The 913,874-nt window shown below is 38.5% G+C and overlaps 2 protein-coding genes, 2 long non-coding RNA genes and 1 pseudogene across 17 annotated transcripts; 2 read left to right on the top strand and 3 right to left on the bottom strand.

The window, feature by feature from the left end:
* Window positions 1-83,896: 83,896 nt before the first annotated feature.
* LOC123600293 lies at window positions 83,897-84,099 on the bottom strand (annotated as a pseudogene).
* A 15,577-nt stretch (window positions 84,100-99,676) lies between these two features.
* On the top strand, window positions 99,677-101,336 carry LOC123599996. Its single transcript, XR_006713408.1, has 2 exons — window positions 99,677-99,934; window positions 100,272-101,336. It is a non-coding gene; the product is annotated as an uncharacterized LOC123599996 (long non-coding RNA).
* Window positions 101,337-133,880: 32,544 nt separating this feature from the next.
* PDE4B (phosphodiesterase 4B) lies at window positions 133,881-674,498 on the bottom strand. Of its 5 annotated transcripts, none has more exons than XM_045477724.1 (17): window positions 674,365-674,498; window positions 574,966-575,078; window positions 568,051-568,289; window positions 260,106-260,300; window positions 251,263-251,299; window positions 251,070-251,140; window positions 240,696-240,748; window positions 175,414-175,526; window positions 152,140-152,233; window positions 146,152-146,330; window positions 144,791-144,889; window positions 144,490-144,654; window positions 142,554-142,653; window positions 140,302-140,456; window positions 140,068-140,190; window positions 139,180-139,362; window positions 133,881-136,198 (listed from the first exon to the last, which is right to left on the bottom strand). In XM_045477724.1, the coding sequence occupies exons 2-17, from the start codon at window positions 575,005-575,007 to the stop codon at window positions 135,833-135,835; spliced, it is 2,214 nt and encodes a 737-aa protein (XP_045333680.1). In that variant the 5' UTR covers window positions 575,008-575,078; window positions 674,365-674,498; the 3' UTR covers window positions 133,881-135,832. The 5 variants fall into 5 exon arrangements, with proteins under 5 accessions (XP_045333680.1, XP_045333679.1, XP_045333681.1 ...); XM_045477723.1 differs by lacking the exon at window positions 674,365-674,498 and adding an exon at window positions 673,784-673,881; XM_045477725.1 differs by lacking the exons at window positions 568,051-568,289; window positions 574,966-575,078; window positions 674,365-674,498 and adding an exon at window positions 499,563-500,020.
* LOC123598021 lies at window positions 267,491-275,630 on the top strand. The gene is made up of 2 exons (XR_006712351.1): window positions 267,491-267,892; window positions 275,388-275,630. It is a non-coding gene; the product is annotated as an uncharacterized LOC123598021 (long non-coding RNA).
* Window positions 674,499-770,546: 96,048 nt separating the features above from the next.
* LEPR (leptin receptor) lies at window positions 770,547-909,583 on the bottom strand. Of its 10 annotated transcripts, none has more exons than XM_045477713.1 (22): window positions 909,487-909,583; window positions 864,574-864,759; window positions 863,432-863,480; window positions 862,293-862,337; window positions 845,855-845,913; window positions 841,079-841,408; window positions 837,947-838,070; window positions 820,935-821,143; window positions 816,261-816,406; window positions 814,114-814,258; window positions 806,910-807,200; window positions 806,635-806,752; window positions 803,736-803,935; window positions 801,772-801,920; window positions 800,362-800,521; window positions 800,160-800,242; window positions 798,775-798,991; window positions 796,464-796,646; window positions 794,958-795,053; window positions 792,959-793,064; window positions 791,697-791,772; window positions 770,547-777,102 (listed from the first exon to the last, which is right to left on the bottom strand). In XM_045477713.1, exons 5-22 carry the CDS (start codon window positions 845,892-845,894, stop codon window positions 776,275-776,277), a joined length of 3,501 nt encoding a protein of 1,166 aa, XP_045333669.1. In that variant the 5' UTR covers window positions 845,895-845,913; window positions 862,293-862,337; window positions 863,432-863,480; window positions 864,574-864,759; window positions 909,487-909,583; the 3' UTR covers window positions 770,547-776,274. The 10 variants fall into 10 exon arrangements, 9 of the variants coding, with proteins under 9 accessions (XP_045333669.1, XP_045333670.1, XP_045333665.1 ...); XM_045477714.1 differs by lacking the exon at window positions 909,487-909,583 and adding an exon at window positions 876,161-876,188; XR_006712350.1 differs by lacking the exons at window positions 770,547-777,102; window positions 863,432-863,480; window positions 864,574-864,759; window positions 909,487-909,583 and adding exons at window positions 778,966-780,602; window positions 786,734-786,839; window positions 862,689-863,389.
* Between the last annotated feature and the right edge of the window lie 4,291 nt (window positions 909,584-913,874).

The following is a 913,874-nucleotide window of genomic DNA, read 5'->3' as shown; positions in this document are numbered from 1 at the left end:
CCAAGAGAACCAGAGAAACCCAGGCTGCCTGCTTCCTCTCACCCAGTGTACATTTTGCCGTGTATTAGAGCAAACTTCTCAGCTACACTTGGTATGGACACATATCAGTTTTGTTTTAGGCATAGAACGCAGCTAGGTAGAGACAGAAAGACAGTTCAAAGGTTTTTTTTAGTCAGTGGGGTGTTTACAGGAAAAAGAAGTGTCCAGATAGGATTGTCAGAGAAGGACCAAGAAGGGGATGTGTAGTTAAAGGTGGTAAGACTAGTCACAATCTTGGTTAAACTTTGTGTGAGTTTATTACCAACTGTAAGTACCAATTGCTAATTACCAACTATAAGAACACCTGATGAACAAAGTTCTGCTTCAAATAAAAAATTGCTCAAGTATGTTATATTATATTAAACGCACATCTTCACAGCCTGACGATTCAAGACCTACTTCAAAAAACTTCTGGAGAAGGGCTCTAATTGACCTGGTTTGGCTCATTGTTTACCCTGTGGTAAATGGGACCAGGTTGGTGACTTATGCTGGACCCATTCAAACCAAAATGGGTTTACATCGAAATTCATCACATGTCCACCACACCGTGACTAAACATGGGGAGGAGGTAGACAAATTTCTATGACAAACAACCCTTAATAGTATGAACCCTCTATATAATTGGAGGGGTAGAAAATACATTGTCAGAGAAAGAAGGAGCACCATTACCAGAATCACTGTGAGGAGAGCAACTGAAACAAAAGCCGTCCACAATAGGCTTACTCAGTTCACCTAAGATAAAACTTACAAAAGGATTCATGATCCAGAGGGACTCAGAATGCCACACTAATCCCATCCAGCATACTTGAGAGGTTCTTCGTATATCCTCACTCACTGCATCCTGAGAAAACCTGCAGACCCCATAGTCATTCTCCTCTCTGTGGGAGAGACGGGGAAGGGGGAAGCGGACCTTACTTCTTGGCCCTCCAAATAGGAGACATGCCCTGGTATGCTTGCCACTCACCTGTCTATCCCTGCCCAGACTTCCTGGAGTACGGAAGGAATGTGCATCAGCTAGGAGTGCTGCTTAATTTGGACCTACATGGATAAAGACAAGCAATAAAGGCTGAGTGCATGAGAAGTCAGCGGCTTCAAAAGAGAAAGAAAGTAAACAATTACAACACACTAAAGCAGCGGAAGCACCCCGAGGAAATGTAGAAAATGGGAAAAAGCATTTAAAAACCCTATTTTTTTTTGCTTTTGCTATAATTTTCACGATGTAGTAACAATAAATAAGATCAGAGTGCTATGGTAAAAGAGCAGACTGAGGGCCAGAAAAAGTGCATGAAAGTAGTAAAAACATTCTCATTAAAAATGTTTGGATGCTACAACTATAATCGGTGATATAATGGATACTGCCCAGCAACAATATGCTTGAAGCACAGACCCACGGCAACAATAACTGGCCCAGGCACAGAGGAATTCTTTTCCTCTTTGAAGAATCAGTTAACCCACAGGCAACTTGAACAGCACAAGAAACTAGAGAAAGAGAAAACGCTCCAAAATTCACTTTATGAATTATAAAACCTGGTAAGACTATAGTCCAATCTGATTCCTGAATATCATGCAAAGATTTTAAATAAAATAGCAGCACACAACATCCAGCTTGTCAAAAAAAATTATATATATACATATATATACACACACACACACACACACACACACACACGTATATGTATATCAAAAGTTAGACTATTCTAGGAGTAAAAAAAATAGTTCAACATTTAAAAAATCTATAAATAACATTCACAATATTAAGTTACTAAAAAGAAAATTATATCATCTCCACAGTTGCTGAAGAGATAGGTGATAAATTTTAATTTATACCATTCATTAAATAAATAAAAACCTTGGGACACCTGGGTGACTAAGTTGGTTAAGCATCTGGCTCTTGATTTCAGCTCAGGTCATGATCTCATGGTTTGTGGGTTTGAGCCCCCTGTCTAGCTCTGCACTGCCAGTGCAGAAACTGCTTAGATGCCTGTCTCCCTCTCTCTCTGCCTCTCCCCTGCTCATTCTCTCTCTCTCTCTCTCTCTCTCTCTCTCTCTCTCTCCCCTTCTTTCTCTCTCTCTCCTTCTCTCTCAAAATAATAAACATTTTAAAAATAAATAAAATAAAACAAAATAAAACCTTATTAACAATAAAAGAAATAAAAACTTCTTTAGGATGATAAAATACACAAATCTCTTCCCCAGATCTTTCCTCTTGTTAAATGGAGACACAATGAAAAAAAACTATTAAAACTAGGAATAAGACTTAGGTGTTTTTTATCATCGTTATGTAATACTGAGTCCTGTTATTTGGATGCTGGCTAAAAAAATTAGGAAGAAAAACATATAAAATTGTGTCAGAAACAGTGATATGCATTTATCATACCATTTTCTCTATCTGGATACACAGGAAGACCGTATCTGTTGGCTTTTCTTGCACCTGGGTGAAGGTATATGACTAAATTAAGGCAATGGAATTTTCCAGCCCTAGTCTTTGCAAATATCCTACACATACTTCTTACCTCTTTATGCCTCCCAAATGATAGACAGCTACTTGATCTATATTGGACTTTGAATGTGCAAGAGATAAACCTTCATTTTGTCAATCTTTATAAAATTTATATACAATGTGTACATTAATATTTGCATATGTTTACATGTTGCGTCTATAGCCTTAATGAACGATATAATAAAAATGTATATTGTTTAGAAGAGCTAGAGGAAGAGTAATCTAAACAGAGGAAAGTGTAGAGGCCATCCAAAGGGAAAGCACTATGTATGTTCTAGAATCTAGAATTGCATTATCTAGTCACTAGCCACATGTGGTTATTTAGCACTTAAAATCTGCCTAGTCTGAATTGAGATGTGATGTAAGTGTCAAAATGCACACCAGACTTCAAAGAGAGTACAAAACAAAGAGAATATAAAATATCTCATTAATAATTTTTATATTGATTTTATGTTGAAATAATATTTTATATGTATATTTGATTAAATAAAATGTGCTCTTGAAAAGTTTAAATTATATATGTGGTTCACATTTATAGCTCACATATTTCCATTGGACAGTGCTGTTCTAGAGACTGACAGGAAACCAACCAAATAAACACCGTGGGCAAGGGGCATGGGTTACCATTGAGGGTTATGTGCTAATGGTATTTATCACCACCACATTCACATTCATTCATTTCTTCATCCAACAAACATAGGTTAAGAATTGTCTCTGCTCAGGGACTTTCAGGCTTTGGGACATAAAGATGAAAAAGTCACAATCCTTTCAAGAAGCTTATTGCACAGGGGAGGAAGCAGATGAGAAAACCAAGAATTAAACACAGATTTATAAATGTTCTGAGGTAAGATAACACAAAAGAGGAACAGCTAGGGTAGAGAGGAGGCAAAGCTTGTGAGAAGAGATATTGCTTGAGTTGCTCTTTCAAGGGAAAGTAAGATGCTCTGACAGACCCATCCTTATCCAGCCCTACCTCCATCCTTATCTCTCCCCAACCTCAATTCCCCCTCCAGTAGCCCTTTCAGCATTCTGGATTTCCTCTTGTATGGTCAATAAAAATGCCTATAGTCAAATTTTACCATCTGCTTGCCTAACCCCAATCCTGGTTTTCCTTTAATGGCTTATTTTGTCTTTCCTCTGTATCTACTCTACAGGAGGCCATCTCCCTCTCCCATATCCTACCCTTCATCCCCAACTCACTAGGTGAAGAGCATTTTCTTAGTTCCCCATTTCAGCCTCTGTGTCAATCATTTGCTGCCATTACCACAATATCTTTTAGAATCCATCCTGCTTACTTTTTTCCATTTTAGTTGTTTCTCTTTTGACCAACCCTAAACCAACTCCAGGTTAAACTTTTCTCTATGACTTCAGCAACTGTATCATAGTCCTCTTTACCTCACCACCTGTCCTCATTATCCATGACTTCAGCATCCCTGCCATGATCCAACATACCTACTTCACAGTTACTTGACTTTCTTAATGCCAATGACCTTCATTTCCATTAAGTCTTAGCCACTAAAAGTATAGCCACATTTTGGACTTCATCTTTGTTTATCTCGAATGTTTCACACTGTATATTTCTTTGGCTTCTGAACTATTTATCCGCCCTTCACCACCCTCCCCATATCATACATATGCCTTATCACATCCCGAATCTACATTTGCTTCTTGTTGTGATTCCTAGGGCTGAGACCTTCCTTATTCATTTCTCATAGCCTTGGGAGTAAAATCTGTGTTTATGTGTGGTAAAGTGGGTAGGGGGATCCTTGAAAGCAATCCCTCCTTCACAACATAATACTGCTCCATTTTGCTCTAGCCATTCTCTTCTTGCACTTACCTAATCTGAAATGCCTACTTTTATTTCTATAAATGCCATGCTTTTTTCAAGGTCAAACTCAAATCCTCTCCAGGAAATCAAGCACATGGATCTTTCATTCTCTTAACTCCTACTGCATGTGGCATATCAGCTTCTGACTATATAGCTTACCATCTCCTAATTATTTTGTGTCTATTAATTATTACCCAAAGAAAGTCTATGAGAAAGAAAGTATACCTTCTATTTCTTTGATTTTTCCTGCAATGGATAACACAATGCTGGATGCATATTTGGTGTTCAAAAATTATTTGATAAACAAATATATCATTTTTTATGAGAGAGGTCTGAGAATATCCCAGTAGGACCATAAGCTCAGAAAATTACCTCCCAGATGGGGTCCAAAAGCCAAACATGGTTAGTGGGGTTGTTATTAGAGCAACCAGAAACAAAAACCACAGGGCACTGTGATAATAGCTGAGTTTATTAGGCATTTCATAGTATTCTATATTTGATTGAGCATTCTATAAGTAGTCCATTAGGTAATTTGTGGCCATTATTTCAAGTAATTCCCCCAAACCTGATTTAGGTATTCTAGTCCTAATTTACAGATGAGAAAATAGAGCTCAGAAGTAGTCAATAACTTGTCCAAGAAACCAGGAAGTATCAGAACTGGGATTTGAACTCACCTCTGTCTGACTCTAAAGCTCATGACTTAACCTTGGAATTACAGGGGATATTGGGGATTCAATATTCCTCCTTTGTTCTGGTAACACCACTCCCCTTTTTGGGGGAGAAAGTCCCTTCCTCTCCCTACTACACTCTGTCATAAAGAAGAAATGGTTTCTGTCATCTCCTGACTTGGCTCTACCTCCTCATACACAATGTTTGGTCAAGGGAGACATACCTGGCCAAAGCTGAGCCAATAATGCCTTAGAATTAGGCATTATTATCCAATTAGAATTCTTTCCTTAGGGTCAAGAGACCCAACGTGTCAGTGAGGAGCCTTTTCCTGTTAGGTACACAAGCTGTAAGAATGTAAACCTGGAGCCATGGTAGCCATGTCCTTCACCTGGACAAAGCATGTGGGTAGGAGGGAATACAACTGACAAGGAGAGAGAGGGAGAAAGAGCCAGCCCTCTGGGCTTGGGAGCACCTCCACCTTTTTTTTTTTCTGTCTGCTGTTGCTTCTGACCTTCCTACAGTTGGATAACTTCCCCATTTTGTTCAAGCAAAGTCAGGTTGGCTATTTGTCACTTGCAAAGAAGTCTAAATGAAGCTTTTTTCTTTTTAAAGATCATTGGCCAAAATAAGAATCAGTATGTCAACTTTGTTCAAAGACATGGATGGAATAAAACCAATGAACCTTTTAAGAATCAAGCCCAAATGAAGCCTCTGCATCTTATGGAGTTTTTCACTGGTATTCATCACCTCCTACAAACTAAATAAATCATGTGCTAGACCAAAGGAAGGAATCAAAAGGAAATAAAGACATTTGAATATGTAATATGTCATATTAGCCAAGGACCTAAAGTCATATAGAATCTATTCACAGGACACCCAAAACCATAAAATATCTATGAATAAATCTAACCAAAGAGGTGAAAAATCTATACACTGAAAACTACAGAAAGTTTATGAAAGAAATTGAAGAAGACACAAGAAAATGGAAAAAGATTCCACGCTCCTGGATAGGAAGAACAAATATTGTTAAAATGTTGATACTACCCAAAGCAATCTATATATTCAATGCAATCCCTATCAAAATAATACCAGCATTCTTCACACAGTTAGAACAAATAATCCTAAAATTGGTATGGAACCAGAAAAGACCCCAAATACCCAAAGCAATCTTGAAAAAGAAAACCAAAGCAGGAGGCATCACAATCCCAAACTTCAAGCTATACTACAAAGCAGTAATCATCAAGGCAATATGGTTGCACAAAAACAGACACGCAGATCAATGGAACAGAATAGAGAGCCCAGAAATGGACCACAACCATATGGCCAACTAATCTTTGACAAAGCAGGAAAGAATATCAATGGAATAAAGACAGTCTCTTCAGCAAGTGGTGCTGGGAAAACTGGACAGCGACATGCAGAATGAACCTGGACCACTTTCTTACACCAAACACAAAAATAAACTCAAAATGGATAAAAGACCTAAACATAAGACAGGAAGCCACCAAAATCCTAGAGGAGAAAACAGGCAACAACCTCTTTGACCTCAGCCACAGCAACTTCTTACGTGACATGTCTCTGGAGGCAAGGGAAACAAAAGCAAAAATGAACTACTGGGACCTCATCAAAATAAAAAGCTTCTGCACAGCGAAGGAAACAATCAACAAAACTAAAAGGCAACCGGCAGAATGGGAGAAGATATTTGCAAACGACATATCAGATAAAGGGTTAGTATCCAAAATCTATAAAGAACTTATCATACTCAACACCCAAAAACCAAATAATCCAGTGAAGAATTGGGCAAAAGACATGAATAGACACTTTTCCAAAGAAGATATCCAGATGGCCAACTGACACATGAAAGAAATGCTCAACATCACTCATCAGGGAAATACAAATCAAAACCACAATGAGATACCACCTTACACCTGTCAGAATGGCTAACATTAACAACTCAGGCAACAAAAGATGTTGGCAAGGATGCGGAAAAAGAGGATCTCTTTTGCATTGCTGGTGGGAACGCAAGCTGGTGCAGCTGCTCTGGAAAACAGTATGGAGTTTCCTCAAAAAACTAAAAATAGAACTACCCTACGACCCAGCAATTGCACTACTCGGTATTTATCCATGGGATACAGGTATGCTTTTTCGAAGGGACACATGCACCCCCATGTTTATAGCAGCACTATCGGCAATAGCCAAAGTATGGAGAGAGCCCAAATGTCCATCGATGGATGAATGGATAAAGAAGATGTGATATACATATACAATGGAGTATTACTTGGCAATCAAAAAGAATGAAATCTTGCCATTTGCAACTACATGGATGGAACTAGAGGGTATTATGCTAAGCAAAATTAGTCAGTCAGAGGAAGACAAATATCATATGAATTCACTCATATGAAGACTTTAAGACAGAGAACAGATGAATATAAGGGAAGGGAAGCAAAAATAATATAAAAACAGGGAGGGGGACGAAACGTAAGAGACTCTTAAATATGGAGAACAAACAAAGGGTTACTGGAGGGGTGGTGGGAGGGGGGATGGACTAAATGGGTAAGGGGCATTAGAGAATCTACTCCTGAAAAAAAAAAAAGGAATCTATTCACAGAAGAAGAGCCTTGACTCTTGGTAGACTTAATTTCACCAGGATGATGTGTTGAGGTTTAGATTAGGCCAGAATTGGTCTTTAACAGTAAATCAGAGAGGTACACCCACCACTAATTATTTGACTATAAAAAAAAAAGAAGCTTTCTCACTCTGCATTTTCCTTTCGAAAATATAATTGCATGAGCTTAATTTCCTAACTGGGTTTAACTGGGGATCAGTGTCAAGCAGCAAGCTCTAAAATGTAAATAATTCATTGGTTCACCTTGTGATTTCCGTAGCTACCAAGGACTTTAGCACCCTGACCTCTAGGAGAGAGGGGTGAAGGCTTCGACTGAAGCTTTATTTAGCAAATCCTTTTCACTTAAAACCCATAAGCTACTTGTCCCTGTCAGCAAGTGTCCAGAAGGTGTCTTGTCAACAGAACCCATCCGAGGGGAGCACAGCTAGGAGCCAGCAGAAGTGGGAGGATCCTGGGGAGCTTTTGCTGCAATTAAGCCTATCCCGTGAAGTGAATTGAAAACTGCTCTTATTTTCCAGCGGGAAGTAAATAACATGTGTATGACTCACCTTCTGTTTTATGATGTGCATGTACGAGTGTGTGGTATGCATCATATATATATATATATACACACGTGCATGCATACATGCATGTGTGTTTATCAGTTGAAATTGGGCAGTACATAATCCAATAAAAAGTGTTGCATTTCCGATTGCTTCCTGTGGGTTCTGTGATTATTGTCCAATCCAATTCATCGCAGAACCTACCATCAGTATACTCAAGTAGTACGACCAAATATTTTTGAAGGCTGCTAATTTAAATGGATCAATGTGTGCCCAAGCTGTAATATTAACCATTCATATTTAAAGTTTGGGAGTTGCTTATGCAATTTTTTTTAAATCATTGTTCCCCTATTCAGTCACTTCACTGGAAATAGGTCATGGTGTAATGTTTCTACAATTAAAAAGGACAAATTACAAAGTTCTCTAAATCTTTTTTTTTTTTTTAATTTTTTTTTTTCAACGTTTATTTATTTTTTTGGGGACAGAGAGAGACAGAGAGAGACAGAGCATGAATGGGGGAGGGGCAGAGAGAGAGGGAGACACAGAATCGGAAACAGGCTCCAGGCTCTGAGCCATCAGCCCAGAGCCTGATGCGGGGCTCGAACTCACGGACCGCGAGATCGTGACCTGGCTGAAGTCGGACGCTCAACCGACTGCGCCACCCAGGCGCCCCCTTTTTTTTTTTTTAATTTTTTTTTTTCAAAGTTCTCTAAATCTTAATTGCTTTTATAGTTGACAGTTTAGCCAAATTATTATACCCATCAAATGGAATAAGAAAAGGGTCTTGCAAAACAAATCATTTCAGTTTCAGTGTTGCTTGATAAATAGTAATAGGAATATAAATTCTATTAAATGAGAAACTCTGCACTATAAATTAGATACACAGGGTGGACCTGACCAATGGATTTGAGATGGGGAATATATTTGCTTTGTGAAAGACAAGTAATATAGTGGTTATTAATTTCATTATGGTATTAGCTGGTTATAATCTAGCACATTAATTAAATATTGGGGATTATACGCTTTGCCCTATTTTTAGTTCTGATCTATAACAACCTAGGTTCATTTATATCCCTATTTTAGGCCACGCCTTTTTCAATTCCTCTGAAACAGCATAATTGATACCTTTTGTCTGTACCTGCAACCTCACTTCTTGTGAATCTTCTCTGACAAAAGCTCGAGAGAATGTTAGTAATTGCACTCATTCCTACCAGCAGGGGAAGCCTACAATTATTTATGTTTTCAGCATGGTATCAGTGTGCTTTGGGTGAGTTCCGGATGCCTGAATGCTCTCTACCATTTTATTGTGGTCCATATCCCTGATCTTCCTTTACTTTTCCTGCTTATTCTTCACAAGACCTGCTTGTCAGGGATTCTGATGCTTTTTCTAGTTTTACCAAACAGAATTGGTATCCAATTTCCACTTGCCATTTTACATCACTGAACATCACTGTTACAGAGGCCACAAGCTGAATATAAAACAACAATAGATGATCACTCCCTGCATGTCTGAGTTTGTTCAAGACAGTTGTGATACTTCGAATATTAATGGGTATAATTGGGTTTAATAATGAAGACAGGGTTCACACAAATGTAGAAAGAGCTGGGGAAGCATCAGTCTTGATGATCAAGGCTGGAGAATCAAGAAATAGGCATAAATGTCAGACTGAAGCAAAGGAGCAGGGAAGGGAAGTTTTCACACTTCTGCGATTGCTGGCTGAGGAAGACACTGGAAGCACACCACAAGGGATTGCAAGGAGTCATTTGCTTTGCATCTACCTTCTAAATCGCAAGAAAGTTGTTCTCACTGGAAAGTTATAATACAGAACCATATAGGAAAGGAGATTGTAGGAAACATATTTTCCAGGCTCAAAAGGGGGGATGTCAAGATGCTACTACATTGACAACAATCTAGCAGTGTCAACTCCTTTGGAAATTCGACATCTAGGCCCATGTCTTTTTATCACATTTAACCCCCAATTATAGAATAAAATAACATCATGCTTATAATTAGAACTATGCAAACATCGGGGCACTTGGGTGGCTCAGTCAGTTGAGCGTCCGACTTCGGCTCATGTCATGATCTCGGGTCTGTGGGTTCAAACCCCACATCAAGCTGTGTGCGGAGAGCTCAGAGCCTGGAGCCTGCTTCCAATTCTGTGTCTCCCTCTCTGCCCCTCCCCGCTCATGCTCTGTCTCTCTCTCTGTCTCTGAAAAATGAATAAACCTTAAAAAAATTAAAAAAACAAACTATGCAACCATCTTTTAACAACCAAAGACCAACTAGCAATCTTCCCAAAAAGGAGACTTAAGTCCCATATGTCATTTTGACTATCCCGAGATTATGTCTAATCATCTTAAACCGAGTTATATTTATCTCTTTGAAATCCTATAATTTAATATTGAAATAGACAGGTAACTATGATTAAAATAACTAATATTAGATAATATGACAACGAAGAAAGGAAAAAGAAACAAATCATTCATTCACTTATGTAAATATAAATAAGTCAAGGCAATAAAGAAAATGAGTATAATCACTACAATTATTATTTCTACAAGTAGTAATTTGGCCATAATTGCTATTTATATGTTTCTTATCCTACTAAACTTCCCTTAGTCTGTTTGTCTACAGTAAGTGGCTCAGTTCGTTGTGGTTCTTTGCCCAGTGGAGCAAATCCTCTTGGAGGATCTCTGTCATTAGCACTCCTATCTGTATTGGCTTTCTATAGATCCCCGTTATCTTTTGCTGCAGAACATAGGAGGACTAAGAGACACCCTGTAGGATACTCTGGGTTCTAGTCATACCAGCTTTACTCCCATTTTGTAGTGGCAGCCCAATTTCCCCTTTATAACTGGAATGAATTACACCAAAAATTATAGTAACACCCTACTTTGTTGTTGGCTCAGCGGTATAAGGTGCTTATAATGGCCAGATGGCAGTTACAGCTTCTAATTAATAATAATTATTGTGTGTCCCCTGATTCTAAGAATTAAGATCTTAAAAGCAGCAAGCCCGAGTGGTAATAATGGAAATGGAAACCTGCTAGCGGATCATTAAAAGTAGTGATGAGAGGAGCCAGTTCCTTCTTGTGGTTCTTAAATCCATGCATTCTGGCTATGGGTGAAATAACATTATATACTGGTTGCTGATTCAGAGCATATACAGTATCCCGAGGACATTTCCCCAGCCTTGCAAAGTTTGTCAAGCAGCTACAGGCCTATATCTTAAAATGGCACTGCCACGGTTACATTAGATCAGCTTCTTCAGGGTAACGGGAGACATAACGAGACAAGTGGATTCTGAATTCTGAGGGCATGAGCCTATAGCCATATTGCATTGACTGCAAAATTGTTTCCTTGGCTAAGAGCAATGCCTGTGTGGAATTACCTGATGGTGAATGAAGCATTCTATAAGTCCACAGGTAGTGGGGCTAGTAGAAGCATTGCAGACAGGGAAGGCGAATCTACATCCAGAATAAATGTTTGTTTTGGTAAGAACAAATCACTGCCACTAGGCAGCTCCCAGGAAATGGCTCTATAGGGAGGGAATCAGTACTGATCTTTGCTTTGGCAGATTGGTCACTCAGTAGAAGCAATAGCCAACAGCCTTGAAGAGTGCACAAGGTCTTCATCCCTGTTGCTATAGACATTTTGATCATAAGCACATTGGGCAAGAAAAGATGCGGCTGGAGAGAGACTGATTGACATTCACACGTGGAGTTATATTGTCCATCTGATTATTGAAAGTCCCCTCTACTATGGTAGCCCTCCAGTGGCCATTTACTTAAGGGTACAAATATCCTTATATTCAATGTCAATTTGGAGAATTCAAACCACTTACCTCTTCTCCAGACCTCCTTGTAAATAATTTTGCAATTTTATGTTTTTCAATTCTATCACCATCTAACGAAACCGTTAGCCACTGCCCATAAAACAGTAAAGATCTATATCTCTGCCTATAGTTCTAAGAAAAAATGGGTAGTAAAGCACAGTGCTCAACATTCTTTGTACTGGGAAGATTTCTCTTCACTATCATTCTTTAGGGTCACTCCTGAGTGATGAGCAATCCAATGCAGCTACCCACTTAATATCCACCAGGCTCTAATGTAGATCATCTGTGAACAAGCTTTGTTTTTGTCAATGAACTGGTCATAGGGGACTCACCATGAAGCTAAAGGTGCTGACTGAGGATAAGAAGTCTGGCAATAGGAATAAGACTGGTAGAAGTCTCAGTAATTACTATGCAAATTGCTTCTGATTCAAGACCTGCTTGAGCTCTATCTTGTTTATGCCACTTCTGCTTGATGATGAAGCACTGTTGGACTTACCCAGATTTATAACTTGGTGAGCCAGGCGACACACATTTTATGAGAAAAGCTTCTCTCTTTATGAGAGGGTGTATTTTGTTTGGTGGCCCGTATCAAACAATCACTCTCAAAGATTTCTCTCAATATATCTGTGTCTTTCACTTACATCTCTTCCCCTTCTCTGTTAACTGGATGAAATTTACAAATATCTGAATAAAGCTATAGGATATATCTTATTAGGAAAGAACTTGCAATTGTCCAATACATGGATGCTGTTGATCATTTTTTTTGTGTGAGTTCCCTGTCTGGCTTGCCCCTGCTTGCTGGGCACAGGTCCTTCTGGAGAAGGCAGGTGTGGATGCCAGACACACATCCCTCACTCAGGAATAGCCTGAGGGCCTGGTCTTATCATCAGACTTCTCAGCTGCTTCTGAAAGGTGGGACTCAATGGGGCTGGGACTCTGTGGATTCTGTGAATCCAGAGCCAGTGGGTCCAGTCTAATTCCCTAGGAAAAAAAAACAAAAAGTCTCTTCCAGGACCCAGGAGCAAGCCAAAAGGAAAGCTATTTCTCAAAAGGAAAATAGTGATCTTCAGAAGACAACATAACTTTACTCCAAAATTCAAAAGGCCTGTACTGTTATTTATCTCTAGGGAACTGCCAATGACTCTATATAGCATTCATATCTGTTACAGACACCTCCGCACCATTGAACTTGCAGGGTTATGTGGCCCAAGCGGAAGAGCAGCTTTAACAGCAAGCAGCGTGGACCTGTCGCATAGCTTTCGCTTGCTCTGTTTCCTACTCAAAACTGTCATTATTAAGAGATTACTCAGTAAATGCACGGATCAGAGCAGAATTCCTAAATGAAGTACCGATTGCCTCAAAATCCAAAGAGGCACCCTAGGTGTTGTATCTTGTTCTTAGTGATTGGAGCCACTTACTTTTCACTTTATAGGTACTATCTCAATATATCCCAGACAACAGAATTCCTAGAAATTTCACTGAGGTTTCAGGCTCTGAATTTTGTGGACCCACCTTCTGACACGTATAGATTTTATTAAGGTATTCAAGGATATTAGCTACTTCCTGCTTAGCAGTTCCAGTGAGCCTTATATCATCAGAGCAGTAGACCAGAATAGTGTTCTACAGAATAGCTAGACAATCAAGGTCCTTGAGGCCTGAAGTATTACAGAGGTGTGAGGTAAGGCAACTTAGTGAAAGTGTATTGCTACTCGCTCTATAGGAAAGAAAACTTCTGGTTGTGTTTACCAACAAGTGTAGAAAAAAAAGCATCTATCAGATCAATGGCAGTATACCAGGTATCAGGAGCTGTGTCGATTTGTTCCAGTAAAAACCCACATGTGGTCAATAGCTTCAACTAAAGTCACACTCTAAGTTTTTTCGTCTGCACCAGCCAAGTAGTAAGTAGAATGGGTAGATTGGTAGGAACCAAAATGCTTCCATGCTTCAAGTCTTGAATGCAACATTACTTTGGATTTATTATTTTTGTAGAGAGAGGCCTTTCCTACCATAATAGCCGTCAGTCCACAGATCAAGGAACTAATATGAGAAGTCTGTATGTGCCTAGTTGAGCTATGCATTCAGAATTAGGTAAACAGTGAGAGGCTTGGAGACCTAATGGCCTTATAAAAACACATGAGCTGAAACTCCATTAAGCAACCACCCAGCCTCCATAAGTCTGTACTTAGACCATTGGAGCACAGTGACATATGAGTCTACAGGAATGAACGTCAGTTCAAAGTAATTTCTATTAATTCCTGGAAAGTGTGTCTATTTCCATTTCTTTCAGTATGTAGTCACTCTGATAAATGGACACAAGTTCCTTTGGGAAACGTTGGGAGGCAGATTTATAGACAATATTCATAAGCATAGCAGATCCTTTACTTAAAGTGACCTAATGTATTACTAGTTTCCTATGGCTGCTGTAATAAATTACCACAAATGTAGTGGTTTAAAACAACAGAAATACAAATTTATTACCTTAACAGTTTTGGAGATTAGAAGTCCAAATGTGGGTCTCACTGGACTAACATTAAGGTTTTTGTAGGGTTGTATTCCTTTTGAGAGGCTCTAGGGGACAATATATTTTCTTATCTTTTCCAGATTCGACTTGCTTTTTCCAGAGGCTACCGGCACTGCTCATTATCCCCTCATATCTTCAAAATCAGCAGTGACCAGTAGACTCTTTCTCACAATGCCATCTCTTCAGTTCTGACTCTTCTGCTTCAAGTCTGGGAATTTTCTGAAGACACATGACCATCTATTGTATTGATTCACGTCAGGTCTCTGTCACCAATGAAGTTTGGTTTTTTTCACTTCGCTTATATGAATGAAGAAGGTGGTTCATTGTGGTGCAAGGGACCCCATGATAAATTAGCCACCACCGAAGATTTCTACAGGCCAAATCGTTCTGGTTACTTCTTGGATCCCATAACTCAGGGATTTCAATACCCATTGAATTCAGATCCTATTTCCATGGCAGCCTTTCATACTTCATTTGCAGACAATTGCCACTACAGAGCCTTTTAAGGATGCTGATAGTGCCTTAATCAATGTATTTCTCAAAGCCTTGTTGAAGATGTGTACTCTAAACCCTCCAGGTGATATAGCTAGCAGGTTGGTAAGCAGGCCATTCATAATAAATCTACTCCAGCATTCTTCTCTCTATAAACCTTTGGATACCTTCCTCTGTAGCAATGGCTCTCAACTGGAGCCAATTTTGCTCCCTCAGGGTACATTTGACAGTATCTAGAGATGTTTTTAATTGACATAAATTGGGAGAGGTACTAACAAGCATCTAGTAGGTAATGTCTAGAGATACTGCTAAGCATTCTATAATCTGCAGGCTCCTTCAACCCCCAACAAAGAATTACCTGACTCCAAATGTCAACAGGGCCAAAATTGAAAAACCCTACTCTAGAGTATACCAAGGGAGTTCTGATATCTTAGCTTCATTATAATTATAGACCACTAATGGGTCTAGATTTCAGACAACCCATCTAGAAACTGTTAGTCATTCTCAGCTGGTTGAGCTAGTACATTGAATTCAAAATCTCTAGTTGATGCAACCATATTAATAAATTCAGTCCAATTCAATATTATATTCTTTCCCACCCTGGTCTAATGACCTTGAAATTCCTTCTTTAAAAAATCATTATTTGTATCCTTTTACCAACCTCTCCCTATTCCCCCCACCTCCTAGTCCTTGAAACCACTTTACTACTCTGTGTTTCCATGAGTTTGACTTAAAAAAAAATTAGATTCTACATATAAATGATACAAGTTGGTATTTGTCTTTGTCTGGCTTATTTCACTTGGCATAATGCTCTCAAGATCCAGCCATTTTGTAGCAAATGGCAAGATTTTTTATTTTCTCATGGCTTAATAATATTCCAGTGTACACACACATCTTCTTTATCTGTTCATCTGTTGATGGACACTTAGATTGTACTCACGTCTTGGCTATCGTTAACGATGTTGTAATGACATGGGCATACAGATAACCTATGATATCTCTGTTTTCATTTCCTTTGGATATATACCCAGAAGTGAGAATATTGGATCATACGGTAGTTCTATTTTTAATTTTTTGAGGAAACTCCATATTGTTTTCCATAGGTGCCGCACAATTTACATTCTCACCAACAGGGCACAAGGGTTTCCTTCTTCCACATCCTCAATAACGCTTGCTATTTTTTGTATTTTTGATAATAGCTATTCTAAGGTGTGAAGTGATAGCTCACTGTGACTTTGCATTTTCCTGACGATTAGTGACATTGAGCATCTTTTTATGTGCCTGTTGGCCGTAATTTGTATGGCTTTTTAGGAAAAACATATTTTTATTTATTTAAAAAAATTTTTTTTAATGTTTATTTATTTTTGAGACAGAGAGAGACAGAGCATGAATGGGGGAGGGTCAGAGAGAGAGGGATACAGAATCTGAAACAGGCTCCAGGCTCTAAGCAGTCAGCACAGAGCCCGACATGGGGCTCGAATTCACGGACCGCGAGATCGTGACCTGAGCCGAAGTCGGACGCTTAACCGACTGAGCCACCCAGGTGCCCTGGAAAAGTGTATTTTTAAATTGGATTTGTTTTTGTTTTTGTTTGTTTGTTTGTTTGTTTGTTTGTTTTGTCCTTGAGCTGTATGAGTTCTTTATATTTTTTGGATATTAACCCTTTATCAGATATATAATTTGAAAATATTTTCTCCCATTCCATAGGTTATATTTTCTTTTTGTTGATGCCTTCCTTTGCTGTGTAGAAACTTTTTAGTTTGATGTGGTCCCACTTATTTTTACTTTTGTTGCCTCTCTTAAGATCTCACCCATATTTTTCAAGTTTCTGCTGATATAATTGGTAGGAGTTTTTACTCAATGCCTGTCCATCTGGATTATACTGTGTATTGAGTCATGTAACAGGTCTAGTATCAATAAAGGTGATGGGGGTTGCTCTTAAGGATCAGCATTTACCTACAAGAAATCTGTCTCTGGGGTGGTCCTTACAGGTTCCATGGGCAAGAAGAGTCTAACCCTCTTACACAGGGAAGGAAGGGCTGCTTTTATTGGCAAGAGAGGCTCAGGGGGAATTTGGAAGTTCTAGATCCTTAGCTTGATTAAAATCTACCAGATATTCTCAGCCCAATTTTTAGGGTCCTGTTCTTTCCCAATCAATGCCTTAAATTTAACATGAGAAAGAAAAAAGAAAAAACTTTTGGATTTTGTTGTCAGAAACTTCAACTGTGAGGCTACAGGAGATGAGTTCCCTTCGGGGTAGTCATAGAAGTTTTCTTATTATTTATCTAGCCTTAAGCAGTAATTTTAGAGGCCTAAATATATCTCTCCCATCCTAAATTCTCCATTACATTTAGAAGCAACCAGCCCATCTAACAGTTACAATGCACTTATTTCCATTATAATGTTCTACTGCAGAAGCTCACAGCCTTGACTTCTATCAGTATTTGACTCTAGGTAACTACAGTGATAATTTAAGTAACTTGTTTTGCTACTGCTTGCCATTAACTGCCATTGACTCACTACCACTAAAAATGAAGGTTATTAATATTTTTTAATCTAATCAGGTCAGAGAATCAATGCAACACTCCCATTCACAAGTTTCTGTGACCCTAAGACTACATTTAATAACAAAAGTTGCATTCGTTTTGGCTTGGTCAGGAAAACAGAGCTTTAACAAGTATAATGAAAAGAATTACTTGAATATAGAAATTAGAGCTTACAAATAAAAAGGATCTGGGGGAGCTGGGATATCTGCTAGTCTGAGGCTGGATGATGGGAGAAAGTTTCACTGTGACATCAACAAAAGCCGTAGACAAGAGAACAGAAGCTGCCATTTTGGAGAAGTCTGCAACCACCGCAACTTAAAAGTAAGAGCTTTGGAAGATGGTTTGGAAGGCTGCCACTTATGACTGCCATGATATTGCAATTATAATAGCTTATCCTTCACTTCTGCTTTTCAAATCTCATGGAAGTTCTTCCATTGGCAAATCCTAACCCAGAAATTTACAGATGAGGGAATTCTGGGTAATGTAGTTCTTAGTCTTAAAAGGGACTAGAGGTGATGCTAACTAGTGGACAACAAACACAACATACTCGCCAGTTTTACAACTACTCGTGAATCTCCATTGTCCCATTTTGCCACCTATAATAAGCCCAGTGTTTCAATTCTTGTTTGTTTTACCTCAATCTGCTTTTGAATACCCTCCCTAGCATTGATGAATCAACTTCCAAAAGTAACAGCTCAGCATTCGATTCAAAGATCCGTTTTAACTTTGCTTTTCAGAACATTACACTGGGTTGGGGGAACCATGTTTCTGGACTGAACCAGGTGGTTTATGTGTTCGAACTTGAGTTTGGCTTTGTTAATCTTTTGGGATTTTGGAAACCAAGTCTCTATGGCAGCTGTAGGTAGAAGCCATTCTAAGCCTCCTGAGGTCTGTGATACCATCACCTTAATTTTAGTTCAAACATCATATCCTTAGCAAAATTTAGCCTGACTTCCCATCCACCTAAACCACCCTGTCAGATCAGATCGACTTCATTCGCATAGCAGCACTTTGTACTTCTCTATAGCACTTACCATAGAATGTACTTACACATTTGTGCAATTATTTAATAATTCTAACTCCCCCTAAACTGTAAGTCTCAGGAGGACAGAGACTATGGTTTGTTTACCACTACACCCTTTCGCTTACCATTATATCACAGTGCCTGACACATAATAGGTGCTCAGTAAATATTTGATGAATGTATCAACTGATAGCACCATGCCATCCTTTGCAAAGGTGACAAGAAGATGTAAAGAAAAGAGTGCTAATAGACCATCAAGAGAGCTCCATTCTAGCTCTTCCTCACTTGCTGCCTTGTCAGATGACCTTGGGCAGGTGAATTAAACTTGCTGAATTTCAGTTTACTCATCTGAGGAGTGAAGCACTTGATCTGGAGGGGAAGTCCACTTCAGTTCTGAGTCTATAACTTACCTGTATGAAAAAACTTCATACACAGAATTTTCTTAAAATAGAAACTGCTGTCACCCACCTACAATGAATATGGGGGGTGTGGAAGATGGGGGATACTGAAATGACTCCCAAATTTTTAGCTTGGGTGACCAGTATTATTTCTATGAACAATAACAATCAAAGTCTATAACATGAGACAGGGATCTTTCTTTGGAGTCAGGATTCACAATATCTTCTTATTTTTATGCATTTTCATTAATTTTGGTCATTCTTATTGGACTGTACTCAAACTACCATTTTTCTTGGAAGGTAGAAGCATGTCTTAGTGGCAAATGCATGGGCTTCATAATGCATCATATAGATCTAATTTTTAATCCTCATTTATTTGCTTGTCATTTGATCTTGATGAAATAACTTCACCTCTGTGAGCCACAGATTTCTCTTCTATAAAATGAACCTAAGAACCACCCTACAAAATTCTTTTAAGGATGAAATCAGATAATCTTTGTGAACATCCAAGCCCAGTTACTAGAATAAAGGAGGCATTCAAGAAACTGAATTGAGATTAAAAATGAAGAAATTGAGGCACCAGGGAAATTTTGTGTGCATGTATGTTGCCTAAGCTCCCACAACTGAATCACCTATTTCTCATATCTGCCTGGACTTCGTATATGTCACCATCCTGTGAAATAGTAAGATAATAAATGATGAAGGAGGCTAATTCAGAAATGAATCCATGTGAATAAAAAGAGTAGGCACAGGCTTGGCATAAACAGTTCTCAGTATCTGAAAGGACATTGAGCTCTTTGATTTTTATTCCTTTAATCTTTAATGTTAATTTTGGAATTGCACTGAGCACAATAAACACAGGTTTCCACTATCAGACTTCCAAAAGTTAATTCAAAATACAATACAATTTTTAATTAACCGAAATGCTCAGAGAAGAGAAGAATTTTAGTTAACTGAGAAAGAACTTCAAAACAATTTTTCTACCCACCCTTGTACTTGAACACTTTTCAAGGAGAAAGTTTTAAAATTTTCTAGCCATAGTCTATAAAATATGTACATTCTTGGGAATTTTTTTTTTGTTGTCTTAGAATCTAATGATACCTGTGTTATCATTGATTATCAATGATTCATTTAACCTACATACGTTTTTCTAAGTGCTCACTTTAACAGAAATTGCTAGATGCTAGGAATACAAACACAAAAGATATAATTTCTTTCCTCAACATTCTTAGTCTAGTGTCATAAAAAGACTTGTAACTAAACATAACTCAAAAAGTGAATGTTTCTGTCATTATTATAGTTATTTAATTGTAAAATCTTTCCTTTTAAAAGTATAAAGCAAGTTAGGTTTCAAGGGTTATTTCTGAATCTGTTTGTTCATAATTATAAAATGTTGAAAGAGGTTTTCACCTGTATTTCCTTGATGCAGTTCTAACCAAATTGAAGTGTGATTTGTTCATTCACAGATGAAAACCAAGTTCAAATTTTTCCAGGTTTGAATTGGTGGATGTTGTTTCACAGAACTTTTTCCAAAAAAGGTCAGTTTCATTAACATTAAAAATTAGCACAGGTTGTTGAGCACCACCCCACCCCAAAGCCCACGTGCACATGCGGAGGTGCACACACACACACACACACACACACACACACACACTGATGGTCTTCAGGGCAGCCATAGAACATCCCAGTGCTTGCTTGTTTCCTCATCACTGCTTTGATGGTTATAGAGTCCAATAAGCATTGAACCATTGCATGTTCAAGAGCTGCGCTAAGACTTTCAACAGCATTTTCACCTTGCTTAGTCTTTAGTCATTTAACCAATCTTGAACCTCTTCCTGAATAAATAGTAGACTAGTGGGTTTCCAGCATGAATGCTAATTCCCTAGCCATGCCCTCAGAAGGTTATCCATTTTCCTCATAACCTTTCATTGTATCTTATCACATACTGCCTGTGACAACGATAGGACAATGATTTGGTAGCATTAAGGACATATTTGAGGTTCCTGGTCAGCATTTTAAGATGACCTCTGTCAACATGGTTGAATGTTTTCCCTTAGGCACCTCCAGCTGAGATGCAGATGTGAAATAGTGGAGAAATACTGGATTGCCAGCACTGTGGTTTTGCCTGCAGGTAAGATGAAGTGAGCAATGGGCAAGGGACTTGACAGATGCAAGCGACTATAAATATTCACCCTGGAACTTTAAGCCACAAAGAAAGAAAAGAAGAGAATGAAGTATAAGGTATAGTGGAAAGGTAGAATGATCAATTGATTAGAGAAGTGAAGCAATTGATCTGGGGGGGAAGTCCACTTCAGTTCTGAGTCTATAACTTATTTGTATGAACAAACCTTGTACGTTAGAGGTACCTTGAAGAGCCAAAAGATCGTTGGAACCAGTAGTCAGGTAAAGAGAATAAGCTGGAAAGAAGAGAGGTGATGATCAGAGTAGATTAAGGTTTGGTTGCAGATAACAATCTTGATAAGGTCTACAGTTTGACTTGGGGAGTGTGGAGGCAGAGGTAGGGTGGATGTAAGATCACTGAGAGAAAGACATTAAGCATATGATCAGCCCTGCTGTGAAAGCATCATACATGCATAATATGGAAATTACTAAGAGTTAAGATTTAAGTGTATGGACAGCATGAGAGTGAGCCAGGAACTGAAATCACCAAAAAATGTAAAGGTGGGCGATAACGTGGGAGCCAATAGATAACAGCCCCAATTCCACTTGCTCGAGTAGTATTACAAAAAAACCTCAAAACTGAGCACAGAGACCAATAAACACACTTCAGTTCTGAAGTCTTAGGCCAGTGAAGCATTAGAACCATGTATTAAATCAAGTCCTTTGATATTTTTTACCTGATATACAACTCACTTTTTTATTATTTTATTTTATTATTATTTTTTGATGTTTTTATTTATTTTTGAGACAGAGGGAAACAGAGCATGAGCAGGGGAGGGGCAGAGAGAGAGGGAGACACAGAATCTGAAACAGACTCCAGGCTCTGAGCTGTCAGCACAGAGCCCAACGTGGGGCTCGAACTCACAGACTATGAGATCATGACCTGAGCCGATGTCGGACACTTAACTGACTGAGCCACCCAGGCGCCCTAACAATTCACTTTTTTAAAAAAGATTTGGATTAGCTATAAAAACCAGAATTCATCTTATAAAAGTCCAGGTTTCCATTTTCTCCTGATGAATGGAAAGTTTTATCAATATTGGGCTCACTGACACACAGTAATAATAAACTGGAGCTGACCGATGACTGCCTAGTTAGGACACACCTTCTCCAATTTGCCATGGTCCCCACCACTCCCTTGTGCCACACCTGACATCTTTTATCTATCTGTCTATCTATCTATCTATCTATCTATCTATCCAGCATCTATCTAGAGAGAAAGAGTGCTTGTGAATGGGGGAGGGGCGGAGAGAGGGGGAGAGAATCCCAAGCAGTCTTTGTGCTGTCAGTGCAGAGCATGACGCAGGGCTCTATCCCACAAACTGCAAGATCATAACCTGAACTGAAATCAAGAGTCAGATGCTCAACCTACTGAGCCACTCAGGCACCCGTCCTGTTATTTATATGTCTCACCTACTGGCATTTGAGTTTTCAGTTCTGTGTTAAATTACTAGACAATATTTTGACCAAATGACTGCACAAGATTGCTAAAGCTACTTTGAAAAGTGAAGATCAGAGAAGGAAATATATGTATTTCCTTCCAAGATCTGAGAGATCTTGACATTAAGTCAGTTTGACATTAAGATATTTTTTTATCATGTTGCCCCATCAGTTAATACTCAATCAATTATACTCATTGAACATAAAATAGAATTCATTTCCTAAAGCATAAGTCATTTCAAATTATATTCTAAATACATATTTTGTTTCATAGAAATAAAAATTAATAGCTAAAAAATTGCATTGAGGCTTATACATTCAACCTTCTTGATTCATCAGAAGGGAAAGGAAGCACAAGGTGTTAACACATTCAAGGTTAAGCAACCATACTGAGTGACATAACTGGAATTTAAATTGTTGTCTTTACTCCCCAAAATTAAATTTAAAGATTATAATTTCTTTGGTTTGGGTTTTTTGGAAATACTTTTATTGTAAAATATGGCAAACACAGAAGCTTACAGAATTTAATATATTAGTATATATGTACTTATTACCCACCTATATTGAAATGCAAATGTCTTTATATCTGGCAATGAAACATAGAGTTGAAGGTCTTCCCTCACATTCTCCAAAATTTTCATCACTTCCCTCCTTCCTCAGAGATAACCATTATAACAAATTTGGTATTTTTAATTTAGGATCGTCTTCAAAAGTAGTTACATTAAGGGTGCCTGGGTGGCTCAGTCAGTTAAGTGTCCAACTTCAGCTCAGGTCATGATCTCACGGTTCATGAGTTTGAGCCCCGCGTCAGGCTCTGTGCTGATAGCTCGGAGCCTGGAGCCTGCTTCGGATTCTGTGTCTCCTTCTCTCTGCCCATCTCCCACTTGTGCTCTGTCTCTCTCTGTCTCTCAAAAATAAACAAATAAATGTAAGAAAATGTTTTTTAAGTAATTACATTTATGGAGAGTTTTATTCTTATTAAAATGTGTGAGGGGCGCCTGGGTGGCGCAGTCGGTTAAGCGTCCTACTTCAGCCAGGTCACGATCTCCCGGTCCGGGAGTTTGAGCCCCGTGTCAGGCTCTGGGCTGATGGCTCAGAGCCTGGAGCCTGTTTCCAATTCTGTGTCTCCCTCTCTCTCTGCCCCTCCCCCGTTCATGCTCTGTCTCTCTCTGTCCCAAAAATAAATAAACGTTGAAAAAAAAATTAAAAAAAAATAAAATAAAATGTGTGAACCTACAATGGCTAAACGGAGAGTGCAAATAGATTGATTTACACACCAAAATCACCTTAGGAAAGGAAACAGAGCTATCTTACATCCTCTCAGGGAATTCTGAATTGAAACTCAAGGTCATCCATAAGAGACTCAATGGTTTCATATTAAGAACTAAATCCTGTTTTTCCAAGAGTAAATCTAGTTTTCCAAGAGTAAAACTAGAGAGAGCTGTTTCTAGGCAGAGCCAGCTTCACGGACAGGCAACATGTGCAATCACACAGAGCCTCCATAGCTCAAAGGGTCCCATGCTTGGTTTACTGTTCTACTATTGCTGTCTTGAAATTCTGGTTAATTTTAAACTAGAGGTCCCACATTTTCATTCTGCACTAGGTTCTGCCAATTATGTAGCTGGAGTTAGTTCCAAGACCAAGTGGCAGCTGAACTGAACCTTCCATCCCAGCAAATGCAGTGATCTTGGAGAGACTGGAGGTGACAACGACTGCCAAATTCACTTTGACCTCAGGGGGGCGCTGTTCCACTTTTAATATTCAGTCTTAGTCTTGGATGTAGACTACTTACCTTCATTCCCTAATGGGCAGCAAAATATAAAACCAGGGATGTTTAAGTAGGATTTAAAGGATGAGTTACTTCGAAAGGGAAATGGACATGGAAATACAAAGATAAGAATTACAACCATTTGTTGAGCTTACCTTGAGCCAAATGCTATGCTAAGCACAGGAAATGCCGTATTTCTTTTATCCGTACGCTATGATATAGATGTTATTATCTCCACTTTACAGGTGAAAAAATGAAGACCAGACAGTTTACGTACCTTCTCGAGGGCAAATAGCTAGTAAGAAGAAGAATTCGAGTCGGAACCCCGTTCTGTCTGCCTCTAGAGAGCTCTTGTTTGTTTGTTACAATCTAGGAGTAAAAATTCCAGGAAAAAAAAAAATAAGTAACACAGTTGTTTTTAAAGGATTTTTTAAAGGACTCCCCATGCTTTAAATCATGTCATTCTAATAACTCAAGAAGGATTTGCCATAGTGCATTATGTACTTTCTGAGTTCATTCCACTAATCAGATGCAAAACTCTGTATTATTGTCCAATTCCAATAATTACACATTTCAAAATTTGTAGAATGCAGTCCTCTGAATACTTGTGCCCCCCATTCATATGTTAAAATATAACCCCCAAATTGATGGTATTAGGAGGTGGGATCTTCGAGGGGCTCCACTTCATGAATGGGATTTGTGCCCCTCATAGAGCTGTGCAGGAAACTTCTCTTGAACCTTCTGTTATGGGAGGACACTGTGAGAAGATAGCTGTCAGTGAGGAAGCACTCTCCCCAGACATGGAAACACCTAGTGCTGTTTGATCTTGGGCATTTGTCCCAGACTCCAGAACTGTGAGAAAGAAGTTTGCTGTTTATAAGCTACCCAATTTCAGGTATTTTTGTTATAGCAGCCTGAACGGACTAAGCCACAGAAGAGTCCAGATTTCAAATATACTGTTCCATTTTCTTCTGAAGTTTTCTTATGCTTCCCAGGCAATGAGTTTTGATTTGGGGCTCTGAAAACACTGTCACTGAAATTGAGACACAGCTATAAACTAGTACCTTTTAACCCAAATCACCACCAACTCACTTTTATAAACAGAACTTTGGGGTACTACAAGCCATATATTCCTCTCGGCTACCTATAAATACCTAACTGTAGGGTGGGGAAATTACTTATGGTAATTAAAAAATGCAACTCAATAAAACTAACACCTGTACAGAAGACACATACACATTTCCTAGCAGCGGGTTATATTTTTATAGTATAAGCTGGCCCTTGCTATAAAATGAAGGAATTATAGGTGCCATATTAAAATGATATTTTCTCTTAAAGTTTAAAGATATAATGTATGCCAGATGAAGGAAATTTCCCTTGTTTCCTAGTTTACAAAGAATTATTATGAACGGGTGCTGAATTTTATCGAATGTACTTCCTATGTCTCTTGAGATTTTCATACCATTTTTACTTCTTTTATAAAGAACATAATGTGTCCAGTTATATTAACTGGTTTTATTTTTTTTTTAAAGGAAGGTTTTCTTTAATGTTTATTTATTTTTGAGAGACAGAGAGACAGAATGCAAATGGGAGAAGGGCAGAGAGAGGGGACACAGAATTCGAAGCAGGCTCCCGGCTCTGAGCTATCCGTACAGAGCCTAACCTGGGACTCAAACTCACAAACTGCGAGATCATGACCTGAGACAAGATTGGACGCTTAATCAACTGAGCCACCCAGATGCCCCTATTAATTGGTTTTCTAACATTTTAAACTCTGAATAGCTGGGATAAATGTAATACAGATATTACATATTCATTTTGTTATATATTACTGGATGTGGTTTGTTGAATCTGTCTATTGTATCCTCGTTGTTTATTTAATCTGTTGCTCTCTTGCTTTAGAATCTCTTTGATTCTACTTTCTCAGGGCTTATTCTCTTCTAGTAATTCTAATTTCTTCAGTACAATGCTTGGCTTAGGGAATGTTAAGCCTTCCCTCTTTTTCTTTTCTTTTTTTTTAAATTTTCTTTTAAAGTTTATTTTTGAGAGAGACCGAGCAGGAATGGTGGTGGTGGTTGGAGAGCAGAGAGAGAGGGAGACACAGAATCCAAAGCAGGCTCCACGCTCTGAGCTGTCAGCACAGAGCCTGATTCAGGGCTTGAACTCACCAACCACAAGATCATGACCTAAGCTGTAGTCAGACGCTTAGCCAACTGAGCCACCCAGGGGCCCCTGTCTTTTTATTTTCTAATATTACCATTTATGGTATAAAATTCCTTCAAATACTGCTTTAGCTGGACATCCCAAGTTTCATTATCTTTTATTTTTTTACATGCAGTTTTATATATTTTCTATTTTCCATAATAAACTCTCTTTTGATCCATGAGTTATTTACAAATGTTCAAAATCAATAGCAAAAAGATGACTAAAAATGAACTCATCTTCTGTGATGCAATCTATGAAATTTCTTCGAAATCTTCTAAATTTCTTCTAAAATCTCTAAATATCTTTAGCTCTGTCTTAATCTTCTATTCAGCCGATGTATTGAGTTCTCATTTCAATTATTATATTTTTCACTTCTAAAAGTTTTGTTTTCTTTTCCACATCTTTCTGGTCTAACTTTGATACTCTTATTGGTTCTTTAAGCATATTAAGCCTGCTTTTAAGATATCTATTTGTTAATTTTTATATGTAAATCTTACTGGGTCTAGGACGCCTAAGTGGTTCAGGTAGTTAAGTGTCCCACTCTTGGTCTCAGCTCAGGTCTTGATCTCAGAGTTGTGACTTCAAGCCCTGCATTGGGCTCCACACTGGGCATTTTTTTTTTTTTAAAGAATCATTTAATTTTCTATTTTTTTTTAAATCTCAGGGGACTCAGTCGGTTAAGCTTCCAACTTCGGCTCAGGTCAAGATCTCAGTCTGTGAGTTTGAGTCCTGTGTCGAGTTCTGTGCTGACAGCTTGGAGCCTGGAGCCTGCTTCAGATTCTGTGTCTCCCTCTCTCTGCTCCTCCCCTGTTGCCCTCTCTCTCTCTCTCTCTCAAAAATAAATAAACATTAAAAAGAATTTAAAAAAAAATCTTACTGATTCTAATTCTACCGGTTGTTTCTGTTGCATTTTGCTTCACACGTTTTTGGTTTCTGACTGTGAACTCATGTGACTGAAAATATAATATATATATGTATATGTATTATTTATATATATATATATTTTATTTTTTTTATGTTTATTTATTTCTGAGACAGAGAGAGACAGAGCATGAGAGGGGGAGGGGCAGAGAGAGAGGGAGACACAGAATCGGAAGCAGGCTCCAGGCTCTGAGCTGTCAGCACAGAGCCCGACGCGGGGCTAGAACTCACAAACCGTGAGATGATGACCTGAGCCAAAATCTGTCACTCAACCGACTGAGCCATCCAGGTGCCCCTATTTTTTTTTTTAAGACTGAATTTAATGTGATCTCCCCTAAAAGAAGATCCACTTATGCTCTGTCAGGTAGCTGTCAGACATTACCAACATAGGATTACTTTCAACTAAATTTTAAATCGAGTTTAAATTTTATTTCAAGTTGTCAGGCTTTGTCAAGTTGTCACCTCACAAAGAAGTGTGAGTTTCGTGCCCAAAGTTACGGCGACTGTGGGCCTGTGTTGAGAATTCTCTGGGGAGATTTATTTTCTTTTTACCTTTTCACTCACAGTCAATGCTGAGAAGGCAAGTATTTTCACTGTCTCCCTTTACAGGGTATTTCACCCTCCTCACCTAATCATCCCGGAAGGATATCAGTTTCTAGGCCCCTGCTTGAAAACATGATTCTGGACCACTTTCCCATTTACTCAGCTCCCGGGAATGGTCTTTGTGGCCCAGTTGAAGCATTAATGCCCAAACTCTTGGCCACCAGAATCAAATACTTTCAAGACACTGCTACTCCAGAGGTACCTGACCTTGCTGATTTCCCTCTTCCTTATCATTTCTGGGCTGCAGTTTCTAGACCTTATTTTGCTCTAGCGCAACGACACCTATAAAATACTTACCTCAAGTGCTTTTTTGATGTGATATACCAGAAACTTTTCTCCAGACTGCTTAACAATTTGTCAGAAGTGGAAATCTGGGAATCAGCTTTAATAGGGAGGAAACTCTGGCAAGGACACAAACTACTTCATTTATGCAGGTACCTTTGTGGTGTTAATAAAGAAACCTCAGTGTAATAATTGGGGAAGGAAACAAAGAGTGTTGGTCAGTGAAGTCAACAACTGAGGATAGATTGTCCAGGACAGTCCCTCTTTATACTTCATGGTCCAGGTTTATTATTTCTCCATTTACTTTAATTGAATACGTCTCCATTTCACTGTCAAAAGAGTTCCTGTTTGGATGACAAGCTGTGGTCATCCCTACTAAGGAAAAGTTTTTTTGTGGCCTCTCATGTGAGAGATTTATCTGTTGCATTTTCTTGTCATTCAGTGTAAAGAGAGACAAACAGTCTTTTAGTCAAATTTTTCTACAACATAGTCAACCTTTACCGTTTGAAATGTAAGCGTCTATATTTTTATGGAAGTTGTCCCTCTGAGAAAAAAATAAAAGTAATTATGGGAAATGATACATTATAGCTAGAGAAGAAGATAATTATTGCTAATAAAGTGACTTGTTTTTTTAATAATTTGGATGTAACAGAAATTACAGTGAAATTGCTGTTTTATTTACTGTATTATAAAGTATTTAAGATATATAGAAAGTATAAATTTAAGATATATAAAAGATACAAATCTAGTACAAAAAGCTTAATTTTATTTATTTATTATTACTCAAAGCGTTGGGATTTCTGTGTTACCTATCCGCCAAGCCATACTCAGAAATACTGTTCCAAATTTCATCTTGATAATTCTGATTTCTTTAAAAAAAATGTTTTTTTAACCTCACATGTGTGTTACCATTAGCAATCGTTTTCATTTTAATTTGATATCAGGGGCATCTCATTACATTTTTTTTTTTTTGCAACTTAATTTTTTAATCTAATTTTTGTGGTTGTAAGAAGAATGATGTTTACTTGTAATGCTTTAATTCATTTATTGTCACTAGTAAATAGAATCCACTGTGGTTAAATCATGTAATCATTTTCCTGGAGGTGGATATTTGGGCTTTTTTCAATTATTTATTATTACAAAAAAGTGCTTCTCTGAACATTCTTCTACATGTTTCTGTGTGCCCATTAAAATGCATTCAAGGTATATACAACAAAGAGTTGAAATACTGGATTATGGGGTATGCTTCTTTTCTTCTTCTTTTTTTTAACTTTTAAGTTTATGTATGTATTTTGAGAGAGAGAGGGAGAATCCCAGCACAGAGCCTGACGCGGGTTCGATCTCACGAACTGTGAGATCATGACCTGAGGCAAATCAAAAGTCAAATGCCTAACAGATGGAGCCACCCAGGCACCCCAGGGTATGTTTACTTTCAACTTTACCCTAATAACCTCAATTTTAACTTAATTACCCTTTAAAAGCCCTGTCTTCACATACAGTCACAATCTGAGGTACTGGGGGTTAAGACTTCACTACATGAATTCTGAGGAGACATGAGCCTGTAACATCAAATTCCGTGGAAAACCTTTTAGGATTTTATGTTTTATTTCTTCATAGAACAATTTGTATATGTGCTGCCAAAGCGAGCACTTCATAGAACAATTTGGAGGAGAATTGACATCTTAAAAGTTTTCCAATTCAGGAGCATTTATTTCTGTCTTTAGAGTCTTTCAATAAAATTTTATAATTTTCTGCATAAAAATCTTACATGTATTTGTTAAATTCATGTAGTGTTCTCATATTTTTACTGGCTATTATGAAATATGCCTTTTAAAAATGTTTATTTCCTGGTTTTTTTCTGGTCTTCAAATTGTGTGTGTGCATGTGTGTGTGTGTGTGTGTGTGTGTTTATATTCTTTCCCCACCTAGATCTAAGCTCCTTCTGAAAGGACGGGCCTATGCCGGCCAACTCCATCTTGTTCTGTGTCCTTCACCTAGACCATGCCTCCTCCCCTTGAGTAACCTCCCGCTCACCCGCTCACCCGTTCAAACTTCCTGATCAAAACACGCCCAGCAACCTGCTTAACAGGACTCCAGCCCTTCCCCAGCCAATCAGCTGAGGCCACAGTCATTACCTCACCAACTGCCCCTAGACCCCTATAAAACCTTTGTGCTTTTGAAGCTCGCTCTCTCTCCCTGGTATCTCACCGCTGCATCGGTGCAGGTAGGGGATTGAGCTCGAGCTAGCTCGAATAAAGGCTCTTTTGCTTTTGCATCGGACTCGGCTCCCTGGTGGTCTTTGGGGATCACGAATTCTGGGCATAACATTTGGGGGCTTGGCCCGGGATCCCCAAGACCCCCAAGGGACCCCCGACCCGGAGAGCCTGACTGGCCATGGTTAGTGTCTGTCTGTTTGTTCTCTCTTTTCTGTGTGAGCTCATTTCTGGAATTCTGGTAGTGCCCGACGCGGTCTAAGTGGACGCACTGGAGGACCACGGGCCGGGAGTTTTGGAAGACGTTCCGATTCTCCCTTCTGGAGGGACGTGGCATCCCCTCATCTGTTTTGGAGGGACGTGGAATCCCCTCATTGGTTTTGGAGGGACGTGGAATCCCCTCAAAGGTCTAAGCTAGCTTTCAGTTTTGCTTCCATGGAGTTGGAAGACTTTCTAGGGGCCCTCTGTTTGTCTGTTTTTGTGTTTCTCTGTTTTGTTCTGTGGACTTATTGGACAGATGTTATGGGACAGACTCAGACTACTCCTCTAAGTATTATGATTGATCACCTTAAGGATGTGAGGGGAAGAGCTAACAACCTCAGTGTGGAAGTCCGAAAGGGTCGGTCCAGTTTTTTTGTTCTAGCGAGTGGCCAACTTTCAATGTCGGATGGCCACCAGAGGGGACCTTCGACCTCCCTACCATCCACCGAGTCAGGAGTATCATCTCTCGGCCTAAGACGGGCCATCTCGATCAGCTCCCTTACATCATCACTTGGCAGGACCTTGTAGAAGACCCACCCTCTTGGCTTAAGCCCTTCCTAGCCCCGCTCCCTCCAGAGCCAAAACCCATTCTTGCTTTGCAGGGGACAAAGAAGAAGAAAAGTCTTACCCAGCCTTCAGCACCCCTCTACCCTGTCTTACAGGAGGGTACTGAAGAAGAATTAATTTTTCCTCCCCTGTATAACCCCTCTAGGATGCCGGAAGAACACCATCCTCCCAATCCGTGGGAGGCAGACGCTGTTCTGAGAGCGGGAGGTGGAAATGCTCCAGTGGGAAGCCCGCCCTTTACCAGACAAAGTGCTCAGAGGGAGCAATCCGCCTCCGCCGCCGACTCCACTATTCTGCCCCTGCGAGCCACCGGACCCCCAGACACGGAGGGGAATCAGCCCCATCACTATTGGCCTTTCGCCACTAGTGACCTCTACAATTGGAAAGCTCAGAATCCTAAGTTTTCCGAGAAACCGGCAGGGCTTATTGATTTATTAGACTCTGTTCTTTTTATCCATCAGCCCACGTGGGACGATTGCCAGCAGCTTTTGCAGGTCCTGTTCACGACTGAAGAAAGAGAAAGAATCCTCAATGGGACCCAAAAACTAGTTCCGGGCGCAGACAGGAATCCCACCACCAACCAGGCTCAGATAGATGCCTTCAACACGGCAGAAGGTAAGGAGAGGCTCCAGGTCTACCGCCAGACTCTAATGGGGGGTCTCCGAATGGCTGCTAGAAAGCCAACCAATTTGGCCAAGGTAGGAAATGTACAACAGGGAAAAGATGAATCTCCGGCTGCCTTTTTAGAACGGATCATGGAGGCATTCCGTACCTATACCCCCATGGATCCAGAGGCTCCGGAAAGCAAGGCAGCTGTTATCATGGCCTTTGTAAACCAATCAGCCGTAGACATTAGGAGAAAATTACAGAAAATAGATAGACTAGGAGAAAAAAGTCTGCAGGACTTACTGGTGGTAGCCGAAAAGGTATATAATAAGCGGGAGCCTCCTGAGAACAAGCAGGCTCGCGCCATGGCGGCTGCCAGCAGTAAGCAGACTCGAGACCTGGCCAGAATACTGCTAGCTATCACTGCTGACTTCCCCGAGGAACGAGACTGCCGTCTCCGGCAGCTGGCAGACGACGCAAGAAAAGGTAAAGGAACCACCAAGGGGGGGAAGCAGAGGATGCAGAAGGATCAGTGCGCATACTGCAAGGAGATAGGGCATTGGGCCCGAGATTGTCCAAAAAAGGCTGGCGGGAAGGGAAGCAAGACTGATCGAGTAAAAGTCCTAGAGCTAGATGAACTAAGTGATTAGGGGAGTCGGGGTTCGGACCCTCTCCCTGAACCCAGGGTAACTCTTAAAGTGGAGGGGACCCCTGTTGACCTCCTTGTCGACACCGGAGCACAACATTCGGTCCTCCGCACCCCACAAGGAACGCTAGCCAGGAAGAAGTCCTGGATACAAGGGGCAACTGGTATGAGCCAGTATTCATGGACTACCCGAAGAACAGTAGATTTGGGAACCGGCCGGGTATCCCACTCCTTTATGGTAATACCAGAATGCCCCTACCTGCTGTTAGGACGGGACTTACTGACCAAGACTGGAGCTCAGATAATTTTCAGACAAGGGGGGCCTCAGGTCACCGATGGCAAGGGCCACCCCATCCAGGTCCTGACCATGAAACTGGAGGATGAATACCGCCTCCACCAGGAGGCGCTCCCGAGAGAGGATAATATAGACAGATGGCTACAAGAATTCCCCTCAGTTTGGGCAGAGACGGGGGGCGGGGGGGGGGGGGGTTGGGACTAGCCGCTCACAGCACGCCAGTCCTGGTAGAGCTTGAGCCAGGAGAGAGTCCGGTAAGGATCAAACAATACCCCATGTCTCAGGAGGCCCGGAAGGGGATCCAGCCACACATCCGGAGACTACAAAGCCTAGGGGTACTAGTTCCTTACCAGTCTGCCTGGAACACCCCCCTACTGCCGGTCAAAAAGCCTCACACAAATGACTACCAACCGGTACAAGACCTCCGGGAAGTAAATAAGAGGGTCGCGGACATAACACCCAACTGTCCCCAACCCATATACTCTCTTGAGCTCCTTGGCGCCCTCCAGGGTCTGGTATACTGTACTAGATTTAAAGGGGGATGCCTTCTTCAGTCTGCCGCTGGCACCCCAGAGCCAACCCTTGTTCGCCTTCGAGTGGCATGATCCGGAGGAGGGCTACAGTGGGCAACTCACCTGGACACGGCTACCTCGGGGATTCAAAAATTCACCCACCATCTTCGACGAGGCAGTACACGAGGGCCTGGGTGAGTACAGAAGGGAGCACCCTGGCCCCCCCCCTTCTACAGTACGTAGATGACATCCTGATTGCAGCCGACACGGCCGAAGACTGTAAGCAAGGGACCCAGGACCTGCTGGCTACCCTGGGGGCCTTAGGGTACCGGGCGTCCACGAAGAAGGCTCAGATATGCAGGGAGAGGGTAAGTTACCTGGGATATATCCTGGAGGGCGGACAGCGGCGGTTATCAGATGCCAGAAAAGAAACTGTCCTAAAGATCCCTACTCCCACCTCCCCGAAGAGAAGTGAGGGAATTCCTAGGATCAGCCGGCTACTGCCGCTTCTGGGTTCCAGGTTTTGCTGAGATCGCCAGGCCCCTATATGAAGCTACCAAAGAGGGGAAAACATTTAAATGGACTGAAAAAGAAGAAACTGCCTTTAATCAGTTAAAAAAGGCCTTCTTAAGTGCCCCAGCCCTGGGCCTACCAGACATTACGATATTACCTTCCACCTCTTTGTAGACGAACATAAGGGAATAGCAAAAGGGGTTCTAACTCAAGCCTGAGGCCCCTGGAACCGCCCAGTGGCTTACCTGTCTAAGAAACTAGACCCAGTGGCTGCCGGCTGGCCGCCATGCCTAAGAATTATTGCGGCGACAGCACTCCTAGTCAGGATGCAGACAAACTGACCCTAGGACAGGAGATCTGGATCACGACCCCACACGCCATTGAAGGGGTCCTGAAACAGCCTTCTGATAGATGGATGAGCAACACACGTGTGACTCATTACCAGAGCCTCCTACTCAACCCTCCACGAGTGCGGTTCCACCCCAGTGCAGCCCTCAATCCTGCAACCCTGCTGCCCGACCCTGACCTGGGTGCTCCACTACACGACTGTGCAGGAATCCTGGAACAAGTACATGGATTCCAGATGGACCTGACCGACCGGCCCCTCCCCGATGCCGAGGCTACTTGGTTCACTGATGGCAGCAGCTTTGTGCGAGACGGACACAGGTATGCGGGTGCAGCGGTGGTCACTGAAATGGACACCATATGGGCGGAGGCTCTACCCTCCGGAATGTCGGCCCAGCGAGCAGAGCTCATAGTCCTCACCAAGGCGCTGATGCTGGGAGCTGGAAAACGGCTTAATATCTACACAGACAGCCGTTATGCGTTTGCCACAGCTCATATTCATGGGGCAATTTATCAGGAGAGGGGGTTACTGACGGCAGAAGGACGGACTATAAAAAATAAGCAGGAGATACTTAACCTGCTTACGGCCTTATGGCTTCCTGCCAAGCTAACCATTATCCACTGCCAAGGGCACCAAAAAGCTGATAACCCAGTAGCTAGAGGTAATCGAAAGGCTGACCAGGCAGCCAAGGCAGTAGCCCTTACTCCAGTCCCCACCATGACCATACAACTACCAGACCAGGGAGACCCAGTTTTACCAGACCAGCCCAAGTACTCCCAGGAGGAGTTACAGCGGATCAAGAAACTCCCCATGGCCCAGGAGATAAAGGGATGGTGGTATACACCTAACAAGGAGCTCGTGCTGCCAGACCGGCTCGGAGTCTCAATATTAGAGCACATGCATTGGTCTACTCACATGGGGGCCCGAAAATTAAAAGACTTAATCCGACATGCCAGAATCAAGATTCACCAACAGGACACCAAAATAGAGCAAGTTGTATCTGCCTGCAAGACCTGCCAACTCACCAACGCGAGAGCCACATCAAATAAAAAAGGAACCAGGCTCAGAGGCACCAGACTGGGAGCCCAGTGGGAAGTCGACTTCACTGAAGTCAAACCAGGAAAGTATGGTTATAAATATCTTTTAGTATTTACAGACACCTTCTCTGGCTGGGGGAGGCATACCCAACCAAGCATGAAACGGCTCAGACAGTGGCTAAGAAGCTACTAGAAGACATCTTACCCAGGTATGGTTTTCCTGCCATGGTAGGATCAGACAATGGACCAGCTTTTATCTCGCAGGTAACACAGGCAGTAGCCAAGGCGGTGGGGGCAAACTGCAAATTACATTGTGCTTATACGCCCCAGAGCTCAGGACAGGTAGAAAGAAGGAATAGAACCCTAAAAGAGACCCTTACCAAATTAACCATGGAGACTGGCGGGGACTGGGTGACTCTCCTACCATACGCCCTTTACCGGGTTAGAAACACTCCTTACACTCTGGGTTTTACTCCCTATGAGATCATGTTTGGCAGGCCACCCCCTGTTATTCCCAGCCTTCGAGCTGAACTTATTGCTGAGTTTAAAGATCAAGAACTTTTTCTTTCCTTGAGAGGGCTCCAGAGGGCGCATGAGGACATTTGGCCGCGCCTCCGTGCCATCTACGAGGCTGGCCCGACCCCGACACCTCATCACTACAGGCCTGGAGACTGGGTCTACGTCAAGAGGCACCACCGAGAGACCCTCGAGCCGCGCTGGAAGGGACCCTACATCGTGGTGTTGACAGCCCCCACCGCTCTCAAAGTAGAGGACATCGCGACCTGGGTCCATCACACCCATGTTCGGCCAGCGGACCCCTCCTCGATCTGGAAGGACTTCTTCACACGATGGGCCATCAGTCAGGACCAACACAACCCGCTCAAGCTCAAGCTACAGTGCATTTGACCCACCTAATATTGGTAACTCTGTTAACTCTGCTTGTCATTGCTCATGCTGCCGGGAGTCCCCACGTCCCCCAAAACATCACCTGGCAGATCATAGACACCAGCTCGGGGACAATACTTAATCAGACCTCCCAGAGCCACCCCAGGGACACTTGCTTCCCAGAACTTTGCGAAACCTCCAAACTCTGTTCCCCTTGTCACTATAAATGCAGCCGGTCCCATGATTGGGTCCCTAAGCTACATGACAAGGGGGGAATGAAAGGGCGGGCCTACGCCGGCCAACTCCATCTTGTTCTGTGTCCTTCACCTAGACCATGCCTCCTCCCCTTGAGTAACCTCCCGCTCACCTGTTCAAACTTCCTGATCAAAACACGCCCAGCGACCTGCATAACAGGACTCCAACCCTTCCCCAGCCAATCAGCTGAGGCCACAGCCATTACCTCACCAACTGCCCCTAGACCCCTATAAAACCTTTGTGCTTTTGAAACTCGCTCTCTCTCCCCGGTGTCTCACCGCTGCGTCGGTGCAGGTAGGGGATTGAGCTTGAGCTAGCTCGAATAAAGGCTCTTTGTTTTGCATCGGACTCAGCTCCCTGGTGGTCTTTGGGGATCACGAATTCTGGGCATAACACTTCTTCTGTGAAATTATAAAAACCTCACAGTGATTTCTGGTAGTTGATCCAATGATCAAATGATCTAAGTCATGAATAATCTGTGAGTGCTATGGCACTATTTTGATAGTAAATGTTGACATTTAGTGAGTGTTTAATATAGTCTAGATATTGTTTTAAGTATTTGCACACATTATTTCTAATACCCGCAAACAGTCCTATGAAAGAGGTACAATTACTATTTATCCCCATTTTGCAGATGAAGAAACTGAGGCCTACAAAGATTTTTTTTTTATATATAAGATATATATATGTATATCTTAGGAAAAAGGTGAAGGTTGTATTAATAAGTTAATTTGTCCTGAATTGCCTAATATTTCCTCTACTCTCACTTTACCCCATTATATAATGGGTGTGATTTTATAAGAAGGAACTGAAATGTGAAGACTGTGTTATTCTGTGCTGTGAACAGGATGTTCGGTAAAATCTGATTAAAAGAATATTTTTCTTGACTAGGCTTGGGATGCTGTATTGCTCTTTCTTTGGTGATCAACCAGATTAGTCTTTTGCATATATATATATTTTTTTTTTTTAAATCGATTTTCAACGTTTATTTATTTTTGGGACAGAGAGAGACAGAGCATGAACGGGGGAGGGGCAGAGAGAGAGGGAGACACAGAATCGGAAACAGGCTCCAGGCTCTGAGCCATCAGCCCAGAGCCCGACGCGGGGCTCGAACTCACGGAGTGTGAGATCGTGACCTGGCTGAAGTCGGACGCTTAACCGACTGCGCCACCCAGGCGCCCCTCTTTTGCATATTTTTAATTATTCCAGCATCTTAAAAGATTATAAACTCTACAAGAGCAAAGGGCTGTTAATAAAGTACCACACAAAGAGCAATGTTTGCTTGCTACAAAGTAGCTACCCCTATAGCTCATAGGCACAGACCCGAATCCAGGCTCTCTTTTCAGGTTTCCTCCTGGGTCCAGGCCTGCTTCCTCTGGCAGGAGGCACTTTCCTCTGCAAACTTCACTGCTACTGGGAAAACCCTAATTATCCTCAACATTTACATGTCTCAGAGTACACACAGTTACCAACCAGAGATAAGATCTCCACCAGAAAGAGAAAGATGTTTTTCAAACAATTTAAAAGGTGACCATTTGAACTCTACTGAAATTGACATCTTTCTAAGATAGTTAACCAGGGGAATAATTGTTCCATTTGTGTGAAACTCTACTCTTCTACATAAATGTGGTTCTGTTCAGAATTCCATCTTAATTACTTTTATTCATGAAAACAGTTCATTGATCACTTCATGTTTCCCTAAAAGAAAAATATTTTAACTTCAAAAATTTTCTGTAACCATAGATCTTTATTATATTTTTTCTTGATCGAGTTATCATTATAATTGTTAGCATAAGAACAATTTCTTAACCCCTTACCTCAAATCCTGAAATTCAAAAAATAATTTGAAACTTGGAAAAGTGAAAACAGTTTTCTAAATTAGTAACAAACTGGGGCGCCTGGGTGGCTCCGTCCGTTAAGCGTCCAACTCCGGCTCAGGTCATGATCTCGCGGTTTGTGAGTTCAAGCCCCGCGTCAGGCTCTGTGCTGACAGCTCAGAGCCTAGAGCCTGTCTCAGATTCTGTGTCTCCCTCTCTCTGACCCTCCCCCGTTCATGCTGTCTCTCTCTGTCTCAAAAATAAATAAACGTTAAAAAAATTAAAAATAAATAAATAAATAAATAAATAAATAAATAAATAAATAAATTAGTAACAAACATATTTGGCTAGTAAAACTGTCTAAAATTGATATAGTACAGGTATAGTCTGACAAACATCCAAAAATGTATTACACGTTTTGATAAGTATGAAACATTAGAATTCCATTGGCACTGAATTTCTTAGTAAGAAGGATAGTGACTTTTTAAAAAGTTAGCTTTAAAAATCCATGAGTAAAAAACTGAGAACAAACTGAGGGTTGATGGGGGGTGGGAGGGAGGGGAGGGTGGGTGATGGGTATTGAGGAGGGCACCTCTTGGGATGAGCACTGGGTGTTGTATGGAAACCAATTTGACAATAAATTTCATATTTAAAAAAAAATAAATAAAATAAAAATCCATGAGTAAATATTAATTTTTGCTAGAATGAGTCAAGGGTAAGCATCAACTCTATTGCTTTTGCGGTTGTTTTTAAACACTCAGGTTCTAAGTCTTTCATATAAATTTAAGTAGATGGAAGTGGAAGATGTTTTGTTACAGAAATGTTACCAAGTTCATGGAATTTTTTATGATGTTAGTGGTCAGCTTACAATTTAAGTTCTCTTTCAATGTCTTTTACTAGCTGTGCAAACAAGGAATATGGGACCCATCGAACTTGCAATAGAGTTTTTCTACCCACTCATGAGAGATATTCACATTCTGCATATCAACACTAATATTTCAAATTGTTCCCTTTTGTGGTACCTTGAAGTTGTTTACAACCTAAGGAATTTCCCATAGCAATTTAGAATGAGTGTGATGTTTGGCTATTTTCTGGAAAGTAGAGAAAGGGATTTTCTAGCCAAAGGTGCTTTTTCAGGGACATCAACTTTAGGAGAGAGTATGAATGGAAGTTAGGTATCTGGAAATGGATTCTCTAAAAACTATGCTCGGCATGTTTTGATTATCCACAGGAGTACATAAACCCTGCAGAACATTGCTACAAGCAACAAGGAACCACCAATTACACTGATCAGAGTAGTATTATGTTCAGGTTTGAGTTTTCGAAAGATCACTCTGGCTTTGGAGAAGAGAGATCAATAGGCAGGTGGTGAAATGCAGTGGCTAAAGGAGTAAAGCTGAGGCCACTCAGACCATGCCAGCCACAGAAGGAAGTGGGAGTTAGGGAACGTGCTGTCAAATTCTACAAGGGGTGGCTCAGAACTACAGACTGGTATTATTGACTCATGATTTCCTTGATGTGTTATATTTACCCACACCCTGGGAACTGTGTAAGAACTCCAGGGAACAATGGAACAAATTTCATATATATTTGAAATTACCTTGAGAGTTTGGTTTTTTTTAGAGTAGAGTTTTCAGTAATCTCAATTTAAAAACAAAATACCAAGAATGATGAATCATTTCCTGGAGTTGTGTATGTTTTAGAAACTAGTAAACCAGATCAACTACTACTCCTGTAAACAAATTATTTTGGATAAACTGGCCTGGGCAATATGCTTTGAACTTATTCTACTGAAATACTTTGCATTCTTTAAAGATGATCTCATATCTGATCTGATTTCTGAAAATTTCTCAAATGGAGCCAACTTAAAGCAATTTCCATTTTGTACTGAATTGTTTACAATTAATTTCTAATACCCTATGTTTGCCCATTTTTTCCCCATATTGTCTTGAGACCTCTGTTCGGAGGTTATAATAAATTATTGTTAATTATAGACACCAAGTAGTCAGTTCTACCAAGTTTATATCTTGTACAACCCATGAGATTTTAAGTTAGGAGTAATATGAGCTTCTGGAGATGGGACCTGAGTCTAAAGCTTCTCTGAGCCTTCCAGAGGATCCAATGCAATGTTATACAGAGCAGGCTCAGTAAATATTTGTCACCTGATGAAATTATTCCTCTTGGGTAGTAGCATCCTTGTCTTCGTGACCATTTAGAGAGGCTATCTTCTTACTCCAAGTTTTTTTTTTAAATCATTAGTTTCCGTGTTTCAGTAAAATAGTTGAGTGATCAAGTAAACAAGAAGAGAAATGAAGGTGACAGCAAGGTCATCTTTACTTAATAAGGCTCATTTTTTAGGCACTTCCCTTCAATCCCATTATCACAGGGTTTCTGTACCACGTCAACTTTACTCTTTGGTTTAAGATTGATCTGAGACTTAAATGTCCAGGGATGAAAAGAGATATAGGAAGAGAGTATGTATTTAACTCCTATTATGCAAGAGATGACTTATATGTGCTGTCCTATCACACCAGTAATCTCTTGGGCAAGGTTGGAGGGACAAAAAGCTAAGAATAAGGTGTCCACTCTCAGCAATCCTTGAAGGTCCTTCCTACTCCTCAGGAATTTTCAAATCCCAGATACCTTCAAGAAACCCAGGCCATGGACACTCATCTAAGCTTCCATATGGAGATGTTTTACAAAAACATCCAGAATCAGATCGAGGGAGTGAACAACTTGCCCTGCTTTCCTGTAGATCACTCAAACTATCAAATTCTTTCCAGTATCAGAGAGAAGGATACAGCAATAACAGGATCACTGAAAACATCCAGCTCATGTCTTCGGTTAGTTGAGATCTCAGGCCTGCTTCACAGAAAAAAAACTACAGTAACATCCCAGTCTCTGGGGCCAGGGGGAATGGCTTCCCGTATAGGTAGACTCCAATAATGAATCGCAAAATAAGTGTGGGCCTGTATCTAGAGAAAGATTGTGTAAGGCCGAGGCACTCTAGCATTGGGAACTGATGATCTCTGTGTGTCCACTTGAGTCATGGCTTCTTGAAATCTAGGTGAGCATAGTTTTAGACCAAGATCTATACTGGTAGAGAAGCATGAGGAAGGGGGAAGAATACTACTAGACATTTTTGAAAGGTCAAATTCGAATCTTGATTTTGTGATATTGACTTTGAGCTAGGCACTTAAGCTCTCTGGAGCTAAACATCCTTTTCTGCAAAAAAAAAAAAAAAAAAAAAAAAAAGGAATAATGATACCCACCCTGATTACACCACAGAACCATCATGAGGATCAAATTTATTCCATCAATTTTAAGCAAATATTTACCACATACTTTCTATGTGTCAGGCACTCTGCTACATGCTGGGATAAACTGGTGAGCACAGATGTGTTTCGTGGCCTTGTGTAGCTTCACTCTAACACAAGGTTCTTCAACCTCAACACCATTGATCTTTTGTACTGAATAATGTTTTGTTTTGGGAGGCTATCCTGCACATATCCTGTAGCAGCATCTCTACCCTGTAGATGCTGGTAATGTCGCTGCTCCCTCTCATGACAACCAAAAAATGTTTCCAGACATGGCCAAATCTCCCTGGGGAGGCATAATTATCCTCAGTTGAGGACCACTGATCTGATGGAAAACAGGTGGCTTCTGAGAAAGGGAAAACAGTTTTATTTTCCTTCTCCTACTGGATGTTAATTGGGAAGCATCTCCTGGTGGCAGCCATCTTATGACCAAAAGGAGAACAGACTGATGCTTTAAGCGGCAGAATGGAAGGATGGGAATAGCTTGGCACCCTGGAAACATAGTATAGACTTAATCCCTGGAGTTGGCCCTAGCTCTGATCCTCTGGACTTGCTGTTCAGTGAGACAGCGCATTTCCAAATCATTTAAGCAACGGTTTCTGTTGCTTATAGCTAAAAGAATCCTAGCTCGTATGACCTTACTTCATCTCTTCTCATGTATCATATATAAAATCAGTATCCTTATTCATTCTTTGTTTTGTAATAAGGATAAAAATTCATATAATATCTTGCCCATTGTTGGACATACTGAGTGTATTTAATCAAGTCGCCAGTATCATTACAATGCTTATCACTTATCACTTAGCCGCCTAACACACTCAGCGTCATTTATGTATGTTTCTGTTTCATGCTGCTCCTTAATATGTGCTTCAAATGCTAATTTTTATCAGAGATTTCCTTGGAGAATGTTCCTTTAAACATACTTTGCAACTTGCCAGTCACTATTATATGTTAACCCAATAACCATTTAAACCTATAGCATTTTTGGTAACCTTGCTATTCTCACCTCTCTCCATGTCTCACTTCTCTTCAGATTGCATGCCTCGCCTATAGCGGAAGGGAGGATTATTGTGCTCCTCTCCCTTTGGTGCAAAGAGTTACATGCTAGGAGAGACATGAGATTAAAACTGGATCTCCAGTTAGGAAGGAACATGAACGTTATGACCCTCCCAGTGATGCAGTGTTAAATGTCCTTCTTACCTACACTGTAGTAGCCAGTCAGGAGGTTTGTGGTCCCTACACAAACGAACGGGCGCCCACCTCATCCAGCTTTCCTTTCCTTCCTGATCACAAAGGAACACACTCTGTGCCCTTCCAGTCAGGGGGAGCTGTGTGACTAATCTGGACAGTTGTCTGAACAAAAGTGACATGGGTTATTCCTGCACAGCGACATCTGAGAGTGGGCATGAGCTCTGCAAGTTCTCTCTTTTGTAACTTTGGAAGCTATTTTTTCCAGATGGTGTAGCCACAAAATGGAAGGAGTCTGGACCCTGTTCAGAAGGGAACAGCCACAGAGAGCTGTCTGATCTGAAGGAGACTTTGTGAGTGACAATAAACTAGTATGTGTAAGACCACTAGGGTCTGGGCTTATTTGTTACCAAAACATAGCCAATCCTATTCAAATACGAGGTATTCCTAATTGTCTGTTTCTTGTCACATGTCCTGTGGTTATACTAAATCACTTTTTATTTCAGATAAAAATCTCTTTTATCTCGAATCATCTGGGAAGGAGGTGTTCCACATTAGTAAATTTTCCGAATACCCAAGTGGAACCAGTATGTTGAACAAACTACTTGTGATCATCTTCCCCCCTTGCCTGAATGAAAATTGGGAAGGTCTCACACATATTTTTTGTTCAATCTTAGAAAACACACAGTGTTACAGTTATTTTAAGTTTCAAGCACATTTTCAATTCAGTATTTGGGATACTTTGTGTATGATTTTAATCAAAACTTTAAACCCACATTTTGTTCTCTCCCCCAGTTGGGTCTGCTTTGAACTGGAGCTCGCAGCAGGAATGGGACATTTGGATTTCTCCTTCTCCTGTCCCTTCCCATCTGGTCTTCACATGCTACCTTCCCATATGGCAAAGGGTGGTGAGGCGAGATAAAGTGATGGGAAAGTTTTTACTTGGCTATAGAGCTTTATGTGCTAATGACCCTGGAAGACGATTAAATTGGTAGCTCTGGATGGGCCTAAAAGGTAATTAAGGGTGACTTTCTCTTAAAGTGCTTTTGTGAACTCTATGAAGGTGCTATGCTAATTCTACTCTTTTCCATTACTTTTGACCTAGGCAGATGCATCATTATTCTCAAAGGCAAGACTTGCGATTACTTTCTCAGTTCCCAGGTATCTTCTTGCTCATCTGGGTCACTCTATTGAATAGGACCCAAGAAGCCTCCACACTGATATGGTCTGTGTGACTCACACATGGTCCACAGGAAACATGCCTATATTGTTTGCCCTGTCAGACTCTGGAATAAAGGCTGATCTCCCTGTGACCGCGACCCTGGCTCTGGGTCCCTAAACTAATCAGTCAACCTCTTCTTCGCTTTCTACATAGCCTACAGTCTGCTTCTGCTATCTTAGACACCAGTCTTCTCCCTGGTACCTCCCAACTGCAGACGACACACAGAATCTCTCCAAGTGGTCCTCTTGAAGCTCACTTCACTAGGACAGGAGTTGAGAAGATTTTAACTTCACTTCTCCAAAGCGGGTCAAGTAGACACAGCAAAGCAAATGCACTCCTCAAAGACATCTCCTTTCCCTTTTTTTTTTTTTTTTTTTCTTAATCCAGCCCCACTTTTATTTTTGATCTGACTGAGGAGTTTAAGAGACATGGACTATTTTCTCAGGGTTATTTTCTTTATAAATCTGATTTGTGAGAATATGAACAAGGGGAGGAGTTATGTCTCCGGCTCATTTTGATATCCCGACAGGTACAGTATGAGCGCCTCAACTGATACGAAGACAACACCTTGTCACATGAAACTTAACTTTTTAAAACAATGGATTCCTTTTTATTCTAATGATTTCTCAGTGACATATATTTTAAATGTGCTACATACTTTGCCTGTAGGCTTAATTATTTGTAGATAACTGAAGAGTTGTATTATGTATATTAGTTATTATATTCATGCCTAAAAATCCATGCTTTTGGGGTGTACTGTCGTATATAAATGTGCTTATTTCTATATCAAATGGTCCCAAATGACTATGCTTTAATAGTAATGTCATGGGGCGCCTGGGTGGCGCAGTCGGTTAAGCGTCCGACTTCAGCCAGGTCACGATCTCGCGGTCCGTGAGTTCGAGCCCCGCATCAGGCTCTGGGCTGATGGCTTGGAGCCTGGAGCCTGTTTCCGATTCTGTGTCTCCCTCTCTCTCTGCCCCTCCCCGGTTCATGCTCTGTCTCTCTCTGTCCCAAAAATAAATAAACGTTGAAAAAAAAAAATTAAAAAAAAAATAGTAATGTCACATGAAGAAGTTAAAGAAATTGGAGTATTTAGATTGAAGAAAATAAGGCATATGAGATATATGAAATTATTCTTTAAACATGTGAAGGGCTATCTTGTGAATGAGGGATTTTAAATATTTTATATTGTCGGGGGAAGAACTAGAAACAATCTATGTGGAATTTTGGCTCAAGAAGAGAATGAACTTTCTTTTTTTTTTTTAATTTTTTTTTTCAACGTTTATTTATTTTTGGGACAGAGAGAGACAGAGCACGAACGGGGGAGGGGCAGAGAGAGAGGGAGACACAGAATCGGAAACAGGCTCCAGGCTCTGAGCCATCAGCCCAGAGCCTGACGCGGGGCTCGAACTCACGGACCGCGAGATCGTGACCTGGCTGAAGTCGGACGCTTAACCGACTGCGCCACCCAGGCGCCCGGAGAATGAACTTTCTGATGAATAAAACTGTGGCTTCCAAGGGCTAGTCATTTACAAAACCCTATTTCTCCTTGTCCTGGGCACAAAGTTAGATGCATTTCCCAAGCTTGTTTGCAGTTAGTATGTCCATGTGATTGAATTCTGACCAATGGAATGTGACATTTGCTGCTTTCAGGCCTGCTCCATAAATAACTTCCTTGCACTACCCTCCATGCTCTTTCTCCTTCCACTGGTTTTATGTGGATGCTACTGGAAGCCTCAGAAGCTACATGCCAGAGATGAAAGGAGATGGTGCCCTGAATCAGTGCCTGGAGGGAGCCTGCTGCCAATCAGGTAACCTGTTTTGGACTTGACTTGGCTAGATTTATTTGACTTGATTATCTGTTACAGATACTAGCCCTGCCCTAACTAGTATAAGAACCATTCTGGAAATGGAAAGGACTCCATTGGGAAGCACCTCATTCTTTGTAACTAAGGTATTTCCTTCTGCAAAGATGCCTTAGAAGGAATTAACATTTGCACAACAGTTGAATTACATATTCTCCGAGTTTCTCTCTAATCCTGAGCTTTTCATTATTTTATTCGCTCAAAGATTTTTCTAACTTACTACACTCTCAGACATTCATTTGAGAGTTGAAAGCATATTTTCCTTTAACAGTCCCTGAATGTCTCTTCTAATTTGCTGTTTTGAAAATGCTCTGAATATTTTAGACAACCAAACTTGGTAGCTCTGGGCTTAAAATAATGATCACTATGAAAAAAGCAGAAGTATGAATTGTATAGAGAGAATGATTTTCATTTTTCAATATATTCCTATTCATATGCAAGGAAAAAAAGATTAGAATGAAATACACAAAATAGCAAAAGTGGTTATTTTGTGTGTTGGCATTGCTGTTGGTGTTTAATTTTCTTCTTTAAATTTTTCTGTATTCTATTTTATTTAAGCCAGAGAGAGAGAGAGAGAGAAGAAAAAAGAGAAAGAAAGACAAAGAGAACAATTTTCCCTTGAGTAATGTAAAAAAAACCAAATAACTATTAAGGTTACTTTAAAAATTAAAAATAAGCACATCTTAAACTAGGACCTGTGAGGTTGATGTATGCCATAGGAATGGGACTTTGATTTGCACACTTTGTCATACCCATGGTCTCCAGACAATCAGACTCTGTCATTAGCAGTTCAGGTGACTGACCACATGCCCTCCAGCTAAGTGATGCTGCTTTACTGTGCACACATTTCAATTTTATTTATACCCATCATCCAGCCTCCATTTCTCATTGCTCTATAAAAAGGAAAAGCAAGAAAGAAACTGCATTTATAGTTAATATTAGAGATGTTTACCTCATTCTTTATGGCTCATTTCATTAACTGATTGTTTATACAGTTTATATACCACTATTGTGACTCCGTGGAAATCTTTGACTGGAGAAATTATTCACAATTGCAGGCCTTAAATGAATGCCTTTTGTGATAAAGAACTGGATAGGGTATTATTTCATATTCCCCATAGAATTATAATTGGATAATTCTCATTATAGCTGTCCTGCGTTTTATTACTCTCTGAGTCCCAGTTTACCTTTCAATTACTCTTCAATTTGTTTTCCCCCTGAAATCTTCAACTATCATTTCGCAAAGTTATAAGAGAAGGATGTTTCTCTGATGTATTTTATTTCTTGCCTTAAGAAATTTTTTCTTGCCTTAAGAAATTTCTTGCCTCACAAACTACCTTGTTTTCTCGTAATTGGAGTTGACCACTATGAGATAATAGAAAATATATATATATATATTGGTCTCTGCCCCCAGTTCCTGCACAGGGCTCCCAAAACCCTTATAAATTCCTAAGTGATAAGAGCACAAGGAACAACTTTTGTTCTAATGAGGCGGCTCTGGGTGGGCTCCTGGATGGCCCCCAGGTGGGGACTGGTCACCAGAAAGACCAAGCCAGGATTGGAAGCTTAGAACTTTCAGTCCCACATCTTCTCCTCCAGAGAAGGGAGAGGGGTTGGGGATGGAATTAATAATTGATCCTGCCTTCGTAATTGAGCCTCCATAAAATCCCCATAGTATGGGGTTTGGAGAGCTTCCAGGCTGGTGAAAATATCCACACTGGGAGGGTGATGGTCCCCAGTTCCACGGGACAAACATTCCTGTGCTCAGGACACTCCCAGACTTCATGCCATGTATCTCTTCATCTGGCTGTTCATCTGTGTCCTTTATCATGCCCTTTGACAACCGGTTAAAGGTAAGTAAGTGTTGCCCTGAGTTCTGTGAGCCACTCTGGCAAATTAATCAAAAATGAGGACGGGGTTGAAGGAACCTCTGATTCATAGCTAGTGGGTGATAATGTGGGCTTGGGACTGGCATCTGAAGTGTATGTGGAGAGAGGGGCAATCTTAGTCTTATGAGACAGAACCCTTAACTTGTGTGATTTGACATTCTCCCCAGAAGATAGTGTCAGAATTAGGTTACATTGTAAGATACCCAGCTGGTGTCACAGAGAATTGCTTGGTGTGGGGGAAAAGCCTCTACCCATTTCGTGTCAGAAGGGAAGTGTCCTGGGTGAGAAGTAAAGGAGACACAGGGATACAGACCCACAGGAGGATGGGACTGGGTTTTTCCCTCTACAGAAGGTAGAAAAGTGAGGTTTTTCCTTTTCAACCTCTGATCTAGGTGGAGATGATAAGTGACTTGATTGTATGACTCAGATCTTCCAAGCTGCTTTGAGAAATAGTTTTTAAAAATGGCTTTTATGTGAGAGGAAGGCAGAACTGTACAGCCAGAATCAAGAGGCTAGAAGGGGAACAGAGTAAAACCTAGAAACTGGTTTTGAAGGGTTGATGTAAGAATAAAGCAATAGAGAAGCATAGCAGAAGGAAAAGGGTTTAAACATGTATTCTGCTCTTGAAGTATAAACTTGAATTTTTTGTCCTTTAATAGAAATTATTTTATTGACATTTGGGTTTTAATGTCAATATTAAAACAGTAATGTGAATTTTACATTCTACCACAGGAAACTATTGATAATCTCTGGAAAAATCTTTAACCTTTCACATCAGATATTAATTTTGGTCACTTCTATTTACCTCTTATCAGAAGCCATTTATGAAATGCTCTAATTATCTCTGTCCCCTTTCATTTCTTTATTGTTTCCTGTCTGGTTGAATTTTACTTTCTACTCTAACCCTCTGAGTAAGTAACTTAAAAAACCCACATAGTTGTTTCCACTTTAAAATATTTAATTTTTACATAGCATTTCTCTTATATTTTTAAAAATTGTAAGTATTTTCTTATTTGGTCCTCGTATTTTCTACAAAATGGAATTGCTATTACCATTCTCATTACAAAAAGAAAAGAACTGAGTTCAGAGAAGTTAAGTTAACTTGACCATGGTCACATAGGTAGTAGGTGGTATACTAGGGCTATGACAAGGTCTGTGGGACCCTAGCTCTCATTGAGAAAGGAATCCCAGAAAAGATTGTGTTCAGGGATAGATACTCATGCAAGACAGATATTGTTTTTTCTCATTCTTTCTAAAGACTTTATAAATGTCAGATTGAAGTGGAGAGAACCAGGGAAGTGGAATGTAATGAATCAGCCCTAGCTTCTGCCTTCAAAGGACTACCCATAGTTTAGTTGAAAGACAATCTACTTTAATAGTTGGGTTTTAGGCTGGATGTGTTATGAGGAGGGAGAAGGTAAGAATGCCCATCTTCTTGGAGGAAGTGATGTCTGATCTCTGTCATGAAAAATGAGCAGAAGTGGTAATGGGACAGCTGGGGAGAGGAAGCCACCAGCCCCAAAGGCACAGAGTCATGGGAAGGCTGGATCTAATAGAAGAAGAGCTGTCCAGGGAGAGAAACTGGGATTGTGAAGGCAATAATTTGGAGCCAGTTCAGGAAGGGTCCTGGAGATAAGGGACGGGGAGTTTGGGTTTTGCCCTGGGGACAATTAGAAGTCCTCAGAAGCTTTAAAGCTGCTGCCTTCAAGTGACTAACTGAGCTACTGCATATCTAGGAAAGACACAGCTTTATCATAATGGACACACTTTGTTAAGAAACAGTTATGATTGTTGTGTCTTTATTCATGTATTTTTTTTTTTTGGATTATTCTCTTCTGGTTAGTCTACCAGGAGATAGTTATCAATCCTGGCAGGTGCTTTCAAGTTGATTCATCCATCTGACAGCCAAAGTTGCCCCCAGAGTACCTCCAACTTATCTGAGTTCTGGGTCCTTTTCAGATTTTGGCCCACTTAGAAATTTGGGCATCCTTATCTCTGATCTTGAGCTCTTCTGAGACTGTTGGTCTCTAAACGTGGCAGGGGAATTGGAGAGAAAAGCTGAGCAGCAAGGTCCATAAATGCCACCTGAACCAAAGTCACCAAGTGAGTGAATCCTGGCCTCAGCTCCATTCACGTGGCCATTAGAGTGTCTATGTTTAGAAATCAGAAAAGACTTGAGACGTGATGTTTTTTATTGCAATTGTTACCTCATTTTGTCTTCATATTATCTGCGAAATATAATTGTTACTATTCTCACAATAAAAATGAAAAAACTGAGATTCAGAGAAAGCCCCTGGTGACCGGCTCAGCTCATATATGGCCAAGTTGGCTCTGTAGCTTGTTTCCTTGTTGTGCCTGCTCCAGATTCCTGAGAATCCTGAAGAACAAACATAGTCTGAATGACATTTCACTGCTCTGATCTTTCTCTTCCTCTTCTCACTGTGGTGCAGTAGTTAATGGGATTCAGGCCAAAAGGAAGTGGGAGGAAAGGAAGGAGTCACAATGGGATCCACGCCTAAGCGTTAACTGTGGTATTCTGAGAGCAAAACAGAGGGTATGTTGAAAACCTTAGACTACGAGCCTGATTCTTATGGGAATTTTGATGTCTCCAAATATATTAGTGATTCATCACTGAAATATTACAAAAGAGAACAGAAATGTCCCTTGTGACTACGAAGTTTGAGATGCCCTCATCTCTGCTTCCCTAAAGGCAAGTATTTCATAAGCATGATCTAAGTCAATCAGCACAATTTTATTCATTCTACCTTGAAGAGGAAAAAAAAGTCAAAAACTCAAAAAGGCTGCAAATTCAGGTCAAGTTCATATTAGAGCAAGACTAAGGTGGAGGCAGACATAATTTAGTTAAGTTTCAATTCACCTGGGCATAAACTCTTGTACAATAGTATTCCCTGTGTTCTGTTTCCCGCTCCCACCCATCCTTCCTAACTCCCTGCAGCATAAACTTCTATGTCTAGAGAATTTTTAAAAATGCATTTTAGCCAGGTATTCCATGTTTTGCTCCTAATTTAGCTTTTCAACTCTTATTAAATACTCACTTTTATTCCACACTGCACCAGTCAAATTGATTACTTTCTGAGCCCTGGACATCATGGACATCATCTCCACACCTTTCCAAGCAATGTTCCTTCCCCCCTTGAAGCCCTTTCCAGGCTCCTCCAGTTTCCAAAGGCCCTTTGATTCAACAACTCACCTCTATGCCCAGCCATTTGAGAAGCATTCCCCCATCTCTGCTTCTCCCACTCCATAACATTTTTTTTTTCTGTTTTAGGTCCTTTGCTACCATTGTGGAGGCTATCTTTTGTTTTGTCCGTCCAGGATGTCTATCCTGAGACTGGCTGCACCCACTTCTTGGTTCCTTCTCCAACACCTACTCTGTTTCTTTTTCTGTGGCAATTCCTATGTTCCTGGTCATAGTTGGCTGGTTCTAGATGGAGCTCCTATTTCCAGCTGGAAGTTTAAAATTAGAGTCTTGCTTAAGAATTTTTCAACTATAATTGAGAAAAAAAGAAAACTAAGCTTTCTCTTTCAGTGGCCAAAATTATAAGGTATCACTGTTGGTGGGCTATGGCTTATGTCCATAGAGAACAGGACTACCTAAGTTGATGAGTGAGAAACACAGGTTTGAGAAGAGAGAGTAGGTCCAGACAGCATCCATGTCCTGGTTCCTGTGGTTTCTGAGTTAAACATTCCTTGCATTCCATGACCAATTTGCCAGTTATTTACCTGTTGTCTCTCAGCTCCATCCTGCCTTTCTCTATTCCGCAAACTGCATTTCCCATAACCCTTTCCCAGCTGGCTTCTTTTTCACTTACAGACAACAATAGAGGGAGAGAAGGACACCCAAAGAGAAGGGCAGGGGGTTCCTTTCTGTTTTCTGGCTGTTATTATCAGTGTCTTCCCAGCAGTGGCAGTTGGCTATCAGTTGCTGACTCATCACCACCACTCAGAGGAACCAATAGTAGCTGGGGTGCAAACAGCTCCTTCCTCAAAAGTCTGAGTATTAGGTTCACAGAGCCACTTCTCTGAGATCCACGGTTCTGGAAGCTTACCCCTTTTGTTTTGTGCCCCAGCCAAGGGAGGTCTCCTTCCTGCAGTTACCATCTATGTGTTAGCTCAGGGTTCTTTTTTTGTCCTTTCAGCCTTCCAGCATCCATGAAACTATTTCCTATAGATGATTCTCTCTGATAACTCATTGGGATTTCTGTTTTTTTCTGGCTGATACATTAAAAAACTCCTTTTTTGTCTAAGGTAGTTTAACTGTTTATTTATTTTGAGATAGAGAGAGAGAAAGCAGGGGGATGGCAATAAGAGAGGGGTATGGAGGATCTGAAGCAAAAGATCATGACCTGAGCCAAAGTCACACGCTTGACTGACTGAGCCACCTAGGCGCCCCTGTCTAAGGTAGTTCAACCTGGGGTTCTATTTCTTGCTATCAGGTTACTCCTGACCAATGCAAGCATGCTTCATGGTTATTAATTAGAAGAGCAGCCACCATGTACTGAATGTTTACTGTATGCAAGGTGCTGTGTCACTACTTTATATGGATACTTTTATTTAATACATTCATCATTATCAAATAAGCATATTGACAAGAAGCATGTTTCAGTGTTCATCTCTTACCCCTAACTACTCCCTGCACACACACACACACACACACACACACATGCCTACATGCTGTGTCCCCAAGGCCCCCACAGGCGTATAAGCCCTTTTTTCTCTTCCTGTATCAGCACCAGATAGGCAGACTTCATGCCGGTTGTCAAGGAGCTAGTTTATTCCTGATACCGAAGGGAAAAGGGCCTCTGCATGCCTGCCAGAATGAAGTCCATCTGATACATGAGTGATGTTGCCAAAAGTGCAGGACCAGCCATGCAAGTACTCTCTGTGGTCCCTCCAATAGCCTGGGAACTGTGGAAGGCAAATTTGGCACAAGGGGCATTGGACTTTGAATATATTGAGTTCATTGTTTTCCAGAAACTTATTTTTAAAGCCAAGCCTTACAAAGAAACTTAAGTCAGGGACAGCAGCTTTGACCTCATCTAACATGTTAAAGGCCCAACTGTTTCATCTGGAGAACTTCTTAGAGACAGGAGACAACTAGAGTCCAGGAATGACAACAGAATAGGTCCAGTATGGGATCATCCTCTGGGCACCAGAACATTCTGCCTTCATTCCTGATTCTAATAAAGTGAACTCACTGTGTTATTTCCTTATTATTCAATTAAGTGAAGCTTAGCTAGGGGAAGGATGTGATTTAACGATAAGTTTGGAGATAATCTGGCAGGGACCAATAATAATATGATGAAGGGCCACGTCAATAGGTTTCGTTGCACATCTGGGGAAACTGTAGCAGAGTTAAGGTTGGTTAATTTATTTAAGACTACACAGTTAAGAACTGAGCTTTGAAATTATTTCACTCAAACCTCATACTTTTAACCATAATATCTTACTGTCTTGTCTCTTTCAGAATATGAACAATACAGAGAGAGAGGGAGAGAGATAGAATCCCAAGCAGCCTCCACACTGTCGGTGTAGAGCCTGATGCAGGGTTCAAACCCATGAACCATGATATGACATGAGCTGAAACCACAAGTTGGGCACTTAACTGATTGAGCCACCCAAGTGCCCCTCTATACTCCATTTTTGGCAAGAAACTTTAAAAGAAATTAACTAAATAGATGCATTCAAAGATGGTCCCATTGGAGCACCTGGGTAGCTCAGTAAGTTGAGCATCTGACTCTTGATTTTGGCTTGGGTCATGATCCCAAAGTCATGGGATCAAGCCCTGTGTTGGGGTGCATGCTAAGTGTGGAGCCTGCTTAAGATTCTCTCTCTCTCTCTCTCTCTCTCTCTCTCTCTGTCTCTCTGTCTCTCTGTCTCTCTGTCTCTCTCTGTCTGCCTCTCACCCTTGCTCACATGTTTTCTCTCTCTAAAAAATAAAAATAAAATAAAGAAACAAAGATAGACCCCTTGACAGTTGAGATGCAGTTTGCACCTCTGAATTCCTCAGTTTCCTTGACTTGCTCAACTAGATCTCATGCCACCACTGTTAGGCAAGTTTGCCTAGTTCTTGTCAGTCCTGGTTAGGGCCACAGGCATGTTAACAATTTTTGCTCCCATCCATAAAAATTAATTAAAATAATATATTGACCATTTGTTGACTACATGCCACATATTGAACTATGAACTAAAATAGTATTTCCTGTAATCTTCTTGATAAGGTCCACGAGTTAGGCATTATCTCATTATACAAATGGGGAAACTGAGGTTCAAATAGGTGAATTAATTTATGTCCCAAAGCCCCATAGCTGGGCAGCTGCAAAGCCAGGATGTAGAGATAATGCTTTTAATCTCCAAATCACTGTCCTTATCTAGTGCACCAAAGGTAGATGGACTTTGGTGCCACAGACTCAGCCTTGGTGCACTGAATAAACCCTGAGTGCCTGATATATTCCAAGTATTTCCCTTCAACACTCCCGTGTTGGACGAACTGTCCAAGGTTCGTTGCCTTGCTTCTCTGCGTAGCCCTCTCGTTATATCCAGGGACAGCTTACTAGCTAGGTCCAATATGCAACTCCGATTTCGCATGTTCCCCTATAGCAACTCCCAGGGACATACTCAATCCCTCTGATGAGAATTCTGATTCTCGTACTTGTCAAAATCACATCCAAACTTGCTCAGTCTGTTAACATTGCGCATGATAACCTTCTCCAGGCTCCATAGATGACCTGGTTTTCCCTCGTCCTGTCCTAATGACCATGCCTGCCATCTTTTCCAGAAAGGTTTTATCATGTGGTGTGGTCTAATTCCCTTGAAAATTGATAACATTTTTCCAGAGTTTAGCTCAAAAGCTGCTTTGGTAGAAGTTGCTTACATCATTATTTTCATTTCTCTCTTCCAGTGTTATGATTGAACTTTTTTGTTAAAAATTGTTCATGTAAGAACTTAGCAAAGTAGCCATTTATGACTGCAGTGCACTTGGAGATATAGCTTTGTGTGATGGTGCAATATCTGATTCCAGGTGGATAATCTAATAGAGGTCAGTTGGCTACCTGAAAGAATTGGAAAGCTTCTAGGCAGACATTCTAGGTAAATAAACTACCTCACTTCCCTTATCTCCATTTCTTCTGCACATTCTCATGCTCCACTCAGGCAAATGTACTCAACATTCCCTTTGTATCATCATCTTAATCAGCCTTGAAGACTTCTTCCATCACACTCTTGGCCCAGAACAATTCAATTCATTCATTTCTTATGTGATAATCTCCTGAATGTGATTGTCTCCTGAATTATCCACAAAACTCCATCAGACAAATTGAAAGCGAAGTTACAATTATCTCTGAACTCTATCATTTTCTAAACCAGCAACTACCTTTTCTCTCTCCTGTCTTACTACCTTACAAACACTTTTATCAGCAAACAGCAGCTATCAAGATTTCTTTAATGCATCGGGTTACATCTTCAGTTACAAACTAATAAGAAGTTAAAAAAGATAATGTGCATTTTAATAAAAATATCACAAGCAGAATTAATTTGATTTATAATCTATTTTAGATTTCAGTGATTATGGCCCACAGGGACCTTAAGAATTAAGCAGTTGGTAATTAACATTAAGCCGAGTGACCAAAGAACTGGATTGGATATCAAAAGGACTGAGTTTCAGTTCTGTCTCTTCCACTAGTCCTCTATAATGGCTGACAATTCTTTTCATATTTTTGGATTCCCTGAAAATACAGAAATTTGGACCACATGGTATTCTAGGTTCTGAAATCTTTCATGGTTACAGCATTTACAAACCCACTTTAATATTTTATTAAGAAACAAATGTTAACTTATTTAGGTTAGATGAATCACTGGGACAGATTTGGGCTGATTTACCAGCCACCCTTCACCACTGAAAGATTCTCCTTCTGGTTCCAACCTGGAAGACTATGGGTTTTATTTTTACTAAGAAAGGAAACTTTTCATTTATGTATTTGACCTTCATTCATTTAAACAGAGTACTACATGCTAGGCATCAGGGTAGGAACCAGAGATGCAAGAGGGAGTAGTACAGAGGAGCTCAGAATATAGAAACAAGCATTAGCCAAATAGCCAAACAATAAATACAATTACACAATGCAGTAAGTGCTATTGTAGCTCTGGTGTAACAGGTTCCCTCACCCACCTACTTTATCTGCTGTGATGCTCCTTACTCTACTATGTGGTAGAGGACAAATGTGTCTGTGCGTGCGTGTGTGTGTGTGTGTGTGTGTGTGTGTGTGTGAAGGGGCCCCAGTCTTTATCTTAGCTAATATCTTTGCCTGGACATGAAAGGGTTTTCGTAGCCCGGGTTTTGATATCTTACATAAAATGGCAAGGTACAAGTTGTCACTCTGTGAGTGAGATGGATTGTATTTTCTGCTTTCAAATTACTCTCTATATCAATACATTACAAATTACCTAAGAGCAAGCGCTCCTCATCAAAGTAAATATTTTCTTTTAAGATAACTGATATCCTTATGAGTTATGAGAATAACACATTTATCCCATTAACATAACTTTTTACCTTACTCCTTACAAAATAATAATTCTGTCAGGATACTGTCAAAACATCTGACCTCTTCCTAAACCAATTTATACGATAAGGCCGATTTTATTAGCTTGGAAAGTCTGTGTCTGGACCAGATGGGCCTGATATAAAATATTCTTTTTGATCATATCATCTCTCCCAAGCTAGAAGAATAAAACCAGATGTGTGGAGAAGTTCAGTTCAGTCATTCATTCAATTAAACTATGAAAGAACATAAAACTGAGGCATCCAACTTTATCCAGAGGCCCTGATTATGGGCATTACTAATAAGGAATGACATCAAAAATCTAAAGGCCATCTCACTGAAAGAGGATCTAAAGGCCCCACCAGGAAACACTCAAACCTAGTGATTCAAGTCAATGTAGACCATTAGTTGATTTGATTCTATTGGTTCATTCAGTTATTCGTGCAAATGTACACAGCTTTATTTACCATGTATACAATACGATGCCAAAGACAGAAATGCTCTTTATCTAATTTATAATCTAGGTGAGCCTTTTATCTACCACAAGCATACAAACAATATTTATTAGCTATGATAGCCAAAAGGTATATTTTTCTTCTTATAACCTAATACTTCTGCACTAACAGTGTAAAAGATTTGTGTTATTCGGTGTTGGTTGAACATTTCTTTGACTACCCCTTTTCTTTCTTGATTATTGAGAACATAGAGAAAAATGATTTTCTAGGTTGTTGCTGTCTCTCTCTTGTGTGGGAGAAAAGGATTCAACAGGTACCCTGGGAGCCCATTAAAGTAAAAAGCATTCTTGAAAAGTGCAGTCAGAGGAATAAACTAAATATCTTAGCATGTGATGACCCATTCTGGAATTTGTGGTTCTATTATTCTTATGGCCTGGTTTCAATAACTGGGGTGTTCATGGAAATGGCATCAGATGAAGGCCACTGTACATCTCAGCACAGATGCTGGCAAAATTTCTACCAAACATAACTCAGCTCTATAATTGAACAAAAGTAACACAGGGTTGAGTAGCTTGTAATTTCCTGTAGAAGTCTGTAATGTTGGGACTTGAGATCTAACTCAGTGGCATTTGACTTCGTGTTAATAGTGTTTCCTTTTAATGGGATAAATCTTAAGTGTTGTTGGCTTAGTTTTTGAGGGTTTCTTGAGTGTTCTCAAGCCTTGCAGAGTGGTGCTCAGAAAATCTGTCCTTAGTGCCCTGGGATCCTGATGAAAAGCTAATAAACTTCGACTACATTCATTGAAACTTAATACCTTCTGTATCAAGTTGAAAACAGACTACAAGTGGAGTATTGTGTCCTGTTCTGAGTGCTGCGCTACAACAGTGACACTGGCAACTATAAAATATAAGGCGCAAGAAGTGCCACCTGGGAAGTAGCCCAGGAGGAAAGTTTTACAAGAACTAGTTAAAAAGAATACTGGATGTTTTCTCTGAAGAAATGAAGACTCACAGTTGGGGAAGATAGGGAAAAGTTAAGGAATTAGCTTGTTTAGCTTTGTTCCAAAAGACTCCATAGAGACTCGGTGGAAATTTCTGGTAGGCAAACTGGCAGGTCAAAAATTAGGAAGAAAATACAGAGCTATTCACATATAGAAAGAGCTATGTCTCAAAACAGAATCCACCCCAGACGATGGTATTCCAGATGACTATAGGGACCTGACTCCCTGGAGTGTGTAAGGGAGAATCCTGTGATTGAAGGAAGTAAATCTGATTTAGGTACAAAAGGCTAAGGTCTTGGAGTTGGGCACACCTGTGTTTGTAGATCAGCTCCATAATTTCTTGGCTATAAATTTGAGTAAAGAATTACCTTATCTGAACCCAAATCCTGCCATCTTAAAAACAGAGGTTAACACCTTCCTCAACATTATTTGTTTTGTTTTGAATAAATAAGACTCTGTTTGTCAATGGCCTATTGAAATGCTTGACACATAGGAGGCAGTTCTCTGAGTAACTTGTAGGGGTTCCTTCTAGTTTTCAGAATCCCAAATTCTAAGAATGATTCTGGCAGTGTATCACATTTTTTGCTAGTTACCTTGTCCTGTGCTAACTCTATCTTTTCTGACACATATTGTGATCCTGCCTAAATATGTTATTTATTGGTTTGGGGTAAGTAACCTGTGGTCAAACCTGTGACCAGTGGTTCTGAAATGAATGTGAGATTACTCAGGTGATATTTAGTATTTTTATCATAAAATCATGAGTTAGGTGAATTTGAGATGGTATGTTTTACACTGCCTTTAGAACTTGGGGAAAAAATTCACCACACTTTACTGTGTATTGGGATATCAATCAGGGTTTGTGCTTTGGCTTTAGTATACAGTAGCTCTATAAACTCTGTTGACCTCAGACTCCTGCTCATTGAAACAAGGATATTGATTAGATAATCTTTAAAGAACCTCCTTATCTATAGAAATCACAGGATTTTACTATCTAGGCAGCTCTGTCAATATTTTTCTAGAATGGAAAGTGAGGAAAACACCTTAGAGAATGCAATTTGAATTCCAAACAACTCTATTATGACAAAGAAGTAGGAAGAAAGCAGTGGGAAAATGTTCACTGCAAACTAATATGGAGGAAAGTAAACGGTACTAATTCGAGGTAAGAAAAATACCAAATTTAGATTATACAAGAGGCCTCAAGTATACATGAGTCAGGAAGTTAATAAAGATTAATGAAAAGAGATACACAAAGTATCATGGAAGATCCAAATCTTGTAAGAGACAGTCAAGAAAGCTTTTCAAGATCTCTTCTTAATAGAGGAGGAGTTTGTCAGGCTGGGAGAGAAGGAGTTAGGGCTCAGGCCCAAGTGAGTGTGGGGGGACACTTGGTACTTGGGGAGCAGCAAGTGGGTCCAGTATACCAAGAGTTCCAGGTGTGTATTAAAGAGTAGCAAGCTGGGGCGCCTTGGGTGGCTCAGTCCGTTGAGCGTCTTGACTTCGGGTCAGGTCATGATCTCGCGGTCCATGAGTTCAAGCCCCACATGGGGCTCTGTGCTGACAGCTCAGAGCCTGGAGCCTGTTTCGGATTCTGTGTCTCCCTCTCTCTGCCCCTCCCCCACTCATGCTCTGTCTTTCTCTCTCTCTGTCAAAAATAAATAAACTTAAAAAAAAAAGAGTAGTAAGATATGAAGACATGAAGTCAAAGAAAGTGAGCATTTCTGAGCTAGTGTTGTGAATAGGAGCTTGGGCATATCACCTTTATCACCCTCATTTTTCTCAAAAAAAAAAATGTTCATGGGTGTGTAATTATGTAGGCGGCATACTACAGCACAAGAAGAACTAACCAGCTCCCATATTTCTTTCCTACCATACTTCCACGAACATTTATTGTGCATTCACACCAGGGTAGCCCTTGCAGGACATGCAGCAGATGTTCAGGTCCTCGCTCTAGACAGCAGAACATCTCTTGTCTATGCAACTCCATGATTTGAGAAACCCAAACTTTGTTCCATTTCCCCATTCTCCCAGGCCTCCCCCTGCTCGGGCTCCCTGATTCAGCAGGCAGCCCAGGTTACGTCCAAAAACCTTTGTTGGTGCCATCCACAGGGATCTCGGGTATCTGCAGGGCAGGCTGCTTCACTCTGGTACCTTTCTCAGCCCTGCTATGTTCCAGTTCTCCATTCCTCTGTGTTCATGGTGATAAAGGGACAGATTAATAAACTGCCAGCCAAGCAGAATTCTAAATGGGGATTAAATTCAGGTCTCCCCTCATTGCAGGCACCCCTAATCTTTAGGAAGTAGTTTACCAGGGTCTCCTGAGCTCTGAAGCAACTGGCCACTCCTCCTCCACAGGCAACAGTGAGGAAGGAAACAGGCACTCTTTGCAAACTGTACTTTCCAAAAGGTTCACTCCCTCCTCCCCTTCTTGGTTCTTCTTGTAACAACTAGAGTTTGGGCAGTTTTGGTGTTTCCCACTGAGTCCCTCACATAAACTTCTGAAGGTTCATTGTTTTTAAAATGTGTCATACTTTATAGTGTCTTGTCCTAAAGTTTGGACCTTAAGTGCCCACTTCTTACATTGTTTAAAAAATGACCTGGTGCCCAGAACTGTGGTTTACCTTTTAGGCACTGAAGTTTAGAAAATTAGGTCACAGGTCAGAGGATTCCTATCTAAAACCTTAATTGTTTAATGGAAGAGCTAAGTACCAAAGACATGAAGGGGTTGGTCCAACATCACATATTTGCTACTAGATACTAAAACTGTATGAGTTAAGATGCTTCTGGTTACCAGAGGGGCGCCTGGTTGAGCGTCCAGCTTTGGCTCAGGTCATGATCTTGCAGTTTGTGGGTTGGAGCCCTGCGTCGGGCTCTGTGCTGACAGCTCAGAGCCTGGAGCCTGCTTTGGATTCTGTGTCTCCTTCTCTCTTTTCCTCTCCTGCTCATGCTCTGTCTGTCTCTCTCTCTCAAAAATAAATAAAGATTTTAAAAAATAATAAAAAAAGAGATGCTTCTGGTTACAAGAAACTCTGACTCTGAGTTGTGTTAAACAATAACAGGATGTGTTATATTATATATTACATAACAAAAAGTCCAGAAGTGGAACAGCCTGAAAGCAGAGCAGAGTCAAGAGCTCTTGACTCTTACTCTGCTCCTCTCTCTGCTTTGCCCTTGTCCCAGGTGTCAGCCTTGGGTTGGGCTTGCATCCCATGTGCTCCCAACATGTAACTGTGGCAAAAAGAATTCTTTGTTCTTGTCTAACCAGCAAAAGAGATTCTTTCCTCCAAATGTAAAATGGACATTCTTCTCTGTAATCTGACTGAGCCAAATTGATCATATGCTCAATCCTGTACCAATATAGTCACAAAGAAATGCCTGTGCACTGATTTGCTTAAACCTGGGTCCCTGAATAAACCACTGGTTCGGGGTAGAATTACTATGCTTGGTTTAGTTATTAGGATCCATTTATGGAGTGCGGGTAAGTTAAGCTATTTCTCTCTCTTTCTCTCTCTCTTTCTCTCGGGGCTAGATCCCACAACCTTGGAATCATGACCTGAACTGAAATCAAGAGTTGGATGCTCAACCCACTGAGCCACCCAGGTGCCCCAAGTTAAACTATTTTAAAGTCACAAATATGACTGTCAGGGAGTGGTGAGGGGTGGTTATCTAAACAAAATTAGGAAGGAGGAAGGAAGGAATGGATACTGCCTAAGCAGCAAACAGTATAAACTGTAGGAACCTAGGGACCCCCTTATGTTCCAGTCCTGCTTTGATTGACTGACATAGAGGAAGAAAGATAAAGAACTCTAGAACAATCTAGAATAGACATTGTGTGATCCTTCCTATGAATAATGATGCTGAGATAGTCCAAACAGAAAAAATAGCTAAGGAGAGGGCAACAATTTTATTCTGCCAAGACAAGGCCATCTGCTATGACATCACAGGTAGACACAGCAGCACATTTTATCTTGTGAGGTTGCCAAGGCAACATAGTCTGACTGTGACAGCAGGTTAAGGTGGCAGCACAGAAATTGACATTTTCTAAGATTTATTTTTTATCGTGAAAAACAATTTAGACTAAAACACAACTTACTGTTGGAGAATATTTTAGATTCTCGGGGGTAGGTTAGCCAGAGAAAAGGTAATTAATTGCTGTTGATCAATATATTTTGGATATTCTTTGATGACTTAAAATGATCAATAAATCCCAATGGTTGGAGTCTGAGAAGGCTCATAGATGATGGGTCTCATTCTTTGTTTAACTGCTTCTTTTTCTAATTCTTTTTTCCCCTCTTAATTTATTTCTCAACCAACTTTTGTTCTATTGCAGCTATTTGATGAGACTCTTTTCAATACTTTTTTGTACCTGCATTCCACAGTGTCTATCACAAAGCTAAACAAATAGATGGCATTGAATCATACCTATTGGTGAATTACTCTTTCTTCATGCTTAGTTTTCTTAAAATTTGTATTCCACCACCAATTTTCTAAGTTAATTTCCCTTATTTGCTTCTTTTTGGTTGAGATTTGTCCAAAATGAATAATGCGTTGAAAATGAAGTTTATAGTGGCGCCTGGGTGGCTCAGTCAGTTAAGCATCCGACTTCGGCTCAGGTTATGATCTCACGGTTCACAGGTTCGAACCCTGCACCGAGCTCTGTGCTGACCGCTCAGAGCCTGGAACCTGCTCTGGATTCTGTGTTGCCCTCTCTCTCTGCCCCTCCTCAGCTCGTACTCTGTCTCTCTCTCTCTCAAAAATAAATAAGACATTAAAAAAATAAAATGAAGTTTACAAAACAGCATGAATCTCATTAAAGAAACACAACTACATTATCTGTTTACCAGTCTGAGATATAATTTGTATACCTCTTTTATCTTTTCAATTAATGACTGAAACTCTCAAATACTCTTACAAGTGGCAGAGTCCAGTGTCTCCTTGAGGCTTCAAAATTGATGGTGCAAGAAACACGGGACTTTCTCATTCATTCATTAATTAATGAATTAATTAATTAATTCATAGAAAAAAATGTTATGGAGTGACCATTATATGCCAAGTACAGGTGCTAGAGACACAACAGTGGATGAATTCTATTTTCAGATACTCTTAGAGAGAACTAGGAAATTTACGTCCACAAGAATTGATGCTCTGATCATTTCCATATGGTTTACTGCTGAACATTCATTCCATACCATTGGATTGAAACTTGTCCACCATGAAGTGATACTTTCTCATGTCCAGATTCTTACTCAGTGTTGAATTAGCACCTTACCCTGAAGTTCAGAGTTATTATACCTTAGGTCAAATTTATAGCCATTTTCTCCAAAGCTTATAATTGAGGCAGGAGAAAATAAGTCTTGAATGAGTTGTTTTTGTGTGAAATGATTTCTTTATTTTTTTTAAATGGCCAAACTTTTTATACGTTGCTCTTACACCACACAACAGAAGATTCTAGGAAACCCAACAAAATACTAACTTTTCTTGCCTTTTCTTTTTTTTTTTTAAGTTTATTTTTTATTTTGAGAAGAGAGCACAAGTGGGGTAGGGATGGAGAGAGAGAATCCCAAATGGGCTCTGTGCTGTCACCGCAGAGCCTGATGTGGGGCTAGAACCCACAAACCATGAGCTCATGACCGAAGCTGAGATCAAGAGTTGGACGTTTAACCAACTGAGCCACCCAGGTGCCCCAATCCTAACTTGCCTTGAGAGCCTGAACAGGGGAGAAGGCGCTACTATGGAAAAAAGCACAAAATTCCTTCCTGACCCTTCTCCTTTATCCTTAAAGTATTTAAGCTGTCAGCGGAAGTGCAGCAAACCCTCTTGCCCCTCCCCACCCCAGGGCATAGGTTACGTTTCATTTCAGCTGGGAAAAAGGAAAAAGAAAAAAGAAAAAGCCATATGACTAGACGAGGGTCAGAAAACTGTATGAGACCATTTGAGGTCTCCTACTTTGGTGGAAGGGCAAGATCACCAAGCAAGCTCCAACTGAGACCCTTGGATGTAGGGCCTGCCTAAGAATGAAGCAAAAGAAGGGTAAAAAAAGAGTATCCCTATTACCCCACTACCACTAGCATGCCAGCAACCAACAAGGAACAAGCAATGGCAGTCTACTGCTGAGTGAAAGGCACGAGTATTAGAGAGACAACTTCTCTGATATGTAGGTACACAGCGAAGGCCTAAAGCTGAGGGTAGAGCAGCAGTGTTGATAAACCTATCTGGTAAGCCAACTCTTACCATAAGCACAAGGTAATATCAGAAGGATTAAACTGGTGAGGCCCTGAAGCAAGAACAAAACGGAAACCAGCTGGATTTCTGACCTTATTTACTTAAACACCAGCAGAAGATGCAGTATTCCTGTTTGCAGGCATAAAAAATATTGACCTCACTCTCTACTATTCTACCTACCACATCGAGCATGCAAAAAAAATACAACTACTGTCAGGAGAGAAAGCGATTAATAGAACCAGACCCAGAGACTGCCCAGTTATTGAAATTATTAGACATCAATTTAACAATTAATCTATGAAAAAAGAAAAGATGGACAACATACACAAACAGTTGAGGAATATCACCAACCCAGAGAATTGAAACTGGAAAGGGATGCCAAATAGAAATGCTTGAAAAAAAAAATGGGTAACAGAGATGAAAAACAGCTTTAGTGGACCCATCAAGAGAATCAGGACAGCTGAGGAAAGAATCAGTAAACAAAAGCCAAGAGAATTCTTTTTAGCAGACTTGTACCATAAGAAATGCTAAAGACAACTCTTCAGGCAAAAGGAAGATGCTATCCAGGAGAAAGTTTGATGCACACAGGAATGAAGATCTTTGGGAATGGTGAAAATAAACACAAATATAAAAGTTTTCTTTTTATTTCTAATCACTCTAAAAAATAATTGGCTGCCCAAAGTAAAATTAATAGTGATGCCTCACGGCACATGTAAAAGGAAAATGTATGGCAGCAACAATATCAAATATGGGAGGGAAGAATAGAGCATGTGCCATGAGGTTCTTAAATAATATTGAAGTAGTATAATATTCTTTTAGGGAAACATGCCTTATTAATGATACATATTGTAAATCTTGGAACAACCACCAAAAATAAAATTGTTTAAAAAGATTTGTGAATAATGGGCCACATGTGGAGATAATAGTTAGTATTGAAATATACTCAATCCAAAACAAGTGGGAAAAATAGGAGCAAAGAATGCATGGAACAAGTCGAAATCAGTAAATAAAATCGTAGGTTTTAACCAAACACATATCAATAGTCTAAACATATCAGCTAAAAGAGATGATCAGATTGGATAAGAGAGCAACTCGACTGTATGCTATCTATAAAAAACTAATTTTAAATACAGGTTAAAAGTAAAAAAATGAAAAATAGATTTACTATAAAAACACTAATCAAAAGAAAGCTAGAGAAGATAAATAGCAGATAAAGTGAACTTTAGAACAAGAAATATTACCAGGGATGATGACAGACATTATTACATAATGATAAAGAGGTCAATTTATCAAGAAGACATAGCAATCCTAAATGCATACGGACGTAACAATGGGGCTTTCAAAATGCCTGAAGCAAAAACTCATATAACAAATGAAGAAATTGACAAATCCACAATTGCAGTTGGTGACTTCAATATTTCTATTCCAGTAATTGATGAAACAAATAGACTTTAAATATCAGTGAGGATATAGAAGATACAAACAACACTATCAACAAGCCTGACCTGACATTAACAGAACTCTCCTTCCAACAAGAGTAGAATGCACATAATTTTCAAGTGCATTTGGAAGTGTACCACAATAGAGCACTTTCTATAAAATTGTGTATCCTTAAAACAAACTTGAATTTTAATGAATTTAAAATCATTGAAATCATGCAAAACATGTTATCATTGGGGCACCTGGGTGGCGCAGTCGGTTAAGCGTCCGACTTCAGCCAGGTCACGATCTTGCGGTCTGTGAGTTCGAGCCCCGCGTCGGGCTCTGGGCTGATGGCTCAGAGCCTGGAGCCTGTTTCTGATTCTGTGTCTCCCTCTCTCTCTGCCCCTCCCCCGTTCATACTCTGTCTCTCTCTGTCCCAAAAATAAATAAATGTTGAAAAAAAAATTAAAAAAAAACAACAACATGTTATTCAGAAATTGAACTAGTAATGAACAGAAAAATACCTAGAAAATCTTGAAAAATTTGGAAATTAAACAACACAGTTCTAAGTAACCCATGGCTCAAAGATCAAGACCCAGTGGAAATTAGAAAATATTTTTAGGGGCGCCTGGGTGGCTCAGGTGGTTAAGCATCTGACACATGAGTTGGCTCAGGTCATGATCTCAAGGTTCATGAGTTCGAGCCCCACATCAGGCTCTGCGCTGACAGTGTGGAGCCTGCTTGGGATGCTCTCTCTCTTTGCCCCTCCCCTGCTCTTTCTCTCTCTCTCTCAAGATAAATAAGTAAGCTTTAAAAAATGTTTTTAAAAAAGAAAATATTTTTAAACAAATGAAAATAAAACACAATGTATAAAATGTGTTCAATGTAGCTAAGCAGTACTTGAAAGGAAACTGCTAGAAATAAATGTTTAGTAGACAAGAATTATCTCTAATCAACAAGCTAAGTTCTATCTTAAGAAACTAGAAAAAGAGCATATTAAACCAAAAAGGAAAGAAGGAATTAATCATGATCTGTATAAATGGAATATAAAATAGAATAACAGCAGAGAAAAATTAATAAAATCAAAAGCTGTTTGTCTAAAAATCAGTAAAACTGATGCATATCCAGTAAATCTGATCAGAAAGGGAAGTCATAAGTTACCAGTATTGGAAATGAGAACAATGATGTCACTACACATCCTACAGATTGTGTAGACATTGAAAATTATCAATTTTAGATACAGATACTGAAAATTATTAAGGGAATGTGTGAGTAACTTTATGTCAATAAAGTAGTTGCCATGGGCTGAGTATTTTAGGGGAGAGTTTGGCTGGGTGTTTTCAGGGCCTGACTATGAAATGGTGGGATAAAGAAATTCTTGTGATTGATGGAGCCCTTCTATACCTTGGTTGCTGTGGTTGAGCAACTGGATGTGTTTGTCAAAACTCACAGGGCTGTACATTACAAGAGTTCGATTTTATTCAGTGTAAGGTCATTAGTTTCTCCAGTTTAAATTACTTCATCATCATGAGGCGCCTGGGTGACTCAACTGATTAAGCATCCAACTCTTGATCCCAGTTCAGGTCCCGCACTGGACTCTATACTGAGCTCTGTGCTGGACATGAAGTCTACTTAAAAAAAAAAAAAAAGACAGCTACTTCATCATCATTTTTTCTCAATCATTCTCTACATGTGTAATAGCCGTGTCTAACTGTTGGGCTTCTTATCCTCTTGTTTTTAATTTGCGTAGATTAGAAAACTTATTAGATGTCAAAACTTTTAGTTATTAAAAATTCTTGCCATGGAAATTGGAGAGGACTACATAGAAATGACAACTATGTGCAGTGTATAACCTTGAATTGGATCTGGAACAGAAAAGGACATTATTGGGAACTGGTAAAAATTACAAAATGGAAAAATAGTCTCAAACATAGGATTTTTCATTTAAATATGTTTCTTAAACTAACAAATGTATGTAATCCAAATGAGAACAAGATGAAAAATAAAAAAATAAAAAGACTGCGTCAATGCAGCTGAAGAAAATCCCAGCAACACCCACCATTGGCCATCTCCCAAGTGGACTTGTTTATTGAAGCAAAGGACATCAGACAGGAGCGATGTGCTGCTCGTGAATGTTTGCAGCTGCCCTTGTCTCTCCCAGCTTTTGACTCTGGGGTGTGTGAAATTTACTGTTCAATAAGAGGGGAAGCTCGGATCTACTCCATGCAATGATAGAAGATGACAGGCCCATGCCTCATCTAAACCTTGTCACAGACATCTTTTTTTTAAATGTTTATTGGTTTTGAGAGAGAGAGAGAGTAAGCATGAGCTGGGCAGAGAGGGAGAGAGAGTATTCTAAGCAGGCTCCACGCTGTCATCACAGAGCCCAACAGGGGACTCAATCCCTGAAATATGACCTGAGCTGAAATCGAGAGTCAGACACCTAACCGACAGAGCCACCCAGGCACCCCCAACTTTGTCACAGACATCTTAATGAAGCCTTTTGTGCACCAATGGCAAAGAATCCATAATTAAGAAATCCGTGATTTATAACATTTTACTTTTAAGTTTTGTTTATGATAACTCTTTATTGTGAATGAAATGTTTTCTCTCTTTTTTTTTATTAATTTATTTATTGTTTAATTTACATCCAAGTTAGTTAGCATATGGTGCAACAATGATTTCAGGTGAAATGTTTTCTCGTGACATAACTGTTGGTGACTTCCTGGGCATGTCCAGACTTGCTCATGAATTTCTAGGATTAACTCCCACATTCCATTTGCAATCCTCTTGTGTTCATCACACAATTTGGCATTCACCTCCTTTTTTACATACAACATTTGAGACTTCTTTTTGGAGATTATCCCACAAAATTTTCTCGAATCTCTTTGTCTCTGTGTTCTTGGTGTCCCTCAGTCTTCTGCTGGAATTTCTATATAGTTAGGAGGAGTTCATACTTTTTTTTTTGTTGTTGTTGTTTTTAAGGAAAACAAGCTTCCCTGAGTATTTCTTTAGTATGTCAATTAATCCACGGTGGAAAGAAGTAGCTGGCATCCCCTCCCCTCCTAATGAATACAATAAAAATTACGTGTATCACTGAATTGCAAAAATTTAATCTAGAATTCTTCATTTGGAAACAAAGTGAACGTTCAAAAGAACCTAATATTGTTCTTTTATGATTTTGATAAATTCTTTGTCTATATTCCTGTAAGAAAGTGACTACAAAATAAGGGAAACTCCTTGGTAGTTGAAGAAATTTTTCTTCACATTGTGGGTTTAGAGGACACTACTCCCCACTCATAATTTGTCCAAATTAATGGCTTTTCTAAGGCTATGTGCATATATCAGGTAAGAATTTTCAAGTCATATCCTTAGAACTGTCCTTTTTCCCCTTAGAACTAAACATGGTTTCTTTCTTCGGAACAACTACTCCATCAGTAATGAAATACAATGTTGCCAATTCAGAGTAAAATTTGACATTTTAGATGTTCTTAGGGGAAATGCTATCCCTTTAAAATTTTTCCTCAATCTTTTTTACTCTAACATGGCATCTAGGTTTCCAGGGGCCCTCAGAGTCTGTTGACCGTACATAATAGGGGAATTGTCCTGGTCCCCAGGTACTCTGAGCTTGTCTATCTTCCAGTGTCACAGCCACAATCCTCTTGGCTATACCAGAAACATCTTTTGATCTCAGTGCTCCATTGGTGAGTGAAGGAGCTGAGTTCACCTCTGGCCCATCAGCCTGGGTGCCTCACACACCATGACCATGGTGTTGTGACAACTCCACATGTGCTCCCTATCTCCCAGGGCAGAGGGGAAACAGAGCATACACTTCCCCTCGTCAAAAACCTTCTGATTTCTCTGAGTGCACTATCATCCCCTACATCCGTCATCTTGAAGTTAAAGGGAGAAGGACTATCAGTGCTACTTTTCAAATATCCTCACCGGTTTGTCTCTTGAATTCCTTAGAACACTCTCTTCTCAACTTGGAGGTATTTGGTATCTCCTCAGGCTCTGTGCTTACTTATTTTGTGTATGTGACAGGAGATGGGGAACACAATAAGACCGAGAAAAATGACTAGAAAAATATTTGCAGAAATCTGTAGTTTCTTCCAGGACCTCAGCTTTTCTTAAAAAAAAAAAAAAAATCTTAATTTTTAGAAGAGTTTTAGGTTCACAGCTGAATTAAGCAAAAGGTATGCAGGTTACCCATAGACAGCATGGGTATGCCTCCCCATTATCATCACCCAACAGAGGGCACATTTTTTATGATTGATGAACCTCCATTGACTATAAGTATTTAAATAAATTGAACTGAAGTCCATACCTCACATTAGGGCTCATTCTTGGTGTACTTTCTATGGGTTGACCTAATGCACATGTATCCAGCATTATAGTACCACACAGAGTGGTTTCACTGTCCTAAAGGTCCTTTGTGCTCCTCCTTTTTTATCTCTTTTTTTTTCCCAACCCCTGGCAACCCCTGATCTTTTTACCACCTCCATAGTCTCACCTTGTAGTTGGAATCATACAGCATATAACCTTTTATGACTTTTTTACTTAGTAACAAACACTATTCTAAAAGATTCACCTACGTTTCACTGATGCTAAGATGCTTTGTTTATAAAACACATTATTATTTTATGAGCCACTATGAAAAAGTATGCTAATTAAATATGAACATGGCTTTCTTTCACTTTGCGTTTTCATTTTATACTTAGCAAAGATGGCATTTATGTTAATGCATTTAAAAAATCGGGGGCGCCTGGGTGGCGCAGTCGGTTAAGCGTCCGACTTCAGCCAGGTCACGATCTCGCGGTCCATGAGTTCGAGCCCCGCGTCGGGCTCTGGGCTGATGGCTCGGAGCCTGGAGCCTGTTTCCGATTCTGTGTCTCCCTCTCTCTCTGCCCCTCCCCCGTTCATGCTCTGTCTCTCTCTGTCCCAAAAATAAATAAAAACATTGAAAAAAAAAATAAAAAATCAGAGATCACAAACATTCACATATAAAAAGGAAACTATAACAAAAAGAAGTTATTTAACATATTTCTAAAACTTATTTACATTTGGAGACTGTCTATTCTCAGTAAGTTTTGAGAGTGCTTCACTTTGGGATTCTAGTTCCAAGCTTTTCTTTCAAGCCACTGACACCCATTCTCCAGTTTTGATACTGGAGTTTCTTGGAATCTGACTATAAAGTGCCACCTGGAACGTTTTCCAATAGGTAGGATTCAGGTTGCATCCTAAAATGGTCCTTAATGGGGGTGCCTGGGTGGCTCGGTCGGTTAGGCATCCGACTTCAGCTCTGGTCATGATCCCATCATGGTACTTGTGTTCAAGACCCATGTCAGGCTCTGTGCTGACAGCTCAGAGCCTGGAGCCTGCTTTGGATTCTGTGTATCCCTCTCTTTCTGCCTTCCCCTGCTCACACTTTGTCTCTCTCTCTCAAAAATTAACATTAAAAAAATTTTTTTTAAATTGTCTTTAATGACTTGTGTCCTGAAACATGGAGCAATTGCAAGTATCCTGTTGTGTCACCTGGAGCAGTGATAGTCCTAACTGGGGAGCAATTACTTTATCAGGACTGCTGCGTGGACATCGGCAGGGGGAAGCCCCATTCTTCATAAGAACATCCTGATTCTGAGATGCTAAACTGCGAAAAAGAAGGTCTTAGAATCAGTGACATACAGGTAAACCACTTAATCCTCTCGACACTCTGAGGCAACTACTGTTAGTATCTCTGTTTCACGGATAAAGGAACCTATCTCAGTCAGCTCAGGATGCTATGACAGATTACTAAAGACTGGGTGGCCAATGAACAAGTTGACTCCTTATAGTTCGGGAGGCTGAAAATCTGAGTTTGGGGGTCAGCAGGGTAAGGTTCTTATGAGAACTCTCCTCCAAGTTGCAGACTGCCAACATCTCCTTGTGTCATCACATGGTGGTAAAACAGCTAGAAAGCTGCCTGTGATCTCCTTTTTTTTTTTTCTAATGTTTATTTATTTTTGAGAGAGGGAGAGACAGTATGTGAGCGGAAGAGGGGCAGAGAGAGAGGGAGACACAGAATCCATAGCAGGCTCCAGACTCTGAGCTGTCAGCACAGAGCCCAATGCGGGTGGAACTCACAAACCCTGAGATCACAACCTGAGCTGAAGTCAAAGCTCAACTGACTGAGCCACCCAGGCACCTCCCTGTGGTCTCCTTTATAGGAACACCAATCCCATGTAGGAGACCTTCACCCTTATGACCTAATTACCTCTCAAAGCTTTTATCTCCTAATACCATCATACTGATGGTAAGGATTCCACCGTAGGAATTTTGGATGGACACAAACATTCAGTCCATATGAAAATCCAAGATACAAAAATTTCCAGAAATGTTTTCAAGGTCACACAGTACCAAGCAGTCTGGCTCTGTTGTGCCTCACTACATGGTTCCCCTCCTTACTTCCTCATGTCTGTGATCCAGGGTCTCCTCCCCAGAGAGGTCTTTCCTGACCACCTGAACTAAAGTCAAGTAGCCTTCCTCATCATCTTGTGTGTTCTCAGTCTACTTTCTCCACAGCACATACCGTGACCAGACGTTATAGTAGATGGTCCTCAGCTTGTTTATCGTCAACCTTCCTGTCGAGATTGTAAATTCCATCTGAGCAGGAAACCTGATTGTTGTATCCCAAGTATCTATAACAGTGCCTGGCACATAGTAGACATTTAGTAATTATGTGTTGAATAAATTGAAAATTTAGATGCAAAGATGTCAAGCATGCATCTTTCTTTTCTACGAGACACAGTGGGACCTTTTCAACGTTGGAATATGTTGGAATATGTGTCTAACAGGACTTCGTTTCATGATCGGTGGTGTCCCCTCTGATGACTCATCATGTAGAGGTAGTGTAAATGAAGTGGCAAAGACTAGAGATTGTAACAGCCTCCTGCCTGGACTTGAATCCTGGCTCTAGTCCTTACTAGCTATGTGATCTTGAGCAAGTTCCTGAATGCCTTTATACTTCAATTTCATAGCCTTTAACTTGGCAATAAAAACAGTAAGGATTAAGTGAGTTAACACATTTAAAATACTTTTAACAAAAAAATAAATAAAAATTAAAACACAAATAAAACGCTTTTAACAGTGTCTAGCACATGTTACATGTGATGTAGATGTTACCTATTATTACTATTACCACTTAGCCACGCAGTGCTCTTATAAGAGAACATTAGACTAGGTTTTTAAATTTCTTTTAAAATATTTTAGTGTCGGTGATTATTTATTCATATATTTATTTTGGGAGTGATTTGTCCTCTAAGAGCCAGAGTATCCCATTGTCTATTTCTACATATTTTAGAGGAAGGACACGACTGGTAACAGTGACCAGGGCAGATATAGACTCAGATGACCCTCACATGGGGATTTACATTATTTGTTGTTATCATTATGCTAATGATTCACTTTGTAAAAACAAAAAGAAAAACAATAGCCTAGCCCTTCTAGGGAAAATCAGGCCATTCAAAATGCACTTAATTTTACAATGGATTTGAGACAGAGTTCTTGGATATGACTCCAAAAGCACAGGCCATAAAAAAGAATAGATAAATTGCTCTCTGTTAAAATTCAAAACTATTGTGTGTCAAAAGATACCATTAACAGTGAAGGCAACATACAGAATTGTGAGAAAACACTTGTAAGTCATATATTTGATAAAGGGTTACTGTCCAGAATATAGAAGGAACTCCTACAGCTCGGTGACAACAAAAACAAACAGCCCAATTAAAAAATGGGCAAAAGACTTGAACAGACATCTCTCCAAAGAAGATAGGCAAATAGCCAATAGACACATAAAAAAGATGCCTAGCATCGTTAATCACTAGGGAAATGCAAATTATAACTGCAATGAAACACCACTTCACACCCCTTAGGATGGCTATTCTGAAAACAAAACAATAATAAACAAAAACAGAACATAACCAAGGTTGGAAAGAATGTGGAGAAATTGAATTGAAACCTTCCGCGCATCGGCATTGGCGGTGGGAATGTAAAGTGGTGCAGCTGCTACAGAAGATGGTATGGTGGTTCCTCAGAAAAATCAAACCTAGAATCGTGGTATGATCCAGCAATGCCACTTGTAGGTTTACGCTCAAAAGGACTGAAAGCAGGGCCTCAAGCCGATATTTGCACAGTAATATTCAGAGCAACATGATTCACAGTAGCCAAAACATAGAAAGAACCTTTAGAGGAAAACTATTTTTCTTCTCTACTTTAAAAACCTCTGACACCAGATGGATGGGAGGATGGACAGATTTTCCCACATCAAAGATTTCTCCAATACTCAGAAGACACTGACTGGGTGTCCTACAAATGTGATGAGGGAGCATAAGGCAAGCTTAGGGCAAAGCACCAGCTAACAACAGTCCCCCACCCACAGGTGGGGTATGTGTGACCTTCCTTAGACACTCCTGGCTGCCCAAGAACAAAGGAAAGGGAAAAACAAATGGTTAACTGATAGAGATCACAGCCATGCAGGACCTGAGTCTCCATCAGTTTATAAATGGCTAAGTAAATTACAAGAAAAAGGCAATCTTATCAACAGCTTAATCTCCAGAAACCTATAGACTCAGTTTCCTGGAGCCCCAACATTACCCTCCCCTCCATAGTGATGTGGGAAACAAAGACAAGAAGGAAATGGTAGGTATAGTTAAATTTCTTTATAATCTGCAGCCCATTTATGATAGGAAACGATAGGATTCAGTAGGCAGAGAGGGAAGTATTAGGACCTGAGTTCCCTGGGTGGGGAAAAACACATATTTTGGAACAATGCTGGGAGTGTCTGACCACAGCAAACCCCCTCAGGCGTAAGGTCCCTCTTAAGCATGTAATAGACACCACCTACTCCCCCTCAGGTTTCCCTCAGGAATTTGACAAAAGATCTAACTAAAAATAAGTAGTAGACCATAAAACGTATAACCCACAAGGATGATATGGCCATAAATCACCCCTCATATGATGGAATCTAGGCAATCAGGAATGGACAACTCAGCACCTAGAGTATCCAGCCAGAAAGGGTAGAGTCTGAGAAGGAAGGAGGAGGGCTGACCAGAACCTTATAAAACAAGGACGCTTGCCTATTGTTGCGGTCATTCACTTTTGAATGCTCCCACTCTGTAAAGAGAGCTTTCCTACTATTCTTCCTTTCTAATCTTTTAAAAAAATTTTTTTAAACATTTATTTATTTTTGAGAGACAGAGAGAGATAGAGCACAAGCAGGGGAGGAGCAGAGAGAGAGGGAGACACAGAAGCCAAAGCAGGCTCCAGACTGCGCTGTGAGCACAGAGCTCGACGCGGGGCCCAAACTCACGGACCACGAGAGCATGACCTGAGCCAAAGTCAGCCGCTTAAACAACTGTGCCAGCCAGGCACCCCCCCTTCTAATCTTATACTCTAATAAACTTCTGCCTGCTGCTCATTGTGTGCCCACCTCTTCATTCTTTGAAGCGGTGAGATAATGAATCCCGGTTATTGAGGTTAAAAAAAAATCCTGCAACACGTTGACAAATACTTGTGGCAAATACAAAGTATAACAGTTCTCCAGGAACTCCTTCCCTAGAGGGAAGACAACCTTAGCTTGACTCCAGCAAGGCCTCCAGAGTCTGATGAGTCCTTTTTAGCATATGAAAGTCCTTCTGGAGGACTCCCTTTTGCCTTTACCTTCCCCAACTCCAACTCTGTGGCATAGAATCAGTCAGTGCAGCTCTTTCTGCCCACAGGTCCTATCCCCCTGCTTTAATAAAATAACCTTTTTGCACCAAAGACGTCTCAAGGATTCTTTCTTGTCTGTCAGTTCCGTCCCCTACCCCCCCGCCCCCCACGCCCAAACCCCAACAAATGCAACTTAGCTCTGACACTATCTACCTGAAGACAGCATCAGATCCCACAGTTTAAGGGCTCAGTCCCATAAGACAACCCTTACTTCAGACATCAGTCACAAGCCTAGGCTGTCATCTGCATATATGACCTACCAGCTCTAAATTGGGGTTCCCATCACGCCCTCCTTGGGTTCAGTAATTTGGCAGAATGGCTCACGGAACTTAGGGGAACATTTACTTACGTTTGCTGACCTACTAAAAAGGCGTACAACCCAGAAACGGCCAGATGGAGGAGATGCATAGGACAAGTATAGAGCGAGGGGTGCAGGGCTTCTATGCCCTCTCTGGGCTCACCCCTCAACCCAGCACCTTGATGTACTCACTAACCTAGCAGCTCTTCAAATCTCAATGTTCAAGAGTTACTATAGGGTTTTAACCTCCACGCCGCTTTACCTGTGGTGGACAGGTGGGGCTGAAAGTTTCAATCTTCTAATCACCTGTTTTTCTGGTCACTGGGCCCATCCTGATGCTCTCTAGGGTCTCCACCTGAAATCATCTTATTAGCATCAACTTGCTGGGACTTTGGAGTGGTGGTGGTTTGGAGCTGACAGCTTGAGACATCTTTGGTGCAAAAAGCTGATTTTATTAAAGCACGGATGGGGGGCAGGGACCTGTGGGCTGAAAGAGCTGTAGTGGGGTTGGGAAGACTGATTATATACTATGGAGTTGGGGGAGGTAAAGGAAAAAAGGAGGCCTCCAAAAGGACTTTGAGTCTCTGCTAAAGAGAACTCATAAGATGCCTGGGGCCTTGCTATTGTCAAGCTAAGGTTGTTTTCCTCTAGTAAGGTATTAACATTAAGACAGTGGGGAGTTCCCTGAGAAATGTTATACTTTGTATTTGCCTCAAGTATTTGTCAATGGTCTGCAGGGTATAAAGAAATTTAACTATACCTAACATTTCCTTTTTGTCTTTGTTCCCCACATCACTATGGATGGACGGTGATGTTGGAGCTCCAGGTAACTGAATCTGTAGGTTTCTGGAGATTAAGCTGTTGAGAAGATAGCCTTTTTCTTGTAATTTACTAAGACATTTGTAACCTGATGGAGACTCAGGTCCTGCATGGCTGTGATCTCTATCAGTTAACCATTTGTTTTCTTTCCTTTCCTTTGTTCTTGGGCAGCCAGGAGTGCCTGAGGAATATCACACATACCCCACCTGGAGGGGTGGGGGTTGTTAGCTGGTTGGTGCTTTGCCCTAAACTTGCCTTATGCTCCCTCATCAGTATCTTCAGTTCTGTTCCACTTAGCCACTGAGATGTGTGTGTGTACTTGAAATCTACAAATTTTATTTAGTTCTTTCTAAAACTTGCCTTATTATTTTTTTATATCCTTATTTTCTTTTCCTATTTTTATTTCCTCTGTTATTTCCTTTAACCTTTACATGTGACTATCGTACATTTCAATCAGCTCATGCCAATATATGAAGTCTTTGGGGAGGGAGTCTAAGTCTTTCATTATTGTTTCTGCTGTCTGTTGCTTTTTCCTTGTGCGTTTTGTGGACTTTTTAAACTTGTGGACTATATTTCCTTCAATGACATCTGGGAGAATCCCAGACACCTATGATGGGCACGTTGATTGCAACAACGTGAATATTGACTTCCAGGCAACCTCATTTATAGCTCCTTCCTCTGCTCATTTACTTCCTACTCCTTGTTCGGGCTTTAGTTGTTACTATTACTATTTAATTCTTAGACCCTCAGAAAATTCCTCACTCTAGTAAGTGCAATAATGCGTTAAAACTGTGTCTACTGTGTTGGTCTGACTCACCATCTAATTATATTTTATACGGAGGGCCCTCTAGAGTAACTAGTGGGCCCTATTGGCAGAAATTAAAACCCAAGTCTTTCCTTGGTTAGTGAACTTTTCAGGTTTTTAAGAGTTTGGGTTGTCTGAAGCTCTAAAATATTTTTCATACATCCTCCAGCAGGATAACACACCTGATTACCCACGTCCAATCATTCCAGACTTTATTTTTCTACTGAAAGAAATGGAGGTCAGAGGAAGCAAATGCCTTGTCCAAGCTACTTCTGCAACTGAGAAACAAACAAAAAGGTTTACTACTGATCACTGGAACCAAAAAACTTTTCAGCTTTACCCAATGGTCTGTGGATGAGACTCAGAAAAAAACGAAACTGGCAAAGTAAGAGCTCAGCTAGCAACAGACTGCTTGGCCTGTATACAAGTAATCCAGGATGTCCAGCAAAGACGCCTTCACTCATTGGAAGTATAAACCATAGTTATTTCCAACTGGGGTCTGATCAGCACTCACAAGGTGGAGTCATGAGAAAGCGGAAGGAAGAAAATTTTGCCGATTGATCAGATCCTTTTTGAGTCCTAGTCATGTTATAGTCTGTGGGGAGGAAGTCATGGAGATTTTTCAAGATTTCATGGGAAAGACCCAAATCTAAATGCCTTACTCAAGACTCAAGAAAGTATATACATTTGCATTCTCGGATTAACAACAACTGGGTAGTAGTATTCTAGGGGAGACTTTGCAAAAGTCTTGCTTCCCCCAAAATGCCCACATCAGGAGCTTGGGGTTCAAAAGATCTGTGTTTTCTAGGCTCTGAGCCAGCTGACATCGCTTTGGCCCCTAGACTAAGAAGTAAGGTAGATCTATCCTAAACTCCTGTCCTAGAGGCCTGACTCACCTTTTTGGTGGTGAAGACAGCAAATTAGGGATACCTATAAGAGCAACATGTACAAATCTTTCTGAAATCAGTGTATAGATTTTTGTAAATAACAGTTGCTATGTTCCCAGTGTCTAGTATAAAGCTTGACATATCAGAGGCTCTCAAATTAAAACTTGTTGACTTTTTTTTTTTTTAAATGATTGGACCCTGTTTTTGAGTTTTAGTGGCAATATTGCTTTGTGCCACTGGATGGTGCTATTAAACCACTCTCACATGCACACTCTCAAACCGATTTTGATGTTTTCCAGCCTTCACGCAGAAAGTATCTTTCATTTCTCCGCTTTCAAACCATCTCAGTTTGGACATCACGTGGCCTTTTTCCCCCTTGAAAAGAGCTGGAAACATTTCTGACTCTTCCTTTTTTTTAAAGACTTTATTTTTTAGAGCAGCTTTGGCTTCACAGCAAAATTAAGAGGAAGATACAGATTTCCCATATACTGCCTGCTGTCATACATGCACATCCTCCCACCCCATTATCAACATCACCCACCAGAATGGCATGTTTGTTATAATAGATGAATCCGCACATCCTTATCATGCAAAGTCCACAGTTTACACGAGGATTCATTCTTGGTATTGTGCATTCTATGGGTTTGGTCAAAGGTACAGTGACATGTATCCATTCTTAGAGTATCATACACAGTATTTTCACTGCCCCCAAATCCTCTGCATTCTGCCTATTCATCTCTCCCTCTGATTCTTTCTTGAAAACAGTGATTGTTCCAGTAGCACTTCTACTAAAATTGGATCCCACAGCTCAGACATCTAGGAGACAGACACATCTGTGGAACATTTTGTTGTTTTTGTCAGGAGTGCCATTGTCGACTAGTTAATAGAAAGAAAGGAAACCAGGAATTCCAGTACCCACTGTCCTCTTGTTGATCAATGACCTAAGGATTCTTCAGAGATGCCTCCAGTTGCAAAGAAGGTGTGTGTGTGTGTGTGTGTGTGTGTGCGCGCACGCCTATGCGCTTGTGCACACATTTGGTGGTTGGAGGATGTGCAAAAGAGGTATGAGAGCAGGACTATCTCTTCCCACATTATTGACCAGACTAGCTCCATGTCGGGGATAGAGGTAGGAAATATATGCTTTTGTTTTGTTTTGTTTGTTTGCTTGTTTCTAAGAATATTACCCTCTGTTAAAAGAAGGCTCAATTATCTCAATGGCCCTTCTAGTCCTAACATGCTATGTTCTAAGTTCTTCAGTTTTCTTGGTTGAATATTTCACCTTGGTCTATCCAAGAAGACCAAGAGGATGTGGAGGATTAGCTTGAAGCAGTGCCATGCAGATCTGAATTTATCCTTAGATACCTCCTTTCATTGCTACCTCCTTACTGTCACCTGAGCTCTGGCTGCCTGGCTCAAACAAGCCACCACTCAGGACGTGTTTGGAAAAGGTGTGGAGAGGCACAGAGCTTTTCCCAACTTCTTATAGTGAGCTTGAGCAAGTACATAGGTAGAAACTGAAGGCCAACGCTCTCAAACAAGAACACATCAACCCATGGCAGACTGAGCAAGAGGTGGGAACAAAGTGTGCAGAAAGAAGAGGGTCACAGAGGTGGGCAGGTGAGATGGCAATGTGAACCAGTTCCACAAGTGAGTTTTGAGTGTCTACTCTGTGCTGGGCTCTAAGGATACAGAAATGAATGCAAGGAGATGTCAGGAGATTGGAGGCAGATACATAAATGTAGAGCTATCAGGCCATATTTAAGTGCTTTGAGAGTGGATGGAACAGGGGACTAGGGCAATTCAGAGAAAGAGCAAATCTAGAGGAGTTGATGCCCAAACTGAATCTCCATTGCCCCAGGCATCATTGCTACAATTATTCTTGATTAAAAGGTTTTCATTGGAGGTTGTTTTTTTTTTTAATCAGACTTCTTTATATCTTTGATGGTTGACTTCATACAAGTATATAGTATTAATAGCTACTCTTCATTAAGTTCTAAGCATAGTTCTAAAGCCCTTTACGTATAATTCCACATTTAATCTTCACAGAAATCCTGTAAGATAGGCAGGTATTAAGACCCTTATGGTGAAAAGTTTTTGTGGAAAATTTCAAGCCCACAGAAAAGTTTTCTGACATCAGGAATATACTGAAGGAAATTTCAGACATCATGTCATTTCTGAACATAGCTCAGTATGTTAATCTAGAAGATAAGGATACTTCAAAAAACGTAACCACAAGTCTGCTTCTAGTTAAGATGGAGAAATAGGAACTCGATTTACCCTCCTGCCTGACATAACATGAAGGAAGGAAGGAAGGAAGGAAGGAAGGGAGAGAGGAAGAGAGAAAAAGACAAAATACACGAAATGATATTTTTCAAGACATGGACATCAGGCAGTGAAGGACAATCAGATGATTTGCCCCTTCCTCTCCCCTCCTCTCCCCTTCCCTCAGCATATTGTCTCCAGAGAGAGTTCAGGTGAAGCGCAGAGAAGGAGGAACAAAAAAACACTGAGCAGGTTTTTTTCAGAAGTAATTTGACTGTAAAGTTCAAATGGAAATGCAAATGACTTAGAACAGTCAAAACAACTTTGAAAAAGAAGAGCTAGTTTGAAGGAGCAGTACCATGTGATTTCAACACTTATGACAAAGTAACAGTAATGAAAAAAGTATCATGTTGGCATCAGGATATGCAAATAGATCATTGGATCAGAATGGAGGGTCCAGAAACAGACCACGTGTTTATGACAACTGTTTTCTGATGAAGGTACAAATGAAATCAATAGAGACAGGACAATCTTTTCAACACATAGCACTGGAACAATTAAATATCTATATGCAAAAAAATGAAGTTGTACAATATACAAAAAATAACTCAAAATGGATCACAGATCTAAATTTAAAATCTAAAACTACACTACTCCTAAACCTCTAAAATGTAGGAAACTTATAAGACCTCGAATTAGCCAAAAATTTCATAGACGTGACATCAAAAACACAATCCACAAAATTAAAAATGGACAATTTGGACTTCACCAAATTTTAAAACATGCACTCTTTTAAAATTTCTGTTAAGAAAGTGAAAAGACAAACTGCAGCCTAACAGAAAATGCTTGCAGATCATATATCTGATAGATGTGAGTTTATTTATACATAATGATTGATTATATATACACACACTTATATGTATTTGAGACACTTGACTGTATGTATGTATGTATGTATGGAAGATAATAACCATTAGGTAATGAAAATTAAAACCACAGTGTGTTTGGGCGGCTGGGTGGCTCAGTTGGCTGAGTGGCCGACTCTTGGTCTTGACTCAGGTTATGGTCTCCTGCTTTGTGAGTTTGAATCTTGCATGGGACTTTGCACTGATGGTGTGGAGCCTGCTTGGTATTCTCTCCCTCTCTGCCCCTCCTGCATGTATTATCTCTCTCTCTTTCAAAGTAAATAAATAAACTTAAGAAAGAAATAAAACCACAGTGTGATATCACTTCCAATATTTATGTATTTATTTAGAGAGTGAGAGAGAGAATCTTAAGCAGGCTCCACACCCAGCACAGGGCCTGACATGGGGCTCCATCACTCGACCTGACTATGAGATCATGACCTGAGCTGAAATCAAGAGTTGGAGGCTTATGCTTAACCGACTGAGCCACCCAGGTGCCCCTACCGCTTCCAATCCGTTATACTGGCTAAAAGTAGAAAAATTAGACAACACTAAATGTTGGTGATGATATATAGCTTTAACTAGTGTGAAACCAGGAGGCAGTTCTCTAAACACATTTCCAATTGCCTTGCTTTGCCAATACTACCCAAGCATTTTGGCTAAAGACACATACTTAATTAAGGAAACAAAGTCTGAGGCAAATGCAATAAAATGAGGCCTAAGAATGTAGTCATTTGCCTTCTGAGTTGAGGACATTGAACACTTAGGGACCTTAAAAGATTTGAGAGCCTTGAGGGTCATAATGCACACTGAGGTCCAGTGGTCTCCAAAATACGGACAACGAATTAGGGGTTTACTAATTAAGTCACCCTGAGATGCCTCATGAAAGAACGTAGAAAGGGAGGTCTCTAAACTGGAATATGCATCAGTAGGACACATTTTCTTTGCTGGACTGACAGTCTCCCATCATGAGTTGAAGTATGTTGTTGCAACTCAACTATCTACTGAGAATAGGAGGGAAATTACAGTAGGAGTGATAGTTGTTGCATTGTGGTGAAATATGTTGTCCATCTAGTGAGCATGACCTAGCAGTGTGAGAAAAAAAACTCAAGCAGTTTTTCTAAACAAGCAGGACAATAAGTGAAGTATTAAAAAAAATAACAACCAAAAAACACATTAAATTATGCTCCTGCTTTTGATCGATAACATAACACTACAAAATGGGGTGGTAAACAATGAGTATTTTAAGTTGCAATTTTAAGTCAGAGAAACAAATATTTGAGATTCAAATTATGGAACAGAGAATGGGAAATTTTTAATCATTTTGGACCTAGCCCCTGTGCCCTGGTGCCCTTCCGCTTCCTCCTTGGTCAAAACTGTGGGGTTGTCTTTAACAGTCTCTTTAGCCATCTGGTGCCTTAATTTTCTCATCTGCAAAATAAAGACAACTATTATTGTACTCAAAGAGCATAATAGGGGCCTAATATATGTTCCTTAAGTGAATGAAAGGATTGGTTTCTCCAACTCTTTTTTTTTTTTTTTTTAATTTTTTTTTTTTTTCAACGTTTATTCATTTTTGGGACAGAGAGAGACAGAGCGTGAACGGGGGAGGGGCAGAGAGAGAGGGAGACACAGAATCGGAAACAGGCTCCAGGCTCTGAGCCATCAGCCCAGAGCCTGACGCGGGGCTCGAACTCACGGACTGCGAGATCGTGACCTGGCTGAAGTCGGACGCTCAACCGACTGCGCCACCGAGGCGCCCCTGGTTTCTCCAACTCTTAAGTGCTATCATGGGTCACACCAGTGACCTTAATCTTCCAGGGACTCTAAACCCTAGAGAAGGATGTAAACTATTTCCTGACTCCAACTGTAAAAACTAACTTCCTCATTTCAGTAGAAATGACACCCTTAGCAACAAGCCAATACCATAAAGTGTTCATGTCCTAATACCAATATATTTTTCAAAATTTCAATGCTTTTTCTTTTGTTTTAAGTCGGAAAGAATCTCAGCAGCCTTTGGGCTGCTGCCGCTCTTTTACATATAAGCTCAGGGAAGCCCCAGAGAACGGAATGACTTACTTACATTTACCTAGTGGGCCTGTTGAGCTTTCTTCCAGCCAAGAGCAAGAATTAATACAATTGCCCACATTCAATTAAATCCCAGTATAAATAAAAGAATCTAATGCTACACTAAATCTACCCTTGGTACCAGGTGGCAGATGTGAATGTGTTGTAAAAATTGACTGAACGGGTGGTAGGGGCCGTATCGATCAAGAAGTAGGACTGTCCCGACAGTTTTAATCCTTCATCTCTTGAATCACCCTAAAGTGCTACAAATTCAACAGGGAGGGTGCATCAAAGAGGGAAGATGTGGCAGGTTTTAGTCCTGGAGGTAGGGCATTCGTAATAAAACACAGGATGACTTCAACTTCCAAAGAAATTACAAGTGGGGGCAATGAGGATTGGGGTGGCTTAAAAAACTGCTCAGCGCAAACCTCTGCCTGTCAGATGACCCATCCCAACAGAGCCAGTCCCAGGGAAGCCTAGAGTAGGGAGGGGAGAGTTGCTGACAAATAAGATAGGTCATAGTCCAGTGGAACAAACAAATTGATTTCAGAATATGGAACTTGAAAACAAGTAAAGAGGGAAAGAAAGGAAGATACTCACCTAGGGGTGCTGATGTTGTCATAGAAGTAATACACCTACTGCTTGGAAATATATACCATCTCAAGCAACTATCCGGAGCTTGATTTCCTGTAAGCATACAGGAAGTCTTGCCCCACGTTTTACCTGCCTACTGGGTCTACCATTAAATTAAACGGATAAGAATAGATACTACACTTGATCTTAGCCAAAAGGCCGAGAAGCGATGGGTCTACTACTATAAATGTGCTTAGGAGGTTGGAGCTGGCCATTCCTAGCCATACCCAATATTGCCACATACTATCCTCAAGAACAGTCATAATTCAGACTCACAGAACTTTAGAGTGAGAGGGACCCTAGAATAGGACTTCTATCCTTGGCACTATTGACATGTTGGGTCCAATAACGCTATGGGGGACTATCCTGTGCGCTAGAGGATGCTTCCTCAGCCGCTATTCACTAGTTGCCGGTAAGCAGCTCCCCAGTGGCGAGAAACAAATATGTTCGCCAGACATTGTCAGATGTTCCCTGGGTGGCAGAATCACCTCAGCTGAGAACTACTACCCTAGACAACTGTATCCAGCTTTCTCACATCTCACACCCATAGAAAATGAAAATATTTGAGTAGGACAATGAGTAAATGAGATGGGATCTGGAAATAGCTAAATAAACCTTGGTGAAAAAAAATGTATTATGCTTTATAAATTTACAGGAAACATAAAATAGAAAATATTTAGGGAATGTTAAATATTAAATGTATAGAAGATTCTGAATAAAATTCAAAAATTTAAATGAGAAATTTGAACATACTTTTACTGACATAGCTTTTTACCAACAAATTATGCTCAATGTGGCTATATGCAGCTCTGTTCAAGCCATTTTAATGATGACCACTTCAAATCCTTGACAACCTCTATCGGTAAGAAACTTCATTTGTGCAAGTAGATGATAAAAATGTTAAAACCATTGTTTATCGTCACTTGAAGATTTGTAGTTTCTGGAATTAAAGAAACCTACTAGCCTTTTTTCTTTTCTTATGCTGACAAATCAGCGTTTAAATCTCTTTATGAGAAAACAGAAATATTTCAGATTCACACTTCTACATATCTTGTGTTGCAAAATAGTAATGAGAGGCTAATTAAAGGCATTGCACATGTACTGGAAGAGTGGTTGTCCTGCAACTAACACGGAAACCCCTAAATGGGCTTCTTGTCTGTCAGCAACAGAAGGACAAGAGAATATGATGAATGTAAAGACAGAGATTCTGGGCTATCATTTATTGCTGGACAGGCCAGAAAGCCCCACCGTATACTCCCCACCAATCCGTCCCCAACTGGCTGCATCTTGGGCTGGGCGGGCTCCAATCCCTGGGCACTCGGCAATAAACTCCTTAGTGGTCCTCAGATTCTATCTAGGATGGTTAGTGGCTTGCTCTGAAGCTGGCTGCTGAGATGCCCAGGCCATCCAACACTTTTTTGGCTGCACACAGGGCATCATAGAACAACACATGGTACATTTGGCTCACTGTGTCTCCTCTAGGAACCATTGGGGTGGCCTTTGAAATCTTGCTCAGATGACTCCCCCAAGGAACCTGTGATAGACTTCTCTGGGTTAGAGGCACCTGGTCCCAGAACCTCAGTAACTCCAAATCCCACAGAGCATTCCGAGTGTTGAGAGACTCCATAATTTAGAGCATACTTAGAACCCATTGGTGGCGCACTGTTGTAATATGGCACATAGGTTGGAAAACTCTGCCTTAGAGAATTCTTCCTTGTCCTAGTTTGAGGACGTGGTGGCCCAGAGAGCGGTATGACTCGTCACACATCCCACACTAAGTTAATGACAGAGCTAGAACCGGAACTTAATTCTACTGGCTCCTGGCACCACAACCACGCAGATCCTTCATTTCTTTTCCTTATTTTTTCTCCCCCTCTCTTCCTTCCTCCCACTGACTCATTCACCACAAATTCTTCATGTGCCTAGCCTACCAGTCATAAACATTGGCTTGTACCATAGGGAAGGCAGCATTTCTTAAACTTTGGTCTAAGGATTTAAGAGTTTCTTAAACTTTGCTGTGCATAAGAATAAAATTGTAACAATAAGTGTATTTTACTACTGTATCTTTGTGAAGAAAGTTGAAGCCAGGAGAGGAAAGGGTGAAGATTTGCAGTAGGAAGCATGAGGCAGTATTTCCACTATACTTCATCTAATTTCTTTGGCTGAGTCTAATGCTGAACACTAGAGCTTGGTGACTTCTAAGAAGACATAGTGACCCAAAGGCTACAAATATTTATGAGTTAAAAATAACAGATTAGCTTATCTGATGCAAGTCCAAATATCTGCTGAGGCTTCCCTTGTTTTGGGCAACCTGATGAGACATACTTGTGTTAGATCCCCTACCCTCTGTCCCCAGAAAAAATGAGGTGGGGGTGGGTAGTGGACGAACAAGACAGAGAGAATGTGGTAATGGCCGCCTTTCTGAATGTAGGGTGTGGAGGGGTTGGAGCACCTCTTAACAGTTATGGCCCTAGGAAGCCAATGAGAGAGTAGGCCTCATAAACATATTTTCACCCTGAATTAATCCTTTTCTTCTCAAAATCCTTTTACATAATTCTTATGCGTGTATGTGTGTGTCATTTTACATTGTTATACACCTGTTGTATGTATGGTGGATGGGAATGATGGCTACCATTTTACTACATGAAAAGAGTAGATGAGGAATCCCTGGCACCCACAACAAATACTGTGATATAAATATAAATATAAATACTTAATTATTTAATAAATATTTAATTAATTATTTAATTATTTATAATTTATATAAATATAAATACATATATACACACATATATATTTGAGCTTCATAAAAGCATTAATAGAAAGGTACAGTTGATTTTTTTTAATATTTATTTATTTCTTTGATTTGAGTATAGCTGATACACAATGTTACATTAATTTTAGGTGTGCAATGTAGTGATGTAACAAGTTTATGCTGTCTGCTATTTTTGCCACAAATGTAGCTGCCGTCTGTCTTGAAACATCATTATTACAATATCATTGACCATATTTCCTATGCTATGCGTTTTATTCTGTGACTTATTCAATCCATAACTGGAAACCTGTATCTCCCACTCCTGTTCATCCGTTTTGCCCATCCCTGCAAGCACCCCTCTCCTCTTTGGAAACCATTAGTTTGTTCTCTGTTGTTATAGGTCTAATTCTGCTTTTTGTTTGTTCTTTTTTTTTATATTCCACTTCGGAGTGGAATAATACAGTATTTGTCTTTCTCAGTCTTACTTATTTCACTTAGCATAATATTCTCTAAACCCATCCATGTTGTCTCAAATGGTGGGAGCCCATCCTTTTTTATGGCTGCATAATATTCCTGTGTGTGTGTGTGTGTGTGTGTGTGTGTGCGCGCGCGCACGCATGCATACATACCACATCTTCCTTATCCATTCATCTTTTGATGGACATTTTGAGGAAATGAATATGCTGTGTAGCTTTGAACAGATTATTTTTCTCTCTGAGTTTCTGGGTTTAACAATTTTTTTTTAATGTTTATTTATTTACTTTTGAGAGAGAACCAGTTGGGGAGAGACACAGAGAGAGAGGGAGACACAGAATCTGAAGTAGGCTCCAGGCTCTGGGCTGTCAGCACCAAGCCTGGCACAGGGATTGAACTCATCAACCGTGAGATCTAACCTGAGCCAAAGACACATGCCTAACCGACTGAGCCACCCAGGTGACCCTCTGGGTTTTTTTTTTTAACCTATAAAATAGGGGGATTGGCATAGTCAATCTCATGATAACAATATATCATAATTGGCCCAAATTCTACAGCTAGAAAAGGACTTTAACCCAGATCTTCTTTCTCCAAATTCAGTGTAAGTCTTCCAAATCACATCTCTTATCAAAGAAGCTGACACTCAGAACAGCTAAGTAAAGTCCTCCCAGTCTTGCTCTATCTAGGGTAATAAGTCAAGAAACACTCACTGCACTGCTGTCCCTCCGAGAGCCAGGATCAGCTGTGTGGATGAACATCCCCCATCTGTGTGTTAGGGCTGCTCTGAGGAGGTCATCTGGCCCTGGCTATTCTCATGAACCTGCATGCTCAGAGTCTGAGAGTCAGGCCCTGGTGAGAGCACGGACAGCAGCAGTAGCCTGCCTGCAGGATGGCCCTCTGGGCCACAGCAGGCAGACATCAGCTTGCTGGAACTTTAAGCCAATCACATCTGCATCCATTAGATTTTAGTTCCAGTTTTTTCTGCCTCACTGCTTTGAAAGTGAGGAAGCAGTGCCTTCCTTGCAACACCCAGCCGTCAGATATCAATCTTGGGTGGCATGGCGGGACAAGTCAAGCCTGTGAGTTAGGAGCCCTCATCCTAGTTCCAGATAGCTATGTAGCCTTAGGGAAGTTATGTGACCTCTTTGAACCCCAGTTTCCCCCTCTTGAAAGAAAATACAGTTGGTCAAATAATCTCTAAGGCAGGTATTCTCAAACTTGCAACAGGCATGAAGAATCACTTGAGAAGCTTATTGAAATGCATAATGGTAGGGCTCCTGATCCCAGTGATTCTGATTCAGCAAGTTGAAATAGGACCCAGGGATCTGAATTATGTCTTAGAGAGAGAGAGAGAGAGAGAGAGAGAGAGCGCTTGAGTGGGGGAGAGAGGCAGAGGAAGAGAGAAAGAGAGAGAGAGAGAGAGAGAGAGAGAGAATCTCAAGCAGGCTCCGTGCTCAGGGCAGAGCCCAGTGTAGGGCTCCATCCCACAACCTTGGCATCATGACCTGAGCTGAAATCAAGAGTGGGACACTCAACCAACTGAGCCACCCAAGTGCTCCAGGAATCCAAATTTTTAATAACCTAAGTGATTCTGCTAGAGGTAGTCTGTCAGCACTTTCAGAAATAATGCAGGGCTGAGGGAACTTCCAACTCATGCTGTGTGGATTATCCGTCTCCCACCATAGTCAGCGAAGGGCTGGTAATTACTCAGGCAAAACGTCTGCTTCATTCACCTCTTCCTTTCAATCCCACCACAATGGCAATTTTATGTCAGGATGATGGCAATGACTTCTGATTTGAATTCTTGCCTCCATTATTCTACCCTTTATGCTCTCCCATTACAGTCTGCTTATATGCCTAAAATCTTCTCTTCAGAGCCCTGCAGTAGCTGCTAGTTGTCTATAGAATGAAAAATCCAAACTCCTTGATCTAGCAATGATCTCCAAATTCTTATCTTCTATGCATCCTTCATAAGAACTTCCTGCAGGCAGAGTTTGGCTGTTTGAGGTCTCCGGAATGAGCATGTGTCTTTACCACCATGCCCTTTGTTCATATCTGGTCTGCTTTATGACACCCTCCCTGTGACATGTCTGTACCCACTGCCTAAATTCTATTCATATTTTGAAGCTGAGCTTTAATTATTTTTTAACGTTTATTTATTATTGAGAGACAGAGAGAGACAGCATGAGCATGGGAGGGGCAGAGAGAGGGGGAGACACAGAATTCGAAGCAGGCTCCAAGCTCTGAGCTGTCAGCACAGGGCTTGACACAAGGCTTGAACCCACAAACCGCAAGATCATGACCTGCGCGGAAATCAGGCACTCAACTGACTGAGCCACCCAGGCGCCCTGAAGCCGAGCTTTAAAGTTTACCTTCTTTATGATGTCTTTTCTGACCAGCCCTCTTTGACTGTGGGCTCTTCTTTATTCTTGTAACTCTAGCCCAATACCACAAAATGACCACTCTAACTTTTCTGTCTACACTGTGTGTTTATCTCCGTATCTTCACCTCGAGCACAGTGGCGTCTGTTAGTGGTTATGCACTTCTGTGTTTTCCGAAAGCTTTGCACAGAGAAGTATCAGATTTACTGCACAATCTTTTCTCACAGAAAGCCTTAACTAGTTAAGCAACAAAACTAGTATGTACTTGAATGAGGTAATCAGCTTCTGACATTTTTCTCTGTTTGCAAAATAGAAGAACCAAAACAGGATACTCCTCATCCCAGGATGTTACAAGAAACCGTTTTTAAAAATGAAAAATTGTTGACTAAAAAGCTGAATGAATAGGTGCACCTGCCTGCTTAGATTAAGAATACTTCCTCTAAGTAATAAGCCTTTTTCCCTCTGTGAAGGATTTCCTGACATCCCCAGACATGCTTGCTGTTGTTCATAATAATGGCACGTATTGAAGGTTGCAAGGAATCAGGCACTCTTAAATACTTCTTATGTGATTTTATGTGAACTTCACAACCACTCTATTAGTGAATATTGACTATTTTATAGGCGAGGCAATTGAAGCATAAGAGATTAAATAATTTAGCAAAATTCACCAGCTAATGTCAGAACTGGAACTTGCACCTAGGTCAGTCTCGTCCCCAAGCTTAGGCATGTAGTCATTACATTATCCTGCTAACCTAACATCCTGCTGACCTAACATCACAAAGCCTGTCAGTTGTTGCTTACAGGCTAGTCATCTGGGGAGACTGTAAATTCCTTGAAGGGAGCTGCGTCCTTAATATCTGACACATAATAGGTGCTCAGTGAAAGCTGAATGAATGCAGACTTGAAGAGAATTTAAGAATGAGACAGAGCCTACAATATGTCCCAGACAAGGTGATCATGGCAAGTGTCAATAAGCAGCATCGACAGTGTGAGAGGCAGAAGAGACCCTCTAGCTGCTGTCGGGAAAGGCTGTGTGGAGAGGGTTACCTTTGAGATAATAATGGTCTTACCTGAGGGCCCCTTCCTTGATACCTTTGACCCGGACAAGACCTTGATCAATAATCAATATGGTATACACAACATAGGGTCCTAAGCCACTTAATAATTCAGATGATCTGTGTGTCACTTGGGTTCTTCGTTGCAAACACAGAGCTTACCTTAACCAGTTTAAGCAGAAAAGAAATTTACTAAGGACATTAAGGAACTCAGAGAATCTCCAGGAGAGCCAGAGACTCAGGGTTAGGGGCTATTCAACTAGAAACAGCACCTCAAACCTCTTGTGGACAAAGTGTTCACACCACTGCCACTAATGGAAGCAACTACCTTGGCTTACAGTACCCCAGACTGAGAATGTCTGAATCTCAGCCAGTGCTGTAGCCCAGAGCTGGAGACTCCAGCCACTCTTTTTGTTAATAAGATGGTGTTCATCGGATGCCTGAATCAGCCCATTGGTCTCTTCCCAAAGAGAATGAAGTTGCTGGGGAAGCACAGTTCTAAGGACTGACGTCTGGGCTTCGCGAAAGGCTGGGAAAGAAGGCTTCGGGCTTCTAACTTGGCACAGCGGAATTCAAAATGTAAGCCATTCTAAATGTAGTAAGCTAGTTCAAAAGATGCTGAGGGGTTCCATGAAGTAGAACAGGTGTTAATATATTATAACAGCAATGGTAGCGGAAACTTACTGAGCATTTACTAGGTGCCAGACATTTTACGTACATCCTGTTTCTTCCCTGCAAAAGTTGCACAACTGATGATACTCAGACTGAGGATACTTTTGCACGCAGGTGGCTACTTGGCCCAGGAGAGGTTACCTTTTAAGGCCATACATGAAAGGTGTTGAATTCTATACCAGATTAGATTAGTGGCACCTGCTACTCCTCTGAACTTCCTCTATCATAAAGCTCTTTTTGTTTTATTGTTCTTAAATATTCAATGCCTGCCTTTCTGGCTAAGTGCCATGAGCGTAACAGGCCTGGCTGTCTTGTTCACTGTTGTATCCCCAGCACCTGTTATATTTATTCATTCAGTTAGCAGGCATTTTTTTTTTTTTCAACGTTTATTTATTTTTGGGACAGAGAGAGACAGAGCATGAATGGGGGAGGGGCAGAGAGAGAGGGAGACACAGAATCGGAAACAGGCTCCAGGCTCTGAGCCATCAGCCCAGAGCCTGACGCGGGGCTCGAACTCACGGACCGCGAGATTGTGACCTGGCTGAAGTCGGACGCTTAACCGACTGCGCCACCCAGGCGCCCCAGTTAGCAGGCATTCAAGGTCCACTGTGTGTCGGGTACATTCAAATGTTCATTCAACAAAAATGTTTTGAAAAAAAGAATTAATGTTTATTGTTTTTTTGAGAGACAGAGAGACAGAATGAGAGCAGGGGAGGAGAAGAGACAGAGGGAGATGCAGAATCTGAAGCAGGCTCCAGGCTCTGAGCTGTGAGCACAAAGCCTGAGATGGGGCTTGAACCCATGAACCGTGAGATCATGACCTCAGCCAAAGTTGGACGCTTAACCGACTGAACTACCTAGGCAACCCTCAACAACAATGTTTTGAATTTGTCTAATGTGCCAAGCACTGTTCACTAGGTGCTGGGAGTGTTGTGAGAACAAGACAGGCAAGACCCTGTCTCAGGGAATTTATATTCTGTCCGAGGGAGACAGACAATCAAAAAATAAACAAGTATATAAAACAATTCAACATAATAAATGCTATGAGGGAAAATAAAGCAAAAGAGGGGATAAAGAGTAATGGGACGGGATGATGAGAAAGGCCTCTTTGAGGAAAAGGCATTTGATACTCCAGAATGAAGGAGAGAATGGCCCTCGTGAAGATCTGGAGAACCATGCTCAGGAGGTGGGAATAGAGAGTGCAGAGGCCGTAGGTGGTAATGAACTTGGCCTGTTCTGGGAACAAGGTTCTATATAGTAAGGCTCTACAGAGCACAATGAATAAAGGGGAGAGTCAATGGTGAGTTCGGATAGTCAGGGCCAGGTCGCATACAGCCTTGCAGGCACTCCCTCATAGGAAATTTTGGTTTTATTCAATACAAGAGCAGCATTGGAGGGTTACGAGCAAGAAAGTACCATGATCTGACTTGGTTTTAACTAGATTACTGCAGAGAATGTGTGGGAATCAGCCTGGGAGTGGGGCTAGATTCAAAACAGGGAGATTGGGAGAAAAACCCAGACTTCATGGTACTTTGGATTTGGACACTGAAAGGCTTATCAGACATCTGAGTGGGAATGGATATTCAGAGGCATTGGATATATAAGTTGGGATTCCGGGGGAGAGGTCAGAAAAAGACGCACAAGCTTGGAAGATGTGAGTCTACAGGCGATGTTTCTTTTCTTTCTTTTTTCTTTAAATTTTTTTTAATGTTTATTTATTTTTGAGAGAGAGGGAGAGAGAGAGAGAGAGAGAGAGAGAGAGAGAGAGAGGGAGAGAGAGAGAATGAGTGGGGCAGGGGCAGAGAGAGAGGGAGACACAGAATCCAAAGCAGGCTCCAGGCTCTGAGCTGTCAGCACACAGCCCCACGCGGGGCTCAAACCCGCAAACTCAAAACCCTCATGACCTGAGCCTAAGTTGGAAGCTTAACCCACTGAGTCACCCAGGAGCCCCACAGATGATGTTTCAAGTCTTGAGACTAGATAGGATTACCTAAATTAAAGCTCAAGAAACACTTGCTAAGTATTAAATCGATATTTAGGGATAGAGATCAGGCAGAAACATAGGTCTAACTCAAAGCCCTTGGGCAATGCTTTTTCTGAAATTCAGGACAGGGGAGGGGAAACAACTTTACTGAAGGAGAGAAAGAGAGAGAGAGAGAAGGAGAGGGAGGGAGACGGATAGAGGGATAGAGAGACTGAGGGAAAAGGAGTAGAAAGAGCAGTGCCAGATGGAGCAAAACACGTAGAAGGGAGAGGCCGGCAGGGAGTGGGGAAAAGAGGGCAAGAGCCTACAGTTCTGCCTGGGACTCCTTTAATCTTCCATTTCTGCACTTACAATCACCCTCTCTGCTCATTGAATGCTTTCTTTAGTCTTGTTGACTACATTTTCTAAAATTATTCATGGCACTCACTTTATAAATACTCTTGGGAGCAATTTATTTTTATTTGGTATCAAAAATAGCTATCTTTTCTTGAGAAATTTAAAACAAATCCTGAGAAATCTAGGAACCCCATAACTAACTGGGCTTCTTTTCATGTGTTGATACTGGGAAGCTCAGAGCCTCGTGAGTGGTATTTTTGTATGACCCTCATTCCAGCTCTATTTTGTGCCCCAATCATGTCTGTCTTTTTTATTTATATGTTCTTCTTGTCTAAATTTCTTTGCTGTCTTTAAATATCCCTGACAGCTATACGAACTGCTATATGGAGCAAGGCAAGAAATAACGGACACATTCGGCATCTTAAAGAACCTTCGTTTCAAATCGTCTGTTCCATTGCCATGATAGTGAGTTCACCTGTCAGACATGTGTCTCAACTTCTCATAGAGAAATTATGTCGCTCAGATCCATCAAGAGACTGTGCCCCAAGTTTCTGCTTTTTTTTCCTTCTTCCAGAGGAGGGAGAAAATGAACTCATTTTTCCCTCCAAGCACCCTATGAATGAGGAGTAGTAACTATTTATACCTGAAACAAAAGAAACCCAGATGTTGCCAACACACTTATCACCTCCTCAGCCAGATCTAGGCTAATTCAACTTTATCTGGAAAAAAGCCAATGCAGTTGCTTGCTTTTAGCTTTGCAACAGGGATCCCAGCTTGATAGTTTAAGCTGTACTTGTCCTAGGACACAGTTCCAAACACACATGGAGGGCAGGTGTTTGGGGCCTCCAGTGGTCTGTTCACATGAAGGAATACTGCCTGAGCCAGAGTCGGCTCCAATCTGGAATGGAGAGGTCACCATGCTCCAGAAGCAAAGTGATACCATGGAGTCTTTGGCACCGGTCATGACAGAAGACATCACTGCTACAAGGATGGAAAACAGGACAAAGGGGACGCCTGAGAGGCACAGTCGGTTAAGCATCGGACTCTTCATTTCGGCTCAGGTCATGATCTCATGGTTTGTGAGATTGAGCCCTGCTTTGGGCCCTGTGCTGAGTGTGGAGCCTGCTTGGGATTCTCTCTCCCTCTCTCTCTCTCTCTCTCTCCCCAACTCACTCTCTTTCTCTCACTCTCAAAATAAATGTAAAAACATTTTAAAAAATCTTTTTTTTTTTAAGGAGGACAATGGTAGCCAAGAGTGCTACATAAGATCGCCACTTCCTGGGGTCTCCCAGAATGAGCAGAGAGGAGTATGAGATGGCCAGAATTACTGCAACAGCAGGTAGGAGAAGAGCCCAAGAAATACTGTTTTGATACAGGATTACTGAGACGCAAGCTGATTTGGCCCAGAGAAATTCTAGTTAAAGGCTATTTTTAGAAAGGGTTGAACTATTAATGGCTTAGAGAATGTTTATCTAAATCTACTTGTGTTAGCTTCCATAAACACTAAAGTAAATGTCCTTATAATGCAAAGGAAGACTTTATGAACTCATTGTTGGGAACGATTAAGTGTATATGGGAGAAGGGAGATGTATTTCCAGTCATTGGTCAATCATCTGTGAACACTTATTAAGAACTGATTACCAACTTCCTCTGTGCTTGGGGTAGATTTACTTACAGAGAAAAAGGCCGTTGTCACAGAAACTGCAGGCAGCTACAATCCCCTTTGAACACAAATGAAGAGTGAAAGCCCTGTGGCCAAACTGTTGTCCCTAGACAAGAAGCCTAGAGGCTTCAAGACTATTCTAATACTAGGATTTGGTTTTGTGCATGACTCTCCCACTCTAGTTCTGAAATGTGCTGTGAAATCAGGGCCCTTCTGATAAAGGAGAAGATAATGGCTCAGGCAGGTGACACACCCTTCAAGGTCTACTGCCTTTTTGGAGCATACAAATCTGCTCTTGTCTTACATTTGCCTTGGCCTGATGTCTATAATAGAGAGAGCAAAGGCATAAGGGGAGAGGACATCTGATACATCAGAGGGACCAGGGTGAGTTGATTGCATAATACTTCTCTGTTTGGTTTGCACTCATAATATAAACAGGTCCAGAATCTTAAAGATGGGTGGCAGAGACTAAGGACAACAGGCTTGCCTTTCCCTTAAAGTACCTGCCCTCTCAAATTCCAGGGCCACTATTTACTGATTCTTTGACATTAGACAAATCCCTCAAGACTTCAGAGCCTCAGACGCCTCCTGTGTTAAATGGGGATATCAGTTATTAGATCACACAGTTATTTGAAGAACAAATGAGAAACTACATGTGAAAAGTTTTTGTTTTTGTTTTTTTTTCTTTCAAATATTAGGAATTCATTGTACCTTTATGTAGTTTCATGGCAAGAGGTTAGTGTCCAATTCAGGGCTATACTGCATTTATTGAGCTCTGTGGGCTCAGATTCTGGCACAGCGCCTGGTTTACTGTAGGGTTTAGTAAATGTTTGTTGTTGAAGAAATGAGACAAGGTTGCGATTTCTTTGCCTGGAATCTCTTTAATATTTGATTCCAAGAAATGGAAAGGACGTCTTGAGGTCACCTGGTCTACGCCTCTATCTCTGGTCACACAAGAGAGGCAGTTTGGTATAGAATGAAAGCTGTTCCAAGGACATGAGTGTCCGTGCACCATACAGATGTTTAATGGGGTTTGTGGTAGAAGCTCCAATAGGATACAAATTTGGCCCACCTATAGATAAAGCAGGCTTTAAAATTTTTTTTTTAATGTTTATTTAGTTTTGAGAGAGAGAGACAGAGCATGAGTGGGGGAGGGGCAGGGAGCGAGGGAGACACAGAATCCGAAGCAACTTCCAGGCTCTGAGCGGTCAGCCCACGAACCACGAGATCATGACCTCAATGAAACTGGACGCTTAACCGACTGAGCCACCCAGGCACCCCCAAAGCAGGCTTTTTAAAATTGCGCAAACACCGTAATGTCCATCTTGATGGAGTTTGAAGTCGGGTTTGTGAGCAAACAGTTAAGAAATAATTCTTGGCTGTGGTGCAAAAAAAGGTGATTTTATGAAAGCACGGGGACAGGACCCCGGGGGCAGAAAGAGCTACACTGGGGTTGTGTGGAGCAACTGATTATATACTTTTAAGTTTGTGGAGGTATAGATGGTGTAGGTCTCCAAGGAATTTCTGGATGCTGAAAGCAGGGTCTCACAGGACCCTGAAGATTTAGCTATTGTCAAGATAAGGTTGCTTTTAGTTTTTAAGGAAGTGTAAACATTAAGGCATTAAGGGAGCCATAAACGTCTTGGGGAGTGTTATACGCTGCAGGTCCCTGACATCTGTCATTGGGCTACAGGCTGTAAGGGAATTGAATTTAAATTACATTTTTCTTGCCTTTGTTTCCCTCACCACATGTCCTCTAAAGTAATTCCACTCTCCTTATCTTACTGTTGGTTTATGGGACAATGTCTCTAGAAGACTTCTACTGAAAATACAAATATACTTTCAAAGAATGGTAGCTTACAAAATTATGCATAAATTCTTAAACAGCAGACAGCAGAGACTTTCAGGACAGGAGTCTTTCGGGTGGGAGGGAGTGGGATTGAGGGTGGAGTAGATTTGGGGTTATTTCTCTTGGAGCATGACTCAGCTGGCGTGCTTTGGTGAGTCCCAGACAAACTGAGGGCAGTGCAAAAGCACTGGGGAGAGGAGGACTCAGAAAGTGAAGGGTGGGGAAAGGGCAAAACAGATAAAGGGAATAAGAGATCCAAGTTTCCAGTTATAAAATGAATAAAGTCATGGAGATGAAAAGTACAGCATAAAGAATATGGTCAATGATATTGTAATAACATTGTATGGTGACAGATGGTGACTATACTTATCATAGTGAGCACTGAATAATGCATAGAATTGTCAAAACTAAACGTTGTAAACCGAAAACTAATATAATATCGTATGTTAACTGTACTTCAGTTTAAAAAAAAGATCAAAAGGAGGTGTAGGATGGGCACCTGTGGCAAATACCTCCATTCTGACTGATTTTTAAGGTAATTAAAAATTTCAAAGCACGGTTACCCTAAATTTCTTATGTAGCTCTCATGACAACTGAAGTGGTCAGAGAGCATCATCACCATCATTTCACAGTTTCAGGTGAGGACAGTGAGGCCCAGGGAGGTCAGCTGGTCCCTTTGACATCACTCAGATACTACGTACAAAGAGCGGCGCTGGAGTTTATTTCCTTTCACTCCTGATTGGGTATTCTTTATTAAATTCTGCTGCCTCTGAAATGAAGATAAGACTAGCAGTCCTCTCGCATGACGGTGTCACTGTGTAGTAACAGAATTGTTACTAAATAACGCTGTGGCATCGTGCTAAATAACAGAAATATTTCGTCCTTTATTATTGCTGGTACCTTACAGATGTGGGACCGGGGAGGTGGCGGTGCAGGGCGCAAGTAATGTGCCGGCCCTCCTGCAGCCTCATGGGAGGTGGAACAGGGACTCCATCGGTCTGGGTGCGCTCAGAACTCTTGCGCTAAAGACTCTCTGGGTTGGAAGGGTCTTAAAGGTAGTTTGGCGTAACCATCCATTTAATCCTTCTCCACTGTCCCCCTAAATGGTTCTCTACGGGTTTGCCTTACAGAAGAATCAGTCTCCGTATCTCTATGGGCAGTCTCCTCCATATTAGGGCAGTTCTCATGGTTGTGGTTCCAAAGGGAGAGATTTTATTCTTTCAGCAGCCGCAGATATAAGAACATTTCATAGGAAAACACCTTGCTAGCCTCAACTGAGGCCACTCTAAGCCTCTCAAGTTGTGGGAGTTGGCTGGTGCCACTTTAGTGAAAAGGACCGGGGGATTGCATAAGAGAGGATGAGTTGTTACTCTCTGCTTGGAGAATGAGTGATAATGGGGGGGAAAGGAGGGAGGAAAATTGAGTAAAATGGTGGCATACTGTGTGCTTCTTTGAGTATCTCCTCCTTATCCCCCACCCCCCCCCCCCACACACACACAAATTCTGCAAAGTCGATAAAACCCTAAAATATGTGTTTGGATTTTTATGGAAATCTTTAAAAAAGGTTGCCCTGGGGACACTCCCAAAGGAATAGAGACAGTTCTCCTATTCAGGGGAGCTGCCCATATGACCCCAATGCCCAGAGAACTGGTAAATGACTCTGGGAGTAAGGTTCTCCTAGATGACCAATGGGAGGTTGTGCAAGCTCTCGTTAGCTCTCAAAATCCAGGAAGGCCTCAGCTGATGCTTGTGTCACAGTTAGAAGGGGACTTTCTCCAAATCCTTGCACCCATGATTTTCCTTTCAGCTGGATTGTTCCAAGTAGAGAAGAGGCAAATTAGTTCAGTTGACTCCTGACATACAAAGGAGATACTTGTTGAGACTTTCTCAAGTCCTCACTTTCACGAATATTACCACAGCTCATGATCTCCTATACAATGATCTGTAAAATGAGCATAATAATATCTCAATAGGGCTCTTTATGAGGATTATGTGAAATCATGTATTAAATGGAGATGAAACTCCATAGAGAATCTGATGTCTTGCTTTTCACAATGTTATCCAAATTTGTGACCAGTGAAATTTAAATATGGTGGCATAACATGGTCTTTGGAGGGTAGCTTCAAAATAACTGAACCGTCACGTATAAACATCTCCAGTGCCAAGATTCATGTATGTCAAGCAACGTATTCAAAGTATCTTCCATATTCCCTGGGTTTTAAACCCTCAGGTCTTGGCATGTCAGCCATCAGTTTCACACTTAAAAAGATGAATGATCCAGGGGCATCTGCGTGGCTCAGTTGGTTCAGCATCCAACTTCAGCTCAGGTTATGATCTCACGGTTCATGAGTTCGAGCCCCACATCGGGCTATGTGCTGACAGTGTGGAGACTGGAGCCTGCTTCAGATTCTGTGTCTACCTCTCTCTCTGCCCCTCCCCAGTCGTGTTCTGTCTCTGTCTCTGTCTCTGTCTCTTCTCTCTCTCTTTCAAATAAATAAACATTAAAAAAATTTAAAAACAACAGGATGAATGATTCAGAATAATGGTGCCACTTTTTTTTTTCTGCCAGCTTTTTCTTCCAGCTAATAATGACCTCATCTCTGAAGTCTAATTCCCCCTTCCTACTAATTACTATTCAGGAGCAGGTGGTAACCACAATTACATCCCCACACCTTGCATCTGATGTCATCTGCAGAGCTAAAATGGAATGTCTAACGGTAGCTGCAGTCATGTTGAGGAGCAAGGGAAGGGCTGGGATAAGAGATCAGAGCTTGGCTGGATGCCAGGTGTGTGAGCAAAGATCATCTTGTTTTTGTCTTCTGGGAGATTTGTGAGAGGTAAGAACTTCTTTGAATAGAGAACATGAATTTTAACAGTAGAGAGAATGAGTGAGATTGGGATCACAAATAATTTGGGGACTGACAGGATGGTCACGATCACATTATAAGCATCCATGGGTGAGCCAGAACTTTGTGTCTGCACGTTTATACCATCTACGTGAGCCCCTGACCTCCCAGCAAGGGATGATTGACTCTCCCTGGAAAGTGACCAGCTTGGGACCCCCAGCCTGTGAAGATAAGACAGGGGAAGTGGTGACAAGAGGGGAGAGGCTGACAAATTGCATTCCCAGGATGATCAGAAAGGATTATGGCTCAGGAATGTTATTTCTTGCAGGAAAGACGTGGCATTATCTCAGAACCATCTGGTGGCAGCGGGAACAAGAAGGGGGAAGGAGGCTATGAGCAGTCGTCACGTAGCCATGTCTTACTGTTTGCAGACGCCCACGATCGAGCTACTTCCTGACAGAAGTGGGTCAACTAACAGCCTTGGCTCAGGAAAGAATAGAGCTTCAAGGAATAAGAGAGCGGCCCTGCAGAGGCTGTGGGATTCCTCCAGCAGGACAACTTAGAGACACTACCCAAAGCTTCCTGTAGTGTGGGCAAAGTCTCCAGGCCCAGGGAGAGAGGGCAGGGTGCCCTTGGTCTTCCAGGGTGAGACTGATCTGAACTCAGGTGGGCTGATCCTCTAGGAACCTCAGTGTAAGGTGACATTTGTGGTCACCCAGGTGACCCAGGTTGTGGTCAACCAGGTTTCAGTCCAGCCTGCATATGCCTTTTGTTTGCCCCACATTCGTGATTACAAAATGGTTGGATTAGTTCCCAACTCTAAAGTAACAAGGTATTTCATATAAAATGCAGGTTTCTGGCTGCTCTTGGGGAATGAGAAATCTGGCAGCCCAGGCCCCAACTTTTCCCATAGCAACATTTGGCTGGAGTTGAGTAGCCGCTGGCCACAGAAGCCAGGGAGTAACTCTCCACTCCGGCACGTTCCCCACCCATTCACTTCATTCCAAACCCCTGTAGGCATTTGTATTTGTGTCTCCTGCTCTAAAATGCAACATCAGTGAAGGCAAGGGATGGGAGCATTCGTCCCTAATGGAGCTTTGTCCCCAGCACGCGTCTGCACAGTGCTGGGCAATGCACAGGTATTTGATGTGTATTTATGTAATAACAGATAGTGAATTAAGACATCCCTGTTAAAATAAGCAGATCTGCATTTAAATCCAGGCTATGTGGTCTTGGGTGAGAAACTGAACTTTCTAAGCCTCTGTTTTCCTCATTTATAAATTAGGGACATAAATACCGACCTCCTTGGCCAGTCCAAGAAAAAAATGTGAAATGCTTAGCGTGAGGCTATCACATGGTCAGCACCCAATAAATATTTGCTAAATGGCTGAAACAATGTTTAGTCACATGACTTGACCCATGGGCCTCCTTCGTTGGATAACGTAGAAATTCGTTTCATTAAGAATGCATGGGAATTTCAATGGGCAAGAATCTCAAATGACCAAAATAGCAGTTCCTGTGAGGGTGAGGGATTGCTGGGCAGGAAAGATAACTTGTCCCTCAATTCCATTGTTGATGATTACAGCAGCAACACGATTTGCAGCAAAGGGGGGGAAGCTGCTGGGTGAATTATAGGGGTGGGGTGGGGGTTGCGAACACAGGCTTCGAATGTCGACAGGTCTGTCATACGCGCCAGGAGCTTTGCTAGGCAACTGTATACGTGCAAGACCTTGGTTTCCTCCGTTAGAAAACGAAGGCAATAATACCCGTTATATAGGGTTTCACCTGATTAGTTCACGTAAGAATCCATGTAACATGCTAAACACATCGGCTGGCACATGGGAGATGCTCAGCAAATGATTTATTTATTGGTATGAAAGAGAGACACTGTGACATTTACAGTCCTGAGCGCTGTATTTATTCCACCACCTTGCTGTGTGACCCAGGGTCATCTACCTCCCTTCCCTTGGACTCTGTTTCCTGTAGTGTGAGAGAGTTAGCTTGTGTGGTGGATGCTGTGGAGTGCCACCCAAACCCCCCTCCAGAACAAAGGCCCTCAGTAACCCCAGTGGCTGGGAGTATTGGCCACAGACAGCTCATGGCTGACTTCCTTTTGGAGAATTACTCTCAGCCAAAGGTAACTGCCTTATCCAAGGTTACACACTCTTTCCCGGGGGCGGGCAGGGTTGCTCAAAGGTACAAAATACAGAGAGGCTAATTTAGGACATCTCTGAAAGGCTTTCCAGCTTCAGAGTGCCCACGTGGGATCAGCTGAAGCCTCTGTTCCACTGTGAATCCACCTCTCCCTCTGTCCAGTCCTGTTTCTCTCATTCCCTTAAAGAGGCTGTTCCCAGAACACTCTCCAAGAAACATCTGGGTACAAATCTGCCTCACAGAGCCTGTTTCCAGGTAACCCGACCAATGGCCGTTTGAGTGATTTCACTTAGTTTCTCTGAGCTCAACATTTTTTGGCTTGCTCTGTCTGAATTAGGTTACAAGAGACTGGGATATGTTGCAGAAGAAGATCAAGGTTATATCTGCCTATGAAACCCTCAACATAGAGTCTAGAGAATTCCTTATGAGGTTCTTAAGAATAATGTGGGAGTAAGGCAAATATTTCCCGGAAGGGCATGCGGTTTCAAGTAAGTGGCTGACCTCATCTTGTGCAGCCCATGTGGGGTTTTGGAGCTGAAGGCACACCTAGTGCATCTCTGTCAGAGAGATCAGATAGACCTCTCAAGGGTCTGCAGAGAAACATGAAAGGAAATTCCTGCTTCAAGCCTAGAGGATTGATCATGGTTTCTTCCACAAAATGCCACGTGTAGGTTCTTCTAGGACTGCACCAGACGGGTCTTGCTGGCAGGAGGTACAGATTTTGGTAGATGCCGCCTCCGTTCCAGAGAGTGGAGGTTGTGAAAATCAGCTGGGATGGGAGAGCCAGGACAGTCCAGCAGGACTACCAGTCGCTGTCAGTTGTCTCCCTAACGGCAGGCATTTCTATGCCAGGAGTGGTGAAGGGAGCCTGTTATTTTTTCTGCAGAAGAGCAGGCACCTTGGCCAATGCAGGATGACCCCAGCTGTCCTTTCAGTACCCAAAACAGGAGAGTGTGCTCAGCCCCTCCAAGAAAAGTGTATGCAAAAAGAGCCCCAGCTGCATCTGGTGTTTGCACATAGTGTCCCTAGAGACCCAGTGCTCAGCGTCACATGAGTCCTCTGTGTGCTTCGGAAGCAAAGGTGCGGAGCCAGGATGCTAAATTTGTCCTTTGCAAAGTCTCCCACAAGAAGGAAAACTCCCTGAGTCAAGTCCTGGGAGGCCAGGGGATGGGGATGGTTTTAGGGTCAGAGCAAATGAGCGGAGGAGAAGGAGGCCGTTCCTGTAAGGCCGGATACAGAATATCTGCCAGAGATTCCTGGGGTGTCGAAAGGAGTTAAGGACATGTCATTGCATCAGAAAATGGACTCTTCCTTGGGCATGCTCTGTAACTCCTTGGAACGTTTATTTCCCCTTCTGTAAAACAGGGAAGATAGTAAGAGTTTTGGCTTCACGGGTTGCTGTGTAGTCTCAGCAAGATCACATATCTAGAGGACTTAGCTCGGGCCCTGACCCTCAGCATGCACTCACTCCCTAAGCAACTGCAGTCTTTAACCCCTATTCTCCAAGGTGCTAGAGCTCAGAGGGGCAGGTAGAGGAGTCTGGGCTCTGAGTACTTATATGTCAAGTGTCCACCAGGAGTCAGCTAAGGAGACCCTGTAACTCAGACGTGGGATTGCTTTGGCATCCTGACTGGGTCATCCTCTTGCATTTAAAATCTGAATTACTATCATCAATAGAAATGTGTTATCTTTCCCTTTCAATATTCCAATTTCTACTGGCTCCTCTTGATTCCTGTGGGCATCTAGTTTAAGTGGGCAGAAGGAACCAGAAGCATTGTTTTTCTCCATTGTTGATACTATTATTACAACTAACTTGATTTGTTGAGTGCCTACTACGTATCATCTCATTTTTTGTGTCTTTTTTTAAAAAAATGTTTTTAGCATTTATCTTTGAGAGAGAGAGACAGAGTGTGAGTGGAGGAGGGGAAGGGAGAGAGGGAGACACACAGTCCAAAGCAGATTCCAGGCTCTGAGCTGTCAGCACAGAGCTCAACGTGGGGCTCGAATCCACACACTGTGAGATCATGACCTGAGCCCAAGTCAGATGCTTAACTGACTGAGCCACCCAGGTGCCCCTGTGTGTCTTTTTTAAAAAGTGAGCTCTATGCCCAATGTGGGGCTTGACTCATGACCCTGAGATCAAGAGTCATGCTCTACTGACCAAGCCAGCCAGATGCTCCTCATCTCACTTTTTAATTACAATCTTGACATATTCCTAAAATGCTGTAACATATACTTCTTATCATAATACACTCATTTTATGGGTAAGAAGTGAAGGGGGAAAAAAGAAACAACACCACAAACTCTTAGGTCATTACTGTGTGAGGTGGTGTTCCATCTCATTTGATCCCCAGGCTCACTAGTGAGTGAGGCAACTTCCTCACACGGATTGAAATTCCCATGGAAAGGGGATGCTGGAACAGAAAAAGAAAAATGGGGTAGAAACAATGGGGGAGCAAATAAAACTTGTTCATGAGTACACGTGGGACCCTATCTGGGGATTCCCAATCACTGGAGCACACTCTCCAGGACCTAGAGGTACTTTATTGACAAGTGGAGGCAAGAGCTAGTCATGACATATATTAGAGAGTCCTTCTGAATTGTCTTCTTGTCAAAGGTTTTGTGTTTTGTTATAAAACACCTTCAATGTCCTTCTCCATACCTCTGGGCCAGGATTTTCCTATGCCAATCCAAACAAACTTCCATTCCTATCACTTAACGATCTCCTTGACGTAGGAGCTCACCTCTTTAATTAAATCTTTCAGTCCACGTACAGGGCTGTGAAAGGAAATCTGATCCTTAGTGTGATCTCAGGGATGACAGCAGGTAATCCAGCATTGCCTGTGAGAATCCAGAAGGGCCTCTTTGTGAACATTTCTCAGTTGCATCCTTGGGGCTTTCCAGAGCCAGAACTCCCTACTAATGAGTTCCATTTCTGTGGGATAAGCCAGGACCTTCTCAGATTTCTCTTGCTCTGGAGAGGGCTCTACATACAGGAATTACCTGCCTGACTGTCATTTCCTTTTTTCCTTTCTCCCTCCCTCTCCTCCCCTTCCTCTTCCTCCCCCTCCCCTTCTCCTTCTTATTCCCCTCCTTCTCCCCCTCCCCCTTCCTCCTCCTCTCCTCCTCCTCCTTCTCCTCTTCCTTCTTCTCCTTCTCCTTCTTCTAACAAACTTATCTCCAAGTCCTGCCTTTACCACTTTCTAAGTGCCCTTGGGCAAATTAACCTCTCTTAACCTCAGTTTCTAAAATGCGTGGAGTGATTTCTAGCACCACTTTAAATGTAACACTAATACCTAGGGTAGTAACTAAGAGCTTGAGCACTGGAATTAGTAAGACTGGGTTTGAATCTCCTTTGCCACTTACTTCATGGCCTTGAGCTAGAAAGGTGCACTTTCCTTGGGGCTCAGTTTTTCCAACATGGAGATAGTATTGAACTCATAGGGGAAGAGGATTGCATGTGCTAACTGCACTGAGCACACATACCTTGTGCTGATTCTGCTCCAAGCTCTTCATGTTTGTGAACTCACTGAACTCACATAATATCTCCGTAACAAGACTTTTTTTTTGTCTGCTCATTTTTCTGACTTACTGAAGGTTTTGATTTGCTTATTTTAGCAAGTGTTTATTTTTTTTTTTTTTCAACGTTTATTTATTTTTGGGACAGAGAGAGACAGAGCATGAACGGGGGAGGGGCAGAGAGAGAGGGAGACACAGAATCGGAAACAGGCTCCAGGCTCTGAGCCATCAGCCCAGAGCCTGACGCGGGGCTCGAACTCCTGGACCGCGAGATCGTGACCTGGCTGAAGTCGGACGCTTAACCGACTGCGCCACCCAGGCGCCCCATTGATTTGCTTATTTTAAACTTAATTCTGTCACTTCCTATTTTTGATTTATCAACAACTGCAATGCAGGCAGTTTCTCTATGTTCATTCAATATATGCCTCAAAAATATATTGTAAAGGCTATGATAAAAAACAGAACAGTAAGAAAATAGTGCTAAATCTTTGTACATTAGAACACGAGGAGGCCTCTGAAATATACAAATGACTGATGTCCACACCAGACAAATGAAATCTGAATCTCTGAGGGTAGGGCCAGATACTCATGTGTTTTAAAAGTTCCCCTGTTTCTTCTAACAGTTGGCCAACACTGAGAACCACAGCCCTACGTCATGAGTTTAAGGATACTTGTATAGACTGATAAGCCCTGAATGACTGTGGGTAAGGAGGTTATCAACCACGACTCTGTCTTATCATTGTACCCACCCTTCTGCAATTAACCTAGATGTCAAATTTCCCTCTGAATTTGGAAAACATTTTTAGCATGTTCCTGATCAGGCTGCTCCAATAACCCTATCAGACAAGTGCTGGTTGCCATTGAGAACTATTTTCATGCCTGAATGTTTAGAAAAAAGTGCTCTGGGGCTTTCCCCAAATTATCAGCATGGGTTTATCTTTTCTGAAATTCAGCTTTTTGAAAATGAGGAAGTTTTGCCTGCTGTCAGTTTCCTCGAACTTTACTCCATCCTTGTCAGAGATTATTTTTAAAAAAGCAGCTCCCTCGTCATACCTGTGAGCTTTCTTGACCCTATGGATTATAGTTAATAATGTATTTGGAGACTCGAGGTTCATTAAAAAATCTTTATGCTCCTTTTCTAGTCCTCATCTATTTTAGGTTCTATTCATGTGTCAGAAGTTATTCATCCCATAGATGCTTGTTGAATATCAATTCTGTGCCTGGCACTGTGCCAGAAGCACTATCACATGTACGAACCCCGAGAGGTTCGTGAAGCTGGCACCCGAGAGGTGCTAGAAGCTCGCTCAGACCCTCTCTTCACGTTCAACATCCCAACCCTCTGACCCTCTCAGTGTATTTGAGTCACCCCATGAGTTCCATCCTGCCTTTTTGCAGGCCTCCTGGGGGGACAGTCTCAAAATTCACTGCAGTGTCTAATGTCTCGTCCATCTTGGTGCCTCAGCTTACGTCCTCTTACACTATTGAGGTGAACGGGTTGGCAGCCCATGTATCAAACCTGGTGAATGAATGCTGAACATAAACCAGCCCGCTTGGCCATTTCCATAAACGTCTACTGCACAGTTTTCATTCCGGAAGCCATTGTGTCTTCTCCAGAACCTTGTTCTGTGCCCTGGAAGCATGATTCAACATAGCCTGCATCTGGGCCACCACGTAGGGCCCACGTGGGGGCCTCCCTGGGCTAAGTTTTAACAGTATACAAAAAACAGGTCACAAATCTGTTGTGAAAAGGTGAAGGAAATTGGCCTATCTTTTCCTTTGTATTCACTCTAAGGTCATTGCAGTTTTTATTCTTCCACGATTATACTTCCAAATTCCCTTTACATACAAAGACAGTTTATTATCATGGAGTCCATACCGTGCTGGATTCTTTACCATTTTAATTCCTAGAATGCTCACAAACCCCTTGAAGGCAGATACTGTTAGGTCTGTTGTACAACCTAGGAAGCTGAGATTCTGAGTTATTAAATAAACTGCCTAAGTTCCAACAGAAAGCAAGTTGTGATCCAAACCCGGGTGAATCTGGTGCCTGAGCCAGTGTGTTTCATGCGGTCTCAGTGAGAACAGCCAGCTCCAGCCCATCCCAGGCCTACATCACTAATGGATAATGGTACTTATTCCCACTGGATCTAGATACACCCACAAAGTCCTCAGCACATTATTCCCATGGCCACTAATTACCCTTCAGAATTGGCAGGCAAGTCGCAGACTATTTGTCATCCCCTCATGATATGATGGATACTGTTGTATTAAGCCATATCTTAATTTTTACAGCATTTATCAAAAATCTTACTTTTTCAACTAAATCCCTTTCCGTTCTCTTAGAACAAAGACAGATTCTCTATACTCACCAGTGTTCTATAGACTCTGGTTCCTTCCTATTTTAAAACTTCAATTTGAATCTCGTTCTCCCCTCTTTTTCTGTCCCCTAGACACAGTGGGAACCTTTTTGTTCCTTAGATAGTTGATGCTCTCTTCTTCCTGAGGGCCTTTGCACCTGATGTTTCTTCTCTCTGTAATATTTATCCTCTCCTTCCTTACCTGGGTAACTTCTCTTCTTCCTTTATACCTTTGCATGTTGTGTCTTGAGCTCCAGTTAGATCACATCAGACGCCCATCATTACCTTTTGACATTATAGAACATTCTTTCATGGAACTTATCATGGTTTGTGAATGTGCATTCTTGGGTCAACATTGAATCAATTCTATCAGTTCTCCCTTTATCTTCATAGCCCTAGTGACTGGCACAAAGTGGACAGACAAAAACCAACCAAATAAATACAGACCAAAGTCTTGAAATTTCAAACCAGTACAGAAGTCCCCTGAATTGCCAGTTTCCTTTGTGCTTTGTGTATTTAAAATAAACAATCCTAATAAATGTGCAGAGGACCTATCAGGAAATACTGCATTTGTAAAATGAGGCAACACCAGTCTGGTGGCAACTCCCGTTCCCTGACTGGCCCCAGGTCTCATGCATGCACCCACATGCTCCTCAATGGTTGCTCTGTCTCCACCCTGAGGCAGTGGGCAGAGTGATCAAGGAGAAAGTGGAAGTGTTGGAGTCAGGCCGGGATTGAGTCCCAGCTCCAATAGTCTGTAGCTGTGCAACATCTGTCATGTGGCTTAACTTCTCTGTTCCTCAATGTTCACATCTGTAAAATCCCTCACTCACAGGATTGCTGTGTAGTTATAAATGGATAAATGAATCAGAAGCACCTACCTAGCAAGGAGACTGGCTTATTGTAGAGGAATTCTTCTTTCCCCCAGGGTACAGTACATACCTGGTAAAAAACAACAGTGCATTTCTTCGATTAAATTATGTGATTAGTGTAGCTGACATTATGTCATGGCACATGGTTCTAAACATCCTGCCCCCTGACTTAACCCATTTAAACTCACAAGAGCCCTTAAAAGCAAGTACTGGTGTTATTAACCTCATTTTTTATATGAGGAAACTGAGGTTCCAAGAGATCAAGTAACTTTCCAAGGTCACACAGCTAATCATTATTAGGCCGGGATTTAAACCCAAACAGTTGTTTCAGGATACCAACTCTTGGCTGGAGAATTAATGAGAAATCATAGGCAGTGGAAAGATCTTTGGCTTTGGAAAGAAAAAATCGCCCAGTTTCACTATTTGCTGGACAAGTCAGTTCTTTCTTTTCTGAAATGGGGATAACTCCCCCCGCCTCCAGGGTGAGAGCCAAAACAGATAACAAATGTAAAACCCCTGTACATTCTGAGCATAAGACAAATGTTGGCTCTTTCCTCTCATGACAGTCAGGCTGGGCAATTTCTCTTTCTTTTATAAAAGTGAAACCTTTGAGTTATCTTGCCAATAACCTGGGCACAGTCAAGAGAACTTTGGCACTGGAGTTCTAGAGTTTCTCGGATAAAACTTGTTGACAATGAACCCACACAAAGCTGGAAACTCCCAGAGGGATAACTGCACAGGTTCTGACCAGGCACAGATTTTCCCTGAATTCTACAGCGTTTCAACACAGCTGAGGCTCTTCGAGAGCAAAGCTCAAGGTTCCGGAAAAGCAGAGCCCAGCATGGGGGAGGAGAACTCTTCCTTTGAATGGGAAGGAGTCTTGGTGATTGAGTTAGCAAATTGGGCTCCAGCCACGCTACCCCTGCCCTTCCAAAGAACATCATGAATGTCTCTCTAGGAACCTCCTCCATACAGCATCAGCCAGAATGGTGGTTTTCAAAAGAAAAAAAAATTTCTGACATTGGTCCTTTGATTGTCAGAGATGCCTTGCTCTGTAAAGGCGAGGCCAAGGTGGCCTCAGGACAGACGCTGAGCACTCTGAGCCCTACTGAAGGGGTTTGAGTCTGCAGAGTGCCTCAGTCTCATCCATGAAAGAAAGAAAATAATGGCTTGATCTCCCGTGGAATGTTGCAGTGGAATAATAAATGTTCAGAGCTTAGGAAGGGGCCCAGTCCTTTGTAAGCACTTAGTAAATGTGAGTTGTAGTTGTGATATTACAGCAGTTAAAGCATTTCCCCTAGATCATTCAGCAAAATAAGTAAATAAACTGGAATTGGAACTAAAATCTCAGAGAATCAATCGCAAGCCCAGCCCTTTCTATCATATCTGGCTTGTCTGAGCCTCAGTTTCCTACTTTGTATAGGAAAAAGTTTGAGGGGAGCCTGGGTGGCTCAGTCGGTTAAGCATCTGACTTCGGCTCAGGTCATATCTCACGGTTCTGGAGTTCGAGCCCTGCCTCAGGCTCTGTGCTGACAGTTCCGAGCCTGGAGCCTCCTTCAGATTCTGTGTCTCCTTCTTGTTCTGCCCCTCCCCTTCTCATGCTCTCTCTCTCTCTCTCTCTCTCTCTCTCTCGCAGAAATAAATAAACATCAAAACAATTTTAATAATAATAAAAAAAGGTTGAGCCATTTCAGAGTGTTGTAGGATTGTAGTCTGAAAAAGACTCCCCCAACTCCACCCCACCACCCACTCCACTGCATGTGATCTGACCTCATTAAAATTGTTCCCAGCCCTTCATCCCCTTGGGCTCTTTGTACCCTGACAAGCTTCCTCCAGCCCCAGAAAATCCCCATGGGATAGACACACACACACACACACACACACACACACACACACGCGCGCGCGCGCGCGCTTTTTTAAAAATCAGTGTTTTACCCTGAGTTCCCATGTTTTTCCGGGCAGCGGGCAGTGGACTCTGGGAGAGGTGTCTGTCTAAAGGGTGCCCGTGACCCGCAGCAGCCCTGATTCCAGGGATGGCACATCTGGCTGTGTGTGTCCTGGCCTGGGTCAGCACGGCCAGTCAAATGAGGGCCGTGTTCCGGGTCTGCGTGACTGAGGGGAGAAGAGCCCCGTTTCCATGGCAGCAGGTGTGTAGGGGCGGGCCGCATGAGGCTTGCGCCGATTTGGGTTGGGGAAGACAGCACAGACTGGTGGGACAGACAGGAATTCTGGAGGTAAACAGAATTCTTTTTCTGCCTCAAGTCAGTTTAGCATCTTACACAAGCGACATAACTTCTCTGAGTTACAGCTTATCTGCCGGTGAGAGATCTTAATGCCCTCCTGGGGGCCCTGGGGAAGACTAAGAGGGTGATTAGAGTAAAGCATGAAGCAGAGACTCAATAAGTAGCTGTTTACTTACCCTTTTCCTCACTCTTTTAATATAAATGCAAATAATGGATTTGGGTTCCAGGTAGATGAAAAGAGGAAGAAAAGTTAACAGTGATACTTCAGTGGTATTTATGCTGTATGCAATGTATCAGTTTTTCTTCTTATAATCCTGTGAGGTAGGGACTGCTATTATCCCCATTTTACAGGTGAGAAAACAGAGTCTTGGCAAGGCTAAGGACCTTGCCCATCACCACTAGGAAGTGGTGGAGTGGGATGTGGATGAGTGGGCTCATCTCCTAAACTCAGCTACCGCCACCCACGAACTGAGCTGGTGGTTCTCCGTCCAGCAGCTGGGGACCAGGCCTCCTTTCATCGTTTCTGGGAGCTTTTTGGTCACAACCGAAGTCTCATCTCAGCAACGTTCTGCCACTTCCTTTCTGGGGTTAGCTTCAGTTCAGCCTCAGCCTCACCCTTTCTTCTGAAACCGTAGATCTCCTGTCAGCAGTCCACTCTCAGTCACATGAGAGGAAATGTGCAGTGAGGGCAGGAAGTGTGGTCCCGGCGATCCAGATGCTTCTACTGAGGTCTGGGCCTGGGCCTGGGGACATCTGAGGAATCTGTCTATCGTTCCATTGAGGGCACGCTTCCAATTCTCTGCTGGGCCGGTTTGCCCCCATCTTGTCAGTCATTGCTCATCCTCTGTCAGGGTCTGAGCCTTGCTTTGCTCATTTCCTACTCCTTCTTTTCCATGGCCCACCCTGCTCTTGATTTCCCACAACCCTCCTCCACACAGCCTTCAAGGCTTTTCGCAGTCCAGCCACATTGGATGCCATCGCTTCCGGCCCCCAGGCATCCCATGCTGCTGAACTTCTCGTCATGCACGTCAAAGCTTTAGGCCTTCCTCCATGCACTTCTCTGTTTGTCAAGCCTTCACATTTCTGCCCTCTGTAGGCAAACTCCACGTCCATCAAGACCACAGCCACCACACGGTATGACACCATGCACATTATAGTTTACGGAAATGACACCACCACCTCTGCTCACAACATAAACTTTTGTATGAAAGGCACCTATATTAGGGCAGGAGTGGAGGGCCGTAGTATATTTGGATGTGAGATGGGTAGAATTCCCAGGTTCCCTTAGTCCCTTCAATCCTTAAATATGTATGGAGCCTTCCAGGTTCTGGGCAGAGGAATTCAGAATCTGCTCAAGGACCTGGGCAGCTGAGGGTTGCTGACTTGGGCAGCATATCCTCCATTCTCTGGTCTTAAGCAGAAATGGCCAGAGCTTAAGACGAGTGGGAGAGTTGCCACTGGCTCTCCATGTCCCCAAGAGTACCGCGGGCTGGTAGCTCCTTTTGCATGACAGCAGAGGGATCCTCTGAAATAGTCCGGGGTTTGGAGACACATCTATTGTGTGTCTAATTTACTACTTACAAATTAACACTTGGCCTTTCTAATCAGCTAGCTTTCCGGGTCCTTGGTTTCTTTTTCTGAAACACAAAGGAATTGGCTCAGTTTCTTGCTAGTGCTCTTTCAAAGGTTGACATCCTATGAGCTGGGGATCACATCTCTTAAGCATATTCTTTTTTTTTTCTTTTTACTGATTAAAAAATCATGTATTCTAATGGTGGAATACATGGGAAAGTGTAATACAGAAGCCAGTCAAAAGTGTTTATGCCTCAGAAAAACTTCATATTAATGTTTTGGTGTTACTTTTTTTTTTTATAGTGTGCGTTTGTGTGTTTATGTGTTTGTTTTTAGATATTTATTACATAGTTTTCAATAAATATAAATATACAAAATATAGTAGCATACATAATTAAATATTATTCAAAAACATTATTTTAATGGCATCATAAAATCCCACCATTTGTTTTTATGTTATTGGACGTTGAGACTGTTTTAAGCTTTTTTGCCAATCTAAATAGTATTATAATGAATATCCTATCTATAAATCTATGCAAATAGTTAAATCATTTCCTTCCTCAATTTCACTTAACTATAAGGTTACTAAATTAAAGAATTATGGGCACCTGGGTGGCTCAGTTGGTTGAGCGTCTGACTCTTGATTTCCGCTCAGGTCATGATCTCACAGTCTTGGGATGGAGGGTTGCATCAGGCTCTGCACTGAGTGTAGAGCCTGCTTGGGATTCTCTCTTCCTCTCTCTCTCTCTCTGCCCCTCCCCTGATCATGCTCTCTCTTTTTCTCAAAATAAAAAAAATAAAATGAAAAGAATTGGAATTATGGTTAGGCTGTAGCTACATAGTACCCAAATCCCTTTCAGAAGCACTGTATTCACTGGTGCTTCTCCCAGAAGGGAGTACGAGACAATGCGACTATGAATTTCACTGGAGACTCGGTATTAGGTCGGATCATTTATTTATTTATTATTTTTTTTTAAGTTTATGTATTTTGAGGGAGAGAGACAGAGAGAGTGAGCAGGGAGGGCAGAGAAAGAGAGGGAGAGAATCTCAAGGAGGCTCCCCACTGCTAGTGGGAACTCAATCCCATGAACCATGAGACCATGACCTGAGCCAAAATCGAGAGTCAGATGCTTAACCAACTGAGCTACCCAGGCATCCCTAGGTTTGACCTTTGAAAATAATTGTGTCAACTTAAGAAATGGTGTCTCTATGTTAATTTTATCTGCACATGTTTCATTACTTGTAAGGCTAATATTCTTCACATAATGATTGGCCATTTTGATTTCTTTTCAGAATAAGCTCTCTATTACGAGCTTCACTCATTGTTTGTTTTGGAGTATCTGTCTCCTCTTTTTCATACTGATTTTTGAGGATGCTTTATTTATTTGTAGAATCAAAATCAACCCTTATTGATCTTTGGGAAGCCTATCATTATATTCTTTGCTTTTCATATATGTGGCATATATTTTCTACATTTATTGTTTCCTTTACCTTGGTTTATGGTGAGCTTTAACACGTGTTTTAATATTTACAAAGAAAAACGGATCAATCTTTTCTTTGAAGTTTTTCTTTGTTTTATGCTTAGAAAACTTATCTCCACCTAGAGATAAGATAGTCTCCCATAATTTTTTATAATTCATTTCTACCTTTAACTCTATAACCAAGTTACATTTAATTCATATATAATAAAAATGGGAATCTATTTTTGTCTAATAACAAATACCTCTAGGTTTGAACAATATTAGTTAAGACTGCTTTTTAATAACAATTTGATATGATATATATGATACATGCATTAAAGATCTTTATATAGGGAGTTCAGTTTCTAGGCTTTCTGTTATATCTGTCCATCTTCCTAACCTGTAACACTGTCCTGTGTCTTATAGTTTTACAATAATTTTAATTACCTGGAAGTTCACATTATCCATAATTTGTTCTTTAGCTTTGACTGTTTTTAGATGAATTTTATAATCAGTTTGTTAAATTCCCCCACAAAACTACCATTAATTCATTTTTGAAATTACATTAAGTTCATATGTGAATTCAAGGTTAATTTATATTATTATGATACTGAGTCTTTCCACCCAGGAATACAGCATGTATTGCCACCTCATAAAGTCTACCTCTATGCCCTTGACTCCTTTTTTCTTACAGTTCTTGCCTATTTTTGCTTGTTTGTTTCTATGTAATTAAAATATTTTTGCTACGTATTTTAAATTATTTTGTGATGTGATCATATTTCTCATTACACTTTCTCACCAGTTATTATTTCATGCTATTTAGCATTAAATAATCAGTTAATACTATTGATTTAGTGTTTGGTGATAGCATACAAATCAAATGTATGTAGCATTTCTTTCTTTAGTGGTGCTAGCAGGAAGGAAATACACTTTCATTCTTGTTCCGAAGCTCCCTCCACCCACCATGCAGGACATCTTCATTCCTACACTTACTGGGTACCTCCACTCACTCCGTGCTGTGCTTGGCAGTGGGGCCCAGCAACTTTCACCTCATACTCACCTTCCAGAGTTTGTCCTTCCCAGTCCTCTGCCCCCCTTCAGCCACAGTGAGAGGTTGGTGCGTGTATTAATAACACTTTCTGGCAGCCTCATGATGCTTACTTGGAGGCTTCCCAGAACTGGCAGCATGGGCTTCCATTTTAATTAGCTTCTCAGGAGGTGTTTGCACAATTCATAAGACAAATAAACCTGCTTTGGAAGCGGGAAGCCCAGTGCATAGAGGGCCTGGTCTCCTGAGTAAAGCTCCCTGGAGCAATGTTTCTGGGAAGGGTGTTTGAAGTTGTGACAGGGAATATGGTGGATTTGGCTCAATTCATCCTTACTATGGATCAGAGGCTAGGGCTATTGCTGGAAATGAGTGGCATGCTAAGTCATATTGGAGACCTAAAAGGAAACAAAATTAAGAGTACTGATCTTGCTTTTATTGAAAAAGTATTTTTAAAGTATTCGCTTTAAAGTATTTTTAAAGTATTTGCTTCCTGCATTAATTTTGACCCTTTGAAATATTTCATTAAAATATTACTTACTTTTATTATTTATTTAGTATCATTAATTCATTATTTATTTACATGACTGGGTTTTTTTTGTTTTTTTTTTTTTGACATCCCCTTAAACTTTGCACCTGAGCCGATTGCCTAATTCTCCTCACCCTAGTCCTGACCCTGTTGCAAATGCCTCTGTCATGAGTTGAATTGTGGCCCCAAAAAGATAGGCCTACCTTCTAGCACTCAGAATCTGTGAGTGTGACCTTACATGAATAAAGCATTCTTGTAGATATAATTAAGGATCTCGAGATGAGAGTTTATCAGGGTGGGCTCAAAATCAACTGACAGATGTCCTTGGAAAAGGAGACAACACAGACACACAGAAGAGACGGCCCTGTGAAAACGGAGGCAGAGACACAACCAGCAGCCAAGTAATGACCAGAAGCTGGAGGAACCACCAGAAAGCAAGGAGGAGTCTTCCTTAGAACCTTTGGGAGGAGCACAGCCTTGCCCAACACTTGACTTCAGAACTGACATCCAGAAGGTGAAAGAATCAGTTTCTGTTGTTACAAGCCACCTCATTTGTGATCCTTGCTCTGGCAGCCCTTGGACACTGGTAAGCCTCAAAGGCACGTGTGTTGGTAAGAAGTTTGTAAGCCAGACTGAAGACAGACCTCAACCCCCAGGTCCCAGCTGGAGAAGCTGCAGGTGTTCCAAAGTGTGTAGAGAGAAATACAGGCACAACATAAAAAGCTAAAGACAGTTGCTGGTGAGTTAAATGTATACTTGTGTGTGTGTGTGTGTGTGTGTGTGTAAATTTTTATTGATTTATCAAATATTTGAGTACTTTCTATTTGCCAACGCCAGTGTGTGGTTTGCAAACACACGGGCCCATGCTTGCCAAGCACAGATGTGATGATTTAAATTAAATCTTAAAAGACAGAACTACATTGTGAAGCAACTGTAGAATTCGAATCAGCTTTTCCCAGAATACTTGCCATGTTTCTCCCATCTCTCAAGGAAACCTAGCAAGAGCTCTCTGTGATTTCATAACACCCTCTGTTTTCTGCTGGTGTGGGACTTTCTGCACTGTGTAGTAATGGTGCATTCTTACCTGCCTCCCCGCCCCCCCCCCCCCAATTAACTGTGGGCTCCATAAAGTCAAAGACTGTCTCTTCAAATCTCTATTTCTCTCTCTCTCTCTTTCTATATACCTGCTTTTTAGAATAGACCATGAATGAGATTTTGAGGAAAACAATCAAGGCACCCATTATTGGATATGTCCAGTAAGACCACAAAAATTTTAACTTAGAAGATTTTTTAAAAAGTTGATACAATATCAACTTAATTTTTTTTTTTTTTATTTTGGCGAGAAGGGACAGAGAGAGAGAGAGAGAGAGAGAATTTCAAGCAGGTTTGCACGCTCAGCACAGAGCCTGACATGGGGCTAGATCCCACGACCCTGGGATCACGACCTGAGGAGAAATCAAGAGTCAGATGTTCAACCAACTGAGCCACCCAGGCACCCCACTTAGAAGACTGTAACAATCAGAAGTACCCAGAAAACAACAACAACAACAAAACCAAATAAACAAAAAAGGGAGGGTCGTGCGTGTAGTGGCTAAGTTTGCAGACACTAGGTTGAACTCCTGGGTGTGTTTCCCATCTCTATTCTGTATTAGCTTGTCCACTAGTTCTTCTAGAATATCAGACTCATAAAAGTATCTGCCTCAATGGGCTATAGTATGGCTTCATGGATTGTTTTATGTAAAGCTTCAATACATTTTAGTTATTATTATTATTATTACTATTAATTGAATATAAAACTTTAAGCAGGGTAGTATCTTTATGCATTCTCCGAAATACATTGGTAACAAAATGTACTTCTGAAGAAAGGAAGGAGTTGTTGATATAAAAGGAATTGTTACTTTTAAGCTGAATAAGTGTTAAAGGTTTGCTGCCCAAAATGATGACATTGGGTTTATACTGATTCATCTGAAGATGTTCTTTTTTATACACATGTATGACAAAAGGTCTTCTAATAACATGCTTCTATTTCTTCACTTTCAATATTCAACAATTTCTATAGTTGTCATTCATTTTACTTTCTCATGTCCTATAAGCTCCATGCTATATTATTTTCATTTTTGCTTAAAGAGTCAGTTATCTTTTAAAGAGATTTTTTAATAAGAAAAAAGTATACATTTAATGGTATAGTTACCATTTCTTGGGTTCTTTATTTCTTGGAATAGATCCAAGTTTCCTTTTGGTTTCCTTTCTCTTTTGCTGGAGGGTTTCCTTTTACATTTCTTGTAATGGGAGGCCATTGGCCATGCATTCTGTCACTTTTTGTATGTTCAGAAAAACCCTTGTTTCTCCATTTTTGAAAGGTATTTTCATTTGGTATACAATTCTTGGTTAACAGTTTTTTCTTTTAGTATTTTAAAGATGTTGTTCCATTGCCTTCTTGCTTCCATTATTTCTGACAAGAAATCTGTTGCCATATTTAATCTTTATTCTTCTGTACATTACCTGATTCCCTGCTTCACCCTCACCACTCCCTTGGCTGCTTTTAAGATTATTTATTTATTTATTTATTTTATTTGAGAGAGAGTGAGGAGGGAGAGGGGCAGAGGGAGAGAGAGAGAATCTCAAGCAGGCTCCATGCTCAGCACGGAGCCCAACATGGGGCTCAATACCACAACCCTGGTATCATGACCCGAGCTAAAATCAAGAGTCAGCCACTCAACTGGCTGAACCACCCAGGAGCCTCTTAAGATTTTTTTTTTTTATCACTGGCTTTAAGCAATTTGATTATGATGTCCTTTGTGTAGTTTTCTTCAAGTTTCTTGTTCTTGGACTTCATTGAGCTTCTTAAAATTTAGAAGGTTTTTTGGAGAGTTTACAGCTATCATCAAATTTGAAAATTTCTCAGCATTTATCTTTAAACATATTTTAATAAACCCCTCTCCCTCCCTCAAGGGCTCTAATTACACATTATTAGCTCCCTTGAGTTTGCTCCAAAAGACAACGATGACTGGTTCATTTTTTCTTGTTTTTTTAAGTTGTTCGTTTTTTCCTGTTTTTTTTTTATTCTTCTTTATGTTTCATTTTGAATACTTTCCATCACTATATCTTTAAGTTCACTAATATTTTCTTTTGTAATGTCTAATCTGTTATTAATCCCACTTACTGTATTTTTATATCTTTCTTATTTTTATTTAACAGTTCAAACATTTAGGATACAGCTCCAACTGTATTCCTACCTCCTAATTCCAACATTTCTATCAGTTTGGAGTCAGTTTTATTTGACTGATTTTTCTCTTAATTATGGGTCATATTCTCTTATTTCCATGCCTGGTAAATTAGATGTCATACATTTTGAATCTTGCCTTGTTTGGTGCTAAATGAAATGTACTCCTAGAAATATTCCCAAGATTTATTCTGTGATGTACTTGAGTTACTTGGAAACAGTTCAATCCTTTTGGTCTTGCTTTTAAGATTTATTAGGTGAGGATATAGCAGTGCTTAGTCTGGGATAATGATTCCTTACCTAAGGCAGTGTTTCCTGAGTTCTCTAATACCCCATGAATCATAAGGGTGGTAGATACAGGCACTTTTTCTAGATCTATAAGAGCACAAGACACTGTTATCTCATCTGTTCTAGTAATTATTACCCTTGTCTTGGGTTGTTTTCTCATAGGTATGGGCTGATCAGTACTCTGCTCTGCCACATCCTTGAGGGGTGCTTTCTGCACCCTCTGGAGTTTTCTCTCTGTGCTGCTCTCTGTTTTCTGGAGCTCCATCCTGAGGACTTTGGCCACCTTGTTCCCCTCTGACACTCAGGTCTTTCTCTTCAACTCAGGGAGTCAGTCGAGCTCTGCTTGGGTTACTGTTCTCTATGCCATAGCTTGGAAATTCTCTCAAGAAAGTATGTTGGGCTCACCTTATTTGTTTCCTGTTTCTCAGAGATCACTTTCCTTTGTTGACTAATGTTTAGTGTCTTGAAAACCATCATATCCTATTTTGTCAGGTTTTATTTTTTCTTTTGGTTATTTTAGACAGGATGGTAAACCCAGTTCCTATTACTTCTTATTAACTGGAAGTCTGAGACTGTCTTTTCAATTTTCATATGTCCCAGCCCCTGCTAAAATCTGATTCAGAATCTGTATTTTAGAAAAGCAAGGTATTCTGATGGATACTCCCAGTTATAAATCAGAGGACTACATCTTTGTTACTCAAAGTATAGTCCATATACTAGCAGCATCAACACCAACTGCTTGCTAAAACTGCAGAATTTCAGGTTTCACTTAAGACCTACTAATTCAGAAGCTACATTTTAATAAACTCACCTATTGATTTGCGTGTACATTAAAATTTGAGAAGTGCCCAACTGGCTAATTTTATTATTTATTATTTATTTATTTTCATGTTTATTTATTTTTGAGAGAGAGAGAGAGAGAGGCAGAGAGAGAGGGAGGTAGAGGATCCCAAGTGAATAGAGGATCTTGCTGTGCTGACAGCAGTGAGCCCAATGCAGGGCTTGAACTCATGAACCATGAGATCTGATTATTTATGATCTCTCTATATGGTTTATATATATATATATATATATTTTTTTTTTTTTTTTTTTTACCAATCTATACTAAGAGCCTAGACAGTGCTTGGCATATGTCAAGCACTCAGTAAATAGCTTTTGATTGACTAACAGACTGAAAAGTTAGATGCACTGTCAAAGCGGGTATTTATATGTCTCCAAGAAGGACAATTTAGACACAGAGAGCTCAAAAGGGGAAGAATAATTTGACTCAGATGAGATGGCTCAGACTACCTAAGAAACATTAGTATTCACAAGAATTTGATAAAGGTGGGGGGGGGGTCTCAGAGAATTGTCTCAAGTGAACATTGTTTATAATTGAGGAAGCCACTAAGGGAACTGCAATTCCATGTAATTACAACCAAAGAGGAAGAACATGTTGAGGAAACAACAGGTGATTTTGGAGAAAGTGATCATGCCAAACCCAAATTTAAAACTGCTGAGGAAACAAGTCTTAGGGCAGAGGCTTTACATATAAAAAGCATTTAACGGGGGTGTGCAGACCTCAGTTTGAGTCTCTGGTTCTCTGCTGTGGAATGACTCGAGGCAATTTTCTAGTCTTCTCCGGACCTCTATATTCAATTTTTTAATGTTTATTTATTTATTTTGAGGCAGAGAGAGAAAGAGAGGAGAGGGAAGAGAGAGAGGGAGAGAGAGAGAGAGAGAGAGAAGCCTCTCATGGAGCCTGACATGGGGCTCAATCTCACGACCACGAGATCATGACCTAAGCTGAAATCAAGAGCTGGATGCTTAACCCACTGAGCCACCCAGGCGCCCCTAGAACTCTATCTTTAACATAGAATTGGTGGAGATGATTATGATGGTGATTATGGGCAGTGGTGTTGCTGTTGGAGCTGGTGGCACCTAATTTGCATCCCGAGGAGTCTTTGTGGTAATCAAATGCAGTGATGCCTTTGAATGGATACGTAACTTCTATAAAGTCCTACACAAATGTTAGTCCTGGATCTTAGGGAGGAAATGAGAAAAACTTGTGTGGCTGCACAAAGATATGCTCTGAAGAGCTCAGGTTGTAAAATAATAGGTGTAAAAACAGTAGGAAGAGGAATGACTTTCCCAGAAAGAATACAAAAGTTTGTGACCATAAGAAAAGAGTCAGGAAGGCCACTTGATGAATGTGAGTATATGCTTAGTAAAAAAAACAATAAAAATAAGCTAGGTGAAAAATTGCTGAGGACAATAGAGGGAGTATTCAAAGCTCTGATGAAAATCAAGCCAAACAACACACACACACACACACACACACACACACTTACACACACGAAGAAAAAAAGAAAAAAGAAAAAAAAAATCAAGGAAGTACAGGAAAGTCTTCTGGCCGATAGTGTAGAGCCAATAGTGTAGAAGTAACAATTTACAGGGAAAGTGTAGCCTGATAATTGTCACTTCCTATAATCTCTTTCTTTCCTATCTTCCCATCTTTCTATCTTCTCAGGGAGAATAAATTTCAGGCCAAGGAGAAGAGAGGGAGGACAAATAGCTTTCACATTATAAAAGGGAGAAAAACGGTCAAATAGAAACTCCCAACAGCCAGCCTCCCATCTCATGCTTGAATTTCGCCCTTGGCATCAAGCCCCAACAAGTAAAAGTTTTAAGCAACCAACTCTACTATCTGAGGATTTACTGTATCTTTAATCAGATTATTTAATCTTTGCACAAGAACAGTTAGGAAATCTAGTTTGTCTAAATGCTGAATCCAAGCAAATCTTCCCATACCTTCCATTTCCTTGGGCCCCACCCTTAGTTTAATCAAGAACAAACTAATTTTCTTTTCACATAAAAATTATTTACACATTCAAAGATTGCTACCATTTCCCTTCTCCAAGTTGAGTTCTCACTTCTTCAGGCTTAGCACTCTTATTTTCCTATAACAGTTGAATGGTTGAATTTCTTTAGTATCATCTGAAAGTGTTTTAACTTTATTTTAACCAAATGTTCTTTTTGGTTAAAAGAAATGGTGAGCGAGAAAGGGCCAGTGTTGTTTTGTTAAAAGAAAATCAGAGAAATCAGGAGAAATTCTTTGAACTTCCCTTTACTGAACTCACAAATCCACTTAGACCTGTTCCTCCCCTTTCCTGGTATATTGGAGAATGTGACCTTCCTTAACACTAATTCCCCCTGTCGGTTCTGTGGACCACACCACTTCTGCCTTCCCAGGAAGACATTATCAGTGATCCCCCAATCTTGCTTCCCTCAGTTTCTCTCAACTTTCCTCTTCATAACTGAGCTTATTTTCTGCTCTTACTGCCTCCATTTTTCACCTCCCCTTTACTCTATTCACTGAGAATAGGCTATTGGGCCATCACTTCACTGGAAATGATCTCAGTTCACCAGTAATATCCATATTTCTAACTAAAATAAATATTTTTCACTTTTCATTTTACTTCTCTCAGCAGGATTTAATGTCATGGAACACTTCTTTCTTAAAACATTTTCCTCCTTTAGCCCTCTTAGACACCAGATTCTCTTGGTACACTCCTAGTTCTTCAGTTGTCTTTCTCAATCTCCTTTGTAGGCCTATCCTTTCTATATTCTTTCATTAGATAACAGAGACCCTCAAGGGTTAATCCTACCCCCAACCCTCTTTTCTCACTACATAGTGTCTGCTTAGGACATCCCTTGGCTTTAAGTACCATGCATATGATCTATGGGTACCTCCCAGTCCAGGTTTCTTTGCATTCGAGACTGTCATATTCAACCATCTCCTTCACGTCTGCTTGAATGTCACAAAGACATCTAAAAATCAATGTACTCCAGATTGGAATCGTGTTCCCTCCCCCCCTCCCTGACCAGATAGTACTTCCCTGGTGTCCCTTTTTTTTTTTTCTCCAAAAATTGACTTCACTACTTTCCACTTATATAAGCCAAACACTTGGGATTTATTCTTTAGTCTTTTTTCCTTCTCTAAATCATCCATCACCAAGATCTATAAATGTAACACCTAAATAACTCCACGTTCCATGCATTTCTCTCCATCTTCACAGTCCCATCTTAGTTCTTATCATTTTGGCCGGACTACTGCAACCACCTGCTAACCTGTCTTCCACATTTTTATCATTCTCTCGAGATCTGCCCTCCACACCATAATTAGAATCATCTTTCCAAATTCCAAGTCTGAACATACCACTTTCCTGCTTAAAATGTTTTGTGGATTCTCATTGTGTAAGAGCAAAATCCTTAAAATTCCCGGTGAGATATGGCCTGTGCCTGCGTCAGCAGCTTTGTTTCTTATTACTTCACTATATCCAGCCAAACCGGCCTCCTTTCAGAAGCCCCCTAGACTCTCTGCCCCCTCCTGCTGCAGGACTTGGGCATAAGTTGTTTTTGTAGTCATAAAATGCTTCCCTCTTTCTATCCTCATAAATTGTCGGAAGCAATTTATTCTAATTATTCTCATGTAACTCTATTTACATCCTTTGGAAAACTTCTATCAGTTCCTAAGAAAACATTCGCTTTTTAAAAGTTGAATTAACATCTGTCTCTAGCTGCAATTTTATTTAAAGAGTAGGGCTTTTCTCTGTTTGCCTATCTCTGTATCCCCAATGTCTAGTAGAGTACCTGGACCACAGTATGTACTCAGTAAATGCTTGTGGAATACATGAATAAATGGATGGGCTTCAACAATGCCCTTTCATAGCTCTATGTGTTCTTTTTGCGTGTTCTTCCTTCCTCCTGGAATATAGCCATCCCTACTTTTCCTCCCCTGATCCTTTCGGTTGCCCTGATCCTGTTGACTGCTCTTATATCCTTGAAGACTCAACCTTGAATACTCATCCTTGTCTCTCTAAGAGAAATGGCCCCTATTATTCTCCTCCAAAAAGGGGTTGGCTGCTCCCATTTTTGTGTTCTTCATGCATATCTCTACTTTAGCACTTCTTACAATGTTTGAATATTTTATTGCACATCTGTTTTCCTATATCCTCCAGTACATAAGGAGCAAGAACAGTGTCTGAAAAATATTAGGGAATCAATGCATGTTTGCCGAATTAATCAGTGGTAGGTGCTGATGAACCATTATTTGAAATAGTAGATAATTTCCCCTGTCCTCCTTAACTGTTCTCTTGACTTCCTTTCTGAAACTGTAAATTTGGTAGAAGAGGACAGTTTTCTTCAGCTAGAATGAGATGAGCCCTTACCCAAGAGTACACAAGTACCATGTTCTTCTGCCAGACTTGCCAAACAAAGCAAAGAGGTGTTAGGAGAGCATCTCTGTTCTTTAAGTGGCTTCATGTTTCCAGGTGCATTGTATTGAAAGGACATACCAGTGTGTTTTTGACTCATAATTGGTGATCTTTGGGAAATCAGAGAGAACATAAAATATGTTATAAATCTGGGGGTGTGTGATAGACAAATATTATCCCAATCATTAGAAATAATGATAGAATCCAGTAGTACAGATGGTCAAGCATGACATCAATTGCACAAGAAATTCTAGAACAGATTATTAAGGTATGGTTTATAGGTCATTTGAAAGAGAAATTCTCCAAGATCTAGTCATGCTATATAGTTTCTGTCAGTTAGGGTTAGTAGATCCTACCAAAGAAGCAAGTGCTGTATACATGAAATGTCTCAATTTCAGAAAAGCTTTTGATCACATTTTCTTAATATGTTTGCGATGTAGGTGAATTTATAGTTTGTGAGCAAAGGTGAATTTTTACTTGACTCACTGCCATTGCCCATGGAAAACTGACAATTGGATTAATGCTGATCTGGAAGGCTGCTGGTGACTGAATGCATTTCTATTTCTTGTCCTGTCCTATTTAATATTTTGCTGACAATGTAAGTGAAAATATAGAATACATGATAAAGATTTTGATCACAAATCCTGAGTGTCAAAGCCAATGAATTATCAGAATCGTAATTTAAAATTGTTTTTCGGCTAAAAACAATGTTAGTTTTAGAATTGAAATGAACAGTATAAAGATTTTTTCCCACACATATATTATCTCATTTTATCATTATATATAGTAGGATGTTAATATTACTCTCTTATTGCATGCCTGAATGTACCAGACTCTTTGCATAAGTTATGTCACTTAGTCTTTCTAAATAATCAGTTGATATGGGTATCATTCCTCCATTTTACAGAAGAGAAAACTAAAAAGCCAACAAGTATCTTCTCTAAGGTCTTAAAGGTAGTGTTGCAGCTGAGATTTACACACAGATCAGTCTGACACCCAAACTAAAAATGTTCTTCCCTATACTCCACTGTTTTTTCAGATGAAATGTATTAGTAAAGTGTAAATGCTGCACTTAGTTGAAGAAACTCAATTCTATAAGCACAGAATGGGGGAGAAGTGGTTTCACAGTGGCTTGTGTGAAAAGGTGTGAAGGGTTTGTTTGCCTGTAAGCACCTTATGAATCATCAGGGTGAGTCACTGACTTCTCCCCAAATGAACACAATCTTGGGCTATGGAACAGTGCTCAGAACAAAGAAAGGCCAGAGTCATACTGTGCTCTACCATGACTGAAATATGGTTCTTGCTTCTGGAACACTCATCCTAAGAAAACACTGTCAATGTGAGTGAGCTCAGAATAATTTGACAAGAATGATAAATTTAAGTCATATGAAATATGGTTGAAGGAACTACAATGTAGAAAGCATGCTACCTCTAGCTGTATAGAGTTAATATCTGTTCATAAGTACTGCAGGCCAGGCACTAATCTGAAAGTTTTCAGCCACAATTCATTTAATCCTCACAAGAAGTGTTGACATAGGTATTGTTATTATCACTTCTGTTTTACAGATAAGGAAATGGAGGCACAGAGGTTATATTATCTTTCCCAGGGTGATGTAGTCACAAACTCTGAGTGTTTGGCTCTTACTTTCAATTGAAACAAGAAATTAGAAGAGGAATTATATACAAAAGTACACCAGAGAGACTGCTCTAGAAGACACAATTGGATACCGTTTCACAAACCTAACAGTTTACAACATCTCAAAAGAACATGCTGAGCTCTCTATCAGTAGAAGCTTTCAGTCACACATATTTTTGAAGAATCTGCTGCATTGAAGGAGGATGGGCTATTATGACTTAACATGTTTCCTTCCATTTCCATGAGCACATCAGTGTCAGCATGACCCCATATTGGTGGGGTGGAGTGAGAGCCTTTATCCCCTGAAATCTTGAGGTGTATGTAAAAAATCTAGATTAATTGGAACTTAATTTACAGAACCCTAAATTAATCAAAAGGCATTGCTGCATTATGCTTTTCAAAGACAGAAGGTGACTTTTAAAATATATTTATTTATTTATTTATTTTGAGAGAGAGAAAGCTAGGGAGAAAGAGTGTGCATGTGAGCTGGGGAGGGAGAGAGAGAGAGAAAAGAATCCCAAGCAGGCTTTGTGCTCTCAGCACAGAGCCCAGTGTGGGACTGGATCTCAAGAACCATGAGATCATGACCTGAACCAACATCAAGATCCAGGGGCTTAACTGACTGAGCCACCCAGGCACCCAGAAGGGACTTTATAAAAGTATTTTAACTTTCAATTATTCTTCTGTCCATAAGAACATACATGCTGACAATAAAGATTTACAGAGTAGCTACTATATGTAATGCTATATCTGATTCCAACTTTAGCTGTCTATTGCTCATTCCATCTAATTATGACAAAATTTAGACTCAAAAAATTTAGGCGACTTGCCCAAATTCCCACAATTAGGCAGGGGCAGAACAAGGTCTATAACACAAAATTATCAAATCTTGCTTCCCCCAGCATACTCTATTCCTTTCCCAAGAGAATAAAGTAGACAGATACAGTTCACAAGTAATTTCAATAACAAGGTTTTCTTTCTTGTTTCTTAGGTCATTTCATCACTGGACACTCCTTTCACATAGGGCAAGCACAGTGCTGTTGGTGTTGAGGAACACGAAGACTAAAAAAGAAACAAAATGGGGTGTCTGGGTGCCTCAGTCAGTTAAGCTTCTGACTTAGGCTCGGGTCACGACCTCACAGCTTGTGAGTTTGAGCCCCGGGTTGGGCTCTGTGCTGACAGCTCAGAGCCTGGAGCCTCCTTCAGATTCTGTGTCTCCCTCTCTCTCTGCTCCTTCCCCACTTACACTCTGTGTCTCTCTTGAAATAAATAAGCATTAAAAAAAAAAGAAGAAGAAAAGAAAAGAAACAAAATGAAAAACATTGTCCTAGCTTGGAGGGGCTCAGTGTTGAGTAGGGAGACAGATCTGGAAACAGTGAGAATGGATCTGGAATCCAGTGAGAGAAACTAAGAGTCAGCTTTCCTGGAATGTACATGTTTCTCATCTTCTTCTTATTAACTGGGGTCTTGGTGTAATCAATATCTAGATTTATTCAACAGATCTTTGAGCGTCAACTCTGTGCCAGGCCTGGTGCTAGGCACTGTGGAAACAGAGAACAAAGCACTGACATGGCCTCTGCCTTCACATCGGTTACAGTTGCTTAGTCTTGGGCACTCTGGCCTGGTTCTTCTTGAGATCTACATGTAAGAAGCTAGAGACATGTGGAACCACATCTTACTTGGGAGTTAGGTTAAAAGTCAATGGAAAAGATAAAAATGGAATATAAACAAAATTACTATTGAAAATAGCTATACCGGACATGACATACTGTATCTCAAAGCATCCAGAAAGGACACTTGTTCTTCCCCCTGTGTTGTAATAGACCACTTTTTATTTGCTTTTATTTGTGGTTTCCACTCATACTCATTCCAGAGCCTGCATTCAGGACACTGAACTACAAAGACGTGTGAGAGCTGCTTAGGGTAAAGCAGGAGATGCAAAGAGCGTTCTGAGGCAACAAAAGGGCCTGGTAGAATTGTCCTACCAAAGACATGAGAGGAGTTCATAAAGAGATGGGGTAAAATTTGAGGGAAGGAAAGAAAACAGGACTTAAGATCACTACCCAAGAACCCAAGTCCTAGCCACTCACTTGAGCCAGAGGGCAATGCTCAAGCATCAGTGCAAATCAGGCACAAGGACAAGGTTGGGGCCATAAGGAAACACCTGAGCTTTGCCTTATCCTCACTCTCAGAAAGTTTGTGAGACCTACCATTTTGGGGGGTGAAGAGATATGAGATGGAGAAAGATTCTTACATCTGAATTTCTCTTGGGAGAGCAATGTATATAATGCACAAAGAACATATTGAGAAGCTCTTTGGTTTTGAAGGGAGATTCCTCCAAATCATGCCCCATCAACAAAAGATGAATGCTAACAGTGGTGCAACATCCAGGAAAAATAACTGCTTTTGCTCCTGAGAGGGAGTTTCAGTGGGTTAAAGCACAGAGTGGAAGGAGAAGAGGGAATGAGGCAGCTGGACAGTCCAGAAAGCAGTGTGTTGTTGAGCGTGCCCTCCCCAGACCCAACTGCTGTTTCTATAAAATTCTGTAAAATCACAAAATTCTTGGTATGGGCATACTTCTCGAGGAAACTTGTGAAGTGGCCATACTTTGGGTCAGGATTGATTTGGGGTGAAACAGTCCACATGGATAAGTTAAATAGGGAGCCTATTCACTGATAACTTTAGGACTTTAATGACCTCTTCCCTGAACTTCAGACTCATACACCTAATTGCCTCCACAGCATCTCCACGTGGATAACCAAAAAGCACCTCCAACCCACCAAAATCTGTTCCCCTTCTAATGTTCCTCATTGCAGGAAATGTTCCCACCATTCACTGGATTGCCCAGGCTACACCTTTGGGATCTTTCTCACTCCTTTTCCTGGACTTCCATTTTCAAATCCATCAGCAAGTCCTATTGGCTCTGCCTTGAAAATATATCTGGTCTTCCAACTCTCAACCAGTTCTACCACGGCTAATCTTATCAAGTTCCTGACACTTCAGAGGATGATAGCAGTAGCCCTCTAATGGGTCTCAGTAAGTTTTTAGAAATACAGATCTGATCCTATCAATCCCATGCTCAAAACCTTCCGAGGACTTTGAGAGGTCCTTATAAGAGCCTAACGCTTCTCTGTGACCTGGCTGCCAATTTTATTTCCTACTCTTCTCCCTTTCCTGGCCTTCTTGCTGTTCTTTGAAGTTGACAGGCACACTTTGTATTTGCTGTACCCTGGTCTGTGCCATTAACAAGGCGTGAGGCTGGGATTCCAACCTGGGCTGTGGAACTCCAGAGCCATTGTTCTCAAACCACTGTCACTTACCCACCCTGCAGCAACATATCACACAACCTGATACTGTAGTATTTCTCTTCTTGTTTCTTTGGGTTTTCCTGCCTCACTAAAAAATACAAACTTTCTAAGGGCAGGGATTTTGTGTATTTTGCTCATCACACAGTATCTGGCACATAATTTGCAATTTATCAATATTTGTGGAAAGAATGAAGCCTTAGCTGATATCTGAGCATAATGGCTGACACTGCTTTATGCATCCTTCACTAGTCTTTACAGAAACCTCACAAAAGGGTTACTATTATTTTCCTCATTTTAATGAGGAAGGAACTATGGCTTAAAGAGTGTTTGTCCCAGGTTACACAGCTAGGAAGGGGAAGAGCAGGGATTTGAACTGGGATCTGCTCACCTTCAGAGCCTAAGCTTTTAACTCCTGGGCTACGTTTTTCCTACTACCCCAAGGTCCTGCTTTCTCTTCTCCATGTGGCATCTAGCTACACCAAGGAAATAATTAATAATTAAGTAATTAATACGTTTGAAGCACTCAAAAAGACCTTAAGAAAACAAAAATGCCTTGGCATAAAGCATTAAACAGTTTTTTTTAGCATTAAACTTTTTATAGCTAGGTAGTACCTGTTCAGACATGTAGTCTCTTCCTCTGATTTTAGAGAGAAGTTTGAGTTGCAGAGAAGTTGAATGGGTGTCTAAGGCTCCCAAACCCCATGATGTTGCCAAAAGACAACTAAGAAATTAGGAAAACTTCTGGTGAGTGACTGTGTGTTATGGGTTGAATTATATCCCCCCCTCAGATTTACATGCTGGAGTCCTAACCCCCAGTACCTCAGAATGTGACTTTATTTGGAAACAGGGTCGTTCTAGATATAATTAGTTAAAATGAAGTCATATCAGAGTAGGGTGGGCCCTTAACCCATTATGACTGGTGTCCTTATAAAAAGGGGGAATTTGGGTGCAGGCACATAAACACAGAGAACGCCATGTAAACATGAAGGCCGAGATTAGGGTGCAGCATCTACAAGCCAAGAATGTCAGATTCCCCCAGTTACTAGAAGTGAGGGGAGAGGCATACACAGATTGTTTTTCATAGCTCTCAGAATGAATTGACCCTGACACCACCATAACCTTGGACTTCTAGCCTGCAGAACTGTGAGACAACAAATTTCCATTGTTTAAGACCCCTGGTTTGCAGTACTTGTTTACTGAGGCTCTACAACATTAATACACTGATCTCAGGTGGGTCACTGGCCATCTCTAAGCCTCAGTTTCTTTATTTATAAAAGTAAAGGGGTAGACCAGATGATCTCTGAGGAAATTATATGGCTTTATCATTCCAGGACTCAGAGACCAACACCTTATTTTTTGGTTTGAAAAGCATGAGGTTGCATTTTACCCTTGCATAAAACCATTTGATTCAGTACAGTTTGACAAAAGCATATTTGTTTCAGATATTGGATTGGATGCCGGAAATTTAAACAGGGAATAAGCTCCAGCTTTTGACTTCATTGAGTTACAGTCTTTTGGAAAAGAGAAAAACTTGACTTTAGTAGCATTAGGTTTTCATAATTATAATATTTCAGATTTTTATGTATATCAACTCATGTAATTCTTGCATAACCCACTATAATCTAGGTATTATTCTTATCTTTATTTTATAGATGATAAAGCTAAGGCACGGGAAGGTTAAGTGACTTGCTCAAGGTTACACAGCTAATTACACAGGTAAAGCACAGGATGTTCTAGGAGCTTCTGCATTCCAAGAGTCCTTATTCCAACCTTAGGGATCAAAGAAGCTTCCTGTAGGAGGGCACCTGATGTGAATCTTGAAGAATGTGGGAGATAACCAGCTTGATGAATCCTTTTTAAGGGGTACAGGATGCATTAATGTTGGGTTTATAAAGGGAATTTGCTAGCCTTCCTGCCTTACCTTGATTTCATGGGTTTTAAGGCTCATGATCATTGATTTGATCAATAACTAAGACATGCACTCAGAGAAGTAGCAATGGAATGGTGGGGAAGTCCTGGAATTATTACCCCCCACCTGACAAATGAATAATCCCCATTTTACTGAAACCCAGAGAGTAGGTGACTTGTCTAAGATTGTGTGGCTAGTAAATGGAGGAGTTAGGATTTAAACCCAGGCCACTTGGCTCCAGAATCCATGAAATAAACCACCCTTTTTCACTTGAACTCCATTAGGCTTCCTTCAGTGGACTGAGAATTTCCATGACTTCCAACACATGTCACAATAAGCCTGTGGGAAAATACCAAGGGAAGGCCACGCTGACAGTTCCTGACTCTATAAATTGGCCTACACATTTTGGTAAGTACTAAGGTATCATCCTCAGCCTTGGCAAAGATGCCATAGTAATTTCTGTTTCGCAGTTGCTCCCTGCAATCAGGAACACTGATATGCCATCATAGATAAGAGAATGGTTACATTTATTATCTATGTTCTAGAACCAGATGATTAACTTTCTTTTAGATTTATCTTCATTGTGGTTTTCCTGAGAACATAATTATGATTTTGTGTTCCGCACGGCAGATGGTGAGCAACAAAGCCGACTGCAAGCTCCTGGAATGTAGAGCTCTGTGTTACTCATCTCTGATGCCTGGTCTCATCTATGTACCTGACCTGGCATCTGGCCATGGTGGATGCACAGTATCTGAAGATAGTTGCAGTCAAAGAAAGTTGCTATGGCCTGGATGTTTGTGTCTGCCCCTCCCCCCAAATTTATCTGTTGAAATCCTAACTCCCAAAGATGATGGTATTAGGAGGTGAGGACTTTGGGAGGTGCTTAAGTCATGAGGGTGGGGCCCATGGATGGGATTAGTGCCCTTATAATAAAAGGGTCCAGAGAGATCTGTAGCCCTCTCTACCAAGTGAGGACATAGCAAGAAGGTAGCGGCTATGATGCAGGAAGGGGGCCCTTACCAGAACCTAACTATGCTGGCATCTTAATCTTGGACCAGCCTCCAGACTGTGAGAAATAAACTTCTGTTGTTCATTCACCCAGTCTGTGGTGCTTTATTATAGCACCTTGAACAGACTGACAAAAAGCTTTAGCCACAAGCATGGCCCTCTCTTCAGGAGCAGTGGCTCTCTACTTAGATTGCATATTATGATTACCTGGGAGAATCAGAAAAATCTGGTGCCCAGGCTGTACTCAAGACCAGTTCAAACAGACTCTGGGAGTGTGGGTGAGGCCCAAACATTAATAGTAAAAAAAAAAAAAAGTATTCCCCAAGTGATTCTCATTTACAGCAAGGATTAAAACCCATTTCTCTGTAGAAAACATGCCTGTGCATATTTATAAATATTTATAGCTATAAACATTATAAAAGTCACACCTGTGACTATGCTAACCGATTCACTTTGTCACTTAATCTGTAAGAGCTCAGAGATGATGGCGATGGAATCAGAAATCAGGGATGGTAGCTAAATGCTATGCACATTAGCTCTGCAACCTGGCAGACTGGTTCTGCAATGTTGGCGTGTCTTGTCTTTGTAAAGAAATTCACTAATTTCAGGTTATTGAGTGGAATGCTTCTAGACAGATCCATTTACTTGTTCACAAGCCAGTTCCCTGTGGTTAAAATATTATGCGTTATCCACTGATTCCTATTTGTGGCCTTCCTTACCATACACACACACACACACACACACACACACACTTCTTAGGATAAATTTTTTTAATGTTTATTTATTTTTGAAAGACGGGGGAGGGGGGGCATGACCAGGGGAGGGGCAGAGAGAGAAGGAGACACAGAATCCGAAGCAGGCTCCAGGCTCTGAGCTGTTAGCACAGAGCTGGACACAGGGCTTAACCCACAAGCCATGAGATCATGACCTAAGCCGAAGTCAGACGCTTAACCAACTGAGCCACCCAGGCATCCCAGGGTAAAATTTTTTTAAAGCTGATTTTAAAATTTCAACAAAGTGTTTACGTATTTTTGCCTATGCTATTTATATAGCTCTTTCCATAAAGAAAAACATAACCATATGATCAATAGGAGACTCCATGAATGGTCGAAAAGACCACTGAGAGTCAACCAGGACTCTGTCAATGGTGCTTGAAGATGACTCTTTGGACCTCAAGATTCTTCGTCAAATGAATCAGTGGGACCATCTGATGACATGAAGCTAATGTTCTCTGGTTCCATGATTCATTTTTCTGGAGGACCCAGCCAAGCTGGAGAGTCCCTTTATTCATCTAGTGGATTAAACTCTTCAGATTCTTAAAGTGGTTTTGTTTTCTTTACCACCTCCCTTCCCGCATCATTGAGCTGCATGGATATTTGCTAAGAAAACGTGAAACGTTCCAAGCTAGGGGACTTTTTGGACACAGATTCTGAAACTTCAGTTGCGGGGTTGGCCAGGCAAAGTAGTTGGTTTTCTTCGTGGGGTATGGTAGGAAAGAAGAGAAAAAAAGATCTGCTTTTAATAGGTCAGAACTAACCACAAAATAATTGGGCCTATAGTCTAATCTAATCATGCTTTTGTTTATTCACTTTCATATAAAAGTCTCTTACGAATGCATTTGAGCACAATATATAATAATAATAATAATACTATTATAACATACATTGTGAGAAACTTTTGAAAACAATAAAATGTCCACCTGAAATAATGCAGTGTTCATAGACATACAAACCCATCGGTCATGCACGTTTGTGCCATTTCTTTAACTAGTGAGTTACAATGCTGAACTGAAAGCATGAAATATATTTTACACACGGAGACTGAAGTCAGTATGAGGCCTAACAAGTGTTATTGGAAGCTTCACATTTGCATAATTTACTACATCAGTTCACATTTTATTATAAAATTCACATTGTTTTATTGTGTTTTTTTGTAATTAATGGGAACATGACATTCCTGCTTAATGGCAGGCAAGAGGCTTTCAAAGTCAGTAGTTTGGGAACACTCAGAAGAACCACCTGCGAGCAAATGTAGTGTTACTGTTTAAACCAAAGCCACAATTATAGTAGAACCCAGTTATAACCCAATTCATGCATACACAGATTTGGATAGAACATGGGTGAAAACTACATCCCATTGCCCCCTACCCCTATCAAACTATACAAAAGTAAAAGCTCAGTATAAACCATTTAGTATCTAATGTGAGAATCCTGTTTCCAAAACTGGTTCACAAAGGGGTTGTGCAGTATTAGCAACTCAGATGGGGAAGAGGGCAGACCTTCTGAATAAAAGCCCACGAATGTCCTCACTGGGGAAGGGGTCGTATGTCTCTCTTAAGCGATGTCCAGGTTATATAATACACAATACAAAAACGTGACAAGAAAAGTCGCAACTCTTAGGCAGAGTTTTCTACACAAATGTAACACCACCATTGGCAGGCAATGTTAGATATATAAATTAATAACTTACAAAACATTACATTATATACATTAAGTAATAAATATACTGTTATAAACAGAAATGGAGGTGTTAGCGCAGAAGGCAGTGCAAGAGAAAGACGGCAGCATCCAATTGAAAACAGGGTAAGTGGGTGGAGACTGATGGGGGGAGGGGATAGGATGGGGACCGTGCAGCACCCAGCGGCCCAGGGGTTCAGGACACAACATGGTGCGCTGCCTAATGGAGCTGAATTTTACACAGACTGTTACTGTGAACAACACAATTACCCTTTCCTACCTCTTAGTTTGCTCACTTTACTCGGCAGCACAAGAAGTGAAGTTCTAAGAGGAGAAAAAATACTGCTGTAAGCAGGCAAACAGAGATAAGTTATACGGGCAACCGTCAAGCTGAATGGGACAATAAGGGAAGGAAGTAGAATGTGGTTAGAAGCGTGTCCTTTCTATTTGCAAAAGTAACTGTAGGAAAGTGAAAGATATTGCCCAAGAAAGAAGGAAGACCATTTGCTTTCCTTTTTTTTTTTTTTTTTCCCAGAAAGAGTCAAAAAAGTTTATGTCCACTTTGAACACTTATCTGTGTAGAAGTTGATACTAAACCCTAGGTATTCAACAGGCATTTAAAGACGTGAAAATGTTTTACAAAAAAGGCACACAGGTTGGCAGACAAGGGGACAGGTGAGCAGATTTATAAATGAAGTTATTAATCAGTCAGTTCAGTCACTAGAGGGGACAGATTCCCAAAACTTAGTGCAGAAAAATCTCTCAGTTTTGTGTCTTCTATTTTCAAGCCATTTACTCAGGATCTGATCTTGGCCTCCAGTACCAGATAAAGCTTCAGCTCTCCACTAAGCTTGCAGGCAAGGCAAGTCAGCCGTGGAATTTTCTGAACTGCTATCTGCTTCATGGTCTCTCATTCTGGCTCCAAACTCAAGTAACTGGAAAGGCCACATGGCCCTTGTCCCGTGCAGGCTTAGGCCCCCGTGATGGGCTGGCCCTACCATACAGCTGGCATGCTTGTCAAAGGTGGAATGTTCATCTCCACACGGAGAAGGCAATTATGTGTCGATAGGGGACTTGTCTTCTGTCACAATGTCTACATCAGTCCCTCCTAGTGAATCCCTATGTTCAGGATCAATCACGCAAAGTGTCTTTGTGCTGCTGAAATAGTCGTGACCCTCTCCCTCTTTTTCGGGGCCTTCGGAATCCTCCTCTTCAAGGGTCAGTTCAAATTGAAACTTCTCCATCAGACCCTGACAGTCTCTGTTCTGCTCGTCCAGTGGTGGGGAGGGACTCTGCGGTATCATGCTCTGATACCAGTTTCTATTATCTTCTAACGTGTCCAGAATGTCCTGGGCATCAGGCTGCACCAGATCTGCCCAGGTCTCCCAGAGTGGATGGACAATGTAGTCAATGAAACCAACCTGGAAGAAAATAAAGTTACACCCCAGTTATTGTGATGGACTCTTGAAAACCTAACAAACTATCCTGGTTTCTAGGCAAAGAAAGAGCCCCAACAACCCAAGGGGGATCAATAATAAGAGGAGATTCTGTATTTCAGTATATACTACATGATACACCCTCCCCTGGATCTAATATCCAAGTTATCGCTCTTAAGTCCACAGAGGAAGTACTGTTACCCGCAGTTTACAAAGGAGGAAACTAACACTCATTGAGATGAAATATCTTGTCAGAGATCACAGAGCCTGGAGGAGCTGGAACTTAGCTTAAGCAGTGGAGCTGGAACTTAGGCCCAGTTTTGTCTGATCCCAGAGCCTGTGTTTGTCTCACTATAACTGACTACTTTTCCTTTCACGTGTGCCAGATAAGAAGTCTGGATGTAAGTAACCCTGACTGGGAATGACTTTGTCACTACTTGGATTCTGTGAGTCATTCCACAAAGAAGGAAGCTCCAGGTCTAATGAGTTCTGACTCGACATTCTTTTCCTGATAAATTTAAAATATGCCGCTATTCTAAAAGGAAGGGGAGACAGCCCCTGACTATGAAATTTCTCAGAGTGGAAGGCTCTTGTTTGTAGACGAGTATGGTAAAACATCTGAAGATACTTCAAGACCCTAAACAAACAAAGATCCCCTCTGTGGACATGTCTGCAATTGTCTTAGATCCCACAGGGTATAGTCACTTCCATCAGGAGAAAGGAGGGAAAATAAAAACAATTAAGCAGTTCCTTTGCTAGTGTTCCTGTGAATAAATATGAGGCTATGGCTCTGTTATGGTTTACACAGGGGCTATGCATCCTGCATGAGCTGGCTCAGTGGCCTTATGCTGACCTCTCCATTGTCGGACAAACAGGAAACACTGGGGGTGGGGGCAGGTTGTGAGAAAGAATAGGCATAAGTTGAATGAGGGAATGGAATTCCCCTGTCCTCGTCTGGGGAACTGGAGAGATGCTGGGTCCAGATTCCGAGGTAAATGAGCAAGAGCGACTTCTACCTGCCCATGGGACATGATATAGCTATCTTTCCACACTACTGGAAATCTTTCCTTTAACAGCATTCTGTTTTTTGGCAAATCATCTCATAGATCACAGTTCCTATGTGACTCTTTTGTATCTATATGTACCTATTATTTATATCTATCAACTTTTATCTATCTATCTATCTATCTATCTATCTACCTATCTATCATTATCTATCATCTATCTATCGACCTATCTATCTCCTCCTCCTCCCTGGTGCTTCCCTAATCTTAACATAACTCACACCAAAGTTGGGACATCTCTGATCTGCATTAGTTATGTGAACTTGTGTGCAGATGATTCAGTTATTTCTCTTGCTTCCACTCACTCCCTTTTCCTCCCTTTTACTTCATTATTTGTATTTAATGAATTTTAGAGACTATTTTCAAGGTGTTTTCCAGGGACCTGAAAAAATAAGCTCAAGGCAATGGAGAAAATGGAATCAGCTAAATGCAGTGCAGTCATTTCCTTTCTTCATTTGTTTTGCTTCTGCTAAATGATTGGCACTTTTTTTGAAAGCTAGCTTCTAGCCACTTATTTCCTAGGCCCTGGGTCAGAGAGAGCTCTACAAATCCTAAGAGCACCTAGTCAAGGGCTTTATTGCCAGACTACTCAGACAATGCTTGCTAGAGCTCATCTGCGGGAAACACCAGAGTGGGCCTTGATGTCATGGCAACAGGGAGACTTGTCTACAGTGATGGAGAGTAAAGAGCTCTGGGTGGAGGGTAGCTGGGTCACTAAAGAGCTGGTGAAATGAGCCAGGGGACAGCTTCTCCACCTGATACACTGGGAAAATAGCTGCTCTATCTCACAAAGCTGTTTGGAGGTTCAAATAGGACCACGTAGGGGGAAATGTGTAGAAAATCACATGGAACACCATAAAAATATAAAACACCACCTATCGATAATAAACAGGCATTATTCTAGTTAATTAATTCATTATTCTAATTAAGGCTTTAGGGGATTTGAATTGGCCCTGATAAGTTAATATTACCGTGCATTTTTAGAGTATATTAGCCTTTTAGAGCACGTTCACAGATATTAAACTCATTTGACTGGGTTTCTTTAAGAAACAGCAAAATAATAATTACAAGGGAACTCTGCATCGATATTACAAGTATGTGTAAATTGGGGGGTGGCAGATAGTGGAGAAAGAGGATACACACTAACAAAAAGCCCTCCTAATGTTTTTGTGATAAAGACCTTGAATAGCCTATAGACCTATTCTCAATCATGACTACCTTGCTCAGGTCATTTGTTGCTCTGAAAAACACAACATTTCAGCAGGTCCTGAAGCCTTTGTGGGGATATCGATACTTCTAGTGCTATATACTCTGCAGCTAGAGGTATCTGAGGCATTTCTGCATCCTCTAGACTCCAGCATATTGTCCCTAGTCCTCAGCACATAGGGAATCTGTAGCTCTAGACATGATCAGAAGATGTCAACATGTTCTCAGATGTGGAGAAGCAACCTTGGAAGGGGACACAGGACAGGGCATCGACCGTGAGGTGGAAGAGGTGTGTGGAATGAAATCCACACTTGGCAGTGCACTTGATTATGGAGGGGCAGCAGACCCAGGGTGGGGGAAGCAAGGATGAAGGGTAGAGCTCTTGGATAAGGATAGGGGTAAGAGAAATCTGGAGAGATGGGTGTGGGGAGGTAGTAGCTCTGAGTAGCTCTGAGTTCAGGTCATAGACAACTCCCTAAACTGCTTGAGGATACACAGACCACACTTTGACAGGTTTCTGAGGACTGCTTTGCTTCCACCCTGTGAAACTGAGTATAATGGAGAAGGCAAATGAGTCACGAGTAAAATGGAACTAAATGGGTAGTTGCTTCCTTATAGCTTCAGGAATTTGATAGAACCTTCCAGTTCTACAATCTGCAGAGCTCACAGAAACTTCGAAAATTGCATATTAGATACCTGGGATTTTTCCACAGAAGCTGTGTGCTTATCACACATTGGGCTAATCTCCATTCCCCTCTCCCGCTCTTTGTCTCCCTGCTGGAAGAACTCCTCCATGATGCGGTCTGTCCACTGCCGATATAATTCCAAGGACTTGGTGGGGTTGCTTAGGTCTGCACAGTGTACCATGTTGCGAAGGACCTGAAATCATCAAGTTTTAGAAATCCCGGAAAATCAGGTGTAAATACTACCAGAACATCTCGTTCCTCTTGTACTAGTACACTTGGTACCCAACCCAAGAACACTGTAGTTGCCTTATAATTGTGGTGAGTACAACAAAAAAGCAGTCCTACAATGGTGCTGGCCAGACTTGGTTATTTACTATCACAGGAGTCCCAAAAGGGAAAATGTGTGTCTTCTCAGACTGATAGTCATTGAATGTAAAAACTGGAAGGGACATTAGAGGTCAAATGCTGCCATCATTTCCCTTCCCCAGTTTGGAAAAAATGCGAAGAATTACTCAAAAGTAGATGTCTTCATATTTTCCACTTGTGGAAAGAGACCAGCTGATGGCAGTTTGTATAATCAAAACAGACCTAACAATCTTCAAGTCAATGGGATTTATATCCAAACACGAGCTTTTGGGCCCAGCAGTCACGTATCCCCTATTACAAATGAATTTTGCCATTTATTTTTAGAACTAAGAAATTCAATAAATAGCGTTATGTTTTTCTTCATAAATTAGAGGATACGCTTGAATGTCCATTTTCCTTGTTCTTAAAGTAAGTCCAAGTTGCAATAATAACCAGATATGCAACTAACTGAACTGACGTTTGGTTTCATTTTTTAATTGTTTAATTTAGTTTGGTTTGGCTTTGTGTTAAATCAAAGGCTTTCATCAAATACCTGTATACGATCCGTGTAGTTGTCCAGGAGAAGAACACCTGAACTTGTAACTTTCTTTGTTTCCACCATTGTTTTCAGGTCTGCCAGCAGGCTCATATGTTTGGACATATCAGTTGCTAACACCTAGGGTAGAAATACAACGAAACTCTCAATAAACTCAGTTCATTGAAGAGAATGGAGTTTCTTGTCCTTGGCAGGGAAAAGTAAGTGAGGGATGTAGAAAGGAAGTCTTACCATGTCGATAACCATTTTCCTGAGTGTCTGGCGTTGCTTCTTGGTGAGATTCTGGAAGATATCACAGTGTTCTTCTTGCAGCAGTTTGAAACCCACGGCAAGGTGATGGTTTTCCAACACAGATTCATCATTATACATCAAAGCAAGTTCTGAATCTAATAAACAAGGAAAAAGGATGACTTAAGAACAAACGGGTATAATTCCAATGTTGGCATTACTTCAGTGTGAAATCAGATTTAGTTCTCTCCAAATGTTAGGAACCAAGATTCACATGTCAAAAATCAGAGACACAGTTTCCTCGTCCAAAAGGTAGTAGCCCGTTCCCAAGCAAATCATGCTTGTCATAGATATTGGTGCGTAAGCTTTCTCTTTGACTAAAATTCATGGTATTTTAAAAGTCTTTTTCTCCTTCTTCACTCCAGATGAAGGATTCAACATTAGGTAAGGGCATATTTTTATCTCAGTTGTAGTTTCCTTTATGTCTTCACACACTTTTTTGCTTTGGAAAAGAATAAACAGAAAATGCTACTAAACTTTATCAAATGCATTAGGATTTTCAAACTATCTCACTTTCTTGTAGGTTCCCCAGTTCTGTCAATTGTGAGTTTTTGGTTTTCAAAGACATTAATAATGTGAGTGTGGAATTTTGTTTTATCCAAATAATTTAGCTTTTTTTGGAACTTTCTACAAACATGGTAACAAAACATTAATAATTTTTAAGAACAATTTTGATGTCAGATTTTCTGTCCTCTGGCCCTATATCTCAGAAATGGCTTCCAGCCTGCCTTTCACGCAGAAGAGTCATAGACATCTTTCATTAGGCAGAGACATGGTCTGCACTGGAGAATATGGTCAACAAATTCTGAAAGGAACATTTTCTCTTAATAAAGAATAATAGCCAAGTGATGGCAATAGGTTCCTAATTGCAGATGTGGTCACTCATATACCATTGCTTTAACTGTGTGCTTTGCCTTACAGTCTCAGAATGGACGGTAGGATATATGAGGTCATTTTAACATTTCTGCCCTGTTCACCCTGTGATCAATCCCAGATCTGCAAACTGGCTTTGTGAGCTCTAGTGTTGTAGGTGGCTGTAACAGAAAGACCACTTTTCTGTGTGAAGCTAACTGGCCCATATACGGTTTGATTTGTGACACCACATTATGCCAGCTGATACAATCCAGCAGCCAAGTAGTTGCCCAAAGTTTATATTCTTTCAGTAGAAGAACAAGGTTAAATAAGGAATCTACCCTACACCTAGATCATCCAGATATTCTGATAAAGTAGGACAGAGACTCTTACATAGTAAGTAGCTCAAACATTCCTATAAAACCATCAACACTTGATGTTAATTATGACCACAACTAGATAACCAATATTCTCAGAAGAAAAAGTACTTGCATTTTTAGCATTTAGAAACAGTGCGCTAGCTGAGAAAATTCATGGATTTTATTTTATTTTTTAGGATTTATTTATTTTGAGAGAGCGTTCAAGCATGAGCAGGGGAGGGGCAGAGAGAGAGGGAGAGAGAATCCCAAGCAGGCACTGCACTGTCAGCACAGAGCCCTACGTGGGGCTCGATCTCATGAACCGTGAGATAATGATCTGAGCTGAAATCAAGAGTTGGACACTTAACTGACCAATCCACCCATGTGCCCCAAATTCATGGATTTTCACTGCCATGGATACTAAGTATTTTCAGCATGACAAAAGCACTGAGTACAGCTTGAGGTCCTAAGGCTGGACCAGCCTTAAATGTCACTGGGGTCATCTTCACTACTACAAACCAAGCATTCCAGTGCTTCCTTTTAGTTTTATTTCTGTTTAGAGGTTCCCATGCTCAGACACAATATTTGGGCCTGCTTCCTCAGTAGAGAGGGACACTAGTGGGTCACCATATTCTATGTGAGAGCCCTGCATAACACTGAAAATCATTATCACATTATCCCCAAGCCTTTCCTTGTCCTTACTGAATAATTCCACATCTGTTACTCTTTCCTCACGTATTGTATTTTCCAAATGTTGAGTACTTTTTATGGCTCCCCTCTGACCCTTTCCAAGTTCTCCACGCAGCTCAAAAATTGTGTTGCCGGACTGGACACAGTACCCAGGAAAGGTCTGACTGGTTTGAGTGGAATGGAGGATTACCTCATTATTACCCTTATTGTCATCCATAATGAAAACATTAGGGGGAAAAATGAAGCAATGAATCATACAATCATCTCAAGTGACTGTTCTAGTAGTGAACTCACTTGTGTTGATGAGAAACTGGTTGGAGACTCCAGGGTGATCAACATCATGGATAGCAGCTGCAAAAATGGCGGCCAGAATTTCCAAATCTGTGAAGACAGCCTGCAGAGCGAAACGAGCACATTTAACTCCGTATCCCATTGGCCTGTATCCTGCTTATTCAGCTTCATATTAAAGTATGCATTTCACTCTTGCTGGGAGAAGGACTGTCTGCTGATTTATGTAATGTCTCAATACATTAAATAAATGTAGATTCTATCCATCATCATGTGAAAGGAAAAATGGCTGAAGCCCATACCCACATCAAGCCTGTAGGAAGGCCTTAGCACCATGCTTCCGATGGGGTCTGATGTTTGTTTCTTGGACAAGTGGTAGGGCAGAATGGTGCTTATGTAACACAAGCACACAGAAGTCAAAGAAGCAAGTCAGACTGGCTCTGCTCTGACATATAACAACCTTCATGTTTTCAGGCTCAGTAACTTACAGAAGAAAGGCTAAATTCTAAACTCATAAGACTGGCAATAAGTTATTTCCCAAAGCTAAATTTGTAGTGAGATCAGATGCTTTCATATATTCACTCATTCTTCCATCCGTTCCTTCAATTCTTATCCAGTAATTGTTTACTACGGGCAAGATCTGAGAACATTTTAAGAAGTAAAACTGAATGCCCCACTGCTCTACTCCTTCATGCCATGTTTTGAAGCCTCCTCCGCCCTGACTTGTACACAATAATTTAAACCTACTATTTGTGCAGGTATATATTCCTTCTGACTAAATGGTCTTGCTCTGGCTGAAATATCTTTCCTCATCCTCTGTGATTACTTAAATCTTCTGATCCTGCAAATGCCAGCTCAGCTTCCACCTCTTCATGAAGACTAATTGCTCAAAGACCCACTGAGCTCTTCCTTCTCTAAACATGTGTGGTCCCTGTGGTCAATTTCTGGCTACACAATAGGTATCCTATCAATAACAGTGGGTAGTTGATAAACCGTGTTGGCCCACTCTATAATCCTATAATTTATATAGAACATAAAAATAATACTGGTTCTCTCCTTTAGGGGATAAAACAATCTTAGCTCTATGTCACTTCCCCAAGTTTTCTTGGATTTCTTTTCTCAGGAAATATGGAACCCAAGCAATAGACTTGCAGTCAGTTTAATCTTTCTTCACCTTCCAAACTGAATCTGTCAAGGTAGGTAGGGCTGGACAGGGGTTGGCAAGTCCCCTCCTGCATTGAGCCTGCACAGTTTAAAGGTATCTGACTACCATTGCTGTTTGTCAAGGAAGATCATGGCCTGCTGGGCACATTGCTGCTAATGTTGGGGTATGAAAATGCATTAATCTACGAAGAAAGGAGCACAGCCACTGTCTAGCAAGATGTCTAGCAAAAGGGAACACTGGTACTCTTTGGTTCAGCATTATTAAATCCTTACTTCTAGATATTCAGTTACTTTTTCTTCAAAAAGCTCATAGAATTGCCTTTATGAATTCTTAGGAGGATAAGTCTGTGGATGGTTATACCTAACAGGAACAATGTAGGACATTTTATATTATATTTCTGTGTTATCTCTCACAGTGCTTGGGATGGTGTGGGCAATTCAGATCAGTACATGCATATTGGGGATATACTACATACTAGATAATGAACTGGACACTTATCAGATACTGGAGATACAATAAAAAATAAAGCACCCTGTTAATTGCTTAACAATTAAATAATTTTTCAGTTGTGAGAGATGTAAAGAGAGGGTTACGCTGATATTGGGAAGCAGAGTAGAAACGCCTTTCGTTGTTATTAGTAACCCAATTAATAGATGTTATACATAATAAAGAACCAGTTCAAGCAGGTGCAATTATTTCTGTAAATATATTACATGTTGGATAGCTTGTATTTTAAAGAGGATGGGCAGTTATGCAAAACAGATCACAACTACTCACATCTAATGCTGGCGTAGAAAGAAGAACATGGGTTGACTGGGCTACATCAGCAGCATGTAGGCTGTTATGATACGCCACATCAGAATGGTAATGGTCTTCTAAAGTCATCATGTAGGTTACAAATGTATCAGATGAGATTTTGAATGTCTTTAGGAGGTCTCTTTCCTATGTAGTAAAATGGATTAGAAAATAAATAAGTGGATGTCCAAAAATGAAGAAAAGTCAAAGTAAACTGGGATGGAAAAAAAAATCATTAAGAGCCATCTAATTGAATAAGCAATATTCTCTCCTTTTTACTCACCTGGAATATGGCATACATGATGCATGTGAGGGGCCTATTGTGTGAATATCCAGCCACATTGAAGATGTTAAGGCCCCATTTGTTCAGATCTTCCAGCTCCTATAATGAAAATTAGAGGAATTTAGGAGTAAGTACAGTTTTATCAGCATATGTCATTATTTTTATTTAGTTTTTGGACAATGGTTGGCTAAGTCTTTAGAGTGTCTATTTAGAGTATTCTAGTTGCATGAAGATTTGAAGATGGAATGGCCTAGGAGGTTGGGTGCCCTCTACATTTTAGTTACATGTTTCTGTATATTTTTTCAGAAAAAGGACAGTGTGTGTCTAATTTACAGAGTTAGTTGTTGACCTGTTTTTGCCATATCAGTCCTCAACCAAGCTGTATTCAGAGGTAGCTTCAAGTGGCTAGAAGTCCCTCTGGCTCCATTTCCCTGTCTCTCCTCTTCACTGATCACTGGCCCATTAGTAACAGCTAAAAAACGATCTCAGGGGAACTGCTTTGCCCTTTGGTTATTATCACAAAGGGCCAGGTACGGGAGAGTCAGCTGCTAGAATGTGCAGAAGTTAACCCGGCTTTAATGTAAAAGGTCATGAAAAACGCCAACCGCGGATTATTCCATCTTAGAGCTCTTGGGCTACACATAGACCTGGGAGAAACATTATTCAGTCCTGTGTTGTGGGATTATTCCAAGATTATGATTAAAGGAGTAATTTATTCCATTCTGAATTCTTGCCCGGAATAAGGGATCCAGGCTCTCCCCAGGGGCTTGCCCCAATGTGAGATCAACCTTGCTGTAATGGTATCTCTCAGAAAGTCTCACTGAATGTCTGTTTGCTCACAGCAAGGTCATCGCCTAGTGTCACAAGGCCAAGATGAGCTTGGGGTCACCTTAGGCGCCCCACTGGGGGATGGCTGAATTCTTTCTATGCCTTCCTCCACAGTGGGGTTTGGGCTCTGAGTCAGTGCTATCAATCTTTCTCATTTCTTCTCTGGCTCTACCAATCAGTGCAGATTCTTCAACTAGTCCTTGGCATATAGTCCTGGATCTGTCCTCTGGGACAATTCAATCCTGTCTGCGGCCTCCCTATGGATTCTCCCTGTGTGTCTTAGGTAGGATTCTCATTCATGAGGAACTTCCATTTACAAATCCAGCTCAGAATTAAAAAAATAAAAGGTCCTTTGTTGTAGAAAAAGGGTCTTGAATTAGGTGCCCAGCAATGGACAAAGAGGCCACACCAGCCTTCTTATCATCCAATTTAATAACAAAGCCAACATGATCACTGCTATTTTCTAGTAGATAGTTTTGGGCAGCCGCCGGCTGGAGAGCAGAGAGCTACACACACCCCCAGCTCATGCATACCTTGGCCAGATGATCTTCATTTTCTGTGTTGACTCCAAAGCGTGAGATGCTTGTATTGTTTAAGCTTGAACTGTGCATCAGTTTTTTCACTCCGCTTATCTGCGTCATGAGCTGTTGCTTTTTCTTTTTCTCTCTGTCCTTCTGGGTGGGTGATGGAATCTCCACATCATTCTGCTTGTCTGCAACAAAGGGAAACAGTTTTCAGCCCACGTGTGCCAATGAGAACCGACTGCAATATGCAAAATAACTTCTAATGTCCTGTAATGGATTTTACATCTTATAAAGGACTGCCATATATTATCTCACTTGATCTCCAGGACAATCCGTCAGGTGGATGGGGAAAATAGGAGACTTTTTTGCTCCATTTTATTGCTAAGAAAACTGAGGCCTAGAGGAGCTAAAAAACTGAGCAGTGGTGGAGGCAGGACTCAATCCCATACCTTCTATTTGTAGTGTAATTTAGAATTATACTTCTATATTTTCAAGGGAGGTCATCAATATTTATATGTCAATTTTTTAAGTAAATAACTTACATGTTTATATAATAGAAAAGGTTCATGCAGCCAAACTCAGGTGCATAAAAACTTTATGTTCTGCTCATTTGATCATATTTGTATTAATTTTTTAAATTTAAAAAACCCACACAACTTTAACTGGATATGACATCATTTCAGCGTAGATGAGCAGTATATAAGTGAGGTAAACAAATGGTTTATAATCTTCAAATAAATACGTTAAACATTGGCTTATTACACCACCATTTGAGGTTTAGAGGAAAACTATCAGTGTTACTTCATGCTTTATTTGTATTCGTTCTACTAATTAATAATAAACAATGCCTCTCGTTTATAACAGACATTAGATTTATTAAAATATTTATGCTTGTTAAATATTTATGCTGACCTCATTTAATCATTAAAAAAAAATTCTGCTACAACAAGGTAATAGCAGAGGAAGGATTAGCGACAAAAACATCTACCTTCCTATAGAGGTTCTTTCCTCTATTTCATGCTATTAAAAGTATCAGCAACCGAATATTCCATTTCACTTCACAGGGGCCTTTATCCTGGGTACTCCCAAAAAATGCACAAATTCTTTCAGGCCACAGGGATGCTTGTGTGTGCACTGAGGCAGTAATTTATTAAATTGCTTCAACAGCTACTTCATTGAACTAAATGACACCCTGTGGCTGAAAGAGTTAATGCAGCTTTCCCAAGGTCCTGCATCCATCTCTGCTTGTTACAGTAAAAATGAGGACAAAGACAACTTCTCTATTTGAAAATGACATGGTTCCAGATGGCATGCTGGGACCCAGACTATTTGCTTTCAACTCTTGCAAGATGATGGCATAGTCACATGTTTTCCCCAGAGACCTCTGCCTGCTTCCAGGGCCCCATGGACAACTCATCAAAGCAAAGCAAGCACAGGGAGGCAGAAGCAGTGCCATGGACGCATCAACACCGGGAGCAGAGGTATTCTCTGTCCCTAGTGTCCCCTTATTATCTTCAGGTGCCAGAAGCTCCTAGACTCATCTGTCTATGACTTTTGCCTAGGCAAGAATTTTAGTGGTCATTTCAGTTGGTTTAGGGGTTTCCAACCTGGTTCAGCATCAGAAGCACCCAGGGAACTTTAGAAAAATATGAGCCCCACCCAGTCCTACTGAATTAGTATTTTTAAAAAGGCTTCCTAAGTGACACTGACGATCAGAGCCAGGTTTGGGAACCAATAATAATCCCACACCCTCACTTTTCAGATGAAGTCAGCAATCTGCCCAAGCTCAAAGGGCAATTTATTCAACAGATATTTATTTTGCAATTACTCAGTTCCAGACACAGTGACTTAATAGCATACATGGAACCCAGGCCCTGAGGTTCCTGTTACAAATTTCTTTCTGGTCTCACAATCTCTGGCACTATATATCATATTATTCTTGACATTACTTTTCTCTCCGTCACTTCACTGCTAATAATTACTACTTCTTGCTAGAACGAAAGGCCACAATAGCCCGTGCCTTTCCCGACGACAGTGCTTTGCCATTCCTCATGTCTGATTAAAGAGACTGTTAGATTCCCCTATGCTGCTGCAGATGTAAAAAGCTCTAGTGGGACCGGCAGCTTTCCCCTGTGTTAACTAAAGATTCCTTGCAGCAGCCAGTAATTGAGCTGAACCACTACTGTGTCTGGAACATTACAATAAAGAAGAAAGTCATTATTCACAGATAGCACCAACTTGACACTAATGGGTGTTTCCCTGTACAGGCACTGGGACAACTGACAGGCTTCCCTATTCCTATTCTGAATTCCTCTGTTAAAAGTTTAGCCGGTGTAATGTAGAAATAACCTGAAACACAGACGAAAAGAATTGCCATAAACACAGTGAATTTACACTTACAGAACAGTTAGAATACAGTGGAGAAATAGCGGATAAGCATAAAACAAATAAAAAAAACCAACAGATGCAAAAAATGGTCATGTCAAAACTCTGCTAATGGCATAACTGGAGGTATTTTTCTTATTAGAGCACAGCATTTAATCATGCAAAATTTCTAGATTGTTTTCCTTGCATCGTTGAAATTCCATGTTCTACTCTTTGAGACACAGTAGGGGATTTAAAAGAATGACTTTTCTCTGTTTGTAAAAATATTTACTAAATTATAATATCATATCTAGATATCTTGCTTTACCTATGCTTCCTCCCTGTAGGTCCTGCTTCACTTCCTCTCACTTCTCCAAGCAACCTGGAGCTCATGATCCTATAAGCATCAGTAAGTGCCTGGTTGGTAAATGGACTTTTGCTGCCTTTCAACTCCTCCATCTAGACACCATCCTTTAGATGGAAACAGCACAAGTTTCACAGATCACTGGAGAAGCGATCCCCTCCTTCCCAGATGATGCATTTTAACATTCAATGACTCTTACTGTAATAATGCTCTTTAATTTTAACTTAAAGCACTAAGGTCTTCTCATATTTTGCTAAGATGGTTGCCGTGCTCTGATAAGACCCTCTTATATTACTGGGAACTGTTAATAAACATATTTTATTTTTTAGGTCCAACAATCTTGATTCTTACAGACTTTTCTCCAAAAGAATATACCTATTATGTAAATGCCCTTAAACGTGATGGTCTGAGTTCCTAACAGCCTTCTTTCTTAGTTAAAGAAGTGACAGGATATTTAGGTCTGGGAGTCAAGAGGGCAAAGCCTTAGCTCTGGCTCAGGAACAGAATAGCCAGGTAATCTTGACTAGGTTCCTTTGCCCTTCTGAGCCCACTTTCTCTCTAGTAAAATGGGGGAATTGGACGACAAGGCCATGAGGGTCCTTTGCGGATCTGACAGTTTACAAAGAAAGACGCATTCATGCTTCTTCTCCAGGGACATTCACTCACAAGACACGATTCAGAGTTCCATGTCTTGCATTTGCAGTTTGGAAGCAAGTCTGGTTTGTTTGTTTGCTTTTCAGGATTGTCAAATTGCAAGCCTACAGTCTATTACAGAGAATCCAGACTGCCAGGTATGTCTTAACAAAACTGAAAGACTCAGTCTGTAGCACAGTCCTAGAATGGTAGAGTTGGAAGGGATCTGGATGCCATCTATTCCAGTGCTCCCATTGTAAGATGAGGCAAATAATGTATCTTTGTTTATATGACTGATATTTTTCTCCCTATATTTTCCCAAGAATATTTAAAATTTTAATCTGTCTGGTGTGTTTGATCAGGTCTACTTTGCGTGCACACACACACACACACACACACCTTCCTAAGGCTGAGTCTATAAGAATTGAGATTCTAACACCTTCCCCAACAACTTGTTCTTGATAATTTAATTTTTTGGACTAATGAGAAGCCAAAAATTGGTTTTCCTCAACAGATGTGCCAAATGGCAAATGAAATATTCAAGAGAGAGTTGACCTTTGCCTGTTCTTGAGACACACAATGTTGATCCTGAGAGCTCATCTTTAATATCTTATCAGCTTTCTCACTTAATAGCCTACGATGATAAGAAAGATTAGTATGCTAAACAATTCTTGCCTTCCTTGGCAAGCTGATGGTGAAAGGGACTACAAGTGTAAGACAGCTGCTTCTGCACAGTCTCGGATGACAAAGGGCTCATGCCGCAGTATTCCAGTCCTGAGAGTCTCTTCTGAGAAGACAGATAAGCCCTGGCATTCTATTTTTTTTTTTAAGTTTTTTAATGTTTATTTATTTTTGAGAGAGAGGGAGACAGAGACAGAGCGTGAGCGGGGGAGGGACAGAGAGAGAGGGAGACACAGACACAGAATCCGAAGCAGGCTGCAGCCTCTGAGCTGTCAGCACAGAGACAGACCGACACAGGGCTCGAACTCACAAACCATGAGATCATGAGCCGAAGTCGGATGCTTAACCAACTGAGCCACCCAGGCACCCCAGCTTTGGCATTTTAAAATGCAATGTTTATGAGCACAAAAATGAGTTCTTGCACTAATCAAGATTTTCTTCTTCTCTCCCATAGTCATTAACCTGGAGAATTGGTTTTCCTCAATGTACAGTCCCTGTACGACTGTAATTGGGTGTTGCACAGAGCAGAGTACATTTGAAATGGACAGTGGAGGATGACTGTCTTCAAAGGAATGAAGGGGGTTAATGCATAAGAAAAGGATCAGTATATAGCACTTTGGGTTCAGTTAGATGCTAGGTCTCCTTGGAGCTGGGATATATGAAAATTCTTCTCCTTTGTTCCTTGACCAAAGTGCTGTAACCGCAGCTGGAGAGAACCAGGTGCCGAAGGCACCCACATACTGGAAACAGTTGGAAAAGCACTTGTTAATCGTGCCTCTGCCCGTCCGCTGCAGAGCACTGCCCTGAGCTCTGCATTGGGCTGATCAGAGATTGATTGGCTGACAGCAGAAACTGCTCTGGCATTAGAGAAACAGGACTGGGTTGTTTTTTTTTTTTTTTTTAAATAAAACCAGAAGAGGTGTGTGTTTCCATAAGGCCCCAAAGCAAATGTTCATGGATTTAATGATGTGTAGCTATGCCAAAAAGAAGGGAGGTGTGATGTTCAGCTGTAAGAATGGGTCATTTCCCTGCATAGTGGAGTTCGGTAAAGGAGCATAATTCAGCAGTATTTGAAAGTCAACAGAATCAGAATCTAGATGCTACCCATTTACCTTGAAGGACAGATTCGCCTATCCCACATATCTTTATTAAAGAAAAAAAATAATCCAAATACGGTCACTATATCACTATACAACAGAATGGCTTTAAACATGAGCTCAGAAATCCCTATTATCACACAGGATGCCTGACAGTAGTTGAGGATCTTTGATGCAAATCTTTTCTGTCAGTGTCATGAGTTAAATACCAGCAATGTGACAACAGAGCACAATAGATCAAAACATCAGATTGGGAAGATAAGGATGCAGCTTGCAGAAAGCCAAATCTTTCAGAGATGTGAACATTCTTTTCTTCCCATTTATCTTTATGAAATAACTCAGCAAAGCAATAGTCAAATTATTTCCAAAGCTTATTCCTCTGGGCCAAGTCACCACACAGTTATTCTCCAACCACATCTCTTACAAACCACCTAAGAGGAAATCTTTTGCTCAGAGCCCACTTATAGGCAGAATTTAAAGAATACCATGTCAAAAGAGCCAATAGGGTGGCCCCTCAGATTTAGATGACTGAACACCCGCCCCCACCCCACCTTTCAGGTGTCTTGGCCATGATGGAAGGGGGTGGGTCGATAAGGGGTGACCTGAGGTTCGTAGAAATACAATTAGCCTATAATAACCTTCTGTCTTTGATGGGTATTTTCAATCTTTTCTTCTCTTTGTAACATCTTTCTGCTAGTTTTTTTTTAACCTTAAATGTTGTCCTTCGTTCTTACTGAAAATGGCTTTTTCTGTAACTTCACCCCATTCCAGACTCACACAGGGATGTCACTGATGGGTTGCAGAGATTAATACTGAAAAATCTCAATTACGACACAGGTTTCCCAGTTAATATCTTACCTAAGAAAGTATTTGAAATGTATTCAGAAACCTGGTTCCCTGATCGGCTCATCTCTGAGAGGTGTGTCAGCTCCCGGTTCAGCATTCTCTTGAACTGTGTGTGAGGAAGAAAAATGTGTTAACCACCTAAAAAAATAGCAAATGATCACTTCAGATATTTTCAACTTTACTAAGAACCAAGAGATTGGAGGAGCAGGTACCATTAAATAAATGATACTGTTTCTGCAAAGTACAAAGCCTCCTTAATGTGAAATCATCCCAACGTCACCTTAGGGAAAAGAGGTTTTCTTAAGATTTGTTAGAATTAACATCTGATTTCTTTTGAGGACGCAAACGTAGGAAAAGGGATTTTAATAGAAGTCATGATAATTTCACTTGAAAATGTAACAACTTTTAAAATATATTTATCGGAAATTAACTCAAAAATACCATGTGAGAGGAGATATATGTAAAAAGTTTAGGAGAAAACTGAGGAAAAAAAGATGCATCCTTTACAAATAGAGCTGCATAAAGAGAATAGAATTAAAATACAGCACAGTCTATTTACATACAATGTAATATAACATGCTGTTATTTTACACTAAGCAGCCTCAGTGGGCTCAGTGACAACACAAATGAAATCATTACAGATGTTTGCTACTTCACAGAAAGCGTACAGATGTAAATGTTTCACATTCTATCAAAGACACAGAACAGAATCAAATTAACCCACCTTGATGTAACCCCAAGATACAGATAACAAATAGTTTGCCTCAGGCATTTTGGAAAGCTCTCCTCGCCACAATCCACAAATCCCTCGGAAAGAATTCACTGTTCTGAGAGAGCAGTCCCGAGAAAGGATGGGGAAAGCCTTGCAGGTTCAGTGGTAAAATAATCAAAGCTTATAAAAGACAAAGTCTCCAAAATTTAGGGCATTTCCTAATCCAAACAAAGCCCATCTTCACACTCCATTCTTACAAGAAGCCTACGCTCGCTGCTTCTTTCCTGGCAGAGAGAGTAATGAAATCAGGAATTGCACGAAGGAGCAAGAGCCTGTCTAAATGTATTTAGCTGGCTGGTTTGCAGCCCTTATGAATTATGAATAGTCCTGGTGGCCGAAGGGGTTTCCACTCTAGATTAGTCCTGCTCAGCTGAACTCTGCAAGGAAGGAGCAATTCTTCTTTCCTGTGGGGTTGCCAGACTGGGAAACACAGCCATCTTTTAAAAAGGAGAAGATTAAAATGGAGGAAGCCCCATGAATATTTAAGTAAATCCGAAGTCCCTACCCTCCCCCATTTCAACTAGGTGTTCTTAACCCTCTCTCCACTGCAGAGACCGCCCTCTCTGCACTCAGCCACTCTAACGTTTTCAAAGTGATGGTGCATTGGATTCATTTACTTCCTAAACATTTTTTAAAAACTGAGAACAGGTTAGAACTGTGGCTGTCTTCAGACTAGGCTTTCAGAACACAAGTACTTTTTTAAAAGCTAGCTTTTTGGAGGATTTTTTGCACACCAACAGTGTGTGCCGATGCATTCAGCCTTCTTGCACAAACAAATAGGAATAGAATTAACGCACTTCATTTAAAAAATCATTTGCAGGGGCGCCTGGGTGGCGCAGTCGGTTAAGCGTCCGACTTCAGCCAGGTCACGATCTCGCGGTCTGTGAGTTCGAGCCCCGCATCAGGCTCTGGGCTGATGGCTCAGAGCCTGGAACCTGTTTCCGATTCTGTGTCTCCCTCTCTCTCTGCCCCTCCCCCGTTCATGCTCTGTCTCTCTCTGTCCCAAAAATAAATAAACGTTGAAAAAATCATTTGCAGAATGCCATTTTCTCCACTGCATCAGCTCACTAATATGCATATTAGGTTGCATTCGACAAATGAATTAAACACATTTCACCTTTTCAATCTAGGATCTGGAATGTGTTAGGAAACGTAAGCTATCATTTGCTGCAGGCATGGTGAATTTCTTTGGGTTATGAATGACTATGCTGTTTTGGTATTTTAGTGTTAAACATCTTCTAATTCATGTTAGAAATATCTAGGAGTTAAATTAATCTTCATTTCATTCTAGCAATCTAGGACATGTTGAGAAAGTCATTCCCTTCCTGTAGACTCTCTCAATCTCTCTCTCTCCCTCCCTCCCTCCCTTCCTCCTCTGCCCCCTTTCCCGTGTCAGCATTAGACAGCACAGGCTAGAGGAAAGTCTAAGACCAGAGCCCTAATGCAGTGAGCTTCCCAGGCCCATCCCACCCCCCTTCTTCTCCCTTCTGTCTGTTACCCCACCCTTGGACTCCCAGAAGTTCAAGTACAGCATGTTAAAGCAATAGCAAAGCACCATGGCAACAGCCCCCACACGCAATTGGCTCTCTTTCCTGTGAGGCATTCTCCTTTCAAATGAGCATCCTGCACCAACAATGGCTTCACTTCAAGCATCCAAGCCCCTGTCATGCCACTGCCTGTGCCCAGGAGACCCAGCCTTTCTAGCTGAAGGCAACGCAGCTTAGCATTGTTGCCTCCCGGCCCACCGCACTCCGCTTTGTCCTCAAAGAGGTTCTAGGGAGCCCTGCTTGCATATGTGTGTTTTCCCACGATACAATATGTTAGTAACAATAACCAGGGATCCCTGGGTCAATGGTCTCAGCCAGTGCATTTTAGCTACTGAACCTCTATGCAGTTTTGAACGCCAGGTGAATTGTGTAAGTTCTAAGCTATTTATTTTTTTAAGACATACCTGCTTGGTCATCATGGCCTCTCATTTTTAACTTCTCAAAAGTCAGGCACTTACACTAAAGACTTAGAAGCTGGAAAAGGCAGGATTCTATGCTCTGATTAAGCAGCTAAGTTCTGGCAAAGGAGGAAACTTAACTTGAAGCACTGTAAAAATATCTTGAAAAAAAAGCACATAGACAGATGATTCCTTTAACTATATCTCTGCATAAGACTTAGCCAAATGTAACATTCAAACACCCCATCCTCAGTTTGGTTCCTTTGGCCTGTGAAATACTTAGGAAGATTTTAGAGTCAATCACATTTGTACTAGATCAAACAAAACCATTTTATCATGTATTAGATAAATATTTATTGAACATCTAAAACATACCAGGCAAAGCATTAAAGATAGAGCAGAAAAAAAAAAAAAAAAAAAAAGGGAGGGGGAAACCCCTTTTAATGCTTTTAATGAACTTCTATCCTAGTAGAAATAGTCAGATGAAGTAAGGCATGTGAGTTAACCACAACAGTTAACAGTCTGGACAGAGAGGGGCTGGTTCTTTATTAGTCATATTGGCTCCTTAGCTCAGAATATAGAAGCAGGTAGAAATTCAATAATAAAAGTCTCAGAAGGGAAAAACTTTTCTCCTTCCTCTCTTTCTTTGACCTTCCATTGCCACAAAATCCTGTTGGGATATACTGTCATTCAGGCTCAGTGTGGGGGCAGGGAAGTGCCTCTCAGCTACAGGGCTGAGAATAAGCCAAACTCCTCACCTTTCCTGTATTGCTTAGGGAAGGAGTAAGCTACAGAAGAAGCGAGAGATGAATATCACCTCCCTCCTTCTCATGCTTACAGATGGCCAATGCCACCAAAAACAAAGTCGTCCTGAGGTAACCATAAAACACATTAACTCGATGAAGTACGCAAATGGAGGTCACGCCAGGTCAGAAGCTGACCCAGTCCTAAAATGTTGCTTAGCAACAACCTGTGGTTTTCCTCCTCCATAAGGGAGGGCCCAACCACACTGACTAAGGCGATCATCGCTCTCATCAAAAAGCATTTATGACGAGCCCACTTATGTTGGGCTCTGTATAAACTAAGAAAGGCAGACCTGGCCTTCAAGGAGCAGACAGGGCTATCTTTTACATTCTAATAAGGTAGAGGACAATTAGAATGGTTTGTGCTGGCCTGTGTGATGAAACACACCGAGGAGTGGAGCGGGATATGAACTGTGCTTGAGATACGCAGGCCGAGGAGACAGTTGGAGAATTTGGCTTAGTTGGGTTTTCAGGGTCAGACTCCCATATGAAGGCTATTTCTGTTGAGCCAGAGACAGCTACAATGTAGTACACAAATCCTTTCATTCTTAGCTCTCTTAACAGTCCTGTGAAGTCACTTCACCTCTCATACATAAAATGAAAATGATGCATGGTTTTCGGCCCTCAGCCTTTCAATCTGAACCTGTCATGATTCTACGATAAGTTCTGTGGCAGCCTCCCACAGTCTGGACACGATACTTACCAGCAACTGATATTTCCCAGAAAATAAAACTCTCTCAACACTACTGAGAAAAACAACCCAAATTGGAAATGCTTCAGTCTGTAAGAATAAGTCACCAGCAACAGAAAAGAAGCGTTTCTCATGCCTCCAGAGTTTGATACTCTAAGACTCTTGGAATCTCCCTGTCTACTTAGCAAGTTGTGTGTTCCGCCCAGAGAGGAAGGTAAAACAGCTCTACTGAGTGAAACTGTGTCCCAAGCAGTTACAGGATTGAAAGGGAACGGACATTATTTACTTTGTCAAATGCAGTAGAGAAATCCACAAACAGGAGTGCACTATGTCAAAGATAAATGTGTCTTTACTACCTAATGTACACAGATCCTATTTTTCTGTTAAGAATCTGCCTTCACAAGAAAACCCTGTTAAAGCCTACCTAGAAATAATGTCCCCAGAGGAAATGGCCAGAGCCCCTTTTGAGCACAGACAAGCAGTTTGTGAATGGACCCTTAGTAACACAAATTCCTCCAAGGCCTCCTAAAGCTTACGCCCAACACTAGATTTGCGAACACCGCTAGAAATTGCAATTATTTTTTGAAAATGGAAAAAGATATTATTCTCTGTAAGTGATTTAATCTTGCTTGCCTAGGATATATCTTCTTTATAAAATCATAGGTGAATGTTTTCAAATAGGCTACCTTTCAGAGTGGGAAGTTATTTAAAATACATAATAGCAAAGGCTGAAATTCAATTACACTTGATAGGAACATTTTGTTTTATGAGTTTAATTTTTGATTTCACTTCAATGCTACATACGGAGGTTATTTTCCTCTGAGCCATTTTTTTTTTTTTTTTGTGGAATGATGGAACACTTGATCACTTTTCTATATTTTTCACGAGTGTTCTGGTTTGAGCTTTGTGCAGAGATCCACAGGCAACCTAGGAGCTCTCTTGGTAAAGAGTTTTTAGTTACACTAATTGCACAGGAGGCTTAATGTAGAAGGATCTCAGAGATTCACCCCAGTTCTAAAACTTGGTGGTTTTATGTTTGTAAGACATAAATTCGGAAGAGTAAGAACACCAGGGGCTAGTATCAAGCACACTTTTAAGACTACTCTGGGCTCGCGAGGGGGTGTGGGGGTGACCTGAGTTTCACTGAGGAGTGAATCTTTAGTGATCCAATCTATCTTCAGCCTATCAAAAACTAGGTAAACAGGCACCTTCCTCTTATTGATAACCTCACGCTGAAGTCTGAAGGTGAAAACTGTGTGGATTAAAAAAAAAAAAAAAAAAGAAAAAAAGAAAAAAAAAAAGCGCCAAAGAGAGGAAGACTGCTCCAGCAGTTCCCCTGTGGGTGGCCGTCTACGCAGGAGCCCATCTGTGAGACAGGCGCCTTATTGTGTGGGACCTTCCTGTTTTTGCAGTATGAAACAACTACCAAAGTCATTAAAGTCACAATGACTTTATTAGGGACTAAATTTTGACTCACATTTTACACTCTGTTAGTCACAACTTAATCAGAATTCCCGGGCATCAGGAAAGCAAGGGGGCTGAAAATTCCTCCTCAGAATGCTAGCGGTGGTAGAGGAAGTTGCAACCGCAGCACACAGTTCAGTAAAATGTGCTAGTAAGGAGGGCTCCAGTCTCTGTGCAAGATACACTGAGTCTTGGGGGGGCTCAGGTTGTTTCCAGTGATGGACACAGTTTCTTTAGTTATAAAATGGCTACCTTCTAGGAGCCATTTTATTTCAACATTGCTTTTTTCATACCCCTGATTTTACATGCAGAGAAGACCCAAAGAAGTGAAGAATTCTAATTTCTAAGCACCTATACTTTCCTTTACCAAATCTGATATAAACAAAAGGCAGGGATATAGCGTACTTTCTGTGGAACCCTTTATCAAACTCACAATTTCCACAGTTCTTAACATTTCAGATTATCTGACAGTAAGCATCTCATCGCCTGTCTCCTTTTTTTTATCTTTCCCTCTCTATCATCCGTTTGAAACGTGATGTCACAGTTTCTTTAATGACCTGTCTGTCTTATTTGAGAGGCAAATGGAATTGAACTGAGTGAATAGGTAATAGGGTTCAGGATGGAAGAACATGCCATTCATTGTCCACTAACATCTACTAAAATAGAAACTACAGTTCCATGGTGGGCCATCCCAGAAGACAAGCGCTGCCGTGCCAATATTCTGGAGCAAACCCTCAGTACACCAGGGGATAACGTTAGGTCATTCTAACTGTCCCTGTGCCACATCAGAAAGAAATTCATCTAAACATACTAGAATTGAGTGATTCTCTTCTTCACTGCCCAGGGGTGTAGTAAACCATACAAATATGTAATGAAAAACAAGCATGAACATCTCTAGGATATTCTGCAACAAAACATTGGCATTTATCATGAAGCTAAAATTGAATAAATTCTACTTGCTGGTTAAAGGACAAGTATCTGCTCCAGTGACATTTAAAATTAAAAAAAATTTTTTTTTTAAGTTTCTTTATTTTTGACAGAGACAGAGTGTGAGCATGAGTTGGGGAGGGGCAGAGAGAGAGAGAGAGGGAGACAGAGAATCCGAAGCAGGCTCCAGGCTCCAAGCTGTCAGCACAGAGGCCAACGCGGGGCTCAAACTCACGAACTGTGAGATCATGACCTGGGCCGAAGTTGGACGCTTAACCGACTGAGCCACCCAGGCGCCCCTGCTCCAGTGACATTTTAAAAGAAGGACAAACCATTAGTGCTTTCATACATTGAATTGACAAAAACTCAATGAGAATTTAAATACAACACTTTACAACTTGACAGCAGGTCTTGAACGGCCCTCAAAATTATTAAGTATTTCTTCCTACCTATTTATCCTCTTTGCTGCTGTCTGTTTTTCCTGGAATTTCTGAAAACATTTTAAGAGGAGATATGGTATACACTATTGGGACACTAAAAAATGGACCTCTTCTAACCCAAAGTAATTCCCATAAGAATGTTTAGAGAAATTTCTCATGACTTAACGTTCTTTTAATTCTTAAAGCTGCTGCAGTGACACAATTAAATAGACAAAAGACACTATTAAAGACATATTTAAATTTTAGGAAAACATTTTTTTTTTTTTTAGTATAAGTGTGTTCTAGATATTGCAGGTCCCAAATATCCCATAAAGAGACTGGATTTCAAAATCATATACCCTGTCAGGTGTAGAGGTATTGTATATTTTTAGATAATTTAAAGTGTTCAAACTTGTTCTTTTTGACAGAGGTCTTTCCCTCTGGTAAGAAACACAGCAACACTGCATCTGTTATTGGAGCTTCACAATTGCATTTTATATATTTGACCCTTAGCTTTTAATCTGGCTAATAATGGAAATAGACCAAAAAAAAAGAGGTACTTTGGCAAATTTGGGCGTTGGCCTGACAAAAGATAGCAAAGGCCTTTCTTTAACAGATGACAAAAATCCTTGCAGCAACTAAGAAAAATCAAGGAATCAAAGTACACTATTTAGTTACCCTTTTGTTTTTGCATTTAAGCTGTCTACAATTTTTTTTCTCTGCCTAATGGCTAATATTTAACCTCAAGCTTCTAAAGCAAGTTCTAAGGCCATGGGAGCATTAATGTGATTCCAAAGCAGATGACTAAGGTTTCTGCTGAACCATTTCACAGCAAGAAGTTCTGTAACTTACTATACTTTTAAAATTAGAAAACTTACCATAGGTCACCATCCAGTCTAGTGTCCTCTACTGACTAGCAGAAAACAGGACCTTCATATCTGACTTGAAAGCCAGTGACACAGAACAGGAAAACTGCCCCCCCCAAACATGTGCTTTCTTTTTATAACTCCATAAGTATTGGTCATGATTCTCTTTAAGAATTGATACCCAATTTTACTGGACCATCTCCTGGCTTGTTTAAAATTCTGCACTATGTATAACCTTATTAGAATTCCCAATATTTTTGCAGCCACAAAAATCTACCCTAGCTGGTTTTTGAGATTACTCCTCTAATCCTTTAAATACATCATGTGGCATATATTGTGTTTTAAATTAATTATATTGATTTCAGCTAACTATGGTCACATACCCTTTGAGATAAAAGACAATGTGATGCTTCAAAGCCTGCTGTGGAAATCATTACTTCTGGGTTAACAACTTCCCAGGGCTGGGATAGGCCTTCAGTCTGGAAATTTCCAGGATCACCTCTAGGGACCATCGAATAAATAAAGGAAATCCATGGGCTACACAGACACATCATTTTATTCCCTGAATAAATGATCAGTTTTGGCATTTTGGTAATCCCTACGATAGACTCTGCATTTGCAAACTGAGAAGAATGTGCCACAGGTGGGAGACTTGAACATAGTTTTGAACTATATAAAGGATAAAAACGGTGGTCGTAAACTAATTTTATTCTATAAAAATTTTTATCACACATTTCATTTTCTTATTATTAGCTACCACAATTTAAAAGCGATGGATGAGTGCTTTGCACAACAGTGCACCCCCAAATATATAGTTTGCCACTTCATGGAAGGCTTATAAAAGTAGTCTCAGAGCTGGATGTGTAGGTCATACACACGATGTAGAGGGGGTTCCGATTACAGCTGGCCTTACCAGGGGGGTCTAATAGCATAAACAGGCCTCTAACAGCAAACTCAACATCTTACTAGCATGCCATACAATCAGCTGAGCATCCAGCTGAGTCTGGAAATAAAATCCCAGTCTGAGAAACGTGGCAAGTCACTGAGTCAGAGACTAAGTTTTTCCAACTTAAAAATGGAAGGTTAGAAATTAAACATGTAAAGCGATTGGCAAAGTGTCTGCAGCACTTGTGCTTGATTCCACAGGGTTTATACTTGAAGTTGATGTTTTGTTTCTCAGTTTTGTCTCTGAATTTTAAAAGAATCTGAGCTTATGGGACGTTCTTCGCATGGGTTTGCATTTGGGCGGAGCTTTCAGCCGGCTCTGCGGCAACTCAACCCTTCTCTTGTTGTTGACAGAGGCTGGTGTAATTAACTACACAATTCCCACAACACGCTACTGCAGGTGTGATGCAGTGCTATGTCATATTGATTACATGACACATGAGTTACTCATAGAAGTTCTGGCTCTCTGGGTGACACTTCGATTATTCACCAGTCTAAGGAGTGTAAACCAGAATTGCCAGAAAGATAGATGAAGCCTGTCAAATGAAACTATAACTCAAAATGGCCTTGTGTTAAAACTGTAGCTTTAAAAACTACATATATATTCTGAGATGTCCTGCTGTGGCCAACTCTATCCATTCATGATTCCATGACGTAGCCAATTTCCTCAAATTAAGTTTGGAACTGTTCAAATACTGACAAAAACCATGAATGGCCACAAGTTGCCTCGTGTAATGATAACGGCACCAAATATTCATTTTGCTCAGATTGCCACAGTGGAGGTCAGTCTAGTAACATATCTGAATTAATTGAATATGTGGCTGGGATAGCAGTGAGAGCAGTATCAGCAATATGTCAGAAAACACAACCAGACGATGACAGAATGACTAAGCTGCTATACTCCAGACACAACAGATATGCGGAGAGGTTGAGTTTCAGACACAACACGTGTTCATAGATATGTTCAGAGCTGCACATGCATTGCCTGTCTCCGAAGGGCTTAGATTCTTGGCCACAGGATGTAGCCTTTTCAAGAGAAACGTAGACCAATACCCCAACACCGAGCCAAATAACAGCCAAGGTGTGCGTCATATTTCTGTTCACAAAGAAACAGCATTTGGCCCTGATGACTTTGTTCTCTGTTGTCTGACTTTGAGTTTGGGAGAAGGCTTGGAGGCAAGAGTTTGCTGCATCTGAGGGTACTTTGAAGAGTCACTGTAAACCAGATTGGGTGGGGGGGGTTCTCATTCAGCTGAACAATTAGCAAAATGAATTGGGCATGGCAAGCAACACCGTGTTTGTGCAACAGGAAACAGGATGGCTGGGTTCTAATGGATTTGCCGCTAACAACATACGTGCTTCTGGACAAATTAGATTAAGTTTCTGAGCCTCATGCAAACGATATTTGTTTGAATGCCTACCATGTGCCTAGAGCCATTTTAAATCCTGGAACTACAATAGTGAACAAGGTAGACACAATTCATGTCACCAAAAACCTTATAGTCTAAGGGAGGAGAGGAGTAAAAGCTAAGTTCCACAACAAAAACTAAAAATCATAAACTGTGATAGCAAATTGTAAAACCAACAAGGTACCGAGTTCAGATAATTAGAGAAGTTCTCTCCAAAGAAATTACATCTACATCTATGCTGAGGTCTAAAAAACAAGAAGGGACCTTGACTGAGTTCTAGCTTTCAAAGTCTATGACTACATAGACTTGGTTTTGTTATCAAGCCATATAAGAATATAATAAATTACCCTGTGGATTTCCCTTTAATTTTTATTTTGTAATTTATTTTTTTTAATGTTTATTTTTGAAAGAGAGAGAGACAGAGCGTGAGTATGGGAGGAGCAGAGAGAGAGGGAGACACAGAATCTGAAGCAGGCTCCAGGCTCTGAGCTGTCAGCACAGAGCCTGATGCGGCGCTCTAACCCACGATTCATGAGATCATGACCTGACCCGAAGTTGGACTCTTAACTGACGGAGCCACCCAGGCACCCCTCCTTTAATTTGTATTTTTAAATCATCTGGCTTTGGAGCAAAAAGAAAAAGATTTGATTCTAGGCATCACCGGTTAGTAGCTGAAGGGCTTGGACAAATCAGGGACAAATCAGTCTTGCATCCTGCTTTCACACCGAAGTGGGGATATATGAATGCTTTCCTCCTGGTGAGCATCAGAATACGATAACATGGAGAGCTCTGCGTAAGCGGGAAAGCACTCTTCGGGTATGTCTCCTTACCTTGCTACCTTGGATCTGGCAACACAAAAATAACAAAGAGCTATACACTTGGAGAAAGTGGCCCTTTATTTAATGCTCTATCCTGGTACCATAGGGAACTTTGAGAGCAAATATGCTTTTAAGTGAAGGAATGGACCTAAAAAATCCCCACAAAATGCCCCTTAACTAATGTTTCCTCAGGCAGAATCAGAGTTCTCTGGGCAAGCAGTCCTGGATCTCAGGGCTAGATCTGAAAAGCAGTGATCAAAACAGAAAAATCTTTCCTGACTTCTTCTTCACTAATATCTCCTCTTCCTTTTTTTTTTTTTTCTTTTTTTTATGAGGAAGGTAGTCAGTCTCCTATCCCCATCGGAAAGATGAGGAAAGGAAGGCTGAGGCAGAATGAGCAGTGGCCCAGGTCACGCATCTAGCTGAGGTTGGAATGGAGCTCTAAGAGCGGGAGGTATGCAGGCAGTAGGGAGCAGGATGGAGATCTTCCAGAGAGGGGCAGGGGCCTGTGCTGCCCTTTTTTTTTTCTGGGCACTGGAGATCAAACCATTCTCCCAAACCCTACCTTTCAACAGTCTGCCAGAGTTCAGCATCAGATGACTTTCTTGTTTGCTTGACTTTGGCTAACATTGAAATCAACCTCCATCCTCGTGAGTGGGGTGGGGGGATGGGAGCACTGGGAATATGCCGGGGTGGGGGGCAGGGAGGGAAGAGTTGGCCAGAGAGCCAACAGTGTGCTTGGTACAATCTAGTGCTGTTGAACCTCAAAGGCACCTCCTGCTGTGAGTGTCCCTGAGCAGCCCCTCTTCTCTCCTGCCCTGGTCCTCACCCGCCATCCACAATCTCATCCAGCACCAGGAAGGCTCTGTCCACGTTCTCCAGCATGTATGAGAAAGAGCTCCTATTTTACTTATTTTAACCCAATATATTATCTTACTTTAAAGAAAAAGAACCCATTCCTACCCAGGGGCTCATGTTTTTATTTATTTTTGGCAAGACGCTCTTATTTTAGGATTTACTAAAGGCTCTAAAAGGTCTTTCTTGAAAAGCAATATATGGTTTTCTAAGTTTGAAAATTTTTCTATGCCCCACCGACAATGCAGCATTAGACAATGACCTTATTTTAATACCTTAAACATATAGGAGAGAGAATTAACAAAACAGTGTTTTTAATTATTGTAATCAAAATTAGATAAATTTTTGAAATTAAATCATACTGATTTAGAAATATTTAAAAAGTGTTACAATACAGCAAGGAAAAATTCAATGGCACCTCACCCTGTCGCAAACATAAATAGTGTACTGGACCTGTCCAAGAAAAACATACCCATCAGTAAATGCAGATATATTTAAGTCATTCTGACTCAATTACAGAAGGTAGCCGGCAGTAGCAGTCAAATGATTAGGGGCTGTGGCAGGACAGGCACTATGCCCTTTCACCTGGCTACATGGGTAGGTTCTGGCTGATTCAACTGACCTGTCTGGGCGGTGAGTGGGACATCTAGAGTAGGAGCTGGAGGACAATCATTAGTGATCAATCTGTGTCCCTAGCTTCTCACAATCAAATGGGCCTGTAGGAGTATACTGGAAGTTCATATTACCAGTAGATAGTCTAAGTATGTTCCATGAATTTAAATTTTTTGAAAATATGAAAAAAAAATTTTCATTTTGAATATACTGTGCCCACTAGTGACAACATCATTACCTGTCCTCGTATCTATTAAAGGTCCTCATGTCAACAAATTTCTTAAATGACCAAATCAAGAAGAATTTTGGGGAGAGCTTTTTAAAACAAGATAAACCCTAAATCGACTACCACCAATGAACAAAAGTCTTCATTAGTTTTTCCTCTTTTCTCCTAACCATTAAACAGAAATAGAGCTATGTCTCTTTGATACGTTTTAGTCCTACTACCATAAGCATAGATGGAGTCTCAAAAAATTCAAAACATGATTGTAGGCCTCAAGAGCCTGAAATCTGGAGTAAACATAAATAAAGCCTCAGAGAACTAAAATATTAACTACGATATTAACCAATAAGTTAGGTAAGAGAATGATTTAAAAAAATCTGATCAAACCAATTTGGGCCAGGTTTCAAAAAAGAAAGCCACAAAGTGTGGCATGTCAGTGTAGGCTCTTAGTATAGGCCTGATGATGTATTTGAGCCAAAGGGAAGTCTTCAAAGCAACAGAATACCAAGAGAAGGATAAAGGTGCGTATCTCTTCATTCTCAAGTTCTCATAAAACTCTTATTTGTATTCTTTTTTTTTTCTAATTTTTTTTTTAACGTTTATTTATTTTTGAGACAGAGAGAGACAGAGCATGAACGGGGGATGATCAGAGAGAGAGAAGGAGGCACAGAATCCGAAACAGGCTCCAGGCTCTGAGTGGGCAGCACAGAGCCTGACGTGGGGCTCGAACTCACAGACCGCAAGATCATGGCCTGAGCTGAAGTTGGATGCTTAGCCGACTAAGCCACCCAGGCGCCCCCTTTTTTTTTTTTTTTAATTTTTTTTAACGTTTATTTTTATTTGTATTCTTAAGCCAGGTTTTCAATAGATGTTCTGATATCAAGTGTAGAGAGGAAGTTGGAAGTCCAGTTTCGATCAATAGGACTTACTTAAAACTTGAGTATCATTTCAATTATGTGAGGATAAAAATGGTAATCCTGCCCGCCTTTGTAAAATGAGATAGTTTTCTGATAGTAAATAAATACATACATATACATATACACACACATATATACACACAAACATATATAGGTATATACATTGATAATATATACATACATTTTTTTAAAGTTTAGTTATTTATTTTGAGAGAGAAGGAGAGAGAGAACAAAAGGGGGAGGGGCAGAGAGAAAGGCAGAGAGAGAGAGAAAAAATCCCAAGCAGGTTCTTCATTGTCAGCGCAGAGCCTGATGCGGGGCTCGAACTCACAAACTGAGATCGTGACCAGAGCCGAAGTCGGACACGTAACCTACAGAGCCACCCAGGCACCCCATACATATATATATATATTTTTAATTCAGAAATTAAAACAGCAAAAAGTGAAAAAAAAAATGCCAAGGGCACTTAAAGTAACTCATTTCAAATACTTTCTGCTAGACTTTGAGCACACAATTTTCAGGAATACTAATTTAGTTCTCTTTACTTGAAGTGATTAAGACATGTATAGCTTTTACTCAAGAAAGGTAATGAGAAGGGCAATGAGAAGGTTAAAGATCAGTGGAAATGTTAGAGGGAATGTCCCCCGTCTTAACTGCAATCAGCCTTTTGCTGAAGATGAACAGCAAACTGGATTTGTAATCAGACCTGTATTTTACTACCTTAATCTTCCATTAATTAACCTTACGGCTCTGGAGAAGTCGTGTCATAATGAAATTACCTTTCATTTAGATTGTGTTTTATATTTGCAAAGATCTGGAGTGTATTAGATTATTTAGTCCTCATCTCTAAAATGTAGTCTTCAAAATCAATGATACCTTAGGTTCTCTTTTAGGCTTAAAGTTCTGGGATTTTGTTTAATGCAACCATGTGTGACTATAACTGGAAAGAATATATTTCAATGTTTTTTTGGCTTGATTTATCAACTTTCACCATCCATACTGATCAAAGTCATTAAATAGTTGCCAAATTACCACTTCACCTTGCCCTGTCTAATCAGCTTTGGCACACAGCCTATTTGGTTGAGTTGGAAAGATATTTTTATTCGATGATGACTTCTCTTCTACTGTTTTCTTTCCAAAACAACTCATTAAAATTTACCTCTTCAGATAGCAAATGACAAAACTCTCATCCTAAATCTAAATTTTTTAAATTCATTTAATCACTTTTACGACCTGGTATCTGTACTCAAAGTTCATCTTTACAACTGCTGAAGGTTATAGCATTATGCACTATGCTGCTAGCAAAGAGTGAAGGAAACTTGGCCATTTAAAGTTTTAAAGGTATACTTTCAAGGTTGCCATACATTGAACCACTAAAAAATATAAAACGGTAAAATTGAGCCATGAAGATGAAATTTATTTTCAATACATTCACTAAACTTCAGTCTCTGAAGGCTTTAGGTTTCAGAAGTGGTATATTTTTAAGTTGCAAGTAATTAGCAGAAGGAAACACAGGACTGATGAGCAGAAATGCATGATTTATAGACTTTAAACTCTGCTCCATAAAAAGAAAAAGACTATCGGGTATTTCTTAAAGAGAAAAAGATTATCAGGCACTTCCCAAAACAGAAACAAAAGAAACAGAAGTTTTACTGTCTTCTTCATTTCTAAATAACTTAACAGCCCTTTCTTTGTGGAAACACTTGGCTACTTTAAAGTAAATCAAACAAAGGAAGTTACAGTAAAATATCCAGGAGACTAAACAGTTTGGCACCAGTTGAGGGAAACATCACGTACAAATGGGCAAGTCAGAGAGGGGCTGACAGGTTCCTGAAAAATGCTAAGTGGAGAGATGTGCTGGGATGCACATCCACTATTGGCATAGTGCCTTCAAGAGCGTGAAATCTATTGACTGTGGCACAAGTCTGCCCGAGTATCTTTGGTTTGGCAAGTCCTGGCTTCCAGAATGCTGATGGATCTCCATTTGCTGAGCACACTCTTACTTAGACGTAAAGTGTTTTGGAAAAATAGCACAAGAGTAAGCTCCACCCCTGGCTTTTCTTTCATAGATAATAATGGCACCGATTTTGGAAGTTTTTCAGATTGGAACACATTCTATCTAAAAGAAAAAAAAAAAGACACGGAAGAAGTATAAAAAGTATGAAATAGACATTTATTCCGTTAATATATGTAATTCTATTTTTCAAAACTAGTGTTCTGGATTTATATGTGATACTCTAAATATAGTTATCTGATTTGTTTTTCATATGGAATGAAAGGCTCCCCTAAAATGATGTATTTATCAGATATTGATAATATAGTGCTGTCTTATCAGCTGGCCTGAGGTGCAACAGGCAAAGGTAATGTGCCCTCACTTCATTTCTGCTTTATTTTTAAGGATTTGATCATGTGGGGACCTTCAAATGAATTAGCAGAAAGACTGGGGTACATGGATTGGAACTCAATGAAGGAAATGGTTCTGTAAATATCAGTGCAGAAATATTTAAGTTAAGCAAAATAGATTAAAAATCAAACGTATTTCAAAGCACTACACTTTCAAAATCTTTGATTTGTTAAGTTTTCAAAGAGTAAAACTTAGAACACGCAATACACTCTCAATAATGATATGGTTGATAATGGTGTTGGGAGCTGACAGCCAAGAAAGAATTCTTGAGATGTCTTCAGCGCAGAAAGGTGGTTTTATTAAAGCATGGGGACAGGACCCGTGGACAGAAAGAGCTGCACTGGGGTTGTGAAGAGTGACGGATTGTATACTTTTAGGCTGGGAGGTGGGTAGCGATAGTGTAAGTCTCTTAAGGTATTTTGGAAGCAAGGTTTCCAGGACCTTGAGGGGCTAGCTGCTGTTAGGGAAAGGTCATTTATCACTATTGAGTAAAAACTCAGTCATGAGACCCTTCAGATGTATATCAATGGGCCATAAGCTTGGAGTATGATAGCCAACATATATTCTGGGGGATAGAGATAAAGGAAGTTTCCAAAGAAATTTTTATATGTTTAAGTAGACTTACAGGATATTGGGGATTGGGCTGAGATTGCCTTTGCCCTTAGCAAAGTGTCATCATTGAGGCAGCTGAACTCCTCCTAGAGGATGCCACTCTGCCTGTCTCAAGGACTTGTCAACGGGCTGTAAGTTGTAAGGAAACTTAATTTTTTTTCCTTCTGCCTTAGTTTCACACATCAAATAATACGGCTTAGAAATTTCCCTATATTAATTATTGCTACTGAAGCAATGCTCTTCTGTTTCATGGTCTTAGGGCATATGCTAGAAAAGATGTAATATATGATGAAATTGCCCCAATTAAATTTGAATGATGTTTTTTTTTTAAAAAAGAATAGCCTCTCTCCATTTTCTTTTTATGTTGTGGGGTGAATAAAAAGGGAATTTGGGGGTAGGTTGTCTTTTAAACAAAATTTCACTGTCTTCTCTTAGGCCATGATGGAGAATTTTGGAAACAAATAGATCCTGAATTTAGTAATCTGGCCCACAATAGGCATCAGATTAGTTTAATACGGTTATTCACATTTTTGATGAGTGCTTTACAACCATTTTCTATAACTATGGTTATTCTTCTCCCTCTTCTATGTTAAAAGACACTATTTCCCAGCCAGGAAGATTGAGTTTAAGATTATTAAGGGCTGGTCTGGAGGCCTAGAGGATGGAATCTGCAGACTAGGATTTTGACCTAGACCTAAACAAGCAATGATGTCCAGAGTTAGAAGAATAAGACATCCCAGAAATGACAAAATTTTCTTGCGAGGGTTATTAAATACTTCTATATGTCTATATTTATCTGTCCCATTGGGATCAATGACGGTGAGTCAGATGGCCCTGAGTGTGAATCCTGCTCTCTTCTTTACCCTAGGCAATTTAATTCAACTCTTTAAATCTCACTTTATTGTAAAATCAAGATAATAATATACCTATTCCAAAGGGCTGCTGAGAGTATTAATGACAGAATGTCAGTAAGGAGCTTAGCACATGTCTGCACACATACACTTGTAAAAGGAGTTTGGTTGTCTATTACTGCCCCAACAACAAACACAAGAGCTGCAGGAGACCATGGAAATAGCCTTCTCCAACTGTTTTGTTTTGTAGATAAAGAAAGGCAAGGTTTCAAAATGATTTGACTGTTTAAGATAATGTCCCTCAATGGAGGCATAGCTAGAACTCAAACTCATGGCTTGTACCTGTAGGCTCTTTTCCCTTTGCTGCCTCCAGTTCTATATACATCTGGGAGGAAAGTGAGAAAAGTTGGATGGAAAACATTCGAGTGCCCCACCTGGCCGTCAGAACTGATTTTCATTCTAGTCTGCCCTCTAATCCGGGTCACCTCTGGCATTCATGAGGCCACATACGTAAGTTTAAACAGATAAAGATACAATTCGAGCTACCTCCAATACTCCCACCTCGACAGACACCCCTTCCTAGCAGCTTGGAAGGCCAGCATGAAATGTGCATTCCTGGTCATAGCAGTGCAGGGGGGACCTAGCTCCTGGACCACGCCCTGTCCCATTTCTTCTCCGAGGAACCCATGTGCAAGCTTTTGTGCACCCTCTGCCACAGCCTGCATGTTCAAGTTCCTCCCACACACCTCTTCCAAGCCGGACTGCTGCCTCTTGGCTACTCCTTGGGCCTAAGGGTGTGAATTCCTGCAACATATCCAGGAAAGAGGCCTGTACAGGCCCTGGAAGTGGGTTCAGAGCCACTGTGTAGAGAACGTACGGGGCCCGTTGGATGCAGTGTAGTCTGGGGCAGGAAGCACAGCTGCCCGTTAGCCCGCCTGCCTTCTCACCTCCTGGAGCAGAGCGTAGCGGGAGGAAGACCAGTCTAGGGCCCTCTCAAGGCAAAGGGTCCTGGGAAAGGACCCCTCTTGCCCTAAGCGTGGCAATGCTCTAGTCCTATCATGTAACTTTGGGCAAAAGTGGAATTAATCCCCTTCAGTAATTGGTCACCTGCCTATCACCTTCCTGACCGAGCTCTAAGGTGAACCTGTTGACCAACACAATCTATGTCCTTTATGGTTCTGCTGGATCCAACATGTCTCATATTTATCGATTTTTCAGTTAAATAGAAAAAAGGACTCACCCAATTACAGGGCAACCGGCCCATCATGATCACATTCCAGTATCACGCAGCTTGGATCCCAGGTGGCTCCAAGCTGGTGGAATCAGATGAGTTTATTCTCTCCCACCCAAGAGCACAGGCAATTATTTGCCTTTACAAAGGTTCAGTAGTTCAGTACTCTGGTATGGACACACCTGAAGAACCGGAAAAATAAACCTGCATTGCCAGAAGGACTCACTTCCCCTGTGATGCTATCTGCAGCTGTCTCCATGAGGCCTTCAGAGAAAAAAGACTTTCTATCTCCCATTCCTATCTTACAGATTTCCTTAGCAAACACTGACTGAAGTGCTGGGTCCTGCTCCTTCATTCTAAAGAGACTACTTGTATTAAGGAGGACGGCTCTTTTCAACAATGAAACATCTATTTTCACCTTTGTCCTACACATAAAACAGCCCTGGGGGGCCAAGCTAGCCAAGAAAGAAAAGGATAATGGAGATGTTTGTGGGGAAGTTAGGAGAGCAGTAAGTTGCTTGAACATAGCTCCTTGCTAAATACCACAGCATGTTCATCTTTTGAAAAACATTCAACATGCTGGGTATAAATGACCCCTCTGAAAACTTTCACCCGAAAAGTTTAGGCGAGAGACTCCACTTCTCAGTCAAAGCTCCCTTTCCTTGTCATTCACAACTACGCCTGACTGGGATTGTTTTGTGCAGGTCCTTCCTCAGCTACTGTTGTTGCAACTCTGTACTTTTCTGACTGAGTCTGTCAGGAAGGAGACAGGAAATTCTAGTCACCCGCACAGCAGCTGTGCCATTCCTCCTATCCTCCTCCAATGACGTTGGTTGGCTTTGGTGACACGAGGTCAGGAACTGAGCCACAGTGAAGGTCAGGAAGATAGGTCAGTGTTTATGCCGTTGTTGGGCCGGGGATCCTGCTGAGGCTATTTGCTTTCTTCCTTGCTATACTGTTTCTCTTTCCGTTCCTCTTTTTACACGGCACAGCCAAAGCATCCTGTTTTCAAAACATCTGACTGTTTTGCCACTGAGGAACTCATGCTCTGATGCATTTCGCTGAAGTGTATGACAATTCTTCTAATTCAAGAGGTGATAAGAGTTGAAACAAAAATTAATGAACAAGTCTAAGAAGCCAATCTGTTGTTACAGAAAACAGCTCTAACATGTCTAACTGAACCTGGGCTGCTGGCAGAAGGTTCCCTTGACATTCTTTTCATCTTGAAAAACAATGTCATTGCCTCATAAAACTGCTTCATTTATTTCATCTCGTCATTTTGGGGAAAAATAACCTGCCGTATTATCCCACCTGGCTGCATCTTTCTCTGTAATTCTGGAATTCCATTTGGCCTGGGGCCAGTATTAAGGGATGAGGGAAATTGGGGCCAAGGAGAAGTCTATGTTTCTAGAAGTCACAGAAACAGTTCCTTGTCTAACTCTCAGGCTCTGAAGCACACTTGGGAAAGCCAGTTATAATCTTTGATGTCACAATTTTCTTCAAAATATAAAAGGGTGAAGAAAAAACAATAAACACACAACCCTACCCAGATGGGTAAATATGAAAGACTGCTTCCTTTTTCTCTACTAGACACAGTCAATGCTCAACCATTTGCATGTTCCCAGACACCCCCAACATAAAACACTGGTTTTCCCATCACCACTGTTGAGTCGGTAAAAACTCAGTAATCGCTTAGCTGATCAGAACTAAGGACCCATAATTTTTGCAAAGATGTAGTAAATGCTATCAACAAGTTATGGTTTATTAATTATTACTACACATCAGGTGCCTTGCTGAAGGTTTCAGATGCATTATCTCATTAAATCTTTACAGTAACCCAGTAAGGTAGGGTACCACTTTTACACTTTGTACTTGCTTTACAGATGAGAAAATTCAGTCTTAGAACAGTTAAGTAAGTTAGCCAAGGTCAAGTAGCTAGTCAATGATAGAGACAGGATTTGAACTATGATCTTTTGACTCCAAAGCCTATGCTTTTCACATACTTCCCTGTATAGAACATCTTCAGACTCACTTCCAAGTCTATCAACTCAGAGATTTGCCAAGACTGCCAAAAATGACCAGATACAACTACATAGGCGTGATAATGATAATGATGATGATGACTGTATTTTTAAACAGTGACTTGGATGGAACGTTCAAATAATTTCAACCACATTTAAAAATAAATGTGGAATTTTATTTTTACCACAAATAATTCAATTCCCAGAAAATGGATACAGATCAATTTCTTTTTGGTGGCCACAAAATATTATTATTATATTATATTATATTATATTATATTATATTATATGTGCCACAGATTAAGCCTTACCTGAAACAATTATCTGGCTAATCAAGATTCTGGGGGGAAAAAGGTCACTGAGTGAATAGAAAGAGAAGGAGATCTTTTTACAAATGAAATTGACTTTGGCTGTCAGCTGAGCATTATTCATCTACTGGATAATTGCTTTGCCCTACAACCTCTCCACTGCACATATCAAAAATAGGTGAAACTGCATGCCTTGTCCTTAAGCTAACTGTGTCAGCATTAAAGTTTAGCCCTTTCTTTAGGGTTAGCTCTATTCAGCTTTCATTGCTTCCTGCACAGGATACCATAAAGGAGGAGCGGAAGCCTTAAACGATTGGAATTCTCACCGGGACCTACACAGTCTTTGGTCTTAGAGCCTTATTGACCATTACACTGATTAGGAACAATTTGTAAATACATTTATAAAATAATGTGTCATTTCAGCACTCCAGACACAGACCTGGTTAGAATTTATAAGGCATCAACACTCCAAATGAAAAATAAGGACAGTTTGCAGTTTCTCAGTGTATACTCTTTCTGTTCCCTGGAGTTAGTTGTCTACTTTATCTTAGTAACTCAAGAAGAAAGTTCAGCATGTTTTTTATGGTGAAAGCTGCTAAAAAACTACCCCTAAATATTGGACCTACATCTTGTATGGGCATCAATGCTCACAACATGCAGTGAACAAAGGATCTGTTAATGCTCCGAAGCAGGCTAAAGCATGTGTGAAAATCTTCCTACTTGGAGTCCAGTGTGCTTTAGAGAAGTTACGCAGTTAAGCCCTCCTCGTGGGGAAGCAGTTGGTCAAGTTTACAACAGCCTGGAAAATCCCAGAATTTAGTTTTCAGTTGAGAACTTCCGAAAAAAGTCAGTAAATAGTTAAATCTCAAAAGTTTTCTTTTGTTTTTCCAACTTGAATCTGAACTACAATTTGAGAAAGAGACTTATTTTATTTTTTGCCCTTTCATTAACCAAGAAACAAGAGTTAAGAAGAGTCTATCCCCACACTCCCAGGCCCCTTCAAGACCTCCTAAGGACACAGGGCTCCCGGCACTCAGATCCCTCAAGCAGGAGTCAGTAAGCCTTGATAGGAAGGTGATACTTTTAACGTCAGAAAGAGGAAGGAGGGACACACATTCACCAGGGAACCTCAGGGCTGGAAAGGGCATGTTGGCAGGTGTGGAGCAAAATCTCTTCCCAGCACCAGAACCGTAAGATAGTAAGACAATTCTTCAGGCTAAGATGATTGGGGATTTTTAAGATATACACTTATAAAGGTGTAGTGTTAAAGTTTTCCACAAAAACCAACAACAATAAATATATACATACATACACACACATCATATATATTTATAAAGTTAACATTCTCCAAGGGGGGGGAACAAACAAACAAAAAGCAACAACTCTCACTACATAAATTAGCACTCTAAATCCAGGTGTTAATTAAACAAATGATACAATGACAGATAATTAAAACTCTTCAACACTAAGTTTTGTCTGGGGATTGTAAGTAAAACTATTTCTTTGCAGTATGGGTGGAAGTTAATCTCAAATAAGTCCACTTTGAAAAGCAGCAAACTTTTAAAAAATAACTTTCTTTTTTGGGAGACAGAGTATTTTCTTTCTTTCTTTCTTTCTTTCTTTCTTTCTTTCTTTCTTTCTTTCTTTCTCTCTTCTTTTTAATCTTAGGTCATGCCAGCATCACAAAAGAAATGTTAGAGATCCCAGAATGTCCTTCTGAGAAGAATTTCAGAATTAATAGAACTTCAGGGAGAACCATTCTCTCCATTGATACATGGAGATCACATTATTTCCTTGTTCAAAAAAATATGTCTAACACCTGGTTGCAATGCAGCGTGTTACCATTTTACCCTATGAATTCATTCAGATTTTATCTTCCTGACAGCGGTTTTTCTTTTTTAAAGGATTTTCATTTGTACAGTTAATAAGCACCTCTCCCCTTAAACAAATTCCAAACTACATCACTAACAAAGAAGTTGGTTTCTGGGCATGAAAGCGGATGGAGGATTTTTAACTTTTGCTGCAGCATCAAGACACCAGCAAAGTGTGGCACTTGGGGACAGAACCCTCCGAGGCAGGCTCAGCAAACCCGTTCTCACGCCGCGTCCTCGGATGCACCCCAGGCTGCGGGCAGAGGCCTGGGGGAGCCCAGGGGACGCCGGGGAGCTCGAGTGAATAAACGGTCACCCTTACCTTGTTAGAAGCCATCTCACTGACAGAGCGGTAGGTCTGGATGGTCTCTAGCTGGTCTAAGCACCAGTCCAATTCCTCCAGCGTTTCCATTGCTAATTTTTGATAAGATTCTTCTGCAAACAAACACACAGGCATGTAGTTAGGCTGGAGCGGCTGCAGGCTGTCCATAGCCGAGTCCCCGCCGCCGCCGCTGATTCCGGAGCTACTGAAGGTGGCCCCGTGCTCCTTCATTATTTGCGCGCTGACTCCTTCCTTCCAGCTCTCTCCACCAGGAGAACAAATCACCGCGGTGCTCTGCCTGGGGTGGCTGGTGCCAAGTTTTCACCACCATCCCCCCCCCCCTCACCCCCCGCTTGGATGAGGTGTCCCTGATCTACCAAGAAACTTCCTCCGAGGAAGAAGGCGGGGAAACATCTCTTAGAGGCTCATCTGCATACATGTGTCCTAAAACTAAAGGCAGAAGCAGTGAGTTTTCTCAGGCTCTCTCTGCCTTAGTCATCCCGGGGCTCTTCAGGGTGCGTGATGTCATTTCTGAGGGTTTGCAGTCTGGAGCAGAAATGAGGAAAGCATTTTCTCATTTGCTTTTCTTCTAAATGAAACATTTGGGCGCGGGGCTGGGGGAGGGGGTGCTGCTGACAGTGACTTTGGAAGTCTAGGCAGTCATTCATTCATTCAGGGGGATGTGTACATGTTGGAGACTTGTAATTCAGCACACATTGACCCGCACTAGCAAGAGGTGTAGGCTAGTCTCCCCTCTTCTGAATCTCTCCTTTAAGATGAGGTTTCCCTGATAAGACTTCTGTCTAAGAGAAACTGGAGTTTTACGGGAACACGTTTATTGGCCTGGAGTCTCAGCTCTTGTTATACTAAACGAAGCTAAAACTTCTCTTCTGCCACTGCCAGGGTCACAGGGAAATTCTGAACCGGACTTTCAGGTGGAGCCAGATGTGAACACTGCGGATTTTCACTTTGATTAAAGCCAGGGGCTGTGCTTTGTGGTGGTGGGACTCTAGACTTTCTGGAAATATTTCTCAGTAGTCCATTAAAAAATATTGTCTTCAAGATCATACTTTTGCTGGATAATAAAGATCTTTCTGAATGTTCAAAACGTGTCCTTCCATACCCAAGAGTCTAATATTCAACATTATTGACTTAAGCACTCTATGTTAATAAACACGGAATTGACTTTATAAATGCTAGATGAATTAATGATGCAACAGTTATAAAAGTCAGCCAGACTCTCCTGCATACATGACTGGTTTTGAGGGGAACAGCATTCATTAATTCTATCAAGCCTTCTGGAAAGCGGGCACACAACAGGTGCTAATAAAATTTAAAAATCTTGTGTGGACTTCTATTACAGAAAAGATTACACACATTCCTGTTAAATTTAGAATATATTTTTCATATGTTCATACAGAAATCCAAGGGAGACCACATAGCCTCTTATTGTTACTTGAATAATTCTGTGTGTGAGACATTCATACTAAGTAGGAAGCAGAAAAGAGAATGAGTAAAAGAGTGATTCCAACGGACTAGAATCGCTTGATCACAGACGCACATTTCAAAGAATAGATCTTTCATTTATCCCTCAAATACGCAGACGCTAGGATAACGAGGGGTTAAAATTCAATATCCTGTATGTCATACTTAAAAAGCCACAAAACCATTGGAGGTGACTTCCTCTATTTTTTTCACACTCCGCAAAAATGTGCAGACAAGAACTGAGGCGTTTTTAGTAAAACTCATTTCAAGCCAGACTTACACATCCCTTCCCTCCTTTCCCCTTCAATTTTGTTATGCTGCTTCAACAGGCAGAAGCTCCTCACTTACTGTCTAGGGTGTCAAACACACCCCCTTGTCTCCTCTATTTCCTTCCAGAGGATCACTTCTTCCAACGAAGCTTTCCCTGAAGTGCCAGAACCCCCCCCCATCCTCTTTCCCAGCCTCTTATCAGAGACAAGGTCCAACCATTTCCCAGCTACTTGGGCCTTACTACCTTCATGTCTTCCATATCGCAACTTGTGGTTCTCAGTAACTAAGATGCTCAGAGCCTTTTGAATTGGCCGATATGCAACATGACCATGAGATGATCTATCACATTTCTCCTTCATGAAGAGGGGAAAAAAGGGATCCAATTTCCACTCTGGGCTGACAAAGGAAATACAATAATCGTAACAGCAGAAGGACTAGGAAGAAGGAGGACTCTTCAAAGATCCAGCAGTAAAGGGTTACCTCCACAGCTCATTCACTATTACCCAGAACAAGCACATCTGCGCTCCTAGGCTTAGGACAGTCGTGAGATCCCAGTGACTGGCCAATGGATATGATAGGCCCTTACTCTACTGCCCTTTCTTATTCTGGTCAGCTACAATATTTTTAAGTGAGAACTTTTGTGAAGTTAGTGTTGTAGTTAGTGAGAATTTGCTCCTTTCCAGACTGTTAATCTATAGTTAAAACTCGGTTTGTGTCTCATTCTGGACCCTTCTTATCACAGTAACTAACGCAGGCTGCACAGATGTCAGAGTGGGCTAAGTATATGGGCATCAACCCCCTGCTACTTCTGGGGAAAGCCAAAGGAAAGGACCAGTGATGCTCAGGACTGGCTTCCACACTATAACTTCTGATTCTAGCACTGGATCCAGTGCGTGGTGCCTACTGGATACTCAGTAAGTACTCAGAGGAATGCCCAAGCAGCCTGCAACTGTCTAGAGATTTGGATATCTAGAGACTGAATGGTGCATCTGCAGTCCTGTGGGAAGAGCAACAGCTTTGGAGTGAGACTCACACATTTAGAGTTTCTCTTCTGCTGTTTCCTATGTGATCCTGGACCTCAATTTCCTACATCTTAAAATAAAGATGAGAATATTTATCTCTTAGTTCTTAGCAGATTATCAATGCATCGGAACACAACTATTAATGATAATCAAAATAACCCAAAGGCCTGGCATTTGGGAGTAGGGAAGAATAGGAAGGGAGAGAGAGGAATTGTGAACTCCACAAAGGGTTTTACGGTCAGGATCAGCTACATAATTTTCAGGGTCCAGTGCAAAATGAAATTGCAGAGCCCCTTATTCAAACAGCAGGAAAAGTGCTGTTGAAGGTAATAAAAGCATGAAGTTTTTTTTTTTTTTTTTCTTTCTTCTGGAGTCTCTCTCTCTCTGAGCTATCATGGTAGTACTTTGTTTTTTGTCTTCTGTTTAAAAAAACCTTTTATTTTAAAATAACCCTAGATTTAGGGAAAAGCTGCAAAGCTAATGTAGAGAGTTTCCACATACCACACATTTATATTTCTCTATTGTTAGCATCTTACGTTACTATGGCACATTTATCACAATTAATGAATGGCATGGTGTTTTTTATTTACTCTGTAATATTGTGTTTCCTTGGGCATGAGGATACTATGAGGAGAGTGCAGACCCTCACAGGATTCCAGGCCCTACATCCTGTGACTTAGGGCAAGACAGAGCTCACAAGTCGCTGGGGTACCCCTTTCTGCCAGCTGCCAAACTGATGTGCTGTGCCCCAGACAGGGGCAGGCTCTGGGGAAGTCAGACACTTCCTTTCCCCACAGCACCAATGCCCCACTCCACAGCAGACAGGTGGCCCCTAAGGGCATTACAAGGTCTGCACTGGGGCGACCTAGATACCCAGGGCAGGGGTGGGCAAGAGGCTCACCCCACCAAGACCCCATATAGCCATGCCAGCCCAGGCCAGGGATGGCTGCTACCATGTCCCATCTGAGACTTTGCAAGGCACACGTGCCCAACTCAGACCCTCTCTGCACATGCACCTAGGCCCCCTCTGAGAATGGGTGGCAAGGAGAGGGATGCTGGATGAGTCCTGGGGTGCCAGGGATCAGGGAAATAGTGGGCTGAGAATAAGGCTAGGGGAGGCAAACAAGTGACAGAAAGAAGGTGGGACAGCATATGAGCCAAGGCTCTAAGTCACTGGAGTATACTCCATTTCCCCATCAGACTTCATTTACAAAACACAGATCAAAAATAAAATTATCATGCGTTTCCAGGCAGCAACTATGGGGCCCTGCTGGATGTGGGGCTCTATGCCTCTTGCCCAGGTTGCATGCCCACGAAGTTGGTCATTTCCTGTCTTGCAAAAATGGCTCGGAGAAGGAACAATGCTTAATACCACAGAAGCAAGTCTCAAGGGGATAAGAGCAGGTGATGGGACCATGTATGATCATGGGGTTGACCCTATTTATCAAAAATTTCCAAAGGGAAGAGGAGCAGGGAGAACCAACCTCCTGTTCTTCCCTTCTTTCCCTCTTTCCCTCTAATAAGAGAGGCAAAGGGAGATTCACTTTCTCTCACAGGTCTGGTAGGTATTACATTCGACCCCGAGAAACAGGAAGAGAGAATGAGTAAATAATTATAGCCAATATTAATCTGGTAATAATATGTGGCATTCATAAAGCCCTCTTCTCAAAAGAGTTCCAAGCACACTACTCATTTATCCTTGCAACATGTCCGTGATAGCCACTGGAGAGGTATGATTATCTCTAAATTACCTTAAGGCACAAGCCAAGAAGTCAGAGGTTAAACTACTAGAGCAAGATTCCTGGCAAGACCATTTCTTGGGCTGTGAAATAGATTCAGCTCCATGCCGAAAATGCGTGGATTCCTGGAAATGCTGATTTAAAGTGGAATCTTACCGTTGGATATTTTCTATTTAAAATTGTGTAACTGCCTTCTTAAATGTGGTCACTTCTTGAGTCTCCTCTTCCCTTTTCTGATGTACCTAACGCAGTCATTAGCACACAGAGGCTGTGCAATATTTACTCAGGAGACCTGGTATGGTTCTGGTCCTTTATCTTGCTTCAGTGGCGGACATGAGGCAAGTTACGCAAGATTGCTGAGACTAAATTTCTTTATCCGGAGAATGAGGGTAAAGATACTCACCCTATTCTCACAGGGGAGGTAGAATAGGAGGATACAGACAAACCAGACTGTAAACCTTTAAGTATGATGCATATTTGATAAATATCACATTTATTATTACAGACGGGATACAGGTGCACTAGAGAAAATTAGAAAGTTACGGAGAAACAAAAATTTGAAATGATAAAAATGTCACATTTTTACTAAGCTCACTATTATTAATCCTTTTGTGCATGTATGTTCATGCATGTTTGTGGTGATCACACTATACAAACCGTTAACATTCATTTTTTTCAGTAATGATCTTCCCTTTTCTGTTTTAGTAATTTCCCAATTCAGCTAATATCTAGCCTACATTCTAATTTCCCCAGTTTTTTTTTTTTCACACAAATCTAGTAGAAATGTGTGTGTGTGTGTGTGTGTGTGTGTAGAGAGAGAGAGAGAGAGAGAGAAAGAGAGAGAGATGGGTGTTGGAAAAGACAGACCCAGAAGTCTGAGAAATCTCAGCGTGGCCACAAAGAGCTGGCTCCTCATAGCTGGAAAATATGGAAATAGATTTTAACAGTAACGAAGTAATGAAGTCAGTGGCCCAGCTGGTAACAAACCTCAGGTGCCACTAAAGGTTAGCTCCACTCAGTGCGGTAAAGTGTTATTACCTCACTGGTCTCTGGAAAAAGTAGACGGGGGCCATTTACACAACTATATCATTTAAACTTTGAAACCCTAAGTCCTATCACCCTTAACAGAGATGAGAAGTTGGCAAGTGAAAACATCACATTCCAGCCCAAATATAAATTTTCTATAAACAGCATCTCAATGCAATTTTTTTATTGAGGTACGAATGACATACAAAAGAGCTGTGCATATGTAATGTGTACATCTTGATGAGTTTGAAGATAAGCATACACCTGTGAAACTGTCACCATAAACAACATCATTAATTTAACCACCACCTCTCAAAGTTTCCTCCCTCTGTGTGTGTGTGTGACGAGAATATTTAACAGAAGACCTACCTTCTTAACAAATGTTTAAGTATATGATACATTATTAACTATATGCACCATGCTATCCAGTCGTCTTTAGGACTTACTTACTTTGCATATCTTAAACTATGCACCTTTCTACGAACATCTTCCCAATCCCCTTTTCCTCAGCCCATGGTAACTACCATTCTACTCTCAGCTTTTACGTTTTTTACTATGTTAGATTCCTGATATAAGGGATCATTCTAAATGCAATTTTAAGATAGTTCCGTATGTATCAGAAATATATCCATCAAGGGGCACCTGGGTGGCACAGTGGGTTAAGTGTCCGACTTCGGCTCAGGTCACGATCTCACGGTTCGTGAATTTGAACCCTGCATCAGGCTCTCTGCTGTCAGTATAGAGCCTGCTTTGGATCCTCTAGGCCCCTCTCTCTCTCTCTCTCTGCCCCTCCCCCACTCATTCTCTCTCTCTCTCTCTCTCTCTCTCTCTCTACCTCAAAATAATAAATAAACTTAAAAAAATGCAACATATCCATCAAGTCATTCCACTTTCTACTCAAAGAAAGCACATAGAAAAGAAATGTAAATAATCTTTTATTTAGCAGTGTCACACAATCAAACTCTTCCCAGTAGAGAAGGTGGTAGTTATTCATAAGGCTATGTAGTGGTTAAACCAATTAGAACAACCGCCACATGTAACAACAGGGATGGACCTAATAAACATAAATGTCAAGCAAAAGAAACCAGATATTGCAAAGCACATAAAAATGGGATTCAATCTAAATAATGTTCAAAAGCGGCAAAAGTGAATCTATGATATTAGAAGTCTAGATATTAGTTACTGTGGAGGGCTAGTGACTGGAAGGGACTTAAGGACAGACTCCTATGGGGCTGGTAATGGTCCATTTCTTGCTTTGACTACTCATTACCTGAGTGTGTTCATTTCATGACAATTCACTGACTCCTATTCTTGTTATTTGTACACTGTTCTCCATCTTTCTGATTTTCTTATGCATGCTTTCTAAGATAATCCCCATCTAGGGAAGTCCATTTACAAAAACAAAGAACAGGATTTCTAAAAAAACAAAAACAAAAACAAAAAAACAAAAACCCACCACATTTCCTTTCCTTTTGTTCAACATAACTTGAATATATCTGAAAAACAGCCCCCCAAACAGGTTAGTTTTATATTGCACAGACCAGGATGCTCCTACTACCTCAAAACCCAGTGGAACCCATTGGAGTCTGACTCAGATGTTTATAAATCTTGACTTTGCCACTCATTCACTAGGCGTGTAACCTTAGACAAGGTGAGCAGCCCGTGCCTCTCTGTTTCTTTACCTGTGAAACAGGAAGACAGCATAAACTAGCTGTGAGAATGAATGGAAACGACATATGCCAAGTGTTCGGTATAGTGCTTGGCACATGTCAGGAAATTTCTTTTGCCTCCCCACCCCCTCCCAGAGTGTCGCTCCCACTGTATGACCTCAGACAGGAGCTGCCTCTTGGCTAGGTTAGAGTTTAGTGGTGTTCACTTCTAAATGTAGACCTGGCCTGATATATCATTCTGCTTTCACCAGATCTGACACACCAGGTCAGTGGACTTTCAGAAGTAGAGAATTGTACAAGAAAACTGTTTGTTCCTTTATTCATTCCACGAAATTCCATTGAGAGTCTAGTACATGCCCAGCATGATGCTAGGTGCTGGGGTTTACAACAATGAACAAGACATGGTCCACTGCATTGAATAACTGTATAAGAAACACCTTTCCCATTCTCCAAAATGGTTAGTCTGTGCAACCGGGTGCCTTTGCAGCTTCGTCCCCTCCCCTGCCCCCGCCCCAAATTTACACAGTGCCTTGGTGAAAATTAGAAAAATGTGCCCTCTCTTGGCAGACGTAGCCCTAGGGCAGAAAGCTTGGGAAGTGACGCATGGGATGAATTGATGAGCTCTCCTCATCACCTGGCTGAGTACCTTTGATCAGTACCCAAACTATACAATGACCTTATGCAATGGCAGGGTGGCGCATGGATGTGGGGGCAAGCTAGCATGAAGCTTTCCCCCGTATTACTGGGTGTGCTCTGTAAAAGCAGAGCACAGAACTGAGTCACAGCAAAAATCCACACTCTTAACCTCAAAACAAAGCAAACCCTTGACATTGAAAGGAAAGTATCCTCAGACCTTCCCTAGCTCTTAATTTGTGAATACCATAATAACTTAAATAGCATTAAATAGGCTTCTACAAAATAACTTAAAATTTTAACTTGATAGACTAATTATTACCTTTAAATACAGTTTTTGTTTTTGTAGACAAAACTTCTAGAGCAAGGGCTCCACAGGGAAAAAAATATGAAAGAAGTCGTTCATCAGGAAAACTAAGAGACCACTCTTCTGATCCTTGGAAGTGAGAAGTGTGTATTAATTGGATTCTCTGTATTCAGCTTATGACTCTAGCTTTATCCACAAGCTTCTAGCCCTGTAGATGTCCTCTCTAGGTTCTTTGTGCCTTGATGTTAGCAGGCTTATTTCATTCCTCTGTTGCTCCTCACAGTGTAATAAGTGTTTGTTAAAATGCAAAATAGTTTCATACATATGGAAATCAGCCTCTCTTTATTTCAAGGTAGCAGGCTGGGGCTATTGGCCTGTTTATTTAGTGGCCTTGGTTATGATATTTTCCTCCTTATATTAGCAATACTTTTCATTGTATGTTTTTATGTCCGAAGGTATTTATTTTCTTTTGATGAATACTTGTAAATGAAATGTACCTGTTAGAGTGCAAGATTTCAAGAAGGCATGTTGTTTTAACCTGGAGTAAAGCATTCTTAGAACAAATCAGCAAAACTGGAGGACATTTCTACATTCTGTAACAGAGTGCTTCCAAAGGCAGTTTGTAAGCCCTACGTGGCCTTTCTCTAGGCAGGATTTTGTTAATGTGTCTTTATAAATATGGAACTTTGCAATTGCACATGACAGGGATTTCACTGTGGGTGGATTCATGGAAGAAGAAGTTCACTGCCCTCAAGAGAAATAACAGTGAAAAGTAGGTCATTTTGATGCTGATTTCTTTAGCAAACTCCTCTAAGACTGCAAGTTAAAAAAAAAAAAAAACCTCCAATCACAACTAGATTTTATACATATACCTTGATAGTTTACCAAGTGCTTTCATCCCTTGCAAATCATAGTTTTCCTTGAAAAATAAATCCCATGAGATAGAAATTATTATTCTGTATTATAATTATTAAACTTTTTCCATTATGCATGTGAGGATATAGAGGCTTGGAGGTGTCCAATGATTTGCTTAAAGCCATCCTATGACAGAGAGAGAGAGAGATGAGAGATTGAGAGGAAGGAAGGAGGGAGAGGGAAGGGGGGCAGCCAGCAGGGAAGGAGAAAACCTAAGTTCTCTGATTCTAAATTCCATGGTATTCTTTTGCTAAGCTGTGGGGCCTGTTATAAACAAATGATCCAACTTTTGCTTTCACCCAGGTGGGCTTAGACAAAACTATGTTTCTGAGATGCCAGCCTCAAGCTCCATTCCCTTCTGCCCTACCTCTCACTCTTCCAATGTCCTTCCCCTCACAGAAACCTGTTCTTCAGAAGAACTCTGAGTTTGGCGTTTACTTACTAATGAGAATCTGTACTCGTGTAGACAATAACACCTACCATCAATGTGAGAGTGCTCAAGGAACTCCATTACCCATCTGTGTTAGTGTTAAAGAACAGTGACACAAGGCAGTGATTAGAGATGGAGGTAAGTTGCTATCCTAATAGCAACACTATTTAGTTGCTATTTAGTTGCTACACTAAATATATGCAAGAGATATTTATGAAGGATATACAGTAGTGGTTAAAAGCTTGGTATCTGGAACCAGACCACCTGGGTTCATACAGTAAAGTTAAAGTCTCTTAGCTTCTCCATGCCTTAGTTTCCTCACCATGTAATGAGAATAATATGTATCTGTATAATGGATTATAGTCTTTAATTAGTAAAGTAAGTGTAAAATGCTTAGGATAGTATGTGGTGTATTATAAGTACAGATAAATATTTAATTAGCAGGTTTTTAAAAAATGTCTTATTTGAGTATAGTTGACAAACAGGGTTACATTAGTTTCAGGTGTACAACATAGGTGTACATTAGTTTCAGGTGTACAACATTAGTTTCAGGTGTACTTCTCTGTAGGCTATGTTACATTCATCACAAGGATAGCTACTGGCTATCACCATACCATGCTTTTATAGTATCATTGACAACATTCCCTATGCTGTGCCTTTTATTCTTGTGACTTATTCATTGTATAACTGGAAGCCTGTATCTCTCACTCCCCTTCACCCATTGTGGCCATTCTCCTCCTGCCCCACCCCACCCCCCACCTCCTACAACCATCAGTTTGTTCTCTGTATTGACAGGTCTGATTCTGCTTTTTGTTTGTTTGTGTATTCATTTGGTCTTTTAGATCCCACACATGAGTGACATCATACGGTATTTATCTTTCTCAGTCTGACTTATTTCATTTAGCACAATACCTTCTAGATCCATTTATGTTGTTGCAAATGCATGACTACATCCATTTTTATGGCTACATTTTAAATATATACACACACATATATACACACACACTGATATATATATATATATATATATACACATCATATTAATATGTACACATACACATATACTATATGCATACATTATCATATATGTATACCTATATACATACAAATATATATATATATACACATACATACATACATATACACATATACCTATACACACACCATATTAATGAATAGATTTTCTGCATGCCTATTCTTTCATAGACTCAGCTTGAAACTCTAAGGATATAGTGGTAAATTTTATAGACACTGCTTTCGCTTATTTGAAGACTATATTCTGGCAGAAATAGACAATTATGCAAGAACTTATTTAATTACAATTGGGAGAGAAGCTAGTAAGAAGTGTAGAGTGTCCTAAGAATTTAGTGCAGGGATAACAGGAGACCAGAAAGTCTGAGAAGCAGAGATGTGACAGAGAGAGTTCAGGGAAGGTGTACCTCAAAAAGTTATGAGATTCAAAGGAATAAGAATTAGGTACAAAGGAAAGAGAACATTCTAGGCAGGAGGAACATCAGGTTGTGCTCAAAGAACCAAGAGCAGTACATGTGGCAGGCACACACAGAGAGAAAAAGACTAGTATGTAGTTCAGATTAGGTCAAACAGAACCAAGGAAGGCCACGGAGGGGACTTTGGACTTTGTTCTGGAAGCAGTGGGAAATCTTTCTGAAGCCTTATCAAAGGAGTGGCTTTGCCAAATCTGCATTTTAAAAAGATCACTGTACCTACAATTTGAAGAATAAACCTAAAGGCAGGAAGGAGGCCAGTTAAATTGTATTTAAAAGCCCAGGATCTGGAGGAAGACAAATACAAGTTTGACTTCTGGCTCTGCCATTTATTTCATTAGCAATGTGAACCTGGACAAGCTACTTCACTTCTCTGTAAGACTTAATTTCCTCATCTTTCCCACAGGGATGTATATTTTTCCCACCAGATTGTATGGGGATTAAACAAAATATCCATATCAAAGAACTTACTGCAGTACCCAGCACCTAGTAAAGTATTCATGCCAGTTGCCAGCAGCACTTTTATTGATTTTCTTGCAGTAACCTATGCAGGAGGTGGTGGTGGTTAGAATGACACGGCAGTGGAGATGGGGCCAGGTAAATGGGTTTGAGATGCTCATGAGTTGAAATCAGATAGCCTTTAGGAGGGTGGTATTTGGTTGGTGACCAAAACTCTCGGTCACTTTGGTTTTTCAGGTCCAGAATGTGATTTTTTGTCAGTGTGATTTGACTTCATTCTACTCATACTAGTCCAATGCCCAAGAACACGTTGAGAAGTCAGGGACCAATCAATTTATAGAGAGTAATAACTTATGGGAAGTTTCTCATGTCTTATGGTCATCCCACATTCCTCTACATGGGAGACCAATTTCATAATCATAAGATTCATAATCATAGGAATCATAATCATAAGATTGCTTGGTAAGCATGAAATCAGAGCAGGGGAGTTAGCTGGATGATTAGGCTGCTTCCTCAAGCCTGATATACTCAGCTCCACTACTATGGGAGACTGTAGTTGTTTCTCAAGTATTTCCATTGGTCGGAAGTGCCCTTCTCAACTTTGTTCACCTGGCTAATTTTTACTTATCTTTTAGGATTCAGCCTAGAGTCATCTCCCCTACAAAGCTTTCTAAATATTTTAACATTGGATTAAGTTCCCTTCCTATTATTTCCAACTGACCATATTTCATTTAAACTATTTCTCTTGGTTTATCTCACCCATTGGATAACCTTCTTGAGAGAAGGGAGCCTATCTTCTTGCCTGGTCTCTTATGCAGCACAGCATTTATTATCTAGTAGAAGCCCAAGAAATATTATTTGCACTGCTGACTTGCCCAATATATCAGTAGATGGGATATCAATTAACCAAAAGGAATGGGGCCTTTACTACTAGACAGTATTGGAGAAACTATGTCAGGAATTCTTGTTCTTGGTTCTTTTTTTACTAGTCATCAAACAAATCACCTTCTTTTTGCTGATTTATTCAATGTTACCACAATTAATGGGCTCTCCATTTCTTTTGCATTCATATCTTGATTAGATTTCTAGGCTGGCTAGGTTTTTGTTTGTTTTTGTTGTTTGTTTGTTTGTTTGTTTGTTTTAAGTAGGCCCCGAGCCCAAAATGGTGCTTGAACTCATGACCCTGAGATCAAGAGTCACATGCCGTATGGGCTGAACCAACCAGGTGCCCCTAGATGGCTAGTTTTAATATTGGGGACATTCAGTCTGTCAAGGGGACTTCTGCAAAAAATCACATGTAGAATTTGTTATTCGACTCTCATTCAAGAACTGTATTCAGGCACCTTACTGCAGGCCTCTGTGCACCAAACAATACTAGAATCCCAAATATTTTGACAACTGTCATAAGAAAGATACAAGTAAAGTTCAGAGACAGTACAGATAGATCTTAAAGACATGGGGGAAAGGGAGATCAAGAGAGATTTGGAGGCCAGGTAAAGAAGAATGGATGGAATTTTGGGAGATGAAGAAAACAAACAAGGTAAAGCAATAAACCGCATGAACAAAGGTATAAAATTAGATGCATGCCACACCATTTAGTTCTATTTGAGGATATCCAATCTACCAGTCCTATTTGGTTAGAACACTAGGTTTTAGTAAGGGAGTAGAGTGGAATAAATTTGCAAAAGTAGGGTGGTCAGGGCAATCTTGAAGAAGTTTTTATGCTAGACTAAGGTATCTGATTTTACTCGATAGGCAATGAAGAGTTATTGAAAATTGTTCAACAGAAGAATGGCATACACGAAGTGGTTTTTAAATATCTTAACACTGTTTTACAGTTTTGCAATGCTTTGCAGTTATAAATTTCTTTCATATACATAATAAGTTATGAGAGAGGTATTACTGTCTCTGTCTTATAGAGGAAGAGACTGATGTCCAGGAAGTTTTAGTGTCTCACTCCAGATATAAGTGGTAAATGCAGAACCTATAGACTTGAATCTAGGCTTTCTGACTCCAAGTTCAGTGTTCTTGCCATGAAAATGATGCTTATAAGAAAATTAATTATTGATCTGATAGCAGTAAATCATAAGAATTATAAGATGAGGTAAAGAATAAGTTCTTGATAAATTATTAGTATTGGGATTATTATTTGCAGGAAAAGTTAGGAGTTAAGAAGAAACGGGGCCCCAAATTCGGGTGTTATCGGAGGGAGTGGAAGGGTTATTTATACCTAAACTTTACCTTTACTTGTAGAATGGAAGTTGTCAAAGGAATTTCAAGAGTCAATGGAGAGTAGAAGCAAAGGGTCTTGCCATTAGGAGTAAACATGGTAGGTGGATTAGAAATTTCCCTGCCTTTCAAAACATTATGAGCCCAAATCTCTTTCAACTAACTGTTGGAAAGCCCCGTTCACCTGGTGTTCTCTTGGGTGATGTTTCAGATCACACAGGACCTTCGGAACTTCACCATGGGAGAATGGCACTGCATTTGACAGTCAAGTTTTACAGAGAGCAGAAAGCTTACTCCATATAGCCTTTTCCAGCTGACAAAGTACTTTCAAATGGAAAAATTGAGGCTCATCAAGGTAAGGGGCCTTGCTTTAGGATCTGGAATTTCTGCATTGTCTAATATGGTAGTTACTAGCCATTAAGTTACTGAGCATTAAGATTGTGGCTAGTCTGATGTGATACGTTGTGGCTAGTTAGTGTGTATGTGTAACATACAAACTGGATTTTACAGACTTGTCTGGAAAAAAATGATGTAAATAAATTTTCATATTTGGTTACATGTTGAAATTATAATATTTTAGATATTATGTAAGGTACATTATTAAAACTAATTGCATCTTTCTTTTTATGTGTTTGGTAGAAAATTTAAAACTACCTATGGGGCTTGCATTCTATTTCTATTGGACAGCTCTGTTATAGATCATAACCTATAGACGGCTTGAACACCCCAACATTCATAATTCCACAGATGCTTGTCTTAAAAGAGATAGTAATAATGATAATGATTGTAGTTAATATTCATTGAGTACCAGTCACATTTTCTAAGCACTTTACATTCATGAACTAATTTTATCTTCATCAAAATTTCATGACCTGAGAATTATTTTATATATAATAGATCATTTTATTTTACAGATGAGAAACACAGAAATTCAGTAACTTTTCCAGGGTCACAGATTTAGTAGAGCCAGAATTCAGACTTAGGCAGTTTACCTCTGGTGCCATTAGGAATGCCTCAGTGGCTGCCTTTGTTTGCTAAGTCTCAAGGAGACATTTGGATGGTCTTCATTTTATTTTAATCTACCGTAAATCAGGCAGTGTATGAGAGACTTTGTATATTATCTCACTTAATTTTTGCAACAATCCCATTCAGTAGTTATTATTTCTATTTTACAGGTGGGTAAACTGAGGCTCAAGAGGTTACACAGTTTGCCCAAAGTCACACTAGATATATACTAGAAATCAGTTTCTAATCCAGCCTGAATTTAAAGCTGATACTTGATCACTATGCCAGTTTCCTGAAGGTGATTCCCAGGCTAAACCTTGAAATACTGACATAGTCTGTCTCCAGAGCGGGCTTTGGGAAATTGTGTTCTTTTTAGAATTGGTCCAGATGACTGGCATCCTCAGCCAGGTTTGGTGCTAACCACTCTATCTGAGTCTTCCATTTTCAATATTTTTTTTTTTTCCTATAAGTCGTTCCAGCTCAGACTCTCCTGGGATCTGATGGGAAAAAATTTTTTTTAAAGTTTTTATTGTATTTTTTAAAATGTTTTAAAATATTTATTTTTGAGAGAGAGAGAGCATGCATGAGAGAGAGCACAAATGGGGGAGGGGCAGAGGGAGAGGGAGACACAGAATCTGAAGCAGGATCCAGGCTCTGAGCTGTAAGCACAGAGGCTAACGTGGGGCTCAAACTCACAGTGAGATCATGACCTGAGCTGAAGTTGGACGCTTAAAAAGTTTTAGAGAGAAAGAAAGAGAAAAAAGAAAAGAAAAGGGAAGGGAAGGGAAGGGAAGGGAAGGGAAGGGAAGGGAAGGGAAAAGAAAAGAAAAGAAAAAAGAAAAGAAAAGAAAAGAAAAGAAAAGAAAAGAAAAGAAAAGAAAAGAAAAGAAAAAAAAAGAAAAGAAAAGAAAAGAAAAGAAAAGGAGAGGAAAGGAAAGGGGAGAAAGAAAGGGGAGAGGGGAGGGGAGGACAGGAGAGGGGAGGAGACAAGTGAAAACAGTATTTCCCTAAGGCAACCTTCAGTAGGGCTGACCATTCATTTCAGCAGGTCCCTGCTTCTTTCAAATCTGATTATCATCTACCCCCAAATGCGGGCTGCAATGATTTAATTAAGCGGAGATAATCATAGATTTCAGAGATAAAACAGCTGGTCCTCCTGAAGACATTCTTAGAAATATCTAAGCAGCCCAGGGCTATGTCTGAAATGAGATGAACAGGAATGTGAGGACTGCAAGGCTGGGGGGAGGGGCGGTGGGAGGAAGGACCACAGCCGGAGAGGAGCTCTCCAGGTGATTTATGGAGTTCTGGATGTGAATGAAGGCACACAACGAATAAAGTCAAGCAGCTCTTTTTGGGGTGGATTGTGTGTGTGTGTGTGTGTGTGTGTGTGTGGTAGGAAAGGTTAACAGTATGCTTTTTGCAGGTAGACAAGCTGTTGTTTTATATGACAGATTCAGAACTTCTAACTAGCATGCATCAAAATATAAAATTAGGTCCCAGGTCTCATGGCAACACAAAGTGACACAGTAGTGAACCAGAGTTGGATGAGAATATAGAAGAAAGAAGTCAACACTGTATGTCACAGATAGCTTGGCTTCCTTTGGCCAACTTCTCCTGATTTAGCAGTATTTCCGTTCCTCCCCTAATTTCCTCTGGTTTCTGAACTACGTCACTTCAACTGAACTCAACTCCAGACTTTAGAAAAACAAAATTTTGTATTTCAGCAATGGTTGTCTTGGCATTTCTACCTCCGAAGAATTTCACTTAATTCTAACTTTTCCTTTCTACCTTTGAAAGATGGTAGCTAAATGCTCTGCTTACTCTTTCTCTGCTTCTCCTTTTCTACTGCAGTATAATGCAGTGTCTGTTTAACTGTGATTAAAGATGTCAGTGTTTGGTTTAAACCAATATTTACTAGTGAAATCCCGCCAACATAAATGTGCAGGCGAGGTAGAAAATATTGGCTTGAGCCAATATCCCCCTGAACACACACATACAGACAAGGACTAGAAATGTTTTGTGTGTTGCTTCTGACATTCTGGCCTTTTCTCTAGCTTCACACGTATATCAACCTAACACTGGTTCAGAGCGATCTTAACACTAGAATAATCTAGATGATAGATTCCAATTGTGATTTTGTTTAAAGTTGTTTCTTACTAGCCAAGGTTTGTTGTTTGATTTATTTATTTTTTTGTGTTTGTATGGTAGTTCTTCTGGCACTTATCACACAATGCCATGACATCTAGCTTAAAAAGTTTCCTTGAATTATGAGAATTTGTATTATTTGAAATAGTAGTAGAGCAGAGAATAATGATCTTTTAAAAAGTAGATTACACAACAAAGCTTATTGTGGCATCATACAGTAGGTGCTTTGAGATTAAGTCAGTCTTGTTGAGTGATGGCTTTAATTTAGCAAATATTTACTGAATTGAATTTATTCACTGACTGAATTTATTGAATGAATGAATTACTGCTACACTTTGAATGAATTTCAAATAGTTGTAGTTTGGATTAGAAATTATTTTTCTGAAACTGAATCACCCAGGCAGCCAGCAGACAGAAGGCCCCAGCTGGCACCTGGCAGCCTCAGGAGAACTGGAGAGGGTGGAGAGTGAGTGAGTTTTACATGGCCCAGGCTCAGGACCAAGCCCTCAGTGAAAACTTTGAATTGCAGTTCCCATACCGCATTTCCTCTTACGAAGGGAGGGCTGGGTCTGACATGAGGAAGGCGGAATGACTCATTTACAAAAAAGGCCACTGAAATTTGCTAATGGCAAGCCCTGAACACTGCCTGGCAAACAGTGGGGTCTTAATAAATACTTGCCTTATATACAGGCAAAATAAATACAATAGCCTACATAATATATGGGGTTGAGGGTGGAATGCTCCAATTAGGAGTTGGAAGCAAGAGCAATTCTATGTCTAATAGTGACAAAATCTCTTTTGCTACTTTCTCTAACTCCAAATGCTCAAGAGCCTGTGCACCAAAAACTGAAGGACCATGGGAAGGACAGACAAGAAGGATAATGTTAATTACAGCAACAACGAATTGAGAATTACATGAATAAACTATCTCTAATCTTCAAAACAACCTTATGAGGTAGATTGCATTATTATTAATGTATAGAAGACAGAACAGGTAGGAAAGGAAATGGGAAATGAGGCTAGAAAGGTGGCGTGGACATCTGGACTTCGTGGTGGGCCTGAGTGGGGAGTACAAAGAAGTAAAAGACACAGTCATTGCCATCCTCAAGGAATGTGTCGTCTGGGAGGGGAGCAGGGAGGCACAGATGAAGAATGAAAACAGCAAGGGGACACTGTGGGCTGTGCTTCGGATCATTGGAAAAGAACTAGGAGCCGTAAAGATGTGCTATGCTATGAACAAAACAGGTGCTTTAATAAATGTTTGTGGAAGTGCACTGAACTTAACTGAATTAAGAGCCAGGTAAAGGTAATCATAGAAGGAAAGACATGGAATCCATAACGAAATACAAAGCAGGGGGAGGTAAGTTTTACTGAGCAGACGGTGTTGAAGAAAAACGGTTCGTCAGAGTGAGACCAATGATGAAGCGAAGCGGAGACGTCTGAACTGCTGGAGATGCTTGAACAGGGGAGTGGCATGAGAAAAGATGGGATTTAAGACAATTAGGCAAGCAGGAGTATGTCAGATGGTTCTCGATGGAAAGTAGCTAGAGTTAGGGACCCCAGGAAGACCCTAGGGTAGTGATTTAAGTTGAGAACAAAGCAGGCTAGAATAGATGATGACAACAGAATGGAAGAAAAGAGTTAAATTCCAAGTAATTCCGGGAAGAAAAAAAGATGTATCTTCATAAGAGATGGTTTATAGAGGAGGTTTATAGGGAGAGGAAGGTGTCCAAAATCGTCACCAAGGTTTCTAGCCCTACAGGGGTACATAACATTCAACCACTGACAGATGTGAGGGATTTGGAGGAGGGAAAGGGAGAAACATGTTAATTTGGGCCACATTGAGTTTGGTGTGATTCCCATACGGTTACAAGGATTTGGGGTAAACCTCCAGTAAATGGTCAGAGCTCTAGGCATGGATTGTTGCAAGGATTATAGGCTAGGGATTGTGAGCACATACTACTTGGACATGACTCTTGAGGGCATGTGTCTGCCTTCTAATTGGTTCCTGGAGGAAGGTCAATGACAAATTCATAATCCCCCCAGATTATCTCACCAACTCCTTATTGTCCTCCACTCCCTCCACCCCCACTTCCTTAGTCCTCAGTTGCCATACAGTCAAAGCAACGCTATGAGTGATATATGTCTTGGATGATTTCCAGCTCTGCAGGGCACAAACCTAATGCAGGAGATATCTCTATCTGCAGCATAGCCAAGGAACTAGGCCAAATTCTCTACAGTGGAGAGAACCATTAGGGCTGGAGGGGTCTTAGAGAACCAACTGCTTGGTTCCTAAGCAATGAGACTGAGACCAGAAGAAGAGAAGTGACATCTCCAAGATAATACAGCCTCCATATATAACAGTAGAGGCCAATTCTGAAGTTTTATAGAACCTGTTGTTATTGCCACTGTACCTCATCTCTGGCTGGCATAATTAAAAGTACTATTGAATCAGAGTAATATTTATTGGATACATAATACATGCCAGTCCCTACGCTAGGCACAGGGGATACCAAGAAAGGTAGATATTGCAGTTATTGCCACCAAGGCACTTATAATCCAGAAAGACTGTTTTGAGAATAGGAGTAATTACTTCTCCTTGGGTAGGGGTGTTGGGGAAGGCTTCCTGGAGAAAGTTATGCCTTGGGAGGGTTTTAAAGGATGAATAGGAGCTTGCCTGACAGGAGACATAAAAAGAAGGTAAATGTATTCTAAGCAAAAGGACCAGCACGTTTCAAAGTAAGAAGATAACACACCATAGTGCTTGGAGTTACTACAAGGGTTCAGTAGTTTTATGGCATTGAAGGTAGAGGAGAAGCGGGCAGAGCACTGCTAGGAATTTAAAAAGCATGTGTATGGAGGGTAGGGGAGTAGAAAACATGAAGAAAATATCCAGAAGTTCCCTGAGTGATGTTCTGTAGAGGTATAGGCACAATCAGAGATGGAGTGCTACAGAGAAAGGTCGGTAAACTTTTTTTTTTAATGTTTATTTATTCTGAGAGGGAGAGAGAAAGAGAGCATGGGTGTGTGTGTGTGGGGGGGTGGGAGACGAGAGAGAGAGAGAGAGAGAGAGAGAGAGAGAGAGAGAATACCAACAGGCTCTGAGCTGGCAGCATGTGAGGTTGGGGGCGGGGGGGGGGTGTGGTGCTTGATCCCACAAAATGCAAGAACATGACCTGAGCCAAAATCAGGAGTCAGATTCTTAGCCGATTGAGCCCCCAAGGTGTCCCTCAATAAACTTTCTAAAAAGGCCAGACAGTAACGCTTTTAGGTTTTTCAGCCATATGGTCTCTGTGACAAATAGTCACCTCTGCCATTTAAGCATGAAAGCAGCCACAGTCAACACATAAACAAATGCACGTGGCTGGGTTCCAATAAAACTTTATTTGCCAAAACAAGTGGCTGGCCATGGGCCGTATTTGTCAAACATTGCTATAGAGATGTCCTGACATCTTAAGTCACCCTCAATACTTGTGGTAAACAGAGCGATGGCCTCTCAACGATGTGTCCATGCTAATCCTTGCAACCTATGAATATATTATGTCACATGACAAAGGAGAATTAATGTAGCAGATGAGAATAAGGTTGCTTATGAGCCAACCTTAAAATAAACAGTGTTTTGGATTATTTCCATAGACCCAGTGTATAAAGGTCTTTGTGGAAGACATGTGTCCATGTCAGAGTGATGGAATGTAAAAAAGATTCAACCAGCCATTGCTGGCTTTGAGTATGAAATAGGGCCAAGGGCCAAGGAATCCAGGCAGCCTCTAGAAGCTGGAAAAGGCAAGAAAATGGATTTTCCTCTCGAGACTCCAGAAAGGAACTGGCCTTGCCAAAACCTTGATTTGTGTCGTTTTAAGCCACAAAGTTTGTGTCATTTGTTACAACAGCAATAGAAAACTAATACAATACCCACATGAGCTAAACCTTCTAAACGCTGTGGAGACAGTCGAGCCCCCAGAGTTGAGAATGTAGGTTTAATATCCATGTAAACACCTCATTTAGATGAAAAGGGTAGGTTAAGGAAATCCGGGTTTGGATGCGGGGAAATGAGGCAATGCTTTCAGGGAGTGTCTATCATAAGAAGCTGCTTTTATACTGGTTCCCCGATGGAGTATAAGAGGCGTTGAAACAACATTTCTCCTTATTTGTGTGTCTCTAGGGGCTCCCAGACCTTCACACTCGGGGATTTATACCAAAGGAAAGAGAACTCTGTGCGTGAGGGTGAAGGTGAAAGTCCCGGAGCGGGTCCCCATCTGAGGTGCTCAGAGTGGGGAAGTGGCCTGCCAGACATCAGCCCCTGACTTTCTATTCCGCTGGCATCCAGCCACCCTCTGCCCTGCTGCTGTGCCACTGTACCATTTACGTCATGGGGAATACAGCTTGCTGCTTTAAAATGTGTGTTATGAGGGAAATGAGAACATGACGCTGGTGACATTTCACAAAGGGGGCAGCATTCCACAGGCGAGCTTGGGCAAGCCTGGCATGCATGTGCTGCCAGGGGTCACTTCAGAGACCACAGCCGCTGGGCACTCACTGAGCTAGGTGGATTGAGGTCAAGGGCCCCTGCCCAAAAGCTCTCTCCAAATGCCTGCCATGGTTGGGGGCGGAAGCCACGGGTCTAACCTCCCTTCCATGCTGTAAACATCTTGAAGGCAGAGACCTCCTCACAGCCGCTGACACAGTGCCTGCTACACCACAGACAGGCACCCCTGCACGGTGGCTAACTAATTATTAAGTGACACCAAGAAGACAGAGAAGGCAGATCTGTCATAACAAGGATGGGATTCTTATAACACATTCAGAAAGTCCGTTTTAATTTACAAAATATTCTGACATACATTGTCTCCAATTATCCTCCTAAGGATGCTATGAAGTGAGTATTAGGCAACCCATTTTGCTGATAAAGAGAATGTGTTTTACACTCATTAAGTGACTCGTTTAACAGTCCACAGCTAGCAACCGGGAAAGCTGGGCCTGAACCCAGGTCTTTGGTTTCTTCGGTTGGAGCTCAGCCACATCCCACAAGGGTTCCTCCCTCCTTCCTTCCCTTCTCTTTCTCCCTCCCTTCTGGAAACACTGAGTATCTATCATGTAGCAGACAACACCGTCCAAGATCCCCACAGAAACAAAACTAACCAAGACAAGGTTCTGTACCTGAAGAGGATTGTAGTTTAGCGGGGGGGGGGGGGGGGGGGGGGGGGGGGTACAGAAACGTCAATGTGCAAATTGAGATACAATCTAAGACATTTATTGAGGGCTCTATGTGCTAGACACTATCCAAAGGACCTCACACAGCTAATGTTTAACATCCTATGAGGCAGGTATCACCTTCCCCATTTTATGCAGACGGAGAGTCACTGAGTATCTTGTCGAGTTGCAGCCAGGATCTTCACACTCTGTTGATTCCAGATCTCACTCTTAGCCATTATTCTGTGCTATGCCAACAGAAGCACTGGCACAGAGCTCTGCACTGGGGTACTGAGAGAGCCTAGGAAAGATGGATTGGCTGCCTGGCAGAATTAGAGAAGGAAACTTTCCACAGGAAGTGGGCATTCACATATATTGTAGCATACAGAAATGAACCAGGTCATTTAAAGATGATCTCTAAGCTGATCCCCAGTTCCAAAAACTGAATATGAGAAATAAGTCCCCCAGAAATGTGGTTGTATTTAAAAATATTTTTCAGGGGCGCCTGGGTGGCTCAGTCGGTTAAGTGGCCGTCTTCGGCTCAGGTCATGATCTCGCGGTCCATGAGTTCGAGCCCCACATCGGGCTCTGTGCTGACAGCTCAGAGCCTGGAGCCTGTTTTGGATTCTGTGTCTCCCTCTCTCTGCCCCTCCCCCATTCATGCTCTGTCTCTCTCTGTCTCAAAAATAAATAAACGTTAAAAAAAATTTTTTTTAAAATAAAAATATTTTTCAGGGTGACTCTTAGCTGCAAAGCATTGTCCAGGGGATTCATATGGAATCAGATTCAAGCTCAACTCTTAAAGAGATAATCCTGCATTTGCACTGAAAGGGTGAGGTGAAGCCACCTCCCAAGGGCAGTGTGGGACAGAAGCAAGTGTTCTGAACCGAGAGTGGGAGATCTGAGTTCTTGCTCCAGGTTTATCACCCATTCCACCCCCACCCAAGACAAGCCCCTCAGCCTCTCTGAGCTCCATTTCTTCAACTGTGAAATGCAAGTGTTGGAAGAGGTGATGTCTAGGGGTCTCTTTTAGCTCTGATGTACTATTATTTAAAGACTCATCGGGGCGCCTGGGTGGCGCAGTCGGTTAAGCGTCCGACTTCAACCAGGTCGCGATCTCGCGGTCCGTGAGTTCGAGCCCCGCGTCGGGCTCTGGGCTGATGGCTCAGAGCCTGGAGCCTGTTTCTGATTCTGTGTCTCCCTCTCTCTCTGCCTCTCCCCCGTTCATGCTCTGTCTCTCTCTGTCCCAAAAATAAATAAACGTTGAAAAAAAAATTAAAAAAAAAATAAATAAATAAAGACTCATCAAGGAAGTACAGGGAAAGGGCTTATCTGGGAGAGTGGACTGGGAAGGGAAAGAATAGTTCACCACATTGGAAGCCCTCCTGCCCAAGGTGCCTTTGACACCTGAATCCCACGGGTGCCCAGCAGTCACATGATTCGAGGTGCCAGGATCCCAGGCCTGCTCTTTGCTCTCAGCCTGGCAAGGGTTCTCCTAAACAAAGAAACCATGAAATAGGTACCCAAGAGGTCAATGTTTGTCAGATCTCTTGCACGTCAACAGCACTAAGTGGCTGCTTGAATTTTTGGGATACTATTGTTATTGTTGTTGTTACAGAATTATAGTAACAAACACGCTTTACTGGGAGCATTCCATACAGAAGGGGCCAAGAGGAGTGCTTTCTTGCAATGATCTATTCCTCTTGGCAAATGTAAGGTGTGTTCTTATTGCTACTCTACGAATGAATCTGTGGCTCAAGAAGGTTAAATAATTTGCCTGTACTCTCATCCAGGACTGTCTAACTTCAAAGGCACAGTTCTTCATCCTCCTGCTAAATTTTTACAACCTGTGATGCCTCAAATCTGGGTATTCTACTTCACTTTCACCAGCAACGAGCAACTGAAAAGGATATACACCCACTAAGCATCATATCATACTTACCTTACAATCTGCAAAGTACTTTCTCATATGTCACCTCATCTGATTCTCATAGCAGGTGGAGAGTTAGAGCATTATCTCTATTTTATAGAAGAAGAAACTGAGTCTCAAGGGAGACTGAGTAATTTGGAGCTTTCTTAAACCCACTTGCCATACCAATCACATACTTGTTGAAATTTCTGATGACTCTGGTATGTTATTTTTCAGAACATTATGTCTTGTGTTTTCAAGTGTATCTAGTTATTTATATTTGCCTCACTGAGTGGTTAACATAGGGCCTTCCCAGAGAGATATTATTAAATGGCAGTTAGTATTTCCTTAAATCTTCTTCCAGAACTAGGTGTACATAATTTCCAAATAACTAAGAATAGTTCAGGGAATCCTAAAGTTTCAAACCCTCATAATGATATAATTTCATTCTTTCAAAATACCAGCACATTCATTAAATCTCATCCTCTTCACTGAGTTGACAATGTATACGTAAATTACATAGAACATCTTGAAGTCTCTTTTCTGATTATAAGAATGTATATAGTGGTATAGAGTAGCTCATGGGGAACGTCCTTAACAAATCTTCTATAAACTAGATCTAAATGCAATTTTAACACCGTTTTGTATATATCAGAAACAAATCGATCAAGTCTCCCCCACTTCCTACCCAAGGAAAGCATATTGAAAAGAAATGTAAATAATCTCTTGTTTATGTGCTTCACATAATGAGACCCTCTTCCCACTAGAGAAGGGGGTAGCTATGTATTTGCCAGGTTGCGTGCTGGTTAAATCAATCAAAACAATTGCCATAGACAACAACAGGAATGTATCTCATAAATGTAAATATTGAGCAAAAGATACCAGGTATTAAAAAATATATAATAGGATCCAATTTATGTAAAATGCAAAAGAGGCAAAACCAAATCAATATGAGAAATCAAGATAGTGGTTACCTTGGGGGGTGTGGCTGGAAAAGGACTTGAGGGGACCCTCTACCGGGTTGTCAGCGATCTATTTCTTGGTCTCGGTACTGGTTATATGGGTGTGTTCATTTTATGAAAACTCACTGACTGCTACACTTAGGATTTGTGCACTTTCATCTCTGCATGTTGTCCTTCAATAAAACTTTCTGGAAAAATATCAATGAGCTCTAACTTTTGGGGCCTCGATATGTATAACTAGCATGATGATTCTTCTGTCCCTTCTGTTTCACTTTGTTGCTTATCATTGGGAAGTGTTCCACCTCTAATTCCGAAAATCCTCGACTAACTTCAACTGTCCTATTTTCTTCATGGCTCCTGGAGGCAAGGGCCAGCATGGTTTGAAGAAGAAACTGTTCTGCCATTTACAATTGTGTGTCTTTGAGCAAGTTGCTTGTCCAGTGTGACTTTGAGAATCTCTTCCTGTAAGACTGTGGTAATAATGGGTACTTCATAAGGTTATGATTACCGCCATGAGAATTTAATGAAATAATGTGTGCAAATGCCAGCGGAAAGCCTGGCATAAAGGTACTCTAGGAAACATGACTTTTGCCCTTAATTCCTCCCCACATTGCCCAGTCTGCTTGGCTCTTTATCTAACATGAATTCCATCAACAGCGATATATAAAACAGGGACTCTCACCACTACCTGGGAACTCCTGGGAAATCCCCATTGTCCATATTTCCTCTTCTGCTGCCATAGATGAAAGCATCAGGTTAAGTTAATTACATCCACCCTGTACACAGGACTCTAACCCCAGCAAGGCCCTACGTGCAGTTTTATCATCACAATACTGATACCCCACAGTTGTTACACTGAAAACATTCCCACTTCTGTCCTCTCACTTTTACCCTGCCTCACCGAGAAGATAAAGGCCAATTTGAACTCCATCACCCCTCATGCCTCTGAAGGCCTTTCTGTCTATCTTTCTGTCTACCTGTCTGCCTCTCCTTGTTTTATGCTCCCCCCATTTCCTCTAGTGCTTTTCAGGACGATGCTAACCTCTGTTATACCCGCACTCATTTATACCTTTAACTTCTTGTTCTCCAGGACCTTTACCGCTTCGACCTACATGCATTCATGTTTCACCCGGCCAGCAATGTAAAAGATATTCTGTGGGCCCTGTTTCAGCAATATTCCATTTTTCTCATACTATCACCATGCAGAGAAATAGTTTTAAATTGTTTTCACTTTCACCACTCCTGCACTCCTTCAGGGTTTATAATCTTGATTCTGCTCCCTCCATGGCAACTGCTTTTTCTCTCTCTTTCTCTCAAATTCCAAGGGCCTCCTAAATGTAAAATTTAGTGGACACTTCACAGCATCCATTGCCACCTACCACATTTGACTTAGCAACTCTAATTTGGCAATCTTGTTTGTTTTCACGTCCTTAAAATCTTTAAATATTAATTTTCATTTTGATGGCTCCCATATTGTTGGCCCTCATCTCTTACTGAAGTGCCCCATCTATATTTCCAACTGACCACTGTGTCTTATCACATGATTGTTCTGCTTCTATAAACCCAGACGCATCATAAGATAGATCATCTAATGGAAGAAACACTGTTCAGGGAAAATAAGGCAGCTGATTTCCGAAACTAGCTCTTCTACTAACTTGCTGAGTGATCATGGGCAAGTCATTTATTTACTGTCAGTACATTTTATTCTATGTGAAGTAAAGGGATTGGGCATAGTCACGACTTTTATAGCTATGAAATTCCATAATGCTGTATTTAAAAAGATAAAGCCACTGTCTTCGTCTTTTCACCTACAATCCACCTTTTTCCCTGACCTCCAGATTTTTATTGGTGGTACCACCATTCCCCCAGTCATCTAAACTTCAAATCTCAACTTTATCTTTATGCCTCTATCTTTTCTCCATTTCTACAACCCACCAGTTAGCAGGCTTGGTGGGTTCTTTCTCAGAAATACCTCTAGCATTCAGTCCATTTTTCTGTCACTATACATTATAGTCCAGCCCTCATTTAACTGACCAGGACATGTGCAGTCACTTTCTTATGGATCTCCATGTGTTGTACCACCAAAAGACTGATTTTCTTCACATGTGCCTCTTATTACATTGAGTGTCAACTAAAAAATCTTTAATGATCCCCATGACTTATCAAATACATCTGAATACTTTGATTTAACGTTCAGGGTTCTACATAGCCCAGGTCTAGCATCACATACTCTTCTCCTTTACTTATTCTTTGCTGCAAACACAGAGATGGATTTGCTCCCCAAACAAGTCTTGTTATTATCACCACCTTCTCCTCCTGTGTCTGTTTTCTCTGCCTGGACGATGATCCTTATCCCCTTTGTTGAAGTCTTTACTATCCATCAAAACCCAAGTCAGATGTTAACTTCCACTTGAAGCCTTCCTTGATTCTCCCACTGTAGGCCTTCTCTCCCTACTCAAAATACCAGTGCCACTGCATTCCTCTGCAGTGACCCTTTGTATTCTAAGCTGATTTAAAATGACTTAAATATGCTCATTTTCCCTATTATCTGGATGGCAGAGGCCATGTCCTCTTTGTACCCAGAATACTACTTCTATTACAGGCTTGCAATAGTAACGGAATACAAGAATGAATTAAGTATTAATGGACTTAGTGTATAATTACATAAATAAATAGATAAATAAATTAATTAATAAACAAAATTCACATAGAACATACCTTTAATGAGTTGTCGAGGAGACAAAGTGCTACCCACCAAGACAATTAAAAAGCAATAAATATAAGATTTTCTAAAATATCAACACCAAATTAAATTGCTTCTGCTTTAGATTCAGATTTTATTCTAGTTCAGCTCCAAGTAACTGGATGACATTAGACACAAATCACTCTGGGTCACTTTTTCCTATGAGTAAAATATAGAGTTGTCAGATTTAGCAAAAAATAAAGAATCCAGTTAAATTTAAATTTCAGATAAATTATATATATATATATAGTTAGTTCTTATACTATAATTAGTCCTTATACTATTTGGTTCTTATGCTATATTTAGTTCTTATACTATATTCTTATTGTATAGTCTTATACTATAATTAGTCCTTATATTAAAAAAGTTATTTACCTGAAATTCAAATTTAATTGAGTATCTTATATTTTATCTGGCAATCCTGAATGAGGGAACTGCTGTTAATCATGCCCTAGGTTTTCTACTACAACTTTCTATGTTCAGTGGCATTGTCAGAGAAAAGAAAGATGAATGTGCTGTTCCCTTGGTTCATAATTATTTTCCCCTAGATTTCTACAGATTTTAGATCAACTATAGGTTCCCTAAACCCTTCCTGACTCTCTTAAATAAAGTAGCACCTTTTAATCCTTCCATCTGCCTTCTCCAGTCACTCCTTTTCCCATTAGCTTGTTTCGTTTTCATTATTTGAAAACATCTTCTTCACTCTTGTGGCCATGTGTTCATTGTCTGTCTCTCTTGTCACTAGAACAAAATCTTCAGAGGGAAGGACCTTTACTGTCTTGTTCATTGCTGTATCCCCAGCACCTACAGCAATGCCTGGCACATGAAACACTTAAATAACCAAAAATACTGTAAGTGTTAAAAATGAATTTTTGACCAATAAGGGCTAAGGGAATCCAAAGAAACAGAGCTGGGTATGGGAAGCTTCTTGGAGGAAATGATATGTTAGTAGTGTCATAAAGCAGTGGTTTGGGAGGAGGATGGGAATTGCCTGAATAAGCTTAGGACCATTTTCAGGTTATACATGTCCCTACTTCCACCTCCCAACTCCCACCATCGGAATTTAGGGTGGGAGATGAATACCGTTAATATCAAATTCTTCCCAGATGATTCTGACATGACCCCTGTATCCACATTTCAGAATATCTGCCCTAAAGAATGGGTAGGATTTGGTTAAGCAGAAAGCATTAAGAATGGCGTTATTGGTACAGAAAATGTGAGTTGAGCACAGAGAAGAAAAAGTATCAGGGGGTAGGAAAGCACTGCCCAGATTAGAACAGAATTGAGGAGTCTGTGCTCCAGACTGCAGGCAATAGAGAACAAAGGAGGGATTTTTCAGAAGGAAACGAAATCATAAAAATGAGAATTCGTAGCTATAATGTACACCTGGGTCAGGAAACTATGGTGTGCCAAACATAACTCACTGCCTATTTTTGTAAATAATGTTTTATTGGGACACAGCCATGCCCATCTGTTTACTATTGCCGATGACCACTTTTGCTAAAAGTTCAGTACAGTACCTGTAATCCTCACCCCCTGTCAAGTTCTGCATGCCCTTTAAGATTTTGCCATTGCAGAAATGGTCTCACTGCCAAGATTCGACTAATTCATTTTTTATGCTGATGGCATTCATTACATTCATTAATTCCTAAATACTTCAGAGGGTTTTGTATATATAGGCATTAGGTTAAGCACTGGGTTTCATATTTAGATGACATGTGAGTCCTAAGCCTTGCTCTTCATCTACCATATTTATCATATTCTACCTATATGCTGTTCTGATAACATATATCAGTGGTATTGTAGGGACTTGTAAGCTGGCACAAAATAGGAAGATTGTTATAAGTGACCACATAGCAAGCTCAAGTCTCTTTCCAGAAACTGCTATCTGACAGTTAGAGGGCTGGCACGAAGCTTGGTTCCCAGCAATAGTACGGGACACATACGCAGGCTGGGTGTCATGAGTAAATCTTCCAGTAACTCCAAAAATATCAGCTCTTACCTCTTTGCTCATATAGCTACACAAACACTAATCTCCAACCTTATCACACCGCTTGTCCTCTTTCAACTCTAAGTCTTCTGGGAATGACCTAACATTTTAGGCAAATGGCTAGAGTTTCATTTCCTAAGAGCCTCCTTCTGGGAACAGCACTATATCCTAGATGGTTTTAAAAGAGCTTCCAATCTTCTCCAAATAGTGTTCAGGGTAATGTGGAAGCAAAATTCCCTTTTGGCTACAGTAGATCATGCAACATTTATTCAAGAAATATTCATCCAGACAGTTTATCGCGCTAAGAGTTGGGGAAGAAATAGCCGAAACAGCCACTGAATGACTTGTAAATAACTAGTCTCAGTGCCCAGGCAGAATCATATTTCAATATAGGCAATTTAATTACAGTGGTAAGGACTGAGGGGTCATAATTACTGGGAGCCAAGAAAACCTATTGGATGGTCACCTAACAAAGTCTTGGGGACTTCTTGAAGCATGTAGTAAAGCAGTGATAAAAATGGGGGAGGGGAGGCAGAGGCAGAGAAGTTTTAAAGGCCCTGAAGGAGAATAATATTGGAGTCCTGTGTTACCAGTATGTTATAATCCGTTGCTGATTATCTGAGTATAGCTAAAACGCTTTAAGGTAGATTCTAATCGCTCTCTGGTGTGTTGCAAAAGGAAGCAAGGGCTTGGATTTTATTCTACTTTTTATATTACCATTAACATTTTTTTGTGAATTCTGGCCATCACTTCACCTTTTAGCATATCAATTTTCTGATTTGTCAAATGGGGCTAAAAATACCACCTGCCCTCCTAGGGCTTTGCAGGGATCCAATGACACAATATGTGGGAAACTGCTCTGCAATCTCTAAAATGCAAGGGATTATTATTCTAATTCCTGCCACCACCCAGGCCACTCCCTGTTTCCACCTTCCACTGCCCATCCAGATTTGCTCAGCCAGTGGAAGCTCATTTTAATGCCATCTTCCTGACAATAAATCAAATAAGATGATCAAGAGCCAGAAACTAGTTTTTAGATTCTCCTACACTACACAATATGATAGCCCATGTCGTGGTCACAGATCACAGTAGGATGACCATTAGGGAAACTTTCCAAACTGAGCAACCTGTAATGCTTTTTGTTTTCCTTGCTCATTTGATAAATGTGGAAACTGGTGCAGGGAAATGTCTCATGCATGCCACCTGACTAGGGAGTGGTACTGAGAAGGTCTGATTTGTTTGTTTCACCTCCCATCTGCAAAGCCATTGGGTCCCTTTTTTCCACCTGGGTCAGGCCTTTCTCAAATCCTCCAGAAACCAGTGCAGAAACAATGCAGTACAATCTGCAAACGGTTTAGCTTTCCCCATTTTCATTCAGTGAGGCTGTGTTCTAATCCCTCTCTGCTTCTAGGCTGACCGTAAGTGACTAGTACAATCCTCTGCAGTTTAGGAAGCTAATGGCCACTTTCCAGCAAAGTTAATCAGCTGGATGAGCAAGCTTCAGAAAGAGCTTTCTCTACAGTTGTAAAAGCCCAGTGAACATGTAACTTGTATTTCTACCATCACAAAGTCATTCCTTAGGAGAAGTTCAGCAGTAATCCCTGCAAGAAAAAGGTCCTAGGAACTTACATGGATAGAAAAACCAAACCTGTCATTTGGGAAAGGAACTTACACCAGGGGGAAGAAAGGGTTATAGAATAGATTTGTGACCTAGTTTCAGGTAGTATTTAAAACGAACTTTAATGTTTTTATTTCATGGTTTTATTCTATCAAGAGGTCACACTTCATGAGTTTGCAAAAATTTCTTTCTCTAATCTCTGCTTTGTTTTTATAAACTATGGGCAGACAATCTGTTATAGATAAAAATGAAACAAAACAAAACAAAAACCAAAAGAGCACTGTCCTAATAGCAAGAAGAATGGGATTCAGTCATGGTTTTATCAGTCAGTAGTGTTGAGGGTCTTGGCACGTCACTAAACCTCTCTGGGACTGAGGCTCAGCTTCCTCCTCTGTGACACAGAGATAATATTATGAGTTCTTTTACCTCAGGCTCAACTGAGGCAAAGAATGACAGCCCCAAGAAGAATGTGAAAGTGACTGACTCAGTCCCCCATAGGCCAAAGGTCTTATGGGGCTGGGAATGCAGCAGGCCCTCAGGACATACTTGCCAGTCAATAGCAGAAGCTGTAGGATGGGTTCTCAAAACAATGGCAAAAGAGTGTTCTTAAATCATTAAAAATTACCAATTGACAAAACTCTGCTTATTCACTACTGGTATTCTGGAGTGTGGCAGTCATGTGAGGCCTAGAATATATTTGTACCTTCTACTGTGGTCCATTCATGAGCAAACACACACTTTTCTGTGTTTCAGAGAATCACACCTCAAGCACACCTATGCACACATAGACACACAAGCATATGTGTCCATATGGACTTCCTTTCACTGAGGAGAAAATGGCGCCTATTAGTAGTATTACTAGATTGATCTTCGGAGCTCACCCATTAAATACTATTTATCAATAACACCATATTTGGTTGAGGCACCCCTGTCAGAAAGCTAGAAGACCAAAGAATAGGCTGTTTATGAAGAATATATTTGGATACTAGAAATGGAGCTGTACATGACCAATTGTGATTGTCCAATCCATCCAGGGTGGAGAGATTGTCCTGGCATAAAGTCACCTTCCAGACAGAACTCAGACCTTCTGGGAAATCAAAAACACAAAGCAGGGTAAAGTGCAGGGTCTGTGTCCTAATTCACCTTTGTAGTCACAGCTACTCACACACTGTAGGCATCCAGTAAATGTTTGATGAATATATTAATAAGTGAGTGAGGAATGGAAGGGGTTCTGGACTCAAGTTGGGGGATGTGGATTCCACTCCAGCCCACACTCTATCATCAGCTCTGTGAGCATAAGGAAGTCATTCCAAATCTGCCCCTCACCTGTGAAATGAGAGAGTGAGATAAATACGGCTCATGATCAGTAAAGAGCAGTGAATTAGCTGATTTATTAACTAAGAGATGGTGCTACATACTATAGGCTCCTGCTGGGCAAGGAGAAGTGAGTCCAACCGGAAGTGATGTTCCAGGCTGCAGCCAGGAACGCAATCTGAGTGCTGACCGGGCCCCAGAATTAAATTCATAATATTCCTTTGTATGGTCGGTATTTCAGGAAGTCTCATGAAGAGAAGGACTAAAATTACCAGAACATAAATTTACCTAAGAAAAATATTGGCTTTAATCAGCCACTTTTCCTTCAATAGAAGGATAAACTTTTCAACTCTGAGAATGAAACAGGACCCTTGAAAGTCTTCTCACGTGGAGATAGAAGCAAGAACACTGGAGAGAAACAATCTTTCTGGATGCCTGAGTTTGTGCAATAGAACAAATGTCTCCAATATGCATTTAGTTTTAATATTCACGCCTTTATGAGTTTATATCATAGCATGTTATTTTTCTTGTAATATTATCATTCTGTAATCAAATTTATTATTATTAAAAATATTATAGGAATGGCTACCATGAACATATTACTTTCTTCTTCACTAAATGTTTTCAGATCCATATAAAAGACATCTCAGGCTTTAGTGATGCCCCCACAGGAACCATTTAGGGTAGAAGATGGAGAAGATGATGTCTCAGATTCCACTGTGTGGAACCTCCCCTCAATTTGTCTGGGGATGCTTGGAAGGTGGAAATCTATATGATGTCAAGTGCAACATTCACCTGAACAGCCACGTACAGGTTTAACTGGGAGTATTCTTGGATTGTATGGTCAGTGGAGACAGCATGAGTTTTAAAGGCATGGGTTCACATCTAAACTCTGCCTCCTAGAGTTGAGTGACATCGGACAGGTGACTAAAAAAAAAAAAAAATTTTTTATGGGCAGGAGTTTACTTATGTTTAAAATGTATTTAATAATCTTCCCCAAGGTTTCAGTGTGAAGATGTAAAAGATTGTGAAGCACCTAGCACATAGTGGGTGTTCTACAAATATTCATCCTTGTTTCTCCAGAAAGCTCTGCTCTTCTGTGGTCTCCTCTGTCCCTCATCGCTGAATCAACTAAGTGAGACATATTAGTCAGTCAGGCAAGTTCTCCTTTTAATTCCACTTACCAAAACATCTTCTCTTTCCCCCAAAGTATATTCCTCCTCTTATTTTCCAAACTGTTAGTGAAGAGCCTCACCAGCCTGATATGACTATAGTGACTCAGGGGTAATCCTCAGTTTGAGAACAATAGTCTTTTAATATGTTGTTCTGTTGAAGAATTTAATAAGAAATTAAATTAGTATAGGATCATAGGATGTACCATTCTTTTTAATATATGCTCTGTTAGTATATATCTGAGGAATTTATGATAGGGACTACACTTTGAAATGATACCGTAATTCATTCACAAATGAGTAAGAGCTTCTGGCAGACTTTTACATATAAGAGAGTAGGTAATAATAGGACAACACTGTTCCTACCATGTGAAATATAAAGTAAGCAACCATAATGGCTAATAATCTTGATCATTTAATACTACTATCTAAAAGATTCTGCAGCAAATATTATAATAAAGTGGATTTTGAATAAATGCATAAGGAAGTGAAGGCTAGGTGAGTACGTTTTCAATAAGAATTCACTTTATTTGGGCGAATTATAATAAGGAAGCAATGCCATCGTTTTATGTGTCCCGGTTTGTGGAAAAGTTTGAGAATTGCTTTTTAAAATTTGTTTCTTTGTTCTGCTTCCTGGTAGAAACGAGAGAAGTCTGTAAGCTGATGAAATTCGGAAAACCTTAAAACAATACCTTTATTATGTGGCACAAGAAGTTGCTTACAAAAGTACTGAAAATGGAAAAGGCCTACGATGAAACCTTGGAATACAAACATCCATTCATGAAATGGGAAGCAGCGAAGGACATTAGGTAATAATGAATTTTCCATCCTTATGGATCTTACACAAGATCTTTGTAGAGGAAGGGAGAGAAACAACTCTAGGAACACTGAGAAATGCAGTCATTTTCCCCAAGCCCTTGAATCAGAATCTGTGTGAGTCTATCTAATGTGTAGTGAGTGATGATATGGCTCACGGATGTATAACAAGAGAACGAGAAAAGGGAAGAAGAGTCAAATACCCATATGTGACAACTCAAAAACAGAACTGAGGAACCTCCACAAAATCAACTTGGAAATGATTAAACTTAATTCTAACCTAACAGCATGAAATACAACATTCTTTAGGAAGAACAATGTTTCAACATGCACTTTGAGTCCTTGAATGTCAGGGTCTGGAAGTATCACCTCACAGTATCACCTAACTTCTGATTAAAGATGTTATAAGAAATTATTATGTAGATCATGCATATTCTAAGAAATCTTATATTAAACTTGATAAGAATTCACATGAAGAAGAGCTGCTATAAGTTATTGAGGGCCTATTAGGACAAAATATTCATTGATACAAGTATGTGTCAGCCACTCTTCTAAATCCATGAAAATGAATCAAAGTGACAAATATTCCTGCCCTCCTGGAGCTTATTCCATTATTTAATATCTACACAATCCTAACAACAGCCATAGATGTCAGTACTCCTATTTTATAGTTGAAGAAATTGAGATTTTAAAAAAATCAAAGAACTTACCTAAAGTCACAGAGCTAGTAACTCATGTGCCAGCATTCAAATCCAGCTCTGTGAAGCTCCAAAGCCTAATTTTTTTAACCTACTTTGCTATATTATCTTCTATAAGCAACAGAAAATGGGTTCTAATGAGGATCAACACATCTACTACAACCCAGATGCGTATTCTCCGTAAAGATATACTTTTTTTTCAATATATGAAATTTATTGTCAAATTGGTTTCCATACAACACCCAGTGGTCATCCCAAAAGGTGCCCTCCTCAATACCCATCACCCACCCTCCCCTCCCTCCACCCCCCATCAACCCTCAGTTTGTTCTCAGTTTTTAACAGTCTCTTATGCTTTGGCTCTCTCCCACTCAAACCTCTTTTTTTTTTTCTTCCCCTCCCCCATGGGTTTCTGTTAAGTTTCTCAGGATCCACATAAGAGTGAAACCATAGGTATCTGTCTTTCTCTGTATGGCTTATTTCACTTAGCATCACACTCTCCAGTTCCATCCACGTTGCTACAAAGGGCCATATTTCATTCTTTCTCATTGCCACGTAGTACTCCATTGTGTATATAAACCACAATTTCTTTATCCATTCATCAGTTGATGGACATTTAGGCTCTTTCCATAATTTGGCTATTGTTGAGAGTGCTGCTATAAACATTGGGGTACAAGTAAAGATATACTTTCTTATTTTCAGTAACCACACTACAACTTACCAAGGAGGCAGCTACTTGGTACCAAGTGCCTACCAATAGGCAGGCTCTCATTCATCCAAAAAGTATTAATCAGATATGTGTCAAACCTTAGAACACTTCCTATGGATATAAATAAGAGAAAACTTTGCTTTCAAAGAGTCCAGAGGGGAAGAAGAATGTATAAATGGATCCTCATAACATAGCATGAAAAGGTAGAGAAAAAGATAAGCCCAGGATGCTCAGGAGAGTACAGAAAAACAGGTCAACGTAGACTGAGGGGAAGGAATGTTGACCTCTTCAGCTGAGTCTTGGGCAGCAGGAGTGAACTTGATGAAGAAAGGGGAGGTGGAGTGAGAAAATGGTAAAGTGCTTGGAGTAGAGAGGGAGAATGACATGTGCAGGGATGTGAAAAACAGCATGGTTTTCGAGAAAATGCAAGCATTTCAGCATAAGGTGAAGTGAAAATTGGCTGTACTGTATTTTAGCAATGTATGTGTTTAGGGATGGTTGCACACAGGAACATACCTAGATTTCCAATAGTGAGTTATAAAATCTATTTTATGGATCTTGGCCAGTATTTACCTAAAACAACAACAGAATAGAGTAGAGTAGAATAGAATAGAATAGAATAGAATAGAATAGAATAGAATAGAAAATATCAGGTATAACATATGTAGTAAGGTGTTGTTTTATAAAACACACACACATGTTGTGGTGTATAATGTATGTCTTACTATGAGTCATGAACCAAAAAGCTTGAAAAGCACTGATCTAGTCTGTACCTTCCAATGGGCAGACTGTCCCCTTTGGACTTTCTCAATAGGGCTCCCTTGGGGGACCTACTATCTATCTATTCCTGTCAGGAGACAAAGAGAGGTCGCTTGGAACAAACCTGTCCCAGTTTCTTAAAGATTTTTCCATATTCCAAAGTCCATGATCTAATTCTAAATCTCAAGTGGCTATACAGATAAACTCCAATGACCAGGGCTATTTCTGAAAAGCAATTAAGATTTCCATTTTGCAGAAGTGAGACAAAATATGCACACAAAATGAAGCTTCAAATGACTCCAGGAAAGTTTGGGACCAGTAAAAAGTTCTCTGACCCAGCTATGTTTTCCACCAAATGAATCATACAGGTACAGAGCCAATGCATGTGAGTCACAAAACACACCCTGTGTCGTATCTCTGCCTTCTTTTCCTTGACACAGGGATTTTCCCTAAAAATTCTTTTTGAATTTTTTTTCTAAGTCAGTCTATTTCTTGCCAATTTCTCTGCTCTTTGATTTTTTCCTTTATGGTGTTTAATCTTGGTTCTCTTCTCTTTTGTCTGATCATTCCAAATTCATAAAAAAGTTTATATACAAAGAAAATCCATATAAAACATGACTTTAAAATAAAAGAACTTAAGTTACTGTGTCTTTTAAATTTATTATTCATCTGATTGCAAAGCACAAGAGTCAAAGAGAAAGTTAACAGAAGTAGTTTAATAAATACCTCTTAACTAAATTATCTGGCTAATTTAGGCTATTAAGATGGTGGAGTTGATACAAACAAGTCAAAAATTCATGTGGGCCTAAGTTAATTAGATTATTGGTCAATATCAGGAGACTTAACCAGAAATTGTGTTTTGTGTGTCAGCATACATATTTGTCTATGAATCAACAATCAGAAGTCAATGTTGGATATGACTGATCAACTCTCAAGCCTAATGATTTATCCTTTTTAAAAAATATATCTCTCTTCTCTCAGCTATAAAAACACTAATTTTTATTGGGAGGAGTGGTTGTAAAATCATAGACTTCTTGAACTTGAAAACAAGCTTAGAGATGATCTGGTCCAGAGTTTCTCAGTTTTGTAAGTTTGAGAACATAAAAATATCACATGCTTGGTCCTCATGCAGATTCAAATGGCCCCTTGGTTTTTATATCTCTACTGGCTAAAAAGAATTTTTCAAGCTTTATTTTCTGGGTTCCTGAAGATACTTTTCTTATACTTTTAAGTGAAAAATATAATGTTGAATATGCCTTATTAAACTATGTATAAGATTTGGGACTTACTGATATAGTCCAACTCTCCATTTTACAGACCAGGAGAATGAACCCCAAAGATGGTAAATAATTTTACTCCAGGCTCAGTCTTCCATAGACCTGGCGCAGTACATACAAAGCACAAAGCAAGGTCCGGTAAATATCCAATTCAACCATCTTTAAAATGACCATGCAGGAAAAGAGTGAGCAAGGAAGTGAATGACAAGAAATAATTCACTGAGTTATAATCTCATGGCTAACATTTCCTGGGGAGTGTGATTTTCCAGGAGACTTCAGATTTTGTCCTTAATTTCTGTCACATTCTAGTCACTCTGCCAACAGCTTCATAGCAAATAGCTGCTGCACGTGAGGGGACACTTGTCTAAGCAAGTGGTGTAAAAACAAATGCTGCTTTGTTTAGAGCAACTCAATGCTCTTCCCTCCCTCCCTGCTTAACCTCAAGGACCTCAAAAAAGGTCATTTTGTGAAGTTCTGGTGTGTATATGAGTAAACTTGAATCATCATATGTCACAATCAGAACCACTAAGCGAAATGCCATGAACCAGTTTACCATGTCATCCCCAAATAGGTTATTATGGCAGGCGTGCTGGGTCACCAGGATACTCTGGCTGGGCTTGTTTTTCATCTTACCCCCAGGGAGCTCTGGACCATTGCAAACATTTATAGCTAAAGCCATTGGAAAAATATCTTCAATTCATTAGAAAGGACAAAATGACAACTGAAGTATTTATTTCACTTTTTAAATTATGTAGAATTAAAGTATCTGTGAGAGTCTCAGGCACAGATCAGCTCTAAGAAAGCAGAATGAAGGGGGATGTAGAGTTGTTAGCTGAGTAATTTAGACACTTAATAAGGAGAGAAAAGAGTATTTTATATAGGGCAGATATTTGAATTATAAATGTTCCCTGATTACAGTGATCAAAATGATGGGATACTTGTTAACTTTCCAGCTCATTCCATTTAGTAACCACAGCTACCATTTAATGAGCATCCAATACCTGGCAGGCATGCACTTGGTGCTTAATGTGCATTTTTCTGTCATTCTTGCAATAACCATACAAAGTCAGGTTTATTAACTTCATCTTTCAAACTGGTAAGGAGGGAGGCTATGATTCGTATCCACTGTTATCTGTCTCCAGATGATGATTTGGCTTTCAAAGCCTCTAGTGTCACTCTAAATCCCCATTTTGCCTTTTGGTAGCTATGTGACCTTGGGCTAGTTACTTAACCTCTTTCCATCTCATTTTCTTTACTCAAAATAGGGTTCATGATAGTCTCGGCCTAAGAATTTATTATATGTGAAATAGGCACATAAAGCACTTAGGTGGCACAGATTAAGCATTCAACCTACTTCTGGCTTTTGTCATTATTGTACCGATAGCTTATTATCAGTAGATCCACAAATAACCTGGACAGTTGAGATGTCCAGATACTGAGACTAAACTTTTCTTACTGACCTCAATGATCTGAGAATTTGTGTGAATTTGTGAATTGAGAAATCTCAATTCATAATTACATGGTGGGAAAAGACCAGGTCATTGCCAGGGCTTAGGTCCAAGAAGCTCAGTTTATGCTGTGTCACATGTGGTTCCACGTTTGACTTCAGGGTAAATTGCTTTAACATAGGTCAATGGGCTTCCAAAAACTAACAGCCCTAAACTCTTCTCTTTAACAGGCTGGTTGCTCTGAAGAGAGGGAAATATGAATAAAATCCATAAATTCTGCGGTTACTGCCAGTGGATTCGTCCTTCATTTTGAGAACGTGGGGGAATAGAAACCAGTCTCAATCTAGTTCAAAATTTGTGTTTTCTGAGTAAAACTTTATAGACTGGTAGCAACATACGATAGCATACTGAGATGCACAACAGTTTGATCTGGCATGGATGCTCACTGATTTGTCACTATAATGTACTTGTAAAAAGAGCCTGGATTCCGTGAGTTAGAAATCTGGAATCAACTTTTGGTTTCTCTACTTGTTAGCTTCCTGATCTTAGAAAAATTATTGAATCTCCTTAAAGTTCAGTTTTCCTATCTGTAATATGTACCTTATAAGGCTATCTACCTCACTGTGTTGTTTTAAAGATTAAGGGAGATATTGCATAAGAAAGGCACTTAGCCCAGAGCCTGATCAAAGAATAAGTACTTAATAAATGTTAGCTATTGCTACTTGTCAATCTAAATAAATGTTAGCTACTGCTACTTGTCAACCTAAAGCTTTCTGTGTCAAGTAAAGATTTTGCACTCCCTCTCTATTCATGAGATCTTGGCAATGGGGAGAGCATTGGTGATCTCTCAGACAGAGGAGAGATCTTGTCTTTGACAGAAACCTGGTAAGCTGTCAGGTATTAGCAAGACAAGAGAATTGAGCTTAGACCTCTTTTAGGTATAAAGCTCAAACTTGGCTAGTCAATTTCTATCATCATCCTTCTTTCATGGAGGCCATGATTTCTCCTTCTGAGCTGGGGCATGAAGGGTAGCAGGGTAGGAGGAGGGCTCCTTGTGGCCACATCTCCAAAGAAGCTTCAAAAACATTTACAAAATGCTAGGATGTTAGTAGGGGATGCTAGTATACTTTATTACTGCTGGCATTGGAAATTACTCCTGCTTCCAAACTAAGTATCAAGTCAGGCTACTAAAGCATGATCACGGAATGCTGTAGAAGACCCATTTGGATTTTGCATTAGATTTACTTTTTATTCATGGTTTCAAATCTCAAATAAACTCTCAATACTGCCTGGAAGTTGCACTGAGAACTTTCTGTGACACTATGTTCTATATTCTCTCTTTTCAAATATCCCATTTGCCTCCCCCTCCACAATTTAAACTATCAGATGAGGAAGAACTCTCAGTTCTTTTAAATATTTATTTTGAGAGAGAGAGAGAGACAGAGAGAGAAAGAGAGAGCAGGGGTAGGGGTGGGGAGGACAAGTGAGGAAGGGGCAGAGAGAGAGGGAGAGAAAGAATCCCAAGCAGGCTCCACAGGCTCAGCACAGAGCCCAATGCAGGGGATGATTTCATGACCATGAGATCATGACCTGAGCCGAAATCAAGAGTCAGATTCATGGGGCATCTGGGTGACTTAGTTGGTTGAGCATCTGATTCTTGATTTTGGCTCCGGTCATGATCTCACAGTTCATGAGTTTGAGCCCCACATCAGGTTCTGTGCTGGTGGATTCTCTCTCTCTTCTCTCTCTCTCTCTCTCTCTCTCTCTCTCTCTCTGTGCCCCTCCCCTGCTCTCCCTCTCTCTATCAAAACAAATTAATTAATTAAAAAATTTTAAAAAGTCAGATGCTTAACCTACTGAGCCACCCAGGTGCCCCAGAACTTTCTCAGTTTTGACTATGTGTACAAACTGATCTCATGAGATTATTATGAGGATGAAATGAGTGAATAAATGAAAATTACTTAGAGCATTACCTCGTACATAGTAAACTCTCAGTAAATATTAGCTGTCTTGATAATTATTATTACCTGTGCCTAAAGTCATCCTCTTGTACCTGAAAAGGTGTCTCTGCTCCTGCCAGAGGCCAAGTCCTCAAACTGATTTCTGAATCCCACTGTCCTTTACTTCCTCTCGGATTATTTCTTTGATTATTTCCCCTCTCCCTCCATCAGTAACTTCTCCTTCTCTCTGGATTTTTTTTCATCAACATAAAAATATGCTTTACTATCCTTCAGTGTTCATCCCACTCTGAATCTGGCTGTTATCCTTAAAAGTCCTATAAATCTGTTCTCAAGATCATGAGTGAATTCTGTTCTCAACTTTTTTTTACCCTCAACTCACTTCCACACAGCTGATGGCCATCCTTCTCAAAACAGTGCCCTCTCCAAGGTTTTGTAAGACCACACTCCAGGGTTTCCTCTTACCTCTCTGATCATCCCACCTCAGTCTTTTTCCCAATTCCATCCTTCTCTACTCAGTATTTAAATGCTGTCTCTTTCCATGGACATGGTCCTGGACTTTCATTCTCCCTCTACTTGCTCACTCATACCCATAGCTTTATTCACAAAGCATATGCTCAAACTCCAAGTTTAGATCCCTAGCCTAACCTGTTTTATGTTCTATATCATATCTTCTCTAGGATTCAGTGCTTAAAACAATGCTAAACATTAATAGCTCAAACCAAATGCTTGATTTCTTTCCCATCCCACCTTCCAAAATTTCCTCTTTTAATCTTATCCATTTTAATCAGTGGCACCAAGATGCATGCAGTGGCTCAAGTCAGAAGCCTGGGTTTCATTCTTGACTCTTTTCTTTCTCTGAATGTTTCTACCTTCACCCCTCCCCATCTAACCCATTAGCAAGTCCTGTCTATTCCATATCCGAAATATATATCCAATGCCCACTTCTCTCCATCCCTGCTTCTCTACCATCTAAACAAAGCAAGGATCACCTCTTACTTGGTCTGCTTCAATGTTCTCCTTGATTCCACTTTCCAATCCAATTTGTCATCCACATTGATGTCTAAGTGAGCCTTAAAATGTTTCATAACATTTTCCCCTCCATTTTCCCATTTTTCAGAGGCTTCCTAATTTGCTTTAATATAGTCCTAACTCTTCACTAGAGCCTACAAGGCCCTGTAGGATCTGGTCTCTGCCCCTTACTAACCCCATTTTGTACTGTTCTCCCCTAGCTCACTTCACTCTATAGCCACACCGCCTTCCTCAACTACATCAAATTCAATACATTCTCCCTTCTTTAAACATTCTGCTTCTCTGTCTGGAATAGCCCCCCTTTTCCTTCTCAGCTTTCTGGCTTCAGGTGAAATGTCACCTCCCTAGAGGGACATTTTCTCATTTTCCCATGTCAACAACTGCCTTTCTCTCCCATTATGCCTTTCCCTCTGTGCCCTCTAAATATCCTTCGAAGCACTTATCAACATTTGATTATTTTGTTTTTGGTTTTTTTCTCCCTCCTGGTCCAAAAGAGAAGAAAGGTCCATTTTTAGTTTATTCACCACTACCTAACAAAATGCCTGATACATAGTGTAATCTATGTAAAACTTCTCAATAAATGGGTGAATAAATAAGAGGTCATTCAAGTATTAATTGAAGCAGTTGAAACCATAGAACTGAAACAGAACTTTGGCCACCTCCGTTAAAGAGCTGGACCATGACAAATTATTCCCTCAGAGAGTGGTGCCAAGTCCTGTTGATAATGGAGCATCTCGTGACTATAACTGGATCTTTCCTTCCCCCAGCTTATGCAAATTATATGCTTCCTCTGTGAACTCCTTACCCCTATTTAATCCCTAACCAAGACCCAACTTTAACTTTCTATCCTTGATGAAACCCCTCCCTATATATCTAGCCCATAGGTCTTCATGATCTTCAGAAGAACCTAGGGGCGCCTGGGTGGCGCAGTCGGTTAAGCGTCCGACTTCAGCCAGGTCACGATCTCGCGGTCCGTGAGTTCGAGCCCCGCGTCGGGCTCTGGGCTGATGGCTCAGAGCCTGGAGCCTGTTTCCGATTCTGTGTCTCCCTCTCTCTCTGCCCCTCCCCCGTTCATGCTCTGTCTCTCTCTGTCCCAAAAATAAATAAACGTTGAAAAAAAAATTAAAAAAAAAAAAAAAGAAGAACCTATAGTTCTCATTAATATTTATATTCCATGTTGTGCATTTTTTATGAGCCAAGCACTGGCTTAGGAAATGAGGATCAAACATAAAGTTCTTTGAACTGACACGGATTCAGCATCTTTTATAGGGTTATGTTAGGCATTTTATAAGATTAGTTAGTACTCATTATAATTATATAATTATTCTTGGCACTCACTAGTTCTCACTACAAACCCATTTTCTATTTATCCTCTATGTATTTTTATTTAACAAATATTTTTAGAGCACACACTGTGTACCAGGCCTCAGTTTAGGGACTATACAAATAAAAATTCATTTAATCCTCATAACAAACCAAACCTAAAGGATAGGTAGTATTATTATCCTTATATGATACTTTGGGAAACTGAGGCAACGACAAGTTATTTGCCTGAAACCACAGAACAAATAAATGGCAGGCCAGAGTTTGGGCCCTGGCAGGAAGCTCCAGGGTCTGCACTCTCCATCATCATTTGAGGCCACCTCTCAACTCCTACCAGTAGGTATGATTATTCCTCTTTCCAGGGAGAACTCTGGACTCTCAGATTAACTTTGCTAGGGTTACATGGGTAATTCATGTATTCAACATGGAATACTTATAGAGATCCTACTAAGAGTTAGGCACTATGCAAAGTCCTGCAATACACCATGTTTAAATAGACTTGTTCCTCAGGGAGTTTACAATTCAGTTGATACGCAGCCAATGCGGGATCTAGAGTTAAGGGTTTCTGCCTCCAAGACCTGTGACCTTTCCATGATCCTATTCTCCTAGTGTTTGATCAAATTGTTTGGGTTCTGAGAGGAACTCTCAAAGAACACGTGTTGGACTTGGGGCAGCTCTGAAAGGCTTACCTGAGGAGGAAACCACCACTCATCACTTACTGCTATTTAAATGGTGAAATGTTTCATGTTTAAATATCATCCCCATCCTCACTCACTGCAATCTCCTTGATGATCGGGACTCTGACTTAACATTGCTCACAGTGTTTGGGACAGTGCTACACACGTAGTACTCAATCAAGGGATCTTGAATGAGTTGTGACTGGTTGAGTTCTTACAACAATGAACAAAGCTGGCAGTCTTACTTTTGCTATGTGTAAGATTTCTTCAAGTTTATTCAAACTTGGACACTTAATTACCATGGCAGACATACACTCGCTTTTCCTGGCTCTCTGGGGACTGTGACTCAAAGAGTGAATGCCATAAAACCAGGAGGTGTTCTGAATATCCTCCTTCCCACATGCCCTAAGTCCTATGCGCTTCCAGATTCAATATTGTCCTCCCCAGGGAACCTCACAGCCCCATCCGCTGCCACCAGGCCCTCTGGAACGGGGAGTCCTGCCTTTGTGACCACAAATTGTCTCATGTTTATGTTGCCAAAATAGGCGAACTGAATTCCCACATTTCTTTCACTACTGCAATGTGAAGTACCAGGGCCCCGGTCCTAGGAAATGATGAAAAACCAACCCAGATGTATACAGAGCAAACACTGCTGTTTGCCACGCTGTCTTGTTTGTTTTGGAGGAAAGTGGATTTATTAATAATAAAATTTCGCCATGTAGCAGGCACATCTGGGTTACAACGTATCAGTCATTGAAAGTAACTCAGGAAAAACCCCATTAAGTCACCTAGTCCTGCCTCTGCCAAGGCTGTAGGCTATGTTTCTGTCTGTTGAGTCTTTCCAGCTTTTCAAAATAAAGGATGAGAGATGTGAAGAGCGATGTCTCACCTGTGATTCTGAATTACCATTAACAATGGCGCTCATGACGGCAAAATGGAAAATAAAACATACAAAAAAATCTCAACTCCTCAAAGTTTCAATTCATAAACCTGAGTAGGCTGTTGCCCCAAATTTACACAGTAAGAAAACGGAGTAGTCAACTTTGATTCGCAGGAGTACGTGGCATCTTCTGTGGAGACTCAGGCGCAGAGGGGGAAAAAATAAAACCCTACACTTATTTATTTAACACTTATTTATTTAACCTTCTGGCTGGGCTGGGTTGTTGGATTTGGTTTTACATCCTGAATTACAAAATTTATGATGGGAACGTGTGTCAGCTGTTTACTGAAGGAAAGAAAGACTTTTGTTCTTTGTCTTCTCTCATAATAGAGCCAAGCGTCCCACTTGGTGGTTTAGAAAAGCTAAGATATGTGAAAAGTAAGAGGACATCCCTAGCTGGGCTTCCTTTTCTACATCATCTGGTCTTTCCTCCTGAGAGTACCCTGCCTGGACAAGATGCTGGAGCCTCCTGCCTGGACCACTGGAATAGCCTTTACTCTGTCTCTCAGACCATCAGACCAACAGCTGCCAAAATCAGAATCAGTTAAGATTTTCTGAGAGCCAATCACATGCATGCTCTGTTAATGATGTGATCAAATATGTGTCCCTTGCTTAATTTATTTGTCACAACCACTTTGTAACATAAGGAAGGGGATGGTGTGGACCATAGCCAATGCATGGGCTCAAAAGCAGGCAGAAAGGGTTTCCAATCCTAGCTCTATTACATCCCCCTACCCACCTTTATTGAGATATAATTGACATATAACATTATGCAAGTTTAAGGTATACAATGTGATGAGTGATACACGTGTATATTGTGAAAGGCTTACCACAGTAAGGTTAGTTAATACATCCATTGCTCTACTACTCTTCCCTGGAGGCTTTGGGAATGTTTTATCTTTGTCTGCAATGTGCTAATAAGAACAGAACCTCCTTTATGGTGTTCTTTCTGTTTTTCAAATAACTTTAGTGAGGCTTATTTTGCCTAAATATACTTCACCTTTTCAAGTGTAAAATTTAGTGATTTTTTGCAGATTTACTAACTCAGGCAACCGTCACCATAAATCAGCTTAAAAACATTTTCATCACTCCAGTATGATCCTTCATGTACCTTTACTATTAAGCCTGTCTCCAGCCTCTACCCCACTTTTTGTCTTTATATCTCTGCTTTTCCTGGATATTTCATGTAAATAAAATACAACTGATGGTATCATACTCTACATGGTATCTCATGTCTGGCTCCTCTCACTGAGAAGAATAGTTTGACATTCATCTGTATCATACATACATACATAGCATGTCTTCTTAGTTTGTTCCTTTTCACTGTTGAATAATATTGCATTGCATGGATATAGCATCTTTTGTCTATCCATTCACCAGGCGATGGACAGCTAGGTTGTTTCCACTTCTTGGCCATTATATGTTGCCAAGAAGACTTCGGTTCAAGACCTGGTGCCAATATATGTCTTCAGTTTTCTTGTGTTGACACCTAAGAGTGGAGGTGGTGGTAGGCCATATGGTAAACTTATGTTTAATGTCTTAAGAACTCACAGAATTGTCTGAGGCTTAAACGTTACACAGAAATGGCCTTGCCCAATGCCCTTGGGAAGGATGATCAATGAAAATTGCTGTTGTGGTTGTTGCTGCTACTCTCCTGGGGAAGCTTCTATGTGCTTACTGTGTGGATGAAGAGGCTAAAATAAAGCTCAGAAAGGGTTACCAACTCACTCAAGACCACACAGCGAATTGATGGGCAAACTGGAGTTCTCTTTCATGTTTTCTGACTGCGAGCCTGGAACGGTCTCCTGCCACTATAGCTGATACTATACCAAGTGTATCTTGAGGAGCACAGCTCTACTGATGCACTCCCCTGTGGAACAAATACCGGTGAGTCCTCACTGCACATGAAATAAAATCTTGATTTGTGTATTAGGTATACACAGCCTCCTATTTTCCCACTGATCTTTCCTGCCTAATTTCTCACTACACACCCACTCTCTCCTCCCTTCACGAATCCCCCAGGATGACGTTCAATCCAAAAACTCAGCCCACACGTGTTGGGCCCCTCTACCTTTGTTGGAGCGTGATGCAAGTTCCTGAATAGTATTTCTCACTTTTGCCTTATGAACTCTTACCTATCCTTCATGACAGAGTTCAAGCCATCCCTCCTATACCTTCCTACTTCCTCATCCTACTGACTCTGGTTAAAATTAACCTGCATTTTCCTAGTGCACTTAGTTATAATAGGTACTCAACGAACACACTGACTTAAGCTGAAATGACTGAAAAAGAGAGGAAAAAACCCCCCAAAACCTCAGCTGTGTAATGAATGACCTAGCTATGAGAAGTACTAATTTTTTAAGAATTCAACAAAAGCTCATTTGTAAAATTCCCATGTATAGCAACACAGTGTTATTTGTTACCTAGGGTGGAATCCTGTTCCTCACCACCTGCCCTCCTCTGTGTATCTAGAGCACTTTATCTGTGCTTTAGCACGAACTTCTTATCACACTGTATTGTATATTCACTTATATCTGTCTACCCCAAGACTGTGAGCTCCTCCAGAGAGGAAACTGTGTCTTATCCATTTCTGTATACCCATTGCCCAGCACAGTGCCTGATTCATGCAATGGTGAGTACGCACTCGGTGCTGAATGAATGAATGAGAGGGTTAGTGAATGAGAGAATCAGCTGCCATCTCTGTCTGACACAGATAACCCATTAAAAGTAGGTAATACTCTTTTGTCTGACATCAGAGTTCTAAAGGAGGCTTCTTCTTTAAAAAAGATTCTAATCGTCCCATTGGCCTACTATTAATTCCACTTCCTCCAGATGGCTCACCTGAATAAGTCAATTAAGTATATATGTAGAACATTTTCTTCCCAGTTCCTTCCTTTAACTCTTTCTAAGCAAAGGCCACCCACAAAAAAAGAGGAATGAAGAGAAATATTTTGCAAATTATCTAAGCTCTAAAACCTGGTGACTTTTCCTAAGTAAGTTGTCAGACTGTAACAAGGATCCAAAAGAGGGCTTTGCACATAGTATAGGTACTGTAACTAGTCGAATAATTGGATCCAATAAACATTTATCACATGTCAGTAAACAAGACCCTGTTGGAACCTTCTAAGACTCCTGGCATAAAGGAGCTAATAAACCTATACAGTTGTAACAATAACAACAACTATGTATTCAGTCGTTCCTCCATGACTGGCACTATTTCAAGTGTTCCATATGAAACAACTCATTTAATTTTCATAATAACTCTAAGAGCAAGGTATTCAAGAGGAGACAATGAGGATGAAGAACCTGAGGTTTAGAGAAGGGTTAAAAAATAATTAGCCTAATAAGTAGTAGAACTGGGACCCAGGCAGTCTGGCCCCAGAAAGTCGCCATGAGAATGCTTCTAAGCTGAGATGAGGGGTTATGTCCCCTTTATTTCTGTTTCCCCAGCACTCATAACCACTCAATGACTGTGTGCTACTGCACTGTGCCAACCACAATGCTGACAGGGATTAGGACAAACATAAAGGTACGCAGTGTTATGCAAGAATAATATGGCCTAATGTCAGGGTAGGGAGAGGTGGAAGAGGCTCAGGTTTGGGTGCCAGACCAGAGAACTGGACTTGAACTCCAGATTCCCCAGTAACTAGCTTAGGGGCTATTTCTTCTCTGACAAAAAATTATCCACCCCAACACCCACACACTACCATTTCTGGGCCAAGGGCCATTTTAGAAATTTGAAGGGTCTGTAAGATTGGACTCTAGACTCAAAGATTCAAAGTAATTCAAAATAAAGATGACTAAGTCTGAGGTTAAAAGATTTACCCCAGGTCACACATCTGGTTGGTACTGGTACTAAAATTTAGTTTCCTGAGTTCCAGCCCAGTGCTCTTTCGTTTAAGTCACAGAGTTTCATTTGAGGTAAGGAAGTTGAACAAAACACCATCAGAAGCAAATTATTCAAAACGGGACTTTCCAGAGCCAGTCTGGAATTGGACAGCTGCCTCCTTGTGTTCAAGAGAGGCACACCCCAGTTTCACCACAGATCTGAAATCTAACTCTCTCTCCTTGTGATGTCAGAGACTAGGGTATCTTTTAAGCAGTGAGTAATGCTCTGGAGATAAGTCTCCCACTGCTCTATGTCCTAAAAATTCTCCCTTGCCTTCTTTCGCTGACCGGATGTCCTACTCAATACCCAAAAGAAATACCTTTCGGTGAAGAGGGCTTATTCCCAGAAGACAAAAATACACTATATCACCTCCCTGTTGGCTCAGTTATTTCCCTGAAGGGAAACAAGGGCTTGAAGCCCCTTTTCTTCTAAATTCTCTATAGTTCTAGGATCTGGAGAAAAAGTAGATTAAATGTAGCACAGGAAAAGGAAGGCGTCATCCAGAGAACACAGAGTATGATTGGAGAAGCAGGTGTAAACATCATCTGCAGGGGGTATGTACCTTGAAGACAGGTACCTGTGTGGGCCTCCGCTATAGCACTAGGACTCACTTGATCCCACAGAGGACTAGTGCCAAGTCTCTTTGGGGCCAAACAAGCCAGGGTTCAAATTCTAGCTCTTTCACTTACCACCTGGTTTCTTTATGTTAGTAGCTACCCTCATTGGGGATGGTTTCATTGGTTTAAAAAGTGAGATAATAATGGCTTCATTAAGGGTTGCTGATGAAGAAAAGATCTCATACTTAGCAGGGGTTTACTATTACATTAACACTTCTCCCCCATGCTTTGGAGATAAAACAAGTGTTTTAGAGTGAATTCTTTGGAAACAAAGAAAAGACTTTGGGGACAGTATAGTGTTGCAACTGATTTGTCAAAGCACTGTTCTATTGTATACACTCATAAAGCAGGGGAAAGCTCAGAATTGGCTGACTCTGCCCTTCTTCTGAATAAGAGACCCCCATGTTAAACTTTCTACACCTATCTAGATGTGCTCTTCCAGAAGGGCACGCAGAATAAACCAATTCCTAGGGAGACACATTCCATTTTCTGCCAATTTTCTATTGGGCTAAATGGTTCGCTGAGGCAAAAACTGTCTCTGCTATAAATTCTACCCACTGTAACCTACCTTCGCCCTTTGCCCTAGCAACACAGAATGGTGAAAAGGGAATGTTTCTCCAACAGTGTTGCCTCTAAAAATTGGAGTGACTCCCCTCCACAGAAACTTGAGGAGTAGGAGGTAATAAGCAATCACACCAACAAAATTAAAAAATGAAATAGGAGAGCACATTCCATTGCTGCAGAGAAAAGAGGAGGGAACGATAAGTGTTTCTACAACTTGAGTAAACCAGTGACTCAAGACCAGGAGAAAGGCAAGATTTGCGGGAAAAGAACCAGCTGAGGTGCCAGTTCCTTAAATGCCAGAAAGTATCCACAGTCAGTTCAGGTTAGTTATTTGCTGAGAGCAATTCTTTATCAAAAGGTAAATGGGAGTGAAGAGGAAACTGCACCCTGAAGGCAGGATCACAGGTCTGAGATGTTCCAGACCAGAGGTGGTTACAGGAGCTACGTGGCTTACGGTTGAAGTACCCGGGGATCCCACCAAGATGCAGAAATACAGAGGTGAGAGCAGAAGCTTGGAACTGTGGCAAACACAGGGCTATGTGGTCTGCACAGGGGCTGGAAGCCTCATGCCTGAAGGTGTGCTTTCTCAGTGACAGGGGCACAAGATGCAGAGACAGCAAGGGCAGAAGGAGGTTTTGGAATTCATGTTTGAGAGAGCAGGAGTCTCAAGGGTGACCTGGAGACTAGGGCTGACAGTCCAATTTCTTAATTGTGGAAGAGGCTATGAATGTTTCAGGCCCCCTTCTGTGGAAACAAGTACTCTACACAAAGAGGATTCCCACTTCACTCTGAGATATTTCCGGCCAAATTAACCTCTTTTTGAGATATTTCTCCCAATTGGGTTTACCATAACAGGTTGTGGTCTCCAGACATGGGGCACAGAATGACTGGCATTCTTGTGGAGCTGAAGTCCAAGATTTTCTTTTCTCTCACAGCTGCTCAGTAGAGCGAATGGCGAGACATTATGTGGAGCCTCTGCAGTGGCACCAACATTTAGTAGGTGTGTCATCACTGCTGAGGGCTGTCGGGGTGTTCAAAATACAAACACTGTGCACTTGCGGTCTTTCAAACTGTCACATGGTTTTCGAAACAGTTCTGTGAACTGGGAGGAATGGTTACCTTACCGTGTTTTGAAGTGAAGTATCAACTAGTCAGAAGGAATATAAAGATTTTTAGTTTCCTGAATCTTATTTTTTTTATTTGCATAGAGTTGGGCATGATTCTGGTCTGACACCCAGGATAGGCTTCTTTATTTGCTGGTTGTTCCTTTTTGAGGATTTATGTGTCAATTTGACTAGCCAATAGTACCTGGCATTGAAACAATACTGATCCAGGTGTTGTGAAGATATTTGGTAGATGTGGGTCTGATCTACAATCAGTGGATTTTAAGTAAAAGTGGTTACCTTTGGGGCACCTGGGTGGCTTGGTTGGTTAAGCGTCCGACTTCGGCTCGGGTCATGATCTCATGGTCCGTGAGTTCGAGCCCTGTGTCGGGCTCTGTGCTGACCGCTCAGAGCCTGGAGCCTGTTTCAGATTCTGTGTCTCCCTCTCTCTCTGCCCCTCCCCTGTTCATGCTCTGCCTCTCTCTGTCTCAAAAATAAATAAACATTTAAAAAATTTAAAAAAAGAGAAAAAAAAAGTGGTTACCTTTGATAATGTTGGTGGGACTCACCCAATCAGTTGAAGTTCTAAGAGCAAAACAGGTTTCTCAGAAAAGAACAGATTCTGCCTCAAGACTGCAGAATTAACTCCTGCTTGGGTTTCCATTCTGCTCTATGGAATTCAAATTAGCCAGCCCCCACAATCACAAGAGCCAAATCCTTGGGGGTGTGTGTGTGTGTGTGTGTGTGTGTGTGTTTGTGTGTGTGTATATTCTCATACCAGTTCTGTTTCTTTGGAGAATCGTGAGTGATATGGTCAATATCTTTAGGTAGCTTTTTCTCTATAATCTTATTTCCATATGGTGCAAACTCAGGATCAGATTCTGAGTTTTAGTCAAGTTAGTACTTCCCTTCCCCTCCTACTTGGTAATAGGCCACAACACAAACGTTTTCACTTAAGGAATACAAAAAAGCCTAAACAAATGGATGAACATATGCCGATGGCATAAAGAACTATGACGCCTTTAAAAATCAATGCAGGACATGCATATTCCAATACAATACATAGAGAGTGGGCAATTACTACAAAAAGGCAAGACTAATTGTAGGAGGCTTTCCATAAGTAAGTTTTTGAGTCAGATTAAGAGGCCTACAGAGAAGGTGGTTTGGAAGTGTGAGGGGCATGGAGCAAACAGCAAATCAGAGGGAAGCCTAGAAATGATCTGCAGGTAAAGAGAGATAGACTGCTTAAATCTGCAATAAGAGATGAAGAAATAATGGAAAACACTACATAATGGAAAATGACATACAGATCTGAAGGATCACTGTTTGTCAGGACAGGTACTCTCCTTGGAGATGTAGAGCGGTTTTCTCCACTGAATGTCCAAGACTTCCCAGCTGTACAAACCCACAAGAAGTCTCTCCCAAGGCTATGCATCACACTGAAGGTGTAGGTTTGCTTCAAGGAACTGAGCCTCTGTTAACAGTGCAGGGATGAAAAGGAAGTCACAGAGTTGTGCTCTTGGTCGGAGGGACTGTCCTCCAAAGCCCACAAATGGAGAACTCTGGAGGTTTCACCTTTGCTTTCCAGAGAGATAGTCATGTAGCCTAAGAGAATGCAACCCAATTTTCTTTGTGTGCAGATGGCAATCCAGATAGGCAGCAGAGATCTTGAAACATAGTTTTGTCCCATGGACGTTGATTCAAGTTCCCCAAAGCTGGACAACCGGGCAGCTGCAGTCATTCAGTTTCTCTAACCCCATAAGCAAATTCCTCCTTATCAGATCTACCCCTGACTCAAGGAAGTCCATTTTTCCATGATTAGGTCAGCAATATTTCTCTTCTTCTTTTTTTTTTTTATCCACACATTGCTAATAAATATTTTTATTCAGCATTTATTTTGTTTAACAAAGTTATTGAAATGAACATCAACCTGTACATTTCATATACCACAGAGGTGTTTCTTTGGGAAATTGCTATAGATATGGTAGTATGATTACTACATTACTGGAGGTTGAATATTATTTTTTTTCTTTTTTTAAGTTTAATTTAATTTAATTTTTTATTTTTTTTAATTTACATCCAAATTAGTTAGCATATAGTGAAACAATGATTTCAGGAGTAGATTCCTTAATGCCCCTTACCCATTTAGCCCATCCCCCCTCCCACAACCCCTCCCATAACCCTCAGTTTGTTCTCCATATTTATGAGTCTCTTCTGTTTTGTCCCCCTCCCTGTCCCCATATTATTTTTGTTTCCCTTCCCTTATGTTCATCTGTTTTGTCTCTTAAACTATTCATATAAGTGAAGTCATATGATTTGTGTCTTTCTCTGACTAATTTCACTTAGCATAATACCCTCCAGTTCCATCCACATAGTTGCAAATGGCAAGATTTCATTCTTTTGGATTGCCGAGTAATACTCTATTGTGTGTGTGTGTGTTATATATATATATATATATATATATATATATATATATATACCACATCTTCTTTATCCATTCATCCATCGATGGACATTTGGGCTTTTTCCATACTTTGGCTATTGTTGATAGTGCTGCTATAAGCATGGGGGTGCCTGTGTCCCTTCGAAACAGCACACCTGTATCCCTTGGATAGATGCCTAGTAGTGCAATTTCTGGGTCGTAGGGTAGTTCTATTTCTAGTTTTTTGAGGAACCTCCATACTGTTTTCCAGAGTGGCTGCACCAGCTTGCATTCCCATCTCTTCTTTTACTTACAGTTCATTGTACTACCTCTCTTTCATTGTTCACTCTTTTCAATGATGTTTTTCAATAAATATTTTTTCAGCACCTGCCCTGTGCCAGGCACTGAGTACACAATCTAAAGGTATAAGTAATCAAGAAAATAGGCAGTTACAATACATTAAAAATATCAATATTTATTTAATACTTTCTGTGTGCTGCATTGTGCTAAATCCTTTACATATGTTAATTTAGCTCCCACAATAATTTTTGCTGAAGGTCCTATTGTTGTCCTCATTGTACATAGGAGGAAATAAAGGCTCAGAGATGTTGAATTACTTGTCTATACTCGTACAGAAAGAAAGGAACAGAACCACAATTAAACTCAGCCAATCTGGATCCGGAGCTTGCCTGCTTAGCCATGAAGGTAGATGGAAGGGGCAGGTGCTGAGGAAGGCACCAGAGAAAGCACACGTACCGGGGGGGCACACAGGGGGTACCAGCAACCCAGATTTGCGTCTCAGGGCAAAGTGCTGTGTTTGAAATTCAAATCAGATCATGTCAATCTTTTCAAAATTCCATAACAGCACCCCATGTAATTTAGTATAAGATCTACAAGTTTCACTGTGGCCTACAAATGCTCTGCTCCACTGGCCTCTCTCAGCTTCTTTGGTCTTGACCCTCACTGCCACCCTGTCGATCCAGATCTCAGTCTGTGGCACCTTTGAGGTATTAGTTACTGTCTCTGCCCACCCAGCTCCTGCTCAATGTGTAGGTCTCAAGTTCAAGATTATTCACAAAGGCCTTCCCTGTTTCCTAATTTACATTAATCCCAATAACTAGTGATAATAATAATTAGAGCAAACATTAACTAATACTGGATACCAGACAGTATTCTAAATGCTTTACACATAATAGCTTATTTAGATACTACAACAATCCTAATGGTAGGTAGTAGTATTATTCCCATTTTTACAGGTGAGACAATATTATAGTATTCTGTACTTTTCTTCACTATAGTGATCAAACATGTAATCATGTGTTTATTTAATTAATATTTCCTGGGCTGTAAGGTCCACAAGGTCAGGCTCTAAATTCATTCTCTTCCCCATTACTATATCTCCAGGGTCTAACACGATGTTTCTTATATGGTAGGCATCTGATAAACATTTACAAAATAAATTAATAAATGAATAATGGACATGTATGAGACATTTCTCTCAAGACTTGCACATTTTTTATTACAATAAAACAGATAGATAGCAAAGGAATTAAAGGAGATTATTTCATAGTAATTATTAAAGCTGTAGATAGTTCAGTATATTTGTTTGCTCTCTTGTTGTGAAATCCTCACCATCCCCCTTTTCGTCAGTTACAACTTCCGAGGTTGACAATGGGGTGGGGGCAGGGACAGCGTGGTCTAGACTAGAGGAAAGAGCATGTGTTTTCAAGAAATACAGATCTAGGTTTCAGTTCCGATTTTGTCACTGACTAACTATGTGGTCTTGAGTAGACCCCATGTATTCCCTGAGCCTCCTTTTCTAAACCTGTAAAATCAGCCAATAATCTGCAGAACACTTCACTTCTGAGAATTAGGTAAGATAATGTACGCAGAGGGCCTAGCCCAGTGCCTGGCACATAAGAGGAGTTGAATAACTGCTAGCTCCTTTCCTCTCCTGCCATCAGAGGCAGGCAGGTAGGATTTGCAAATTATACAGTTTGCTAGGCAGGTAGTATTAACCAGACTACACTCTGGAAATTTGAAGTCAAAGCATAGCTGAGGGCATAGGGGCAACACTGCATTATCTGACCTGGCTGCCTCCATGGATAATCGTGATGGCCCCAACTCACACCATGGACACAGCCAAAGGGGAGGTTGGAAAAGTATACAAAACTCCCAGGGGTGACTTTTGGTACTTGTCAACAGCTCCAGTTGGGAGCAAGTCAAGACAATAAACTAAGAAAAAAGATCCAGTGAGTTCTCTCGCCTGTTCTCTGTTTCAGGGGGACAGTCCCTGCTTTGTTTCTCTTCTCTTGGGTGAAAGACTTCCCTGAAATGCTCCTGGATTCCGAGAATAGCGCTAAAGGCAACTCCATAAAGTGCTGGCCAGCGGATGATCAGAAGCAAGCAAGCAGAATTCACCCTGCCCCCAGGATCATGTGGTCTTGAGGATGCAGGCTGGAGAAAACAGAGAAGTTAGAAGATCCTCTTCCTGCCTCCTTTGTTTCCCAACATCCATGTTCATTCTGCTCTAGGCCAACCCTGACCTCCTTACCTACCTCCTCCCACCGCCGGTAGAGAGAAGAGAAAGGGGTATAGGGGGTAGGAGGGGGTCTTCCCATTCTCAGAAGTAACTGAGACAGGGCAGAAGAGTCTTTCCAAAAATAGTCAAAGCCCTCCCCTAGCTGGACTCTGCCAGGAGGTTTAGTTTTCTCGCCAAAGGGAAGCTCCTGTTGGTGTTCTCTGCTGAACGCCCTGGGCTGAAAAGCCTGTGCCTGTCCAGGTGTGCACCAAGCCCTGAATATTGTATTTAAATACAACTGTAATGAGTGTACAGCTGCAATTAATCGATCTTACAAAGTGAAGTCCTCCCCGGCTTCATTTTAGCAAGAGAAAAGTCTCAGTTAGCTAAGATCCAGTTTATCAGAATCCCAGCTGACCATTCTCTGCAATCTGTTAAGAGAAAGAACCACTCTCGTATAGTGGCTACCTTCGGCTCCAAATCTTATTTCCAGATTAGCAGGTTTTTATGGTTTTAAGGGAAACAAATCTTAAACTTCAAAGAAAGCTTGCTTCTAGACTGTATTCCTATAGGAAGGAAGTAGATCGGAACCTTTGAGACAGATCTGAACAAGGCTTTCTGTTTTGGTTCCCTACTTAGGCCAGCAGGCCTGGCCTCTTAGCTGTGACATGCTGACAGCCTGCTACGTGCTCGGTGCTATGGGAAACATGTTGCCTAACATGTTTAATAAAATGATACTACCATTGACACTTGTCAGGAGCTATTCTAAGTGCTTTTTGTATGTTTACACGTTTAATCCTTACAACCAACGTACAAGGTATGTAAAATTTCCATCCCAATTTTGGAGACGGGGCGATTGGGACATGGAGAGGTTAAGTAATTGGTCCCAAGGTCACACACTAATGCAGCTGAGATTCGCAAGGGGCAGCTTGGTTCTGGAGTCTTCACTTTTAACCACTACACACATACCTTTTGTCATTTAGCCCTCATAGCAATCTTACAAGATAGAATATTAATATACCCACTTTCCAGACAAGAATGCTGAGTCTTAGAGAAATAACTTGTCTAAAGTATTGACCCAGGGATTCCCAGCCCAATTCAATTCAATATACTAATTGAATACCTGCTTTGTGCCAGGCACTGTGCTAGGCACCAAGTGTATACAACACAGAGTCACAGGCCAGTCACATTTAGTTGTTTTTTTAAATTGTATTGAACCCTGCCACTTCTTCCTGAAGTAATGGATAATAAAGAGCTTACTTTAAGGGGAGAAAAGTCACACGTAGTCAAGATTAGTCAGGAATGTCAGCATTGTGTAAATGCCCAAGAGCTAGAAGATATTTAGACAAGCCAAATATGAGATTTCTAGTCCTTTCTGATTCAGGCATGAGCATATACTCATTCGTATTTGTTTATTCCATAAATATTTATTGAGCATTTACTATGTTCTGGGTCACATTTTATAAGTTGGGGATATATAAAAAAAAAAGGTTAGTAGTTGAACTTGGGACAGTCTTAGCTTAAAAGGAAATCAAATCAAATAAATAAATACAGCAGAATATGACATGAACAGCAAATGAGATTTTGAGATAATAATTAAGATAATAACAGAGTAATTTTGGATGAGTTGCAGGGAGCACATACAGAAGATGGTACATATGCTGAATCTTGAAGGAAAGAGGATGTACTTTCCAGATGGAAATGGGTAAGAGAATTAGTATTTACTAAGCATGTACTATATATCAGGGTCTGGTTTGAGACTATGTATTTAGTTTAATTCTGACTCCAGAATCCAAGAATCAGCGAGTGGAAAGAAGTTGTTCACCTGACAATGTAAGAGTATCCCTGAGCTTAATATGTGAGTAATATTTTTGGGAAAAGGCAGCCCAGACAGAAGGAGTGTATGTACAAAGGTAGAAAGGCAAGAAGAGCCTGGCATATTTGAGGGAGAGTATGTTCAGGGCACCTCAGCCATCAGCTGTGCATGAGGGCAGGGGTTAAAGTAAAAGATGAGGACAGAGAAGGAATTAGGAGCAAATTATGGAGGAATTGGTAAGAAGTGGGGATCCACTTGAAGGCAAAGCATAGCCAACTAAGGAAATAATTTAAGACTGGTTTTAGAAGAATAGTTCTAGTACCAGAATGGAGGGTGGGTTGCAGTGAGGGGAAAGAGTGAGGGGAAGGACTGAGGACAATAAACTAAGTGGGAGAACCGCCATCGTGGTTTAGGTATGGGAGGATGAAGCACTGAACTAAGGAAGAGGGGGGTGGGGAAGAAAGGAGGGGGCATGATTACAGAAAAGGCTGCAAGCAGTGGCTGTCCGAGGTGAAGACAGAGATAAAGGATAGATGGTGAAGCCACTCTTCAAAGCCAGGAATAGAGAATAAGGAGCAATGGTGGAGGGGGGATGGAGCTGGGCCTCCCGATTTACCTCCCAAGTTACCAGGAGTGGTCAGATGTCTGGCATTTAGATGCATACTAACTGATAAGCAAGTAGGGCAGTGCTGGAGTAAGGAAGCATGGGGGGAGGGGGGTTGGGTTGTGAGGGACACAGGTGCTAAAGCCAACATGGTGGATTCAGAGGACCAGACCTGAAGAAAGCTGTCTGCTCTATGTGGCTCCCTGACTCTGAGCCTATGAGGCAGAAGAGTCCAGGTGTGAGGTGAATCTTTGGCTCTGACAACCGGGACTGTCCAGGTAAATAGAGCTGTCAAAAATACCCAGAAGGAGACAGATGTTTCCTGAAGGGCTCTCTCCCACACGCCTGGGAGCTGCATGACCAGGCTTGAGGTAGGCAGCAGCTGGGGTTTGGGAGGACACAGGCACGTGGGCAGCCTCCTGTCTCCTGCGGCGGCTCTGCAGATGAGGCAGCTGAGAGAAGTGAATCTTTCTTCCTAGCCTCCTCCTCCACCCTTTGCTTAGGAGCCCCAGCCCGCAGCACAGTGCAGGCTGCATAAAGGTTGATTCATAAATGGACGGCTGTAGCTAGAAGCCGCAAAGAAGTGGCAGAGAGGACAAAACTGAGTGTGCGTGTATATGTGCGTGTGTGTTCAGAAGAAACTGTTTATTCAGGGAACTATATATCAGACCCAGCCTTACTGGCGGACAATAGTGGTTTGCCCGGACAATTTATGCCACCAAATAAACACCAAGATGGGCTGTGTACAGCTAAAGGTGAGACATGTTTGCAAAAGTTGCGTGCCACCCTTTATTTACGGTCTCAATTACAGGAGATGCTTTCGCACACAAAACACGGAGGCCACAATATCTGGGCATCGCCTGAGCCTACTGTAACCAAAGAGAAAGAAAGGCCGGAACTAAAATGGAAAAGAAAAAAATAAACTGTGTTTGGAGATAGGTCTGCTACAGTATAAACTTCTCCCTTTCTCTGGCTTACTGCTATAGCAAAACCTGATCGTTGTCTTTGTAAAAAACGTGTCTGTATCTAGGTCCCTGGCAGTGATTTGCCTCTGGGAGGGCCAGCAATCTATTTAATGACTCCATTGACGTCAATAGCATAACTGAAATACTTACTAACATGCATGATTCCAACTTTCAGGGGTGGGTGGGTGGATGGTGTTTCTCAGCAGTACAAAAACATGAAGTGGAGTCATCCCGGAACGAACTCAAGTCTTTAGGCCGCAAGTGAGAGATTAGATGTTGCAGGTTTCATTGGTTCCATTTAATACGAAGAAATGGTCACACTAAATTTAGAAATTAATTTTGAACTGGTGAAATAGCCATTAATGGGCAGGGCTTTATTTTTGGCAATGTTTGCTCAAGGGTAACATTTTAACTCTTCACACTTTAGTTGACTTGTCAATGTTTTTGCAACTACCCACACTTAATTTTAGACATATATGAAATAATTGCAGATCAATATAAATAGCTCAATGTTGATGCTCTGGGGGGTAAATGTTCAGAAGAGGACTATTTTAGACAAAAGCAGTTCTTATAAAACAACCATCTGGGGAATTATTCCCAGAATTACTGGGGCTTTTCTAGTGCATTTGCCCTATCACTTTGTATGCAGGCTGCTTAAACACTCCAGGTGAGTCATTAAGGCAATTATCCCAATAATTCAGGCCACAGGAGAATCAGAACACTAATGAAAAAATTATCTGACATTTCTATTTTTTTCTCTTTTTCTTTTCCTTTCTTTTTTCTTCTCCTTCTTCTCTCTCTTTCTCTCTCTCTCCCTCTCTCTCTCTCTCTTTTTTTTTTTTTTGTTATCCGCCCTCCTCCCCCAATCTCTCCTTTATCTTGTGTGGCCACAGCCTTTGGTAACACAATTGATTTTATTCGTATTTGTCCCTAAGTGTTGTAATCCTGTTCCAGAGTTCTTGCTTAATGTAGAAACCAAGCAAATGTCCTGCTTATGCCAGGCTTCATTTCCAGTCATCTGACACAGGCCGGCTCTCAGGCCACTGCTGTGGTTCTCAGAGAGAGAGCCCTTTACTCGAGCACACACAGTTGGTCTCTCATCCTAAGCCCTGGCAGCCCTGGCAAAGAATGAGAACTCAATCAATGTCATGACTTTTTGAAATTCTTAGAATCCAAGACAACTCTCTGAGCCCCTTGTCCACTCCTCAAGCAGACCCTGCATCTGGCACACCCCCATGAACCTTCCAGGGGATGTTTACAATCAAGCACAGATATGGGAGGAACTCATACTGAGAAATAGGCTTCTTAGCAGAAATACCCTTCTTCTGTTTTATCAACTAGTAAAGACTCATTTCCTCCCCCAGAATTGCCTGGACACATAATAGAAGAAAGGGATTCCCATGAGCACTGAAAAAAATTAATTAAGTCTGTTTTTCACTTAGGCCAACCTATTTCAGACATACCAGAAAGTCCTGTAATATCACATCTTATTTCTCCACATACAGGCATTTCTTGAAAAACATCTAATTGGCTGGTGTTGAAAACCACCATCAACCAAGGCTATGGAGACCCAGGCTGGGAAAGGCTCTGGGTCTGCAGCAGTCTGGCTTGAAGTCCTCAGGCAATTTTCTAGTCATGCTGTCATTTCCAAAGACCCATGGGTCTGGGGAGGGGAGTTGTTCTTCATATCATCCGATCTATTATATTGGCAATGCTCTTGCTCAACATGTTTATTGCTAAATTTTAGAAGATTAATATAGAATATCCCACCTTACACATCAATTTGACTGCTAAAATGTTGTATATATGATATATATTAAAGGTCCAATCACATTTATATGAATCGGAGGTGCTGGCCATTAAAAGGAATACTTGCCTAATCCTTTTATAAAGCAAAGAGTCATTTGGTAAAGGCAGTGAACACTTGATGATTTATCCTTTCAGGGAATTCTTTCCACGACATATCTGTACTCACTATTGAAATGCATGCAAAGCCAAGGGATAGGATGGTTGGAAAAAGTGAGACAATTATCCTACACACACATGCACACACACAGTCACCCACCCACTCATGCACATGCATACACACACACACACACACACACACACACACACACACACATTGATTTTCCTCAATTATCTGATTTTTTCAGTTGAAATAGTTTTGAGGCCTGAAATCCTGAAAATTACTTCCAGTTTCCATGTTGAATGTGTACAGATGATAGAACCCTGCTTTGTTTTGGAGTGCTCTTTCTTTTAATTTTTCTCCCTTTCTGTTCCAATCCTCATGCATCATGTAGAAAAAGCCTAGAATTCCTGCTTGTGAAAAAGTAAAACATGATAAAAATTAAGATGTTTGCCTGACTTTATAGCATTAGCATTTTCAACACCCCCAGCAGGATTTAGTGCATCTTTCTCCTTAAATCGGGAGTATATCATTTCTATGCTGCTATACTTTCTGGATTTTAAATTCTCAATACTTTACCAAATGCCAACTTTTTGTATTTAACTCTTTTTGTCAAAACCCGTATGACCACACAAATATATATGTACATATATATACTGTTACAAAGTGTGTTTCAAAACCTTTTTAATTCCAGTGGAATAACTGATGTTTTTTAATAGTAAAAAAAAAAACAAAAAAAAAACCACAGTTAAATATTTTTCATACTCATAGAGATAAAAATATTGATTCATAACTAAAATTTAATTTATGAACATTTTTCTTAAAGTAAACCCCACATACTTACGCAATACTGACCACATCAAGATTTACTGTCTTCCTAGTAGGTGAAAATAGCTATGTTAATGAGTTTTGAACAATCAGGGGATGAATAAGGCACAGCACCTGACTTCAAAGTGTTCCATTGCAGGAGATCCATAAGCCATGAATTAGAACACAATCTAGAATGGAATTGTTGCCACAGTGCAAAAAAAAAAAAAAAAAAAAAAAAAAAGGAGCAATTACACTGATTTAAAAAAAAATATTGGGATGTCTTTGCAGAGGAGGGAAATTCGTGTTGCACCATGAGAACTGAAAAGAATGACCTTGTTTCGACAGTGAAAATAAAGGTACAGAAGACTAAGTGATTTGCTTTTATGTCTCCCATGAATAATTTCAGTCAGTGATCAATTTGTAAGACCCAATGCACCAATTTAGCCACGAGTCCTGACAATTATCTTTTTGAAATGAATTGCATTTCCTTCATTTAGATGCATGGGAAAAAAAAAAACCTCTTAAAAGTATTCGGGTTTTTCTCTTTCTCTCTCTGTCTCTCCCTCTCTCTTATACCTTGCTCTTTGTACAAGAATAGTCAGGCTTTCCTAACAAATTAGATTGCTGCTAAATCTGTTTAAATGATCGTGGGTTTCTTGTATCTTTTATCTTACATCTCAATTGAAATACATGAGCCCAACTTGAGTTGATGATAAATGAAAACCTGATCTTATTATCATGAAAAATCATCTTTGAAAGCACCGCTTCAGCCTTCAATTCGGTTTGCTGGGAGCCACTTACTTTTCATTCCCTTTTAAACTTTCTATTTAAACACACCTCTTTGTCACACGCTGATAAATATTAAAATACCAGGAAAAATCTGCCTGACTTATTTAAGCTGATAATAAGAACAAAACACAGGATGTGTGTATCCTCCTTCCTCTTCTGACTGGGCTTAAGCGTTAAGGAGATTTTGAAACCTATAATTACGTAATAATTGGTATCGCTACATTCTCTTCCCGATGAAAAGCCAGAATTTTTGTAGTTTGCCACGAAGACAGACAAAAACAAATTGCCTAAGTGGTATTGTTATTTCTTTGCTCCATTGTTTTAAAGAATTTAGCCAAAGAGTCTCTAGCTGCCGAGCTGTAGTCACTGTGCCAAAAATCACAAAATGATCTTTCCAGCAACATCTCTAGCTAATGAGCTAATTTATAGAGCCATAAATATCACAGGTTCTCTGAATGTGTGTCAGTATTTATTACAAAAAAAAAAAAAGAAAACAGTTTAAATATTCGAATTGCTATCAAAGGCTTTGGAGCGAATTTGGCGAACAGAAATATGAGCAAAGGTGTCTCACTGGTAGGCTAATATGATGAAATGATAAAGGAGTTTCAAAACCACCTCCTTTGATCGCTGACTACGTAACACCAGTTATATGGTAAAACCCTCTATGGAGTTTCCTTTTATCAAACTTCTAAAGGAAACGGTACATCAGCACAGCAGGTTTTTGAAGCCCCTGGACAGAGCACTATTTTCTTCTCTCCATTTCATACCATGGGGCTCTAGAGGCAAATTTACCTTTACTTAATATCTTCCTTTCACTTTTATTCTTGTTCTCAGTCTTTTTCTAATAAAAATAGGTTTAAAGGTGTGTACTATAAATACTTCAGAAGCCAAGGAGTCAATGGAACCTATGTTTTTGTTCCTTTCTTTAGAAGGTGGGCTTCTGTATTATGTCCGTTATTCACGTGGCTGTGATGCCAGCCAGAGAACACTACATGCAAGGAAGGAAGATGGTTAAGTATAAAGCAAAGGGAATACCGAAGCTGGAAACAGAGAAGTGTACCAGGCAGTGCTGTTTGGTGTCAGGAAATCTCAATAGAGCTCAACTTACTCGTTTCTCCTGTGGTTTTACTCAGGCCTACCGCTACGCTAGTGGGGGTAGATTCAAGGGGGAAACTCCATTTTGGACTTGGAAACAATGCCACATAACTGGTTGCATCTTTTGTCACATACAGTTTATGTTCAATCCATCTCCCTGGTGTTCCTTCAGGGTAGCCCCTCCCCTACATAGCTTTCAACTCTGCATGGAAAGCATATGCACAGCACTGAAAGATGAGAGGTTAGGTTTCTTAAACACACACACACACACACACACACACACACACACACACACATCTGAGGAACAAAGTTGGATGACATCCAAGGGAAATGATTTGTGACCTGGAACAGCCTTTGGTTTCACACCTGGAAAGGATGTAGACTCAAGTGGGACCTATAGTTGACGCTAAGAGGAAAACCACTAATATGCTCTGTGGGGCCAACCAGGGGGCCCCTGACGGTCTTTGAAGTTAGCTCTCCTGAGCACACAGGGGCCAGCAAGCTGAGGTCGCTTTGCAGTGTCAATGCAGCTCTGCCTTCTGTCTCTCTCCTGGGGTGCAGCAATACCACACATCCATCGCACCCTGAAAGCCTAGGCCTGCCCATGATGGGACAATTGTTTAATACTGCTTTTCATTTGGTTTTACAGGGAAAGAAGTAAAACTCTACTATGTCTTTGAAAAAAGTCACCGAGAGACTTTGGAGGACCCTGATATGCAAGTAAGTGCCATTATTCTAAAACAGCTGCTGAACAAATGACACGTGTTATGATTCTGAAACACGGACTTAGGCCTCATGATGGTGCTTACCTTGCAGGTTTACTCTGGAGACAGGTGGCTGACTAGCAGCAGCTGGGGACCTCCTGTGGAGACAGAAAAGAAGGCCTGAGTCTTTGTATCACTATCACCCCCATGTTCCCCTCCCCCCCACACCCCCACACCTCACCCCAGCCCATGATCACTGAGGAGTTTCCCAGGTCATAATGAGCTATCAAATGACATCATGCTGTCTCCGGAAGGCAGGCTCCTGTAACACTGGTGGATGACTGCAATCCTCTGACATCCAGATGGCCCGGAATTTCCCCACGCACAGCCTCCTGGATGCTCCAACTCTTCGGGAAGGAAGTCGTTTACTCCAGGTCCCTAACCAGCCCCTCTGTTTTAGGTTTAACAGTTCCAAAAGGCCCTCAGACAATAGGCTTGCTCAGGAATAACACCAAATGTAAGAGTGGATCCCAATTCCTTTGGTAGTGTGGTAGAAAGTTATGCCAGACAAAGGGGTCCTGAGAGACCAATCAGTCTGGGCCTCCCTTTTGCACTTCAGGAAACAGACCCAGAGACGTGAAGTCAGTCAAAGACACAGAACAGGAATCCAGGTTGCTTAACATAAGGAGTGGTCTTTCACAGAGGAACCGGGCATTATTCTACATTGTAACAAGCCTGCTGATGTTAAGAGTCCAATGAAAGGAGGAAACAAACTTGTGCTCCAGGAGTACTGGGGCTCCTCCTTTTCTTTTTTGTTTTTCTTCCTTGTTTATTTCTCAACCCTACCGCCCAATTTTGCTGGTCTTACCAACCTTTTCATGCTTTGCAGAACTTCTACCCAGTGCATTACAGAAGAGCCTGCCCAAATAGTATAGAGCAGTAGCCCTCACACTTCAGGGTCATCAGAAATCACCTAGAGGGCTTACCAAGACCCCCACTGAACCCAACCCCCAGGGTCTTTGAGCAACTGGCCTGGGATGAGCTGGAGAGTGTGCATTTCTAAAAGATCACTCATGGCGCTGATGCTGCCAGTCCAGGGGGCCCATTTTCAGAACTGTTAGAATAGAGGGCTGTCTGGCCCACTAAAGAGCAATAGCATATTAGCAACAAGCAAGGGAGTGGGACTCTAGGCCAGTCAGTGGTTCTCAAGCATAGATGAGCAATGCTCTCACTTGGGGAGCTATTAAAAATATGATACCCTTTTCCATCCCTGGAGAGTCTATTTCAGCATATCTGGGATGAGGCCTGAGAATCTGTATTTTTTACATAAATCTATGAATTCTGATCTACAACCAAGTTTGGGGAGGAAGCCAAATTATAAATGACAGAGAATAGCCTGCAAAGATGTTGTTAAGAAAGGGTCTCCCCACCGGTATGGCCACAAGTTTTCTTTCTAGGTTCTTAAGAGCACCAGATCCATCCGTGATCTATTTGGGGTCATCTAGCTTCCAGGTAGCATACGTGACGTGACAGCTGCAGAGTCTAATGGGAAGGATTCATGTTTACCAAACATTTACTGGCTAGGTCATCCTAGGCAAGGTACTTTTAAACCCTCTGTGTCATTGCCATCCAATGATTACTTTTTTTCTGCTAGACATCATGCTAGGTACTTCTTAGCTTCCACTGAGAATATAATCATCTCATTTTAAGGATAAGAAAACTGAAGCAGAGTAGTTAAGAGGTTAAGAAACACGCTGGAGCATACATGGTTTGTAATTGACATGGTTGAGATTCAATGCTGTCTTTCTGAATCCAAAGTGCATTCTCTTTCCACTATTTCATCTGCTGATAACACCTGCAGTAATACTGAGGGCTGTTTTTCAGGAAAAGTAAGAGATAAAATTCCAAACTCCTTAGCTGAGCATTCAAAGTCCTCTGCTCTTTGGCCTCAACATACTTTCCCCAACTTATCTGTCAGAATTCCTCCCTGACATTTCATCTCAAACCATTGACTGGCTGTTGGATCTCACGTATCTTGTACTTCTCCTTAGCAGCACTTTAAAATTGTAATTAAAACAGGCAGTAATTAGTGTTCAGTATAGAGCTCCTTAGTTTAAATATAAAATTTATGCAGGCAGGGAACAACTTGTTTACTACAGGATCCCTGGAACCCAGGATGGCCCTTCATATGCTAAGCCCTCAGCAAATACTTATTGAAACAAAGAATGACAAAAGGAAGGAAGGAAGGAAGGAAGGAAGGAAGGAAGGAAGGAAGGAAGGAAGAAAAGAAGGAAGGAAGGAAGGAAGGAAGGAAGGAAGGAAGGAAGGAAGGAGGGAAGGAGGGAAGGGAGGAAGGGAGGCAGGGAAGGAGGGAAGGAGGGAAGGGAGGAAGGGAGGCAGGGAAGGAAGAAGGAAGGAAGGGAGGCAGGAGGAGAGGGAGGGAGGGAAGAAGGAAGGAAGGAAAGAATGAAAGAAGGAACTTGTACTTTGACAAGGCCAGACTTGATCACTTATTTTTCCTTGAACAGGTCCTATTCCTTTCTTGATATTGCTCAGGCTATTCCTCTGAAAAGGAAACTCTCCCACACAAATTCACACATGTAAATATCACCTACCTTTCTATGATATTGTAATTTATGATAAGAAATACATATCTATGCTTGCTTGCTTATTTATTTATTTATTTATTTATTTATTTATTTATTTATTTATTTATTTTAGAGAGAGAGTGTGCGTGCAAGTGGGAGAGGAGCAGAGGGAGAATGAGAATCTTAATCAGGCTCCACACTGAGGAGAGAGAATCTTTTTTTTTTTTTTTTTTTTTTTTTTTTTTTTTGAGGAGAGATTATCTTAAGCATCTTAAGCAGGCTCCACACTCAGCATGGAGCGTGCCTCAGGGCTCAATCCCAGAACTGTGAGATCATGCCCTGAGCTGAAATCAAGAGTTGAACACTCAACCAACTGAGCTACCTAGGCGCTGCTGCAAGAAATCTGTATTTGATCTTTGTCTTCATTCCTATTACAAGATCCTAAAACTCTAAGAATTTTGTAAGTGAAGAGAGATATAAAAAGTGTCCTGTGTTATGTTAATGAGGAGACTTATGGAAAGTCTCTAGGTAACCTAAGGATGGGGGCTAATTGCCGGAACCAACCACATGATTAGAGGGTTGACACTTTCAGCCCTCCTCAGACCTCTGGGGAGACAAGAGGAGCTGGAGACTGAGTTCAGTCACCAGCGGCCAGTGATTTAATCAATCGTGGCTATGTAATGAAGCCTCCATAAAAACCCAAAAGGACTAGGTTTGGAGTGTTCCCTTGCATTCCAGGTTGGTGAATGCAAGGAGACTGGGGAAAGGGGCACATTCCAAGAAATGGAAGACTTGTTGCCCTTTCCCACATACCTTGCCCTATGCCTCTCTTCCATTTGGCTCTTACTGAATTATATATCCTTTTATAATAAACCAGTATTCTAGTAAGTAAAATATCTCTCTGAGTTCTGTGAGCCAGTCTAGCAAACTGGCTAGAGGGGTCATGGGAACCTCTGATCCGTAGTTGGTGGGTCAGAGGTACAGGTAGCAAACTGGACTTGCAACCCGTGTCTGAAGTGGCGAGTCGTCTTACAGGACTGAGCCCTCAACCTGTGGGATCTGATGCTATCTCCAAGTAGACAGGTCAGAATTGAATTGAACTGTAAGGCACTCCAGCTGATGTTAAGGAAAAATTGCTTGGATGTGTGGGGGAAAAAATCCACACATTGGAATCGGTGTCAGAATCAAAACTTCGAAGGTCAAATGCCATCTTCTGTGAAGGATGTCATCATGTTAGCTAAAATTGACCCCTCTTCTAATATCCCATGGTGCCTTGTTTGTACCTTTAAGGTTATTTCCTCATGTTACGACTCATATGGGCACATATTATCCCCACCACAAATCTGTGACCCATTGAGGGGAGGATTCAGTGCCGACTCCTTTCCGTATAGCCTCTGTAGGACCCACCAACCTGCCACACAAATAGTGGGAACTCCATAAATATTGGTGAACTGTCAATTGAATGAACCGTTGATGTAAAAATCATCTGAGGAGCCAAATACCATGAGAATGTTTTATCTGGTTTCCTTTTCCTCTACAGTTTTGGTTCTACATACTACCCACAGTTGCACAAACACAGCATACACTTGTGTCACTGGGCCTCTGCATATGTTTTGCTCAGCTTTATATGCTTTTCCTTCTTTTTCAGTGGCAAACTCCTTCCCCTGTACTAGGAATCCCCTCAGGTATCACTTCCTCAGCTAAGCCTTCCCCAGTGGGAGTAGTCACTGTCTATGCTACCTACGGTTTGCTACATTTGCCCCATCATGACGCTGTTCAGACTGTATCTCACTTCCTATTTTCTTGTCTATCTCACCTGCAAGAGATTTAAGCAAAGACTGAATCTCATTCATCTTTGTCACCTTGGAATTGGCAAAATATTTGCTATGATATAGGTATTCAATACGTATTCATTGGATTAATAACATGTCTTTAATGATTTCACTTTGCCTGTCTTCCTGAGTTCCAAGGGTGGCTTTTGTGAAAGAAGACATTGAACTAGGAGACCCTGAATGTTTGGGGATCTCTTTCTTTTTTAGTTTTTCTAATGCTTATTCATTTTTGAGAGACAGAGAGAGATAGAGTGTGAGTGTGGGAGAGGCAGAAAGAGGGGGAGACACAGAATCCGAAGCAGGCTCTAGGCTCTGAGCTGTCAGCACAGAGCCCGACGCGGGGCTCAAACCCACAGACCATGAGATCATGGCCTGAGCTGAAGTCAGATGCTCAACCAACTGAGCCACCCAGTCACCCCAGGAATCTTTGCTTTCTTAACAGTTAGGCTACTCACGGCACCCAATTTTCCCAATGTCTTCTTGAAAATGACATAAATTATATAAATTCCCTTGTCCTAGGAGTTCATTTTGAAAATAAAGCTCTTATTTAGAGTTGTTAATCCAGATAAGCATCTGTGTGTGCATGCTTTGCAAAGGCAAGAACCATGTTTATTTGGTTTACCACTTATTCCCAAGATCCGGTATAATGAAGAGGCTCAACACAAACTAAACGAGTGAATGACTTCTGGAAGCTGCATTATTACTTACAGGGCATGAGAGTGCCAATTAGAAAACTGTCATGAGTGCCAGAAGAAAATGCCATTGGTCGCCCAGTTTCCAGTGGTTCCTAACTTATAGAAGAATCCTAAGTTATGTGCCTGGATTAAAGATGGTGATATTAATAGGGAGGATAATTTGGCCACAGCAGTTAATAATATTTTACAGCCCTGAATATTACAGTGGAGAAAGAACTGGACTATGAATCAGAAGACAGGAATCCTAATCCTGGCTCTGGCACCTTCTAAATATATAGCCCTCGGCAACTCACTGAACCTCTCAGTTTCTTCTTCACTTGGGGAAGGCAGGAGGCAAATAACATTTACTGCTAATTTACAGTGTGCCAGCTCCTGTGTGAGGGTTTTACATATATTTCTTCACTTACTCTGAGGAAATTTGGCTGGGTTCTTTCCCCTCTGAATGCTCAAGACTTTATTATTCTCAGCTAATTTAAATCCCATGCCAAAGGACATAAAGCAATGAAAGATATACAATGAAAACAAAATTAAATGGCTATTAATTCTTTCTCAAAGATTATATACATGTTGATTGAATTATGCCTTGGAAGAATGTTGATACAGAGATGTTACATGATTTCCTGATAGCCACTGGTGATTTCTGTGATGTTAGTGACACAGTTGAATGATGGGGAATACCGTTTTGCTTCTAGCTGCTATATTCCCTGGTTATCAGACTGACGAATGGTGGGCGTTCTCATTCATGTGATTTCTCCATCAGCTGAAGCCAGTAAATGCTTTAGGGATGCTTATCTGAATTAACAGCTCTAAATGAAAGCCATATTTGCAAAATTAACTCCTGGGACTAAAGAAATAATAGCTTTTAATTTGAAGCCAAGAAATACAGGCCCAATCAAGCATCTCTCAATGGAACATTTCACGGAAGTGCAAGGAAATCACCTCAACAGAAACTGAGATTTTCACCCTTTGGGTGGTAAAGCTCAGGCAGACAATAAACTATTTTTCAGTAGAGCAAAGAGCCAAAAGATAAAGGAAATCTTGACTTAAGAGAAGTATAGTTCTATGTGGGAGTTCCTTTTTATATAATAAACCACACTATCCAGATGTCTCAAGAAAACCATTCCAAGGACAGAATTCTTGCTTAAATGTTACATTTAAGCCAAGGAGTGGCACCCTGGAACCCAAGGCAAATGTCCCAGAAAGCCACTTATGAGTTCCATGGATCTTGTAGTTTCAGTTGTTAAGATAAGTGACTATGTGGGGGAAATGCTGTCAGTATGGTGGATCCATTCCTGGCAGGTACTGTTGTCCTCAGTTTTCTTTATTTGAGGGTACTATCTAGGAATACAATTGGTTCATTAAGTGAACCCCCTAAGCGGCTTCATTTGTAGCTAAAACCCATCATTGAGTTCTCAGCCTCCCAGGGAAGCTCTAATAAAACATATGCCCTGCCTTGAACTTCTGTTACGTGGTGTTGGTTTCAAGAAAATGCTTGGGTGGGGGTGCCTGGGTGGCTCAGTCGGTTAAACATCTGACTCTTGATCTCAGCTCAGGTCTTGATCTCAGGGTCGTGAGCTGGAGCCCTGTGTTGGGCTCTGTGCTGGGTGTGGAGCCTACTTAAAAGAGAAAAGGAAAGGAAAGGGAAGGAAAGGGAAGGAAAGGAAAGGAGAGGAGAGGAGAGGAGAGGAGAGGAGAGGAGAGGAGAGGAAGGGAGGGGAGGGGAGGGGAGGGGAGGGGAGAAGAGAGGAGGGGAGGGGAGGGGAGAGGAGAAGAGAAGAGAAGAGAAAACAAAAGAAAATGCTTGGAATCAATGAGGATCAACTCTACAAATGTGGGTGGGGATGGATCTGAGAAAGATCATCAGATACAACTATCCTACTGACGGAGATTTATTCTGTTTGGTGAGTGTGGTTTGGTTTGGACCAAAGGTGATGCAAAGGGCCATGATTTGGAGAGTGGTCCTCAGCCACAGTGTGAGAATGGACTCTGGGTCAGCTCTGTATATAGCAGTTATGGTCTTAGGGTCCTCTAGTTCTTGAAGATTTATGTGGCTCAAAACCCTCAAGGCTGTGGAAAGACCTGATTCCCAAGGAAGTAGCTTCAGCTGACATAGCCTATTAATCAGCACAGTTAGGCTGAATGTTCCCATACTTACAGAAAAAGAATATCCAAGTTTCTTGCTAACAAATGGTAACTGAAAACAACCCCCACTCTCGCCCTGGAGCTATGCAGTGCAGTGACCTTGAGTCCCGCTAAACCACAGAAGCCTTTGAAATGTATCCTTATTAATCTTTCCTCTCCAGTTCCCACCTCCATCATCTCTGTCCAGGGCTTCACTCCTAATATCTTAATTCCTGAAAACACTCCTAGCTCATGTCTCTGCCTTCGGGCTCTCTGACCTTCATCTATTCCCTAAGTTCTGCCTAAATGACTGTTAAAAATATTCAGCGATTTTTTCCCATAACCAAGAAAACATATTTAGTGTAGTGAATGCAAAAATGTGAGGTAACAGAAATAGAATATATTGGTCTCTGCCTCTAATTCCTGGCACAGAGCTGCTAAAACTCTTATAATTTCCTAAGTGATTAGAGCAACAGGAACATCTTGTGTTCCAATGACTCGACTCTAGGTAAGCTCCTGGGAGGGGATGGTCACCAGAAAGACCAAGCTGGGATTAGGGGCTTGAAATTTTCAGCCCTACCTCTCACCCTCCAGAGAGGGGAAAAGGGCTAAAACCAGAGTTATCATTGACCATGTGTATGTGATGAAGACTGCATAAAATGCCAGTAGCACAGGGTTCAGAGAGCTTCCAGGCTGGCAAACCTATTTACCCTGAGAGTGTGATGCCCCCCATTTCCACAGGGACAGAAGCTCCTGTGTTTGGGACCCTCTCAGACCTCATGCTATGTTTTTCTTATCTGGCTGTTCATCTGTGTCCTTTATCATGTCTCTTAATCAACTGGTAAAGGTAAGTATTTCTCTGAGTTCTGTGAGCCACTCTGGCAAATTCTTTGAACCTGAGGAGGGACTCCTTGGAACCTCTGATCTGTAGGAAGTAAGTCAGAAGCACCTGAGCTGTGACTGACATCTGAAGTGGGAAGCAGCCTTGTGGGACTGAGCCTTTAATCTGGGATCTGACGGGATCTCCAGGTAGATAGTGTCAGAATGGAGTTAAATTGTAGGACACCCAGCTGGTGTTGGAGACTTGCTTGTTGTTGGGAGGGGCAGGGGTGGAGCCTCCACATATTTGGTGACCAGAGTATCAGAAATAAAGTGATTTCTCAGTAGTAAAGAAGACTCACAGGGAAGAAAAACACAGGAAGAACTGGGTTTTTCCCTACACAGGAAGACAACAACTGTTTTTCCTTATAAAGAATGCTGCAGTGAGAGTCAGGATGCCAGGTTTCAAGTCTGACTCTGTTCTTCACCAGAACTGGTGTCTTCTTGTGCAAGTCATTTAATCTCCCTAACCTTTGTCTCCTTGTCTACAGAGTCAGAGGCAACAATACCTGTCATAAACAGCATTTATGGTGATTATCACTGAGATAATGGATGTGAAAACTCCGAAGTGTTACACTGCCTGGATTCAGCAAGAGAAATGTAGCTATCAATTATAATAGCTCACATTTATGGAGCACCTATGATGTGCTAGGTGCCATTATAAATGTTCTACCAATTTCAACTCATTTAATTCTCAGAGCAACCTTATTTTATAGATTGGGAAACTGAGATATAGAGAAATTGTGCCCAAGTCACATAGTTGTCAAGTGGTAGGATTGGGTATGAGGCCAATATGTATGGCCCCAGAGGTCATATTCTGCAAAGAAAAAAAAATGTGGGGAAAAGGGAGGGATCCCTTCTGAAAATATAATTTTCCAAATAATCTATGGTCTTTTTCCAACATTTATTTGGAAATTTATACGTGGGATGCATATTTATGGCGCAAATACTATGTGTCAGGCATTTTGCTAAATCTTAGAAATTCAAGGAAAAGTAAGTGTAATTCTGGAAGGACCTCAAGGGACACACAATCTAGTGGTGGGCAGAGACCCATGAACAGTGTGATAAGGTTGGGAGAGTGCTCTGGGACCACTGAGGGGCACTCAGCCAGGCTTGATGGGGTCAGGGGAAGCATACTGGTGACAGTGATAGTAGAGATGAGCTATAAAAGACAAGTAGGATTTAGCTAGGCAATCACTGGCCGGTAGAGAGAGACTTTTGAGGAAGAGAGAACAGTAAATCCACAATTAGGATGGAAAATAGAACATGCGGGGAGCAACCAGACCATAGTCATTGGAATGTGATCCCATGTGGCCAGAGACTTGGTCTGATTGTTCACCACCAGATGCTCTGGCACTTCCTATTTAAATGGCAGCCTTGAAAGGGCAGAAAACTTGTCTGTTTGGGTCACTATTATATCACCAGTTCCTGGTAAAAGGTAGGGCTCAATAAATATTTGTCAAAAACATACATGTATGCATGGAGGCATAGCACGTGCCAATAAATACTTGGGTGAGTTATTTAATAAGTGAACAAACAGGGATACACCTGCAAAAGAGGCTGGGCAAGTCTCTAGCTTTCATGTCTACTGCATCAAATATAAACCCAATCAACTATCAATCAAACTAACTTGAGTTGGATCATGAGGTACCTTGGGTGTCATTCCACAATTGTTGATTCTAGGACCTTCTGAGCCCTGTGATGATCTTTTAAAATGCTGGCTAGTGACCTGCATAATACTTAGATTCATAGATTGAAATGGTTTTGGAGGAGAAAGTTATGCAGGAATATCAAGTTCAAACCCTTCATTATAAAGATGAGGAGACCAAGGTTCAGCAATAAACTGACCAAGGATATATAGCTATTTGGGGGCAGAGAAGAAGACAATCCCACTCTTATTCATCAGTTGCATGAACCTATTTATATATTATCAAAAACAAAAGGCAACTTGGACTTGAATATTTTGGTACCTTAATCTGGAATCTGAATTTCTGAATTCATTAATAGATATTCCAAAAGAAATTTAATAGAATTTACATCTGTTATGGATAAGTATTCATACTTCCCAAAGCAGTAAGTATAAATGTCAAAAAAATCCTCATCTCCACCTTTCATTTGTTGAACTCTTACTGTCTACTAAGTGTGAAGGGCACAAAGATTAAGAAGATCCAGACTAATTCTCACATCTTACCAGTTCTAAAATACTATGATGTTCCATCCTATTTTCAAATTTCATCATGTATCCTAACTTAGTTTGGAGGGCTAATTTCCATGCAATGCTTTTTTTTCCTTTTTTTTTTTTTAGTGCTGTTCAATGTTTTTGCCTTTATGGAAGGCATAACTCCACAAAAAGTCCATGCTTACTTGTTGGATGCTCCATGAAGGTTTGTCAGTACAGTAAAATTGTTTCTCACACTTCGCAAGCTGGCAAGGACCTATAAGGACAATGATCAGGATGGTTAGGAACAAAAGGAGATGAATGGGCAGGTTCAGAGGCCACACATAGAAACTACCCAGAGAGACACGGAGAGCAAGCCAGGGCCAGCATGATACATACCTGGGCAAAAGGTGTTACAATCAAGTCATCGCCATGTCTGGTGAAAAGAGAGAAAAGAAACATTTAAAAGTGCATTTGAATTATAACACGTAAGCTGTAATATTAAACTTGATCAGTGTTAGCAACACAAGTGTTACGCAAGTCCATCTACCTGGGTATAAGGCAGGACTTATCTAGGCATAAATGGGGACCTTAGGGACTTGAAAGAAAAAAAAAATACCTAGGTTCATGGCTCCTGGGCTTACAGGGACACATGAAAGCACTTGCAAATAAGCATATATCCTCAGGGTACATTCCCATTTAATAGCAGACCCACAGTACTATAATTCAAAGGGACTTGGTTGCCAGAGGTAGGAAATTCAAAGGGAAGGCTGCTCACCAGCACACACAGAGTTGGAAAAAATGGCACAACAGTCTGGATAAAGGTTAACTTTGGATTTCCTGGCTTTTGCTGATTTGAGCCACAGCCTTAATGCCATTTAAACACAGATTTCTGTCTGGGAATCCCATTACTTTTTGTTTCTAATATAACTTTTTTTCTTAAAGTACCCAAGGAAAATCTTTTAATGGAAGTGTACAGGACGAACCTACCATTACCATATCATTGTTGCTCACTTTGTCCCACAGATCTGATTAAGCTCTACCTAGTTATGTAAATCTGTACTTAGGAAGAGTCTAAAGCATGTTTTCAGAAATGCACTCTCTCTCTAGCACAAGTTTGATTAATTTGCACATTCAGCAAGTTCTCCATAAAGTCGTTAGAAGACACATTGTCGTTAGTTGTAGACACAAAATCAGGCCAATCTGTTATCACAGTGTGAATCCTAATAGCTGCGCAGAAGTTGGTTGACAATGAGCTTCCTTCAATGTCTGATCTCTGTCCTCATAATCCTCATACAAACATGGCACCTTATTTGTTAATAATGTGAATGCAACCGATGACTATTAAGCACCAGCCATGTATCAGGAATTCTATGAGGCCTAAAGATGCAGAGTTGAACAACACATACATCCACGTGGGCCTCTTCTCCAACACGGGCTTTTACTTTGGGATCTTATTTAACATAATACTTTGCTTTCTACTGTTGTCTTTAGCTAGAAGTCCCCCTTCAAATCATTCTAGTCAAGTTCTTATGCATCTACTTTGTACAGTGACTACAAAAAGAATACTGACAACAGAGAACATTCTTTGGATGGTTACCATATGTTACACCCTGTGCTAAGCACTTTATGTACATAATCTCATTTACTTCTTGTAACAAGGCTTGAGGCAGGTACTCTTTGTTTAATTTAATTTTTTATTTAATTTTTTATTTTAGAGAGAGAGAGCTAGTGCATGAGCAGGGGAGTGGGGTAGGGGAAGAGAGACAGAGAAAGAGATTGAGAATCTTAAGCAGGCTCCATGCTTAGTGCAGAGCTGTCGTGAGACTCAATCCCATGACCCTGGGATCATGATATGAGCCTAAATCAAGGTTCAGATGCTCAACTAACTATGCCACCCAGGTGCCCTGAGGCAGGTACTCTCAATGTTCCCATTTTGAAGATGATATCAAGGCTTGGAGAGGTTAAGCCACTGCTTAACTAACACATAGTAATTGGAGTAGCTAAGAAAGTTTGATTCCAAAAGATCTGTGCTTTTAACTATTATGTTACCTATTTTATGATGATCCTACATACTTGACAGATTGAATTAAACAGAATCCATGGCTTCTTCAAATTAAAACACAGCAGGGGAGACAGAAATAGATAAATACAGAATGAGAACTATAAACATATAAACATTTAATGGGGAAACTTAATGGGGTGCAAAGGAGAGGTAATAATTACAGTTCAGAGGAAGTAGGACAGGCTTGATCAAATGAGTGGTTTTGAGACACACTTTGAAGGGCAGGCTTTAAAAAGCATGGATGGTAGATATCACCAAGGAGGGAAATATCAGGAACAACTGTATTAAAATGGGAAAGTACTGAACACATTTACTGAGATTCTTGGTGACTGTTTGAGCAGAGTTGAGCACATTTAGTACAGACATAAGGTTAGAAGGTCCCCACCCATCTTATGGATGGTATGGACCACAGTTGTGGAGGCGGTGCTTGACTCAGAAGGAAGAAAGGAGCTAGTGAAGGTTTTTAGTGAGATAGGCAAACAGAAAAGTGCTTTAGAAAGTAAAAATGCTGTAGACACCAAGAGATGGATTGGTGAGAGGACCAAGTCAGGAAGAATATCTAGGGGGATATTGCAGTCATTCAAATGAGAAGAAATGGGTGAGGCAGAGGAAGAAACAGGGAAAGACAATCTGAAGAGACCCTAAGTGTCTTGCCAAGGACTCAGCGTTTAATTGGATAAGGGGTCATAAAGAAGTACTATTTTCCATTTAAAAAATGGGTACATGGGAAAATAGTGAAGTCATGAGCAGAAATGGGAAAGTAAGGAGAAGCTGGGGGAAGAGATATGTCACTTTCTCACATGCTGAATTGTAAGATCCTCGTTGATATCCCAAGGGAGACATCAAGCAGGAGGATTAAAATACGGGAATTAGAGCTATACATTTCAGAGTTACCTACAACCGTGGGGAAAGTTACAATGGCAGGGCGGCTTCTGGAGGGGGGAAATATAGAAAGAGGGAGCCCAAGGAAGAACTTCAGGGTTCTTGGAGAGGAGCCAAAGGAAACAGAAGAAAGAGTTAAAAGAGGATCAGTTGTGATAAATGCAGGGTGGTGAACTGTAACAAGAACTGCCCCTTCCCAAGCCATTTTCTTGAGATGAACTTTACGTGGGTGAAATATCTTGCTATTTGTTCAGGTTTCTGCTGTGAAGTTCACATTGTTCATAAGGCATTGGGGTGAGTTGGGCATAAGGTAACGGAGTTAAGAGTTAAGTAGGTCATCCAAAGCTCCTGGATTTCTGGAGTCTAAATACCCAATACAAGCTAAATATATAAACAAATCTCATACATATGAAGCACCTAAAGCTGATGAATTATTGTATGAATGGGAAGTTACTACAATGGTACAAAGTAATGATTAAAGGGAGGTAAGCATTATGAAACTTTTGTAGTTCAGGAAAGCAGAAAATTCGGAAGCAAGAGATGGACTTCCAGATCCATAGCATTGGTTCTCTGAAAGGATTTGAACAGTAAAAGCTAATGATACACGTCAGATAATAGCTGCTAGAGGAAAGGATCAGACAATTTACAGATCATTTATAGCCAGCATAGGAAAGAAACAAAACAAAATTCCTATCTGAGTACAGCCAGATTATTTATGAAATGATTCCAAAATTTTAAATCATAATGTTACATATTAATAATTAGAATAAGATGGCATGGAGAAAATAAAACACTTGATTAATTATGAAAACTGATGTACTTAGTTTTCCAAACTGCTAGAGAGGGCAATGCCAGATATTCAGAACCATGGCATGAGCAACATCTAGTGACAAACCCAGCACATTACAGTTTTGTGGAATAATCAGTGATGAGAGCTCTGTGGGTCTTTGAATGAGGGTAGGTCTGCATTGAACAATGAAATGGTTTTCTAAAAAGCAAAAATGCTACTTTCTTCTGCTATACCCTCTGGACTCTATTAATTTTGTCTTTCTCAGTTTCATACCTACATATAGTATTTTACTTATACTTTTCTTGTAACACTGATTTTAGTCTGTCTTATAGACAGACCTATACTATTGTAGTCAAGAGCACAGATTTGGAAGCGAGACAACATTGGTTTGTTTCTGAGTTTCACAATTACTAACTATGAGGCATTAGGCAACCTCTCTAAGCCCCAGTTTTTTTATCTGTAAAGTGGGGTGTTGTAAGAATTAAGTGAGTTATTATTCATGTACAACTCTTACAACAATGCTTGGCACATAAAAGCATTTACTCATTTATAGTTATTCTTATTAGTAGTAGGTATCGTTATTATTTTAAGTAAAGAATTGCATGTCTATCCTCCCAGCTGGTGAGAACGTTTCTGGAAGACTCATCTCTACCCCTACTGCAGTCAAGAGAAGTAATATCGTGCTTTACAGTTTACAAAGCATTTTCACATACATCATTTCATGTGATAAGAGAATGTTCTTGACCGTAAAAAAAATGGTGCAACCACCTATCTTGGTGGTCAAGCCTGAAACCTCCCTCCACAGTCAACCACCAACCCCTGTTGATGCTAACTTACAAATATTTATTATTGCCCACTGGATCCGCTCTAATGTAGATCCTCACCCTCTATTATGTGGATTACCAAAGCAGTCTTCCATTTGGCTCTTGGACACTAGTCTTTAGGTTTGTCTACTGTCCAAACCACTCTTCACTGTAATCAGAGCTATCTTTCAAAAACATTCGTTGGATTATGTATTTTCTTGCTTAAAAGCCTTTATTAGTAGCTCCCCACTGATTGTCTTCAGCTTTATAAAGACCAACTCCTTAACACAGGCCGTTCATGATGAGGTTCCTGCTTACTTTTCTAGCCTTGCCTTTCACCACTTCCTCATCTACTCACATTTTCTGCTTCAGCTGTGCTGAGCTGTGCTTCTCCACAATGTTCCTGACAACTAGACAGTAGTTAGTGCGTGGACCTTCTTCCTGCATACCCTTCTGCCTGGCTAACTCTTCTAGCTTCTCTGTAACCAAAGTGGGCTACTCGCCTGCCCAGCCAGACCTTTCAAAGTCCTGTGCATACCTTTCTATGATTGCTTTATTCAAAGATATTCAAACTGCTTATATACTTACAAATCTTTCAGTTCCCTTGAAAACATAGAAAATGTCTTATTGGTTAGCAAAGTGCCTAAATTGAAAAGTTTTTGTTAAAAGAAAGATTGAATATGATCCTCGTAACAGCGGGAAAGGTAGGCAGAGTAGAGTCTAATATCATCATTTTAATTTTGCATCCTCATTTTGAGTCTATGTACTAAATATCCATATGGTTTAATCATCTACACTCCCTGTATTTAAACCTTGGTTCCCCATTTATTAGGTAGGTTACTTAACCTCTCTAAGCATCAATGTCTTCATCTTTAAGACAAGAAAATTATAGTTCCCATAAGTTAAGGTTATGGGAATTCAATGAGTTGAAGTATGTAAAGTACTGTAAATAGTGCATAGCACATAGGAAATGCACTTTAATTTCATGTGCACTTTTATTTACAGATAATTTGGACACTGTAAAAGAGATTCAATGCCAAAGCCATGGTACTAGTAGGTGTGATGGCGGTATATCTAACTCAAGTCTCAAAGACCACTTACATTGCAACTTTTTTTGGTAGTTCATCAATAAATTGGTCTTAAATTTAAGAGATCTGTTATTAATGCTTTTCTTCTTCAGTCTTAGGTCTCATTTCCCTTGAGAGCTCTCTCTAGAGAACACTTAGTTCTCGCACAAATGGCAGCTTTAAAAAGCTCTTTGCCAATATAAGGCTTTGCAAATGGGGTAACCAAATGAAGGAAATAAGGATCTTCCTTCCCTGTGAATTTGCAGGTGGATTATCAAAACTCCGGCCTGTCCAGGGTGGTTCCTGCCATAGTTCTGGATAACATAACTGGCCTCACCAGTTTCCAGTACTTTATGTTCCCATTGGGAAATCAGTACCTTGGCGTACAAAGGCATTGCGTAAGAGATGACTACAACACAGGAGCAAAAGAGAAGCCAGTAGATTATTGCCACATCTAGGGAAACATCTGAAATTTCCTCTTGGGACCCAATGATGGTCTTGTTTTCTTTACTAGAGGGGCTTATTTCAATCTCTCTTTTGTTGCTAAAAGTTAAAGCCACTTGTAATTTTCCACTTACATTTTTACTTTTAATCCTTATCTTCTCACTCACTCTCCCTGCCTATATTTCCTCTCACTCTTCCGAAAGCATTCAGAAGAGAAATTAAAAACAAAACAAAAACAAAAACAGTGTTGCCTCTACTATTAGGGTTTAATACAGAGGAATTATGCAAGTTTTCCAACTCTTACATAAATCCATGACTGCTGTGTGCTGAATACGAGGAGCTCCTGAGCAGGGGACATTCCAGAGCCCTCACCTAATGGCCTTCACATTAAGACTCTAGACCTGTCTTTGCCCTTCTTTTCCTTGGCTCTACGGGTAGAAGGCAGGAAAAGCAGTGAGAGGCTTGGGGGTTGCTATTCTCTATTTGTTTCAATTCACTCTGAAGAGTAATAATCAGGTAAAATACCTTTGAAGGCATGACTTCAGTTTATCTCAAGCTACATGTGTGAAACTGGATTTTCCAACATGGTCCCAGTAAACTGAAATCCCAGAAAAACCTGGGCATTATTCAAGCTCCACTTCTTGTAATGAGAAATATAAATTCTTAAACTGACAAATATATAAAAGTGTTATTGTAATGTTGAAATATCTCCAAAAAAAATTGTGCCATTTTATTCACTCAAGACTTTCCTATATTCTATAATCAGTTTCTTCGATAGGGTGATATTATGTTGCCAACAGTGTTTTCTTGGGAAGAGCTGTTCTTTATTATGAAAGTGTGTCCTTCCTCCATTTTTTTCTTTTAATTTTAAGAAGTCCTTTTCTTTAAAAAAATGAGAATGATGGGGAGCCTGGGTGGCTCAGTCAGTTGAGCGATGGACTTCAGCTCAGGTCATGATCTCATGGTTTGTGAGTTTGAGCCCAGCATCCGACTCTGTGCTGACAGCTCAGAGACTGGAGCCTGCTTCAGATTCTGTGTCTCCCTCTCTCCCTGACCCTCCCCACTCATGCTCTGTTTCTCTCCGTCTCAGAAATAAATAAACATTAAAAAAATTTTTAAAAAATGAGAATGATACTAGGTAACTTACACATATAATTCTTATTTTCCTGAATTTAAAGTTGGCAACATTGTGTAGGTTTTGAGTTAGGGGGAAAATTTTGCCGGTTGGTAAAACTGAAAAGAAGGTACACCATGAATATTAGGGACCCTGCATACAGAATCATTCGAAATTAGATCTCTCTTTTTACAGCTGAAGACTGAGTTGGACGGTAATCTTTCAGGTCTCTTCAAGTTCAAAATTTTCATAACCTGTGACTCTTAAAACATCATCAGAGTTTAATCTGAAATTTGGTTGGAACCTTCTGAAAAGCCTCTGAATGACCCTGAGGCTCATCATGCTGTTTGGCAAGAGTTTGGGGAACTGTTAGCTGCCTTCCAAAGCTAGTCTTTCACCTGTGAAACATTATGTGAATGAAGCTCTAGTTAGTTTCAGCTCCCCCCATTTCCTGTGTTCTCCCCCTAGGAAGTCTAGATAGGTGTTTCTCTTGGTAAAAGAGACAATGCCAGGTATATTCACCGTCAAGCTCCCATGCAAATCTTGGTCAGAAACACCCTCGGTTCTACATGACCTGCAACAAAGTGGTTACCTCTCCTCTGGCCTCAGGCACCTTGACTCTGCACTCATCTGTTTTCTACCTGATAGTTGAGATTCTGCTTTGCAGTTTGAAGAACATAGGCAAGTAAGTCTAAGAGGTTTGAATATGGTCGGTCTTAGCTACATTGCAGGATAGAGCATGGCATATGGTTAGTGAAGGGATGGGCACATTTTTCTCAGTCTCTCTGAGTCTCAGTTTCATTATCTATAGAGTGGAGATGATAGTGGTACCTACCTGACAGAATTGTTGTGAAGATTAAAAGGAGTCACACATGCCAATGCAGCTGGTCCCACGCTACGTGCTCATTAAATGTTTCCTTCCACTCTGTAGCACAGTTATGTGGGTGTTCCTCTTACCTTTCTTATTAACTGTAACCTCCCTGGGAGCATGCAACCTTTCTGAGAATATCTGTTTTTAATTCATCTGTGATTATTCCACTGTTTTGTTAACCTTGTATCCCCAGAGCCTGGCACACTGCATGGCACATAGGAAAAATTCAGGAAGTATTTGTCAAATGAATGAAGAAATGAATTTTGGCCCGCCCACTGATTAAGACATTTTAGGGAAGGGGTGCTTATATTAGAATTTACTGGCAGAAATGCCCTGGAGAATCCGTTCTTACTGGTAGCTTTAAGATGTCCCCTGCCCCTTTCATAAGAGAGTGACCCTTTTTAGTTTCTTTTTCAAAAGCAGAAGAGAGCCCAGTGGAAATTTCCAGGCTGGAGACTTTAGGGAGCTACCAATATTTTTATAACATACAATGTTAAAAACAATTGTACGTGTGCCCAGAAACCTTTTAAAGCATGAATACCAGCATCCAACCTTATTTGGTTTCAGAAATTTAATAAACGAGTAATACAACCCAGTCATTGTTCCTTAAAAATTAGAGATCTACAATTAATAGCAGCAAAACAAAAACATCAGCTGTGTCTAATAGGGTGGTGGAGCGTGTCATGTCTCACCGAGGAGCCAGGCAACAAGTGGGCATTGAGTTAAGGTTCCAGAGAAGGGACACAGACATGTGGCTGGATGACAGCTCATTAAATGTCACCAAGCAGAGACTACTGAGAGAGGAGGCATGTCACCAACTACTGTTTTTCTTTTTGCCGTAGCCTCACGCTAACATGTTGCGGGAAGTTCTAGTATGATTTGCAAAAAAAGTGTTAAGGTTCTCAACTCATAAATGATTCAGCGGTTCTGGAAATGACGCTGAATGACAATTAAAAAAAGCATCAATAACAGATGAAATCTGCACACTGTGTCTGAGATTTTTAATACCCTTGGAGACCCCAGATACATATTTCTCATGCTGTAGAGCACTAATGTCTTTGAGGGTCATTACCGTCACCTCGGCTCACACTCATTTTTCTCCTCCCTCCTTCCCACGGGTTAAAGGGGAACAGTTGTTGTTGCTGCTGTGACAGGTTAGAGATGAGGTAAGTGTGAGATTAGAAGCCACATAGAGCTCGTACTTACTGCTCGCTTGGAAGTGAAGAGTTTCTTGACATCGCCTTCGGTGACAAATCATAGTCGCTATCTGATCGGTAGAGAAAGGACTCTCTCCGCTGGCTGTGCCCGGGAAAGGTGGCATGGAGCACCAACCCAGAGGAAGAGCTGGCCTGGGGGTCCAGTGGGCTCCGACCTGGGGAAGGGCCATTTTCCACATCAAAGCTTAAGAGAAAACAAAAAACTCTGGTCACATAACCATGGAGGAGGGCATCTGACATACACAGACATGAAGAACTAGTGTGTGCCAGGCACTTGACATAAAATTCCACACTTTATGCACAATTTTAATCTTCCAAACAGCTCTGAGTTGCAGTCATTATTATTCTCACTTTGTATGAGGGAAACAGTCCCACAGAAGCCCGGTCATCAGTAAATAATAAAGGCAGGATTTGAAGCCTAATGCAAAGCCCCATGCCTTTCAGCGGCAAGAACGACTTTGACAAATTCAGAATAGAAGCCAACCATGAAATAACTTGGTGATAATAAGCAACTCCAGAGACCGCATCTAACACAGCTCTAGGTGTCAGACACGAAACTATCACTTAAATGAGTCTTTGTAGCTGGGAGACTTCTTTGTGCCATAAATAAACATCATGGTCTATTAAGGATACAATATGCATATTTCTCAATGTTTCAGGAACAAAGTGCTATCCTGAAAACATTCACTGGCTGATTAGACGGGAGGCCCAGTCTGAGACTTAATAGTCACATGCAAGTTTAACCACAGAAAATGATTTAATTAATCTGATAATGCCAATTACCCTCCGGGGCTGCAGAGCTTTATGTCTTGAGGAGGATATGGCCAGTGGCTCCAGTATAGGAGAGCCCTTAAGGTTTCTGATCAGTCTGCTCCCCCTAGGAAGGTACCCTGAAGCCCAGAATTAGTTGAACAAGCTCTGATCAATGAACATACAGACGGGAGCAGTAGAGATTACGTCTCTTGTTTTCTCTCCCCCTCTCTTGGTATTACCATAGGTACTGTCTCCTTCCCATGCTCTCCATCATCCCTATTCATTTTCCCTGGAAGCACTACCTCCTTTAGCCTCAAAGTGACAGTAACGCTCTCGCCTACCATTTCTCTAGACCACTCACTGGTCTCCAGGTAAAGCTCTGCAGAGAGGTATTGAAGGAGGTGTGAGGCTGAGAATGTTCTTTCTTCCGAGTTAGACTACAATAGTGGGCTTCCTTTATATTCATCCAGCTGCCATAATTTATTTCTACACTCATGGTCCTTTTTTTTTTTTTTTTTCTTTCTTACTGGTTCTTACAATCTGCTCTCTTGGGGTGAGGTTTATATTTCTTTACTTTATAAGTTGCTTTCTGATCTATTATCCCACTTACCTCTCATAACAACTCTGGGAAGGATATAGTATGACCCCATCCTACATTTGAGGAAAATGAGGCTTAGAGAGATTTTAAATATTTGCTCAAGGTCACATGCTAGTACCTTGTAGAGCAAGTTACTGGAAGACCAAGTCTTCCAACTCTTTGTCTACAACCCCAGACCTCTCTTATCACAGAGTATCAGAATGGCTTGCTGGCTGGCTGAGTGCAATTTTTCTTCTGGATTCAAACAAAATTTGTGTTTGGTATGTAGACAGTCAGATGATGAGCGACCTTAGCTGTTATCTTGAATGGAGACAGGAGAGCAGCAAATTACCCTGAAGCTATAGGTTTCCTTGAAACTGGAAAGAAGAAATAACAGAATGCAGGGTTATAATGCTTCCCTGGAGACCATTCTGAGAAGCTGCTTTTAGCCAACCTACAGACTCCAGGTGTCTGATAAGAAGCAGCAGGTGAGAATCTCTGGTTAAAAGGACAAGAAAGGGCCATAACAACCCAATATGTATTTGGACTTTCAAGGCACCTGTGCGTGGATTTTCACAGCAGGATGATGGTCTTGGATGGGGCTGCCTTTCAAAGACTGCAGGCAAGCAGGCAGGTGGGCAATCACTCACACACGCCAGCTTGTTTCTCTGTCTGCCTAGAAGCAGAGCTATGTTGTAAGCCAACTACATCGCAGTGAGTGAAAATCTAATGAAAGCTGACTTGCAAACTTTCCTTGGGTGAGATCTATACTAGTTGTTGGGCAGAACAACAACAACAACAACAAACCCAAAAAAAACAAAACCAAAACCAAAACCAAACCAAAACACACAAACAAAAAAACACTCCTTTGTGGATAAGGGCTCCTTTGTGCCACCCAGATCCTGTGGAATGGGCAGGTCCTGATGATTGCTCTGAACTGTTCTTAAGGACAAAGAGGGGAGTTATAGATGGGACTACATAAAGCTTAAGAGTGGGCATGAGCTTTGAAGTTTCATGTATATTCACGTTATTCATTTGGGATGTATCTGTTCAGCCTTGATGCATATGAAAACATTAAAATGCTTTTGAAACACTTGGCAGCCAGCCATTGCCCCAGGCCCTCCAGAATTTCCTGGTCTCCCCGGTGATCCAGTAACTAAAAGGTTGGTGTCTGGAACAGCAGAGGTCTCTAGCTTTTAGCACTACGGCCTGCACCCATTTAATTGGTCAGTGTCCATGCAGTACCAGTCATTAAACATTATGACTGTGTGTTCCTGTGCTAAAACATTAGACAGGCACCACGTACATGTGACTACCAAACTCTTAGAACTTTTTCCATTGAGGGTTTCTGCCAGGGCTCACTCTGCCCTATTTTCTGCTGGAGGCATTCCTAGTGGGCAGAAAGTTTAAGTCAAGGCATTACCCTTACAGTGTATGTCACAAGGCATTCTGTCCCCAGTTAGTATCCAAGAAGACTGGTCTTACTAGGTAAGCAGGGACTAGATGCAGATACCCAAACTCTCTCCATGATGCTCTCTTTTGGTTTTGTTTTGTTTCTGTCTTTATTCTTTACCCTGCCCAAACTCTATAAACTCATAGAAGAGTCTGCTGGAATTCAGAAGAAGCCAGGGAAGAATTCTCTGGTGCAAAGAAGCAGTCTCAGGGAGACAAACGGCCTTTCATATTCCCTGAGGCACTGTTTCAAAGCAACCAACACAGATGTACAACTTAGGAACAAACATGAATCACCAACCAGACACCAGTCCCAGTCACAGCAAAATTAGCGGGCAGACATCACAATACATCCCGCAGATCCAGGGTGGGAGGAGGGGTGTGGGCAAGGAGAAGACTGAGGACAGACTTAACAAGCAAAATGAATAGACCACACAAACTGAAACACAATTAGGGAGAAAATGGATTCTAAAATATCAGAAACAAACACATAAATGGAAGAATTAATTTAGGATAAATTATTTAGGATGATTTTTTTTTGTCTTAAGCCTTAAGCAGGACACACATTTCACCTTTAGGCTTCTTAATATTAAAAAATCATTATAACAGTAGTGTAAGCATATTATATAAAATATAGACACTAGAGGGAAAAATACCACTTTTATTAGTAGTTTAGTATGTTTCCTTCTGAATATTATTCCTGTAGGCTTGGATGATTTTTTTTTACAAGTATTTTTCATGTACTGCACAGTTTCTGGAATTCTCATTTTCCATGCCCTGGAACTTGATGGTTCACCCAGAAGCTGTGCCATACTCTCCTATGCATTTTCCCTACTGTTGGCCATCGTACTTAAGATCTCAAATAACATTGTAGTTGATATCTTTGACCTTATAGCTACTTTAGTATTCACATGAGGTCACTCAGAAGTTTCAGACAGATTAAGTGAGTTTCTGAATATTTCACTGAACCTCCCTTGAAGGGGCTGCCCATATCCAGGACACGGACCGGAAGAGTATTGCCTTTTTTCTAGGACCAGAGACAGTCCCAGAACTGCTCTCTCATGTCCAGGATTCTCTGTGTTTCCTCCCTCCTGACCTGCTTGTTTCTCCCTGACTTGGCTGATCACCCTGGACTGAATCAATTGCTTGCTGTCTAAGTCTGAATATTTTAACAACTTTCTCCTCCTTGGTATTTAGACTTCTCGGCTTCTTGAGCCGGACTGATGGTAGCAGATGACACTGCGGGTATAAAGTGGTGCTCCCTGAAACTGGGGGGCCCTTCTCACCACTGTCTCCCATAAGTCGCTATCTCCCAAATTCAGCTCATGGCACCTCCTCCGGCAAGTTTTCTCTGACAGTGAGGCCCCAGTTTGATGTAAACACCTGTTCCTCCTCTGTGCTCTCCTAGACTTGATCACAGCACTTGTAGATCTCTACTTAATTCTTTCATTATTTAGCTGATTCCCAATAGATTCTTATTTCCCAGAAAGAAGGGACCCAATATTACTCACTTTCGTATCCCAGGCTCTGCATCAGAGCCTTGTAAATAATAGATCCTCAAAAGATGTCGGCTGAACCAATTAAAGAACACTGCAATTTACTGTGAAATGTTTCTCCTCTCCCTTCCCGCTTCCTGCCTCCTCACTCTCATCTCCATTCCCACCAACATGGGTTTTTGATGTTTCTTTCCAAAGAGTCTATACAGATGTGTATAGACTTAATTGATAAGTCTTGTAAGGCAATGATCTAAGAATAAAATTAAATAAAAGGAAGTAATAAAATAAAGTAAAATAAAATGAAATAAATAAAATAAAATAAAATAAAATAAAATAAAATAAAATAAAATAAAATAAAATGAAACACACTTCTATGTTCTCCTGGAACAAAACAATCTTATGTAGAAAAATACCTGCCTTAGATATTTGAGATGGTGACATCTTCACACAAACCCTATAATAGGAAAAGCTCTCCCATGCCAGTTTCTGTTTGCCATCTTCTCATCTCCTTCTTTTTAATAAAAGCAAGACTCTTTTCTCTGCCCTGCACTTTCTCTGCTGGCGGTTTCATTCCCTGGGAATGCATGCAAAGCCAGGCCCGAGCTGGTGCAGAAAGGGAGCCAGCAGATGGCAGAAGACAGCTGCAGCTTCCTCGGGCTGCACCTCCCAGCCTCCAACAGCAGCAGGTGGGGCTGCTTGCCAGTCTCCGAGGGAGAATGTGACTGAGGCCTTATTCATAAGCCTGGGAGGAAAAATCAGGGATAAAGAACAGAACCGCAAGGTCTACATGAAACCTTTTATTAAACTAAGAGAAGCTCTACTTCCAAGAATTCAAGCTAAGCCAGGTGATTGCAGAATTGCCTGCAATTGTTCCCAGGGTGGTTGTTTCCTGCCCCCCAATTACTGCGCATACCCCAATTTCTGTTACAGAAATTCACGAAACAACATCCAACAAATAATTCATTTCGGAATCAGAGGAGACTTTTCTCTTTCCGCTCAGTCCTCGAGTTGAGTCTCTGGCTTATTGTGATAAATAGCCCCACTGTAAAGATGGCGAGCTCTCTAAAAAAGGTTTAAATTTACAGGTCAGCACAGTAGCTCACCACCATTTGGGGAGAGTGCCCCACTGTCTCAATTTTGTGTTCCTTCCTTCCTTCTTTCCTTCCTTCCCTCCAACCTTCCTTCCTTTCAAGTTTATTTATTTTGAGAGAGAGAGAGGCAGAGAGAGAGAGAGAGAGAGAGAGAGAGAGAGTATCCCAAGCAGGCTCTGTGCTGTAAGTGAGGAACCCAATGTGGGGCTTGAACTTCCAATACACGAGATCATGACTTGAGCTGAAATCAAGAGCCAGACACTTAACCGACGGAGCCACCTGGGCAACCCTTTGCATTTCTTTCTTAAAAATTTACTCACTGAATATCTCATACATCATTGAATTTTTATAACTCCAGAAGGCGAATTCTCTTCTTCTCATTTCAAAGAGGAGAAAATGGAGGCTCCAAAACGTGAAACTTCATTTGAAAAATTCTAAAATGTGATCTCCTTTAATTACACTGTACAGTTTGTGCCCAGGGGTCTCTCTTCCCATGTCCCCATGACCCTTCTTGATCCCAGAATCTACCACACTGGATTGTATTCCTCTGTTTACTTATTTCTTCCACATCACCAGACTGTGACCTTGAAGCAGGGACTAAGCCTCATTTCTTTTGTATTCCTGTTGCCTATAACTGAGTTTCACACCAAAAGGCATATAACCAGTGAACGAATGGGAGGATCTCACCATTTATGTTTCTCCTCTGACAAAAAGCTTGTTCTATCTGGATTAAAACCTCTGGCAGGTGAAGACTTCTGAGAAATCCCTCAGTGGAGTTAACTGGTTCCTCTTTACCCATACTCACACCCCCCCGCCCCCACCTCCCGACATGATCCCTGGAACTCCATCCCAGGAGTTTTGCCTTTTGAAAACTTTTGTGTCTAGGTTTGTGTATGCATAGATGGTGGTAGTTTATCTTTGAGAAAATGCCATGTTTCTTCAAAGTTCTGTTGGAAAATATTTCCATCAATTGTACTCAGAAATTAGCATCTTCAAATGCTTGCTTATAGTTTCAATAAAAATAAACATACTTAGGTTAGCCATCACCTCAGTGTGATATCTGGTCCCTGTAGATGGGCAAGGTGCATGGGGGCATCCATTCTTACCCACAGTGACAGTGACCCACCTTTATACAATTAATGGTGGCAGGATGCCAGTCCTAGATTTTTTAAAAAAAATTTAAAGTTTATTTATTTATTTTGAAAGAGAGAGGCACATGTAGGGGAGAGACAGAGAGAGAGGGAGAGAGAGAGAATCCCAAACAGGTTTCACACTGTCAGTGCAGAGCCCAATATGGGGCTCAAACTCACGAACCGTGAAATTATGACCTGAGCCAAAATTAAGAGTCAGAGGCATAACCAACTGAGTTACCCAGTTGCCCTTGCCATCCTAATTAAAAAAATTTTTTTGGGGGCGCCTGGGTGGCTCAGTCGGTTAAGCGTCCGACTTCACCCGGGTCATGATCTCACAGTCCGTGAGTTCGAGCCCCACATCAGGCTCTGGGCTGATGGCTCAGAGCCTGGAGCCTCCTTCCGATTCTGTGTCTCCCTCTTTCCCTGCCCTTCCCCCGTTCATGCTCTGTCTCTCTCTGTCTCAAAAATAAATAAACGTTAAAAAAAAATTAAAAAAAAATTTTTTTTAATGTTATTCATTTTTGGAGAGAGAGAGAGAGAGAGAGAGAGAGAACGCGTGCGCAAGTCGGGGAGGGGCAGAGAGAGAAGGAGACACAGAATCTGAAGCAGGTTCTAGGTTCCGAGCTGTCAGCACAGAGCCCGATGTGGGACTCAAACTCACGAACTGTCAGATCATGACCTGAACTGAATTTGGACACTTAACCAACTGAGCCACCCAGGTGCCCCATCCAGTCCTAATTTTTAATGAAGGACTTAACTGTGCAAAATCACAGCCAGCGTGATGCAGAGCCCATGTCCTAGCTGCAGGTAGGCAGACCTCCTCTGGCCATAGTTACAGGAGAATATTGCAGCTCTTCCCTGAGAAGCCAGTGCCAAAGTCTGTGACTTCCCTCCCATAGAGTAGGAAGGAGAACTATGATATTCAGCTCATCTGAATTCTAGAAGCGGCTTCCCACTGCCTTCTTTTCTTCCTAGGGGCTTTGAAAATTACATTCATGGCAATAATCCAAAATTGCTTTCCCCACAGAGAGGTTTAACCAGAGGTAGCAGAGTAATGCTGAAGAGCTCTGGGATTCTGGAGATCTGGCTTCCAGTTCCGGCTCTGTGAGGAAACAACTGGAATTAAATGGAGACTCCCCATATCCTGACCTCCACACCGTAGTCCTTCTCCCCTGAGGTGAACGAAGACAAGAATGAGTAGAAGATCTCTGAGGCACGTCTGAGATTAGACATCTTACAGACATTTTGGAGATGGAAGAAAGACTGGTTGTCAAGTGAGGCTTGATGTGATTTTATATTGTTAATGACCATTCATTCATTCATTCATTCAATGCCCACTATAAAATAAGGTACTGTTCTAGGCCTGAGAATGCTGCAATGTACAGGACAGACAAGGTCCTTGTGGGGAGGTAGGGACAATAAATAAACCAAGTAAGGTAATATCAGATAGTGATAACTGCTATGATGAAAATAAAACATAACAGTGTGGGAGACACAGATATGGAGAAGAGTGTTTCTTTAGTTTGGGTGGTCAGCAGACCCACTCTACAAGCCACAAAGGTGGTCTCCTGCTCTACACCAGGGCACGACCCCATCTTTCCCACATGGTGTCACTTGAGTTGAGATCTTATGGAGGTATTGGGAAAGTCTATCCTTGGATTCTTTCTGATCTCCATTTCTGTCCCCTTTTTAGCCAAAGAATTCAGTCAGATGATACTTGTGTTTGAATTTGGTGCCATTTATTAAGCTAGTGAATTAATTTTCTTCATCCCTGCGCCATTTCTGAGCTGAGTTAGTTGCTCCATTATCTCATATGGCTATACTTGTCTTAATATCTATGTATCTTCACCATAGCACTTGTCTGGCCTAATTGTTAGAGTCTGCCTCCAAACTGCTGTGTTCCTCAAGAACACAGAACATATTTTTCCTACTTTTTCACCTCATTGCTAACAGCCATGTCTGTCAGAGTAGGGGTACTTAATAAATTTCTGATGGATATGCCAATGAAGGAATGAATGATTTGGGACCAAGGAAATTTTACCAGCTCTCCTTGATACCCATCATAGATAGCACAGATATACTTCTCCAACAAGAAGTGATGTGCGTGGTGTGGGGACACCAAACTGTCTTCTGCTCTCTTCTGACCCCTAAAACTAGCTGACCCCTTCAGCCTAACTGACCCCTAAAAGCTAGCTCCATAAAGAAGAAATGGGTTTGCTACCAAATGTCACCTGTAGAGAGGGCTGGAATACCTTACATAGGGTACTGAGCCCAAGAAGAAGGCAAAGGGTCCTATTTGGTAGCAGTCACCCTTATCACTTGGTGTTGACAGTGTCAGAAATAGAAGTGCCAAGAATATTCCTGTTAATGTTTTTTGTTTGTTTGTTTGTTTGCTTTTTGTAGAAAGCTTTAATATTGCTGAGGAAAGTTGCAACTTCTTTCTTTTAGTTGTTGTTTGAGATCCTTTCTTGGGTCATAAATGTTTCGCCAAAGAAATGCATAAACAAAACAAGTAATACCAATGCTTCATTTTTCTAATGAGATTATAAGATGGGGTCACTTTAAAAAAAAGCCTTTCTTTTCAAAAGGTAGGGAGAGTATGGTAATGTGGTCCTTTAATAACTTCACATTGGGTTGTTTCTGTGTTATATGATTCGATGCACAAGGAAAACAAGATCAATCCTATCTCATAATTATAAGAACATGATTTCTAACAAGTTTGCAAAGTGTTCTGTCAATATATTTCCAGGTAAAAAAATGATTTTCAGAAATGTTAATGTTATAAAGCAAGTATGTGTTTCTTTCTGTGTCCTAATCATGGCTGAAATTTCACAAACCTACTCTCAGATTTTCATCCACTTAAATCTCATAAGGGTTAGGACAACTCTTAGCAGTAATGGTCACTTTCTATAGGGCAGTGATTCTGAGGAAAGGTAGGGGTCCCCCAAATGAGAACAATTTTGTGTGGGAATGTATTTTGTACGTGGACTGTATAAAGGGGGTTGAGGGGTACCAGGATTGAGAACTTACTACTCTGTATTGCTGCTGCCCTAAGTTGCATTTGGGGTATACAAATTTCCTAATAGTTCAGTATTTTCCAGCCTCCATTTTCCATCTTTTCTAAAAGATTATCATAAAAAATATTCACAGAGTCTCTTAACTGGATATAAATACTCCCATTTATACATTTGGTAGCCCTACCCCAAATAAAATCTGTTAATTAAATTATTTATTTAAAAATATTATGTCAGCTTCCAGTAGCTTGAAGGCAACTGAAATTCCCTTCAAGAGAAATGATCCTGATCTGGAAAAACCAGTTCTCACCCAACCAATGATGGCTTCCAGAAATTGTTGCTTTCTTTAATAAGTTCTCAGATATCATCTGGAAATCAGTTCTAGAATTCTGCTTGATATCTATAGCTAAGATAGTGTAGATAAATGGTCACTTAGCTCATTGATATACACTCCAGTGATGGGGGACATGTTAATCCCATGAAATAGTGAATTTCACTTTTGGATTGATTTAATCATTTACAGCTTAGGCCAGAAAACTTGAATTAATTTTAATCTTTAGCCCAAACCTCCCCCACCCCCATCCACTTACTCAACCAATCTCCCTCACTGTGCTAAATGGACCTGCCATCTACTCAGATGAATCATCCACAATTCACCTCCTTCTTCAAATCCCCTTCGTCTTTTTCAGTTGGCCAAGGAGGTCTACCCATCCTATATCAAAACTATACACTTTAGTTTTGCTGCTACCATGGTTTAAGTGCATTAAAATATCACTTAAACTAGAATAGCCACCCTATGAATCTCCGTGCTTCCACTTTTGCCCAGTCCTCCAAATTCTGCTCCATATAACAGGAAGGGCAATCTCTTAACATAAAAATCAAATCATGTCATTGCCTTTAGAATAAAATCCAACCTCCTTACGATGGATTCCAAGTCCCTATATAATCTAGTCCCTGCCACCATGCATGTGTGTGTGTTTTGTTCACTGGCATATTTTCTTTGCTTTGAACACTCTCTGGCTCACAGAAAGTACTGAAAAAATATTTGTTAAATTGATAAATAAATGCTGGTCTCTCTGCTTGTTCTCTCCTCTCTTCTTTGCATGGTTGTCTTCTCATTCTTTAAGCCTTGGATTAAGTTAGCTACTAAAAAATTTTCCTTCCCCAGCCCATTATTTGTTAGGGCCCTTTTTCTTCATAGCACCTATCACAACTTTTTGCTCTACCTATTTGTATGCTCATTATTTTTAAATTGTCTTCCTCTCTCATAAAACTTTAAGGTCTAGGAGGGTTGCCTGTTGTATTTACCAATGCATTAACTAGTACCTGGCACTGGGCCTGAGACATACTGCTAGTTCAGAACTAATGTCTGTTTGATAGATTAATGAATGAATAACTGAGTGTATAGTATATTAAACACTAACAATCATCTCAATGATTCATAGCAGACTCATCATTTTGTTATTTAAACATATATATTTCTTTATAAGAAGAAGAGCCCATTTGTTGACTTCCTATCATAGGGACAGCTCCCACACTACTCCTAAGGAAGCTCAAATTTTAAATTTCAATAAAGGTAAAAACTTGTAATGGCATTTCTTGCAATTATTACTCTGGGCTTATTTCAGAAAATTAGACTAGTTTTCAGATCAAGTTTCACAAGTCATTGACCTTTCAGGAAGAACTACAAGGAGGTGTTGAGGTCTGCATGGAGGCTGCATGCCTGGTTCTAGGCATGTGAAATGCCATTACTTAATTCTTCAAGAACTGCATATTTTTAAAAATAATTTATATTCTCTTGAGAACAAGTAGGCTATATATCTCCTTTCTGGTGGAGGTATGGGGGTGGAAGGAATGGCAGATTGGTTTGCTATAAACTCAAATAATAATCACAAAATTGGAAATCACTGCCTCAGCCTCCAGTCTACTGAGCACTTAATAACATTTACATCAGTTAACATCTGGCCTCTAAATGTTATCAGTCTTAAACACTGCATCTGCAGACAGCCTGGCATTTGAATTTTAAAAATGTTCTTTTAGGAAGGAAGGAGGGGTGAGAGAAGGGGGGATAAGAGAAAGGAAAATCAGAAAAATGTGATCCCAGAATGGTTTCTTTTTGACTCAGGCGGTAAAGCTAAGAAAAGTTACACGTTCTTTCCTCATAGGTATTGAGCACTTACAATGTGCCAGGCCACATATTCAGTGTTGGGTATATACTAACTCATTTCATTGCTAGGGTCACTCTGTGGGGAAGTTGTTCCTCTGATTCTACGGATGTGACAACTGAAGTTCAAAGGGTTTAAATAATTTGCTGAGGATCACTGAGCTATTAAATAGTGGATCTTGGATTTAAACTTGGAAACCCGGTTTGATTGTATCCATTAACAGATCAATCGACTCACCCACATCAGTAAACATATGCTCGGTCTTTCCTCTTGTTAACATAGATAAATTTTCATGATTGTATCTGAAGCCAAACCCTCTGTTGTGAGCCCTATTCACAGACTGTGCTACTGCATCATCATTTTCCATTTTGCACATCAGCAAACAATGAAAATGTAAAAAATTTCATATAAAACAAACCAATCCACAAACAAAAAATAACAACCAAAAAGACTTCCACCAGACATATGAAAACAGAAAGAATTCATCACCAGCATACCTGAAGGATAAGAAATGTTAAAGGAAATCCTTCGGGCAGAAGGAAAATGATACCAGATAGAAATCAGTATTTCACAAAGGAATAAAGCGTGTTTTTTTTTTTTTTTGCTTCCTTTAAAAATCTTTTCCAAATACAATTGACTGAAGATAAGAAATAAGAAAGAATAACCATGTATTGTGAGGCTTATAATGTACATAGAAGTAAACCATATGACAATGACAAGAGTACAAAGGCAAAGAAGGAAGAATGAAAGTATATTGTGGGAAGGTTCTTATACTATATGTGAAGTGGTATAATATTGCTTGAAGGTAGACTGGGATAAACTAAAGATTTACACTAGAAACACTAACGTAGCCATTAAAATAAAAAAAAAACATGAAGAACTTTACCTAAGGAAATACAAAAGGAAGCATAAAACACTTACTTATCCAAAACAGCAGAAAAAGAGAAAAAAGCATATAATGAACAGATAGGATAAATAGAAAACAAATAGCAACATGGTAAGTATAAACCTAACCATGTTAATAATCTCTTTAAATGTAAATAGTCTAAACATTGCAATTAAAAGGCAGATGACCTAACGGTATGCCGCCTGTAACAAACCACTGTAAATATAAAAACACAAGTTAAAGAACAGGGAGTGGAAATATACATACCATATAACACTAATCAAAAGAAATCTAGAATGGCTATGTTAATATAAGAACAAGTAGATTTCAGAACAAAGATTATTATTAGGAATAGAGGGTAATTTCATAATGATAAAGGAGAAAATTATAAAGAAGACATAACAATTCTAACAATTTATGAAACAGAATTTCAGAATACACGAACAAAAAAACAAAAAGAAAAGCAAAAGAGGACAAATAGAATAATCAAGAAGTATAGTCTTGTTAACTGATTGAAACAATAGAAACCCAATAAGGATATAGAAAACTTGAACAACACTATCAATTTGACATAACTGACATTGATACAACACCACACAGAACAACAGCTGACTACACATTGTTTTCAAGTGTACATAGAACACTTACCAAAACAGACAATATTCTAGGCCATAAAACAAGTATCAGTAAGTTAAAAAAAAATCCAAGCCGTAAAAAGTATGTTCTCTGATCAGAGTGGAGTTAAATTAGGAATCAATAACAGAGAGATCTCTAGTAAAGCTCTAAGTATTTGAAACTAAACATTCTAAATAAATCATGGGTCAAAGAAAAAAATCAAAGGAGAAATTCGAATTTTGACTAACTGAAAATATTACATATCAGAATCTGTGGGATATAAGCTAAAGCAGTACTTAGAGGTAAATCTGTAGCACTAAATGCCTTTATTAGAAAAGACTAAAATAAATAACCTCACTTTCTAGATTCAATTAGAGAAATAAAAGCAAATAAAACCCAAAGTAAGCATAAGGGGAAAAAGGATAAGAATGGAAATATTATAGAGGAAGAGAGAGAGAATCAATGAAGACAAAACAGGTTCTTTGTGTAAATATGACAAACTTCTAGTCAAATTTACCAGGAAAAAAAAGAGAAGATGCAAGTTAAGAATATCAGGCATGAAAAAGGAGACATCAGTACAGATTCTAAAGGTATAATAAAAATAATAAGGAACTATTATGAGCAACTTTATGCCAATAAATTCTACAACTTAGATGAAATGGATAAATTCCTTGAAAAACAAAAACTACTAAAACTCACTGAAGAAGAAAGAAATAACATGAAGAGGCCTATACCTATTACAGAAGTTGAATGTTTTTAAAATTTAAACCATTTCTCACACACACACACACACACACACACACACACACACACACACACACACATAAACCCTGCAAGCCCAGATGGCTTTTCTGGTGAATACTGCCAAAAATTTAAAGAAGAAATAATACTAATTCTACACACCCCTTCAGAAAGTTGAAAAGGAAGGAATACTTCCCAACTAATTGTTTCAAGTCAGCATATTTCTGATATCAAAATCAAAGACAACTCAAGAAAAGAAAACATACAGATCACTTCCCCCATAAATACACATGAAAAAGCTCTTAACAGAATTATAGTAAATCTAATCCAATAATATATAAAGTGGTTGACACATGATGATCAAGTGGGGGTTATTCGAGGAATATAAGGCTGTTATAACACTCAAAAGACAATCAAGGTAATTTCCCATATTAATAATAATAATAACCAAGATCATCTCAGTGGGTGCAGAGAAAAACATTTGACAAAATCCAATATCCATTCCTGGTAAAAAGTTCTAGAAAACTAGCAATAGTGGGGACATCTCTCAACCAGGTAAAGGGCATCTATGAAAAAGCTAACATCTAACATCACACTTAAGAGTGAAACACTGAGTTATTTCCCCTTAAAAGTAGGAAAAAAGTAAGAATGTCTGTTCTCACCACTTCAAGTGAACATTTTACTGGAAGTTCTTAGTGCAGTAGGCAACACATATATCTATATCTATATCTATATCTATATCTATATCTATATCTACATCTACACTAAAAAGGAAAAAGTAAAATTATCTCTATTCATAGGTGATATGCATGTCTACATAGATTCACTGCAGCTTTGTTATCCTAAAAAATGGAAACAACCCAAATGTAACAGGTGAATAGGAACACAAGTTGTAGCCCATTCATGCAATGGAATACCACTTAGCAATAAAAAAGAACAAACTATCAATACCTGCAACAATCTGGATTAATCTCAAACTAATTATTCTGGGTAAAAGGAGGTAGATCAAGAGTACTTAATGTATGGTTCCATTTATCTAAAATACTAGAAAATAAAACTATAGTGACAGCTCATCAGTGATTTTGCGGGGATGAAGGGTGGTACCAGGAGGGTTGGGAGGAACTGCAAAAAGAAACTTTTGGGTTTGATGGATATGAATTATCTTAGAGGTAGCAATAATTTCATGGGTGTATATGTGTCCAATTTTACACTTTAAAAAGTAAAGTTTTTGCATGCTTTTTGTACCTAAATAAAGATTTTTTAAAAAATGGACTTGTGATTACTCCATGCTGTCCTCCACTTATTGCTTAATTTTTCTTTTTCTTTTTCTTTTTTTTTTCTTTTGCAGTCTTTTAAAAGCAAAATTCTTCAAGAAGTTGTCTTCACTTGCTGTCTCCACTTCCTTAACATCTACGTTCTTCTCAACACGGTATAATTAGGATTTGGTTTACAGTACTTCATAGGAAATCCCTTTTGTTGAGATCATTAGGATCCTACGTCTTGCCCAAACTAACAATCAATTCTTACTCACCATCTTTTTCAAAATGTCATGAGCATTTGACATGTTTATCCTTCTCTTATTCTGACTTTTTAAAAAAATTTTCATTCATTTTATTTTTTGTATCATTTCCAGCACATAATTATAAAATAAAGAGGTTAACACAGGCCCATGTGCAAACAAGTGAGAATGTGGCCCCACCATATTTCAGGCACTGAGCATCGCCACGGTTGTCCACTTTGATCAGTGTTTAATATATGTGGGATGTACAGGCATCCAGAAGTTCAGAGTGTAAACATGGTTTCATGCTAGCAATAGCCATAAGATACTCTGGTCCTAAGTGTTTTCTGTAAGTTGTTTTATCCTGAAGGTTAGCACACATGCAGTGTCATCACTGAAAAGCAGATCCTTGTTTGAGGATTCAAACAACTGGAATATCTTGTATTCAAACCCATTTCTTCCAAAGAGCTCCTGTTGGTTGAAGAGAATTCTGTGAACAAAATCTGCCTTACGTTTCCTTGAGATCACAGCATGATTTACAGGAATGCTGATGCATAGGGGCACATGTACCCCAATGTTTACAGCGGCACTTTCAACAATAGCCAAATTATGGAAAGAGCCTAAATGTCCATCAACTAATGAATGGATAAAGAAGATGTGGTTTATATATACAATAGAATACTACTTGGTAATGAGAAAGATGAAATCTGGCCATTTGCAGCAACATGGATGGAACTGGAGGATATTATGCTATGTGAAATAAGCCAGGCAGAGAAAGACAGACACCATATGTTTTCACTCATATGTGGATCTTGAGAAGCTCAACAGAAGATCATGGGGGAGGGGAAGGGGAAAAAAAAAAGTTACAGAGAGGGAGGGAGGCAAACCATAAGAGACTCTTGAGGACTGAGAACAAACGAAGGATAGATGGGGGCTGGCGGAGAGGGGAAAGTGGGTGATGGGCAGGGAGGAGGGCATTTGTTGGGATGAGCACTGGGTGTTGTATGGAAACCAATTTGACAATAAATTATATTTAAAAAAGAAAGCTGACTAGATCTCTGGATATGAAAAGACTCCTTCAAAATCATATCTTCCATGCTGACTATTTTGACTTTCAGGATATTACCTTCTCCTGGTTTTCTTCCTATTTCATTGGCCCGCCTAGGTCCTTCATCTGTCCCCAAATTCTACATGTTGGAGAATCCTGGGACTCAGCTCTCAACCTTGTTTTCTTTATATTATTCAGGTGATTCTAGGTGATTTTATCATTGCATTGATCATGGTATAAAATACTATCTCTTCACCAATGACTCCCTTGACTCCCTAATGTGTTTAAAATGATGACAACTGGGGCGCCTGGGTGGCGCAGTCGGTTAAGCGTCCGACTTCAGCCAGGTCACGATCTCGCGGTCCGTGAGTTCGAGCCCCGCGTTGGGCTCTGGGCTGATGGCTCAGAGCCTGGAGCCTGTTTCCGATTCTGTGTCTCCCTCTCTCTCTGCCCCTCCCCCGTTCATGCTCTGTCTCTCTCTGTCCCAAAAATAAATAAACGTTGAAAAAAAAATTAAAAAAAAAAATAAAATAAAATGATGACAACTACAGGAAGAATATGATGAATGGTTAAGAGGCTCATCATCTAGACAAAACTGGAAATCTCAAGAACAGCAAAGGCAGTTTAAAGGGCAAAGGCCTGAAAATGTGGGAGAGATGCCAGGTGCTGCCGGAGAGGCTCTCAGACTGTGTTTTCCAGGGCATTCAAAACACTGTCTGCACTGCTTTTGTACATCACTGCCCTCAGCTCTGGTGGTAATTTTATGTAAAATGCATCCAATTTCTATAAAACTACTTAGCATTGATTTTGCATCTGAAGAGTTTCAGAAACGTCACCATTCCAAAAATAAATGGTATCATGATTCTATTAGAGCTCAAGGAAAGTCTCCAGGCTTTACTATTCTTTGCCATTATTTTTAGAAATTAAATCTTCCTGTAATCTAAGCCCAATGTCTCTGAGCAGGTCACAGCTTGCTCTTCATCAGGGTAGACAGCCCTTCTTTGCATTCCCTAAAGGTGGGACCAGTCAATCTTGGGGGATGGACTCACCATTACAGAATCCTTAGGGAACTATGAGGTTCTTTTACCTCACACTTGGCCTTCACATGGAGGATGAAAACCCTAAATCACTATGACAGGCTTTAGCTTTTCTTTCCAGAGCAATCTTTACAGAAGAGGTATATATATATAGCATTGGTGTTTTGAAGTGAACAGAGAAGTCCTTTTTAACCAATGTGAATTCTTTATCTTCTTCAGATATCAATTCTCATTCATGATCTTGTTATTTTGGAAAGAGCATTGTTCCTTTACAAATTCATCTTTTCAATAACAGAAACAATGACTGCCTCAAAATATAAGTAGTTGAGGAAACCCAATTGCAAAGTACTGTCTTCCTTTCAATTGCTTTTCCTACAACCCTGTCTTTTGACTGACTCACTCACAGTGAAACAAGTCACTTGAAGGGCCGATTTATTTGCTAGAGGTGTCCCGTGAAGATTTCATCTCAGTTCTGTCAATAATCCCATTTCCTCATTTTATCTTTTCACAACCAATTCTTTCAACATGGATTTCCTCTTTAATAATCCAATTATCTTAACTTACTGGTAAATTACCCAGTCTAACCAAAACATCAGATTCAGTAATCAAAAGGACAGAGGGCTCTTCAAACGGTGTTTCTGACTCACATATTTCTGACTCACAGATGGATGTACTATGTTCTGTGCCACCTCAATAATATGGCATTACTTGGACAAATAAAAAACACAACCTTATGCAGCCTGTTCTTACATATTTTCCTCTCAATTTTATAAATGAGTCACTTAACTTCAATATTCTTCAAATATTTTTATTTTATTTTATTCTGAAATGTGGCCATTCTACTCTAAACAAGGAAGCCACAAAACTCATTCCATTTTTCATACAGGTTTTACAATTTTACAAATATACAATTTCCATGCCACTTTGACTATTTTAACGGAAATAACAGATGCTTAAGGTCATTTTTTATTGAATATAAATGGGAGCAACTCTTATTCTATTGGGAAAATTGAGTTTGGGGATAGTTGATATTTTGTTTTGTCTATTTATAGGCTAACAGTTCTGATGTACCAACTACAAATCTCATTGCTATTTTGAAAAAATATATATAACAGAAAAGGACACAAAACTCTCAAATCTCCCTGAACAACTCCTGCAGTAGGATTATCGTGTCTTCTTGGAACTCAAGCACTTTTCAAACTTCTCTCTCTCTCTCTCTCTTTTTAATTTGCAGCATAAAACACAAGTGTAATTTTACTCTCGTGTGGCAAAACCTCTAATGCATCACTACTACAGACAGAAAAAAAGTTCATTCTCCTCTGATAGTCAAGGTCCTAATGGTATGATTTGAGCTTGACTTTCTAAGCATATGTGCTAAGATCTCTGATTTATGCTCTAACCAAGCTAAAATATACACTATCCCAGAGCTATACTTCCTTCACTTTTGTTTATGCTCGTCCTATTTCCTATATTATCTTTCCATCTTGAATATCCTTTCTAACATTTCCACCAATCTAAATCCATGTGTGAGCAAGGGATAGGTGGGGGGTGGAAAGCACCAGAAGTAGGGAGAACTTGGCAACTCTACTGGGAGAGCGACTGTCCAGACATTGTTAAGCTGCCCTATGTGGTCAGCTCCATTAAGAAATACTTAGAGTGACTCAGGGGTTCCTATAGAGAGAGGGAAAAGATTGCCCTGGAAAACATCTAGTTAGAAGCAGTTTAATGTAATGGATCAGGCAGAGGCTTTGGAATGAGGCAGACCTGGGTCTGAAGAGAAACTCTGTCATTTGCCAACTAAAGGGCCTTGGATTTAACCTCCCAAAGCCTTAGTTTCCTCGTGTGTAAAATAGTGATAGAGGAGAAAGGTAAAAGCTTGCTATGAGGATGAAATTAAATAATATGTGTAAAGATTTAGTGCAGCCCTACAATTCACTAGTCATGTCAGCACAGGACAAGGGCAATAGAACCGAAATGGCCATATGGTTTATCCAGACAGAGGGCCAGAGATTTTACCTGCCCTCATTCCTTAAATGTAATTCTCCAAGATCTGTAGATCTCATAGCTGACCCACAAGTTCTTGTGTGGCCTGGGAAGCTGCTCAAGTATGGAGTAGGAATTCCCCTAGGTCTGTGTAGGAGTGGTGGCCAACCTGTAAGAGAGGCTCTGGGCCCTCTCCTAGGCCCAAAGCCAGGAGGCTGAATGGAGTCTTGGAAGAAAAGCAAGTCAGGAAGAGCCAAATTGTGTGTGGCAGGCACTGAGCTGGCTGCCCCAGAGGCTCACACAACTTTTGTCTCCTACTCTGTTTTGAAGATAAGAGTGTCCAACTGACACAGTTTGGGCCAATAACATGTACATGGAAGTCTCTAGGGAAGGTGTTCCTTCCCAAATCTTAGGTCAGACACATGAAATTTCCATTTTTGTAGGCTAAAAATAGTTGAAAGTCAGGTATTTCAACCCATAGAAGACAAGCCTTACTCTCTAAGAGAACTCTTTATCCTTTGCTCCTTTACTGTTTCCTCTTTATTTTTCCACCTGGAGCAGGGGACTCAATACACAATGAGTAGCAATCTTATGGCTTTGAGGATAAGGACCACAGTGGCGGAAGAAGAAGATAAAAGGATCCTGAATGTCAGGACACCAGTGAGTGACATGAAGCCCTGGACTACCTGCCCTTGAAATTCTTGTTATACAAGATAAACACAGCCCTAAGGGTTTAGCCACTGTGGTAGGGTATCTCATTTGCAGCTAGAAAACTGCTAAATGATGCCATGTTGCTGAGTTAGCAAGCAGAGGATGGGTGGACCTTTGCTGAGTGAAAGAACTAACTCCAGAGAAATTAGCTTCAGGCTGTATAGCTCCTTTGAGGATGACCAGCACATCTGGAGTAGAAACAAACCTTATGCTGCCTTGGAGGCAACATAGTAGGAAGCCTTTCCAGGAAAAGACAAGAAGGAAAAAGACAGGAAGAGGAGCACAGGGAAGGAAGGGAAAGTTAAAGGGATAAAGGAACATAGTAGTAGGGAAGCTGCAATTTTAAACAGGTGGTCAGGTTAGCAAAGTAACTTCCTGAGGGAATTTCTGGGACATTTGAGTGTCAGGCTAAGGAAACAGGAAGCAAAAAGTTCCTATAGCAATAGGCTAGTATGACTGGACCAAAGTGAGTGAGGGACAGAGGAGGAGAGATGAGGCAGGGGGCCATTTGGTAGGAGGCTTCTGTAAAGCATGTGTGAGAAAGACCTGAACCAATGAGGGCTGTGAGGCTTTCTACCTGTGCAGTTAGGATGCCTAAGATGCAATCATCTGAGGTGAGGAAGCCAGTGGAAAGATCGGGTTCTGGGTCTGGGGGTGAAGATTAAATCATGCTAAGTTTGAGATGATAGACATCAAAGAAGAGATGTAATGTAGCAGGCTGGATATAAGAATCTGGATTTCCGGAGAGAGAGACACATTTCACTTCATATGAACGCTTCCTAGATTGATAAGTCAGAGGTGATCTGTGCAGATGTGCACATTTTTAAAAAAGTGAAAAATAAATTTGTTTTCATCCATCTGTTCTCAGTCTTCTTCCTGTACATTGATACTTAGCCGATAGGGTTGATGTGGGGCATTTGGTGAAGGTTAGGTGAAATAATGTATACAATGGGCATATCTCAGTACAGATACTCAATAAATAATGCCAAATCTATATTGTGTAATTATATTTTTCTAGAGATTTCATCAAGCACTATGCATAAATCAACTTATTTAATTTTTACAATCAATTGATAGAGTACATAATATTGTAACCTCATTTTGTACCCATGATACTATGGTTTAGACAACTTTAGGAATCTTGCTCAAGGTCACAGAGCTGGTAAGCAGAAAAACCTAGCTTCATACAAAGATCTTTTTGCTCTTGAACCACATTCTTAATCTACATACTATAGCAGAGTTGCAAACTCAGAAGGCCTCAGGGGTAATGTAAATTTATGCAGTGACTCCTATATCCAATACCTACTCATAATTTACACATGGAGTCTAATAAACATCTTAGACTCAATGTGACCAAAACAGAATTTTTGTTTTTCTATGTTCCTCCTTTAGCCCTTCAGTTTTCCATATCAATTAATGGCATTGTTCATCTGCCTGGTTGCTTAAGCCAAAAACCCAGAAACTGTCCTTTATTTCTCTCTTCTCCTCATCTGATACATCCAACGTCAGCAAAGCCTGATGGCTCTATTTCCAAAATTTATCCCATATTTGTATATTCTGTTTATATTTACAGTTCCCACCATCATTTCAAACTGCCATTATTTGTTATCTGTATTTTTTCAATAGTCACTGGTCTTCTTGTTTCCAATCTCGGCTCCTACAATATTTTACCCACAGTAACCAGAATAAACTTAAAAAAAAACAAAAACAAAAACAAAAAACAACAGATCATGCTTTAAAATCTTCTATAGCTGGGGGCGCCTGGGTGGCGCAGTCGGTTAAGCGTCCGACTTCAGCCAGGTCACAATCTCGCGGTCCGTGAGTTCGAGCCCCGCGTCAGGCTCTGGGCTGATGGCTCAGAGCCTGGAGCCTGTTTCCGATTCTGTATCTCCCTCTCTCTCTGCCCCTCCCCCGTTCATGCTCTGTCTCTCTCTGTCCCAAAAATAAATAAACGTTGAAAAAAAAAATTTTAAATCTTCTATAGCTGTTCATCACATTTAGATAAAATCCAACATCCTTCCTACAGCCTATAAGATTCTCCCCAATCTGCTCTCTGCTACCTCATTTTCAACCAATCTCCCTCTTGCTCATTATATTTGATTTTTTAATGTTTATTTATTTTGAGGGAGACAGTGCATGCATGCCTGCTGGTGAGGGGCAGAGAGAGAGGGGAACAGAGGATCCAAGGCTTGAACTCACAAACTGTGAGATCATGACCTGAGCCAAAGTCAGATGCTTAACTGACTGCACCACCCAGGTTCCCCTTGCTCATTATATTTTAGTGGCACTGACCTTCTTTTTCCTTGAACGAAGCATTTCTTCCTGCCACAGGGTCTTGCACTTGGTGCTGACTCTGCTTACCATCCTCTGTCCCTGGTCTTCCTGGTCTATTCAACCTATATTATCACCTCCTACCTCAAATACCACATACAACATCATTGTATTCTATTACTTCATTATTTCCTTATCATTATTTGAAATTTCCTTACTAATTTACTTGTTTGCTCATTTTTACGAGTCTCTCTCCACTAGAAGGCAGGCTTCATGAGGTCTGAGCTCTTGCCATATCTTGTTCCCTGCTGTATCTCCACGGCCTACGACAGTGTCTGACACACAGACAAATGTCAACAAAGATTTGTTAAATAAAATTGGTTGAATATAAGGTAATGAGGAGTAATTGTTGAGGTCTTGGTCAACTAGATGCATCCTCAATTTAAAGAAATTTAAATTTAAAATCCTTTAAAATACCTTGATGGCCAAACCAAAAGGTCTGTTAGAACTTACAATCCCTGCTCTCTACCACTTTACCTGCTGACCCACCCCCACTAATTCCATAAGGTTGAAGATCTGAAAACCCACAAAGAGAATGACACTGAATTTCAGTATGCAAATGAGCAACTTCTTCCCAGCAAAATATTTTTTCCCTAGATCTGTAGCGATTTCCCCAACAGAAGAAATCATCCAGCCACATAGTTTTTCTTTAAATACGACAATGAATGAGTTACTTTCCCTTAGTGGGGAATTTATTGATGGGAAATGTTACAAATCTATGAAAAAAAATTTGTTTTCAAACAAAAATAAGGGACTGAAACCTCTAATCACCAGGAAAATGAAATAAAACTGGAGACTCTGAGTATGAATTTATGTAAGCTAAACAGAGGGTGATTTTTTAAGAGATTTCCTAGCTAGGTTAAGCATCAAATAGACCTTTTCTGGTCGCCAGACCCAAATATTCAGGTTTATAGTTTTTAAAACCTGTGTCAAGATGAATCCTGTCTGGAGCTGTACATTTCACTCAGGTCTCCCATTATTAAAAAAAAAATTGTTTTTACACTTATTTATTTTTCAGAGACAGAGAGAGACAGAGCATGAGCAGGGGAGGGTCAGAAAGAGAGGGAGACACAGAATCCGAAGCAGGCTCCAGGCTCTGAGCTGTCAGCACAGAGCCCCACGTGGGGCTCGAACTCACAGACTATGAGATCATGACCTGAGCTGAAGTCAGACACCCAACTGACTGAGCCACCCAGGCGCCCCTTTAAATTTTTGTTGTTGTTTTTTTAAATCCTTATTTATTTTTGAGAGAGAGACAGAGTGGGAGCAGGGAAGGAGCAGAGAGAGAGGGAGACACAGAATCAGAAGCAGGCTCCAGGCTCCGAGGTGTCAGCACAGAGCCCGATGCGGGGCTCGGATCCACAAACCGCGAGATCATGACCTGAGCCAAAGTGGGACGCTTAACCGACTGAGCCACCCAGGTGCCCCAAGGTCTGCCATTATTAAATGTGAGAGTGGAAAAATATTTAAACTAACGTTAAGAATGCAGTAGTTCTTATGCTATGTACTGAGTAGAGTAAGATGAGGATTGATGATGCATCATAGGTTTGGAAAAAGGGAGAATACCAATGATGTGGTTTCTGTCTGAGGGCAATTGACAAAGCTTGATTGAAGTGGGGTGAGGTAAGAATGAGAAGTGAGAAAATAAAGGCAAATTTTAAAGAATTTTGCTGTGAAGGGGAGAGCAGATATGAAACAGTAATTGGAGGGGACATGTGGAGTCCATTTGGCTTCTTTACTATCATTCTTGAGTGCTTGAGAAAGGGAGAAAATGGTGACCAAGGTGAAGAAGGAGTGATACAGGCACAAAGTCCTGGAGGAAGCAAAACAGGATGGGGCTCAGGGTCCAGTGGAGAGGCCAGAGTTTGAGAAGTTAGAGGAATTAGTTCTCTTGTGATTTCTTCCATTTTCTCAGTAAGAGTGAGATACGTGAACATGTGTTTGTAGGTTTCAGGAGAGATGACCTGGCATGAAATAGTTGTTTTAAGAGAACAGGAGAGTGAACCGACCTGAAACATGCAGTAAAAATTGTGGAGTAATACTGACAACTCATATGAGATTTGCAGTCATTAACTTAGAATGAGCTCAAGGAGCATGGTTGAGTATTTTTCTCCGATCATGTCCAGCTGCTCTTGTGCTGAGGCTGAGCAGATGAAGAGTTGGTCTAACTGGTTCCAAAATACTGCCACTGAGTAGGGCGGACACCTAAGTGTATTTATAAGGGAGTGGTTTGAGTGTAAACCCTGAAATCTAAGTTGGGTAAGGAAAGAAATGGGGAACATGTGGGAAAGGGGTCAAGGTAGGGAAAGGACAGTAAAAAGGTGGTAGAATCGGTGAATTGGAAGACATACGGGGTACAAATGTAAGCAGCAAGAAACAGAAAAAAGAGCTCAAAAGATGGGTAGCAAGAGTCTGACAGTAGGATACTTAACATCAAGATTTCAGAAATGATTCCACTATTGGTAACTGAAAGGTCTAGGATAAACATGGGAGAGAAGATGCTTAGCAGTTGGCATGGAACAAAAGATCATTCAAAGTGATAGCAAGTAACCATGAGATGGAGTACTGAATGGATCATCTACATGGATGTGGAAGTGATCCCAAATGATGACACAGTTTTGTAGTGGAGAGAAAGGGTGAGTCAGATGCTGCAGTATTCAGTGAATTAAAGAAAGTGACCCAGAAGTGGGTGGATGACTACACCCAGGGGAGGTAGTGGGTGGTATAGTTTGATTGCACGTACTTCAAAGGAGCCAGGTTTTTGCAAGGAAGGGTAATCAAAATGGTCCCTAAGCAGCAATGAAAAGTAAGGATGACATCTCCTCTATCTCGAGGTCCTACAGTGCGTAGAATATGAGAGGGGGAAAAAAGGTTGTTCTCTCTTGAGGCCAATGCAAGGGTAGCTCAGTGAGCCAGGGGCCAGCTACAGCAATGAAAGGGAACAATCAGTTGAGAGACTGGGAATGCAGGAAATCTTGACGATACCTAGGCCAGGAGTTCCAACAGCATCATGGAAAGGTTAGGGGAGATTACTTTATATTAAGGATATATTGGGCCATTTGGATATAAATGTCAGGGTGATTATAGGAGGCTTGGACTTCTAGGGGTAACTGAGGGAAACAGGAATGTAAGAAAGATGACAGAAATGGGGATGGAGGGTAGAACGGTCAGAGAGAGGAAAGGAGAAAATATTTTGGACCTTAAGTTCCTGAAGGATCTTATCTGTTTGAATATCAAATCACAGAATAGGAGAGACAAGGAGGAAAGAACATAATATATATAATAAGGAGACTTGGTCTTGCATTTGATTCTGTCACTTAATTGCCACATGACTAGAGAGAATTTATATAATACATTTAATCTTAAATTATCTAATCTATAAAATAGTTATATTACTGCATATCTCAGAGTGTTGAGGCAAAGATTAATTGGATAATATGTTTTATATTTTTTAAATCTTTTTTTTTAATGTTTATTTATTTTAGAGACGGAGAGATACAGCACAAGCTGGGGAGGGGCAGAGAGAGCAGGAGACAGAATCTGAAGCAGGCTGCAGGCTCTGAGCTGTCAGCACAGGGCTTGACGTGGGGCTCAAATCCATGAACCATGAGATCATGACCTGGGCCGAAGTTGGACACTTAACTGACTGAGCCACCCAGGCGCCCCTACATTTATACATATATATATATCCACACAATGGATTTATTTTTGTTTGTTTGCCAAATACGTATTTCCCACCTTTAACAATATGTCAGTATGCCCTAACATGATTTTGTCTTCTCCATCAGATAAAGTCAGGCCACATAACAAGCAATAAGAGGTCCTGCATAACCCAAAGAGGAGCCTCATATAAACCTGGCTGAGCATGCCCCATCCTTGGTTGGAATTTAAATTTCCCCTACAGGGACAAAGAAGTTAAGAATGGCTAGAGTTCCTTCCCTTCCTAGTGGAGTGGTCTTAATCAGATGGTTCTGGTTGGGAGGCCTTTCTGGAGGATCTGGCTCCTTCTGCAAGGCTGCCTTGATTCTTGCCTGTTCCTGGGGTGAGGCTTCCAACAATTTAGGGGCTCCTGATATCCTTTTCAATAAATTCCCATTTGCTTACATTGGTCAAAATCAATATCTGTGGTAAGCAACCAAAGACTCTTAATTGATATATAAATGCAGGTTATATAAATGTCGTTATTGCTACTGCTACTACTAATAGTGGTGAAAACGATATATCTGTTTTCCACTTCAGACAGAAATAGCCAAGGCTTAACTGGAAAAATAAATGAAGGTACCGACTTCATGTCATTCCCTGGAGCCCTGGCAACATTTTCAACCTATGCTCCTTCAAGGGACTATCAATTCCAATCGATGTTATTACCCATCTCCAGAAAGCTCACGGCAGAAATTTTAAGACACCTTTCTAAAGCTCTAAATTTGCCAAACCAGTCACAGTAAATCCAAGACTATGCCATTAAATAACTGTAGCACAGAGAAAGGCAGTTTAAGAATGTGAGTGGGGAAAAATAAATCACAGATAAAAAGATAAATTAGCAACCTGAAAGAGCAATGACTCAAAAAAAAGAGCATGCATTCTAATTTATAATGTAAAAGGCTCTGCTGTCATCATCCATCGTAGCCTGCACTCAGCGTACAAGGCTATTTTGCAATTTCAATAATCAGTTTTGATAACTAATATCCACATTAAAAGCCCCTCAACTTCATATTGCATTAAGGGGATGCTAATGTGTCAGGCTCCTGAATGTCTCCCACTTTATCCCTTGGAATTTACGAAGAGACAATTTGGAAACTTTAAATGTTTTTTTCTCTCTAATGGAAGTGAGACGAGGCTAAGAGAAAAGTACCTGAACAAAGATGTACTGAATATTAATCTAGAGCTATAATGCTTTGAAGTAGAAGGGGATCAAAGAACATTCTTATTATCTGCTACTCTGCTCTTTTCTTCCTATGGTAACTAAAACATCCAATCTTGTGAGATTTTTAGCTGCTTAGCCTGAGATCACCTCCAAGTTTCCAGACATTTCCTGATCTACCCACTTTCTTCCTTTTAGTCAAATGGAAATATGACCATTAAGGAGAAGAAACAGCAGTAATCATTGAGTGAGAAGTGTGGCTAGTGAGTTAACTCTGCCTCCTTCCTTTGCGCTTTCCAGACACTTGAGAAAGAGATAAACTTCCACAATGGAAGCCCTGGGACAACTCCCAAATTCCATCCATGGAAGCCAGTAAATTCCTGCCCTAATGGCTATGTGGTTGGACTTCGTGAGGATACTTTCTCTGTCATTGCAGTTGAGATCTCAGCTGACCCTGACTGGGAGTACCCTAGTCTCCTCCTTGTCTTCCATCTGGTAGTTAGGAGCTACTGGTTTAGGTGCACACCTACACTTCCCATGCACTAGATAGAATATCACTATCTATTTGCACCCAATAGCCTTACAAAGTATTTGGCAGGTTGTTACCAAGCTAAGGTACTTCCCTTAGTGTTTTCCCTGCCATTAATTTCTCCCCTATCAATCCATCTGATATAATAATGTTGTCAGCTTAATCTTTCTATAATCTATTTCTAAGTCACTCCCTTCCTCAACATCCTTCCCATTGCCAATGTCTTCCCATTGCCGATGTCTTCCCATTGCCTATCGGAATCCTCATTATCCAATAAAAGTTCTCAGTGATCTAGTCTCAAACAACTTTTCCAACAGTAGGTTTTTTTGTGTGTGTTTTTTCTTTTTGAACCTTAACCAGCAACTACACAGAATTTCTCCAATCCCATGTGTACAATTCAGTTTCCTGCCTCTGCATTTTGCCAGTTATTCCATTGCTTGGAAAGCACTTTTTCTACCATCCCTCAATCCCAGTCATTATGCAAGGTTTTTTTCAGGTGCTGCCTCCAGAAAGTTTTCTCATAACACTCAAATATATTCTGTTATTTATATGCATAATACCCTCTGAATTAGTTTAAGACACATTCAATAAACAACCACTAATGTATACAGTATTATTCATAACACTTAGGGTTTAGATAGTTACCATTAAGAAATCCACTGTATAATTGGAGAAGGGAGTATAAAGAGTTAACAATCTAATTTTACTCAGCAAATATGATTGCTGTTCTTATTTGATTTCAGGCACACACAAAGCTGTATTTTCTAGAAGTTCAAATGCAATTTCTCTCTTAATTTTTTTTTCTTATCTGGGTCACAGTAGAAGCAATACAATCCATTTTCTGTCTAGAGTTGGAAACACACTTTCAATTTTATAGCCTCATCATTGGTTGCATTTTGGGAAAAAATGTTCCACTAAAATTTGAGAATGAGGGTATAATTTAGAAATAGAAGACCAATAAAATAGAATCATACAGAATAGACTCTCATAAAAAATCCAGTGATTTCACAAATTACCTAAAACCCAGTAACTTGAGTAATTATAAACATCCTTTTTTTTGTTATCTTCTAGAAATTATACCTAGTATGCTTCCATTAATTGCTATTGAAAACATGGCCAGAACCCCTCATTCTTTTCTTGTGTTTACATTGTGCAAGGAGATCCAATTGGATTGGATCTTAGAAATCAGGAGTGACCCAGTAGTTGTCCACCTGTACACCTTGGAATCTCTGAGGGTGAACCTAGGTGGGGTTGGGATCCAGAAATATACTTAACAGCACTCCAGGGGTCTTCTCTCGAGGCTTCATCCAGAGAATTGCAATTTTACTAACTTTAAGTTTCTAAGTAGAATCTTACTTTTCTAAGGCTGCTATGGTTAAAAACAATAAGTTTGAAATGACTAAACTAACCCATTTCTTTTATTGTCCAATGAAAAAAACTGAAGCTCAGGTATTTAATGGGTCTTGCTCAAGGTCATGCAAAGAGTGAGTCAGAAATGTACTCAACAACTTAATGTCCATTCCCTCATTTCAAAATACTTTCCAAAGATGTCTACAGAAACAATTAATGGATGGATAGGTGGCTGGATGCATGGATACAGGGATGGATGGATAAATGACTGAGTGAACTGTGTAAATGCATGCATGTTATGACCATTTGGTCCAGTTGCATCCATGCTGAAGCGCATCTATGGTGCATGGTAAGGAAATAGATTGGTCATCAGAGGCCTTAGGTGCAAATCTCAGCTCTGCCATTTATTGGTTATGAGAACGTGGGAACGTGGGAAAATTTAGCCTCTTTCAGCTGTAGTTTTTTAATCTGAAAAATGGAGTTAATAATATATTTCCATTATGGTTATAGTAAGAAGTCAATGATACAGTGTTCAGAAGATCCCAGGTGCAGTTTCAGTACCAGAAATGTTAGTAGATAATAAGTAATAATTGCATGACAAAACCCAGGCCTTGACAGAGAAACAATTTTTTTTAACTAAATAGTATTTTAATAAGAAATGCAAAACTAATAAAAACAATAAATCAAACCATATAAACACCCCAAATAGCAAATAGATTATTCTCCATTTCCTTCCTCTAGTCCGTTTGCTAGCCTGTGATCTCTGAGGCTGACCCCCAGTTTCCTTTTTCTTCTGACTTTGGTTGAATTCAGCCAATAGGAGACACCAAAAGGAGACAAGTAGGCGGGAGGAGAAAGATGTCAGTGCATTTCTTCTCTTGCACCTTCCTGTGTGGTACTGCAGTTCTGCTGGTGGCTGCAGATTACACTGGGCCAATCTTGTTTCTTTCTCTTGCTCCTTCAGGGGTCTTAGGTTACTACCACCAGCAACCACTTCCCCCTGTTGCCTGTCCTTGGGCATCTCAACATCCTGTATGTTGGTTCCGTTAACTCTGCCTACACTTCTGTAAATAAACTTTTATCAAATTTCATTCACAGTCCCAGCTGGATGTGCCTTGTATTCCCTACCAAGACCATGACTGCTACACTGTTGGGGCAAGCATTTAATGATGAAATTAAATAGCCTCACAAGGCTGTCAAAAATGAATAAGGTTGAACTGATACAGTGGATTAAATGTGGGCACCAATGACACTCATGGGCAAGCCCCTGGAGAGGGTAAACTGAGATGTTTGCAAACCATTGCATTCCTCCTGCTCTATGTAATGACCTACCTTATTTTCATGTGGAAAGCATAAATTTGGAGCAAATGAAGCAGGTGGGATGGTATGGAAAAAAAAAAAAAAACAATTTAAGTTCAAGGCCTTATTCAGTCTCAAAAGCAAAGGAATTTGTAGCTGGGGCTGGATCTAAGGCCATGACTTTTCCTCACTTCATCTTTCTGTACAGAGGTAATGAGGCTGAGGTTAAGAACATGCTGTCCAGAGAGTTATACTCAAATCCAGAAAGAACCAGGCAAATTAATGACTTTGCTACCTCTAAGACTTAACTTCTCCTCCACATAGCCTTCTCTTTCCTGTGGCTGAAATGAATTGTTTCAGTATCCCTTTTCCTTTCTTCTCTTGAACACCAAGAACTAACTAGTTGGGAAATGAGCATGTCCCAACTACATAGTTAGTAGTTGACTATGCTTTCAGACAATTTCACAGATATCTTAAGAAAGTAGGTTCATAGCCAAATTGCATTGCTCTCCTTAATAATCCAAATACATGCTCTTGTTAAAATAACATATTGTATTTAAAGACTAATTTGTGAGATGTATGAGAACCGAATCCATGAAATAATGCTGGAGATTCGGCCATTTAGTTGAATATTCACAGACAAATACTGTGGTACCATTTATAGCACTAGTGTAATGAATTTATTGCAAAATGTCAACTTTATTGGGGATAAACTAAGAATTTTTTTTCTAATTAGTTTCTTCAAATATACTTTTTGAATTTACCTTTGCTGTGACACTTTAATAACATCCTAGGTAAACCCGATAGCTTTGCAGTTTTAGAAGTATAATCCATGCCACTTTAAAACTCTACTCTCATATCAAATGTCATGTTTTCTACTTGCTCATCACTGGCTTAGACATTTGCCATTTGCTCTTTCACCCCTCCTCTCAGCCCACACCTTATGAGATGGGGTGCAGAGCCTGGTTCTGTGTCTTCACCTCTCTTTTCAAGGCCTAGCTCCTCTGGGGTTAAGGGAGATGCCAGAAAGAATAGGAGAAGCAGAGAGAGTCTTAGGTAACTGGTCACTTATTGGGTCAGAGGAGCTCTTCCTGGTCTCCCTGTGGCTCATGCTGATAAGCTGGTCCCCATTTGGATGCACTGCCTGGTTTTCCTGGGATATGTTCAGCTGCAATCCAATCCCCTGTCTCTGAAGACTAATGCAGAGAAAAGCCATTATGTTGCTCTTAGGCCTCAAAGGAATCTATGCCGTTGTGCAGCTTTAGGTAGAACATTTTGTCACCAGCAGTAACCTGGCCAGCTTATTGCTCCTACCACTCTTGGAGCTCCCATGTTAGCCTTCTTCATGTACTGTCACAGAGCTACTGGGGCATTCTTTTTCCTCTTTCTAGTAGAGCTGGATAGAAACAAGGCATTCTAACATTCAGCCCAGGGTTCTTTGCAGTGTGTCATTGCTAGCATTCTCATCTCCTTCTTGGCATTTCCCAGTCTCAGAATTTTGTCCCATGTACCATCCTAGAAAAATCATGTTCGTCACTGACTGTCAAAACTGTTGCCTCTAGAGTGAAACTATTTGCTGCTACTTGCTCAAACTATAACCTTTCCATGGACAAGGTTTCTATGACTGAAATCTGTTGAGAGAAATCTCTGAGGCCTTTTGTCTGCATCTTTATATACTGACTGTGCTGAGCCTTCTACCTCCTGGGCTCTGTCTGCCTATCAAAACACCCCATCATCTCTTACTAAACTTCCTTCACCTGCCATAGCAGGTTTCTGTTGCCTGTCACTGGAGTCTAGACTTCCTGCTTTTATCCTTATCCACTACTGTTCACTTTTTAACCTCTACCCCATGACAGTACTGGTTTTATTCTAGTAGGTGTGCCTATTGTCTCCTCCTGACCTTCCCATAGTTGAGATGATTTTGGATCCTGAATTTGTCATAATGAATCATAGGTATTTATCAAAATTTGAAATAATATCTTCTAATTTGTTAATGGGTTTTGGAACTATCCAGACCTGAGCTAGAATCTTGGTTCTACTTGTGACTCGGAGTGAATAACCTCTCTGATTATAGATTCTGGATCTGCAAAACTTAATGAACATGATGCTCAGATTAAGCAAGGCATATTTCTTTGGATCTAAAACACTGTTGGTTTTAAGACACATTTACGAAATATTAAAATTTAAGAGAAATGAACAAATTAGAATTGATCCAATAACGTATGTTAAATGCATCAGCCCAATACCTGCACAAGAATAAGTGCCCAGTAGATAGGTATTCATTTCCCCTCCCTTGTCTCTGTGACCTCCCTTCACTCTACTGTCCCTTTTCTCTTCAAAAATCACTCAGAGTTACAAAACAACACCAGAAGGGAAAGTAGGGAATGAATAAAAAGATCTCAGGATTATTTTGATTTTTCTTTTTGCCAAAACAGAGGCTTTTTTTTCCACTTAAAGTCTAAATATAGTAGTGATCCCAGAAGTACAGTTTTCTGGAGAAAATGGTTATTCTGCTTTTGGAGCTAGGGAACATTTCATAGACCAGGAATAAAAGAAAGTTTTTCACTTAAGACAAAAGGGATGTTGCTTAACTTTCATCATATTATGCCCAAGATCATAGTATGTCTCTTGCCACAGGTATTTTTAGGGTGACATTTCGATTCTTAATACAGAAATACTATTTTTGAATAGTAGGCATCTGTATGACTGGCAGAAAGGCCTGTGAAAATAATAAGCACTAGATGACAGGGAAACCTTTGGTCATGATAATTAGTTCAAACTTTTGTCTTGAAAGTGATGGGGGGGGGGGCATGGAACAATTTTATGTAGATATGAACGAGATAATCATATTTGCATTTCCAAAGAAATCATTCAAGGCAATGTGATGAAGAACTGAATGAATGAATGAATGAATGAAAGTAGAGGTACTCTAAATCTGCACTGGAGCCAAAACTACAAAGGATCTTGGGTTTCCAAGTCACATGGTGGAGGAGAAATGCAGCAGAAGCAAATTAACACAGGGAAGTCCTGCATACATGTTTGCCCCATCAAGCAGGAAGAAGGAAAAAAATTGGTTTTGCTATGTAGTTATTTATTGCTTACAAACTCAAGTTCAAAGAATAGACTCTAAAAGGAAAAAAGCATAATCTATGCTAAGTCAGACTGAGATACTCAGTAAACCATATGATCTTGCAATAATAATGTTTACAGTACTTAGTTAAAATTCCTATTAAAACAGAAATGCCACAGGTATGTAGCAAGGACCTAGGGATTAAGATAGCCCATGGAACACCTGGATTTCAGGCCCAGGTACCAAGAATCTTATTTGCAGACTTAAGAGGCATCTTAGGGTAAATATCAAAAGAGATTTTAGGACTAATGATTTCTCTGGAAGAAAATACCTAGGAAGACATTCCCTGGAAGGGAACTCTCTGAATCACTCTGATTAAGAAAAAAAGTCAGGGAGGGGCGCCTGGGTGGCGCAGTCGGTTAAGCGTCCGACTTCAGCCAGGTCACGATCTCACGGTCCGTGAGTTCGAGCCCCGCGTCAGGCTCTGGGCTGATGGCTCAGAGCCTGGAGCCTGTTTCCGATTCTGTGTCTCCCTCTCTCTCTGCCCCTCCCCCGTTCATGCTCTGTCTCTCTCTGTCCCAAAAATAAATAAACGTTGAAAAAAAAAATTAAAAAAAAAAAAAAAGAAAAAAAGTCAGGGTATCTTCATCTTCTCTTGGGTTACTCATGTTTGGTGGATAAGATTGTGCCACTGAATATCATCTAGTTCAGCCTCCAAGAGCTTTCTACAGCTTCCTCAGAAAGGAGATTTCCTTTAGAAAGTTAGTGATGTACACTGAAAGAGTGTCCATTGAATAGAGGCTAATTAATTATGGAGTCTCTAGGGCTGAAATAAAGGGGAAGAGTCAGTTAAGAACCTTGCTGATTTAATTAAACATCCATGTCTGGAAACCAAAGCTTGACTGATATATCATTGAGAAAGAAGAACAAAGCTTCAGATCCCTCCATAGACTTTGGAGGCAATATACACCATATTATTGTGTTTGCTCTAGACGCACTGACTAGTTAACTTGAAAGCATCTAGCATTAAGTAGGGTCCAGAACAAGAGAAAGCCTTTCTGCTGTGCTGTGCCACATGCATACCGCTCTGCTAGTTGCTCCTTATTGAGCTTACCCAATCATGCTCTAAGTGTTGGTGTAGGTTAGGAAGCTATATGGAACCTATAGCATCTCTCACAAAGCATATCATGATGGAGGTCTCCAGGATTTGGGTCAACTCAACAAACACTGGGAGCCGAATATGGGCCAGGAACTGTTTTAGGTGCTTGCAGTACATCAGTGAACACAAAAGGATTGACATCAAAGGGTTTACATTCCAATGGGGAGAGGAGATAACCAAAATAAAAAATAATAAATAAGTAAATTTTATAGTATGTTACAAAGTGGTAAGTGCTAAATAAAGTACTAGCACTAGGAGTAAATCAAGTACTAGTACTAGGAGTAAATAAAACAGAGCAAGATGATGAGGATTAGGAGGTGGGGTGGGGTTTGCTGAGAATTTGAGATTAATGCAAAGGCTTGAGGGAGGTAAGGTAGTTAGCCATGTGGATATGGAGATGGGGAGATTTCAGACAAAGGCAACAGCCAGAAGAGGTTTTGAGACAGGAGTGCGCATAGATGGTATGTTTGAGAACAGCATGAAAACCTATTGGCTGAGAGAATAGAGTGAGAAGGAAAGTAGAAATTAGAGAAGAAGAATTCAGAGAAGTAATAGAGGGCCAGATCAAATAGGGCTTTTACTTGGGTTATGAGAGAAAGAAGATTCAGTGATGGCTCCGTACAAAGGTTTGGGACCAACTTTAAGCAGATTCTATGACATTAATATTGAGGGAATCCAAGGAATTTTCTGGAATACTTTCTGATACCCATGTCTAGTGGTAGAAGGCAAGAAAATTTCTGTCAGCACTATGCATTCAGTACTTCAAGGATTAGATCAATCAAGAGTAAAGGTTTGAGTCCCCCACTTTGGGTAAAAATACCAACTATCTGAGGTAAAGGCTGAAGGCTTATCAGGTAACTTTGTATGACCTGTGGAACAATACTATCTTTTGCCATGCACTAAGGAACATCATAAAATTGTGATGACATCTTCTGAAGCTGTCTTTTATTTATTTTTTTTAATTTTTAATGTTTATTTATTTTTGAGACAGAGAGAGACAGAGCATGAACCGGAGGGGGGGCGCCGGGGGGCAGGCGGGCGGGCAGAGAGAGAGGGAGACACAGAATCCGAAGCAGGCTCCAGGCCCTGACCTTTAGCAAAGAGCCTAACGCGGGGCTTGAACTCACTAGCTGTGAGATCATCACCTGAGCCGAAGTTGGACGCTCAACCGACTGAGCCACCCAGGTGCCCCTGAAGCTGTCTTTTAAGGATAAACAAACCTGGTCTGCTGCTTTGTACTAGTTGTGAAACCCTGGACAAGTTACTTAGCTCTCCTAAACTGTAGTTTATTTCTTTATAAATCAGGGCTCCTTAAAGTACCTACTTGAAAAGGTTGCTGAAAGTATTAACTGAGATGCTGCATGGCATAGCACTTAGTGGAGTCTTATTTTATTATTAATAAACCAGAATCATTTACTCCAAGGTACAGCATTACTATTTCATTGGCCTCAGATAGAAGCATGGATAATTCACCTATGGTCAGGATGGGAGGAGGAATTGAGTACAGATGCTAGTAACAGGGAGTCTTTGGAAGCCTTTTCCTATTGCTTCAGTTCACTCAGTGAATTGAAAGGATCATCAGCTGAGAGCGGGGATGGCTGAAAATGTAATGAGGGTTTGAGGAGAGGTGAAGGTGTGAAATACTCTCCTGCAATTTTTGGAGAGTGAATGGACTTGGAATGTATAGTATGGTTGCCTGGAGAAAAGTTATGCCTTTTATACAAGTAAGAAGTTGCACCTGGCTAGTGTCTGACTATGAGAGGAAACTAAATCTATTAACCATGTAATATCATGTTTACACCACATGGGATTCAGGTGACTATGTGGCCCAGAATGTCCATTATGAAAGGTGTATCTAATCTTCCTAGTCTTAACATCAGGGATGCCCTGTCCTGTTGTGCTCTGCCACGAGAAGAAAGTGCTCAAGCAAGTCGTGATGTCTCAATTAGAAGGCAAGAGCTTTTGGCCCAACACTTGTAGGATGCCTGCTCCTACTTACTACTTCTCCGCAACCCATATCAAGGGCCTCACTGAACATTTCTTAGGAGCAGCCTTCTGATAGCCACCAGGAAATGGAATAACTAAATATAGTCATATATCAGGAATGGAAACAAAGGGTCTAGGTCAGGAGCTGTGACCTATAGACTGGTTTTGTATGTGACCTTGGTTGTGGTCCTGGCAACTGCCTAGCTTTCCCTGGTCTGCCTATTTGCCGAACTTTGTTCTGTAGGTTCCTGGCGATTGCATGAATTGCCTTATATCCTTTCCATAAATTCATCTACCTTTTAAGGGATCTTTTTAAGGGTTTCAGAAGCTTGGAGTTAAGAAGCCTGATTAATAGATACAGTGATGAATATTGTGTGAAGTGAAATGATCACTGACCCTAAAAGCAACATAATCAATCAGAAAGACGTACTGCAATACAAATGGGAGTTGGTGTAAATGCATCATCAAATACCTCAGAGAAAAATGCTTACACTAAGCATGAGTTTCAGAAATTGGCTGGAGTCCATGTTATGCTCATGAGATCAGGTTTGTATGAAGAACAATTAGAATATCCTTTAGGACAAATGCAAAGTTCAGGAAACGTTTGGGGATAATGTTGCCCCTGAGCCAAAACAAACAAACAAACAAAAAAAAACTGGATGTGAATGTTCTTAGCAGCCTGATTCATAATAGCCTCAAACTAGAAACAACCACATATCCATCAGCAGACAAATGGAAAAACAAACACATATAACAATATAATAGAGTACTATTCAGTAATACAAAAGAATGAACTACTGATATTAGCAACCACGTGTGAATCTCAAAAATCATTATGCCAAGTGAAAAAAGCAGATTCAAAAGAGTATATATACCACACAATTCCTTTTACATGAAGTTTTATTTTTTTATTTTTTTCAATATATGAAATTTATTGTCCAATTGGTTTCCATACAACACCCAGTGCTCATCCCAAAGGGTGCCCTCCTCAATACCCATCACCCACCCTCCCCTCCCTCCCACCCCCCATCAACCCTCAGTTTGTTCTCAGTTTTTAACAGTCTCTTATGCTTTGGCTCTCTTCCACTCTAACCTCTTTTTTTTTTTCTTCCCCTCCCCCATGGGTTTCTGTTAAGTTTCTCAGGATCCACATAAGAGTGAAACCATATGGTATCTGTCTTTCTCTGTATGGCTTATTTCACTTAGCATAACACTCTCCAGTTCCATCCACGTTGCTACAAAGGGCCATATTTCATTCTTTCTCGTTGCCACGTGGTATACATGAGGTTTTAGACTTGGCAAAACTAATCTGTACTGACAGCAATCACATCAATGGTAGCCTAGGCAAAGGTGGTGGGGAAGACTACAAAAGGGCACAAAGCAATTTACTAGATGGAAATGTTGTACAGCTTGAGACTGGTGGTGGTCATTTCAAATACCATCCAAAACGTCACACTTAAGAATGTGCATGTCATTGTATGTAAATTATATCTCAACAAAGTTGATTTTAAAGTTACATGTGGCCAGATACAAATGTATGGTAACATGAGCTCTGACTTAATAATCAGTGTAATTAGGAATCAAACACTTTGGAATCAAACAGCTGAATCTGAATCTAAGACATCCCATTCATCTATTACCTATGTCATCTTGAATAAATGACTACAGATTTTAGAAAATTTGTACCCTCATGTATTTTATAGTGAGGACTAAAGGAGAAACTGCCTAATGTATAGTCAAAACTCAAGAAATAATGGTCTCAATAAGCAACTGATAAGGATTCATGGTGCTTGGAGTAACCTTACACAAAAACTTCTGAGCAGAACAGATGTTAGCAACTCTTTTCATGTAGATTACTATGGGACATCATAGATTGCATTTCCATGCCCATAAAACATACATGAAAAGAGGTCTAAAGCTTATGAGGTGGTCTGACCTAAGACTAAGGATTCATATCTGACATACCTATTGAGTATAATTCTAATAGTAGACTCTGAAGGTATATAGGGTTGGGACATTTCGTTTGGAATCAATACAGTCCTGGTCTGCTGTTATTTACTAGTTAAGGACTTTGGGCATGCAAGTTCCTTTCCAAAGCTTCAGATTTTCATCTGTAAATGGGAGTATATAAAATACCCCAGGGGTCCCTGGGTAGCTCAGTTTGTTAAGCGTCCAACTTCGGCTCGGGTCATGATCTCATGGTCTGTGAGTTTGAGTCCTGCATCAGGCTCTGCGCTCACAGATGAGTCTGGATCCTGCTTCAGATTCTGTGTCTCTCTCTCTCTCTGTTCCTCCCCTAATCATGCTCTGTCTCTCGCTTTCAAAAACAAAATAAACATAAACAATTTAAAAAAATACCTCAAAGCATTGCTATGAGAATTAAATGAAATAATACAAAGAATTTACACAGTATTATTTCTTAATTACTATATCAATATGTTTCCTACATTTATTTAACTGACTCATCCATTATGGTACATTATTTACTTGTAATAGCTTTCCTCTAAACAAAATATAGAGTAAGTCTTGCTTTGTAATGTTTTAAGTGACTTTGGAGGCACCAGAAAGTATGTTGTAGGAAATTAATAGTTTCATTGTATGGCTCCAGTTATAACAATAAGCTTACTATGTTAAAGCATATTGTGGGTTCACCATACCTACAGCCACAAAGAAATGGGAATCCTCTGAAGAGGAAGATTATCAGAGTTTCTCTTTTTAAAAATCTCCTTTAATGTTTATTTATTTTTGAGACACACACACACACATACACACACACACACACACACACACACACACACACACACGACAAGCAGGGGAGGAGCAGAGAGAGAGGGAGACACAGAATCCAAAGCAGGCTCCAGGCTCTGAGCTGTCAGCACAGAGTCCAATGTGGGGCTCAAACTCATGAACTGTGAGATCAGGACATGAGCCAAAATCAGACACTTACTGACTGAGCCACCCAGGTGCCCCTATCAGAGCTCCTCCTTACAATTATCTTAGGAATCATCCTAGAAGAATCTTTAAGAGGTTAAGCACTTATTAACAACTTGCATAGATTCCTCTATCTCTGGAACTGGCAGGTGCTAGCTAGAATAGCTTGCTAGAAGTAGGTGCTACCTAACCATAAATTCTTTCAGGATTAATTCATCTTTCTATCCCTAGCACCTGGCACATGTATACACCCAACAGTTGTTAGTTGGGTGGGATGGGGAGGGGAGAGTAAAAGCAAGCAGTATCAACAACAGCTTATATAAGAGAACGTGTGCTTGTCCTCAAGGCTCCTTTCAGAGAAAATTATGGGAATGATTAGTAACCATTTATGAACAATGGCCCCAAAATGACAGGAAATATTGAAAAAGGCACACCTAGAGAGCAAGGAACCTTAGCAACATAGGCTACTTCATTTATAGAGGAAGCAGTTATAAACAGTGGAAAAACACACCATGAGATTGTGAAAATAAGAGGTTTCCCTTAGGATTTAGTTAAAATTAGTCTAGGTAATTGAACCATACAAAAGGTAAAGAAGTCACATTTTAACACCCAAGAAGCTACACTATTAATTGGTAAAATCAAATATGAAGAGGATAAATAAACTGAGATCAAACTTTATCGTTCTTTATGCAATTCTGAAGACTTAATTTCAGGATACAAAAGTACTCAAAGAGTATTTTGTAATTACAAACCAATAAGAAAATCCATCCAGGAGGAATAATTATATAATTTCTGCATGGCTTCATTGTGCTAGGCCTAGAGAACGGGAATAAATAGATTCCTCTATCATTATGACTGCTGTAGGCAGTGACTCACCATTACAAGTGGGACCGCATCCTAGAATAGTTTTTTGTCCCTTTGTGTATCATATAAGAAATTAAGCAGACTATCTTTCCCAGTAACTTAAAAAAAATTTAGAAACCCCAAAATCTGATTTAGTTTTGGAGACTTTTGCCAGTTAACAAGATCAGCAATAGAGTTAAGCCATTATTAAAAATATAAGAATTTTCTGTTTTGAAATGCTTTTTGTTTGCCTTAAATTGTTTATCTTCACTGGTGGAAAATTAATTTATATCTTCAGTGACCTGTAGTTTCATAAATATTTATAGTATCAAAATGCCATCTGTGTAAATAATTGGGATTCAGTTTCTAAATTCTTGAGACTAACACTATAAATCGCATTAAGAAACATTTCACTTTCTCTAATCCTGCTGAGTTTTAACCAATGAATATTATAACAACCTCATTATCATCTGCATATTATTAGCAATAAGTGATGGCACTCAAAGGCAAAAAATTTAACAGATAACAAGGAAGCAACATGACTATAAACAAGTTACTCTAAAAACAAAAATAAAAATCCTTAATCTTTTAACCCTCCATCTATCTCAATGTGAATTGAGAATTTGTAAATTTTTGCCTGATAAGTTATGTTTATTTATTCAGTTCCATTACATTTTCCACCCAGGTTTGTAGCTGGAAAAAGAAAAATGTAGGATTTCCTTTCAGTACAAACCTTGGTAACCTTTCACCAAAGAACAGGCTCAGTCTTGAATGTCTTGCCTGAGGAAGACAAATTAAAAAAGAGTGAAGGGCAGCGGGAAAGGGGTGAGTGGCGATATAACCAGTCCATCTTAAGATGCAGAATCTTGCTTGTGTTTTTACCCTACAACCCACCTTCAGCTTAACTTACATGTTCTAAACTCATATGTTAGGCATTCAAAGACAAACGTAACCAGACCCTAGGTTGGAGGACCACATTGTCTCTGCAATTCCACACATGATTATATAAGGTCCATACTCTGCCATGTGGGAAAATGGTGACCTGGGTAGACTCTAGCTATACTTGGTTCTACCTGGGTCAGATCTCACTTCTGTCCCTTTACGAGTGTCTTTACCTGCGGCAGACTCCTCACAAGCATATTCCTGAATCAAGATAACTCCTGGCAAAATGAATGAAGGCCGTTATAATAAGTGATCCACATCTCCTAGTATCATTCATTATTATCCCGCCTAAATGACTTCTTTTAATAGAAAGGATTATAGAATGCTTGGTACACCTACAATGCCAATGCCTATCTCCTCCTTCCTGCTGCTTCCTCTGTCTTCCTTTTCAGGGTTACCAGATCACCTCCATTCTTTCGTTACTGGATTCTATCTGGGATGGGATGCTGGAGGGTGGAGCTAGGCTGCATCATCTCCAGAGGTTCTGCCTGTGCTGCAGGCCAAACTGTCTCCTGGCATTGACCACTCAGGGACATGGAAATAGAAGTCCTCTGAGAAATCAATGGAACCTACCCCATACTTGGATTTCACGCCTATAGAGTCTATTACAAGTTTTCTTGAAGGAAACTGGATTGGAAAGAGAAAGAAAAAGAGGCCACTGACAGAACATACCCATGTGTGAGGATGCCTGGTAGTACAGGCCACGGTGAGGAGCAGGAGAGGTTCTAGGGGGAAAATGTGCCTAACCATTTGGAAGCCATACTATTGTCCCCACCCCTGACCCCACTAGTGTCCTGGATGAGTTTACAAACTCCTGATTCCTGCCATGTTGCTTCCACTCTCTTCCTCACCTTCTCCCTTTACCCCTATAATCACTGTAAGTGTCTAGAAGGGCCTGGAGCAGGAGGACAGATATTATTGTATAAGGTACTGCCTTGATGAACAATTGAACAGAATCCGAATGCAGAAAAATACCAGCAAAGGCAGCGGGGTATGGACTCAAAGGAATATGGTAAGCAATCTGACGAGAAAGGACCATTTACTAGTCTTATGACTTTTCTGTTTCTTTTTTTTATATGTAAAATAGGGAAATTCATAATAATACCATGTTTCAAAGCAGCTGTGATGATCAAATGGAATTTCTATCAAAGTATATTGTAACCAGTGGAACTCTGTAAACAGATTACTAAATATTATTCCACAGCAAGAGTGAACAAGATTATATAAAGATCTTAACAATAACATAGCAGGGGCACCTGGGTGGCTTGTCGGCTAAGCATCTGACTCTTGATTTCGGCTGAAGTCACGATCTCAATGGTTCATAAGTTCAAGCCCCACATGGGGATCTGTGCTGATAGCATGGAGCCTGCTTGGGATTCTCCCTCTCTCTACCCTTCTCCCTCTTGCGCCCTCTCTGTCTCTAAGTAAATAAATTAAACACACACACAAAAGCCCACAATAATATAGAAGTTGATACACGCTACCTATTGTATTTGTTATTTTGTGGTTATTATTGATAAAATCAAACCATGAGTGAATGCTAATGATGAAATATTAATTGGAAAAACCAAGATTAAAAATCTAATAAACACAATGATCTTAAAGTTAAAACAGTATATAAGCTTAAGGGGGAAATCACAAGAAAGTATATCAAGATGTTATCAGTAATTACCTCTAAGTGGAGGAATTATAGGTTTAAAAGGGAGATTTATTGGAATGTTTGCTCAGTATCCTTTATTTGAGGGTTCGCCCCTGCTGCCCAGTCCATTTAGGTGCAGTGAAAGCAACTATGTTCTGTCATCAGACTACCTAAACCTCACCTGGGCTGTATGTGATTGGGCCAAGGATGGGCTATGTAAGTTGGGCCCATGAGTCTCCTTCTAAAGAGGCTGAGTATGAAAGGGAGAGGGAGTATGATGAGGAAGCTCTCTATGAACTGAAGCATTAAATTCTAAAACTTGGGAGCTTTGTGCCCATGTTTTCTGTCACATGGGCTGGAAAAGACTGGATTACCAAAGACTGTTAAGAACACAGCAGAAGTTCAGAGAGGAGCAGAGAGGGGACACAGTAAATCCCAATGATCTTTGAAATGTTGGAAACACCTACATTCCTATCACAGTTTTTCTAAGATACCTGCCTCATTATCTCTCCAATACATGCCCCTTTTGGCTTTACCTAGCTTGACTATAGTTTCTGAGTGTTTTACCAAATACAAAGAGATTTTTAAAATGCTTTTATTACCAGAAAAAACATTTAAAAAGTAGCTGTGGGTGTGCCTAGGTGGCTCAGTTGGTTAAGCAACTGACTCTTGATTTTGGCTCAGGTCATGATCTCACCGTTTGTGGGTTTGAGCCCCCTGTCAGGCTCTGTGCTGACGGTGAAGGACCTGCTTGGGATTCTCTCTCTCCTCTCTTTGCCTCTAAATAAATAAATAAATAAATATTAAAAAAAAAAAATAGCTGTGTACAGGGGGCACCTGGGTAGCTCAGTCGGTTGAGTGTCTGACTTAGGCTCAGGTCATGATTTCATGGCTTGTGAGTTCGAGCCCCACGTTGGGCTCTATGTTGACAGCTCAGAGCCTGAAGTCTGCTTCGGATTCTGTGTGTGTGTCTCTCTCTGCCCCTCCCTCGCTCATGCTCGCTCTCTCTCTCTCTCTCTCTCTCTCAAGAATAAATAAAAAAAATTAAAAAAAATAGCTGTGTACATGATGAATAAACATAAAGGTGAGATGTAGAACTATAACACCAGGTATTTTGCAATCACTCAGAAGAATGGATTTTTATTTGAAAAAAAAATTTTTTTAATGTTTATTTATTTTTGACAGAGAGAGAGAGAGAGAGAGAGAGAGAGAGACAGAGCATGAGCAGGGGAGGGGCAGAGAGGGAGGGAAACAGAATCAGAAGTAGGCTCCAGTCTCCAAGCTTCTAGCACAGAGCCTGACGCGGGGCTTGAACTCATAGACTGAGGGATCATGACCTGAGCCGCAGTCGGACGCTCAACTGACTGGGTCACCCAGGGGCCCCAGAAGAATGGATTTTTAAATCAGACTTAATAAATGATCTCCACATCCAGGACTCAATAGGAAGGGGATGTGGAACTCACTGGAGAGTGTTAGTCACTTGGTTTGCTCTTAACTCTCCAGATTCAAATTAACATTAGTAACATTAATAGCGTATTAATACAAAGCCTCAGCCTACTTGGTCTCCACTGGCATTCTTCTTGCAACTGAGTACTTACTTGTAGCAGTCATGAACTCTGTCCAAAAAAGCTCTTTGCAAAGAAAGTACTAAAAGCAGTGTGATTTCTTTGGCCTGATCTCTTTATTCCATTCAGGCATACTAACTTGCCAACTCAACAGAAATCTGTTCCTTCCTATTGCAGTGAAACAGCTGTAAATTTTGAACAGAAATATATAGCAGTAGGGTCTTCCTTTTCTTTCTCAAATTATAACAAATGCACTTTAAATGCTCTCAGAATAAATCCCATGTTGTTAGGGACTCTACATTTTATAATGTATTTCTTGTTCACCTGACCCTTAAGTTTAAAATTAATTTATTTTTTATTTTGATCTTTTGAGAGAAAAAAATGAACTTATACAAAATATAGATTCTGAGTCCAAGATAGGGGATTTTGAAGAAACCACTGCTCTTTGGGTTTTGTATTTGCCCTCATCAGAAGAGGAAAACATCAAAGGTGGTTCTTTGTTGTAGTTTCAATGGCATATCTGTAGACTATCTCATTTCAGTTTTAACTGAGAAATACCATTCCTGAATATTCTGCTTCATAAAATAAAGCAATAACTATGATGTGTGTCTCTGGATGATTTTTTTCTTACTTTCTCTAACAATAGAAAAGACTGCCGCTAGCTATGAGATATTAACATCTATAAGTTATTTTGGTTTTTTTTGGTTGGGAGAGTTACTTGATTTATCATCTGTTATGGCCAAGATTACAGCTCTAGGCCAGGCACACAATCAGACATAGTCCCTTTCCAAGTGCAGAGCATGCAGAAAAAAATAAAAATACAAGCTTCTCTAATATATTTATTCCAAATAAAGAGATCTAATTTAGGCCATAAGTGGGAGAATCACAAATATCTATGCTTTTCCAGCTCCATAATAATTAGATTACTAAGAGTGATATTCCTATTTGGTAAATTCAACAGATGCTGCAGTGCCACAAAGAGGTCCAGATGTCACCCTCTGAAATCTGACTTAGCAAAGTAAATTATGCGTATGATTTCAGATTTCTATGGTTTGTATTCGCTTTTTGTTGTTCTCTTTATCTTGAACTCTTGCTTAGTGTTCTTTTGTTGTTGTTCTTTCTACTTTTCCATTTAGTGACGAACTTTGTCACCAATCAAGACAACATGATTTTCATCTAAAAAAGGAATGCAGATGGGGCATCTGGGTGGCTCCATTGATTAAGCGTCCAACTCTTGATTTTGGCTCAGGTCATGATCTCAGTCTGTGAGTTCAAGCCCTGTGTCAGGCTCTTTGCTGGAAGCATGGAGCCTGCTTGGGATTCTGTCTCCCTCTCTCTCTGCCCCTCCTCTGCTTGCTCTCTACCTGTCTCTCAAAATAAATAAAAATAAACTTTTACAAAATAAAAAAGAAATGTATAGATAAAAACTTAAGAAAAAATTTAAAAATTAAGCACCTGGGTGGCTCAGGTGGTTAAGCGTCCAACTCTTGGGTTTGGCTCAGGTCATGATCTCATGGTTTGTAAGTTCGGGCCCAAAGTCAGGTTCTGTGCTGACAGTGCAGAGCCTGCTTAGGATTCTTTCTCCCTGTCTCTCTCTCTCACACACACACATACATACAAAATAAATAAACATTTAAAGAAAACCATTGCCTGTATTATTTAGAATTAGTCCATGTCATATGTTACAAAATTAATTATTTCTTTAAAGTATTCTACAGAGTCAAGGCACCAGGTGGCTCAGTCGGTTGAGTCTCCAACTCTTGATTTCAGCTCAGGTCATAATCTCACAGTTTATAAATTCAAGCCCCGTGTGGGGCTCTGCACTGACAGCACAAAGCCTGCTTTGGATTCTCTCTCTCCCTCTCTCTCTGCCATTCCTGCTCTCTCTCTTTCACTCTCTCAAAAACAAATAAATAAACTTAAAAAAAAATTAAAAAGGAATGTGAGGGGGCAAAGTGCCTCCAGAATCTTCTTGTGTTCATAATGGGGCAGTGGACATTCTCCTTTCAGAGATATGCTGTCCTAAGGTCCATAGCACCATGCAGAAATCCTTCACATCTGAAGTTCTGAGGGCAAAACAAAACAGGGCCCTCAACTCTTTAAGACTCTAGGCAGTATCTCTTTGAGTAACAATGTAACAATGCTTAAATCTCAATGCTGTAGACTTGTTGATGCAGGAAGGCTTTGGATATCATTCTCTCATTTTAAACATGGAGCAATTAAGGTCCAGAAAAGAAAAGTAACTTACCTGAGGTCACCTAATTTGTAAAAGAGTTGGCTCCAAACCTAGGACTCCTGATTCTTGTTCCAGATTTTTTCCCCATGCTATTTGGCCTTGGCAGGCTGTCATCAGTTTTCACTTTTAAAGATACAATTTTTTTTTAATGTAGTTCCTCAAAGAGAAACACATTCTCAGAGTTTTACAGTTTTGTGTCATTATCAAGTGGTCAATATCACTCTTGGAAAGAAATTCAACAAAATGTTTTATCAAAGAGTTTCGATCACTTCTTGTAAGGGTCTCTTAAGTCCATTGGACATACTAGTTTTGTAAATCATTTTAACTAGCCTATTCTTACTGAAGGTGGAGGAGGTAAGAAGCCAACACTGCCAGGAGTCTTAGGAGCTGGGTAACATATTTTTCATTTTACAGAAAAGAAAATTAAAGTTAGAGGGGCTGAATGACTTGCCCAAGTATCTACTTGTATGGCAGACCTAAGATCTTTGAATCACTTTGATTTCAAAGCTCATGTTCCTTGAGTCAAATATTTGTAAATCAAGTACAAAGCCAGGGAAGGGTGCTCTTTGGAAAGATCAACTATTACTTACAAACACTCCTTTTTACGTCTCTGACATAAAAATTTTCCCTGTATTACTCCTTTGGCTCTTTGACAATGTTCCCCATGGAAGAAGGTCAATTACTTAAAAAGACTCCTTTTAGTCATGTTGTTAATAAATAAAGTAATGTTATCTAAACCTTTGGTTGCTTTTATCAGTCAAGGTATCACTGATTTTCTCTCCCACATGGGGAAATGCACACAAGGTCATGGAAGCTCCGGAAAAATGTAAATTTTTCAGAGTAGATCTGCTCTCCTGGTGCCAGGGTGACTTTTGATGGGCTTTGGGAGGTCACCTTAGTCACATTTGAGTTCATTTCTCTTTCTCAGATTGCTCATCAGAAAAGATTAAGCATTAACTCCAAGCAGTTAAGCTCTGTGTTATTGATTATTCATTTTAGGAACCTCAAACTTCCAGAAAAATTTTTTACGATATATTCAACAAAAGGATAACAAAAATGTTGCTGTAAAGATGACTGCAAATCAAAATTTGGTTTATTTTTTTAATCCAGTATTAATACTGACTCTTTAAAAATTAACAGTAGTGACTCATAGTCACATAGAGTTCAGTAGTTGACCAAATATTTTCATATATATAATATCATTTAATTCTTACAAGTAACCCTTCAGTAAAATTCAAACATTAAGTGACTATTAATCTTTGTTATGAATTGGACTTGACTCTAGAGATACAAAAATAAACAAAAATGGTTCTTTCTTATCCTCAAGGAATCTGTCATTTTTACTATTATCATACGTAACATAGTACGTAAGTAAAGCTCATATATTAGAATATAGTTGTTCATTGAGTCCAGTTATATCCAGGGTTGAAACTGAAATTGTTTTGATACCAAAACTTATTCTTGTCTTACTACACGGAGCTTCTGTTCAGCCTGAAAGTAGAAATTTAAAGGAAAGTGATCACTTTTTAAAAATTATCTCCCCTAATTTATTAGCTTTTAGTTTACGATTTTTGTTCATTTACGATTTTAAAGGCAATGTGCACCCTTATAATCACTCATGCTGTTAATATAATGCTTTCCATTTATACTGTTCAAAAGAAAAATTTTCACCACATGTTTGCTTAAAGAGAAACAGAATCCAAGTTGTCATGTTCATGTAAGACATTCAACTTTGCGATTCACAAGGTACAATAGCTAACTAACTACGTATGCTATATTTATGAACCTGGGACTCATAACTGAGAAGATGAAGACTTGACGAGAGTTCTGACATGCAAAAGCAAGGTGATTAAAGGGTTAAGCAAAAAGAAATTATGAAGAAAGATTCGAAGAATTTGGCTTTAGGATGCGAGCTGAATCACGTCTTGATAACAATCTTCATGTACATGAGGGGTTATTATACCAGCTGTTTTTTACCTCTGAGGATGGAAGAAAAGGAATTGAAACTGCAGCCCTAGGGATTTAGGATAGGTATGAAAAATGATTTGCCGACAGGTGAGATTGTCAGTTACTAGAATAAGATACCAAGGGAAGTTGTGGAATCTCCCTTAAAAAACAAACAAACAAAAGATATTTCTAATCTCTAGAGTTCAAATATGACATGGCTCCAGGCAGAAAGATGGACTAGATAACTTCCTAAGGTTCCCTTCAGCTCAACAATTCTATCACTGTGATGATCTCAGCTACCAAAAGTATCTTGTCATGGTGAAAGCCAGATTGATGCTAAAATTCATAGTTGTCTTTTTACTTTGCTAATAGTTCCACATAAGCTTTTAGAAATCATAACCTCAATTTATGGTTTTCCTCCAAATGTCAGCTAGAATCAACTTAAAGGTGACCTGATCAATATCCCTAAAGGTTAAAAGGCCAAATGTAGGACATTGCTAATATTTCAAAAAAAGTTGCCCTTCTTACTCATTAAGTTTCTTTTTTTTTTTTTTTCAACGTTTATTTATTTTTGGGACAGAGAGAGACAGAGCATGAACGGGGGAGGGGCAGAGAGAGAGGGAGACACAGAATCGGAAACAGGCTGCAGGCTCTGAGCCATCAGCCCAGAGCCCGACGCGGGGCTCGAACTCACAGACCGCGAGATCGTGACCTGGCTGAAGTCGGAGGCTTAACCGACTGCACCACCCAGGCGCCCCATTACTCATTAAGTTTCATTTTAAAAGTTTATTTATTTATTTTGAGAGAAAGAGAGAGAGAGAGAGAGAGAGAGAGAGAGAGAGAGAGAGAGAAGGCAGGGGAGGGGCAGAGAGAGAGAAAGACAGAATCACGAACTGTGAGATCATGACCTGAGCTGAGATTAAGAGTCATACATTTAACTGAGCCACTCAGGCACTCCTCATTAAGTTTCGTTTTAATCCCAAACCAAGAGAACCCAGTAAAGATTGTCAATATAAAGCTCTGAGATGGTAATATCTCCCTACAATTACCCTGACAAGCTTTCTCTCACCAAATTAAGTTGCTTTAGGATTTCAGAGGTTGATCAGAAGCAAATCAAGGTAGTAGAGGGATAGGAAGGTATGTGATACAATGAACTCAAGATATCATTCCATCCAGCTCATTTACTTGACAACCAAGAAATACGTTCATGATACTTAAGGAATTATGCAAGATCATGCAGCTTAGTAAAATACAAAGCTGAGATAAAAATTTGGCTCCCTACATAATAGTGACTATTTTTCATGTCAAAGAACCAAACCAAAGGCAAGTTAAAAAAATGTTTCAAAATATATCCAGATGCTTAAAAGAGTAGACAAACAACCTGAAATTCCTTGCTTGTGGCAATATCTGACTCTTCTGTCCATACTATAATAAAATCAAGTATTTTATTACATGGACAGACATATATAATAGTCATTTCATTAATATTTGGTTACCATATTCTAATGCTGTAAACAAATAAAATGCATATCTTTTCTAATGGGTTTGTTACATACTAATTGCCAATTTCCTATAATAGTTAAAAGTAGGTTTTAGAGGCAAAAAATTTGTTAACTTGATTTTACCCACTTTTAATATCTATGTGACTTTGGGAAAGTTACTTAACCTTTTCATTTCCCCACCTGCAAAATGAAAGTAATATTATTTACCTAGATTGACTGAGATATTATTATATGTTAAATACTTCACACAGGCCTGCCAAACATAAGTGCTCAGTAAACTATAAATGCTGCTATTATTATTATTATTATTATTATTATTTATTATTCCCATAAAGTTACCCTAAAAGATGATGAGAAGTAAAGCCTTTCTATTGGGCCTAAAGAATAAAAAAAGCTCTTTCTTAGGAAAATAAAACTTTCTCTCCAAAGCCATGAAATCCTCATTTCCATTGTCAAAAGAAAGTTCAGTTGAACTGACACTTTCTGCATTTCCTGGGGACCTAATATATGCCAGAAGCTCTACTAAGTGTTGTGGGTACAAAGATGGAAGAAAGATTCATGGCTTCAAGGATTTCAGGGTCCAGAGTTGAAAGAAACATAGAAACAAATAAACATAATGTGATGTGGCACAAAAAGCAGTAAAGACAGTACAATGAGAGGAGGGAGGAGAATGAGAAGGGGTGGTAGGTGAAATTTAGAATCGCCGTCAGGAAATCCGATCAGATAAACGGAAGGGGTTTGAAGACGGCAGTGTAGGAAGAAAATGAGCTCACCTTCTTCCATGAGCACAACAGATTTACAGCTATACACGGGACAATTTTCTTCTGAAAAGGCCCTAGAACTAGATAAATTACACAACAAAAGACAAAAGAGATGCAGTGAGAAGGGATAGGAGAAGCAGAGATGTGGCCTTGCCCAGAACCCCGCCCCAAATGTAGTGACTGTATAATTGGGAGGGATCCCCCCAAATGTGGAATTCCCCTTAAGAAGTAAAGGCATTGTGTCCCACATCAGGCACCCCAACCCTTCAGGCAGGCACTGGAAAGATGAGCCACCTAAATGTCTTGTTTTGGAAATCAGTGGGGATTAAGAGAAGAACAATCATAGAACTACAAGGAAAGGAGGCCCTACTCTTAAAAAACTCATGTGCGAACCCAATTACCCTGAGATCCAGTATAGAAGGAACAGATTGAAAGCATCTAGACCTTAAGTGAGGGAGACACACTAATTTTAAAGCAGCTACCAGAAAGACAGGAACTTGAGGAACTTTATCTGAAAACAGAAGTGCTGGCAGACACCATCTTTGCAATCTCATCAAACTTACTGGTAATGAAATTGATGGATACTGTTTTTGGTACCCTCCCTCTATCTTGCTAGCACCAGAGGTTGCTCTGCCTACTCCCCTTAGTGACCCCCCAAACTGGGCTAGGCAAGTGCCCTACACCCTGCCTACCCCACATAGCACTCACACTGCGAAGGGCCAGATGAGTGCCCTGAGCCTTGCCCAACCTGTGCAATGACTGAACTGCAACTGGCCAGACATGTGCCTTAAATCCCACCCATGGCACTCAGAGACAAAGCTGCAACTGGGAGGGACACACAGCTTGAACTCTGCTCTCCCTGTGCAAGCCAGCCAGAGGAGTGCCCCAAGCTACCCTTCTCCAGTAGTATGCTCAGCCCTATCACACCCTGCAGGCACATGCAGCCCACACAAGGGATGCCTAGAGAGTGCCTGGCCCTGGTACCAGAGGAGATTGTACTTCTGGGCCACACAAAACAGTTCGTACATAAGACTACTCTTTCAAGACTGAGGGGGGTAGTGTTTTGCGTATTACAATAGACAAAATGAGAAGATAGAGGAATATGTTCCAAGCCATGGACAAGGCAAATCCTCAGAAAAAAGACCTTAATGAAATGGAACTAAGCAACCTACCTGATAAAGAGTTATAAGTAATGGTCCTAAAGATGCTCACCAATCTTGGAAAAAAATGGATGAACACAGCAAGAATTTCAACAAAGAGACAGAAAATAAAAAGTACCAAACAGAAGTCATAACTGAAATGAAAAATACAGTAGAGGGGTTCAACAGCAGAATGGATGAAATAGAAGCACAAATCAGTGAGTTGGAAGACAAAGCAATGGAAAACACCCAAACATAAAGCAAAATGAAAAAAAAAAACAATTAAAAGAAGTGAGGATACCTTGAGTGACCTCTGAGACAGTATCAAGTGGAATAACCTTTTCATGATAGGGGTCCCAGAAGGAGGAGAAAGAGAGAAAGGGCCAGAAAAATTATTTGAAGAAATAATAGCTGACAACTTCCCTAATCTGGAAAAGGAAACAGGCATCCAGGCCCAGGAAGCACAGTGACAATAAAGTGAACTCAAAGAGAAACACACCTAGACACATTATAATTTAAAGTATAAATATTAAGGTTAAAGAAATAATCTTAAAAGGTACCATGAGAAGAACCTCATATTATGTATAAGGGAAACCCCAAGAGGCTATAATCAGACTTGTTAGCAGATAGGCCAGAAGGGAGTGGCATGACACACACAAAGGGCTGAAGGGGAAAAAGTGCCAACCAAGAATCCTCTACCCAGCAAGGTTATCATTCAGAATTGAAGGAGAGATTAAGAATTTTTCAGGTAAACAGGAGCTAAAGGAATTTATCACCACAAACCAGCATTTCAAGAAATGTTAAAGGGACTTTTCTAAGCTAAAAAGAAAAGGTACCAATTAATGATAGGAAAATATACATATGTAAATATCTCACCAGAAAAGGTAGATAAATAATAAAGGTAGCAGATAAACCACTTACAAAGTAAGTACAAAGAACAAAAGACCAAAGGAGTAAAATCAATTTAAAATACTATAATTAGTTAAGGGATACATAAAGTAAAAAGATGTAAAATGTGTCATAAAAATACAAAATATGTATGGGGGTTGAATATAAAGCTTTGGAATGTGTTCAAAATTAAGTGGCTATAGGGGCGCCTGGGTGGCGCAGTCGGTTAAGCGTCCGACTTCAGCCAGGTCACGATCTCACGGTCTGTGAGTTCGAGCCCCGCGTCGGGCTCTGGGCTGATGGCTCGGAGCCTGAAGCCTGTTTCCGATTCTGTGTCTCCCTCTCTCTCTGCCCCTCCCCCGTTCATGCTCTGTCTCTCTCTGTCCCAAAAATAAAAAATAAACGTTGAAAAAAAAATTAAAAAAAAAATTAAGTGGCTATCAAATTAGGGAGGCTGTTATATACATAAGATGTTATATGTGAACCTCATAGTAATCACAAACTAAAAAACTTACAGCAAATACACAAAACAAAAAGAGAAAGAAATCTAAATATAACAATAAAGAAAACAATCAAACCACAAGAGAAGAGCAAAACAGAATAAAGGAGCAAAGAGGAACTACAAAAAAGCTAGAAAAGAATAAACAAAATGGCAATAGGTACATACCTATCAAAAATTACTTTAAATGTAAACAGACTACATGCTCCAATCAAAAGATATAGGGTGGCTGAATGGATTAAAAAATAACAAGACCCTTCTATATGCTGCCCACAAACTTCAAACTTAAATACACCCACAGAATGAAAGTGAAAGGATGAAAAAAGACATACCATACAAATGGAAATGAAAAGACAGCTGGGTTGGCAATACTTAGACAAAATAGACTTTAAAACAAAGACTGAAACAAAAAACAAAGAAAGGCATTATATAATAATAAAGGGGTCAATCCAACAGATGTCACAAATAACATTTGTAAACATCAATACATTCAGCATAGAAGCACCTAAATATAAAAGGAAATATTATCACAAATAAAGGGGAAAATAGACAGCAATACAATGATAGTAGGGAACTTCAATACCCCACTAACTTGAATCTATCTATCTATCTATCTATCTATCTATCTATCTATATTTCTATCTATATTTCTATATCTTAATAGAAATATTCTATTTCTATATCTATATTAATAGATATATTCTATCCCAAGACAGCAGAATAAACATTCTTTCCAAGTGCACATAGAACACTCTTCAGGACAGATCACATGTTAGGCCACAAAACAAGTCTCCATAAATTTAAGAAGCCTGAAATCACATGAAACATCCTTTCTGACCACAATGGTATGAAAGTAGAAATTAATTATAAATGGAAAAAAATAAAAAACACAAACATGTGGAGACTAAACAATGTTATTAAATAACCAATGAGTTGATAAAGAAATCAAAGAGGAAATAAAGAAATACCTTTAGACAAATGAAAATGTAAACACAATGAACCAAAATCTCTGAATACAGCAAAAGCAATTTTAAGAGGGTAGTTCACAGCTGTACAGGTTTACTTAAAAAAATAAGAAAAATCTCAAATACAATCTAACTTTACATTTGAAGGACCTAGAAAAGAAGAACAAATTCCAAAGTTAGCAGAAGGAAGGAAACAGAGATCACAGAGGAAATAAATGAAATAAAAACTAAAAAAAAAAAAAAAAAAGAATGTAATCCTCAATGTGGAAAAAGAGCAGGGTAAATCATGGATTTTGTTCACATTTGCAAAGACTATATATAAAATTATATATTATAGATTTATTATACAAATATTATATATGTTATAAGTAATAATTGCCTTGGAACATCTGCTCTAACTGAAGGAGAACTAGAAATAGAAGAATTGTTTCAAGATATTTCAATACATGGATGAAATTACAGTACAAAAGAAAAAAAACCAAAATAAAAGAAAATAATCAATGAAACTAAAAGCTGGCTCCTTGAAAATATAAACAAAATCAACAAAATCTTTAACTAGACTCATCTGAAAGAAGAGAGAGACCAAATAAATAAAATCAGAAATGAAAGAGGAGAAATTCCAATTGATACCACAGAAATACAAAGGATCATACAATACATGAACAATTATATGCCATAAAATTAGACAACCTAGAAAAAAAGGATAAATTCCTTGAAACACAATCTTTCAGGATTGAATAAGGAAGAAAGACGTAGAAGATCTGAATAGACTGACTACTAATAATTAAAATGAATTAAGAAACAAACAAACAAACACTAACAAACAAAAGTCCAGGTCCAGATGGCTTCACAGGTGAATTCTACCTAACATTTAAAAAGAATGGTTATCCTTCTCCAACTATTCTAAAAACTTGAGGAGGAAGAAATATTTCCAAACTCATTTTATGAGGCCAACATTACTCTGATACCAAAACCAGATGACACTACAAACAATAAAATTATATACCAATATCCCAGATGAACACAGATGCAAAAATCCTCAACAAAATATTAGGAAACCAAGTTCCACAATACATTAAAAGTATCAAATGGACTTGATAGATATACAAAACATAACCAAGTGTGATTCATTCCAGGGATGCAAGGATATTTTATCATCCACAAATCAATCAATGCGATATGCCATTAACAAAATGAAAGATAAAAATCATATGATGATCTCAATACATGCAGAAAAAGCATTTGACAAAATTCAACATATACTAATGATAAAAACTGGGGCGCCTGGGTGGCTCGGTTGGTTGGGTGTCCGACTTTGGCTCAGGTCATGATCTACGGCTTGTGAGTTTGAGCCCCATGTCGGGCTCTGTGCTGACAGCTCAGAGCCCGGAGCCTGCTTCAGATTCTGTGTCTCCCTCTCTGTCTCTGACCCTCCCCTGCTCGTGCTCTGTCTCTCTCTGTCTCAAAAATAAATAAACATTTAAAAAGAAAAAAACTTTAAACAAAAGGGTATGGAGGGACTATACCTCAATATAATAAAAGCCACCTATGACAAATCCACACTGACATCATACTCAACGGTAAAAAGCTGAAAAATGTTTCTCTAAGATCAGAAACCAGACAAGGATGCCCAGTCTCACTACTTTACAAATGAAATAGTATCGGAAGTACTAGCCATATAGCAGTTAGGCAAGAAAGAATAAAAGACATCCAGCTTGGAAAGGAAGAAGTAAAACTGTCACTATTGGGGATGACATAATACTATATATAGAAAACTCCACAAAAAAACTGCTAAGTTAATAAAAAAATTCAGGAAAGTTACAGGATACAAAATTACTATACAAAAATCTGTTGCACTTCTGTACACTAATAATGAACTATCAGAAAGAAAAATTAAGAAAACAATCACATAAAAAAGTATGATATAACTAGGAATAAATTTCACGAAGGGGGTGAAAGATGTGTACTCTGTAAACTATACAACATTTATTAAGAAACTGAAGGAGACACAATTGAATGAAAAGATATACAGTGCTCATGGATTGGAAGAATTAATATGTTTTTTTTTTTGAGAGAAAGAGGGAGTGAAAGAAACTAAATGAGCATGAGTGGGGGAGGGGCAGAGAGAGAGGGAGAGAGAGAATCCAAAGCAGGCTCTGCACTGTCAGCACAGAGCCTGATGTGGGACTCAATCTCATCATGAACCATGAGATCATGACATAGGCTGAAACTAAGAGTCAGACACTTAACCAACTGAGCCACCCAGGTGCCGTGGAAGAATTAATATTATTAAAATGCCCATACTACCCAAAGCAATCTACAGATTGAAGGCAACCCCTATCAAAATACCAATGGCATTTTTCACATAAATAAAACAAATAATCCTAAAGTTTGTAAGGAAGACAAAAGACTCTGCCCAGCCAAAGCAATTTTGAGAAAGTAGAATAATGCTGAATATATCACTCTCCCTGATTTCAAACTATACTACAAAGCCACAGTAATTAAAACAGTATGGCATTGGCACAAAAATGGACACATAGATCAATGGAACAGAACAGAGAACCCCAAAATAAACTCACATTTATATGGTCAATTAATCTATGACAAAGAAAGCAAGAACACAAAATGGAGAGAAGATAGTCTCTTCAATAAATGTCTCTGGGACAATTGGACAGCTACATGCAAAAGAATGAAACTGGATCACTTTCTTATACCATACACAAAAATAAGCTCAAAAAAGGACTTAAATTTGACACCTGAAACCATAAAACTCCTAGAAGAAAATAGGCAGTAAGCTCTTTGACATAAGTCTTTGCAATACTGTTTTAGATATGTTTCCTCAGGCAAGGACAACAAAAGTAAAATATACAAATGAAACTGTATAGAACTATAAAACTTTTCTACCATGAAGGAAAGTATCAACAAAACAAAAAGGCAACCCATTGAATGGAAAAAGATACTTGCAAATGACATATCCAATAAGGAGTTGATTTCCAAGATATACAAAAACCTGTACAACTCAATAACGAACAAAATAAAAAACTTTAAACAAATAAACCGGAGTAAAAAACAGGCAGAAAACATGAATAGACATTTTTTCCCAAGAAGACATACAGATGGCCAACAGACACATGAAAAGATGCTCAACATCACTCATCATTAGGGAAATGCAAATCAAAACCACAATAAGATACCATTTCACAAATGTTAGAATGACTTATTAAAAAAGGTAAGAAATGACAAGTGTTAGTGACCACGTGGAGCAAAGGGAATCTTCATGCACTGTTGGTGAGAGGGTAAATTGGTGCAGCCACTATGGAAAAAAGTATGGAGGTTCCTCAAAAAATTAAAAATTTCAACTACTATATGATACAGCAATTCCACTTCTGAATATTTATTCAAAGAAGACAAAAACACTAATTTAAAAAGATGTATGTACCACTATGTTCACTGTAGCATTACTTAAAGTAGCCAAGATGTAGAAGCAGCCTAAGTGTCCATCAATAGATGAATGGATAAAGAAGATGAGGTGTGTGTGTGTGTGTGTGTGTGTGTGTGTGTAATATCACTCAGCCGTAAAAAAAAAATGAAGTCTTGACATTTGTGACAACATAGATGGACCTAGGGGCGATTGGATTAAGTGACATAAGTCAGACAGAGAAAGACAAATAGTGTATGATTTCATTTATATGTAGAATCCAAAAAATAAAACAAATGATCAAACAAAACAAAATAGAAACAGACTCATAGTTCCAGAGAATAAATTGGTTGTTGCCAAAAGGGAGGGGTTTAGAGGGATGGAAAAAATAGGTAAAGGGGATTAAGAGGTACAAACTTCCAGTTATAAAATAAATAAATCACAGGGATGTAATGTACAGCATAGGGAATATAGTCAATAATATTGTAATAACTTCATATGGTGACAGATAGTAATTAGACCTATTGTGGTGAACATTTTTGTAATGTACAAAAATATTGATCACTATGTTGTATACCTGAAACTAAGATAACATTGTGTTCAAATGTAATTCAATAAAAATTTAAAAACATAAAACACTTGATAAACTAAATTAATAAAAAGAAGGAAAGTTTGATTACCTCAGCTGAGTCTAAACTCTAAGGAACTAGATGATGGAGGTTCATGATCACTAAACAGTTTTTTTTAACTGAAATTTATAGGTAAAAAGAGGTTACTGATCAAATTCGTGACTTAACTATCTAACTCTCATTCAGTTACACAGAAAGGATCACAAAAGAAAAGAAATAGTCTTTGATAGAGAGAGAACCATTTTAGCCACCATACCTGGCACACGCACACACACATCGATAACCATTTGCTGAATAAGCCTTTTTCAGTAAATCTGTATTTTGTTGGGGGTAATTATCAAGGTAAGAAGGAAATTTTAGTACCATCTTATTTTTATTAACACAACTCCTCAAAGGTAAATTATCCAGGTGGACGTTCTCAGTTCTCCACTTCAGCTTTCACATGGATTCCCATTCTTAACTTGACAAAAGGCAGACCATTAAAGGGTCGTTATCGTTATCAATATCCTCAGGGTTTCTAATGACTTGATAATAATCTATGTGGCTATGTGTTTGAATGGGTCATAAGATTCTTAACGTCTGCTAATTTTTAAATATACACGGGAACTTATAATGCTCATTAGCATTATAAATAAGTTCTGAGACTTTTGGAGATATAGGAAAACCTACCTATACTCTGTGTAATAAATCACATATAAATAACCTCAGGGAAGATGATTCAATGTTTAAACTGTTAAATACTTAAGAAGACATATGTTCCAAAATGTATTGATACATAAGCCTGCGTTGAATCCTTCCCCAGGAAGAACTGGCACCCTAGACATTAGTTTTAGTAGCTCCTCACACAATACCTAATATCATTTTTCGTAATGTGTACTACATTTGAATATTGGCAGAAATCACAGAAGCAAGAAGATAAAAAGATTACATGGTAAAGTAAGTTCCAAACAACATTCTTTTGAAGTAACTTTCCTGAGATTATTTGAAAACACATAATGAATACAAACATATTTTGACTCTTTGTTTTAAAATAAAATAAGGGGCGCCTGGGTGGCTCAGTCGGTTAAGGCGTCTGACTTCGGCTCGGGTCACCATCTCGCGGTTCCTGGGTTTGGGCCCCATGTCGGGCTCTGTGCTGACAGCTCAGAGCCTGGAGCCTGTTTTGGATTCTGTCTGCCCCTCCCCTGCGCGCGTGCGCGCTCTCTCTCTCTCTCTCTCTCTCTCTCTCAAAAAAAAAAAAAAAACATTAAAAAAATTTTTTTAAATAAAATAAAAATACACTAAAAAAGCCATTCACAACCACAAATGGTAATACATATGTAGCACTTGATGCTTTGCCAAACATATTTCCATACCTCATTGTATCTGAGCTAGATGGTATCCCTGTGAAGTGTTATCATAATGCCTGAAGAAGTCTAACTTTGTACACTAAGTGCACTTTTAGCTGTCAAGCGGAGAAACTTCCAAGTCAGCACCAGCTCTTCTTCCATTCATTCAGCACGACCTGTTCCTAAATGCTGTTCGTTCTGACCCCATAGTACTTGGTGAATTTGTCCCCTCCTTTCCGTTTCCTCCTCTACAGAACGAAAGACCAAGGAAGCAGGGAGTTTATCAATCTGCTATTGGTATATTCGAATACCTAGAATAGTGCCTGACAAGGTAGAGTGTGCTCAGCAAATATTTTGAAAGAAATGAATGAATTCCCATAGTCCCACATTATCCTATTTCCTCAAATCTCCTTCCCCCTCGATTTTTAGGGAACCTCCTACTTGGCATTATGAGCCAGATTTTCTATTCTCTCGTGTACCCTACACGTGGTTGCTTAACTGATTACACACTAAAGCACAGATTTAAAGGTTTTACTCCCTAGATTAAAGCATTTACACTTCTTTTTATTATTACAAACTCCTCACCCTGGCATTTAAAGTCTTCCATGGTGGCCCTCACTGACCTGTCACCAGATCCCAGCCTTCAGTTTCAAAATAAGATTTTTGTATCATTCCTGTCACCCCTCAGACAATTCTTGGCTATTTGGCTCTGTTTGTGCAGGTCCCTTGGCCCACAATGGCCCTAGCCACCATAGTTACCTATTGAAATACCACCCGTCCTTTAGTGTTTATGTGAAATGCTACTTCATTCAAGATGCACTAGTCAGATGCCATCACTTTGTCTGATCCAACTCTCTTACTCTGTTTTGTAATACAGTTACATGGAGACCCACGTCTTCTCAGTACTGCAAGCTCCCTAAGGCCAACAACTATGTTTTACATAGCTTTTACTCTAAAGCACCTACCACATGTAATAAATGGTCAATACAAATCTGCTAAGTTGAAATTATTCCAAAAGGTAAGTCATAGGATCAAAAAGTCCTTGAGCATATGGTGAAGAAAACAGAGGATGGCTGCAGAGTTCCAGAATTGGGGTTCGAATCTGACTGAGCTCTGCTTTTGACAAGATGAGTAACTCAGGCAAGATTTTTATTTTTCCTTTCAGCCTGCCTGAAGCTTGATTTCTTCCTTTATAAAATGATGACACTTGTATTATCTACTGTCCAGGGTTACCGGTCAGTCTTAAATGGAACAATGGAAGAGATGATGTTTGTAAACTTTAAAGTGTTATTCCGTTATTTTCTAATTGTATGCCATGGAACTTGCTGGTTAAATAAGAAATGAAAGCCATCTGGTAATCGTGAGTCCTTTCCTGCCATAACTAGTTGGAGAATGAGGAAGGGATATGATTAAGAAGGGAAAAGGAGAGCATTCTCCTTCTGCCAGCGGTCCAGCCGCCTAGTATGTGGAAAATCAGCATTTGAACATCTTTTAACATTAATACTCAGCCAAGTCACTAAACTTCTCTGACAGCATTTAGAAAAAAAAATTCCTTATGATAAATTATGTTGAGGTTTACAGTTTATCGTATATTTAATGTACTAAGCTGACAAAGCAGCTTTTAAAAAATCGCCAAGGTTTGGTTTTCCTCCTCTGCTTCCTCCTGGGTATTTGCTCTTTGCTAAATTCATTAAAAAACAAAAAACAAAAAACAGAAAACATGAGAAATTACTTCCTTGGAAAAGACTGTAATTCTACTCTGTGATCATATCATTGTCTATGGATGCCTCTCATTTGAAACTCAACACAAAAGGCTGTCTATGAAGAGAGAAGAGGAGGAAATGGTGTCGGGAACTGGCTGGGGTGGTTAGAGTAGTCCTGCCTCCAGAGAAAGCCATTCCCCACGCCACTTTCTGCTTCAGACATCCCTGATCTTAGCGACAAGCTGGATGCAGGTTATGCTATGCGAGAACCCTGGACAAATGTGGTTCATTGTGATATAATCTGATTTTAGAAGGGCTTGCGCAATTCACATTCCTTGTCAGAGGCTTTCCCACATTTCTGGATAGCCGATTCCATTTAAAAAGATTTTTAAGTGCAGGGAAGGAGAAAACATCTGCCCATTATCAGGGAAAATATAACAGCTACCTCTTTGGAGTGAGGGCTGGGTTATGAATCAGTGTTTTTCTGTTTCTTCATTTCATTTATGTGCAGGTTTACTAGACACTCTGGACTGGTTTGAAACCTCCCAATGACGTCAATGGGGCAGAGAAATCCGAGCAGCGGAGACAGCTGCATTGCACCATGTCTACTGAGGTTTTATTCTTTTCTCCCAGGGTGACATCGGAGACAGATATTATCAATCAAGCCCTCCTGGCTCAGCACCAAATCAAAAGCACTTTATCATTCAAAGCAGTAAAAGCTGCAATTAGACGATCTGCTCAGCTTTTTTCCCTAGGAATATCTTGTTCATGGCAATTAATAATGCAATTAAAACTTAACTAAAATACTGCTTACTAAAATATTTAATTTAAATATGGGTGTTATATCCTTTATTGTTGCAATTGCCAAATTATTAAAGTTCACTTTCTATATATATTTTATATAAAAAATTCAAAACAATCAAATTACTGAAACACTAATAAAAACCAAGTGATAAAATTCAACCAGTTTCCAAGAAATGTCCAAATGTCCACGAAAAAATATATAGGTACATATGTAGCAAAGCTGTACTATCATTTGGAAAACAACAATAACAAAACTCCTATGACAACTGACAGGCAGGAAAACAGTTCTCTGTGAATTAACATTTCTTCTAACAACACTGAAAATAAAACCAAAAAGAAGAAAGCAGAGCCAAGTGCTTTTTTTGTTTGTTAAGCACAACATATTATTTACTGACTTTTCAAGCATCTCTTCTTAGGAATAGTCTTACTTGCCTGAGTATATAATAGCATATTGAAATCTGAAAAAAATACAGCACTTAATCTAATTATACAGTTTTAAAGAAAAGGTCTCTGCTCTGTCTCTTCTCTTCTCCCTTTCTCTCTCTCTCTTAAGGGGGAGACTTTAAACTTCTAAAAATTCCCAGGGCTAATCATAACAAATCTAATAAACATCCTTGAAACAGGTTTTGTTTTCAAAGTTACCTAGGAGAGCTAGGCATAGAACAATCTCACCAGAGGAAAGAATATGAAGAATACTATCTTCCCTCTCCTTGCCTTCTAGAGTGTTTGTTGGCAAACAATCCCAGTGATAAAATAAGCATAAAGTGGCATAGAGAGAAACTGGGGGTAAAAATAAAGGAGAAAATACCAACATCAATCGCAAGGTTATGTAGCCAAACTGGACAGGATCCAAAGCCATTTAGTCTAGAAAATCAAACTGGCCAAGAACAAGACATGGAGAAAACACTACTCTTTAGCAATTGTCTATTATACATAAAGCATCACCGTCCACTCTATGTTATTACATCAGGTAATATTATATATGATGCATATTGCTGTAACTTGATAACAGACGCCAAAAATAGGAAAAGCCATGATGCAGGAGACTTACTGTTTCAATGAGGAATAAACAAAAGAACCAGAAGTTTAGGTTAGCTAGAATAACAAACATCTTGCCAATCAGCCATGTTTACCCAAGCTTGGGTATTGAACATGCTCTTTATTATTTGAATTTAAACAATAAGCTTTTCTTTTTCCTACCCTCTTCCATTCATTTAGCTGTGAAACAGACAATAAATCATAGCTAAAGCTACCAAATATCTTATACCATTATATGCAAAGCTGCACTTCCTAACTGATCCAGCCCTAAAGTTTCTCCAACCACTGGATCCTTCTTCCCTTTATCCATTCCCTTTGTTCAGCATAATGGTAATAATATGTTGATTTGTATCCCAGCTCCCAGCAAAAACAGGTACATGTCCTTGCATGACTCCAAATCTGCAAAATGATAATGAAATAAAATGACACATGAACAAACACCTTATAGACTTATAGATACTCTAAATGTGATAGGTATTATTTTAGATGCTTGCTTAAAAATACTTTGGTGCCAAGTACTATGCTAGGCAGTGGGAACACGCATACATATGCACACACACATAAATAATATGAAACCCACAGAGTAAACCAAGCCAGCAACTTGAGAATCATTCCTCCCTCCCACATCTAATCATCACTACCAGTACCAGCAAAGTAAGGCCCTTTCAAAGCTGTGGGAAATCTGTCTTACACTGCCACTCGTCTGCCAAACCTTGCATAAATGTCATAAGCAAGAAAATAACAGCTCAGATAGTTACCCAGCCCAGAGGATGTCTTTTACTTTTCTTGAGTTGTTTTCCTCTTTATCTGATCAGAGATGACCTAATTCATGTCATCATCACTTCTTTCCTAGATTATTCCAAAAACCTAACCAGTTCCCTTGCTTTGAGCTTTACCTGTAAGATCACACTTTTCAATGATAAGTCTGGCCATGCCATTCTCTACTTAGAAGCCTTCATGACTTCTCAAAGCTTTTATGAAAAATGTCTGTTCCTCAGCAATGTCACAACAGATCCTATACGATAGGTGGTTTGACTACCTTTCTAACTTTATCTTCTTGATGTGACCGTAAGTACCCACTCAAATCACTCATTTTCCCAAACTTTCTGTACTGTCTACATTTTCATAGGTTTTCTGCCCTTTTCCCCCACCTTTACCTTACAATTCCCACTAACCCATGCTTTTATTATTGGCAATTGTAGTATATGTATCACACTCATGTCTGTCTGCTTCATCCCTACTTCAGTGTGACCTCCTGAAGAGTAATGGCTACGTGTGGTTCACTTCTATTTCAGAATGGCATGCTGTTTTTGAAAATGACAAAGGGATCAGTGAACTGAGTATCTATGATTTCAGTTGATCTACCAAAGAGATTTTAGAATCCTTTCTGTGGGACAAGGATAGATCTTCAGAGGCCCTCTTAGGCAGTTAGGCCCCATTTTCTTCTCCCCTAGACTTGTTTCAATGAGGAAATAGGCACTGGATTCTGGAGATGTGAGAAAGGATACTACAAGTTCCAGAATCGGGGTTAAATAGAGATATTTAAAATCCACCCATTATGAGGCTTCTCAGTTCTTCTAAGGAGTGTACAGCAGACCATTTCAATCCAAAAACTGTAGTGAAGCGAGAGGTAAGAGCCTACATCAACCCATGCAGGAAGTTAATTAATCATTTATTGACAACTACACTTGTCCAAATGACCTGAGCATCCTGGACTGTTTATTCATTCGTTCAACAAATTCGATTGACAACTGTGTCATCCTAGACATTGCAAATGTAATGGTGAACAAACAGGTTAGCTTGTACTTAGATTTTTTTTTTCTCTTCTAATACATTTTTGGTAGGTGAGCAGCCCTTTTTGTCAAAGGGTAGATCTCATTCTCCATGCCATACCACTGGATCTTCTCCATGGAATTCCTGTTCCTGTGTGTCATCAATTGTATTCTGTGTTCCAACTCATCTCATGCAGTCCCATTATCTGATGTAACACAGAGGATCAAAGAATCACTGTTCTCTAAGCATGCACAGCATCTAGATAGTGTAGCATTGGCCATTCACAATTTGATGGTGCTGTGATGTTAACAAAGAAGTATCTGAGTGAGTTTCCTGGTAACATTGGCAAACACTAATGAATCAGTGACTCTGAATTAATCAAGGCAGTGAAAGGTGAAGGTGGATTTTTTTCTGACAGATGATTGTTATGCAGAGACCAGATATTAAGCATATATGCTTCATTATCCAAATGTGATTTTAAGGTCTTTAGGAGGTCTTTCCCTTATTTACATCAGTTAAAGCACACAGTACACCTTACATGGTGTCCTCTTGTTCACAGTATGAGTGCCATAAAAAATTTGTGGACTATTGCTATTGTAAGCAATCAAAATACTTTTAGTCAAGAGCACCAAATATTTCTAAGTAAGCTAAAAAATTAGTATCATTTTTCCATTTATAAGGCCACAAAAGAATTTCAACATATTCATTAAATAAAATTTAAATATTTTAAAACTTTATTAGTCGTTAGCAGTCAAGAAATCAGTATTTACACAATTGGCTTTGTCATGTGGTATGAAGAGCAAGAGTTTAGAATCCTAAAGACCCCAATTTGTATGCAGAAATCTGCTCTGTATTTGTTCCATAAAAATGGGGAAAATGATACCACTTAAGCCTCAGTTTCTAGTCCATAATATAGGGATTGTAGTACTTATCTGAAAGGTTGTTATGAAGAATAAATTAGTGTGTACAAAGTACTTAAACTGGCACAGAGTAGATATTTAATATTTTTACATGATATATTTTTATCTATTTTGAGTTTTTTTGATGGGAAGAGGAAAATTGTTACATGGTAATTTCAGAAAATGTCACCAGTCATGAGCTTTTTCAAGTAATATATAAGGGAATAAGAGGTACGTATATAATCTCTTCCTTTTCACTGTGTTTTTCTATTATATATATATATATACATGTATATATATATATTTAGCAATAGTAGGCATTGTGATGAGACTTCACAGAATTTTTAAGTGTAAACTATAGTTCCAATTCCAGGACTTGTCCTTTTTATCTTAGAAAGTGATTTTTCACTATGTGACTGAATGTTTTGTATTTTGCAGCAACCTATTACCTTACCAAAGCCTGTGATAAATCTTCCAAATCTTTGTTTATTGAGCCATTATGCACTCCACCTTTAAGAACACCCTTAGGGTATTCCTGTTGCTTACTTGAAATCACCCCCCCCCCCCCCGAGGGTCTATACTAAATGTCCTTGAATGGAGTTTCTTAAAACATCATAACCTAAATATTTATTATCTTGTTTCAACATGCAATGGAACACAAGCCTAACTTTGATTTATTCCTGCCTGCAGCTTATGACATTTATGCCATTTCTCGATGGCAAAAGACCTTTCAAGGCTTTGAAACTTTGCTGCTGTCAGTATAAAAGCTACAGATAGACTCTTAGTTTTAAAATAAAATTTCTCCTTTAGGTCAGGTATTCTCAAGGGGTAAGAGGATCAAAGGCCAATGCTTGTTCAATGTCATTTTTCCAAAATCACTTGAACTAGTGGAGATGCTTAAGTCCCAAGTTACACAACACAAGATTTCAGGCACGCATGTGTGCTTGCACACACATACACACAGACAAACACACATATTCTTTTAATAAATATTTATTGAACTTTTACTATGTGCCAAACACTCTTCTAACCATTTTGAATTTAACCATTAACCAAACAGACAAAATGTCCAGCCCTCATGAAGTTCACATTACAGCTTGGGGTAGGGGATGATATGGAAGGAGTGGGGTCAGCAAATAAACAACACATACAAGCCATAGTATAGAGTTTATCTTTCCCTGGACCAGCGATGGCCATCTCTGTCTCTATTCCGTTGCATTTGCTTTTGTCTCTATCTGGAATGTTTCCTTTGTTATCCTGACAGATCAAAGTCAAATGTCACCTTCCTCTGTGAAGCCTATGCTAGCTCTTCTTGGGGACTTAAGGAGTTTTTTGCATAGCTCTTTCATGGTATTTCTCAAATTGTCTTCCAATTGACATGTGTCTGTCTCTCTCACTGGAGGACAAGTTCCTCTTAGGCAGGAACACAGTAAGGACTAATTCTTAGTAAGTATTGTATCACCAGGGCCATCAAATACAGAGCATACTAGAGTAGTACCCTCAATGAATACTCAGTTAAAAATGAAAACAGTTTTTGTCTGTCTCAGTATGACTTATTTCATTTAATGTAATACCCTCGAGATAGATTCATGTACCTCAAATGGCACAGTCGTATCCTTTTTATGGTTGTATAATATTCTATTATATCTATATCTATATCGATATCTATAGATATCTATATCGATATCTATATCGATATCTATATAGATATAGATATCGATATAGATATAGATATAGATATATATACCACTTCTTGTTTATCCATTCATTTGTTGATAGACACATAGGTTGCTTTTATATCTTGGCTATTATAAACAAATGCTGCAATAAACATAGGAATGTATACATCTTTACAAATTCATGTTTTTGTTTCTTTGGGTAAATAATCAATAGTGGAATTATTGGATCATATAGTATTTTTACTTTTTTTTTTTTGAGAAACTTCCATACTATTTTCCACAATGGCTACACCAATTTACATCCCCATTAACAGTGCATGAGGGTTCTTTATTCTCCATATCCCCACCAAAACTTGTTATTTTTTATCCTTTTGATTTTAACAGGTATAAGGTGATATCTCACTGTGGTTTTGATTTGCATTTCCCTGATAATGAGTGATGTTAAGCATCTTTTCATGTATCTATTTGGCCACCTGTATGTCTTCTTTGGAAAACATGTCTATTTGGGTGTCCACTATAATCAAAAAGAAGAATGAATGCAGTTTATTTTATCAGAAAGAAAAGAAAGATTAATTGTGAGGTTAGCTATGATTAGGATTTTTTTTGCATACCATCCATACCAAAGTTTGGAGAATATATAAATTTAAGAAAAATATTCCTAGAAATAGAACTATTTTATGTGAAATACAATAATAGCATTGTTTTAGTAAAAGCTAATTTAGTAGGCCTGGTAACTCAAAAGCTAACTTTTAATTAATTGATGCAAATATTCTCAGTAAAAATATTAATTTATGACTTGATTATCTTTTAAAATGCTTAAATTAATCTGTGCTATAATCATTTCGATAATTTGACGAGTATAGATAAGATGTTTATTTTCTTCAATCTTCTAATTAATAGAAGAAAATTAAATTGCTGTGTTACTCTAAGAAGGAAGCCTTAGCCATCAGACTAACTTACTGTGATTGGTACAATAAAGCTTATTTACTACAGGGAGCTGACATTTAAAGGAGGTAATATTCCAAGAATGGAAGTTCCTGCAGCTTTTAGACAGTGTCTACACCCCATTGCAGGATGACACCCGTGGTTCTGTGTCTGGGGCACTGTCAGGTCATTATCCATCAGATTAGCTGTCTGCTTCTTTGCCAGTGACCTCCAATCTTCAAATTTTTCTTCCATCTTCAGATTGGTAAACCTTGCCTTTGTTCATTCAACTATGCAAGGAAAGATAAAGCTGCCTTTTTACAGAGAGCAAAGTCTTAGGCGCAACCTAACATCCCTCCCTGTGATCAACTCTCGGTAATTTTAGGTCTTCTACTGATCTGATAACTGCACCTGCGTTTAAGAAACTTATACTACTAAGTACTACGTAGCTTTTAATATTGAATAAGAATATGTGTTCCTTCTTGGTCTTTTCTTTCCTGGAAACAAAAAACACAAACAAACAAACTGCCTGATTTTTCAAGAAAATAATTTCATGAGAAAAGTTTTATTTTTCTGCTCTAAATTTGGGGCAAGTGCAATCAGACTTTTTTTGCACACCCAAGACACCTAGCTTCATGCTGAGCACCGCAAATACATGATGATTGATAGATTACTCTGACTTAGAAGTGTGTGTTGTGCTTGAACAGGCTGTATGCAGTTTCTTCAAATAGCATAGGAAGGAAGAAGTAATACAATTTTTCAAGTATTACATACAATTTTCTTCATCAAAGTAGGCTCACAGGCATTCACTCATACTGCTTGTTCCACAGCTAAAGTCTCAAGGGAAGGATAATGTTTACAGCACAGAAAAAACACAAATGCATTTTTGAAAGTTTGAGAGTTTATATTCCAGCTAAATAAAATAGTCATTAAACGAAATGAGGGTGTTTTTTGGGTTTTTTTGTTTTGTTTTGTTTTCTGTACCTATCAGTGACTATCAACAAAAGATGATGTATTTGAATTTTTGTGATATTCAAATTTTACTGGTTTTTATCTTCATCACAGGGACCTGATCTGGGGCATACTTTTTTCTCATGTTGGCTTTGGTAATTAATACAAAAGACCTTCTTTGAGCTAAAAAAGTATCCTTTACAACATAATTACACACAGGATTGGAACTTAATGGTTGTCAAAATTAGCTCTTGAACAGTTTGAACATTAGCTTCTATGCAGTGTTTAACAGTGACAAATACTCTCTACAAGTCTCTATAGATTGTAAATTATTATTTCGAAGAACAAGCAAGTATTTGCTGATTTCTGGAAATATTTACAAATCTGTAACTTAGCTTCTCATATGATTGCCATGGAGGCCAACATGGTTTTAGGTTAAGCCCATAATCCCACCTACTAAACACACTAACTATAGGTATGTCCTGCTTTAGGGAATCGTGTTACATAAATATATATAAAACAAATACACTGGGAAGTAATTTTAAAAATAATTCTTCTCGGGATGTCTGGGTGGCTCAGTCAGTTAAGCGTCAGACTTCAGCTCAGGCCATGATCTTGCGGTTCATGAGTTTGAGCCCTGCATCAGGATCTGTGCTGACAGCTCAGAGCCTAGAGCCTGCTTCAGATTCTGTCTCCCTCTCTCTCTGCCCCTTCGCTACTCTTGCTCTGTGTATCTCTCTTTCTCTCAAAAATAAATAATCATTAAAAAAAATTTTTAAGTAAAAATAACAATTCTTCTTATGGCTAAAGATTTCTCCCAGGGTTCCTTAAAAGTTAGTTTCCCTAGTGCACTTAAGGGATTGTTTACATATAATTAATTGACATTGATGTAATTGAAAATGTAGAGCACAATTTTATTTTCTCACCTGATTTACTGTTAGCTGTAGTTCAATAAGAAAAAAAGATATAGATAAGGTAATTTAAAAAAATGTGTAACTCAGGGGTGCCTCTGTGGCTCAGTTGGTTAAACATTGGACTGCTGATATTGGCTCAGGTCATTATCTCGAAGTTGTGGGATTGAACCCCATGTCTAGCTTGGAGCTCAGTGTGGAGCCTGCTTGGGGTTTCTCTCTCTCTCTCTCTCTCTCTGCCCCTTCCCCACTCATTCTCTCTCTCGCTCTCTCTCTCTCTCTCTCTCTCTCTCTCAAAATAAATAAATAAACTTAAAGTATGTAAGTCAAGAGGTCAATTGGAAAAAAGATAAGTTTGCACTTAACTCTTAAGAAGTTATATAAAAAGAGATAAATCTTTATCATGTAGAGGGCTTATAAGGATACTCTAGGCATGTTTCTAAGATTTTAACCTGTTGAACCTTGAAAACATTTTACCACTTAAAATTCAACAGTCTAGTTATGAAGTTCCATCTTAATCATTGCAAATTCCCATTGAAGAGTTGACTGAGCCACAGGAACACCTCAAAGATTAGAGATAAACACAAATAGACTCTTCTAGGTTTAGTAGCACTTGCCTGAATTTTTCCCTCTAAAAATAGTATACAACTCTACCTCTTGGGAAGCCCCCAGTTTCTGCCTCCAGACTGGCCCAACCACACAATGGCTTTTATCTTCCCTATTTTTCAGACTCTTAATGGTCTCTCAATAGTTTTCAGGCTATGAGGCCTTATCCAGCCCTGTCTGTCTTCACTGCTGGTCTCAAGCAATCACTTCCCTTATGATTTGAAACAGCCACAGTTTTCCCCAAAGTGAGTCATGTTAAGCTATGTCATGCCTGGAAGGTCTTTCTTCTGATTCTCTATCTAGTTATAGCCTACTAATCCATCAGAATTATAGCTATGGGTCTCCTCATTTATGCCCCAGTCTGGTAAAGATGTATCCAAAGCAGGATGTATACACATACATTATTGTTTTAACACAGTAATTTTTATAATCCTTGATTTATTTGTGGGTTTACTCTGATGGTTACACAACTTCGGATCCCAGAAGTCTAGCACAGTACCTAGTACTAGTAAGTGCTGAATAAATGTATGTTGAATTTCAACTGTTCAGTGGGATTTTTTTTTAAAGAGTTGATTTGAACAGCATATAATTATTTTTTTAAAATATCTGGATTTTCAACAAAATAGTAACTGATGTATAAATAACCTAAAGGTGATGAGATGAGGAGTTAAAGAGGCTAATTTTGTTAATTCTTTGGACCAGGCATTGTGCTAAGTACTTTTACATCTCATTTAAATATCACCATCAGACACCTCACATCTATTACTTTTCATATTTCATACTTAATATGAACTTAGTATTTATGGAGTGATTCATATGGGCTAGAAACTATGTAGGGTGATTCACATCGCATTAATTTTCATAGTATTTCAAGGGAGGCATTATAACTCCATTTACAAACAAGAAAATTAGCACTCAGACCTGATAAGGTCAGCAGTTGGTAAACAATGAAGCTGGGGTTTTCACCCACACTGATCTGGTCCTCTAGGCAGTGTCTGCTTCATTGAAGCATCACATCGCCCAAACTGTTTTCTAGAGGTCCATGAAGATATTAATAGGTATTTCACTCCCCCAAAGGTTTAATGGTTAGATAAGTTTAAATTACTTTTTCCCTTTTAAAATATATCCTCTTTGTAGAAATTCACCATGACATCAGTTGTACATCACAGCTCTGAAACAATCAGGAAATCTGCTAAATTAACCAAGTGTTTTCCAGCTTTAAGAAACCGTCTCCTTTTTATTTCTTCACGAGCCACTAAAGTTCCACCCCATGACTGCCTTCAATTAAAGTTACATTAAAATGTGATAAAAAGGGGTTCTTTTTTTGACCCAATTCTCTCTTGAATTTCATTTTTGACGGAAGAATAAAAATTGTAAGTTCCTTTTCCTTTCATGTCCTTCATATTGTCAACTAATCCTAGAAAAAATGTAATCAGGAAAAACTGTAGTCTGATTATTGAGAACTGATTATGCTCAAAATTAAGAGTAAGAGTACTTTGCTTTTCTGATTTTACTCATCAACACTAGAAGTGTTTGTTGAATGAACTGTCAGAAGCTTGTGTTAGGCAAAAACAATTATGCCAGCCATAAATTCTGCCTTCTAAAAGCGCTGGCATTCAGAGCAATTATAAAGTTAATTAATCCTCAAACAAGCAATGCCTATGTTTAAAATGTATGCTCATATTCCTGTTTTGATGCATATATAAATCTGGGACTATGAGGTGACACAAGGGAAATCAGTGTAAAATCATACAAATCATTGTTTGGTTTTAGTTTATGTCACCCACTGTCTCTCGCCTACCCATAATTCCATGTTCCTTACTGTCCTAACTCTCAAAATGAAGACACAGTTCATAGACAGTAGAAATATATAAAAAAGTATTTACATGTCTCTCAGAGATCTGAAAAACAAGATTTGAAAAGATACTCAACTATTCACTAAGCACATAAAATATATATTCAAGGGTGGTTAAAAAAATCTTTACAATTTATAGTAACAGCTCATTACCTTATATTCCTTTTTTGTAAGCGTCTAATAATAGAAAAACTTTTCAAAAATAGTCTTATATGAGTTGAAGAAAAACTTCAAATCAAGGAAAATAGATATTATTCATAAATTTTATCCTGGCCTGAGGAAACAATTTATTCTTACAGAAAGCTCCACTCAATTTATTATTTACTCTTATAATTTAAAAAAAGATAATATAAAGAACTTTTAATATATGGATATATTCAAGTATTTTTCCTAAAATCATATAATTTTACAAAGCATAACATTTTCCCCTAGTCTTTTTACATATTTTTAATTTCTCATTCTTCAGTAATTTAAAATACGAAACCATGTCCCAGCCTTATCCCTGAACCATCAGGTAAAGTTTGTTTTTCAAGGTATTAACAAGACCTACCATATCCATGAATGTCGCCGGGGAAGAAGCAAATCACTAACATGCAACATCCTGGAGAGCTGGTGCACTATCAATATCCCACCACTCGGGAACTTAGTTTATTTTCATTAATTTCCCTGTGTTCTTGCTGCCACATAGTTATTGCTTAAGCTCTTTGTCCTTTTATTTTTCTTTCCAAAGGCATGCCACTTCCCATTGCAGAGTAGATATCATTTTCAGTACGAATACAAATCACTTAGCAATCAACATGTAAGCATCCAACTGGAACATCATCAGTAGTTTCCTTTAGCTATCAAATGAGAAAATCGATTTGCAGTCAAATCTGAATGATAACTCCCATGAGGTGTGTAGCATTTCTTCCAATTTACCTCAGAAAAGGAAAGAATTTGAGTTTCCAAAATTATTGAAAAACCTCCCTTTAAACAGTATCCTCTGTTTTCTCTCTCATTTTGCATTTTCTTCTCCATGCCTGGTGATATGACAACATGTTTTCAGGTTTTCTTGTAACTGAAATACTGATAAGATTAATCAAATAAAATTCTCTCTCTTTCTACCTTTTGCATTGCATTTGGAGCTATCAAGCCTCCGGTCTGACTTGTTCTGCATTGTTTAGTCCATTCGGAGCATGATGAAAGAACACCTAACACTCAGGGTCAGATTTCCTGAATGACATATGTTAGACCACAACAAAGGAGAAAACCCTGGAGAGATTATAAGTCCTTTTCATTGCATGAGATTACAGAGTACAGAAAATGTCTATGTTACACAAAGAAATAACAGTGTGACTGGAATAATGAATTCAACTTTGCCCAGGTTTGGGACCAACACCCTTGTCTGCTCTAAGCTTGCTGGTTGTGTATTAAACTTCTACCTCTGGCCCAGGAAGACTGGCCTCTAAGCAGATACAATAGCCCCTGAAGGCCACTGGGATCATCATTAACACAGCACAGCAGTAACAGGTTCAAAGATCCTCAGATCCCTGAAGAACTAAAGGCATCTCCCAGCATGACAAATTATACTCCAAAGACGTTCAACAGCGAGGACAAGGGTCTCAGCATTCTGAATCTCTGAGTAGAATGTGATCATTGCTACAGCTCTCACTTACAAACACTGGTTTGCATCAAATGAGAAGACATGTCTGAATGGCTTCCCTTTATCTCTTGTTTGAGAACTTAGTCTTATTTATCACCCTTTTATAATGATGTATTTTAATTGAATCTGTGCTCCTAGAAGGGATACCTGGTTTCTTTATTTCAGATTTGCCTTCACATTTCAACCTCCAAAACCTCACCATGTTTCAGAGAAGCTGACCTTAGGACAGGACTCATTTTATGCAATGGTAGCAACAGGTATAAACAAATATACAGGTACATAGACAATCAAAACTTAGATATGAAAACCAGTTTTTTAATTGGAATTCCTCGTGTCTTTGTCCTTCTACAGTCTATTTTCAAAACAGCAGTTAGAGTAATTCTTTAAAAACCTAACTCAAGCTACATCATTCATTGGGTGAACATCTAATTGGTCCCCATTTCATTCATAGTAAGAGCCAAAGTCCTTACAATACCCTATGAGGCCTTAGATATAATCTCCATCATCTCCCTGACCCCACTGCTCATTAGGCACCCCTTTCCTCACTATTTAAGTTGTACTGGCCCTTTGCTCTTTCTAGAACATTCCAGGCATGCTTTTGCCTCTGGAATTTCTCAGTGGGTATTCTCGTTGCTTAAAATGCTCTTCCCTAGTTTGCTCCATGGCTTGCTCCCACATGTAAGTCACTACTCACATGTCACCTTGTTATTGAGGCCCGCCCGGTTCACCCAGACCCTACCCTAGCACTCACTTTTCCTTGCTTTATTATTTTTCTGTACAACATTTATCTCCTTTTAGCATATATAATTTATTTATTGTGTGTATGAACTATATCCTCCCACTAGCATGTGACTCCAGGAGAAAAAAGATTCCTGTATTTTTCCCACTGCTTTATTATGGCTGTCTACTCTAATGCCAAGCATGAAGTAGGTGTTCAATAAATCTTTATTGAAAAATTAATTAATTAATTAATAAAAACACATGCCAGTCCATATGCTTATAGCTAACAAGAAAGAAGATAGTTGGCCTGGTTTATAATTCGATAAGAGTACTTTTCATAAGAATAATATTTTGTGCCAGGGGGAATGTTTAAGTAAGTCTCCCGTAGGAAAAGGCTTTATTTCCTCTTGTGGTTTATAGAGCAATATAATTACTGAGAAGGACTAAACTTCTCAGAGAAGAGAGAGGCATTAGTGAATGTGGTTCATTTAATCCAAGCAGGCAACATGATGACTTTTGGGAATGCTAATAAAGAATCTAAAAGATTATGAAGGAAATATAAAATTAGCAAAGACTATCTGGGAAGACTCGATAAGGAGAATTTCTAAAGATGGCATGTGAGTAACTCACTCACTATGCTTTTAGTCTTGGAAACTGAAAAGGAGGCAGGCACCTTATGTTATTTTTCAATTCCATAGGATTATCAAAAAGTTTAAGTTTATTTTTTGTTATATAACTGCTTTATTGAGATCTAATTCATATGTTGTAAAATTCAGCTTTACAAAGTATCTAATTCAATAGTTTTCACTATACTCCCACTTGTGCAAACTTCACCACTACTTAATTTTTTTTAACATTTTCATCACCCCCAAAAGAAACTCCATCTTCATTTACCCCTCCACTAGCCCATGAAAACCACGAATATACCTTTGTTTCTGTGGATTTGCCTATTCTGAACATTTCATAGAAATGGAATCATATGATATGTGCCTTCTTTCATCTGACATTAAGTTTTCAAGGTTCATTCATGTTGCAGCATGTATCAGTACTCCATTCCTTTCTATTGCCAAATTATATTCCATTTCATGGATCTGTCACATTTTGTTTAAGTTGATTGTCATTTGATTTGTTTCCACTTTTTGGCTATTAATATATGAATAATGTTCCTATACAAGTTTTTGTGTGGATGTATGTTTTCAATACACCTAGGAGTGAACTTTCTGGGTTATATGGTAACCCCATGTGTTACCTTTCGAGCATTTGTCAAACTGTTTCCAAAGGGGTTGCACTATTTTACAAAATTATCAACAATGAATGAGCAGGTTCCAATTTGTCTATATCCTATCCAACATTTGTTATTGTCTGCCTTTTACATTATAGTCATCTTAGTGGGTATGAAGTGGTATCTCATTGTGGTTTTGATTTGCATTTCCCAAATGACTAATGATGGGGAGCATATTTTCATGTGGTTATTGGCCATCTGTATGTTTTCTTTGGAGAAATGTCCAGTCAAAATCTTTCCCCATTTTTAATTGGATTCTTTGGCTTTTTATTGTTGTAAGAGTTCTTTACATATACTGAATATAAAGTCCTTTTTCAGATATACGCTTTGCAAATACTTTCTCCCATTCCAATAGCTGCCTTGTCACTTTTTACTGGTGTCTATGGAAGCACAAAATTTTTTGCTCTCAATGAAACCCCAAAATATAGTTAATAAAATATAGTGGTAGTGAAGGGATTCAAATGTAAGTTAAAGAAACTAAGGCTGAGACACAGCTTGCTCAACATCACTAATCTAAAAAATCCCAGAATCAGAGCCCAAACCTATGTCCTCGGACTCTATATTTCATGTGTAGTGTGCCTTACTGCCTATAACAGATACTGTGGGTCTTTTCATGAGAACTGAACTACTGCTAAGAGAAATTTCTCCAGATGGGAAAAAAAGATTATACACACAACATACATTACCTGTAAGATAATGTCTGCAAAATGGTTCTTGTTTGGATTTCTATTAAGGTATGCATGGCTGATGGAGTGAATCCTGGCTTTCAGCTGAGAAGGCTGGGCAACATCAGGAAATAAACGGAAGGAAAACGATGCCAGGGACTTACATACTTATGGACAAATAGATCTCAGGATTTGTGCCTAAAGCTCATGAAGAGGAAAAACAACAGGGAATAAATGATACCTGAGAGCACAAAGACGCATAAGCTGTCTATCAACAGCTAACAGCATGAAAGACACCAAACAACTTCCCGTGAGCAGTCTGTTTCATTTAGTAATAAGTCACGCACCAGTGCCGAGTAGAAACCCTCCACGGGCTGGTGCTGAAAATCTGGTGTGATGGGCAGCTAGACAGCCTTAAGTACTTAAACAATGCAGCCCTTATTTTATTTCACTACATTTTAACCTCGCTAGTCTTAAATGACATTTTAAAAATTATTTTGCTCAAACACTAATTCAAAAAGATATATGTACCTCTATGTTAATTTCAGCATTATTTACAATTGCCAAATTATGAAAACAGCCCAAGTGTCTGTTCATCTATTTATCAACAGATGAATAGATAAAGAAGATGAGGTATATATATGTACACACACACACACACACATACACACACTGCACCGGAATATTATTCAGCTATAAAAAATGAAGTCTTGTCATTTGCAACAACATGGATGGAGCTAGAGAGTCAGTCAGAGAAAGACAAATACTATGGAGAAAAAAATTGATGGTTACCAGAGGGGAAGTGGGTGGGGAGATGGGTGAAACAGGTGAAGGGGATTAAGGAGTGGCATTTATCAGGATGAGCACTGAGTTAATGTATAGAATTGTTGAAGCAATATATTGTATATGTGAAACCAACATAACACTATATGTTAACTATATTGGAATTAAAATTTTAAAAAACAATACAAAAAATAAAGTAAAAATTATTTTGCTCAAGAAAATTTTTACATGCTAAAATGTGAACTAAGTGGCTAAAGTACTTTATAATACATGTACCTCTGAATAAAATCTTATGGGCTTAAGAATTTGAAAAGTTATTTCCAAATCATCTCCCTACATAAATATTTCTTATATATAAAAAAATCAGAATCTGTACTTTCTGGCTTAGAAATAATAGAAGCAGTAATAATGATTAACAGTAGTATAAAGCAATAATTACTATTACTTATTACTGTTATTATTGACAATAATGATAATAATAGTAGTATTATTAAAATAACAGTGATAAGAGATTAATAATAGTACTAATAATTACCTTTATAATACTTTGGAGTTTCCAAAGTGCTTTCACATATATCATTGCATTTAATCCCCATCACAATCTTCTGGGAAAAGTATCCCTATACCCATTTTATAAATAAAGGAACTGAAGTCCAGATATAGTCTCAACAATTGATTATATATCAGATACTATGCCAGATATTTCTACCCATGCATTATTATCCAACATTCCCAACACTATTTGAGGAAGGTATTGTTAATTCCATGCTGCAGATGAGTTTCTAGGAGAATTGCCCAATCCTATAGCTAGTAGGAAGCAGTGAAGGAATTTGAGCATAGTTCTTTGCAGATAATGCTCTTCTAGTAAGAAACCATAGTTCCTCAGATAAAGTTTATAAATAAAACTGTGTTTGACAAAAAGTCTTCATAGTGGTTACACAAGAGGGAAGTTGTATTTTGCTTTTGAGCCTCAGAAGGAGAAACAATAATGACAATAGAAATAGTTCTATTGAATACTATTGAATAGTTCTATTGAATACATTCATTGAATACTCACTGTATCTCAAACATTGAGTTAAGTAAGCACTTTTTTTTTAATGTTTATTTATTTTTGACAGAGAGAGAGAGAGATAGAGAGAGAGAGAGAGAGCATGAGCAGGGGAGGGGCAGAGAGAGAGGGAGATACAGAATCCGAAGCAGGCTACAGGCTCTGAGCTGTCAGCACAGAGCCTGATGCGGGGCTCAAACTCACAGACTGCGAGATCATGACCTGAGCCAAAGTCAGACGCTCAACCAACTGAGCCACCCAGGTGCCCTGAACTAAGTAAGCACTTTGAATGTATTGTCATTTAATCCTATGACAACCCTATATTATTATCTCAATTCAGGATATTGAAAACTAAAACTAAGAGAAGTTCAGTAAACTACCCATGACCATAATATGGCTAATTAAGTTCAAGTCACACTGAATTGGGTCTTCTGTTTTTTCTAGACAGAAACACAATAGACAATCCATTAATCTGTTATCCTAATGACTGATAATCTTTAATTCATTCTTTCAGTTTATCTAAGGTCTGATACCACTTCATCCACATACTTAACCAGAAACCAGCATAGATTGGGCAACAAGCTGAGTCTGCAATCATGGGACAAGAGAAGCTAGCTGGTTTACCCAAGATCTGATGCATACTTTAACAAAGTTTACCAGCTTTTTTAGATACTTGTCCCAGATATTAACAGAGTATAAAACAGCCTCTATCCCTTTCCTGGAAACCATAGACCACTAGATTCTATGGGGGATTAAAGGGTCATGAGAATGGCAGAGCAAAATAGGCAAGCCTGTGAACCTTACTGCCAAAGAACCTTGCAAAACCACAGCTTGTCCTGTGTATTAGTTTTCAATTAGGCGTTAAGTAAGGAGGCAGAAAATCCCTGGAGCCTCAAGGCACCTCAGAACTGACCCACTTTGTACTATAAAAGTTTGGAACTTCTAAAGACCCTCATACATAAATACTGAATAGAGTACTTTTTTTTTTCAATAGTCAAAAGCTTTTGGGTTAAAACTAGAGCCAATTCTGCACCACAGGCACCCCAAGCCAGCTGGGTGAGCACTCTGCCTAACCCCTACCCTATGCTGCAGCAGCAGCCCTGCCACAACTGGCAGCCACACACAGCCCACACAAGGGACACCCCTTACATGCCTGGATCTGGTAGCCAGTGGGAATTAAACTTCTGGGCCCCATGGGTCATCTCCTACACAAGTCCGCTCCTTCAAGACTGAAAGAGGTAGTAGTTTCATCTTCATAAAAACACAGAGAATCAAGAAGAATGAGGAGAAGAGGAATATGTTCTAAACAAAAGAACAAGATAAAACCTCAGGGGGAAATAAAAAACTTAATGAAATAGTCTACCTGATAGAGTTCAAAGTAATGGTCATAGAGATGCTTACCAAACGTGGGAGAAGTATGGATAAATACAGAGAGAACTTCAACAAAGAGACAAGAAAGTATCAAACAGAAGTCACAGAGCTAAAGAATACAATAAGTAAACAAACAAACAAACAAGATACACTAGAGGGCTTCAACAGTAGAACGGATGAAGTAGAAGAATGGATCAGTGAGCTGGAAGACAAAGCATTGGAGCTCAACTACAGAAAGAAGCAAAACAAAATGAGAATTTTAAAAAATAAATACACCTCAAGGGATATATAGGACAGCATCAAATATAATAACATCTGCATTATAGGATTTCCAGAAAGAGAAGAGAGAGAGAAATTTATTTGAAGAAATAATGGTTGATAAATGTAGCATAATCTGGTAAAGAAAATGGACATCCAGGTCCAGTAAGGCCAGAAAGTTCTAAAATAGATGAATTCAAAGAGATCCATACCAATAAACATTATAATTAAAACAACAAAAGTTAAAGATAAAGAGAGAATCTTAAAAGCAGCAAGAGAAAAGCAATGTGTTGTGTACAGAGAAAATGCCATAAAACCATCAAATTTTAAAGAAATTTGGGGCACCTGGCTTAGTCAGTTAAGCATCCAACTCTTAATTTCCGCTCAGGCCATGATCTCTCAGTTCATGAGATTGAGCCCTGCATCCAGCTCTGCACTGATGGCACAGAGCCTGCTTGGGTTTCTCTCTCTTCCTCTCCCTCTGCCCCTCCTCCACTCTCTCTCTGTCTCTCTCATAATAAATAAACCTAAAAAAATCAGAAACTTTGTAGGCCAGAAGAAAGTGGCATAACATATTCAAAGTCACTCTGAAAGGCAAAAATTTCCAATGAATAATGTTGTGCCCAGCCATGTCATCATTCAGAATGGAAGGAGAGAAAAAGAGTTTCCCAGATAAGTAAAAGCTAAAAGAGTTCATCAGTACTAAACCAGCATTATAGCAAATATTAGAGGGAATTCTTTAAGCTGAAAAGAAATGACAAAAATTAAAAACAAACAAAAAAACGTATGACAGTTAAGATCTTACTAGAAAAGATAATATACAGTAAAGGTAGTGGGTTAATCACTTACAAAGCTAACAAAGACTAAAAGACAAAAGCAGTAAAGTTAACTACTTAACTAAAAGTATAATAATTTTTAAAAAATGTAGAATGTGGCATCAAAACATAAAACATAGGAAGGAGATAAAAATTTAGAGTTTGGGAATGGGTTCAAACTAAAGCTGTTACCAACTTATATACATAGGAAAATATATGTGAACATCACAGTAATCACAAAGCAAAAGCTTATAGCAAATACACAGAAGAAAATGAGAAAAAAAATCTAAACATAACATTAAACAAATTATTAAACCAAAAAGAAAGTGAGAAAAAGATGAAAGAAACAGAGAATAACCACAAAACAGCCAGAAAACAGTAAAAAAAGATGGCAATACATACATACCTATCAATAATTACTTTAAATGTAAATGGACTAAATTCCACAATCAACAGACAGAATGGCTAAAAGGATTTAAAAAACAACAACAGTGACAACAACAACAATAACAACAAGACTCATCTGTATGCTGCCTACAAGAGAGTCACTTCAGAAGCAAGGACACACAGACTGAAAGTGAAGAGGCAGAAAAAAATATTCCATGCAAATGGAAACAAAAAGAAAGCTGGTTAGCTATACTCATATCAAACAAAATAGACCTTAAAACAAAAACTGTAATAAAAGACAAAGAAAGGCATTATATATTGATAAAAGAGTCAAGCCAGCAAAAAGACATAACATTTGTAAATATCTATGTACCCAATACAGAAACACCTAAATATACAAAGCAAATATTAACATACCTAAAAGGAGAAATTGACAGCAATACAACAATAGTAGGGGACTGTATTATCTTACTTACTTCAATGGATAGATCATCCAGACAGAAAATCAATAAGGAAATCTTGGCTTTAAATGACACATTATACCAGATGGACTTCACAGATATATACAGCACCTTCCATCCAAAAGCAGAAGAATATACATTTTTCTCAGGTACACATAGAACATTCTCCAGGATAAATTACACAGTTGGCCATAAAACAAGTCTCAATAAATTCAAGAAAAATGGAATTATATTAAGTATCTTTTCCAACCACAATGGTATGAAACTAGAAATCAATAACAAGAAAACTGGAAAAAACTAAAAAATGTGAAATTAAACAACATGCTACTGAACAACCAATGGTGATCAATTAAATGAGAAATCACAAAAAAATCAAATGATAAATTAAAAAGTACCTAGAGACAAATAAAAACAAAAATATGACATACCAAAATCTATGGAATTACAGCAAAAGCAGTTTTAAGAGTGAAGTTTATAGCAATACAGGCCTACCCCAAGAAATAAGAAAAATCCCAAATAAATAATCTAACTTTATACCTAGAGGAACTAGAAAAAGAAAGCTAATGTTAGTAGAAGGAAGAGAATAATAAATATCAGAGCATAAATACATTAAATACAGACTAAAAAGACAATAGAAAAGATCAATGAAACTAAAAGCTGGTTCCTTGAAGATAAAAATTAGAAATGCTTAGCAAGAAAAAAAGAGAGGGCTCAAGTAAATAAAATCAGGAACAAAAGAGAGGTTACAACTGAATACAAAATACAGAAATACAAAGGATTAGAAGAGACTGCTATGAACAATATACACCAAAAAATCAGACAACCTAAAGTAAATGGATAAATTCCAAAAAACATACAATCTTTCAAGACAGAATTGTGAAGAAATAGAAAATTTGAATAAATCAATTACTAGTAAAGAGATTGACTCAGTAATCAAATACCACCCAACATACAAAATTCCAGGACCAGACAGATTCACTGGTAAATTCTATCAAAATTCAAAGATTTAATATCTATCCTTTTCAAATTCTACCAAAAATTTAAAGAGGAGGGAATGCTTTCAAACCCCTTTTACAAGGCCAGTATCACACTGATATCAAAACCAGATAAGGATACCATACACACAGAGAAAATTAAAACTAGAGTCATTTGATGAATACCTGCTTGACACTGGTAAGTACCCACACTGGAAGTGATGAGTGTCAAGGGATTTATATAGCTTCTTATTTAATACTCATACGAAGCTTGTAATTTTGAAACCCTTAACTCTATTGTAAAGATAATGGAACCAAAGATCCAAGAGACTAAGTTACCTGCTCAAGGTCACAAAACTAGTGGGTGAACTTGGATTCTAGCCCAGATATGTTTGGCTCTGAAGCCCTTGCTCTTTGCACTATCCAAAGCCTGAGTAGAATATCAGTCCCACCACTTATTAGTATTTTCATCTTTACATGCAAACTATAATAGAGCTGCTATAATCATGAAAGATAAATAGGTAAAATATAAACAACAAAACTACTGATTTCATGTGTTGGTTTGGTAGATAACTTACATAGGTCATTTGCATAAAAACACCAGGCAAACAATAAAACACGATTTAATTTTTTTTTTTAAATAATTGAAGCTTCTGGGGAAAGGAGATTCTAAAAATACGAATTGGAAAAAAATAAAAAGATGAATTGATTATCTTGTTCAAATAATTGAGTGTTAAAACAGAAATGCATTCAAAGTAAGATTATCTTGGTACTTTACACTTGGGCAAGTACCAAAAGGCTTCCACAAGGGACAATTTCCCAGCACTCAGTCTAAGAACACATTCCAAAGGAAACAAAGGCCAGTCTGTGTGTATGTGTGTGTGTGTTTCTGTTCAGGTTTGCATGCCTGTGCCTGTTTGTACATGTCAGTGTTGAAATGAGCTTCATTGTACTGAGTTTATCTCTCATTGTGATCATCTGTAGAGCTCCAGATGTTCTGTAGGAGTTGTTGAGCACCTAATTTGAATGCCAAAGGAAAGGTGCTTATAGCATATTTCCAAAATAATGTGTTTCCAAAATTTGGAAGTGTACACTATAATTTTCAAGGAGAAAAATAAGATTTTTTTTCATCTCTCAGGAGATTGCTTGTTTCTGGATATTTTTTAATTCCTTCCTGACAGTGCACACATGTCCTTCAGGGTAGAACCCTGATTTGTAAATAATAACATATTGATGTTCTGACAGAGCCACTCTGGAGTTATTTTTGTGGGGCTGGAAGCCAACTTGGCTCTTGATCATGAAATCTGATGGAGGTGCCTCCTCTTGATAGCTCTTTGTTTTTGTATTTAAATAAATCTTAGAGGCACAGACATATAATTAGATCTTCAGAGGCACTAAGAATCAATTTGACTTCAGAAAAATTTCAATGAAAAAAATATATCTTGGAGGTCATTGAGTTCAACTTGGTCATTTTACAAAGAAACTTAAGCAGATGCTTGTGTAGAGTCACTTGAGTAGCTAGAATTTTTTTTTTTCTATAACTACGTTAGATACTTGTCTCCATTAAAACACAAACAAATACAACAAGAATAACAACAAAAAGCCTGAGCAGGCTGTGTCACATGTTTAACTACTTGCTGAGTGCTAAGTCCTTTAGAGGGGTGGAAGGAAGTGGTAGACAGAGCAGGGGGTGGTAGAAACCCACAGACCTGAATTCAAGTTTCATTTAGCCACCTAACAGGTAACAAGTAATTTAATTTCTCCATACTTTGCAGTTTATATCTATAAAATAGAGATAATAAATATACTGTGCTATTTAAGGTTCCTGTAATTGCAAGGCCCAAATATGCAATTAAAATAGACATAAGTAAAAAAGAGTAAAATACTGGCTCATACAATGAAGCCTTTGAAATGACTGAAAAAGTAGAGATAGTGCCAACTTCAAGGAAGCCTAAACAGACTCAAATGCCTCTGTTTCTGGTGTCACTCTATTCTTCTTTGTATGTCAAGTAACTTCTCTAAATTCAGCTCCTCCTAGTGGAATATGGTCATAGGCCACAACATGCAGGCTTACGATTAGAAGGAAGAACACTTTCCTCTTTAGCATTCACTGTAAAAATCCTGGGTACTGTAAAAATCCTGTGTAAGAACTTTAATGGAGTCTTTTTGGGCCACATCGTAACACCTCTGGCCAGCAGGTGGGGAACTATATGCAAGGATCTTATTAAAATATCCAGTGTTTGATGAGAAGAGGTATTTTCCAGAAGAAGGAGGCCACTCTAGATAGACAAAACTACAAATGTCTACTAAAAATGCCTACCTCAGGAATGTAAAAATCACATAACAAAACAGACTTAAAATGTTGCGTGCATAGCGAGTACACAACAAATGGCAGCTGCCCTATCCTATTGTAAATCTTCTTGAACTAATTTTAAAAGTCTGCCTGGCAAGTGTGGGTGAAACAATGAACTCCTGGGTGACAAAGACAGGGAAAGTGAATGTTTTTAAAGTAATCTCTCCAGGAGAAAAGAGAACATAATCCCAGTGTGCCAAGGCCTGAGACAACCAGGAAGGACCTTTAAGACAATTCAAATCTGTTTCCAAGATTATTTTTTATGTTTATTTATTTATTTTTGAGAAAGACAGAGAGGGAGAAAGCAGGGGAGGGCATAGAGAGAGAGAGACAGGGAACTGAAGCAGGCTCCAGGCTCCTACCTGTCAGTGCAGAGCCCGACGCGGGGCTCTAACTCACAAACTGTGAGATCATGACCTGAGCTGAAGTTGAACACCTAATGGATTGAGCCACCCAGGTGCCCCTGAGTCCAAGATTCTATTATCCATGACACTTTATATGGGGAATAACTGTTTTTCCTCTGCTGCTTTTTTAGTTTCAATGGGTTGAAATGTAAAAACCTATTAGTTCTGATTCTTTAGAGTGGTGTTCCTTTGCCAATCTTGGCTCTGTGCCTAAATCTACACAATGGAGTATTAGTGTGAGATGAGTCTGAGCCAATGGAATGGTGTTCATGTCTGTAGCACAAGCCCATACCCCACCAACCCAAACTGCAATTACCCAATGGCTCTAATATGATGTATCTCCATTTATCTAGAAGAATCTGAAATCAAGATTCTCAAAATGTTTCTTCAGCATATTATGGAGATATCAAAAATATGGAAAGATGATCACTTTTACTTTGCCTTTGGATCATGGAAAAGACCATTCACCCTCTGGTCAAAAGACATATTACATCTCATTCTTTCATTCAACAAACATTTGTTGGGCAATAATAATACAACACTCCTGAACTTATATTCTAGTGAGGAAAAGAGGGACCAAAAAGAAAGAGGCAAATATAATATATGGACAGGTGAAGTGAGTAAAGAAAAAAAAAAGTGGGTTAAGGTACAAAAAGATATAGGATGGGTGGGAGAAGTTTTGCCTTTGAGTAGAATAAGAAGGAATTGAGGGAGTGAATCATGGGAAAATGTGGTACAAGAATAACTGAGACAGGACCAGTAAATGCAAATATCCCAAGGTAGAAATAAACTTGGACACATGATCTAGGTCATGTAGACCTTATAGGTTCCAGAAGAGACTTTAAGTTTTAATTAGAATGAGAAAGGAATCCCACTGGACAGTTTTACACTTAAGAGAACTACTTCTGTTGCTCCATGGAGGACAACTACAAAAGGGGAAAGAAAGAAGAGCCCAGATAAAAAGGTATTCCAGAAGTTGAGGCTGGTGATAATGGTGGCTTTGCCTAGATTGGTAAAGGTAAAGGTAGTAATAAGTAGTCATAGTCCAGGTATATTTGGAAGATAGAACTTCCAGATAGAACAGGACTTAATGATAATGAAATGCTGAGCCTGAGGAAAGAGAGGCACTAAGGATGACATTTAGGTTTCTGGTGAGGGCACCTCATTGAGTCTAGCACAATTTCCCAGAAAGGGGAATGCTGGCAATAGAGCAGGATTTCCCAGTATTCTGCTTTAGGAATGTAAGCCTGAGATGCCTATCTGAAGAGAGTTAAGAAGATTCTTGGATATCCTAGTTTGGAGCTGAAGGGTGAGAATTGGATTGAAGATACAAATGTGGGAGTCATCGATTTGCAGATAATATTGAAAAAAGCAGGGTCTGGTTGGGAATGAGTACAGAGAAAGATGAGAGGCAAAAACTGAGCAGTGGGACTAGAAGTCTGGAGGAGGAGGAGCCAGACTGGAGTGAAGTAGTTGAAAAACTAGTGGAAAGAACTGTGTCTGAACCCAAATGAAGAAAAATGTTTCAAGGAGAAGGGACTGAATAGAAAAGGTTCCTAATTACATTGGTAAAAGCAATTTTCAGTGGAGCTGTTGAGATGAAAACCAGATCTGAGTTAAGTGAGGGAAGAATGTCATATGAAAAAGTAGAGACAGTGAACATAGTTTTTGGGCTTTGTTGTAAAAGAAAAAAACAAAGTTTGTTTCTGATGGGGAACATGATGTCTAGCGAGAGAATTTTAAGGATGGAGAATTATAGAATGTTTGCACACTGAAGACAATGGTCCAATGGGGATTGATAATTAAAGTTTAAATAGTATAATGAATGTGTGTTTTGTAAATTAGAAAATGCTACACAAGTTTCAGGTGTTTAATAATTTGATCTAAATGAACATTTACAGTCTAACCTTTCATAACCCATATCTCATGAAACATTGCACTATGTCCCTTTTATAAATATTTATGATGACATCATAAACACTCTCCTGACTACTTCTTGTTTGTGTTCAACTCATAAGAGTTGCTTTGTTTGTAACAATAATAGCTATTGAGTTTGAAAAAGGATGAAATTGTTCATGTACCAATGAACTCACCCTTTTAGTTTCCTTTCACTCACTCATTCCTATTGGATCTGAAGCCAGATTAAAACACAAACGCCATGTTTTAATCTACTCTAACAAGAACATATCAAATGCTTACTACAAAGAGGGCCATCATAGGTTTTGTGAGATTCACATTTTAGTAGATTAGTATCATTTAGATATTAAATCTTATCAACTTGTCTCTTAAGTTCATCTTCACTTCATCCCATACTTTGCATTTCTACTGATTCTGCCATGTACAAAGACAAGGACGCGAAATAGTATAACGTATTTCATGAATGATATTGGCTTTATCAAAGCTTAAAGTATAAGAAATTGAGCAGGGGCAGGAAATAAAGCTAAAGTAGGCAATAAATATCCTCATAATAATTTTGAAGATAAATATTATTAATGATTTTAAGCAGGAAATATCATGGTTTGATTTGTGTCTCAAAAAGATTATTTTTTTGAATTGGATTAAGATTATTTGTAATTGGTGGATTAAGAGTGAGTAAGAAGTCGGGTGCCTGGGTGGCTCAGTGGGTTAAGTGACCTGACTTTGGCTCAGGTCATGATCTCACAGTTCATGGGTTCGAGCCCTGCATTGGGCTCTGTGCAGGGAGCCTGGAGCCTGTCTCAGATTCTGTGTCTCCCTCTCTCTGCCCTCCCCCATTCATGTTTGCACGCTCTCTTTCTCTCTCTCAAAAATAAAAAAAAAAAAACATTAAAAAGAAAAGAGTGATAAGAAGTAAAGATATCAGGAGCTTTATTTATCCACTTATTCAACATTTTTGAGTCCCTACAGGATGCCAGGAATTGTGCCAGATTCTAGGGATACCATTAGGAGAAGACATAACTTTGCCCTAGTGGTGATAACTATATTACATATGGATTATAATATAAGTGTATAAATATAATATGATATGATATAAATGTATATTATAATATAAATAAATAATAAATAACCTAGTGGTAATAACTGACAGACAGATACCTACAATATATGACCAACTCTTGGTTATATTAGGAAAAATTAATCAATCTGTGGATCAACCCTGCTAAAAATTAATTTGAAAAATACATTTGTAGAAAATTTAAATTACTATGAACCAGAGGCTATATATTTGGAGCCATATATTTTGAATCTGAACAGTTATGAGGTAGTGGGGGTCTGGGGCAGCCATGATGGGTCATGTGAAATTGTGAGAGAGTAGAAATTATAAGTAAGCAGAAAAGAAAAGAGACATGTAGGGCAGGAGAAGCAAGAGGAAAATGGAGCAACTGTACAGAAAGGGACATCATCAGAAAGAGAGAGTTAATGAGAAAGAAACAGGTAGTAGTGGACTCAGAGGGCATCTTGTTTTCAGCTCCATCTGAATAACTGATTTCAGCTCCATCTAGATGCATCTTGAAAACTCCAGCACTAGACGAATCTAGAAAACTTGTCTCAGTCTGTATTCATGCAGCCACCGGGACTTGGGAAAACCAATTTTTTTTCTATCTCTACTAGCTTATTCTTTGAACAAATGCAAAGGAAGAGTGGATGAGCCAGACATGAGAAAATGTTTGTGTTCTCAGTTCATGCAGAAATAAAAGATAGTGTGAAAGCATTTTTGCTTTTATAAATTAAGCATGTGTAGCCACCTCTATATCACAGATGCTTCCAGAAAAACTCCTTCCAGCTAACAGTACTTCAGGTTATGTATTGTAGAACAAAAGAAAAGAGTGTGTTTAATTCACAAGGTATTTTATCCATGATTGAAATCAAAAAGTGGACAAGAACAAAGAGCAGGATCAAGGATGGCTCCAGGGGCGAATTGGTTTCCCAAAGGCCCCTTTTCTTCCACCTCCCCATTCTCTACCCTTCAATTCTCTTTCATCAAGCCTGCCCCCTAGGTGTGTGCCAGGCTCATTCTATCAAAGAACCACCTAGTCATTCCAGGAACCCTATAGGGTATCCCACTATTAGTTTGGCATTGTGCTAGATGTTGGGGCCACAGAAATTTAAAAAAAAATCTTTATTCCCTTAAAAGTTCAGTCTAGTAGGAACTCAGGCAAATAAAATAGACAAGTAAACAATAGAGAACAAAAAATTTTATGCTGTAACAGGAACAGAGTGCAGTGGGGACCCAAAGAAAAAAACTCTAACTCCTCTGTGTGGAGCTAGTCTTATAAGGAGGGCAATTTAGTTGTCTTGAGGAGGAGATGATACAGAAGAAGAAAGGGAAAGGCATTGCATATCTCTTTAGCAATTACTTCTAGGTACATTTGCAGATAAGATAATTCTGGACCCAAATGAATGGATTCCCAATGGTGGCATATCAGACATTATGGCATCTTAGTAACAGAGATAATTTTGGATCAGTTGAACTCTCTGATGCCCCTCAAACCTCACCACATACAGCACTCCTTTACAGGATTTATGAAGACAGAGCTTTCTAGCCCACTACAAGCTGGCTGTCCAATGCCTGTAAGTAGAATTATTAAGGTGAGGACATGCAGAGGGGAAAGTTCTACTTCTATGGCAGAAATTAATTTAGTTTAACAAATACTTATGGACATCAAACGTTTACTTATTTGCCTTCCTCACTAGACTATGAACTCTCAGAGTACAGACACTTGTGTAACTAATCTTTATATGCCTAGGCAGCTAGCATAGGACCTGGCACAGAGTAGGTATAAAGATTGGTGCATGAATGAAAGTTCTACACCCTGTGGAACATAGAAATTAAAACAAAAACAAAACAGAAAACAAAAAAGCATAAAGTTCTTGACTCCCTCAAGCACAGAGAAGGGGAGATGGTCACCATGAATACATTTTAGAATAATGCAAAGCACAGCAAGGTGACTATGCTGCCAGGAAATCTGCTGGGGGTTCAAGTGAGGAAGAGATGATATCTAAATAGGAAGGCAGCCAAGATTTAGGAAGGCAAATGACATTTGCATAGGGTTCAAGGGAGAAGACAAGGAATCTGACAGCTGGGAAAAGGAAGGGCAAAGACTCTAGAGTGGGGATAGGGGAACCAGCAAAAGCACAAAAGGCAAGAACGTGCAGGACACTTCCAGAACAAGATTAGCAGACTATGCGGGGCATGAGTAGGTATGGCAAGTTGAAAAGTGGTAGAGAGGGGCAGGTGCTATGCGACAAAGGACCTCGTGATTATTAGTTTTATGTATCAAATTGATTAGGCTATAGTATTTGATATTTAGTCAAATACCAATCTATGTTTCCCCGGGAAGGCATTCTGTTGACTAAAGTCAACAATAAGTTGACTTTAAGTAAGGATTACCCTCAATAATGTGGGTTGGGCCTCATCCATTCAGTTGAAGGCCTTAAGAAACAGGTTTCCCAGAAAAGATGACACCTGCTTGATTTTCCAGTCTGCTGTTTAAGACTTATGACTGCAACATCAATTCCAGCCTTAGTTTCTAGTCTGTTAGCCTGCCCTACAAATTTTAGACTTGCTAATCCCTAAAGTCATGTGAGCCAATTCCTTAAAATCAATCGTGTGTGTGTGTGTGTGTGTGTGTGTGTGTGTGTGTGTGTGTGTGTGTGTTGTGTCTCTGGAGAACCCTGACTGTTGAAAGTCAACATTAAAAAGCACAGATCTTGCTTGGGTGGTGGGGACATATTGCTGTTACAGACAGTGCTGCCACTCTACCTGCTTACCTTTGTCTTGTGACAGAAGGACAGTATAGAAGAACAATATAGAAAATGTGCTCCTCCCTTTGAGGACCCCACAGTGCTACTGACTTTCCCATATGCCAAGGCATTTAAATAAACAGCTCTGGGGATGGCTTCCAGATACAGAAAACAACGTGTCATTGAAAAGCTTCTAAAATGGATTTCCCCTCCCTAGTATCAAGCAGTGCTGTTATGATCACCAGAATCCCCAAACACAGCTCTGTTACACCAGAAATCTTCAAGTGTAATTATGTTTCAAAACACAACAGAATTGTTTTGTATTTTCAAAAAGAAATGTCATCCAAATAGGTTTTTATCTTTTCTATTTTTTACAGTTACTTTGAGGCTTTTATGGTGCCTTTTACTGAAGGGTTCAAAATGTGCTGCTGATATTATAATATTAATTTGTCATTCAGCTGAGTTAACTTCAATGAGCATTTATCAGTGTCACACCAGATGTTGTGAGAAGCACAGAGAACTATAAAAACATCTCAACAATACAAAATGCTGGGGGGGGGGGACTCATTGAGGATAGCTGGGTTTATCTATTAATTCAACAAATATTTATTGAGTGTCTACTATGTGACAGGCACTATGCTAGACTTGGGATAAAGAGATGAATCAAATATGGTTTCTGCCATGAAAGCATTTATAGCACACAAGAGAAGCAAATCTTTAAAAAAGTATCCATATTTGTTAGATGTTTTTCACTGATATTTTATTTAGGGACATATAAAAGTCTTTATTGTGAAGGTGACATTGAATTGAGTTTTTAACAAATAGATGTTTGTCAGTTACACAAAACTGAGGCAGGGAAGGAACGGGGATGAATCAAGACATAGTTAATTCTTGGGAATGGGAGGAGCCTCATGAACAGTTATGAAGTGAGATGGGCTTTGTTTCTGGGAAACTGAACATAATGGTTAATTGAGATTATGGTATACACTTAACATAGCACTTGGGAGAGAATATTATCATTAGTTCATCATAAATGAGGCTTATAGTGTGACAGAAGTTATGTCAAGAGATGAATGAAGCTGGAGAGGTTAATCAAGTTCCATACTAGGAAGAGTCATGAACTAAGCTAAGATTATTTATTTACTTATTTTTATTTGAGTATCGTTGACACACAATGTTTCATTAATTTCAGATGTACAACATAGCGATTAGAGAAGTTTGTATATTGTGCTATGTTCACCACAGTGTAGCTTACCATCTATCCCTACACATCACTATTAATACAACATCATTGACTGTATTCCCTATGCTGTGTCTTTTGCTGTGACTTATTGTTTTCTTTAAGTTTTTATTTATTTTGAGAGAGAGGGGGAGACACCGTGAGCAAGTATGGGGAAGAGCAGAGAGAGAGGGAGAGAGAGAATTCCATGTAGGCTCTGTGCTGTCAGCACAAAGCCCAATGTAGGTCTCATTCTCACAAACCATGAGATCATGACCCAAGCCAAAACCAAGCATCAGATGCTTAACAAATTGAGCCACCCAGGTGACCCCCCCCACCTTATTCGATTCATTTCATATTCTATTCATTCATTCCATAACTGGAATCCTGTATCTCCCTCTCCCCTTCACCCATTTTTCCTATTCCTCAACCCTCCTCCTCTCTGGTAACCATCAATTTGTACTTTGTATACATAGTTCTGATTCTGCTCTGTTTATTCATTTGTTTTTTGTTTCTTAGATTCTATGTATAAGTATATGGTATTTGTCTTTCTCCATCTGACTTATTTTACTTAGCATAATGCCCTCTAGGTCCACCCATATTGTCTCAAATGGCACAATATGACCCTTTTTATGGCTGTGTAACATTCCATTGTGTGCATGTTTGTGTATATATAACATCTTCCTTATCCATCCATCTACTGAAGGATACTTAGGTTGCTCCCATCTGGGCTATTGTAAATAATGCTGCAATAAGCATAGGGATGCATACATCTTTTTAAATTAATGTTACTGTTTTCTTTGGGTAAATACCCAATAGTGGAATTATTGGATCATACAGTACTTCTATTTTTTATTTTTTGAGGAAACTTAATACTGTTTTCTACAGTGGCTGTTCCAATAACATTCTCACCAACAGTGGGATTTTCTCTCTCTCTCTCTCTCTCTCTCTCTCTCTCTCTTGCTCTCTGCCCCTCCCCTATGCTTGCTCAGTCTCTGTCCCCATCTCTCTCTCAAAATAAATAAAAACTTAAAAAAAGGAATAAGTCACTGGAATAAAAGACAGCATAGGGAATACAGTCAATGATGTTATAATAGTGATGTGTGGGGACAGATAGTAGCTACACTTGTGGTGAACATAGCATAATGTATAAACTTCTCTAATCACTATGTTGATACTAATGCAACATTGTGTGTCAACTATACTAAACTAATGTAACATTGTGTGTCAACTATACTCAAATAAAAATAAGTAAATAAATAATTTTAGCTTAGTTCATGACTCTTCCTAGTGTGCAACTCCACATCCTCATCAACACTTGTTATTTCTTATTATTTTGACTTTAGCCATTCTAACAGGTGTAAGGTAATATCTTACTGTAGTTTTGATTTGCATTTCCCCAATGAGCGATGTTGAGCATGTTTTCAGGTGTCTGTTGGCCATATATATATCTTCTTTGGAAAAAATGTCTATTTAGGTTCTCTGCCCATTTTAAATTAGAGTATTTGTGGCTTTTTGGTGTTGAGTTGTAGAAGTTCTTTATATATTTGGGATATTAACCCTTTATCAGATACATCATTTGTGAATATCTTTTCCAATTCAGTATGTTGCCTTTTTGTTTTATAAATGTTTTCCTTTGCTTTGCAAAAGGTTTTTATTTTGATGTACTTCCAAAAGTTTATTTTTGCTTTAGTTTTCCTTGCCTTAGAAGACATATATAGAAAAATGTTGCTATGGTCGATGTCAGAGAAATTACTGCCTGTGTGTTCTCTTCTAGGATTTTTATGGTTCCAGGTCTCACATTTAGGTCTTTAATCCATTTTGACCTTATTTTTATGTATGATGTTAAAAAGTGGTCCAGTTTCATTCTTATACATGTAGTCATCCAGTTTTTCCAGCACCATTTATTTAAAGAGATTAAATTTTAACATGAAGGCAATGGGGAGTCACTTCAGCTCCAGCTTGCTTGGTTTTCTAACTGCATTTGAAAAACCAGTCAAATCCCATTACATCTTACACTTCTGTCTGCCTATAAATCCCTTGATCCCCAAAGCAAAGTCCAGGGACAGTTGGCTTCATTGGTAAATTCCACCAGACATTTAAAGAATTAACACAAATCTTTATCAAACCCTTCCAGAGGAAGGAGGAGGAGGAGGAAGAGGAAAAGGAGGAAGAGGAAAAGAAAGGAGAAGGAGGAGAAGGAGAAGAACGAGAAGAAGAAACTGTTTCCAACTCATTCTATGAAGCCAGTACTACCCTGATTCTAAAACCACCCAAAGACATCACAAGAAAAAAATAATAATAAATGCCAATGTCTCTTATGGATATAGATGTAAAAATCCTCAACAAAATACTAGAAAATTGAATCCAGCAACATATAAAAAGCATTAGACATCATGACCAAGTGGAATTTAACCCAGGAATCCAAGATAGGCTTAACATCCAAAAATCCACTAATATAATATGTGTTACTCATAAAACGAAGGTTGAAATCCAAGTGATCACCTCCGTAGACACAGTAAAAGCGTATGACAAATTCTAACACCCTTTCATGATATAAATACTCAGTGAATTAGGAAGAGAAGGAAACTTCATCAATCTTTGAAAAACCCACAGCTACCATCATATTTAACAAATGCTTTCCCATTTATGACCAGGAAAACACAAGGATGTCTACTCTTGCCAACTCTGTTCAACATTATACTGGAGGTGCTAGCCAGTATACTTACGAAAGAAAAAGAAATAAAAGGCATTTTGATTGGAAATTAAGAACTATTTCTATTCAGTGATGACATAATCTTGTAAATAGAATATGTTTTTTTAAAGTATGACACTATTTTTTTAATGTTCTTATTATTTGTTTGAGAGAGAGACAGAGAGAGAGAGAATGAGTGGGGGAGGAGCAGAGAGAGAGAGAGACAGAGAAATGAAAGCAGGCTCCATGCTCTGAGCTGTCAACATAGAGCCGGACGTGGGGCTTGAATCCACGAACTGCGAGATCATGACCTGAGCCACAGATGGACACTAAACTGACTGTGCTACCCAGGTGCCCCTGTAAATAGAAGTTCTTAAGGAATCCACTAGAAAACTATTAGAGCTAATAAATGAATTCAGCAAGATTGCATGATACAAGATCAATATATAAAAATCAATTGTAATTCTAGGCCTTAGCAATGAAATTAAGTAAACAATTACATTAACAATAGCATCAAAAAGAATAGAATATTTAGGAATACATTTGATTAAGTGCTATGGTCTGAATGTTTGTGTCCTCCCCAAAGTCATATGTTGATAACTCTAATCCCCAAATGTAATGCCTTTTAGTAAATAAACCTTTGGGAGATACGTGATTCATGAGGGTAGATTCCTCATGAATGAAATTAGTGCCTTATGAAAGAAGCTGCAGAGAGACCTGTAGACTTTCCACCACGGGAGGACACAGTGAGCAGGTACATGCTATGAACCAGAAAGTGGGCCTTCACCAGAAGGTGACCATGCTGATGCCTTGAACTTGGACTTCTAAGTCGCCAGAACTGTGAGCAACAAATTCTGTTGTTTATACACTACCCAGTTGATGGGATTTTGTTATAGCAGCCCAAATTGTCTAAGTTACCAAGGAAGCATAAGATTTCTACACTAAAAATTACAGAATATTGCTGAAATGAAAAATAACTAATTAAATAAATGGAGATACATCTCATGTTTATTGGTTGGAAGAGTTAATATTGTTAAGATAATGATACTCCCTAACGTGCTCTACAGATCCAATGCAATCCCTTTATAAAAACACCAATGTCCTTCCTCCCCCAACCTGCTGAACAGAAATAGAAAAGCTGATCTTAAAATTCATACAGGATTACAAGGGATTCCATGGGGAGGGTGATGTAAATTCTTACATGTGTGTGAATGTATTCATTTAATGATACAGATATGATATTCATCCCCAAAAGAGGAGAAAACATGTTTATTCTCATTTCTATTGTCTTTTTGCAAGACTTGGTAGGGTTATGTTGGTACAATGCAAATAATTATAGCCTCAAATGATAGAATAATACCAAAACATTAGACACCTGTCAGGACTACTACAAGTCAGGCTTTCTCATTCTAGTTTCTCTTCCTGAGTGATTTAAAGCATTTCTACATGGAGCTTAAGAACCAGAATAAAGTAGGTAAGAAATGCCCTCCTGGAAGCACTCTATTACTGCCATCTATAATTTGCTCATTCATCCTGAAGTCTGACTGAATCCAAACTGACAGAAGATTTACCAGATTTAGAAAATAGTTTTTACTCTGAACAAGGCATTTGAACCAGAAAAGATAATGTTATATGTGTGGATTGTTTTTCCTTTTCCTTGAAACTATTTGGTTATCGAGAGGAAAGTGCCAAAATGGGCCTGTGGACAATATCTTGTGTCATGGACGGTGCATAAGTTCCTCTCCAAATTCTGCCATGGGCTAACAGTGTTATCTTAGGCAAGTCAACACTCAACCTCAGTTCCATCTTCCGCAAAATGGCTGGATTTCCCAACTTACAGGACTGTTGGCAGGGCCAAAAATGATAGTTATGGTTGATTAATAACAAATATTTCATGAAGATCTACTTTGGACTGCGACAATGGGAACATGAAGAATATAAAGATGCTCTAACTCAAAGAGGCTCACAGTCTAGTGTGCAAGCAAGCACTTTCTAAAGTATGATATATTGATCAAATATAGATGTTATTTTTATTTCCCTTCTACATGTATTGTTCTTTCCCACACAAATTGGCTCATTTGTGCTTTTTAGGCTGTCCACCTATTTTGAGGCCATTGGCGAGTTCATTAGTGTAGCCATACACAGACCATAAAAAGCATGGACTCACAAATCAAAACAGGTTGAATTTCCAGGTCCTGAAGTTGCACACAGCTCCTCACCAAAGAAGTCACCTTTTGTGTATATCTATCTATTTTAGTGTATACTGGGTGCAAAAAAGTACAGGATTTTAAACACAGTGAATTTTTCAGGAGTATTAATTTTCTGCTATTGCAAGCATTTTATTTATTGTGGGGTGTGTTTTTTTTTTTTTTTTGGTATAAAATCATTCATTTTAAAGTTGCTGGTCCAATAAATAAGCTGAATCAACATGGATGTTGTAAGCAATTGAAAACATGATTTCCATATTAGACTTATGCTAGAATAGAGGCAAAATTTACATGAAATTTTAATACATAACCTTGAGTCTCTAGGGAGAGCAAGCAGATTCCCAAAGTGTATAATCCTAAGGGAGGCACATTTCAGGTATGGATTGTGTGTTGGGGGGGGCAGGGGTGTTGTTTATTGCACAATGTCAGGGCCACCATTCACATAGACTGATTTGAACAGTGTCCTGGGAGTTGCACACAGTGGTAATTCTGTTTAGCTGCTCATCCAAGGAAAAAGTCTTGGTACACTAAGTCCATAAAAATCATGCTGCCCAGGATATGGCCCTTTCCTAAATCTCTTTCAGGCTGAGTAGTTTGGGGGTTTTTGTTTTGTTTTGCTTTTTGTTTTTGCTTTTGTGTGTGTGTGTGGCCTAACATATGACCTATCCTAAAGACTGTCCCAGATGCCCTTGGAAATAATGTGTATTCTGCTATTTTTCGATGGAATGTTCTGTATATATCTCTTAGGTGGATCTGGTCTAAGAAGTCATTCCAAGATATTGTTGATTTTCTGTCTGGATGATCTTTCCACTAATTTAAGTGGAGTCTTACCTTCCCCTATTACTATTGTATTACTGTCAATTTCTTCCTTTATATCTGCTAATATTTGTTTTGTGTATTTAGGTGTGTCTGTGTTAGATTCCTAGATATTTACAACTGTTATAATCTCTTATTTGACTGAGCCTTTTATCATTATGTAACGCCCTTTATCTCTTGCTATGGTCTTTGTCTTAATATCTATTTTGTCTGCGAGAAGTATTGCTACCCTGGCTTTTTTTTTTTTTTTTTTTTTGGTGTCTCTATTTGCATGGAATACCTTTTTGCACTCTTTCACCTTTAGTTTGTATGTGTCTGTAGGTCTGAAGTGAGTCTCTACAGACAGCATACAGATAGGTCTTATTTATTTATTTATCTAGTTAGTCACCCCATGTCTTTTGATTGGAACAGTTGGTCCATTTACATTTTTTTATTCTCATTTTTTTAATTTGAGTATAGTTGACAAACAATGTTATGTTAGTTTCATTTGTACAACATAGTGAATCAACAGTTTATACATTATGCTATGTTCACTACAAGTGTAGTTACCATCTGTCACCATACAACACTATTATAATATCACTGACTATATTCCTTATGCTATACCTTTATTCCCATGATGTATTCATTGTATAATTGGAAGCACTGCCCTTTACTCATTTTGCCTATCCCCCTACCCCCTCTCTGGCAACCATCAATTTGTTCTCTATATTTAAAAGTCTGATTCTGCTTTTTGTTTAATTTTTTGTTTCTATCTTTTTTTTTTTTTGCTATTGTTTTTTAGATTCTGCATATGAGTGAAAGCATATGGTATCTGTCTTTCTCCGTCTGACTTATTTCATTTAGCATAGCACCCTCTAGGTCCATCCATGTTGTCATAAATGGCATAATCTCATTCAGAATGAGTAGTTTTAATATATCTGTGTTATTTTGCTGTGAGCAAAAAAGAAGGATAAGAATATCTGATGGCAGGTGTTAGAAGCTACTTCCAGAATTGGGGGCGGGGTGGGGGGCGCAGACTGGTTGACCTGTCAAATGTTTATCTACCCTTGGTGACTTTTGTGAAACAAAACAAATTTTATAGTCACACTGCAGTCACGATTTTCAAAGTATACACACAAAATCTTAATAATAGCAGGGATCATTACTCAACGTCACAGAACTGATACTATCACTCTGTGGAAATAATTAGGAGAAAAAAAATTTTCTGTATCTGTCTAGAAAAGCACAACAATGGGGCGCCTGGGTGGCGCAGTCGGTTAAGCGTCCGACTTCAGCCAGGTCACGATCTCGCGCTCCGTGAGTTCGAGCCCCGCGTCGGGCTCTGGGTTGATGGCTCAGAGCCTGGAGCCTGTTTCCGATTCTGTGTCTCCCTCTCTCTCTGCCCCTCCCCCGTTCATGCTCTGTCTCTCTCTGCCCCAAAAATAAATAAACGTTGAAAAAAAAAAAAAAGCACAACAATCCACTGTGGGAAGCAAAGTAGCAATGAAACAGCTAGAAAGGCACCATCTACATTTTATCTCAGCCCACATTTATTAAAGGGCAAGCAATAATAAAGCATAAAAGCTTTTGTGGAAATCATTTGCCATCATCGGAAGACCACAGGACTGCTACTTAAATAGAAGACTTAGAAACAATTTCCAAAGTTCCCTGAGACTAAAGACCTCAAAAGACACTGCATTCATCCTACAAAGATGATGATGAGGTGCACTTTTTCCCATGAAAGGCCCAACTTTTAACTTTTGTAGTTTATGAGAGCTAACAGCACCTCAGGGTATAGTTATACACCTGGGCTCTCTTATCCTATTGTACTAGCCTTGCTCATTGTACTCCTCCAGTTATACTCTCTACAAGATTCTCATGGAGTCTGATACTGTCAAAACTATTTGGCTTCCTAGTAATTAACCTTCCATGTACTTTCTACAGCTCTCTTAGGTACTAATTCTGGAAACTGCTACCTGCCTATTTTCCTTTTGTATGCACAGGCTCTGAGGACTTTGAGGGCAAGCAATGTGCTACTCTACTTTGTTTCTTATCACCTGCAGTGTCTGACACATAGTAGGTGATCAAAATGTTTGCTGAATATCTGGAAAGGAATGCATCAATGCTCAAATTAAATGTTTATTTTAGGATCTAGCAGTCAAATTGTAGAGCATTATCAGGGGCTTAAAGAGGTTATATTTCAAATACTGGTCCATTCTACTACCTTAAAAGTTAGATATTTGTTGGAGTGCAGTGGTTTTGAAAAGTAGAGATGGGAGCCTCTGGAACTCCACCAAAGCAGAGTAGCCATCCATAACTATCCTGGAATAACTAGTGGCATTTATATGTTTTCCAAGAAGGTCTATCTTCAGCTTCCTAATTTATTTTCCTTTAGAAAGACACTGTGTGTTACCTTAACTCAAAATCACCAGTGATAAAGCACCATGGCCCCTCTTCTTATATCGCTAATATATCGGTAGCCAATTCAAACTCCAAATTGTTGGTGTAACTGAAAGATAGTAATTTATTCTATATTTGAATTTCAGAAATTTTTAAAACAATCACATTTTCGAATTCAGACTATTTATGACTAACTTTGACACCATCATTTTCATTATAAGGTGCTTCCTGAGAGGCCATATCATATGCTTCTTTTTGTATTCCTGGAACCAACACAATGCCAGACTCATAGCAGATACACAATAAGTATTTATTTGGTTGAAGTATGGATGGATGTTCTAAGAAAGCACAATGGTTCAGCAGAAAAAAAGGGGAGAGACAGAGAGGGAGGGAGGAAGGAGGGGAGAGAAAACCAGAATCCTTTGCAAAGTATTGACTTAAAAAGATCAGAGAAGTTTCCTTGTCTCCATGCTCAGGATTCTTAGGGCTTCTAAGTCCTGTCAGAATCACTCTTGCTTATTTGGTCAACTATTTTCGCTTTTCCCCACAAGCCATCTTTGCCAATTAGGACTGAATTTAGCTGCATTAGTAGAAGCCTGGCCGTAGTGGCTTACACAAATAAGTTTATTTTTCTCCAATAACAAAGACACTGGGGTAGGCAGCCCAGAGCTACTGTTTGAGAACCAGGCTCTTCTTCCTGCTCTATCATCTTCAGTGCAAGACTTCTGTCATCCTGATGATGAGATGGTTTTGCATCAATATGAGTTGAGTAAAAGAAGGGCACAAAGAAATATGAAAAAGACAGATTTCTGGTGTGTCTATCCCTGTCTAAGGAGCCTTCTAGAATACCATCTGAGCTGCTTATGCTTATATCTCAATGGCCCAAACCAAGTTACGTTGATATCCCTGGCTACAAAGGAATTCTAGGAAGGTCATGATTTTATGTAGATATTTTGCCTTCCAAATTAGGATTAGGGCCGTGTTCCTAGGGAGAAAGAGGAGCATGGATACCAGTTGGACACCTAGCAGTGTCTGGTGTACTACCACCCATCCTAAAAGTACCCTGGCTAGCAATGTTGAAGGTCTTCTGATTGCACTCCCCCACTCCATTCTACCAGTCCCATTAGTCTCACCTCCCTTCTTTGCTCCTCAATGCCTTGATCATAGTCAGATTGTTGCCCTGGATTCCAATATAATAATGTCTGATCTTAACCTACTATTCTCATTTCCCCTTTCTCTGCCTGTTGATATCTTTCCTATTTGTTGAAGCTCCCCTCAAAAGTTAGCTACTCGGTGAAACCTCTCTAATTCGCCTGATCAAAATAAATCAGAATTTTGGTGTACTAACAGCTTAAGATATATTAGGATATAGTTAATCATCAATAGATATGCTGCCCTCTTTAGAAGGCAAACTCTTGAGGATAAGGGCTATGTCTTATCTTTTACTGTATCTCAGTGTCTAGCAAAAAGGATAGGACCTCAGTAAATATCTTTTGTACTGATGAGATGTTCTTGATTTTTCAAGCATTCTCTATGCTATTTATTCTAATCCACTATATGATTCCTGTATTCATATTCTCACACTATATCTTCTGCCTTTTATCAATGCCTATTGTAGCACAGACTCAAAGCAGGACGTGAACTGAACTGTTCTCTGCCCAAGCTTATTCTACAACTAATCCACCCATTCCTTGAGGCTGGGAAGAGAGATTACTTTAGAGATCCTTCCCAGTGGCCAGTGTATTAAAGGCAGTCTTCAAATGTTCTTTCCTTCTAGCCCCTCTCTGGACTGAAGGCTATATACGTGTGTGTGTGTGTGTGTGTGTGTGTGTGTGTGTGTGCGCGCGTGTGTATACACACACACACACACACACACACACACACACACACTACCAGATGTGGACAGATGTCAACAGGGGACTGAAACACAGACATTACAATATCATTAAATCAGAATATGATACTAGCACTTCAGATGGAATATAAAGCTTGGCCTACAATGCAAATATTGTGTGTATAAAACTAGCAGTAACTACAGTAACTTCATTATATTTCCTATTTGTTTGTGGAGTTTTCCACTCACACATACAAAAATTAGTCCAGAGATTGTTTTCCTCCTAACAGTAGGGTTATTTTTAAAGCAGGTGTTCTTGTAAATAAACTCTATTGTGCTTGCTTTCTAAGGCTATTTCCTGTTAAAAAAAAAAATCTGCATGCGTGCACACACACACACACACACACACACACACACTGTCAGCGTGTTGGCATACTGCAACAAAATTCTAGTTCTCCTATGGTTTTCTTTATCAGAAAACATTTTCATAGTGAACTCTTGGCAAAGGACTGTAGCTTTTCTAATTTTGGAGAGAGCCCAGTGAAGCACCTGTAAACTGGCTGAGGCACCACCCTTTACAGACTTTCTTAGAGGTTACATAGAATTGTTTCCACTCCCCTGCTGTTTTCATGATGCCTCAGGTACAGAATACATGGTGCTGCTTTCCTAGTTCAAGCAAGAACTGACCAGGGAGGAAAGTCACTGGCCACATGTGGCACTAGTACCTAAGACTGGTTAGGGAAGTGTTGCCCTAAACACAAGTGCTCTAAGAGCTCTCCAAGCCCTGCTCTCAGAGGCCAGAAAGGATTATACACCCTATCGTGACTTCTCTCAGAAGAAGGGAGATGATCCCCACTCCTTGCTCCTAAGAGACCCAGAGCTGGAAAACAGAAACCAGTGGTGAAAAGTTATATATCCCAGGGCAAATCACAGAGACATTCTGAGATGCTTCCTCAATCTCTCTTCTTTTTTTTTTTTTTGTTTGTTTTTTGGGGTTTTTTTTTGCTAACTTACTCTCCTTTCCTTTACAACCTATCCTTCACCAAAGTGGAGGATTCATCTAATCTGAAAAGACACCAAAAATACCAAAACCTGAATAAACAAATTACTTCTAAAGACTCGTTCACTAAAATAAAGTCATCTCCAGGAATCCTTGCTCAATTCTTTCTGCCCTAGTTTAGAGTAGGTTTCTTTCCTATGTATTCCCAAAGTTTCTTCACATGCTGGCTGCTAGCGCAGCATTGACCACAATATGCTGTTCCACGTTTCTCTCAACCAGAAATCTGAGAGCTCTTCAGACCAGATCCTGTGTCTTAAGAACCTTAGCATTCTCAGTGTTCAGGTCACTGCGGGAAACACAGTAGGAGCTCAATAAACATTTAATGAATAAGTGAAGAGTAAATTTCCTAAGCTACAGCTCATACATACACACATATATTTACATAGATACACATAAATGCATATGTATATACCTACTTACATACATACTTACATATATATTTAGCTCTGATTAGACTGACATACTAGACAACCAAACACTAGTAAAATTCTGCATCTGCCAAAGAACAGCATATGTGAAACCACTGTATCCAGACAGAGACCTAAATCGTTAATACGATGTTTTTAAATATATCTCACAAGCTTCAAAACAGAGCTCTGAAATGTAAGTGGGTGGAAGAAGTGGGGAAACCAACTGCCACCAAGCTAATTTTCAAGAGAGCAAAATGTATGTGGAATTATATTTGAAATAGTAGAGCAAGAGCAATCTGTGATCCGCCTACTCCTCCCAAAGAAAATGTATCCTTCATATATAGCAGACTTAACTACAACTTTAACAAGCACACATATCACAGCTAAGCACTGCCATAAATTAAATACCCTCTTGTACTCAAATATATCCACAGTCCCTGAAAGTCATGAGAACTTTTCAAGACGGATATTTTTAAAGTTGGACAAAATAAACATAAGGATTCCTATAAACACAACAAAAACATGACTGATTTCTGCATTTCTGTATGATAAAACAATGCCATTTTTACTTTCTACTTCTTTGTATAGTACAACTTGAGATGTTTGAAAGTTTTTGCAATTTTTTTCTTACATGATTAAAGAATCTTCAGCTCTTTTGACATTTAAATTATATCTGATGCTGCTTATGCAATGATGTGTCATTCTTTGCATTTAATTTGTAGTTGTAAAAGTTGCATTGAGTCCTGTGTTTCTTAGTTCTCTATTTTTAAATCTGAGAATCTCTGCTGACCTTTCCCCCCCATCTCTGGACCTCTTTGAGGCAATTTCATCAAGTGGATGGATGGCCTTTCTGGGTTTGCAAGATAGATACTGCATAGGAGGTGATGCCAGTTGGGGCAAATTACATGTTAACAAACTGCTTTTCACCTTTCACATCATTTTTGTCTGATTGAGGACAGTTTAAAATGAGTATTAAGAACAGATATAAAGAGGAAAAAGAAGTACCTCTTTTCAAGGTGTTTACCACTCCATCTGTTGCATATATTTATCTGTGCACCTATCAATTTTCCTAGGAGAGGCTATGTTTTATTTGCTTTGATCTGCTTCAGTCACTAGCTTGGTGTCTTCTGTCAAATGTAGTAAGATCGCTGCTGTGATCACTATCACGACAGCTATCCTTTACTAAGCACCTTATACCGGCCAAGACTGGTCCTGTGCTTAGTATATATACAATGGGATGCCTGATGAAAAGTTTCTTCCACAGATCATATATACCTCTTCTCTAACTAGAACTGGACAGACAGCAGCTAGCTAGCCCTGTAGCAGATATGTATTCTTGCAGAAAGAGTCACTTCAGTGACTGTTCTGAATAAAGCCCCATTATCCCGGGAGGGAAAGAATAGTAGGCATAAGGACCTCCAAAGATGTCCACATCCTAATCCTCCAAAATCCATAAATATGTTACATTAAAAGGTAAAAGGGACTTTGTAGATATAGTTAAGATTTTAGGACTTAAGATAGGAAGATGATCTTGGATTATCTTAGTGGACCCAATCTAATCATGAGTCATTAAAAGTAGAGAACATTTCTTCTATTGGAGGCAGAAGAGAGATGAAGCAGAAGTCAGGAAGATCTGCAGTGTGAAAAAGATGAGCCTTTTCTTGTTTAAGGATGAAGGGGAACAATGTGACAAGCATTCGGGCAGCCTCAAGTGGCTGACAGGGACTCCTAGCCGGCTTCCAGCAAAAAAACAAGGACCATGGTCCCACAGTCACAAGGAACTGAATTATGTCAAGAATGTGAATGAACTTGGAAGCTATTTGATCCCCAGAGCCCTCGGGAAAGAAGACGGCCATGCTGACACACTGACTTTGACTTGTGAAGTTCTGAGTGGCAGACCCACTAGGGCCATGCTGCCCACAGACTTCTGATTTACAGAACTCAGCAATAACAAATAGTTGTTGTTCTAAGCCACTTGCAGTAATCTGTTATGCTAGCAATAAAAAACTAATACAGATGTTGTACTCAGATATTTGGGATCCAATACAAGCTGTCCCTCCCAATACACCTTTCATATTTGGATAAATTAGGGATACAGCCAGTAAATTTTTAAAGAGCTTCCTTGGAAGTAAAAAGAAGCAAGGCCCTCATCCACTTACTTTTTTGCAGTGCAATGCTATTATAATTTATCACAGTGGGTTGAGAAGGTAAGTTAGAACACCTAAGCTAGGTTTGTTAACAATAAAGTTCCCAAAGGGAAATTCACCTGAAAGAAGAGAGGCTAGCCTGATGATTTGGGTTTAATATAAGAATCTAAGGGTTTATATAAATGCGCATTAAAAATAGTCTACTTGGATTGACTATTCCTCTTTGATCAATTAAATTCAACAAACACCTGTTAATTCCTAAATTTTAGTAAAATGTGTGCCAATGTAGATATAGAGGTGAGTAAGCTATGGTCTGTGATTCAAGAATTCTGGCAACACCAGCATGGAACATAATGAGCAAAGATACAATGAATATTTGCTGGCTGGCTGGCTGGGTGTGAATCCTCTGCTTTGTCTAAAACCCAGCTCTTGCTTTCTTCATTTCTTTTTTTTTTTTTTAATTTTTTTTAATGTTTATTTATTTTTGAGACAGAGAGAGACAGAGCATGAATGGGGGAGGGGCAGAGAGAGAGGGAGACACAGAACCGGAAGCAGGCTCCAGGCTCTGAGCCATCAGCCCAGAGCCTGACGCGGGGCTCGAACTCACGAACCGTGAGATCGCGACCTGAGCTGAAGTCGGACGCTCAACCGACTGAGCCACCCAGGCGCCCCATTTCTTTATGAAATATAGTATGGATATAATTTTGATGGAACCTCAGAGAGTTGCTGCCTGTTCTGAAGCTCTGTCTATTCTTCTCTTTTTTTCAAGATTTTATTTTTTAAGTAATCTCTACACCCAGTGTGGGGCTTGAACTCACAACCCTAAGATCAAGAGTTGCTTGTCCTACCAAACTTACTTCTGTCTGATTTGTGAGTCAAACCATTCTAATCCTACCTGCCAGGTAACTGAGTTCATGCTGAGCTCTTAGATTTCTGATTGCCTAGGCCAGTCATTTTGCAAGTCATCATACCCTGTATTGTTGCTTGTTTTATTACATCTTCCTGTTATTGATTGCTTTATTCGCTAAAGCCAACTTTGTTTTCCTTTTGTTTTCCCAAAAGAAAATAAGTCCCTTAAGAGCAGTATCTATGTACACTGTAATGGATATAAACTGGGTGCTGGATCTAGACTAGTCTGGCTTTGTCACTTAATATCTGTGTGACCCAATGTAAGTTAGTTAACCTCACTGGTTTCATTGGCTATAATATGGAAATAATAAGAGTTCTCCACTTTCACTGGGTTTTTCTGAAGACTATAGTCATTTACACATGTAAAGTACTTAGAATAGTTCCTGGAACATAGTAAGTACTCTTAAATATTAGCTGAATACTTGGTTTCCTAGCATAGCACCTATCACAAGTTATGATAGAAGATATAAGATACTCAGTAAATAATTGTTAAAGTTTAGCCATCAAAAGGAGACAGAAAAGGTGGTAGAAGGTGAAAAAGTTTACCCCTTGTACTTCGGTAAACATAAAATATACAAATCTCTTAAGACTCTCAAGTGCCTAACAACCTGGAGACTCCTGACAGAGTCCGCACTCTGACATTAGCCACCTGGGTGACCTCAAGACAAGTCACTGAAGTGTTCTGAATCACTGTTTCCACTTCTCTATGTTAGGCATAATAATACCCTCCATTCAACTGAATCTTTTTAATTTCTAAATGAGTGGATTAGAATAAGTGACTCAGATCCTGATTCATCACATTCAGCAAAATAGCCTAACCCCCTACCATCAGTGAGAATACTAAAGCCATATATGATCTCCTTCAACTTTCTGCCACCATGAACAAAAAACATCCAAATGTAAGCTTATGTAACTCCCTTCCTTTCTCAGAGAATTAGATACTCCTCCTTCTAATCAGCCTTAACGTCTTAGCTATGATCTTGAGCTCCTTCTTTCCCATACCCCATGAGGTTATGAAAATGCCTACAAGAGGAATAATCAGCTTTAAACATCTGCCATCAGTTATCCTCTCTCTTTCCTGTGTCTTCAAATCATCCCTCACTAATGCCTGCATTCCCTCAGCCTGTAACTGTGTGTATGTTTTTCCATTCCAAAATCTCTACCTTGACCCTGTATCTAACATCCGCACTGTCCTCTTTCATCTGGACTTCTCAAAGCCTTCAATGTTTGCTTTCTTTAACTGGATTTACTTGCTGAGGTAATGATTGATCTTCTAATTACTAAATCTGATATTTTCTTATGCTAGTCCTTATCTAATTGCATGTATCCAATATGGTGATTGTGCCCTCCTTCTTATAACTCCCTACTCTGTAATTTCTCTGACTCCTACTCTTGTAGTTCTTTTTTGACTTTGTACCCTTGCTTTTGTCTCTCTACTTCTCTGACTCTGTTCACTTTCTGAATGATTTTTTCCCTCAGAAATCTGTCCCGATTCCATTTATCTTCTCTTGTGACCATTCTGGCTTGGGGGGAGAGGTCTCATCATTTCCATTAAAACTTCTAATGAAATGATTCATACATTTTTGAAGCAGGATCTAAAAATGGGGTTCATTCTATCTTGGTTTTCATTGAGACCCCAAGATAACAGATATCAAGTAGTCCATGCACCAGAATAAGGTGCTATAGTACCAGAGCAGATCTGGAAGTGCAAAGTGTATGTTAGATTAGAGTTATACTAATGTATTTCCATTAAGAGGTGCTATAGAAGTAAGGGTGGGGAGAGGCCAGAAGCAATCAACCAAAGGAGACACATTATTAACATGGAGGGAGCTGTGGTTAATATAGCTTAGTATATAATTCTTCAATGAGCCCACAAAACTTCCCAAAGGAGAAAGAACCACCTTGAAACATCTGAAACAACCAGAACTCGATACCATATTACATTGGTACCAGAAGAGAGACCTTTCCTGACCCTTACTTTTCTCCCTCATCCCATGTGTTGCATGCCCAAAGTGTGGGAGGGCAGAAGCTTTAACTTAAAATGGCAATTTGAAATTTCAACTGCTATATTTTAATTACTAAAATGAGACTCTTTGGGGAACTAAAAGAGACCAAAAGGCTCTATTATTGCTGTATTTCAAGTTGTATTTATTAAGTATAAGAATACATCTATATTTCTTGCTCAGATTCTTCTTTGAGCTTCATGTTCTTGATCCTAATATCCAACCATACATCTTCACCAGGAAGATGCCTTAAATTATACCTGTTCCAAACTAAACTCATCCTTGCCTAAACTTGCTTCTATCTTTGTATTTTTTCTTAATCATTGGCATCAACTATCATTGATTTCCATATTTAAGTCAATATCCCCCACAGCAAAATCAATCTCCAAGTATTGGTCTTTTATTTACACTCTATTCTTAATGCCATTGAGTTAATTCAGGTCTTTGTAATTTCTCCCCCTGGACTACTGGACTACCTTGTCTCTCTGACTGTTGTCTTTTTTTTTCCTTTGAGAGAGAGAGAGAGAGAGAGAGAGAGAGAGAGAGAAGGAGCAGAGGGAAAGGGAGAGAGAATCTTAAGCAGTCTTCACACCAAGTGCAGAGCCCAATATGGGGCTTGATCTCATGATTGTGAGATCATGACCTGAGCTAAACCAAGAGTCAGACACTTAACTGATTGAGCCACCCAGGTACCATGACTGCGGTCTTGATATCTCAAACCTACTACTGACCCAGTAAAAACCCTTCATTGGGGTTACTTAAAATTAAAATCTGATGGCAAGAGATCCTTCAGTGATTTCCCCCCAACCAAAGAATTAAGCCTGAACCCCTTATCAGAGTAATCTGGACTTTAACTCCATCCCCATTTTCATCTCTAGCTATAAGTCGCTTCAAATTGTATTAATAATTGTAATTGTATTAATACTGTTTCAGCACTATTAATATGTATGGATCCTCTGCTTCCATCACCATACACCAATGTCTGGGTGTTTGCTGCTTCATTGTCAATTATAATTCTATTATTGGTACCTTGGAATGTCTTTCTTACCTCTCTCCTCCTCATACCATCAAATTCTTCTTGATCCTATATGAAGTTCAGTTAAGATATCAACTCATTCATTAGGACAATTCTAGCACTACTCCCCTATGTACACACTATGTAGTTATGCATGAGATGACATAGTTCTATCTCTACAGAGAGTGCTTTCCACTGTGCCTTTATGTCTCTCTTTCTTCTTGATTAGTCTATATTGCTGAATGGAAGTGATTATATTTTACTTATCTATATAGCTCCAAAGCAAAGTTTTTGGCACATGGCAAACATGTAACAAACATTTTTGGAAGAAAGCATGAGCTTGTATAAAGCTGGTATTTTCATCATATTATTTCATTTGAACCTCAGAAGAAAATTATGAAATAGCTTTTTTAATTTCTATCTTGCAAATAGGAAAACTGAGCCTTAGATGGCATAAGCAACCTGCTGACCACCACCGAGTGAATTATGTGTAGCAAGGGATATGCATCTGTTGTCTCCTGGGTCCAGGATCCATGTTTAGCCTACTGAACCACACAATCACCTTTAATTGCTGAAACCTTTGCTGAAACCTAAATGTATATGTGAAATAAGGCATGCGGTTCTGATAATGTTAACAGGAGTTTCCTCTAGCCCTGAAGCACCAAACAGAGAAGAATCAAACTGCAGTAAAAACTAAAAAGGGCCAGCGCTGTTTGAGTGTGGAAAGAAGAGGTAAAGGGCCGTGGTACCTTTAAGAGCTATGCTATTTTATATACCACTTGCATCTTAGTGCATCCTATTATTAAATAGAGAAGTTTTTAAACTACCACATATTTGCATTGGCTTATCCAAACCAACTCCACAGTGCCAACTCTGTAACTCTCTGCATAAAACACAATGTTTCTCAGGCTGAATCAGATTATATTTTCTCAGGAAGCCAGCATGGTTCTGGCAGGACAAGAAAACTGTTCTTTTGGTTTCAACATATTCATTTGGATCTCTATCTCAACTTTGAAAAGATTTCCACTCTCTAGTGGCAGATTTAGATTTAGGAGTCTTTTCTCCCCCCAGTTTTGTTTATATGATATTTGAGATAACCTAAGCTTTTCTCTCCCTGCCTTTTCCCATTCCCTTATCTTCCATTAATGTAAGAGGTAGGCTTTGAGCTCATTGCCCCAATGAAGAAACGGGGAAAAGCAGAAAGCTTTTAGTACAGTAAATAATGGGAACATAGAGAGAGGCCTCAATACCAGCTACCAACTTGCTTCAACACTTCCTCCCCCTGAGCTAGGTTCCGGAGAATAGAGAGGTCCTGGGCTCTGATCACCAATAACACCATCAGGAAGGTGGCAAAGCCCCAGGAGAGATAGGGCTCCTCAGGGCTTCTAGGCAGACAGAATGAGAGGAAGCCTTGGTTAAGATTCCTGAGTCCCAAGTATGGCAAGGAAGCACTAGAATGCTGCCATACCTAAGTAAACTATGAGAATAGGAACAGCAGGCTTCTTCTCATGGTTGTCAGCCTACAGGTCCAATAACCAGCAACAAGGTTGCCCCATAGTCATACTTGGCAGTATGGCCAGGAGTTGTGACTCATCCTTGAGGGTGAGAACCTCAGGAAGACCTGAGCTTGAGCTTTCAACCAGGTAAGTAGAGTAGGTCTCAGAGACAGAAGTTAAGATGTGTAAAAAGTAAAAGTTAAGAGTGAGTAAAAGTGAAGGAAGTAGTATTTATTGCATTTGCAAGCTTATGAACTGAGATTCATAAATAAACAATAATAAGAATATACAGTGGGATTTCTTCAGATACCTGATAGCGAAATCCAAAGCTGCCTCTATTGTATGGGAGGATGGTAGGATCATCCGGGCCTTACACTGTTGTGGGGCATTGCATTGTGAAGAAAATGTGAACAGCACCACAGGAGAACAGAGGAAACCTCCCCACTTCTGTGTCTGAGTCCTTATTGCCAAGTTTCCTCCTGCTCCCACCAAGTTCTTCTTACTCACATTAAACAAAATCACAAGACTGCAATATCAGACGAGATTGTTGGGACCCCTTGCCTTTAATGCCTACACTCTAAGCAAGTAACTTGGAGGCTAGCTGTATCAACTCTGGTATCCAGCGGCCACCTCAGTGGAACAGATTTTCTGAACAAAGTATTTTCCATGATATGCTGCTGTTGCCTCTGAGCTGTATCTGAATCTCACTAGTCCTCAAAAAGCCTGTTAAATGAGTTGGATAACATTGGTCTTCTCCAGTGCTTTGGTCCTGAATCATTGCTAAAGCAAAGAAGAGCATGAAATGCAAATACATACACTCCATAAATATACCATATCATCCAAGGCTGCTCTCTAAAGTTGCCCTATGTGATCTGGAGACAACACAGTCTGCCTGTGGTATGGGATTTCAAGGCAATGGGAAAAATAGGGAAGAAATAAGAACGAAACATTCTAGTCTTACAGACTCAGCAGCTTTTCACTTCCAACTCCCTTTGAAGCTAAATGGACAATAAAACAATTCTTTTTCTTGTTAAGAAAGGTTAGAGTTTATTTCTAGGCCTTTATAGCACCAAAAAAAGCAACATCAGAGAAACGCCAGTATATTTGTGTCCCTTTTTCATTCAGTCCTATACTCTACATCTGTCTCTATCACAAATATGGAGCACCCACCCTGTGTCAGGCACTGCACGTGAGCCAACCAATCCTAAATATAGCTGTTCAAACTAAGTCATATCTCTTTTACAAAAGAGGGTAACTGGGACTCAGAGGATAACCTTTGGATAGAAAGAAACAGCTGGAATTTGAACTGAGACCTGTCTGAAACATGGTACCTTCAGCACATGATACTAACACATGGGTGGCTATCGAACATACTCACATTTTCCAGGGACATGCTGAGTCAGAACAATCTTACAAAAATACAGGTAAGGTCAGGCCATTCCATTGCTTAAGACCTGCTAATGAATTCTCATCATACTCAGAATAAAATGGAAATTCTTTCATGATTTACAAGTGATCTGGCCCTTGGCCAACTTTAAAGCCACCTCTACACTCTCCCCGTCATTTCCTCTACTCCAGCCATCCTGTCCTCTTTTCTTGTTTTTCAAAGTTCTCCTCCTTCCCCCTCATAGGGTTCTGTGTTGGTCTGTTGCCTGAATGTTTTTTTTTCACAGATTCTGAATTGGCTAATGCCTCACTGTTCAGCTGTCAGCTCACAGAGTGGTGTTTACATACCTGTTTATTTACATGTTGACTGTTTGCATACCTCTGGTGTAAGGTAAGGGAATGTGACAGGTACCATATCTTTCATTCATTGTTCTAGCTCCATTGCTTAGAACAATGTCTGGTACACAGTAGGTGCTTAATAGTTATTTATTAACTGAATTAAATTTGTTATTACTAGAAAAATTAGCAATATTAAATCACCATCCTTTCACTGCTTATCTATATATATTTGGCATTCACAAAATATCGAAGGTTAACATTGGCATGAAGTGACTGTCATTTTCATTGGCAACAAAAATATTGTTTAATATGAACGCTAACTTTCTCTCATATCCACAGCTATTCTAGATTCAGACTCTGTTTTCTATTACTAATAGGCATTTTCCTTTTAACATGATTTCCCATAAATATGTTAGGCTGTTTATATATAGTTCTTTATTTTGATTATTTAATCAGTATTACATACTGAAAATAATAAGGTTAAATAAGTATCTGCTAAGTGGAATTGACTTCTTAACAAGATCCCAATAAAACAAATGGTGTAAATGTATGTTTCCAGTCGGCAATACTTGTATCAAGTTTCATCCATCCACTGGCTCCTACTTGTTTGTGCTAATGGTGACATTTTGACATATCTATCCTGCCCTTAGAATTAGCTATGTACAACCCTTTTGATCAATTCTGAGAGCATCGGACCACCAGTCTGGGGCTGAGAAATTAAAGTGACTTGGCAGGGGCTTATTTCCAACCTTAAGTCCCATTTCTAATTGCTGCCTTTTATGACATCATGACATTTGGACATGGCATCCTGACTCCACCACATATTGGCTGTGTGGCCTTCTGTGATGTAATTAAAAACAACAACAACAACAAAAAAGTTTCCATGACCCCAGACTCCTTATTTATAAAATGGATACCCAGGAAATAGACTCTGAGTCTTCAAGACTTGGCTCAGGAGGTTTGTCAGCCAATGTTTTTGCAAACATCACATCTCTGAGGGGTGAGGGAAATGGGAACGGGCAGAGCAGGTGAACTGTGATGCTGTCCTAACAGAGGTCTCAGCCAAACCTACTGATGCTCTGGAGCTATGGTGGCCCTTCAGTGATGTCCCCAATCTCCACTGAGCCTTTATAACCCATGTATATCAGTTACTGGATGCAAGGGGGTGTAGGACCCTAGGCTAGGTGGCTGTCTTTTGTTGAGAGTGATTCTTGATAGGGAGTTGGACAAGAGTCTTCCATTGCTAACATCTGTGGGCAGCTTAAGAATGAATGCTCAGTCCTTAAGAGGCGTCTGGGTGGTGCCCCTCAGCATCCATCACATGGACTTAATCATATTTCTTTGCCAAATGTCACGTGTAATCAAATGAGATCAAGTGTGTTGAAAGCATCTAGCCTAGTCCCTGGCACTTAGCACTCCATAAAAATTTTCTTCACATGAACGAATGAAAGAAAAAAGAACAAATGTTTTATTGATGCCACATTTTGGTGTTGGTATCTGCTATTTCCTGTATGTCACTGTCTGTCACATGAGTCTCTCTTTCACAAAATATATGACTATACTGACTAAACTTTTTAGAGAGACTCTACTGGGTCTACATTTCACAAACTAATCAATTTTCCCATCTTCTTTGATTGACCAGCTATACTTTAGAGTTATGGAAAGGACCAGACTAAATGGGTTGACTTAGAAGTCACATGTTGGACCTGTGAAGACAAATTTTGGGAGATTAGACTGACTGGAATCTGATCTTTCACTGAATTAAAAAAAAAATCACTTCCAATTTTTAGACTCTAGGGTTACCCTAGAAAGGTGATATTTTCTAATTATGTCATATTAGCTGGCCTATGCATGATATTCACTGGAAACAAGGCAAATGTAATACATCTCCCAAATCAAGAGAAAGACATATGATATGGTTACTGCTTTTTACAATGTGAGAATTCATACTCTTTATGGAATAGTTTCATACTTTAAAGAAATTCTTTCAACAAATATACTTTTTACATATATTAATTAACAACCTTATTAGATAAACAGTTCCTTCCCCATTTATAGAGAGGTTTAAGTGACCTGTTTAGTTGCAGGTTTGGTAAGGGATAGAGCTACGCCTTCTCATTTTGATTGTTATGCCATCGGCACCCACTGTATTTCCACAATGATTTTGTTTTCCACTTCAAAATTTTATCTTCTTACTGTACAATTATTTCATTCCATTATCACAAATTTTATGTTTATTATATACCAGGTCCACACAGTGGACCCAAAGGCAAGCACTCACATGGGTAAAGACCAACTATTAAAAGAGAACGCAAGAGATACATCAGAATGAAAAAAGCCTCAGACTTTTGTGAGCTGAGTCTACTTCCTGCGGTTTCCTTATTTGTTAGTTATTCAATCACTAGAATATGCAAAGCCAGGCTATTTATATGGTTTTCAGATTTCTTAAAAAGAAGCAGTCACTTCCAACTTCAAATAAATGCCAATAAAGAGTGAAGTTCTTTTTCAGCCCTCAGGGTGACAAATATCATCCTTAAAACAGGCTGTTTCTTCTCAAGTGAACATCCTGAATACATGCTACTTAGACTCCAATATAAACATAATCTAGTGGCCAGGGGAAAATCACGTTCTCCTGGAATTGTACATTTTATGACCCTAATAAGGTGATGACAATGGTTCTGTTGTTAATTTTTTTTGAAATCCAATCCAATCACAATTAGACTAATGCAGGACAATTTTAGAGGGAACAAAAATAAAATAATGTGCTCCTTTGGAAAAAAATCTCCAATGAGAGCTATCTCATGACACAGTATCTCCCTGGAGACTGGTTATGGAATTTTCTTGCAGAAAACATTTTATATGATGAAAATGGAGTACATTTGTTTCCTTGGAAACAAACCCTTTCACCTTTGTTGCACTGAATTTTGAGCAAAGAAAATTTAGTAATTAGACCCAGAATCTACCCATTTTAAGCTAGTGGAATTTTCAAACACATGATATTATTAGAAATAATGTGCAGTAAAACCCACTTAGCTCAGTTGTGGTCAAACAAATAAACCTTTATATGACTTAGAAGTACAGACATCTGGCATTCTAAACTCTGAAGCAGAATTACCTAAGAACTCTTACACTTGAATGGCTTAGAAAATCCCCCAATTAAAATCACCATCTGACTAAAATAATCTCAGTCACAAAAAAGCAAGAAAGGCATAAACTGAGTAATAAAAATATTAGTTATTAGAAAGTTTCATGATGTGAAAGTCAATACTGTGACTATTGGCCAGTAGTTTCAAATCAGTAACATCTGGGAGAGAAAATATTTTCTTTTCTCTTCTTTTCTTTTCCTTTTTATTAAACGAGCCAATATTTACTTTTAATGATCGTGTTGAGTGTTTATAGGAGTCAGGGGGTCAGGGGGCAAGGTGAAGTTGGCTCTCTCCTGTACTGTTGATGGACATGTTAAGCCGCACAGCCATTCCAAAAAGTAATGTGGGAAATAAGAAAATATTCTCTATAGGAAAACAAATTCTTTCCTAAAGAGGAGTCTTACAGCCCTATGTTTTTTTACATCCCAGAATCAACCTCTAGAATATTCTTGAGAAGTCACATGCCTTCTTCTTTTGTATTATGCATGGTAGCCCCCTTTTATCCCTGCTTTCTCTTTCCACACTCAGCTTCAGTTACCCAAGATCAACTGTCCTCCAGAAATGATGTCAGAAGGTCAATAGAAGCCTTGAATAGCTATGTCACCATGCCTGTGTCATAACCTCATTTAATCTCATCATGTAGGCATTTTATCATCTCACATCATCACAAGAGAAAGGTCAGTACAGTACAAGATAGTTTGACAGGAGAGAGAGACCGCATTTGTATAGTTTTTATTACAGTATATTGTTATAAGTGTCCCATTCTATTATTAGTTATTAATGTTAATTTCTTACTGGGCCTAATCTGTACATTAAACTTCATCATATGTGTGTGGGTAGAGGAAAAAATAGTATATAGGGTTTGGTATTATCTGTGGTTTCACGCATCCACTGGGGTTTTTGGTACTACCTTCAATGGATAAAGCAGGGGCTACTGTGCTCTTTGCAGAGTAACGATCAAAACATTGGTGAAGCAGGTTAAGACAGGTGAGGGCTAATTCTGACATTCTACAGGCTCAAAATTACTTCGGTAAAAACAATCATGTACTTCAATTAAATTCTATATTTTAACTCCTATACTTCCTTTAAATGCTAGAATAAAAATGTTACAGAAATTCATCCATTTTTTTTTTCTGTTTCATATTTTTCCTTAATAAATACTGTGGATAAGCTTTGAACATTTCATTCTGTCTTTGAAGTTCAAATCACTTCTAAGTGTCCCTAATGCATACAGATAATTGCCTTTTTAAGCTTTTATTTTGAAATAAGTTTAAACTTACAGCAAAGTGGAAGAAGTAGTAGTCGAGTATACCCTTCATTCCTCACCTAGTTTCCCTAAAGTTAATGTCTTGCATAGCCATACTACACTTACCTAAACAAGACATGAACATGGGATAATATTATTAATTAAACTGGAGTCTTTACTTATGCTTTACCAGTTTTTCCACCAATGCTCATTTTTCTATTCCACGATGCAACCCAGTATTTCACATTATATTTAGTTTTAAAATGTCTTTACGCATCTTCAACCTATGATGGTTCCTCCTTCTTTATCTTCCACAACCTTGATACATTGAAAGAGTACTAATTAGCTATGTTGTAAAATGTCCCTCAGAAGTGATGTACTCTTTGAGCATATAAGAGGGTTCATGATTTCCATGTAACTTATTACCAATCATATTCAACTTAGTCATTGGTTGACATTGAATTTGCTGGGTTTCTCCACTATAAAATTACTATTTTTGTCTGTGTAATAAGGATCTTGGAGGTAGGTACTTTAGCACTATAGAAATACCTGTTCTTTTTCAAACCCAGTAGTTTTAGCATTCAATGGCGGATCTTGCCTGCAATTCTTACTGCTACATTCTAAAGGTAACTTTCTGTTTCTCTCACTGCTTCTACAATGATTAATTGGAATTCCTCTGTAAGAAGGAGTTGTAAGGACATTTCTGTTTTTGTTTCCTCAGTTTGAAAATAATGATCATTTCACTGTTTTGTCCTAGATCTTCTAAAACATTTGTAACTTTTAGAAAATCAAAGCTGTTATATTAATAAGGCAGGGTAGGGATAGAGAATGTCCTCATAGGCCAAGAAAGTTAAAATTTAACCAGAAAAAAAGAAAGAAGAAAGAAAGAAAGAAAGAAAGAAAGAAAGAAAGAAAGAAAGAAAGAAAAGAAAAGAGAAGAAAATAAAAAAGAAAAGAAAAGAAAAGAAATTCCATAAAGCAAATACTATAGGGAAAACTACCACTGAAACAATTTATTTGTATTTGTTATTAGTAAGAACACAGGCATATTAGAAATGTACCAAGTCTTGATTATTCAATTATGTATTCAATGAATGGCTGACATTTTGCTAGGTGAGGAAGTGACCTTTATTCATGATCCAACTCAAATATTTCATGTCAAAACACTTTTCAGACTTACTCTCTAGAGTTATTATTCACCCCTTTTTATTGTCTGTTAATGGGTACCTCTGATATTCGCTACTTTGTTACTTTTAGACATCCTCTCCCTCTCCCTCTCCCTCTCCTTCTCCCTCTCCTCTTCCCCCTCCCCTCCAAGATTGCAAGCTCCATGAAATCAGCCATCTCATCCCATTTACCCCTGCATCTCCATCACTTAACACAGTGTTAACACACACTTAACATATGTGTTAACACGCATATGAGTCTTTAAATTAATGTTTAATAAATTATTAACAGAGGAATGGATGGATGAATAGAGAGGTGGATAGATGGATGGGTAAGTCAAAGTACCTGCCTTCAGGGAGCACAATCCAGTAAAGATTTGAATTCTTATAGTCAAAATATGGGGGACAAGATATAGAAAGAGTTTGGCTCAGTTATTAAAAAGTCACGCAGCTATAGCAAAATCATTTGCCTTTCTGGGTTTCAGTTTCTCCATCAAATTATTTCTGAAGTCACTTTCAACAATTATATATTCCATCACTTTAACATCTATTTGGATATTGCTAAATATGAGCACTCCTTTCAAAGTGTCCAACTGAATAAAATTTGATAAGCAAGTACATGTATTCTAACACCAGAACTTTTCTATTTTACCCAAATTGCATCAGTGCAAAATGAGATCCTTTTTCATATTACTGTCAATCTGCTAGCTCTTCAGAACTAACCACAGAGAATGATCATTTTCCATTTCAAGCTATGGCAAAAGCAAGCACATTTTTTGGTGCCTTCCCAGCACCCCTGGAATTACATTTATGCATTATGCTAGTCTTGCTTCACACATGCTGATGTTGTTAAGTACATCACCTCTCATGGGACAAATCCATAATCTGAAAAATAAAATTAAATGCTTAATGGCACCACACAGATTTCTTTCTGTGTACAACAGTTTTCTTTAAACTTGCTAATGAAAACAATACCTTGCATTTGCTTTGTATTTTATATTTCAAAGAGCTTTCACATTCCTCACCTTGTATAAGGGAACATTTTTAACCTTTCATGAGCTGAATAGAAGTTATATGTTATCATTATTGTGATATCATTGTCATTATTTGCATGTTTTAATGGATGAATAGTCTCAAGAACCCCATCAGGTGAGGTAAACAAGAAGGGCAAGAATCATTATCCAAGTGTACCAGTTACGTAACAAAGCCACAGACAGGACAAAGGATCTCTCATAATCATAAGCACTGTGACTTCTGGGTATTTTAAAAGGTATTTTGCTCTTGGCCTAAAGGCATTCACAATTTAATAGACTGTACATAAAGACAACTAATTATTTTCATTTGATAAATTAACAGTGAGAGGAGGGAGCAAATGTCTGTGGTGATTACTTAATTGCAACATTTACCAGTTAAAAGAATGAGAATGACATAAAGACTTTGAAAAAAAGAAGAAGGGGTAGGGAGAGAAGAAAGGAGTAAGAGGAAGGGAGGGAGGGTCCCTTCCCATTCATATCTCATCTCTAAAGACACTTGAAAAGTCAAATTGAGAAATTATAATTCTAATATCCTAAAATGCTGATGAATATAAATGTTACATAGCAAGTTACACAGATATACACAGATATACAAAGGTGCTGTGGAGGAAGAGCCTTCAAAATGGTGTCGAGAATATTACATTTGTACACTTTCTGATCAAACGTATTAGGATCTCAGTTATCATACATGTTGAAATCATGGTTATCTGAGGCTTAAATTGTATTATTTTCTCTTGTTAAAGTCACTATCCTAACAAAAATTATCAGAGATCCATTGTTTGACCTATCAAGGAGAATGTGCTTACTTGTATGTGGAAATATATTGACCTTTTCAAATGTCAAGGTATGATAGGCTGGATGTTCCCAGTAAAGGAAAAAAGGAAAAGAAAAATAGATAAATGGTCAAACCATGGAAAAATCTCTTGATTTAAAAAAATCCTCCACCAAAAGAAGACCCCTTCAGCTCTTACATATAAAATAAGTCATATCCCAGATAACTTTCTCTATTTCAATAAAAGAATATAAGAATGTATCTATTATATGCCTACTTTCTTCTAAAAGTGATTTAAGGGCTATGTTTGTAAAATTAACCCACTTATCAGTTCGCTTCCAAGTGTCTTCATTATATGGAACGAGGTTGTAGATTCTACATGTTATTTCATAATAGCATTTGCTTTTAATGAAAAGAAATCTCTTAGGTCTGAAATGAAACAAGAAACAGTAAGATTTATTTCTCTCCATATTTTTTTTTTTGAGAGACAGAGAGAGTAGGGGAGGGATAGAGAGGGACAGAAACAGAGAGAAAGAGAGAGAGAGAGAGAGAGAGAGAATCTTAAGCAGCCTCCATGCCCAGCACAGAGCCCTATACAGGGTTTCATCTCATGATTGCGAGATCATGACCTGAGCCATAGTTAAGAGTTGTATGCTTAATCAACTGAGCCACTCAGGTGTCCCTTCTCCATATTTTTAAAAGAACCCATCTTCAATGAGGACAATAACAGTAGTGATAATAGCTAATATTTACTGAGTACTTAACATGTGCCAGCCACTGTTCTAAGAGTTTTGCATGTATTACCAAAACCCTATCAAGTGAATATTATTATTACTACCTCATTTTGTAGATGAGAACACTGAGGATCAAAGAAGTTAGATAGATATCTCAAGGTTTCACAACCAGTCAGTAGTACTACTAAGATTATAATACAGGTCATGTGACTCCAAAGGCATTGCTCTTCACCTCTACATTACCTTACAAAGGTAGGAAGAAAGCAGGGAGGGAGAAAGGAGGAAGAAGGGAGGGAAAGAGGAAAGGAGAAAAAAAAAAGGTGGGCTGTGAGCACGAAAAGGAAATAGAAAAGGAATGTGAAAGGAAATAATTATCTAACTCACGTTTCAAAATGGCAGATTAGCTCTCTCTGCTAATGGACAGCTGTGACACCCAGCTTATAGGACACTGAGAATACTTTTGTGAAAGTGAAGAATGCTAACTAATATGCTCATGTTAGAAAGTTGGGGGAGGGGATGCGGTAGCAGAAATAAGAATGCTGGATTGCTTCTTTAGAACTGCCTACCAAGAACTGGCTTGGACTACTTTCCCTCAAAACTGCTACTAATTAGGGAATGAAAAACATAAATGGGAATTTTCCACTATGAAACTTAATTAGATGCAAACATCAAGTGGACGGTTTTTCCCTTTTGAGCAACAAAAGTTAAGGCACAGCCTTCTTGTCTAATTCTTAGTTATAGTCAAAGAATCAGTGTGGCTCCTTTAAGAGACTCACTGCTGCCTAATCTCCATAGGCCTGCTGTTGATGTTACATTACATGGTTTCAAATTCTCCTCTCTAGTTTATTCCTTGATGTTACATTACATGGTTTCAAATTCTCCTCTCTAGTTTATTCCTCGTAACTTCCCTTAGTTCCATCAAACTGAACTACTTGGTATTTCTTAAATGACCAGATGTTTACCTACCCAAATGCCCAGTTTTCTTCATGTTTGACCAAATCCTACATTCTTCCAAGTCGCAGCTAAAATGCCTCCCCTCACTACAAAATTTCCCTCCTGTGGTCCCAGTTAGAAGTGCTCTTTCCTTCCTCTGAATTCTTGTCTAACTTTGCATTTGTCTCTACACTTTTCAGTTTATTTTTTAATGTCTCACATGCACGATGCAATATCTTACTTCCTCGGGGTAGATCGTAACTCCCCTGAGGCAGCACCACTATCTGGTCTATCTATTGACCTCATAGTACTTAAAAGACTGATTTTTAGATAATGAACAAAGAGATTATTAAATGAATATTTGTTTAATTGCCACAATACACATAGCACCATCAGGGCATATACAAAATAATTACAGGGCATATACACATGTAGATACATAATGTATAACATATGGGGCATCTACAATGACTTAAACTAAACTCTATACTTCCAGAGAAAATAGAAAGAAAATGGAGTTCTCGTAATAATGTCCACAGAAGCCCCAAACTCAAATACCTGTAGGGGCCATGGAGGCAGCATTTAGGACAGAAGCCAGAACTGGGCCTGGTTTAGGAACAGTAGGAAGGATGGAGAAAGGCAAATGGAAAGTGCATACCCCTTCCCTTGCACTGGAAATGAGATGGAAATACCTTATTACTGTATGGGAATGCTGGCCTACTGTGTCAGAAATTCTGATTTTGATGTGAAATCCGACAGTGTTTATATCCTCGTAACGAGTCATTATGATTATTTTGTGTTTTTAATTTTAATAAAACATTGTGCAGTCAATAAAACCATTTGTGGGCTGAATCCAGGCTGTGATCACCAGCTTAGGATATTAGACCTGAAATCTTCAGGCAGGTGTGATGGAAATAATGGAGGTCAGAGATCTACGACTTCTTTCTGAGACACACTTTTCTCTAATTCTTGTCATCACTACTAGGGTTAAGGGAAGAAGTACTTAAAGTTAACTTCCCCAAGAGATTGAAGAAGGGTGAAATGCCCCCCAGCCATGGCATTCTGGGTGATTTAAACTGAAAAATTTATTGTCTCAGGTCTGGAGACTAGAAATCCAAAATCAAGGTGGGTTCTTTCTGAGGGCTATGTGAGAGCATCTGTTCTATGTCCTTCTCCCAGCTTCTGGTAGCCTCAGATGTTCCTTGGTTTATAGATGGCATCCTCAATGGGTCTTCATGTTGTCTCCCTTCTATGCATCTGTCTCCACGCTCAAATTTCTCTTTTTGCAGAGATACAGTTATACACGATTAGGAGCCACTCGAATGACTGTATCTTAACTTAATCATTTGCAAAGACCCTATTTCCAAATTCATAGGTCCTGGGGATCAGAACGTCAACATCTTCTGGGGGAACACAGTTCAACCCGTAACGGCGATACTGTGCACAACGCAGGGCTTCCTGCAGAGCTTTATCCGCTCCTTGGAAATTCCCGCAGAAAATTATGCCAGGAAGAGAGAAATGAGAATTGTGGCAGTAGCATCAGTTAAAGAGCAGCACCCTGGAACACAGAACAGCTTTTTCTATGCTGGTTGATGGGGAATGCCAGAAACGATATTATTTCTCCTGAGAAATAAGTAAATCTATTTCCTTCCTCTCTATAATCTAAGGACACAGTCAGCTACCTTTACATGCTGCCACATGCACAAGCAGCTGTTCTATGTGTCCTGCTCCAGACTAATGGTTTTAAGGGCAAGATCCTCCCTGCTGTTATAGGACTAAATGCACCAATGCCCTCTGTGTACAGTGGCACACTAGCCAAAACCACACTGAGTTTCCGCAAATACATGAGCTACATGGTGAAAAGATCTTGTACAATCATCTCTTACAATGAACTCCTGATCTTTCCACTCCCCTGTTTTCTTCTCAAACACCTTTAGAATGAGACCAAAATAGAAATTGTCCAGAACCCAGCTAGGCTGCCCAGCTGAGCACACCGAGACAACATGCATCTTAAATGAGACTCCACTGTTTCTCTGAGGCCCTTAAGGATGTGAACCCTTGAAAAGCCCAATTCATCTCTCTGGATGAACCATGCTACTTGTAAAATGATGGAAGTGAAGAAGGCTATGTATATAAAGATGAAGAAGGTGGGGCTTCTGGATGGCTCAATTGGTTAAGCATCTGAATTTTGATTTCAGCTCAGGTTATGATCCGCTCAGGTCATGATCTCACAGTTCTGGGTCTGAGCCTTGCGTTAGCTCTGGGCTATCAGCTTGGGACTCTCTCTCTCTCTCCCTCTCTCTCTCTGCCCTTCCCAGCTCACATCTCTCTCTGACTGTCTAAAAATAAATAAATAAACATTTTAAAAAAGATGAAGAAGGTTATACGCAAAAAGGAAACAGCATTAGCTGTTCTTATGAGAATCCAGGAAGGCTTTACCAAAAAGGTGACATTGGCACAGGTTTTGAAAAAATTGGTGAGGAATTCGCCAAGAAACAAAGAGAGAATGAACATCCCAGGCACACAAAAAAAAGTGTGCAGAAGTAGAAAGAAAAAATATGGCACATTAGAAACAAGTGAGGAATGTATCCACTCAATTCTTAAATGCCACAAACTCTAAGACAATTCATCAATGTAATAGACGTAACAACAGTTTTGTTGCATTTTTGTTAGAGCACTAACACATCATCTGCACATATAAATTTTCATACATATCCTCTTTTCAGTGATGATTGTATATGAAGAAGAAAAATGTCCCAGAATCATGGAAAAACTAGATGATGTGACAATTCCTTCCAGTTCTCACGTTTTATAAACCACTGGGCTGCCGGGGTCCCAGAAACTAACTCAGTTTATCAGATGAAAATGGAACACATACTCACAAATGGATAAAGCTCTATGCTGAGGACTATGGGGGAACAGAGCAATAATTTAGAAGTAGTTGCAGCCTTGGAAACTTTTTAAAAGCTTGGTAAATTTCACATGCATTAATATCACACATCTTCAAATATGTATACTTAATCTGCAAATTTTTCTTCATTCAAGTACAATCTTATATCTGCCAGTATTAAATGCTGCCTTGCCAGATATTCCATAATTATAGTCTGTGCAGATCTTCTGTGCTCTTGAGTTTTCTAATCAAATTGCTTTAAATCAGCATTACAATAGAGTCATTATTCATAAACAGTTGTAAAAAGGGTCAGGAGGAATTTCTCATTAACACTCAAGTACTGGGGTCCATGAATTTGATTTCAGAAGTTAAGAAAATCTCTACACTATCATCAGTTTTTGTTTGTTTTTAATTAATAAGAGCTTTCTTGTGAAGACAAAGAGATTGAATGCAGCTATGTGCATAATTACATCTACTTATCTAAGCTGCAGCTTGCTTTTAAACAATTTTACTGAATGTCTGTTTTACTTTATCCACAAGTGTTTATCTTCATTTCCTCCTTCTACAGTTTTAAAATAAAAATAGAATTTTTAAAATTCTGGTAAGTACACAATGATGAAGGGGGGAGGGGTCTGTCATCAGCACCTGAGAAAGACTAAAGCTGGATTAAAAGGGGTAAATGATGAGGTAGGGCAGAGAAACACAGACTTAGGCTAGTGACATCCTGGAGGCTTCAGCTGAAAAGGGAATCAGAATGAGCCCTCAGTTGGAAAACTGGAAAAATAGTCTAAAGTCTTTATATAGACTTCCAGATATTTACACCCCCATCCCAGTCCTCAGGCAAAAAAAAAAAAAAAAAAAAAAAAAAGGAAGAGGAAGAGCTCCTCTAAAGAACCTACTAAATTGTATGGTAAAACTTCCAAGATATGCATGTAGTGGGGGGGGACTGAAAACAAGTCCAGCACAAAATGCCCGGTTCAGTGTCCTGTCCGCTTACAATGTCTGAATATCCTAAAACTAGACCTACCCTCGCAGACAGAGCTCCAAACCAACTTTTTCGTGGACTCATCGTTGAATCTGAATGGACAATCAGGAATCATTAGACATTTGAGGTAAGCCTAAAATATGAGAAAGATCCAGAAAAAGAAACAAAATAGAGATAATTTGACAAAGCTTTCAATATCTGAGTATGCCCATGTAAGTGAACATAAACCTTAATGAATTCCTTCAGTGGAAAAGGAGGTATAAAGGAACTGCTCTTCTAATGTTTGTTCTCTCTCTCCAAATTTCCTATCTTTTGTACAATTGATGAGCATTCTATAGGCTATGCTTCAGGAGCCCTAGAACTCTTGTCTAATGCAAACAAAGGAAATGTAACAGACACAGAATGTTGCCAATGCTAGCGACTATAAAGTAAGGCATTATATCTAAAGAAAGGAGAGTTTGGCATAAAATCATAGAAACACAGGAGTCAGAGAAGTAGTTTGGCATCCTTAATTTAGGATATCCAGGGGACATTTTCAAGAAGTGCTAAAATACAACCTTGAATCTGTAAGACCCCACAATTTGAGCAAAAGAGTGTTGTCATTAGTTGTCATGCCTGGGACATTTCAGCAGGATTCTCTACACCTTAAGCAAAATATGCCAACATTCAACGCTGCTCAGATCAGCCTTCTAGAGCAATGATTTGATAAATAAGTCTGCCCAGCTAATTAAAAAGGAGGAAGAGATATTCATCTAGTGGATTTGCCCAATGGAAACTCCCCATAGTTCCAGCATGCTATGTTCTATAATCAGAAAATTTTATGTTTGCCTAAGGTGTTATCAATTTCCTAGGGTCTGATTAACTCCTAGGCAGGGTTAGAATCAAATTTTTGACCTCAACGCTTGATGAATTCATAAGAACAATGTCATTCTGCATTAGTCTAGCTGGGTAGCTCCTTGCCTGGCAATGATACTCTATATTTAATATACATTTCTCTAAATCAGTGTTTTCCAATTTTGACTTCACATCATTAGGATTATCTGGGGAGCTATTAAAAAAATTGTGATGTCTGGGCCAATTCCAGATATTCAGATTTGTCTGATCTGTAGTGGGACCTGGGCATTCATATGTTTTAAGCATTTCCCACATGATCCAAAAGTAGGCAAGGGAAGGAAGGGAACTACTGCTCTGAACTAAACTACTGTAGGTCAGGAGTTCAAAACAATACTGGGCACCAACAACTCAGTATGAATCACATCATCTTTTCCGAGTGTCAATACTATCTTACTGATGTTTCTACATACCCATTTTTGCTCCATGATCAGATGATTTCAACAAGGGGAGATAATGGGAGAAAGACTGTTACTTAACAGATAAAATACTTTCTCGATGCCTGAAATATCTCAAGAATAAATGCAACCACAAATTCCCTAACCTTGGAAGGCTTTGAGATTAAACAAGATTCAGTATTTTCTGTGGGCCATTGTATGCAAGGGCATTAAAAAATGAGTTAGACGTAGTCTCTGTTGGCAGGGATTTTTTAATCTAAACTTCTCATTCTCTAATCTAAGAATCTAAGCTTCTCATTCTCATCTATACATCATCTATACATTCCATTTATACATCAATTATTTTATTTTTATTGGACTAATAATAAAATTCAGAACCAGGTATTAGTAGTTCTGCCTTTTCCTGGCTTTCATTTTTATTAACAAATCTATCTTATTATCTTATTTTATATCTACATTTTATCGGCTTTAAAACCTTAGGCAACTTAAATACTATAAACCTTAGTTTTCTCATCTTTCAGAAACGTTTTTGAGAGTAGAAGTGCTTACCCTCGAAAGATTCTTGTAAGCATTAAATAAAGTTGGCATATGATGCACTTAGCACAGCGCCTGACACAAAGTGCCCAATAAATGTTTATTATGTATCGACTCTCAAAACAATGTATTCAATGCATAATTTACTCTTTTCTTCCCACTATTATTAGAGTTTAAAGAAACTAAGGTATTTATAAGAATTGCTCTAATGCACTGACAAGAATTCTATTGATAGTACATGAAGTGAATACATTTTTGTATTTTTAAAAAGAGATATGAAGAAGAAACACTTAACAAATGGAATTTAAACTCACTGTTAATTTAGTTACAAGTGCTGCCTAGATAGACATCCAACATACATTTTACAATCAGCTGTTTCATTTTCTTCTTCACATGTGGGCTCTTCATTCTCTTAGAGCAGCTGTGTAATTCAATGATTAGAATTATCTTATTATGGACTAGCACAGTGAATATAAAACACATATATGAAAATAACAGGATCTTGTATTAGGAAATGATTATAACATAGAGCAGCAATAGCAATTTTGTATTCCCTTGTCCTGATGAAACCCATTTTTGTTTTATAAATCATTAGATATTTTCCAACTCTGCAAAATAATGTAAATTGATGTTTTCCCTCACAAAATGCTAGTTAAAGTAAAATTTTGATGGCAATTATAATTGTAAATTGATCACAAGCTTTGAAATATCATATGCAAATAAAGCAGCTCAAAGCATAGGACATCTGGAACACCACGGCAATGCAACTCCAAGGTTTTTTCTCCAGTGCAAAATGTTCTAGTTGGGTAAACAGATTAACCTTTTTGCATGCTATTCGCACATCTGATTCAAATCCATGGGGGAAAGCACCTTTCAGTGCTTGAGAATTCTAAATGAGAATCCCAATTTTCTCTCAAAAACAAACAAAAAAGAAACCTGACCACTTCAGACGCTAACACCAATCACTGAAGACAAACCCCAATACCGCTTGGGGCAGCACCAGATTTGGAAGACCCAGTTTTCAGCTCTGTTCTGCTATGTACTTGCTGTGTTATGTTGGGAAACTCACCACATTTCTCTGAGTCTCTGTTTGCTCCTTTCTAAAGTGAGGAGGACACCACCTCCCTCATAGGGGTACTAGGGAGGTACTATTCACCGTCATGAAGCTCTTGGTAAGCTAAAAAAAACCACTCCAGAATGATTGAATATGAAAAAGTATGGATGCATTGATGATAGAAGTATGGGAGGAAAACACACACAACAGCAGAGACAAAGGGAAATTGAATCTGTACAATAATCAGGCAGTATACATGGCAGGGGGATGGCCCAGTTAGGGGTTGTTCTCTCCTCTTCATTTACAACTGTCATCTTGGCCATGGTGATCATGAGACACGTATGAGAATGTATGTAAACCATCTGGCTCATGGTAGACATCCAGTAGGTCTTTGCTTATCCACTTGCAAGTACTAACCCATGACTCATTTTTTTTGCTATCTGTACTTATATGGTTATTTAATTAGCTCAATATACATTCACCAAATGCTCCATTTTCAGGAAAAGATATAATTCTGCCCTCCTTAAGGTTTGGGGTGAGAGAGATAAGACACTCAATAAATAATGTCTCCAAATATATCATTATTAATTGTAATAAATGCTCTGAATAAAAAGTACTAAAAGAAAACAACACAAGAACATTCAACTTTGAGAAGTTTGGGATGATTTCTACCTCTTTATTACTACTTTGATTTTCAATTATGTCTCCCTTTTCTCTACAAGTAAACTTAAGGTCCTAAGTATGTATATGTATATGTGAGTCATACACACACACACACACACACACACACACACACACACACACACACAGTAAGTATGGATCTTAATGACCACATGGCTTGTGGATCCACTGCTGGTGAGAAAGCTGAAATCAAGCAGGGGACAGTGCCCTTCGTCTCTAAGCCTCATTCTGCATGCAATCATACCTGCAAACATTTCTGTGACATAAACAAGGCCCCAGACTATAATGAGTGTGACTAATCAACATCTGTCAGACACCAACAATTATACTCACTTGGGACTGAAAAGGCAAAGAAACATGATTTAAGATCATGTTTTGAAAACCCTCCATGGCAATAGAAAAAAAATAGCTATAATTAAAAAGAAAAAAGCAGCTCACTATGATAGATGTTCCAGCAGCTGCTTATATTTGCTGGTTCCAGGGTGCTGGCTCTCCTCTGCTTGCTCCCTCCACAGGCACTCTCCACCTTTCCCCCCGTTCTCCTTCATGCTGCAAAAGGCTGCCCTGATGAATTAAGTCACTTGGCTCTGTTGCCCCAACTTCTCTTTGTGTTCAGCCAATGGCGAGTAGAAGCAGGTCAGGAGAGGCATTTATTCCCTAGGCCTCCATCCTGAGAGGTCACCATGGACCAACTGAGAGGTTCATCTCTTTAGGTGGCTGTCTCTGCTCATCCTCACATGTAACCGGCTCCCTCGCCTCTCTCTCAAGGCTTAGGGACATTAAAAGTACCACTGTCTCTAACATGGGCAACTGAACTATCCTTGGTGGCTTCCTTTATATATGTTTATAAATAAATCTTTTTATAAATCCTCTCAAATTATCTTAATTTGAGAGCACCATCTCTTTCCTACATTCCTATATTCCTATGAATATCTATATCTATCTATCTATATACCGATATAGATAGATATAGATATAGATATAGATATAGATATAGATATAGATCTCCATGGAATTTTACATTAGAGAATAATTCACACATATTAATGTACCACTTCAGTTTTTAGATGAGGACAGGGGAAGTTGTTTGCTGAGAGTGAAAAAACTAGTGGCAAAACCAGTATCTGAGGGTGTTTTTATCAACTTAGACTATGCTCGAAGGCAAGTGGTTCTCAGAGTGTGCTCCCTAGACCAGCTGCTACAGCATCACGAGGCACTCAGGCAATGTATTAGAAAGCAAACCTACAGAATCAGAAACTCTAGGGTAGGACCCAGCAATCTGTATTTAATAATCCCTCTAGGTAGGTGATTCTGATGCATATTAAAGTTTGAAAATCACTGTTTTATGGTGCCACTTTAATATCAAACATATGAGATAAGGGAAATCTCATTCATTTAGACTACTATGGAAGAAATTTCATTTGAATGCAAAGCCTAAGCTAAATAATAGTCTTTTTAAAAAACCAGATACACCAATGTACATAGCAGCATGATTTATAATAGCCAAAAGGGAGAAAGAACTTGAGTGTCCATCAACAGATGGATGGATAAACAATATGTGATATATACATACAACAAAATATTATGCCTTAAAAAAGAGTAAAATTCTAACACATACTACACTGTGGATGAAACCTGAAGACATTATGCTAAGTGAACTAAACCAGGAACAAAAGGATAAATATTGCATTTTTAAAAATTTTTTTAATTTTTTTTAATTTTTTTAAATTTTTTTAATTTTTTTAATTTTTTTTAAATTTTTTACTTATTTATTTTTTAAATATGAAATTTATTGTCAAATTGGTTTCCATACAACACCCAGTGCTCATCCCAAAGGGTGCCCTCCTCAATACCCATCACCCACCCTCCCCTCCCTCCCACCCCCCATCAACCCTCAGTTTGTTCTCAGTTTTTAAGAGTCTCTTATGCTTTGGCTCCCTCCCTCTCTAACCTTTTTTTTTTCCTTCCCCTCCCCCATGGACTTCTGTTAAGTTTCTCAGGATCCACATAAGAGTGAAACCATATGGTATCTGTCTTTCTCTGTATGACTTATTTCACTTAGCATAACACTCTCTATTCCATCCACGTTGCTACAAAAGGCCAGATTTCATTCTTTCTCATTGCCATGTAGTATTCTATTGTGTATATAAACCACAATTTCTTTATCCATTCGTCAGTTGATGGACATTTAGGCTCTTTCCATAATTTGGATATTGTTGAAAGTGCTGCTATAAACATTGGGGTACAACATTGGGAAATGCATGATTCCATTTATAAGACATACCTAGAGTAGTCATATGCATAGAGACAGAAAGAAGGATGGTGGTTGCCAGGAGATGGAGGGAGGGGAGAAGGTGTGCTGAGTTTCAGTTTGTGAAGATGAAAATGTTCTAGAGAATGATGGGGGTGGTTGCACCACAGTGTAAATATACTGAATGCCACTGAATTAACTGTACACTTAAAAATGGTTAAAATGGTAACTTTTATGTTATGTATATTTTGCCATAATAAAAACAGAAACAATTCTTTTAAAACACATAAAATAAGTGCTGGAAAACTATTTCAAACTTTATATCATTACCCTATATGGTTTTTCTTAGTGAATGTTGGTGCTCTGGTTTTCTCATGTTGATGAGAATGTGAAATGCCTTAAATCTGAGCAAAGAAGTATTATTTCATCATTTACTTATAAATACTTTGCTGAAGTTGATAAAAGCGCTTTATCAGATAGGTTAATCCTCATGATAACTTGTTTTTTTTTTTTTTCCTCTTGTTCCATAGGTGTTACAAGTTAAGCTTCAGCCCTGCCCAACTTGGCCATATTAACTAGCTCATAACCTATCTAACTCCGCTTATCGCAAACCTCCAAATTTCCCAGCTAGTTACTAACAAGATAGGATAACAGTAGGTGCAAGTGTTAGTGGTAGTAGTAGTTATCATCACAGTGGTAGTTGTAGTAAAAATAGCTGATATTTAAACTGAGTGCTTCAGACCAGAACGGACGCATTCAGGGTGGTATGGCCGGAGACTAAACTGAGTGCTTACTACATATTAGAACATTGTTTTGATTGCTTTGTGTGTATTCACTTACTTATTTCTCCAACAACTAACTATATGAGGTAGATACTATTATTACCTTATAAGCCACTGAGAGGTTAAGTAATATTCCCACGTTTACCCAACTGGTTATTGTGGAAGCAAGATAAGAATACAGATGGTTTGACTTCAGAGTCTACACTTTTAGCCGTTAGGCATTACTACTCACCCAAGCCCCTTATTAATTTCTGCCATATGTTTGGCACTCACTATAGGCCACGAAGTATGCTGCGTGTTTAATCAAACTTTATATCAGAAAGTCATACTGAAGAGTTGGAGACACAATTTGTGAAATCTGTTCATGCACTGCCCTTGCTCACTTTTTCTCAGGGTGGGTGCTGCAGTCAGGTATACACACTGGAAGTGTGTTTTAGTTTAGTTAAAGCTGCTTAAGTTAGGGGCAGGGAGGCTCCCCAAGGTCCTCCAAACACCTCCCTTCACACTTTTCCATACTTAAAATTTGACAGAAGTTACTCTTTTGACTGTGTCCATTGGTTACTATTATCTCACACTCTCATCCATTTCTGCTCTTTATTGAAAATCTAGGTTTAAACAACGATTTGAAAAATCAGAATCGTCTTCATCAGCATTGATTTGCATTTATGAACACTTTCAAACGTTTTGCTAGAACAGTCAAGTTTTTAAGAGACCCAGACCCAGCAGTAGTCCTGAAAACTTAGAGTAAGGATAACTTTGCAGTTGAAAAGTGTTGACAATGAGTGACTTGATCTTTCTGCCATCAGACAATCAGAAAATCTCTTGTCTAAGAGTACTCCACAGAAATTAACTAAGTCACTTGAGCATCCTTTTAGAAAGAGTCCCACAGATTTGATCCTTGATATACTAATACAAATACCTATTGCAAAGATCTTAGCAATATCAATATAGCCATTTAACTTCACCTACAGAACTATTGTTATGCCTAAGGAATTATCTATCATCACCAATTACCTGTGTATTCTTACATACAATTTGCAAAGAAATTATGAAACAAAAAGAATTTCAAGAAGTTGGTCTATTTTAGATATATCTCCACCAGGATTATCTAAAACAGAGTTTCACTAACTCTATGTCCTAATTACAATGCATTAATTACCTTATCTGTTAATTCCAGGTACAATGAACTAGTGAGGGATATTGAAATAAGTTGATTATTTTAGTCAACACAGATTTCATTTCTCCATCCACCATCTGCACATCGGACAAAACACTGGTGGGAGGGGGGATAACTGATGAGAAGATTAATGGAATGGAACCAATGGTGTGGGAAGAGTCTTTCTATATGACCAATGGTTTGACTTAAATTCAGTCAAATTCAGACAAGCTATGTTCATTGGAAGATGATATGAAACCATTTGTTTGTTTTGTCTATTGAATCAAATAATTTAAAACAACTCCATGAGTAGAACTGAATATTTTGGATACTATGCTCAATAAATACAAACATATATCAACACCATAATATCATTAATAGAAGACATTAAAATGAATGTGTATATTTTTTAAAAAATTCAAATGAAAGGTCTGAACTTTATTTTCACCATAAGGGTTGAGATTTGCTGCTGCTGTTGTTTTATTGACATTTATTTCATAGCAACAAGAGCTGCAAAACAGCTTTTATTGTCTTGGGTTGACGCTTTTACAACTGAGATTGATCATATTCACCTGGAAGCTTAGAATGGATTTTGTATTCTACAGTATCCAATTTGTCTTCAGAAAGACTTGCTTTACCTATCTCATTAAAGGTTTAGAATCATGAAAGCTCCTAAAGGGAAAAACACTAGCAAGTAACTTGGTGTTCTGCCTGGAAATGAATACATGTGCATGATAGTATACCATCTTCGGAGACAAAGACTATAACAAATAAAAAGTCTTTTTGGTATCACTCTGGACTTACCAGGAAAAGTCTCATGGGAAGGCAGGTATTTTTTGCTGTTTTCTAAATGATTGAAACAGCTGAAAACTTTAAGTGCTATATGTGTGTGTGTGTGTGTGTGTGTGTGTGTGTGTGTGTGTGTATGAACTTAAATCCAACTTGGTTAACATATAGTGTAATAATAATTTCAGGAGTAGAATTTAGTGAAACATCACTTACATGTAACACCCAGTGCTCATCCCAACAAGTGTCCTCCTTAATGCCCATCACCCATTTAGCCCATCCCCCTACCCAACAGGCCTCCAGCAACCCTCATTTTGTTCTCTGTATTTAACAGTTTCTTATGGTTTGCCTTTCTCTCTGTTTTTATCTTATTTTTCCTTCCCTTCCCCTATGTTCATCTGTTTTCTTTCTTAAATTCCACATATGAATGAAATTATATTTGTCTTCCTCTGACTTATTTTCCTTAGCATAATACATTCTAGTTCTATCCACGTTGTTGCAAATGGCAATATTTCATTGCTTTTTGATTGCTGTATATATAAATATATAGATATATACCACATCTTTTTTATCCATTTATCAGTTGATGGACAGTATTTCCATAATTTGACTATAAATTTGGCTATAGTTGATAATACTGCTATAAACATTGGGGTGCATGTGCCCCTTCAAATTTTAATATCACTGTAAACCATAATCTCAAATAGAGGGAAATGGGTGTTAAAAACCCAAGTTTATTACTGTGATGTTGTCATTTCAAGTATACATTAAAAGTAATGAATGACAGCTCTTGGTCTTAATTTAATTTAAGATCAATGTTGGTATGTAATGTGTTGGTATGTTTTTATGCATTCAGAGTGAGATAGGACTTCCCATTTCCTGGAAAGTAATGGAACATATGCTTTAGTATACGCAGATTTTATAATGAAAAGTGAATTTCACTCAGAGGCCACATGGAAACCTAAAATGTTCTCATAGATTGCACAGGAGAAAAATATCTATATAGCTGATTCATTGTGTTTAATGGCAACAACACCAACTCAATGTTAGGGAATTATATTGTTTATTTATGTGTATTTATAAGCTTGTTTTTCAACTTTAGTTTTAACGTCATTATGAAAACTACAAGTATAGAGTAGAACCTTAACTAGATTTTACCATGATCTTCACTAGAAAAGCCAAGCCTCCTTCCACAGCTTAATTACCCTAAATTGATGTCTATAGTCTATCACTATCAATATGTATGGAAAAATACTTCATCAACAGAGGAACTTTAAGGACATTTTCCCAGACACATGCTGGCCTCATTTCAGGAGCTTAAGACACAAAATAGGAATCAGGACAAGACCAGGAAATCTAATGAAAGAAGAAAAAAACCAAAATCTTTTATTAAAGCTCCAGCCTTTTGGAGAAATACATCCAGCATCAGCTCTGTCTCGGGTCCTTGAGCTTCCTGAGGGTCTCAAGAAGGAGGAAGTGACACGAAGGAGCCTGCCTAAGGCAGGATCTCTCTTACTCCATGACACTCAGTGGTATCAACAACTCACTTTAACCTTCCTATGAAGAGTCATGGTGATGCTTTAGCGGCAGGTGCCAATTTTTAACAAAATCAACTTGCAAATATGTGTACAATGCACTCCAACAACGAAACTGAATAACCTGAGGGAAGCAAAGTGATTTTATTCTATTGCTAATAACAAACCTACATGTATCAGCTTTAGAAAATATTTTCATAAAGAACCATAAAGATCCTTCCTTTTATATAATTAATTTCCTGAAAGGTAAACTGTGGTGTATTTTCTGGCAAATATACCTCTAAAAGTATTGAAACAATACTTAAGGCATGATCTCTAAAGAATGTGGATCCAGTAAATTTGGTGTGCTGTCAACTGGACAGAGGTTTCTGATTTCCACTCCTGGCCACATTAACTCTGTGACTTGCAGAAAGTCATTTTCTGACTCAGGAAAGTAAAGGGAAGACGTGATCTAAATGATCTTACAGATCCCTTCTGTTTTTGTTTTGTTTTGATTATAAAAGATATCTGTTTGCTTTATTTTATTGAACCATATTAAATAAATATGCAAGCCAAATCAAATTTTAGAAAAGAGATCTACTTTGCAGGAATTCTAGCAGAAGTCCTTTATAAGGATGTGACAATAACCTCAGGTATTTTTCTCGTAAGTTGAAAATGTCTGATTAAAAGGCCTTAATGTAAGCTTCTAAAACATCAAAGACTTAATACAACAGTACTGCTCACTTCACCAGCAATACTCACAGCAAAATTAATCCCATTATTTCCCATGTGCTGCTAGGATGATAATTTCTAATATACAGAATTTAGTCTCTTTGGGAGTAGTTACATTTTCATAAAATTCAAAATAAATAACAGTTAGACCATTTATTCTCCCTGAAAGTATGACATAATTCCATATTCAAAACAGAGTAATAGCACAATGCAGAAAACTTCCTAATAAACAAAAAAACCTTAAAAAATCTTAGTATGTAACACTACTGGGGTCTATCTCAATTAACTGTTAGAATCAAAGTATTAAAAATTCAAAAGCTTAGAGTTTAGCCACAGAAAGGTGACAGCAAAGGTTTCTGGCATCTTGTTTCAGCAATAATGCCTATTTGGGATGTACAATTAAAACCTATACCTATAATACCCTTTATACAAACAACAGGAAGTTTGGAAACTGTATTCTGAATGAGTTCTAATACAGCTGACCAGCAGTGGGAAATTCTAGCTACAAATAGTTCAGGTTAAACTTAAAATAGCCATAATCAGATTAATAGAGAATTCATTTTTTATTCATTTACTGATTGATTAAACAAATATCTATTTAACAAATTGATTAAGCAAATATTTATTAAACTTGTACTAAGCACAGTTTTAGGACCTATAAATACTGCAGTGAATACACCAAAGTTCTCATAGAACTTACTTTGAAGTGAGAAAGAGAGGGAAATAAACGTATAAATACATAACATCAGGTGGTAACAAGAGCAAAGAAGAATCAGAAAGCCAGGTAAGAAAATAAAGAGTAAAGAGGTAGTTCCGTTTTCGAAATACGAGCAGCAAAGACTTCATCTTTGATGAAGTGACATTTAAGCAGGACTTAAATGAAACAAAGAGCAAGACAGGAGATTATCTGGGTGAGGTGTGTTGCAAGCAGAAGGAACACTCCAAGTGCAGAAAGCACTCTGTTCCGATAACATCAACACAGAACAGAGTTCTAGAGTGATTGTTTCATAAAAACAGAGACCACATCCCTTAATTTATTTTCCATAACCCACCACCTTTTGTGCATTGTAGGTACCAATATGTGCTTGGCACTGAGATAAGTTGACTTTAATAAATCCCTGCCTCCTCGCTTACCTATTCAAGAAAGGAAGAAAATATATGTTTCACTAGTTTCTGTCTATCAGCAATGGACTTCTATTTTATCAGGGTTTACTGAATGCTGTGTCCAGCATCATAAAGATAGAAAAATATTTTATTCTTTCATTATTTTAAAATGTATATTATGCTATTAAAATTGTAATAACATAAAGGAACAACAAATTTGAAATGAGTTAAAACTACAAAAGTACATTAAATTACATGCTTTAATTTATTCTTTCATCTTGTTCAAGACTTTCACCAGGCCAAATACAAAAGATCTGAAAATCAGATTTAGTTCAGAGCTTTTGGGCAACCAAGGAGGTAAAAAAGTAATGGAAGGTGTACTACGGTACTTCAAGTTTCACTGTGTGTGTGTGTGTGTGTGTGTGTGTGTGTGTGTGTTTCAAATGAAGGTACAACATGTTTTTATACAACCTTAATGAAAACTATAAGCACAATATCAAAATACAGCCAAGTGAAGCCATTTATGTGAGAGTAAAAGGAAAATACTTTTAATGCTCTAACTTGATATAAAAATGGAGCCTTAAAATTTAGAAACAAGCATGTTCATTATCATTTGTAGACTGCCTTTCTTGACTGTTCATACGTTACTATCCATAATTGTGTTTTTCTTGGAACCTAGAGAGCAAAAATTCAAGTAACGTCTTGAAGAATCACTAGGAGGGCTGACATTTTGAACTGGTGATGGAAAGGAAGAACTCAGGCGACATATGCAACATGTGCAGGTTTAAAAGCTATTTGATTTCAAGGCTAAAGTGTTTGGACTTCTGCTTCTAGCCATGACAGAATAATAAATGAATCCTTCCACCTCAAACCACTAGAAAACTGGACAAAATATGAAACAATGGACTGTGGTTCTTAGAGAAGATAAAATAAATGGAGCAAGTCCAATGAAAGTGAAGCGTACAGCCTGAGAATAGCTGCCAGGCTGCAGTTCAGAGAGGGGAACCCAGATAAAAGCCCAAGACTCCCAATGAGTTGAGAAGAAAGAGAACAGAGTTTAGGGAGGCCAAAGGGGTAAAAAATACAAAATAGAGCACCAGAGATAAGTGAGCTGCACAGAGAGAGTACTCCTGGGCTCTGCTGAGGGATCCCCTTGAGTCTGGCTGAATATAAATACACAATTGTATGAGAAGAAACTACCCAAGCCTGAAAAGAAGTCTCAGTCTGAACCATTTCCAGAGCTTACAAAGAACTAACCACAGTGCATGTTTCCACCAGCCAGTGTGATTATATGGATAATCAGTAAGAGGTATCATACAGTTATCACAATAGCAATGAAGACTGCGAGACTAAGGGCTACTCTGAACTCACTGTAGCAAAGTTTAAAAGCAAGCTTCAAAAAACTCAAACTGATTCCACGAAGCCTGTGCCAGAACAAAGTGCATCACTACTTAAGGTATACGAAAATCCAGCAGTAGAGGAAATTGGGTGGCTCAGTCGGTTGAGCATCTGACTCTTTATTTCAGCTTATATCATGATCCCAAGGTTGTGGGATCAAGCCCCACAGGGCCTTGTGCTAAGCATGGAGGCTGCTTAAGATTCTCTCTCTCTCTCTGTCTCTCTCTCTCTCTCCCCCTCTGCCTCTCTCCCCTGCTCACGCACTCTCTCTCTCTCAAAATAAATAGATAAATGTATAAAATTGAAAATAAATAACAATAAAAATAAATAAATAAATAATCAATCCAGCAGTAAACAACATAAAATCCAAAATGTCCAGCATCAATAAAAAAATAAACAAATAAAAGAAAATAAAATCAATAAATGGGAAAAATCAATCAATAAAAATAGACCCAGCAATGACAGGGATAATGGCATTTGCAGAGAAGGATCCTTTTTTAAAAACTACTACAAAAATGCTCCATTTTTTCAAGAATATAAGGAAAACATGAATATAAAGAAGAAAATATGTCAACTAAATCCAAGAGCCAATTAAAAATTTAAAGATGGAAACTACAGTACCTGAAATGAAAGAAATATAATGCATTATATTGTCAGCAGATTAAACACTGCAAAAGAAAAATATAACTGAACTTGAAGGCATAAAAGTAGAAACTACCATATCCAATATATTTAAATGACTCTTTACTCTTTCAACCCAATTAGAAGACAGAGAACATTCAAAAATGGGCAAAACGGGCCACCTAAGAGGCTCAGTAAGTTAAGGGTCCTACTTCAGCTCAGGTCATGATCTTGTGGTTCATGAATTCAAGCCCCACATGAGACACTCTGCTGTCAGCACAGAACCAGCTTTGGATCCTCTCTCCTCTTCTCTCTCTGTCCCTACCCTTCTCACATGCTTACTCTCTCTCTCTCTCTCTCTCTCTCAAAATAAATAAATAAACTTTTTAAAAATGGTCAAAATATTTAGATGATACATTTCATCAAAGAATACATATGAATGGTCAATAAGCACATGAAAAGATCCTCAACATCATTAGTCATAAGGAAAATACAAATTAAAATCACAATGAGATACCACAGACATTTACTTGAATGGCTAAAATTTCAAGAGTGACAATATCAAGTTGATGAAAATGTGGAATATCTGGTACTATCACAGTGCTAGCAGGAATATAAAGTGTTACCACCACTTTGCCAAACAGCTTAGCAGTTTCTTCTAGAGTCGAATGTATACTTATCATACGCTATGCAGTAATCTCATCCTACGGTATTTACCCAATAGAAAGAAAAACGTGTATATGTAAAGACTTGTACTCATATGTTCATAGCAGCTTTATTACAATAGTAAAACCACAGAAACAACCAAAATGTCCATCAGCTGAGAAGTAGATAAAAACTTGTGGAATACCCACTCATAAATACAATCCTACAATTAAAAAGAAAACCACTGATTCATAACCAACATGGATATATCTCAAAAGCATTATGTTAAATAAAAGAAACCAGATACAAAAGACTATCCACTGCATAATTTCATTTATTTGATGTTCTAGAAAAGGCAAAACTACAGTGACAGAAAGAATATGAGTGATTGCCAATCAATGGGGGAAGGAGATTAACTGTAAGGGGCAGGAGGAAAGATTTTAGGGGTGATGGTAATGTTCTGTGTAAGCAATGTCCAACAGAAGTATGGTGCCAGGTACATGTGCAATTTAAATATTTTACTACCCAAATTCAAAAAGTAAAAGGAAATGAGTAAAATTAATTTTAATAATGTGTTCTCTTTAATACGATAAATCTAAACATTTCACAATATGTAATAAACACATATTGTTTTTGAGATACTTAAGTTTTTTTCATACAAAACCTTTGAAATCCAGTGTGTATTTTACTTAAACCATGACTTAATTAGGACTAGTCACATTTCAAGTGATCAGTCACCACAGGTGGCTTGTGGCTCCATATCATGATTGTGGTGATTACACAACTCTGTTCACTTGTCAGAACTCATTGAATCATACACTTAAATTTGGTACAGCTTATTGTATGTAAAACAAAAGTTGAAGTAGTTGATTTGTGGGTTTGCTCACATCAGAGATCTTTCTTCCCACACTGGAAGGTGAAGCTCCAAAATACAGAATACAGAAACAACCAACAAGAAACAGATCTCTGCATGAGGATTTTATAATCTAATTGGGAGAGCAAGAGTAATATATATTATATTACACAGATTTCCATGACATTATATGTAATGTACAAGTAGCATGGTTCAAACTTCATGTCCAGTAAATTAGTTTGAGGAAGTAATACCACAGATTCTGAAGTGGAATAACAAGAAATATAAAGGTTATTTTTTATGAATCTTGTCACTACTGATCCTTTGTGTGATTCAGTGCCAGAAATACAGTAATCAGGAAACCTAATTTGTATCTTGGATATTCCATTACTAGTGCTGTAATATAATTTCTCTGACCTTAGTCGCCTCTTTGGAATAATAATAATTGCTCCATTTTTAATTACTTCACATATACTCGGTACTGTGTCAGGCACTTTACATCATTCCTTTCTCTGTACAACATAATTTAGCAAGTATGATTAACCACGTTTTATAGATAAGCAAACTAAGACTTAGAGAAGTTAATTAACTTGCTCAAGATTTCAAGCTAGTAAGTACAAAACTGAATTTAAATAAAGGTTCTTCTGCCTAAAAAGGACTATGTGCATTCTACTGGACGGCATTCTCTCCCAAGGTGAAGTTTAAATGGAGATAGTCACGCAATATTCTTCAAGGATTGATAATGCTCTGTAACAGGATAATGATTAAGAACTCAAATGCTAGGGTTATAGGTGATAAGGCTGAAATTCTACCTGTGCTTCCTGAGGGTGTGATCTCAGAAAACTAACTAAAACACCAGTCTCCATTTCTTCATACTGTCTAGTATTCAATGGTTAAATGCAGATTCTGAAGTCAGACTGCCTAGGTTGAAGGCTTAGTAGCTGTGTAATCTTGGCGATATTCCTGAACTCCTATGTTCCCCCGTATTCCCCATCTTAAAACAGAGATGATAATAACTTTGGCAAAAGTTGTGAAGACAAAATATGTTCACATAATTAAAGCATTCAGAACTGTGACTGGTTCTACAAGTATTGTTAGCTATTCTCATTGTGTTTTCAGCAGACTTTAGAGATCACTTTCAATCACAACATTCTGGAGTTTTCACAATTTATAAAATATTGTATGCCAATAGAGAGCCATCTTCCCTCTGAGTCCATTCTTTGCCTTAATAATTCTAAAATGATTCTCAAAGTTTATAATCTAAGAGGGGTTTTAGTTTTTAGAAGATTAAACCCTAATGCTGAAAATAAATTGCTTTCAATACAATTGTCAAAACTAAAAGAAGCCAGATTTGGATTTAGATGGTTTCTGGGTAGAGACTCCATAGTCACTGGGTAAGTGATAAACCTTTGAAAGTCTCTTCTGTTACATAAGGACTATAAACTCAGTTTATTAGCTTAAAAAGTCATTAACCATTAAGTTCTTATAAAATCTTATTTGCAGCCCTTCTTCCAACCTGTCAGCATGCTGTTTCTCTCAGAGTCTTTGTGTTTTCTGTTCTCTTTGCCTTGAATTGTCTTCCTCCATAAAGCACTCCTTAGCTTTCCGTGGGTTTCTATCAGAGGTCACTTCCTCAGAAACTCCTTCCTTGACCACCTTTTACTGCTCTCATACATTTGTTTTACTTCATGTCATTTCCTACTCTCTATGAATTATAATTCATTAGATTATGGGTTTCCCATGATGTCAAGGATGTTATTCAATGGACTATTCACAATACCTGGAACCACACCTAGCATATAGTACAAATTCAATTTAAAAAATCATTGAATGTATGAATGAGGGTCAGGGGTTCAGATGACCTTGGTCCCTTCTAGTTCTGAATGTTTGACTCTATGATACAAAGGGCATAAATGTAAACTGCGTTGTTACTCTTCCTCTTAGTATCAAACTAAATACAACAAATTACAAATACATCCATTTCAAAATGATTGCTCAACATGCAATTTTAAGGATAATTCAGTAAAGTTTCTTGAAAAATAAATATAGAAATAAATGGTTGTATTAAAAAATAGTTAAAGAAGGAATTGAGTTCTGCTAAATTAGGCTTAGTGTTGCCTGTTTTCTAGAGGCCTCAGTTAAGCAAGATTGGGGTATGTCTTTGCTTCCCTAATTGTTGTCAGCCACTATATACAGGGCATCTTGATATCAAGACTCTGACCCAAACGACAGCACAGAAGAGTGGAAAAATGAATTATTATACTGGAAAAAAAAAAGCACAGCTTTTAGAACCCAAGAAAGTTCTCAATTCTAATCCCTGCCTCACTATTATCATGTTGTCCAGGGTATGTTATTTATAGTCCCTACTCCTTGATTTCTTATTAATATAAAAAAGAGGGAAAATAATACCCACTTTGATATGCAGTTATTAGAACTAAACGAAATTATGTACATAAAGCATCTGCTATAAAAATCATCTTCAGTACATGCTGTTTTCTATCCCCTCCTCTATTGCTCTATTCTTTGACTGGCTCTGAGCCTCTGGCCTCCAGTCTTCCTGCATGGATTATTGAAGATGCTGTTTTCAATTTTCTCTAAATTGGACCCCTAGTCCACTAGCACAGTCTGTCCAAATGCCATCACACCACTAGCCATATCTTGTAGCTACTCAACTGTCTTATAACCTCAAAATTCACCTTCAAACCAAGGTCTTAAGTGAGTTTTAAAATACATTTATTGGGGCACCTGAGTAGCTGAGTCAGTTGAGTGTCCAACTTTGGCTCAGGTCATGATCTCGCAGTTCAGGGGTTCGAGGCCCGCATTGGGCTCTGCGCTGACAGCTCAGAGCCTGAAGTCTGCTTCGGATTCTGTGTCTCCCTCTCTCTCTTTGCCAGTCCCCTGCTTGTGCTCTCCATCTCTCTCTCAAAAATAAATAAATAAATAAACATTAAAAAATAAAATAAAATACATTTATTAGTATAAATATTAAAGTGCAACTATGTGCAATGGTTCCAAACTTCTAGATTGCTGCTCCTACCTGCTGAACATGCAAGGGACCCTTCTGAACCCTCTGATACATCTTCTGGTTCTGTGCTCACTTCTGCTTCCTGAAATTCAGTCTCACTGGACTCCCTTGGGCTTCTCTTGTCACAGGTCCTGTGCACATACTCTTTTGTCTATGCTATTCCCCACCCACACTTTTCTTTTCTTTTGTCATGCCTACTCCACCCCTACCTCAAATGTAACTTCCTCTAAGAAACTGTCCCTGATCACCCCATCCCCACATCAGAACAGGTTTCCTTGTTAAACTCATGGCATTATGCACCTTGTCTTTACAACAGTTACAATTATATTACAGTTATAATTCTACTTTTGTTTGGACTATCAGTTAATTTATAATTCCCAATAATTTTATTTGTCTAGTTCTTTGGGGCAGAAATCATGTTTAATTTTATTCACCATTTTACTCTGAGCATTTAGCACATGGCCTGGGATACAGTAGGTCCATAATGAATATTTGAAGATATAAATGAATAGCATGAAAAGAAATATACTCTGACCCAAATTTTAAAATTCTTACGCACAGAATTCATTATATTTTTCTTTTTTTAAATTTTTTTAAATGTTTATTTATTTTTGAGAGAGAGAGAGAGACAGAATGCCAGTGGGGGAGGGTCAGAGAAAAGGAGACACAGAATCTGAAGCAGGCTCCAGGCTCTGAGCTGTCAGCACAGAGCCCAACGCAGGGCTCAAACCCATGAACTGTGAGATCATGACCTGAGCGAAGTTGGGTGCTAACCAACTGAGCCACCCAGGTGCCCATTCTTTTTCAATGTTCATTATTCTAGCCTGGTGATCCACACACAAAATCTTGATTTCCACCAGAAAAATGACTCTCCTCACATATCTGCATTGACTCTGGTCATTCATTAATTCAAGTTTTCCTATTTACTACAAGTTGTGTTCTAGAATAGGCATTGAAGATGCACAGATGAATAATCTATGTGACACAAATTCGAATTGTGCATGCTTCTATTTCCTTCTTCTCTTGACATATTATGGATTTTACTTTTTTTCAATGGTTATTTATTTTTGAGACAGAGAGTGTGAGCAGAGGAGGGGCAGAGGGAGAGGGGCACACAGAATCCAAAGCAGGCTCCAGGCCCTGAACTGTCAGCACAGAGCCCAAGATGGGGCTTGAACTCACAAACCATGAGATCATAACCTGAGCCAAGTCAGATGCTTAACCAACTGAGCCACCCAGGTGCCTCAGCATATTATGGATTTTAGATATATCACCAGAGAATACAGCTACTCAATGGAGTTCTTCTTTGGAAATGAATATAGAAGGGAAAAAACAATTCAATAGGTAGAAGTAGTGAATGCTCATCATGTTGCACTGGAAATTTACTGGTCAGTATAAGTTTCCAGATTTTTAATGGACTCCCACCAGCATCCCTTCATATTGCCATCCATCTAAGCCTCTAAAATACACTGAATTAGTAAAAACAAGATCGTATTTTTGGGTCTTACTCCTGAGCAACCACAACTCTACTGATTCCATAAATGACCCCTCATGCAATTATAAAAACGTGACTAAGTTTAATGTGCTCCATATGTCTACGGACAATAGTCAGAAGAGATACGAAGAGTACCCCAATTTCAAGGAAAAAAATTAGGATCAGGCATATTACAAAAACAATGAAAAAGAATATGTAACCTAACATGTGATTTTACTTTGCAATCTCCACATAATTATCTATTAGAGTTATTAATGCCCACAGAGAGAGAGAGAGTTCTTCATTATAAACAGAGACATTCAGCAAGCAGTAACCTGAATTTTTTGGAAACTCATTCTTTAGAAGGAGGGTTTTCTTCTGCGCTTTTGAAGTTGCCCACAAGAGTTATGTCGTTGCTTATAACCAAGGAAACCACAGGAAACTTGGTTGCTAGGAAACCACTGAATTGTCTCCATGAAGATCACCACAGTAGGCTTGGCTTGAATAGAACAGATGCTAGGAAAATAAAATTAGGAAGTTACAGTTACTTTTTTTTAAACCTAGGATGCCTCTTTAATTGCCAGTTAAATCCTTCCACCTAAGAGAAACTATTTGTCATTTCTGAAAGGCCATTACACAGGTAGAACAGGGGGCCACGACAGGGTGCTGCCTGAGGCGGCAGGAAAGGGGCACTGGAGAGTGTGTGAGTCTGAGCCTCCAATGCACACATTCTTCTTTTTCCCAATTAACTTAGCTACCTAGGGAAGGGGTGTGGTGACAGCTACTGAGAGATAGATTATTTTTAAAAACATATACTTGTAATTATTTTCAGGCCTATGACTTCCAACATTCTCTAATATGCTTTATGCTGAATAGAAGTCTGTGCCTCCTTCCTGAATTTTAACTTTTTTTCAATTATTAATTCATCATATCAGTGTATATAAATTTCATAATGTCAGTCAGATTTTGTCCTCAAAGGCATTGGTAAACTTGTGGCAATATGTTCCTTTGGTAATTGAACTGTGATGATACCGAATACGAGAACAAAGAAATGTCTAAACTTGGTCTAGCTTCTGAATCATCCAACGTAAGTTCCTTCTTTTAAAATAGGATGATCCAAAGTTCTCTTCAAATATCATACTTATTTTCTTATGACCTGTCCTGCTCTCCATAGTACATTACGTATTTATGAATCTATCTAAACCTGTTTAGACACTAAGTGCATTTCCAGCCTCTACCATTCCTGGAAGAAAAAGGCTTTATAGCCTGATCACACCATCATAGGAAATGATAACTTCCTTTTATAGGTCTCAAATCTAATTCTCAGGGTAATTCTTCTCTCTTTTATTCTAGAACTACATTTCCCTTATTTACATTCTTGTCTTTCTCCAGTTCTGCTATGTCTGTTTGTCAAGGTCACTTTGTCTCAAAGTTCCCATCTCTTCCACAATACCTATTTTTGTTTTCCAAAAGGAAGTTATGAGATAATTCCTATCATCCCTTATTCCATTTTCTAACAGCTAAATTTATTAGCCACATAAATCAAGGGTGTATTATATGCTTCTCCAAACAGATTTAGAATTTTCAGTTGATACTCAAATGGATAAAAATCGTCTATAAACTTTATAGTGTGAGGAATAGTCTTGTGGGACCAATGGAGAGTTTTAAATAAATGGTACAGTATAAGCTGATAATCAGATCATGATAGATAACTCTATGATGTCAGAGTGATATAAGTTTTGGTGTATGATTACACAGGAAGTAAACAGCATAGTTAAGAAACTATTTGTGTGTTTCAGAACACACACAAGAATAATCTTGTCAGAGTTGGGGTGGAATCCTAAATTACCAAATAGTTTACAAATATTCAAGAAACCTAAGTGATTATCGCAGATGCAGTCTTAGCCAGGTGACTGGCATAGTGCAACCCCGTTTATAATGGCACTTGTGAGAAGAGCTCTGTATCTTCATGGACAAGATGAAAAATTGGGGGCTACTGCAAGGTGAATCGTTGGTTCAACACTATCTAAAGACAGTCCATTAATAAATAGCGTATCTGTGAGAAGATCTATTTTGGCATGACTACCTAGTTATGTGCTTGGCCTTATCCTATTTCCCTTTTGTAGCAACTGCTCAGATAAACATATAGATAACATGTTCAAGAAACCCGAGTACAACACAAATCTGAAAGGGTATTATAAAATCAATATACTAAAAATGAGTAACTGTCCACAAATATAATCATAGCTGCAAATTTGTGAACGGCTACTACTTATAAGGTACTCTGTACCCTTTGTCTCTAATCCTCACAGAGCTCTAGCAAACCAGTATCATTATTCCCATTCCAAACAAGAAGAAGTTGGTACTCAGAGATGTTGTGCAACTTGCCTAGAATTAGTTAATTTGTGACAGAGCCCAGGCTTGAGCCCATGTCTGGTTAGCTCTTTGCCAGTCAGACTGGCTGGTTTATGCTTTGAGAATAACAAGCTCAGTGGCTTACTGCAGGAAATTTTATTACTCACTCACACTCCATAAGTGGGTCATATGGGGGACTCTACTTATTACAGTCACTCAGGAACCTTGGCTCATGAGGGCTTCTGTCTCCTATCTGCAGAGGCAGAAGAGGGGTGGGGTGTGGTGATCTGCAAACTCACTCTTAAAGCTTCTGCATAGGAATGATATGGTCCATCTATCTACTTACATTTCAACAGCTAGAAACTAGTGACATAGCTAAATCTCCAGGGAGCCAAAGGACACAATTCCACTGCTCCAGGCAGAAGAGGGGACCAGAAGCATCTGTGAAAAGCCCCAAGTGAATACCAGGCCCCCTCAGTCCAAGTTGTTTCCACTTCACCTTGTTGAATACTCAATAGGATGACACTGAAAAATGATAAATGGATGGGCCTCTACTTCATTTGGTAGGAAAGAATGCCAGAATACAAGTACAACATAGAGTAGATCTCGCACAGCAACAGAAAATGTAAAAATACTCAATTAGAGTGGAACCTCTAAAGGATCCATCTATGTAATGAAGCAGCATGAATAGGTTTATTACTAGCATTAAGAGTCATGACTCAGACACACCAATAAGTCCCCACACTTCCAGATCCATGTCTCCTGTGAAAATTTCCTTCTTGGGCTCCAGGCCTCTTCATCTAACTAAACACTAGACATCTCCACTTGGGTATCCAGAGGTACACAGAACTCCTCATGCCAAAACTGAACTTCTTGTCCTTAAAATATAGCTAAGGAACCTTCTCCTCACATATCTGCATTGACACAGCACCAGCCACAGTACCTCAAGTTAGAAACCTTAGACTTACATTCTCTCCCTCTCCTCTGCTTCAAACAGCCATCTACCAAGTTCATCTGATCTCTGGGCAGCAAAGTCTCTCCATCCCAAGGGCCTCAGCCCAAGTCCTAGATCCCTTCAGCTACCTTCAAACTGTTGCCACAACCTCTTAACAGATCTCCCTGCTTCCAGTCTAGCCCACTCCATACCCTTCTGCATCTTTTCCTCAGATGAATCTTTCTAAGATGCTGCTTAAAATACACTCTCCCTACTGAAAAGCCATTGACTGCCCTTCCAGTACTAGAAAGGGAAAGTTCAAGCCCAACTGTGTGGAACATAAGACCCTTTGCAATTTGCATTCTACATCTCTGGCTTCATCTCTTGCCCTCTTACTCCCACTGTCATGGGCACAGACCAACCAGCTCTTCCCTTACCACACCAAACACTGCTCTTCACAGCTCTTTGCCCTTGAACATGCATGTCTCTTTCCCTGGCATGAGCACCTTTCTTCACAGTCTGGTGAATTTCCATTCAAGTTTTTATGATCCAACTCAAATATCACTTTTCCCAATTACACTTCTCTCTTCAAATACCTCTATTATCATCCTTATCACACTGTGTTGAATTTATTTTTTTTTACAAGTCTATCTCCTCTACAGACTACATGCTGTGGTAGGAATTAATTGTCCTAGAACTTATCATGGGCCCTCAAGTTTTGGAAGAATTAGGATGGAGATAAGCTGGAGAATAAAATGCTAATTGGATGGAACTAACGGTACAGTTTGCAAAAAGCAAACTTGGGTTTAAATGTGCAGAAACTAAGTAAATTTGTGAAAATTCACGGACAAAATAAAAAATTAAGATATAAAAACTAAAGTGTGATTATTAGCAGTATTAATAAGTAGAATGTTATTGGCTTGTTCACTCATTAGAATTCTCTAATGATTAATAATATAATAAAATAAACTTGAGAGTTTGGGATTATCAGGAAGGACAAGAATGGTTCTGAAGGCAGATCAGAATGAACTACTAACCTTGGTTAGGTGACTCCAAAACTGTGGACAGTTTGCTATGCTGCACCTACCAAATCCTTTATGAAAATCTCAGCAAAGAGACAAAATATTAACATCACACCTGACTGCATGCTCTTTGAAGAATTTTAAATTAGCACAAAGGAAAGTGTTTCCCTTGAGAGCTATTTTGGCATTTTTTACCTACTCACAGCAACTGGTATATGAGACCAAAGCAACATGCTTTTAATAAAACACTCCATAAATGCGGGAGGGGTGTGTTTCATTACCCTGGTGATAATTCTGCTTCCCCACCCCCATCAGAGAAGAGAGGCATTGAACCCCACTGAGCTGTGAAAATAGGCTCAATGAATCCCTATAGTGAGAATAGCATTAGCTGTGGGATTGCATAGATTCCCTATTGCCAAAGTCTGGGTAGCATTTCATTATGGAAGTTGCCTGATTGCTTTGGTTCAAGTCTTTTCCCGAATTCCTTTCATCCTCTATTTAAAATCACTACAACAAGCAAATGAAACAATAACACAACAAGCAGCAGTGTGGGTTGAGCTCCATTACCAACGACAGCTGCACAAAATTGTAGTCAAAACACCTTTTTTTAGGCTAACACAAACAAAGCTTGTCATGATTCCCCATAACCTATAAAGACTGTGGGGAAAGTGCACGGCATGCCCTGAATCTTTGTGCTCATGCCATCCAGAATCCAGGAGAAGTCTCCAGAATCAGAGTGCCCAGCCATTCCGCTAATTATGGCAACCTATCGTTCTATTTTCATCTGCTGCCAAGTTATTATTTCCCTAGCTGCATTTAGAGCCACTCTAGATTTCCCTTCTCCCAAAATAAAACTTCTTAGATGCTCTTAGAGCTGCTTCATATGAAGGTAAATGGCAGGATATGCTGCTAGCTCATATTAAAATTTCCCCATTCATTAAATCTGTACCTTCTCCTGTTATTAACAGGGCTTCTAAATTTCCCTGTCTGTACTTCTCTCATAAAGATCTTTTTAAATTCAGTGACTTGCTCCAAACCAGTTAATCATTCTATGTTTCATAAAAAATTTAATGGTATCTAATCCTCTAAGTCCTACTCAAATTCTTCCGGCTAATGTCACCTCCAAATCAATAAGTATCAGAGCAGATACTTATACCTGAAACCCACAGGTTCTGACCCACTTTGTCCCTAATTCAGTGGTCCCCAAATTTTAGTCTACATGACAATCACTTGAGTTTATAAAACATGCAGGTGCCCAAGATCTATCCCAAATAAATGACTCAGTAGGTCCTGGATGGATCTGGATGGGTCACAGGAATGTGCATGCTCACAAGCACCTCCAGGTGATTATGTTCCACATACTGAGAATGACTGATGATGCCATGAGAACAAAGCCTCGGCACAGTTATACTGTCAGCCTCATCCTCACATTTGGTGTGTCCTGCCTAAACAAATCAGCACAACCTTAAATCCATCCAGATAATCCCACATCCTCCACCATTCCTGCCCTAACTCTCTGCACATGGTGGTGTTAGCCCTGGTTTCTTGATTTGTACATCTGCTTCCAGCCAAAACAAAAACTGTACCTAGAATCTCAGCCCAATTTGCTGGGACTTTGACACTCCACCAAGGGAGCATCAGGGAGAATCCCCTCCACTCAATTCCCAATCACAACCTGAGTTTCTACCAAAACCCAGACAAAGCCCCCGGAATAACGAAGAGACTGGCACCTATCTAAAAGAAAAAGACTAAAAGCAGATGAAGTCTACCATATCTTATCCCTCTGGATGCATGCTATCCCTCAACTTCTGTATCTGAGCCTCCAGACATCTGGAATACTCATCTGGACCAGTGCCTTCTCTGAGTACTCATCTGGTCCAATAATTCATCTGAGGAATCAAGGTCCTCAGCCCCTCTACTAGATGAGTTTGTGAAGTCAAAACCACAACATTTGCCCTGCTCCCTACCTGAGAAATTGTTCTTACTGTATGTCACTTTGTTGCTATGATGTCATTGGATAGACTCAGGGTCATTATAAAGAAAGATTTCTATGAAACCCTATTGTAACTATCATAATGATGCTGGAAAGGATGTTGTTCACTAATTTACCCAATTTCCTCTTAAGAACCCTTGGGGGGAAATTCCTGTCTGGTCTTGATACCAAAAATAGATTTACTGCTCATGAGCAATTGATTTGTTTCTTAACTCATGGACACTGAATTTTACAAGAGGGAAAGCTTCTATTCTTGCTTTTGACTGCTAATAAGCAGAGTCTACCTCTAGTATTATGTTTCAAGTCACATTCCCAGCAACAACATCCCCCATGTTTATTTTTCTATTTCCTTTAATCCCAATCCTCTCTTGTTATATTTCTCATATCTCTCATAAACTATCTTAACTTTTTTAAAGAGCTGAATCAAGCTTTACTTGTGACTCCATCCTATCTTGCCTATCTGTACCTAAGAAAATAAGATAACTCCAAAGCTGAGGATGGGAAGTGATCCTATCAAATAGCAAGTATTACACACCCACTGGTGCTTAGAAAAACTGAAACTCTTCTTATGAAGTAATACAGAGTGCTTGCCCATGGGGTGCCTACAATATCACTGGGGAAAAAAGACTCATACAAAGAGAAAAATAAATCACACTACAAGGGTAAAGGTTAAAAACAAGGTGGCAGAGATTGTTAATACTGCAAGAGTTCAAAGATGAAGGGAATCAATGAAGGCAAGAAGAATTAGATGTTTTCCAAAAGAGATAGGACTTGAACTAGCACGTAGATCACGGAGAGAATTTAAGGTTTTAGATTGACAAAATGAGGATAAAGATACTCTGGACCAAATCATATATGGAATATGGCATACAGCATGCACAGTGTGTCACACAGTACTGTGTGGTGTAGAGGCCCAGTGAAAAGAGAAGAAAGTTGAGGTGAGAGAGACAGGAGTTCGAATCCTGTCTTGACACAGGCAAATTCTTTAAGTTGATTCCTTAACCTCCCAGAATCCTTTTCCTCATTGGTAAATCAGAAGAATGATGTCTACAGAGTCTCACTTGTATAAACATTAGAGATAAACTGTGTAAAACAGCTATACAAAACCTATTACATCTTCAGCACTCAAAAGTTAGCCATCCTTATGGCAATGGTGACAAGTCTGGAGGCGGGGGGTGGGGGTGGGAAGGAGGGGTTAATACCTCCAGGATGCAGAGTCCATCATTCTACAGCAGCTGCTACATCCTGAGAAGTGGAAGCATGATTACAGAGAGTTGGGGACAAATGGTGGGTGGTCCTGTAAGTTAGCAAATAACTTTGGACTTTATAGAGAACGAATGAGCTATTTAGAGTTACTGAACAGGGCAGTGACATGATGAAAGCAGTGTTTAAAGAAGATTAATGTGGTCATGGAGGAAGAGAATGAACAAGAAAATACTACAGGCGTGGACACTAACTAGAAGGCTGTTGTGGTGATAGGCACAAAGTGACAAAGTACAGGATGCAGAGGACTGCAAAAGGGAGGCTTGGAAACACTTTAAAGAAAATGTTTTGTTGCTTTCTTTGGAGAGGATTTTGTGACTGACTGTACAGGGGAAATGAATGAGTCAAAGGTCAGGTCTAATCACAGTAATTCTTCTACTAATCGCCTGTTGTTCGTCTTTATTTCCCACTAGATTTTGAACTCCATAAGGGAAAACAACATTTCTATCTTGCTCACCCATGCCTAGCATAGTATTTCATACATAGAAGATATTCATAATATTTTTAAATGTTTTTCATTAATGAATAATGAATTCATGAGTGAAATTTATTCATGGAAAATAAATGGAATGAATGAATAAATAAATAACATTACTGACTGCCACCGATAAAAAGTAGTGAAGATTCACTGAGCCCCTTTTTTTTTCCTTTAACTAGGCTCTATGACCAGAGTGGAGCCTAACATGGGGCATTGAGATAAAGACCTGACTGAGTCACCCAGGAGCCCCCATTGAGCACTTTCTACTGAGCATTTTGTAAGGCTTTACATGAATTCTCTTATTTCAATTCTAATAAAATCCCTATACAGCAGGTACTGTTGTTATCTCCATTTAAAATGAGACACAGCAAGTTTAGGCAATTTACCCAAGGTTACTTAACTAGAAAATGACAGAGCCAGGATTCAAAGTTATGTCTTCCAGGGGTGCCTGGGTGGCTCAGTCAGTTAAGCGCACGATTCCTGATTTCAGCTCAGCATCTCATGGTTTGTGGGATCAAGCCCCACATCAGGCTCTCGGGCTCCAGCATGGAGCCAGCAGGGAGCCAGCAGAAAAGACAGTGTAGATCCTGCTTGGGATTCTTTGTCTCCCTCCCCCACCCCAACCCCCCATACATGCGTATGTGCAGTCTCTCAAAATAAGTAAACATAAAAATAAATAACATAAACAAACTTATGCCTTCTGATGCCAAAGCCTGTGCACCTTCTCCAGAAGGTGGGAATGGGCCTTGGAAAAAGAGAAAGTCCTATCAAAAGAAAAACAGAAGTAATGGAAGCCAGTTCACTTTTATCTACATTGCACTTCATTTTTATTTTTATTTTTTTTCAACGTTTATTTATTTTTGGGACAGAGAGAGACAGAGCATGAACGGGGGAGGGGCAGAGAGAGAGGGAGACACAGAATCGGAAACAGGCTCCAGGCTCTGAGCCATCAGCCCAGAGCCCGACGCGGGGCTCGAACTCACGGACCGCGAGATCATGACCTGGCTGAAGTCGGACGCTTAACCGACTGCGCCACCCAGGCGCCCCTACATTGCACTTCATAAACATCTACTCTTCATATCAGTTCCACAAGGAGATATTTACTCGGGTTTAAATTGACCACCTACAGTGCATAAGCAAGGTCCCTAAAAAGAAAAAAGGAGGCTCTTTGTTCTCAAGGACAGGAACATTGAGTAGGGGAGAATAGATGTGAAGTAAAATAAGCCAGAAGATAACAAAGTCAGACTGCAAGACTGCACTGCAGTGTGCAAGGAAGATAAGACACACGTTACTAAGTGGTAGGACTTGGGGAGTGGGAGTGGATGCCATCGTGTTCCTCTGCTCCAATGCTTCTCTAATTTTATTTTCTCACTTCTTTCCACATAGACACTTTCACTCCTACTTCTGTTACAAGTCTGTATCAAATACATTAACCCATTGCAAGATTTTTTGACAAAAATCCCCCTTTCCAGGCATCTGATGACACTTGCGAATAAACGACTAATGAAGTGAGCACATTTTAGCAGGCAACTCGAGAGTATTTGCAGACACACACACACACACACACACACACTGCCTATTTCAATCCCATGTACAATGTTTCTGTAGTAAACAATTTCAACTGAATTAAGAATTTCTCAGTTACTACATTAGAACTAGTTCTATGAAGTATTTTAGGTATCTCTACACTGTAAGAAGAACCATCGTAGACCAAATGTACACAGAGGCAACATTTATAGAGATGAATCTAAGGCAATAAACATTACCCAGTTTCTCAGAAAGATAAAGCAAAGTCCTCAATCCCCCAAATAAAGACATTTACAATGGGAATACTTAAAAATATGTACTATAAGGTTTTCTGTCACCTTAATGACAGTATGCTAAATATGTAATTTATCTTTAGAGTACAGATTTAGTTGCACATTAGAATCAACTGGAGAGCTTTTAAAAATACCAATTCCCTGGGCCCCACCCTACCTGAATTAAATTAGAATCTCTGAAGGTTGGGCCAAGAACATCAGACTCTTTGCTAAATGACTCAGATGATTATAATGTATAACCAGGATTGAGAACCACTACTTTAGATTATGACTCAGAGACACCTTTGTGAATCTCAGTTATTTCTGCATTCACTGCCCAGAGCTGTAGGAAGTGATAGAGAAGAAGAATCAATGGCATTCTAGGGTGATTTAGCTTGCCCAAACTCTTGTTCTCTGACAGTGAACAGGTCGATATCCCAGTATTACAGAGTCCTCACTGTGTGACAGGTGCATTCCCCCTGTGTATACTTCTCCATACACAGTTCTTGGTTTCTGCTGAAAGGAACAGACTTTTTATCCAATGCTAATCACCGAGGGCAAACTTTTGCAATATCGACAGACCAGTGGCAGTATATTTGACCCTCAAGTCTTCTGTTCACCATCTCAGTGCTCATTCTGGTTACTGAGCAGCTGACTCCACATTGTTAAAGTATGAAGGGTCATGGCTCACACTGTTTACAGGGCCTGAGCCAATCTACAAACAGGAAAGTTCCAGAAGCTGGTCCCTAGATAATGCCAGAGACTATTATTTCTTAAACGCGTGCTAAATGCTAGGCTAGAGAAAGGGCTTTTCACAACATTATTGAATAGGATGGTCACCAGAACCCTAGGAGTATTTTCTTCAGGGTCCTGTCATTAAACCAAAACCAAGCTAGATATGTCAAATCAAGGGGGTTTACTTACAGGGAATTTGTTACACAGATATTAGATGATTAAAAGAGAAATAAGGATGCTGAGGTAACCCAGGTCTTAATAACTGCAAGAAGCAGCTAACAGTCCTCAGGCTGGAAGAAAAGGGAAGATACAGGGGTTAACAGAACTTATAAACTCAGAGGAAGAGCCCTCACGCAGTTGGTGCTCAGTGAGCTGAAGGGGGATGACTGGTACCAGTATAATAGGAGCAAAAATCTGGAGACACCCCTGAGATGCGCTGTTGAAAAGATGCTGACAGGATCTGAAAACAGAAAAGTGGTCTTTTCTTCCCACCTCCCACCTTTCAGTCTCCTACTAGCGTCTCCCATTGGCAGAGCTACGTGGGAGCCAGCTAATAAATAAGTTTGAGAAGTGTGGTCCACAGAGTTCTATCTCAGCATTGCAGAATGGTATAAAAGGGGAAAGGCTTTGAGATGAAGGATTTTGAGATTCCCTGATTTATAGAGGCATGGGAAAAGACTAAGTAACTTGCCCAAGGTTACACACCTAGCAAGTAAATATCAGACTCCAACCTGTTACCACATCTATGCTTCTAACTCCTGAGCAACTTCCATTGGGTACAGACTTAAGACTTTCAAACCATAAAATAACCCCATTCCTTAATGAGAGTTAACATTCACTGAGCATTTTCCATACATGGACTAAACCTTTTACATGGATTACTTTATGCAATTATCACAATAGTATTATGAGGTGGGTACTATATTATTATTATCGTCGATGGCATTACAACATGGTGATCGGTATCATGGGCTGTGGGCTCTGGACTTTCAAGTACCTGGATTCAAATCCCATCATTACCCCTATTAGTCTAATATACCCTGGGTAGTGACTTAACTTTTTTTTAATGCTTCCGTTCTCTCACATATAAAATGAGTTTATCAATAATACTTAGCTAAAACAGTTGTAGAAATCATTAAATCACAGAATTATATAAATGAGATATTATATTACATACTGAGCAAGCATTCAGTATATACCAGCTACAGTTGTTATCCCCATTTTGCAGGTGAGAAAGGTTAAGCTTTAAAAGGTAAAATAATTCTCCTAAAAGTGAGACAGCAAGTTTATAAGTGACACAAGCACCATATTTGGACCCCAGATCCCATTTCCTTAGTTGCTATAGTTTAATCTATCCTGTAAAATCCACAGGGATAATTTCTAATCCTCGTACAAGGATGCAGTAATAATTATAAACACTTTCATAACATTTGGTTTGTGTGGGACATTATTTAAGCACTTTACATATCTTAGCTCATTCAATCCTCACAGCTCCACAAGGTAGGTATATTGTTATTGCCAATTTACAGATTAGGAGATGAAGACAGTATGATGTTAAGTAATTTACTGGAGGATGTATTGATAGCAAATGGCAGGACTAAACTTCTAATACTCTACAGAAAGATAGGTGCCATTAACCCCCATCTATCAATGAGGAAACTGATGCTCCAAGAGCTGACCAGTTCAAGATCAAGCAGCCAGTGAACTGAACAGAAATGCAACAAATCCTTGGAAGGCTACCACCATGGCCCCACACTTTCCACTAGTTCATGTTGCTACCAAGTCCTCTACCAAAAAGTGACGTTTCCTTTAGAGTCATCAATGAGATTTAATGAGTCTAATGTTTACCAAACTGAATGTTGTTGCAATTTTATGAGGAAAGTGTAGCTTACACCATATAGTTGGGATATAGAATATTAGCTTTGTATGATTCTCAGGCCAAGGCTGGTGGGACTTAACATCCAAGTGAAGGGCATCTAATCCTAAAGTTTTTCAATGAAATTGAGAATGTTGATAATAAAAAAGATATATTGTATACAAATTAATCTCAATCTATGCCAGTATTGGAAGTTTTCCCCTTTAAAGACTAAACAGTGACTGTCATGAAGAAAAACAAGAAATAACAGATTGAAACTGAGTTTCCTCACATGGAAGGGAAAGACCATGGAGGAAACCCTTCAGGACATTCAAAAGCAGTGAGTCAGAAAGACTCAGATGAAAAAGGGAAGGAAGATTCAGAAGGTCTGCGCTAAGACTAAAGGTAATATAGGAGACCTCTTTCTCCTGATACATTCTGATAAGGAGTAAGAAATCCCAAGAGACGTGCCTGTAACACACACAGTGACTTCCTCAATGCTACCTGTAAGATAGGGCTTCTCTGTTAGCTCCTAGGGATACTTTGGTAAAGACATGCCCCCCCCACCCCCGCCCGTGCACGCACGCGTGTGCGCACACACACACACACACGCACACACACACGCACTTTGTTTTATGTATTTCCCATCATAGGTTAGACTTCCTATAATTTTTATTACAAATTCAGGCTATCTCAACAATTTCTACACACCAAAACTTTTGTCAATGTTTTTAAGGATTACACAGGTTTCTCCACTATCTGAAACAAGAGCATTCCCATGAAACCTTTCATAAGCCGAAATGGCATGAAGTGAAGCAGCAAATTAATTCATATGGAAAAATTTTTTGGCATTCCCAGAACCATAAAATAAGTTCTCTTAGGCTTTCCTGATACCTTCAGACACACCTTGCTAATGGACTCACAAAATAAATTAAGATAAAGCACAGATACAAAGCTGTGGCGGCTTGATGCTGAGATGCTGAGGGTAGTTCCAGGGACGGAAGTTGGTGGGGCCACTTTGGCTGCTCTGAGTACACATTGCCTCTACACCAGCTTGCTGCAAAACATACCCAAAATGCTATGACTCTGAGGATTTGGTTAGTAACACTGACACAATTTTCCTGTGTGAGCTGGAATAACTTTCTCACTTGGGAAAGGAAAACACAATGGCAAAGAAACATGCAAATGTCACAGGCTGGGCAACAGCTCCCATTACTCTCAGAGATGTGCCAATGAAACAAAATCCTAAAGAGCAATTTGTTTAATATTGCCACCTGGGCCTCTCTTACACAGTTGCAGACCTAGGATTTTGCAGGACTACATATAATAGGAGCATCTGGGGACAGAATGGGCCCTTGCTGAAACAAAAAGCATTGCTCAAATTGGAGATTAATAAACAAAAAAAATAGCACATCATTTAAACTGTCCAACAGGTATTAAAATTATTTTCTTTAAAAACTTGTTAGTCCCTTTTTCTATGCTTATTTCTTCGAAAAAGGGCTTCCACCTTATAATTGGAAAGACTTCTTCATAATATAATAAATTTTGTTTTTAATAGTGTTCACACATACTTCACTTACTATTCTCATTCTCAATTCTGTCTCATTGCTCATAACAGCACTTCATTATATTATACAAAATATTGTTTCCTCCTCACCATTTAGCATCTTCAAATAATATCAAAGAACCATTAACTCTCCCTTTAGTTTCTGCTCAGTCAAGCTGTGTGTAATTAGCTCCTTTAATCTTTTCTCTAAATAACTCTAACTTTCTCCACTCTCTTAAACAGTTTGTGGTACATTCTCTGAAGTTTCTTTAATTTGCTGGCTTTTGATGAGCTGCATTACATGTGGCTTTGCAGGTACACCACACAAACTATGTGCAATACACTTGATTACTCACCCTGCAGAAATCCATGGGAATTTAGAGCACCATGGGTCTAGAAGATATATATCACATGTAACCTGCAGGCCACCAGGTATATAAAGCAACAGAGATAAAAGGTCATAATCCCCAAGCTCCCTCAAGTCACCAACAAGGGCAACTGTATAACTGTGACTCAATCAGCAGGAGTTTTTACCCAAAACGGTTATATTTTAACCATGCCCCAGAGTCCTCTAGGAAAGCTTCCTATGGGAATGAGAGTGAGCAAGGGAAAAGGTAAGGAGACAGATACAGAAAGGTACAGACAATTCTGAGACAATGAGAGAGACTGCTCCAAGAACACGTTTTAATTTTTAATTCCGTTTAAAGCAAATCAACATGCACTAAATGAGAAAGATGTATAGGCTATCTAATTGCAAAATTCATCATATTTTTTTAATCACCAGATCTATCTGATCTAAATGTACTCTGAGGTCAAGCTCCTAGGAGACAGAAATGGTAAGTACTTAGTAGAGGCTCTAAAACTGAAACACTTCTGGAATGAACAGGTGAATTCATGGGTGGGTGGGTTGATTCTTTTTCCTTCCCTTACTGCCCACTCCCCTCCCCAAAGCTACAAATGACCTGCACTTTAAGAGAATATAAATGGTTTTTTTTTATCGAAGTTATAAAATGATTCTACGCCTGACAGAACCCCCATTACATGGTTTTCATAAGAGCTCTTATGTGCGGCTGGGGTACAAAAACTAAGGACTAAAATCTAAGACAAAATCTAAAGTACACTTTAATGATGGGGGGATGCCACAATTTTGTACAAAATAAATAACAAAGTAGGTTAGAAAAGGAAGAAAGAACTGATTTTGAGTGGATTCTAGGGAAGAAGTCAATGCTGCCTCGGCGGAGAGGGGTAAGGGGAAGAAACATACAGGGGATGGGAGCACAGGCTGGTGGTTAAGGAAACAAATTGGCAGCAGTCTGAATCCCAATTCTGCAGCTTGCTAGCCAGGTAACCTTACACAATTTACTAATCTACTACTCAGTTTCCTCTTTGCCAAAATGGGCTTAATAATAATAGTCAACTGTGCTGAAAGCTCATTGTGTGTCAAACAAAACATAAATGCTTTAAATGAATTAACTCATTTAGTCCTCATAAAATCCAGGAGCTAGATATCACGAAGAGAGAGAATTCGTATAAATTGCTTAGCACAGTACAGAGCACATGGTGAAATTAGCACAAGTCAGTCATGACTATCATTTCATCAGTATCACCATTTTGAAGGTAATTAAAATAGGGACATGGAGGTATGTTATTTGACTATGATAACACAAATCGTAACAGGCAGAGGCAGGATTTGAATTAGAAAGTCTATCTCTAGAGAGCAAGCAACTAACTTCATAGTGTGGCCCTTATTAATAAACTAATAGCTATGGCATGTGCCTGATACTGTCCCAAGCACATTGAAAGCCTTAAGTATTCGTGATTGTTCTTACTATTACAGAGTATATCCAAGAATTATATCCAAGTATATAATACATCCAAGCATATCCAAGAATTACAGTCTGAGACAGGTACAACTCATTCATTCACTTAACTGAAATTTAGAGAATATCTACATATGCTTGACACTGGACACAGTCCTGGGGTCATAAATGTAAACAAAACACAGTTCCTTCCCATAGGTTGTTTGTCATATGTATAAAAGAGGTCAAATTCATAAATAAATAACTGAAGTACTCTGAGAAAGGCTCTAGGGAAATGAGGATAAGGAAATCGCACCTAACTCATTGAATCATCCAGAGAATTAAGCTGACATATGTTAAGTGTTTCGACTAGTTTCTGGAACACAGTATAAATGCACTAGTTATTGTTGACTTTATTGTTATTATGCTGTAAGGGGTGGCAGACTCATAAAGAGAAAAAAAAAGAGCAGAAGTAGTAAATTGACAGCCTATGAGCCAAATCCAACTGCCAGTTTTGTTTTGCTTGGCCCACACAGTGTGTATTTTTGTTATTTCTGGTTGCTTTTTCTTTAATGTGAATGAATTGGCAACATTTACAAATTAGAAAATCAGATAAAAATCTAGATTTCTGGTGTCTCTTGAAAAATCAAACTCTGGAAGCACATTTCTGCCTGGCAAACATTAGCAAAAGCCAGGGTTTAACCAGTTCAAAATCCGGGATGTCCCCATTCCTTTGTAGAGCGTAGAGACCAACTTGGAAGCAGCAGACACAGGGCCCCCATTGCACAACATTCTTGTAAAAAGGGAATGATATGGGCTGCTGGCCTGAGGACATGTAGAAATTCTCCTCTAGGTCAATACATTTCCTACTAATTTATTTACAGAATTTTGGTCACGATTATGAATGGATATTTTCTCATTTTTGTGTCTAAGTGGATATTGCTAAATCTCTAAAGAGATGAAAATAAAGGCATTAACAACCTTTCCTGATTCCACAAACTCTAGGCAAGCCAGAGAATGTAAAACCTGAAGTTTCACGTAAAAAAGAAAAAGTGGCTCCCAAATCAGTTAAGGAATTGTCAAACGACCCAGAAATTCCACTCCTAGGTAAATACACAAACAATTGTAAACAGCTTTTTAAACAAAAAACTTGTACAAAAATGTTCATAGCATCACTATTCACAATAACCCAAAGGTGGACACAACCCAAATGTCCATCAGCCAATGGATGGACAAAATGTGGTATATCCATGTAATGCAATATTCAGCCATAAAAAGAAATAAAGTACTGATACATACTACAAAATAGATGAACCTTCAAAAATTATGCAGAGTAAAGAAGCCAGACAGAAAAGGCCACTTACTGGGATTCCATTTAAATGAAAAACCCTGAATAGTCACATTCATACAGAAGACAGAAATAGAAAGCAGGTTAGTGCACATAGGGGCTAGAGGAGGTGGGACATAAGGAGTGACTACTTTAATGAATATAGTTTCCTCTTAGGGTGATGAGAAGGTTCTGGAACCAGATGACATGATAGTTGCAAAACACTGGGAATGTACTAAATGCCTGTTGCATTTTACACTTTAAAGTGGTTAAAATGGTAAATATTACATGTATTTTACCACAATTTTTAAGAAGGCATTGTTCACAGGACTTAGGTTCTCAAAGTGCAGGGGATTTGTTCTCTTTTGTCAACATATCTTTGTTTAGTAAGCTTCTTTTAAGTAAGTGGATGGCTTAATCAACACTATATGAATAACTATCAGATGATTATCAAGTGAAAGAAAGCATGCCCTTGATTGCTCCTCACTAAAGACAGGTGCCGTTGACACTAACAATATTTTCTGACAAAGAAAACATGTGGGTATGTTTGCCATTATAAATGTACAAATTAATTCATTAAACCAAGGAACTTTCAACTCCTCTTCAGAGAACATAAAATTGAGCAACCGCACCTCCAGAACCTTTCCTGACACAGGCAGTGAGTCTGAAATAGGCACTTATGTCTGCCTAAAAACCAGGTACTGTTGGTCTAGCCTCACACTTACAGGGCCCACCACATAAAAGCAATGCTGAGAGGCTCTGCTCCCAGCCTTGACTTTTCCCAGAGGCCACTCCACTCAGCATTAAAGCCCTCTCTGTATTTCAGGACAACTCTCCTATACCTTGTGTCTACTTTTTCCCATACTAATGATCTCTATGTCTTTCAATTCTTTCCTTCTATGCTATGGTTTCTATACGATTGAGCAACCTCTACACCCTTCCTGGAATGCTCTCTGGTTTGTTAACGTCCTCACAGACAACATCAAAAACAAGGCTCAATGTTCCAAATGTGGTCCACAAGGGTGCCCAGAGAAGGATTTCCAGAGTTCTGAACCTATATGTCTATTAATAATATTGATTATTAATATTTAATTTGGGGAAATGCATGTTATTCGGTCTCCTATCGGGTTTGTTGCCAACTAAAACATAGAGTTGGCTATAATTTTTTTTTCTCAAACAGCATGAAGGAGACACAGTCACATCATTACATGCCACAGAAAGGACAGGAGGTAAGAATGGGGAGAGTGGGTCTGGAGAGGCTGGAGAAGGAGAGTGTTATGAGCTGGTTATATGGACCAGGTTTCCTAAGTCTCCTACCACTGGGCTTTCCATCTCTTCAATAATCATGCGTGTCAACATAAAGCATTGGATATAGTATTGAGGCTTTACTGTCCAGGCACTGTTCTAAAACCCTAGCCAGCACCACCTCATTGAATTTTCGCCATAATGCCATGAAATAGGTTTCGAGAAATAAAGTCATTGCCCAAGATGGTGTGGACAGTTTGTGGCAAAGCCCTTATTCAAACACCCTGACTCCACAGGCCTTGCTCTAACTATTGTAAATAAAGACACAAAGAGAGGCCATAAATGAGTTCAATGTGCTGGGCATACTAATTCTTCCTGTTGGGGTTGGTCCTGTCATACCTGACACAGACAATCATTAGATGTGGAGGACCCATCCATCAAACCACAGCAGGACTAGCCTCAAATCATTGGATAGCGGCAAATATTTTCTTACAAGGAAATGGCTATGTTGTCTGAAAAAGTCTAAGCAGTAGGAATCATTTATGTCAGAGAAGTAGGATTTTGTTTATTTGTTTGACAATCCATTTTATTTCACCTTCATCTCTATCAGTCCTACCCTGGTTCTACAAATGTACATTAAATGTCCTTGCTCTGTGCTCTCATTTTATGATATCAATTTATTATATTCCATTTGTTTGTCTTTCTTCTCTGCAAAATTGCAGAATTCCAAGTAGAGGGACCATATATGATGTGTCTTGGCTTTCCTAGAACCTATCAGGGTACCTAGACTAGAACAGATACTCAGGAGATACATATTGTGTGTAGTTCATCTATTGAACTTCAGCCTGTTCTTTTCTTTCTAAGTAGAAGAACAAAACATTCTAGTGAGTTGACCGTTTGGGGGCCATTTTGAAAGGTGACATTACATAAGCATAACATCCTCAAAACTGCCATGTTCCCTCTCTAAAAAGGAAAGCTTCAGTATCTAGCCACTTAACAGTCTGGAGAGTTACTTGGTTGTTCTCTCCAAAGAAATGTTAAATCTATAATGAAAATTAGTAAAACCATTTCAGTGGTAATTTTTTTTAAAGAAATCCCAATGAAGTGTCCATGCAATGAAATTAAAAAAGTGTTAGCATTGAGTAGAGATAATAAAAGTCTTTATAAAGTAATTAGAGAAGAAGCCATGTCTGGCCCCTTCACTTGGCAGTGGTGTGGATATATATAATTTTTTGGAGGAAGGTTAATCCTATTTAGATGTATATACACCACTCTCATATTTCATTGTTCTCTCATTGATTCTTAAGCATTCTCCACAATATTCATCAACCTCCAGAATTTTTATTATAGGAGAAGCACCCAGTGACGGATTTGTCTTGAAGCTTCATTTACATGAGCAGTCTATTTGTGTATGTTGTTTTGTGGTGGCTTTGGGGTAGCTTAATAGAGATGAGGGTATAGACTAAAGTCTACACAAGCCATGTCTTGAAGATGTACTGGTGCTAGGGAGGGAACACTAACTGACAAAGAGGAGACACAGCCTTATATACATCAGTGTTCTTTCTTTATCCCTCAGTGTTTTCCCTTTTAAAATGAAAGAGATAGATAAGTTCACCTCTAAGTCCCTCCTAACTATAAAGTTGTATGATCTTAAGAAAAGAATAGGGCTTTTTAAATGCTCATGGTGTCTGAAAAATCAGCATGCCATCTTTTCCTAAGGCTACAGATAACACGTAACCTTATAGTATCTAAAGATGATTTTCTGTAACGTATTTTTTGAGATACAAAAGATCAGTAATGATAGAGGGCCATCCATAAGAGGTCTAACTGCTCTCCTTTTGGCATACTAAACTCTGAATGCCAAAGAAGATGACAAGAGGTGACAGTCAGGAAAAAGCAATTCTCAAAAAGCAAATTTAATCTAAGTGTGACATTTAAGATATATCAGTATCTGTTAGGAAATCATGTATTCTCTGGAAGCTCTTTACGTTTCAGTTTTATAGGACTGAAAAGGTGAGGGATCACCTTAGAATATATTATCTAAAGCGCTCAGCAAAGGGAACATTAAAATTGAATCCTACAACTATACAGGTAACAGTGAAGTTTAATATCCTGCTTTATTAATCCAAATCTCTACAAGTTGCACTTTTACAAACATGCACATTTTTCAATCATCTCATTTCTATCTATTCCTCAACCACAAATATATTGTCCAAAATAGAAACTTCCTCATGTTTTCATAGCAATTTGACAGCTAAAATAACCCAAGTAAACTAAACCTAAAATGGATCTCAAAACTCAGGTTGTAAAAATTTGTTTTGAGAAAAAGTAAGCCTGTTTTAATTGCATCACAATATTTGAAGTAGTCTTCTCTTAATATTCGCAGGGTATTTTATGCTACTATTCAATGCAAATTAAAAGCAACAATTTAAATTTCATTGACTAAATTGTCATTATTAACATCACTTTATACCTTAAAGAAAATAGTAAATTAGGGGCGCCTGGGTGGCTCAGTGGGTTAAGCATCCGACTTCACCTCAGGTTATGATCTTGCCGTGAGTTCAAGCCCCACGTCAGGCTCTGTGCTGACAGCTCAGAGCCTGAAGCTTGTTTCCGATTCTGTGTCTCCCTTTCTCTGACCCTCCCCCGTTCATGCTCTCTCTCTGTCTCAAAAATAAATAAACGTTAAAAATAAATAAATAAATAAATAAATAAATAAATAAATAAAATAGTAAATTAAAAAGACATGTTCATAAAATGCTTCTAAAGCTTTAACATAAAAATATGTCATATTTTTAAGTTCCTTTATTATTTTGAGAGAGAGAGAGAGAGAGAGAGAGAAACAGAAGGGGAGGGGCAGAGGGGGGAGGGGGACAGAGGATCCCAAACAGGCTCTGTACTGACAGCAGAGTCAGATGTGAACTTGAACTCATGAACCGTGGTATCATGACCTGAGCCAAAGTCAGACGCTTAACTGCCTGAGCCACCCAGGCACCCCAATATGTCATATTTTTAAAAGGAATTTATAATCACTAAAGAAATTATGTCTTATAGAATTAAAATGTAAGAATATTCCTTATATTTCTGTGAATATAACTTACTAAGATAGAAAAAAAATGTTGTTAAATCTTAAGGAATATTAAAAATAAATTAGAAATCAAGATGTAGCAATTTTAAATTAATCAAATATTTAGTTAAAAGAAATAAGGAACTCTTCAAGTGCATTTCTCTGAATGTACATGTTTCCATGGCAACTATCTCTTTCCTTCTCTGCTTCCAAATATCCTCATCAATCAATATTTTATGATAATTGTTTCCATGGAAATTCGAACTTGTCTACTTTTTCCCTAGCCTAAATCGCTACCTTCCCAAAAGGTGAGCCAAAAATACCTAATTTTTCAGCAAAGATAAATTTAGAACAGCCAGCACTTTGGGGACAAATTATTTTTAAATGGTTTATTGTCATTTTGTGTTTTTCTTTACCACCTTTCATTGCCCCCAGCCTCCTACTCCATCTACTCTCACTGTCACCTTTCCATATATTGACACATTCTTTTTCTCCAGCTTGTAAATCTGCTCCTTCCACCCTCAAAGCCTTTCTTCCCTGAAGTTATAGACTATTTATAGTAACAAGAATACTCATCTATTCCAACTACAAACTACAACAAACCTCTTCCTCCTAAAAAATGTATATAGACATATTAATAAATCTAGTTAACACATTTATTGAGTGCTTGCCCTGTTATGGTATAGGCATTGAACAGTTCAATTCACCTGTCCCCAAAGAGCTCGCAATCTTGTAAAGGTATATGAACATGAAATGGATACCTTCAGATAACAAGTGTACAGAAACACTGTATACCCTAATCAAGATTTTGCAGTTTGGCTAAATAAACACAGAAATATCACACACACACACACACACACACACACACACACACACACACACACACAAATACAAGCATAAAGAAGGATGGGATAAATATTATAACATAGATTTGAACAAAGAATTAAAGAGAAAGTAACACTAATTTTTAATAATGATAAATATACAGACAGAATTCTACCCAAAATGGTTTAAATGAGAGAATATAATGAAGAGGCTATTTACAAAGTTAATATTTAGCTTTCTCCTGGAAGTTTTTTTCTGGTTTGTCCACTAAAATGAGTATTAACTTAGGTGTTACTCTTTATAACCTATGATACTCTGTTATATATCTATGATGGTATTTATCATACTCAATTTTAGAGATTTTTTTTTTTCTGGGTCCTTACTAAACTTGTGATCAGGGAGACCAGGGAGTATGGCCATCTCATCTCCATATCGCTAGTATCCAAATGTAGTATGTATTCAATAAATGCATGGCCTCTACTAAAATGACAGAATCATAAATTATTAGGGATATAATGTTTAGGAATTAGTATAATGCAAAGCTAACTGTAGCAAATGTTAAAAGTAGAAGTACAAAAATGTGCCATGGGAGAGCTGGGAGTAGGAATTAATCCTATGATAATCAAGAAAATTGTCTTAGTGGATGATGACAATTTGAGTGGTCCTTTGAAGTTTGGTTAGTATTTCATCATACAAAGGATGATATTTCAGATCATCCTGGATACCCAGAAGGATATTTCAGACTGGAGGGAACATAATGAGTAAAGCAGCATGGAAGCAGGAAAGAAATAGAGCATGCTTGGAAAAAGATATGCTTTGACTAGATGTCAAAGACATAATAATAGGAATAAGGTTGGAAAAGTCGATTGGAACTATGGCTCAGAGTTTGTTGATAAACTTCAATACCCAAATTAAAATAGACAAAAGGAAACCTTGTAAGGACAGAGCAGGGAGTTACCACAGCCACCAAACAGAAAGAGCCCTTCTCCTGAAATCATTCTTAGAAAGCCTCCTGTACGATCTACCCACTGTTTGTCAAACAATTCTTACTTCATTTGTCAGTTAGATATCCATTTGGTCCTGGCACCCATCTATACAATCAAAAGCTTTATTCGTTACATATGTCATATAAAATAATGGAATTCTTCCAATCCAAGACTTTATGAAGATAACACAAAATTTAATTCAAAGTGATTTAGTCCCACTGTGAGATGAAATCTATCCACAGTTAACCTGACAGTGCATTGGGTGTATACCTACCTACTACAAACAGTAAGTAATGTACTTGTAATTCTGGTATTAAAAAATTGGTCAAACAATGGGAAATAGTCATGTCATGATGTCATCATTCTGGATTTTCCTTTTCTGTGATCCTGTATTAGTCTTCTTGAGTGTCCCCTCATATTCTACATCCTATTTCAGTCTACATTATAATGGTTTTATATAAAAGTATGGGCTGTATTAAGGATTATGTTTAAATAGGAATTTTTCCATATTTCCATCTGCAATTTTTTACTCTATTAATTAAAGAGCAAAGCACATATTATATTATTACTTCAATCCAGAGATGTAACTTATTATAAGACACAGAATTAATTTAATAACCACCCCCCCCCCCACCACCGGGGGGAATAGGACATTAATCTCAATTGTAAGATCAATTGCAAATTCAGAAATGTTAAAACATAAATTTTGAAAGGGTGAGTTGAATGTGCTTTGAATTTAAAAAATATGTAAGTCATTGCTTTCAAAATCTTCACCAACTCTGCTTTAATAGTTCTAACGTTAGTCAAATCTAATAGCTGGTACACAAATCTTCAAAGAGGTCTCTTCTCTTTAAATGCTTTCTCTGCAAAATGCTTGCTGACTCTTACCCTGTTTCTCTGGGAATAGCTTCACTGGTTTTGAGTTGTATTTCTGCTCTGTGCTATTCTTTCAGCGAGAATTCTCTGAGGTGTTTTGTACTCCTGACTTTTTAGAGGGACAAGAACAATTATAGGACAACCAAAAGGCACTAACTTTTGGTTGTTGACTCTTATATGTTCCCTGGCTTTAGCAATTTAATTTTTTTGTATAAATATTACAAATAAAAACAACAGCTAAAATGTATCAAACTTTATACACTGAAAAAAAACTATATATATATTTGTTTTCCTGATAAATCTCTACAATAATCTTATAAAGTTCTATTATATTCTGTAAGAGTATACTTGATACTTAGATCAAGTAGCATGCCTAAAATCATTCATCCAGTTATGTCTGAACCAGAATTCATGGGGCGCCAGGGTGACTCAGTCAGTTAAGTGTCCATCTCTTGGTTTCAGCTCATGTCATAATCTCAGTTTCATGAGTTCAAGTCCTGCATCAGGCTCAGACCTGGCAGTGTGGTACCTGCTTGGGATTCTATATCTCCCTCTCCCTCTGCCCCTCCCCTACTTGCACTGTCTTCTGTCTCTCTCAAAATAAATAAATGAACTTAAAAAGAAGTCTGAGCCAAAATTCATATTTAAGCCCACAGAACTCCAAAACCAACATTCTTAAATACTGGGCTTCAAGCGCTATGTCCTAAGAAAATTAGTTGGCTAGGGGAGTGAATAAGATGTAAGATATAGGCATTGAAAAGCAGAAATGGAAATGAAGCTATAACTTTGTAGTCAGAATGAAGAAAGGCAAATGGTATTTATGTACATAATTATATTCTGCAGCTTTTAAGGAATGTATATACCCACCTGGAGTTTTCTAATTTTATTTACATTTTTATGAGTGTTGACACATCACATCTACATTAACATTTCAACAAAGTTAGTGCCAAAACCTGTGGTAGTTAAATTTAAAGGCAAAATCAGTTTTGTTTACTGAACAGAAATACTACCTACCAATCATTCCCTACTTAATCTGGAAATAATTTATCTTTGAATACTGAGGAACTTTGTATAAAAATATTACTCACCATTCTACAAGGCTTGAAGGCAAGCTTTTTCTTTTCATGCAATTAATGATGCAAAAGTAAATATAGATGATACATGCTTGAAAACAGTAGATTAAAAGCATGTTACAGCAGAATAGTTCTTATGACAAAAGTTAATTCAATGTGTTCAGTACACATCTCTTTCTAATTTCCGCTATATCTACATGACTCCAAGGTGGATAGTTAACTTAGGAAATGAAAGAGGGGTGATCTCATTACTAAGTTCAACAAAATTAATTAAGAATATGGGAACAACCATCACAGAAATTGAAAATTAAGTTTTTGATAAGGATTATATGAGTAAATAAATGATCAAATTACTTATGCATATTCTATTTTTTATACACGAATTACTTACACATTTTGATTTCTTTCATTCTCATTTTGTTGCTAGAAGGAAGAACAAGGGCACCCAAAAGAAGACAGGATGAGCCATTCAGTATAATAATAACTAGATGAAATGTTCCCAAGGTAAAAGCTATTATTAACATGCATATACACCTGAAGGTGACACAAAAAAATCACTAAAGTTTTTTGTAGTAAGGTTAAATGATAGTAAAACTCTAACACCAAAGTAGAATATTAGTACTGGGGTTAGTTCTCATTAATCCCCCAAACTAATTAATTATCAACCTGATAAACATATATAAGGCACATGTGTTATCATTCACAGAGAATGTACCTCTTAAAAACTATATGGTACAATATACATAACCCTGGGCCAGGACTGTGAGAATTGGATTTTAGTCTCCACTCTGCTTCTGACTAGCTGAGTGACCAGGGACAGTTCATACTTCTGATTCTTTCTTCTGTACAGGAGGAGGTTGGACTAGATCACTCGATGACCTCTAAAGTCTCCTCCATCACTAACATTCTGTATTATATTGTGTAATCACACCACAGAGAAGGTTGAAGAAATATAACACAGCTCCTACATTCAAATCTCAAAATAGACTTCCTGAAAAAGGAAGAGCCACATCAAAAATGACACCCAGTACTCAGATAATGTTTTTTTAATTGTTTTATTTTGCTTTCCTTTGATTACAAATCCTAGATCATAAGCTATTTCCCAACCCAAGTTACTCTAAATTGAAATTACACCCATCATGTAGATTATTCACCAACTCTAAAGCATACATATTTTTTTCACATTTTAATACTTCTGAAATCAGATGTTACTTAAAATTGATGACAGCTTGTATTCAATGTCATATGGTAATAGTCACTCAATAAATATTTTGCTCCATGAATGAATGAATGAATGAATGAAATAATAAGATTCATGTAAACTAAGAAATTGATTTTAGTCTTTAATTTCAAGAAATCATTAAGACATAAGGCAACTATAGATTTCCATATAGGCAGTAGCAAAAACAGACTTCAGAGTCTGAAAAAAATGACCATGAGAACAGAATCAATGAGATCACTATTGGTAAGTGGTCTAGGGAGGAAGCTCTACTTGACTTCCATTTGGATTTAACCAATGGTAACACCAGCAAAAAATTGGAGGTCAGAAGAGACACACATCATGGACATTTCTTTTGTGCTGCTCTCTCTTCTCTTCTCTTCTCTTCTCTTCTCTTCTCTTCTCTTCTCTTCTCTTCTCTTCTCTCTCTTCTTTTTTTTCCCATGACCTTCCATTCACAGCATTAATGAGTGGCTGTTCCCTTCAGCTTCAACTCATAGCCCCATTAACAGTATTTTACATCTCGCCCCTTCAGACCTAGGCTTCTCACTATTGTTAATCTCTTGGTGAGACACCAAGAGCACACTAGTGGGCACCTGGACGACAACCCCTTATCCTCCTTATGTTGTAGGCTTAGCAGCTGATTGGATCTATCACCAAGGGAGTGAATTTTTCTCAGGACTCAAGGTTTTCAGAGTTGGGAAAGCAACCACAAGAATAAGGGGCATGAGGACAGCTTGGTGTCTCAGGGAGTGCAACGTCATAGCCAGTGTATAGGAACCAGGCTCCAGATACTCCTAGATTCATACACCTAAGAAACCAGCCAGATGGTTGTAAGTCAGACGCTCCTGGCTCCCAGACTTTTATAACTCAACGTACATCACTGGGACACCTCAAAAAATAAGATCTTTTTCTCCCAGTCATCAGAATGCAAAACTGCTAGAAAACTGGCTGGCATCACCAGTTCCTGAAGGTCCACCACCTTGCTTTCCTAGGGGCTTTGTTATTAGAACCTAAGATATTAGATGTTGGTACTCCACTCAATGCAAGATTCCTGTGACGTTCTTTGCATACTTAACATTTAAATATTGAAGGCAGAAACCCACGGTCTTAATATTTGTTTAATTTGTTGCAATTTCTGTGTGAGAACAAGACCCTTTTCTTCATTCACACTCATTCAGACAACTACCCAATTGTTTCTTTTATTTTAATAAACATTTCTTGAGTATGTAATACACACTGAAACTATACTAGAAGGTACATCAGTAGATTCGGTGTAGGTTGGGTGCCTAGCTTTAAGGAATTCAGGTTTTTGTGTGAAGGTACACAAACTGTACAACTGAGGATATGTCACATAGGAGAGATGTGAATTGGATATGCAGATGATGGGAGTAGCTAATACCTCCTGGAAGATATTAAGGACAACTTCAAGAAGCTCAGTTAGATTTCAAATATGAATAGGCTCTCTCTGGTGTAAAGTGGAGAAGAGCATGTCATTCTGCTGGCACAGCAGTTGCAAAGGCTTAAAGGCAGAAAAGAATATCTTTTGCTTGTATCTTCAGTCTCTAACTCCTTACTTCAAGACAACACTCATCACCTCTGAGAATCATGTTAGTTCAGAGAGATGGGTGGCAGCACTCTTCAGGGAAGGCTGTCTCCCTTTCTCTACTAAAAAAAACATAACTGAAGATTTCTCTATACAAATGAATACCAGCTGCATGACCCAATTGTTAGAATAAAGAATCTCTCCTCAATATTTCTAAGATGATTGAATTTAATTAAAAAAAATTAGGGGCACCTGGGTGGCTCAGTCGGTTAAGCGGCCGACTTTGGTCATGATCTCGTAGTTTGTGAGTTCGAGCCCCGCATCGGGCTCTGTGCTGACAGCTCAGAGCCTGGAGCCTGCTTCAGATTCTGTGTCTCCCTCTCTCTCTGACCCTCCCCCATTCATGCTCTGTCTCTCTCTGTCTCAAAAATAAATAAACATTAAAAAAATTAAAAAAATAGTTCCTTAATTTTTAAAAATAGAGGATTGAAATGGATAAATGGTGAGCTATGATCAGTTATGAAATGAATCAAACATAAGTACAGAAGTTTGAAACATAGGTGCCTATTTTAATTCAAGCTTCAAGAATACTTCTATAATACTCTTCTCACTTCTATGCATTCTTACACTTTTTTCATGAGTGGAAGAAGCAGAGGTGGACAAAAAACTACTGGAGCAAGAACCTGTACCCAGAGAACTATGCCATCCATTATGTGGTCTCAGTAGAAAAGCCTAAAATTGTTAATTCATCTATTATTCTCAGCCCTTCCTTAAAGTTATTGGAGAGCTTGGCATATTGTCTAAGGACATTTTAGCAGGTCTATATTCTTATAAATAATTTTAAGCACATTGGGAGAAACGGAATTTTTCTATTTGAGATATTAGAAAGGAATAAAAGAACATGCAAGGGACTTGATCTGGGGAAAAGAAAACATGTATTTTTAAAATCATCTTTAGCACCACACTTTGTAACTCCATAGCAAGTCAGGTTAACTTTTTTAACTGCTCCTATCAAAAATTCTAGAAGCCATTTATATAAATAGAGCTATTAATGAATATTATATCATCCCCAATTCCAAGACCATTTATAAAAACACCATCCTTAACCATTTGTGCAGGTTAAAGGGTTTAACAATATCAATAACCAATTTTCACTGACCTGATCATTTCCAAGTTTTGCAAGGGGTTACTTCAACTCATTATATTTGTTAGATTACAAATTTAAATCCTTTGTGCACAAACTGTTATTGTATATTCAGCTGAATTTTGATCACTCTATAAAATTATATTTTGTTACAACAGTGTGGCAAATTTTTATACTAAAATATTTCGTATCTTCCATCAGGAATGATCTTCCCTTTCACTCTTTGCTTGGTTAGGTCTTATTCATCATCCTCATGATCAGGGAAGCCTTGCCCAGATTTCTCTGATTTGGTCTGATCCCCAGTTTACACGTTCTCACAGCACTGCACATCTTCTTGGTACTTGCCATAGATGCAATTTTACATCAGTTTAAAATATGATTTGATTGATGTCTGTCAGCTCCGGTAAGATAAAGACTATTTTTTCTCACTACCACATATCTAGTGATGAATGCATAAATGAAACATCCGTTAGATAAAATGTTAAGCAGGGTAGATCATGCAATTGGGTTTCAAGGAGGATACAGGGTTTTGCTATTAGGAGTTAGTAATAAGCTGGCAACAACAACAAAAATCACAAATTTGGAGAACCTGCCAGAGTTTTGATTGCTCATATATAACAGAACATGGTCAGGACAGTACAGGGTTGTTCACAAGGTTGACCAGGGCACTGTAACTGGGGATATTCTTGCAGACACTGTAAGCTATCATCCTACTGTGATGCTCAGTGGTTTAGAGTGGTTTTTAGTTTTCTAGTGTCCCAATTGTGTTGCCCAAACTTATAGCTCTGGAGAGTATACTAGAAACATTAAAAAAGACTTGACAACTACTTTTCTAAGTCCTAATATCCCCACTAAGAAAAATGAAGAGATTAGAAAAGACTACTGCTTCCCAGTGTTGGCAACATATTGCAATTACCTGGGGAGTTGTCAAACAATAACTAGAGCCTAGGAACCACTTCAGTCTAATTTTAAAAATCCTTGAGTTTGGGGCTTAGATCCTGATTTTTTTTTAAATTTCCAGCAGTTCCAAAGGATACCAGAGTTGAGAACCACCGAGATCAATAATTTTCACCTTCTCTTGTTACTCTAACATTCTCCATCTTTACAGTTTTGTGAGGGTTTTAAGCTTGATGTCTTTCAAATCCTCACTGTGCAAAACCACTAGGACACAAAATAAATGCTGTATACTATGAGGCAGCTGTGTGCAAATACACTTCATGAGGTCTTAGCTGATCAACGTTTTAATAAGGTCAGAGTACAGACTAGCTGTGCATACAAAACTACCATCCACCAGGCTATGCTATACATGGGACGGCTGCAGAAAACACCTACACTCTTCCGTCATCTCTTATCGAAAGGGCTCCTGCCTGGAATATGAAGATCCATACTAATAAACATATTCTTTATTGCACCGAAGTGGGTAATACAAATAGTCAACAGCTTTAAGTGCACAAGTGAATTTCATTTGGATTTGCAATGAATGATGGCAGTCCAGGTACTGAATTTTTTTTTCCCAGAAATCTATTAACATAAACCAATCACTGCTTTTCATAGAATCTTAATATTGAAAGGTCTTTGAGAGTTAGCTTATCTACTACCCTACCTAATTGCTAGCTAAGGTTGAAATTCCATTCTAGCATACCGCACAGTTTTCTATACTCTACTTAAATATGTCACCATGGTGAACCTGACCTCCAAGTGCCACCAATTTGACTGTTACCTCTATTTGTTAGGAGGCTCCTTTGTAAACTTAAAAGAAATCCCCCACATCTTTAACATCATCTGTTTTTCCTAGTGCACCTGAAGTCACACAAAACAAGTCTAATTTCCTACAGTGTCTGAAAACACTTTAAATTCTTGGAGAGCTATACAGAATCTCTAAGTTGTCTCCCCCAGTGAGTCTCCCAAAGCTGCCTTCTGTAAACTCTCCATGATACTGATACATAGGATGCCTTCATTATTTCAGTGCTGTAGTTATCACAGTTCCCATGATTAGCACTCAATAGTTTATCTATAGAGTAGAAAATTGCATTTTGTAAAGAAACCCAGAGCATCTCCTGCTTCTCATTTTTTACCAAGATTTATAGTGTTTGCGTTTGCTTGCTTGGACAAAATTATCCCCTTTGCATGGCTCAGAAACTAGAACAGTAGCATTTTTTAAGTGCTAAGATGGCTAAAGTATTCAACATTTTGCAAACAATATGAATAAGCAACCCCCTACCCACTACCACCATCTCTGCTCCTAAAAAAAGCAAAGACCCATTTGGAGAACTAAGTGTGACCATTTTTAAATTGCTTCTGTATAAACATCACTGTTATGTCCCTCTCCCTGGAGGTAATTAAGAATCTCTAAAACAGATGTTCATAAGCAGTAAGAGGATATTGAAAATCTCTCCCCCTCTTGCAAATACAGAACTCATGGTTTCCTCTTGTGTAATAGCTTAAATAAAATAATAAGATTCAGATTACATGGTAATAATGTTATCTTTTATCAATTCCCCACAATGAGTATAGCTTACAGCACTGCAACAAAACCTTGAAAAAAAAAAAGAAAAATCTTACAGGCTTAGAGGCTTAGAAACTTTATGATTCAACCTCCTCTCACTGCACCCACTTTATAGATGATTCTGCTATCTCCATCCTTTTATTCGTGAAACTAAGTCTTTACACTTAGTGGGAGTAAGTCTGAACTCAATCCAGGAGACATCAGGTTTGTCCTTTAGAAAGCATAAGCCTTGGATAACCACTTTCCAAAGCTCTAATAACAGAATTTCAATGCAATATTGCAAATCAATTTCAGTCACTATCATCTCTAAAATGATGTGAAATCAGAGTATTTACCCCAGCCCACCCAGTTCTCTCCTCTCCACTTAAATACGGTTAAAATCTGTCACTCTCACATTTTCCTAGGTTCACATTTCTGACTATAAATCCCACCTAATTTTTATCTGGTGAATAAATTTGTTCATTCTCATTTTCAAGGTATGGGTTCCAGAATTTCCTGAAAAAAGACAAAGAATCTAGTATAGATGTTAGAATATGCTACCTACTTCTCTATCTCCCACTTTGTTCACCATTTTGATGGCACATCAATTATGTTCTAATCTTTCTCTGATGTCTATTGTATCTATTAATCTCTCCCTTAATAAGAAAGCTACCCCTCTTACAAGCCAAAAGAAGGAAAAGGTCAAGCAGAAGCAGCTTCACAATGCAAAAGACACTGACCTCACACTTGGTATTTAAGAATCCAAACATGGCTTCCTACATTTTCCTACAACTGGAAAAATGGATTTAATCATCTAAAGCAGCATTGTCCAATACAACACATTGTTGTATTGTGAGGCACAAAAGCAAAACACATCTGTACTTGTAAATTTTCTAGCAGCCACATTTAAACAAGTTTTAAAAAAGGTAAAATTAACTTCAATATTTTACTTAGCCGAATATATCCAAAACAATATCATTTCAATATATCAATATAAAATTTATTATGAGATTTTTTACATTCTATTTTCTTTTGAACTAAGTCTTCAAAATCTAATATATATTTTATATTTATATCACATCTCAATTTAGAATAGCCATATTCTGGGGTGCCTGGGTGGCTCAGTCAGTTGAGCATCTGACTTTGGCTCAGGTAATGATCTCATGGTTCATGGATTTGAGCCCGACATCAGGCTCTGTGCTGACAGCTCAGAGCCTAGAGTTTGCTTCACTTTCTGTGTGTGTGTGTCTCTCTCTCTCTGCCCCTCCCCCACTTGCACATGTGTGCTCTCTCTCTCTCTCAAAAATAAATTAACAGTAAAAATTTTTTTTTGTAATTTAGAAAAACCATATCCTAAGTATTCACTAGTCACATAGATGGTTAGTGACTACCATATTGGAAAGCACAGAGAGAGTGCCACATCATTTTGAATGTTCGTTCAGGGGGAAAAGGTTACTATATCATATATTTTAAAAATAGGGAGAATTTTTATAGCCTATGGAAATATTTGGAATATTTTCAGGTCCTATGTATTTTTCTTCTAATATTTTTGCATAACACCTAAAAAGTTAGAAATAGTAGGCAAGAACATTGGAAAAAGTCTTATGTCCAGGAGTCCTACAAAACTTAGTCCTGAAGCTTCAGAACACAGTGATAAATGAAGCTATATTGAGAACCACAAGACATAATTTATTGGATACAGTCTCTCCTGAACTGTTGGCATTCATGAAGCATGCTATGCCATGGTAGTAAAGAGTTAATTTTGGCAGATCTGTCATTCATAATTTAGTTTTCACAGACCAACTTACTTAAAAACTGTTTCTAAAGCCTGAGTTGGATTCCAAATGTGTGTCTAGACTTGGAATTCTCTTTGGGCTTTTTCCTTGCTCATTGCTACTTTGGCAAAAAATATTTCAGGTTCTCAGGGGTTCCACTGTAAGAGGTTATCTTAAAAACAATGTGATAAAGCCAAAGAAAATGAGCTGTCTCCTAATTCCACCTTATACTGAGAAACCTTAAAATACATGAGTATATAGACATTAGCTTCCAAAAGGCTTCTGTCCTGCTTATGTCATCATAGTGCCAAGACAATCCTGAGCAGAAACCAAGGAAAAAAGGGTCCTCATCCTCAAGAAAAGTGCAATCTAAAAGGGCGAACTATCTGGCAGAATCTGTCATGACTAATGTGATAATGCAGGAAGAATAGGGAACGTGGCTATTATTCTTACAGCATCTCCAGCACTTAGCAAAGTTCCCACTATATATCAAGTATCCTGTAAATATTTGTCGCATGGGAGAAATAGCCCCTCTATGTATGTTCATGGTGCAGCAAACTGAAGATTCCTATAATCAAATTTGCCTTGGGTAGGGGATGGTAGTTTAAGCAGATATACTAAAACATCATGGTAGAGGTGAATACATATAAATTTAAAACTACAAAAACATATTTATTTCCCTCCATGTAATATGAAATGTGTACACAGTTGTATTTACCTTTTATTGCTGCCATAACAAATTGACACAAATTTACCAGCTTAAACTAACACAAATTTATGATCTTAAAGTTCTGGAGATCAGAAGTCTGACATAGGTCTCATTGGGTTAAAATCAGAGGTGTTGGCAGGGATGCGTTCCTTTCTGGGGTCTCTAAGTTAGAACCCATTTGCTAATCTTTTCCATCTTCTAGATGCTTCCTGTATTCCTCAATTCAAGATCACCTTCTTCCTGTGGTAGAGCTCCTCCCTAAGGAATGTGGTGGAGGCCTCTTCAGAACAAAGGAAGGCAACTCAGCCCAATCAACTCCTATACATGTATGAGTAGCTCTGACATGACTCTGTAACTTGGACTGTGTCCAATTAGACTATATATCACCATATATGAGAGACGAAGCAGAAATTGCATAAAAGGCCATACCCCGCTATGCTCAGGGCTGTTTTTTTGGGTAGGAACCCACTGAACCCACGCCAGCATGACAAATAAAGTTGCTTCCTAGACAGAAAAGCCTCGGTGTCCCATCTCCCTGTGCGAGAATCCTGCTACACTCCATCTTCAAAGCTAACACTATTGTTTCATTCTGACTATTCTTCTGTAGTCACATCTCTGACCACAACCAGGAAAGGCAGGAAAGGTTCTCTAATTTTAAAGGTCATGTGATTAGATCAGGCCCACTTGGATGGATAATCCAGGATAAGCTCTCCATCTCAAGATCCATATCCTTAATCATTTCTACAAAGTCCCTCTAACCATGTGAAGTAACATAGTCACAGGTTCCACAGAATACAGCATAGACATCCATGGACATCTTTGTAGAGGTCATTACTTCACCTACCACAATGACAAAGGTGAATGGCAAAACTATATATATAGTCAATCCCCTTGCTTTTCCTGTGTCTAGATGTTTCCTGAACTCTTTGGCTTGTAGTCATCTTCCTCTATCTTCAAAGCCATCAACACTGCATCTCTCTGACCTTTGATCTATGGCCACATGCCTTTCTGACCACAGCCACAGAGGCTATATTTACACCTCTCTCACATTCATTCTCTCTCTCTCTAATAGATCAAGGATCTAAAAAGAAAAAAAAGAAAGAAATTGCACTCAAATAGCAATTTAAATTAAAATGGAAAGTTCCACTTAATTCCCCCTTGCTGCTTCTTACTGCCTTCAGAGGTCCCATCACCTGAAACATACAATATTACAGAAGATCCCAGGGGGCTCCTGGGACTTCAACTCAGGTCCTGATCTCCCAGTCCATGAGTTGGAGCCCTGCCTTGGGCTCTGTGCTGACAGCTTCCAGCCCAGAGCCTGCTTCAGATTTTGTGTCTCCCTCTCTCTCTGCCCCTCCCCTGCTCACTCTCTTCCTCTTTCTCTCTCTCTCTGTCTCTCTCTCTCAAAAGTAAATAAACATTTAAAAATAATTTTAAAAAAAGACGTTCCCAGAAAAAATATTCAATAGCAGAGATAAAGTATCATATACACACTTGATTATAAGATACACCTAAATAATCAACTTGTAACCATCCTGTGCAAAATATAGTTAGAATCATTTTTGCCCTTATTATTGTATCCTAGAGGAAGTATAGACAAAAAGATACATATATTTGTTTACAAAAAGCAGTAGCTAGCTCTGTTGAAATATAAATGAGCTATGTTGAACAATTAAACATTTTTGATATTTACCTTTTTGTGAACAAAATATTCAACCACAAATTTCCTGTCAACCTGTCAATAATCTAACATATTTAAATGGAAATTCTTTCAGAGTTTGCTGTAACCATTTATTTTATATCTCAAAATTTCATCTACTGTCCATGTTCAGATTTCTAACACATCATTTTATTTAAAAAGTATGCTTTAAAAAGTAAAAATACCTGTTTTTCTCAAATATTTACTACAGAGGCTTGGGGGAGAGCAATTACTAATGTGGGAAACAAAGGCAGAAGGATATGGCAGATAGAACAAAATTTCCTTCTAACCTGCAGCCCATTGACAAATACTTGAGGCCCGGAGAGTAAAATATTTCTCCAGGAACTTCTTACAGTCTTAATGCTAATGCTTTGCTAGAGGGTAAAACAACCTTAGCTTGACAGTAGCTAGGCCTCCACTCTCCTGGGAGTCTTCTTTAACATATGAAAGCCCCTTTGGAAATTTCACTTGACTTTACCTCCCCCAACTCCCAAGTATATAATCAGTCTCTCTTCAAGGATCCAGGACAGCTCTTTCTGCCAGGGGTCCTGTCCTGTGCTTTAATAAAATCACCTTTTTGTACCAAAGATGTCTTCAAGAATTCTTTCTTGGCCGTCAGTTCCGTATCCCCATCACTCCAAAACCTCATCACCTACATAAACCTCAATCTGGCAAAAAAAAAAAAAAAAAAAGGCATACTTGTAGAGGGAAAGAATGCAATGTGTTTAAAAATAGTTTCTTATCACTAACCTAGAGTACTAACCGCAACCATCCCTTCTATCTACTTGTTTTCTCATCAGGGTATTAAAAGAAGAACAAAATCAGTTGTTTCTAATGCACTTTTATCCATGAACAGAATGATAATTCTTTAAAGCTAATAACAGCTATTATGTGCCAGGTACCAAACCGGCTACATTATTAATAAATACTTCATCTATTTTTATCCTCACAATGACTCTATGAAATAGATACTGAAAGCCCAAAGAGACCTGAAACTCAGAGAAGGTAAGTGCTAGCCCTAAGTTACTCTTTGGTAAGTGTTTACAATGTGTGCTCTTTACAGTACTAAACCAACCTCCAAGATAATTAATCACTGTGAGACTCCAGGCATTTATGAAACCCTACCTTCCAACACAGAGACTATAAAAATCGGTTAATTAAGACAGTTAGTGGTTAAGCTACTCACAGTTAAGGTCATGCAATTAGAAAAACTAATTTAATATTCCTTAGTTTCTAGACAGTAACCTCGCCTCAAAATTAAAATTGTTCTAAGCAAAATCAAAAATCACGTCCATCTAAATTGTCTGCACTACTCAAAACTCAGCTCAATTAATATCTTTCCTACAAAGGTGTCCATGACAACACCAGTCTAAATTGATTTCTCTCTTCTCTCAAATTCTAAGGTAGTTTTATTGGTACTATATTATAGAGAGATGCCACAAAACTGACTAAGGAGGTAGAGGGGTGGAAGAGGAGGAACAGGGAAATAATAACACTTAAAGAAGAAGGAACCTGAGGAGGAAGCATGACCGAAGAGAAAGCTGAGAGGCACCTGTAGCTATTGAACATACACATTACACATTCCAGAACTGTGCGGGAAAGTAGAGTAGAAGTAGGGTACATATGAAAAAAGTGTCATTCAGCAGTGACCCATGAGGGAGGGGCAAATAAGGCATAAATTTATATTACAAGTCCTAGTGATGTATGGGAAATAAGGAATAGGCTTGGGAGAAGCCAAAGTATAAGAAAAATAAATGGCCAGCTGTCACATGACATGAAGCCAATTAGGAATCAGAACATAAGAGCTACTCTCTTGACAACTTTTTTATTGTATAATGCAATACTGTTAACTATAGATACTATGTTGTACAGCAGATATCTGGTACTTCTTATAAAATGAAGATACAAGGAAACTTTAGGAGGTGATGGACTGCCTTGACTGTAGTGATGGTTTCACAAGTGTATGCATATGTCCAGACTCATCAAAATATGTACATTAAATATGTGCTGTTTTTATATATTAATTATATCTCAATAAAGCTGTTAAAATAAAAGAATAATAACAAGTATGAGGCCTTAGCATATAATTACCTTTCCAAACATATTACAAGTTAGCAAATCATGATCACCTTGGTGATTTACCTTGTACCAAAACACAAACCATGGCCATGTGATGGAAACACAAAAGTCAGTCTTCAGAGTCACAAAGAGGAGGGTTCAAAGGCTGAATTCACCACGTTCTACCTGAGGGACCGTAGAGTCAAGTGCTTAAGAGTGCAGGCAATTGAGTAGACAGCCTGGATCTAGTGGGACCAATTGTTCCAGTTTGCCTGGAACTATTGTGCTTTTAACACTGAAAGTCTCCTGTCCTGGGAAACCCCCCAGTCCTGGGGAGCTCACCCTACCTAGGTTGAATCCACTCCCACCCTTCACCCACCAGGGGACACTGGCCATGTTACCTCATCTCTTCTGTGTCTTAACTTTTCTCACACATAAAATGCCAGTGATAATAATGGGGCTTACTTTAAGGGAGTCATTCTAAGAAATAAGTAATTAGTATACATAAAGCTCTTAGAGCATGTCTGAGACATAATAAACAGCAAGTACAAGTAGTCATCATAATTTAAATTTGATGAACCTTAGATTTCTTACCCAAAAATAAAGATGATAATATCTATTTCATAGTGTTACTGTGAGGTTTTAAATGAGATTATTATATAATTCCCTTCTCTAGTGTCTGAATATAATAATATGCATATGCTATTTATTCAACAAACATCTAACTATATAAGTGAAAGTATTCCATAGAATGCTAAATAGTTATGAAAATATTATGAAAGCCTTAGAGGAAAGATAAACTGATCTCGACTAGTTAGATATAAATAGATATAAATACAGAACAAATCCAGGTCATACCTTCTGGAACATATTTAGCAGTAAGTGCAATGTCTTTCCATATTGCAAAGCCTAAAATGGTCTCTGAAATAATACATTTTTCTAGATTGCAATACCCTGAATGGTATTTTGTTGATTCTAATTCCTAAGAAATACTGACTGCAATTCTCATGGGTTCATTGGAGGAAGGTATAAATGTACAGTCCTGGGGGCGCCTGGGTGGCTCAGTCGGTTAAGTGTCTGACTTCGGCTCAGGTCATGATCTCGTGGTTCGTGAGTTTGAGCCCCGCGTCAGGCTCTGTGCTGACAGCTCGGAGGCTGGAGCCTGCTTCGGATTCTGTGTCTCCCTCTCTCTCTGCCCCTCCCCTGCTCATGCTCTGTCTCTCTCTGGCTCAAAAATAAATAAAACATTAAATGTGCAGTCCTGATGTGAAATAAACTAGCTGTCCCTCAGCCTGCCTCCAGCATTCTCAGAGGAAGAAGGACTGGCTAATATCCATTTCATCTTGGAGAACTGCTTAGTGCCATGGGGTTCATAAAGCACCCACCATATTGATCAATTTTAAGCATGATCACAAGTTGACAGAATTACAAGAGCTATATGTGCCCTTTGTATACTTCCCTACACACACCACAGTCCTAATTACTACTCTAAAAGGATTTACAGTTCTGGAAAACAGCTGTGGCTTAGGGATATGAAGAAAGAAACTGGGTTGAAGAAACAAAAGAGAAAAGAAAGATGAAAAAGTTGTCTCTGAACATGAGGAGCTAAGGAATTAGTAAACCTGACTTGCGTTCTAACCTCTAGTATGACAGCATGACCTCAAGTAAGTCCTTTCACCCCTGGACTCCAGCTTTCTCATCTATGTGAGTGGGCTTAATGAGATCTGTAGGTCTCCTTAAACCCTATAAATATAATTAGGCATTTCCTCAAAATTCTTAGATTCTGCATATAAAACCAGAGCAAATTGAAATTTTGCAAGTATTTCTTCTTTGTAAATTGTTAAAGAATATAAAATAGATAACTTGATGGTATTTATGCATTTGAAAACTGACTTTTTAACTTTATGCACATAAATTTATCCATGTGGGAATTTGCATGCAATGGAGAGAAATTTTTGATGCCAGTTGGGTTCTCCAGAAATCAGGCTCTAAAATGGAGTTCGGTATGTACGATGTTGAGTTTGGGGTTCAACACCTGTGGAGGGAGGGGAAAGAAGGAGAAATGGCAGAAGAAGAATCTGAGCTATAATGCAGGGCACCTCCACTGCTTTGGCCAACCCCCCAGGACATCAGAGTTATTCCACATTGGGCCCAAATGGCAGGACCTTTATATCTCCAGCCTCCATCAGCCATGAAAGTGGCTGCTGTGGGAATGGCATGATTTTGGATGAGGAGGAAGGAGCCGAGACAGGTCTTTCTTGGAAGGGTATCTGGATGACATATCACCATGTCCACCGCTGTACATGAATGATATTAATCTATAGGTGAACACATCTAGAAAACATATCAAATTTTATAAAAATATCAACTTTGTATTCTATTCATGACATGAAGAGATAAGTAAAATACTATTGTACTTTGGCAATTTGTCTGAATTAACAAATGAATGAAACTATTAAAGCTAATAAGATCTTTCTGAAGGTCAAAAGTAACATGTTAATAGCATTTTTTCATACTCTTGGCTAATTAACATCCAGTTACATATTTTCTATGTGTATAATAAATGTTTTCTATCTCTACCCACAGACTTCAAACATAAACAAGTCATTTGTCTTTTGTAGAGAGAGGGATGAGGGAAAAAAAGATCTTTTACTCTTCATTCTCAAATGCTCAAATGAATGATTTATATCCCAAGTTGCATTTCCTCATCTTTTCACTAATTAGAAATGTTCAGAACATGGACTGGAATTTGAATTTGGTTCTTTCATGTACTAACCCAGTGTACGTTTTCTTGGCCCTATTAAGTCCATATGCTATATAATTTAAGGATATGGCTTTTCAAGTAGTAAGGCTTTACAATACAAGAACAACACTATTCCCAGGGTCTATAGAATGTTGTGAATCTCACGCATTCACAAGGAAAGAAGGAAAAGTTAAATAAAATATCATTATGTATATATGTATGCACTTACATAAAATTGTTACATATATGTAGAAAAATCAATTTTATTGATTTTATCAATTTATTGATTTTACATTACCCATTACATTCTCTTAGTATTCATTAAATTCTCAGAGTCAAGTAAAGAAGCCACTGCTTTGTTTCCCAAACGTTCCAAATTCTATTTTCACTAAATGATGTCATTAATGTCATGGTTACAACAATACTGCCCAGAGCCTCGTTCCTGCTGGCCACTGACACAATAGATTATTTGAGCAGATGAGTCGTTAGTAACAAACAATACACTTTCTACTGATCTTGAATTAAATGTATATTTCCAATTAAGATTTATGCAAACAAATCTTGAAGTTGCTCGGTGTTCTATTAAGTGACAATGAATATCCTGTGTTTTTTAATTTGTTGAGGACACATCTGTCTCCACAAGGCTGTATGACAAAGCAATGAATACAAATAAAAAATAAAAAATAAAAATAAATTTTAAAAAATCATAGGCAAATGTCTTTTGTTGCCTGTTCTTGAAAACTGCCTCCTTTTCAAGTTCTACTACTAGGAGTATTTTAAATTATAGTTTTATTTGTTTATGCATATTTTTCACATTGCTTTTCTGTAACTCTCAGCATCAGAATGGAAACCTTAAATATGTTTTTCCCTCTGTAAGGCAGAAAGTAACTCAGGGTTCAATTTGTATTTCCGCAAAAGAGACATGAAGGGAATGTCAAGGAGACACACAACAATGAAATAGGAAGAGCTAAGAAACGCTCAAGTTAAACTCTTGACATCATTGGTATCCAGACCCACCCCAATGCCTTCCTTGTTTTATACTTACAAGGAGATCCATACCACACCGCAAATGAGCATGAGTCAAGTCCTGTAACTCTAATTTCCTTCAATATGCCCTTGGAGGATTATTTAGAAACTCCATGCTTATGTGATCCAGTTTTAGAACACAGGCTAACACACTAACGTTAATACAAATCAGCTACATTTTAATTACATGCATTTTTATTTTTTTAAATATGAAATGGAGGACTCCTTGGAAAAACCTCCAAAAATATTTCAGTGTTCTTACTCAGAAATTCTCTTCAGCATCTTCTCATTATTTAGTGAGAAATCCCGAGATGGTCTTTTTGCTACTCAAACATAGTACTCCTATTTTAAAGCCTGTCAGCTGACAATACAAACACAGATGCCAAACTCCCACCCTTGTCCCTCTTCCAACAACCAGGCACTGGAAATGTATAAAACTCATGAGGTTGACTAACATGACAGTTGTAAATTCTGGGACTTGTAGATTTTCCCATTCATATTAACTGCAAGGGATTTCAGACATCCTTTAGAGAAAAGCCCCAATTTTACATTTGAGGAAACTGAGGCAAAGAGTGGTTAAGTGACTTGTTCATGATCAGGCTTCAGGTTCACAGCAAAACTTGGAATAGAACCTAATCTCCTTATCCTAAGTTTATGCTCTTTCCTCTCTCAGAATAACAAGTAACTGATTTTTGAAAAATTAATTTGAACAAGAAATGAATCTAGTAAAAGCTCCACTGTTCAGGAGGCAAATCAATTACTGTGGCAACTATAGTGGACAGATTGAAGAAGGATCTAGAGCTAATTAGGTGGGACATTTTCTCCCTTCCCCCCAAACACAGTAACTTAAAAATTAAGGAGTCTACACTTACTCCATCACTGATTTACTGGTATGTGAAAAGTGGATTTCCTGAGGGTCTTCTCATATATCAAGTGAAGAGGAAGCTACCTCAAACAACCTCAGCCAAAAAATGTTTAGACATTTTCAAACATGTTATCAGGTTTAAAATGTTTGAGAATGAAGAGCCCTGGGCTGTGAATCAGAAAACTACCCCAGTGTCACTGCAGCTCTTTGACTCCTTGTGCTCTTGAGCAAGTTAACTCTACTTGGCTTTACCTTCTGCAACTACAAAATAAAGGAGCCAGACTAGACAATCATACCATTCCTTTTATCACCAAACATTCGTGAATCATGATTTATTTCTCCCTGACTCTTTTATTTGATAAGTCATATTGAACATGATGGTTACACCCTCCAGGTAATTATTAAAAAACATACTGAATACCATATTCATATTGTTCTACTCTCCCAAATTGGATAATGTCTGGTCAAGATTGTTCACCACCATCCCCAAATCATTAAGAGGGTACACTCATGGGAACTTGCATTATTGACTACAGAAAAGATTGTTCTTTGTTATGTGGGAGGATGGAGGTGCTGATTATTCCTGAGCTGTCAGGAAACAGCTCGTCTAAAAAGAAGCCTTGGAGTCTGGGGGTGGCTCAAAAGGAAAAGTTTACTCATAAATACAAATGATGCCTGGGTAAGGAATTTTAGTGATCAAAAGCCAAGGAAAGTGATAATGGAAGTCACCTAAACTTTTTGTCCAGAAAATGGTGCTAGAGGAATAGTAATGAGGGAACCATGAGCTGCCTGGGTTAATGGGCAAGTTGTGGGGATGCAATGAATAAAAGAAGAAACTGGAAGCAAGTCTGAAAATGGCAATGGTCTGCCAAGGACATCTCCAGTCACGATCCAAAGAACAGAACTGATGTGTAGATCTTATGGAAATGATTCATCTGTCACTTAGCCCGTTAGTCCTACTTACACCCAAAGGTGACCATCACCAGTATTAACAAGATCACAAATGCTAAATAAACAAGCAACACTTCCCTTGGCAGGGCAGGGCAACTGATGTTGGGAGTGGAATTTATTTAATTGGCATTTACAATCTGCCTCTTCAAAGGACCTGAACTTATACCACCCAAAGTAAGTGAGGTCAAAGTCTTAGTATAGTAGATTACAGCCCTAGTCAATGAAAGCCCACAGTAATAACAGCATTACCCTGATCTCAAACAGAAAAGTTATTGTTCAATCATCTTCAGAATCCATCCCTATACCACTTGAGGTTATAGGTTTAGGGCATGAAAATCTACTTGGAAATTTCTGCTACCTCTAAAATATTTAATTCAGTACAACATTTATTGGGTACCACAAATTTTCTCAAAACACCCACATGGAACAGTTTAGGAAAATGCTGGGCTGGAGTTCAGCTTACCTGGCACTGTGGCTAGAAATAAAGTTTGGAAATCAAACTACTCAGTTGTACAGGGACTTCTAGGCCATTCTAAGGAAAACTATGGTTCCTTCTCTTTGGAAAACAAAAATAGCAAATACCTATATAATGCCTTTTCATTATGTGCCAGGCATTGCTTCTAAAATCTTTGCATCTATTTACATCTATAATCTACTCAACAGTAAGGTAGGTATTGTTATCCCCATTTAACAGATGATGAAACCAAGACATGGAGAGGTTAAGTACAACCAATAAGCAATGAAGCTAGCGATCCAACGAATTCAGTCTGGCTCCAGGGCCCTTACATTTAATCTGTCTCAAAGTAGAGACAGAAAGCTTCATAAATTCCACATTTCACCAAATCTTGCCACATTTATCATTGGAATGATCAATTGTCTCATAAATATAAACAAGGAGTTAGTGCTGTAAGGTTAAAAAACTGCTATTCGCCAAATAAAGCAACTGACAAAATTCTCTTCTTACTTTTGCCATCTTGTTTCTGCTTATAGATCTCAAGTTGGCTTTAAAAAAAGAACCCTAAAATTCAGATAAATTTATCTGCATTGACTCATTATAGGTTTCAAGCTTTTTAGTTCTTAAAGACCCACCCCAGTCCACTCTACGCGAATACTGTAGGTTGTTTTATTCAGCAAGGTACAAAAAGAATAAAGACTGGAGAGGGATTGTATTCCTTTCTGAAGCAATGTTACAAAATATTTTCTTATTGCCTATCCTTCCTCACCCCTCACTATTAATAATTATAAACATTATTATATTCTTAAGACCCAAAACATAATTCCTCAGAATTCAGAATCTTGATTTAGAAATTGAAAATATTTTGTGCAGATAAGAAAAAAAAAGAATGGTTTATATCTATGCTGATTATTCACCAGTCATGATTTCTCTGCCACCAAGAACAAAAGGTTCTGGGATATATCCTACCACTATTGATTCTCTTAACACGCTGGTTTCACCTGTCATCTCTTTGTGTAGGGAGATATTTAAAATGGGTACAGACAGTTTGGGGACATGGCTAAAGGGAAGTTTAGGTGGTGATACATTTTGTTTGTGCTTCATGAGATATATTTCTCTGTGAATTTGGTGAGGTTTTTGCCATTTTCTTAAAATGTGTTACTATGGGCTTTCTTTTCTAATTTTAAGTAAATATTTACTTTCATACCTCATTTTGCATTCATAATATTGCATATTAATTTCAAAAATTATGTAAGTTTCAGACCCCACAAAACTTGGATTTGTCCTGGCTTCTCCATGTAAACATTTAGAATTTATCAGACTTGATCAGGTATTTCTCTAAGTTGTCCCCTTCCCCACTGCTATCATCATAGACTTAGTCCCAGTCTTCATTATATCTAGGTTTGATTATATGTTATCACTTCATAATCATTTTTCTCGCCTCCAGTTTTGCCCATTTCAAGTGTCTCTTCACACTGCTGCTAGTGAATAATTTAGCTAAAATTAAAACATGCCAGAAGCACCCCTATCGTGTATAAAATCAAGTCTGGTTCTGCAACATGGCTCTCAGCAGTAGTGATCTGTTCTCACTCTAACCCTGCCCTCCTTCTACTCACCATTTCTCTCACCTCTATGCTCACCTCAATGCTCTCTCACTTCTATGTTCAATTTCATGGCATGGACTTCCTTCAGCACAGTATCTATCTCCATGTCTCTTGTCCCACTGTCTGTCATGCCCATTCCTGTTTTCTTAGACTCCCATCCATTCACTTTTCAAGACTCATTTCACAAGAACATCTTTTCTTTGAGTCTTGTATCTCCCTACAATAGTCCACACATATTACATCTTTCTGCCTCTGGCCTTACCTTAACATGAGCATCTTGGGTGTTGAGCCTGTGTCTTAGCTCCTTTGTGTGTGCAGCACCTAAAAGAGTACCTCCCACGTGGTAGGACCTTTATCCATGCTTACTGGAATTCTGGCTACATACTTGAATACAATTAGGAGGCATGTGTTAGGAAAATATTTTGGTGGGAAAAATATGTGATAGGAATCATTTCAGTAAAACATGCTAGGAGGAGTTATTTGAGGGATCTTAGGAATTTGATCACACCTCTATCTTTGAGTTAACAGTGCCTTCTTTTTGGGAAACAGTGTCATCTCTGGGAAACTGGAAGAGTTAGATTAGGCTTCAAAACAGAAGAAACAAAAATTTAGCAACCAAGTACTATTTTGAAATTCTGAATTGAAGGGAGCAAATTAAAGGAGACAAAATATTGGTCTGGAAAGAGTCTTAAGTCCTTCGTTAAAAGTCTACCTTCTGACATACATCATACACTGGGCAGGATGCTTCACTCATACCATGTGGTTGGAATCAGAATGCAAATACACATATGCAAATACACAATATGTCAAATACACATATTGGTTGATTATTCCAGGTGTAGGGCACTTAAAAATACATCCTTATTACAAGGAAATGGGTAACTTAGTGTTTTTGTGTTTGTTTGTTTGTTTGTTTTATGGATTTAGAGTGCGAGTAGGGGAGAGAGGCAGAGGGAAAGAGAATTTTAAGCAGGATCCACCCTCAGCGAGGAGCCATATACGGGGCTCAATCCCATGACCCTAAAATCATGACCTGAGCCGAAATCAAAAGTCAAACATTTAACCAACCAAGCTACCCAAGCACCCCCCATGTTTTTATTTTCTAAAGTGAAGAAAGTTGCCCAAGTTTATATTTCGTAAAAGTTACATGAGTGGCAGTTAACAGAATAATTCAATAGCTGATATATATAATGATGACTAAGATTCAAAGAAAGGTAAAATTTCACTCAGAACATAATAAGGCAGGGTAATTTGGAATTTTTTAAATAGAGGTCTTTATTCAAAAATCTAAAAATAATGTCTTTCCCTCATAGAGTTAATATTCAATTTCAGTTATATGGTATATTTCATATACATCTCACAACTATAAAAGAAACAATGCAATTTTGCTGAATGTGAGTTTTGACTTCAATAAAATACTATAAATTATAAAATATAGTCAAATATAATTGGTATAACACACCAATTTTCTTCAGATTCCTTTCTTTGCACACTGTGAGTCCACATATTTTTATCTAATTGAAAATACAGCCAACCTTTCAAACGTGTACTGAAAAAATATTGAACTTATAATCTCTCTTAGGCAATCCAAACAATCTATAGGATCCCTAAAGGAGAAGACAGAAACACTGCTGGGTCATCACATAGGTCCTTATTTTTTTATCTTTTAAAACAAGTCTTTTCATTTCACAACAGATATTCATCTTTGTGAAAACTTGCTCAAAGGAGTAATCAAAATTTTTTAGTCGTGCAAGACTTTTACAATATTTTCTTCAAAGTTTTATTGTCAATATTTTAAGAATAGATCAACCCACTTTAACCATTTTAAAATCCATACTAACAAGAGATAAATTATAAACTTCTCAAAATGAAGTATGGTATGTTGGAAAGAGGTTGAAATGCACCTAAGAATCAACCCTGGATCCGCCCCCCTTCTCAGCTGTGTTATGTTTGAAAACACACTACATCTCTGCCAGTTTCTTCGGAAGCTAAAATGGGGTTAAAACGATTCCTAACCCACAGAGTTGGTGAGAAAATTAGATGAGAAAACACAAGTAAGAAGCTTAGCATGATGTTTAGCTGACCCTCAATGATTCTCAATGCCTTCCTAGAACCCAATGAAAGAGAGATTTTTTTCAATTTTGAGACTACATCCTTAGTCCCTGCCAATTATCATCCCTAACTGCCTGTAATTTACAAGGCTCAACCACATTTTCTCATTTGCCTCTAGACTATTGCAAAACTATTGCGTGATCCATGTTTCACTATAGAACACAATTTTGTTCCCTGTTTGGTTTGGGTTCTATTTGGCCTCTTTCCTGATTTTTTGGTGAACCAGTTCCAATTGCTCCTGAACTTTGAAAAGGAGATTAAGCTGGATTTCCTCCTTTTACTGACATTAGAAATCAGTTTTCATAAGTCTGATTGGTCCTGTTGGTCTTTAGGAAAGAAATCTAGTTACTCAGGGGAAAAGAAATCCTCAGGGTCCAAGGCTACTGGAACAGAGACCCCTGAAATAGAAGCTGCTCACAGGTGATACAATAGGACAGTTTAGTTCCTATGTTTCCCTTAAGCTTCCATATGGAAGTTATATAAGTTGAAACCACTAAACGAGTTCAATGAAACCCAAACTGCTGAGTTTTGCACTGTTTGAAAGAGGCCTTCTGTTTCCTAACCAGCATGAGCTTGGGAAATTTTCCATTTACTTGGAGGGCTGTCATGTAAGCCGTTCAACCAGTTTTGCTCAAAGATCAACACAGGCTAACTGAAAAATAGTGGAACAGATCCAATTAGTTGACTTCTCCTTTTCAACTTATTTTACAACTGCTTTCTATGGTCAAATTCAAAGGAATTTTCTTTAGTTTCCTTCCTTTATTCTAAAAGTTCTAAAGAGCTATTGTAAAAGACTGTGGGCTCAGAATTATTTTTATTCTAGAAGCACTAACACATGTAGATACTCCGTAGGCATTAAAACACACAGTAGGCACACAGACCCATCTGCCCCCCTCTTCCTTTGTGAGGCCTCTTCAAGCTCAATGCATAGTCCTAAACTCAAAAGTACATCAGACTTTTTGCAATCCCATGTTCATGAAAAGCACACATGAATTTCTCACACTAAGAAAATAGTTGACATAAAAGACTACACCGTAAAGAACTGTATCACTGGTACAGTACAGTTTCGATTTGATCCACTATTTACTGGGCTCATACTACTGATGCTGCTTGGAAATTTCATTGGCATAGGACAGTCCAATATTAAAAAAATTTTTTTAATGTTTACTTACTTTTTAGGAGAGAGACAGAGTGCTTGGCTATTGTAAATAATGCTGCAATAAACATAGGGGTGCATATACCACTTCAATTTAGTGTTTTCGTATTATTTGGGTAAATACCCAGTAGTGTGATTACTGGATAGTAGGGAAGTTCTATTTTTAATTTTTTGAAGAAACTCTATATTATCTTCCACAGTGGCTCCACCAGTCTGCATTCCCAGCAGCACATGAGAGTTCCTTTTTCTCCATATCCTCTTCAACACTTATTTCTTGGGGTTTTGATTTTAGCCCTTCTGTTAGGTATGAGGTGATATCTCACTGTGGATTTGACTTGCATTTCTCTGATGAGTGAGGTTGAACATTTTTTCATGTGTCTGTTGGCCATCTGTATGTCTTCTTTGGAGAAATGTCTGTCTTTGTCTTCTGTCCATTGTTAATTGGATTATTTTTGTAAGACACTATTAATAACTATAATCACCATCCAAGCTATTTTTATATTAACAATTATATCTACTTTTGATAATACAAATAAGTCTTTTCAATAAAAATAATCTTTCTTTAACAGATCAAAAATTGTTCAATGCCAGTGAAGTATCTTATTAAATATGAATTGACTCAAAAACCCCTGCAACATACTGCCTGAACAACACTGAGGAAATAAAGAAAAGAGAAATGGTACTTTACTGAGCACTTGCTATGTCCTGGGTACTGGGCTGATTGCTTTCCTTTCATTACCTCTTTCAAATCTATTAACAACAATTCAGACTACCTGACATTACCAGCCTGTTCCAGATGAGGAAAAGGGGGCTCAAGAAGATTAAGTGACTTCACAAGCTCTCAGGGATATTAAGTGAAGGATTTAGAATTTGAATTCAAGTTTGTTGTATTATACAATTTTGTTTAGTTTTCTTTTGTTTTTCAGCTCTGGTTGTGCCTTCTACTCCATTCTAACTTATTCTGGTCCTCAAATTCAGTAAGTAAATCTCTCATTCAAAATGTATTTCAGGGGTACCTGGGTGGCTCAGTGGGTTAAGCATCAGACTTGACTCAAGTCATGATCTCACAGTTCGTGGGTTCGAGCCCCACATCTGGCTCTCTGCTCTCAGCATGGAGCCTGCTTTAGATCCTCTGCCCCACCCCATCTCTGCCCCTCCCCTGCTCACACTCTCTCTCTCTCAAAAATAAACATTAAAAAAAATGTATTTGAGACACATGAGAAGAATTACTGCCATTATATATATAGTAATGAACTGGCATACTAAGATATACTCAATATATACTTTCTTCAGATAAACAAACATTTTTATCTATTAATGTTAAAATATATTATGACTTAAGTACCAGTGGTCTTCCTTTCTTTGGAAAATGTGAAGAAAACACACCTTATGTAGTTTTTGGAATTTTAGCTATTTAAATTTAGAGTTAGGGGCACCTGGGTGGTTCAGTCGGCTAAGCATCCAACTTGGGCTCAAGTCATGATCTCACAGTCTGTGAGTTCGAGCCCCGCATCTGGCTCTGTGCTGACAGCTCAGAGCCTGAAGCCTGCTTCAGATTCTGTGTTTCCCTCTCTCTCTGCCCCTCCCCCACTCGTGCTCTGTCTCTCTCTCTGTCTTTCAAAAATAGATAAACGTCAAAAAAAATTTTTTTAATTTAGAGTTATATGACTCACTCTAATATCTACACAAATAATTTTAATATTTATTTGAGTTGCAGGTTATCTGGGGAAAAAATCACCAGAAGTTGGTTGAAAAGGAATTAGTACATGAGTAGTGACTTCCATGTATGACATTTCCTTTGAAAATGGCCAATCACGGGCACCTGGGCAGGTTGGTTGAGCATCTGACTACAGCTCAGGTCATGATCTTGTGGTTTGTGAGTTCAAACCCCAGGTCAGGCTCTGTGCTGACAGCTCAGAGCCTGCATCCTGCTTCAGATTCTGTGTCCCTCTTTCTCTCTGCTGCTCCCCCGCTCACACTGTCTCCGTCTTTCTCTCTCAAAAATAAAAATAAACATTAAAAAAAAAAAGAAAATGGCTAATCAAACTTATACATCTTTCTAAACTTTTGTACTAAAAATAAAATTGATGACTTTGTTTTCTTCAAGGTAAGTAACTCCTTTAAAAACATTTATTTAACATTTACATATTATATATCCATTATGCAAAACTCTTGAAATTCATATATTCATTTATTCTTTCAACCTACTGGTTACCTACTGAGTCAGACACTATGTTGAATCATATGTTAGGTGCTATATATATACAAAAACATGATTTCTCCCCTCAAGTTACTCATGACCCAGGAAGAGGAGGGCAGGAAAAAGACACGTTTTATGTTGTGATAAATGCTATTATAAAGTACAGAAATCTAGCTGAAGTGCATAAGAGAGACAGCTAACTAACTTCACCTTGCAGTTAGCCATGGTTCTTATAGGATACTGAGCCCTGGGTCTTGAGATTTCCATAGGATAAAACAAATGTAGAAGTATCTTAAAATGTTCAAAACATTGGGTACAGCATAGGCGAAGACAATATACTGTAGAAGCTGTAAGTAGTTGTATATAGCTGGGTCTCAAGTTTTGAAAAAAAGAAAGAAGGAAAGAAAGACTGGTAAGGTGTAAAGACAAAAATGCACCTTTATGTTTATTGTAGCATTATTTATAATAGCCAAAACATAGAAGCAAACTAAGTCCATCAGTAGATGAGTGAATAAAGAAAAAATATATATATGTGATGGAATATTACACAGCCATAAAAAAAGATGAGGCCATGCCATTTGAGGCAACACAGAAGGACCTAGTGGGTATTACGCTATCATTAAGTCAGATTGAGAAAGATAAATACCATATAACTATACTCATAAATAGAATCTTTTAAAAAATGTATACACAAACAAAAAGCAAAATCAGAACTATAAATACAGAAAACAAACTGACGGTTGTCAGAAGGGAGTAGAGCGTGGGGTGGGCAAAATGGATGAAGGGGAGACAGAGACACAGGCCTCCAGTTGTGGAATGAGTAAGTCACAGGAATAAAAAGCAGAGTGTAAAGAACATAGTCAATGGTATTGCAATAGGGATGTAATGGAACCAGATGGTAGGTATACTTAATGGTGGGCATAGCATTATGTATAAACTTGTCAAATCACCAAGTTGTACACTTGAAACTAATGTAACATTGTGTGTCAACTACACACAAATAAAAAGAAAAAAGAGAAAAAAAAGAAAGACAAAAAGCTCCAGACGCTACACTAACAATTGTTGGTTTTGCATGATGATGTGCAACAAACCAATATTAAGGGGCAGTGTCAATGCAAAGATAGTGCTCATTTGATTACCAGGGACATGTGGGAACACTTTTGTACATCTGTAAGTACTGGGTGGTAAAAAATTTGAGAAGGCCAACTACTAAAATTGCATCATTTTAAACAATATTCACTAAATCAGAGGTAAGCCAGCTGGTTATCTTTGGGACATCATGCTCTCTACGTTACTTTGCTTAGCACATTTGTCCAAGAAATAAGTAGCTACCACCACCCCCAGTCCTTCTGTTTACAACACAGTGTTAATATGGGTCAGTTTTAGAGAAGGAATTATTCTATTCAACGAAAAATCATTTGAGGATACTCTCAGCTCTCACCCACTTCCAATCTTACCAATTCCAGAAAAGATGGACTGAAAGATTTCAAAGAAGATGGAGCCATTACATCAAGAAGATCAGGCACATAAGATTTTAAGCAAAATTATCCAGTAGATGAGGTATGGTTTTGTCTTCCCTACTTCCTTTTACAGCCTTCTTCTCCTTCCTCTTTCCCAATGCTCTCATCTCAGGGTTGACTCCCAAATGGCTCCTACATGACAACACCCAAGATTCTCCCTAAAAATGGGCCCAAACTGCAAATCCCTTCTTAACCTTTATTCTGTGTCATCAAAAATTTTATTTCCTGAATAAAGGTACTGATTTAAAACTGCATCCATAAGGGGCACCTGGGTGGCTCAGTCAGTTAAGCAACTGACTTTGGCTCAGGCCATGATCTCACGGTTCCTGGGTTTGAGCCCCATGCATCAGGCTCTGTACTGACAGCTCAGAGCCTGGAGCCTGCTTCAGATTCTGTGTCTCCCTCTCTCTCTGTTCCTCCCCTGCTTGTTCTCTGTCTGTCTCTGACTCTCAAAAATAAATAAACATTAAAAAAAATTTTTAAACTGCATCCATAAAAGTCTCAGACATTACAGAATTACATTTCTGTGCTATACTAGAAAGTCCACCTGTTTTTATTCACAGCCGTTCATCAAACCCTTACTTACACGTTCTTTCTTTTCCAACACCCTGTACCTGATCACATTCTTCTTATTAAAAATACAACCCAAAACAAAAAACTTTTTCCCTCTCGGTGCCTGGTTTATCAAGAGAAGTGTCACCTGTCATTTTAATCTCCTAATGCAGCAAAGAATTGTAACATCCAGCCTACTCCCTCTACATAGTCTTTCTCCCTGGGAGTGGGAAGAAACATGCCTTTGTGTCTCCAGCTCCCCTCATCCTGCTGGCTAAGGAAGGGGAGAGAATTAGGCATCACTTCAGAAACTCTGAAGTTCCTCTACAGAGAACAGAGTTTTTGTTTCTCCATTCCATGACAGTGAGGGCCTGGGTGTTCTGGGTAACTTCTGCTAAAAGGTTTGTGTGTTAGGAGTTAGGTATAGACAAAACCAATGCCAAAGAGTAGTCATCCTGACTGAAAATTCAGGCTGAAAGGTAGACAGAGTCCTAGGAACAGCCAGTATTCAAAGGGTGCAACTATCTTTCCTAATAGGAGGACCCACCCCATCCTCCATCCCAAAAGGCTCCTTTGTTTACTGACAAAAGGAGGGGAATGCAGAATCCCAGCTTCATCCTGCTAACCCCCATTCTTAAAGGGGCAGCATCTAAAATCAGTCTTTCCTCTCAAATGCTCACCAAAATTAACTGAAAAGCATGAATTAAATCATTTATGGAAAGCAATAGTTATTTATGCCTATTTAAAACTGTAGAACTATAATATCATTAAAAATATATCAAAACACTAGCCACTATGTATTATGTACCAATTATGAAATGCTTCATAGATATAATTTCTAATCCTGCTATAAACTCCTTAGGACATGAGAAATTATTCACCATTTTCAGATTCAGAGGCTGAGATCCAGTAACTAAATGACTTCTTGGGGTTATACCTAGGTGAAGCCAACAAGATTAAAATCCATATTTATTTGGCTTCAGAGTATATTTTGTGATGATAGATAGAAGAGGGAAAGGGAGAAGGGGAAAAGAAGAGGAAAGGGAGAGAGTGAGAGAAAGAGAGGCAGAGAAACAGAGACAGAGAGAAAAGAGTGAACAATGTCTTTGGGGACCTCTGAAACCAGCCACTAAAAATGGAAAAACAAAACATGTTTTGATGTATGTCACACAGTAAACAAATATACTGTTAGATAATTCAATTACCACTCATCCTCTGTGAGTTGCAAAGTAACAAATCTTTCTGCTTTGGACATGAAACTGATTTCAACAAGAAAAGTATTGGCTCTTTCCAAATTACAAAGTATTCTACTTAAAGACATACTAAGAAGATAGGTAGTAAGACAGGCTCCACGTGGAAAATATAGAAAATGCTTCATTATTTAGTCACTGAGCTAATCAATACCAGTATCCACTGTGTGTCCACCATGCTCCAAACTCGGTCATAGATGCCCATGTAAAATAAGTAACAACACCCCCAGCCCATGGGAAGTTAACAGTCTTATTCAGGGAACAAAACATAACTAATTAATTGTTTCATAGAGTGTATGCTAACAGAGGTAGAAATAGAATTCTGTGGGGTTCTGGGGGAGTAGCTATAACTCTTCCTGAGGGAAGAGGGGGAGATTTCACTGAATATATGATTTTAGAGATACACACACTCAACTTCATTTTTTAAAAACACAGGAGTGAAAAAGTTGTCACAAAACTGAAAACACATACAGGATATTTTTCACATGGACATTAAGCTATCTTGACTCATGACCTTATTACTCCATGCTTGCTTATATAAGCTATCTTCCATGTGGCCTTATATATATTTAGTTTGTTCCTACTCCCATCATTCAACATTCTGTCACCATCAGATTGTTAAAGCAATGCGTTCACCAGTTTACCCCCTGCTCAAGAGTTGCTAAACAATCTCAATTATTTCCTGTCTCCAAAACATCAATAAAATATGAGATTCCACCTAAAATTCCACGACTTCACTTCCTATTTCCAATGCTTATGACCACCTCAGATGTCTTGCAGACATCTTCCTTTCTTCCATATTTTCAACCACTCCTTACGTACTGAGTTGACAATCTTAAAGCAAAATGAAAAGAATTTTCCCTTCACTCTGCTTTTGATTTTAGGGTCAACATCACTTCATTCTGGAAATTTCTGATCCCATACTCTATATTTCAATACCCCCAGCTATACGCTTTTATGACTTCAGGTTAGTTCCCTATAAAAACATATGACATGGCTTCTTACTAAATTCTTGTGTAAGTGTTCAGTTAATGCCTGTATGAGAATATGCTTTATGTTGTATGTTTTTATTTCCCACTGAAATTGTGACGCTTTGTACAATAACTGGCACAGGGAAGAGCAACAAGATGATTTTTTTAAAGATGCAACTGACTGAGTAAATGAATCCTGCCCACTGCACACATCTTGCTCTAGCTGTGTATCATACCAACATGTACCAATTTTACTCCACCACCTAAAGCTCCTTCACTCCTGCAGATCTGAGCTCCTGGAAGAATCTCCCCAATTCTTCTGTAACCAAACTGTGCAAATCCTTCAAAGTTCTGGAAAAGTTGTATAAAGTCCCTTATTTCATTAATCTCTTCTTTCTGATTTACCATATAATTGGCACTTAAGTTGAATAACAATAAAAGAGGAGCTTCTGTATGTTTTATTTCCTTTTCAGCAACATTTTTCTAATTCATAATTGTTTACCCAATGATGAAAATATCCCCTATAAACAATGTTTACTGCAACCCAAAGTTTAAAAGTATTTTTTAACAATCTTTAATTTAACTAAAATTTCTGGGACGCCTGGGTGGCTCAGTCAGTTGAGTGTCCAACTTCACCTCAGGTCATGATCTCATGGTCCGTGAGTTCGAGCTCCACATTGGGCTCTGTCCTGACAGCTCAGAGCCTGGAGCCTGCTTCGGATTCTGTGTCTCTTCTGTCTCTGCCCCTCCCTCATTCACCCTCTGTCTCCCTCTGTCTCTCAAAAATGAATAAAGGTTAAAAAAATTTACAAACTAAAATTTCTATTTTAGTTTAGCACACTTTTCAATTGACACCAGGCATGATCCAAACTACATATATTAAAAGTATAGTGGAAGGAAGTAGGAAGACTAAGAGGCAAAGAGGGCCCCAAAAGACTCTGATAGACTGATAAGCTCCTCTCTACCGGAGATAAGATACCAGAGAGGAAGAGGGAGATAGGATGGTGACCTGAAAGTGGAAAGGTTTAAGTAATCTCCCCTCCTCAATTCTATCAAGTGGAGGGGGAGTGGATGCTGTATAGCAGATGGAAATGACAACACCAGTCCAGATGAGGGGCTTCCTGAGACACAGTGAATGGTAACATGAAAACTTTAGGATGAGATAGGAAAAGCTAGAGTAGACCATGCTGACCAGAGGTAGACATGAAAAGGAAATATGGTCACTTCCAAGACTCAGAACTTGCAACATGAATTCCTAGAAAGACTAAGGATCTGGGCAGAAAAGCAAGGGTCTTCCAAAGCATAGAGGGACAAAGAACAAAGGTTGTGAATTCAATGTGTTTACAGGCTGAGGTTTGTACAGAATTGTTCTGTTGTCCAATTGTCCAGACACAATTCTCCCCTTTGCTACCGTTTTTCATGTTTGGTATATGTTACAGAGAATAGTTTCTGTAGTTAAGCCAATTTATGAAATTTTGTGGCATAAAACCAGAGGAACAGGTAACCCAGGAATAACACCCATGACACCGTGTATAAATTATATTTATTGTCTAATAAATTAAAATAACAGCTTAAATTAGAGTAGATTATTCTTTTTCTACTGAAAAACTTTGACCTAGAATCCAAAGGAGGAGTTGATTACACAGCAAAAAAAAGTCCTTCTCTCTCATTTGACGCACGAAATTTAAAGTTTTCAACCAACTTACTATTTAAGGGAAAACTAGAGGTTATAAGTCTTTATGGAGTAACTACAGTTAATATTTTCAACATATAATTCCACATCCATGGGATGTACAGATCAGAGTTACATGCATGCAAAATACTTTGAGAAAAAAAGGAGAAGAGAGAAAAGGCTCACTCAGAAAGCAGTAGGAAGAAATACAGTAACAGTAAAAGAGATAGAGGGAAAGATCAGGAAAACAGAGGACTCAGTGGGACATGAAAAAGAAAGTCATAAAATGGGATGACAGAGGAGCACAGAAAGATGAAGATTAGGAGAGAATTCTGAGAAGCTGAGGGCAGGGTGGGGATAGTACTGGGACCTGTGTCACTGGATTAGTCAGGCTGACATTCATTGGAGCAGGTGATATACAAAATCATCACCCATTGTTTCTATCTCTTTGAAATGTTAATTAGGCAAAAGTCTAATACAAATAGCTAGTTCAAAAAGCACAAGATGATTTGAATGGAAAGCTTAAGGCAAAATTAAAAAAAAAAAACTACCTTCAGCCTCTTTCTTGTTCCTCTTACTTTTTCAGCTTTGGTGCTTTTGTCTTCTCTTGTTTGGCGCAACCACCTGCTCTCTGGCATCTTTCCTGAGCTACCCTTGCTTTCAGCTGGCTGGTAACATATCCCAGCTAAGGTTCTAACTAAAAGTATACTCTCCAAAATACTACTTTCCAGAGGTGTGTATATTTTTATGAAGAGACCTCTAGGGCACCTGGGTGGCTCAGTCAGTTAAGCGTCCAACTCAGGTTCAGGTCATGATTTCACGGTTCGTGGGTTCGAGCCCCACATCAGGCTCTGTGCTGACAGCTCAGAGCCTAGAGCCTGCTTTGGATTCCATCTTCCTCTTTCTCTGCCCCTCTCCTGCTCATGCTCTGTCTCTCTCTCTCTCTCTCTCAAAAATAAATAAACATTAAAAAATCTCATCAAAAAAAAAAAGAAAAGACCTCTAATACATTCAACAAATTGAAGAATAGTGTGTAGTATGCCTGGGAGTTAGTGGTGAATAGGCACTACCCTTCTGAAGCTCAGTGCAGCTCTCAAAGAAGCCAGTTAGTAGCATGGCAGGATGAACAAGAAGAGCCTGAGTCAGGTACCAGGTGTGAGGGACCATGAGAAGCAAGATGTTTTGGAGCATGCAAAAAGAGTGGGGATAAGGTGCTCACTGCTCCACACTATCCATGTTGTCTTATAGGATGCCTTCTCCCAGACAGTTCTCATCCGATGCTTCTGCTGAAAAGTTTAGTTGCATAGTAGTGAGATTAAAGTGACATCTAGGGATAGAATGCACAGTACCTTGCGGATAGCCACCACCTCTTAGGCTGTGGTACCCATTTTATGTTTTACTTTATAGGGAAAACAACAGTGTTTGACAGAGAGCAGAATCAAGGGAAGAAGAGAAGGAAGGGAAGGAGGGAAAGCAGAAAGGAAAATGAAAGTTTTATTAAGAATTAAATAAATGATACTATGGCATATAAACCTCTACTTTAAGGACTCTACCCCAAATGGGATAGTCTATTTGCACATGGAAAAATTAAGTTTGCCATCTTGCCCTCATGAAATTATGTTAACTTTGTATATACCATCCAAGAAAATTAGATAGTATCCTAAGAATTTTCACCAGTTCAGTACCTTAAAGGATACTTTACAATTTATTATTCCAGGTGGGATATATGTCTTTACCCAAATCTTAGAGTTGAAAAAAAAGCATAAACTATAGTGTCTCAGGATTATAATTTGAAACATTCAAGCCTCTCATCAAGAAAGCCGTAATTACTGTGAGTAGCATTATCTCCACCACTTCATTATACTGCCAACACGGTATCACTGTCTTAGAAGAGATTATTAAACATCGACACCAGTAATATGTGCCTAACACTTTATAGGTATTACTTTAATTCTCAGAACACTTTTATGAGGTGGGCACCATTTTATTCCCATTTTTACTGGGAAGGAAATGTCTTTAGAGAAATTGTACTACTTGCTCAGGGTAACAAGGCTGATATGGTCATGGTTTAAATCCAGATCTGGTTTGTCTAAGCCCTGGGGCAGAGCTACATTCTGAGTATTTTAGCATCTATGTCAATATTTTTCAAATTCTGTTCAATGAAAGCCCCAGGTGTTTCAGGAGCTACCTCTGGCGCCAACACAGAGGGATGAATGGTTTAAGGGAACCATGGAGAAAAAGTCCTTCTTAAATGCAAACCAAGCAGCTCTGCTTAAATATATTTTACAAGTGTAAGTCCAGATTATAATGTACCTTGAAGAAGTAGTTCTATGGCTAACAGAAAGAAAAAAAAACTTTAAGAACTACTGATCCAGATTTTCAAAACTTGCCTTTTTTCCATGATACACTTGAATTATTAAAGAGCTGTGAGCACCAGAACCATATGGGGTTCATCAAGAACTAAAGAGGAAGGAAAAACACCATTCCACCTCCACATTAATAGAAAATGAACCTTACAGGCAGCTGATCAATAATTAAAAATGAAAACAAGTGCTCTCTAACTTACTTGCAGGCTACAGCCCAATTCTGAAATAATACATGCACACACATACACACACATAAATATATGGGTCACTGAAGTATTTCATTTTTATTTTATATTATCAATTCCAAAAATTTGTAAATTTAAAAAACATGAATTTGATTTTATATTTTGGATGAACTCCACCAAATTTTCACCAATGGCAAAGAGCTTTACTACTGGCTAAATCATGTTTATTGACTATGTATCAATTTCCATCCTTGACCATGTCTCTCTTTGCCCCCTCTTGCTCTCAGGGAACGTCAGGGAAGAGTAAAGAAGAAGGGATGTTGACTCTTATTTCATTACTCCCTGGGGAAAAAGTGTTACACCATCACCTACAACTAAAGCTGTACAACTAAAGTGTTACACCTACACCTACACCTAATCAACTATGTTAATCTATTTATTTTAAATACCTGGAAATGCAGTATTTGACATCAGAGGCTGAGATTTAAATACCAATTTTGTCACTACACTTGACTATGTTACTTAACCCCTTTGAGTTCCCTGAAATTAGGGTTAATAATTTCTATGGGGCAACAAAAAGGATGTTAGTTGAAAGTACTTTTGTATATCAAGCAAATATCATTTATCCTTGTGATCACAGATGAGAAATTAGAAACTAGCTATTTCAAAGTTAACATCATAAAATCAAAATATCCTAAATTTAACACTTAAAATATTTCATGATTTTATGTCTAGGTGCTGGAGAACTGATTTCATTACGTTGTGATGATTATAATTAAGAAGAAATTTTGTCCATAGTGATGATTATAGTAACATGACTTGTATTCAATGTTATAAAAAGTAAAAGTATCATTCATAAATACTTTTTATGGATCAATACTGGGGTTGTCTTAGGTTAAGAAAGAAGAGTCAATACATTCTTCATCTTTTATCTTCAACTCTAAAATATTTTTAACAATGATAGGTTGAGGAAATGTTTGCTCTAAAATATTTGTAATATGGGGCACTTGGGCCGTTCAGTTGGCTCAGCATCTGACTCGACTTTGGCTCCAGTCATGATCTCATGGTCATGAGATCAAGCCCTGCATTAGGCTCTGCACTGAGCATGAAGCCTGATTAAGATTCTCTCTCTCCCTCTCTCTCTCTGCCCCTCTCCTCTGCTTGCATGTGCATTCTCTCTGTCTCAAAAAAATTTTTTAAGAAATAAAATACTTGTAATATAAATGATATTTATCTCAAAATGTTTCTACTCAAACTCTATTGTATTAAATTACATTCTACCAGCCTAGAGCAATCTTCTTATCTAATCCTGTATTGTTAAACTCTACTGGGTTATAACACTAAAAAGGAAAGTGCATAAAGCTTGCAGGGAAAATAAAGACCACAAATTTGAATGTACATTTTCACAGTAACACTAGTGCACAAACTGATAGTATAACTCAAAGCAAATCTTGGTTTGCAGTTGGGAAAAGGAAAAAGCAATTTACTCACCATATATCGTGTAATAGTCCTTTACAGGCATATGGCATGACATTATAGGGTGAAGTGTACATCCATCTTCAGAAGCCCATTTGCCCAACCCACTTAGCTGTTTTCTTTGTTTAAGCGAAGAACATGGATTTATGTTAAGAGGATATACTCTCATCTGTTTTTCTTTGTGGCCTAAGTCTGAAATGCTGCTTATGGAAATTGGAAGGGAGTTTCTGGCAATAAAAGTAACAGCTAATATTTTATTGAGTACATACTATATGCCCAGGCACTATGCTGAGTGCTTTATGTGCGTATCAATAATAGCAAACAAGGAGTAGTTATTAAGTGCGGGTCAGGGTTCTAAGCACTTGTTTATATATATATATATTAATTGTAAAATTCTACAACAACCTTATGAATTAAGTGCTATTATTAATCCCATTTTACAGATCAGAAAATACTTCTTCCCTGGTATCACAGCTAGCAGAACCAGGATGTGTACCCAAACTGCCTGATTCCAAAGCCTAAGAGCTTAATCTCAAAGGCTATCCTGCCATTCTATGGACCCCTCCTAAGTAGGGGTACATGGGGATAATAGAGGACATGAAACACAATGTTAGCGAGATCTAGAAAGGAACCATCAACAGTATCAAGTCTAAGCTCTATTCTGAGTGAGACTGATATTTATTCAGAGTCCAAAGCCAGATTGGGCCAAAGCAGAAAGTATAGAGGGATGGCCATGAGTCCTAATCATATGCATGGCATGTATATGTTAAACTCTTGAGAAAAAAAATGTCTGATATTTCAAAGGCATTTCCTAGGTTTATTAAAAACCAAACTTGCATTTACAATTTCATCTATCAGGCAATATTTACCAAGTGTCATTGATACTTAAAATTATTTTTCAGAGTTTTAAGCTTAACTAAGAAGGACAGTGAAAACAAACGTTTCATTGACCAGAAAAAAATGTATATTATTAAATGTTTATATTCTGAGACATATATATGCCTCAAAAATGCTTCTTCAAAATTGAAGACAAAAGTAAAATTACTAAAATCCATTTACCATCCTAAGGTTGCCACTTAATACTATAAAATTTTCCAGAATTCATGGTGAAACTAAAAGCATCAAACCTCTGTGGTTGGTAGAAGACCTAAGTGTTTACAGTACCTAAGTAGATAGGACAATTTGTTTGGTGGATATTGCAAACAGAGAATCAATAAGAGTGTGGTAGCCAATTCATTGTAAAATGGGGAAGAGAGGTCAAGTTTAAAGTTTGCAGCCTGGGAGATTTATAGGATACGGAATCAATGAACAGAATTAGGAAACTCATGGGAGCAAGCATCTATCTGGGGAGAAATGAGTACAGTTTCAAGCTTGTTAAATTTGTAGTGTGGTAAACCAAACTGGCATATCAGATATTATTTTCTTTTTTCTTCATTCTACTTAAATTTGTCTCTATACAATTGTGTTCTTCTAAAATATCTATCTTTAATAAAGTCCCAGATTTCTACTATATGTGGTACACCAAATGGGTTATCAGCCCTCTAAGAAATCCAGAATTTAGCTTATTTGGCAATGTCAAATACCTATTCCTCTTTATGTACTGCTATAGTGGTTTTTCACCCCACCTCCCATGGTACTTCTATATGAAAAGTAAAGCTTTCTCATAAATTATTTGTTTTTCAGACATTACTTCTTTCATAATCCTCCTTGAAGTACCCTACCTCCCTTAATATTATCTCAAAGCCTATTTTTTTTTAAATTTAGTGAGCTCTAATATGTTTTTGAGCCAAATTCTAAATGTTGCCATATTGCAATCACTTGAGTCCAATTAAAAAGAATAAAGATGTAATAGACAATTAAAATGCTGGTTTTCTCCGGAGGCTATATATTTGAATAGGTAATAAAGCTATAAATCTTTACCCTCTATCACGTGGTCTTCAAAGTGGGGTGTATATGGCACTTTTTTGAGATATAAGGATAAACATGTATGTTTGCATAAAATATTCTAAAATATGCCTATTTAGTATACATACATGATACTTTAGTTCAGTATTTCATATTTGTGATTTTAATATGTATTTAAAATAAATATGTACCTGTTATATTTGCCTGAATGTTTTATACTGATAGGGTATACAATAAAAAATATTACATCACCACTCTAGAGGATATTAGGATATCAGTATGCTATTCTCTTATAAAGGAATACACCAAATTTACTTATACAGTTAACACTTGAACAACACAGGTTTGAACTGTGCCAGTCAACTTATACGTGGATGTTTTACAGTACAGTACTATAAATGTATTTTCTTTTCCTTACAATTTTCTTAACAATATTTTCTTTTCTCTGGATTACTCTATTGTAAGAATACAGTATATAATGCATATAGCATGCAAAATATGTGTAATACATTGTTTATGTTATCAGTAAGGTTGTTGTTCAACAGTAGGTTATTAGTATTTAAGTTTGGGGGGAGTCAAAGGTTATATGCGGGTTTTCAACCACATGAGGTGTTGGCACCCCTAAACCCCACATTGTTCAAGGGTCAACTATACACCCAAGAGTTTATCCACTATTTAACAGTGAAAGAGAGAAAACATTAGCATTTATTCATCTACCCATCCATCTACTGACACAAGAAGCATTTCTTAAAAATCTGTCTTCTTACTGAGGGTAAACATCATATCCTTATTCGTAACTTTATCATTTGTAAGTCAAAAAAAATTCCTTGCACATATTATGTGCCTAGTTAATTTTGTTGAATAAATGTAGGAACTGATCTCATTGGTATAGCTTCCCTAGCAAGAAATTGGAACAATAGATTTAAAGCCATGTAATCAGATGCTAGCTTAAATGCAAGACCTTTTTAAGTGTTAAAGCTAGTCAACAGTGGAATGAAGAAGTGCCTTGGGTAGGAAGCTTCTCATCTTTTAAACTGTTCACACAGAGCCTGATGACCAGGTGCCAGAGATGTGACACAGTGCAAGTGGCTACCTGATTGGGTAAGGAGTAAATGAGGCAGCCTCTGAAGTATTTCCAAGTCCAATATATTGTGACACTGGATTTATATTTTTTAGAGACATTTTGAAAATGCTGGGGAAAGACCTGGTTGAATACTATTAACAATGATATATTATTTGTACCCATTATTGATTATTTTTATACCTTCTAAAGCTCTGTAACTACAAGCAATTTTACTCCACATTAATGGAGAATGCTTGTATGGAGAGTCTCTCAGAGTAAAGAATCCAAAAGTCAAGAGGCTGGCAAAAGTATGAGCAGTAGTGAGTAGGCAGCACAAGAGCAAAAATAAATAAATAAATAATAAACTCAGGCTGAAATAATCTACAGAAGTAATGATCAAAATATGTATAAGTGAGATCTTTCTGCATACAGAGTTTTTTTTTTTCCTTTACTTTATAGGTATTTCTTCCTGAGGTCAATTTTCCAGTTAAGCAAACGCAAAATATACACTTAGGAAGCACTAATATAAGAAACAGAAAATAGGAACTCAGATCAGGAGACAAATCTCTACAATACTGCCCTCATTAGCCCTACCCAACACTGTTCCTTTATTCCAAAGACTTTATCTCCAAAGCGTCATTATTAAGTTTATACTCTACCTCTTTGTTCTTTCACTACATAACTGGTAATTATTCCAATGTTGGTTCATGCTTGCAGGTTTCTTTTCTCCCTCAGGTGGATTATAGGCTATTTAAAGAAAGACTTTGTCTTCTAATTAACTTCCCCCAAAATCAATGGAATGTTAAAAATCGTTAACATTTTCTCCACTTGAAATTCCGTGTCCCTTCTCCCAAATTGTCTGAACCCTTTCATTACTACAGAGCCAGCTATTGTGTGGAGTCTTTCATAGGTTGTATAGTCCTTAGTAACAACTTCTTTTCTGCACTCTTCTAGTGTTTATTGTGCCTACCACTAATGGGAGCAAAACACATGCCACCATGCTCTTAGCGACACTTCTTCAGTTTGAGCCAAAAAGACGATCCTTCTCCTGGAGAGAAAGCGTGATAACACTTTGAACCCCTGATAAGTTTATTTGTCTTATGCAGTACATAAGTAACTTTGAGGAACCAAAATGTATTGCCCATGATCTAGTGTGAGGGCCAAAAGGTTTTAGCCAGAAAATGATATCCTGACCACTCTGTCTAATCATATCAAATTGGAGTAAAGCTGCATTAGCTATATTTTAGTCTTACCATAATGACAGAACTAATCAGGTAGGCCTTTGGCTAGGAAGACAAAAGGCCTCAGTAAAATCTTACACAAAATCAAAGCTAGAGGTTATTGAGAGCTCTCCAAGGTACCGAAGGAATATAACCACTTGGCATACCCACTCAATGGCAAGAATTCTGTTTCTCAGTGTTCTTCAAGAGATACTTATTTACTTATTTCTATACTTTTTTATTTACTTGTTTATTTATGACTTCCACAATTATCATTTCAGACACCTACTTTAATTTGAATCCTACTGTACCTAACTAACTGCATCTATTATTCTGACCTAATTATGACATGTCCTTGAAACTAGCCTAGCTAGCTACACTGTTGACCAGCAACAAAATTTCTGGGCCAAATTTAAAATAGGAATTTTTTTAGAAGTTGAATTTCTCCAACATTAATGAAAACTCTTGAAAGAGATATTGTGCCACTGTGTATCAATAAATGCTTATTGATAATGACCAATTTTTCTTTGACTTCTATGTACACAGTTTAGTGCAGGCCTTGTCATGAGTGACCACTCAGGGAAGTCTTGTTGGCTGACTGACCTAAACTGAAGAATACAAACCTGGAGCTTGAGTGATGCCTGCAAATGAACCAGAGAAGCGCACTTAGATCCTATATCTCTCTGTGTATATTGTCTATTTAACTAGCCCTCTAAACCGGATCTGGACAGACTTCCAGCTTAGATTTAGGTTAGTGCTATACAGTAGAATAAAATTAAAAAAAAAAGAGTATGACTATATGTGTAAATATCTAATTGTCTGTGTTTCTGGATACAAAAGAACTCCCATAGAAAACTGGTTTGCAAAGGACTGAACAAAGGTTGTGATATATTAAACATAATTTTCTAAAAAGTATTTGCTGGACCATCCCATAAATTTATGAGACATTTAAATAACTCTAGGTGAACTATAAACTTATTCTAAAATTTTCTTTTTAAATAAATTGCTTCAGTTCCTTAATTAATTATTTCTAGGCTAAGAAAAGCACTAATACATTAACTTGTTATTGCAACAATATCAAAATAAAATATTCAGCAGACTACTAGCCCCAGGCAATGCCACTGAAAGCTTGCATCAGTATAACCAGGTCATCAAAACTATATGTCATTGTATCAGAATGCATTTGAATATAAAAAGTCAGAACTCCTACCATTAATTTAAGAATTACTCCAAAAAACAGCAAAAAGATTTTTAAATGGTGTTTTAATTTATAGATATTTTCATTGTTATAAAATATGAAATTATCTAATTGTTACATCCCATAACATTTTATTCTTAGATCATAGTCTATGTCACAAAACCTTTTAATTATTACTATATAAATTTGCATTTTCCTTAGCATATAGTTATATACATATATATGTATATAATTTTCCACCAATTTAAAATTATGTTCCACTGACATTTTTATAAAACAGTATCATTTGAGTCCGATAATGCTACTTATTTCCAAATCCTACCCTTAAGTTGAATTATTTGGAAGACTCTCTAAGATGTTGATTGTTACTGTAAAACAGTTTCTAGGTGCTCAAATATTTTTGATAAGGGGTATTAGAATATTAACCTCATTTTGGAAATGTCTTCTGAGATTTCTGTGTCTGTACAAGCAAAGTAAAGCACAAAACTGACGTATTAAATCTTAAAACCTATTCAGTCAGAGTCTACTGTATTGTAAAAGTCAAAACCACATACTCTTTAGGCAAAAATCTTTGTCTTACTTTCACTAAAACAGCTAAATATATCCTGTTACAAGAGTATCAGTAAAACAAGAAGCAACTTTCACCTTGAAGATTCTATGACCTGTGGAGAGCTATATAAAAAATAGCCAGCTACCCAGATGCCAATCTGAAGTGGTTTTAAAATACAACTGGAATAAATCGGTTAACTCTGATTTCCACATGCAACTTGATATATAACTGGTGAAATATAAATGGCTCTTAGAAAGCACTCTTGGATAGAAATTTTCTTAAATCGCACTAATAGTGGGTTATCTCCATTAAGCATTTCTGAACTTCACAAGCAGTAAGAGGGAATAATCAGTATTTGCTCTCCCCTGAGCTTCTAAACTCAAGAAATGGATAGTATAGACAGAACTTTACCAGGAAAAAATGACTTCTTTTATAATTTCCTAAAGAGTTCTCTGGTTCTTAAAGTCATAAGTGAAACTTTAAATTAAACAACAAAATCTACAGAAATACTGGAGACATTTTGCTATTTCCACAATACTGACTATGCATGAAGAGATTAATTGAATTAGCAAGACCATATGATCCCATATGCAATTTTTGGCCACAGAAAATCAGTTGTCTATTACCAACACTGAATATATGTAGAATAAATTCAAATACTATTAGTTTACAGAAATGCTAAATTACTATCCTGATTATGGTAATCACATATTACATGTTGACCTTTTTTAGGTAGTTTTTATTCTTAGACACATCAATATTGAACAAATTATAGGCTAAGTCTAGTGAATATGATCCTTTTTTCTAGACTTATTTTAATACTTCATTAATTGATATGTAAATTGATAAATTAATTCAGTATATAAAGCCTTTTATATGGCCAGCACAATGAAAGATGTTGATTCTCCAAAGACAATACATTTCCTGCTCTCAAATCTTTGCTCTCATATTCAACAGTCTGAGAGAAGATGCCAAGTCTCTAAACCCCCAAATAGCAAAGCAGTGTTTGTATAGGTACAATCTAAATTCCTGAGAACCACCCTCCAGCCTTCTTACTTGATGCCAATGCTCCCTACTCTAGCTAGTCCTGTTCCCCATCCCATCCTCACCCCATTTGCACTTTTTTCTTGCCAGAACACCCAACAGAGTTTACACTCCTCTCCTTCAATAGCTGTCCTATGTATTTTGCCCCTTGGAATATCTCAACACCTCCTTCTGCTCAAGCTTGGCTTGGCATTGAAAGCAAGCTGCATTACTGTGCTCCTTAGCCATTTATTTCTGACCCAAAAGCAATCACCAAAGTTCTTTTGGTTGTGTTTTACCACTAGAAAATTAGAAGAAATATGAAAATATGAAATATGGGAAGTTTAGAGAATATACAAAATTATTATTTCATTACTTCTTATGATACTCTGTGTCTCCAATTTCTCGTGTATGGCATCTCTTGGCTAAAACATTTCATCATGTTTTTTTTTTTTAGATTCTCTTTGCCTTTTTCCTCTCAGTGACTGGATTATACTTCACAATTGTGCCTAAAAAATTGTTTGTGGCTGATCAAAAAGGATTTAAATAATATAACAGAAAGTGAATTTAGAATAATAGTCATAAAATTAATCGCCGGGCTTGAAAACAGTATACAGGACAGCAGAGAATCCCTTGCTACAGAGATCAAGGGACTAAGGAACAGTCATGAGGAGCTGAAAAACGCTTTAAATGAAATGCAAAACAAAATGGAGACCACCACAGCTCGGATTGAAGAGGCAGAGGAGAGAATAGGTGAACTAGAAGATAAAGTTATGGAAAAAGAGGAAGCTGAGAGAAAGAGAGATAAAAAAATCCAGGAGTATGAGGGGAAAATTAGAGAACTAAGTGATACACTAAAAAGAAATAATATACGCATAATTGGTATCCCAGAGGAGGAAGAGAGAGGGAAAGGTGCTGAAGGGGTACTTGAAGAAATAATAGCTGAGAACTTCCCTGAACTGGGGAAGGAAAAAGGCATTGAAATCCAAGAGGCACAGAGAACTCCCTTCAGACGGAACCTGAATCGATCTTCTGCACGACATATCATAGTGAAACTGGCAAAATACAAGGATAAAGAGAAAATTCTGAAAGCAGCAAGGGGTAAACGTGCCCTCACATATAAAGGGAGACCTATAAGACTCGTGACTGATCTCTCTTTTGAAACTTGGCAGGCCAGAAAGAATTGGCACGAGATTTTCAGTGTGCTAGACAGAAAAAATATGCAGCCGAGAATCCTTTATCCAGCAAGTCTGTCATTTAGAATAGAAGGAGAGATAAAGGTCTTCCCAAACAAACAAAAACTGAAGGAATTTGTCACCACTAAACCAGCCCTACAAGAGATCCTAAGGGGGACCCTGTGAGACAAAATACCAGAGACATCACTACAAGCATAAAACATACAGACATCACAATGACTCTAAACCCATATCTTTCTATAATAACACTGAATGTAAATGGATTAAATGCGCCAACCAAAAGACATAGGGTATCAGAATGGATAAAAAAACAAGACCCATCTATTTGCTGTCTACAAGAGACTCATTTTAGACCAGAGGACACCTTTAGATTGAGAGTGAGGGGATGGAGAACTATTTATCATGCTACTGGAAGCCAAAAGAAAGCTGGAGTAGCCATACTTATATCAGACAAACTAGACTTTAAATTAAAGGCTGTAACAAGAGATGAAGAAGGACATTATATAATAGTTACAGGGTCTATCCATCAGGAAGAGCTAACAATTATAAATGTCTATGTGCCGAATACCGGAGCCCCCAAATATATAAAACAACTACTCATAAACATAAGCAATCTTATTGATAAGAATGTGGTAATTGCAGGGGACTTTAACACCCCACTTACAGAAATGGATAGATCATCTAGACACACGGTCAATAAAGAAACAAGGGCCCTGAATGAGACATTGGATCAGATGGACTTGACAGATATATTTAGAACTCTGCATCCCAAAGCAACAGAATATACTTTCTTCTCGAGTGCACATGGAACATTCTCCAAGATAGATCATATACTGGGTCACAAAACAGCCCTCCATAAGTTTACCAGAATTGAAATTATACCATGCATACTTTCAGACCACAATGCTATGAAGCTTGAAATCAACCACAGAAAAAAGTCTGGAAAACCTCCAAAAACATGGAGGTTAAAGAACACCCTACTAACGAATGAGTGGGTCAACCAGGCAATTAGAGAAGAAATAAAAAAATATATGGAAACAAACGAAAATGAAAATACAACAATCCAAACGCTTTGGGACGCAGCGAAGGCAGTCCTGAGAGGAAAATACATTGCAATCCAGGCCTATCTCAAGAAACAAGAAAAATCCCAAATACAAAATCTAACAGCACACCTAAAGGAAATGGAAGCAGAACAGCAAAGGCAGCCTAAACCCAGCAGAAGAAGAGAAATAATAAAGATCAGAGCAGAAATAAACAATATAGAGTCTAAAAAAACTGTAGAGCAGATCAACGAAACCAAGAGTTGGTTTTTTGAAAAAATAAACAAAATTGACAAACCTCTAGCCAGGCTTCTCAAAAAGAAAAGGGAGATGACCCAAATAGATAAAATCATGAATGAAAATGGAATTATTACAACCAATCCCTCAGAGATACAAACAATTATCAGGGAATACTATGAAAAATTATATGCCAACAAATTGGACAACCTGGAAGAAATGGACAAATTCCTGAACACCCACACTCTTCCAAAACTCAACCAGGAGGAAATAGAAAGCTTGAACAGACCCATAACCAGCGAAGAAATTGAATCGGTTATCAAAAATCTCCCAACAAATAAGAGTCCAGGACCAGATGGCTTCCCAGGGGAGTTCTACCAGACGTTTAAAGCAGAGATAATACCTATCCTTCTCAAGCTATTCCAAGAAATAGAAAGGGAAGGAAAACTTCCAGACTCATTCTATGAAGCCAGTATTACTTTGATTCCTAAACCAGATAGAGACCCAGTAAAAAAAGAGAACTACCGGCCAATATCCCTGATGAATACGGATGCAAAAATTCTCAATAAGATACTAGCAAATCGAATTCAACGGCATATAAAAAGAATTATTCACCATGATCAAGTGGGATTCATTCCTGGGATGCAGGGCTGGTTCAACATTCGCAAATCAATCAACGTGATACATCACATTAACAAAAAAAAAGAGAAGAACCATATGATCCTGTCAATCGATGCAGAAAAGGCCTTTGACAAAATCCAGCACCCTTTCTTAATAAAAACCCTTGAGAAAGTCGGGATAGAAGGAACATACTTAAAGATCATAAAAGCCATTTATGAAAAGCCCACAGCTAACATCATCCTCAACGGGGAAAAACTGAGAGCTTTTTCCCTGAGATCAGGAACACGACAGGGATGCCCACTCTCACCGCTGTTGTTTAACATAGTGCTGGAAGTTCTAGCATCAGCAATCAGACAACAAAAGGAAATCAAAGGCATCAAAATTGGCAAAGATGAAGTCAAGCTTTCGCTCTTTGCAGATGACATGATATTATACATGGAAAATCCGATAGACTCCACCAAAAGTCTGCTAGAATTGATACATGAATTCAGCAAAGTTGCAGGATACAAAATCAATGTACAGAAATCAGTTGCATTCTTATACACTAACAATGAAGCAACAGAAAGACAAATAAAGAAACTGATCCCATTCACAATTGCACCAAGAAGCATAAAATACCTAGGAATAAATCTAACCAAAGATGTAAAGGATCTGTATGCTGAAAACTATAGAAAGCTTACGAAGGAAATTGAAGAAGACTTAAAGAAATGGAAAGACATTCCCTGCTCATGGATTGGAAAAATAAATATTGTCAAAATGTCAATACTACCCAAAGCTATCTACACATTCAATGCAATCCCAATCAAAATTGCACCAGCATTCTTCTCGAAACTAGAACAAGCAATCCTAAAATTCATATGGAACCACAAAAGGCCCCGAATAGCCAAAGGAATTTTGAAGAAGAAGACCAAAGCAGGAGGCATCACAATCCCAGACTTTAGCCTCTACTACAAAGCTGTCATCATCAAGACAGCATGGTATTGGCACAAAAACAGACACATAGACCAATGGAATAGAATAGAAACCCCAGATCTAGACCCACAAACGTATGGTCAACTCATCTTTGACAAAGCAGGAAAGAACATCCAATGGAAAAAAGACAGCCTCTTTAACAAATGGTGCTGGGAGAACTGGACAGCAACATGCAGAAGGTTGAAACTAGACCACTTTCTCACACCATTCACAAAAATAAACTCAAAATGGATAAAGGACCTGAATGTGAGACAGGAAACCATCAAAACCTTAGAGGAGAAAGCAGGAAAAGACCTCTCTGACCTCAGCCGTAGCAATCTCTTACTCGACACATCCCCAAAGGCAAGGGAATTAAAAGCAAAAGTGAATTACTGGGACCTTATGAAGATAAAAAGCTTCTGCGCAGCAAAGGAAACAACCAACAAAACTAAAAGGCAACCAACGGAATGGGAAAAGATATTTGCAAATGACATATCGGACAAAGGGCTAGTATCCAGAATCTATAAAGAGCTCACCAAACTCCACACCTGAAAAACAAATAACCCAGTGAAGAAATGGGCAGAAAACATGAATAGACACTTCTCTAAAGAAGACATCCGGATGGCCAACAGGCACATGAAAAGATGTTCAGCGTCGCTCCTTATCAGGGAAATACAAATCAAAACCACACTCAGGTATCACCTCACGCCAGTCAGAGTGGCCAAAATGAACAAATCAGGAGACTATAGATGCTGGCGAGGATGTGGAGAAACGGGAACCCTCTTGCACTGTTGGTGGGAATGCAAACTGGTGCAGCCGCTCTGGAAAACAGTGTGGAGGTTCCTCAGAAAATTAAAAATAGACCTACCCTATGACCCAGCAATAGCACTGCTGGGAATTTATCCAAGGGATACAGGAGTACTGATGCATAGGGGCACTTGTACCCCAATGTTCATAGCAGCACTCTCAACAATAGCCAAATTATGGAAAGAGCCTAAAAGTCCATCAACTGATGAATGGATAAAGAAATTGTGGTTTATATACACAATGGAATACTACGTGGCAATGAGAAAAAATGAAATATGGCCTTTTGTAGCAACGTGGATGGAACTGGAGAGTGTGATGCTAAGTGAAATAAGCCATACAGAGAAAGACAGATACCATATGGTTTCACTCTTATGTGGATCCTGAGAAACGTAACAGGAACCCATGGGGGAGGGGGAGGAAAAAAGGAAAAAAAAAAAAAAAAAAGAGGTTAGAGTGGGAGAGAGCCAAAGCATAAGAGACTGTTAAAAACTGAGAACAAACTGAGGGTTGATGGGGGGTGGGAGGGAGGAGAGGGTGGGTGATGGGTATTGAGGAGGGCACCTTTTGGGATGAGCACTGGGTGTTTTATGGAAACCAATTTGGACAATAAATTTCATATATTATAAAAAATAAAAAAATAAATAAAAGAGAAAAAAAAATGGAAAAAAAAATTGTTTGTGCAATTTAATCTCTAATATCTGTACTTTTCCCTCCTCTAAAGGAAGTTACATTGGAGAGGCATTACAGTGTGAATGTACTGAACACTATTGAACTGTATACTTAGAAATACTTAACATGGTAAATTTTATGTTATGCGTATCTTACTACAATCAAATGAAAAAAAAAACTGTATCATTACAGAGCAATGAGTGAGATGAAGACAATTCTCTTAGATTTGAAAATCCAAAACCCTGAGCATCATCTTAGGAGGAGCAGGGTCTTCCATATGTGTTATCCTTAAACACTAGGACCTACTGGCATTTCTGAATGAAGAGCACCCTCTCCACTGGCTATCACTGTGATTTGCCTTTGCTTCGACCTATTTCAAGTATTTCATTATTAATTAAACAGTTAGGTAAACAAACACTTATTGACTGTCAACTGTAAGTCAAGCATAGTGCTGGGGAAGTTACAGAGAGTGTGCAATTCAATTTTGGCAAAGCAATAATAGATTTTTGGAAATTGGTAGCTGAACATAACCAATCATAACATAGTTTAGTAGTTGAAGAACATGGACTTGGGCCTGACCACCAAAGTTTCAATTCTGGTTCTGTCACTTGCTAGCTGTGATCCTTTTGCTTTTTTTTTTTTTTTTTTTTTTTTTTTTTTTTGCCTCACTTTCCTCATCCTTAAAGTAGGGATACCAACAGTACTTTATTCATAAAGTTGCTTTGAGGATTAATTGATTTAATATTTATGAAGATGTTAGAGCATTACATGGCATATAGTATCGGCTAAACATGTACTGAGCACCTAACTAAATGGAAAAGACCCTGCTAGAAGTTATGGACATTTGCTTGAATTGTGTCCTAGAACCTACTATTTAACATGGCTTGTTTGGCTATTTCAAGAAAACATTCAAGTCCTTGAAAATATCCCCTCCATCTGTGATGACTGAGAACAGATTGTTTAATGAAGAGGAAATATGATGACTGAGAAGTTTCCTTGTACCGGACTCACAGTGTGGTAACTTCTCCTACCCTAGCAGCTTCAAACTGTGCAGAAGGAAGTGAGGAGCATGCTTGTTGTCATGGTACACACACTACAATTGTTTCCAGAGAGAAATGCACCATTAAAATCAAATGTTATTCTTAGGTTTTAAAAAAAGAAAAAAAAGCTCAAAAAAAATCCAAAGTTAAAAAAGTATCTGCTCTATCAAACTGGAGTCACGGACAGAATTGTAATGATGCTCTCTGAGCAGGAACCTGAGCTGCATTACAAATGTGAAATCTTTTATGAGGACCAGATGGAAACATTAAATGTCTAAAGAATTTGAGAACATGTTAAAAATGAAAATCCCAATCCAAACACAATAACTATGTCTGCTGTGTGCTACTGCAAAACCAGAAAATATTTAGGACATAAACTCCTTAAAAGATTGTCTTTCATTGAAAGCTAAACAACACTTAAGAGATCCCAAATGGTGAAAACTGTGATAAAAAATCTTGCATGGAAGTTCAAAACACAGGACTTGGACCAGAGCAAACAGTGATGATAGAACTGCTGATATTTGTCATTATTACAATATGAAAAAGAAAACAATTATAAATTCTAGATCTCAATCAACAATGAGTTCCTTAACTGAGTCCCTAGAAGGAAGAGGTTGTAATTATTATAACCTAGAAAACCATATATAAATTCTGTGTTTATATCAAAAACCAAGAGTTGGGTTGTCTTTCATTTCACTAATTTCTGTTGTACATCTTTTCACATTTTAGAAATATCCTAATTGTTTGACAAATGGTATGTGTGCAGATTTCCTCATACACTGTAATTTCAGATGCAGTATTATTATATCACCTCCTGACTATATATATCCCAATGGTAAACAGGGACACAAATAAGTTTGTCTCATGTGCAATAAAAATACAGATACCTTAGAGAAAAAAATTAAGAAATTCAGTTCAATAGCCACTTACCAGTTACCATGCAATGTGAGTAAGATTAAACTTACTGTGGTGATTATTTCACAGTATATACACATATAAAATCATTATGTTGTACACCTTAAACTTATACAATGTTACATGTCAATTACATAACAATAAAACTGGAAATAAAATCATTTCCCAAAAAAATAAAAGAAATAGCACTTGGCTTCAAAGAGATTAGTCTAATATAATGACTCCAAATATTTTTCCTTCCACATAATGCCCTATCAGTAACATTAATAATTGTGATACTCTCTCCTGAAAATACTCATGTTGCTGTTGCTAATTGCCTGGTTATAGCAAAGGGGGAAATATAGTCATGGTTTATACTCTTGTAAAATTCCCATTGCACTTACTCTATGAACATCATTCCCACTCCCATTCATGATATATTTGTGACATAGTAAGAACCACTGTTGTAGTGTGAGTCAAATAAACTTACTTCCAATTAAAAAATAAATTTTCACTTATTACTATCCTATAATGCTGAAGATTGATCCAGCTTTCTGCTCTTAGAAATATAGCTAAAGCACTCACCAGTTTATACATATAATTTTATATATGTATATGTATATAATCTTTCATGGAATGGTGAGGCTGATTATAGCATTACATGATGTCAAAGTCTTGTAGGAAGAAAACAGAAGAAACTCAAAGAGATGGAAATTTAGGAAGTCATTGAGATATGATGGAGGGTTAAGGTACATTATAGAGGGTTAACATGAAGATGTAAAATGAAGTATTAAATGTGAAAGGAAAGAAAAATAATATCTACTTAATGCCTATTATGTATCATATTATCTGACAACCTTCAGAAAAATAAAATAAAACTGATGGCATAGTGGGTATAATGGGAAGAACAGACTTGATTTAGTTCTTTCCCTAAGATCACACAACTAGTTAACAATGCAATCAAATTTTATATTAATCTATTGTTAAATTTTAAAAATATTTGGGGGGATTTTGTTATGTTTATGTTTTTATTTGAGAGAGAGAGAGAGAGAGAGAGTGGAAGAGGGGGCAGAGGGAGAAAGAGACAGAATCCCAAGCAGGGTCCATGTTCTCAGCACGGAGTCTGACATAGGACTCGAACCCACAACCCCAGGATGATGACCTGAGCTGAAATCAAGAGTCCAACGCTCAACTGACTGAGAAACTAGGGGCTCCAAATTTTAATAGTATTTTTAAAATTTACTTTTGCAGATAAAATTGCTTCTTTGGTGGGAGATATTGACTTTTACTATTTTATCTATCACCCCATATTTTAAATTATCTGTCCACATTTCTCACATTCAACTTGGAGGCGCAATGCTTAAAACTGAAATATTCAGAGTCTGCTCCATTCGTTCATTCATTCATTCATTTATTCATTCAACAAATACATATTAATTGTTTATCATGTGCTCATTTGGTTTATAGGTTTAGGAGATTTAGCAAGATGGATAGATAGATAGATAGATAGATAGATAGATAGATAGATACGACATGGGCATGAACATAGATATGGATGTGTACATCAGGTGTGGATAAGAACCACACAGATATCAAAGCAGAAAAAAGCCAAAATATGGAGTGTTATTTTATATAAATGGTCAGTGAAGTCCTCTCCAATTAGATGAATTTAAGCAATGACCTGAAAGAAGGAAGAAAGTGGGCCATACAGATATCTTGGGGGAAATTCTATTTTGATAATATAAAAAGGCACAGACCTTGATGGGGATATTGCTTATATTTTTGTTTGAGGCCCAGAAAATAGACAAGTGTGGCTGGAATGGTGTGAGGGGAAGGAACAGAGTTTGAGAAACAATAGTTTGAAAACAATAGGGCCTTACAGATACGGTACAAACAAGTCCTCAACTCTGGAGGACTCTGAATAGATACATGGCACAAATGCTCACTTGTTATAAAGAATCACAATGGCAACTGTGTGGGGAATACACTGCAAAGATGGAAGGGTGAAGATCAGGTAAGAGGTTAATTTAACAACCCAATGAGATCATCAGAACAGTGGCAGTGGTGGTAAAGAGAAGGAGTCAGATTTTGGATACTTGCGAAAGCAGAGCTGATAGAATTTGCTGAAGCAGTGGAATATGAAATGACCAAGAAAAGCAGGAGTCATGGAAGACTTCAAGGTTTCTGACCTGAGCAATTAGACTAATGGAATTGAATTTTACCAAGATAGAGAATAAATTACAACAAAGTGAGAAGGGGGTGATGAAAATCATGTCAGTTTTAGATGTGCCAAGATATAGCAGTCAAGATGGCTGTTGGATAGGTATATAGATCTGGACTTCAGAGAAGTCTGGCTAGATATATAAATTTGGGAATCATCAGAATAGAGATATTATGAATAGAGCTATGGCATGTTCATAGACAGGTAGATATAATCTAATAGGATGGAAAATTGGTGACAGAGCAGGGGCAGGTGCAAGAACAAAGCCATTGATGGTAAGGGAGATACAGTGCACAGTGGAGGGGTTGGCTTCAACCAAGTACACAGAGAATGGATCCATAGAAACAGGAAGAAGGCAGGAAACATGGGCACATAACAGATGGGAGCTAAATTGTGGTGAATAAACGAAAGGTTTGCAAATACAACTACATGGCTGGGACATTCAGCTCATCATCTATGTCTCATGACTTGTGGGGGGGATTAGAAATGCCCTTTCGTCCCCCAAAATACTTTCCTTTGCTTCTGCTCTCTAATGTGTAAAATTCTCCAAGCAGAAATTAATTCTTCTGGTTTAATGTTTATTTCCATAACATGAAATAACACAAAAACCCCGTAAGTCAATCATGCTTAAATGAGAATGGATGTGTCAAGTCCTCACTGTAAGAAAGCTTTTAATGAGGAGACATGAGGGTATGAGAACTCTGAGTGTTCTCCCATAGGTGTTTGCAGTTGGAAGTTGAGAAGGAGGTGGAATGGAGGAATGCCACTGAATCTATGGAACTTGTCCATATAAACACTGTGTAACTCCAAATCAGAACAAAAGGGGTACTTGGCTCACTCCTTTATAGCCAGGTTACCTAGCAGTGGTCAGTTGATCTCTGAGTCTGTTTTCTCATCGGTAAATGGAGATAAGGATTAGATGATATAATATGTATGTTGTATAATTTTTTATGTAAAAAATTTTTTTAAATCCTGCTACCTTATTTCCTTCTCTCTTGGAGCATATTTCCTGCTTGTTCACACTAGCAGACTACTTGCTGGTATACCACTCCCCAAGTATACCTCACTACTGATTAATGGCTGAAAAAAAAATAAGTCATCATAACAGGGGAAAATTCAAGGCTCACAGACATTTGGAAACAAGATAGCACCATTGCTCTGTCAACCTTGAGTTTCAAAATCAGATTGGTAACACTTGGTAGCAGTGAGAGAGCATTATATTTATTCTTATATCCTTTCAACATTTATATCTATCAAATAAAGTTATTGTACATGCCAATTGATTATGTACTCTCCTTGGTTAGATTAAAGCTCCTTAATGGTAAAGTGTTATCATGTTTACTTTATCCAACAATAAACATTTGTTGATAAGAATGGATACAAAAATGAAATGCAAGGCACACATCAGAATTAATTCAGTAAGTGATGTCTATTTGGTTTTAGCCATTGAAAAAGCACTGACCTATATAAATACAACAATGCTTTAAGAAACTCTAAATACAAACATCTAAATTATCAGAGTACCAAGTACTTGGCAAAAACATTTTTAGGGTTCACCTAAAATACACAATTCATTAACGCATCTTAAAGCTGAGTCACATTTTAAAAAAATCTTTTATGCATAGAACTTCTTAGAAGCTTTTTTTTGTTTTTCTTCTGGATGTCTCTGCCAAGTCACTTTGCAGAAAACCAAAGCACTCTATAGCCACTTGTATTCAATATTGATACTGGAATGCATAAGGTAAGGATGGTAGAGCAGGTAATTATTAATTCCATTTGACAAAAAAGCTACCAGCAGCAAATATACAGTGTATATGCTCATAGGTCATCTGGAATACATCTGGCATTAAAACTCAAATCCTCTGAATCCCAAGCAAGTACTGTGTTGATAAAGATAGCTCTTTCATAATATTAGGCTCTGCAAACCTTTATTCAGATGAAGCAGTTGCTTAATTTAGTCTACAATTGCCAGATAGGGTCCCCAAAATCTTATTTTATCAATTTAGACACAACCAGAACCTTGGCATGATTCTTGTGAAGCCCCAAATTATTTTACTTTATTTTGCATTATCACAAAGCTTTGAGTTTATTTGGGTAGCTGATTTTTCAACTACATACGAATTCACTTGAATAGAAACACGTGTCTTAAAGATATAACCTTTTACTGCCTTTCAATTGCTAGGAGACAGAACCAACCCGATCAATGATCATGTGAGAAGGAAGTCTGTGTCAAAGGGAAAACAGTAACCTTTATTCTGTTTTCAGCCCTAAATATTCTTAGAAATGACCAAGATATAATGAGCAATTTGATTTAAATGCTGCATAGTCATCTGGATAAAGACTAAATACAACTTTCACTGAATATTGATTATAAGAGCTTTCTACTCTCTTTCTGCAGGAAGCATGTAGGTGATGTAATGACCCATGGGGGCAGATAAGATCCAAAGTTACCATTTAGTCTGGCCCCTGTCTCCATTACAGTCTTTCACATAAGTGGTCCCACTGAGCAGAAACTCCTCTCCTTTTCATGAAATAAAATGTCTGTGGAACAATGTTTGTGGTATTTAATAATGTTTACTAACAGTATGCTCTTTACATACAACCCAAATGCAACTGCAGCATGTGAGCCACTCACTTTATTTTGTACTCAGAAATAGTTTATCATTACTTTCTGTCCTATAATCTTATCTTTGATCTTCTTCCAGCAAATACGTTCCAGTTTGTTGCATTTTTCAACAATTCTAGTTAATTTTATAAATATCATACATGAATAGGGAAAGAATTGTTTTATTTCTACTTTACTGATGAGGAATTTGAGGTTCCAAAGGTTAAATGGCTACCTCTGCCCCACTCACAAAACAAAACAAAACAAAACAAAACAAAACAAAAAAACAGTTTGTAAGTAGTGGCGCCAGGATGCATGTCTAGATTCTTTGACTCTAGATCCTAAACTCTTTTCCCAATGCTTCTCATGAATAAACTTTCTCATATAAACAAATAACTAGGAGGTTAGATTCTACTGACTGGGGAAAACAACTTCACTGACATTCTGGTCCTTTGAAAAGAACATGTTTTCTATTTAGTAGAAATATATTTAAATTAACTTAGAGAAATAGTATTTCACTGGCAGCCAGTTTCACTAATGGAGACAAGCATGGAATTCAAGAAGGTAACTGAAATCCTAAAGAATACAGATCATTTTATGGACAAAGCCCTTTGCAGTTGTCTTTGTGAAGAATGAAAGCAATTAGACCCCATAACACAAGGTGATTTCTTTTTCATTTTAAATTTTACCTTACTATGGAAAGAATAGTTAATATGAGCTTTAAGATAAGGAACAATCCTAGGAAACAAAGTATCCCATGAAACTAAATGGTGTGAAAAGAATGAATATGCACAGCAATTGCTTAATAAAAACTTATTTAATTAAACAATGTCATATAAAATATGTAAGTAATTTACATTATTATCTATAGGGTACAAGTTTTTATATGGAATCTTAAGCTATGGATGCATTAGTGAATTGATGTCTGCTGATTACCTGTCATTGGCTAGGGATTGTGCTAAGCACTGTGCACACATTAATTTAATTTTCATAGGCCTCATGAGATGCAAGTAGCATTTTTCTGATTTTGCAGATGCAGAAAGAGGAACCAAGCTAAGTTCAATGGTTTGTCCAAAACCTAGTGTCTGGTAGAAGTTGGGGGTTGGGATTCAAATGCTGTGCTCTGCACCAGACCACCCAGATTCCTATAGTCCCTGTGTTGTTTTGGTAAACATTAGCATGTTAGAGACACAACTCTAACTCCTGAGCGAGTGCAGATCTGGCAGAGCAAGCTGATAGGTGAAGAGAAAGGCCATAGTTATCCCCATGAAATTAAAATTTGCATCTGGATTTCAAGGGTAAAATCTCCGGAGGAAGTCATGAGCAGCTGAGATACCAACAAGAGAGATTGGATCCCTTATCTTTTTTTTTTTTTTTTTTTTTTTTTTTTTTTTTTTTGTCAACCTCTCATTGGGAAACAAATAGTCCTGATGGTGAGAGAGAGGTTTCCTGTATAAACTGCAGAGGTAATTGCGGCCCAAATAAGCCACAGAAGCACTCTTAGGCCTTCTGTACCGTAAGAAACAGACTGAGCTTATTAATTTGTAGAGGAATAGAAAGGGTAGCAGGGAGACATTTTGAGATAAGTGAGTTTTTGATGACACTGGAATTTTTCCAAGACATTTGTTCACTGAATCCTATATTGGCTTTTTATATGTGGGATCTTGAAATAAACAAAGCATCTTCTTATGCTTGTTTTTTGTTTTGTTTTGTTTTGCCTTTGCTTTTGAGCTAATTGGTGCAAGTAGATGGAATTACTTCAATATGGTTCTCTTCCTCTCTCCTTCACACAGTGGACGGTAACAAATAGCTTTTCAAAATATACTGGTGATAGCAGCCAAACAAGGCCATAAAGTTTCTTAGAGGGTGTAAGCTGTTCACACTGGGTCTTCTGATATGCATATCGGTATAATTACGCACGGTTCACTAGAATGTGATTATCACATGATAATAAATAAATGATATTTTGTTTCTTCAGTATATGGAATGGTCACACTGTGGATATTGTAAAATTATTTCTTTATAAATTCACATTCATTTTGATTCTCAAATTGGCACAGTCCATACCCAGTGATGCTTTTCAAATAATGAAAAATAATTTCTGCCTTACCAACCAAGGCTGACAATAATGTGAATGTTTGTGTATGCTTAGAGATTTAAAAAGATATTTAATTAAACAGTAGTATCTATTATGTCATTTATAATGCATGAAATACTGTGTTAAGTATTTTAATACATTATCTTAGAAGATAAATAGCTAGTGGACCAGATAGATATGTTTTGTTTTTGTTTTTATTTTGTTTTGAGAGAGAGACAGAGACAGAGAGACAGAGAGAGACAGAGAGAGCTTAAGCAGGAAAGGGGCAGAGAGAGGGGGGGAGAGACAGACAGAGAGAGAGAGACAGAGAGAGAGAGAATCCCAAGCAGGCTCCTCACTGTCAGCACAAAGCCCAACACGGGGCTGAATCCCATGAAACATGAGATCATTACCTAAGCCAAGATCAAGAGTTGGATGCTTAACCAACTGAGCCACCCAGGCACTCCCAGATAGATATTTTTTAAAATTAAATTAACATTTAAAAATATTTAAACATAAGGCTATTTTCTCCATTTTGCAAATGAAGGAACTGGAGTCCAAGACAATTAATGATCTAAAATTTCAATAGCCAGTCAAGAAAAAATACTGAAACCAACTGGCTCTCTCAACTCCAGACAATGTAATATAAAGTGAGGATTATTAGTAAAAAATAAAATTCAAGATAACATCAAGACTATACAATGACAGAACCTCTGGTGCAGTATATAATGACATTATATACCATTCTAATATTACAAGTTTTATAGTTTTAGAAAAGAAATAACATCTCTTCTTAGGGAAAGAAGATTTAAATGTTATAGACATCCATTCTCTTAGAAACTGTTTTAAGCACCTACAACCAACAATTTATCATTAGGAAAAGTCATAACTATTACAGATGCCTCTAACCCTCCACCATAACTGTTTCAATAGTTTAGTTTTAAAAATGCGGACACAAATTTATTTACAACTTGTCAATATGCTAGTACACTATTAAGAATTAAACTCAGGGGCACCTGGGTGGCTCAGTTGGTTGAGTGTCTGACTTCGGCTCAGGTTATGATCTCACAGTTTGTGAGTTCAAGCCCCATGTCCGGCTCTCTGCTGACAGCTCAGGACCTGGAACCTGCTTTGGATTCTGTGTCTCCCTCTCTCTCTGTTCCTCCCCTGCTCACACTCTGTCTCTCTCCCAAAAATAAATAAAGATTAAAAAAAATAAAAAGAATTAAACTCAAATTGTGATATGGGAACATGCTCATGGAATAGAAATATAATCCCATACTTTAAAAATAAATATAAGTCTCTTTTTGATCCCCAAACTACTGTTCTCCATGTAAATGTGCTCTCTTCAAACTAAAGGAAACACACACATTGTGTTAGATGTGAAGAAAGAAACAGAGACAGAGCAAATGTAGACAAACATTACTAATTAGTAAGTCCAGGTAAAGGATGTTCATTGTGCTACTTTTTCAACTTTTTGAAATTTTAAGTCTTCACTCTCACTGAACTCTCCTTGTCCCAGATACTTCCAACCTCTTCATTTGTCCTGCTGCCATTCCTGCACATTTTAGACGAATATAATTTTAATGTTATAAATTGTCTGCAGAGGGGCGACTGAATGGCTCAGTCAGCTGAGCATCCAACTTTGGCTCAGGTCATGATCTCGTGATTTGTGAGTTCAAGCCCCACATCAGTCTTTGTGCTGACAGCTCAGAACCTAGAGCCTGTGTCTCCTTCTCTCTCTGTCCCTCCCCCGTTTGCACTCTGTCTGTCTCTCCCTCAAAAATAAACATTAAAAAAATTTAGGGGTTCCTGGGTGTCTCAGTTGGTTGAGCATCTGACTCTTGATTTCAGCTCAGGTCATGAACTCATGATTCATAAGTTCAAGCCTCACATCGGGCTCTGCACTGACAATGCAGAGCCTGCTTGGGATTCTCTTCTCCCCTCTCTGCCTCTCTGTCTCTCTCTCAAAAGTAAGTAAATAAACATCAAAAAATTTTTTTAATACATAAATAATAAATTGCAGAATTCTACAACTTTATCAAGCACAGATACATAGAAACTTTTTCTCTCTCCACTCGTTTATCTCTTAAACTGGGGGTTTTCAAGTACTTGGATATTATGGAATCTATGCGAGACTCCTCCAAAGTTCTCTAAGCTTACAGTCATCCATATTGTTTTGTTCACCCGGGACTAAGAAAAAGATCATCAGTGCCCTATTTTTCAAGGAATACCCAAAATGGTGCCTAGAACACTGATGTTCCAGAATGTGCAGTTTGAAAACAGTTTTCTTGAAGCCATACTACCCCTCACCCTTTATTTCTAATTTGTGTAACTCCCAGTAAGCCTGAGCTGTGCAGGGTAAAGGTAAGGAAGAGGAGGACAAGTGGGTCTGTCAGGGGTGCACGCCATGTTACAGATGTTCTGTTCCGCGAAAGGTCTAGAGCCGCAGTCATTTTAATTTTTTAACGTTTATTTATTTTTGAGAGAGAGAGAGATACAGAGCAACCGGGGGACAGGCAGAGAGAGAGGGAGACACAGAATCCAAAACAGGCTCCAGGCTCTGAGCTATCAGCACAAAGCCTGACATGTGGCTCGAACTCACAAGCCATGAGATCATGATCTCAGCTGAAGTCAGAAGCTCAACCGACTAAGCCACCCAGGCACCAAGGCAGTCATTCTTCTCCCTCACAGAAAAAATGCGTAAGTTCTAGCAAGAAGCAATCTGAGATGGTCAACAAATTACTTTCTTTTTTTAAGCTTAAAGTACACAATGAGACTGAAACATATCTGTGTCAGACAAATTACTAGGAGAGACAGAGGTCTCAACCTCGAAATACAGAAACATTGAGACAGCACCAAGTGAAAATTTTCACTCCTGCTAATGTCTTTTCTAAAGTACAAGGGTTGTTAATTCACAATTTCCTCACTCTGCAAGTCATGGACTCTTACTTCCAAATTCCCTGTGGGGAAATCCTATAAAGAACTCAAATTGCCGTAGCTCTCGCTGGTGTCAATATTTTAAATGTTGCATCAGTGGAAAGACATAGATAATTAAACATTCTAAGATATAACATGCAAACATTTTAAAGACCAAATAACAAGTAGATTCCTCTGTGTGACACTTCTACCCAGTTAACAAGAGATATGTAGAGCTTTCCTGAGCTGGAGCACCAACTGTGCTAGTTGATGCATGAAGAATAACCAAATAAATAATTGTACAGTGCTGCGGACAAATATTGACTTTACAGCACTACAGGCTAGGTGGTATGATTTGTACAAAGTGGTTTAATTAAATAGGCTACCATGTAAAACACTTAGCCTCTAGTGAGACGTTGTAATTAAACCAGTATCTGCAATATCATAGAGAAAAGAAAGAAAGAAAGAAAGAAAGAAAGAAAGAAAGAAAGAAAAGAAAAGCAAAGAAAAGCAAAGAAAAGCAAAGAAAAGAAAAGAAAAGAAAAGAAAAGAAAAGAAAAAAGAAAAGAAAAAAGCCAGTTAAGGTAGCCGTACTGGCAGAAAAGAAACACAACTATTTAGAGATGGATAGAGTAGGAATAAGGGTGTTTGTAGAATAAGTATGAACTAAGCTTCCTTTTCTCTTCCCTCATATCAGGCCGGAAGGAAAGATCCTCTAAGAATAAAGAGCAAGAAACAGGAACCATAGTCATTCTTTCTTTTATTTTTCCAACAAATATTAAGTGCCGGCCTTTCTTGTAGGTGCCTGGGTTGTAGTAAACAAGACAAAATCCCTGCCCTCATGTAATTTAGAAAGGTTGGCAGATAACAGAAGAAAAAAAAAAACCAATATAACAAACAAGCATGTCTTTTCAGTTGAGTATTTTCAGGTAATGATAACTACCAAGAAGAAAAATAAAGCAGAGTAAGGGACTAGAACGGAAAGGGTGCTGTTTTTTAGACAGAGGGGTCAGAGAAGCCTTCTTTAGCAAGTGATAAGAAGCCTGCATGGAAGTAAGAGAGTGGCTCAAGTCAACATCTAAGGTACTAGTCTTGCAGGCAGAGAGAACACCAAGTGCAAAGGCCCAGGAGTGCAAACATGCGAGGTTTGTTGAAGAACAAACAGGAGACTAGCGTGGTGGGAGAGAATAGGAGATGAGGTCACAGGTAGCCTGGAGCCAGATAAGGCAGGGCCTTGTAAACTATGGTAAGCATGTTGGATTCTTTCCTGAGAATCATTTAAATGCCTCAATCATAATGTTACTGGTGTCTTCACAGTGATGTTAGAGAAGAAAGCATCTATAAACAACAGCCAAGGAGAAAAACTGGGAGACCACAAAGAGGGAAGAACGGGAAAAGAAAGTAAATGGGATTTCACGAAGGGGGATAAGCTTTAGCAGGTGGGCAGCAGACATGCTTGCCAAACCACCTTCCAGCATGTGTCTTAGGGGCCGTCATCATTACTTTACAAAGCCTGTTTACAGGAAGTATTTTAAAAATCCAATATATTGAAGACTGGCAGACACTAAAAGGTCAGGAAAACACCATTTATAGACTTGCATTACCGAGAAAATGCTTGCTCTGATTAAAGCAATAGACTCAGGCTATGAGGCATAGATTTCCACTGGCGTTCAGTTCAGTCTGTAAACTAAGATAATTTCTGTCAAAAAAAAAATCCTCCAGGACTATACACAAAACACAACACAAAGCACCTCTAGCAAATGAGGAACGAGCACTAGGGTTTTCCCCAGAGGCACCCCAAGCACGTTTGCGGTGATTGTTTGATGCATTTGGGGACAGTGCACATCAGCTAATACTATGCATAGCATCATGGTATAGATGATAAATGTAAGGGGAGACCAAATTTACATATGTTAACCCCATGTTCCATAAACAGTAATTTGTTAAGCCATAAAGAATGTCATAAGCACGGTTTTCAATGTTATGGGATATATACAATAATTAGAAGTCATTAGTCTCAAATGTACATTCTCCTTTTTCCCTTTGCTTCTAATCTCCTCATCTGCCAAGCCATTCTCCACAATGCCTGCCAATCTCTTACCAAAGTAAAAAGCTATTTATGGCAATCCCCTCCTCACCACCTTGCAGTGGCTCCCCACTGATGCTGCAATAAAGCCCAAGTCTTGTTCATGATACTGGAATCTCTAAAGTATGCCTCCAATCTACAGGCACAGTCTTACTTCCGATCTTTGCCATCTTGCATCTTATGCTTTGACTTCAGTGAACTTTGCTCACTTTCCCCCATGCTCTGCGTCAAATCCCAGCTCCGCTCCTTATTTGCTGTGTAACCCTTGGAAAATTGCTTATCCTGTGCATCACTTCTTTTCCTATAAAATGGAAACAATAATACTGTATAATTCATAACTAATGGGCTCTTCATGGGACTAAATAAATAAATATATAGAGAGAATAATGTCAGATACAGTGCAGGTGCTTAATAAATGTGAGCTTTTATTACTGTTAAGGGTTAATGGAATTTCCTTATTATTACTATTTCTCTGACCAACAGAATGGCCTTCCTGGCCACTCTTCTGCTGGAAAACCGCTACTCACTTTTCAAGACCCCACGCAAATGTCATCTCTTCTCTAAACCTTTCCTAACACACTGATTCACTTTCTACAGGTCTTTATTTCTTCTGTGCTCTCATGACAAATTGGGGCATCGTTGTTCAATAGCATTATTTACACACCACTGATTAATTAATAATGCGTAAGTTTGTTTTCCAGACAGTATACGAGTTCTTTGAAGGCAAGGGCTATCTTTCTCATTTTGTATCTCCTAAACCCAGAGTAGGGCCTGGAGCACAGTAGTCTCTCAACAAATGTTTTGTTCAATCAGTAAATATATAAAGACATAGATATTTCTCAAAATTTATCCAATATAGTTAGCAAATAGTTCAAGTAAATTGAAGAATAATATAAGACAAAGATATAGTAAGTTTAGCTAAGAAACCAGGCCTAAATTGCATAAATTGTGTCTACAATTTAGAGGAAGGTCAACCATATACTATATTCATTGTTCTATTTTTACTCTTCCCCAGTCATTTCAGCTTTGTCTTATCAGGTATAAGCTCCTTTAGAGCATGAGCTATGCTTTTTAGTACATTTGCACAACTAATAGGCACAAAAGTATATATTTCGTGAACCTTTGTTAAAATAAGGAAAGATTTCCAAGTTATAGGTAGAACTAAATGGGGGAAAGGGAGAAAAACACAAGTCTTTTTTTCTGATACTAACTCTAATGGAAAGAATATTGCTCCCTGGGCAGGTACATTCCACAAGCAAGGATAGATGCACAGAATGCAGTGCTCACCAATACGCTTGTTCTTCAAGAAGGGAGTGTAGGGATAGGTGTGTGGTGAGCACAGGGTGTAGTGAAGGCCATCACCAGTAACCTTATTTAGAGGATCACTCTGCTGATGATGATGGAGGAGAACCAGTGACTGAGGTTAGAACATCAGCAAAGGAATGAAGGTTGAAGAAGCTGGATACTATGGCAAGGGCCAGTCAGGAAAAAGCACTGCAGGAGCCAAACAGAATAAGATTATGCCTCAGAAGCTGTCACTCTTTGTGGTTAGGGATAAATAATACGCTTACCGGGGCGCCTGGGTGGCTCAGTCACTTAAGCGTCTGACTTTGGCTCAGCTCAGGTCATGATCTCACAGCTTGTGACTTCCAGCCTCACATTGGGCTCTGTGCTGACAGCTCAGAGCCCGGAGCCTGCTTCGGATTCTGTGTCTCCCTCTCTCTCTCTCTCTCTCTCTCTCTCTCTGCCCCTCCCCCACTCACATTCTGTCTCTCTCTCTCAAAAAATAAATCAACATTTTAAAAAATTAAAAAAAAATAATATGCTGACCTAAGGACTCTGGCATTAATTTTCCAACTCCATACACATTTTGTTGACACTCTGCAATGTAAGATATGTTTTTTATCCATGTTTTCTCATATCATCTAACAGTGAGTACAGTATCTATTACTGGGTTTGAAAATTCTAAGGGGAATTTGGAAATTTGGGATGGTGATTCAGAGTTAAATTAATGGCTGATGGAGTAAAAATATATGGAATAAGTTAAAGCAATTCAGAACATTTTTAAAAAATATTTGCAACATGTAATCTTGAAAAGAACATGAATTTAGAGTATTCTTATACTCCAAATGGAACTTAAGTGAGATACTATATATGAACATTCTAGTAAAGAATTTAAAATATAGCAGGTGTTGGAATCCACATAGATTGAACCAAAAGTTTTTCTCACTCACAGCAGTACTCAATTCTATATGTTGAGAGTATAAAAAAGAAAGAAAAAGAAAAACTTGGGACCAGTTAATAATGATTTTTGGATTCATGTGGTTTCTCATAAGCCTTTTCTTAGTATTCACTGAGGACCAAAAACCAGATTACAAATATTATATGTTATATACAGATTGATCATCCAGAAGAGTTTTGTAGTACCTGGACTATGAAACAGTGAGATTGTGTACTAAATGAGGTTATAGAACTATCTCTCCAAAGTCATAAAAAATAGGCAGATTTCCAAACGTCAAAGATGGAGTAATTGTGGTCTGCCCAAGGGTAAAAGGAAGCAATGAGATAATCACTCAAATTCCTTCCAGATTTAGGATTGTTTGAATATTCTGATTAGTGACAACACACTGAATATCTACTTTTGTCTTCAGATATTTTAAAAATAATCCCAGAGCCAGTATTTCACAAGTGCTTCTTAAATCTTCTGCCATTAGCCCACACTTCAGAATTTGGGTTTTCAAAACCAGAGCTACATGTTCATCTGAGTGAAATATGAAATCTACAAATAACTAAAGATAAAAAAAATTGTTCAGTGAGTTTAGACATAAACTGTATCTTCTGCATTGTTTAGCTTCATCATGAAAATTACTTTAATTTCAATGCTGGAATCAAAACAATCCAGTCTTCTTAAAAGAAGCCTACTGTCTACTGTAAAGTAATAACATGTTTTTAGAGACTTCTAAGTGCATATCTTGGAATTTCTAACTTAAATGCATGGCTTGGAAAATACCAATTGTTGATCGTGAAAGGATAGTTACATTTCATCATGACAAAGGGGCAAAAATAAAGTACTTGTGCTCTAATTTACTCATGTTCCTATTATATATGATGCTAGAAAAACACATAATTTTTAAGATGAGTGAAAAAGTCATTCAAATACATAAGATATGTGTATATTTTATAAAAAGACATTTTCATGGAATGTTTCATGCAAATAAATTTGAAAAATATTAAACATACACTCAAATAAAACAATAGAAATAAATGCATTTATGGCTTAATCAGGGCCTGAAAACAAACTGATATAACTTTACTAAGAATGGTAAGAAGAGGTGTATGTGAGTTGAGGGAGAAAAAGGGTGAAAATGAATCACGGTCATAACTCAAGTCATTTTATAAGTTTGGTGACTAATGGATTCTTTAAACCTATATTATGGTACATTATAACCAATTCATGTGTTTTGTGGGTTTGTTTTTTTTTTTTTTTGACAATCTGTAGAAATTTTTCCTTTACCTCAGCTAGAAGAAGATCATTCTAATAGCATAAGTTACCTTAGATATCATTTAATTATTCTTTTTGTAGCTCATTGCAAGAAAATTTGTATAATGCATGAGTGAAACTGGCTTTTTAATCACTTTAAAATTTGGATTCTTTTGAAAAGAAAAAAATCCAATATTTATAGCTCATGTTCCTAGCACATCAAAAATCTATTCTAAGTAAAAAGAAAGGTCACATTATTATATTCAGAAACTCTACAGTAAGGGAAATATTACCAAAATCTTATGAAGATTTACCATTATCTGAAAATTAGCTTACTAAAATTAAATGTCCTTCTTCTCAAAATACTGGTTTAACATTAACACAAGCAGTAAAACAGATAAGCCTATTGGTTAATTGTACATTTCCCATCTCTGTTCTTTTTATGAGAACTAATTATACCCACATCCCTTCTCCTATCCAGTTATACTACTTAGCAAACTATATGAAAATACATACACATTAGGAGTGGAGTAAACCACGAGAGAAAGGCGTTCTTCAGTATACACTTATATATAAATCTTCTCTTTATACAAATGCTACCATTGGTAGGTTTTTAAAAACTAATCACGTGCATTCTACGTATGAGACTATAATTAAGATTTAATTCATCAAAAAGATGACCAGGAAAATTCTTCAATAGAGCAATTATATGAACAACAGTCCATTCTCAGAAAACAAAAACAACCATACCATTTTAACTAGGTAAAGTATCTTTTGGCTAACCATGTTGTACCTATCAAAGGCAAGCTACATATTTCTAGGGGTAAGTTGAATTTGCCAATGCACTGTGCAGTAGATGAGACAAACATTTCAGATGAGTGGAAACCAGAATTTAAGTAAATATTAATGTGCAAACCCAGATATCCAGATACCCTCAGTTTATAATGTTGGTTGGCAACCTAATATGCAGTCACACAATCACTGTGTTAGAACTGCCTTTAAGAGGTACCAGTTCCCTTTATTGCTATGGTCCCTATTAAATAAAAACTATCCAGATACCCAATTTTGAAGGGTCTCTCAATCTGAAAGAAAATACATCCTCCAGAGAAATCAGAAATGCCCCAGTTTTCGTGCTTAAAGTTTATTTAATTTCTATTGTGCTTTTTTAACATGTCATTATCATACTGATTTAAGGAAGCTACCCCATTGTATGTAACACATACATTAAAGGTGGCAAACTCAGTGCAATTTTTACAGAAAGTTCTTGAAGGTACTTACTTGGCATTCCTAAGTAAACTGGGGATTTATTTATTATTGCCTATAATTCTGAAGTTACTACTTTTTTTTTACAAGAGGCTCTTCAAGATAATAGCAATTTGAATCTAAATAAGACTAATTAACCATGTAATTTCAGAAGTGGGAATTTAGTTCTCCTTTTCTTTAAGCCAATAAATCAAAATCGCACTAGTTTCTACACAACATACATGGCAATGCAATAATTAAGTTTGACTTTATATTACTCATTGCCGTAAGAAATAAATCAGAACTAAAATTCAACCATTTGTCTCATACCAAAAATACGCAATTAAAACATATCAACAACAGCCACCAAACACACCGAAAGAAGTCAGCTATCACCTCAACAGAGATTAAACAAAACACTGAATGTTAAAAACTCCTTCAGTATTTAATTTACCTAGAATCGGCTAGGTATACTTTGGTGAGCAGTAACTTTAAAGACTCCCTACAGTTAACGGCTTATTTTATCTGGAAGCAGCTTGGCAGCACAATGATAATTTAATATACAGTGCACTATGTATTCTTCAGCAGACCCGCTCTCCATTCGTTTCACACTTGTGGTATGCATTATGAACAAAATTCAAATGTTCGTTTTCTACATTTCTGAATCACTGCCGCTACTGAAAAGCACCACAGACACCTCCAAGTCCCGTCTTACCATGTATGAGCCACAGTAAAACGCCGACGTTGCCGGATGCTTTTATTCACCAGCAACTTTCTGAAAAAGCATGGTGAGTTCCTTGGTGAACTGCGTGGAGAAATTTTAGGAGATGTAGGTCTGTTTCCCGGTAACCTTGGAAGCTCCAGTTCTAAGTGCATTTGCTCCTTGAAAGTCTTTATGCAAACCTCAGATTCGGAAGCAGTAAGTTCTTTTGAAGACTCTCTTGCTGTCATGTCTTATATGGAGTGCTGGCTTTCACCACCCAAAACAAAAACCTCAAACATAGCAGAGACACAGCTGCAGGTTAGGAGGCTGATGAGTCTGCAAACTGTTTTCCAGTTTAATTTCGGAAGCTGCGGCTCCAGTGTTTGAGCTGCTTAGAGCAAGAGCAGCATACTCGAAGAATGGTAACTCAGGCTGTCACAAGGAGCTTTATCAGCCTGGCTTCGCCTCTGAAAATGCGCCAAAGTGCTTCCTATGTCAGTAGCCTCCTTGTGGATGAGGCTTGTCTGCCAGCGACACACTGACACTCACTGAATTCATTCAGCTGAATATATCAACTCATGAAATATTCATAAGGGCTTCTGATAAATCCTTTACATGTATTTTTTAATCTTATCAAAGGAGCTGCACTCACTAATGGATAGTCGGCAAAACCTTGTCCCTTGTTTTGTTTGCACAAAAAGCAGAGCTAGAGCCTGTCCAGCACATGTGATGTTTCAAGTCTTCATTCAGAATTATCTTGCCCTATAATGCACACAACACTAACTCCACCTACCAGATGCTTATTGGCCTAGGATCATTTAAATAATCGCACTCTGTTTCCCCCTCAACAACACCCTCCATCGCTCAGATTTTCATCAGATTTGTACAGCTACTGTTCTCATCACAGTGAAAACATTAAATCAGGGACTGTCAAAAGCCTTGCTAAAACAGCCCCCCAAATTCCATTTCTGAATGAAAAAGCTGATTTGCTGAAGTTTTTTTTTTCCCCTTCCCTTCTCCAGAAGATCCAAAACAGCATCTATATAAAAAATGTCAGCTCACAGGAAAACATTGGATTTGGTTCATTCCCCTGAGGAATTTAAAGGCTAATCTTTATTCCAATAAACATTACCCTCATTCTTCTGTTTAAGCTCTTTGTTCAAGGGCTAGCCACAGCAGCCACTCTGTTAGTTAGATGCAAAGTCACTTCTGAAAGCCAAAACTTCACAGAACAGAAAGGGAGGTAACAACAGGGAAGAATGAAAGCTGCTGGGAAAAGTGCAGAGTCCAAAGTCAAGCATTGCATGTGTGTGTGTGTGTGTGTGTGTGTGTGTGTGTGTGCGCGCGTGCATGCGCACGCACGCACAGGTGGCTACGTAAGACAGTGTATGTCTGTGTGTGTGTGTGTGTGTGTGTGTGTGTGTGTGTGTGCTTTGTTCACAAGGGCATACAAATGAGATATATGGACAGGGGAATCCAAACAAGTGTCTCAAGTACCAAAGCAGATCATTGTAACCTGAAATTTCATTTAGAAATACACTGGAAAGCAGGTTTGATACTTTAAAAGGCACGTGGAAGGGAAAATATGGTGGTGCTTGAAGTGTACAGATGTTATGAAAAGTCTGTACCAGCCATGACTGCCACCAGGGCCAGCCTGAGCTCATAAAAATTTGACAAAGCAAAACTAAGGCTAGTCAGTGAGAGTGACAGTTAAGGAATGATTCACAGAAAGACTTCAGTGAATAAAGGAGAGTAGTTTTCCTCTAAGGTGTGAGGACTTCCACCTTTAAAAAATCATTCACATACGTCATATACTCTGACTGAATACCTAAAGGACTGAAAAAGAGCAGATGATGACCTAGGGAAAAATAAAGCCCATGCCAGCCTTTGGGGGAAGTGGGTCAAACCTAACAGAAAGGACTTAAACTCCTAGTTTACAGGTACTATCTTGGAAAGATATTGATATTGCAGTAACACCCTAAAAATACATCATGAACAAAAGCAAAGTTAGGGAATTTCAGAGTTGGAAAAAATCTCAGTGATCACCTTATTCAGCTTCTCACTTCAAAGACAGAGAAACAGTCCCAGAAAACTTCAGTAACTTGTCCCAAGTCACATTGATAGTTGACATTAGAGCTAAAAATAAAACCCAAGCTTTCTGATTCCCAGTTGACACTCTTTAACTGTATGAAACTAAGAAGTCAAAAGAGTCATTTTGTCCAGCCAGGTCCTCATACATCTTCTTTATATATTTGAGTATGTCTTAATATCATGTGAGGAAATATGGTCACTGGTACCTATTATTTACCACATTATGAAAACAAAGCTAGGACTTTCCTCCAACAATAATATGATTTAAAACTGAAACATGAGAATATGTGATCCTGCCAATATTCAGAGTGTTTCATTTGCAAAAAAAAAAAAAAAAAAAAAAAAAAAACACTTTGAAGTTACCAAGGTCTTTCTCATAATCACTTTTTAAGGTTGCCAAAATATAGTAAGCATTTCAGGGAATTTTTTTCTCCTAAATTATGGTAAATTTCTTAACTTAGATTTAGCTGTAGGTAAACTGGGGTTCAGATAAGGAAATGTTGACATATGCTTACCTAAAGCAACATAATGATGCAACTGTAATTATTTTCCAATTCTTATCGGCAATTTATGTGACATTATGTGACATTTCACATTACTCTTCATTTTGCCTACTATGACAAGCCAATGTCCCAGTTAAAGAAATTTTGAGAATCATCCTAAGAAATAAAATTCTCAAAGATAAAGTCTGTTAACTCTACCTACTCTAGATAACATTTAGTAATACTAAAGACAGTTAATTGAGATACAAAACTTAAAAGATAACGAGACTATTTTAAAGTCTGAATTAGTTACCCTAGAGGAAAGGAAATGTATATCTATAGGTAAATTCATGAAAGTTTGTTTCTAGAGTCAAAATGCCAAAGAAAATCTCAACACCGTGTTAAATATTGAAGTCAAAGATGAATCTAGAAAGTAGGAAACGGGAGGTGTTATCTAAGAAAAAGTACACAAAAGCATAGTAAAAGCAGATAACACCCTGCTATATTTTAGCAAAGAATATACTGTTCTGAGAGAGACAGTCAAAATAACTGAGGAAAAAAACAAGAATAAAGCAAACAGTTATGTGCCCTTCTAAAAGGCTAGGAAGGAGCCAAAATCAAAACCTTCCTATCTACATGCCATGCTTAGCTAACCCTTGGCACCCCAAAAAGAGAGATGAGTAATTCTGAGTCAATTTATTAGTGTACAGATAGTTGCCCTTGGGAATTACTTGAGAATTCCAATTAGAGCTATGTCTCAATTTGAAATAATGAAATTCCTAGTATCCACATACTGTTAAAGTGATATGAATCAAGAATCTATCATAATAAAATACATTAAGGATCTGAATAGAGTTATACGGTCAAAAATAATAATATATTATATGTATTATTTACAAATATTATGGACAAATAAACAATACTTTGAGTTTTTATCAAATTAAAATGGAAAGCAAATTAATTACAACCAAACAAAATTATAAACTTGTAGTACAAGTATTATAACATTGTTAAAATGTATTTTAAAAATTATACTTTGTAATCAAATTATTTTAAATGAAAATAATTACCTTCTTTTTGTATCCAACACCTTTCAGACTTTAAAAGTTTACCTGGAATAAATTTTCTCTGACCTGAGTGACCAATTTTTAACTAACTGCTATTATAAAACTAAAGTATTTTAAAGGCATAAAACCAGATTCTATGCAGTAACATGTATAACAATGTTGAAAACAAAACAAAACAAATATGGCTAAACATTTACCATGAATACAAAGCTGGATATTTGAGAGGACAGAATGTATCTGGAAGTTTCTTTATGAAGAGGAATAAATTTAAGACCATCAATATTAACAGAGTTAAATTGCTGTTGATTATATCTCTAGATTATTACCCAGTGCTCTTTTTCTAAAACAACATACAATCTGAGCACAGCCATGAGGCTCTACTCAATTAAATATGGACAAGCTCTTCTTTCAGCCAGACAAGGTAAGACGTGAATACAGAACACCAAGAAACACCAGGAGCCTCTTTCAACAGAATGCCCTACTCACCACAGATGGCAATTTCTCCCAATTTCTCCATTTCAGAAATTTCTCTATTTGAAGAAATAGAACTAGGCTTATTCCAACATGGCTGAAGAACATATGCCATTCAGTTGAATGGAAATAGTTGTCTGGCCATCTAAAAGAGGAACAGTTAACTGACCATTCTTTAAGAATTAAGGGATGATAGGGAAGTAGCTCACATTTATTGCATACCTGTGATATCAGACATTGTTGTAAGCATTTCAATAAATTATTTCAATGTTTCCTCATTATAAACTTATCAAACAAGTAGTATTGAGATCTCTGTTGGACTTCCTGATGGTATTAACCTCTGAGGTACTTAAGGGCTGAGCTGAGCCTTGTTCATTTCTAGAATATGGAAGAGTCTGGTACAGAATTGATACCCAATAAACATTTCTAGACTGAATGCACATTATTTTGCTCATTTTCAGATGAGATCATCAAGACAGAAAATTGCATACTTTTTAAGGAGTTGACCCTACACCACACTTTTTATAACAGAGGAACCTAATGAGACAGAAGAGGGAATGCAAGCTCCCACGGTAGTCTCGTCTTGTCACTAAAGTACTAAGTGTCCTTGAGTCTGAAATCATCTAGCATGTTATCTTTATAAGATGATATGAATGCTTCACTTTTACCCATATGACACTATTTAATTCCTCAACATTACTAAAATAGTGCTCCCAAAAGATCAGCTTTAACCTGTACCACCTCCAATGTCACCTAAATCCTAGAGAGGGAAGCTTATACCCACGTTACTTGAGCATGGTATCACATGGTTCATATAGATGGTCCCATTCAAGAAAGAAAAGCCCTCCAATGACTCCTCATTACACTCAGTCAAAGTGAAGGTCCACACAATGGCCTAGAAGACCCTAAGTGTCCCCATGCTCATCTCAGTACCTCTCTGATTTCATGTTCTTATGCATTCCCTCTGGCTCTCTCTGCTCCAGCTTCACTGGCCTCATTTCCGTTCACTGAACCTGTTGTGGAAGTTTCCTCTTCCCCAGGATATCTGCATGATTTGCTCCCTTATCTCCTTCTAGGGTTTGCCCAAATAACACTTTCTTGATGAAGTAAGTCTTCCTTCATCATCCTGTTTAAAACTGCAATCTCTCCCATTCTGCATCACTTCCCTTCATGTATCTGTCAGCATATAATATAGTATATATTTCTTATTTACTTGTTCGTCATTATTTGCTCCCCCTAGAATTTATGTTTCACGAAAGCAAGAGCTTTGTTTTGTTCACCAGTGTAACCCTGGAACAGTACTGGCTATGTAGTAGATATTTAAATATATATCTGTTTGATGAATAGATGAATGATCTCCTCGATGCAGAATAAGACAAGGGAGGGGGGTAGCAGGCAAAACTGGGATAAATGACCTCTCTCAAAGGAGAGCAAGAGCTATAGTGGTATTAAGCCATAACCCTTCCACAATTTTGTGTATTATTTTATGTCATTTTCCCAGCCTAAACGTGTTCAATGTCTCTACTTTCTTTGCCAAGAATACTGTCTCATCCATTAAGGGTAAATTCACATGAAAACTCTTCACTGAAATCCTTCTCAGCTTCCACAGACAGAGTCCGCCATTTCATCCCATCTGCCTGCCACCAGCACTGGGTTCATCTTCAGAATGTCTTAGAGGATATCGTAGTACATATTATTGTCTGTCTCCTGGAGTAACCTATGAGCACTCCAAGGACATAAACCATTTTGCTCATTTCTTTATGTCCACAGTCTGACATTGCTCTGATTAATATTTGTTGATCGAAACTATGAATAGAAAATGAATATGGTGCCCCAAATCATGCCCTCCTGTCATGCTCAGATTATTCTTACTGTTTTGACAGCTAGTCCGGGCAATATCCTAACTTCCTGAGCTTACGAAGGTATCCAGAATGAGCTGCTTAAATCATAGCAGTTTGGCTGTGTTTCCCATTTTAAGTAGCATTTCTTCATTCTTTAAAAAAAATTATCACAATTATCATTATTACTATTATTAGCGTTCACATTCTTACTGCAGTGCAAAAGCAGAACAGCCATGTGTTACACTGCCTTTTCATTAGGTGGTATACAGGCAGGACAGACTTGTAGGCCCTCTCCTCATGGTGCTTTCTGGGTTGGGCAGAGTAATTAGGTGCTTCTTTCACAAAGCACATCCAGTGAAGGCAGACTGCATAGGCAAAAATACTAAGGAAGCTCCTTGCTTTGTTTCGTAGGTCATTGTTAACATCAAGATATATTAGCAAAGATGAGTCAGATACCTAAATGCAAGGAGAGAAACTATTCCCATGGTAGGTGTTTTAAAATCTGCATTAAATGAAGGTATTCCAGTTCCCAAAGATAATACTAACCTGTCAGCAAATTACCTAAAAGGGTGACTTCAAATGAATAGGATATTAGGGACATATATGTTTAAAACAAAGGCATGTTTGGGAAAACCTCTTTCTCTAAATGATCTTGTATATTTTTATTATTTCTACTCTGTCAGCAGTCTTCTGTAAAATATGCTTTAAAACGGTATGGTATTATCTACAGCTAAAAATTTTAAATGTAAATAATTATCTGTGTAAGACCAATTAACTATGATACCACAGAGATCATAGAAAGTGTATAGCAGACATGAAAACTAAGTCAAATTCACTCCATTGCTCTTAAAAAGAGACTAATATTCAGGGACCCATTTCATGCTTACATATATATTTGCAAGGATTTAACAGAAACAATATTTTCCTAAATTAGTGATATAACAGGATGAGTCTAAAAAGGGTACTGAGTACATATGAACATGGAAAATTCTTTCAAAATAGTGAATTAGATCATCATGATTGGCTCATTTAATTTCAAGTTTGTTTATTCACAACATATTCTGTTAATTCAAAATCTGTTCATGTTAGAAATTTTTTAAAATTCAGTAACATTAATAATGATAATGATTTTGATTTATAATGAAGAGAATGGAATTTTATCTATCAAGACTGCATGTGAAGTTCTATTATTAAGAGGTAACTCAAATTTAATTTCCTATAAATATTTCATAGCATTGAAGCACTGCAATATTAGCATATGTAAAATCCAAGAGTGGAGACATTTTTTATGCATGCATGCCAAACTCTGTAGCAAAGACTTTTAAATAGAATGTATATTTTTATAAAGCTCCCTTGGTTACTTTTTGTCTCTCTTGTTTTCTTTTTAAATTTATCATACAATAAGATTGACCTTTTTGGAGATGGTGTTCTATGAAATGTAATGCATGTCTGGATTCATGTAACTCTACCATAATCAGGATAGAGAACAGTTCTTTCAACCCAAACACTCTCTTGTGCTGTGCCTTTATAGTCACATCTTCTTTCCACTCCTGATTCCTGGTGATCCCTAATCTATCCTCCATCACCGTAATTTTGTGTTTTCAGTAATGTTATAGATATGGGATCACAAAGTACTTCACATCTTGAGACTAGCTTCTTTCACTCAGTGCAATGTCTTTGACATTTAGACAATGTTACATTTATTAACAGTTCATTCCATTTTACTGCCATATAGTTTTCTGTTGTATGGATGTACAACAGTTTCTTTTTTATCCATTCACCGCTGAAGGAACATTTGGGCCACTTCTAGTTCAAGACAATTATGAATAGAAATGTAATAAACACCATGCACAGGTTTTTCTGTAAATATATATAGGTCATTCCTCTAAGGTAAGTACCAAGGATTGGCATTGCTGGGCCATATGCTAAGTGTATGTTCATCTTTATAACAAAAGGTCAAATTGTTTTCCAGAATGGTCGAAATCATTGTGGATTTCTATCAGCACTATGTGAGAGTTCCCTGTTGCTCCACAGACTTGTCATCACTTTGTCTTTTGCGTATTTCAGCCCTCCTAATAAATGTGTAGTATGTATCTCATACTGCTTGGTTTACAGTTCCCTATTGGCTAATGTTGATCATGTTTCCATGTGCTTATCTGCCATCAGTAGCTTCTTAAGTACAGTGTCTGTTCAGGATTCTCACCCATTTTCAATTTAGATTGTTTCTTTTCTAACAATTGAGACTTCTTCCCCAATGTTCCCACTAATGTTTACTTTTCAGAGTTCTCAAACAGCTGATCTATGCATTCTGTCCAGGACTTAAAGCTATATTTAGAGGTAGAAACAGAATGGAGCATGATGACTCCCATCTTACCTGGAAACAGAACCTTTAACAGAATAGTATCAGTTACAAAATCTGAAAGTTTCAAATTGGTTTCACAGTTTATAACACTTTTACATTATCAACACTCTTCTTGAAGCCTTTAATGTTTCCATTCTTGCCTTAGCCATTCCTTTACATCTGTGGGACTTACATATGGGCCATCAGAGTGACTTCCTAAAACTCACTCTTGTAATTAGTCCTCAATGCCACTACTGAGGGCAGGCGTGCTATCACTGAGGAACAGCAGAAGATTTGATGCATTTTGTGGCAAGTTAAAAAGAAGCCCTTCTAGAAATGGATTCTAGGTGACTTTGAATCTCTCTTATCCTGACCATTTTCCCAAACAAGTTTCCTTTTTCCACTGTGGCATCATGAATACTTCTGAAAGAAATCTCATCTTTTCACTCCTTCTTCCTTATTTCTTTCTATACTAATTCACACATGCCTCAAAGATATACTCACTGGGGTGCCTGGGTGGCTCAATTGGTTAAGCGTCTGACTTTGGTTCAGGTCATGATCTCACGGTTTGTGAGTTTGAGCCTCACACTGGGCTCTGTGCTGTCACCGAGATCCTCTTTCTCCCTCTCTCTGCCCCTCTCCTGTTTATTCTCTCTTTCTCTCAAAATATATAAATAAACTTAAAAAAAATTTTTTAAAGATATGCTTATTGAGTAGGTACTATGTGCCAAAAATTTGATTTCCTATTATCTTTGGTAAGCCTGTATTATTGCTTGAAGTTTTGATATTTGTTATTCAACATAAAATCATAATTCTAAAAGCTTTATGTAATGTTTATTTTATCTGTGACTTGATAAATTTTTCAATCACTTTCAATTAACTTATGTTTATTTTGCATTTAGCAAATCTTTATTCTGCACATACATAGTAAGTCTTCATTGGCATGATGATGTATTATCTGAAAAAGTTTCAGCATCAGTCTTATAACTGCTTTCTTATATGTACACACCTTACAAAAAACTCTATGCTCTTAGAGAGTAAAAATCATAATATATTTTCTTTATTGAGTGGTTAATATTTTTATTTCAAAAAATCAGGATATTGTATATAACACTTTCTGAAAAGTAAGACATTATAATTGAATGAACTACTCTATGGGTGTTTTTTAAATTAAAATGTATTTATTTGACACTAAATTTTGTGTGAAGTCAAAACTAAAAGATTCATAAATATTCAAATTGTTTATGTATTAACTACTTTATCCCAAACTCTTGCACACAATATGCAAAATGCTTTGTGCATGATAAGTGAATGTGTAAAAACCCAAGAATATGAATCAACAGTATGCACTTAATTACTGGTATTAGTTCAGTGTCAACTATGAGTCAGGCACTGTGCTAGTCTAAGGAAAACTGCAATGAGTAAGCGAGATTCCCATCCATCCTCATGGTAATTATATGCTACTTATAGTCTAATGGTACAATTATCACAGGTCAATTCTAATCGTAATTCTAAACTTATCTGCCTCCTTATTCACTTGCTCTCCTTTGAAAGGAGATCAAAACCAGGTTTTCTTCTATTTTCCTCAGTATTTGGGTTCCTCTCCATTTCATAGATTATCCTCATCCAGGCTGTCATACAAGATAAATATGGAGACATTCTTTGTCCAGAGTTTCCATAGTTTTTTTTCCATAGTATATCCTGTTAGTCCCTATTCCTTGCTCATAGCTCAACTTATGATTTTTTTAAACACCAAAGGAATGTAGATGCCCATCCAGTGACACATACCAACCAATGCAAACAAACAAACAACAAACAGAACCTCTTGTTTCATTTCTCTGAATTCTAACTGGGACATAGGGGATTTCTGTCATTTTTTTTTAATTGATTTTTTTAATGCTTTTTATTTTTGAGAGAGAGAGAGAGAGAGCACAAGTAGGGGAGGGGCAGAGAGAGAGGGAGACACAGAATCTGAAGCAGATTCCAGGTTCTGAGCTGTCAGCACAGAGCCCGATGTAGGGCTTGAACTCATGAAACATGAGATCATGACCTGAGCCAAAGTTGGCCACTTAACCAACTGAGCTACCCAGGCACCCTTGTCCAGTTTTTAAAGTAAATGTAAGTGGTTTTTCTTCCTTTGGTTCACCAAAGTCTGACTCCCAATAATGTCCTCCAATTGGTTCTAGTTCTGGGACCTAGGATTATAATGAGTAAGTCACATGATAGACTTTCAAAGATCTATCCTCTAATACTTTTATATCTTAAATAACTACAGCTCTTTCAAGTACCCTTTATCAAACACAGATTAGATAGTTTTTTGTAATAATTAGGCTGAACCACTGACATACATCATAGTAATGGAAGAGAGTGTACTGGTTTGCTGTAACTTCCATAACAAATACCACAGATCAGGGGGATTAAACAACAGATATTTATTATATCACAGTATGGGCAATCAGAAGTCCCAAGCAAGCTGTCAGCAGAGCTGACTCCTTCTGAGGGTTGTGAAAGAAGGATCTGTTCTAGGCCATTCTCCTTGGCTCATAGATGGCCATCTTCTCCCTATATCTCATCACATCATGTTCCCTCTATGCATGACTGTGTCCACTTTTCTTCCCCTTTTATAAGAACACAAATCCTATTGGATTAGGGTCCATTTTAATGACCTCATTTTAACTTGATTACTTCTGTAAAGATCCTATCTCCAAATAAGGTCACATTCTAAAGTTATGGGGGTTAGGACTTCAACATATTAATATAGGAGGGCCCCAATTCAACCATAACATTCTACCTTCTGACTGCTCAAAATTTATGTCCTTCTCACATGCAAAATACATTTTAATTGTACCCAAAATTTCTTATCATTCAAACATCAACTCTGAGTCCAAACCTCATTTAAATCATCCAAGTCAGTTATGGGTGAAACTGAGGGCAAGATTCATCATGGGACAAAGTTCCTCTCCATCTGTGAAACTATGAAACCAGAAAACAACAGAGGTAGAACAGATACAAGAAAGACATTTCCATTCCAAAAGGGATAAATTGAATGGAAGAAAGGGTCATGGGCCTCAAGTAAGTCTGAAACCTACTAGGACAAATTCCATTAGAATTTGAAACTTGAAAATGATCTTCTTTGGCTCAGTGCTTGGTCCTCTGGGCCCTCAGCCCTGAGCAATGGGGGCCCTGCCCTCCAGGACTGAGGAAGTGGTTCACCTTCCGAAACTAAAGAAGAGGCCCCCTTCTGACACCAAGATGGAAATGGTCCCACTTTCCTGGGCTTATGCCTTCTGGGCTTATAGTGCCAGTAGTAGCCACTGGCCTCTGAATTGCCTTTAAGGTTGTTCTTCACTTTTCTTGAAGGATTACACATGTTTGTAACTGGATAGATCTATCAGCCCATTTCCTACCTGTGGAATCTCAGAAGTCTGATAGCCTTCCTTCATCTTATTCACTCCACATTTGTCTCCCTTCAATTCCAACTGGCAGTGTTTCTGTTATTACAGATTTTTTCAAAAAGCTGGGGGGGGGGGGTGGTCTCCCATGCAATTCACAGGGGTCTAAGCCATCAGACAAGAGAGTCCACCACAGTTCTTTCCCAGATAACCACATCTCTATTCCTGACTTTTGCTAAGTGATTCATTGGATCCATGAGTAACATGGTTGGTTGTCCAGCAAACCCTTGATGTTCTCTCTAGAACACATTTTTTTTCCTTTTTTGTTTTTGTTTGGTTGGTTGTTTCAATATGAATAGGCTGAGAATTGTCCAAGTCTTCAAGTCCTGGTTCCTTTTTACTTAACAATTCCTCCTTTAATTTATCTTTCTCCTCTTGTATTTTACTATAAGCAGAAAGGAAAAACCAAGCCGTGCCTTCAACACTTTGTTTAGAAATCTAAGTCCAAGTGTGTCATTTATAATTTCTACTTTCTACCCACAAAAAACTAGAACATAATTCAGCCAAGTTCTTTGTCACTTTATAACAAGGATCACCTTTCCTCCAGGGTCCACTAATGTGTTCTTCATTTCCACCTGAGACCTCAACAGAGGCCCCGTTAACATTCACATTTTTACCAAGTATCCTCAAAGCAATCTAATCCCTACCTACAACTCTTCCAGTCCTCACCCACAACTCAATTCCAAAGCCACTTCCACATTTTTAAGTGTTTGTTACAATAGCACCCCATTTCCTGGTACCAAAACCTGTATTAATCTGATAGGGCTGCTGTAAGGAAGGACCACAGACTGGATGGTTAAACATAAATTCACCGCCTCACAGTTTTGGAGGCTAGAAGTACAAAACCAAGGTGTTGGCAAACTTGGTTCCCTCCTTCTGAGGGTTGTTAAGGAAGGATGTTTTACAGGCATCTTTTGAGGGAGTGAAAGGCAGAAGGAGAAAGAAAGGGCAACTTGGGGGGTAAGATAAAATAACTGATATTTATTGAGAATTTACTACGTACTAAACACCTTTGCACATATTATCATTACTTATAAAACTCATAATAGCCCTTTGAAGTATATTCTACCCTTTACAGATGCACAAACTGAATTACAAAAAGGTGAGATGAATTACCCAACATCATCCAGTTAGTAAGGATTTGAACCCAAAGTCACTGACTTCAGAACTCCTGCTCTTACCTGTTATACTGCATTGCAAAAGGAAAATGAGAAGGAAACACATGGATATTCCCTAAATATAAAAAAATCCACTGTATAAAAACCTATTAACTTTAATTATGTTATATCCTAAAACTAGAACTGCTTCTCTAAAAACGTCGTATTTCAAGACAATAGAAAATCATTTGAATATGCAATAAAAATCATTAGTTTCACCTAGGCTAACTTCACTAATGAGCTATTTTTAAAATAGTTTTGTCGGAATGTGCTCTTATTAGTTTTAAGTAAATTTTGAAAGGAAAAATATTGGCTGGATGGGCCTTGGCTTGTTCATTCATTTGCCACTCAAAATTAGAATTTATTTGACTTTCACATGCTGTTAAAAACTAGAATTTTTCTTATTTACCTCCTTTTGTTTCTGATAAGTATTAAAGACAGAAATATTCTCCTATGATTCTATTTATAACCTGTTTCAGCTTCTAGTAGACAATCCTGAAACTTAACCTTTTGGGACTCTAGGGTTAACAGCTTCATTCTCTTGGATATCATGACTATGAACAATGTTTTACTATGAAACCCATACTGAGTTTCAAGTTCTGGGTTCGGATTTTAAGCTATTTCATTTGTGCTACATTAGCTACAACCAATATTTTAATTTTATTTTGGCAATTTAGAAACTTTAGAAGTGAGAGATCAAATTCTTAATGATACCACTTTTGTTTAATCTCTTTAAATTTTTCTCTTCTTTGGAACGCAGGTCCACTTTTAACAGATACTCTAAGATGCCACTTCACACCAGCCCCCAAAGTAAAATGTAGGGACTCTTTCATTCCATTTTCCAATCTGTGCTAACAGCACTTCTTGGTTCAGTTTTCTGGATTTCCGGACACAGTTTGGGTTACAGTAGCCACTAAAATTCATGGACACTGCTTGCCGTACATAGAAGCCAAAGAAAATTTCATCTTCAGAAAAACATAAATTCAAAGTGAAGCATATTGAGAACATAAATGAGGTTCAAATAAAAAGAAAAGGAACACCCTTCCCCCTTTGTAGCAGGTGACTTATACTCTAAAATCACAGCCTATGGTTATGGCTGTAGATTCCATTGGATTATTTTTTACAGCTAAGGCAATGTGCCTCTTAAGGCAGAGATCCAAATTTCTGAATCGTGACGGCAACAGCTGAAGACTAAAGATAGACGGTCAAAATAGCATTTTCTGTACATTTTCAGTTGTTAAAAAACCAGTTACAGTACATTATGTATGAAGTACATTGTTTTAATCCTGTGATGGCTCCACTGTAGCCATAAATCTGTCAAGATTTATGACAGAAAATATTATTTCCTGCCTTCATTATATATACATCTTTAAAATGGTGATGGCTCCTTTTCTTAATATAATATTTTCAAATGTATTTTATATAGGTGCCTACAATCCTTATGAACAAACCATTCCTGTTTCAAATAAATGGCCCATTACATGGCTAAGCACACTCACCTCAGGAGCTATTTGCTTCTACCTCTGCCTGAAAAGCCTCTGCTCTAGATCTTTCTATGGTTCCCTCCATATCTCCTCAGACATACGCTCATACATCTTCTCCTCAGAGAGGCTTTTCCTACTCAGCCTCCATAACACAGTACCCCCATCCTCCCTCTCCCTGGCTGCTTTGTTCTGACATCTTCCATTGCTCTCTGACGTTGTTGGTTGTCTGTCCCTACCACTAGAACGAAAGTCCCATGAGGACAGAGACCTTCAGTTTTATTTACCACATGACACCAACACCTAAAGCAGTGTCTTGTATGTCGTAGGTGTTTAATACATGTCTGCTTAATAAATAAAGGCCACTTAGTTAAACAGTAAGAGCATTTATTGGTGCTCTCATCAATTTCCATCTGTCCCCTTGTCAGTCACCTCATCCAGGTCCTTAAGCCAATTCAGTCTTACAGCCCTGAAAAGAGATGCTGAAAGACATGTGCAGAATGACCGACCAAAGGCAAGAATGAGACTTGTCTTGAATTCTCCACTATTAACGGCCTTTGAGTCCTACCACTGCTGGGGCACCAATGAAAGTCTAACCTTCCATATTCAGAGAAATATCTCAATTATCTATTGCTTAGCCCAAACACTTCTTGCTAGACAGAAGGCAAAGCAGAAGTGAACTTGCGACCTTCCCAGTGGAGTTACTGCACCACCGCCCAGCAGGATTCGTTCTTTCAGACAGCACAATGGTAACACTGTGTACAGAGGCACCATTCACAGGAGACACAGGAGCTCAGCCAAAGGCAGGAAGGCAATCTGTATTGAATACTATATGCCGAGAGGGCTTTCTTTTCACTTCAAAATGAGAAGCAAGCAATTTGGGGGATGGTAACTGTCCAAGTAGCTTTACGTGTCCGCTAGGTAGAAAGACCCGGGATGTGAATCACTTCTTTTCTGGAGCATGGTTTCAATAAGGAGTTTTATTTTGGTAAAGTAATATAAATGTTCTTTGAACTTGATATTCAAGTTTGTCACAGCTCAATAAACATTGGAGGAAGATGATGATGATGATGATGATGATGATGATAAAAAGTAGCAAAATGTTTCAAATACAACTGAGTTAGATGACCAATATATTTACTAAAGGCATAATGGTTAATGGGACTTTGATGAATACCTATTAAAAATCCAGATGTTGGGCACATGGGTGGCTCAGTCAGTTAAGCATCCAACTCTAGATCTTGGCTCAGGTCACGATCACATCGTTTGTGAGACTGGGATTCACTCTCTCCTTCTCTTTGCCTCTCTCTGTCTCTCAAAATAAACAAACTTTAAAAAAATCCAGAAGTTTATAAAGGAATGAGATGCCAAGGTGAGAGACCCTTAAATCTGTATAAAATTCTAAATAACTCAGTATTCAAAACACTGAGCTTTTTTCCAAGGAGATTTTTGGTAAGCATAGTAATTCTCCTTTCAATTCTAAGCTATCATTTATATTGTCCAGAAATGCTGCATTATAATTAAGAACTATTTTGCCATAGATAACATTACATTTCCTAAATAGTACTCTTGGTGTTTTTTCATTAAGATTACTAAGCACAAAAATACAGCAATCCATAAAAAAATCTGTATATGAAAATACTTATGTGGAAACAAATTAAACTGCTGGTAAGTTGAAGAGCAATCAAGTAGGAGAATGACCTAAGAGAATGAATTATTTATCAGGAGTCTGTGTCTTGAGATCTAACATAAGCCAGCTTCTTCATCATCATAGGGCAATTCATTTAAGCCTTCTGTTTCCTAGTTCCTCGCCTATAAGATGCAAATGTTCATACCTAGTATTTTGCAAGGTAATTCATGTAAATTAGCAAAGTACAATTTAAAATTTAAACAGCATTGCATGTGCAATGCAATCTGGTAGGTACATACATTTGGATAGTATACTCCCTGGTAGGATTTAAAAAGTGTTATAGACATTATCATATTCATCTTTATTCCCTGTAAGGAGGGAAATTCCAACCTCAGTGTGGCTCCTCAGCTTTTGTGCACAGTTCCCTGCTAGGTTACCTTTTGTCCACTTTCCCAAATTTAAATAAAGTAAAACTTCCTCCTGAAGGCCTATGGCAAGATTTTCAAAGCAAAGCGCAAACATAGTAAGAATAACATGAACTTAGTTTCTGTTGATTAGTATATGCAACATTTCTTGGAAGAAAGACCAAGAACAACATATCACTGTCTATTTCCCTCTAGTAACCAGAATAAGGCTAGATCTAATTGGTTGGTTGGGTTTTTTTTTCCATTACAAAGTACAAAAACACACATAAAGGGAATAAACATTTGTTGAGGGATTATTTGTACTAAATGCTTGAGATATTATCTCATGTAATGCTTAAAATAATTCCATGATGTAGGTTTTCATATACAGAAAATTTCATAGAGAAAAATTTGAGTCTTGGATAGCTTAAGAAATTTACTCAGGGGCACCTGGGTGGCTCAGTCGGTTAAGCGCCCAACTTTGGCTCAGGTCATGATCTCGCAGTTCATGAGTTTGAGCCCTGCGTCGGGCTCTGTGCTGACAGCTCAGAGCTTGAAGCCTGCTCCGGATTCTGTGTCTCCCTCTCTCTGCCCCTTTCCAGCTCATGCTGCCTATCCATCTCTCTCTCTCTGTCAAAAATAAATAAACATTTAAAAAACCTTTTAAAAAAAAAAAAAAAGAAATTTACTCAAAGTCAAAGTACTAACAACAATGCCCCTGAGGCTTTTCTGTCAATTATTCTTTGTTCTTTTCATTATACTACTCTTCTCCAAGTGTGTCATTCCATAATTGGCACCACCAGCATCACTTTGGGTTATTTCCCAAAGTGTATTCTGGACCTGTTTTTAAAGACCGCTACCTACTGAATCAGAAATCCTTAGGATGGGACCCAGCAATGTGCCTTCATAAGTTTTCAACTGCTTGTGATGCACACTGAAGTTTGTAAACCATTGCATTCCATCATGCTTTTAGGGTTGATCTCATGGAATTCTAGCATATAATGAAACCAAAAGTAAAAAGGGGCAGAATTATATAGTTAGTAGGTCAAATTTCCTAAATATACATTTACTGAGTTAGGTAAATCTGCCTTCAGCTAAGATAGTGAGTGTGGCATTCTCAAATCCAGAAATGCTTAGGTCAGAATGACAAACAGGTGTCATTATCTCAGGTGTCAAGTCAAATCGATTTGGTTGTAACTGCTTGAAACACCAAGATGAGATAAGGAGGTTTATGAGCCTGCATTCAGTGAGAAAGAAGGCCACAATCAATTAGTAATATCTGCCATGGGTCGGGGAAAAGGGAATGGCAGCATTCAACCAGTGTAGAGTGATCAACTGTGAGCTCCTCTAATTATGCTAATGACTGAATACAGTACTTCCTGTAGAAGGAGCCAGCCTAAAGATAGAATTTTAGAGGTTGGGGACCCACTGGAAATAATAGAGAGAACTTAATATAGAATTGAAGTAATTAATGATAATTACAAGTACAGTCTTGTTTTTTTAATTTTTTTTTCATTTTATTTATTTTTAGAGACAGCACAGCTGGAGAGAGGTGCAGAGAGAGAAAAAGAGAGAATCTCAAGCAGGCTACATGCTTAGCACAGAGCCCAATACAGGGCTCAACCCCACGACACCAGGGTCATGACCTGAGCCAAAATCAAGAGTCAGATGCTTAACCGACTGAGCCACCCAGGTGCCCCAAGCACAGTCTTATTTTTTGTAGTTGGACACACTACTCACTGATAATGGTTCTCAAGAACATCTTTGAGCTTATTAAAAGTATTCTATTGGAACATTAAATGCATATTGCTGAATGAAAGAAGCCAGTCTGAAAAAGCCACATACAATACGATTCCAACTTTAGAAAAGGCAAAACTATGGAGAAAATAAAAAGATCAGTGTGGGGAGAGATGGACAGGCAGAAGATCAAAGATATTTAGGGCAGTGAAAATACTCTAATAGTATAATTATGGATATATGGGACATTACATTTGTCCAAACCCACAGAATGTACCAAGACTACGGACTTTTGGAGGGCAATTAGTATACATCAATGCAAGTCTGTCTTTGGTAAAAATGTACTTCTCTGGTAAGTAATATTAATGATGGGGAAGGCTATGCATGTGTGAGGGCAGGGGCATATGGGAAATCTCTCTACTTCCCTTTCAATTTTATTGTAAACCTAAAATTATTCTTTAAAACTTAAGTCTTTGAATAACATAAAAGTATTCTCTTGCATCTAGATCTCTAAGTAGAGACTGGGAGGGAGGGCAATGATGATATAGACTTTCCATCTTTGTGACATAAAGATTATTCCAGCACTACATTTCTGCCCCATCCAGGTTTTGCATTGTTCTGTGTGTTCTATGGATTGTTTCAGATTTGTCTGATGTGTGAATGTATCTGCCTCCCCATCTAAATGACATCTAAACTGTGACAAGCTACTTCAGAGATCTTATTTTGTTTCTTTGTGTCCCTCCCACAATATCTTCCTGCAATCTTCTGCTCATAATAGAACTTCAATATTCATTACAAAATAAGCCAACAATAAAAAGAAAATAGCTACTAATTTCTAAGTGTCTACTGTATTCTAGTAGCTTTGCAGATATTACAGTAATTTTACAATATATATTTTTATCTCCTGTTGTACGCTAACAGAAACTCATGTTCTAAGAAATAAGACTCAAAACTGGAAAACCAGTAATTCTTGAAGGCTTTATTCAGACCCAGTGCTGTCTCACACCAAAATTTTTTCTCCAACTACAATATCTTCACTAAAATCCAATTATTCTATAAAATAGAGTATGTATTTATTATTTGATAAATAAATATACATATATAAATATAAAAATAGTCACTGCATTTGAAGACCTACTTTAGTAAACATAGATTCATTCATAATTACCTATGAATTAAAGCATTTCTCTGTCACCCATACACTTTCAGCTTACTTCTGTGGAAATGGACTGTATTAAGGAATAATTCTGTGCAGCTTTCCAGTTAATGACAAAAGGGGCTTGGTTCTGGAGATGACATTTTTTCCAATATTGTCATTAGCTAATACTCAATGTTAGCTAGCCCTGGGTTTTCCTGGAAAAATAAGAGGGATAGATTTTTCAGCCAAAGGGACACTTTGCTCCTAGAACTTTACCTAAATGCAATCAAAATAACGTACAAGACAAAATATTCGCTAGAGTAGAAATTCTCTAGGGCAACAATCTGTCACATTCAACTTGATGCATGACACAACGTAGGCATTCAATAAATGTTTGATCCTAAAGAAGTTAAAAAGAAGAGAGTGTGTTATTTTCTCCTCTCTTTACTTAAAAGGTAAGAGGACTAATAAGTTATGATTCATATAAATAAGGGGGAAAAAATGAAAATACTGTCCAGAAATGGCTGTGTAAATAACAGATAGTAAATCAGAGCTTATCAGATAGGATGTGATCCCTTATGCCTTTCCCTTTACTTCTACTACTTTTGGTAAATAAAAGACCTTCAGGTGATTCTGTCTCATCCAATTCCACAGAATACCAGTGGAAGAATATCATCATTCTTTGGCCAGAGCCAGTTTTGATCCCAGACAGACTGATCTCGAAAATGACCATTCGTCCTTTCTTCAGGGAACTATTTAGGCTTGCCACAGCTCTTCTTAAATACATTCTAGATCTATAAAACATTGTAGAAAAAAATAACCCTAAGGCCCAAAAAGCAGAGATACGTGGATTTCGTGAGAACTCAAGATCTGTAATAACCGCATAATCACAATGACAAAAAAAACTCTGTGTGTAACTTAGTGAGATATGGTACTGTGGAGAACAATACAAACGTACCCAGCAGGCCATTTGAAGGAATCATCTCTGGCCTTTGGGGAGACTGACCATCTAAACAGCAAAATGATTTGTAAGACAACTGGAATCTGACTTATAATGTATGTGTCAAAACAGACCTGTATGTGAACATGTAAGTGCATAAGTGCTTGGAAACTTAAAAATCAAACAAATCAGCTTAAAGGCAACAGAAAATCCAACAAATGTGTACTAATAACATTTTTTAAAGTTTTATTGTTTTGTTTTGTTTTGTTTTGTTTTGTTTTGTTTTGTGTACCAGAGTCTCTCCCTAGCCTGCCTAGAAAGAATAGCATGATTTTGTAACAGGAGAAGCAACGGTGGTGGATATTTCTTAGTAACACAGATAATGGCTTTTATATTCACAAGATATGAGACAAGGCATTTAAAAGTCCAGAGGAAGAAGGGATTGTAACCTACTTTGTTTCATTATTGATTGTGATGCTCATTTCCAAAATCTCTCAAATTATGTGTTGTTGTAGCTACAGGAATTTAGCAAAAACACCTGCTCAGGCATTTCTGGAGATGATTATTTAGAGTTAGTCAATTCTGGCACTAATCATTCTCCCTCGTTTTTCTCTTGGTTTGCCAAAAACAGCTGCTAACCGCATCCTCTCTGAACACTGTCAGGGCCTATCATATTCCACTTTTAAAATAATTGGAATAAATGTCATTCCCAACACTTTCATTTCACTTCAACTACATATCATTCTCCCAACTCTGCCAATGGCTACATGTGTGCCATCAACTCTCTCCTTTATTTGCTGATGGGTTCTTCCATGTAAGTCAGTCACATAAGGCTCTGCATGAAATGACTCCCTTAGAAATCTCTCCAGGATACCTACTACTATCTATTAATAGAAATGCCTAAATAAGTACCCAGCACCACATAGATTTTCATAGCTGAGGAAGGCAATAGCTGCTATTAACATGTCCGCTGCTTTCTAACAAATGCATTGGTACTTGAAAGAAAATTTAATGGAGATGTTTTATGTAGAAAAAGCACTCAAATTATTAAAGGACCAGCTGCCATTTCCTATGCACATAGTCATAATATTATAAATTAAAGTACAAGAATTAGTCACCTATCTCAATTGCCAAGAATCTCGTCACTGGAGAATTAAGCAGATGAAGCCAAGATTTAGGTTCTGTGTGCCTATAGGTCTCACTATTTCTAGTTTCTCCCCCTCCATCTCTCACTACAATACCTTATCTTCCTGAACATATCGACCTGGCCATGACATACTCTTGCTTTATCAGTCTCAAGATCCCAGGCACATGAGAGATAAATTCCAATCCCTTTAGCTAATGCTTCCCTTTTCTTATCCTAAAAAAGTAATATATTCTTCTGTGGCAAACCCAAGCCAAGACCCTGTTCTGCCTGGCCCAGGGCTTTCTTTCAGCCTCATTTCCTGCCAACGCTCCTCAAACACTCCTCGTAGCCATGTACTCAGTCCTCCAGCTGCACGTTTTCACACTTCCATGCATTTAATCACTCCTGCTGCTTGTTATGCTTGTAATGTTCTTCTCCCTCCTCTCCCCCAAGAAAATTCCACTTAGAACCCCAGTAATCACTTGATTACCCTACTCTTGTAAGATTTCACTGACACCTCCGGGTTGATTTCCCACAACCTCTGGGTATTTCCATTGTCCTCAATAGGTAACTTTACCATAACATTTATTATGTTATGTACTTGTTAATTATATATTAACATATCTATTTTTCTTAGTTGGCTTTGAATTCCATGAGAATATGGTCAGTGTCTCAACGATCTTTATACTCGAAATCTCTACCAAGGCGTAAGGCCCACATTCGACAGATAGTAACTTTGGGCTGGTTAAATGAATAAAGTATGGATCCCAGAATATTTAACAGCAACATATCATACCAGTATCTCCAGTCAATAATCCTCTAAATTTATATATCGCTCTTCTGCAAAGCCTCACAGGAAAGGGCAGAGTCCAGCCCCTACCACTGAACATATATTCCAAAGTGCATGTCCCATTGTTAAATTTGTATTGCCAGCTTCATATAAAAGAACAGAACCTTTATGACCCTTAGAGCACAGCTAACTTACATAAAAGTTATTTGATACTCCTCACAAATTTTTAGTGATATCCATACAGTTAAATCAGTTTGAATGCCTGCTACAGTGAAGAGTACAATAAAGATTTGTTGAATAAGTAAATAAATAAATAAACAAAATTGTTAATGCATATAAAAATAATGCCTTAGGGGCACCTTGGTGTCTCAGTCAGTTGAGCATCTGACTCTTGATTTCAGCTCAGGTCATGATCCCAGGGTCATGGGATCAAGCCTGCATGCATCAGTCTCCATGCTGACCATGTTTAAGATTCTCTTTCTCACCCTGTCCCCCTCTCCCCTACTGATGCTCTGTGTCTCTTAAAAAAAAAAAAGGATGCTTTAGTTTGAAGATGTAAAGTAAAAGGCATTCATACACTGTTTACTTTACCTAAGAAAGTTAAATAATGAAATGAACCTTCAAGATTAATATTTAGAATTCTTGTGAGTCTAAAATGGTTTCTGACAAAGTCCTATCTGTTCTGGCTCAGACGTGCATTAAGATGAAAAATTAGTATGCACTAGAAGAGTACTATCAAACAATAATACTGAAATAGCAATTCAAAGCAAATTATAAAAGGATCTAATGAAAACAAAGGAGAAAAGGAGAATTAAAGAAAAAAATCTCTACTATAACCTAAACTTATTTCTTTTTTAATGTTTTTGAAAATCACAGTAATAAAGTGATTGATACTTATGGGCAAAAGTGTAGAAATATATCACTGCAAATGTCATAAATCTAAATTTTGAAGATGTTGATAAAATTTCAGTAATGTATAATATAATGCAGTAGATCTTTTCAAGAAAGATGGTGTTTATATATATATATATAATATATATTTACAATATAATATATATACATATATATATATTTTAGAGAGAGAGAGAATAGGGGAGGGGAAGAGAGAGATTCCCAAGCAGGCTCTGCACTGTTGGGGCTCTGATGTGGGGCTCGAACTCACGAACTATAAGATCATGACCTCAGCCAAAGTAGGACACTTAACTGACTGAGCCACCCAGGCACCCCTTGATATACTTTAAAAATGGTTTCTCGGGGCGCCTGGGTGGCGCAGTCGGTTAAGCGTCCGACTTCAGCCAGGTCACGATCTCGCGGTCTGTGAGTTCGAGCCCCGCGTCAGGCTCTGGGCTGGTGGCTCAGAGCCTGGAGCCTGTTTCCGATTCTGTGTCTCCCTCTCTCTGCCCCTCCCCCGTTCATGCTCTGTCTCTCTCTGTCCCAAAAATAAATAAACGCTAAAAAAAAAAAAAATTAAAAATGGTTTCTCAACTAAACAAGTGGCTAGGATAGCCAACAGTTAATTGATTCCCTAGCAAATTAAGAGAGCTAATGCCTGAAAACAGGCCTTTCATGCTGTGTATGGCAGCAATTAGTGTTACTCATCAAGTATCCCAGGTGTCTTCCTCTTAGGCAGATGGTAAGATAGCAATTTCCGGCCCACTTGTGAGACTATGCAGCATGTGATTAATTATGACCAATGGGTTTGTAACTGGATGTAACTAAACTAGTTATTGCCAGGGTGAGACCTTCCAGAGCTCTCTTAGTCCTCCTGCACTTCTCATGAAGGTGTCTGAGATGGTGGCTGCTCTCAGCCTTCTGAGTCCCAGAAGGGTTACAATCTAATTACATCTAGTTCATCAGTTTCCAAGATGAATGTGTAGTGTGAGCAAGAAAAAAAAATCTATAGTGTTTTAGCCTCTGAGAGTTTGGAGCTTCCTGTTATAACAGCATAACCAGCCTATCCTGACTTACTCTGAGAAAGTGAGGTATTTCCTGGGTAAAACCAGGTGGAATATTTTAGTACATCCACAATTAGGTCAAAGTAATAAAGATGTGTATGCTGTGCCCAAATGTGACTATGATTATTTTAGTATACTTGCTCCCATTTTATTCAAGTGTAGAGATGATCTGCATCAAGAAAAATTTTATAGTAAAAGAAAAATGTAGGCTGGGTCATAATTACATGACAATATGCCTTCACTGTAAGTCACTAAAACATTCCTTCTAATCGTTAGTGTACTCTAATACACTGAAAATATGACCACTTATAAAATACAATTTATAAACTGCATTTTAAACATACGTCTGCATTGTAACATGAAGTATATTCTTTATGTCACTAAAAAGCTAAAAACACTAAATTTGTCACTGTGCTGGTCTGTTCAAACAATTAACAAGGCAATCTTTCTGAATTTGTCTCATCAAAGAGAGCCCTCTGATAATAAACAATTTCCCAATAAGAATAACTTATTACTACAAGATCATATTTTAAACAATGAGGAAAAAATTTTTAAATGTACTCCGTCACGTAGGAGGACACACAACTCGCTCACTGGAAGGAAGGACCCCAAGGCCAGGGACTGTGTGTGTGCTGTTTGCAGACCTACCCTGTATGACATAGCACAATGCCTGACACACAGAGAAGACATTCAATAAGCATCTGTGGAAAACATTAATAAATACATGAGCTTTAGCAATGGGGAGAGAAAGGGGGGAAAAAGTGTTAAAATTTTAGGAACTTAAATGTTAAAGAAGCTCCCTTTCAAGTTAATCGAGTCCAATCCCCTTTAATAAACAGGTACATGGAGCCACAAAGAGAAGTCATACATTGACCTAATAAAAGAGCTGGGATTATAAGCCAAGTGACTGGTCTCTGACAAATATGTTGTCCTTCACACCATTCTATTCAACAGTACAGATTGGAGACTTCTAGATAAGCACATTTTCAAGCTTTATCAAGTATGCATACTTTGGGGGAGTGCCTATTATGTGTCAGGCAGTATGCTGACTACTTGAATAAGATATGACGTTTGCTTTATAGAAATGTATGCATGGTTACCTTCATCCAATAATTGGGAACTGTCATGGTTGACAATGTTTATATTCCAACTGAATTTTTCCCCCGTCAGATAAACTGTTAAAGAATGTTGTCTTGGATTTATGGGAAATAAAGATACCATTTCTAAGTAAAAAAAGCTGACAAGATTCCTGGAAATGATCCTCACTGTTTAACATTTAAATCTATAAAAGTATCTAATGTGGTTTGCTCCATATAAAATATATTTAATTTTTATTTCAAGGATGCCATCTTTCTGTACTGGATTTACTTTGACAACAATATGTGCTTTGTAACCCTTTGAGAATAGGATCCTGCACCAATTTCACTGAAGTTTGTAACCACAGACTAGGCAAAGCTGAATTCTAATTAATAGTACAGTAAAAGCTTTGTTCTCCTTGCTCAGTGGGGGAATGAGATGCCTTAACTCTTTAAGTAGGAATCATTTCATGTTACCCAAGGTGTTCTCATTCTTCTAGATTACTTTTGCTCCCTTTTCTAAAACCTAACCCTAAACAAAAGGGCAGGAATTTAGTGAATTATTCAGATGTCTCTGCTCTATAAATTCAGCACATACGGATGCCCCTTTTATAGTTAATTGTGTATTACTATCCCCATCAAAATCCAGAAAACTTACTGAGAATAACTTCTCTTTTAACTAAGATAGTCAAGTATGTTCAAAGGAGTAAAACAGAACACAGTGAACAATGTAAATAGGAAATGAAGCGATATTACTTGAATCATTCAATCCAGGTATAAGCACCTGCTAATAGGTCATGTTGGTATATATATTTTTCTAATCTTACAACACACACACACACACACACACACACACACACGCACACACACACACCACTCACACACACACATATGTAAATGTTACAAAGTTTTGTAGCTGTTTTTCACTACTTACTAATATATTCTGAATATCTTTCCACAGCAGCAAATATTTTCTAAAACATGGTTTTAAACGGTCTGGTAGCAATCAGAAATTAAATCAAGATCATTGATTAGACATGTAGAATTTTTACTCCTTTTTAGAATTTTAAGCAATGCTTTCACAAACACCTTTATATATACTACTCTATGAATATCTATTTAGACTCGTGTCATTTTACGTCAGCAAGGACATTAATGGACACATTGTGGGCACACAGAATTTTGTGGTGAATTGGTTGTCACACTATGATTTATAAGGGTTAATTTCTCTTGTCATAACTAAAAGTACCAAGAGTGGTCAATCTTGATCGTCTTGATTCTAATGCATGTCTACTGAAAGCTGACACTTAGCATCTTTAGTTACAAGTGTGACTTCGTACCTTCATTTTTATAGTACTTTGGAATAATTTCCCTTGGAAAAACTGTTACTATTTAACCATTTTATTGGTCAGCACATAAACTGGGAAGCCTTTTTAAAATAAACAACTATTTAAGCAATTCACTTAAAAAGGACACTGGTCGTACAAGGTATAGGCATTTTGCTTGATTCACTTTAGCTGGGAACTGCTGGAAAAGACTGTGTATGTGTGTGTTTATGAGCACACATGTGTCTGACGTGGAAGAAATTCTGGCCCAGTAAAGGTGCAATATCAATCACTTAACATTAATACATTTAGGATTTTCAGAAGAAATGTCTTCCAGTCTTATCTCTGTTCAAAAACAAGGAAATGTGCTTTTAGAAAACTGGTAGAAACTGAATTCTTCTATTTCACCAATCTCTAAGAATGTATAAAAGACCTTTACATGTAAGTAAAAATAGGGCTAAAAGGAAGGAAAAAAGAAAAGAAAAATCTAGATTCCAGGTGAGAATGTATTTTGCGCAATTCAGGCTTAACTAATAGGTTCAGGTGATCAGTTTATTTCTACGACAGGTTGGAAGATTCCGGTTTGGGGGAAGGTAAAGATTGTGTTATTTGAAGAATAAGAATCAGTATGGCGGCACGTGCCTCAGGGCAATGTGAACAAGCCAAGGAGAAGCATTGATCAGGCAGTACCCATGTGGCCACAGGGTAAGACCATCCCATAACTGAATTCATAAACTTCATTTTCTGCTTATGGCTACAGTTTGACAGGGAATGGTGTGTTCACAACAATCAGATCTCTGTGAGAATGTCAGCGCCCGGGTCTCAAAATCCCCTGAGAGGCTGTGTTTGCTGTCACAAAGGTGCTTTCCCACTGCTGGCAGGCAAACAGTAAACCACAGCTGGGTAACCTTCCTGTGGGGGAGCCAATGAGTGACACCCGAAGCAGTAATTAAGCAGTTGTTTACTGACTATGGTACATCCCTCACTGTGCTGGGCACACGGGAAAGGAACAGGGAAGCTTCAGACAGGGAGCTCGAATGGACGGCAGAGTTCCACTGCCTACAGCTGGGAGTCCAAATGCACTACTGTTCTAATCAGCACTTTGGGTGTTGCAAAGATCACCTATGCTCAAAACCATAAGTACAAATAAAAGGGTGGGGACCTGGGGGCAAGAGTATTTTAGGGAGGGCAGAATGCATTGAGGGTGTGCTGGAGTTGGAGAAAGTGGACTGCTAAATATTCAGGATTTTTTCAAACTGGTTGATAACACATTGGGAGTTTAGAGTCAGCCATGGTGGGAGTATTTACACCACAGATACTGGAAAACTTCACAAATCAAATCTTGGTCTATCGTTGTTGTCACTGTTATCTTCTGGAGAGCAAGTTGTCAAACATGTCCTACCACAACTGCATACATCCTAGTTTATGACTGTAATTTTCCTTTCTATGCCTGCAATTATTTACAGAGCCCACTTTTACTCTCTAAAGTATGCCAGTTTGAATAATAAACTATATGATCCCGGGGCGCCTGGGTGGCTCAGTCGGTTAAGCGTCTGACTTCGGCCCAGGTCATGAATCTCACGGTTCGTGGGTTTGAGCCCCGTGTTGGGCTCTGTGCTGACTGATCGGAGCCTGGAGCCTGCTTCAGATTCTGTGTCTCCCTCTCTCTCTGCCCCTCCCCTGCTCACACTTGCACTCTCTCTGTCAAAAATAAATATAAAAAATAAAACTTAAAAAAACTTATGATCCCCCTAATTTTAGGATACAGAGAGAGATCTCTGGGATTCAGGACAGGAAACAGACCTACCACGGGAGGCCTAAAGAACTGGGGACTGTAAATGCAGCTGAAACGGAGGGGCAATGGTCTCTGGTTCTTTTTCTCAGAGACCACATGATGTTCCATCTTTGCTCATCTCTACACTTCATTTTTCTCCTTCTAAAGACACTCCCTACGCAGTTTTGACATGGCCTCAAATAACTTCCCGAGCCTTTCAGTTTGGATAACCTCCCTATTTCAGGGCCATCTATGGAGTAGCAATAGTCTTGGTATCCTTGCCTCAAAGTCTTAAAGGAGAGAATCAGATTCAGCCAACTCATCTGTTTGGGGCAAGTCACACAACTCGTACGTCCCTAGTAAGAGAGATCCTGCTGCATTGAGTTGGGGCTCCCTCTAATTAATTCTAATTAATAGTACAGTAAACCAGCCATACTAACCAGCCATGGCTAAGAGGTGTCCTATGTCACAGCAGCAGACCCTCTCTAGCACTTGTGGGCACAAGAACATATCTATTACACTTAGTATTACAGACTCTGCAGCCTCATTTAACTGTTTGCCATTTCCTGCAGAGACCATGACTTTCCAACCCTTCATACCTTTGTTTCTGCCAGAAGATTCTCCACTCTCCCCCCAACTCCTGCTCCCTTAAGGAACTCATCCTCATCCTCCACTGCACATGTCACATGGCATCCCCTCTTGTAGCTTTCCACAACCCCTCCTACATCATTATGTATTTTCCTCTCATTCATTTTCCCATTGAATTACCCTGCAGCCTGCACTTTCAAACACAACAAAGTCTCACCAACTTACTAGATATGTTACCTCAGGAATGCTATTTAGATTCTTTGACTAGTAGGAGATGATTATATTTATTCGGTAGGGTTGTAAGGTCTAAGACACAGCATGGAAATAATTAATTGTTACCATTATCCTTAGTATGGACACCTTTAAGAGAGGAGTCATAAGATCCTAATATTATAATAGATATTATCTCCCAAAAAGATAATGAATTATGGAGGAAAACCATTGGTTTGCATGGTTTGCCTGGTCTCCTTGCTGTGTCTCAAACATAATAAGCATACTTCCACCTTTCAAGGCATTTCACTTTCTGTCTTCTCTGCCAAGAACTCACTTTTCCTAGATGGATTTATTGCTCATTCCTTTATTTAATTCCGGTTTTTGCTCAGTTTTTACCCTCTCAAAGAATGCTTTTAAGCCAATTCCACCTAAAATGGCAACCACCATTATCCTCTAAGCCTTTACCAAGCTTTATTTTTCTTCTTTATCCTTCTTCTCTTTATTGTATTATTAGCAAACATTCCGTGTGTGTGAGTTTACTGTTACCCTTACAAATATAAACTCCAGGGGTAAATGAGTTCATTTTGTTCACTGCTGAATATCTAGTGCCTAGAACACAGTGTACATTTTAAAATGAATGAATGTTTTCCTAGTATGTATTAGGTGCTCAATAAATGTTTATTGATCTGAACTAAGATAAGTACAAAAATATAGGCATGCATCAAGTGGAAGCTGAGTTCAGAGAAGGGAGCCATTATGAGCACATATTTTTACAGAGCTTCATGGTTTATACAGCATGATCACACGCATCTTTTTTCTTACTCTTAAACTTCAAGCTTTCTAGAGACACCCAGTGGCCTCAATGGGCACTGCTTAGAATTGCAGATGGCTCTGAGTCAGAGCCTGGTCGCCTTGCCACAAAGCAGTGTGAATTTTAAAAATATGGCCATTATTTATCGAGTGTGTGTGTGTGTGTGTGTATGTGTGTGTGTGTGTGTGTGTGTGTGTGTGTGTGTGTGTGTGTTTGTTTTCAGAAGGAGGAGAAGGGGAAGGAGAGGAAGAAGAAAATATATATTTCCAATTATGTATGTCTCAGTCTGAGTCCAAAGGCACAAAACCAGCAGCACTGATATCCAAGGGCAGGAAGAGATGTCACAGCTCAGAGAAGAAATTCACCCTTCTTCCGCCTTTTGTTCTATTCAGGCCTTTAAAAACTTGAATGATGGACGCTACACTGGGGACGGTGATCTTCTTTCCTCAGTCTACTGGTCCAAATGATAATCTCTCCCAGAAATACCTTACAGACTCACAAAAAATAGTATGTTACCAGCTATCTGAACATCCCTTAGCCCAGTCAAGTTGACACATGAAATTAACCATCACAGTGGATGAGACTAAATCAAACATATGAAGTGGATGGGGAAGGGAATAAAGAAGTTTGAATATCAAGTCAAATTCCTTTTTCTTTTTTTTTTTGGTTGCATCACTGAATTCACTCTCTTTCACTGTTGACAGCAGGGCAATGTGAAGTAGCGGGAAAAGCCTGCGTTCAGCAGTCAGCACTGCCATGTATGACCTTCATGAGCTCAGGGGTGAATCACTTAACTCAATAAAGCTTCTACTTCCCGTTAGAACAATGAGAGTTAAAAAAACTCTACTTTATTTAAGTAGATTAAGTATTAAGAATAATAAGCTAAGCAAATAAAGAATCTAAGCAATAATAGGCAACCAAAAATGGTACTTTTTCTTATTATTATTACTGCTACTACCACTACTATTAATATTGCCCTCCCACTCCCCAACTTCAAGGGCACTCATTTGTATGGACTTGCCTAGAGAACTTGGCATCAATTCTACTTTCTTGCAGACATGTTGTGTCAAATCTGACAGGAAGTTCACCTGCTCTGTGGGTTACTCATTCTTTATGTCAAACAGGCCTATCTCCTGTTATATTCTATCTACCTTCCAGAAAGATGATTGAAAATTCCATTTAAGTGAATTCAGATTTCTAGAAAATTACCACAGGTAAGCACTACAAAACACAATAGTACCTAACCTTCTTTTCAGAAATGGGTGATTGGGGGTTTTTTTGTTGATTTTTTTAAACTTTATTTATTTTGAGAAGGAGAGACAGTGTGTGTGCGAGTGCAAGCAGAGGAGGGGCAGAGAGTGAGGGAGAAACAGAATCCCAAGCAGGCTCCATGCTGTCAGCATGGAGCCCGACATGAGTCTCAATCTAACCAACCAAGAGATCATGACCTGAGCACATATCAAGAGTCAGGTGCTTAACCCTGGCAGCCCCCGAATTGGGTGATTGTTATGGAATCAGAAACAATGAAGCAAATATAAAATGTATAAAATTTACATCAATGCTCATCAAAGGGGATTGATTTCAAAACTAGCATTAAAATGAATGTGATGTGATGATAAATAGCCTGGGTCTACCTTTATGCAATTCTCAAATGATTCTCTGAAAGAGGTGCACTGTGTATTCAGACCTACATAAAGTGTAGCAGTATTAGGCCTACAGGAAATGAACGGTGCAGCAATGCTGCCCCCTTGTGTTAGAAAATAAAACATATGAAAATATTTTACCTCTGCTTGCCTGGGAGGGACAGAATGGACTCAAATTTTAGAGGATTATTTACATATACTCCATAATTCTTTGCTCATACATAGTTATAAAATTAAATATTTCAATAAAAATTTATAGAAGAGCATGGTTGCAACTGAGGGTGAGACTCCATAAATAAAAGGCATTTGGTATATAAATTGCCACTTGAGTCTACCTTCCTCTCCAGTTTATACATCTTCCTCTACACCTGAGACAAACATACCGTGGCCTTTTATCAGTCACACATTTGGCAAGAAAGAGACTGAAACCACCTCCCATACACCATCAAATATACAGGTACATTTTGTTCCTTAGTGGTTGGTTGGGATAACTCAACAAGGGATAGAACGTGTGGGGCCTGGGGCACTAGGTGGCATTGTGGCACGAATTCCAACCCCATCACAACTCTTTTCTCCAGGTGATCTTTTATTCCACAAAACTAAATGCCTAGAATTTAACAAGTTCACGCCTATGTATCTTATTCATTTGCTTTGAAAAAATAATTTTTTTGAGAGAGAGCAAGTGTGCATGCATGTGAACAGAGGAGGGACAGAGGGAGAGGGAGAGAATCTTAACCAGGTTCCACACTCAGCACAGAGCCCAACACAGGGCTCGATCTCACAACCATGAGATCACGACTTGAGCCCAGACTAAGAGTCAGACACTTAACCAACTGAGCCACCCAGGCGCCCTTCATTTGTTTTGAAGGCAATTCTACTGATGACGGTTACGGAGAAGAGGCTAAAAGCAAGAATAAAAAGCTGCTTGAGTGAGAGAAGGCAAGTGTAGTCATTTCCTAGTGATGCCATAACAAAGTACCACAAGCCAGGTAACCCAAATCAGGGATGTATTCTCCACAGTTCTGGAAGCTACAAGTCTGAATCAAGCTATCTTCAGGGCCATCTCCCTCTCAGATTCTGGGTGAATTACTTCTTTGCTTCTTCCTAGCTTCTGACGGTGGCCATAGATCTGCAGCATTCCTTGGCTTGCAGCTCCCTCATTCCCATATCTGTCTGTCATCACAAGGCATTCCTCCCCTTGTTTGTGTCTTCACGTGGCATTTTCCTCTTCTAAAGACCCAAGTCGCCCTACTCCAGTAGGGCAGCATCTTGATTACATCTGCAAAGACCCTATTTCCAAATATAGTCACATTCATGGATACGGGGAGTTGGGATTTCAACATATCTTTTGTGACACACAATTCAACCCACAACATCAAGGAAAACACTCTCTTGATACTCTTATGAGGGAGGATTCATTCCATTTTTTTCCTGACTCTTTCTGGTAATTAATCTTAGTGTTCACAGAGCAGCAATCCAAATGATGATAGGGAAATAAAAACACATGATGGAAAAAACTGTCAAAGGGGACACCCTAGTTAACTCAGGCTGCCATAACAAAATACCACAGACTGTGTGGCTTAAACACATTTTTTTTCTCACGGTACTGGGATTGGAAGCCCAAGATGAGAGTGCCAGCATAGCTGGGTTCTGGTGATGGTTCTCTTCTTGGCTTAGAGAAGGCCACCTTCTTGCTGTGTCCTCACGTAGCCTTACCTCAGTGTGGGCATCTGGACAGAAAAATCTCTCTCTCTTCCTCTTCTTGTAAGGTTACTAATCCCATCATGAAGGCCTCACCCTCATAATCTAATCTAACCCTGATTACCTCCGAGAGGCCCTTTCTCTAAATACAGCCACACTGGGCATTGGGGCTTCAACACATGGATTTTAGGGTGTCAGCTCAGTCCACAGCAAGAAAAGAGTAATCTAGAGGAAGGACAAGTCTGCTTTAAAACAAAACAAACAAAACAAAACAAAGAGTCTTATGTTCCTTCGGTCTGGTTATTCACTACACTATACCTTAGGACAATCCTGAAAATTTTTGCAAGAATTTAGACTTCCTTGTCAGAGCTTATCCTGGACCCTTGCTCACTTTGAGATGACTAATGAGGTAAATTATGACTGAAGGAATCTGGGTCCTCCACCAAGGTGCCAAGAAAATAAAACTGAAGACGAAGAGCATACAAACATCACTGGGAAGCTGAATTCCCGGGTTTTCTATTTCAAAGGCAAAACTATGTAAAACCAGAATTAACTATTCAGAACATATTGACAAGAGATCATCCGATCTCCTCAAGGACACATTGACCAGCCCAGAGATGGATGCTATGTAAAATTGATACTGACAAGACCACACATTCTACTCCATGGTTTAGAGCTCTCATGTCCTTCACTATGCTGTTGTTCACATGTGCTCCTAACCTTTTCTCTGCAAAAGATTTTTTTGATGACTTTCTTCCATAGCGTGCATGTTTTAAGAGAGTTTGGGTATCATTCTTAGAACTAGTAACAGTTAACATCTGAATGAATACTATATACCAAGTATGAAGCTGAGAAATCATAATTCACTCATTTAGCATTCACAGAGCTCCTATGATTTTCACATGGGACACAAAGGATGTTTAAGGAACTTATCCAAGGCATCACCATTCGTAAATCACAGAGCTCAGATATGAACCCAGCAAATCTGATTCCAGAACCCACTGGCTTAACCTCACTAATTCTATTTTTTCACATTGTAGCTACTGTAGTGATATTTATTACTTTTTAAAGCAAATTTCCAGTATACATAATCCCTGTCATCAATATTTTCTCAATGAGGAAAGAAGTCCAGATGGTTTAAGAATCCTGCCTAAGGTCATACAACATAGGAAACAAAGGCTGGATTCCATCCCACATCTTACAGATTTCTAAGGGCCATGTTCATCTTTTTATACCAAACTTTGTACTCAGGGCCAGCTACATTATTTTTTTTTTATTTTTTAAATTTTTTAAATCTTTTTTTATTAACATTTATTTATTTTTTGAGAGTCAGAGAGACAGAGCACGAGCAGGGGAGGTACACAGAGAGGGAGACACAGAATCAGAAGCAGGCTCCAGGCTCTGAGCTGTCAGCACAGAGCCCGATGCAGGGCTCGAACCCACAAACCGTGAGGTTATGACCCAAGCTGAAGTTGGTTGCTTAACCAACTGAGCCACCCAGGTGCCCCCAGCTACATTATTTTTGAGGCCCATTGAAAAATGAAAATATGGGATTCCTTGTTCAAAAATGATTATGGGTTTCAAGGCAGCACAGCATTAAAGCAAGAGTTGGGCCCTTCCAAATGTGGGACTCTATACCAATCCCATGCTCATGAAGCTGGCTCTGAATGTACCTCCATGTCAACTAATAATGAGGGTGTTACAGAAAACAAACAAGCAGAATATACCAAATTTCTTTGTTATAATGCATTTGGCTATCTTCTCCATACTCTTCATTTTATGGGCACAGCTCCCAACTATCTGAAGAAACTTGCTTGGAGTATTCAAAGAAAGAACAACAACAACAAATACAGCAAAGAGGCAAAAAGGGAACAAAGAACTAAAGGCTGGTAAACGCATTAGTCTTGAAGGCACAGGACCATAGATTACTTGAGTAACAGAACTTACAGAAGCATTAAATATCAGAGTTCAATTCCCTTCAGTTGGAGGTAAGAAGAGGCCACAAAGTGAGTTGGTGATGTCTGGTGAGTTATTTCAACCCCAGGGTCTTGATTTTTCATTGTAGAAAGATATAAATTTAGATTATTTCTAAATGGCTCCCAGGACATAAATTCATGACATGTTTAAGTATGTACTCTTTGGAGGGGAAAAAAGCCATCTAAATTCTTTTTTTTTTAAACAAGTCTGTTTTGCATCAATTTTCCCCAAGAAAACATGTAACAAATGATGCTGATACAACTGAACATCTATATACAAAAAAAATGAATCTTAGACTTTACACCCTTCACAAAAATTAACTCAAAATGGATTAAAGACCTAGATGTAAAATGCAAAACTATATAACTCTTAGAAGATAACATAGGAGACTATGTGCATGACTGAGTGGGGTGATGGCTTTTTAGATAGAACACCAAAGACAAAATCCATGAAAAAAAATTGTTGAGCCGAACCTCATTAAAATTAAAATTTCCTGCTCTGAAAAAGACGATGTCAAGAGAACTAGACAAGAAGCCATGGACTGGTAGAAAATATTTGCAACAGATACCTGGTAAAGGACTATTATCCAAAATATACAAAGAATTCTTAATACTCAACAATAAGAAAATAACCCAATTTAAAAATGGGCCTGGACTTCAAGCTGTATTACAAAGCTTATAATCATTATGACAGTATGGTACTTACACAAAACACAGACACTCCAATCAATGGAACAGAATAGAGAACCCAGAAATGGACCCACTAATGTACGGCTGACTAATATTTGACAAAGCAGGAAAAAATATCCAATGGAATAAAGAGAGTCTCTTCAGCAAATGGTGCTAGGAAAACTGGACAGCGACATGCAGAACAATGAACCTGGACCTCGTACACCATACACAAAAACTCAAAATGGATGAAAGACCTAAATGTAAGACAGGAAGCCATCAAAATTCTTGAGGAGAAAGCAGGCAAAAACCTCTTTGATTTTGGCCACAGCAACCTCTTACTCAACACATCTCCAGAGGCAATCGAAACAAAAGAGGCAGAAATTAACTATTGGGACCTCATCAAAATAAAAAGCTTCTGCACAGTGAAGGAAACAATCAGCAAAACTAAAAGGCAACCGACAGATTGGGAGAAGATATTTGCAAATGACATATCAGATAAAGGGTTAGTATCCAAAATTTATAAAGAACTTATCAAACTCAACAACCCCCCCCCAAAAAATAATCCAGTGAGGAAATGCGCAAAAGACAGGAATAAACACTTCTCCAAAGAAGACATCCAGATGGCCAACCGACACATGAAAAAATGCTCAACTTCACTCATCATCAGGGAAATACAATTCAAAACCACAATGAGATTCTGACTCACACCTGTCAGAATGGCTAACATTAACAACTCAGGCAACAACAGATGTTGGTGAGGATGTGGAGAAAGAGGATCTTTTTTGCATTGTTGGTGGGAATGCAAGCTGGTGCAGCCACTCTGGAAAAGTATGGAGGTTCATCAAAAAACTAAAAATAGAACTACCCTACGACCCAGCAATTGCACTACTAAGCATTTATCCACGGGATATAGGTGTGCTGTTTCAAAGGGACACGTGCACCCCCATGTTTACAGCAGCACTATCAACAATAGCCAAAGTATGGAAAGAGCCCAGATGTCCATCGATAGATGAATGGATAAAGAAGATGTGGTATATACATACAATGGAGTATTACTCGGCAATCAAAAAGAATGAAGTCTTGCCATTTGCAACTATGTGGATGGAACTGGAGGGTATTATGCTTAGCGAAATTAGTCAGCCAGAGAAAGACAAATATCATATAATTTCACTCATATGTGGAATTTAAGAAACACAACAGATGAACATAGGGAAGGGAAGGAAAAATAAGATAAAAACAGAGAAGCAAACAGTAAGAGACTCTTAATTCAGAGAACAAACTGAGGGTTGCTAGACGGGAGGTGGTGGGGAGAGGGGGAAAAGGGTGACGGGAAAAGGGTGTTATATGTAAGTGATGAATCACTGGGTTCTACTCCTGAAACCAATACTACACTGCATGTTAATTAACTTGAATTTAAATCAATAAATTTTAAATTTTAAAAAGTTGTCATTCTGATGAGTGACATTGATAATGGGCAGGCTATGCATGTGGGGGGCACAGGGTATATGGGAAATCTCTATACCTCCACCTCAATTCGGTTATAAACCTAAAACTGCCCTGAAAATAGCCCTAAATAGAGGATTCAGGAAGATGGCAGCGTAGGAGGACGCTGGGCTCACCGCACATCCTGCTGATCACTTACATTCCACCTACACCTGCCTAACTAACCCAGAAAACCGGCAGAAGAATAGCAGAACGGAGTCTCCAGAGCCAAGCGCAGATGAGAGGCCCATGGAAGAGGGTAGGAAGGGCGGCGAGGCGGTGCACGCTGCACGGACTGGCAGGAGGGAGCCAGGGCGGAGGGGCGGCCCGCCGGCAGCAGAGCCCCGAGTCTGGCTTGCAAAAGCGGAGGGGCCGGACGGAGTGTGTTCCGACAGCAAGCGCGACTTAGCATCTCGGAGGTCATAAGTTAACAGCTCTGCTCAGAAAGCGGGAAGGCTGGAGGACAAAGGGAGGGAGAGTTGCTGAGACCCCGGATGACAGAGCTCAGTTTGGTGGGGAACAAAGGCACTCGCCAGAACCATCTCCCTCGCCCATCACCCAGCCAAAATCCCAAAGGGAACGAGTTCCTGCCAGGGAACTTGCTTGCTCCTCGCAAACACCCAACGCTGTGCTTCTGCAGAGCCACCCCTCCGGCAGCGGATCTGACTCCCTCCCGCTGCCACAGGGCCCCTCCTGAAGTGGATCACCTAAGGAGAAGCGAGCTAAGCCTGCCCCTCCTGCCCCCGTGCACTTTGCCTACCCACCCCAGCTAATACACCAGATCCCCAGCACCATAAGCCTGGCAGTGTGCAAGTAACCCAGACGGGCCACGCCACCCCACAGTGAATCCTAGGAGAGGATCCCCTAGGAGAGGGGAAAAGAAGGCACACACCAGTCTGACTGTGGCCCCAGCGGTGGGCTGGGGGCAGACATCAGGTCTGACTGCGACTCCGCCCACCAACTCCAGTTATACACCACAGCACAGGGGAAGTGCCCTGCGGGTCCGCACCACTCCAGGGACTATTCAAAATGACCAAACAGAAGAATTCCCCTCAGAAGAATCTCCAGGAAATAACAACAGCCAATGAACTGATCAAAAAGGATTTAAATAATATAACAGAAAGTGAATTTAGAATAATAGTCATAAAATTAATCGCTGGGCTTGAAAACAGTATAGAGGACAGCAGAGAATCTCTTGCTACAGAGATCAAGGGACTAAGGAACAGTCAGGAGGAGCTGAAAAACGCTTTAAACGAAATGCAAAATAAAATGGAAACGACGACGGCTCGGATTGAAGAGGCAGAGGAGAGAATAGGTGAACTAGAAGATAAAGTTATGGAAAAAGAGGAAGCTGAGAAAAAGATAAAAAAATCCGGGAGTATGAGGGAAAAATTAGAGAACTAAGTGATACACTAAAAAGAAATAATATACGCATAATTGGTATCCCAGAGGAGGAAGAGAGAGAGAAAGGTGCTGAAGGGGTACTTGAAGAAATTATAGCTGAGAACTTCCCTGAACTGGGGAAGGAAAAAGGCATTGAAATCCAAGAGGCACAGAGAACTCCCTTCAGACGTAACTTGAATCGATCTTCTGCACGACATATCATAGTGAAACTGGCAAAATACAAGGATAAAGAGAAAATTCTGAAAGCAGCAAGGGGTAAACGTGCCCTCACATATAAAGGGAGACCTATAAGACTCGTGACTGGTCTCTCTTTTGAAACTTGGCAGGCCAGAGAGAATTGGCACGAGATTTTCAGTGTGCTAGACAGAAAAAATATGCAGCCGAGAATCCTTTATCCAGCAAGTCTGTCATTTAGAATAGAAGGAGAGATACAGGTCTTCCCAAACAAACAAAAACTGAAGGAATTTGTCACCACTAAACCAGCCCTACAAGAGATCCTAAGGGGGATCCTGTGAGACAAAGTACCAGAGACATCGCTACAAGCATAAAACATACAGACATCACAATGACTCTAAACCCGTATCTTCCTATAATAACACTGAATGTAAATGGACTAAATGCGCCAACCAAAAGACATAGGGTATCAGAATGGATAAAAAAATAAGACCCATCTATTTGCTGTCTACAAGAGACTCATTTTAGATCTGAGGACACCTTTAGATTGAGAGTGAGGGGATGGAGAACTATTTATCATGCTACTGGAAGCCAAAAGAAAGCTGGAGTAGCCATACTTATATCAGACAAACTAGACTTTAAATTAAAGGCTGTAACAAGAGATGAAGAAGGGCATTATATAATAATTACAGGGTCTATCCATCAGGAAGAGCTAACAATTATAAATGTCTATGCGCCGAATACCGGAGCCCCCAAATATATAAAACAATTACTCACAAACATAAGCAACCTTATTGATAAGAATGTGGTAATTGCAGGGGACTTTAACACTCCACTTACAGAAATGGATAGATCATCTAGACACACGGTCAATAAAGAAACAAGGGCCCTGAACGACACATTGGATCAGATGGACTTGACAGATATATTTAGAACTCTGCATCCCAACGCAACAGAATATACTTTCTTCTCAAGTGCACACGGAACATTCTCCAAGATAGATCACATTCTGGGTCACAAAACAGTCCTTCATAAGTATACAAGAATTGAAATTATACCATGCATACTTTCAGACCACAATGCTATGAAGCTTGAAATCAACCACAGGAAAAAGTCTGGAAAACCTTCAAAAGCATGGAGGTTAAAGAATACCCTACTAAAGAATGAATGGGTCAACCAGGCAATTAGAGAAGAAATTTAAAAATATATGGAAACAAACGAAAATGAAAATACAACAATCCAAACGCTTTGGGACGCAGCGAAGGCAGTCTTGAGAGGAAAATACATTGCAATCCAGGCCTATCTCAAGAAACAAGAAAAATCCCAAATACAAAATCTAACAGCACACCTAAAGGAAATAGAAGCAGAAGAGCAAAAGCAGCCTAAACCCAGCAGAAGAAGAGAAATAATAAAGATCAGAGCAGAAATAAACAATATAGAATCTAAAAAAACGGTAGAGCAGATCAACGAAACCAAGAGTTGGTTTTTTGAAAAAATAAACAGAATTGACAAACCTCTGGCCAGGCTTCTCAAAAAGAAAAGGGAGATGACCCAAATAGATAAAATCATGAATGAAAATGGAATTATTACAACCAATCCCTCAGAGATACAAACAATTGTCAGGGAATACTATGAAAAATTATTTGCCAACAAATTGGACAACCTGGAAGAAATGGACAAATTCCTGAACACCCACACTCTTCCAAAACTCAATCAGGAGGAAATAGAAAGCTTGAACAGACCCATAACCAGCGAAGAAATTGAATCGGTTATCAAAAATCTCCCAACAAATAAGAGTCCAGGACCAGATGGCTTCCCAGGGGAGTTCTACCAGACGTTTAAAGCAGAGATAATACCTATCCTTCTCAAGCTATTCCAAGAAATAGAAAGGGAAGGAAAACTTCCAGACTCATTCTATGAAGCCAGTATTACTTTGATTCCTAAACCAGACAGAGACCCAGTAAAAAAAGAGAACTACACGCCAATATCCCCGATGAATATGGATGCAAAAATTCTCAATAAGATACTAGCAAATCGAATTCAACAGCATATAAAAAGAATTATTCACCATGATCAAGTGGGATTCATTCCTGGGATGCAGGGCTGGTTCAACAAATCAATCAACGTGATACATCACATTAATAAAAGAAAAGAGAAGAACCATATGATCCTGTCAATCGATGCAGAAAAGGCCTTTGACAAAATCCAGCACCCTTTCTTAATAAAAACCCTTGAGAAAGTCGGGATAGAAGGAACATACTTAAACATCATAAAAGCCATTTATGAAAAGCCCACAGCTAACATCATCCTCAACGAGGAAAGACTGAGAGCTTTTTCCCTGAGATCAGGAACACGACAGGGATGCCCACTCTCACCGCTGTTGTTTAACATAGTGTTGGAAGTTCTAGCATCAGCAATCAGACAACAAAAGGAAATCAAAGGCATCCAAATTGGCAAAGATGAAGTCAAGCTTTCGCTTTTTGCAGATGACATGATATTATACATGGAAAATCCGATAGACTCCACCAAAAGTCTGCTAGAACTGATACAGGAATTCAGCAAAGTTGCAGGATACAAAATCAATGTACAGAAATCAGTTGCATTCTTATACACTAACAATGAAGCAACAGAAAGACAAATAAAGAAACTGATCCCATTCACAATTGCACCAAGAAGCATAAAATACCTAGGAATAAATCTAACCAAAGATGTAAAAGATCTGTATGCTGAAAACTATAGAAAGCTTATGAAGGTAATTGAAGAAGATATAAAGAAATGGAAAGACATTCCCTGCTCATGGATTGGAAGAATAAATATTGTCAAAATGTCAATACTACCCAAAGCTATCTACACATTCAATGCAATCCCAATCAAAATTGCACCAGCATTCTTCTCGAAACTAGAACAAGCAATTCTAAAATTCATATGGAAACACAAAGGGCCCCGAAGAGCCAAAGTAATTTTGAAGAAGAAGACCAAAGCAGGAGGCATCACAATCCCAGACTTTAGCCTCTACTACAAAGCTGTCATCATCAAGACAGCATGGTATTGGCACAAAAACAGACACATAGACCAATGGAATAGAATAGAAACCCCAGAACTAGACCCACAAACGTATGGCCAACTAATCTTTGACAAAGCAGGAAAGAACATCCAATGGAAAAAAGACAGTCTCTAAAAAATGGTGCTGGGGCGCCTGGGTGGCTCAGTTGGTTAAGCGGCCGACTTTGGCTCAGGTCATGATCTCACGGTCCGTGAGTTCGAGCCCCGCGTCGGGCTCTGTGCTGACAGCTCAGAGCCTGGAGCCTGTTTCAGATTCTGCATCTCCCTCTCTCTGACCCTCCCCTGTTCATGCTCTGTCTCTCCCTGTGTCAAAAATAAATAAAACGTTAAAAAAAATTAAAAAATGGTGCTGGGAGAACTGGACAGCAACATGCAGAAGGTTGAAACTAGACCACTTTCTCACACCATTCACAAAAATAAACTCAAAATGGATAAAGGACCTGAATGTGAGACAGGAAACCATCAAAACCCTAGAGGAGAAAGCAGGAAAAGACCTCTCTGACCTCAGCCGTAGCAATCTCTTACTCGACACATCCCCAAAGGCAAGGGAATTAAAAGCAAAAATGAATTACTGGGACCTTATGAAGATTAAAAGCTTCTGCACAGCAAAGGAAACAACCAACAAAACTAAAAGGCAACCAACGGAATGGGAAAAGATATTTGCAAATGACATATCGGACAAAGGGCTAGTATCCAAAATCTATAAAGAGCTCACCAAACTCCACACCCAAAAAACAAATAACCCAGTGAAGAAATGGTCAGAAAACATGAATAGACACTTCTCTAAAGAAGACATATGGATGGCCAACAGGCACATGAAAAGATGTTCAGCGTCGCTCCTTATCAGGGAAATACAAATCAAAACCACACTCAGATATCACCTCATGCCAGTCAGAGTGGCCAAAATGAACAAATCAGGAGACTATAGATGCTGGAGAGGATGTGGAGAAACGGGAACCCTCTTGCACTGTTGGTGGGAATGCAAACTGGTGCAGCCACTCTGGAAAACAGTGTAGAGGTTCCTCAGAAAATTAAAAATAGACCTACCCTATGACCCAGCAATAGCACTGCTAGGAATTTACCCAAGGGATACAGGAGTACTGATGCATAGGGGCACTTGTACCCCAATGTTTATAGCAGCACTCTCAACAATAGCCAAATTATGGAAAGAGCCTAAATGTCCATCAACTGATGAATGGATAAAGAAATTGTGGTTTAGGGGCGCCTGGGTGGCGCAGTCGGTTGAGTGTCCGACTTCAGCCAGGTCACGATCTCACGGTCCGTGAGTTCGAGCCCCGCGTCGGGCTCTGGGCTGATGGCTCAGAGCCTGGAGCCTGTTTCTGATTCTGTGTCTCCCTCTCTCTCTGCCCCTCCCCCGTTCATGCTCTGTCTCTCTCTGTCCCAAAAATAAATAAACGTTGAAAAAAAAATTAAAAAAAAAAAAAAAAGAAATTGTGGTTTATATACACAATGGAGTACTACATGGCAATGAGAAAGAACAAAATATGGCCCTTTGCAGCAACGTGGATGGAACTGGAGAGTGTGATGCTAAGTGAAATAAGCCATACAGAGAAAGACAGATACCATATGGTTTCACTCTTATGTGGATCCTGAGAAACTTAACAGAAACCCATGGGGGAGGGGAAGGAAAAAAAAAAAAAGAGGTTAGAGTGGGAGAGAGCCAAAGCATAAGAGACTCTTAAAAACTAAGAAGAAACTGAGGGGTGATGGGGGGTGAGAGGGAGGGGGGGTGGGTGATGGGTATTGAGGAGGGCACCTTTTGGGATGAGCACTGGGTGTTGTATGGAAACCAATTTGACAATAAATTTCATATATTGAAAAAAAAATTAAAAAGAAAAAAAAAGAAAATAGTCCTAAATGGCAAATTTCAAAAATTTTGAAAAATTGCTCAAAATTAGTAGTTATGAAAATTCATTTGTAGTTGTGTAAACGCAAATTAAACCCACAATGTGATACCATTACATACCAACTAGATGGGCAAAGATAAAGAAGTCTGACACTATCAAGGGTCAGATAGTGTACAAATAGGAACTTCTTTACACCGCTGGTAGGTGTGTACCTTTTCAGCCACTTTGAAAAATTATTTGGTGTTTCCTATTCCTAGTAAGTTGGATGTGTGCATACCCTCTAAGCCAGTACTGCCACCAATGCATTTCTCCTAGAGAAAATCTTCCACAAATGCACCAGGAAACATTACCATAGCATTCACAGCAACAGAAACAAAAGTAGCAAGTTTAATTTCAGCTCCATTCATTTTATCTAATTTATTGTTCAGGTAATCACAAACATTTTACTGAAGTCTCTATGTCACTGTTAAGTCACCAGAGAATCACACAGGAGGAAATCTGCAGAAACTCAAAAACTACAATCTATATATCTTTCTACATCTACATCTAAAGGAGCATTTCTATGTGATGTGATACTCTGTGTGTATATGTGTGTCTCTGCAGACATATATGTGTGTGTTTTAAGTAAAATGGCTCTGAGAATATGGAGGAAGGAAGGACGGAGTGAACAGTGAACGATTCTGCTTGAAAAGGAGGAGGGTTGGTGGAAAATCTTGAGAGAGAAAACAAACAGTAAGGTGCTATCGCTGCTAGTTAAACCTACACCTTTTGTTTCCTGAATTAAAACCATTTGCCCAAGAAACTAAATATACTGCTCTTTAAAATGTGCTGAGTTAAATATTCTCAGGACTTAAAATATACCCTGGTAGTCAGAATGAAACTTTGGCAATTACAGCTGCTCTCTCAGACCCGCTACACATCGTTTAGAAGTACTGCTTCAGGTTAAATATCAGGAAGAAATTGCTGACAGTACGGAACAGCCCATATCTGAATCAACTGTTGAAGAAAACTGTGGAATCGTCTCAGGATTCCTCTTAAAATATCCCAGCAGCTAATCAGTCTGGAACCTAAAGACATATGAGTGACTTCTGAATGTCATGCCCATAACTTATGATTCTATATTTGCTGAATTCAAATGGTGGTAGATTACTTTTTTAAAATCAATAACTTTCTTATTGTTCCATTTAATTTAGTTAAAAATTATTTGTTTTTTAACTAAAAAATTATTAACTAAATAATTTAACTAAAATTATTTGTTTTTTAACAGGAGTAAGATACTCCCTGTCCTCAAAGGCCAATAGGAAACTAGCATATAATCCAATAGATGACTAACCCATGTGCTATTTGTAACAGGACAATTACGTTTATAAAGTTCAAAGGATATGGAGAGGCCTCCCCTAAAGCAGCAAAATATGAACTGGTTTTGAGTGACAAAAGGTATGTTAGTTAAGATACTACACAATTAAATAAGAGAAGGAAGTACAAATACTACTCTTAAGGAAACAGCCTGGAGTACCAGAATGAGCTTTGTGAGAAGCCCACCTGGACTTGAATCCTCAGTCTCACTGTTATTAATACAAGCTTGAGCAACTTACTTAATTTCTTCAATACGTGTGTGCGTGTGTGCGTGTGTGTGTGTGTGTGTGTGTGTGTGTGTGTGTGTGTGTTTGCGTCAGCCTGCATAGAAGCACCATGTGGCTCATTATGTCATTCTGCAGGAATGGATTCTGAGTTTGTTGCTATCATCAATTTTTGCAGGCAATAGGAAGAAGGCCCATTTTTGTGGGTAGAGAATAGAATATCCCCTAAAAGGGTGGATGTTCCCCCACCAAGTACCATGCTTCACTTTAAAGGGTATTTCATAAACACTATGGCCCAGAGAAGCACTTCCCTACATTTCTTGTCCTAGTCCTCAAGATAAAAGGTCATCGTGTCTTTGGGCAACTGGGTGGCTCAGTCGGTTAAGCATCCGACTTCAGCTCAGGTCATGTTCTTGCAGTTCGTGAGGTCGAGCCATGCATTGGGCTCTGTGCTGTCAGCTCAGAGCCTGGAACCTGCTTTGGATTCTGTGTCTCCTTCTCTCTCTACCCCTTGTCCACACACACACACACACACACACACACACACACACACACTCTCTCTCTCTCTCTCTCTCTCTCTCTCTGTCTCTCAAAAATAAACATTAAAAAAAAAGTCATTGTGTCTTAATACTTAAAGGTTTACAGGCTGTGATTGACATTGAGATAGACATAGCTTCAGAGTATGGGGAAGGATTTAGGTTAAAAATAAAAAAGACAAATTACTTAAATATATCCTCTCATACAGAATGAATGCATAGAGTCTCTTATAATAGATCATTTTCCAGCCCACCAAACATCCATTTTCTTATATCCCTCTGTGTTGCGGCTCACGATTCTCAGGGTACTCACAACTGGTACAATATTTTCAATAGCTGCACATGGAAACTATGGAATATTTTGCAATATTAAACAATCTGTATTAACAATAAGTGTATATATATGGAAACCTAGATATAAAAGCATTAAGTGTGATACAGATTTTTTTTTCACATGGCAACTAGATAGACACTGAACTCTAAGATTTTTAACTTTTGTTTCATAAAATATTTAATAAAATCCTCACAAATATTAAATATATTTTCACTTTATTTAAATAATTTGAAATATTACTGAAGATAGGTCTATGCTACCAGTACTAAATAATTGACAAGACAAAAGTTTTCAAATCAGAATTTTGGTCAGAATTCCAGAAGCATTCTTTGTGCCCCAGACAGCTAGCACATGGTTTGAATCTGTTACTAGAAGACACAGTCACACTGGGCTGTTAATGACGACTGTCTCTAAACAATTCAAATATTCAAATAACACACAAAACTGTACAGGTTGGCTCAAAATAAAACATCTTAATAAGACATATCAAATTTATCCTGAAAACCACTCTTGGCACATGTTGGGAATTCCAATTAAATGCTATTTTAAAAATAAAACTTTATTTAAACATGATAAAGGATGCATACGAAGAAATCAGCAAAACAACAGAATACCCTCAAATAGGAACACATCATGATATTTGGTGAAATTGTAGTTAACTTTAAGTTTAGAATAATCCATCTTTATTTAGTATGAATTGTTGCTTGTTAGCAACAATCTAGCAAGAGCTTTAACCAGAACACAAACACAGATATAGGTTTGGCCATTTCGTCTTTAAAAGAATAAAAAGCATTTTTAAATTTCTTAAAAAAATTTTTTTCCAAATTAAGATAAACTGTATGTGAAACATGCAACAAAGTAGTATGCCAATAAAATACTAAAATATTAGAAAAAGAAAATAAAAATACAACAAATATATAACACATGTAACATATAACAATGAAGGAGAAGATTTATGTACAAATAAGCCTAAGACTATATTCTGGCCACACTAGGTATTCCTATCATTTTAATTGGAGTGAAAGGTTTGAACAAGTTATGCATCATACTTCTATTTTTTACAATTTCTTTTAATATCCCAGGATTGAAAAGATTAGAAAGAAAAGAATTTAAGTAAAACTCTATGCATCTAGAAATTGCTTTATCAATGTCAGAAACCACATCCATATAAGAAAGCACATCCATTAAATTAAGTATTTGGATTTTTTTTCACAAGATGATAATAGTTTATCATATGTTATCTCCTTAAAAATGTATAAACATAATACATAGTTAATAGTTTTTTTTCTAAATCTAAGTATTCTTTAAGAGTTTTAATGACAATTCAGTTGCTATTGCCCCATAGAGACAAATTCCTCCAAATTGTAAGATAACTTACAAGAACTCAAGAAAGGTGGCCTAAGTTAGCAATCCTGTCTATGAAAAACAAGTTCTCTGAACAATGTTATACATAATTATACTGAAACAAGAAAAATAAATGAAATGGAATAAAAATAATTAAGGAAGGATATCTCCATTTTATCATTTAAATATCACTGGATCATTCACAGAACATTCACTGTGAAAATAATCATTAAATTCAATCATCATTGATATTTTGCCAATCTGCAGTCTTATAAATGCATACGTGCTTATTTTTTTTTTATTTCACAGTTACAAAGGCAGAAGGGTTATTGTTTCCTTAATGCTGTTATAAAAATTATCACAAACTTATGGGCTTAAAATAACACAAATGTATTACCTGAACAATTCAGAAGTTCAGAAGTCCAAAATGGGTCAGCCAGGCTGCATTCTATCTGAAGATTCCAGAAAAGAATCTATGTCCTTGCTTTTTCTCTCATCTACTGGCTGCCTGCATGCCTCGCTCCTGGTACTGAACCACTCCAACTTCTTCTGCTTGTTGTCACATCTCCTCGGACTCTACTGCCTCCCTCTCACAAGGACCCTAGGACCCCTGTGATTACATTTGACCAGATTATCCAGGATAATCTCCCTATCTCAAGGTCTTTAACTTAATCACATCTGCAAAGTCCCTTTACCATGTAAGGTAACATATTCACAGGTTCCAGGGATTGTGGGGGCTGTTATCCTGCCTATACAGAGGATAAAACATTTTTTAGCTTGCTCTGTAAATTATAACTATAAATATATGTTGTGTGGGCCTTTTAATTTGTACTCTTGCTCCAAGCCCTGTAAATGGTGGGGATGGGTCTGATGTTTCCCAAAAGCAATAGCCTGGATAATAGGAGGGTGTTGAGACCGTGAAATCAAATTTGGACTATAGGACTCAGACCAGGAAGATAGAATCTCTGCATTTCTTTTGGCCTAGACTCCAAGGACCCTAGACAGGCTTAGGGGTGCTTCTGAATTCCAAGGGTAAAAACGTTCCATGCCCTGTGGAAGTGGCCTGAGAGCTCATTGCTGAGATCCATTGCAAATGGGGCCGGGGTACTGATGATGAGTAAGCAAAATATAATTTATTACCATTTATTGAATGCCTTGTATGGGTCAGGTGCTTTGCTAACTGCTTTCCCTTCATCATCTCACTTAATTTTTACAACAGCTTTAAAAGGTAGGTATTATTATTATCATTTAACAGATGCAGAGCCTTAATACCAACAGGATTAAGTAACAAGCTGGATTCAAAGTCTAGTTTGACTATAAAACTAGTGCTTTTAACCACTATAACACATTTCCATATTTTATGAATCATTGTATCTCATTATATTTTACTCTAGAAATTCATTTTCCTTTTATTATGGACAAACCGTTCGGAAAGTTAGTTTAAGTGTTCCAAATGTGCCATGGCAATCAAGGATTTATTAGGCTTGAGTGTTAAATGGGGGACCACTCTCTGAGGCCAGAAAAAGGGTATCAAAGGTGATCAGTAAGAGATTCCCTCAGAGAGTGAGACTCTTCAACTTCAGCAGGCCTCAGAATTACCAGAAAGGTTTATTAAAACACAGATTGTGGGCCTCATACCCAGAGTTGCTAATTTAACAGGACTGAGTTGGAGCCAATAATTTTCATTTTAACAAACTCTTTAGGGACGCTAATACCCTAGCTTGGCAACCACACTTTGAGGACACCGTCCTAAGAAAAGGAGTTCCCTTGAGGAAGGAGAATCCCAGTAGACAAGAGGGGAGCCCACAGGTTTCTGTCATAGTTTTCCCCACAGGGAGATGCACCCTCTGTTGCCAAATCTTGGAATATCAGAATTTGTTTCCTACAGAGGGGATTCAAAGAATTAATTATGGGTAAGATTTTGATACCTAAGGAGGAGAAAATAAAAAGGGAATTGCAACAAGTGGGAGGAAGGATCTCAGACTAGAACACGGGATTTATGTATGGGGTGAAATAGGATACAACATGAAGGAAACTTTAGTGCAGACTTTGGAGGGGCTAATTTAAAGCAACCATAATACCTGATTTTTATGTGGATTTTCAGTGTTCAAAGGACTATAGCCTGCATCACCATTTTTCTGGTGTTTATGAAGCACAGGCTACTTATTCCAGTGTTCTCAGAGCTTTGGGGGAATAAAGAAGAACAGGATGGTCCTAATCATATCTTGCTTTTTGTCAACTGGGAAGACAATGACTTATTTCCACACCCTTCAAGAACACTGAAGCCCTAAGCTCAAATTATACTTTTCTTTTCTTTTTTCTTTTCTTTTATATTTTCTTTTCTCTTTTCTTTCTTTTTTCTTTTCCTTCCTTTTCTTTCTTTCTTTCTTTCTTTCTTTCTTTCTTTCTTTCTTTCTTTCTTTCTTTCTTTCTTTCTTTTCCTGGAAAAAAACATAAATTCCCAAACTCATACTAAAAAAATAGGAAATTAAAATCTCATTCTCAGTCATTGGTACCCGACTTTTGGATTATCCTTTTCCTCTTTTCCGTCTTAACTTTTTGTCCCCTTTTCAGAAATAGTGTATACTAGTATAGGCACATTTTCACTTGCACATGGAAAGCAAAAAGGCCATTCCAAATGGGAAAATGTATCTGAAAGAACTTATTCTCATAATCTCTCACTCCAATCATTATATAGTAAAAATAAAGGCAAAAAGGGGAGAGAAAAATTGATGAAATAAACCAAGGTCATAGTGAGAAATAACATTCCCAATTTCAGTTCTGTTTCTAAGAGTTGACAGCAGACCAGGAAGGGAGATCTCATTTGCAAGAGGGTCCCTAGTCAAAGCTGGTGAATTAAAACACTTGGGTTTTATAATCAGTGGCGGTTGAGTATAATTCCACTTAAAAGAAGGGAAAATAAATACAACCTTCCTACCCAAGCCTACAGCAGATTTCCAGACAGTTTAAAGAAATACATTTTTGACCTTGGATGTAGAATAACTCAACGAATTTGCTGATCATTGCAGTTTATAATAGCTCTACATTGTTGTGGTGGATGCTCTTGATGTCTGCCCATATCCCCTCCTTTGGCTGGTATATCCCTGTCCCATTTGTCATGATTGTTGGAGATTACAATACAGAGTATTGCCCTGGATCAAGTGCAAGCACCTTGCTTGAGAGGCTACACCTCTTCCCACCCTCAACTGGGGTTTAGTTGGCTAATGATCTGCTGGCATGGAATACAAAGGGCCACCTGCTTGACCCAATGTGAGACTAGCTTTGTCACATCATTTGTGCCCTAGAGTATCTTGTGGGATCAGACTGCAGCTAGTCTCTACTGAGATCACATTCATGCTTGCCATTTTCTCCCTGTCCTATTCTGTTTCCCTCACTTCCCTTCTCCTGAGAGCACATTCCCAATAAGTCACTTAAACAAGAATCCTTATCTCAGACTTGTTCCAAGGAACCCAATCTAAGACAGTGACACCAGAAGTGTTCCCAGGGACAGGACTTAATTGTTAGCAGAGCCTCAGGAAAGGTTGAATTCCAGCCTAGGCAAGTCTCTTGCACAAACTCAGGGCCTTAAAAGGAAAGGAATGGGACCCTAACACTTGGAAGGAGTTATCTGTATAGACACAGTTAAACTTCTCAAATCTTGAGTCCTCAAATTCTGAGTTCTATGGGTCTGACGAAATGGCTAGCCCCCCTTCCCCTTATCAGAAGATAGAACTAGATACACACACACATGCTTGAAATTCTACAAAGGCCTCAAATGAGGCAAGTGCCCTAGAAGGTATTCCTTGTCCTTTTCATGATTTATCCTACCACCTCTCTTGGCTCATAATTAGAGTCAAATCTCAGCATAACCTGATTCAGAAAGTGCTGAGCCAGCTGAAGCAAAAGAAACAGACTATGCCTAAAAAGATCCCAAGCTGGATATGCTACCATCAGGAAACAGGAATAGTTCCTGGTTGCTAGGTCAAGAGGAAACAGGATATAAAGCTGGATTAGGGAGAGTTGTCAATATGGTGGTGATACAAGATTTCATACCCTAGAAAAGGTCCTGGTGCCAGTTGTAATAGGCTGTTGGAATGGCCCCGAATACTTGAAAAAAGCAAAGGCGTATATTAAACAAAATAGAGAAGCCACAATTGCTGTATCAAGGTATGGAGGAAGGGTTTCAAAGCTCAGAGAAGCATGCATAAGGTCCACTCTAGAAGATAAAGAACCGTGTGGCTGACCATGTTCCTTGGGGAGGAACAGAAGACACTCCCTATATCAAGGCAGAGAGGTTTGAGACACATCACATCATTTAATAGACTGGGAATAGCGACAGGAGATACAAGTTAGTACTGCATTCCCTAATAGCACTGGGGATGACAGAATCCAAGAATAGCAGAGGTCAGGTGGCAGCATATACCCCTTAGAAAGAAGGTGGACACAATTACTAGAAACTGTTACAAGTTCAGAATGAGTCAGCAACACCTGACCCACAGAAATTTATGGAAATGGCTCATAAAACATTTCATCCCTAGCAGCAAGACAGATAGGCAGCCAAAAAAGGTGTATACATATACATGCACGTATACATACATATACACACACATACTGCAATGGGGATCAAGAATACATGAGCAAAAGTTTGAGGTCAGCCACCCCCAATGAAGAGCTATGTTCATATGCCCAGTTCTCTGACCCAGAACATACCAGCTAAAGAAAAAAAAAATCCTGTAACACCACAGATAGCTCTGTGGATTACTCAGGTCTTTCAAAACTATTGAATACAGATCGAACTGAGAGCCAAATACCCCAAATACCATCATGACCTTCCCATTAAGAGTAGAGGTATGTGGAAGTCGGCAAAGAAACTGAGTCCCAAGCATGTCTTACAGTGGGTACTGATGGTCATTTCCCTGGTTTCCAAACATGGAATTGGAATGAATATACTTAGCAATTGGCAGAAATCTAACTTCATTCCCTGAACGTTGTTGTAGGAAGGCCATGAGGAAGATCCTGAAAGTATTCCTACCCTCCCTCCAGGAGGATAATATTTTTAAAAAAATATTTATATCTGTATAATAATCTGTATTAGTTTTCTATGTCTGCTATAATAAAGTACCACAAACTGAGTGGTTTTAAACAGCAGAAATTTATTCTCTCAGATTTCTGAAGGCTAGAAGTCTGAAACCAAGATGTCAGTAGGGCTATTCTCCCTCCAAAGCCTCTAAGGGCTTCCAGGTACCCCAGCTCTGGCAGCCCCCAGGCATTCCTTGGCTTGTGGCAAAATAACTCCAATCTTTGCCTTCTTCCATCTTCCCTCTACGTATCTTCCCTGTGTATCTGTATCTGTGTCTAAATTTCCCTCTTCCTATAAAGATACCTGTCATATTAAATTAAGGGCCCACCCTCCTCAAGTATGACCTCATCTTAACTAATTACATGTGCAATGACCCTATTTCAAAATAAGGTCACATTCACAGGTGCAAGAGATTAGGATTCAATACATCTTTTGGAGGATACAATTTAACCAATAACACCATCTCAAAGGCATGGCAAAAACCAGTGCCACCCTCAAAATCTTAAAGGATATAGGAGTGGTGGTGGTCCCAAATAGGGCCCTATAAAGATACTAGTCTTGTCCCTGTGGAAACTAAATAATCTACAGAAGATTATAATAGACTACCACAAGTTAACCAAGCGTTCACCTCAATTGCAGCTGCTTTACCAGATGTGGTATATTTATCAGAGCAGATTAATAATCTTGACTACTCAATATGCCACTATTGAACTGACAAATGTTTTCTTTTTCATTCTTATTAAGGAAGAAGAATGAGAAGAAGCTCACATTCACATGGACAGACAACAGTGCATTTACAGTCTTGCCCCAGGGCTATGTCAATTCTCTTGCTCTCTGTTATCATATTGTCAGAAGAACCTTCAGTCATTTGAACATTCTACAGATCATCACACTGGCCAACTATATTGATGATGTCATGTCAGTCATACCTAATGAGTAGGAAGTAGCAAGTATGCTGGACATTCATGTTCCAGATGGAGACAAAACCCAGAAAGATTTAGGACCCTGCCACACAGGTAAAGTTTCTAGGGGTCCAGTGTTCTAAGCATCCTAGAATATTCAAAAGTAAGACATAAGTTATTATTTTGCAACTCCTAACACTAAAAAAGAATCAGAACGCTTGACAGTCTTCTTTAGGTCTGAGAGGCAGCATATAACCAACACACTTGAAAATACTGCTATAACCTATTTGTCAGATGATTTAGAAAGCTGTTAGCCTTGAGTGGAGCCCAGAGCAAGGAAAGGTTCTGCATAAGGTCCAGGATTATTGCTTGGTCCACATCATTCATAGTACTAGACTTATTTGTGTTGGCAAAATATATTATGTATAGTACATATTCGTAGGATTCTAGAGAAAGGCTATGACATCTGTGGTGGAAAAGTAAAAACTACTGACAAACAATTCCTAGCAAGACCTTGGGCCTCAGTAAAAACAGGATCAAATGGGGCGCCTGGGTGGCGCAGTCGGTTAAGCATCCGACTTCAGCCAGGTCACGATCTCGCGGTCCGTGAGTTCGAGCCCCGCGTCGGGCTCTGGGCTGATGGCTCAGAGCCTGGAGCCTGTTTCCGATTCTGTGTCTCCCTCTCTCTCTGACCCTCCCCCGTTCATGTTCTGTCTCTCTCTGTCCCAAAAATAAATAAACGTTGAAAAAAAATTAAAAAAAAAAAACAAAACAGGATCAAAACATTGGACCCCAAGTGATATTCAGTGGCCAGAGCCTCTATCACTGGTTGGATATGGTGATGTGCTAGAGATGGTTTATACCAGCACAGCTCTCCCCAAGTCTACATTCTGTGACATCATTTTGGCAGCTTGAAATCAGCCATGGTGGGAATATTTATACCACAAAACAGCAAATGCTACAAACCAGGGTGGTAGTTTTCAGAGATGATTATTTTGAACATTTCCCAGCATACCAGTGATGCTAACAGACCCAACAAATCATAAGGTCAGGTGACCCCAGCAGCAATCCACCATAATATGGATGTGACACAACTGGGATCAAATTTGAGTAGGTCCAGAGAGTATAAGAGAACTGGACAAATATATGTCCCTAGTTCTCATGTCATCTGCCACTGCTGCAGCAATGCTTCTCCCTTATTTCATACCTATGTACTCATGGAGGGTTTTCTGTGACCTGTTGATGAGGAAGGGAAAAGTCTAATATTTATAGATGACTGGGGTCCAGTATGTGGGTGTAAGCGAAAATAAATTGCTTTTGCACTGCAGAGTAGTCCTGAAAAATAGCAATTAGGGAAAAAAAAGAGAAGTGGCCTGGCATTGGGATATATGGTCTAATGACTTGGCTGACTGGTCAGGACCCTGGAACAAGCATGATTTGAAAACTAGGTATAAGAAGGTCTGAGTAAGATGCTTGTGATGGGCTTATGGGAGTGGGCACCAAGCATGGAGACTGTCCTGTGGCATGTTCATGCCAACCAGAGAATCCAATGCAGAATAAACTTTACGAACATCAAGGATGACTTGGCCAGTAAATGTCAGCCAGTCTCTGTACTTGGCCGCCCTGAAGACTCATCAGTGGTACAGAGTAGCTAGAGTGGTAGAGATGGAGAATATGAATGGACCTAACAGCATAATGGACTCCACTTCTTGAAAGCTTATCTAGCAACTACTGCTCCTTAATATTGGGCCTGCCAGCAACAGAGAGCAATGCAGAGGTCATCCCTCAAGGAGACCAATCTGCCACTTGGTAGCAAATTGATTACATAGGAAACTCTTCACTCAGGAAAAAGCTGTATTTAATCTAGTCATGTCAAACATACATCCTTGGTCTGGGCTTACCTTTCTCACCCTCAAGATCTCAGCTAGCCCACTACCCAAGGATTCAAAGTGTATGAGGACCAAACTGGAATCACATATAATATCAACTTGGACTAAGGGATCACTTTACAGCAAAGAAGAAATGGTGGAGGGGAAATAACCGAGAGGTACACTGATCCTACTACCACCATAGCATCTAGGAGTTCCATTATAAAGGAATGTAATGGACTCAAAGTTGCAACTGAAGTGACATTGTGGAGAGACACCACTGTAAGATGAGACATTATCCTTTAGGGAGGTATACACTTTAAACCAATCACAGTTACATGGTTATATAGCCTCAGGTAGGAGAATATATGTGTCAGGGAACCAAGTGTAGAAGTAGAAGTGGCCTTGTTCACCATTACTCTGTGACTTGTTTGGGGTATTTGTGCTTCCTATCTCCATTAGTTAACAATAGCTTTACATTCTCTTGATGATTAGAGTCCATTAACCCTGTCAATATAGCAACTTCTTTTTTTTTTGCTTACTGGTCTACTGGCAAAAGGAAACCAAAGTGACCAGATAGCAGCTATAGCTTTAAGTATAGTGGTACTCTTAATGTGTTTCCTCGTAGGAGTGTCCCCCATTTTGGAACCTTGACCACTATATTCATAGAGCCGAAAGTAGAGTAATGGGAAATCATCAATTCAAAACTCAGTTCACACTCCTTGCCCTTATTTTATTTGACTTATCTGCAGCATGAAAACCTTAACTGCTCCACTTTTCCTAACTCAGGTCTCCTTATTCCTGTATTGTGAGGGCTGCTCATGTTCCATTGTCTTCATTCATTCTTTGTCTTCCCCCTCCTTTCAGATGTGGTCCTTTTCTCATTCTAGAAACTCCTTTGGGGATTCCATTTCCCTATCTATAAAAAATTCAACTATCATTTTATCTCTCAAGACTTACAAATCTATATTTCTACACCTAATCTTGCTCTTGAGCTAGACTAATATTTTCCATTGCTTGACAATGCCCCAAAGGCATCATTTTTAAAAATAAATATATTCCTCCTATACTCTCAATCTTGGAAAATAATATGGAAACAAATATTTCAGAAACGAGTGATCCAATGAGTGACTGGAAGACCATCAATAAAGGTAATAAAAAGTATCCTAGAACCATAATTCTTGACATCTGAAAAATCTTAGAACTTATTGGGCCTTCACCTAAAAATGCACATACTCAAACAAAATATATCTGGAGGTTACTACTACCTAAATGGGGAACTCAAATTCCCCACATATTTTGGTTCCAAAATATATATTCAACCTGTAGTTAAGCAATACACATTCCATGATAATAACATGTTTGTTAAAGGAACTAGTCCTGGCCAAAATGCTCTAAATAAATACTGGGAAAGCTGACACACACCTAGAAGCTACAGGACAAGCCAAATTTGACCCTAATACAAAGAGTCATACTAAGGAAAAAGATGTATTGGCCTGTACTTGCTGCTTAAAAGGAATGTTGTTTCAGGATCAAGGAAAAAAGTGGCAAGTGGCCTGGACAAATAGCACAGCTTTATAAAAATGGATAAAAATTTAATAGATAGTTAACCTACTAGAGTACAAATATGGGAAGCAGGATGCATTCTGACCAAAGAGAGACTGTTAAGTATGTTCCTCCAAATGGAATCAGAAGTATCTAAAGGACTATGGCCTAGGGTATTGGTAGCAAAAGTACAAGGAATACAATTCTTAAATGGAGAACATAGTTTGCTTAGGTGCTTACTAACTGCCAACTCCCTATGCATAACAAAAAGCAAACATATCCAAATAGTACAGTTAGTCAGAATTGGAAATGTATAACAATTAACTAGAATTTTACAGATTAAGGGAAATAGGTATCACTTAAACATAAGGTCTACTGGCAACCTTAATCAGTGCAATCTTATAGTATGAAACAGGCATATGATTATGCTGATAAGAGACTTGAAATCAGAACTTACTGAGATCTGACCCTTAAATTAATACTCCAATCCATGACAATTTGTTATGTAGGCAAGGGATACTTCTGCTGGGAAGTTAATTCTAACTGACATTCTGTAATGATCTTAGCTTAATTCATAATGTAAATACTATTTAGTATAATAATGAAGTCATTAGTAAAAATAATTTGATTTTTTTAAAAGTATCATAACAAAAGATAGTCTCTCTTCAGCAAATGGTGTTGGGAAAACTGGACAGTGACATAGAAAAAAAAAATGTACCTGGACCACTTTCTTACACCATACACAAAAATAAACTCAAAATGGATGAAAGACCTAAACATAAGACAGGAAGACATCAAAATTGTTGAGGAGAAAGCAGGCTAAAACCTCTTTGACCTCAGCTGTAGCAACTTCTTACTCAATATGTTTCTGGAGGCAAGGGAAACAAAACCAAAAATGAACTATTGGGACCTCATCAAGATTAAAAAAAACCTTCTTCACAGTGAAGGAAACAATCAGCAAAACTAAAAGGCAACTGACAGATTGGGAGAAGATATTTGCAAATAATATATCAGATAAAGGGTTAGTATCCAAAATCTATAAAGAACTTATCAAACTCAACACCCCCCAAAAAAATAATCCAGCGAGGAAATGGGCAAAAGACAGAATAGACACTTCTCCAAAGAAGACACCCAGATGGCTAATGAACACATGAAAAAATGCTCAACTTCGCTCATCATCAGGGAAATACAAATTAAAACCACAATGAGATACCACCTCAAACCAGTCAAAATGGTTAAAATTAACAACTCAGGCAACAACAGATGTTGGTGAGGATGCAGAGAAAGAGGATCTCTTTTGCACTTCTGCTGGGAATGCAAACTGGTACAGCTACTCTGGAAAACAGTATGGAGGTTCCTCAAAAAATTAAAAATAGAACTACCCTGCAGCCCAGCAATTACTAGGTATATACCCAAGGGATACAGGTATGCTGTTTTGAAGGGGCACATACACCTTAATGTTTATAGCAGCACTATCAACAATAGTCAAAATATGGAAAGAGCTCAAATGTCCATCGACAGATGAATGGATAAAGATGTGGTATATATATAAATGGAGTATTACTCAGCAACCAAAAAGAATGACATCTTGCCATTTGCAACAACGTGGATGGACCTAGAGGGTATTATGCTAAGCGAAATTAGTCAGAGAAAGACAAATATCATATGACTTCATTCATATGTGGAATTTAAGATACAAAACAGATGAACATAAGGAAAGGGAAACAAAAATAATACAAAAACAGTGAGGGGGACTAAATAGAAGAGACTCTTAAATACAGACAACAAACTGAGGGTTGCTGTAGGGGCTTTTGTGGGGGGATAGGCTAAATGGGTAAGGAGCATTAAGGAAGATGCTTGTTGAGGTGAGCACTGGGTTATATATAGGGGATGAATCACTGGAAACTACTGAAATCATTATTGCACTATATGCTAACTAACTTGGATATAAATTAAAAATAAACAAATAAGTAAATAAATAAATAAAAACTATCATAACATTGATATCAATGATCAAGTATATTGGGAAATTAAATTAAAACTCCCAAATGTCCTTCCAATGGAAACTGATTGGCCAGAGGAGGAACTAGATTTACCTGACAACCAATTAATCTTTATATTAAATTAACCTATTGACACCTTACATGAAATTCATATTTTGGTGATGAAAAAAAGGAAAAGGGTTGATGAACATGCGCATGATTCCAAACATATCTGTGCTGGATATTTGGAAAACTGAACTATTTAAAGCAATATCTAGACCCTGTTGGATGAAACAAATAATTAATATCCTAGTATTTGTATTTTTTAACGTTTATTTATTTTTGAGAGACAGCATGTGAGCAGGGGAGAGGCGGAGGGGGGTGGACAGAGGATCTGAAGCACGCTCAGTCCTATCAGCACAGAGCCTGATGAGGAGCTTGAACTCTGAACTGTGAGATCATGACCTGAGCTGAAGTGGATACTTAACCAACTGAGCCACCCAGGAGCCCCTAGTATTTGTATTTTTGCTTTCGTTGTTGTTCTGTAAATGGTGCAAAAGATTCAGGAAAAGGAATGATGATGAGCAGTGTATAATTAAGAAGGGGTGCGTGTGTAACACAAAGTTATATTACAGCTGAACTGGAAGAGTTCCTTGCTCATCCCAGGGACAACTGGAAGCCAGGTACTGATTCTCGGTCAAAATAACAATGACTAGGTTAATGATATATAATGTACTATTTAGAGTGTAACACTCCCCTGATGGCACCCAGGGCCAGCCTCTTTGATGGCTCACCATTGCTGTAATCAATTAAAGAGCCTGGTTCGGCTATGGGACCAATGGCCCATAAGAGATCCCTTGGAAATTTTTGCCAGAATTCTCCTGAAATAAAACAGGTCGTTTGATTTACCCCCTAAAAATCATTCCCCAGGTGTTTCCAGTTTCAACAAATGGGGCACCACTGTTGACCCAGCTGCTCAAGCAAAAAGGACAGCATTGGGGCTTGACTCCTCCCTTTCCCAGACTTCGACATGCATTCCATAGCAAGCCCTCTCAGTCTCCTAAACAACACAAATTCTTTCACTTCTCTCCATCTACTCTGGCATCACCCTGTTCTGGATCACCTTTCTGCAATAGTTACTGCTTCCACTACAATTCATTATTGTACCCATTACCTATATACCCATTTCCAAAACACCACATTTGGAAAGTCAGTTCATGTCACATTTTTGTTTAAAACATTGTAATAGCTTCCCATTGCTCTCAAAATACGATAAAGTTCCTTACTATTGCCCATAAATGTCCAGGCGATCTAGCTGCTCCCTGTCTCCCAAATCCCAGTCTTACTCTTCTTGCCCCTTGCCTTTTGTGCTCTAGCCACACTGGCCTCCTTTCTCCTATTCAAACACACTGGGCCCTTTCCCACCTCAGGGCATTTATATTTTTAGTCCTTTTGCCTATAAAGCACACACACACACCCACACACACACACCCACATACTTTTCGCAAATCGCCTGGTTTTTATCATTTGGGTATCAATCAAACATTGTCTCTTCTTAGTGGTCTTCCTAACTACCTCATCTAAAGTATCATTCCTTTGCTCAGTAGCTCACAGTTACTCTATCACATCACCCTGTTTGCTTCCTTCATCACGTGTTTTCAGTCTATAGTTTTCTGTTATTACAATCACTACTGTAATCAGCTTGTACTTCGACAGACTCATGTCTTTATCTATTAATTAACAAGTTTATTTGAGATAGGATTAATAAGTACAACAGATAGTAAGATGACATAATGAAGTACATCAGATGAGAAGAAGACACAGTGAAGAGATATTCAGCTGTTAGTCTCCCGTTCATCACACTGGCTGGCACACCCGAGTGTAAATTCCTTGCACAGGTGGGTCTCTCTTGTCTGAGGAGCAAGCGAATGACTAGCTTGGGCATTCTGTAAACCTCTTCCTTACATGCAAAGTATTTTGAATAATACTATTATTCAAATAATAGTATTTGGATAATACTATTACTAGAATAATAGTAGATACTAATAGAATAATAATATTTTGAATAATAATAAAGTATGTTAAGCTTAACAGATTCAGCTATATATAACTTACTTATCTATTTTATTTATATTTTTATCATTTTTTTTTTAATTTTTTTTTAACGTTTATTTTTGAGACAGAGAGAGACAGAGCATGTACAGGGGAGGGTCAGAGAGAGGGAGACACAGAATCCGAAACAGGCTCCAGGCTCCGAGCTGTCAGCACAGAGCCTGACGCGGGGCTCGAACTCACGGACGGCGAGATCATGACCTGAGCCTAAGTCAGCCGCTCAACCGCCTGAGCCACCAAGGCGCCTCTCTATTTTATTTATATTTTTAGATGACTGCTTTGTGGGATTCATGATCTGGGCATCCCCTTTATGCTTAACCTCAACTATAATCATCTGTCTCTCCCAGTATTACTTACAAAACAGGTTCAGCTACTATAGCAGACAGAAACCCAAAACCACAACAGAATTTTATTCTGCTTCACATTAGTCTGGTGTGGAAGCTTCCAGGAAGTTGTCACATGCTCAGGGCCCTTTGTTTTGCTGCTCCATCAGCCCTGTGGTTTTACCTGGGCCACGCAGTACAAGAAATCCCACCACTGCATACCCATTCTGACCTAGTAGCAAAGGGGACAGTGGAAGGAGAAGGATGCCTCTTTATTTTAAGGGCATGTTCTGGCCAGAACCTAGGTTCTACCTAGACTAAGAGAAACCTGCAAGAAAGTCTGAAAGGTACAGTCTATTTCCTGGGTAGCCATGTGCTCGGTTATAACTCTGGACTTTTCTGACAGTTGGAGAGAAGGAAAAATGGATATTAGGGAGTTCTCTCTCACACACCCATTAGAATGCAAACTTCATAAAAATAGAATTTCTCTGCCCTTTTTCACCTTATATCCCACCTCCTAGAACAGTACCTAATACATTTTGTCCTCCTCTTGTGGTAAGGTCCCCTCCCTAAGAAATGAAAACAAAAACAAAAACAAAAAAAAACCCTCAAGGCAACCAGGCTATACGCATACATGACAACATCCCTCATGACCTTGTAACATAAGACCACTTAATCAGACTGCATGTTTGCGTGTTACCATATACGGGACACAAAGAAATAGGAAATGTAAAAAAAACTATGCCATGTGGCATTTGGGGCTCAGTTTGGTATGAACCCAACTGAGCTGTGCCGGCATGAATAAAGTTGCTTCCTGGAAAGAAAAGTCTCGATGTCATGATTCTCTGTGCGAGCATCCTGCTACACTCTGACCATTTTCCTTGCCTTTGTTCTGACTCAGCCATCATCACCATTCACTTGGACATAAGCAGTGTCCTTCTAAATTACTTTTCTGTCTCGATTCCAATCTATCTTCCACACCTCCATTGAAGTTAACTGTTGAAATAGAAACATTCTTCTTTTATTTCATTTCTGAAAGCCATTCAATAGCTTGCCAATATCCTCAGGATAATGGACCAGCAGAGCCTTCAAGGGCCTTGACAACCACATCTCAGCACACTCACCCTGTTCTCCAGCCAAATAAAGCTGAATATAGTTCCTTCAACATTCCATCCTCTTTTGCACTTTTATGTCTCTACACACATACTGTTCAAACCAGAAAAAACAGCCATTCACTCTTCTCCATTCCCACAGTAAGTTGTACATACTACCTCTGACATTACTTTGTGATTTTTAAATTTACATCTTCCTCTATTATGAGGCTATAACCACTAAAGGGAAGGGCAGAGACCATGTCTTGTTTCTCTTTCAGTTCTTGGCCATGAGTTAATCACAATACTTTTTTGTTGCTGTCTGAAATGACAAGTTTGAAGGAATAAAACACCATTACCTTGTATAAAACTAAGAAACCTGTTTTATCTGGGTATCTAGTATCCCCTGCTGGAAGCTGGGCTCCTTCTGCCCAGGAATTTATGGATATCAGGCTGGATAACACATAGGAATAACATCTAAGAAATAAAGTTTACTATTCACATAGTAAACAGTGAAAGAATTCCCCAAGGAGAAGACCTCAGGTTCTATCTAAAGAGAAACAAAGTTTAGAAGGAGGTGGAAAGTGACATAGCGTTTTATTATGGTCAAGGGCGTGGTTCCATATTTTCTTCTCTTTCCTAGATGTGAGGCAAAGGGGAGAGGTAGGGAATTGAAAGCTGTCAGCCATCAAACTTCAAAATCAATTCTTTCTGTATTATGAAACCTTTTATTCCAATGATTATACTTTATTTGAAATCATTTTTGTTTTTGCTTTACCTTAAGAAATAATGCCCACCTCACAGGGTTGTTGTGGAATTAAATTTAAATAAAAGAGGAGACGGAAAGGACATTGTATACTATGGTGTATCATAGTGAGAATACTATCTATTCTGTAAAGCCATACACCAATTATCATAATCCTAGAGACTAGATCCTAAGTACTTTCTACATAAAGCCTGCACTTCTATATTCCAATATAATTTTGACCTGACTGGTAAAATACATATGCAATGAAGTGTGGAGGGATGATGCTTGAGTTTGTATACCATTGTCCATTATCTCACATACCTGCCATGGGGACCCAAGGGAAGGGGGCTTTGTGTATTGCTGACATGTAGATTGCAGTGCTCAATGCACAAGTCACAAACACAGTTTCTGTAGTCAAAGTATTTGAGTGGGTGGTAAAACCTAGTGGGAGCTAAACAGATGTGTGTGTCGTCAATTTCCCATCCTCATACCACCTTTTGTTGAATCTATGGCATTTGCATGCAGCATCTGTGGGCATTTTGATCTCTAAAATGGGGCTTTAGGATCTATACTGGAGAAGCAGCTAAAAAATATAAAATATTTTTATTGAAAACCTCATCAGACTGTAAACTTGTGGCACAGAGTAGGAACAATAAAGCACATCCTGTGTTTCTGAGTCACCACCTCAGCAGACTGACCACTTTCCCCCTCTGTGATAACGAGAACACTTGAAATGGCTTCCAGCCCTCCACACAGCAACAGGGAAATGGCACCACTCTCCCCAGTGGAGGTAAAAGTTGGGACAGTGAACATTAAGGATATTACACCTAAGTTAATAGATTCCCAATAGAATCATCCTGTTCACAACTGAAACATTTAGAGAAGCAAAGCACAGCCCTCAGGCAGACAGAGATGGGAGACAAGCAAACTGATATTTATAATCTTCTTTGAGAGCATGACAAAGGAGAAGCCAGGCCTTCTTAAGAAAAAGTGCGCCATGAGGAAAACCCTCAAACAAGAATCCTTGACTTTTTCATCTCGCAGCTTCTTCCTATCCAACTGAAAATTCACTTGACAATATTTCCATTGCATCATTAAGATATGAGCATTCTTTTTTCTTTTCTTTCTTTTTTTTTTTTTGAGAGAGAGAGAGAGAGAGAGAGAACACCAACAAGCACATGCTAGCAAGGGGAGGGGCAGACGAAGAGAAAGAGAGAGAGAATCTTAACCAGTCTCCATGCCCAAGGTGGGACTCAACGCAGCGCTTGATGTAGGGCTTGATCTCACAACTGTGAGATCATGACCTGAGCCAAAATCAAGAGTCAGACACTTAACTGACTGAGCCACCCAGGCACTCCAAGATGTGAGCATTCTTAAAGCAGTACTATTATCTAATACCTGGGAATTCAATTGCTCCACAGGTCAGTTGGTGTGGCACAGAAAAAAGAAATACCACCAAATAAAAATTCATGCTTGGTGATCTGGAACTATGTACACCTTTGGTTGAAAGGAAAGTGGAAGGACCACTGCCCTTATATTCAGCAAATGACCTAACCTCCTACTTCATTGAGAAAATCTAGGCCAGAATTCTCAAAATGTGGACCCCAGGTCAGTTCCAGAAGTTTCATCTGGGAACTTGTTAGAACTATGTATTCTAAGCCCTATCTCAGACTCTCAGCTCTAGATTGGGGTCCAGCAATCTGTTTTTCAATAAGCCTTCAAGGGGTTTCTGATGCACTCTAATATTTGATAAACATTGATGGTAGAGATCTTTGGAAAAGAAGTTCTCCTAATTCTCTTCTTGTAATTTCCAATATATTCATTCTTTTCTGCCTTGGATTTACACATTTCAAAAGAAGAGATTTCTAATCTTGTCTGAAACTCATCTTTCCCCCTGTACCTTCCTTAGTATATTCAATACCAACTTTGCCCATCTCTCTTATCTTCAATGTCTCCCCATCTACTGGTTCCTTCCATTCAGCATAGGTAAGTCTCCACATTACAGCACTTCTCCTTCATTGAATCTTCTCCAATCAGCTTCCATTCTCTCTTTCCTCACTAATGAAAATATTGAGAGTGATATTTTATTGCTATCCTTTCTTCCTCGGCTCTAATTTATGATTTTTTCAAGTGTAAATCACATGTTATCTTTAATTTTCATCACAACTCTGAAAACTAGGTATTATCTTTCCATTGTGTGTCCATTTGGGTTTCTGTGGGATGAAGAACCTTATCCAAAAGGTAATAGGACGCAAGTTCACTCAGTTGGACACAGGTCATTTATAATTTGTTCTTTCTCTATGGTAAATCAAACCACTGTCTTTATATTCCAGGCCTTTTGCCTGCAATGACGGCCAAGTTCTGTCATCAATGTGCTCTCTCCAAACAACAGCTAAATTTATATCAGGGTTTTTTTTTTTTTTTAACCTTATATACACTTGGCACTACCTTTCATTTGCATCACTCAAATTCCTTCATTGGCTTTAAAAATCTAATCTCTAGCACATGGCCCCTTATCTATGGCACATTTAGCACAACAACCAGGAGCTCAAGAGAAGTTTCACCCAGTTGTAACTGTCAAAGCAATACCAGAGTAGGAGTCATGTCCTAGAGATCTTTTTTAAGTCTAGGTCAGGAGTCATCAAACTGACTGGCAAGCCAAATCTAGCCTGCTACCTGTTTGTATAAATTAAGTGTTACTGGAACACGGCTACATTTATTCATCATGCATTATCTATGGCTACTTTCACACTTTAACAGTAGTGTTGAATAGTCATGAAAAAGACTGCAAGGCCCACAAAGCCAAAAATATTAGCTGACCTTTCACCAAAAGTTTTCTCACCCCTGGTTTAGACATGGAGATTGATTCCATATTCTCAGTGCTCTAAGTGGTAAGTATAATTCTTTCCCACACATGGTCAGAGGCTGCATCCCTGACATCTGTGAACTTGCATCAAGTTGATGACAGTGATAGTTGGAGCTCGACTTCCTCACTTCTAATCAAATGTCTTTCAATCAGATTCCTCAGCCAGCAATTCTACCAGTGTGCAACTATGCATGTTCCAGTGAAAGCATTTTTAAGGAATATATAGCAATGCTTTTATACCCACAGTTAAAAATAAATGTAGAGTCAATGACTGATACTCTCTCATATATTAAAAAGTATCCAGGTAATTGAAATGAAAGACATGTTATGAATGAATTACTTAATATGTAGTGTTACTGATTGCACAACACAAACTCCCTGGATAATGGCTAAATCTTCCACTTCACTTTAAATTACTGGTACCCTGCATGAGGCTGCTGATAACTTAAGACATGGTTTCTAGTTTTCAAAAGGGTTTACTGGATAATATTCAAGGGGACAGAAACTAACATTTGTTGATAACCTAACATGTGCTTTTTACTAAGGTAGGTATCTTACAGAGGTTACTATATTTAATCCTCACAATAGCCTATGAGGTGAGTATTATTACTGTCACTGTACAAACTAATACACTCAACTGACAGAGATAGACAATCATGTCCCAAATGTCAGGCAGGATTTGATACTTCTATGGGAAGGACAATTCCACAACTTTCAAGGTGTCCTTGAGTTAGTTAAACTCAAAATTTACAAGGTACATTTTATCCAGATTGTTATCCTATAAAGTATGTCACCAACACCTGCCAAAACCAGATCCGTGCTGTGCCAGTCATCACCCCCTTAGGTGCTGGATTGTGAGGAATTTACTTCTGGGAAAGAGTCTGGGATGCTAGAAGGGGCAATCAGAGAACTCAGGAAAGCATACATTTACCAACTGGTATGAAAGCATTTCAAAATTGTAACAACTGGTACAACTGTACCAGTGCCAACTTGCTGAAAAATAAATCTGTGGAATTCTTTACAACTCCAAATCTGCAATTCTGCAGAAGCATAACCAAGACTAATTACATGAGCTATGCGATTGAGTAAGCGATCCGGGAGTGATATGCCCATTTTAGTTCTCAATGATTGGCTATGACAATTCTAATGTTAATTCAGCTCAACAGAAGATGGTAAGTCAGTGCTTCACAAATTTTTAACCCGTTCTTCCTATGGTATGTTACCATGCTTCTCTATCTATCACATACAGACTGTCTGACGAACCATTTCATGCCAGTAACTATAATGGCTGGAGTCCCAGTGATCTAATTCTTAGTGTATTTGAGAACCAGCAACTAAAAAATGCCCTGCATTAGTCAATGGGTACATACTGGGCTACACATCAGCACTATGGAAGCTCACCAAGTAGCAAGGGTATATAGCACAGCATAAAAACCAGATTTTAATGATGCAATATTAGTCCTTCTCCTTGATAAATGATTTAAACAAAAAGTACACCATATTTTTAAAATTTAAAATTACATAAAATATAGAGAAAACACTTTTCGTTGTAATGATAAAACCCCATGTTACATAAGCAGGCCATTCTTGGAAAATATTTGAAAATTATGTAGAGGAAAAAATGAAAAAAAAACAAAATGCTAATTATTAAATGTATGATGAAACACACATCTGAAGCAGCATCACCGTGCAATTTTAACCACAATTATAAGATTATATGTACTTGATTAACTTTTCAGCCCTAGATTCAGATAGCCTCATTTACAAATAGAGACTCTGCAAAATAGCCCAAGCATCTATCTCTCAGAGTATAATTTTCATTCCTCTTTTGATTTATAATGAAGTGTTCTATTTCATACATAATCACAAACTGAGGTTAGTAAAACAGTATAAGAATAAAAAGAAACTAGGAATAATTATATGTAGAGCAGAGCATAAAAATATCTCCTGTCATATATACATACATAATTCCCTTAGGTACTCTGATATGATTTTGCTTTTCTAAATGGAAACATACTGATGCACACTGAATAGTTATTTAAAAAAACTGATCATAGGCAGTAATTTTGCTTTCCCTTGACATTAATAAAAATGTTATCTCATTCCTCCCTCGATAGGCTCCTTCCAATCTTAACAGGTTGAAAATCTCTCCACTGTGTAAAGGGCCTCATCTTGCTACCCAAAGGAAAACAAATTCTCAAAACGTCAACAGCCTCAGTTACTTCACAAATACCCAACATTTTAATAGCAGGAGATTATGTTGGAATAATCAGAAAATAAAACTTAGAACTGACATTTAATTTTGAGACTACTCACCCCTCCTGGCTTACGGTTGTAATAGCGATGCTTGGGAGTGTCGTCAAAGGTAGCGTGGTAGGTCTGGAAATGCCATCTCCCTCGGGAGTCCTTGCCCTCTCACTCTGTCTTTGGGACAGGGGCGGTAACTGTAAGTTTCCTGAGCAACACCTTCTCCCTCTCCAGAGGTCGATCCCAAGTGTGTTACTAGAAGAACTGTAGGATTTACTCAAGCTACATTCAAGATAATCTTTCACATTCTGAAGGAACCACAAGGAGAGAAAAAAGAAGAAAAAGAGAATGAAATTCAAATGTCTAAAATGATGCACAGTGGAGTGAAATAAGAACCTAAATGATCCAGCTGTCACTCATAAAGTCCTGATTCGTGATCTCACAATCAGAATCTAACACTCACATTAAAAGCTTAAGAGAAAACAAGAAGTGGGCAGGCTGGCTAACTTTCAACTTTTGGAATAAACTATCAGTTGCACATTCTTGGTGATTTTTAGGACAGTAGGTAATATTTACCAGTTATAGCATGTGGATCAGAGGGCTTTCTATCTTCTTTCTCTCTCTTAAATTTTTATTTCTTTTTTCCTTTCTTTCTCATTTTATTTTAACTTGCTAAAATGAAAACCTATCATTGAATATATATTGGAAATCAATGTTATCATTCTGCAACACAGGAGAAAACCACATTAGCTAAGGCATACCCTTCCTTGCTTAGGGTTTTAAAGTAAAAATATTTTCTATCTCAGGACAGAAAGATCTTGATAATTATGGAGAACTGACTTATTCCTGTTCCCATAAAAGATTTTCTCAGAGTTGAGATTTCTTTTTCTTTCTTTCCTTTTGTCTTTCTTTCCTTTCTTTCTTGCTTTTTTTTTTTTTTTTTTTTGGTAAAATTATGTAAGAGTTCAGAGAAAGAAGAGTATACTTTATCCAGCCCTGAACTGAACTGCATGTGTTCAGTACATGCCCTAATGCTGACATAAATGAAGTATTTGTGAGAAGATAAACACATTGTGCTGTAACCACTGATAAGAGTTATTCGTCCTCCCTACATCTCTTGGTGACTGTAGGTCCTGGCACTGTTGGGAGTAGGAGCCCCAAATGAGCTACTCCCTGATGTATCATTCATACCAGCTCAAATACCCATTGATAGCAACTTGGAGCTCAAAAGCTGCAACCATCACTCTCTTATCTTAACATGGAATAATGGAGTCTTATCACCAGACCAAGGTGTCTCACCTGAACATCATTCTGTGGCCCTAAAAAGACAGGTTCTTCCCTGCTAGCCTTTCAGAATAGAGTTAGGAAAACCCGGGAATATATCTCCAAAGGCTTAAACAAACAAAAGTTCTTTATCTCCCATTCCACTCATCCCTATCCTAGTTCATACAAGAACAACTAAGTTGAGTTTCAAGGTCTATCTTGATTGGTGCAACAAATATTTGTTGCATACCCATTATAGTTTTACACTGAGCTACTTAAGAAGGATACAACAGCAAATGGAAGCATAGTATCTATGCTCACGGAAACCTATATTCTAGTGATTTATGCTTATCTGATCCACACAAAACCACCTTTTGATGAAGGAAATTTGGGTATGAATAGGTCTGACAGTTTTCAGGGGCCCCACCCTCTACTTGAAATGGGATACCACCCCCATTTTCTTGTGCTTGACAGGAATACCATGTATTTAAAATTTAGTAGGACCCCAATTCAACAAGAAGACAAAATATAATTTTCCAGAGTTTAAAATATTCTGGGATGTGGTCAGCGTTTCACTATTTACTAACCAGTTATGTTAAATTCATTGTAAGCCTAGCACTTAGTGTAGTTACTGTGTGTGTATGTGTGTGTGTGTGTGTATGTTTTACAAATTAGAGGCTGAGGGGAAAGCTTGGTATATATAAGGTTTTGTTTGGTTGGTTTTTTTTTCCTGAAAAGGCATAAAGAAAAGTTCCTGAAACAGAATACACAAAGTCTTCCTGAAAAGACTCAAGAACAAACTAAAAGCCAGAACTCCTGACTATAAATCAGTCTTATTCCAAATATTCATGTAAAGAAAGTACTGGTTATCTGGAAGCAAGTCATAAGTATATACATTACCTGCTATGCAAGGGCATTTGTACCAGAGAACAGAAATAAGGACATTATTTAGTTAAACCACCAACCACTAGAGTCTCCTAATAAAGTTATTGGATAGTTTTCCCTTTTAGAAAAGGAAAAGTATTTTCAACTAGGTTTAATTGTAGTAAATGAACTAAATGGGTACTTGTTTTGTACTTGTTATTTGAAAGGTAACAAAGTCATACCTACCACAAAATGTATCCCACACTGACTTGCTAACAGGCTCAAATTTATGAATCTGAAGTCATTCCTTGAGTTAAAATAATTTGTTTTAAAAGACCCCAGTTAATGTGAAAATGCATTGACACAAAAGAACATAATGGAGTGGCTTTTTAGAAATAACTTAAAATTGTGGGAACATTAATTAATATTGTTTTATATAAGTGATGAATCATGGGACTGTACCCCCAAAACCAAGAACACACTGTATATACACTGTATATTAACTAACTTGACAATAAATCATATATATATATAAATGTTTAATTAAAAAATTTTAAAAAATTAATATTGTTTTACAAACACTCATTAACCCATGTAGAGTTACTCCAACTCTACATTCACACTCATAATCTATATAGTAATCCCCCCAAATTGCCAACGTCCTCAAGGGAAAAATCTAATTCAGTCAGTTCTCAATTACTGAATTTGAGATCTTAGATTTGTATTCCTATTTTAACTAGCATGATTCTGGTTGACTACACCACTCCTCAGATCAAAGATTTGGGGGAAAGAAACATTAATTTGAATGTTACTTCTGGAAATTACAAATTTTTAAATGCATCATACTACCCCAAATTCACCCTATATCTCTACAACTCCAAGGGGAATAACCCAGTTTGGGATTATCCTCATGCTCCTGGATAATCACAACTTAAGGAGTTCCAGTCCCATGTAGGGCTCTTAGGATTCCCTGTCTCCCTCTCTTTCTCTGCCCCCTCCCCCACTCACGCTCTGTCTCTCTCAAAATAAATAATGCGCAAAAGAAAGAAAAAACTAACCAAGTTAGCAACACTGAAAATGTCCAATTGAGGAATATCAGTTCCTAGGTAGTTACAACTTTGTTGCTGCTGCTGTTGTTTTATTTTGGCTTTGCTAGTCTATCCCAAGACATTTTTGGAGCTTGCTCCAATTTTGGAATTCTTCTGATTAAACTCCTGGTGAGGAAATGGGATTGGGTACCTCCAAGGACTTCTAGTGAGCTTGGGTACAATTCACTTTGGACCATAGGCCAGAGTTTTTCAAACCTTACAAAACGAGAAATGGAAAGTATGGGAAGTAACAAGTGACACTCAGTGACCCTATGAAAACTAAATGTCATGATGCTCCATGACACAATAACAAAAGTAATTTTTCTTTGAAAAATGTATTTTAATCACAGGCAATCACCATCACTTATGAGTAGTTTTCCCAGAGGTAAATAATATATTTTATATGTAAAATCAGCCCCTCTCTCTTTCTGTGTGTGTGTGCGTGTGTGTGTGTGTGCGCGCGCGCGTCACTCACACTCACATTTCCTGGTTCTTCTTTCCTACCTCTTATCCATTTTCCCCTTTTCCCCTCTTCCCTAAACCAGCAACTCCCACCTATCTGAGCTATTCTTAATCCCTTTATTAATAATTAATTGCTCATGTTTAGTACCTGAACAGCATTAATTTATTCCTCACTTCTGATACTTAGTTCCCAAACACAAAGTACTTAATGCATACTGTTCCTGTGTCATTCATCATATAAAGTCTCCTATTAAAGTTATTTGTGTACTGTAATTATACAAACACAATAGTCATGGTTATGCATTTGCTTATTCTGACAGAGACAAACATAGTATTTTACATGCAGTAAAGACCTTTGCACATGTTGTTCCCTTTACCAGAAATGTTCTTCCCTCTGATCTTCAGAGGGCTCACACCTTCACAGCCTACATGGCCTCTCTGTCCGTACATCATCTTCTCCCGTTATTCCTCCATAAACATTCTATTCTCACCATCCAAGCATTCTTTGCCTGCTGACCAACTTCACTTTTCTGTAGAGCTCTTATCAGACCTGAGATTATTTTATAATCTATCCATTGATTTCTCCACGCCTCTCTGGAATATAAGCTTCAAAGGGACATTAACACTATGCTCTTGAACCTAACAAGTGTTTGGCAGATAACAGGTGCTAAATTAAATGACTATTTAAATCACTAAATAAATGTTTGCTGAATTAAAATAAATAAAAATATGATAAAATATTTTTGACTTAAGGGTGAAAACTTATTTCAAGAGTGTGGTATATAAAATGTAAAACTGCGAAGTTGCTCTTGTTGTGAGGGAAGAAATAGTGTGTGTTAACATTCAGGATAAGCTTTGTACTCAAAGAGTCGAGGCGCATAGTGAAAAGTGCCAGGTCATCACTGTCCACTAGAAATAAGGTGCAAGCCACAAATGGGAGCCAAGTGTATAATTTTAAATTTTCTAGTAGCCACATTAAAAAAGTAAAAAAGAAGCAGGTGCAATCACTTTTTTTTAGTATAGTTGACATATAATGTTACATTATTTTCAGATGCAGGTGAAATTACTTTTAATAGAATACTTTACTTAAACTAGTATACCCTGAATATCATCATTTCAAAATGTAATCTATATAAAAAATTATTAATGAATTTTTTTACATTCTTTTATATTTATACTATTATATATTCAAAATCCAAGATCTATTGTTACACTTACAGCACATTGCCATTCAGACTGGTGCTTAAGAGTCATATGTGGCTAGTGCATGTTGGACACTGCAAATTAGGTAATAATTATCCACTCTGGTAGGTTTAATATTCTTTGAATGTGCTTTTCTTTTTTGCACGTTCTTGTATGCAACAATCTCCATCTTTTGTCTTTTGACTGTGGCAACCGACTGCCTCAAGGGAGGATTGGGATTATTACTGTAAGGAAAGAATCATTGTCCATCTTTTATAGACAGAATGCATTGCTTTGTTTTATTCTTCCAAAAAATAGAATCTTGGAGCACACAGTATACAAATAGTATTAAAAGGCAATCCCAAGGTGGGTTTTTTTGTGTGTTTTTATTTGTTTTTAAGAAAAATGATTTCTGAACTCCCAAAGTGTCCCTTTAGATGTCCAGAGTAGAGCATGGAAGTCTGAACATCACTTTTTACCATGGGTACTGAGAACTTAGAATATGAGTTAAGGGAAGTTCCCTTGTAGTCAAGGAGCAGAGAAGGGGGAAATAAAGAAAGGAAATATTATCACAGGTGATGAAACTAGAACACTAACCAAGAGTAGAAATTGCAATGGCGAAAAGGTATGTTTTGGTGGGCAAGAGCCTTACAGCACAGCTAAGTCTCCTTCTGCACCTGTGGGTCCAAGAAGTTCCCACAAGCACCTACAGGGACACAGAAAGAAGCTGAGAATTAGCTTCTGCTTGCCTGCTATGGGATTTGCTTCAACATGTGGCAAAGGGACCAGAAGTCCATGGGGTAAGCAGCCCCAAGGTAAGTGTAGGACAGAAAGCAAAGCTTTTAAACAAACAGAGTCCCCGCTGAGAGGAGTTCACGCAGTGGGGGAGAAGGTCAAACTTACAGTGCACTAAGAAGGTATACTGCTCACGCTGAAAGCAGTCATCACTTCATACACCTGTCACATGCTTAATCAGCAATAGACCAAGGACAGAGACTTGACACCCAAGACCTGGGAAAATGAGCTGTTCCTCAACTGAACAATAGTGGATGTTAGTGGAAAGGGGACCATACAAGACAAGGACAATACCGCACATCTTTTACCATAATGTTAATTAATGCTAAGTCCCTTTGCCCAATGCCATGGGCAAGGGAAGAAGTAAGAACGGGGAAAAATCCTGAAAGATAGGGCATTTAACCAAAAGACGGACTTTTACAGTAATTGGCAGATTCAAGTTCCTTCCAGCCCGTCCCCCATCTGTTGAAATAGGAGCTTAACCACAAGACGAGGTATTACAGAAAGCAAGGAAAAATACTTTTTTTTCCTACCTCCCTCCTTTCCTTCTGCACATCATATTAGTCGGCATATGATTTTTAACTCAATTACAATCAGAAACTGAGTAAAACCTGGACAATTAAAGTCACACTAACAGGAGACTGGGCAATTGAAAGCAAAGGAGATAATTAATCTCAGCCGCCCATGATGCAAAGTTATGAAATGGTAAGTTTACAGACTTCTTCAGATAACCTGGAGCAGGGTTTCTGAAAGAATGAATGTATCTAGTCACCCTGGGATCTTGTTAAAATAGTCTGATTTGTTGGTCTAAGATGTGGCTTAAGACTCTGCATTTCTAATAAACACCCAGGCAATGCTAATGCCACTGCTCTGAGGATCACATTTGAGTAGCCAAGATCTACAGGATGCATACATCACAGGCTTCTTACAAGCAGTTGTCAAAGACCCCACCATAGGAGGTGACTCTCAAAGATTAGCTGTGCCTGAGTAATGATGGGTAAGAAAGTCATCAGGAAACTGATCATGCAAGCAGTGTAGAAAGAGGAGTTTGCAAGAGTTGGAATGTAGGCATCCATCAGAGATTGGGGGTTTTGTGAATTCAACCATGAAGCTGAGCCCATCTCCAAGCTGCAGAGAGGGCAGTGTTCCTGTTGTCTACTTTGCAGAATTCTGGGACCAGGTGCTGGCAATGCCTGGGTCACAGGAATAATTAGTGACAAAGTGGTGCTGTTAAACAGCCTAGCCTGCCCTTTGAATAAAATTATAGACTGACTTCATTGAGCAGACAAAAAGTGGATAGAATCGAGCAACTCTGACTTTTAGAACTTACATCATCAGCCGTCACTGCCATCACACTCCTGCTTTTCTTCATTATAGAGGTGAAAAATATCCCCTCTTAGAATGTCTCTTATCCGGCACAGTTTTGCTGACAATTTTTAAGACCTACAGGGAAAAAAAAAGAGATACACACACACAAAAAGAGCTCAGTACCCTTAGTTGAATACAAATACGTGGCTTATTTGTATTCTCCAAACTAACTTTTAAGTGTATATAATGTATGTGTATAAGTAAATATCATAATTTTCCAAGCCAATTAATCTGAAATGTGGAAAAAGAGGTTCACAAAATACAAAAATCCAAGAAATCAGTGCAAAGCTTCTCAGAAGAAGAGAAAAGAATAGAGGGTAACACTTAGGCTACCAAATAATCCATGATCATTAAGAATATAGAAATAATATGTGTTTGTGAAGGGCTTTATACTTTCTCATACAATGTTTCATTTAACCTCCATAACAATCTGTGGGATTATTTTCATTTTTTTCCTAATGAGGGAACAAATGATCAGAAAAATAATTGAGCCAAGGTAACACAGCTTAAAACATGGCAGATTTAGAATTTAAGGAACATAAGGCTTTGATATTATGGTCAAAAAAAAGAAAAGGAGGGGCGCCTGGGTGGCGCAGTCGGTTAAGCGTCCGACTTCAGCCAGGTCACGATCTCGCGGTCCGTGAGTTCGAGCCCCGCGTCGGGCTCTGGGCTGATGGCTCAGAGCCTGGAGCCTGTTTCCGATTCTGTGTCTCCCTCTCTCTCTGCCCCTCCCCCATTCATGCTCTGTCTCTCTCTGTCCCAAAAATAAATAAACGTTGAAAAAAAAAAATTAAAAAAAAAAAAAAAGAAAAGGAAAGAAAAACAAACCAATACAGAAAATATACATGACAAAAAATATCTTAATTTCAATTTTACCATCAGTTTAAACCTCTCATATGTATAAACACATAAGCAAGTATTTACCACAGAAAATTTTAGCAATGGATAGTTAGAGTTACAATTCCCTGGTTTAAATCACACAAACCTGGCCATTTGGAAGAAGAAACACTGTAGTTTATGATATTTGTTTTGTGTAGATCATTAAGCCACTTCAGAAACAAAGAACCTCAATAACATTATCAAAATTTAAGGGTACACCCTGGTTTTGCAACTCCAAAGAAAAACTAACCTCTCATTTTGAAAACCCAGGCTTTCAAAAAAGGCCCCAATTTAAAGTTCAGGCATTCAATAGTCTATAAGAGAATATAAAGAATTCTGTTTGCAGAATTGAACTGGAAAAGATACACTATAGAAATCATTGAATCCAAGAAGCGTTAGTCCATATGGTGGTCTTTCAAAATCTTGGTAAAAAAAAAATGTCCCGCATCATTGCTGACTTCAAGAAGCTCCTACATTTTTTCACTCTGTACATTTAAACTCTTAATACATGCCTGATTGAAAAGTCTGCTTCTTGAACATGAAGATATATATAGATTAAGAGCGTGATGGAATTGTAGCTATGTGACTAGGAATACTAAGTAGTGGCATTGTACCATCACCCAGGAAACCAGGGTTGAATTTCTAACACATAATTTGACTATATTATGCAGAAGTCGGCAGCAGAAGTGACAGAGTGGATAAGAGAGTGGGGGAAGGAGAAACTTTGCCTTTGTAAGTGTTCTGGGAGAGAATCCCATAGGTTTTTCAGGGGGTTGATTCAATATGCCAAGGAAAAGAATTTCCTCACATACACCAAGAAATTATTGCAGTTATTGAACTTACAGAATGCTGGCCAAACAGGAGTAGCCAGAATTTAGAGCTTTTACTCAAAGGTTCCTTGACACATAACAAAAGTAGACAAATAACAAACATATTTTATCACAGAGTGATCTTTAATCTCAAGTGCTTCTATAAGGTAGAATCCGGAAAAAATAAAAGCTTATACTCCTAAGTTTAAAAAAAAAGCAAGATTCAAGATTTAAGTTTTATATTCAGGATACAGAATTAGATGTACCCAATTATTATAATTCTGTAAAAATAAAAGCATAGAAAAATACTAAAGTAAAGCTGTGTAAAATGGTAACAGTGGACATCATGTAAGGGTTATAAGGTTTTTCTTTCCATATTTCCCAAATTTTTTGTGATGTATTATTTTATGATCCAAAAATTGATTTTATACATATTTTATATATTATATATAGTATATATTATAATATGCACTATATAATAATACATGTCATGTATTAATATATGTATTTTATATATACACATAAAATAAGAACCCACAAAATACATAAGAATATTAACTTATTTTTAAAGTTATTTTATTTCTACAAAACTTACTGTGCCATAATTTGGGGGGACACCTTGTAGGGAGGTAAAGGATATCTACTTATCTGGGATGAAGAAACTAAGAAACAGTGATAGGCTAGGATCTGTTAAGTCTTAGGCTGTAGGTAGTTGATAAATTATGTGGTCTCTTAAATATCTATTTAGAAAGTGTCAACTGAATTTTCACAGTTAACAAAATACATGCAGTATCATGTCATATCATGGTGCAAAATGAAACACACATGACTGTAAGTTTCGCATCTGGACTGTCAAGATGCAAATGTTATTTGCAGTCAATTTCAAAACAAAATCATAATTAGTAGAGTGTGGGTCTGGAAAGAAAATAAGAATACCAAAGTGATCTCTAACAAATTGCTTCACATACTAAATTAGTAGGAAAAATCTATGAAGCAAAATTTACTTTCTATCCTACATCCATTTTGCTTGGTAGGAATTGCACTTAAAAATAGGTACAACCGGAGGAGAAATCTCCAGGCTATCTTCAGCAGGCAGGGACAATGATCAAGTTTCCCCAGCAGAAATGAAGACCTTAACTATACCTTCTCAGACTTGTGCAAAGTATGACAGAATCCAAATGAAGCTAAATGTGTACTTAGGTTGCTTCCATATCTTGGCTATTGTAAATAAAGCTGCAATAAGGGGCACCTGGGTGACTCAGTTGGTTAAGTGTCTAACTCGATTTCATCTCAGCTCAAGATTTTGTGGTTCGTTGAGTTTGAGCCCCGCATTGGGCTCTATGCCTGCTTGGGATTCTCTCTCTCCCGCTCTCTTTGCCCCTTCCCTGCTTGCTCTATCTCTCAAAATAAATAAATAAACATTTTAAAAAATAATAATGCTGTAATAAACACAGGGTCCACTGATAGACAAATGAAGAAGGAAGATGTGGTGTATATAGATGATAGAATATTATGCAGCCATTTAAAAAAGGGTTAGATCTTGCCATTCGCAACAACATGGACGGACCTGGAGGGTATTACGCTAAGTGAGATAAGTCACACTGAGAAAGACAAAGCCATATGATTTCACTCTTGTGTGGAATCTAAAAAACAAAACGGATGAATAAAAAAACAAGTAGAATTAGATCCATAAGTACAGAGAACAAACCAACGGTTGCCCAAGAGAAGGAGGGTGCAGGAATGGGTAAAACGGGTGAAGGGGAGTGGGAGATATAGGATTTCAGGTATGAAATGAATAAGTCATGGGAACAAAGACACAGCATAGAATATATAGTCAATGATATTATAATAGCATTGTATGTGTGACAGCTACACTTATGGTGAGATAGCATAACATATAAAGAAGTTGAATCACTATGTTGTACACATGAAGCTAATGTAACATCGTGTATCAACTATACTCAAATAAAATAATGATTTTTAAAAAATGAAGTTCAGGGATACCTGGGTGGTTCAGTCAGTTGAGCATCCAACTCTTGATTTCGGCTCAGGTCATGATCCCAGCGTCATGGGATCAAACCCACTCTGGGCTCTGCACTGAGGATGGAGCCTGCTTAAGATTCTCTCTCTCTCCCTCTGCTCCTCTCCCCCACTGGCTCTCTCTCTCTAAAATAAATCTAATAAAGAAATGGAAAGGAAGGAAAGAAGGAAGCTCAAAGCAAATATGGCTCTCAAAACTTCTACTTTGAAAGGAAAAATTTACACATATTAAATGTGTACTTAGTACATAGTAGTTGTTCAAAAATATTTGTAAAGCTAATAAATCAAAGAATATAATTGAACGCTAAAGTCATACGTGTAAATAAAACTCTTCTTTGAAATAAAGAAATAGTTGGCGTTGGGTTTCAGGGAAGGCTTTGGGAAGGAAATGAGGATTCTTTTTAGCCTTAAATAACAAGTAGAATTTGTTAATTCTGGGGATAATTAAGAACAACATGGTGTGCAAAAATATGGAAAGGAATTTCGTATACTAAGGGTGTGAAAGATGCCATGCTAAGGAAATTTATGACAGGAAGAAAAACAAAATGTTCCAGGGTAACATCAGTAGATCATCTGGCAAGCAAGAGTACTTTTAAGAGGTCTGAGCCATGGAAATAAATTTATATTTTATGACACCTTGAGTGTGAGAGCTTATTGGATACATTTATGTGCCTCTAACTGAGAGGATGACCTGGTTAGGAAAAAGCAGGATCGCAAGTTACAAGGCAGTTTTCCAAATGTTATATATTAAAAATATTTTACTTTTATATTCAGAAATAAAACACAATATCTGTTATATAAAACAAGAAAAACTAGAAGAGAGATGTTTTCTGGATACTCTTCATTTTCCAAACGAGATTCACCCCTCCACCTTTTCCATCCTGTGCTCTTGGAGGCTGGTGCTCTAGGACTATTGTCCATGGGCTCTCTAGCCCTCCGGCTCCCAGGTGTGTTCAGCCAATGGGAAGCAGAGGCAGTAGATGGGAGGCAAGAAGAAAGAGGGATTTCTCCTGCTGGCTATGGAGTAGCAGTGGCTACAGTCTTCTACCCTACATCACAGCTCTGTAGGCACCTGTCTTCTAAGTTCCCTTGGTTCCATTAACTACTATTTCCACTTGACCTTCAGATGTAGGACTGTGGCTAGCCTTGTGGTGCTTCATCCTTGCCTGCTGCTTATTCTCAGCCCTGACCACATAGTAAATAGTATGTAAATAGTACCTCCATTAAATAGATCTCTCTTTCATCCCATTGAAAGTGCAATCTATTTCCTGCTAGGACCCTGACAACAGATTTGATCCAAAAACTTTACAAAGCTAGAGGGCAATTTTAAAATATGCCTCCTCAGTGCCTAGTACAGTGATGAACACAAAGCAAGTTCTCAATAAATAATTGCTCAAAGAATGAATGAGTAAATGGGAGTTCTAAAATGGCTTTATGGGGGCGCCTGGGTGGCTCAGTCGGTTAAGCGGCCGACTTCAGCTCAGGTCATGATCTCTCAGTCCGTGAGTTCGAGCCCTGCGTCAGGCTCTGTGCTGACAGCTCAGAGCCTGGAGCCTGTTTCAGATTCTGTGTCTCCCTCTCTCTGACCCTCCCCTATTCATGCTCTGTCTCTCCCTGTCTCAAAAATAAATAAAACATTAAAAAAAAATTTAAAAAAATAATAAAATGGCTTTATGGCTTTTAGAAAGGTCAGCAGGCATTATCTCAAGTGGCTTTTGTGGGGCAGAAATACTTTTATGTCATTACTCTTTTTTTTTAAGTTTATGTTTATTTATTTTGAGAGAGAGAGAACAAGCAGGGGAGGGGCAGAGAGAGAGGGAAACAGAATCCAAGCAGGCTCCACACTCTCAGCACAGAGCCCGATGTGGGGCTTGAACACATGAACTGTGACATCATGATCTGAGTCGAAACCAAGAGTCAGATGTTTAATAGACTGAGTCACCCAGGCACTCCTGGCATCACTCTTTGATGGTAATAGTGATTCTATTTGGGAGATCTGAGAAATGTTGTAATATGTTAATATTATATTATTTTATAGTATTATAGTATTATTATATAATAGCACATAATATAATTTAACATATTATATATAATATATATTTTATACCCAGGCGCCTGGGTGGCTCAGGTCATGATCTCACAGCTCCTGTGTTCAAGCCCCATGTCGGGCTCTATGCTGACAGCTCGGAGCCTGGATCCTGCTTCGGATCTGTGCCTCCCTCTCTCTCTGCCCCTAACCCACTTGCATTCTGTCTCTGTCTTTCTCAAATGTAAATAAACATTTTTTATAATTTTAAAAATAATATTTATTTTATACAATTATATGTAATATATAATACATTTTATACATTATATATTATATAATACAAATTACATATTATATATATATATACACACACACACAATACATATACATAGGAGAATAGGGGTTGTACAAACCATTTTATTGCTGATTGTTAGTGTCAGTTGCCTTTCATTTAGGCTCACATAGATTGAGAAGCTATGCCAGTTTAAGTAAATACATGATTTCAAATATGTCTCATAAGAGCAGCCAACCAAATGAGATGGGCACAAGAATAATGACAGGTGAGGAAATCAAGTCTTGGAACAGCAATGAAGTATGCCCAAAGTCACACTCATGTTGGTTCAGACCAGAAAATTTTGCTTCTAAAACCAAGCCTTAACCTATCCCTATGCAGCTGATTGGGTCTTATTCACATCTTTTCAAGGTAGACGTGAATGAAATGATTTTTATTTCATTTCTGATGATGGAAATACAAGTTAAGTTGATCAGTTTTCTGGAACCATGCTCCCTGATCATGTAAGGACAAAAAGAAATACTTTTTAAAAGATACTGAAGTTTTTAACTGCCTCCAATTTAAGGCAAATGTAGATAAGAAGTCAAGTTCTCTTAATTTGAGATTATTCTTCCATTACCCATTATTCTTCCTACCAATGAGTAGGAAAGGTCCTACTCATTGAGTTTGTTCTCAATACATAGAATACCATATGTTTTATTAAAACAAAATATTTCTAAGAATTTCTAAGGTGATGAGTAAGTATGATGACTATAAATTCCACTTCTGGCACATTTTAATAGATTTCCTATGGTTTTTGTATTTTACCACCTAAAAGATGCTTTTAAACATATACTATTCTTTCATAACATTCTCTTATGTTCAAGATTACAGTGTTCATATAATTTCACCTTTCCTTCTTTCTCCTTTCTCCACAGAGATTTGAAAGCTAAAATGAGGAGAAGGACGCTGGCCGCTATAGCACTAGTGTGAATTTCTCTTTTCATAGGTTATAGCTATTGATACTAGTAATCCCTTGCTGATAAAAATTTCAATGAATAATGGTAATCACTCTAAAAGCCTACATCATGGATACATGCTAGGCCAAACCATGAAGAAATGAGAAAAATGAGAGTAATATTTAGAGTTTTTAAGCAAGCTTTTTTTTCCAATTTAAAGATTGCCCTTTATGCTGAGATGTTGTTCAAAAAGTTTGGTTTTGATTTCTGTGTAACTGATTCATTGAACATTCTGAACTCAGTAGAGCCCAGATACGTCATGGTTTTAATTTTTCTCTAACCACTGCTTTCCATCTGCAATGTCACATCCATTTCCTCTTCCTTAACATCAGTTCAGACTGAGTCCATTACTGCAACTCATAACTGCTTTAAATCACATCTCCTTCTCCTTTCCTTGCTCAATGGCCAGGCCCTGTGGAGCCACTTCAGTGGCCAGTGTTTAGGAATTGGAGTGTGAAGATGGAATGGTCTACTCTTTTATTCCTCTTCCCTCCCCGCTCTTTAGGTTCCAATTTCTTTCACATTGCAGCAGAGAAGAATTAATTAAAAGGAGCAAAAGTCTTTTTACTTAGCAGAGCATTTAGTTATAGTCTGTCATTGTACTCAAGTGCTGAATGAAGTACTGACAAGATGGCTAAGGCCACAGTGCACTTGATGCAGAATAAGCTCCAGCATCCTTGTGGCACCAAATGGTGAGGGCATAGGGTGCTCTGCTGCAATCTCTTCCTCCTGCCCAGCTGTCTCTCCCCATTTCTCTTTCTCTCTTGCTCAAGAAGTCACATAGAGCAGATCAGAATGTATTCTGCATAAGTGACCAATGGAGAAATGAGATACTACGTCAGTTATTAATGTCTTTCAGCCCCAAGCCAATCATTCTAAACTCTGTTCTGTAATGCTGGGGCTGAGACTTTGCAAACTACATTTATACATTCTCTTCACAGCTGGCTTCCTTTAAGTGCTGACAATGGGAGTCACTAGTAGGAGGATGGAAGAGAATTGGAGAAAAGAGACTTTCTTCCTCATTCCAAGAGTAGAGACTACTATGGCACTCCCTTCTGGCAGACCCAGAACCACTGGCACAATACCCCCCATCAAATATCTACTCACTCTTCAGAGTGACCCCTTGGTGGTTCTAGCTCCTATGGGAGTGAACCCTCTTTTGCATGCCTAGATCACATAACACCATTTCCCCCCTTGACTAGGAATGGAGGCTGCTTCACTATTCTTTGGGTTACCTGGCTGACCCCTTTTGTTCATCATCCAATACTTGTGTAATCAGTTTCTTGTATTAAATCCCTTTTGTTTTGTTTTCCTAATTAGAATCTAAGGGATACAGAAGCTAAGCTTCCTTTTATGGAAGATATCCCTGATTTCTACAAGTAGTTTTTCATCTTCAGTAGGCCAATAACACTTCTCCAAAACTTCTCCACATCCATCCTTTCCCCACCCAGACTGGTTATATGAGCACTGGGAGGTTGTTGGAGTAATGGTAGGTATCAGAACCCATCTGCTACCTGTCTCAAGGAGTTGACTGACCACTTTTGTATATAGCTCTCCATAGAGAATGTCAAATATTTTGATGGCTCTAGTCCTCTATTTTGGATTATAGTTGCCATTTGTAGATTAACAGTAAAAGCACTACTCATCATTCTTTCAGATGTTAAAATTTCTTTCCATGAAATGATGATAATGTAATAGGGCAAAAGCATTTCTTTCTTTTGTTTCTCAATGGCCTCACCTAAGAAAAATTAAACTTTGGCAACTCTATCAGTCTCCTAATTCTTTGAAATTTTTACTGACTCATAAAGTACAAATATCTAAGATCCTTTGTACTAAACCAATTCGTGTTTGAATTTTTAAAAATAACCAGCATAAAGTCTAGCATCTAATGTAGTATGCATTTGGGGAAGAAATGCTGGACAAAGAGGAGTCTGAATTGTTATCTCCTTCCAGACACCCATAACCACCTCACTATAGTAATCCACTGTGAAAATTAATAAAGGGAAATCTCAGTAAAAAGGAGCTAGGAGGCCAAAGTGGGAACATATCACTCAAATGTCAATTATAGGAAGATTGTCAATTATAGACTCCAACAGAAGAATTATTACCAAGAAAGAATCATTAATTACAAGTTCCCATAGGGAAAGATGTGCATTTCATCTCCTATAAGAAATTGGCTACCCCTGCAACTCATCCAGCGAGAAACAGCCTTAACTCCTGCTTTTCTCCAATGGACTTGCATTTAAAACAACCCCTCCCAACTTCCTCCTTTGTCTCCATAAAATAACATTCCTCTCCCTTGTTTGACTTGCTTATGGTTTTGCCATAGCTTGCATGTCCTGAGTTGCAGTTCTCTGCTGTTCCCAAATTTTTGCAGATAAAATAGCTTTTAATTTTAAGGTTAACACTGCCTAGCTCTGGGCCTTTGATGTCTTCAATCATCAAGAGGTTGCATTATAATTATCCATAAACTTTATGAATCTAATGAAATTCTACGAAACTAGTGGAAGAAAACAAAACCTATAAAAATAAATTCTCTAGAGTCAACAAATAGATTAAAATTTCCAGAATTCATACATAAAGAATTAGTATACATACATACATAAAGTATAAAACTAATCTCTCGAGTCTGCATCTACTGGTCTCATCACACTTTCAGAAACTTAGGACTACTGCACTCAATTACAATTGCTTTTGGATTTGACTATAGGGAAGATAAACAGAGGAGATAATGTGCCTCCTCTTAAAAATTGTTGTAGTGGGATGAAAATAATGGAGAGCAGACAAATTTGAGAAAAAAAATGTGTATGTAATAAGAAAAGATATTTTCCATGTAAAACTTCTTAAGACATAAGCACCCAACAGTTAGACATAAGCATTTCTGGGAGAGAAAATCAGTTTGTTTAAATAGGCAAAAAGCATCAAGGACTTTTGAGATAAAAATTAGAAAGTATTAAGAATTAATATGAACTTAAATCATTAGCTTAACCTGAGAGAATAATAAGTAACAAAGAGATAATGGAATTCTTTTAATAGTCATCAGACTGCAAAGTAGCTAGGCTAAATGCTGCCCTGAGTAAAATGTGTCTCCTGAACAACCATTTAAAATCAACTTCTACTATAAAATGTGTTCTCGGTAAATTACTAATAGGATACAAACTTGAAATCAGTACACATGTTGACAGAAAAGAAAAAATTCTTAGTGTACAATTTGTTTGGATGAATGTTATTAATTTCCCACACTAACAGAACAGAGAGAAAGTGACAAACTATTCCCATGTTTCTACTAATATAAATAATGCCTTAATGGTCTTCCACAAGATGACGGCGTAGGAAGATCCTGAACTCCTCCTCGCCCAGGCACACATAAATCAACAACTACATATGGATCATATGCTTCTGAAAAATACCTAAAATCTAGATGCACCGTTTCTTCACAACAAAGGATAAAAAGACCATCCCCACAGCGTGAGGGTCTAGCTTCCAAACAGCCTGAAACTAGGAGCTAAATGACTTCCTTGACTTTAAAGGGCCCATGGTCTTGTCTTCAGAAGGATGAATAAATGATTCCTCATTCTACAATACCTACGGTGTCCTTGGTATGTGTTAGGTTCACAGCACAGTGGGTTCATTAGGTGAACAAATGAGTGAAGGTCACCTCTACAGGCAAAAATTATAAGGAAAGCTTCACAGAGGAGGTAACAGTTCTTTTATAAGTACTATAACTAAAGAACAAAGAAAGGAGCCTTACTCCTCTCCATCTATTCTCCAAACTGATCTTCTAAAAATCCAGAATTCCTTATATTACTTTCCTGATCTACATTCTTCATGGCTTCTTGATACATTTAGGATAATCCAAAACCCTAATATTACATACAAGTCCCTACAGATCTGGTCTTTTCTTTGCCTTTTCAGCCTCACCTTCTTATGTTGGCTTCCACTGGCTTCCCTACCTAATCCCGTATCACTGTGCCCTTGATCTCATTTTTCTTTAGCCAAATTGCATTTGGGGTTTATCCAACACGCCTCCCTTGCCTCAGGACTTTTTCTGCACTGTAACGCTTCTTCAGTTTTGCCTGGCTAACTCATTCCTCAGACTTCAGCTTAAATATCTTTTTCCCAGAAAAGCTTTTACTGACTTACCCCGCTTGTCACAAGGTCTTGCCATGTCATTACTTTTTTCTTATTCACGGTATTTATTGTAATTATATATTTATTTTTAAGGATGCACAGTTTTGTACCACTCAGAAGCTCACAGTGAATATTGTTAGTCATTACATTCCCTGTGTCGAACAATACTTACTAAAAAAATGTTTGAATAAAATATATATGCCCTATGCTTCTCCCTAAAACACTAGAAGTATGACAATCCAAAAGCAGAAGATAGGAGGCAGCAAGAGATAGAACCAGAATGCCTGGCAAACTACCAATATCACCTAACAAATAACCAATATTGATAGAATATATATTCTTACTCAGAGGTCAGGGATCCAGATCTCGGTGGGCATATGTGTAAGAATACTAATAGCTTTGTGGTAAGCACTATTCTATAGTCCCTGAATATATTACCGCATATAATCCTCACAACTAGTTTTGTCTCCATTGCACAGGTTAAGAATTCTGAAGCATTGAAAGGGTAAATGACTTGTCCAAGCACACTCATGTAGGAAAGGACAGAGACAAGATTCACACGCAGCACTGTGCCTGCAGAGTTCATGCAATTAACCATTATCCTCCACTGTCTCTTGAAAGAGGCAAACAAGCATTGTTTCTCAAAGAACAAGAGCAAATGTAGATGAGTCAGGACCATGATACAGAGGATAAGTGGGAATAAAAGTAGAATTTCAGGACAAGAAAGGAACCAGATAATTTTTTAAATAATGAAGCAAAAAAAAAAAAAAGATTCTATTGTTTTCAGAACATATGGAGCCTATGAAAAGCTACTCTTTTATGTAATCTCATACAGATTTAAAATAAATTGGAAAACTTAGACTATGTGTATAAAACATAACTAAAAAGGCATACTAATTTGCATCTGTTTTCTCTTACACTTGAACAAGAATTCACAAGTATTTTCTTTTTCTGAGTTGTCTTTTCTTCAATATCTAAAATTATTTTAAGTTAATACAGAAGACTCTTGATTTTCATTCACAAGGGCTACATCCCCAGGCTTTTAAAAATTGTCCAGCAGTATAATGCTTTTCAAACATGTCTCATGGGACATGTGGGAGATAGACAGGATTTTGATCAATGGCTTCTTTTTAGACCCAAAGATCCCAGACACCAATCATCAATTTACTTGTTTTCTTTACTTGGGGAGAAGACTGAAATCATAAAGTGCAACAGTTCATTATTATTTTGAGCAAAAAAGCACACAGAACTTCTGTGTGCTCCTTTCTCAGAAATATAAATACTACATCATTATAGACTTCCTATGAGGAAAGTCCAAAAAATGAGGAATCTTACCAGTACCTCAAATGAATTAATGATATTACACTTGCTGATTTTACTGAATTAATTGGGTATTAATTCTGCCAACGATTACTGCCCACTTAGAAGCAGACACCCAATTCAGAGCCAATCTGTCCCGAACCCCCTAAGAGGTCAGGGATCCAGATCTCGGTGGGCATATGAAAAAAAATCTCACAAGCAGAAGGCTGAAACTAATTTGGTGACACCAGAGTGCTGTGTAATATTGTTTTGATATAGCAGAAAAGAACATAAGGAAACATGTGTTATTGGTCTCCAAGTATCTTTATATTCAGAAACTGTAATTTCCTTGTTTATATTTAAATTCTTTTTTTAATTTTTATTTATTTATTTTGGGAGAGAAAGAGAGAGCATGAGCAGGGAAGGGGCAGAGAGAGGGAGAGAGAGAGAATCCCAAGCAGGCTCCGTGCTGTCAGCACAGAGCCTGACATGGGGCTCAATCCCACTAACCCTGAGATCATGACCTAAGCCAAATCAAGAGTTGGACACTCAACCAACTGAGCCACCCAGATGCCCATCTTGTTTATTTTTAAAGATGTAGAATTAGGCCTCACCCTAAGAATGGACTCACTCATGAATTTGAAAAACATTTGGCACATCTGACATATAAGAGGTCAGAGAACAGAAGAAGCAGGAATTAGAGGACAAAGACGCTTTACAGCCACAAAATCTCAATTTTTATCTATTTCACATTCTGAGGCTCTTTGAAGATTTTATTTGACAAGATGTTCTACACCTTAAAAAGAAAAGGTTGAAAACCACTACAGTATTCCCTATGATACTCCCATAAAATGCCTTAGAACAGTGTTTTCCAAATTTTATTCAAGTACCATCTTTGTAACTTTTGCCATGTGTGATTCTCTAAACTTGCAGATGAAATAAAGAGCCCTATAAATACTGACTTGGCATTCACTTAGTGAGTAGCATAACTCATATTAAAATTCCAGTAATCTAGATTTGGTCCACAGTCTGTTCCACTATGATGCCTTCTTGTGTTGCCTCTAAATTGAAGGCTTTTGTTTTGTTTTGTTTTGTTTTGTTTTTGTACTGTTTTTGGCAAAAACTTATTCATACATTAGAGAGCATGCTAACACACACACACACACACACACACACACACACACACACACAATGCTTCAGCACCAAGCAATTTATTTATGAATTCATATATTCATGTACTCAGGCATTCATATATGCATTCATTAATACAACAGTCATTCACTGAGCACTACTAAGCGTACTGAGAATACACAGATGAAAAGGCAAGACCTCTGTCCTCAAAGATTGCAGAGCCTAAGTAGAGTAGAGTGAGAATGGACAGTTCATATAACTAATTACATTACAGAGGTACTTACAATGCACAGCAGGAGCACACAGGAAGGTTACAGAATTCTGTCTAGAAAGACAAGAAAAGACTTCACAGAGAAGGTAAACTTGAACCACACTCTAACACAGTAAGTAAAATTTTACCATAAGGGTAAAGGAAAACATAATTCCAAACAAAACAAGATGTTCTCTCACTGATCTTTAGCCACCAATAAGATTAGCCACCAATAAGAGCCCTACTAGTGGCTATGAGATCTTTAATAAGTCATTTGGTCCTTCCAATCTTATGCTTCTATTGATGAAAAACAATTATTTGCTGTATATATTCCTGATATGGCTGCAATCATATATGATCAATATTTAAATTTTTTTAATGTTTATCTATTTTTGAGAGACAGAGAGAGACAGAGCGTGAGTGGGAGATGGGCAAAGAGAAGGAGACACAGAATTTGAAGCAGATTCCAGGCTCCGAGCTATCAGCACAGAGCCCGACACGGGGCTCAAACTCATGAACCACGAGATCATAACCTGAGCTGAAGCCAAACACTTAACCAAATGAGCCACTCAGGTGCCCCTCAATCTTTTAAAAGGTTAAAATGTTGCATCCTTTTGGATGATGTAAGCAGTATATTTCTGGTATTAGTGACAGGCATTTGCAGATTCTCCAGTATAAACTATATCCAATGCATCCCAGTTGTTATATAAAGGAAAGCTCTCTGAAAGTGAATTAAAAAAACTCTAGGTTGAGATTCCAACTCTGTGGTACATTTATAAAAACAGGCACAATACTTCCCATCTCACAGGGCTATTGTGAGGACTAAATGAAATAGTGAGTGGTGCCTGGAAGGGTCTTGTACATAGCAGGTCTTCATTAAATGATTTGTTGAATCACAATCCCATCAAAATACTTCCATTAAGTCTCTCTCCACCTTACCACAAAGATGCCCACTTTTAACCTCCTTCCTTTAAAAAAAAACATAACTAAAATAACACGACCTTATATAATTCTGCTTTAGAGCTATTTATGTCTGAATTTTCTTATTACCAAGAGAACATAACAACTGCTTCACTGGGCAAAGACAGTCTCCAGGGATCTGAGCATGGGGTCAAGATGATTCTGACAAGGTAAACATAATCATCACAAAACGATAATCTTAACATGAGGAAACAATATAATGTCTGAAATGCCATTAATCCTAAATCCTCTATAATCCATTTATGTATGATTATAATAACAAATTCTGATTAATTATTTTCTAACTGTTAATATAATATAGAACGCTTTCCCTCTATAATTAGTGAAAAAGAAGCAATATTTATTTCTCTCTTTTATCTTAAAGCTAAATAACATCTGGGTCACAAAAAATCTTTTGGCCTTATCTGTACTTTACAGATTGTCACTATAAATGTGTCATTGTCCTAACAGCCAATCCAGATTAAAAAGTTTCATGGTTGTTCTATTAACTGTGTTGTAGAAATTACCCATATACAAGGGGCGCCTGGCTGGCTCAGTCAGTTGGGCGTCTGACTTCGGCTCAGGTCATGATCTCACAGCTTGTGAGTTCAAGCCCCGCATCAGGCTCTGTGCTGACAGCTCAGAGCCTGGAGCCTGCCTTGGATTCTGTGTCTCCCTCTCTCTCTCTCTACCCCTCCTCTGCTGATGCTCTGTCTCTGTCTCAAAAATAAATAAACATTTAAAAAAATTAGAAATGATATGTATATAAAACACACACATATCATGGGAATGTAGATCCAATTTTTATAAAAACGTGAACAGACTTCAAACACAATGCATAGTTTACACAGGTCTTCCCATTTACTTCTTAGTGAAATATTATTGATGATTTGAGGTAGTATTATTATTTTATTTTTTATCCTTGCCTGGATGATAATAAAACAAAAACCATTATCATTGTTAAGCTTATTAAATCTAAGACTATACTAAGTAAGACTGAATAGAGAGAAAAGTAGAGAAAAGTACCTCAGAGTCCATAATTTCTATCTGCAAGTTTTCCTGTTCCATTAGTTTTTAAGTGTCTTATAGGAAATGAGACAATGGTCTCAAGCCTAGATCTTATGAGACAACCATTCATTTATTTAGAGAAAAGAAAATTTTTTAAAGAAAAGAAGAGGTATAAATCTAGTATTTGACAGGCACTGCTAACAACAGAAGGCACCCAATATGGCTGCCAAAGAGCTCACCTTCTAGGGCACTGCACTGCTGAGTGGGCAGTTAATGAGCATTATGCATTATGTACAGAAGAAACTCCTGGAAGGAACTGAATAGCACAAATAAGAGGGCCTTGGTTTTATACCAGTGCATGGTTTGGAAGAATGAATAGACTTCACCAAAGAAAAACAGTTGGAAAATTAATCCAGCTAGAAGAAACATCACAGAGACATTCGGCATTACGGTATATTTGCTGAACTATATCTAGTCGGTATGGCTCCAAAGAATAGGACCTATAGGATGAAGAGTAGTAGAAAATACAACTGGGAAGATATGTAAGATGCAGAACACGTTGGCATTTTAATGTAATGCTAAATGGTATGGACTTTATTCCACATAGAATGAAAGTAGATGTTTTTGAAGAATTATAAGCAGGGGATCAAAATGTTCAACTCTGCACTCTAGAAAATGTCTTCTTGACCCAATAAGAAAGTAATTTGAAGGGAATAGGATCTTGAAAGAAGGAGAGTAACAAGACCAAAGGATTTCTCAAAAATATTAGGAAGAAACTAAGGAGACAACAGGGACAGAAACCAAGGGTGTAAGAAGCTTTAAAGAGGAGGCACAATAGACATGGTCTTATGATACAGAGAGGTCAAGAAAAATAAGGACTGAGCAGTGATTATTAAGCAGAAAAATTAGGTGGTCATTAGCGAGCTTTGAAAAGAAGAGTCTCCAGAAAGTTACAGAGGTACAAGCTTGGTTTGAGGAGGCTACAGGATGAAATTAATATCTTTAGAGACCCTACGTACTAAAAAGATTAGAGTATATTCAATTGAAAATAAAAACAGCAATGCAGAGATTGCTCAGCTAGATTAGCTGAGAAGAAATAAAGTCTAAAAGAAATCATTCAAATACCAAACCCTATGACAAAAGGAAAATTTCTTTTATTCCTAAAACAAAGTCCTGACTCCACCCTCATATAAACCTCCAACAAATAACCAGCCAGGGAGAACTCACTTCACTCAGAGATGAATATGAATCACAAAAGAAAGAACACAAGATCTATGCAAGGAAGGAAGGAAGGAAGGAAGCAAGGAATCAAGGCAGGGAGGGAGGTGAGAGGGAGGATGGAAGAAAGGAAGGTCAAGGAACACCACTAGAGAAATACTATCATGAGACTAGATAAAAATTTTAATCAAGTACATTGCTATTAAATTGTGTGTGTGTCAATGGAATACTACGTGGCAATGAGAAAAAATGAAATATGGCCTTTTGTAGCAACGTGGATGGAACTGGAGAGTGTGATGCTAAGTGAAATAAGCCATACAGAGAAAGACAGATACCATATGGTTTCACTCTTATGTGGATCCTGAGAAACTTAACAGGAACCCATGGGGGAGGGGGAGGAAAAAAGAAAAAAAGAGGTTAGAGTGGGAGAGAGCCAAAGCATAAGAGACTGTTAAAAACTGAGAACAACCTGAGGGTTGATGGGGGGTGGTAGGGAGGAGAGGGTGGGTGATGGGTATTGAGGAGGGCACCTTTTGGGATGAGCACTGGGTGTTGTATGGAAACCAACTTGACAATAAATTTCATATAATAAAAAAAAAAACTTGACGCAATAAGAGTAGGTTGCTTTATAATGTGATGCACTTCATTTAATAATTTCTTCATTAAATTTCTGTAATGTGTAAAAAAAATAAATAAATAAATAAATTGTGTGTGTGTGTGTGTGTGTGTGTGTGTGTGTGTGTGTTTAGAGAGAGAGAAAGATGACTTCTATAAAATAAGATCATCTAGAAAAGACACAATTGAGAGAACAGTACTTAATACATGGCAGTAGAGACTCAATAAATATCTGTCAAATGAATGACTATTATAAAACGACAAAAGAAGATAAAGCATGAATGTGTCAATTGGCCAAGTTTAGTAAAGAAATGGAATCACAAAGTAAAAACATAGAAATAAAAGCCAAACTGCAAGCAGCAAAAGGGAAAACTGATGATGCTAGAAACATATTAGGATACAGACTTACATAAAGCAAGCATTTGGAAATGAACAGTTTAAAGGGATTATAGAAACGATAAATAAGGAAAATGGGCAACACATAATTACTATCTTTGAAAAAGAAAGGAAAAATGGAAAAGCATTAATATAAAGGGCAAATATCTAAAGGTATAATTTAAGACAATTTTCCAGAAATAAAAGAATAATGATGAGGAATGAAAACACATAGTCTGGTCCAGCAAAGAGTAATCCATAATGACCATATCTTAGTGAAGTCAATAGATTCAAAAATTAAAAATTATAGGGCACCTGGGTGGCTCAGTTGGTTGGGTGTCCAACTCTTGATTTTGGCTCAAGTCATGATCCCAGCGTCATGAGATTAAGCCCTGCGTCAGGCTCCACACTGAGCATGGAACCTGCTTAAGATTCTCTCTCTCCCTCCCCCCAGATTCCAGTAAAGAAATTAAGTCACCAATAAAATTTTTAAACAATAATTTCTATCACTAAATGTATTTATGAGTTTCATATATGTGCAATTACATAGTATGTTCTCTTGTGTCTAGCTTCTTTTGTGCAGCTTAATGTCACTGAGTTCCATCTGTTTTGTCACATCTATCAACAGTTTTTTTCTTTTTAGTGTGAGAAATATCCCATTTATAAATATATCAAAACTCATTTATCCTTTCTCCTACTGATAGACAATTGAGTTAACATTTGGGGGCATTATAAATATCATTGCTAGAAATATTTTGTACAAGTTTTTGTGACTTCAAATGTGTTTACTTCTTGGGGCACCTGGGTGGCTCAGTCAGTTAAGCATCCAATTTCAGCTCAGGTCATGATCTCACAGTTAATGAGTTCAAACCCCAAGTAAGGCTAATAAGCACACAGCCTGCTTCGGATCCTCTGTCTCCTTCTCTCTCTCTCTCTGCCCCTCCCCTGCTTTCTCTCTCTCTCTCTCTCTCTCTCTCTCTCTCTCCCTCTCTCAAAAGTAAACTTAATATATATATATTTGTTTATTTATATATAAATTTATAAATATATATATTTATAATGACTATTTATATATATATAAATTTACATTTTTATATATATATATATATGTGTGTGTGTGTGTGTGTGTGTGTGTGTTTATTTCTCTGAGGAATTACTTAAGAGTGAAATTTCTGAATATAATCACAGTACATTTAAATTTAAAAGAAACCGCCAAGCAGTTTTCCATAGTGATTTTACTAGGTTATATGCCAACTAGCAATATATGAGAATTCCAGTAGCAAATTCTCACCAGCATTTGGTATTGTCAGGTTTTTTTTTAACTTTTGACATTTTATAAAGTATAAAATGGTATCAAATTGTGGTTTCAGTTTACATTTCCCTGACAATAGTAATGTTGAGAACCTTGTCATGTATTATTTTTTCTTTGATGTTTTATGAACTGTCTCATCAAGCATATTAAACATTTTTAATCAAGTTGTTTGTATTTTCATTACTAATTTTTGTAAGCATTTCCTAATATTGATACAAGTTCTTTGATAGATACAGTTCCTCCAGTTTGTGACTTGCCTATTCAGTTTATTCAAAGTGTTTTTGTGAGAAGTTTTTAATACTGATAAAGTCAAATTATCAATTTTCCCCATTTACACTCAATCTTGACCTACCTAAAAAGCACAAAGGGCTTTCTCTATTCTATTGTACTATTTTCCTGTTCTTCTAGAAGTTTTATAATCTTATCCTTTTGTTGAGTACTATGGTCTATATGAAATTAATGCTTGTGTTCTAGCGCCATTGTAAAAATCAGGATACCTGAAGTAAAAAAGAGCATATTAAAAGTCACAAACTTTAAGCTGACTAGTGTAAAGTTCTATAACATCACCACAATCAAGATATAAGATATTTCCATCACCCCAAAGAGTTCTATCTTGTCTTTCTGCAATAAATCCTTTCTCCCTCAACTAGTTCCTGGCCACCACTGACCTGCTTCTTGTCATTATAATTTTGTCTTTTCTAAAACTTACTATGAATAAAATAATATAGCATGCAATCTTTCACGTATGGAGTATTTTACTCAGCATAATGCTTTTGAGAATAATGCCATGTTACCATGTGTATGAACAGTTTTATTGTTATCTCCGAGTGGTGTTCCATAGAATGAATCCACCATAATTTATCCATTAACTAGCTGATAAACATTTGGGTTGTTTGGGGGTTTGGTGACTGAATGAAACTAAAACAAACATCCAAGTATAAAACAGTATTTGTAAGAATACTTTGCCTTGGGGTTAATACCTAGGACTGGGATAACTGAGTCACTTGGTAAGTATATAACTACATAAGAAATTCCCAAGTTGTTTACCAAAATGGCTGACATATTTTGTATTCTCCATAGCAGTGTATAAGAGTTCCAGATGCTCTGTATTCTTGCCAAAACTTCTATTGTCAGGATTTTGTTTTTGGTTTTCTTATTCTAGCCATTTTAGTGGGAGTGTCATGTATCTTATTATAGTTTTGATTTACATTTCCCTAATAACTGATAAAGTGGAGCATCTTTTCATGTGTTTATTTTCCATTCATATAACTTTTTTTGTGATTTGGTCAAATCTTATAACTTTATCTGGTTGTTTTCCCCCTTACTGGTGTGTAGGAGTTATTTATATATTCTAAAAACAAATTCTACACATGATATATGCTTTGCAAATATTTCCTCCAAGGCTGAGGCATGTAGTTTTATTTTCTGAATAGTGTCTTTTAAAGAGCAAAGCTTTTTAAGTTTGATGCTCTCCAATTTATTTATTTTATGTTGTGGGTTTTTGTGTGTGCTCTAAGAAATCTTTGCTTAGCCTCTGGTCACACAGATTATTCTCTTATCATTTCTCCTAAAAACTGTATATATTTAAATTTTATATGTAGCTCCAAGTTCCAATATGAGGTTTTTTAAATATATGGCAGGAGTTAGGGTCCAGATTATTTTTCCCACATGTATGTTAAAATATTCAGCATTAATTGTTAAAAATATTATACTTTCCCTCACTGAGTTAATAAGGCACTGTAATCTAAAAATTGCTTGAGCATATATATATTGCATGGAGTATTTCTGGACTATTACATTCCATTGGTCTTTAGTATTTATCCCTATACCACGCTGTCTTAAAATCACTTAGTTTAAATTCTCTATTTTTCTTTATCAAAATTGTTTAGCTCTTCAAAGAACTTTCTCAATATAAATTTCCATATATATCAGGAAATACCTATAGCTCTATTTTTAAGTGAAAATTTTGAATGAAAGATAGCCATGAATTTCTAAAAGTTCCAAAGACTGATGAAAAGAACGGTGCAGAAAGGAGATTCCTTCCAAAGAATGATTCCCACACACCTTCCTTCCACAACCATTGTCCACCATTAATTCATCCCTTCCTCCTTGAGGAATTATAGTAAACCTTCATTACATTGCATTGTACATACAAACTATTTTTATCATGTTATTATTGTGAGCTTGTTTTCAATGGATACTTTCTTAATTTAGGAAAATTGTTGAATACCATGGGATAGGATGAAACTAATCATATTCTCTCCATGAAAATTAATGAAAATATTTTCTCACTAAGGCCTTTTCACTAATCAGGAGGACTTTAAAGAGCAAATTAATTAAGCAAGGGAGTAGTGTATTATTCTGTATCTTGCCATAATGATATTGAGTAGCTTATTCACAACATGGTTCCCCTGTAAGAGTCTATTTTAAATACAATATTTAATTATTGTATGATACTTAACTCCTAGTCTATGCTACTAACTTTATTCATATATTTATTATAGGGAGTTGTTTTTAATTCATTGTTTTTTATTAGAGTAAATAGTTTACTTTTCAACACTATATTATTCACTCCACTAACTACAATTTTACCCCTCAGTACTGTCTGAGGGATGCATTTGAACTACTGAAATGGAGGTAGCATATGGAGGCAATGTCTTCGTGAAATTTAGTTCTACAGAAAAAGAGGCAAGAGAATAAAATCTATAGAGAGAAAAAGCAACAGATGATGAATAAAGATATCTGTTGTTGTTCCAAATAGGAATAGACTTGAATAAGTCTGTGAAAAGGGGAGAGCAGGTACAAAGGAAGAGATTGAAGGCAAAAGGATAGTGATGAAGTAGAAAGGCACTGAGATCTATGGCACAGGTAGACGATTAGCCATAGACAGAGGCGTGGGCCAGGGTTAGGATGGGTGCAGGTGCAGACGCTTTTCTAACTGGTGACAAGGTTAAGCAAAGAGGGTTTATATATAATATTGGCAATTTTCTTTTAAAAATTCCTGTCGGAGGGTACCTGGGTGGCTCAGTCAGTTAAGTGTCCAACTTCGGCTCAGATCATGATCTCATGGCTTGTGAGTTTGAGCCCCGTGTAGGGCTCTGTGCTGAAAGCTCAGAGTCTGGAGCATGCTTCAGATTCTGTGTCTCCCTCTCTCTCTGCCCCTCCCCTGCTTGGGTGCGTGCTCTCTCTCTCTCTCTCTTGAAAATAAAAAATAAACATTAAAAAAATATTTTTAACTACTGTCTGATATTACGGAGCTGGAGGCATCATGACTTGCCAGAGTCAAGTAAATATTGAGTGAAAGGCATAAATAGGCTTTGAGGCATGTTTTATTTGGTGTTTCCCTTTAATAGTAAAACAAGATCCTAGCCTATTTAAATAAGGTCACTCAACCTAAAATAGTTACTTATCTATTGTGGTCTCTGTCAAGATGTTTAAGTCACATGCTCTTAATTTATATACTATCACTATTACAAGCATCTCTAATTTGTAGAAAGTTGTGAAACAGAAAACCTCAGTTCCAGTCTGTTTTAATTATGATGGTCTTAAGCAAGTAAGATATTTCCACAGGCTTCAGTTTCTTCACAAACAAAATGAAGGGATTATGGAAGATAATTGCTGCCCTTCCAGCTCTAGAATTCTATGATTTTATGGCTTTGTTAGGTTTTAAAAGGGAATTGCTGTTATAAGAGTTTCCCTTATATCAAAGCACAAGTAGATAAATGGATATTAAATATAAAGCACCTGCAGACAAGATTTAACAATGGGCTTTTACTTCTGAAAAGGGCAGTTATAAGGAAGATTATCAGACCACAGATGATATCATGGGCCATCTGAAACTGTATCCAATCCATTAATAACTCCTAGAACAACAGTTTGACCTCTAAAATACACTTATTTCATTTTCTACAGTGAGAAGTAAAAATAATATGTTCTTCTTTTTTTAAGTTTATTTATTTATTTTGGGGGAGAGGAGTGGACAAAGATGGGGACAGAGAGAATCCCAAGCAGGTTCCACAATGTCAGTGCAGAGTTCAACGCAGGGCTAGAACTCACAAACTGTGAGATCATGACCTGAGCCAAAATCAAAAGTCAGAGGCTTAACCAACTGAGCCACCCAGGTGCCCCCCAAAATAATATGTTCTTTTTTAATATTTATCATGCAATCCACCAAAACAATTTAAACAGATGCCAACTATTTGTACATGCCACTCTGGAAATTCTGCCATGACCTTCACTAAATGAAAAAGTATTTCAAAAAGAAAAAACATTTCAGCCTTAAATCCACTAAAATACCAAAATATTAAACAAATGAAATAACTAAGATTAATTGCATTGATGCACACCCACTCAACATTGCTTATGTAATTCAGACTTTTGTTACTGAACCAAGAAAGGGGTGTTTTCTAAAATGAGCTCAACCAGATAGGATTGGCCAGTTCCTCTACTGGGACACACAGAAGATGATACACCAAAGAAGCATAATTATACTATATCCTTATGACAGCTGTAATAACTACTAAGGAAGGAAAAGTGACTAACCGTTACTGTATTTCAATCAGCTGATAATTATTTACTTTAATATAATAAATAAATAAACAAATAAATGACATAGGTTCTCTTCTCAGGGAACATTTAGCAATACTCAACAGTAACAAACTTAAGAACATCTTTCACACAAAGCACTTACTGATGTCTTATTATATGCCAGATACCATTCTAAGTACTTGATCTCCTTTAATTTACTTGAAAAAGATGCATATACTCCATGCTATGTTCCTTCAAGATGTTTGCATACACTTCTTTCTTTTGCTTGTCCATTCTCCTCTATAAATCCAAAGTCTTTAAAATCAGTTTAAATTCTTTCTCTCTCTTTGCCTCTCTCATCTCTGATTATAGCCTATTCCAATTATTCTTTAACTGGTCAACATTACTTTGTCTCCAAAACTAGAGTACACTGAGACTGAAAATATTTTATTTCAATCTGTCGTAATGTCTAGTTTGTTAACTGATTAAGTTGGCTTGGATGCTCAAGTGACCCCAGTAAAAAAAGTAGTACTAAGTATATTTGCATCTGCCATGGTGTCTAATTTACCAACTGATTTAATTTGAGAATTCTCAAGTTTCCAGGGTAAGAAAAGTTTAGGTTTTAACTATATCAAAATAAACATACAACTTGATGTACTCAAACACATATATTCACACATTCAATCATATATGAATAGACATAGAAATAGTCTTTCCATGCATATGCAAAGCAAGATGAGGTAAATGAATTGTCTTTACATTTTTGGGTTTCATTTAAGTAGAGAAGTTGAACCTAAATTTGAAAAATAAGCAAAAATGATGTTGGATTTTGCCAGTCAGGAGGAAAATAAATTCATGAAGATTTAAATTACAGAATTCCCCAAGTCATTATAAGACTTACAGTTCCAGCAATTCGAAATTCCTCATATTCTTAATGGCACAAGTGGGATTTTTTAAGTTTATAGATTAGTTGTTTAAGTTGGAGAAAGCTGAACTTTAAAACTGTTGGGTTTGCCAAATGAATAACTATTCAACTTTGGCATGATTCAGTTTAGGGATATGTTTGCACTTTGGTAGGATTATAAATCCACTGGAGGCTCTGCAATAGGAAGGAATATGCTCATAGCAGTAGTCATGTACTCTACTCTGTAGCACAGAATTGTAGGTTTTTCATGAAGATGTCTGCTAAACACAATGACTCCAAATGAAATGGAACTTCTGAGTAAAGGCACATTGTAGCCCATATGCTAATGCAACGTGTCTGTTCTCAAGTGCCCCCACTAAATCAGCAACCACACAATAGGAAGCTGCTGGAGTGTTCTAGGAAGACTGTCCCCATCTCTCCCCCCAGCCAACTCTCAGTCAGATGCTGAGTTATCTGGCACCCCATTAAAAGGACAAATATTTTCCAGCAGCAGCATGTGCCTTCCTTGGCTTCAATTCCAAACATGCTTGGTATTATGGAGCATTTTATTTTTCAAAAAAGATTTATGATTTTATTCATATTTTTTCATAGCACTTGGCTTTGAGTTACCCACAGTATAGATACTGAAGCGTGAAAAGCAGAGAATTAATAATATAGTTTGCATAACATTTTACAGTTTACAAAGCACATTCACACAGGAGTCTCAGCTAACTCTCTTAACCCCGAAAAGTACATAATTTCTAGTTCCATTTTACCCATGAGCAAATGAGGCTCAGAAAGGACAAATGGTTTGTCCAAGGTCAGAAAATTAACAATGTGATGTAAAACAAGGTTTCAAGTTAAGACCTTAATTACAAGTTCAGTGCTCTTTCCACTCTTATGGTCTAAATTAGTCCATTTGTATCTTAGAGGAATTTTGATCTTCAATGTTCTCTTTTAAAATTCAAACACTCCTATAATCTGTTGCATTATTGGATTACTTTTCTTGTACAACTTTTTTGAAAAACATTGAATGTATGTATGTATATACCATAGAGCATATAGGAACATTAAAAATGTCATCATTCATCCATGAGGTGATCCTTTCATATATTCATTTTTTCAAATAATTATCAATCAACAAGAAAATATAATTTAATATCCCTTGTTTAACCTACCTTATGTTATAAACCCTTCACTATGTGGCTATTCAATTTTAATAGTGGTTATTGACAGCATAACACCCCATTATATCTTCATCATAATTTATTTAATATTTACATATTATTAAACATTGAGATTATATCCAAGTTTCTGTTAGAGACTATGCTATTGACAAAAAAATCCTACCCTTCTAGGGAAAGACTGATCATTCAGTAGCCATGGTAATAAGTAGTTACCCAGATAAATTTAAACTTATTTAATTGGTCAATGACAACTCACCTCAATAACCAAATTTCTGAAAGTCAGCCAATTAAAGACACCTCGGGATTCTGAAATTCACCCAAGTGGAAACAGCTTCACTTCAGTGATCACACTTTTGAAAGTCAGCCCATCAGCTGACTGACTGGTAACCATGCTTCTATAACAAAGGGTCAACCAATCATTAAACAGTGTTTTAGGCACCCAAATCCTTAAACTCCATGCTTCCCCAAATCTTACAAAATCAGACTCATGCTTTGCTCAGGAAGGTCTGTGCCTAAAAAGCAAAACTCTCCCTTGCTTAAAAAAGTAAGAAATTCACAGCACCTGGGAGGCTCAGTCGGTTCAACATTGGACTCTTGGTTTCAGCTCAGGGTTCATGGGGTCGACCCCTACATCTGGCTCTGCCCTGGTGGTGTGGAGCCTGCTCGGGATTCTCTCTCTCTCTGCCCCTCCCACTCTCCCTCCCTCTCTCTCTCAAAAATAAATAAACTTTTAAAAAAAGTAAGAAGTTCAATATTTTGTTTCAGATATTGAGTGATAGTCTCTTCTGTCAACAAAGATGATAATTTGTGCATATGGCTTTGTTCTTCTTTTTAATTGTGTAAGAATCTGTTCTCGGGAAAGTGATTGTTAGGCCAAGTAGCATAATGCTGTATAATGTCATGCTATTTTTCTCAAGAGTTATTTTTATTAACAATGCCGTCAGCAGTGTATAAATATATCTGTGCCACAACTTCAACAATGCTGGATGATATTATATTTTTAAATGTTTGCTGACTTAGGTAGGCATAAATTGGTAGTTTAGGTAGCTTTAATTAGTATTTTTAGATCATTTTTCTTCAAGAGCTCACACTGACATAAGAGTATGAGAAGACCATAACGGATCCCAAGAAGATGAACTGGGAAGGTGCAAAAACAAAGCTATGTCCACTGTGGGTCCTGTTGGTAACTACAGGCCAGAGAAGTCAATCTTTAACAAGGATTGGCAGCACACATGCTTTTTTAAGAATGAGTGTGGTAGGGGCGCCTGGGTGGCGCAGTCGGTTAAGCGTCCGACTTCAGCCGGGTCACGATCTCGCGGTCCGGGAGTTCGAGCCCCGCGTCGGGCTCTGGGCTGATGGCTCGGAGCCTGGAGCCTGTTTCCGATTCTGTGTCTCCCTCTCTCTCTGCCCCTCCCCCGTTCATGCTCTGTCTCTCTCTGTCCCAAAAATAAATAAACGTTGAAAAAAAAAAAAGTTTAAAAAAAAAAAAAAAAGAATGAGTGTGGTAAATTGGACTCTGTGAAGCAAATGCTGAGGCTGACATCAGCATCCCAGATAATTATTAGGGAGCACTCTCAGCATCCATATATGTGCAAGTGAGGACAAAGAAACAGGTGTGTCAGGGGAAGAGCTGAGCTTCAGTGCAGTCCCAAAAGAGGTCTCAAATAATCCTATGGCTAACTCACGCTGGGTCCCAAGGACCAAACTCTTCATTCCCTGCACATTGATCTGTCGCTGGGCACACACTGCTCCAAGAAGGAGACAGGACCTTCGTGAGGGCAACTGACTGAGGGCAATTCCTGAGAACATAGAAAGCCATTCATCAGTCCTGAAGGAGGGGTCTGCAGGGTATAGCCCAGCATCCACAACACAGAGAATGTACCCAAAGGGTTTAATTTAAGAGCATTTAACGAAGGGACATTTTACAGAGCTATAGACAGGGTTAATAAAACTGGTAAGGAATGGTGAAGCATCCAAGGACTAGCAACAGTGGGCGTTGCTATCCCCCTAGGCTCAGTGAGGCACAGGAAGGGTACAGTGCTACCGAAACCTGAAAGAGCTGCAGTCAAGATTGAGGCAAAGGGACACAACCTCTGCCAAAACTGTGGCCTGGGAGGAAGGAAGAGGGGTGATAAATACATCAACCGCAACCACTCTCTTCACCTTCCCTCTCCTCTTCTACTACTACCTCCAATAGACCAAAATCAATGGGAATCCAAAGGGCAAGAGAGCACCAATAATGGGTGCTCAGCCTCTCTAGGAGGTCAGCCTCCTGGAGCACAGAGAAGAGCAGAGAATAGATCTGGAGGAGCGGAGCATAACCTGAATAGGCAAAGAAATATTTTTTGCTACTCAAAAGATTTACATTGTATCAATGGCCACCTAGTCAGGCCTGGCCTGACTTACTTTGGCACTAATCTTGAATGGTCACTAGTCAAAAGTCAGCAGAGGTATTCACAGTAGCTGACATCGCTGGAGGGAGACTCCTGTCCAGGAATTAAAGGGAAACTCAAGCAGCATAGCTCAAGCAATTGTCCAGATTATTTTTTCCCCAGCCAGGCCTAAAATCTAGTCAGCAAAGGTACGGAAGAGTAAAGAGCCAGACATATCTGCATCACATTCTTCTGTCTTGTAGCAATCATGATGCATATGAATATTCAGGAAAGCAGCAATACTAATGCTTTGGGAAAGCAAGTGAACTGCATTTTTTCCTTCTGTAATTCCATTTCAGAGTGCTTATATCAGACCAGGAATAGCATTAACCCTATGCTGATGTGTGCAAGCAATGAGAAGAAGATGGATGCTACTCGCTTTCAATAATCCAGGGAGTAAACAGTCCTTAATCCTGGTTAGGCATCGATCATCTTCAAATATGTAAGTGACATTGGGCTAAAGGGCAATTGATCATTCTCTTTGCATTTTCTTTCATATCCCTTATACTCCAGCTAGAAGGGCCCAGTCACTGTACCTGATAAACAAGTCCCTTTAAATCTTTCAGTACTTCTATTCACACTTTCCCTGTGCCTGAATGCCTAACTAACTGGGTTCCAGACAATCTCCTTTCAACACCCAGCTCAAATCACATTTTTCTCTATAACTTTTCACCTTCCTGCTTCCTCTAGTCCCAATTAAATCTTTTCTCATCTGCTTTTCTATAACACTCTTTTTTTTAAAGTTTTTTAATCTTTATTTATTTTTGAGAGAGAGACAGAGCATGAGCAGTAGAGGGGCAGAGAGAGAGGGAGACAGAGAATCTGAAGCAGGCTCCAGGCTCTGAGCTGTCAGCACAGAGCCTAACGTGGCGCTTGAACTCACAAACCGTGAGATCATGACCCGAGCCCAAGTCTGACACTTAACCAACTGAACCACCGAGGCACCCCCTATGACACTCTTTATACATACTTTATATTATTTATGTTTTGTATATGTTATTTATTTGTGAATTTGTCTCTTCCCCTACTAAGTTGTTGTTTTTATTTATCTTTGAATCACATTCATCTAGCAGTTACTTAACGTTTGCAAACAAATGAATGACCAAGTACAATTTCATGATACTTTGGAAATAGCGGGGGGGGGGGGGGGTGGGGGGGAAGCAGTATATACTTGTGCCTGCTACACAGTAGGTATGTGTTAGTTCTGGACCTGTTTGTCCTGAGATCTACTCCTCACCATTCTTCTGGTGGGCTATTTCTGGGGTATTGAACTTTGAATATTGCATTCCCAGGAACCCCTGACAGATGGCTTCTGGCTGGGTTCAGCCTATGGCAACACTCATGGGAGACTGCTGGGCAAGAGGAAGGGAAAAACAATGGTATCACCTATGTGAGCCTCAGTTTCTCTTCACTTCTAAAATGAGAATACATGAAGATAAGTATATAAAGAGTTCACATAATACCCAGCACATAATAACCCATCAATAAATTATTCTCATTATTTATTTTCTAAATATTTTTCATATTGACTTCATAATTTTTGAAAACTCTGCTAATTGCATTAATTTGAAAATGTCACACAGGAACAGACTTTCAGGCTATCATTCATTCCCAACCATCAAAATATTTACAATTGTATGAATACAGATAACAATGATTAATAATTCTATATATGTACACTGTTATAAACTATAAAAATTTATTAATGAACTGCTTTAAGATCATATATGTTGTGAATCCTGATCACCCATAATTGAAATAATTTACTGTGGAGAACCCTGAAGAATTTGGCCTATGCACTGACACTAATATAAAAAGATTTAAAGAAAAGAATATATCCATTTTATTTTTCTAGTTTACTTTTTTAAGCTTTTGTATTTATTTTGAGAGAGAGGGAGAGAACAGGGAAGGGGGAGAGCGAGAGAATCCCAAACAGGCTCTGCACTGTCAACACAGAGCTTGACGTGGGGCTCAAATTCACGAACCCTAGATCCTGACCTGAGCTGAGACCAAGAGTCAGACGCTTAACCGACTGAGCCACCGAGGCACCCCTTATTTTTCTAATTTAATAAATCTCAATCTAAGAAAAAATTTTTGTGTACATGTAATATATATGTGTATGTATATGCAATATATATGTAATTATTAATATTTGTCTTAATCATTTGGCAAAACACTAAGTATTTTTCCATTGTGTGCTGTGATATTCATAAGAAATTTACTAACCTAAACAACAAACACTAACAACTTCTTAGAGACTATGTTTTAGTTAACCAGATTTTGTAAGGATTGATGGCATTAATTAAAGAAATGTTTATGATTAAAAAAACTTATACTGTGTATGTACTGGTTAATGGAGGAGAGATCTAGGGGAAAAAACAATAATGAAATAATTATTAAATGATTTAAGTTAAAGATGGAGGTTTAGGATATATAACAAAACTTTTCATCTATATTATTCTCTAAATCCTAAGACATTCATCCTGCACCTCCACTGTATATAATTTTTGAACTACTTTGACTATATATGAAAATAAATAAACTGCAGTAGAATGAAGGTCAAAATGTAGAAGCGCCTGAGTAGCTCAGTCGGTTAAGTGTCCTACTCTTGATTTTGGCTCAGGTCATGATCTCGTGGTTGTGAAATCAAGCCCCACATCAGACTCCACGCTGAGCATGGAACCTGCTTGGGATTCTCTCCCTCCCTCTTTCTGCCCCTCCTCTGCTCATACTCTCTCTTTCTCTCTTTCTCTCAAAAATTAAAAATAAAAATAAAATATAAAGAAAAAAATTAATTTACATAGAATATTCTTAAATAAAATATGGAGAAGAAAAATAATCAGAATTTGGCAAAAATCCCTAGCTCTGTAATGAAGTATCACGTCAAGCCCCAGCACATATATATAGAACTCAATACTTCTACAAAATACAGGTCTTGGATATTAATCTGAAAAGAAATCCCAATAACAAAAGAGAATTATTCATTTTCATATATTCACTTAAAAGAGTTCTTTTATATTAAATTCATAATTAATTCCCAAAATATTTTCAATGTCTTTTACATTTTTCAGAAGAACAATTAAGGAAAGTTTTGTGATGACCTTCATGCTAATTGCTTCATACAACATAATTCATTTTAGAAGAGAAATGCTTTAAACTGATCGTTAAAAAACTGGTTTCTCATCTCTCATCTCACTCCTTATAATATACACATCACACTCTACCCTATTAATCTTCATTTTCTTTTTTAGATCATTCTAACGCTTAAAAACCCTCAATGACCCCTTACCTCATAAAGCTCAAACTTTGTGCCTGGCTTTCTGGGATGTAATTTCCAACCTTTCTTTCCAGTCATCTTTGCTGCCTCCAGCCAACTGATCTACCTATCTTATAGTCCTAGTTTCTATCTTAATGCCCCTGCCATCCCCCTTCCTTTGAAGGGGAGCACCCAGTGCCCCCCTGCCCACCCACCCACATACACATTCACATGCAATTTCAAAAACCCAGCAGAACCTCCTCTCTTCCCTGCCAGCATGAAAAGGACTTCCCTCTCAGAACTTTCGGTGTATTTTCACCTGCATCTTATACCACCTACCCAGAGCCCCGCATTTTCTACTTGGAATTTTTATTTTCCCATCTCCCCTTTTTAAATGTGAGCTCCAGGAAAGCAGAGGATTTTTACCAGCACCAGTACTTGGCACATAGTAGGCCCTCAATAAAGATTTTTGAATGAATGCATATTTGTACATGAAGATATGAATCCAGATGCCAGGTTTGCAGATGTTTGAGCAAATCATTTAATTTCAAAAAAAAAAAAAACCAAAACTTTCAAGATATCTTATCTAAAAAGTGGGGAAAACAGTAACATCTGTATTCCTTCCTCACGGGATGGTGTCAAGATCACATGAGATGCTATATGTGAAAAGAATTTTCTTTACTTGACATGCAATACAAATACTTATATTGTACTTTCTTATATCCTTCCACAATGCTTAATATACAGTGCCTTGCCCACAGTACTTTGCATACAGTAAGTATTCAATGAAGCATGTTGATTGAAGGTGGAGAAAAGTTCCACATCCATTAACACTGCCATTCTGTCTTCCTTTGAAAACGTTAATAGCTAAATAGCTGCTTTTTTCTCTTCTCTAGATACACAGCGAACTGAGATTTACTTCCTCAATCTATTGAGTGCAAAGGATTACAAAGCTGCTGTGGTTCAGAATTGTTAATAACTCTTTGATCTAAGTACTAAGTAAGTACAGTTAAACACCACTGTTCTTTGTTTATTTCCCATTGCTGCAGTGAACCGAGCATCAGCTAAAGCACGGACCTTACTGAGAGGTATCATCTGCTCAAGATTACATTTTAAGACCATACATTATTTGAGGCCAGAATCTCTTTACTGTGTTTCATTACTTGTCATTAATTATTAACAATTATTCAATAAACTGTACATTCAATCTCATTACTCAGACACATAACCATTTTTCTGAAAATAATTTCAAAGTCCTAAATAATTTGGTGCGTAAGCAGCAATTACTTTTTAAATTTACATTTTCTGAAATAAGGCTAAATTTGGCACATATAAATTTGAAAAAAATGATTTTGATAAGCAATAAGGAAGTGACTGGATAATAACTTATAAATTACCTATGTAGGTTTTTCTCATAAAATTACCCATGAAGCCAAAACAGTAACCATTAAGAGAACATTTTTTAACTTCATCTATTCTTTTTTAAAAAGCATATTTGTATCCTATTCTTAGCACAATACTCAGGTTTGCGCGCGCACACACACACACACACACACACACACACGCACACAAACCTCTCCATCTTAAATTGTATTCAAGAATGGAAAGTCATATTCAGAGCTCAGGCAAAATTGATTAATAGATTAAACAGACCTCTAGAGATAGGATTTCAGATGTTATATTTCTTGGTAAGGTTTATTACAGGGTTTTTATTGGTACTTATTATGGAACTGTCACACAATTCAGCCAGGCTGACTGTCACAAGGAAGGAGGCAAAAGAGTAGCCCACAGAATGTCTGGTCAGATGATGAAAGACTGTTAACTGGTGCCTTAGTATCAACCCTTCAGCCAAACTTAAAGTCCTCCCTTTATATGTGGTACCTAGTTAGAATTAATAATAAAGTCCAAATACTAATGAGCTATGTGCCAGGAATTATGCCTACTATTCTACATCAATTCTAATAAGGCTGTGAAATAATTTTATTTCTATTTTACAGATTAGAAAACAGAGACTTTGAGAAGTTAAAAAACCTGACCTGGGTCCCCAAGCTAGTAAAGGGATCTAATACTAGAACTTCTATGTTTAACCACCATGCTGTGAATTAGTTAGCAGTTAAACTAACAGACCAGTTCATATTAGAACAAAGAGGAACTGTGTTTCACCAGAGGATGAATCATCAATGCGAAAACTTTATATTCTAATTTTCACCAGCAGGCTGTGGTCCAGCACCCCCAGACTAGGACCAAGTCTGACCTTAGTTATGGGGAGATTTAAAGTATACTCAAAAGAGATCAAATTAGCCTGCCATGTGAAGAGTACTCACTCTAGGTCTACCCTTTTTGCCAAGCTTCTGTCTTCTCCTTTGCAGCAAATTTCGACCTTGAACCCAATGCTGGCAGCTAGGTCCCTGCCATTGCCCCCTGTTCCTAGGTCTAAATATTCTGCCCAGGATCTCAATGTTGAGCACATCCTAGGGCTGCAGGGCTGTCATTGCACGTCAGGCTCATAGCATGCTTATTCCTCTAATTTGGGATCTCCTGACCCACATATTCTCTTTCTTACCCACCTGACTATACCTGGACCTACCCAGGTCACAATACATTGCCATCTATCACCATGCTCTCTGATAGTCTTTCATGGGTCTAAATTAAGCAAGGATTGGCTTAGCCACACTCATATGGTAACAATAAGATACTCACCTTACTGCTGATAATTTACTTAGTCTGATCTACATGGGAAAATGAAAATGTAGTCCCTCTCCTCTCACTAAGGACTTTAGCTATTGATGATTTGATAAATGAACTAGTGTATTATAACTTTTTTGGTGATTTTCTTTTTAGTCTCAGAGTTTTACAGAGGGATGCCATCCATGAACCCAGATGAAAATTTATTAATTTTTTTCAAATTAACTGAGTTAATGAGTTTGCTGTGTTCTAAGTAGACAGTAATTTTTTCACCCCTCTATTCTTTAAAATTTTAGTCTTTTCTTTTCTTTCTTTCTTTCTTTCTTTCTTTTTTTTTTTTTTATTTATTTATTTTTTTTTTTTGACTAGTGGTCAGGGAAGTGAAGGGCTTAGAAAAGGACTATTGAGAAATGATATCCTTTGATAAAATAACTTTGTGCTCAATAAACAGTAGAATGTGCTATTATGAGCATTCCAGAACATAATTTGAAGACAAAATAATATCTAAGAGCATGAATATTTTGGTTCTGGAGACATGACTAGGATATGTAAACCTTTTATATATTTCTGGGCCTACCTCTGAAATTTATTCAGCTTGGAGAAGAATATTAATGCATAAGGAATCAATCCTCTTGGGAAATAGTTCTATTTCAGTGGTCAAAAACTTCTTGGATATTTTAAATCTTAGCATAATACTGCATAAATGGAGAAAGTGAGCATTGAATGAAAAAAACATCTAGTCTAAAATTAATCTTATGACATATGTGAGCTGTCTTAGTTCTCAAATCCTTCCCACAACCATACTCACATTTCACCATCTCTAATGAAAGCAGTCAAAGCTATGGAGATAATGCCTAACGCTCTAATTGCCTTTATGGGAGCATTTCCCTGAGATGATGAAAAAAATCACTAGGTATAAGTACGTTAAAATAAGCTAGAACTTTGTCTTTCAGATTAAGAGACACAGAAATCCACATTTTTTTTTAAATATGTGATAAAGGCAGGTAATTGGTGGTGCTCTATTCCAGCACTCTTGTGACTAAAACTTAAAACAAATAAATTAATAGACATATCATCTCAGAAATTATAAGAAGTAAATTTCAGTCAGCTATTGGCAAATGTACAGAAACCATGCAGCTTCCCTCTCAGAAATAAAGTTCCAACATTTTTTAATGTACTTCCTATTGTTGGAAACGGACAACTGATACTTCAGGATAACATTTTGTTTGTTACTCTCAGTGGTTCACAAATTAATTCTATGACATTCTGTAAGCGCCTGAACGCTTTGTACTTAGAATGTTCATGCACACTCAATGGTTCACAAATTAATTCTATGACATTCTGTAAACTCCTGAACTCTTTGTACTTACAACGCGCATGCGTGCTCTGTGGTTCACAAATTAATTCTATGACATTCTGTAAGATCCCGAACTCTTTGCCCTCACAACGCACATGCGCGCGCAAACACCCGCTCCCCGCCGGCCGACACACACCCTTGCTGTTTCATTCTCAGAAATGCTGCAACTAACATTAGTTCAAAATCCCAAACTTTAAACAGTACATTTATTGAGCCCCTTCCCTGTGACAAAAGTTCTTGTGTTACATAAGTTATATTTAATACTCCCAAGCATGTGTAGAGTGGCTACCATTATCTTCATTTTACAAATATGAAAACAAGGGCACAGAAAGGTTAGCTTTGCACAAGATAACACTTTTGGGATTTGAATCCATGTAAATGGCACATAGTGTACCAAAGTATGAAGAGATTTAACTGTATTATCTACCTATACTTCCAAAGCTATCTCATTATACTCTTATCTAAAATTTATGAGGGCAGGACATCTGCCAAGATTCAGACTGAATTTCCCATTTGGACTTGATCTGTGAATGTCTGATCCTATTCCACTCCTCATCCCTGACACAGATTATCTGTATTCACCATGTTTCTTCTTTGTTGGACTAGTGCCTGTTCACCTGCTGAATCCCTATCACATAGTATGTGCTTAATATTTGTTCAATGAATGAATAAGTAAATTAGAATTCTATTGCTGACCCCAGCTACCTGCAAAAGGAAGGATCATTGGAAAGAAAATGTTAACCCAACTTTGTATGTCATCCTTCAAAACTCAGCCTAATTTTCACATTCTGTGAAGTCTTCTCTTGCAGTGTTGTCCAAAACTCCCTCTGTTCCTTGTGCATTCTTATACTAACATAGTGTTTAACTGGAGGGGCGCCTGGGTGGCGCAGTCGGTTAGGCGTCCGACTTCAGCCAGGTCACGATCTCGCGGTCCTTGAGTTCCAGCCCCACGTCAGGCTCTGGGCTGATGGCTCAGAGCCTGGAGCCTGTTTCCGATTCTGTGTATCCCTCTCTCTCTGCCCCTCCCCCGTTCATGCTCTGTCTCTCTCTGTCCCAAAAATAAATAAACGTTGAAAAAAAAAAAAAAAACAATCTCCTACTGGAAAGCAGGATTCCCAGAACCTGGAACACAGTAGGATACTCAACTATGGATAAATTAATGGGAGGTAATAATGATAAAAATGCCTATATTTCATCACAGGCCACAGCAGTTGGTGAATTATATGAGAGACAGAATAAGGTTGGGCCAGGGGGAGTCCAAGAAGCCATCTGGAACCTTAAAAATTAGAAAGTTTCCATAAAGCAGAGGTCATAGATGTCAAATTTAGCACTGAGGACAAACAGACTGAAAATTAAGAAAAGAATAGGGGAATAAGAACCATGTTTCACATATTTGCCCCTTTACCTCCAGGACCTAGCCCTGAGTCAGACATTTGTTAGCCACTCATTAAATGTTTATTAAATGACCACTGAGTGAGTTCACTGGTGACTTCTGTAATATCAGTGTCAGTGGAATTTGCAAGATAAGATTCAGTGGAGAAATAAAGGGATTTTTTATAAAGAACAGATGGTGAGGCAAAGTAAGTATTTCCCCACTAGGAAATCAAGTATGTGCTGGTTGACAGACTGGCACCTGCTCCTTTCTGAAGTGTGGGTCTCAGAAAAAAAGACACTGACCACTCCGAACAGTGGTACAGGCCACAGAAAAGAGTTTCTGAGAAGAGAAGAGAAGAGAAGAGAAGAGAAGAGAAGAGAAGAGAAGAGAACAGAAGAGAAGAGAAGAGAAGAGAAAGAAGAGAAGAGAAGAGAAGAGAAGAGAAGAGAAGAGAAGAGAAGAGAAGAGAAGAGAAGAGAAGAAGTCAGAGCTATGGCTTTCCAAGAATCTTTAGGGCATGACACATATAACAAAGTATAATACCTGCCTAATATATTTCAGCTAATGCTGGGAGTCCTAGTCCAGGAGGTTAGATGGTCTAGCCACTCCAAGAGCTAAAGCAAACCTATAATCCATTCTCGTCTCGCATGGTGGGAAGCTCTGGTTTGGTAAAACATCAAGAGAGTGGCCAATCTGTCAGACAGAGCTTTTTAAGTGCAAGACACAAATATATTACAAAGTTAAAAAGAAAAGACTTCGAAATTATCTGCTATAGTATATTGCTAAGGAGCCACAATATTTGAACAGAACTGCAATGATTTATACTAGATGTCTAAGATTTTAAAATCTCTTTTGGCCTTCCTTCATCTTGTACTAGGAAAAACACTTTCTCTCGAGTTTATAGCCCATCCTCTGGCCCTTATAGTCTCATTTAAACATCTTTCTGCTCTCTCAGTGGATTTAAAAAAAATTATTAGAAATTCCAATATTTCACAGTAGAGAAAGAATACTATAATGAACCTCGGTCATCCAGCTTCAAAAATTATTAACTCATGACCAATCTATGCTTCCATCTATACTTCATTTTATTTCCTCACCCCAGACGTCATATTATTTTACCTGTAAATATCCCATTATGCATCATCAAAATTCAGATTCTTTTTTTAATGACCACAATACAATTATCACATCTAACAATTTGTCGTAAATAACAATTGCTTAATATAATCACTGTTATGTTCATATTTTCTAAATTTCTTATAATTTTTATAGCTTGACTGAAGATCCTAATATAACCCATGTATTGTAATCAGCTAAAGGGTTAATATGTCTCTGAAAATCTTTAATCTATTCTTTTTATTCTGTTATTTGTTAAAGGCATTTCTTCAGTAGGATTTCTTCCCATGGACTAGAATACGCTGATTGTATTCCTGTAGTGGCATTTAACATGTTCCTGTGCTGTACTGAAAGGAAGTAGGTAGTCACACCTGGAGGTTGTTATGATGGAGGTCTTATTGTTATTGGTGGTTTTTACCTGATTTGACCATATGTGGAGATTCATTCCTTGTCAGCCAGTTTTGTTACAGAATGTCTATAGGTTTGAAACCTTGCTATCCAGTTGCTTTTTTGGTATTTTTAATGGTGAATTCAGGAAAAAAAATTTTAACGTTTATTTATTTTTGACAGAGAGACAGAGCACAAGTGGGGGAGGGGCAGAGAGAGAAGGACCCGTAGCAGGCTCCAGGCTCTGAGCTGTCAGCACAGAACGCAACGCATGGCTCGGACTCACAGACTGTGAGATCATGACCTGAGCTCAAGTAGGATGCTTAACCAATTGAGCCACCCAGGTGCCCCAGGAAAATTTTAAAACTACCCATCATCACTATCATGTTCTAAAAATACTTCTTCATATTGACTTTTTTTTATTTAAAATTTCAAGAGAAATTACTTTAGTCCTTTTTTTTTTTTGAGTTTGAGTATGCTGACGATTCTCTTATCTCAGATTTGCTCTAACTTACATGATATATGAAATATGAATGCACCGCATAGGAAGAGCATGCTCAGGGATTCTTGGTGTTGGCTTAACTTATTTTCATTGTAATTTTACTTATATTTGTGTAACATTAAAAAGGAATGAAATCCTTTGCATATTGCTCCCATATAACCATAAAAAATAAAGCAAATTTACAAAATAAATGAATGAAAAAAACTGTTGGGGTTTGAGAAGCTCAATAATGATTAATTCCTCTCCCTCTCAAGATGAGAACTAATCAAGAAAAAAGACAGACAGCTGGAGACCAAAATATTATCTTTCATACTGATAAGGCTATTCCCTGCCCTAACCCTTCAAGTTCAACACTTGTCCAAACTTTCCAACTGATTCATAGAAAATCTGGGTCTCCAGAACAGCCACAATCTATGGTGGATCACTGGTTATCATCCGCCAACCAGGTAACTCACTTCTCTTCCGTGGACAAGCATGATGTTTGGAGCAAGATGTCAGGAGTGTTTCTCTAATGGGTATCTATCTACACAGAACAGAAATAAGAAGAGTGGAGAAATTTCCTCTAACCAAAATTACAAAACTATTACCAATTTAACTACATAAATTTAATGTGACATGTAATGTTTTCCCAAAACTGAGCTGCCAACAGTGAGCAAACTAGTGGAAAGCTGTATTTATCTACAGTATGTATGAGTTTTATGTCAGTTACTACTGGTTTGAGTACTATTGTTTTGAGCATATTTTGACAACTGATTTTTATTATTTTCCCTTTTTATTTTTTTAAAGTTTATTTATTTGAGAGTGACAGGGAGAATGCAAGCAGGAGAGGAGCAGAGAGACAGAGAGAGAGAATCCCAAGCAGGCTCCACTCTGTCAGCACAGAGCCCACAGGGCTCCATCACAGGAACCATGAGATCATGACCTGCACTGAAGTCAAGAGTTGGATGTTTTTCTGACTGAGCCATCCAAGTGCCCCTATTTTCTCTTTTTAATAAAAAACTCATTTTGACAACCAATTGGTCATTTTTTGTGACAACATATTAGTACACCAAAATGCAATACCAATGTTGTTAAAATACTGCTTGTGAATATATCTTAATTGAAATGCAAAACAAAAATAAATAAATAAATACTGCAATTTGGACAAAGATAGAAACTACTCAATCACCCAGTATATTCACAAGCAAGATAAACATGGTTTGGTACATATTCTTTGTATTTAAGATCCCTGTACCAGCAATCTGTGATGATTAAATCTCCCCAACTCTTCTCAATTCAAACTAAAGCAAAAATTTTGCATTAATCATTGCGATGTCAATTGACTCAGTGTGTTCCAATGTAAATGTAAACTCAACAGCAATTGGGCATCCAGATGATCTAGAACTTTTTATGTCAATTACTTCATATCATCAAATAGAAATCTAAACATTCTCCCTTATACTTATGGAGAGCCAAAAATAAATTCTCAAAGATTTAGGTATCTATAGATGAGAAATATTGTACAGAGAAGGGCAATACACAAAAATCTGAGGTAGAATACATGCATGCCAAAATATGACAGTATAGTAAATAATCAAATCCTGAAACAGCTCCAGAAAAAACTAAGAATTCACATACCACCAAACATATATCTCTGAAACAGGAGCAAAAGCTTCCTTCTTCCTGTTTCTCTTGATAATGGTCTACTACAGAATGGGGATTAAGTTATAGGAAGGAGGCTGAAGAAAACAAAGATAGGGACATTTACAAAATCCTTTGTAAAGTCACTGAATCCCTCCAGGGACATCACAGAGTCTAATGGCATACTGTTCATGGGCTATCATGATATCTAGAAGTTTGTTCCCTTTTCTAGAGGATGAACTGGTCTCTTTTTCCTAGAGGGCACTCTGTGACTCTAAAGGACCACAGTTACAACACCGTGATGGTAAGAATATAAATTATCTTCATAAATGTTCCAGACCAGAAATCAGAGCTTAACTGCAAATCCTGTCTTTCACTTACCCTGTTAAGAGGCTGCTTAGCAAACAAAATCAGGGCCACAAGAATAGCCCTTTACCATTCTGTGATAAATTCTCTTTCCTTCTCTTAACAAATTGCTAAGTTTTTAAATGTTAAAATGACCAACCCTAGTATGTGATTTGCTAACCAGGTGATGCAGGCACCAAAAAAAAGAGAATGCTATATGCATACTGGGGGAAAAAGAAGAATGAAAAAACTATGAAATGAAGCTTAAATGTTACACCTTAATGCTATTAAACTTTTAATTTCTGTATACAACATTTAATCAACATTGTCACATTTCATCCAATATAATGAAATGTTTTTAAGTAAATGTAATCCCCAACATGTCATCAAGCTATATTTCAAAAATGTTTGCAAATCAATTACTTGGAACTTGCAGCCAGATAGCCTCACAGCTGCTTTGAACTTGGATACACTTTCTCATACAAAAAAGATTATAAATCATGTAGTTACAATGATATTATTAGAATTACCGTTCAGCTACATACGAATAAAATAGGTTTTTGTGGGTTAGCCTGTACACCTAACCACCATTTATTACAAGAAGGTGGCAAGGAATAAACACTGATTATATGAATTCAAACATTCACAGCTGAACTGAACTCATTTTTAACACTTTCAAAGAGGTTATCGGTGGCTACAATGAGCTACCCTGGAACTTAAATTAATGTTGCCAGCTGAGAATGAAATCTTTGGAAAGAAATCACAAACAACAAAATTAGTTCTCAGTAGGAGTAACCAGTGCAAAAGATATACACCTGAGTCTATTTGGGAACCTCTCAGTCCAAGCAAAATAACTGGTTTGCAAAACCAGGAAAATACATCTAAATACAAAAGAAAGCTCTATGTTAGTCATACGTATTATGTAACCTGCCTGCAAAAAGAAGATATGGCAACAGGGGGGTCTGTGTGACGTCTAAAAAATGGAGTGGGGGATCATAGATCAAGAACCTTCAAGTTTTTATACAACATTTTCATGGGCAAAGAAATACCGAGTCTGGAAGGCACAAGTATCTGGTCACTAAAATAACTGACTTCAAATATTTATTTATTTCACAAATATCTCTGAGTGTGTACAATGTTCCCAATGATCTTTAGGCAACAGAGATAGTCTAGCGATTAAAACAGACAAAAGCTATATTCTAGGTGGACAGGAAGAAAATAAACAAAAAATTGATAAAATATTTGGCTATGTTGTATGATAACCAATCACACTGAAAAAAAATAGTAAAAATGGGAAGAATAATGAAGAGGGAAAGGAGTATAATTTTCAATAGTTTGATCGGGGAAGACATAACAAGAAGGTGACTGCTCAAGGTGAGCAAAGCAATGGAAATAGTTGATGCAAAAAACAAAAACAAAAAACAAAGAGAACAGAAATGCTAAGGCCCTGAGGTGGAAACATTCCTGGTGCATTTGAGACACAGCATTCTGTGTTTGGAACGCATTGCAGGATGAGAAAAGATAAGCAAGTGAGGCTAGTCTATGTAGGGCCTTGCAGGCTATTCTAAGGAAATTGTTTTTACCTTAGGTGAGATGGGAAATCATTACAGAGGATTACTATGATCTGACTTACATTTTAACAGCATTACTTTAGGTACTATGTCAACATTAAACTGGGGGCAGTGGTGTGTGCAGGCTGTAACAGACAAAGCATAGAAAACAGGTAGGAAGCTACAATATTCCAGGCACAAAATAATGGTGCCACACATCCTTTGGTGACAAGCATGGTGGCAATGAAAATGGTGACAAGATGTTGGACTATTCTGATGGTAGAACTGACAGAAGTTCCTGAAAGACTGAGTGGTACGGAAGAAAAGATGACAAACGCAGAATGACCCCAAGATGTGTGGCATGACCCACTGGCAAGGCAGGGGTGCATTTAACTGAGGTGGGGCAACTTGGGAGGAGTATATCTGTGGTACTGACAGTGTTATTGAGACTCTTCTGTGGCTGAGGTGAACCCCTTAAGAAATCTCCATCTCCCTGTACATTGATTCTCTGCTCACCAGGTCAGCTCTCAATGAATACTGCAATCTACCCAATGGTTTTAGGGAAAGAGTACCCAGGATAACAAATAGGAGCATTTGAGTCATGGGAAGGTTTCTCTTCTGTCACCTTAAAGAGGTTGTTCCATTTACTGCTGGCTTAAGAAGACTAATTATACCACCTTTGTTTCTCTATAATGTAATGTAAAGTCTTGTTTTCTCTGGCTGCTTTTAAGTAATTATCCTCATCACTAGTTTTTGGTAATTTAATTATTATATAAGTGATTGTTCTTGGGTCTATCCTTGTATATATCTTTTAACTAAGCTGAATTCATTATTAAAATCATAACAACAAAAATTCCAAACCCAGATGGCTTCTCTGAGGAATTCTGTCAAATATTTAAGTAAAATACTGTACCAATGCTACCTAAACTTCTTTAGACATTTGAAGATGAAGGAACTCTTCCCAATGTATTTTATGAGGTCAACATAACCCTCATACCTTAGCCAGACAAAGTAAAGATAAGAAAACTACAAATCAATATCCTTCATGAATATAGATACCAAAAACTCAAGAAATTTTTGGAAATAGAATCCAGCACTGTATAAAAAGGGGTACTACACCAAAACCAAGAAGATTTATCTCAAGAAGAAGAATAAGTTGGTTTCACATTCAAAAATCAATGTAATTTACCACATTAATATAATAAAATACACATTATGTTTTTAATAGATGCCAAAAAAGATTTCCTAATTTAAAAAGTTCTAAAACTCTCATAAAACTAGCAATAGAAGACATGTCTATCAAAAACTCCTTCTAACATCATACTTAATGATGAAAAAATGAATGTTTTTCTCCTAGTATTGGGTAAAAAGGATAAGGATTCCAATCTCACCAGTTATATTCAACAATATAGTATTAATCCTAGCCATTGAAGGCAAGAAAAGGAGATGAAGGCAAACAGACAAGAAAGAAAGAAGAAAATTCCTAAATAATTTAGAAAAGCAGCTTCTAGAGCAAATAAGTCTCTTTAATAAGGTTTCAAGACTTAATGCCAATATGAAAAATTCAAGTTTATTTCTACACACTAGCAACAAATAGTTCCTGGAAAATAAATTTTTCAATACTACTTAAAATTACATCTAAAACCATGAATTATGTATAAATAAACTGAACAATTTATGTGTAGATGTGTACTATGAAAACTACAAAGCATTGTGGACAGAAATTAAAGACCTAACTATATGGAAAAATATACCATTTTAATGGATCCTAAGATCAAAATTGTTCAGATATAAGTTCTTCCCAAATTTTTCTACAGAATCAACACAATCCCAATTAAAATCTCAGCAAACTCCTTTGTAGACTCTGACAATATAATTCTAAAACATATACGGGAATACAAAAAAAAAAAAACACACATTAGAATAGCAAAAACAATTTTGAAAAAAAATACAAGTAGAGAACTTACACTGTTGGGCTGCAAATTTTAACATAAAGCTACTGTACTCAAGACACAAAGAGGGGCACCTGAGTGGCTGAGTTAGTTAAGCATCCTATTCTTGATTTCAGTTAAGGTCATGATCTCACCAACTGTGAGATCGAGCCTACATAGGACTCTGCACTGAGAGCATGGAGGCTGCTTGGGATTCTCTCTCTCCCTCTCTCTCTCTCTCTGTCCCTCCCTCATGCTCATTCTCTCTCTCTCTCTCAAAATAAATAAACAAACTTAAAAAAAAGACACAAGGATAAAATGTGTATTAATGGAACAGATCAGACAAGCTAGAAACAGACCAGGCATATGTGATCTATTGATTTTTGACAAAGTGCTCAAGGTAATTCAATGGAAGAAAGAAAGTCCTTTCAACTAATGGTGCCAAAACAACTGAGTGTTCATACAGATTCAGATTCATATGCATATAAGCCTCAATCCTTATCTTACCCTATACAGAAAAATTAATGTGAAATGGATCATATACTTAAATGTAAAAACTATCTAAAGCTTATAGAATCAAACAGAGGAAAAAATATTTGCTACCTAGGCAATGATTTAGTAGATTGGACAGAAAATTACTAACTGCAAAGAAAAACTGTTGATTTAGACTTCATCAAATTTTAAAAGTTCTGCTCTTTGAAACATATCATTAATAATATGCCAAACAAGACACATACTGGGATAAAATGTTCATAACATATATATCTGACAATGGATAATCCAGAATATATTTATTTACATATATCTATGTATATGCCATGTGTGTATGTGTGTGCATATATATACAAGGATACCTACACACACTCTTTTAACTTGGTTATAAAAAGACAATCTAATTTTTTTAATGAACAAAATATTTCAACAGACACTTATCAACAAAAGATATTCAAATGGCCAAAAAGAAAACAAAAAGGCTATCACATCATTCACCATCAGAGAAATGTTAATTAAAACCAAAAATATATACCATATCAAATTCACTACAATAGCTAAAAGTGAAAAGACCAAGTGTTAGTGATGGTGTGGAACATCTGAAAAACTCATACATTGCTGACCGTGGGAATGTAAATGGCACAACCACGCTGGAAAAGTTAGCAGTTTCTTATACAGTTAAACATACAGTAGTAACATGTGATTCAATAAGTCCACATATATGTATTTACCAAGTGTACCCGTTATCAGCTTATTGACTCTCAGTTCCATATCTACATTTCATTGCCTGCTATATTATAATGGAACTAAATCCTATAAATATTTGTCTTTTGCCAGATGGTACAATGGTAAGCTTCAGAAAGAAAGAAAGGCTTTCTCTTTCTGGTTCTGGTGTCCATCTCCCATCAGGCTCTTCAGCGCACACAGTTTTTTCTTGCAGTACCCAGTGGTCAAAGCATATGGCACCTTCCCGTGGGCAGCTTCACTTAGATTCCATCTGGTGGCTTTGTAATAGAATGTCCCTGTCAGGGCACCTCACTTGAATAGCTTCTCTCCCAGACTCACAGAGTAATGTCCCCACCAGTGCCACCTGCTAAGCACCTTCCCTTAAACAGCTTTCCCTGGAACCCAGGAAGAAGTATCACTGATAAGGCAACTCCACTTGACTAGCTTCTCTCGGCACTCCCCATGGAGAGCCACTGTGTGCCTCTTCTCCTCTGGGTAAATAATTTCTTCCCTCGGTACCCTGGACAGTAATTTCCCAGTGAGTATGGCCAGCTAGGCACCAGCCCTTGGACAGCTTCCCTGCCCCACTCCAGGTATCTTTGTAGTGAGTTCCAGAGTATAGCATCCCATCTGTGGACACTTCTCTCCCTCTCCAGCACTTGTGAAGGCAGATATCCAGTGAATCCTGTTGGTTAGGCACCTCATGGAAATTCTCCACTATCCACTGAGGCATGGCCATACCCTTTCAACTGAGTCCTGAAACTCAGCTCAGGAAAGGGAATGGCCTCCTCCTTGGGTATTCTATCACAGTTCTAGGGGCAGTGGCTCTTCCATATTGTGCCAATCTTGTATTATTTAGAATTCTCTCTACCTCTTAATAGCCAGTTCCCCATTACCCTATTAATCCTCTAACAATAATCTCCTATTAATAATTACCTTCTATTTAATTGTATTATTAAACTTTTCAGCTAAACTTACTCTGTTCAAATTATTGTGTGGTTTCTCTCTCTTGACTGAGCCCTGACTAATATGCCAAGAGAAATAAAACCTTACATCCCTAAATATTCAGAATAATTTCACTCATAATACCTAAAAGATGGCACCAACTCAAATATTTATCAACAGGTAAGTGGTTGAATGATTGGTAGTATGTCAGTAAAATAAAATCTTGTCAACAACAAAAATGAATGAACTACTGATAGGTGAAACAACATAAATGAATCTCGGAAACATTTTGTTGAACAACAGAAGCCACCTATACAAGAGTATATACTATAATTCCATTTATATGAAGCTTTGAAAGAAAATTTAATCTCTAGTGAGAGAAAGCATATCAGTGGTTGCCTGAGGCTGACAGTAAGGCATAAGAAGTGACTACAACTTTGTACAAGGGACTCTTAGGGAGAATGGAAAGCTCTACATGGTAATTGTGGCTGACGGCTGACAGTTGTACACATTTTTCAAAATTCACCACTCTGTACATTTCAAATGAGTCCATTTTCTTGTTTAAAAGCTAGATCTCAGTTGATTTAAAACTTAATGAATTCACAAAATTGATTAATACATTAGTCCTGGTTCATTAAATTCAGTGAAGTTGTTCCCCTGAACTTACTCAACTCTCATTATATTGACAAAACTGTGTTTCCAGGTATTCAAAGCCAATGACTTGACACTGAATGATGATGTCATACCGAAGAGGTTCCACCTTTTAAACTTTCCTTTGATACTACCTCTTTCTGAATTCTCAATATGCTACAACCACATGAAGATGGGAATGACTATAAAGAAGGGACAGTGAATGTAGTTATGTCACACACCAGCTATTGAGAAGTGCAGAAAAGCATGGCAACTCACTACATCCCCACACTTTCGAGATGCCCATTCTGCTCTAGTCAGACAGCAATCGAGAGACATCCAGGAAGGAGGGAGGCTAAGAGAAGAACCCATGGTTGACAAAATACAAGTTTTTTTTTTTAACAAAATCATAAGTTTCTTCCTCTCCTAGTTAAAAACATTCAATAGCATCATAACCCTTCCTAAATTAAAATAATTTGAAGCTCTTCAACCTAGCATTCAAGGCCGTCCACAAATGTGCCAACTTTTTCTCCTTTCTGCAACTTGGTCATTATCTCCCTATGTTACAACCAAACTAGACTATTTCTTTGTGTCAAACATGTCCTACAATTTTTCACCATCATGCTCAGTTTAGCCCTACAAAATCCCAGTCTTTCCCTATATCCATGTGTTGAAATATGGAATATTTCATATTGCAATGTGAAACCAGTTACTCTAAAAGATACCTTTTTCCTTATTCCTTCATTTTGCCCACCTTTCCCCAAACCCAAAGAGCTTAACCTCAAAAGAATAAAGTGGAAATGGTATCTCCGAGGCAGCCCATGCCTTGCCCCTATAATAAAGACAGGGATATGCCTCTAGCCCATTCTGTAGGGGGAAGAAGCTTTGATTCACATATGACAGTGAAGTTTTAAAGTAGACTAAACTAAGTTTTAATAACTGAAAATGGCAAGAAAGCTATAGCATCTATCCAAGGTGTTGCTAAAGGATACTAACAGGGGATTCACACAGCAGGGTTAAAATTTTGGACTTGAAAAAACAAAAGCATTTCATATTTATGCTGCAATGAATGTATATCCCTCAACAAACCATTCTGGCAAGCTGTCTTTACAATGTGGAAATAAAGCGTGTCATGTTAGTTCACTTCTGAAAACTGCCAAAGCTGTTTTGCTGGATGTTATGTTGGATGCTGGTATATTATCCAGAGGAGAAATTGTCTGAAATAGCAATTAAAAGCAATTTGTCATGACATAGAAACCCAGAGCACACAAATGCTAGGTAGAGAGTCCGTCCCCTTAGACAGCTGGGGGTGAGTGACTCCACTGTGGTTACAACTCAACAGCTGGGGACTGTCCAGTATTATGGTTATCACTTCATATGTCAAACTACACCCCACTGAAGTGATACAAACTTCAATAAAATTACTCCTACACAGAACTGCTTTACAAATCACTTTCACCTAAGAATTCCTTAATAATTTTTTAATGAAAACAACTGGACCATTCATCTGCTTATGATTTCTGGAAAGCTGCCCAACGGGTCACAACATCTTACTCATGAGCCAAAAAGCAAAATAAAATTCCTGTGTTTTCCCCCTGCTACTTTTTATCTCCCTCTTGTAGTTGCATCTCTTTCAACTACTCATTAAAGAAAGCAGCCTGGGGGGCACCTGGATGGCTCAATCAGTTAAGCATCTGACTTTGCCTCAGGTCATGATCTCCTGGTTGGTGAGTTTGAGCCCTGCCTCCAGCTCTGCTGACAGTTCAGAGCCTGGTGCCCACTTCCAATTCTGTCTCCCACTCTCTCTGCCCCACCCCTGCTCATGCTTTGTCTCTCTCTCTCTCTCTCACTCAAACGTAAACATTAAAAAAAATTTTTTTTTATTTAAGTAGTCTTGGGACAACACTCTTGTAGTAAAAGAGATTACAAGAAACCCAATTTACTTTTTCTTTTGTTTTGTTTCAATTTTTTTTTGAATTTCAAATCCAACACAAAATAAGCTCATCAACCATTTCAGGCTGCCAAGTTAATAGTAATGAGTAAACTAGTTTAACTGGAAAGCTTCCACTTGTCTAAGAGGATGCAATGGTCTTAAAGATTCCAGCTCTGAGAACATTTCTTCTACGTTTAGACCTCTCATCAAGGCAATGCCATACATACTCCCGTGTGTGCTACCTTTATTTCTCTTCAAAAAAGAAAAAAAAAGTATTTATATTTGGATCACTTGGCTAAATTGTAGACTACCTGAAAGCAGAGAAAATATTTTCTTTCTCAATTTTGTTATTCCCAACAGCATGCCTACAGCACCAACACAATCATTAGTATCCAATAAACGCTCTCATACTATTGACTGCTTTTGCTGTCTTGCCCACAGGGCTAAGTCCACATGTATAAAGCAATTTATGAATGCCAGATGTCAGGTACTGCAGATGAACTAAGTATTATGATTATATAGTGAAGCCATGTGGATAAGAAATGTTTGAGATAAAAGCAATCAGAAGGCACTTTTTTTCCCCTCAAGATCAAACAGAAGGTAAAAAGCAGGAAAAAATAACCTCAACTACCTGAAACTTAAAAAGAGAATCTAACTAACCATCTACTCCTATAAGCCTTGTATGGCAACTTGGTTACCAGAATTGTCTATAATTGTCTTATTCCCACTTATGTCACAGTCTAGAAACCAGCAAGTCATATTCAATTTCACCAAGCAAGCATATGTAGAGATATGCTATTTTTAGAATAATTATATTTAACTGAAAGAAAATTTTAAGTTACATCTTCAAAAAATATGTATCTTTATCCTTTAAAAAATTGGAAGAATAATGTGTTTGGGTACAAAAGTTCTTATTTGCAAATATAAGGGAAAAAGCAGACTTTGAAAAAATATACCCTGTCTTTCAATATCTATGGATTTAAAAATAATCCAATAAAGTGATTAAATGCATGGATTTTCTTATAAACTTTTACTCTTATTTTTCAGGTGAAGAAACTCAGGTTTAGACATACTACCAAACATGCCCCAAGTCAGAGTGTTAGGAAGTGGAAAAGCTGAGAGCCTAAAACATATCTCATGCTTAGCAGTTAACATGGGTGCCTCTCTTGGTCACAAATGGCTTTAGTTGTGGGAAATTTTTACAGGCCCTCTTAATAGCTATACCTTGGGAAGGTAAGGCAAAATTTCCCGTATAGGGATTAGAGTATCTAGCCTCCAAAGAGTAAAACCAAATGATAGAGGAGAAATCAGCAAATGAATCTTGAAATCTTCCCTTGAAAATCCCCTCAAGGGATTTTCTTGAGACATTCCTAAGGGGTCTGAGTATGTTTCTAGTGTGTAGGAAGCTGGGATTTCTCATTCTTGCTGGTGACTGTACCTGGTGTCTAAGTCTCATATCGCCTCTTCTCTTCATAGTCAATCAGTGTATCTCAGGGACTTCAGAATAAATTCACAGCTCCATAGCATGACAGATAAGGTCCTTTAACAAATGGCCCGATCTAAATCTCCAGTCTCATCTTTCCCTTCTCCCTTAACCACATGCATACTAGAGACCTAATAATTTCCCCAACAATCATGCACTTTCAAATATCCATGCCTATACACATATAATGCTCTCTGTCTGGAACCCCTACTCCATTTCCTTATCTGTCTGGCATAAGTTGCCAAGAAAATTTTGACTGTGAGCTCTTTGAGGGCACATATTTATTCTTCTCTGCTTCTATTCTCAGTATTTTTCACAATGCTTGGCATGGAGTATTCATTATTTATTCAGCAGATATTTACTGAGCACATACCAAGTGCTAGGCACCACACTAAGCTTAGAATAACATGTCACATAAACTTGACTCCTGACTTTAAGGAATTTACAATCCAGTAAAACTCAATATTTGCTAGATTAAATCATATTCTTTATTATAGTTTGCTTAAAGAGTCCCACTTATAAGCCTCCATGCATGGTGGTCCCTATGCCTGGAATGTCCAACCCCTTCCTTCACATTTACTCAAATTCAATTTGTCCTTCAAAGTCCAGCCCATATTCCATGCTCCAAGCTTTACAAGGCTGGTCCCATCCACGCTGACCTCAATAAGAATTAAACTCACTACCATCTTTCCTTCCTCAAACAATTTATCCTTCTAAGTTTCTTATCTCTGCCAACGGCAACAGCCTCCTCCCAATGACCCAGGAGCAAAAACGCTGACTCATTTCTGCCTTCACTCATTCCCACATCTCATCAGCTGTCAAAGTCTGACCCTTCTGCATTTGCAATGCCACAGAAATTTGTTCCCTCCTTTTTGTTCCCAATGCGTTTACCTCTGTCTAGCCTCTCATTAATTCTTGCCAGTTTATTGCTACAGCAGGTGCCTTTCTTTGGCCTTCTCCACACTTCAATTCATTCCAGGTTAAGCTTCAGAGAGTATAGTTCCACATATTTTCCCCCTATTCACAAATCCATAATACTTCCCTCACTCCTTCAAGGATAAGGTTCAGACTCTTCCCTTGACCCTGATTTACATTTCCAACCTTTGTTCTTGCTGCTCCTTTATATATACACTGTGCTTCGGTAAACTCAAAGATGTGCTATGCTGCAAATATGCCCTTAGCCAACGTCTTTACTTCTGCCACTGCCTCTCTGCTCACCTCCTCTATATTAATTCCACGACAATCAGATTTCTACAAAGCCTTTTTTCTACTGTTCCCCATACTCCCCTCCTTTTACATAACAGAGAACTATCCTTCAGAAGCTGCATGGCACTTCATAACAAATTATGATGCAATACGTTTCATCCTATGTTTTAGCTATTTGTACAGTAATTGTACCACTCAATTAGACTTGAAATCACTGACAGTGACCTTATGAGTCAGCTTAGCATGACTGTTCTGTTTTCCCATGCACCATTTTCATATCTGAATGAAAAAAACTGGATCACAACACTATAATTATTTGTTTCTGTATCTATTTCCTACACTACAATAATCCTTAATGTTGAATGACCATACATTATTTATTAGTGTGTTTTTTTGCTGGCACATGGTCAGTGCTCAATAAATGTGTCTTGCATAAATGAATTAACACAACACGTTGAGAATGTGTCCTTAACATATCAGTTAGAATTAGTAATCTATTTTACTTATAGCCAGGGTCATCTTAGCTTCCCTCTAATTTTCCATGGTGTAAGATTCATCTCCATGACTACACTGAAATGAAAGATTAGGTTGATTTAGTTTTCCTAATTAGATAATGGGTTCTTTGGAGAAAGATATTGCTATACCCTTCATTATTCCCCTTTGTTACAACAGTTCACAATATATAATGGTTCTCTATAAATGTTCATTAGCTGCTTGATGGATTAATGATTTGGTAAGGGTACGAACATAAGAGGGTTTCTCTTATGTAGCAACGAGCTGAAAGGTTTATTTCCTAACTTCGATCTACTGAATAAAAATTTTTACATGATACACTAGACACTATTGTTAAAAGTAAAGCGAACTCTAGAGATAATTTAGACCAGAAATTAAACTCAGTGGGTGAGGGAATATAGATTCCTGAGAATCTATTGAAGTTTGGATCCTCTGCGAGTAAATGTATATTCTCAACATCTACATATCATTTTGCATACCATAGAAAGTTATTCCAGGCTTCCCTTAAGGTCATCTGTGACTTCAAGTTAAAAATCTTTCTTTGGCATTCCTGTTAAAAGACGAAAAATCTCAGGTTCAAAGATGGTAGGCTACATGCCCAACGTCACACAGTTACCCTACCTGCAGACTCCTATTCTCTCCACTATACTAAGTGTTAAAATAAATACAAAATGTCTAGCACCATAAACTCTAAGTGCAATGTTATTATTTAAATACTGTTAAATAATTTACATCCTAGCAAATCCAAGAGACCCTACACCTGTGTTTTCTTCCAGTGACAAAATTTTGAGAAGCCCAAACATAAGTCAACAATGATTCCAAGATTTTTAGTTTTTCACTCTTGCCACAAATATTCAGTTCAGATATTGACTACTTTTTATGTGTTGAGCTCTGTGCTAGGTGCTAAAAGTACACAGATAAATAATATGCATACAAGGAACAAAGCTAGCCACTTCAACTGTCCTTGGAAACAAGAAGTTTGTCTCATTCATCCAGTGCCCAGCACTGGAACTGATAACTAATAAGTACTCCTAAGGTATTTGTTTAAAACAATATAGGAGGTAATGCATGCCCTTAAAATGTTCATGTTCTCTGGAAATTATTTTTTACTATTTCTATTTTCCCAGACTGAATCATCAATCTTTTGCTTTGTTTAGTTTTTTTCTAACATTGCTAATGCTTACAATATCAAAATATTCTGAACACAAAACAACTGAACTTTTAAGAGGTTATAATAAAAGTGTAACTATTCATTAAAAAATCAGGGCAATGTTTTAATGTCCTAAGAAAATCAGTCTTTTTAAATCGAATTAATTGGTATTTTTTGCATCAAGTTTAAAAAGTATAACTATGTGTTTTTCTTTCTAAACATATATTCTTTAAAATCAATTATTTTAAAGTGTGCTACATTGAATATAGATTCTTGGTCTAATCTACATTTATTTTGAGGAATTTACATTTACTTAGTTATACTACAAATTTTCCATCATTCCCATAGTTTTAAATACATATAAATACATATTTATATGTATTTAAATATATACTTACCTGCAAATATACAAATATATTTATAGGGGTGCCTGGGTGGCGCAGTCGGTTAAGCGTCCGACTTCAGCCAGGTCACGATCTCGCGGTCCGTGAGTTCAAGCCCCGCGTCAGGCTCTGGGCTAATGGCTCAGAGCCTGGAGCCTGTTTCCGATTCTGTGTCTCCCTCTCTCTCTGCCCCTCCCCCGTTCATGCTCTGTCTCTCTCTGTCCCAAAAATAAATAAACGTTGAAAAAAAATTAAAAAATAAATATATTTATATATATTAAATATATATTAAGTATATATTTATATATTAAATATATATTTATATATATTTAAACCAAAACCTGACCATATTTGCTGGGGATAATATAACTAATAATTCTTTTTTATTGAAAATAGGGTTGTTTTTCAGATAATTCATTGTTAGTATATAGAAACTCTACTGTTAGGGGTGCCTGGGAGGCTCAGTCAGTTGAGCATCAGACTTCGGCCAGGGTCATGATTTCACAGTTTGTGAGTTTGAGCCCCTATGGGGCTCTGTGCTGACAGCTCAGAACGTGGAGCCTGCTTTGGGTTCTGTGTCTCCCTCTCTCTCTGCTCCTCCCCCACTCACACTCTCTCTCTCTCTCTCTCTCTCAAAAATAAATAAACATTTAAAAAAAATTATTAGAAACTCTGCTGCTAATTTTGTATCCTGAAACTTCACTGAATTTGTCAGTTAGATCTAACAATTTTCTGGTAGAATATTTAGGACTTTCTATGTATGAAGTCACATCATCTGCAAACAGAGACAATGTTACTTCTTTCTTTTTCAATTCTGACATGTTTTATTTCTTTTTCTTTCCTGATTGTTAGACTTTATTCACGGAGTTGTAAGGACATGGATGGATTTCATAGTTTAGCTTTCTATTAACTTCAATAATCATCTCTTTTTTCATTTATTATAATATACACATACATTACCTTCATTTTGCTTAACTGGTTTATTTTTTAGATATAAATCACAGGAAAAAATGCATCCAACAAAAGAACTCGGACCTAATCTTGGAGAAATTGAAGGCTAAAAGTATAGAGATTTTAGTGTAGGGACTTTAACTTCAGCTGTTATTTCCAAATCCTAGAGAATAGAGCACAATTCCATATTCTACATATGCAGACTACACAAGCTTCCAGTTACAACTAGTGTTCAGAAATAAATCATTGCCCCTCATGCAACCTTTTTAAGTTCTTCATCCAATACAATGAAATTATACAAAGCATCTGTTAGCTTCAAGGTCTTTTTTGGGTTCCACAAAAACAGTTCTTGTCCTTGTCATTTTTAAGCAACAGAAAACCAAAAGCTTATCAATCAGTACAGATGATTAACATTAGAAAAGCTTTTCCAAACTTGCAAGAAAAATGGTAATTTTTTTCCTGCCTTTCTTATTCAAGGAAAAACAAGGAAAAGAAATACAATCAGAGTAAACTCTTTGCTAGATCAATCACTAGCACACTCTGTTCCTGCAAACAAAGAAATGGAAAAGAAAATAATTTGCAATAATCTAGAGGAAGAAGAAAAGAATCTGTGGGACCAAAATGTAAAATGTACGAGAAAATTATTTCTAAGTGGGACACCTTATTAAATCTTGGAAGTGTATGTTTCTGCTATAGCTTTTATTTCTATATGATCTCGAATGTGATCCTCCACAGCCAGAAGTCAGTAACATCTCTTGTCATTATGCACACTTTTTATGATCTAGAACACAAAATGCAAAAATGTCAGTGAAATATCTTGCCTCTTTTGAAATAACAATGTCAATTTGTAGGCACTTTAAATACAAATTACGTACAGAGGCTTTACTGGCTAGAGATGCATTTCTATTTTGAACAGAAAAATCAAGAGGAAAAATACTCAACTGACTATGCATATCTCATGTAGCAATGAAAAAAAAGGTATTTTATTTTTATGATGATATTTTATTTCCAAAGGGGAGAAAAGACAGCACAAAAACAAAGTACATTAGATGCTTCAAACAAAATCATATCTCAGCAAGGTTGCCCATCAGCTTTCCCTTATGGTCTGGGCCCAAGGCTGCTGCAACAGCTGGCACATCAGAGATAGCATCTTTATCCCTAGGAACCACATTTGAGAAACACTTGTTCAGAAGCTGCCCATTTGGATGTGATAAGCACTTTGTCCTTTACGTGAATGAGTCTTTTATGCAGTCTACAAAGAAAAATGCTAATTGTTTTATTCTTTATGTATTTATATCTAGGATACCTATCATCGGGGCAGCTTAATGACAAAGATCTGGTGCTGGCTGATATATTCATCTTACAAAAGTATACAATGAACATTTTCAGCAACTGACCTCTAATATTATGATCAAATTATACTAAGAAAATATGGTGGGAAAATAAGAGGAAGTATTTTCCCTGAGTTCTGGAATCCTCTAGTAGTATCAGCAGGTTTTTTTTGTTTGTTTGTTTTTGTTTTTTTTTACTGCTTTGGGCCCCACAAAGATTGTAAACAAAGCAAACGGTCTTTTTTATAAAAAGGGAGAACAGAGAAAGGATGGTCAAGCATGCTCCTTTACTTCCAGCAAGGCCCACAATCTTTCTCTCTACCACAGACAACCCTTTAGGCATCATGGTCTAAAATATACAGTAAAAGAAAAATAATCTTTTGGATAACCATGGAGATGGAAATGGAGAAAGAGAGCAATAGAGACAGAATATAAGAGATGAAAACAAAAATTTGAAGAGAACAGTGGAAGTATTTAGATTATCCAGTGTAAGCATAGAATGGAGAGCAATAAGAAGCTTTAGTGATCATCTGGCCCAACCACTTCCCTTACACCTAAGGAAAATGAGACCCGAGAAGGTTAACTGTCTAGTGGAAGGATTATTGGCTACTAAACAACAGAACGTAGCCCCTGTTAGTGACCCAACCATCAAGTGTTACATATCTTACATGGGGAAAATGTTCAGCAATATCAAAGGAATATAAGAATGAGGCAAATAACCTGACAGATTCGAGCTGAGCATAAGACATCAGGACGTGATGGGGATGGTGGGGAGCTGGAGAGCATATGACCCACCTAAAGAGGTTAGGACTACTTAACTCAAGAAGATTTCTGCCTTATGGCAATACAGGTCTGGTGTTACTGGATATACTGAAATTTTCAAAAGAAGTCAGAAATCCAGATTTTTAGTGGAAATCCCTTGATATTGTTGGAAACTACTTCAAGTTCTGTAACTCCCACACGAACCTAATATATCTGCAGCCCAGGCACTGCCTACAATTGTTAGCTCATGAACCCTAGTCAATAGCAGTCCAAATATGACTTCATTAAAATAACCAATAGATTTCGGTCTGGGGAACTTCTCACTGACACCTCTTTAAGATGGCAGGTGTGATTTGCCTTCATTTTCTCTTGCTCAGCCTTCCCTGAGGGCCACCTAACTGGGCAGCCTTCTCTGGACTGACAGACAATTCACTGCACAGTCTTATCTTCTTTGGGTTTGCTGAAATTGAGTTTTGGGGATTAATGTTCTTCTGAGTTACGATCTTATATCTTATCTCTTTGCCCCATAACTCAGCACTCTTGCTTGCAAAAGCACTTGCATCAAACATATCAAGGGAAGAAAACATGTCAGATTTTCTTCAGGAGCTTGTGAATGGCGCAGGGATTGCTTTGGGAAGCTCTCTTTGGAGAACAGGGAGAAATAATTCCTGTTTGCAAACTGAATGCTATTAAATGCTTTCTCCTATGTACTGCCCATATAAAATAGCCAATGCAGGTACAGCAAAAAAAAAAAAAAAAAAAAAAAACAAAAACAAAAACAAAAACAAAAACAAAAACAGAAAGCAATTTCACTCGTGGTTCCCAGTTTCTCTCATCTTGCTTAATTCCTGCTGGCCCTGACATTAGTCAGTCATTAATTAATTCAATAAAGAAATATTTATTGAGCACTGACTGACAACACTGAACATAACAATGTGTGTATCCTGATGGAGCTTAAATTCTAGAGACAGAGAGAGATACAGGTGCACACAGTGGCATGCTGGTAAATGTAATAAGCAGCTCTCCAGAGAAAAGAGTCTGACTTGTAATGTTTAATGATTTCTGTGGTATAAATACTCCCACCAAGGATAATTTCAAGCTTCCAACATGACATCACTGAATAGAAAGCTAGGAAAGATGTTCATTAGCACATCATTGCATGTTTCCACCATACAGATATGATAGATGTAAATAACCTAAAGAGCATAGATAGCAGAAAAATGTAGCAAAGTAATTAGGAAGAGACGAATTTGTAATATTATTTCCTTGTCTTTTAATATTTTTAATATTATTTCATTGTAAGTTTATATAATTTAACTTTTAATAATGTCTATTTAACAAGTGTCTCCAAAACTTCCGGAAAATTTAACATTTGGTTCTCTTCACCTAGTAGAAGCTGATTCCAGCACACTACTGGGTATAGATAGATTGATAGGGAGACACATTTTTAATATAATGCCAACAAGTGATGAACTAAAGAAAAATAAGAGGGAGAAAGAGATAAAGAATAATAGAAGAGGTTATCCACTGGAAAAAGCCTAAGAATCAAAAACCCGGAGGCTAGAAATGGCCAGCCAATGACAGAACACCTTCTACCACACACCTGTCTCGTATCATAATCAATCAGTGCTTTAACACTTCCTATGAAGGGAGTGCTCTACTTTGGTATCCCATTCCATCTTTAGATATGTCTGACTGAGAGAAAATACTTCCTTTAATCAAGTTAAAATCTATCTTCCTGTAGTTGTGGTTTTTAAATTGAGCTTTGTCAAAAGTTAGGAGTTCTACAAATGGGCCCCAAGGATCTCAAAAGCCTCACAGTCTAGTGAGAAGAGGGATGGGAAACTGGCTAAAGGGGGCCATTCCAGCTTCTGCTTCTAACAAAGTGGCTGCATAATTTATCTCTTCATACAGTGGGACTCACTGTATGTTTGTATCTGAGAAAATATTTTTTATAGTTAAAACCTGGTTGAAACCCGCTTCTATATGTACAGATACTTATTACTTACATATTACTTATTATATATACTTATATATTATATACTTCCACCAAGGTATACATTTTCACGATAATGTATATCTTGGTATCAGTTAACAGCAGGCTAGATCATGTAGTAGAAACAAGTGATCCCCAAAGTCTAAGTCATTTGATATGACAAAAGTTTCTCACTTATGCAAATGTACTCCAAGTCTAGCTGACAGTGCACATTTTTGCTTGCTTTCATTCATCATAGAAAATCACAAGGCTACATGTAGCTTCAAGGAAGAATCAGAAAGGAACATACTTCCTGTGCTAGGAAGGAGTGGAATTGAAAATATTATTGAGTAGCACTAATGTCTACCCTAATCTTCTACTCATCTGGCTATGTACTATTTATACCCACTTAGTAACTTCAACCAGGAATATACACAACTAGCTCTTTAAAAGCACCACATACAATGGGAAAGAATGAAATCTGGCCTTTTGTAGCAACGTGGATGGAACTGGAGAGTGTTATGCTAAGTGAAATAAGTCATAAAGAGAAAGACAGATACCATATGTTTTCACTCTTATGTGGATCCTGAGAAACTTAACAGAAGACCATGGGGGAGGGGAAGAAAAAAAAAAGAGGTTAGAGAGGGAGGGAGCCAAAACATAAGAGACTCTTAAATACTGAGAACAAACTGAGGGCTGATGAGGGGGTGGGGGAGAGGGGAAAGTGGGTGATGGGCATTGAGGAGGGCACCTGTTGGGATGAGCACTGGGTGTTGTATGGAAACCAATTTGATAATAAATTTCATATTTAAAAATAAATAAATAAATAAATGGAAAAAATAAATAAATAAAAGCGCCACATAAAATTCTGATATTTATCACTACCTTCACTTTTATTCCCTATTGAAAACCACTAATTGAAGAAGAAGAAGAAGAAGAAGAAGAAGAAGAAGAAGAAGAAGAAGAAGAAATACCTTTCCACCACTTCTAATTTTGACTTTTAACATTTCCAAAGAGGTTGTCAGTGACTACAGTGAGTGGAAGTTAATGTTGCCATCTAAGAATGAAACTTTCAGAAAGGAAACCACAAATGGCAAAATTAGTTCTCAGTGGAAATAGCCCACTCCAAAATATGTATACCTGAGTCTATTTGTGAACTTCCAACTCCAAGCAAAATAACTAGTGTGCAAAGCCAGGAAAATATGTCTGAATACAAAAGAAAGAAAAAAGCAGTAATGTATACTTCTTCAGCTTTATTCTTGTTGTAAGGGTGAGAATGATGCTCTTTCTAGGTCTCTGCATTTCCAACCTGAAACCAAAAGTCACCCTCACACTTACTACACAGAGAAAATGCTAGAATGCTAGAATATTTTCATCTTCTTTCTCTCTCTCCCTCTTGATATTTATGGTAAGTACTCTCAGCTGTTTACCTCTATTTTGGGGGTAGCAGAAGCTTCTTAACCTTATGTTCCAGAATAACGCTATAGAAAAAGGGTTAGTAAACTATAGTCCATGGACAGAATCCAACCTACAACTTGTTTTTGTATGACCCATGAGCTAAGAATGGCTTTTACACTTTATTTAAAGGGGTTATAAAAACAAAGAAAAATATGCGACAGTGACCATGTGTGGCCTGCAAAACCTAAATTATTTACTATCTTGACCTGAATTTTCAGAAACAGTCTGCCTATGCCTGCTCTAGAATTAAAAGCCCCATATTTTCTGGATATCTATGGCTGAAGTTCAATGATTCCATTAAACTTCATCAGGAAGTTAGAAAACATGAACAAAAAAATAACAACTTATACTACCAAGGTTATTTTTCAAGGAAGTATCACAAAAATTTACGGGTAAACCTAACTCATATAAGGAAATTTTCCAAAGTAAGAATTCTCATGAATTTCTAGGATTTGTAGACTTGGAAGAAAAGTTGTCCTGAAAGTGAAGAATTTGTTAAAACTCCCTAAAGGGGCAAAATTAGCAATTCCTCTGTAACTCAGGCATTCATCCACATAGATGAGAACGGAATATTTTATGGCAGCCCAGATGTAAAATATGATGAAATTTTCATATGAGTCATATTTCCATGAAGATAATAATATCATCACCATAAAAGTATTCACAATCAGAGCCAGAAAGATGTAATGTATAAAAAGAATGAGTAAGAAGTTGTTATCTCAGGGAAAGAAAAGTAAGGGAGAGTCTCTTGAAACTCATTTCAGGACAGACACCAGAAAAGTCACCAACAGGTTGTTGAAATTATAGACAGAAAGATGGATGGATGGATAGATGATGGATGGATGGATGGATGATAGATAGATAGATAGATAGATAGATGCTTTCAAGAAGATCATACAGAGAATTACACAGGGATGACTCTTTCAATGTGTGATTCTATCAGTTAGGATACATTCAGCTTCAAATTATAGAAAATCCAATCAATAAATGCAACAAATTATTTACTTATGCCTATGTGTGGAGGTGGTGTTTCCAGAGTTCATTTTATTGCTCAACAGGATCATGGACCAGCAGCCTCCTTCCATCCTTATGCTCCTCTACTTCAGTGTTGGCTTTTTTTCCTTGTAGCCACAGATGACTACTACAGTTTCATAGATATATAATATCACCTCAGCAATATCCCGAGAGAGAGAGAGAGAGAGAGAGAGAGAGAGAAAGGGAAGGGACAATGCCAATAACCTGTCTTCATATGCACATCCTTTTCATTGGTAAACAAATTATCTTTCTCAGAAGGTCCTCAACAGTCTTTCTCTTAAGTCTCTTTGGCCAGAACAGAGTCACATGCAGGTATCTGGCTTTTCAACTTCTAACATAAGCAGACGGGAGATAAAAAGAGAAAGGGGTAAGAAATCTTTTGCAGTCACCAGCCAATCACATCTGCTACAGGTTTAAATAATATTGGGGGATTCCATTAAAGAAAACAGCCACATTCTTCCATTGTCGCTATAAAAGATAGGCTGGGTTTAATGGACCCGTGGTAACAAAGTACCTATCTTGATGATATGAGGTATAACTAAGGAATCTTATTCAACTGGGCTTCCAAAAACTGATCCTTCTTATTGCTTGCATACCAGCCCAACCCAGAGACCTGAGGAAACAGCAACAAAGTCAACATTCAAGATCACTAGAAGGACAATCTACCAAGAAGTATTTACTGTAAAGTAAGACTATAAAAATGACAAACGACAAGAATGGGTTTACACAAGAGGATCTATTGGTGTGTGAAATAAATACATATGCAATATTCTTGTTTTATATATACATAGAGATGGAGATGGAGATGGAGAGAGAGAGAGACAGAGAGAGAGAGAGAGAGAGATTTCAGTGATGACATCATCTCTAAAAATATTTTTGGAATATTCAGGTGGAAATGACTTTAGGGACAATTTATAAATCACCTAAGACATTTAGTCTTATTCTTTATATTTCTACACCATAATCTTTCAATCATTTTTGCATACAGAGCCCTGTCAGTATCTTTTGTAAGTAACACTGACCATTTATTTAAAAAGTTTAATCACCAGATTTAATTCCTAGTAAACTTTAACTGCTCTCTTAAGGTAAACTCTCATTAAAGTATTCACTGTTTCCCATCACTAAGAATTTTTTTCAAAGTATCTTTGGTCTTAGAGCTACAGTTTATTGTGTAATCTTAAATATGTCTGCTTAAACAATATCAACAATTAAGCCCATGGTCTTCTTTTATCTCCACATGAAACACGTGAAAGATACTCTCATTAGGAAAAAGCACACACATAACTCAGAAGACAGTTCACGGCCATGAGGAGTTGACTGGCTTAACAGAAAGAGAAATTAAATTCTGAGACTTGGATTCTATCTTCACACCATGGTTTCATTTATTCACAAAATATCACTGTCTTCTCGTATATAAAAGACACTGAGATGGAAATGGGAAAGTGAAGGATTGTACCTTCATGGTTCATTGCCTGGTAAAGACAACTATAACACCAGGTAGAAAGTGGTAAGTAGGGGTGCCGGAGTGGCTCAGTCAGTTAAGCATCCAACTTCAGCTGAGGTCATGATCTCACAGTTCATGAGTTTGAGCCCCACATCAGGCTCTGTGCAGACAGCTCAGAGCCTGGAGCATACTTCAGATTCTGTGTCTCCCTCTCTCTCTGCCCTTCCCTGCTCTCTCTCTCTCTCTCTCTCTCTCTCTCTCTCTCTCTCTCCCTCTCAAAAATAAATAATTTTTAAAAATTTTTTTAAGAAAGTGGTAAGTAGAAGGGTGCCTGGGTGGCTCAATTAGTTGAGCATCCAACTCTTGATTTCAGGTCAGGTCATGATTTCACGGTTGTGGGATCAAGCCCCACATGGGGCTCTGCACTGAGGATGGAGCCTGCTTAAGATTCTTTCCCTCCCTCTCTCTCTCTCTGCCCTTCCCCCTACTTACTCTCTCTCTCTCTCTCTCTCTCTCTCTCTCTCTCTTTCAAAGAAAAGAAAAGAAAAGAAAAGAAAAGAAAAGTGGTAAGGAGAATAATGGAAATATAAACAATTACCAAAGGTTACAACAGTAGAGTGCATGGGTCATCGGGCATGGAAGGAAGAAACTGTGGTATTCATATTGAGATTAACAAGATACGAGGATGCACAGAAGTAAAAGGTATGTGATAAAACTAGAAGGACTCAACATTAGAGATGTAGGAAGATATTAATCAAAATGGTGTCAAGAGTTCAGACTTTATTTACAGGAATGAGAAGTCAGCCACATTTTTCCCAAGGGAGTTAGATTCTCAGTCAGAACTGGGTTCCAGGAGAAGAACCTGGTCAGATAAATGGACAGTGGAGAGACTGGAGGCTCAGAGACCAGTGAAAAGAGTACTGCGAACAGACGAGCTGTGCCAAAGTGATGGGAGCCTGAACAAGTACAGACACAGTAGGAACAATGAGGAAGAGTCAGCAGGGTGAGACATAAAGACAGTTACTCTTACCCGTGGCTTCTTTCAGAATTACCTGTGGAATTTTAAAAATTCCAGCAAAAGACAGGAATAAATTATGCGGAAGAGAAAGCAAAAATGGTAAATATACATAAGAAAAGATGCTCACCCTCATTAGTTGTCAGGAAAATGCAAATTAAAATCATTGTGAGATGCCACTTTGCATCCTTCAATGTGAACACAAAACACAAAAACAAAAACTTGGACATTAATAAGTGAAGAGAGAGACACAGAACCACACAAATTCTCAAGCACAACTGGGAGTGAATGGATACAACCACCATGGGGAAAAAAACATGGCATTATTTTGAAAAGCTAGAAATGTAAATGTGAAGATAGAATCCAGCAATTCCATTCCTAGGTATATGCCCTAAAGATGTTTAATGTGGACGAGCCACAGCAGTAGGCTAGTAGGTACCAGCATGGATGAATCTCAAATCCACAAAGGAGAATAAAAAAGGCAAGTCACAGAATACATGCAGTATGACAATATTTTCATAAAGTTTAAACAAAATCTGACCATTTACTGTTTAGGATGACACATATCTGTAAGAAAACTATAATGAAATCTAAGAGAAAGAGAAATATAATATTCATAATAGAAAGGAAGAATAAGGAAACATTACTGACAATTTTTTTTAACTGGTTGTTAACTAAAAGTCATTTTATTATATCTATGCCTTGTTTTTATATCTTATATTGTATTTATTCTTCAAAATCTATGAAACTTACACAGTACAAAATATGGGTACTGATAGCCTAACATATCCAGGAATAGGTTTCAGGAGTGGTATTTTTCAAAGGTTCACAGGCGACTCACATGCATGCCAGGAATGAAAACCATTGTGTTAGGATGGAAAAACTAGCAGAAGATCCACAATTTTACGTTATGAGATAGGATTATAAAATGACATTCAATTTTGAGCTTCTGTTCCCAAAAAGAGGAACAGGTACCATTAACCAATATAGAGACTTTCAGAACCAAAATAGAGACTGGATTAGGGAGAAGAACTATGGACAAGATAAATTTAAGGTTCAAGAAGGACCAAGACCTCTTGTTGAGGGTAACTGGATAAAGCAGTTAATCATTCAGTTAATTTTCATTGCATGGAGAACTTTTATCTGTTTGAAGACCAGGACTGGGGAAAGTAGATTTCTTTAGAAGGTAGCTTCTAGCCCCATGAACTATTATATAGAATTTTTGCTACCTTCCAGGAAAATCTGGCAAAAGAACTTGCTAAATTGCCTTAAAATTAAATAATTTGTTAATAAATTATAACAGGATCAGACCCTCCCAAACCTCCGACCTTTTTACCAAGGGGTATCCTTGTGCTTCTCTGCATTGGAAGGGACAGCTCTTGCTATGGCAATTACTCTCCTGCTTCTTTAAGAATAAAAGAGCTGCTGTTCATTTTTTTAATGTTTATTTATTTTTGAGAGAGAGAAAGAGAGAGAGAGAGACAGAGTGTGAGCCTGGGAAGGGCAGAGAGAGAGAGAGAGGGAGACCCAGAATCCGAAGCAGGCTCCAGGCTCTGAGCTGTCAGCACAGAGCCTGGCTTGAAGCCATAAGCTGTGAGATCATGACCCGAGTCAAAGTCGGAAGCTTAACTGACTGAGCCACCCAGGTGCCCCCAAAGAGCTGCTGTTCATAAATGACACACCACTTTACACTTTCCAGGGGCAGAATAAGCTGTGTTCCCTGTGCCTGAGCAAGCTGTGGTCGCGTTGGAGTCATCATTTAGAGACAGAGTGCTCTGTCTCCAGTTCTACACTCATCTGTCCTTAATAGATTCACACAAGCAGTAGGATTTGCAAAGTATGGCCAGAGTCTTGGAAATTCTCCATTCAGCTTCCAAGTAGCCAAATGGTATATGGGGCTGTGGGGAAAGAAATTTCCCCTACTGGGGGACCTCCATGCATCACTGTTCACCCTGACTTATCTTACAGGGAAATGAGGAAATTTCCAAAAGTAAATCAGTGCTGATTTACAATCAAATTGACTTTCTAACCTCCCTTATCTTGCTCTTTCCTAAGAGCTAAAAGTGGATGAGTGAGTAATTATCACTGTATAACTATTTCAATTAGTGCATCATTGGAGCTACCATTGATTGCCAATATTCCACATGTATTATTATAATAAATGTATTACATTTATTATAATAAAATGTCAAGGTAAATATTTTTATCCCCAGTTTGTAGATGAAGAAAGTAGAAATCAAAGAGATTGATTAATTTTCCCATGGCTTCACTGTTATCAAAGAGCAGAGATTGAATTAAAATCTAAATCCAAGGGGTTAAAAAAATTTTTAAACAACCTAGATTTACCTTACTTAAAACCTGTGCTCTTCCTCTACGTTAAGATCTCCTCTTGAGGGACCTCTCAATGCCCACACTGAATGTCTTGTACTAATACACATTTCTGACCACACACAATCTAATCTCATAAGTGAGAAAGCAATGACTCCATGAATCTTTATGATTTCATATTTTACTGCAACCACAAAATGAGTTTACTAAAATTTCAAAAAGTGCCTAGCTGACAACGTTTAAAATTCCAACACTTTTTTGTGTAGTGGATTATTGAGATTGGTTTTAGTTAGTCAAGGAGATCAACATGGTTATTCAGGATTAGAATCTATTCTTCATTCTTAAAGATGTGTGTATCTGATAAATGGAGAACCAGACCACCTGATCGTCCTGAGGAAAAACTCTCTGTACCTCTAATACAGGATCTTGACATACTCCCACCCGTTGTCTCAATCTCAGAATGCCCTGAAAGATAAATATTGTCACTGCTCTGCCTTTTAAAGTCTAACCAAATCTGAAAATATTCACTTATTTGCTCCTTTGGCTCCACTGAAGTATCTGACATTAAAAACCTTTCTAACCAAATCTTAGTCTTTTTTCCAGTAAGTTCCTTGCTATGTTTGATGCTACCCTTACTCTTTTCCTTCTGAATTTTTTTTAAGAGAGAGAGAGAGTACAAGTAGGGGAGAGGAGCAGAGGGAGGGAGAGAGAGAATCTTAAGCAGGCTCCACACTCAGTGCAGAGCCCAACATGGGGTTCATTCCCACAACCCTGGGATCACGACCTGAGCCAAAATTGAGAGTCAGACATTTAAATGACTGAGCCACCCTGTGAACTTTTTTTCTTAACTTGATTTCTCAGAAACTATTCATTTCTGGCCTTGTTCTACTTCTGGGGTCATTCTTTCTCTAACTTCTTTAATTGTGACTGCAAATATACTATTTACAGAATAGTGAAAAAACAAAGCAAATGCAAGACAAAGTGAGCAGAGAGATATTAGAGAAAGGGATATTAGTAAGCACCTGGGACTGAGTAATAAAAACGGCAGAGTCATTGAGAATGGGCTCTCAAGTTACACTAATCAGATCACAGGTCTGGCATACCTACTGGCTATCTGACATTCATCCATTCAGTCACCACATACTGAACTCTACAATGTACCAGCCACAGCAACAGGTGCTGAATAGACAGTGGTAAACAAAACATTTTTTGGCAGATTATGTTCTCATTTGCCAAATATTTCATTTTTTCTATGTGAGGAGCCATCCTTAGAGGGGGTTTAGGTATACCCATCCTGTTGTACTTAGAGGAGTGGTCACATGATTTGCTTTGGCCAATGAAACATAGATAGAAGTTCAAAACCCATCACTTGTGGTTTCCTGTCCCTGTTCCTCCTGGTGTGACAAATGGCAGTGTTCCAGATAAAGGCTGTTCTGTCAGCAAATAACAACACAATAAATATCCATCTCTAAGCTTCAATTTCTTTACCTGTATAATAACATCCACCTTATACGAGTGCTACAGAGAACTTAAAAAGACAATGTATATAAAGTTCCTAGCTTTATCCATGTAAATATTAAAACATCTGTTATATAACAAGGTCTTAGCTAGCTGAGGAAAACATTGTTCTGGCCTTTGAGTATTTCCCAATATTTACAGGTAAGACACTCAAATAGCCAAAAACCATTACAGTTCTTTACTGTGGTGCTGGGAACACAGAAAAAAAAACAAAACGGATTGCTCTGCCAGGTTAAACTGAGCTCATTAAAGGAAAAACAGACGTTTTCTCCAAAGAAAGGGACAGTAGCAAGAATCAAAGAGGGAAGAGGAAAAAGCATAAGAAACAAAGCAAAAGCATGAAAAAATGATCATAGTACCCCAGGAAAATTATAAGTAATTTAAGAAAGGTAAAGAACAGGATACAAACAAGGAAAGAAGCAAGACACCAGGGAAGGCATTTAGACAGAGTCCTGAAGGGGAACCCCCAAGTGTGCCAGGCCTGGAGCTTGGTTCTATGACACAGGAAGCTACTGAAGAATTTTAAACAGGGAAATAATTACAGCCAGATCTGCATTCTAGAAACATCTCCCAGAGGCAGTATTGAGGGTAGAAGAGGCTAGAGCACAGAATAGTTAGAAGGCTGCTGAGGCATTCTCAAAGGGATATGATGGGAGCAAAATCCATGGCAGTGACAGTTAAGCAATGAATTCAGCTTTAATTTTCAGTAAATAAAGAAGAAGATGCTCTATATTTTTACTTAACAAGAGAAATCTTACAAGCTTACCTGGAGAAATATCTTCCTAAAGTATTAATCTTTAAAAACAATAGTGGATCCGGGGCGCCTGGGTGGCTCAGTCGGTTAAGTGTCTGATTTCAGCTCAGGTCATGATCTCATGGTTTGTGGGCCCAAGCCCCACATCCGGCTCTGTGATGACAGCTCAGAGCCTGGAGCCTGCTTCGGATTCTGTCTCCCTCTCTCTACCCCTCCCCAACTCATGCTGTCTCACTCTATCAAAAATAAATAAGTGTTAAAAGAAATTTTTTTTAAAAAAACAACAGTGGATCCTTATAAACTGTAAATTAAGTAACACAAGGAATATCATTTTCAATTATGATTTTGCAAAACTCACATTTTGGAGCTCCTGGGTGGCTCAACTAGTTAAGTGTCCAACTCTTGGTTTCAGCTCAGGCCATGATCTCACAGTTCATAAGCTCAAGCTCTGCATCAGGCTCTGTGCTGACAGTAGGGAGCCTGCTTGGGATTCTCTCTCTCTCTCTCTCTCTCTCTCTCTCTCTCTCTGTCCCTCCTGCTCTCTCCCTCTCTCTCAAAAAAAAACTTTGCAAAAGCCATATTTTTATAATATATATTATGTGAGATTATAAATTATACTTGCTGAAAATACAAGCAAGACTAAATATGTCACTCTCATACATCACCAATCCCACTACCAAATGATCATTTTTAGTGTATATTAATTTTTAGTGTATATTCTTTTAGCTCTTTTTGCTTGTTCATATATGTATAAAATACAAACACAGTTCTATTTTTTAAGCAAAAGTTTATATAGAATCTGGCCACCATGTCAGTAAGAGTTGCAATAATGAAGTGGGGGGGGGCCTCGGGTTTAACAAATCACAATTGGAAAACAATAAAACCAATTCATATGTACACTCCAGTGAGTTAGTAAATCTCAATAAACCAAACACCCACTGATACACACACATAAACTTTCAATTATTAGAACAGTCTCACTTTGATATTTAAGGCTCAGTCCTTTCATCTTAAAATTTCAACCTTAATCTGAACTCAAATCTCTTCTATTCTTCTACCACCAGTGAAAGCTAGATTCATGTTGACTCTTGAAAACTGTGATAATAAGGTGAGGCTTTCTGACACAACAATCCCCTCCTCTAGAGGCTAATTCCTCTGAAGGAGGGGAGAGAACAGAGATAAACCTCTCCTAATTTAACTGGGAGAGATTGGAATCCTTCTCATGATTGTTTTCCTAGTTATTGTTTCTCTGATTACTAATGACACAGGGCCATAGATGCCTTCCATGTGGCAGGAATCTCAACAATACCCATTTCATTGGGCTTCTCTTCCCAAACACTGCACTCCCCAAAAGACAACCATCTCTGCAGGATATGTAGTAACTTTGGTTCTCAGCTTTGGACCTTAGCTGCACGTCCAGAAAACAAGAATGATCTCACTTGATATCCTGTTTTATGAATATGTTTGTGAATATGCTTGTATTTGTTTTGCTATAACAGTATTTTGCCGATTATAATTTATAATTATATAAATTATATAAATTTATATATATAAATTATATAATTATATAAATTATATAAAACATTTCATAAAAAAAGGCTGCTTACAAAACCAGGATCATACACCCAGTATTATATCTCACTTTTATCTAATTAACACTATATCATATGCATTTTTCTAATTCACTAAATACTCTTCAGAAAATACTTTTTATGGCTTTACTCATAAGTAGTACAATATTCTCATATTAGACAGTTATGTTGCCTCTCATTTATGTCCCTTATAAATATTGTTGTGATTAACATTTTTGCTTATTAATCATTGAGAAAATCTTTATTACTGCTTTAGTTTTTATCCTAACTATGAAATCAAGTATAAACCTTTATGGTTATTGACACAACTTGATGATTTTGGAAAGTTGTACCAATTTATTTTTTTGCCCACTATTTAAAACATCCTTTCACTATAAATTTTTTAATACTACCTATCTTTCCTTCTGAAACCTTTTTGGAATTATCAATTAGTAACAGAAAACAACAGTACCTTCTTGTTTTAAATTGCATTGGTTTGATTACTATGGACAATTGATATATTTCCAAGTGTTTGTTAACTATCAAGATTTTGGATAATTAATTACACCCTCATCCTCCCCATCTACACACACTCACACACTACACACATGGTCTTTGTGTCTCTCTTTCATACACACACACACACATTATATTAAAAATCACTAAAAATTGAAGCAGGAGGCACACTCACAAAAAAAAAAAAACTCTTAATGTTCAGGCTGATCAGATAAGAACACTTAATTTTCAGTAACAATTAGATGTCCCAAGATTCTTCTAAAATTAAAACATAAGCAGCACAGGTGCATCCATAGAAAAGAGAAAATAGAAAAAGAGCTGAGCCATGCGTGTGTGATATTTTTCCCCCAAATTCTTAAAATTAGGTAAGTCAATGCTCCCTCAGAGTGAGAAATGGGGAAATTAGCCAAGGTGATTCTCTAGCTGAAGTCCTCCTAGGTGGAAACATGAGGCAGGAGAACAGAAAGTCTGTTTCTTACATAAGCCATGTATAGAAATTATTTTACTGATTGCCTTTATGTTCTTGACTCATTTCAGGGGATTAGTATCTTTACTAATGCTAATGCATTTTATTGACTGACTTACAATGCATTTTATTTAATAAGGACATGTCTTTGTCATATACACATCATATGTTTTTCTCACTTTAATGTAATTTTTAGCTTATAATATTAGTAAACAGAAACTCTTAATTAAATATTTGGTATCTCAATGAACCAAAACTTATTTTCACATAAATTTAGATTTATGGAAAATCTGCAAAGATTATACGGAGTTCCCACATACACTCCACTCATTTTCCCACTAATATCCTTTTACTGTTCCAGGATCCAATCCAGGATGCCATATTGCATTTAATCTCAGTTTGACTTTTAATTTTGGTTGCACTTATTTTTTATTTAATTTATGGAGCCAAGAATATTCAATTTCTTCTCCCAAACTGACCAATCATTTGAGATATAATCATTGTGTTCTCCAGTGACTTGAAACACCAACTTGATGTTATAAATTACTTTCAAATTGATAGTTTCTTAAATTAAATTCCTACAAAAGCAGAGATGCAATATTTAATTTTGGCTTTCAAAGCATAAAATGTGTTTGCTCAAGAATGTGTGTTGAATGAAGAATGAATGAATACATATATTCTGGGAAATGTGACAATTTCAACATAGCCATGCACTTTCTGATAACATAGAACAGCCAAACTATTCCAAAACTAGGTATTTACCCATAACAAATGAAAACATATGTCCACACAAAGACTTTCTTAAAAATGTTTGTAGCTGGTGTATTTGTAATAGCCCCTAGCAGGAACAACCTAAATGCCAACAGATAAATGGATAAATAAATTGTGGTATATCCATACAACAGTAAAAAAGGAAAGGCATTAGGTTGAGTGGGGGAGGGGGGAGACAAAAAAGTGAATACTGTATGATTTCATTTGTATAAAATTCTAAACATATAAACTAAGCTATAGTGAAAGAAAGGAGATGGGTGGTTACCATGGGTTGAGGTAGAGGGAAGAATGACCTGCAAAGCAGCATGAGGAAAATATCTTGATTGTTGTGGTGGTTTCACAAGTGAATACATTTGTCAAAAATCACCAAATATTAGACTTTAAATGAATGTAACTTACTGTACCTAAGTAATACCTCAATGAAGTTGTTTTAAAAATGCAAAAGGTGCACAAAACAATCCATCTGTTACAGGAATACATATTACAATTAATATTTTTTCAATTGATTGCATCTCTATAAATTTCAGTTTGCACGCATTTTCTATATCATATACACACATACATATATATTTACACACACAAATATACATAAGATATGATAGTGTGCTTTAAATAAATTTAGTTGTAGAGATAAGGGATATTTAAAGACTACCCATCTAGCAAACTAGGAAAAAAGAGTGATTTGTCTCTTGAGCTGTTTCTGTCAACCAGCAGCTGTCTCAAGCAAGGTTTTGGCAAGCAATGTGCTTTAGCCAATTCACAACTGAATTTTCTGTTAAGTGCCCAGAGTGCCCTAGTCCTTCTGTTCACCTGGCTCTCTACTCTGGGTATTGCCCAGAGCTCAAAACTTGGCCTTCTGCATTGTTCTGTCTTTATTCTAAACCTTTGCTTAGAGCTCAAATACACCCAGGCTTCTAATATCATTGGGATGCTGAAAAACAACAAATCCATACTCTGATCTCTCATCTGTTTCCCTTTGCCACACCCCTGCCACTTGTTGGACACAGTTTTCCGAAGTCCTTTTCCAACTCATATTCAATATTTCTAATCACATATTTTCCCAAACTAATTCCCTTTCATGGTCTTGTACTGCCAAGTAATGTGTGTATATACATACATGTGTGTATGTGTATACACACACACGTATGTATATGTATACATATACACATGTGCACATATATACATATACATACATGTATATACAAATATGTGTACATTATACATACATACACATACATAGACACATGCATATATACATATATATGTGTGTGTATATATAAATATATATTTATATATATACACACACACTGTGAAGTTATCTTCAATTCATTTTCCTCTTTTACTTTAAGAATGACCATTCCTGCCAATTTGCCTCTCAAGTCTTAAATTACTGTCTGTGGCAATGATTCCTTGAAACTCCAGAGGACCCTCTCCTTAAAAAAAAAAATTCAGTACACGACATTTTTCATACAGTTTTGCGTATGACTTTCAGGGAGCACCACAACCCCTGCCAACTAAAAACACATAGATCTCTACATTGCTCACTTCTAAAATCTGGTTTCTCTGATGAGGCTCTTTCTTGAGAGTTCTGGGACCACTTTCCAAGTACTCTCCAGATAGCTATTATTTGATGTTGCACAAATATCTCAAACCCTGGATGTTCAAAACCCAATGTGCCATCTCCCCATCCCCAAAGGCAACTTTTTCTTGTTCCTTTTATTAATGACTGGCAATACCATCCCCCAATTAATCAAAACACTCATCTGAATATTATTAACTTCTTTCTCCCCACACCCCACACATCTATATGGTAATCACGGTGGCCCTACATAACTGCTTAAGGGTCTGAACATTGTTTCATTTGCCAAGGTGGTAAGTGTATTTCTAACAGCTGGCCCACATATATACTCAAGTCATTTCTGTATGAATATAAAACAAGTGATTCATTCCTTTTCACTTTGGTAGCCAATACTCCCAATTATCAGTACCTTGTTGTTGGCTTCCTTCAGGAACCTTAAAACTCTCTCCTTGTTCCCAGTCCCTTTCCAGTGCTACCACCTCCCACCATGTCTTAAAATGGATTTAACTCTTCCCTCACCAGCCCCCTACAGAAACTTCAGTGGCCTTATCTTCACTCCTAAGATTTTCTACTCCAGGGGCAGCTTTTCCAGGGTCAGTGGGGTCTTTAGAAAGCATTTGATAGTGACACAGAAAATGAAAAGACTGGAGAATACTGTTAAAGATTTTACACTCTCCCACCCCACCCTCAGTCCTGTTACTTGCTTCTCAACCTGTATGCCGCTGTAAATAATTTTGTAAGGAGGCTGCGTTACTCATCCCCTGAATCTCCCCCATGAGAGCCATGCAGGTCCTGGAACCAAGAATAGCATTATCTATGTATCTCAATGTTCCCTATAAATATTAACATTCCCAAAGTATGCCAAAATATGAAGAAAAAAAACCATTTGAAAGACCCTCAAGAGTCTAAAAACAATGACTTTGCATCATGACAGTCTCCTGCTGATGGAATTCATTGCCACCAATCAATAGTTGAAGCCTAAATGATTATGGCCTATTACATTTGGAAGAGAAAGTTGACTTAGGGCCAGGGGGAGCAGCAGAAGGTGAGAAATGCTACCTCTGAGCAGTCAAAGGGCACAGAGTGTCGTCACCTGAGGAAGAGGTTCAATGGGGAAACTAAATTAAGTCAGTAACTCAGTTGAAAGAAGACCCCGGGGAACCTAGGAAAGGAAACCTCCAAGCAGAAGCTGAAAGCCAGGAGCAGAACCCAAATATGAGTCAGAGGAAATGTGGCAAAAGGTCAGACCTTAGGGAAGGAAACAGAAGATGCCAAACCAGCAGAAGGCCAAGGGCTGAGATCAGGAATGAGTCAATTCAGCTGTTGTTGAGGCCAAAAGAAGGCTCTCCTTTGGGCTACCAAGAGGGTTAATAATTCTTTACTGAAGTGAAACAAGCTAGACTTAATTCTTCATTGAAACCTAAATAATTAGTACATTATTTTAGTCTGTGTAATGGTCCTGTTTTTTGATTAGCCTTATATTTTCCTTCTACTATCCCCATTTCTTTTCTGAATTTTTTTTATTTTATGTAATTTTTTTTATTTAATGTGAATGCAACAGCAGCTTTCAAGTTGTTCCAGGTAGACAAAACATTTTTTCTAACTTGATTGAGATGTAAGTACACGTGATGGTCTCATTATAAAGGGAAAAGTGATACCATTTTATTACCATAAATATGATGATTATTTGTATTACTAACAGCTACCATTTACTAAATTTCTTAACCTTATGTCATGTCCTCTGGTGGGTGACAGTTATTCCTCACAATATCTACAGGAGGAAATGTTAGTTCCAAACAATGAGGAAACCAAACCTAAAAGAGGTCAAAATTTTTCTCAGGCGCCTAGAACTAATAAATGGCAAGGATAAGATTTAAACCTGTGATACATCTGACTCCAAACTCTGTTATTAATTACCACACTAAGCTAAATTTTATTTAAAAGATCCTTATTTAAACATGACTCACATAAAATGGGTCATTTGTTAAATGAACATCTGTCAAAGCACTATGATATTAAGTACTCTTCACAGTGCCCCTGAGCGAAAGAAAATTAACCATCTGACATAGCCCAAGCCTTCCAGAACTTTCAAGTTAAGGTTGAGGACACAGTCCATGAACTAAAACTAAAATTAGTCCAAAGATATATGTAAGCCTTGAATTTGAGTCCTGGAGAGGCCATTGCCCAGAAATGTGACTCTGAGTGAGTTACTCTTCCTGTGTCATAAGGGCATGAGCCTTACACTGGGCTCTGTAACAGACCAGCGTTGTCAACCTTAGGTGATTTCTTCCCTGCCAAAGGATATTTGGCAATGCCTAGAGGCATTTTTAGTTGTCACAACTGGGGAGAGGGGGAAGAGTGCCACTGGAAGAAGGCAAAGATGCTGCTACACATCCTATAATGCATAGGACAAGACCCCTTCCCAACAACAAGGAATTGTCTGGCCTAAAATGTCAATAATATTGAGGTTGAGAAACCCTAATGAAATAACAACATGTCATAGGCCCTTGATATTAGCCCTTATTACATTTACATGGAAAGGTGGTACTGAAACCGAGGGTTGATGGAGGGAGGTGGGTGGGAGATGAGCTAGATGGGTGATGGAGATTAAGGAGGGCGCTTGTGATGAGCACTGGGTGTTGTATGTAAGTGATGAATCACTGGATTCTGCCTCTGAAACCAGTATTGCACTGTATATTGACTAATTTTAAATTAAATTTTAAATTTAAAAAAAGGTGGTACTGTATGTACTTAAGTTGCAAAATGATTAATTAAAAAATAATTGTAAAAAAGTAAGAATTTGAAAACATAACCCTTAAAGACAAAGACTTTCAAGGCCAGGCAGTAGGTAAGAGCATAGGCTTTTAGTGTCAGATGGGCATGGTTTGAATCCCAGCTTTATGTGATGTCAAACAAATTACTCAGACTATGAACCTCTTGGTTTTCTCATCTTGAAAATAAAAATAAATGTACCTACTTCTCATTTATTTTTGATGAAGATTAAATGAGATAATTTATGCACTTGGAGTACAAGAAACCTCTCAATAAGTATTTTTAAATTTCTGGCATATCAAGTCTTATTGCAGGACCCAGAAAAAGTATAGACTTTGGACTGGTGAAAAGAAAAAAAAAATCACCTCTTGTTATACAAACCTAAGGAATTACTTAAATCTGGTTGAGACTTATTGGTTTCATCTTCAAATTAAGTATAATAATGCCTTTATCACAAGTTTATAGTAAGAATTAAATGGGAGAGCATTTTAAAGCATTGAGTAAGGTGCTTGACACATGGGGAGTACTCAATAAATATTAGTTACCGGCCCTCACAAAGAGACAATACAAGGTTTTTACAAAGGTGCCAGGGTTGAAATAAATAGTAAAAATTGCCTTTGTTACAGCAGAAAATCCAGACTGAGGAGGATGGGAATACTCCGTAATTTATAAACACTCCACCTTGGAGCAGCCCTCTAACTGTTTCTGAAAGGGAAGTTATATATGCATCTCTCTCTCACCACCCACCAGCTTTCAACAAGCATCCTTCTTTGGGCCTAGGAATGTCACTATGACTTATCGAGGCTGAAAGAGAGTACAGCTCTTGGCTGCAGTTACTGGAAGAATAAAAATTGAATTCTTCAATGACAAATTTAACTGCGTTTTCTGAGCTCCAAAAAGATCCACAGGGGTAACTATTCATAAATGAGCTAAGCGCAAGGCATGATGTATTAGGAGATATTTGCCATTCTGCCTCTAAAAAATGATCACTAATGGGGTTTATGACCATCCCTGAAAATGTCTGCCAGGCAGTAGTAACACCTGAAATGAAATTACTTATTCAGTTATTGACAACCAAGCCAAGGCAGATTATCTAAAAATATAAGAATGCTATTTCAGAAAACAGTTTAAATTTCAATGAAAATAAGAAAATAACTATAAACCATCCAATTCCAAGGTATTAATGTTAAGGCCTTTTTAAAATATCTTGTAAGGGGCGCCTGGGTGGCGCAGTCGGTTAAGCGTCCGACTTCAGCCAGGTCACAATCTCACGGTCCGTGAGTTCGAGCCCCGCGTCAGGCTCTGGGCTGATGGCTCATGATGGCTCGGAGCCTGGAGCCTGTTTCCGATTCTGTGTCTCCCTCTCTCTCTCTGACCCTCCCCCGTTCATGCTCTGTCTCTCTCTGTCCCCAAAAAAATAAATAAATGTTGAAAAAAAAATTTTAAATATCTTGTACTATGTGCTTAAGATTATTTCACAATCAAATGAAGGCAGTGTTTAGGTATCATTTACTCCAATATTTCAAGCATGAAAGACATGTCCATGTAGAAATTAAATAAAAATATAACACATACAACTTAGCTAGTCTAAAGGGCTTAATGAGTGCATTTTCCATTTGAAATTACACATTTGCTGCCATTTGGCAAAGTTGATTATCTTATGGCAAGTCTACAGAGTGTCTTTGATGCAGTTTCTGAATTCATTTTCCATTTTTATATGCCAAATATCTACCCACATACCACACAACATGTTCGAAAACAATTTTACTTTCTGTTATAACCCATACACTTTCCAATGGCCTGACCTGTCCGGAATTGAGCTACTTCCTCCTTCCCTTTCCAGGAAAAAGCGAGTAACAACAGAATACTGGAAGCATTCACCTGGTTCTGTGTCCCTTTAAATACAAATCAGCCACAACTAAAAAGGTCCTCGCTAATATCAACTACAGGACACGTTATACACACCAGAAATACAAACTTTTATATTGCTTGCATACATTTCCAATGTCATTCAATGCTATTCCCTTTCCTAAAATATGACATTGGTCAGGTCTCCCCATACCGGTACTCCAAAAATGTCAAGAGGTCCTCCACTGCCCTTAAGATAAAGGATATCCTCCTTAAACTCGCATTCCAGACACACTCAAAGTTCACAGCGTGTCCTCAGCCCACTTTGCAAACATGTCCTCCCCTCCTCTACTATGTAGACAATTGTCCAGAATTCAACCATTGCCTCACTTTACCTTATTCTGTTTGCCTTCAAATGTTTGTGTTCTTCCACCTCCTTGATGAACCCTCTCTTTGCCCTCCACAGACTCAAAGCCTCCACTTACACCTGCCCTATTTATTGGCCCAAGGCCACCCAGGACTTGGGATCCCAGATGAGGATCATACAGTCTGGAGGGCTGGATGCGCACAGACACTATGATCAAAGTACCAAAACTGTACTACCTGGAAGGCATCCAGACACTTAGGGAAGGCAATGAAAAGGATCTCTGTGAAGGTCAAAAGAGTTGAAGACAAGAGTTATCTAGACCTTCTGAGAATCCAGAGCAGTAACTACTCATTCCCTGCCAGAAACCTTCTACTGACATCAATCAAAAAACTGCCCCAGCTGCCCTTCTCACACTCACCCTACTTGGGCAGCAAGTACTTTGGTCTCACAGGAAACCACACCACATTAAAATGTTCTTCAGACTCCCTAGTAATCAAAGAAAACGAATCAAAAACAACAAAGAAATCATTTTCCCCTCCTCACATTCACAAAAGACCAACAAAACCCAGAATCAGAGGGATGTGAGGAAATGATCACTCTGATGCATAGTTGTGGAAGTGTAAATTGGGGTATAACCTTTCTGAAAGGCAATTTGATGGCATAAAGCCTTTAAAATGTGTATATTCCCTAACTCAACAAATTACAGACATTTATATTTAGATGTTTATTAAAGCATTGTTTAAATGCAAGAATCAAAATGGAAGCAATTTAATGTTCAACATTGGAGAAAGGATTAAATATAGTACAGTGTTATTTATTATGAATGCAGCCATTCATAAAGATACTAGAAATCTATAGTCTTACTCAATTTTGGCCAAATATATTCAGTTATAGAATAGCACTTACAATATGAATGTGAATCTATACAGAGGGACCGATGGAAAAATATTTCCCACTGCTTTTACGCATGGTTCCCTGATGCACCTGCAAAAGGGTGCCTGAGCATAAACGTGGTACTTCTTATGTTTTGATCACCACCCAGTTCAGGTGAGTCTTCTGGCACATGTGCTACTGTTAGAGGTAAAAGATCTCCAGGGATTCTTACCATTTCCTGTTGAGAAAATTCCAGTCCTTCCTTACTTTACAATTAGGCACACAGGAGAAGAGCCAGACTATATCTCTCTATCTGTACTAAAATAAATTGTATAACAATATGTAAGATGTGAAAACTGGATTTAAAAAGATAAGAAATTTTTACAGGATTGTTTCAGATGGTTCCATACCTAAATACCATGCACATTTCCACACTCTTATAGCTCTGAAGTCAGATACATCTTACAACTGATAATATCCTAGCCTTGTTCTCAGTGAGGCAGTCGCTGTCGTGACCTGAACATTCATGAAAACTTGCAGAATGAGTACTGGTTTGGTTGGAAGAAAACCCAAGAAACAATAATGGAACACTGTTGTAACATCTAGAAATCATATGCTTGTGAGGAAGCGATAAGAACAATGGAGAATCCAGCAATGTTAACCTTCCTCTAGCAGGAATCACAAAGCAGGCTCACTCTACATGATTGCTAAGCATCTTTTCAGGGTCGGCACTATTGCTGGCACACAAAGTGGATGAATACAGACGGTAATGACTTGGAGTTCAAAAGGGATTCAGAAGAGATGAGTAAGTTTTCTGAATAACTTACCCAATTTATTTTAGTGCATATTCTTTTCTTACTTTTTTTTAAATGTTTATTGATTTTTGAGAGACAGAGACAGAGCGTGAATGTGGGAGGGGCAAAGAGAGAGGGAGACACAGAATCGGAAGCAGGCTCCAGGCTCTGAGCTGTCAGCACAGAGCTACACACAGGGCTCGAACTCGTGAACTGCAAAAATCATGATCTGAGCTGAAGTCAGACACTTAACTGCCTGAGCCACCCAGGCGCCCAGTAGGTATTCTTTTTTATGCATTCACAGAATGCCCCATGTCAGGCTCTGTGCTTACAGCTCAGAGTCAGGAGACTGCTTCGGATTCTGTGTCTCCCTCTCTCTCTCTGCCCCTCCCCAGCTCACTTTCTCTCTGTCTCTCTCAAAAATAAATAAACATGAAATTTTTTTTAAAAAATGGATAAAATTAATAATACAAGAATAATTTCTAGAAAGTGCCCAGAAAGAAAAATCCATTGCTTTCCCACACACAATTAATTAGATATAACGTACACCATGGCACATCATCTTGAAATTTTAAAGTTCCCAGGATAATAAGATGATGCTAAAACCTTCAAATTAGAAAAAAAATCACATTTGAAGGATAAAGATCAGAATAGCAGCAGACTTCTCAATGGCTAAAACTATAGCAAAACAACGAAACATGCCATTAAAATGCTGAAGGCTAGGGGCGCCTGGGTGGCGCAGTCGGTTAAGCGTCCGACTTCAGCCAGGTCACGATCTCGCGGTCCGTGAGTTCGAGCCCCGCGTCAGGCTCTGGGCTGATGGCTCAGAGCCTGGAGCCTGTTTCCGATTCTGTGTCTCCCTCTCTCTCTGCCCCTCCCCCGTTCATGCTCTGTCTCTCTCTGTCCTAAAAAGAAATAAACGTTGAAAAAAAAAAAAATTTTAAAATGCTGAAGGCTAATGACTACCAACAAGAATTCTACATCCAGAAAAACTATCTACCAGGTGTAAAACAGAATAAAAACTTTCTCAGATATAAAACATCTCAAAGTTTTTACCTTCAACACACTCTACCTTAGGAAGATATTGGAGGACGTGCTCCACCCATCAAAACAAAAGACTAAATCAAGAAAGAGCAAGAGCTATAGAAATCAGCAAACAAGGGATCCAACATAGGAAAGAGGTAAAAAAAAAAAAAATCTGCAGAATGATGGCACCGCAGATACGATTAACTGCCCACCAAAGCCCACTTCTCTGGACACACAGGAAAAACCTGATTGCAGCTTCTCCTGCCACTAGGTTTGGCCACAAGACTGAGTTCTCAACTAAGATATGTAAGTGGGAGGGATGTAAGCCGTGCCCAGCATTCCCTCTGTGCTCTGACTGAATGTAGTGGACCATGATAACTTTGGAACTCATGTACTGAAAACAGTACTGCGTCTAACCAGGGTCTATGAGTGACTTCAGGAAGCAGAGCAGCATCCTAACCCACTCACCCAAAACAGCAGGTCAAAACTCCCACCAACACCCACCCCAGCTCACCCAGAACAGCTCAGTAATCTGACACGAAGGAGACATATACTTCTGTTGTGTTTGAAAGGTTATAGACTTGGGGGCCACTTGTTACCTCAGCCTACAGTGACCCTAATTTAAATGGGAAAGGAAGATTCCAAAATAACAACAGTGAGCAAATGTATGCACAGCTTGAGGCTGCATGCGGCTAGTAAAAGGATGAGATGTATAGGCTGTCTGATTAAATATATTTAGAAAATATTTACAATTTAGATGCAGTGTTTGAGGGTGAAATAGTGACAGACACTTTAAAAACTCTGAAAAATAAAATAATTGAAACAGTTATGAAACAGGAAGAAAATAAAAACATTCATAAGGAAATATAATCATAGAATGCCAAAGGATTCAGCTGTGAGTGATAGTTACTGTCTCAGCAATTTGAAAATAAACTGAGGAAGCAAAGTAGGTGAGTGTGTATGCGTGTGTGTGTGTGTGCACGTGCGCACATGTGCGTGTGTCTGTCAAAATGCATAGCAGGACACAATTATGCAAAGAACCAAACTAAAAAGCAAGAAATAGCAGCATAGGCATCTTGTTTTCACAAGATGGAGGCAAACATGAAGAAACAGTGAACTATTTCAAAGTAATGCCTCTAGAAATTAGGAACCAGAGATGAGGAAGGGCACAACAGACGACCACTGCTTTTAAATGACATATCAAACTGTAAATTTGCAGTCTGATAAATTTGTCAACATGTGTTGCATTCTTGAATGGACAAAAATATCAAATTTGTTTGCTTTGGGCTAAATTGTAACTTCTCAGAATGGTTAACACTTGTTATCTCACATTTAGTTGGAAGCTCTAATTGGCTGTCTTATATGTTTCTGGTTACTTTAAAAAGACATCATTATAGAAATAGTTCAGTAGACAAAATATTTCAAAACAAAGGAGTCAGAGGGGAGAAAATAAAAATGGCTGTGAAGCTATGACTTAGTCTGATCTCCTCGCTTTCCAGATAAGGAAACTGTAAGTCTTCTAGGAACCTGCCATCTTCTTCAACAAAAGTAAACCCCAAGCTTTTAAGGTGCACAGTGAGGAAGAGCCTCCATCTCAAAAATGGCAGCTGGACCTCTAGCAGTACTTGGAAGCCACATCTCCTCAGTCCCCACCATGATCTGCATCATACCTCTAAGGAATTTCCTACTCTCCAGTAATTGTTCTCATTATTACTACAGCACAGGTTTGGGCTAGAGGGAACTCTTCCCACCTACAGTTCACGCTGAAATTTGACCTTCCTCTTTGTTTTCAGAAGACAGCTAAGACACTAAGACTTTCAAAAGACTTCAAGGGAGAGAAATCTGATAATCAGATTTACAAAGTATGGTATGCTTTCCCTAACTGGTCAACTCAGTTCCATTTTAGCTACTGTCTCAGCATAAACCACCAGTGAGCTCACACCTAAGCCTTATTTTCAACAAATCACCCAAGAGAATAAGGTGCAAAAAGAAACAAAGCTTCCCTCTTTGTACCCACTTCCAGACCAGCTTTCATATGCCAGATTCATGGCTGAACACCCATCACCATAGGACTGATGTGAAGGAAAGGCAGGACTCTTTCCACAGAGATGTGACTTTTCCCCCTAACCTCAACTGGCCAACTTAAGCACCCTAAGTCTAGAATGCCTGAGGAGGAGAAAGAAATAGCTCCAAGGATGTTGTTTTGCACAAAGCAACTGAATAACTCTCCCAGTTATACAGATAAATTAGTGGCAAACCTGAGACACGAACCTTGCCCCCTGGCTCAAAGTTAAGGGTTCTTATCACCATATAATGCGATTCGCTTTTACGGTGACTAGCACATAGAAAGCATGGCAGTGAAGTTAGAAAATAAGGAACAAATTTCTGTCTCATATTATCTTTAAAGGAATAAAAACCTGTGGCCAAAGGGATAACAAAAAACCTTTACTGAAGACATCACAAAATTCTTTTTGGAAGATTTATATGAGTCAAGCAGAACCTCATTATTTTCAAGATACAGCCATTGGAAGCTCAATTCTAGGTTTTAATCAGAGCTCACGTTTTAATCAGAGCTTTCTCATTTCCCTAACACTTAAGAGACCCAAAGGACTTTTTGTATTCATGTAAAATCTATGACTGTATTGCATTACTCAATAAATCACCTCTCTTTGAAACTCTATACATTCTCTCCTCACATTGAAGTTTACCTTTGGGGCGCCTGGGTGGCACAGTCGGTTAAGCGTCCGACTTCAGCCAGGTCACGATCTCGCGGTCCGTGAGTTCGAGCCCCGCGTCAGGCTCTGGGCTGATGGCTCAGAGCCTGGAGCCTGCTTCCGATTCTGTGTCTCCCTCTCTCTCTGCCCCTCCCCCGTTCATGCTCTGTCTCTCTCTGTCCCAAAAATAAAAAATAAAATAAAATAAAATAAAATAAAAACGTTGAAGTTTACCTTTGATATTTTAATGCAAGAACGTAAGAATGTGTTGCTGTATTTCTCTCCTTTGGAAAAAACTGACATTGAGGATCATACTAAAAATGCCTAGTTATGATACTCACTTTTGGAAATGCTCACCCATCATCTTATTTACACGTTAACAATCCTATTTATAGAATTTATATAACACCTTCTTTCAGAGCAAAAAAAAAAAAAAATGCACTTCACATCCATTATTTCATTTATCTTTGTACTATCCCTCTGAAATGTGGTGAGAACAGTTGCCTCGCCTTATTTTAATGGAAAAAATTTAACAGAAAAGATCCATTATCCTTCTTGATGTGGATAAACAGCTTCTAAGTAGAGTGCCTACACCAACTAGAGAATAAACCTTCAATTACAGGATATTTCTGTCAACATCCGAATAAGAACAACAAAGCAGAATTTCTGGAATTCGGCCAATTTTGTCCTTTTTAAAATAAATATCTGCTCTTGGTATTATTCATTTATGTCATTAAAATTTTTAGGACAAAAAAACCCCAAAATATATAAATGCAAATTTAAACAAAAAATAAACCGTAGTATTTCATGAATGACTGCAGTAGTATATAATATTGTCACTAATTTCTTAGAATTTCACACTTATAGATGTCATTATTCATTATAGAAAAAAATTAAAACTTTTTGCCCATGGTTAGCTTAATACCAATGACCATTAAGATATACTTTGAATTTAGGATACCTGGGTGGCTCAGTCGGTTAAGCGTCCAACTTCAGCTCAGGTCATGATCTCCCGGTTTGTGATCTCCACATTGGGCTTTGTGCTGACAGCTCAGCCTGGAGCCTACCTCAGATCCTATGTCTCCCTCTTTCTCTGCCCCTCCCCCACTCATGCTTTGTCTTTCTCTCTCTCAAAAATAAATAAACTTTAAAAAAGAAAAGATATACTTTGAGTTTTACATGTCAGTCAGCTATCTTGACACAAAGTGGCAACTGATACAAAACTTTAAATGACTGTACCTCCGGGGCGCCTGGGTGGCGCAGTCGGTTAAGCGTCCGACTTCAGCCAGGTCACGATCTCGCGGTCTGTGGGTTCGAGCCCCGCGTCAGGCTCTGGGCTGATGGCTCAGAGCCTGGAGCCTGTTTCCGATTCTGTGTCTCCCTCTCTCTCTGCCCCTCCCCCATTCATGCTCTGTCTCTCTCTGTCCCAAAAATAAATAAACGTTGAAAAAAAAAATTGAAAAAAAAAAAATGACTCTACCTCCTAGATATGTGAGGCAAATAATAATTAATAACTGTTTTTAAACTGTTACAATTCAATAGATTTCCAGATTGTACTTATTATGATATTATTATATGATTGTACTTATTATGATATAATACTACAAACAGAACTTTTAAAGCTGAGAAATATTCTTCATGTAATGACAATGTTGGTTGCCTACCCAACATCCATTCTCCCCGTCTTCCTTACTATAATAGAATCCTGATGTTTGGAGAGAGGTACCAAGTTTCTCTTATTTCTTTTCAGCAAGATTTAACGTACATTTATTCTTAACATATGGAACATATAAAGATTTTTATACTGAGTAAATGATATTCACTAAGCCAGAGGAAAAGGAGGAATTCACATCATTTTTAAAACTACATTATTTTGAAATACAAATGTGGATTTTCATCACCGAAAAACCTTTGAAATTGTGTTTCTTCCTTTTAGTTGTATTTTTCTCCTTTTTTTAATCAGTACTGGTAACCATTTTCTAAATCAATCCATACACAACCATTTCCACACCTTGAGTCATGAAGCAAATTGTGATCTCCCAAAATAGAGCATGGCTTTATACATACAGAAACTTGTACATTACCTTCTTTTTTTGTTTATTTTTGTTTTTATTTTTTGTATTTTTTCTTTTTTTATGAAAAAAGCCCACCTCTATTTCTTAGACTTCCCTATAGTTGGCGGGGTGAGGGGGGCGGCATTGACACAGTTCTGGCCAAAAAGATATTAGTAGAAGTCTACCAGATGCATCTTCCTGGGAGCTATCACTTTCCTTATAAAAAAGGACTGATAGCTGGTGTATGCCTTGCCTTTTTTCTAGCCCCTTCTTCCTGCCTACGATCCAGATGCTGTTCCTGGATGTTAACTGGCTTTCCACCAAGAAAAGGAAAGCTATACACTATTGATAGTAGAGCCAAAAGCAAAACGGAGCCGAAACCCTTAATAACCCTCTTGTGCAGTTGCCCCAGTCTTAGACTGTCTCCTTCCAGATATCTTATTTCATGTAAAACAAACAAAAAACAAAAAACAAAAAAAAACAAAAAAAAATCTACACAAAGCAAACAACAACAACAAAAACTCCTTACTTGTAGTATTACATGTCAAATTTTCAGTTGCTCTCAAATGAATGCAATTCTAACTGAAAAAACAACACAAATATATTCTAACTGGATCCTCCTTTTTATCTCATTATATGGCTTATATACAAAAATTAATTCTCTGCACTCAAAGCAGGTAAATCCAAACGGACAGTGTGCAAATGCTATGTCAGACCAAAAAAAAAAAAATCCTCCATTTTCTACTTCCACATACTGCAAATGGCCATTCTTGTTTAATCTTTAAAGTCCTTCTTTTAAGGTATTTTTCAGTCATGTGAAAGTGTGAGGTCAGAAGGAATCTGCTAGAAACAACCTTAGACTAAACAGTAAAGCAGGCAACCCACTCTGCTATACATTTTCGTCTATAAACCAAATGAGGAAAACATTTTTTCAAGACTCATTGGTATTCTTCAGCTGTATCCCCATCTTACCAAAGATTACAGCAAAGTGGGAGGTGTGACTCACAGAAATAGTTTTTCTGATATAAACTTCACCCATTGAATAAAATTTGAAATATTCTCTAAGCATACAAGAGAGTCCTATGCTATTCTTCGTGCTATGAACAATAAAATAAAATTTTACGAATTATCAAAAATTTTCACACCCAAGCTTCCTCGGAATGAGAATATTTGTACAAACTAGCTTAAATGTTGCAGTCTGACATTAGTAATTACAAAGAGCTATAAACACTAATTTTATCCTTCAAAAAATGCAAAATGCAAAGTCATAATAATTACATATTCAGTTGGGAATGTGTTTGGCTTAGAGTAACAGAAAACCTAATAAATATTAGAAGACACGAAGGTTTTATTTTTTCTCATGGAATAATAAGGCTGGAGGTAGGCAGTGCGGACCTGATAGATCTACTCTAACATATCACCAAGGATCCAAGCTACATCTATTTTTCTGCTTCATCATCCTAAGTGTCTGGTTTTATTCCTCATGTTTGTAAGAGGGTGCTCACCTCAGAGCATCCATGCTCTTCCTAGAAAGAAGGGATAAGGGTCAAGGGCAAGACCTTCCCCTTGAGCAGCTTTCCCAAGAAGGGAAGCATTCCCCAGAAATCTCCATCTAATCTTTGTAATATGGGCCACTCCTAGCTTCAAGGGAGGCTGACAAGTTGAATGATTTGCCTTCCAACTTGTATAGCATAGGAAGAGAAAAGAGAAAAGGGGTAAGTGATGCTGAAGGAGCAAACCACAGTATCACTGCACCTCTAGACCAACTAAATCTAACGTCATCCACACTGGCATCATCACTACTGCCATTGTTACTATCAGCATTAAAGTGTTTATTCCCCCAAATTGCACTGCAGTGTACCCATATAGTTAGGTAGCCCTAACCCAACCATGACCTCCCTAATACAAATTTCTGATCATATCAAGGTATTATAATAATTTCAAACTTAAAAATTAGTTCCCTGGAAAGCTTTCTTATGACTAATACTTAATTACATAGGCCTATCAAAAAATTCCCCTAATGTGTCAAATAATAACTACTAAAGTTTCACTAAATCATAATGCTACAAAGACTCTTAGAGATTATTCGATGGCTTATTTTATACCATAAGGCTCACACAGGGGGTGTCATCTACCCACTTAGTGGCACAGCAGAAACGGAACTTAGGACTTGGGGTTCTCAGTCTTCAATTATTCAATTACTAAAGAGCAACCCTGAAAACAAAATTCCTTTCAAATTTTTAAAATATATAAAAGCACAAAAAAATAAAAACTGTCGTATTATTTCTTTTTGTACAATCTCCCCATTTTTATGCACTGAAATTTTTCACTCTAGTTATACAGCATGACACTTCAAATCATTTCAGAATCTTATTTCTTATCTAGGTAGTTGCACTAGTCACAGAGAAGTATATAGGAGCTTCTTTTAAGTATACACATAAACAGTTTCCTTAAAAATAATTTCAGCTTAACAATTTAACAAATGCTGGCCTTACTCGCTCACTGAATGCAGAGACATTTCTCATTCTATGCTCTTAAATTATTTTGATCCATTCTGTAAGAAAAACATGGATGTGGTTTTCTTCTCACCCCCAAAAAGTCCCCCGTAAATACATCAAATGGCACTATAAGCTTTCTTCTTTCAATCCCTAAGATTTGATGTGGGTGAAATTTAGTATACATGACCACTAGAGCAGACTTAGTAGAGAAAAGGAGAAATATCTCCAAAGGGCAATGTTTGTCCATACAGTAAGAGGGTGACAGCAGACAGGAGCAGAGGACAGATCTCTCCCAGAAACCTTGAGGTAAGTGTATGTACATGTAGCAGGGAGGAGAAGGCAAGTATTGTGGGCTGGGTTGACTGTTGGTATTTCCCACTGTCTGTTTTAACACCTGCTGGTCCTGTTATATCCTTCTCACCTACTGGCTCTCTAGAACCTGCAGGAAAACAAATTCCTCAGCACTGTGCCTAGGACAATTGCTAGGATACACAAGCTTTTAAGGGTGAGTCTGACTATAAAATAAAGCATTATCCCTATGTCATTTTCCCCAGCAAAGACCATCCACAGATATCACATGGTACAAACAAGACAAAAAACATGGTATCTAGTGTCTTCCATAGGAGTTCACAAACCTTCAATACTGCATGCAAATTTTTGAGTTTGTGTTCATTTTTCTGGATAGTTGGTCCATATGTTCATCACATTTTCAAACATGCCTATTTTTTAAAGAGAGTATCATCATGCCATCACAACTTATTTGAGACATCTTTCTCCTTATTAGAAAAAAGAATGAGAAATCATGTTTCAATATATAATTTTAATTTTCCTCTTAAGTCTTCTAAAAAGAAAGTGATTCAAATTTCTTAAAGAAAACAAAATTAGGAAAGGCTAAGAATTCAGAATAAATAAGCCCCGCCATTATGGAATTGAAGGAACACAGGTTCCCTTATGGCTTTTAAAGGTATTGGTTTTCTTAAATATAAAACAATATGGTTGGAATAGGTTATCTCTAAGTTCACTTTCAGTTCTGAAAATGACAGTATTCTATGAGTCAGCACTGTGGCATAAAGCAGGACAGCCAAAGACAGAATCCTGGTATCTTGTCCTTAATCCACTCTAAATATCACCAAGTTGCTTGTGCAAATAATGTCATTTATTTTCTCTACGGTTTAAAGCATCCACCTGATAAAGGATCTTTTTAGTATTTCTCAGAGATGGCAAGAGATAAAAGGTGCTAATTTTTTTTCAAATGCGATAAAACAACTTGGAGAAAAATGTTCAATACAGAAAATATCACATATATAGATTTTTGTCTTAGATCCCACTAACAGCATTGAGTTAACATTTAATTATCCTATTACAGTAACATTAATTAACCTAATGTGACTTTAATTTAAGAAAATTTAAGGGGAGGCTTAGACTATGTCTCCCTCACAAATACATATTACAGGAAAACACAGTCAAATGAGTATTTTCAACTATATTAGCAGATAACACGGCTGATGAGTCAGCCCGGTATTTTTAAAAGGCATATACGCCTGATCCACACAAGATGGCAGGTACCTACTTCTCCTGGCCTCTTCCCCCTTAGCACAACTATAAACACTGAAAAATAACACAAAAAGCAATCAAAGAAGGACTCAAAACAGTGAAAAGAGGAGGTGGGCTGATTAGTGACCCCTGAGTCACGGAACAGCAGAGCAGTAGGATGCCTTAGGACTCACGACCCCACAGCAGGTTACTCGGGCCCGAAGTCTCCCAACCCCAACCTGGCAGTGGATGATATAGGTGGGCTCTTTCCTCCCTTGTATGTAACTGGGGTCCAGCCAACAGCACCAGATGGCCTCACAGCACTGGCAGGGGGAATCCCGCGGCAACAAGCTCCAGACACAAGTGTGTTTTTTATCCCTGCAGGCCGAAAAATCCCTTCCTTTACCTAGAGGCACCACCAGCAGGCCTGGCCTGGGAGGTTCCTTCCACCACCCTCCGGTGGTATTAGCAGGATTCAGTAGGAGCCCAGAAGCACCTGACAAATCAAACAGACTAAAACAGCCAACAAAGCCCCTAGAAAGCAAATGGTCATTGAAACCACAGCCCACAAAAGTAATCCAGGACCTGTGTGCTAAATCTAAACAGGGTGACTATTAAAATGTAAAATTTAAATAAGACCCAAGCTTCCTAATATGGTAGCCAAAATGTCCAGGATATAATCATAACTTGAATGAGAAAAGTCAATCAACTGACACTAACACTAAAGTAAATCAGCTGTTTTAAGTATCTGGTAAGAATTTTAAACTATCAATTATAAAAATACTCCAAGACGTAAATTCAGATCCTCTGGAAATAAATGAAAAAGAAAACGGAAAATTTCAGCAAAAGTGTCATGAGTTCTTAAAAGAACTGGCAATTATAGAACAAAAATACAATAACCAAAATAAGACATTCACTGGCTCAATAGTAGAGGTGACAGAGGATAGAATCAGTGAACTTGAGAACAGCTCAATAGAATTTATCCAATCTGAAGAACAGAGGGAAAGGAAAAAGAGAAGCGAAAGGGGAAAGGGGAAGGGGGGGGAGGGGGAGAAGAGGGAGGAGGGGGAGGAAAGGGAGGGAGAGAAGAGGGGGAGGAGAGGGAGGAAAGGGAGAAGAAGGAGAAGGTGGAGAAGGAGGAGAAGAAGGAAGAGGAGGAGGAGGAGAAAGATAGATGAACAGGGTCTCAGAGCCCTATGGGACAATAAGAAAAGCTACAGCATTCCTAGAGGATGAGAAGGAAATGAGAAAGACATTGGGACTGAAAGAATATTGGGGGTGGGGGGGTGCTAGAAAACTTCCCAAATTTGGTGAAAGACAAAAGCAGATCAATTTAAGAGGCTGATCAAATCCTGAACAGAACAAACCCAAAGAAATCCATGCCAAGACACATTACAACTAAACTTCTAAAAACTAAACATAAAGAAAAAATCATAAAACCAGCCAGAGAAAAATAGCTTATTGCCTTTAGTGGGGCATCAATCCAAATGACAATGATTTTCTTATCAGAAACCAGAGAGGCCTAAAGGAGGGGAACATTTTTCAAGGGCTGAAAGAAAAGAACTGTCAACCACAAATTCTTCCCTAGTATGAGTTGTCTAAATTATTCCATATTCAATGATTGAAACAAAACATATAACACTACCTTATATTCAAAACAACAGCATTTAAAAAGAAGAGTGAGTAAAGAGACATAAATATATATATAGGAATAGCCAATGCCACCAGTGGGAAAACTATACAGAGATATATTCAAAAACATTATAAATAAATTAGATTCCTATAAAAAGTTCAAGTAACCACAGGAAGGCAAGAAAAGAGAAATAAAGGAATAAGAAGCAGAAGAAACAAATAAAAAACATAATAAAATGGCATACAAACTCTAACACAATGCTGAAAACTGGATCACTCATACATTGCTGGTAGGAAGGTAAAACAGTACATCCACTCTGGAAAATAGTTTGGCAATTTCTTATCAAAATGAACATGCAATTATCATAAGGCTCAACATTCACACCCTTGGGCATTTATCCCAGAGAAATGAAAACTTACATTCACACAGAACCCATACACAAACATTCATAGCGGCTTTAGTCATAATAGCCCCAAACTGCAAACAGTGCAAATGTCCTTCCATGGATGAACGGATAAACAGCTGTGGTATATCCATACCATAGAATATTGCTCAGCAATAAAAAGAAATGAATTATTCATAACACAACAACTCAGATGAATCTCTGGGGAATTGTAGTGAGAAAAGAAACAATCTTTAAGGCCATATTATCTATGATTCCATTTATGTACCATTTTTGAAATGATAAAATTATATAGATGGAGAACAGATTGGTGGTTGATAGGGGTTAGAAATGGGGCCAGGGAGTGAGAGGGAGGCAGGTGTAATTCTTTTTTTTTAAGTTTTTTTAAGTTTATTTATTTATTTTGTGAGGGAATACAAGCAAGGTCAAGGCAGAGAGAGAGGGGAAAGAGAGAATCCCAAGCAGGCTCTGCACTGTCAGCACAAAGCCCAGGGCAGAGCTCAAACTCACGAACCCTGGGATCATGACTTGAGCCAAAATCAAGAGATCGACACTTAACCAACTGAGCCACCCAGGTGCCCTACAGGCATAGTTCTAAAAAGGGCAGCATAAAAGATTTGGTGGTGATGAGAATGTTCTGTCTTGACTGTGGTGGTGGATTCATGAACCTCCACACATGATAAAACTGCATAGAACTAAACACACACACACACACACACACACACACACAAGTATAACACTGGTGAAATCTGAGTAAGATCTGTAGATTCCATGAATGCCAATTTCTTGGTTGTGTTATTATATCATAGTTTTTCAAAATGCTACTACTGGGAAAAACCTAGTGAAGGACACACAGGATCTCCCTATATTATTTCCTACAACTACATGTAAATCTATAACTACCTCCAAATTTAAAATTAAATTTTAAAAACAGGGTGGAAGTTGCAGAGAAGCAGGTTTTTCATGTAGTCTCAAAGTAAGAAAAACAAAACAGGAGAAATCTAGTAGATATCTCCTTTCAAGTAATCTTAGTAATGGGACAAACGGGTGATGCAACAGGAAGAACACAGCATCCAAGTAGGAATATTCTTAACAAAAACCTTTAACCTGAATCTAATCAAGTGTGTAAACTGGTAGGCAAATCCAGGCTGTGGGACAATCTGCAAGACATCTTTTTTGGACAGGGGGGCGTCTGGCTGGCTCAGTCAGCTAAGTGTCCTACTCTTGATGTTGGCTCAAGTCATGATGTCAACATTCATGGATTAAGTCCTGTATTAGGCTCTGCACTGACAGTGCGGAGCCTGCTTGGGATTCTCTCTCCCTCTCCCTAGGCCCCTCCCCCTGTCTCTTTCAAACTGAATAAAGAAGCATTAAAAAAAGACATCTTCCTTGGGCTCAACACAAATGTTAATGTTGGAAGGAAGGAAGGAAGGAAGGAAGGAAGGAAGGGACTAGTATAATTAAGTTTTTAAAAATAGTGTCAATAGATCGTGGGGAAAAAAGAAAAGAGTTGAAGAGTCAATTCTCAAAGTGGATACAGTCACAAACAGATGTCTTATTCCACTAGCATGGCTGGTTGCGTTAATGGAGACCAAATTCCTTTCTGCTACAAACATAGATACTTAGGTTTTTTAAAAGACCAGGATAACTTAAATAGGTTAAATAGTTAGATTTGAAGAGACAAAAAAAAAAAGGTATTCTTTAGATATCAGAACAGAAACAAATAGCAGAATAGTAAGGTGGCACTACAGCAATCCAAACTGATACAGAACTTAGACATAGGCATTAATGCCAAGAGGCTAGAGAGTTCATATGTGTCTAAGGACAGGTAACTTGGTTTGGGGCCCATGAGAGGAAAGTAACTGGAGCAAGACCTTTGCATAAAGAACTCTAAAGACATTGAGTCCTTAGTTTGAGGACTAGAAGCCTGGCCTGGGAAGTACGAAGAAAATCTGTCTCTTTCTGGGACTCTGGATAGAAGGGAAAAAAGTATTTTTGGATTAAATCCCTAAACCCACACATACACAGTTTGAATTTACATTACCTGCATGGTACAGGAATCTCAAGCCAGGAAATTAACATAAAAGCTGATGCTATGGATGTTAACTAGACTTAACATGATAATCATTTTGCAATACATACAAATATCGAATCATTATGTTGTACACCTGAAAATATAATGTTATATGTCAATTATACTTCAATAATTTTTTTTTAAAGTTAACCCTAGGGATGGGTGAGTGGCTCAGTCAGTTAAGCATCCAACTTTGATTTTCGCTCAGGTCATGATCCCACAGTTTATGAGTTGGAGCCCCTCATCAGCCCCTCTGCTGTCAGTGTAGAGTCCACTTAGGATCCTCTGTCCCCCTCTCTCTCTGCCCCTCCTCCATTCACACACAGGCGCACTCCCCCTCTCTCTCAAAAATAAACACTAAAAAAATTTTCATAAAAAAGTTAAAAAAATTAAAACCTGACCCTAGACCAGGAAAACCCCGGGGCTATTCTCTAGAAACAAACACAATATCATTCTACATGAAAACATTCAAAAACTGGGAAAAATAAAACTACTATGGAAACAACCAAAAGTAAAAACCTGGCTGAAAATGAACTCATAATCCCAATAACAAACCATACAAGGAAAAGATCTATTTATAGTAGATATATAGTTTTGGAAGAACCAGCAGAAGAATTTCAAGAGAACAATTTGAGACTACAAAATAGTACAGCTATGACTATTAAACATATAAAATAAGGACAAAATTCATAATAAAATGATAGAAACCCTAGGGGAAAAATCAGGTGGATATAAAAAAGCATCAATTAGCACTTCTAGAAAAGAAACAATAAATCATAGCTCAATGGAGTTACAACTTAAAAGATAAGGCACTAGTGAAGAATTGGTTGGCTGGAAAACAGTCCTGAACGATTCCCCAAATGCCTCTTAAAAATAGTTCCTAAGTGGAAAAAAAAATACCAAGGTAATAGACATGAGGAATAAACCAAGAAGGTCCAAGATATGTGTAATAAGAATTCCAGAGGAAAGAATAGAGAGAATAGAGGCAAGATACATGATGAGATATGCCACAAATTTATAATAATCTGAGAAATATAAGAATTGTCTGATTAAATAATAAGAAAACCCAAGGAGAAAAAGTAAAACAAACCCACACCTGGGCACATCATGATGAAACTGCAGAACACCAAAGACAAAAAGGAATCTTAAAAGCAACCAAGAAACAATCTCTCATCATTAACAACAGAGGCTGGAAGACGGTATCTTCAAAGTGGTAAGAAAAAGAATTGTCAACTTAGAATTCTGCTCCCAGATAATCTATTATTCAAGTGTTAGGATAAAATACAGTTTCAAACAAACAAAATACAGGAAGCAATATTTATCACTTGCAGATACTTGCCAAAGAACTACTTCCGTAAGAGGACTTTGAATCCAGAAAGAAGGGATGCAAGGAACAACAGTAAGCACAGAAAATGTGGGTAAATTCAAATAAACATGGACTATGAAAACAATCCCACAAAAGAAGAACTAACTACATAAAATGACACAGTGCATGTGAAAAAAATGTGGTGGAAATATGTGCTACAGGGGCGCCTGGGTGGCGCAGTCGGTTAAGCGTCCAACTTCAGCCAGGTCACGATCTCGCGGTCTGTGAGTTCGAGCCCCGCGTCGGGCTCTGGGCTGATGGCTCAGAGCCTGGAGCCTGTTTCCGATTCTGTGTCTCCCTCTCTCTCTGCCCCTCCCCCGTTCATGCTCTGTCTCTCTCTGTCCCAAAAATAAATAAACGTTGAAAAAAAAAATTAAAAAAAAAAAAAAGAAATATGTGCTACAAAATATTATGAAATACAGGGCATGATCAGAATTATAACATTGTAAGGCCCTTTTATTACTCATGAAAAGAGTAGAGATTTTAATTAATTTCATCTGCTAACACAAAATCTGAATGTTAAAAACAAAACATACCTACTAAAGGAATAGAAATGAGATATATAATGTTGAAATCAATAGATGGAAAAGAGAATAAAGAAACTGTAAATCCAATAAAAGGAAAGAATGATAAAACAAGGAGGAACAGAAGGGTGACAGGGTCAGAGAAATGTGCTATAATGAGAAGTGGCAGTACCTTTTAAAAGAGAAAAGATTAAAACTGGCAAAATGAATGTGCACACAGACGTTATTACAGGTTGGCTTCCCCAAGGAAGCCCACTCAGCGATACAGTTGAGCATGAAATCTTATTAAGGACTGCCTTGCTATCCACAACGGAGAATGGGGAAGGAAGCAGAAATGGGAAATGTCAACCTGCAAGGCAAGTCCCGTAGGGAGTTCCAGAGCTGGAATGTTCAGAGTTATCTGGAGTAGGGCTGAGATGGCCAGGCCTTCTCCCACATGGATCAGCCACTGGGTGTGAGCTGCCCTGGAAAGGGGAGGGAGACAGGACAAAGACACTTTCTACACCACAGGCTATCTCCTTCAAGGGCCCTTGAAGGCCATCTACTGACAGGAGTCTCAGAAGCTGGGGCAACAAGCTATTCACTGAAGGAAGATTTGACACATCATATTATCTGCCATATTACCATAAGGTGACTGCAACAACCAGTGCTCAAAGGAACCCATTTGTCACGTCATCAACATCTTCACCCCTTCTACAAACTCTGTTCCTCAGATTTTTATGTCATAATAGTAACGAAAGATAAGCCCAAATTACTAACCCCTAGATCTGTCTAACTCAACACTGCATCCTGTGCCTCTTGCTCCCTAACCAAAGTGAGCCACATAAGATATTAAGAGCGACACGGGACTCTTTATCCCTTCATAATTTTAAATCTTCAGCTTATCAACCAAAATGAAAATATCATTCTGTGTCTAATATTTTTATGAAACATGCATCCTTACTTGTGCCTACCACTATGATTAAATACCTATCCCTAGACAGTCAAAGGACTCCAAGATCAGAAAACCATATATGATTGATTTCTTACTCTTCAAACCAAAACCAACTCTATTCAAAAGAAATTAGCAGGCCCAGGTGGGTACCCTCTAGAGAAATTTAAGATAATTCATCTTTGTCAAATCAGATATTAAAGCAGATCAGCTGAGAAAAAAAACTAAAAGAAGACAAAACGCAAAATTGCTTAGTTCACAATTGCGATAAGGAATATAGAGAGATGATACATATATAGATAGCCTCAATGTGTCAATCGTGCCATCTCAACAATTCCAATCTTTAACAATTTTACTTATTTTTTTTTTGTAATTGACATTCTGTTGTTTAAAAAGAAAAAGAACAGGAACAGCCAGCAAGTACGTCATTAGCCAAGTCCTACAATATTGATTTGAAGACTTGATCAGACCACTGTGACGCCAAAGGCACATGTTGACATTAAGGGGGTTTCTCAGTTGGGATATCAGAGGATAGATGAGGTACCCTCAGAGGGAAGTGTGGCTGAATTTTCTTTTACCTGAAGTGAAATCATTTGCCCTATCTACCTTCTTGTCAATTCATGGCCAGATATATTCCAGACCTCTCCCTATACCTCAGGTCTAGGTAAAAACACTTTGAAGTCCCCCAGTTGTTTTTGTTTTTATAAAAATTATTGGCATAACTACCCGCTTTTAGTGAAAGGAAAGAGGGCTAAGTGGATGATCTACTAAAAAAAAAAATCAGTACTTTTTCTTTTAATTTAATGTGCCTTTTACTCTTGCAGTGTAGCCCAGGGTTTTCAAGTAGCTGGAAATATCTGAATTTAAAAGATGGATGTGATTCAAAGAACAGTTATAGCTCATACAGATCTAAGACACAGAATGCATAGATTTACCATTTCTGTTTAATAGCACCAAATACATGTGATGTAAACATAATGGAAATGTAATGTAATTTTAGGTGAAAGTCTCAAAGTATTTCTTAAAAATTACCCCAGACGTGTGTATATCACATATATGTATATTATACTATATAGCATACATTATATGTTATTTATATACAAATATTTTCATCTTGAAAATGAACCACAATGTAATTAAGAGCTATTCCTCTGTGCTCTCTTCTTTATACTTGCTTCAAAGCTGTTGGCTACAGTGGGTTTGTATTTTGTTTGAAGTATGGCACATGGAAGCGGGGGTGGTTTGTGAAAAGGGGAAGGAAGGAAGCAAAAGAGGAACATGGAAGAGGAGGGATGGCAGGAAGGAAGGGGAGGAGAACCCTACACACACACACACACACACACACACACACACACACACACACACTTGTAGCTCAGAAAGGGCCAGGCCCTGAACACATCCCAGCACCCCTCCCCAGACAAGAGATGGGGCTTCCCAAAAGTTGCTGACAGGGCCTTCGTTATGCTGTGCCTTAGGCGCGCCCCACCTGGCTCCCCAGCCACCAGGACGCACAGGACCATTCTGGGGCCGCAACCCAGCAAACTCTTGGGTACTTCGGTCTCCCTCCCGCGCCCGCCGCCCGCAATCACTGGGCATCGCGCGCCAATCCACCCACTCCCGGGCAAATCCTTCTGCCTTTCTCCTTCCTCCCTTAGCCGCCTCTCCTGCCTAAGGGTTTGCCAAGAGGTTCAAGGGCGGAGGCAGAGGCAGAGAAGGAGGGAGCGAAGAAGAAGGGCCGGTTGGCGGATTTCCTACTAGGGGCACCAAAGACGCCGTCAAGGCGACCACCCTGGTGCGGCCCCATACTCCCTCGCCCCCCATCAACCCACAGCACCCCACACTCTCCATTTCGGCTCCTCTGTGTGAGGAAGTAAGAGAAGGAGGAAAATAAACCCGCAGCCTCCTGGGCAGCCCTTACCTCAGGCTGCCCTCTCGGAAGCCGCCCTCCTGCTGGCTGAGGCGCCGCTGGTGCACCGCCGCGGCTCCGCCCGGCTCGGCTCTTGCGTGCAGTGCGCTCCCCGGGGCACGAGAGGCGGCGGGAGACGCTCGCGCGCGGCTCGCGTGCAACCCGGCCGGCGGTGTGGAGCCCGCAGCTGCCGTGGCGAGTCCGGGAGCCCTGGAAAGGGGCGCACCAGCCGAGGACGGCTGCGGAACGCGCGCGCGGAGCCGCCGGGCATGAAGACCCCGGCCGGGGCGGTGCAGACTGCCGCGACGCGCCCGAGCTCCGGTCTCCTCCGCTGGCCCCCCCAAACCCCCTCTCTGTACCCCCACTACCCCCCACCGGGAGACAGCTCGCCGGTGGCACTTGTTCTGCCGCGCTGCGCTCTTCCGCCCGGTGCGGGGAATAACAATGTGATCTTACTGCACGGACTAGATGCTATGTAGTAGGTTGTAACTGCTGCGGCCACCACCTGTCAATTCCAAGGTGCAAGGCACACTGTCCCCAGAGGGCTGGCCTCTCCCTGATTCCCTACCCGCTTCTTTTCCTCCTCCACCTACCTCGCCGACCTCCCGCAGTACTCTGCCGCACGATACTAAGGGAGTTTTGCAAAATAACCCTCACTCCCAGCCAGGAGCTCACGGGCATCTCTCTTTCCACCAGAGCTGAAGGATTACGCACAGCCCTGCGTGCCTAACCAAAGCCGGATGCCGAAAATCCTGGTTTGAACCCCACACTAGCCACCCCCCCCGCCCCCATTCATAATCCCAGCGGCCGTCTGCCACTACACACCCTCCCCCTGCCGCCCGCGCTCGCTGCGATTCGCCGTCCCTGGAACGTGTCAGTCATTCGCTCTTCATCTGCCATGAATACAGTACTAGAAGCTCCGCAGCCACGGGTTGCACAAAAGGGGATGGGGAGAAGAGCACTCAGCTGGAGGGGCCGGGGGAAGCCAGGGACGAATTACGCGGAAGGAGCCGGTGTGAAGGTGAGAACCCGCTGCTCTCCTGTTGCACAAAGGAGCTCCAGAGTGGATAAGCCCAGTGCCACTGAACCAGTGGGTCAGCTCACCTCCAAGGAGGTGCTCTGCAAAGACCCCTGGGAGTGGGTCCCACAACTTGGCCATTTGTAATGGCTAATCAGCAGGCCCCCACTTGGAAGCCTGACTTCCCCAACTTGAAAGAGTGCAGATGGGTGGAGGCCTGCGAGTTGGGTTGGGGGGGGGGGGAGGGGGGGACAGGGGGTAGGGAGAGCCAGGTGTGAGAAAACATAGATTTGCTTTTCTCCAGTTGTCCAGCTCTTTCAGTCGGAGAAAGAGAGAAGAAAGCTGGTGAGGGAAAGAGAAGGCAGACAGGGATATGGTAACTTTGCACATTGAACTATTATAACTAGCCAGAAACCAGAAAAGACTTTAATGGATAAAATTGGCCTATTTCACAATTTATTCCAAAGAACATTGTGGCACACCCATTTTGCACTAAGCACAATACACTGTGCCAGATGCTGGAGTACAGACATGATCAGGGCCACAGTCCCTGCACCCAGGGTGCTCACCGCCTAGTGGGAGAAGCTACTACGAAAGCCCAAAACGGACAATACAAGTACTACACATGGGAGCACACACCAATTACACCAGTGGAAGGAATTTTCTCTAGTTGGAGGGGAAATGGGTCAGGGAATTTGAGCCCTTCTGAACTGTATAATAAAAGGCAAATAGGAGTTTGCCAAAGAAGTAACAGTAACCTTCTGTTATTCATACATTAACCCAACCAGCTTCACATACCTACACAAGGAAAGTCATACCTGAGAGCTTGTCAATATAGGAACTTAATGGACTCCTGCCCTGCACTGTTATCCCTGGGTGGTTTTTGGAGGAAACATTTTCAAATACTAGCCCTTGGAGTGTAGAACACCCAGTGCTCACAGCTGAAATGCTGCCTTCTTGGACCTGTTGGTTTATGTTCTATACCATCCACTCATCTGTTAGCTTGAAATTAAGCCCAAAGCCAAAATTAATAATAGTGAGGCAATGAGCATCTGGAGGGAAGCCAATAAATCTTGCAATGCAGTCATGGTTCTTGTCACAGTCTTTGTCTCTAAAACGATGACAATATAATCTCTTTTTCCTGAACTACAGTGAGGATTAATTAGTCAGACTTATTAAATAGAAAGAGACCATTGCCCGAATAGAGTGTGGGATGGGAAACTAAATTGTGATTCAATCTGGGAAAAAAAGGAACCAGTTTGAGTGACATGCTCCCCCTGCGAATATTAGAACTTTGAAAGGTATTAATGATTACTAAAGCACCCAATGTTGTTACCTCATCTTCAGAAAAACATGTCCAAAGGGTCCTCATTGCAAATAAGAATTAAATGGACTCCCATATGAAGATGATGTCATCAATTTAAACATCCTTCCCACTTCTCCCTAGAAATCATGTATAAACTAACAAAGAGAATGGAAAAATTGTTAAATGCCATTTTCAGCAGCCCTATACAGATTTTACTCACAAAGTCCAAAGTCCTTGTAGAGGGTGCTAAAAGTAGCTACATTTGAGCAGAAGTAATATGGAAAAGGCCTAGGGAGAGTAAAGGGAACCAAAAGTAAGGACATCAGAAAGTACCAGCAAAAACACGTTTCCTGAAAGTAACGGGCTCACCATAAAATGCAAAAACAGCCACGTCTCTTAAACAAGAAAGCAAGAGCAGAACAGGTAAGGCAGAAGAGGCACAAAGAGATGGGGAGAAGAAGCACAAAGGCACCTCCCTGCTAGAGATTCCAGGGAACTCACCAGCATCAAGTCTCAGGGGCAGCAAAACTATAATCCTTGAGGATGATGTAATCACTGTGAGATACAGAAGACCTATTCGTTGCCTGTAAGGACTGGGGAGCACAGAGCTGTTGGCAGTCTCCTGAACCAAATTTACTTCAGAGACTTAGAACGGGTGAATCTACAGAAAAGCCATAATTACTGGAAGCAGACTGCTTTTGAGTAAGCAATAAAAGTGAATCTGTAATCTATTGTTACATGACAAATCACCCAAAACAATGGTTTAAGAGTTACCAATTATTTGCCTACAATTGAGTAAAGTGACAAATGGGGATGGGTTGAACTGGATTGGCTTATTTCTGCTTTATTTCTGTCTCACTCAACAGGTCTCACTCACATATTTGGGCCTCAGACGGGATAGACTGGGCACCTGGGGCATCTTTCCAGGGGGCTAGCTCAGGCTTTTTCATGTGGAGTTGGAATAGTTCTCAGCAGTAAGAGAGAGGGCACATTCTAATATTCACACTCCTTTTAAGTTTCTGCCTGTGTCATGTTTGCTAATGTCCCATTGGCTAAAGTAAGGCATCTAGCTAAGTCTAGAGTCAACGTAAGGGGGATTGAAAGAGCGGACCTACGCCGGCCGACTCCATCTTGTTCTGTGTCCTCCACCTTGAGTGACTATGTGCCAGACATGCCCCCTTTCTGGGAAAATCGCAGAAACCTCAGACCACGCCTCCTCCCCTTGAGTAACCTCCCACTTACCCATTCAAACTTCCCGATCAAAACACACCCCACGACCTGCCTAAGGGGACCCCGACCCTTCCCCAGCCAATCGGCCAAGGCCACGACCCTTCCCCAGGCAATCGGCTGAGGCCACAGCCATTACTCACCAACTGCCCCTAGACCCCTATAAAACCTTTGTGCTTTTGAAACTCGCTGGCTCTCTCTGGCATCTGGCATCTTACCGCTGCCTCGGTGCAGGTAGGGGATTGAGCTCGAGCTAGCTCAAATAAAGGCTCTTTGCTTTTGCATCGGACTCAGCTCCCTGGTGATCTTTGGGGATCGCGAATTCTGGGCATAACAGGATTTCATAAGGGCATGTGTGTGGGGAGGTGTCAGACCATCATTCATATGACAATCTGCCACAGAAAGTAAGCTTTTTGATTGAGAGAACAGGAAAACTACCTTGAACCCACCATGTCAGGGGCTTTCTACAAAGACTGGCCAGAAAAATATAATTGATTCCGGAGTGAGTAGTGATAAAGAAGAAACTGGCACAAAGAGAATACAAAGATCCTATAAGAAAGATCCTGAAAAGGAGCATCAAAATTACCAAAAAATGTGGGGAAAAGTTGCCACAGAGCCATTGAAAATTGTGACTTTTCAATGTATTTTTCATGTATTTTGCAATGAATAAACAAAACTCCATTAAAAATAGATACTTGCATAGTATTTGCTATTGCCAGGCACTATTCTAACTTCATTGCAGATTTGAATTGAATAGATTCTCAAAACAACTCCATGAATGACTCATCATTATTATTCCCATTATCTATATATGAAAAGAACTAAAGTACATAAAAGTTAAATAATTTGTTTAAGTACCTTGGGTGGTTCAGTTGGTTAAGCACCTTACTCTTGATTTCAGCTCAGGTCATGATCTCATGGTTACTGAGATCAAGCCCCATGTGGGGCTCTGAGCTGCTTGGGATTCTCTCTCTTCCTCTCTCTCTCTGCCCTTCCCCTGCTTGCATGTGCATGCTTTCTCTCTCCAAATAAATAAATAAACTTTATTTTTTTTAATTTTTTAGTGTTTATTTTTGAGAGAGAAAGAGAGACAGAGCATGAGCAGGGAAGGGGCAGAGAGAGAGGGAAACACAGAATCTGAAGGAGGCTCCAGGCTCCACCAAGCTGTCAGCACAGAGCCTGACGCGGGGCTCAAACTCACAAACTGAGATCATGACCTGAGCCGAGTCAGTTGCTTAACCGACTGAGCCACCCAGGTGCCCCTCCAAATAAACAAATAAACTTAAAAAAAAAATCACACAGCTACTCAGAGAGGAGCCAGTATTTAAACCCATTCAGTGTTTCTCCAGTGTCTGTCTCTTATTCATGAAGTTATACTGAATCCCTAAATGAAATATATTTACCATTAGGTTAATGAGGCAATGTATTCTATTAGGCAATGTGACAAAGCACAAATGAAGGAACTCAAGAAAGGGATGGGGATGAAGTGAGCTGATATACATCAGGTATGAAAAAGAGAAACGAACCAAACCATGACAGAAACGAAGACAATATTGGAAGAAACACAGAGGGGAATAAGCACTGTGGATGAGTAAGAGACAGCAAAGACCCATATAAGAATAATGGCCAAAATAAAATGAAAACAAAGAGAAATATACTTTTAAGCATTGTGTGAAAATGATAATGATAGATGAAATACATGGCACAGCCAGCATAGCTATAGTTGGAGTCTCTGAAGAAGAAAACCTTAGCAATGGGACAGAGCAAATACTTGCAAACAAAATTAAGAAAGAACTTCTCCGAAATTAAAACAAAAGTCTTGAATCTCCATACTGAAAGTAAACGCCATGTACTACAGAAAGCTGATTCATAATGTTCAAGCAAAAACTTATGCAAACAAATTATTGAAATTTGAATATAAAGAAAATCTTTGAAGCCAAAAAGCAAAAAGATCAAGATTTGTGTAAAGAAAAATAAGTTCAACTTCACTTCAGTCTTCTCCAAAGCAAAGTCAATGGAAAAAAACATGACATTCTCAAGGAAATAAAATATGATCTAAGTATTTTATATCAACCAAGTCATCCATCAAGTATAAAGACCATTTAAAGACACTTAAAATTTTAAAAATCAAAGACTATTCTTCCTTTCTGAGGAATCTACTAGAATAAATGTGGGGAAACTTTCTCATGATGAACAATGAATATACTTATGTTCTAAAATTAGACCATTAAAATATGCGTGAATGCTATAGACTTTGAAAATGTAGGGATGATGCAAAACACAAGTATTCAGAAGAGAAAGGAAAAAGTTGGTGGTGATTAGAGCAAGTTCACTGACTGACTCATCTATAACTGCTGAGGTTGAAAATGTAATTTAAAGCTGACATAGTAGTACACTAAATGTGTATAACAATGCAAAGATAAACACTAGGAAATTTAATTTTTTAAACAAAATATAATAATGCAGAGTCAAAAGAATAAGATACATGCCATGTTATCATTGCTTGTAACTAATAATGTCTAAAATAATAGAAAATTATGAATATAATATGAAGACTTAATTATAAAGGTAGCCACTAGAAAGTGCTACCTTAATGCACACCTTTGTAAAAAGAGGAAGCATAAACACATGCATACACACACACACACACGTATCTAAGAATCGACATAAATATTTCCAAATCAATACATACTTCAAGTTATTTTTTAAAAGGATCTTCAAATTGGGACACCTGGTGACTCCGCTGGTTAAGCAACCAACTTTTAATTTTGGTTCATGATCTTAGGGTTCAGAGATTGAATCCTGGATTTGGCTCTGCACTGACAGGGTAGAGCCTGCTTGCGATTCTCTCCACTCTCTCTCTGCCCTCCCCCTGCTCACACACGAATGTGTGTGCACACTATCACTCAAAATAAGTAAATAAACATTTAAAAAATAAATAAAATAAATAAAAGGATCTTCAAATTGCATTAAAAGCAAATCTGATACTGTAGACACATATGTCAAAAAGAAAGATTCAGAATGGTTCATAACAAAAAGAAAATCAAAGTTTTACCTGAAATAATGCCCCATCCTCTCACACAAACACATAAAGGAATAATAATAAAAAAGCAAAAGTCTGACCTTAATTTTAGGCAAGTTGGATTCAGGACAAATAAGTATTGTATGAAACAAGAGTGTCACTTTATAACACAAAAAGTAAAATTCACAATGAAGATGTGGAAGTTATGAATATCTATGATCTAAATGCCTCATAGCAACAACTTATATAAGCAGACATTGCAGGAGATAGAAAAACATATAGAAAGGAGATCATAATATAGAAGAGGTTTACTCATCTCTCTTGATCTAAATATGGATATATCAGGTGTTGTGCCTCAAAAGTGGAGATTGTATGTCTTTCAAAGGTTAAGAGCATATTCACGAAATATGAAATATCAAGCCATGAAGAAAACTTCAATAAAATCTAAAAATAAGGAATCACGGACAACATTCTGTAATCACAACATAATAAAACTAGAAATTAATAGACAAATCAGAAAAACAAACATCTCTGAACCTGGAAATAAACATAAAACCTCTCTTAAGTACTCTTATGAACAAAAATTGTAGAATTTCTGGAAAATAATGACAAATGAAAACACTACTTATCAGAATTTTGTAACACAGCATTAGCTGAAATAATTAAATAAGCACCAACTCAAAAATATAGAAAAACACTATTAAATGGAGGGAAAACAAGGGCACCTGAGTGGCTCAGTCAGTTGAGCATCCACCTTTGGCTCAGGTCATGATCTTGTGGTTCGTGAGTTTGAGCCCCACGTCGGGCTCTGCCCTGATAGTGCAGAGCTTGGAGCCTGCTTCACATTCTGTGTCTCTCTCTGCCCCTCCTCTACTTGTGCTCGCTGTCTCTTTCAAAAATAAATAAATAAACATATTTTTAAAAATTTTAAATAGAGGGAAAACAAGAAAAAAACCTGTAGTCTAGAAGAAATAAATAAGCTAAGAAAGGGAAGTGAGGAGAATTAATATATAACTCCAAAAGCAGGTTTTTTTGAAATTATGAAAATAAGATATTTAAAATAATCATTAAATTTATCAAGAAAAAATATATAAATCCAAAAAATAAGAAAGGATAAAGGGTTAAAACATAGAAATAGAGAATTTTGAAATAATCCTAAAAACTACTTTAACATACTATAATATGCCTCCATCATACTTTCATTTTTGTTCCCCTTAAGAATAAAATTAAATTTTTCCCTGGTAAGAGAAATTAAATTTTAAGGAATAAGATCTGTGGAGAGGGTGGAGATTTGGTATTTGTAATATCAAAGATATACTGCTCCATTGTGAATGCATGTTACACATAGAAAAATACATTTGAAAACCTGGGTAAAACGAGTACTTTTAGTGGAAAATATAATTAACCTAAACTGTCCCTAGAGGACATAGAAAATCTAAACAGAAGCAATTGTGAAAATTGTCAGTCCCCCATCTTCCTCTAAGGAATTACCAAGACAATATGATCTTCACAGGGAAATTTTACCAGATATGTGAAGAGTAGATAACCACCATGAAGTATCACCACATACCAGTGAGAATGGCTAGTATCAAAAAGACAGGAAATAACAAGAATTGGTGAGGATGCGGCAAAAAGGCAAGCCTTGTGCACTGTTAGTAGGAATGTAAATTGATATAACCATGATGAAAAGTGGTGTACAAGTTCCTCAGAAAGTTAAAAATAGAAATCACATAAAACTCAGTAATTCCACTTCTGGATATTTCCCAAAAGAAAACAAAAACACTAATTCAAAAAGATAGATGTATGCCTATATTTATTGCAGCATTATTTACAATAGCCAAGACATGGAAGCAACCCCTAAGTATCCATTGATAGAAGAATGGATAAATAAGAAGTGATATATATATATATATATATATATATATATATATATATATATACACACACACACACACACACACACACATATGTGTATATATATATACACACACACACATATATGTATTTATATGTATATACATACATACACACAATAAAATATCACTCAACTATAGGAATAAAATCTTACCATTTATAACAACATAGATGGACCTAGAGGATATTAAGCTAAGTGAAATAAATCAGACAATAAAAACAAATACCATATGGTTTCATTTACACGTAGAATCTAAAAACAAAAAACAAACGAAAAACAACAACAACAACAAAAATATAGAAGTGGACTCATAAATACAGAGAACAAACTGGCGGTTGCCAGAAGGAAGGTAGGTTGGGGAATGGACGAAACAGGGAAGGGGATTGAGAGCTACATTAACTTCCACTTCTAAAATAAACAAGTCACAAGAATAAAAAGTATAGCATAAGGGATATAGTCAAGTTAAAAGGAGATAATCATTATGATATCTAAGTTATAAAAAGCATAAAAAGAATGAATATTTCCCATTAAATTTTATAAAGAAAATGACACAAATTAAAATCTAACAAAGTTTGAATATAAAGGAAACATGAAAGTCCATCTTATAAATTCAGAATCCAAGAATGTAAGAATAATTCAACATTAGTAAAATTATTCAGATAAATAATTATATGGAGCAAAAAACATAGGGTTATTTCTAGAGACGTTGAAAAGGTATTTGAAAAATTCAATAGCCATTCTTGATTTTTTTTTAAATTCTCAGTTATCTAGGAATATATGAATACCTCTTTAATAGGACAATACATCTATGTCAGCCTGAAAGCCATGTTTAAAGATCAGACATTAAAGGAACTCCTACTAAAGTAAGGGAAAAGATCATGATGCATTACAATCATTTTTAAACATTATTCTAGTGTTATAAGTCAGTGAAAAAAGAAAGAAATTAAAGATATAAACATTGGAATTTAAGTAAAACTTTAAAAAAGGTAGAAATAGATTTTTAAAAAATAACCTTGGGATGCAGGACAAAAAAAAAGATATATACATTGGAATTAGGCTGTAAAATTGTCACTATTTGTAGAAAATCTAAGAGTATATCTGGAAATACTATACAAACTTATTTGTTGCAACATTGTCTGAAATAATAAGATTGGAAACAACTCAAATGCTTTTTAACGTACATACAGCTATACAATGGGATCCTACTATGCAGATATAAAAAATAAGAGAAAGTGTACTACTATGAAAATTTTCCAAGATGTGTCATTAGGTTAAAAAAAAAATAGTAGGTTACGTATAAGTAACAAAAGGTTAAAAGTAGGAATATATATTTAAGTAACAAAGGGATAAAAGTGAAAATATATATTTGTCTTAATTGAATATGCATCTTAAAAATCTCTGAAAGAATACTCAACAACAAATAAAAGTGGTTACCTCTGGGAGTGGGATGGGATCTGAGACATGGGTAACCAGCTTTTCACTTTAATACTATTTGATTTGAAAATCATAATTATTAGCTCTTTAAGTATTAAATTAAATTAATTTAAAAGTCATTAGGCATAATGTGAATGATGTGTTTTTATCCGCCATCCTCTCTTTAACGTTGGAAAAAAATGTGCCATGCCACAGAACAAGAATAGTACTGCACGTACTTTCTTTTTATGAAAAGGTCAAACTAATTTCCACGTGCACGGTATAATCATGTTAGCAGGCATGGTTCATGTGGTTATTTCAGGTACATAATCTTCCTTTTTTTTATTAATTAATCATATATTCAAGTGTCAAAAGGAATGGCAACTTCTAAGGAAATGTATTTACCCATAGCCCTGTGTAAATACTCTTTTATATTAGACTTTAGGCCAAGCCTGGCTGACTTCGAAAGCATGAAGTTGAACCTAGCTATTTAATGAACCTGCAGCATCTACAAATTCAACCCTGCTGTTTTGTAACCTCAGTCCTTAGGTGGAAACCGAGAATCATCCACTGATCATGTCAGCCTAAGGAAGACATCCAACTCATCTCACAGAAGGTCATCTGGCAAAAATTTAAAGTCAGGATCCTGGTCAGTACTTGAAGAAAAGGGTCATGTGTGGTCGGGGAAATTGCAGACTTGCCCTGGTTTCACCTCTGTGACCCATTGTTTGGAAGTGTGGGTGTAAACAGACAGTGACCTATTTCGAAGTGAATACACAGCTTGAAGGCAATTCAAATCTTCATGTTTCCCTCTACAACCTACCTCATAAATAAACTTCAGTTCTTGTTAATATTCTAAGGCACTAATGTAGATTATGACCTATAAAGTTTGAAAGTCCACTAATTTCATCTACAAGACCCAGAACAGTAGGTGTGTTACTAAAGTTGACAGTTTTTACTACACTGGGATATACAGTAGTTTCCTGGCAGTAGAAGTTGCCAAGTTTTTATACAGCCTTGAATATGTGGTTATTCATAATATGTACAATAATATGTACTCCAGAGAAATGTTGGAAGATTGAATGGGAAAATACACATAAAGCACTTGGCATAAATTGGAGTCATTCACTTATTTCCAAACTAGTGAACAGAATCAATTTGCTTTGCCATAATGAAACCAACTCAATCCTCCTATCTTTAACATAGCAATTAAGCCATTATTTAAGAATTTGGAGAATTCTGAATATGATTTTAAACCACCAGTCCGACATTGACTTGAAACTTGCATTTTCTTACCATTTTCATGAGAATTATAGTAATGAATGTTTACCGAATGATTTGGGGTAGTAACTTCTAGTCTGGACACAAGCACTATTAATCCTACAAATGACAAACAGTGGTGTGACAAGTATCAATCTGAATGTAGCATAGTTAGCTCCAGTGAACTCATTTATACATCATTGTGTTAACTCTGCAGGCACGAAAGGACAGAAAACATCCTCATTTCTAATGGTAGTATTGAAAAGTAAGCCATAAAAAAAAAGAAAAGCTTATTTAATGATCAATATTATAAAAGAAGACTTTGCTCCATGTTCACTCATTCAATCAACATTCCTCAAGCATAAAATGACTAGTCCCATGTCCCATGAACAATGCTGAGTGCCCAGAATCTAGTGTTGAATAGTATCAGCACCAAGACTGCCAGTGACTATCAAGTGTCACAGTTGGCTTCTGACTAGTTCAAAACAGAATCTACCCAGGGACCTTTAGCTGAGCATCTGGATTTTGCTGACGTTTCTAGAGAAAACAAGCTATAATCTGGCTGTCGTGGCTTAGAGTTAAGATGCCGATGTTCACGTTCAATTGTGAATTAAGACATGGCAAAAAAAGAGTCCATCTTTCCGGTTATTGGGCCCTGGTTTTCTGAAGCTACATGGTGACTTTCTCAGTTTGCTTGAGCTGCCATAACAAAATAGTATAGACTGAGTGATCTCAATAACAGGTGTTTATTTCTCACAGTTCTAGAGACTTGAAAGTCCAAGATCAAGATGCCTGCAGGGTTAGTATGTGGTGAGAGCTCTCTCTTGGGTTGTAGGTGGCTGCTTCTGGGTGTGTCATCACTGGGTCCTGAGTGCGTGGGGAGTGGGGATGGAGAGAGAGAGAGAGAGAGAGGGAGAGAGAGAGAGAGAGAGAGAGAGAGAGAAGAAGGCTCTCTAGCCTCTTCTGATCAGAGTATTAATCCCTTCATGAAGGCCCCACCCTCATGACCTCATCTAACCTAATTAGTTCTCAAAGCCCTCATCTCAAATACCATCACACTGGGGTCCTATGGCTTCAATACATGAATTTGGGGTAGAGGGCATCACAGTTCAGTCCATAGCAGTGACCTAGGACAAGAAGCAGTGGAGTAGCTTCCACAAGGCAGAAAGATTAGGCCCATGATACTCCCCAACATATTAACCCATATGCTCAACACACTAACTGCTGCCTCAGGAATTTGTAACTCATCAATATATAGCTGGTATATAAAGCCATAATTCTAGATAAATTCACCTATGCAATGAATTTAGATAGCAAAAAGAAAAGGTTTAAGTTCTATGTCCCAGAGAACACCAATACCTAAAATTCATGGAGATGACCGGCAATAAAGCCTGAAAATTGGTGTCCAGAGAGCTAGAGAGAGAACCAAGAGAGGAAGTGATAGTCCTAAAGCAAGGGAATAAAGTGTTCAAAGAAAGTGAGCACTCCCAATCGGGTCAAATGCTGGTTTCATTCAAATAATATAAGAACTGAAAACTGAACACAGTTTTTGTCAATGTGGAGATCACTAATGCCTTTTAGAATAGTCAGAGGTGGGGAGAGGAACTTGAATAAGATGGATTCAAGAAAGGATAGAAGAGGGCAGAAGAAGCGATACAATGATTTTAGGCAGGTCTTCCGAGGACATTTCTGTACACAGGAACTAAAGAATGAGGCAGTAGCCAGAGAGGCAATTTTATTACAACATTTTTGTGTGCTCTCTGGTAATAATCCACTAGCCTGTAAAAACTGATGAAGCACCAGGGGGACACTTGTAGGAGCAATATCATGGAGGAGAAAACCAGGAATGAGACACTTTGTATCAGTGGAGGGAGACTTAGTTGGGAGCGAGGACAATCCATCCATTCAACTGGGAGTGAAGTTATAGTCTATGGATAGAGTTACAAGTAGCTAGGAAGATGTAGTGATGGCATCATGTGGAAGTATTATAAATACGCCCATTTTCTCAATAAAAACAGGGGATCCAGAGGCACCTGGGTAGCTCAGTTGGTTAAATGTCTGACATCAGCTCATGGCTTGTGAGTTCGAGCCCCACATCAGGCTCTCTTCTCTCGGCACAGAGCCCATCTCAGATCCTTTGTCTCCCTCTTTCTCTGTTCCATCCCCACTCTCAAAAATAAATAAACATTAAAAACAAAATAAATAAATAAATAACTCTAAAAACAAACAAACAAAACAGGGGATTCAGGGTCATCAGCACATGGTGAAAAGAAGGCCTAAGTATTGGAGGTTTGGAGCAGGAGAGAGAAAGAAATAGTTATCTAAAAGACTGGAGAGTGAATTAACTAGGAGTAAAAATATAATGGGTCTGTCTCCACAAGGACTGCCTTGACATTAACAGTCATCTATGTAAAGTGAGAACAGTCAGGATCATTGTGCATTTTTCAGGCACATTTCAGCTGCCCAGATGCAGGCACAAAGAGCTGATGTGGGACTAAATCAAAATTCAGTTTTACCAAGTCAATAGAAAGATCGATAGTGTAAATCAGGGAGTAATTCTAACAATTAACAATGGAATCCAAGCTGGCAAAGAGGGAAGGAATAACATAAAGTGTAAAAGATAGCAAATGGTGTGAAATTAAAAAAAAAAAAAAAAAAAAAAAAAACATGTATTGGAGATGAAACATTTCAGAAAAGGAGAAACTGAATCCTAGAAAGGAAACATAACTTGCCAAAATCAATCTGAAATAGAGATTAAGCAAAATATACAATTGGCTCTCGAACAGCATTGTTTGAACTGTGCAGGTCCCACTTACATGTGGATTTTTTTCAGAAACTATTGCCAACATTTTTGCACATTGAAAGAAAAAACGTCCTTTTAGTTTGGTGAACACCTTGAAGATAGGAATTGTGTTTATTGGAGGCTGATTAGCATAGTAGAAAACTATTGAAGAGGAAAAGCTTTAAAGTCAGACAGATTTGGGATGAAAACTGTTTTGCCATTTACTAGCTGTGTGAATTTGGAGATTCAATTTCCTTACCTATAAAAGAATGAAAATACTTCCCACATAGACTATGGTGAGAATAATGGGTAATAGAAGCAAAGTCTCTAGGGTATTAAATAGCACACTTTTAACAATTTTACTATTATTGCTATTCTTGCTAGTTGTATCCTTAAAACAATTAGTCAAGTGCCTTAAAAGACCACAGTAAGGGCCCATTCCACTTAGCAATATGACATATTGCTCTACCAGATATCTGTCCATAACTTCTATTATCATTACCAGTGTGAATGTACAGTTTTCAAAAGATTAGAAAAATTTGTATTCTCATACAAATATAAAATAAGCACGTGTCAAATATTTTTTATTTAATTCCATTAATAAGGGAACTGGTCAACACAATCTATAAATTAATTTCTGTTCCTACCAAGTTGCAAAATAGTCTGGTCAAGATAAGGTTGAGCCCAACACTATACTGAACATACACCAAGACATCTCTTCTAGCAGTTTCCAAATCGGGGGTAATTTTTCTTAAAAAAATTTTTTAACGTTTATTTATTTTTGAGACAGACAGAGAGCATGAATGGGGGAGGGTCAGAGAGAGGGAGATACAGAATCTGAAACAGGCTCCAGGCTCTGAGCTGTCAGCACAGAGCCCAACGCGGGGCTCGAACTCATGGACCGCGAGATCATGACCTGAGCTGAAGTCGGACGCTCAACTGACTGAGCCACCCAGGCGCCCCAAATCGGGGATAATTTTTCTAACAGTCTCTCCCCTTTGGGGATTTTAAATAATCTGCAAATAACATCCATGATCACAAAATAGCTGGGCTCATTAACTTTGGTCTGATCACTTACATGGGTACAACGAGCACGTCCATAACTGCGTGGCCTCCTCAAGTTTACCCTGCCAACCCAGAGCTGCACAGCACTGAACAGCTGCTCATACAAGATACTTGACTTCTGTCTGGGATTTTGATAAGGAATCTTGGATTGAATTTTGTCAAGTCTTCTATTATTGGCCCTTCTATCCTGAGACTAGGAAACCAAGACCAAGATAATCTCTCTCCCCAAATTTTCTCTGCCATACCTCTAAATTGGGGATAATACATCTTTGCTGGAGGTCTTCAAAATTTGCTAAGAAGTAGCCTGCCTCAGAGTATCCTTTTTTATCACCAATGGGACTGCAATCCTTTCGTCCAAATACCAACCCGGTTTTCTTAAGAGGCCTATCTACACACTGGATTCACACATAAGATTGATCCTTGTTCCTTATTAGTGGGATTATCATACCTGATAAAATGAGATTTGTCAAGCATGGCATTGCACGCATGGCCTTGGTTGCATAATTGATTTGTTCAACCATATGCTGATAGAAAAGAGCACAGGTTATTATTGAATATATAAATAGTACAAAGTAAGAAGACTTAGTAAAAGATTTGTTTCTGAATTCCAAGGGGTTAGTGAGAATCAAATGCTATTTTTAAAAGTTTCATTTCTGGGGCATCTGGGTGGCTCAGTCAGTTGGGCATCCAACTCTTGATTTAGGCTTAGGTCATGATCCCAGGGTCGTGGGATTGAGCCCCACATTGGGTTCCATGCTCAGCATGGAGCCTGCTTGAGATTCTCTCTCTCTCTCTCTCTCTCTCTCTCTCTCTCTCTCTCTCTCCCTCTCCATCTGCTCCTCTCCTCACTTGTGCTCTTTCTCTAAAATTAAAAAAAAAAATTAAGAATAAATGTTTCATTTCTCTTTATAAAAGCATAGTCAACCTAATGGGTTAGAAACAGACTACAAGGAGAGAAAAAGGACTTCCTCATATATATACATTAAAAGAATAGAAAGTTAAAGGTAATATCAACAATAATCAAAACGACACCAATTTCATTTCCCTCTTCAGACCTATAGTATTAATCTGGATGTTGTGTCAGCAGTCAGCTTTGGGAAGTAGATCGACTTCCACACTGGAAAAAGTCCTGAAGATGTTGACTCAGTCTGAGAATTATCAAACTAAAATAAGCTTGGGGGCCCACACCCAAGAGCTTATTTTTTGACACACCAATTATTCAGAGTACCTAACACAATCCTTTCTGCAAGACTCTCAGTCTGTCTATACATATTGAAGATACATTCTGTAGCCTGATGTTTACATAGTAGAATCTTTAAGCAAGTATCAAAAGAAAGCAAAAACCTATTTGAGAAGGAGACTGAGTAATTGTAGTTATTTTAATCCAATGACCAATAATATCAGAATGGAGGAAGAGGAAAATTTTTTATTGATGTGCAGTACATTACTATTTCCTAAGAGGCTATCAATGCTTCCCTTAAAAGTAAGAACATATCATGGATCACAAAAGCAATCAAAAATCTTCAGGGCCTTCCCATAAAGTATACAATTTGTGAAATATCTCTATGGATATCATGTTTTCTGTACAAACAACCTAAGAAAGACTGGGCATGTTTTCTGATTTGACAGTTCTTCCCAGGCAACTCTTACAAAAGCATTAAACTAATTAAGAAATATGGAGCATATCAAACAAACAATTATTTTAGCACTCTTATTTTTATAAGACACAATAAGAAACTTTTAAAAATTTCCAGGGGCTTTATGAGAAAACCCAAAACTAATTTCAGGTGTAAAAAATATCCTAAAACTTTTCTTATTTTTTTTTTCTGAACTTAGAATCCAATGTTGAGAAGGAAAAAGCAACAAAACAAAACAGTAGAAAGATGTGGTTGTTTGGTTAAGATTGAATCATGAATGACCGAAATGAGTAAAGGTGGTCAAAAGGTACAAACTTCCAGTTACAAAATAAATAACTCACTCTGGTTTTGTCATTTACTCTGCCTTTCCATGTTCTAAAACAGGATGAACTTTTACGATAGACAAAAGTACTCTCATTAAGCCTTAAAAAACAAAATCATATGCCCAGTTGTATTTCTCCTAAGATACCCTCGACCACCCAAAATTAAGTAAGATAGCCCCAACCACTTAAAAATTACGTAACTTTTAATTAAAGTAGCAGCTTCTGTTTTACAGAGCCAACCAAAAGGTAAGAATTGGTAACAGTCTATCATTCACAAGGCTCTTAGGTAACAAGCAAATCCCATGAATACACATAGTTCAATAATTACAGACACACACATCTGTTTTGTGATCCCTTTCATGTCTTCTTAAAGAAACTAAAATGATCATGTTCATTAACATAACTCAAAGATATATCCACTCTATGGAGTATATAAAAATAAGAAGCAAAAGTTTATCAACTTAAAATTATGCTCAGTAATCAATGTTTTAGCATTCCACCTTAATTATGAATTATCCAACTATTCAAAGATTATTCAAAAATAACTCAGTTTGACATTAATGCAAGTATTTAAGTTCCTAAAGATCTCAGACATTGCAAGTAAGCTGACGTACTGTAAAACATGATTATTGCTATAAGAATGTTGGAATTATGATTCAATTCGGCTAGAAAAATGTGCATTATTAACAATAGTATATAAAATGTAGGACTGATGTTAACTTATTTGATCAGAAAACCAATAAATGAAGTTTTAAAAATTTAGTTTGACTAGTCTTTTCATGAGAAAACAAACCCAAACCTTTCTTTTATTTTAAGCTATGCTTACTTCATACTCATAATGATTCATTCAAGGAAAAGACAAAAAGTTATTGCTTTTCAAATGAAAATCACTAAATCAGTCTCATTTGTCTAAATAGTCATTATAATTATGTAAACTAAGATTCCTATCCAAAAGTTATTCTAAGCTAGCAGCTTATGTAAGAAGGATTCTTTTTTTCCTTAAGGGTCTAGCATATTTATAATTGTTTAAGTTTGGTTTCTTTTTATTTGCAAATTTGGCAACTGTTCTATTTTATAAGCACTTATCTCATCAAATGAATCAGAACAAAGTTCCTGTAATTTAGGAGACAATAATCTATTAACACTTTTCACAGTTAGGAAAGTACTTTCCTGCTCACAGGCATACAGAAACATGGAATTTTTGGCTTATTTTACAACTCAGTCACAGGTCAGATGTAAACATAAAAATACAAAAGTTCACTGTTTAGATCTCGTGCAACTATTTTTCTTCCTGGTGGGCACGAAATTCTTACTTGATTTGAGCTCACAAAAAGATGCAAACAAAAAAGACTAACAAACTAGATTCTGGTTTCTCTTCCAACAGACAATAGATCTCCATCAGTCCCTTGCAGCAATCACCAAACAGTCAGATCATAAAGCCAAACACAGAGTTTGAAGTGATACCCGCAGGGAATAATTTACCAGCAATGACAGAACTGAAGCGGGGGTAGAGGGGAATGAGAAATGAAACCAGATGGAAAAAAAACTAGAGAGTAAGAAAAGCTCAAGTTGTCTTATTACTTGGAATTCACTGAGGGAGCCAAGAAACAAATGTATCTGGGCTTAGTAGCCCATGAGCTATACCCCTCTGGCAACACAATTTACTCCTTTCTGTCAGGTGAGTTTTATTGGACACTTTGGTAGATGAACTGCCAAATTGTTAAAGTCTAATTCTCAAAAGATTAAAAATCATGACATCATACAAGTACACAACACATATGTCAAAGATTTTATTTAACTCATTAAATAATGAGAAAGGTATTGAAGATATTAAAACAGACCCAAGAACGTTTTAGGAGCAAGATATAAATGGGGAGTTTAATCAAAGAATGTCAGGATAAGATAGCTGGCTAACATACAAAAGTGTTTAATGTCTTCCAAGGCAATAAGCTGTAAGCTTTGCTGTATCTGTTTTACCAAACTCAATAACTTAACTTCTGCCCCCACTGAGTTGTTCAGTACCTAGACAATTAAAAAAACAACCATTTCTACCCTGAAGGAACACCCAGTAAGCTCTTTTGCCTATTTCCAAGTTTTAGGTAATTTATAATCCATTTTCTATTTTGATAGTTTCCCCTTTTCCCTTGCCTAAGATTAATAAGCATACTAATTTTTTCTTGATCAAGACTCAGCCTTTGAGTTTTGTGATTTTTCATCTTGGCTCTCTCTCCAGGAACTGGATTTCCATCCCCCAATCCCAGGCCCATACCTTCATGTGAGGTCAGAGGTTTGGGCCAAGCTGGATGAGATCTTTCAGCCCCATTTTTTTTTCCTCTTGGTCTTAGCTCCAACTAGGGGGCAGCAATGGCAGTAAATGGAGACTCTTATTTAAGTAAGGAGCTAAAAGTGGGGCAGCGTCCAATATGCACACTAATAATACATCAAGAAGAAAATCAACTGCATATGAGAGGAAGAACGCAGAGAGGGCAGGACTTTTCAATTATTTACAATTTCAGGACTTAGAAACAGGATACCCCACGAGAAAAGTCAGGGTTATCTAACATGAAGCACAAGGCATTTCTATTCTCATGTACCTGGAACCTATCTCCTCAACTTTTTCTCTGGCCCACACACCAACTTATGGCCTTTCTTCTGGGAAATATCTAAGCTGTCTCTAATGTACTTATGCTTATTTTTTTTTACCCAGTTAATTTTTAAGTATAGTGATTGACTACGCTCAATTCTCCAGGTGTAGGTATTCAGAGCTTAATGATGAACACCCTAGAGTATGTCGGGTAGGCACTTGCCCATCTTTTAGTTATTCTGCAAAGTAATGACATCTTGGAGAAATGAGCTGGAACAACTCTGTAAGATTAAAATCTTATTATAATAAACCATTGGGAGCATGAATGTACGGAGGTAATACATTTTCAAATTCCTTGTAACTATTGTCAGAAACAGTTTAGAGATTATTAACATGGAAAGAATATTAAAAATATAATTTGTTTCTCATATCTTATTGCCCTAGTTTATATTCTGTGTTTTGCTAAGCTTGGGTGATCTGTGACTTTTGTTTGCAGTCAGTAAAATACTTCCCTCTCTTGGAGATTAACGCAGTCAAAAAGGCTTTGGAGAAAATGATCTTACCAGTGTTTCCATGAATTTGTTTCAAGGACCTTTATGAGGAGTTATTTAAGAAATGGTCTTGTAAGGTTAGGGTCAGAGCATGATAGGGAAGAGAAAAAAGAAAAGAGAGGTGTATTTTTTAATATTTCCTAGGTGATTCCAATATTTTTATATGGTTTCCTGCTGAGAACAGCCACTGGTAAGTGTTTGAAATGATGACTGTGGAACAGATGAATTAGGTGTGGAATTTAAGGAGTAGATCTACAAAAACCAATGTAAAAAACAACCCTGGAAACACAGATAGCCAATGGGACAATTGAAGACAGGTAAAACGATGATTGGTGGGTTCAGAAATCAAGACTCCTAGTCTCTTCTCTGCTCTCAGGAGAAGATATTGGTAAGGTTTTTTTCTTCCTTTATGATGTATCAGGTTTTTCGGTGGGAAAAGCAAGATCATTTTATGATGCCTTTCAGAATTTATTTGTAAGAATTCCTGTTTTAAAAGGAAGTTGAAGCTTCTGATTCCCTTGTGGTTGGGTTTTACAAAGAAGTACACTGCTTTGGTAACAGATGCATTCACACCATTAAGATCCCCGTCTTCAGATAATGAGCCACTGCTAAGATACCTTTTAATTTTTCATCAGCTGTTTATCGAGCATTCTTGGTATTTGAAAGCAATTAATTCCCAATGAATGCCTAGATGATTTATACGTATGCTACCCAACCTTTTTCAGAGTTTCTAAATAGTAATATAGTAATGTCTCCATTTCTGCTTAAAAAGGGTAAGCTTTCACAGCATGATGGCAAGATGATTTTGAGTATGTGGTACTGAATGTTATTGCATGAAATGAAAAAGAAAAAAAGTGGCTGAGTGCAAAATGAATGAGACAGAAAGCTACACAGAATGTAGCTCATAACATGTGTAGCACACGAGCAGATCGCAGTCTGAGTACAAATAACAAGCAAATCAAAAGGGGAAACACTTTGTTAATCCATAGAGCTTTCTTCAGATTTTTTGAGGTTAGAGAGCATCCTTTTCTGAAGGATGACTTGAGTGGGTTTCCTACTCTGGGAAGAAAGAAAAACCAGGCTGATGCCAAGGTGGTGGTGTTTGGGAGGCAGTGTGATGTCATGGAGAGAGTTCAGGGTAGAAATGCAAAGACATAGGCACTGTTATCACTGGGTGTCTTTGGCCCAAATATGTAATTTCTCTTCAGCTTAGTTTCCTCTTCTCTCTGAGGAATAAAATGGTTTCTTGTGTATTTCACATCATTTTTCAGGGCTCAAGAGAGAAAATCCACATGATAACAAGTAAACTGTAAAGCACCACGTTCTAATTTGCTATATAAATATGAGGGACACAAGGAATTGCAAGAAGAAGGGATCAAAAGATTCTCTGATCAAAACACATCTCTCAAAGAGCCCAATTATAACTTTTCAGTGTTATTTTCTTTCCTGAATTGCTTTGAAACTTTGGAACACAACCTATTAGCTCCTGAGATTATCAGCAGTCCTTTCAGGGCATTGTTAAGTGCTTTTGTCAGTTGCCTATTTGGGAACCATGCTCCACTAAAGATTAATGTTGTTTCCTTTGTGGCAGTCTCTGCTTTAAGGAGCTGGACCACGTGAGAGTCAAGTGTTTCTCTGGCCAGGCTACACGGACAGATCCAGCCGCTGAAAGAGCAGCAAGGCCATGCTCTGGGTGTATTAACACTTAAAGCAGTGTTCCCAATTGGACAATGAAACAAGATAGTCATTTTCTTGCCAAGATTTAACTGCTCCTTTTAAAACGGACACAGTGATTCACTCAAGTGACTTATGCATAGGGTTTACAATCTCACCAGTGTTCAAGTCCCAGCCTCATCAAACTTATTACCATGTTTACCTCTGTCTGTGAAATGGGGGTGGCAGTCAGGCCACCTTGAAGAGACCTGACTGAAGAAAAAGAGACAGTAGACTCAATGTAAGTGTTGTATAGGGCAGGCTCAGGAGTAAATCACATCACTTCTACCAAGACTTCTGCCACTGCCTCCTGGACTAAGCCACCATCATTCAAGTTCACTTGAACTATTGTAAATAGCCTCCTACATGATCTCCTGGCTTTCAGCCTACTTCTCTGTCTATATTCTTTTCTTCATACAAGTATATGAATGAGCAGTAAAATATGTCAGATAATATTGTAGCAGGTAATGTCTTACTGCCAACTATCCATTTAAGAACCTAGTCATTGAAGGCTGTGTAATCAATTAAAGATTGTTGCTCCAGGTGACTCAAACACTCCAATGGCTTCCTCCTCATTCAGAATTAAATCCAGTTTCTTACCTTACTCCTTACCTTACCCCTCCTGGCCATCTCACTCCTTCAAGGAAAACTACCACCTAACTTCTAGCGTCAGAGATTCAACCCTGTTATTTTTTTTTCCCACTGAGTTTCTGATATTTATAAATCAGGAACCCTGCATTTCTTCATCCTTTGAGAAATCAGATTTGGCAACCCTGGGTGAGCGCTCCAGTGACCTGCTGAAACAGGAGTAGCCGTCCCTTAGGGACAACTGCCTCAGGCTCCCCTTGTTTTGTCACCTGCCTGCTCCACCTGCTTGCAACGCTTACCTTTTGCCATCTCTTGATTTTAATTTCAACGTCTTGTACTTTCGTCCACCCCAAGCCTTTGCATGACAAGGTGATAGTAGATAAACAAGTAAATAAAGAGGAAATAGAAAGTATAAAAAATAGTATTTAAAAAATAATACATATATGCTTGGATAACAATTCAATGCATGCGTGTTAACAATGTTAACTGTAACAGACACCATTTGAAAATTAAGAGGAACCTTTTTTAAGGATTTCAAACAAATTTGACTTTCAGTATAACTGCACCTAATCTAAAGTATTTAAACACAGCTTATCAGAGCCTCTATTTGTCATAAACTTTTCAGTTTATTGTTGGGACCACATAAATCAATAAAGGCCGGACAACCTGTTAGAGATCCCTTAAACATGGCCACAGTTGCATTTAAGCAACCAGAGCTAAAGAAAAATGTCATTAATTCTTTTAAAACAGAAATAAAATGAAATTATCAACTCAGAGGCCATTGCAGACCCTTGTCTCACTATTTATACAGAAAAGAATTTACTACATTTGAGAATCATATCTGTTTATTATGTCTGAGTCTTAGATATAAACACAAAATAGCCCTGAAGTTTATAAAAGGAACCATAATCTGTATGTAGTAAGATAAACAAGACTTGTTTGTGTATTTCCCCAAAATTTTCATGTATATTAGCTTGTAAGGAGTAACTAAATTGCAATAATCAATGGGTTTCTACCTAAGTTGATTGGAAGATCCAGACCTATTAAAGACCAAGAATTAACAAGTCAGGTGTGAATGCTTGAATTCTAGGTTAATGCATGGGGTGGGAAGAGTTCCCATTTCCTTTCTTTAAGTTTTTACTGTCCTTTTAGACCAGCCTTTTGTCTAAGAAGGGTTCAATCAAAAGATAAAAGCCACACAGTAATTTAAACAGGGAAATCTTAGCATGAAGAATGATTATGCACATGAGAGTAATTAGAATGGTAGAAGGAGAACTCTAAAGGATATTAAATCTGAGAGAGAATACTCAAGGAAGGACAATCTTGGAAGTGTGGCTGAAGAAAATGATGGATGGTGTTGAAGTTCACTGGGTTGCACAGTTCAGTCTCCAGGAAAGCAGAAACAACCTGTTAAAGACTAATAACGAACTAGGATGGGAGGGAGGCAAGCTGAGGTTGGAAGCGAATATGCAGAGGGAGTGAGATCACAGAGGGAAACACTGTGCATGTGAGACACATAGCACATGATGTCTGCTACTGAAGGCCATGGAAAGCAAACCTCCAGTAACAGTCAACCCAAGGCTGATGGACAGGCACACAGAGAAGAGAGGTGCCAATGTGGATGCTTCTGGAACTGGGACCTGGAAAGGCCTACATCTTTGGGAGCCTAGTGCAGTTTTATGCATGGTTTGGGCTGCAGCAGCTCCAGGCAGCTGCACAGGACAAAAGTCAAGGATGGTCAGCTTGATGGAGCCTTCAGTATACATTCCCATGAGGTTGAGGAGAACATACAGGGAGCAATGATCTGGGATGTGTGAGGCTCCTGGCCTTGCCACTGCTGCCCATCTAGTGCTGTGAGAACAGAAACAACTTACTTGACCATTCTAAGCCTCTACTTCCCTATTTGTCAATCAGCATAATGGTGTCCACCTCATGAGATTATAGTGAGGATTAAATGATATATCACATGTAACAGGCTTAGTATGATAATAACACATAATCAGTGATCATTATATATTTTCCCATTCCTACCCTTGATTTACCATCAGTATGATATTGAGAAGTTATTCATTCAGTAAATACCACTGTTTCTAAGTACTGTCAGTGGTGTTGAATCCCTCCCCTAGTGACTTCCTCCTTCAAGCCCCAGGTTATCATCCATAAAAGTGATGTGCTATTAAAATAATAATTCCAACTTCAAAGGGTTGTTCTGACAATTTAAATGAATTAATGGGCGGGAAATATCTTTATTCCTGGATTACCGATGAAGCCATAAGCACGTACAAGGAAAATATGTTTTCTTTAGCTTTAGAATAGGAGATTGGTGAAGGCTTTACTTAAGTCCCATTTTCAGCAAAAGAGGTTAAAAATTGGCAGTGAAGGGGCACCTGGTGGCTCAGTGGGTTAAGTGTCTGACTTCAGCTCAGGTCATCCTCACAGTTCGTGGGTTCAACCCCGGCAATGGGCTCTGTGCTGACAGCACAGAGCCTGGAGCCTGTTTTGGTTTCTGCTCTGCCGCTCCCCCATTCATGTGCTATCTTTCTCTCTCTCTCTCTCTCTCTCTAAGGTGAATAAATGTTTTAAAAATTTTTCAAAAATTGGCAGTGAAAACATTCTAACGTGGAATTCTACACTTTTTAAATTTTTCTGAAGTGAACCTGATTCAACTTATATAGAACAATTGCATGTTCTTTTACTATAGGACAGTAAGATTCACATCACTTTATCACAGAGAAAATAGATTTATATCATTATCTAGCAGTGGCTTTTACATCAAGTACTCCTGTTACCTGATTGCAAGGGAGTATAGTTACAGATTAACAATTCTCAAAATGAAGATTAATTTAATTTTCATTGTTTGGTCTCTGTTTCCTAAAGTTCTATTGAACAGACTCCCCTACTCATTTAACACATTTGCACATTTTATAAAGGTTTGTCCGAAGGACGGAAGGACGTAGGGTTATGCATATTCCAAAATATTTAAAAGAAAAAAATGGAATATAACTCATTATTTTTAAAATTCTGACATATACAAAGAAACAAAAGTAAAAGACTATCGTCCCCTATCGAACTGTTGTATTCATCTCATTTCAGTAGATTAAATTAACATCTACTGAGTGCTTACTATGTATGTGTCAGGCATTATGTGAGACTCTGGATTTGTCTCAGGTCTCATGGAGGTACAATTCCACCAGAGAAAGACTTTAAACAAATAATTAACTAATTGTCCTTATGTTAACTGTGAGAAAAGAGAAATGCCAGTACTGCAAATATGTATAATAGGGAGATCCTAACCAGTCCTGGGGGTCAAGTAAATACTTAAGGTATTAGCTGAGTCTTGGGGACCAATGAAAGCTGGTTAAACATTTGAAAATTTGTTTGGGCTATTTTATCTCTTCATTTTTAAATTGCCCATATTCTTTATACTTTTAACTGAAATTGCATCTGCTTTTAAACAGATATGTATTCATTTTAGATTTTTTTTTTCCCTCATGGCATGTCTCAGCACACTAGTGAAATGCTGTCTTTGCAATGGTTATTTTTACATAGCATTGTACCCTTTTCCTCTTCTCCCCACCTCATATTCTAGTAACAGATCCTACCTCCCTGACCCCAGGGATGGACAGATACCATGAAAAAGGTAATACTGTATCCAACAACCTGGTCCAAAGTTAGGCACATCCTCAGCACACGTAGAATCCTTGCAATTAACTGAAGCTGGTTGGGAAAAGTTTGCTTTCTACTCCAGAAATAAATCTGTAAGGATTCTAGCCCAGAGATCCTTCTGGCTGTCATTGTATGCTTGTAGGAATAGGTAGCTTGGGGGAACAAAATTAATATGCAGAGTGAAATAGAGAAAAGATATTAAGATGGAAATGGAGGAAAGAGTGCAAGAGTGAGGGCAAAGAAAAGGAAGAGACAAAGAAGATGGCAATCAAGTCCCTGCATGCAGTTACCCCTGAGGCCAGGCCAAAGGTCCAGCCAGCCTGGCCCTGTTATTAAGTGAGCCAGGGGGGTCCAGACAAATCAATCTTATGAGGATTTGAACACCCATTAGCAACTAGCAGAGTGCCTTGTTGAATATATTAACAACATTTTCTTATTTTAGAACCTAACACATAGTAGGAACGAAATAGCTATTTGTTGAATGAATGATTCAAGGAACAAAATTGTTAAAATGGTATTCAGAAAACACAGAGTTTAATTGTTGTTGATGTTGTTTTGGTTTGGTTTGGGTTTTGCAACACTGAAAGATCCTAAACCGGCGTCTGGATAGCTTCAGGAAAGCTAGACAAGAACTGGCTCAGAAACTGCAAGTGCATCAAAGCTGTGACTTAATTTGATTTTCAAAGATGAGATATGTTTGAACTTACATTTATTTAATAAGTGTCCTATCATAATGTTTCTTCTGGAAGCCTTCTTCCTGGTGGTTTCTTTTTTTTTTTTTTCCATTCCAGGTATTGATGTATTAGTAAATTCCATTAGCCCCTCTTCCTGTTGGGTGAGCCGGCTACTAAGGGGCGCTATGAGAAGAAGAAACAGAAGAAGCCGTCATTCCCCTCATGCCTGGGAATGAATTTTTGCTGCTCTCTGTGATCAGTCATCATTATAAATGAAGAATATCCATATAAATGTGAAAGAGGAGGAAGGCAAATAATAGGGTGTCCTCTACTACATGGTTAAAAACTGAGGTATAAGGAGTAAGTGGAGTCAATAGAAATGAGTAGGCAGAAATAAAATTTTACCACTTTTAAATTAGAAGGAGTCAACTTTCACCTGTATTTCTTATTAATGTTCAGCCCGCCAAATTCTATTAGGACATAAAACACTATAAAACAGATGGGAAAACATACCTTTTTACATTGAAATACAAACTTGCACTTAGCTTTACTTCAATGTTAAAATAATAATAAACCAGAGGAAAAAAATGTGAAGTTACTCCCTAAGTCTTACAGTCTATGATGCCACCACAAAACGGGTAGGGCAAAGGCAGTTTCCTTTGAGAAACACTTTCCTATCTATTAGGAAAAGTGTCTCCATATATAGTTTGATGGGAAAGTCATAACGCCTTGAATCCAAAAGTTTACTGTGCATTTGGACAAGTCACTCGACTTGAAACATGTTTCTTCTCTAAAATGAGGGGAGTAAGGGGCGCCTGGGTGGCTCAGTCGGTTCAGTGTCCCACTTCGGCTCAGGTCATGACCTCACTGTCAGTGATTTTATACCTGCTCTGTGCTGACAGCTCAGAGCCTGGAGCCTGCTTGGGACTCTGTGTCTCCCTCTCTCTCTGCCCCTCCCCGCTCATGCTCTGTCTCTGTCTCTCAAAAATAATAAAAACGAGGGGCGCCTGGGTGGCGCAGTCGGTTAAGCGTCCGACTTCAGCCAGGTCACGATCTCGCGGTCCGGGAGTTCGAGCCCCGCGTCAGGCTCTGGGCTGATGGCTCAGAGCCTGGAGCCTGTTTCCGATTCTGTGTCTCCCTCTCTCTCTGTCCCTCCCCCGTTCATGCTCTGTCTCTCTCTGTCCCAAAAATAAATAAACGTTGAAAAAAATAATAATAAAAACGTTAAAATGAGGGGAGTAATGCCTGCACATTGGACATGTTAAGAAAATGAGGAGCAATGGGTAACTTGCCTAAAGTAATACCAAATGACTGGCAGATGTAGAAGCTAGAACTCAGTTCTTTTGTCTTTTTAGGATTCCTTGAAGGATATGGTAAAACACTGCTACTGTTATATATGTATATAAACAATTTGGGGGAAATTGTTTATATATTCTGTAGAATTTTTTTTGTAAAGTTTATTGATGTATTTTGAGAGAGTGAAAGCGAGTGGGGGAGGGGCAGAGAGATGCAAAGAGAGAATCCCAAGCCGGCTCCACACTGTCAGCCTGAGGAGCCAATACAGGGCTCAACCTCATGAACGGTGAGATCGTGACCCGAGCTGCAATCAAGAGTTGGACACTCAACCGACTGAGTCACCCAGGCACCCCTATTCTGTAGAATTTTTTAAAGAAATAATTATTTAATTTTGTAACAATTTTGTTTGGGTTAATTATAAATAATACAGGAAATTTTTTAATGTTTATTCTTTTATTTTTGAGAGAGAGAGAGGCAGAGAGAGAGGGAGACAGAGAATCCCAAGCAGGCTCTGCACTGTCAGCACAGAGCTCGAAGTGGGGCTTGAACTCAGGAACTATGAGATCATGACCTGAGCTGAAACCAAGAGTCAGACGCTTAACCAACTGAGCCACCCAGGCACCCCAGGCAATGTTTTAAAGTGCATAATAACATCCAGGCCACATGGACCTACTCATTGGGAAGAATATAACAGCCAACATCTTTGGAGCATATGCATAGGAACAGATTAAAGAGAAGAACTTTTGCTTTGTCTATAAGCATGTCGGCCAAAAGCCCAAAGTTGAAAACAATAGACAGTGAGTACACCTATATTCTGTAGAAGGAGGGAAACACTGCCAGATACTCCTGAAGGTGTCTAGCTTCAACGATCATTGAGAGATCTTTTAAAACAGTGTCATTCATTCTAGATTGATTTCCCTCATTTATCAATATTCAGATTAAATTCTTTAATTTATTTCAGATTTTTTTTCTATTAACTTTTAAGATCTTTCCTGCCTCTTGGAATTTCTACTTCAAAAATGCCAAGTATAATTATGCTTTATCATCTTTTTTAATCTATAATTATCTCTAAAATTGCTTTATACTCATCATCTTTTTTCTCTTCATTCAGTATGATCATTTCAACCCTTTCCTCCACATCAGTGATTTGAATATGAGTCATGTATATTCTGTTCTTAGTGTTTCCTATTTATTCATTACATGATGATGTTATTTTGGTGGCATATTTTTTTTCTCCTCTCTGCAATTTCCTATGTTGTCTTATCCTATTGACTTATCAGAACTCTCATTTTACCAAATTTGTACTTGCATTAATCCTTATATAGCAGGAAATGACCACAAGCATTTGCCTTTTGACCCTTGAGTAATATTTTTTACACTGTCCATTTCCCATTTTTCTTTTTCACATTATGTTTCATTCTTTCACACTTTTATAGGTTGTTTGCATAGTTGCCATGCAATTTTTTCATATATATCCAATGTTAATATTGCCTACTCTGAATATCTGTTTTATTTCCTCTGATATCCTATTGAGAAATTCCCTAAAATGGGGAATGGGTTTGGGAAGATACCAACCTAGGTGTAGTGCAGTTTCTGTAAGAGGAACTTAGCTATGTTTTCTCTTAGGACATTTTGCTAATTCTCTCTTATTATTTACTTGACTGGAAGGGGTGTATTCTATGCGGTGGGTGTATTTTCAGGCCTTTCATTGTTACTACCATTTAACACGGAGCACCTGTCAGAGTCAGTCCATGCTGGTAGTAACCTTTGCCCATTTACCCTCTCCTCAAAGCTGCTTCTATTCCATCTATTCTATGTACACACAAAAAAAAAGGAAAATAAAAGACCAGAATTTGATTGACTCAATTTCTTTCTCTAGAACTGATGTTGTGGAGTTAAGCCCGTATCAGGAGCCAACAAAACAAGGTTGGGCTTCTTTCTTTCCATGACTACATAAAGTTAAAAGTTTTGTCATATAGCATTGCCCCCTTTCCCCTGTTAGATTTCTTACGATGATTTTGTTATTGTTGTTTTGCTTGTTTTTGTTTGACTACTTTTCTTCTCGTTTAGTTAGGTAACAGAGAGGGAAATTATGTGATCCATCCGCACTCCATCATTTTTACCCAGATGTTATTAGTGAAAACTGAAACTATCCTACACTCATGTTTTTATATTTCATTCATTCAAAATCTATTAGTGCAAAATCTATTTATGCAACATCTACTTTGTGCTGAGCATTGCAGCTATCCTCCCACAAGCCAGGGGAGAGAAAGGGTTCCAGGATGCAAAAATTGCTTGCTCTCTTTCTCCAACCTGTCTAAGCTATTTTAGCCAGTACTTTTTGATTTTATCACTTTGGCAACCCATAAACTTTTCAAGCTCCCTAATTATACCTACCCCCAACCTTGCATACACTACCAACCATGAGTGCTTCTCTCGCTCTCTCTGTCCCTCCACCTCTCTCTCTCTCTCTCTCTCTCTCTCTCTCTCTCTCTCTCCCCCTCCAAAAGCTCTGACAAAAGTAGAAAGATTTCTGTACCAGAAACCAAGGCTGTTGCTACTCAAACAACTGTATGACCAAAACCATAAATAACAACAAAAGTAACTGGTATAAGCCTCAGAGATACAGACTGACATCCACATGTGGGTTCTAAGAAAACAGGCCACAAAGAAACCCTACTTTACTAACTTAGCAGGTGTAAGGGAACAGAATTTTCCAAATTTTTCTTTTCCAAAATGCATCTTTTTTGTATGTGGATTATTTTAGGCTGATTATTTTTAAGAAACAGAAGGCTCAGGAAGAACTTTTGACCTTCTCCCTCAACTGCCTAAAAGAACTTAGATAGAGGATCTGCTCTGGAAAGGGAGCTATCACCAAAAATAACTACACTAATATGCACTAGTTGTAATATGCACTAGTCATGGTAGACAAGGAGGAACTTAGCAAGGTCTGTTTTTGAAAATTTCTCCCTATGCCCTGTTGTTTCCTTATGGCCCAGCAAACATTTGTTTACCAAATATTTCCTTTTTTTCATCTCCATGTGAATTGTCTTCCTTCCCTTTGAAGTCCCAGACCCCTACCTCCTTCTTCTTAGTTCTGGATGGCATATAAGCTTCAATTGCCTGACTGCCTGTGGGCCTCAGATTCTTTTAGAGCACCTGCACATACATAAATTTTATTTTCTTTTGTTAATCAGTCTCATGCCAATTTAATTCTTAGACCAGCCAAAAGAATCTTGAAGAGTAGAGAAAAGTTTTTCCTCCCTAAAATAGGTATCTGAAATATATTTATCCCCAGGATCTTCAGCTTTGAGAGCAGCCCCTTCAGCCTTTGCAAACATCCAGGGAGAGACACCAGGAGTGGCTGAGATCATGGACTTTGTTATCCCGTAAAGGCCTAGTCTACCTTGAGTATTTAGTCGGGGAGGGATAATAAGACCATTAGTCTTTTTTTCTGCTTCGGCAAAGGGGATTGTCAAGACTGAGTGTGACTGGCAATTTCTTCAATTCTTATTGAGCAGATCTGGGGATCTTATCAGAGATACAAATATCTGCACAATAATACCCCACTGTTACTAAAGTGTTCCTTTGCAGAAAGTATAGCCTGTTATAAGTCTGATGCCTAAATCACATGTTACGATGAGCCCCACACCCCACATCAAAAGATTGCTTTATAGGTTAAACTTTAGATTGCTTTATATGTGTGTGTTATAGTTTAAATGTATGTTAAACTTCTTGGTTTGACACTTTTGATGGTGTCTTACATTTTATGGGATTATAACTAAGCAAGTATGGAAACTGATGTGTTTATGTATCTAATAATGAGCTACAGCAGAAACTCTCCTAGATGCTATAATTTAGGAATAAGTTAATATTATCTTAAGGAATGTGACATGATTTTTTTATTTTTTAAATGTAAGTCAGCCAACTATAATGCCTTTCTTAGATACATTATTAAAATAACCAAGAGAAGATTGTGTAAAGGATCTAGGGTTTCTCAGACTCCATGATCTCAAATTTAGTTCAAGATTCAAAAACTTAATTACAGGTTGGAAATATAAAACTTTGGGCTGTTGACACACTAAATTACTAAAACTTCTATGTATATGATTATGGTAATTATCTATTGTTGCCCAATATCTATGCTTTCTTCTCCCGGTAAATAAAAATCTTGATTTTCCAAAGGAAAAAAAAAATCTCTTTCCCTGCTTTCTACCCAAGCTCATGGATGAAACATTTAAATACATCCTAAATACAATCAGCATAACACATCTGTTGGACACATTCAGTGCTTGGTTCTTGAAAGATGAAGAGATGTTCCCAACTAAGAACATTTATACCAGCTATCTGATCCTTCTTCCACAAGGTCTAGATCTAGGGCCAGCACAGTCAGGGATGTTACAGGAAATTTCTTTTATAGAAATCCATAGGAGTTTGAACTAGAGGAAAACTTGAGTGGAAAGCTGAGAAAAAGACCAAGACATTAAACTAATGTGTGGAAACTGAAGAGGTTACAAAACATGAAACCCTATCAGACTATTGCAGTTGAAATATATATGTAAGAATCAAAGAGCCAAAAAAGTAATAGGTTAAGCAGGTACCAGAAAGAGGGCTGTTTTTTAGGCTAGCTTTTGGATCCTTTTGCAGCATTATGGTTAGACAAGTCAGGTACACTTAAATGCAAACACCAGGTATCCATTGTTATACAATAATACCCTGACCATAAAATATCTGTAGGTCTGAAATGTGCATTCACAGATCGTTGTATATCCGATCATAATGCTGTCAGATACTATGATCTTAAGCTTTTTACACAATATAACAGGAATCACAGGAAATGAAGGTCTGGGAATTTGAAAGTTCCTGGAAAGCATCTGTACAATGATTCCCAGAAAGCATTGCAGAGGAGAACTGCAGTGGTTTATGATTTAGTAACATAGACATTCTGTAAAAAAATTTGGAGAAACTAAAATGCTGTTAATTGTAATACTGAGCCCCTATCCCTAATACGACAGCTTCAAACTCAGCCAGGAGCAAAAGAGAAGAATGGGAAACTTATTTACCAAAAACAAGGCAACAGCTTCAGAATCACAGCTCTGCTGAATTCCCTCATTTTTAAATTGTATTTTTAATGGCCAGAGGCACAAGGAACATCAGCTGCTTAAGAGCCACTCCTTCTCTTCAGAACTCAGCTGCCAGGGACTGTAATTCCCAGCAGTACCTGAACAGGTATCCCAGCAACGGTGCCTCCCCTTGACTAATTACAGGCCAGTAGGGTTTCTCCTCCCTTTATTTCCTTCCTTCTTCTCATCAGTTACCTTATTTCTTTTCTCTCTTTAGATGCTCCTCCAACTGGGCCCCCAATTATCTCTCTAAATCTTGAATTTTCTGCATCTTGATTCCTTTTCATAGGGCTTTCTCACATCCTCTTATATCAGAGTTCATCTTCTTGTACTTCTAATGTGCCGATTGTTGTACAATGAGTTCCATTCTTATCTGTCTTTTGTAATAATCCACCTTTCTCTTATTCTTTTATCTTTTTGGGGTTTTTTTCAGTTTTATTGAGAAATAATGTACATATATCACTGTATAGCTTTTAAAAGTACAACATGGTGGTTTGATTATATATATATAGTGTATGTGTGTGTGAAATGATTACCTCAATAGGTTCAGCTAACATCCATCTTCTCATATAAATACAATTTAAAAAAGGAGAAAGAAAGAAAAAGTAAAGAAAAAAAATTCTCTTTGCAATGAGAACACTTAGGATTAACTCTCTTAATAATGTTCCTATATATCATACAACAGTATTAGCTATAGTCATCATGTTGTACATTACATTCCTAGTGCTTAATTATCTTATAACTGGAATTTGTACCTTTTTTTTTAATTTGAAAGAGAGAGAATGTGACAGGGAGAGGGGAAGAGGGGAATACAGAGAGAGAGAGAGAGAGAGAGAGAGAGAGAGAGAGAGAGAATCTTAAGCAGGCTCCACGCTAAGCTTGGAGCCTGACACAGGGCTCAGTCCCATGACCCTGGGATCATGACCCAAACAGAAATCAAGAGTCAGTTGCTCAACCAACAGAGTCACCCAGACATCCCAGGAATTTGTACCTTTTGACCACATTCCTCCAATTTTCCCTCCCCCCACCACCCTCTACCTCTGGTATCCACAAGTCTGATCTCTTTGAGTTTAGTGGTGGACTTGGGGTTGTTTTTAGATTCCATATATAAGTGAGATCTTGTCTTTCTCTGACTTATTTCACTTAGCAAAATGACTTCAAGTTCCATCCATGTTGTCTTCTAGCTGAATAATATTCCATTGCAATGGAATATATATGTACCACAATGTTCTTATCCGTTCATCCATCAGCACTTTGGTTATTTCTATGTCTTGGCTATTGTAAGTAATGCTGCTATGAGCATGGGGGTGCAGATATTTCTCAGGTTAGTTTTTTCATTTCCTTTGGCTATATTCCCAGAAGTGGAATTGCTGGATCATATGGTCGTTCTATTTTTAATTTTTTGAGGATCCTCCACACTGTTTTCAATAGTAACTGTACCAATTTACAATCTAACCAGCAGTGCACAAAGGTCCACTTTTCTCCACAATCACACCAGCATGTGCTATCTAAGGTGATATCTCATTTTGCTTTTTTTATTTCCCTAATGACTAGTGATGTTGAGCATCTTTTCATGTACGTGTTGGTCTTTCATATGTTTTTTCTGAAGAAAAGGTCCTTTATTCTTTATTCGGGTCTTTTGCCCATTTTTAAATTAGCTCATTTTTTGCTATTGAGGTTTATGAGTTTTTAATATATTTTGGATATTAACCACTGACCAGATATATGGTTTGCAAATATTTTTTCTGTTCCACAGATTGTCTTTTCACTTTGTTGATGATATCTTTCATTGTGCAAAAGCTTTATACTTTGATGTGATCCCACTTATTATTTTATTGCTTGTGCTTTAGATATCATATCCAAAAAATCATTGCCAATTCCATGTCAAGGAACCTTATTCCTATGTGTCCTTCTAGGATTTTCATAGTTTTAGGTCTTACACTTAAGTCTTTACTCTAATTTTTGTGAATTGTGTAAGATATGGGTCCAGCTTCATTCTTTTACATGTGAATATCCAATTATTCCAGCACTATTTTTTCAAGGGACTGTCTTTTCTCCATTGAGTATTCTTGGTTTCCTTGTCAAATATTAGTTGACTGTATATGCTTGGGTTTATTTCTGGGCTCTTGATTCTGTTCCATCGGTCTATGTGTCTGTTTTTATGCCCGTACTATACTGTTTTGATGACTACAGGTTCATAGTGTAGAAATTAGGACTTATAATGCATGCTCCTGTTTCATTTTTCTTTCTCAAGATTTCTTTGGCTATTCTGAGTCTTTTGTGGTTCCATTTAAACTCTAGGAGTGCTTTTTCTACTTCTGTAAAACATGCCATTGGAATCTTGTTAGGAATTGCACTGAATCCATGGCTTTTGGTAGTACTGATATTTCAACAATATTAATTCTTCCAACCCCTGAACACAGGGTACCTTTTTATTTCTTTGAGTCTTCTTCAATTTCCTTCATCAAAGTCAGTCATTTGAAGAGCTATGAGGAAAACATTATAAACAAAGTATAGCAAGTGTAAAGACCACAAGGCAGGAATGTTGGGTTCTTGAAGAAAAATAAAGGAGGTCAATGTGGCTGGAGCACAGTGATCTAATGGGAGAGTGGAAGAGATGGGATCATATGAGGAGGCCAGGTGGAAACTTTTAGGGCAAGGTAAGAAACCAAAAGGACCTTGCTTTCATATTCTTTTCCATCTTCAGATCCTATGTGGTTCTCAGACTGTGGAATACCATGGTATTAAAATGCACATAAAGTCAGAGTGTAGTAGAAGGCCCACATAAGAATGCCAACTTTTTTTTCTTTTTATCAAGTAAGCACTTTAAGAAAAAAGAACTACCACCATTCACTATCATTATCATCTTATTTATTTAAAAGTGTGTTTTAATACTAATGAAGTAAAAACTAGGAAAAACATCATGTCAGAATTTCTTATCAGATTTTTTTAATGAGCATGACTTAAAAACCCACTGGATTATCCTTTTTCTTATTTCTTAGACCAGTAAATGACACATGTCCTTGGGCCAGAGTTTTGGAAATACCCTTGTACTTCTGTTTATGTTTCTATTTCATTTTCCTCTATAATTATTTTCCATTTTAAATTCTGAAACGTCTTCATTTTCTTTTAAATCCATTTTTTCAGTGTACTCATCAAAGAATAGTCACCCACTTAAACCCCAAGCTTAAGAAAATAATTCTTAAAGTGAAAGAAATCTAACTCTTAGATTATTGGATGAATGTTTCTAATTTAGACAACCATATCTTTGGGAATGGGCTCTGATTTCTTACACATTATACTTTCCTATAATGTTTTATTAGTCAGCATTCTCCCCAAAAAAAACAGAACCAATAAAATATTAAGATTTATTATAAGGTGTTTGCATGACTACATGGAGGCAAAGAAGTTCTACAAACAGCCATGTGCCCTTGAAACTGAGGAAAACCAAAGATAGGGTTTGAAGGTCTGAGAGTCAGAGAGCCAAAAGAATAGATTCTGGTCTGAGGCCTGAGAACCAGGAGCACCAAGGGCAGGAAAAGATCAATGTGCCAACTCAACAGGCAGAGAGAGAATTTAACCTTCCTCTGCCTTTTTCTTCTATTCAGGCCTTCAAAGGATGGGAGGGTCCTACCCACAGTAGGGAGGGCAGTCTGCTTTACTCATCCCATGGATTCAAATGCTAATTTCTCACACCCAGATATAATGTTTAACCAGCTACTTGTGCATCTCAAAGCCCAGTCAAGTTGACTTCTAAAATTAACCATCATGAATGCATATGCAGTGGTACGGTAAACATCCCCTACTTTGCCTTCCATAACCCTACTACTGGCTTTTGTGGAAACAAGCTTTAATCCCTTTGTCAGTTAGCTGTGATGGGATACAATCAGTTATGCCTGACCCCAAAAGGGGTCTTCCATGGGATATAGGATGTACCTTGGAGCTTCTCTCAGGTAGAAGATACATTAAATACCAGAAAACGTTCCTTAAAACTTCTATTTTATAAAATGAAACTGTGCTTGACAAAATGCTTGGATTTTTTTTAATGTTTATTTATTTTTGAGAGAGAGTGTATGAGAGAGCAGCATGGGGGCAGAGAGAGAGGGAGACAGAGGACCCAAAATGGGCTCTGTACTGACAGCAGAGAGCCTGATGCAGAGATCGCACTCACAAACCATGAAAGCAGGACCTGATTTCATTAAGTCAGACACTTAATCAATTGAGCCACCCAGGAGCCCCAAAATACTTGGATTTTTAACACACTTTAGTCTCACAATTTTCTGAATATCTCCTCTTAAACAATAATTTAAATCCCTAATTAGCAATTGACAAATAATCTCATTATTTTTAATGAGAAAAAATCCGTAAAATAAAAATATCTTAAGTAATAATATTTTGAAAATAATATATAAGCTTTAATTCCTAATTAACTGAAAGTAGTAGTATTCAGTGAAGTGTCATAAACTTCATATTTCTTCATTAATGCTTCAGATCTCAAACTAAAATACTGAATATTTGGGGCGCCTGGGTGGCGCAGTCGGTTGGGCGTCCGACTTCAGCCAGGTCACGATCTCGCAGTCCGTGAGTTCGAGCCCCGCATCAGGCTCTGGGCTGATGGCTCAGAGCCTGGAGCCTGTTTCCGATTCTGTGTCTCCCTCTCTCTCTGCCCCTCCCCCGTTCATGCTCTGTCTCTCTCTGTCCCAAGAATGAATGAACGTTGAAAAAAAAAAAATTTTAAATAATAAAAAAAATAAAATAAAATACTGAATATTTATATGAAAAGAAAAACTCATGGCCATTGAAACTGTTGTGATGTCATTCTTGATTGCAAGTCATTATGTGTACTGGGTCATGTCTACAAACACTGATTTAAAAACTAAACAGCAAAAGAATTTTTAGCTCAATGATTCAAAGAAAACATGGTAAGAAAATAAATCCATGTATTCCACATACTCCTTTACTGAAATACTTGAGAATACTATTTTAAGAAAGTTTTAACAAAAGTGATCTTTGAAAAAAGAATGTAGTCATTTTAAATGGTTCCAGATTTAATATAGCATAGGTAATAATTATTATCTAGTACACCCAGAAGACTGGGTTTATGTCTGATTCTGCCACTTCATTTATGTGACCTTAGACAAGCCACTTAAATTCTCGAATCCTCTTTTTAAAGAAATGATCCTAACCAAACTTCTTCATAGTGTTGTTGTAAGGACCCAATGAGATCATTTATAATACACTTTGTAAACTTAATCAAATGTTGTTTTAATTACTATATGAATTATTCTTATCTCTTTTTTTCCATGTTAATTAATTAATTAATTTATTTATTTAGAGAGAGAGAGAGAGAGAGCATGAGCAGGGGAGGGGCAGAGAGAGAAGGAGAGGATTCCAAGCAGGCTCTGCACTGTCAGCACAGAGCCCACTGGGAGGGCTTGATCCCATGAACCACGAATCATGACCTGAGCTGAAATCAAGAGCTGGACACTCAACTGACTGAGCCACTCAGACGCCTCTATTCTTATCTCTTTTATATATCTATAATACAAATTTTCTTTCCTCCTTTTTGTTCCTTTGAAAGATTTAATGCTGGGCAAAGCCATCCATCCCATTCTCCTACATTGGTCTTCAAACTGGAATGCACATTTCTCTGAGAGCACAGGAGCATTCCAAATGTGCATGGTTATTCATGGCTGCAAAAACATCAGCTTCCAGCTCCTCTCTTTCTATTCGTGCCCTATCCTGGCATCATAGAGTTCTTATTTCCCACATCCTTTTTCACAGTAGCCTTTCTCTTATTTAAAAAAAAAAAAAAATTAAGTCTATGCCCCTCATCCATCCAGAATCTTACCATAATACACTGCATCAGAGTGTAAACACTTGGGGGAACTAAATAAAGGAATATTTGAAAATATTACTTTAGGGAAAGATTTCCTTAATGCTTAATCAAGTCACCATAGGTTTATAAGATGAGATGACATACGTAAGCTGTCTAGCACTAATTTTGGCTCTTTCAGTGTTAATTCTTTTTTCTTAATTCATGTTTCAAAACCCTCCCCACTTAATTGAAACATTGAATAAATGCTTTAGAGGAGTAGGGATTCGGTGGATGACCACACTTAACCATTTGAAAATAAATACATATTACTTATAATAAAGTTACCATTCATTGAGAGCATATTTTGCCTCAGGCTCACTAGTTTTTGTAAATGATCTTTCATCCTGCACAGCTCTGCAAGGTAGGTATTATAATCGCTGGAATTTTAGAAGATACAAGTTCATATAAATAACAAAAGCAAGATATGAACGCAGTTCTTTTTGGCCCACGGTACATTCATTCATTTTAATTAGAATTTTTTCTTTCTTACATTTAAAAACTCTTTTAAACATGAACATAATTATTAACTAGTATTCTATGAAAAGAAAGGTTTTTATAATATAATTATAAATTTGGGTTATTAATTGCTACATCTAATGTCTATATTTTATTTTATTTTTTTATTTAAAAAAATTTTTAATGTTTACTTATTTTTGAGAGACAGAGATAGAACACGAGTAGAGGAGGAGCAGAGAGAGAGGGAGACACAGAATCTGAAGCAGGCTCCAGGCTCTGATCTGTCAGCACAGAGCCGTACGCGGGGCTCAAACTCACAAACCGCGAGATCATGACCCAAGCTGATGTCCGACGCTTAACTGACTGAGCCACTCTGATGCCCTTAATGTCTATATTTTAATAACATTTTTAAACTTATCTTAATAATACATAATGTAGACAACTTGGAAAATCAGAAGCAAAAAAGGAACAATAAGTCCTATCACCCAAAATAACTACTGTCAATATTTTCATACGTGTTCTACCAATACTTTTTTACTCAAGCTTATGAGATTCATAAGTGCATTGCAAAGTTGGTATCATATTGCATATACTATTCTGTAGCACATTTAAAAAATTTATCAATATATAGCAAACAATTTCTCATGCCACTAATACTCTTCTGTATGATTTTTAATATCTTTGTATCATACACAAATATATTTTTCTTAATTATCCTACCTAGTTGGACATTTTTTTCCAATTTTGCTATCATAAATAATACTATGCTAAACATTCATATGTACATATTTGTCTATTTCTCTGATTGTTTTCTAAGCATGAATGCTTAGAGATGCGTGCCAGCAAAAGGCAAAAGCCTTTGTTAACAAGTTGTGAAAGTGCCCACCAGAAAGATGATTAGCTTTATACTGCCCCTAGCAGTGTATGTGAGTTCTCCTTTCCCTTTACCCTTGCTTCTGGAATTTTTGAGACATGCAAGATTCAGAAAAAATGAAGAAGAAAACATCAGTTTAATTACTGATAAAAAATGAATTTGAAGACAATGCTTTAGATTTGCTGTCAAACTGGCTTGTGACCTCTAAGCCAGTCCAACTTATGGGTTCCATCCCTGGCCTAGGTGTACTTCACATGCTTCCCCCTGGGGTCCACCTGCCCAGTAAACAGATCACATGGAAGATTATAGGCAGGCAGATTATGGCAGGCAGGCATTCTAAGAATTGGAATTGAGAAAGAATTTTGACAAGCATGTTTAGTTTCTTCTCCAGAGCTCTCAGCTCACTCTACCTCCCAGAAGAAGCAATGGAGGGTGAGAGATGGCTGAGAAGAGAGAGGCCAGAGGTATGAGTCTAGCTGCAATCCCTCCATGTGTAAACAGGAGTCAAAACAAATGGAGGCTCTTCCCAAATGTTTGCCAATACTCTGCACTGAACTGTTTAGCCTTAAAAAATAATTTTCTATTTTGATAGGGAAAATAAGAGTCTCATTTTAATGCACAACTTTGATGACTAGAAGACTGAATTTGTTTATTCTTTTGTGAATTTCCTCTTCATGAGTTTTGAATATGCCTATATTGGAGAGTCATCTTCTGATGTTGATTTATAATACCTGATATGGTATTATATATATATGTATATGTATATATATATAAGTGGTATTTGCTATATCCACTACCAAAAAATTTAATTTGCCTTTTGCCTCTTATTTTTTTATAGAGGGTTTTATTCCTTTAAATATATATTTTTAAATATATTAATATATTTAATATATATTAATACATATAATAAATGTGTGTATTATGCATATGTATATAAACATGTGTGTATGTGTATGTGTGTGTACACACACATACACACACACACACACACCATTTTTTAACTTACAAAGTAAAATCTCAGTAACTTCCCAACTTAGAGATAACAACTGGTAAGGTGTTGTTGTATATCCTTCCAGTCTTGATAGATGGATAGATAGATGACTGGGTAGAACCAGTTATATAGAAACAAGCAGACACATCTCATTTTATGAAAGTTGGATCACATTTGCCATTTTGTAGCCTACACACATGCCTTACTATTCTTACAGATTCATCCTTATGCATGTGTCCAGTTTCTTTGGTAGGATGCATTTATAGAATGTTTATCTTTTTGATGTAAGGTAGTGAACTCATGTTTATTATAATTTTGAACAGAGTAAACTGTTAATTACATGCGTAGCCACAATAAGGTAAAGTTGAGAGATATTTTCTACAGATGTTAAATTTATACAAGTATAAGCAGCAATAACTGTGGTGCACTTACTCTGTCTGGTACATGATAGGTCTCTTTGATATCTATCATGATATTCACATTAATTTCAAGACATGAAAAAATGAGAAAATATGTGTTTTGGAAACAAAGATCTTTGGATATTAAGGCTGTTTATTGTGAATTAAAATGTGGAAAGGCACGTACTTTCTCATTGTTCATTTCAATGCATTCTTATCTATTCTTGCCTTTTTTTCTTTCTAGATCAGTGACTGGCAATCATCTTCTGTACATGGTGAATATTTTAGGATTTACAGGACTTATCATTTCTATCACATTACTCAACTCTGCCATTGTAGAATAAAAGGCACTCTAGACCATATGTAAACAAATGGATATGGCTGTGTTCCAATAAAACTTTATTTACAAACACAATATCAGGCTAAATTTGGCCCATGGTCCCCAGCATAGAGACCCTGTTCTTTTGTTTGTTTGTTTATTTGTTTTAATATAATTTATTGTCAAGTTAGCTAACATACAGTGTATACAGTGTGCTCTTGGCTTCAGGAGCAGAGTCCCATGATTCACCGCTTACATACAACACCCAGTGGTCATCCCAACAAGTGCCCTCTTCAATGACCATCACCCAACTTCCCCTCTCCCCCAGCCCCTCCCCCATCAACCTTCAGTTTGTTCCCTTTAAGAGTCTCGTATGGTTTGCCTCCCTCTCTGTTTGAAACTATTTTTCCCCTTCCCTTCCACCGTAGTCTTCTGTTAAGTTTCTCAAATTCCACATGAGTGAAAACATGATATCTGTCTTTCTCTGACTGACTTATTTAACTTAGCATAATACCCCCCAGTTCCAACCATGTTATTGCAAATGGCAAGATTTCATTCTTTCTCATTGCCAAGTAGTATTCCATTGTGTGTGTGTATATATATATATATATATCTTCTTTATTCATTCATCAGTCAATGGACATTTGGTCTCTTTCCATAATTTGGCTGTTGTTGATAGCACTGCTATAAACATTGGAGTACATGTGCCCCTGTGGATCAGCACTCCTATATCCTTTGGATAAATTCCTAGTAGTGCTATTACGGTGCCATAGGGTAATCCCATTTTTAATTTTTTGAGGAACCTTCACACTGTTTTCCAGAGTGGCTGCACCAGTTTGCATTCCCACTGGCACTGCAAGAGGGTTATCGTTTTTCCATGTCCTCGCCAGCATCTGTAGTTTCCTGATTTGTTCATTTTAGTGACTCTGACCTGTGTGAGGTGGTATCTCAATGTGGCTTTGATTTGTATTTCTCTGATGATGAGTGACATTGAGCATATTTTCATGTGTCTGTTGGCCATTTGGATGTCTTCTTTGGAAAAGTGTCTATTCATGTCTTCTGCCCATTTCTTCACTGGATTATTTGCTTTCGGGTATTGAGTTTGGTAAGTTCTTTATAGATTTTGGATACTAACTCTTTATCCAATGTGTCATTTGCAAATATCTTCGCCCATTCCATTGGTTGCATTTAGTTTTGTTGATTGTTTCCTTTGCAGTGCAGAAACTTTTTATCTTGATGAGGTCCCAATAGTTCATTTTTGCTTTTATTTCCCTTGCCTTCAGAGACATGTTGAGCAAGAAACTGAAGCAGCTGAGGTCAAAGAGGTTGTTGCCTGTATTTTCCTCTAGGGTTTTGATGCTTTCCTGTCTCACATTTAGGTCGTTCATCCATTTGGGGTTTATTTTAGTGTATGGTGTAAGAAAAGTAGTCCAGTTTCATTCTTCTGCATGTTGGTGTCCAGTTCCCCCAGCACCATTTGCTAAAGAGACTTTTTTCCATTGAATACTCTTTCCCGCTTTGTCGAAGATTAGTTGGCCATACATTTGTGGGTCCAATTCTGGGTTCTCTATTCTATTCCATTGGTCTATGTGTCTGTTTTTGTGCCAATACCATACTGTCTTGATGATTACAGCTTTGTAGTAGAGGCTAAAGTCCAGGATTGTGATGCCTCCAGTTTAGTTTTCTTTTTCAGCATTACTTTGGCTATTTGGGGTCTTTTGTGGTTCCATGAAAATTTTAGGATTGTTTGCTCTAGCTCTGAGAAGAATGCCAGTGCAATTTTGATTAGGATTGCATTGAATGTGTAGATTCCTTTGGGGAATATTGACATTTTAACAATATCTGTTCTTCCAATCCATGAGCATGGAATCCATTTCTTTGTGTCTTCTTCAATTTCCTTCATAAGTTTTCTACAGTTTTCAGCATACAGATCTTTTACCTCTTTGGTTAAGTTTATTCCTAGGTATTGTATGGATCTCGGTGCAATTGTAAATGGGATCCATTTCTTGATGTCTCTTTGTATTGCTTCACTATTGGTATATAGAAATGCACTGATTTCTGTACATTGATTTTATATCCTGCAACTTTGCTGAATTCATGTATTGGTTCTAGCAGCTTTTTGGTGCAGTCTTTTGGGTTTTCCCATGCCATCAAAAAGTGAAAGTTTTACAAACTGAGCGTTGATGGAGGGTGGGAGGGAGGGGAGGGTAGGTGATGGGTATTGAAGAGGGCATCTTTTGGGATGAGCACTGGGTGTTGTATGGAAACCAATTTGACAAATTTCATATATTAAAAAAAAGTGAAAGTTTTATTTCTTCTTTGCCACTTTGGATACTTTTTATTTCATTTTGTTGTCTTATAGCCGAGGCTAGGAGTTGCAACGCTATGTTAAACAACAGCGATGAGAGTGGATATCCCTGTCATGTTCCTGGTCTAAGGGGAAAGCTCTCAGTTTTTCTCCATTAAGGATGATATTAGCTGTGGGTTTTTCAAATATGGCTTTTATGATGTTAGGCTATGTTCTTTCTATTCCAACTTTCTTCAGGGTTTTTATTAAGAAAGGATGCTATATTTTGTCAAATGCTTTTTCTGTATCTATTGACAGAATCATATAGTTCTTGTCCTTTCTTCTGTTAACGTGTTGTATCGTGTGGATTGATTTGTGAATATTGAACCAGCCCTGCAACTCAGGAATGAGTCCCACTTGATCATGGTGAATAATTCTTTCAATATATTATTGAATTTGATTTGCTAGTATCTTATTGAGAATTTTTGCATCCGGAATGTTCATCAGGAATATTGGCCTATAATTCTCCTTTTTAGTGGGGGCAGACCTCTGTTCTAGATGAACATTGGAATCATTTTGTTTTGGGGAAATTTTATTGGAATTCCATCAACTGTTAAATTAATCTAAGGTTGACATTTTTATAATAATGCCACTTCCCATCTTGAAGCAAAATATGTCACTAAATTGATTTAAATTTATTTTATGTCCCTTAGCAAATTTATATATATATATATATATATATATATATATATATATATATATATTTTTTTTTTTTTTTTTTTTTTTTACTATGCAAATTGTTTCTTGAATACTTCATTATAGTGCACATTTCAGGGATCAGGATCTCCATTCTTTAATCTCAGAATACAGCTACAGTTTATTTATCCATTCACCTACTGAAGGACATCTTGGTTACTTCCAAGTTTTAGCAATTATGACTAAAGTAGCCATAAACATCCTTGTGCAGATTTTTGTGTGACATAAGCTTTTAACCATTTGGGCTTATCCTGTCCTTTGGGCTAACCCTTTGGAGCATGATTACTGGATTGTATAGTAACTAGTGTAGTAAGAAAATGCCAAACTGTCATCCAAAGTGGCTGTACCATTTTGTTTCCCACCAGCAATGTACGAGAGTTCCTGTTCTCCACATCCTCCCCAGCATTTGGTGTTTTCAGTGTTCCAGATTTTGACCAGTCTAATAGATATGTACTGGTGTCTCATGTTTAATTTGCATTTCCTGATGATATATGATATGGAGCATCTTTTCAGATACTTATTTGCCTTCTGTATACCTTCCTTGGTAAGTTGTCTATTAAGGTCTTTGACCCATTTCTTAATCTAGTTGTTTTCTCATTGTTGCGTTTTAGGAGTTCTTTGTGTGCTTGGATAACTATCCTTTATTAGATACTTGCTTCCAACATTTTTTCCCAGTCTGTGGCCTGGGACATTCTCATTCTCTTGACACTGTGGATGGTGTCTTTGGCACAATATATAAAAAGGCCTCACCATATCCAAAGTCATCTAGTTTTTCTCCAATGTTATCTTCTAGGAATTTTATAGTTTGTGTTTTACATTTAAGTCTGTGATCCATTTTGAGTTAATTTTCGTGAAAGATGTAAAGTCTGTGTCTAGATTCATTTTTTTTTTTTTTTTGCATGTGGATGTCCTACTGTTCCAGCACCATTTGTTGAAGAGACTATCTTTGCTCCATTGTGTTACCTTTGCTCCTTTCTCAAAGATCAGTTGACTCTTGTTTATGAGGATCTATTTCTGAGCTCTCTATTCTTTTCCATTGACCTACTTGTCTCTTCTTTTGCCAATACTGCATTGTTTTGACTACTATAGCTTTATAGTGAGTCTGAAAGAAGTAGAGTAATGTCAGTTTTCCAACTTTGTTCTTCTGCTTTAATATTATGCTGGTTATTCTGGGTTAGTTCAAGTATTTTACACACAGAATTTAGGTATTAATAACTGCTCTCTCTTACTGGCTGAGGGTTCAGATCAACTGGAAAAAGAAAGCAAAGAGAGTGAGAGCATAGAGGGAAGAGGGTGACAGATTTGATAAACATATTCTGAGAAGCCAGTTTGGCCTTAATGCATTAGCTCTCTCCCTTGCCCTCTTAACAGAGACTTGCTAATGATTTTCCATTTATTCCTACAAATCCTTTCTCCCTTTCATGGTTTATAGCTAAGCGATAATGTGAGCACATTTCTCTTTTTGGCATGCAGAACATAGTTAGGGCATCCCTTTTTATTACTGGTCTCCATCTTGAACTGCAAAGACCAACACATTTCACTGAGCCTGAGACAATCACATTAGTTACTAACGTTGTGTCATTTTCTCCTTTAGATAAAAGATGGTACGTTTGGAGCTTTTCCATTTCCATAAAGTTTCCTTGGAAACATTTGCCTTGCAGAAGAATACATTTGCATTGCAGATGAAAGAGTTTGGCATAGGGGTCATTCTGGAGGGTTTAGCTGAAATTAAATGAAATGAACCTACCATGTGCCCATGTTAATTACACATAACCAATATTTTCTATTGTAGGAGGGAAAGATACAAAAATAAAAGACCAACTTTCTCTAATTCAATTAAAAGAACGTATGATAGAATTCAAAATCTATGGGTAGTAGATGAATTATTGGGGACAGATATTTATTCACAGCCTAGGAAACTTAATTGTACTCTTTCACACAAAATATATACTCTGCTGTGTCCTTTTACCTAACCCTCTTGCCTTAAGTATTTTAGGAATTCTCTGCTGCACACACAGAACCATACAATCAACAGGTGATCAATATTCATTGAAAAGAAGATTCTAGTTTTGTTTTTCCGTTAGCAGTAAGCTATATTTCTCTCTTATACCCATCTGTATTCAATATCGGGTGGATATATTTTCTCCTTCTTTTTATATTTCTTGCTTCTGGATTATAGAAAACCTCTTCTAATGGCTGTCTTCTTTTTAAATGTTCATATTTATTATGGAAAAATTAGAAAATACATGTAGAAAAAAGGGATGAGTCATTCAAAACTCCACTGCTCAGTGATAACCACTTTTAAAATGGTGGTTCTTGGGGCACTTAGGTGGTTCAGTGGGTTAAGCGTCAGACTTTGGCTTAGGTCATGATCTTGCTGTTCTGGAGTTCGAGCCCCATGTCAGGCTCTGTGTTGACAGCTCAGAACCTGGAGCCTGTTTTGGATTCTGTGTCTCCCCCTCTCTCTCTGCTTCTCCCCCCTTGCACTCTGTCTCTCTCTCTCTCTCTCAAAAATAAACATTAAAACAAATTTTGTAATGGTGGTTCTTCCTGACCTATATATCTTATACATAAATATATAAAATGTAAAACAAACCTGGAATTTGATCCTATGTATTTCTCTGTATCTGCTTTTCTTTGACCATTTTCTGTGTTAATAAATACAAACTCATATCCTAATTTTAAAGGATTCCATAAAATTCCATATGTATACATGATAATTTAGTAAAAGCTTTATTGTTGAACATTAAGATTGCTTAACATATAAAAATGCTTTTGAAAAAACATTCTTGCATGTTGTTTTTCGATTAGAATAGAGTTCTAGAAAAAATTACTGGATTTAAGAGTATGTAATTTTTAAGGCTGTTAATGCATTTTGTCAGGTTATCCTTCAGAAAGGTTGTAAGGATTAAATTTCCACCTGAATTATGTTAAAGCACCTACTTTACCACACCTCATCAAAACCAAGTATTTACATACTTTTGCTAATTTCCTTTTAAAGGGCGTCTTTTTATTTTTGAGTGGTTGATATGGCTTTTAAAAAAGACTAAGGAAAGATCATTATCACTTTGAGAATCCCAAAAGGATTGTTGGTTATTCCCCAGTTACTAAGGCATCATGGAGCTCCACCTTAAATCTATACCCTTATTAATATAAATCCATGTTCCTAATTATTCTTGTAGTTAAATGTACTTCGTACAAATCGCCTGTTTTCAGCAAAGCCACTATTAAACCTCAGAATGTTATTTATTTCGAATCTTGTAGCTATCAATCTAAAAAGCTTTTAAGTAAGTCCCTAAGGCTGAATATTGGCATCTTTTCCCAGTGGCTTAATAAAATACGCAACAGAGAAAATAGGCTTAAATTGAGCTGCCAGTTTAAGACTTGGGACTTCTGCCATTTTCTGACTGAGATTTGACCCAGCTATTTTTTTACTTCTAATTGCTTCTATCTAGGTGATTCTTCAAAATAAAGAGATTGCAGGACATTTTTCTTTAGCTGAATACCCAGCTCCTTGATATGGTGGTGGTGATAATAATAATAATAATAATAATAATAATAATAATAATAATAATAATTTAAAATGAGATCCTTTTTATCTGTTTTGACTAATGTAGCATATAACAAATATCTAACTGCACATACAGCCTATAACAGGGTTGAGAGAGGGGATATAGAGATGGAATGATTTATAAAGAGATTTCTTTGAAAATAGCTTTGCTGTGATACCCCAATCTATACTCCCAAAATGAGAGGATTTACTTCAGTAACCTTTAGCTTATGGAGGGAGCATGCACTGGCTTCTGTGAGAGCTTTAGATTGCTCTCTAAGGCTGGATCACACTAAGGAATGTTGCCTTGACCCTCATGAGAGAAAGCTAAAGCAGTCTGCAGATAAAGGTTAAAAGTTGCTGCATTGCAATGGGTCAGCATCTCCAGATTGTCAGAGCAAGGGATGAGTATCTACTCCCTGTGGTCTCTATATGAGCCAAACAGGAAAGGTGGCCATATTAAGTTAAGTCCTGGATCCCTGTTAAGTCCTGTCTAGAGGAGTATCTAGGAGGGTGAAGAACTCCTATGAGAAAAATCTGCTGGAGAAATAGCTGGAAAACTAGGGGCTGGGGGTGGCATGGTAGGTTACCGGGTGACAAGACAAAGGCAAAGCATAGCCTGCATCAAGGTTGCTATATTGAAAGGCCACAGAAGCCCCCACAAAAGTGAGTCCACTTGAAATACCAAGCTCTTGAAACCATCTGGTCAAGGTCAGAAATAGAAGCTAGCTCACTGGGGAGGAAATAAACAGAAAGCAGCTTCCCTGGGAGCTGGTGGCTCATCAACTAAGGGAAGTCCAACCTTTCAATTAATATGTAAGGAGAAATTGATGTTTGGGGCTGGACATTTTAAACTTATGAATCCAGATTGATTTGAAACAAAGAGAATTGTCTATTGTGGCCTGACAGAGACAGTTTTACCCAGGAGAAGAACAGTATTTCCTCCCTGAAAAAAATATTGAAGGGAACAACAGCAGACAACGATAGCTAGCTAACACACACATATATACAGGGCTTTGTACAATGGCAGGCACTATTCCAAACACTTTACCACTATTAACTCTTGTGATCCTCACAATATCCCAGGAATCAAGCATTATTTTCATCTTTATTTTACATTTTAGGAGCCTGAAGCACAAAGAGTTTAATTTGACAAAAGTCACACAGCTAGTAAGCAGCAGAGACAGGATCAGATAGTTATCAATCTGATTCCAGAGTCCAAGCTCCAAAGTTGGATGTATCCATTAAAAATTATAAAGCATAAATATCTGAAAATCTTCATGGATGGATGTGGTAGGGAAAAAATAACTCTGGGCGCTTTAGGAATAATAACCAATCTATCCACTTCTATAGCACGTAGCATAACAAGATATCACCAGTTGCCTGGGGGCTCTTACCTTCTAGTAATAATTTGGGTAGCAAAGATCACCTTTCCCAGATGAGGCTGAAGTTTTTTTTAAGGGTAGAGAAAATGTTGTGATATTTTTTTCCAAAATGTTACATATGCTGGACCATAATAAACATCTGTGAATGATATTACACGAATTTAAGGGAAAAAGACAATCCTTACTTAAATTATTTTGGATATGTACCAGGAGTGGAATTGCTAGATCACATGGTAGTTCTATTTTTAATTTTTTGAGGAACCTCCATACTGTTTTGCACAGCAACTGCACCATTTTACATTCCCACCAACAGTGTACAAAGGTTCTAATTCTCTACATCCTTGCCAACACTCACCTTAAAAAAAAAATAGCCATCCTAACAGGTGTGAGATGATACCTCACTGTGGCTTTGATTTGCATTTCTGTGATGATTAGTGATGGTGAGTACCCTTTCATATGCTTATTGGCCACCTGTATGTCTTCTTTGATATCTGCACTCTCACATTCATTACAGCATTATTCACAGTAGTCGAGATATGGAGAAAACCTAAATGCCCATCAATGGATGAATGAATAAAGAAAATGTATATATACAGATATAGATGTATGGATATCATATCCATACATCCAAAGATATTAATAAATATATATGGATACAGATATAGATGTATGTATATATGTATATATATTATTCAGCCTTAAAAAAAAAAGAAATCCTGCCATATGCAATTCCTGTTCAAATGGATAAACCTGGAAGACATTATGCTAAGTGAAATAAGCCAGTCACAGAAAGGCAAATACTGCATGATTCCACTTATAGAGGTACTTCTAATAGTCAAACTCACAGAAATAGAGAGTACATGGTGGTTGTCAAAGGCCAGGAGCATGGAGAAATGGGGATTTGTTGTTCAATAGATACAAAGTTTTAGTTACACAAGGTAAGTAAGTTCTAGATATCCGCTATACAACATAGTGCCTAGAGTTGACAATAATGTATTGTTCATTTCAAATTTTTATTAAGAGGGTAGATCTTAGGAGTGTCTGGGGTGACTGGGTAGCTCAGTCAGTTTCACGCCCACTCTTGGTTGCAGCTCATGTCATGGTCTCACAGTTTGTGGGTTTGAGCCCCGCATTGGGCTTTGCACTGCTTGGGATTCTCTCTCTCTCCCTCTCTCTCTGTCCCTCCCCTACTCATGCTTTTTCTCCCTCTCTCTCTCAAAATAAATAAATAAACATTTTTTTAAAAAGGGGGGGGTACTGGGGCGCCTGGGTGGCGCAGTTGGTTAAGCGTCCGACTTCAGCCAGGTCACGATCTCGCGGTCCGTGAGTTCGAGCCCCGCGTCAGGCTCTGGGCTGATGGCTCAGAGCCTGGAGCCTGTTTCCGATTCTGTGTCTCCCTCTCTCTCTCTGCCCCTCCCCTGTTCATGCTCTGTCTCTCTCTGTCCCAAAAATAAAATAAAACGTCGGAAAAGAAAAAGGGGGGGGGGGGTAGATCTTACATGTTAAGCATACCTACCACCAGGAAAAAAGGGGAAGAGGAGTGCAAGAGGAATGTTTTGGAGGAGATGGAATGTTTGTTACCTTGACTGTGGTGATGGTTTCACAGGTATGTGCAATGTCCAAACTATCAAATTGTATACATTAAATATGTACAAGTTTTTTGTATATAAATTATACTTTAAGAAAGCTTTTAAGGGGCATCTGGCTAGCTCAGTCGGTAGAGCATGTGACTCTTGGTCCCGGGGTTGTAAGCTCAAGGCCCATGTTGGGTAAGGAGATTACTTAAAAATAAAATCTTTTAAAAAAAGAAAGCTGTTAAAAAATTAAAATTAAAATTAAAATTAAAATAATAAAAATTAACAAGGGGGCACCTGGGAGCTCAGTCAGTTAAGCATCTGACTTCAGCTCAGGTCACAATCTTGCAGTTGTGAGTTTGAGCCCCGTGTCAGGCTCTGTGCTGACAACATAGAACCTGGAGTCTGCTTTGGATTCTGAGTCTCCCTCCCTCTTCACCCCCTCCCTCACTCATGCTCTATCTCTCAAAAATAAACATTACAATTTTTTTGAAAAATAAAATAATAAAAATTTAAAAAAACAAAAACAAAAATGGCAATCCTTTTTCTGCCACTGATTCAAGCTTGTTTCAAGATAGGTTTCCAATGAAGTATGAACATAAGCTGGATCTGATGCTACTGAAATGTGCCTTGCTTTTTCCATATTTGCTATTGCTACCTGGGAGTTAATATTGACCAGGGTAATGAGAAGGAGTCAACAATTACTAGTATCTATTATACACCAGATAATTTCATTGTAGGTTATCTTATGGAATTCTCATGAGAAAGATAATTAAGAGGTAATTGCCATTACCTCCATTTGGCATCTTTAATAATAACTCTCATTTGTTAAGCACTTCCCCTATACTAGGCACCATTTTAATTCTTAAATTAATCCAGTGATTCCTGCAATAACTTTATAAATTATTATTTATCCCATTTTACAGATGGGAAACTGGAACAGTAAGAAGTTAAAAAAGTTTTCCCCCTAATTTCGCCACTAAGGCATGGCAGAATGAACATTTGAACCCAAGCAGTCTACAGCAAAACCCATTCAAGTGTTCAGCCACTCACTTTCTCATAGTGAAGTGAACTGGGAGTCTGGGTGCAATGGACTGAATGTTTATATCCCTGCCCCCATTCATATGTTGAAATCTTATGTCCAAAGTGATGGTGTTAGGTGGAGGGGCCTCTGGGAGGTGCTTAGGTCATGAAAGTGGAGCCCTCAGGAGTGGGATTAGTGTTGTTATCAAACAGACCCACAGAGCTCCCCAGCCCCTTCTGGCACATGAGGGCACAGCAGAAAGACAAGCCATCTAGGAAGTAGGTTCCCACCAGACACCAAATCTGCCAGCACCTTGCTCTTGGACTTCTTAGCCTCCAAAACTGTGAGAAATAAATTTCTGTTCTTTATAAGCCACCCAATTTATGGTATTTTGCTGTATCAGCCCTAACAGACTAAGAAACAAAGTGTTAAAGTGACATCTAAAAATCCCAATAGAGGACAAAGACTAGATTCAAAATCTAGGCTCTTGGACTTGCATGCTTTCCTGCACACTCTCTTCCTGATCTAAAGGAGTCACCCTACTCTCCCCTCCCCCAAAAGGACATATGGCTTTACCCCTAGGTGTCATATTTGGGACTTTCAAAATCTTGGGTATTATAGGCACTCACTCATCTGGTTATCTTCTCCCTGTGCATGTATGACTCAGAGATACTGGAACTTAATTAAAAAAATCTCTACTGTTCCTAATTTTAACTATAAGAGAGAGCTTATTAGTGTTCTGGCAAAGGATATTCAGGAGCAAAATTTCACTTCTAGTTTTAATCACCATCTGCCTAGCAGACTTTTAGAATGTGAACTTTGACCCCTTCTGCTGATTAGCAGTTGTTTCTGCTGATTGCCATGTTAGATTGGGTTGGTTGTTGGACATATAGTGTTTCCAGTCTCTCTTCATTATATTATTGGCTCGACTTTTCCTTCAAGGCTCAGTTCAAGTCCTGCCTCCTTTGTGAGAAGTCTCAATGATTTCTCCTTCTCTGAATTTCTATATGGCTTTGTCTATTCCTCTTAGCTGGTGTCTTGTGTATAAGCTACCTTGAATCAGACCTATCATTTCATACTTGAGCCTTGCCTTAACAATATCCTCTTCATATCTCCTGAGGCCATGTACCCTTACCTGTGGGACTAGTCCAGAGGGAAAAGAATCTAGCACTGGGTGGAGTGGCATCATGGAACTCAACTACATAGCAGGTTCTGAGAGATGGCCAAGACTCTCCCTCACAGTGCCCAAAGGGAAGAGTTGATATCCAAAATATTTACTTGGCAGAATAGACTTGCAACCAATCAGAATGGATACCAGCTGCTAAAACTTATCAGTATGTAATGACTGAATATTCTCCTTGCCTAAACGGATACTAGTTACGGCATAGTACTTAGGAATATGAGCTCCAGAATTAGATGGACTGAATTGAATCATGCTGCTGTTTAATTTTAGGAAAATTTTCTTTGTCTATATATACTCCATCTCTCCATCTTTAAAAAGAATATGATAGTACTTTCTTCATAGGGTTGTTATGAAGATTAAATATGCTAGAATAGGTATCTAGAATATTTAGAATTATAACAAGCACATAAAAACTCAGTAACTATTGATTATTAATGTCAATTTCTCTCAGCTACAGGGTCCAATCTATGCAGTCTATTAGGAGGCACCAAGCAGAGGTGAAACTTTCAGTCAGACTGTCTGCCCATCACTATCCATTGGTTGACCACTGTTGAAGCAAAACCCCCACTGGTAAGTAGTAGAGGGGCATACTCTCAGGCAGGCACAAGAATAAGACTGGGAGATCTAAGCATGAAAGCATCTCGTTCTGAAGTTTCTTTCAAGTACAACAGATGCTGGGGTTACAGCAACAAGATTTATTCCAGGATCCACCCACTGGTGAGGATATGACATGTGGCAAAGCCATCTAACACAAGCTAAGGGACTGGGTAGGGTGCTGATCTACAGGCTGATGGTCATTGGTGTCAATAGCTAGGCAGAGCTAGAGAAACAAGAACCTTCCTGAATCCTCTACAAAACTGGGGCCCTCACAAGGATAGTGTTAATAATGTTGTTGAAAAAGTCATTTAGTTACTCATCCCATTGAAACATTTTCTGAGACCTTACTTTGACTGAGGTACTCTGCTTTACAATGGGAATTCAACAGCAAACAAGAGAGACATGGTCTAGCAGGCCCAGATGAATTCCATGCCATATTCCAAATTTATCAACGTTAAAAATTTGTACTGACAATGCAGAAAGGCAAATAGTCTTTACTTCGGTAGGGAGCTTCTAGCTTCCACAGATTTGTTTGGCTGGTATCCTAGAAATCAGGGTGAGAAATATTTCCATCATAAATTTCACAATCTGACCCCAAAGCTCTCAACCCAAAGCAGTACCTAATATTCTAGCACTTCTAAATTCAAATCATAGGAGCAGCTTGTTTAAAAAAATAAAAATGAAAAAGCTCTTACTCCTTGAGAATGCTAGTAATGTGGGGCCGATGTGATGTGCAAAGTTTGAACAGAAATACCCATCTTAGCACATTTCATTTTTTCTCTTAGAAGGATAACTGTGTACTGAATCCATTCTTTTCTCTGGGGTGAATGCTTAGAAAATCAACATGCTATGTCCCTAGAAAGAAAAGCTTCGTCCTTTTCTTTGGCTTTTCTTGTCCTTTTTGGTGAGAAAACATGCTTTTTAATAAGATGGTCGAGGAAGAAGCATATAATCTGCCTCTCTAGATTCTAGTTTTACAAATGGAGCCAGAGGGCTCGGACACAAAGCAGATGAAGGACCCCAGGGCTCCAAGCCAGTGGTAATTTCAAGAGGCAGCACAGCACCCACCATTTCAATTTCATGAAATTGAATTTGCCCACAGTGATAGAGGCTTTGGAAATAGAGAACCCCAGATCCACACTGCTCAACACACACACACACACACACACACACACACACACACACACATGCTTTTGCTCTTAACCCTTTGATCAGTGGGTGAAAGATTCACACCTAATTGAAAATTTTTTTCCTCATCTAGGCTCCTAATGAGCTGATCATCTTTCTCACTCGAAGGAGTAAATGTCATCGTTTTCATAGCATTGGGTAGAAAATGGTTTCCCAGCAGGTGTGTGGTAGCTCAGCTTAAAACACAGCTGGTATTACATTCAAGAAGATGAAACTGAGAAAAAGAGTTTCATTTCCAGCCTTAATCAGTGGCTCTCTGCAGCACCCAGGTCAGCAGGCAGTCTGTGTTCTGCACTTGTCTTCTCTCCCACTTGAAGGAAAATGGAAGGTGGTAATGAGAAGAGAAGGAAGGCAGCCTGCAGGTGATCAGTGACCCAGCCATTCTGGGACCATCTTTTCCCTTTATCACCTGCCCAACACACATGTGCTTTGCTTTTTCTAATCCTAACTCTGTGAGCTTCCCTAGAGTTGAACCCTGGCAACAGATGTGCTGAAAGTTTAAAAATCCATTCTAAATGTCACAGTGCCCCAAGCAAAATAGTTGTTCTAGAAACATTAGGTGATGATCATAAGGATGGAGATAGGAACATGAGAAAATCCAAGCTCACAGTATCCCAATTGTATTTACATTTGAATATTAAATATCTATTGAGTGACTATAGGACAGACACAGAAGGTCTTCACAAAAGTGAGTAAAGAACAGTCAGAGTCTCTGCCCCGTGGAGCTTACATTTGAATGGAAAAGACAGAAAATAAATCAAATAAACATAATCTTGCAGCAGTAATCAATGCTAACAAGGGGAAGTTCAAGGTGCCATCAGACGGAATTTTGGAAGAATCTGATCTAGACTAATGGGTCCGGGGGATCATTTCTAAGGACAATTGACCTGAGATCTAAGGGATAAAGAGGAATTATTGGGGGGATAGGATGGAGGGAAGAAGAAAGTGAATTTCCAACAAAGGAAAGAGCATGAGCAGATTCCTGTGGAGGGAAGGGGCAGGTGAGAACTAAGGAAGCCAGCACAGCTAGAGTGGCTGGATGGCTGGGGGCCAGGTGGCCATGGTGGGAGGTGAGGCGGAAAGGGCTTTTGTATCCTATGTTAAGGATTTGGACTCCATCCTAGAAGCAACAAAAAAAGATTAAAGATTGTTTTAGGAGGATGAAGGGGGAAATGTTTTGCATTTTGAAGTGTTTTCTCTAGTTGCTGCAATTAAAAAGGATTAGAAAGGGCCAAGTTATTGAAAGAGGCCAGGCAAAATAGATGGTGACTTGAATGAGTGCTGGCAATGAAGATGGAGAAAACCAAATAGTGCTTGATGTATTTAAGAAGTAATTGGTACATTGTTTTGGTTATTCACAACTCAAATCAGATTATCATTTTTCACTCATTAATTAATTACACAAACATATCTGAAATGCCTTCTATGTGCTAGACTGTGGAAGTACAATGAATAAAGATACAGTTCTAACTAGAAAGCATTGCAAGGGTTGATTTAGCAGAGCAGTCATGAGAGTGGGCATTGGGGTCAGATGGAATAGTTTGAATGCTGACCATGCTTCTAACCAGCTCTGTCACCTTGGGCAACTCAAAGACTTTGAGCCACTTTTTTTTCTGAGCCACTTTTATAAATGGATGTAGATGGCACCTACTTTACAGGATCATCTTGAGGATGAAAAGAGATGATGCATGTCTAATACAATGATTGCATTAGAAAGTTTTTAATAAATGGCAGCTATTTTCCTAGTTCACCAAACAACAGAGATATCAAAGATTCATCAAAGTTGGTTTATTTGCAAATGCAACCCTCATTTAAAGGAAATGTGATCAGAGGGACTTAAGATGGAGGAGGAGCATGGAGACCCTGAGCTTGTCTCATCCTTGAAATGCAGCTAGATCAGCACCAAACCATTTTGAACACCTAGGAAATTGATCTGAGGATTAAGACAACAATCTGCATAACTGGAGCCACAGAACTCTGCAGGTATGCAGTGCAGAGAAGTAAACTGGGGAAGACAAAAGCCACAGAGGGTATGGAGCTATTTTTGTAAAAATAGGACAGAGAAAGAGAAAGGGGGAGAGTGGGGTGCATCAGGAGTGCAAGAAAAGCACTCTCCCAAAAGTAGCTGGAGAGAAAGAGTGAAAACATTGGCAGGGTGTTGAACAAGAAATTTGTCCCCTAAAACCACTGATGGGAAGAAAGAGGATGGTTTCAATACCACCAGGATTCTTTAAACAAAGGAATAACAACTCTGAAGTTTTGGAGCCCTGTGCCTGGCAGTGCTCTGGTGAGGAAGCAGAGCAAATCCCCAGGAGCAGGCAGCGGGGTCTGAGGAGTCCATGTGCCACATGGGAAGAAGCGGTTCTCCTGCTTGGAGTGCACTGGGTAGAGGCCAGATGGTCTCCCCATAGGCAAAGCTCCCAGCGGACCCCAGAGAGCAGCCACGTTTGCTGGTATTGGGACAAAGATGCCAGAATGCTATAAAACCTGGTACTGGCTGTGTGTGTCTTGTGGTTTGCCATAATCTCTGAACCTTTGCCACTGCATGATTGCAGAACGTTTTCTGGGGCAAGCTGGCACCTTGCCATTGCTCAGTGAGACGCTCCTCCAGAGAGGCAGCATGGGTCCAAGCCACAGGGGTCTCTGAAGGGTGGGGTTTTGAAACACAACCCAACTGAGATAAAACTGTGGAGGGAGGTGCCACCTGGCAGGTGGACAGCTTGGACATGGACAGGGTAGAGGCGGGAGTGGACGGAGGCCTGAGTCAAAGGAGAGGTGTTTGATCGCAGATAAGTGTAAGTGCAAAGTTCCTGTGCCAGAGACCAGGGAACTGGATGAAGCCACTTCCATCACTCCTGCACACGTGCATGCATGCCACACTGATCCACCACAGTAAGCTAAGTAGTGCTACCTAGTGAAGAATGGAGCCATCGTTATACCAAGCCCCGCCCAACTGTGCCTTCCAAGCACATCTCACTCAACCTGCTTAGTGTATGGACTATAGAAGGCTTCATAGTTTCAGTTCTAGGGGAAACTAGATGTAACTTCATTCAGGTTTCATTCTGTTTGCTGGTTCATTTGTTTGTTTTCCTTGCTTCTGTTTTTGCTTAATAGTTTTTTTCTTTTATTTTCTTCCTCATTCTTGGATACAGAAAGAGAAATTTTTACTTTTATTTTTACATATCTTTTCTTTATTTTTTATTTTTAAAAAAATTTTATTCTATTTTATTTTATTCTACTTTATTATATAATTTTTTTTAATTTTTAAATTTTATTCTTACCTTTTTTTTCCTTCTTTCCTTTTTTCTCTATTCTGTCAAGCTTTTTTAACAAGCAGACCAAAACACACCTAGGATCTAGATTTCTTTATTTGAGTTTTTGTTTTGAATTTTTTAATTTTAATTTTATTAATTTTTTCTTCCTCCAAAATGACAAAACAAAGGAATTCACCCCAAAAGAAAGACAGGAAGAAATGACAGCCAGGGGCTTAAGCAAGATATCTGAACTAAAGCATATGATGAAAAAAGCATAGAATCCCTTTCTGTGTAGATAAAAGAAATAGATCTAGTCAGGATGAAATTAAAAATGCTATAACTAAGATGCAATCTCAAATGGCTGCTACAACAGCAAGGATGGGTGAAGCAGAAGAGTGAATCAGCAATTTAGAAGATAAAATTATGGAGAATGATAAAGCAGAAAAGAGAAGGAAACTAAGGCAAAAGATCACCACACAAGACTTAGAGAACTCAGTGACTTATTAAAAAGGAATAACATCCAAATCATAGGAGTCCCAGAAGATAAAGAGAGGAAAAAAAGGGGCAGAAGGTTTATGTGAGCAAATTATAGCAGAAAACTTTCTTAACGTCGGGAAAGACACAGATATCAAAATCCAAGAAACACAGAGGAGTCCCATTAGATTCAACAAAAACTGACCATCACCAAGGTATATCACAGACAAATTCACAAAATAGACAAGGAAAGAATTATGAAAGCAGGAAGGGGGGAAAAAAGTCCTTAACCTATAAGGGAAGACAGATCAGGTTCACAGCAGACCTATCCAGAGAAACTTGGCAGGCCAGAAAGGAGTGGCAAGATATATTCAATGTGCTGAGTCAGAAAAATATGCAGCCAAGAATACTTTATCCAGCAAGGCTGGAGAGATAAAGAGTTTCCTAGACAAAACAACAACAACAACAACAAACTAAAGGAGTTCGTGACCACTAAACCAGCCCTGCAAGAAATTTTAAGGGGACACTTTGTGTGGAGAAAAGACAAAACAAAACAAAAAAAGGCCATAAGTAACAAAGACTAGAAAGGACCAGAGAACATCATGAGAAACACCAACAGACAATACAATGGCACTAAATTCATATCTTTCAGTACTCACTATAAATGTCAATGGACTAAATGCTCCAATCTAAAGACATAGGGTATCAGAATGGATGAGAAAACAAGAGCCATCTATATGCTGCATACAAGAGACTCATTTTAGACCTTGAGATGCCTTGATATTGAAAGTAAGGGGATGGAGAACAATCTATCATGCTAATGGTTGTCAAAAGAAAGTTGGTGTAGCCATATTTATATCAGACAAACTAGATTTTAAAATAAAGACTGTAATAGATGAATAAGGGCATTATATCATAATTGAGGGGTCTATCCACCAAGAAGATCTAACAATTATAAACATTTTTGCTCCCAATGTGGAAGAACCCAAATATATAAATCAAATAATCACAAACATAAAGAAACTCATTGAAAATAATACCATAATAGTAAGTGACTTCAACACCCCACTTACAACAATGGACAGATCATCTAAGCAGAAAATCAACAAGGAAACAATGGCTTTGAATGAAACACTGGACCGGATGGACTTAACATATATTCAAAACATTTCATCCTAAAGCAGCAGAATACACATTCATCTCAAGTGCACATGGACATTCTCCAGAATAGATAACATACTGGGTCATAAATCAGCCCTTAACAAGTACAAAAAGACTGAGATCATACATTGCATATTTTCAGACCACAAAACTATGGTCTGAAAATAAACCACAATAAAATTTGGAAAGACCATGGAGATTAAAGAACATCTTACTAAAGAATGAATGGGTTAACCAAGAAATTAAAGATGAAATTAAAAAGTACATGAAAGCCAAAGAAAATGAAAACATGACAGCCCAAAACCTCTGGAATGCAACAAAGGAGGTGGTCATAGGAGGGAAGTATATAGCAATCCAGGCCTTCCTACAGAAGTAAGAAAGATCTCAAATACACAACCTAACCTTCAGAATAGCAAACAAAGCCCCAAACCAGCAGAAGGTAGGAAATAATAAAGATTGGAGCAGAAATCAATGATTTCAAACAAAAAAAACAAAAACAAAAAAACTGAACAGGAGAACAGATCAATGAAATCAGGGGCTGGCTCCTTGAAAGAATTAGCAAAACTGATAACGCCCCAGCCAGAATAATCAAACAGAAAAAGGAAAGGACCCAAATAAATAAAATCAAGAATGAAAGAGGAGAGATCACAACCTACACCACAGAAATACAAACAATATTAAGAGAATACTATGACCAATTATATGCCAACAAATTGGGCAACCTGGAAGAAATGGACACATTCCTAGAAACATATAAACTACCAAAACTGAAATAGGAAGAAATAGAAAATTTCAACAGACCCATAACCAGTAACAAAATTGAATCAGTAATCAAAAATCACCCAACAAACAAGTGTCTAGGACCGAATGGGTTTCCAGGAGAATTCTACCAAACATTTAAAGAAGAGTTAACACTTATTCTTTTGAAGCTGTTCCAAAAAAAATAGAAATGGAAGGAAAACTTCCAAACTCATTCTCTGAAGCCAACATTACCTTGATTCCAAAACCAGAGAAAGACTCCACTAAAAAGGAGAACTACAGACCAATTTCCCTGATGAGCATGGATGCAAAAATTCTCAACAAGATACTAGCGAACCAGAGCCAACAATACATTAAAAGAATTATTCACCACGATCAGGTGGGATTTATTCCTGGGACACAGCGCTGGTTCAATATCTGCAAATCAATCAATGTGATACATCACGTTAATAAAAGAAAGGATAAGAACCACATGATCATCTCAATAGATGCAGAAAAAGCATTTGACAAAATACACCATCTTGTCTTTATAAAAACTCTCAAGAAAGTAGGGATAGAAGGATCATACCTCAAGATCATAAAGGCCATATGTGAAAGACCTACCACTAATATCATCCTCAATGGAGCTTTCCCCCTAAGGTCAGGAACACAACAAGGATGTCCACTCTTACCACTGTTATTCAACATAGTGTTGAAGTCCTAGCCTCAGCAATCAGACAACACAAAGAAATAAAAGGCATCCAATCAGCAAAGAGAAAGTCAAATTTTCACTCTTCGCAGATGAAATGATACTCTACGTGTCATACCCAATGATGGGTATGGGTATGGGTATGGGTAATGAAATGATATTCTACGTGTCATACCCAATGATGGGTAAAATCATACCCATATGATGGGTACCCATCATACCCAAAAGACTCCACCAAAAAACTGCTAGAACTGATCCATGAATTCAGCAAAGTTGAAAGATATAAAATCAATGCACAGAAATTGATTGCATTTCTATATACCAATAATGAAGCAGCGGAAAGAGAAATCAAAGAATCAATCCCATTTACAATTGCACCAAAACCCATAAAATACCTAGGAATAAACCTAACCAAAGAGGTGAAAAATCTATACGCTGAAAACTACAGAAAGCTTATGAAATAAATTGAAGAAGATACAAACAAACCAACAAACAAACAAACAAACAAAAACGGAAAAGCATTCCATGCTCCTGGATTGGAAGAACAAATATTGTTAAAATGTCTATACTACCGAAAGCAATCTACATATTCAATGCAATCCCCATCAAAATAACACCAGCATTCTTCACAGAGCTAGAACAAACAATCCTAAAATCTGTATGGAACCACAAAAGACCCCAAATAGCCAAAGCAATCCTGAAAAAGAAAACCAAACCTGGAGGCATCACAATCCTGGACTTCAAGTTGTGTTACAAACCTGTAATCATCAAGACAGTATGGTACTGGCACAAAAACAGATACTCAGATCAATGGAACAGAAGAGAGAACCCAGAAATGGACCCAGAAACGTATGGTCAACTAATCTTTGACAAAGCAAGAAAGAATGTCCAAGTTTGTGTTTCAGCAAAACTCGACAGTGACACGCAGAAGAATGAACCTGGACCACTTTCTTATACCATACACAAAAATAAACTCAAAATGGATGAAAGACCTAAATGTAAGACAGGAAGCCATTAAAATGCTAGAGGAGAAAAAGGCAACAACCCCTTTGACCTCAGCCACAACAACTTCTTACTTGACATGTCTCTGGAGGCAATGGAAATAAAAGAAAAATGAACTATTGGGACCTCATCAAGATAAAAAGCTTCTGAATGGCAAAGGAAACAATCAACAAAACTAAAAGGCAACCAACAGAATAGGAGAAGATATTTGCAAATGACATATCAGATAAAAGGTCAGTATCCAAAATCTATAAAGAACTTACCAAACTTAACACCTGAAAAATAATCCAGTGAAGACATGATAGACACTTTTCCAAGGAAGACATCCACATGGCTAACAAACACATGAAAAAATGCTGAACATCACTCATCATCCGCGAACTCCAAATGAGATACCACCTCACAGCTGTCAGAATGGCTAAAATTAACAACTCAGGTAACAACAGATGTTGGCAAGGATGTGGAGAAAGAGGAACCCTTTTGCACTGCTGGTGGGAATGCAAACTTGTGCAGCCACTCTAGAAAACAGTATGAAGATTCATCAAAAAATTAAAAATAGAACTACCCTATGACCCAGCAATTATACTACTAGGTATTTACTCAAAGGATACAAAACTGCTGATTCAAAGGAGCACATGCACCCCAATGTTTAGAGCGGCACTATAGACAAGAGCCAAAGTATGGAAAGAGCCTTAATGTCCATCAACTGATGAGTGGATAAAGAAAGTATGGTATATATATATACAATAGAATATTACTCAGCAATCAAAAAGAATGAAATCTTGCCATTTGCAACAATGTGGATGGAACTAGAGTGTCTTATCCTAAGAGAAATAAGTCAGTCAGAGAAAGAAAAATATATGATTTCACTCACATGTTGAATTTAAGATACAAAACAGATGAATATAGGGGAAGAGAAGCAAAAATAATATAAAAACAAGGAGGGGGACAAAACATAAGAGACACTTAAATCCAGAGAATAAACTGAGGGTTGCTGGTGGGGTGCTGGGTGGGGGGTGAGAGCTAAAAGGGTGAGGGACAATAAGGAGGACACTTGTGGGGATGAGCACATAGTGTTATATGTAAGTGATAAATCACTAAATTCTATCCTAAAATTATTATAGTACACTGTATTTTAACTTATGTGGACTTAAATTTTTAAAAATTAAAAATTAATTAATTAAAATAAATTAAAATGTTAAAAAAAATCCAGTTGGGATTTTAATAGGGATCATGTAGAATCTGAAGATTAATTTGGGAAATACTGTGATCTTAACAATATTAAACCTTCTAACCCATGGACATGGGTTGACTTTCTACAAATATAGGTCTTTCCTATCTTTCAATAAGGATTTGTAATTTTCAGTGTACAAGTGTTGCATTTCTTTTATTAAATTTGTAACTATTTTAGGGGCTCATGGGTGGCTCAGTCAGTTAAGCATCCAACTTTGGCTTAGGTCATTATCTCGCAGTTCGTGGGTTCAAGCCCTGCATCAGGCTCTGTGCTGACAGCATGGAGCCTGGAGCCTTCTTCGGATTCTGTCTCTCTCTCTCTCTCTCTCTCTCTCTCTCTCTGCCCCTCCCCTGCTCGTGTTCTGTCTCTGTCTCTCAAAAATAAATAGACATTAAAAAATTATAATTATTTCAATTTTTAGGCTATTGTAAATAGAACTGCTTTACATTCATTTTGAGAATGTCATAGCTGGTGCGTAGAACTCAAAATGATTTTTGTACATTGCATTTATGTCTTATGATCTTTTAGAAGTGTTTTATTAGGTTTTTTAGTGGATTTACCCTTGGATTTTCTTTATACATGATCACACCATCTGCAAATAGACACAGGTTTGCTTCTTGCCTTTTAGTTTATATGCCTTATATTTCTTTGCCTTGCCTAATAAATCTGGTTAAAATGTACAGTCCAAAAGTGGTGAATATAAAATAAAATACAAAAAAAAAATAAAGGCTATATGATGGGATGTCTAGGTGGTTCAGTCAACTGAGTGTCTGACTCTTGATTTCAGCTCAGGTATAATCCCAGGATTGTGAGATCAAGCCCCACGTTGGGCTCTGCACAGGGTATTGATCCTGTTTATGATTCTCTCTCTCTCCCTCTGTCCCTCCCTCCCACTCTCTCTAAAAGAAAAAATATATATATTAAATTTCAGAATAAATAATACTAATTTTGAAAACAGTTTAAAAATTCTTGGAGCAGCGCAACTGCCTATATTTGCTATAAGAATATTTATCAGGCAAAGAAGTTCTTTGAAGTCTAAAGTTAAAAAAAAAACTCTTTAGCCAGAAACAAAAGCAAAAATAAACTATTGGGACTACACCAAAATAAAAAAGCTTTTGCACAGCAAATAACACCACCAACAAAACAAGAAAGGCAACCTACTGAATTGGAGAAGATATTTGCAAATGATATATCCAATAAGGGACTGATATCCAAAATACATAAAGAACTTCTAAACTCAACACCAAAATATATAAGAATACGAATAACAATAATGTGATTTAAAAATGGGCAGAGGCCATTTTTGACATTCTTCCAAAGAAGACATATAGATGGCCAACAGACACATGAAAAAATGCTCAACATCACCCATCATCAGGGAAATGCAAATCAAAACCACAATTAGATACCACCTTACACATGTCAGAATGGCTAGAATCAAACATACAAGAAATAACAAATGTTGGCCAAAATGTGGAGAAAAAGGAATCCTGTGCACTGTTAATAGGAATGCAAATGGGTGAAACCACTGTGGAAAACAGTACGGAGATTCTCAAAAACTAAAACATAGAATTACCTTACGATCAGTAATTCCATTTTTAGATATCTGCTCAAAGAAAACAAAAACAGTAATTTGGGAAGATATATGCACCCTTATGTTTACTGCAGTATTATTTACAATAGCCAAGATATGGACACAGACCAAGTATCCATTGACAGATGAATAAAGATGTGGTGGGGCACCTGGATAGCTCAGTCAGTTAAGCGTCTGACTTTGGCTCAGGTCATGATCTCACAGTTTGTGGGCTCAAGCCCTGTGTCGGGCTCTGTGCTGACAGCTCAGAGCCTAGAGCCTGCTTTGGATTCTGTGTCTCCCTCTCTCTGCCCCTCCCCTGCTCATGCTCTGTCTCTCTCAAAAATAAATAAGCATTAAATTTTTTTTTTAAAAAAGGTGATATACATAGACAATGAATGAGATCTTGTCATTTGCAGCAACGTGGCTGGATCTAGAGGGTATAGGCTAAGTGAAATAAGTCAACCAGAGAAAGATACTCGTATCATTTCACTCACATGTGGAAGTTAAGAAGCAAAACAAATGAACAAAGGAAAAAAGAGACAAACCAAAAAAAGAGATTCTTCAATACAGAGAATAATTGGTGGTTGTCAGAGGGGAGGTGGGTCGGGGAATGGGTGAAGTTGATAAAGGGGATTAATAGTACACGTACAATAATAGCATTGAGTAACGTAGAAAATCACTGTATCATTATTTGAAAATAAAACAAAAACCTCTTCAGCCAATAAAACCCACATAGAAGAAAGTCTTCCAAAGGGAACATTTATTATGTAAATTCCATATTATGTAACTTTCATTTTCCCTTCCCTCATTTTAATGACTGATTTTGGAGTTAGTATGGTATGAAATGGTATCTCAGAAACAGATTGGAAATGTTAACATTGATCCTGTAGGAGATAAGGGCTCTACTCACAGAGGCACACTTGTGACCACCATCCAGAAGTGAATTCAGTCAGTGGCTTTCAAACCGTTCTCAGATCCTAATATTTCTTCAGAGGTGTCTCAGGGCTGCTGCCAGGCTGGAAGAAGCCAGGAATTCCGTGAATGAATACAACAAGCTCGCTTCCATGCCCAGCTGAATCTGTTTTACATGTTAGCCTTCAGTACAAATTTCACTTGATTAAAAAAAAAAAAAAAAGCCTGCCGCATTTTTTAAAATATGGAGAACAAACTGAGGGCTACTGGAGGGGTTGTGGGAGAGTGGATGGGCTAAATGGATAAGGGGCATTAAGGAATGTATCTACTCCTGAAATCATTGTTTCACTGTACTAATTTGGGTGTATATTTTAAAAAATAAAAAATAAAATTAAAAAAAAAAGTTTGAAACTCACCAAACTAGGATTTCTGCCAAACAGCGGAGAGTAGGCTATCATTTGTATGGCCCCAGAGTCTAGACACAGGTATTTTTCCCTCTCTAAATCCATTCTCTATTCTTTTCATTATTATTCCTCTGTTTCTTCCCCTTCTTTTTCCTTTCTCCTTCTTCCCCTCCCCTTCCTTCCATTTCTCCTTTATCACAATAAAACATTTAGTTCAACGCTTGGTAAGTCTCATTGGTGATTTTATATATGCAATAAACATTTACCTCTGAAGGTGTTGGGGATTTAGTTGCTGGTGTCCTCGAGACGCTCACGGTGCAGGACAGCACAGAGTGCACAGAAGCAAACCAGCAATGCAACCCGTTGTGGTAAGAGACGCGTGCAGGCAGAGGGCAGGTGAGCGGGGACATTTACAGCATGAGTTCTAGAGTCAGACTGCTTCGTTCCTAACATTCTTATTCAACCATTTGCAGCTGTGTGATCTTGGCAAGCTGCTTCATCCCTTGGCTTCTACTGAGGTTTAAGACAGAAAGAGAACAGGCCTCAAATGGAATCACTTGTGCTAAGCCCACATCACCAAACTGAGATTTTATATCTACCTTAATTACACTTTCAACCTCTCCCAGGAGGGGCATCTTATACCAATCAATCTTGAATTACCTGGTCTGTACTCGTGAGGTCATCTGTGTGCTCCAAAGCAAGGCTGTGGTGGAAAGTAAATGAGTCAATACACACAAAAATCTTCAAATAGTGCTTATTAGCCTGTGGTAAGCGCTAAACGAGTGTGCATTTGTGTCTTTTTAGTCCAAGATATTTTAAATGCAGAGGGGTCTGAGCAAAGAATTTGGGAATCAGTGATATTTAAGCCGAGTTTTTGTTCATTTGTTTGTTTTGTTTTTTATTTTAGAGGGGCAGGGGGCGAGGCAGAGGCAGAGGAAGAGGGAGAGAGAATCTGAAGCAGGCTCCATGCTCAGCCCAGAGCCCAACCCCAAGACCCTGAGATCACCACCTGAACCGAAATCAAGAGTTGGAAGCTGACTGAGCCCCCACAGGCGCCCCAACCTGAGTTTTAAATAATAACAAAATGTTCCAAAATGGAACGTGCAAGCCTAGCTAAGAGAGTCTCTTTTAAAGTAGGGCTGGGAAGCCATTAAGGCAGGAGAGGTTTCTGAACTTTTGCCAACTGCAAGCCCTCAGCCTAGATTCAACTCCCTTGTCACCAGGACACCTGAATCACTCCCATTGTTCACTTTTTTTTTTAAGGAGGCAAAACACAGATGGTAGCTACACTTGCGGTGAGCATAGCGTAATATATAGGCTTTCAACTCTTCTGTTGTACACCTGAAACTGAAGTAACATTGTGGGTCAACTACAGCTTGTTTGTTTTTTAAATGGAGCCAACCCTATTTGACAAGTTTCAACCCCTCATTTGCCTCTTAACCCAGTAAACCCCAGTTAACCTAGTCTCAATCCGTGTTTTGCGTAGAGGACCTAAATGAGAACTGCTCTTTATAACTCTGCTCCCTGTTTGACTTCCTCGGAAGACAATTCACATTTATACCTGAATCTGTGTCTCCCAAATTGCAATTCTAATTGTCCAAATAAATGCCTGTTTGCTTAATTTTTCAGTAAATTCCTTCTAGGTCAATATAGTGACCAGAAAATTATCTCAGAAAATTAACTGACTGCCCCGGTGGCTCAGTTAAGCGTCCAGCTTCGGCTCAGGTCATGATCTCGAGGCTCATGGGTTCAAGACCTGCATGCGGCTCTGTGTTGACAGCTCAGAGCCCAAAGCCTCCTTCAGATTCTGTGTCTCCCCTTTTCTCTGCCCTTCCCCCACTCGGTCTCTCTCTCTCTCTCTCTCTCTCTCTCTCAAAAATAAATAAACATTAAAAAAATAAACTCATTATGGGGCGCCTGGGTGGCTCAGTCGGTTAAGCGTCCGACTTCAGCTCAGGTCACGATCTCGCGGTCCGTGAGTTCGAGCCCCGCATCGGGCTCTGGGCTGATGGCTCAGAGACTGGAGCCTGCTTCCAATTCTGTGTCTCCCTCTCTCTCTGCCCCTCCCCCGTTCATGCTCTGTCTCTCTCTGTCTCAAAAATAAAAATAAAAAAAGTTAAAAAATTTAAAAAAATAAATAAATAAACTCATTATGAACATTTCTCCATGTCATTATTCTTCTACAACACATTTGTAATAGCTACATAACATTCCGTTTCAAATTGTAAATAACATGTTTTTTAATTCATTTTTAGCACATTTTAATTATTTCCTTTGAATAATTTCCCAGAATTGGAGTTCTCAAGTTAAAGAGTATGGCCATTTTAAGGCTGTTGATATGTATGCACAGTCAAGATACCTCTAGGAAAGATAATGTTATAAATAGGGAACTTGCTGAGTGTCCTTTTTCATTATGATAACGCAGGCACTTGCTGGGGGATATGCATCTATCTGACAGGAAGGAAATCTTATGGCTGAGGCCTAAATGCATACCTACCTGTGGACACAGCAATTCATTCCATGTCCAGAGGAAAAGATAAGACAAAAGCCAGGAGGCAAAGAAAATGACACAAATGTTTTGTGTCATTTCTGCTCATAGAATTTTTTAGAAAAGGATATTCCTTCTATTTAGCAAATTAACCCCCCCCCAGCCCATCCCCATTAATAAGTACAATACTGTCTGCCTTATTCCTGTCCATTTTTCACTCCCATTGAGATTGTATGTATGAGAGTGAACTTCCACCTTTGCCATCAGGTAAGTCTCAGAACTAAACTTAGCTTTTTTGATACAGACCACTTTAGCAGCAAAGGGTGAATATTCAGTGAAGACCCACTGAAGGTTAAAGGGATGGAGAAGACCTGATATGTGTTAAGAATCCACTATGGGCCAGAGATTTCCTGCATAGATCAGTTAATCTCCCAGTTACTAACTAGATCATTATCATAATTATCACCAATTTAAAATAAGGATTAAGTGACTTAAGTGATCCTGCTGCAAATAACTGGCAGAGCAGAGCTCATCCCACACTCTGCTAGACCCCGAGGCCCATCCTGTTAACCCCGCCTGGAGACGAGGCTGGGGGTGGGGGGGGGATACCCCAAATGTGAATTCCACACAAGCTTCTAGCACATACTTCAGGGAAATTCAGTCTTTTTCCATTGTTCCTTGGGGTAGACAGTCTGAATTGAATGCATCTTCATGGTATCATTTGACATCTTCCTCTACGCTCTGTAATTCTTGGTTACCTGATATTAAATCTAGAGCAGAAGTCAGCAAAATGTAGCCTTTGGGCCAGCTGCCTATTTTTGTAAATTTTCTTTTTTTTTTTTTTTTTTTTTTTTTTTTTTTTTTTTTGAATACAGCCAGTCTCATTTGTTTATGTATTACTATGACTGCTACAACAGCAGAATTGAGTAGTTATGACAAAGATCATATTGCCTCTAAAGCTGAAAATATTTACTCTCTGACTCTTCAAGAAAAAATTATCAACCCCTGATCTTAAGGCTTGAACAAATTCAATGAGTTCTCTGAGTTCCAAACATACTCCTTCATATTGCCCATTATTGCATTGCAGCAATACTACCTACCACCTCACAGTCATCAGGGCCCAATATATCAAACAATAAAGTAATTCCTTTATTTGCTGAATAGGTTATATGCATGAGGAGCCCCAAGTGGCCAGGTGGTAGTTTCCAACTCAGAAAACTATGCGGAGGCATGCCTAGGGAGAGGCAATCCCATTCGCATGGGAACCAGGATCCCTAACATAACAGAACTCAAGGTTATGAGGACAGAAAGCATAGACACCCCACCTAAGTCACTGGAAGTGATGAGGTCAAACGTCCTTCTGTCTATTGCTTCCTGGATCCACCTATCATAGCTATTGAGGACAAAGAACCATATTGGTCATTGATTTGCTTAGCACATCCTGAGTGACAATGCACCACTGGTGAATGGTGCTCTCCCAGGACTAGTGCTTTTGCTAAGCCTTCAAAAGCCCATTCCAGTACTACTGGGACACCTGCTTCAGTGGTAGGGCAACAGTATGAATCTTGTGGTCATGTGCCCACTGTTGCATTTTCTTTGCAGCAATTTGGTCCCTTTGTCTGAAGCAATATCAAATCAGATATTATATCAGCTGTTTTATCAATAGGTCATAAACCCTAAGATGGTGATGCTGACAGAGATACCACAGGTGACATGGTCAAGGTCAAATCTCTACTTGGAGCAGGTATCAATTCTCATAAGGACAAATTGCTCCCCACTCCATGTTAGAAGGTGTCCAATGTAAACACTTCACAAGGTAGATGCCTGGTAAAGGTCACTGCGGCCACACAGAGCCCCACGGTCAGAAGCACCCACACTCCATTTGATGCTCTGCTGTCTTGGAATTCTTAATAATTTCTGAACATGGGGTCCTACATTTCCATTTTGCACTGGGCCTCACAAACTATGTAGCCACTTCTATGGAGAGAAGAACTCCATGCCATTGGCTTCAAAAATATCAGCTATTCTTGTAAAAATGGCCCAAATGTTCATGGTCCCACTGCATAAGCACTGATATGGTTGAGCATAGACGCTGGCTTGACATCCATGAGATGAGTCATTCCATCCTCCTGCTAATTCCAGACCTCTTCTGATAGGTATTAAAACTGGACAGGAACCGGATATCCTTCCACAGAAAGCCTTCTAGCATTCAAAGTCACCTTTCATCAAAGAGTTTCTAATAGCTTTGAAATTCAACAGGGAAGAGGTCAACTTCCGTCCTTTTGTTTCCAGGCCATTCAGTGACACCTATTGACCTCCACCCTAGAGACCAGTCATGTGCCTTCTGAGAGGCAGCCATGGCCAAGTTTCAAAACTCCTATTATGCCTTCCCTCAAGGCCATGGGCACAAGATTACTTACCATTTACGTTAGTAAAAGAGACTACCCAACCCCCCCAAGTGACTCTTCCCAAAGCAATATCTGCTCCTAATGATGCCTTCCATTTACACCTCCAGACATTAAACCTGGAAGCTTTTCAATGGCAACTTTTCTTGCTTTAAAAAAACACAGACAAAAACAAGGAAGTGCCCTCACCTGGAGGCATTCCACTTTACCATCTTTACAAGATTGTAAAGGGTATGATAAGCTACTTTAGGCAGTTTGTACTTTATTCTAAAGGTGGAATGGTAGGGGTGGGAGGGGGGCTGGGTGGCTCAGTAAGTTGAGTGTCCAACTTTTGATTTTGGCTCAGGTCATGACCTCAGAGTTTGTGGGTTCATGGGTTTTCAGCCCGACGTCTGGCTCTGTGCTGACAACATGGAGCCTGCTTGGGATGCATTCTCTCCCTCTTTTTCTGCCCCTACCCTGTGCTCTCTCTCTCTCTCTCAATAAATAAATAAACTTAAAAAACATAAAAAATAAAGGTAGGATTGAAACTTGAGAATTTTAATTAGAAGAAAGACTCTACTTAGATTTTTTACGTGGGGGGAAATTATTCTAACTGCTGTGTGGAAATTGGATTTTAAAATAGCATAATTGGAAGCTAAGATGTCTGTAAGAAGATTGTTGGAAGCTATGGTAGGTAGGACACACAAGAGTAGAGACCAAGATGATAGAAGTAAGTGAATTGAGGAAAGAGATTTAATCTACAGGACTTATTTGTATATGGGACATGAAAGAGAAGCAGGCACCAGAATAGAAATAGACACCCAGGTTTTTGATTTGGATAACTGGACAAACTCAAATTGGCCACTCACGCTAGGAACATGGGGGAGAGAAGGGCTAGTAGGAGAAACAAATAATGATCAATTTAGTTGGGTTTGGGGGATGCAGGAGGGCTTTCTAGCCATGCTCTAGATTGAAACCAGAACCCCACCATCATAATACAGGCTATCTATCGCTAACTGGAGGGACATCCAACTAGACATTCCAGAGAGCAGTTGAATAAATGGGTCTGGAACCCAAGAGCAATGTCTAGGCTGAAGATAGGAATGTGTAAGTTATCAGAAGATAGATACTAACTGAGGCTGTGGCAGATGGATAAGCTATTCCAGGGAAAATGTGTAGATTGAAGAAATAAAATGGCCACTATCAAGGCATTAGCAAACATCAGGATAAAGGAAGAAGTCTTCATAAAAGGCTGAGAAAGAGTGGCTACAAAGGTGGGAGGCATCCGTGAACGTATAACATTACAAAAGACAAGAGGGTATGATGTTTAAAGGAAGGAGAAGTTGTCAACAGAGTTAAGTATTACCAACCAATGAAATAAAGTCCGATCTGCAGCAAAGAGTCAGTTTCCTGCCTAAAGGCCTTCGAAGACTTACCTTTCCCAACAGAGAAATATTCATAAGCACGGGTAACAGTTGGTATCTGCTCAGGGACACAGAGGACACATTAAATATTTTAAAGAGAGGGCATTTGATGCTGGGGATTGGTAACATAAGTGTGGGAAGGCTTCAGGAGCAAAAAGGGAACGTGGCCACCTCTAGAGAATAAGAAATGCAGGGAGCAAACCTTACTGCCAGGAAGGAGAAACCTGAAGGAAAAAGATGGTATTTCCAGAACTAAAGAGCTGGGAATTCAGGCTTCTTGAAGGAAGCTCTGGAAAGCTGGCACTCAGATCACTGAGGGAGAAGGGTCCAGCAGAGGTTTGGATTATCAAGGGATTTTCAGGCACATCTGGTGGCTGGTTCCCTGATTGCCAGCAGAGTTGCCAGCCAGCTGCTGCCGGCAACCAAGGAGCATTGAAAGTGGAGCCAACTACAGAAACATGGACCCGCATAAGGAAACAGGGAGGAAATCCACTTTCTCCTTCTCCCACCTCTCCAGCCTCTTTCCTGTGCCTCCCAATGGCAAAACCTAACAGAAAAGCAGCTGGCAAAGGAGTCCAGGAAATGCAATTTGCAAAGTCCCGGGCCCAGCACCACAGATCATGTAGAAGAGGCTAGATTTGTTGCGGACAGAAAACAGCCCTCATGGCATACAAGACCCTGTATAATCTGCATCCACAAAACAATGTAGCTCGAGCTGGAAAATGCAGACGTACCATTTACCAGCTATGCAAACAAGAGCCAGTTACATGCATCTAAGCTTCTATTTGCCCTTCCACAAAATGGAAATACAATAGTTCATCTCTCCTGTGACACTACATAGATGATCCTAAGAAACCTCATGTTCTACCCAAGTCACACACTAAAGATAAAAGGACTGAAGGGAAATTTAAAATTGGGCAGGTCTCTCCAAAGCTGTGAAGCATGGCAACCAGAGAACGAACAAAAACAAATAACTGGAATCTCAGGAGGTAAGTCAGACGCTCAAGGCAGGTCATTCAGTACACGTGAAGGCTGCTTCCGGGGATGTTTTTAAAACATACAATTACAGAGCGGAGATACTATCCTATAAGAGCGAAGAAAATGGAGACAAAAGTGGAGCTCTGAGCCAGAGGAACTCAGAATGTAGACCGAGAGGGACATGTACCTGTCATGAGCCAGGAGCCTGTGCAAGCTGGGCTCTCTGGAGAGGGAGCCCAGGGGCAGGCTCTCAGTTTTAATTTTCTTAAAATAGAATAGTAGGGGACCCAGCCTAAGCAATAGTTGAGCTGAAGCCTTTCTCATCTCCTGCTAAAAATTCTAATTTTACTCCTACTCTTCCAATTCCCTTTTCCCGGCATGGAAATCGTGTTTCAACCAACCCAACTTCATTATACTGAAGGCATTCCCCTATTTTTCCAATCATGTGTGGGTTAATTGGTGTTACAGTAACCTACGTTATAACAAAACAAACTATACCAACATTCAGGGTTTTGTAAAAAAGTAAATAGGACAGCCTGCGGAAAGTGTTGAGCAGAATACAGAGCCCCTAGGATGATGGTAGCATTGGTGCTGTTGTTCTTATGCCCCCAGCATCTCCTTCAACTGCTTTCTCTCAGGCGAACTAAGCTCCAGCCAGCCTAGACTACTTGTAGTAGCACCTGCCAGTTCTGCACATCTGCGTGGCTAAATGTCCACCCATCCCCCACTGGCCATCCGCAGCCCAAGTGGGCTGGCTGACTCCCATTTGCTGATGCTCTCTAGCCTGGACTCCTACAGAGCTTTGGGCATGGCTCTCTTGTGCACTTACTACGCTGCAGGCTGCCTCTTGAACAAGACCTGGAGTGGCTGGAGAACAGGCACCGTGTCTCACACAGCTCTCTAGCCCCAAGAAAACAAGAGGCAAATTTGGCTGATGGCAAATTTTGGCTAGGTTACCAGGAGGGGAGGAGCAGGTAATAAGCCTGGGATGAGATTGTGGGGGGCCTTACATGCCCACCTCTGGAATTCAGATTTTATTTGGTCAATGCTGGATTACTTGTGAATGCTTTTAGCACGAAGAGCCGAAACTAGCCCTCAGATTGATGAAAAAGGCATCTCTGAGCCAGATGGATGAGCCAAGGGAAGACTAGGGGGTCAAAACAGCTTAGGAGCCTAGTGCTGTGGGATGAGCAGAGGCAACAGACAGAGTAGGGAAGCCACAGGGGGAAGGAGAGAAGGTAGACCCAGAGATAGAATCCTCAGGACTGGACACTTGTTTAGAGGGGAAGAAGAGTCAAAAGTAACTCCCAGGGGTGCCTGGGTGGCTCACTTGTTAAGCGTCAGACTCTTGGTTTCAGCTCAGGTCGTGATCTTGTGGTTTCATGCGGTCAAGCCCCATGTCAGACTCTGTGCGAGCAGCAGGGAGCCTGCTTGGGATTCTCTGTCTCCCTCTCTCTTTGCCCCTTCCCCACTTGCTTGCTGTCTCGCTCTCTCTCTCTCTCTCTCTCAAAATAAATAAATAAACTTAAAAAAAAGGGGAACTCCCAGATTTTATGCTTAGGTTTCTAGAAGGATGATGGCCCTGTTTTCAAAAAGGGGAGCAGAGAAGTGTCTGCTGGGAGTGGGGAGAAGTTGAGTTTGATTTCACTTAGATGGTGTTTCAGTTGCTAATGGGGAGAGCCTAGATTTTAGCTCCTCTCAGCTCAAGTTAAACTGTACAGGTTAATAAGTCTTAAATGTTGACATTCAGGGGCACCTGGGTGGCTCAATCAGTGAAGTGTAGGACTCTTGGTTTCTGCACAGGTCATGATCACATGGTTGGTGAGATCCAGCCTTGAGTGGGGCTCTGTGCTGACAGTGTGGAGCCTGCTTGGGATTCTGTTTCTCTCCCTCTCTCTCTCTGCCCCTCCCCTGCTTGTGCACTCTCTCTCTCAAAATAAACAAACTTTAAAAAATGTTGATATACACAAGCCTCTCCAGTGGTAAAAAAAAAAAAAAAGTCCTTGCCCCCCCCTTCCCTCCCTTAATACTTGAACAGACACAGGTTTTCCCCACTATTTGAAAGTAGAGAGTTCCTATGAAAACCTTTCTATGGCATAAAGCAAAGAAGCAATTACCATTAATTTTTATGAAAGCAGTTTTGAGCTCTCCCAGACCCGAAAAATAACCTCTCATAGGCTTTTCGGATACATCAGGAAACATCTTGCCAAGAAACGCACAGAATCAATGGAGATAAAGCACAGATGCTCACAGACACGGTTCAAAGCTATGGAGGCTTGACATGGAGATTCCAAGTGTAGTTCTGAGGGAAGGCGCTGGGTGGCGCCACTCTCCCCGCTGTGCACACTGCCTCCATTCAGGCTGGCTGCCAAATACACCCTGAAGGCTATTTTCATTTTTCACTTTTTTGTTTTGTTTTGTTTTTCATAGAAGCAAAAATCCTCTTTGGATTTCCGTCGGCTTTCAAAAACAGATACTAACACTGGTCTTTCATAAAAGTGAAGTGGCATAACGCAGACTTTTGAAAAGTGGGCGACACCTGTAACGTCTGTTTCTAGCCACTTACTTGAGGTCATTTCTCATGGCAATGGAAAAAGAGGTTGGAGTGAGGGGGGGGCAATTACGACGAGAGAGGAGGACTAGGGAGAGGGGTAGTGGCAGGAGATCGTGGGTGAGGCCGGAATGAGAACAGGTCGGGACATGAGGACAGTGCCAGTTCTCTAGACTCCAGAGCCAGCAGCATGCCAGCCCAGCCAAGCTAGCGATGGCATTAGGGAGGCCAAAGAGCTCTGCCCCTGTCTCCAGACTGCTGATGTGAGTTGCGTTACTGAAACACAGCTGCCCTTTTCTGCCCTCCCATCTCCTGCCTGGGACACCCACGTCCATCCTACCCACAGCAAAAAAAGTCCCAGGAATGTAGGTCTCTGCTTAGGGAACTTTTTTTAGTTAAAAAATATTACACCAGTAATAAATATTCCCTATAGAAAAATATTCTCATCACCCTCAGATAAATATTGTTTGATATTTGGTCTTTTACCAGAAATTTTACATTCTTGGCATATGTGTGAATATATGTATTCCCCAGATTCCGGGTGGAAAGACAATGGGCAGTGTTCTAAAGTCGTTAATGGATAGTGTCCATTAACCATTTCCCTAACTGTTCCTTGAACAATATGGAGTCTAAGTCTGAGAACCCTGCTGACTTCGACGACCCACCTAGCTGAGGTCCTTGTATAACCAGGTCAGCTGCTTGTAGACTCTCTAGTGGTACACACACCCCAAATGAGGGGGCTTTCTCTTGAGTAAGTCCATGGGCAGAGTTTTAGCCAGTGGAGTCCTAGTTTTAGCCAGTAAGAAGGCCCCAAATCCTTGGGACGATTTCAGGCTCTCAGTGTGTTCTAACTGGGTGGACTGCAGGGAACAAGCATTTTGCAGGGGACTGGGGTGGCTGGGGGTGGTAAGACGGGGGGGTGGGGGGGGGAGGTTTGGTGAAGGAGAAGAAGGAAAAAAAGTTTAAAAGTCTCATTTGAAAAATGCCCACGGGCGACAGTCAGGCACAGCTGCCCCCCCATGAACCATTCACTTCCTTTATTGTTTTTAAAGTTTATTTATTTGGGGGGGGGGGGAGAGAGAGAGAGAGAGCGCGCGCGCACGCAAGCCCACTGTAAGCAAGGGAGGGGCAGAGAGAGACAGAGGAGAGAGAGAATTCCAAGCAATCTCTGCCTACTGTCAGCACAAAGCCAGATGTGGGGCTCGAATCCACTAACCGTGAGATCATGACCTGAGCTGAAATTAAGAGCGGGACTCTCAGCCCACTGAGCCACCCAGGCGCCTCATCCATCTGCCTTATATCAGAGGTTTCAAGGACCCAGGGGAGAGGCCTCCCTGCCTGCATCCTGTTGGTGGGCTGGAACTTGAGACTCTGAGGCAGAGGTCCTTTACTCAGAACTTTTCTGAAATACCTGAAGAAACGGACAAGCCAAGGGTCTAAAACAAGCTCCTTCAGAAGAACTGCAGGGGACGCTGTAGTCACCCTGCTGGCCTGAGCTGCCAGAGTGAGCTGAGCAACGACAGTGTGAAGCTACTTTTTGCCTTCCCACAGATGACCAGCAGGGGGCAGCAGAGCACAACGCAATCGGGACCAGCCCAGGACTGTTTCCTAAACCCTTGGAGATTTGGAATCCAAGGATCCTCTGTCCTCACCCACAGCCATTCCAGTTTTCACACCCCAGTTAGGAGAGCTTTCCTATGAGAAGCACACTATTCGATAAGCTGCTTTCGATATTTATATGCCTTTAGGCCCGATTCCTTTCCTTACTCAGCCACTTACTAGTCCTGACTTGTTGGAAAATTTACTAAGCCCCCATTTCCTCGCTGGGGTTATTAACCATTATGAGGATTAAAACAAGAGGACGGTGTTAGGTCACCAGCACAACACTGGCCCATAGGAAAGTCCTCAGTAAATGCCAGTGATCTTGCCCCATCCAAGACAACATAAAGTGATATGAATAAAGAGGTCATCTATTATAAGGAGGTGTGTCATTTCAAATGTTTAAAAGAGAGAATGACTCTCAAGCCAAAGTTTTTTTTGTTGTTAATTTATTTTTAACTCCCAAAGCAGTGTCAACACTTCTTTGTCCTAAACATTTCACTCAAAAATTTTGTTCAGTGTCATTAAGTGAAAATTTACCAAAGACCTACTAGGTACCAGGCACTATCATAGATACTGGAGGTACAAATATAAGTAAAACACTTGATTTGTTAATATTTCCTTGAAGATTTTGTGTCTCTATTTATGTTTGTGGTTTTCTTTCCTGTAATAGCTTTGTCTGGTTTTGATATTAGGGCGTTTTAGCCTTTTAATATGCGTTAGGAAGTATTTTCTCCTCTCTTTATTCTGGAAGAGATTGTGCAGAATTGGTACTATCTCTTCCTTTAAGCTTTGTAGAATTCACCAATGAAAACCTCTGGGCCTAGAGGGTTTTTTTTTTTTGTGGGAAGATTTTTAAGAACAAATTCAATTTCTTTAATAGATATAGAACTAGTCAGTTAAGTATTTCTTTCTTACTAAACTTTAGCTATTTGTGTCTTTCAAAGAATTGGTCAAGTTTATGAAGACTCCAAATTTTGATTATGTGCTACTCTGAGCTTTTGAACAGACAGCACAGTGGGCAGAAAATAATACCTAGAAATTGGCTGCCTTTGAAATGCACCTGGCTTAAGATGTGGTAAGGAGAAGTGTGATTCTGAGATTTTTTTTTCCTTGATAATACTGTTTATTGTCCATTGACCAAGTCATTACTCAAGAATGATACAAAGCATGGGAGACATACACAGTTGCTTGTCAACGTTCAACAGCTCTTATGTGTTTGCAGCACAGGAAAGTCACAGACTTCATATTCCAGCAAAAACACATTGCCCAAAAATTAAAAACAAAACAAAACAACAACAAAACAAAAACAAGCAAAAACAAACACAATCAAACAAAGCTTTAAATTATGGCAACAAGTCTGATATTTCTTAGTACTTATCAAGCAAAGATTTGGAAATAACTACAATGTAAACTTCATTTTCAATATTTTGAGTTGCATGCATGAAGACAAGAATGGCTTCTGGCAATTCAATATGTATTTGTTTGGGGAGGGAAATGATGGATTTACTTTGTTTCAGGCACTGTCCTAGGCATCAAGGATATATAATTGAGAGAACAATACCATGCCCTCCTAAAGCTTAAAAGCTTATATGGTAGTGAAATATACAAACAAGAAAGTAAGCAAAATAAACATTAATATAACTTTAGTTAGAGAATAGTTTTTTTAATGAAAAGAAAGAAAATGACCTGAAAAGTCACAACTTTAGAATAGTTTGGTCTTGAATGGTCTCTGAGGTGAGGAAATTAATTCAAGCAGAGCCCTGCCTGAAGTGAGTCAGGGACCCATGCAAACATGGGGAGAACAACATTTATAGTCGACAGGTACTAAGTGAAAACCAGACTGCTATGTTCTGAGAATCTGACTTTACCATGTTCTTATCCAGGTTAATGTATTTGACCTCTTGACAAGGATTTTGGTGTGTACTTCTTTGTATATGGGTTTTCTTTAGCTTTGTTCTCTTTTTAGTGCAGCTCATTTTTATATCTACACATTCCTGCCAAGTTGGAAGAAATGTAGTTTTATTTCTACAAAAACACCAAACTTATGAATCTCTACTTTTTTCAGCTGAGAGGAAACTAAAAAAATCTCACTATGCTTCCTTATCTATTCTTTCCCTCTTTTCCCACACTTCTCTTTGCAGAAAGCTAACCCGTATGGACTGTATCAACAGGGTTCCATGCCTTCTTTCCCTGGTTGGGTTTGACTAATTGAACCTCTGGGAGGAAAGTGGAGGGAGGGGAGGGGAACAACATAGAGGTAGTTTTTCCTTTGGTTCTCTCCCTGTCTAGAGCTGAAAGGCCTCCAGCTTTCTGTGTCCCTCAACTTCAGCTGAGCTCACTGCTTCTCTCAGAGTGGCTCTTTCTTTTATTATGTTCTCTGGCGGGAGCTCAGTGCACTCATCTTTTGGGGCCCAGGGGTGGTAGCAGTTTGGCTGTTACTTCCTTGACACCCTTCTGAAAAAAGAGAGTCCAAAGTCTTAGAGAAATAGGTAAGCTGGAATGGATCTATTATGTGCAACCTGCTCAACCATCTTTGTCATACCTTCCTCTAAAGCCGGAGGATACTCCTTCACCAGTTAAAAAATGTCTACCTGAGGTGGAGGAGCCAAGATGGAGGAACAGCATGGAAGTTTTTTGTGTGTCTCGCATCCATGAAATACAGTGAGACCAACACTAAACCATCCTGCACACCTTGAAAACTGATTTGAGGATTAACACAACAATCTTCACAACCTGAACCACAGAATTCAGCAGGTTAGCGGCACAGAGAGGTGAACTTGGGGAGTGAGAAGCCACAGCAGGTAGGGAGCCACTTTTGCTGGTAGAGAGAGGACAGAGATGGTGGGGTGGGGAGGGAGGATACGGGAAAAGCACCCCTCCCCAAAAGCAGCTGGAGAGAAAGTGGAAAATTGGAAACAGCCACAGGGACTAAACTAAAAAAGGAGAAAGAAGAAAGGAGAAAGGAGAGGGTTTAAATTCCATTAAGACTGTAAACAGGGGGAGCACAGAGTCTGAAACTCCGCAGCTCAGCTCGATACCTAGTGGTGCTCTGGTGGGAAGGGCGAATCCCCAGGAGCAGAGTGGGGTCCTGGAGGTTCTCAGGACACATGGGGAAAAGTGGTTCCACTGGTGGAAGTACATTTGGTAGAGACTGTTGAAGTCACCTGGTCCCATCAGACCCCAGAAAATGGCCACGTTCACTGGTGCTGGAACAAGGTTGTTAAGGGTGAAGCCTGGTGCCAGATGTGTGTTGTGATCTTCCATAATCCCTGAAACACTGTTGCTACAGTATCTCGCGAACTTTTTCTGGGGCCGGCTGGCACCTGACCACAGTCTTGGGACATCAGCAGCAGCAGGGCCCTGTGAACTTTCCTGGGTGAGGCCAGCATTCAGCCATTGCTCAGTGAGACCCTCCGCAGAGGGGCAGAACCGGTCAAAGCCGCATTCCTTCAGAAATAAGGGGCCGGAGAAAACAGCCACATCTGAGACAAAACTTGGGAGAGAGGTACTACCTGGGATTTGGTCACGGACGGTGAAAAAGCCGGGAGTGGACAAAAGCTGAAGACAGAGGACAGATGCACGATTCCTAGTCAGGGAGAACAGAGTTCCAATACTAGAGACTGAGTAGCTGGGTGATGCCATTTTCACTGCTCCTGCGCATGTGCATACGCACCTACCAGTGCTGCAACAATCCACCTCAGTAGGCTAGCAGCACCATCTAGTGGAGAGCGGAGCCATTACATGGAGTCCCACCCAACTGGGCCAACCTCGCTCTTCAAGAACACAAGTCTCACCGCCTGCTTAGTTTATGGACTATAAAGCGTTTCATAGTCTGATTTCTAGGGGAAAACAAAGTAATTTCAGTCATATTTGAATTTGTTACCAGGTCCATCTATTGAGTTTTCTTTTCTTTTTTTTTCCCCCTCTTTTTCACTTCTTTTTCTTGAATACAGAAAGGGAAAATTTCAGTTTTATTTTCAATTTTTTAAAAAATATTTTTCTTTAATTTTTTTACTATATTTTTTACTTTTGTGTAAATTTTTTCAAATTCTATTTTACTTCCATCATTTTATTTTAGTCTACTACAGTGTATTCACTTTTTCAAATTTTCAAATGATTCCCTTCTTTTTTTTCTTTTTTCTCTTTTCATTTCTTTTTTCTTGACTACAGTAAGAGAAAAAATTCATTTTCATTTTTAATTTTTATTAAAAATATTTTTCTTTAATTTTTTTCTACTATATTCTTTACTTTTGTGTAAATTTTTCAAATTCTATTTTACTTCCATCATTTCACTTTAGTCTACTTCAGTGGAGTAAATTCTCAACTAATTTGAGAATTACTAAATTACTAAATTCTCAAACGATTTCCTTTTTTTTCCCACCTTTTTTCTCTAATCTGTCAAACCACTTTCAACACCCAGACCAAAACACACCTAGGATCTAGCATCATTTATTCGATTTTGTGTGTGTGTGTTTTTAATTTTCTAATTTTAATATTTTTTTAATTTTAATTTTTCTACCTCATTAATTCATTTTCTCCCTTCAAAATGACAAAATGAAGGAATTCACCCCAAAAGGAAGAGCAGGAAGAAACGACAGCCAGGGGTTTAACCAACACAGATACAAGCAAGATGTCTGAACCAGAATTTAGAATCACGATAATAAGAATACTAGCTGGAGTCAAAAACAGACTAAAATCCCTTTCTGTGGAGATAAAAGAAGTAAAAACTAGTCAGAATGAAATAAAAAAATGCTATAACTGACCTGCAATCATGGATGGATGCTTGTGGCAGCAAGGATGGATGAGGCAGAACAGAGAATCAGCAATATAGAGGACAAACTTATAGAGAATAATGAGGCAGAAAAAAAGAGGGAGATTAAGGCAAAAGAGCATGATTTAAGAATTAGAGAAGTCAGTAACTCATTAAAAAGGAACAACATCAGATTCATAGGGGTCCCAGAAGAGGAAGAGAGAGAAATAGGGGTAGAAGGGTTATGTGAGCAAATCATACCAGAAAACTTTCCTAACCTGGGGAAAGACACAGACATCAAAATCCAGAAAGCACAGAGGACTCCCATTAGATTCAACAAAAACCGACCATCAACAGGGCACATCATAGTCAAATTCACAAAATACTCAGGCAAGGAGAGAACCATGAAAGCAGCAAGGGAAAAAAGGTCCCTAACCTACAAGGGAAGACAGATCAGGTTTGCAGCAGACCTATCTACAGAAGCTTGGCAGGCCAGAAAGGAGTGGCAGGATATATTCAATGTGCTGAATCAGAAAAATATGCAGCCAAGAATTCTTTATCCAGCAAGGCTGTCATTCAAAATGGAAGGAGAGATAAAAAGTTTCCCAGACAAACAAAAATTAAAGGAGTTTGTGACCACTAAACTAGCCCTGCAAGAAATTTTAAGGGGGACTCTCTGAGGGGAGAAAAGATGAAAATATAAACACATACATACATACATACTAAAAGAAACAAAGATTAGAAAGGACCAGAGAACACCACCAGAAACTCCAACTCTACAAGCATCATAATGGCAATAAATTCATATCTTTCAGTATTCACTCTAAACGTCAATGGAATCAATGCTCCAATTAAAAGACACAGGGTAACAGAATGGATAAGAAAACAAGATCTATCTATATGCTGTTTACAAGAGACTCACTTTAGACCTAAAGACACCTTCAGATACAAAGTAAGGGGATGGAGAACCATCTATCATGCTAATGGTCAACAAAAGAAAGCCAGAGTAGCGATACTTATATCAGTCAATCTAGACTTTAAAATAAAGACTGTATCAGGAGATGCAGAAGGGCATTATATCATAATCAAGGGGTCTATCCACCAAGAAGACCTAACAGTTGTAAACATTGATGCACCAAATGTGAAAGCACCCAAATATATAAATAAATTAACCACAAACAAAGAAACTCTTCATTAGTAATACCATAATAGTAGGAGACTTCAACACCCCACTCACAACAATGGACAGATCATCTAATAAAAAAATCAACAAGGAAACATGGCTTTGAATGACACAACTGGACCAGATGGACTTAACAGATATATTCAGAACATTTCATCCTAAAGCAGCAGAAAATACATTCTTCTCCAGTGCACATGGAACGTTCTCCAGAATAGACCATATACTGGGACACAAATCAACCTTCAGCAAGTACAAAAAGATCGAGATCATACTGTGCATATTTTCAGACCACAACGCTATGAAACTCGAAATCAACCACAAGAAAAAATTTGGAAAGGTAACAAATACTTGGAGACTGAAGAACATCCTACTAAAGAATGAATGGGCTAACCAAGCAGTTAAAGAGGAAATTAAAAAGTATATGGAAGTCAATGAAAATGATAACACCACAACCCAAAACCTCTAGGACGCAGCAAAGGCAGTCCTAAGAGGAAAGTATATAGCAATCCAGGCCTTCCTAAAGAAGAAAGAAAGATCTCAATTACACAACCTAACCTTACGCCTTAAAGAGCTGGAAAAAGAACAGCAAATAAAAGCCAAACCAGCAGAAGACAGGAAATAATAAAGATTAGAGCAGAAATTAGTGCTATTGAAACAAAAAAAACACAAAAAACAAAAAACAAAAAAACACAGTAGAACAGATCAATGAAACCAGAAGCTGGTTCTTTGAAAGAACTAACAAAATTGATAAGCCACTAGCCAGTTTGATCAAAAAGAAAAAGGAAAGGACCCAAACAAATAAAGTCAAGAATGAAAGAGGAGAGATCACAACAAACACAGCAGAAATAAAAATAATAAGAGAATAGTATGAGCAATTATATGCCGATAAAATGGGCAATCTGGGAGAAATTGACAAATTCCTAGAAACATACACTACCAAACCTGAAACAGGAAGAAGTAGAAAATTTGAACAGACCCATAACCAGTAAGGGAACCAAATTAGTCATCAAAAATCTCCCAAAAACCAAGAGTCCAGGGCCAGATGACTTTCCAGGGGAATTCTACCAAACATTTAAGGAAGAGTTAACACCTATTATCTTGAAAGTGTTCCAAAAAATAGATATGGAAGGAAAACTTCCAAACTCTTTCTATGAAGCCATGGTTTTGATTCCAAAACCAGACAGAGACCCCACTAAAAAGGAGAACTGTAGACCAACTTCCCTGATGAACACGGATGCAACAATCTTCAACAAGATATTAGCCAACCGGATCCAACAATACATTAAAAAAATTATTTACCACGACCAAGTGGGATTTGTTCCTGGGATGCAGGGCTGGTTCAGTATCCACAAAACAACTGACATGATTCACCACATCAATAAAAGAAAGGACAAGAACCATATGATCCTCTCAATAGATGCAGAGAAAGCATTTGACAAAATACAGCATGCTTTCTTGATAAAAACACTCAAGAAAGTAGTGATAGAAGGATCATACCTCGAGATCATAAAAGCCACACATGAAACACCCAACGCTAATATCATCTTCAATGGGGAAAAACTGAGAGCTTTCCCCCTAAGGTCAGGAACAAGACAGGGATGTCCACTCTCACCACTGTTATTCAACATAGTATTGGAAGTCTTAGCCTCTGCAATCAGACAACACAAAGAAATAAAAGGCATCCAAATCCACCAGGAGGAGGTCAAACTTTCACTCTTCACAGATGACATGATACTCTGTATGGAAAACCCAAAAGATTCCACCAAAAAACTGCTAGAATTGTTTCATGAATTCAGCAAAGTTGCAGGATATAAAATCAATGCACAGAAACGTTGCATATAAAATCAATGCACAGAAATCAGTTGCATTCCAACAATGAAGCAACAGAAAGAGAAATCAAGGAATCGATCCCATTTACAGTTTCACCAAAAACCATAAGACACCTAGAAATAAATATAACCAAAGAGGTGAAAAATCTATACACTGAAAACTATAGAAAGCTTATGAAAGAAATTGAAGAAGACACAAAAAAATGGAAAAAGATTCCATGATCCTGGATAGGAAGAACAAATATTGTTAAAATGTCAATACTACCCAAAGCAATCTATGTATTCAGTGCAATCTCTATCAAAATAACACCAGCATTCTTCACAGAGCCAGAACAAATAATCCTAAAATTTTTATGGAACCAGAAAAGACCTCGAATAGCCAAAGCAATCTTGAAAAAGAAAACCTAAGCAGGAAGCATCACAATCCCAGACTTCAAGCTGTACGACAAGGCTGTAACCATCAGGACAGTATGGTACCGGCACAAGAACAGACACTCAGATCAATGGAACAGAATAGAGAACCCAGAAATGGACCCACAAACATATGGCCAACTAATCTTTGACAAAGCAGGAAAGAATATCCAATGGAATAAAGACAGTCTCCTCAGCAAGTGGTGCTGGGAAAACAGGACAGTGACATGTAGAACAATGAACCTGGACCACTTTCTTACACCATACACAAAAATAAACTCAAAATGGATGAAAGACCTAAATGTAAGACCGGAAGCCATCAAAATCCTCAAGGAGAAAGAGAGCAAAAACCTCTTTGGTCTTAGCCACAGCAACTTCTTACTCAACATGTCTCCAGAGGCAAGGGAACAAAAGCAAAAATGAACTATTGGGACCTCATCAAAATAAAAAGCTTCTGCACAGTGAAGGAAACAATCAGCAAAACTAAAAGGCAAGCAACAGAATGGGAGAAGATTTTACAAACGACGTATCAGATAAAGGGTTAGTATTCAAAATCTATAAAGAACTTATCAAACACAACACCCAAAAACAAATAATTGAGTGAAGAAATGGGTAAAAGACATGAATAGACACTTGACCAAAGAAGACAGCCAGATGGCCAACCGACACATGAAAAAATGCTCAACATCATTCATCATCAGGGAAATACAAATCAAAACCACAATGAGATTCTGACTCACACCTGTCAGAATGGCTAATATTCACAACTCAGGCAACAACCTCATGGAGGTTCCTCAAAAAACTAAAAATAGAACTACCCTACAACCCAGCAATTGCACTACTAGGCATTTACCCGTGGGATACAGGTGTGCTGTTTCGAAGGGGCACATGCACCCCCATGTTTATAGCAGCACTATCAACAATAGCCAAAGTATGGAAAGAGCCCAAGTGTCCATTGATGGATGAGTGGATAAAGAAGTTGTGGTATATATATACAATGGAGTATTACTCGGCAATCAAAAAGAATGAAACCTTGTCATTTGCAACTAGATGGATGGAATTGGAGGGTATTACGCTAAGTGAAATTAGTCAGAAAAAGACAAAAATCATATGACTTCACTCATATGAGGACTTAAAGAGCCAAAACAGATGAACATAAGGGAAGGGAAACAAAAAGAATATAAAAACAGGGAGGGGGACAAAAGAGAAGAGACTCATAAATATGGAGAACAAACTGAGGGTTACTGGAAGGGTTGTGGGAGGGGGGATGGGCTAAATGGGTAAGAGGCACTAAGGAATCTACTCCTGAAATCATTGTTGCACTATATGCTAACTAATTTGGATGTAAGTTATAAAACAAAAACAAAAACAAAAACAAAACACTGTCTTCCTGAAGGGGCACCTGCATCTGGAAGAGCTCTGTGGTGACTGTTTTCTGAGGCTGAGGCTGGAAATGACCGTACAGTATGATGCAATGGAATTGGGTTCCTGATTTACCCACATGCTTACTAATTTATTCGATGAAGGATACTGGCATGGGAGGGGCTAGATGATGGCACTTAAGAATCAGTGATAAGGTGGCACAAATAGGGAAGGTAGGAAAGACAGCAAGTTAATCAGAGTGTTTAAAAGTAGCCTTAAACTAGCAAAAGAAAGAAAATAGATAGGAAAATAAAGAACAAAAGAATAAAGATTAAAGCATGAGAATCAATATCTTTTTTCATTTAATTTGGGAGGAAATCTGTCTACATTTTGTGCAGTCATCTACTTGGTTTGAAGGACTTGGGTGGGAGCTGTCACCCTTCTGAGAGACCATCAGTTTCTAGAGGATAAGAACCCTCAGCTTGAGATCTGGTAGGAGTACCCACTGCAGCTCCCAGGTGGTTAATGGTGGCATTTATCTTTGCAATTGTCCTTAGATGGTGGAGGAGCTCCAAGGGCTTCCCCTTGGCCTTTCCAACCATAATGGCCCCCACTCCTTGGGACAGAAAACAAACATGGTGATTCTGACAGTTACAAACAAAGTCTATTTTCACTATATAATCTGGGACTGGGTAAAGAAGCACAAGATAAATCTGAGGCTCAGGCCAAGACTCCACCTCTCAGTGATCTCCATAAACTCTATCTTGTGAAACACAGGGGTGTTTCTGATCTCTGGGAATCAGTGTAAATTCAGACCCAGTATATAATCATCCCTGGAAGAACTGGGAATTTCCCTGTCCCCATTGCACCATTAATTTGATAAATGGCTACAGTTGTTCTCAGTTGGGAGTCTTTGGTTCGGCAAACTGACTTAGTTCTAGGAACTTGGTAAGAAGCTGTGAATCTCTACAGTGGGTCCTCATGTCTTCTCAGCAAACCCCCAATTTTCTTCCTATATATGTCAAGCAACACCTTACGAGCTTGTCCATCTACTTCATTTTTAGAGGCCCTGGGATCAGTTAGCCACGACTGCAGAACACTGTGGTTAGAACAATCTGGCAATTCTATATTCCCTATCAAGTTAGCAGGTATGATACCACAGAAAAGGAAAGAATATTTTTGGTTAAAGATCTGAGGATGAGCTCATTCTTAGGTTAGAACATGAGAAATGCCTGAGGATTATTAGAGGTCCCACTATTTGGGTTTATTGATTTCTAGGGAGAGGCTATGAATTTGTGATAAGGATTAAGGTTTACATTGTAATGTCTATATCAACAAAATATTTGCAAAGTTATCCTTTCACAGAGAAATTTCTCCTTGTGAGTTAGTCAACATCTTTATTATTGTCTGATACAGTCAGTTTACCCACATGCTTACTAATTTATTTGATGAATCTCACTCTGTCCTGCGTTCCATTTCTTTCTTATCAGTATCATACGGTGGTTCCTCCAGGAAGGTCTATGCATGGTAAACGCTAAGTACATTGTTATTTTCTCTCATGACATTACAGATATTATTCTATTCTGGTTTCCACTCTAGCTGGTCTCTGTCATTCTTTTATAGATTGTTATTTTTTCTCTGGTTTCTTTTAATATCTTTTCTTTGTGTTCATAGTTTGGAAGCTTCATCAGATGTCTGGGTAAGGATTTAGTTTTATTAACAATTAGGGCCTGTGGTTCCTGTATCTTAAAATTCATGTTTTGCGGGGCGCCTGGGTGGCGCAGTCGGTTAAGTGTCCGACTTCAGCCAGGTCACGATCTTGCGGTCCGTGAGTTCGAGCCCCGCATCGGGCTCTGGGCTGATGGCTCAGAGCCTGGAGCCTGTTTCCGATTCTGTGTCTCCCTCTCTCTCTGCCCCTCCCCCGTTCATGCTCTGTCTCTCTCTGTCCCAAAAATAAATAAACGTTGAAAAAAAAATTTAAAAAAAAAAAAAAATTCATGTTTTGCATTTCCCAACCATGATGCATGAGCACCTACCTTAGCTAAGTCCTAGGGAATTGACACCGTGTACAGGCGAGTTCATCTAGAGAGCTGATGCATACCCTAGCTATGATAAAGCAGACAACACAAACCTATAAACACACCGTCCTGACCTGATTCAAACCAAGTCATCCAAAGCTAAATTTCAGCTTCCACTAACATCTTGCCATTAGTACAGAGCCAAAGGCTACATTTTTCAATGTGTACATTCCTTGGCATATGCCTCCCAAAAGATGCTACTCCTTAAGTACATAACATTTCACAGGTAATGATCCTAATTTGTTAGCTATTTTAAACAGGATTAACATTACATATTTATAAGGGATTTTTACTTTAGAAAACTAATTTTCTCATGTGTAATGCATTAGAGTCATATATTTTTCTGGCTTTAGGTGTATATATTTCTGACCACGTTAAGGGTGACACAGCTGACCCACATCTCTTACACCCCCAGGTACCCTCTGGCATGAATCTCTTCCTTCTAGGCCTGATATTTCTCCCTAAAACTTTTCTCTCTCTTCTACTGCGCTGTAGTCCCCACAGCCATAGCACCTCTGTTAATCTCCTTATTCTCCAGCACTCTTGGCCTATACATCTGGCTGAGCTATTGACTCCAGCTGTAAATCTCAACTGGGAGCAGTTTGTTTGCCAAGACTTTATGACCAGAGAATGCAGCACAGACAGTGTTGTACCAGGCAGTGCTGGGCACATTTTGCTGACTTTGCTGCAAGGAAAAACGAGGGAACCGGAAGCTGTTGATTTGCTACAAGAACTCCAGTGGGTCAGTTGCCCTGGAGAAAATAATTAACATTTTTCACCTTGGGTGCCCTCTACTGCAGATGTATCACATCCCAGTTCAGGAAGAATAACCACCTCTCATGAACCTCTCATCCACTCATCCACTTCACCAAGATTTCAATTCCTTACAGCATTTTTCTACTTGAACGGCCTCATTTATGAAATAGGAATCATCCCTTCCTCAGATGTTTTGACAACACTGGGAAGTTTGAAGACTGTAATGATGTTGTATGTCAGGGGTCTGGGGATGCTGTAGAGCACACGGCACTCAGGAGGACCTTCTACCTTAAGTTCCCTCCCACTCCCATCCCAGGGAAGAGGCAACAGGTAATTGTTTCCATGGTGAGAGACAGTGACAAGAACCACAGGCATCTAAGCATAAAGACCATACAATAGTAGTGCTGGAAATTACTGAAACTAATTACTCTCTTCTTCTGTTGTCTAGACTGGGGAATGCAGAGAAGCACTTGAATCTACACTTATTCAGAAACAGAGATGCCACAAGAGGCAGCCTGAGTGGGGTTGGGACAGAAATAATGAAGTTACCATCGTCTGGCACTGCCTCAGGCTCCGACTGACACCCAGCTCCAGCTCCAATCTCGAGTGGAAGTACTTATCCAGATAGGTAGGTGCTTGTGGATCATGGAATATGGACCGTGAAGAGGGGCTGGAATATGAAGAGGGGCCGACCTGGAGCCCAAGCCCTCAGTCTAAGGCAATTAAGAGTGATTTTTTTTTAAGTAAACCTAAAGTATCCTCATTTGTTCTGTGAAATAACATCAGTTCTGCAGAGGTGAAAAATTTCACACTCAGTTGCAACCAACTCAAAGTGGTGAGTAGGAAAGATTCTAGCACATAAAAATTTCTTGAGTTTGGGAGATTTGTGGTAGGTTTGAAATAGTAAGGTTGATAAAGTGTCTCTCTTGCAGCTTCATTGTTCCCAGAATATTGGGAAACACACCACAGGAAATCTAGCTGGGTAAGGTTATTTTCTGAAAATAAATACTTATTTCCTTAAAATGGCATAAATATTCTTTGAAATCAAAAGAGCTTCTCTTACTCAGAAATATGCAACATATTAAGGTATAAGACGGGGTCTAAGACTGAATAAAGTACAACCCAAAGGTATCTGCGTACTTAAAGCAGAAAGTGGGTAGACTAGATATTCTCAGACAGATATCCCACTGCAAAACAGCTATGGTCTGATAAAAAGTTAATGAAATCTTCAAGGCCAAACGTCTTGGACATAGAATGAAAAATTCTTGAAACCAGAAAGACATGAAAACCAAAATTTGGATAATAAATTCAGAAAATAAAAATACAGAACACCCAGGTAAATTTGAGTTTCAAGGGAAAAAAATACATATTTGGAGGGGACATGCTCATACTAAAAAAAAACTTTCATTATTTATATGAAAATTGAATATAACTAAGTGGTCTGAATTTTATCTGACAACCCTATCCCAGGGCCAAATGGTTAATGCTTATACGGCACTGGGAAATGAGGCTCTGTCATTGCAAACAATGGGAGCTAATCTGAGAGCTTCAGGAAAAAACTAGGACCCTCTTTCTGTCCAAGGAAACCAACATAAAAATTTGCCTGTCTTTCTTACATCTCTAGGTAAAGGAAAAAAATATGTAGCTCTAATAAGTCTCTTCATGAGAGATATGGAACTAGAATTCGAATTTGTATTTACAGTGTGGTGGATGAAACTGTAAGCTGAGAAACTAAAGTTCTAAAAGATTGGTAGTACCCTGATGCCAGGCAGAAGAATATGCAACCCACTCTAAGGAAAGGATCCTTAACTCAGATCTCTTAAAGATTCCAAAAATGAACTACAGCCAACTGATTCCATAATTAAAAACCCACAATTTAAAATATATATATACAAGAGTAAACAAGTCACTATGAGTTAGAGCTAGCAGAGATAATCAATTTAGAAGAACTAGGACTTCATTTTTTTTTTCAACTAGGACTTCAAATGTTGGCATTATCAGTTACAGAATATAAGACAATTACTAATAAGTTACATTAAAAATAGATGTTGAGATTTTTTAAAAAAATTTTAATGTTTATCCATTTTCGAGAGAGAGAGACAGAGAGAGAGAGAGAGAGAGAGAGAGAGAGAGAGAATGAAGAGGGGAGGGGCAGAGAGAGAGGGAGACACAGAATCTGAAGCAGGCTCCAGGCTCTGAGCTGTCAGCACAGAGCCCAAAGTGGGGCTCAACCCCACAAACTGTGAAATCATGACCTGAGTCAAAGTCAGCCGCTTAACCAACTGAACCACCCAGGTGCCTCAATAAAACTAACTAACTCACTAACTAACTAACATTGACAAAATATAATGAAAATGACTAAAAATTAATAACTCAGGCAACAACAGATGTTGGCAAGGATGTGGAGAAAGAGGAACCCTTTGGCACTGCTGGTGGGAATGCAAACTGGTGCAGCCACTCTGGAAAACAGTATGGAAGTTCCTCAAAAAATTAAAAATAGAACTACCCTAGGACACAGCAGTTGTATTAATATGTATTTACCCAAAGGATACAAAAATGCTGATTTGAAGGGGCACATGCACCCCAGTGTTTATAACAGAACTATTAATAGCCAAAGTATGAGAGGAGCCCAAATGTCCATCAACTGATGAATGGATAAGGAAGATGTGGTATGTATATACAATGGAATATTACTCAGCAATCAAAAAGAATGAAATATTGCCATTTGCAGCAACATGGATGGAACTAGAGTGTATTATGTTAAGCAACATAAGTCAGAGAAAGACAAATATCATATGATTTCACTCATGTGGAATTTAAGAACAAAACAGATGAACATAGGGGAAGGGAAGCAAAATTAAGATAAAAACAGAGAGGGAAACAAACCACAAGAGACTCTTTAATACAGAGAACAAACTGAGGGTTGCTGCTGGGGGTTTTTTTTGGGAGGGGGGATGGCCTAAATGGGTGATGGCTGATAGGCATTAAGGAGGGTACCTGCTGGGATGAGCACTGGGTGTAATACATAGGTGATGAATCACTAAATTATATTCCTGAAATCATTATTTCACTCTATGTTAACTTGGATTTTAATTTTTAAAAATGACTAGAAGACTTGAAGAAGAATTCCTCAAATTAAAAAATAATGTCATTGAAATTTGCAACTCAATAACCATTTGGTAAGGCTAGGCTACTCTAACAAAAACATCCAACAATAATTCAGTGTCTTAAAGGAGACACGCTGATTTTCTTCTCACATTATAGTCTAGGGGAACATTTGAGGGACACATTAAACTCCACTTCATTTGGCCATTCAGGGACACAGTTTCCTGCTTCATTATCCTCTACATCCTTATTTTCATCTACATTTTGGGGAGTGGGTGATCATGGGTTCCAGCTAGTCAGAAGGGAGAAGAGAGAACAGAGGAGGTATGACTAGATCTTACATTTCCATCCTGGAAGTGGTATACATCTTATCCAATCATGTTATATGGACCAGAACTTTGACTTAAGTATGCCCCTTTGCAATCTATCCTCTCACCTCTCCCAATCCACCCACTCCAGGCAAACACTGATCTACTTTCTCTAACATTACTTTGAATTTCCTCGAATTTTAAATACATAAAATCATTTGGTAAGTACTCTTTTCCTTTTTTGGTCTGGCTTTTTTCATTCAGTAAAATTTTGCTGAGATTCACCCATGTTACTGTGCATATTACAGATGAAGTATTTTAACTGTATTTCACAAACTTTGATAGGCAGCTCAATGCTGCTTTAAGAACCAAACCTTTTCCATTTTCCCCTCTGCCCTCCCCAGCATATTGGCTTGGTTTTCTCGTCTCTGTGGTTCTGATACTGTCATCTGCTGTTCCAGCTGACTTTCGCTAATGGGGTCTGTGTCCTTGTGTAAGTGACTTTGTCAATAGCCATATGTTCCCTGGAATTTTGATGTCCTCTAGGTCTAGGTTGAAGGTGGATTTACCCAGAGACTATTCATAGTTGCTTCCGTGATGTACCTTAAAGCCTCAACCAAGCTGGGGCTCTTGAAAGTAAATACTCTGTTTCTTTTTCTGGACCACAAAAGTGGTATAGATTCCAGCCCAAAATCCATGTGAATGAAAATCTGAGGATAAAAATCTGAGTGGATACAAACTTGAGAGTATGTAGCTTTTTTTTTTCCTTTTTATCTTTTCAATTTGGTCAGAATCAATGGCTGAGATAGGAATATAAGCCCTACTTCTCTGCAGGGCATGATTTTACTTCTGAGGTCTTCTATTTATGAAAGGTCTCCCCACTCTTTTTCTTCTTACATGTTTCCCTCTCAAAACTAGGCTATAGGTCATGGAGATCAGTTGACTCCAATGTTAGCATACTCCTCTGTACTTTACCTATTATTCCTTCAATGCAACCATACATTAAAATGATTTTTTTAATCTAGTGATTTTTTTTGGATATGCTATAATAGGGTAGATTTCTCATCTAGTATACTGTATTGCTGGATAAAGAAAGCTTTTAGGTTACTTTTGAGGAATAGATACATATATGCAAATAATAGCTATTTGCTAATAGATAGTTGTTTTCAGATGTTGCAGTGGGAGAATTAAAGCAGTAACTTCATGTTCTTTAAAGTGCACCATCATTTCCAGATGTTCTATACCTGAACAAATTTGATAACCACTGGTACATTAAAGAGATAAAAGCAACAGTGACAAATATTGTCGGAGGGCTAGTCCTTTATATGATAACCATATATTTTGTTTGTCAAAACTAGGACACTTATAAAAGTGAAAGGGGTCATTTTATATATATGTGTGTGTGTGTGTGTGTGTGTGTGTGTGTGTGTGTAAAGGAAGACTTGGACAGGTACAGTGGGATGCATAATCACCCTACTTATAACCCCACATCTAAAGCATGAAGTTTAGAGCACCTACACATTACTATTCCACAGTATCAAAGGCGGATTCTTGGAAGAATTTAACACTGCAGGTATGATATGAATTATTTCTATTATTTAGGAAGATACAAGTAACAGTTTCCTCCCAACGTTTTTAAATTAACAGGCAATGTTGGGCATCTAAATACCATTGTAATAATACTTTTCAATACTTTTAACTACAGTTGAAATGCCAATAGGATTATTTTTTTACAAAAGCTTAATGACACAAAAATTGCTCAGGAAAGAATATCAATGAAATATAATGAGCAGGGCTGAGGAATCCAGCCCTCCAGATATTAAAACATATTGAGTAGCTGATGGTAATTAATAAACTTGGTACCAGATGAATATAGATTGAATAGTCAATGAAAAAGAATAGGAAGCCCAGAAATAAACACAAATACACTTGAGAATTAATAAATGATAAATGTGATGGGGCACCTGGGTGGCTCAGTTAGTTAAGCATCCAACTTCGGCTTAGGTTAATATCTTGCAGTTCATAAGTTTGAGCCCCATGTCGGGCTCTGTGCTGACAGTTCAGAGCCTGGAGCCTGCTTTGCATTCTGTGTCTCCCTGTGTCTCTGCCCCTCCCCCGCTCGTATCAAATAAACGTTGAAAAAAATTTTTAAATAATGAATGATAAATGTGACATTTTACGTGTGGAGGGGAGGGCGGGGGGGAAGATTGTTCTCCCAAAACCAAATTGTGTTGTGACAACTGAGTAGCCCCTTGGGAAAAATAAAAGCTAGATAATCATTCCATTCCTTATACCAGAATTAATTCCAAATAAGTTAAAAACATTCATCCCCAAATAACAGCACAGAATACCAGAAAAAGTAGTTATTAAGCAGTCACAGTTGATCCACAGGACAAGAAACTTCTTTAGGATGAAGGGAAATTATCCCAGATGGAAGCACAGAGATGCAAGAAGGAATAGACTGCACTACAAAGGGCAAATTTGAAAGACTATTTACTGCTATAAGCAACAATACAACAACACTTTAGATGTTTATGAAATACATGGAAATAAGATATATGACAAAAATAGCAAAAATAGCAAGAGAGGGATTAGTTAAATATTACTTAAAACCGTCACATATTACAGAAGCACAAACTGAAACCACGAGAAACTGTTATACAACCATCAGAATGGCTAACATTCAAAGGCTGACACTATCAGTGTTGAAACAGCAGGACCCTTCTACATTACCGATGGCAGTGTAAGTTAGTTCAACCATTACTTTACAGTATCTATTAAAGATAAATTAGGACCTAGCCTGCATTCAGCAATTTTACTCCTGGGTAAATACTCAAGGGGAAATGTGTAAAAAGTCACCAAAGGCTTGTGTACTTTACAGTATATAAGCTGTATCTCAATTAAGAAAAACTAAGATCACATATGTAAAAAATAATTACAAGGAATCAACAAAATGATAATAATTCAATAAGGAATAGGCAAAGAATATGAAAGTAGAGAAAACCGAATGGCTTATAATGTGAAAATATGCTCAACTTCATTCAAGATGAAATTAACACATCAAAAAGATACTCAGATAATTTGAGTTGATTTCTTACACTTGCAACCAATAGTCCTGACAAGTAGATTTGCAAAATTATGCCAAGGCAATTATATACACAAATGTTCACTTCAGCATTGCACATAAAAAAAAAAAATAGTAAAAAAAAAAAAAAACACAGATGTTTGCCAATTGTAAACTGTTTACATAAATCATTGTACTTCGATACAGAGGGACAGTATTAAACCACTACAAATAATGAAGTAGGTATATGTGGGTTTATATGGAAATATCACCAAGATATATTAAGTTTCCCTTAATAATTTTATGACAGCAAGCGAAATACAATTGCAACTCTATAAATTTTTCAAAAGATATGTGACTAATAATAACAGGATATTTGGGGGAATAGGAACTGAGGGTTGGGAGGGGAGAGACACTTATACTTTTTATCTTATAGTTCTCTGTACTGTTTGAAATTTTTCCAGTGTGTATTTTGTTCTATTCACATTTTAAAATCAGAAAGCAGGAAATAGAATGTATCTGAATACTAGCCCTCAAAGTGGTTAAAAATTCAAACTGCTTGAAGTCTAAATGACAAATATTCACAGATCACTAAATCAAGATTTCTTAAGGAAATAAAGAATCGAACCAAAGAGCTCTTTATGTTTAAAATGAGTAATTTGTTATCACAAGTGGCTATGATGCCAGGAAAAATCTGGTGTGGGGTGATGTATTGAGTAGATACCAGAGACAGTAACAATAAAGGGAAATACTTGCATCTAAAATGTTTTCAAACCCCTTTCAAAGCCAAGGCATTATATAAGTATTTTGAAGATATAAAGGCTAACAATGTATAAAAATTTTATATTAACTACTGACATAAACTACAAAGATTACTTCTTTATATTTTCAAAACTTTACTAAAAGCAATCATACAATAGATGAAGTAATTCTAAAATAACTTAAATTCATAATAACTCTATTTGGACTTTCCATTTCTTAAAATTCTGACATCGTTCATGACTTATAATGATAAAAAAATGAAAATATTCACAGTCATAAATTATCTTCCTTCTTTATGACTTTAGGAACATAAAGGAGAATTAGACTAATTACATTTTATAAAATGATTCTCAACACTTATAACATTTATTAAAGTACCAATGGTGACTAAAAGAAAGTAGTAACTGATACCAACTTTAATGACACGTTTTTAAAGTACAATATCTGCAATCTAGGTATTTCACTACAAAATTAGATATTTTCCAAATTCTTTCTCAGTTCCAGGGAATGACCATTATTTAAAATATCCTGTCAAGGGCCTCACAAAATTGAATTTAATGCCAAACATCTGAAGTGTAGTTAATTTTGAAAAATAGACATCTTCAGCAGCTTTCCAAAATAAATACTGATTGATAAACTTTGTATAAAAATAATTTGTGCAATATAAACACCCATGGAAACCATTTTTGATGCTCATACAAGTAACAAGTAACATGACTCAGTTCTAATGAAGACCTTTGTATTCTAAATTGCACCCCCCCCCCAACATTGTGACTGTGTGCAGGCGTGCTTTACTGTTTTAATTTAGTTGTGCAAGATAAGGCAAAACTACTGACTTCTCTAGTTTCCTTTTGTAAATGCTTCTTCACATTTCCTTTGGTGACTATGTTTGCATTTTTTTCCTCAAACGCAGTTTTTCATAGTAGAGTGGACAATTTTGTGTTTTACATCTGACAGTGTGTTTTCTCAATAATAACTTTAGAAGAGTCCTTAACTATCAAGATGACCCTCAAAAGATGAACAGTGGAGCACATTTCTTTTTAAAACTACAGGAAGGAATTTGGAAAGAGGTCTTTTTCCATCCATGTCTAGGTGACATATGGTTGCAGCATGTCTTGATCCATTTAGCACGTTGTCCAACCCCACGTGGTCCCCATGGGCACAGGTCTGATGGCCTAGCCTGTATCCCGTGCCAACCAAAGTAGTTTTGGAATCTGGCATCAGTTTGTGAAGGAAGTTTCTCTTCTCTCAGTATTTGTGTAGTCAAAGTGAACATTCGTAAGGGAATGTGACCATATGTTTGATATTTGGAAAGAGGGAGTTGGTTTTATTGGAAAGGGAAGAGAGAAGATAAACGCAGCTCATGCTCGGTGCCATAAAACCTTATTATAGGTCCAGAATCACCCACTGGTTTGCAAATTTCATCCAAGTCCTCTTACCACTTGAGACGAGGCTTAAACATAAAAGAATATCTGTTCCTATTCCTCTTGTCCATATGTAGCCCATCTCCAAATGGGAACACAGGGCTCCGTGGGAGGCCCCTGCTGTTACTGATAACCACACCTTGATTATTCTTCTTTGTTTTAGGGAGTTTAACATAGGAAACGTATAATCTCATTAGTCCTGACAAGTGATTTGTCTTATGTTGAACCTTGAGGCCATATCCCAAATTATTAACTTCTGAATTTCTTTTCATCAAGTTCAGATTTAGAGAGACTGGTAACTTGTGTTGCAATTCAAGGCCTTAAGAGAAATACTCCAAATTCCAGATTTATCCTAAGTTTAAAAGTGCAAATCCATATTTCAGCTCTTCTCTCCCTTAAAAAAATTTTTTAAGGAATCTTTGGAAAGAAATGGAAAATATCAGACCATCCTGAAGTATAAAATGTTCTAAATTTACCTATATTTTTATTAAAACCCACTACTTAATGACAGATAATTTTCATAAAGACCCAATAATGTATAGTGATATATGCAGTGAAACAAACTTTCAAAAGTGAAAATCAGAGCCCTAACACACTGACAACAGATAGGATCTAAATCTATATATACCAATAGGCCAAACTCTACCATTCAGCCCTCTCCATGAAAACAACTCCCTTGGCACTTCACTACTTGAGATGTTTTCATTTGTTTTTGGAACTGTGCACCGGGATATCAATGATCTCGTTAATATATTGTTACTAAATTCCTTTAACTCAGACCTGCAGCACTACACTGGTGCTGGGACTTCTGAATTCACTGCCACATACACATAGCATGGTGAAATCATAGGCTGTTTGGAACATCTGTCACCTTCTCTTCCCCATAGTCATATAGTCATGGGTCCCAGGCCACAGGAGAATGTTGTGTCTCAGTGGACATGCTCATTGTTTAATCTCTAACTTTATTCAGAATGGAGCAAAATGTAACTCTTCTATACTGCATCCTCAATCCAACTTCTATATTCTATAAGCAGCATTAAAAATAATGGTCAATTTTGCCAGAACTTCCATACATGCAATAATTTCTTTCTGTTTCTGAATCTGTAAACCACTTAAAACATCAGTGAAAAAAAATGTATTCTCTCAATTTATCTTTGTATAGAACTAAGGCTTTCATACGACACTCATAATTCAGTGAGTTGATGTGAGCCCTCTACCATTGTCTTGTGAGTCACCTATCTGTTGATGAGTATGTGAGATCCTGAGATATCTCAACAATCCTTATGGCATGAAACAACTTTACTGATTTCTAATTGGCAAATGATCATGAAGTGTGAAAAAAAATACCTGTTGTTTGGGCCCTGAGATCTTTGTCACTGTCTAGAACTTCTCATTTCATATGGCCACAACTAGAATAGAGATGGAGTGTAGGATTTTATCTAGGGTAACAGTAAAATCAGCAGGATCCTCTCTCAGGCCAAGTATGAAACTGGTGATGCTTAGCAATCTAATAGGCATATTTCTGAGTACTAAGGTATGTATTTTGATTATACTGATCATCTTGACATTCTGATTTATTGACACTCAACATCTATCTCTGCAGGTTTCTTGATTAGTTTGTTGCTCAAAATGCTGTCTCGGAGTTTTCTTGCCATACCAAAAACTGAAACAAACAAGAAATATTAAAGTCTTTAAAGGCAAAAACAACATTTGTGTAATTCTCACTTCATTTTCACCCAGGATTATATATCCACTTAACAAATTTTATCTGCTTGTGAGTCATTTTTTTAATGGACAGCAACGTAAGGTATAGGTTTAAAACATAATCACTAGCATTAAAAGATCTGGGTTTAAATCTGGATTCTGGTTCCATTATACACTAACTCTGTGTCCTTGGGAAAATTACTTAATCTTCTAATCTTTAATAAGGGTGTTATAGTAGTACATGTCTCATACAATTATTTTAATAATTGATTGAGATAAAATATGGAAAGCTTTAACACAGTGGGTGGTTATATGAAAGAGAAGTGAGAAAAAAAAAAAAAAAAACAGTGTACAAGCAAGTTGGAATCAGGGAAGACAATAATTCCAGAGTGATATACAGTAGCATTTAGTCATCTAACTGTATCAGAAAGCAACCACTGCAACATCTTTTACAGGGAAGCGTTAAGACACACATTATGTTTTCAAAATGCTTTTGTTGTCATCAAAATGTTTGTATTCTAGTATTGCCATTCTGATAGGTAGTATCATTGCATGGTTATATTCGATACATAAAGATCAGCTTACTTGTCAGTCTTCAGAAGTACATCCCCCAGGCCAGATCTAAATCTGCAACATTTAGCAGACTGCCTACCACAGAGTAAGTGCTCAAGGCAAGTTTGTTAAATTGCAAAATCTTAAAATCACACAGTCAAGTGGCACAAATACAAATATATCACATACTTCAAAAATGTACGAGGATGCCTCTTATGTATAGACGTGTGTGTGTGTGTGTGTGTGTGTGTGCGCGCACGCACACGTGTGAATCAGTTGAAAACAAAGACAACTCAAGATAAAACAACCATACCTTTGAAACAAGTTACATCCCACAGTGTCTTTCAAACTTAGGTATAATCGAGAAGATTAGCTCTTTCTACACAGGTCTAATGTTCGCCAAAGATGGTATTTGTTGGGTTCATTTCTAGCTAGAAACAAGCCATTGGAGATCTTCCTAGCGTAGCTTGTTAATGAAATCATTAGAAGAGTCGGTCTACATTGCCGGGCTCTTGAAGACTTTCTCTCATTTTTTGTCAATATTACTGAGCAATGACAGATACCTTTAATTTGGAAACACTCACTTTCAAGTTTGACAGTTTTCCTTCCTCTCCCATATCCACAACCATGGTGGACTGTATTACATACACTTCATATGATTCACTGTAACATACATCTGAGATGTTTCTTGAATGAAATTAGACAGTTAGGTCACACATTGTGTTTTCCATTATCTTCCGAGTCTGAGTAGAACAAGTCTGAAACTGAGGCATGTAAGACACAAAAGTCTTCTGACCATTAGTTCCTAAACTGAAATGATTTTCTACAAGTTGTGAGCAAGTGTCCTGGAGGATTCTGATGTCAGTGAGTAAACAATGGGCTGGGAACGGACACAACACTTGTGACTCGTCTGTCAAAAACACACCACTCTCTCTTTTTTTGATTGAGGTGACCCCTAAATAATAGACAGACCTCTCACCATTATTTTCTTCAGGGAAATTTCCCTCAGGTTTCAAAAATTCATCCAATCCTTCTGAGAACGGAAGGTGTGGTGAAATTATATTGGGAGGCTGATCTGATAATATAAAAAATGCCTGGGTTTCTATCTCCCACGAGCTGTTAGAGAAAGAATCCTTGGACAGAGAATTTTTGCTAGAGAAGCATTTGCTGACTGAACTGTTTAGAAGCCCTTGCTCTTCATCAATGTCACTTGATTTAGAGCTGCTGAGTAGGGTAGCATATCTAACAGAGGGCTGTCTCCTGTTTTCATCCTCATAGGTTACCACGCTGCTCTCAAGCTCAGAGAAGTCAGCACTGTTGTGCTGGTCACTGATACAAATACAACCCTTTTCAAGATCCGGAGTTGCCAAAAGTAGAGAGACCAGAGTTGTTGGCACCATGTCATCTTTATTTTTCCATGTTGTGTCAACACTGACATCTTCTGAAATGGCTTCAGTCTCCAAAAGAAGAGGACCAAATATCACTGATTCTGTATGCTTGACAAAAAGATGCTCAAACGTTTCTGGCTAAAAGAAAAGACACATTTTAACGCTCAATTGTATTATTATTATTATTTTTCTTCACTACGACATCATTGCAGAAACGAAAGTGTAAACGGTTTACTACTCAAGGACGTAAGTCAAGCACACATTAACTAGTTTTGGACTGAAATGGATATGTCAAAAATCATAAGGGAGAGGGGTGCCTGGGTGGTGCAGTCGGTTAAGCGTCCGACTTCAGCCAGGTCACGATCTCGCGGTCCGTGAGTTCGAGCCCCGCGTCGGGCTCTGGGCTGATGGCTCGGAGCCTGGAGCCTGTTTCCGATTCTGTGTCTCCCTCTCTCTCTGCCCCTCCCCCGTTCATGCTCTGTCTCTCTCTGTCCCAAAAATAAATAAACGTTGAAAAAAAAAAATCATAAGGGAGAGACATATAAATTAGCGTTTAAAATGGGATGAGATAGACTTTGGTTTGAGTCCTTCCACTTCTATGACCATGGACAAGTACATTAACTTCTTTGTCTTTTGGTTTCTTCATCTGTAAAAATGTGTTCTATCAATATTTACTTCCTGGCATTGCGGTGAGGAATAAATTAGAGAGGGTCTGAAAGTGCTTAGGTCTCAATAAAGATTGGTTGCTTGCTGCATATCTTCTGAAGAATTCCTCATGTTTTACAGCAAATTAGGTTTCCACAAACTGAAACATTTAAACCTCAAATGAAAAAGTAATTGAAATAAAATCAAGTGAACAAACCCTCTACTCCAAAGATAATTAGAGTATCTACGCCATGACATAAGATATGATGTAAAGGCGAACTATTTGTGACTGTTGAGACTAATCTGCCTTACACGATACTGAAAATCTACTTAAGATCACCAGAAGACAAGAACTAACACCAATTTGTTGAAAACAATGATGGTAAAAGAGATGATCACAGACTCTTAAGTCACCATTCCTTATAGATAACTTCACATAAAAATACACACGGAACATGTGGAATGAAGACAAAGACACAAAACAAATGCACATCGTATCTTTTATAAGAATGCTGGTTACATCACAACAAAAAAATCCTGCCAAGCAGCTACAAATCAAGAATCTGTGTGTAAAAGCTCAACTCATACAATGTAAACATATTGAAAAATAAGTCCAAAATAAAGAACACTGTGGACACATCACATTGAAAAATTAACGCAACTAAAGGAAGTGCTACTGAAAATGTGTTCGATTTGTGAAACATACATATGATTGACCTTTTGAATTTTACAATTATTTTTTATTTTTTTTATTTAAAAAAATTTTTTTTAATGTTTATTTATTTTTGAGGGAGACAGAGACAGAGTGTGAGCGGGGGAGGGGCAGAGAGAGAGGGAGACACAGAATCCAAAACAGGCTGCAGGCTCTGAGCTGTCAGCGCAGAGCCCGATGTGGGCCTTGAACTCACGAACTGTGAGATCATGACCCGAGCTGAAGTCGGACGCCCAACCGACTAAGCCACCCAGGTGCCCCTGAATTTTACAATTTTTAAACTACCAGAATGAATTCAAATTTATTCCCTGAAATAACAGTATCCCCAACTATTCTTCATAATGGCAAATATATTTCATATAAAAACATAATTCATTAGCACAGTTCTAAATTCTTAAATGAAATATATTTGTGATTATAACCATAAAGAATAAATATACCAAATGCTAAATATGATAAAAAATGGAATACATTTATATAGATACTAAAATCCTACATAATGACAAATATCATGTTAACACAACCTTCTCTGTTATTTATGAACATAATATATGAAAACTGTTCCTATGCCTTTTTTTCTGACAGAAACTTATCATTAGTTTTATGATTTGCTTCAAATATTTATTTTCTCATATAGTTTTTTCTTAAACTTGCTACTCTGTGTGTCTTGAATTTCTTAAAATTTAAACGAACCTAGAAAATAAGATCACCAAATAAAGGAATTACATGCTATCAACATGAAAACAAAAAATACACACAAATAGCCAATAGCACGCAGACTCATATATGTTCTTCAGATGATGGCTCTGGCATATTTCATGTCCTCTAAAACCTTATAACTGGTAACTAATTATTGGTACCAAATAATTTACATGTCTTCAAATGCATCCAGATGGAAGATAATTAATAAGAAATCACATACCCATATATTATTGAGGTATATTTCATCAATGGGTCACAAACATTTATTAAAAGTATGTTCATTACAAAATCTTAATCATTATATGCACCTAATTTTTAAAGATTTTAGAACAGTCTGGGAACATATTAAGTATGTATTCAGCTGGTAGGAATTAAAAAATATTCTTTCATAATTTCACACTTTGATTTTACATTCCAATGATACCTATTCAAAGTCAATGAAGGGGAAAAGGACACATTGCTCCTCATTTTTAGTGTCTTTTTTGGTAATCAAATAAAACTCTGAGTGAAATCTAAATGTTAGTGATCTGTCTTTACCTAAATCTGAATATTATTTAGGTTCATCAAACAGAGGCTTTGGTTTATTTTGAATGTGAGCAACATAACACACTTAGTATGCTAGCATCATAGAAACAGCAAGGGTCTTTTTTCCAGGGAGAAATGTCCTACCCTTGCCATGAACTTGCTGGAAAAGCTCCCTTTTTGCATCACTGTGTACTTCTATGCCTGCCAGAAGCTTTGGGTGGTTCAGTGTAAATAAATTTAAGAAGGAATTTCCAAAGAGGCTGAATTGGAGACTGATGTGTTTTCTGATCTGGTCAGTCTGACCTGGATATGTCAGGTCATCCTGATACGAACTGTAACTTCCATTGGCCTGTGACCAGCACAAGCCCTAACTTCTGGCTTTCTTTGAACTGAAACAGAAGTTAGCACATAAGCCATTTGCAAGGATACCAACGATAGAAATCCCCAGACTGACCAAAGTTAGATAGACATAAAAGCTATAAGACATTCAAAACAACACCCAAGTGGGTCAGTTTATAAGCTCAGATGTCTAGAGAGGAATATAAAATGGAAAATTTAGGATGTGAAAATATTAGCTAAATAGTTTTACTGTATTTTATAATTAGATTCATTGTGTTTGCAAAGTTATGTGTCAAAAGTTGTAGCTTTCATCTAGTTACAGCACTGTCTACTACATATCTGATAATATCTAATAGACCCATGGGAAGAGCAACAGTCATAGTTTTTAGCGTTTTATGACCACCATACAAATGATAAATCAAAAGCCAGACACCATGAATATTACTTGTTAAACTTCATGTGACCTGAAAAGTAAGCATATATTCAAAATGCAGTGGACTGAGACCTACATCTTGACCCCAAATTTACCCTTCTATTTAAGTTCTAAATCAGCATCATCCACTATATGTTAGTTCTCAATAGTTCAACCAAATATTTTTTTAGATTTGTCTCCCCTTCTTCAAAATGTAAAAATCTTCTAATACTCTACAGAATGTTGGGAAGAATTGGGTTCATCAGTTGTGATCATGATTAAGCTTCAAAGAATATCCATTCTCTGTTTAGATAAAATAAAATAAGAAAGCAAAACAAAAAATCAGAAAGCAAAAGATAAAATATTTCAAAAACATTTTCTCTCAGGCATGGCTTCTGGACTATCAATTCTTCTGTGATACTACAGTAATGTACCTTTTTAGGAAAGAGTAAAATTTTGAGCTAAGGTAGCATTTTCTATTTCCGTAAAGCATGCCTTAATATCACACTCTAAGAACAATCTTGGTGACCCCAGAAAAGGAAAAACTATACAATAATAACAGAATAAGGAGAAAGAACAAAGAACTGGAAAGATAAATAGGCGGGGGAGAGTGAGGAGCAGGAGAAGTATTAGAGAGCTTGAAACAAGAAAGAGTAAAAGAGTAGAGGAGTAAAAACAAAAGTTCAAAAATTAAGAGAAAGAAGAGCTGAAATAATGGACCATTATCATGATTTTTCTAATCTAGGAAATCTAATCTAATCTAGGGGGGAAAAAATCTAAGAAACCATCTGGTCCATGAGTCTCCTTTTTTTTTTTTTTTTTTTATAAACAAATTGGGGCTAAAGTTACAGAGCTAATTAGAGCAGAGTGAGGACCCCAACTTAGTTCTTTATTTTCTTCCAGTCTAACAAACTTTCTATAAAACAACGGAAAGATGAAAAGAGATGCTAACTGCAAACAGGCAGGAAAACATGTTATTTGTTTTGTTTTTTCTACTTGCTGTGTTAGATTTCAGCCGATTAATTCAGTCTCTCCTCTGGCTACTTATAATTCATGGGCATATAACAAATATGAAGAACAGGAAAGTAAACAAAACTGAAATCATATTTTAGGGGAGTGAGATAGGTATTTCTAAGCCCAGTAACGTGTACTCCTAAATAGAACTTCCAACTCAAAACCACACCAGCTCTACCCACTTCTGCAAGACCAATTTCAGAGTTGCTCTGCCTCAGATCGGTGAGGCTGGTATTCTGGGAAGCTGCAGGTCTTTGAGCTTCTTCTTTGGAGGCCTAGAGCAGACTGAGGAACCTTGGATAGTCTTTGAATCACAAGGGAAAATCTATTTGGCTTTAGCTTTCTCACTTCTCAAGTAAGTTGTTAACTGGAGTACAATCTTGTGAAGAAGACAACAAAGAAGTGGGGTTAGATCCCCCTCCACCCCAAAAAATTACAGATGATTTAGATTTAGAGGAAGAAAATGATAGATTAGGCAACACTGCTAAAGAGAAAGGTAAATAACCAAATTGGTTACAGTCTTTTAAACACTATGAAATTTGCATTAGAAGAAAAAGCAAGTCTATTGCGTCATTGTATTTTCCTACAAGAATTCAACTTTTGTTTAAGAGTCTGATTTATATATTTATTTTTATTTTATTTTTAATTTATTTTTAAGATTCTGACTTTTAAAGTATGATAAGAAATGGTGTAGCACAGTATTCTGGTTCAAGATGGCAGGTTGAACACATTTCTCTCTCATCTTTGTAGAACTCTGTCACAATAAAAGTACACAAACAACAAATATATACCCACAACACAGAAGATAACCTGAGAAGGCAAGAGGGAATAAGATTTTGAATTCACTTCTAAAAGATGGAAAACAACCAGAAGAGTATAGACCAATGAGGATGAGCAAAGAAAGCTACAAACCAAAGTATCTCCAGAGCAGGCTGTGGCTGAAGAGAAAGCCAGTTTGCCCAGTTGAATCCAGTTGAGATGGTGAGTGACGAAATGGCAGGTAAAAGCAGGTAAATGAGTGAGTTGAGTGAAGAAATGAGTGAAGAAATGGCAGGTAAAAGAAGATATGAAGGAATGGGGCTCTTCCAGTTCTCTGTTGTATACGGAAGAGCCTTTATATTAGAACTACCTTCCACACCCAAGTTGAGGTTTTGTTTTCAAAATCAACTAAGGAGCTCTCCTGGGAGTTACTAAGCAGCTGTGGGGTAGTAGCGACTGTGAGTACATTTTTTCCTCAGCTAGCCAGAGCCCTATCTACCCACCCAGAGCAACAATCCCTGCCTATACACATTGGGCTCCCAATCAGCTCATCTACAGTTTCATTCTAAAACATTAAAGGAAACCAAATAATTACTAGATATTTAGGGAAAGTCTGAGATTAAAAAAAAGAAAAGCCAATATAAACAAGAAGAAAATAGGATCCTGGCAGAAAGGGAATTCAGGGAAAAGGGAAAAAAGAGAATTTTTCAAACAAACAATGATCCTTAAAATGGTCCTTCTAGTAAGATTTAAGAAAATATCATATATAAAACCAGAAAAAAATACTCTGAAAAAAAAAGCTTGAAAATTTACAAATGTAATAGTAAATAAAAGTTCAACAGAAACACTAGAAGAATAGGATATGGCAAGGTCTCAATGTAAAACAAAACACAAGAAAAGAACACATTAAAGTGATAAGAAATATAGAAGATCTATGCAAAGGGCTCAACATCTAACAAATACATATTCTAGAAAGAGAAAACAAAAGAAACAGGAAGAGAGGACATCACAAAGAAATAATATAATTTCTTAGATAAGACAGAAGGCATGGAATTGAAAGTGTCTTCAAATGGTGACCAAGTTAAATGAAAAAGAACCTCCCAAGATCCATCGCTGAAATTTTAGAACACACAAATGGAGAGAATTTTTAAGTGCAAGAAAACTGCAAGTAACCAGTGAGGAGTAAAAATTAGAATGGCATCTGAGTTCTCAGAAGCAATACTGAGTGCTAGATGATGAGACGGGAATTGCTTCAAAGTTGAATTGGAAAGGTGTGTCCAATCTGGAAATGGCTACTCCACCAAACTAACGATCAATGAAGGCACAATGAAAAGAATTTCAGGCATGAAGAGACTCTGACTTAGCACATAACATTTCTTAGGAGGTTACTTAAGGATGTAGTTAATCAAGAAAGAGGAAGGAAACGAACTTAGGAAGCAGCAATCACAAGAAACCAGTTAAGGAAAAATTCTGGGTGATGGCTCGTAGAAACTATAGAAAACACCTTATCTGGATTGAAGTAGGAGGATATAGGGTTTCCTGGGCAGAATACACTGGGAAAAGGTGTCCAGTGAAGAAGTTTGTATAATAGCAGCACACAGACATTCAAAAACACTTTGAAAGAAGCAATTAGCAGGCACCTGGGTGGCTCAGTCGGTTAAGCATCTGACTTTGGCTCAGGTCATGATCTCACCATTCATGAGTTCAAGCCCCGTGCTGGGCTCTGTGCTGACAGCTCAGAGCCTGGAGCCTGCTTCAGATTCTGTGTCTCACTCTCTGTCCCTCCCCTGCTCACCCTCTGTCTCTCTCTCAAAAATAAACATTACATTTTTATAAAGGCAATTAGAAACACCAGAAAAAGCAACAACAACCCCATAAAAACTAAAAACGAAGCCAACTAAAATTTGGCACAATTCTGACCAACAGGTGAAATATTTCTAATATCTTTTAAAAAAACATTCTCCTGTGACATTGGAACTACCAAGAAATGTCATCACGTATATTACTTGTTCTTCAAGGAACAGTGTTTACATACCCATAGCCACCTAAATGCAGTTTACTGACTTTGTGTTTTTTACAATGATTATAGGACAAAACATGCTATCAATCCTGACTTAAAGCGAAGAGTTCTATTTACATAGACTGGGAGGTGGAGAGAGAAGGTAAGAGTGCTAATGTCTCTATTTAACAATAAAGCTCCCTAGAAGGGGAGCTCCTACAAGTGGCCTCTATTGATGGAAATAAATGGAATTTAAAAAGATTCTTCTGAGGTTGCAGAGTAATTACTGACAAAAATGGGGAAAAGGCGACAACACAGTATGTCGTAGGAGCGTGGGGAAAGGAGAGTGGAAGGAAAAGTATGTGTATCAATAAATATTCATTATAGCCAGAAACCAATTGATCATGTCTACATTCCGTAGTGGTGTAAGCATATTATTTTTAGAAATATAAAGGTGACTTGCCAGAAAAGTTAAAAGCAAACCAGTTTAAAGTAACGGCATTTGGAAAGCAAGACTAAGAGTAGGTAGGGATGGAGGAGGACACTCTACTTTGCAACAAATGCTCTTCCATACTATTTCACTATTAAACCATGCACATTGATCACACGCTCATGCAAAAACTTATCTTTTTAAATAATGGGACATATACATCCCCAGAGAACAAAGAGATATTAACAACCATGTTTACAGCAGCATTGTTTGTAATGAATAGAAAAAGTTTGCAAACAACTTAAATATCCATAGGGGGAATGGACATATGAATTATGATATATTTATAGGATGGAATACAATCAGCCAGTTCACATAGCTGAACTCTGTTAATGGCATCAACATGGAAAGATCTCAAAAAACAATGCTTAGAACAAAAATAATTTTTGAATGACATGGAAGGCATGATAAGATTAATTAATTAATGCCAAAAGTATTATTGTTCATTGGTCATGGATACACATATACAGATACAGTAAAGTACAAAAGCACAAACTAGACAAATACATACTATATTCTTGAAAGTCAGTGCCCCTAAAAAGGGAAGGAGGGACCAAAACGAATGAGAGGAATAAGCAGGACAAACTTTATCTTAACTTTTATCAATAAAAAAATATGAGGCAAATATGGATTTTTGATTAATTATAAACAAAAGGGAATGAGAATGATAGCTTAAAAAATGGAAGAGATTACTTTTAGGGAATATTTTAGAAACCAGGTTGGATATCTAAAGAATTACAAGTATAGATTACTTTCATAAAAACCAATGCTCAAAGTAATCTGAATGTGAAGAACAAATTAAGGAAAATATTTCACGTAAAAAATTATCTCCTTAAAAAATACTGTCATTGTTTTTAACAACAATGGACTACCACAGTATGTTTGCTTTGCAACACGTTGTGGGTTTTTTGTTTGTTGTTTCCTTTTGTTTTAGAATTGGATATATCACCCTTTGCTTATCAATTCAGCATTTGATGGATATTAAAAAATATGGCTTGTTGCCACATTTTGGCCATTATAAACAATGTTGTTATGAACATTCATGTATAAATCTCCATGTAAATACATGATTTCATTTCTATTAGATACATACCTAGCAGTGGAATTATTGGGTCATATGGTAACTCTATGTTGAACTGTTAAAACCATTTTCCAAAAGTGCTGCATCATTTTTTTTTAAGTGTATTTATTTACTTCAAGAAAAAGAGAGCATGAGCAGGGGGAGGGGCAGAGAGAGAAAGACAGAATCCCAAGCAGTCTCTGTGCTGTTAGCACAGAAAGGGCTGCATCAGTTTACTTTCCCACTGGCAGTGTATGAGTTCTAATTTCTCCATGTTCTCACCATCACTTATCATCTTTTTGATTATAGCCATTCGGGCAAGTGTAAAGTGGTATCTTGTGTTTTTGGCTTGTGTTTCCCCAATAGTTAACAATGTTGAACATATATGCATTAGTGCTTATTTTTCACTTATATGTCTTCTTTGCAAAAATGTCTATTCAGGGGCTCCTGGGTGGCTCAGTCAGTTAAGCGTCCGACTTTGGCTCGGGTCATGATCTCACAGTTCGTGAGTTCGAGCCCTGCATCAGGCTCTGTGCTGACAGCTCAGAGTCTGGAGCCTACTTTGGATTCTGTGTCTACCTCTCTCTCTACCCCTTGCCCACTCACATCTGTCTCAAAAATAAACATTTAAAAAATTTTTTAAATGTCTATTCAGATTTTTACCCATTTTTAGAATTTTGTTAAAATATATATAAGATTTACCATTTCAATTATTTTTAGGTGTACAATTAATGGCACTAGTTAAATTAAGTAATACATTTGTTAATATGGAACTGATGGCAAGGGTAGCAGTTTGAGTCCAATGGACTGGGGTTTAACGAAGGTTTATACAAGTACAGGATAGATGATCAAGACAAGCCACTGAACCACTCTGAGACTCAGTATGGTCATCATAAAATTTAAGACGGTTAGGCCTATGAGAATTAAATAAAATAAAATATGAAAGTGAAGAGCCAATAGTAAATTTGCCTTACCCTTTTTAGAAATTAGTATGAATTACACTATATTATTTTTCTCTATTAGACTAAAAACTTATTTTTAGTTATTTAGGAGATAAAGTAGAAAATGAGATTTTTCTTAAGTTATTGAATTTTAGAAGATTAAATGTTTACCATTAGTAAAATCCTTTGAAATTATATTCTTCACTCTTCAAATATCGCCATTATATTCCAAAAATTCCTTTATTCCTGATTATGTTTTCTGTGTACCTATTAATCCCTAGAAATAAATTATGCATCTTAAGGACTAGTTGTGCTCAAATAATATCTTATAAGATTATATAAAGTCAAATATCTGCAGAGGGGGGAAAAATCGGTCTTACAAATAAGGATATTCACACCCACTTTAAGTATCCTAAAAATTCTTCACACTTCTTTATTTTACCAGAACATAGGAAATTTTAGTGGTATTTCAGTCTCCTTGTATATAATGTCTGTCAGATGATCTGCTGCAGCTTTGTGCTCATTTTCATCATGTCCATGTGAGACAGGGGAGCACACAGTCTACAAATATTTACTGACCCGACCTCTACCCATCAAGTGGTTCCTTTGCACACACCATTTTCTGGAAAGGAAAAGACATTTGGTGCAGGCTCAAACTGCATTTGCTGAGATGGGCCTGATCATTTCCCTGCCCTGGTGAACACTTAGAAACCATTTTCATGGTGGTGCATAGGGAAGATTTCAGAGCTTCACATGTTGAAGACAGAATATTTTAGCTTCCCCTAAAGAGACAGTGAGATGGTTATTCTCTGCATTCATATATACTTGTATAGTGAAGCTTTAAAATTTTTGCTTATATAGGTAGTTTTTCTGACCAAAAAAAAAAAAAAAAAAAGCTCATATTAAAAGAAAGAACCCTTCATATTTAAGAAAATTAAATATTACATTGTAATTAAAAACTACACTGTCCTTTAATCTCCCTATTTTCAGTTTGTGAATGTGCTATGATCCTTTCTACCTCAGGGCTTTATATTTGCAGGTGGCTTTGCCTGGGCTCTACCCCTCCACCACAAAATCTATTTAATGACTACGCATCTTCCAGAGCTTAGGTCAATTGTTGCTTTCCTACCGTCACCCTCTCGTCCCCATCCATCCCACACACTAAGTTCAGCACAATGGATCCTTTTCTTTAACAACATGTTGTTTATAATTATTAGTATATCATATAGATCATATATATATTATTATTATTTTCATTATCATTGATTGATGCTTATCTTCCCCACTAGACCATTCGCTCCAGGAGTTTCTGTTTTCTAGTCATTACAACCTGAAGATATTGCATAGTGACTAGCATAGAATAGGTATTCAATAAATAGCCCATGAGTGAATGAGTGAAATTAATGAATTTTAAAATGAATCAACTATTTTGGAGATGGTAAAGAAGACAAGTTCTTTCTATTCTGCTTTCCACCCAGCCACTCCTTTATGATCTGTCTTATTTCCCAGACACTAAGGAAAATCTCTTAAAAATTTGTTTTCCAAGATCCAAGCAATATCCTAGACTTACATATAAATACTCACTATGTGCTTATTGAATGAATGAATGAACGACAAATAAATATATATGGCTGAAATATCACTATAGCTACAAAAATGTTACTATATGAATTTACAATGGAAGAGAGAGGAGAGGAATAAATATTTTACAAATTAAAAAAATATCATGACTTCTGTTTAATGAAAGGGGAGTAAGGGCTTACAGCAAGTAAGTGCATAGCTGAGAGAGGTATGGGGCTAGATGGACTCAAAACAAAGTGAAGTTTCTATAAAGAGAATGATCATCTTTAAAACTAGTGCTACCTGGTCTGAAGATAAGACAGTGTCATAGACCAATGGAATACAATAGAGACTCCAGAATTGGACCCACAAATGTATGGCCAACTAATCTTTGACAAAGCAGGAAAGAGTATCCAATGGGAAAAAGACAGTCGCTTTAACAAATGGTGCTGGGAGAACTGGATAGCAACATGTAGAAGAATGAAACTAGACCACTTTCTTACACCATTCACAAAAATAAACTCAAAATGGATGAAGGACCTGAATGTGAGACAGGAAACCATCACAACCCTAGAGGAGAAAGCAGGAAAAAACCTCTCTGACCTCAGCCGCAGCAATTTCTTTCTCAACACATCTCCAAAGGCAAGGGAATTAAAAACAAAAATGAACTACTGGGACCTCATCAAGATAAAAGCTTCTACACTGCAAAGGAAACAATCAACAAAACTAAAAGGCAACCAATGGAATGGGAAAAGATATTTGCAAATGACATATCAGACAAAGGGCTAGTATCCAAAATCTATAAAGAACTCACCAAACTCCACACCCAAAAAACAAATAATCCAGTTAAGAAATGGGCAAAAGACATGAATAGACACTTTTCTAAAGAAAACATACAGATGGCCAACAGGCACATGAAAAGATGTTCAATGTCACTCCTCATCAAGGAAATACAAATCAAAACCACACTGAGATACCACCTCATGCCAGAGAGACTAAAATGAACAAATCAGGAGACTATAGATGCTGGCAAGGATGTGGAGAAACAGGAACCCTCTTGCAGTGCTGGTGGGAATGCAAACTGGTGCAGCTTCTCTGGAAAACAGTGTGGAGGTTTCTCAAAAAATTAAAAATAGATCTACCCTATGACCCAGCAATAGCACTGCTAGGAATTTATCCAAGGGATACAGGAGTGCTGATACACAGGGGCACTTGTACCCCAATATTTATAGCAACACTTTCAACAATAGCCAAATTATGGGAAGAGCCTAAATGTCCATCAACTGAAAAATGGATAAAGAAGATGTAGTTTATATATACAATGAAATACTACTTGGCAATGAGAAAGAATGAAATCTGGCCATTTGCAGCAACGTGAACAGAACAGAGGGTATTATACTAAGTGAAATAAGTCAGGCAGAGAAAGACAAATACCATATGTTTTCACTCATATGTGGATCCTGGGAAACTTAACAGAAGACCATGGGGGAGGGGAAGGGGAAAAAAAATTACAGAGAGGGAGGGAGGCAAACCATAAGAGACTCTTAAATACTGAGAACAAACTGAGGGTTGATGGTGGGTGGGGGAGAGGGGAAAGTGGGTGATGGGCATTGAGGAGGGCATTTGTTGGGATGAGCACTGAGTGTTGTATGGAAACCAATTTGACAATAAATTATATTTAATATAAAAAAGACTGTAATTTCTGCTGAAAGATTACAATTTAATTGTTTGCACTGTTATATCTACAATATTACATATTTGTTCATTTGTTCATCGATAAGCTGTAGAGCAGTGTTTTTCTAACCTCAAGTCATAGGCCGTTAGTATGTGAAGTCAATGTACTGGGTTGCAATCAGTATTTTTAAAACAAAACAGAATTTTGAAAATAGCACTGCATATAATAAAATCACTTTGACATCTTTTTTCAGTTTTGCATATCTACATCTATGCATGTACTGGGCTGCAAGATAAGGCGTATTTCTTACTGTGGGTCATGGTCAAAAAAAAAAAAAAATTGAAAGCCACCGCTAGAGAGAAAAAAAACTAATGGAGCAGGCTCCACTGTGAGACAAATAGGCAAGCCAAGCCAGGTTCTGAAATAAATCACCTAACCACTATGCGCTTCAGGTTTTTTCTTCTATAAAATGGAGATAATGATACTTACCCCACAGTGTAACTGAAAGAATAATAATTTAAAACATCTAAATATGTAAAATAATGCTAACTAATAGTTATTGAAACTTAACTATGTTACAAGTACTATCTTCTTCAATCCCCAAAACAATCTTATGATGTAAGTTCTATTAAACTTCATTTTACGGGAAACGAAACTGAGATGCTGCAGATTGAAGCATATACGACTATGTCTCAGTGATTTGCACATATATAAGCAGACACTCTTATGAATTACCAGCAATGCTTTACTGAATCTTCACTTTCATACTTCACATGCAGCAGGAAGTCAGTCAATATTTGTGAGGGGTAAAATACTCCCCAGGAATTCAGAGCACTTTTCACAAAAATTAAACAGTAAAATACTCCGGGAACTTAGAGGGGGAGAAATTCTGAACTACGTTTGTTAAAGGAAGGTTTGGGGAAAAGGGCCTAGAAGGGCAAGGTCTTCACTGACATGGTGGGGCTGTAGAGGTAAAGGGAACAGTAAAGGCATGACCAAGGCCCAGGGACAGAAGAGATAGGATATGTAAGTTGATAACAGATTGTAGACAGAAGTCATTGAGTGCTAGCTTAAAGGGACTGTACTTTATCTTGTAGCTAAAAGGAAACCAGTGAAGACTTTTCAACAGTGACTAATAATAAAGAAGCAATCATTGAGACTGCTTAATAACCTCCATATGACTGATATTTAAAACAGCATGTTGATATTTGGACATGAAAACTGAATTCTATTTTCTCAATTTTATGGGTGGCAAACCAACCTGGCTTCAAGGGAAACTACAAGAACTAATGAAATATTAAACACTAGAGGTTTCTAAGAAATTCTATCATAGATGTAAGTACAAATTATTTTATTGTAGCTAATTCATAAAGTACTTTAGCTTGAAAAAAAAAACAATGTACTTAAATGTAAGTTTTATTATGGTAATTATATTTTTCAGGTTGTGGTGTTTGAGGCCACAATTATTTTTATAGTTTTTAATTGATTTAAATAATTATGGAAATAATTACAGGGATTAAAAATATTGATTCCAGCTTTTACCTAAAGACAACCAATTTATACCAAAAAAGTATATCCAAATATCTGTTCTTCATCAGATTTAACTCTTAATATTCTAATATTTATTTTATTATATACTGTGATACAGATATATATTTAATGCCCACATGATAAACTACCTACTGAATTTTGTTTCATGCTGGTTTTAAATCTCTGCATCTTGCTATCCTTAAAAATATGTAATTAAATTAAAGAGAACCCATATTTAAATGAATACAATAAGACTTAAACCGTACCCTTAAAATATTTTAAACCTTAATAATGTTTGAAGCTATATAAGGCATATAGCATTTAAATGCAATCTTATATATTTTGGGTTAAAAAAATTGAAAAAGGGACCTTCTGAAAATTAAGTCCTTGTGCCCAGGAACAGTTCTTGGGGTTTGGAACATCTTCCCAAAACATCTTTTTCATTCTGCAAAGGATAAATAACAAAACATTCATACTGAAAATGTTCACAGTTAATGAGTGCACAAACTAGAAATTAATCAGCTATGTCTCAGTAGGGCTTGATTCATTTCAGATACTATCCCATGAAGATTTCCACAACGTTCCATCTAGATCAAATCTAATAACCAGTATAATAATAAAAATAACCAACACTATTTGAAAGCTCTATGCCAGGCACTGTGCTGAACACTTGGCATGGATTTTTTTTGGAGAAAATAATATATTAAAAGTGGCCATCGATTGAATTTCAGAAACAATTCCACTTGATATGGCCTCATCAGCTCACTTGACTGAAAGATATATTCAGATTCTAAAACCTCCTGTCCCTCTTTTCTGCTATAAGACAAAAGTTTCTGTAGAGATTTGGCATGTGTGAAATAATATCATTGGTCCGGACCTCTCAGCACACAGTGATGGGGCACCCACAGAACCACAAGAAATTCAAGGTTATTTGCCAAACAAGGCTATTTGCCAAACTGGGGAGCTGTGCAGTGCTGATTTTTAAAAATGAACTGACCACTCCAGGTAAACCTTCATCACTAAAAGTCCTCAACCCAAAATCTACAACTCTAAAAGTCATTTTTGCCGTATCTGAGAACATACTGCTTAGGATATCCTGTTATAAGCCTGTTATTTCCTGAATGTATTTACATTTTAAAAATGAATTTCTGGGGTGCCTGGGTGGCTCAGTCATTTAAGTGTCCAAATTCAGCTCAGGTCATGATCTCACAGTTTGTAAGTTTGAGCCCTGCATTGGGCTCTCCACTCTCAATGTAGAACCTGCTTCAGATCTTTGATCCTCTACTTCCCTCTCTCTCTGCCCATCGCCTGCTCTTGTACACTCTCCCTCTCTGTCTCTCAAAAATAAAGATTAAAAAATAATAATAAATAAATAGATAGATAGATGGATAAATAAATAAATAAATAAATAAATAAATAATGAATTTCTTCCATGATGTTTATGTGGTACTAGCAAAACAGAATGTGGTTTCCTGAAAACAGGCCTTTTCTTTTTAGGCTATCTTAATTGTATACTGAATACACACAAACATATCTAGCATACTTTAATGTTTCTGATTTAGGGTTTAAATTAAGGTTTAAATATTCTCAAGGGCTTTTTTCATAAAGATTTTTCACATCAAATACATTACCTTTGGTGTGATATTAATAATGTTCCAAGCAATAAGATTGAAGAGGAAATAATTATTGGCACAATTACATATAGACCTGCATCATTCTGGCGTTTTTCAATATCATCTGAAAAAGACATACAATTCACACGATTTTGAAGCTTGAGAAAATAATGGCATCTTTCTGTATCAATAATTACAATAGACTTTTTTTCTGATTTTATCATAAATCTGTATTACTTAAAGATATAAAAATAAGAAAAAGATAAACTAATTATGGTCACATTAATAAAATGATTATTTTGTTCAGAATTATGTTTACTGTAATTTAGCAAAACATTTTTTCAAAATTATTTTTTTTTTTTTAATTTTTTTTTTTCAACGTTTATTTATTTTTGGGACAGAGAGAGACAGAGCATGAACGGGGGAGGGGCAGAGAGAGAGGGAGACACAGAATCGGAAACAGGCTCCAGGCTCTGAGCCATCAGCCCAGAGCCCGACGCGGGGCTCGAACTCACGGACCGTGAGATCGTGACCTGGCTGAAGTCGGACGCTTAACCGACTGCGCCACCCAGGCGCCCCTTTCAAAATTATTTCTTTGCCAATTCCATTTGATCACCTTAGGTTATATAAGTCAAAGTACCAATTAAAGTTCTGATGAGTCTGTCTCAGCATCTGCTTCTAGAGAAGCCTACTTACAACACCTGCCAATGTCTACCTTGTTCACTACATACACATTGACCTTGCTTTTCTTGAGCTACCAAATATACTTGCTCTTCAGAAACTTTGCACTTGCTAACCTTTGCCTGAAATGTCTTCTTTTGTACTTGTAGGTCTTGACTTAAATGTCATCTGCGCAGAGAAAAAGACCAATTCTGGGCATCCTAACTAAAGCAGCACTTTTTTTTAAATGTTTATTTATTTTTGAGAAAGAGAGAGAGAATGTGTGAGCGGAGAAGGGACAGAGAGACAGGGAGACAGAGGATCCGAATTGGGCTCTGCGCTGACAGCAGAGAACCCTACACAGAGCGCACACTCACAAGCCATGAGAACATGACTTCAGCTGAAGCCAGACGCTTACCCTACTGAGACCCCCCCCCCCCCGCAACAAGGAGCCCCTAAAGAACCACACTTTAACTCATCTTACTTTTATCTTACTTTTATTTTGCTTCATGGCACTCACTTCTATCTGCTGTTATACATGATTTGTTTACTGTCATTCCCATTAGAGCACTGGGGTTTAAGCTCCATGAGTACAGAGACTGATGTTTACTGTTCAATCCCCAGTTCTTGTGCCCAACATGTATTTGTCAAATAATGAATGAATTTTTATAATTATTTTAATTCTGAAACCAGGCAAAATATTTCTCTCTTCAACTTCATCATTAGGTTGCTTCGATTTGAAGACAATGTGAACAGTAATAGCAAAATCAAAATGTTAATACGCCAACCATGGTAAGATGAATCAGAAATTTAAGAGGAACAGTGAATTTATTTCTATAACTACCTTTCTAGTTTTATTTTTAGGGAACAAAATGTTTCCTTTAAAAGACTGATTAAAATTTAAAGGCTCATAAGTATATACCCCCAAACATATTACGTGGGGTAGATACATTTATATGAATTGTACAGAAAAGTCCTATTTTTCCAAGTAGTCTTTCTTATGATGTATTTTATTGTACAGCTGCATATCTCACTTTATTTTGTTTCCATTAACTTTTTATCCAATTTGAGACTGAAAAATTTAATTTCCAATACGAGAATACAATACCATGCTTGGCTGTTCTCCTTCTTACTACCACCAGGGAACCATACACCCCTACTGCAATCACTCCCTGACACATCTATGTAAGACTCTGGACTCTTCCATGACTTCATCAAAAAGAATATAATCAGATGGCAATATAACTGCTAACTGAGTAGGAAACCACACATCTGTGTAAAAAGATGGCAATATAACTGCTAACTGAGCAGGAAACCACACATCTGTGTAAAAAGAAACCAAAAGGAAAAAATTTACCTGGGGTAAAACTATTAATTATCTTCGGTTTCCCCACTCCTTCCATAAATACTGGGTAAAGACTGAATTGATACTTCTCGATGGGGATAAAATGATCTGAGGAGAAAAATTTATTGAAGGGTCATTCCCACTGAATTAATATTAATGACTAAAACTTATATAAAAAAATTTTAGGTGACTCTCCTATATTTCCACACCCAGAAATTTAGTTATTTATGGATCGAAACTGATGACTAAGCAAGTTTCAAAAATAACCTAAGCATTCCAAATTCTCCGAGTAATGACAATACTTTGTAACTAATTTTTGAAAATATTACCCAGAGACAGAAGATTGCAATTTTCAAAGGCACGTTCCAATGATTACCAATTTGTTCAAGCTCATAGGATATGAGCTTCCAGTTTCCCTTTCTAGGACAATATGCCCTACCTCCTCTCCCATATCCCCAAAGCTAGCAACATTCCTCTTTCATATGCATTTAGTTTACTTAGTTTCCCTATTCAAGGCAGCTGTGAGACTAAAGTCTTATGAAATGCAAAGTAGGGGCAGGGACCAGGAGTCCCCTTGCTTATCCAGCCCCCCACCCCGCCCCCCATCAAGGGAACAACGATCTGTATAACAAAGCTCAAAACAAATCAGTGATGTATCATTTTTACAAATGTTGATAATATATAAATATTCCACAAGGGATCAATCTCTTTGAAGCCTAAATTATATATTCCCATAATTTAAATAAAAGCACAGAAAACAATCATCTGGACCACAGTGGTAATGAACTGAATTTAGTTCTCTATCAATCGTTTCTATGTGCCCTGATGCTAGGGTCTTTGGAATGCAACTGAAGTATAAGTCTCTGGAGTGATACTGTATTGTTGGATCATGGTAATCATTAGCTTCCCTACTTCAACCTTACTCAGACTTGGAAATACTGTATTATGCAGTTTAATCACCTCCTGGGGCAATTGGTCTACTCTGGGGAGTTTATATTGCCTACATCACCAAGTCCTACATTTTTAGACCTTCAGTCTGGCATTCCCACTCTCCACTAGTGGTATTATATGTTGGTACACATATTTGGGAAAACAATTTGGTGGTAGATAGTAAAAGCCATTAAAAAATAGTCTAGAAAAAAAAGGTAAAGCTAGAAGCAACATAAATGTTCTCAAAAAAATAAATGGTTTAAGTAGACTTTAGAATAAGATGCTATATGATCATTAAAAATATGGTTAAAAGGATTGGGGAGAAAAGAGAAACATGCTTGTGATATATCAAAGGAACAAATCAGAAAAAAAGTTGATAGATGATATGATTACAACTGTGTAAAATATTTTAAAAGGATCAAATGAAATAGAATTGAATGTTTATGATAAAGGGATACAATTATATGTAGTAAGATAGCAGTATCATCTATATTTTTTAAGTTTTCATTAACTGGCTATGTTATTTGAATTAATAATCACTCTCCTACTACTCCATAAGAGAAACTTATTAAAGTACAGCAAACTTACCATGAATATAATACTTCTTAAAGGATGAAGGGATTCTAAGCCATTTAGTTTCACTGTCTTCATTAAGAATTTTCCACTCAGTAATAAAATACATCAGAGAGTAATCATTGGGTGATAATTTCCAGGAAAGAAACACACAACTGCTGTTTAAAGGATAAGCACTGAATGACTGCACGGTATTTACTGAGGGGAAAAGAAGGAAATTTGTTTTTAAATTCAAAATTAATGTAAAAAATCAAATACCCTCAAGGCACATATAACCTATTAGACAAAAGGAGAAGGAAGAGAAGGCTGACATTTATATAAATAAATACAATTATTTTTATATCACAGAGTCATGTATGCAGAAAGATGTGGGAATATATGCTATTGAGGAAAAACCAAAAACGGGATTTTGGATAGAGTCAAGGAAGTTGCTCGCTACTGTAATACTGCCCAAGCTTATTAATCATCCCCTCTACTTCTCTCCAAACTCTTCTCTCCTGCTGATGGAGTTGTGCTTTCAAAGAACAAATCTGATCATTTAACACCCTCCTCACAGAGTCTCACTTAAAAGCCTCCACTGGAGGGGTGCCTGGGTAGCTCAGTGAGTTGAGCATCCGACTCTTGATCTCAGCTCAGGTCTTGATCTCAGGGTTGTGAGTTCAAGCCCCACAATGGACTCTGTGCTGGGCATGGAGCCTACTTAAAAAAAAAAGCCCCACTGTATTTCCATATGTGAGAATAAAATTCCTTCATGTCCTCTCCTATGCCACAAGGACTTTCGGTCAGACTCTTCCTCTCTCAAGAGCCAATGCTCTTTTGGGGAAGTTTCATTCCTATACTGCTTGCTTAAGAAAGCCTCTCTAATCCTCAATACCACGTCAGGTTCCTATTTTATTTTCTTTTATAAAATTATATTCCTCTCCTGGGAACATTTATCTCAGTTTGTAAATAAGCATCAACTTGTATGATTATTTGATTATTTGTTAATTAAATAATCAAAAAGTTGATTTGGCTCTGTGGATACTGAGACCATTATAGTTTTTCTCACATTGGAGTTCCCACCACTTAACACAGTACAGCATTCAATAAATATTTCTAGAACATCTTGATGGAAAATATTTTTAGTGTAAAACATTGTGTAGATGCTATGGAACTTACAAGAAGCTTACACTATACGCACAAAACTAATCATTAATATAAGGCAAGATATAAAATACCTTAAGAAAGGTAGGAAGCACCCCAATTTAGGACATACCTAATCAAAGCAATAAGCAAAGACTTCATGGAAGAGATTAGTAGAGATACAGGAGATTTGAATTTTCCATTAAAAAGTTACACTTTGAATATGTAATGCAGATTGGAAACTCCTATTAAAGGCAGTTCTCTATTCGCTAATCAAATATATCAAAATTAATTAAAGAAGGTTCATCACTTTTTTAAAAAGTTATTTATTTATTTTGAGAGAGAGCATGGAAGAGGAGCAGAGAGAGAGGAAGAGAGAGAGAATCCCAGGCCCCATGCTGTCAGAGTGGAGCCTGATGCAGGGCTTGAACTCATGAACTGTGAGCCAAAACAAAGAGTTGGATGCTTAACTGACTGAGCCACCACAGATCCCCAGTTCATCACTTGTATTAAATGAAGAACAGGGGTGCCTGGGTGGCTCAGTTGGTTAAGCGGCTGACTTTGGCTCAGGTCATGATCTCGCGGTCCGTGAGTTCAAGCCCCGCATCGGGCTCTGTGCTGACAGCTCAGAGCCTGGAGCCTGTTTCAGATTCTGTGTCTCCCTCTCTCTCTGCCCCTCCCCCGTTCATGCTCTGTCTCTCTCTGTCTCAAAAATAAATAAAAATGTTTAAAAAAAATTTTTTAATGAAGAACAGATTAATTTTCCAATCTGAACAATTACTTGCATCCATATGTCATACTATTACGTATGTATGTAATAAATATAATACACACATGTACCTGTACTTACTTTTACACACACACACACACACACACACACACACAGAGGCAGGGAGAGAGAGATTAATTCACATACAACTTGCATTGATCCAAAAGGTTTAGGTATTAGATTTACTAGAATATTCTCATTTATCATAATATTATTTCAACATGGTTCTACCACATGAAAACCCAAGGACCATATTATATAACCAGGGTACAACCTGCTTTGCTGTTTTTCAGAAAAGAAGAAATTAAAGACAGGAGACAGACTTACAGATTCAGGGAACTGCAGGCTTCTTGGAAGATCATTTAGAATGGGAGGAGTTTGTAAAAATTAAATATTGAAAGGGGCACAGGTTTACCACCCTGTACCCTTTCTTACCTTTGCTCATAGGCCATGAGAATGTTAAATTAAAATTCACAAAAGAAGCACCAATTGAATTGACGGCCAGAACTGTAACAGAATGTGCTTGCTCTGTCCACAGGAAAGTGAATTGAGTGTGATTTCCCACATCTTCTGACCATGTTCCATTGCGGGAAGTATGATGTTTTACCACATATTTTCTTACACTACACAATGAGTCATTTTTCATCAGAGGCTGTAGTAAACATGAAAATTGATTAGTTTAAGGGCTCCCGTGCTTTTTATATCAACCAAGCTCATGAACTCTTCTTATACATTTCCCAGTGGGAGGCAGGGGCAGACCAGGGCAAGCCCTGTCTAGTTCAAGGCTGAAGTATGGGGAGGTGAGGTAGGAGAGGGCTGGTGTCTGACAGAGACACAATGAAGTCATCGGGATGGGTATACAGCACAGGAAACTTATTTTTTTCCTTAAGACTCAGGAAATAAATCATTTAAGTATAATTAATTATGATACAATTAGGACACTTTTCTACTGAGAAGTTTCACCCTAATTTTAGAGAAAAGAAAGACCGGCAGAGAGTCAAGAGTTTCCTCATCTGAAAAACCAACAACGAGTAACCATCTGGTTCTGTAAAGCAACAACAAGAAAGAGCTGAAAAGATATTAATCATCATTTATGTTAACCCCAGTGTCATTTGTTATCTCTTCTCTTTATCGTTGCTAATTCAAGTAATGGAGGCTATCAGAACCATGTATACGGCATCCCAGAATTTCTGCACGATCATTTTAAAAAAAATCATACCAGATCACTGATGATTCCATGTAAAATATATATCTAGTCCAATTCTGTTCTTCCATTCTACAGAGCATTAACAATACACCCCACTTCCTCCATTACTGCCACCTGTTTCAAATAAGATTCAGTGCTGCCAATGCCTTACAAACCCATCGAAAACAACTCTATACAGTTGACTGGAAGTGTTTCTCCATATATATTTTTTTTGTCATCGAGATTCCTCAAAATCAGAAATAACAGAAAAAAATAAACACAAACACATACACATGTATGCCTGTGGGGTGTGGAACAATCTGGGTAGGTGGGGAGTAGAATTTTATCAGATATCATCTAGTCCAGCTCTACATTTATACAGATGAGAAAACTGAGGCTGAAGCATCTAAGCAACTTTGCCAAAATAATGCTGACCTAGCTGTAATATACTCAGCTGAGAACAGAATGAAGTTCCCTAACTCCATGCCAGTGCATTGTAGCTCTCTGCAATCACATCTCAAAACTGAAATGAAATATTGGACTGCAGAGCCTAAAAAATGACAGGATTATGAACAATGAAGTCTTTCATAAGTATAAAAATAAAATTTAAGAGTAATATAAAAAGCAGGAATACCTTCCAAAGTAAAGTAACATTTCTCTCTTTTTTAGTGGTGTCTTCATTAATTATTCTCCAAACTTCAGGTCCTCTGGTAGGAACTGCAGAAGGACAAGGAGCCCAAGTTGTACATGTGCTCTCAGAAGGAATAGTTTTTAGTCCTATTGGAAACACACATTCTCATGCATTTTTAAGACACATTTACAAAATCTCTACAGACCTTTTATATCTGTGACAACTGTGTAGGCTGGACTACTCCAATTGCTCCAATATCCCAGCCCATCCAGCCTCTTGCAGCGCACCTGAACAGCATAGACAGCACACAGATCTGGCACCAGGACGCTGGCAGAATTGGATTTTGCATCATGCACCTCATACATCTGTAAAATAAACTCAAGCATTAGAGTAATCATTACCAACACCTATGTAGCTAAAGGGCCCTGAAGTGCATTCTATTTAAAACCTTAATACTATTCCAAAATTAACACAGGGCTGACTTTGTGTTTTCTGGCTATAGAAATATGTGACTTGGATCTTGAGCTCCTTCAAGTGAAGGATTATCTTAGTCGTCTGTGGTCTCCTTCTCAGGCCAAGATTTGGACTGACCTACTTGCAACCTCACTCTCAGCTGTTCTCAACTCTATTACTAATCTCTGTCCACTAATCCTCTACCCACAGAAATTCTTAATAATTTTAACTGAGTGGTTACATAGTGATATCTCTGATAGTCTCTTCGACAAGATGGTAAACTGTCACATTCCTTTCTGCTAAAATCATGATGATCTAAAGGCATAATTAGGGTTCCTAATATTCCTGGGTCTTTGCCAGCTGCCATCTGAAAACTGACGTGGCCTGTCACCATATGCACACTTGCCACTACGGGTGTGGTTTTAGTTGTTTGGTAAAAGCAGCTTCTTCCAAAATGTGTCCCACTGAACATAAGTGTACTAAGGAATATTAGATGTTAAAGGAAAAAGAGTTCCTTGGTAAATTGAGTTTGAGAAACACAGAATAAAATAAAGTCACAAATATTACTTTGATGCAGGACCTCTCTAAACCTTTAATATGTAACCCAGTGCAGTTCTGTACTAGGAACACACAGTGATACAGGGGTTCCTACATTTATTCATCCATGCAATCTTTTTTCAAGGAATATTTCAATATTCTGTCAAACTCATTTTGGGAAATGATGGGTTACAGGAAATGTCATAACTTTAAAGGGTTAGACCTAGGGGTGCCTGGGTGGCTCAGTCAGTTAAGTGCCCAACTTCAGCTCAGGTCATGATCACATGGTTCATGAGTTGGAGCCCCACATTGGGCTCTCTGCTGCCAGCGCAGAGCCTGCTTCAGATCCTCTGCCCCTTCTCTCTCTCTCTGCCCTTCCCCCACTCATTCTCTCTCTGTCTCTCTCTGTCTCTCTATCTCTATCTCTGTCAAAAATAAACATGAAAACAATTCTTTTAAAAAGGGTTAAACCTATAGAAATATCTACTTAACAAAAACAGCTACAGAATACAGGAAGATGTACATTTGTGCCAATAAAATAAATCTTATGCAATAAAATTCTTAAAAACTTATAAGAAATAACATTTAGTGAGGCAAGCTGAAGACATTTCTAGGTAAAATGTACCTTCCACTGTACTTCTTTTCCACTTAAGCCGTAGCGAATCTGGAATTTAAGATTATTCTCTGGAAAGACTGGCTTTTCCCAAGATATTTTCAATAATCCAATTTTTACAGTAATTTCCACTTTCACACTGGATGGAGGCAGTGGTTTCACTAGAAAATTTAAAAATAGTACTGTATAACAGTAATTTAAACAGTGAGAATATTTTTAAAACATTATCATGATGTTATAATCTTTTATACTCTATAAAGCAGTATCTCCTTCCCAAAGGAGATTTAAAAAAATAGTACAAGTCAATGTGCAAACTCAGCATATTTGGGAACTAAAAGTCCCAACATCCCAGCACAGTAGTATGAACTCTGAAGCTCTGTACTTATAATACCTTAAGACTGTTGATGACCAAAACCTCTAAACCTTTTCATTTCTAATGTTTCTCATGCTTATCCAATTCTTCATATATGAAGAAGACATTCTTGACCAACAGTAAGATGACATACATTTCAACTCCTGAAAAGTTAATTCCTCCTCAGAAAAGGAAGTATGAATATGTGAGAGATGCTAAGACATTCAATCTGTGACCTTACTTGACTGAATCATATGGATATCATATGGATATATTCCATGAATATCTAGTTTGCAGAAAGGATACTTTAAAGTACAAGAGTTTGCATGATCCCTACAACATGCACAGTGAGGAGGAAGGAGAAGATTTCCACATTTTATGGGTGATAAACTAGTCACAGGGCACTTACATGTCTAGCCCATGTTTACAAAGCTAGTAACACATGGAACTGGCATTTGGATCCTAAAGTTGAATCTCCACCTTGTTTTCTAGTACTAAGTAGGCAGTATAAGCCTAACTTAAACTCCTAATTTTAGTACTGAAAAGAATAACATCAAAGGTTGTTCTGATAACATATATTCATATGTCATTCATATGAATGACTGAATTCATAGTGTCATATATTACAAGTGAAGTTATTAATGTGCGTGTTTGTGGGGTAGAGAGTGGTAGGAGGGTTCCATGCTATTCCAAGATACTTAGTACCAGAGAAGTACTCCTTACAGTAAAATCCCTTTAAGTGGAACCAAACTAAATAGTATGTATGTATGCATGTGCGTGTGTGTGCACATGCGCGCACGTGGGGGAGGAAATCAATTAATTGGGACTCTGTGGTAATAAAAAAAAACCCTAAATATTATGATTTTATCATACATTTAACAAAATATAGGTTTTAATTCAGATGTGTACTATTTATTTGAAAATATAACGAATCAAATACTGATTTTTGGCATAATTTCCCAACAAAATAGTATATAGGACCAAAGATATTCTTTTACCTCTATAGCATAATCATAAATAGGTCATTTCTCAAAGATTTTGCAGCAATATTGGAGGGATATATTATACTTTTCAATATATTCTTAATCCTTTGAAATCAGTGGATCTTTTTTAAGCATATTTAAAAATATCATGATGGATATCATCTTTATCTATTTTTTTCTTGTTCAGTGTAGTCATTTTGAATCTTTCGGTAGCCTACACAGCCTCACAAATTAAACTCTCTGCTTATGACTACTCAGATTACAAAATCCATCACAATACGCAAATTAAATTTCTAAATTAAAAACACCAAATGTTTTCATAAGTACATTGGGAGAAAAAGCAGTGCATTATTTACAATAATATTACTGCTACATTTTATTACCAATGACCAATATAACTTATCAAATTACATGCTGAAAGTATTCCTATTACAAAAACATTGTGCTGTAAGTAACTTAAAAAAATAAAAACAGTAAAACTTTCTAAGGTTGATTGTCTTTTCAATTCCACTATAAACACACACAAAATTTTGTTTAAAAATAGTGTTATCTGAAAATGGTAAAACACAACAATTACCATGAATCAACCTGAATCCAAATCTGCTAATAAAAATGAAGACACACAACACAGTTTGACATACCCACAGAATCAGGAACAACACACGTTGGTGGAGAGTCAAGTGAACCCAAAGAGTGATTGATTCTAATCCACATTGTATAGCCGGACAATAGAAAGATTGGCTGAAATACGCATTCATAAAAACCATCTCTCTGCAAATGGCAATCTTTAGATTCAGATATGGGATGAATAGATGGAACATCAGAGCAGTAAAGGCTGCTCCTTAAAAGATACGAGAACACTCAGTTAATATACAACATTGATGAAACCGGTAAGATATATGAGAGAACGCCATAGATTTTATTCCACTTAAAATAGATGTTCTTATTGGAAATGCATTTTTGATTTCCCCACTGTATCACAATTTTATGTATTTCCATAAAAATGACAACAAACCTTATTAAATATTTTATTAGATACTAAGTGGAAATGCAAATAAAATAATTGGTATTCCTTCTCTACGGATCCAAGTAGAGGTAGAACCTATGACACTGAAAGTTAAGTTAATATTATATTTAAGTGATTATCATTTTAAAAGTATGGATCACAAGTAGTATTGGAGCATTCCTGGGATGGGAAGGAAGATAAATCCCTTACACTTTAAATATGGATTAAATTCCACCAGAAACTGAAGACATAACTTATGATAGTAAATTATAGCTTAATTGACAATGTCCTAGTATTTTCCAGTTCGGAGCATTACAATGAAAACAATACCAATCTTTGATTTATATCTGAATCATATAGTTAAATATATAACGCATTTTCTCGGAGAAGAAAATTAAGAAAGCAATTTTTATAACTGTGTCCCAATCAACACTCTACCTCAGAACATACGAAGCATTTTTCCTTTTCTTTGAAATAGCCCTTCTGCCACTATTTGCTCTGAACATGGTATTTAAGTGGTTAAATTAGCATTTTCTGTTTCCATAAAAATGGAGTAAGGAGGTTACAAGAAAATGAAAAACCTACATTCTTATGTTTCTCGCTCTATTTTTTGTGACACTTTCCTGCCTATCTCCTCAAAATTACAATCATTGGGGTGTCTGTGTGTGAATGAGTGCTAGTGGGGAGAGGGGAGAGATGAGAACAAGGCATGGGGAGTCATCTGCGGTAAAAAGAACCGTGACCATGTACAGAAACACAGTAATGCTCCATTTGGAATGCAAAGGTTATATCTTTGTCATCATGACAGCAATAGCCATTTACTGAATATCTACCGGGAGAAATTCTATCACTTAACTATAATTAAATGGAATTTATCATTAATTCTCACAGAAACCTTGTAAGTCCTATTATTCACTCCATTTTACAGACAAGGAAATCGAGGCTTAGAGAGGTTTAAAAAACTCGCCACAGTACATGCAGGAGTTTCATACTCTTCTGTAAATATTAGCGATTTAATTGAGGTACAGAGCTTATGTGATGATCATCCACAAACACCATTTTTAATGTGAAAATGTTACAGAAGGAACGTAAAGACAGATTATAAAAGTAAAATGGCATCCCATGAACATTCTATTGATTTTAAAATGCTACTATCAAGTAAGATGAAGCCAGCTATTATTCCCATGTAAGAAATGTAGAAATTGCCCCATTTTTCTACCACTACATAAGAATAGACCGGTCATGGGGTGCCTGGGTGGCTCAGTCGGTTGAGCGCCCGACTTTGGCTCAGGTCATGATCTCCCGGTACATGAGTTTGAGCCCCATGTCCGGCTCTGTGCTGACAGCTCAGAGCCTTGAGCTTGTTTCAGATTCCTTGTCTCCCTGTCTCTCTGCTCCTCCCCTGCTCACGCTCTGTCTCTCTCTCCCAAAAATATAAAACATTAAAAAAAAATTTTTTTTTTTAAAGAATAGACTAGTCACTTTAGGGACAGAATTCAGATCACAGTATTTGAGGAAGGGGATTTATTTTTCACGTAGAAAATTTAGATTTTAAGAATAAATGAGTGGGGCGCCTGGGTGGCTCAGTTGGCTAAGCGTCTGACTTCAGCTCAGGTCATGATCTCACAGTTTGTGAGTTCAAGCCCCGTGTCAAGCTCTGTGCTGACAGCTCAGAGCCTGGAGCCTGCTTCGAATTCTGTCTCTCTTTATCTCTCTCTCTCTCTCTCTCTCTCTCTCTCTCTTTGCCTCTCCCCGGCTCATGCTCTGTCTCTCTCTGTCTCAAAAATAAAAATAAAAACATTTAAAAAAAAAAAAAGAATAAATGAGGACAAGGGATACAAACTGGAAGGCCCCAGTATGAACACAAATTGAGACAGCGTGTTTGAGAGCAGTATATATCACTGAAAACTACTAAGAGAGATTATAAAAATAAAAATGTATCTACCTCCTCCTAATCAAGAGTTCTATTACTTCAGATGATACTACAGGAAGATGATGTCTTGGAATCATTTCAAAACAGGGAAGCACAAAGATAAACAAGCATAAATTACTCTTTATCATAACACTTCACTCCTTATTAAGCATTTCTTTCCTAATCTTTCCTACTTCTGAAAGCATTCATGTTATCTCTTAGAATCTTTGTGCAACAACCTCTGACTTTTTTCCAAGATATTTATCTTTAGCAAATGATACTGGACCTCTATAATCATGGATATTCTCCTTTGGCCAGTTCTCTAAGTCAAACTAAAATGTACAGAAGCCAATTCTTCCTGGATTTCATTCAATAATTAAAAGGCAATTATGGAAAATTAATTGATCATCAGAAAAATAATTTGAGGTAAAAACAAGTTATATTTTTTCTATCAATGTAAATTTTTTCAAAAATCACCTAATCCCTCAACAATTTCCTAAGTATATAGTACCTTCCTCTATTAGGAAGAACGTCTACTAGACTACTGTTCTGATGATATTTCTGTAAAAAGTTTTATCTCACCATATCCACAGAATAATAACACAGCAAAAATAATACATACCTATGATACCTCAACTGCAAAGTACTTCCCACGAGTGATTGGATTGCATTGGTTGACCATCTGCAAGTCATTTGAGTTAAGTACCCATCAGTTTCACATGATATATTGATATTGACATCTATTTAAAACACATTAAAATATTAATACAAAGCAAAATCACCACAAATTTTTTAATGAAAATAAAACTTCCTTACATTATCAATGGGACTCTAATATAGGGTCCATAATAAAAATCTGTCTGTGGAAGGAAATGAAGAGAAGTTCAGTATTCTTACCAATCACATATAATTCAGCATAGCGATGGTGGCATTCATGCTCGTTGCAGCAGTATATTGCATCGTAGGTAAACTTCCCTCGAGGTTTGGTTGCCTTCAAACTGCGAAAAGTAACTTTGCTAACATGGTCACCCATGACATGATACTGGCTTTGAGGAATTTTCTCAGCTAAATTCATCCACCAAATAATCTTTTTTGAGGAAACAATCTTGTTTTCATTTTTATAAATGCAGTGAAAAGAAACGTTAGACCCGACACTTGTCAGAATTTTAGGTGGAAAGTATATGACATCTGCAATAAGAGAAGAAAGGGAGGATATCAGATGAAGAACAAAAACATCCTGTATGGAATTTATGCTACATAGAGAAGATTCACAATGCAATCAGGATCACACTGCCGAAAATAAAATAAGTGCACTAAGAGACTGTATAACTTGTACTGCCTGCTTACGTACAATTCTGTAGTATCCAGGCATTCCCATTTCCAAATGACTTGAACTTCCAAAAATGTCTCAGTATTTTCTTTTAAAAAATTGTTTTAATGTTTTATTTATTTCTGACAGAGAGAGAGAGAGAGAGAGAGAGAGAGAGAGAGAGAGACAGAGCATGAGTGGGGGAGAGCCAGAGAGACAGGGAGACACAGAATCTGAAGCAGGTTCCAGGCTCTGAGCTGTCAGCACAGAGCCCAACGTGGGGCTTGAACTTATGGACTGTGAGATCTTGACTTGAGCCAAAGTCGGACACTCAACCAACTGAGCCACCCAGGTGCCCCTGTCTCAGTATTTTCTAAACATAGAAACTTATTACAAAGTGTATTTAGTGAGTAATTGCCACTTGCTAATTGACAGGCAGAAAATCAATTTAAATGAAATATAACCTAATTCCACAACGACATGTTTTCATCAGACTGTGCCTTATCAATCAGTGAAACCTAGGCTGAGTTCTTGAATCAAATCACTGTAAAGGCAAAATTCTGAAGAATAAATGGTGGTTGCTATTGTCTCATTTGGATATATGAAAATTTCAATCAGCAGGTAAAGCTGAAAAATAAGCTTTAAATAAGAGAACTGGTTAGGGACAGGGCACCTGGGTGGCTAAGTTGGTTAAGCATCCAACTTTGGCTCAGGTCATGATCTCATGGTTTGTGAGTTCGGGCCCCACATCTGACTCTATGCTGACAGCTCAGAGCCTGGAGCCTGCTTCAGATTCTGTGTCTCCGTCTTTCTCTCTCTCTCTCTGCACCTCCCCTGCTCGCTCTCTCTCTGTCTCTCACTCTCAAAAATAAATAAACATTAAAAAATACATAAATAAATAAGTAAAGAGAACTAGTTAGGGAATGTAAAATCAACAATGCCCCAATGCACCAAAACATGTAAACCTTAAATACTGGTCTGTAATGTTTTAAAGTTATTTAATGCCAGTATGCTGTGGTTAAGGATAAGAGGAACCAATATTTTTCTAAAATATTATTTTTTAATGCCTCTACACTATTCCATACTACTTTTTTGGTCCCCTATTGTTGGAAACAATATATTTTTATTTTTAATAAAATAATCTATTGTTTACATAATGTTTATATATTTTTATTTTTAATAAAAGAATCTATTATTTAATAAAACAATCTATGTTTTTAATTAGAAACAATAAAAATGATTGTTTACATAAGAAGAAATCATTTCTGCCACAGTGCATTACAAAAACAGTATATTTCAGTTGTACAATTCACAATAAGACATATTCTTCTGAGAGAATATGAATATGTTTCTATTCATATCATCTGGATTACCCCCCAAAACAAAAACGAAAACCTTCATTGATTTTTATTATTTTATATCATCTGGATTACCCCCCAAAAACAAAAATGAAAAACTTCATTGATTTTTATATTTAAGTTTTTTCTTTTTTGCAATAGCAGGCTAAACTCCATGGCCTTTGTATTTAGAATCCATACAAAACATTTGTATTTTGTACGTTTGCAGTCAAGCATAAACAAGAAAAAAATTAGTAGCATGAAATCACTAGACAGAAGACAGTCCATTAGATTTTTAACCCTAGCCTAGGATGGCACTCAAGCTTCGTTAGTACATTACTTACTGCACGCAAGTACCTAGCACAGATCTGAAAAATCATTAACCTATTTTCAATATGCTCCACATGTCATTACTGAATGGCTTCAAAACTTTAAGAGTAATTTATTTTTTTAAAGAGTACACATTAGATTTCAAAAGCTAAGCTGAATCTTTTATGTTTAAAGATAATGAAAAATTCAAACCATTTCACTTCAAAACTGAATGCCTCAGTAAGGCTTAATCAAGAAATGCAGTTAAAGTCATAGTATTTTGGCATGATTAAATACTAAGATATTAGCTTACAAAAAAGAAAAGCAGGTTATTAAAAACCTGATGATGTGTAAAGTTTACATTGAATATACAGAAATTGATATGAAGTAAATATTTAATTTTTAAAATAATATAAATATATATTTTATTCTCATGTAAGATACTCCACAACATTTAATTTGTAAAACGAGAAAATAATAATTTTCTTCTGATGACCAGGTACCAATACTTTTTGTAAGGTCTAAAATAATGAATTTCATTAAAAGAGGAAAATCTTTAGATAAATATTAGTGAATTACCTACATGAACATAAATCATGAATCAAAACATTATAAAGTTATTTTACAATGTGTTTATTATAGCTCCAGAAAATAGATTTTTAAATTTTCAAAGCAGACTTCCTATTTTCCTTTGAGGGGAAAATATTTTCTCTAGCACATTATAAGCACTGCCAAGTATGAAATAAAGAAATTATCTGTTTCTCCTCTTCTTCGGCAGCACAAGAATGTAATTAAGAAAGGTACTACAAGAAGTGAGCACTTCTAAACTTGTTTTAAGTGTGTGGCGTAACTCAACTGCAACATTGTTAGCCTTCCTAAGTTCTGCGAGGGTCCTGGGTTTTCTTCTCAAAGTCCAAGGTCTCCCAATAGCTACAAAGAAAGAACCTAGCCAATTCATTTTCAAAAAATCTGTAAGAATTCCTTGATTAGAAATGGTCAATGCTTCATTAACTGTGTACTTGGTAGGTACAGCTTTAATAAATCAATGACTACAAAATAGTAACTATAAAGGTACTGATAATGAGCATTCTGTTTGCTCCGGCAACAATACATCAGACAACCTCTGTTAAAAAAAGAAAAATCAGTAAAATCCAAAGTGTTTGGAAATGATAAAGCACGTATGCTAATTCACTCATGCTAAATAAGTTAATGCCTCAAACTTACAGAATACTTCTGTTTGGTGGATGTCATTGTAGCACCTAGCAGTGAGCAACAGAAGATAATCTAATAATATTAAATACCTAGATTTAAGGGAGAAGGATCCAAATCCTTTTACATAAGAATAGGAAGCTCCCGAGTTTGGAGAAACATACTTCACTGCTGCACAGCACTCAAGAACAAGCCTCAAGGGCAGTAAGCACCGTGAGGTGTGGAAAGTGCTGTGAAGGTAAACTCAGCAAAACTAAAACTTGAACAACCTAAGCAACACTGAAACTTCGTTTATCAGGAACCATGAAGGAAATGAGAGGTCCCACTAAAATGCTCGATGTAAGTTTACTGCTTATTAGTTTCCAGTATCAATTTTTAGTGACACCAGAAATCTTGCATAAATATACATCATGCACTTAATCACTGTATTAGTGTGTACAAACATGAGCACTAGGATTGGCCTGCCAGCTCTAGATTGTGCCAACTTTTACAAGTTACTTAACCTCTCTAAATCTCGACTGCTCTGTTTGTAAAAAGGGAGTATCAGGGAGACATAGGTGAATACCCTATCTCACAGGGCATCAAAAGGATAAAATGATAATACATGTAAAGCACTTAGAGCAGTGCTTGAAACACAGAAGTACCCTGTAACTGTCATTACTATGATTATTATTATTATTATTATTATTATTATTCAGTAGGGAAGTATGAACCTAATTGTACCTTTGATTTATGATTCAGCACCCATCATTACATCATTACAGAAGATGATACTGTAACACAGAAATGTGCTTGGGAGCTACTGAAGTGTGTAGGCTTTTCTCCCCACTCTTGGTGTCCCTAGTCTACTTTCTATTTGGCAAGTTTCTATCTTTCCCTTAATATTTACCTGGTACCACTCACTGGCAACTAAGCCATCCAAGTCTGTTAAACTAGTAAGCTACTTTTACACTTACTGCTAAATCAACAAATTCTGCCCATTGGGGCAGCTGTTTACTCACTGTCTGGCTTTATTTTTAACTTATTTTCAGACATTTCTGTTTGGGATGTCTAAAGTCACTAGAGGGATACACCTGTGGTGAATAAGTAAAAGGATAGGTGTTAATTGTAATACTGTTAGAGACTGTACAAGCAAATAAATTGATAAAGTTTCTTCTCAACAAAACATATCTTTATTACTGTCAGGTACACAAAACACTAAATATATGCAGAGGGAAGGGCATATATATGCCTATGTGTGTGTTTTATAATACATATTAATAAATCTTATTTATATTATGCACAAAAGCATAAGAATATGGTCCAACATATTCAGAAACCAAGCAAATTTAATCCTGCACATAATGACCATGAACTAAGAAAGTAATAGTAGTATGAAAGGATTTTGCACAATGTAAAACAGAACTAAGCCTATGTCCATCCAAAGGTCTAAAAAACCTGACCTGAACAATCTAAAACAAAATCTTACATGAAATATAACACAAATAACTTTCACATCATAATCGACCAAAATGTTCATCTTAGGGGCGCCTAGGCGGCTCAGTCGGTTAAGCATCTGACTTAGGCTCAGGTCATGATCTGACGGTTCATGGGTTTGACATGAACTGTGCTGACAGTGGGGAGCCTGGAACCTGCTTCAGACTCTGCGTCTCCCTCCCTCTGCTCTCACTCTGTCTCTCTTTCTCTCTCATAAATAAATAAATAAATACATAAATACATAAATACATACATACAATACATAAATAAATAAATACATAAATACATACATACAATACATAAATAAATAAATAAATACATAAATACATAAATACATACATACAAATTTGAACTGTGCTGACAGTGGGGAGCCTGGAACCTGCTTCAGACTCTGCGTCTCCCTCCCCTGCTCTCACTCTGTCTCTCTTTCTCTCTCATAAATAAATAAATAAATACATAAATACATAAATACATACATACAATTTTATTTTAAAAAATATATTTAAAAAATAAATGAATATTTTAAAAAATTTCATTTTAGTCCCACTAAAAACATAACATTGCTAAGAGCCATTATTCTAAAAAGGCATAAATGTATGAATATTCAAAATGTTGAATATTAGCAAGCTTTAAAAATAACAATGATTCTTTTAGAATTTCCCTCTTCTTCAGAAAGGGTACATTTTCAGATCTAATTAAGAAGTAAAATCATAAAGAAGAAAGCCATTTTTTTCTCAAAGAGAAACGTTTCACCAGAAGGTAGTTAAAGGGGCCACAGGGTCACTCAGAGTAGGTTTCCAGACCACTTCTCTCCTCTTCTACCCACTTCACCCCATCCCACTGTTGTAAAAACTTCCATGGGATAGTCTTTAAAATTTGATTTATAATTTATTCCTTGCTACATAACTCACAGCTGGTCATTAAGTCCTGTTAATCAACAATAAATAATTGAAGGTAGAAAAGTTGACCTTCCTTGGAAATAATCCCAAAGCTGAGTTGTCAGCACCATATTACACACATTGCTCAATAATTATTTGAGGAAAAGTGATGAGAAATTCATGTTTCCTAAATCTGTTCCCACAAGGTTCCTGACTTTCCTAGAGAGAACCAATCCTTCCCGTTGCCTAGCACTTGGTCAGCTCTTCTGACAACCTTGCTCATGCAGTTAGTTATGTACCATGTCAACCTCTCACCTTTATTAGATGCTGAGATTTTGAATATCGAGTTGTGGTTTATAAACTATGGTTGCATCTACTATTTACTGAGTGCTTACTAAGGGTCAGGACAAGAAAATATTAAGGGCAGCTTTCCAAATCTGTAACGGTGACCTCACTTATTTGAGCTATGCTCAGTAATACAATGAACGTCAATAGAAGTAATACATTGTGAAGCAGGGGCTCTTTTTGTTTGATTTTGTTTTTTGTGTTTTTTTTTTTTTTTTGTTGCAACTTTGCTGTGTGAGAATCCTCTAATTCAGTGCAGACATTAGGCGAATTGTGCCATTCTATCATATAAAGACATCTCTATTTTGCAGATGAGGAAAGGAGGCATAGAAAGGTTAAGAAAATTTCCAAATAAGTGGTGGGGCCGGGACTTCTATAAACTTGTCGGACTCCAAAGTCAGTGCTCTTAAACCACTAATGCTACAGACTTTTTGACTAAGCAATGCTTTTTAAATAGTAAGCAATCAATACATGAACTTATTTAGTTAAATGTGTTGACTATCTTCTCAGTGATTTACACAGCACTTGTCTCTATATATCCATAATCAACCTGCATGAGTTTCAGTAGGAATAATTTTGGTCTTTTGATGGATCAGACAACTAGGCAAAGGTCCATAAAGTGTCTTCCTATGGTCACAAGTTAGCACGTGACAGGGTTGCACTATTCTAAGGCTCCCAGGCCTCTTTGTAAAACACCACCCCAACTTCACGAGATAGTTCTGAATAAATCACAGTTTTTCTGATGTTAAGCTTAACTTTCAAAATATGCAAATTAACAGTGAAAACTCTCAAAAGCAAGTATCTAGAGTGGAAAAAATTATTTTATTATGTTATTATTTATTATGTAAAATATAATAATTAAATAAAATTTGAATATTTGAAATTTATGTCAAATAAACATATCTGACATAAATAAACATATACCTAAATGTAAATTCAAAAAACATCAATAGAGGTAAGGTTCTGAATTTGTAAATTTGGAACCTTTCTATCTTTTCTATCTTTCTATCTTTCGAGTAAGAAAGAATAATTCAGCAAGACACTACTATGGATGAATGTAAACTTGGGAACCTTTACACAAGTTTTCATTAACAAATTAACCTGTCAAAATTTAAATAAAACGTTAATATTGCATTCCTCCTTGACTGCCACAAAGTTTAAGATGCTTATAACAGGCCAAAGAAAAAAATCAGGAAGCATATTCTCCTCTCAGTAGGAGCCACTATTAGCAACCCTACCTTGTGTGGTAAAGATCAGAGGGGCGCTCCAGTCACTCCAGAGTCCTGGGCCATCCAGTCTCCTGCCCCTCACTTGAACTTCATATGAAGACCCAGGAAGCACACTGTCTACCAGCAGAGATGTAGCTGAGACAATCTCATCAGCCTATTAAATATTATTTGAAAACATCAGAGCATCAAGTTGATGTGGAACCTTTATCAAAATTGATGACAAGCAGTCTTAGCATTTCAAAGAATTAAAATCTTACAGATTAGTTAGCAGGCCCCAGTGGAATTCATTTGCACATTTGTCAATAAAAGTTTAAAGAGCCCATGAGTCCAAGAAGAAAATCACAGTGACAGGAAATATTTTTACCTGAATGATAATGAATATTGACCTTTTGAAATTTGAGAGACACAGCTGAAGTCAGTGGAGAGCTTTAAGCCACCACTGACATCTCTAATAAACACACATGGTAGGAAACAATGAGCAGGGGTGGAGAGAGAAAAACAAACATTCCTAGAATAAAGCTTCACAGAGAAGGGCACGAATAATTTAAAAACCTGAACTTGATGATAAGCTACAGTGAATCAAAATATAGTTTATACACTAGAGAGCAGAGATCCGAGAGACTTAATTCTGCATAAGACAACCACTACTAAGAACTGCTTAGCAAATAAATTCGGTTTTCCAATGATGTACTCCAAAGCTACTGAACTCCCTGGCCTCTTAAACTGGGAAAGGGTGAAAAGCGCTAGGAATGTACACAATAGCAGATCACTTATATTTCAAATTTTATGATCTCCCTTTTATAGATGAGAAAGCTGAAGCCCAGAGAAGCCTTAACTCTGCTTTTCCCACATGTGGCACTAAGGATTCCTTTTCTGCTCTTCGTGAAAATAAAGTCTTTAAAAAACTGGCCCAGAGTTAAAAAGACAGTTTTTATATCTAAATTATATAACAATTCATTTCATAAGGGAAAATGCCAAACTCCATGCACAGTCCACGCTCCTTATGACCTCCTTCTTCTCCTACTCCTCTCTGATTCATCCACTGCTACTCTTGCTCTCACTCACTCCCCTGGCCTCTAGCTTCTCATCCAGCTTATGGCCTCTGAATTGCTGTTTCCTCTATTTGGAAACTAATTCCCCCATATATCTCCATCACGAACCTCCTTCAAATCCTTGCCCAAATGTCACCTTCTCAATGAGGTCTTCCCCACCTCCACTTAATGCTACAACCTCCCATCTCCACCAGCACCCTCAAGCTCCCCTCTTCAGTTTGTTCTACCACCAAGTGCATCCTGATGCCCGTAGAACAGTTCCTAGCACCTATTAGGTACTCAATAAACACTGAAACGATGCAAAAGGGATTTGACACACTTTACACTACAAATGTATGCACTGCATGTAAACAAATATGTTGAGCAATAAAAAAAGTAAGTTTGAATTGTAAAATCAGAAAGGATTATGATCATGAATCCAAGTTTCTGTAACTGGACTTTCTATAGCCCTTTAGCCATGTGTGCATGCATGCGTGGAGGGAGAGGGAAGAGACGGAGAAAGATGGTAATCTATACATAAACTCTTTTTGGAAGTGGAACTTTCTCTGGGACTAAATTCTGGGAAGAATTTGTCATACCCCTCAATATATAACATGGATCCATACATAAGAGATACTGTGCAACATCAAACAATTTTTCTAAAAGCATTTTACCAAAGATGCAGACATGCTGTTCATATGGTCATTTCCTAGGCTGATCTTAAATGAAAGCAAGTATAATATTAAATTACAGCTGGTTCTGCTCCAGAAGAGCCATGTACATTTGGCAAGCAAAGGGCATTTGAGATGGGACTTGGAAAGCGCTGTATCTTCAGTTGCTTCTCGATGTTCCATTTTGTTTACTAAAATATACTTACTGGGACACCTGAGTGGCTGCCTCCATTAAGCATCAGACTCTTGATCTTGACTCAGGGCATCTTGGCTCAGGGCATGATCTCATGATTTCGTGAGTTCGAGCTCTACATCGGGCTCTGTGCTGACAGCGCAGAGCCTGCTTGGGACTCTTTCTCTCCTTTTCTCTCTCCCCTTCCCACATTAGAGTTGTCTCTCTCTCAAAATAAATAAATAAACATTAAAATTTTTTTCCAATTTAAACTATACTTACTTTTCTCATATTTGTTGAAGAATTCTCTGAATATTTCACTTGATATTGAAGTCGAAATGGTACCAATGTTGGGCTGGACCAAGAAATTTTTAAATTGCCAGTGTCTGTGATTTCCATATGTAAATCTAATGGTGGATCAGGCTTCACTTAAGGAAAAGAGAATATTTTGAAGTCAAGCAATTTTCATGATACTCATAAAATAAAGTCAAAATGAATTTTTAGCAGATCCTAATCTTTTAACTATTTAAAAGGTAACCTTAAGCAAAGGCTAATTACAGAACCAAAATATTAGGTCTCCTCCTTGTATCTTTCCATAACAATCCACACATCTTCCTTTCCTTCTCCCTAAATGGTAAAAACTGTAAATCAGTAAATGAGGTTGTTTTGATAAACGTGAATTCCTGCTGTAAAAAAGGCTGTTAACTTTATTTAACCTGCCATTCCCCAAACTTCTTTGAAGCTTCTCCCTACCACACTCACCCACTGTTTTAGTGGGTGACAAAGAAAAACAGCATTTTTCAGAGCACTACTTGGAAAATGCATACAGAGTTTTCAGGTAAAACTTCACACAAATATGCATGCAAACTTCAGCAAACCTATTAACTTTGAAATACAGTAATCTAGATGCACCAATTCAAATAACCCACAGCATGCATATTTTACATGCAATAAACATAGCATTAGCAGGCCCTGGCTTGTCACCAGAAATGGGCATAGAGTTTCATAGTCTAACAATGTGTTTAGCTTAGTAAATGATTTGAGTTTGTATGTATACGCATGTGTTTATGTATGAATATGCATTTGTGTATAGATTTTGTGTGTGTGTGTGTGTGTGTGTGTGTGTGTGTGTGTGTGTAGTTTTAAGCACACATAACCTTGGGACACCTGGGTGGCTCACTCAGTTAAGCATCTGACTTCAGTTCAGGTCATGATCTCACAGTTTATGAGTTCTAGTCCTTCATCAGGCTCTGTGCTAACAGCTCAGAACCCATCTCCCCTGTCTCTGTTCCTTGCTTGTGTGCTCTCTCTCTCCCAAAAACAAATAAACATTAAAAAGAAAAATTAAAAACACATAACCTTTAAATTATTTATAGAAACAATATAAACATCTTACAATAAAAGACTGGCTAAAGAAATAATGGCTCATCCCTATAAGGGGCTCTATATAGCCATTAACAATGATAATGGAGAAGAATATTGAACAAGTTTAATATTGTTAGTATTGTAAGTTTATTGGGGCTGCCTAGGTGGCTCGGTCAGTTAAGCATCTGACTCCTGACTTCAGCTCAGGTCATAATCTCATGGTTTGTGAGTTCGAGCCCTGCATCGGGCTCTATACTGACAGCGCAGAGCCTGCTTGTGATTCTTCCTCCCTCTCTCTGTCCCTCCCCTATTTGCTATCTCTCTCTCAAAATAAATAAAAATAAATTTTAAAAAAAGTTTATTAAACAACACCTATACTTGGATTCCTGATTTTTGTTGAAATTAACAAATAAAAGAATATTCATAAATATGTATTAAAATTAGAAAAAATGACAAAATGATGGAAAACAGATAATGAATTTGTCCTTTTTGCACATCTCTTGTGTTTTTAAGATTTTAACTAGCAGAACTTACATACATAGAAATAGTCATTACATTGAAACACTGATTTGCATTTCATTTTCAAGAACTAAAATGGCACATTACTGTTTTTTAACACACTGTATTTTCTTTTCATTTTTTTAAATGTTTTTATTTATTTTTGAAGGAGAGAGAGAGACAGTGCATGAGCAGGGGAGGACCAGAGAGAGAGGGAGACACAGAATCCAAAGCAGGCTCCAGGCTCTGAGCTGTCAGCACAGAGCCCGACATGGGGCTTGAACTCACAAACCATGAGATCATGACCTGAGCCAAAGTCAGACACTCAACCAACTGAGCCACCCAGGCGTCCCTTAACACACTGTATTTTCAAGAATTTAGACATAGTTTTTCTCTTTTCCTTGAATCAAAATTAATGAAGTTTTTACTTTATGTGACATATTACAAATTTTGGTTATTTTAAAGCAGGGACAGATAAACACTAAAGTCTAGAAACAATAGGTGAAACTCACTGCGTTCTCATGACCAAAAAGAAAACAAAACAAAGCCATCAAACAGAAATCATAAAATTATAAACTATTGTACACTTCCTGTCTGTATAGATATATTCCTTAATATTAGAAATCTAAAAATAAATCTTTCCCTGAACCACCTATGTCCCCAGTCTTAGATATACTGCCACCTACCTGCTTCTTTCACAGCAATATCTCTTGGAAGCATTGGCACTACTCATTCCGCCCACTTTGTGTCCCATCTTCCTAACCAACCTACTCTGATCAGGTCTACCCCCTCACCAATCCACTGAAAGTGCTCTCTCTTATCAAGATCACCACCCTTTTCCAAATCCAGTATCAGCTGTCTGATCCATTTCACTCCACCTCTCAGTGGCATTCCACATATCTGCTCACTGTTCCTGCATGGTTCCAGGCCACCATGTTCTTTTACTCCTCTTTTCCCTCTGACTGCCTCAGTCTTTCCCTCACTGAACTCTAAGTGGCTGATCTTATTCAATCCCATAAACATCTATACACCAAATACTCCTGTATATATCTCCCTTGAACTCTAGGATCATATGTCCAAATGCCTACTCAGCATCTCTTGGGTATCTATAAGCATCTCAAAATTAATGTGTCACACCTGATCCTCCCCAAATCTCCCCATCCCAGTACATGGTACCACTATTCACTGGCATGCTCTGGTCCTAGCCTGAGTGTTATCCTTGGCTCTTCTCTTTCCTTCGTACCAAATCCACTAGAAATCTCAGATAGCACCATTCCCAAATAAATTCCAACTATGACCATTTCTTTCTTCTCCATTGCTACATCCCTAAACCGACTAGATCATTCCAATAACCTCCTATCTGAGCCCTCTGATTCCACTCTTGCAACTATCCTTCCTCTTTTCCCCATCAACTTTCTTCTCCACATGCAGACCAAATTTGAAACATGCACACAGACACACATACCTGACCATATCACTCTCCTGGTTCAAAAGCTTCCAGTGCAATTAGGATAAAATCCAACTCTGTAACTCTGGCCTACGATATGAACCCAATAACTCTCCGACCACATCTCCAGATATTCCCTTACTTCATTCAGTCCAAACATAGAGGCCTTTTCTTTGGTTCCTCCAACTGCCAAGCTCATTCCATCTCAGAGGTTTCATGGGTGCTATTTTTCCTGCATGGAGCACCTTTCACTCTGGAGTTTTACACAGTTTTTTCTCTTTCATTTAGCCCAACTGCTATCTCCCAAAACAGGTCTTCTTTGACCTCCATAGCTAAAATAATAGTCACTACACCTGACACTCTCCATCTCTTACTTCTTTTATGGAACTTAAAATTTTGGGACATTACCATATATGCCCAAGCATACAGAAAGATTTTTTTTCCTCAAAAATCATTACTGAAAAAAAACAAAACTCTTTTTAAGTTTCTTATAAAGTCTATCGTAGAACTTCATCTTAACTTTTATTTTTTTTTAAATATGCAATTAAATCCTGACTCCAGGTGCTTCTAAAAGTCACCTGAGAGAATTAGTTTTAAAAAGAGAACATAACAGTATTTTATAAATATTATGTATATTTTTTCCTGTGGTATAATTTCATGATGGAATTGTTCAGGCGTCATCACAATTATGTTGTAGAGACCAAAAATATATCCCTAGAAGACAAATTATTTGAAAGTCCTAATGTTAAAATACGATGTCAGTGCATTCATATGTCATATGTAAATCTGCATATGCAGATGTCATGCTCAGTAACTTAGAAAGAAATGAAGGTGAGGCTATGTGAAAAACCGTGTGAGATGCCTGGAAAAGTGGCTCTTGTGATGTCAAAAACAATGATGCAATGATGCATGTAAGAAGTTTGTATACAATGCTTTCAAGAAATACAAGTGGAAAATAGTAACACTGTTACATTACATATTATATATAACATACGTACATACACAAAACTGAGTTAATAAACACATTAAGTGAACACTTACCTATCTTATTCACATTTGTAATTATATGTTCAGGTGGATCAAAAGAAACTTTGGGAATCTTTGCACTAAAAATCTGGGCCATAACCTATTACTTGAGTTTTTCTTATAATCAGATTTGTACAGCAAATTATTCAGTTGTTTACTTTTTTACTATCCCTGTCTGCTTAATATTGTCTCTGGTCTATGAGGCAGAAACTTTGTCTCATTCACCATTGTTTCCCCAGCTCCTAGGTCAGTGGCTGACACATATGAGCCTCTGAGAAATATTTATTGAAGGAAGAAATCCAGGTAAAAAACAAGCTTCTCATTATTTTTGGAAATTATTATCTGATAAGTGAAAACAGGAATAACCAAACGACACGTATCCATTGCACAGATCCAGGATTTAAGAAAAAATGTTTTTAAGAAAGAATTTAACTGCAGAGATATCTATATTGTGCTTAAAACATTCTAGAAGCTACTCTTAATAGTTCCTCATACCACATTTACCATCCTTACAGCTCGAAAGCAAGATAAACTATTGAAAAAAAGCATTTTGTGAGCAATTTTTAACCTGCTTGTGTGACTGATGTTTAGATCTATTATCTCTTTTATACACAACTTACCAACATTTATGGGCTGAACTGACATCATAGGTGACTGAAAAATTACTCCACCAGACATGATTTTGAAATACATAAGAAGAGTGTGGTTGAGTTTGGCTGTGGGCACAGGCACATGGCATTCACAGCTGTCACCAACACTGCAGTTACACTGAACAGTCAGAAAACTGCCCTTCTGGGGGACCAGAAGTGACTCTTCTAACACTTCAGGCCTATGTGAAAAAAGAAGAGATAAATATTAGTGTAGATGTGGCATGTACTGGATTTACTTAAAATGTATGACAAAAATTTCTGTGCATCCAGCTTAAAAGGCATCTAGGAAAAAACAAAGGATGCATTATATCAGAGACACAAACATAAGAGTTAAAGCAGGTTAGCCATTAGAAAGAATATCAGCACAGGGGCACCTGGCTGGCTCCATCGGTAGGGCATGTGACTCTGGATCTTGGAATTGTAAGTTCGAGCCCCATGTTGGGTATAGAGATGACTTAAAAATAATAAAAAATCTTAAAAGAAATAATACCAGTAACAAGGTACTGAAGCAATAGTGAAGTACCAAAAAGGAAAGAGAAACTGTTCCTAAAACTCTATATCCAGAGAAAATATCTTTCAAAATAAACATGAAATAAAGGTTTTTTTCAAGCATACCAAAACTGAAAGAATTCATCACCCATCAGGTGTGTATTATAAAAGCTGCCAAAGAAACTCCATCAGGCAAAAGAAAATGATAGCAGATGGAAGACAGGTTCCACACAAACAAATGAAAATAACTTTAAAATGGTATTTACTTGGGAATGCAAGCTGGTGCAGCCGCTCTGGAAAACAGCAGAGAGGTTCCTCAAAAAACTAAAAATAGAACTACCCTATGACCCAGCAATTGCACTACTAGGCATTTATCCATGGGATACAGGTGTGCTGTTTCGAAGGGGCACATGCACCCCCATGTTTATAGCAGCACTATCAACAATAGCCGAAGTACGGAAAGAGCCCAAATGTCCATCGATGGATGAATGGATAAAGAAGATGTGGTATATACATACAATGGAGTATTACTCAGCAATCAAAAAGAATGAAATCTTGCCATTTGCAACTACATGGATCGAACTAGAGGGTATTATGCTAAGCGAAATTAGTCAGAGAAAGACAAGTATCATATGACTTCACTCATATGAATACCTTTAGAGACAAAACAGATGAACATAAGGGAAGGGAAACAAAAAGAATATAAAAACAGGGAGGGGGACAAAGCATAAGAGACTCATGAACATGGAGAACAAACTGAGGGTTACTGGAGGGATTGTGGGAGGGGGGTGAGCTAAATGGGTAAGGGGCACTAAGGTAATCTACTCCTGAAATCATTGTTGCACTATATGCTAACTAATTTGGATGTAAATTTTAAAAAATTAAAATTAAAATTAAAAAAAATAAATAATAAATATGGAGAACTGAGGGTTACTGGAGGGGTTGTCAGAGGGGGGATGGGCTAAATGGGTAAGGGGCACTAAGGAATCTACTCCTTAAATCATTGTTTCACTATATGCTAATTAATTCGGATGTAAATTTAAAAAAATTAAAAAATAAAATTAAAAAAAATAATGTGGAGAAAGTTAAAATGGGATTTTTTAAAAGCCTAATCACATTTATTTTTTGTTCTGTACTGAAAATAAAGACAAGAAGAATCCTTTCCAGATCAAGTAATGAAAATTCTCTAGTTTTTAGAGCCTCTACTCCTTTACCATAGTTTTCTAAAAAATTTAATACCTATTTTAGGATCAATACTTTGTCCAAATTAATATAAGGAGGATTGTGGGGGATGAAGTTTAGAATTAGCAAAAATAAGAAGGGTTTATATTTTTCCAAGAAAATAGAAAAAAATCACTGGAAAACAGATTCTTGAATTTTTTCAGTTATTCTAAAATGTCTTGTCTGTGGAAACTATCCAGTTTTCAAAACAACATTATCCTCAGATCTTTGTAACTACAGCGTATTTATTAAATCATGATTTTTTTAAAAAAGGGTATTTACTGACTGCTTAAAGCAAAAATAATAACCATGTAGTGTAAGGTTTATAACAGATAGAAGTAAAACATATGACATTGGCTCCAAGCTTGGGAGTGCGGGACATAATGTAAGTATGCAGTTGTAATGTTCTCATGCTACACACGAAGTGGTATAATATTCCTCGGAGGTACATAAGTTAGACTGTGATGAGTTAAAAACCTGTATTACAAATCCTAAAGCAACCACTAAAATAACAAAACAAGAAGTTATAGCTTTGGAATCACAATGGTCAAGTCAATAGAGTATTAGTATAGAGAAACATAGATGAATGGAACAGAATAGACGAAGACCTATATGGACAACCAGCTTTCTAGAGAGGTACAAAAGCAGGTCTGTGGAGAAGGGTGGTGAGCAATGGGACATCTATATGCAAAACAAAACAGATTTCAATCCCTACTCACACCAGATTCAAAAATTAATTCAAAATGGGTCATCAATTCAAATATAAAATCTAAAGCTATAAAACGTCTAGAAGAGAACACGGGAAAAAAAATTTGTGACCTTGGGTAAGGTAACATGTCATTAGATGCAACACCAAAAGCATGATCCATAAAAGAACAAATTCATAGATTGGACTCTTCTCAAGATTGAAAACTCCTCTGAAAGAAAGACACTATGAAACAACAAAAAGACAAGCCACAGACTGAGAGAATACATTTCCCAATCATCTATCTAATAAAGCACTTTTCTCCAAAAGATAAAAAGATCTCTCAAAACTCAATAATAATAGGGGCTCCTGGGTGGCTCAGTTGGTTAAGCGTCAAACTCTTGGTGTCTGTTCAGGTTATGATCTCACGGTTCGTGGGTTCAAGCCCCATGATGGGCTCCACCTGCTGGGGATTCTCTCACTCTGTCTCTCTCTCTCCTTCTTTCTCTGCCCCTCCCCTGCTCTCACTCTCTGTGCGTCTCTCTGAAAATAAAAAAACTTTTTTAAAAAGGTTAAAAAAAACCTTGCAAATGGGGAGAGAGTATTAATATTTAGACATGATCACTGCCTTCAGAAATCTTGCAGCCCTTTTGGAGGGAAAAACTGTAAGTGATAAATATACAAATTTAGTGCAGGGAAAGCAATGCTTTAGAAACTCTGCTAACTAGCACATACCTGAAAATTCAGATATAAACACAACATGAAAGAAATGGGCCCAAATCATTCATACATATACCCCTAGTATTAAATGTTGTGAATTATGATAGATTTTCATGTTTCCTGAGATAGACTTTAGTATTACTTTAGACCTAAAAGAAATCAATCAAGAAACAACATTTCCAGGCCTTTTAAGGTGCAAATCAGTCTATTGGGTGCTGTGTATGGGATAATCCTATTGTGGGAAGCACACTAAATTAAACTGAGACCTAAAATTAAGTCCTGTTTGCTTATGAGCCATAGTCAGAGAGTTCCTTTTGTGAGCTTTGGTTTCCACAATCAGTAAAACAGAGAAAAATGCCTGCATTACTCACCTTTACAAGGCTATTGTAAGTATTAAAGAGGATAACATAAAAGGATTTTTGAAAACTTTAAAGTGCTATAGACCCATAAGATACCATTTGGGGTTTTTTTAATATGAAATTTATTGTCAAATTGGTTTCCATACAACACCCAGTGCTCATCCCAACAGGTGCCCTCCTCAATGCCCATCACCCACTTTCCCCTCCCTCCCACCCCCCATCAACCCTCAGTTTATTCTCAGTTTTTAAGAGACTCTTATTGTTTCCCTCCTTCCCTCTCTGTCCCCCATGGTCTTCTGTCAAGTTTCCCAGGATCCACGTAAGAGTAAAAACATATGGTATCTGTCTTTCTCTGTATGACTAATTTCACTTAGCATAACACTCTCCAGTTCCATCCACGTTGCTACATAAGGCCATAATTCATTCTTTCTCATTGCCAAGTAGTATTCCATTGTATATATAAACCACATCTTCTTTCTCCATTCATCCATTAATGGACATTTAGGCTATTTCCATTATTTGGCTATTGTTGCAGGTGCTACTATAAACATTGGGTTGCAAGTGCCCCTATGCATCAGCACTCCTGTATCCCTTGGGTAAATTCCTAGCAGTGCTATTGCTGGGTCATAGGGTAGATCTATTTTTAATTTTTTGAGAAACCTCTACACTGTTTTCTAGAGTGGCTGTACCAGTTTGCATTCCCACAAGCAGTGCAAGAGGGTTCCCGTTTCTCCACATCCTCGCCAGCATCTATAGTCTCCTGATTTGTTCATTTTAGCCACTCTGACTGGCGTGAGGTGGTATCTGAGTGTGGTTTTGATTTGTATTTCCCTGATGAGGAGTGACATTGAGCATCTTTTCATGTGCCTATTGGCCATCTGGATGTCTTCTTTAGAGAAGTGTCTATTCATGTCTTCTGCCCATTTCTTCACTGGATTATTTGTTTTTTGGGTGTGGAGTTTGGTGAGTTCTTTATAGATTTTGTATACTAGCCCTTTGTCCAATATGTCATTTGCAAATATCTTTTCCCATTCCATCGGCTGCCTTTTAGTTTTGTTGATTGTTTCCTTCGCAGTGCAGAAGCTTTTTAATTCATGAGGTCCCAAAAGTTCATTTTTGCTTTTAATTCCCTTGCCTTTGGAGATGTGTCAAGTAAGAAATTGCTATGGCTGAGGTCAGAGAGATTTTTTCCTGCTTTCTCCTCTAGGGTTTTGATGGTTTCCTGCCTCACATTCAGGTCCTTTATCCATTTTAAATTTATTTTTGTGAATGGTGTAAGAGAGTGGTCTAGTTTCATTCTTCTGCATGTTGCTATCCAGTTCTCCCAGCACCATTGGTTAAAGAGACTGTCTTTTTCCATTGGATATTCTTTCCTGCTTTGTCAAAGATTAGTTGGCCATGCTTTTGTGGGTCCAATTCTGGAGTCTCTATTCTATTCCATCGGTCTATGTGTCTGTTTTTGTGCCAATGCCATGCTGTCTTGATGACTACAGCTTTGTAGTAGAGGCTCAAGTCTGGGATTGTGATGCCTCCCGCTTTGGTTTTCTTCTTCAATATTACTTTGGCTATTCGGGGTCTTCTGTGGTTCCATACAAATTTTAGGATTGCTTGTTCTAGCTTCAAGAAGAATGCTGGTGCAATTTTGATTGGGATTGCATTGAATGTGTAGATAGCTTTGGATAGTATTGACATTTTAACAATATTTATTCTTCCAATTCATGAGCATGGAATGTTTTTCCATTTCTTTGTATCTTCTTCAATTTCTTCATAAGCTTTCTATAGTTTTCAGCATACAGATCTTTTACATCTTTGGTTAGGTTTATTCCTAGGTATTTTATGCTTCTTGGTGCAATTGTGAATGGGATCAGTTTCTTTATTTGTCTTTCTGTTGCTTCATTATTAGTGTATAAGAATGCAACTGATTTCGGGGCGCCTGGGTGGCGCAGTCGGTTAAGCGGCCGACTTCAGCCAGGTCACGATCTCGCGGTCCGGGAGTTCGAGCCCCGCGTCGGGCTCTGGGCTGATGGCTCAGAGCCTGGAGCCTGTTTCAGATTCTGTGTCTCCCTCTCTCTCTGCCCCTCCCCCGTTCATGCTCTGTCTCTCTCTGTACCAAAAATAAATAAAAACGTTGAAAAAAAAAAAATTTAAAAAAAAAGAATGCAACTGATTTCTATACATTGATTTTGTATCCTGCAACTTTGCTGAATTCATGTATCAGTTCTAGCTGATTTTTGGTGGAGTCTATTGGGTTTTCCATGTAGAGTATCATGTCATCAGCAAAAGTGAAAGCTTGACTTCATCTTTGCCAATTTTGATGTCTTTCATTTCCTTTTGTTGTCTGATTGCTGATGCTAAAACTTCCAACACTATGTTAAACAACAGCTGTGAGAGTGGACATCCCTGTTGAGTTCCTGATCTCAGGGGGAAAACTTTCAGTTTTTCCCCATTGAGGATGATGTTAGCTGTGGGCTTTTCATAAGTGGCTTTTATGATCTTTAAGTATGTTCCCTCTATCCCGACTTTCTCAAGGGTTTTTATTAAGAAAGGATGCTGAATTTTGTCAAATGCTTTTTCTGCATCGATTGACAGGATCATATGGTTCTTATCTTTTCTTTTTTTAATGTGATGTATCACATTGATTGATTTGCAAATATTGAACCAGCCCTGCATCCCAGGAATGAATCCCACTTGATCATGGTGAATAATTCTTTTTATATGCTGTTGAATTTGATTTGCTAGTATCTTGTCAAGAATTTTTGCCTCCGTATTCATCAGGGACATTGGCTTGTAGTTCTCTTTTTTTGCTGGGTCTCTGGTTTGGGAATCAAAGTAATGCTGGCTTCATAGAATGAGTCTGGAAGTTTTCCTTCCCTTTCTATTTTTTGGAACAGCTTGAGACAGATAGGTATTCTATGTCTCATAGAATTCCCCAGGGAAGCCATCTGGTCCTGGACTCTTATTTGTTGGGAGATTTTTGATAACTGATTCAACTTCTTCACTGGTTATGGGTCTGTTCAAATTTTCTATTTCTTCCTGTTTGAGTTTTGGAAGTGTGTGGGTGCTTAGGAATTTGTCCATTTCTTCCAGGTTGTCCAGTTTGTTGGCATATAATTTTTCATAGTATTTCCTGATAATTGCTTGTACTTCTGAGGGATTAGTTATAATAATTCATTTTCATTCATGATTTTATCTATTTGGGTCCTCTCCCCTTTCTTTTTGAGAAGCCTGGCTACAGGTTTATCAATTTTGTTTATTTTTTCAAAAAACCAACTCTTGGTTTCATTGACCTGCTCTACTGTTTTTTTTTTTTTTAGATTCTATATTGTTTATTTCTGCTCTGATCTTTATTATTTCTCTTCTTCTGCTGGGTTTGGGGTGTCTTTCCTGTTCTGCTTCTATTTCCTTTAGGTGTGCTGTTAGATTTTGTATTTGAGATTTTTCTTGTTTCTTGAGATAGGCCTGGATTGCAATGTATTTTCCTCTCAGGACTGCTTCGCTGCATCCCAGAGCATTTGGATTGCTGTATTTTCATTTTCGTTTGTTTCCATATATTTTTTAATTTCTTCTCTAATTGCCTGGTTGACCCATTCATTCTTTAGTATGGTGTTCTTTAACCTCCATGCTTTTGGAGGTTTTCCAGACTTTTTCCTGTGGTTGATTTCAAGCTTCATAGCAATGTGGTCTGAAAGTATGCATGGTATGATTTCAATTCTTGTATACTTATGAAGGGCTGTTTTGTGACCCAGAATGTGATCTATCTTGGAGAATGTTCCATGTGCACTTGAGAAGAAAGTATATTCTGTTGCTTTGGGATGCAGAGTTCTAAACAGATCTGTCAAGTCCATCTGTTCCAATGTATCATTCAGAGCCCTTGTTTCTTTATTGACCATGTGTCTATATGATCTTTCCATTTCTGTTAAGTGGGGTGTTAAAGTCCCCTGCAATTACCACATTCTTATCAATAAGGTTGCTTATGTTTGTAATTGTTTTAATAATTTGGGGGCTCCGGTATTCGGCGCATAGACATTTATAATTGTTAGCTCTTCCTGATGGATAGACCCTGTAATTATTATATAATGCCCTTCTTCATCTGTTGTTACAGCCTTTAATTTAAAGTCTAGTTTGTCTGATATAAGTATGGCACTCCAGCTCTCTTTTGACTTCCAGTGGCATGATAAATAGTTCTCCATCCCCTCACTCTCAATCTGAAGGTGTCCTCAGGTCTAAAATGAGTCTCTTGTAGACAGCAAATAGATGGGTCTTGTTTTTTTTTCTCCATTCTGATACCCTATGTCTTTTGGTTGGCACATTTAGTCCATTTACGTTCAGTGTTATTATAGAAAGATATGAGTTTAGAGTCATTGTGATGTCTGTATGTTTCATGCTTATAGCAATGTCTCTGGTACTTTGTCTCACAGGATCCCCCTTAGAATCTCTTGTAGGGCTGGTTTAGTGGTGATGAATTCCTTCAGTTTTTGTTTGTTTGGGAAGACCTTTATCTCTCCTTCTATTCTAAAGGACAGATTTGCTGCATAAAGGATTCTTGGCTGCATATTTTTTCTATTCATCACATTGAAGATTTCCTGCCATTCCTTTTTGGCCTGCCAAGTTTCAGTAGAGAGATCCGTCACGAGTCTTATCGGTCTCCCTTTATATGTTAGAGCACGTTTATCCCTAGCTGCTTTCAGAATTTTCTCTTTATCCTTGTATTTTGCCAGTTTCAGTATGATATGTCGTGCCGAAGATCGATTCAAGTTACGTCTGAAGGGAGTTCTCTGTGCCTCTTGGATTTCAATGCCTTTTTCCTTCCCCAGATCAGGGAAGTTCTCAGCTATTATTTCTTCAAGTACACCTTCAACACCTTTCCCTCTCTCTTCCTCCTCTGGAATACCAATTATGCGTAGATTATTTCTCTTTAGTGCATCACTTAGTTCTCTAATTTTCCCCTCATACTCCTGGATTTTCTTTATCTCTCTTTTTCTCAGCTTCCTCTTTTTCTCAGCTTCCTCTTTTTCCATAATTTTATCTTCTAGTTCACCTATTCTCTGCCTCTTCAATCCGAGCTGTGGTTGTCTCCATTTTACTTTGCAGCTCATTTATAGCATCTTTTAGCTCCTCCTGGCTGTTCCTTAGTCCCTTGATCTCTGTAGCAATAGATTCTCTGCTGTCCTCTATACTTTTTTCAAGCCCAGCGATTAATTTTATGACTATTATTCTAAATTCACTTTCTGTTATATTGTTTAAATCCTTTTTGATCAGTTCGTTAGCTGTTGTTATTTTCTGGAGATTCTTTTGAGGGGAATTCTTCCATTCGTCATTTTGGATAGTCCCTGGAGTGGTGCGGGACTGCGGGGCACTTCCCCTGTGCTGTCTTGAATAACTTGCGTTAGTGGGCGGGGCCACAGTCAGACCTGATGTCTGCCCCCAGCCCACTGCTGGGGCCACATTCAGACTGGTGTGTACCTTCTCTTCCCCTCTCCTAGGGGCGGGATTCACTGTGGGGTGCCGTGGCCTGTCTGGGCTACTTGCACACTGCTAGGCTTGTGGTGCTGGGGATCTGGCGTATTAGCTGGGTTGGATCTGCAAGGAGGAGCAGGCCCAGCTCACTTTTCCTTCGGTGATCCGCTTCAGGAGGGGCTCTGCGGCACCAGGAGTGAGTCAGACCCTCCGCTGGAGGGGTGGATCCGCAGAAACACAGCGTTGGGTGTTTGTGGGTGTTTGCGCAGTGCAAGCAAGTTCCCTGGCAGGAACTGGTTCCCTTTGGGATTTTGGCTGGGGGATGGGCGAGGGAGATGGCGCTAGCGAGCGCCTTTGTTCCCTGCCAAGCTGAGCTCTGTCTTCCGGGGCTCAACAACTCTCCCTCCCATTGTCCTCCAGCCCTCCGATCTCCGAGCAGAGCTGTTAGCTTATCACCTTCCAGATGTTAAGTCCCGCTTGCTTCCGAACACACTCTGTCCGGCCCCTCCGCTTTTGCAAGCCAGACTCAGGGGCTCTGCTCGGCCGGCAGGCTGCCCCTCCGCCCCGGGTTCCTTCCTGCCAGTCCGTGGAGCGCGCACCACCTCTCCACCCTTCCTACCCTCTTCTGTGGGCCTCTCGTCTATGTTGGCTCCAGAGAATCTGTTCTGCTAGCCTTCTGGTGGTTTTCTGGGTTATTTAGGCAGGTATGGGTGGAATCTAAGTGATCAGCAGGACGCGGTGAGCCCAGCATCCTCCTACGCCGCCATCTTCCTCCGGCACCTGCTCCCAACAAACTCATTATTTTTTTAAAAAAGCATTTCCATTCAGAAATTTCCCAAACTACCACAACAGATAACCCCATCATGAAACTCTAAAAATCAATCTAAAACTAATTCTCAAAGTGTTCTATACAGGGGTGAGAAAACTACAGCCCACAGGCCAAATAAACTTGTTTTTTGTACAGCTTGTGAGCTAAGAATGGTTTCTTACATTTTCAGAAGGTAAAAAAAAAAAAGAGGAAGAATGTCCTGTGATACAAGGAAATTGCATAAAATTCAAATTTCAATGTCCATTAACATTCTCAAGTTTATTCATTTATATATTTACATATGGCTACAAGGTTGTGATAGGGACAGTATGGACCACAAAGTCTAAAATATTTGCTATCTGGGGGTGCTTGGGTGGCTCAGTTGATTAAGTGTCCAACTTCAGCTCAGGTCATGATCTCACGGTTTGTGAGTTCCAGCCCCACATTGGGCTCTGTGCTGACAGCTCAGAGCCTGGAGTCTGTTTCAGATTCTGTGTCTCCCTCTCTCCCTGTCCTTCCCCCATTCATGCTCTGTCTGTCTCTGTCTCTCTCTCTCTCTCAAAAATAAATAAATATTAAAAAAAAACTTTTTTTAAATATTTGCTATCTGGCCCTTAAAGAAAACATTTTTCAATCCCAGCTATTGGCCAAAAACATTTTGTACTCCTTACTGCTGGGTACTTGAAAGGCAAAGGACAGGGGCGCCTGGGTGGCGCAGTCGGTTAAGCGTCCGACTTCAGCCAGGTCACGATCTCGCGGTCTGTGAGTTCAAGCCCCGCGTCGGGCTCTGGGCTGATGGCTCGGAGCCTGGAGCCTGTTTCCGATTCTGTGTCTCCCTCTCTCTCTGCCCCTCCCCCATTCATGCTCTGTCTCTCTCTGTCCCAAAAATAAATAAACGTTGAAAAAAAAAAATTAAAAAAAAAAAAAAAAGAAAGGCAAAGGACACAAAAATAAAGAATCCACATTAAATATATCATCAAATTTCATTATATAGCATATTTACAATTGACATAAAAACAGCTTGAGGATCACGATCTAATTCAACTTTTCAAAGAAAAAGTAAGTAAGAAACTGAGTAAGTAAGAAACTGAGGCTTGGAGACCATACAGACCTGAAGCTCATTTGAAGCCTATGCTTACATGCTCACTGCTCACTTCATTATGCCCAACATATCTTATTATCACAGGAGACATTTCACTGCTACTGTTGCCATTTTATTTAGGAGATTCATAGAGACATCGGTAGCCACAACTAAAAACTTATTATAATCTGAATTGTCTCAATATTTCTATATATCAGAACTTTAAAGAATTAGAGAATTATTTCAAATTACTTTTTCCATGAGGAAAACATTAGATATTTCTCATATGTGTGAGAGCATAAGCTTTTCAAAGTTTGTGTGAAACCTGGAATACATGAGCCTTGTTATTGTCAAAGCCTTTGTTATTTGTCAAAGTCAGCATAAGAAATTCTTTTACCTTCCAAAAGAAGTTTGAAGTTATTTGTGAACATCAAACAACACTCTAAATTTTGATCATTTTAATGTATAAGGATTAAAATGATGATCAAATTTTTAAAGTAAGAAAGAGATTCTTTGGCTTAAAATAACCAAAACTTAATAATTTCTGAAATCCTTGAAAACTTTTTATGCAGCAAAATATCTTATATCTTGCCAATACACACATAAATTCAGTGCCACTATTTATTTAATCTCTATATGTGAGTAAACTTTACTTAGAAGTGAAAATAGTAAAAAAAATTTTTTTTTCTCAAATTTTCCATTTGGCTACTTTGCAGACTTCATCACTTGGGCAATTTTTCTACTCAGAAGTTAGATATACAAATATTTATTACTGAAATTTCATTTCTGGTAGCCACAGTGGTTTACAGAGAACACATTCTGTCCTCTGACCTTCTGTCAAATTATTCATTCCCAGAATTACTTTTCCATGAATATATTAAAACTTCTCTAAGCAATGATCTCCACTAAGTTACTATAGAAATAGCATCAAATGGTGCCATCCAAGTTCCTGACTGTGACATAAACTGAGAGCAACTACAGTAGACAAATCAATACATAGGAATTGTGTAAAACAGTATTACTTTTACATATCATTTGAACAGGTCACTTTAAGTCTATACAAATTTTACCAAATCTATACAAATGTTACCCAAAAAATCTACTTTTGGCTCAGTCAGTTAAGCGTCCAACTCTTAGTTTTGGCTCAGGTCATGATCTCAAGGTTCATGAGTTCAAGCCTCACATCCGGCTCTACGCTGAAGGTGAAAAGTCTGCTCGAGATTCTCTCTCTCTCCCTCTCTCTCTCCCCCTCCCCTGCTGATACACTCCCACTCTCTAAATAAATAAATAAACAAACTTTAAAAAGTAATAAAATGGGAAATGTTAGTATGAATACCTACTCTTAATATATGTATATGCAGATACAGAAATATAGATTTGTGTATATTATATATAAACCTTACATATATTGTGTACGTACATACATGTATCTAGTGCATGCATACACGTATCTGAGAAGGCCCAGATGTTTCAACAATGCCACTCAAGTAACAATGAGCATCTAGCTCCCAGATACTGCTTTGTAAATACCATTCTCCAATAAAAAGGAAGCAGGGCTCCTTGGAGAAATGGCTGACTCCAGTGTTACGGCAAGGAAAGTATAAAATCAACCTGAAACATCCTGTAGCACTAAAGAGTAAGGAAGTTCTCAAAAAAAAAAAAAAAAAAAAGGTGGGACACATCAAAATGACACAGGAGCCAGCTTCAATAAGTTCCCAGTGGTCAAATATGGGGCAATTTGACCAATAATATAAAAAATGAAAATAACTGATTATAGCTTATAAAATAAAATGAGAATCCATGAGGGGTGCTGGGATGGTTCAATAGGCTGAGCATCTAACTCTTGATTTTCACTCAGGTCATGATCTCATAGTTCACGAGTTCAAGTCCTATGTTGGGCTCTGCACTGACAGGGCAGAACCTACTTGGGATTCTCTCTCTCCCTCTCTCTCTGTCCCACCCCACTCATGCTTCTCTTTCTCTCTCTCTCTCAGAATACATAACAAACTTTTTTAAAAATGTGGGAGTGGCTTTAGAACCAGGTGATGGACAGGGGTTAGAAAAATTTGGAGATGTGTGATAAAGAAAGCCTAAATTGTCTTGAATAGACTGTGAGTGGAAATGTGGAGTTTGATGACAGTTCCAGTGAGGGCACAAGAGGAAGTGAGTAACACAGACTGGAAACTGGAGGAAAGAGAATGTAATGTAAAGGCAGACAGCTAAGTCACACATCCACAGTTACATGGGAAGCACAGTCTACCTACTGAACTGGGTGATCTGCTGCAGGAAATTTCCAAGCAGGTGTTGAAGGTGCCTCTTGGTTTCCTCTTGCCACAAGAGGAGAGGTACACATTGAGTAAAGGGTGGTTAAACAAAAGAAACCAAGACTTGAGAGCTATGAGATGCCTGGCCTCTCCAGAGGGTAAAGATGTTAACACTAGGCAATGGCTTCTAAGCAAAGACCAGGGCTTAGAGATCTGTGGGCTTTTGTCTAATGGGGTGAACCCCAGTGAGAGCCACAGGAGGCTGTATGGTCTTGTGAGAGAACCCAGTAGCAGACACACTGCTAGCCTAGACTGAAAGGATACAAAATGAAACGAAGCCATTGGACGTCCAAACTTGTGCTGACAGGAAGCATATGAGAAAACTCCCTGGCTGCAGAGATATGCAGCCTTTCATGAAAAAGAACCTCAGAGGACAGAGCCAAGAAACATGGAGAATTAATTATTCCTGAGGTTGAGGTAATAGAGGGAATAAGCCTAAGGTGAGGAGGAGGGAGGATGGTCAAAGAGTGGGATCCTTGAAACTGAACTTATAGACAGAGCATGCTTACCAGTAATGACAAGGTCTACAGTAGGTCCACGAGAATGGGTGAACCAGGTCAGGTGAAAAAACAAGAATAGTGAAAGAAAAGCCTTTAAGAAATTGATGATCATCCATATAGAAGTGGAAATCACCAAGAATGGTGACAGGGTAACAGTAAAGAGACAAGGTAAACTAGGTATTAGCAGTTACGAAAGTCTAAACACCTTGGATGACCCTTACTTATTCTTCCACTTCAATTTCTCACCATCCCCCAGCTTTACAACCCAACCACACTTAACTTTTCTTGTCCGCAATGTCCAGATGTGACTGTGGGACTTTGCAAATGCTCTTCATTCTACCTGGTTCATTCTCTGCCCCCTTGTAACCCAGGCAGATAACTTCTAGTACCTATATATGTTTTCACAAGTCCCTATGTTTATTACATCACAGCACTTTCAAATTATTATGTTCTCTGTCTTTACTGTTAGCTCCAGAAGGGTGAGGGCTGTGTCTGAGTTGTTCAACATGGTTCCTCACACTGAACTCAGTGGCTGGTGCACACAGTAGGATTTTTCTCCCAGGTCAAAGGTAAAGAGTCTAAAGAAGTAGCCTATTTCTATGGTATCTCTCCTTTGGATTCTTTGACAAACATTAATATCTGAGCTCAAACAATGCTTTCCCTTAAGGGACATATTTATAGGGCTTTAAATCCCTTATAAATGTTAGGTTTTGGTTCCTTTTAAAAACCATTCTTATTTACACATGGAAGCATTTGAAAGATTTCTCTCATGAACTCTAATGTCTGCAGAAGGGCATTTTGATTAAAAACTCTTCCTACAGTAACCACCTTTATGGGTTTTCTCTTCCATGGAAGTCTTATTCATTAAACTGACCATCTCTTCCTCATGATTTGAGGAGTCTTATTTAAATTATTTAGAGATACAGTGCCCAGAGATGCAGACAACACAGAATTTAAGGCAGAAACAGCATTGACAATTAGTAAAGTGGATATATTAACCCAATCATACAAAGGAGAAAACAATTAATATGGCAAAAAGGAGTAAGAAAAAAACCCACAATGTTCCTCCAACTGCATGCAATTATGACAAGTTTTCCTGTACTGATATTTTTAGAAAATTGAGTTCAAAATAAAAGCAGGTCAAAATAATCTGCTAAATTCATCATGTAAGTTGAAAAATCTAGTTAATTTATCATAATTTTCTCATTTTCTGAGTCTGACCCAGAAAAACCATCATGTAATGAATAGACCAATGGTTACCTGGCTGACTGAAGTGAAGTGAAAATTCTCAACTGTAGCTGTTACTATGCAATTTTGTAATGTTCCAATATATTCATGTATATTTTTTTCTAAAAATGCAGACCTCAAGACTTAACTATAGTCTATACATAATAGTAAGATTTTGATAATAACAAAATGTAAATACTTGCACATGGTCACAGAGCTCTTAAACCAAGCATGCTGCCCTAGCTTGCTGACAATATCTGAAATTCTCTTGAATGGGCACCCAGTGAGTTTTTGATCACCATCCAAAATATTTAGGTCATCGTAGGAATGTGCTACATTGCAAAGTAATTCTTTTCTGTGAGCTAAAACCTATTTTGCTCAATAAAACAGGAAATTTTCTGTTCCAAACTTCAAACATATCTTTATCTACCACAGTGCTTCCTTTCTTTTCTCAGTACTCAAGGTTGAGGTGAGCTTCCTTCATTTTTTTTTTTTTAATTTTTTTTTTCAACGTTTATTTATTTTTGGGACAGAGAGAGACAGAGCATGAACGGGGGAGGGGCAGAGAGAGAGGGAGACACAGAATCGGAAACAGGTTCCAGGCTCTGAGCCATCAGCCCAGAGCCCGACGCGGGGCTCGAACTCACGGACCGTGAGATCGTGACCTGGCTGAAGTCGGACGCTTAACCGACTGCGCCACCCAGGCGCCCCGCTTCCTTCATTTTAAGACCAACCTTTCACCTGTGCTTTTTTCCTGGAACTTGTTTATTTAAATATTCACACTCTGTTATAGATCTCCAATAGTCCCCCTTCTACTATATCTTCAAACTTTCCCTCCCTGCTGGGTCATTATCTAGAAGCAAGCTCACTCTCTCCTGTCCTTTAAATGCCCACCCTTGGCTGTGCATTACCCATTATTCCTCTGTCCTTCCCACTTTACAACCTCCACTACTTTGGGGGACTCTAGAGGTTTATAGCTCAGTCATTTCTATTTTGCACATTTTTCTAGGTTTCCTGGCTGCCCAGAATTTTGTGCCGCTGAAACACTGGCAGCTAGGGCACCTTTTCACCAATCAGATAGTCCCCTTCAGGATCCTCGCCTTAATGTGAATTGCACAAAGAAGCAAAGGCTAGCAGGGCCTTCTACAGTCATCTAGAATTAGAATTCAGCTGCACAAGTTATCCCCACCTAAGGCTTCCACAACAATCTTGTGTTCCCATGGCTTCATGTGCCTCCCAAACAGACGACAGTAACCACTAAAACTGAAGCCCTATACCTATCTGCCCCAACCACCAGCCTGTGATGCCTCAAAGGCAGAAATCATTACTATCTTTTTTTCTCAGCATCTTTAAGTTTCTTTCTTTTCAAATTATTTTTATTGGGGTAAAATATACATAAAATTTATCATTTTGAGTATACAGTTCAGTGACAGCAGTACATTTACACTGTTGGGTAATATAAATCCAATTCCAGAACTTTTCTCATCTTCCTCAACTGAACTCTATACTTATTTAAAGAGGACCTCCCATTGCCCCTACCCCTAGTCCCTGGTAACTACTATTCTATTTGACTCATGTTTATATGGACAGTTTCTAGCATGTCGCCCCTCAGTGGTATGATCCCAATAACTGCAGAACTGAAGGAAATGAGTCTCTTTCTCCTTGAGCATCCCACAAAAGGACAAATTAGAAAAAAAATTTAAAGAGCTAAAATTTACAGAGGAATGATATGTATTATCACTGGAATTATTAGAACACTTGAATGATGTGTTAGCTAGAATTCTAAGTGTATGGCTATCTCAAACCACCATCTTGGCTCTCTAGCTAGCGCAAATAAATATTGAGCACTTCTATTTTTAAGCGAATAAAATGATCAAATATGAAGGAAAAAATCTACCTGAAAAAGAAACATGTAACAAGTTTTTCCCCTCCACTCAAATATCTAAGACCCCTGAATTGAGTTCATACTTCTTTCAGAATATATTCCCATAGATACAAAAGGAAATGTAGGGATAGGAGAGTTTTCATAATCCACTTCTGTGTATGGAAGCTCTTGCATTTAAAAGAAATTATGTCCTAGAAATTTCCAAATTAATTTATTTGGTACTTACAGAACATATAAAAGATGGACCTTAAGGTCATAAGCCTTGAAAGGATTCTTAAATAGTGACTCCATATAGCAGATGAATAATTCCAAGTCCTCTTTCGTCCAGCACTGTATGTTCCAGTTTGCACCTGAATTAAAAATAAACTACATTAAATCTGAAAAACATTCTGAACAACTCAGCGAAAGAGAAGAACTAAATTAAATTTACCAGTGTTCTGATACAACTTCCACTGCCTATTCTGAGAGAAAAAGAACCGGCTCTAACCAGTGGTATGTATCTGCCCAAGTGATCTAGTCCCTTAGGCCTTCAGTTTCCTTTCTGGTAAAGTAAGAGACTTAAATTCAATTACTGCTTCTCAAACTCTTCTTATTTTTTTTAATCTTGAACTACTTAAGTAGGACAAAAGACCTCAAAAGTCACCTAGTTCAGTTCATGCTTGCTTTCTAAGAGAAAAGAAAATACTCAATATCAAGATACAAGCACATGTGGAGCAGTATTTATGTGTCTGCTTTAGCAATAAAAGCAAAGTGATTCACATGTGAACAGTGATTCATGTCTTAAATTCTTGTTATTGTAAATTACAGGCCCCAGATATAACTGATGCAGGCATACTTTCACTGTGCACTGAAAAACTCACCTGGCAATAAATTATTGGCAGGTTGTAATTTAAAAAGCAAGAATAGCAACAATCATAAATAATGGCTCACTTAAGACAACACTAACGTATTCCCCAAACTTGAAGGATTTCTAGCTGGTAGGGATTTTACAACAGTGTTGAACCATTATGAAGTAAACAGCATGCGTGGCAGAATAATCAGCTGAAATCCTCGGTAACCACCACTTAACCTACCGATTTCAGTTACAAAAATTTAAAGTGAGAAGTGACTAGTTATGCAAGCTTTATTTGTGTGTAAAACTGAAATCTACGGCATCATAGGGACACCTGGGTGGCTCAATCTGTTTGGCTCAGGTCACAATCTCACGGCTTGTGGGCTAGAGGCCCTTGTTGACAGCGAGAAGCCTACTTGGGATTCTCTCTCCCTCCCTCTCTCTCTCTACCCCTCCCTCCCTTGCTTCAACACACACCTGCACGTGCTCCCTCTCTCTCTCTCAAAAATAAATAAAACTTAAAAAAAATCTATAACATCATAATCATTTCTCTTCAAAAGTGAAGAAAGTACTAACATTTTTCTGATCATTTCAAAGCTCATCACAAAGACCCTGCCTTAATAAGTTCATGCTTGGTATATCCATTGAATTGCTGGAATGGCTAGTTAAGTTCCCCTACAAATTAAAAAAAAAAATGCTTCAATTAAAATTAAGTGAATGTTATGTGGCACCTGGCTGATTCAGCCAATTAAGCATCTGACGTTGGCTCAGGTCATGATCTCGTGGCTTGTGGGTTTGAGCCCTGCATTGGGCTCTATGCTGACAGCTCAGGTCCGGAGCCTGCTTCGGATTCTGTGTCTCCCCCTCTCTTCCCCTCCCCCACTTGCATTCTGTCTCTCTCTCCCTCAAAAATAAATGAACATTAAAAAATGTTTGATATTAATAAAAAATTAAGTGAATTTTATTAATCAATGGTTATGGACTCCATTGGAGACACTGGGAGTTATTACTACTGACTTGTTTTAAAACTCTGATTTTATTGCATATTTATACTTTGTTCTTAAGCTGATTTCAATAAACCAGAGTGTTTCTTCCATCTAATCAGTGATGCTCAACCAGTGACAATTTGGCCCTCAGGGGCATCTGGCAATGTTTGGAGACATGTTTTGATTGTCACAACTGGGGAAGGAGCTACTTGTATCTAGGTAGAAGCCAGGGATGTTGCTAAACATCCTACGATGCACAGAACAGCCCCCCCATACCCAAGAATTGTAAGGCCCAAAATGTTAATAAGGTTGAGGTTGAGAAATTCTGATTAACCCTTAACAGAAGTGCTATATTTATGCTTGCCTTTACTTTCATACTGTAGGTCTCTTTGTATTACTGAGTCAATGGATGCTGTTCTGTTAGCTTTTCCAGAAGGCTTGGAAATAATTTTGGTGTTTAGATTTCCAGATGTAGAATTATTAATTATGCTAACTACATTCAGTGTGCATTATACTTCAACAACAAAACCCCCTTGATTTAAAACATGGATTGGCTGGGGCACCTGGGTGGCTCAGTCGGTTAAGCGGCCGACTTCAGCTCAGGTCATGATCTCGCGGTTCGTGAGTTCGAGCCCCGCGTCGGGCTCTGTGCTGACAGCTCAAGCCTGGAGCCTGTTTCAGATTCGGTGTCTCCCTCTCTCTGACCCTCCCCCGTTCATGCTCTGTCTCTCTCTGTCTCAAAAAATAAATAAATGTTAAAAAAAATTTAAAAAAATTAAAAAAAATAAAACATGGATTGGCTGCAGAGAGATTCTTTGCTTGAACAAATATTATTCATAAATGCTTTAAAATTTAACTACTTCTGATGTGCCTGGCTAGCTAAGTCTGTAGCACATGCAACACTTGATCTCGGGGTTGTGAGTTCAAGCCCCATGTTGGGTGTAGAGATTACTTTAAAAACTTTTTTTAATCTTAAAAAATTTTTTAACTAATTCAACAGTTGAATATTTAATATATTTAACAAAATAAGGGGTGATTTTTCTATTTTAAAGCAAATTTAGTGGTGCCTGGGTGGCTTGGTCAGTTAAGCATCCAACTCTTGGTTTTGGCTTAGGTCATGATCCCAGGGTCATGGGATTGCACCCACATTGGACCCTGGGCTGAGTATGGAGCCTGCTTAAGATTCTCTCTCCCTCTTTCTCTCTCTACCCCTTTCCTCTACACATGCTCTCTCTCTAAAATAAAAAATAATAATAATAAAATAAGGCAAACTTAGAAGATTACAAAAAACTGACTTATAGGGTATAGGTAAGAGTTCCCTCATTACATTTTTCTTTTATTTTTATAACATATCAAATAATTTGGGGCTCATTAATTTGGTCACATAACGAATCATAATTTTATTACTAATATAAAATGATGATATGTGTTAAGAATCCCATCCATAAGACATCTATTTTATACAAGTTTCAGAAAACGAAAACATTTTGTTTAAAACAGTTAAAATAACATCTAATGCTCACAACATTAAAATACTTACCTATTTGTTGGAAAACTAAAGAATTCACTGTTGCAACAAATGCCTTCCCTTCCACATCATCTGCATGTACAGAACAGTTTTTATCTTCCTCGCTCCAAAGGCAACAGTGAAAAGTTGTTTTGGAAGATAAATTAGAAAAGTAGGTACTACTTGAATTAAATTTAGCTTCAACAACTGCCTCATAATGTTCATTCACATTTGAAGTGTTCTTTGAGATTCCAGTAGGCAAGAGAAAGTCATAGGTTGTATTTGGTGGCATGCACGACAACTTAAATCTCCAGGGAGTAATTGGGTATGCCAAGTTAAATGCAGTTATCAAATAAATAAATTCTGTCAGGGTATTAAAAAAGACACATAGAAAAATAATTAATCACTTTGACTAAGACATAAATAGGAAGTATCTAAGATTAAACCATGTAGTGCTCAGTAGTATTTAACTGTCTTAATGCCCAATCCGTGCCTAATGCACAGCTCTGGGTTTCCATTACACAATGTATTATACATTAGTTCATAGAGATAACTTCACTCTTAGCACCTCTTTTTGGAAATTCATGCTTCATTTTCCTCATGAACCTAGCATTCTATATTTATATTTTAATGAAAAAACTATAGCTCAATATTTCAATTAGCTTTTCTAAAAAAATATTCTAACGAACTTCCAGTATAAGAGAGAAATATCTGAATATGCAATTATATAAACAAGTATTAAAGTTCTGTTTTAATATTTTTTTATTTTTTTTAATGTGTATTCATCCATTTTTGAGAGAGACAGAGAGCATGAATGGGGAAGGGACAGAGAGAGGGAGACACAGAATCTGAAGCAAGCTCCAGGCTCTGAGCTGTCAGCACAGAGCCCGACGCGGGGCTTGAACTCGCGAATCACAAGATCATGACCTGAGCTGAAATCAGACGTTTAATGGACTGAACCACCTAGGCACCCCTATTTTAATATCTCTTAAAGAGAATAATACCAAAATGTTAGCACTATGAGTGCTTTTCAAAGAGTTTGCTTTCAACATCAGGACAGCTGGATGATCTTCTTCTGCCCATGATCCTCAAATATATGACATCATTGAAGGCATGTCCTTAATGTACTCTCCAAGAATCAATGTACAAAGACAAGAAAATTCCATTGCTGATTAAAGACAATTCTCACCTTTTTAGACATAAAAAAAATTAAGAATAATCATATAATCCTATACTCAAAAACTCTCAAAAGTGGTACTTATTTTTTAGGAATTGTCTGAAAATATAATAATTAATTCTCAATAATTCTTTCTTTTACAAGCTACTCAAATAATCCAACAGCTGTGTTGCCTCATAGACAAACTAATGCAGAATGAGAATTCTGAGAATTTAGCATGGATTTGCATGGAATGAGAATTTTGAAGAATTAGGGTAAATGTAAAAATGTAAGAAAATAGCAATTTTTAAAAAACGAATTCACAAAAATGATGTTTCAAACTATAAAAGTAAAACATGTAAAAATATTTAAGCAATATGTAGGTAACAACTGTTAAAGTTTGGTTTCTAAACTTTTCCATAAAAATAAATTAACATAAAAATGTATCAGATGCAGGGGCACCTGGGTGGCTCCTCAGTTAAGCATCCAACTCTTGATTTCAGCTCAGGTCACAATCTCATGAGATCCAGCCCCACTGGTCAAGATTCTCATTCTCTCTCTCTCTCTCTCTCTCTCTCTCTTCCTCTGCTCCTCCTCCACACTCATACACTCATTCTCTCTCTCTCTCTCTCTCTCTCAAAATAAAAAAATTTAAAATGTATCAGATGCAAAAAATAAGATAAAATAAGAATATATCAGATGCCTAAATTAAGCCAAATATGACTAACATGACTAATATTATTTTGCCCACACTGACAATTAAGTATCATACATTATCAAAAGTGACCCCTCATTACAATTGTGTTCCTTTGGACTTCAATCTTTCTAATATATGTTTCTGAAATCAGAACATGTCAATAAAAAATAAAATAGATTATTTCTTTGGTTTTACAAAACCATCAATATTTGTTGGTATTAATTAAAAGCATTATTTTCTAGCTGCATATGGAAGATTCAGTTGGCTGAACTGAAATGAGCCTAAAATCCTCAAAGAAGTCTTTGAAATTTAAAATGTAATAATGAATGTCATAGACATAATGACTATTGAATCAGCTTAATTAAAAGATGATTCTATTTTTGCATGTTTGTTTTGCAAATAATATTTCTTTCCCTCCAGATGAACCCTAAACAACAGAAACCAGAATTTATTTCTGGAGGCATATTTTATCATGGTAACAACATCCCAAGAACTCTTCTGATTCACAAGACTTCATCCAACAACAAATCTTTTGGAAAGCCAATGTGAAACACGTTGAGTGGAGCCTAATAAAAGCTAGAGAATATAAGAGAGAATGAGTATGTTGCTACTTTTAGATAGTCCCTTGTGGCATAGTTGTTTTGTTTTTTGTTTTGTTTTGTTTTGTTTTGAAATCTGTCAACAGTGGGGTTATCCTGGGTATTTGCTGTAAATATACAGATGGCGACAATGAGAAAGAACACTATGCACAACAAGGAAAACTAGTAGAGAAGCTCATAAGAGCGCCTTCAGTTTGGATCAGCCAAGGAGAGGCTCAGAACTCACTGACACATAGCTGGACAGCTTGAGGAGCTCCCAATATGGTTGCCAGATAAAATGGTTTTTTTTTTTTTAAATAGCCTGACTTTAATTTTAAAAATGGAACATAACCTAAATTAGATGATTTGAGGTTTTTTTAAGTCAGAATATCTCTAGAGTGCGGTCAGAAACAAGTGAGAATAGTATGCTCAAAATTGGCAATATGAGTGACTAATTTCAAACAGAAGCATGCTATTAGTTAAAATCAAGACATTTAAAAAAATCTATAAGCTTTCTCTTGAGGATATTCCTGCAATGGATAGGAGGGAGACTAGTATACATTTAAACTCTGAAAGCATTCTTCTGGTGGTATTCAGGATGGAAATTTTAAAGATATACACCATCCCTTGGTAATATCCCTTTATAACATTATACTTGTCATTGTCTACTGGAGTTCTAATGTGAAATAACATTTAAAATGGCATGTCCCTTCCATTTGAGAATAAATCCATTATTTTGTCATAGTCATATATTTTAAATATTATCACCAAGTTAAACAGCTCCTTGATAGAGAACTAAAGTTTTGACTATAATCTGATATATATACATTTATAACTTAATAATACTACATTTACTAAATTAAAATTAAAACATTTAAGTGTCACTGTATCTTGTTTCTACACATGCATAAGGGTGTTAGTATGCATACATAAATTTCTGTACCATAAAAAAAAAAAACAAAGTTAAAAAGCAAACGATGGGCAGGAAGAAAAATTTGCATAATATTAAATAGTTACAGGCTTGTGATGATTAAGGTTATGTGTCAACTTGTCTAGGTTCATGGGGTGCTCAGTCATTTGGTCAAACATTATTCTGGGTGTATCTGTGAGGATGTCTGGATGAACTTAACAACTGAATCAGTAAAATGAGTAAAGCAGATTGCCCTCCGTAAGGTAGACAGGCCTCATGATCGATTGGAGACCTGAATAGAGCAAAAAGGCTGAGTTAAAGGGAACTCCTACTGCCTGACTGACATCAGTCTTTTCCTTCCTTTGGACCCAAACTGAAACATCAGCTCTTCTTGCATCTGAAGCCTTCCAGTGTCCAGACTGGAACTTGTATCATCAGTTCTCCTGGATTTCCAGCCTGGCAACTACAGGTCACGGGACTTCTCAACCTCCACAATCTTGTGAGTCAATCCTTATAATAAATCTCTTTCTCTTTATCTATAAATCCTACCGGTTCTGTTTCTCTGGAAAACCCTAATACAGTACTAAATATCAATTACATTTTAGAAAATCCTAAAAATCACTAAGACAGAATCCAACCACAAAATGGCCAAAGCATATGATTTAGAAAATCACATAAGAAATATAAATGGTCCATAAACAGTGCTCAACCTCACAAACAGCCAAATAAATAAAACTGAAATGGGATGCTATGTTTTGCTTATCTGACAGAGCAAAAAGACAAAAGAATGATAGTATACATTGACAGAAATGCAATGGGCTGGCGTTCATATATCTGTGGTGGTACCACAAATGCTACAAAGCTTTGTGGAGAAGATTTCACACTATTCATCAAATTTTAAAATGTGCATACTATGTAATAGAGAATTCCTCCTTAACAACTAATCAGCAGGAATATTCTTCCAAATATACAAAGATATAGATACAGATACATGGATTTCAATGCAGCATTATTTGCTACAGTAAAAGAAATGTCTATCAATGGGGAATTGGTGAAATAAATTAATAATTTAAAGTATATTCATACAGATCATTGTTGTGCAACTATTAAATGAATAAGCATATCAGTAAATACTCAGTATAAAATGTTATCATAATAAATTGAAAAACTATTAAGTAGAAAAAAACAAAAAACAATATGTATAGACCAATTCTATTTTTGTAACCATAGATATGGATCGTGTGTGTCTGTATGTGTTATGGTTCTGGAAAGCTACACATCAGGTTATTCCCAGGAGATTGGGAAGTGTTTTTATTTTCACACTTATGCTTTTGTTTGGTTTGTATTTTTAATCATAAGCATGAGAATTCCAAACTGTGGACAGGAAATTCTGCTAGCCAATAAAAGAAACAACATCTCCAACAGCAAAATCTCTTATATACGGACATTTAAAAAGCAAGTAACTTACCCCAATGTAACAAAGCCACACAGAATTTTTGACAAATCATCTTACTTCAGAGAGTAGACCTGAAAAACAGTACATCGAAAACAAATACATACACACACACATGCACAAAAACACCTGACATCTATATAAGCTGTCTGGGAAAATATAAAAGGAAAAGGATTATGAACGAGTCTTTAAATTTAATCCTCTATAATACTCTGCATCAATATCAGAGAAGTGTCTCTCATTAAAGTATAGCTACACAGTAAAGATTTACTCCTGTGTACCTGCTATCTTACACAGTTAAAATATAAGCTACATATTCATATACAGCATAATCAAACATTTTTCAATGTTCCTTTATGCCACGACAAACGAGGACAGGCATCAGAGGATAAGACTATATTTTTAAATGAACAAAAGTGTTCATAATGTAAATTAAATATGTACTGTCTAACATTAATAGCACAGTCTTTTTTTATAGCTCAGTTCTTAAATTTCTCTTATTTTCTAAAGCCTTTATCTTTACTATGATACTACAAAGTCAAACAGTTATAGCATAGGTAATCACTGTACATTTGTTTCCAAAAACAGGAGGAAATTTTCCAGTATGTTTTTGGAAACTCCCACCATTTATTTGCAGATAAAGCTATATTCACATTGGAGAGTTATTAGAGTAATTCAAGGAAAGGTTGACAGCTTAATATATCCAAATGATTGGGTGACTTCAAGAGATAAGCTTTCCCATGAAGTCTCCTCATTTTTAAATACATCATGAATGAGATTATTCTTACCAGTATATCATGAATCGTAGCATAATTTTAATATATTGGGATTCAATTTGTAATGAAACCATAAAGGCTTTTGTTGTTCCAGGGTTTTTTGTTATCTCAAACTGGGGATTCAGTTCACTACACAAAAGTTAATCTGAGTTAAAAAGTTCTGAATTAGGTGTCAGGAGTCTTGAAGGTCAATCTAGAGTCTTTGACCAGCTGTAGGACTTGGCACTTCAACACTCTAGACCTCAGGTTCCTCATCTACAAATCCTCCTGATGGATGAGCTCAACAATCCCTTTCAGAGATGCTCATGATTCTAAGAGATTTTATTTTAAAATAGAAATCACAGCTTTACACAAAGATATTTTCAAATATCAAGTAAGAAAGATGTCTCATAAGTCATTACTGACAATTGGTACCATGTGATGAGTAAACAGAAAAACGTCTAGTTCACAACTTAATAACTCTCAGGAGGAAAATGGATGAGTATAAACATTTTGTAGTCTGGTCAATTTGTTTTTCAGCCTCTTGCTTTTTCATCAGAAGTTTGGCTCTTTATATACTGACATCACAGTGTGTCTTCAGGATTTCTAAAAATCAGTTTAGTGTTTGGAATCCTCATTATCTAATCATATGAATTTTTTTTTTTGCTACCTGTTTCTGGTACAACATTTTCTCATAAAATAAACCCAAGAGCAAGTTTCATAATCAGGATGTGTCATAGAAACAACATATCATTTAACTAAGTGTTTTGAATGAACTGACTGGTGACAAGTAATTCAGTCCAACAACAGATTTGACTCACTTTTAACTCAACTGATCTGCTGAGTCAAGTGACCAAACAGACCAGGGTTTTTTTGCTTATATAAGACAAGCATTATTTTCTTTAATGTTCCATGCAAAACACAAACTATTCTGATGGTTTGAATTCTGGTAGTCAGGTTTCACTCTTACATAACAGAGAAATAATCACAGATATGAAAGAGGCATAGATGAAACCTTGAAGAGAGTGTGAAAGGTGGTACCTTACACAGACCCAATGAGACAAATATTTAAATGACCGACACTGGGGGCGCCTGCGTGGCGCAGTCGGTTAAGCGTCCGACTTCAGCCAGGTCACGATCTCGCGGTCCGGGAGTTCGAGCCCCGCGTCAGGCTCTGGGCTGATGGCTCAGAGCCTGGAGCCTGTTTCCGATTCTGTGTCTCCCTCTCTCTCTGCCCCTCCCCCATTCATGCTCTGTCTCTCTCTGTCCCAAAAATAAATAAACGTTGAAAAAAAAAATTTTTTTTAAATGACCGACACTGTACCAGAAATGAAAAATAAGGAGATTTGCAAAAATACAAATAATACAGAAAAAAGGAACAGAAGTTTTTAAACTGTGAGAAAAAAAAATCAAGTAAAGGGAAAACTAATGGTAAGGTGGCCAAAATAAGTATAATACACAAAATGCCATTAATTTGAATTAGGTTTTTAAAGATGAGCTATTGGGGCACTTGGGTGGCTCAGCTGGTTCAGTTTCGGACTTCAGCTCAGGTCATGATCTCATGCTCATGGGTTCAAGCCTCACATCAGGCCCTGTGCTGACAGCTCACAGCCTGGAGCCTGCTTGATTCTGTCTCTCTCTCTCTCCCTCTCTGCCCCTCCCCTGCTTGTGATCTCTCAAAAATTAAAAAAAAAACTTAAAAAAAATTTAAAGATAAGCTATTGATTTCCCTTATGCTTTCTTATGGTCAAATTGGTCAATTACAAATTCAGAGTACTCAAAATAAAACGTAACCAACAGCTTAGGGGAAATGTTCAAATAATCCTAACAGTAAGAACAGAAAGAAATTTTGCCCGAGTAACTTCAAAACAGGTAACATCCTCATGAACACTCTCACAGTACCAGAGTTTCATGTGAACCTCAAAATCCAATAATTTCTCAGCCCCTCCATTGCCAATACCCTATTCTAAGTCACCATTATCTCTTCCCTGGACAGTCGGAAGGGCCTCCTAACTGGTCTCCCTGCTGTTGCCCTTACTCTCCAGTTCAGTCTATTCTCAATGCTGCAGCCAGAGTGGTCTTGTTAACACATAGGTCAGATCATGCCTGTCTTACCCCAAACACGGTCGTACTCTCCTTTTCACTCTGCGTAAAAGTCCGAGTCCTGCACAGAACTACAAGGTCCTGGATCTCTACTGCCTTTCTGACCTCATCAACCACTGCTCTTCTCTTTGTTCAAGTCACCTTCTCAGAGGAGCCTTTCCTGACTAGCCCATCTACAATTTCAACCCAACATGTCATATCTGCTGAATTTTCTTCTTATTATTACTTCGCACTGTCTAATGTGAATATGACTTGTTTTTCTTGTTTATTGTTTAACTCTCCCCACTAGAATATAAACTCCACTAGACCAAGGGATTTTTTTTTACTATCCTTTCACCATTATATCCTTCTCACATAGAAGCCTGCCTCTCACATAGTAGGGGCTCTCTATACACTCACTGAATGAGTGAGTGAATGAATGCATGATACGATTCTTTCTTGATATATTCTTAAAAATAGACTGGTAGCATCATACCAAGAAAATAACAGCAATCTTTAAAAGAGGTGTTCTGTGGACAGCAAAGATGTGATACACACACACACACACACACACACACACACGAATATTATACAACCATAAAAAAGGATGAGATCCTGCATTTGTTACAACATGGATGCTAAGTGTAGGAAGTTAAACTGGGAGAGACAAATACCATATGATTTCACTCATGTGGAATCTAAAAAGCAAAACAAATGAATACACAAACCAAAAGTAGAATAAGACCTCTAAATACAGAGAACTGATGTTTGCCAGGGGGGAGCTGGGGGGATGGGCAAAATGGGTGAAGGAGAGTGGGAGATATAGGCTTCCAGTTATGGAATGAATATGTCAAAGGAATAAAAATCATAGCATAAGGAATATAGTCGAGGATATTGTAATAATGTTATATGGTGACAGATGGTAGTTACACTTGTGGTGAACATAGCATAATGTATAAACTTATTGAATCACTATGTTGTACATCTAAAACTAATGTAATTTTATGTGTCAACTATACTCAAATTAAAAAAAAATTAAAGAGGCATTCTAATAAAAACCCATCTTTGAGAACCAGATTTAATTCCAGAGAAAATTTCAGAATGGTGATTCTTAACCATTTTTAAATATGCATCTTGTTGAGAAGTTGGTGACAGCAAGGTACCAACTGCCAGGAAGAGACACATATATACAAAATTACGCCTATAATATCAGAGGGTTAACAAATTCTCTGAAATTTATTCAAAACTCCCATATTAAGTCCTGATGTAGCTAAATGAACAGAGTTCACACTCCTCCGTCAATCCTCCATAAGTATAGCTCCTATGAATCGAGCCATTGATAGACACTGAATTGTGAGGAGTTTGAGATAATATTGCCTAACATTCCCTCTGGAATGTAGTCATTCTATGTTGACAGTTAAAACACTTATGTGTTTTATTTGAAATCTCCATAAAGTATACAAAGATTCATCCACAGTCTGATCTAAATGATCCCTCCATAATACCTGGATGTGCAGTCAGTAATTCAAATTTCATCTTTTTCTATAATTTTTTTAATGTTTATTTTTGAGAGAGAGAGAGAAATAGAGACAGAGTGCGAGTGGGGGAGGGGCAGAGAGAGAGAAGAAGACACAGAATCTGAAGCAGGCTCCAGGCTCTGAGCTGTCAGCAAAAAGCCTGATGCAGAGCTACAACTCAAGAACCACAAGATCATGACCTGAGCCAAAGTTGCACACTTAACTGACTCATAATACAACAGAGTAAGCATATTATATCACTAACTCTTCAGCTATTACTATCATGGAAAATTCTTTGTGTATTTTTATGTATAAAATTCTGTTTAAATATAAAGCAGAATAGTCTCAATTAATGTTTGAATGAGTGGGAAGAAAAAGAAATTATTTACAACTTGCTCTAATGATCTCACAAAGTCTCTAGTTTGTAGAAAAGTTTATGAGTAAGAAAAGCAATTCTGACAATTCTGTTGTCTTGATGAGTAAACTCAATGAGTTCCATCTGCCACTAATTCTTGCTTTTACTTTCTGCTAGAGAGGCACCCATCTTTCACTTAAAAAACAACATTTAAGTATTTTGTTTAAATATAAATGAAAAACACTATTTCTTCAAGTGTCAAAATAAATATAGCTTGGTCTAGCTCTACTAACCTTGTTATCTTAGTTCTGTTTACTTTTATTTCTTCACTTAGGACAGAAATTGGTCATGTTATTCCTTCCCATTACGTAGTTGTCAAAGACTTAAATTTTTCTTTAATTTTTATTTATTTATTTGTTCTTATTTTAGAGGGAGAAAGAGAGTATGTGCATGGGGGTAGAGGAACAGAGGGGAAGAGAGAGATAGAATCCCAAGCAGGCTCCACACTCAGCATGGAGCTCGATGTGGGGCCCGATCCCACGACCCTAGGATCATGACCTGAGCCAAAACCAAGAGTGAGTCACTGAACCAACTGAGCCACCAGGCGCCCCTGCTCAACTTTTAAAATCAAGCTTAGGGGCGCCTGGGTGGCGCAGTCGGTTAAGCGTCCGACGTCAGCCAGGTCACGATCTCGCGGTCCGTGAGTTCGAGCCCCGCGTCGGGCTCTGGGCTGATGGCTCGGAGCCTGGAGCCTGTTTCCGATTCTGTGTCTCCCTCTCTCTCTGCACCTCCCCCATTCATGCTCTGTCTCTCTCTGTCCCAAAAATAAATAAACGTTGAAAAAAAAAAAAATTAAAAAAAAAAAATAAATAAATAAAAAATAAAATAAAATAAAATCAAGCTTAGAAGATCAAAACATAATATAGGAGTGCCTGGGTGGCTCAGTCAGTTAAGCATCCCACTCTTAATTTCAGCTCAGGTCATGACCCCAGGGTCATGGAACTGAGCCCCATGTTGGACTCCTGAGTGTGGAGCCTGCTTGGGATTTTCTCTCTCCTCCTCTGCCCCTCTATCCCCAGCATGCACACGCATGCTCTCTCTCTCTCTCTACCTCTAAAATTAAAAAATAAAAAAAAAAAACTTTCATCATCTTGGCATAAGCATTTGTCACTTTGAAAACTTAATTTCAAGTGTTTTAATTTCTAATGACTCTAACTGTGTGATCTTGTCGCAAATTAATTCCTTGAAAATGAAGAGGGATGAGCTATGATTCGCAGACTTAAGTGCCATAAAGTCAACAAAGTTCAGTCAGAATAGGCATCTTACCTACAAAGTAATTTAAAAATCTCTATATAAATTAACTCATTTAAATATTAACTAAATATTTGGTAAAATATGTTACCACACAGGGTACTAGAAATATAAAAATAAATAAGAAATCATCATATACTTTAATAAGTAACATTGTTTTATGACCTTTTTACATGTCAAATTTTATAATACCAATATGAATAAAGTACCATGGGACTTCAGATTCAAGACGATAAACTGAATAAACTGATTTTCTTATTCCTGAGATGCCTTTAGAATTACAGAAAGTAAATCATTATCAACCCACTAGAACAGAGAAAATGAGAGGGGACCAGCAGCAAAAAAGAGATTTAAACACATTTCTGGAAGACAAAGAAAAAGTAGAATGATGGAAGTGACTACCTAGGATATTTGGGGAAAGAGCTGTCATCAATGAAGAAACAAATTTATTTAGAAAACTCTGGAGGTGTTCTGAATTGTAAAGGGCAGGGTGATGTGGGGCTGAAAGAGAGGCTTTGGTTTGTAGATGTAATATCTGACTTCTTTATCTCCTTGTAAACAATTCACAGCAGCCAAATTTAACTCCCTATAATTGTCAGAGGAGTGGTTTATAAACAAGCAGGGTAGTTTAAATAGAATAAAAAATTATTAAAGATTATTGGGTACCTCACTGAGCCTCGGTGAGATCCAGTAAACCTAATAAAGCATTCAGCCAAGAACCACACCCAAAATCCCACGTAAATTGCTCTAGAAAAGACAGCTCTGCCACCACGCCAAGGCATTGCACGTTATGACTGAAATCTCGAAGCCTACTACCTCTGAGTTCCTCTGAGGCCATCTGCTCTTCCATATCCCACACTTCTGATCTAAGATCTGGCATGAACACCTCTTATTGATAAAGAATAGTTCACAGTCTGTGTGTAGGCAGCCAGGAAATTTGGGAAAATATGGATTTATAAAGTGAGGAATTCCCCAAACATAGACAAAATACTCAAAGATGACAAATAGCCAAAGGACAAAAACTTGTTCCGTATACTTCTATATGTTAAAGAGCTAAAACGTATAAGTTATTTGAGGATAACTTGGGCTTTTAGTACAGACTTCACACCACACACACAAACTTACATGTTGTGACATTTAGGGGGACAGGACTTCAGCACAAAAGGTAGCTCCCCACTCAAGTGCCTAAAAGAAAGCCTAACAGTTGACAAACACTGCCCATATGCACAGAATTCACATTCCTCCTACTTCTCTCCTTAACAGCCATGCTGAATGGAGACAGGAAGACATCAGCATCATGGAAAAATTGTGTAAAAAGAAGGAAAGAAAAAAGAAAACCTACCACAGGGACCTAGATAAATCAGAACAGAAAAAATAGCTTTAACAAATGTTCATGAGTGTCTTCAAGGACATTTCAGAAGACCTTGCATCCACAATTTCAAAGATTGTTCTGACAAAGGAATCATCAGAGGAAGAAAGAGCTTAGCTGTGAAAACATTTTTCAATAGAAATCTTAGAAAACACATTTGCATAATTAACTCTTCCCCCAAAAGAAATAAAGAGAAAAAAATGTTTTAAAAAAAGAAAAGTTCAAATGATCCATATCCAGTCAGCAGTATTTCTAGAAAAAGAGAATAAAGAGAAAATGATCAATGAAATAACATGAAAAACTTTTCCAGAGCTGACAAGAGACACAAGTCTTTAAACTGAAGGCGGTGTGTGTGTGTGGGGGGGGGGGGGGAGGAAAAAAAAAGAAAAGTCCACCAAGTCCAAAGAGAAAGAATAGAAAAATACCCATTGCTAAATATATCACTAAGAAATTGCAAGAGCAAAGAAGATAAGATAGGAAACGTTTCCAGAAAAGAAAAAAACTCTAAAGGTATGAGAAACAGAATGGAAGCAAATGTTTCATACCAAAACAATGAACAGTAGAAGATAATCCAGTAACACCTGATGTAAAATGATTTACAGTGGAAAATGCTATTAGCCCGTCAAGCAAGTATCAGAGCACAGCAAATATATTTTCAATAACACAATGACTTAGAAAATTTATATCCTATAAATCTCTTTCTCAGAAATAATTTTATAACATAGTCCAGCAAAATGAGAAGTAACCAAGAAAAAGGGATTCAGGGACTAAAGATTCAGGAACTCATGAGTACAGACTTGACAATGACCAGTACAGATAGCAGATGACTCTCGAAAGTAAACAGCCAGAAGGAAGGCGGGAATTGAGACAACTCAATACATCATATGATTCTGAAGCGGCAAAATTTGATTTAAAAAACAAAACAAAACAAAACAAAACAGGGACGCCTGGGTGGCTCTGTCAGTTAAGAATCCAGCTCTTGATTTCGGCTCGGGTCATGATCTGACAGTTTGGGAGTTCAAGCTCCACATCAGGCTCCACGCTACCGGTGTGGAGCCTGCTTGGGGTTTGTTCTTTCTCTCTCTCTCTCCCCCTGCCCCTCCCCTGCTCTCTCTCAAAAAATAAATAAACTTAAAAAAAAAAACAAACAGAAACATAGAATAGCACAAGGGGAAAAAAGGAAGTCCTATTTCAAAATTGTAGCCACTAGGCCAAATAAGAATATGAGTTCATGGACTTCAAAAAGAAGAACGAAATGGATTCCAAAAAAATAAAGAGAATGAATAAAAAACTGAAAAATTAAGGATATAATAAAGTAGGCCCACCTACCTTGTCCCAATAAGAAAAAAGTTTATTGGAAAAGGCTTACAAAAAGTCCTGATCTAAATATGAACCAAAATAAAATATGGCATAATTTTCCTTTTTAAAGTAAGCTCTACACCCAATGTGGGGCTTGAACTCACGAATATGAGGTCAAGAGTTGCATGCTCTACCTCCTGAGCCAGCTAGGTGTCTCCAAATGGCATAATTTTGACAAAGCGCTGGAATTAAAGAGTCCATTTGAAAGAAGGAAGAATGGCTTCAACCTTGATTCTAGGAATATTCGCCTTTGGGTAGCTAAGCAGTCATATTAAAATGAGATGAATCCTGGAACACTTCTTGATTCTGTAGTGAGTAATATTTATGAGGTCATAATAACATTAATGCTATTTATCAATTTTTCAACTGGCTCAGCCAATACACAAAAACAAAAGATTTAATTAATTACAATACTAAACATAAAATATTAACAATATTCTCACTATACAGTTCCAAAACTTGGGTGGCATATTTATATAAGGAGAGATAGTGGGAAGGCTTATGAAATATGAAATATCCCAACCTCATACTGTAGGAAGTCAACAGAAAATGTCTGTAGTGAAAGGAACAGAAATAGTGGAGGGAATTACAAATGTAACCAATTGGGGCGCCTGGGTGGCGCAGTCGGTTGAGCGTCCGACTTCAGCCAGGTCACGATCTCGCGGTCCGGGAGTTCGAGCCCCGCGTCGGGCTCTGGGCTGATGGCTCAGAGCCTGGAGCCTGTTTCCGATTCTGTGTCTCCCTCTCTCTCTGCCCCTCCCCCGTTCATGCTCTGTCTCTCTCTGTCCCAAAAATAAATAAACGTTGAAAAAAAGAAATTAAAAAAAAAAAAACAAATGTAACCAATTAAAACACTCAGAAAATTAATATAATTATATGTAGGAATGAAGAAAGAAAGAAGGCAAAATTAGTAGGCTAAATTCTCTTCCGTGATGGTGTCTGTTTAAAGTTGATAAATGAAAAGAAAAGAAGTCCCTAAAAGAATATTATTTAGCCCAGCATAGGTAGTCAGAGGTCTAAGAACCAAAACCAGAAATGGATCAAGTTCGTTGTTCCCAAGGTCAGTGCTGGCACAGTGAGGGTAGAGGGGCAGGGGGACTAGAACTTTTTTTTTATTGCAGTAGGTTTTTGTCACCATGCACATGGATTATTTTCATGTATAATTATTATTTAGTCCTTTTAATTAAATAGAGGGCTATGAGATTTCAGAGAAAATAGCTACTAACAAAGTCCTAGGGGCCAACAAAAGGTTCACAGAGGTAAATTTTAGTTGAACTCCAACAAATACAAAAGAAGACAGGAGTGTTGTATTTCTTCTTATTTTAAGGTTCACAATATTTTAAAACCTCCGACATCAAAATCTTTGTTAAAATCAATGTCATCTCACAACTACCGATAGCCTAGTAGCAGCTGTGATCTAGTTGTCATTGATTGCCTACAGACAAACTGGGGCGCTTTCCTCCTGACAGACTCGACAATTTTAATGCATCAATATTTCGATCAACAAACTATTTAAAGGCCATTTGAGGAAGGAATAGGAGCCCTGAGCATTGTCTGAAAACCTTATGTTAACATCTTATGGGAAGATCATATAAAGAGCCAGCATAAAATCTGCAAAATGGACCACACTGGTAGAAAATCTAAGAAACAACAGTGAAGCATTGTTTTATAAAGTGCTATATCACAAATACTCTTGATAACCCAGAATATGCTACCGTTTAGAAAAATATTGACGTCAACAGCACTGAGTTGAAAAGCAATTTTTAAAAAAAGCCACCAGATTCTGAATATGAAAAAGAATTCCTTAACCAATTTCTTTGATCTGTACTTTTCTTATGAGAGTGATACGATTTAAACAAAAATCTTTATTTAAATAATTCTAAAAGAGCTCTTCCAGTAGATATAAGACAAAAATTCTAAAGAAAGAGAAAGCATTGTCAAATATATAGGCAGAGTCTTTTCTTTCTTGGACATACAAAAATGGTAGTATATCTTAAAAATCCATGATGTCTAGATTTACAGAATTACAACTATCTAGACAGAGTGGTAATTAGGAGAAATCAGACAGATTACTTCTTGTGTGGAGAAACCATAACCCGTGCCACAGAAGAGGGTCAAGTTGACTGCCCCCTTGAAGAACAGGAAGGCATATGCAACATATTTTAAGTATTAAAAGAAAGATACCCACAGGACCTATGGTCCGTAAAAACAAATAAGCCAAAGAATATCAATCACAGACAATAGGAACTCCTATGTGAGAACTGATTTGCACATTGAGAATCAAAAGACCAAGAAACTGCCTGCCCAGATGACTGTTTCACACAGAAAGAACATTTTTTACATCCTGCTTGTTCCGTGCAAAAACCTTCTCTCCCCACAAATCAAATCTGTGACTAGCAGTGCTGTTATTAGACACTCAGCTCACTAGAGATACAGCCAGCTACCTCCTGCATGTCTAACATGATAGGTATATGTCATAATTCCAAAAGATAGCACCTTAATAATATAGCAACCACAATTACTGGGTGTGTATTATGTATACGTCAGTATGTTTTCTCTCTCTGCTTAGACAGTGTGTGTGTGTGTGTGTGTATGTGTGTGTGTGTGTGTGTGTATCTATGTGTGCTTATAATTTATTTTCTCTCATCTCCTGACCACTGACCAGACTGGTTCAGAAATTTTGTTGGTGCATACAAAAATCTAATTGTTCAATGATCTCATGTTCATAGTTTCTCAATTTTCATAGGTTTAGACACCCAAATAACAGCTGCTAGTTAAAGTAAAATGAGAAAATATAATTCTGAGAAAAACTAAGTTGTCCTATGCCTTCACAAAACAAATATTTGGTAGCAGCTGTTCTTAAACATGAGTTCACATTTTTAAAGCCTATTATAATACCAATATAGAAGCTCCTGAAGCTCTATTTATCTCAAATCTTTAGCCACTATCTAGTAAAAACAGATAAAAATGTATATGTTCCCATAAACCTTAAAGAAATTATTGGCCCAGGAGTAAAGCCTCTCTCTCTCTACCCCCTACTCCTTCTCTTTCTCTTTCTCATTCACTATTATACCCATATGAATACACATTTATAAGTCTATATTGTTTCTGGATTTCTTCCCATTAATTGGCAAAGACTTTAAGATGAGTAACACAATGCCCATTAAGAGAGTCTCTAGTTAGGTCATCTTCTTTTGCTAGTCCATAGTACTCTAGTGTGATTCAAATACATGACTCTCATCTTCAGGATCATCCACTCGCCCACCAGGCAGGGGCTTCCCAACCTCTGTGCTCTCCTGGGCAAGTCTCCATGCTGTGCTAGCCAGGGCCACAGCTCACACCCAGCGGAGCAGATCACTGAGAGACTGCACTAACTGAAAGCAGACTATATTGACTTTGGGGAAGACTTTACTTGGTACCCATAAGCCTACTAAGTTAATAGAAGAATGTGTGACTTGCTGACTTTCATTCAATGAGAAATTTCTTATAGTTTACCTTGAACATATTAAGTGTTCACAGTTCTGAAAAAGATTTTAAACTTCCAAGCCCATGAAACTTAAATTTGACAGTAATTTTCACTACATATCCAATATTGCTATGTCTAATGAGCTTGGCATGTTGGCAATGTAGATTCAAGGGTCACACTGCTGGCGGAATATAAAAGGATGAAAGCTGCTCTGGCATACAGTTTGGCAGATCTTTAAGTGTTAAACATAGTGTTGCCATATGACTCAGCAATTCCACTCATAGGTATATACCCAAAAGAGATAAAAACATATATTCACATAACAATGTGCACACATATGTTAATAGCAGCATTATTCATAATAGCCAAAAAGTGGAAACTACCCAAATGTCCACCAACTGATGAATAAACAAAAAGTAGTATACCAATATAATGGAATATTATCTGGCCATAAAAAAGGAATGAAGTACTGACCCATGCTACAGCACAGATGAACACCGGAAACATGCTCAGTGAAAGAATTTGGTCACTAAAGGCCCCATGATTTTATTTACGTGAAATATCCAGAGTAGACAAATCAGTAAACACGGAAAGTAAATCAGTGATTTTGAGGGATGGGAGGAGGGGGGTTGGACAGTGAGTGCTAATGGGTACAGAGTTTCTGCGGGGAGTGATAAAAATGTTCCAAAATTAGATAGTGGTGATGGTTGCATAAATCAGTTAATGTATTAAAAACCAGTGAATAGTATCCATAAAAAGATGAACATTATGAATGTGAATTACAGTCCAATGGAAATATTATTTTGAAAATCTGTTTCAAGGTCAAGTTTATGTCTATATGGCATCAATAAACAGACAATGAATGTTTTAAAGATGTGGTTTAAAGTAATTTTTTAAATATGTGGTTCCTGTAATAAAGAAGATGTTCAAGAACTCCTAAGAAAAACATCAGACAAAATTTACATTTCTTATATCAGAGAAGACCTATTATACTAGGAGACAGTCATGGATTCTAGGACCAAATATTTAAGAGACATCAATTTTGGAGCACCTGGGTGGCTCAGTTGGTTAAGCCATCCAACTCTTGATTTCGGCTCAGGTCATGAGGAAGCTCTGGGTTGGGCTCCACACTGTCAGCAAGAAGCCTGCTGGGATTCTCTCTCTCTCTGCCCCTCCCCCCCCCAAAGAAATAAATCAACTTAAAAAAACAGTTTTTGCTTTAAAGGGGAATGAAGAAATGGCTTAATCTCACAAAGACACAATGCAAGAGAATCCATGAAAGAATGCCTCTTAAGTGAATACAACATTTTTTTTAAGGTAAAACTACATTTGTGATCAGGAAGGAACAAGCAAGAAGTTTCTAGATGTTGGCATGTTCTCTCACTCATGATAAAGTATTTGCCTTATCATCATCTGTTGGAATGATGTGCTATATTATTTGTCAACCAGCACATTTTTTATGTACCCCTTCTCTCTATATATGTCATATATATATATATATTCAAATGGTTAAAAAATTAAAGATGAATAAGATCACGTGTGAAAAGACAACAGATAATATCACCATTGCATCACAAAAGGTTTAATAAAAAGTATGTGAGAGGAAATATTCCAAATTATAACCAGGCCAAATTTGAATTGAACCTCCAAAAGGTTACATGTACTAGGTTTGTCCAATAGGTAAACATTTGTGCCTTTCTGTTTTAATTAAAAGCGGAATTTGTAAATCACATAAAATCTTAAGAATTAGAGGAGACCATAAGCCCTTTTCTTCATTTTCAACTCCACAGGATATGGTTTTGGTTTTTTTTTTCTTTTTCATATGTGTGTTTGGTTCTCAGTATGAAAAATGCAATACAGTACCTGCCAAGACAAGTCTTTTTTTTTTTTCTGGATATTTTAGAGTTTTATTTCCAAGGCCCCCAAAGAGATTGCTTTTCACAAACAAAAACCATTTGATTATATAATAGTGATCTAAGTGTAAAGACATGACTGGTTTTTTTCTTGGTAAATTCATCACAAAAGATGAACAGTGCTTCGGCCAACCATGGGGACGCTCCCAAGCCGTGAATCAATTGGCTGTAGACCTTAAGCAGTCAGATCCACCTACTGTTTTCCAATAAGTGCCTAGAAGGCAGGGTATTTGAGTTCAACTACTCTCTAGTCATTCAACAACCAATTCACGTAAGTCTTTGAGCATCTCTCTTAAAGGAGATGATCATCTACTTCACCAGAGAATATGAGGAAGACAAATGCCAGATTGACTGACGATACTTCCAGCCCACAGGGGAAAAAGCAATGAAAATAAGTGGCTGTGTTCATAGAAGAACAGTGTACTTCAAATCCATTCCACTCTCCCAAACTACATGCGCAGCAAGGCTGGGTGGGAACACATTATTTTATTTTACATCAAAGTCGCCAAAAAGAGGCTGAAACACTTTTAAATCTATTCTTCTTTTTTAATTTTTTGTTTTTACATTTATTCATTTTTGAGAGACAGAGTGAGACAGAGCACAAGCAGGGGACGGGCAGAGAGAGAAGGAGACACAAAATCTGAAGCAGGCTCCAGGCTCCCAGCTATCAGCATAGAGCCTGACGCGGGGCTCGAACTCACAAACCGTGAGATCATGACCTGAGCCCAAGTCGGATGCACAACCAACTGAGCCACCCAGGCGCCCCCACTTTTAAATCTAACTACTGATGACTGCATCTCCAATAATTTGATATTACAAGTAACAACAAAAGCCCCTCTTTCTCACAGCCTCTGTGCGCTTAAACAAACCAACGGCTGTCTGTTGTTTGTTTTTATCAAAAGTAAATAAAAGGCTCACTGACACTGTAGCACACACTTCTCTGACAACTGTATGTGTGTGTGTGCGCATGCGTGTGTGTGTGTGTGTGTGTGTGTGTGTGTGTGTGTCAATTCCTAATTTCTGGTTTATCTATTTAGTTAACCTTTGCTATTTTCTGGGCTTCATTCCAAGACAACTAAAGTGCATGACTAAAATTGGCATCTCTGCTATTGAGCTTAATTTCAGAGAGGTTCTGAAATGGTCTGAAACCATTTTTTTAATATTCTGCACACAACTTTATGCTAAAAAGTAACAAATGTTGGTCAAGACGAGTAATTGATAGGAAAGGTGCAATTTTGTTTTCCTCCAAAACAATTTTTACTTCCTCCAAATATACTGAAAAGAGAGTAAGTGCAGTGCTAAGGCCACATGTTTCGGTTGCAGTGTCATAAATATTGCCTTCAAGTTGAACATAATTCCTTAGAGTGAGAGATGATCTAAATATTTACATATAAACCATACATTTCTGAACTCTGTTACAAGCCTTTTTCTCTTTTTTTCAAGTTTATTTATTTTGAGAGAGACAGTGAGAGCTCTCTCTCTGAGAGAGGGAGAATCCCACGCAGGCTTGCAGGCAGATCAGTGGGCAGAGCCTGAGGTGGGGCTTGAAACTCCTCAAACTGTGACATCATGACCTGAGCTGAAATTAAGTCAGGTGCTTAACCAGTTGAGCCACCCAGGCGCCCCAAGCGTTTTTCTCTTGATTTGGGGTGGGAAAACCCTAAAAGCACAAGTCATAAATGCATATAAACAAATGCTCATGAAATTATGAATCTACTAATGTTTGTGACATGTTAAAGAGTCACAGAATTATACATTTTTAAGTCGGAAAATACCTGAAGTATTTTAAAAGGCCCCTAGAATATTAACTCAACCCTCTAACTCGACAGATGAGGAAAATGAGGCCCAGAGAGGTGAAGCTAACCACAGCTGTCACGGATAATAAATGGCAAATAATGTCAAAATCCAGATATTCTAACTCTGAAAGAGTATTTGTTTCAATATACCTTAATACGTACAGAAATTCGTGTTAACAGAGGGCATTCCAGGCAGCCCCTCAACAGAAGGAACTCTCAGGCTTAACAGAGCCAGCCTGTTTGCAAACACAAGTTCTAGAAATAGCACCAGCAACAACAGATTTCTTAGCCTCACCGTACCTGGGGTTCCCAATGATTCCTCAGTTAGGTCTATTTTTCTCACCTCTAAGAATCCCTTTAAATAAGTGCTTTGGTCGGGATTGGGTTTATTTTATTTCGCTTTTTACATTTGCTTGCGGAGAGCGGGAGAGGGGGAAAAAGAGAAGCTGGCATTTAAACCACCCCTGAAGCACAAGTTTGTTCTTTGGGCAGCCAAACCAACAAACCCTTCCCCGAGCCCCAGGGCTTACTGGTTTATGTCGCAGTCCTTTCAGTTTCCAAAGTAGGAAGGAGACCTGGAAAAGAAGTTGGCTGGGTGGCGCAGCCTTTCGGTGGCGCCTGGCAGGTGCGCGCCCACGTGCGGCCGGCTACCGACAGCCGCGCGTCCCTGTCTTCCGCCCGCCCCGGGAGCCTCCCGCTCCCCGGCCGGGGGGTGGGGGGGGGGGGAACCCAGAGCCCCTGCCGCCCCTCCCACCGCCCCCGGGCGCAGGCCCCTCCTGGCGCCGGCGGGCTGTCCCCTGACTCCCGGCCCCCAAGTGGCCCGCGGGCTCCCCGCCGGCCACGCGGGCCCCAGCGTCCCGCTCCTCCAGTGTCCGAGAGCGGGAAAGGTGGCAGTAAGGGGTGCACGAGAGAGAAGCGGGTCCCACCTCGTTGCCGGGGTCCAACCCACACAGAAGGCAGAGATGGCGGCGGCGGGGCTCCGGCCCCTGCTTCGCTCGCGCTCTGCGGGCCGCGCGGGCTCTGCGGCGGGGCAGCTCCGAACTCCTCGCCCAAGGTGCCGGACAACTCTCCGGAGGGCGCAGGGCAGCGGAGTGTGGGGAGGAGGGGCCGAGGGGGAGCGCGTGGGGTGGGGAGAAGTGAGGAAAGAGCCCGCGGCCGCCCACGCGCGCCCCGCGCCCTGGTCCCCAGCTCCGGGTCGGGGGCAGCGGACCCCAGCGCCGAGGGCTGCCGTGCAGGTGACCGGAGCTGCGAAGAGGAACGTTGCTGCGCGTGGCCGTGGGCCTGGGGCTGGAGCAGCGACGAGCTTGAGAAGGAGGACCCCTGCCTGAGGGAGGCGGAGAAGCGAGGCGATCCCAGCAGGAAGGCGGCGCCGCTGCTACATCCAGCAGTTAGCTGCTGCGCGCCCACCGCAGCCCCAGCTGGGGCTTCTCAGACTCCCGGCGGGGCCTAGGGGTTCCAGCGGGGTTCCTCCCACTCCCAGACTTGCGGGCCTCTGCTGCATCAGGGGCGCAAAATGCTACAGCAAAGATTGCAATAACTGAGAGGGGTGGAAGAGGAAAGCAAATTGGCAAAGGGCGGAGGTAGTGAGTTTCCTGTCACCAAGTCACCAAGGATGTTCCCGCCAAGCATGTTGGTCATGCCTGTCAGGAAGGCTGAAGAGGGCACTTACGCGTCTGTGCGAGGCTGGACTAAATGACCACTTTACTTCTCTTGCAGTCCTGAAATTTAATGGCGTTCGATGTAGCAAGCAAAAAAACCAAGCAAACAAAATCCGTCCTTGAACAGAATACAGCCCCTAAGTAATAGACATTTCATAAGTCTCCACTCAAAACGTTCACTCCCTAATCTGTCTATTTATTAATACACTTTTATTGAAGGCCTACTATGGGTCAGACAACATGCTACATACAATTATGATGTTCCTTCAACTTGGACTAATGACATACTAGCAAGTGTTCATAACATTACCAGTTATGAGGGGTGATATGAAGGAACCCAACGGGGAGAGAAAGAAAGAATAAAGGGAAGTGGACATATTCTGGATTGGGTGGATGGTTAATTTTCAAAGGTCTCTAGAAATGAACTTGCCTAATACCCTCATAGGAAGATGCATCAGAGGCACAGCGAGAAAGTAGTCCAGAGATGGGTAGGGCCAGAAGCAACGTGTCTTGGCTCCTGGCCCAGCCACTTTATCAACTTGTGAGTTTTGTTAAATGAAACTTGACCCATAGGAATATCCTCTCAGAATCAGTGACACTTTTATGAAGAGCATTTAGATCTCTAGACCACTTGTTGAAGCCACTTCATTCAGAAATTTCCTATTTGTGGGGTGCCTGGGTGGCTCAGTCGGTTGGCTCAGGTCATGATTTCACGGTTGGTGAGTTGGAGCCCCACACTGGGCTCTGTGCTGACAGCTCAGAGCCTGGAGCCTGCTTGGGATTCTCTGTCTCCCTTCTCTGCACCTCTCCTGCTCACATGCTCCCTCTCTCTCTCAAAAGTAAACACTAAAAAAATTTTTTAAAAGAAAAGAAATTTCCTATTTGCACCCTGAATGGACTTTCTGGGGCACTGTGGTTAGAAGCATTAACCTTTGGGTTTTCTCAAACCACAAAAAAAGAGACAAATGTCTCCATTAGATAGAGACAATAATTGGAGTAGAGATACTGACTTCCCCAAATTATTGTGAAATGAAACAACACAACAGAATCCTTAATTAGATAATCCCTTATGAACTAGCATATTCGTTTCCTAGGGCTGCCTTAACGAACGACCAGACTTAATGCTTAAAACAAAGGAAATTTATTCTCTCACTCTTCTGAAGGCCAGAACTCCAAAATCAGGTCCGCACTCCTTCCCAAAAGTCTAGGAGGGAGACTTCCCTTGCCTAGTCCAGCTTCTGGTGGCTCCAGGAATTCATTGGCTTATGGCTGCATCACTCCAATCTCTGCCTCCATCTTTGTATGGCCTTCTCCTCCATGTCTTCTTCTCTTCTGTCTCCTACAAGGACACTTGTCATCAGATTTAGGGACCATTCACATAATCCAGGATGATCTCAGCTCAAGATCCTTATTTAATTACAACTGCAAAGACCCTTTTTCTAAATAAGGTCACATTCACAGGTTCTGAGATTTAGAATGTGGACATACTTTGGGGGGGAAGCCACCATTCAACACACTAAAGCTAGTAGACTAAGAGGGACCAAATTCATTGTCTGCTGTGGTATCAGGGTGTCATTTCAACACCATTATACAAAATCATATCGATACTAAGTATAATCTATCCTTTCATTGCAAGCTACTGAAAATAAGCATCATCAAACCCGAGCATTACGTGGAATAACTACCATCAGGAAAAGAAGTACAGAGGCCCAAGCCCGAAATTCATGTTTGAGTCACAGGTGATACTTAAAGGCCAACCGTGGCTCTCAGCAGCTACCATTGTTAAATTACTACAGAAATACACCCCACATCTGTAGGTATGGATTTCTGATAACGTGATCCAATACTGAATGTCTACTAGGCCGCAGGCTCTCCATCAGGGGCTCCTATGGAGCTTATATTCTAGGTTAGGGGCAACTTTGAGTCTCATTCCCTCTGGCACAAAGCCTGCTGCATATCTGAAGCCTGATAAAGAGCTGTTGAATGAGTAGATGGGTATAAATAAATCACTACCAATCTTTTAGGCAATTATTACCACACTGAAAAACATGTCTATAATAAGATAGGATTTACTAGAGAAAACAGATTAACACTCTGACTCATTCAGCATTTTCTTGAGTGAAGGAAAAGTCCTTAAAGGAAAAATTTTGATTTGAAAAAGAAAATAATGAGATATCTATCTATTTTCTCTTTTTTAATCAATAATATGCCTATTTACACAGAAACAGATCCTGCTGGGAACAGTCAATCATGACTGAAGTAATAGTTACTTAAAATGAATAAAATATTTTGTCTAAGTATTTGGTTGATAGTTTCAAAAACAAACATTATTCAACTAGTAATTTCATAATATTGATGCATCACTTCTTAAAACTCTTGCAATGATTTCAGTGACTCCACTCTCTCCTGGTTCACCTCTTCCCTTTTTGACTTCCCTTCTCACTTTTCCCCTCTTATAATTTTAGAGAATCAATCAGCATATTAATAGGTACCAAATTGAGTCTTATTCTTGGGCTTCCTTGGGTCATAGGCCCATCCCTGCACCAGTCACAGTGGCTAATGAGTTGGAATATGATGGCCATCCAGGTATGAGCCACCTGTGCACTCCTGGAAAACAGGGATTGGGAGGAGAGTTGATCTCACTCACCCTAACCAAATAACTTAGAATGGGGAAGAGTGGTATCCCAAAATAAAACTAGGGTGCCCTTACTGAAGAGGAAGCAGGCAAAAAAGCACAGATACTCAATACAATAGACATTCAAAAAGGTTTGCTGTTAACTGAATGTAGTTTTAATTAAAACAGTACTTCACCCTTTCTACGGTGTGCTAAATGTTTCTATAAAGTTTTTAAAACTGAAGTGACAATCATAACTATTGATTATATGTGTAATTACCACACAAATCTTTAACACTTACATTTATAAAACACTGTGAAAAATATTTTTGTATGCATCCAAGGCCATATAGCAAGCACATAGACTCTGGAATCTAATTGCCTGAGTTGGTTTTATTTTTTATGCACATTAATTGTGAGAATTTGAATAAATTCTCTACCCTCTTTCTGTCTCAGTGTCCTTTTTTGTAAAATGGAGTCGATCATAATTACCCCCTCTGAAATCTCATGAAATGCAATGAGACAATAACTATGCCTTTATAATGGGACTTGTTACCTAGTACTCTATTATGTTTATTTATTGTTAACCACATTTATCTTTCACAGCATCGCTGGAAACTATTTTGGGTAGTCATACTCTGAGCATTTATTTTTCTCTTAACAAATAATCAGTATCTATTATGTTATCAGGTACAATTACCAAGATAAACAGCATGGGTCCTTTATACCCTCAAGGAGTCAAGGGAGGATTCCCCTAGTTCAGCCAGGTTGGTGTTGGGCACTCCATTCAGTGGAACATAGAATGGAAAGAAAGGCACAGAGAAGAAAAGGCATAGCACCTTACACATCACAAGGTACTACAATCACACCCAGTAGTGTAGCCCTGGGTGTGTTCAGAAAAGTGTACCTGGAAAAGTACACAGAAGTCTAATAGGAAGAACTTTGAAGGCCATGCGGATTTTGAAGGTCATTTGGACTTCAACCTCTATGTATGATGAAATATTGAAAACTTTTAGCTCCAGAATTATTTTCAAATTTGTAGAAGGAAAGCACATCCTGGGTATGTGAAGTGTGACAGAAAAAGGCAAATGTCAGGGGTAACAGTTAAGAAACTAGGCAATTGCAGCAGACCAGTGTTTCTCAAATTTTAACGTGCACCTGAATCAGATGAGGGCTATTTAAAACATATATTCCGATTCAGTAGTGCTGGGGTGGGGCCCTAGAGTCTGCATGTTTAATAAGCTCCCAGGTGATGTCAGTGCTGCTGGTCTCCAGCAAGGCGAGAGACTATTAAAACACTGCCAATGCTGTTCCCAACAAAAAGAAATTTATATCTAATGTACATTGAACTTTTAAGTCCTCATGGAGAAATAATTTGCAGCTCATAAAGCTGTCACCACTAATTGAAGAACTATTGTGTGCCACAAGCCAATAAAATAGAAATATTTTATCTTGATTCTTAAGATAACTCTGAGAAGAAATCCCTTTAAAGCCTGAACGTCCAAGTGAAAATTACTTTGTTGTGTGTATGAGGAGGCAGTTGTGGTGAGTGAAAGAAGTATAATATAGGATACTGTGACGGTATTTTTTTTTAAATTTTTTAAAAATGTTTATTTATTTTTAAGAGAGAGCGAAACAGAGCACAGGCAGGGGAGGGAGAGACAGACAGACAGACAGACCTGGAGACCCAGAATCCAAAGCAGGCTCCAGGTTCTGAGCTGTCAGCACAGAGCCAGATGTGGGGCTCAAACTCACAGACAAGGAGATCATGACCTGAGCCGAAGTCAGATGCTTAACCAACTGAGCCACCCAGGTGCCCCTGTGATAGTCTTTTTGATGTTGTTAACTTGACTCAGCTACAGTGTCCAGTTATACAATCAAACACTAATCTAAGTGTTGCTATGAAGATATTTTGTAGATGTGATTAAAGTCCATAATCAACTGACTTCAAGCAAGAGAGATTATCCTAAATAATCATGGAGGGCCTGGTTTAGTCCATTGGAAGGCTGAAAAAGCAGAGCTGAGGATTCCCTGAAGAAGATATTCCACCTGTGGACAGAAGCCTCAGACCATGACTAGTCCAGCTTGCCTTTCCTGACAGTCTGCTTTCTGGATTTTGGACCTGCCTAGCTAGTCCCTACAACCACATATGCCCTGCAATAAATATCTTACTATGTATCTCCTACCGGTTCTGCTTCTCTAGTTGGACTCCAAAAGATTTTAGTGACTAAAAACAGAGTGCTGCTATAACAAAAACTCAAAAAAATGTGGTAATGGTGTTAGAATTGGTCAGTGGGCAGAAACTGGAAGAATTTTGAGACACGTGATGGAAAAAGCCTACACTGTCTTAGACTATTAGTAGAAAGACAGTTGTTAACAACTCTGCTAGTGAGGACTTAAAGGAAGCAGGGAGCGTGTTATTGGAAATTTGAGGAAAGGAGATCCTTGTTATGTAGTGGCAGAAAGCTTAGCAGGATTGTGTCCTGCAGTTTTGTAGAAAGCATAACTTGGATACAATTTAATTGGACATATAGCAGAGGGGACATATAGCAGAGGGGATTAATTGGACATATAGCAGAGGGGATACAACAAGTAAAGTGTTGAAGATGTGTCCCTGCTTCTTCCTGCTACCTACAGTAAAATTTAAGAAGAAAAAATAAATTGAAAAAAGAATTCTTAAACAAAAAGGAACCAGGGTTTGATGATTGAGAAATTCTTGGCTCAGCCAGTCTCTGAAAGGTACAAACATTGAGAGATTTGTGGCCAGGAAGGCCAAAAATATGGCTGGTCAACCTTTTGCTAATACTTCTGAAAGAATAAAAAAATCAGAGTATTCAGTCACACAGTGGCTCTTTGAAGAGATTAAGTATGTGACTCATAAATTCCCTCATATCCCCCAAATAGAAATGGTATTATCTAGGGAAGATCTATGGATAAGCCTCTTCTTTTCTGGAGTGAATTCCTTGTAACATACATAGGACACCTATAAGGTCCTTGAGAATTTTATACAGTGGAAATTCTGCCAGCTTATATTTAAAGAGATAGAAAAAGCTGCTGGACCCTCAAATTCTAGGTACAGGAAACAGGCTGATAAAACTACACAGCTTGTACTACAAAACAGACAAAAATCCTGGGGCCCATCGTAGACCTAATGAACAAAAGTCTCTGGGGTAGGGAAAGAGAACTCTGTGCTTTAACGGGCATGCCAAACGAAATCAGAGATAATTAGCTTTTGGAGAAAGGCAAGAATGATAGTTTACTTCCAACACTGAACAGACAACGATGAAGACGTGATAGATGTTTCTACATAGACCCTGTAAGCCAACTAAAATCAGCAAGTGGAAAGCACAGGTAGCCAGATTTAAACCAAATCAAAGGAATCACTTCCAGCTATCATAGCCATTAGAAGCAGAGTGGGCTACCAGTGAGACAATGAGCTCTTCGTCAGTAGGTATTTTTAAATAGAGACTAAAGGATTGTCCATCAGAAATACTGCAAGACGACACTGGGTAGGAAAGACCTTAGATCAGAATGACGGTAATTAGGGCTGCACATATCAAAGAATCTAAGGCTTGGAGCTGCAACTTCAGAGTATTTACGTGAAGAGGTTTTGGGCTGTAAAAAAACAAGTTATGTAGTAAAAATGTTACCTACCATCCAGGGAGTTGATTCACCATTCACAGAGCATGAACAATCCCTCCAAAAATGAGGATTGCTTTACCTATTGCATCTGCTATTTTTTTTTTAATTTTAAAGTTTATTTCTTTATTTTGAGAGAGAGAGAGAGGAATTGCATGGAGGGGAGGGGCAGAGAGAGAGAGAGAGAGAGAGAGAAGAGAGAGAATCCCAAGCAGGCTCCATGCTGTCAGCACAGAGCCTGACATGGGGCTTGATCCCGCAAACCATGAGATCATGACCTGAGCCTAAATCAAGAGTCAGACACTTAATCGACTGAGCCAACCAGGCACCCACGCCTGCATCTGTTTTTTTTGCAACAAACAAGTAAATAGAAAGTGTGTTTGTGTGTGTGTGGGGGGGGGGGGTGGTGTGTGTGTGTGGTGTGTGGTGTGTGTGTGTGTGTGGTGTGTGGTGTGTGTGTGTGTGTGTGTGTGTGTGTGTATCTTATTTTCAAGACAATTGGGGTGAATCAGTAAATCTGAAACAGAAAAATTAATTGATGTGGAGTGTTATTTAAACATACATATGCATGTTTGACTTTAATGAGTTCAGTTAAGCAGCCAAAGAACTACTAAGTAATTTGACAGCTTATAATGTATATGCTCTGCTGTAACTTTCACATTAATTGTACATAAATCCTTTAAGTTTGGGGCACCAGTACTCTACAGGAACCATTAGTATCTATGGGTATAGGGGTATTTAGCAAATTTACCTTGATATTGATCAGTTATATATTCCATACCCCATTAGTAATGTCAAAGAGATATGGAATACTCTAATAGTAAAAACCAAAAAAGAAAAACACTGTAAACATTTAGAAAGGAGACTGAAGAACAAATAAAGAAAATCTGAGTTTCCAAATATTAATAAACAGGACAATGAGTATCAACTAGTGAAGTTTAGCTATTAGAAATGCTAGTAATTTTATCTTGAAAGGAATGATATTCAAAATTCCTCCTACTAAAATGCTATCTCCAGGCCCAGAATTTAGTCCAAATTATCCAGAAGACAGTTTCTATAATCCTCATTATATAATACAATATTCTACTCATAAAGTTGCTCCATAAATGTTTTTTGAGTGAATAAATGATTTTATGAAAGACAAAGGGAACATATACAGAACAAATGAACATTATGTTGTCAAGTTATAAATGATAAGAAAACAAATACTCCCAATAAGGAAGTTTAGACATTAAAATACTTCAGTAAATTCTTATGCTCTTCTTTTTTTTTTTTTTACTTCTTTAACAAACTTTTTATTTTAGAATGATTTTAATTTTATAAAAAAAAGTTAGAGACAGCACAGAGAGTTCCCATATACACCATAACCAGTCTTCCCTATTGTTGACATCTTGTGTTAGTATGGTATATTTGTCACAACTAAGAAACCCAATATGATGGATTACTGATTCACTAGTCATTACATTATTTAGATTTTTAACATTTTTTACTTAATGTCCCTTTTCTATTCAGGATTCTATCCAGGATACCATGTTAATATAGTCATCTTGTCTCCTTAGCTTTCTTTTAGCTGTGAAAGTTTCTTAGGCTTTTCTTGCTTTTAATGACCTTGACAGTTTTGAAGAGCACTTTTTCAGTCACATATTTTTTGGTCACGTACTTTGTGGAATGTGTTCCACTTTAGATTGGCTGAGATTTTTCTCATGATTAAACTGGAGTTGTGGGCTTGAGGTTTAGGAAAAGCCACAGAGTTAAAGTGTCATTTTCATCACATCATATGAAAGATATATGCTATGAACATGATTTTCCACTGTTGGTTTTAACCTTGATCATCTGGCTGTAGGTGTTTTTCAACTTTCTCCACTGCTAAGTTACTCTTTTCCCCATTTCCATACTGTACTCTTTTTAAGGAAGTCAGTATATTTAGTCCACAGTTACAAACTGAAGAGTTACTCTCCACCTTCCTGAGAGGGGTGTGTCTATGTAAATTATTTGGAATTCCACACAAGAGATTTTTCTATTCTCTCCCATGTTAAAATTTATTCAGTCAGTTATTTATATCAGTATCAGTTCATGGTATATATTTTACACTTTCAGTTATAACACAATATACTACATTATTTAATATTTTATTCAAATTGTTCTAGTTTGGGCCATTGGGGGCTCTTTCACTTGGCTCCTGTGCCTCTTCCAAGTACACTTACCATTGTGCTTTTGTTACTTTTTTCTTGTTTTTCTCTGTTTTTAAATATAATTTGGGGCGCCTGGGTGGCTCAGTCGGTTGAGCGTCCGACTTCAGCCCAGGTCATGATCTCGCAGTCTGTGAGTTCGAGCCCCGCGTCGCGCTCTGTGCTGACAGCTCGGAGCCCGGAGCCTGTTTCAGATTCTGTGTCTCCCTCTCTCTCTGACCCTCCCCTGTTCATGCTCTGTCTCTCTCTGTCTCAAAAATAAATATACATTAAAAAAAATAATAATAATAAATTAATTAATATACTTATTTATAGAGAAATATTATATTAAATATATAAATATATTTATTGACAAATTGGTTTCTATACAATACCCAGTGCTCATCCCAACAAGTGCCCTCTTTAATGCCCACCACCCACTTTCCCCTCTCCCCCACCCCCCATCAACCCTCAGTTTGTTCTCAGTATCCAAGAGTCTCTTATGGTTTGCCTCCCTCCCTGTAACTTTTTTTCCCTCTTCTCCTCCCCAATGGTCTTCTGTTAATTTTCTCAAGATTCACCTATGAGTGAAAACATATGATATCTGTCTTTCTCTGACTGACTTATTTCACTTAATATAATACCTTCCAGTTCCATCCATGTGGCTGCAAATGGCCAGATTTTATTCTTTCTCATTGCCGAGTAGTATTCCATTGCATATATAAACCACATCTTCTTTATCCATTCGTCAGTTGATGGACATTTAGGCTCTTTCCATAATTTGGCTGTTGTTGAGAGTGCTGCTATAAACATTGGGGTACAAGTGCCCCTGTGCATCAGCACTCCTGTATCCCTTGGGTAGATTCCTAGCAGTGCTATAGGGCATGTCATTTCCTTTGAGTCTCACTGTCCCCATACACTTGGACTCCCAAATGTTCCCCTCTGGCAAGTGAGAGCAGGAAGAAAGATGGATTAATAGTTCCCAGCACACATGACCCTGACCAGCCTGAAGGAAGTACTGGATAGGCTGTCTTTCCACATATACAGTATAGTCCACCTGAGGCCTGCCATTTGATAGCTGTGTGGACATTGTCCCAGGCCTCTCGGAGATGAGAGAAGTTAGGCAGGGGGTGGGGATCTGGCTCAAGATGCTCTGGGGACCCCCACCATTGGGTTTCCCAGGTGGTTGAGTTATAAAATCTTTGCTCTAAGCATGTCAAGTTCCTAACAGAGATGGTAGACTTTCTGCCCTACTGGGCAAGACAGTTTTTCCCAATAATTGAGTTTTTGTGGAGCCAAATCCCAGTAGTAGGACTGGGGTATTCTGTTCCACTATAAGGTTTGCAGGGAACTAATTCTCTAGCCTCCCAGGGCCATTGATTCTTCATGTTGGTACCAACGAAGCATCCTATCCACAAAGGGAAGGTGAGTGCTATCAGAAACCTCTCATCACACTCCCAGCTGGCCAGGGTGGCCTCTGCCAATTCTATGGTGAAAAGTAGAAGAAGAATCACAATAACAGTGAGAGACAAAGGGTCACAGTGCATCACAGTAAGGAAACAGATATAGAAAATATGGGCAGTCTATTTGTTCCACCGGACCATCGACTCCTCAGGCTTTTGCCATGCGTGGATTAGTCAACTTCCGGAGTGACTAAAGCAGGGCTGCAGTCTCCCAGAGCCTCTGGAGTTGCAGATTGCTTCTTCTGTATAGTCAGCTTGCACAGCCTTGATGGACCAGGAATGAACTCCCAGTTTTGAGATGCTGGCTTCACTCTGCTGTGGTGAATCCAGGGACCCACCTCGGCCACCTTTCCTGCCATTAGGGGACAGGGATGATGACCTTACTGGCTTCTTCAAGCTGATAAGGGATGGTGTGGGGGTACAGCAGTTAGAGTTTACCCAAGGGTCGGTTGAGTGGCCCACGGTATGGTTCTACAGGAAGGCTTTCTGGTTCAAACAGTGCCTCCAAGGTAACACGTCTGCAAACCACCTTCCATTCCTGGGGTGTCCATTGATTTTTTTCACACTTTCGATGGGAAATACACTCCAGAATTCTGGCAGCTTCCAGGATAGTGGTAGGAGCTAAGATGGGAAGCCGTGCTCATTCTTTTCCGAGGCTCATCCATCATTTCCACCCGTGTAGCACCTAGCTCTTCCCTGCCCGCTAACGCTACTTATCCCGGGAAAGCTTGCGCGGGGCAGGGGAGCAAACCCACAGACTAAAAGTGAAACTTGAGCAGCGCTGGCCCGGCCGCTGGCTGGTGCCTTTCCCCCTCCTGCCTCCCCGCCGTCGCCACCCTTATGCTCTTCTAAGAGTTCTAAACAAGTATTCTTGGGGTGCAGTGAGAAAAAAACATATCTACAATTTACATTTTTAAAAAACGATATTTTTCTAAATATCTAAACAGTTCCTAAATTTTCTAAACAGTTACCTGAACACCTACCTACACCCAAATGGCCATCTATCATTCCGTGTAGGAATTTTAGGTCTTACATAATATTCTTAAGATACAGACTTCATCATTTTATGGACTGCTCAGAAGTATCTGTGGTTCTCCTCTGCCTACAGTTTAAAGATTAAACTCACTCTGGTATTCAAATTCATTCTGAGATTTAATTGACCAATATTTTCTCCCGCTATTAAAGACAACTCCTAGTTACCTAAACACACTTTTGCTTTTTTTTTTTTTCCCACTTCTTGCTTTTGTTCATGCTGTCCCATCCTAAGTGTTCTTACTCCATTCCGCAACACCCCTCTTTCAACCATCACCCATTACTATCATCCATCTGCTGGGTGAAATCTTAGCCAATATTCCAAGATCCAACTAAATTGACTCTTCCCTATAAGCTCTCCAATTGGAGCTATGGTAGCTATGGTCCATGATCACTTAGAAATTTATTGTGTGTCCATTTTATCATCACCCAGTTAGTTGTGTATAATACCTACATAAATGCCTTTGAGGGCAAATGATGTATTATTATTAATGTTTGGTTTTCTATCCCCTAAAAGTTTATCACAGTATCTTGGATTGCTCAATGAATATGCATTGGACTAAAACAGAAGAGGCTTGGGGCTCCACAGTGGCTCAGTTGGTTACATGTCCAACTCTCAATTTTGGCTCAGGTCATGATCTCATGGTTGTGAGATGGAGCCCCACAGTGGGCTCTGGGCCGACCAGTGGAGACTGCTTAAGAATCCTCTCCCTCTGCCCCTCTCCAGCTCATGGGTGCATGTGCACTCTGTCAAAACAAATAAATAAACTTAAAAACTAAAATGAAATAAATAAAATAAAATAAAATAAAATAAAATAAATAGACAAATTGTACATTTTCAATTTGTTTCATTAAAAAGAACAAAAGCAAAAAATGTTTTATTTTATGGATAATTACTGTACAATGAGTATTTACCTATAGTACTATTTAAAATTTGCATACCAGAAAGAAATTTTATTCTAAATTTCTGTAGAATATATATCATAGAAATGATATATGTAATATAATTTCAATGAATTTTAAAATATATATTCACATGAAAAATGAGGAGAAATATGACAAAATGTTACCAGGAGGTATCTTTCGATTGAGAAATTGATGAGTTTGTTTAGTCATTAATTTTTACCTTTCCAAGTGATCCAGAATAATCATATGTTACTTTATAGTCCCCCCCAAAAAAAAAGCTACTTGAAAATATCTGTGTGAGATTACATGTTCTTTGGAAATGACTCCCAAGATCTAGATCCTTTCAGATACACCTTAAAGCCCAGGGCAGCCCAGTTACTGTTGGCTGTTGCTCACTGGGCAGTTGCCCCAGTTTGTAACTCATTTAGGCTCCTAATCTGTTGGAACACTTTTTCTTGTCCTTGGATGCTACTGGCTCCAATGTGGAGGAAATGTTATTATCCTGAATGCCTAAAAAGCTACATAACAGCAAGGAAATTCATAGTAGCTATTTCAGCTGTGATCAAAAAACTGTTTTGAGTTGAAAGGCAAGTTAATTGGATTGTTTGCTTACAATTTAGTACCAAGGATACAAATTACTTAACTCCAAGGTTAAAATTAGTACCAGAGCTTGGACTAAAATAGGACTTTTCTTCAAGGAATTTATTTTTTTGCATTGTCAGTATTTTTGTCAGGATACACAGTGTTATATTCATATATTTATCATCTATTTACCTCCTTATCAGAAATGGTACCAGGGTGTAAAACAGATTACAAAATTCTCCAGACTCTATACTTAAGCCAAAGTAATTATTATTTCCTTGCATTTGAAAGAATATAATAAGAACTCAAGTTAAGAAAATAAATGTTGTGGCGCACCTGGCTAGCTCAGTCAGTGAAGCATCTGACTCTTGATCTCAGCTCAGGTCTTGACCTTAGGTTTGTGAATTCAAGCCCCATGTTGGGCTCTGCACTGGGTGTGGAGCCTATTTAGAAAAAAAGAAGAAGGACAAGGAGAAGAAGACATGCAGAGAAATTACTCCTAGACTATTGCCTGAAAAGGCTGCTGTGAATAAACAGTTGGCTAGAATCATTTCAGAATTATGCAGCGAAATGAAGTTTTCATAGAAATGCATTTCAGATTTAAGTCCCTACGGACCTTAAATAAAAGTGGCCAGTATTTCTGATAATCCTGATGATTGGTACACACATACTATAAACTAATTTTCACATAGCACAAAGCACTTTGTTCTCTGCAGGCATATAATGAGATTTGAGCGCAAAAACCACCAGGCCCATTCATGGCCTATAAACCAAGTCTCATCGTTGAACTGCTACAGAGTTTACACACGTTTACAATGAAAAGGCTAAGTGTTTTTGTTGTCACTGTTGTTTTGTTCTATTCTGTTTCAGAGCCCAGTTTCTAGTTCTGAACCAATGGGTCATAAAAGACACAGTAAGTATCTTACTAATTATTTTACTTACCTTCATCATATTGATGTGACATTAAGAAACCTTAATTTTTTTCTTTTTTAAATTTTAGAGAAGGGGGGGGGAGCAGGGCAGAGAGAGGGAGAGTGACAATCACAAGCAGGCTTCAAGCTCAGTGCAGAGCCCAATGCAGGACTCAATCCCATGGCCGGGGATCATGACCTGAGCCAAAATCAAGAGTCGGACGCTCAACTGACTAAGCCACCCAGGCATCCCCAGGAAGCCTTTATTAGTGTGGTCCTACTAGATAGCTACCCAGTACAGACTGTGGGGGAGACTTACTATTTTCCCAGCCAGCTCCCCCTTTTCTCTTTCTCTGGTCACAGTATTTCCTTTGGTGGTGAACTGCTGCCCCTTGGATTCCAAGCACATGGATCTGCTACAGCATCCTGGCTTCAGAGGCCACCTTGCACATGGCTTTGTGCTATGTGAAAATTCATTTATAGTATGTGTGTACCAATCACCGAGGCTATCAGAAATACCGGCCACTTTCCATTAAGGTCCATAGGGATTTAAACCCAGGTGGATTTGTCATAGTATCTCACAGTTCTATGGGGTGGGAACACCAATGGAAGGGTAGTGAACATTGATCTCTGAAGCTTTTCAAACAGAAGCTGGGTCGGGAGGATCAAGGGGGGGGGAGTCAAAGGGTTCAGCAGCATTTTCCCCTCCTATGGTGGTGAATAAGTGTGGCTGTGAGCGGCAGCTTCCAGCAGCCAGGTTCTCTGCCACATGGAAGATCTCAGCCTGGGGGAGAAGACATAATCTGAAAATCAGGCCACGCAAGCAGATGTTCAGCAAATATGACAATTTTTGTATGCAACTGAACTCCATTTCTCCAGTGATATCCTGTTTTACCAATGGATAGAAACCAAACCTCAATGAGTTCAGGTTCCTCTTTTTTCCCCTTAACTTCTCTTCTAACTTCTAAGCAGGAGACAGTAAGAGAAACATCAGCTGGGCCCAATATAAGCAAAAGCTCTGATCCTTGGTCAGGTATTGAATTTCACATGGGACTCCTCATCCTGTCTGTTTTTCAGATGTTGATCTACATGGGTCCATGCCAAAGGTCACTTCAGGATCAATGACTCTCCCTGCTTGCCCCTAGTGCCTTTCTGAAGTGAATCGAGAAATATTCTCCAACCACTACCTGGGCTATGGCCACCTTGGCAAGGCTTTCTAACCCACAAGCACGCCCATGCTATTCTCAGGAATGATGCTACTGTCCCTACACCTCAGTGAGTCAAGTCGGAACTCTGCAAGGCTACTTCAGATTTGACTGCCTTCATTGCACAGACATGCTGCCCCATGCTATCCCAAGTTGCTGAGCCATTAGGGTCTTCTCTCCATCCCTAGTTCTATTTAGGATAAAGGGCAACCACTCTTTCTACTCTGGATCCTCTCCACTCTTAGGTTTCTCCCACACATTGAGAGTGTCTGTTGCTCCCCCATCGAGCTCAGTCCTCAGATATAAACTTCATAGGATACTTCAAAAATTTGTTTCAACTATAGATTGGCTGTAATTGATATTATAAAACACATTCAGTTTAAGACACCAAACAATATAGACACTCACAGGGTGTTGATTAGTGAAGGGTTCATATACAGTATGCAGGGCCTCTTTCTCAACGGTGTACCAACTTAGCTCTCTTTGTTTTACCCTTGGCTTTCTTCTTTTCCCCTAATTGAGGATACTTCTCTTAGTCTTCAGAGCCTGAATTCACTCCCAGTCTGTGTTTCTGAGACTCAAGACACAGTCTATTATCACATCTCCTGTGGCAATGCACACAAAAAAATGCCCACGATGAAAGAGTGTTATAGGGAAAATAAATGAAGAGTACTGCGGAAAAACATAGCAAGTAATATATCAGAACATTCCTCCACAGAGAGCATGATGTCCAGGCAGAAGAGGGGCAGGGGTCACATGAGGAAAAAGTGAATCCTGATGATACCCACCTCTTGGACCATGGCTCTGAGTCCCTCCCAGAGAGCTTTCTCCCGCCTTCATGAAGCTTAGTTGATCAACTCTGCCTCAAGATCTTTCCTTAATTCCCTCCTTTTGCTTAAGCTAATTCAAGTTATGCATGGCTGACTCAATATAATAGCTTAGCCAAGAATGGGCATTTTTATTTCATGGAATCAGGAAGAGTTGAGCAACTAAACAACCAGAAGAGCAGACACGTAGCTGGTCTTCATGAACTCTAACACTACCATTAGCCTTCTCCATCTCTTCTCTCTGCTGCTCAGTATGAGTGGGTTTCATTCCTTTTTACTATGTCTCTCCCCGAGATGGGAAACATGGCTACTGATCGTTCCCCAGTTTTTCATCAGTGGGTTCTACTATCAGATAAAAGAAGAAATAAGTCAGTGTTTAAAGTCTCTATTAATTTGTTTCAGTAGTAGAAATGTAAAGAGAAAGAAAATTATTGGGTTCGCCAATTCTTCTTCCATGAAATATGGACAGTAGCTTCTGTTTGGATTATAACTGCATAAAAAAAATTCTCTCTATGACTAAGCTATCTGGTCCTTTTAAATTCCTTCTTAAAAGTGCATAAAGGAAAGAATGAATTTCAAAAGACTATTTTGTGTCTTTTTCTCAAGCTAAACACAGAGAAAAGAAGTAATGAGAACATAAACAAAAAATATATTTTTAAACAGACGAAAGCTGAAAAAGTCATGTGTTAATGTCTCTGCAGTCAAAATTAAATGTGATATGACACAACAAAAGAGGATATTACATTCCCAACAAAGAAGAATTTTAAAGTCAAGGAGACTGAACTACGATAAATAACGCCCTATGTTCTTCTACCCTGCCCAAACGTTGGGTACTTTGGAAATTTTGTTTCAATTACAAATTGGCTGTACTTGACATTATGAAACACATTGAATTTAAAACACCAACAAATACAAACATCCAAAGCCCGTTGCTTAGTGATGGAGTCATCTATAAATGAGCTTCTGCAATTATTTATAATAAAAAGGACTTGGATTAGTGCAAATACAAACGTTTCTGGATCTGTGAACATAAAAGTTCTTAGTCACTCAAATTTCATGGAAAAGTCCTGTAAACGTCTTGTTTAAACTTCCAGGTGCGCTCTTACCCTCTCCTCTCTTGCTTCCCCCGTTGGAGGGACAGTGAAATGCAATACCGAAACATGCAGAAAACAACCATTTTGGCTTTTAAACGTCCTTCTATTTTCCCCTGATACTATTTCCCTCTTTACCAGGACTGAGACCCTGTTATGTAAACAACTAAACTTGAGTGCCTGCCTTGACATCGTTCACATTGGCCACTTGCCCCAGATTTGTAAGATTCTTGAGGTAAGATGAAATACAGCTGAATTCCCTTCATGTTTCAAAGTCAAACACTCACTTAGATCAATGGTTCCCAGGCTCTGGATTTCAAAAATGAAATTTCACAAATGAAATTTCAAAAATGTGTGGTGAACCAGCACAGGCTTGCCAACTTTTTCTTTTGCCAAGAAAGGATTTAGGGAAAATAATGCTCTGTACTATCAGTATCATTTTACAAAATAAAGAGCGTTTTTAAGGCCAAAGAAGTAAGCAGTATATTATGTCAAGTTAAAAAAGTGGGGGGAGGCGGTCATCATTCCCAGGAAGAAAGAGTAGACAAGAATACACTGATTGTATCACTCAGAAGTCTGACAAGAAGCACATGGCACCCTTGGAGGGGTTAAATTAAAAGTACTTCAGTCAAGTGACTATTTACAGAGGTGTGGGCAAAATTTTAAAAATTCCAACAGGGATATGAGTTACCCAGAAATAGCCACAGCAGGAAGCCATTACTTCTCTGGGGCCTGAAGGGGTGGGGAAAGGGAACAGTGTTTCTGGAGCCAAGTGAGAGCAGGAGACAACAGGAGCTGGATCTGGGACAAAGGCAGCCATGGCCTGCCATGATGAAGAATGGAGAGAGTGAAGCTAAAAAGACCACATCTATCTCCTCCATCCTGCCTGAACTCAACTGGAAATCAAGGGCAAGGGGCCCTGGGTGTTGCAGTCCACAGACAGCCTCTAGGGGCACGGAACAGATCAAAAAGGGTGAAATATGGATGGGGCTGTGGGTCCACTAGAGCATATAGACATTCTCTGGTGGAGGGGCCAGGGACCAGGCAGAGCAAAGTGTGTACATGTGAATGTCATTTTTCATTTCAATTGCAGGAAAATTACAAGAGAAATTTTATTTTAAGATATAATATTACTTGTAATTATATGCTTGATACACTGGTCATTTAGTGGCTCAGTATCTAATAGTGTAACGTCAAGTGGTGTTCAAATGGGCAACTTGTTCTAGTACTTTATTTTTATCACACTCATTAAAAATTCAACTTCACAAAGCTATAAAACAGAAGCAATACTCGACATTTTTATTTAGTTCAGAACATTTTGAGTGAATTAATGCCAAAATATAATAGCCTCCGGCCTCAGAGACTTCTCCTACCAGAGAGTTTCCCAAACTTTTGCTGCACATTGATATCATCTGGGATCTTAAAAAAAAAAAAAATACTGATGCCTGGCTTACACCCCAGAAATACTGATTTAATTGGTAGAGGTAAAACTTTGCAAAGGATATTTTTTAGAAGTTTTTATTTTAGGAATTTTAGATTTAAAGAAAAGCTGTAAAGATAGAGTTCCCAGGGCATCTGGGTGGCTCATTAGGTTAAGCGTCCAACTTTGGCTCAGGTCATAATCTCAGGGTTCATGAGTCTGAGCCCCACATTAGGCTCCCTGCTGACATTGAGTCTCCCTCTCTCTCTGCCCCTCCCCTGCTCATGTTCTCTCTCTCTCTCCTTCTCTCAAAAATAAATAAACATTAAAATTTTTTTAAAAATAAAAAGATAGTAGAGTTTCCATATATGTCATACTTCATCTCCCCTATAATTAACATCTTACTTTAGTATGCTGTATTGGTCACAGTCAATGACTCAATCTTGAAATACTGATACATAATTTTAAACTAACATCTATACTTTATTCAGATTTCCATTAGTCACCTTATGCTCTTTTTCTGTTCCTGGATCCCATCCAGGATAGCACAATACATTTTAGCATGTCTCCTTGGGCTCTTCTTGGCTGGGATCATTTCCCAGAATTTTCCTGTTTTGGATGGCCTTATGGTACTGAGGAGTCCTGGTCAGGTATATTGTACGACATCTCTCAGTTTGGGTCTGTCTAATGTTTTTCTGATGATGAGACTATGCTTCTATGTTATATAGGGAGGAAGACCACAGAGGGAAAGTGTTAATCTCATCACATCATGTCAAGAGTACATACTATCAATATGATTTATCACTGTTAATGTTGACCTTGGTCACCTGAGAGACACAGTGTTTATTTACCAGGCTTCTCTGCTGTAAAGGTACTTGTTTGTTTTCCTTTCCACCCTGTATTCTGGGAGAAAATCACATGCACAGCCCACACTTCAGAAGTGGGAAGTAGGCTCCTCCTCCTTGAAAAAAATCTTTTAATGTTTATTTATTTTTGAGAGACAGAGAATGAGCAGGGGAGGAGCAAAGAGGGAGGGAGACACAGAATCCGAAGCAGGCTCAAGGTTCTGAGCTGTTAGCACAGAGCCCGACACAGGGCTCAAACTCATGAACCACAAGATCATGACCTGAACCGCTTAACCGACTGAGTCACCCAGGCACCCCAGGCTCCTCCTCCTTGAGGACAAAGGATTTACATAAATTATTTGGAGTTCTGCATGGGAAATTGATCTATTTCTGCCACGATTATTTATTGATTTAAGCATTTGTTTGTATCAATATAGATTCATAGATATTTATTTATATTCTGGATTAGAATCCAGTGCTATTTTATTTATTTTGTTTGTTCACATTGCTCCATTTTTGGTCGTTAGGAACTCCTTTCACTGGCTCTTGTTTCCCTTTGGTACACTCCATCACTGGGAATTGTTGTGTGTGTGGTTGTTTTCCTTTGTTTGGTTTTCTTTCTCTTTTTTTGGAACTTCCATACTTTCTGGCACCATAAGATGCTCCAGGCTCATCTTGTGTATTTCCTCTATAGTCAGCTGTTTATCCAAGGATTCCTGGTTCCTTTCATTGGACAATAGTATTAGAAATAAACATATGGGTATGTATGTGTCCTTGTTTCTAAGCCCTTTCATCTGACAGAGCAAAAAAATATGTGTGCATATAGCTATTCCCCATATAGATACATATCTATAAATATTTCTATATATAAACACCTATACCATAGAATTCATACTAATATCTCTAACTCTTATCAAGAACCAAGAGGATCATTCCTGCCTCTCCTCTTGCCTACCTGTAGGCTCCTAATACCCATTTACTTAATTGTTTAATTCTGGTATACGTGTATATTGGTTTCAGAACTGCTAGTCCATTCCCCCATGGGAAACTTCATCAACTAGACTAGAGTGCTTATGTACAATTCCTTTTTCCTCTGGACTTCTAGTTGCTGCCACTCATTTCCAAGGCTATTTAGGTCAATGTACTTTTCCTCTAATCCTGGCAGTGAGGTTTTGTTCATACATTTGTAACATATTTAGATTGTTTTGTCATATTCTATATTCCGTCCTGGGATCCCTTGACCTCCCAAATGATTTTTTTTTAATTTACATACATTAAGGTTCACTCTTTGTGTTGCAGAGATCTATGGGTTTTGACAAATGCATAGTATCAGGTACCCAACATTACGGTATCACACAGAAAGTTATCACCACCATTATGCTCATGGATACTTCACCTATTCAACCTTCCCCCTCCCTAAACTTCAATAATGACTAATCCATGCATTGTCTTTACAGTTTTGCCTTTCAAGGACGTGCTATAAACTCATACAGTATATAGCCTTTTTAGACTGCCTACTTTCACATATGCATTTATCATTCATCTGTATCTTGAATGACTTGATAACTTATTCTTTTTTATTACTAAATAGTATTTCACTATATGTATGTGCCACAATTTGTTTATCCATTCACCTACTGGAGGATATCTGGTTGTTTCCAGATTTTGTTGATTATGAGTAAAGCTGCTATAAATTTTACATGGAGGCTTTGTGTGGATATAAGTTTTCAAATCAACAGGGTAAATACTTAGGAATTTCTGGATCATATGATAGATTATATTTAGCTTTATAAGAAACTGCCAAACTTTCTTGCAAAGCAGATGTCTGACTTAGGGATTTTTAAGAGCTTCCCAGATGATTTCAATGTGCAATAAAGTTTCGGGGCTGATGCTCTATTCCGAAAGGTTTGAGAAAAGCGTCAGTTAGGGATAGGATGAGCGTCTACCCATGAAGGCTGCAAAAAAGAGAGTTTCAGGGCATTCTCCTCCTCAAGGCTACTCATAACTCAAGATACTGATCACACAAAGAGCAGTCAGGAATTTTTGTGGTGGTAAATCTGGTGATAAATCTTGGAACTATACCTTCCCACCTACTTACCTTTGTGAGAGGTCAGATAAATGTCCATACTGCTAAAGATGTCCTCTGAAATGCCACCTCAATAGAAGATGTAAACAAAAGAACCAAAACGGGTAAGAAGGATGGGTTAGTCAGATGCTTTGCATTCAAGTTAACAGAATCCCAAATCAGCATAAGGAGAAAAAGGGTATGGGGAGAAGGGGTGGTATCTATTCGCTTATGTAGTTGAAATGAGCAGGGGTAGTCAAATCTCAGCATGACACAAATGATACCAACAAATTGGTCTTTCTTCCATTCTTCTTTCTTCTTTTCCTCTTCTCTCCTTCTCTCCCTCCCCTCCTTATCAAACCCCACCTTCATCTCTCTAATCTTTTCTGTATTAACATTCTGGGTGGTGTCTCTGAATGTGTACAAATTTCATCTTATAAGGACACCAGTCAGATTAGATTATGGTCCACCCTAATGGTCTCATTTCAACTTAATCACCTCTTTGAAGGCCCTATCTCCAAACACAATCAAATTCTGAGGTATTGGAGGTTAGGACTTCAACATACAAATGTTGGAGGAGAAAAAAAATCAGTAGTCCATAACAATTATGCTCCCAGTGGGGAATCATTTCTTGTTTTCTACGTGAAGGAAAAAAAGGTGACGACCAGTGCATATCTATCTCATATAACTTTCACATTTTCAATGTTGACTTACTAAATTCTCTTCTTCTCTTTTTTAAAAATAACACTCATTGAATTTTTTGAAAGAATCCATTGTAAATGTGCTTTGAAAGGAAAAGCTAAGGAAAAGTAGCTGTAGTCTGGGAAAATATATCAGAAGACTATATCTTGAGCATCCTACTTGGATTCTTGGGTCTTGAGAGTCACCATATTGGGTGCTAAAAACTTCTTTTAGTTTTTGTCATTATTTAGATTACTGCTGAGAGAAGCCTAGGAAATCACTCTGAAGAGCCCTAATACTTTAAAAAGAGGTAAAAGATGGGAACCCCATTGTTATCAGTAAAATTGTTTTTCCCAGAAAGCTATGTCTTAACACCTAATACTTGTACATGTGACCTTATTTGAAAATAGAGTCTTTGGAGATATAATCAAATTAATATGTGGTCATTCTGAACTAGGATAGGCCTTAATCCAGTATGGCTGGGGCCCTTATAAGAAGAGAAAGTAGAGACACAGGAAAAAAATGTTGCAGACAGAGAAGATGTGAAGATTCAGTCCGAGACTGGAGCTATGTTGGTATAAGCCAAGGAAAGCCTGGGGCTCCCAGAAGCTGGAAGAGTCAAGAAAGATCCTCCCCTAGAGACTTCAGATGGAACATGGACCTGCCAACATCTTGATTTTGACTTCTAGAAGCCAGAACTGGGAAATAATAAATGTAAGTTGCTTTAAGCCATCCAGTTTGTGGTACATTTTCACGGCAACTTCTAGGAAACTAATACACCCACCGAGAAGACTGAGAAGGGGAAGCCAGAGAGGAAGTAAGAAACCCAGGTTTTGGAAGTCAAAAGAAGAAAATGGATGGGGAGTTGTTTGTATTGTCAACTACTCTAGACAGGTTACATAATATCCAAATTGTAAGTATCTGTTGAGCTTAGCATTATGCAAGTGCATAGGCATTTACTATTAATATAAAGAATTGTTAAGCAGTTTCAGTAGAGAGATCACTTCTGGCTAAAGGATTAAGGAAAATTTCATGGATGGTATGGCATTGAAGCTGGAATTTAAAGCATAAATAGGATTCCAATATGTAAAAATGGAAAGTGTTGTAGTTAGAGGGGGGGAAGTGAGTAAAATTATGGAGAGAAAAAAATTCAAGACATGAAGAGGAAATGGACAATAGTACACAAGGTCTTTATAAAGGAGATGTTATTTGGAGTCAGATCACGGATGTCCTTAAATGCTATGCTAAGGAGTATGAACTCTACTCTGGAAATTGGGACCTGGTACAATATTAAGTATAAGTTAAAGAAGATTGTATGGAAAATGGTATATAAATACTAATGAGTAAGCAAAAATGGACAAATGAGAGGACTATAGACAAGGAAAACTGGAAGCTACTAGAATGCCCGGAAGAGACATTCCCAAGATCTGAACTAAAGTGACAATGAGAATGGAAATATAGTTCCTATTTTTGAAGCCCTATCATATACCAGGTGCTCAGCTGGCTGCATTATATAGGTTAATTGCTAAATCTGACAATTCCTCTCTCTGGTAGGACTTACTGTCCTGATTGTACATTTGTGGAAACTATGACTCAGAGACATTAGGTATCTTATCCGAAGTCACACAAAACTAATAAATAGTGGGGCTAATATTTGTACCCAGAAATCTGGTTTATTTTTAGGACTCTTGCCTCATCAACTTACCTATCCTACAGTTCATGTTGCAAATTCTAGATACTATTTGGAAAGTATATTAAATGAAACTCTGCACACTTCAATTTGGCACCACCTCCTTCAAAAAGGAAAGAATAGGGGCGCCTGGGTGGCTCAGTCGGTTAAGCGGCCGACTTCGGCTCAGGTCATGATCTCACAGTCCATTAGTTCGAGCCCCACGTTGGGCTCTGTGCTGACAGCTCAGAGCCTGGAGCCTGTTTCAGATTCTGTGTCTCCCTCTCTCTGACCTTCCCCCATTCATGCTCTGTCTCTCTCTGTCTCAAAAATAAATAAACATTAAAAAAAAAAGGGAAGAATATTGTGAAAACACAGCCATTCTCTTTGGGAAACTCACTGTGTGGATTGTATATCGTTTGCCATCTATTTTCCCATATTTCCTAGCTCCTAAAACACACTGTTTCACTATCATAAGCATTTAATAACTTTCCTTTTCCCACCAGTACCTGGGACGCCAGGTGCATTTTGACATAGTACCTTTGAAAAGTACCTTTTTGAGCTATCTTTGAAGCACTGCTACTCAGTGCACATTGATTTTCCTTTTAAACTAGAATCACTTAGTGTTTCCCTGTCAGACACTCACTGATGACCATTTATCCCTGAGACATACATGAATGAATCAGACAATGTTCTAATGATACTGAATTGGAAAGAAAATGGTACCTTGATTCCTGTTTATAAGTTTATTGTATCAAAATAAAGATACAAACTTCTAAAGAGGGCATGCTTCAATGCTTGATGAAACAGAACACAAGCTATCCTTTGATGAGCTTTTAAAGAAATCCTTGATTTATTTATTTTTAATAATAAAATATTGGGAAGTCAAGTGTATTCCTGCACATCTCAGGCATTGAAGGAAATGATCAATGTCATTGCAAGATAACTGGCTACCATCTTTTGAGAATCTAAACTAAAAACAGGAGAACTGGAGGATTAGGAGAGAAAAGCACAGGGACCGAATAATTGCCTTTCCTCCTTCTGTTTATATAATAAATGCACTCATCGTTGCCATGGCAAAGGAGCCAGTCTGTTTTTCCCATTCCTCTGTTTCTACCGGTTATTATATCCAACACCAGCAAATGTCATATTTCACTATCATCTTTCTTGGATCATTATGTTTATCCATCTACTCTGCATTTACTACTCTATCCATAGTCTTTTTCATAGTGATACTGAGACAAAAAGTGATTTCAGATGAGGGAAGTAGCTTCAGATACAGTTAGAGGAACGAGGAAGCAAAGAGTGGTGGAAGGGAGAAGGAGAAAAAGACCTCTGCAGTTAGCCTTCCTAACGTTGGAAAGCCCCGCGGTCCAAAAGGAAATAACTCTAAAAATGTCATATAAAGCAAATTCCATCTTGTTGATAAGTTGAATCAACTTTGTAGATGTATATTTTGGCTTTCTAAACCCAAACCACCATAATGATGGCAGTCATAGTCTCTTTTGTCATGATCAGGCTGAGCTCATCTCAGCATCAATTCTAAATTAGGGGAATTAATAATACTACTGCTCTCAGATAGTCATGCAACATGTGGAGTATTCTGTCCAATCCACGATGCCACATCTTGTCAGAGAAAGTGATACATTAATGTGTTTTGTAAAGATGACAACCAAGGTCTTGCAACCACATTCCCCCACTCATTAATTCGTTTGTGTATTCAAAAATTACTTATTAAAAGCATATTATGTGCTAAGCAGTGATTTAACCTGAAATTAAAAACAAACAAACAAACAAACAAAACACGAGTAAGCCTTCATCCCCTTTCAGCCCAGCCATGCAAGAGGCAGTTGAACGAACAGGGTGTTTTTAGTTTAGAAAAAAAGAACACTGAGTTTGAAGAACTATCCCTAAGAAGATAGAAAATTTAGGAAAATGCCACAATCTATAGGAAACAATCAATAAGGGCGAGATAAGTGGTTGCATCCTGTTTATATGCCCTAAGGATTGAATGTATAAACAATCAGCTCAATTGTTCTTTCTTGTTCATTTCCATTCCACAGGCAAAAGGATGAGGTAGCCTGCCTTTGCTTTCATAAATCCTTCAGTTGCAGGCTCTGATATTCTTGTTGAAACAATTCTACAGAACAAAGGGACCATGGGAAGCTCAGGACAGGACAGTTTCCAGCCTTGCACAATTTAGAAAGAGTCCAGCCAACAAACAACCTGGATTCTGCCTCAAAGATTTGAACAGTTCCCATGTGGAATAACTTAGAGACTAGACTCACGTAAAGTTGCAAGAAACTAAATTGAGACTAATAAGTGGATAGTATAAAACTAAGCTTTCAAATCAATACTAAAAACAAAGAAACAAAAAGAGCAATACTTCTCAAACTATAATATGCATATAAATTATTGGGAAAGCCTGTTAAATGTAGATTCTGATTCAGGTCTGGCATACAGCTTGGGATTTTTAATTTCTAACAAAATCCCAGTTTGGGCTGATGCTACTGATCCTAGGATTAAATTTCATGTATTGCTGCTCTACAGACCTCTAACATCAGGGCTCACGAGGATGTACTGGGTTACAGGCACTAGAACTACTTAAGCAGAAGCTTATTTGTCAGGCATACAACAGAAAGGAAATCTATGCTGCATGAGAGAGTGGGCTAGATGTTCCTTTTTAAATCTAAATCATTCGATTCAGGGCTTTTTATAATGGACTTAATTTTACATGTGATTGCTTCTTTTTAAGTATTAAAACATTTTCGCATAGATAATGAAAGTAAAGTGAGACTTTTCTTACCACTTCAATAGATGTGGAAACAGAAGATCTTAGACACTGAGTGATTTGCTCAATATTCACTATGTCATACAATGAATTTATTAAGCACCTACTCTTAGCCAAGATCTAGCAGAGGGCTGGACAACCAGCAATGAACATAGTAGAACCCTGCCTCCCAAAGATCACAGACTAGCTGAATAGCACATAACACATCTATGTGATCAATTTCATTTGCTATTAGCACACCGAGTTGCCAGACAAAGACTCTCAGATCAGGAAAAACTGATCACTATGACAGTGAGACCAAGGGGAAAAGAATCCATCATTTGAAGTGCCATCATTCAAGTGACAGAGAAGAGCTCCACTGAATTTTCCACCCATTTGGGATCTATTAGGAGGGACAGCATGACTCTGGCACTTTGACAGGACAGCATTTCACTTAACTTGAAGAAAGTGTGATATAAGCAACAGTTAAGTCATCCTAACCTCTAGCAACAAAACAGAAACTAAAAATCCCATCTACTCACTTCTCCACCAGCTGACCTACCTCCCCACCCCCACTTTGTAGGATGGGACCGAAATCCTCCCATTAAGACCATCTAGAATCTTCCACACTGCAAAAATAGGCAGACTGAGACCTCACAGGAAATAAAAACCCACCAAGACGTTGTGTGCTGATTAGCATTTACACATTTAGTTTACTGTAAAGCGAACCTGATAATTTCTTTCTTCATCAAGCTCGTCCATACAGCACCTCAGTATTACTCTCTTCCAATCCCCTCAATAATTTCCAGGATGACTTCCACCACACTTTATCTCTTTCTAAGACTCGGAGTACTGCTCAGTCCATTATGAATTATGTCTTCTGACTTCTGTTTCACTCTTACTACAAGGCTCCAATCCTTTCATCTTTTCCCTATGCCATCTTTATTTTCTTTTCTTCAACCCACTATTCCTACCATTTAAGGTTTAAGGTAATACGGTAGAGAGAATGTTGAGACATGCTAAAATAATTTTGTATACCCTCAGGTCTCTTCATTGTGTGTCAGAGGTTGGGTTTCCCAGGAAACAGACTTCCAGATAGAGATTTGCATGCGGGTGGCTTATTGGGAAGTGCTCCACAGAACACCATCTCCAAGGGAGTAAGAGAAGCAGGACTGGACAGCTGGGAAAGAAGAAAAACAATACAGCTGCCACAGGTGCCTAAGACAATTTCACAAGGAATACTGAAGCTGGGATGACCCTTCTGAGATATCCCTAATTGAGGCCAGGGGAGAGGGCTTTGTATCATCTACATTGATTAGTCATGGGATGTGGCTTGCTCCCATGGTGGAGGCATAATCAAGTGAGTTGGTTTTCTTTCTACAATAGTTGGACTACTCTCCCAGGGCTAACTCAGATGGGAGATGTCAGTGCTCCTGGCAGCTGGACAAATGTGAGTCTCGGTTCTCAAAGTACAGTCCGGATAGCAAAACACAGTATCCACTGCAATCCACTTCTCACGCTGCCTGAATCCATTTGCTTCACATAATGAATTTACCTCATCTGGGAAGAACTCTTCCAGAATTCTAATTGGTCTTTCCTCCTTGGAAAAACTTACAAGATGAAAAAAGTTGGTGGAACAAACTATAGCTTCTGCCACTGCAGCTGGTCCTTGAAACATAGCTGATTCTTTTTTTTCTTTTTTAATGTTTATTTATGTATGAGGAGAGAGACAGAGCACAAGCGGGAGAGGAGCAGAGAGAGAGAGGGAGACAGAGAATCCGAAGCAGGCTCCAGGCTCCACGCTGGCAGCACAGAGTCCAATGCAGGGCTCCAACCCATGACCTGCAAGAGCATGACCTGAGCCGAAGTTGGACGCTTAACCGACTGAGCCACCCAGGCGCCCTGAAACACAATTGATTCTTATCACCTTCCTCTACTTCCTATTCTTTTATTTATTTGTTTGTTTATTATTTTAATTCCAGTGTAGTTAACATACAGTGTTATATTAGTTTCAGGTGTACAGTAGAGTGATTCAATAATTCTATAAGTTGCTTGGTGCTCATCAAGATAACTAACTGTACTCTTGATCCCTTGACCTATTTCACCCATCCCCACCCACCTCTCCTCTGATAACCATCTGTTTGTTCTCTATAGCTAAGTGCCTGTTCTTCTGTTAGTCTCTTTTTTTTCTTGGTTCATTTGTTTTGTTTCTTAAACTCCACATTAGTGAAATCATATGGTATTTGTGTTTCTCTGACTTATTTCACTTAGCATTATACTTTCTAGGTCCTTCCACGCCACTGCAAATGGCAAGATCTCATTCTTTTTTATGGCTCAGAAATACTTTATTGTATATATCTACACCACATCTTCTTTATCCATTCATCTATTGATTGACCCTTGGACTCCTTCCATATCTTGGCTATTGTAAATAATGCTACTATAAAAATAGGGGTGCATATATCCTTTTGAATTAGTGTTTTTGTATTCTTTAGGTATTTACCCAGCAGTAGGATTACTGGACCATACGGCAATTCTATTTTTTACTTTTTGAGAAACCTCCATACTGTTTTCCACAGTGGCTGCACCAGTCTGCATTCCTACCAACAGTGCAAGAGGGCTCCTTTTTTTCCACATCCTCACCAAGACTTGCTGTTTTTTATTTTTGATTTTAGTCATTCTGACAGTTGTGAGATCATATCTCACTGTGGTTTTGATTTGCATTTCTCTGACAGTAAGTGATAACGAACATCTTTTCATGTGTCTGTAGGCTATCTGGATGTCTCCTTTGGAGAAACGTCTGTTCATGTCTCCTGCCCATTTTTAATTGAATTATTTTTCTTTTGGGTGTTGAATTGTGCAAGTTCTTTATATATTTTGGATACTAATCCTTTATTGGATACATCATTTGCAAATATCCTCCCCTGTTCAGTAAGTTATTTTTCAGTTTTGTTGCTTGTTTCCTTTGCTATGCAGAAGCTTTTTATTTTGATTTAGTCCCAGGAGTTTATTTTTGCTTTTATTTCCTTGCCTCAGGAGACATATCTAGAAAAATGAAATATGGCCAATGTCAGAGCAATAACTGTCTGTGCTCTTTAGGGTTTTTATGGTTTTAGGTCTCACCTTTAGGTCCTTAATCCATTTTGAGTTTATTTTTCTGTACGGTGTAAGAAGGTTATCCAGGTTCATTCTTTTGGATGTAGCTGTCTAGTTTTCCCAACACTGTTTGATGAAGAGACTGTCTTTTTCCCACTGCATATTCTTACCTCCTTTCTCAAAGATTAGTTGACCATATAATCATGGGTTTATTTCTGAGCCCTCTATTCTGTTCCACTGATCTATGTCTCTATTTTTGTGCCAGTGCCATACTATTTTGGTTACTACAGCTTTGTACTATAACTTGAAATCTGGAATTATGATACCTCCATTTTTCCCCTTCATTTTCAAGATCGCTTTGGCTATTTGGGATCTTTTGTGGTTCCATACAAATTTTAGGATTGTTTGTTCTGGTTCTGTGAAAAATTCTACTCCTTATTCTTAATCCCCTTTATTCAGCTAGCATCTCTACTAGTCTAGGTAGCTTAAATGGTGGGTGATTAGGACTCACTTTCTCGAAATATATGACCCCTGATTACCATGCTGTTCTTCTCATGCCATTGCTACTTCACTTGTACATTTATTAGTGATAAGTAGTGATCAAGGTCAACATCAACACTGATAAGCCATATTAATAAAAAATCACTCTTTACTTACGTCCGGGGTCTTCCTCCAAAAAATATATAACTCTAGTCTACTGAGGAGAAAAACATCAGACAAATCTCAGCTGAGGGACATTCTACAAAATACTTAACCATTACTCCTGAAAACTGTCAAGGTCATCAAAAACAAAGAAAGTCTTAGAAATGATCACAGCTACGAAGAGTCTAAGGAGACAAGACATTGAAATGTAAAGTGGTATCCTGAATGTCATCCTGGCATTTAGGGGAAAAAAGGACATTAGGAAAATATTAAGGAAATATGAATAAAGTATAGACTTGAGTTAATAGTCATATGTCAATATTGGTTCATTGATTGTGATAAATGAACCATACTGATGTGAGATGTTAATAAGAAAACTAGGGGCAAGGTACATGGAAACTCTGTTTTTGCAATTTTTGCAATTATTCTTTAGATATAAAACTGTTCTAAAATAAAAGTTTTTGAAAAACTAAATTACTTTTAAGGAGATAAATATCTTTTTTAGTAAAAACGAACAAAAAATGTTTGTCATTATAATTATGGAATGACAGTCCTAGGGCATGATAGAAATTTGGACAAGATAAACAGTGGACTAAATTTGGAGGGAATGTGATATTCTAAGAACTGACTAGCAGAAGGAGACTGAGGAAGAAATGGGAAGTAATCAGTGGTGTAGCAGGAGACCATGGATACTGAAGAGTGAAGTCAGTCCCCAAAATACTTCCAGTGGTAGGAATGGCTAATGAAGTTTAAGAACAGTGTTCTGAATATCTAATTTAAAATTTTCTCCACCATTATGATGTAAGTAAGCTCCACCTTTGTGCTACTTCCTTTTTTCCACTTAAATATTTCTTCTAGACAACACCAGTGGTATTTTTGAGAAATCAAGGAAAATGGGATGCTTTGGGGCACATGTTGGCTAGAGGATAGAGAACAGCCACAAGAGGCAAAATGCAAAGCAAAAAGAAGAATTTCAAAAGTGGAAAAGCAGAACAAGAGTGACCAGAAAAGACATAAGCTGGGGCATATGGGTGGCGCAGTCAGTTGAGCGTCTGACTTCGGCTAAGGTCATGATCTCACGGTTTGTGGGTTCGAGTCCCAGGTCAGGCTCTGTGCTGACAGCTCAAAGCCTAGAGCCTGCTTTGGATTCTCTAATTCTCTATGTCTCCCTCTCTTTCTGCCCCCCCCCAAAAAATAAATAAATGTATAAAAACAGTTAAAAGACATAAGCCCTCTGAGAGTCTTCAGAGGTATGAAGGGGAGCAGGAACACAATGGGTCTCCCCTAAATCTGGAGACATTAGTCACATGCACAGTATAATTCTGTGAGGCAATTATGTAATGAAACATATGCCTAGAAAAGTGCTAATTTATAGGCCTTTTTTCAAAAAAGGAATTGTGAAAGTAGCTGTCACTTGGCAATTTCATGAGTGTAAAATGTTTAACTCCAGTTCCTGTCTACCACTTCAAACAAAAGGAAGTTGCAATTTATTTGTTACCATCTTAGTTAGAATAATAATATGCCAGCACAGAAACTTCCTTTCAATTATGTGTTCCTGGCTTTCTGCCTTCTCAAAATAAATAAAACGGCTTCATCCTACCTCTCAGAACAAAGACAACAGCACCCTGTAGCAATTAAAGCAAAACCTCCCTAGGCCAACTTCTAACTGTGGACGTTCACCTCCCTTGCTTACGTAAGTGGAAATGTTTTCAAATTGTTGTTTCATTGATGGCAGGATCCAGGTCTGTTAGCAGCGTAGGGCTCTTGTGGAAGGCACGTTAGGTGAGAACATAGGGGAAACAGATCAATTCAACTTCATGAAGCAATTATTAATTGATCATACCAGGCAGTTTGATAAGGGATACAAAACTCAGTAACACTGCCCTATCCTCAAGAAACTTTCAGTCTAATAGGCAAGGTAAATAAAGCAAACAAGTAAATAGCTATTTAAAAATACAAAGAAAGACTGCAAGATGAAAAGAGTTTTGGAGATTGGTTGTACAACAATGTGAATATACTTAGTACTACTTAACTATATACTTGAAAATGGTTACAATGGTAAATTTTATGTTACATGTATTTTCACACAATTGAAACTTTTTTTAATTTTAAAAAGGAAAAAAAAAGTGTAAATAAAGATAATTGATTGACCACCTCCCTCTGGCTTGGCCCCAGGCAAGACTGGATTCTGCCTAAGAAAATCCACTTTAGGAAAAAAGAAAAGCACCATTTAGCAAAAAAACAATGATGGAGAATCAATCATCAAATGCTAAGAGAACAAGTAGAAATACCAAAGAGCCAGAATTGGTGTGGAGATGGACAGAAAAGAGGACAGAGATGGGCAGAAAACTCACAGGGTCCAAGAATTGGCCGAGTACCAGAGTGTATGCTGGCCCAATTCCTGATGACTGCTTTGGGCACCTCTGGCTCCCTTTTTAAGTTGTTAGGCAAGCAATTCAGAATGTGTAGGGGCAGAGACTGGATAGCTATATAGTAAGGGCTAATGCTGGAGAACAAATTCCAAGGACCAGACAAAGAGGAAGGAGGATTAAAATGAGCTTTACCCAAATAAGTCAATCAGAGAAGAAAAATACCATATGATTTCACTCATATGTGGAATTTATGAAACAAAACACATGAACATATGAAAAGGTGGGGGGAAAAGAGAAGAGAGGAAAACAGACCGTAAGAGACTTGGGACGATAGAGAACAAATTGAGAGTTGATGGAGGGAGGTGAGTGGGGGATGGGCTAGATGGGTGATGGGCATAAGGAGGGCGCTTGTGATGAGCACCGGGTGTTGTATGTAAGTGATGAATCACTGAATTATACTCCTGAAACCAATATTGCACTGTATGTCAACTAACTAAAATTTAAATTAAAAAATAATAATAAAGTGAGCTTTACAAGATGAAGACATTTTGTCATATGGGACGACGGGGAAAAAAGCATTTCTGTATGAAATGAACAACATAACCACTGAAGCTGGGAAAGGCCAGGGATTGTGGTCACATATCTAATAGATAAATGTATCCAAAATCTAGAGAATTAAGAAAATTAAGAGAGTGGAGTGCCTGGCTGGCTCAGTCAATAGAACGTGCAACTCGTGATCTCAGGGTTGTGAGTTCAAGCCCCATGTTGGAGATAGAGTTTACCTGAAAGGAAAGGAAAGGAAAGGAAAGGAAAGGAAAGGAAAGGAAAGAAAGAAAGAAGAAAGAAAGAAGAAAGAAAGAAAGAAAGAAAGAAAGAAAGAAAGAAAGAAAGAAAAAAGAAAATTAAGAGAATTAATGAGAGATAACCCCGGGGGGGGGGGGGGGAGGGGGTTGGCGGGGAACTAAGGCCACACTATTAGGGTCTTTCAAACCAGAATGAAGCATTAAACAAAATTAAACTGGCAATAGTGTTTTTAATATAATTTAGAAAGAGAATACATAAAAGACCTATTTTATGACTCAGGTAGTAAGAAGATTGCACCCAATATGAAGTTTCATCTTGATTATGGCTGGTATTCCCAGAAGCTAAGGCCTAGTACACACCTGAGCTAAGATCATGACAATGGTGACAGGAAATGGGGAATAAACAGAAAAAATATGAAGACAAAATCAATAGGATTTAATATTAGATTAGAAGTGGGGAAAGAATATATGATCTTGAAATTTGGAGCTTGGGTGCTTTGGGAAAGGAGAGAGAAGAAAATGTATCTTCTACCCCTACCTGTGCATAGAAAAGATTTTTTCATGCAAATCTTTCTCATTAGAAGTATAAACTATGGTTGAGCTTGGTAAATACAGTACAGAAAGGAGCACCAATAAGTAGATTATAACGGACATGAAACTGAGTTTATAAATTATCTAGCTATACACTTTGAAACAGCCATGAACAGTATTCTCAGCTAAACTAAAAAGGATTCTAAGCAAACTATATGCTTTAATGAATGAACAGCTTAGGTCCTACTCCGTTTTTCTCAACAGCAAATACAAAAAGAAAAAAAAAAGCTAAGTAAATAGAAATGCTGCCCTATAGCTCAGCTCACAGTTTTAGAAGCAATCCATTTACCTTAACGACTCCTAACAGATACCTTCTAAAAGGCAAAGATACAGGTAAAAGGAAACTCAATGTTCCCAGCTCACAATGTTTCAATCTCTGCCCGGATGGACGGTAAAATAAGCAAGATGATTTACATACTTCCTACCATAATATCTAGCTATTTGCTAAAAAGGATGTTTGCTTTTTACACCAGAGATATCCTGAGGTTCCCCTGACAGTCGATCAGAGAAGAGAGTGGCTCTCGCCTAGCAGACAATGTTAGAGAGTGAATTACATTAATATACCTGACTACATTTCTCTTTGAAATCTTAAACTACAGCAGAAAGATGATGCTTGGTTACTTAACAGTCAGTTACTTAGTGGGATATTCACTAAGAAATCTCATCTTTCTTCAGAGAAACATGAGCATTTGAGATTTTTCTGAAGTTTTACAATTTAACAACAAATAGACACACAAACCTGTTAGCTGGAAATGGAGCCTCTTCTTATAACTCCCTTAACCGACTTGATATAGTATGTATATATAGGAAAATAAATATATTGTAAATAATATTTACAATAAAGGTATTTTACGTGAGGCACCTGGGTTGCTCAGTTGTGTCTCACTCTTGATTTTGGCTCAGGTAATGATCTCACAGTTTGTGAGTTGGGATTCTCTCTCTCCCTCTCTCTCTGCCCCTCCTCGGTTCTCTCTCTCTCAAAATAAATAAACATCTAAAAAAAGAGAGAGATTTTAAGTATATCACAAACACCAGCCCCTTCACACCTGAACTAGCAACAGCAAATTTCTAAGGCCAACGACAGCACTTATTTTAGGTAAGGATATGGAAACACTTTGCACAACCATATGCACAACCGTATATTGCTTAGCCAACAGTGTTGTGTGTGTGTTTTTTAAGATTTTTATTTACTTATTTTCAGAGAGAGGGAAAGCACAACCAGGGAAGGGGCAGAAAGAAAGGCGAGAGCAAGAATCCCAAGCAGGCTCCGACTGTCAGCACGGAGCCCGAAGCGGGGCTCAAAGTCACAAACCATGAGATCATGACCTGAGCTGAAGTTGAATGCTTAACCGACTGAGCCACCCAGGTGCCCCCAGTTTTTATCTTAGAGTCATCACTTTGTGGGTGATCACTTGGTCTATCTAACCCCCTGTTCCCCCAATAGTGTTGTACCTATTATTGAAAATCAATGGGCATCTGATTCCTCAGGCACCCTGCAAGTTTGGCCCAGTGTTCCACAAACCTGATCAATTATTTACACTTTTGGAATCAACTCTCTGTTCACAGTCCTTTCTACTTCTTAGTTGAAGTCTAAGGAAACTCACTCAGGAAGGTGGTTGGAAGGTACTTCCAAGTCATCCAAGAGGGCCGAGGGCAAAATACAAGCACTTCGGCCATGAAGGGCCTGGCAGATGGCTAGTAAGAACTTTTTCCTAGATTCTAGCATTAAACACACACAGGATAGGCCATTTCCCACAAAATGTCTAAGAAGGATGAACAGTTATTCTGGGGTCTTAAAACACAGTGTTCACTCCGAAGAACTGTCATTTCTCATGTGCTTTTCCCCGAAATACCGTTCTCACCACAGCCCAGATTGAAATTCCCAGGATTAGAAGGGGGAAAGTTGAGAAAACCCATGGTGCATTAGGGAAAATAGAATTTCTCGACCAAGAAAACAGAAATTTAAGAAGCACGAGGGAGTTTGTGCTCACAGAGAAAGAAATCTGAGATAGGACTCTTAGGAACACTCATCCTCAGGACAGGCCTTTAAAGAAGTTATGTTACCACTGACAAATTTTTAAGATTTTTCAAACTAACATCTGAATTCCCAGAAAATGTACTATGCTCTTAGGAAATGTTTCTCTCGGTCCTCTGCCTTGCACATTGTTTTCTGTATCTCTCTCTGGGGTCATGGACAGCAGAATCTCACAGTTAATACAAACAACAATAAAAGCTACCATCTATTGAACACTTACTGCGTGCCAGGCGCTACATGAGTATTTTATAGACATTGATTGTTTTAACCCTCACGGCAATTCCTGTAAGTTGGTAGTACTAACCTCATTTTAGATATATAGAAACTGAAGTGCAAAGAAATTAAAAGAGCTGTGGGAAAGTATGGCGTGAGGTAGCAGGGCCAGGATTCAAATCCCTTAGTTTAGCGCCATACCGTTTTTATTGCTCATGAAAACAGAGGATGGACCAAGTATAAACTTGGCTATCACACTGGCATTTGGACTACAGCAAAAAAAATGTGCCTTCTTCCTCATGTCCCTTCTCACCCCTAAAACTGAACCCACAAGGGACGAGGACCAAGGGAAGGCATACACATTGGAATTGGAGAAAGGCAGCTTAAAAGCACGTGTTTAAAGGTTGGTTAATTTGATTGAAGTAAGAGTGGAATGGAAGGGATGAATTAAGAATGCCATGAATGGCCATGTCTAATCTCTGGTTTTATTCAAGATGCATAATTAGAGAGACAAAGTCCCAAGTACATCTGCCAGTCTAGAAATCTAACCAATTTTATTTATTTAAATGTCATCGAATCTTCTTCACTGTTGGATTCTGGTAGAAACCTTATTTCATTTTCCCTAGCTATGTACATATATTTAGATAGAAACTTACGTGAAATGTGTGTGTGTATACATATATATATATATATATACACATAACACTCGACTTACCCAATATTTATTTACTACACTTTCAACAACCCAGAATCTAAAAGGAAAACAAAAAGCAGGCAAAATGTTCTCTTTGCAGGCAAAATAGATATAGTAAACATCATGTACTTTGAGCACTGCATCATCCCTGCACGTGCCCACACTAAGAGCTTAAGAACCTTTATTTTGCTGTTACCGTTCACAGCTTGGTATTTGGCAACCTGTTTGTTTTTTCATTTCACTGTTGGTAAGAGGTAAATAGAAAGGGATGATTATTAGAGGCAACAGTCCTTGTCAGCAGCAAAAAGTGACAACTGACAGGCCAATAGCTAAATGATAGAAAGTATATTCACATATAGTACTTAATGTACTGTGGTAGAATGAATGGGTGAATGAACAAACGTTCTAAAAACCCTATTACGCAACAAGTTTGACAGCAGTTCATGGGAAAAGATCTAGGTATTTTAGTTGTCCAAAGGCAGAATGTGAGTCAAGAATTAGTGTTATATTAGGTTGGGGCGCCTGGGTGGCGCAGTCGGTTAAGCGTCCGACTTCAGCCAGGTCACAATCTCGCGGTCCGTGAGTTCGAGCCCCGCGTCGGGCTCTGGGCTGATGGCTCAGAGCCTGGAGCCTGTTTCCGATTCTGTGTCTCCCTCTCTCTCTGCCCCTCCCCCGTTCATGCTCTGTCTCTCTCTGTCCCAAAAATAAATAAACGTTGAAAAAAAAATTAAAAATAAAAACGAATTAGTGTTATATTAGGTCAAATAAACTGTTCTATGCAATGTGTGTGCATATGTGTGTGTGTCCATCTGTAAAGGTGGAACAGGGATTATGCTAAGGATTCAGAGATCTCACAGAATGAAGGCAGCTGACCCTAGTGGAAAGTGGAGCCAGGCACTGGGAAACCATGTGGTTCACAGGCAGCCAAGGAATGTGTCTCTCCCTCTGTGTTTCTCTCCATGGACCCACACTATTTCTCTTGCTTCTACTCCATGAGGCTGTGCCTACACATGCCTCTACCTTTAGCCTCAATGCTGGGCCTTTCAACTTCTCTCCCTAGAGACAGAACTTCCAAATTCCCAGGAGAGGAATCTAATTGGCCCAAATAAAATCATATTATGTACCCTAATCCCAACCAGCTGTGGTCAAGCATGGCAGGGTCCAATGTAACACCATAACCACCTGGAGTAGCCTTTAAGCATTTATTCATTCAACCACTCATTTATTTCTTTACATATGACATGTGGTCCCCAACCACATGAGCTCACATTTGAAAAGAGTCACATTTCATGTTTCATATTCAAAGAAACAGAATCTTCTGTTGCAGTCACTTTATGAAAGATATTAAGAAACTAGACCATATTCATGGACGGATCACTAGGTCTATGAGAAATTTGGAAGCCCTGCCTCAAGAAGAATTGTTCAGGACTCTGAGGCTGCTAGTGTAGAAAAGAGAAAACTCATTCAGTCATTCATCAAGACATTTCAGGAGTACCTACTTTATTTCCCACACTGTTCTACACGCTGTAGTTGTAATGGAGCACAAAATATGACCCGATTTTCTCACATAGGAAACCTGTCTCACAAAGGAAACTTGATTGTTGTCTTCAAATTTTAACAATTTGTCATGAATAAAATATAGACTTATTCTATGCTGCTTTCAAAGGCAGAACTCATCAGAGAATGAAAGTTATAGAACTGAAGACAGAAGAATGTGCTACCTAACCATTGGTGGGGTCCAGAAATTAAAACTCCCAGGAGATTGTGTCTCCATCCCCAACTATGGTACATGGGAGAACTATCAGGAATACTGTCAGTGATTCTGGCAAAAAAGAAAAGATGGAACTAAGGTATTTGCTAAAGTCCCTTGTAAGTCTAAGACTCCAAAATGGAGCTTCAGAGAACAGAGTTCGGAAACATAATACCACATCTGAACCTCCAGTTTAGCTCAGAGAAAGGGCTTCCCACTAGGCTTCATTATGTTATTTTCCACCCTCATTCTTCTCAGATACACTCTGTACAGATGGCATTGCAGGAATGTTCAGAGACACACAGTGGCTCCAAAAGAACATTTTTATAAGTAATGTTGTAGGCTGACTGTATAAATGGGCAATAGAAGCACTATAGGATCTATTGTTACTGATCTGTTTTTATAACAATACTGAAAAATGACACAACTTCTAACCAGAAAGGGAACTAAATAGTCTAGCTTGTGTGTGTGTGTGTGTGTGTGTGTGTGTGTGCGTGTGTGTGTGTGTGCGCCTGCATATGATGGAGATGAAGGATTTACGTAAGTGACCTTGAAGCTCATCTATATCTACGTAAGATGCTTTCTGTGGTAACAGTGGGAGATAATGAAGCTGAATTTTACATGTAAATTTCAGAGCCCACGAGATGTGGGTTTGAGTCCTGGCTCTCTCATCTCTACTTATGCCTGTTTCCTCATTTGTAGAATGAATATAATGACAATGTGTATGATTAAAAGAGATAATAGTACACACAAAGCACTTAGCCCAATGCAGTGCCCCGCCCACAGTGACCATACAACAAACACTAGATATAATATTTACATAACAATGAACATGCAGTGACTATCCTTCTATATGCCAGACAATGTGCTGACTGCTTTACATGTGTTTTCTCATTACTCTCTCTGTTTTATAGTTCAGGAAAGTAAGACTTAGAGGAGTTAAGCAAATCATTCAAAGTCAAACAGTGCGTGACGGGGCTGGAATTTCAGCCTAAGTTTTAAATAAAGAGTTTAAACCCCAGTGGTTTCTAACTAGTGAATATAGCTCCACTTCAAGTTCATTCTCTCTGCCAGCATCTTGAATATCTGGCTTCTGCCTGAAATGGTATCTCATCGTGGTTTTAATCTGCATTTCCAAGATCGTTCATGAGTCTATGTTCATGGTTTTGTCTTTCTCTTATTGATTTGTATAAATACTGTATATTGTGAATACTAATTATGGAGTTTATTTGCCAGATACACACTCACACAGATATGTGAAACCTTCTCCACTTCTTTTCCTTTCTGCTGTCTTTATGGCGTCTCCTGATGAATGGAAATTCTTAATTAAGGCAATTACATTCATCAATCTTTATGGTTTGTACTCTTTAGATCTTTAGATTTTGTTCAAATAGTATCTTCCTATTTCAAGTCATAGACATTTTCTTTTTTCTTTTTTTTTTTTTTTTCAACGTTTATTTATTTTTGGGACAGAGAGAGACAGAGCATGAATGGGGGAGGGGCAGAGAGAGAGAGGGAGACACAGAATCGGAAACAGGCTCCAGGCTCTGAGCCATCAGCCCAGAGCCTGACGCGGGGCTCGAACTCACGGACTGCGAGATCGTGACCTGGCTGAAGTCGGACGTTTAACTGACTGCGCCACCCAGGCGCCCCATAGACATTTTCTTATACTTTCTTCTAAAAGTTTTATTTAGCTTTGACTTCCACATTTACATTTTTACTAGATATGGAATCAGTATTTGTTTACTGTGAAGTAGAGGTCCAATTCCATTTTTTCTAATAATTTCAATCCATTTGTTGACCGTTCCATTTTTCCACTAGTTTCTGTTATATATCAAATTTGTTCTGTTCCATTGGTATATCGGTCCCTTAGTTCTTGCACCAATCACATTTCTTATTTAATATAACATCATAATAAGATTTGCTTCTTCTTTTTCAGAACTATTTTGGCCATTCTTGGGCCCTCAGTGTTCCACATAAATTTTAAAACCAGCTTTCAAACTTTGCTCTCTCAAGCCTTCAAGGACAGCACAAATCATTTTTCGATTTTTACTTTTATTTTTAATTTTTTAAAATGTTTATTCATTTTTGAGAGAGAGAGAGAGAGAAACAGAGAGCAAGCAGAGGAAGAGCAGAGAGAGAGAGGGACACCGAATCCAAAGCAGGCTCCAGGCTCTGAGCTGTCAGCACAGAGTCCAATGCAGGGCTCAAACCCATGAATGCAAGATCATGACCTGAGCGAAGTCAGATGCTTAACTGACTGAGCCACCCAGGTGCCCCTAGATTTTTACTTTAATATCATTGAATATGTTGTTTCATTTGAGTAGATGTTACATCTTCAAGATAGTCTATTTAATTCACATATATGGTTTACCTTCTATTAATGAATTTTAAAATTTTCTCCACAAAGATATGGTTTTTTTAGGTTATTCCAGGAGTATGTTTGTGCATGCCTGTGTATGTGTATAAAATTTCTAATGTAAATCAAATTGTATCTTTTTATTTCAACTATTTTCTAAGTTTTTGTTGCTGTTGCATAGACATACAATAGATTTTTGTGTATTACATTTTACCAACAACATATCTAAACTTTTTTTTATCAATTTTAGTAATGTATCTCTAGATTGTACAGGTATTCTATGTAAATGATCATATGAATTTCTCACAGCTGTAATTTCCTCTCTGTAATACTTAATACTTTCCATTCTCTTATTAGTTTTGTTTTGTTTGTAGCATTAACTAATACCAGGGGAGCCTGGGTGGCTCAGTCAGTTAAGCATCTGGCTCTTGGTTTCCACTCAAGTCATAATCTCACAGTTTCTTGAATTTAATACCCACCCACCCCCCACCCGCCATCAGGCTCCATGCTGACAGGGCAGAGTCTGCTTAAGATTCTCTGTCTTCCTCTCTCTCTGCCTCTCCCCCACTTGCACTGTCTCTCTCTCTCTCTCTCTCAAAAATAAATAAACTTAAAAAAACTTTTTTTAAAAATTAAGAAAAACACACACACAAATACCTGAAAGATCATGTGTTAAAGTTGTACCATTAAGTATGGTTTGCTGTAAGTTTGGGGGAGATACCTTTTCTCAGGTTATGGAAATTCCCTTTATTTCTAATTTTATATGAGGTTTTCTCCTCAATCATGAACAGATACTGAGGGGGTGCCTGGCCAACTCAGTCAATAAAGCATACAATTCTTGATCTTGGGGTCATCAGTTCAAGCCCACATTGGGTGTAGAGATTACTTAAAAAAATAAAAAATAATGATAGCATATGAACAGACACTGAATTTTATCAAATGCTTTTCTTATATACATTGAGATGATAAAATCATTTTTATAATCTAATTGGTTGCTGTGAATGTTATTAACAGACTTTTCCAAAGTCAAAGCATGTTTATATTCTGAGATAAATTGAACTTGATTGAGATGTATTAATGTCTTGGGGTGCCTGGGTGGTTCAGTCGGTTAAACATCTGACTTTTGATTTCATCTCAGGTCATGATCTCACCATTCATGAGATTGAGCCCCAAGTCAGGCTCTGCACTGACACCACAGAACCTGCTTGGGATTCTCTCCTCCCCACCCCCCAGATCCCCCTCTCTCTTTGCTCTCAAAAATAAATAATATTTTTTTAAAGATGTAATAATGTCTTATTGACATTGCTGGGTTTTTTTTCAAGTATACTGTTTGGGTTTTTTGTAGCTATGTTTTGAACATGAAGCCTATAATTTTTTTATACTTATTTTATCTACATTTAGAATGAAATAAGTTGGTCAACTGCTTCTTATCTTTTTTTTTTTCTGGGAAAACTACATAATACCAGGATTTTCTGTTTCTTGGTTAATGTGTTTGAGCTCACCTGCAAAACCAACAAGGTTTCAATTCATTGATGAGTGCGGGAGTAAAAGAGGGAGGTTGATAACCATACTGCTATTAATGTATTTAATTTTCTGCTTTACCTTAGGCTAGTAGTCCCCCACCCCCACCCAGAAATGTACTTTTCTAGGCTATTATGGGCTGAATCGTGTTCCCAGAAAATTCATACGTTGACGCTCTAACACCCAGTACCTCAGGATGTGACTCTGTTGGGAGAACAGGGCCTTCAAAGAGGTGATTAAGTCAAAATGAGGCCATTAGGGTAGGTCCTAATCCAATCTGACTGCTGTCCTTATATAAAGAAGAAATTTGGATCCACAGAGAAATATGACAGCACGTGTGCTCTCACACAGAGAAAACAACACATGAGGATACAGCAAGAAGGCGGACATCTGCAAGCTGAGGACAGAAGCCAAGGGAAACCAAACTGAGAAAGACCTTGACTTTAGACTTCTTTTTATTGTCCACAATACAACGGTGAGAAAATTAATGTCTGTCCTTTAAGTCACCTAGACTTTGGTATTTTGTTAGAGCAGCCCTGGAAAATAAATACAAATCTACTGAATTATAAGCTAGCTGTTGAAACTATTTTTTTTTTCTCTCACCCTTTTTATTGTGTATTTTGCCTCTTCTTCTCTTTGCTTTTCTCCTCATCAGGCTTGCTAGAAGTTTTTCTGTCTTCTGAAGAGTAAACCAGACCCTCTGGTTTGGATCCTGGCTCTGCCATTAACTAGTTGTGGAATGTTTGACAAGCCACTCACCGGGCTGTTGTGGTGATTAGGAGCTAACATGAATAAACCACTTAAAACAGTACCAGTCAGTGCTAAGTATTAGCTCTTTTTGTTAGTATTGTGATGGTTATTATTCAAAGTATCATATTTCGGTATTGTTCATTTTCTCTATTGCTTTTCTGTTTTGTATTATCTTTATTATTTGTTCTTGTTTTTTGTTGCATGGTGGTGTTTTTTCTTTTAGCTTACTCTTCTTTTTCTAGGTTAAGTTAAAAACCTTTGCTAACTTATTTTTCAGTATTTCTATTTTTTGTTCAGAAAATCTACTCAAACCTATAAATTTCCTCTGCTTTTAGCTACTTTCGGCAAATTTTGATACAAAATGCTTTCGTTATCATTTACCTGTAGGCATTTTGTAATTTCCTTTTAATTTTTTTAATGTTTATTTATTATTTTTGAGAGAGAGAGACACACACAGAGTGGGGGGAAAGGCAGAGAGAGAGAGACACAGAATCTGAAGCAGGCTCTGAGCTGTCAGCACAAAGTCCAACATGGGGCTTGAACTCACAGTCCAAGAGATCATGACCTGAGCCGAAGTCAGACGCTTAACCAACTGAGCCACCCAGGCACCACTGTAATTTCCTTTATTTTTTTAAATTTCTTTTTAATTTTTTAAAATTTACATCCAAATTAGTTAGCATATAGTGCAACAATGATTTCAGAACTAGATTCCTTAGTGCCCCTTACCCATTTAGCCCATCCCCCCTCCCACAACCCCTCCAGTAACCCTCAGTTTGTTCTCCATATTTATGAGTCTCTTATGCTTTGTCCCCCTCCCTGTTTTTATATTCTTTTTATTTCCCTTCCCTTATGTTCATCCATTTTGTCTCTTAAAGTCGTCATATGAGTGAAGTCGTATGATTTTTGTCTTTGATTGACTAATTTCACTTAGCATAATACCCTCCACTTCCATGCACATAGTTGCAAATGGCAAGATTTCATTCTTTTGGATTGCCAAGTAATACTCCATTGTATATACATACCACATCTTCTTTATCCATTCATCCATCGATGGACATTTGGGCTCTTTCCATACTTTGGCTATTGTTGATAGTGCTGCTATAAACATGGGGGTGCATGTGCCCCTTCAAAACAGCACACCTGTATCCCACGGGTAAATGTCTAGTAGTGCAATTGCTGGGTTGTAGGGTAGTTCTATTTTTAGCTTTTTGAGGGACCTCCATGAGGTTGTTGCCTGAGTTGTGAATATTAGCCATTCTGACAGGTGTAAGTCAGAATCTCATTGTGTTTGATTTGTATTTCCCTGATGATGAGTGATGTTGAGCATGTTTTCATGTGTTGGTTGGCCATCTGGATGTCTTCTTTGGAGAAGAACTGTAATTTCCTTTTAAACTACCATTTATTGCAAGGCTTCCTCAGAGCCCACTATTCTTTTTTAGTTTGTTTCTAGAAATTTTGAATGTTTTATCCTATTTCCATTACATTTAGCTTTATTGCAGTCCCTCCTTAATACATTCATCTCCATCCAGCTCACTGTCCGAAGTGCTTCTGTTCCTGGCACACAGATACCATATCTCCCTGTATTTTTCTGAGGATGACAAACTATCTCTTAAATAGTCCTCTGGATCCTAGAGTAGCTTGTTTTGAGATGTGTACTCTTTCCTCCAAATCTTCCTGATACTGCTTTTTTTTCTTTGTTTGCACAGTTTTTTCCACGCAAGAAACCATTCTAACTGATTTTCTCTTCTCTACTTCTTGAACAAGGCAAGACCTATTCAAGCTCCAGGTTCCAATAGCATAGGCTGGGTGGATCTCCCCTGGGTCCTACTTGTCATCTCTTGGTATGGATGTTGACTACCTTTCTTACATCTGCAACCGAAGGGTAGATTCACTGCCACTGCTCTCATTCCAAAGTCTAGTTCCTAATCCTAGTCAACTTCCCTCTGTCTGAACTGCCTGTGCTCTACATGGTGAACATAGCCTGCTCACACAATTCCACAATCCCACTCTCCTGAGCTTTTATTTATTTATTTATTTATTTATTTATTTATTTATTTATCTTTAAGCCATCTGAACTGATTAAGTACCCATCCACTAAGAGTTGAGTTTCTTCTTTTCAACTCAAATCTTCAGGACAATATTCCTGGGAGTTGGCTGTTTAGAATACAGTAGCGGCTACTAATTTTCTTTTACTCTCTCCCCAGTTGTTTCAGGGGATTTGTAGTTTCATGTCCATCTGGCATGAAGAAGAGGATGGTTGAGTTTGATGGTGAACACAGGGAAGAACAAGAAACATGTCCTTTAAGCCCATTTTCTGTTTGTCTGAGTGAATGAAGAGGTATGCAGTATTGCCCTTTCATCAGGTGGATGTTTTTGGAAAAAGACCTGGTGTATGCCAGATGTTGCTTTGAAAATTACTTTCTGATGTGTCCTATCTCTGTCACTTACTTACAGGTAACCCTGGGTGCAAATTTATTAGCCCCTCTGTGCTCTGTTCTCCTCTTATTTTAAAAAATGTTTTAATTTTATTTATTTTGAGAGAGACAGCATGCATGGGGGAGGGGCAGAGAGAAAGGGAGAGAGAGAATCCCAAGCAGGCTCCATGCTGCCAGCACAGAGCCCAACGTGGGGCTTGAACTGACAAAACTGTGAGATCATGACCTGAGCCGAAACCAAGAGTCAGACACTTAACCAACTGGGTCACCCAGGCGCCCCTCCTATTATATAAAGGAGATACCTACCTCATTGGGTTATTATGAGGCATAAAAGAAACCATGCACATAAAGTACTTAGAATTATGCCTGGTTGTAATGAACGCTTCATCAATGGTAGGCATTATCATTATCACTCTTATTAGTTAATAATGCAGTTGTTATTAAATGTGTCCTGAACTGTGAGCTCTGAGAGGTAGGTCCATTTCTATCTCTTCCAGCTGAATAATTCTGAGCTTTACTTTCCTTGCTGTGCCTTAATTTTCTCGTTTGTAAAATTGTAGTGTTCAGATACATAATCATCAAAATCCTGCCTGCTCTGACATACCGAGATTCTGTGGAAACTATAGCAACGCTGCTTCGCACATCCTCTGGGGAAAGAGATCCTTTGTAAGAAGTCTGTATTAAATAAACACAGGTCTTTAAACCTCACCAAGTAGAACGGGGCCTGGGACAAGGACCTTAATACACAGTTCTACTTGTCCTCAAGTGGCTCTGACCAAATATGTCTTTGCAGTGCGTCCTTCTTTTTTTCCTTCTTACTGACTCTCTGGGGTTCTTTCCCTCTGTCTTAGCTCAGGGCGCTAAAACAAAATACCATAGACTGGGTGGCTTATGAACAACAGGAATTTATATCTCACAGTTCTGGAGGCTGGGGGTATGAGATCAGGTGCCAGCATAGTCAGGTTTGGCTGAGGGCCTTCATCTGGGTTACAAACCGGCCACTTCTACTTGTGACTTTATGTGGGAGAGGGAGAAAACAGACCCTCTTGTGACACTTATAAGGACACAATCCTATTCATGAGAGTCCCACCCTCATGGTCCCATCTAATCCTCATCCCCTCTGAAAGGCCCCACCTCCCAATACCATCACATTGGGGTAACATAGACATTCAACATATAAATTTGTGGGGCACATAAACACTCAGACCCTAACACTCTCCTTTCAAATCACTGGGCCCTTTTCTTTACCAACATTCTGTTCCTCTTCTCCAAATTGGGCTGGAACCTAAATCAGTTGGCTAATTCATTGGCTAATTATACTTTAAGACATAATACAATGCTTCATTATTAAATCAAAATCTTCTCCTTCGCTCTATAATGTAGAACGTTGTTTCAACCAGAATTCTAGGCATCATCAAATAGGTGTGAAAGATATTTGGGAATGAAAAGAGGTAAAAATAATCTTATAAATCACATATTTATCATTTCTTCTACCGGGATGTGGCTTTATCTTCTCTATTACCTAAGTCAGGACCATGATGGCAGAGTATTTTTTTTATTTTTACCAGGTTTGTGAACCTATCATGAGAATTCTCAACCAGACCCTACCTGGCCTAATCTGTCAGAGCTCACCTCTTTCCTTTTACTACTTTAGCACAGGTGGTACCACCATCCACTTCTCAACAGCATAACTCAACTTTACAGCAAACTACTGTCTACCGCAAGAATTCCAGACACTTAAAAATAGTTCCAGAGCCAAGAGTCAAAGGAAGGTCTATCTGATCCAGAGCTGGTACGCTTGACAATCATTCAAATGCAAACTTGAGAACAGCATTTACCAAAGTGTATTTGGCACAAATCCAGTGTCATGAAACATGAATGGGTTTTGTGAAGTATAGGCAAAAGTTACTACGGTCACATAAATTTGGTTATCACTATGCTAAGCAAAATCAAACGATTTTATTTAGAACAAGAGTCCTTACAACCTTTAATAAGGCATTGTATTTTGGAAACGTCTAAGATATTTCTAAGCTCTTTTAAGCATGTTCCCATTTTTTAAAGACATTTGTGAAAGCTTGGATTAATATTTAGCAAACAGTCATTCCCTCTGCCCCCACTGTAGGTAAAGTATCCTTCCCAACCCCATTGACGTTGGACTTGGACATGTGACTTGCTTTGGTCAATGGAACATTAGAGGCCTTAAATGTTCTGGCACCGATTATTTCTCTGTTACACTTCTGCCTCAGCCTGGAGAACCTGTCTGGGTTAGCCACTTGTACTAGAATAATGATAGACACATAGAGAAGATCTGAACCCAACCAGTAGCTTGGAAACAAGACACGGTCACCACAACCTTGATGCCTAATATGCAGTGGAGCCCAGCCTAGACCAGCTTCACTGTGGTTGAACTGCAGACAGTGAGCATGCAAATAAGCCACTGAGGTACTGAGGTTAGCAGTCATCAAAAGCTGACTAAACACGTCACTGAAGTGATGTTCCATACAAAACAGTTTGGGAAAACAAACTCTAGAATTCTTCAGAATCCCTCTTTCTACTAAACTACCATCATTCTTCGGTATTTAAGATTAGCATGGCCTTTTCAATTGAATAAACATTTACAGTTTTCACTATGATTCACATATCTATAGTTCCCATAACAGAGTTTGGGAATTAGGATGAGCAGCCTCATTTCCCAACTAAGTAGGGCACTAGCAGAGCTAACGATGGGCAGAGAAGCCCATGGGACCCAGATTTCCTGGGCCTTGGCCCTGGTGCCTTGTCACTACACTTCACTGCCCCTCTTAATTTTTATAAAAAGCCTTTCATGCTGTTCTTTGTATTTAGTTCTAAATTTCTATTTTCAAATATACTTCCTGATTTAGAAATTCAGTGATTAAAAAATGACTTCAAAACAATCTCCAGTTGAAGAATATGAGTGTGGGTTGCACATTTTTGAACATTAATAATACCAAGAAGGCTTCCATTTATTCAGGTGCACAAAACCAGTCATCCAATGTCCTATACCCAAAATGGCCCAAGTAACTTTAAAAGCTGTTCTAAAGGAGAGAGAGCTGTGAGAAATGACTAAATAGCACTGAAAGCAGTACTCTGCTCATAAAAAGTTTAAGAATTAGGCCATCTGGATGGTAGAAAGATGTGAACCAAAGGAACCAGGACAAAGTCCTGAACAAGTTCCCAAATTTGTTATGTAGACAAGTTAGGTGCTCAAGTACTGAAACCAATAGCTGCACATGTTTTTAAAAATATTCCTGTTGAGCCTGTTCGAGGGCAGGTGGGATCTTCAACATGGCATTTCCCTTGTGTATGGCATCTGCTGTTGGCCCAGTGGCCCCAGATATCACGCTTTGTTTTCATGTTGTAAGCTCCTGATTCCCAATACCCTCCACAGATCCTAGGAAACATTTAAGTGGTGCCTCTAAGTCCTACCCATCAAAAATATTTCTCTGACACAGACACTGCCTTACATTTCTTGTAGGAGTGGAAATAGTATAGCATTATTGAAGGGCACTTTGTCAATTTCATTCATTCATTTTCCACATCCTCTCTGTGCCAGGCACACTTCTAGGGCTGTAGATACTGCAATGAACAAAGCAGACAAAACTCTCTGTCCTTTTGAAACTGATATTCTAGAAGGTTGGGGATAGGAGAAGAAGATAGGTTCCTCTGGTGGAGAAAAATAAATGAATTAAGATGTCATGAACAAGTAGAAGGTCAGAAATTCTAGAGAAAAGTTAAGCATAATGGGGAAAGGAATGGAGGTAGGTTATAGTTTTAAATAAGGTGGAAAGAGAAGATCTCAATGATGAGGCTATGTCTACCCCAATATTTTGTTTAAAAGTTTAGAGCCGCAAAATAGAAAGACCCAATGGAAACACACAAAGTGCTATTTGTGATTATCTTAAGAAGGTAGGATTTGGGGTCATTTTTTGTGCTGTGTTTTATATGTGCATGCTTGTGTATTTTTAATTAATTGTAATTTTTTAGAATGATGTACTTAGGCATTTCTATTTTTCAAAAACTCCCCCAGGGGCACCTGGGTGGCTTAGTTGGTTAAGCATCCGACTCTTGATTTTGGCTTAGGTCATGATCCCAGGGTCATGGGATCAAGACCCGGGTTGGTTTCGGCTCTAAGCATGGATTCTCTCTCTCTCTACTGGCACAAAAACAGACACTCAGATCAATGGAAAAGAATAGAGAACCCAGAAATGGACCCACAAACGTATGGCTGACTAATCTTTGACAAAGCAGGAAAGAATATCCAATGCAATAAAGACAGTCTCTTCAGCAAATGATGCTGGGGAAACTGGACAGCGACATGCAGAACAATGAACCAGGACCACTTTCTTACACCATACAAAAATAAACTCAAAATGGATGAAAGACCTAAACGTAAGACAGGAAGCCATCAAAATCCTAGAGGAGAAAGCAGGCAACAACCTCTTTGACCTCAGCCGCAGCAACTTCTTGCTCAACACATCTCCAGAGGCAAGGGAAACAAAAGCAAAAATGAACTATTGATACCACATCAAAATAAAAAGCTTCTTCACAGCAAAGGAAACAATCAGCAAAACTAAAAGGCAACCAACAGAATGGGAGAAGATAATTTGCAAACGACATATCAGATAAATGGTTAGTATCCAAAATCTATAAAGAACTTATCAAATTCAACACCCAAAAAACAAATAATCCAGTGAAGAAGGCAAAAGATGTGAATAGACACTTCTCCAAAGAAGACATCCAGATGGCCAACCGACACATGAAAAAATGCTCATAACCATCACTCATCAACAGGGAAATACAAATCAAAACCACCTCACACCTCTCAGAATGGCTAACATTAACAACTCAGGCAACAACAGATGTTGGCAGGATGTGGAGAAAGAGGATCTCTAATGCACTGCTGGTGGGAATGCAAACTGGTGCAGACACTCTGGAAAACAGTATGGAGGTTACTCAAAATACTCAAAATAGAACTAGAACTACCCTACAGCCCAGCAATTGCACTACTAGGTATTTATCCAAGGGATACAGGTATGCTGTTTCAAAGGGACACATGCACCCCAATGTTTATAGCAGCACTATCAACAATAGCCAAAATACGGAAAGAGCCCAAATGTCCATCAATGGATGAATGGATAAAGAAGATGTGGTATATATATATATATATATATATATATATATATATATATATATATATACACACACACACACACATACACACACACACCACACACATACAGTGGATATTACTCGGCAATCAAAAAGAATGAAATCTTGCCATTTG

Source organism: Leopardus geoffroyi, chromosome C1, assembly GCF_018350155.1.
Source record: "Leopardus geoffroyi isolate Oge1 chromosome C1, O.geoffroyi_Oge1_pat1.0, whole genome shotgun sequence".
Taxonomy (NCBI): domain Eukaryota; kingdom Metazoa; phylum Chordata; class Mammalia; order Carnivora; family Felidae; genus Leopardus; species Leopardus geoffroyi.
Note: the sequence above shows the minus strand (reverse complement) of the source record. Positions and strands in the feature narration are given on the sequence as shown.

Excerpts from the sequence above, each read along its gene's own strand:
- PDE4B (XM_045477724.1), bottom strand. The coding sequence starts at position 575,007 with ATGAAGAAAAGCAGGAGTGTGATGGCAGTGACGGCTGATGAT. Across the intron at positions 251,141-251,262 it reads TTGTAACACCTTTTGCCCAG|GTCCTTGCCAGCTTGCGAAG; the intron begins GTATGTATCATG and ends TTGTCCTTATAG. Across the intron at positions 144,890-146,151 it reads ATGAAGATCATCTGGCCAAG|GAGCTGGAAGATCTGAACAA; the intron begins GTATGCATGAGC and ends TTTTCATTATAG.
- LEPR (XM_045477713.1), bottom strand. The coding sequence starts at position 845,894 with ATGATTTGTCAAAAATTCTGTGTGGCTTTGTTACATTGGG. Across the intron at positions 816,407-820,934 it reads AGTTCAGCCCATAAATGTTG|TGAAGCCTGATCCACCATTA; the intron begins GTAAGTTGTGTA and ends CTTTTCCTTAAG. Across the intron at positions 777,103-791,696 it reads AAGGACTTAATTTTCAGAAG|CCAGAAACGTTTGAGCATCT; the intron begins GTCCCTTTTTCA and ends CTTTTCTTTTAG.